General features: G+C 42.4%; 36 protein-coding genes and 4 non-coding genes across 83 annotated transcripts in view; 16 read left to right on the top strand and 24 right to left on the bottom strand.

The window, feature by feature from the left end:
• LOC125880807 (multiple epidermal growth factor-like domains protein 11) overlaps positions 1–14,263 on the top strand; it is a 213,203-nt gene extending 198,940 nt beyond the window's left edge. The window contains exons 19-26 of the mRNA XM_049563551.1: positions 1,522–1,650; positions 3,700–3,828; positions 4,165–4,398; positions 4,927–5,081; positions 6,242–6,311; positions 8,198–8,251; positions 11,299–11,523; positions 11,642–14,263. Coding sequence (XP_049419508.1) covers positions 1,522–1,650; positions 3,700–3,828; positions 4,165–4,398; positions 4,927–5,081; positions 6,242–6,311; positions 8,198–8,251; positions 11,299–11,523; positions 11,642–11,847 — 1,202 coding nt within the window. The 3' untranslated portion in view covers positions 11,848–14,263. The remainder of the gene's footprint in view (positions 1–1,521; positions 1,651–3,699; positions 3,829–4,164; positions 4,399–4,926; positions 5,082–6,241; positions 6,312–8,197; positions 8,252–11,298; positions 11,524–11,641) is intronic.
• A 5,415-nt stretch (positions 14,264–19,678) lies between these two features.
• LOC125881184 (ras-related protein Rab-11A) lies at positions 19,679–28,729 on the bottom strand. Its single transcript, XM_049564225.1, has 5 exons — positions 28,553–28,729; positions 25,732–25,927; positions 25,084–25,277; positions 23,213–23,293; positions 19,679–21,865 (listed from the first exon to the last, which is right to left on the bottom strand). Exons 1-5 carry the CDS (start codon positions 28,590–28,592, stop codon positions 21,729–21,731), a joined length of 648 nt encoding a protein of 215 aa, XP_049420182.1. The 5' UTR covers positions 28,593–28,729; the 3' UTR covers positions 19,679–21,728.
• A 5,688-nt stretch (positions 28,730–34,417) lies between these two features.
• Positions 34,418–43,432, bottom strand: LOC125881013 (uncharacterized). The gene is made up of 6 exons (XM_049563929.1): positions 43,087–43,432; positions 40,498–40,587; positions 40,243–40,408; positions 38,155–38,565; positions 34,862–35,554; positions 34,418–34,773 (listed from the first exon to the last, which is right to left on the bottom strand). Exons 1-6 carry the CDS (start codon positions 43,227–43,229, stop codon positions 34,729–34,731), a joined length of 1,548 nt encoding a protein of 515 aa, XP_049419886.1. The 5' UTR covers positions 43,230–43,432; the 3' UTR covers positions 34,418–34,728.
• A 2,066-nt stretch (positions 43,433–45,498) lies between these two features.
• On the top strand, positions 45,499–64,432 carry dapk2a (death-associated protein kinase 2a). Its single transcript, XM_049563944.1, has 9 exons — positions 45,499–46,061; positions 46,292–46,400; positions 52,336–52,557; positions 53,259–53,397; positions 55,388–55,517; positions 57,214–57,289; positions 57,387–57,539; positions 57,680–57,725; positions 58,870–64,432. The coding sequence occupies exons 2-9, from the start codon at positions 46,339–46,341 to the stop codon at positions 59,521–59,523; spliced, it is 1,482 nt and encodes a 493-aa protein (XP_049419901.1). The 5' UTR covers positions 45,499–46,061; positions 46,292–46,338; the 3' UTR covers positions 59,524–64,432.
• Positions 64,433–66,200: 1,768 nt separating this feature from the next.
• On the top strand, positions 66,201–149,012 carry herc1 (HECT and RLD domain containing E3 ubiquitin protein ligase family member 1). Of its 7 annotated transcripts, none has more exons than XM_049563521.1 (79): positions 66,201–66,557; positions 72,826–73,802; positions 74,698–74,793; positions 75,006–75,200; positions 77,111–77,422; positions 77,731–77,827; positions 79,772–79,915; positions 80,246–80,373; positions 80,708–80,852; positions 81,264–81,435; positions 83,702–83,836; positions 84,016–84,181; positions 86,644–86,769; positions 89,385–89,606; positions 92,256–92,408; positions 92,922–93,054; positions 94,222–94,413; positions 95,103–95,327; positions 95,541–95,714; positions 95,812–95,926; positions 96,040–96,160; positions 97,992–98,163; positions 100,451–100,787; positions 103,932–104,052; positions 104,167–104,218; positions 105,926–106,197; positions 107,118–107,333; positions 107,470–107,590; positions 108,668–108,905; positions 109,000–109,172; positions 109,954–110,109; positions 110,735–110,841; positions 110,915–111,025; positions 111,113–111,283; positions 111,639–111,878; positions 111,970–112,053; positions 113,432–113,991; positions 116,409–117,054; positions 118,256–118,526; positions 118,621–118,831; positions 118,946–119,112; positions 120,193–120,309; positions 120,945–121,200; positions 121,417–121,538; positions 121,629–121,855; positions 122,225–122,493; positions 122,579–122,631; positions 122,747–122,947; positions 123,026–123,200; positions 125,445–125,712; positions 126,603–126,816; positions 127,412–127,671; positions 127,760–127,887; positions 129,008–129,144; positions 130,979–131,179; positions 131,301–131,431; positions 131,509–131,732; positions 132,389–132,509; positions 133,273–133,419; positions 133,622–133,723; positions 133,805–133,978; positions 134,635–134,934; positions 135,026–135,091; positions 135,197–135,322; positions 136,177–136,315; positions 136,466–136,647; positions 137,799–137,954; positions 138,546–138,668; positions 138,754–138,856; positions 139,604–139,773; positions 140,311–140,449; positions 140,908–141,077; positions 141,381–141,550; positions 141,802–141,967; positions 142,072–142,148; positions 143,672–143,924; positions 147,104–147,256; positions 147,675–147,980; positions 148,259–149,012. In XM_049563521.1, exons 2-79 carry the CDS (start codon positions 72,852–72,854, stop codon positions 148,442–148,444), a joined length of 14,940 nt encoding a protein of 4,979 aa, XP_049419478.1. In that variant the 5' UTR covers positions 66,201–66,557; positions 72,826–72,851; the 3' UTR covers positions 148,445–149,012. The 7 variants fall into 7 exon arrangements, with proteins under 7 accessions (XP_049419478.1, XP_049419469.1, XP_049419455.1 ...); XM_049563512.1 differs by having other exon boundaries at positions 100,427–100,787; positions 116,433–117,054; XM_049563498.1 differs by having other exon boundaries at positions 100,427–100,787; positions 118,946–119,106.
• LOC125881094 (circadian-associated transcriptional repressor-like) lies at positions 148,759–178,981 on the bottom strand. 5 transcript variants are annotated; one of them, XM_049564111.1, is made up of 6 exons: positions 178,652–178,981; positions 176,589–177,039; positions 174,056–174,131; positions 169,819–169,897; positions 153,467–153,581; positions 148,759–151,206 (listed from the first exon to the last, which is right to left on the bottom strand). In XM_049564111.1, the coding sequence occupies exons 2-6, from the start codon at positions 176,994–176,996 to the stop codon at positions 150,832–150,834; spliced, it is 1,053 nt and encodes a 350-aa protein (XP_049420068.1). In that variant the 5' UTR covers positions 176,997–177,039; positions 178,652–178,981; the 3' UTR covers positions 148,759–150,831. The 5 variants fall into 5 exon arrangements, with proteins under 5 accessions (XP_049420068.1, XP_049420051.1, XP_049420041.1 ...); XM_049564094.1 differs by having other exon boundaries at positions 148,759–151,209; positions 178,452–178,977; XM_049564084.1 differs by having other exon boundaries at positions 148,759–151,209; positions 176,589–177,036; positions 178,452–178,977.
• Positions 178,982–185,342: 6,361 nt separating this feature from the next.
• On the top strand, positions 185,343–185,415 carry trnar-ucg (transfer RNA arginine (anticodon UCG)). The gene has a single exon. It is a non-coding gene; the product is annotated as a tRNA-Arg (tRNA).
• A 33,551-nt stretch (positions 185,416–218,966) lies between these two features.
• Positions 218,967–277,402, bottom strand: LOC125881171 (tetraspanin-18-like). 2 transcript variants are annotated; one of them, XM_049564202.1, is made up of 9 exons: positions 277,196–277,402; positions 259,249–259,337; positions 239,378–239,473; positions 238,404–238,598; positions 235,770–235,844; positions 223,464–223,562; positions 223,183–223,350; positions 221,589–221,672; positions 218,967–221,115 (listed from the first exon to the last, which is right to left on the bottom strand). In XM_049564202.1, exons 2-9 carry the CDS (start codon positions 259,249–259,251, stop codon positions 221,068–221,070), a joined length of 768 nt encoding a protein of 255 aa, XP_049420159.1. In that variant the 5' UTR covers positions 259,252–259,337; positions 277,196–277,402; the 3' UTR covers positions 218,967–221,067. The 2 variants fall into 2 exon arrangements, with proteins under 2 accessions (XP_049420159.1, XP_049420168.1); XM_049564211.1 differs by having other exon boundaries at positions 259,258–259,337.
• On the top strand, positions 224,223–704,319 carry LOC125880938 (dynein regulatory complex protein 1-like). Of its 6 annotated transcripts, none has more exons than XR_007448174.1 (16): positions 224,223–224,366; positions 226,670–226,773; positions 226,920–227,094; positions 227,180–227,317; positions 227,619–227,702; positions 227,818–227,928; positions 229,174–229,274; positions 229,353–229,484; positions 229,568–229,889; positions 230,378–230,467; positions 230,556–230,642; positions 231,678–231,757; positions 231,913–232,068; positions 232,157–232,257; positions 233,154–233,249; positions 703,992–704,319. XR_007448174.1 is itself a non-coding variant. In XM_049563785.1 (15 exons), the coding sequence occupies exons 2-15, from the start codon at positions 226,673–226,675 to the stop codon at positions 241,295–241,297; spliced, it is 1,743 nt and encodes a 580-aa protein (XP_049419742.1). In that variant the 5' UTR covers positions 224,223–224,366; positions 226,670–226,672; the 3' UTR covers positions 241,298–241,356. The 6 variants fall into 6 exon arrangements, 3 of the variants coding, with proteins under 3 accessions (XP_049419742.1, XP_049419771.1, XP_049419757.1); XR_007448172.1 differs by lacking the exon at positions 703,992–704,319 and adding an exon at positions 436,205–440,556; XR_007448173.1 differs by lacking the exon at positions 703,992–704,319 and adding an exon at positions 244,478–244,806.
• On the top strand, positions 260,706–260,787 carry trnas-uga (transfer RNA serine (anticodon UGA)). Its single transcript has one exon. It is a non-coding gene; the product is annotated as a tRNA-Ser (tRNA).
• Positions 297,734–344,889, bottom strand: LOC125881164 (CD82 antigen-like). The gene is made up of 9 exons (XM_049564197.1): positions 344,726–344,889; positions 322,388–322,460; positions 317,982–318,054; positions 306,779–306,900; positions 306,257–306,331; positions 300,452–300,550; positions 299,729–299,902; positions 299,534–299,617; positions 297,734–298,988 (listed from the first exon to the last, which is right to left on the bottom strand). The coding sequence occupies exons 2-9, from the start codon at positions 322,448–322,450 to the stop codon at positions 298,911–298,913; spliced, it is 768 nt and encodes a 255-aa protein (XP_049420154.1). The 5' UTR covers positions 322,451–322,460; positions 344,726–344,889; the 3' UTR covers positions 297,734–298,910.
• Positions 349,454–352,635, bottom strand: LOC125881064 (G2/mitotic-specific cyclin-B2-like). Its single transcript, XM_049563995.1, has 8 exons — positions 352,477–352,635; positions 352,187–352,297; positions 350,925–351,194; positions 350,686–350,844; positions 350,376–350,612; positions 349,932–350,072; positions 349,726–349,836; positions 349,454–349,652 (listed from the first exon to the last, which is right to left on the bottom strand). Exons 1-8 carry the CDS (start codon positions 352,504–352,506, stop codon positions 349,542–349,544), a joined length of 1,170 nt encoding a protein of 389 aa, XP_049419952.1. The 5' UTR covers positions 352,507–352,635; the 3' UTR covers positions 349,454–349,541.
• On the bottom strand, positions 357,166–369,782 carry kmt5b (lysine methyltransferase 5B). Of its 2 annotated transcripts, none has more exons than XM_049563670.1 (10): positions 369,661–369,782; positions 365,797–366,042; positions 365,563–365,710; positions 365,005–365,170; positions 364,807–364,916; positions 364,367–364,533; positions 364,195–364,214; positions 363,956–364,092; positions 362,640–362,839; positions 357,166–362,294 (listed from the first exon to the last, which is right to left on the bottom strand). In XM_049563670.1, exons 2-10 carry the CDS (start codon positions 365,951–365,953, stop codon positions 360,811–360,813), a joined length of 2,589 nt encoding a protein of 862 aa, XP_049419627.1. In that variant the 5' UTR covers positions 365,954–366,042; positions 369,661–369,782; the 3' UTR covers positions 357,166–360,810. The 2 variants fall into 2 exon arrangements, with proteins under 2 accessions (XP_049419627.1, XP_049419636.1); XM_049563679.1 differs by lacking the exon at positions 369,661–369,782 and adding an exon at positions 369,482–369,653.
• On the top strand, positions 378,506–385,037 carry pole3 (polymerase (DNA directed), epsilon 3 (p17 subunit)). Its single transcript, XM_049564304.1, has 5 exons — positions 378,506–378,669; positions 378,809–378,936; positions 380,969–381,054; positions 381,278–381,396; positions 382,462–385,037. The coding sequence occupies exons 2-5, from the start codon at positions 378,871–378,873 to the stop codon at positions 382,641–382,643; spliced, it is 453 nt and encodes a 150-aa protein (XP_049420261.1). The 5' UTR covers positions 378,506–378,669; positions 378,809–378,870; the 3' UTR covers positions 382,644–385,037.
• Positions 386,057–389,545, bottom strand: rpl12 (ribosomal protein L12). The gene is made up of 6 exons (XM_049564289.1): positions 389,381–389,545; positions 387,367–387,440; positions 386,996–387,094; positions 386,807–386,888; positions 386,631–386,717; positions 386,057–386,211 (listed from the first exon to the last, which is right to left on the bottom strand). Exons 1-6 carry the CDS (start codon positions 389,415–389,417, stop codon positions 386,093–386,095), a joined length of 498 nt encoding a protein of 165 aa, XP_049420246.1. The 5' UTR covers positions 389,418–389,545; the 3' UTR covers positions 386,057–386,092.
• On the bottom strand, positions 386,363–386,489 carry LOC125882676 (small nucleolar RNA SNORA65). Its single transcript, XR_007448360.1, has one exon. It is a non-coding gene; the product is annotated as a small nucleolar RNA SNORA65 (small nucleolar RNA).
• Positions 387,192–387,319, bottom strand: LOC125882671 (small nucleolar RNA SNORA65). Its single transcript, XR_007448359.1, has one exon. It is a non-coding gene; the product is annotated as a small nucleolar RNA SNORA65 (small nucleolar RNA).
• Positions 408,812–425,571, top strand: kcng4b (potassium voltage-gated channel, subfamily G, member 4b). The gene is made up of 3 exons (XM_049563896.1): positions 408,812–409,211; positions 413,145–413,987; positions 421,125–425,571. The coding sequence occupies exons 2-3, from the start codon at positions 413,229–413,231 to the stop codon at positions 421,965–421,967; spliced, it is 1,602 nt and encodes a 533-aa protein (XP_049419853.1). The 5' UTR covers positions 408,812–409,211; positions 413,145–413,228; the 3' UTR covers positions 421,968–425,571.
• Positions 446,949–455,895, bottom strand: LOC125881233 (gamma-aminobutyric acid receptor-associated protein-like 2). The gene is made up of 4 exons (XM_049564315.1): positions 455,679–455,895; positions 453,188–453,243; positions 452,914–453,086; positions 446,949–447,507 (listed from the first exon to the last, which is right to left on the bottom strand). The coding sequence occupies exons 1-4, from the start codon at positions 455,710–455,712 to the stop codon at positions 447,417–447,419; spliced, it is 354 nt and encodes a 117-aa protein (XP_049420272.1). The 5' UTR covers positions 455,713–455,895; the 3' UTR covers positions 446,949–447,416.
• On the bottom strand, positions 457,262–479,371 carry nqo1 (NAD(P)H dehydrogenase, quinone 1). Of its 3 annotated transcripts, XM_049564146.1 has the most exons (8): positions 479,345–479,371; positions 479,202–479,220; positions 473,051–473,125; positions 464,372–464,539; positions 463,748–463,878; positions 460,771–460,884; positions 458,271–458,372; positions 457,262–457,718 (listed from the first exon to the last, which is right to left on the bottom strand). In XM_049564146.1, the coding sequence occupies exons 1-8, from the start codon at positions 479,354–479,356 to the stop codon at positions 457,353–457,355; spliced, it is 987 nt and encodes a 328-aa protein (XP_049420103.1). In that variant the 5' UTR covers positions 479,357–479,371; the 3' UTR covers positions 457,262–457,352. The 3 variants fall into 3 exon arrangements, with proteins under 3 accessions (XP_049420103.1, XP_049420112.1, XP_049420094.1); XM_049564155.1 differs by lacking the exons at positions 479,202–479,220; positions 479,345–479,371 and adding an exon at positions 473,864–473,922; XM_049564137.1 differs by lacking the exons at positions 479,202–479,220; positions 479,345–479,371 and adding an exon at positions 473,311–473,401.
• Positions 526,923–557,147, top strand: LOC125881210 (interleukin-17C-like). 3 transcript variants are annotated; one of them, XR_007448212.1, is made up of 5 exons: positions 526,931–527,196; positions 527,286–527,560; positions 532,972–533,143; positions 542,040–542,113; positions 556,788–557,147. XR_007448212.1 is itself a non-coding variant. In XM_049564280.1 (4 exons), exons 1-4 carry the CDS (start codon positions 527,170–527,172, stop codon positions 542,055–542,057), a joined length of 492 nt encoding a protein of 163 aa, XP_049420237.1. In that variant the 5' UTR covers positions 526,929–527,169; the 3' UTR covers positions 542,058–542,664. The 3 variants fall into 3 exon arrangements, 2 of the variants coding, with proteins under 2 accessions (XP_049420225.1, XP_049420237.1); XM_049564280.1 differs by lacking the exon at positions 556,788–557,147 and having other exon boundaries at positions 526,929–527,196; positions 542,040–542,664; XM_049564268.1 differs by lacking the exons at positions 542,040–542,113; positions 556,788–557,147 and having other exon boundaries at positions 526,923–527,196; positions 532,972–538,236.
• LOC125881040 (beta-1,3-galactosyltransferase 2) lies at positions 544,613–556,781 on the bottom strand. 2 transcript variants are annotated; one of them, XM_049563960.1, is made up of 3 exons: positions 552,475–556,781; positions 552,268–552,371; positions 544,613–549,753 (listed from the first exon to the last, which is right to left on the bottom strand). In XM_049563960.1, the coding sequence occupies exons 2-3, from the start codon at positions 552,300–552,302 to the stop codon at positions 548,433–548,435; spliced, it is 1,356 nt and encodes a 451-aa protein (XP_049419917.1). In that variant the 5' UTR covers positions 552,303–552,371; positions 552,475–556,781; the 3' UTR covers positions 544,613–548,432. The 2 variants fall into 2 exon arrangements, with proteins under 2 accessions (XP_049419917.1, XP_049419908.1); XM_049563951.1 differs by having other exon boundaries at positions 552,268–556,781.
• Positions 557,327–580,551, top strand: kiaa0895l. 2 transcript variants are annotated; one of them, XM_049563911.1, is made up of 7 exons: positions 557,327–560,458; positions 563,136–563,916; positions 563,994–564,137; positions 567,397–567,529; positions 573,421–573,726; positions 574,130–574,227; positions 576,624–580,551. In XM_049563911.1, the coding sequence occupies exons 2-7, from the start codon at positions 563,179–563,181 to the stop codon at positions 576,783–576,785; spliced, it is 1,581 nt and encodes a 526-aa protein (XP_049419868.1). In that variant the 5' UTR covers positions 557,327–560,458; positions 563,136–563,178; the 3' UTR covers positions 576,786–580,551. The 2 variants fall into 2 exon arrangements, with proteins under 2 accessions (XP_049419868.1, XP_049419876.1); XM_049563919.1 differs by lacking the exon at positions 557,327–560,458 and having other exon boundaries at positions 560,468–563,916.
• LOC125881111 (casein kinase II subunit alpha'-like) lies at positions 580,625–592,752 on the bottom strand. The gene is made up of 13 exons (XM_049564125.1): positions 592,511–592,752; positions 589,230–589,609; positions 588,612–588,723; positions 588,232–588,333; positions 588,004–588,054; positions 587,787–587,846; positions 586,000–586,083; positions 585,687–585,797; positions 585,505–585,606; positions 585,234–585,334; positions 583,909–584,057; positions 582,867–582,954; positions 580,625–581,098 (listed from the first exon to the last, which is right to left on the bottom strand). Exons 2-12 carry the CDS (start codon positions 589,334–589,336, stop codon positions 582,881–582,883), a joined length of 1,053 nt encoding a protein of 350 aa, XP_049420082.1. The 5' UTR covers positions 589,337–589,609; positions 592,511–592,752; the 3' UTR covers positions 580,625–581,098; positions 582,867–582,880.
• On the bottom strand, positions 595,033–599,881 carry LOC125880930 (zinc finger protein 319). Its single transcript, XM_049563771.1, has 2 exons — positions 599,528–599,881; positions 595,033–598,494 (listed from the first exon to the last, which is right to left on the bottom strand). Exon 2 carries the CDS (start codon positions 598,329–598,331, stop codon positions 596,568–596,570), a length of 1,764 nt encoding a protein of 587 aa, XP_049419728.1. The 5' UTR covers positions 598,332–598,494; positions 599,528–599,881; the 3' UTR covers positions 595,033–596,567.
• jph3a (junctophilin 3a) lies at positions 608,464–636,001 on the bottom strand. The gene is made up of 7 exons (XM_049563656.1): positions 635,916–636,001; positions 635,107–635,754; positions 634,023–634,985; positions 616,909–617,689; positions 615,793–615,917; positions 612,497–613,743; positions 608,464–610,342 (listed from the first exon to the last, which is right to left on the bottom strand). Exons 3-7 carry the CDS (start codon positions 634,402–634,404, stop codon positions 610,262–610,264), a joined length of 2,616 nt encoding a protein of 871 aa, XP_049419613.1. The 5' UTR covers positions 634,405–634,985; positions 635,107–635,754; positions 635,916–636,001; the 3' UTR covers positions 608,464–610,261.
• On the bottom strand, positions 641,217–647,798 carry psmd13 (proteasome 26S subunit, non-ATPase 13). Its single transcript, XM_049564037.1, has 13 exons — positions 647,590–647,798; positions 645,797–645,875; positions 645,467–645,501; positions 645,311–645,366; positions 645,179–645,222; positions 645,006–645,092; positions 643,997–644,168; positions 643,836–643,915; positions 643,615–643,740; positions 642,975–643,037; positions 642,266–642,346; positions 641,924–642,040; positions 641,217–641,524 (listed from the first exon to the last, which is right to left on the bottom strand). Exons 1-13 carry the CDS (start codon positions 647,688–647,690, stop codon positions 641,429–641,431), a joined length of 1,137 nt encoding a protein of 378 aa, XP_049419994.1. The 5' UTR covers positions 647,691–647,798; the 3' UTR covers positions 641,217–641,428.
• Positions 647,816–655,390, top strand: sirt3 (sirtuin 3). Of its 2 annotated transcripts, XM_049564051.1 has the most exons (8): positions 647,816–648,380; positions 648,461–648,512; positions 649,540–649,719; positions 650,469–650,701; positions 650,804–650,904; positions 651,731–651,892; positions 652,791–653,000; positions 654,317–655,390. In XM_049564051.1, exons 1-8 carry the CDS (start codon positions 648,284–648,286, stop codon positions 654,338–654,340), a joined length of 1,059 nt encoding a protein of 352 aa, XP_049420008.1. In that variant the 5' UTR covers positions 647,816–648,283; the 3' UTR covers positions 654,341–655,390. The 2 variants fall into 2 exon arrangements, with proteins under 2 accessions (XP_049420008.1, XP_049420016.1); XM_049564059.1 differs by lacking the exons at positions 647,816–648,380; positions 648,461–648,512 and having other exon boundaries at positions 649,606–649,726.
• On the bottom strand, positions 664,799–684,696 carry drd4b (dopamine receptor D4b). Its single transcript, XM_049564024.1, has 4 exons — positions 684,323–684,696; positions 680,372–680,484; positions 678,105–678,700; positions 664,799–665,001 (listed from the first exon to the last, which is right to left on the bottom strand). Exons 1-4 carry the CDS (start codon positions 684,569–684,571, stop codon positions 664,799–664,801), a joined length of 1,161 nt encoding a protein of 386 aa, XP_049419981.1. The 5' UTR covers positions 684,572–684,696.
• cdhr5a (cadherin-related family member 5a) lies at positions 699,771–717,842 on the top strand. The gene is made up of 14 exons (XM_049563735.1): positions 699,771–700,049; positions 703,021–703,193; positions 704,564–704,623; positions 704,715–704,804; positions 704,883–704,969; positions 705,214–705,318; positions 706,877–707,062; positions 707,630–707,720; positions 708,184–708,281; positions 708,418–708,624; positions 710,964–711,077; positions 711,195–711,261; positions 713,434–713,594; positions 714,492–717,842. Exons 1-14 carry the CDS (start codon positions 699,959–699,961, stop codon positions 715,077–715,079), a joined length of 2,118 nt encoding a protein of 705 aa, XP_049419692.1. The 5' UTR covers positions 699,771–699,958; the 3' UTR covers positions 715,080–717,842.
• Positions 717,843–718,053: 211 nt separating this feature from the next.
• Positions 718,054–730,204, bottom strand: ctsd (cathepsin D). The gene is made up of 9 exons (XM_049563970.1): positions 730,044–730,204; positions 725,929–726,085; positions 722,837–722,960; positions 722,610–722,728; positions 722,322–722,521; positions 720,578–720,700; positions 719,966–720,110; positions 718,864–718,962; positions 718,054–718,611 (listed from the first exon to the last, which is right to left on the bottom strand). The coding sequence occupies exons 1-9, from the start codon at positions 730,103–730,105 to the stop codon at positions 718,450–718,452; spliced, it is 1,191 nt and encodes a 396-aa protein (XP_049419927.1). The 5' UTR covers positions 730,106–730,204; the 3' UTR covers positions 718,054–718,449.
• Positions 730,205–795,998: 65,794 nt separating this feature from the next.
• LOC125901618 (alpha-2Db adrenergic receptor-like) lies at positions 795,999–803,735 on the bottom strand. Its single transcript, XM_049597359.1, has 2 exons — positions 802,260–803,735; positions 795,999–797,229 (listed from the first exon to the last, which is right to left on the bottom strand). The coding sequence occupies exons 1-2, from the start codon at positions 802,638–802,640 to the stop codon at positions 796,084–796,086; spliced, it is 1,527 nt and encodes a 508-aa protein (XP_049453316.1). The 5' UTR covers positions 802,641–803,735; the 3' UTR covers positions 795,999–796,083.
• A 17,282-nt stretch (positions 803,736–821,017) lies between these two features.
• znf408 (zinc finger protein 408) lies at positions 821,018–856,452 on the bottom strand. The gene is made up of 9 exons (XM_049597347.1): positions 856,379–856,452; positions 853,883–854,162; positions 851,366–851,424; positions 846,871–847,082; positions 837,711–838,474; positions 835,742–835,951; positions 833,360–833,483; positions 827,270–827,503; positions 821,018–822,279 (listed from the first exon to the last, which is right to left on the bottom strand). Exons 2-9 carry the CDS (start codon positions 854,156–854,158, stop codon positions 821,615–821,617), a joined length of 2,544 nt encoding a protein of 847 aa, XP_049453304.1. The 5' UTR covers positions 854,159–854,162; positions 856,379–856,452; the 3' UTR covers positions 821,018–821,614.
• A 3,131-nt stretch (positions 856,453–859,583) lies between these two features.
• On the bottom strand, positions 859,584–885,175 carry LOC125899631 (aggrecan core protein-like). The gene is made up of 19 exons (XM_049594082.1): positions 885,091–885,175; positions 884,854–884,945; positions 884,202–884,493; positions 883,862–884,036; positions 882,730–882,857; positions 882,328–882,621; positions 880,976–881,278; positions 880,716–880,890; positions 880,508–880,635; positions 879,661–879,954; positions 879,478–879,576; positions 878,018–879,379; positions 874,120–874,197; positions 873,087–873,200; positions 870,242–870,400; positions 870,060–870,142; positions 866,357–866,501; positions 865,656–865,838; positions 859,584–865,548 (listed from the first exon to the last, which is right to left on the bottom strand). The coding sequence occupies exons 1-19, from the start codon at positions 885,173–885,175 to the stop codon at positions 865,469–865,471; spliced, it is 4,269 nt and encodes a 1,422-aa protein (XP_049450039.1). The 3' UTR covers positions 859,584–865,468.
• A 42,844-nt stretch (positions 885,176–928,019) lies between these two features.
• On the top strand, positions 928,020–979,677 carry ppip5k1a (diphosphoinositol pentakisphosphate kinase 1a). Of its 13 annotated transcripts, XM_049592973.1 has the most exons (33): positions 928,020–928,101; positions 935,012–935,542; positions 937,888–938,083; positions 939,608–939,698; positions 939,821–939,906; positions 940,467–940,621; positions 941,248–941,349; positions 942,755–942,916; positions 943,017–943,138; positions 943,241–943,342; positions 944,442–944,528; positions 944,619–944,694; positions 944,808–944,917; positions 946,712–946,797; positions 946,905–947,030; positions 949,288–949,409; positions 950,814–950,996; positions 952,433–952,574; positions 953,408–953,631; positions 953,944–954,071; positions 954,177–954,291; positions 954,388–954,495; positions 955,275–955,403; positions 955,498–955,638; positions 955,897–955,990; positions 959,099–959,224; positions 962,001–962,063; positions 968,696–968,725; positions 969,669–969,716; positions 970,446–970,625; positions 973,036–973,173; positions 973,262–973,375; positions 974,424–979,677. In XM_049592973.1, the coding sequence occupies exons 2-33, from the start codon at positions 935,399–935,401 to the stop codon at positions 975,050–975,052; spliced, it is 4,359 nt and encodes a 1,452-aa protein (XP_049448930.1). In that variant the 5' UTR covers positions 928,020–928,101; positions 935,012–935,398; the 3' UTR covers positions 975,053–979,677. The 13 variants fall into 13 exon arrangements, with proteins under 13 accessions (XP_049448930.1, XP_049448939.1, XP_049448956.1 ...); XM_049592982.1 differs by lacking the exon at positions 962,001–962,063; XM_049592999.1 differs by lacking the exon at positions 970,446–970,625.
• Positions 979,678–983,630: 3,953 nt separating this feature from the next.
• On the bottom strand, positions 983,631–1,044,722 carry map1aa (microtubule-associated protein 1Aa). Of its 2 annotated transcripts, XM_049593216.1 has the most exons (7): positions 1,044,485–1,044,722; positions 1,041,661–1,041,762; positions 1,000,001–1,000,083; positions 997,232–997,372; positions 990,241–997,123; positions 989,889–990,115; positions 983,631–987,431 (listed from the first exon to the last, which is right to left on the bottom strand). In XM_049593216.1, exons 1-7 carry the CDS (start codon positions 1,044,711–1,044,713, stop codon positions 987,276–987,278), a joined length of 7,821 nt encoding a protein of 2,606 aa, XP_049449173.1. In that variant the 5' UTR covers positions 1,044,714–1,044,722; the 3' UTR covers positions 983,631–987,275. The 2 variants fall into 2 exon arrangements, with proteins under 2 accessions (XP_049449173.1, XP_049449174.1); XM_049593217.1 differs by lacking the exons at positions 1,041,661–1,041,762; positions 1,044,485–1,044,722 and adding an exon at positions 1,019,196–1,019,306.
• A 7,306-nt stretch (positions 1,044,723–1,052,028) lies between these two features.
• Positions 1,052,029–1,089,849, top strand: tp53bp1 (tumor protein p53 binding protein, 1). Of its 6 annotated transcripts, none has more exons than XM_049593240.1 (29): positions 1,052,029–1,052,184; positions 1,057,506–1,057,720; positions 1,060,446–1,060,533; positions 1,062,093–1,062,177; positions 1,062,274–1,062,341; positions 1,062,452–1,062,577; positions 1,063,837–1,063,897; positions 1,063,988–1,064,157; positions 1,064,341–1,064,467; positions 1,064,557–1,064,645; positions 1,064,726–1,064,910; positions 1,065,409–1,066,543; positions 1,066,839–1,066,955; positions 1,067,035–1,067,226; positions 1,067,348–1,067,414; positions 1,067,661–1,067,753; positions 1,069,543–1,069,816; positions 1,070,998–1,071,066; positions 1,071,158–1,071,310; positions 1,073,246–1,073,457; positions 1,073,784–1,073,933; positions 1,074,476–1,074,873; positions 1,075,433–1,075,624; positions 1,076,247–1,076,426; positions 1,077,406–1,077,594; positions 1,077,703–1,077,797; positions 1,079,895–1,080,091; positions 1,089,310–1,089,446; positions 1,089,529–1,089,849. In XM_049593240.1, exons 2-29 carry the CDS (start codon positions 1,057,541–1,057,543, stop codon positions 1,089,711–1,089,713), a joined length of 5,214 nt encoding a protein of 1,737 aa, XP_049449197.1. In that variant the 5' UTR covers positions 1,052,029–1,052,184; positions 1,057,506–1,057,540; the 3' UTR covers positions 1,089,714–1,089,849. The 6 variants fall into 6 exon arrangements, with proteins under 6 accessions (XP_049449197.1, XP_049449176.1, XP_049449177.1 ...); XM_049593219.1 differs by lacking the exon at positions 1,052,029–1,052,184 and adding an exon at positions 1,057,163–1,057,217 and having other exon boundaries at positions 1,063,840–1,063,897; XM_049593220.1 differs by lacking the exon at positions 1,052,029–1,052,184 and adding an exon at positions 1,057,163–1,057,217 and having other exon boundaries at positions 1,067,664–1,067,753.
• A 1,910-nt stretch (positions 1,089,850–1,091,759) lies between these two features.
• On the bottom strand, positions 1,091,760–1,099,654 carry tubgcp4 (tubulin, gamma complex associated protein 4). The gene is made up of 18 exons (XM_049593262.1): positions 1,099,476–1,099,654; positions 1,098,852–1,098,980; positions 1,098,407–1,098,529; positions 1,098,273–1,098,326; positions 1,098,100–1,098,156; positions 1,097,351–1,097,430; positions 1,095,810–1,096,011; positions 1,095,561–1,095,726; positions 1,095,347–1,095,471; positions 1,095,074–1,095,124; positions 1,094,889–1,094,994; positions 1,094,689–1,094,796; positions 1,094,045–1,094,189; positions 1,093,782–1,093,959; positions 1,093,038–1,093,172; positions 1,092,837–1,092,953; positions 1,092,604–1,092,743; positions 1,091,760–1,092,456 (listed from the first exon to the last, which is right to left on the bottom strand). Exons 1-18 carry the CDS (start codon positions 1,099,551–1,099,553, stop codon positions 1,092,450–1,092,452), a joined length of 2,001 nt encoding a protein of 666 aa, XP_049449219.1. The 5' UTR covers positions 1,099,554–1,099,654; the 3' UTR covers positions 1,091,760–1,092,449.
• A 242-nt stretch (positions 1,099,655–1,099,896) lies between these two features.
• Positions 1,099,897–1,105,832, top strand: LOC125904639 (CDKN2A interacting protein). 2 transcript variants are annotated; one of them, XM_049602202.1, is made up of 4 exons: positions 1,099,897–1,099,968; positions 1,100,394–1,100,643; positions 1,100,734–1,100,858; positions 1,102,203–1,105,832. In XM_049602202.1, the coding sequence occupies exons 2-4, from the start codon at positions 1,100,396–1,100,398 to the stop codon at positions 1,102,757–1,102,759; spliced, it is 930 nt and encodes a 309-aa protein (XP_049458159.1). In that variant the 5' UTR covers positions 1,099,897–1,099,968; positions 1,100,394–1,100,395; the 3' UTR covers positions 1,102,760–1,105,832. The 2 variants fall into 2 exon arrangements, with proteins under 2 accessions (XP_049458159.1, XP_049458168.1); XM_049602211.1 differs by lacking the exon at positions 1,099,897–1,099,968 and adding an exon at positions 1,100,200–1,100,233.
• Positions 1,105,833–1,117,037: 11,205 nt separating this feature from the next.
• On the top strand, positions 1,117,038–1,153,107 carry minar1 (membrane integral NOTCH2 associated receptor 1). The gene is made up of 5 exons (XM_049599231.1): positions 1,117,038–1,117,449; positions 1,117,790–1,118,691; positions 1,121,211–1,122,677; positions 1,141,769–1,142,032; positions 1,152,375–1,153,107. The coding sequence occupies exons 2-5, from the start codon at positions 1,117,852–1,117,854 to the stop codon at positions 1,152,570–1,152,572; spliced, it is 2,769 nt and encodes a 922-aa protein (XP_049455188.1). The 5' UTR covers positions 1,117,038–1,117,449; positions 1,117,790–1,117,851; the 3' UTR covers positions 1,152,573–1,153,107.
• The last annotated feature ends 326 nt before the right edge of the window (positions 1,153,108–1,153,433 follow it).

Raw genomic sequence — 1,153,433 nt, 5'->3', positions numbered from 1 at the left:
GTTGATGTTTTGTTGGTTTTAAGTTGTTGTTAAATAACCAAAATCCAACGTCTTCCAAACATCTCATGCTGACGTCATCTCAAGGTAGAACATTTAGTCGTGAGGTATGGAAAATAAAACCCAACGTCCACACAACATGAAACTCGAACGTCGTTAGACATTTAAAATATCGTCAGCCTGATTTTCATTCCAAGCAAAATTTAAAGTCTGGGTGAAGCAAAGTCAGTGATTTGTTTTTAAACACATCAGACGTGTTGGAAAATAATGACTGAGAACTGTGTTGTTGCATCATGGAGTCAGACTGTTAAACTGTCCCTGTGTCCAGGATCGGGCCTAAAAACCTGCTGGATGACACACTGGAGTCCTGTACTGCCCCTTACAACCCATTTTGAAACCTAATAATAATAATGATAACTTTATTTGTGCAGCACAGTTGATGCAGCAAGTGAAACTCAAAGTGCTTTAGATTAATAAAATGAGAAAACACAGATATGAGACAATACAATGAAGTTAAAAAGATATAAATACACACACACATAAAAAATATGGCAGATATCAGATAAACAGTCAGGAGCCAGTCCATGAAGAGATTTAAAAACAAAATCTTAAATTGAATTCTAAACTAAACGGGAAGCCGATAAAGAGCCTTTAAAACTGGAGTAATGTGCTCTTGGCATTTAGTCTTGGTGAGCAGACGTGCTGCTGCATTTTGGATCATCTGCACTTCACATACTTGGTGATTGTTTTTAATCTTTTATATTCTGCTGATTATTAATAACACATTATTCTGTGGTGTTACGAACTCATCACACATATAAACACTTCCTTGCTTCACCCAGACTTTAACGTTTGTCTGATGTCAGAGTGCAGCCTCTTTCTGACATCACATTGGCTTCAGGGTCAGCTGGGGTCGTTCAGATACTGTTAGAGAATAATAAAAGGGAGAGCCAGCCTTTATTAATAACTACTTAATAACTTAACGCTTCATAACTCAGCGTCTAATCACAGAGGCTGTAAACTAATCATCAGTTCAGTCATATAATCTAAAACTCAAATGTGAACATGAAACCAAAGAGTCTGTTATGAGCGACGGCTGCGTTACTGTTGCATTGTAAGTATAAAAGGTCAGAACTGATCGAGCAGCTCGTTCTGTCTAATGGATGTTTACAGCAAACAGCTGTGGTTTAATTTAAAAGTTTTCATCCTCCACGTCAGCTCAGATTATTCTGGGTTTGTTTCCATCCTGAGTGAAACTCATCTGCTGCACTGATGCTGCTGCGTCACCACAAACAGCTCCAGAGTGTCTCCAGGGTTAAATCTGCCTGAGATGCAAACTGGGTTGGGTTCAATCTGCAGAGATGATCCGTGCTGGTTCCACTGTGACAGATCAGATTAGCCAGTCACAGGAAAGCTGCTTCAGATGAGTGGATCATCTCTCAGGTCTGAGGAACAGCGGATGTTGGAAAGTGTCCTCGTCCTCTGTTAGACATTGAAAACATGCTGTTGTGTGTCTGTCTTCAGGCTGTCCCACAGGTTTCTACGGCGCCCAGTGTGCTGAAGTGTGTCGCTGTCAGAACGGCGCCGACTGCGACCACATCAGCGGACAGTGTTCCTGCAGGACGGGCTTCATCGGACAGAGCTGTGAGCTCAGTGAGTGTGTGTGCACGTACACGTCCGTACACACACAGTGTCAGGTGTTGAGGATGAAAGTGAACCAGCGAAGGCTGAGCAGTAATCTCATCGATGTCTTAGACAGCCTCGTGTCATCACAAAATAATGATATTCTCATATTAATATTCTGCTCACGTAGTTCAACAGTAATGAAAATGATTATACTTCATATTAAAATGTATTTTAATGGAATAAACATTAGTTATATTGTAAAAGTGATGAAGAAAATGAAAAAGAAGCACAGCAGCTGCTGCATAGTAAAGATGGAGGGATGTATTATGACAACATAGATTATGAGATTATGTAAATTCATCAACTCATTTCACACCACAGTTTATACTGAGCTAACTGTTCCTTTAAATCTCTGCACATATGTGTATGTTGTGCGCTCAGTCCAGTCATCAGATGAAATTGTACGTTTCTGCAAACTCCGGACACGTTTTATTTTCACGTTGATATTTATATTTGATTTTTATTGACACATGTAAAAAAAAGACTTGAAGATACAAACAGAAAGTCACATTCACAAATAATGTAAAGCAGTTGTCAGTGTGAAGTTACTTTGATTTACACATCTGAAAAGGAGTGAGAGGAAGTATAACCTTATTGAGTCCCGCCCCTTCTCCATTAAGTCACTGAGTGAAATGAAACAGCTTCAGACAGCACGTTTCATAAGATTCATATCAGTGTTTCTAAAGTATCTGAGCTGACTGTGGAGGGGACTGTGGATGATTTGACACCTCAGAGAGACGCCAACAAACAACTGAACTGGTTGTGATTTAAGGAGTCATTACTGTGTTTCTGACATCTTTCTAACCCCTTAAAGGAAATGGCCACTTTAGAATGAAAATACAGTCAGTACTTACTGACCCTCATGCTGACAAGAAGTCCAGTGTATTTTTTTAATCCACAAAACTCTTTCGGGGTATCGGAGGATAACAGCTAGCCAGAATAACAGCTACACTTGAAGTGCATTGAAGCCACATTTTGAAAATGTAATAAAACGCCGCTATTGCATTTTAAAAACGTCAGAACGGCTCGTCTGTCGTAATCCAAGTGCCCTGAAGCCGCGGCATGCAAAACTGATTGAAAAGACGTAATTTACTCCACTTTTATAGCATCATTTCTCACCATGGTCAGTTAGCCTGCATATTGTGTGACTCGAAAACAAGAGCGTCTTTGAACGTTCTCCAGTCTCGCACAAGTTCCCATGTTAACACAGCGCTCCTGCAGGCTAACTGACCACGGTGAGAAATGATGCTATAAAAGTGGAGTAAATTACTTCTTTTCAAGTCAGTTTTGCATGCCGCAGCTTCAGGGCACTTGGATTACGACGGACCAGCCGTTCTGACGTTTTTGAAATGCATTAGCGGAGTTTTATTACATTTTCAAAATCCGGCTAGCTGTTATCCTCCGATACCCCGAACGAGTTTTGTGGATTAAAAAACTACACTGGACTTCTTGTCGGCATGAGGGTCAGTAACTACTGACTGTATTTTCATTCTAAAGTGGCCATTTCCTTTACTGAGGTTGTCTTTAAGCGATCCATCGCTGTGTTTCCTGCTGAGATAGTGGCACCAAACATGATCTTTTCCAAACGATAACACACAAACATTACCCCTAAATCCAACGTATAAAAATAAAAACTAAAAAAAGGAAAAAAAATCTGTTTTTCAGCGATCTGATTGGTCGTCTTCTTCTGACCCTTTGCCTGGCTTTAGGGTGATATAGCTGACTGTTGGTTTGGCTTCGTCTGGACAGTGGTTTGGTTTTTGCATTCTCATTTGGACGGAGGATTTTTTAAAAACATTTCTGTTTTCAGAAATACCTGTGTCCATGTGGACTCGGTCGTAGTTTCATGGTTTTAAGATGATGAGCTGAAGAAGAGTCGAGCCACAAAGAGACGATGGAACTTAAACTGATAATCAGAGTTCTGAGTTTAAACATTACACCTGTAATAATCTCTGCTCACCCACCTGTGAGATCTACAGACATATCAAACCTCTGCTCCTCCTCCTCTGTGTCCAGAGTGTCCTGCAGGGACGTTTGGTTACGGCTGCCAGCAGCTGTGTGAGTGCATGAACAACGCCACCTGTGACTACGTGACGGGAACCTGTTACTGCAGCATCGGCTTCAAAGGCATCCGCTGTGACCAGGGTGAGAGCTAATGTTGTGTGTGTGAGGCTGATCTGAGGGTCTGATGGAGATGAAACATGAAAACAAGATGACAGGAGGATATACATTATGTTAGAGATTAAAAAGAAGACGAAGTGTTTCTGTAGGATGAAGGAACAAAGAGTTCTCTGATGACGCACACGTCTGCTGGGTTACAGATAAAAAGACAGATCTGGTGTAAAATACAAGAATAAAATATGTAGAGTCAACAACACAGCTGTGAGTGAACTGTGAGGACTTTAATGAGCCGTAGTGTGTGTTGGTGACAGGAGATCAGGTGTTGTGTGTTTACCTGTTGTGTGTCCCTGTCCTGCTCAGCGGCTCTGATGATGGAGGAGCTGAACCCGTACACTAAGATCAGCCCGGCGCTGGCATCAGAGCGCCAGTCTGCTGGCGCCGTCCTGGGCATCATCTTCCTGCTGCTGCTCATCATGGCCATGCTCGGCCTGGTCGTCTGGTTCCGCTACCGGCAGAGAGAGAAAGGCCACCACGTGCCGAGCGTCACCTACACGCCCGCCCTGCACATCAACTCCACAGACTACTCCCTCTCAGGTGAGACGACCGAGGCTCTGGTGGTTAGCTTCTTCCTCCAGGTGGTTTTCTTTCTTTCACATCAGGCTGAGTGGACGGACAGACGACCTGAGCTACAACTGGAACTGATACTGTTTTCATTTAATCATTTAATCCATAAATTGTCAAAAAATGTGAGAAAGTTTTTCATCAGTTTGTTTTGTCAGGCCAGAGAGATTCAATTTACAATGACAGAAAACAGAAATCTCACATTTTAGAGGCTGGAAGCTTTATAAACAATCAGTTATTGAAAATTGTTGTAAATTAATTTGCACTGTGTGAGATAATGACTGTTAGTGTCTGTGCAGCTCTAACCTTCTATGATCACACGCAGGAGAGAGCAGGTAAAGGAAATGAATGTTCTCAGTGTCTTCTCTTGGTTCCAGTTGGACTTCCTTTGTTTTAATCTGCAGCATCAGTGTGTAGATTCCTGGTGTCAGGTTGTGTGTGTGTGTGTATTGATGATGTGTAGATGATGTCAGTGTGTGTGCTGATGCTGTGTGCTGACAGCAGGGCTGCAGTGTACAGGCCTGCTCTCCTCTCCAGACTCCTCTCCCAGTAACAGCTCTGTAGGACGCTGCTTCTCCAACCCCAGCTACCGCACTCTGGGGCCGTGCACCTACGCTGCCCACTACGCCAAGCCGGACAAGAGGAGCTCCGCCAAGGTACGTTCAAGGACTCTTTCTCTGGTAGATGTGATTTTGGCTGCTTTATTTTTGGCAGTTTTTTTAATCCACTTTATTTATTATTTTTCACATTTAAGAAATCATGTATACAAGAGTACAGGAAAACATTTTTTCTCCCTCTGGAAACAAACAGTCAGATAAACTGCAGTATGAAAGAATAATGTGCCCCATAAAAAAAAGCATTAATAGACACATATGTGTGTGCACCTGTGTGCCTGCAGATGTTGAGAACCAACAGTACAACAACCTCACAGCTGTTCAAGCAGATATGTAATGAAGGGTTGTTATACAGGTTACCCACAAGGCCACTGCCCTTAAAAAGAGTGAGCTGCTAACAGGTTGTCATTTTAACAAAATGAACAGCTCTCATCTCTGTCAGTCAGAAATCAAAGATCCATTCTTTATAAAACAGGAACCAAAGGGGACGGGGCCTAACAAATCTTAAATATTATTACGCGCCTTCTCCTCCTAACTTTAATTAGTTATTTACAATCGAAAAGGTGTCTTATGGCATCATGAATACAGATTACAGTATTAAAATAACTCAGTGAAACAGCAGACAGAAATAAATGATAATGAACGACAAACAAAACTAAAAAAACAAAATGAAAGTGATTCATTCAGGATTTAAAGTTCACAGATATTCATAACGACAGAGGGCCTTTGCTATTTTACAGCATTTTACATATTTTTTGTTTAGAATTACTTCATTTAGAAAGGCAGGAAATATTGGGCTAGGTTTTTTTTGTTTTTTTTTTTAAATTGTGAATAAAATATAATAAAATATTGATCCCAAATTCTGTTTTCAGAAAACTTTATATTTTATAATATAAAATATAATATATATAATAATAAAATTTATAAATAATAAAAAATAATAATATAAAAATCATAATATTTTGATCCTTGTAATTCAGCCAATATTGTAAAAAGTCCCAAAAGGTCCTGATTAAATTACAGGAGAAGAACAGAAGGTTTCAGTGTCTGACGTCACTCTGGTTTACACATTTGGCTGAAATCTTTATGTCCTGCCACAAAGAATTAAAGTGTCACGTCATCTGGACACGAAGCATCGTCTCATTTCTGTGAGTGTTTACAGTGTGTGTTTTAATGTGTTTCATCCTGTGTGTGTTTCCCAGATGAAGACGAAGAAGCGCCACAGGAACAGTGCTCCAGAGTGGGGGGCGTACTGTAACCTCAGCGATCTCGGTCAGTCTGAGTTTCTTTTGCTTTGGCTCTGCGTCGTCACATAGACGCTGTTTAGGAAGAATGGGATGATAAACTGGAATATTTCTGCAGAATAATATGAGGACTAAAGGACACACTGTACTCTGACGCTGCAGTTTTAAAATTCCTGGCACTAGATGACTAAACACAGATTCAGCTCTGCAGCCTTCAGCAGAACCCATCACACACAGTCACGACAATTAGGGACTAACACTGAGTAAATTAACACTGAGTTCTACCGACTTAAACTTTTCTTAAACAAAACAAACAGACTTAAATGTGACTTTAAACTAACAGATGTTGTTTTAAAATCATGAGAGTTTTACGTCAGTTGGTGAACTCTGTGATCTCCATCTTTTGGTGTGAGGTCATTAAACTCAGTCTGAGCTGTCTTCAGTCTTTTTCTGGTCTCAACGTTCCAATAAAATCAGACACGTTTAATATTCTTGTAAGTTTTTAGTCTCGGCTCAGGTGAAATACTAAAGTTCAATGACGTGAACATCAACAACCAATGTCTGCGCTCTCCTCAACACCAAACAGGAAGCACGAAGCCAGTTCAACTTACTCAGGATATCTTGTCATTATCTGGCCTGACTAACCTGTCACATCGGCCGTCTGATAACCAGCACTACAAAGCTAGTTAAAAATTAGTTCAGTCAGCTCTGGGCTCAGCCTTAAGGCCCTGACACACCAAGCCGACGGTCGGCCGTTGACCAAAGTCGGGCCGTCAGTGAGCGTCTGTCGGCCTAGTTTTTGCGGTGTGTCCCGTACGGTCGGCACTTCACCATCAGTGGCTTTTTGGCCGATTGAGCACGTTGAATCGGCGGTGGAGCTTGTTGGTGAGAGAGATCACTCTGATTGGCTGTTCAGGTTTTATTTCCTCGCCCCTGTAGCGAGTGAATCTGCCTGTAGTGAAACCGGGGCTAACCGGTGCTTCCTCCTCAGGCTCCACTTCACTCAGCTGCCCCACAGACCCGCTGCTTCTTCACACTTTAACCTGAATAACAAACCGGAGCTAGCTGGGAGCGGCTAGCGGAGCGTTAGCCGCAGCATGACCGGAGGGAAGCACAGCCAGTTAGCCTCCGCTAGTCTCTGAGCTAGCCCCGGCTCTCCGTTTGGATCCAACCGGAGCACCGAGCCCTGGTTTGTTATTCAGGTTAAAGTGGGAAGAAGCAGCGGGTTTATCGGGCAGCTGAGTGAAGTGGAGCCTGCGGAGGAAACACCGGGACCGTCTGGATGTAATAGTCCGTGGAGGTGCTGCGGTGCTCGGCTGCACAGATAGGAAACCCCTCGGCTGACAGGATGTACCACTCTCTCACTCCGCTCTCTCTCATGCAGGCGCAGAACGTACGTGCTATTTGGCCGTCGGATGTAGTCCATGTAGTGTGTTCAAATGCAACTGACACAGGGCGACGTGAGGCGACGTAGACGACACAACAGTTGGCTTTCATTGCTGCTAGTTCTTTGATGTCGGTTTGGTGTGTCCGCACCTTGTAAAATTGAATTTCCCCTCAGGGGGATTAATAAAGTATTTAAAATTAAAAAAAGAAAAAAAAATCAAATCAAAAAATCAGCCACGAGCACGTTCATGTAAAAGGGGCGGGGTTGTTAATTGCGAGTGACATCATCAGAACCATGAATGAAGGAGGCTGCTTCATATCATATGTGTTGATATCAAAATGTTGATGGCGTGAAGTCTTGAAAACCTTTAAGGACCTTTTTTTTATTTATTTATTTTTTTTATGTTTTCACCTTTCAGAACTTTTTTTCTCTGTTTGTTTTGTTTTGTTTTGTTTTGTTTTGTTTGTTTGTTTGTTTGTTTGTTTGTGTTATTTTCACCTTTCGGGACCTTTCCTCTCTGCTTCCAGGTGTTTACTGCATCGACCGGCGCTTCAGTTACCACGTGGAGCCGCACTACAGAGGTACAGTGTGAGGTGGACTGAGCCTGTGTGACATCATCAACCTCTGACTCCCCCAGCCAATCCTCTCGCTCCAGCAGTTCCCTCAGCCAATCAGAGCCTCTCTTGCATTTTATGTTGCGGCATGTTAACAGGCGACGCTGCTGCTCTGTCCGGTGATCACATGTAGCTCTGAGCATCTAACTCTGGTTCAGTGATTTGTACAAAGTTAAAGTTAAAGTTTATAAATGAACATAATCTTAATCATTTAGGTTGCTGTTAGAATATCTAATAAAACAGATGAGCTGCAGGACAAAATGAGGCTTCATGCCTTCAGGGAGTGCTGTTGCCATGAGGGGGTTAACTTGGTCCGTAACAGTGTTAAGGTGGGTGGAGCCTGTCAGGTGGCGTCCACATGAACGTCAGGACCAGAACATCGTACTGTGACTAAATGTCGGACTGTCAGTGGTTTTGTTGTTTTGGCTGATGATCTTCTGCAGACAGTATGAAACACTCCACATGTAACACACACCAAATGATTTCAGAGAAGAGAACCTGAGAAACTGACTGAACCCACCTGAACTCTTCGGGAGGTTTATTTCTCAGAGTTAAAGTGCAGGAAGAGGATGAGTCAGTGATGAGCAGCATGTTGAACCCTCACAGTTCCTGCTCCTGAACGCACTCTGTCCCTGAACATGATTGTATTTGATTGGCTGTTGTTGATACGAACCTGCCGGTGCTGACTGTGTGTTTGTGTCTCTGCAGGATGAACCTGACTCCTCTCCTCTGTGTGTTTCCCCTCTCTGCCGGGGCGCTCCTCCTGCTTTGACCCCATCACTCCCAAAACTCACCTGTGGGCACTTCTCCTCATGATAACTGAATGCTGTGTTCTCCTCGCACTCGCTGTGTTTCTCCTTCAGATGTTTTTAACCTCAGCTGCTTCTGATTGTTGATGTTGGCCTGAGAGTTTAACCTGTTGTCCTGTGATGAAATTATTATTTTAACATGTGTTTTTCTTACAGGACAGTTGTTATTGTGATAGTCTACTTTTTTTATTCTTTACGTTAAATCCCAAAGAAACCAAAACCACCAGTGAGTCAATCAGCAGCCATCTTCTTCCTGTGTGCCATAAAAACACATCACTGTTCCTTCATCACCATGAACACACACACTGTAGGTTATTTTGACACCTTCACACACCATCCCGCTGACACCAGAACAGCAAATGTGGATTAATCCGCCACTGAAAATAGTCCCCAACAAAGTCTTTATTTCCTCTTGTTGGCGCTAGCCGTGGCTGAAGGCATTATGTTTCCGGTTTGTTCATACATCATCATACAAAAATCCATCAGTCTGTTCCATTCTTGTGAACATGATATCTTAAGATCACTCTCCAAATTTGGCACAAACAGATTCTGGTGGCCAAAGGTCAAGGTCATTGTGACCTTGCATCCATCTCATTCTCATAACGCAATATTTTAAGAACAGCTTGAATGAGTTTCTTTAAATTTGGCACAAACGTCCACTTGGGCTCAACAATGAACTGATTAGATTTCAGTGGTCAAAGGTCAAGGTCACTTCAAGGTCACTGTGACCTTGCATCTGCCTCATTCTCGTGAAGGTGACATCTCAAAAACACCTTCAGAAAGTTTCTCTAAATTTGACACCAAGGTCGACCTGGACTAAAGAATAAACTGAATAGGAATTTGTGGTCAAAGGTCAGTGTGACCCCACAAAATATGTTTTTGGCCATGACTTAACAATTCATACACTAATTATGACAAAACTTAACACAAGCGTCCAGTAGGGCATTTGTGTACGTGTCCCCATCCTTGTGAGCATGGTATCTCAAGAACGCCTCAAGGGAATTTCTTTAAATGTGGCACAAATGTCCAGTTGAACTCAAGAATGATCTGTTTGGAATTTGGTGGTCAAAGGTCAGTGTGACCATGTGTTCTTCTCACTCTGGTGAACCTGAAGAAGGCCTTGAGGGCAATTCTTCAAATTTGACACAAACGTCCACTTGGACTCAACAATTAAGTGATTAGATTTCAGTGGTCAACTGGACAACTCCAGAATTCATACATTAATTCTGACCAAACTTGACACAAATGTCTAACAGGATAAAATAATGAAGGTCAAAGGGTCAAAGGTCAGCTTGACTGTGACATCATCATGTTTTAACGTCATATCTCAGGAACAGAAGGGGAGACATTTGGTCAGATACTGAATTGGTGACTCTAATCTTGAAACTGTGCTGATTGTATAGATCTTCTGTGTGTGAAGCATCCATGTTTCCACTGACATGGATGGAGACTGTCCGAGACACTGGACTGGTGGGCGGAGTCATACAACCACAGGGTGGACTGGTGGGCGGAGTCATACAACCACAGGGTGGACTGGTGGGCGGAGTCACACAACCACAGGGTGGACTGGTGGGCGGAGTCACACAACAGCAAATCATAAATTCTGGTTAAAAATAAAAGTTTAGGAAGTTTGTGAGACAGATTTCTGTTGGTGGAATTTGTTGACAAATCAGAAATATAAAGAATATCCTCAGCCTAATCGTCTGACAGCAGCATCTACAGAAATGTAATTTGGAGTTATAACAGCAGGAAATTTCTGACATGATGTCTGAGGGAGCAGTGCTGCTGATAGGCCCTGTTATCAGACATTAAATTGGTTGCTATGGTAACTCCTGTAAGAGCCAGCAGCCTGCAGGAAATGGTTCATACATGACACATCAGATTTTTCTTTCTAACCTTCATGAGAAGGAAACAGAACAGCAGCTGGTTTCACTTCAGGAAGTTGCTGTTTGTAATATATGTGGTTTGTATTTTTAATATTTAGAGGAGGATTTTATCCTTTAATAAATATTAAACTAAATAAAATATTATACTAAATATTAAACTAAGTCTGAGGTTTGGATGTGCTGCAGTACAGGTTATACCTCAATGAGGAGCCTCTCCAGTTCAACAGGAGTCCAACAGGTTCATGTGACTGGTTCCTCCGTGAGTCACGGAGCGTCACTGATGGATGGAGGTTAATGATGGACGATGTTTATCTTTCAGACTACATGAAGGGCTCGTTGTCCAGCACCTGCTCCCTCAACAGTGAGAACCCGTACGCCACCATCAACGACGCACCTGCTGTGTGTAAACACTCAGAGAGCAGCTATGTGGAGATGAAGTCGCCAGCTCACCATGAACACATGACACACTGTTGCTCTGCCGCCGCTGCCATCATCACCACTACGACCACCACCACTGCACCCGCCAAGAACGTCTACGACATGGGTGTGTTGCTTACATCATGTTTTATGCCTTGGGGCTGGAAAAAAAACAGCATAGAAATAATGAGAACTGATCCATCAACTAAATCATCTCTACTTTAACCTCATTTATCTCCTCTCAGAACCGACCATCAGCATCGTCCAGGGAGCCGGCAGCATGGTGGTTCCCAGTTACCCTCAGAACCCGTACGACCTGCCGAGGAACAGCCACATCCCGAGTCACTACGACCTGCTTCCCGTGCGCCCGAGCCCCTCCCACAGCCACAGCCTCACCCTGCACAGCCACAGCCCCCCGCTGCCCGGCAGCCCCACCAGCTCGCTGCTCTAGACCTCCACCCCCCCACCCCCCCACAGCACCCAGACTGGACACTGGACCAGTGCTCCCAGTTCATCCAGAGCCAGGAACTGTGAACTGGGATAGGACATGGTGGAAAGAGTTGGTGTGTGTGTGTGTGAATCTCCTCCCTGCAGCGCTCCGACCGCTGCTCTGCTGTTTGATAATTTATCACTGTATTATATCCAAACTGTTTCTGTGCCGATCAATACTACATATTTGTGTTGTATTGTAAATTCCCCCTCATCAAGAAAATGCCAACGGAGGGAATATACACGTACGTATGCACACAAGTATACCTTTTCTCTGGTATGCTGATCTCTTGGGAAGTCGAGGACGATCGGTAAAGAAAATAAGTTACTGTAAATGTTTCTGGGTACGACTGTTGAACTGAAAAATAAACGTGCGTGCCAAAGACGAGACTGAGGCCCACGTCACACCTGGACTGAGTGGATCCACCACACCTGTACAATGAAGCAGCATCACACGGGCATTATTTTCTGTGGAGAAAAGGTGCTCATTACTCCGATATTCTCCCAAAAACAAGGACCTAAAAATATGTAAAGAAATGCACACAAACTGCAGTCTGGTCAGATCTACACGACCTGTACAGTTCTGGTATTTTTACACATCGTTTCTTATTTCCTGTTTACATATTTAAAGATCCTGATGAGGATCCATATTTTCTCTCTGGAAAGTTCTCTTTTTGTATGTACTGTAGACGGAGTGGTGTATCGGCTGTACACTTACTGTACACTAGTGATTATTATTGTGATTTTCTTTTGTTGTGTCGAGCTTAATACACATGCATGCCAAAGATTATTCAAGATGTAATATTTAGACAGGAAAACCCTGATTACGTTCTGTTGGTGCGAACTGATTATCGTCATCTGGCTGTGTCAACATGGGAATCACTCCGATCTCAAACACGCACTGCAGGGCTGCAACCAACATTTATTACTGATTCATCTTCTGATTATTTCTTCAATTAACTGATTAATTTTTTGGCAAATTCGATGTCATGAAAAAGTGAAAAATGTCCATCTCAGTTTCAGTGAGCATACTGAGATACTGAGTTAGTATCACATGGTGAGAAGAGAGGCAGCAAATTATAACAGATTTTTTGCCGAAATTGTTTATTGTTTATCAAAATTGTTGCCATAAATTGAGTAATTGCATCAGCTCTAAACCTCTTCCTAACATACAATGTGCAAACAAACTCTTGTCCAAATATACTGCCAGTGAAAACAACACTCAGAGAGTCTCATGAGTCCCGATCGAGCCTGAAGCACCGGCTCGCTGCTTCTCTGAAATAAGACTGGAGATGCACATATTTTTGCAAAACATGATGAAGTTTTGCAAAAATAGAGCCAGGGCAGTTTTTGAAGCAAGCGACACATTGCTCAGCCTGTTACCTGATGCACACTGAAACAATCTGATAGTCACTAGCTCGTATTGCATCTTGTTAAGAAAAGGTGAGAGGGTACGGTCACACATGAGCAAAATAAACACTGGCGAATATTCATCTCTCGTCGACTTTCATTCAGTGCAGGGGGGGGCAGCTAATGTTGGATTCAGACTACGTAATGTCAGCCTGATTATAGCCCCACGTGGACGAGTGTTGTGCATAATAACCAACCGGGAAGCCGGTGTTCACTTCCTGTAAAATTGACTTTTTTTCCTAATCCCATTACAACCACAAAAGAATGTCAATTTGCAGTGTTGTACCGACGTAGTGCTTTTATTTTGAAAGAGACTGTATCAAACTGTACATTTCCTGTGAAAACATAAGTGTATTTTGAAAACAGACAATGCATGTAACAGGCTGAAGTTGACACGGCGTCCCAACAATCAACACACCCAGGGTACCTTGGACGTCATATCTCAATTTATGACCACATGTGACCACATGTGGACATGTGACGAGGTCAGAGTGAGAGCGTGTTGTTCTCTCATGTGTGACTGAACCCAAATGCAGGGCTGTATTTGTTACAGAGGTCAAAAGTGGAAGCACTTCTTATAAAAGGTCGATGATGTCAGTGACGTCACAGAATCACCAGATTTTTGTTCCCGAACAAACACAATCAAAACATGTTTCTAATCTTCTGGTAACTGTTTCCAACATGACATAAAACAGAGCCGTGATGAATAAAATCCTGCCGAACTTTTCAGTGACACACAGAGGTCAGATTTGTTCAAACTGCTGATAAAGATTCGTTGGCAAATAGCAATAACAGGACATGTTGACAATCAGATGTAAACAGCTTTGTTTTCACATGTATTTGTTTTCCTGCTTTTGTTCCATCGGCTCTGACTTTATCTCGCTCGTACGTCTTTTCCTTCAACTCTGACCCAGATAATAGTTTCAGCTACAGTAGATGTATCCAGTGCTGCTTGTTGGTCTTTTTGTTTCCAGCCCTAAACTCAATAAAGTTGTCATAGCTCAGGAGAGTGGTGTCATGTCTCGTTACGCAGCAAATAATCAGAATATTAAATTATCTCAGTCCAAATTATTTCTGGTTGTAAAAGCATTAAAACAACTGTGGTCGTCCAGAAAAATGGAGATAAACAGTTGTGTGTCATCTGCATAACAGTGTATGTGACATCATGTTGACTGGCAGTGTTTCCTGTGTAAAGTGTCTGTCATATAAAATCATCCAGACTAACAGAAAACATTATCGGCCCAACTTTAAGAATTGAATTGCCAAAATCTGTAGTTCCTCTAATGTCCACTAGAGGCTGGCTCCAAGAGCGAGTCAGTCCCCACAGAAACACATGTTCAAATGTAGAAATAAACTCGTTTACAGCCTGGTAGCTATGGTCAACAGTTAACCAATGACATCCCTAGTCCCACCACTGGAACTGCATTACCAGCGGTAATGGCTGAATGAACAACGCCGCCGGCTCACTCCCACCTGATCCAGGCAGTGAACATTATTGAGCATATTCAGTGGGCCACATAGCATGAAAGTAAACCAGGAGGCTAAACTTTGAGTGTGTTTGAGTATGCTACCGTGGGCTCTTCTCTCGCCCCAAAGCACTCACAGACGGCCCAGTCCTCCCTCCCAGCTGCAGTCAGAGCAGGAGACGTTAACCCCTCCACGTCCAGACTGCAAGTGAATCGCACATGTGCGGAACCGCCGCTGGCCGATCTATCGCTCTGATCTCGACCTGGTTTCCAGTCAGGGCGGGATGTGAATGTAAAATTTTCTTTGTCTAATATAAATCACTGAAAGAAGGTTCATTTGTAGTTCTAAACATATTCAGGGTGTTTTTTTACTCAGTTTTTGTCTCTCCCACGACGTTATTCCTCTCTCCTACAGCAGCCATTACAATTACATGCATATGGACAATTATGCAAATTAGGCAATGACTTCATTTAGCGACTTTTAGGACAGCCAATAGCTACTTTTCTTACTGAGGAGTTGGCAACAGTGCACATTGCAAACAGACAGTGGAGCATCATGGCCAACATTTGACCGCTACCTCCATCCACACATAAACCAAATGTCACAACACTTATGTTGATTGAAACGTGCTGCTGTAGCTTGGAACGACTTAGCCATCTAGCGAAGGCTCGCAAGCTAACGTTAGCACTCTCATTATTGTTGGTGGCACCGAATCATCACAGAGCCAACAAACATCACTGACAGCTTCTATTTGAAAACAGTTTTGGTACTTGGTGCAAAACACACGTAACTAACAGGCTCCTTGTTGTCTCCAGCCGCCATGTCAAAAGTTGAGAAGTTTGCTACGTCACAAAGATGGCGACCGTTGAAGATGAGAAGTGCTCGTCATTTCACACTCAACTTTCGGACAGTTTTGAGCGCGCCAATAGTTCACTACATTTTCCTGCAATACGCAATGTGACTGCACTTAGCGCACTTGTGTACTTAAAATATTAAGTGCAAAAGTCTGAGATTTGAGACATATTGTTTTTTTTTGGTGTGTGCGTCACGCAAGCAACTCCGTTGAAAGGAATTGGCACCATCTTGGCGTTTGGTATGAAGTTCATCCTACATCTATGAAAACAGAAAACTCAAGGCTGGACTTACTGAGACACCTGAACACACCTGGGCTGTTGTTAATCTTATTAGTAACATCTGTGATTTTCCTGCTGAGACGAGTAAACATTTCTGTTGTAGAGACGCTCTGTTGACACGTTACAGGTCTGCACACCTGAGCTACACTCACACAGGTGTTCTCACTCACAGGACTGATTAGGCCTCTTAGTTAAAGCAATCAGGTGACCTCAGGTGTGTCCCATCATCTCCCTGCTCTCCTTCAACCTGAGCCGAGGCCTCAACAGCCAAAATAACTCCGAGCACCTGTGGGCTCTGTCAGGTGAGCCTCTCTGACCAATCACACTTCAGGAGGTGTTCAGTGTGTTTCTCAGGTCCTGTTCTGTCTCGGTGAGTTCCTGGATTAAGGCTTTGCTGTAATTTGGGAGTAATTAAAGATAAAATGGAGATAATGCCCTCAGACAGCACACATGGTGAGTACAAACTCTTTAATTTCAGTTTGTGAGGAAGAGAAAGTCCATTATACACAAGTAAACACAGACAGTAGATAGAGTTTGGTGTTTGGTGATTTCCAGAGACATTTCTTTACACAAACTGCTGCCTGAATTTTAATTAGAGCTGCCGCTGGTTGTAATTGAGTCATCAGTTGTTTTTTCGATTAACCGCGCTGTCTCAAAAATATATAAGAAAAAAATGTGAAAAATGCACATCACAGTCACCAAAGCATCTTTACATCGTTTGTTTTGTCCGACCAACAGTCTCAGACCCAAAGATATGAAATTAAAATGAAATAAAACAGAAAAAAATCAGCAGTTTTCACATCTGAGGAGCTGGATCAGAGAATATTTGGCATTTCTGCTTCATTAGTGACTTAAATGATTAATTGATAATCAACAGTGTTGCCAGTTGTTTCAGCTCTGATCTCAACGCCTGTGAAAAATGAAATTAAATATTCATTTATAATTAGACATTTTGTTAAAGCTGATGTGGGCAGAAATCTAGAGAAGGCAGAGAAAGACAGAAAACACTCCCGCTTCCTGCAGCTCCCCCTCTCTGTCCGAAGCTCCTCCCACCAGACGACCACGGACATATGCGTGTCATATAGTAACAGTATTTCCTGTACATTGATTTATTTCATCTTATTTCAGTGGAGAGTTGCACGCAGATCATTCTGTCAGCCCCTCTAAATGAGACAAGAATTAGCTGCTAGCCACCCTGCGCTCCCTACGCCTCGCTCCCCTCTGCTGTGGACTGAGGGAGGAGGGGTAGACCTTTGGTTGGTGTCTGTAGCAGCTTGAATGCATTCAGCTTTAACCCCCCAGTGGCAGATGTCACAGTGGGCTGGTGGTCTGCAGCAGCGTCGGGTCTAACCTATGTAACAGCAGCAACAGAAAGTTTGCAGATCCAGCAGGGAGTCAGAGCTGTCCAGTCCCTCGGAGCTGGGGTTTATGCTGGCTGGATTCAGGTTACTGCAGCCGCTGACTCAGGGTCAGCCTCTGGAGCTGCCTACTCTCCTCCTGGCGAAGTGGTCTCTAACAGCGGGGAGTGAGGCAGAGGACACACTGTGATTCGAGGCTCTTGCTAACGTTAGCTACATAAACATGCACTTGAGGATGCAGCCATGAGCCTTTATCTCTGGTCAGCAGAAGGCTAACCTATTTGCAACCTTTTCTCTCCATCTCTGAAACACTTTGCTGATACTGATATTTATTTCATATTGTCAGACTCTCTGTGAGGGTCCTCTTTCACGTTGCTTTGTAGCGTAGTTAGAGTGTGTGTGTTTGAGATCCTGGAATAGCGACTTTCTCTGCAGGACTCTCCACCACTGAATCAGACTTTCACCATCTGACAGGACGTGCACGCTCATCTGCATTTGTAGAACAGCCAATAGGAATGCTGTCTCTCTGACCTGTGATTGGCCAAAGTCTCTCGTCACAGACTAGACTTTCTAAAGCCTGAAAACAGAGCCAAGACTATAGAAGCAAAATAAGACGCATATGTATTCTCATTAACAGCCACTGAATACTTGATATTGAAATTTGAATACGGCTGAATTCATGGCATTGAAATATTTTACCTTGAAAAGCATGTATCTGAATTTATTTGATCTGAGTTCATCTCTGAAATCAAAATAGAGGAGAAAATTCTTGATTTGCAATTTCAAAAGCTGATTTGAAATAACAAATTTAAGTTTCAGAATTTCAAAAAAAACTGATTCAGGTTGCTCAAATTCATTTGGTCAATTTAGATGAAAAAATTCAACTAAAAACATTTCAAATAGCAACATCCAGGCTGCCCAGGACACAAATTTGCTTATTCAGTTCAATCAACAACGGTAATTAAAACTAGCCAATCACAAGGAGAGCAGAGTGAGTCAGTCCTTCACTGTCCTAGGATTAGATCATCTGCATCACATGGAGGGTCCGCCACATTAAGTTCCATCCCAAACCAACTAGTGCCGAGTGGAACTGGGTTCTAAAACCCAACCACATTGAGTTGGTGCCGATGCAGACCCACCGACCATGTGCAACACAGAACTGCATTCGTGATAGTAGAAGCTCCACACAAGTAAAGTTCCACACACCACAAACATAAAGTGGAAGTAATTTGACTTTTCTCCAGAGCTCGCCGCTGTGTTTACACCCCACACCTTGATGTGGGAGCTTCATTCAGCTGTGAAGGTGACGACAGACAGAGCGACACTCTGAGATGGAGTGGGAGTGGATAGGGTCTGGTTTTGGAAAGGTCCTCTTTGTGTCAGCCCTGTCCAGGGTGAACCCCACCCCTCACCCAATGTCAGCTGGGATAGGCTCCAGCCTCCCGTGACCCCAACAGGATAAGCAGTGACAGAAAATGAATGAATAAATTCAAACATGAGTTTCATAGTAAAATATTTGAATGCCATGAATTCAGTGGTGTTTAAACTTCAGCATTAAGTGTTCAGTGGCTCTTAAATTCAAGTGATTATATCTATTATTTTTCATCCATACAAGAGGAGGTTCAGAAGCTTATTCTAGGTCTTGAGCTCAGTGACGCCAAAATAAAAACCCAGCTTTAAATTGTATCCAACAACCACTCAGACAAATTTTAATCATTTGATTTTCAGCCGATATGAGGAGCACTGAGGAAAAGACTGATGAGCAAATAACTGGAATTGAATACTTAGTAATCACAGTGAAATCACAGATGGTTTCCCTTCAGTTTAAGTGTTACACTAATGAGAAGAAGAACACAAGTACAGGACAGCGTTGTGTAAAGGTTTATGACTGGTGCGCTTTATTAAGATGAACTGATAACTTAAGATATAGACACAATTGTACAATTTATCAATCTGTACAAAACATAAAACCGTTCATTTTGACCCCCCTCTCACATTTTACCCTCCCAATTCATTGAAATGACATCATTTCAATCTTAACACGTTTACACTGGAATTACAGTCAGTTATAGAATTCAATATAGTAAAAAAAAGAAAAAAGAAATCAAACACATGTTTTTAAAAAAAACACAGAACAATGGAGGTACATGAAACAGGATCAGAAATCATATTTTCAGAAGAAAGGAATCACTTCGTCCACAGATTGCCAGCTGAGTGAGTCTGGAGAGGCTCGGCTGGCGGCGCCGTCTGTTCAAAAAGAAACGCCATTGGCGCTGCCAGCCAGGCTCCATCGCTCCAGACACACCGATCTACCCTCTGCCTCTACACACACATACACACACCAAGCTCAGGCATTGTATATGTCTGCTAACACCATCACACACTGACACGGCTAGAACCTGGAGATTCAACAGAGCACACACTTGGGGGGGGGGGGGGGGTTTAGCGAGTAGGTTTGTTAGCGAGGCATCTGTCAGTTTACAGACCGGGCACAACAGTTAGCTCGTTAAGCACGTCATCCTCGCCGGCCGCGCCGAAACCCTCAGCAGATTTCATGAACAGTAATGACAATGTCAGCTACGTAAGGCGATACGACACGGAGTTGCAGTCGTAACAGAAAGCCATGCATTGTGTTGAAGTCAGAGGCAGCTCGGTGTACGTAGGCTTAATGTGACGGGGACAACACAGCTGTCCGTCCCCCTGAGGGACAGACGGAGGGAGGGGACTGGTTGAGGAGGAGGAGGGTATGAAGGTGAGTTAGTAGCAGGTGAATGAGAGGTGTTTTCTGACAGGTACGCACGGTGAAGGAGGCACTGTGACCAGAAGTTGGCAAGAATGTGGCTGAGTCCCTCGAGTGTTTCCTCGTCTCCTTCAAACCTTTTCTGTCAGTGAGACGACTCGAGGACAGACTTCTGAGACTCAGCCTATGTTCTGCAGTGCTGAACATAACATTTTGGTTTTTGAGAAGTGGCACCGCCTTAATAAATAAACGGTATGTTATCTGACAAGAGGTCCAGATTCTCCATGTGCAGTAAAAATCTAACCCTAGACAAGAAGCATGTTTTTAAGGTTCAGTGCAAGATTGTGACGACTTCACGCTCATGAAATCAACCTAGAGGGTGAGACATTTCCTACTTTCTCAGGTGCATCCTAACTACAGTTCTGTGGTTACATGCGAAGCATAATTTGCGAGACGACAGGAGGTTTTTGATTATAATAATATTGAGTATCATAAGAATGTCATAGGAGAATACATCAGTTACTTCCGCTGTGTTTATTCCTTCATTTGCTATAGAAGTGCACTAAGAAACAAAAAGTCCAAACAGCTGTGTGCTAGTTTCTGCATAGTTGTAGTCAATATGTGAAAAAAGAATGTTTCCTAATGTCGGAGCAGGAAAGCTTGATGTGTCTTCGATCCTTCTGAGTATAAGCACGACGATCTCTGCACAAAGCCACACGGAGACGTAAAGTAGGACGACATGAACGTCTGAATGTTCGGGAGTTGTGTTCAGCTTTCACGGTGACGGCCTAAAGATCACGCACCCTTGAGGCGACGATAGTGTTCCACACAGAGTCCAGCTTGAGTCTTTCGCCAGATTAAACATGCAGCACAGCAGAGTGCCATCTTTATAGGACATGCAAAGCTGGCCCGACCCTGCCACCCGCCGTAAACACGGTGACGACAACGCGCTACATGCAAGCTCACGCCCCGCTCCTTCCGCTGCGCTAACTGAAGCTCGGCTAATGCAAAAGTTTCTACGTTTCAATAGCATCGTATTCACAGCAATCAGACCAAATGGCATGACACTACCTGAGCGCACGTGTCTACACTGCGCTCGATACATCCACATGTTTCCAAAACAGTACATTGCACTAAAGAGGAGGAGAAGAGGGGGAGGAGCCTAAAATGACGGAGAAGCTTGTATATGGGAATACACTTCAGAGCAACTTTGATGTGCTTTAAATTCATATATACCTAGTCGTAGATATATGATACGAGACAGAACGATCATAAAAAAAGTGGAGAAATCAACAGGAGCACAAAGTATGAAGAGAAGAAAACAAATCACATTCATATATTAAGACATTTTCGTGACATGTCAGCGCATCTACAGTAATGAAATCTAAAGTGATATGAAATGCCTGCTGTCCTGCAGTAGCCTGACGACAGAGGGGCTCTGCTTGGGGGGTCACCCCACGCGGTGACTTCTTATACTGGGATATATTTACCTGGGGCGGGGGAGGAGGGGTTTGGGTGGGGGAGGCAGGTACAGATAGATGCAGAGTTCGGGTCACAGCCTGGGAGCTGTGGCTCGTCCCTCCCGCACCGCACAGTACACTGAGGCAGTCTATTTTCTGAGGGCGGGGTCAGAGGAGGTGTGAGCTGGGAGCTGGGGAGGGAGGGGGGGAGAGAGGGGAGGCGAGGACTGTGGGAGAGAGGGGGAGGAGGGGGTAGCAGCAGATCCACGGCAGGGCTAGATGTTCTGACAGCACTGCATCTTTGGTTTGTTCTCAGTGGGCTGCACCTGGATGTTGACCACGTTGTTGCTGGGGGACATGTCGCTCTCCTGACGCTCCGACATCTGCTTCTGGGAGACGATACGGTAGATCTCTGATGGGGGGGGGAGGGAGGGGGGGGAGGCGTGGTTAGTGTTACATCCTGTTGAGATCTTTCCCTGTCCTGTTTACACTCCAACACAACACACACAGTTCATACTTTAATTTTACTTCTGTCTTTTTTGGCAGCTTTCTGTTTCTTGGTTTCCATCATCATCATCATCATCATCAGGATAAATTTCACACTTGTAGAAACTCTTATATTATTTAATTCAAATCTTCAGTAGGAATGAAGTGGAACAAGATTTAGAGACAAAGCGAGGGTGTGTGTCCACAACGGCCGCATGTTACAGCTCCACTCCGTCCGCTCTTACCTTTCACAATAAAAGCCCTAAACATTTATACTGCGTTGCTGCTTACCAGAGGGAACTTATTAATTATTCACAAAATTAAAATTATTTTGCTCTGGCCTCTTCTTTAAGTTTCTATTTAATGTAACACCATCACAGTGAAAAGTACTGAAACAGAAATAAATGTTACAAAAAGTTAATTTATTATTTTAGCATATTAACAAAAACAGTTTGGCCGGTGGGTTCCTTCCTCTGCCATCTAGTTAATTTCATACACTACATATCATACAGCTCGGGACTGACGGTAGCTAAAGGAGCTACCAGTGACAACTGAGAGATTTTTAACTCGAAGCGCTCGGAGCAGCTGCACAAAAAGCCGGAGCGTTCTGAAAAACGACACTTGGCGCAGCGCCCTTTCTCTAGGCGGCTGCACACACTCGCTCCTCGCTGGAACAATTGGTTAAAGATGTTGGTGCTCAGAAAAAAAAACAAAAAACAAGGTGGATACAGGATTTAAGATGTTATTAGTTTGGATTTACTGACAATAAGACAAACATTCCAGCCTCATTCTTTAAATCGTTGACTTCCTCCTCTGTTCACTCATTCATTCATCCTGTTACACAGACAGACAGACAGACAGACAGACAGTGGCTTTTACACAGACTGCTCACAGACAGCAGCAGAGCCATTAACACAGACAGAAAAGAACATGTAACAGTTTTATCTCTGCATCTCATCTCACTCATGATCACAAAAGGTTTGCCACTCCTACAAGATAAGCCGTTCACACAGCATGATGTCATGAAGTCCATCCACAGCGGCTGTGTGTTCACTCCACACCTGACTTCCTCTCACTGTAATCACCCTCATAAAACAGAAACACTGTGTGTCATTTCCTCCATATATGTAAAGTCTGTTGGCCTGTTTTTAACAGTCAGGGAAGTGGCTCCTTCAGTATCTGAGTTCAGCTCTGACTGCAGGAGCTGCGTGGACGAGACAACGAGCTGAGGCAGGCGTGTTAAAGATGCATGAGACACAAACACAGTACGAACCTGTCAGAATGGTCTGGAAGGCCGTCTCAACGTTGGTGGAGTCCAGAGCCGACGTCTCCAGAAAAGATAAACCATTCTTCTCTGCGGGGCAAAGTGAACCGTATGTCAAATATGTAACATTCCACAGATAGCAGACCAGTCTGACCCGCTCAACACAAATATGTGAATGTGAAACTCGTACCAGTCACAGCTGGAACATCAGCCGTGTGACGCAGTGAACAGCTGACGTTATATTTAATCTCCTTTATCACTTAAATGCATCAATCAGAATCATTACAAATATGACAATCCTGAGATACACAGTATAATCTGACCTGATCTAATTTACTGATCATTATGGCTGCTCTCGAGTCGGCACTTGGCCAGGAACTAGAATTACTGTGTTACTGCTGTATGTCTCCACGAACCAGTCAAGTTACAAAACATGGGTGCTTCATTATTTTATCCTGTTCCTATTGTATCCTGACATTTGTGTAAAAAAAATCTTCACAATTAGTGTATGAACTCTTGATATGGTTTTGTGAGGTCACAGTGACCTTTGACCACCAAATTCTGATTGGTTTATTCTTGAGTTCAAGCAGACGTTTGTGCCAAATTTGAAGTTCACTTGGGGAGCCAGTAGCTCACCTGGTAGATCAGGCGCCCCATGGGGGTGAGGGTTTGATTCCGACCCACAGCCTTTTACTAAAGGCTACTACTCCCTATTGATTAAAGGCAAAAAGACCTGAAAATCTTTAAAAGACATTTTCCATCCAGTTGTTCTTGAGATATTGTTTGACTTTTGACTTCTGAACACCAAATTCTGCTGAGTTCATCCTTAACTCAAAGTGGGCGTTTGTGCCAAATTTGAAGAAACCCCAAAGTGTCTTTGGGATATCGTGTTCACCAAGAATGGGACGGATAGACGTACGTATGTACAGACAACCCGGAAACATAATGCCTCCAGCCACAGCTATCACTGGCACAGAGGCATAAACACACTGGGCACAAAGTGCTGCTCAGTGCAGTGTAACTGTCATTGCAACTTTCAGACTGATGCAGTTGTTATTTTCCCACATTGTGCAAGCAGACTTTCGTCCATCTGTGCGCCCACGGGCCTGTAGCTCTTAAAATGAGGTGTGGTCAGGAACATTGTTGCCGTGTTGCTGTTTTGAAGCAGCAGAAATTGATTGATCCACTGACCAACATAAACCTGGTCTAAACTCAGAATGGTGCAGATTTTTCCTGCTATTTAAAGGGTCCATTATTCAGATAGTGAGATGGACCTACAGAGGCATGTTCACAACACACGTACACTCTGCTTGTTACACACACAGAAACGTGTGGATGGGTTACGTGTCGGTGAAATAATCCTAAATTAATGATAAATATAAAATATAATACAAAATATATAAATATGAATGACATTCTGTAAAATGTGAACGTAGCAGAGATCAGAGCAGAGCTGCTGTCTGACTCCACATTAAGAGAGACACTGTGCACGTTCACACACCACGAGCAGCGTAACTTCACTGATTATTTCAGAAGCTTTAAGTTTAGTTCAGTTTCCTCTGTCAGGTTTAGGACTAGAGTTTTTAGTGTTGCTGCTTAAATGATATTTACTGAATTACTCTCAGCAGAAAAACACTCACTGCTCCACTTTGCCAAATGTATGCCACCATGTAAACAGCGATGAGCCAGCCGCTGGTCAAATTCATGTTCTGCCCTAAACACACCTAGAATACATTAAAGGACTAAATACAACCCCGATTATGTGCCGTTTAACTGGCGTGGAGATGGACAAGCCTTAAATACACTTGCACTGAGCACCATTGTTTCAATACAGTGTTTTAGTGCAAGTTTGAAAAAATATATGGACACAATGGTCTCACCAGCAAAAGCCCGCGCCTCATCGGTGGGAACAGCCCGGAGGTGACGCAGGTCGCTCTTGTTGCCCACCAGCATGATGACGATGTTGCTGTCAGCGTGATCTCTCAGCTCCTTCAGCCAGCGCTCCACATTTTCATAAGTTAGATGTTTGGCAATGTCGTAGACCAGGAGGGCCCCCACCGCCCCGCGGTAGTACCTGCAGCACACACACACACACACACACACACACACACACACACACACACACACAAATCACTGGACTATTACAGGTAATTGAAGCACTTTGGTCACCATTCAGAGGAAAATTGCAGGAAATGAGAGATGGACGCTGTGTGTGGTTTGACGTTACCACCGCCTTCATGTCCTGCATAGAAAAGAGGCCTGCTGGGGGCCACACAAAACAGGCCTGCTGGGGGCCACACAAAACAGGCCTGCTGGGGGCCACACAAAAGCTTAGCAAGAATTCCTAATCTTTTCATTGTTGAGAAAATTTGAGCGACTGGATTGAGGAAAAACTAAAAGGTACCAACACACAAAGAAGCTGATAGCGATCCAGATGAGGCGATTAAATGGACTGTTCTTTTCAGTTTCAACTGTGTGAGTTATTATATTACGTTCTTCACCCAGCTGACCTCCTCCTCTGTACTCACGCTGATGTGATGGCACGGTAGCGCTCCTGGCCAGCTGTGTCCCAGATCTGGGCCTTCACCGTCTTGCCGTCCACCTGGATGCTGCGCGTGGCAAACTCGACTCCGATGGTGCTCTTACTCTCCAGGTTGAACTCGTTGCGGGTGAAACGGGACAGCAGGTTACTCTTCCCCACGCCTGAGTCACCGATGAGGACCACTGAGACACAGAACAGAAGGAACACATTTTAAAGGGACAGTTCACCCCAAAATCAAAACTACATATTTATCCTCTCACCTGTAGAACTATTTATCAGTCTAGATAGTTTTGGTGTGAGTTGTTGAGTGCTGGAGATATTGGCCGTACAGATGTCTGCCTTCTCTCCAGTATAATGGAACTAGATGGCACTCAGCTTGTGGAGCTCAAAGCGCCAAAAAATACATTTGAAAAACTCAACATCAACGTCTTTTACCAGAAATCATGACCTGGCTACTCAAGATGATCCACAGACCTTGTTGTGAGCAGTTTCATGCAGGAACTATTTTCTCTCTACTGAACTACACCCACCCATAATATCACCACACAGAAAGAAGCGTGCGTCTACTCGTGGACGACAGGCTCGCAATCATGACAGCCTGAGATGTAAACATTAATGGCGTCCTCCTCGGCTGAGCTGTATTGTTAGCTAGCAGTAGAGGCAGCTTAAGTCTGCACAGTGATACGGTTGGCAAGTGTAGTTTGGTGGAAGGAAAACTTCCTATGTGAGTATTGCTCTGAGTTTTTACTTACAATTTACTTGATTTTTTAAGACATTTCAAACAAATGTTAGCTGCATGCACCCATCTCACAGCATGACATTAAGGTATTCTCAAGTTAAAATATTCTTCGTCTTATGTGACACTGAGCTGAATCTGATCTTTTTGGTTTTGTTGATCAGACAAAACAACTCATGTGAAGACGTCATATGACATTTCACTGACTAACAGAATACTTGATTTATACAGAAAATTATGACCAGATTAACTGATAATAAAAATAATGATTAGCCCAGGTGTTAGTGGTGAAATTACAATTTTTACACATTACCTTTTCACTGATCAGTGCAATACTTAGGCCTATACTCAAACATACAGTATATATACTCTTGTTTAGAATTTTTATACCAAGTGCACTTTTGTACCTATTACATTTTTTAAATCAGTTCTACGTCTTTTTTTTTTTTTAATTAGACTTAGTAGACTTTTTAAAAAAGCTATTATAAAATGATAATTTACTAATATATCTTTGTAATAATTACATGATTCAATAATCCAACCTTATCCTGGAATATGGAAAGAAACCAGTTTTACTCTGACAGGTTCACTGACCTCAAGTTCTTTATTTATCATGTGAACAACAGTAGCAGCTGCTAGCATTGAAAAACTGAAGTCTCAGCAGCTCATCTGACAAAGCTCATTAAATATGTACACAGAGAAAATCACACCAGTGAAAACATTATTAAAATATAAACATAGAATAGTGCAAGTTTAAATATAACAGAATATAAACAATATAAATCAGTGGTGGAGGAAATTCTCAAATGTTTTTGTGGAGTATAAGTTACAATACTCCAGTGTTAAGTATCAAAGTACTCTTAATGCAGAATGGCCCATTTCAGAATGATGTAATCACTGGACTATAATTATTGAGCACTAATATGCACAGCTGGTAAAGGTGGAGTTCATTTTAATATAATTATATATATATTATATAGGCCTATATTTTATATGCTGCTGGATAGAATTTCCACACTAAAAATCAATACATTCTTATCTTAACCTATGATGACACATTTATTTGTGGTAGAAATGCATGATATGCCAATATATAGCAACTTATTTGGCTGATAACCATAATCGATATATCCACTTTCTCCCACCTGGTTTAACTGATCATCAAGTGTCTCCTGTAGTGGAACTAACATCATATTAAACATGTTTACTGTTATAACAATATTGGCTGCTGATATTATCATGCATCCCTAATTTGTGGATGACATTTTGCATTATGTGTCTAAATCTTAAAAGCAACTAGTAACTAAAAAGTATCATATAAATAGAGTTTATTTGCCTCTGTGATGCAGCGCAGGGGAAACATACTGTGGTATTAAATGGAAACTAAAAGTACAAGAACCTAAAAATCGAAGAGAACTAAGAAATGAGACCGTAATTACAGATGAATTAACTAAATGTAATCAAGACTGTAGTTAAAGAATAATAAGTATACATGTTGAGTGTATGGACACACACAGAGGTGTGAACAGATGTGACACAGTGAGTAACGTTAGTTCTTGTTGTTGTTGCCAAACGAAGCTTTAGAACAGTTAATAAATAAATGCTAACACTGAGTGTAGCCAGTTAGCTTCATGATTCTCTGTAAACCACAGATTTAATTCATGTTTGTAAATGTTACAGTCGTTAATGATCCTGTTTTCCTGTCCGGTTGGCTCGTATGGAGATAATGTGATAACGGTTAACGTTAGGTGTGTCCGCGCCCACTGCTAACATCAGCTAACGGCTAACGTTAGCCACCGCACATTACGCCCTGTCGTTTAACGGTAACGAACGTAACGTAACGAATCAGCCGCTAATCGCACCCTCGCTGTTTAGAGAAGGGTCGTTTTGAGTGTTTTAAATTATTGTTACTTGCTGACATGTGTCAGGAAGCTCGGTGAAAAGCAGACAGAGCACAAAGGTTGACGGTGGCTAAGTTAGCATGTTAGCATAGCCTGACAGTTAATCAGCTGGCCTGTTTAGCCAGTCAGCTAACAGCTCTGAGACAAAACGAGAAAAACCACAGTTTTACCTTTGAACAAATAATCATACTCGTCATCTCTAGTGCCCATCGTCTTACTGAGGAATGGTTAGTCCAAGATTTAATTAGTTTTTAATGAAAGGAAGGCGATCTACTGTATTTTACTCTTCCAACGGGAATCTGTTTGGGAGCCGTACTTCCGCAATGTCTTCTTCTTCCTCTTCTTCTTCGCAGCACACAAAGAACTCTGACACCCAGTGGTCAGGAAGGAACTGCACATCACCCTTACTGTGTGGAGTGAAGGTGTGAGCCAAAAGATTAGCTACAGGTCAGATCTGCAGAGATGGAAGAAGTATTCAGATACTTTACTGCAAAAAAGCACTCATACCAGACTGCTGAAATACTCCACCACAAATACTCAATTATTTATCTGTCAGTGTTATAATAATAATAATAATAATAATAATAATAAATACAATAATGATAATAATATTTTTTTATATAGCACATTTCAAAACATATGTTACAAATACAGTTGAATGAGGCAACTGTACAAACAATGAGGTATCTGTAAACAGCAAAGTGCTGATACAGGTGATACAAACAAATACAAATACATAGCTGTGTATAAATATGTACATGCATCCACACAAATAGGCACGTGCATGAATATATCCATACACACACATGCTCTGTGCACATATGCACAAAACACATATATACATATACAGACACTTATCACTGGGACCTTATAGAAATGGCATCCTAAAAAAAACCTTTTTTGTAGAGTGGATACAGATGTAGATGATGGTATCTCAACAGGAAGTACATTCCAGAGTTTGGGAGTCCTGACAGCAGAAGCCTGATCCCATCTAGATGCACAATTTGTCCGTCCTGTTTGTTTGTTTGTTGCAAACAGCAGGAAGAGCTGACTGGATGATCTCAGCACGGTCAGGCTCACAGGGTGTTCAGAGATCTGTTATATACTCAGGAGTTTGTCCAAGTCTGCTTTGAAAGTGAGTGATAAAATTAAAATTAGTGATAAAGTAGTTTTTTACAATGTAATGTGGCAGAAGGCTCATATATTTATATTTTTTACACACTTAACATACTCAGAATATTACATATATTTTATATTTCTAAATATCTTACATACTGGTGTGAAGATTAAAGCATAATGCACACACTGTATTATATTATTTTCTATGTTTTTATTCTTGCTATAATTCTTCATACCTAGTTAGTCAGGGTTAACTGAACAACTGCACATATACTTTATTATTATCATTACCACTGCTTCTCCCTCCACATTTTCTAACATAGAAACTTCATTCAAACATCAAAATATTCAGCTCAGTTAGGACATACATGTTTGTGTCAATCATATCCTTCAGACTTTCCAAAATATTAACAGTTTTCTGGGAAATTGTCCTCATTCAGATGATCTGATGAATGTTCAAATCTGACACAAATTCAAGTTTTTTCAAGCATTTTCAGAGCCTATGTCTTCATTCATACATTCATGTAGAAACTCCATTCAAACTTTAAAATGTTCCCCATCTTTCATACATTCTGGCATGTATTCAACTTTAAAATCCTCTTCAAACTTCTTGAAATATTCAGTCATGTTTGGAGCTTGGTAAAAAAAAAATGTCCATCTCAGGTTTTTACATTAGATTGTATTGGAGGGAATGTTCAGAGCTACAGTGGGGGACAAACTCTACTGACACCATCGAACTCAATGTTAACAGAGATCAGAAAAAATATTCCACATCATTCATACATTAGTTGTATTATTTAATGTTTAAAGCCAGTATTGCAGTGTAGCATCAGCTTTTCAGCATGCAGCATTCACAGCCACAATTTCTCCAGAAACTGTGCTCTCTAGTTTCACAGTTAATATTAGTAACTGTGATGTGCACGGACACCAGTACAGTTAACATTTTGAGTTTCCTAATAGTTCAGCTCATAAAGTGCTGCTGAAGTGTTTTAAGCACATGGAGTTAACTGTTTTCAGACCAGTGTTTCAGGATCGGTAAATTTAAGTGTCGTTCATGAGGAAGAGAGTATTTTAATCCATCTGCTCAGAGGTTTGGCGGTTTGGTGAGCGGCGCAGAGAAAGCTGAGAGACTGAGAGAAGACGGATCCTTTGGTGTCGAGGAGGTGACCCCAACAGGACAAGAAGCCTCAAGGACAGAGGAGGAGAGGGTTCAAGGAAAGGAGAAAGGCCTTTAAAGAAGAAGAGAGAGATCTTCCTCCGAGGACTGAGATGTCGATAATGAGGATGGAGTTTCACATAAGAACTCATCATGAAGGAGTCGCTTCAGAAAGAGCTGCGAGGCATTTCAGATCGAGGAGGAGGAGGAGGAGGAGGAGGAGGAGGAGGAGGAGGACAGTTCACCCACAGGAAATGAGAATAAAAGTTGAAACTGGGAGTCTGACAGACAGAAACTGGACTCAACAGGTCTGACTGTGAAACCCTGAGCTGCAGAAAGTCTGAGCTGAGTTTGGACCTGTGTGCATGTTTTAAAGGAGTATTCCACCAATTTAAATTTAAAAAGGATCAAAATCAATGCATCAGAATAAGAGATTTTTTTTTTTATTGTTCTGTATAACTTCCTTGGGCTGAGCACAGGTCCCTCTGCTGCTGGGTTGATGCCCTTCTAAGGCCCTGTCCAGCTCTCCTGGTGTAACGGCCGGTCTCCTGGTCTGGCTGCTCCATCCCCTGCTTTCTAAATACTGACGGGGACGTGTCCCCTGCGTCCCCCCGACATCTACGTCATGCTAGTCATGGCTATCACAGCTTGGAGCCTACAGCAGAGATGAGCAGTGGGCTGCAGAGGTCTCACTTCTTTCTGACTCCACACCTCTAGATTTTTTATTACATTTTCAGACTCTTCCTCAGACCTGACTGACGCTGACTCAAGTGACTCGAGGAAATTAATCAGACTTCACAGAGCTCCGTCTGAGACACAAAGGCCTCATACAACATGTTCACACATGCAGTCGTACTCTCCAAGTCCTCCAAACACGCCCTGATCTGTCAAATCATTCAAAACTTGTTACACACTTGGACCGGACAATCAGGTCTGACTCCAGCAGAATTAATCAGCAGAAACGTGTCTGTGCAGCAGAGGGACTGTGGACTGTCACCTCACATCACCTGTGGGCTGTTATAACTGCAGCAGCAGTCGTCATCATGTTCCTGTGCTGCCTCGGGCTTTAATTTAAAACTTCCCAACTGTATAACAAACTCTTTCTGCTGTCACACATCCTGACATTAAATGTCACAGCTGTCACACCAGCAGAGGGAAGTAATTAATTGGTCGTCTTTTCACTGATGTCGTTTTTGTCAGGGCCACGTTGGAAATGTTTCCATTGGTTTGCTGTTTTTAGATAAATCTATAAACCAAATCTGAATTATGAGCTTATGAGAAACAGTGACACAAGCGTCTCAGTGAGTGATGAAGTATTTTGGGATTTATTCAATTAAAAATTAAAAAGATGTTTGAAAAGATTCAATGACAAAATAAACAAATGACTAAATACTGAACAACCTACAATCACTGAAATACTCCCACAACTAATAATACAAACATGTATCTTACAATCGAAGAAATGACTTCATTTATTTTGTCAGGTTTTTATATTTTGATTACAAATAAAATTTTCATCCATCCATTTTCAACTGTGTATCCGGGGCCGGGTCTCAGGGGCAGCAGGCTGAGCAAAGCACCCCAGACGTCCCTCTCCTCAGCAACACTCTCCAGCTCCTCCTGGAGGACCCCGAGGTGTTCCCAGACCAGATGAGATCTATAATCCCTTCAGTGTGTTCTGGGTCTGCCCCGGGGCCTCCTACCAGCTGGACCAGGAGGATCCTGATCAGATGTTGAACCACCTCAACATGAAGGAGCAGCGGCTCTACTCCGAGCTCCCTCCAGATGTCTGACTCCTCCCCCTATCTCTAAGGCTGAGCCCAGACACCCTACAGAGGAAACTCATTTCAGACGCTTGTATCTGTGACCTCATTCTTTCAGTCACTACCCAGAGCTCAGGACCATAGGTGAGGGTTGGGACGCAGATGGACCAGGAAATCATTCAGGAGTGATGGTGGAACAGAATTAAAGTTTCCATCCAACAAAAATTAAAATATATATTTTATGTAATTAACCTTTGAAACCTGAGCAGATTGGCTTGATTTCTTTTAAAAAACATGGGAGGAAGGAAATGACCCAAATAAATTGGCAAGAAATTAGTAAAAAAAAAAAAAAAGAAAATTAAAAACAAGAAAATCAGTTTGAACATTGAATAAATAAATAAAAACAAAAACACAAATAAGGAAATAACTAGGAAAGAGTACTTAAAATTATAATAGTTTTGTACCATAATTTCAAAATGTAATAAAATAATAATACTTCAAATAATAAAAAATAATAGTTTTCCTGTAGTTTTATCTATTGTTTTTTCTTCAGTTCGTGATTCATTTCTTATCAAGGTGCTTGCTGCCTTTTCCCCAGGTTTTTGTAAGAAATCGCACCAGTGTGCTCAGAGTTATTTGCGACAGGCGTCTGAAAGCAGCACAAGAAAAGTGATGTCGCTCCAGGTTTTAAAGAGTTAAATCAAATTAAACCAAGATGAATAGACTATATGAGAATTTATGTAACTATAACTCATAGTATTTACTTAATTTACTTTAATTAAGTTTATGTAATTACTGCCAATGTGAATCAACAACATATTTGAATCACATTGAATTTATTAACAGCAATAACAGAAAGTTTTGACTTTAATTAATAAATTGGGTAGATTCTATGAGCTGTAGTTACATAACTTCACCTTATTCATCTCAGATGGTGCGTTTTAAATTCAGGTTAGAATTACTCAACTCTATTGGAACAGAAATTTTACAGGTGATTCAAATATGTAAATCTGACCAGACTTAATCAATTTAGTTTAATTAAACTGGAAATAAAACACATGAGATACAAAACATTTCAAAATCAAATGAAAATACAGAAAATGCATCATGATAACTGCTGCTAGGTTTATATTGAGTTTAAAGTGTTTAAACATCTAAATTCTACATGATTTTCTCAGCTGATCAAATCTTACTATATAATGACAAAAAACTCTGTGTGTGTGTGTGTGTGTGTGTGTTCCACGTGTTTCTCCTCACTGACCTGGTCAATCCATGTGAAATTTGGCACAGTGGTAGAGGGTCATGGGAGGATGCCAATGAAGCAATATTACATCAACTGGCCAAAGGGGGGCGCTATAGCAACCCATTGAAATGTCAAACTTTGAATGGGCATATCTCATGCCCCGTATGTGGTAGAGACATGAAACTTTGCACAGAGATGCCTCTCCTCATGAGGAACACATTTGCCTCAAGAACCCATAACTTCCGCTTATATAGATTTTCCACCATTTTGAATTTTTTGAAAAACACTTCAAATGGATCTCTTCCTAGGAAGTTTGAGCCATCTGCATGAAACTGGGTGAACATAATCTAGGGAGCAATATCTAAAGTTCCCTCTTGGCAAAAGTTGGAAAACTTCCTAAAACTGAGCTTCTATAAGGCAATGAATATTGCGGAGGCGTGGCTCATCACATAAAGGTGTAGAACATCTCAAGGGTTTCACCCATCACCACGCAACTTTGTAGGCATATGACCACACATAATCTGAGGGGACCCCTCCATTATTGAGCCCATCAAACAAAATGGGGGCGCTAGAGAGCTCATTTCTTATCTAGGCCTAACCACCATATGGATTTTTACTAAACTTGGTAGATATGTAGAACAGGACGCCTCAAGGTGACTGGAGAAATTGAACTCTAATTGGCAACTGGGTGGCGCTATAACAACAGAAAAATGCTTCAAAATGGCTAAAATGCGACCGATCGCTGTGGCTCCCCCTGTGGACCAATGTTGGTGTTGTTTCTAATGTTTGCTATGACTAAGTCATGGTATGGTATGCTGTACATAATCACGGAAACTGTCAGTGTGTCATTCTGTCAGTCAGTCATTCTGTCTGTCCCACGTTTTTCTACTCACTGACGTGGTCAATCTATGTGAAACTGCACATAGGCATTGAGGACTGGCATAGGTAGAAGGTGACAAAGCTACCAGTGGCTATGGACTAGTGTTCTTATAAAAGGGAATTATCTGTAATACTTAATTCATTACTGTCTTAATTAACCCAGCTGATCGGACACGCTGAGTCTTTTTATTTCTTCATGTAATCAGGGAGGAATTTCTTCCAATTCATATTCTGCAAACAGAAAAAAAAGAAGAGATGTTAAATTATATATTTCTGCTCTGAATAACTTCGACAGCTCTGATTATTTTCTCTGGCTTACATTTTTGCCCCAGGTGGATTTAGACTTCTTGGTCTTGACATCCTCCAGAGACTCGTACATGTTGCCCTGGTCGGCGGTGGCCTCCCCAGGGATCTGCTCGTAGGTGTTATCATGCAGCCCAGCAGGACTCGGCCCCTGGGGGACCTCAGCGTACATGGCATCTCCCTGCTGAGCCGACTGAGCTGAACTCTCTGCGGGCCCCTCAGAGGTCTGGTACAGCGGGTTGGACCGGGACATTTCCACATCATCATCCTGCTGCTGCGACCTGGAGCTGCTCGGCTTCTGACTGTCTCTGGGGTCGTGGAGGGAGTAGGTGTGGCAGGTGACCTTCTTCAGCGCAGTGGGTGAGTAAGATGATGATGATGATGTTGAGAAGGAGGGACTGCTGAGCTGGTTAGAGTACTCCGTCTCCTCCTCCATGCTGCTGTTGTTGAGTCGTGGTAGAGATCTGCTCCTGCTCTCCACCTGTGTCAGCTCAGAGTAGGTGGTCCCTGTCGGACAGAGGTCACCTGGATAACTGGTGTCAGCGACGTGAACAGAGTCAGACGTTAGTGCTGAGTTTGTGTTTCCTCTGAGTCTCTCTGATCTGTTCTCGTCAGTCTGGGTTTCACTTTGATGTGATGTGGTTTCGGGCAGAGATCCGCTGAGGGAGAAGCCCAGAGGGATGCCTCTCTTTGGTACAGGAGGAACTCCCTGAAAGACACAATGATGGGACGTTATCAGTCTGGTATCCCATGATCCTCCTCAGCAGATGGAGCACTGTCTCATCACTTTAAATTATTGTGAACAACCAAAACTCAACGTTAAATACGGATCCGGATACAGACGGAGCCTTCTGTCCGTGCTCTGCGTTCATTTCGTCCGTATTTCTGCACGTTTCCATAAAGCTTACGGATACGGGCCAAACGGAGCAGTACCACTGGGAACCGTGGGGGCAGTGTTGCTGTCACTACCTGATACGTAGCTCTAGTGAGACACGAAGAAGAAATAACAATTCAATTTCTCTCATCGGCAGTACTAGAGAAAAGAATTCTCCGTCCTCTAGTCGCAATGTATTTAACAGCCTCACCGACCACCGCCTCCTACAACGCTGCCTCTGTTTATGTCTTTTATGCAAGAGGTACATTATCAATATCTCCTCCACAGTCGCCATGTTTGTTTTTGAGTTTGTTGTTGTCATAAACTTTTGACTCTGGGCTGCCTCCTGATGGATATATTGGTTAACATCCATGCCAACGTAAAGGGCGCATGGAAGCATGTGGGCAGTGACGGTAACATCGTTTGAAACGGACGTATACATTTTCATACGTAAAGGGAGCGTAAATGGGCCTTTATGCTGTCTGACCTCCCTCCTCGCTTGTTCTCAGCTCCAGGCTCATTGGCTAATTGGATGTCAGTGGTTAACTGTTGGTCGTTAACCACCAAGAATATTTTTGACCTTTTACATGTCAGTCCACAGGTTAATTTCACTGCGCTTCAGTTTAGTATTAGTCACTAACACTAAGCTGTACCTCAGCTAGTAAGGTATTAATGCTACACTGGTTAGCTAACTGCCACCGCTCTATATTGGGTACCACCCGGGTCAGGTGGCAGCTAGCTGGCATTAGCGCTCATTCAGTGATTACCAAATGTAATGTAATCTCAAACCATGGTGGCGTTGCTGTGGCAACATTTTGCCCACCCTCCAGTGTCCCTCCAGGCCCCCAGGAAGTGCCCTGGGCTTTGAAGCCAATTGTCGCATTTGCCAAACAGTGTTATTATACCACCTGACGTCCTGCAGCCCACAAAGACTTTTTTCCATTGACTTACATGGTGAAAGACACGTCTGTAAATCAGTAGACACATTTTTCCGAGGTCATCCTGGTGAGTGAGTGGCTTAATTTTGAGCCACAAAACCTATTTAGCATCGTTTACCACTGTTAGCTTTGTTAGCACCATTACTGACATCAGCACAGCTACTGGTGTTAACATAGTTAACAGTGATAACTTGCAGCTCAAAAATAAAGCGCTAACCCACTGGGGTGACCTGAGGTGAGACTGGAGGGTGGGTGTTTCCACCTTGTTTCCACATGTTATCGCAGCTAGAAAATAAAATAAAAGGCAAGAGACAACACAGTTAAAAATTTCCCACAACTGAAATCCCTGAAGGCATAAATCTTTTAAATCTTTTGGAAAAAAACACAACATGTTATGAATATATTCTTAAGAAGCTGGGCACAGCACTTTTTACTAAATGTCACTCAAACAGGAAATAGTAACTTAATCGGGGACTACTTTCAGCAGTGGATTAATCCACAGTATGTGTCAGCAGGACAGTGTGTGTGGGATTGAGCCAAAATTTTAATTATTAATATTAGTATTAATAATTAAATACGTTTTAAATACAGCACTTGGACTGTTTTGAATAACTGTATCCTACTTCATACTTTTACTTCAGTACAGAGAAGCTTTGATGACAAGAGACACAGAGGGGGCGTGGCTCGATGTGTTAAAATTACGGTCCGGAACCACGGAAACACTGTAATTTGGAAACTCAATTAGGATCCTTTGTTGTGGCGGACACACAAATTCCCTGGTTCAATGGCATCACACAATGTGAGGTGGTTACTGTTACGACCCCGTACGTAGTATAAAGAGCGAGAACGTGCATGTAGGAGGAGGTCAGGCTGGGCGGAGGGGTCAAACAAACACAGGACTTTCACCCAGGAGACTGCTCGTCATGTGCGATGTCAAACTAAAAGTCATTGTTGACGTCTTTAAACTTTACGTAGATACGTCAAGTTATGTGACATAATTACATCACTTTACGGTGTATTTACATCCCATACGTAACAAAATTAGTTATTTTAAAGAAAGCACATCTTTTTCTAACTCTAACCAAGAAGTTCTGGTGCCTAAACCCAAACATGCTGCCACCACATAACAGGTGATCGGAGGTCATGGTCATTTCACGTGTGATCATGTTGTTGTCTGCTCAGGAAGCCATTACTCCGCTATATCTTTACATAGCAAACAGTTGCTGCTCTGAAGTCATACAGAGGTTGATGCTAAAACTTTTGTACATGTCAGCAAAATTTTGTATGCAGGACTTTTACTTGTAACAATGTGTGGTATTCCTGCTTTTACTAAAGCCAGTGTAGGCTGCTTTTTCCACCACTGTAAAGGTGTCAGACACATTGGAGCTGAAGAAAACCTTATGATGAAGTACAGAACTCAGAACTATTTTGCACGCAGCACACTTGTCCAACAAACCAACAACACAATCAATCTGTTGAAATTTCCGTCATACATACCTGTGAGAGAGACACTGTGTCTACAGACACGGCTCCTGTCAGCTTTCTGCTATTAGTTTTAGGTGGCAGTGCAGGGGGCAGCGTTGTAGGAGGCTGCGCTGCTGGAGGAGGAGGCTGCGCTGCAGGAGGAGGCTGCGCTGCAGGAGGAGGAGGCTGCGCTGCAGGAGGAGGCTGCGCTGCAGGAGGAGGAGGCTGCGCTGCAGGAGGATCACTCTGCGGCTGAACCCTCTGATTACTGCCAGGGTCGCTGTGCAGATCATTTTTGTGGTCCCACAAAAATGATCTTCTCTGATTACTGCCAGAGTCGCTGTGAAGATCATTTTTGTTGTCCCACAGAGTCCGCAGAGCTTGGACACTCACTCCAGACTTCTTGTTATAATTCACCACATCATACAGCTCACCTGTGTCTTCCTGAAAATACCAACCAGCGTTACTGTCATCAATAAGGGAGACATGAAAATGATGCAGGCACCAGTCAAACTAAACCCACAGTTATGGCTTTCAGAAACAGATGCACCAACTGGCCAAACAGTGCGTTGAGTTTTACTGTGTGATTCAACCTGTTATGATTAAAACCAACTGTTGTTAAAATTACTGACTTGTTTTATATCAGAGGTGATAACGTTTTATACTAACGCAATCAAACACTGAGCTGCAGGCAGTCGAGCAAAAAAGCAGTACAACAGTAAATGATTCAGCACACAGAGGGATGGACCAGTACCTCTTTAATTTCATGGTCACAGCTTAAAAACATTTTTTTCAAAGGTTCCTTTTGCAGCATCATCTCTGGTCTTTGTTTCAAGAGTCTGCAGCCATGCTAACAGACTCTGGCTAACCCCACCTCAGCCTGGGAGTGTTATGGCCAGTCTCGCCTTACTGTGCTGTGATTGGGTAATAACATCGACATGTAGAGGTCAGAGCAGGCCCCCACAAAGTGCTCTGGACTTGGAAGCCAATTTTTGTAATGGTACAAACAGTGGAATTACAACTGCTGAGTCCGTCCAATGATGCTGTTGGGTCCAAAAAGACCTTTCCCATTGGCTTACATTGGCTCAGTAGATGTATTTTTTAAGCATCACTACTTCTACGAAATGACTCATTTCATTATCAGGATTAGATTCATTCGGGTTGATAAAATTTGGAAAGACTAGAAGCGCCACACGATTAAATGATTTTATACCCATTCAAGTTAGCAGAGAGCTAAACAGGAAGTAGCCAGCTCAGCCAGCGGAAGTCTCTAGTACGCCTGTTCTATGGACCCAATCAGCAGTGTAGTGGAGGGTTTACACAGGTACACAGAGTTTACACACGTCCTTTCCTGTCCGTTTACAGGAATATATAGTTGAGTAGACCCACTCCCTCCTCTGTAACCTACCTAGCAGTACACCCACCTCATCAACTACCACCACACCACTGGGCCCAGTAAAGCAGCACCAATCATTATCACAGTTTCATACTGCAGAAGTAGAGCCTCCAACGCTTTATCCAGGTCTCTAAATACGTCTATGGATTGGAGGCATTTAGGGTTAAGGCAAAGAGGTCATGGTCAGGGCTAGAGCTAGCCAATCACAGCAACGTCAGTGTGTAACGTCGCTGGACGCCATTAGTTTGAAACGCTGCTAGACGGCGTCAGTTTAAAGCGCCCCTGCTGACAGTGCAACATAAGAAGCTGGAAAGTCCCAATGGGGCAGATGGCACTTTGACCCGGGTGTCCGGTGTTCACTCCACGCATGAATATAGGGCCAAACCATGATGTTTTTGTCTTAATCTAATCACGTGCTTTTGTTGCACAAGGAAATAAACGTAAAAACGAGGTGTCTTACCACTGCTGTAAGATTATTTACAAAAAGACATCGTGTCTCTAAAGAACAGACACTTTACATTTCCTGTGAAAACAGAAGCGTATTCCACAGGAACTCTGGGAACCACTATAAAGTCATTAGGATTCACCCTGAAGTTACCATGACCATCATCGCTAATCAAACAGTTGTTCTAATTTCAGCCTGAACAAAAGTGGTGCATTTAAAGTTTAACACTCAGAACAAACTACTCCTTTAGTTAAACACATTATAACTTACTGCTCCTCACCTCATAACAGCTGGAGGTCAGGTATTCTCCAAAGGGCTGGATGGGGCTGACTTTGTAATGTTCTATCAGCTCAGTGAGACTGCCGTGCGTCTGACAGTCTCCTGATATGACAAACTGTCCATCCTGATTCTGGGTGATGACAAAATGGCGGCACCTGTCGTGGCCCCTGTGGAGGAAGAGCACGGTCAGTGAGATAAATCAGAGAGGCAGTAAAGGAGCAACAGAACGACGCTGGACAGACTTGATTCGCCTCACTTGTAGGACAGGATGTAGCCGATGGCTTTGTCACTGAGGCGGATGAGAAAACAGCCCAGAGCTTTATCTCTCAGCAGATCTTCCGTGTCCCTGAGGTGGAGAGTGAGACAGAGCCAATTGAACAGTCACAGGCAAATTAGGTTTAAAAATACCGCTGCCGTGTCATAAAACCTCTGTTTCCTCTGAGTGATGCACATGAGAGTAAATAAAAGACATACAAGGTGGACAAGGACCTGATGATGATGATACATCCATTCCTGTTGCACCCAGAGTCATCGATCCTGTCAGATACACTGATTATTAACCCTGCTGTTACATCTGGAAGCAAGTCCATTATCTTATGTTTCTTTCCTTAAAGCAAGACTACTTTCAACTTTCTGAAATAAGTGAGTTAAGAAATAAAACACATCCTAACTCAGGTCTGTACTCTCTGAGGTCTTACAACTACAGACTGGTGAATGTTAGCAAACTGTACTCACTTAGAAATGAGTGTTTTAACGCTGCTTTGCAAAAAGGTTTCTTTAAGAGTTCTTTATAAGACTAAGGGTGTCATTCAGACCTTTTTTCATCCAAAGAACCCCTTTTGAAAGAAAGACCTCCTGAAGGATTGCTGATGCTTTAAACAATCATTCAGGAAGTCTTTCTGGTGTTAGAAGATCTTCACCCTCAAAAATTCAAATAGTTTAAAATGGAGATCTGTCAGGGTGTGATCTAGATGAAACACTTGGGATATAATATGGTTCTTGGTAGAACTCCTGGGTGGGACCCTTATAGTACCCAGACTTGAAGTGAATGCAAAGTGAGTGTTTGGTGTAGTTACATATGAAGTCAATGCAAAGATGTGAGTAGACACAAATTTGCACCTGGTGACGCAAAATTTGTGCCAATTGCATACTTGCGTGAGTTGAATTTTTTTTTTACTTGAGTAAGAAATTCATGTGACACTGTGTCGCCGATCAGCGTTGAGATCTAGCTATCTGGTTTTCCGGACATTAGCGCAAATCAGAACTGGAGGCCAAACAAGGTCGACGCCTGGAGCTCTACGACTCATCGTCAGTGCAGAGAGAGAACAAATAAAGACTTATAAGGCTTGGAGATCAGTGAATCACAGTTTTCCACATTCTAAATGCAAATTTAGTTGAATTCAGTACGACAGTTTTGTCACCGAGGAGATGTCTCGACAAAGTGGGCAGTTCACATTCATTTACCAATATAAACCAGAACGTAAGGGCCGTTTCATAGTCAGTGCAAAGGCACGCAGACACGAACGCACTGGGACGCATCGAGATGCATTGGCCGCCATGATGCGTGAAAATGAAATATGGCGGGCGAGGAGGAAAAACTTTGCGAACTTGTATGGGCACACCCCCATTTATATGACAGTACAGGACAGCACTCTAATAAAATAGCAGTACAAGCTAGCCGGAATGTACAGATGTATCTGCTACCTCCTATTGCGCGAGCGATGTATTGGATTTCAAGTGTCGCCCGCGTCGCTCATAGTCAATGAGTTGACGATGAAAGGAAGTGCGTTGTTCACGTCGCTTGCTCGCGTTGCGTGCGTCGACTATGAAACAGCCCTAAGAGATTCCCATAATGCATGCATATATGTGCTACGTTCTTTTCTGCGTTTCCAACATGGATCATCTTTAAGTAGGTCTGTTCTGTTGAGTCTCATTGGAGTGTAATAATATCTGCGAATTATTTTATATTGAATAAATTTGCCTCCTAAAGTGGTTGTTTTTTGCAGAGACATTGCTGCTGTCCTGCCCGGATTGTTGTGCCCCAAAGCTGGGTATTTTAAGCCAAAACATGACCTTCTCCATGTGTTTTTTGTTTTTTTTGCCTAAATCTAATCACATTTTAACCACAGCATTGTTGAAACGTAAACTTTCTCCATAATTATATACAAATGTAACATGTCTGTGGTTTGCAGAATTATATGATGCCAGCATTTATTACAGCGACTGGGTTAAGCAGCAAAATGTGACTTAAAAAATACTCTATTACAGTAAAAGTCCTGCACTGAAAATTCACATACGCAAAACCAAAAGTACTCTGTGAGTTTTATAATACTTTATAGTAGATTATTGGATGATTACGTCTGATGTATTAATGTGCAAGCAATGTTTTACTGTTGTGGTCGAGGTGGAGCTACCTTTAACTAGTTTATATCCTGCTGGGTAGTTTAATCTATAACAGTGAGTTATATGCTGTAGTGTAATAAAAGTGACTTATGCTGTCAAGTAAATTTAGTGCAGAAAAAGTACAATACTTCCCTCTGAATTGAGTAAAGTTGTATGAAATAGAAATACTCAGATTTTCCCTTATATTTGTTCTTGAATAAATGCACATGTTAGATTCCACCTCAGTGTTACTGTTCTGTAGCTACAGCCTGAAACTAACAGATAAACAAACATGTAAAGAACAGAATGATCGACGGTAAGCTGCAGAAATCTATTCAGATAAAGTCAAATACAAAGTCACAACCTGTCAGAGCCACCAGAGTCAAAACAAGTGTCTGCTGTGCATCAGTGTATCTAAACTTCTCTTCTCTCGGTCACCACAGTGGTTGAACTCTGTTCTTACTTTCTTGCAGCGAAACCTTGAAACCAGTCAGGGAAGTTTCCATTGTTGACGATGAGCGGCGCCTGAGTCTCAGTGAACCACCTCAGCACCAGCTCCTTCAGGCCTCCCTCTGATGGATCCATGTGAAGATCAACAGCCGACATCTTCTCCGTCCTCGCAGGTGTGTCAGGAGCTGACAGAGCTCAGTGTGCATGCTCTCTGCTCAGATGCCTCTCTAGAGGAAGACGAGGTGCCTCATTTGACTGTTTCTGTTGGGCTGAATGGTCGTATTGTTTCAGTCTATCTAATGACTCTTGTTGGGCTGCCAGTTTCATTTCACTATCTGTCTTCCTGCTCCCAGATTGAACTTTAACAGCTCAGTATCATGGTACCTTTTTATTTTGTTTGTTTTATTTTGTTTGCCGAACTAGTTTTTCCACTGCTAGACTGTGTGGGAAGTGCTGGAGCTGATGATAGGATCAGGAACGTGAACGTGTATTTGCATGTGCAAAAATCTGATCTCACAGTCTCATAAGCTCACTCAGCCCTTCCCAACAACGTCAACTATTCAAATTTACAGTGGCGTCCGTTCGGACATCTGGAGCCACATTAATTCTGCAGGTATGTTGGTCATAAACCAGAGTCTCAGCAACATGTTGACCTGATGAACCAAATCCCACAGCAGTCCATCCACTTTTTCATCAAGACAGTAAAATGCCAAGTATTAACCTCATGGTGGGTCTAGTTAAACAGTCAGAGGATCGTCACTTGGCACAGGATTCATCCTCTGGGGAACACAAATCACTGTAGCAGATTTCATGATAATCTATCCTCTAGTTCCAGAGATATTTCACTCTGGATCAAGGGGTGAAAAGTGAAACCTTTGCTCAGCTGCCTTAAACCTGTATTCTTGCTAATGGCCAGCAGGTGGCGACTCCAGACTAATTGAATAGAGGTCAATGAGAAAATGAGCCAACTTCTCAGTAAACATTTTTCCTCGTGAGTTTCGGCAAGTGCTCGGCAAAGGCCAAAATACCAAACTCTAGGCTTTGAAAAGGGAGTCCACAAATCCATTGGAAAGTGACCCAGTGACTACGCCCGCTGTTTTCGCTACTTAGCTTGGCTTGTTAGCATGCTAACATTTGCCAATTATTAGTAAAAACAGAATCCAGCGGAGGCTGATGCGACTGTCTTTAGTTCTGCAGGTATTTGGTCATAAACCAAAGTATCGGACACATTATTATGACCTGATGATGGCGCTAGATGAACAGTCAGAGGATCATCAGAATCAGGATTCATCCCCTAGGGAACCTGAATATCTGTAACGACCATCTATCCACTAGTTGTTGAGATATTTCAGTTTGGATCAAGAGGTTATCTTCATGTCTGGAAAGTGATGTTAATGCTGAAGTGCCTTTAGTCTGCATTCTTTCTAATGGCCAGCAGGGGGCGACTCCAATAAGACTGTATTTCAGTGACAAACTGAGCCAACTTCTCCCTCAGTAAACATTTTCCTTGTGAGTTTATGGTCTCACTCACTAGTTTCAAGTGTTCTTCAACACAACTTGATGATCATTCTGTAAATGAAGGTCCCATTACAGTAAAATAGACCGTACAGCAGGGCGCGGCTCGGTGCTCTCAGCGTCTCTCTCAAGATCTAAGTCAGTTCTCAGACGCTCCACCCTTCATCTAAATATGGTCGCAGCAGCAGTCCAGCAGGACTAAACAGCACCACCTACAGGCTACAACTGCCATTACACCCCACAATACAAAGGTCTTACTGGCTGAAGGTGGCGTTTCATCAACATCAGTGTTTTTGTGTTGTTTGTTTTGTTGTTGTGTTCAGAAAATTCAGTTACAATCTGCACATTAGATTTTTAATGGACCCATTTGTTTGTAGAAAATGGCTGGCCAGATGGTGGCGCTATAGAGGAGAGGTCAGGTGGGACAGGAAAACTGTTTTTATGCTCATTATATTATAAAAGTTAAATTTGTTCTTGATTGGGTCAGAAAAACTTGTAACCAGGAGGATATATTAGAATTGCATGAAGAATTTAACTTTTATATTGATGATATTTTCATTGATCTGATTTTACATTTAGCCTTTGAGGTAGTATATGAAGGGGACATTATTCAGGGAGTCAAATCAAATCAAATCAACTTTATTTATATGGCACTTTTAATACGACAATAACACAAATTGCCTCACAGAGGTTAAAAACAAAAAAATAAATAAAATTAGATTTATTAAAATCAATGAAGAGGGTAAATGTTAGATAAAAATTAAATTAATTAAATCAAAAATACAAATACTCAATTAATCAGCCTAGTTTGAATGTAAAAAGTAATTTTTAAAAATATTTTTTTTTTCATGGTGTCACATAGCGTTAAAACGCGCGAGACAACAGGAGTCACGCGCGAGCTGGACAGATGGCCGAGGCGAGAGGCAGAGCGCGCGCACAGACACGGTGACGCCAAACTTCATTTATATTATAGCGAAGTGAAAGTTTACCTGAAGATCTGCAGAGCTGCAGACCTGATTTAACACTTGTGAATGTACCTCCGGAGTTTGATCGGATCAGCTTTCGATTCGGCGTTAAATCAAGAACCTTAAATCCACCTTAAAATAAGTTTTAGCAGTATTGTCTCAGGCAGGCAGCAGTGTTAGCAAATAAATAACGACTGTTTGAATTTAATGCAAATGTTCTGCTTTGCTCGGCCCACTGTTGCCATTTAACAGTACATTACTACATTGAAGTAATAAGCTAAGTTTGTAGGAATAGTCTCGTTTTATGTTTAGAGTTAAAATCATCCCCACTTTAAATTTGTTGTTTTCTGAATGGACTTCCGTGTGACGCTGTCCCGGTGTCAGAGAACGGAATGTGTTGTCGGGACATGGCAGAGTCCTCGCGTCGTGAACAGGAGACTCACACAGGACAGGAGGAGGAGGAGGACACGGTGTCCACAGGCTGCTACTACTCAGAGTTTCAAACACGGTGAGACTTTGTCTGTTCACTGTTTTTAATGTCTGTTGTTTATTTTATTCACAGTGTTAGTTCATGTCAGACAGAGTCCAGTGAGTCGAGCCGTCGGTGAGCGACTGTTCCAACTTTAACCTGCAGTGACACTTTGTATAACAGCAGAGCCATCTTTTAAAAACCTGTCACTCAGCTGTGGAGCTATGGAAACATTTCCCCACATGATAAATGACTGTTTGTTCCTGCAGCTGGTGAGAAGTGAAGCAGATGTGAAACATCACTGAGGACAGCAGACATGGATTTATTCAAACTGCAGAAGGTGGAGGATTTCTATGAAATTGGTGAAGAGCTGGGAAGGTAAACTCGTGCATGAATTATCTACTCATTTACATCTCAATGGTGACATTTGGGATGTACAATGTTTGCCAATATCCAATATGCTGATACATCCTCCTGAGACCCTGCGTCCTCATATGAACTAGGGATAGACCGATATGGATTTTTTAGGGCCGATGCCGATACCGATTTTTTTCCGTCACCCTTAGCCGATGACCGATTATGGACTGCCGATTTTCTTGAGCCGATATTTGGGGCCGATACTGCTTTTGCTCCCTCAATTTACATCAAAAAAATGACACAATGATAACAAATACAGGTCTCAAGTTTAAAATAAGAAACATTTATTGAACAGTAAAAAATACTAAAACAAGATGGAAAGTTGAGGTAGAACAGGTAGAATATCATTATTATTATTATTATTATTATTATTATTATACATTCAAATAAAAAAAGAGTTCAGTGCTCTTAAATCTTCCAGTAATGTCTTTATAAAATAAACAAATATTTAAGCTGAGGCATAAATAATACAACAACTACTGTACACAGTAGGATTCACTGCATGTGTGCTGCAGGGTCTTCCGGCAACACAGAGCTGCCCGTGGATGCCTGTCTGTAAATCATGCCAGGGAAAAATAAATCCGCGAACCCACGCGCGTATCGGCCAATGCCGATACAAGTAAAAAACTCAAATATCGGCCCGATATATCGGCCGGCCAATGTATCAGTCTATCCTTAATATGAACACATCACATTTTGGGTTTCCTGCACCTTAGACTTTATTCTACTTAACTCAGACCTGTTGTCCTCGATCAGGGACACGTTTTGTACTATCTAGTGGCAGTGAGAGCACAGTACAGCAATTCATATAGAAACAAGATGGCAGCCATCTCTGCCAAGTCAGTCTGCAGATGATCCTGAGACAAAAGTGGACAAGGTCCAAAACCTGATCACATGTTATAGCTGAAACTTGTTTATAATTAATAATGTTTGTAGTTTGATATGACAACAACTGCAACTAATTTTAGTAACAGTAACAAGGTAAGACGCTGTTAATTAGGAAGTACTCATTTGAAGACATCGACAGTGTTTAGTTGTTTATTCTTATCAGGTCCGACTGATCCCAAACAGCCAGGAGAAATTATAAATGCACACCAAACAAAAGTTAGTCAACAGGTTATAACAACTTCTTTGACCAATAACTGATAGCAATATATCCACTTTTGTCTCCACCTAATTTTAGTGATCAAGTCTCCTCTGTTGTGAAATCAGCATCATATCATGCGTGCAAACTGCTGTAACAGACTACTCTATAGCATGTGTCCCTCTTGAGTTGCCGTAGGGCAGGGAAAGTTTTAGGGCGACTCCTGCATGTGTGAGAGTTTTGGTGTGAAGAAAATAAATGCGCTGTTGGAGCTGTTTCACTGTCTTACATCCCATGAGGTGAACCCAGGGCGCCTGGCTACATTGGTGGCAGCGGTGCTCTTCGTTAAGCCACTCTGTGGTTTCCTTTGTGCACGTGGAGCCGTTATCTGCACTGTTGTTTTAGTGTAGCTGCCTCTGTAAAGCTAACTGGATAACCACACGTGGTGCTTCAAACACTGTGCACAAGTTCATTTCGGACATCTGGTACAGAAGACGGTGTATCAGCTCCAACTCATGTAACACATGCACAAGTCGCCCTAAAACAGTGGAACGTCACCCCAAAACTTTCTCTGCTCTACGACAACTCATGAAGGACACACAGTATAGAACAGTCTGTTACACTCTTACTGTGACAGCTCACCAGCAGATGGAGACATGAAATACTGTTCAGTGTATGTAATATTCATTCGGTACCGGTCGATAGCTATGACGATATTATTGTGCATCCCTAGGTGTAATATTTGCAATGTACTTTAATCAATAATGGTGGGATGTTTGAATGTGAATCAGAATCCAAATTATCTACCTACCTACCTATCTATCTAGCCCAGTCTCACTCCAAAGTGGCTTAAAACCGGCACTTGGTCAGTGACTTCCAGCATCAGACTTGGATGAAAACAGCTGTCCATAACATGCAGCCAGTCGCCATTATTGTTTAATGGCGCCCAGCGGTGTCAGGGGGGCAACATGGAGGGACAACAGCACAAATTAAGGGGGCGAAAGTCCAAGCAGGGTGTGCAGGAGGCATGGTTAGGCACGGTAATTGAAATACGTTACAGTTACTGAGAAAAAAAATGTCATTAAATTAGAGTCACTAATCAAAATGTTGGTGATTACAAAGAGGTAACATCCCAATATTTATTTATTTAGAATAAAACATTTGTGGCGTTACTTTCATCTTTTAGCCATGCAGGAATGACTTCTTTTGGAATCACCTTTTCTCCGGACATTTTTCAGCTTTAAAGGTTCTTTGGCTTGGTATTTGGCTCATTTTCAGGCTCATAATTGTATTTTGGGTTTCTACTCAAACATATTTCCATGCTTTAATGTTCAAAAGACACATAATTTTTCTCACGCTGTTTGTCTGAGTATACCTGGACACCAGTATTATTGATATACAGGGAACAACTTTGATCAGCATAAAAAAGAACATAACTGTGATGTGTTCATGTAGAGTCTGTCAGAATTATTTGTAGTTTTTTTGGTAATAAAATGCTTCTTAAATTTCAAAATAAATTGACTGTATATGAAAACAGGTTGCCTCACTTAAGAGCAGCAACAAGTGTGTGTGTCACTGAGCACTTACTGCTGCTGTAACATTATGTAAATCACTCTGAATCATTAACTGCTCCTGTGACAACTCCGTACTGTATTTTATTCTCCTTGACGTCTTTAACAGGAGTAAAAACAAACTGTGTTGTATTTACAGCCTGGTTTTGTTGCTGTGCGTCGTCAGGAGGAGACGACTGTCACACATGTCCAGCTGCTTTTTAAAGCACTGTTCTATCTTTAGCGGCGGCTATATCTACTCCTGCAGACGAGGAAGTGGAGTGTTAGATTACGAACCATCCAAGTGAAGCAGAACTAAAGAGATGCAGCTGTACACTCATTTCACCCCTGAATTTTAAACACATTAAACCCAGTGTTTTATATGCGGTGTGTGTATGTGTGTGTTTTGAGTGTGTGAACACAGGCTTATCATGCTGTGGCAGAATATGTGAGACGCTATAAATAGACTGAAGTGATGGAAAATATGAGGGATAATATTAAATCACAGCCCTGCAGCACGTGTCACTGTGGGCTGCATGATATTCACACAGTGAAAATTCCATCATAAACTTTAAGCAAATTTTAATGCAGTTGCTCTGAAAGAGAACTTGACTTCTCCTCCTCCCCGCTCTGTTCTCAGACTTTAGGAAGTCTAACTCATGATGGGAGACTTTGTCCAATCACAGGTCATTTCAGAGAGAGAGGATGTTCCTATTGGCTGCAGGTGTGTGTGCACGTCCTGTCAGATGGTGAAAGTCTGAGTCAGTGGAGGAGAATCCTGCAGATAAAGTTGATATCGTAGCATTGGCAACATCTGACTACACTGCAGAGCAACCCAAAAAGAAGGAAGACGGACTGATCACAGTGAGTCTGAAAGAGTCCGACAGTAGATGAATTCAAACATATCAGCGAAGAGTTTCAGACATGTAGAGGAAATGCTGCTAGCCTTCTGCTAGCCTGAGCTAAAGGAAAGTGGACAGGACCCACAGGAGCTGTTGGTGGTGTTGGAGCAAAGCCAGCAGGTGGTCGAACCTCTCAGCTGTGAATCACATACTTTTTCTTTCTACTGTTGATAGACACTGCAGCTGTCCTTGGAAAGTACCTACTGTTGCATGCAGTTTGCACACAATCAGGACACACTACTGCCTCATGACATTAGGCCCTGAACTTTGACCCTCTTGCTCATATATCTGTTACCATGGAGATAAAATAAAATAATGGAGGTCAACCCGGAGAGATCTACTGTTTTTATTTTGCAAAAAGTAATGACTGCAGACACTGTAGGTTCTAACATATTATATTCACAATAGTAACATTACACAGGCTGTACAGTTTGGGGCAGCTGTGGCTCAGAGGTGGAGCGGGTCATTCACCAGTCAGAAGATCAGGGGTTCAATCCCCAGCTCCTCCAGTCTGCATGCCAAAGCATCCTTGAACAAGATACTGAACCCCAAGTTGCTCCTGAGTATGTGAGTGTGTTTAAAAGCTGAGTAGCAGGCGGCACCCTCCATGGTAGCCTCAGCCACCAGTGTGTGACTCTGTGACTGTGACTCGTAGTGTAAAAAGCGACTTGAGTGGTCAGATGACCAGAAAGACACGGGTCCATGTCATTGGTTCGACAGCCCATTAGTCCGACGGTCCACGGTGCTGAACGGCTCCCGACGGGCGTATTTCTGCCTTGATGGTGCGCTGCGACCGGCTCTGGGTCAGCTGGGAAAGGCTTGAGGTGAAGCAGGCTCATGGCTTATGTGTTTGTCACTTTATTTTTCATTTTAACCCACACCATGATCTTTTCCTGACCCTAACCAAGTGGTTTTTGTGCCTAAACCTAACCAGACCTTAACCACAGGGCATCATGATGGTTTCGGAACAACGGGACTTTGGAACAATGAGTTTAACATGGTCGGACCAATGGGCAGTTTCCAAAGACACAACAAAGTGCAGTCCATTCCATTATGATTTACCATTTCTCTGTCATTGTTATTTCAATCAGGAGAGGCAGAAGAATGAAATAAAGATGAAGTTTAATGCAGAATATATAAGTGAACAGATTGACAGATGATTTGTGCCGAGTAATATTTCACAAAGTCTTTGGTGCTCGGACACCAGAGGGAGGTTATTTGTGATCATGGTCATCTGAGCGTCAGCAAGATAAACCCCCCCCCATGGAGTCCAGACACTGGTGGAGGTGGCTGATGACTCTGGCTGAGGACTGATGAGGCGCATGGAGGCTGCATCTGAGAGGACCGCATGTAGGTGGTGATGGGGAGGTGGAGGGTTACGCACAGCAGCAGCATGACAGGACTGTGGAACCATATTTGAAATGAGGAGCAGTGAGATAATGAGCTGACAGAGATGTGTCACGATGTGCTATTGGCTGATTGTGGATCAGCTGTAGAACAGCTGATGACTGGATTGACAGATCCCTAACACTGACAGCCAGAGACACAGTGTGAGCATGTGTGCAAGGAGTGAAATTCAGGGTGAGGAAGAAAGTTGCAGCCTGAGCATGAAAAAGTCGTCGTCTTCCTGACTGAACTTTGGCTACAGCTTCATTTAATACTTGTGTCCTTTTGTTGTGGATTGTATTTATGATTATTTTATTCAATGAAACAATATTTATTTCTGTTATCACTAATCGACTGGTCATCAGTCACCTGAATGTGCTGTCATCCATCTCTGCAACTGCTGACAGTCGATGTGACGTATCGTCCCCTGTGCAGAGGATTGTGGGTCAGAAAAGACAGAAATCAGACAGATGTAGTAGAACATCCTGGTATTTTTGTCACTGTATTTGTCACACTATATTAGGAAATACTAAATCTTTTTCTGGTGTACTAGATCTTCCTTATTAAGGGTAAACCAAAGCTTCATTTTCACTGCTCAATATTCAAATTAAATGTGGAAGCTTTAAAAAAGGTCCAGTTTTGTGTTTGTGTCTCTTGGTGTGAAGGAACAAGTTAAATTTGCTTTTTATTGACCTATAGCCTGACTGATGATATAACTTATAATGTTTGAAGTATATATATATATATGTATGTATATATATATATATATATATATATATATATATATATATATATATATTTTGTTAAAGATGCCTTTTTATTCTTACTATTATTTATCTTTCCTCTTTCTTCAGCTACCCCAGACACGTTACTAATGGACTGCTACACCAGCAGACACCATTGAAACTGACACAATAGTCTAACCCCCTCTGACTTCCTCCGTTTTAACCTCTGTTATCTCCTCTGTGTTCCAGCGGGCAGTTTGCCATCGTGAAACAATGCAGGGAGAAAAGCACCGGTCTGGAATTTGCCGCCAAGTTCATCAAGAAGCGTCAGAGCATGGCGAGCTCTCGAGGAGTGCGGCGGGAGGAGATAGAGCGGGAGGTGGACATCCTGCAGAAGATCGAGCACCCCAACATCGTCACGCTGCACGACGTCTACGAGAACCGGACGGACGTGGTGCTGATCCTGGAGCTGTGAGTGACAGACCATCAGTTCATCATGAAGTCAGGGAGCTGTTAATAGAGCATCTGATGTTTAATTATAGCTTATAAAGCTTCAGTCTGTGTCCTTTGGGTGATTTCAGGTTGGTGAGTCATTACAAACTCATGCTGGGCCGGAAATAATGACAATACCTTTATTTGTAAAGCACTTACCTAACAAGGTACAAAGTGCTTCACAGAGTGCATGAAAATAAAAGACAACAATACAATAATTTAAAAAGAAAAACAGTATGTTCAGGGGCAAAAACAGAACAAAAGAAAATAAATCACAAAAGTACAAATCAGCATTAAAATGGAAACTTTCCTGTAAAAATATGTTTAAGCAATGATTCAAAAACAGGTAATGTGTCAGCCAGTCTGATCTCCTCAGGCAGAGAGTTCCAGAGCCTCAGGGCCTCGATGGCTAAAGCCCCGTGACCTTTAGTTACCAGTGGCTTGAGGTTCTCAGGTAGTGACTTGGAGCATAGGTCGTCAGAAGCTCAGCTGTATGAGTGAGGGCTTAACCATGTTGAGTTATTAAATGAATCTTAAAATCAATTGCGAGTTTTCCACAGTGTCACTCTGCACTGATGTGGTGAGTGCAGACAGTGGCATGATGTGTGTGTGTGTGTGTGTGTGTGTGTGTGTGTGTGTGTGTGTGTGTGTGTGTGTGTGTGTGTGTGTGTGTGTTTCAGGGTCTCTGGAGGGGAGCTGTTTGACTTCCTGGCACAGAAGGAGTCTCTGAGTGAGGAGGAGGCCACTCAGTTCATCAAGCAAATCCTGGAGGGAGTCAACTATCTCCATGCCAGGAAGATCGCCCACTTTGACCTCAAGGTTTGTCCGGACTACGTGAACTGTAGGAAACACTGTCACATAACAAGATGATTCATTTTACCTTGGTTTACTTTTCAATCAGTCAACAGAATAGATGTTGTCACTGTAGGTTTCTACAAACACATTTACACATTATCATGCAGCAGAGACATTTAAACTTGACGTTTCATCAGCACTGTGGTTAACGTGTGGTTAAGTTCAGGCACAAAAACCACCTGGTCATAGTTTGGAAAAGATCATGTTTAAATTGTTTATTGTTTATTAAATGAATCCCCATTAGCTGACGCCTTGGCAACCGCTAGTCTTCCTGGGCTTCATAAAGACATGAAACATAACAGACATAAATATAATGGACAAAAACATAATACAAAATATAAACAGACATAAAACTAATACATTAAGTCACGTAAAAACCTTGCATGAGTCATGCTATTAAAGTTATACATTCATGTATACCTAACAAGAGTTATACAGTCAAGATAGCAAATTCATTTAATTATGGCATCAATGCCAACAGTATACATTTATATTTAATCATTTCATTGGAAAGAAGAGGAAAAGATAAAACAGAACAAAAGTCAAATCATTTTAATTTTCAGTCATATGGTTGGCGGCATTAGGTGTGTCTTAAGGAGCTTTTTGAATGACAATTTATTTTGAGCACAAGATATATAAGGTGTATGTAAATTGCCTGGTTTGGGGAACAATCCCTGCTGGAAACACATTGTTGTCTCAGTACAATACAGCTGCTTTTCGTGCCACTTTTCACGACAGGAAACACAGCGATGACCCGCTAAAACACAACCAGTTTTGTTGTTCATTGGTGCTGAACAGTAGCCTGCAGCTGAAATTTAACGTAGTCATTGTTTGCAGAAACGAACAATGCCAACATCTTCAGCCAACTGGGCTGGTTTATTTATGTTTTGGTAAAGGTGTCATCTTCACAGTGATAATGGATTAAAACATATGGTTTTTGAAACAGTCTCACCACAGCGTGCACAGTAGCAGTGCTGGACTTTAGAATCATTTAATATGATCATCATCAGGTGGAGTTTGTCCAGCTGGAGACATTCAAAGTCTATTTTTTTAACACTTTAAAGAGTTTTTCTCCATGTTAGACAAAGAAACAATAAGAAAATGTGGAATACCTTACTAATTATTATTATTATCTATATTACTTATTTTGCAAAGAAATGTGTGGATTTTTTTTTTTTTTTTTTTTTGTGAAGACATTTTTGCCTTTATTTGGCAGGACAGATATAGTGTGACAGGTCGAGAGGGGGGACGACATGCAGCAAGGGGCTGTGGGTTGGAATTGAACCCACAGCTGCTGCAGCAAAGACACAGCCTTTTTGTACAAGAGGTGCCCACTCCACCAGGTGAGCTCGTGGGCACCTGAAGGAATTGTGTTTTGTGGAAAATGCTGCTCTAACATTTATATTATTCCTCAGTAGATTATCAGAGTTTTTACATTTTAGATATTAACTGTAGAGAGATAAAACACTGGGTTAATTCTTTAGGATTTTTGACCCCTTCACATTTGTAACATTTTAATTTGTAAGTCAGGTGTATGTGAACTCGGCGACTTAGCAAACTTCATCTGCTGATGAGAACCATGTGCTCAAAAGCTCCAGAGCAGCTACTAAATGGACCAGATGGTGAGATTATTTTCTGCTGTTTCTGTGGAGTGGAGGGCGGATATTTAATATTTGACCAGTTCAGTGACTGGAACCATTTCACTGTCTCACTGGTCTCAGCAGGTGCTTAGTGTAATATGAGGGTGGTTTGTTCCAGTAGGTGGAGCAGTTTGCTGTGTCTGACATTAATAGCTGGAGCCAGGGACATCATGAGGGAAACAATATAAGAGTTAATGTCATTTATATTTTGTTAAAGAGGCAGATGGTTCTCACACAGTTTCACTCCCTAAACACCCCCCACCTCTCTCTCTCTCTCTCTCTCTCTCTCTCTCTCTCTCTGTCCTTCTCTGCAGCCTGAAAACATCATGCTGCTGGACAAGAACGTGCCGTTACCGAGAATCAAACTCATTGATTTCGGTCTTGCCCATAAAATTGAAGCTGGTGTTGAGTTCAAAAACATCTTTGGAACACCGGAGTTTGTAGGTAGGAAGAAATAAACACACAAACACAAAAAGGAAACAACAAATCACAAGTCAGAATCCTCCACAGCAACACACACCAACACACACTGACACACACCAACACACACCGACACACCCGCTGACCTGCAGTCAGGAAACATGAGAGAAAAATACAGCACATAAACACAGCTCCATGCTGCTGTAACACACCAGTGTTCACTGCTGCTGTGATGTTAGTGTCCACACACACTGTAAATGTCCACACAGAGACACAGTCCAGGGACGTCCAGTGAGAGGACGGAAGAAAAGAGAACTTGTAAACTCAGGAGACACTCAGCCGCGCTCACATCACAAATCACAGACATAAACCACCAAGTTGCAGCTGAGTCATTTTGCTTTCTGGTATTATCATGTGTTCTGGTTTGAAAGTTTGACAGCAGTTCATAATGTGATTGACTGACATGATTGACTGATGATTGAGACTCCTCTGCTCTGATTGGTTGTTTTTTTCCATATGCTGTAAGGCCATTAGAAGCGCTACGAAGAGGAGGAATGTGATTTCTTTTTTTTTTTCACAGATCATGTGTCTGAGCAATTAAACCAAACTAAACTAAACTGAAAAATAAAATAAAATAAAATAAAATAAACTATATTAAACTAAACTAAAAAAATTGAACTAAACTAAAATAATTAAACTAAACCAAATAAATTAAACTAAACTAAACTATTTTTTACTAAACTAAACTAAATAAAAAATAATAGAAAAATAAAATACACAATTTTTAACTACACTATATTGACCCAAACTAATTTAAATTTAATTTAATTTAATTAAACTAATATAAACTAAAATAAAATAAATCACATTCAACTAAATGAATTGAAATGATTTGAACTGAAATAAAAGAAACTAAATAAAATAAACTAAATAAATAAATAAAATAAAATAAGTTGAACTTAACTAAACTTAACTAGGGTGCAGAACCAGTAAAGATACTTTAAAGAATCACAAAGGGGCTTCAGACGTTCTCTGTGATGCAGCAGTGCTGTAAAGCACCTCAACCTGCGCCAAAGGACCGCTGAGTTATCAGCATTTTTTTGTGGATACACACAAGAAAAAACGAGACAAAAGAGAAGTAAAAAAAAAAAAGAAAGAAAAGAAAATGAGAACACAACCAGCTCACGCAGTTTCATCATCAGAGTTAAAGATGGCATGAAAGAAAAAGGAGGAAATAAAGGGGTAAGGGTCATTTTAGCTTTGACCACACAAAACATTTCAGCCTGTCTGGTCTCAAAGCAGTTTGAAGTTGTCTGTCTCCCAGTAAATAAATGACTGCGACCCTTTTCTACTGAAAGAATGAACTGTATTCATCCCACATTCTGCACTTTAGGACGAGCTCAGAAAAGACGAGTTAAAGTCCACTCGTCTGATTAACATTTAGCAGCATTTAACAGCAAGATCCTCATCAGTCTGGTTTAAATGACCCTGGACTGTAGAAAATAAAGCCTTCCATTAAATGTTAAAGCTCATCAGATATCTGCAAACCAGGTTTTACTCCAGAGATGACCGGAGGAGTCAGTGTGCTTAAAGAGACCTTGATATGAGATGTTTAGAGGTGGAGACAGAGGCAGGAATGTGTCACACTGAAGCAGACTCTGCTTATCATCAGCTGCTTTAACAGAGATACATTCATCCTGTCATCTGTTTGTCTGTTAAGCACCAGAGATCGTCAACTATGAGCCGCTGGGATTAGAAGCAGACATGTGGAGCATCGGGGTCATCACCTACATCCTGCAAGTGAACCACAAATACCACAATGCACTACACATGATACCTCAGCTCCGCTCAGACCGGACGATGACCTGCTCCTTCCTTTATGTCCTCTTCCAGGCTGAGCGGTGCTTCACCTTTCCTGGGGGAGACCAAACAGGACACGCTGGCAAACATCTCGGCTGTGAACTATGAGTTTGACGAGGAGTTCTTCGGTCACACCAGCGAGCTGGCCAAGAAGTTCATCAGCCAGCTGTTGGAGAAGGATAAGATGTAAGAGACATTTTCCTCTGCTAACTTGTGTCAGTACGAGAAAGTTCATCTGAAAGTTGTTGTAGTTTTGTAATGTTCTCCAGAATCACGTAACCCCACTGTGATTAACAAACCTGAGAAATATTTGTTTTATTTTACAGGAAGAGATTAACAATTCAAGATGCTCTCAATCATCCGTGGATCAAGGTACAGAGACAACTTTAGACATTTTATTTTTACTTTGTCTGCATCTTGTGGCGTTACAGAAGGAATCTTCTTACTATATAATGACCAAAACTCTGTGTGTGTGTGTGTGTGTGTTCCACGTTTCTCTCCTCACTGACTTGGTCAATCCATGTGAAATTTGGCACAGTGGTAGAGGGTCATGGGAGGATGCCAATGAAGCAATATTACATCAATTGGCCAAAGGGGGGCGCTATAGCAACCAACTGAAATGTCAAACTTTGAATGGGCATATCTCATGCCCCGTATGTCGTAGAGACATGAAACTTTGCACAGAGATGCCTCTCCTCATGAGGAACACATTTGCCTCAAGAACCCATAACTTCCGCTTATATAGATTTTCCACCATTTTGAATTTTTTGAAAAACACTTCAAATGGATCTCTTCCTAGGAAGTTTGAGCGATCTGCATGAAACTGGGTGAACATAATCTAGGGAGCAATATCTAAAGTTCCCTCTTGGCAAAAGTTGGAAAACTTCCTAAAACTGAGCTTCTATAAGGCAATGAATATTGCGGAGGGCGTGGCTCATCACATAAAGGTGTATAACATCTCAAGGGTTTCACCCATCACCACGCAACTTTGTAGGCATATGACCACACATAATCTGAGGGGACCCCTCCATTATTGAGCCCATCAAACAAAATGGGGGCGCTAGAGAGCTCATTTCTTATCTAGGCCTAACCGCCATATGGATTTTTACTAAACTTGGTAGATATGTAGAACAGGACGCCTCAAGGTGACTGGAGAAATTGAACTCTAATTGGCAACTGGGTGGCGCTATGACAACAGAATAATGCTTCAAAATGGCTAAAATGCGACCGATCGCTGTGGCTCCCCCTGTGGACCAGTGTTGACATTATGTTGCACCAGACAGTGAAACAGGAACCTGTTAATATTTAAATCTGCTCACATTTAGATGCTAGGTTTCCAGTTTCTTTTAGCAATGACTGCTGATTTCTTCTATTCTTATTATTCTTAACAATCCTCACTGCAGAATTCTGAACATTTCTGACTCAGGCATATTGAATAATTGCATGAGCTGTCTGTATCTGCTCGTCTCTCTTTTGGACGACAGCTACTAACTCTGTCATCTTTAAACCCTTAAAGTCAAATGAGCACAAGGAGGAAAACAAAGCCAAGGAGCTGAAGAAACGGGAGCGACGCCAGCTGAAGACCAAGCGCCTGAGGGAGTACACCATCAAGTCCCACTCCAGCATGCCACCCAACAACACCTATGTAAACTTTGAGCGCTTTGCCCAGGTGGTGGAGGACATTGACCAGATGGAGAGCTCGTTCGTCAGCCTGGCAGTGGCCCATGACTCCCTGCAGGAGGACATCGATGCCATGGTCTCTATATACAATGAGAAGGAGGCCTGGTACAAGGAGGAGAGTGAAGACGTGCGCCACGAGCTCTCCCAAATCCGCTACGAGTTCCGTAAGGTGGAGGCCTTCAAGAGGAGCCTGCAGGACGACATGCAGGCGTTCAGCTGCAGCCTCGGCGCCGTCAGCAGCCGCTACCAGGAGAGACAGAGCCACTTCGATGCTCTGCGGCAGGAGCTCAGCAACGAGCTGAAATGGGTGCAGGAGGTGATGGGGTCATTTCCCATGGACGGAGGCGGTGGAGGGTTCGCCAACTGCAACTTCTCCACCGTCTTCAACAACGACGTGAATGAAGCCCTGAAGGAGCTGCTGAACCGCTCCTGTGGAGGAGAGCTGCTGTCCGGGATCAACCTGGACTTTGAGACCGGACAGCAAAGATAAATGTTGAGTACCTCACAGTTATTATGAAACCACAGGAGGCTGTAATGTAGCAGTGTGTTGGTAAAGACACGTAACGGCTTTTCATCTGTGTATTTTCTCTATAACTTATTATAAACTGCATAAAAACATGTATTGGTATTATGGGTGTTTGTTAAAGGGACAGTTCACCCCCAAATCAAAATACATATCTTTCCCTTGACCTGTAGTGCTGTCTATCAGTCTAGATAGTTTTGGTGTGAGTTGTCGAGTGTTGGAGATATCGCCCATAGAGATGTCTGCCTTACCTCCAGTATAATGGAACCAGATGTCACTCAGCTTGTGGAGCTCAAAGTGCCAAAAAATACATTTGAAACCAATGTGTCTTTCAAGAAATCATCAGTTACTCAAGATAATCCACAGACCTTGTTGTGAGCAGTTTCATGTAGGAACTAATTTCTTGCAACTGAACTACACCTGCTAACTGTATCACTGCGCAGAAGGAGACGTGCATCTACTCATGGATGAGAGACTTGTGCATGTGACAGCGCGAGATGTAAACATTAATGGCATCCTCCTCAGCTGAGCTGTAACGTGAGCTAGCTCGGTCAGTATGTTCACATGACATGAGAAAAAATTGGTTTATTGTGTCTGTCCGACTGAAACCAGACTTTTAAAATCCATGTAAACATGTTAGTCTGACTGAAACGTGCTAAATTTGTCACAGTGGGACTAACACACCCAGATCATGTGACTCCTGCATGTATACAGTCAATCAGACCCAAACTGGCCGAGGCGCTCTGAGCATGCTCCACAGTTTCCGCCCCGGGCTTTGACCCGGAAGTCCAATAGCATTAAATGTGTAAGAGAAGAAGAAGCCGGTAACAACATGGAGAAATCTACATCCAGAGCCGTGACTTTTTGGACGGACCAAATGTACAGAGCTGTAAAGTTGTCCACCATGGTAGCAGTTAGCTGCTAGCTAACCGTAGCTAACTTGTTTGTCCATTGTTTGGTCTGTGACGTAATAGGTCAACAGGAAAAAGGTCCAATACTAACAAGCTGAAAGGGGGCATATCTCCACCTATCGTAGAGGAGGCGCACATACTTGGCTCAATAAATGGATTCCCCTCCCGTGCTTGTATACTGGGACAAGGACAGTAGGCCAGTTAGATGTCCTCGTCCAGCTGGGACTGGAGCTCCACTTCACTGTGACTGGAAACACACTGAGTGGTGCATGGTGAGTTAGCAGTAGATGCACACTTCCTTCTGTGCGGTGAAGCAGTTTTAGAGGAACTGCGTCTGGTTCATGCAGACTGAGCTACATAGCTGTATTCATTTTCACAGTTTTTGTTTTGGTGGTAAAAATGACCTCAGGATTCATTTAAAATGTCATTCAACTCAAATTGCGGTCACCCTGGATGGGCCGGCCCCAGACTTAGATTTTTCCTAGTGAACCAGCAGTCCTCATCAGGGTCCATCAGTGGACCAACAGTCCTCATCAGGGTCCATCAGTGGACTAGTCTCCTGCATGTTTCTGATATTGCTGCAATGATGAAATGATATATTTTGGTGGTTTGAGTTGAAGGTGTGAGAAAGAATAGTATCAGTAACATTGTTAACACTGTGCTACATTACAGAGAAATACAAACCGTACTAATGAACCTTCATTAATATAGGCCTATATTTTATCTCCAAGTGCACGTCACACACTGAGCGAGCCGCCTGTTAATGACGCTGTGGGCTAATGGGCATGTAGCTACTTCCATGTTTCACATGATACGTCATGTTTGTAGTCGACCAATGAAGATGAGTTTACATATCACCTTGGGTTCGTCCTTCACCTTCTCAAAATGATCCCACACTTTGGATTTCCTGCCCGACATGTTATTAACTAGCCTGTGGAATAACCGCAGGTACCAGCCCTGGAGATTAACCTGACTCCTGTCTGACTGCTGAGCGTGGACACTTCCTGTGTCTGTCCTTTCAAATTACAGTCACACATGCTCCAGTCATATAGGTTTGGATTTATTTTGACAAGGTGCAGCTCCTGATAGTTTCATTTTTGTGAATTTTTTTTTTCTGCGACTAAGCAACCAATGAAATTTTGCTGATCAATGACCTTTCTGGTCGACTAAGGTTTGGTCGTCTGTTGGGGAGGCAGTCTTACTTAGCAGTGATGATAGGTGTTGCCTGCAGGGATCAGAGACGACGACCAGCTGAGACTTGAACCAGACTTCAGACCAGGAGAAGCTGCTCCTCCTGAAATCAACACCCAGAGAGCTCCCTCCTTCACCATATGTAGACACTTTCTATTCTGAGACCGCATATGGGACGCTCATTTTGACTCGTAGCTGTGACTGTATCACTAAATCTTTTTACCCACAATTTTTCTTGGGCCCTCCCTTCTTCTTCTCCTTCTCCTCCTTCGTCTCCTCCTTCTCCTCACTACTGGCAGATTTAGGAAAATGGTTCAGCACACAAAGTTTGTGATAAAAAATTGATGCAGTCTCCAAATGTGAGCGTGTTAACATAAAAGGCAGCATGAATGACAGAATCCAACAGACTGAACCTGCAGGAGACAAAGCATGAAGCTTGTTTACCCCTCGGGAAGCTTCACACTGTCACATTTAAAAGCATTTTAGTGAACTGAATGTACAGCAGTTAACCTTTTCACACCACTCTTTGAAAAATGAGCTCTCTGAATGACATGGTGCTGTTGAATGACTTCTTTGCCACCAAACATTCTTTGTAAATGATTGCAACTATGTAATTAACATTTAAACAAAATGATGTCGTAGCAAACAGAACAGACGAGGAAGCGTAAAGCAGCACCCAGTGTGCTTGTCACAGATGTCAGGAGGTATTATGGTCAGGTACTCCACTGTGATGGATAAACTTGTGTGTCTCCAACACGTCTGCCCGTGTGACTCAGTTTGACAGTTAGATACCTGACCTCAAACATATGAGGTGATAGCATCATCTGATCTAATCCATGTTTGTACTGAAAGTCCTGTGATGCTGAAGTCTGTCAGCAGCCACAGAGCTGCAGCCTGTTTGTTCACTCAGAGCCCGTAACAACAGTTTATTGGGCAGCTCGTTATTCTCACAAAACTTTTCAAGTGTGTAAGTCCAGATTAAAATGAAGGCTGAGTTCAGTGATAGGTGTCGTCTGAGGAAGAGGGCCGGAAGAAGGGACGGGGCCACTGGCCCAAATCCCCCAGGAACAGTGCTGCGTTTTGAAGCCAATTTGACCTACAGGGGCCAAACTTGGAAATACAACTTCAAAATGTGACATCGTGCAACGAGGCCCAGAAGACTTTTTCTCATAGATTTACACGTGAAAGAGACGTCTGTAAATCAGTGAGTACAGTTTTTTGAGTGTCACAACCCCCACCGTGATGCGATCCATTTGGTTAGATAACATGTCTCTAGCTTATATTGAATTCTTTATGCTTATTTTGAAATATTTGATTTGTCAGGCGGCCAGAAACACCACGTCTGAATAGGCAACAGTTTATAACAACAACTTTACAGCTATAATATGTGAGGAGGACTGAGTTTTTCTGCCTTCATTGACCAAAAATCAATCATGCAACTTTGAGAGTGTTTTCACACTTGGTCCTTCTTGGCCCTCTAAATGGACTCAGAGCGGTGACTCAGCATTTTGTGTGCATATGTGAACACTCCAAGAGAACTCAGACCACCTCGGGAGGTCAGAGGTTACTGCAACTGCTGTTACAACAGATGCAGAAACTACTCAGGCAGCAACCTGCGAACCGTCTCTGCAGCCTGCGTCCTCAAGGTGAACCTCTCATGTTCACACCTACAGTACACCTGCATTACTAATACCAGACTGAAGAGTTGATTAATCAATTAGTCAAAAGAAAATGTCTCAGTGGCATTGTATTTGACATTTGCAACAGCTTCTCAAATATGAGCATTTGTTTTTTTAAATTTTAATTGTACATGAAATATAAAATATATATTTAAATATCTAAGTTTTTAGAAAATGAGTCAGCCAAAAAGGATGTGAAAAGATATCATCTTGTGATTGTGCAACAACTGACTTTAAAAACATAAACTTTGATTAACTGATTAAAAAACAACTTAAAGAGATAATGAAACCCTTGTGATTAATCCAGCTGAACTTGTTGAAAACGTTACATGAGGAACAACAAAAGAAAGAATGAATTTTAAAAAATGGTAACAAACAAAAACACATTGGAGTCCAGTGAAACATGGAGTCACCCAGGAACAAAATCAACAAACATCACAAACAAGCAAAAATTAGAATTACCGCCTCATGGTTGTATGACTCCGCCCACCAGTCCACCCTGTGGTTGTATGACTCCGCCCACCAGTCCATCCTGTGGTTGTATGACTCCGCCCACCAGTCCATCCTGTGGTTGTATGACTCCGCCCACCAGTCCACCCTGTGGTTGTATGACTCCGCCCACCAGTCCACCCTATGGTTGTATCACTCCGCCCACCAGTCCACCTTGTGGTTGTATGACTCCGCCCACCAGTCCACCCTGTGGTTGTATGACTCCGCCCACCAGTGTCTCTGGCATTATTGACTCAGTCCTACGAGTCTATCTGACTATAATCTGACAAACTCAGTTCAGTCAGTACAACCACCATGATTTGCTTTGACTTTGAAAAGCTTAATTAAGTTGAACCAACTTAATATTTATCCAACAGTTGTGTAGACGTTCTAACTTATTTATTTTAGTTTCATCCTACTCAAAATTGTCAGAACATGTTTTTGATTTTAACCAGCTTTTAAAAATAAGTTGTCAGATAACTAAAACTATTAAATTTCACAATTGTAAATTTTTACGCTTGAAAAGCATATTTATTTCAAGCATTATCGACTAACCTCATTAATCATTTTTTAGAGCGAAGGAATAAATTGAACAGTGACAATACATTTCTTTGTTGATGATATTTTCTGTTATTTATCTGAATCTGCAAAGTAACTAAAATAATTCATAAAAATAATTCAAATAAATGGAGGCGAGTGCAGTAAAATATTTGTCTCTGACATGTCGAGGAGTATAAAGTATATAAAGTATAAAGTGTCAAAGTGGAAAGTAAAATACAAGTATCACACAATGTCACTTAAGTACAGTACTTAAAGTAAATGTATCAGTATGTTATTCTCCCTCTGTCTGTCTCCTCGCTCTCTGTCAGCTCTGTGATGCCAGCGTCCTAAAAAAGACACAAACACAGTTAAAAGTCTCTGGTGCTGCGATAAAGAGGGAGCTGCAGCCGAGGCTGGACGCCTGTGTGTGTCTGCTCTGTAAAGATAAACACGGCACACTTCACACTCCACTGGACATCACCATAACATCGTTACATCATTACATCATTACATCAGGTCACCACAGGGTTAACTTCTATTTAATAAGTGATAATAATTATTAACCAACAGAACGACTGCTGATGATTAATGTTTGTCTGTTTCACCTTAAAATGTTTCATTTATTCATATTTGAATTAAACAAGTCTTTGTCATATTTATTTATACTTTATATTTATTCTAATGTTCATACTCTTGTTCTTTTACTACAGCACATTTTTAATGCAGGACCTGTAGTATCTGTAGGAGAGTATTTCTACACTGCAGTATTAATACTTTTATTACTGGAGTACTTCTTCCACCAACAGGAAACAAATGCAACAGCAGCAGTGAAACTACGAGAGGGCAAAATATTGATTATACAGGATGTGTTACGGCTAGTTCCTCTTCTAAAAATGGCTGTAGTGCGAACATCAATTATAATTTGTCATGTCATTTTATGAATGGTACCTTATTTAACTTTATTATAACTACTTTATTTAACTTGTATAAAATAAAAATAACTATAACCTACTTATAACAAATGTATTATTACTGTGCTTTCTTTAACTTTATTGCACCAGTTCTTTAACCGTATAAGTACTTTATTATTGTTATAATTGTATAAATTGTGTAACTTTTTTTTATAACAGTAGCCGACTTTATTTAATTGTATTTTATTCAACTTTACCAAAACATTACTTAACTTTATCTTAACTGTACTTTATTCAACTTTGTTATAACAGTATTTCATTTAACTTTATCACAACAATATTCAACTTTATATATATATATTATACTTTATTAAACTTTATTATAACTATGCTTTATGTAACTATGTTAGAAGTACTTTATTTAACTTTATTTAAATGTACTGTGTTTAACTTTTGTTTTACAACAGACTGAACTTTAACTTTTTTATAACAGTATTGAAATATATATTTTTTAACAGTAGCCTACTTTATCATAACTGTATTTTATTTAACTTTTTTTTTCTTCAAACAAATGCCTACTCAGCTTTATTATAACTGAATTTTACCTTTATTATAATGGTACTTTATTAACTTTTTTTTATAACAGTGTGTAATTTAATTTTTATCATAACAGTACTTTATGTAACTTTATTGTGACAGTAGTTTATTTAATAGTTTAGTATTTAAGTAGTTTACGAGAGATATAAAAATACTGAGGTAATTATCATGTATCATACAGATATATAAAAGATAAGCCCAGAGTGAGACAGTTAATACATATTTAATATACCATGAGTGACAGGTAACAGTGAGATGGCAGTGTTGGACTCCGTCATGTGTGTTTGAACCTTTTGTGTCTGTGGGCGTGGATGAGCCGCTGTGGGCTGTGTGGTGGGAGCACACAGGGACAGACACACAGACACACAGACAGACAGTAAGGTAACCAGGCAGACAGACACCCCGAAAGACAGACAGACAGACAGCTCCAACGTCACAGCCCTGGGGGCTGGAGCTGGGGCTCGGTGAGGGTTGGGACTGAGCTGCTGCTGCCCGGACCCAGTCGCAGAGGAAGGTACAGGAGAGGCGGGTCATGGACATCCATGCATGGCTCCGTCCTTTCACTGTAACGTTATCAAAGCGGACGGATATTGACTGAAGCGTTGGTGTCGATGCAATGAAGCCCAGCCAGGTTCTTGTGTGAGCACCTGAGCACACGACAGGAGGCCTCTGACAGTTTACTGGTAAGACAGCTTTTTATATTCCAGCTAACGTTACTGAGTGCAGCTAGCATGCTAACCTGCTCTGACGCTATGATACAGCAGATACCTATTACTGGCCTTTGGGGCTCTGTGGACAGGTATTCATGCTAACATGACCATGTAACCTAAATATTACCCCCCTGTCACACCTGCACACCAGGCTGTTAGCTCTGTGTTCAGGTATTTTATGGTTTGTTAGCAGAGTGACGGGAGGAAAGTTAGCTAGCGTTAGCTAACGTAAACAGTAGCGACAGTTGACAGCCGTTGCACAACAAACTGCAAACACTGTCACATTTAAGGTTTGTCTCAAGAGCTAGTGAAGCTAAGCACTGTTCAGGCTGCTCGTGTGAAGCCTTGTGTTTAAATATGTGTCTCCTGTCATGTCAGTGATGTGTGAAACGGTTAGCTTTGGTGATTATCACAACAGGAAAGACTGCTCCTCTAATCTGACACAAGAAGCAGGTTAGCAGCTCTCTGCCTCCAAGCTGCTGCTGTGTCATGGTACTGTTAGCTGTCTAATGTTATCTGCCGGTGTTAGCTAGTTGTGAGCTAACAACACCAGCAACATTATTTTATTTAGCTTGGGCCGGTGCTGCAGGGGATGTGTCCAGTTAGCTAGCTAGGTGCTAACCGCCCATAAGCTGTGGTCGTATATAAGGAGCTGCAGTGTGAACCTCGTCAGTGTGACTGTCAACACGGTGAAGGAGTGTCTGAAGGAGGTCCCTCACCTTCACTGTAACCTGGAGCAAAAGAGGCTCCACGATGTTACTGATAAACATGACAGTTGTTTATACAACAGGAGGTGGATTTACAGCACCTCAGGCTGCAGAAGCACTCAGATCTTTAAGCAGAAGTGGTAATATCACAGTGTAGGAATACTCTGATACAAGTCGGAGGCCCTGCATTCAAAATGTACTTAAATGGACAGTTCAGACTTTCTGTAGCAGGGTTATATGAGGTCATGATCCATAGTCAGTGTAGTACAAACAGTAGATGTCAGTCAGCACGTCCCCACTTTGAAGAAGCAGGTGGAGTCTGACACAGAAGCTAAGCAATGTACTGCTGTGGACAGGGTCAGCAACAAAGCATATTTTACCCCCCTAAACAAAGCCCCGCCTAAGAAAATCAGTATCCATGTAAGTGTATGCTAAAGTGAGAGTATGTTCACCGCCTCACCATGCTGTCAGGCAGCCTGTTTCAATGGGGAAGATTCTTTATGTTAACAGCTTCACCTCACCATCACATTTTGGCCTCTTGTATCCGCAATCTCATTCTTTCGCTCACTAACCAGAGCTCATGACCACAGGTGAGGGTTGGGACGCAGGTGGACCAATAAATTGAAGGCTTCACCTTCGGGCGACGCCCGGGTGTCTGGGCTCAGCCTTAGACAAAGGGTTAGGAGCTCGGACATCCGGAGGGAGCTCAGAGTAGAGCCGCTGCTCCTTTGTGATGAAAGGCGTCAGTTGAGGTGGTTTGGGCATCTGATCAGGATACTCCTGGGCACCTCCCACTGGAGGTGTTTCGGGCATGTCCCACTGGTCGGAGGCCCTGGGGCAGACCCAGAACACACTGGAGGGATTATAAATCTCATCTGGCCTGGGAACGCCCCAGGATCCTCCAGGAGGAGCTGGAAACTGTTGCTGAGGAGAGGAACGTCTGGGGTGCCCACTGCCCCTGCGACCCAGCCCCAGATAAGCAGATAAAAATGGATGGATGGATGGATGGATGGATCTCCCCATCTGTGCTCTCATCAAAGCCCCCAGGCCCCACTGACAAAACAGTCAGTACATTTCCATGCACAGTTAGCTTGAGCTACAGTCCCAGCTGGGCAAGGACATCTAACTGGCCTACTGTCCTTGTCCCAGTATACAAGCACGGGAGGGGAATCCATTTATTGAGCCAAGTATGTGCGACTCCTCTACGATAAGTGGAGATATGCCCCCTTTCAGCTTGTTAGTATTGGACCTTTTTCCTGTTGACCTATTACGTCACAGACCAAACAATAGACAAACAAGTTAGCTACGGTTAGCTAGCAGCTAACTGCTACCATGGTGGACAGCTTTACAGCTCTGTACATTTTGTACGGCTGTAGATTTCACCATATTGTTAGCGACTTCTTGTTCTTGTTTATTTTTTGAGAATAAACTATAATTGAATAGATCTTTGCTTTCCACAAGGATGGAAATTTGTCTTCAGCCCACCAAAACACAGGAAACACACATGATAATAAACAGATGAGCAGCTAATGAAAGGGTCATTAGAAAATCTGTACGCATTGAATCAGCTCATGTCAGTGTCTGTCTCTGGTTTCAACCCATCAGTCACTTTCCTGAGTTTAAAATACTGATGGTGTTTAAGATGAAAGACTTTTGAGTACTTTTTTTATTGTAGTTTTGTTATTTGCCAGCTACTTTTCATTCCTTCCAGTCAGATCTACTCTGGCAGAATGCATGCTGTGATCAGGTCACGTTTTGAGTCTCTTGTTATTGGCCCACTGGGTCATGACACCGATGTAGGGTCTGGGACGCTTCAGCCAGGAGCGTTTTTGTTTCTGTACCTGGCGTAGGATTTGCAAAAATTGTACAAGGTGCTGAGACTGGTTGCTTCCAGGGGGGCAGGTTTATTTTAGCAGTAAGACAATAGGCTGCAGTTTACAGTGATTTCAAATCTTCAGGGCAGAGTCCCCTACAGGTGTGTTTGTGAAGTCCTGCACCTGCCAGTACCCCTGAAGCTCCATACCAGAACCAACCTGTTACCTGTGCTTATGTCAAAGTCAAGCCACACCCGCCCTCACCTGTTAATAAAAGTCCTGCGACCCGAGCTGCACTTGTGATCAAACCTCCCCAGACTCCAGTCCCTCACATGAAGCTGGTTCTCCGTTCTTGAATTGGACGTCTCTTTGACTGGATGGTGAAAACATTCAATCACTGCCAGGTTAGGAAACATGTTAGCATGCTCCTTCCACCACCATCAAACCTCCAAAGGATCCTCCTTGGGTGTCTTGAACTCCATGTAGGCTGCCACCTCATCCTCAGGCAGTGACCAATGTGACCACGGGGTCAAAGGTTACACTTGTGTCAATATATTACACGTATACTGTGCATCTTTTTGCTGTGTTTTTTTCTGAAAAATATAAAATGTATTTTTATTTGTACCCGCTGCTTGCCCCCACGTAGTTCATTTTTACCTGCAAATTTATATATAAATATGTTTACCCTTTACACAGCTTTTTGCGGGTTAACTGTTGGGTACTTGACCCAATGCAGGTGTCTGCTTTGGTCTCTCATGTGTGATTCATTACATAAACCCTGCAGTAAAACTTAAATGTTGAGTTTTGTTTTTGACTTGATCCCACAGAGGTATTGATTAATTTCTGGGGCTCTTAGTTATGGTGGTGTTGTTTTGGTTAGCTTTGGTTAGAGAGTTCCACCTTAATTTACATATGTGATGGGGACACCTGCCAATACCATACAATCTACTACAAAAGGAAAACTCACTGCTACACTCATCAGCTGTATTGTTCTCTGGCTCTGAAACATCTTTTGGTACAAACATCCAGCATGAGTTATGATGCTGATGAATTCTCTTGCATAAAATGCTTGGTTTCTCAGATAGATTTTCGTGACACCTCCCATCCCTCCCATACACACACACACACGCAAACACATACTTGAATGTGACCCTTGTCAGAATTTGTTGAGTTTGCTGGTTGCGTCACACTCCTTTACTCAAAGGGTATTAATCATATTCCTCCACAAGAGAATTCCAGTCAGTGTCTTTTATAAACATATTTGAATAGAATGTTGATATTCATATCTTAATACCTGGTGTACGTTATGTCGAGATAAAGATAAACTCAGAGGCATCAGAAGCAGTAGTGTCGGCTATAGAGAACCAGTTCTAATTTGCAGCTAGCGTTGCAATGGTATGAGATTTTTCATGGTTAGATTATCTCAGCAGATATCTTGGTATCACAGAATTAATGTTATTATCAGTCAGAATGACCCTTGAGCCCGGTTCAGACCAAAGGTTGGCGACGAGACAAAACTGTTTTGGGAAATTGCAGAGAAAAGTGTCAGCGGTGTGAACTGGGAAGTCTGAGCTCGACTCAAGCCGGCTGATGATGTCACCTGACACTCAGCTGGTCAAATTGCTGGTGGCTGGTTTTAAAGCATGTCACCTGTTTTAACAGCCAATCAGCTTGTAGTGAAGTCCGCTGGTCAAATCAAAATGACCGCAGAGAGTTGTTGACTAGAGATGATGCGCCATCTCATGGTGGTCACTTCCTGTCAGCGTTACAGATCAGAAGCACAGAGAGTCGTTGACTAGAGATGATACGCCGTCTCATGGTGGTCACTTCCTGTCAGCGTTACAGATCAGAAGCGCAGAGAGTCGTTGACTAGAGATGATACGCCGTCTCATGGCGGTCACTTCCTGTCAATGTTACAGATCAGAAGCGCAGAGAGTCGTTGACTAGAGATGATACGCCGTCTCATGGCGGTCACTTCCTGTCGACGTTACAGATCAGAAGCACAGAGAGTCGTTGACTAGAGATGATACGCCGTCTCATGGCGGTCACTTCCTGTTAACGTTACAGATCAGAAGCACAGAGAGTCGTTGACTAGAGATGATACGCCGTCTCATGGCGGTCACTTCCTGTCAACGTTACAGATCAGAAGCACAGAGAGTCGCTGACTAGAGATGATACGCCGTCTCATGGTGGTCACTTCCTGTCGACGTTACAGATCAGAAGCACAGAGAGTCGCTGACTAGAGATGATACGCCGTCTCATGGCGGTCACTTCCTGTCAACGTTACAGATCAGAAGCACAGAGAGTCGTTGACTAGAGATGATAAGCCGTCTCATGGCGGTCACTTCCTGTCAACGTTACAGATCAGAAGCACAGAGAGTCGTTGACTAGAGATGATGCGCCGTCTCATGGCGGTCACTTCCTGTCAACGTTACAGATCAGAAGCACAGAGAGTTGTTGACTAGAGATGATATGCTGTCTCATGGCGGTCACTTCCTGTCAACGTTACAGATCAGAAGCACAGAGAGTCGTTGACTAGAGATGATATGCTGTCTCATGGTGGTCACTTCCTGTCAACGTTACAGATCAGAAACACAGAGAGTCGTTGACTAGAGATGATATGCTGTCTCATGGTGGTCACTTCCTGTCAACCTGCAGCTTTTTACAACGTTGCAGAATAGTGCATTACAAGTAGTCACCTGTTTCAGCTCGTCTCATTGCAAATCTTTGGTCTGAACTGGGCTTTAGAGGAATGAAAACAGGAGGTTTACTGTTGGTTGATCAAATGTTTTATTACTATAACTGAAACTTGAAACCATTTTGTTCATGGAAGTTTGTGTAAAAAGTCTCCCCTTTGAAAATAAGTCAAACAAAAGGGAGATCCTCCGTCCAGTTGCCCTTTTTTTTCAATATCGTAGATAAGCAAATGTACATGGTCTGATAACAGTCAACTATTATATGACAGGATACCTTGAAAGCAGTATATTGCTGCCACCCTAGTTGCAGCTGGTGTCAGATTTTATTTTCGTTAAAAAGCTTTCTGTTCCACTTATGAGGTCTTTGAAGCTAAGTTTAGACTTATCTGACCTGTTGTGTAAAGGTCAACACGTGTGTGGTGTTTACAATATGGCAGATTAGAGTTAGTCCTCTAAAGTATGGCTACACTTTGCAAATGACAGCAGCAGTAAAATGAATTGTGATCACTGTGCAGTTATGATTTTGGTTCAGTTGCTAAGAGTTCATGTAACATGGCAAAGCATTTAAAAAAAATCTCAATTCAATGGCAGTAGTTTTGACTGAGAGCAGAGCTCCACCCTGCCTCACGCTATCTTTCACTACAGCGTGTTGTAAGAGTGGAAATCTGAAGTGTTGAGTCAGCGGACAGCCCTTTGTCAACAGGGAAAAGATGGATTACTTGCATTATCCTCTGTTTTATTATGTAAAAAGTAGCATTTACCTTGATTATCTCATCTGCTTTGAACGCATGCTGATCAATTTCAAAGAAAATGTTGGTTTCTTAACCTGAAGTCATCAATCAATCATTGATTGATCATTGAGTGAAGAAGCTGTGTTAAATTTGTGTCTAGTAACATCTTGCAAACTGGAAACTATTGATAACCTCAAACTGAAGATTTTTTCCAAAGTTTTATCTGGCCCTGAATAAAGTTCACATATGACAGGCTTAATGTTAATGTTTTGGTGTGGCTTTAATGTTTTCAGGACTGATGGCTCCAGAGTGACATGCCATGGCTTTAATGATCCCCCCGGTGAAGCTCAAATGGCTGGAGCACCTAAACAGCTCGTGGATCACGGAGGACAGCGAGTCCATCGCCACACGGGAGGGAGTCTCGGTGCTCTACTCAAAGCTGCTGGCCAACAAAGAGGCTGTGCTGCTGCCCCAGCAGGTGCTGTGTCTGAAGGGCCCCCAGCTTCCTGACTTTGAGCGTGAATCCCTCTCCAGCGATGAGCAGGAGCACTACCTGGACGCTCTGCTCAGCAGCCAGCTGGCCTTGGCCAAGATGGTCTGCTCTGACTCCCCCTTCGCTGCTGCCCTGCGCAAACGCGTGCTGGTGCTCCAGCGCATCTTTTATGCACTTTCCAACAAGTACCACGACAAGGGGAAGGTCAAGCAGCAGCAGCACTCTCCAGAGAACAACTCGGGCTCTGCTGATCTGCACTCTGTCAGCGAGCGGCCGCGCTCCAGCACCGACGCGCTCATCGAGATGGGTGTTCGCACTGGCCTCAGCCTTCTGTTTGCTCTGCTGCGGCAGAGCTGGATGATGCCTCCTCCACCTAGCCCCGGTGGAAGTCCTGGGGTCAACATAAACTTGTGTAATGATGTCATTCACACAGCCATTGATGTGGTCAGCTCCCTGCCACCTCTCTCTCTGGCCAACGAGAGCAAGATCCCGCCGATGGGCCTGGACTGCCTGGCCCAGGTCACCACTTTCCTGAAGGGGGTGACCATGCCAAACTCTGGGGCGGATATTTTAGGGCGGCGACTCGCCTCAGAGCTGCTGCTAGGGCTGGCGTCACAGAGGGGCTCCCTGCGCTACCTGCTGGAGTGGATTGAGATGGCCTTGGCTGCATCAGCCGTGGTCAGTGCCATGGAGGAGAACAAGGTGCTACAGAACCAAGAAGGGCTCATCGGATATGACTGTTTCATGAACATCCTCATGCAGATGAGACGCTCTCTGGTAAGTCAACTTTAACTATGACACTGGCAGGTTAGAAGTTTATTTAGTGGTTTAATAAGTCAAAGCAGAAGGCAGCAAATGTTACGTGCTGACACAGTCGACAGATTTTCATTACTCTGAGCTGTCAGATGGGCTTTAAAATGTCATGCTCCTTCTATTGGATATTATTATTAGTATTATTTATCCAGCCAGTTATTTTTGTTTGGTTGGAAACCTGGAAACAGGAGATGCAAAAAATGTTATATAAATGGGTGTTTTTGGTTCATATTAGATTTAAGAGTGCACGGGTAATGTTACAAGGGTCTGTGGCAAGCAGGGTGTCTGCAGCTCCTTAAAAAGTCTTAAATTCAATTTTATAAATATTTAAAACCTATTAAATAGTCTTAAATTTGAATTTGTGAGGTCTAAATTGCCACAAACATTTTATCTAATTTAATTTATCCATATTTAAATTTCTTTTTGTCAAAATGAGTCGAGCTCCTCTGTGTGAAAGTCACATGTCTGTTGTTACAAATCTTTAAACCTACCACTGAACCTTATACACCTTTTTACACAGAGATGATGCTAAAGAGATGCTTTTAAGTCCGTTCTTTATGCCGCCTTTGCATTTTTACACAGACTCAAGCGACAGCGGCATCATGTCGCTCCAGTGTGTTATTTTAGACAGCATGTTGGCATAGCGGAATGAAAAGAGGTGTGACGGGCGTGATCTGTAACACAACAGTGTTGCCCTCTTGGGTGACAACCGAATATATTCAGGGGAATATTGCAAAAAAAACCCACACATTCGGTATTCGGTACTTGATATTAGGCCAAGTGTTTAATTTTATTCGGCTTCAGCCCCCCCCCCCCCTCCAAATAAACACTGATCTGTGTGTGTGTGTGATTTTCTCAGGGCTCCTCAGCAGATCGCAGCCAGTGGAGAGAACCCACTCGGACCTCTGATGGCTTGTGCTCATTGTACGAGGCAGCACTCTGTCTTTTTGAAGAGGTAAGAAATCTTTACAGTACTTTACTTTCAGCACATTGTATCAGTGTACTGATACTCAAAAATGTGCTGTGCTTATTTTTTCTTTACGTTAAAGGAGAAGGAGTACATGTAATTTAAACAAGGTTCACAGTATTTTTAGTGGAAAAAATCAGGCACAAGTGATTATTATCATTTAATGATTATTATGTTCTTTAATTGTGCGTTTCTTCCAGGTATGTCGTATGGCATCAGACTACTCTCGCACCTGTGTCAGTCCGGACAGCATACAGACCGGCGAGGCCCCTGTGGTGTCTGAAAGCTGCGAGGTGTACGTGTGGGGCAGTAACAGCAGCCACCAGCTCGTGGAGGGTACGCAGGAGAAGATCCTGCAGCCCAAGTTGGCCGCCAGCTTCGCCGATGCACAGACAGTAAGAGACATGAGTTCACGTGTTTCCTGTAGAGCTGTACGTCTGCACATGTTGAGAAAGGAAACATCTGTTATCCTGTAATCATCAGGCGAAGTGGACAGACTGTTTCTAAAGGAATTTTCCTGGTCTTGGCCAATGGGTTGTTGATATTTAAAGGCAGTTAAAGCATTAATTATAGTGAGTAGCATAAAAGAAATAGGCGTTACATAGACATGGTGACATAATGCGTTCAAATTCAGATTTCACTGGTTCTCCCACAGGGAAACCGCAGCTGTAGATCAAAGTAATGTGACATACCGTATATGTTAGATAGATGGCCTGAGAGACTTGTGCTCTTCAAGATGGCGGAGCAGTGCAGCACATAGACGTGTTTCCATAAACGTCTTTTTATCATTAGAAAAGCTGTAATGAAACTGCAAAATTCAATAAAACTTCCTCAATTGTGCAAAAAAACTTTTAATTCAACTCACATGACTAATCAGCTGTTTCCGCTGTTGGTGTCTTCCTGGATATTTCATAATGACAGAGTATGTCTTCGTTTCTGGATACACCATGAAACGTGGCCAACATGACTGAGACTGGAAAGAGTAACTGAAACAAATTCCTGAGAACGTCTTTACGTTTTTCTGCCATTTTTTGTTAAATGCCAACGGAAGAAGAAAAATCCCTTCTGGCATGGAACAACAACAACGTGTTCAAGATGGCGGCAGGTGCAGCTGCGACGCTAGCTCCACCTCGCCTCGCCTTGCTCCACCCTGCCCTCCCTTGCTTCACCCTGCCCTTCCTTGCTTCACCTTGCCCTGCCTTGCTTCACCCTGCCCTCCCTTGCTTCACCTTGCCCTTCCTTGCTTCACCTTGCCCTGCCTTGCTCCACCCTGCCCTCCCTTGCTCCACCTTGCCCTGCCTTGCTTCACCTTGCCCTGCCTTGCTTCACCTTGCCCTGCCTTGCTCCACCCTGCCCCCCCTTGCTTCACCTTGCCCTTCCTTGCTTCACCTTGCCCTGCCTTGCTTCACCCTGCCCTTCCTTGCTTCACGCTGCCCTGCCTTGCTTCACCCTGCCCTGCCTTGCTTCACCTTGCCCTTCCTTGCTTCACCTTGCCCTGCCTTGCTTCACCCTGCCCTGCCTTGCTTCACCTTGCCCTTCCTTGCTTCACCTTGCCCTGCCTTGCTTCACCTTGCCCTTCCTTGCTTCTCCCTGCCCTGCCTTGCTTCGCCTTGCCTCATCTCGCCCCGTTGAAAAGAAGAGTGTTAATTTGTGAGGCCAGTGTATTTTTTTTTTAGTTATTTCCAATAGGAGCGCTGTGTATTTACATTCTGTTACAAAAACCAGCAGCGTGACGAGGCACTGAGCGTCTGTTCTGCACCGAGCGCTGCATATTTGGTGTTTTTTCTCACTGAGAGATGAAAAATTTTCAATTTTGGGAGACACGCTGTCCAAGTCACTGTTGCTTTTTACCCAGCTGTCCAACCACAGTGGAGGAGGGGCAGGACAAATAACCTACAACAAAGACCAACCGTCACATCTTATATGACGGAGCAGAAATGTGTTAATGTACTGTTGCATGTATGTCAAAATCTCATGAAGCCAAGTAGAGCAGTTCTTTGTGTTTGAGTCGGATCACCAGGGATTAATAATGACATTTAAATTTAATTGAAATGTTTTTGATAAAGGAGTGTGTGTTGAAGTACATGGGATTTATTTTATTTTTGTTATTTTACCACGGTATTTATTCAGATATTGAGAATTGGTATTAACTGCTAAACATCTGGTATCGTAACATGCCAAACTTCTTATGATGTCCTGTAGCATCACTGCAAAGTATTTTGTCATGAAGGCAATACGATATCTCAGTCACTCACTGACCGCTGAGTCAGCCCACAGTCACACATCTTTTCCTGTTTCTCTGCAGATTGAGGCGGGTCAGTACTGCACTTTTGTCATCTCCTCTGACGGCTCTGTTCGGGCCTGCGGGAAGGGCAGCTACGGCCGCCTGGGCCTCGGGGACTCCAACAACCAATCAACGCTCAAGAAGCTGACCTTTGAACCCCACCGTGCCATCAAGAAGGTGTCATCATCCAAGGGCTCAGATGGCCACACGCTGGCCTTCACCACGGAGGGCGAGGTGTTCAGCTGGGGTGACGGTGATTACGGCAAACTGGGTCACGGGAACAGCTCAACACAGAAATACCCCAAACTGATCCAGGGGCCGCTGCAGGGGAAGGTAGGGCTTCACCCAATACAACCGGACACAACCTGGGATTTATTTTAGTTTCAAGATGCACATTTAGATTTGTGTTCTTTTATATCCAGTAATAAATTCAGTGCAGCGGTGAGCAGAGCTCTTCTGTTCCCCAACTTCCTTTGGTAAAACATTCTCGCACCAGGAACTGTGATGGAGTGTAATGTAGCTGTTCTCCTGTGTCTCATATTTTCAAAACAGACAATAGAGTTCAATAGTCGTCTTTTAGTTTGTGCATTCAGCGTCATTAATGAAGTATGAAAATGTGTTTGTCGTTTGTTCTGTGTCAGGTGGTGGTGTGTGTGTCTGCTGGATACAGACACAGTGCTGCAGTCAGTGAGGATGGAGAGCTGTACACATGGGGTGAAGGAGATTTTGGCCGATTAGGTAAGTTGCTGATGTAATTATCTTCTACCCTAAACTGAAAAGGATCTCTTAATGAACACCTGCACTTTAGATAGACCCCAGCACGACTGTGCTGATTGTCTGTTTGGGCCTTCAGAGTTTCTATAGAATAATGACCACTCCACAAAGAGAAGTGTTAACAGATTAATCTGATGAGTAATCGTGTAGTGTGTTTCACATTTCAGTGTAATGTACTGCTTCACAGAACCACCAAGGATTAATTTTTAAACCTGATTAAGTCATACTTGAACTTTAAATCATGTTCCACCAAACTTTAAAACTATCTAAGATTAAATTTAAACCTCACTTTAAATATCAGTTGAGCTTTTACTCTGCACCTACATTAAATTTATTTCTGTTGCACCAAAGCATTAAACTCCATTTTAAACTGCAGTCCTGTATTAACTTAAAACTTAAACTTAAAGGGAGATTTAACTTTTTAAGTGTCTGCCTTTCTGAGATGGATTGAGCAAATTAACCAAGTTCCTTTCAGAGAGTTGAGACAGACTCAACCCAGCTGAGTTTATGATGCTGCTGAATTTCTTGATTCTTCTTTATCTGTTAAAACTGTCTCCCTGTTGCTGCCAGTCTCTCTTTTTTTCCTGTGCTGTTGCCCCTTTTTATTATCACAAGGCCATATTGCTTGTACAGCCACACAGCTAGCTAGTAAACAATATCATGGTTTGTTAAGGAATGCAGAGCAGCTGAAAGTTAACAGTACCTAAACTCTGATCAGAACTAATCTTAGATTAAAAAAAGTCTTTGATACAGTTTGTTTTTAGTTTCTGATAACTTTCAGTCAGTTGTGTGTTAGTTTGGAAGTTGACTGGTTTTGATTCAGCCAGACAGCTTTGTTATTTTTACAGTATGTGTCACCTTCAGATCCTGAGTCATAGCTGGGACAGCTTTCACTTTAAAAACAGTGTCTCTTGGCCGGCCTTTTGAATTTGGAGTTGGGACATGATCTTCTCTGAAACTGTGGCTTTTTACACTTCAATCAAAACAAGTGGTGTGAAGTTCACTGATGCTGGAAACTACAAACACAGCTAATCAGCCTGATTACCTTCTACACATGTAAAACAACACATTCTCCCACACACAGTACGATTAGGATATTCTTTATGTGATTGAGAAACACTTCAGTGTTCATTTCGTCTGTGCTGCAGGCTATAAATGTTCTTTGTGACTGTGATGGGTCTGATAGCAGAGGAGCTCTTGCACAGTTGAACAGATTGTGCTTCAGTATGAATATTGCCTGTTGACTCCTCCAGCTTTGTCAAACTCATCACACTGTTCAAGGGTGATTTAGTATCAAAAGGTAGATATATTGTCAAGACAGTTTTATATGTGTAGTTAAAAGTAACAAATTAGCCTCAGACAGAGTTAGTCGATTAGGTCAACATACACACAGACACACACACAAAAATCATGTTGCATTTATTCTGACAGATATAGTGGTTGCAATATGAGTCATGATTTTAATGGGAATGGTAATTTTTGCTTTTAACTTTAACAGAAAAAAAAAGTAGGATGATCATGACAGAAAAAAAGTACCTTCTCACTTTGCCTACAAATGAATAAATTAACAAAACTATGGTAAAAAGTGGATCCCATATGTATGACAGTCACAGCCACATGAAATGAATCGATCCCTGAAAGGACACCTGGCCTCCCAACCAGCTTAAAAATAATGTAGTGGAATGTCTCCCAGTTTGTTAACGCATACGCTTGTTACACATCCCTTCTTCACAATGTAAAATAGTTGAAGAAAACTTAATAGGATCCACACTGTTTAAAAAGCACATTGTTGTTCATCATCAGAGGAAATGTTTGGAGAGAAGCAGCAACTTTATCACACTCTGCTCCTTATGGTTGATCATTTCTGTGTGTTAACAGCCTGACCTTTTACATTGTTTGGGATCGCAGGTCACGGTGACAGCAACAGCCGAAACATTCCTACCCTGGTTAAAGACATCAGCAACGTGGGAGAGGTGTCATGTGGTAGCTCCCATACCATCGCACTGTCAAAGGATGGACGCACTGTGTGGTCCTTTGGAGGAGGGGACAACGGTGAGGAGACACTTCACCATGACCTGACCTTCACCTGTGTTGTTAAACATCTGTCTTGAATATTTTATTGTGGAAATAATTAGTAAATAGAAACACAAGTCTTTTAAACTGCATTTTGAATCTGAGCCTTTTTCCGAGTGTGCACACTTCTAGTGTGTGTGGTAAATACTTGCAGTTTTGTATTTAGTCTAAATTTAAACTATATTTGAGAATGTATAAAATATTTTTTCTTGTGTTTAATTGTGTTTGGTTTTCAGAATGTCAAATCATTGCACGTCATTAGAATATAAGCTCATAGAGTCTAAAGAGAAACCATGTGTTGTCCTGCAGGGAAACTAGGTCATGGTGATACTAATCGAGTCTACAAGCCAAAAGTAGTGGAGGCCCTTCAAGGGATGTTCATCAGGAAAGTGTGTGCAGGAAGCCAGTCGTCTCTCGCCTTAACCTCCACCGGACAGGTAGGACATCACCCCGGCGTCGTTCACCAAGACAGAATAAAAGCTGTGGTTTGTTGAGGAAAAGTGGAGGCTTGAGGTTCTGGAATATTTGGTCCAGAGAGGGAATTTCATACAGATGTTTATGCATTCCTAACGACAGCTGGTTGGATTTTGACAGAGATATATTTTGAGTTTAGGACTTGTTATGTAACACAGCTCTTCTTTCGTGGCTTTGCTCCTCACTGTTTTCTCATCAAGACATTTTTTTGTCAAGGTAAAGGACCAAAGTAAAATTCTTTGCCACGTTAATATCAGAAGTCATCTGCTGATGTTGATTCATGTCTCTTGTCTTTAGGTGTATGCATGGGGCTGTGGTGCTTGCCTGGGATGTGGGTCCTCTGAGGCCACAGCGCTCAGACCCAAACTCATTGAGGAGCTGGCTACCACCAGGGTGGTGGACATCTCCATAGGGGATAGTCACTGCCTGGCTCTGTCACATGGTGGGCGTCTCCTCCTCCTTCGTGTTCTTGCCTTCTCCTGACCCGTCTTTGAAAAGCTTATCTGTAAATAGTTGACTGTAAACAGCTGCTGCTGCAGAGACGGAAACACATTTGCATGCTGTCAGGGATCAGCACTCAGCGTCTGCGGCCTCTGTCACTCAGTCTGACTGTTATTTTGCTGGCACAATAAGATTTGGTGTTTGTTTAACATGTGACAGAAACTGTTGCAAGTAGCATGATGTAACAGCAAATACATGGAGCATATTTGTTTTAGCTAATACTTAACTTTAGTTCCATTTTAAATTAGGACAGAGTCTGCCTCATTATTATTCAGTGTGATGTGTGGTGTGAAAAATAATCAAAGCCACATCTAATCTTGTTTTACTTTTCTCATACTCAACCATCATCTAGACAATGAAGTGTACGCATGGGGCAACAACTCCATGGGCCAGTGTGGTCAGGGGAACTCCACAGGGCCGATCACGAAACCCAAGAAGGTCGTCGGGCTGGACGGAGTCGCTATTCAGCAGATCTCAGCCGGCACGTCCCACAGCCTGGCGTGGACTGCTCTGCCCAGAGACAGGTCAGCCACCATCAGAGTGAACACACTGACTGTAGTGAAGGCAGTATGTTCATAACCTGGGGAGGGGGAGGGGGCTGCTGATGTCACAACACCCCTGGACTTCTGTTCCTCATAGGGATTACATAATATAGGTGAAAGGTCAGTCACTGTGTGGTGTACAGCAGTTTTTAACTGTCTTTGTTAAAAGGTAACTCAGTAAGACATCATGCTGTCTGTGTACTGACTCGTCATACAGACACACTGTGCTATTTTGGTTCAGAGAAAAGGTGACAACAGGTGAAGTATTAATACGCCCAGTTATTCTCATACGGTCAGACTCAGATCAACCAGGCAGCTTTTTATGCCTTCGCCCCGGCAATAGCTGCGGACGGAAGCATTATGTTTCTTGCTAATGAACGTGATATCTCAAGAACACCTTCTTCAGATTTGGCACAAATGTCCACATGAACTCAACAATGAGCCCATTACTTTTTGATGGTCAAAGGTCAAGGTCACTGTAACCTCGTCTGTCTCATTCTCGTGAACGCAATATCTCAAGAACACCGTGAGATAATTTTTTCAAACTTGGCATAAATATAAACTTGAACTTAATGATGAATTGATTACGTTTTGATGGCCAAATGTCAAAGATCAAGGTTGCTGTGACCTTGCGTCCATCTCATTCTCCTGAATGCAATATCTAGTTTGACACTAACGTCCACTTGGACTCAACAATTAACTGATTAGCTTGCGATGGTCATATTTCAAAGGACATGTCTATGTGACATCACCTGTCTCATTCTTGTAAATGCGATATCTCAAGAACACCTCAATGGAATTTCTTCAAATTTGGCACAAGTGTTCACTTGGACTCAACAAAAAACTGATTGGATTTCGGTGTCAAAGGTTAAGGTCAGTGTAACCTTGCATCGGTCTTATTCTCACAAACACGATATCTCAAGAACACCATGAGGGAATTTCTTTGAGAAAATTTGAAAAAAAAAATTCACACAAACGTCCAGTTGGACTGAAGAATAAACTGATTATAATGTTTTGGTTGAAGATCAAAGGTCAAGGTCACTGTGACCTCATCTGTCTCATTCTTGTAAATGTGGTATCTCAAGAATACCTTGAAGCCTTTTTTAACTTTGACACAAACATTCACTTGGATTTGATTAACTGATGTGATTTTGGTGGTCAAAGGTCAAAGTCACTGTGACATGTCTGTCTCAATTTATATATATCTATAATATATATCTCAAGAACACCTTGAGGGGATTTCTTTAAATTTGACACAAATGTCCACTTGGACTGAAGAATAAACTGATTAGAATTTTGTGGTTGAAGGTCAAAGATCAGTGTGAACTAAAAAAAACATGTTTTTGGCCATAACTCAAGAATTCAAGCACTAATTATGACAAAACTTCACACACGTCTAACAGGATAAATTAATGAAGTGATGACATTTTATATCCAAAAGGTCAAAGGTCAGCTTCACTGTGACATTATGGTCTGCATAAAACTCTTTCCTGTCCATTTCACTAGCGAGAGAGAATTATTTCCTCTCACACAGGTGCAGAACGTATGTGTTGGTTTGCTGATAGCTGTAGTTTTTGCAGTGTGTTCATGTGCAACTTTTTGGCTGAGACAGAAGCAGGGAACCTTCATCACTGCTAGTTCTCTGGAGTTGGTTTGGTGTGTCGGGGCTGTAAGACTAAAACAATTAATAGAAAATCTGTGTTACAAACTGGAGGTGTGGGGTTTGAAAAAAATAACCATTTCAAAGGAAAAGACTTCTGAGTTGCATTATGGGAATTGTAGGATCCAGCATTTTTGAGCTTGATACTACGGACTCATGTCAGGATATCTCTGCTCAGCTGCTCTGATTCTTTATAAAAATTTATCCTTTGTGAGTCTCCTAACTTTGTGACAGTGCTGTATTAAATCTCTGGGAGATTGTTTTGTCTGATGAGTTTATTGGTACAGTCCATGACAGAGGGGAACAGATCGTTCTTTATTCCCATGATGGTGAGAAGGTACATTCACTTCAAGCGAATAATCCCATTTATTAGAAACTGTAAATGCTTCAATGCACAAGTGAACTGTTTTATAAAGAAATGGATTTAGGCAGAAGCAGCAGTGTGACCCTCCAGAGTTTTCTTCTAAAAAGGTTTTATGTCCAGTTCAGTCAGTGTTTTTTAGTATCTTCCAGCCTCTTTACCCTTCCACTCCAGCAGCTGTGAAGCACCAGAGCACTTGCTAATATTTACTCTCTTTGGCCCTCCAGGCAAGTGGTGGCTTGGCACCGGCCCTACTGTGTCGACCTCGAAGAAAGTACCTTCTCACACTTGCGCTCCTTCCTCGAGCGCTACTGTGACGGCATCAACAGTGAAGTTCCTCCTCTCCCGTTCCCCTCATCCAGGTAAACACACACAGCCTGCAGGCTGCCATCATTGCTTTTTCTCCTCACCTGTGGATTTCTGGCACTGACGGATGACTTGTTGTAACGGCTGATACGCCTTCTTTCCTTTTGATTGTAGATTGGTGTCAGATTATAAATATGCCCTTGATATATGCTGATGGTTATAACTGTGTTTGTAGGGAGCATCATAACTTCCTAAAGCTGTGCCTTCGGCTCTTGTCCAATCATCTGGCTCTGGCCCTTGCTGGGGGCGTGGCCACCAGTATCTTAGGTCGGCAGGCCAGGCCCCTGAGGAACCTGCTCTTCAGACTGATGGACTCCTCCGTGCCAGATGAGATTCAGGAGGTGAGACAAAAGCTGTCAGCAGCAAAGTAATAGCTTCTAAAGCAGCTCTTAACCCCAGGCTAACAAAGTCTTCACTGTGGCACAATCCTGACACGTTCTGAGTAGACTAACCCAGACATTAGCCCAGGGCTCGCTGACCCTGCTTCAGAGCAGCCTTAGCCTGAGACTAAAAGTTGACAGTATGAAACAGGGCTAAGTAAACAATACAGTCTTAACAATCCATCAATCTGGATCAATATAACAATTCAATGATCAACAATCCAGTATCGTGTATGCAAAGCGAAAACATTGATTCATATCATCATCTCTAGATTATGCCTTTCATTTTGAAATTCTTTGTCACAGTCAAACAGCAGCAGACAGTCGGCGAGTAGCCTAGACAAAGACGAAGAGAATAACGTTTTTTACTCAGGAATAAATCAGCATTGTGGAAATATTTTTGATTTTGAAGAAAATACGGGTCAGCAGACAAAGTATATGCCATATGTAAACAATGCTATTATCAGATAAAACATGACATACCTGCCTGGCCAAGCATCTTGCTCCGCTAACTTCTTGTAGTAACGTTAGCTGCTCTGTTTCACCAATATTGGGCTGAAAAAAACATGCATGCAGGCTGAAATTTAACTATACTGTTCTGTCAGGAGACGCAGACTTAAACTAGCAGCAAGTAAGAAAAAGTATAAATAGTACATGTAATTTATTAAGCTGTAAGTAGAGGAAACCTCTGCTAGCCGCTAGGCTAATCTGTGCAATGTAGACATGCTTAAGCTAATGAAGGGTGAGAGTTGTTTTGTCTGTGAACCTTGGCAATTATTACTGAGCTAAATCTTAAATATTTGTTAACTGATGTTGCTCTTAGTCCATGTTTTATGGCTGTTGGAAGTTTACAGTCAAGTTTTAGGAAAAAGATGATGGTTTGGGTTAAAGTGAAAAGATTTCTTTCAGAAAGGTCTCTCTGACAGAAAGCCCTGAAGGTTAACTGATCCATGTGCTGTTTAATGTGTGTTAGTGGAGTTAGTTTAAAGTCAACTTAACCGCTCTTATTATTTATGTGTTGTTTTTGTATTTTATGGCCAAAAAACAAAAGAGAAAGTTGCAGCAGCTTCTTCTGTAACAGACTCTGTTAAATGATCGGATGATATCATCAAATATTGATCGCAGGCTCCTGAATCACATTGAATTGGAATTGGATGGTGGAAGACTTTGTGATTTTGTTATAATATCACTCCTGGTAAACAGTTGAATTTTTGAATGTTTAAATGAGTCACATGATGAGTCAGCAGAGGTGCAGTGTGAATGTGTCGCCCTGGGCTCAGGTCGTCCCTGGTTAACAGTGTGTGTGTGAAAAGGAGAGTCAGCCCAAGGTCAGGGTTAAGGATCGCCCGGGGCTAAAAGGGTGCAGCTTAAAAAACCTGACAGACAGGAACGTACAATAAAATGTTTCAGGAAAACTGTGACACTGTGAAGAAACATTAAATGTTAAAAATTAACGTCGCTGGACTGACGATGTTATAAATGACAAGTTTAAGTTTTGAAATTGTAAACCTAAGATTCACTTAAAAAGATTCTTGGCTTCTGTTATTTTATGATTAAACAGTTAAATATTTGGTCCAAAAAATATCGAAAATTAGTGAAAAATTTCCATCACATTTCACTAAAGCCCAAAGTGACATCCTCAGATGTTCAAACAACAGTCCAAATCCCAGGTATTCAAAAAAAAAGCATCAAATCATTACATTAAAAAATGTTTGGACCATCAGTGTTTCTTGCAATAGCCAAGGCTGGAGACATTATGTATTCGGTTTGTTCCGTTCTCGTGAAGGCCGTATCTAAAGATTGCATTTGTTGTCAAAGGTCAAGGTCACTCTGACCTTGCGTTGGTCCCATTCTCGTGAACACAATATCTTAAGAAGGCCTTGATGGAATTTCTTGAAATGTGGCACAAACGTCCACATAGATTCTAGTTTATTGTTTATGTTATGTTGATTTGAATGTTCCCTTTCCCTGTGTGTATTTATTTATTTTTTTTTTGAGAAGCACTAAATAAATAAATGTTATAGTGTTGGATGTTCAACTGGTAAAGCAAGTTCAGCTTACTGTTCATGTCTCTGTATTTTAACAGAGTCAAACTCAGCTCTTTGTTTCCTAAAAATCCTGAGTTATTTTCCCTGAAATATCTGTTTAATAAATGATTAAATTTTTACTATGAAGCGTCACTCCTTTGCTGTTTGGTTTGTAGAAACATGTCTTGTAATCAGTGCGGAGTTGGACTGATTTATTTGTGCTTTTTATTCTATGTTGCCTTGAAAAACATTGTGTTCATGGTCTTCTTGTTTTACTATCATCAGGGACATTGAGACAGTAATTTCTCACAATGTCAACAAGCTCTGGATTTGTTGCATCACCTGAAGCAGTGATGATGTCTGTGTGTGTATTTGTGTGTGTGTTTGTCCCATCAGGCGGTGATTGACACTCTGTCTGTGGGGGCGACCATGTTGCTGCCTCCGCTGAGAGAGAGGATGGAGCTCCTCCACTCATTGCTGCCTCAGGGCCCTGACAGATGGGAGAGTCTCTCCAAAGGACAGGTACCCTCTGCCTCCTAACACACACATACACACATACAGCTGCCCTACTGCTTTCAGAAATGTGGCTGTAAAATCAACAGTTTTTAGCTTTTTTGGTTTATTTACCTGTAACAATGAACCTCTGATAAACAGGACCCAATGTCAGCTGATGCAGGATGGTGAACAGTTCAGTTTAAGTGTGGTTTCCCATTTCAGGATGTGATTTTGTGATAATAGGTGGAGACAGACGCTGAGAACTGAGCCTTTAATATAAGCACTGTTGTATACATGTGTATAGTAGGTGAAGCTTTTTTAGATCCCATTAATCTCAGCGGTACCCATTAAAATCACATTACAGATATACATTAATGTACCCAAGGTTTGTGTAGGTCAGATGGATGATGAATGCAGCTTTTACGCTGTGAGCTTCTGGGTTAATGGGTCACTTTGTTTGGTTGGTCGGCTGTGTGGGTGGAGTAAAAGCCTGTGGTTGATTCTTTGGAGTGGTCTCTTACAGCCACAAAGTTTTGACCCAGAAACCTCAAGAAGATCACGCTTCATCTTCAACAAGTCCATCTGTGTTTCCAAGTTTCATTCCTGCTCAGCAGTCCACCATCAAAATGTCATAAGAATTATCCGCTCTGGGAACTGTTTGAAATGTTTATTTTTGTGGACTTCTAAAACCAAAGTTGCAGAGAGATGAAGCTTCGGATTATTTTAATCAAACTCTAATTAATTGTTTGAGATTTTGGGAAATTAATTTATGCACTGTCTTCCTGGAGGTGGATTAGAAGAAAGATCAATACTGCTCTCATGCTTGTATGATAGAAATGAGGCTACAGCTAGCAGCCAGTTAGCATAAAGACTGGAAGGACAGTAGATAGATAGTAGAATAGCAATAATAGAATATGAGTGAACAGAATAGCAGATGATTTGTGCTGAGCAAGATTTAACAGAAGTATTTAGCACTTGGACATCAGAGGGAGATATCAAGGGACATCTGAGCGGCTGATGGCTGCTGAGGCTGATGAATCTGTGAAAACTGGGTGGTGATGGGGAGGTGAAGGGTGCACACAACTGCAGCAAGAGAGAAGTATGTCAGAGAAAGAACCATATTTGAAATGAGGAGCAGTAAAATGATTGGCTGACAGAGAAAGTGTGTCGCTGTGTTATTTGTTGATTGTGAATCAGCTGAAGAACAGCTGATGAGGTGATTGACAGACACAGACAATGACACCTAGAGATAGAGAGTGAGCATGCGTGCAAGTAGTGAATGTCAGGGTGAGAAAGAAACATACAGCCGGAGCATAGCAAGTAGCGTCTTCCTCACTGAACTTTCATCAGAGCTTCAGAAGTTAAAGGGGTTTGAGTTGACTCCACACAGTTCTCAACATGGAGGTGGCTGAGCTGGCAGCTAGCAGATCACGGTGCTAACTCCATAACAGTGCTGACAGAGTTAAAAGTGTTAACCAGGGGAAATCAGAGGACGGGCGCTACGCTTCAGTGACTCAGGGTTTGAAGTTCTCAGTTCTTGTGAATATTTTATCATCTTGCCGTAGCAACATTTAACCAGTCGTTTTAAAGCAAAGCAAAGTGATAGTTCCAACTACCAATGGTGTATCACATTACTCAAGGTAAACAAGGAGTTCTAGCCAATCAGAGGCAGAGTAGGGCGGGCCTTAAGTTTTCACAGTCTCTCATTCAGTCACGCCACGGACACACTGGACGTGGAACCAAAGCGCAGTGCCCAGCAGCGGAGGCAGTTTTCAATCGGTGCCCATGTTAACCTATCTGACTGTCCACACAGGCCGCTGAGCAGAGCGGAGTGCCCACGGAGGCTCGCACACTGCAGCGCTTCAGTTCGGCGTCTGGTCTATTTTTCACGCGAGCCGCGAGTGCTTCTGTCAAGCTGGATAGAGTGAATCTTACCAAACAGGAAGTCGGACACAGAAAAATCCGGCCAATTTTCAAAATAAAATAAATTTAAAAAATAAAAGCCTGTTTAATTATGATGTTGCTTGTCCGTCTATAAATATTTGTTCAGTTTGGTCTAGACATGAGAGAGATGAAAACAGAGAGAGAGAGAGAGACTCCACTGTATCTGTACACAGCAGAAAGTGGTTGCTGCTCTGAATGTCACAGAACCACAGGAAAGAGGCAGTACAGTTAGCGGCTGTAGCCTTATATTCAGTGCTCAGATAGAAGAGTGATATCTATGTTCTCATCTGAGTCATGCCAAGAAAGTGAATAAACATATTTCCATAATGTCAGACTTCTTAAACAGCATTAACTGCTTTTCATCTGTGAAACATTTCATGTGCAGAAATGTGGCGTTAACTCAACAAATGAAATCATGTATAAAGGAAAACAAGGTAAAAGCAGGAGTGTATTCATGAGTTGCTGTGATAACCTCAGCTGAGGACATCTTTTCTCACTGGTCAAACTTGTTGACTGTCCGAACATTGGCCTTATTTTCCCAATTACTGAATTACAGATAAGCATCTGTTGACTCACCTGCTGCTGCCCTCAGCATGAACCTCACAGTGAACAAGTTTGATATCATGTCCTATTACTGTGCTGTGTTTGTTTGTTAAGGTCAGCAGTCTTATTGAAACCTGTGTGTTTGTGTTTATCAGAGGATGCAGCTGGACATCATCCTGACCAGTCTGCAGGACCACACCCACGTGGCCTCGCTCCTGGGTTACAGCTCTCCTGCTGACGGCCCCGAGGTTCTGACCTCTGGCCAGGGCTTCACAGCCTCGCCGGACCCCACGTACAGCGCCACAGCCGGCCACCCTGACACCCACCTGGCTGAGATTCTGATGAAGACGCTGCTCAGGAATCTGGGCTTTTATACTGTAAGTAGATGTTTGGTTGAGCTCCAACAGAGAGCGCAGAGTTTGCTCTTATTGATTTCAGTGTGTTTGTGTGTGTTGTGTGTGGGTGTGTGTTACTCAGTGACAAACCATTATTGGCAGGGTTATTATGATCTGTTCAGGACTGACAAAGGCAGACATTAGTCAGGAAGGAAGTCATCAGTGAAGTCAACTTAAAAAGCATCGTTGTTACACCCGAGCGTCTCTCCATCTCCCTCCCTGCTCTCAGTGTTGGAGGCAGAGCATGACTCATTTTTAATCCTTTGTTATTATCACCTGCTGCCTTTTTTCCTGGCACAGCAGCGGCTCATTCCTGTGCCTCGTTCTCTAAAGACGGCTTTTTATTGATTGTACCACACACACACACATACACAGACACAGGCTGTATGCTCAAGTGTGTGTGATTATGCAGGCCTTAGCAATGAATGATGATTAGACTGCAGCCCTCTCTGCATTTGACTCACTCCTTTTGTGTTCATTGCCTCTCGATGTATTTTTCCTTTTGCTCCTCTTACTCATTTTCTTCATCTGCAGAGCTCTGCCTTTTTGTTTTGGGAAAAAAAAACATCTTGATAAAGAAACATAATTCAACAAAAACCAGTAATGAAATTTGGGTCTTCTAAATTTAACCATACTGAGAATACAGATCACAAAAGCAGTGGGTGGAACAAAGTAATGATTCTGTGTTACTCATAAGAAACAATGTCAGATTCACCCTCTGTAATTAGGACACGCTCGTCATGTGTGGGAGAACATGTTAACTCGTTCCAGGTGTGAAAAATAATCTGAAAAACATATTTAGATGGATGAACCAGCTTCAGGAGAAACAAAAACATTTGAATATCGTTTTGAAAAAGTGTTGCTGAATCTGCCCATGAACGTGATTAGGTCTAAAGACCTTCACACACCGGGGGCATTTTTTTTTCCTCCTGTAAAAAATTTGCACATTAATACATTTTTTATTTCTCTGTGCCAAACAAAGGCATCATGTCCTCAGACTGTCCGTCTGTCCCTCTCTTGTAAACATAATATCAAGAACACCTTGAGGGAAACTTCTTCAAATTTAGCACAAACATTCACTTAGACTTGAGGATGAACTGATCAGATTTTGGTGATCAAGGGTCTAAGGTCAAGGTCACCGTGGCCTTGCATCCATCTCATTCTCATGAACGCAATTTCTTTAGAACAGCTTGAGAGAGTTTCTTCAAATTTGGCTCAGACATCCTCTTGGACTGAAGAATGAACTGATTAGAATTAGGTCGTCAAAGGTCAAGATCACTGTGACCTTGTCTGTCTCGTTTTTGTGAATACGATATCTCAAAAACACCATGAGGGAATTCCTTCAAATTTGACACGAACATTCACTTGGACTCAACAATGAACTGATTGGATTTTATTGGTCAAAGGTCAAGGTCAGTGTGACCTCGTCTGTCTCATTCTTGCAAACATGATTTCTCAAGGATACCTTGAGGGAACACCTTTGAATTTGGCACAAACATTCACTTAGACTGAAGAATAAACTGATTCAAATTTGGTGGTCGGAGCTCAGAGGTCACTTTGACCTTACAAAAACGTGTTTTTGGCCATAACTTGAGAATTCATATGCTAAATTCTGACAGGATTAAATAATGAAGTGATGACATTTTATATCCAAAAGACGGAGGTCAGCTTCACTGAACTGATTAGATTTTGGCATCCAAAGGTCAAGGTCACTATGACCTTGTCTGTCTCATTTTTGTGAATGCGATATCTGAGCATCACATTTGGCACATACGTCCACTTGGACTGAAGAATAAAGTGATCAGAATTTTGTGGTTGAAGGTCAAAGGTCAGTGTGACCTCACAAAAACACGTTTTTTGGCCATAACTGAAGAATTCATTCACTTATTCCGACCAAACTTGACACAAATGTCTAACAGGATAGAATAATGAAGGTCAAAAGGTCAAAGGTCAGCTTGACTGTGACATCATCATGTTTTAACGTCATATCTCAGGAACAGAAGGGGAGACATTTGGTCAGATACTGAATTGGTGACTCTAATCTTGAAACTGTGCTGATTGTATAGATCTTCTGTGTGTGAAGCATCCATGTTTTCACTGACATGGATGGAGACTGTCAGAGACACTGGACTGGTGGGCGGAGTCATACAACCACAGGGTGGACTGGTGGGCGGAGTCATACAACCACAGGGTGGACTGGTGGGCGGAGTCATACAACCACAGGGTGGTGATTCTAGTTTAACAAGTGTTGCAACTGTCACAAATTCGCATTGCTGTTGGTATGAATTGTTTTGATGCAGAGAATTATGAGGTGTAATACACAAGTATTTTCATGTTGTTGATTTGTCACGTCCCTGGTGTGTAACGGCCTTAAGGCTGCTTTTAATCCTGAATCTATGTGATAGCTTTTTTTGTATTTTTCACAACCGCCACAAACTGACAGCCGAAACCAAACTGTGGTCTGCTGAATATTTTCTGCTCGGAAAAAGACAGACCTTTCCTTCACTCAGTACCCTTTGGTTACGATACAGTTCAGTCCAGTTTAGTCTTGGAAGATCCCTGACTTACCTACGATATCTGTGAACCTATAGTTTGTTATATCTGATTTTTTTGTGTGTTTGTGTTTGGCAGGATCAGGCATTTGGTGAGCTGGAGAAGAACAGCGATAAGCTGCAGCAGGGCACGTCCTCCTCTGACAGCAGCCAACCAGCTCACCTCCACCAACTGCTGTGTTCCCTACAGAAGCAACTGTTAGCTTACTGCCACATTAACTCTGTCACTGAGGTACGGACACTCTGCTGTGTTTGTTAATGTGCAGCCTCTTCAAACACTCTCTCTCTCTTCCACAGATAACTGTTATATTACGTGGAAATGGTGTTTACACAACCAAAAAGTCATCATGTAGTTATTTAAACTTCTTGGTCCGGTGCCATCAGGGTCATGTGACTTATTGCAACACTGCTGAGATTACAGCATGTTTGGACTTGAAAGGGACAAGCCCGTGATGTTCGAGTTATTTACTCTTTATTGCACATCTAATTTCAGAGCTCACATGGTCTTATTCATGAAGTGTAAAATCATGTTAAATCTTGAAAGAAAACACATTTTTTTTAACTGATGCATGAAGCAGAGGAACTCCTAGTTACATAGCTGTTTTGTTTTTGAGCTAAGTTTTGACAAAATGTCTTGATTAAATGTGATTTCAGTGGCTGTACATGTTTATAAAATAAGTATGTATTTTCTTTGAAGGACCAGATTTCAGTTCAAATATTTTGATCCTGATGTTTTTTTCTGTAGAACTCCAGCAGCGTGGCGTTACTCCACAAGCACCTGCAGCTCCTGCTGCCTCACGCCACAGATATCTTCTCCCGCTCAGCTGCTCTGATAAAAGAGAGTTCTTGGAACGGCAACATACGAGAGAAGCTACAGGGTGAAGAGGATCACTTAATCTCTTTATTCCTCCTTGTCTATCACGTCGCTGCTGCTGTAGCGACTCTCTTAGCCCCTAATCACACAGAAAGGGCTTTGCAGGCTGCAAAAGGCGATGCGCACGGCACTGCCTTTTTTTTACATTGCCTTTAGTAAAAAGACGCCCTGTGTGCCTTTTTATGCAACGTAACCACCCCATCACCTCCTCACCCTAACCTTCCTGTGTGATCAGTCTACAGTTTCTGTATCCTGCAGTGATCAGTGTGTAGCTGCTGCCATGTTGAGGCAGAGGGTGCTGTCTGTAGCTCTGGTTGAGGGTGAGAGGCTGTCAGCAGATAAACAGAGATCTGTGTGGGTACATGAGACCCTAAAAAAGAGGCTAGATCATGGGGAGTACCACCAGTTGGTCCAGGAGCTTCTCCTCCATCATGGACGTTTACAGTACTGCACTTATCTGCTGTTTTCTATTCAGATGGTGCTAACTGTGCTTTGTAAAGTCGTATAGCTCTGGGTATCCAGCAACCACTACCACCAGTTTCTCCTCCATTTACCAACTGTAAACTTGTTGTCATGACCACCACAGAAGCCCCGCCTCTCAAATCATCCCATTGGACAATGGGGAAAAAAAGCAGAGATGACATGAGGTGTCAGTTTTTTCAACTCGAGGAGTTCACAGTGCTCTGGCAAAAACGCCAGGCGCCTAGGGTGCAGAAACACGTGGCACATAGCAGCGCAACAGTGAGCAAAAGGCTTCATTGTCATTAAAAACTATTAAAAGGAGTTTCCCTCTCATTAATAATAATCATAAAAAGCCACCTCCAGCTGCTAAAACACTTTCTGTGTGATCGGGGCCTTATCCTCCAGTGTTCACTTTGCCTTTTCATCATAAAATACTTTTTCAGCTTCAGCTTAACTTTATTATTGGTTTTTCACAATCTGTCTCATGATACTAACTCAAAGACACTGCAGGTTAAACTGCATCAAACAACACTTTAATTGGTTATATGCTGTGATATGAAACTACAGAATCATTTATTCACAGTAATAACAATATATTTTCTTTACTGTTTTACTAACTTTCAATAAACTGAAATAATTTCTCAGTCGTTTCTTTCGTCATCACAGTTGTTTTGAACTGACAGTACTGACGTATCTCTGTCACCTCCAGATGTGATCTACGTGTCCGCGGCAGGCAGCATGCTTTGCCAGATAATCAACTCGTTGCTGCTGCTCCCGGTGTCGGTGGCGAGGCCTCTACTGAGCCACCTGCTGGACCTGCTGCCTCCTCTGGACCGCCTCAACAGGCTGCTCCCTGCTGCCTCCCCGCTGGAGGACCAGGAGCTGCAGTGGCCTCTGCACGGTGAGCACAAAACAAAGAAAGCATGTCATGCATTAAATCATCTAAACATGGACTGTGCAGTTTAGAGTATACTTAATACCTTTTTATATCACTACCTAACAGCATTCAGCCTGGTTCATGGCACTATCACTATCAAAAACTCATTTACTAAACAATAATCATTGTTGCTGTTTGTGTTTTTTGTTGTTTCATGAAAATGAGGTTGAATGTAGTTGTTTGGATTTGTGTAGTCTGTCTTTGTTCTTTACAAAATCCATTAAAGTTCTTTACCACACTGGTCTGTGGTAAACAAATTTAAGGATAACATTTGAATGTAATCTAAACTCTACACAGAGGCCAGGTCAGCTCTGAGTCCTCCGGTCCTAATTGTGACAAAACTTTAACAGTAGTGTATTTGTATCAAAGCTGAGTTGCTGTGTAGGTTGCTCTGCTTCTGATCAAATATTTAGCATCTTATCTTTAGCATTTGACCTTTTGTTTGTGAGCTACAGCTGTGAATTAGGACTTTGTAACTGTTTAAAAGTTAGAGGTCACACTCTGAGGTTAGAAAATGTGTCCACCAAATGATATTTCTGTTCTGTCTCAAAACCTTTTTAACCCTGAGAATGTAAACTTTTTGAAGACCTTCATGTTTCTGGGCAGTAGAAATCATGCTGTCCTTTTCCACGACACCTCTTTTAACTTTTCAGGTACCTCTGACTTCGCTGAGCCAGCCTCGGGTATGTCCCTGCCACAGCAGGCGCTCTCCTGGGTGTGGCTCGTGGATCTGGAGAGGACAGTCGCCCTGCTGGTGGGCCGCTGCCTCGGTGGGATGCTGCAGGGAGCTCCGACCTCACTGGAGGAGCAGGACACTGCATACTGGCTCAAAACGCCGCTCTTCAGCAATGGCTTGGAAATGGAGATCCCACAGCTTGGTAGGTAGAGGACAGATGTGATGGCTGAGTTTAGGTGTTTGGTAAAAACAGAAGCAGTTGAGTGTAGTTTTCTCAGCTGTCTTAATTTAAATTCCAGCAGGATATTTTTAAGATGAAATTGTTTTTTCTTTTGTCCTTTCATTCCATTATTCATGTGATGTTTCCTCTGTGACTTGTTGAGATGATGAGAGTTTGTTCACTCGTGTCCTTCAGACACCTGCATCAGCTCATTACTGGAGGCGGCACTGTCTGGTAATGAAGAGCAGAAGCCCTTTGACTGCACGCTGCGTCCTGACTTGAGTGTCCTGGTGGATTTGGCTCTGTGTTCCTCTAAAGAACCTGCCAACAGCCTCTGGATCAACATGCAGGACTACGCCATGAGCAAAGGTCTACCTTCTGAGGAGCCGTATAATGAATTCTGCCTCTGTGCTCGAGACATTAGTTTATATAAGTAACTGACAGTATGCCGTGTCTTCTGTTGCAGACTGGGACAACGCGTCTCTCAGTAATGAGTCCCTGTTGGACACTGTTTCCAGGTTTGTGCTGGCAGCCTTATTGAAGCACACAGGGCTGTTGGGCCAAGCCTGTGGAGAGGGCAGGTACTGTAACATGATCTTTATGATAGGTCTCATTAAACATCTCTGCACTGTCCTATAGAACCATTTTAAATCCAACAAGACATGTCATAGGTATATTTTTATTTTCCCATCAGGTACCAACCATCAAAGTCCCTGGCGGAGGTCTATCGCAGTGTTTACAAGGTACGAAACCGCCTGCTGGCCTGTAAGAATATGGACTTCATCCAGACGAGATCCTCTTCGCGTGAGAGGAGGGTGAGTAAACAGAAGTTGAATGGACACATGCACATGTTTGCATTCAGTAATTTACATTTGGTTGAAGCTAGGGAAGGCAGATATCTGGAAAAGGAGAAAAATCCCCCTCCACCTGCAGCTCTCCCCTCTCTGTCCTAAGCCCCTCCCATCAGACCAGCACAGGCATATGCACGCGCATACAGTATTCCAATGTGTCCCACACTCAACTCATTCACCCAGCTCCTCTTTGAGATAAGAAGTAGCTGCTAGCGCCCCCTACAGTCTCTCCGCCTCGCTCTCTGCTGCAGTGTACTGCTTCGCCAGGAGGAGAGCAGGTGGCAGCTCCGAACCTTCAGTCGGAGGCTGCAGCAGCTTGAATTCGTGGCCAGCTGCAGTGCTGGGTCCAACCTGTGTAACAGCAGCAACAGAAAGTTGCTGATCCAGGGAGAAGTCAGAGCTGTCGGGTCCCCCAAAGCTGGGGTTTGTGCTGACTGGTTTCAGGTTGCTGCAGCCGCTGACTGGAGGTCAGCCTCTGGAGCTGCTGCCTACTCTCCTCTCAGTGAGGTGGTCTGTAGCGGTGGGGAGTGAGGTTGAGGGCACACTGTGATTCAAGGCTCTCACTAACTTTAGCTACATAAACATGAACTTCAAGCTGCAGCCATGAACTTTTGGCGTCAGTTAGCAGAAGGTTAACTTATTAGCAACATTTTCTCTCCATCTCTAAAACACTTGGCTGACACATTTTATTTTGTTTATTGTCAGACTCTCTTTTTGTTGTCCTTTTTTGGGTTGATATTAGGGGTGTAAATCACCAGCTTCATCACGATAGGATATTATATCGATTTGTTTGGATGACGATATGATGTTTGTCGATATCACAAAGTCTGTCACGATACGATTTCGATTTGATTCGATTCAGGAGCCTGCGATCGATATGACGCAATATCATATGCCCATCAAACACAATCATTTACATCAACTCACAAAAACAACTAGAATATGATTTGACCATTTTATTTCCGAGCTCTTCCAGGTATCAGGCATTTAAATGAAAAACAGTATTCTTCTGTAACAAAAAATAATAAAAATAGACCTGTTCACTAAAATGGTGACACAGACGTGCTATGTGAATTTCAAAATAAAGGCGTATCTTTAAGATGACGATATGGATCGATGTTTTCATTTTGCATTGATGTAATTGGATCGTTAATCAATGGATCGATGTATCGTTACACCCCTAGGTGATATGCAGTGTAAGCAGTGTTTGCCAGTGCTGGATTAGCAACTTTCTCTGCAGGATTCTCCCCCATTGAATCAGACTTTCAGCATCTGAAGGGACGTTCACGCTTATCTGCACTTGTAGAACAGCCAATAGGAATGCCCTCTCCCTGAAATGACCTGTGGTTAGCCAAAGTCTCCAGTAACAGGCCAGATTTTTTGGGCGTTTTTATGCCTTTATTGATGGACAACCATAGAGAGACAGGGAAGTTTTCAGAGAGAGGGGGATGACATGCGGCAAAGGGCCATGGGTTGGAATTCAACCTGGTCTACTGCAGAGGCCTCAGCCTATACTGGGCGCACACCCTACCAATTGAGCTAGAGGTCTGAAAACAGAACCAAGAGGAGGTGCAGAAGTCTAGTTTTCTCTCCGTCCACTTGAATTACAAAATGCGTTATGGGAGTTTTGCCCAGTGACGCCAAAATAAAACTGCCCACCCTAGCTTCAAGGAGTCTCTCAGACTCCGTGTTTTCCTTTTCTTATAGATGCTTCCTCTGTGAGTGGACGCTTTGCTCATTAAACAAACAGATTTTCAGATGCACTCATGGATGTCATTTGGTTTCACTTGATCAGATCTCAGACAATCAGGACTCTCTGGACATGGACCCTCAGGAGCACTCGTTCACACGCACCATCGACGAGGAGGCGGAGCTTGAAGAGAGAGCGGACCGCGAGAGGGAAGAGGGCCATCAGGAACAAGACGATGAAGAGGAGGACCGGGAACACGAAGTGATGACGGCTGGAAGTAAGTACACCTGCTTGGACTCGTATGTTTCTCTGCTTTCAGTGTGCTGATCATCAGAAACATTAGATTATAATTCAGTAAATGTATTTCTCAGTTCATATCCTGCCTGCTCCCGTTTGTTTCCAGCTCTGCTTCATAACGACAGTTATTAAACTGTGAAAATGCTAAACAGTTAGTTCTTGCTGAATTTGCTTGGCACTGTATCCTGATGAATGTTTGGTCCTGTTAGTTTAGTTTTCAGGTTTATCCCAGTTTCCAGTCAGATGTTGTTATTTAGACTCAGGGGTTTCTAGGGTTTGGTTATTTATTTAATAATATACAGTACGGGTGCCACGGGGAGGAAACTTTTATGATGATGCTCACTGCCTGCAGAGCACTGAATTCAGTTACTGCTAATTTAAACCAAGTCTTTCCTACTGCTGACATGACAACTTTCACATTAGTTGACAGCGGATCAGTGTGAAATATTGCAGGGAGCAATTGAACAGTCAGGAGCTGCCACAGTGTGTGCTGCAGGTGACAGGCTGCACACACCCAACTTCTTCCTAGAGATGTAACTAGCTCCTCTATTCTCATTAACTTAATCAGGTTCCCGATCCTGTTGCTTTTCGCTTTGACACCACCTCCAACGCCATCAGTTTGTTGGTCAACTCTCCCTACTCTCATAGAGCACTCCAGGATTGACGTTTTTCTGTAGGCTGATGCAGAAGTAAGCTTCCCTCTGGTTCCCTCGTCAAAAAGCCTTTGGGAACATTTATAGTATGTCCACGTTTTGTCCAGCAAGATAATTTTCACAAATTAAACCACTTTAGGATTTTTTAAGCCGAAATTCAGTCGGCAGAAGTAAAAAGCGTTAGGCTATAAACAAACTACACTACGTTAGCGTGACTTAACGCTGCCACTCCAGTAAGGCTGTAGAGCCGTGTTCAGCATGAGGACTTTCTGTAGTTGCATTTAGCCACTTGTTAGCAACCATCTTTTTTAAGACACGTAAAAGCTTCAGAATTCACAGTGGGATATTTACTGACATATTTTATGTTATTGAGCAAAATGTTTAAGTTTCTTCAGGTCATGTTAACCACAGACATTATTACAGACATCTAACTAAAGACATATTGACTGAGAGTACAGAAAGGTTTTAGGACTCGTTCCTGCGACACTGTACAACATGATCAGTGAAATCTGACTCCTGCTACTCTGTGCTGCGATTCTGCAGCTGCCTCTGTACAGAGAGACACTTTGAATTGTCCGACTAAGTGTTGATAAAAAAAATCAAAGGGCTGCAGGGGACGGTTGGCAAGTAATGTAATGGGTGTATGCCTGAACACTGTTAAACACTGGTACACGGGGTGTAAATCACCAGTCTTCATCACAATACAATATTGTATTAATTCTTTGGACAATGATACAATATTTGCCGATATCACAAAGTCTGCCTCGATATGATTTCAACTCAGTGCAGTTCAGGGACTTGCCACCAATATGAGACAATATTTTATGTCCACTTGACATAATCTGTTACAGAAGAGGCTGCTCTACCTTTCTTATTTACTTTTGGCCATAAAACATAAAAACAACACATAAATAATGTAAATAATTGTAACTAAAACAGAAGCAGAACCTTAAGATGATGATACAGAGTGATGTTTTCACTTTGCATCGATGACTCTGGATCATTGGTTATTACATCGTTATATCGATCCAGATCGATGGATCCTTACACCCCTAGTTACACCGACTACCATGTCAAGCAAAATGTATGGTCAGTTTAGCTCTAAATTCAACAGTTATCCCAACTGTTTCTGATTTGCAGCGAGGTAAGAAATTATATTCATCTCTCTTACTGTGAGTAGAAGTTTATTTTAAGGAGTTGTGGGAAGCTGCTGCAGCCAAACAAATGTCAAGCAGCTCACCAGTCAGTTTAATGGAAAGAGACGTTCTGTGGTTTCATACATGTAATGATTAACATGTGTAATCTCCTGATGCACTGTAATGAGATGGCCGTCGCACTGACGCACTGGTGGAACAGTAGATGTATTTAAATTAATTGTTAGCTTATGTACAAAGATCTGATTGTTCAATAAACAGAAAAACAGTTGAAACGTGTAAGTGCGCTTTTTGATGCGTTGCACTGGCATGAGCTTTGGTTATGAACTTTGACCTCTGGGAAACCTTAGGTGTATTGTGTGGCTGCTGCTTTTCCTCTAACCCAGCATCTTGTGTGTGTGTTTTATTGTGTGTATGTGCATCTTGCACCACACAGAAATCTTTCAATGTTTCCTCTCAGCGCGGGAGGTCGCTCGCAGTCGGGACAGAGAGCGGGCCAGCAGCAGCACTGGACTGGGTTCCGGCTCTGTGTCCAGGAGCGGAGGAGGAGGAGGAGGAGGAGGAGGAGGAGGCGGAGAGGAGGACGGCATTCTATCTCAGGAGGGGAGGAGGGGCAGTACGGGTCTCCCCGAGGGTCAGGACCTGTACACAGCCGCCTGTAACTCTGTGATCCACCGCTGCGCCCTGCTGCTGCTCGGGGTGAGCCCCGTGCTGGGTGAGCTGAGCAAGCAGAACCAGGAGGAGGGTCAGACGCAGTCGGCCACAGGAACACAGGAGTGTCTGAGCTTCATGACCAGGTTAGAGCGCCACACACCGTCATACAGACAGAAAAATATCCCTCTACTGTAGATTGAGACAAACTGTGTGTGAGGCAAAGTATTAAGGAACAGTGTCACATTTTTAAACAACACTGCCGTTCCCACATGAACACTGTGATCGTTCCCCTTGTCCGGACTGGCCATTGAGAGATACTGGCTCCTTCTAAAATGAATCCAAAGTAAAAGATCTGGGACATTGCTGCAGTTCCCCAACTGTGTTGTATGAAGTATGAAGTAGCTGCTGGAAAACTCAACATTTTGTTATTTTGGTGCTTCACAATAAAAGTCCCCGATCATTTTGTTATGTAAAAAACTTGTGAAGAAACCACAGGAAATAAAGTGTGTTTATCACTGAATTAGTGGATTTTTGTTAGCAGCTTTTTTTCAATAAAGGCAAGTCTAATAATACGGCAGAGAGGGAGAGTGAAATCAGAAACAGCCACAGTGAGATGATGATGAAGAGCTGCAGACAAACAGCTCACCTCCAACAGGTGAACTTCTGTGACCTGTCATGGGGGGGGGGGGTGTATGTACAGTGTTCAGCACTGTTACCCTACATAACCACCTTTTGCTAACGGCTGAATTTCCATTTGAAAAACATGGTAAAGAACACAGATGGGCCCGCCCTTTAAATGCATTCTTAAGTTCAGCTGAGGCTAAAGTGATGTGATCAGACTCAGATATATCATGGAGGTATTTTCCAGAGTCAGTCTCTTTAGTGTGGTGTGTTAGTGTTTCAGTGTTCCTCGCTGAGCTCTGTTGGAATAATAGAAACAAAGTGGGAACTTTTTTACTAAAAAGACTACAACTTTGCAAGAATTAATTTGGCTAACTCAGACTGCTGAAGCTTCGTATGAGCTCTTACTGACTGTGTGCATCTTTGTGCAGAACAAGGACTGAAGATTTGTCTTGTAACTCTAACACTAGAATCACTTTAGGAAGGAATGTCTTTGCAGCCAGGAGTGAGAGGAGGAATCATTACAGGGACCAAAATCTTCTAGTTGGGCATGAGTTTTATTTTAAGACAATTTTGAAACCTGTTCTTTAATATTTGAGCTTGAACACGATGTCAGAAAGACTAATGAACCAACAAGGCGTCAGGCAACGGGGAAGTTTAACAGGACCTGTATCTTGGCCAGTTTTTTCTTGGAATGCAAGACTCACTAAAATAAGATTAAAATCTGCAAGTCTGTTTTTCTACCCACTGCCAAAAAAATGTGTGTGTCCAGTCCATGAATCTGTGGTGTTGAAGAGGCTCATAGTTATATGAATTATCAGGCCACACACACCCTCAGGCCGCCATGTGGTGTGTCTGGAATTTTCTGTCGGAATTTTGCTGATATCAGTGTTCACAGGTGACCTTAAAAGTTCTTCACCTACAGTTCACGTGTTGCAACAAGTTTCATCTGAGTGCTGATGTATAGTTTTATGGTACACATTCCACCTGGAGCACCTTGAACCTGAGTGTGTCTCCTTACAGATCTCCGGGGCGTGTGGCACACCTGTGCTTTTAAGGGTGTTAACAGAATGTGTCACGGTGAACACACTATAGCCTCGCCCTTTGTGTGTTAAGTGAGGACACATTCGGTGGAGTGATGGGAACTGCTATGGATTTAGTTTTATTGTCATGTGTGCAACAGTCACAGAGAAGCCACCGTTCACTGGTGGTGAACTTCTTAGATCTTGGACTCCCTCCATTGAATATGTCTGAAAATAAAATCACACAAGTAAAAACAATGATTTAAGTCAAGGAGTGGTGGAAATAATTGATTCTTAGATGCATCATGATGCGGACGTAGATGATTCAGTATTGATTCACAGATGTCAATAATCGATTATCTAAATGTTTATTGAAAAAAACAACTTAAACCAAAATAACTCTGCTCAGTCTGTTGCACCTCAAACACCCGGCACCTGGTCCACTCAGCGTCTTGGCTTTTAACCCCGCTGAACGTGTGCATAGTGCAGAAGTTGAAATACAGGGATTGAGAGCGTGCTGACTGCCATCTACTGTAGGTAATGCACCGACTATAGATCTGTAAATGTGTTTATACAGCACAAATATGGTTTTATGCTCAATCTCAGTGAGTCTCACCTGGTTTAATAAAAACAAAATGGCACCATCTTCCACCTCCCAGCTCACATCTTCCAAGCGAACACTTTCCTCACACTGCGTGCTACACTGTCAGTAATTGACGCGTGTGTGTGGGGGGTGGGGGGTGTACTGGTGTGACACAGTGTTCTGCACTGTAACCCTACATAACCACTTTTTGTTAACGGCTGAATTACCATTTGAAAAACATGGTAAAGAACGCAGGTGGTCCCGCCCTTTAAATGTATTCTAAAGTTCAGCTGAGGCTAAGGTGATGTGATCAGACTCAGATATATCATGGAAGTATTAAGATATAAGATATATATGTAACATACATAAAATATGACGAAGGGATAATGCCTGCGAGGACGTTTTGGACGACAGGAATGCCAGAATTGTCTAATGCGTTGACACATTATCCCGCTTATACCATGGGCACTTTCCAAAGAGAGAAAAATTCAGAATATTTATTTATATTTTCACGTGTTTTGCAATTACAGTTTTACGTTTTTTTCCCCCAAGACATAACTCAGTTTGTCTGGTAATCAGCATAAGTTGATTACCAAGTATGTTTTCCATTCAAGGAATTTGCTTTGGTTTTTGGTCGTACATTAAACATACAATGATCATATTAAGAGGAATAAAAATAAGGCAAATTACTGCAACACTCAATACATAAATATAGAATAGAAAAGTTTCAATAAAAATATGACAAAGATAGTTTTTTGTACTATAACAAAACAAATCTGTACAATATAGCTGTTTCTGGATAACAGAGCCGAAACATTACTCAGGAGGCAGAGGTACACCTTGGAAAAATCATGACCATCCCATAATGTTCTTGTGCTTTGGAAAGGTTGTATTAACTGTTTATGGGTAATGAGAAGTGATACATATGTAGAGATGTGAACAGGTTGTAAACAGTGAGTAAAAGTATATAAAGGTAAGGTGTAGTTCAGTTATATTAGCAACTGATTCATCGTCTTTTTCACGCCAATGCAACAGTTACAGTGACGTGTTTGTGTTTTCAGGAGCGAGAGTCTGAGTGCAGAGAGCCGCTCTGTGCAGAGCAGCCCCAGTTACAGACTGATGAAGTCCAGGAGCGAGTCTGACCTCTCGCAGCCCGAGTCAGACGAAGAGGGTTACACTCTGGTAGAGCACACACTCTCTCACACACACACACATTTACTCGTAGTATTTTTGTGTTGATGATCTTCTGCGTTTTTATCACAGTTCAGTGACATCAGTCTCTGTTTTGTCTTTCAGAGTGGGAGGAGAAATGTCGACCTGGACTTGGCGTTCTCTCACAAAAAGAGAGGTAAAGCCCGTCTGCTGTGTGCTCTGTGTAATGCTGCGAGTGACAGTGATTCAGGTCATCAATCATGTGTTACTCTTGTCTCTCTGTCTCTCGGTTCCTGTGTGGATAGTTTATTTGCTTCTTTTGGGGCAGTTGAGCCCCAAACACAAGAGGAGCTCCAAGCAAGTAAACGATGGCATGTTTCTTCCTCTCGTTAGCTCACACCTCCATAACTGTGATGAACCCCATTCATCTCTCATGATGAGGGCTTTGTTCTGAGCTTCACTTCAAGACACTTCATATTCTACTCTCTGTGCTGAGGCATAGACTGCGAACAGAAATACAGACCATACAGATGTGCCTGTTGTACAAATAACAGTTCATTCCTCTGCTTTGAATGTTCGGCTACATCCACACTGATATTCTTTCATTTTGGGGGCGGCTTTGGCTCAGAGGTAGAGCGGGTCGTCCACTAATCAGTAGATCGGTGGGGAAGTATCCTTGGGCAAGATACTGAACTCCAAATTACTCCTGATGGCTGTTCCATCTGTATGCAAGTGTTTTTAAGCTGAGTAGCAGGTGGCATCTTGTATGGTAGTGTCGGCCACCAGTGAGTGGACGGGTGAACGTGACATGTTAAAGTGCTTTGAGTGATTGGAAGACTAGAAAGGCGCTATACAACTGCAGGTCCATTTTAAAATCCATTACGTTTGCTACGTTTCCACCTCACATCCACACTACTCTGGCGTTTTGGAGCCCCGAAAAGGAGACCTTTGAAAACGCTCCTGACCCCGTTTTAGTTTGAAAACTCTGAATCATGTTCATGTTAGTGCAGAGCTGTCAGAGCTTTACATCTGTCCCACAGACAACAGGCCGACACACAGCAACAGCGCCTAGAAGCAGATCAGCTCTGCACTCAGGATTTCAGGTAGTTAGACTATGATACGGTGCTTGTTAAGGTCGCTTAGCAACCTCAGACACAACCTGCCGTCGCGCAGAAAAGGCACAAGAGTAGCATCCAGCGCCTGACCTCTCGTTTTCCAGGTGGTAAAAGATGCGGCATGTGTGCGGGCTCTTACACTCATACGTTACTTTCAGTTACAGTTGCTCCAAGCAAATGAATCTCTGGTCTTACTTTTCGCCAGCTCTGACTATTAAACACTTTCCTTCCTGTTTACACCGGCACAGGAATGCCCATGCAAGTTAGTAGAGATAGAGATGATAAAAACTGTGCGAGACGCTCGTGTGAACAGTGGTTGATTTCATGTTAAAACACTGTTTGAAATGAACCCTATCAGTGTGGATGAAGCTTTTGTTACTTTGCACAATGAAGGCTCATTCTCAGTGCAGAATGTGAATTGTCAGAGTTTTCATGGAGTTACCAGTCACACTTATAAAGAAATCATCAGCACTGATACACCAGTGCTGTCAGTTGTTTTATGGAAACACGAGCTCTGGTCACCATTTCACTTCTCAGCTGCAGCATTTCTTCCTCAGTGGGTATTGGAAACTCAGCGCGCCCATTATAGATGAATCCATAATGGCTGATGAAGGCTTGTGCCCGCATGAAGAGTCAGCATTTGGCCATTTGATGAACTTTTATAGAGTAATAAAGCATCGCACTGCATAGCTCCTAAGTGCTTAAAAGCAACATGGCCCATCCATCAGAACAGTTCTCTTGTGCATTTATGCAGCTGAAAGGCTTCTCTGCTCTCCTCCTCTCTTCAGGCTTCCCTCACAGCTCTCCAGACTCCCTGGCCGAGTCCTGGTTCAGGGCCAAATTGAGCCGCCAGCGGAGCTACAGCTCGGCACACTCCTATGAAGAGTCAGACCTGGACCTGAGCCGCTCACTGGGCATCCATGCTCTCATTGATAACATGGTCAGCTTCATCAGTGGAGATGTGGGCCTGGCTCCAGCCTTCAAGGAGCCAGAGGAGAGTATGTCCACCAGCCCACAGGCAACGATCCTGGCCATGGAGCAGCAACAGAGCCGGGCAGAGGTGAGGGGTCTCTCTTTGACTCTGAGGGAGACACAGGTCACTTTCTTTTGTGTAATAAAACATGGTATTAAAATGTATTTCGACAACAGACACCAGAGGTGTAAATCACTAGTTTCGTCATGATACAATATCATATCAATTTTTTGGACAATGTTTCGATGTTTGCTGTTATCACAAAGTCTGCCATGATAAGATTTTGATCTGATCCAGTGTGATTCAGGGGCCTGTGGTCGATGTTAGTCAATATAATTTGTCCATTTGACACGGTTTGTTACAGAAGAAGTTGTCATCCCTTCTTTTTTGCTTTTAACCATAAAGATAAAAACTGTAACTGGTTAAATGCAGTTGAGTCTAACTAACACACATAAAACAGCAGCTGTGAACCTTTCTGGAATAAATGTTTCATTTGAACCCAAACCATAATCTTTGTCCTAAAACATCAGGTCTATCTGGCTTAAAGCCCTGAAGGCAAACTTCTACCAACAGCCATAAAACATGGATTTACATCATCATTTAATAAAAGTATCATTACATAACAGATAAAGCACGGGAGGGGAATCCATTTATTGAGCCAATTATGTGCGACTCCTCTACGATAGGTGGAGATATAAATAAACTACAGTGTGTGTGTTCATGGTGATGAAAGATCATGTCAGCCAGTGACACAGCGTAACTCACTGGTGTGTTTTAACAACAGTGGAGGAAGAAGATACATCAGGCTGTAGATACACACACATATAAAAAAATCACTAGACTCATCCTGTAAACCAAAACTATGTAGAGGTCAAACACATAATTTAGATTCTCTGAATATAACAACATGTTGTTAACAGTGCTGCCACATACTGATAAAATACAGTGGACTTGTGACTCAGTGAAAATCTCCACCTGACTGCTGGGATGTGTTTTATTATCTCCAGCTGCGGTTGGAGGCACTCCACCAGATCGTGGTGTTGATCTCCGGCATGGAGGAGAAGGGCAGCCAGCCTGGGAACGCAGATCGATCCAGCAGTGCCTTCCAGTCCTCCTCCCTGCTCACCTCCGTCAGGCTGCAGTTCCTGGCAGGTTGTTTTGGCCTCGGCACCGTGGGCACCGGAGGGCTGAAGAGGGAGAGCGTGCAGCTACATCACTACCAGGTGTGAGGCCCGTCAGCTGCTGTGGAGTTTAAGCTAATGTTAATGGAAATCCCTCTGACTGCAGTTGATTTACAGAAGAGTCATAACCATATTGTTTTTATCTATTAACAAACCAGTGCATCATTCTTTTCTGCAGGACGGAGTTAAAGCAGCGAAGAGGAGCCTCCAGATGGAAATCCAAACAGCTGTTCATAAGATCTACCAGCAGCTGTCTGTCACACTGGAGAGGGCGCTGCAGGCAAACAAACACCACATAGGTAACAGAGACTGCTACTGTCATCGGCCTGAAGTTATTCAAGATGTTAAATATACAGATCACAGACATTTATCATTAAATGTTTCAGCTGGCAACTTCACCTGAGAGTGTGTGTGAACCTTCTGATCTCAGTCTCCTTGAAAACATCACAGTGCGACTGCAGCTATTGATTATTTTAACAGTCGAGTCTTCTAATGATAAATCCATTGACTTATTGCGTAATAGGATAAGAGATAGTTCTGCATATTAAAGAGCAGTAGTAAATGTACAAAAGAGAAATTAAGTAAGGCCTCTGAAATTAACAACTCATTGGTTTTCTTTTTAAAAGAAGCAACATTTTTTATTGTTTAAATTGCATTCAGGAATTAGGCTCCAGTTGTTGCTGACACCACCTGATATTTTGCTTTTGGAGGTATTTTATGCCCCACCGTGAGGTGTGTGTGTGTGTGTGTGTGTGTGTGTGTGTGTGTGAGTGAGTGAGTGTGTGAGTGAGTGAGTGTGACTGTCATCATAATAACATGAATGAATGTCAGACTGCAAATTGACTGCAGCATGTTATGTTCTGTGGTTATGCCCCTGAGTTAGCCAACAGTAAGTTTTGCTCAGTAAAATAAAATCAGAAAATGAAATGCTGCAGTCAGTTTGTGAAAACATAAAGAGCCACTGTATTGATTTATGTTATTTAAATGAAAAACTGCTGATTTTCAACCAGCTCTGTGTCATCAAGGTGTGGGAATTTTGTGCAGATGACCAGTGTTTGCCTTTCCACCGTGCTGCCTGGAGCTTTCCGCTCATCTGCCAGTGGAGGTCCCCGGATTTCACGTCATCAGGAGGACTTGTGTTGGTGGATGAGCGAGGAGTTCCAGGCTGAGTGGTGTCCATTTGCATTTAATGTTACTCCTCAGGTTGCAGTGACACAGAGCTGATTCAAAATCGGCATAATTAGCCAAATTTAACATCCAGTCTTTACGGGGAATTGTTTCAGCTCTACGTTACAGCATCATATGGGAGCCGGTCTGTTTTGGATGAGTTTTGTCTGGAGCTTTTATCTCCTTCTCGTTTCTTCTCCCTCATGTAGAAGCCCAGCAGCGCCTCCTGCTGGTGACTGTGTTTGCACTGAGCGTTCGCTACCAGCCAGTGGACGTGTCCCTGGCCATCTCCAGTGGGCTGCTCAACGTGCTGTCCCAGCTCTGTGGGACAGAGACGATGCTGGGGCAGCCGCTCCAGCTGCTGCAGAAACCCGGAGTGTCCCAGCTCAGCACCGCCCTCAAGGTGGCGTCCACCCGCCTGCTGCAGATCCTCGCCATCAGCACCGGGTAAGAGGTTTAAAACTGGAGCAATGGAGACATCAGAACTGTAAACCTGAAGAAAAGATGACACTTACAGCTGCGTCTTTGCTTCCATTCACAGGACGTATGCAGACAAGTTGAGTCCCAAAGTCGTCCAGTCGCTGCTGGACCTTCTCTGCAGTCAGCTGAAGAACCTGCTGTCTCAGGCCGGAGTCAGTCTCCTGTCCTCTGGGAAAGACCAGGAAGACAGCAAACATGAGGACAGTGCGGACTCTGAGAAGAAAGACTTCAGAGGTAATGAAGTTCCTCTTTTTGTTCAGTCAGTTTTATTGACCTGACGAGGGCGCCATGTTGTCCCTCTTGTGTCTGATGATACCGGAAGTTCACTGTGTTTGTGACCGTTATTACATTCATATGAGAAGTCTTGGTAACAACTAAGTTAGGAATATAATAAAATTTTGTTATTAACAACAAGAATTATTTTTGTCAACAAAAAAATTATAATAATGTGGAAAACAAACACATTTACAGTCAGTTGTTATATCAGGAAACTGGAGCTGGTTTTGAACATTCAAATCATTAAATTGTGATTAATACTTAAATAGATTTGTTTTTTAACAAAAAAAAATCCAGTATTTTTCATCCTAGACCCAATTTTTCCATGTTTTTGTGCCTAAGTAATTCGTGGGAACAACATTTTTTATGCCTTTGTGCCGGTGATAGCTGCGGCCGGAAGCATTGTTTTCAGGTTGGTGGACTGGTGGGCGGAGGCTGTAATTCTAGTTTTCTTAATACTTTTTATTTATGAACATTTTTTGACATCATAGGGACAATAAACAACAACAACAAAAAGCAAACAGAGAGCAGAAAACACACAAAAAAGACATAGATATGAAAAGATATGTTGTTCCCATACGACACTAAGACACAAAAACATGGGAAAATAACGTCCAGTTTGAAAGAAGTCCCCCTCATTAACTGTGTCTGCAGTGAAGGTGAATAAAGGTTTGTATTCCATGAAATCAACATATGGCCTGTAACATATTGTGTTGTTGTTGTTGTTGTTTTTTTCCAGCATTAATCCGTAAGCAGCACACTGCTGAGCTTCATCTCGGAGACTTCCTCGTCTTCCTCAGGAGGGTGGTGTCCTCCAAGGCCATCCAGTCCAAGATGGCCTCCCCTAAATGGACTGAAGTGCTGCTCAACATCGCAGCGCAGAAATGCTGCTCAGGTACAACAAGCTTGTCACTGCTGTTGGATGGAAACCATGGATCGTCATATTTTGTCTATTAAAATTTTTTGGTAAATCAGTGCTGCTGGTTACCCTTTACATCTTTACATGGGTTTTACAAATACTAAAGTAATGAAAAGTTTTTAAAAGATTGATTTTAAAAGAGCAACTAAATCTCATCACTCCACTGGATCCTCAGCTCCGTCTACACCAAGCAGTCTGGTTCAGTTCAGTTCAGTTCAGTTCAGTACGCATATTTGCTGTGTCCATGGTGAAAAGTTGTGGATGGTCCCAACAGAAGCGTTCCTTAGCGTCCCCATGTTTGGTCCCCCCTCTGTTGGGGTACCTAGCACACAGATCTGGTACTAAAAGGTGGAGCTGTGAACACTGCAGTCTGATTGGTCAGTAGAGGACGCTCACTCTGGTTTTATGTAACCTCTTCATATGCGTGAGTTGATGACGTGAATCCGTCAGCACACCTTAAATTTCACTGTGACAACTTTGACCATCACTTTAGTTTTTATGTGACACACACTTTTAGTAATGACTTTAAAAATATAGATTCATTTGGAGCGGATTATGTGAAGGTCATATATTCTAACCCCCTGGTGGCTGCTGGTTGCAGGGGTCCCTCTGGTGGGAAACTTGAGAACTCGGCTCCTCGCTCTTCACGTGTTGGAGGCCGTCCTTCCTGCCTGTGAGGCCAACATGGAGGACGACCAGATGACACAGGTGTGCCACTCTCTTTGCTCGGTACAGGTCCTCAGTAACAGTCAGTGAGCTCATACAGTTTGTTCTCTTCCAGGTCGTAGAGCGTCTGTTCGCCCTGTTGTCTGACTGCATGTGGGAAGCTCCTGTCGCTCAGGCCAAACACTCGGTCCAGATCAAAGAAAAAGTTCACGAACTCAAACTGCAGGTGAGAAACTGACCGTTCTCCTCTCCTGCTCGTGTGTGTTGATTAGCATTTATTTGTCTGAGTGACTGACGTGTCTTTAATCCACAGGGAGAGGCAGAGGAGGAGGACGAGAACCTTCCCATACAGGAAGTGTCCTTTGACCCGGAGAAGGCTCAGTGCTGTGTGGTGGAGAATGGCCAGGGGCTGACGCATGGCAGTGGGGGGAAAGGCTACGGCCTGGCGTCCACTGGGATCTCCTCTGGATGTTACCAGTGGAAGGTAGAGTACTGTTTTATTAAATCGTTGGGCTGTAACAGTGTGTGTGTCTGTGTTTAGAGCTGCGACAAACAATTATCTTCATCGTTATTTAATCTGTTGCAGGCATGGGACAATATGATTATCCTATAATTGTCTTTATACATGGCATAAAAAATACCACTGTTATCATAGCTGTTGTGCTTCATAGTTTCTCTGTACATTTTGGTACAGTTACAAGAGTCAGCTGTTGTAAACATCAGGGCTGAATTGTAAATAATTATGGAAGGACTGAAGTAATGACGGGGCAGTAACTGATGAGAGTTTTACACAAAAGTCGTCTGCCTGTTTCGATTCCCTTCATGTTTTGTTTCTGTAGTTTTACATCGTGAAGGAGAACCGAGGCAACGAGGGCACGTGTGTGGGTGTTTCACGATGGCCCGTGCACGACTTCAACCACCGCACCACGTCAGATATGTGGCTGTACCGAGCGTACAGCGGGAACCTGTATCACAACGGGGAGCAAACACTGACGCTCAGCAGCTTCACTCAGGGAGACTTCATCACCTGCGTCCTGGACATGGAGGCCAGAACCATCTCCTTCGGCAAGAACGGAGAGGTGAGAGACGTCAGCTCGACATCAGCTACCACAGCAGACTCCTCCTCAGGGTTCTGCATCCATCTCTAACTGTGAACTTGTGATCCCACAGGAACCAAAGTTAGCCTTCGAGGATGTCGACGCCACAGAGCTCTACCCCTGTGTGATGTTCTACAGCAGCAACCCAGGAGAGAAGGTAAGAGATATTTATTCTGAAAAATAATATATATATATATATATATATTTTTTTTTTTTTTTTTTTTTTTACACAGCTTGTTGCAGGTTACCATCAGGTACCTGATCTGGTGCAGGACTCTGAATGAGACTTCAGTTATACTATACGAGTTGTGTGAGAGTTTGTGATCAGATGATTCGATATAGTTTTGCTGTTGTTAAACGCTGATCAACAATTTGTCATTTTGGGATTCTTCGTTTACCAGAGACATGTGAGAAGAACACATTTTTCTTCACAAAGTTCATGTAACACAGTGTGACTATCTGGCATATAAATGGTCCTTTTGTGGTCCTTCTCCCACTGAACCTCATACTGTGTTTTTATTTTTCACTTGCACTGACCTGTTGGCAAAATGTAGATGAACCCAACTCACTCTAATGACAATATTCCTTCATAAAACCTCCCTCTGCACTGGATCACACATGTACTACTGATCTTAATTCTGACCTGCAGCACTTGAATAAGAAAAAGATGATGTGTCCAAAAATCTGTCTTAACTTTTGTTAAAAAAAAAAGCTCTTTAAAGGTCTTAAAAAGCATAAAATTGAAGAAGTTGTTGAAGATTCTCAGTCGTCTAGGCCATGGTAATCTTAAGTGCTTATCGTAGGCGACTGGACGTTGAAGACGTTTCACCTCTCATCCAAGAGGCTCCTTCAGTTCTAACGGACTGGTGCAGAGTCGTCGGCTTTAAACTCTGTGTGGGTGTGAACCCTGAAAGAGTCGTTGAGATCACGCGAGCTCTGACTTTCAGAGTCGTTTAGGTCACATGTGAGTCGTTGACCAACCTGGCCATCATGTGTAAAATTAGGGTTTGATGGGTCCAGGTGTGAATGAGTGTTCGACCATCGTTAAACAGAGGAGGTGGACTACGACACCATTTATCATCCACATACAGTGCAGTGTTGGGATCCTTCTCCAGACGCCCATTCTCATACCTGTGGACACCATGTGACGTTGTAAAAATGTTGATTAATGTGCGTTCTCCTTCTCACTGTAAATACCGTAAATGAATGATATTAAAAACACACTTCACTCTCCAGGTAAATCTTTTATTTCCACCTGCTCTGTGATGACGAGTGGTCCAACAGGCGAAAAGCAAGAATCAGCATTTTATTATCATGTCAGAAACGTCAGAATTTTCTAAGAAGTTGTGAAGCTTCTCATGTCGACTTAACTTGCTGTTTTCCTTCATGTTATTTGGCTCTTTTTCTTCTGCTCTCTGAAAAAGTTTAAATCTTAAATCCGATCTGAATGATGGCTTTAACAGTGTCTCTCTGTGTATTTACTGTATCTGTGGAAACACAGTGTTGTATTTATATATTCTGCTTATTTTGTCCAGGTGAAGATCTGTGACATGCAGATGAGGGGGACGCCTCGAGACCTCTTACCTGGTGACCCAGTCTGCAGCCCCATGGCCACCGTCTTGGCCGAGGCCACCACACAGCTGATCCGCATCTTACATCGCACCGACCACTGGACGCATCGCATCAACAAGACCATGATCGAGCGCCTCCACAAGATCAAACCTTGCTTCAGAGAGTCCGCCAGTGCCTCAGGTGGCGGTGGGGGTCAGCGGCTGAAGAAGAGTCGCTCTGTGCAGAGCCGTGAGGAGCACGACGCCCAGAGAGAAAGCCAAGAAACACCCACCAGGACGGAGGAGGAGAGGGGACGCCACGGACGGCAGCACGGCCTGGGGGAGCTGTCGGAGCACCACCTGAGGACGCTTTGCACGGAGGTGTGGCCGGTCCTGGCGGTGATAGGAGGGGCAGATGCGGGCCTACGTGTAGGTGGGCGATGTGTGCACAAGCAGACGGGGAGGCACGCTACTCTGCTGGGCGTGGTGAAGGAAGGCAGCACCTCAGCGAAGGTGCAGTGGGACGAGGCTGAGATCACCATCAGGTACCGGGGGAAACATTTTGCTGTGACACCTTTATTTAACATTTTTCTTTGTCTGTATGTCGTTCTGTTTGTTAATTATTGCTCTTTTTTATATGTTTATCAAATTATTATCTAGTTACCGGTAGGCCTGTCACGATAATTACCTTATTAACTTAACTATGACATGAGCTCGGTCATTTTGCTGACCTCGATGTTGCCAGATGTGTTTACATGCACGTTTGTTCACAAGACTGTCACCAAAAAAAAATTAGCCAACATGATGCCAGAATAACCAGCAGGGTTTTGACGACCATTTTAAGACTTGGGCGCTCCGTAAATCCACCAGCAAACCGCCCGGCTCCCAGGCCATCCGTCCTTGGGAGCCAACTACAGCACATTGACTGGAGCAAACTGTGGTTTTCTACATGTCACAAGAGGCAACAGTTGTTTTTGCTTTTGTTGGCCAAATTTTTATGCCTCCACATCGGCGAAAGCTGTGGACGGTGGTATTTTGTATTTGGGTTGTTCGTCCATTCATTCTTTTGTTCGACAGGACACAATATATCAAGAACACCTTGGGGGATTTTTTTCAAATTTGGGGCAAACATCTACTGGGACTCAATGATGAAGCGATTAGGTTTTGAACGTCAAAGGTCACTATGACCTTGCATCCATGTCATTCTCGTGAGCGCATTATCTCAAGAAGTCCTTGAGGGAGTTACCTCAAATATGACACAAACGTCCACATGACCTCAGGATTAAACAGATTATAATTTGTTGGTCAAAGGTCACAGTGACCTGTTCCATCATATTCTTGTGAATGCAGTATCTCAAAAACACCTGCTTGGACTCAACAATAAAGTGATTGGAATCCACGGCTATCGCTGGCGTGAAGGTATATTGTTTTTGGGTCTTCAGTTCATAGGTTCGTCCATCGATATCTCAAGAACGCCAGGGATTTTTTAAAAATTTGGCACAAACATTCACTTGGGCTTAATGATGAATGTATTTGACTTTGGTGGTCAGAGTTCAAGGTTGCTGTGACCTTCCATCTGACTTGTTCTTGTGAATGCGATATCTGAGAGAATACACACACTGAGAGAATTTCTTCAAATTTGGCACAAACACCCACTTGGACTCAAAAATGAATTGACTAAAGTTTGTTGGTCAAAGGTCACAGTGACCTCACAAAACTTTTTTTTTGGCCAAAACTTGAGAATGCATACGCTAATTATGATGGAATTTCACACAAATATCTAACAGTGTAAAATAATGAAGGTCAAAAGGTCAAAGGTCAGCTTGACTGTGACATCATCATGTTTTAACGTCATATCTCAGGAACAGAAGGGGAGACATTTGGTCAGATACTGAATTGGTGACTCTAATCTTGAAACTGTGCTGATTGTATAGATCTTCTGTGCTGCCGGTGGAAGGATGTGACATATGACATGGACGCGAACTCAGTGTAACTTGACTGGTGCGTGGAGGTGTACAACCAGATTGACGGAGCTGTCAGCTTACAATTACGCGGGGCTGTAGTTGTAGATCATTAAGTCTCAAACTGAGTAATTTTGGGCTACTCCTACAAATCTACTATAAATTTGTATATACTTTCTTGGATAAATTAACAAGTGTTAATCACTTTTTTTTAAAAAATATGTCATATATTTTTCTCATATTCTAATTCCAGTGTCTGTACTGACATTATTACACTATTATATTATTGTTATATCAGTGGTCACAAAATGACATTAATGTAACTTATTACTGTTCTCTCTGGGACGATATATCGCTCAGTGAGAGTAGTTATGGTGACAGGACTAGTTACCACTTTACATTTATTTTGATTTTAACAACATCAGCCATGTAAAGATTTTGGCTCTCACTGCTGTTGGGTAAAAAACGTTCTGAGTTACCTTCTTGTACTTTGTGTACATTGTGAATGATACTTTATTGGGGGAAAAACCCTTTGAATTCCTGTCGGGGCAGATCAGATTATTGCTGGTCCAACAGCAGTGTTGTGCATGACGTTCTGTTCTGGTTATTTATGTGACGTGTGCTGTGGCGCTCGGTCATCAGCAGGATGACCACATGGCTGATAAACTGTATTTTGTAACACAGATGAAGCTGAATGTTTGTTCACTGCCTGTGTTCACACTCCTCTGACACTCTGCGTTAGCCTCTTCATTACTTTTTCACCCTTTCATCTTCCCTCACTCTCATTTTGTCTTCATGTCACTGACTTGTCCTTTGCGTCATTAATCCATGACTCTTCTGCATGACCCAATCAATCATCATGCGGCATGTTTTTGTTTCATACCCAGCACATTCCATCTTTTTATTTGTCTTGCATGCTGTGCTCTTTCTCTCCTGCCCTTTCCCTCACTTTGTGTTTCCTTCCCTTGTCTCCTTTCACTCTCCACTCCCTTCTATTAAAGCTTCCCAACTTTCTGGTCGCCTAGTGACACTCCACTATACAACCTGGATCCCTGCGAGCCGCTGCCCTTCGACGTGGCGCGTTTCCGCGGCCTCACCGCCTCGCTGCTGTTGGACCTCACCTACCTCACCAGCATCCACGAGGAAACCGCCGCCAAGCTCAGCGCACGCCGCCATGAAAAGAAGCATCGCAACGCAGCCTCGACCGGGCACGAACCAACCAGTAATGAAGAGAAGGCAGAGAGCGAGGGGCACAGCCGTAATGAACAAAAGGAGAACACTGGAGCCTCATCAGGAGCAGCTCCAAACACCACGACCTCTGACCTGCGTGTGTCCCACAGCCTGGACGAGGTGAAAGCACACGTGGCTCCAAACTCAAAGTCAGAAAGTGAGATCTCCTCTGTGGTTAGTGGAGGGGCAGGCGGGAACGAGACCCTTTTCACCACAGCTCCTCACACTCCTGCTGAGGGGAACAGGAAGAAAGGTCATGAGCACGGCTCCCGCAGTCATGAGCCGTCTCCTTCCTGCATCGCCACGCAGTCTGAGATCCACGCTGTGCAGCTGTCATATCTCTACCTGGGAGCCATGAAGACCCTCAGCGCCCTGCTCAGCTGCAGCAAGTATGCTGAGCTGCTGCTCATACCAAAGGTACTGCAGCAGTACAGTTTAATCTCTCATGTGTTCTTCTTACAGGCAATTATTTAACATTTTGGGAAATATGTTTATTTGCTTTCTTACTGAGGGTTTGATGATAGCATTGATTACAGCTCTCTTATCTGTCTGTTAAATATGAAGTTGGAGCTAACAGTTGGTTAGCATAACTCAGCACCACAGTCTGTATAAAAGAACTGGACTTAGCCTCCAGGCCTGAAGCGTGAAGCCAATGCAAAGTGCCGCAAGCACCATCCACACAAATATGTTTTAATTTTAAAACAGTGCTTCCAATCAAAACAATCACATCTTCATACACAACAGCGTTTTAGCATCATTTCATAAATAATCTTTGTCCATAGTAACGCGCCTGAAAATGCATAAAGCATGACCAGTCACATACACCAGACATGCACATGCCGAACAGGACACAGATTGTCTACTTGATGGCGAAAAGTAAGACCAGAGATTTCTTTGCTTAGATTGAGGTGGAACGAGGTAGATTGAGGTGGAACGAGGTGGAACTGTTTCTGACAGTAACACATGAGCATGAGGAGATCAAGGCAGTGAAGAACAGTTAGGGAGTCGTTAGAAAGCAAATATGGTGACAATCGTCAGTAGCATTATCCATCGCCGGAAAAAGCCATGGTGATTGGAAAGAAATACCCTCAAAAGAAGGATAAAATCACTAAAGATCTGTAGACCTAGCTATAATTTTTCTCTCAAGTTCACTCTGAACTGCACATCGCTAAATGGATCTGAAAAGTCTGTTCGTAAAACACTGAGGACGCCGAGGCCAAACGACACCACTGATTCCACACTGCAGAAGTTGCCCCATGATTTGGGACTCAGCTCCTCTGCTGTCTCACTACTGCTCACTATCATTATTAAATCTAATTTGTGCTGTGCTGGAGTAGTGCTCTGAGGAGTTTTATAATTAATTAATAATTAATGGACAGATGGGTCAGTCATATCGATCATCTCATTTAACTCTCAGCAAGAAAGCAAATTTCTGCAAAGCAAAAAAACAACTTAAACTATTTCTTTACTGTTACCTTCCTCTCCTGTTTCTATATATTTTATATAAATGGAATAATTAGAGCAATTAAATATGAAGCAAACAGAATCTGCGCAGAGAGACAGCTGACACAGATCCAGGTCAGATTGATGCCAACCTGTTCTCTCTCCTGACATCAAGGTGTTACCAGAAGCACCCAGCGGGCACAACGCTGATCTGAATGCCAGCACCAGCGGAAGCACAGCTGCCACCTCGCCGGTGTGCCAGGAGGAAGTGGAGATGCGTGCGGCTCTGCAGTTCCTCATGCGCCATATGGTGAAGCGGGCAGTGATGCGCTCCCCCATCAAGCGAGCTCTGGGCCTGGCGGACCTGGAGAGGGCGCAGGCCATGATCTACAAGCTCGTTGTGAACGGGCTGATGGAGGAGCCCAGCGGGGGAAAGGCTAAGCCCGGTGAGACTGTGTGGAGGGTTGATATACTGACTTTGTTTATTTGTTTTCTGAGAGTTCATTTTTACATCTTCGTCTGTCGTTTCGTCTCCCGCAGGAGTGAGGAGTGAACCGGAAGGTGAGGGGGAAGGTACAGAGGGTGAGCAGTTGGCACAGACCCCAGTCACCACCAGCCCCTCTGCCTCCAGCACCACCTCCTTCATGAGCTCCTCGCTGGAGGACACCACCACTGCTACAACACCCGTCACAGACACAGAGACCGTCCCTGCCTCGGAGTCTCCGGGGGTCATGCCTCTCAGCCTCCTCAGGTCAGACCAGATGGCTGCACATATTGTCAGCCAGCGAGTGTTAATCATCAGCCATGTCTCTCATGTTTGATTAACTTGAGATGATTATTTTAATACTTCTGTGTGATGTCACAGGCAAATGTTCTCGAGCTACCCAACCACCACCCTCGTTCCAACCCGTCGAGCTCAGACTCCTCCTGTGTCCTCTCTGCCAACGTCTCCCTCTGATGAGGTCGGCCGCCGGCAGAGTCTCACCTCCCCTGACTCGCAGCCCTCCAGACCACAGAACAGGACAGGTACCTGTAAGTACACCAGACTGCCATGCATGTAGATATCTGTTGTGCTGGTGAAAAGCTAAAACAGTGTGTCATAAATATAAGCCAAAGAAAACAGCATAGTTTTTAGTTTGTTCACTGTGTTTTTGAGTTCATATAAACCAATAAAAGACTGATGGCCTTCATGACAACACAGGATTTCCCTCAGGAATAAATTAAATGAACTCAAACTCCGTCCTAACTTCCGATCGTCAGCACAACAGTGACTTTTTCCTCACACATGCCCTCCAGATTGACGGAGCTGTCAGCCTTGAGTTCTCCCACTTGTAAAGACTCTGGAGGTTGTCTTCTGTCCTGACCTTTAAACGTGCTTCTCTGATCAATCACCGCAAAGCAGATCTACAACCAGATCAATCAATCAGTGTCACCTGCCGAGCTGAATCAATACATCCTGACACATGTCTCGTAGCACTTTAAAGCTGTTCTTCTCTGAGCAGCTCCTTATTTTGTTTTTCCCCTGTGTGACACGATCCACAATCCTGCCAGTGGCGCTGCAGCACTCCACTGATCTACAGGTGGCGCTAATGTGGCAAGACGTGCAGCAATGCACCAGAAAAGGCAGGAAGAAGAAAACTGCAAGCTCATAAATATGGATGTAAACAATGCAGGTTTCATGCCTTTAGAAAAATAGGATTTACAAGTGTTTTACGACAAACAAGATGCATTCAGCAGGTTTTATAGAAGTCAAGGCTACACAGTGACTGTAAATGTAACTTTTATTTGATTTAAAGAAAACTTTTCAAGACACCTTTTAGTTATTAGATAAGATAAGATGAGCTTTATTGATCCCACACCGCGGAAATTCACTCGTTACAGCAGCTCAAGAATCAAAAGCAAAGGAAAACAGTGACATAAATACAAACAAAAGAAGAATTTATTTTGCAGCATAAACAAAAAAGTTTTCCGTGCAGAACAACTGAGTTCAGATCATAAAAGAAAAACTCACCAGATTATAACGTTGTGTCAACCACACACACAAAGTGCGATGTTCTAACCTTACATATTTCAGAATAATTTCGCTCACTGTGGTGTTGTTATTTGATGCAGCTCTGTCGGACCCCAGCAGCAGGCTGTCAACATCTCCTCCTCCTCCCGCCATCGCTGTGCCTCTGCTGGAGATGGGCTTCTCTCTGCGCCAGATCACCAAAGCTCTGGAAGCCACCGGTCAGTCTCACTCAGGCTCCTCGTTGCCCGTTTGTTTCTTTATTTCATTTTGTATTCTTATTCTGACAAACTAACGTTCAGCAGATAACAAATTTCGACCTCTACATCACTAGAGTGTGCGGGAAGGAGCCGTGACTACTAGAGCTACAGCTAATGATACTGTCATCATCAATTTATCTATTGATTATTATTTTATATAACTGATTGTTTTTAAAATGTCAGAAAATAGAATGAATGCTCGTCACATCATTTCAAATCCAAAAATTGTAACTTTACAATGATATAAAACAGAAAACCAACAAAGCTGGAACAGTTATACGTTTTCAGTCTACTAAATTATGTTTAAGTGAATTAATGTTATAGTGTAATTAAATTATTTTTGTGTATTAATGGCAAGTCATGAAAATGAATTCACAAAGCAAAGAAAATGCATGAATCAGAGGGTTTTACACAAGTGTGGCACTTATTTTGAAATCAGTAGTTGTAGTTTGAACGCTGATCTAATAAGCAGCAGGTCATATAAAAAACATTTTTATGGGTTTGACTCTGAATGTCGTGGTGTGACTTTGACCGTGAGGTGTGACTTTAATCGTGAGGTGTATTGAGGGGTCCGGTCTGTGTTCCTGTTATCTCAGGTGCTCGAGGAGAAGCAGATGCTCAGAACATCACGGTGCTGGCCATGTGGATGATAGAGCATCCAGGCACAGAGGACGAACATGACGAGCCTCACACCAGAGGCAGCGGTGTTGGCGGTGACGGGTCGGATTCGTCCTGTCCGGGCGCGATGGCCTCAGCTGGAGGCAAATCTCTGGACAGGAGCCCGTACCTGTGCTCTCCCGGAGACATCGCCAGTGCAGACGCTTCGGAAATGGAGGAGGGCTTCAGTGAGAGGTACAGAGAGAGTTCTCACAGGAATGAGTTTTCATATTAGAGGTCTCCACAGATCCAAAACTGACAACATGAATAAGTTAACAAGCAGTTCACCGTCATAAAGAGCAGTTATAAAGTCGTAGAAACTAATTCCATGATGTCATTTGTTTATGTGCCTAAAAGATTAATCTGTAGACAGAGAGACAGAACAACAGTACAACTTTGTGTTCTCTGTAGTCCTGAGGGTCTGGAGCAGGACAGTGCATCAGCCTCCAGCGGCGGTCCGCTCAGAGGCCGCTCTGCTGCCGGCAGGAAACACCGCTTTGACCTGGCAGCTCGCACACTGTTGGCCCGCGCTGGTAAGAATATTCTACACATATATATTTAATCTTCACACTGTGTCCATCTCCCACTGCCTCAGTTTACTTGAACCTTCCTCTCCGTCTCAGCTGGACTGTACCGCTCGGTGCAGGCGCACCACAGCCAATCACGACGGGAGGTCTCATCGCTCCAACAGCAGCAGGACCCCGGCGCTCTTTACGACTTCAACCTGGATGAAGAGCTGGAGATGGACCTGGACGAGGAGACCATGGAGGCCATGTTCGGCCAGGACCTCGCCAGCGACACCGACATTCTGGGAATGTGGATCCCGGAGGTACTGGACTGGCCAACATGGGTGTGTGTGACTTTATGCTACGTTCAGAGGGCTGCCATCTTCATTCTGCTCTTTACCTGCCCTGCATCACTCTCACAGTTTATTCATTCTGTATCTGCACGCTGAACTGCTGCTTTATAAAACACTAACTCACTGATCTAACTGGCATGGAATGAAAGACTTAACTCTGAACAATAGCACAAGTGTTATAACTGGCTGATGCTTTGAACTCATTAATGCAGAGCTACAGTTGATTCATGTTTCTAACACGTCACTTTGCACGGGTGCTGAACTGTGTCTAAACAACTTTGTCTCGTGTGTGTGTCGTGTTTGTCTTCATGTATGTGAATATGTGTGTGTGTTCCTCTGTGATTGCACCACACCTCGCAGCACGTGTGTGAGACAGACGATCGAGACGAAGTGGTGGTGTGCGAGTTGTGCGAGGCCAACGTGGCCAACTTCAATCAACACATGAAGAAGAGTCACCCGGGCTGCGGCCGCAGCGCCAACCGCCAAGGCTACCGCAGCAACGGCTCCTACGTGGACGGCTGGTTTGGAGGCGAGTGTGGGAGCGGAAACCCTTACTACCTGCTGTGTGGCGGCTGCAGAGAGAAGTACCTGGCCATCAAAAGCAAAGCCAAAGTCCCCATCGTGGAGAGGTGAGCACACCTGAGAATGATCAGGGGAACATAACAGGAAGTTAAACTGATAAACGCTGACGTGACTCTGTGACATGTTGTTCAGGTATAAGGGGCAGGCTCCCGACCTCCTGGGGAAGCAGGACAGTGTCTATGAAGGTGAGCTGTGTCGTGAACATTTCAACATGATGTGATGTGTTTAATGTGTCTCACACAGAAGTGTGTGTTTGTCTTTGATGTTTAACTGGTTGTGTGTGTGTCCGTCCCTCTGCAGAGGACTGGGACATGCTGGACGTTGACGAAGATGAGAAGCTGACGGGTGAAGAGGAGTTTGAACTGTTGGCCGGCCCGTTGGGTCTCAGTGAGCGCAGGATCGTCCCCGAGGCTGTCCAGTTCCCCGACAGTGATCCGCTGGGAGCGTCTGTTGCCATGGTGACAGCCACCAACAGCATGGAGGAGACCCTGCTGCAGATCGGTGAGGAGGAGATCTCAGTACTCCTGGAGACATATCTAATGCATTGATGTTAAAATAACTGTGTGTGTTTGTGTTCAGGCTGTCAGACCTCGGTGGATAAGAGTTCATCAGGCAGAGTGACCCTCGGCGAGCAGGCAGCGGCCCTCCAGAACCCCCACGACCGAGTGATGGCTCTGAGGAGGGTGACGGCCGCGGCCCAGGTGCTGCTGGCCAGGACCATGGTGATGAGAGCGCTGTCCCTGCTGTCTGTCAGGTAGGCTGCACACTCCGTCTGTCAGTCTGTGCGTCTGGGTGTCTGTGTCCAGCTCTATTCTGAAATCAGATCTTCACGGGTCAAAACTTTCTGTATTTCCACAGACTTCAGTCAAAATATTGACTAAACAAATAAGTTGTCTGTTTAGCTGTTCGTACATTAAAGCCACAGGGTCTCATTCATGAAACGTGAGCAGAAGGAATTTGTGTGTAAACTGTTCGCAGACGGAAATTTACGTGCACGTCCACATTCATCAATATTTTAGTAGCTCCGATCTTTTCGTAGCTACTAACAAAATCTACTCCTGCTCCTGACCACCGGTAGTGCTTGTGTAAATGTAGTAAAGCACATAAATATTGCTTGTCACTATTGGAAATTACAATTTTAATTCGTATTGCGCTCTGTTATGTACACAATACACAGATGCCTTTGAAACACGTAATCTAAACATGACAAAATATTAAAAATATAACACATTTAGTTAAATTAGTTGGTAATTAGCAGGTGTAAGATCCAGATGAGGTTCATGATTGTGAATTATCTATGTAAATCAACTCAATAGATTACACGTTCTTTCTACATGTTGAATGATGATAATAAAAATATCCGTAAGGACAGCTGGATCACGGCCTCTTCAGCCTCAGTGCCTGGGTTCAGCAGGAGCAGCAGGAGCAGCTGAAAGAGTTATTGAGACAACACGTGTTTTGTTTTTGTTTTGTTTTGTTTTTTTGTGGCTTTTTGATCATTTGAATGAATAAATCTGATTTGAAAAATGTTTAATTTACGTTGTATAAAGCAGAGCTTTAGGCTATTAAGATTCAAATAATTTGAAAACGCTGCATACAAACTGCTGTAGGCTATATGTTATCCGTAAATGTTAAATAGCTCTACATTCCGACAGCCATCACTGATTTAGAGTTTATCCATTACGCACAAAACATCTCTGGTTTCCCGTTCCCACTTCATTCAAAACCGCACAAATGAATCTTCTGTTTGTTTGGTGACCACTACGCTATCAGTGATGGTTTTCAGAATGTATTAGGCTATAACACATTACAGTCTGGGTTTGATGTTGACTCCAGTGGAGGCATGTCGCTGTCTCCGTCAGGAATAATTCCTGACAGAGAGGTCTCCCCAATTATGCCAGTGATGCGCTTGTCAGCAGATAGTTGTGACTGTGAGCCTCCTCCTCCTGTGGCTGCTGTGTTTTTTTGTGTGTGTGCTTATGCGTTTCTTTGCCTCCAGTTTCATATCAAACCATTTACGCTTCACCTCTGACATGGTTCTTTGTGCCACGGAGACAATATTAACAGCATCTGTTACCTCCCTCCAGGCCTTTGCTTTGTCTGTCCCTGTCACACCACTACTAACTGAAGAAGATAAAAAAAGTCCACTTCACCCAAAATTATTTCGATCTCCGCTTCGGAAAAATTATTTTTTCTTTCACTGTCTTTCTTTGTTTGCGCCATGACTGACAGGTCGACTGGATGCACCTACACCTCCTTATATGGTGGTCATTGGCTATTCATGAGCGGGGATTTATGCTAATTGCTGATTACCGGGGGCGCGCTGTCACTTTATGATGGATTGGCATTCATGATCATACACACGTGTTTACGATCAAATCTGAGTTTCCCACGGCGTTCCTGAATCCGGAGTAGGTTTTTAGTAGAGCAGGCTTTTATGTGCAAATCTACACACAGATTTACTCACTTTTCATGAATGAGGCCCACTATTTGTAGGACTTGAAAATTCATGACTGTGGTGCCCCCTGGTGGTAGAGCATCAAATGAAAGACTCTTCTTTAAACAATATATGTCATCAGAATATTTTTGAAAGATGCCATAATTATTAAAAAAAAAAGTGGTTTACATTCAACAAATTGGCATAAAGATAATTAATTTGGGGACGATGTCTCAGACAAAATGAATTGCTCAGATGTGCAGTATATTTCACTAAATTTTTTGAGCATCTGTTCTTCATTAATGAAAACCTGTTCAGCCTTTACAGCTAATCACTAAAAACTGCATATTGTGAAATAAACCACATTAATAAAATACAAGGCTGATATAGTCACAAAATATTTTATTCATTATAACGCCTGTGATAAAAAAAAAAAAAAAAAAGCCATTTAAGCCATAATTTTAATATTTTAAAAGTCTTCCTAAAATACACCTAACAGGTAGATGGAAGCAGGTCTCTGATGCCTGATTTTACATGACATCTCTCCTCCCTCTCTCACAGCGGCTCGAGCTGCAGCCTTGCAGCAGGTCTGGAGTCTCTGGGTTTAACCGACATCAGGACTCTGGTCAGGCTGATGTGCCTGGCGGCAGCAGGCCGAGCCGGTCTCTCCACTAGTCCCACATCCGGCTCCAGCCACGCTGAGAGGCCCCGTGGGGCCGCCAAGGCCAGCAAACCCATCTCCTGTTTGGCTTACCTCAGCACAGCTGTGGGCTGCTTGGCCTCCAACAGTCCCAACGCCGCCAAGCTGCTGGTGCAGCTCTGCACTCAGGTACACAACGTTACTCATCAGCCTGGTTCTCTTAACTCATGTCATCGCTTCACTGAGATGATTTTACAGGTTTTACTGATTTTAAACAGATCAGGGTGCAATGAAGTCAGACATTTTGCCTTTATTTAGATAGAAGACAGTGGAGATATGAGAGTAAATGAGGAGATAGAGATAAGGGATGAATTACATGGTCAGTCAGTACGTCTCCAGTCACAGTGAAGTGGAGCTCCAGTCCCAGCTGGACGAGGACATCTAACTGGCCTACTGTCCTTGTCCCAGTATACAAGCACAACAGGGAAATCCATTTATTGAGCCAAGTATGTGCGACTCCTCTACGATAGGTGGAGATATGCCCCCTTTCAGCTTGTTAGTATTGGACCTTTTTCCTGTTGACCTATTATGTCACAGACCAAACAATGGACAAACAAGTTAGCTACGGTTAGCTAGCAGCTAACTGCTACCATGGTGGACAACTTTACAGCTCTGTACATTTGGTCCGTCCAAAAAGTCACGGCTCTGGATGTAGATTTCTCCATGTTGTTACCGGCTTCTTCTTCTCTTACACATTTAATGCTATTGGACTTCCGGGTCAAAGCCCGGGGCGGAAACTGTGGAGCATGCTCAGAGCGCCTCGGCCAGTTTGGGTCTGATTGACTGTATACATGCAGGAGTCACATGATCTGGGTGTGTTAGTCCCACTGTGACAAATTCACTGCAGGACCATTTCAGTGTGTTTTAAAGTCTGGTTTTAGTCAAGGCTGACAGACCTTCATGTTTAAATGTCTTGTTTCTTTCGTCCTCACTGTTTCCTGATTGGCTCCCAGTTATCTGTTTAAAAACTGCAGCTTTATAGATTCTCTCTGTATAATGCAATAACTATTCCTCTCCAGAACCTGATCTCCGCAGCTACTGGTATGAATCTGACCACTGTGGACGACCCCATCCAGAGGAAGTTCCTGCCCAGCTTCCTGCGTGGCGTGGCCGAGGAGAACAAGCTCGTCACGTCTCCAAACTTTGTGGTCACGCAGGCTCTGGTGGCGCTGCTGGCAGATAAAGGAGCCAGACTCAGACCTGCATATGACAAGGCTGATATGGAGAAAAGAGGTTTGTGGACATGTAGAGGAGCAAGAGATAGAAATAACCTGGTGATCAAATCTGTCACTGTGTCTGTGTGTTTATTCTCACAATCAATCATTTCAAATCGATAGTTTGTGTGATGGTTAAATATCAGATACTGTTTGTGTAAGTTGATTTGCTGCTTTGTTTTCCTTTCATATTTTCCAATAACTCATATGTTGAGTGATCAAACATATTGAACATGACACTGCCGTGATTAATGAAGCCACATCACGTACTTTTATCTTTTAAGATGTGTCAAGTCATTTTTTTTTGTGGCTCCAAAAGTTTTTCCTTTTAATTTGAGTGTTTCAGTGTTTTATTAGATAGTTTTGATCATCTCATAATTAGTATTTGTGTATTTGTGTAATTCATGTAGTAATAATTCATCAGTGATGTCTGTGAAGCCGTCACACACACATGCAAACACACACACACACGGCTCATGTGTGTTCCAGTTTGTGTCTCTGTTCAGTGCGGTCACTTCTCTGTGCCTCCTGTGTTTTCATGTTTGTCACTTTCATTGTTGCTCCTTCTCTCACTCACCAGGAAATCTTGTCACCTTTTGTTCCGTGTCGAGCAGGTCTAATTGCGCATTTGTATGCCCATCCTTCCCATAATCCCTCCGCTGTAGGGCCTCTGGAGCTGGCCAACGCTCTGGCGGCCTGTTGCCTGTCCTCCAGGCTGTCCTCACAGCACCGTCAGTGGGCCGCCCAGCAGCTGGTCCGCACGCTGGCCGCCCACGACCGCGACAACAACCAGAGCCGGCCGCAGACCTTTGCCGACATGGCAGGGGACCTGCGGAAGTGCTCCTTCATCAAGCTGGAGGCTCACCAGAGCAGAGTGAGTCGATACAGGAAGAGGATCTGCCTCAGAGCTCTAAGTGTTTGATGGAAACTGTTTGGTATTAAATCAAGTGTGTTTCACTCAGGTCATCACCTGTGGGTGGTGCAGTAAGAAAGGCCTGCTGGCTACGAGTGGCAACGATGGGACGGTCAGGATGTGGAACGTAACCAAGAACCAGTACACCCTGCAGCAGACCTGCATCTTCAATAAGGAGTAAGACTTCCTGACACACAGCACAGTCTCAATATTCTGCATCCACACACCTCAGGATGTTAAAGTGATAGTTCGGATTTTTTAAAGTGGGGTTGTATGAGGAATCTAAAGTCAGTGTGTTATCTACAGTAGATGTCAGTCAGCTCAACCCAGGTTTGGAGACACAAAACGAATTTTAGCCACCTAAAGAAATGAATATCAGTTTAAGTATACGCTATATTTAGAATATTTTCACAGCTTTACCTTTCTGTCAAACAGCCCTTTCCGACAGGTAACTGAAGCTGAAGTTTACGCTCTCTTTAAAGTTGCCAAACTCCTCATGTGTTAGCGTGTGACTTTGATGCATCCAAACTTACCCTTGAAAACACCAAAGCTACATAGCAGACTAGCATGTTAGCAGTTAGCTTGACAGCTACAGTAGTTTACTACCTAGCCGTGCAAGTATTCGCTACGCTATCTGCCTTGGCGCTGACACGTGACAGAATCAAGTGTTGTGCAGATTAATTTTGCTGTGCCACCTTCTGGTGCAACCAGGTCTGACATGTAATATGAAAGGTTTCAGGGCACCTGCAGTTAATTATAATCAAACTCTGCAGTCTCCTCAGCTCTAGCATTGTAGCATCTTTTAGCTAATTGTTTTAGTTTCACAGCCTAACAGCTCTGATAAACCCACTTCCTGCCCAACACCAAGAGACAATCAGAGAAAGTTATCAACTAGCTGGTGAAGTGGAGCGTTTCCTCATTAAAGAGTCACATATATTTCTCGGAGTTAAGACCCATACACGCCAAACCAACGTCAGAGAACTAACAGGGACAAGAGCCCCCTGCTGCGTCGCCTCATTTTGCCTCGTCTCGGCCAAAAAGTTGCACATGAACACACCAAACCGACAGCCAAAAAGCGTGCATGTTCTGCGCCTGCGTTAGAGGACATGCTCCTCTATACCAGCAGATGGCGGTCGTCTGTAATCAGCAGTCAAAAAGTGAAACAGGACATTAACAACCTGATTACAGCTTTATAAAGTGACAATATGTCAGATGATTCATCACCAAACAAATAAATGAATGAACGCGACTTTAAGATTTTATTCTCATCTGTGTTTCTTCTTTGTCCTCTCATCAGTGACGGCTCTTCAGAGGAGGGTGTGTCAGGTTTGGGATCTCCCAGCGACCCCTGTCTGTCTCCTCTGGCCTGGAGTGTCACTGGAAAATATCTGGCGTCTGCCATGGAGAAAATGGTCAACATCTGGCAAGTTAACGGTGAGCATTTATTTCTTTAAGCTCCTACGGGGTCTTTACTGTGTTTCAGTTTATCAGACAGTGTGATAATGATGAGCTCAGTTTGAGTTGTTCCTAAAAACTGTTCCATTATAAAACATGGCCCTGCCTGTATCAGTGGTGTGTGAGGTCAGCAGAATATGAATGAGACCACATTAAGATTTTATAGCTCCCATTAAAAATAGATGCACTGGATGTGGTCCAATCATCATTTCCTGCCTCCCACCACACGCCCTGCAGCATGAACCATCTGTCCTCGGCTACTTTCAGTCGCCTCCAGAACAAACGTCCACAATCACATTGATATCAGCCTCCATGAGCACATTGAAATGTGACTGTGTCTGAGCACTACCGTCTCTCTGTGGGCGTCGTTGTTCAATTAGTTCGAGCCACAGTCCATTATAAACCTCTCAACAGATTTTAATGCAGCTTTTAAAGTGTAAAACTAAATATACGCTGCTGTTAGAAAGTTTGGAGTCAGCTGTTTGTTTTTCCTCTTTCTCTCAATAATCACTGTGTTAAAGGTCCAGCGTGGGATTTAGGGGGATATATTAGCAGAAATGAATAAGTAAATAATATAATGATGATATTTATTTGTATGGCACTTATCTAAACAAGGTTACAGAGTGCTTCACATAGTGCATAAAAAAGACAACAAAACAATACAAGATTAAAAAAAGAATGTTAAGAGCTAAGGGAAACAGTTTGTACAGAGGCAAAAGTAGAACAAAAAGAAATAAATCACAAAAGTGCAAATCAGGCAGCAAAGGGGAAACTTTCCTCCAAAAAATGTGTTTAAGCAGTGATTTAAAAACGTGTAACACGTTGGCTAGCCTGATCTCCTCAGGCAGAGAGTTCCAGAGCTTTGGGGTCTTGATGGCAAAAGCCTGGTAACCTTTAAATGGTAAATGGACTGCACTTGTATCGCGCCTTTCTAGTCATCTTCTTCAAAGCACTTTTACATTACGAGTCACATTCACACATTCACACACTGGTGGCCGAGGCTACCACACAAGGTGCCACCTGCTACTCAGGATACTTCGAAACGTGGACTGGAGGAGCTGGGGATCAAACTGCTGATCCTCCTTTTAGTGGACGGCCCGCTCTACCTCCTGTCCCAGACGCAAAAGTGACCAATGTGAAAGAAATGTGGCGATGTCTTTGGTGATGGATCCAAAATAGTGGTCCTATGGTGCACACTGAGAAAGGTTTAAGGATGGCTGTCGTAATGGTCTTGCAATCAAAGACAGTCTGGGATTATCAACAAAAATGTCTGCTAAAGGGCAACTCCCCGATGTTCTACATGTAAACGGGGGTAAACTGTTTTGCACCACATGTGGACTTGTGGTGGAACACAAACACTTTCTACTACAAAAAACAGCCACAGAATGTCCAAGACACGTTAACAATAGATGATGGAGGCTGTTGAATCCACATGTATTACTCGTGCTGACAGAATCAACATGAGTTAGATTATATGTGCAGGTTAGTGGTAATGTTAGTGTCACACACTCACAACAGTGCAGTTTTATTCTCGCTGGAACAAGTGATATTTCAGTCAGGAGAGAGATGTTACTATACTAAAAATAATACTTATTAACGTGCACATAAAAATGAAAAATGTGAAAAGTCTTTGGCGATTAGACGCCATAAAGATGGTATGATTTAAAGAGGGTGATGAATCCACCACAATCTCATGAACAGCCTGTGACTTCCTGGACGGACTGTGTTTCAACAGTATCGTATATTCTCACTGTAATAAAATGACTCTGTTTACAACTCCACACTAACTGCGACCTCTTCTTCCTCCTCTCAGGCGGTAAGGGCCTGTTAGACATGCAGCCTCACTGGGTGTCGGCGTTGGCTTGGCCTAAAGAGGAAGCAGAGTCTTTGTGGTGCGGGGAACCCAAAGACATGCTGCTGGTGGGACGTATGGACGGATCTCTGGGCCTCATTGAGGTGCTGGATACCTCCATGATGCACCGCACCGAGCTGGAGCACTGCTACAGGAAAGATGGTACGAAGAGGGAGTGGGTGAATGAGTGATGAACGTCTTTGCTGAGTGTTTCTGTGGTCACATGTGACTGAACACTCTGAAGAGTATTAACTAATGTTTGATAATGATGCTCCTCTCTCAGTGGCGGTGATGCACATAGCCTGGTACAGTGAAGACAAGCCTTTTGCTGTGGGCTATGCAGATGGCAAGCTGCTGATTGGATCCAAAGAGCCTTTAGAAAAAGGAGCCATCGTGGTCATTGATGCACACAAGGTAATTTATTTCTACTTATTTCTAATCTGTCTCAGAGTCTCCTCAGAGCTGACTCTCTCTGCGTGATGTTTTTACAGGAGTCCATCACCAGTATGAAGTGGAGCCCTACTGGGGAGATCCTGCTGACTTGTGCCAAAGAGGACACAGTGAAGCTGTGGGCCAGTCCCGACCCTCACTCCGACTCAGGCTCCGGCTCCAGCTGGCGCTGCCTGCAGAGTCTGAGACATCCCTCCCCGGTGAACAGCGTGGCCTGGTGCAGCCTGCTGGGACGCGGCCCGAAGGCCCTCAGCATGTTGGCCATGTAGGTCGCCCTCAAATACCAAGAAGTTTGATTACTTTCTGCTTTTATTAGAGAGTTTCTGAGTGATGTTCTCTTCTCCTCCACACATGCTGACACCATCATTTAAAGTCACCCCCCCACTCATATATGTCCCCTAAAATCTCTGACCTCGACTAGACTGACTTGTATGTGTGCAGACTTTGTCACTAGAGAGGGGTTTTAACAGTCCTCTACTGAAGAGGTCGCTGTCTGTGTACTTCCCTAATATCTCAGACTAAAACATACAGCTGTATGAGGTACATCACTAATATGTCAGTACAGAGAGCAGAGTTAGCATTAGCATGGGGACAGTTCCAGTGGCTAGAAGTCGGACAGTCACATAAAGTGCCGCGGGGGCAGCGCATCCAGGAGCGCTAAGACATGTCTAGCTGCCGCTGGTGTGGGGTTTACACATTGAAAATAATAGGGGTGTATTTTTTGACTCATGGCGTTTGCCGCCAGTGTGTTTTGGCATTTAGACATTAAAAAAACATTTAAATTAAATGTGAAGACAATAAAAACAAGCAAACGCAAACAAATAAATAGACTTTAAACTAAAAAGATATTACGTGTCTAGTATTTACAAAGACAAGTATTTCTCAGGGAAAGTTTTCACGTGTTGCTGTATTTTGTTTCAGATGCTGTCAGAACGGTCTGGTCACCGTCTGGACTGTTCCTCAGGACATTTCTAACTTCCCAGAATCCTCTTCGTCTGAGTCGGAGGGATGGTGGGAGAATGAAACAAAACCCAAATTCATGGTGCGTAACGTGCGTTCATGAAGAATGACATGAGATGTTATTTTTGCTTTTGTCATATTGATGTTAGAAGGTAAACAAGGTCACATAAACAGCATTTTTACTGTTTATTTTAAATTCCTGGATATTTGATGGATGTTGATTTAAATGGTCTTTGCCTCAGCTTCTAAATATTTATGACCACACCAGCAGATTCAAACCAAAGTGTCATGCTGTTTTTTCTCTCTCTCAGGGCTGATACCCAGTAGTTTCAAGCTTCGTTTGTTTTTGTTTTCCGTGTTTATTCATTCTGTTTAAACTCAGTATTTTGGCAGAGTTGCAGATAGAATAAAACGACACTAACATTATTAGCATCATAATATTTGTAGAATTAGATTCCAGAGGTGGCTGCGTAGGATTGTTTCAGACTCGTGTGAACATTTCTAATAACTCCAGGGCGTTGTAAAGTCCAAAGGTCAAAATGTATTGAAAGAAGAGAATGTTATCATCTCCGAAATTTCAGAGTTCTTCTTCAATCCAATTTTTTTATTTATATTTATTAATTAAATAAAGTTGATACAATAAAAAAGAAGACTAATTTTATCTGATGAATCACTTTATTCAAAATTAGAATTTTGTTTGATGATTAATTTTTTTTAGGGTAATGATGTCATAAAATATGGCAACAGACATTTGAAGCTTCACTTGAAAACCACAAAAATGTAAATCAGCACATACTGTAGAGTCGTAGGTGTTCCTCCACTCACCTGTGGTCTCTGTGTCGCAGTCTTCCCGGTGGTCAGGAGACGGAGCGACGTGTGTTTTCCAGCTGAAAGGCCACATCACTCCAGTCAGAACGTTGGCCTTCAGCCCCGATGGTCTGGCTCTGGCATCTGGAGGAGTCGGAGGCCTCATGAACATCTGGTCCCTGCGGGTAAGAAACACACACACACACACAGATGGAGGTGGAAACACCCACACAGTATGTATGAACGTACTGCAGGTACAGTTCACACAGATACACAGAGAGACAGATGTTGGCACAGAGGTGAAAAGAACAAATGATTCATTACACACTCATCATACTGTCGTTGTAGATCTCACTGTAATTCTATGTGTGTGTGTGTGTCCAACAGGACGGGTCGGTGCTTCAGACAGTAGTAGCCGGTTCAGGTGCGATCCAGAACATCGTCTGGATCCCAGATGTGGGCGTCGCTGTCTGCTCCAACAGGTCCAAGGTACGGCGTTTCACCTGATGCGTATTTTTCCATGTTTCTGAAATGATTATTTATTAATGCTCTGGTCTGCTTCGTTTCCAGGATGTGCTGGTCGTTAACTGCTCCAAAGAGTTCATGGCATCCAGCCACGTGCTGGCCACCTGCCGCACCGCTCTGAAGAAGCAGGGCGTGGTCGGTCTCAACATGGCACCCTGCATGAGGGCCTTCCTGGAGAGACTGCCCGTCATGCTGCAGGAGCAGTATGCCTACGAGAAGGTACACAGACATTTCAGATGAATGGGTCTACTGACATTTAAATGATAATTTTCTCTAAAAGTCCAACTGAAGATTTATATAGAACAAACACAATATGAACACACTGTCAGCGCAGCGTTGAGAGCTGGAAACGGTTTTGAGAAGTTTTTGGATGTGTGATTTGTGCTCAGCAGAAGCTCCGACATCAAACACTCACAGTCTGAAGTCTGAATTAGGATTTATTTTTTCAATATACACAACTGCAGACGCACAATCCACAAGTCTTTTTAGTCGGTCTGAACCTTGACCTGCATTTGTGTGTTTGTTTTGTTTTGATGTTAGCACACGTCCTTTTTCTGCAGTACATAAATTCCATATATGAATACACACATTATATCCAGTCCGATCAGGTCAGACTGTCTCACTGTGTCGCTGAGTCTCTGTGTTTGTGTGTCAGTACGTCTGATGTAAGCAGACTCTTCATCATCATGTGGTGCATCATCATCATCATCATCATCATCACAGGTGGAAAATGTGTTTTTGAGGCAGACTGAGTGTGTGAACTATGAAGTGCAGATATAATAACGTGTTGCTGCTCTTTATGACCGTGGCTGCTCATTAAACGGTGGAGCATCGTGCAGACATTTCTCATGTCTCCTTTTCCAATAAACTTCCAGCCTCACGTCGTCTGTGGGGAGCAGCTCGTCCACAGCCCCTACATGCAGTGCCTGGCCTCCCTGGCCGTGGGTCTCCACCTGGACCAGCTCCTGTGTCGCCCCCCTGTACCGCCTCACCTCCGACACTGCCCACCAGAGTCTGGCACCGCCGTCTGGTGTGCCAGCGAGTGGGCCTGGTTGGACTGTTTCTCTACGACAGTCAAGGCAGCGGAGGCTCTCGCTCGAGGCGCCACCTTCTCCGAGTCGTTCTCTGTTCCCGACCTGGAGCCTGTGCCCAAAGATGAGATGGCTCTGCTCATGGTGAGGGAGGCCTCGGCTCAAAATGTTGAAACTGCACTTTATAATAACCTCCTGTTGCATTTAATAACAGTGTTTACGCTCTGTTCTTCAGGACAACAGTAAATGGGCGTCTGGTATGGATGAACAGATCATGTCCTGGGCCACCTCCAGACCAGAGGTAATTCACACTGACGCCCAGATTAGATCCAATAAGCGGTTCATTCTCAGACTCTGGTGATAATTACCCCTTTATTTATCTGTGTGTGTGTGTGTGTGTTTGCAGGACTGGCACCTGGGGGGGAAGTGTGATGTGTATCTGTGGGGTGCAGGGCGACACGGCCAGCTGGCAGAGGCCGGCAGAAACATCCTGGTGCCAACCACCGCCCCGTCCTTCTCTCAGGCTCAACAGGTATGCAGACACGTCGGGTCTTTATTAACTACATCCACCAAACTCCGGCCTGCTGCCTGTGATCACATCAAGAGTGAAGGATACACGTTATTCATACAGTGTAGATCAGAGATATTCACCTGCTTTACCTGGGGCCACTTTTGCAAAAGGACGGGAGGCCTGGGGCCCCTTATTAAACAAATACGAGTAATATTTATCAGTATATATAATGAATAAATTACCTTTCTTCAACCTTACCACATTTGTTTCATCACTCATCCACTAAATCCAGTCACAGCAGCACTGCTCAGATCAGGTGTAGGCAGAAGCGTTTAAAGGATTTAAAGACATTCAGGGTTTAGACCTCTGTTAGGCGGGGTTCAATGTATCCTCCCCGGCACTGTTTTTGGGTAAATAAGCTCTATTTTGTTGCTTTTTTATGCACTGTGAGACCTCATTTACACCCAGAGTACAAAAAACGCCACAAAGTGTGAATCACTTTATTTTCATTGTGAATTAAAAAGATTTGGCCCACGGGTCAGGAGCTCAGTATCACCAGTGTAGATGTTTATTTGTGCAGATTGTAAAGCACTTTGAGTCAATCAGTGATTTGTAATATTGGGCTTCATAAATAAAAATGACTTGACTGTACTGTATAATCTGTCACAATTACATGCATGTCTTTTGGCCATACTAAATCGCTGGAGTTAATGAATTTAGAGTTCTGAAGCACAGAAAGCTTTTTACCAGCTTCAACATTTGATCCCTGTTGTTTTATAGAGTCGTACAATGTGGTGCTTTCTCCTCTTGTTCAGCTGCTGTATCCCACCAGCATGTAACTACTGTTCATTTCCTGTGTTTGTTTCCTCCGTCAGGTGGTGTGTGGTCAGAACTGCACCTTTGTGATCCAGCCTAACGGGACGGTGTTGGCCTGTGGCGAGGGCAGCTACGGCCGTCTGGGTCAGGGAAACTCTGACGACCTGCACGTTCTCACCGTCATCTCAGCTCTTCAAGGTGCCACTGTACACACTGTTGATGATGCATCACTGTAGCGGCTGATAGACCAGCTGAAGTCATGTTATTTTAAACTGTAGTGACCTTCTTCAGTAACATCATCATGTGTCACCTCCACCCTGACCATGTGGTCGTCTCTTTGCCTCTCAGGTTTTGTTGTGACTCAGCTGGTGACATCCTGTGGCAGTGACGGTCACTCCATGGCTCTGACGGAGAGCGGTGAGGTGTTCAGCTGGGGCGACGGCGACTACGGCAAGCTTGGCCACGGGAACAGCGACCGCCAGCGCCGACCGAGGCAGATCGAGGCGCTGCAAGGAGAGGAAGTGGTGCAGGTCAGTGTTTTCCTCCTCAAGACTGTTTAGGAACAAAATGGACAAAGGAACTAGAGGAGAGTGGAAACTTTTCATAAGGCCAACAATGTTAACCAAAGGAAAAAAATAATCTGTGTATCCGCCCCATGACTCCACTCCACTACATTTATTTCCTGCTGCTGCACCCTGCCACGAAGTTTAATGAAAATAAAACCAGCAGTTTTTCCATAATCCTGCCAACAGACAAATAAACCAGCCCCTCCAGGATGTTAAGATGCTGTGATCGCAACAATTAACACAAATTCAGCCAGTACTGCTGAATTCTGCATGAACTTTTTCTAATCAGTGCAACTTTACCACAAATTTCACTTTTTAAAACATGTAAAATCTCATTTCATTGGAGAGCTGCAGGCGGCGTATTGATAAGCTCTCTCTTACTCTCTCTGTTCATCATGAGACTGCTGCTGCAGGAGTGTGAGCTCCACATCTGGGAGGAGAGAGCCAAACACACACACAGTGACAGGGCTAACTGTTAGCATCGAACGGCTAACATTACCCAACGGTCATTAACAGGTTTAAGGACTGAATCGAACCGGTTCAGTGTTGGTGTGAGATTGTTAGGACTGTTACACTGCTGAGTGTTCGATGTGTTGGATGTTAGCTGCTGCTGCTGTGTTAGCTCATGCTAACAACGCAGAGAGAGCAGGAAGAGAGCTTCTCACAGAGATGCTCCTTCAGCGCTGTGTGGAACAGCAGCAACAGCTGTCAGCCCCCTCACCACCACCATCGCTAATAGATTTCAATTCTGTGGGAAAAAGTCAATGCTCATAATAATGGGCTCCAAATCTGAGATGGCATCGCAGCTTATTTGCCATTTTCATTGCAAAAAACACTTATAAACATTGCAACATGCAAATTGTTTTGGAAAAGCTGCCTTGAAATCAGGTGTTTCAGGTTGCAACATTCCCCCCAAAACAGCCCCAAAATCCTGGCGGGACTGGGGAAAAAAGCAAAAACATGAGCTCCTCTGTGGAGGTAAAAAGGGATTTTATTCAGTTCTGGTAAAAGTCTGCAGTCCACCATTTAGTTCACAGGTACCTGATAATAATAAATGATTTCGCTGTTTGTTTGGAAGCTGTTGTCACCATGTTCTTCTTTTCTCTACTCCTCAGATGTCCTGTGGGTTCAAACACTCAGCGGTGGTAACAGCTGACGGAAAGCTGTTCACGTTTGGGAACGGTGATTACGGCAGACTGGGTTTAGGAAACACCTCCAACAAGAAGCTGCCCGAGAAGGTCACCGCTCTGGAGGGCTACCAGGTCGGACAGGTAAGACAGGAAAATATTGGAACTTACTGAGAGGAGACGGTGACATCTACTTAACGACTCTGCAGACTCTTTTATTTATTTTTATTATACTGAAGTTTGTATGGTGCAAATACAATGTTCATAAACAGGACTACAGATAGAAACAGTCAGTATTTGACTGTTTATTTATGTAACATTATTTTGTTCAAATATTCTCAAGAAGAAAACATGACTGATCCATTAAAGATAAATAAAAAAGAGAGATATGAGGCACTTACATAATAAAAGACATTAAATTAAATGATATTTGTTACATATGTCAATCTGAAATATTCCCAATTCAGACATTTAGAGACATCAGCACAGTCGTATCTTTTCCACATTCATTTGACTATTGTTTTCAACAGTATCTTTAACTATTGATTTTAACAACAAAAAACAAAGACCTACACATATACACACACACCAGTATGTGTATGTTATGTATCCACAAACACCCAAAAAACTGGACACCTGAGCAAAGTCTCGTAACCATTGGAGTATTTTTAAGCAGTGAACACATCTGAGTGACGAGCTGTCAGAGTTAATGTCTCCGTGTGTTTCCCTCCTCAGGTGGCGTGTGGTTTGAACCACACTTTAGTCGTCTCCGCTGACGGGATGATGGTTTGGGCGTTTGGTGACGGAGACTACGGAAAACTGGGACTCGGGAACTCCACAGCCAAGTCCTCGCCTCAGGTAGGCGCTGTCGCTCTGTGAGGTCCACTGCTTCATGTTTATGAGTAAATTTAGTGAAGGTTTATTTTGAAATTTGACTCTTCAGAAAGTGGACGTGTTGTGTGGAATCGGCATCAAGAAAGTGGCGTGTGGAACTCAGTTCTCTGTGGCTTTAACCAAAGATGGCAAAGTTTACACATTTGGTCAAGGTACGCTGCGGTTTGATGTTTTCTTTACTCCTCCACTGATCTTTAATATGATAATGATATTAATATGATAATGATCAGGACTGCAGTGATTAGTCGACCTAATCAGCCAAGCAAATAATCCAAGTATCTGATGGTCTTCTCATCATCTCACTTTAGTTTTAAACCTCATACTGTGAACCTTTGTCACATTTCTGCACACAGCTACTGCCCCTAAAAACTGCACAGCTCTTCAGCTTTATTTCAACATATAGTGAATATTTTTACAGCACACAGTTTTGTCTCTTGCTGTCTGCAGTACTTTTATTGTTAATTTGAATGTGAAACCTTTTTGGCAAAACTTTACTTCTGATATGTGATGACTCTCTGCTGTTTGTTGGTTTGTATCATTCTTAAGTGAATATTTTGGGTTCTACACTGTTGGCCAGTTATAAAATCGGATTTCAGTGTATTTAGTTTTGCGTTTTCACTATTATCTAACGTTTTTACACTCAACAATCAACTGAGAAAATAATCAGCAGATTCAGCTTTAATAATGATCGGTATTATATTCATAGTTATATTTGGGCAGCTTTGGTTTTTATTAATGTTTTTCCATGTTCCCTGATTATATAAAACTTTTTTGTAACCAACATAACTGCTGTGTTTTCACAATAAAGGTCATGTTGAGGTTGAGATGATTTGTGATTTGTGTGTTGTTGTTTTTTGTCTTAAACATATTAAAATATTTTTCCTCTCCCCTGTCGTCAGACCGCCTTATAGGTCTGCCAGAAGGTCGAGCCAGGAACCACAACCGACCTCAGCTGGTGCCGGCTCTGGCGGGGATCCACATCCAGGACGTGGCTGTGGGAGCTGAACACACTCTGGTGCTCTCCTCCACGGGAGAGGTTTACACCTGGGGCAGCAACTCTGAGGGCCAGGTAACCTGCTGACGCACACACACACACACACACACACACACACACTGATAGGTTGTCTGTCATGTTATACAGTAACAGTGACATTCAGTGAAACAGAAATGGAGCACAGTTCATCCATCGGATCACAATCTGGTGCCGTGATCAACAAGTTGAAAAAGTGCATCTTGTTATTCTAGATTTAAAGGGAGGATATTACACTGACCAGGGAGAAGCACTGAAATGACCCCTCTTCTAAAAGTCCAAACTAACATGTTCTGTTATCATCATTAATATCAGCACTCTAACCAGCTAAGTGGGTGTTTCCATTAAAAACAAAATGCAGATGGAGTCGACCTTTGAGCTGATCTGTATTCAATGACTGAAATCAGTGAACATTTACAAATGTTTCTTTGTGCTTTGTTTTCCTTCTAAAATGTTCCAGCAGTTTAAATACACACTTTTCTCTTATTTTAAATAATTAATTGATGTTTAATTTGGGAGATAAGTTACTATGAATTATTACTTCCTGTAACTTTGAGCTGTATCTTTGCCGTGCAGCTTGGTCTGGGACACACCAACCACGTCAGAGAACCGACAGTGGCGACGGCGCTGCAGGGTAAAAACATCCACCAGATCTCTGCTGGACGCTGCCACAGCGCTGCATGGACGGCTCCCTGTGTGCCGCCTCGAGCGCCAGGTTAGACACACACACACACACACACACACACACATACGCACACACACATACACACTGTCATGGCGCTGCTGTCTAACAGGCAGACACTTTACCCTAGAGGTCAGATTTCCTGCAGAGCTGCTGGATGTGTAGTAAATACCTGAGTGAGGCACATTGTTGTCAGACAGGCACCGCCGTCGTTTGGTGAACACTGAGGAATTTAATGCGTTGTTGTTTGAACGCTGCTCAGTCTTCTTTTTTTAACAAGTAATTTTTATACTAAAAATACCACAAATACACTTTTTACCTGCTGCGTTCAGAGCTGTGTGCTCAGTGTGATTTATGAAGGCCAAGTTAAGTTTTGTTGCATTTGCAAATATAATTTTCTTTTTCCTCACCTGTTATAACAAACTCCTGCTCTGTCCTCCTCTCTTCCTCATGGTCAACGTGTCTCACTCTCTCCTCCTTCACCTCCTCAGGCTCGTCGGTTCCTCTCCAGCTGGGTCTCCCTGTGGCGGTGCCTCCTCAGTACAGCGGGCTGAAAGAGGTCAGCATCGAGGCGGTGAGGGCTCGCCTGCGACTCCTCTACCACTTCTCTGACCTCATGTACTCCTCGTGGAGGCTGCTCAACCTCAGCCCCAACAACCAGGTAGGAACAGAGGAGGCAGTGAGGAGCTCATCAAAGATTCAGGGTCATCTGATGATTGTAGAATTTAATACCGATCTTCAAACACTGATCAGGGTGTCTTTGCTCTGAGCACATGGTATTGGTGGCTATAAATTAGGACGAAATAAAAATGTATTTTTCCATCACACTTGTGCAGATTTCATGAAATGTCAAACTGAACATTTTTAATAAAAGAAAGGAACTAAGCTTCACATATGTAAGGCAGTAAAATGTATTTCACACATTGTGTCTGAGAAGGTAATGATGGTAAATGTTCGTCTGCAGAGCTGTACGTCCCACTATAACGCTGGTACCTGGGGGATCGTTCAGGGCCAGCTGAGGCCCCTGCTGGCCCCCAGAGTGTACACTCTGCCCATGGTGCGCTCCATTGGCAAGACCATGGTGCAGGGCAAAAACTACGGCCCCCAGATCACCGTCAAACGGATCTCCACACGGTCAGTACTCCATAATACAGACGTTCCCCAGTTTGAATACCTACACACATATACACACACACATGTAAGGGATAATGTCCGACAAGGTTTCCAAGATGGACACCTTGTTTGCATTATCCCTCGTATATCGTGGTTGGAGCTTTTCTTAGTTTTGCACAATCCTGCAGGTCAATGAAAATCTTCTGACGTGTTGCTTCAGTAGGTTTAACTCACTGTTCCTTTTTCCTCTTTTGGACGTGAACTCTGTGCAGAGGACGGAAATGTAAACCCATCTTCGTACAGATCGCTCGTCAGGTTGTGAAGCTGAACGCCTCGGACCTCCGACTGCCCTCCAGAGCCTGGAAGGTCAAACTTGTAGGCGAGGGGGCTGATGACGCCGGAGGGGTCTTTGATGACACCATCACAGAGATGTGTCAGGTACAGACACACCTGTCCTGTTTGTCTTGAGAAGCCAGGCTGTGATTGGATGTGTCAGCGTACAGAGATATTTATTAATGATTGTTCTGTAAACATGTTTGTAGGAGTTGGAGACGGGAGTGGTCGACCTGCTCATCCCCTCACCCAACGCCACAGCAGAGGTCGGCTACAACAGAGACAGGTAAGGAAACAAGGAAACACACCTGCTGCACCTTTTTGGTTTTTGCCACCTCCTTATCCTAACATACCCGTGTAATCAATCTACCGTTTATTTTATTGTGTGTATCCCGCAGTAATCAGTGTGTAGCTGCTGCCATGTTGAGGCAGAGGGTGCTGTCTGTAGCTCTGGTTGAGGGTGAGAGGCTGTCAGCAGATAAACAGAGATCTGTGTGGGTACATGAGACCCTAAAAAAGAGGCTGGATCATGGGGAGTACCACCAGTTGGTCCAGGAGCTTCTCCTCCATCATGGACGCTTACAGGCAGATTTTAGGATGACTCAGGGGCAGTTTGACAACCTGCTGTCTATCATCAGGCCTAGCAAAACAAAAATGAGAACAAACTACAGGAAGTCCATTGGTCCTGCTGAGCGTGTCGTGACAACCGCAGAAGCCCCGCCTCCCAAATCATCCCATTGGACAATGGGGAAAAAATCAAAGATGACGGAGGGGCTCTTTTCTGCTCTGAGTTTAAGTGTTTTCAGTTCGAGTAGTTCAGAGTGCTGCGGCCAAAACAGCAGGCACCCAGAGCGCAGAAACACGAGGCGCGTAGCAGCACAAAAACAGCGAGCAAAAATCATTCTCATTGAAAACAATTTCAAAAAAGCCTCCAGCTGCTGAAACGCTCTCTGTGTGATCAGGACCTGAGCCAAGAACACATCTGTCTTTATGACATTACTTTTGAAGGATGATACTGATGAGAACTTATTTTATGGCAGTTTGTTAATGCATCGCTTCACTCCAGTGCTGATAAAAGAAACAAACAGCACGGGATCATGATGTTCTTTGGTTTGGAGTAAATAAATAAACAAAGACAGAATGTAAAATATATCAGATTTTCTGACTTTGCGGGTTCGTGGGCTGCAGCCCTGTGGCATGTTCACTGTCTTTGCACGTTGATCTTTTGCAGCCGTCCCTTTTATCTTTGTAACTTTGTCAAGGTCAGTTTGTCTCTCAGCTCCTCCCTTTACAGACCTCTGACTGAAACATCGAGTCAAACAAATCAGCTCCACACAAAGCTTCACCCCCCGCTGTGAAAAATGCAGCTTTAATTAGATTTTCAAGATAAACTGTAGGATACAAGAACAAAACCTGTCATATTCATGAAGTTAGACATATTGAAATATTGTTACTGAAGCCCCAGAGTGTTATATCTTCATAGATTACTGTCCAGTTTCAGCTCATTATGTTGGATGACAGTTTGTTTATGTTCAGGGTGAACTGAGCTTTCAAAAGTGTTTTCACTTTACAGCAGCAAAACAGTGTTACAGCATCAGGACAAACAATGTCTCAGAATTCTCCTGTAGCACAGTCAACAGTCCAAATGCAGTTTATGTCCTCGAAACATGTACACATAATCATTTATGTAAGTAATTAAGATGTCCTCAAACCTCCAGCTCCATCAGAGCGCTCAGTGCCTGACCTGACTCTACGTCTTCAACTCATTTGTGTGATAACAAATATAAATCCAACAATATATCTGTGCAGGTTCCTCCTGAACCCGTCTGCCTGCCTGGATGAGCACATGCTCCAGTTTAAGTTCCTGGGCATCCTGATGGGCGTGGCCATCCGCACCAAGAAGCCCCTGGACCTCCACCTGGCTCCGCTGGTGTGGAAACAGCTGTGCTGCATCCCCCTGCTGCTGGAGGACCTGGAGGAGGTCGACCTCCTTTATGTGCAGACGCTCAAAAGCATTCTTCACATTGAAGACAGCGGCATCACCGAGGAGAATTTCCATGAGGTGGGAAACATTTTTGATTCTCGTGAAGGTGACAATGGTCACAGTTTGTAGGTTGTGGGTTTTCACATTGTTTTATGGAAGGTGTGAGTGGGTGAAGTGATAGTATATTTGATTTTATATTTTAGTAAATGAACTGGAAAATCAGTTGAGAAACTGTTTTAAGATATAAAACATCAACAGTCTGTTGAGGTAAATAAAATAAATCAAGATACTTCAACGTAATTATCAGACTTCAGTTGTCACAGAAATATCAGTTTCATTTTTTACTGCAGTTAAATACATTTCCTGTCTGAGGGTCCATACACATGCTGCGTGTTTGTGTCCTCATGTTCATCGTTGTCACTGTAGACACTTGGAAGGTGTGCTCAAAAGCAAGAGTGATGCCGTCATGATGCACAAGTGTTCCCAAGAGCTTATTTTTTAGGGTGCAACAGCTGATAGTTAAACACAGTTCAACTTTTGGAATGCAGCAGTGCACACTGCGTGTCATGTGATGAGGACCAACCAATCACAGCTGGCAGATATTTTACTTTATTCTGCAGATAATCACTCTGTGGTTGATCATTTTAGCGTAGGGCTGCTCAGAGCTTTACGTCTGCATCGCAGACAATATTTTAGGCCTACACACTTAATACACAAAACTTGGAGGAAGAGGAGAAGAAGAGAGGTGTCACTAAATTCTACACCCTACTTCAACCCAAGGTGATATGTAAACTTCATTGGTCGACTACAAACATGACGTATCATGTGAAACATGGAAGTAGCTACATGCCCATTAGCCCACAGCGTCATTAACAGGCGGCTCGCTCAGTGTGTGACGTGCACTTGGAGATAAAATATAGGCCTATATTAATGAAGGTTCATTAGTACGGTTTGTATTTCTCTGTAATGTAGCACAGTGTTAACAATGTTACTGATACTATTCTTTCTCACACCTTCAACTCAAACCACCAAAATATAACAGTTCATCATTATATTTCATTTAAGGAAAGAAAACAGGAGTCTAATAGACCCAGATATGAAAGAACAGATAGCTCAGTGTGAGTGGTATTTAAACATCTTTAAAAGATTTTTATCTCCTCTGTCGTCACGTCACCTGACCTTAGAAAGGCAGGTTCACAGAGGAGAGAGAAGTTAAAGTATCTCTCTGATTTCATGTCACAGTTAAAAATATCTTATATTAGAAATATGGTTTAAAGGAAATGTACAGAAAGTCAAACATCACATGTGCACACACACAGACTGGATTTATGACGGAGAATGAGATTCATGAATCAGATTTTATTGCATATAAAACTGAATCAGTGTCGCTCCACCTCAGCAGTAAATACCAGTTAAACACAGAGCCTCCGCCCTCTCATCCACACTCACCTCATCACTCTGTGTTTAATGTGATCCTCCAACAGCACAAAGTCATCATTAACATCTTAAAGGCTCACAGAGTGACTGATAATTGTTTTGACAGCGCGGGCAGCGTGTTTACCTCCTCCACCATGTGAACGTTTGATTCATCAGAGTCACACGCGTGCTGCTAGAAAGCCTCACCGGCCTGTTTTTGATTCCCAGAGCCCGACTGGACCGTCACAGACCAGAACAAGGTTCACATGATGTCACATACCGTGGCAGCACCACGCCCAGTGAGCGCTAACAGGAGCCAGCAGAGTAAATCCTGTTTATAGCTGACACGGTCCAACGTGAACCAACCAAACGCTCCCTGAATCAAACTGGCCGAGAGCGCAGTGACAGTGATGTTTCTGTAACCAGTCTGAAGCACAAAGACCTGCAGCTCTGCCTCTCCTCCTGCTCCGGTACACACTGTGCTCTCTCCCAGAGCTGATAAAGCCTCAGCAGGACCGAGGCCCAGACCAGTACTGACATACAGACCCCCCCCCACCACCACCACCACCAGCAGCCAGACCCCACAGAGAGCCCCTCTTCTGTCCAAACAACCTGACACAACCCTGCAGTGTAAGCCCCAGCCTGCAGGAATGCCAGGGCCGCTGTTGATGCAGCATATCCTGCCTGCCAGAGACTTGGCCCCGCTCCCAGACTCTGAGAGGAAGGGGGGGTTTGGAGCCACAGCACCGGCTCCATCAGCCAGGCCGAGGGAGGAGAGGAGAGGAAGGGGCTGCATCTGCTGCTTTGGCATGAAGGAGGGAGAGTGGGAGAGAATCTGCTGCTCTGTTGGCTTTGGTCTGAACTCTGCCAGATGAGCTCTCAGATGTCTTACCATCATATTAATATTATGGTCTGTCGTTGCTTCCAGGACAGTGAAGAAATGATCAGATCCATTTCAGTTTCTGAAGCCGATCTGTTGAATCGTTCTTGATTCACAGGAAGCTTCTACAGAGCAGTTCAGGGAAACATGGCAGAGCTGCTGAGGAGAACCGCTCTGGATGAACATCGAACATTTCCATGTAACTTTTATGGTTCTCTGGTTTTGTTTGACAACAGAGAGAAAGTACTGACCAGAGACCAGTAAATCTGCCACGCTTATATATCTCATTGTAGATATTCAGTATCAGTGTTAAGATCTGCTGAGGAGTACCAAGAAACATCATTACAGAGAAGCCAAAATAGATTTGAGGTGATTTAGAATCAGGGTCTGCGACACAGTTGGTTCATCAGAGTCCAACTGTAAAATGTCTCCTGTAGTTCAGTCACAGCTGGGTCACAATTAATAAAGTAGGAAAAGATTTAGATTGTTGTTATGAAGCAAATGCTGTTTGCAGAATGTGATGCTACAGAATAATGACAGCGTCATCACAGAGTTGAGGGAGCTGAAAAGTTCTGTTTCCACTTTCAAAGATAGAATAAAGACACTCATGATTAATATCACCATCGAGCTGAAATTATAAATGTATTAACACTTTTGATCGTTGCTGAACATTCTAATCTGTTGTTTATCAGGTCAGTGAGTTGATAACAGATAGAAATTAAAGCACAAAAAAGACTAAGTGCTCTGAAAAAAAAAAATTTAAAAAAATAAATAAACGCTGAGCGTGGCGCTTTTTCTCCAGGTGGCTGCATGCAGCCATATAAACTCTCTCCTCACTGGGAACCACTGAAAGAAAGATGCTGGTGCTGAGAAAGAGACGCCGTGTGGACCCAGAGACACTAACACATCTAACGTCAGCACAGTTAAATGAACTAATTATTCTGTGTGTTCCGTGTTTCAGATGATTCCTCTGGATTCGTTTGTCGGGCAGAGTGCAGATGGAAAGATGGTTCCCATCATCCCCGGAGGAAACAGCATCCCGCTCACTTTCTCCAACAGGAAGGAGTACGTGGAAAGAGCCATCGAGTACCGGCTGCATGAGATCGATCGACAGGTACGTGAACAGTGTGTGTGGTTTGAGCGCTGCAGAGCACGACTACACGTCCGTGTCATTATGAAATAACACTCTGATCAGAGGACACACGGCTGCATGGAAACAGGAATATTACTGGAACATTGATCTTCATTGGTCGTGTCAACAGCTTCGTAGGAATATTATTTTTCAGAATGAAGGCAACATTTTTGTGCATATATTTATAGTCATTTTTCAGTCAGTGCTCTGAGCACCTGAAACAAATTTCTGTTCAGCTCCTTTGAAAACTCAGAGACGAAAAGAACCAACTCTCTGTGTGTTCATCAGAAAGGGTTTTGTGTCTTTTTGTAATGTGAGTGAAGTGATGAGTCAGGAGAACATTCATCCTCCACCCTGAGCTCAAACATTAACCCCCGTCCTGTCCCTGCTCCTCCGTCAGGTGGCAGCAGTGCGTGAGGGCATGTCGTGGATCGTGCCCGTGCCGCTGCTCTCCCTGCTGACGGCCAAGCAGCTGGAGCAGATGGTGTGCGGCATGCCGGAGATCTGCTGCGACGTGCTGAAGAAGGTGGTGCGCTACAGAGAGGTGGATGAGCAGCACTCCCTGGTGCAGTGGTTCTGGCAGACGCTGGAGGAGTTCTCCAACGAGGAGCGAGTCCTCTTCATGCGCTTCGTCTCCGGACGCTCCAGGCTGCCCGCCAACACGGCCGACATCTCTCAGAGGTTTCAGATCATGAAGGTGGACAGGGTGAGTGAAGACGAAGACGTTAACCTGCTGCGTGTTGGTCAACAATACGGCCAGTTTATATTTGAATTGTGTCTTAATTCACTCAGGAACAGGTTTTACACAGAGACTCATTCACACCTGTAGTTATAATTTTTCTTTTAGGATTATTTTTTGGCATTTCGTTGTCTTTTCATACCTGATATGACAGAGCAGAGACAGGAAATCATTTGTCTGTCAGGACAGCCTTTATATCAGTCGATAACTGTTTGTACCTCTGTGTGTGTTTTTATCCTCTGCAGCCGTACGACAGCCTGCCGACCTCTCAGACCTGCTTCTTCCAGCTGCGTCTGCCTCCGTACTCCAGCCAGGCCGTCATGGCGGAGCGGCTGCGTTACGCCATCAACAACTGTCGCTCCATCGACATGGACAACTACATGCTCTCCAGAAACGTGGACAACGCGGAGGGCTCCGACACGGACTACTGACACAGGCACTTCACACGCACACATGAATAAACAACAAGCGGCCACACGGACTTTACCTGAACACACACACGGACTGTACGAGAATGCACATGCACACACATACACACACAGACACACACACACACACACACACACACACACACACACACACACACACACAGATGCTTGGTCATCAGTGCACCAGTCGTAGGGAACTCCTGAGCTGACGGGCCACTTTTTAAATCATTTTATGTATTTCAAACGGCACAGATTTCATTTCTCCTCGTGGTTTATTAGCAGTTTTTAAATAACACAAAAATCCACACGAGAAGTGCATTTAGTGTTTTTTTTTTTTTGCTCATTACTCCACATCCCATTTTCAGGGTTTCTGCATGGAGGTTTGTTTATTTGTTTGGAAATGTGTATAGAATATTCAAGCGAGCGCTGGAGGAAAAAAAGAATATTGTACATTGTGTAAAATGCTTCATTAGGAAAATGTTTTGCATAATATCCATATTTATTGTTTTCATTGCCGACGCCGAGTTTCCCTGAAGCATACAAAAAACAACAATAAATGCTGCAGAATTGATGTGTTGTCAGTTTGGTGATTAACGACAGACACTGATTTCCTGTCAGAAAGCAAACATCACATTTATTTATTATCAGAAGTACAAAATATGACAAAGGCCATCTCCTCAGAGAGAACAAAACCGTGATGAAAAAAACCCCACTATGTACATAAAGGTCAGAGCGGCTGCTCATGTCAGACACGTCTGGACTTTAAGTTCTGTCTTCATACTACGCTCACATGGACTTTAAAGAGTCATCAGTCGCTGTGACAGGCGTCACTTTAATTTGAACAAACACACTGTCTACAGGAGGCGTTCAGGGACAGTACTGAGTGTAGGCCACCTGTGTTTCAGCAGCGCCCAGAGTGAAACACCTGCTGTAGTTCCACACACACACAGACTTGAAGCGTAAAAATACTCGGTCACGCAGTGGTCGCTGTCGCTCAGATGCACCAAATGGACTTTAAACTAGCGGTGATGAAAACTGTCACTTCATGTCGCCTGTGTCTCGGCCCAAAAGTTGCATGTTAACACACTGCAAAGACCACAGCTGACAGCCAGCCAGCTCGTGCTTCTGCACCTGTGTGACAGGAAATAACTCCACACCAGCAGACAGCGGTCGTCTTTAGTTGTCATTCAAAACGGGGAACAGGAACAGCGTCTTGACACTAGTTAGCCAGTTAGCACATTAACCACACAATCCAGATCTGAAAGCTGTCACTGATTCAACAGGCTGGATCAGCCAAAAACAAGAAGCTGAAGGGGGCGACATATTCCTCTCACACAACACAAGGACACTGAGACAGAATCTCTGCAGCTCGTGTGGAGACAAATTAAAAGATAACAGCGACAGATTAACTCCCTCTGAGTCCAGTGAGTGTCGTATTGAAATTAATTCAAAATCCAAACCTCTCTTTGAAACTGTGTCGAGGGTTCTGGGGTCCCTGTGACTGTTGGGTTTCATAACAGCACTCAAATCTGAATGTTCACAGGCACCGTCACCGTTTATTTACTGTCACTGACGTCCTGAATGTTCACCAGCCTGAAGGCAAACTGATCGATCAATGAAAACCAGGAGCTCGATCAAAGTTTCAGATCAAATCGTTCTGTGCTGATGAAACCTTTACAATCTCTCTGAAAAACAAACTGTAGATTTAAGCTCATTTAAATGTGACTCTGCCACATCCTGATATATCTCAGTACTGGAAACAATATTAGACCTTCTTATATCTGAAAGGAACGCTGCTGTTCTCTGCTCCTGTCAGAGTTCTGGTGTTGTTACCGAACAGCGGTGGCGGCTGTGCGGTCAGACTGGTGATGTCAGAGTGAGGTAGAGGAGTCATTAAAACCTAAAGAGGAGCAGATCAAACAGTGTCAGTGTTCAGGTTCTCCAGATGTTCATGTGTCTTCAGTCAGATTTCATCCGTGCTCTCAGAAGAACCTCAGAGCTCCAGACTCGTGTTCGCTCAGTCTGCCAACATCATCGTTTAAACCTGTGACCTCGTTACAACATGAACTCCGTCCAACTGCAATATTAGTGGAAACTCCACTGAGAGCTCTGACGTGTCCTCACACACACGACCGCTTTCAAAGTGTCCTGAAAGTCAGCCGTCATCAACACCAGTGGTTCCAGTCGAGGCCCCGTCTGCGTCACTTCCTGCTGGAGAACCTGAGGTCGGAGCGAACGCCACCTCAGCTGCAGAGTCAAAATAAAAAAGATGTAGAAGACATTGAAACATGCGTTTTTTTAAGGCCTTGTAGTTTCTCCTGTGGAAGCTGGAGTGATGAGATCCCGCCTGATCTGACCCCAGATCAGCCGCTGACCTCCAGCATTCTCTCTCAACACAACCAGCCTCCGTCTCCCACCGTCCTCGGCGTGATGATGCTCTCCTTCGCCTGCAGGAGTCTCTCCAGACACGGCGAGCTGATCTTGTAGGGCAGCGGCCCTCGGCTGAGGCGCGGCTCAGCACCCAGGCGGCGGCGCAGGGGCACTGAGTATGAGTCAGTGCTGGAGGAGACGGAGTTGTCCTGGGTCACTTCCTGGTTGCGGCGTGTGGGCGGAGGGGAAGCGAAGGAGGCGGGTTGGGTGAGCGTGGACTGAGGCGTCTTCAGGGAGCAGATGGGGGACGTGTGGAGCCACTTGAGGTGAGTGGAGGAGTCGGAGGAGCAGAGCGACACCGGAGAGGGCGGAGGAGGGGAGGCACTGCTGTGATGCTGCTGCAGAGGAGACGGGAGATGACATCATCATCATCATCATTATCATCACAGTCACAACACATTAAACAAAGAGCTTCAATTTATAATGAGAATTATCAACACTGAGACGACACGTGACCTGTTTCCAGTCTCATTATTATTACATGTCTCTTATTGCACACATGTTGCATGATTTAGAAATCACAGACTCCTCTCTTCCACTGTCTCACTCTTCTCCTCCACTGTCTCACTGCTCTCTTCTGCCGTCTCACTCCTCTCTTCCACCATCTCGCTCCTCTCTTCCACTGCCTCACTCTTCTCCTCCACTGTCTCACTCCTCTCCTCCACTGTCTCACTCCTCTCCTCCACTGTCTCACTCCTCTCCTCCACTGTCTCACTGCTCTCTTCTGCCATCTCGCTCCTCTCTTCCACCATCTCGCTCCTCTCTTCCACTGCCTCACTCTTCTCCTCCACTGTCTCACTCCTCTCCTCCACTGTCTCACTGCCTCACTCCTCTCTTCCACCGTCTCACTGTCTCACTCTTCTCCTCCACTGTCTCACTGTCTCACTCCTCTCTTCAGTCACACCTCCTGTCAACTGCAGACTTCTATTTCTGTTAATGTCCTCCAGGGAGCAGATCCTCGTCTACAGAGATCACCATGTTTCTACAGTAGCCCAGAATGAACAAACCAAACGCTGGCTCCAGAAGGAGACATTCAGTTTTTTTTTAACATGAAACGTCTTTATTCAGTGTTCTTACTGGTTTCAATCAGCAGGAGTCTCACACACACTGTGTACACACAAAAAGAGGCCTGTAAAAAGTTGTGACGTATGAAAACAGACTTGATGGAGAAACTCTGACCCATGCTTACCAACATTTTGGCGACAGGAAATTGGCGACGCAGATGGTGAGGTGGAGCCTGATTGTAGGGGAAAAAAAGCCTCAGTAGCTGATACTGATATGTATCAGGGTGGGAATCACCAGAGGATCCATGATACGATATTATCACCATACTGAAATCATGATATGATATTACTCCTGGAGTAAATTGCAATCTGCCTTTTTTTAAACTGAAAATAAAGTTTTCAGTTTGTTCATCTCACTTCAATCATTTTATTTGCAGCAAAATGTATCTAGTGGACAGAAAAAGCAACAGCAGTTTATTATTCCAGTCGGCTACCAAAAGTTTAATTTGTATTTGTAATATTAATCATTTATGTAATAAAAACAATACTTGGCACTGTGTGATGATACGATATTGCCTCACAAAATATCAGGATACTATGCTGTATCGATTTTCCTCTCAACCCTTAAATATATTTTCAAGTTTTCTGTGTTTTGTCTGACGAGCAAAATGTTGTTTATCTAATAACGTTCATTGTAAGTGAAGGGACAGTGTGTGGGAACGCCCTTTTCTTCACTCTTAGTGTGCTGAAAGTAGAGTCGTCTCTCCAGACAAGTAGCGTCCATTTCCCACAGATAACTGGACCAAAAACACATCACTGAGAATTTCCTGCCAGTTAGGAAACGCTTTCTCCTCTGAGACGCTTGTTACATACGAGCCAGTGTCAGTCACCTGCCTATTCAGTTAAAAGTCTGTGGTGAGATTCCTCCAATCAGCGGACATGATGATTAGTTTGGCTGAGGACACAGTGACCTTGAGGTTTGCAGCCTTCCTGTGTTTCAGCAAAATCTCTAAAAAACCTGTTCCAAGAAAACACCATGTATTTTTGGTGACTCTGAGACTGACAGGCCATTTTTAGCCAAAACTGTGAAACTGAGAGGAGCAGGAATCTGACTCTTTGTTTGGTTTGTATTCTGTGAATCCCACGACATCCTCCGTCTCCAAATGTGGATTTATTCAGCACATTCTTTGTGCGAGGCCGCTCTGGTTTCCCCCTCATTATGTGACCTGTACTCTTCTTATGAAACGATGAAATCATCTCCAGTAAAAACACATTAATACTTTAGCTGTCCTCTTCCAGGATTCTGTTACATAATCTGACTCTCCTCTTACCATGAGAGCCACATCGCTCCCAGCTGACATGCTCCATAAACAACACATAAACTTCACTGTGCAGCAGTTTATTTTTCAGTGACTACTTTCCTCCCAGACTGATCGACATATTTCAGTCTCCATTAATCATCTATGAAATGTCCTCAAAGGAATATTTACAGTCCAAGAAGCTGTGAAGTTTTGTTTTAAACGCTGCTGAAATTATCAATCAGTTATCAGAATTGTGTTTCGTGTGCTTGTATTATTGTGAACATCTTTACCTTTTGCCTTTTGGCCGGAGTGCAGTCGTCTGTCACAGTCAGGTTTGGTCTGATGTGAGGAAACCAACTGTGAAGCATTTCTTCTATTTTCAGTATAATGCTGAGGAAGCGCCCGCTACAAGAGACAGAGAAACAGAGGATGAAGATGTACTCAGATACACGAGGACACATTGCTGCCAATACTTTCACATTATTCAACTGATGTACAGGTGACATTGTGCTGCAATGTGCCAGCGACTACAAGACAGGAGACGACATCTGCAGCTGGTAAACATTAAAATACATAATGCTGGATTTAAAGAAATTACAATTAGCTTTATGAATGTTTTATAAGGGAGGAAACACATGCAAGTAATTTGTTGGAGATCAAGGACAAACACAATGTGTTTAAGTGAGTAATACTACGATACACACTATGATAATTTTTTGACATTGAAATGTCATAGTATAGCATGTTAAAGTCATAGTATACAGTATGTCGAAAAAAGTCAGAATACTGTGTCAAAAATGGCTCCCCACAAGGATGTGTGCTGTCTCCTCTCTTGTTCATCCTCTATACAAACACGTGCCGCAGCAGCAGAGAGGATAGAACCATTTTAAAGTACGCAGACGACACAGTTATTGTCAGCCTGCTGAAAAACAATGACACGAGCCATGGCCCAGTGGTTAATGATTTTCTTGACTGGTGCAGTAAATCTTTCCTTGAGATGAACATTTCCAAAACAAAAGACATGATCACTGACTTTGGTAAAAACAGGGCTTCAAATCAAGAGGCCACAGTTTTAAAAGGTCAGATAGTGAAGTGTGTCAACACATACAGATATCTTGGAACTGTCATCGACAACAAACTGAACTTTGAGGCAAACTGCGAAGCTGTGTACAAAAAGGTTTTTTCTGAGAAAAGTGTCCACTTTTAACATTGACAGGACCATGCTGACCTTGTTTTATCATGCTTTTATTGAATCAGTCTTATCTTTCTGTCTTGTTTCATTGTTTGGAAACGTGTCCTTAAAAAACAAAAACTGTTTAAACCAAATCGTGAAATGGTCTAGCAAGCTGATTGGAGAGTCTCAGCTTCACCCAGAATCCCTGTATGCTAAACAGCTACAGAGGATGGCTAACTCTATTGTAAGAGATGACTCCCACCCTCTTAATGGTGAGTTTCAGCTGCTCCCATCAGGTCGGAGGTTCACAGTACCTGCTTGTAAATCCAGACGCTACAAAAACAGCTTTGCGCCAGCAGCCATCAGTGCTATTAACAAGTGAGAGAAACTGTAACATAACTTATGTATTTATTTCTTGTACTGTTTCTTTTATCTTGTTTTTATGAATGGCACATCTTTATCATTTGGCTTGGTTTGACACATTCTTAGGCCTTTTTATCTACTGATCTTCTAACTTATTTTGCTTTTTATCTTGGGGCCGTCCTCTTTGTTCTTTTAGCCTCAGCACTGCCGTCACTTTGTCTTGTCTTGGGGTGTTGTGTGTGTTCACAATACGAGATGACTCACTCACTGTAAACTGAATTTACCCAAGGGTACAATAAATATTCTGAAGTCTGAAATGTTTTAGTTTAGAATGTTGAAAACTGTAATCGTATAGTATGTCAAAAAGGTCATAGTATAGTGTGTCAAATAATGTCATAAAAAATGTCAAAATATTGTATGTTAAAAAATGTAAAAACAGGTCATAGTATAGTATGTCAAAAAAGTCATAGTATAGCATGTCGAAAAAGTCATAGTATAGTATGTCAAAAAAGTCATAGTATAGCATGTCGAAAAAAGTGATAGTATAGCATGTCAAAAAAGTCATAGTATAGCATGTCGAAAAAAGTGATAGTATAGCATGTCAAAAAAGTCATAGTATAGCATGTCGAAAAAAGTGATAGTATAGCATGTCAAAAAAGTCATAGTATAGCATGTCGAAAAAAGTGATAGTATAGCATGTCGAAAAAAGTGATAGTATAGCATGTCAAAAAAGTCATAGTATAGCATGTCGAAAAAAGTGATAGTATAGCATGTCAAAAAAAGTCATAGTATAGTATGTCAAAAAAGTCATAGTATAGCATGTCGAAAAAAGTGATAGTATAGCATGTCAAAAAAGTCATAGTATAGCATGTCGAAAAAAGTGATAGTATAGCATGTCAAAAAAAGTCATAGTATAGTATGTCAAAAAAAATGTCATAGTATAGCATGTCAAAAAAAGTCATAGTATAGTATGTCAAAAAATGTCATAGTATAGCATGTCAAAAAAAGCCATAGTATAGTTTGTCGATAAACATCATAGTATAGCATGTCGAAAAAAGTCATAGTATAGCATGTCGAAAAAAGTCATAGTATAGCATGTCGAACAAAGTCATAGTTTGTCGATAAACATCATAGTATAGCATGTCGAAAAAAGTCATAGTTTGTCGATAAACATCATAGTATAGCATGTCGAAAAAAGTCATAGTATAGTATGTCAAAAAATGTCATAGTATAGCATGTCGAACAAAGTCATAGTATAGTTTGTCGATAAACATCATAGTATAGCATGTCGAAAAAAGTCATAGTATAGCATGTCAAAAAAAGTCATAGTATAGCATGTCAAAAAAAGTCATAGTATAGCATGTCAAAAAAAGTCATAGTATAGTATGTCAAAAAAAAGTCATAGTATAGTATGTCAAAAAAAGTCATAGTATAGTATGTCAAAAAAAGTCATAGTATAGCATGTCAAAAAAGTCATAGTATAGTATGTCAAAAAAAAGTCATAGTATAGTATGTCAAAAAAGTCATAGTATAGTATGGCGAAAAAAGTCATAGTATAGCATGTCAAAAAAGTCATAGTATAGCATGTCAAAAAAGTCATAGTATAGCATGTCAAAAAAGTCATAGTATAGTATGTCAAAAAAAGTCATAGTATAGCATGTCAAAAAATGTCATAGTATAGCATATCGAAAAAAGTCATAGTATAGCATGTCGAAAAAAGTCATAGTGTAGTATGTCAAGAAATGTCATGGTATATACTAGTATAGTATAGTATAGGTAGTATAGCAAGTCGAACAAAGTCATAGTATAGTATGTCGAAAAAGTCATAGTATAGTATGTCAAGAAATGTCATGGTATATAGTAGTATAGTATAGTATAGTAGTATAGTAGAGTAGAAATGTAGTGGTAGTATAGTATGTATAGTAAGCCATAGCATAGTATGTCGAAAAAAGTCATAGTATAGTATGTCAAGAAATGTCATGGTATAGTATAGTATAGTAGTGGTAGTATGGCATGTCGAAAAAAGTCATAGTATAGTATGTCAAAAAATGTCATAGTATAGTATGTCAAGAAATGTCATGGTATATAGTAGTATAGTATAGTAGTGGTAGTATAGCATGTCGAACAAAGTCATAGTATAGCATGTCGAAAAAAGTCATAGTATAGCATGTCGAAAAAAGTCATAGTATAGCATGTCGAAAAAAGTCATAGTGTAGTATGTCAAGAAATGTCATGGTATAGTATAGTATAGTATAGTAGAGTAGAGTAGAGTAGTGGTAGTATAGCATGTCGAAAAAAGCCATAGTATAGTATGTCGAAAAAAGTCATAGTATAGTATGTCAAGAAATGTCATGGTATAGTATAGTATAGTATAGTATAGTAGAGTAGAGTAGAGTAGAGTAGAGTAGAGTAGTGGTAGTATAGCATGTCGAAAAAAGCCATAGCATAGTATGTCGAAAAAAGTCATAGTATAGTATGTCAAGAAATGTCATGGTATAGTATAGTATAGTAGTGGTAGTATAGCATGTCGAAAAAAGTCATAGTATAGTATGTCAAAAAATGTCATAGTATAGTATGTCAAGAAATGTCATGGTATATAGTAGTATAGTATAGTATAGTAGTGGTAGTATAGCATGTCGAAAAAAGTCATAGTATAGTATGTCAAGAAATGTCATGGTATATAGTAGTATAGTATAGTATAGTAGTGGTAGTATAGCATGTCGAAAAAAGTCATAGTATAGTATGTCAAGAAATGTCATGGTATATAGTAGTATAGTATAGTATAGTAGTGGTAGTATAGCATGTCGAACAAAGTCATAGTATAGCATGTCGAAAAAAGTCATAGTATAGTATGTCAAGAAATGTCATGGTATATAGTAGTATAGTATAGTATAGTATAGTAGTGGTAGTATAGCATGTCGAAAAAAGCCATAGTATAGCATGTCGAAAAAGGTCATGGTATAGTATAGTATAGTAGTGGTAGTATAGCATGTCGAACAAAGTCATAGTATAGTATGTCGAAAAAAGTCATAGTATAGCATGTCAAAAAATGTCATAGTATAGCATGTCGAAAAAAGTCATAGTGTAGTATGTCAAGAAATGTCATGGTATAGTATAGTATAGTATAATATAGTAGAGTAGTGGTAGTATAGCATGTCGAAAAAAGTCATAGTATAGTATGTCAAGAAATGTCATGGTATAGTATAGTATAGTATAGTAGTGGTAGTATAGCATGTCGAAAAAAGTCATAGTATAGTATGTCAAAAAATGTCATAGTATAGTATGTCAAGAAATGTCATGGTATATAGTAGTATAGTATAGTATAGTATAGTAGTGGTAGTATAGCATGTCGAAAAAAGCCATAGTATAGCATGTCGAAAAAGGTCATGGTATAGTATAGTATAGTAGTGGTAGTATAGTATGTCGAAAAAAGTCAAAGGGTATTATGCCAAAAAAAGTCACAAAAAATGTAATAGTATAGCATGTCAAAAAATGTCATGGTATATAGTAGTATAGTATAGTATAGTATAGTAGTGGTAGTATAGTATGCCAAAAAAAGTCATAGCATAGTATGTCGAAAAAAGTCAAAGGGTATTATGCCAAAAAAAGTCACAAAAAATGTCTTAGTATAGTATGCCAAAAACATTGTACAAAATTTCATAGTATAGCATGTGAGAGAAACTGTAACATAACTTATGTATTTATTTCTTGTACTGTTTCTTTTATCTTGTTTTTATGAATGGCACATCTTTATCATTTGGCTTGGTTTGACACATTCTTAGGCCTTTTTATCTACTGATCTTCTAACTTATTTTGCTTTTTATCTTGGGGCCGTCCTCTTTGTTCTTTTAGCCTCAGCACTGCCGTCACTTTGTCTTGTCTTGGGGTGTTGTGTGTGTTCACAATACGAGATGACTCACTCACTGTAAACTGAATTTACCCAAGGGTACAATAAATATTCTGAAGTCTGAAATGTTTTAGTTTAGAATGTTGAAAACTGTAATCGTATAGTATGTCAAAAAGGTCATAGTATAGTGTGTCAAATAATGTCATAAAAAATGTCAAAATATTGTATGTTAAAAAATGTAAAAACAGGTCATAGTATAGTATGTCAAAAAAGTCATAGTATAGCATGTCGAAAAAGTCATAGTATAGTATGTCAAAAAAGTCATAGTATAGCATGTCGAAAAAAGTGATAGTATAGCATGTCGAAAAAAGTGATAGTATAGCATGTCAAAAAAGTCATAGTATAGCATGTCGAAAAAAGTGATAGTATAGCATGTCAAAAAAGTCATAGTATAGCATGTCGAAAAAAGTCATAGTATAGTATGTCAAAAAAGTCATAGTATAGCATGTCAAAAAAGTCATAGTATAGCATGTATTAAAAACGTCATAGTATAGTATGTCAAAAAAAAAGTCATAGTAGAGCATGTCAAAAAAGTCATAGTATAGTATGTCAAAAAAGTCATAGTATAGCATGTCAAAAAAGTCATAGTATAGTATGTCAAAAAAGTCATAGTATAGTATGTCAAAAAAGAAGTCATAGTATAGCATGTCAAAAAAGTCATAGTATAGTATGTCAAAAAAAAGTCATAGTATAGTATGTCAAAAAAAGTCATAGTATAGTATGTCAAAAAAGTCATAGTATAGTATGTCAAAAAAGTCATAGTATAGCATGTCAAAAAAAGTCATAGTATAGTATGTCAAAAAAAGTCATAGTATAGCATGTCAAAAAAGTCATAGTATAGCATGTCGAAAAAAGTCATAGTATAGCATGTCAAAAAAGTCATAATATAGCATGTCGAACAAAGTCATAGTTTGTCGATAAACATCATAGTATAGCATGTCGAAAAAAGTCATAGTTTGTCGATAAACATCATAGTATAGCATGTCGAAAAAAGTCATAGTATAGTATGTCAAAAAATGTCATAGTATAGCATGTCGAACAAAGTCATAGTATAGTTTGTCGATAAACATCATAGTATAGCATGTCGAAAAAAGTCATAGTATAGCATGTCAAAAAAAGTCATAGTATAGCATGTCGAACAAAGTCATAGTATAGCATGTCAAAAAAAGTCATAGTATAGTATGTCGAACAAAGTCATAGTATAGTATGTCAAAAAATGTCATAGTATAGTATGTCAAAAAATGTCATAGTATAGCATGTCAAAAAAAGTCATAGTATAGCATGTCGAACAAAGTCATAGTATAGTATGTCAAAAAATGTCATAGTATAGTATGTCAAAAAATGTCATAGTATAGCATGTCAAAAAAAGTCATAGTATAGCATGTCGAACAAAGTCATAGTATAGCATGTCAAAAAAGTCATAGTATAGTATGTCGAAAAAAGTCATAGTATAGCATGTCAAAAAATGTCATAGTATAGCATATCGAAAAAAGTCATAGTATAGCATGTCGAAAAAAGTCATAGTGTAGTATGTCAAGAAATGTCATGGTATAGTATAGTATAGTATAGTATAGTAGAGTAGAGTAGTGGTAGTATAGCATGTCGAAAAAAGCCATAGTATAGTATGTCGAAAAAAGTCATAGTATAGTATGTCAAGAAATGTCATGGTATATAGTAGTATAGTATAGTATAGTATAGTATAGTAGAGTAGAGTAGTGGTAGTATAGCATGTCGAAAAAAGCCATAGCATAGTATGTCGAAAAAAGTCATAGTATAGTATGTCAAGAAATGTCATGGTATAGTATAGTATAGTAGTGGTAGTATGGCATGTCGAAAAAAGTCATAGTATATCATGTCGAAAAAAGTCATAGTATAGTATGTCAAGAAATGTCATGGTATATAGTAGTATAGTATAGTAGTGGTAGTATAGCATGTCGAACAAAGTCATAGTATAGCATGTCGAAAAAAGTCATAGTATAGCATGTCGAAAAAAGTCATAGTGTAGTATGTCAAGAAATGTCATGGTATAGTATAGTATAGTATAGTATAGTAGAGTAGAGTAGAGTAGTGGTAGTATAGCATGTCGAAAAAAGCCATAGTATAGTATGTCGAAAAAAGTCATAGTATAGTATGTCAAGAAATGTCATGGTATAGTATAGTATAGTATAGTATAGTAGAGTAGAGTAGAGTAGAGTAGAGTAGAGTAGTGGTAGTATAGCATGTCGAAAAAAGCCATAGCATAGTATGTCAAAAAGTCATAGTATAGTATGTCAAGAAATGTCATGGTATAGTATAGTATAGTAGTGGTAGTATAGTATGTCGAAAAAAGTCATAGTATAGTATGTCAAGAAATGTCATAGTATAGTATGTCAAGAAATGTCATGGTATATAGTAGTATAGTATAGTATAGTAGTGGTAGTATAGCATGTCGAAAAAAGTCATAGTATAGTATGTCAAAAAATGTCATAGTATAGTATGTCAAGAAATGTCATGGTATATAGTAGTATAGTATAGTATAGTAGTGGTAGTATAGCATGTCGAAAAAAGTCATAGTATAGTATGTCAAGAAATGTCATAGTATAGTATGTCAAGAAATGTCATGGTATATAGTAGTATAGTATAGTATAGTAGTGGTAGTATAGCATGTCGAACAAAGTCATAGTATAGCATGTCGAAAAAAGTCATAGTATAGTATGTCAAGAAATGTCATGGTATATAGTAGTATAGTATAGTATGGTATAGTAGTGGTAGTATAGCATGTCGAACAAAGTCATAGTATAGCATGTCGAAAAAAGTCATAGTATAGTATAGTAGTGGTAGTATAGCATGTCGAAAAAAGTCATAGTATAGTATGTCAAAAAATGTAATAGTATAGCATGTCGAACAAAGTCATAGTATAGCATGTCGAAAAAAGTCATAGTGTAGTATGTCAAGAAATGTCATGGTATAGTATAGTATAGTATAGTAGAGTAGTGGTAGTATAGCATGTCGAAAAAAGTCATAGTATAGTATGTCAAGAAATGTCATGGTATAGTATAGTATAGTATAGTAGTGGTAGTATAGCATGTCGAAAAAAGTCATAGTATAGTATGTCAAAAAATGTCATAGTATAGTATGTCAAGAAATGTCATGGTATATAGTAGTATAGTATAGTATAGTATAGTATAGTAGTGGTAGTATAGCATGTCGAAAAAAGCCATAGTATAGCATGTCGAAAAAGGTCATGGTATAGTATAGTATAGTAGTGGTAGTATAGTATGTCGAAAAAAGTCAAAGGGTATTATGCCAAAAAAAGTCACAAAAAATGTCATAGTATAGCATGTCAAAAAATGTCATGGTATATAGTAGTATAGTATAGTATAGTATAGTAGTGGTAGTATAGTATGCCAAAAAAAGTCATAGCATAGTATGTCGAAAAAAGTCAAAGGGTATTATGCCAAAAAAAGTCACAAAAAATGTCTTAGTATAGTATGCCAAAAACATTGTACAAAATTTCATAGTATAGCATGTCAAAAAATATAGTGTAGCATGTCGACAAATGTCATAGTATATTATGCCAATAAAGTTATAAAAAAATACCATAGTATAATATGTCGAAAATTCTCATAGCAAAAAATTACAAAAATTATCATAAAAAATGTCATAGCATAGAAGAGCACTGTAATTTTACTGTATTTTCTTATTATGTCTTTATTCATGTACTTGTTGTATAATTTTCCCTGCACCAGCTTAAAGGTCTCAGACGACGGTGACAAGATTTTGTGCACAGAACAATGTTGTTATATTTTAGAAGTGAATCAAATATGTTTTCATGAAAAATGTTAGTGTAAAAGTAACCAAAGCTATCGGATAAATGTGAGTTAAAAGTCCAAGATTTGAATTGTGTGTTGATGAAGAAGTAAAAAATTACAAGGGAACGGAAATACTCCAGTACAGTAGTTGAGTAAGAGTACTTAGTTACTGTGTGCCGGCAGGTGAAGTGTCTCCAGCCTGAACGTGACATTTGAGGAGTTTGCAGCTGCAGATTACAGAGTCAGAGCCGCCCTGCAGCTCAGATGGCTTACGGATGTCTCGCCAATGGCCATTACATAAGCCTCATAAAGCCTCTGCCAACACATCGCCGCTGTGGCTTTATCTGATTGGTGGACAACATGAAACAGCACAAAGACTGAATAAATAAAAAGCCTGCGGGGGGAGACAGGAGGGGGGCGGACTGATCTGAGTGGATCTACATTCCTCTCTGTCTGTGTGATGCTATCTGACAGCCACATATGAGCATCACATGACGTGTGTGACCGAGGACGACAAGTAGAGCATGTTCAGGTCCACATGAGAAATGTGACCACACACACACACACACACACACACACACACACACTGAGGCTGCAGCCCACACGTGGCAGCAGGAGAAGGACCTCGTTCCATTCACAGGCTATAAATAGAGCCGTAAGCCCCGGAGCAGCCCACCGAGGCCCCACCCACTGCTCACAGACACACACAGACACGAACACACACACTAACACTTGAACAACATAGATAAACATCTGTACAATGTTAATACATCCCAACACAACACCAGTTGTAATAATTCTCCTCTTTATAAAATGTTTCCTGGGACGACACTCGCAATTATTTTCATTATTGACTCATCTGTAAACTGATTTTTTGTGTGTATTATATATTCGTCTATGAAATATAAGACAGAAATATAAGTCTTCACTTGTCTTGTTTTGTTGGACCGACAGTCGACAGTTGTTTCTGTTATTTTGTCCACCTCATTTATATCAATAAACACAGGTACAATAACAGAAACATCTCTGTATAATGCAGTACAGGCAATAAGGTACTCATATCATATAGTTAAATAAAAGTAGTAATACCACAGTAAAACCCTGCATTCACTTGAGTTAAAGCACCAAAGTATTACAGTAACATGTACCAGTACGTCCTAACTGTACTTGAGTAAATGTACCCAGTAACATTCCTCCACTGACACCACAGACGACCTCGTCCACAGTGACGGTTCGGATAAACACAAACTGAACACTGTTTCCTTCAGGATGGTTTTACTGCACAACTGTTTGGATCAGACTGCTTTGGTTTAAGCTCAGCGTACCTAATAAACTGGAAACTGAGAGTAACCATAGCCTGTGTAAAATAATGGACATGGCCACAGTGACGTCACCCACTGGTTTGCGAACTCAGCTTTGAAGCCTCGAGTTGGCATCTCAGCCATCGCCATCTTGGATTTGTGGAGCCAGAAGTGACCATATTTGGATGAGAGGGTGGAAATAACCGCATCATGAGCTGCTAGCTCAGTCAGCACGGTGCATTTACAACTATAGGTAACTGTGATAATGCTAATGCTAATTTTGTTAGCAGAAAAAACATAAATGTAACAGGTGAGTTATAAAAATTCAGCCTTGCACAGTTGTCATTAATGTTGAAGATAGCTACAGAGACCTCAAGTGTTTTGTACCAGGCTGTTGTTTTTGTTTGTTTTTTTACATTTAAACATGGGGGTCTGTGGGGACTGACTCACTCTTGGAGCCGGTCCCAAGTGGCCATTCAAAGAACTGCAGTTTTTGGCACTTTAGTGTACATTAAAGAAAAGCAGAAACTCAACACATTTACGAGCTGGAACCAGACAGTGTTTTAGCGTTGTTGTTTTTTTTTAAATGACTAAAATCACTGATCAATTATCATGACAATAGCAGCTAAGCCTAAACTAACTAACTGAAGCGCTTGCCTGACATAACTGACTGCTGCTCATCAGGTGAAACAAAGAGTCCACTTCTTCTTCATTGATAGATAATTTATTTGTCTGCTGTCTTCTTAAATGAAAAACTTGCAAACATGTATGAATCTGTTTCCATAAACCATTCAAAGGTACAAATTTCCACCATTAGATTGAGCAGTGTGCACCTGACTTGCCAACACCTGTCCCCCTGTGAATGGCTCCTAGCTACACTGACAGACACCCATGACAAAACAGTGACCCCTACAGGACTATTTCTTGTGCTGTACTGTTCCGGGTCATATTAGAAGGGTTATAATTCATATTTTTATATTAACATGTGTAATCACATGATTACCTGTACGTGACAGGAGTCGCTCGTAGTGACACACTCAGTTTTTACCACCTGACTGCAATTTAGCGTCTTTCAGCTTGTTGTTTTTTTGTTCTTTTTTAACATCCCACCACTTCACTGTTTTGGTTGAGTCTCTTGGCACTCATCGTCAGTGTTGTTTCCAGCAAACAAGCTGCCTCACACTACCAGACAGACACATTTAGAGACCAGCTGGTGAACACAGTGAAGCATTCAGCAGCTACAGACAGATATCTCCCTACGGTTTGGTGGAGACCAAAAACAGAGCTATCAGAGAGACAATTCATTAGTGACTGACACAAACACAAAGACACAAAGTTTAAATTTATCATTCTCATTATTAATTTATGGAACTGTTTAGAGACACATTTGACTTTGCGTGACTTTAAATTAATAGTTAATGAGTTACTCATGAGAATATGCTCAGTAAAAAGGATAGGTATGATGAGGTTACACCTTTTCGCTCTTTGTTTTTTGGTTTTCCTTTTGTTTTTGTTTTTTATTTAAATGATGTTATTTATTCTGTATTATGTGCATTCTCTCAGAAAATTCTTAAGGACAGGAATAAAATGACCACTAACTAACTAGTCTGAGTGGGCAGAAGTTCGCTGCATAGATCAGTCTCTCATTGGGCGGAACGAGCCACCCGCTGAAGTCCCGCCCTACCACCTCCGGTTGTCATAGTCAACAAACGTCCTTTACTAAATTTTGCGGTGTTTGATCTTGCGGGGATGTAGCCATTTTTCTGCCATGGTTCGTGTCCTGTAGGCGATATTTTTGTGAACGTGTTACACCAAAACCTGTTTCCCCCCGGCAATATTTTTGCAAGCGCACCGTTGCTGTGGCACCGCCCAGAACGATTGTGATTGGTTGAAAGAAATAAAAAAAGCCAGGGCATTTTTTTCTCCAATCTGAGAGTCGGCCCAGCCAGACCTTTCTTTTCTTGAGAAAGGTCTGGTGAGCAAGACTACTAACTAACTAACAAACACTTGGCATCATTTGTTTCTGGGACATTCGGTGTGTTTCTGTGTCTTTCTTCTTTTTCAGAAGTATTTATTTCTTTATCTTCTCTCATGAAAGTGCGTGTTCACATATTTGTTTGCTTTTATCAGCTATAATATCACTACATTAAAAATTCTACTATATGTGTCACACTGGCAGAAACTGACGTCTTGTTTCTGTACCTTTAAACATTCTCGTCCCATCTCACACATATAAACACAGCCTGTGTGTGAACTAAAGACATTTCTCACTCTTCACGAGCACAGTTTGACTTTATTTCTCTAAATATCTGCACTAACGTTGATATTTACAGCCTCTAACTGCCAATGAAACATCGCTGGACTTCACTGCCATGTTTTGCCGCCTGTGTCGATTTATTCTCAATTACTGGAGCCTAAAAAACATCCAATTTGTTACGGTGGCGGATGACTTGAATATTTTATATTACTCATGGACCGCGGCATGTATGTGTGTTAAATCTGACATTACTGGGACAGATCTGAAGCCACCTACGCTGCAGCGCCTCACGTGTGGTCCGGCTCAGTTTAACAGATGTTCATGTTAGATTTACTGTAGTGTGCGTCAGAGCAGAAAGAGACTGTGAAAATGTGCAGTATGATGTTGTTAAAGGAAACAGCTGACCTCATCATGTCGAGACTGTAAACATCAGTGGTGGGAGAATTATTCAGATCCTTTACTGCAGTAAAAGTACTGATACCACACAGTGAATAAACTACACTAAGAGTTCAAGTCCTGCATTCAAAACTGTATTTAAAGTTAAGGTATGTATGTAGCAGAAAACTGTTCCCTGCTGACAGTGTTTTATTCTCTGATGTTTTTGGATTCATATCACTGCTGCATTAATGTGTCATTTTCCTGCTGCAGATGTTTCAGGTTGAGCTCATTTTGACTCCTTTTCATCCTGTTGGGTAGGTTAATCTACAGCAATGCACCATATTCTATACGATCATCATATGTCTGTAGCGTGTCTGTCCTGTGAGAAACACTCATCTCTAAAGAGTCAGAAAAACAGCCTGTTTTCACCTCTGTGGTGACGACTGCCAGCTGATCCAAGAGGGTTTTTAAGAGTTTATTTAGGTTAAGAACATCAACACATCTGGAGACAGGAAGGGGATGAAAAACTGTGCTGGTTGACAGGAAGTGACCACCATGAGACGGCGTATCATCTCTAGTCAACAACTCTCTGTGCTTCTCATCTGTAACGTTGACAGGAAGTGACCGCCATGAGACGGCGTATCATCTCTAGTCAACGACTCTCTGTGCTTCTGATCTGTAACGTCGACAGGAAGTGACCGCCATGAGACGGCGTATCATCTCTAGTCAACGACTCTCTGTGCTTCTGATCCGTAACGTCGACAGGAAGTGACCGCCATGAGACGGCGTATCATCTCTAGTCAACGACTCTCTGTGCTTCTGATCTGTAACGTTGACAGGAAGTGACCGCCATGAGACGGCGTATCATCTCTAGTCAACAACTCTCTGTGCTTCTGATCTGTAACGCTGACAGGAAGTGACCACCATGAGACGGCGTATCATCTCTAGTCAACGACTCTCTGTACTTCTGATCTGTAACGTTGACAGGAAGTGACCGCCATGAGACGGCGTATCATCTCTAGTCAACAACTCTCTGTACTTCTGATCTGTAACGTCGACAGGAAGTGACCGCCATGAGACGGCGTATCATCTCTAGTCAACGACTCTCTGTACTTCTGATCTGTAACGTCGACAGGAAGTGACCACCATGAGACGGCGTATCATCTCTAGTCAACGACTCTCTGTGCTTCGTTCTGATTTGCAGCTTTTCAGACTTATTTTGTGTCTGAATATAATTTGTAGCTTCTTAAAATCTGAATGAGGACAGTGATAGTGAGATACCGGAGCACCTGCTGCAGCAAGCCAACACGCCGTCTGCGGTCATTTTGACTTGACCAGCGGACTTCACTACAAGCTGATTGGCTGTTGAAACAGGTGACGTGCTTTAAAACCAGCCACCGGCAATTTGACCAGCTGAGTGTCAGATGACATCATCAGCTGTCTTGAGTCGAGCTCAGACCGGCCAGTTCACATTGCTGACACTTTTCTCTGTGACGTTCTAAAACGGTTTCATCTCTTCATGAATCTTTGGTCTGAACTGGGCTTAAAGGGAATGAGAGATGATGCTCTGACTGGCTGAAATCAAGTTACGCCCGAAACATGCCTATGATTAATTAGGGAACTAAATACTATGCCTTACTTTGTGCCCAGATTATGCACCATTTAACTGGCAAAGTGTAGTTGAACGCGCCCTTAATGCACTTTAAACCATGAGCTATGGATTGTTAAAACAGGGCCAAACATGGCGACCTCAGACGATCAATCAACGGGACCAAGTGGTGGAAAATGTGAATACATTTCTAAAACACATTTAGTTTTGCTTTTTTGTTGTTTCACTGCTGTTGTTTGATGTTGCAGATCTTTTGCCAATAATTTAATTTGCTGAAATGATTCTCACTGCTGTTTGTTCTAATCTGCCCTTCGAGCCACATGGATGCAGTGAAGTGCATCTGTTCGCTCCTGATAGTCATGAAAGCTGTAAATCACAGACAAGTGTATTAAATGACCTTCACATGTTTTCCTGTGATTGTCAAACACACTGTACTTTTCTACGAGACAAACTCCACCCGTCTGGCATCAAAGCCTGAGACGAGTGACGACAGCTGGACACAGCTCTGTAACGTTTGTGTATTCATCCTGTTTGAAGCTGTTGCAGTAATACTTCATGTGTGTGACGTTACTGGAGGTCGTACAAAGTCCAGGAGGAACTGATGACGCATGAAGGAATAAATTAGTGCATGAGCACAAATCACATTAAAGTTTAGCACTTGTTTATGTTAGAATAAAAACATTCACGGCTCATTAAACACATTTCTGACTCCACTGTCTCTGAGATTAATGTTTCATTTTATTCATTTTGTGAACTCACAATAAATACTATCATAATGAATCGCTGTAACATTTAACACTGGATTTTACATTTTGGTTTATTCTGATCTTTTAATTACATACAATATAATCAGAATTTGTCAGCGAGCGATAAAATCTTGAATCTATTTCCATCACTCTCCCTGCTGTTTACACACTCCATCAACCTTTAACAAGATGACGATGTGTATTATTAAAATAGGAACTTAAAATCAAACTATTTGCATCATAAAATTTCTGCTGAAGCTGAAAAGTATCACAGCCACCAAAGAAGAAATCAACTGTTTGACAAATTTGAAGATTCAAAAATTGATCTATTTTATTAAAGAACGTACACCGTTAGCAACATGTGATGAGGTTAGCCTAACAAGCGCACTGGCTGTTAGTCAGTCACACTATGGAGAGCACACAAGGTCACCTGAACACAAGTGGAGAGCGAAGACATAGCGCTGTCCTCACCAGCGTCTAACATGCATCTCCAGCTGACCACATGTTCAGATTGTGTTCCTGCCTACGTCACGCCAGACGGTGAAAGGGCCCCGTCACAGTTATTATGTCCACACTCTTGCTAGCTGCTCATTAGCATGCTAGTTACGTTAGAGACTGTGATGGTACAACTGGTCAGCAGAGTCCAACTTGTCTTAAAATGGGCACTTTACAACATCCTGCTCTGATGACACAGTCCTTACAGGAACACTTCATTAGCCTTTACACAAAAGACACGTGGTCAAATGTGTCCCGGAGCAAGTGATTTTTTTGTGATTGGATCACAACGTGTCTCTGCAGTCGTGAACACTCGTCCACTTGTGATCGGGTCACTTAGGATGCATGTTATCACCAGGTATAAACAGGCTCTCAGAGGCCTGAATGTGATGAAGGTGTTCTGTGAGTACAGAGATAACTGTGTAAGAAAAGGAGCCTGTAAGTGTGTAATCACCGGTAACATTTCCATCTTACAAAACTATTTTATCTTAGAAAAGATCCTGACTGTTTTCAGTCGGACCTCTGATGTTCCTAACTGCTGTTTATCAGACATGTGGACACAATCTACTCCACGGATCAGGACAGGAAAAGGTCAGACTCAAGTATTTCTAAGGTATTTACCCCATGTTTGGATTCTGAAGGACCCCCATTATTCTCTGGATACGGTCCATTGCGACACTCTCCTGGAAACTGCTGAGACCTGCAGAGAGAAGAGGGAGGGAGATCTGTCATGGCAGCGTGAGGAGGAGGAGGAGGAGGAGGAGGAGGAGGCAAATGGCCCAGCCGCCCTGACTCTATTCACGTCCACAGTTATGACCTCTGCTGTGACGTCATCAGCTCTGTTCTCTAAAGCCTGGACGATACTGAACTGAAACCAAGAGCATCATTACAGCTACTAACTCTGTCCTAACCTTCTGTAAAGCCTCCTGAAGGAGTCACATCAAACCACCACACTGACTGTACACACATGACCTCAGAACATAGAACACCAGCATCATACTGCGAATGACCTGCAAACTGTGACATCATCAAAATGGTTTTAAACTACAATCACTGCCTTGTGGTTGTATGACTCCACCCACCAGCCCACCCTGTGGTTGTATGACTCCGCCCACCAGTCCACCCTGTGGTTGTATGACTCCGCCCACCAGTCCACTCTCTGGTTGTATGACTCCGCCCACCAGTCCACCCTGTGGTTGTATGACTCCGCCCACCAGTCCACCCTATGTTTGTATGACTCCGCCCACCTGTCCACCCTGTGGTTGTATGACTCCGCCCACCTGTCCACCCTGTGGTTGTATGACTCCGCCCACCCTGTGGTTGTATGACTCCGCCCACCCATCCACCCTGTGGTTGTATGACTCCGCCCACTCATCCACCCTGTGGTTGTATGACTCCGCCCACCCTGTGGTTGTATGACCCCGCCCACCAGTCCACCCTGTGGTTGTATGACTCCGCCCACCAGTCCACCCCTGTGGTTGTTTGTACCCGCCCACCAGTCCACTCTCTGGTTGTATGACTCCGCCCACCAGTCCACCCTGTGGTTGTATGACTCCGCCCACCAGTCCACCCTATGTTTGTATGACTCCGCCCACCTGTCCACCCTGTGGTTGTATGACTCCGCCCACCTGTCCACCCTGTGGTTGTATGACTCCGCCCACCCTGTGGTTGTATGACTCCGCCCACCCATCCACCCTGTGGTTGTATGACTCCGCCCACTCATCCACCCTGTGGTTGTATGACTCCGCCCACCCTGTGGTTGTATGACCCCGCCCACCAGTCCACCATGTGGTTGTATGACTCCGCCCACCCTGTGGTTGTATGACTCCGCCCACTCATCCACCCTGTGGTTGTATGACTCCGCCCACCCTGTGGTTGTATGACTCCGCCCACCAGTCCAGTGTCTCTGACAGTCTCCAATCATGTCAGTGAAAACATGGATGCTTCACACACAGAAGATCTATACAATCTGTGATGATGTCACAGTCAGGCTGACCTTTGACCTTTTGACATTCATTATTTTATCCTGTTAGACATTTGTGTCAAGTTTGGTCAGAATTAGTGAATGAATTCTGGAGTTATGGAGAAAAACATGTTTTGTGAGGTCACACTGACCTTTGACCACAGAATCGTTTATTCTTACGTCCAAGTGGACGTTTATGCCAAATTTGAAGAAATTCCCTCAAGATCCTCTTGAAATATGGCATTCAAGAAAATGAAACGAACAAGGTCACAGCAACCTTGATCTTTGACCCATGAACACCAGATATCTGGTCAGTTCATCGTCAAGTCTGAGTGAACGTTTGTGCCACATTTGACCAGATTAGATTAGACCAGGTGGTTCGGCTTTCTTTCAATTTGGTCCAGCAAAAGTATTCAAGTGAAATCTAACGACTCACCCCACAACCGAGCCATTTATGAAGCTGTGGCTAAGAAATGAGAACGGCTACAACCAGATGTCAGTGTGGACACCTGAGACACGTGTTATCAACAGGTGTAACTGTCATCAGTTACCAAATCAAATCCAGATACGACCTGGATCCGAGACACATTTTAATGTCGGGGATCATCTTCCTTTTATCTGACTTCCTGGTTATGAGTTGACAGTGCAGAGGCTCGATTTATAAAATGAAGATTGAATCAGAGTTTATTACACTTTAGGTGAACATTTAACTGATCTTATGATGTTGATTCGATATGAGACACATATTGTACTGTGGTCTGAGAGCATCATCTCTCACCGTCCACCGTCCATGTTTGGTGTGGCGTGCGGGAAGCAGCGAAGCCGGCGCTCTGAAGCTCGAAACTCACCTCAGTAGTGAGAACAACAGAGAGTCTTTGATGGGCGCTTTCATCTCTGAAGCAGTTTGAGTTTAAAAGGATGTTAAATGACTCGTGAGGCCTTTGATCCTTTTTGTTGTTGTGCAGCTGTAACGCTGAGTCTCTGCCTCCCTCAGGATTTCACTGTCCACATTCAGCTTTCATTATTCCTAAATGAACACGAATTAATCAGCGAATCAAAGGAATATAACACTGTCATTTAGCATCAGAAGCTTTTCATGACTCTCATTGTTCTCTGATGAATGCCGGATCTTAATTAGATATATTATAATGATGACATTTATATTAATAATCTTCAATCATCTATGTGCACACTAAAAGAAATAATGGAGGAATGGGCAGTGTTTTGATCCCAGAAGTTTATCTACAACTAAAACAGGAAGTTAGGATAAATCTGATAAAGAAAGATTATTATTATTATTATTGTTATTATTATTGTTATTATGGGCTGATGAACAGGAGATTGTTAATATACAGGGGGGTGTTTACAGGCCGACTGGAATTCATTCATGATAATGCTTAAAATAAAACATTTCACTGCAGACAAAAGGAAATAATAAAATTGATATAAAAATGTGTCAACAATAAGAAAATATCTCACACACTGTCTCACTCACTGCTGAAATATGTGATCATGTTTCACTCTGTCGGACCTTCATCAGGTTTATGAAAGCGTCATGGGATATGATTCAACCAATGAAACCTTGTAATCAAACTAGAAAATGCTTTCCCAGAGGAAAATGCATGTGGATGCTGAAATGAATTCAAAATCATGGCTGAAAGTGCAGAAATAGTAGTAATAACAGAAGTAGGTACTAGTTGTTGTAGTAGTAGCCGTAGTAGTAACAGTAGTTGCAGTATTAGTAGTGGTTATAGTAGTGGTAGTAGAAGCTGTAGTTGTTATAGTAGTACTAGTAGCAGAAGTACTAGTAAGTAACTTATAATAGTAACAGTAGTTGTAGCAGTAGCAGTGGTGGTATTAACAGCAATAGCAGTTGAAGTAGTGGCAGTAGTTGTAGTAGTAGAGGTAGTAGCACAAAGTTTGCAGAAGAAGTAGTGAACCCAAAAAAGGTGCAAAAATGGAGAGAACTAATAAGAGAACAGATCTGAGTATCAGTAGAGTGGCAGCTGAAGCATTCACACTAATAAATATTTCAGTAGTAAGTGAGACAATGTGCGAGTTCTTCTCGTTGTTTTAAAGGCTGCACTTTCTCCCAACGCACCTGTCACACCTTCAGGTGTAAAAAATCTGTGCAAAAACAAAACTGATCTATTGCCAGGTGTTGTATTTTTATTTTTCAAAAGTCAGTAGCCGCAGACTCATGAGGCTGTGATCATGTTCATTACACAGCAGGAAAAAAAATAATTTAACAGACACTTTTCTTAGACTTTGCAAGGTCACAGAGACCACAACCTTTGAGGACCAAATTTGAATCAGTTCATTATTAAGTCCAAGAGGACGTTTGTGCCAGTTAAGAAGAAATTCCTTCAAGACTTTCTTGATATATTGCGTTCACAGACACGTCGGTCACACTGACCTTTGACCACCAAAAACTCATCAGTTCATTGTTGAGTCCAGGTGGATGTCTGTGCCAAATTTGGAGAAACAGCCATGACTATCGCCAGCACGGAGGCATAAAAGCCATGATGGTGATGACATCATGACAGCAGCAGCGTGACTGCAGTATTGCAGTGATGCATTCACGGTCACAGCCCTAGTCTGACACATGCAGGATCACCACCATCATTATCCTCTGTGGAACATGAACGTCTGGATCAAATTTCAGCTGATCAGATATTTACCTCTGAACCAAAGTGTTGGACCGACTGACTTCACCACAGCAGTAAAATATTCTGTCAGCCACCTGCCGTCTGATTCAGCAGAACATCCAGAGACAATGCTTTTATAACCACTCCACTTCTACATGAACCATCCTGACACGTTTATCTTTAGCAGTGTGATGTGCACAGAGCAGCGTGTTCATTAACAAACCCACAGGAGGGATTAGACACTTACGTTCAGAGTACCTGCCTGATCTCAGGCCCCGCAGGATGGACGACAGAGGCTGGATGTAGCACTGCAGCTTGGCGCACTGTGAGGAACAGATAAGTGAGTTAGCATTCATGCTATCAGAGCCGCAGCGTGCAAAGTGCTTTCTAATAGCTACTAAAGTGTACCCATCCACAGCCGAGCTCTGCTTATTGCTTTCCTAAAATAAGTAACATAATCACCAAGACCTCAGTTAATGTAATGACTCTGTGTGTGTGTGTGTGTGTGTGTGTGTGTGTGTGTGTGTGTGTATTGCTGCACATGATTTACAGCTTCTCTGAATTTCTCCTATTTCTCATACTGTCAGTAACGTATTGATCGACAGCTAAGTGACTGATAACACATTTACAAGCGTCCCCGTTTGATGCCATTAGTGTGTGTTAACACTGAAGGTAAGTGTCCGCAGGCGCTTCAGTAAGAGGCTGCCATTAACAGCTGACATGAGCTAATGGAGAAACTGATTGCAATCGACAGCTTCACATGTGGCTCGCCGAGCTGAGCGCCGTCGCCTTCAGACGGATACATGAGCCGAGGCAGCAGCAGATGAAAACTGGCACCATGAGATCCTCTTACACTGTTTGATATCAGCGGGTGGAGTTTGATGCCTCCCTGCAGCCACTCTGGAGTTTACTTTTAGTGTGCAAACACTTTGTCCTCAACCGTCCTGCTCCTTACGTTTCTGTTACTGATTTCTGACAACACATTTCTGACAGCAGCTGGTGGAGAGATACAAGATGGAAGAACAAGTTGTGACCATCGTGTAGCTGCATTGCATTCATCTTTCTGCTGCTGTGATCACAGAAGCTGCTTTCTGAGCCTCCTCTCTCTGCATTAAACACTATATGGCCAAAAATATGTGGACACCCCTGCTCTGTCCTGCAGTTCTGGTCTCTGTGTGTTTGCTGTGGTTCAAGTTATCGTCCTCACCTCTGTTTGACTGGAATCTTTATGCTGCAGCCCCAAGCAAAGGAGTGCATGGATCTCATAGTCTTGTTCATGAGTGAGCGTAAAATGAAGCTTGAGATGGACAGGCAGTTTGGCACGGCATCAGCAGGGATGCAGGTGCTGCAATATCCACTTGAGGCTGGCTCCAAAAGGGAGTCACTTCCCACAGACTGCTGAGGTCTCCATAGCTAATTTCAACATTCATGACAACCGTACAGGGGCTGAATTTTTATATCACTCAACCATTTATGTTTTATTAAGGACCAAAGACACATGTATTTAAAAGCAGGGCTGCTTGAGTGACAGGCGGTCTGTGAGGGATCTCCACAGTCTATGAGTCAGAGCCACCTCAAAGCGGGAGTCACCAAACCAGTGGGTGACATCACGCCAGGTTACTTTTAGCCAGATTATGTAACCTTTGCTGAACAATGTCTATAAGTGACATTATGCTCATTAATTAAACTTTTTGATTGTAAGGGAAATAACTTCTTATTTCCTCATTTAAAAGTGTCGTAATCTCACTTCACGTAGATGTTTATAGTCTCTTCACTCTTGGTAGCCACAATCTTAAATCTGGGAGAGTGAGGGTGTCATTAGCAGCAGAATAATGCACCACAGACTGTCCACACACTTTTGGCCGTGTATTGATGTAGGTGATCACTGATGCCAAACAGCAGCTATAAAGAGAAGCCTTCACTGTTTGATCAGGAAGTGATAAGCTGAGGGACTGACGTCACACCTGAGTCTGATCACTGAAACTTTCTCTGGCACCTAAATTTTACCTTCATGGCACATATCTGAATTTTGGTTTTCTAAAGCAGTACAGTCACAACAGCAAAAGATCATGTTTAGTGATACAGAGTGTGTGAAAGACATCAGCCCTCACTCAGTACGTTTACATGCACACTAAAGTGGAGCTCCAGTCCCAGCTGGACGAGGACATCTAACTGGCCTACTGTCCTTGTCCCAGTATACAAGCACGGGAGGGGAATCCATTTATTGAGCCAAGTATGTGCGACTCCTCTACGATAGGTGGAGATATGCCCCCTTTCAGCTTGTTAGTATTGGACCTTTTTCCTGTTGACCTATTACGTCACAGACCAAACAATGGACAAACAAGTTAGCTACGGTTAGCTAGCAGCTAACTGCTACCATGGTGGACAACTTTACAGCTCTGTACATTTGGTGCGTCCAAAAAGTCACGGCTCTGGATGTAGATTTCTCCATGTTGTTACCGGCTTCTTCTTCTCTTACACATTTAATGCTATTGGACTTCCGGGTCAAAGCCCGGGGCGGAAACTGTGGAGCATGCTCAGAGCGCCTCGGCCAGTTTGGGTCTGATTGACTGTATACGTGCAGGAGTCACATGATCTGGGTGTGTTAGTCCCACTGTGACACATTCACTGCAGGACCATTTCACTCACACCGACATGTTTAAAGGGTAAAAAGTCCAGTTTTAGTCATACTGACACAATAACTCCGTTTCCTCTGATGTCATGTAAACATACTGAGTGAAACAGGTTTCAGAATAACTCTACAACAGGAAGCGTCTCACCTTGTGTGATAACAGTTCATGTTCAGTGTCTGGTTGAGTGTGTTCACAGAGTCTCTTCCTGGCTGCGTGATGCTTCGACTCCACAGAGAGCTGCTCACAAACAGAAGTAAATCCCTGAACTGGACTGACAGTCGACGTCTGCACGGCGGCTGGAGGGTCGACCTCACAGCTGCCTCCATCTTTACAGTCACAGCAGTCACTCCTCCTCCTCCTCCTCCTCCTCTGGCTCAAGACGAAGCAGCTTGTAGGAGATTCCCCTAAGGATGAGGCTGATGATGATGATGATGATGATGGTGACAGTACTGGCGACTCCTCCACATGCTGAGGACTTAATCTCTTCGGGCTGTCGTAGTCGTCCTCATCGCTGGCGAGCCAGTCAATGGAGTAATCCGAGTCTGAGGTTGACATGATGAAGCTAGACAGTCAGCCAGCAGAGAGCATCACGGACCTGCTGGAGAAACACACCACACACACACACACACACCTCGCTGTTGACAGCATGTCAGAAGGTATTGTTTCATGTGTGTGTGTATCATGTCTCTTTACTCTGAAAACATTTTAACCTCTGAACCCCACTGACTTCAATCAAACCCACTGAACTTCATCTCAAACTCTAGGAAGGCACCAAACATGTCAGGCTGAACTTTGGGAAATGTGTGAAACATGGCAACGAGACATCTGAATATTCCTGTCTGATTCATTTATGTTGGTTGTTATAAGCTGAAGACCTACATGAAAACATCAATAAAATAAAAATGAAGGATTCAGTATTCCTCCAGAGTGGAAACAGCATTTAGACCAGAGCTGTTATTTTCATTATCGAATTATCTGACGGTGATCTGTTTGGTTATTTTATTATTTCACTGAATAATCATTGGTCTATAAAATATAAAAAATTAGTAATAAAAATGTCTGTCATAATTTCCCAGAACCAAAGTTTATGTCTTCAGATGTCTTACTGTGTCCAAACAACCATCCAAAACTCCAAAGATATTCACTTTACTGTGGCATAAAACTAAACAATATTCACATGAAAGCAGCTCATACCAGGGTTGAAATTAACTTTATTATCCATCTGCCACTGTGGCTGATGAATCCAGAATCTATCAGCTGCTCGTTGTTTCTGTTGGCTGATGAGTGACGGAAATCAAGCAAAGAGACACTTGCGTATGTGACCAGCACTTGGCTGGTGGCTCACACCAGTTAACTCTTGGTATTTTGCTCAAACACAAATTAAAATGGCTGCAGATTTTATGTGGATCATCAAATCTAACTGAACACTCAAACAAATACACAGAATGTGGGGAAAATAAATTAGGATGTACAGAAAACTTTTTTTCCTGGGGCCCTGACAGGAAGTAGCAGAGGTTTGTGCTCGGGACACTTTGACTCATGGGCTCAGTATTTTTTCAATCCTCCTGCAGCTCTGGTGTCATCTGTTTAAATCCCAGTATAAACATGAATCCTGGATCCTGCACTCAGAGCCTGCACCGACTCAACATACAGGCCAGTAGATTAAATAACCCTCCTCTGCCTCTTCCAAATGGGCAGGTCGTCCAACATTATGTAAGAAAGAGCATCCAAACACATGGACCTGTTTCCTCTCGCCTGTCAGTCCACATGCACACACACACACACACACACACGCACGCACGCACGCACGCACGCACACACACGCTGCTGATACAAGTGACGGAGCTCTGCCTCAACACACACACACACACACACACACACATTTATTCTCTCCACATGGAAACATTTACACACCAGCAGAGAACATTTAAAACATGCACTAATGAATAAATGCTGCAGGAAGTTGAGCAGCAGATGAGACACACACACACACACACACACGAACCTGACCTGGATGTTCAGGAGCGGTGCAGAGCTGCGTGTCAAGCCGCAGACATCACCTCCAACCCGGCGTCAGTGTGCGCGCTGCAGCCTCTCTGCTCCTCGTTATTATCACAGTAAAATATCCTGATCCAGGTGAGCTGGCACAGCGAGGCGGTGTGTGTGAGTGTGTGTGTGTGTGTGTGAGAGAGCAGCAGACCGTCACTTACCAGAAGTGCACCGTGTGTTTCCCGTCCGGTGAGTTGAGGACATGCAGCAGCAGCAGACGGTGTGTGTGTGAGTGAGTATGTGTGTGTGCGCACCGACAGACCGGGCGGACTGATGATGGAGTGAAACCATGCAGGCAGCAGACGCAGGGAGGCGGGCGAGAGTCCCGTCCCATCCAGCCCGTGCAGCCTCTCCCTGGGCAACGTGTCCGGGAGGGGCGGGGCACGACCGTCTCCTGTCTCCGGTCTGGAGCTCCTCACCGCCGCTGCGCACACACACTGACGCACACGCACACGTGCGCGCAGACACACATTAAAACGATGGTGGAAAGATAAATAAAAATTTTGCAAATAAAGAAACACGCACGTGATCACGTCATGACGAAACAATGTGGCGTCACTGTTCAATTGAACCCTCCCATTGGATCAGAGGCGCTGCGGCACGTGACCTGCGGAGGGACTAATTAATGCTGCGTTAAAGGACAGTCCGGAAATGTCTGTTTTTTAATTAATTAAGCACAATTAAAAGTGCATGTTCACAAACACTCTGCAATAAAACATCACATTAACAGCATTATAAAAACAAAATAATCAACTCAGCATTAAACATGATGCAGAACAATAACAGACACATAATAATAACAATAATAAAAATACATTTAACAGCACAGATGTTACAAGGTGTTTCATGAGACAATAAACACAGTTAAATGAAGCAACTTTATAAACACTGCACTATCACTGAATAACAAAATGATAAGATGACTTCATTTGCCATTTGTACGCCTGCACACAGTCTGTAGGAATTCTTGTGCAAAAAACACTCAGACTCAAGTCAGAAATAGTAAAAGATAAAGTGCACACAACAAGGTATAAAGAGTACAAAAAAGATAGTGTGTGTTCTTACTGTTGCCCCGTCATGACGAGGGAAGCCAACAGAAGTAGCAAAAGTTTGACTCCAAGTGCTCTGTGACGTTACCATCTTGGTAAAACAGTGAAAAAGAGGTCAAACAAAGTGATGAAAACAAATAAATATACATAAAGTGTATAAATACATACATACATTCACATACATAAACCTGCTCTGTGCACAAGCTTCAGCACACATGCACAAAAACACACATATACAGACACTTAACACTGGGAAATGCCATCTTATAAAAATGTGTTTTTAAATGTTTTAAACGTAAATGATTGTGGTGCGTTCCAGAGTTTGGGAGCTCTGACAGCAGAAGCCTGATCCCCTCTAGTCACAAAATCTGTCCTGCAAACAGCAAGAAACAGCTGACAGGTGATGTCAGAGCACGTTCAGGCTCACTGGGTGTTCAGAGATCTGTATATATACTCAGGAGCTAGTGCAAGTCTACTTTGAAAGTGAGTGATAAAATTTTAGAATTAATTCTAAAATGGAGAGGAAGCCGGTGCAGTGATGCTCCGACAGGTGTAACGTGTGTCTTGCAGCAGGATTCTGAACCACATGTAGCCGTGAGAGTTGATTCAGACTGAGGCAGGAATATAAATAGCTGCAATAGTCGAGTCTAGGAAAGATAAAAGTTGTGGCAGCAGGAGCTTTGCCTGTATGATGTGTCCTCCAGCTCTCACCATGACTGCGTAAAGAAGGACGAAGCACGGAAGGAGACAGAGGCGGAGCTACAGCTGTCAGGTGAGACACCTAATAGTAAGTAGCAGCGTGTACAGGTAAATGTCCCACATTCAATATTTTACTTAAGGTATTAGCATCAAAATGTACTTTAAGAAACCAGCACTAAACACACTGATTATGCAGAATAGCCATTTCAGAATTATTTTATTACTGGATATATAACTGGCCCCAGTGCAAACACACTGCCTGCACTGTCTGGATTTACGCCCCTGGTGCTGGCTGTGTTTTACATTTTTAACACTGCTTGTGTGGACGGGATTTTTTTGAGAACGAAGGAGGGGAAACACCCTGGTCTAGTTCCCATGTGTCTGTGTGAACGCAGCTTAGGTGTTTGTATGTGAGCTCCAAATCTGGAGAGGTGAATGGACTCACATTTATGTAGCACCTTTCTAGTCTTCTGACCACTCAAAGTGTTTTCACTACACTCCACATTCAACACTTTCACACAAACATGATGGCTGCCGTGCACGGTGCCAGTCTGCTCATGAGGATCTGATCTAATCATTCACACACACATTCACACATCAGTGGGACAGCCTTCAGGAGCAAGGTCACTTCAACATGTGGACTGGAACAACCAGGGATCAAACATCCGATCCTCCCGTTACTGGACGACCTGTTCTTCCTCCTGAGTCACAGCCCCTCTGACTGTTTGTAGAACTGAGGACATTTTTTTGTCTCTCTGCCAAGTCACCCATTGTTCCATCTCTGCACCAGCACAATGAGGACTCATCTGCCCACTGAGCAATTTTTAACCTGAATGGAGAAGAGTTGCAGAGTTATGGCCCATTTCCTGTTTGTGGCTTCACTGCCAACTGTGTCAAAGCCCAAATGGTCTGCGATAAATGAGAGAGCTGCAGGAATGTTACACTGTTCAATCAATGCTGTGAAATATTGACAAACCAAATCAGCTGAAACACACTCATGAGCAAATCAACTGAAAATGATGCGTTCTCATTTCAAAGTACAGGCTTCACACTAACATGTTCCTGCTCATCTTTGGGTTTAAACTGTGTGAGGATACTGTCAGGCACATGATGAACATCACACCATTAGCTTTATAAAGCTTTTTGTAATTTGGGATACTAGTCCATAGCCATTGGTAGCTTTGTCCCCTTCTACCTATGCCAGTCCTCAATGCCTATGTGCAGTTTCACATAGATTGACCACGTCAGTGAGTAGAAAAATGTGGGACAGACAGAATGACTGACTGACAGAATGACACACTGACAGTTTCCGTGATTATGTACAGCATACCATACCATGAATTAGTCATACCAAACATTAGAAACAACACCAACATTGGTCCACAGGGGGAGCCACAGCGATCGGTCGCATTTTAGCCATTTTGAAGCATTTTTCTGTTGTTATAGCGCCACCCAGTTGCCAATTAGAGTTAAATTTCTCCAGTCACCTTGAGGCGTCCTGTTCTACATATCTACCAAGTTTAGTAAAAATCCATATGGCGGTTAGGCCTAGATAAGAAATGAGCTCTCTAGCGCCCCCATTTTGTTTGATGGGCTCAATAATGGAGGGTCCTCAGATTATGTGTGGTCATATGCCTACAAAGTTGCGTGGTGATGGGTGAAACCCTTGAGATGTTCTACACCTTTATGTGATGAGCCACGCCCTCCGCAATATTCATTGCCTTATAGAAGCTCAGTTTTAGGAAGTTTTCCAACTTTTGCCAAGAGGGAACTTTAGATATTGCTCCCTAGATTATGTTCACCCAGTTTCATGCAGATCGCTCAAACTTCCTAGGAAGAGATCCATTTGAAGTGTTTTTCAAAAAATTCAAAATGGTGGAAAATCTATATAAGCGGAAGTTATGGGTTCTTGAGGCAAATGTGTTCCTCATGAGGAGAGGCATCTCTGTGCAAAGTTTCATGTCTCTACCACATACGGGGCATGAGATATGCCCATTCAAAGTTTGACATTTCAATGGGTTGCTATAGCGCCCCCCTTTGGCCAATTGATGTAATATTGCTTCATTGGCATCCTCCCATGACCCTCTACCACTGTGCCAAATTTCACATGGATGGACCAAGTCAGTGAGGAGAAAAACGTGGAACACGAACACACACACACACACACACACACACACACACACACACACACACAGAGTTTTCATCATTATATAGTAAGAAGATATGTTAGCAGCAACATGGTCAAACTGACAAGATAAAACTTTATTGATCGAGACCACCTCTTCGAGAAGGCCTTGGTCCGGTTGTTTTCGTGCACACCCGAGTGTGATTGCTGTGTTCACCGCTACCCAAACTAACCGCACTCAGGGGGCAAAACGAACTTGAGTTTGACTCAACCGAACCAAACAGGGCAGGTGTGAAAGCACCCTGAGTCTCTCTGTTCACATCCCACTGGAGCTAATCACTACCACTCTGCACTGCGCTCGTACAGCGGTAAGGGATGGCGTCATCGCTGAAGCCTCGGTCAGCACTGTTGCTGTTGTTAGCACTGTCTGTGCTGTTAGCATCACTAGCTGCTAGCCGCTAGCTGCCACCTCCATGTTGAGAGGTGTGTGCAGGTACAGATGCACTCTGTATGTTGTTCGGAGCTCTTTTAACTGCAGTACAACTTCAGCATCATAGGGTAAAAGACAGGAAGTCCCCTCATGATCTGTTGATCTCACACCTAACAACCACATTAAGACTAAATAAAGATTTCTTTAGGTCCTGACAGGTTCAGTAAGAGCCTGGTGACATGAGCTGGATCCGTGGAGTTAACAGAGCTTTGTGTTAAATCCTCTGCTCTCTGGTGGCCTCCTGCCCCTCGCCTCCTGTCCACACTCACTTTACTCCTCGCCACACTGAGCCTATCAGTTGTCCACTCCATAGCCTGCTCCTTTCTGCCCGGCAATGACTTGCACTTCCACTCAGCTTAAGACCACTGAAACCACAATTGTTCAAGTGTGTCATATCCTGTTAGTGATAACATTATACTGGATAAGACGGGAAGAAAGGAAATCTTGAACCCTCTGCACATAGTTTCTAACAATGGCCCTTTACATCAGCCTTCACTGAGGCAGAGTGAACAAAGGCTGCACTTACATTTGTCTCTTTCTGCAGAGAGGCTGGATTTCAGTGGTCCGTGCACTTAAAGGGGAATATCCATTTTGTGTGTGTGTGTGTATGTGTGTGTTTAATCTTTATGATTCACAGACGGAGAGTGGACACTCCACCATGTTTTGTGTCAAGAAAAACAAAACATGCACATTTAAAACCAGGAGGGGTTTGTGACTGAGTCAGAGGCTGTTAACCATGTGTTGAAGAACTGCATGTATCCTCCAGGTCTAAAAAATGAAGCCAATACAGAGCTGCCTTGAACCTGCATTCTTCCTAATGACCAGCAGGGGGCGACTCCATTCTGACTGTATAGAAGTCAGTGAGAAAATGAGCAAACTCACTTGATTTGTCACTTCAGTAAACATGTTCGTATATGAGTTTATGGTCTCAATCGCTCAAGTCTTCTTCAGTTCAGCATGATTTTCATTTCGCAAATTATGGTCCCATTTAAAGTCGAACACCCAATAAGGGACACACATGAGCCAAATTAACAGCGTGTTTTCACCTCCCGTTCACTTCCATTCAAAGCGAACAAAAGGGAGAATGAAAACACTTCGATGAACTAAGACCTGCAAAGTCTCAGCCTCGAACAACAGCAGAGAAATATGTGCAGAGGAAACGATTCGTGCCTCTCAAAGTCAAAGAGGCTACAGAGGCTAGGCAAGACGCTTTCCTCGCATTCGGTGAACGCATGTTAGAGCAGGCTAGCGTGTGCCTAAGTGTGCAGCATTATAGAGGCCCCGCCTTCAGTTCCAGCAAATCGTGCACAAAGAATTGTGAGTAATTGCATCCTCTGTCCTCAGCAGAATTCAAAGGAACTTTGATATTGGAACAGTCTGTTAGTGGGATTCGATGAAACAAAAACAAAGACAACTACGGTTAAATGTGAGAAGACCAAAGGACTGGGCGGAGGCCATCATCCGCACACTTCATATCAGGTTAGGGAGAAAGTATTTCCTTTTTAGCGCATTAGCTAACGTTAGCTTCCATAGCAAAACAAACTGGAAGAAACCGTTCAAGTGTCGTCCGCCTTTGTAAGATTGGTGTAGTGATCAACTATGAAGCCTTCAGCAGCCCTGTAAAATCATCCATTAAGTGTTTAGTACAGACATATGTGATTTCAGACACGCTGTTAGAAGCAAAATATTTCCTGCCACATTTTACAGTCAATTGCATCCAGGAAGCAAAAGGTCGAGACCAGCTGGTAGCTGATATTTAATGAAAGTCCTGATACAACAGCGAGCTGATTTATTGGTGTAACTCTGATCTCAGTGTGAGACAGCCTTTCAGTGTGTGTGTGTGTGTGTGTGTGTGTGTGTGTGTGCGTGTGTGTTGAGGGAGTGAAATGCTCAGACCACATAATCCCATTCATCTGTAATTAAAAGGGATTTGAGCAGCTGCCCTCCTGCAGCGTCGAGGAGATGAAGAGCCGCTGATCGATGCTCTGTCGGCTCTGATGAAGCACTAAGTGAAGCCGTGTGGGAGATTAACACACACACTCTGTGTTCACCCTCACTGGTGGTCCGAAGGTTTGGATGGCTTTTACCCCTGTGTGTGTGTGTGTGTGTGTGTGTGTGTGTGTGGTGACAATACTGCCAGGGGAATAGCTCACAGTGGAGGGATTTAAAACAACAACAGGCTTCAACCAGCTTCACGACCTGATGGCGTGACGGACTAAATAAAACATGATCACAAACATCAGGTACACAGACGTGTTGAGGTCTGGACTGTTGGTTGGATGAAACAAACACTGTGAAGGTGTCACTTTGGGCTCTGGGTCACTGTGACAAACATTTCTCACTGTTTTCAGCAGATCAATCCATAATGAAAATAATCATTAGTTAGACGTTTAAAATGAGCTCTCACTGAAGTAACATGTTCAATGCCGGATTTCAACATGTGATACTTTTGCAGTGTGGTATTGGTACCTTGATATTACGCATCAACTGACCGCGTGGCCTAATGGATAAGGCGTCTGACTTCGGATCAGAAGATTGAGGGTTCGAGTCCCTTCGTGGTCGCGTGCAGAGCAGCAGTGGCTTTGGAATCAGAGAGGCACCTGTTCATGTAGGCTGAAGAGGTGCCAGTTTGCTTCCTGGGCACTGTTAAGATTCTCTTGTGCAAGGCACCAAACCTCCAACTATGCTCACGCCATGTCATTCAGGATATGACCAATGTACTTTTTAATATGATATGAAAAACTATTGACTGTAGTGTCAAGATTTGATTATGTTCATATCTCGATACTTGCGATATTTCGACCTGTTGACATATTGACATCATACTGTTACCCACGGCAACAACAAGCATGGCTGAAAGCAAAATTATTACAGACTCCATGGTGGTTCCAAAAAGAGAAGCAGCTTCAGTGGTGTGAAAAGGCAGCTCCCTCACTCAGACATCTCTCCATTTAATGCATGTATAGGTCCTGATTGTGTGTGTATGTGTGTGTGTGTATTTTGGGTCTATGTGTATGTGACAACAGAGTGAAAAAATTGACTTTCCCCACAAAGATTAATAAAGTACATTAAAAAAGGGTCTGAATACTTCCTCCACCACTGGTGTGGTGTCAGGTGTCACTGACCTCCATCAACACACATCACGTGTGCCTGTTTGTGCAAAACCTTGAAGTAAATTATTCTTTTGTATAAAAAGTGTGCAAACAGTATTCCATGAATAGTATATGTTGTATTTTTAGTATTAGCACACAGTGATTTAGTGCCTCAAACTTCACCTCTAGACCTGAGCTCTGTCCTAAATATGAAAATACTAACGGACTACCTCAGCAGTAAGAATATACCTGAACTCTCAGATGAAAACCTCAGACAGTATCTACACTGCAAACATTTCAGGGACACCGGCCTGCATTTTTTAGTTTGTCTTGGAGCTTATAATAGAAACAGCGTCGATGAGTCACAAACTGTTTGTACAACAGGACATGTGAGACTGAGCCAACAATCAGTGATTGTAGCCGGTCAGGACACAGTTCAGCTCTGGCATGGTGTCCACTGAAGTTTACAAAAGACAGACAAGAGGAAGAGATCAGAACCTGGAACTGTTTGTTCTGAAGTTTTATGACTGTCAGGTTCCTTTAAACACTCATCATTTATACTGACATGATATTATATGATCTATGATACTGTGAAGCTGCCAGGGGAGGGTAGAGTACTGAAAACCTGTACTCAAGTAAAAGTAAATAAGTACCTGGTTAATAAATTACTCAAACATAAAGTTACTTTTCATTTAATATATTTTAGGGCAGTGATTCCCAACTGGTGGGTTGTAGCCCAAAAGTGGGTCGCAGGTCCATTCTGAATGGGCCGCAAGTGACTCTAAAACATGTAAAAAAAAAAAAAAAACTGTTCATTTTGAAGTACAGTGAATTTCCAGCACAGAGCTTTTATTTTGAATTTTTTAATTAATTTTGAATTAATTAATTGACAGAGACAGCAAATAACCACAATGATATGACCAAACACAAGTATGACGCTGAATATATTAAACTATGTGGACCTTGAACTGATGACTAAGGAGAAATCTGGACCCCGTAGCTGGACCAGTTGGGAACCACTGGTTTAGGATGTGCGGCCAGTGTAAAATAATGAATAGTGGAATTACCACCTCGTGGTTGTATGACTCCACCCACCAGTCCACCCTGTGGTTGTATGACTCCGCCCACCAGTCCACCCTGTGGTTGTATGACTCTGCCCACCAGTCCAGTGTCTCTGACAGTCTCCATCCATGTCAGTGAAAACATGGATTACTTACTTTACTTTATTTGGATAGGGACAGTGCACATTAATGAACACTGATCAAACATATCTGTATCTCTTGACCTTTGACCTCCCAAATTTTAGTCAAGTCCAAATGGACGCTTGTGACAAATTTGAGAAAAAATGGGGAGCAGACTAGTTGTAATGAAGATATAAATAGATGCAGAAAAGTAAAAACTAGATTTCTGGCACAAAAATATACTGGAGGAAAGAGTAGATGTTCAGTTTTAAAAAAAGGAACATGAAAAGTTCCTCAAAGAAAATACTTTTTTACTCATGTGTTGATCTGTTGGGTCAAAACCTCTGTGTTTTTATTTGGTTGAAGTACAAGTTGTAAAGGTTGTAAAAGGTGACAGCAAGGAATATCATGCTGTTATTTTGCCTCGCTGTTCTGTGTAAAAGGTATCATCGCAGAATGAGGGGACAGAGTTGTCCCACATTTAGGTGGCCACAAGAGGTAGTAACAGCACCGAGATGATGGCCTTTAGTTTCGTAGACCGGGCGAGGCAGGGGCGCAGCGCACCTGCGCTTCGCCAACTGGGAGTGGCCAGGCAGATTTTGCAAGTTTGGCACACACCGAGCACGCTGGCGCAGCTACTCCTCTTTCCCACCTCCGTCCCTCCTACCTGCGCAAGTCGGAAAGAGGGAGGAGAGAAGGCGTGGAGTGGGTTTTACACAGCTGATTCACATCATACCAATCAAATGAGCCCCTCTCCTCGCCCTTAAATGCGCCGCACAAAGGCGTAATGAGAGTTTACTCAATTCGCCATGGCAGAACAGAGCAGCAGCGTCAGACGGCCAAACTTCTCCCAGGAGGAAACTGATGTTTTGGTCCGAGAGGTCCAAGCTCGCAGTGTCCGAATATACTGAACTGCGAGCAGACCTCCACGGGCTGATGATGCAAAGGTAGCCTGGGAGGAGGTCACCACAATTGTAAATCAATGTTGCATTTCTGCCAAACTACCAAACTGAGCAGTGCAACCCGCGCCTCGGGTTGCACTGCTCGAAACTAGCTCTGCGCGGGGTTCGCGACCCTGCGCCACCCTGCGTCACGCCAGGAAACTAGAGGCTGATGTCTGTATAAACAGGACAGCTGACAAGACCGGATCATAGCTGGCACAATAGTGACGTTAAGATAACGCTTTATGCACATGACTCACCGCAGGAGATTTAAAAAGTAGCTACTAGCAGTTAGCAGCTAACTCAAAGAAGAACAACAGCAATGGATCAGTGTTCACAAATAGTGAAAACAATGTGGTCCAGGAGCTCCTTAGCCTCCGAGCAGAGGACAAGATCAGCCGCCAAATAACGGGATGGTAAATGATTGCTACTGACATGTGATGTCATTGTTATTGTTTATAAAGTGCTGCTGACACATATGTGAAATGTCACACTAGAGGCTGATGCTGTTGTGTTAACGTCACGCCTCTTTTGATTTTGCAAAGCCGGCATGCTGCATATCACACACTGGAGCAGAATGATGCCGTCATCGTTTGATTCTGTGTAAAAAAGCAAAGGAGACGTAAAGAAGGGACTTTGTAGCGGCCCTAAAGCGTGATCTCTGCATAGAGAGGGTCGTTAAAATCACCCAAATGATTTGATATTTTGTGCGAACTATTTAAAACAGGGATTCCCAACTGGTGGGTCGCAGTCCCAAAGTGGATCGCGGGTACATTCTGAGTGAACAGCAAGTGACTCGCAAACGTTTGTAAAAAATGCGCTTTATTTTTGAAGTACAGTGAATTTCAGTGAAAGTGCTGTTTCCTGTTGTAGAGTGAGTGAATAACTGAATGCTACGTATGATGCTGAATGTATTAAACACTGTGGATTTTGAGCTGATGACTAAGGAGAATTCTGGACCCCGGGGCCGGACCAGTTGGGAACCACTGATTTAAAACATGCTTTGAATTTGGTGAAACATCATCTATGTGGCTAAAAGAGCCAGTTAACAAGGTTTTGGTTAGCCTATCTGAACAGCTAATAACCTGTTTATTTCTCTCTGTCCTGATTTATTTGCTGCTGCTGTGTTTTTATTCTCCTCAGCTCAGTGCTGTATCGATGCTCTCTGTGTTTTTATTGCTTTGATTGTGTAAGTTATGTTTAATGTGAAGCTCTTTGTATTTTAGTATCTGTGAAAGGTGCTATACACATACACTTTACTTGCTTAAATGCATTACAAATCCAATAGCAAAATCCCAAAGTGAGGATCTGAGGGTGCCTCTACATTACAGAGGGATCAGTCTAATGAGTACAGTCTGTTATTCTACCACACATGTTGTTTCTGGAGAAAGAACAGCTCCTCATGGAAGAGAAAAAAAGGATTTCGTAAGTAAAGGCGTGTCTTGATCATATCTGTGAACTGTTTACAATTATACAAATAGAATTAGAGATAATCAGCCAACATTTGGATGCTTTTTCTGACTTTCAGAAGGCTTTTGATTTGATCTATAAGGATTTGTTAGTCTTAAACACTTATTGAATGTGGGGTAAATAATGGAAAAATTCTGCAGGGCTCTAGAGGCTTTCTGCACTGAGCCACAGCGTGTTTATAAGAATGAGTGAGGATCACACAGACTGGTTCCTTCAGCAGAGGTCAAACAGGGTGATGCTTCCTTCCCCACACTGTTTGTAATTTAAATGCTTTGGCTAAAGAAATCAAATCTTTAAGCTGTGAGCTAACACATGGAAGGGAAACAATAAGTATTCTTCTATGCACAGACCAAATACTTTGACTGTAACTAACTGAAGACAGAAAGCAGCAGATTCACACGACACACAAACATTCATGAACACCTGCCTCAGGAGAACACTTAAAATCTGGTGGAGAGACAAAGAAAGCATCGCTGACCTGCAGAAAAGAACAAACCAGGATCCCACTGACTCACAAATACTAAGGAGACAGTGGAGTTGGATTGAGCACATCCTCAGAAAACCTGCCACAAACATCACCCGACAAACCCTGAGGTGGAGCCCACAAGGAACCAGGAGAAGATGTCGCCCCAAGATCAGCTGGAGAAAAGGTGTCCAGACAGAAATGTCTCTGAGTGAGCTCAGCTGGGGAGATCTGGAGCGAACCGCCAACAACTGAGTGAAATGGAGGACATTCGTCAATGGTTTACGTCAATGGCAATGGCTTCAAATTTGGCACAAACATCCTCTTGGGCTCAAGAATGAAATGATTAGATCTTGGTGGTCAACGGTCAGTGTGACCTTGTGTCCGTCTCATTCTTGTTAACACCGTATCTCAAGAAGGCTTTGAAGGAAATTCCTCAAAACTGGCACAAACATCCTCTTGGACTCAAGAATGAACCGACTAGAATCTGGTGGTCAAAGGTCAGTGTGACCTCACAAAACATGTTTTTGTCCATAACTCCATAATTCATTCACTAATTATGACAAAACTTGACAGGAATGTCTAACAGGATAAAATAATGAAGGGTCAAAAGGTCAAAGGTCAGCTTGACTGTGACATCATCTTGTTTTAACGTCATATCTCAGGAACAGAAGGGAAGACATTTGGTCAGATACTGAATTGGTGACTCCAATCTTGCTGATTTTATAGATCTGCTGTACTGTCTGGGGGTAGTATCCATGTTTTAGAATGTGTAGTGTCTTTGCAGCAGTGGGTGTAAACTTAAGTGTAACTTGACGGGTGGGCAGAGGCATACATCTGCAACAAGGTCATTTTAGTATTGATTATGTTTCTTTTCTTTTTGTTTTCCTTGTTTTGTATTGTCTGTGCAATGACCAGAAGATGGTTGCATAAAAAGATGTTGTCTGAATATAAAAAAAATTAGTGGCAGTTGAAGGGTACTTGTATATATATCTGTATCCATATCAATATATCTCTATCTCTATCTATCTATCCACCTACCTACTTATCTTCTTACCAACCTACTTATCTTTCTACCTACCTGTCGGCCACCCAAACTGGTCTGCAGTCCTTTCTGTGAGGGAGTTAGTGAGTCGGTCACAGCTAAACTGACTCAGTCTTAACACCTGGTCCAGTGTGGCTCCACGAGGCTGGCTGCTAGCGTTAGCATCTGAGGCTGATCTAGCTCGGACCCTAAATACTTTGTGTTGAGATGATATTTCAGGCTTGTTCTCCAATGGTACGAAAATTCCTTCCTGCAGAACCTGCAGAGAACGCTGCTCCTATCAACAATTCGGCGTAATCCGCATTCATTTTTTAACTTGTTTTTTCTGTGATTAATTGTTATTCTGACAGCCCTGATATATATGACACAAATACACACATCATACTGGGTGTAACTCCAGTGAAGTGCGATCCTGTCAGCTCCTTTGATGTGTTGTAATTGAGTCCTTTGTTGCTTGTTCTTACTTTGCAGGCTGCTGCTTTAAAATCATTTATGTGTTCAGACAGGCTGCGGTGTGTTTACAGCAGCACGGATTGTTCTGTCATCAGTGGTTTCTGGTGGTGGAATGATTTCACTGTAGTTTGAGGTGCAGTTGTATTTATATACATAAAGTAGTGATTAGTGACAGTGTGAATGTTGGATGTTCTCACGTCTCTCTTAGAAAGCAGATCTTAATCTCAATAACAATGCCTGATTAGATTAAGATTAAATAAATAAATAAATAATAACAGGATGTGGTAACAGTAGAAGTGCCAGTGCTGCAGTGTTAGTATTATGTCATCGTGTCTCCGCCTCTCCTGCTGGTCACATGTGGAGCTTTCTGTCCTGCCGTCCACACACTTCTTCACATGGCTCAGAAACACACTGCAATCTTCACTGCGTGTGTGTGTGCGTGTGCGTGTGTGTGTGTGTGTGTGAACATGTGACTCCAGATATATTTCAACATGGTTATGTAACGCTCTCTCTGTCTCTCTGGAACAGTAAATGTCCACATATGACATGATCGTAATAATGTCTGGTTGCATAATTTGGGGGTTGGCCGAAAGGTGCTCACTTATTCACAGCAAGTTACACTCTTAAGTCTAAAGTTAACCTCCTGTGTGCGTGTGTGTGTGTGTGTGTGTGTGTGTGTTTATAGTAGCTTATCATTAGACCAAAATCTGCCATTTTGCCTTTTAGCAGCACAGATTTAAATTCTAAGTGATGAAAAAACTGGGAAATTACAACATGATGGTTTCATGTCATCTCAAGACTTCATTGTAACAAGCTAGAATCACCACTCTGTGGTTGTATGACTCCGCCCACCAGTCCACCCTGTGGTTGTATGACTCCGCCCACCAGTCCACCCTGTGGCTGTATGACTCCGCCCACCAGTCCAGTGTCTCGGACAGTCTCCATCCATGTCAGTGAAAACATGGACGCTTCACACACAGAAGATCTATACAATCAGCACAGTTTCAAGATTAGAGTCACCAATTCAGTATCTGACCAAATGTCTCCCCTTCTGTTCCTGAGATATGACGTTAAAACATGATGATGTCACAGTCAAGCTGACCTTTGACCCTTTGGACATAATATGTCATCAGTCAAAAGACATGCAGGTTAATTGGTGACTGTAAATTGTCCGTTGATGTGAGTGTGAGTGTGAATAGTTGTCTGTCTCTTCAGGCTGTGCCATATGGACAAAAAATGTATATCTCAGTACAAGTTGAGTGACAATACACGATATATATTTCGGTATTTCCTTCAAAGTGGGCTCCATGTTTTCAGCTGCAAGTCAAAGCCACATCTGAGGTGTCACAAACACTTTTATAAAAACGCCTACGTTCAAATTAATCTAGTGCTAGAAAATGATTTAAATATATATATTTTTTGGGGCATTTTTGCCTTTATTGGACAGGACAGGTAAGCGTGAGGGAGGGAGAGAGAGGGGGGATGACATGCAGCAAAGGGCCACAGGCTGCATTCGAACCTGGGCCGCTGCGGCAACAGTCTTGTACATGGGGCACCTGCTTTAACCACTAAGCCACCGACACCCCATGATTTAAATATTTTAATCTTATTTCTGCACACAGCATCAGCAGAGAGGCCGAGGGACGGACGGAGACAGAGACACTGTCCTTGTATACGAAACGTCTGTGTTGTCGCTGCGTTTTTTTAAACACATCTGTCGCCTGCATCCAGCCACTGTCTCAGTGTCACACAATAAACTACAACTACCAAGAAGAACGGCGACATGCTATGATCCACCTCACACACAAACACAAGCTGTACTGCATGTGCGCTGCAGTAATTTCACAGACTGGTTTAGTGTAGCACGTGCAGCATATAGACCAATGTCTCACTGTAGACTAATGAACAGACAGATTAAACAGAGGAGCAGCTCTGTGTCTCTCTGAGTGTTGATGGAGAACTTGTGAGTTAGTGAGGGGGGCGGAGCTGTGAGAGAGGAGAGATGAACACTGGTATGTGCTGAGTGACACGACTTGACCCTATATTGATATTAAATGTATTGTCTAAATCTACATTTTGCTTGAAAGTATATCAATATATCGTGCATAGTCATTATATCGCACAGCCCTACTGTCTCTATGTGCCAGTCCTGTGATAGTCATGACCTGTCCAGGGTGAACCCCTCCTCCCGCCCAATATCAGCTGGGATAGGCTCCACCCCCCGCGATCCCTCACAGGATAAGCAGTTACTGAAAATACAAAGCAGTAATAGTTGTGGCAGTTATAGAAGCACTAGTCTAATAATAGTTCAAGGACAAACTGCTGCTACAGCAACAGAATTATTATTAGTAGTAGAAATAGTCCTGCAGTAGTATTATGGTATATTACTAGTAACAGTTGCAGTAACAGTAGCACTAATGTTGTTGTAGACTTTCTTGTTTGTACCTGAGCATTGTGTATGTAAATACTCTGATGGAAACACTTTTTCAGCTTCAGTTCATCAGACTGAACTCTCCTGTGTTCATGTGTGTTCATGTTTTTCTGCTCACTACAGAGTACAGTATCCACACCATGAGAAGCAGATATAAACTGTATTTCTGTGACCTTGAGCCTGATTTATGGCTTTAGGTTGAATAAAAGGAAACTCTAACAGAAAAATGTTTCCATCTGCATGTGAATGAGCAGCAGAGAGTGTGAGAACTCAAGGACACAGTGAACAAACATCAAGTGCGTTTCCAGGATTCTGTGTCGACTTTAATGGTTTCTGCGGCAGCTGAGCAGGACACGCAGTAATAAGATAAGTGCTGGTCTTTTAACCCGATCATCAGACTGCGCTGCCTTTTAGTTTCACTTTATTATTCAGTCTCACATTGTGTTCATGGTCTCTGTCTGGTAAGGAGCAGAGGTGTAGTGGAGCGTATACCCAGATATACGGAGTATACACACCTCTTTTTTTGGCCGTTAACAGTTTACCCACCTATCAGCCAAAAAGGCATTGGAATATACAGGAACATATACCCACTTCCAACTCAGTAAAATACCCATCTACCCAGTAGTAAACCCGTCTCATCAATTACTACTACACCATCAGTAATGGGGTAGTTTGTCTGAACTAGTTGGCAGTAATTAAAGTATACGTCTTGTTCATGTCATGTGCGCACCAAAACACCCGGACCAAGACCTTCTTGAAGAGGTGGTCTCGGTCTGGTTACAAACGAACTCTGGTGCGAATGGTTTGTGGTGAGAATGTGTTCCGACCTGGATTATTAATGTGCACCTCCTCCTGTACTGCTGCTTACAGTTTGTTGTGCTGCCCCCAAGTGGCCAAAAAACAAGCAAAACAACAACAGTGACTGCAGGTTTGACAATGGTTACGTTTGTGAAAGAAAAATGCTAATTTAAGACTTGTTATGTTTATAATTTGACTTACAATAAGCTGTATAGCCCAGCCAACCGTTTGTACGTGGGGTCAATATGGGAACTAAATGGGCTGAAAAATGGGCCCTATAGACCCTTTTACTGTCAGTAAACTGTATGACTTTTTTTGGTGGGCGGGGCTTAGCTGGAGGCAAAACAGTTCTCCACAGACATTAGCTAGCGCTAGCTAACATGTTCTGTTGTCTTGTTTTAGACGATGGAGGAAGATGATGTGAGTGGTGCGTTCAGAAACACTCACTGTGAGTGTGGGAGCGCACTCTGACACAAACTGGAGCGTTGATAAATTGGGAGCGCTGTCTGAATGTAGCGTTGGGTTATCCAGAGCAGCGCACTCTCAGAGTGGCAGAGCGCACTCTGGACACTCTGTCTGTGGAGACGGAGCAGCAGAGCGCCGAGCGGAGTGATTAACTTAACCGTTGGTTCATTCATGTAGAAATATAACGCTGCGTTTCTTCCACCAACAGGGCTCTCATTTTAGTGTAGAGCGTCAGACTGAATTTACCAACGCACCATGTCAGGTCACTCACTCTCCGGGACCGCCAGTGTTACTTGAATAAGTAAACACTGACCAACGGACCAGACTGGCGACCCGTATGCTCTCACTCAGTGGATGGATGATGTCACAGGAAGCCAATCTTACAAAGGAGGACCACACTTGTTTGTTTTGCTATGGAAGCTAACGTTAGCTAATGTGCTAAAAAGTTAGCGTTGCAGAGAAATCCAATCTTCCTCTTAATCCCTCCCCAGTTTCTGATGAGGTGGGCATGATAACCCTTAATACACATAACCTTATTCATCCCTACAACAGGAAATACTTTTTCCCTAACCTGATATGAAGTGTGCACTGCACATGTGAGCATTTTTGATGATGGCCTCCGTCCAGTCCTTTGGTCTTATCACATTTAACCATAGTTGTCTTTGTTTTTGTTAACGGGCAGTGGCGGCTGGTTTTGAGCCATGACTCCTTCTATTCTGGCTCCCAATAACACAACAAGACAAACACATTTTAACACTCCTATGGAGCCTACAGCCCTGTGGGGGAGAGGCAGCTGCACCTCCAGCTGATAACATGATGTCACTGTGACGCTGGCCCTAAAAGGGCCATATTGACCCAATGCCAATGGTCCACATGGATGCGTTTACCCAACTGGACTCTGCATGGGTTATGCTCGGGCTACCTGGGTAGCAACTGTGATGGCCCAGAACGGGAACCTCATCCAGGACTCACCTGGGTGAACAAACAAATGTTTGCATTTATAATGGGGTCAACATAGAACCTGTGAACAGTCCCATATAGGGCCTATTTTTTCAGCCCATTAACTCCCCATATGGGCCTCACATACAAATGTTGACTCTGTCACTACACCTGTTGCTATTTTTGTGGCCACTAACTGTGACCTTTATTTACCTTAAAGATGACGTCTGAATTCTTAATCCTGTCCACAAAGCTCTGATTGGCTTAGTTATTTTTCCAACCATGAAAACATCCACTCGTTAGCACAACACCAGACGTGACTCAAGAAGTCTGGAATGAGGATAAACAAGTGTGGCTGCAGGTCAGACAGTCTGAACTGACTGCTGACTGATGGGTGATAGTCATCACAATCATTTGATCCCTTTTTGATCCCTCCTTTTAATATCCACTTCCTGTAAGGGTGTGAGGTGTTTTTTCTTTTTAAGATTTCCACCATCACATCTTTGACAATACATCACATCTAGAGATTTGTTCTGCCTATAAACTCTAAAACAATAAAACTAACTCTGACCATCTGGAGAACAAAGCTCAAGTCATTTAGGATGTGTGTCGATGTGGGCGGCGTGCAGCTTCTGACGCCACATCCATCAACTCTGGACACTCTCGACTTCTCTCGTAGCTATAAATTGAAGCTTTACGACAATTCCAGGAAAGTTCTGGATCAGGCAGTGATGAATGTTTGCTCGCTGCCCGGCTGCCGTCTTTTATGGTCTTTATGAGACGTCTGTTCGATAAAACTGCCGAGTTAAACACAACAGGCCTCGATCCAAATGGAACAAATCATGTTGTGAAGATTTGCTGCCATTGAAACTACTATTAAATCCTGCTGATAGTATTACATAATATATTTACTCTTGCAACCGGCCAGTGTACTCAGTCCTGCTGCTCCACAGAGAAAACATGATATCAGAGCCTGAACAGGAAGTGTGTTGGATGAGATAAGAGAAGAAAAGACACTCTTCTTCTGGTGACATGATTGTTGCTTTGCTGCAGGGTTTCATTCATCGTCTTACTAAAGAGCTAAAAATAGTCTTTTAGACCGGACCAGGATCAGCTGAGTCGAGTCTTTATGACGATGGGACGGAAACTCTCAGCTGATTTCTGACTCACATCACAGTGTCGGTTCAGGCAAACAAGATATTTTGTCATTTACCTCTGGTGAGGTTTAGCCATGCAGACAGTTTGTCCATCCCAGTACAACAGAGGAAAACTGTTTACTGGAACTACTTTCTACCAAAGAAATAGTGCCTGTAGAAACTGTTCATGGTGAGGTGTGAGGATCATCTGATTCTGTAAAATCTCAGAGACAAATCAAACCCCAACTGTCACTTCTGTATCTCCTGTGTTTCTACAGATGAAACAAACAAGATATGATGTGTTAGATAATCCAACACAATCTATATTTATCCAAATAGTAACGTCTAATAACATTAGTGGCCAGCTCAGAGGCAAAGTGACGTCACGCTTGCTTGAAAAAACGCTCACCCCGGCTCTGTTTTGGTGAAACTTCGTGTACCTCCAACGTATTTTCAGAACAACAGCAAGCCGCCCTGCTCAGGGCTCGATAGGCTCCCTGAAAGTTGTTGTTGCTCGAAGTATATCTGGACATGTTTTCACCCTCCATCCGTATAATGTATAATAATGTGTATAATTTAATATATATCAACTTATGAAGTTATTTATTTCTTTTAATGATAAAAACACAATATACACAAAGTAAGATAAACTATAGCAGCACATACAGATTAAATATCAGTGCTATACATACATCTGAAGAACATAAAATTGGATTAAAGGGATAGTGCACCCAAAAATGAAAATGCAGCCATTATCTACTCCCCCATATGCCGAGGGAGGCTCAGGTGAAGTTTTAGAGTCCTCACATCACTTGCAGAGATCCAAGGGGAGAGGAGGTAGCAACACAACTCCACCTAATGGAGGCTGACGGCGCCCCAGATTCAAACGTCCAAAAACACATCATTGAAACCACAAAATATCTCCATACTGCTCGTCCATAGTGATCCAAGTGTCCTGAAGCCCTGACATAAAAAGTTGTTTGGAAAAACCTCATTTGAACTCTGTTTTTAGCCTTATTGTAGCCTGTAGCTCTGACTGCCTCTCTGGGCACCGCGCTCACGTGTGTGCCTGCGCGCCAGACCAGCGAAAGCACGTGAACACACATGAAGGCGGTGCCCATGTCTCACGGTCTCACACAAGCACACACACCGACAACGGGAGGCTTTTAACAGATGTTGTCCAGATGTTAGTTTTGCTGCTAGTGTTAGCTGTCCCTGTCAGCTGCAGCCACTGATGCTTTCTAGACATCGTGATTTCCTAAAACTGAATAAATACCACACATAGCAACACAAAACTGCTTTGCTAGCTCAATCATGTTGTAACTAAGATATCCGCTGGATAAGATATTTTTTTCACGGACCGTTTAACGAGTTATTACCTATTACAGACACTGCTAACGGCTAACAGGGCTAACAGCTAACGGTTAGCCCAGCTAAACGTGCACACAGAAATAGTAATGTTTGTTCAATCATTGTGTTTATAGACTTTACAAACATCGGATTCGTCCAAACGGTGATACAGTGATGTGAAAATGTGATATATAGGCTATATATAGAGCTAAAAGCTCTGCTGGTTTTCTACCCGAAGTATTTGTAAACAACAAGGCGATTCCCTCTATAGTCCGGCCGGACGGATGAGTCATGGCCTTGTAAAAGATTATGTTTGTTTCTTTTAGTTGGCGAGAATGCGTCGCCGCAAACGCGACAAACATCCACTGAACTTTGACGGCGTTTTCTGCGAGCGCGGCTGAGCCATTTTGTACCGCTATACGTGTTTCTAGTGGGACTATGTTTACAAGCACAAGAGTTCAGCGAGCCACCGAAGGACCGCCCTGCAGATTTACTATTGGTTCTGCAACATCGGGAGTTTTTTTTAAACTCTGAAACTGTATCCGCCCATCTAAACACAAAATCAGGGAGAAAGTCATCAGTCTTTAATTAAGCAAAGCATCTAAGGACTGACTTATGAGTCTATTTTATTGTTGATTTTTGTATTATATGTTGTTTTTGTTGCAGTTTAATGTGTTTTGATTGGCTGCTGCCTCGGCCATGTCTCTCTTGTAAAAGACATTTTTGATCTCAGTGGGACTCCCTGGTTAAATTAGGGTTAAATAAAGTGTTGTTAAAACTCACAGTGGTGTGTTTTTTCTTCAGCTTGGGTTTAAACTCGCTGACTTTCAGCAGCTGGAAAAGTCCGCTGTGCGTGTTTTTTTCTTTTCCCAGAACCTTTGCACCAGTTTCTTTTGGCGGGTCTGTTGTGCTGGATGGTCGAGCAGCTCAGACTAAATATGAAGTGTCCTTGAGTGCTCTGCCTTCCCTGCTCCTCCCTGCTCCTCTCTGCCTCCCTTCACCATAGAGACAAACAGACAGGAGAGGAAGTGAAGAAGCTCTCTGTTGCTTTAGTGTCATGTTTTGTTTTGTTTTTTTTCCATCGCACACGAACAACTCCTCGCAGAAATGTCAGGGATGTCCATGATGGCGAGATGTGAAAGTACAAGGCTTAATGACAACACGGCTGCACGTGCTGCTCGGCTATGATTATGTTGTTCCACAGAAATGTCAGGTTTAAAGCAGAAAAAGCTCCACTGATTCTCTCTCTCTCTCACTCACACACACACACACACACACACACACACGCACTCACACACACCCCTCTCTTGGTGGCTGCATTGTTTCAGTGAAGCTTCAGTTTCATTGTTGTTCTGTGTCTTTCTTCCACTAAAGTAACAACAAAACCAGAATCTATACTCTGTCCTCCAGAAAGACCCACAGAAATGTTTCCTGATCTGATGGTACGACTATAAATACTACGATAATTGTTTCAACTTCTCCGGCTGTGAACCACACCCCCATCTCAAATACCACATACTGAGGACATGAACTTGGTGTCCTCACATATACCGTACAACCCCGGTCCCAACTGCAGGAGATTACTGAACTCTAAACTCTCTGAGCTGAATCCTGACACTCTGTATGGCAGGTAAAGAGTGCCACATGCCCAACATTTGGGTGATTTACATGCGTGTTGTATCATATATTATTTTGTAATCATCTGTGTAGATTTGGATGTAACTGATGATTTCCACACAGTCTGATGTGCTGTGACTCATAATGACAGAAGGATGATAAACTAAGGCTTCTTGTTATTAAAGGGATACTCTGCAGATTTTCAACGAGCTGTGCATCATAACAATGTGGGTCTATGTGTAAAAATACAGTTAACTTCCCCCCATAGCTTGCGAGCACCCAGATCTGTCGGCTCATTTGTCAGCAGAAATTTTTTTTGGCTCCAGGGCTTCAGCTCGAACTACCAGTCGTCCTCACACTTCTCTCAGGCTGAGACAGAATCCAGATCAAACTGTAAAACTTTCTGGCCTGAAATGTTTTCAGAAACATGTTTAAGTGCACTGTTTAACTGTATTGCAAGAGTTTGTGAACAGGAAGTTGGCACCATACTGTTTCCTGTATTGTGAAAATGGAGGCTGAATCCAGACGTCCACCTGCTGGACTTGCCCTTGTGGACTTCAGTCCTACGTTTTGTGATGAGCTCACGGTCATCATGTAAAGTCTGTGATAGCACAGACCGCAAACCACTGATGGACAGCCATCAAGACTGTTTTACTCGTTGCCATGGAAACGTTCGAGCTACGATTACAATCGTGTACACGGTTATCTCTGCCGTCATATTCTGTCTGCTCATCTGTCCCTGCAGATAACAAGATATGAATCTCATGTACAGGGTCGTTTTGTGAGTGAACAAAATACAGTTCTGTCTCACTCACAGACTGCAGACGTTCACATACAGAGATGTTTGTGACCAAATAAATCACGTCGTCCTGTTAGTGACATCAGAAGATCTTCTTTTGTTGTTTATCGGTCACTTTTCAAGACTTTCTATTTGACATTACTCTGCACCACCTACAGCTGCAATAACACACTGCATCTTGATTCCCCTCTACAGCCTGTATCTCTACATATTTCTGTATCATAATCTTGTTGAATATTTTTTCTGCCCGACACGATTCAAGTAGAGTTTTAATAGGCCACATTAACTGTTTTGTTTTTTGGATGGCTAATGGGAAAAAAAGCTACAGCGTCACGTCCGTATTGCAATGAATTATGGGCAGTTAAATCTGCTGAAGTCTGCAACCCGAGCAGACTCTCTGGAAGTCTGCAGAAACTCCGCTTCAGGCCCCTGGTGGACTGGATGAATTGTAGACTTGGACAGCTCTTAGCACCCCCTGACTTTCCAGGAACGCGCCTGCAAAGTCTGCAGGTCTGCAAGTGCAGTGAAGTTCGGACATTTGGGTTCAGCTGAAGGCTAAAAAAACTGTGATCAAACGATAAAACGAAGCAGCGCTGATCAAATATGAACCCAGATTCTGTTGCTGCGTTGTCTATTTGATGCCTCAAATGTTTAATAAACATGTTGTAGTGCACTGTTTAACTGTGATACAGGGTTTCCCAAACATTCATTTATTCGTGGCGGCCCATCATGATAAAAACATCTGCTGCAATGGATTGATTTTTGTCCATCAGCAGCGCTACTGGAATATAATTACCGTTTGCTTATGTATTGACCAAACTCTGAGTGCTATGTGTACTCTTGGCACAGACGGAGCAGCAGATTTCCAGGCGCAGTGAAAGTGTTCATAGCACTGGGTTTGCAATTCACTCGCCTCTGCAGCAGCTGCTTCCTCTCATCTGTTGATCTGATTTCATCGGACTGACCGATCAGTTATCCACCCCACGACTCAAACTCCATAACCTGCTGCTGAGGGAAAAAAGCTGTTTCTGCTACACTGCGTTTGAGAACCACAGCCCGACACCCACCAGCAGGAGCGTTCATTAGTCCGGTGCAGTGCAGTGCATTCTGGTAATTGTAGGTTTTCTCCCCCTTGAGCAAAAAATGTCACAGTCCTTTACCTGTGTTCTCTCTGCTCATACACCAGTTGAACAAAGTATTTCCATCTTTCCTCTGCAGACAGCTCAGTTTTATGAAGAGTCCATCTTTCCAGCTGTGAATTTCTTCTTTAATCACCTTCTAAATGAGTCATTCATCATTTGTTTGACTAATTCATGGTGAAATCAGGTCAGAACAGCACCAGGCGAGCTTCAGGTTAAAAACATTAAATGTACTGTGTGTACAGACCAATGTACACAGATGCTGTGTGACATGTTATCACCTGTGATTCATCAGAGATACTGGATCCTGTAGAACGTGCAGATTGTCTTCCTGCTCTGTGTTGTTCAGTGTAACGAGCCGGAGCTCAGGTCTGAACATGCTGCGACACAAACAGCCTCTAATGGAGTCCCTGATGGCGCCGATGGAAAGTACATTCAGGACAAATGTGGGATACTTGTACTGACGTATTCCACTTTCTGCTACTTTATACTGTTAATCATGCTCATACTCCACGACATCACAGAGAGATACATCATACTTCTTACTGCACTAGTTAGTTTAAAGAGTCAGATTATTAATAAAAAGTATTATGAACAAATACATCATTTATAGATTAGGCTACCCAGCAGTACAAAGAGTAGTTAAAATAAGATCCACCTTTAAATAAAAATCTGCAACATTAAAGTGATACAAACATTAATCTACATACATCTACATCTAAAACGAAGAATTGTAAAGATCTTGGCTATACTACCTTTTCAAAGCTCTATGATGCCTGTGTTTCTTTTGTATGCAGCTGGAATATGGGGAGGGAAGCAGTTTTCCAAGGTGAATGCTATTCAAAACCGGGCTATTCATTGTTTTTTATGTGTGCACAAATTTGCACCTGTGTTGGCACTCCAAGGTGATATGGGTTGGGAACCCTGTTTAATTAAGCAGAAGGGGGAAATGCTGAGGCTCTGGAATCGTCTGTCTTCTATGCCAAAATAGTTTTTAACTGGGATGAAGCATATAACTATCCTCGGTGTCGTGAAATGAACGCTACCTTTAATGAAGCCGATCAACAACACATCCTCACAAATGGTCTGCGAAGTAGTGTCAGTTTTGTGAAGCATAAGTTATTCCTTGAGTATAAAGAAAAATGGGCCAATGACATATGGTTTAAACCAAAACTCAGAACTTACTGTCAGTTGAAAAATGTTTATTGTCCAGAACCATATGTGACTTTACCCCCGGATAGATGTCTATGTGCCCAGCTGAGATTTGGGATTCTCCCTCTGGTTACAGAAATAGGAAGGTTTAACTCTGTACCTGAGGAAGGGAGACTCTGTACTGTGTGTAACTTAAATGTAACTGAGGATGAACTTCATTTTCTGTTTCATTGTCCACTATATGATGAAGCCAGGCAGCTTTTATTTCAGAAAATGCAGAATGTGAAGCCTGAGTTGTTTTGGACTGAGGATGAGGTTAAGTTGGAATGGTTTTTCAGAGAAGAGGTTTTTACTATTTCATAAAAAGAGCCTGGAAATTAAGAAAGTATGAATTATTTGTGTGAATTCCATTTGAAATGTTTAAGCTGCGTTGTTTGTTTTGTTTGTACTCTGCTGATTATGTTTGCTGGCTTTGATTATGAAATCTGTGTCTTGTAAGCTCTTATAGGCACCTTCACTGGTGTATGACACATAAATAAATAAATAAAATTCAATTAATTCATTCTACTAATGATTATTATCAGTAATTAGATATTATATATTCTGCATAATGAGCACTCTTGATGCTAAAGCATTCGTACTTCTACCCAGTGTTGTGTGTAACGCGTTACCTTACAGTAACGTAACTACTTTTATTGGGTAAAAAGTAGTGTAACGCGTTACTACTGAAAATATGGTAACGGAACGTAGTTACTTTGTCAGTTGGGCACAACGTTACTTTTCCCAGGGACAGATTTGACGGTGACACTGCCTGTCTGCCTCAGCTGTGCACTAGGCAGGAACTGTGACAGTTGCCATGTCAACAGTACAGACAGGAGCGCCGAAATCAAGAATTGTATGAGGAATATGGAAGATACACACGCCTCCTCGGATTATTTTAACGGTTTGTCAACCGAAGACAGGTTAGCTTATTGTAATAAGCTAACAATTAGCAACGGAGTGAGGTTTCCTGACCCGTACTTAATGTCGGGTCAGTGGTTCACCGACCCAACGAAATGGCCTAAGCTACAGTGGCTGGACATTTTTTTATATCTTGTGGAGAAACCCGGCGTTTATACGCATGAAAAACTCAAGGCATATAAATCCCTTGATGTGTATAATTTTGTACTTTGTGGTCATGTCCAAGATATTGAATACCGGGATTTATCTGATGGTTTTTGTGCTCTACGGACCGAAGTACTGCCGAGCCAGCGACAAGGACACAAAACAGTAACGTTAACTAATGTACAAGACCTGGGCGATTCTGAACAAGTCGACCAACTATATACTGACAGCGAACTGCACTTGTATGGCTGGGTAAGTGTTGTTTAATGTAACGGTAACCTCGCTAGTCAGACCTCAGACATGGGCAGCATACGACCCCGGAACGTCAAAGGAAATCAAAACGACCCCCAAAACATCAATAAAATGCAGCATTGTGTTCACAGAAAACAGAACAATCATAACCTGCCTACCTTCCTGGCGCTGTGTGAACGGCAGCCTGTTGCAGCAGCTCCTATTTTGTGTATTTTAAATTGCTGCTGTGATGTTGAAATTTCCCCCCGAGGGGTTAATAAAGTACCTACCATACTATACCAGAAGAGAAAATGAATTAATTTATTCGAGCAGGTCTGTAGCTTACTGCAAAGTATGAGTCTGTTACACAGACACAGTCTCACAGTTACACACGTAATAACAGAACAGAAAATGATTTATTCATGAATATGACACTATTTGTTCAAAGATAGTGTCTGTGAATATTAATATTTTCCTCATTCAGTGATGCAGCAGGTCTGGCAAATAGGCTATTAGTAGTAGTAATCTGTCATGTAACAAATTCATGTAGCCTAGTTAACACAAATTAACTCTCACTCTTTAATCTTTATTTTATCACCAAAGTGGTAAATACCAGTGGGAAACTCGGATTTTTTCACATTTAGGAAATGAGATGGGGCTCTACCCAAAGTCAAGCACCATAAAAGTAACGTAAAAGTAAGGAGTAACGTAAAAAGTTACTTTTCACAGAGGGTAACTAAGTAAAGTAAGGGATTACTTTTTTAAAGAAGTAACGAGTAACGAGCAAACACTACTTTTTAAAAGTAACTTCCCCAACACTGCTTTTACCTCAGTAAAACTGCTTTATTCAGTGTTTTCACCAGTTTAAATCAGCTGGTCTGTTTGTTTTGGAGATGAAGAGGCCTCTGTGGATAATTCAGCTCCTGGTACAAACCTCCTGAACGTAGGGCGACTAATCAAATTCTATTTTCAATTCGATTATGAAAACAAGATAATCAAGGTAACAGGGTTATTGTACCACATTCTGTCTGACAGAGATTATCTGGTTTTGTCTTGTGTTATAAATCAACCACACCTCTTTCCTCTACAGCAGTGCGCTCAGCGTTGCCAACTTGGCAACTTTCTCACTAGATTAAGCAACTTTTCAGACCGTCTACTGACCTAAGATCCTGCCACTGTGACCTCTGCAGGTGCAGCTTGTTTAGGTCTCATTACATTATAAGGCAGAGCTCTCAGATGGCTGCTAACATTTAATTTACGACGGCATCACGTGAATGTGACAGTTAGCAGAACGGGACAAAAACATACTGGAAGGAGAGTCTTTCTCCCCACGGTGTTCAGGTGGCCTCCCACTGCAGATTCAGACGGTGTCTAAGTAATAACCAACGCTACAGAGTGTTAATCACTCACATATAGTGCATGCTGTCGACTGTAATTAAAGGTTATGGTGAAAGTGCTTAGGCTCTGCTACAATGTGCCTTCACATGTGTAGTCAGCTGTGTTGCTCTGTCTAAACGAGTGCAAGCTGCACTTCAGGAATTATCAACAGAGTCTTAAGATGGAGCACTACACTGATATTTGCCTTATTTAGCTTTATATATTTTTCTGCTTTTTTTTTGCTTCATACATGTGAATAACTCCCGTCAAAAGCACGTGAAATCACTGAATTGATGAATGAACTTCTGCCAGTACGTCCTTGGCATCATACGTCCCTGGAGGACCTCAATGCTGATTGGCTATCGTGGGGTGCCGTAGCATTGTTCCGACCTCTCATTGTTCCAACATCCCGTTGTTCCGATATGTGATTATACTAGGCTATACTGTATTTGTGTACCATAGAGGATCAGCAAACGCAACAAAAGTAGGCTACTGGTCGAGATACAAGCATCATAGAGAGGAGAGAGTGAAACACCAAAACCTCCTGTTATTAACTCTGGGGAGCTCTCCGCGGAGCTGAACAGCTCCCGGCGGGTGTATTTCTGCCTTGATGGTGCGCCGCGACCGGCTCTGGGTCAGCTGGGAAAGGCTTGAGGTGAAGCAGGCTCACTGCTTATGTGTTTGTCACTTTCTTTTTCATTTTAACCCACATCATGATCTTTTCCTGACCCTAACCAAGTGGTTTTTGTGCCTAAACCTAACCAGACCTTAACCACAGGGCATCATGATGATTTCGGAACAATGAGTTTAATATGGTCGTAACAATGGGCAGACCCCCTATCGTGGTGTGAATTGGTCAATGAAATTCAGATTTTTAAAACTCTTGCAAATAAGCATATGATGCAAAATCTCACTGCTCACTTAATTCGTACCACTTACTCCGCATCGCGTCGCCTGGAGGGTGATCACGTCTAATTGTGTCTTTACATTGACTTTAAATGTAATGCACTTATGTAAATAGTTTTAGGGCCTGTTTATATGGTTTCGTATATCTATATTATTTCTGAAAACGGGTATTTATCTTTGCGTTTGCATCATTTACACGTTTTTCTCAACGAAAATGGAGATTTTCAAAAACGGCTCCCAAAGTGAAAGTTTTTAAAAATATCTGTTTCTATGGAGACGTGTAAACACGATAGACAGAGATTTTGGAAAACGATGACGTTGCAACCCAGTTCGCACATGTCCATTAGGCGCCCAGGAACCACAACAACAATGGCAGATATATGCCGGGTTGTTTACGTTTTGTTAGCACTTTTGGGACTACTTACGAGCTTACAAATGAAATTAGCACTGCTGCATCAACATCACCGCTACACCGGCGCACAAAGACGTCTGCTGTGCCCAATATTAGTAAGTGCACAACAGCTAACTATGCTACATAAGGTTAAAATGTAGTTTATCATTGTTTTTATCACTAGCGCCAAGAGGAAAACAAATCACTGTGCATGCGCAGAACGCTCTTCTATGGTGTTTGACATATGGCGTATTGCCACCTACTGGCCTGGCGTACTAATTGCAGCAAAAAGCTGCCGTTTTTGCGTTTTCGTGTAAACAGGGATGTCGTTTTCACAACTGATCGTGTAAACCCAGAATTCTTTTTATGCGGGATGAATAAAAATCCGTTTTTATTTGTATCTGTATCCGTTAAGGCCTTACTCACGCCCAGTGTGAACACAACAGTAAAGTAGTGATCTCACAGCCTGATGAAGAGTCTGTATTATTCTGTGGTCCATCTGCTCTCTGCTCTGTCAGCAAATCACAACTCATGTTTTATTCAAATTGCTGTAACTTAGCTTTAGTTTGACTCTAACTGTACACACTGTGCCTTTAGGTTGTTCAATCTATAACAACACATATTCTATAAGCTGTTTTCTGACTCATAGCTGCAGCTGTCAGATAAATGTAGCGTGTCATCTGACATGTAGAGCAGCACAGCAGTACAAAGCAGCTTGAAATGGAAATGAATCGAGTACAATAAGCACATTTTTTAAAGACGCTGCAGGTGAAACTTCACACCATCAATACATGCTGCAGCCTGCCAGAGGTCACATGAGGCTTCAGCTGTCTGTACATCCATTCATCATCGAGGACTACAAAAACATAGATCCTTTAATTTCACTTCCATCTTTTCACAGAAAAACAAGATGTGACTTGAGGACACAAATGTTCCACTTGCCTGATCTGACCTCAGACGCCCAGCCAGCTGTGCCATAGGTTTGAGCTGCTGAAATATGCTGCGCACGTGGCCTCACACAGATACTCTGCATATATAACATCAGGTTTCATTCACAGCTCTGGCTGGCGTCCAGGTTGTCCTCAGGAAACCTCACATCCTGCTGTTGACATAAGGCCGTTTATCGTGCTTTCTGGGCTGAGCTGGCGGTGTGGGTTTTGCAGACGCAGATAAAATGGAACAAACAGACTTGATCCTGAGCTCCATTAAACAGAGTCGACTGGTTTTTACTGCTGTGACAGCAGCTATAACTTTGTCAAGATACACCGACCTGTCATCTGTTTTGATTGTGTGTCAGCTGAGTTCTCACATATGTAACAGCAGTGAAGTGTTAAACCAATCCACACACCACAAACGTCCTCACACTTCTCTTTATAAGCTGCAACACGGCTGCAACGTCAGAGCTACTAAATAAAAAATGACCAAAATGTGTTTAAACATGTTTATATCTTCAGTGATAATAAAAAACAAACATGTTGTTAAAGAGGTGCTGCACTGATTTTACACATGAGGTCAGAGCTCTAAGTGTTGTACTTAACTAAGTCTGTCACTGCTGGAGAGATGGTCTTTTAATAAAACTGTGATGTCTCCGCAGCAGGAAGACACAAGTACTTTTAAAATTGGTTCAACATGATCAGAGGAAACAGAGAAGAAAGAGTTGTTGCATACAGCTGAGAGAATGCACCGCACCACACCAGACTAATAAACACTCCTGCTGGTGGGTGATGTAATGCAAACTTGTCCCTTTGACACAACGGCAGCTGGCTGGTAACAAATGATGTCATATTACAGGTAAACGTTAAGATAGAGTTTCTGAAAAAAAAAATGGAGGAGAGAAACAGATGAGTCAGTGAAAGAATCCTGGTTTATATTTGATCAACGCTGCTCACTGATTGATTTCAGTTTTTTCAGCCTCTGTTTTCACTGTGCAGGAAACAGTATGGTGCCCACTTCCTGTTCACAAACTCTCACTACCACAGCTAAACAGTGCACTAAAATAAGCAGTAAGAGAATCTGGGTTTATATTTGATTAGCGCTGCCTCGCCTGAGTGTTTGATCTGAGTTTGGTCCGAGTTTGAGAGACAGTGAGAGAGATCAAGAGGCGGGTCTGTTTCTTGATCCATGTCTACACTCTTTATGTCCGTGGTGACATCATAGATGGCAGCAAAACAGAAGTACAGCCTGTAGTTTGAGCATCAGCTTGAGAACCAGTGAAAGGCTGCCAAATGATGCAAAATTTCAGCAAAGGTATTTGCTTTAGACATGTCTGCCTTCTCTCCAGTAAATGGAACTAGATGACACTCAGCTTGTGGTGCTCACAGTGGCAATAAATACATATATTTCATTTAAATACATTTCCAACCGAATCACTGCACAGAAGGAAGCGTGCATCTGCTGCTAGCTCACCCAGCATTACTAAGCTGGCTAATGTTACAGCTCAACAGAGGAGGACGGCATTAATGTTAACATCTCACAATGTCTCAAGCACGAGCCTGTCGTCCATGAGTGGATGCACGTTTCCTTCTGCACAGTCATACAGTTGGCAGGTGTGGTTCAGCAGAAGGAAAATAGTTCCTGTATGAAACTGCTCACAACAAGGTCTGTGGTCTATCTTGAGCAACTGGGTCATGATTCCTGGAAAGAGACTTGATTGATGTTGAGTGTCAAGTGTCATCTAGTTTTGTTATATTGGAGAGAAGTCAGACATCTCTACGGCTGACATCTCCAACACAACTCACACCAAAACTATCTAGACTGATAAACAGCCCTACAGGTCAGAGGATGAATATGTGTTTTAGATTTTGGGGTGAACTGTCCCTTTAAACCACAGGTCAGAATGGAGCCCACAGCCACTGTGGTAAGCACATATCCTTTGTACACGAGGCGCCTGCTCTGCTCTGCCAGGTGAGCTCCTAGGTGCCCCCCCCCCACCAACCTTTAAATGAGTTGTTTACAGTAACCCATAAACACCACAGCTGCTGTGAACAGTTCTCCCCTTGTTCCCAGCCTGCAGGAAATCCCTCTTTAACTGCTGTTTTCATCTCTGCTGTGATGTTGACTCTGTGAGAGTAAACCAGGAGGCTTATCACTAAACTACATGTTTGACAGTGACACTGATTAAATGGCCGTGCAAAGTGAAAAGAGGCCACTGAAATCACAGAGTTACACAATAAGGGGGTGAGAGCTGTGCAAGCTTTGGATGTTATTCTGCCTCCTAGTGGACAAAACAATCACTGCAGCTTTAAAGGGGAAATCTGCTGATGTATTTTTCTCACTGTCAACAAACAATAACAATAAATGTATCCACTAACACGACTGATGGATCATCTTCCTCTGTCAACACACACACACAGTGTAGTTTATTTCTAACTCAATCCTTGACACGCCATCCTCCTGACACAAATAGAGCACCACATGTGGATTAATCCACCGCTGAAAATAGTCCAACAATTGCACCATTTTCCCTAAAAACTAAAGCGAGCAGCTGCCTTTTTGTTTTTAGATGTAGTTGTGACCTTTTTTAAGAATAACACATTTTTGTTTTCGGTCTTTTGATCGGATTTGTTTAAAGTAAGAAAATGAATATTAGCCTTGTCTTTATGGAAATGCTGGAGCTTTGTAGTTGAGTCTTTTTAGGTTAGGTTGCAGGAATATCTTGTAGATCCCGATCCGATCCTCGGGTATCGGCTCCGATCACGTTATTTTTACAAAATCGGAATCAGTAATAAAAGATCGGAGGAATCAAAACAACAAAAATGGCCGGGTTTTTCATTTATGTTTTTCATAGTTGCCTCCGCTTTCCAGTGTATAAAGATATAGGCCTATTTTGTTTGCTGAAGACAAGAAGAAGATATTGAATTTGTTTACATTTTGTGCTGCTGAACCACAAATAAGCTTTTTGGATACTATTTAAATAAAAAACAAACCTTATGGGACAACTTGGATGCATTCTTTTTTTCTTAATTCTTTGCAAAGTATCGGATCGGACTTGGTTTCAAAATAAAGGACTTGGTATCAGATCGGGCGCAAAATGTGATCGGGACATCCCTAATATCTTGTCAACATTCACAGCATCTGAACAGCACAAGTGTTAAAGGGGAACTCTGGTATCATTAATAAAACAACTGGTGGAAATATTAGTGAGCAGTGATGGGAGGAGTTTGCTGTGTTAGAGAGCATAATCTTATCTGAATATTTAGCTCATTCTGACAATGTGAAAAGGTCAGAATGAGACTTCCTCTTTAGCAAGAATACAAACAGACCGCAACAGATGAGAGGTGCAGAGAAGTGTTTCGTATCTCTGTAAGGATCATTTCCATAATGATGTCAGACACTTCGGGCCTGTCAGTGTCACTTTTAGTAGACAAACATTGACAGTGTGAACAGAGTGGTGACATTGCAGTCTGTTTCACTGCTGCCGGCTGCAACGCTCTCTCAATACTGGACTAGTTTAAAAATGGTTGTTCCCATGAATCACTTCAACACAAAATGGGAAATAGGCTTCAGGTTGAAAAACACCAGCGTTCCCCTTTAATGTGACACCTGGATGATTTGATTCCTGCTGTATCTTCTGTGAGCGTAAAGACCAAAGCAGCTGATAAACGTCATCATCCTCATCTTAAATGTTTTTGTCTTTTATCTGCCTTCCTTTGTGTGAATGTTTGAGGTTCACAGGAGGTGACTGTCTGCTGCAGCAGGTTGTGATAACATCGCCATCCAGTGGAAAATGTCAGTATTACAGCCTGCAGCATCTGTCCTTAAAATATAGTTGAGATTGTTAAGATAGGGAAAAAAAACAACATAATGTCAGGTCAACACAGGAAACATATTTCAGTTTCTTCTTTGCTTAGAGTCCAGTTATAAAAACAGCATTTACAGAATATATCAGTAATGTTGGAGCACTGGAAAGAAAAAGTTTGACCCTATGATATTAAATGGAGTTTCCTCCCACAGTCCAAAGACATGCAGGTTAATTGGTGACTCTAAATTGTCCGTAGGTGTGAATGTGAGTGTGAATGGTTGTCTGTCTCTATGTGTCAGCCCTGTGATAGTCTGGTGACCTGTCCAGGGTGAACCCTGCCTCTCGTGACCCCTAACAGGATAAATGGTGATGGAAAATGAATGACTGATATTTAGAGATTTAATATGTACATTTTCTGCATTTACATATCTACTAAACATTGTACCTACTTTTTCATCTCCTGAACATGTTGCTGCTTTATTTCTCTAACTCTCTGCTTCGCTTTTCATGTTTTGCTTTCTCCAGTTTCTAATGTTATCGTTACATGTTTAATTTATTGTTTTAATGGCCAACTTAACATCAGGCAGAGGTTTAAAAATCTCTGATCACTGCCCACTGTCCCTGAGAATAAATGTGTACTGTCAAATCCTTTTTGACCCTTGCTGGAGCCCGTAAACACGCAGCTCTGTCATCTCTGGACATCTGCAGCGTGTGTCAGGCCACAGGAAGCTCAGTTATGTAACCTGAGGCCTCCTGCAGTCTTTCGAGGAATCATTCCTTCAGCTATTCCTGGATACGTTACTGGTGCCAGTTCACCAAGGGCACACGGCGCATGGAAAACTGCAGACGTGTGACACTGAGCACGGTCAGCAAATATGTGCACAAGTCAAACTGTGACTGAAAAACACTTTGATGTGATTCAGTTTCACTTCATGGATTTATATCAACTGTATGAATACTCAGAACTCATATGACGGAGTTCACACTGTCTCATTTCAACTGAAAAAATACTGCTCAATACTGAACACACACACATTAAAATGCATACAAACACAGAGACCGTGTCCATTAGGAAGCTCTGAATCCCCCTGATGTTTCCACCCAGCAGAAACAATGAGGCACTTGTGAGAGGCTGCATCTGTACAGTGTGTGTCATCCTCCGAGACATCATGACAACACACACACACACACACACACACACACACACACACACACACACACACACATACATACAGTACACACAGACACAGAGTCATATATGACACAACATCCCATACCATCACAGATTTATTTAAAGCTCCTGTGTGGATTTACAGTTTGTTCTATTTTAAGCTCGTCTGTCTGCAGCTGCATCAACACTGAATAAATACTGTATATATATCTCTACTGGTCATCTCCTACACACAAACACATAATGTCAAAGTGTGGAGGAGGACGAGTGTCCAGCTGGGACCTGAAAAGACAAAGACACACATTCATTGTCATAATTTGTTTACTTTTATTCTTTAGTATATTTTTCAGTGCTCTATAAGAAAGACAAAGAATCTGGAAACATTCATGACTGGAAACAGTCTCTGAGACATCAAGACTTCTCAACAGATAGGTCTGATGTTATTCTACATTTAATTTGTTTTTATAAATCTCATGAAAAGACCAAAACCTACAGTGAATGTATCGACTAACAAGTTCTGTGTGTGGGTGTATCAAAACCTGATGTGTCTTCTCGCTCTGTATACTTGTGAGGTGTTTTAAAAGACTTTTAGCTTCAGTAGGAACCAATGAGGGGAAGGAAGACATAAAGTATAGAGAATGTGAAGGTGCATCAGAGTCCTGCACTGGATCTAGTACCTGACAGGTAACCCGCAAAAAGCTGTGTAACAGCTATAAATATGTAAAAAAAAATAACATGGACATGCAGTGGGTGAGAACAATAATCTATCTTATATTTTTCAGAAGAAACAAAAGTAAAAAGATGTGCAGTATATGTGTAATATTTTAACATCTAAATCACTATTATCAAGCTGCAGTTGCTTTTATTTTGAAAGTCAGTGACACAAGTGTAACCTTTGACCCCGTGGTCACATCGGTCACCGACGTGGAGGACTCCAGCCATGAAACTTTGCAGCCCAAGGATGAGGTGGCAGCCTACATGGAGTTCAAGACACCCAAGGAGGATCCTTTGGAGGTTTGATGGTGGTGGAAGGAGCATGCTAACATGTTTCCTAACCTGGCAGTGATTGAATGTTTTCACCATCCAGTCAAAGAGACGTCCAATTCAAGAACGGAGAACCAGCTTCATGTGAGGGACTGGAGCCTGGGGGGGGTTTGAACACAAGTGCAGCTCAGGTCGCAGGACTTGTGTGTCCCCTGTGGGCAGGCGTGGCTTTGACTTTGACATAATGACGGGTGACAGGTCGGCTCTGGTGGTAATGGGTGGGGTATGGGTGGGTGCGGGTTTTCAAAAATGGACCAAGACTGTGTGGGACCAAGGCGCCATCTTTGAGGTACGCACTGTTACTTCTATGACCAAATCTTGGTTTGTGAGTGAAGGGAGTGCATCAAGGTGTAATCCAGCTTTGGGCTGCTGAGTCATATGGATCAATGTTGTTCCTGATTAGTTTGTCTAAATACTGTTGCGCTGTCTACACAAGATGGTGCCCCTGTCCAGAACATTTAACACAGCATGACTTCAACTTCAGATTCTCTACTGAGACACATCAGGTTTGTTTCCATCTCTTTTGATGCATTCGTATACGTGGCTCTCACAGGACAGAAACACTACATCTGATGATCTTATATTTGTGTGTGATGGATGAAATGTGGTGAAATGTCCCTTTAACACTGACAGGTTTGCTGTATAAGGAGAAGTGAGTCTGACGTGTGCGTCATGTGAAAGTACCTGACTGAGTCGCTCTGCTCTTTGGTGCTGAGGTGACGGACTCTACAGAGACAAACACATCCTGTTACCTCACAGTATCACAGCTCACAGTTGCCCTGCCCCTCACCTGTCACTCACCTGACGTCCTGACCAGCTCCACACTGGAGTCAGAGAACTCGTCTCGTATGCTCACAGAACAAACGTGAGCGCCGAAGTCCTTGGTGCTGACATGTTGGATGGTGAGCGTGATGCTGCCGGGGCGGTAGCTGATGCTGTAGCCGTCGGTGCAGTTCTGGTAAGACTTGTGTTTGATGAAGTGACACAGAAGGTCGTTGTTCGGACTCCTCCACTGAGCAGACAGCTCAGAGATGTGTGTGTGGTCCTCATAGTGGTACGAACACGGCAGAGTGACCTGCTGACCCGGCTGACCGATGACTTTCACCACACTGCCTGCAGACAGAAGAGCGTGAAGTCATTCACAGTGACGCATCATCAGTAACTCTACGGGACTTTTCCACCTATGTTTCACTGTAACTTTATTTATTTTCTAAATTTATTTGATAGTAATCAGTATCTAGTTCCTGAAATGGAAAGAACCTCCAGTATCTTTGTTTAACATTATTTGAGTGATGATGGTTTTTATAGAATAATGAAATTAATACAACAGCTTCTTGTGAGAGAGGAAATTAAAACACCTACAGTGACTGTGCAGAAACCATCAGCAACATCTCCTTATACATTAAAGCTTTAGTAGCAGTGAGGTATGAAATCTAATCAACAGTTCTTATTGATGAGTGAGACATTTATCATGGAGGACAAAAATCACTACCTACTTGTTAAATTAACTCTGATGTCATTAAACGTACCTTCTCCAACCAGGTGAGACAGAACCAGTCCGAGGCACAGAGCAGCTGTCCCAGTCCGTTCAGATGTTCTCCACATTTGGCGATGGTTTAACTCCACACGTTCAAACGAATAATAAATATGACAACATTTATTAATAAAATAAATTCAGGAATATGGAGGACCGACAGCTGAGTGTTGAGAAGCAACAGCTGCCTCTGATCACTTTTGTTTTCACAGTTGGATCAGTTTCCAAGCTGCAGCGTGAGCGTGGATGTTCTGACTCTGTGGTTACCAGGCACCACACTCCTAGTTATATGATATATTGTTTTGGTTTCTGTTTGAGGTGTGTGTGTGTGTGTGTGTGTGTATGTGTGTGTGTGTGTGTGTGTGTGTGTGTGTGTGTGGTGTTAAGATGAAGATAGAGAATCACATCACTGCAGCTCAATATACAAATATACAAAAAATGTCCCCTGTGATTGATACATGTATAAATCAAGTGACTTCCTTCTCTTTTAGCAAAATCCTAGTGAACATGCTTTTTCTTGTTTTGCACAATGAATAGATATTACATATATTGAAAATATTGTACTTCACGTCTCCATCTGCTGGTGGGATAAGAGTATGCATGTATAATATGATGTTAATTCCACTACAGAAGAGACTTGATGATCATTAACATAGGTGGGGGGGAAAGGGGACATGTTGATATCAGTATCGGTTATCGGCCAAATGAGTTGTCAGCCCATCAGATATTAACACAAAAATCAAATATTGAGCATCCCTAGAGGATACTCCACTACAAGTCCTGCTTTTCAAACGTACTTTAGTAAATGTAAGTATCAGCAAAATTTACTGAAAGTACTTACAGTAAAAGTAAACTGAAAGTACGTTGCAGTAATGTGTTCCACGCTGTCAGTGTTTTATTCTATCTGATGTTTTTGGATAAATATTCCTGCTCAATATATTAAGAATACAATTATGCTGACTGTGTTGAGTCTGTAAAAAATATCCAAATATGTGCACTGTGCTACATTACACTGTACAGAAATATAAAACATGTACTATTAAATTAAATATAAATACAAGAATAAGAATAAACATAAGAAATATGTACAGTTATGTGCATTAAATGTTGAATAAATATAAATATTCAAGCAGTGGATAACAAAAACATACCTAGCAGTCATCACTGCATATCTGTATATGACAAAAATAACAAAGAACATAATAATTATTAATTTAACAATTTTGATAGTTTATTTATAGAGTAGGTGATTTAATTATTTCATTTTAATTTTGTTATTGACAATTTATGAAAAAATAAATAAATAAATAAACATGATAGATGGTTTGCCTTTTTCAGCGGCACTGTTTTTAATCAAATGAGAGTTCTTTAAACACGGCATATTGTTAAGGTGGCAATCGCTCATAAGGGCCCATCCTCCACCCAACACATCCCACCTCAGGGGCCCCGGTGCAGCCACACTGCCTGCACTGTCTACATTCAGTCCCTGCATTCAGTCCCCAGGTGTTGGTGAGAATATTATTATTATTATTATTATTATTAGCCTATTGTGCACCAGTATAGACAGTATATATAGATGTAGCTAACATTAACATAAAGCAATGCAATATTTATAGTAATAACAACAGGCTGACAAACACCTCTGTTTCATCAGTTATCTTTAGTGAAAAAGAAAAAGAGAGGCAGCTACTACTCTGATGAATAACCAAAAAACAGTGTAACACAGGTGATAATCAGTCTGAGCACTCACCTGTCGTCCTGCTCCATCTCCCCTTTATGTCCGCTGTCAGTTCCCGTAGAGTTGTTTAACACAGTTTTACGGTGATGTCCGGTGCTGTCATGTTTGTCAACTCTCTCAGAAACATGATTTACATCCTTAAAGTCTGTTCTTAAACAGGTGCCATCCTCTTCACATAAAACACATAGACAGGAGGCAAATGAAACAAAAAAGTCTCCTCGGACAAGCTAACGTTAGCAGTACTGTTCGCCATCTTGTTCCGGTGGACCACTCCACCTTAAATGTGTTTATTTTCACCGGAAGTTTGGTTTATAACAACGTTCAGCGGCCGGAGGGCACCGAGGAGATTTATACAACATTTCTCCTCAGAGAGCAGACTTTATAATGTCTCCTGTAGAAGATTATTTATGATAACAGCAGTTAGGATCAGCTCTGACAGAAATACGAAGGCTGACGGCTAGAGCCAGTGACGTCAGCAGTACTCGGGAACCAGCCAATCAGAGTGCAGCCTGCCGAGCATGCGCGTTGTTGTGTTACCGCACTGTGGACACTTGACATTGCAGCTAAAACACCTATTTATTACGTCATCCACTGACTTTATTATACAGTAATTATTAACAGCAGCGACAGAGAATATGATATTAATTTATAAACGACTCAGAACCACTAAAACTTGTTTTTCCTGCAGCCAGCAGGTGGCGCTTTGACACTGATGCACAGGTGATGTGCTAAAGGTGGGGCCTTTCCTCAACCTGCTCAAACAGGCGTTTATGTGCATACAGTCATACAGACATCAACATATTAAAGGTTACATTGTATTTGGGATCAAATATATTCTTCTCTGGTCTCAAGAAAACAGTCGTGATCATTTGTTTGCAGTGCTGAATATTTACAACATCTGTTACAAAAACCAAACAGCTTATGAAAGCCCAAACAAGCCAAAAGATGTTTACAAAAAATAAATAAATAAATGACATGAAATAATTTGAAATAAAATAAAATAAAAGCTACCAGAACGGCTTACAGGTGAGTTGTATATTTATTTATTTATATATTTATTAATGTTTATTTATATCGATTTATTGACTTATTTTAATAATAAAAACATAACACAAAAATTCAGGTAAACTATGGCAGCACATACAGAAGAAATATAAGTACTCTAAATATATATAAAGACATTTCACTAAATTAGGCAGATTTTTTTATGAAACACTGGATACTGTTAAGTCCCCAAGGCCTTGAACAATCGTTCAAATAAAATGAGAGCTATCATGTGTTGTGTGTGTGATCAAACTGTTTATATGAATAAACTCCACTTTGAGTAAAACTTCTCAGTGTTTGTGTGTGAAGGAGAAATAAAAACTTCGCAGCACTAAAACCACAGAGATCAGTTTAATATCAATCAGTGCCATTTATACAAATCAAGTTTCAAAACACACATTTACAGTAAAATATTGTTTCAGCTAAACTCCTGTTTTTATTTAACTACTGACAAAAGTATCACACTGTGCACAAACACACACAAACACACACTGTACACTGACACAGTCCCACTGAGGCTTATTTACATATAAACACACACTCACACACACACATTCAGTCTCATGTTGTGAAGTTGATGCACAGGTGCTCCACCACAAACTTAAATACAGAATACTCCTTTAATGGTTATAATATCTTACACTGAACCCTGTGTGAGTGGACAGACCCTGTAAACACGTGTTTTAAATCCTGACTGTGAACAGATACGTTTAACGATGTCTGACTGGTGTCGCTGACGCTCGGCCTCGTGTAAGAACCTCCTGTAGAAAGACAGAATTTGTTCCTGATTCAGAAACTTTCTCAGATTTAGAGTTTTCTCTGAGGGACAATGACAAGTTTCTTGGATGGTGTGACACCTGGGAGAGACACACCATCCAAGCTGCAGACCACTGTTTGAGACCAACAAACATCAAAACCAGTAGTTTTTAGAGTCATCACTGTGTTTCCAGCAGCATGGCTGTGTTTTACAGACCTGTAGCTGTTTTTCTGTCAGGCACAGTGCAACAAAGTTAGTGATGACGCTGAAGCCATGTGACTGTGGTGTAGTTCACTGATAGCCAAGTGTTCGCTTTTTACTTCTGGAGATTGGATTTACACTTCAACTAGAATTACCACCTTGCAATTGTTTGCCTTCGAGACCTGGACAAGTTGCAGTTACAGTTTACATCCATGTCCTTCTGGACTCATATGAAGCCATGACAGTTGAAAGTTGCTTTCCGGTGAAGCATACAGTTTTTTGACCGTCAGGTGTAACGTGGCCGACAATGGAGCCTTTGTTTGTTTTTGCATGTAAGTTATTAATGGTATCCGTACATGTGGATCAACGGACGCTTCTTGTGATGCACCAGAGGATGTGTAAATAAACACACTTGAGTATTGCTGCACGGACGCTTGTTAGTCTGAATTAACCGACCCACTGCACATAGGAGACGCGTAAAATAATCACGTACCGGTATAGCAGCCCCTCAGTGGCTTGTAGGTTTTGTGTTTTGTGAAGCAAAGTCACTGCAACTTCATTGTTTTATCCTGTTAGACATGTGTGTCAAGCTTGGTCATAATTAGTGAATGAGTTCTTCAGTTATGGCCAAAAACATTTTGTGAGGTCACATTGACCTTTGACCCTCAACCACCACATTCTGATTAGATCATTGTTGTCAAAGTGGACGTTTGTGCTGAATTTGAAGAAATTCCCTCAGGGTGTTCTTGAGATATCAGGATCACCAGAGTGGGACGGATGTATGGACAACCTGATAACAGTGGCTGTGTCTCAATTCAGGGGCTGCAGCCTTCGTGGTCGACATCGGCCACGTCCTTTGAAGACCGCATCAGCCAAATCCAGTGAATCAAACAAGTGTTTAACAACACGTCTTGAGTTTGGCGACTTCCAACAGTAAAGAGAAAGACAAGTCTTTGATGAGAAAACAAAAGTGTTCTTGCATGAGGCCGACGTCGTCTGATTTCCATTGTTGATCAGCTCAAACTAAATGATCATCTTCACATTTTCGTTATAATTCTGTTCTGAGGCTCACTGCCTGTTATCATGTGCTGCTTGAACCTGACCTGTGCTGTGCAGAAATTGTGCAGACTCTCTGAGATCCTGAAAACCAGTCGAGGTGAGAATCAGGCTGTAAATCATGAGCGTGTTTCCAGGACACAGATTCATTCAAGTGACCACCTATAAATGAGTTTGCCCTCAGCCTGCAGAGCCTCTTAGCACCAGTGTTAATCCTTTACTTTGGAGGAAACAGTGCAGAACCTCGTCTTCAGGTGGCGGATTACTTCCTGTGTGTGTCTACTGTGCCCTAAGCAGTACCTCAAACGCCTCACTGCTGCTGTGAAGTACAAAATGATGTCACAAAACCAATGAGACACAGAAACTATCACTGTACAAATACATTTCATATTTTACAGTTTGTGTTCTCTGCACTGACGGCCGCTGATGATGCGTGTGGACGCAGCGGTTACTGGATACCTCTGAACAAACACATCGCAAACACCATGGCGAAGAGCTGCGGAGAGAACGAGAGACATCTCAATGTGACGTTATATTTCTGGAACACGATGAGACTTCAGACTCCAGATGCAGAAACAGTTGGCTTTTAAACTGTTAATCATGTTTCAGAGTGATGTTTTTATTCAGTGTTGTTTATTCTTCAGCCAAAGAAATTCATAAAGTTCCACATATTTAATTCACATTTACCAATGTCAGGATTTCATGTCGACAGCAAACTTCATGAATGGCTGACGAAACATATACTACATAAAAAGCCTCCTCAAAGACTGAGTGAAGTTTCTGAGCTCGTCTGAAAAACTAATCTGTCAGTCTTCATTGTGCTGTTAGCTCACATCTTCAGATATAAATGTTGTGGTTTTTCAAAAGATAAAACATCTGACATCTTTGTTTTCATCATTTACAAAAACTAAATTAGTCCAAAACAACAAGGAATAATTCAGTGTTTTATTATAAAGTGATAAAACTTACTTCGATGGTCAGCACCACGATGGCCAGAGCTCCTGCTGTGTAAATGTATGTCTCAAAGTAGTCGACCAGCGCAGAGTAACAGCCCTGCAGGAAATCAAACACACAGACATGATCAGGAAACTGTGCTGAATTATTCTGACACTGCGGTGTGTCCACTGTTCCTGTGATACAGTAAAAAATGTAACTTCAAATGAATTTTAAAAGTCTGTGTAAAATCCTTGCAGGTGGTTCAGTATCTTACAGTGGACGTGAAGTGTTGAGTTTGAACCTTAAGAGGAGATACATTAAAGATCTTGAGCTCCCAGAGAGTGGCTTCATTTGACAAAGAAAGATGATAACTGTGCTGCTGTGATGTCTGGAAAATAATCATCTCAAGTCAGAGAGTAAAACCAGCAAAATGATGAAACATATTTCTGCACAAAAGAGAGTCTGACAATAAACGAAATAAAACACGTGTCAGTATCAGTGAAATGTTTCAGAGATGGAGAGAAAATGTTGCTAATGGTTTAGCCTTCTGCTAACCTGAGCTAAAGGCTCACAGCTGCAGCTTCAAGTTCATGTTTACGTAGCTAATGTTAGCAAGAGTCTTGAATCACAGTGTGTCCTCCACCTCACTCCCACCGCTACAGATCAGCTCACTGGGAGGAGAGCAGGCAGCAGCTCCGGAGATGGACTCCAGTCAGCAGCCGCAGCAACCTGAGTCCAGCCTGCACCAACCCCAGCTCCGAGGGACCGGAGAGCACCGACTCCCCTATGGATCAGCAAACTTTCTGTTGCTGCTGTTACACAGCCTAGAGCTGATGCTGCTGCTGGCCACCAGCCCGTTGTGACACCCAGTGCTAGATGTATGCAAGCTGCTACAGCCTCAGACTGGAGGTCTGTCTCCGGAGATGCTGCCCACTCTCCTCCTGGGGAAGCAGTCCACAGTGGTGGGGAGCAAGGCGGAGGGAGCACGGGGTGGCTAGCAGCTAATTCTTGTCTCACTCCTGATCTGATAAACAGAGCGAGAGCGGGCCAACTCTACAACTGTATGAAGCGCGTGCATATGCCCATGGTCGTCTCGTGGGAGGGGCTTAGGACAGAGAGGGGAGAGCTGCAGGACGAGGGGAGGGTTTTCCAATTCTGCCTGTTTTGGTTTTTTTGCCTTGCCATGTGTGTGTGTGTGATGCTCTATGTATGAGTACCACTGCTTCCCAACCAAGCAGCACGTCCGTTATCGAGGGTAAATATCCTGTTAAATAATGACATCAATGATGTAATAATAATTCTAATTATGTTACAATGACATGACATGTTCTGATGAACATTAGCGTCACGTAAGCAAGCTGAGCAGGTTTTATTCTTTGACTCAGAAACTCAAAATAAAAATGAATGCTTGTCTTGTTTCCTCTCCACCGTGTTCAAACTCACAGATAAAACCGTACTTTTTTGTCCACACAAAAAACTGTTCAGAAATCAATACAAGAATCGACAAAGAATCTGACCAATAAGCAGAATCAATAATGGCACTGGTGTCAACAAAGTCTTACTGATTACCATCCCTACTCTCCAACGTGACATGATGGGCTTTGGAGTGTGTGTCATCTGTAATGACCTTGTTGTGTCTGAAGACCACGCTGCCGCTCACACACTGCTCCACAGCGGTGTCTCCGAGGTAACCGTTCCTCTGGCAACAGGCCTCAGGGACCATCTTATTGGGGCTGAGGAGTCTGAAGAGGCTCTCCTCGAAGTCCTCGGGACCGCTAACGCCACAGCAGTCAAACTGCAGAGACACATGAAGGGACGGAGTTAGTCACTGATGGACGGTGGTGTGGGTTGATTATAAGGAGGAAAGAAGGAAAAAGAAGAGAGGTAATTATAAAATGGATGCTTCACCGTGGTCATAATGGCGTTCCATGTGGATGTAAAGACGTCAGTGTTGTTGTGACCTTGGTAGTGACGTTTGAGCTCCCTGCTGAAGTACTCTCTGGTTAACTGGACAGAGACACAAACACACTTCAGCTCAGTCGAGATCTTTTCTTCAAGTTTGCACATACAGTTTATTTAGTGCTCCACATAAAAGATCAAATGTTCATCAGATATTCAGCCCCATGATTTCCTTACATGGGAACAAAAGGGACTCAAATCTGTCAGAGACCTTTATGAATCTGATGTTTTCTCTAGTTTTTAGAACCTGACAGACGAACACGCTCCGTCTGGACACGACCTTTTTCTGTATTTCCAAATAAGACTCTTTATTCTCAGTTTTTATTTTTACTCCTCAAATTACCTTGGGACAAATGTCTGGAGATTAGTGCACAAATATATAATCATCAAACATTCCCTGGCCATTTTATTAGGGACACCTTGCTGGTACCAGGTTGGACCCGTTTTTTAATTCTTGGTGTCACAGACTCAACAAGGTGCTGGAAACATCCCTCAGAGATGTTGGTCCATATTGACATGATGACATCACACAGCTGCTGCACATCCATGATGAGAATCTCCCGCTCCACCACATCGCAAAGTCTCAGGCGGTGGTGCAAACATTTCTTTTCCCCCCACCACCTTTGAGTTTCCAGTTTACGAGGGGCACGTGAAGGCAGCGCACATCGCTCTGACGTCTCCGTCGCCATAGAAACGGTTGGTAAACATCCCGCAGCCACAGAGAGACAGAGAGAGAGACAGGCTCCTGTGTTTGTGTCTCAGTGTTTTAACAGAGACAGTTTACACATCAACATCTGTTGATCCGGATCCAGGAGAGAGATCTGAACCCTCCGCGAGGCCAAGAGAGACCCGGTGAGTCCGCGTGTCAGTTTCACTTTACCGGAGATTAACGGATCAATCAACCGTCGTCCGTTGAGCCCCGGCTGTGTGCTCAGGTTTGGAGGTGTGTGGTCAGATGTGAAATGAAATGAAATGTCTAAGTTGAAAGTCAATATTACAGATCTCTGCATTAACACATTCACACTGACATTAAACAGATTAATTTTTCTCACACGTTGATGTTTCAGTGGTTAAAAAGAGCTCGGAGACGTTCAGGCCGAATATGCTACAGAAGTCAACGTTGAGGTCCCGGTTGGTTCTCACTGGGGGTCCCGAGGGCCGTTACCTCCTGATTATGAAACTTTAATTATAGTTTTACAATATAACAATTATAGTTTCCTTCATTATGGACACCTCGCAGTTCATGGTCACCCCCCCTCCCCCCAAAAAGGACATTAATTCCTATATTAATATGCATTTTGCAATCAAAATTTTAAAGTTTTTCACAAGCCATAACTCCGTTTCCATGGTAACACCTGGAAAATCATTATCGCCCCATAAGGGACTGTTCCTTACTAATAAGGCAGGAGGGAGTGGTGTAAAATAAAAACGGGGGCGGTATGTCAAATAATTTTTAAGCACTGGGGAGACACTTGTGTTGTTTAATTCAGCTCAGGTCATACAAATGTAAATGGTTGTATTTTGTATTTGTTTTCCCGCCTTCCAAACCTGCCTGCAGCACATTTTCTTTAAAAATCGCCAAAATGGGACTGTTTATCACAGAAATTTCTGACGGTCGTTGGTCACATAATGTGCAACAAACTCAACCAAATCTGATCTTAAAATAGTGATGTTTCATGAAAATCACTTTATTCTACGTCTCTTTTAAAATCTGGCTGCAAATAAACCGACAGCACGAACTAACCAGCATGTCACAACTTTTAAACTCAAACATCAAATGGTACGTTTTAAAAAATCTAATGACTAATTTATGGTGGGGGAAGGAAGGCAGGTCGTGCTTTTTCAGCCAGTCAGCTTCAGCGAGGGTCAAAATAAAAAATAAAAAAACAAAGTAATGCCTGGTTCACACTGCAGGACATTTTTGTCTGTTCCAACAGTCACTGTGTCACATTAGACGACTGTGGAGTCATAAAATCGTGCCGTGACTTGGCCGACAGACATGACACACTACACGATGGTACTCACCAATTATCCCCAGTCGTATTTCACAACGTGTGTGATGTCATCAGGTTATTCTTGTCCTACTGTTATTACTTTTACTGTTATTTCAGTCACTGTGTCTGTTCATGTGCCAGCTGAACTGTTGTTGTAGTCCCCTAAAAAGTGCCACCAGATGGGAGGAGCTACCTCATGCAAACTATGCACGTCACTGAATCCTTTAAAACAACTTCCTGCAAATGTTTCACAATAAAAGCCTATTTAGAAAATGAAGGGATTCTCTCAACCAAAGTTAAAGGAGGCTTTTAATTTTATACAGGTACAGGAAGTGTTGAGTTTGAAATGATGGCACGATGCATTAACTTTATCAAGGCAAATGGGAGCAGCTGTGCTGAGTAAAGGCCCAGACACTATCCGTGAGTTTGATTCCTTTATAGCCTCCATTATGAAGAAAGAACATTCTTTGCCAGCTTGATGCTAATGGCAGTACTCAGCGGGTTGATAAAGTGCCTCTGCTGTTTCCTTTTTACTCTGTGTGCTAACGTCCCTACAGGAAATATCTAAAAGGCTGGGCTGTCGTTGTCCTACAGTTTCCATGGCAACAGATCGCACTGTGTTCCTATTGGTCAAAGTGACGGCTGTGATGGGAGGAATCATGGAAGACAAAAAGAACATCAAACATGCTAGACTTTCTGTTGGGACCTTGTGAGGCATCCGAGACATGGCGTCGGTTGTCGTCTATTATGACACACAACAAGATGAAACAATGGATTATCGCATACGACACTGATTACCGTTCACGATGCGAGCCAACACCATACGTCACTGCGTCAGGCTGTAACCGGGCTGATATCATGTCATGTGAACCCAGCATAAAGAACAGTCACTGACGTCCTCATAAGAATGTTAAAATGTTCCTTAATATTCTCTTTAACAATATTCACTGGCCAGTTTTGTTAAGAGCCACCTGTCACGGCTCTTAACAAAACTGTTTCCTGTATCATACGTGTTGTTTTAGCGTTTGGTAGCAGGAACCTTTTATCTGTTGCATATGGTGTCTGCAAACTGAGAGAATAACCTTTCACATAGTATCTGTGGTGACTGTGTCATGTGTACTCAGAAAAAAATGGTCCTGTTTTATTTTAATCTCTCCTCAGAGGATGATGGACACGCAGGAGGATTTAGTGACCAACGTCCAAACTGCAGCGGACGCCAAAGAGTCAAAGCGAAGGAGCGAGCTGGAGGAAGCTCAAAGAATCAGGTAACTGAATAAGACTTAAACCAACACCCGTAGCAGCAGACTGCAGCAGACTTTAAAAAGCTAAAGGGGCATTTTTACTTCCTACATCCTCCACATCATTCCTACTGTTCTGTCTTTCATCCCATCTGTTTGCCACCATCGTCCAGACTGAAGCAGGAGGAGGAGGACGCAATATACTGCCATAAAATATTTGGGGAGTTGGACGCAATGCGTGGGTCGAGAGCTCGGGGGGAGATGAGTCAGGAGCAGCTGGACGCCCTGAACAGCCAGTTACTGTTATGTATCACTGTCATGGAGGACAAGAAAAAACACCTGCAACAGGTAAATCAGTCTGTCCGTCTGTCCACAATGTCTTCTCAAGGTGTCGTCCACTCATTTCATCACGTCCTGTGTTTTCTCTGAACAGAGGCTGAATGAAGTCAATGATCTCTACGTGAAGGAGCTGAGGGAGCAGGAGGAGGAGTTGGACCTGATGAGGAAGACGATGGAGGAGCAGGATAAAACCCTGAAACAGACCTACAGGAAGAAGATGGCCGAGGCTGAGGTAGGACACAGATCTCTAAATCATCCGTGGAATCTGGTTGAATCTGCAGAGATCCACTCTGGACTGGTTTTGGACTGTCAGACTCAGTAACCAGTTGGGGAGGGAAGAGTGAGAGTATTGGCCGACGACCTGTACAGGTCCGATAGTCGTACTCTGTCGCTCCTCCTCACTCACTGCCGGGCCAGCCTGAGCTTGTTTTGGATTTTTTGGGCGGCAGTAGCTCAGTCTACAGGGACTAGTGCTGGTGTTTTTGTGCCACTGTTGTCTTTCCTACTGATGTTTACACCTGTGTTGTTGGCAGAAAATGTTTCAGGAGGAATTTGAAGAAACGCTCAGAAAAGACATGGTTGAATGGGAGCAACGAAAAATCACTGGGGACGAACTGGTCAGGATAACACACACACACACACACACACGCTCACACACACACACACACTCAACCTTTAGTCCTCATTCATACCTTATGTCTTACATTGGACACATAACAACTCTTTTTCTAGTCGGAGATGCTGAAGGAGAGGAGTAAGAAGGCAGAGGAGGCGTCTGACGCCATGATTAAGAGCATGATGAATGACCTGAAGATCGAGGAAGGACAGATTGGAATACTTCAGGTATGCACGGATATAGAGATGCTCCCCGGTATCTTATCTCTGAATGTAGCCTTTGTGCTATGATCTCTGTTTAATACTAGAATAACCACCCTGTGGTTGTATGACTCCGCCCACCAGTCAACCCTGTGGTTGTATGACTCCGCCCACCAGTCCACCCTGTGGTTGTGTGACTCCGCCCACCAGTCCACCCTGTGGTTGTATGACTCCGCCCACCAGTCCAGTGTCTCTGACAGTCTCCATCCATGTCAGTGAAAACATGGATGCTTCACACACAGAAGATCTATACAATCAGCACAGTTTCAAGATTAGAGTCACCAATTCAGTATCTGACCAAATGTCTCCCCTTCTGTTCCTGAGATAGGACGTTAAAACATGATGATGTCATAGTTAAGCTGACCTTTGACCTTTGGGATATAAAATGTCATCACTTCATTATTTTTTCAGACCAAAGATTTCACGACGAGAAGAAACTGTTTTAGAACGTCACAGAGAAAAGTGTCAGCGGTGTGAACTGGCCGGTCTGAGCTGGACTCAAGCCGGCTGATGGTGTCACCTGACACTCAGCTGGTCAAATGGCTGGCGGCTGGTTTTAAAGCACGTCACCTGTTTCAACAGCCAATCAGCTTGTAGTGAAGTCTGCTGGTCAAGTCAAAATGACCGCAGACGGCGTGTTGGCTTGCTGCAGCAGGTGCTCCTCTGTTTCTGTCCTCACGGTGTGCCGGTGTCAGACGGTGGGTCGCTGCTGCTGCTGGCTGTATGTGCTTAAGCCCCGCCCACACACACATTCTCACTGACTGATGAATTGACGCTGGTTATTTATATTATTGTGGCGTATTGATTATGAATACAGTCCATCTGATGCTGGTTTTGTTTCATCACTGTAGCCAGTATCTCACTATCACTGAGTTATGGCCAAAAACATGTTTTGTTAGGTCACAGTGACCTTCACCTTTGACCACCAAATTCTAATCAGTTCATTTGTGAGTCCAACTGGACGTTTGTGCCAAAATTGTGTAAATTCCCTTAAGGCTGTCTTGAGAAATTGCGTTCATAAAATGAGACAGGGGCAAGGTCACATAGACCTTTGACTACAGCTACTGCTGGCTCAGAGGCATACAAAGAGGGCTCCTACTGAACCGTGGATTTTCCTTTGATGTAAAACTGAACTGGAATCAGCCTCAGAAACCAGTCAACAGACTAAAGCGCAGCATCGAGAGGCTTTAAATCTCATTCTTGCCTCTGCAGGCTCAGGAGACAGAGAAACAACACCAAGACAACAAGAAGGAAACCAGCCCCACCATCCCATTGCTGAAGGGAGGGGCCAAAAATAATGGAAGGATCTCCAGGTAGAACAGATTTTCTATCTCACACACATGCTCAGTTACCTTTACCTCACTCTCTGTTGGGCTGTCTTTGTGTTTCAGAACGCAGACGGTGACACCAAGTCGAAATGCAAAGTGTTCCACTCAGGATGAACCGTCTACAAAGGCGAGCCAGATGTCTGAGGAACTCAAACGCTGCATCGAGCGAAAGGAACGCTTAGAAAAGCAAATCAAGTGAGTCAATTATCCTGCCAGGTTAAAGTTTTTCCTCTTCTTCTCTTTGCCTAACACCTCCGCCCCTCCTTCACATCATGCAGGCACTTTGCAGTCGCCAATGCCAAAAAATACAGGAACGTGCGTCGAATGGCTGAAAAAGAGGTGAAGGAACTAGCGGAGAGGGCTTTGGCCATGGACTCACTGATCTGCCAACAGGTCCTGGGTTTAGCCTGGGAGCGCCCTCCTGTGGAGCTGATGGAGCCCGTCCAGCCCGAGAGACACCGGCTGTCTCTCAGCGGATGGACTTCAGAGTGTAGTCAGAGCACGGACATGGACGGGACAGCGGTGCAGACAGAGGTGGAGGAAGTGACACTGTCGATGGAGACAGTGAGGAATGTGATGGAGCTGCTGTGTGACAAGGCGGTGAGAAACAAGTTCATTACTCATGTTCATTTATTTATTTTATTACAGGAAGAGTTTTTACAAAAGGTTTTCTGTTTGTGTGTCTTATATTAAAGGAATAGTTTGACAATTTAGCGATACACTTGATGAAGGTACGATACGATACAGTACAATAAGGGGTTTTGAAGCCACTGAGGGGCGGAATAGACAGGCTACTTACTAACTCAAGCGCTTGCCTGACATAACTGACCGCTGCTTATCAGGTGAAACAAAGAGTCCACTTCTTCTTCTTCACTGATGTATAATTTATTTGTCTGCTGAAGTCTTCAATGAAAAACCTGCAAACATCTGTGAATCTGTTTCCATAAACCAGTCAAAGGTACACATTTTGTTACTCTTTCCTTCTGTTCCCAGGTTTTGGCTGCTTTAATTATTCGAGTCAATCATCTAAGAGTATCTAATCATCTATGCTAAAACTGAAGACAGAGTTTCTCCTCCTTCTGTCTCAGGGCGTCCTGATAAACGACAAACTCCTGAACCTGGTGGTTCCCGAGCAGAAGGACAGTCCGACCGTAGTGAAGCTGCGCTCTCTTCTTTGTGTGAGTTGATGTAGTGTAAAGTGTCGGTGTGTTGTTGGACTGTACGGAGCAGATACTGAACAACCACACGTGTTGTTTTCTCTTCCAGTCTTTTGGCATTGAAGAGAACGATGTGCCCAAGTTGGCTCTTTTCTTATTAGATCACAGTGAACGTCAGCGGAGATCTCAGACTGAGGTGAGGAGGACGGCAGAGGATGAATGCTTGTGCAAAATATGGCCTCGAGTCTGTCGCCCTTACACAGTGATATAGAGCTGCTACGAAGTCCCTTCTTTACACTGCCTTTGTATTTTTGCACAGAACAACAGCAGCATCATACTGCTACAGTGTCTGACTTTATGTTGTGTTCACACCGGGTGCAAATAAAACAATATGTGTGAGTGAGTTACAGGTTAAGTCAATGTAAAGATGTGATCAGACGCCAATTTCCACCGGGCTGTGCAGTAGACGCGATGCAAATTACACCAAATACGCAAATTAAGTGAGCAGTGTGATTGAACTTGACTGAACTTGAGCGACCGATTTGAGCCACGATAGCCAATCAGCATTGAGATCCTCCAGGGATGTATGACCTTGAGGAGGCGTATGAAGCGAGTCAACACAAAATATTCTAGCATTCAAATCTGCGTGAGTAATGCCACGCAAAAATACGCATCACGTTTGGTGTAAACACAACATTAAATAGCGGGCCAGCATCCTGGAAGCAAGAGGTGAGACAGGTGTGACACGCGTGATGGGCGTGACATAACACGACAGCATCAGCCTCTAGTGTGACAAACAATGTACTCGTCAGCAGCTCTTTATAAACAATAACAATGACATCACATGTCAATAACAATCATTTAGCGTCCCTGTTATATGGCGGCTCGGAGGGTAAGGAGCTCCGGGACCTCACTGTTTTCAGTATTTGACACGTTAAGCCTCTGTTGTTCTTCTGTGAGTTAGCCGCTAACTGCTGCTTTTTAAATCTCCCGTTATCAATCGCACACATAACGTGTCATCAAAACGTCACACCTGTCCTTGATTTGGCGCTGTTGCCTTAAGGCGAGACAACTCTGTCCCCCCATTCCACAATTGTACGTTTTACACAGAACAGCGAGGCGGAGTAACGGTGTGATATTCCCGCCTTGAACAGGAAGTGTAACAGGAGCTTCTGACAAACACGATGACGTCATTGGACGGTTACTGTTTCTGTGTTTTGTCCACCTGCAGGAGACCACGTCAATGACTCATTTGACCTCTCAACTCCAAAGTGCTCTAAAAAGTTTCCTCCAGGAGCACCTGAGGTCCAGGTAGGAACACGCTCACACACATCACGTCTGTATCTCCACGACAACAGAGGTGGTGTTATGGTTTGTGTGTGAGATTTGAACATGAAATGATGCGATACAGTCGTCTCTCTCTGTCTGTATGTCACGCTGATGTTCTTCTGCTGCTTTCTAAGAAGAGCTGAGAGCTCAGCACGCCAACATCAGAGTCTTCGTCTAAAACTCTGGGACGATCCTTCAGAGGATAAAACCTACTGGGACAGAATGGCCACCATCATCTCTGAGGACAAACTGCAACTCTGGGACGACACGGAGAACGCACTTAGGCAGTACCAGTGAGCAACACACACACACACACACACACACACACACACACCAAACATCCACCTGTACTCAAATGATCAGTCCTGTTTTTGTTTGCAGTTGTATCCTGACCGACATCTCTGAGCTCAACGCTGACAATGACCATCTGCAGAAGGAGAACACAGACCTGCGGAGGCAGCTGGGAGCCATAAAAGCCACACGTATGTGTTTCTCATACTTTTCTTACATGTTGCAGTGTTTTCCATTTATTTCACTAATCTTTATTGATGAATCAGTCATCAGAAAATTAACTATTTTAAAGTCAGCAAATGTAAATCTCAGATTTTGCTTCACCCAGACGTGCTGTGTCGCAGCAGTGTACCAGCTCTCAGGTAAACCGTGATATGAAAGTTGACGGTTATCATACTGTGTACATTTGCATATCTACAATACTGAAGAAAATGCAGCTAGGTGGAAAATCTTTAGTTTTTCTTTCTTTTTACACAAACTCCCATTTAAAAAAAAAAAAAAAACGGTTTCAGCTGCAGCGTCAGTCTCAACTTTATTTCACTTTTTACACAAACTTGCATTCAAAAATAGTTTGAAGATATTTATAGTAATTAAACTTTTTTTCAGCTAAAAATAACCCTTCTGTTTTACACCTTTAAGGGTCATTTCGACTTATAATAATTCTGTGATACCATGACATTGTGCTATTTTCTGAGATGTTATGCACTGTGAAAATCTCACACCGTTACAACACTACAGTTCATTCATCTTTTAAATAATTGTTTAAACGAGTAAAAATGCCACAAACAAGCGGTTTCCAGCTTCTTAAATGTAAAGATTTACTGCTCTTCTTTGAGTAGGTGAATAGTTTTGGTTTTGGACTGTTGATCAGGAAAACCAAAAAAAGGAGACACCGGTGATGTGTGTTTGTCATTACTTTCTGATCATTTGTCGACCCAAAGATAAGTCAATGAATCCAGAAAACACTCGGCAGATTAAACAATAAAGAAAGCCATTGTTAGTGGCAGCTTCAGTGTGTTAAAATAATCCTGTGTGTAAATGTAATGCAGCAGAAATGAGTGTGTTCCCTCTGACATGTGTGTGACAGGAAATGCTGGAACCCACCCTCCGCTTTGACTCAGCAGTCTATGGACAGCGTGTGGAGTCATCAGTTTGTAGCCCATCTGCTTCAAGGTTGGACAAGGTGTTGCTGCTTCAGAGATGCTCTTCTGCACACCTTGGTTGGAACCAGTGCTTATTTGACTTCCTGTTGCCTTTCTATCATCTTGAACCAGTCTGGCCATTCTCCTCTGACCTCTGGCATCAACAAGGCATTTTGGCTCACTGGATATTTGCTCTTTTTGGGACCATCCTCTGTAAACCCTAGAGATGGTTGTGCTGAAAATCCCAGTAAATACTCAGACCAGCCCGTCTGGCACCAACACCATGCCACGTTCAAAGTCACTTCAATCACCTTTCTTCATCATTCTGATGCTCCGTTTGAACTTCAGCAGCTCGTCTTCACCATGTCTACATGACTAAATGTTAATGAGCTGCTCACACCTGATTGGCTGATGAGCTACATGTGTTAACGAGCAGTTGAACAGGTGTACCTAATAAAGTGGTCTCTGAGTGTATGTTATTGGATACACATACTGCTTTTCAAACTATCTTGGGAGACTGAATCGAAAATTGGGATCACACTTACAAAGGATTTCTGAAGAGGACACATTCGTCATACAGTTCAAGGTCGTGCACCGTATCCAGTTATGTAAGGAAAGACATGCAGAGATCAACCCGAGTGTGGACTAAGATGTGACCCCTGCGGACCTCGCTTATATGCTTTATCTTTGTCTCAAACTAAAGAGCTTCTGGGTCGATGTTTTTGGAACTTTGTGTGAAATATTAAAAGAGGATCTGCAACCCTGAACTCTCACAGCTCTGTCAGGTCCCCTGACCCCCCTCATCCTCTGTCGGCCTTAAAGACCTGGTATTTTCTCTCAAACTCGAGAGCTGCTCTAAAGACTGTTTCTATAAGAAATGGCAACGACTGATATTTTATTTTAACCTTCAAACACTCCCTCCTGAACAGGAGAGAAATATCATGTAATTGTACAATACTGTTATTGACTCTCACGCACAGTTCTTTAAAAGACCTTCTCCTCTATTTTTCCTCCTTTCTTTTATTAACTTATTTTTTGTTGAATCTGTGTCTTCATGAACTTTGAAGGTAGGGGCGGGAGGCGGGGAGGAATGTTTGTCAGAGAAAAGAAAAATGGAAGGAAAAGCCTTGTTTCAGTTGTTATTCTGTATGATTTTTAATTTATCCTTCAATAAAAAAAACTCAACCCCACTGACACAAACCCGTTCATTGTGAAGTGAACTCCTGGAAATCAAATTAATCTGCAAGCTCATGTTTAATTTGCTCTGGCAGATGCATCTGGTCCCACTGGACCCATTGATTCAGGCGAATCACAGCAGTTTATCTTATTCATGGCGTGTTTCAGACGATGACGGACAACCTGCAGAGCCTGCACGCTTTACACAAAGTACGTGATGATTTTTGGCCGGCTCACCCTCATGCCTGAGACACTTTACTGAGCATTGAGCTATCTCAGTGAAGAGCAGCACTGTTGAGACATTTTCAAAAACAACCAAGATGGCCGCAGCTGATGTGAAATTTTCTGTTGAAGTACGCTTTTCAAATTCACTCATATACAGACGTGTTGATGCTGCACCATCACAGCTCATCTCTGCTCGCTGAAGTCTGTTTACATCGTCTGTCGCTCAGCGCTACGTCACCTATTTCATTGCTCTGATCGGTTGTAGATATAATCAGTTTCATCCTGAGGCATTTTGACCTCCAGCTAACATCCCTTGGAAATGGAAAACGAGCTGAGAGGCTCCACACTATTTCCACAAGAGACTCAATGGTCAAAAGTCCCTCCAGAAACAGAAGTACACACCTGCCTCTCATTCCAACTCAACAATGCAGAACTACTTCAAAGTAAACAGAAGAAAAGCTGATCAGTACGTCGGCGGCTTCTTGGTTCCCTTTGATGGAATTCTGATGAGCTACTGGGACTAACGCAGTGTGTTCAGGACAGTAACCTCTCTGCTGTGCACCTGTGCGGAGGCAGCAGGAGAAAACAGTCAGAGCTGAGTGTATAAGAAGCTTCACACTGAACACGTCCACAGACTTCAGGCCTGTGAGAGGAAACACAGAGCTGCAACATGTGTGAACAGAGTTAAAGCTCAGACTTTGTGTATCTGTGCAGCTGCATGTTGTAAATTTGGTATCTGCTCATGTCTGTGTGGCCCGTGTGCAGATGTTCACATGCAGCTCAACAATTTACGACCACACAGACTTTACATGTTGACGGCAGCTGAGCGAACACATCTGTGTGCGGGAGAATAAACTGAACTGTGTTTCAGTATTTTTAAGTCTATCAGCTGTGATGTAACGAGGCCTCTGACCTCACCAGTGTGCTGCTTTCATACCCATCATGCAACTTGATGAACAGTGTTACCATATTTCTTTTACAGATGTTTGAAAGACTTGAGGGATTTAACGACAGGGAGGAACATCTTTAAATAACATCCTAATCCCTCTGTGATAAAGGACAGAAACTGCATCACATCAGGAGCTGCGGTGCATCAACTCTCTGCTGATGAACTCAGTTCAGCTCCGCTGACGATGAATTGATCCAGAGTCAGTACTCACATGCTCCCTGAAGAGGAAAGCCAGGATGGCAGCTGCCAGCTCAGCGAGGAAGATGAAGAGGATCAGCATGAAGAACTGGAACCAGTAAAAAGTCACTGTGTTAAACTGGGAACGTCTGCTCATGAAGTAATACTCTAATCATAATAATACTCTACTGTACCTGAAGAAATGTTTGATAATGACTCCAGACGTTCATGAGACATGAATATATTTGATGTTGTAAATAAACAAAATGAAAGTCTAAGTTTATGAAACACAACACACAGTTCAGCACTGACTGAATCATAATGTGACCTGTCCCAAATAAAGGTTGAAAATATAAACACTGAACAGTAATAATCATCTCGTTCCTCTAGATGGCGCATTTGCATTGTTTCACCTTGTTCTTACATAACTTACAGTGCACACACCACACACTGCAAGACTTATAAAAACTCTAAAGAGTCCGACAGCCTCTGACGTCTAAAGACAGTTTGAGTTTTTCTTCACACACTGAGATTTAAAGGACTGAGAATCTCACAGAGTCATTACTTTAAAAACTACAACTAGATTTCTTTTGAGAAGATTTCCCATCCTGCACCTGGTGGAAAATATTACACCAAACTCCACAAAGACACATCACTCTAGAAACACAAGATAAAAAGCCTCGTATGTCGACAGTGTTCTTGTCAGTTCAGCATCACTATAAAGATAAACTGTATCTGTGTCAACTTTAGATTTGGATTTTGTCACCTTGACTCTTCCAGCCTCCGATGGTTAGCTGAGTTCTTTTAGTGGGAGGAGAACTGTTTCAAAAATGAAGGGGCAACACACATGCTGCGTTTTTTGCTCCCTCAAATTCATTGTCTCCAATGTAGATGTGTGGCAGGCGTGCTCTGACGCCAGAGCAACACCAGAGCCACGCACACGCGTTCCAGAGCGCGATCTATTTCTCAGGTTGCGATGGCTGCATCCTGAGACAAACACACGGTGTGTTCCAGTCCTCATACTACCAGACTATGCAGCACGCCAGGCAAAGATTTAGTACGTCCTCATACACAATATGTCAAATGCAGTTTGCCAAAAATACCAGGATGTTCTACTACATCAGGTCAGATTCTGCAGTATGAAAGCCAGCATGCTTCTCTGGCTGTTCTGACCCACAATCCTCTGCACAGCGGACGATGCGTCACATCGACTGAGCTGCAAACAGATGACAGTTTGACAGCTGATTGACAGCTGTCAGAGGTCACAGTGACGGATGACAGCACGTTAAAGTAACTGATTCGAACAAGATAATCATAAATATTACAAACAACTACCCACATCACAAAGTAACATCAGCAGAGCTCTGAGGGTTGATCTCTGTCTCTGGTGAATTTGGTAAGTGGCGTTTGTTTTATCTCCAAAGTAACAGATATAAAAGCTGGAGGGTCAAAGTTCAGGGCGTGACAGTAGTATGTCCTGATTGTGTGCATACTGCATGTAACAGGGCCGCTGCAGTAAATACTAAAAGTAAAAATATAAAGCATGTGATTCAGAACACTTCCAGAGTTCAATTTTTGGAACGCGGCAGCGTGCACTGCATGTCATGTGACGAGGACCAACCAATCACAGCAGACAGATATCTTTCCTTCTTCAGTAAATATCAGTGTGTGATCAATATGGAGGAGAAGTTGATCATGTTAGTGCAGAGCTGTCAGAGCGTCACATCTGTCCCACACACAGACAGGAAGAAGATCAGCTCTGCTCTCAGGGTTTCATGTCAACAAGCTGTGACATGGTGCTTGTTGAGGTTGCTTGGCAACCTCAGATGCAATCTGTTGCCGTGCTCTTGAAAGCTGGTACAAGAGTAGCACCCAGCGCCCTACCTCGCACTTTCCAGGCGGTTAAAGACGCAGCATGTGTACGGCCTCTAAGACTTCTCAGTAAAATAAGAGCTGGTTGGTGGATCAGATACACCGCAGACCACAGAGCACAGAACAAGAGAAGCGAGACTTGTTCACATTCTTCCCTGTGTCCCCTTCATGTTTACTGTCTGTACAGTTTACTGCTTCCTGTTTGGTGCTGCAGAGAGCGCAACTGTTGCTGACAATGTTCACATCACTGAACTTCAGTATTTGCATGAGCCGAGACTGAAAACGCACAATAATATTAAACATGTCTGATTTGTAAGAACATCAAGATGAGAAAAAGACCGACTGAAGACAGCTCGGACTCCAGACGTCCCTCTCCCCAGCAACACTGTCCAGCTCCTCCTGGAGGACCCCGAGGTGAGATATGTAATCCCTCCAGTGTGTTCTGGGTCTGCCCCGGGGCCTTCTACCAGCTGGACATGCCTGGAACACCTCTAACAGGAGGCGCCCATGAGGATCCTGATCAGATGTTGAACCACCTCAACTGACCCCTTGCAAAGGAGCCGTAGCTCTACTCCGAGCTCCCTCTGGATGTCTGAGCTCCTCACCCTGTCTTTCTCTCTCATGATGTCATTGTGACATTAGAAATTTGTCTGCAACAGTGAAATCTTTGAAAAGTACTTTGGTGTAACGCAGAGATACGACGATCACACATCACTGTGTTTCTATCTGAACCAGTAAAACCAGTACATGGCTCTGATAAGTGCATCAGTGACAGATGAAACTGGAGCAGACTCACAAAGAGCAGGAGACATTTGTTCTCCCTGATGGCTCCGCAGCAGCCCAGGAAGCCCAGCAGGAACAGCATGCTGCCCATGGCCAGGATGACATAGACCCCGGTGAACAGAAGGGGGTTGGCTGCCACGATCTCCCTGAAGCCCATCGGGTCCACCAGCACCCAAACGCCAACACCCAGCAGGAAGGAGCCGCCCAGCTGGGAGAGAGGGGGTTAAGTATTCAGTCAGAAGGATTTCTACATCATAAATTTATTCCATACCAATCTTCCACAGTAGTCTGTGCTGGGCTCAGCCATTCTCTTGTGACTGATTTCTTATTTGCTGCCAAGAGGACCTGCAGCAGCTTCATATCTCTGCTCTGTTTCAAAATGTGTTAAATGATTCCATGAAGCTTATAATTCATATTTTGATATAACATTGTAAAGTATAAATGTATATATTTCCACCTAATGTTAGATATGACCCTTTATTGAAACATGTTCTGCAGCAGAATTTTTTAAAACAGAAAAAAAACCTTAACAAAATTGCAACATGGTCATTCATTCATTTCATACTGTGTTAAATGAGATCTGGAAACATCTGGATTATTTAGATCAGTGGCTCCCCACTGGTGCAGCCACAGGGTCCAGATTTCTCCTCAGTCATTAGTTTGAGGTCCACACAGTTTAATATTTTCAGCGTCATACTTGCGTTTGGTTATGTCCTTGAGTTAGTTTACTGTCTCTGTCAAGTAGCTGTCCATTGGTCATTTACTCTACAGCAGGAAACAGCACTTCAAAATAAAAGCTCTGTGCTGGAAATTCACTGTATTAAAAATAAAGTGTGTTATTTACAAACTTGACATATTCTCGAGTCACTTGCGGTCCATTCAGAGTGGACCTGTGACCCACTTTTGGAGCGTGACCCACCAGTTGGGAACCACTGATTTATAGTCTGATGTTAAAGCACAGAAGAAGAAAAAGTTGTGTGAACTCACAAAGATGAAGAAGTTGAAGATGAACATGAGGTACTTCATACAGCTGAGGCAGTCCCCCTCCATGGCTGAACCTCGAGCTGAAACCTCCCCCTGCCCCTGAAAACACACACACACACACACACCTGTTAGTCACACTGAAACAGTGACTCACCCCGCAGATAAGACGTTGTTTTATTATACCAAAGAAAAATTTTGTTACAAAGTTGCTCAGTTTTCACAGTAAAATACAAATATTCAGAATATCAGAGCTGAAACAATTAGTCAGTGATCAGTTAATCAATTAGTCAATAGACAAAAAAATAACCGTGGCGTATATATATATATACATATATATATATATATATATATATATACATAGATAGATAGATAGATAGATAGATAGATAGATATCAGTTCTCCCACTGCTCCCCTCATCCAAGGTGTTCCCCAAGGTTCAGTTCTTGGCCCTCTCCTCTTCATCCTGTAAGTCCTCCCCCTCTGTCAAATAATCCGCCACTTGCACCAATTTATTCAGGGTTCAAAGGTTTAAATACATGTGAAAGGCGTCTGAATGCAGCGCAAGAAAAGTGATGTCGCTCCAGGTTTCAACGGGTTAAATGCGCAATTTTCCCAGGCCTCTGCGGAGAAGCAAACTGCTAACAATCGCTAACTTCACTCGCTCAGACATGCCAGGTGCCAACAGGCCAGAAAACCACAAAATCAATTGTCAGCTATTTTAATTATCGATTAATCGTCACTTTTCAAGTAAAAAAGTCAAAAATATTTTTGGCTTTCTTCTGTTTTATATCGTAAATTCAAAATCTTTGTGTTCTGGACTGTTGGCTGGAAAAAACAAGCTATAAAACATGTTTACTTGGGCTGTGATGTTTTGTGGTGAACACTTTTTCATGATTTTCTGACAATTTCTAGACCAACAGATTATTTATTGAAGCAAGAACAGTCCACAGAATGAAAATAATCACTAGTTGCAGCTCTACTAATATCCAGATCTAAAATATTGATGCTTTTAGAGTTCAGCAGGATTCAGTTATACATTTTTTATATATATTTTTTTTAAGTTCTGTTGAGACCAAAAGAGGGTGAAATTTTCTCAGTGCCAACATGAAACTGACTCACTGAGACGTTACATCAATATGAATCATCTTGTATCATAAATGTAAAAATCATGTGGTGTAACATTTTCACAGAGTGCAGCACCAGAGGACTCTATGAATATATTTGGTGTCTTGATATGAGCAACGACACGAAGCAGGACGGAGGAAAGTGCGATGACACATCGTCAATAACAGTTTTTGTCAGTTGTGAGGACGTGACACTGACAGCTTGTCCCCGTGGGATCGTTTGACACATGGAGGGGACACTGGCTGCTGCTGAGGACGACATGTTGGTGTAAGAGGGGCCATCAGTGGGGGTGTGAAGAGGACCAACTGTGCACTTATGGTCCCTGATGGTGTTTACCAGTTAAAACTAACATAGAGCCACCTGTCACATCAGAGGGGACGGCGAGCAGCTCAGTTTAATAACTCAACAATTAATCATGATGACTGTTTGGGAATAATCATGTTAAAGGAGGCTGGATTCTATTAAACATGGTGACTCCTTTGGTTTGATGATTTGGTTTTAATGTTGGTGATCGTTTTTTAAATTTCTCCATCACTGCTGATGTTAACCACATATCCATCACAGACCCAGTGATCAGGACAGTAAATAATACTGTTAATTTTGGTGATGAAAACTTTAACAAAAGTCTTTCGTCAATGACCTTTTTTCCATGATGAAAACGAGACGATGACGAGCTACAAATAGATCTTGACTGTAAAAACTAGGACGAAATCTGTTTGTTTTTCGTTGACAGGACGTGGTGAAAACGTTGGTGGTGGACTGTTGGACATTGAAAGCCGAGAAGGGCCGTGCTGGTAATATCTTCAAATGCAGCATGAGCGACAGGCTGGTAAACTCCAGTACATAGTCTTATCCGGAAGCGCGAAAAGATGGACCCTGTGTAACCACTTAAAAAGTCCATGTTGAAATTTACCCCATTAGGTTGTTCCCCTATTTTTCAACAGTGAGTTGTAACTGGTTTAAACAGACAGATGATGTCCTGCTGAGGGAGGCGACACATTTCTGGAGGACTTGTTGAATAAAACCTTAAGAAATATCTGTTTTTGTTTTTCTAGCTGTTTAACTATTGTCCACATTCACCCAGTCTTTGTCTCAGACATTTTGTCTGTAATCAGATTTTGTAACTTTTGGAACATTTAGTATGATGTCTCTTTTTAATGTGCAATTTAAAAATAATCTTGACATAAGCTGCATCAACAGAAATGCGACCAGTTCAGTTCAGAAGGTGAGTTTTGTCAGACGGAGTTATTTTGTGGTTGTTTTCAGGTCTCTGAGATTAAAACCAACAGCTGTTCTCTGATGCTCCGTCGTCACAGCGTGGACCAGTTAACACCAGTAATTCCAGTTTATTTACCATCCTGCTCTTTGTCAGACTGTTCTGAGCTCTCGGCTGTGTAAATGTGTGTTTACTGCTAATCTGAGCGCTCGCTGTGGAGCTTTTACTTTAATGGAGGAAAATGGCGAGCGCTCTGCTCTCACTGCAATTAAACACAGGTTTGTGACTGCCGGTGCACTCTGGGTAATTGCTGCCTCTTTGGGTGAGGTCAGGGTTAATAAAATAAGGGCATGTGTGGCGTGTTGGGAATTTGTCTGCACATGCACTCAGACTTATTAGCACATCTTTGTGAATCACAATTACACAAGAATTACAGTCTCACAGAGCGATCTGTGATGATGGCATGAACAAAGAAGGACAAAAACAAACAACACATGAAGAGCTGTCAAAATAACAACAACAAGCACTGAAACGATGTCACAGAAAAAAAAACATGATTACAGTCACATTTAGTGCAATCACAGCCTGCCGCTGTGATGACAAAGACGAGGACAGGAACAGACGTCTTGATTAAACCAACAAAAAACAAGCAGCTGTCACAATTACAACTCATCATCATTTAGTTAATCATCATTAAATTACTACAACTCTCATTACATTATTACAATTAAAGTTCAAACAGCTGTTACAGAAGGAAAACTGTTCATAGACCATCATATAAACTACTTCACACACAGTGTCCTCTCTGAGACTGACGGACTCTGTGAGAGGAAACATACGATGACGTGTGAAGAAGCCTGTAATTTTCTCCTCAGCTCAGCGGGACATGTCTCCTGGTTACTGCTTATATTAAAGTCTTTAGAACCAGTGAGAGACAAGTGGTCATATAAGGATAAAAAAAATGTAAAAAAAAATGTCCATGCTGTCACCGGTGTTAACTTTATCTTTACTTTCTGTTTATTAATCAAATGAAAAGCTCAAATTCAAATGTAAGAAATAAGTGACTAAATATTTCTAAATGTTGAGATTAAAGAGGCTCTGTGAGAGATTCAGGCTGTCTACAGGTACCCGGATTTTTCCCCTCTGTTTAAAAAAATAATATGTCCACACAATCTCATCTTACAAAATATCTCCGTCTACACTAGAACACTGAAACAACTTCAAACACTGACAGGGTTGTTGCTCCACAAATTTATGGAACTGTACAAACCACTGCAACATGGTCCTGTAAATATTTCACAATAAAAGGCCTTGTGTTAACAAATGAGGGGAATCTGTCAACAGAAACATTGTCAGGGGATTTTATTTTGAAACAGCAGGAAGTGTTGAGTCAAAAATAAATACTTATATTTTTTCATGTCTGAAAGATATAAACATGAAACTGTAGTGAAAGCTGGTACGATGTCAATATGATCATCAAAAGATCATCGTCACTGCCTGTTTGTTGCTGAAGACGCGTCACACGGGAAAAACAGGCGAGCAGCAAGACTCTGACGTTCCGTCGCTGAGCAGCAGCTGAGCCGCCTGCGGCCCAAGTGTTAGCTGTCTATCTGTGAAGTGTTCAGGCTAACGTTACTTTTCCAAAATGCGTACTGGAGATCTCATCACTGCTGATTCCTGCTCAATTTAAGAACAAAGCAGCTCAGTTTAACATTGGAGTGAAGCTCTGGACATGTGGAAGTTTCAATTCTACTCCCCCCCTCTTCATAGAAGTTAAAGTTATCTCAGAGCTTTACAGTGGAGAGTTTCTCCTCCTCTGCGCTGCTGCATCAGGTCTGCAGCTGTCTGTACCAAAGAGTAGCATGAAAATCAAGAGCGCTCACTCTGCAGCAAAATCTGGGGACCAAAACGTCCCCAGAAGTTCACTGCACAGCACACTGACCAGACTGAGGATTCAAACCTCTGACTTCCAGGCAGCAGCCCCGCTAATGTGAAACTACAAAGAGAAAAGAAGCAGCAGGATGTCACTGAAAACCTGCGACACGTGGAGTTACCACTGCTGTTGAGTAAAATTTATAACAATCATAACAGAGTGAACTGGAGCTCGTCTTAACTACTGTGCACCACTGTCACAATGTCTCTTTAGACATTATAAGACTTTAAGAGACCTGCAGACACCCTGCTGGTATTCTCTAATTTAAAACTCGATGTCATCAAACCTGGGTTAAAAACTATGCTCACTGGCCACTTGATGACATCACACAGTTGATCCATGATGAGAATCTCCCGTTCCAGCACATCCCAAAGGTGCTCTATTGGACTGAGATCTGGTGACTGTGGAGGCCATTGGAGTACAGTGAACTCATTGTCATGTTTGAGATGATGTGAGCTTTGTGACATGGTGCGTTATCCTGCTGGAAGTAGCCATCAGAAGATGGGTACACTGTGGTCATAAAGGGATGGACACGCTCAGCAACAATACTCAGGTAGGCTGTGGTGTTTAAACCATGCTCAGTTGGTACTAAGAAAATCTCCCCCACACCATTACACCACCAGCAGCAGCAGCAGCAGCCTGAAGCGTTGATACAAGGCAGGATGGATCCATGCTTCCATCTGAATGTGGTTTTTCCAATCTTCTATTGTCCAGTTTTGGTGAGAAAACCCGTGTGAATTGTAGCCTCAGTTTCCTGTTGTTAGCTGACAGGAGTGGCACCTGGTGTGGTCTTCTGCTGCTGTAGCCCATCTGCTTCAAGGTTGGCAAGGTGTTGTTGCTTCAGAGATGCTCTTCTGCACACCTTGGTTGGAACCAGTGCTTATTTGACTTCCTGTTGCCTTTCTATCATCTTGAACCAGTCTGGCCATTCTCCTCTGACCTCTGGCATCAACAAGGCATTTTGGCTCACTGGATATTTTCTCTTTTTGGGACCATCCTCTGTAAACCCTAGAGATGGTTGTGCTGAACATCCCAGTAAATACTCACAGCAGCCCGTCTGGCACCAACAACCATGCCACGTTCAAAGTCACTTCAATCACCTTTCTTCATCATTCTGATGCTCCGTTTGAACTTCAGCAGCTCGTCTTCACCATGTCTACATGACTAAATGTTAATGAGCTGCTGCCACCTGATTGGCTGATGAGCTGTTTGTGTTAATGAGCAGTTGAACAGGTGTACCTAATAAAGTGGCTGGTGAGTGTTTTTTGACTTTTTGTCTGTTTCTCTGTTAAAATTTGTCATCAACTTCTTTTCGATGATGCCTTTACTTCTTTCATTATAAACCTGATGATTTGTCATCACAACAGTCTTTCAGCGGACTTGTTTTCAAAATTATCAGTGTGATTCTTTCTTTGTGATCAGAGCAGATTGTTAATAACTTGAGCGTCTTTTATGCAGCTGTAATTTATTCTCTGGGAAAAGAGTTGAATCTGTTTTTATTATCATATTTTCTATTTTACTTTTCCTGCAAAACCATTTTTTAACCACTAAAGTGAACGTTTTTTGGGGCATTCGCTCTTTTTATTTCACCAAAACTTCATTTATCTGTTACTAGTTAAAACTCTACAAAATCAAATGCATTTAAAGAGCACAGCACGACAGCAGGGAGAGAAATCTGGGTTTGTGTTTTCACCCTGAGCCACCTGAGTAACTTTAGTTCAGGATGAAGAGTCAGAAGTATGTTTGAAGCTTGATGGTGGTTTCTGTTACAGAAATGAAGGTCGTACTCTTCCTGTACCTCCAACACAAAGACACACACACACACAGACACACACACACACACACACACACTCAGGTCCCATTTAGCAGCTGTGGCTCCTTTCAAAAATAGGTCTGGGGGCAGCTGGGTAATTTCACGCAGCCACACAGAGAATGGACACAAATAATTCCCTCTCCCTCTGCAGTCATGGAGAATCGCTCCGGCTGGATTTAATCCTCCTGCAGCAGCTTCCTGCAGGCCGACACTGGAGATCCTTCAGGTGTTGAGTTTGATCAGCTCACACTGGGATGGCCTGATTATTCATCAGGTGTGTATTTGTATGAGCATCTAGTGTGTGTGTGTGTGTGTGTGTGTGTGTGTGTGTGTGTTTGCTTGCCTGCCTGAGTGTGCAGCTCAGAGCTGCATTACAGAGCTGCACACATTAGCATTAATGTGAAGTCATGTTTGTGTCACCTGATGAATGTCAGTCCAGTATTCTATTTCCTTTTAACTCTGTTTTTGGTCTCCACCATCTCCTGAGGACATATCTGTCTGTTCAGCAGCTAAATGCTTCACTGAGTTCATCAGCTGGTCTCTACCTGTGTGTGCTCAGCGCTCGACAGTCGCTGTGTGTTTATCAGAACTTTTTCTGCCTGCTGCTGAAAACTGATCAGAGTGGTGACAGTGAATCAAAGAGTTAAACCAAAGCAATGAGCTGCGAGATCTTAAACATTTCAGAGAGTTGAGGGAAACTGCTGCTGAACTGGCCTGTCATTGGTTGGTCTTTGGTTCCAGGTGACATCACGCTGAATGCATAGTGTCTATTTAGCATGTTGGTTTCTAACCCTATAGTTAAAGATGATTATGCATCATGTAAATACTGTTTCTCTGTTTGTGTTTCTTTACTTTTCCTTGTGAAATTGTGGTTAATTTAATCTGTGCAGACCTTTACAGAGACGTAAAAAAAAAAAAAAAAAAACGACCTGTAACAGGTAGGCAGGTCAGTAGATCAGTCGTCGGTAGGTTGGTAGGTATAAAGATAGGTACTTGAGTGGGTAGCTACGTAGGTAGATAGATAGTGCGTTGGGTATGTTGGTATTTTATTTTCAGTATTTTTTTATTGAACAACTCAAACATTTCACTTGAACACAAACTGTACCAAGAAAACAAGAATGGTAGTTACATTTTAAAGTGCAGTTTTCTATTGATACTCTCTGATTTTAAAGAATCCCTAACTGCATTACCACAGCCTTTCATGATGTGTTTATTGTGCATGTTGACATGATGACGACAGTTTTAAAAAAGCCATGTATACTGCACAGATGTATCAACAGTACGAACACATTGGCACAAAAATAATACAGTGCAATACACAAAGCAAATAAAAAACTATATATACTGTATATGGTTGTCTGGGACGGTTTGAGTATTTAAATAAGTCTCTTCAAGTCAGACATTCCTTTAGTTGGTGTCATGTCTCATATAAATGCTCCATTTTTCCAAGTTCTTTATAAATGTGTTGTTTTTAACTCTCAAAATGTAAGTCAACTTTCCATAACTAAAATTTCATGGACAATTTCCAGCCACTGTTCCTGTTTTTTTTTTTTTTTTCTTTGAACCAGTGCTGTGTAGGTATGTTGGTATGAAGGTAGGTCGGTGGGTAGAAAGATAGGTAAGTTGGTTAGTATGATGGTAGGTAGGTTAGTGAGTAGGAAGGTAGGTAGGTCAGTAGCTACTTAGGTTGGTTGGTATGAAGGTAGGTCAGTATAGGAAAAGGTACATGGGTAGGTAGGTCAACAGTTTGGTATGAAGGTAGGTGGATATAAAAGGTAGGCAGGTAGGTAGATAAGGGGTAGGAAAGTCGGTATGAAGGCAGGTAGGTCGGGATAAAGATAGGCAGGTTGGTAGGGAGGTGGGTCAGTGGGTAGGTTGGTAGGTATGAAGGTAGGTAGTAGTCTCGCCACCAGACAATCAGAGATCTCCGCCTTCTGATAGTCTGGGGACACTCCTTTCTAAAGTGTGCTTAACACACCAGAGAAAACGTCTGACAGCAAAGCAACGCCTCTTGCATTTTTTAAAAGGACACGCCCTCCCGGAAATGTGCGCTCCCCCTTTTCACGTCCGAGCTTGAAAATGGATGCCAAGAGATTTACCTCCATTTTATCAAACGTGTGCTCAGTCCACAAGATTGTGGAAATGGAGGACTTACAGCGACTTTGTTTAAAACTTTTAACGCAGTCGGACTATGTTTACGAGCACAAGAGTTCAGCGAGCCACCGAAGGACCGCCCTGCAGATTTACTATTGGTTCTGCAACGTAGGGAGTTTTTTTAAACTCTGAAATTGTATCCGCCCATCTAAACACAAAATCAGGGAGAAAGAGTCTTTAGTTAAGCAAAGTGTCTAAAGACTGACTTGTGAGTCTAGGTAGGTAGGTCAGTGAGTAGGAAGGTAGACAGGTTGGTAACTAGGTAGGCCGGTGGTCATGAAAGTAGGTAGGTAGACAGGAAGGTAGGCAAGTAGGCAGGGATAAAGATAGATAGGTAGGTTGGTAGGTAGGTTGGTGGCTGGGGGGTAGATAGGTAGGTAGGTCAGTAAGTATAAGGTAGGTGAGTAGATAGGAAGGTATGTAAGTCAGTAAGTAGGTAGGTCAGTAGGCCGTATGAAGATAGATACATTGGTAGGTTGGTAGATTGGTAGGTCAGTCGGGAGGTTGGTGGGTCTATTAGCCATTTTTGAAATTCTTCATAAATAAAAAAGACAGCTGTAATGCCAACAACAACAACAACAACAACAACAACAACAACAACAGCACCAAAAGCAAACATCAGCACTAACAGAACACCTGATCATTATTACAGACCAAATCACCACATATCATTAACGTCCTCATTAAAGGTTTTATCAGAGTTCCTGCAGATTTGGGTTTATGGTCAAATTACTCCTCGACAGAATCAACCAGGCAGCAGCTCCTGAAGCTGAGAGACTTCTAACAGCTCTAAACAACTGTTATCATATTTAAAACTGGAGTAAACTAGAGATAGATATACAGTATACCAGAGTATAAACTGTGTGAATATCATCAACTGTTTTCTCCCAGCATGCAATAGTTGGTTCCCACCACAGTAATGTTAACAAATGATTCAGTGAATTGTCCCTTTAAATATCCATATATTGACTTTAATTTTGCTGATGTCACATATCTCCTTCAGTTTTACCTCCACTGTGACGCTCATTGCAGGCGACACCTTGATTAGCATTTATAATCCGACCACCGTGTGGAGGAGTGCACCGTCAGCATCCTGCTGCAGTGAAACCAGATCCCAGTGTGAATCCCACAGCCAGACTGTGGAACTGTTTCTCCTGCAGAGATTACCCACCAGTGACAGGACGCTCCACTCCAATAAATCACACAGTCACACGGGCTGGAAGGAAGTGCAGCGTCCACAGAAGTGTGTTTCCTCAGAGCAGGAGAGGCAGCGGACCTGATTACCTTCATCCATCAGAGCTGAGCAGCCGAGAACGAGGACAGAAGGATGAACCCAGTGGATTTCAGCTTCTGCATCCTTACATCAGTAATGAGGGAGCAACAGGAAACACAAGGCTGCTGCTGATGTTGATTCATCTCAGGCATGCTGGTGTCATCGCCTCTTTTCTGGGTCCTGATAATCTGAGCCCAGTTTTTTTTATTTTTTAAATGTGATCCGGGTCTGATTGATCCCATGTCTCGTTGCCCAGGATCAGCTGAGACATCTTAATTATTTGCTGTTTTTTCAAAGCAGCTTTGGACTGGATCAAACTGATCCAGACACAAACTTTTCAAGGTTACCAAGTCCTAATAACACCAGCTCTAAATGGGAGTACATAACACAGTGCAGGCAGTCTGCCAACAAACACAGCAGATACCACTTTTCACCATAGGTGCTGCCAGTGGTGTAGTGGTAATTGATGAGGTGGGTGTACTACTAGGTAGATAGGTAGATTACTGATGAGGAAGTGGGCATACTCTCCTATATATTACAATGGCTTTTTAGCCGATAGGTGGGTATACTGTAACTGGATAGAAAAAGAAGTGGGTACACCCCGTATACCTGAGTACACCCTCCACTACACCACTGGGTGCCGCCAAAGAGAACAAAATGGTGATCTTTGAGATTAAAACTTTAAAATAAAGCTGCAAGCAGCGATGAACGGACCCTCGCACCTTTACGGATGCGGTTGTTAAAGGGGCAAAAAGCGAAATCATTTCACCGCTAGGTTCGCTGTTGTGCACTGCCTGTAGAGCAAAACAAAGTGTGTCATGAGCCACTCCTCCCTCTGCCTCTGCTCTCCACCCCCCACCCCCACTCGCCTCGTCTGTGCAGCCGAGCACCGCAGCACCTCCACGGACTATCACATCCAGACGGTCCCGGTGTTTCCTCCGCAGGCTCCACTTCACTCAGCTGCCCGATAAACCCGCTGCTTCTTCCCACTTTAACCTGAATAACAAACCAGGGCTCGGTGCTCCGGTTGGATCCAAACGGAGAGCCGGGGCTAGCTCAGAGACTAGCGGAGGCTAACTGGCTGTGCTGGCAGCTGAGTGAAGTGGAGCCTGAGGAGGAAGCACCGGTTAGCCCTGGTTTCACTGTAGGCAGATTCACTCACCACAGGGCGAGGAAATAAAACCTGAACAGCCAACTTAGTTTGGCAGTTAGCAATGTCTTTCACTCACTCTTGGTCTCTGCTGTGTTTAGCTATTTCCCTGCTTTCCTGTTAGCATTAGCACTACTCGGCTGCCACGCTAACGTTCCTACTCTTCTCCATGAGCCCGCCACAGGTCCAGCTCACATGAACGTACATGAACGCGCAGCCGGACCGGCTTGTAAACAATGGGCTGGAGATCAACACAGAGAGAGGGTGTGTGAGGTCATGCTATACTCCAGATGAAATTACACCTCTAGTTCTTCACATAGCAAATTTTTAATTCCTTCAATCTAGAAATGATGAATTTAGCTAACACTTACTTCCTGTTGCCAGTAGGTGGCACAATAACTGTTGGCATGTAGATGTGTTCAGGGTGGGACTGTCATCAAACGTGAAGTTTGGGCAGATTGGACCATTCGCCTTGGAGTTAGAAACCATTTGATGACATTAACATGAAAGTCTGACGCCTCACCACGGTCACACTGTTTGATGAAAACTTACACTTTGAGCAACTTTTCATGTCGACGGTCTTTAGATGGTCCGGACAAAATTTGAAATCAATCGTACAATATCTCTAGATGGAGTTTGTTAAAGTATGGCCCCTGGACATTACCAAAAATGCACAAAAATTGCACAGTGAATTCAAAATGGCTGACTACCTGTTGGGTTTAGGGCATGCATGTCTTGGCATGTTTAATGTACCTCCCCATTTTTGCACATCTACAAGTGAAACCAACCACAGAGGCTACTCCATTGAAATTCTGGTGATACTAGTCCAGTGTGCATTGTGCTTAACATGTTGTTGGTTTTGGTCTTTTCAGTAGATTTGTTAATTATAAGAAAAGTAGATAGAATACTGCGAGTCTTATTCTTTAACCTTGTCTTCTATGTTTTCATAATAATTTATGTATTTACTACAGAGTTTTGGTGCTCAGAGTTTTTTGCTCTCTGGTGTATTTTAATGCAGCTTTAAAAGAAAAAGCATCTGTAGTTTTAACTTTAAATTAAGAATCAAACTGTATCAATAAACACTAAAGCATTTTGTTAAACTGTGCTGGCAGAATCTTCAAATCTGTCAACAATCAGCTCGATGAGTTCTGCACTGAATCAAATCTCATTTTTAGTCTGTTAGAAAGAATCTTTTGCAAACTGGATAAACGATTATTTTATTTCACTTCTGAAGAAACACTGGAGAAGAGGAATGTTGGACAAAGCGATCCTCGAGGAGAGTTTTCCAAGGATATAATTATTACCACTCCCTGCTCTCTGTGTTCTTACTGAGAGCTGCCGTTTATAAAAACCAGTCACGTGGACACTTTCTCCCTTTGAGGGACCGCCACTGAACCTCATAACCATAACCAGAGACCAGGGGAGACATCAAATTATCTTCCTTCACACATTTTTATTTAGTAAAGGCGCTGAGATGCATACCAAACACAGCAGGTGGATGAAGAATACATAAAGGTGGAGGTGGTGTAGCCTCTGTGGAGGCTCTGTATGGACTGAAGTTACTGCGCTGAATGTTAAACAGGTGTGAAGTACAGAAGTGAAGAAGTAAGAAGAAGAGAAGCTCTCACAGGTCACCGGCAATTTCACTTTAATTATCCCAATCATCAACGACCTCAGAGAGACTCTCCGACCAGTTCGAGTCAATACTGTCTCACTGCTGTCCTGATTAGCTGAAGAGAAGAGGTTTGTTCCACGGAGGACATTAAACACATTTAGGAGTCTCACACTGCAGCTTAAAATATGCATCATGACAAGGTGAGGGACATTTATCATCACTGATGCATTTCTCTGCAGTGCAGAAATAAACTGACTCCTAGTTCACATTATGACTTACAGACAGGGTAGTGCAGCCGGAGCGCACCAGAATGAGGCTCCACCACTTTTTGTCCCAGGTGGGGATATAAAATATTCACAGTCGCATAATACGGATGAAGTTCAAATATATTTTTAAACCCATAAAAGCTCTAATCATTACTAAAGTGAACGTCATGCAAGAAAGACACAACTAAACTAATGATCAAAGTTGTCATATTGAGATTTAAGGTGTGTTTGATTCATGACATCAACTCATACACTGATTACTATGGAAGAAAACATTCCACCTTAAGAGTAAAAGATAGCTGCCAGTACATTACATTATTTTTTCTCAGTCTAAAGCTGATAACTGTACATGAAATATGCATCACTCCTCTGATGGTTTCTTTATCTGTGATGCATTTACAAAGACACATTACAAAACCTGTTAAATTTCACCAGCTTGTTCTGCATCCACAGCGCCTGCAGGAAGTGGAATCAGGCCGCAGTTACAGCTGGTGCAGAGACATAAAAAAGACGCAGCAAGCTGCAGAAAGCGCTCCGTCTGATCAGGCCGGGACTCAACCGTACAGGCAGTGCGGTGCACCTTGTGTTTTACAACCTGCAAAACACTCCTGAAGGTACTACTGAAGGCCGCTAACATGACGTCATAAGTTCTGGTTTCACTTTGGCTCAAACTGACACAAAACACCGTCAGATGTTCCAACTATGGGAAAACATTTTCAAAAACATTTTCACAAACAAAAATAAGGCAGTGATAAATAACTCTAACCAGTGACACCTTCAGAGATCACACTGAAATAGATTTAACCCCCGGCTGCAGGAGGGGATATTTAGTTTTTGGTTAACTTAGTTAATAAAGAATCAGCACCGATGTGATTGCAATAGTTCCTTTGATCATTCAGCATACTTTGGCACAACACACGTGCAGGCCGAGGGGATTTTAACAACATGCTAAGAAGCATATGAATTCTTGAGTTATGGCCAAAAATTTGTGAGGTCACACTGAACTTTGACCTTTGACCACAAAATTCTAGTCAGTTTTAATCTTCAATGCAAGTGGGCGTTTGTGTTGAATTTGAAGAACGACATTTTTAAGGCACCATTAAGGTGTTCATGAGACATCACGTTCACAAGACTGAGACAGACAAGGTCACGGTGACCTTGACCTTTGACCACCAAAATCTAATCACTTCATTGTTGAGCTGAAGTGAACATTTTTGCCAAATCTGAAGAAATTCCCTCGAGGCGTTTCTGAGATGTCGTGTGCACAAAGATCGGACGGACAACCTGAAAACACAATGCTCTGGCTGCAGCTACCTTCAGTGCAGAGAGACAAAAAAATCTCTGTTCTGCTTTACTGTCAGTGTGACATGTTTCACTTCCATGACAGAAAAGGCTTTCAGATGAGGACTATTTTTTGGACTAAGGATATTTTTGGACAAGCATGAAAAAGTGGTTTGTATCTTCCAAAAGTCTTTATCCAAAATCTCAGGCTGCTGTCAGCCCTAGAGTGGTCTCCTCTGGTCTGAATCAGGGACTCATGTTGTTCCAAAGTTGTATAATTGCCTAGAGTTGGTTGGTGTTCTCACGGCAGCATTTACAAGAGGACCAGATCAAATGCCTTGTGTGAGAAAGCTGCTCTTGATTGGTCAGAATTTCCATGTGGGAAAAATCCAGGAAGTAAAGCAAACGTTGAAGAAGAGTACACTTGCAAGATAAATGTGACACTTTCTAATGTCACAATGGAGGGACAACTACGCAGGTTGATTTTAGCGCTGCTCATCGTGGACTATATTGCTGTCATTGTTCATTTTAGTCAAAGCATACAGTTTGAAAACGAGGCAAACGCGGCTCCAACTAGAAAACAATGTTTTGATGCATTGGATGTGCTGAATGTGCATATTAAGGCAGTACAGGAGGAGGTGCACATTAATAATCCTCCAGGACTGTAACATGCTCATGTTTAACCCAAACAATGTGTCATGTGACTGCAGTTGCTTCACATCCAGGTCGCAACACCTTCTCACCACAAACCAACCGCACCAGAGTTCCTTTGGAACCGGACTGAGACCACCTCTTCAAGAACCGCACTGAGGGGGCAAACCAACTGGAGTTTGATTGAACCAAACCAAACAGGGCAGGTGTGAAAGCAGCCTCACATTCAGACCAGTCCTCTCAGCACCTGGAGCTGTCTGACCGAGGCCCAGCATCAGCCCGGAGCCTCTTTCCAGAAAAACTTGGTGACTGTTAGATGGTACATTAACAGCCGCAGCAGAGTTTGGTTGAACACTAAAAAGGTTTTGACGTCACCTAAAAAATGTCGCACACCACACAAATATGACACAAAGAGGTGATAATACACATTTTATTCAGAGGGGATATTGTGATTTTTTTTTTGCTAATTAAATGTAATTAGATTAAACACTGAATACTAATTTGTGTAAAATAAATGCGTGTTGGCTCATTTGTGATAAAAGTTGAGTCACGCAGTTGTTTTGTGACAAAGTAGATGTGACGTTCTTCTCCAAGTTGAGCTGAGGAGAAAGTGATGTAATGATGTGTGCTGACTCTGCACATGTAGACAAGTTGTTTCCTAAAATAGAGTTCAAAATGCATTTAATTATTCAACACAGACCTAAAATAGTGCTTGACTCACTATTGCCAAACATGTCATGTTTTAGTCAGCGTGCGACGGCTTCTGCTCTTCCAGCCTGTTAGTTCAGAGCTGGTATTAATGCTGACATGAGGAAAAAAGGAAGACGCCGTCCTCTTCTTCTCTCTGATGGTCAAACTGAGGGCTGATTTAAACTCGTCATGACTCTTTCACTTCTTGATTTTTCCTTACTTTAATTATGACAAGTCCAAGTCGTCACAGTCAGAGGCTTGAACAGCTGCTGAGGAGACTGCATCAACTCAAGTACTGTACTAATGTAGAAACCAGAGGCACGTGCACTGGGTGTTCATTTTGGCAGCTGTTTTAGATTTAGTCTCAGTCTAGAGACAAAAATGTTCATTAGTTTTAGTCATTTTAGTCATTTTTATCCTCTATTTCTGACTGAAGTTTGAGTTAACAAAAATCCACAACATTTTAGTCACAATATTTTCTGTTTTTTCTCTTTAAATAATCCAGTGAGGTTAACTCATGGATCATAAATCAGACTCAAGGTGACAGGTTGTATAAAATAACGTGTGTGTCATGTCTCCAGCAGTGTGTGACAGGTGACAGCTGATTTACGAGCACACACTTAATGATCATCATCTGAAAAGCTCAACATCTCTCTATTTATGCTCTCAACAAATAACTAATGTGAGCCAACTAGGATTTGTCCCCAGGTTCATTGTAAACTCTGACTTATCCATGTGACTGTTAAGAAGCAGAAACATAACTTGTTTCTTCATGTGCAACATGTTAGTCTGGAGGTTTAAACTGGTGTCCTCTCACAGAGTTGGTGATTCAAACTAAACTTTCATCTCTGTCACAGAAAACCGATCTGAGTTCAGACTGTTTACTTACAACACAGCTACACTCACAGATAACTGAGCCTCCTACCTGCCTGTCAAACACCATCAACCCACAAACCTTCTCCAGTCCGGACTGAGTGGAGTCCTGCGGGGTGAAGCTGTGAAGGCTGTGAGCGGAGCTAGCTGCTAACAGCCACCGCTGCAACTAACAAACTCCACAAATCCATTCAGCAGCTCCACCATCCACAGTCAGACACACACGGCTGATTATTTACTGCTGAATTACAGCTCACAACTTGCACCAACCCAAACATCCTGGTGCAGACTATTTACTGGAGTTTACAGCCTGTTGCTCATCAGGCATCTGAAGATCATTACAAGCTCAGTGGCCTAGTGGTAGAGTGTCTGCCCTGAGACTGGGAGGTTGGGATTCGATCCCCAGCCTGGTCATACCAAAGACTATAAAAATGGGACCCACTGCCTCCCTGCTTGGCACTCAGCATCAGGGGTTGGAACTGGGGGGTTAGATCACCACATGATTCCCCCCTCAGGGGATGGGTCAAATGCGGAGAACAAATTTCACATACTCAGGTGTGTGACAATCAGTGGAACGTAAAAAACTTTAAGCACGGCCCTTCTCAGCTTTCAATGTCTGTTAGACCAACATTTTCATCAGGTCATGTCTTGTCAATGAAAATGAAACTTATATTTTGTCTTAGTTTTTATTATCAAGATCTATTTGTAGCTCGTCATCGTCTCATTTTCGTCATGAAAAAAGGTTGTTGACGAAAAATTTTCATCATAGTTTTTTATCTAATAAACACTGCTTGTACTTTACTTGAGTATTTCATTGTTATTCTACTTTATACCTCTACTCCACCACATGTCAGAGGTAATTATTTGTACTTTTCACTGCACTACATTTGTCTCACAGCTTTAGCTACTCTACAGATTCAGACTTTGCAAACAGCTCCATCTTGCCTTTGTGTCCTTCTGTATGAGTCTGTGTCTCCTATCTAAATTCAGAGGTTTCTGTGGGTCTGTGAATGGACGGTGAGGAACGATTCCATTGGTGCCATCCACAACTTTTCACTGAGGAAATGGAAAAATGCGTACCAAACTGAACTGAACTGAACTGAACCGAACCGTACCGCTTGGTGGAAACAAAGTCTAAAAGATCTGAGTACTTCTTCAGCCTGACCTCCTGCAGGTTTTGTTCCACCTTTCAGATGATTTGTGCTTCTGCTGTTTTCAGAAAGACAGACCTGCATCAGCAAACCATTTATTAAAATAAGGGCAGACAAGAAACACATGATAAATATGTGGTTTAAACATCAGAGCGCTGACGATGAAGAGAAATCAACAGTTTTTAAATGTAATGAGGACTGAAGAGTCAAGTTCACCATCTGCCACAGACTCACACGCTGTTAATGCTTTCATGTGTGTGCACATAATTATGTGGGCATGACCACATGTGTGTGCTGCATGTGTCACCAGCTGGTTCAGTGATGAACTGATCCTTTCAGACTGTGACACTGTGACGCTCAGCCCGACTGCTCTCTTAGTGAAACTGCACAAATCAACACCATCGTGTTTCTGTTGGCGCCGACGGAGCTGCTGAACATCAGAGATGTCTGACTGTGTAAATGAGTTAGTTTTAATTGGACTTAATTTCATCAGTCTGACCTCTGTGGGGATTTACATTCATTACTCTGTCTGTCTGATGTGAACCACAACAAAGTGATGTTTGTGTACCACAATTAAAAAAGAAGCGCTGCTCATCAAAGTAAAATAATTACCTGAAAACACACAGAGGCTGACAACATACCTCACATAAAGCTGCAGTAAATCAATAATTTAATGATAAAAAATGTTTCACAGATTTTTTTTTTTTTTAGTAAATCTAAATCCTGTTTAGGAATGTAAAGGTTATCTAGTATCCTGTGATATTCTCCAGTTGTTTTTCTTATTGTGACTGTTATTATACACATATGATTATTGTCACATACCGTATATTTCCAAATAGTCACCCGGTGGCAAATAGCCGCCGGGCACCTAATAGCCGCCGGGGGTTTGACCCCATATGTGTATAATAACAGTAGAAGTGTGACTAATGATAACAGCAGCAGCAGGAGGCATCTGGCAGGACCACGGCAGCTCTTGTAGGCTGAAATCAAGACGATCACATTAACCAGTGCGCAATCATCAGACTTGACAATTATCACGGGAAAACAATCTTTGTTATATCGAGATAACGAAATAATAAGTCGTTATCACGAGATAACAGTGCACAAAAAAAAATAAAATAAAATACTTGGCCGTTCTCGTCTTCCGTAGTAACCAAATCACATAAAAACAAAAGAAACAACAGTAAGTGATTTAAAGTTTAGTTGATTCAAAACACACATTAAACATGGCTTAATAGCGACAATTTCAAACACAAGTACACAAATCAGCTTCACTATAACTCGCAGCATTCACAGACAAACACTTGTCATTATCTGGATACGTTCTCCCCACAAATACAACATGCTAACGTTATTAGCACAAGCCTATGGCATTTTACTTTGTATAAATTAGCCTAGCAGCTAGCGGACTTTTCCTCTACTCATATGAAACCAGGGACAACAGCAACATTTAACAAAGGTAACGTTACAAAATTCAGCTCCATTACAACTCACAAGGTTCACTGACAAAACAACTGTCTTATACTAAACACGTTTTCCAAACAAATACAACATGCTAACGTTATTAGCACAAGCCTATATTTTACATTGTATAGATTAGCCTAGCAGCTAGCAGAGATTTCCTCTGCTCATATGAAGCCAGGATAAATCACACACAGGACTTAAAATGCTATTTTCTTATGTGTGAATTAAAGTAAATCAAAGCTTTGTTTCCACTGAGGGCAATGGTTTCAGCCTACAGAGACAGACAGGAGGTCTGCATCACTGTGACGTACAGTTACATTTCTGGGGAGGTGCACGTCAGGCTAAGGTGTAGGCTGCAGCGTTGATTTGATGCAGAAGTATAAATCCCGGTTTAGATGTTAGCAGTTAGCAGAGAGTTAAATGCAGCTTTATGGTTTCAGTCTGGAGCTCTGCAGATACATAAACACACACCATGGCTCACACACTGTCACCCAGGAGAGAGTGGTCTAGGTGGGCCAGGGAGTGTGTGACATATCTGTACCAGGCTTGGAAAAAAATAGGCATGACAATTTATACTCATGGTTCACGATATAGTTAATTCATAGTCGTATATAACGATAAATCACCACCTAATAAACTGACAGGCTGAGTGAATGTGATGGTGATGGTGATTTAGTGACTCCACACCTAAAATAATTTTGAAACCATTGACGGTAAAACGTCTCTGATGGATAATCTTTACTGGGGGGTTCATGCACATATTAAAAAAACATAGTGGTGAAAATCCAATAGTTTTTATCAGACTGATATCCTTTCAGTTCCCTCTGGTAGAAGAAACAACCAAGCAGAGTTCTTTAAAAATGCAGACGTCTTCCTACACAGAGAGTTAGCTGCCTCGCTACATCCATAAAAATAACAACAGAAAAATGGGCACAAAAGTGGCAACGATCCCCGATGAGATCAGTGCAAAACAAACTAAATAACCCACCTTCCAACTGGAAATGAGCTGACATGAAGATAAACGACAGATCAGTGGGATTATCAGGGCAACATCCAGAAACCAGGAATCCAAGAAATCAACTATTTTGCCTCCAAACTTCAGGAGTTATCGGCAAAAACAGAAAGTTTACTTTGATGTAATACGAACTCAGAAACAAAGCTCAACCAAAATGAAGGTTGAGAGGACACAGTGACTGAGTAACAACAGGAAGCAGCGTACCATATGTACCTGTTTAATGGCTCTTGAGTTCAAGCGGAGGCAGGAGAATGGAAGTCTTTGACCTTTGACCTGGAACTGCTTTACATCAGCTGTGGAGAGAAAACAGTACCCTGGTTACTGTCAGGTTAAAACAATAACATGATATAATGAAATATAAAATAATAACAAAGTCAGACACCTTTAGCGTTAAAGAAAAGGACAGTGATCGACCAACATTGTGATTTTATCTGACACTCATAGACAGAAGACTCTCTACAGAGTCGGATATTCAGTTTTTCCAATAAGTACATTTTGTTTAAATCGTTTAAATCTGTTTTTGCTAGCCAACATTAGCAATAGCACAATTAACCAGAGGTTTAAATGCACAGTGTTAATCAAGCTAGCAGGTAGCATTAGGGTTATCTCCACCCTCTCGTCCAAATATGGTCACCTCTGGCTCTAAAAATCTAAGATGGCGACGACCAACAAAAATGTTGTTTTAATGGCTTTAAGCTTAAATTTTTGCTAACAAAAAATTTGCATTCACATTTTAGCATTATCAAAGGTATGCTGCGTTTCAATGGAACTAGTGAGCTCATGTTTACAACATGGGAAGTCGTGTACGCAGAGTTGTTATCTTGGAGCTTTCCAAAAATTTCCACTTACGAGATTATGAATCCCACAACAGGGGGCAGTTATACGGTTGCTTCTTGTGAACACGGTAAACATGACCCCATTTGATTGGGCATTAAACAGGATTTATACTTGTGTGTCAAATCGATGCCATACCTAGGCGTAGACTCATGCACCTCCCCAAAAATGTAACTACATGTCGCAGTGACGCAGACCTCCTGTCTGTTTTTTATTATTTTTCTTAGTATAACACTATATATAAAACTATAGCTTTCTCATTAAACCTTGTGAGTTGTAATGGATCCAAAGTTTGTTACATTACCTTTGTTAAATGTCGCTGTTGTGACTGCTAGCTGCTAGGCTAATTTATACAATGTAAAATGCCATAGGCTTGTGCTAATAACGTTAGCATGTTGTATTTGTGGGGAAATGTGTCCAGATAAAGACAAGTGTTTGTCTGTGAATGCTGCGAGTTATAGTGAAGCTGATTTGTGTTTGAAACTGTCTCTATTAAGCCATGTTTAATGTGTGTTTAATGTGTGTTTTGAATCAACTAAACTTTACAGCACTTCACAGAAACCTCAACGCCAACTAGTTTTTTGGAGGTGTAACTGTAGAGTGACACAGACACACCACTGCACAAGTATAAATGCTCACAGCAGCGTAGGCCACGTGGGTGGGAGGGGCAATTCTTTTAACCTTGTAAAGGTTTATTTATGTATGAAAAGTGCTTTATAAATAAAGATTGCTTGATTGATTGATTGATTGATTGATTGATAGATAGATAGAGCTGATGCACAAGTATAAATCTGCCTTTAACCACAGCTGTCAGCGTACTCTGCTAAGCTGTGATGGCCGAGTGGTTAAGGCGTTGGACTTGAAATCCAATGGGGTTTCCCCGCGCAGGTTCGAACCCTGCTCGCAGCGGATGTGAACACTTTTGAGGCAGCAGTAGCTCAGTCCATAGGGACTTGGGTTGGGAACCGGAGGGTCACCTGTCCATGGCAGCTCCCTCACTCTGACATCTCTCCACTTTGTGCATGTGTAGGTCCTCTTTGTGCATGTGTGTGTATTTCGGACCTGGAGTGAAAAAACTGAATTTCCCCTCCGAGGGATTAATAAAGTACATAAAATTAAAAGAAAAAAATCAATCAAGCTACCAGGTAGAGTTTGGGTTATAGTCCCCTCATCTGCAAATATGTTCACGTCTGGCTCCAAATACCCAAAATGCCAAGCTCAAGGCTTGAAAATGCTGCAGGCTACACATTTCAACAGCCAGGAGACAGTAGCTTATCTAACAGGGGAACAGACATTGACACATTTTCTGTAACTGCTGCTGCAGCCTATCCCAGCTGACACTGGGTGAGAGGCAGGGTTCACCCTGGACAGGTCACCAGACTATCACAGGACTGACACATAGAGACAGACAACCATTCACGCTCACATTCACACCTACGGACAATTTAGAGTCACCAATTAACCTGCATGTCTTTGGACTGTGGGAGGAAGCTGGAGCACCTAGAGGAAACCCACGCTGACACGGGGAGAACATGCAAACTCCACACAGAAGGGCCCCAGCCAGTGGATTCAAACCCGGAGCCCTCTTGCCCTCTTACAGTTCTAACCACTGCACCACACCATCAGCTCAGCTAAAAACGACGAGCCTAACCGTCTGTTGGAGGCCACATTTTGGCTCAAAAGCTGACATGCATAGAAAAGTTTGGTCATTTTTTGAACCAGAGCATCTGCAGATTAACTCCGTACGCAATATGTTATGATCCACTACATGAATTAGTCCCGTTTTTCTTTTTGTATCTGCACTGCCATCTTGAGTAAGGGAGCTGGGAGGGACAACTGAGTGAGGTTCAACTCTTCTGTTTCCCACCCACATGGCCCCACATACAGCTGGCAGAGATCTGCACTCTGCTATGCACTTTTCTAGCTCCTCTGCATGTTATGGAGCTGAAAATACTCGGTGCTAAGACGTGACACAGCTGAGGAGGTGCAGGAGGTGGTCTGCAGGCCTCATTAAACACAACAGTCTCACATGTATTAACATGTTTCTACAGCCATGATTCATACGTTTTTCAGAGCTCTCCCTCCAGACAAGAGCACCAATGAGTTCACACTGTGACCCTTACAGTCTACCTAATGTCTAGCTGTTTCTATAGCAACCACCACATGCGAGCAGCAGTGAAGCGATGATCGATGTTGTTGCTGCGATGGTACTGTACGCTGCCTACAGCACATCAGGCCGTGGGAAACGCCAAAGAAAAGGAAGAATAGCTTCAGTAATGGAGTGATTCATCATGCCGGAATAATGCTGCATGATTCATGGTTTTTATTTTTTGTTTGTTTTCAAGACGTGATTCAAACCCGCAGAACTATTTGTCACAATCGTGCAGACCTGTGAGCAGCCAGCACATGAAGAGAGATGAGTAACGGGTGAAGCTGTAAAGTTAACACGTTCATACACACGACACTGCAGCCAGACCTAAAGTGCACCACCTAATCCTTCAGTCGCTGCTCTTTTGTTTGGACCTCACTGCTGACAAAAGCCTTTGTTTCATTTGCAACATGACTGCTGTCCCCTGTGGGCCAACACGTATTGATCAGTGGAGCTGATGACCAGGCGATTGTTTCCAGCTCATTCTGGATCAAACAAACAAAACCAAACCAAACATGCAGCTTTAGGACGCAGAGAGACAGATCGTTTCTGAGTTTGACTTTGTTCTGATGATAATGTGCTCTGACATGATTCAGACCTGTGAAGTTGCCTACACTTAAAATCTGTAGTATTTCTCTGTGACGTAATCATTTATTTCTTCATGTGCAACAATCAGGTAAAAAGAAACATGCTTTAGAGGCCGTACACGTGCTGCCTCTTTAACCGCCTGGAAGACTAAAGGTTGAGCGCTGGGCACTGCTCTTGTGCCTTTTCCATGCCAGCTTTCAAAAGCGTGGAGGCAGGTTGCGTCTGAGGTTGCTGAGCAACCAAAACAAGCACCGTATCACAGCCTGTTTACCTGAAATCCTGAGTGCAGAGCTGATCTTCTGTTTGCGTGTCGGCCTGTTTGTCTGTGGGACAGCTCTGCACTAACATGACCAACTTCTTCATATTTATCACAGACTGATATTTACTGAAGAAGGAAAGATATCTGTCAGCTGTGATTGGTTGGTTCTTGTCACGTGACATGAGTTGCACACTGCTGGACTCCAAAAGTTGGACTCTGTTTGTCTCAGGGCACAGCCATCGCGCCCTGAAAAATAGGCGCTTGGGAATGTGTGAGTGCCGTGACGGTGTCACTCGCGTTTGAGCGCGCCTTCAGTGTGTGTACATTTAAATCAATGAATACAAGGGCAGAAAAATGCAGCATGTGTACGGACCCTGAGGCCTTTACACACCGGGAGCCTGACAAATAAATGACTTAAAAATACAAAATACTCACCTGCAAATATTTTGCATCAAAACTATCAGTGTAAAAGCTCAACAGCTGCAAGGAAAATCATTACAAAAAGAAAGAAAAGAAAATCATCACGTCTCTTTTTTACCACTAAACTCATCATCATCATCATCATCATCATCAACAGTTTGATTGCTTTGCTGTCTACTGGACTATCCTAACTGACTATGAATGGCTTGATGCCAGTGGTGCGATGTTGCTCACCATTTTGAGCTAAACTTTCATCAGGCGCTGTGTTTCTATTTCTATTCTGTCGCTTGCTCGGAACACACCCAGTGTTTCTACATGTTCCATTAGCCCAGCACCTGCCAATGTGTGCTCACCTTCTTTCTCTGATACTGTAATCTGAATTATCCACAGAGGTCTCTTCCTCTGCTAAACAAACAGACCAGCTGATTTAAACTGGTAAAAACACTGAATTAAACAGTTTCATGAAAAAAATTTTCCAGTGCTCCTCGATGCAGAGGGGCTCAGACTATAGTGGCTGATACCAAAACATAAAAATGTGAATGTCCCGATCTAGAGCCAGAGTTTGGTTTGTCCACTCTGGGCTACTGTAGAAACATGCTGTGCAACATGATGATCTCTGTAGACGAGGACCTGCTCCCTGTGGAGATATAAACGTCTCATTCTGAGGTAACGAAAACACAATGATTCTCTTTTTTAGCTGATTAGACACTAAAGAAAACAAACTGATTATATTATATTCCATTTCTGCCAACATGTCCCTCTAAATCCTTCACATTGGAGCGTTAAGAGTTCCTTATCAAAAATGTTTGAGGTTATTATATTAAAAGATTAAAACTGACATATCATTTTGAGATATCTGAAACTCCCAAATATCAACACTGGTTTAAAAAATACGACAGACATTAACACACTGAGGTTTTCGTGTTCTCGTTTGTTGTCAGTTAAACCAGGTTTAATATATTCTTGTGTTTGATCATGTTTTGGAGCGAGCTTCCTTCCTCTTCATCTCTGCTGCTAGCTTGGGAGCTAGAGGGTAAGAGTAAGAGTCATGTGACCAGAGACCAAAGAAGAAACGTTGATCCAAATTGAACCAAGTCAAGTTTTTTAACTTATAGCTCAAAAAGTTTTTCAATCTGTACAATATACGACACACTCCATCCTTAGACCTTTAATTTGGAAGAGGAAAAACACAAGAGACAGATGCAAGGTCACAGTGACTCTGACCTTTGACCACCAAAATCTAATCAGACCATCGCTGCGTCCAGGTGAACGCTGTGCCAAATTTGAAAAAATCCTCTTGGGGTGTTTTTGAGATATTGTGTTCACAAGGAAGGGATGGATGGACAACCTGAAAACATAATCCCTGCGGCCACGGCTATCACCGGTGTGGTGGCATAAAACCTGTCATCCCGTGCAGATGATGCAGCTCTGTCAAACACAAGGCTCATGACTCACAGATGTGGAGGACCTTCCAAATCTGTTGACAGCAGCTGCTGCCCACACAGCAAGAAGCCCTTCTCCCTGTTTCTTACATTCTTTACTTCCTCAGTGTGAGAAACAAAATCATATTCATGTGCAGATGAGGTGAGATGGTGACTAATCCTGCACCAGCTGAACGTTTTCGGAGAGGACCTGAATAACTGTTTTCATCTCTCGAGTGTTTAACGATCAGTTTGAAATGCAGATTCGAGCTCCATCAAACGCACCTGAACTCAAAGTGATGAGCGCAGGTTCAAAGCAGACGCCTGCTCCTGCCTTTTTAATGTGTGCATCATCAGATTCACAGTTGACAACATTATCGCTCCTGTGCACATTACAGTGAGAGCAGCAGAGGGAAAGTTAGTGCAAGGACTCACTCTTAAAATACAGAAAACGATCTGCTATTAAAACTCCATCAAAGTTGTGCCTGAAATCTGCAGGGGTGTGAAAAACCCACAACACAATGGAGCCAGAAAATCAAGTACTCCAGCACACACTGAAGAGCTGGTGTCAAACTAAAAGTTGTTATCTGATTGCTCTAAAACCCAAAGAGCAGCTTTACTCCTGATGGAAGACGTGATGAAAAGAGAATTACTCCCAACACTGCAGCACCTCAGAGCCACCGGAGAGCGCTGAGCTGTCAGCCGCTCGACGACAAACCAAACCTTAAAAAGATGAAAGTAAAAACATGGAGCTCACAGAGGTAGACACCAAATCCTCCAGAGAGCCAATTACACTCGAACCCCGAGAGGTGGATGCCGAGGCGGAGAGAGGGAGGCGTCCACTCTCCTCAGACAGCTGAGGGCCCTGCACACCCGAGACAACTCCTCTTTATTAAGTGGAGTCAATGCAGCAGGTGCGATTAAAAGCTGCCGTCCATGCAGATGATCCAACTCACCACAAAGTGAAGCGCCTGTCGGAGCAGGACCACACATGCAGCAGGCTCCTCTCGCTGTAACGGCCTCACAGTGTAAAAGAAACATCACCTTCATCACAGCTGAGACCATCTGGTTCAGATTTGAGAGAACAAACTGAAGAATACAGTCTGCTGGTTTCTCTCAGTGGCCGCATTCAGACTCTGCTCTGAATTACCAGCCTCCACGTGTTAAAGAGTGTGTACGAGTGGCTCGCTGCCAAAAGCTCTGGTGATTTAGCCACTGCGTTACAGCTGCACCACTTCTTTTGTATTTAATAAAGCATTGAGTCGTGGCAGAGAGCACTAAGAGCTGCCACGCTGCATTCAGGGTCTGATGTAATGTTGGATTTTATGGTTAAATTGCAAATTCTTTGATTCAAATGGCCCCAAATCAGCCTCTGAAGCTGAGAGACTTCTGATCCACATCTGAGCATCAGTAAACATGTCAAGTCTGATATTTCCAATCATAAAATATTCCACCAGCTACAACGGCTTGTCTTTCATATACTCACCTCTCAATCAGAATCAGAATCAAAATACTTTACTGATCCCCGGGAGGGACACTGTGGTTCATTACAGAGGCTCTGGTATAAAGTGTAGAGAATAATACAAGTAGAAATAAGAAGTATAGGTATGAAATATGTAATATATAAACATGTTCCTTATCACCGTTCCTGTGGATCAGGACAGGATCTCAATTTAGGGACCATAGACTTGCGTCTCTGCTCTATGCAGATGATGTGGTTCTGTTGGCTTCGTCACACCGTGACCTCCAGCATGACCTGGGGCGGTTTGAGTGTGAAGCAGTCAGGATGAGAGTCAGCACCTCCAAATCTGAGGCTATGGTTCTCTGCTGGAAAACTGTGGATTACTTCAAGAGAAGGAGTTCAGGTATCTCTGAGTGTTGTTCATGAGTGAGGGTAGAATGGAGTGTGAGATGGATCGGCTGTTTGGTGCGGCATCTGCAGTGATGCAGGAGCTGCACCTGTCCATCGTGGTTCAGAGGGAGCTGAGCTGGATGGCAAAGCTTTCAATTTCCTGGTCCATCTCCGTCCCAACCCTCACCTATGGTCATGAGCTCTGGGTAGTGACTGAAAGAATGAGGTCACAGATACAAGCGTCTGAAATGAGTTTCCTCTGCAGGGTGTCTGGGCTCAGCCTTAGAGATAGGGGGAGGAGTCAGACATCCAGAGGGAGCTTGGAGTAGAGCCGCTGCTCCTTCATGTTGAGGTGGTTCAACATCTGATCAGGATCCTCCTGGTCCAGCTGGTAGGAGGCCCCGGGGCAGACCCAGAACACACTGGAGGGATTATAGATCTCATCTGGTCTGACACCTCGGGGTCCTCCAGGAGGAGCTGGAAAGCGTCTCAGGGGAGAGGGACGACTGGGGGACGTCTCTCAAGTATTGTGCTCAGCCTGCTGCTACGGCGACCTGACCCCCGATAAATGGATGAAAATGGATGGATGGATGAAATATGTTAACATGCTATAACCCCCCCGCAGGTCTTCAGAGGAACAAAGAGTCTCAGTTTTTCCTTGTAAAAAGTTTACTGTTATTAAATGTTTGTCCTGTGTCATTAACAGTCCTCTACCGTCGCTGCTGAATATTTAAATCTCATATTAATGTTTTTTTTTTTTATTAATAATGTCACTTGCCTACATTTGTTTATTCAAATGTAATATCTCCTTTTTGTGTTTATATCCATTTATATTTCCCATTCCTAATTTATTGTGAAGCTCTTTGTAACACAGAAGTTTATGTTAAATATCTAAAATATAACTTTCACACAACTTCAGTTAACATGTTCTCAGTGAATGTTTCGTCTGGTTGACTGACACAGAAACTCAAAACGAGTTTTTGACAAAGGAAAACAAGAAAAGCTCTGTTGGTGTTGTGACCGAGCAGAGCTCAGGGTGCAGGTCGCTCTGTGGAGGTCTGACCATCTGCTCCTCAATTCACTCAGTTTAATCTGGTTAGAAACCTCTGAAAGAGCGTCATGTGTCCGCAGTGTGTTTGAGGAGAAAAGGTCGAGTTAAAGGCTCCTAATTAAATCAACACATCAGGGAAACGACCTTCTTCCTTCCTCCTCTCTGCCAGATCCAGTCATTACCAAAAAAATGTATCATTGGCAGACAGAAATCTGACGAGTCACCATGATTAAAGAAAATTATCTGCTGCACAAAATTCGTACTTTTATTTTTTCTTGAGAGATACTGGTTACTTTCACTTCTTCAAACAAAATCTGAGAAGTAAAAATCACACTTTGGTTCAGCTAATAACTGTGTCCACATCATTTTAAGAAATTACAAGATTAAAAAAAAATTGGTTAAGACAAATAGATCAAATTGAAGTTTCAAAGCGTCCTCTGGACAAAACCAAGAATTAACCAACTATCTTCTTTAAATCTGTTGATTTATTTCTAATTAATAAATTGATAAATCTTTAAATGTCATAATCTAATTTTAAAAATGACCATCACAATTTTCCCAGAATCCAAAGTGTCATCTTTCAGCTGCCTGTTTTGTCTAATTTCCAAACATTAATACATTTATACATTTATTATTTAACAATTAACTGATTATCAAAACAGCTGCAAATTGACGATGCAAATTCTCTGCATCGTCAATTTGTTAATATATTTTTTTTTTAATAATACATTTATTGTTTAAGGTATGAAATGTTAGAGAATGGTCACCATCTTTGAGATTTCCTTGAGCCCAAGGTAATGATTTCCAAAAAGCTAATGTTGTCTGACAAATTTTCTGTAAACGAAGCAGAGCTGAAACAATTAGTCAATTATTGATCCGGTTTCTTTAAAGTCAAAGTTAAAGTTTTCTCTGTTTAGTATCTTTGTTAAATACCATCTTTGGATATACAGACATCACCTCGGGCTCTGGAAACATATAACAGACATTTTTCACAACGGTCTGACATTTTTATAGACTAAACACATAATCGATGAATTAAGAAAACAATTATAGATTAACTGATGAGGATAATGATCATTATTTCGAGCCCTGCAATCATTTTCTTCTTCACACTAAAACCAATCAATGTGTTTTAATTCCTTCTGCTTTAACAAAACTGAGCCTGATATTCAGTATTTCCCTCAGACGTCTCAGGTCTCTAACTGTCAGAGCTCGACCTCAGTCTAACCAGCAGCCCCCCCCCCCTCCGTTCACCCCCGAGACTCTCTGAATAGGAAGTAAAGTAACAGGCAGCCCCGGCAGATCGCTCCCCCTGAGCCTCGTCAGTCCTTTTGTCCGGCTGCAGCAGCCATGCTGAGATCCACAAATAGACTAAGTGCCTCAGTGCTGCACATGAAGAGAAGGGACAGATGGACCTGTGGTTCCCCCTCGCCACAACGCCTGTCGACGTCCTCCGGAGACTCGACCTGAACTCTGAGGATGTGGAGGTGGAGCGACCGCAGAGTCAAGAAAAACAAGACTCAAATCAGAACTTGTGGCTGAACTGTACTTGAGAAGGCTTCGTCCCAACGCAGCTGTTTTTAAAGATCAGTTTGCCTTTACTTAACAGCCAGGAGACAGAGACAGGAAACATGGGGACAGAAAGAGGCACCGCATGTAACAGAGGGCCTTCGTCCAGGAATCGAACCGTGGATAAATTACCAGGGACACACACCTATAAATGTCCTTCATAACCAAATGAACTGAAACCAGCAGTTACACACATTTAATGATTAGTAATTGTTTAAATTCTTTATTGAGCAACAAGCCTCAGAGTCCACACATGCCGGCTGCACATGCTCACAGTGACAATGTTAATACGCTGATGTTGGCAGTGTTCACTGTTTTTACCACTAGCATGTGCAGGTTTTTTAAGTACAGGAACACCTGCTAAAAAGTTTCCATTGCCAGTAGACTAGATGAGTATGTCATGGTTGAAGTCGCAGTCAGGCTGGAAAACAGGTGAGTAAACAGTAGAAAGCAGCATGGAGACCTGTGAAAGTGTTACGGTTGTTACTTTTAATATCGCTGCCTAATTCAGTCTCTCTTTCAAACTCTGCGGACTAAATCTGGATCGATGTTCGAGCACTTCTTGGATGGAGACGGACAGTATTGTGTAGCAGCATGTCGTCACATCTCACTGGTTAAAGAGCTGAAAATTGTACGTCCACCTGCTCCTTGGTCATCTTCAGCCTGCTAAACAGACTCAGAGTGGTGACTCAGCATTTTTTGTGCATATGTAGACACTCAAAGAAAAGTCAGACTCCTCTGAAGTTCAACTTCAAGTTCGTGGTGCGGTTCACTTAACCTGTGCCTTGTGAACACAAAGCGCTCCAGGTTCACTTTGCTCTTGTTGTATTCAGCCCTCTGGATCACATGCTGTTGAACACTTGAAAAAACAGACAAAACCACAGCGGTCTGTAACGCTTGCAAGGGCGCAGGACGAGGAGTAGTTTGGTCCATGAAGATACTGCACGTCTCCAGATGTGGAACGTAGAACACATCAAGCAGCAACAGTCTGCAGCACAGACACACTGAGGCTTTTCCGACAGCGAGACGCTTCATAACTTCACTGCAGCGCCACGTCAAAGTAAAAACTAAACTACATCAGTATATATTATATACAGGCTATAGTGTGAACAGGAGGAGGACTCATCAGAGCTGAAGCTGACCAGAAAGAGAACTGACAATGACTGTGTTTACAAGGGCTTTAGTATCCTGGTTTTGATTGGGTTTTTTAAGTATCCTGTTTTTGTGTTTTGCATGTAAACACCATATCCTGATTTCAGAAACTGGGTTATGCCCTATTCCCGGTTTCAAGAAACCTAGTTTTGCCACCTGGAGTACTCCAATAGAAGCCGGGATACTGGAGCATGTATATGCCTTATCCCGGTCTCTGACGGCTGCCCGCTGTGTGCGCAGGCACCAGAGTGACGCACCAGATATACAAGCAACATGGCAGCAACAAGAGCTTCCCATTTTTGGAGCAACGAAGAGACTGAATTTTGCCTGAAAATGATGAAAGAACTCAACATAACTACGTGTTTAGACTCCATGAGAACGATCCTATCCCACCAGTCACAGCTACGTATTTTCATCCACTGTTGCCTTGTACTGCGTGGTGGCAGTGACAGCCGAATACCTATCAAAGTTGGTGACGTATTCAATATTTGTTGTCGCTCTCTCCTCCCATTGCTGAAGATGAAGTGGATGAGCCATAGCTGTAATGTGACGTGAGTATTTACAAACACCAAGCCCGCTAGGAGCCACAGAGGTCTCATTTTTGTCTTACTTCTAAATATAATAAACATATCACATTTCCCGCTCAATCTGTTGTAAACAAAAGACGTAACACACACCTGCGCAGATAGGATGCAGTGATCAGAAAACGGGTCCTGGTATTTATCACGTATACCGGGATATGAATAACCGGGTTTCTCTGTGTTCCATGTAAACATCATATCCCGGATATGCTCAAAGCCGGGATACTAAAGACCTTGTAAACACAGTCAGTGTGAACACAAAAAGAACTGAGTCCCTTTTCTGTTGGTCCACTTTAAGAGGACTGAGTTTGGTTTGTTTTAAAAGGACTTCATGTGAAAACACCCTCAGCGTAAGGTCGTCATTAGACCAAGCAGGGCAAACAAAACACTAACAAACCAGCAGTCCACTATTGTTGTTTTTTTCAATGCTTGCTCATCACACAAAGCATCAACAGGCATTCATGATTTGAGAAGATGACATCATCATTTTCCAAAGGCTCTGTTTTGCACATCCACGCAGAGAAACAGAAAAACGAGTGATGATAAATCCTCACTTTAGAGGGTTTAAGGTCCCTTAAACAGCGTTTGTTTGAACAAGAGGCCCAAACATGGAGGAAAATATTGTTTAAAAAACAACTGGATCCATAAAGACAGAGCCAGCATGTCAGCAACACTGGCAGAATGTGACACTGGAAAGTCTCAGCTGTAAAGAGGCAACATGTAAAGTATGCAAAGCTTTAGTATCACGGTTCATATATGGTGCACAGTGGTATCAGATCAGTACTTGGTATTGGCTGATTCACAGTAGCTGGAGGCTAAAATGCCATCAGGACATCTTTGTTCTGATGCTGCAGATCGAAGGCATCACATTGAGCTCTGGGGGCTTTCAAAGATCTTTTTTTATTTTCTGACATTTTATCGACTAAACGTTTCATTATTTTATAAAAAGTAAACAACAGATTGAGCAGTAATGAACACAGTCTGCAGTGTCGGCCCTACAGCAGCCACCACACAACTAAACGGACCCACAAACACTCAGTGAATCAGCAGCAGAGTGAATTTCGTGCGGCTTCTCCCTCGTTCGCCTCATTATGTGAACATATAAGACATGTACCACGTCTCTCTCTGGCACCGCTGATGATCCTGTTCTGAGCGTTATATTTCATGCAGATGGCGTGTGTTTATGTGCCAAACTCATTTATACAAAATGCAGAGAAGAGTTCACACAGAAAATATAAAGCGTCTCTGGGTGACGGTCTGGCAGCTGACGCTCGCAGCAGAAAAACAAAATGATGGAGAGGGTCAGTGAACGTGTTGCACAGACGCACGAGGTGTGAAAGTACCAACAAGCAGCCAAATGCTGTTTAGATACTCGACCGGTCGCAACAGCAGTTAATCAACTCTCGTTTGGAGATTTTTATTTTGCTCTATAAATAAAGCTGGCGGCGGGTTTGTCAACAGAGGAGGTGGAAACATTTACCATCACACAGACGGCCCTGAAACTGCTCTGAAACTGCTCCCAACACTCCGGCTGTCTGTGCTGCTTTACTGTGACTCAGTTTACTTCTTCACAGGACTCTGCAGTCACACTCAGTGGTGGAAATACACAAGTTTTATAGTTTATTATATTTATATTTACTGAAACTACTGCAGTCTCTGAGTCTGACCCACACAGGCTTTTAAGGGCTGGTATTAATGAGAGTGTTACGATTGATCACATTATTTGGGCCGATATTCATTTTTGACCATAAACAAAATGATAAGTCGATTAATCAATTTGTCGATCAAATGAAAATTAATCTGAAACTATCTTGACTTGACATTTTTTACAGAAAACACATCTTAATTCTTACTTCTCTGATGTAAAGATTTGCTCCTTTTCTCTGTCTGACGTGACAGTGAAGTGACTTTCTTCAGGTTTTAATCAGCTGGTCGGACAAGACGATTAACTTGCAGACGTCCCCCTCTGCAGGGCTCTCACACATTTTCATGGACAAAATTTCCAAACTTTTCCATGACTTTTCAAGGACCCATAAAAAAAGATTTGCCCAGCAATTTTAAACAAAGCAGATTCAAACTTCATTCAGACTCCAGCTGGTTCACATGAAGGGAGAGACGGACCCACGGGGAAAATGACGAAGCGTATGTGACGGTAAATAAGCGAGGCATGTTAGAGCTGCGTTCTGTCGACAGCTACTGAAAATTAATTTGCTCTTATGTCACATGACATGGAAGGTTAACTACGGACGATTATTGTAACAATATCATTAAACGACAAAGCTCCATAACTTTTCCAGGCCTGGAAAATGCGATTGTGAAGTTCCATGACTTTTCCTGGTTTTCCATGACCGTGGGAACTCTGCCTCTGGGTTTTGGGAAATCTTGAGGGCACTTTTCACAATTTTCTGACCAAACAACTAAACGTGTGAATAACCAGAGGATCCACAAATGATATTATCACGATACATATGATACAATATTATTGCGATATGCTGAGTGTTGTGATAAAATATTGTGCGATTTATTACCAGTTTTCAACTGTAAATTATGTCGCCTATGGAAAGCTTTGGCAACATCTTTGCAGAATGTTTCTAGTGAGCTGAAAAACCAATTAATTTACGTATTGTTTTTTGGTTTTTAAGTGAAACTAATCTAGCTGCCAAATGTTCCCAGCATCTGGCTGGTGGCTGTTGCTAATTTACAACCCTGCAAACAACTCATATATAGATAAATAGATAAAATAATTAGCAGATTAATTTATAGAGAAAATAATCATACATTGCAGCCCTGCATAACATGTACATAACATTTACATAACATTGTCTGTGTACAACTGTGACATTGTTCAGCCTGGACGTCCGAGGCTTCGGCCCCTGATGTTTTATTTAAGGCTGTCAAGCTATTTAAAAAATGAAGCTAATAATCACTCTGTGATTGTTTTACCTAAATTAATCACATACATCAAGTGTTTAAAAACATTTCAGTTTTAATGGATGTTGTCAGATGTGTCGTAGTAAAGCTGCTGGATGTTGGACACAGTTGTCCCCCTGTCCTCGACCACCCAAACTGGTCTGCAGTCCATTCTGTGAGGGAGTTAGTGAGTGAGTCACAGGTAGACTGACTCAGTCTGAACACCTGGTCCAGTGTGGCGTGACGAGGCTGGCTGCTAGCGTTAGCATCAGAGGCTGTGCTAGCTCAGACCTCCCGGTTCGCTGCTAAAGTCTTTGTGTTGAGGTGATATTTCAGACTGAAGTTCTCCGATGGTATGAAAATCCCTTCCTGCAGAACCTGCAGAGAACCCTGCTCCTATCAACAGCTCAATCTGGGTGTTGTTTAAATGTAAATGTTCCGTTCACGAGGCAGAGCAGCGTCGTCTCGTCTGCCAAAGACACGGTGGCCTTCAGTGACACACCGGGTCAAAGGGCACCATGGAACACAATTAATCAGTGTTCATTTTTTAACACGTTATTTTTTCTGTGATTAATTAATTGAAATTATCACATTATTCTGACAGCCCTAACAACTAGTTTAATCTATAATACATCGTCATGTATTATTAATCTGAGTCATCAAAGTAACTATAGCAGACAAATAAATGTAGTAAAATAAAAAGTATAACAGCATAAAATGGAAATACACAATAACAAGCACCTCAGAATTCACTTAAATGTGCAATATGTCATTTTCTGCCGCTAGGGGTCTCAAACCAAAACAATAACAGAAAACGGAGTTGGATGACGTCATGAAGTAGCGTGGGATCATGGGAGGTGTAGTCATGTAACAGATACAGATCTTAGCTTTACAGTTAGCGATGGCTTCTCCCTCTCTGCTGCTCTCTCTTGCTCAGTGCGTCTTATGTTTAGCTATTCCTCTGCCTCTTTTATAAATGCAGTTCATTTACCGGCATCAGCTCAGCATTATAGAAACCTATCGTTAGATGTTGTGGTTAGCCGCTGGCCAGAGCGCTGGTGCCCCGGCGGGCAGCAGTGCTTGCAATACACTGGTGGAAATGATTAATATTTCGATAACATCAGCCAGATGTTTGCTTACCTGTCTAGTGAGGTCGGCGTTGAATTGTAGTCCTAGATTTTCACGAAGCTCTCTCCATCTCGGAAAGGCCACACCAATATTTATCCTTGATTTAGCTCTCTTCTTATCCCAAATTCTTCTGGGATCGCTTGGTTGACCCGTTGTTTACCGGGACAGCTTCAGTGTCAGAAGGTGCAGCAACCGTCAATGCATAATCGTGATCCATGACGAGTTAGCTTAGCCTAGCAACAGTAACGTTCATTCTCTGACATCTCATCCGGTCTGCTTCTTCTTCTTCTCCTTCATTTAATGGCTATGGTAACTGGAGTTACGTCGCCATTGACATGCGACCTAATGACACGGTCCGTAACTTTTTCATATTTATCTGGGTTTGAAAAATTGTTGGAAAAATTTCTGATAATCAAAGTACACAACTAAACAAAATATATAATATTGGTTTAGTCGTTTTTAGACATTTTTATGTGGGAAAAACTACATGTTATACCTTTAATCTTAATAAAAGCAGGTGCAAAGTGTTCTGTTTATACTCAACACTAATTCCCAACAACTACTCATATTTATGACATCACAAGTCATAATCAATCTGAAAACAAACAGCTTTTAAGGATTAATATGATGCCAGAGTGCATAAAGAAGCGTCAGAATACAGCCCAAAATACAAAAGACCCTAGAGAGAGTCCCCCTTCAGAGGTCCAGGCTGAGACCCCAACGTCCTCAAATCGTGGATACGCCCCTGCTCTACAGGTACAGATCTCAAAATGGTGCAGAGAGTCTGGATGTGCAGCACAGAGACAAAACCAAGACACTGCACAGAGATCACACGGTGCAGTCACATACGTGTTTTCAGACATTAGAAAGGAAAGAAAAGGAGCAAAGCGACAAAAGCATCAAACACAATCACGTCACCACTGAGTCTGACCGCACTCACAGATCACTCACAAAACCATTGACTGTGCAGCACTGGAAACAATCTAAAGAGGTACTAATTAAATGTCTCTGCTTCTTCTTTTTGGCTTTTGTGACAAACTCAAACATTAAAATTAAACAACCTTCTGTTTTCAGTATCAGAGCATCAGGAAATGTTTAGATGAGCCATTTAATGCAACGTTAACTCTCTGATGTCATCGCAGTTTGTACAGTCACTTTCAGCTTCAGCCAGTGGTGTGAGGGAGTTATGACAGACCTCACTGCACACTATCATGCATGTATTGTCTCCACACAAATAGAGAGCTTCCACTGGACAACAGCAAATTACATACTACCCAGCAATCATCACTGCATATCTGACAAACACATTAAACTATGTAAGAAATGAATCATTTAGCTTAATAGTTTTTATAGTATATTTACAGATTTTATAGCGTATGTAGATAAAGCATGTGTTTGTTTAAGATAGCTACTGAATGATAAAATAAAATAAAACCATGTCACAGATGGCTTTGCCTTTCTGAGGCAATGGCACCATATTAAAATGAATACTATCCATATGCAGTATTTCCAAGGTGGCACTCTGAATCACCTGCAAGGGCCCGATCTCTGCCCGGCCCCTCCACCTCAGGGGCCCGTGTGCACTCACACTGCCTGTACTGTCTGTATCTACGCCCCTGACTGCAGCCAAATCACAAATCAAACACTGTGACATGTAACGTTTGATACATACAGGTTTATGCCAGAGGCTGATATCGGCCAATAATATCAGTTAGTCTGATTTATTGATCAGGTTCAATAGTTTATTTGACTAACAGAAATATAATTTGATTTATGAACATAAAATTAAAACATTCATAGACAACAGTTTGAGTTTTGTCTCCGTTCACACACATTAAAGAATGAAGTTAAATTCAGTAAAGCCACAGGAGACACCAAACTGAGGTTCATTTTTTATTCACAACTTTAAGTTATTTATCTTCAGATACTTTAACACCACAAAGGTTCAGCTAGTATGAACTTTTCTTCTACTAAATTAGCCTTGTTCATATTAATGTTTTTATTGTAATGATAGGCCTATTTTACTCTGTCGCTGTTATAAACCAAAAGTTTTAACGGTCACAACTCAACACTGAACTGAATATCATAAAGTTGGAGAATACTGCTTTAAATTAATAAATTTAAGGTCGTTTTACAGAGTAACTGATGATGATGAGGCTGTGGGTTTAATGTGTGATAACTAACCTTCATCATGAGACTCAATCAGACCTGTAACGTTTAAAATAAGTGTAACTCACCGCTGACAGATGAGCTGCTGCTGTTTCCTCCTGAATGTCTCTTTATTCACGGCTGTAGAAGTTTGAACAGTTTCCTCCGGACAAACTAATAAATCCAACAAACTCCTCTCACCAACATTTACTCCTCTCTCCTCCTGCAGCTGCAGCAGCACAGTCTGTCTTCACTGCTCGGTGTGTGAGGCTGTGAGCTGCTGCTGGGAGCGTTTACGTTCCCATTTAAACCGACCGTCAAGACAGACATGAACTACACACCGACTTCCGGTCCAGAATGTCAGAATAAAATCACTTCCGGAAAAGATGTCACTCAAATATTTTAGTTGGGTAAACGTAGCAATAACATTTTGAAGAAAAGTAAATAAATAAACTAAAATTATTATTATCATTATTAATATTATTATTATTATTATTAGTTTACAAATAAACTTTATTACAAACAAAAATCCTAAATTCAAGATTGTATTTCTTAAATACTGACAGCAAAAACTTTATTTACTTTTTGGGCAGAATGGTCTGTTTCAGACCGTTACATAGATTCTTCATCAACCATTGTTTGTTCAATGAAAACTGAGCATTAAGTTCTTTCACAGCAACGCCCTGAATTTACATTTGTACGGGCTGGAAGGACAGACGATGTATGATAACAGTTACAGTAAAATTATGAAATAAACCCATAGGAATACACTGACAGCTATGTCTGTCAAGAATGATAGAGAGCAATAAATACCGTAAGATGACAAGAGTTAAAAGAAGGATATACACTGTAACTCCATCCATCCATGACACAGCACACTGGTCACTGGCCACTCCAGGTGTGTCGTGGGATTTTGTGATAACCACACATTATTATTGCAATATTAAACTGGACCTGTACAAAAAGTTAGGAATGAATTTCTAATTGACTGTATCAGTATGTTGTGCGCACCCATTTCCTAATAAAGAGACAACTTTAGCTAAAAAGTGAAATTCAGTTTAATTCAATTCAAAAGAACTTCACAGGGAACCTTTTTGTCACCATTCACGTGTGTGACACATCAAAGGCTCTGATTGGCAGCCAGTGTGAGGGATGGTAACAGTTAAAAGGAGAAAGCCGTGAGTGGGACGATGGATCGTTTTACTGTACGGAGCAAATTACAACAAAGCTCCAAAGAAGACGACCGACCACTGAAAGATAAGAGGAAAAAAAAACCTGGAATCAGAGCTATCTGTCTTATCTTTTCTCATTTTTATTGTCTTGTGGTGATAAGAGTGATACCACACGTTATAGAAGCTGTTGTGCACAGATATAAATTCAGGTGCATCTGAGACTTTGGCTCAACCTTTAGTGTGCGATGGGCACAAAACGTTTGAAAACCACTGTACTACACAGATGAGTTGTGTTCACTTGACACAAAAACTCATCTCTTCTGAGGTTGGCATCATTTCTTAATGTTAAATCAACATTTTTTTTTTTAGTTTTGAGTTAATTTGATTAAAATTTATAAAACTGATTTCATCTAATTAGTTTACAACAAAAACAACAAAAACAAAAATGACTCGCAGCATGTAAAACATTAACGTCAAAAATTACAGACAGAGATGCAACAACTTCCAACAAATGTTTAAAAAGTATTTATGATTTTTGTGAATTGAATACATTATTCCTCTGTTGTAAAAAATGCTGCTATATTTGGTCAAAGAGCTCATTATAGGCCCGTTTCCACTGAAGAAGTTCCTGGTACTATTTGGGGGGCAGGAACTACTACAGGAACGTCCTCTCGCTCGGCCCTCTCAACCGCCGTGTCTCCACTGAGACAGCGGAGTAGGAGGAAGGTTCCTGTAAAGTTACCGGGCTCTGGATGTGACGTAATCGTTGTGCGACCATTTTGGCTGGGGCGACGTAGTGGTGTAGGGACGCTGTTAGCTGTTAGCCGATAGCGGTGTCTGTAATAACTCACTAAACTCACAAAGTGGCCTGTGAATTGTTTTTTTTTTTTTTCCCAGCGGATGTCTTAGTTACAACATGATTGAGCTAACTGGAGTAGTTTCATGTCGTTTCCGACAACCGGAGGCTTTTAACAGATGACGTCCTGATGTTAGCTTTGCTGCTGCTGTTAGCTGTCCCCGTCAGCTGCAGCCACTGATGCTTTCTAGACATCGTGATTTCCCAAAACTGAATAAATACCACACATAGCAACACAAAACTGCTTTGCTAGCTCAATCATGTTGTAACTAAGATATCCGGTTATTGAGTTTTTTTTACATGGCGGAGGAAGCTATATGAACGAGCTAACCCTCGTCTGCTGAGTTTTAAAAATGCCGGCTATTTTGTTGCTTTCTGTTGACGTCACATCCCTCCTTGAGTATATCCAATCAGCACCAAGTAAACCCCAAGCCCCAGCCAGGAGTCTTTCGGGGCCGTTCTTAGTACCTACTCCGAGGCAGGGACTTGTTTAGCCCCTGTAAAAGTTCCGGGGGTGGTTCCTGCGGTGGAGACACGCACCAACGGCCCCGGCCCCGTAAAATTACCCCGAAGTTCCTGCGGTGGAAACGGGCCTTATGACTTGTTAGGACTCGAAACACAGTGTAGGGCTTGGGACTTGACCTGGCACTTGAGCGCGAAGACTTGAGACTACTTGTGACTTGCAAAACAATGACTTGCTCCTTCCTCTGCATCAATAATATGTAGGTACATTATTCTGAAATGGGCTATTCTGCATACCTTTGGCACTTTAAACACGTTTTGATGCTGAAACTTTTGTTTGTTTAAGTAACATTTTGAACAAAGCAGTTTCACTTGTAAAAGAGTATTTCTACACTGTGGTAAAAATGTAAAAATGAAATATCTCAGTATTTTTCCACCACTGACTGTGGGTACTAATGAAGGCTTCAGGTTCTGACGAGAAGGTAGAATGGAGGGAATAAAAATGACGATATTTCTGGTTCTGCTGCATCGATTTCTATCCTAACAAAAGAAAAAGTCTGTTGTCTGATGGTGTAACAGGAGTGTAAAACTCTGCCCTGAGCAGACGTCTAATCAACCTGAATAACTCTAGAACCACCTGTGCCTTTAAGTATTCTGTTCTGAGTCTTTGACGTGAAACAGTCGCTCATCATTTTCACTTCTCCTCTGCCATCATGATTCATAAAGTCGTCCCTGTTAAAGCATCAGGTCAGAAATATTAAAACTACAAAGTATATCCTCTGCAGAACTGGTGCTCAGTTTGCCCTTCTCCTCTCCTCATGTTGAATCTGCTCTCCACTCAGAGAAGTATGCTAATCTGCAGCAGCTAAATGTGGGAAGCCATCACTCACACACTGCATGAAAACAACTGAAGAATATAAAATGAGGGCCGAGATAAAAAGGATGACACATCCAGTCCTCCCTTCTCTCCACTCATGCGAGCTCCGTGTTTCCACCGACGCTGGATTCGCTCTAATTGACTGCTGCAGATGTATCTGATGGGCCGGTGCAGCCGTGATGCCTCTGGGCAAGGTGACCTACTCCTGTTTGATCATTAGAGGCTTTCATCAAGCTGCTCCACGCTGCTCCGTTTGTTTGGATCCTTTCTGGAGTTTAATCCACCATCATTTTACAGACCAAAACAAAACAGAAGAAATGCAAAATGAACAGTCCTCAGCAGACAGAGAGGAGACTGTGTTATCCAGGAAACTGAGTGGAGACTCTTTTACATGGAAAAAGTTCCTGTTACATGGAGCTGCAGAACAGGTGAACAGGAAGGAGACAAAAAGATATTTATTGCAGAGCACGGGGCAACACATTCGTCACATGCCCACGTTTGGTCATGGACTTTCCACGTCCACATATGACGTCCAAGGTACCCTGGGTGTGTTGGTTGTTGACGTTCTGGGACGCCGTGTCAACTTCAGCCTGTTACATGCATTGTCTGTTTTCAAAATACACTTCTGTTTTCACAGGAAATGTACAGTTTGCATACAGTCTCTTTCAAAATAAAAGCGTCGGTACAACACCGTAAGTTGACGCACACATAGTTGGGTTTAGGAAAAAAGAACAGGGTTTGGCTTTACAATCTTACGCCAGATTTCCACTGGATGCGTGTCCGTTGCGGAACGGCAGCGCTGGTTATCCGCTGTGTGCTCCCCCGTCCGTCAATACCCACCGGCTGTGTTTGCTGTGCGGTGCGGTGCAGCTCTGCCGGAAGACATCTCAGTGCACCTCCAGGATTAACATCTCCTCGTCCATGGTGTCAACGGGATGAAATGACATCTGAAAACCTCTGACCTGTTGACTTCAGGCCTGCCTCCACCCATTATGTAGTTTTCAAGGTGCAGTGCAGGGAAATATGATCCACCGTAAACACTGCGTATTTTATTTTGAAAATTAACCGGATGTTTTATTTTGTTTCTGTGCACGACTTCCTGCCCCGAACAATCTGTGCTGTGATAAATTGCAAAAATAGAAATCCTGCGTATCTGTTGCAGAGGGCTCCAGAGTGCCAGAGCTGAGACGGAGCTGGAACGCAACAGCTGGTGGAAACACACACATTGACTAGAACTGAATCCTATCGGCTCTGCTGCCGTGCCAGAGCGGAGATGCAACCAACACGCATCTGGTAGAAATAGGCCATTACAGGAAGTGAACGCCGGCCTCCTGGGTGAAAGTTGGTGGTTGTTGGACCCGTCCCGTCCACCACCCCTCCCACCTCTCCACTCCACCCAGACTTCCACCGCCTTGACTTTTGTTGTTGTCTCGTCACTGTTAAACAGTAATGGTGACCAGTTGTGTATCATGCCAACAGGAAAGGATGGCTGTTTTTTGTCGGTTAAAGTCACTGACCGAGCGAAGGATTTCAACGACTTCGGAGTGAGACTGGATTGCATGGCGAAGATGTGCTGTGGCTGAGGGGAAGCTCTGAGGAGACTGAAGAGGTTTTTACATCAGGGACCTGGGCCTGGATACGAGTACACACTTTGTTTGATTAATGTGAACACTGTGTGTCTTACCTGGGCATGGTTCATTGATCAGCAGCTGGGTCCACTTGAAAAGGTCTCACGGTTCGTGAGTACTTTGGTAACCTATGAAAGCAGGAGAGCTTGTTCTCGACATTGTCTCCAAAATACAAACACTGGCAGGAATAATGCGTAGCTCAACTCTGTTGTACAGGCTCAGGATCTTTGGATAAGAGCACTTTTCAAATCAATCGTACCTACCAAAAAACAAAAACGCACAGAGTACTGCAGTGTTCCAGGGCAGAGCAGCAGGGTTTGACCAGACGAGGGACAGAAAACAGGAACCAGAGTCAGAACAGGCAGGAGTACAAGAGAAATGGAGAACAGGATGAGTGCTGGGGAACCAGCGACATGAACTCCATGCAGAACAGAAGTGTAGCGACACAAACCAGCAGAGTGGAAGTAACAAGGCTGAGTATTTGTAGCAGCTTCATTACAGAGATGAGACACAGCTGGTTTGACACCTGCAGGCAATCACACCCACCCACCCACACACACACACACACACACACACACACACACACACACACACACACACACAGAGTGGCAGCAGGTTAGAGAATCACTCAGAACTTTTAAAATCCCTTTAAACATGTCAGTGTGAGTGAAATGGTCCTGCAGTGAATGTGTCACAGTGGGACTAACACACCCAGATCATGTGACTCCTGCATGTATACAGTCAATCAGACCCAAACTGGCCGAGGCACTCTGAGCATGCTCCACAGTTTCCGCCCCGGGCTTTGACCCGGAAGTCCAATAGCATTAAATGTGTAAGAGAAGAAGAAGCCGGTAACAACATGGAGAAATCTACATCCAGAGCCGTGACTTTTTGGACGGACCAAATGTACAGAGCTGTAAAGTTGTCCACCATGGTAGCAGTTAGCTGCTAGCTAACCGTAGCTAACTTGTTTGTCCATTGTTTGGTCTGTGACGTAATAGGTCAACAGGAAAAAGGTCCAATACTAACAACATGTTTTATTGACTGAAAAAGATATTTTGGAATTCTGTTTTTAAATTGACAGACTGACAGAGGCTGTTTTTCTGGCCTCAGAGGAGAAACAGAATTTGTTTCTGAAATAAATCTTCAGCCTCAGCTTTTTAAAAAGATCATCAACCTGAGGTTTAAAAAAAATGCAGAGGTATTTGTAAGAGGTGACAGCCTCTACCTTATCTCCTACAGCAGTAAGAACATCAGGAGTGTTTATAGGCTTCTTCCAACTATCAGAGAAATGCATGACCTTCGATTTATCATCATTTAAAACCAGCTTTAGTTGTGAAAGCTGAATCTGGAAACGTTTAAGACAGCCTGCAATATGGCCACAGCCTCTGTGATGGAAAAGCAGGCACAATATGCATCACTGTGTCACCGCCATAAAAATGAAAATTGGCGCCAGCCATGTTTTGACCAAGACTATTAATATAAATTGAAAATAACAGTGGATCTAACACAGAACCCTGGTGTACACCGTTACAAGTGTTGAGCCAGTTGGAGTTGTAGCAGATTTGCAGCAGGTTTACCTGTGATAACACAAGCTAATTTGGTGTAAAAGGAATAAAAGTCTGTGTGTCTTGTTTCTTTGTAGGAGAGGTGGTGGAGGTGGTGAAATCCACCCGTGCCTCCATTAGACTATTATGAAATCTTACTGTAAGTTTATTTTGTTTTTATTAAATAAAAAATCTTATTTTTTAATTCAATGAATACAAGTGGAGCCTTATTAATATGTCTGCCTCATTTTATTTGTTTAAATGTTATTTTTGTGTGTACACTTAGATGTAAATCACTTTAATCTGCACTGTAAGTCTGAAAGATGCAACATAAATAAAGATTTTAATGATTTCTTCCTTTGCTTTGTGAAATCAACATCACTGGTTCCCTCTGTAAAACACATCATGTTTCAACATCCCAGCAGGGTATTTTTGTGTGAAGGAGTTTTTAGGCTACATCCCACACAGCTGAGTGTAAGTGCAGAGAAGTGTTGTCATCCTCCTGCTGCGGAGCTGTGAACACCTCTGTTTCCTTCACTGACACAAGAACACCATCTGGCAGAATATGTGGAGGACACCGGGGAGCGTGAGTCCGTTCAGGGACAGCCATGAAGACAAGTCAAACCCCACCACCTTCTCCATGTGTGGTCCGACGCACAGCCACATTTTTCTTTTTTTTTTTTCTTTTTTACTTCTCCCCTCAAACACAGATGAACAGTTTAGTTTTCTGCCGGGCCTGCAGAGGTTTAGAGAGCGGGAGGGTGATTTTTAAATAATGCAGCAGACTTTCCGCTCTCACAGCGGGTGAGAAAGCCAGTCACAGCGGGGAAACCATAACACATCTCTAGGATTTATCTCAGCTTATAACCATTGTGCCTCCTCTGGAAGAACAAAGGCTGCAGACGCCTCTTTATACACAGACTGCAACATTTTGTTGTTCACAAAATACTTCCAGGATAAAAAAGAAATTTGAATATTGGTTAAATGCTTTTCAACCATGACACTAAAATCAGATGCAAATGTTTCCAAAAACAGATTTAGTTTCAGATAAAAGGTAAAAAAAAAAAAAAAAAACGGGTGCAGGTAACAAGTATTTTTTTAAAGCTAAAGCACTGTTTCCAAACCAGGGCTGCTTCTGAAGACTTCATGATCCATGGATACATCACTGCTTGTCTTTATTAAACTGTGTCGTGTATGGTGTCCTTGAGTGCTTTGAAAGGTTCCTATAAATAAAATGCATTATTATTATTATTATTATTATTATTATTAAGAGACAGCAATATGTGGGAAGACGGTGGAGTAGTTTTTTAAAATAAGAAATATATAAACATATGCATATTTGTGTTTAGGAGAGAAATAAATGCACAAATAAGATGTTGTTTTCCACTGGTTTGGTGTGCGGCTCTTAATACTACAACACCCACGAATCTACTCAACTCAGCTCAACTCAACTCAAATTTAATTGTAAAGCACATTTAAAAACAACTCTCGTTGACCAAAGTGCTGGGCAAAAGGAATATAATGCTAAAAAGAAAAGGAACGTAGGGGTGACATAACTGTCAGGTACACAGCTCACACATTTAGAGACACAACACACACAGGCAGCATCAGGGAAAACCACATCAGGGGGACACAAACGCTAATGAATAAAAGTAGGTTTTGAGCCTGAACTCAAATGATTCAATGGTGGGGGCCTGTGAAGAGTCTGGCAGTGGTGTTCTGAACCAGCTGGAGGCAGGACAAAGAGGACTGACTGATACCAGTGTACAGAGAGTTACAGAAGTCCAAACGGGAGGAGATGAGAGCGTGGGTGACTGTCTGCAGGTCTTTGAGGGAGAGAAATGGCTTGACTTTGGAAATGGTGCAGAGTTGAAAAAAGGTGGCTTTTACTACTGCATTTATTTGTTTGTCAAATTTAAAGGCAGAGTCAAGTTTCACTCCAAGATTTCTGACACGGGGTTTAACATAGGTAGAGAGGCTACTGAGCTGGTCAGAAATCCCTCTAATGGAGTCGGGGAGGACAACTTCTGATTTGCCCTCATTCAGCCGGAGGAAATTCAGTGCCATCCAGTTCTTTATGTCCTCGAGGTAGTTTATGAGACTGGACTTGTGGTTAGGCTTGATAGGGAGATACAGCTGTGTATCATCAGCATAGGGGTGGAAGGAGATGTTACCTTTTTTAATAATTTGGCCAAGAGGAAGCATGTACAACGAAAAGTGATTGGGCCTAAGACGGAGCCTTGAAGGACACCACAGGTCAGGTACCAGGTGAACACACAAGGGAAGCCAACACACCTGTGAGGAGCTGGATATAGGTAGGTTAGAATCTGCGAGAATTCGAAGAACCAGCAGTGATGATGACCACATGATGAGGTAATCCACAGTAGAGGAAATCAGCAGAGACAGCAGAACAGGTGAACTAGGGTGACCATATTTTGATTTCCAAAAAAGAGGACACTCGGCCGGCCACGACATAGCCTACTTAAATGATACTCGCAGTTTACTCAAAGATGCCTTATAATTTTAAAATATTTAAAATTTATATGTATGGATAGAAAATTCAGTTATATTGCAAAATAATATCTCTCAAAGACAGAAATTCAGATAGGCCCCAATAGGGGACACATAGACAAACTAGAGTGTGGCGATCCGAGCCCGACGGTACCCGACGGTACCTGACAGGTCGTTCCGGGTTCGGTCAAAAATATAGCTATAAATTGTATTTGGGCTCGGGTCAGACTCGATCAGCTTTCAGTGAAAATGTAGTGTAAAAATAAATAAAATCCTATTGTCTGTCCTGTTTATTGCTTGGACACTGTTATTTACATGACAACACCTGAACATAACACACACAGACACATTGGCTGTTTGTTTCTACCTCTCTCCTCTCTGGAAGTCTCGGACCTCCAGCCGCCCGCCTCCGCCTTGATTAAACGCTGAAAATAAAATAAAAGAGGGAGACACGTTTTTCCTATTTTATCTTATTTTGTTTTATTTCTCCCTCTCCTCTCACTGGAAGCGTCGGACCTCCCGCCTCCCGCTCCCGTCTCAAACATGGAGGTCTCCCTCTCCGGTGAGTACGCCCGGCCTGTTACATAGCCTGTAACCACTGTGTGACACAAACTCAGTGCTTTGGTCATTAAATAATGTCGGGCTCGGTTCGGGTTCGGACAGAAATATGTGGCCCGTACCACACTCTAACACACACACACACACAAACACACGGAAAACTGGACATTATCATCAGTTTATAAAAAAAACCCTGGACACCCCGGACAGGACGTGAAAAGAGGACGTTTGGTCAGCCTAGGTGAACTCACTATGTAGAGCTGACTGACAGTCTTTTGCCACAGCCGCAGGAAACAGGTGAACAGAAACCAGGAACGGGAAAGCAAAGCTCCTGGTCGAGGACAGAAGGCTGACTGGTTTACTGGGGAGCAGGCAAAGCAGGCGAGGTCAGCAACTGAGAACAGAAGCTGCATGTTGTATGAAAGGTGCTGTATAAATAAAGTTGTGTCAGGGCAGTAACAACATTACGGCAGTATTTAAACTTTATATACAGTCTTTGGTTAATGCAGAGGGACGTATGGTGCGGACAAACGCAGCAGCTGTTCTTGTCGGAGAGGAGAAATGTCAGAGCTCACAGATGAGATAAAACATTTCAGCCTCCTCCTCAGAAGTCAAACAAACAAAAAACACTCTGCATACAAATGACTCCGCTCTCCCTCCACGCAAAAAATCACCTGCCATCCAGCGTGACAGCCTGTCTGTCTCCAATCAGCCGTCTACCACCAGTGGAATCGAGATTCTCGCTGCGTCCCGTCCTCTGAAGACAGAGGGAGTCTTGTTGGTTGGAGCAGTGAGTTGTGAGTCGAGCCGTGCTCTGTCGCTGTCCATTACCTCAGCGTGTTCCCCCTGTCACATGTGATGGGCTCAGCGATCCCCACCGCAGGTGTCTGATGTATAAACCCTGACAGGCCTCCGGAGGAGCTGCAGGCATGAAGGACTTTGGGGAAAGAAAGGTCGCCTGCTGAGACACGAGCAGGGGGTAGATTTGTGTCTGTGCTGTGATTGAAAGAAACATTCAGTTGGATGTTGTGGAAAAAGGATTTAATGGCATCTGAACTTTTGAGTGTGGTGCGGCAGAAAGGAAGTTTTCGTTAACATATTCAGAAAGCTCATGTTAATGAGACGGAGCACGAATTACCCCGCAAGACTGTACAGAGGTTCTGTGTGTGTGAGGAAGGTTACAGTCTCCTCATCGCTCCACACACCTGAGTCTGAGTCACATGGTTCCTGTACGTCATGATTTATTCACCACGTCTGTTTCTATTGCACTTCTTCTCTTTTGCTTTTGTAGATAAACCAACTCTCACAGCCAATTTTAGTTTTTCATTTCTTGATTTCCAAGTCCAGTAGCCAGAAAAGAAAGTTGGCACTGTACGTTTATGCAGACCACAGATATGTTACATTTGTGTGCTTCATACATATCAGTGTTTCTAAAGATGTAAGTCTGATAATATGTGTGTGAGCTGCAGGAGGAGGGAAAGGTCAATAGTGTGAGGCATCTGCCAAGCTACAGACAACTCATTAGGCTATAAGACAACACAGTCCTACATTAAATGGACACAACCTCCTGACAACACATCACATAGTGATGTTAAAATGATGTGCTGGCAACATGGAATTAACGCCAGTGCATCATCTGTTACAAACAGTCACAGTTTGGTTGTGTAACGGTCAGTTTGGTTGGTTTAGAGAACAGAGAAATAATTAGTTAAGTTTAGGAAAAGATCTTTGTTTCGGTTAAATTAGCGACATAAAGGACACGTAGTAGTTACGTAAAGTACCAACATAAAGCAGTCTTCTACTAAAGTCTCATAACTATGTTGACTCATGGTTTCATACGGACTCATGCGGACTTTGTTGCTCTTTATACTGACTTCTTGTGTCCACTGCAACAAAAGACGCTCACTGACTCCAGCATGTAGTTTCAACACATTTGTGGCACCACCCTGTAATGCGGTGTTAGGACTTAGGATGATTTCATACATTACCTGTTTGGTTCAGTTAAAACAAACTCAGGTCTGTTTGCACTGTTAGCACAGTTTGTTTGGGCTGGTGTGAGAGCTGTCAAAGGAACTCTGGTGTGGACCAAACAACTTTCAAACGGATTCTGGTGCGGTTCGTTTGTGGTGTGAAAGAAAACAAGCCAAGCACAGGACTTTATGATAGCTGATATGTGATTTTAGCAACAGCTAAACCAAAATAAATCCATCTGCTGATCATGAAATCTGTCCGTCATCTGATAAAGGACATAAATATACCATAACCTATTTATGCTAATGCATACATGTAACCACGGTAACACATATGCACGTCAGTGAGCGGATTTTCCCTGATTTAACAACTGTCATCACTGTATCTGACTGTGTGTACTCTGTTCATTAAAAAGTGTTTGACAGCGATCCAGTGTTAAGCTCCGAATCATTACTGTACAAGACGCCTTCTTTTCATCCTGTCTCTGTGTTCGTTATTATTCAGAACATGATTTGATTTAAGTCTGAACATTAATTTGCAGTCTTGTCTTGTGACTTGTCTGTAACTCGCGTTGCTGTCCCGCCACATTTCCCCCTGACGCTGCTGGGTGCTGATACACAATAATGGTGACCGGCTACATATCACCTGTTGCACATATCAAAAAAAAAAAAAGAAGGGGTGTCGGTGGCTTAGTGGTAGAGCAGACACCCTATGTACAAGGCTGTTGCCGCAGCGGCCCAGGCTCGACTCCAGCCTGTGGCCCTTTGCTGCATGTCACTCCCTCTCTCTCCCCCCTTCACACTTCACTATCCTATCAATTAAAGGCACAAAAAATGCCCCAAAAAATATCTTTAAGAAAAGAAAAAAAGATTATAACTTCACGAAACTTCATTTCCTAAAACATTTTCTATATTATTATTCATAAATCTCACTGATTCAGGTTTTTTGTATTTCAAAAAAGCAGCTACATTAAGTGAGAAACATGTTTTATAAATAAAGCTCATATTTGTGTAAGGTGTGTGATGTTTATGTGGTGTATAGTGTGGTTTCCATCTGTTGTGTTTCTCACCCACTCAGCACCCACTCAAGTGAAGCAACAACACAAAGACATAATATGATGAGAACAAATATTCTGTTTGTTTAAAGTAATAAATATAATAAAACTAAATGCATTCATAGTCATCAAACCTCCTCTTGTTCTTCTTCATCATGCTTCTTCTTAACTGTCAGTGTTGATGTTTGACTTCCTGCTGATGGAGGGAGGTGAAGCTCGACCGTTCATAAAGTAACGAGACAGAAAAACAAAAACACACATTAGATTAATTCATTACTACGTTCCTCTCCACACACTGATGATGTCATTAAAGATGTTGTTGGAAAAATACAGAAACCCAAACCCTCACTGTCATGCAGGATGAATCTTCATGTTGTGATGCTGCACGAGGAGGAGGAGGAGGAGGAGGAGGAGGAGGACAAAGAAGACTCCTGGGTCTCATATACAGAATAACAAACACGCTGCCTGCTGCTGCAGAGACACTCTGGGAGACTGTGTGGACGTTTTACAGCTATGTCAACAGCTCCAGGTGAGGTGCTCCATGCTACATTGCTCTCCTGTCCATGCAGGAGGAACCAGGAGCAGCAGAGTGTCGAGCTTAAAGCCCGAAGGACACGAAAAATGACTCACGCAGCATTTCAAGGATCAGTCCTTCAAAACATGACCTACATGCAGCTGCAGACCTGACAGGATTTATCCACATTGTTCTTTTATAAATCTACAGTCATCAGTTGGTCGTATAAGTCCATGTCGCTCCACCCCAAAAATCCTCTCCGGTTTAACCCAACAACCTGAGCTGTTTATCTGGAGGTAAATTAAAAATAAATCATTACACAAACTACATGATGAAAGCATCAGAGCTACTCTCTGATTTTACTTAGTTATCAGGATATCAGCCTGATGCAGCATCGCACGGTGTCGGCTTGGATAGTGAGCAACAAGTGTCGTACGCAATAATCCATCGTTTCATCTCATGCAGTGTGTCAAAGTAGAAGACAACCTACAGTTAGGTTAAATGGCAGTTAAGACTGATCACGTTGTATTTATCATGTTGTGCTCGGTTCAGACTCCTGTTTGCTGGAGCTTGAAACTCGTTGGAGTTGATCTCTGACTTCGTTCTGAAGTCCAGCTGTGTTGCTGTTTGGTCCTGTGAACCTGCAGCCTCCTCTCTCTGAATCACTGTTGGCATGTGGAACACAGCACCATCAGGTCCTGTTGTTTCCTTTAGTGCTGCTCCGCAGTGACACCTCCGTCATGGCTCCAGCTGAAACTAACAGCACTGCTCTGTAGGGACGACAGTCTGTCCACCACGCTGAAACATCTCAGCAACTATGGGATGAAACTTTGTTCTGACGTTCATGTTCCCCTCAGCATGTAATACCTCTGCTAAGTTTTCATGCAGCGCCATCATTGTGTCCAGTACTTTGGTTTGGTTCGGACCACTAAAGACACATCAGTCTCAGTGTTTCACTGACAGCTATTGACTACATAGAGTATTTATGACACTAAAACATTGTATTTATGAACACGACTGTTTCTGTTCATTTCATGACTGGACTACGTTGCTTTTTCAAGTTGTTCTCTTTCTGCACATTAAATCTGTTTTCTAAAGACTGTCTATTGTTGGTCTCTAATGCAGATACTCTCCTACTCTTTTCTTCAGTGCTTTTCAGCCACGTTGGCAGCGCTGCTTTAAGAATCATCAGATCAATATTTAATGCACCACTTACTTTACTTTATGACCAAAAAGCCAGAGACTATGATTAAGTTGCTGTGTGTTTTAAATTCACCCCCTCTGAGCAGAAGGCAGAAGATAACACTATCTCAGAGCCTGAGCGGACAGAGCCTCTCTTCTTCTTGGCAGCTGCCTCCATCTCACTCAGACACGCCCTGGGTCTGTGTCTGCAGCTGTCTGTACCGGAGAGAAGTGCTCACTCTGCAGCTAAATCTGGAGGCCAAAACGTCCAGAGAAGAAAACCCCACACTGAGCAGGCCTCCAAGAATGCACCTCAGCCTTGCAGCCAGTTTTTCCCAGTGGCCCAAAAAGCCTTTTCCCCAAAGACCACCATCATTAAAGAGACGTCCGTAAAACTGTTGGCAGAACACCTCTAACTGCAAACAAGGTCAATTATGACTCTTTCTATTATGAGTTTTTGATCCATTGTGGTTTTAAACTTTCCTGGAGCTGAAAAAAGAAAATCTGTGATGTCATCACAAGGTAACGTCAATGAGCCGAGCAGGATCTTGTGGGCGGGGCCAGCAGGAGAAACACTTCCTATTCAGTGGACCGCACACCACAAACGTAATCTTGTAAGCTAGAAAACTTTTTTGGCATATGCACGAGGCGAGCAGCTCCACTGGACCGAATAGGCGCCATCTTGGCATCTGGTATCTAGGTATTATTTTACATCTTATGACACTGACTGACAAAAAACCCCAAAAACAAAACGACTGCTCGGCTTGAAAGAATCTCAGTCGACTGAGGGGCCTCCGACTGATGATTTGAATCTCCAGCTGTCATGGGAGCAGCCCTGACCTCAACTTCTCAGGATTGTTCATGTGGAGAGTTCAGTCCGACCTGCTGGAAGTCGCTCTCTTCCTGCAGAAGCACTTAAACATGGATTTATATCCATGACACAAAGGACGCTTCATTATCATGAGATCTGTTCTCATAATTACATTATAAGGTGTCAGTTTTTTTCCTAGCATAAATGCAACGTGTTTCTGTACTTTGTGTTTAAGCTGTACAAGTTTCAGCGATCACTAACGACTCACATTATAAAGTCACTGTACTCAGTGTGTACGATGTGAACGATGTTTCACTGAGGATGAAACCAGACTGAAGCAGTGAGTCGAGCTTTGAGTCACGGCTGACATTAAAGACAAACTGAAGTGTGTAACCTCAGTGATGAAGACTTCAGTTAACTGAAGAGTCTTCTGTGAGATCACAGGAGAAAATGAACAAACAGCAGATCTGAGGCTCCAAAAAGCCGAAAGGACTCGACGTGACTGAGAAGAAGTCTGAGTCTGAGCTCCTCTGTGAGCGGCCGGCAGAGATTCATCAGGACGCTGTGACAGAGTTTAAACCTCGCCAGCGACCCCACACAGACTCACATCACTAATGACTTCCTCTGTGTGCATCAACGCCCCTCATTGTGAGGTGAAATTACATTTAACATGGCTGATGGTGATCTCACTGGTCTGGACTGTGGAGAGAGAGAGAGTGTGTGTGTGTGTGTGTGTGTGTGTGTGTGTGTGTGTCTTGCCTGTTTCCTGTCAGCTGTTGTTTCTCACGTCTGTGTTGAAGGACGTCTGGTGTGATTGTGTGTGTGTGTGTGTGTGTGTGTGTGTGTGTGTGTGTTCAGACTCGTCTAACTATGTTCAGTCGTTTCCTGAGCAACATGTTGTCACACAGCGAACAGATCACATCTGGAACCACCAATCAATAATCAATCAGCATGTTGCCAACACCTTCACGTTACAGCAGGTGCGGCGGCTCTGCTGTGTCATCAGTTCATCCACAGACCACATGAACACAAGCTGGTGCACACGTGTGTGTACTTCAACAGTAATACTGTGATTATCTACTGGAAGCTGAACCAGCTGTCGACCATCCAAGTGTTCAAGACATTTACTTAAAGCAACACTTACCTTTCTGGAAATTTTATGCTTTTCTTTGTTTAGGTTAACATGCTATTAATAAGCTGATGGCACACTAAAATGTAAGTGAATTCCACCAGAGATAAAACCTCATAATTATACCGTTCTCATATGGTTCTAAGAAAACTCCGACCATTCGGACCGAATGCAATGATTGGTCAAGCGTCCTGTCTGTCTTCCCCACATGGAGGCTTCTGACTGACATAACCACTCGCGTAACATCTCTCTCTCCTAAAAAGGGACAAGATGGTCGCAGAGTGTCTGCTGGACACATATTTTTAGTTTGCCTCTAATGTAGTCTGAGTGGGCGGAAGTTCGCTGCATGGATCAGCCTCTCATTGGGCGGAACGAGCCACCCACTGAAGTCCCGCCCTACCACCTCCGGTTGTGTAGCAGTTTTCAAGCGCACTGTTGCTGTGGCACCACCAAGAACGATTGTGGTTGGTTGAAAGAAATAAAAAAAGCTGGGGCATTTTTTTCTCCAATCTTAAAGTGAGAGTCGGCCCAGCCAGACCTTTCTTTTCCTGCTGTGAGGCAACAATGCTAACCACTGCACCACCATGCCACCTGTGTTAATTTAGCCAACAATAAACGCTGTCACAGTACAAAGCGCTTTCCACGAGCCAAGAGTGACGCAGGAGCAGCCAACAAGCTGACTGTTACCTGAGCTCAGGTTGACATATGACTGAAATATGACTGTATCAACTTTCCAGCCCTCTGTCATCCACATGACGACGATTAATCACGCTCAGTCTCTTGTAGAGGTGGACCATACCATAAAATATGGTTTCAATCTGATATCAAATAATACGAAGTGATATGAAATAATGCTTTTATTATTAGAAGTGGCTTTTTCTTTAAATGTGGGGGAGAGCGGTGTGTCATGATATATGAGGTGAATAATCTGCTTCAGTAACAGTAAGTGACGACCAACTACAGTTTGAAAATGTGACATTAACCGCTGCTGAAGATCTGACTTGACTCAAACATTATTTTCACTAGGCTACTATACGCTTTGATTTTTCCTCTTTCATTAACCCATCACTGCTCATGTGTTGGATAAAATCAACCAGGCTTGAACATACTTTTCTGTAGGATGTCCGTGGTCACAGTACGTTTACATGACACTTGAAAAAAACGAACTATTGCCTTCATCCGACTATAACTGGACAACTGAAGTGCATGTAAACATGTTCTCCAACTGCGATGAAGACACTCAGATAATGCGATTGGAATTCGATTTTCTCCGGCATGTATACGCCTTAATCGGAGTTAAACTAGACAATGCATGTGTGCGTGCTCCACACCCCCCGCGCTGGCGTATGACCCCAGAACAGACAAGACATGCTATTGTTGTAGCCCTCCAACAGCATACTGCCTCTCGAAATCACCATGACCACGAGGGATAGCGTGCACCTTATCTGCACAATCAGTAACACGTACATTACGTACGAGATGAACAAAGCTGTACGATTATCCATCTTGCTGTTGTTCGAAAATGCCGGTCTGCCACCTGACTCCAGTTGTTTATTATTAAGTGACGTAATAGGTCAACCGGAAAGGGGGCCGTATTAACCCACTGAAACAACGCATATCGCCACCTAGTGTTGAGGAGGAGGACACGTTCCCGTCAGGAATTCGATTTTCTCAGTTGCATGTAAACTGGGACAAGGACAGAAGTCCGATTAGACACCAAAATTGAATTTTGAGCATAGCTCGATTAAGTTGTGCATGTAAACGTACTGATTCACACGTGGTTCTATTCATAGTACAATGAAGGGTCCGTGTCAGTCCACAGCAGTGAACAGAGGGCTGTGAGGTGAGCTCACCGTCCTGCTGCTGCTGACATCAGGTGAAAGTTAAACCAGGAAGATGCTGCTGGATCTGAGCAAAGAAGCAAAGAGCACATGTACTGGATGTGTTCACGACAACAGAACGTTGTTTGCAGAGTTTTACTCTTGAAATACAAATCTGTACGATGTGGAAAAGAGACACAATTCCCTTTTTTTATATCACTCCTATTGACACCAGGATTGATCTTCAAAATGAAGACGTAATATTGAGAGTATCAATATCTTAGGATCAGTCTGCCCAAACCTACTCTTGTGTTTGTCACTGTTTTGGCCGATGCTCAGGTGTTCGCTCACGGCTACAGAGCACCAACACCACAGCTGGATCGACAGGATGCCTTCAGAGAGAGGACTCATCAGTAACAAGGGTTAATAATTATATAATTATTACTGATACATTAATGTGTTCATCACTTTAATGCTGCAGCTGCTGAATGTGGAGCTTGTTTTAATATTCTGCTGGGTAGTTTTAATCTAAATGAATACATCGTAATTTATTTGCTTATATGATTATATTTTGTATTAATGAGTTTATTAATTAGTGTGTGTGTGTGTGTGTGTGTGTGTGTGTGTGTGTGTGTGGAGGTTACGACATGAGGAGTTTTGGCAAAGATTTTTTAACACTCTGCTCGGGGCAGCAGGCGAGCAAACGCTGGACAGACGTGGGAGAGTACCTCGTGTGTGTGCTACAGTCATCTGAACAGTCACAAACACTCCTGACCTCCTCCTCCTTAAAGGAGCTGCATCAACATGTTCTCACTCCACACTCATCAAATCCCCACGCTCCGGCAGTGACCCTCAGCATCAGATAATGACGCACTGAGGCACCCTGTGTGTCAGATGGGTCAAACAAATTCAGGACTTTCCCCCAGGAGACGGCTGTTCATGTCCCGTGTGAAACCAAAGTTAACTGAGCTATTTTAATATCAGCTCTGGACGCCATAAACAGCTATAAATTATACTGGGGGAGCACGGAGAACCTTCTAATGCAGGGTAAACTGTAACTCAGACTTTTTAAGTGGTTACACAGGTTCGATCCTTTTATGCTTCAGGTCAGTCAACCACAATACCGCCAAACAGTGACCCATGAAATTCCAGAGATCAGATGTGTTTCAGCAGAGTTCAGTAACAAAGAGAGTTTTTAGCCGATATAAATACACTTCTTTCTGTCCTCTTTATACTGTTTACCTCACTTTATCCTCCCAACACCAACATGACAGCTTAAGTGTGTTTGTGTTGTTTGTATCATAACGTCTTTCTTCTTTGTTCTGGAAATATGTTGGTTATGCACAGGGGGTAGAATAAATGAAGGGTTTAAAAAAAGCCTCCATGCAGAAGTACAAAAGCAGAAAAAAAACGCATGTTTAAAAAAATGAACTTGAAAATGAATGTTCTGTTTTTCATGCCTGAAGAGGAGGAAGACAAACACAGGAGTCATTATTCATGCACGAAAGGATTAAATACCATGACGTCTCAGATTGTTCATTTTTATAAAACTACATGTCTCAGTGAAGAATTGTTTGAGAATATCTGACGTGCCTTCATTTAAATCAGCTCCAAAGTGCAATTTGGTGCAACATTTTCACACTTCCTGCTGCATCAATCTTCACTTTGTCTCAACTTACAGAAGAAATAAAGTGACCAGGATTCTTTTTATGCAAATGTATAACAATAAAGAAAACTAAAAACACCCTCACACACATCAGAAGCTTCACTGAGCTCTGGGTTTTCTTTTTCTTTCTTCCTGTTTGTTGCTGATGTGATGTTTGAGCAGAGTGACGTCGCCCTCTGGTGGTTTGTTCTGGAACTGCAGGACGTGTGCAGCTCAGCACCGTTGGTTTATTTACTCATGGTGTTAAAGTAACTAAGTACATTAACTCAAGTACTTAAGTAGAGTTTTGAGGGACCTTTACTTTGAGTATTTCAGGCAGCTTTGTTTTTCTGCTGATATGATTTAAAATATTCTGTGTCCTTAAAATATTTTATATATTTAAAAAATGATTATCTTATAAATATTTATTTATTCTTTTAAAATATAAAAAAATATCTTCAAAAAAATGTGATACCTTCAAATCTCAAAAATATTTTGTGTTTAAAACATTCTATATTTTTTATATCTTCAAGATGTGTCACCCTCATGTTTTATAGCCTTAAAACATTGTCTTTTAAATACTTTATATTTTAAAAACATTTAATATCTTCAGAATATTTTATATTTTTAAAATACTTTATATCTTCAGAATATTTAGTATCTCCAAAATATTTTATTATTTCTTTAAAAAAATGTTTATATCTTATAAATATTTTGCACAACCAGAACAATGAGCTGAGAGTGAATTCGTCACTACAAACGACCACGTTCACATCACATGCAGCCATTTGATTTATTGTTAATATCAAATTACTGATTACTGTGGCTTTAAGACTGGAGGTAAACCACAGGAAGTGGATTAAAAACAAACAAACAACAAGTAAACAAACTACTGTAATCAGTTTATTGTCAAAATGAAAGAATGAATGTTGTGAGTACACACTTCTCTAATCCAGCTACCAGGAGACCATCAAGTTACAAACAAACGAACTCGTTGTGTCTTAGAAACTATTACAAAGGTTAATGAGATGGTTTCATACAGACGGTTTGTACACAGGAAGAAAACAGGACGGAGGATTTGTACATTATAAAAACAACATCTTGGCTGAAAGTTAAAAATCATACATAAATGAATTTCAGATGATTTTTATCTATAGATAATTTTCCAAGATGGATCTCCCCAAAAATATTTCTTCTTCTCCAAAATAATTTCCCTCATATTTTAAAGTTCACATATTTCAAAAAGTGGTTATAAGAAACATTTTCACTCCTCAAACTCGTTTGTTTTAGATTAACGTGGGTAAAATAAAAACTTAAAGCTACCATTTAAAAAACAGTTTCTGTGCTTGTCATCAGAGACAATTGTAAACTGGGAGCGATACTTTTAGAAAACAAGTATCTCAAATGTTCCTCTTTAGTATCTCATTATTTCTATTATTTCCAGAAGAAAATTAAGAAAACACGAAAAAAGACAAAAACAAAACAAAAACAACGACCGACTTTTAAAAACCAGCTGCTAAAGAAAAACACTGGCAGATTTGTTTTGGATTCACACAAATAAAGACTAAATTATATACAAAGTACTAAAAACATTTCACATAACTCAAAACGCTGGTGTATAAAAATTAAAAAAACAACACACCACACACACAAGGTGGATTTTCCAGTTGTCCAAATCTGTTGTCACACAAACGTTAGCTTTGAATTCGTCCTCACAAACACGAAACATGATTTCTCTTCAGATTTTTTAGGGAAACTAAAACCATGAAGCGAGAGCTGTGATCTGATCCATCATTTAATTTCTCCAACAACAGAAACTTAATCAAACATTTTCAGCGACGCTCTCTGATCCAAAACGTCTCTAAAGTGCTCCAAAGAAAAACTATAAGATGGAAGTGCCTCAACAGAAGAAGAGTCTAACTCAATATAAAGCAAACTAATTATTTTACATTTGGACAAAATGTTTCACCAAAACACATGACGGAAAACAAAACGCATCTTTTAACTGTTTCCTGTCGTTCTTTCTGTTTCTGTTGAGTTGAACCAGTCGACTTCCTCTGAGCTTCTTTAGTACTTTGGCACTTTGGTGTAATCTTCTGTGTGAATGTTTCTGCACAGGCAGATCGACAAGATCATCCCCAGCAGCTGTCCAACAAACAAACACAGACATCAACATGTTTTATTATTTTTAAAAAACAGTTTTACATCGTTAACACATTTTATATCTTTACAACACTCGAGATCATCCCCAGCAGCTGTCCAACAAACAACAAAGCCATCAATACATTTTGTTTTATATATTGAACACATTTTATATCTTCAAAAGATTTTTATCATCAAGATGTGTGATATTTTGAAACATTTCACGTCTTCTAAATATTCTATATTTTTTAAAAATAGTTCATATCTTTAAAGCATTGTATGTCTTTAAAACAATAGATATCTTCTAAATATTTTATACTTACAAAAATATTAAACTTAAAGTCTGTATAAAAACTGACTTGACGGCAGCTCAGACTGAGTTTTGTGACCATGTCACACCAAACGATCGAGATCACACAGCGCACCAGCTGAGGTATAACTCGTGATTTTATTCCAACACTGGACATTTATCTGTGACACTGAATCCACCTGAAAAATTGTTTGGTGTAAGGCCGCTCTATGACGTCATGTTTATGAATGAGACATACCTCGATCAGAGCCACTCCGAGGCAGATACCCAGGACGACCCCGATGTTGGTGAGCAGCCAGCTCTCCACGCTGTCAGCACAGCCCTGAAGTAGATTCACCCAACACAGCACAGAGGAGTGAATGAGCGAGGAACTCAGCAGGTAAACAGGTAAACAGGTAAACATAATAACAACAGAAAATAAACAACTGTTTACCACGTCATAAACGGGCCAGTCGGGCGTCTGAGCCTCACAGAATCCACTGTCGGAGAAGTTTCCTGTGACGAGCGAGATGTTCTGACAGGAGCAGGGAAACAGCAGCTGAGAGCTGTTGATGATCACCATGTTACCGTTCCAGTCTGTACGGCTGCTCCAGCCACAGCACTCCATCTGCAGGACAGACAGACAGACAGACAGACAGACAGACAGACAGAATCAGCTTCATCTACAGACAGAGTAACACTCGTGTTCTTGATAAAGTACAGTTTTGAGGTACCTGTACTTCCCTTGAGTCTTTTAACTTCATACTTTCTACTCCACCACATTTATCAGACCGCTTTAGCTACTTGTTGCTTTACAAATTAAGTTTTTTGCACAGAAAAGAAACTATTTTGATCCTTTACAAACCAAATAATTAATTGATTAATGAAGAAAACAATCAGCAGATTAATTCATAATGAAAATCATTAGTTAACAGTTCAAGTTAAGCTCCATCTCAACAACTACAGGAGAAGCATCTATATATCACAGCATGAATTAAAAAAAAATCAAAAGTAGTAGTAAAAAATTATTAAAAAATAAACTAAAGCTTAAAAAAGAAGAAATGAATCACTAAAAACAATCAAACCCGCTCTGCAAACTAACTGAAAACAAAAAATCAAACCTAATGCAAAGTAGCAAAGTGTAGTAACTGACTCCAGATCAGTGCGTCTCACTCACATTCCTCTGGATGAAGTCCCAGGCCTGCTCCGTGGTCGAGTTGTTGCCGGGGTAGTTGTCCAGCACCTTGGTGACGATCTTGGACATCTCCTCATTTAACTGGAGGACACAGGTTTGTGGTGCTCATTAGAAATATTCATCTCATGATGCAAAATACAGATTCAACTAAATCTGTGACGACCTGCAGGTTTTTATTTACCTGCTGTCACTGAAAGGTGGGCTCCATGTTTAACCTGACAAAAACACCCTCAGTGTTCCTCAGCAAACAGTGAATCTTCTGGATATTCAACAATATAAGAGCTTTATAACCAGAGTCATGTTCCCGACTCAACTGGACTTTGTCAACTCAAACATGAGGTGTGAAGAATTTGGCACAAAGATCTGTGAAATCAGATTTGTAGGATATCCAGGGGAAACACAGCGCCACCTCTTAATGAGACCAGACGCAGGAAACCTGAGTGTGATTGTTACTAAACCAATGTTGAGACATTCAAGGTCTCCACTGAAACACACTCTGGAAACACACACACACACACACACACACACACACACACACACACACTCTTTTTTTCCCAAACCAAGGTTTTTCCTTGATCCAGGATCTGGCAGCGGAGCACGGTGGCTGAGAAGAAGTCATAGAGCTTCCAACAAATGTTCAGATACAATAAACAGAGATCTGACTGCGCTCAGAAGAATTCCTGCTTCTCTGAAACGTTTGGGTTTATTCAGATGATTTATGAATCAGGACGTCTGGATCAGTGAGGACAAACATCTGCTCTGAGCCTCACAGACCTTACTGAGGGAATCATAAAAACGCACATTATTATTTTAGGGTTGTAAGAGTGTGTGTGTGTGTGTTACTGTCATGTCACTGTCCAGCTGGCGTCAGTCTCACACTTTTTTACTCACATTCCCCAAAAATACTTTGATAAAGTCTCGTCAATCGTTCTACAGTCCTGCACAGTGAGGAAGTAAAAAGGTCAACGCTCAACGTTGAGCTGAACGTTGAGCTGAACGTTGGGCTGAACGTTGAGCTGAACGTTGAGCTGAACGTTGGGCTGAACGTTGGGCTGAACGTTGAGGTGAACGTTGGGCTGAACGTTGGGCTGAACGTTGAGCTGAACGTTGGGCTGAACGTTGAGCTGAACGTTGAGGTGAACGTTGGGCTGAACGTTGAGGTGAACGTTGAGCTGAACGTTGAGCTGAACGTTGAGCTGAACGTTGGGCTGAACGTTGAGGTGAACGTTGGGCTGAACGTTGAGGTGAACGTTGGGCTGAACGTTGAGCTGAACGTTGGGCTGAACGTTGAGCTGAACGTTGGGCTGAACGTTGAGGTGAACGTTGGGCTGAACGTTGGGCTGAACGTTGAGGTGAACGTTGGGCTGAACGTTGGGCTGAACGTTGAGGTGAACGTTGGGCTGAACGTTGAGGTGAACATTGGGCTGAACGTTGAGCTGAACGTTGGGCTGAACGTTGAGGTGAACGTTGAGGTGAACGTTGAGCTGAATGTTGAGGTGAACGTTGGGGTGAACGTTGAGCTGAATGTTGAGGTGAACGTTGGGGTGAGCGTACCGATGTGTTACAAAAGAAATCAAAGTTTTTCATTGTCTTCTTATCAACTGTAATTGTAAAAATCTTGTTAACTAGCACCCCTTATCCGCCATGTTTGTAGTCCAAACATATCATGAGACTATTTGACTTATATTTGCTTCTTAACAACTTATTACTGAACTGAAAACGTCCGTTTGTGTTTTATTTCATTTTATCAGGTTTTTAAAAATGTATTTTATTCTGTCTTATTGAGGGGTTCAAGCCCAGAAGTATGAAATCTATTGATTTTGTGCCAAGTTATTATTTTTTAAAATTTTCTTGAATAATTTCTCTTGAAAATTCCCGTGAGATGGAACATCGTAGACACATTCATTCTTTTGAAGTTGTGTGCAAACACTGCTTAAGAAATAAAAGTCAACTTTAAACATTAAAAATATCTCCTGTGCAGTAATGAGTCGTCCACGTCCAGCTCCATGCGCTCTATAAAAAGCCTCAAGAACCATTAAAGTCTGTCTGAACAGATTATCTGCCATATTGAGTTTTTTGAAAAATACATTTTGACATCCTCTCCTAAACTGTACGTCCAGTCGCTACCGACTTTTCTGCAGATCATCATTGGACAAAGCTCATCAGAAGTCATCAAAAGCTCCTTGATATCTCATTGTGTTTTGAAGATACTGACCAATGAAGTTTAGAGGGGGCGTGGCTCAGCGCATCAATAGACCAACCTAATAATCCCAATAATAAAAAGTTTTTTATACACTGCAAAGAAATTGGTGAGCCATAACACAAATCAGACTAAAATCAGTTTTGCAGTCTCTTTGCTTCGTCCAGCAAAGCAACAAGTTTGAAAACATCACCTCAGTTCAGGTTCAAGTTTCAGGTTCAAGTGCTCTTCATTCTGACACATTATAAACTGCCTCTTGGTTCCCAGCACTTTATTTTTCTCATCTTTATTCTTTGTGTTGCAGCTTTGTTTTATTCTGATTTGTGTGCGCAGCAGAGATTTAATGTGTTTGTGTGTTTTACTCTGTTTCATGTTTTTCTGCTGTAAAGAACTTCATTTTACAGGACAATAAAGATCTGAACTGAACTGAGATGAACTTCCAGGAAACTGTGAAAATAATCCACAGACAGATCAGTACTAAAGATAATGATTCGCTGCAGCCCTATAGGACCATGATGAATAAAGTGTAATGCTGAGTGCATGTTATGTAGGAGATTTACATCATCTGTCGACTCAGGCTGGTTGTATGAAGGTTAGAAATCCAGTGCATTTACAAAATTAAATCTATTGAATCTGTGTTTAATTACCTCTAACGTCAGCCTGTGTGTGTGTGTGTGTGTGTGTGTGTGTGTGTGTGTGTGTGAGGCGCCCGTGTGTTTACATTTTCAGACATTTCTGTATTACTGTCAAACCTCTCAGAGAAATCGGAGTCGTAATTACACCTCAGATTTTGACATAAACTGTATTTACACGTTGTAAACTGGTAATTACGGTAACTCGTATGACGTGAACGCAGCATAAAGCCTCGTCTCAGGGAAACAGATGTTTTGCATTGGAGTTAATGACTGGAGCGCCGATATAAACACGTGAGTCTGTGTTTAACCTGAACAGAGACACATTAAAGTCTGCAGAGCCTCAGAGTGCTGATGCACTGTAACAACATTAAATATCTCCTTCACTCAGTCACAGAGCTGAACAGGAAACAGTTCACTGCATATGAACACATGAACTGACGGGTCGATCGCAGCTCAGCTCCTTTACAGCACAGTGTGACATCACACTTCATGTTTCCTAAACTGCTCATCAGGATCAGACTCATGACCACAGTCCTTCACCTGTACACGTATTTATCACTCACTCATGTCACAGAGCTGCTTCTGTCACTCTGTGTTGTTACGGACGGTGTCGTCACTCCTGTACCTTCAAAGTACGACGTTCTGCTTTCAGAGAAGTTAAAATAGAACCACAGTGAACACTGGTGCTCCGAACAACTACTGCATTGTGGGATATTTATGCCAGTGTAATGACCAGTGTTTGCACACTGTAATCAGGGTTCCCACACATTTTCATGAATATAATTTCATGACTTTTCAAGAACCCATGATGAAATTTCCGAGACCACTCACAGTGTGTAACACAAACAGAACTACAGCACGCTTTATTCTAAATGTTAATTATGCGTGCACACGTAGCAGCAGAGCTCCCAGAGTGGCGAAGAGACGGCCGATGGGTTTGAAACAAAGAAAGCTTCGTACCTTCAAACCACCACGCTCTACTTTCAGCTTCTGCTTTCTGAGAAGTTCACATGGACTCAAAGTGTGTATTGGCAGTCTGAGTGCCAACTGAACACCCTGGGCTGCCCTCGCTGTTGCTCAATCTTACAAATGTGGTACTATTTAAAGCTCCTAGTGGGAGAAGTCTTGTGTTTGTGGTTTCACTCATCCTGAAGTCGGCTAGCAGCATCTTGCCAAAGGGTCCACACTGGAAATGTGTCGTCCTACCCTGAATCAAAGCCCTGCTCTTTCGCACCACAGTCAGTAGTCTCAACCACTGAACTCTCCAGCTGCTTTATAGCATAATCACATTTAACTGCCGTACATTGACAGAGAGACAGAGCGCAGGAGAAAATGAGGAAACGTATGTGATGTTAAACAAAACGTCATGATCAGCACATACTGGAGTCACGTTAAAAGCTACAGAAAATACATTTGGTGTTTTGTTGCATGTAATGTTAATTATTACAGTGATCTTCGGTGGATAATCTTCCACATAATGTAACATAAGTCCTTGATTTTTCCAAAACTTTCAAGGACTTTACTTTTACTGTAATTTTTCCAGGCGTTCCATGACCGTGGGATCCCTGTGTGATATCTCACTGGAAACAGTGTGCAATTCAATACTACTGGTTGGTTTCATGCTAAGGTTTTGGACATACTAAAACTCCAATCACCACCCTGTGGTTGTATGACTCCGCCCACCAGTCCACCCTGTGGTTGTATGACTCCGCCCACCAGTCCACCCTGTGGTTGTATGACTCCGCCCACCAGTCCAGTGTCTCTGACAGTCTCCATCCATGTCAGTGAAAACATGGATGCTTCACACACAGAAGATCTATACAATCAGCACAGTTTCAAGATTAGAGTCACCAATTCAGTATCTGACCAAATGTCTCCCCTTCTGTTCCTGAGATATGACGTTAAAACAAGATGATGTCACAGTCAAGCTGACCTTTGACCCTTTGACCTTCATTATTTCATCCTGTCAGACATTTGTGTCAAGTTTGGTCAGAATTAGTGTATTCTTGATTTATGGTCAAAAACATGTTTCGTGAGGTCACACTGACCTTTGACTACAAAATTCAGATGAGTTTATTCTTCAATCCAAGTTTGTGCCAAATTTAAAAGAATCCTCTTGAGGTGTTTTTGAGATATCATCTTCACAAGAATGGGACAGACGGACAGCAACCCAAAAACATAATGCCTCTGGCCGTGGCTATTGCCGACACAGATCGTATGGAGTTTCGAACGAAGCTTGTTCTGAGAAAGAAAATGTGCGACACATCCACATGTGATGAAAACAAGAGACTTTGAGAGGCAGATAAATGTCAGGAGACAAAATGCAGTTTTTGGCCTCGTTACTGAAACAAACCCACAAACTAAAATAATCTTGCTGATTAATGTGTCACTATGAGCTGCTCCTCCTGTGGACGGTGCACAGCAGGGCGCGGTGTCTTTAAATCCTCACTGACACACCTACAAAGGTTTCACTTCTGACACTGAGACATATAAAACATTCACAGAAGCTTCCTAAGAATCATGTTGCTCCGTTTCTGTTCATCTGTTAAACGTCTCAGATTAAAACAGCAGAGGGCGACGCAGCTCTGAACGCCGTCTGGTGTCACATCGACCACATGTTGCCTCATCAGACGCCTCATCAGACGCCGTGTCTCACTCAGAGCTGTGTTCTTGTTGAAAGGGTGGAATCAGTTTCTGTTCACAGCAAGTGTTGTTCTTATGTTCCAGCACATACTTTGCTTGTTCTGACACATCGCAGGTGTGAACTCAACCAATCAGAGGACAGAGGCGTGTCACTAACAGACGTGCTGCAAACCACCACATTCCTTTTGTCAGAATCACCAGCTAATATTCCGCCTCCAGGTGACAAACAAAAACAAGGTGGAGGAAACTCCCATGATGCTGGCACGTAACAGGACGGAGGACAAGTGAAGAGGAAGTGACATCACTCACCACATCTTTCTGGAAGTAGATGAGAGCGCCGGCTGCTATCTGAGCGATGAGGATGAGCAGGAGGCAGGTGAAGTACTGAGGAGAGATGAGCAGGTGTTAAACATGAAAACATCTGTCGGCTGAGAGTGAAACCAGTAAGATCTCATGGTCAACAAACCAACAATGAAAGTATCTGCTATCACCTGTCTGTTGATGTTTGTTTGTTTTGTTTTTATTTTTTGTTTTGCTCAAAATAAAGTCATTCATTCATTCATGAATAAAACATTAGGAGCTTCTGCGTGCACCACACACACACACACACACACACACACACACACACACACACACACACACACACACACACACACACACACTCTGGTGCAACAGCTGTTTGCACCGAGCACAAAGTGAGTGTACCTCGTCCAGTTGTACCACAGCTGCATTATTCATCATCATGTTTAAATGATCAGACCCTAACATACATACATATACATATGTTACACACACACACACACACACACACACACACACACAGTCACTCACCAGGCCGAGCAGACAGCGGATCTCATAAATGGCTCCCAAGCAGCCGAGGAAGCCCATGAGCATGGAGAAAGCTCCGACTCCGATCAGGATGTAGCAGCCCACCTTCACAGCTGTGGAGTTATCTGTGAGGAGACAGAGTTCAGATCAGAAAACACACGTGTTATCACAACTTTAATATGACAAACAGTTTGTCTTACAAAGGTCAAAAGTTAAATCTGCAGCACATTTTAAAGTCAGGATGTGTCCTTTGCCCCAACCACAACACTCCATCTGATATATATCTGCTCTGTGAATGAACACAAACTCAACTGTTATTTTACTTTTATTAAAACTTTGTCAGCCAAGCGTTAAAACACGGTCAATTTCACACACAAAATTTAAAGTAAAAGTAAATAAAAGCTTTGTTTCCTCTGAGGGAAATGGTTTTCACTTTTCAACATGCAGATATATTTCTGTGGAGGAGCACGTCAGGCTGCTGCGTCGAGTCAATGCAGAATTATTTTTGTTGCACACAGTAGCAACTGAATACCCAGACAAAACAAGACATCTAATGTCGTCTTGGGACTGACAACAAATTACAACATCCTCCAAAGTCTGTTTGGAGCGTCACATGAGTTCACCACAGATCGAAACTCAAAACAAACTCTGTGGCAACAACCTTCACCAAATGATGTGTAACTGCAGAGAGTCATTCAAGGTGGACAGAGCACTGTGTGTGGGGGACTGGGAAGTACTGTGATCGTACTCAAAGTGCAGCAAAAAATACTATAAATATATTTTTAAAAAACATTGGAAAGTGCTTCTGAGGATTAAAATAATGTCACTTCATCCTGTCGTCAGAGCCGTCGACAACTACAAACAACAAAATATTAATGTGACATCATCACAGTCAGGAACAAGAACAGTGTCTGGTTCATATTTGACCAACGTGTATTTATAAATGTATCTAACATGTTTCGGGAGAATGTCATCAGTCTCTAAAAACTCTATAAATGTGCAGAAACTGAGAGCAGACGAGCTCTCTGATACATCGACATGTGTGATCATCAAACATGAATGAAATTAGGAGCAAATGTGTGTCTGCGGCGTTCCACTGACGGCGAGTGATCCGAGTCCAACGTAACGCAGGAAGCTGAAATCAGACCTCAGCACAGACTCACAGGCCAGGACGGGATTCTGGGGAACTCTTTTTATTATCAGAGCTGTGACTCATCGAGAAGCCAGAAATACAAAACCACAGAGTCTCATACGGCCACAGAGAATCATTAAAGTCACACAAAAAGACTGTGAACAAGCAGCGTGTTGATATGTGCCAATGCTCCGCCCTCTAACAGAGTCCTCATGGCCTCAAGGAATCATGGGATACCCCCGGGGGATCAGTGAACCAGGGCACGCAGCTCCAAACCAAGACAGAGAAACGAGGGGAGTTTATGATGGAAAATTAGGCTGTGGAGGGAGGAAGGGGGGAAGGAAATAAAAACCAGTGTGTTGCTCTCACACACGTACATGTTCCTCTGGTCGACCAGCTCAGACGACCTGTGCAGCTCCTGACCCCGAGTTAAGACTGAAATACTGACTGTTACAGAGGGGGCAACACACACGAGTCCTCAGCACACACGTTTCTGTTAACTGTCACCAAACTGCAGCAGAGTCACTTAAAGAATCAGATTTCATGTTAAAATGAGCAAATTCAACATTTCACTCTACTCATGGTTTTCTTTAGTGTGTGATCATCTGGAAATATGAATTATTGTGTTTTGTTACCTTTGAATGAGTCGTTTATTTCTACATAAAGCTGCAGCTGCAGGCATCGACCTCTGAGGCTGAAAAATGAAGCCGACACTGAGGAGCCAAAAACTGCAGTTCCTCTAATGTCCACTAGAGGCTGGCTCCAACAGACCTCCATGTTAACATGTAGAAATAAACATGTTCACAGCCTGGTATAAAAACAGTTTTGGTCTCTATAACTAATGTCAACATTCATGATGCCTGTAGGGGGCTGAATCTTTATATAACTCACACGTTTACATTTTATTAAGGCTTACAGGCTGTGCTCACAAGTTTCTCATATGTTTTCCTATGAAAGGCAGTGCACCCAAATCCGTATATATCCCACGTATTTTGAAGGGCTGCGATCACGTGATCGATGCACTAACAGCAGTAAACAAGGGAGAAGTCCCGAGCGCTTGTTAAGAGGCAGGGTGGGGTGGATGAGTCACATAAAACTTTTGCTCGGGACTTTCCCCTGGACTCATCTGTTGGGATCTGTGTGAACTTTGAGTCATGTTAAAGGGATAGTGCACCCAAAAATGAAAAGTCAGCCATTATCTACTCACCCATATGCCGAGGGAGGCTCAACTCCACCTAATGGAGGCTGACGGCGCCCCAGATTCAAACGTCCAAAAACACATAAGTGAAACCACAAAATATCTCCATACTGCTTGTCTGTAGTGATCCAAGTGTCCTGAAGCCCCGACATAAAAAGTTGTTTGGAAAAACCTCATTTGAACTCTGTTTTTAGCCTCATTGTAGCCTGTAGCTGTCCTTTAAAACGGACGAGCAGTATGGAGATATTTTGTGGTTTCAATTATGTGTTTTTGGACGTTTGAATCTGGGGCGCCGTCAGCCTCCATTAGGTGGAGTTGTGTTGCTACCTCCTCTCCCCTTGGATCTCTGCAAGTGATGTGAGGACTCTAAAACTTCACCTCTGGCTGACTTTTCATTTTTGGGTGCACTATCCCTTTAAGGTATGTCTTCATCGTGTTTCTTTTCCTAAAGCTAACCTCCATAACTTTACGTTAATTACATAACTGTACGTTAAGAAGGTAACGTCATTCATGGGGTGCAAATTAGCAGGATACCATATGAACCGTTCCATGAGAATACGTTGAAGCTTACAGTTACACATAATAAAGGGCGGGGCCTCTTTGAGTGACAGGCTGTCTGCTGACAGTGTCCTACGTCAGATCCACTCCTCGCTCCTCCACAGCTCCACACTCTCATCTGAATATGGTCACCTCTGGGTCCAAACACCCAAGATGGCGATGACCAGAATGCCAAACTCACGGCTTCTAAACGGGAGTTTTATGTTTTTGAAATATTTTTATATTTATCACAACATAAAGAAATCTAACTAAGTCCTGTACATTTTTACAGTTTTACATGTTTTGTGGCGCAGAGGTAGAGCGGGTCGTCCACCAATCAGAAGATTAGCGGTTCGATCCCGGGCTCCTCCAGTCTGCATGTTGAAGTATCCTTGTGCGAGATGCTGAATCCCAGATTGCTCCTGATGATGCTTCCATTGGTGTGTGAGTGCTTTAAAAACTGAGTAGCAGGTGTACGGCAGCCTCAGCCACCAGTGTATGAATGGGTGAATGAATGGGTGAATGTGACATACTTGCACTTTACTTGAGTATTTGCATTTTAAGGAACTTCATGATTCTACTCTGATATAACTGAGATGCAAAAATTGATGCAGTGGTTTTATACCAAAGGGTGCTGGGCTATTGTGACACAGTACTGGGTTCCATGTTTGACCCGAGTTGGGTTAAACTTCACCCAGTATTTTTTAGTGGGTAAAGTAGTATAAAATGTGAATCCTCAGGAACGGCACCCCAAAACTGAACTTCAGTAAACGTACTTAGTTACACTCCACCAGTGATTATTTGATGTCTCTTGTCAGACAGTTTCCTGTGGTTTTCCGCCTCAATGTGAAGGTGTTGTTTACAACCTGTCTGAGTTGTAACAAATCAGATCCATCCCATAAAATGATCTGATATCAGACGGCTTGTGACTCAGCGGCGTCTTTATACAATCAGGTTACAGCAGCACCAGGCAGCTCATTGATTCGTGATCATCAGTGATGAGCCACGGACGCCACGGACGCCACTCACCATCAATACGTCTCATTTATGTGCAGACACAAAGCTAAACTGTCCCACTCGACTTTAACCTCCATGAAATCCCTGGACTCACGATGCCCGTCCGCCGTCCTCGCTGCTCCGACAGACCGGTGATGTAGTGTGTGTGTGTGTGAGTGTGTGTGTGTGTGTAGTGATGAGTAAGGCGGTGAGCGCACTGGGCTGATGTGATGCATGCTGATGCTGGACGGAGCAGAAAGAGCCCAGTGTCTGAGAGGAGGACACCTGCAGAGACGCCACGGACGAGGGACAAATGTCCTCAGTGACGCTGAGAGCATGAACACACACACTCACACACGCACACACACACACACACACACACACACACACACAGTCTCTCTATGACACCAGCTCAATGTCTGTCTCTATATTTCTGCATCAACACTTCTTCAGTCGTCTCTGAGTCGTTCTGTCTCGCTCACACTGCTCCTCTCTTTCTTCTTCGTCTCTCTCTGATAAACTCTCACTGTTACGACATCTTTTAAACAGAGTTAAAGGAATAGTTCAACTTTTTAGGGGAGGCTGGCATTAAGCACAGAGCTGGAGTCAGTGTGTGTAGTTAGCCTAGCTTAGCATAAAGACTGGAAGCAGAGGGAAACAGCTGTATAGTATATTAACAACACTTCCTCCACCTCTGCAGCAGTTTCATGTAGGAACTTTTTTCTCTCTACCAAACGACACCCACCAACTGTATCACTTCACAGAAGGAGGCGTGCATCTACTGCTCGCTAACCTGGCGCCACTGAGCTCGCTAACATTAACCTCACCATAAACTCTTTGACCTCTGCAGTGGAGTCAGTCCGCCGGTGCCTTCATTCGCACTTTTATTTATTGTGATGTCATTTCTTGAAGTATCCTCAAATACTTCATATCCCTGAAATCTGTACAACCTGAGCTAAAAGGTTACGTACGTTAATAAACCATAACATTGGTAAAAGTATTTAAATTGTGTCTTTAAAAAAATTACAAAACTTTGATGTTTTTTCAACAGATTGTACAAAATAAAAACACCAAAAGATTTTTATATGTAGAAACATAGACAAAATAATTCTTAAGTTATTTGCCCCATGTACATTCTTTCGTTTTAGAGATATGGTCATTTTTATATGAAGAGTGCAAAGTTTTAAATTTTGATAGATTAGATCATAGATAGATCATTTATTCCTCTGGTGTCACTGTGTGTTTCAGCGTGGTTTGCACTAATGTAACGTAGCGCAATGAGGTTATTATGAATGTGCAACGTGATGAAAAGGAAGAAAGAAGAGTTAGCTTTCTGCTGCACAAAGAATGAAAGCTCGGGCTCCTCTGGTTTTTATTATAGCTCGATATATATGTGTATATATGACTATGCAAACAATGATCTCCTGCAGCCATCAGAGAAATACCAGCATTATTACAGCAAAATGTCATGTTATCACTACAGATAGAGTAACATAATGTAATGACGTGATGACAGGGAGGACAGAAGCCTTCAGGCAGCGAATGCCAGGCATCAAAAAATATGCCCCTATTATTTTCAATGTATAACCCCCACAGAGATGGAGGCTGCATGTGCCGCCCCTCAGCACCATACGCCACTGTCCTATTTCCAGCCTCACCGCCCCCGTAACCAAATGCATTTTCCGATATAAAGAAACAAAAGAGGACAAGCAGACAGAGAGATCTGTGTCTTAAAGAAATTTGTTTTTTAACTCCAGAAGCAGAAAGACAGAAACAGGAAGGAAATCTGCTGGACACTTGTGTTTAACTGGACACACATCAACCTCAACTTTTACTGTAACAGCAGCACATGTGGGTCTGAGTCTGGCCTTCATCATCGTCACTGCGTCTGACAAACATGAAGGAACGTCTGTTTTTATCCTGATGCAGCTCAAAGCTTTGGAAACCAAATCCAACAGTTCATACAGGTGGAATCATTACATAAAATAACGTGTTGTGTAACGACTCAGTAACTGCAGCTGCAGAGCAGAGCTGAACATGCTCACTCAGACAGGAAGATGTTTGGGTTTAAAGTCTCCAGCAGATGAAGGTCGTCTGTGTGAATGTTTTTCAGAGTCTGAAACTGGTTATGACGCAGACTTTGGAAAAAATAACATGAATGTAGCTTCTGTCTGACATGTGAGTGTCAGTGGAGGACGGAGATGGAAGCAGTATTCAAATCAGGGCCGTAATCACCTAAAGCCGTGTTTCCACCAAACAGTCCAGTTCAGTCCGGTTCAGTTCGGTTCAGTTCAGTTCAGTTCAGTTCAGTATGCTTTGTTTCTGTCTCCACAGTGTAAAGTTGTGGATGGTACCAACAGCAGCGTTCCTTAGCGTCCCCATGTTTGGTCCCCCCTCTGTTGGGGTACCTAGCACACAGATCTGGTACTAAAAGGTGGAGTTGTGAACACTGCAGTCTGATTGGTCAGTAGAGGACGCTCACTCTGCTCAGGCTCAGTCTGAAGGGTTACTGTTGGCACCAAAGGCACTATACTGAAAGAGTTTGGTGGAGACGGTAGGCCTGTCACGCTAAGAAATTTTGCTAAACGATTAATTGCGTCAGAAATTACTGCGATAATATTGCATAATATTGTGCTTTTGAGACCATTTTTATTATTGTTGTAATTTTGCTGTCTTTAGACCATTTTTAAACTTATATAATGATAATAAAGGCATAATGATGCAAGTATACCCTTTTAAAGAGAAATAAACATTTATTTAACAAGAATATTTAGGAATGCAAAAAAAGAAAATTTAAATATCCGAAATAACACGAAAAAATACCAAAATAAATAAATAAGTAAATACCATACAAATACAAAAAAATAGACTCTCAGTCACTGTTAATAAAAAGTGCACTGTAATAGAAAAAAAAATCAAACAACCAAAAACAATATATAAATAAATATAAATAATAAATATGAATAAATAAATGCTGTGGCATTTGGTTTAGGAACAAGTTCTCTGTCTTTCTCTTACGCTAAACTCTCTTGTTTTTCTCCGCCTCATCTCCTCCTCACGAAGATCGCACTGTGTGTGTGTGTGTGTGTGTGTGTGTGTGTGTAGCCTCTCCCACAGAGACAAAGACACTCGATGACAAGAGCTTTCCCTCCGTTCATTACGCTGATGAACCAACTCACCTGGCTGCCAGACGATGCACGGAAGTGAACGCTCGTCGCCCAGTCTCTTTGGTGGAGAGAGACGAGGAAAACAAACACGCATAAATATGGCAATTAATCACGGCCGGAAAAGTGACCGTCTCCCTTTAAATTTACCGTGCAATTAATTGACTTATTGCATATTGCAACAGGCCTAGGAAACGGTTCCATTGGTACCATCCACAACCTTTCACAGCGGACATGGAAAAAATGCGCACAGAACTGTACTGTACTGGACCGACAACCATTCCTGCGCACATTCACACCTACGGACAATTTAGAGTCACCAGTTACCCTGCATGTCTTTGGACTGTGGGAGGAAGCAGGAGGAAACCCACAAACCTGGAACCCTCTCGCTGTGGGGCCACGGTGCTAACTGTGATGTGGGTGCAGATCGTGGTGGCAGTAGCCAATGTTTAAACGAGAACTTTAAGGGTTGAAGTGGAGAAGGGTTCTGTGTGAATGGCAGTAATCTAAATCTGCGAAGTAACTAAAGCTGTCAGACAAATGTAATGAAGTACAAAGTCAAATATTTACCTCTGTGATGTCGTGGAGGAGGAAAGAGTAGCAGAAGGTGGAAGCTTTAAACTGTATGTTCTGTTTTTCCTTAAAGTCTCAGATTGTTGCTGGAGCAGCTGCTAAAATGGACTAAGTTACACTGAGAAGTTTTTTAAATTACAGCTTTATTTTAACGCAATTTGACAACTACGTTTCAATAAAATAACTGCTTCTATGTGCAGATGTGTTGGACAGATTTCTGTCACAAACCTCTTGTAAACATTACAGAGCTGCACGCAGGTTTACTCACGCAGCTCAAAGCTGAAAGTCTCGTCGTGTTCAAACAGTTCAGGCAAAAAAAATCTCTGAGTTGTTCAGCGTCTGCAGCCTGTTTCTTCTTCTTCTCCTCTTTGTGTCAAACACACATTTAAAGACACAAACACACACACAGTGAGCCTGCAGCCAGATCCTGGCCTGTTTTCAGCCTGGCTCCATGTGTTGGCCTACATGAGCTTTACGAGTGGATCAGTGAAAAGGTTCACGAGAGAAAAACAATACAAGACATTTGTTTTGTTTGTGATCTTTTCAAGACCTCACACTGAAATCCAGCCAGGAGAGTTTTACCTCGTCTTAACAGGCCGAAAAGTGACTTCACTACAACAAAACACGCAAATAAAAAGAATCAGGTCATCAGACGCGAACATCAAAAGCATCCACGCTGCATGGAAACTATCAGCCATCATCGGGAGAATAAACTCTGTGATTCAGTCTGTTCAGTAACATTAAACCTGACACAGGACAAACAGCCCTCAGATGTCTCAAAGGTCCCTGCTGAACCACAAGTTACCATGTTGGAATACCAAAAATGTATTCTCATCCTCTGATACTAACCGAGGTAATATTGTTGTATTCACGACTCTTCTGGCTCGTCGAATGCTTCTGTTAGCCTGGAAATCTCCCTCATCATCATCATCATCATATCCTAGGTGGTTAAAAGATATTATATTTGTCATGTCCGGTCCCTGTATGATCAAAGCGGGAGCTGCGTCCACATGCTCGCCGTAAAGTCAAACACATCCTCAGTGGGTGTGGCCTCCACCAGGGTTGTCCCTTGTCTCTGATCCAGTTTGTGATATTCATGGACAGGATCTTGAGGTGCAGCTGGGGGGAGGAAGGGTCCAGTTTGGGGACCTCAGAATTGCATCTCTGCTTTTTGCAGATGATGTGGTTCTGTTGACTCCATCACACAGTGACCTCCAGCGTGACCTGGGACAGTTTGCAGCGGAGGGTGAAGCAGTCAGGATGAGAGTCAGCACCTCCAAATCTGAGGTCATGGTTCTCTGCTGGAGAACAGTGGATTGTGTAGTGTAAAGAGTTAATCCCTAATCAAGTAAAAGTGTTATACTACATAGGATGATTAAGAAGTTCTTATAAAACTGAGTGAGATGCATCTGTATGTGTTAAAACACTGTTATACATGTCAAAGTATTCACAATATAGAGTTATGAGCTGATATTGTATCCACACTAAAAGAACACACATGTAACCTATCATGTTCTGTATAATGATAACACACACACACACACATTCAAATGTTTGTATTACCTGATGCACATTAAAGGTTCATACTGCATGAGAGCACATGAGAGCACAAGGGGCTGCATAAAGAAAGTCCCTAAAATTCACGTTTTTTTAAAAATAAAGTGAAAGCAAATCCAGAGCTAAGGGTGGAAAACTTGGGGAACTCCAGGCTCAAAATGAAAGTAATACACCATTAAAAACGGGCCTGCTCATGATTGGACAAAAAGAAAAAGGTTTCCACCAATAGATTTGGATTAAAGTGGGATGGATTAGCAGAAAGAGGTGGAGACTCTACTCAGTCTCCACCAGCATAAAAGCAGACGTGCTGAGAAGCGGTTTTGAGTCCAGCTCCGGGGCTTGACTCGATGAGTTGTATGTGTTGATGAGTATGACTTAGCTGAATCCAAGGTACCAGATCAACTTCAGAGGACAACTGAGAAGCAACGTTGAGGACAAGGTCGGGAGCCTCTAGGCCCAATCCCAGGCACCGATCTTTGCCACTTCAATTGTTCCCTCTGGGCTGGGAGAGAGTTACTGCCTCAAGAGAAGGAGTTCAAGTATCTCGGGGTTTTGTTCATGAGTGAGGGTAGAATGGAGCGTGAGATGGATCGGCGGTTTGGTGCAGTGTCTGCAGTGATGCGGGCGCTGCACCTGACTGTCGTGGTTCAGAGGGAGCTGAGCAGGAAGGTGAAGCTTTCGATTTCCTGGTCCATCTCCGTCCCAACCCTCACCTATGGTCATGAGCTCTGGGTAGTGACTGAAAGAATGAGGTCATGGATACAAGCCTTAGAGATAGGGGGAGGAGTCAGACATCTGGAGGGAGCTCGGAGTAGAGCCGCTGCTCCTTCATGTTGAGGTGGTTCAACATCTGATCAGGATCCTCCTGGTCCAGCTGGTAGGAGGCCCCGGGGCAGACCCAGAACACACTGGAGGGATTACATATCTCATCTGACCTGGGAATACCTCAGGATCCTCCAGGAGGAGCTGGGAAGCGTTGCTGAGGAGACGGATGTCTAGAATACTATGACCCAGCCTTGGATAAGCGATTGAAAATGGATCGATGTCATATTTAAAGTTGCCGTAGGTAGAAAGCCTGAAAACGGTTGATTTTTGAGTCTCATCTGAGTTAGGTATCGTTCGTCTCCGCCCTGAGTACCTCCTACCAGACGAGCTCGCGAGTATTTTATCCTACTTGGTTCTATTTCTCCCTCTCTGGGAGCCTCGGCTCTCCCTCACCACGCAGCAGCCCTCCCCATCCCTCCCTCGCAGCCCTGCTCCGCTCCCACGGCCGACCCTCGCGCCCTCCGGCCGGGTCCGGCCCCACCTCACCCTTCCTCCTCCGGGGCTCCGGGGAACCAAGTTCTGACTTCCTTTTTTGGGGTTGTTTAGCCATGTAGGCAGTTGTAGCCAGTGCTGGAATAGCTATTTTACCTGGTGCACCGTTCGCCATTGCCACTTGCTCTCCCCTTCTGCCAGCGGCATGGGAACGCACATATGCAGTAGAACAGCCAATAGGAACGTAGTGGTCTGAGCTGACCTTTGATTGGTTGATGCACATCGGCATGATACTGATTCTTTAGAGGCTGAACACAGAGCCATGGTGAGGTGCACAAACCTATTGTTTGTCTCAGACCACTTGATTTACATTATGCTTAGAGGATATTATAACATTTTTACTCAATTATACCAAAACAATGTTGCCTACTGGAGCTTTAACTTTAGAAAAAAGCTTTTATTCAACTTTTATTCATCAATACCAGACGGTGATGAGGGATCAGTCCTAATTTTACCCAGACAATGCAGACTGCGCCATCATTAAACTATACCTTTTTATTTTGGCTGTGTGCCCACTTTTTTACATGTATTTTATAAATTTTAATTGTTGCCTACGAGACTTGGATGTAAATCTATAAACCCACTATGAACAGATGAGACGGAAACATGGTGGTGGAGTCTTTTTGTTTTGTTTTTCTTGAACATATGAAACATGGAGATATGTGTGAACATGTTTGTGGCTACATCTTCATTAATAAAAATACTCTGGAGAAATGTGAAGGAGGAACTCACTCAGGACGACGATGAAGCTCTGATTGTCCAGCAGGAGCCACAGTCCGAAGCCCATGATGACGGCGCCGCACAGCTGGAGGACACATCATAACATTTCATTAGACAGTAAGACAGAGTTCAGGAGATGCAACGATACATTCAGCTCAAAGTCTGGTTTTATACTGGTGTGATTTACTGGTACTGCTGGATCCCAGTTTGTTTCTTTTTAATTTACGTTTGTGCCAAATTTGAAGAAATTCCGTCACAATGTTCTGAAGAGATTGCGTTCACAATGATGGGATGGACGGATGGACAACTGGAAAACATCTCGCTGACATGGAGACATAAAAAATAAAAATACTGAAACAAATAAAAACTAAACTAAAACACTTGTGAAAAATAAGAAATAAAAACATAAACAGATATGAGAAAAACCCACTCTGCAAACTAACTGAATATAAACTGAAATAAAAAAAATAAAAACAAAATAAAAAAGTACGAACTACTGAAAAATACAAAACTGTTACTCTGAATAGCATTTTTTTTTTTTCCCCCCAAGGTTGAGACTGTCCGTGCAGAGGCCTGATAATTAAATATTCAGCCATGCAACGCCTCCACGCCACTGACATTTATTAATTCTTTATGGTTCCTGGATTTTAGCAGCTCAAAACACGAGACTTAAATATTTCAGGTTTAAGAGCTTCACTGTCCCTCATAAAGGGAAATCTAGAAATGTAGTCTAAAAATATAAAAAGACCATTCTGAGTGACTGTAAAGTAAAGTGTTCATTTCATGTTAATAAAATAATGAAATATAACACACTGAGGATGTGACATCAGCAGCTCACGTTTGATACCTGTTAGGACACTTTGTGTGTGAGTACTGTCCGTTTATTTTTTTACTCAAATTTTTAAAAAGACGATAACAAGAGACGCTGCAGCTTCAGTTTAATACCACAAAACTCAATACTAAATACAAACTGTGAGGGAAAATGCACTTAATGACTTCAAATGTCAAAGTTCACACACACAGAGACACACACACACACACACACACACACACACACAGAGTGACTCAGTTGCTAAGAGTCTCTTAACCTCAGATCACAGATAACATTTCCACAGAAGAAGAGTGAGGAAGACAGGAAACGAGAAAGTGATTGTCACCGTGGTAACGGGGCCACAAACACTTCATCTGCACAGTAATTAAAACTCAGATGGAGAACATAAGTCAACATCTTGTCTCCTCGATCTGTCCACGAATTATAGACATTTACACGACTTAATTTCATTGTCAAACACACAATATTTAATTATGATTCGTCTTCGCCATCTTTAAAGCTCCAGTCTGTAGGCTTTAAGGGGAAATACTGGCAGAAATGGAATACAATATAATCAGTATATTATATAGTTTTCTTTAGTGTATAATCACATGAAATCATTGTGTCTTTGTTACCATAGAATGAGACGTTTATATCTACATAGGGAGAGACATGTTGCACTGCCATGTTTCTACAGTAGCCCAGAACAGACAAACCAAACACTGACTCTAGATAGAGATATCCACGTTTTTGTGTCAACTACCATAGTTCGAAGCCCCTCCACAATGAGAGCATCGGAAACTAGTATTACGGTCCCATGGTTGTGTGACTCCGCCCACCAGTCCAGTGTCTCTGACAGTCTCCATCCATGTCAGTGAAAACATGTGTGCTTCACACAGGAGAGGTCCAAGTGGACGTTTGTGTCAAATGTAAAGAAATTCCATTAAAGGGATAGTTCGACATTTTGGCAAATTGGCCTATTGCCGTAATCCCTATAGTCATATGAGTAGGTGCATTACCTTTAATTGTCAGCGCCTGCTGTTCTGAGATCTGTGGGGCAGAGCTGCCCCCTGAAATGGAGGTGAACGGTACAGCTCCCTCTCTCCCTCAAAACTAATCAAATACACCATCAAATGACTCCAAAACACTCTAGTGGACAACTTGTAGCTTACACATTCACCACGCTATGAAATAATAATGCATAATTAAGTAACATTACAACACATGAAGCAAATACTCGGAACTACTTTCTTGAGTAAACCACTGGGCGGAGTGACACAGTGCGCAGCTGAGACAGTGCCGTTGTTATTGCTTGTAGCCATTTGCGTATCGTCAGCTGGACGCAGCAGAAGATTTGAGGAAAGTTTACAAGTGTTGTTGTAAACCATGGTTTACACATGCATTGTAAAAGGTTGCAGTAACAAGCCGAAGACATGGAGCAGAGTGAAGTTTCACGTAGTTCCAACCAGTAATACGGACAGGATGAAACAATGGCTATTTGTGCTGGATCCCAACACGCCTGTGGAAACGGTCCGGAAAATGTTTGTGTGCTGCTGCCATTTTTTACCGGAGGACTACGCTGAAAGGATGGAGCAGAAGCTCAGGAATGGTTCAAACGCTTTTCTTGAAAGATACTGTCACACCATCTGTCGGCATCACAAAACAAGCAGACGTGGTAAGTGATCGTTGTGTATTTTACTCAGTTAAAATGCAAATGTTGTTGTGGTCATGTTATGGATAAGTGCTGCCCAGAGCATATAGTGAAGTGACTGGCATTACTTCTCATTGTTGGGAATAAACAGACTGCTAGGGAACATTTTATGTTGTTGTTCCCTCAGAAGTTGTGGTGATTTATGAGTGTGGAGTTAGCATGTTCTCCCCGTGTTCCGGTGATTATTTTGAGGCGTACTCTATATTCATATTGCACAGGTGTACCTAATAAAGTGGCCAGTAAGCTCTGGGTCTCAGCCTCTGGTTGCTCGGCAGCCTCAGCCTCTCTTCTTGCTCTCTCTTCTTCCAAAACCTGTAACTCTTCCTCTGTATATTCTGGCTTCTTCTCAACAAACTTGTTGTTTTGATGACGGGAGTAACTGCACTAAACATACGCTGTTTGAAATCACTCCGCCCACCAAGTACTGTATGTCTGGAATGTAGTTCCGGCTCTGCATTTGGCTTCAAAACAACTCTGTCTCGTAATATTACATTATTATTTCATAGCGTGGTGAATGTGTAAGCTACAAGTTGTCCACTAGAGTGTTTTGGAGTCATTTGATGGTGTATTTGATTAGTTTTGAGGGAGAGAGGGAGCTGTACCGTTCACCTCCATTTCAGCGGGCAGCTCTGCCCCACAGATCTCAGAACAGCAGGCACTGACAATTAAAGGTAATGCACCTACTCATATGACTATAGGGATTACGGCAATAGGCCAATTTGCCAAAATGTCAAACTATCCCTTTAAGGTTTTCTCAAGATATTGTGTTTGACCATCAAAATCTAGTCAGTTCATCGTTGAGTCCAAGTGGGCATTTGTGCCAAATTTAAAGGAATTCCCTTGAGACGTTCTTGAGATATTGTGTTCACAAGGATGGGACGGACAGATGGCACGGAGGCAAAACAACAATCTTTGGAGTGACGCACATGTTGAGTAATGTTACGATATTGTCGAGCTAAATTTATAGTTATTAGATTTATTACCAGTGACAGTGAGTGTGTTTACATGGACAGTTTAATTCCCTTTTCATTCAGAATGAAAGTTCATTCCTATTAACAGTGATCTTGTAAACACCTAATTCAGAATGAAAATGGCCAGTGTGATTGAAAACTCAATCTGATGTAAGGGGCTGGAATATTCTGTTTCTAATTCCCAACGAAAGAATTTCTCTCACTTGTAAACGCTCATTCCTCTTTAAGTTCATTCCGGTCTTTCTGCACATGCTCGTTTCCTTGCCCTTCTGGCGCCATGACATATATAGCGCGCATAGCAATGGGCTGAGATAGAGCAGTCGGACTCGTTGCTCTCACCGGTTTCCATTCTCCACAGCACGGTCTTCTACCTCCCTTCTTCGACCTTCTGCCTCCCTTCTCCTCCTCAACAGACGAAGCATTAGCAGAACAAGGTTGTTGTCGTACTGCTGCTTCAAGAATATCAGCAAAACAAGCCCGAAAAAGGCACTAAGAATGGCGCCGTCAAGCATCTTGTTATCCGGAGCGAGGACTACAGTGTTTTCTTCTGGTACACATAAACACGTAACATCCGCCCCGCCCCCTATCCAATCAGAAACCTTCCCTGCCCCAAACCTTGCGCAGACCCGAATAAAGGCGATTGAATTGATCTCTGTGTAAACCCTCATTCAGAATGAATATTTCTCACGTAAACTACCTGGAAAGACTTTAATTCATGATGATTTCATTCAGATTTATTTCATTCTGAATGAGAAGCCATCATGTAACCGCACCCGTTGTGATTCTAGATTAAATAAACCAAACTTGAAACATGACATGCACAAAGAGCAACTCTTAAACAGTGATGTGAAAATGTGCCTTTCTCCTTTAATGGCTCATTATTATTATTATTATTACTGAAAATCTGTAAAGATAAAATACTCACAAAGAAGATGAGGTTGAAGAGGAACAGGAAGTACTTGGTCGCTGTCAGGCAGCCTTTCCCCATGATTCTGGATCTGTGAACATAAAATCAGTCACAACATTAGTTAGACGCACTGTATATGTGATATAATAATATAATTAACATGATCAGGTGGAGTTATTGTGTACGAGGGCGGAGCAGGACTGTGTGTATCCAGATCTGCTGTGGGGATGAGCGTGATGTGAAGGAGTGGTGACAGATGCTGCAGCAGCAGAGACCTCTGAGGCTTAGCTGCCCGGCTGATCATGACCGAGGACCGGGGGGCTCAAATCCTACAGGATTACACCCACAAACACCGGCTGCAACAATCAGGGCTTCAATCTGTGAGCGCAGAGCGAGGAGAGGTCGTAACCTCTGTGACTCGCCTGCCCTCTGACTGACAGAGGCTGTTTCTCATCAACAATACTGTAATAACAGGAATATATGAGCCTCACAGCAGCACAGATCAGAGTGTTTCCATTCATCAAGTTTATGTGGTAATCAGATTACTCTCTCTCTGAAGATTTAAGATGTTAATTTGAGTATTTTTAATATCTGCAGATTGTTAGAGACACCTTGTCTCCTCCTGCTGCTGCTCCTCTCTGCAGCAGAACATAACCTTAATAAGATTCACTGTCTTCTGTCTGTTGCAACCAAAGCAGATTAACTTTGGAAATCTGGTAATAGACCGAGCCGATCACTGACGGACTACTGTGCAGTTTCTTACATTTAAGACACAATGCCTCTGAAAAGATGTGGAGCTTTTAGAGGTGAATAAATATAAAAGGTAAATACTGGAAAAAATAATTATAAATTTATATTTCTTATATTTTCCTTTTCTTGATCCTGTATTCAGAAGCTGAACTTTGTCAGACTGTGCCTCTGTGATTGCACCTTTTCATTTGTAGAAATATTTCAGAAATATTCAATAAACACAGTGGATAAAATATTGTTATATTTAAACAGATGCAAAGATCAGCAGCTCCTGTGTTCAGTGATGTTAAATTATTGTTTTTCTCAGTGGAGTCTGGAGGCTGTGACGAGAGCATAGATGGGCAGCTGAAGCTGTTAATGGATTTCCTGTCCGAACAGGCTGTCTGACAGAAAGGTGAAGCGGTGAAAATACTCTCAATATAGCGTACACTGATACAGATTTTTCAAGGTGGCTAAAATATGTTTTACTACTGACCTCGTCCGCAGCAGCACATTACTCATGATGGACTCCAGCCTGCTTCTATAAACTGGAGGTGTGCCGACTGACATTGATTGTAGGTAATTGATTTTAAGTGTTTAATATTTATACCAAATTAATACATTTTGTTTGTCAGACTAAGAAAATGAGTCAATTAATTCCAAGTGGAAGTCATTAAATCCCAAACAAAAATCATGTCCGACTCGTTTTCACCACCAGGAAACTCTCATGACTTTTCTCTGTGTGTGCGGTGGCTCATATTTACAGACAATTCAGCCGGACATGAATGCAGCATCTCTCTGTGTTTTTTCCACCTTCTCTTCACCTCCCTGCGGTCTCCCCTCCTCCTCCTCCTCCTCCTCCCCTCCGTACAGTAATGGCCTCTTACTGTCCAATAAATCTATGAGAATCTGGGTGAAATATGGAGGGCCGGCTCGATGCTTCCTCCTGGCACTGAAGCCCTGTAGCGTGAGCACAGTGCCCGTGTATCCGACCCATATTCCCATCACTGTAAATGGGTTACTGTTACATGGCTGCCTGTGCCAGTTTAGAGGAGGACGAGGGGGGGGCACCTGCAGGGATGACAGAGGGAGGAGAATATGCAATGGAAAAGACATTTTGGCAAAGAGTCGCAGCGAAGCCAGATGGAAGGTATTACAGACCATAAACAGAGCAGGATGAAACCTTAAAGGGATAGTTTGGATGTTTAGTAGTGGAGCTGTACGAGGTTCTTATCCACAGTCAGTGTGTTACCTACAGTTAGAAGATGGTCCAAGTTCATTTTGGAGCCTCTGGTTCAGATCGATATGACTGTGCAGCTGATTCGATGAGTTTCAGACACAATCTAAAGAACAATACGATCCTCTGTCACCTGAGGACCAAGAACCAGACTCCTTTAAACAATCTGTGAGTTTTCTAAGTGCTTGAGTTTGGGGAACTTTGTGAAACACTGTCTACAAGAACTTCTTAACCTCCTGAGACCTGAACTTTTGTTTGGTGTGCATTTTTAATTTCTCCTGGCTATTTGGGATCAGTACGATAAGAATAACAAACTAAACATTGTCTGACAATAAAGTCCCAATGTCTTTAAACAAGTGCTCCCTAATTAACAGTGTCTAAAGGCCCTGACACACCAAGCCGACGGTCGGCCATCGCCCAAAGTCGGGCCGTTGGTGAGCGTCTGTCGCTCTAGTTTTTGCAGTGTGTCCCGCACCGTTGGCACTTTGGCGTCGGCGGCTTTTCAGCCGATTGAGCATGTTGAATCAGCGGCAGAACGTGTCGGTGAGAGAGATCACTCTGATTGGCTGTTCAGGTTTTATTTCCTCGCCCCTGTAGCGAGTGAATCTGCCTGTAGTGAAAGTAGCGTAGTGTAGTGGAGCTAGCTGGGAGCAGCTGGCGGAGTGTTAGCCGCAGCATGACCGGAGGGAAGCACAGCCAGTTAGCCTCCGCTAGTCTCTGAGCTAGCCCCGGCTCTCCGTTTGGATCCAACCGGAGCACCGAGCCCTGGTTTGTTATTCAGGTTAAAGTGGGAAGAAGCAGCGGGTTTATCGGGCAGCTGAGTGAAGTGGAGCCTGCGGAGGAAACACCGGGACCGTCTGGATGTAATAGTCCGTGGAGGTGCTGCGGTGCTCGGCTGCACAGATAGGAAACCCCTCAGCTGACAGGATGTACCACTCTCTCACTCCGCTCTCTCTCACGCAGGCGCAGAACGTACGTGCTACTTGGCCGTCGGATGTAGTCCGTGTAGTGTGTTCAAATGCAACTGACACAGGACGATGTGAGGCGAAGGTGTGTCTGCACCTTTAGTTTGTCACTGTTCCTAAACTTGGTCAAATTTGTTGCCGTGTCAAACTACAAACATTATTAATCATACTACAAACATTATTAATCATAAATAAACAAGTTTCAACCATAACATGTGATCAGGTTTTGGATCTTGTCCACTTTTGTCTCGGGATCAGCTGCAGACTGACTTGGCAGAGACTCGGACTCAGAGACTCACTGCCACTAGATGGCGTAAAAAGTGTCCACGATCGAGGACAACAGGTTTGAATTAAGTAGAATGAAATCTGAGGTTAAGTAAACCCAAAATGTGATGTCCTCATGTGAGGACGCAGGGTCTCAGGTTAATTATTTGTCCCCTCTTATAAGTTCAGCAAATGTAACATCCGACATATTATTCCTGTCTTTGTATTAAAAAAAAAACAAAACAAAACCCTGGTGTGTTGTGGTGCTGGTTTGTAGAGTGATTGGACCTGTCAGCCAATACGACACGAGTATGTGTGCTGTATCATGTGCTGTGATTGGTCTCATCTCGCCTCCGTTCCTTTCACGGACACGGCTGTCGTCTTTCATGGCTATTGCGTGCTGTCGGTGGAGGATTATTTGGTTTGACGTCAGCTAACTGCAAATAACTGCAGCGAAATATGACTTTGTTTTCTTACGTTTCCTACCTGTGTCCTGACTCACTGATAATCAGGAGGCATCTCTCCTGTGGAGCAGTTTGTATTTTTCAAGGTCAGTATCACACATCATCAGCTGGACAAACATGGCGACAATCATCGTCGCCTCCAGACAGAATACTTTGTTACTGGTTGAAGCTGTGACTTCACCAGTCAAAGGTTACCAAAGTCAAACTCCACGTGATGTGAAGATGTGAATTTGCTTTTCCACTGGAGGAGAAAACTTCTCCCTTCACTCAATGGAGGTGAACCTGTGGCAAAAATTCCCTGATATTAATCTGACGTTTGTGTGACAGAGGCCTTGAGCCAAAAAAGTTCAGCACAGCTTATGACATGCAAGTGTGCTAGAGGAAGTATCCAATTCAACAAGCAGCATAAGTCTCTAATGTGTCATTTCATACCATGGAAACTGAGCACAAGTCTCTGTCCGTCTCCATATCTAACGCTGAGTATAAACAAGCCATTAACATCTTCCTGGCTTGCTAACATCTTAGCTGTTCGCCTGCTACAGTCGTTCACTGTCGTCGTTGTTGGTTTGGGTCTGTTTGTTGGGATTTGTTGACAGTATGAAAAACTAAAACATCACCAGCCTCATCATTTAAATGAGATTATGGTGTCTTCAGGGATTCTGGACTACAGTCATGGAGCCTCCTTCTGGTCGAGGGAAAAAAAGGTTCCTGAAACAAAGGCTTTGTTAAATTTAGAAATGCCACGGAGCCACTTTGTGCTGCAGCTGCTGAATGAAGAGAAACATGTCTGCTCCAGGAATGTGCACCATGTTTCGGTTAATTTATCTGCTGAAAACTTGTTGAATATAGCATGTTTTTAAATGTCTGTTAAATAAAATCATAGGGAGGACAGCATTTCAGCGTTAAACACTCATGTCTCTGCAAAAATGTGCAACAAGTCGAAGAGCAGAAACAAAAAACATGCTGTTCTCATTATTCCCACGGAGCTTCAAACTGAGTCTGGAGGACATTATGAAGGCAGTGAATGCCACATACTGAAACTAAAAGTCTTCTCATGTCATTAAAATGATTCTCGGACACAAACAGAAGCAGGTCGACTCTGTGCCGTCAGTTCTGACCCAGTTCACACACACTGTGAAACTGGGTTGTCTGTCCACTCAGTGGTCAGAGGGAACGAGTCCCAGTTACCACACAGAGGTCACCATTGACCGCTGTGTGTTACAGTGCTGCAGCCAACGATTCACCAACACACACACACTTTTTATTTCCTAACACACAAAGACAGTTGGCTGACAATGAGCAGAAAATACTTGAACACAAGGGCGAGACTCAGCTCGTCTTTACTGAGGGTGCAGACAGAGTCGGCGTCTCTCCTTTACCCCGACAACTTTATGAATATAATCTCTGAGATTTTAAATATAAAACCTAAAATCAACTTTAAAATTATGATTCATTTCATCAAGTCATTTTAATTCTAGTCCATATTTTCTCACAAAAGTTGCAAACATCCGTCAGTGCAGTGAAAATACTGCAGAATGTTTTCTCTGCAAATCAATTTGTTTCAAGTATTTTCTAAATTCAGGTTTCCTTTAACTTAACTGTAGAGCAACTATGGCTCATTTACCATGTTTTAGGATGCAGTCAGTTTCATTTAAATTAAAGGCAGGTTGAAATACCTTCTAACTCGAACTTTTTTCATTTAGGAAAATACATTCTTTACAACCAGAGCCCAGCCAGAATCGTCTTCATAAGATTCAACTGTATATTAATGAGTTTAATCTGCCTCAGTTCAGTATCTGACCAAATGTCTCCCCCTCTGTTCCTGAGATATGACGTTAAAACATATACATATACATACAACATATAAAATGTCATCACTTCACAACATTTGTGCAAAGTTTTGTCAATTTTTTTTGAGTTATGGCCAAAAGCATAATTTGTGAGGTCACAGTGACCTTTGACCAGCGAAATCTAATCAGTTCATTGTTGAGTCCAAGTGAACGTTTGTGCCAAATTTGAAGAAATTCCTTCAGAGTGTTCAGAGTGTCACAAGGATGGGACAGATGGACAGATGGACGTACAGCCCTGTGATGGCCGCACTTGCAGCCACACAGTTGCATTAAGGTCTGTCCCCCGGTGGCACTCACACTTTGGTTTCTTTTACATTTGTAGTTCATTTTTCCCTCATTTAGCTAATCTTAATTACATTTCACATTACAAACAAATAAATGACAACACATTGGATTTTGTTTCATACATCATACTCATTTTATTTTACAGTTTTGACAGTACATTAGTTTCTATTTGTAGTGCACACATTTGGTTAAGTTTTGTACAGTCACTAGTTTCTTTAAATTGTTCTAATTTTCATTTCTTGAGTTACCAGTGTGCAGGTGCTGCTCCTGAAGGACATCTGGCCACGCTCAAGCAAAGGATGTGCCCCAGGAACTGAAACTGTTAAATACAGGAAGTGGCCAATTGGGCCGTACCAATTCCTGCCACCTCATAGGGAGAAACTGTTATTTTTCTGTTTAGTTATATTGTTTGTTTCTCTTGATTAAAAATTTAGTTTTGGTATTTTTGGTTTGGTTAATTTAGTTGAGTTAACCTTTTTTGGGGGAATTATTCTGTTTTGTTATTTATTGCTTAGTTGGTAGTGTTTGTCTGTCTGTCATCCCTCTTGTGTCTTAATGGTCTGATCAGCCAGTATATATGTTCCCCATTGTGTCCACTTTGTAAGGTCTGTTGTTGGTGTTAAGGTCACTTAAGTTCAGTTTTGTTTATTTGACCTCTTTTATGGGCCCAGAACTTTAGTTATACATTTATCATTTGTACCTTTTTTTTTTTTTTGTAGTATTTGTGTAAAATAAAAGCCTTTTTTTTTGAAAACCACCTGAGTCTCCTCTTGTCTGCCAGCTCGGTCCCTTACAAGCCCGAAAACATAATGCTTCTGGTCACGGTTATCACCGGTGCAGAGACACAAAAACACAGCGCAGTGATGATACAGACAGATGTATCATTCATGTGTGAACAAAGTCTCTGCAGTCTCTCTCTGCCATGTGCATGCATCAATAATAACACCTAAATAAAGATATTTAAAACAATGGTTTAATTTCAGTATTACAGTAATTTAAAAGGTTGTGGAAATAAACTCACCCAACATGAATCTGAAGTCTCAAATTACAATTAAATCGCTTGATACTTTCAAACTGCGACCTCTGCTTCAAAACTTTCCACCTCCGCAGCACCACAGCTATGTGCAACAAAAGTTAAATCTGCAACACAGAGCTCAGACTGCTAGCTAGCATGCTCATTGTTCCTTTTTCTTCCCAAAATACAGTTGTTACTGGTCACAAGTCAGTCTTTAGACGCTTTGCTTAACTAAAGACTGATGACTTTCTCCCTGATTTTGTGTTTAGATGGGCGGATACAATTTCAGAGTTTAAAAAAACTCCCTACATTGCAGAACCAATAGTAAATCCGCAGGGCGGTCCTTCGGTGGCTCGCTGAACTCTTGTGCTTGTAAACATAGTCCGACTGTGTTAAAAGTTTTAAACAAAGTCGCTGTAAGTCCTTCATTTCCACAATCTTGTGGACTGAGCACACGTTTGATAAAACAGAGTTAAATCTCTCGACATCCATTTTCAAGCTCTCTGTGTGTTTGTTTCCTTGTGGACGAGAAAAGGGGGAGCGCACATTTCCGGGAGGGCGTGTCCTTTTCAAAAATGCAAGAGGCGTTGCTTTGTTGCCGGCCGTTTTCTCCGGTGTGTTAAACACACTTTAGAAAGGAGTGTCCCCAGACTATCAGAAGGCGGAGATCTCTGATTGTCTGGTGGCGAGACTACTGGCCTGTTGGTTGCCGGCCTGTGACAGCTCCAGTTTATGTGTAGGGCATCAGCAGCTAACGTTAGATGTGCCTTTCGTGTCTGTCTCCCTGACAAACATTAACCTGTTGGCATTACACTGTCAGGGCCTCACTATGCCACACCCACACGTTATATCCAGGGGTGTAAATATAAACAGTGCAGGCAGTGCAGTTGCACTGGGGCCCCTGGGGTTGGGGGGCCCACTCTCTATAGAGCAGAGAACGGGCCACCTCAGATATCCACCCACTAGAGCCATTTCTAGCAAGTCCTAGTTTCCTATTATTTTGGTGTCACTTTAATGCACCACCTGACCTGACATCTCAGGAACTTTTAAATAAAGGCAGGTGTGCTAAAGTGAGGACGGAGCGTGGAAGAGGTCACGGGGGTTACAGTCTTTAACCGCCATGTTTTTGGTTAATCTTTTTACTGCTTGATGAAGTCGTTTAATACCCAACTGATCTGAACTTTGTCTTTGTAAAGGCCTGTTTATGTAGTGATGTTGGTTTGGGGATTGTGTTTTCATTTTTTTGAACGCGACAGTCAGTTAGCGTCATCCTGCAACTCTGCACACATCCTTCAAATAAGTCAACTCTAAAACCAACCGAAGCACCTGGATCATTAAACAGTGAGTAAAATGAAACCAGAGACAGTGAGTATAACTTTAACAAGTATAAATAAACTATTAAAATATCAGTTTCATGAATAATGTCTCATTTTATTTGGTATTTCTAAAGATGTGCAGCTGTGATTGGTAATGTGTGTGTTGATGTTGTCCGATGTCAAGTCTGGATTTGATCATGTGACGATACTAAAAAATATACAACAGCTGTTTCGATGCACAATCTGGCACTAAGGCCGTCATCATAGCGTGCACTGGGGCCCGTCCTAACTACCGTCCGCCACTGGTTATATCCCACCTGCCTGTCAGGTTTAACTTGGGAACATGTTATGAGGTTGAAGCTAGGTGCTCTTGCAGTGCTGTTTTATCTGGACTTTGGAGTTTAGTCAGCTGCAGACTATCCATTAGAGAAATACAGATTTGACAATGTCTGCATGCGTTTGGTGAGTTTGAGAATATATATGTAACAGAAATGTTTTCCTTCCTGGAAGACAAAGCTAAAAACTGAGTTTATAAAACTCAGATTATTGTTGAATGCCACGTTTAAATTCTGCTGGAACAACCACCAAAGTCTGCAGACCTGAACAGCCTTTTATCGTACGGCTGCATTTTCATTTTCGTTTTGGTTTCATTCTGAGTTGTAATAAACAAACAAATCCTCCACTCCTCCGTCTGTTCGTCCCTCCTTCATTTTAATGTTCCTCCTCCTCCTCCTCCTCCTGAAGCCTCTGCTTGTACCAGGCACAACAACCCACAGCTCTCTGGCTCTGAATGACGCCACAATTGTCTATGAGGAGAGTAAACTAAAGATAAGAGGAGGCTTCTCTTTCTCTGAGCGCCTGGAGCTGCAGCAAACTTTCTATTCAACAGTGACAGAGTTAGAAAGGTTTTACTTTGATTTTGACTTCAGCACCTCACACAGCGCAGCACGATTTCATCACAGTGCCACATTTAAAGGTCAGTTATTCTTCATCCAGTATAAAAATCAAATACATTAAGTTACACAAAGAAAGTCTAATTGCCAATCATGATCCAACTTCATCCACAAACCACCAATACGTTATGTATCATATCAACGTTTCTGAAGTGACGTAGTATCTGAGCTGACTGTGTCATCGGGAGGTGGAGGAGATGGTGGATGGTGCGACACCTCAGAGAGACTGTCAGGCTGCAGACCACTGTTCAACACCAAGAAACAACTACACTGGTTGTTTTTAAGTGAGTGATCACTGCATTTCCTGCAGGGATAGTGCCAAGAAAAGCATCATTTTCATCAATAAATCAGTTGTTTCTTCGTGCTCCTCCTCCTGAGATAATGTCATGTGAAGCAGCTGTTCTCTTACTGAGATGTTGCTGCATTTCCTGCCGGGTTAGAACTGCAAAAGCTGTTTTTCTGTAAGATTGTTTTTATGGCTTTTTGCCTTTATTGGATAAGAACGTTTGGGTGTGAAAGGGGAGGAGACAGTGGGGGTGACATGCAGCAAAGGGCCACAGGCTGGAATCGAACCCGTGGCTGCTAGGGCAAGGACACCGCCTTTGTACATGGGACATCTGCTCTATCTGGTGAGGTACTGGGTGCTCCAAGGTGGTTGTTTTTTACCGAGATCTCACTAAGGATCCTGCTGGGACAGTGTCACGAAACCAGGTATTTAAGCCAAAGGATCTTTTTCATAAGCAAGTAGTTTTTGTGCCTGAATCTAACTAGGGCCGCCTCCTGATAGTCGACCAAACGTTAGTTGACCAGAAAGGTCATTAGTCGGCAAGATTTCATTGGTCGCTTATGCACAGGAAAAAAAAAAAAAAGAAAGAAAAGTGAAAGCTGCGCCTTGTCAAAATAAATCCAAACCTATATGACTGGAGCATGTGTGACTTTAATTTGAAAGGGCAGACACAGGAAGTGTCCACGCTCAGCAGTCAGACAGGAGTCAGGTTAATCTCCAGGGCTGGTACCTGCGGTTATTCCACAGGCTAGTTAATAACATGTCGGGCAGGAAATCCAAAGTGTGGGATCATTTTGAGAAGGTGAAGGACGAACCCAAGGTGATATGTAAACTCATCTTCATTGGTCGACTACAAACATGACGTATCATGTGAAACATGGAAGTAGCTACATGCCCATTAGCCCACAGCGTCATTAACAGGCGGCTCGCTCAGTGTGTGACGTGCACTTGGAGATAAAATATAGGCCTATATTAATGAAGGTTCATTAGTACGGTTTGTATTTCTCTGTAATGTAGCACAGTGTTAACAATGTTACTGATACTATTCTTTCTCACACCTTCAACTCAAACCACCAAAATATATCATTTCATCATTACATTCATATCAGAAACATGCAGGAGACTAGTCCACTGATGGACCCTAATGAGGACTGCTGGTCCACTGATGGACCCTGATGACGACTGCTGGTCCACTGATGGACCCTGATGACGACTGTTGGTCCACTGATGGACCCTGATGACGACTGTTGGTCGACTGGGAAAATTCTTTGTTGGGGGGGGCAGCTCTATACCTAACTACGTTGACATATATCTGCTACATCGTAACGTACAAATGTGATGTATCCATGGTTTGTAGAAAGGAAATGTACAGTGACATATTTTCTGCTGACTGAGTGATAACTTCAGGCTGCTGTCAGACTCTAAATATGTGACATTTTCCATCCTCGTTTTCATTTCATTTCTCTAAGGAACTGTGTAACTACCTCATCTCCACCTCATTTCATTATGTGTCACACGTCTCAGTCGTATGTTTGTCTGTGTGTTAAAGCAGATTTCTGTTTGACACCCACTTGTGAGAAAATGCAGCCGAGCTGGCCGTCGTGTCCAAACGACTGACGTGTGTCTGAAACATCTTTGTTTTTAATTCCTGCTGGATAATTCACACAGTCAGAGCAGCTGCGGGGGGATTATCCATCAGACGGAAACGTGAAGCAACTTTCTGTTTCATTTGTTGTTGTTTGTTTTCCTATCAGCTGCTCCGGCTTCACGTTCCGCTCTGATTCAGTTTCCCAGTGTTGGAGATAATCCCTCATAAACTCCTCTCCTGGCAAACGTCTTCACGTCTTTTTGTTTACTGCGGCTTTATAATCCGTGGCAGCGCTTCACGTCACGCTTGCTCGCTCTCAGAACTTTACTGTCTGATGACAAAAAAAATGTTAGAATATAAGAAAACTACTCTCACAGATGCAGCGCAAAATCATCAAGATATAACTCCACTGAAAGTCTGATCCACCGCATTTAACTTAAAACTGACGTATTTACAGTTACTTTATTTTTGCAATTATAAATATTCATTATTTATCATGTCTCAGGCTAACATGTTGACATCGATTTTTTTCTGACCAACAGTCCAAACTCCAAAGGTAACATCATGTCAGACAAATAAAACCAGCTGATATTTACATTTGAAGAGCTGGAAACACTCAGTCTTCTCCACTGTGGCTTAAAAAGAGACTCGTGCTGCATGAACGTGCTCCTCGAATGTTCCTCCTTCCCGAGTTAGAAAGTCGTTCTTCTGACTTTGGTGCGTTTGTGAGTTTTAAGTTGTAACGTCAAGAAAACAAAATAACTCATAACTGATGTCAAGAAGAAGCAGGGTGTCCATTCACCACTGCAGAAGCTCACAGAGGGTGACCAGCTTTAAACTGATTGGCTCACATGCTACAGAGGACCTCTCATGGACGACAAACACCACAGCGCTTGTCAAGAGGACACACGAGTGGCTGTACTTCCTGGGGACACTCAGGATGATAAACCCGTCACAACAACTTCTGGTGTTGTTCTTCTGCTGCTCCACTCAGAGTGTCCTCACAAACAGTACCAGCCCCTTTTACACTGCCAGGTTTTTGGTGAATGTCGGGCTGTTTTGCCGGCAAGCTGCGAGCGTTTAGACACACAGAGCCGGATTGGCGAGTTGATCCAAGGTGTCCAATTTTCTGCCTTGTAGGGTAGACATATTGGTGGAACCTTTTTGGTTTAAGCGAACAAGGCGGCCTTCTGCAACAGGAGGGGCTGTTGAAGACTTGTGGGAGGAGCTGTTGATGCCGCCGCACGCGCGAGCCACTGGCGGTGGACAAACAGGAAACAGCTGATAGCAGGAATTAGTGAGCAGCCAGTAGCAAGAGGGAAACACAAACCTGACAGACACTGTAAAGATGAGCAACTGGGGAGACAAGGAATTGCGCGCCCTCCTTGTCCTCGCAAACGAAGAGGCCATTAACCGTCAGATGACGGGGACGGTGAAGAACGGGCTGACTTACGAGAGAATCACCGAAGGACTGACCAGCCGCGGCTTCCCTCCCACGTCACTGTTTACGTCACACGCTGAGCTACACGTTTTGTTACTTGCTCACGCCCCCCATTGCCCCGAAAAAGGCACATTCTGTATAAACAAAAGTAGGTAGGCGGCATTTTGCTGCACTCCCCGATTTTGTTTTTATACTGCCAATGCTGAAAAAAGACTGATTGGGCTTTCCTGCAAATTTGCACAACTCCTGTTTAAAAAGGGCTGGTGTCCATGTGTGGTGCTGTAGATTAAAAAGTCTCCTAAAAACAGCACAGAACATTGTACACCAGCAGCTACCCGCCCTGGACATCTTCACCTCACTGCAGAAAACACAGAACATCCTGAAAGACTCCATCCTGCTCATCACCTGTGTGAACTGTTGGCCTCCATCAAAACACGCACCATCAGATTCAGAAGCAGTCTCTGCCCCAGAGCCAACTCACCAAAGCTCTTCTCTCTTTTTTTAATCCCACTGTAACTGCATGCATCAGCAGTGAGTGAATGGTATCATCAAAGTGAGTATTTTTCACTACATTTTAACATTTATATACTAAACTATAACATAACTATTTACTATGAATAAATTCTGACTACATGATTAATCTTTTTTTTTTTTATCATTTTTGAAGAAAAAAAATATCCACACCATTTGCTGCGTAAGGCTTCTTCTATTTTTATGTGTTGTGTCTGATTGTAAACTGAATATTTGTGGAGTTTGAACTGTTTGAATTCATCATCCTGGGCTCTGGCACACTGTCACATTTTAAAGACAAAAAAACTTGATTAAATCAAGAAAATAAATCCTCCAAAAGGAGACGTGCAGTTATTGATTAGCTTGGTCAGAAAATGTTTAAAAATTAATTTGAGGTTTAATTTCTGTGGATTCAAGCTTATGTGTAATATGTATGTATCTATGCATGTGAGTAATGTGTTTATGACGTGCGTGTATGCATGGATGTGTATAATTAAGACCATGGAGGGTGTACACATATGTAGCTGTGTGTCTTCTAATGCTGTATGATGAATCTTCATCCACATGTGTATTCCTGTCAGGTAAAACCCTCCCTCAAGGCGATGTGATTCTGCAGTCAATCGCATGTTCACTGCTGTTAATGGCGATGAAGTTAAAAAAAAATTGAGAAAATAACTGCAGATTAATCAATAATGAAAATAGCTGTAAGCTGCAGGTCTACAGAAACATGATGGGGTAAATATTTGTGCAGTTTTTGCTGAGAGTTAAACTTTTGTACCCTGCTGTTACTGTACGAACATTTTTAACTCATTTTGATGACGTGTTAATTTGACGGTTTGGACTGTAAACTAGTTTTTTCGTCCTCATTAATGACACGTTCATCATGTGACAGAGGCAGAACTGAATCAGAGACTCTTACACACTCTTTGACTCATGCAGAAATGTGCAGGACGAGCGTGGGGGCAGCAACAACAACAACAACAACAACAACAATACACTCTTTTGTTGTCGCTCTTCCCTCGCTGTTCTTTTCTTCAGAATCTATTTGTAGCCTGAAATTTAAATCTCATACGAGCAGAGCAGCGACAAACAAAGAAGTGATTATCTGATACTCTGTTTATAGTTTAAAGGTTAATATTGGTTAACTTGCTGAACTTGTGCTTTTCATTGTGGAGAAGCACGTAGTTTGGTTTTAACGTAGTTTCCCCGACACTGGGCACCAGAACATCTGGCCTCTGATTATGAGGGAAACTCTGAACCAACAGTCCAAACACTTTCAATATGTTTTTCACAGTACAGATGAATCTGCAGATTATTTTCTTGATTTTTCTTGATTTATTAGTTCATCATTTGTTCTATGAAATGAAACACAAAGCCCAAGTTGGCATGTTTAAACTGCTCATTTTATCTGACCAACAGTCTAAGTCCCAAAAATATTCAGTTTACTCTCAAATATGAAAAAGAAAAACAGCAAATCATCACATTTAAGGAGAAAGTCTTTAAATTTTTTTGTTGTAAAATGACTGAAACTGTGAATCAATCATGTTTGATAGTTGCTGATGAATCTCTGCAGCTGCCTCCTCCACCTCCACCTCCACCTGACGACACCCCTCTAACTCCTCAGTAACACACCTCCCTCCCTCCTCACAGCCTCTCTGACCAGACAACAAAACACTGGCAGCTTTCACACACAGTTTTTTCTCTGTGCTAACAAAAGGAGAAACTCGACACACGGTGAGGCTGCTCAGCCTTACATTTCCCCCGCACAATAAAAACAGCAGCGGGTGTTTGAAAGACGCCCTTTTCTCACCGTGAGACTTTGTCTTCAGAGACACCGGACACGACTTTCAGCTTGAGAGGTTGTAAAGGTGTGTTCACCTCGTGGAGACGAACTGAAGCTGACGAAAACACACGTTCATACAAACATACAACCTGTATGGATGAACTGTAAAACTAAACCACAAATCTGTTTAAATAAATGACAACAAACGCTCAAGTTACAGCTTTTAAAATGATCAGTTCATCCACCAGCTCGTCTCTTGATTGATCTTTTGTCCTGTGAAACATCAGAAACATTTGGACGGTGCCCAGCACTACTTCCCAGCTGACAAATTATTATTATTTTTTTTTTGACCAACAGTCTGAAACCCCCAAAAGTAATCAGATTACCATCACCAAGGATGATGACAAACAGCAAATTCTCACATCTGAGAAGCTGGAATTACATTTCTGGGCTTTTTGCTTTAAAAAGTGATTAAAATAATTAATTAGTTATCAAAAATTGCAGATTAGTTTTCTGTCAATGAATTGCCTGATCATTTCTGACCTTAGTTGAGATCCTCATTAACTGTAGATATTAATGAACCTGACCAGAGGTAAAAGGCACATTTACATAAATATTATACTTGAGTATGTTGATGTGGGAAAAAGGTGAGTGAAACAAAGTGTTAATGTAGTTCTTAAATAATCTGTGATAAAAAGACTTTCACAGTTTCTGTTCATGTGCTTGTGAACGCATCATTCTGTTGTGTTCAAGTACAGAACATCGGGTTCATTTTCAGGATAAACCTATTTCTGCTTTTCTACTTCAGTGTCCTGATGGAGCTGCTAAATGTAACTAACTGCAGCAAATTACTGGTGCAGAAAGTAATATGTATCTTTACTTTAAATACTGAAAACCTACTCAAAGGTTAAGTGTGCAGGATTTAGTGTCATCTAGCAGTGAGGCTGAAGTGTGTAGAACTACGTATTTCGAAAGGCTGGGATCACATGACCAATGTGCTGATGGTGGTTAACAAGAAATCAGTCTGAGCACTTGTAAGGAGGCAGGTTGGGGTGGATGGATCACAAAAAACGGACTTATGCTTTTGACTTTCTCCTGAAGTTACATGTTCGGATCCCTGTGAATGAACATGTCATTTCAAGGTACGTCCTCACCATGCATCTCTCGCAAATTTGTAGGATATAATACGAGCCGTTCTATGAGAATACGTTGACCCAGGAATTGCAATTTTTCCAGACCTGACTTGGCAGCATGCACGCCTTCAAGTGCTCTAGTCTACCGTTAACATGTCAAAAGAAGAGGAAGAAGAGCAACTACCAGCATGGAGCAACAACACGTGGGGACGGCGAAAAGTAATTCTTTGCAATGGAAGTGTCGCATATTTACAGTCTGCTGCAAACACCAGCCACTGAGTGTCTATCGTGCACAGGATGATGGGTGAGGATGGAGGATAGAGGGTGTGTGGGGATGTGTAAGGATGGAGGGTACAGAGTGAGGACAAAAGGGGGGAGTCACCCAAACAAAGCGAAGCTCGGCCCGTCACTGATTGAACTTCTCCCTCCACCATCATTAATTCAGTGTCTGATGCTCGGCGGTGGCAAAACCAGTTTGGGCCTCTCAGACATCTCTATTCCCCGTCAACTGAAAGGAGCAAGCTGTGCAGGTTTCCATGACGATGCTGCAGCAGGGGGAGTTGTGTGTGTGTGTGTGTGTGTGTGTGTGTGTGTGTGTGTGTGTGTGTGTGGGAAAATGGAGTCGCTGAAATCTCACGCTTGTTTAGAGCCAAACTCTGGTGCTCACTCCCACAACGTGAAGCCTGCAAACACAAATCTCTGCTACTGACAATACTGAGTCTGCTTTTTCCTGTTACACTCAAACACATCACTGCGATCACACTCCTGAAGTCACAGGGTTGAATTTCACCAAGTCCGTCAGGCTTTTACTTTGAAGGCTGCAGCTTTTCTTCCTCAGTATCAATTCATCAGTTTATTATTTGGTCAATAAAATAAAATAATAAAATAACGAGTGAAACTGAATTTTTGTCTCATTGTCTTTGTAAATAAAGTTCGTATGAGTCGAAAGCAGCATTCTGGGATTTTATGTTTTTGTGCACAAACCCAATAAAAAGTCCAAAACCAACATCGTCACGGCCCTGACACACCAAGCCAACAGTCGGCCGTCGGTGAGCATCTGTTGCCGCAGTCTTTGCCCAGCGTCTTGTACTGGCTTTTTTTTTTGTCCAATTCTCAGCACAGCAGAGCCTGTCAGTGAATGAAATCACTCTGATTGTCACTTCAGCTCAGCACACGAGAAGAGAAACAGAAGTGAGGAAAGTAAACAAAGAGCTAAAGTCCAGAGGGAGTGAGACCAGAACAAACGTGTTCCATAAGGTCAGATTATTTTTCTCCTGGTTTGTGTTGTTGTTCACTGGCACACGGTAAATATGCTCTGATTGTGTTGTTAATGTGCTAACTGGCTAACTGGCATCAAGACGCTCTTCCTGTTTTTTGGATGATGGATACAGGCTTCCACCATCTGCTGCAATAGAGAGTTTATTTTTCACGCAGGCACAGAACGTATGCGCTGGTTGTGCAACGTTTTTGGCCGAGACATGCGATGTCAGTTGACGCAGCTTTCACTTAGTTCTCTGAAGTCGGTTTGGCGTGTCTGAGCCTTTAGTCCATCTCTGGATACTGTCTGACTTCCTGTCTGTGGCTCTTAGCTCGGAGCCCATTGGTTCCTACTGAAGCAACGTATCCTCATACAACAGTTCATATGACGTCTAACTAACAACAGCTGAACGTAAACGAGCCTTTCTTACTCTGCGCACATAATGAGTGCACATGCAGAATACCAGTTGGATTCATGACACCCGCATACCAACGGATTTTGTTCTTACCACCGTGCTGATGTTGGTCAATCAGAATCTAAACAACAGGCACATGTCAGCTATCTGCAGTCAGCACACTGCCACAACAACATCTCTGCAACAGTATCTCTATAGAAGGAAACACATTTCCCTGGAGGTGTGTTACAGTATCATGGAGGAAGAGGTGAAGCTGTTTCTACACACATTAAGGCCTCGACACACCAGCGTCACACCATCTGTGACCAACTGTAACGGCAGTCAGAGACAGTCGATAAGTTGTTTGTCACAGTTGTCAAACATGTTCTGTCGGTCTCTCCCCTGAAGGCACGGACTCCATCAAGGTTAGAGATGTCATCTCACACAACAGTTAGTCCTGACTGAGCGATCTGATAAAACAGCGCTGGGACTTTAACTCTGCAGGTATCACTCTGCTTTACAGCTGTTCTGAGCCGTTAATCACCTTAACCATTAATCAGCCCACGTTCAGGGTGGAGGTAACAAACTGTGCAGCACAAAATGAAACATATAACATTTGAGTGAAATAATGAACGGTCAGAAAGAGGCCTGAATACTTCACTGTAAATCTCCAGGTATGTGCTCATGACATCAGAGGACGATGCAACGTACTGATAAAGCTGTTAACTCATCAGCATCACGTGTGTTCCACCAAAGAGACCATCAACAGACTGATGTTACTGGGCACTAAATAAATGGAGACACACAGATGTAGCCTACATCAGTGGTTCCCACAGGTCCAGCCACAGGGACCAGATTTCTCCTCAGTCATCGGATCAAGGTCCACACAGTTTATTATAGCCAGAGTCATACTTGTGTTTGGACATGTCGTCAAGCTAGTTTACTGTCTCTGTCAAGCACCTGTCTGTTAGTCGCTCACTCTACGGCAGGAAACAGCTCTTAAAAAATGCAGCTCTGTGCTGGAAATTCAACATATTTCATACTAAAGAATGTTTTTTACAAACTAGACATGTTTGCGAGTCACTTGATGTCCGTTCGGAACGGACATGTGACCCACTATTTGGAAACCACTGTCCTCCATGATACACAGCAGCTGGTCTGTGGTAACGTGAAGACCTGGTTTGGACAAAATAACGAGCTAGTGTCAGTCCAGTCCAGCGGCCAAACTATTTGTGTGTGTGTGTAAAGCCAAATAAAACCTGTTGCTGCTTTTTACTATTGATGAATGGTGTTTGTAGAAATGCTGTCTAAGGCTGCTGTCAGCCCTAGAGTGGTCTCCTTTGGGCCGAATCAGGGACTAATTTTGTTACAGTTGCATAATTGGGTTGGTTGGTGTTCTCACGGCAGCATTTACAAGAGGACCAGATCAAATGCCTTGTGTGAGAAAGCTGCTCTTGATTGGTCAGAATTTCCATGTGGGAAAAATCCAGGAAGTAAAGCAAACATTGAAGAAGAGTACACTTGCAAGATAAATGTGACACTTTCTAATGTCACAATGGAGGGACAACTACGCAGGTTGATTTTAGCGCTGCTCATCGTGGACTATATTGCTGTCATTGTTCATTTTAGTCAAAGCATACAGTTTGAAAACGAGGCAAACGCGGCTCCAACTAGAAAACAATGTTTTGATGCATTGGATGTGCTGAATGTGCATATTAAGGCAGTACAGGAGGAGGTGCACATTAATAATCCTCCAGGACTGTAACATGCTCATGTTTAACCCAAACAATGTGTCATGTGACTGCAGTTGCTTCACATCCAGGTCGCAACACCTTCTCACCACAAACCAACCGCACCAGAGTTCCTTTGGAACCGGACTGAGACCACCTCTTCAAGAAGGTCTCGGTCTGGTTGTTTTAGTGTGTTCACACTGAGAGGGCAAACAAACTTGAGTTGGACTGAACCGAACCACACAGGGCAGGTGTGAAAACAGCCTAAATGTAAGATCACACTCGAGGCTGTGCTGTTGGACAGAAGATCAACACGGCTGTGATTCAGTCGTAGGCACGAGGCCGCAGAACAACAGCACGACCTCAGGTGTGATATATCAACACATGCTCAGAGGTAGATCAGACTCTTTTATGCACTCTGTTAATAATAATAATTTAAAGGCTGCATGGTTTGAGTACAGATTTGTTTGTACACTGTTTGTGAAAGCAGCCCGATGTGTTTTTCACTGATGTGATTTAAGATAGGAGCGTTACAGCACAGAGGAGGATTAATCAGGCTGCAGATACACACTGGACTTGTTAGTCTCTACATTCACTGTTGGTTGTATTCTTTTTCATTGGATTTATTGACGGTAAGAAGAATGTAGAATATTATCTGGTTCTCTGTGATTTAAAGATTTTCACCAACTTTTTATCAAACTTGAATATTTCACTTCTTTCTGCAGCAACAGGCTCCAACTCAACTCCACCATGCTGTCTGCTGCGGAGGAGAAATGTGAGCAGCTCGAGTGCTTCAAACCTTATTAAACCCATAATTACTCTTCAGGGCAATTCCTGCGAACAGGGTAAACAGGTTATAGACTCACAGTGGGTGAGTCTCTGCTGAGGACAGGCTGCAGATGACACACAGCTCCTCTCAGTTTTAGTCAGAAACATCCAACACAACACACACATACAACACCGTTTCACATTTTTCCTACATTTTAAACACACAGGGTTGGTGTCAGGTTCAAGTCATCGCGTAAAGATCTCAGAATGAAGACAAACTGGTTCCTGAAGGTGGAACACTGACGTCTGACAGCTGCTGACTGCAGCACAGTGAGATCCATTCAACACCACACACGGTTCTGTTCCCCGTGTATGGAAAGGTAATTAAGGTCATGTTGTAGTGAAGCTCGACCTGCAGCTCAACTGATTTACAGCCTCACATGTCGAGGAAAAGAGGGGGGAGAAATCTGAAATATTGACCGATGCCACCACGCACAGCACTGACCCACATTCCCATCTGTAACACAGACCAGTCCTCACACACACAGTCGATACACCCGCAGACGGAGAGCTGGTTGTTGTGTAAGTTTGACAAAAAGTTGTCCGACATGTCAGTGATGAAGGTTCCCCCTGAAAAATCCTTCACTCAGGTCATTCTGTTGAGAACTGATTCATGGATTAAAGGGGAACTTTTTCACCCTGTTTCCTGTGTTTTACGTGTCTAATAATGTGAACAATGATTTTTAAAACAGTGTTGACAGAGAGCGCTGCAGTCCACAGCGGTGAAACATGCTGCAGTGTAATCCCTGCAGACGACTGAGCATCGTTAACTTACGTCCACTTCACTTGTTTTTGTCACTGACAGGCTCAGATTGTTTTTCTAAGTGTCTGACAGTATTATGAAAGGATCCCTACAGAGATAGGCCTTTGTGTTAAAGAGTAAAATCCTTTTTTGACTGTTCCCCTGCAGCACAGTGAGCCCTTGTATTTGGTATAATCATAGAATGTAGATCAGCTTCATTCTGAAGCTAGATCTAGATCGGTCTAAACAGCAAATTACATTTCATACTTTGGTGTACTCCTACTAGCAGGTCGACCAGATCCACCTCAGATGTGCTCAAAAAGCCCGAGGGCCTTGACGATGCTTTAATGTGAAGATGGTGAGTTTTCGTCACGGCGAGTTTCGATGTTTCGACGTGAAAAGGAAGCGGCGTACATTAAATACACACACAAGACGATGTCCTGATGAATGTATCTGAGCTTTGCTTCAGTTCAGCCACAAACATCCTGAAAGTCCACTTTTATTTTCCCTGCACGTTTCTTCCGTTGGCTTTGATTGTTTAAACATGTCTCTGTGAATAAGCTCTTTAACTAAAACCAGTTCTGCATCCCAGAGTCAGACTTTTATTTAATAAAGTTTAGAGAGTTAGAGTGTCTCACGATGGTTTCAATCAGCGGGTAACACAACAGGAACCAGAAAAATCAGGTTGATTCAAGACTTTCCTCCAAACTTTGTCTTTTTCTGGTGGGATATGGAACAGTTTTACCTCTGTGGGGCAGTGAAATTAAAATAAAGACAGAAATCACACTGTATCTGAACTGGTGACGACCTGGAGACACATGCAACCAGTTACAGACAGATTCTGGTTTGTTTCAAAGCAAAAGAAAAGTTAAATATTGCTGTTTTAAATGTGTTTAAATCCTCACTAGAGATAAAGCTGATTTAAAATCAATAGATCCTTTTAACTGTTGGTCACATACTGTCTGAGTGGATTACTGATATCTGTCACACAGCTCTGTGCAAAGGTACAAAATCCAGTTTGGTCAAAGTCCAACAGTTTTATCAAGTTAACCTTCACTTTCTGTTTGCAGCACATCACACACACACACACACACACACACACAGCTGCACACTGACTTACACACAGCTGTGAAGAACCTCTGACTAACTTTGATTCATTCACAGAATCTTGTGATGAGTTTTGGATCTTCCTCTGACAGATACTGAGATATTAAACTGTTCCTGACTGAGTTGTGAGCTGAGAGTTTAAAGTTGCACGGTGTGTGTGTGTGTGTGTGTGTGTGTGTGTGTGAGCAGCTCCCACAGTAACAAGTGGTGTGTGATAGTGAAGCTCCTCATTGTGTCAGAAACATAAATCAGTCTCACAGGCGCCACATCATCATCATCATCATCATCGTCAGCCCTCCTCCTCCTCCTCTCATCATTAAACTCAGTAAACTGCTTTAAGATGTCTCCACAAAGCACCGATCAATCAGAGATCCGATGATCGATCACCAGCAGCCTCACGCGCCTCGTGTTCACTAAAATCCTGCACTAAGAAAAGCAGCTTCCGTTCACTGATCAACAACAGCTCAGCTTTACTCACCGAGTTTTACTGTTGCACAGCGGAGAGAAGCTCAGTGCGGGTCTGTGCGGGTCCTGGTCCTGGTCCTGTGTGCGCTGTGAGCAGACTGTGCGCGGACTGAGTGACCTCCTGCTCGACAACAAAGCAGAGAGTCTGCAGACTGAGGCAGCAGCAGCAGCAGCAGCAGCTCTGAGGCTCCTCTCCCCACCATGTGGCAGATATGGGAATTAACCAGTCAAACTCTGCCCTGCTTTAACCCCTAAATCCCCGCACGGCCCCGCACACAGCAGCTCCAACAACACAGGATTAAAACACACTCATCTGAAACTACACTGGTTATTAAGAACAAAGGACAAAGAGACTGAACACCCAAAATTATTACTGTTGTTATTATTACCATTATTATTACTGCTTGTATTATTGCTGTTATTTTAATCACATGTATTATTATTATTATTATTATTATTATTATGCAAATGTTTAATCATACAGTAAATTTTATGTTGTTATTACTATTATTATTGTTGTTTTTGGTTTTTTTAAATAATTATTTTAGTGCTTTTATTGATTATTTTAATTTTTATTTCATTATTATTATACTTTATTTCATCATACAGTAAACTGTATATAGTAAAAATTATGGATAGTAAAAACTTTTTGTACTTAATTTAATTTAATTCAGAAATGCAACATGTACATTTGAATAATTATATATATTAATAAAATGTTACACACACACACACACACACACACACACACACACACACACACACACACATATATATATACATATACATACATACATACATACATACAGTATATATATATATATATATATACTGTATATATATATATATATATATATATATATATATATATACTGTAAATATATATATATATATATATAAATATATAATATAACACCTTACTGTTAAATAACTAACTAGTAAGTAAGTAATAACTAGTAAGAGTCTACTTAAGATATTAAAAGTAAAAGTCCTCAATGCATTTAAATCAGTTTAAACATTACAGCTAATTAGGGACTGTTCTTTATGTATTAGAGGAGGGGGGAGCTGAAAGCACAGATATTTTACCCTGAGCCTCCCTCAGTGACGGGAGGAAAATCCATGACCCTCCACCACAGATCAGTTATCAGATTTTTTTAAATGTACCCTTTGATGTTTGAAAGTTAAAAGTTGAAGTCAAAATCTTGAAGCTGACAAAGCGTCGGTTTTTAACTCTTGATGTGCTGCTGGTCAGTTCATGCAAACGGTTTAGTTTGGGCCAAACTTTAAATGAGACGTAGAACAAAGTGATTTCTGATGAAATATCACTATTTTAAGCTCAGATCTGGTCATGGTTTTTTTTCTGATTAAAGCGTGTGTCCCACATGATGTGTCCAAGGACAGTCGGAAATTTTAAAAAAATCCAACAATATTTTCTGTTTTTACAGTTTCTGGCTGATAAATGATGTCAATTTGTGAGAAGAAGAAAACAGGCCTTCCAAACCCGCTGGATTGGCTTGTTCGGTCTGTTTAGAAGGCAGGAAAATACAAAATACCACCATTTAGATTTGTAAATTGAACATAAGCCCCTCCCCAAAAATAACTAATAATCATTTGTTAATAGCTCCGAATAATGAGCTCCACCTCAGCCAGCAACAACAGTAAAACCCTGCTTTTATATTATTGGGTCAGAATAATCTAATGAGATGTAACAGCTGTAACAGTCAGACACTTACAGGGGACAGTTTTAAAATACACGATTACATACTTGTACTAAAGTGAACAAAAGAGGTGCAACTCAACCACGAGGGCAGTGCAGCAGCAGCAGCAGGACAGTCTGCAGGTAACTGCAGGTAACTAAGTCAGCAGCTGCAAACTTCTTTTAATTTAATGTCTGAATAATTACATTCGTGAGGCCAATGTGAACTATATATTCTGATTCTTTTTAATTCCGTTAAATTTTCACTGAATTAAAAAATCAGTAAAAATCTCCTCTCCTCTCATTCTGTTATTCCCACACAGGCGGGAGACTGTGAAGTGATTTCAAATTAATGAATGCAGTTAACATTTTACTGAACTTTTTAATTTTACTTGCAACAGAGTATTTTCACAGTGTGGACTCTTAGTCTTTATTTAACCTAAAAAAAAATCCGTTTACTGTTTCACAACTTTTAAATATTCAAAGTCAAACAAAAAGTCAATAATGATCTTTTATTTTTTTAATTTATTGGTCTAAAATTACTCAAATTCAAATAAATACTATGTCTAAAAATGCTGAAACCAGCCATTGAAATATTCACCACGTTTTTAACGGTAAAATTCTTCATATTTGCAGAACAAAATCAAGATGTGTGGGGTTTTTTTTTAGAAATAACTTGTGGTAATATTTCTGTCCTGCAGCTCAGCACCATTCAGTCAGCGTGGACAAGGAGGAGGAGGAGTGGTGAAGTCAGGGTCAGTCTGAGGAGTACAATGCTCCTCCACACACCACAGCACATACAGTGTGAGGGAACAAGAGCCTCTAAATGGCCTTATTCTGCATGAGTGTACGGCTGACTGTGTGACTGTGGCTGATGTGTGTGTAACGCTGCTGCAGGCGTTGAGACAAAGCCAACGACTGAGGAGACGGTTTCTCTCGCTGGACCTCAGATGGTTTGATGACAGCTGAGTGACGCTCAGGATTAACGACACTGTGACCTCAGACTCACAGCCAGGATTCATTTTCTCACTGCGGTTACGTCTCATCACAGTGGCCTCATTTATTTCTTCCTCTACTGACACACAGAAAGAGACGTCAGATGTGACAGTCATGGTCAAGTGTTCAGATCCTTCAGCTTCACTTAAAGGAGAAGTTACACAAGGTGAAGGAGGACTAATGTAAATGTAGAAAAAGTTGTGTGAAGCCTTTTGTACGGTGGCCCAGAGAGCTGTTCCCACAGTGAAAGTTGTGGATGGTCCCAACAGAAGCGTTCCTTAGCGTCCCCATGTTTGGTCCCCCCTCTGTTGGGGTACCTAGCACACAGATCTGGTACTAAAAGGTGGAGCTAGAAACCCTGCAGTCTGATTGGTCAGTAGAGGACGCTCACTCTGGTTTTATGTAACCTCTGTTCATACATCAGTAAACTACAACTATAAAATGAAAGAGAAAAAAATAACTTCATTCACTGGGCCGACTGCCGGCAACTTTTAAGGTGGAACGTTAACTTGTAATGTTACTCAATGCATGAGTTGATGATGTGAATCCATCAGCACACCTTAAATTTCACTGTGACAACTTTGACCATCACTTTAGTTTTTATATGACACACACTTTTAGTAATGACTTTAAAAATATAGATTCATTTGGAGCGGATTATGTGAAGGTCATATATTCTAATCCTCACTTCCTGTGGGCTACAGCAGCACTAAACCCCTGAGCTTGCCTGAGAAGGACTAAATGCACAAAGCTGCTATTTTGAAATATCCCATGGAGAGAGACTCTCACTGCAGCCTGTTCTATTTTGTTGTGAAAATGTGGGCGTGCAGCCTCGTTCTGTGGACGATAAACCAGGTGCAGACTTCCATCTGTGTCACCGCTGATGAGGAAATACAGCGAGTGCTGGACGGAGCAGTGAGTGACAACAACGCCGCCCACATTTAAGAGGACTGTCTGAACACACCCAGGGTCTAGGTACCATGTCTGAAGGCTTACTGCTGGTTCCAGAGGGACTGGACTGAAAGGTTTGGTGGAGACGGGGCTTAGGTAACCCTCATGAAAATACTTTACACTAATGACTAATAGCTTATTTCTGTATCATGTTGAATATCATTTCTGGCCTACAACATTCAAGTTAAGCTTTAATAGGCTACAGTAACTTTTACATAAGACAAAGCTTTTTTTAGTTAGCCGACAGGATAAAAAACAAGCATCACATCTGTATTGCAATAAACTGGTTAATTAAATCAGTGAGGTCTGCACCCCAAACAGACTCTGGAAGTCTGCAGATAGCCTGATTTAGGCTCTTGTGGACTGGATGAGTTGTGGATTTGGAGCACTAAGCACTCCCAGAAACACACCCAAAAGTCCATGAGTATTAAAGTGTGGTGTAGTCTGGACATTTGGATTCAGGATTATTGTTGGCAAAGTCACACCATTTGTCATAATACTTGAGTCAGGATCCTGTTAGCTGGTGAAGTTTTGGCAAGTTAACCAACACACTCAACTGGGAAGTACTGATAGCGAGAACATTAGTGAGCAAGAAGTTGTTTTGGCAGTTTGTCAACAAAAAAGTCAAGACAAAGAAGTTTGTTCAATAATTTATGAAGAGAATTCAAATATAAACATCCCAGAAATATCTTCCACTACCTGCCTGTGTATGGAAAACTTGAGCCACAACAGACATGTGTCCAGGTCAGTAAAATACAACCATTTGGTAGGTAAAACATTTTCAGTTAGTACTAAGCTCCACAGATCATTTTAACACATAGTCCACCAGTTCAACTCATGATTAGATAAAGACATGTCTACTCCCAGTAACATTTAGTGTTCAGACAGTTTGTCACTGTCCCACAGTCTCATCTACCACGACTGCGGTTTGCTTAAAACCAGGTCATTTCTCATTAAACAGGAAGCTCAGGTTGACTGACAGGCTTTGACTCAAGGTGCACACAAATAAATTCTGTCGTACCACAAAGATCTGACATCAGTGATTAAAGACAAACACGTACCCAAATCTCTGAACAGACCACAAAGCTATGATCAAAAATTAAAAACTAGAAGTTTCTCAACAGATTGAGATCAATCTAAAATAAAGTGCAAGTGAAATGTCCACTGATAAAATTTAAAGCTGGCTTCAAGGATTGTTGAGCAGAGGAGCCGCCATGTTGGTGATGATGGACGACTTCAGCTGAGGGATGAGGCTGATCTTCATCAGCTTGCTGCTCGAGTACTTGTTCCTGACGGCCTGCAGAGGAACAAACTCACTTTAGTTTGTGCTCAACACAACATCTTAACATGTTTCCTGTCCGTCGACTCACCTGGAACTTTGTCTTCCCCCCGTTTACAGTCACCACATTTTTGGCGATGTGCTGCATGATGGGCTTCAGGTGGGCCGCGTCGTAAGTGGAGTAGTGCTGCTGAGTGGGAGACTGAGACGAGACGGCCAATTAAAGAGCAGCAAAGAGAAACATACACACAGTGAACACGTTAAGTCTACATGTTTGTTTAACTCCAGCAAACTCACCCACGGCAGCCCGTCGACCAGCAGCTGGGAGAGACACAGCGCAGCAGCAGCGACCTCAGAGGGTCGGTAGTGCACCATGTCGTAGTCGAGGAGGGTCAGCTCCATCAGATACTTGGCCAGCGTGTGTTTCTCTACGTCAGACTGAGACACAGACAACATGGAGGCCACTGACAACTCTGGTGGACACTTCACACATTTTACAAATCTGCTCTAGTCAAAGCACGGCGTTTAAACCTGCTGTTTGCACACAGTCTGTTAACGGCAACTGAAGTCTACATATTTAAAGTTCAAGCTAAAGACTGATCAGCTTTAAATACTGCAGGATAAGAAAACCTGCAGCTGTTTATGTAACCAGGTCAGACTGAAAACACCCAGAGAACTGATGGAGCTCCACATCCTTGATCATTAAATTACATATCGTGGTAAATTCATGGCTGAACTCACATTCGCCACCTTGGAGGCTCGTCTCAGGAAGTGTAGTGGAAGAGGACGTCCCAGCTGAAAGTTGAGCGTCCTCAGAACCAGCTGCTCCATCTCCAGAATCTGAGACTTTGTGAAAGCGTTGTCTGTGATGTAGGCGAAGTCTCCGACCTCTGGAGCGTACATCTCTTCATATTTACAGGCCACCAGCATGGCGGTCACACCAACCAGCTGCAGCTTCCTGCGAGAGACCGGCTGGACCTGCAGCACGGCGGGGAAACGTTTCACACAGCTCACAAACACAAAGAGAAAAGAGCGTTGAGACGGTCGTTACCTGGAGGAAACGATCCAGGATGGCCACTGTGAGATACAGAGTCTCCTGCAGCAGCTGGAACCTGGAGTGAACCTGGACCAGCCAGTCCACCAGAAGAGCTCGCATGCGTTCAGTGATCTCATAACCCTGCATGTAGTTGGCTCGTACAGCCTGCTGCGCCTGTGGAGACAGACGGTGATGTCACACACAGCAGTGCAGGGTGGGGGCAGAGAGTTGGGTGGATGGAGGGAATAAATTACCTCCAGGACGTGCAGATATTTGTAGATATCTTTGACGTATTCTGAGCAGAGCTGCGGCAGGTCTGAGTCCTGCTTGTCCACGTCCTGCACAGTGAGCAGCGCCTCAGAGAACGCCTGGCACAGCTCCTCCTCCTCCTTCATGGACACGTCAGCTGACTCCTCTGACACTGGGGGGAGGGGATCTGCAGGTGCTGCGACCTGGACTGATGGAGGCACCACAGGTTTCACTTTCTGGGCACAAGATGGTTTGGCTTTGGTCGCTCCGGTCCTCTGAGGAAACAAGTTTAATGCAGTTTGATTCAGAAATGAGGTTCTGAGTTGTCGCTGTTGTAGAACTATAGTCCGACTGTAAAAATTGTGTAGCTTATACAACGAGTACAGAAGATGTTTTCACATTTGTCCGTTAAAATGTGCATCATACGTCTGCAGCCTGACACCTTTCCCTTTAAACTGAGACCAACCTCAATAGAAGAGGGTCGTCTTGATTCTGCCTACGGATTCTACAACAAAGGGAAATGTCTCAGAGAAACAGTAAACTAAACAGTGGGTGGAGTGGACTGACTTGTTTGCCTTCACGCCACACCGCAAAGTTAAATATATTCAAAAATATTCAACTTCACAGGAACTTAAATCTTTGATAACTAAATCCAAACGGATCCTTGTCTGTTTGTGTTGAATCTTCCAGGTGAGCAGCTCTTTAACGAGCGTCCAGCAAAAACACTTGAACAAACTTCTCCTGTTGGCGACAAGATGCATTTTATTTCAGTGAATTAAACCCAGAGCTCCTTCTGTGAACCAGTGGCATGGAGAAAGTTTTAAAAGGTCTGCCTGTTGGGTTTCAGTTGTTGTGTCATGTTTTGTTATCAAAATCGAAAACTAAATAAAATATCTTGAAGAAAAACAAAAATCCAGCTGCAGAGTAGACACCTTGTGGTAAAACATATTAATGAATGCACCTTTAGACCTATCAGTGATGTTGACAGGATAATTTTATTTGATGGGCAGCGTCACCTTCATTATAAGGCTCAAATGTGTTTTGCAGCTCCAGACAGATCAGAGAGTAAAACATAAACTGAAATGTGAGCCGACATTAAAACCTTTAAATGTGTCATTAATGATTCATGTTGAGAGGAAACTGAGCTGATGTGATTCACAGCTCTGAGAACAAGTGAAACAACATGAGCCACAGCTGAAGGAGTAATAAGAGCACATGCAGAGCAGCTGTTGAAGCACACAGTGATGTTCCTCCATCATCATGTTACCTTGGTGTTGACTGCTGCTCCAGGACAGTTGGTAATCTCTCCGAGAGCAGCTCTCCTCACACCTGCGGTGGCTTTAACCATCTTCAGCGGGTTGTCTGCGGCCGGGAGCCGCTGAAACACACACGGACACTAAAGTCAGACACTCGGCACAAACTCCACAAATGTTTCCTGCTGGAAAGAGTCAGCTAACAAACATGAGAACAACACAGGAGAACAACGAGCCGAGCAGGGAGCACACACAGCTCATGTTAGCTCACCATGCTAACTGAGCTAGCTTACAGTTTACTCACCGCAGCACGAGCTTCCGCCACAGACGTCATGTTTACCGTCAACAGACACGAGACCGAACCGTGACTTAAAGAAACGACACGGTGAATTATGTTCAGCGCAGACCGACACGAGTTACCGACGAGATCCGTGGACACCGATTTCTGCAGGTAAACAACATGGAGACCTGCAGCTTTCAAATAGCGCTCCGTCAAATCTGATTGGATACAGCTTCGGGAGGACGCTTCTGATTGGCTGAAAAACCAATGAGGTCAGAAGTATGGAAATTGATTTTAAAATGATGAAAAATAAAAATATTTACTTATGATGTATTTATTTATTTATAAATGTAATCAATTTATTAAATAAACAGATAAATAAATAAAAATAATGAAATTCTCATGAACATTTTTAAAAAACAAAAATATGCTTTATATTAAATTTATGCTTTATTTAAACTTAAACAACAAAGGAAATAGAGGACTTCTCAAGCACAACTGTGAAGTGAGTATTTACATTTTATGCTGCTGGTACTATCACTTTTGAAGCCAGGGGCGTAAATACAGACTGTGCAGGGAGGGCAGTTGCACTGGGGCCCATGAGGTGGCCCTCTTACAATATGCATGGCAGAAAACAGGGACTTATGTATGTATGGGTTTAAAAAAAACTCAATAACGTAAAAACTGGTGCCATTTGCTGGACAGCCTTTCAAAAGGCAAACCATCCCCATCATGTTTGTTTTTTTTTTTTTTTTTTGCGTTTTTGTAGAATCGTCAGGAGCAATCTGTAACAAAACGTGTTATAAAAATATATACTTACTCTACATCACCTATAAATAAGCTATACAACTATTCAATAAAATGAATAATTCTGACAGACATTTAAAAAAACTCAAAAGAATCTCCTTTAGAAACATATCTGTATAGCAGGGCATGTACAACGACCACAGGACTAACATCTCACATAAATGGCATCAGTTATAACCTGATAAAATATCCACAGAAGGAAAATGGTAAAAATATTTTAGTTGTGTTTTTAGTGAGGAGGATTGGCATCAACTATTGGAACAGGCACAGATTGTATTTATCTCCACGAACCATAGGCAAATCCAATTTCATATATTTCACAGAACATATTACATGTCCTTCAGACTACATAAAACTGACAGCGACATTTCGCCCTTGTGTCAGTGATGTTGAGTCAGTGAAGATAATGCTCTGCTCAGTGATTGATGAATTTTGGAAATACAGTTTTATGATGACCTCAATAACAGTAGGCTCGCATATCCAGCAAGACCCAAGAATATGGATATTGGGGAATATGAGTTTTAGGGGCAGACCCAGAACACACTGAAGGGATTATATATCTCATCTGGTCTTGGAACGCCACAGGATCCTCCAGGAGGAGCTGGAAAGTGTCGCTGGGGAGAGGGACGTCTGGAGCGCTTTGTTCAACCTGCTGCCTCTTTGATCCGGCCCTGGACAAGGATGGATGGATGGATGGATGGATGGATGGATTGCTGCACACCTTAAGAAATATTATATAATGTCAGAAAAACCTTCAACCTTTCAGAAAATTTGGGACCCTTCTTGGGATTTAACCGACCACAGGGATGTGACTCTCCCGTAACTATAACTTAAACTTTAACCTTTATGTTGATTTGTTATAAAGTCTCTCATATTCATATAAATGACAGAAAATGGAATGAAAATGATCCATTTCCTGAGTTTATTAACACGTTTGTACATCAAAATGTCCCTTAGGTTTAGTTTTAGTACATCCTCTGTCTCTCTCTCTATATAAGGAATAGTTACAGTCTCTTTTCTTTTGTTTTTGGATGAGTATTTTTGTATTTTTACTTTTTCTTTTTTGAAATAATGTTTTCAAATGCACAAATGGAGACCTGACACATTTTGACACTGCACCTGCACTGTAATAAACAGCATGTTAAAAGAAGCCAGTATCATAGTTTTTACTTCTTTGTATTCTTTTAGGAAAAGTTACTTTACAGATTCAGATTATTTGAAATATAAACCTAATTAATTCTGATGTATTATTGTGCATTAAACTATCCAGCAGCACATAAAGTCATCAAAGTTAAACCTTTACCAGCTTCGTGTGATGAAAACATTTATGCACAATTGGAATCCAGTAATAAACATTGTTCTGAGATGGGCCATTCTGCATGATGAGTACTTTTATTTTTCTACAAGTATATTTTAGTGCCAATGCTTTTGTACTTATGCTTAGGATTTTAAATGCAGCACTTTAACTAATTAATAGAGGGAGGAAGGGAACAGCAGCCATGCTGATGGTGCTGCTGGTCGCCATCTGTGACTGTAAACTTCCAAAGAACAAAGAATGTTCTTGTTCCAGGGTGGACGGTAAACACCTGCGAGATCAGGATAAACATTAAAGATTCAAACAGCTGCCAGATAACAGATCAAAAAACAACATTTGTATTTACCCCCTTTGGTTGATACTGAACAGTATTTGTGCTGACTGTTCTTTCCTCATCAGCTTAACGTCTGTTCAGTGCTGATCAGGTGGTGTACCAGTGATTTACTGGAGCTTATCTGTTTGTGTGAAAACAGCTGTCAGCTGCACCTGGAACACTGATGACAGTGAATCAAAACAGTTAAGTTGTGAGCCATAAAACCAAAACAAGAGCTGAAAGACACTAAAATAATCTGTGGCAGTGCGGTCACCAGAGGAATGTGTTGCCATTGTACAGTTCTGCAAACCACGAATATGTTGCCTTTGCATGTTTAATACAAATCATTTCAACATTTCCAAAGTTAAACAGTATGTGAGCTGACTTTGTCATCACTGCAGGCCACAGTTTGACACCTCGTTTCCACTGACATGTGACTGGTGTCCGTAGATATGTAAATATGCAGATGTTTCTACTTTCCAACACAAGGAAGTGCATTTCTTTACAGATGGATAGAAACCTGATAGAACCTACCTGTAGCCATGGGGGAGAGGTGGCCCACTCCTTCGCTTCTCTAGGTTTCACAAATTCACCACCTGGAATATGATAAGTGTTCGCTGTCCAGACGTGAATTTTGAGAATCTTAAGGAAGCAGAGAAATGACCCACCTTACTCTGGCTCTGAACTGCTTACCCTGACAACATTACCCTAACCGATCCCACTCCTCTTGCTTAAACCAAACCAATCCAACCAACAACGGCACTGAGTAATAGCCAATCAAGCGAAGCCAAGCCAAGTGTGGGGCAGATTATTCCCTTGGTATCCTATGATTCGCAAATTCGGGTCCAGACAGTGAATTTGCAAATCATAAGGTAGCGAAGGAATGGCCCGCCTTACTCTGCCTCAAATTGGCTTCTCCTAAAATTCCTACCCTAACTCTAACCAATCCAACCAATGAAGGTTCTAGCTAATCAGGAGGAGCGTAGTAGGGCGGATCATTCCCTCGCTATCCTAGAAGCTCAATTTTGCAGTCCGGACACCAAATCTATTGGTAGTTTTTTCATGATTTCTCTTAAATAATAAGGTGCCAATCAATATTGTTTTGACTCTTAAGGACCACTACCAGAGACGAGGCGAGCAATCAAGCTTGTGTGTGCATGTTTTAAGGCAGCAAAGCGAATAGGGCGCAGAAAGTGTCAGAAATACCGTGAGTATACGTTACGTCTATGGCTTGGAGCTGAAAGCCACATGGGAACAATAAACAGATGAGAAACAGATTTCAGCTACCCAATATCTAGAATTAATGTTGGCACTGTGCATTTCTGCAAACCACAGATGTTACATTTGTACGTTATTATGTAGACGATACATACATACAGACTTTAACAACTCTGAAAATCAGAGCTCACGTGACCCCTACAACTCTGCACACCCACACAGGGTTTAGAGCTTGCAACTCTGCACCAGTCATTTAGAACTGAAGAAGCTTCTTGGATGAGAGGCGAAACGTCTTCAAGAAACACAAGCAAGTCCAGTTGCCTACAATGTGGCACTTACGATTACCATAACCTGGATGACTGAGAGTCTTCACAGACATGTAGGCGATAGGTTGAAACTTTATATTTCACCATTGTGGTGGTCCACAATGAAAAAAGGGGGGGATTTCCGCACACTTAAATTTGCACTAAAATTCACATTATTGCTTAGCTTTCGGTCAGTAAGACCTTCATCAGAGCACTGTTGTGGTAAATGCATGAGGGTTAAGGTTTAGGCACAATAAACATTTGGTTATGGTTCGGACAAGATCAAGTTTTGACTTAAAGTGCTTGGTTTTGGGGCACAAACCACTTTTTGTGGCACTATGCCGGCAGGACACACAGCGATTGAGTCGCCAACAAGCAGCAGGTTGTATTGTTTGTTGGTCTTTAACAGCGGTCTGCAACTTGGCAGGCGTCTTGCCCAGGTGTCACACCATCCACCATCCCCTCCACCTCCTGATGACAGTCAGCTCATATACTGCTTCACTCAAGAGACGCTGATGTGAAACATGCAGTTTTTACGTATATGTGGTTTGCACAAACAAACAATGCCAACATTTTTTGCTGGCAGCTGAGCTGAATAACACAATGTTAGTTTTGGTCTTTTCATTGGATTTCTTGACAGTGATGATACCTGTGACAGACGCTGGTGAACAGAACATATTTGCACTGCTAAGACAGAAAACAAAAAACAAACTTTGACGTGAACATCCAGCCGACCTCAAATCAGTCTCAGGAAACAAGAGTCACAAAGAAACTTTATATAGTTTTCAAGTATTCAAAACTGTTAAATAAGTACAAGATGTGTTCACATGATTTACATATCGGACAATATATGAACTGTCCATTTTTAATTCTCTTTACGTTTCCCACTACCCACGCAACACGCTAAAATGTCCGCAAACTATTCACATTTGTTTTTTCTTTTTTTTTCTTCTTTTTTTTAAACTTTTTGAATCAATTGGAAATCTTGACAGCTGTCTATTGGACAAAGACCACACAGACGGTACACCTGGAACAGTTTACAGTGTAGGATGGAGACGTCCGACGAAGACTGAGCCAGGTTCAGAACAGGTGAATTAGCTGCTGGTGATATGAACAGTACATATTAACACAAGGAGAAGTGGGTTAACATTCGATCTCAGTTGATCCCTTGATCTATTGGACAGTTCGTTTACTTCCACACAACAAAAATTAAATAATATACAGGAGGACTGACGGTGGACTTGAAGTGTTTCAATATTTCAAGGGGGGAGCAGATGGCTTAGCATTGTCACTCTTCACTCTTCTTTGATTAGTTACAAATTTGGTCTAAATGTGTCCAAAAGCTCTTTAAGGCACCTAATGCTGTTGGATAGACAGTTTTTACTACCTTTTTCTTTTTGCAAACTAAAAACTGAAACATGAGCTCCTGCAAAGAAAATAAAAACAACTTAAATAGGCTACAAACACAACTGATAAAATGAGTAATTCTACAGAATTTTGGGCCTGTTGAGGTTAATGCTGCCACCATCTACAAATCACGAGTTACACAGGACAGAAACTCAAACAGAGGTGAGGAAATAAAAGTAGCACCATAGAGAAAAGAATACATGATTCTACACTAGTTAACAACATTTCAGACAATGTGATTTTTTTCCTCCCCAAACTCGAGTGTCGATCTTCCAAAAATCTGACAAGGTAAATATAAAGTGAGACTGGACTTGAATAACAGTTAAGCTGAGGGACGTGAGCCAGTCTTTCTGTACATTACTTTTCAGATTTTAAAAGCATATAGGTAGCCTTTACGTATGAATTTTGTTTGATTTAGGTTTTGAACTACCACGTGTGCCATGTTCCCATTATACCGCAGCTCCCACCACAAACACTCGTCCATTTATTCTCTGATTATAAAACCTTGTGTGCTTTAATTTTCTGGACTTCTGCAGCTTAATTCATTTATTTACAGCGCCCTGGAGTCGATTCACTGGAAAAATAAACATTGTGCAACTCCATTATATCGTTCATGTCGTGACTGTGAGACGACTGCAGGCAAACTGAACACACACTGTAGGTCCACATACATAATGTTCCTGAAACAAACCAGATTTTCTTTGTCGTGAGATTATTGTATACGACTCTCTCTGTGGAGAAAAACAACGTTTAAACGTTTAACACAATCGTGATTGATCTCTATGGAGAGAAACATGATTAACTCACACAGTAATTAATGTTGGATCATTTATGAATTACTGAAATTCAAGTCAGTCCCTCCAGGATTTTGTGATCGCAAGAATTAACATAAATTCATCCAATTCCCGTAAATTCAGCGTGACCCCCACACAGTGACAGGGCTAACTGTTAGCATCACACAGCAAACGTTACCTTGCCGTTTCGGTGTGAAATTGAAGGCCCTGACATACCAAGCCGGTGCTTAGCTGTCGGTCAATGTTGGGCTGCCATCAGCATGATTATCATGATCACCATCAGTTAATAGAACAGAAACTGAAGTGGGGAAAGTAAACAAAGACCTAAACTCAAAGAGGAAATGAGATGAAAAAAAAAAATTGGTCAGATTATTTTCCTTTATCCTTATCTGAGCTACTGGTTTGTGTTATTGTTCACCTCAGACAGTAAATATGCTCTGGTTGTGTTGTTAATGTGCTGACTGGCTAACTGGTGTCAAGACGGTCTTCCCGTTTCCCTTTTTGAATGACGAATACAGACGACTGCTGTCCACTGGTGCGGAGAGTTATTTCGTCTCACGCAGGCACAGAACATTCGTGCTACTCGGCCGTCAACTGAAGTCTTTGCGGTATGTTCACAGCAGGGGGCCTTCGCTGCGGCTAGTTCTCTTTATTCAGTTTGGGGTGTCTGATGCTAACTGCTGCTGTGAAGCGTCTGCCCAAGCAGCAAAATATGGTGAGTAGGGATGAGATCATGTTGTGATCTGTTGGTTCATGCTAACGGGCAAAGAAAGCAGGAGGAGAGCATCTCACGGGGGCGGTCCTTAAGCGCTGCGTCGAATGGCAGCAAAAGTTGATCGTCGAGTGCGTTAACATGGACATGAATGACCTGCTTATGATCAAGTTTTCCCAGGGTCTCCCCACACATTCATTTATTTGTGGTAGCCTGCTGTGAATAAAACATCTGCTGCCACGTTTTGATTTTCTAATTTTGGAGCTGAACCATTCATTAGGTGCATTGTTGGAATATATAAACTGTGCGGTTATTCACTGCTCCACATTCTCGCAGGGCAGAGCGTACTCTGACAGAGTAGTTGGAACAGCAGGGACAGACACCCAGTCGGCTACTGCCACACCTAGATTGTAACTCTGTTGGAAACACTGTTTTCAAGTATCCCGTTTATTCTTATGAACACGTAGACACCATTCTGTTGATGAGAAACCTGAATATGCTCGCTGGAGTGCTGCTGAAAGAAACCAGGATACATACGAGGAATATAAATGACTCGACTTCTCTGTGTTCACATAAACACCATATCCCAAATATGATCATACCCAGGATGAGCCTAATTAACAGGTTATTCATGTCCATGTAACCTCAGTCGCTGAATGTTCATAACAAAATGCTCCACATTAGAGACGGTGTCATGAGTATTTTGCAATTTGAATGTGAAAAATGACTAAACATAGCAATCTTTCAGAGAAGCTGCTGCGATATCAGACATTTCGGGCCGCAACAGTGACAAAAACAGCGCAGGAAATCCTGGAGGGACAGTCACGTGGTTCTTCACCAGGAGAACTGCTGGGATAATGACAACATGGCACCTGAATCCAAATGAACTGACTGACTGATCTTATAATGCCTCTGGACCAACCACACCACACTGTTCTCTCAGCGTGGTGGTTCATCATCACACGAAAATTACAAACTATGAGACAGAAATCAAAAGTTCAATAAAAACCTGCCTATGAGACAGAGGGGATAGTCACCATACTGTACACTTTCTACAATATCCATGTCCATTATGAATATAACAAGTGCATTCACTTAAAGGAAGAGTTGAACTTAAAACAAATTCTCGTTTTTCACTTCGAGCCAGATTATTCAGAAACAACACGACGAAACAGGGCGTCTCCGCAGGTTCCTGCAGGTTACATTTAGCATCATATGCAGATTAAATGAGCTGGGTGAGTAAACTTCAGCTTAATTAATATAATTTGCTTTTATAAGAACTCAAATTAACATGATGAACACAAGTGAATAACAGAGAGATTTGTTTTAGGTCAACAGCACCTTCTAGTAACGTTCATTCAGGTTCTTAATTTTTCAGCAATTTTTTTTGTTTTTAAATTACTGTACTTCTTTTACATCAACACAACAGTTGATTAGCGAGTCATCGTTATTTACAGGGGGAAGGTGGGAGTGATGAGCTCCACAGCTTATGCATTGAGCCTCAGAGACTGATCCTCTCTCCTCCTGGAGGAGATATCGATGTCTATGGAGTCTTTGCCCACGATGAGTCGGAGGCGCTTCGCTGGAGGAAGTGGAATGAAATCGTCTTCAAACTCATTGTCGAAGTAGTCGTCGTCATCATCCTCTTCCTCGTCATCGTCATCCTCGTCAGACGACGGCTCCGCCAGGACCTTCTGGGTCCGATGTCCACCATTCCTGGCCTCCAGACTCTGGCCCATGTCCCCGTTATAGGACATCTGGTCCGCCTTTGTCTGGGATATTCTCCGTGCATCGTCCTCCCTCTTCAGCTGGATCTTCAGCTTGGTGGCGTTACCGTGGACCACGGGGGCAAAGCCGTTATTCAGTTTGGCTATGTACGAGCTGCCTTTGTCCTTGTCGTGGTCCTTGCTGAACTTGATGCTGATTTTGCTGGAAGAGGCCGAGTTGACCGTCGAGGCAGAAAGGTTGGAGGAGCCAATGGGGTCGTTGGCGTCATTGGTCTTGCTACTGCTGCTGTCCCTCCGCCGGCGGAGCGTCAGTTTGGGGATGCCCGTGTTGTTCTCCAGGATCAGCTGAGCGTCGTATCGTGTGATCTGACGCTTCTTCTTCCCCTTGTCCTGTGATCGGCAGCCACTCTTACCCTTATCCCTGCGGAGGGATTTGCCACCGTTGGAAACCCCGTTGTAGTCCCTGTGCCTGTCGGCGAAGCTCAGCAACACATTACCACAGTCTGAGAAGTTAGCAGCGTGGCCAGCGGCCACCGGCATGAACGGCTCACCGTACGAGTCCTCACGTTTAATTGTCCGCTCAGTCCTGAGCCGTGTCAACCGTTTCCGCCTGGTGCATGAGCCTCTTCTGGCGTAGCCAGTGTCCAACGCCGGCGGCTCCAGTCCCACTCCGTGGCGGAGGTACTCCTCCATGTCAGCTGGCTCTGTTTTAATGACCACTCCACCAGGGACTGGGCTCAAGCCATCCATAGCACTGGGCTCCAGCTTAAAGCCAGCTGCCGTTTCCTGGGCTTTTACAAGGGTCCGTGTGGACCTGCGAGTTCTGTACGTCGAACACTGGCTGCCCTCGCTGCCTTGCACATGCTGCAGATTGCCATTTTCTTTGACAGCATTACGGGTGAGGCAGCCCCGCTGGCCTAACGTCTGCTGCACCAGTTCCTGTCCATCCTTCTCCTTCTTCACGGTGACACCTTTACACAGCGACACCTTTGAGTCCCTGAGACCCAGCTGGCAAGTCTCTCCTTTGGCCAACGCCTTGGGCTCCGCACCCCGCCTGCGACTCCGCAACTGGACTTTACTTAGTGAAGGCTTGGATTGGGATTTTAGTCTCTTTGGTACCCTGTTATTGTTAACACGACCTTGTTTTGAACATGAGGTAGTAAGGGCTCTGGACAAAGTCTGTCTGGATTGAGTCCTGTTTTTATACTTCAGGCCAGATGATGATGATGTTCTTTTTCTGGCAGCTGGTGGGGAAGAAAAATGTTGCACATTACACATCCGTAATATTCTCAGACAGTCGCCTACAGACATTGGCTGGACGATATTTACCAAAAATATGATATTTTTGACTCAACGTTAATAATATAACAATACTTAGAATGACAGAATGCTTTCAAATGATTGGAAGAATCCCCGACATCCTTGTTCATCACTTTACAGCATTAAATACTAATACATGTCCTGAATCGATACCTTTACCACTCTGCACTGCCACATGGGATTTCTTCTGTTTCCCCAGTTTTTCCATTTGTGATCTGATCCTACGCAGTAACTACGGCAAAAGCATTAAATATTTAGGGGGCTCTTACATTGATGTGTTTTTGGCATTTCCTGAGAGTCAACGTCGGTGTGGGAGCCTACAGAGTGACTGTCTGAGCTCCGGTTTCCTTCCCCCAGCTTCTTCAGCCTGTTGAGCCGCTTGTCCGTCTCCCGCAACCCGTACTTGCTGTTGATCACCGGCACTTCCACTGGCAGTCCAGCTTTGGATTTGAAAGCACCAGTGCCCCGTCTGTACAGCAACAAAATACATTATTAAGAGTGAGGAAACTGCAATGATTTTGATTTACTTGTGAGTGAACAGCACTGTGTAAAGTTCAGTCTCATGTATTGGCTCAACACACCTGAAGGATTATATTTTGATGAAATTCTTATATTGATATTAGGGTTGCAATGCTATGAGATTTTCCTGGTCAACAGTCAAAATATTACACTTTTAAGGTATCGCCGTGTTACAGAATTATTATTATCAGTTAAAATTACTTTTAAAGGAAATAAAAGGGTCACTTTCGGTTAAACAAACATTTTATTAATATATTTGAAACTCAAATGCATTTTTGAAATGGAAGTTTGTGTAAAAAGATTTCCTTTTATTTCTGGGGACATTATTTTAACCTACCAAAAGTCCCTGATCAGATGCTAGTAAGTCCTCAATGTACAGGAACTTTTGGGGCAGCGTTTGCCGGGCAACCGTTGCCGATTGGTCAAACACACACAGCATGACTGCTTCAACCTCTCTACTGTCTCATTCATAAAACAAGGAAGTAATTTAGTGTCGATTCAGGACCATTTTAGGACAACAAGAGAACATTGCTCTCTGTTGGATATCAGTGCAAGTAAAGACAGACTTTACTGTCAACTTCCCCACTGGTTTTTAAAAATACAGAGAGAAACCTGAGAGAAAGACACAGTGCTGTGGTGCTGTGAGAAAGCTGGAGAATGAGAGAAGCAAACAATGCTGTTTCGCACTAAAGCAGAAATAAATAACCATCAAACAATCAACAGATGATTTACTGTAGAGACACATCCTCCTAGTTTCATTTTCTGTCTCTGCATTTCATTCATTACATCCAACTTGCAGCTTTATTCTGCAGCATGTCGTCAAAATGAAACAAAGTCTGGCGTGTTTTTTAGATGAACCAGGTGGGCACACTGAACCTGCCACCAGCAGCCCCCGTCCTGTCATGTTGCTTTTTCATTTCCGTGGTAGAAACGCAGATAACAACGAGCTGAAGGAACCTTTTAGTTCCCTGAAAAGTCACAGGAACTTTTGGTGGAAACATAGACTCATGCTGCACATGTAACATTTTCATCACATTCTGTATAGTGCGTTTGTTGTCACACCTACCGTTCACATGTATAGCATTCACAAAATTCATTGTTTTCCCCAAAAAACCCGTCTCCGTAGTAACATGAGATTTCCTCTCCAGGTTCAATGTCCCTCAGAACCTTCACACAGGCTGTGTCCCGTCCTGTCGACACAAACTAAACCAAAAATAATGTTTCAGTACGTTTTTATTTACAGCGCTTCTTACATTCAACAGCAGCTCATCCAGAGATTTGTTAGAAGACATTTAAAACACCCACCTTGCAGTTTGGTCGACAATCTGAAAAAAGAAGACAATGAAATTCATGTCATTATTAAGAATATTGGATATTCAAAAACAGTATTTTTTACAAATCCCGCAGAGTGAGGCAACTCATCATGTTGTTACAGCTCTAACGATGCCTGATCACCAGAGACTATGACGATTAGTACCGTGATTGATAAACGCAGCTGGTCCCAGCCAGAGCTGCGCGCAGTTCTTGCGGGTTGAGTACATGACGCTGAAGTCATTCTCCCCGTGACGGAGCAGCATGTTTTCCTCGCTCTCTGAAAGCTCAGCAATGCACCCCACCAGATACTCGATCTTGTCATTTCTTTTCCTGTAAAACAACACACAATGGAATGGTTAGTTACACACAGCAACAGCAGGCTGCATCACCGTGTGTCAAAGTGTTTCATACACACAGTCAGATAACTGCTGTGTATCCAGAGCAGCCTGTGTGTGCAGGCTATACAGCTAACACTCATGCATCCAACCAATCACTGGGGGACAAGGTAGAGACGTTCAAAGATCAAGATAGGTTTGGTGGGTGGGGGCTAATGGGAGTAGGTGTTTGTATAATCATAACTAACAGGTGGCAGCATGTCCTCACCATTCCTTTGTTGCCACAATTTTAGCTCCATTTTGCTCCGATGAATAGCGATTACAAGGGAGAATCTCAAACCCGCTGTCTGTGGCAAACATCCGCAGATACACAAATACCTGTGCAGAACATAAAGTTAGTCATCAGATCGTTTGTGACGCTGGAGGGAAAAACAGCGAAGACCATCTTAGATAAGATTTATCTTACATGTTGCTTGAAGAGCTTTTCTTGAGCTTTTGTCTTGTGGAGAAAAAGATTTCGGGACCAGTCTCCAGTGGTCAAAGCTCTGAAAGCTTTCTCCAAGTTGTCGTGTTTCTTGAAGCGCTCGATGACCTCCTTCAGTTCCTCCTGTCTTCCCTTAATTGGTCGAAATCTGTGAGGGACACATTAACGGCACACGACAAATGTGACAATCAGAAACAGTGATCGAAAAATGGACTTATACTTGTGTGTCAACTCTATGTCTACGCTGTAGTCTACACGAGCGGCCTACGCTGTGACGAGCATTTATACTTGTGTGGTGGTGTGTCTGTGTCACTCTGCAGTTACACCTCCAAAACACTAGTCGGCGGCAGGGTTACTGTGAAGTGCTGTAAAGTTTAGTTGATTCAAAACAATTATAACTCGCAGGATTCACAGACAAATCATTTGTTTTTATCCCGACACATTTTCTGCACAAATACAACATGCTAATGCTATTAGCACAAGCCTATGGCATTTTACATTTTACACAGCCCTTATTTTGCGTTTGATGAAGCTGCTGACCTGGTGTTCATCTTGTGTGTCTGAAAGCCCAGGTATGGATCCAGGATGAGGCTGGTGGTCAGGTCATCGTTCTCACACAACTCCTTGGCAGTCATTCCAGAGGAGGGCACATAGCGCCTCTCTGCCTCCAGACTGGCTGCATTAAACCCTGTGAGAAACAAACACAGATGGGTGTTAACGTACATGACAGATGAAGGAGCTTTACATTCATTAACATAAACACATTAAACTCACTGCGGCTACATCGCCGGCTTCTGTTCTTGTTGTGGCGCAGGGATGTCCGCTGTGAGTGCTGAGAGCGAGTCTGGCTCACAGGTTGCTCGCTGGTCAACTTGTTTCCGTGTCGTCTGCCATTTAATACCATGTTCTTGGATTCGCCCAGCCACTTCATGCCCACAAGCCCCCTGGTCCAGTTGCATTTAGTCTCCGAGATGAAGAAACACTCTTGAGTGGGGAAGACTGGGGTCTAGAGTTTGAAACCTGGAGGCAGAGCAGACGCAACAAACATTACTGGGTGCCAAGAAATCTAATGAGTTTACACAGGCTGAATAAATACTAAACAAAATGGGATGGAAATGGGCAGGTGGATGTGTTCCCAGCTCAGAGACTGCCAAGGAAAAAACAAAAACACGACTATCATGAATCTAACGAGATGCACAGGAAAATGTTGGCACTGTATGTTTCTGCAAACCATGGATACGTTACATCTGCATGGTTAACATGCATCATACCAACTTTTCTAAAGTGACGTAGTGTATACTTTGACTTTACCTTTGGGGATCTAGGTGAGACACATGTCAAGGTGCGAACCACTCTTCAAGACCAACAAACAATGAAACTGGCTGTTGTTTCGTGACCTATCGCTGTTTCCAGCAGGACAGTGCCATGAAAAACAGGATCTTTTTCTGACTTGTGGTTTGCAGAAATGTACAACACCAACACTTCTAATGGAGACTGAGCTGCAAGATGTTTTCACCACGTCACTTGACAAGAAATGAAACTTCTCTCAATTAATTAGGAATACTCATCATCAATCAATCATCTGCCCTGTTCACACTTCACACTAAGTTGCATCTTGGCTCTGACCATAAGTAGAGCATCTTTAAAGAGTATGTATGAAATTGCACCAAAATGCCAGAGGACACACAAGGATGCAGTAACTCATTCAGAGACAGTCAGGGTTTCACACATGTAGCGGAGTGAACATCGAAATCTCTGATCAGTTTGCAGGACTGTCCAAACAACATGTGGATACAGCTCAGTCAACTCATTGAGTCAGTTCATAACATTTCCACTCCTATCATAATTGGTTACATTGCACATCTTCTGGATTATTACCTCTGCACACCACACATACTCTCTTTGTATTTTTTTTTTTACTGTAAAAAAAACTGTGCAGCTCTTTCATTTTACAAACAAATATATTTTTTTACAATTGTACATATTTTTCATATTTTTATTGTGGATTTTTCTATTTTACTGACACGTTCTGTCTGTTGCAATACTTGCTTCTATTTTTTTTCCTTCACCATATTTATTGACATACACATGTTGAAACACCGAGGCTAATTCCACATTTGGGAAACCTCCTTGGTAATAAACCTGATTCTGATCAACCAAACAGCTTGGACAGAGTGTTCATAAAGTGTGGTCCCAGTCAGTCACAGCAATCGCCCAGTGAAACCATTAGAACTCTACTGACAGGTGCTGAAGTGCAAAATGTGCCCAGCATCAGTCAGCCCGCCCAGTGGTGACTTCACACTGTGGCAGGCTGAAGCAGTACCTGAGTACATTTATTAAAGTGGTGTAGCTAAATACAACTGAACAAAACTGTGCTTGGTATTTCTATTTACTTCTACTTTAAACTTATACTCCACTACATCACAGAGGCTTATACTATTCTTTTTACTGCACTACATTTATTTGGTAACTTATCTTATTTTGCAGGTTTGGATTATTAATATAAAATATAAATCAACTCTGAAGTTCTAACAATTAAGATAAAACTACCTAGCAGTATATAAATCAGTTAAAATGAGATCCACCTTCAGCAGCTGCAACATTAAAGTGATGAACACATTAATGCATCAATAATTATAAACCAGTAATATAATAAACATTATACTGAAACGGGCCATCCTGCATAATGAGTACTTATGTTTTTGCGACTTAAAGTATATTTCAATATCAAGACTTTTGAACTTGTGCTCAAGTAAGTTTTTGAAGGCAAGACTTTTACTTGTAATCAAGTATTTTTACACAAGTTATTGCTACTTTTACTCAAGTAAAACTACTGAATACTTCTTCCATACACAGGAAAGCAGTGTTGAGGAAACAAGTTAAAAATGATCCTGCAGCGCCGCCCAGTGGTAACCCCAAATACTGCACCGACTCAAGTGCAACGGCCACCACACATCACATCAAGTATGGCTGTGCTCATTTATGGATCACATAAATCACATTATCACGATCATGTTAAGAATGACATAAAACACACCACACAGTATTTATACTTAAGTCATAACAGTAATGTAGTTTCCAAACTCAGTTCTTCATGCACCATTCCTAAAATATGTGCATCTCATCTGTCACTGTCAACATGAATCCTAAATACTGTGTGTACGATAAACAGACATGTATTCATGCTCAAATCAACTGGTTCGTATGTCTCCATTCAGTACTTATTTCTTGGCACTATTTCTATTGTTTATGACCTACAGAACACTTAACATGTATATCGACTTACTATTCTTTATTTATTTATTACTGTTGGTTATTGTTATGTATGTCTTTATTTAAAGGCTAGTAAACACTTCTTTTCACACACTTGTGATCATAACAGTCCCGTCTGTTCTGTGTCATTATTCGTGCAGCTTTGTTGTCCTTGTTTTTAGCTGTTATGTCTATTTCTGTGCAACTTCACTGAGAGCAAAACAAAAAGCCGGAGTCAGACCCCATGTATGTTCACACACGGTTGGCCGGTAAAGACTCTGATTGCGTCGCAAGGAGCATCATCTCATTTATAATCGATGTATTTAAAGGCTTCGCATTTTTAGCTACATGCTAACATTAGCCACCATAAAACCACAACACGCCACAGGGATCAGGAAAAGCTGTGGAAACCCGGAAGGCCACACACACGACAGCTGGGGCCGAGATTGTATCAGAGTTATCAATTACAGCTTTGCATTGTTTGCTAACTGTCGCCTCTCCACCCATGTACACTCCGTTAGCATGGAGCTAGCCACCGAAAGGCGACGCCGGGAGATGCTCGGCCGTGTTGGTGGTGGTGATGGTGGTTAGCTTGCAGCAAACGCCGGCAATAAGCCACGGCCAGTTACCCACCGACCTTAAAAACATTATCAGTTAACCCGTAGTTCAACACAAAGACTGAAACAGAAATGTACACGGGTGGTGATATTTAATGATAATACACCTTAACACACTCACTCCACATCTCAAGCTGCCTGTTCCATTAAGCCCCCTAACATCCAACTACTGAACCCCTGAAAGCCAAACGTTTATTAAATGTATCCCCCGGTATTTAGACAACAAACACTAAGTGACATTAACGTACTTCTTAGATTGTGTTAGCCTGCTAGCATCAAACTTAACTTCAGGAGGCTAAGTTAGCTTCCGTCAGCTAGCATTAGCAGTCAATAGAGCTACACAACAGTCGATAAAAACACAACCCTTTCTCACATTAATGAGATGATGTGCATCAGATATTCGACGACAATAGCCGATATTTACCTGCACACATGTCCCGGTGCCTACCTGCAGACCCCTGGACCACAGCAGGCTAACATACGCTGCATTAGCTTGGATTGTTTGATGTGGAAGCCATTAGCTAGTCACAGGCTAACAGGCTAAATCTATCATTTGTAAGCGAATTAAAAGTTAGTTTGTGTGCCGATACCTTAGCAGACACGATGTATGGTGGTCATCAGAGAAAGCGTGATAACCGGAGGCTCGGTGCAGGCATTATTTATCATCTGATGATAGCTGGCAGTTAAATAGCTGAAAGCATTTTCACGCGTTGGTAGCGTTAAATGTCTCGAGTCGAACACAGCGGCAGAACAAACAGAAAATACTCACAGGACTGATTGTGTAAAAACAATCACGAATTAAAACTCCTTCAAACTAATCCAAATTTGGCACGACACCCTTAAACGAAAATATCACAGGAAACACATTTCTTTTTTTTCTTTTTTTTTTTTTTTTTTTTTTTAAGAAATTAACATTAAAATTCAAGATGGCGGAGAGAGCCAGAGAAAGGCGCAGCACAGCCATCCGCCACAAGAAAGTAGATCCAACAAATACGCAGCCGATGTCGTCCGTCGGGACCGAATTGAGACACAGTGCTTGAGGAGACGGAGTGCAACTTTGAAAGTGAACCTTGTTCTCGAGGTTTTGTAGCTCGTTTAAGTTGAAAATGTCGAAAACCGTTATCTTAGTTGTTGCCAGTAATTGTCGGATGTACACAAAAGTAGTGCTGCATAAACAAACCTCTTTACGCTTCCTAAAGAATCCAACGGTGGTGGGCAGACAACAGTGAGGTTCTGCCTGCTCGGTTCTACACAGAACCTCTCTACAACAGGCTACAAGTGAACTTAGTACCACATCTAGACCGTATATACTTTTCCCTTTTACTGTACTATTTACCTGATGTCAATCCTCTTCAATTCCTAAGTTCTCCCTCCACAGAGCCTATGGTTCTGCATGACTATGGATCCATGCAGAACCTCACTCGAAGAGGCTACAAGTGAACTTAGAACCACATCTAGACTGTATGACTTATTTCTTTCACCGCACTATTACTTTGATGCCCCTTGTTTTGTTCCCCCTTGACAGAGCCGGATGATGGGAACTAGGCTAGATGATGGATCCATGCAGATCTTCAGTAGAACAGGCTGGAACAAGTGACGTAGAGCCACACTTAGACCTTATGACTTCTCACTTTTACTGTATTAACCCGATGTCCATCCACTTTAGTTCCTAAGTTCTCCTTCCACAGAACCAGACGATGGATCCATAAACCTCACGAGAGCAGGCTAATGAAACTTAGAACTACATCTAGATCTTGCAACCTTTATTGTGATGTCCATTCTCTTCAGTTCCTCAGTTCGTCCTCTACAGAACCAGACGATGAATCCATGCAGGACCTCACTCGAACAGGCTACAAGTGAACTTAGAACCACACCTTCACCTCATGACTTCTCCCTTTTACTGCAATATCAACCTAACATCCATCCGCTATTATTTCTCATTTCTTTGTCTACAGAACCAGACAATGGATCCCTGCAGAACCTCACTAAAACAGGCTATAAGGGAACTTACACCACATCTAAACTTTATTTCTCCCATTTACTGCACTATTAACCCAAGGGCCATCCTCTTCTGTTCTTTTATTTACTGGACTATCACTTTGATGCCCATTGTGTAGTTCCTAAGTTCTTCCTCAACAGAACCAGATGATGGACTGACATAGAACCTCACTAGAAAAGGGTTACAATTGAATCTTAGAACCACATCTACACCTTATGATTTCTCCTCTTACTAAACAATAGATCAATGCAGAACCTTAAAACAGGTGAGAACAAGGAACTAAGAACCACACCCAGACCTTATGACTTCTCCTGTTTACTCTATTATTGTTTTAATGTCCCTACACTCACCACCTGTTAATGTGCAAATAGGCTGTTCCTCAGTTCTTCCTCTGCAGAACCAGACAATAATGCTCCAGCTAGACAGACACAGCTCATTGTTCCACAACACTGATTTATCCTTTGACGTGAACTTATTGAGTTTTTTTTAGTGCATACCCACACAATATAAAAACAATAGCTATTAGTAGTAGCCTGGTAGTAGTAGTAGTAGTAGTAGTAGTATGTAGCCTATCCAGTGCTGGAGGGAGTATTCAGATCTTTTACTTGTGTAAAAGTAGTGATACCATAGTAAAATACTTCACTGCTTTCAAAATTTTACTTAAGTGACATAAGTATTAGCATTAAAATATACTTAAATTACTAAAACTAAATTACTCATAATGCAGAATGCCCCATTTTAGAATAATATACATTATATTGTTGGGTTATAATTCTTCTTAATGTTGAAACTTTTTGTGTTTTGCTCAGTTTGCATGAATCATTTGTTCCCTGATAGAAACAATAACTGAAAAAAAACTACTTCCTGCAGAACATTTCTTCCTGTACAACTGTAAGTTCATCATTTTACAGGTCACAAATAAAGACACAGCACTGCAGCACTTCAGTTCATCTCTTTATTGGACTTTTATTATATTTCTGTGTCTCAGGACGAAGAGCGGCCCTCTGCCAATGGCAAGGTGGGTGGTGTGACCTCTGACCCCTGCAGCCTACATGTTGAAGTTTCCTTGGGCAGGATGATGAGCAGATGGCATCTGTAGCCTCGGCCATCAGCGTATCACTGTGTGAATGAAGTGAACAGTGTGTCTGTAGTGTGAAGCACTTTGAATGGTTGCTGAGACTCAGTCCATTTATCACTGACTTACCAGCATTTTGTTTTAGTGTCTCATGACATCAAACTCATGAAATATATTTAAACATGAAGAAAAACAGTTAAAATAAATGTTGAATTAAAGACCATCTCAAAACAGACTGTCTGCTACATATGGGATCACTCAGGCAGCGATAACAGCAATGCATGACTTCAAATGAATGTGTAATTCTTACCTGTCTACTTCTGTCACCCCTGCTCAGACCACACCCATCTTTGTGTTAAGGCCTTTGCACAATGAGTCTGCGTTTTCAGATGCGTTTTTGTAAACCGCCATCCAAAAAACCTTCACACACTGATTCTGATGCATTTTATTGTTCTATTTGTTGTGAAAATTCGCAACAAGACACTTTTCCTCCTTTGCCTCTCTCCACTGGAGTTACCTGGCTGTTGTCACTTCCTCCCTGTCTTTGATTCGGCACTGCAGCTGCATGAAGGGGTGGAGCTGTCCTCCACATTGTGTTTGCTGTCCTCATCCTCCTCCTCTTCATCATCATCCACCTGAATATTACTATCTGTCCTGCTGAATGTGACCTGTCTGAGTAATGAATGATTCTGTACGCCCTGTTCCTCTGTCTTGTCTCAGCTGTGTCCCGCCGCCACATTTTCTTCACTGATTCTTGGTCAAACGTCTCTAAAGGCTCTGACTGATGCAAAAAACACACAAAATCGAACCTGTTCCGAAAATTTTAATGATGGACGAAAGTTTGTGCGAATATGATTGGCATAACGTGAAGTCGTATTTATTTTTAGACATGCGACAAACTCCGTTCTATGAAGAAGAACTCTGCTTGCCGGTAGTGTGAAGCACTCAGAGTGGCTGCTAAGACTCAATCCATTTATCACCGACTTACCAGCATTTTGTTTTAGTGTCTCATAACATTGAACACATGATCATATTTAAACATGCAGAAAAAACACACCTAAAATATACGTTGAATTAGAGACCATCTCAAAAACAGACAAAAAACAAAAAACTGCTCCATAAAATGAAATGAATGTGTACCAGGGGCGTAAAGTGGGGGGTCCCTTTCCTACTTCTTACCTGTCTACTTCTGTCACCCCTGCTCACACCACACCCATCTTTGAAATAAGCTTTTATTTTCATTGTGCCTTGAAGAAGCATGAAGGACAGAGGGAGGGGATGACATGCAGCAGGAGGCCATGGGTCAGAATCGAGCCCCTGGCTGCTGTGGCAAGTTGGTGCATGGGGTGCATGCTCTACGAGCTCTACCAGCTACTGGGTGCCCCCCACATATCGCTGCAACCAACACCAGGACGTCACCAGAAGTTTGTGGTTAGGTTAGAAAATAACAGCATGGTTTGACTCTACATTCATTCAGGAAGTGAACACCAGGTTCCTGGGTGAAAGTTCGGGGTGTGTTGGACCCATCCACCTCCCCTCCCGCCCACCTGTAGGGACTCTCCAGCTTTTATTGTGTCGTTACTGGCAGAGTTTCAAACTGACACCATCCTGTGGTGTATCATACCACCGTGACAGGTGCTGTCTGACCACATTATGAACTGATGCTAACTGTCTACGTATCATGCTGCCACGACAGGTGCAGTCTCGCCAATCGGCAGTGTATGATAACATCATGAGAGGTGGCTTTTGGCATTGGTGTCTGCCACTGAAATCACTGACAAAGTGTCCGTTTCATGACTTCGGAGTGAGAACAGGCTGAAAAAGTTGGACTATTTACAGAAACAACAACATCTAGTGGATTTTTTTAGCATGTATTATTATTATTATTATTATTATTATTATTATTATTAGTATAGCACACCCAAACCGAATGGCAGAGATAGCTCAGTCCGGTTGAGTACAGTTTAACACATTTTTCATTAAGATATAGTGACTCAGAATGTGCTCTACCAGAGGAGTGAGCAGAACATTACAGGGTTAAGAAATAAGTGCATTTGTGGAGGGCTGCTGAGTTGATGTAGTGCAGTATAAACTCCTCCTCAAACATTGACTGAAAAACCAATAATCATATCTTGTGTTGCTGATCTGCTTCGACATGTTTGTTAATGAGTTTCCCTTCTGCAGCGACCTGTGGATGATGTCAAATAAACACAATGAAAGTGACGGCTCCAACAACACAGATAACTCAGCTGAGGAAACTTTCGTATCCTGGAGTGCTGCCCAGAAATCAGCCACAGAAGCTTGAACTCGGTGGGCGTATTAGTTCGCCTTTCATTGCATAGCCTACTCTACAGAGAGCTTTACAATGTGTGGGCTGCATCACCTCCTGCATGTGTGAGGAAGCCAGCTGCCATGGAAACCACCTAAATCCCCCCCAACAAACCCTGACCTTCTCCACTCTGTGATGAAGGTGTGAGCAGAGCTGGAAGTCTGCCCAGTCAGGGTTTTTAATATTCATGTGCACACTGCAAATAATGTGTGACGAGGTGAGTGGGAGAGTGTGATCACTGCAGGTAACGGCAGGTAACGTATATTTAGTTTAGTTTTCTAAAGAGTCTCAGTAATTTAATGAATGCTCATTTTATAGCCCTAATATTTATAGATAGTCAAGAAGAAATTTGATATCACAGTTCGTTGAATATCTTCTTGTCTTATGGAAATTTTCTGATAATAGACAGGTCCCAAAAAGTTAGCACAGCAACAGAAAAACATACTTTGTACACAGGCCACTTAAACAAATATCATAATCAGATACAAACCAAATAAAGGTGCAAAATGACTATTACCATGTGCGCCTCTTGGACCATGCAGAATATTATTATTAGGGGCTGTATGCACTTCCTTTGTAACCATGATGGGAATCTGCTCTGTAGCCATGTTGGCGCTCTCTGCCGCCATACTGCCTTAGCCCATAATGCAACAGGTGCGACCCCCTGAATGTGAGCTATTACTTTAGATCCAAATAAACTACATAAAGAACAAACATTTTTCTTTAACTGAACAGTATTTTCAAAGGTGGTATATTTTAAATCTTTTTTTTTTTAACTAAAGTTACATTTTAACCACCTATTTCTTACTTTTTTAAGAATCTGTTTTTAATGATGATGAATCTAAATGTTAATGAAATTATGACAGGAAATATGAAAGCGTTTCAATTCAATTTCAGTACAGACAGTTACAGTAAGGCTGGTGATACTTTGTGAACCAGATGTTGTAAACATTCGGGGCTCAGTCTGAACCTGTGGGGGGTCGGTGGCATGTTCTCCCAGGGAGATTTCATCTCATTTACGGCAGCTATATGGGCTGTTTTTTTAAAGACATTAGAGAGAACAGAATTATCAAAAATCTGTTCATCATTTTGGAAAACATGACAGTTGCCAGGGGAAAAAATGAATCCTGTCGAGCTACATCCTGATTTTTATCTAATTGTTCTCCAACTGTCTGAAACCAGAACACAACAAATGTTGGATTTTTACTCCTGCCTCCTGAAAAGAGGCAAAAACCGGTCTGATGTTACTGTTTCAAATTTACATAACATAGGTAGGGGAGGAATTTGGAGTAAACAACATTACTTATCTTGAAACTTATCTTTGTAATGCTATGCTGAATGTTTTGCTGTCAAATCTGCTATGTTGAAATCTATCCCATAATAATCTGGGCTGCTGTAACTGCTAATCAGGGTGGAGCCTATCCCAGCTGACACTGGGTGAGAGGCAGGGTTCACCCTGGACAGGTCGCCAGACTATCACAGGGCTGACACATAGAGACAGACAACCATTCACACTCACATTCACACCTACGGACAATTTAGAGTCACCAATTAACCTGCATGTCTTTGGACTGTGGGAGGAAGCTGGAGCACCTGGAGGAAACCCACACTGACATGACATGCTTGAAAGTTCTTGTGACGTAGTGTGTAACTAGTGCACATAAAGTTTTCTGCTCTGATAATTAAGAGTATACTTGTGTTTTAAAATCTGTTCAGTCCAGTCGATTCAGTGTCCTACAAATCTTCTAAATCCACTTAGCATAATCAAAATCAGCCCCTCAGAGAGTTGGAATATGGCTACATCTGGTTTAAACAGCTGTTTTGAATTTTGAAAATGTCAGAAATTGATTCATCGTCCTCAGTAACTCCCAAACCACTCCAGTACTGTTCGAATTGGCCAAGCAGTCGCTGAAGTATAGTTTATACAGGAGATTATACTAATCAGTCAGCATATCAACATAATCAAGTTAGCATCTGGCAGTTTCTAAATGCTGGGGACCCATTCTGTACATTTCTGACATAAAACTTTAGGGAACTCAAGACTTCTGGATTCACATTGCAGGCAAGTCGACTCTCTGGAAGGCTAGTGACTGAAAACTGGACTGGTTTAGTGACAAATTTAGGCCAAAGCAAGTGTAATATTCAAGATAGAAAAGTCAACTTGGGTTCAAAGTGAAGCTTATCAGCTTGAGAAGTTTTCTATGTACAAGTGAAGCAGTGGTGTTAAACACAAAGTAATACTTTTTGATAAAAATCTGTCAAACACAGTCATTTTTTGTTTTTTTGGGGGATGTATATTTTGAAATAAAAATGGTGTACAGCCCGCAAATCTTATTTTGCTACTTTCCCCTTGTGTCAGGATATTCCCTACCAAATGTCATAGGTGTAGTTCTGTGTTTTTTCCATCTCAGAAGCTGCTGTAACATCATAATTAACCAATTTGGGATCAATAAAGTACATCTGGATACACACATTGTACCTGTAATGAGACAGTCTCTGTTGGTTTTTGGTCTTTCATGAGATTTTTCCGACAATACACAATAACCTACAGAGAGCAGAGCTGCAGCCTTATTGTTTCAGTTAATATTGTAATGGGCGCTGTCTGTGTGTGGCCGACTGATAACTGGCTGTGGTCTTTAAACATGTGACGTTATCTGTGAAGACACTCACAGCTAACAGGCAGGGAAACATTATTATTTTTCACAGTCACACGCACATGTTTGTATATGGAAAACATTAGATTATTCTTAATTAAGACAAAAATGGTAATGAATCAAAATATAAATTAATAAATAGTAAAATTTGTAAAACTGCCACACTCTTGATATTTAGACTTTTATTCAGATGTAAATTCAGATTTAAAAGACTTCATTGGCCTGACCATATTCATATACAGCATTACCAAAACACTGATGACTGACATTCAGTTATAATATTCAGAACAATGTCAAAGGGAAAAGAAGAAATGATAAATAATATACATACTGTATGTAATATTTAGTTTATAGAATAATGTCAGTGTTTTGTTAAAAAAATCAAACTACACAACAGTTTATACAGTGAATTATGCTATGATGGGATTTTAGTTTTTTATGTTCTACAGAACAAAAACCTGCTATAAGACAGTTTTAACTGCAACACATATGTTACTTTTAATTCACTTACTGACTAACTAATTGTTTCAGCTGTATTATCATTATTATTATTATGGTAATAATAATAATAAAATACAGCTGAAACAATTAGTTAATTAATCTTATTTGACAGTTGAAGTAATTTTTCATGTAAAAACATTTCATAGTTCCAATCTCACAAACCTTTCACTGAATAATGTTAATATATTCGTAACATTTATAACTGTAATGTAACAAAGATAATGACTGTGATGTGTTAGTAATATCATTGTTAATTGTAAAGAATTAGTAATAATGTTAATAACCATAATGTATTAATAACAATGTAAATAAATGTAACATATTAATAATAGGGTTGATAATTGTAATGTATTAGTAAAAATGTTAATAGCTCTATTTTTTGATAACATTAATAACTGTAACTTGTTAAAATAGGGTTGATAATTGTAATTGTAATGTGTTAGTAATAATTTCAATAACCGTTATGTATTAGTAATAATTTAATATTCTAATTACAATGTTAATAACTGTAACGCATTAGTAATAGGGTTAATGATTGTAATGTACTAATAACAATGCTGATAACTGTAACATATTAGTAATAAGATTAACAACTGTAATTTGTAATAACATTAATAACTGTAATGCAGTAGTAATATGGTTAATAATTGTAATGTATTTATAACAATGTTAATAACTTTTATGTATTAGTAACAGATAATGACTCTAAAGTATTAGTAATAACATTGATAACTGTAACGTATTAGCAAGGGGGTTAATAATTGTAATGTGTTCGTAATAATGTAATTTTTTAAATTTCATATACTTTATTAATGTATTAATAACAATGTTAATAAATGTAATGTATTAGTTTGTTTAATACTTGTAATGTGTTAGTAATAATGTTAATAACTCTAACGTATTAGTTATATGGTTAATAATCGTTATGTGTTAATAGTAGTAATAATGTTGAAGCTTTTGGTATTTTGATTATTTCATTAGTTTCTTCTATTACTTTATTTGCTTCCATTATTTTCTGTGTTTGCGTCATTACGTCACACACCCTTACGTCCCGGCTACGTCAGAGGTCGGAGTTGAAAGGTGAGGGAGGAGGGCTCGTGCTTGGAAGGTTCGCGGGAAACGTCCCAAAACAAATCGGTTCTGGTGGACACGCGATCGACTCCAGACACAGTTTGAACTTGTCAATCAAAAGGCAAACTAATCGATCTGATCGATCACAGGTTCGTACTGTGAGAACTGATTATTATTGTGACACAGCGCGCGCTGCTATTGTTAGCTAGCTACTTTTGGTAGCTGCAGGCTAACACAACGGTGCTAATCTGTTAGCATCCACCGGCTCTCTCCTGCTTTACACCACAGGTGACGGTGATCGTGACTGACGGTACACAGCGGGCTGAAGCACTCGGTGACCGGCGACAGAGATGGCGGAGAGACCCGAAGACCTGAACCTGCCCAACGCGGTGATCACACGCATCATCAAGGAGGCGGTGAGACACCAAGTACTCACAGACTGTAATCAAAGTACTCACAGACTGTAATCAAAGTACTCACAGACTGTACTCAAAGTACTCACAGACTGTAATCAAAGTACTCACAGACTGTACTCAAAGTACTCAGAGACTGTAATCAAAGTACTCACAGACTGTAATCAAAGTACTCACAGACTGGACTCAAGTAAAAGTACCACGATGTAAAAATACTCTGTTTAATAAAAGTCTTCCATTAATTATCTTAATAAAGTAAAAGTACAAAAGTCTGCATAAAGTATTAAAACTACAAATAAAATGTCTCCTGACTGATAAATTAATTAATAATATTATCAGATAGTTATTACTGAAGCATCATGTTGTTGTATTGTGTTTTCTGGGCCCAAAAATTCAACCATACTGGGGAGAGATTGCAGCTGAGATGAGTGAGATAATTTGAGATGAGTGAGACTTCTCATCTTCTACAGAGTAATACCTGAAACTGTCCCACACAAAAATAAATATTTATTAAAGATACCTTTGGCAGGTAGCAGGAAAGACATAACTCACAAATGGTTTCAAGTTGGTCCTCCAACATCGGCCCAATGGCTGGGGATTATAAATGAAATATACTGTATGGAAATACTTAATTTTATTTTAAGACTTGAGCGAGAAAAATGTACCAAATATTGGGAGAAATAGATTGTGTAGAAATGCCACTGAGAAAAGTGTGACACTGTACACCAGGATGCAAAGAAAAATGTACCGTTACTTGACTTAACTTAACCTCTTAACTTTAATTTGTATATTTAAGTAAAAATATAAAATTTGTCCTTGTTTATAAGATAAAAAACAGCGACTGACCTGCTCACTCAGTGTAAAACTGCACGGTGCAGGCAGGCAGTCTGAAATACATCTGAGGTGCTCTGACTGTATTTTAAAATCTTTTATTAACACGTGGATAAACAGACACGTTTCAACCAGAGAATCTTCATCAGGTGTAGAATGAATTGGAAACAGGTGTGCAATTTAAGAGCTCATGTGAGGGTCATGTGACACAGGTCACATGATATATTGGTATAGCCCTACTAGACAAAAAACCCCCACATTGATAAAAATGAAAATGACATAAATATATACTATGAATAATTAATGTATTTAGTAACAATCAAAAAGGTTCAATGCCAAATAAATAGAAAGGAAACAACGGTGGATTGAAGTAAGAATTATTATATATTGAGACAAACCTGCACATAAAGTGGCAGAAACTGAAAAATAAAAGATATGTGTGAACACTCAAAGGTTCAGACTCACTGATACTAGTTCAAAAACATGACAACAAAACTGAGAGGAAGGGACGATGTAAGAAAAACTCTAATAAATCCCCCTCAGTGATACATGTCTAAAAAAAATATGACAAACAGGCCAGAAGTACAAAATAATGATGCTTCACCAGAAACAGAAAAACAACAACAAACAGCACGTTTGTCACAGAGCCTTCAACATATTTACTTAAAACAGCATTTTGAGGTGAATATACTTCACTGAAATATTTCCATTCAAAGCTACTTTACTACGTTTCAAAGAGTTTACAGCACGATATTTATTTCAAATCTATAGTTACTTTACAGATCACGACTTTAAACACAACATGTGATCAGTTTCCAAATTAACTGCAAAAGTTTAGTGTTTTCATTTAAAAAAAATATTAATTGAGGCGTCGGTGGCTTAGTGGTAGAGCAGGCGCCCCATGTACAAGGCTGTTGCCACGGCGGCCCTTTGCTGCATGTCACTCCCTCTCTCTCTTCCCCCTTCACGTTTGTCTGTCCTATACATTAAAAGCTAAAAAGCCCCAAAAAATATCTTTAAAAATATATATATATATATTAATTAAGAAAAACCCCAGAGCTGTTTAATTGTTACTGTTCTCTGAGGACGCCGTCGTCCCTGAGTGGACAAATGTTTATTGCTCAGCCTGCCTGTGTTTCCTGATAACATGAATCTCTGCTGCAGCTCTGAGATAACTCCTCCGCACCGTTTGTTTTCCTCACAGCTCCCAGACGGGGTGAACGTGTCCAAAGAAGCCAGGAGAGCCATTTCCCAAGCTGCCAGTGTGTTTGTGTTGTATGCAACATCCTGGTAAGAATTAAAAAAAGTCGAACAGTCGAAAATTGATTCATAAATTTCAGTTGAGTTAAAGTGTTTCACACAGAAACAACAAGAAGCCTCAGAGTCAACTTATTATAACTTTACAGAGTGTTTCAATTATCAAGTTTAAGACCTGAATATTATTTGTGAAATGTTTTATTATCCCACTGACTCACTGAAAATATGTTTTTCTTTTCTGCTGATGTTGTTACAGTGCGAACAACTTTGCCATGAAAGCCAAACGGAAAACTCTGAACGCAGGAGATGTTCTGGCTGCGATGGAGGAAATGGAGTTTGAGAGATTCCTGGAGCCGCTCAGGGAAGCTCTGGAAGGTCAGAACTTCAGAATTAAAGACGTGTTAAACTAAAATCAAAGTTGAGATCACTCAGCTACAGTCGAACTGCCCGTGCAGATATTCGAACTTTAAACCACAGAGAGTTTGACTGTCACTGACTTGAATTTCAAAAACAGAGACTGCAGAATGCACCTCCCATAGACATCATAATTAATACTTGTTCATTTCTACACTGCTCTTAATCGGGCAGAATAAAACATGCATTATTATCTCTGCGTATTTAATGATGTGGATATGACTGCATTCAGAAACGTTACAGGTCCGACTCTGTGCACGAACACTTCTGTCAGGACTTTTATGAAAAAGTAAAAGCTTTTCCTCCAAATGTGGCACAAACTAACTGAATTCCAAGGAAATCTGTAAATGAACGCCCGTCTCCATCCGCTGCTGTTATGTGATATTAGAAGTGTACTATGAAATGTTGAGGCGCAACCATGTGCAGGATGAGATGACGCATTACAAGAGCTTCCAAGTTCAGACAGAAAGATCACTCATCCAATATGCATGAAAATAGAGATTTTGATATTAGGAAGGAAATATCATGAACAGCTGGATATGCTTTTAAGACGCCTACACAGCTCTTCACCATGCCCACGATCATTTCAAGAGCTCTGTCAGTTCAATATTGTTTCATTTATTTTTATCAATATCTAACTATCCATCACTGTCAACTTAAACAGTTTTCTCGCAGTATAGCACTACGCCAGTGTCAAATTTCGTTATTAGTGCACCAGGAGGAAAGAAAAACACCGACTGACATCAGAGCAACATGTGAAACTGCCAAAACATTTGTGTCACAGTGTGTGTGTGTGTGTGTGTGTGTGTGTGTGTGTGTGTGTGTGGCTCAGTGTGTCGTTCAGTGTGGACACAGGTGGGCTCAGTCAAGGTCAGGTCATGTGACCTCAACATGCTTTTACAGTCTGAATTTGTAAAAATAAATCAGTGAATGTAAACCTGAGTGTGTCACACAATGCAGAGTGGTGATAATGCCGCCGATGATGATGATGATGATGATGATGATGGTGTCTGTGTTCCTCTACAGTGTACAAGAAGGGCCAGAAGGGAAAGAAGGAAGTGTCCGAGCAGAAGCGTAAAGACAAAGAGAAGAAGGCTGACTCTGAGAACGATAAGAGCAGAGAGGAGGAGGAGGAGGAGGAGGAAGAGCGCATGGAGGACGAACCTGAAGCTGAGAACGAAGCCGAGGAGGAGGAGGTGGAGAACTGACGAAGCTCTGATGATACGAACGATGAAATGCACTCCGGTCACCGGCCTGGACGTGATGCGTTTAAGTGACGCTCGGCCATGAATCAACACATCCAGGTTCACAGTGCAGCACGGCGAGCTCTAAGGAGGCGGAGCTCCCTTAATAACGTACTTCTCTGTGCAGCTGCCGTCTTCCAACCTGATAAGAAACAAAGCACAAGGTCAAACCACGTCCTGCACTTCCTGCATCTTTGTCCGTTTTGTATTTTTGTGTAAATATCCGCGTCACCTTTTGATACGAACGTTCCCGACAGGAAGCGACATTCAGTAGTTCAGAAAGTTAAACTCAAAGATTCAGTTACACTTAGTTAATACACTTTTCAGTCAGTTTACCACAGAAGGAAGTGACAACACAGACGGTAGTTTGACCTGCGTTCAGGTAGGAATAGTTCTGAAAAGTTTCACCTTCAGGTTAAGAAACATACTCAGTCTAGTCGCCAGAATAAATGTTGGCATTTTATGTTTCTGCAAAACACAGATACGTTACCTTCGTACGTTATTATGTAGCATTTAAACTTTACATTTAAACAATGCTGTGGTTAAATACTTGTGAAAGGCACCTGAAAGCAGCACAAAAAGAAGTGATGTTGCTCCAGGTTGTGTTTATGTTTAGGCACAAAGAAAAAACACTCGTCACGGTGGGGAAAAGGTCGTGCTCTGGCTTAATATACCGGTTCTTTGTGGCAGTGTCCCAGCAGGAAATACAGCAATGTCTCGGTAAAGAACAGCTGCTTTTTGTGCTGCTGTCCTCGGTAGAAAAATAGCGACTAGTCCCTAAAAACATCCACATGGAAGACGAAGCTTTGACTCACTGAAAAACAGTTGATTTTTTTGTTTTTTTGGTCTGCAGCTTGTCCACCGTCCCCTCCACCTCCTGAGGACAGGCAGCTCATACAGTAGGTCAATTTAAAAAACGTTGATTTGATTCGTATGAAATGTATTCATGGTTTATAGGAACGTACGATGCCAACATTTTCTTCTGGCGACTGGACTGATGTGTTTTTTATTTGACAAAGAATCCAAAGTTCTCAAATGTTAGACGCCATGCAAAAGGAAGAAGTTTGTAGAACACGCTGCCAAAAATAAGAAACAGTCTAATATTTGTAAAACATGGATTTAAATCAGGAACTTTTTGATCCAAGACAACAAAATCTGACCTGAAGTTTTGATTCAAGGCTTCTACACTTGTTCTGAATTTAGCGTGCTGGCTGGATTTGTGTTTTGTTCAGTAACTAGGTGTTTTCCTACTAACACACAAACAGTTTGACAAACTACTAGCAGCAGATACCGAGCGTCCAACAGCTACATGTGATAAATTCTACATTGGAAGCTTCACACCTGTAACGACTGTTAGTTAAAACCTGTTGTGTTGGACGACATGAGTTGAGCATGAACAGCTGCAGCAGTGTGTCTGCGTGCGGTTCCTCTTTGTTCCTGATCTGCTGAGTTTTTGAAGCATTTATACTTTTGTAGGATTGTATATGAGTGGCTGAGATTTGCAATAAATATTTTGTATGAAAAGCAAAACTGCAGTGAATCATGAGCGACCCTGACAACCCCTCACACCCACCACAGCCCAGCTCAGTCCTCCATCCTGCAAACGTGACTCCACTGACGCAGACACGACGTGTTCACTGCAGCTGCAGTCAGAGTGATGTTCATGGATCTTCAGATTTAAACTGGAATAAAACCTGCTGAATATTCTGTCACAAAGCAGATAAATCCTTAGTTTGCTGAGAGTTCAGTCGGACTTCTTAAAGTTATAAAAAAGACTCATAACTAAAAATAACTGGCTGTTCACAGTTCATGCTCACGATGCAACGTTTCAAACATTTTAGTGTTCAGTGTCAAATGACCAAAGACCAGGGACCGCTTGCACAAAACACCTCAAGTATGACACTTAAAAGGTTTAATTTCTCCTTAGCTGAGGGACACAGTTGCACAGAATCCCTTAAAAGGTTTCCTTAGTTAAGGAAAAACTTGTTTACTGCATTGAAAGATTTTACAGTATAGTTTTTCAGTGAAAAAATATCAAAAGCAAAGACAAGAAAACCAGAAATACTTAAGTGAACATTTTATGAGAACCTGAAGGAGAAGAGTTAAGGGTGTTGTGTGCAACCCATTTTATTTGAACAAGGACAGGGGTCGCCAACATATTTGAACTTTACATGAAGGTAACACAGCCTGTTAAGTCTAAATTAGTCATCAACATTACTAATAGGTCTAAATAAGTAGTAATTAATATGTTTTACCTTAAAGTGGCTTCTCTGCAGTCAGCTCTTTATGATTATTTGGTATTTTAACTTTGCAGTGTTGGTGGTAAAAGTGAATAAACCTGTGCAGTAGTAAACGGCAAGGTACAAATCATTTCCTCATCTTGACTGAACTGTGCCATGAATCATGTTTGTCAATTTGAAAGATAATTGTGCAGGTCAAGAAAGTTCAGACATGAAGGTTCAAACAAGTCTGACAGCGGCTTGAATGAACCTCCATCTTGATGCGTTTCATTGTTGCGTCTTCATATTGTTCACTGCAAACTGCATCCACAGGTTTTATTTTACTTTGAGACTTTTGTGTCACGTGATGACCAGCAGTGGCGCAAGAAGTATTTCAGGGTTCCTACAGCAAGTAGATTCAAGACTTTTAAATGTCAATCAGAATCAAAGTTAAGAGCAACTTTACTATAACAATTGAAAAGAAAAAGCAGCACATGTACAAATTATATTTGAGCTTTTACAACAGACTAACAACTGATAATCCTACTTCCCATGTCTTTGCATTTATACTTTAAAAAAGATGAGTTTCACACCAGTTCAGGCTGTTTTTACAAATGCAATGTCCTCAAAGACTTTAAGGATCAGCAGGAAATTCAACTTTGCAAAGCTGTAAATCTAATCTAAACAGGATGGCTCCATTAGCGAACATTAATTTAAAAACCTATATTCTAATCCCTTAAAGTGAAAGCAGAACAAAATATAAAGGCTTTGTTTTTACAAGAAGTTTGTACTCTGCAAAGTGACCATCAAGCACAAGGGAGAGGTTTTTCTTGTAGGCTCTTGCCAGGAAAACTGACAAAGCTATTATCTTTAACCAAACCACAACTTTCCCTCCCTGACCTTAAGAGATCCCTTTCTGGTAGAAAGTCCTCGAGGAACATTCCTCCCAACTGCTCAGATAATAGAGGTATGGTAAAGTCAAAAGTATCTTCTCTGAAATGAGCACTATGAAGTCACAAACTAAATAACTCAGATGTGTTCTCTGGATCAGTTCACCTGAGTAAATGATTATTAATAACCAGAGACTGAAGATATGAAACCTGAGGTGTGTTTATATTAAGTGTTCACAGGAAAAAAAAAAAGATTTGACACAAGGAGTTCAGTTTTTATGAAAATTTTATTTGTGTCACTCATTTACTCGGATGGACACTCGACTTTGCCACTGTTGATGTCATCGATGACGTCATGGGGAGGACGGCCATCAATGGTGCATCCGACAGACTGAGCGGTTCCCAGGATCTCTTTGATGGTTCCTGACGGAGAGATAAAGACAAACACACCACGATCAAAAGAGAACAGTCTGAAACAAGATTTAAATCAGCAGAGTTTTCAGCTCATTTTGACCAAACGCAGGTGGAATAAAGTTTAAACTAATGGAGGGATAAAATAATTTGGTTAATGCCGATTTGTTCCAGACTTTTCGGCACAGAACTGTCCATCAGTTTTGGGCAGCCCTGTTTCCTAAAGCCGGGTCAATCTGAGCCTCCACTGACTGTGCTCAGTCACTCTGACAGACAGGCATAGTGGCGGGAGGCTGAGCAGAAAACTATTAACAGCTGCACAAAGAATATTTGCTCATTATAAACATCTGGTCCACTGTGACAGTTTGAGACTAATAACCACAAACACATTCAGAGGTCTGTCTGAGACATTTAAACTCTTGTTTTCTTACCTGAGAGCTCTCTGGCGATGGAGCGAGGCCTCATGACGCGAGCAATGCCCACAATCTCATCGAAGGTCACGCTCCCACTGTGCTTGACTGGAAAATTAAAAAGCGGGAATGCGGTCAGTTCACTTCATTCAACCTGATTCTGCTGTTAAAATTGGTTTCAGGCGACAGTCACTTACTGTTCTTGACCTTCTTCCTGTCACGAGGAGGCTCCTTCAGAGCCTTGATGATCAGAGCAGATGCAGAGGGAACGACCTCGACCTACAGAGAGGAAACAGGAAGTCATTATCACAACGAGTCGTCACCCTGCCTCCACAGAGCTGAAGTGCTAATGAGGTTCATACTGCAGATGTTTGGACATGACGTACCGCTGCCTGCCTGTTCTGGATGGTCAGCTTCACAGTGATCCTCAGGCCCTTCCAGTCACCGGTGGCCTTGGCAATGTCGTCACCAACTTTCTTGGGAGACTGGTGAGAGAACAGAGGTGATCAGCTGAGATCTAAAATCACTTACACTAACACCAAATGTTAAAATGAACCGTTTAATGAACGTGTGAGCCTCAGTTTGTGTTCCAGACTTTTCGGCACAGAACTGTCCATCAGTTTTGGGCAGCCCTGTTTCCTAAAGCCGGGTCAATCTGAGCCTCCACTGGATTATACTCAGTCACTCTGACAGACAGGCATAGTGGCGGGAGGCTGGGTTTTATACTCGTATGACGACATCTTTATTTCACACTCACCAGACCCAGAGGTCCGATTTTGGGGGCCAGAGCTGAGGTGGCTCCGACTTCTCCTCCTGTGCACCTCATGTACACTGAACACAAAGACAAGAGCACAACTTGAATAAACGTCTTAAATTGACGCAGATTCTTCACAGCTGCATGTTCACAAACCTAGTAACAAATCCAGTAACAGCTGATATTAACAGGCTTTATGTACAACACTGCTTCACAGTGAGTGCGGCAGAGATTTAAAGTGTCTACACTCCTGCAGCAGTCTGTCAAAATCATAGAGATTATTTTCCCTAACGTGTGTAGCTTTGAGAGCTACGCCCTTCAGCTAAACTCCTGTTGTAAAACGTGATCATGTGGAACAGGCTGACGACAATCCTGAGATACGATTAGTATAATGAGGATTTACAGATCCAATAATGGGCACTCCCATCTGCTTCGTCATTTTTTGGACATAACAGACATCAAACAATGACAGTTTATAGCAGCGGTTCTCAATCCTGCTCCTGGACGCCATAACGACAGCACCCTCACACCTGGTTCACTAAATCACAAGCAGGTGAACACACCTGTCAGGACTGAGAGATGAGGCCACAGCTCAAAGTCATTGGTATTTTCTAAATATATCACTGTATGGTTAATTTGAGTGCTTCAGTATTCAGCAACATCTAAATGTAAAATATAACCAATGTAGATGTTAAATATTCTCTTTAAGTTGGAGGCAGTGATGATGTCGTGCAGCATTTGTGGTCCCCATGAGCAGGATTAAAAACCAGGTCTGTTGTGTTTAAGTTTATGAGCCTTTAACTTGATATTTGAAATAAGCAGCTGAGAGCGCCAACTTAATCTTAAATTAGTTTATATTTTCATTAAGTTTATTTCTCTCTCAACCAGGGATGCTACACTTATTTGAGTTAATGGACCACATGCTGTCCAACCTGCTCCTGAAACCTGGCACCTCTTAGTCTAAATCTAGTGGGCCAGATTGGACCCTTTGGTGGTTCTGGTCCATGGGCTGTATGTCTGATGCCCCTGCTCTGATTTATCATGCAAATTAAATTTATCCATTTTAACACTGATTTTTTTTTTTTTTAAATAAGGTATTTATAGCAATAACTGAAACTTATGACAATTCGTATGTGCTGTTAAATTTCATTTAAGTACTTAAATGTGATGTCATACAATTATATATCTGGAACTAATGAGCACCTTAAATACCAATAATCAGTGTTATATTTTATCAATAAGTTGTTTCATCTGTAAAGGGACAAAAAGTAAAAAAAAAAAATATCTTGAATGTGACATTTAATTCACTTAACAGGCCAAAACCTCAAAATATTCAGTGGGAAAATTATAAAAGAAAAAGTGGCAAATCATGATAAGTCAGAATACTGGGCATCTGATTGATATTATCAGTTATTGTTATCAATAAATCTTCTGATCAGAAAAGGACTCACTTAAATGTAATCTGTTCATTTACATCTGATTTGAGAATTTAAAAAAAGAGTAACTCTGCAAATGACTTATTCCTAAAGTACTGATTGGGTAGTCGTTACTTGAATCATCAGTAAAAAAAGATGACTGCACAAATCCCATCAATTTATAGTCAAACTGGGTTAAAATTTAATTTTAATCAATAGGTCTTTGCTGACTCATACACAGGTAACTTAATCTCTGAACTAATTTATACACACAAAAAAATCAAGATAGTGACTTCACAGTTACAAGGCTAGCTACATGAGCTAACTAGCTGGTACACATCCCACGTGGTACAGCACACAGTCCAGACACCAGATATCTCATCATCACCCGCATCAAATCAATCAAATTAACCCCGATAAAAACATATGATCATGCAGATATTAATACAGATATAGTTTCCCCCGCTTTTTGTCGCGTTTCGTGCCCAATCTTTACCGTTTTCTCTACAGGCCGGCAGACACGGAGGCAGCCGGACAGAGCGCCGCCATCTTGGCTGCGAACAAGCTTCAGCTTTATTACCCTGCTGACTCTGAAAACATACCAATCTTTATCTCGTTGGGGTCGAATTTAGGAGGCATGTTGATGCTGTGGAGGTTGAGCTCAGTTCAGCTTGGTTGGTGAGGGTGTCGGATGAACCCGGACTCGGGACGACCGATTACTGTTGCACCTTCACCGCTAAGGGAGAAAGAAAGGCCGAGCACAGGCCGCGGAGGGATATATATAGGTCCACCAAGTATCGCGAGAGGTGGTGAGATTGCGTTCTTGTGACGTGTGTTGATGGGTGGGTTTATGTTTTCATATATATTTTATTTTACTAATCATCAGCAGAGGTGTTTAACATTATTATTACTATCAGCAGAAACACAGCGATCTGGATGTGAGGTTGACCTGTGATGGTTTTGTTGTGAAGAACCGGAAACTGTTGAACATCTTTTTTATTCATATTTCGTCACATAATACATTTTTGCACAATATGAATAATTGGCTAAGAATTAAAATATAACATTTTACAACATTTGACACATACCAGATTTTAATTTTTATTAAAATAAACGTTTTTTATTAAGTGTTCATGACAGCCATGCCATTTTGATTTTGTTCTGAATATGTTCTGAATCTTTTTATATTGTTTGAAGAAATGCACCTTTTTATTATTAGAATGTATGATGTTGTTCTCAATAAAGTAACAAAAAATAAATAAATGGAGGAGGTATTCAGAGCCTCAACTAAAAGTACTAATACCCCACCGTAAAAACGTTATCAAGTTAAAGTCACACTTTTATTATACAGCAAAATAATGTATAATAATTGTAGCAGTACTACTACTGCTGCTTCTAAAAGTAAATAAATAAATAACGAAATAAACAAATAACAACAGCAATAATAATGATAATAAAAATAATAATAATAATGATAATAATAATCAAGAAAATGAAGTTAAAGAACAAAAAATAAAAGTATAAAAATGGGCCTGAGGATCACTGTGACAACTTAATCTGCTGATTATTTTCTACATTGATCAACTGATTTTATTAGTTTGTAAAAATAGTGAAAACAGTGAGAAATGTTTGGCACAATAACCCAGAGCCCAAAGTGACATGCTTTGACGGGTTATTACTAACAAATTACAGTTATTATTATTTTAACAACATATCTTCTTTAAAACTTTTTATTAATTTTATTTCTGTGAAAGGTGTTGTACCAATGAAATGTATTGATATTATATTATTAATTTTTTTTTTCTGACAGCTTTACAAATTATGAATTTTCACAAAAAACATATGAAAAGTCACAAAAAAGGATAATAAAAACATACAATAAACAAAAAAGGTAAATACAGCTTACAACAATAAAAACACAGGCCCCAAGATCAAAATAAAAGACCAGAGCAGAAATAGAAAGTACAAGTAGCTCACATCTGTCCGTCAGTACCGTACTTGATCAGCTGTACTGAGTTACGTTCCCCCACTGTGTAATATCAGATATATAATAGTGACATCATAGTTTTATATTTGAGCAGCGCTGAAGCAGCTTCAGGCTCATTATCCTGTTCATCCACTCAGCTCCCACATGCAGCTCTCTGACTCCTCTCAGTTCATCAACCAGCTCAGAAAATAACCAACAAAACTCTCAAAGTCCCTCCAAACAGTCCGTGTTACATCAGGCTGCTTATATCACCACATGATAAGATTATATTACCACCGTCAGTGGTGGAAACTAACTCATTTATTTAAATACCCTACTTTAGTACTTGTAGTTGGATATTTTACTTTAGACGTCTACTCTTCTACATTTATCTAACAAACAAAGATTTTTACACACAAAACATCTAAAGAATTTATATTATCTGATGCTTCATCATGAATTAAACTCCCCAAGAGTTTACAGTCCAGCTGAAACCATTAGTCCATTAATCAACTAGTCGATTGACAGAAATTTAAAGGTCCAGTGTGTCAGATTTAGGGAGATTTAGTGGCGTCTGATGGTGAGGATTACAGATTACAACCAGCTGAAACTTCTCCTGGTTATAGTTCCTTCAGTGTTCATTGTTCAGGAGGTTTTTAAATGATCCACAGAGGTCTCTTCCTCTCAGAGACAAACAGACCAGCTGATTTAAACCAGTAAAAACAGTGAGTGGGCCACACTGCCTGTGTGAGCACTGCGCGACAGCTACCTTGCGCTTGTGCGGTGTTCACACAGACAGCGTGTCATGTCAGTGACTTCTGGTGTCAGACAAAGATGAAAACAGCCATCCTTTCATGTCAGCATGATACGTGGCTAGTTGCCATTATTGTTTGACAGCACCCAGCGGCCTCAGGGGGAACATAACGGGACAACAATGAAAGTTAAGGGGGCGAAATGTCCGAGTAGGGTCATCAACCACTGACTTTCATCCGGGAGGCCGGTGTTCACTTCCTGTTTGAATGTAAAGCCAAACCCTGTTCTTTTGTCCCAAACCCAACCATGTGTGTGCTGAAGGAAAAAAAATTGCGGTGTTGTATCGACTTAGATCCTACACACTGGAGCTTTAAACTTCTTTCTGATTGGCATGTAAAAAGTCTTAGGTGTATATATATTTTAGCAACAGTGTGTCTTACTGCCGCTTTTATGTTACATCCACTTGCAGATACTTGATATTGGACACATTAACATACATATTACACAGCAATCATCATTACATATCTGTATAAGACAAATCTACAAAAGAAAATCGGAAATTTTTAGTTTAACTTGATAGTTTTTTGTTGGTAAATTATATATATTTTAAATAGTTTATGTAGAATAAGTTTATAATTTGTTATAGACTGACCATGGCCATGATGGAGATGGATTTGCCTTATTTAGGGCATGTATGGAAAATAGCACCATTTTTGTTTTAATGTGAGTTCTTCTCTGAACATGGGCGTATTTCCAGGTGGCAGGCGGGCCCCTCAACCCCATGGGCCCCAGTGCAACTGCACTGCCTGCACTGTCTTCATTTACACCCCTGAACCCTGGAGAACACACTCTCACACTGAAGTTGGCGAAAACTGGCGACTGGTCAGTGACCAACAGCGTCAAACACGAACGAAAAACATTGGCATGATACGCGGCTGGTTGCCGTTATTGTTTAATGGCGCTCGGCAGCGGAAGTGTGGTGTGACATCAATGAGAGTCAATGGGGCAAAAGTCCGGGAAGGGCAGGTGGGAGGGGTGGTGGATGGGTCCAGCATCCACTGCCTTTCACCAGGAGGTTGGTGTTCACTTCCTGTTTGAATTTGGAGTCAAACCCTGTTCTTTTCTCCTAAACCCAACCACATGTGTGTTGTTGAATGAAAAAAACATCAATTTCGGTTGGTTTGACGCAGTGCTTTTATTTTGAAAGAGACTGTATGCAAACTGTTCATTTCCTGTGAAAACAGAAGTGTATTTTGAAAACAGACAATGCATGTAACAGGCTGAAGTTGACACGGGGTCCCAGAACGTCAACAACCAACACACCCAGGGTACCTTGGACGCCATATGTGGACGTGGAAAGTCCATGACCAAACGTGGACATGTGACGAGGTCACAGTGAGGATGAGTTGGTAAAGCAGGTTCATATAAACAATAAAAATAAAATATCTGTGTTTTTCTGACGCTGCTCGTTGAGTCGGGGCTACTATCTAGGTGGCCGATGCAAAAACATATCTATCTATCTAGAGCCTGTGTTTGGTTTGTCCATTCTGGGCTACTGTAGAAACACGGTGGTGCAACATGGCACCTCCGTGGATCAGGTCCAGAATCATGTGATGACATCATATATAATAGTAAAACAGTCACAGGGGACAGTTTGATACTTTTAGGCCTGCGTACAGACTTTGCAGGACTTTTACTTGGACAGAGTATTTTCACAGAGTGGTATTAGTGCTCTTACCTGAAGGCTCTGAGTCCCTCCTCCTCTTCCTCTTCCTCCTCCTCTTCCTCCTCCTCCTCGGCTGATATCACTGCAGGTGATTTCCATGTTTGCAGGCTGCTGTCAGCTGCATCATCTCGCCTGTTTGGCAGTTTCATGTAAAAACAGAGTGTGTGTTTTCTGTTTGATTCCTGCAGGACTTTTTTGACTCAGAGCTGCTCTACAGGAATAGAAACAGAACACAAGAGGGAGTAAGTGGGTGAGAAGCAGAGATCATCACTGGTGTGCTGTTTAATATGCATCATGAAAATCTGTCAGAAGACAGTCAGACATTCACAGCTCGCTTTATGAAAGGAAAGCTTTATCTGTAGCTCCACAAACTCAACAACGTTCACAGGAAATGTCACGTCTGAATAATCTCATTAAATGTTGTTCACTTTCAGAGCTCAAACACCAGACACTGAAAAGCTTTGCTCCTAATTTATAAATGCTCTGTTCTAAAGTTGAAAACAGAGAAGACATTTTAATTTCCTGTTGCTGGACATTATGTTTTTATGTCAGATTGAATTAATGTTTTTCTATGTAAAGATCGATATGAATAATAACACTGATGGAGAGACTGAGGCAGGAAACAGGGAGATAATAACTTTTGTCTTTGTCTGACAAAAGAACGTAATAAATAATAATGATTTATTGTGCTGCAGCTGAATATTTCTCTTTCTAACAGTGGTAATAAATTATATCAGTGACACCATCGTGATCAATAACTCTCATTTTAATTATTTACTGTATTTGAATGTGTGAACGACCTGGTATTTAACATGTTAAATGTGACGTTACAACAACATGAGACACAGGAGTCCAGTTTCAGTCCTGCAGCCAGTGATGCACTTACATCTCCACTGTCCTGTGTGTGTGTGTGTGTGTGTGTGTGTGTACAGCCATATTACAGTGTGGAGGGTAAGAGGCATCTGTTATTTCAGCATAAACAAACTGTGAGCCTGAAGCAAGAACCATCGAAGCCAATGTTGACATCGTCCACACACACACACACACACACACACACACACACACACACACACACACACACACACAGAGTCCGACAGCTCATTTGTCAAACTCGAGGGAATGATTCGATTTCAGCAGAGTTGCTCTCTCTCCATCTCTTCCTTCTACTTGACCTTTTCCTCGTGTTTTCCAATCAGCAGCTCCTCTCCTCCTCCTCCTCCTCCTCCTCCTCCTTCTTCTTCTTTGGTCTAATTTCTCTGCTGTACAATTTCCTCTATTGATTTTTTCTTTCAAGTCGAGGGACTAACGGCTAAACACCCTGCCTGTCTTTTCTAAATGCTTTTTAACAGAGGGGGACGTCCCTCTGTGTGGGTTCTCGCCCCTCTGTGGTTTGTACGTATTGATTAATACATTAATCAATAGTTTATCAACAGCAGCTGGTTCAGACTCATGATTGGGTTCAAAGAAGGAGGTCGATGAGGCGACTTTAATCTTTACTTCATTTAGTTCTCGTCCAGCAGTGGTGGAAGAATGACTCAGATCTTTAAAGTAAAAGCAAAAATCCTGCAGCAGAAATATTCAGACACAAGTAAAAGCTCGAGGTCTGAAAGCTCCAGTGTGTAGGACTGAGGGGGAGATATCGGCAGAAAAGAAATATAACAAGTATGTTTTTTAGTGTATAATCACCTGAAAAAAAATTCTTGTGTTTTTGTTATCTTAAAATGAGCTGTTGACATTTGTAGATGTTCTTCTACGATCACCCAGAACAGACAAACCAAACACTGGCTCCAGATAGGATTGTTCATGTTTTCGTGTCAGCCATCGTAGTTCTCCTAACGTTTGGCATGTAGGAAAAGTTTTCAGTTTGTTGCAATCTGCAAATTCACCACTAGATGCCACCTAAGCCCCGTCTCCACCAAACCCTTTCAGTGCAGTCCCTCTGGAACCAGCAGTAAGCCTTCAGACATGGTACCTAGACCCTCGGTCTGTTCAGACAGTCCTCTTAAATGTGGGCGGGGTTGTTGTCACTCACTGCTCCGTCCAGCACTCGCTGTATTTCCTCATCAGCGGTGACACAGATGGAAGTCTGCACCTGGTTTATCGTCCACAGAACGAGGCTGCACGCCCACATTTTCACAACAAAATACAACAGGCTGCAGTGAGAGTCTCTCTCCATGGGATATTTCAAAATAGCAGCTTTGTGCATTTAGTCCTTCTCAGGCAAGCTCAGGGGTTTAGTGTTGCTGTAGCCCACAGGAAGTGAGGATTAGAATATATGACCTTCACATAATCCGCTCCAAATGAATCTATATTTTTAAAGTCATTACTAAAAGTGTGTGTCATATAAAAACTAAAGTGATGGTCAAAGTTGTCACAGTGAAATTTAAGGTGTGCTGATGGATTCACGTCATCAACTCATGCATTGAGTAACATTACAAGTTAACGTTCCACCTTAAAAGTTGCCGGCAGTCGGCCCAGTGAATGAAGTTATTTTTTTCTCTTTCATTTTATAGTTGTAGTTTACTGATGTATGAACAGAGGTTACATAAAACCAGAGTGAGCGTCCTCTACTGACCAATCAGACTGCAGGGTTTCTAGCTCCACCTTTTAGTACCAGATCTGTGTGCTAGGTACCCCAACAGAGGGGGGACCAAACATGGGGACGCTAAGGAACGCTTCTGTTGGGACCATCCACAACTTTACACTGTGGAGACAGAGACAATAAACTGAACTGAACTGCTCGGTGGAAACAGGGCTTTGGCGATCTCCGTAGACAAGGACCTGCTCCCTGTGTAGATATAAACGGTTCATTCTAAGCTAACAAAAACACAATGATTTTTATTTTCAGCTGATTATACACTAAAGAAGACAAACTGATTATATTGAATTTTATTTGTGCAGATATATCCTGATCAATCCGACACACTGGAGCTTTAAATTTCGTTCTGACTGGAATAAAAAGTCTTTATAACTCTTAAATCCTTAAGCTGTGGGAACCCTGGAAGTAAAAGCACATTATTATCATAACAATATACTTAACTTATCATGCAGAATGCTTTCAGTATTATTTACTGGAATATAATTATTGATACATAAATGTGTTGATCACTTAAATGTTGCAGCTGGTGAAGGTAGAGCTCAGTTTAATTACTTCATTTACCACGTTAAAATAATACACCATCATTTATTAGTTGATTATATTTTGTAATAATAATCTAAATATGTAAAGTAACTTAAGGAGTCACATACATGTGGTGCAGTAAAAAGGACAGTATTTACCTCTGAGATGCAGCGGAGAAGAAGTGAAATAGAAATATTTTTAAGGCTATGGTATAAAAATAAATCACAGGACTCACTCAGAGAAACTGGAAATTTCCTGTGTGAAACACAGAGTTATAGAGCCGAGACAAACACTCTGATGCTGTTTGGTGTGTTGATCTGTTTGTTTTCCATGTTGTCGGATGGTTTCACTCTCCGCTGACTCGTGCTTGTTCAGGTAGAAAACAGGACGTCGCTGCCAACTCGACAGAAACACAAACTCAGCTGACGTCAGTGAGAGCTTTTCACCCAGCAGTGTGACTCCAGCATGTGACGCTCTAAACATGTTACCTCTCCTTTATTTATGTCTGCTCTTCGTCTGTGCAGAAACAGTTTGGCTAAAAGTAAATTCTCAGGCTGTCAATCAGAACATCTGGAGAACAAAGTGGGCTGCAGAGATTTCTGTTCCTGACAGAGGAAATCAAAGTAGATGGAGGTTTAGAGATAAGAGATGAGAGAGAAAAATAAAGGAGGGATTAAACCTTTAAAGGCAGAAACAAAGAGATTAAGACTGAAATCTCCAGGTTTATTACATAACTACAGATGTGAACCTTTAGGAGGTGAAATCAGGACTTGTTTTACTTCTAGAAGCTGTTTGCTGTCATTGAGTCTCGTCCACAGTTGGGTTCATGCACAGGCGACACATTCTCTCTCCGACCTCGCCAAGGTACCCTGGGTGTGGTGTTTGTTGACGTTCTGGGACGCCGTGTCAACTTCAGCCTGTTACATGCATTGTCTGTTTTCAAAATACAATACAATCAATGTACAGTTTGCATACAGTCTCTTTCAAAATAAAAGCACTATGGCGGTACAACATCGCATTTTTTTTCCTTCAGCAACAAACACGTGGTTGCGTTTAGACATGAAGAACAGGGTTTGTCTTCACAGTCATACAGGAAGTGAACACCGGCCTCCTTGGTGAAAGTCGGTGGTTGTTGGACCCATCCACCACCACTCCCACGCCCCCTATTTGGACTTTCACCCCCTTAACTTTAGCTGTCTGGTCACATTTCCTGCTGATGCCACAGACATAAGTACATCATGTAGCATGACGTGACTACGTAAAGGACATAAGTACGTTAAGTTAAAAGAAGTCCACCTTGACTTTTGGTTTCACATGAGCCATGAACTGCGGTCTCTTGAGTGAAAGTCCTGTGTTTGTTGATCCATCCACCGGAACCTTCTCCATACCACAGCGTTCTCGCTCTTTATGCTCCCTGTGGGGTTGTAACATGAACCTGTTGGATGACATGGTTGAACCATTAATGTGTCCACCATGACACACATCATCCTAATTCACCCTCCACTGGCGCTTGTTACGTGGTGCTGACATGTGATTACATGCCACCACCATCTAATGTGGTGTTAAGAGGTCATTCCATGTACTTCTGTGAGAGCAGGTTGTCTTCAGCACAGTACATGATAGCGATGGTAAACAAGGTGTAATCATTCTCACAATATATTCAGACAAAACTACAAATGAGCAGACTCACTGCATAGATAAGTATATCATCACGTTCATGTAGTGCAACATACAGTGAGTGACTCAGCCTTCCTGTTAAAACAAGTCCACGTAGAAAACATCAGATTATATTTATTCTGGAGGAAATATAAACAGCGTAAACAGCTTTAACTGAGAGCTGCATTATTCTTTAAAACACTGTGTCCTTGTTCTGGTGAATCTCTGATAGCTCGGCTCCGTTTATCTCTGACAGCTCCGGGAAATTCTAAATCACTGCTGTCCCAGAAGATCGTCTTTATCCCATCATGCATCTCTTCCCCACAGATAACAGCACCGTCCAGTGTGATGGTTCTTCACAGTGAAGCACAGTTTGTACTTTGAACGAAGCCACTCATCTGTTTGTGACTGAATATATAATTCATGTGCGGCTGAGCGACCTCAGACAGACACTGTGTGAATGTTGGTTTTCCATTGTTTGTGTCACAATCGTGGTGATTAAAGGTAAAGTTTTTGATGCTGTTAGAACTTCCCAGAGCTGTAAAATCCTGTCTCATAGTATTATAAACTGTTCAGTATTTATCAAATAGTTTTTATTCATGTTTCTTATATTTATTCAATACTGAACAGTTTATAATCCTGTCTTGTAATATTATAAACTGTTCAGTATTGAATGAATATAAAAAAACATGAATAAAAACTATTTGATAAACCTTTAAACTTACACATCTATTACTGAAACTGTATGTACAAGTAGAGATTATATTATTTATGAATGAATGTATGTATGATGTTTGCTGCTGCAAAATTGCCAAACTGTTTTTCATTGTTTTTTTGGAGCAATGAAAATAAATTTCTATTCTATTCTAGAAGTATCATCAGCAACCTTTACCTGAAAGTTCTTCCATTGTATACTTAAATAAAGGACCAATACACAGTAAAAATACTTAATTACAAGTAAAATCACCTCCGTTCATCATCTTATTCAAATAAAAGTACAAAAGTATTGTAATAAATACTTAAAGTTCCAGAGTAAAGGAACTTGTTCTGCAGTAAATGTTCTCTGTGACTGAAACATCATTATATCATATATTATATATTCATAAAGCCTGTGTATCTGACATTATCGTTCTGTATTATTAATGCTGATGCATCAATGTTGGAGCTGCATGTTTCTGCTGCAGGTGGTCCAGTGGTTCCCAACCTGGAGGTCGGGCCCCTCCGAAGGGTCAGTAGATAAATCTGAGGGGTCCTCACGTGATTAACGGGAGAGAGAAGAAGAACGCAAAGTCCTGATACAGAGATTTATATTTGTTATGGACTTTCTTATAATCATTGTGTTCATTTACAATATTGGAGATATTTTCCTTTTTGGGCTCTGAAGTTATTTGAATGAGGAGAAACGTCTCTCTGGTGAAACAGTGAACATCTCAGAGACGTCTGAAACATGACGAGGAAACGCAACCGATTTAATATACCAGGTCACAAGTCAGGTAGGTTGGGACTGATTGGTTTAATGTATAAAAGCTGAATGAATTAATGCCCCACGAGAGTATGTTACATAGCATGTTACATACAATTTACATACTTTATATAGAGTTGCTTTAGTAACGTTAGGAAAGTTACGTAAAAAGAAACATGGTTGGGTGTCATCACGTTATGAAGCCTACGCAACGTTAAGTAACACACTTGCTTGCTTAGGTTTAGGAAAGCGAAGTTTCATAGTTTACGATTAAAAAAAAATAACAAGGTTTGGCGTTGTCACGTTACGTACTTATCATAAAGTTATGTAGTTAAAGTAGAGTTACGTTGGTTAGGTTTAGGAAACTAAAGTTATGTAGTTTAGGATTAGAATAAGTAACAAGGTTTGGTGTTGTCACATTACATACTTAACAAAAACTTTGTACTTAACGCAGATTGATGATGTTTAGGTTTAGGAAAGTAAAGTTATGTACTGAAGAGAGAGTTATGTTGGTTAGATCTAGGTAAGTAAAGTTACATAAAAAGAAACATGATTGGACATCATCACGTTATGTAGCCTATGTAGCCCATGTAGCGTAAAGTCACATACTTATGTTTAGGAAAAAGACATGGTGAAACAACCAAATCCTCAAAGTTCACTTGGTTTCATACGGGCTATGATCACTGGTCTCGTGGGGGAAAGGCCTCTGTCTTTTTGACCCGTCCACCACCCCGACCTGTCTCTTCAGGCTGAGTTTTGCTCTTTATACGTCTTCCTTCTTCACTTCCCGTCAGCGCATTGGTCAAGTGATAGCAGCCTTTACAATTATACATTTCTGGTGCATTACTTTTTATGAGAGTAAACAGATACCTCAAACATTACTTGAGTAATTGTACTTAGTTACTTTTAAATGTTGACAGATAAAAGCTGCAGGAGCAGAAAACACGGAGGTAAAAGAGAGAATATGTTTTTTTTTTCTTGTAGTTTGAACTTTAAAGACATTTAACCAGCAGTCGGCCACTGTGTGTGTGTGTGTGTGTGTGTGTGTGTGTGTGTTCGTTTACAGCAGGATGCGCTCTGTTTAAGACGCCGTCTATCCAGAATCTGTCAGGCAGCTTGTAAGCCGAGTCGAGGGCACAGAGAGCAGCTCGTCAATAACTGTAAAAGGACACTTGGCCTATATAATCCGATTCCTTTCTGAGGGTTTCCTCAGCGTCTCTACGCTCCATGGACTTCCTGTCTCTCTTCGTTTCATTATTTAGAAACTGGAGACCGACAGGAGCGGCACAGACAAAGCCTGAATTCTTAATGAGGCTCAAACCAACGTGCCATACTAATGAAATACAGTTCATCTGAAGGAGGACTTTGGCAGAGACCTGATTTGAGGCTGGGGGTTAATTAACGAGTGTTTGTGCTGAATGGAGGGATGGAGGGAGAGTTATCAGTTGCCCCGCTGCACGGGTCCCCTGATGGTTCAGCACAAATTGAGAGAGCAGAGCAATTCCCCAGGAGTTTGGTTTAATTTCTTCTGTGAGAGTGATTCCATTGAACCATGTTAACCCCACAGCACCATCAGGAAATTAAGTCGCAAAAAGAAGCTTAAGGTTTCCAAACAAAATGAAATGAAAGGCTGTGCTGTTGTCGTCTTCATCAGCCGGCCGCTCGGAAACTGTGTGAAGAGAAAATGATGTTTCTAAATGTAAATAAGATGCAGGAAAACAAGGACAGTGTGTTCTGACCAACCGTGATGCGTTCACTTGCTGACGAACGCACTGAGGTGCATACGAACCGTGATGCGTTCACTTGCTGACGAACGCACTGAGGTGCATACGAACCGTCACTTACTTCAATGCATTTGAGCTGTGATGCGTTCACTTACTGATGTAAACATAAAAGTGCATTTGAACCGTGATAGGCGTTACGGAAACTTTCCATGGAGCAGAAGTTTAAATAAAATTGCCCATGCGTGGTTTACCCTGATGACATCACCATGACATCATCTGGGTTATTTTCCCAAACCTGTCAGAAACCCTCCAGGACCACAGAGGACATCAAACAGCTGTGAACTCTTCCTGTGACCTTCATGTGTGGAAGTGGTGTAATGGCCCTTTAAAACTTTGTTTGACACCCTAAATAAAGATTATTCAAACAGTCTCCAGTCCTCTCCCAGTCAGTGACCGTGGTTTCAGACTGGACTGATCCTTCTCAGTTCATTTCCCAGCATGCTCTGTGGTCTCCCCCGCCTCCCCTCCCTGGTGGATTATCATGTAATCCCTGATATTCATCAGCCCGGGGGTCAGAGGTCGTCGTATTACAGCTGCGCTGATGAATTTGATTGTTCTGGTCTGTGGGGTTAAAGAGGAGCAGAGACGCAGTTCAACATGATGAACTACACTTTGATCATTTCACTCCTCTCAGCTCAAAGCCACTGCAGAACGTACGTCAGTAAGTGAATGCATCACCACTCAAATTAACTTCAGTAAATAAACACATCACTGCTATAGACTCTCTATAATAATGGACGTAGCTACCGTGACATCACCCGCTGGTTTGTGGACTCTCAGTGTGAAACCTTGTGTTCAACATTACGGCCGCCGCCATCTTGGTTTTTGGAGCCAGAAGTGACCATATTTGGACATGAGGGTGGAGCCGTGGAGGAGCGAGAGGTGGATCTGACTCACAGACTGTGGCGACACCTCACAGACAGCCTGTCACTCAAAGCAGCCACGCTTGTAATTTAACTTTAAGCCTGAATAAAATGTGAACAGGTGAGTTCTATCGGTGGTCGTCGCACTTCTGCATCGGCTCAGTGTTTCAGCCTCGGAGGCTGCTGCTTGATCACAGCTCAGATGTTGTACAGCTCTGATCTGTGTATCAGAATTCAGTTTCTTCTTCTCTCCAGTCAGTCCTCTGATGACCCCTCAGATTTATGTGGAGGCCCTTCGGAGGGACCCGACCTCTAGGTTTGGAACCTCTGGACTAAACTAATTAACTGTATATAAAGTAGTTAAACTGGCTCCATGTGGAGAAGCTATAACAGCACAGTAAACCCCAATTCATTGACTCAACTTAGATTTTCTCATTGGAAACAGCTTCCACTCAAAACCTTTAGTTTACAGCGACATCAACATTATGAGTTCACCACACACAAAATAAATGTGTCACATGACCTTTGTCTGACAGGAATATCATGTCAGCTCAACAGAACTTTTTGTTGGCAGAAATTTTAATTCTGTCATATGAACATAAAAACACTGACCACACATTTTACAACTACTTTCTTTTTCTTTCATTGCACTTGAAAAACACAATGTGGCAACCTCAGGCTTGTCAGTTGCAAGAACAAGGTAAACAGATGAACTCTGAACCAGGAAGTGCTCTGTATTTCACCTCAGCACATCCTTCTGTCAGACACTCTGATATCACCCAGGCAGGAGGCCACTAACTGTGAATACGACTGAACTCACGATGCAAAATGTCTTTTACCACAACATTAACTGTAACTCATTAGGACCACTGTGAAATACAGAAACATTAATCACTGTGTGACGGGTAACCCCTGTGATTTACAACACATTTTCTTATGGTCTTAAACACAGTTTGTCTCATGGCATGCTGGGAAGTTTTCCTGTTTTCTTCTTGTATTTTGTTCCTTTTTGCCGTGGATTTTTAATTATAATTTTGTCTTACACTATGATGTAATGTTTGCTTGTGTGGACACCGGGAAAAGTACAGTGGTGGAAAAAAGTTTTCGGACACCCTTAAAATTTTACACAATCTCAAATATTATCATGAAATATTTGTGGAAAAATCTTTTTTGTGTTTCAAAAGGTGTGGCTGCATTAGACAGATACAAACAAATACAAATTATATTTTTTTGTTTATTGTTTACAAGAAAAACTAACAAAACTAAATTCTTGACAGTTTCAATATGTCAGTTCTCAACATTGTTGGTATCAAAGTCAACGAATAACAGAGAATGTGTTCAAAACTGAACAAAAAATAAATAAACCTTCACATCATCAAATTAATATTTAGTAGTCCTGCCACTGGCACGTAGTAGAGCTCTAATCCTGGCTGGCATGTTCCCCACGAGCCTTTCACACTGTTGAGGGGTAATCTTGTCCCATTCTTCTTGAATTACTGCTTTTAATTCTTCTAAATTCTTTGGTTTATGCTTTGAAACAGACCTTTTGATAATCCACCACAGATTTTCAATGGGGCTCATGTCCGGGGATTGAGCTGGCCACTCTAAGACCTGGATACTGTGCTCCTGAAGCCAAGTTCTACTGGCCTTGGATGTGTGGCAAGGGGCATTATCTTGTTGAAACATCCAGTTTTTACCTCGACGGAACAGTGCACGCGCAGAAGGGAGCATGTGGGTTTGGAGAATGGTACAATACTTGGTAGAGTTCAGTGTGCCATCACAGACAGTGAGATGACCAACACCAGCAGCACTCATGCATCCCCAAACCATGATACTGCCTCCACCATGCTTGACAGTAGGTACTGTACATGCTGGAGATAATGCTTCGCCTGGCCTTCTGCGTACCCTCACATTAGTAGGAGGAAGATAAAGCTGGAAACTGGACTCATCTGACCACAAAATCTTCTTCCAGTTCCTGGCTGTCCAGTTCTTGTGTGCCTGGGCCCAACGACGCGGGTGGAACACTGGACACCAGTTTGGTTTGACCACTGCTGCTGAAGCTCCTGTGATGTCATTCGGCGGTTTTGCCTGCACATGCGGATCAGGATGCGGTCATTTCTTGCTGAAGAAACCCTTGACGCCCAGATCTTGGTTTGTCTTCCAAGCTGTTGGTTCGTCTGTATTTCTGCAGAGTGTATCCAACTGCTGAAGGACTGCATCTGCACTTCCTGGCTATCTGGCGGCAGCTGTACCCTTCCTGGCTGAGAATCTTTATCTTCAGGCGTGTTTCCTGTGTTAGGTTCCTTGTTTTAGCCATTTTTGTGTCTGAAGAACTTTCAAATGTGCTGGCTTTATGTAGACACGAAGCTTGGCAACAAAAATTGTGTCTTTTAATAAAAAGAACGACCTTCATCACTGGTACCAAAATGACCCAATACTCAAAATTTCTTATGTATTTTTATAGAACCAATCAATTTTAAGTTTTCAATGGCTTTTTTAGGATTTATTTAGTATTTTGGCTGTGACTGTACTAAAAGAAATTGTACTTGAAGACCTAAGAGTGACTCTTAATGCAATATTTCACAAATGCATGGGGTGTCCGAAAACTTTTTTCCACCACTGTAGTTGCTACCTTGATAGTGACTGATGGGGATCCAAGTAAATAAATAAATAAATGTTGGGAAACTCCAGCTACAATATGTTAAGTGCACAATGACAGTGTTGTTTACTGGCCTTAAGGTGAAATCGGCTTTATACATTTTAGTCAGATTGACTCAAAACTCAAAAACTGTTCATTCACTAGAAAAAAATTATATCAAGCTTGCATGCAATGAGTTTGTGTGTCAAGTGAACATAAAGTTTTTATGTCACTTTGACAATTTGGGGCATTTGTGTCGACTTTACATTAAAATCTTGTGTCATGGCTGGAGGTGGGGTTCACAGTGGATAACATGCTGCTCTAATACTGATGCTTCATCATTAACAAAGTAATAATGTCATATATAATAAAACAACACTCACATGAGCCATTTTATTTCAGAGTGAGTGCTTTTACTTGAAGAACATTTAGCTGATAATACTTCTGCACTTTTATATAAGTAGGATTTTGAATGTAGGACAAAGAAAGTGTGGATTAAAAATTATATTTCTGGAGCTCATAAGAGACTTTGTGAGGCAGACACAAAGAGGTTTTGTCTTTCCACTGAAACATGTCTTAATTACCTGAAGTTAAAAAACATCTGCTGTGCTCAGTTTTACGGAAACATGACCACAATTAGTCAGACGAAACACAAACAGACCAAAACACAGAGTAAGGTTGTGTGATCCACTCTGCGTGCTGCAAAACATAAACAGGAAATAAGAAACCAACCAAACATTTATTTAAGAGAGCAGGAGGTCACCGTCACAGCAGCTGACCTGTCGCTTATTAGATCTGCTCTGAAACAACCACCTGCTTCTTGTAAAGCAGCACAATGCAAATCATGAGTGACATAATACTCTGTGTGTGTGTGTGTGTGTGTGTGTGTGTGTGTGTGTGTGTGAGGCTCTGTGTTTTATCGTCTGTCCTTTTCTATTAATCCTCTGTGTTTGGACGTCAGTCTGCACAAACGTTGTCAATCAGGCTTTAGCTGCATTTAAACAAAATCTTCAGAGCAGAGTCCAGTTTTACTGAAGAGTCATCATCATCATCATCATCAGAAAGGCGGCTCTGCACTGTAAAGAACTACAACTCTCTTTATTCACTTTATTGTATCACAGAGTGTTTGTGTCCACTGTAGCTACATCTGGTGCAGAGCATTTTTTCTTTTCACCTGAGATTCATATTTTTGTGCATTTTAGTAAATAAATCTAATAATACAGAATAAAATCTCATGTTTACTCAGTCACATCCAGTGGTGAAGGAAGCACTTGGTAAGTTAAAGTAGACGTACTGCAGTGTAGAAATACTCTGTTACAAGACAAGTCCTACATTCAAAATTTCACTTAAGTAAAAGTTCAAAAGTTTTATTCATTCATTCATTTTCTGTAACCGCTTATCCTGTTAGGGGTCATGGGGTGCTGGAGAGGCAGGGTTCACCCTGGACAGATCACCAGACTATCACAGGACTGACACATAGAGACAGACAACCATTCACACTCACATTCACACCTACGGACAATTTAGAGTCACCAATTAACCTGCATGTCTTTGGACTGTGGGAGGAAGCTGGAGCACCTGGAGGAAACCCACGCTGACACAGGGAGAACATGTCAGAGCACCTGGAGGAAACCCACGCTGACATGGGGAGAACATGTCAGAGCACCTGGAGGAAACCCACGCTGACATGGGGAGAACATGTCAGAGCACCTGGAGGAAACCCACGCTGACACAGGGAGAACATGTCGGAGCACCTGGAGGAAACCCACGCTGACACAGGAGAGATTATCAGAGCAGCTGGAGAAACCCACACTGACACGGAGAGAACATGTCGGAGCACCTGGAGAAACCCACGCTGACACAGGAGAACATTATCAGAGCACCTGGAGGAAACCCACGCTGACACAGGGAGAACATGTCAGAGCACCTGGAGGAAACCCACGCTGACACAGGGAGAACATGTCAGAGCACCTGGAGGAAACCCACGCTGACACAGGGAGAACATGTGGGAGCACCTGGAGAAAACCCACGCTGACACAGGGAGAACATGTCAGAGCACCTGGAGGAAACCCACGCTGACACAGGGAGAACATGTGGGATCACCTGGAGGAAACCCACGCTGACACAGGGAGAACATGTCGGATCACCTGGAGGAAACCCACGCTGACACCGGGAGAACATGTCGGAGCACCTGGAGGAAACCCACACTGACACGGGGAGAACATGTCGGATCACCTGGAGGAAACCCACGCTGACACAGGGAGAACATGTCAGAGCACCTGGAGGAAACCCACGCTGACACAGGGAGAACATGTCGTAGCACCTGGAGGAAACCCACGCTGACACAGGGAGAACATGTCAGAGCACCTGGAGGAAACCCACGCTGACACAGGGAGAACATGTCAGAGCACCTGGAGGAAACCCACGCTGACACAGGGAGAACATGTCAGAGCACCTGGAGGAAACCCACCCTGACACAGGGAGAACATGTCTGAGCACCTGGAGGAAACCCACGCTGACACAGGGAGAACATGTCGGAGCACCTGGAGGAAACCCACGCTGACACAGGGAGAACATGTCGGAGCACCTGGAGGAAACCACTGACACAGGAGAACATGTGGGAGCACCTGGAGGAAACCCACGCTGACACAGGGAGAACATGTCAGAGCACCTGGAGGAAACCCACGCTGACACAGGGAGAACATGTCGGAGCACCTGGAGGAAACCCACGCTGACACCGGGAGAACATGTCAGAGCACCTGGAGGAAACCCACGCTGACACAGGGAGAACATGTCAGAGCACCTGGAGGAAACCCACGCTGACATAGGGAGAACATGTCAGAGCACCTGGAGGAAACCCACGCTGACACGGAGAGAACATGTCGAAGCACCTGGAGGAAACCCGCACTGACACAGGGAGAACATGTGGGAGCACCTGGAGGAAACCCACGCTGACACAGGGAGAACATGTGTGAGCACCTGGAGGAAACCCACGCTGACACCGGGAGAACATGTGGGAGCACCTGGAGGAAACCCACGCTGACACAGGGAGAACATGTGGGAGCACCTGGAGGAAACCCACGCTGACATGGGGAGAACATGTCAGAGCACCTGGAGGAAACCCACGCTGACACAGGGAGAACATGTCGGAGCACCTGGAGGAAACCCACGCTGACACAGGGAGAACATGTGGGAGCACCTGGAGGAAACCCACGCTGACATGGGGAGAACATGTCAGAGCACCTGGAGGAAACCCACGCTGACACGGAGAACCCACCTGCTGTCAGAGCACCTGGAGGAAACCCACGCTGACATAGAGAACATGTCAGCAGCAGAGAAAACTGACAAAGGAGAACATGTAGTAAAAGCACCTGGAGAAGAATGGACCAGGGAGAACATGTATGAGCACCTGAGGAACATGATGGGGAGAACATGTCAGAGCACCTGGAGGAGAAACCACGCTGACACAGGAGAACATGTCGGGCACCTGGAGGAAACCCACGCTGACACAGGGAGAACATGTCAGAGCACCTGGAGGAAACCCACGCTGACACGGAGAGAACATGTCAGAGCACCTGGAGGAAACCCACGCTGACACAGGGAGAACATGTCAGAGCACCTGGAGGAAACCCACGCTGACACAGGGAGAACATGAAAGCTCCACACAGAGGGGCCCCCCACCCTGGGTTTGAACCAGGAACCCACCTGCTGCGACACCTGCACCACCTTGCCTCCAGACAAACATTTTAGCATCAGAATAAACTAAAAGTACTGAAAGTAAAAGTTCTCACTTTGCAGAATGGACCATTTCAGAATTTTGTATGATATATTATTTGATTATAATTATTGATGCATTGATGTTTAATGTTTTTTTCTTTTACTACTACTTTTACTCAGGCTAAGTAAAAGCTCAGAGTACTTCCTCCACCACATTCTGAATCGAGTTGCCTTCACGTCATTTTTTACAGTGTAAAATAAGAGAGGGAGGAAGAGGAGGGGGAGGGAGGGTGAAAGAGGTGGAGGAGGAGGAGGAGGAGGAGGATGGTCCTGCTGTCAAACACAGATGAGAATACAGCGGCAGGTTTCAGGAGGGCACCGCCGTTAGGTAATCGCCTCTCTTCTCTCTCAGCAGCAGCAGCAGCGGGGACCAAACGGAAGCGGAGCTGAGCCGAGGAAGAACAAATCCTCCTCCTTTAATTCAATCCAACTCCTGAGCTGCCGAGAGGAGACGTGTGCACACCGCTGAGGCTGCACAGGCACACGGCCAGCCTGCAAACTTGACAGCGGATCTATAAACTGTAATAACACTCTGCCTCCTCCTCATCCTCACCTTCATCATGAGCTGTTCCACAGGTTTGGCTTAATGAATGAGGAGCAGCTTCATCGCAGCAACAGATGAGAAGATGCACGGGACAGAGAACAGAGACGTTACAGAGCTGAGGCTGCACACCTGCGTCCTGTGAGGTGAGCATTCATCCATTCATTCTGTCTGAACTTTAAATCTACAGGACACACAGCAGCGACCTGTCATCACACCAGACTGTAACTTTAACACAGCACCACTTACATTACTGGGCTCCTCTTTAATTAGCTGCTGCTCTCATTTCTGTTTCTAATTAAGTCAGATATCCCAGTATAAAGACTCCACTGTCACCTCCACTGGTTTTAAATTGGACCAGTAAAGTAGGTTTTCTGGAACATGTCATGGCTTCAGCTTCACTGATGTAAAAATCTGCTGCTTTTCCTTTAAAAGTGTTAATAATGTCATGTATCATTAATAATGTTGAGGTCTGGACTGTTGGACGAAACACATATCGTGGAGGTGTCACTTCAGGCTTTGGGTCATTGTGATGCCATTTCCCACATTTTTTTTTTATTATTATTTTTACAAAACAAAAACTCAATCAATTATTAGAGAAAATAATCAGAAGAATCATCCATAGTAAAAAAGATCATCTGTCAAAATGAGCTCCAAAATCCTGCTTTTACATGAATGCATGAGTCATAATCATCTACTGAGATCACACAGACTGCATCAAGCATTTTTATCTGTAATACATTTTCCTGATGATACTTGCAGTACTTGTGACGGACTATTTTTACCAGGGGCGTAAATAAAGACACTGCAGGCAGTGCGGTTGCACAGGGGCCCGTGGGATGGGGGGCCCCTTAGAGAGAGCAGGCCCTCCAACAGCATGTCGACCATAGAACAGGCTCTTGTAACCTCAGTAACACGCCCATGTTCAAAGAAGAACTCATGTTAATGTTTATTTTAAATGCACGTGCAGAAATGCTAGCTTCAGGGTTTCTGTAACGTTTATTTGTTCACTTTGTTCACTTTAACCGCTGAGACCCAGCCACTGGACGTACAGACACAAACAAGATATCGATCATGTTGTCTCAATATGAGAATGATAGAGAAAGGGCATAACTCCCAAATCGTCTGAGTATTCTTTTAAATTAAAAAGTGGGGCCAACCAGAGGTGGGAATCACCAGAGGATCCAAGATATGATATTATAACGATACTTAAGTCACGATACAATATAGACTCTTTTACTGTTAGCAAACTGAATGACGGTTTTTGGTGGGCGGGGCTTAGCTGGGGGCAAAACAGTTCTCCACAGACATTAGCTAACAAGTTGTGTTGTCTTGTGTTAGACGATGGAGGAAGATGATGTGAGTGGTGCGTTCAGAAACACTCATTGTGAGTGTGGGAGCGCACTCTGACACAAACTGGAGCGCTGATAAATTGGGAGCGCTGTCTGAATGTAGCGTTGGGTTATCCAGAGCAGCGCACTCTCAGAGTGGCAGAGCGCACTCTGGACACTCTGTCTGTGGAGACGGAGCAGCAGAGCGCCGAGCGGAGTGAATGAGTGATTAACTTAACCGTTGGTTCATTCATGTAGAAATATAACGCTGCGTTTCTTCCACCAACAGGGCTCTCATTTTAGTGTAGAGCGTCAGACTGAATTTATCAACGCACCATGTCAGGTCACTCACTCTCCGGGACCGCCAGTGTTACTTGAATAAGTAAACACTGACCAACGGGACCAGACTGGCCGACCCGTATTAAAACAGTGTTCAAAAACAGAAATGTTTGAGACGAAGGACTAATTAGTAAGTCTGTCATTTAGTGTAAAGTTTACTGATAAAGCACGGCGACTCCAGGGACCGTACATGATAATGGTGAACACCACAAGGTGGCATCGCTGGTAAAAGTGGTGTTGATGGTAAAAGTAACAGCACACGAGCAGTAAAGCAGAGACCATGTGTACATGAGTCCATTTAGAAGAGATCAAATTTAAGAGTATCTCCAAAAAACGATCTCGATTGATATCCAGCTATGTGTTAGTTTTATCTATCCAGGTTTTCAGATATTCATCTCCTGACTCCTCTGCCTGCACCCCAAATACAACAGAGGTGAACTGAATTTATTTTCTGGTGTTCACAGCGTTGAAAAATTCAACAGCAATAGCATCTCTGTTTCGGCTTATATTCCTCACCTTCGTGCACAAGAGATGGAAACTTTGACAAAGTGCTCAGATTGGACGTACTGATGACTCACTCAGTTTAACTCTTCATATAGGCTGGTGGGATGCCAATCCATCAACAAGATGGAGCTGATATTTCCCCCAAATCTCTATTTCTCTGATTTTTAAATGAAAATAAAAAAATACAAACACTGGGAACCACAAAATGAAACAAGTTACATGTTACTGTGTGATAACTCTATAATAATCCACAGAAAATGGCTGACAGGAAGGTAGAAAAATTAAAAATAATTATCCACATTGATAAATACCAGCTGAAGTCAGAGAGAAAATGTGTTTCCATATAAATTAGTCTGTCCCCTGAGAGCAGATATCTGTAAATGTTACAGTCTTGTTTAAGGACATCAGGTTGAAACAGAAGTTGTTGGTTCTTTAGTTTTGTTGGCTGGTCAACCTCAGACATTTCAACTTCTCCGGCTCGTTCACACCGCAATGTCACACCAGAGCCACTGAGAGTTTATAAGGTCACTCGACAGCCGTGTAGGAGTCGTCACAGCCACGAGTCGAGGCGTGAATTGGTGTGAAGTCAACTCAGAGGGGTGTCAGGGCTAAAAGTGGAGTGCTAAGATCTTTTTTTTCCAGCAAATTGTGATTTTTTTTTTTTAAAGTCATTTAACACTTACAGGAGGACATTGTATCTGTTAGTTCTTATATGATTAGTCAGTTAATCAATGAGTCAATCAATGGATGTTTTAATAAAGGTGGACATGATGTAGCAATTTGCCTGTGTGGCCAACTGCAGTACTGCAGGCCAAAAACCATGGACCACTATTAAAACAGTTGACAGGACAAGGGCAATTATTATTCTTTATGTTATTTAGGGATTCCCCCCTACCAGTCAACGAAACGTTAGTCGACCAGAAAGGTCATTAGTCTGCAAAATTTCATTGGTCGCTTAGTCGCAGGAGGTTGGTTCATTTGAAAGGACAGACACAGGAAGTGTCCACGCTCAGCAGTCAGACAGGAGTCAGGTTAATCTCCAGGGCTGGTACCTGCGGTTATTCCACAGGCTAGTTAATAACATGTCGGGCAGGAAATCCAAAGTGTGGGATCATTTTGAGAAGGTGAAGGACGAACCCAAGGTGATATGTAAACTCATCTTCATTGGTCGACTACAAACATGACGTATCATCTGAAACACGGAAGTAGCTACATGCCCATTAGCCCACAGCGTCATTAACAGGCGGCTCGCTCAGTGTGTGACGTGCACTTGGAGATAAAATATAGGCCTATATTAATGAAGGTTCATTAGTACGGTTTGTATTTCTCTGTAATGTAGCACAGTGTTAACAATGTTACTGATACTATTCTTTCTCACACCTTCAACTCAAACCACCAAAATATATCATTTCATCATTACATTCATATCAGAAACATGCAGGAGACTAGTCCACTGATGGACCCTGATGACGACTGTTGGTCCACTAGGAAAATTCCTTGTCAGGGGCAGCCCTGATATTATTAATCTTGTATCATAAATGTGTTGAGTAAACTTTTGCTCCTTTTGCTCGTTAGCGAGGATTTCTGTTTTGTTCCAGTTTAGTTTGAGGACCTTTTGGATCAAAGATGAATTGAAGGTGGACTAAGGTCATCAGGATCAACAGCCATACAAATAGAGCTGGATGTCATCTGTAAAGTAGTAAGTCAGTGACACATGACCCCTATTGGTAAGATACTGAAAAGTAGAGGACCCAGGACAGAGCCTTGTGGTACTCCAGATGAGATGTCAGTTTGTGATGAGGTTTTAAACTTAGACATAAAAAGTTTGCATTGATAGAAAAAAAACAGTTTCACAAGAACTTGATGTACAAAAGACATTTTATTGTATTTTTTTTGTCATTACAGTTTCTCTGTGGCTCCTCCTTCTAACCTCCCGTCAACCAGACATTGAAATACCTCCTCCGTGTCGTCACACATCCTGAAGCCAGCATGCCCATCATCAGCAATGCAAACCACGACTTCAGCACCTACTCCATCAGCAGCGATGACAGCAGCCTCGACCGCTTCTTCACAGAGATCCCAGAGACTGAGACCATCAAGGGTGTTTACTTCCAGCGCGCCCAGCTGCTTCGTGACCCCAAGGCCTCATTTGTGGTCGACCACACTTTACAGGTTCTCATCAATGTTGGGGGCAACCGCTACACATTCCCTTGGAGTACCTTGGAGCAGTTTCCTCAGAGTCGTTTGGGACGTCTGCGTTTCTGTACCACCCCTGAGGAGATCGCACGACTGTGTGACGACTATGACGAGACGTGCCAGGAGTACTTCTTCGACCGGAACCCCACAGCCTTCAGGGTCATCCTCAACTTCCTGGCTGCAGGGAAATTGCGTCTGCTTCGGGAACTGTGTGCCGTGTCGCTGCACGATGAGCTTGACTACTGGGGCGTGGACCCGGGACATATGGAGCGTTGTTGCCGCCGCCGCATGATCACCCGTGTGGAGGAGGTGGCTGAGCGAGAGCGCAAGGAAGAGGAGTGGAGGCAGAAGAGGGTGATGATGAAGAAAAGCCCAGTTGAGGCTGAAAGGGGCTATCGCAAACTGACCTGGATGCTGCGAGAAGTGGTGGAAAACCCTCAGTCGGGGTTGGCTGGCAAGTTGTTCGCCTGCCTCTCGGTTGTCATGGTGCTGGTTACTGTCATCAGCCTTTGCATCAGCACCATGCCAGACCTCAGAGATGAAGACTCCAGGGTGCGTATGAAGTCGATGAAAAGCTGACAGCCACATAACATCCTGTCAAACCTGTTAAACACACATGAGGCCTTTTCTCTGTGTGTTAACAGGAACGTTTATATCACAGTATAAAGAGGCATCTAGTGACACAAAGTAAATGAATCCAAACATCATCAGATATTCTTTGTGAATTATATTTTGTCATAAATATTATGATCAAAAGTTTGAGCTTCACAACATCTATATATTCAGATTGTTCTCATGCACTGTTCGTACGTTTTCCTACCAAAAGTAATGCATCAGAATTTGCGTATATCCCACATAATCATGAGTCAGTAATTTGTGTGTAACCCACGTATTTTGGAAGGCTGTGATCACATGACCACTGACGGTAGTAAGGACGTGGTCCCAAGTTGTCCCTGTAAGGAGGCAGGTTGGGGTGGTGGATGTGTCACAAAACACCAGACCACTTGTGCGCTTCATATGTGGCAGATATGTTAAAAATTTACGTTTCATTTTTTCAATTCTATGTTGTGACAATGCTGTAGTTGACGTGTGGTGAGGTTTAGGCACAAAAAAACTTGGTCAGGCTTCAGAAAACATCAAGTTTTGGCCCAAAATACCTGATTTGGTTACGTCAAACATGACGTGCCCAAAACTCTTGTTTCAAAGCTACCAGCTTTTGTCTTTAGAAATGCGTCTGGAAATGTGTGGACCTGCTGTGCCGTTAAAAAATACCTGCTCATCAGAGCAGGCACCCCATGTACAAAAGCCATGTCGGCAGTGGCCGTGGGCTTTCCTGCATGTCACCCTCTCTCCCTTCCCCCTTTCACTGTCCTGTCAAATAAATGCCAAAAAGCCCCCCCCCAAAAAAATCTTTTGTTGGTCTCAGTGGTCTACTGCTGTCTGCTACTTGGCAGCCATCTTGCCTAGGTGTCACATCATCCGCCATCCCTCCTCCTCCTGAAGAGAAACAGCTCATATACATGAAATCTGAACCAGTGGTTCCCAAGTGGTGAGTCATGGTCCAAAAGTGGGTTGCAGGTCCATTCTGAATGGACCACAAGTGACTCGTGAATGTGTCAGGTTTGTAAAAATCGAACTTTATTTCTAAGTACAGTGAATTTCTGGCACATATTTTGAAGTCCCATTTCCTGCTAAAAGGTGAGTGACTAACAGACAGCTACTTGACAGAGACAACAAACTAACTCGACAACATGATGATGCAGAATATTTTAAACTGTGTGGACCTTGAACTGATGACTGAGGAGAAAGCTGGACCAGTTAGAAACCACAGATTGGAACAATGTCATATGTATGAAACATAGAGATGTGTATCTGTGGTCTGCAGAAATGTACAATGGCAACATAATTTTCTGGCGACCGGGCTGTTCCATAACAGCGCCGACAGCCTAAACTGAATGCTGTCAGGTTCGGTTCAGCTCTGTAGCAGACAGAAATGCACAACAAGAAAGTCAATTCTTCTATAACAAAAACCTATGTCAATAATTTGAAAGGAGCCACAGTCACAAATAAAATAATATTGAATTAAAGACTAAATGTAAGAGACAATCTAAAATACTTGAGCAGACAATCAGTATAAACTCAAAAACAATTATGACACAATTAATTCTTCATTAGTTGTTGTTGTTTGCAGCTTTTTCAATAAAGTCCCATAAAGCACAGTCAACACTAAATAATCACAGATGATGAAATGAAAGCTGGCCTCTGTGAAATCAACCAATAATTAATAATTTTAAGTCAGTTGGAGTACAGAAATAGATAAATATTCATCAGAATAACCAGATTGATGGGAGACAGTCATCACAGTTAAAATACAGGTAGCACTGGATAAAGCCAACATCAGGGTTACTGTAAAGCTTGAGTGTGTGTGTGTGTGTGTGTGTGTGTGTGTGTGTGTGTGTGTGTTGGGGGGGAGTTGACATTGGATTTGCCAACCTGACTGTTAAATCATTTTGTATGACTCGTTCCAGTTGACAGACGCAGACAGGCTGTAGCATTGATTGTATAACTGTCAGCCTAAAGAGTCTGAACACTATGTGATTATGTTTCTAAGCCGGAGACGGTGGATTGATTTCTCCCTGATGTCTGTGCAGTCAATCCCACTAATCAGGACAGGAGAAAATCAAAGTGTGGACGTGTTCAGCTCCGAGGCTGAAACACATATACACATATTTCTACATGGTGACAGATGAGAGTTGGACTGAACAAACATCTGGAGCTGTGTTTCTCAAGCAAAGCCAAGATTCCTTTTAATTTCTGGAAACAAGTGTTGTTTTCAGTTTGTGGTCTGGCAGACGCCTTCGCCGACCACTTAACTTGTTTTTATTCAGTTTGACAGGCAGAATTACAGAAAGTGGAATGTTAGTTTGTGGAGCAAAACAAGATGTACAAATGAACTGCAATCTGTGGTCATTTAAGGAACAATAGCTCCTTGACTTCAGACAGAATTTAACAAAGCAGTTACTTATTTTTTTTGCTGCAGGAATGAATCTTAGAACCCAGAAATGAGTTTGCATTTTAGTATTCCTGGTTTCTTTGTCTTGTAGTCAATGGGTTTATTTGAATGGGTTTTTGGTTCGATGCCTGAAATAAGGTCTGTGGTTAACACAAGCTGAAGAGATTTTCATGTTTTGTTCTACAACATAAAATTCATCAGTCAATATGACTCTTGTGAATTTTGAAGTATCTTAAAAAAGATGATTGCTAACAAATGGCTGGATGAGACTTCAGAACAACATCACGCCAAATATAAAGCCTTTTGTTGTGGTGGCAATGTTAAAGACGTGACTGAGGCGTATGTTGTTTGCTTTGTACTTTAGTTTTTTACCTCTGGCAGTGGCATTTATGCCCTTTTACACTGCCTTTTCAAGACGGGAATTTCACGCCTCATTATACAGCCTCAGCTTTCTGTATAAAAGGTACAATCGCGGAATGGAAAGACAGAGTTGTCTGGCCTTTAGGCTGGAATTGGAAGTAGTATCAGCTCTAGACAATGTCTGGATAAAAGGGATAGCCAGCAAGGCGGCATCATGGGCAGCAGAGGTATGACTTTTGGGGACACGTGTGCAACCCACTGTTGGAGACATAGAAATTAGGTGGTAGCAGTTAGCAGCTAACTCAAAGCAGAAAAGCAGTGGCTGAAAATGTCAGCAAATTATGATAACAATGAGATTCAGGAGCTCCTTACCCTCTGAGCAGAGGACGAGATCAGCCGCCATATAACAGGGACAGGAAATGATTGTTATTGACATGTGATGTCATTGTTGTTGTTTATAAAGCGCTGCTGACGAGTACTTTATACGTAACACTAGAGGTTAATGCTGTTGTTTTAGACGTCAGGCCTGTCACGTCCATCACGTCCATCACGTCCTCCCTTAGAACATGTGTCGTTTACTCCGTTCCTCAATTTTATTTCTTGTATTTTTGGTGTGCTGGGAATTTCAAAAAAGATATTACCTTGACCCTTGAGGCCTGTTGTACCAGCCCGTTTTCACTCCCAAAAGGTCAAATACCATCGCTTTGTTAATTATTTCAGCGTCAGATACGACGAACAGAGGCACTTTTGGCGGCGGTATGATACACAACAGGCTGATATTTCAGATCCAGTTCACTTCAGTTTTATTCATAAAGCCCAATATCACAAATCACAGCTGATGAGGAAAAACTCCCCCAAAAAAACCTTTAACGGTAGAAACCCCAGGAGGAGCAAGGCCACAGGCCACAGCTGACCTCTTCAAATGTCAGTGGCTGTGTCAGTAGATGTTGGTGTCAGACACTAACGCACCAAGACACTTTTTGTAGTGGTGGCAGCGGTAGCTATTATTGACGCCGCCTGCAACCACTGTAGTATAAAGAACAAGAAAGTCTGTGTAGGTTAAGGGGGGAGGGGAGATGGATGGGTCAAACACACTCCTGACTTTAACCTGAGAACCTGTTGTTCGTTTCCTTTGTGAAACCAAAAGTCAGTGGAGTTATTTTGATAACAACGTAGTAGAATGTATAACATGCTACGATAGTGACGTATGTCACATGACATAAGCAACATTTTAAGCCAAATCATGATGTTTGGTTGATCTAAGGAAATAAACGTAAAAATGAAGTTTTTATCTCAGTTGTAAGTTTATTCTTTTTAAAAAGACTGTATGAATGTAACAAGCAGAAACTGCACATTTCCAGTAAAAACAGAACTTTATTTTGAAAAGACAGAATGCATGTAACAAGTTTGAATTGAGATGTTGCCTGTGAACTTCCAGAAGTGACACAGGAAGGTACCTAGTGCGTCAAATTTGTACATTTAGGTCCACTGACAAAGCGATGGTATTTGACGAGTTGGGATGAGAACGGCTTGGTTCTACCTATGGTTGCTAATGCTAGGCTAATCTCTGTTTGTGAGGGAGCTAGCAAACAATCAATCAACATTCAAGTAAAGATGTAATGCCCTCTAAAAGAGAAATACCATGTAGAGTATCAGCAAATCAACTATAATGTTGCAATGTAAATGTACTTTAAATTCATCCAGCTTTTCTTTAGCTGTGTGGAGGTTCCTACACTACGTTAGACGCTAATAACCAGATATAGACTGATAGATGAATTATGTAGAAAGCTATCAACATACTGGAAAGCAGAAAGTTCAGATTGAGTTCATCCTCATTTCCTGAACATTTCTTCCTTCACAGATAATTCACTTATTTCTAGCAGTTGCATTCCCTCGGGTCGCTCAGCGTGCACAACTCTACATTAAAAGTATTGATTCAAACGTTTAATTAAAGCGGCCTTCCAGCCTTTCTCATTGGCAGAAAGCATAAAGTGCTCATTATGTGCAGTTAGAAAAGCATTTCACAAGGTTATAATTTTAGCTTTAGTATTTGTGACGAGCGTTCCTCATTAGAAGGTCTTGTTCTTTTGTTCTCCACCATCATTCAGTCAGCGCTCAAAGTCTCACTGAAATGGAAATTGATTTTCTTCACACTTTAATGACATGAAGAACACACTTCTTTTAACATTCAGTGCCAGTGAGATGTTGTAGCCAGCAGCTTGTTGATGAACCAAAATCAATTCAAGTGCGCTAATTGTTTTTTTCTTCTTGTTTTTGCAGAGACATAATGTTGAAGTGTTGGTATGGAAAACAGGGCAGGCAGAAAGTATTGTTTTCAGAGAGCAGATTATTTGGATATCTACAGATTTGTGTAAAGCTTTATTCATCTGTAGCGTATGTTCATGTTGACATAAAGGTTCATGGATTCACTGTGGATTAGAGTTGCAGCGATGAGCTGGTTTCAAGATTTACCATGATATAAAAGTTGTCGGTTATCATACGGTGTACATTTGCTTATCTGTAATATTGAAAAAAATATATATATCTGGACGGAGAATCTCTCCTTTATTTGAGTTATTTTCAAAGGGGAGACTTTTTACACAAATTTGTTCAACAATAACCAACAATTACCCCTCTCTTTTTATTCCTTTAAAGCTCATTCTGATTGATAATAATATAAATTCTGTAATACTGTGATACCATGAAACTGCAATATTTTCTGGGACAGTTGTCTACTCGTTGCAACTCTACTGTGAAAATATGTGCTGCAATATGTAGTTGTCAAAGGCACAGATATATAGCATGATACATCAAACTGAAAAACAGGAAGAAGAAAGAGAAATATTTTATCTTTAAACTCAGATGATTTAGTATTGCACTCCCATAAAACGGATTTAAAAAGATATATTCAAAACTGATGCAATTTAAAGTAGGCTATTCTTTAATTAAACTGATTGTTCTTTATGTAGAAAAGACGTCACTTTAGTAAAATTACATAGTAGTTAAGTTTTATATAAAAATCTACATGTTATAAATGTAGTAGCTTCTGCAGCTTCTTCTGCAGTTGATGCAGAAGAAGTTGATGCTGAGATATTCCAAATTTTATTGTAGTCCCTAACATAGGTCCTACATTTCCCAAAATGCAACCAGAGACCGTTTATAAACCAAGAGTGTTTCTCAAAGTCAAGGAAGGATCCTTGAATGGCTGAATTTGAAGGACGCTATGTCATCGACCCGCCGAAGGACTGTTCCAATGTCAAGGATCCTTCTGAGTGTCACTGAGGACTGAGTCCTTCTTTCACAGAAACTCCCAAGGATGCATGTGTGGATCCTCAGTGGGTAGAAAATCCCCACAATGCTTTGCACACGATTTGCTGGAAGTGAGGGCGGGGCCCCTTCAATAAAACCTGCGCCAGCGGAGCTTGTATTTAGACAAATATGTCATCTGTTTGGATTAATGTCTCCAGGAGTCTTTATCATATAAGCATAAAAATATACTGAGAGAAACCTCATAATTTACACTTTCCACTGTGTCCACTGCCAAATAATGAGATTTTTAAAATAACTTGATTCAGATATAAACATAAAAGTTTTTTAAATTAATCATTTTGTGATCGTGATAAAGTTACGTGCCACAAAAGTTTCATTTAACCTACCCGTTTGTTTTCTTAAGTATGATCCAAGTCTGCTGAGGGTTAATGACGATCACCTGGGGACACTTGTTAGCCTGTTCCAATGTGTGTTCACTGAATGCTAGGGAGGACTCATGCCTCTGCAGGATCCTTCCTTGGAAGGACTCATGCTACCAAGGAAGGATCCTTGACTTTGAGAAACACCACAAGACAGCCCACCTTAGATTCATGTCCTGTGTCTGTGTCATGAGGGTTTCGCCACTGCCCCGCCCCTTTAGGAGACTAGCTGCGGTCCTGAGTCAGTCCAATGGGAAAAGTGAACGAGAGCAGATTATGACTAAGAAAAATTATTTTACCATTTCATACGACTGGCACAGCTTGTAATGTCATGTGTTATCTTTTGTCAGAGAGTATCTTGCAACTGCAGCTCAGTGGTGTCTCTCATCAGACCCCTCCACCTGAGTGCCTGCCAACAGTTGGGCATGACGGCTTGTTGATATAAATTGAAGGCCTTCAGTCCAGGGTCAGAGTTATTTTCTCCAGAGTCACAGAACACAGATACAGTTGTGTTCACAGGCTGAGTGGAGCTGACAGGAAGCAGTAACCTGATGTGTGTGTGTGTGAAATTGGTGGAGTGAACCTTTAAAGTTTCCTGGTCGTCACGTTACGTCTCTGTGTCCACAGGGCGAGTGCTCCCAGAAGTGTCACAGCATGTTCGTGGTGGAGTCCATCTGTGTGGCGTGGTTCACTTTGGAGTTCGTGCTTCGATTCTTCAACGCTCAGAGCAAGCTGGCCTTCGCTCGCGGCCCCCTGAACATCATCGACGCCATCGCCATCCTGCCATACTACGTCTCCCTGGTCGTCGATGTCAAAGACGAGTCGCAGGAGGACGTCATCATGGGTGCAGGCAGAGGCTATCTGGACAAACTGAGTCTGATCCTGCGCCTGCTGCGAGCTCTGCGGATCCTGTACGTGATGCGGCTGGCTCGCCACTCTCTGGGCCTGCAGACGTTAGGACTGACCATGCAGCGCAGCATGAGGGAGTTCGGCCTGCTGCTGCTGTTCGTCTGTGTGGCCGTGACCCTCTTCTCACCTCTGGTCCATCTGGCAGAGAGCGAGCTGGCGCCTTTTGCCGCCACGCACCCCCACCACAGCTTCAGCAGCATCCCGGCCTCCTACTGGTGGGCCATCATCTCCATGACCACGGTGGGATACGGCGACATGGTGCCGCGAAGCATCCCCGGACAGATAGTGGCGCTCACAAGCATCCTGAGCGGCATCCTCATCATGGCGTTTCCCGCCACATCCATCTTCCACACCTTCTCCCGCTCGTATCAGGAGCTGAAGCAGGAGTACGAGCGGCTGTGGAAGGAGGAGAGAGGCGAGGAAAAAGCCGCAGAGTCAGAAGAGAGCTGGCCCAAAGTCAATTTGTCACCAGATGAGTTCACGTCTGTGTCGAAGGAGGATAATGATGGGATGGTGTCAAGCAAGAGTCATCAATCTGCACTTCCATCGACAGCTTTCTAATGGACCAGGAAGAGAGCAGCTTTCCTCCAGTAATTATGTGTTAAAAATGGTGACACTTGACAACCTACTCGATCTGTCCTATATAAGCACATTTAGACTGTTATATTACGGACACGTTAAATTCCAGTCTGTTCACGCTTTAACACATTCATCTTCCAAACTATATCAAGCTACTTATCAGGTTATATTGAGCTTCTTTTTATATCAGCAGAGACATCACACACATACTAAACCTTTACTCAACATAGAAATAAAATCTGAATTCTCCTCGCTTATTACGTAAGAAAAATATAAACTATAATCTCACAGGAACTCTTGTGCACATTTTCAAAAAGAGGATATTTACTGAATGTGATATATGAAGCTAATATGATATATGGGCGTTCCCCAGCGTCGGCAGAAACTCATCACGCTGTATCTGAGTGTTGATACAAGGCTTTTTAACCAAGTTCACATTAGCTGTCAGTCATTAGCAGTTTCACGTCTGTCACCTCACAACATCCGACACTTCAGCACTGTCTCAGCCAGGAAACACGTGAAATAGATATGAAGTCTTTACAACAGGTGACGACATGATGGTGGGCATGAAATGTGTTACACTTACATGCAAGTCAATAAGGATGTTTTGTTGTTGTGGAAACAAGTGTTGGACAATTTACTCTCAAAATGTAATTTGAAAGTAATAAGTTACTTTACAATATTAATCTTTGTGTAGAGTAATAAGTTACTCATTACACTACTTTTGTGTTACTTTGACCAAAATGAGCTCAGAAGAACTAATGTTGGTTTTAAATGGATGAGGGTCATGTTGTTTCATAGGTCTATCCTGTTCACACATTCGCACACAGTGGTGACCGCTTTGGATTAAAATCCCCTGATTATATTAATAACAGTCTGATGATACAGAACAATTGAATAAATAGGTGAATCGCCTTGGACTCAGGGAAGAGCAGGCAGAGGATCAAAGTCTGATCATTATGAGATATGGATAAATATTTGTGGGCCTATGATGTGAAACATAATAAACAAATAATAAGGTTCGTACAACAAGCAGAACAGCATGTGAGTCAGTCACTATGACGAGCACAAATTAAAACACTGCAGCTGGAAGACCCACCTGCTGGTTCCCGGTGTGCCGGTCAGCTCCAGCAGCACCACACACAGTCCTGTATCAAGAACAGGACTGTGTGTCGGTGTTGTTCTGCAGCTGTAGGAGATGAGAATGGAAACAGATCCAGCATATACTAACATCACCCAGATGTGCCGATCACCAGGATGACGAAAAAAACAAACCAGAGCCCAGCTCCAGATCCCCGCTGCTTTCAGGCAGCCTCAGGACACAAAGCAGAACAGGATACGGTGTAGATGTTGCAGGTGTGTTCATGGAAACACAGTGAACATGATAGCACACAGTATGGCATCACCCAGATGTGCCGATAACCGGCACTCTTCTTTAATGTCGTCTGTAATGACTTGACAACACACAACAACTTTCGCATGATACGTTTTCTGGTGGCGTACTGGCAGAAGTGGAGTGTAGTGGATCAGTGTGGATGAATGAAAAATGAAAACAATAAACAGTATATTTCAGGTGGTAACACGTTACGTGACGTTGTAAATGAAATAGAATTACCCGAAATCCTGTTGGTAACACGTAACATTACTTTGTTACTGCTAAAACTTAATATAATATTGCGACACGTTGCTTTTTGTGTTACTTTGTAACGCGTTACAAAACAACACTGTCGGAAAGATGATGAAAGTATAAAGAGTCAACAAACATTGACTTTCACAACTTTTTGTGGGTTACCCGTCAGGTGCCCGACCTGGTGCAGGTAATTTTAACACATTTCGAGTGCACCACCACGTAATACGTCATCAAGAAGTTGTTTCCATTTCACATATTTCTGTTACACTGTGTTGGACATTTGGAGTATTGTGCTGTTACATATCTGTTCCATTCAGAGAGAGAAAGCTTGTTAGCCTAGCTTGCTAATGTTAGCTCTGACACGTTAGATTTTGTTGATGTTATTTTAAAGGTAAAACAAAGGGTTCTAGCCAGCGTTAGCCATCTCTGACTCATCTCCCATGGGTCCTGTTGTGGTGATCAGACCACAAATAACCAGACTGTAAAAAACTCACAGCAACAAGAATGTCTGTAACCTCAGCACTTCGTACGTTACTGCCTGATTCAAATCACGACACGGAGTGACGGAAGGAGTGCTCAAATCACAGACTGGGCTAATCAACAGGTAACAACATTAGGGGGCTCCCAGCTGCTGAACTTCACTGCTAGGCTGAAATAATAAACTACTTTTAGTGCTTACAACACAGATATACACCATCGTAGGAATCACACTGAACACTGATATAAAGGCTGGCATCTCTTCAGATGAATAAAATTCTGACACAAGTCAAACTAACTTATCAAACTTTTTTACATTTTGATGTCATTCAGGGATTAAATGAGGAATGTGGGAAACCATGAAGGTAGATAAACACACACACACACACACAAAAAGAAAAATGAATCAGAAAGGCAACAAAACAGAGAAACTATTAATGTAAGCACAGACAAAAATATTCACTCTATCCCAGTCGTAACTTCATTGTAACTTCACACGTTTCATGAATGCGATGATTTCATGTCAGTTTTGGATGTTGGAAGTGTCCTTGAATGCATCGTAAAGCTGCGTTACCCAAGGACAGTGATTTCAACACAAACACAAAGTCTTCACTGTGATGGTTACACAGCGCAAAGTGTCATGTTTCTGTGAGCTGATATTTCAGGGGAAATCAATTTGCTGCCTGGAAGCAAAGAAAGTCATTAAAGAACGAAGAGAATTTGATTTGTTTTATTTCTTATTTAACCTTTATTTAACCAGGAAGTCCCACTGAGACTGAATGACTTTGACAAGAGGGACCTGGCCCAACACATCTGAAATGCAACAAATACAACATATAATACAAACATCCACAATAATACAAAAACTATTCAAACATAGCTTCTCTAGAAAAACAAGCACATGTCTTTATCACCACGTTCTTGATGATGCCCTGAAATTAATCAATGGATTTTAGTGTTTCTAATTTTAGAAAATGATCATGAAAACGATGGTGGCCGTGTTTCAGATGTGTTTAATGTGCAGATTAATTTCATCATCCTGTACTTCCTCCTCTCGCTGTTTGTCCAACTTAAAGGCACTTTTGAATTATAATAAAATCTCTTTTTTAAAAACATCTGTACAGGATGGTTGGTTTGTTCACTCTGCATGAACCTCATGGCTCCAACCATAAAGCACAAGTTTTATTGTGTATTTAGAACTGATCAGACCTCTGAGGTCGATTTACCGCCAGGACACCGCTCTTGCTCCTCACGACCAGCTTGTTCGGACCAGGCGACTTCACTGGACTCCCCTCAGGTGCAGCTCTGTGGGTCCAGTCTGCCAGCTCGCTCTTCTTTGTGGTTGTTCAGAGTAAAGATGTATTTACATGGATAGTTCATGGCGGTGTATCAAACACTTTCTTGGTCTGTTTTTGCCTCCAGCATCTTCCTCCTGGCACGTCTGTCCAGCTCAAAGGCCTCCTCAGCTCCCTCCCCAAGTGTGGCTAATAGCAGGTCATTGCCACCAACCCCCACCTGTGATGTCAGTGCTGACCCTGCCTCCTACCACCTGCCTAAATCACATCCACGTCTACAAACTACCAATACAGCATCAGGAAATTCTTCTGTCTTTGCTGGCACATTGTCGGCACATTGTCGGCACATTGCTGCATTTCTTGGCACATTACTGCCACTTGTAGATCAGTGGAATAATGTGAAACAATTGGCAGGAGATTTTCTGCTTCTTTCTGAAACAGAATTCCTAATTATTTACAACATAACACTTGTGAAAGAGGCAGTCTTTGAAGATTGTTTTATATGGGAGATAAAAGACATAAGATTACTCCAAGATTTCTTATGGTGACAAATACAAATATGTTTATACAGCCCCAATTCCAAAACAGTTGGGACACTGTGTAGAACTTAAATTAAAAACAGAATGCAGTCTTCTTTGGCCCAGAGGACACGACGTCCATGATGGACTGGTCAGACCACTTTGTGTCGGTCCATCTCAGATGAGGCTCAGAGAAGTGGGCGGAGCATGGTAGAGTCTGAACTGTCATTGGTAGATGCAGCAATGTGTTTACTGACAGTGGATTTCCAAAGTGTTCCTGAGCCCATGTAGTAATATCCTTCATACAGTCATGTTGGTTTTTACTGCAGTGCAGTCTGAGGGGTCAAAGGTCAGTCAGTGTTGGGATCTCTCCAGACTTTTCTGAATCTTCTAATGATATTACGAATTGACCTATGGCTAAGCCACGCCCCCTCCACTCACTGGGACAAACTATCAACATTCAGTGCCCGGCGCTATGGCAGGTGTCACAGTACACGGCATTTCACAGGAGGCAACTGATGATTTTTGGGGACATAACGATCAGATGTCATTGAGAAGTAACCAAAAGGGCCTAAACTACGCATTGGAGGGATATATTCATCATTTTATTGTTGAGAAGGTCGATGAAAAGCTTAAATTACAAGCCAAAATTTACAGGTCACAGTGTACGCTTGTGAACCGCATCTGGTTGCCGTCACCATCAAAGACAACAAGTTAAAGTGCCACTGAAGTTAAGGTTTTTGGCTCAGAATATGAGAAAAGGATAACGGCCTTTTTACCATCTTTACCAAGAGTGTCTCTCCGTTAGTTTGGTGCTACAGTATTTACACTGAATCATTCAGCATAACGTTTGCCAACCTTTGTTATCTCTGCCATTACAGATAAGTTAATGAAGCTAAGCTCCAGAAGTTAACGTTAGCTTAACTAGAGCCCTTTGGACAACAGCTAACAATGATGTACCATCACCAAAGTACAAAACTAGAACAAAATAGGCTAATGAACTCCCAGCAAACAAGGTGACATGATGAACAACGCAGCTAGGAGCTAACGTTAGGCTAACTTTAGCTAACGTTAGCTAGAGATGTTAAAGATAACTTTATATTTCTTTGCAGCAAAGTGACAATATGTTGCCTCAAACACAATGTTGACTTACCTTAGAACAGATGTAGACATCATTGTTAATCTTATTCACGTTGAGTTGATGTTGTGGTCTAACGTTACCACACAACTTTATCCAAAGGAGACACTTTTCTCGCTTGAGATGTGGTTTAAAGTGTAAAAATACACCTGGTCGCCCAGCCTCTCAGGATACCTTGTGTCAGAGTTGCATGTACCCCATGCACACCGTTTGACCATTTTTAAACTTCAAATCTCAGAAAAAGCTCATAAAACCCAACAAACTGACTTTCTGTAATGCATTTCAATGGACGTCCAGGCAGAGAATGTCCCAGTGTATGGGAATGGCTATACGCACTGTGATTGGCTCATTGCGTTTGAGGGCGGGGCTTAGCCACAGGTCAATTGCAGATGTGAAATCACTAAACTCTTTGCAACTGCGCATTGACAAACCTTATTTTTTAACTGTTGACTGTTTGTCCTCACAGTTTCTCACAAAGTGGTGAACCTCACCTTGTCCCTGCTTGTGAACAGCTGAGACGCCCCTTACACACTCATGACACCATCACCTGTAACCAATTACCCTGTTTACCTGCTGAATGTTTCAGGTGGTTTTTTGATCATTCAACAGCTTTCAGTCTTTTGTTGCTCCTGTCCCAACTTTTTTGGAACCTTTTGCAGCATCACATTCAGATTAAATATATATTTTACAATAAACAATAAAGTTTATCAGTTTTGACATTATTTATTTTGTCTTCGTACCGTATTCAATCGAATATAGGTGATTGTATTCTGTTTTTATTTATTTTAAACAGCATCCCAACTTTTTGGAAATGGGGTTATGAGGTTTCAGTGAGAATAAACCAATAAACAAAATCACAAAATAAAGCCTGCTGGACTCAAGAGTATCATCAGAGAGGCAAAACTCTTCCACAAAAATACTAAGAGGTGACCTAAGGCGACCTAGAGGAAGGGTGTTCTTTAATATTCCCTCCACTGAGGTTTCACCCTCAAAGAAAATAGGAAAGACAGCAGAGTCCCAAAAGGGCTTCCAGATCAGAGTTTCTGTCTGACAGTTTCTGCTGACATGAGGTCTGCGTTAGGTCAGTGAAAGAACAGAATGACCTGGACGTGTAATTCCTCACCTCTCTTAAGCCCTAAAACGGAGCGTCATCACAACCTGATTGGTCCACAAGTGGAGGCAGCAAGCTGCTCTCAATTCGTATTCAGGTTTCACTCCCCACACCCTGCAGCAACAGGTGATCTGAATCACCTCCAATCAGCTCAGGGGAAATAAGTGAGGTGATAACAGCAGGAACCAAAGAATGAGGAAATGTTACAGAATCATATCCCATAAAATCATCTTATGTTCGTAGCATGTCTGCCCTGTGAGAACTACGTATCTCGAAAAAGTCAGAAAAACAGCCTGTTTTCAGTTTTGTGACGGCGACTTTTCCAGCTGAGCCAAGATGGTTTTGAGAGAGTTTATTCAACTAAAAAAGAAGGAGAATTTTCCAACACATAAAGGAACACTTCATCCTTCAGTTTATCACAAACATTGAACATCAACACATCTGGAGATTCGTGGTTTTTACTGGACAGGGAGGAGATAAAAAACTGAAAGCTGTCGGACATGTCATGCAGTAAAAAGTACAATAAGTCTGAGATGGAGGAGAGAGTAGCAGGAAATGGAAATACCGAAGCAGAATTTGTCCTCGAAGTATTTGTCATGATGGGCCTCGTTTGGCGTCTGTTAATCACAGCTTTTATGGAATATTATTTCTGACATCAGTTGTCAGTCTAAACTTTTATTCAGCTGCTTTAAACATGGCGTTCAGTGTTTTTTCTGTCTCACAGACATTTAATTTTAATAAATGCTGAACAGAACATTTAGTTTCAGTCAGTGTATGCAGTTTGTCCACTGATGCATTGGAAACTCTCCTCATGCCGACATCTGTTGTTGGTGTTTGGAGTGACAGATGGAGTGTTTATGAAGCGCCTCTTTCTGCCTCGACAGAACTTCTTCAAACACTGATGATGACAATGATGATGATGATGATGCTGGCGCCGTTACTTTCACTCAAACCACCAAACAATGGAGACATTGAAAAGTCACAAACACTCACTGGCTGTTGTCCGTCACCACCTCCTCTTTCTCCTCCACCCTGCACCACCTGCTGTCCTCACTGAGGAGGACACGAACGCAGACGTAGGACGGACATGACATGATTGATTTGCATGTGTCCTGAATGACGTCATCAATAATACAAGCAGTCAGACGATTAGTGAACGAGATCATATCATATGTTTTTAACAGTGCATTTACTCGAGTACTGGACTCAAGTACAATTTTAGGTACTTGTACTTGAGTAATTCTGTTTTCTGGTACTTTATACTTTTACTCCACAACATCTCAGACACAAATACTGTACTGTAAACTGGATATGAGAACAATTTGTCACTTGTGCTGTTACAGTAAACCTGCTGCTGTCATGGTGTACTTGTTACACTGGTTGCACAACACATCCTCACTGTGACCTCGTCACATGTCCACGTTTGGTCATGGACTTCCCACGTCCACATATGACGTCCAAGGTACCCTGGGTGTGTTGGTTGTTGACGTTCTAGGATGCCATGTCAACTTCAGCCTGTTACATGCATTGTCTGTTTTCAAAATACACTTCTGTTTTCACAGGAAATGAACAGTTTGCATACAGTCTCTTTCAAAATAAAAGCACTATGTCGGTACAACACCACAGACTGATGTTTTTTTTCCATCAACAACAAATGTACGGGGTTATGTTTACAAAAAAAAAGAACAGATTTTGGCTTTACATTCATGCAGGAAGCGAACATTGGACTCCCCCACTCTGACTTTGGTGACGTTAAGCGATGTTGTCGGCTGCGTTTCCCCCTGATGTCATCAGGCACCATTATACACTGACGGCGCCCAGCCCAATATCATGCCGAGGTGAAATGATGCCTTTTGTTGTCAGTGTCTGTCGTGGAAGTCACGGCCCAAGTGTCATGTTGACAGATTTTGCACCGCTCCTGTATCGTATCGTCAGGTCACATGATCAAATAGAGACTTGACATCAGGCAACATCAGCATACATGTTACCAACAATCATCACTGCACACCTGTGTGTAACAAAAAGATCAAAGAGAATAAGAAATTATTAATTTCATTGATTTTTTAAATATATAGTTTATTCAGAGTTTTTATAGTTCATGTAGAATGAGCATATACTTTTGTTTTAGATTGCTACTGTTTGACTATGGATTAATAAATATTAAGTCTCTCCTGATTGAAATGTAACATATTCATGGTTTGTAGAAATATACACTGCTTTTATTTTCTTCTTTCTGGTGACTGAGCTGGTTTTATTACAGCACCAACCAAATCGTTCTCTGACAGCATGATCATTATGAGATGATTTAATGTAATGATTTTAATATGAGAATCAGCTCTCTAACTGCTGCTGTCTGTGCCTCAACAGGTTTTATTCTTGGAACTCAACACTGAAATTCGCTTACGTACAACATTTACATAATTATGGAAATGTCCAAAATCTGCATACATATTTGCATGGCAACCAAAACAGCAGTAGTGAGGAGGACGCACTCAGAGCTTTTACTGGAGTTAAAATAGCAACAGTGGAGAGACACTCTGTCACGAGACGAGTCCTGCGTTCAACATGTTACTGAAAAGTACAAAAGTATTAACATCAGAATAAACTGAAAGTGTTCAGGATGACATAGATTATATCACTGGATTATAATCACTGATGCATTAATGTTTTCATCACTTTAGTGTTGCAGCTGGTGAAGATGGAGCTCATTTTAATGAATGAATGAATGAATGAATGAATGAATGTCTTTGCTTTGAACTTGAATAAAACATAATAAAAAACAAACAGGACGAAGATAACAGTGTCTGAGAAGCAGCAAGTACCTCTTTCTTACATTTATTCTTTTAACTCAAATATTATTTCAACAAATTCCCAAATTTATTTACAATATAGAACTGTGGCGGTCTGTTTACCTGCCAATCAAATAAATAAGTAATAAACCCAGTTTATTTACAGTCAAAGTTACAGAATAAATATGCTCTCCCCAACACAACCTGTCCACGTCTATATATCTGACAAAAACACAGTCTGTTCCACACGTCCACCTCGAACACTGAAATACACACACTCTTCTTAGTCGTACGAACACAGTTTTTTTTTTAAATTAAATGTTCCTCTTAAATCATACCCCCCCTTTCTGTGTCACAAAACACATTTTGAATGTTGCCCAGAAGTGAATTATTTCTCGCTTTAAACATGATTATTGCAGTTTTAAATTTGACCAGATCTAAACCTTTCAAAGCATGTGACTTTAAAAACAGTGTGTTGATGTGTTCCCTGTACCCCACACTGTGTCCTGTCTTTCAAAGGATGTGTAATGGTTGTGAGTTGCTTTTTGTAAGTGTTGCCCCAAACCTCCTCACAGTAATACTAATATGGTCGTACAAGTGATGAATCCAGAATGTGACGTGATTTATGGTTCTGACATCACTGATCTGAGGTTTCCAGCAGAGCCTGTCGACTAAAATCACACCCAGAATTTTAGTTTCATAGACTCTTTCTACATCAACATTATCAATTGTCATCTGTACTTTTGCGTCTGTGCTGCGGCTTCTAAACAACAAAAACTGAGATGTGTTCAAATTTAAAGACAATTTATTGTTTTAATTTATTAATTTCTGTCGTGACTTCCTCCAAAAGCTACTGCAGATTTTCCCCAGAACAAAGAGCATCGGTGCGAATATCTGGACACCATACATAGATCATTTATGTACAAAACGAACAGTTGTGGACCTAATACTGACCCCTGTGGGACCCCAACAGTTATGCCAGTTATAGCTTTATATACTGCTGGGTAGATTAGTCTTTAATAACACATCATCATTTATCAGTTCATCATATTTTGTATGATTAATCTGCAAAGTAACTAAAGGTATTTAAATAATGTAGTGCAGTAAAAAGTCTAATATTTACCTGTGAAATGTGCACAGAGTAGAAAAATGTTCATCTCCAACTTGTCCTGAAGCAAATGTACTTTCCACCTCTGCTGTTTTGACACAGAAGCTGCAGTTTCTTTAAAACTATACATATTTTTATTTAGTATAAATATGAAACAGCTTCAGAGAGCCGACTGAAGGTCACTCTGTGTCTCGATCTGTTTGGCTTCTGAGTCACGGCCTCCAAAATAAATGCACAGAACACTGAATACAAAAATAAAGCTTTTATTCTGAAAGGGATAGCACCTTTTTTTATAGCAAAAATAAAACAATAAATTTCACATATTCTCCAATAACTACCGATGATATAAAATTAGGACACAGCTGTCAGACATGCACTTATGTTTGGTTCAGTCATGTGGCACTCGGGCTCAGACATTTTTAAGACGTTTTAAACTGAATTTAACATCAAACTTTCCAGCGTCACAGTGTCAGTTGTACTTCTCTGTAAAATCATCAGTCATCATCTGTTATCATTAATTATCATTAATTATCAGCTGAGGTTCATACAGAACAGAGTCTGGATGTAAACATGATGATCAGATCAGATGTTTCAGTTCTTCTTGCCACACTTATGGATATTAAAGAGAGATGTGGACTTCTTAAATTCTTCCAGGCGTTTAATCGCCCAGGACCACTCGGCATCGAGGCAGTACCTCTCATCACACACAGTCGTGATCCTGTCAATAAAACAATTAAGTGTCACTGATGCAGAAAACCAGCAGTAAAATAAATATTTTCAGGTCAAGTACTTTTACTTAAAGCATCATAATCACTACTTTTATATCACTGTGTTTCATAGTGAGGTGTTTCTGATATTTAACCTTCACTCATTGGTTAAAATTAGGTGGACAAAATAATAAGAACACAATACAGTTAACAGCACCACCAATGATCGGACAATTGATTCCACACAAACTGAATATTAACGTACTCGATGACGGAGGATTTATCACAGGACTGCTGCATTAAACTGCTTTAGTTTTACACAGCTGTACCTGATCACAATCAGAAATACTTTATTGATCCCTGACGGAAAATTGTGAATTGTTAGTCGCTCCGATGTGAAGAACAGAGAATTATCAGAGTATAAAACAGAGGCATGTAAGTGGTTTCATTTCTGGAATGTTTGAGCCAATCTTCTTTTTTAATCTGACAAACTCGTTTAGCTTAGTACAACCAACATGATTTGCTTTGACATAAAAAAGCTTAATTAAGATGAACCAACTTAATAATTTCCAAAAGTTGTGGTAATATATTTCAAACTCATTTATTTAAGATAATTATTTACACTTTTTTGACGCTGCAAACCTTTTTTGTTTTAAGCGTTCTCCACTAACCCAATGAATCAATGTTTAAAGTGTACACTCTCAGAAATAATAAGATTTGCTTGATTTACATTATAAAATAAAGTTGACTTTAGCTGCAAAAATTAAGTAGTTCATACAAAGACTGCTCCAGCTGGATAATAATCTGATGCAAAAAGTTGCCTTAATTTTATTTTTGAACCCGTCTTCAGACCCATCTCTTTTCCTTGGCCTTTAAATTCTCATCAGGATGACACACCTGACCACACTGTATTTTCCGTGCAATGCTATTTGTGTTATGATGTTGTCAGAATATTGTATGCTGTTATTAATTGTACTTACATTCTCCTATTTATGTTTTTATTTTATCCCTTTTGTGTTTTTTTGCATCTTTGTGAAGCACTTGACGTTTCTTGTTTTTAAATGTGCTCTATAAAGAAATCTGCCTTGAATATATCAAGCAGAATATTTTTACTATTAATGAAATTTAAAGTTGTAGCTTGTTGAGGTGGAGTTCATTTTAACTGCTTTGTTTAATGCTGTGTAGTTTAATCTGCAAAAGATGCTATATTTTGCTAATAGTCACATTTTCTGAATGTAAAAACTGAATCTTCAAGCTCATAATAAGCGTTAGGTGTGAATGTAGTGAAGTAAAACATGCAGAATTTCCATCTGAACTGCAGTGAAATGGAAATATAAGGTAGCAGAAAGTAGAAATACTTGAGTACAGTACTTATAAACAGTACTTTACACAGTACCAGAGACAGTTCAACATCCTGGATGACTGAACAGCTCCCTCTTGTGGAAACTCTGCCACATTGCTGTTCAAACTTCAAGCTTTTATTTGTAACACAGTATTTGTAACTTGTGATCGGCGCTGGGAAGATTACTTTTGAATAAATAATAAATAATGTAACTTATTACATTTGATTACGTGCTGCAGTTGTACCTTATAATGTTGCTTCTTTTAAAGAGCTGAGAAACCTGCAGGCTGCTCTCATTTGTCTAAAAACCTTTCAGTGTAAAGTCACTGCAGTAACAGAACACGTCACACAGGCTGGACGTGATAAACACATGAACAATCTAATGCACCTTCTATACTTACACGATTGCCTCGAGACTGCAGTCGTTTGGGGTTTTCGCTATTTTTTTCACCCATCCCTTAGGAATACATGTTCGATTGGAGCCTTGACAGCATCCATCTTTGGTCACAGCGTCGACTGCGGCTGTTCCTGTGAACACACACACACACAGATTTAATACCACATACAGTTCAGGCTGACAGCTCACAGAGAAATGAAGCAGAGATACTGACCATAGCTGTGACGCAGGAAGCAGATCAGAGTCAGAAGTGCAAGAATCACCAGAGTCTTCATGGTTCAGAGACAGAGGAGCTTCTGTTTGTCTGAGGCCTTTAATCTTCAGAGGTGATGTGTGTGACAAACCTGATCTGTCCTTCCCTTTATATACAGCCCGTCTCCATCAGAGAGACTCATGTTCCTAGAAACAGCGGCTTGTTTCTCCTTTGCTTCCTCCTCTTCTCTTTTCTCTGGCACTTGTCTCGGCAGTTATTTTCTGCACTACAGAGAAAACGTGAGGTTGATAATCACTTGTAAAACAATTCTGCAAACAGCCTTACACAGAATGTAATGAGGGGTTTCCACTTCATTTCTAAATTCAGTTCTCAGGATGTAACTGCTAAAACATTAAGAAGGGACTTTTAGCAGACACCACATAAAGTGATAAAAGTGTCCCAGATTACACACTTAACTGCATTTTGCTTCACTGTACAGAGAATAAAATCAGCAATACAAGAACAGTAAGTGCTGAAATGACTGAAAGCACATTCAGTGTGTCAGATTTAGGGGGATTTTGTGTTGTCTAGTGGTGAGGACTGCAGACTGCAACCACTTAAGATCAGTGAAATCAGAAGTGATTTAAAAGATGAGACCGAGTTTGCAGCCCTGATCTCCTCAGGCAGGTCATTCCAGAGTTGAGGAGCTCTGACTGCAAAGGCTCTGTCACTCTGTCTGTGAATTACTGTAGTAGCAGCATAGGGATTAGTTTAGGTAGTAGGTTTAGGTTACGTCTGCTTACAATAGCAGTGACAATATCAAACACTGGAAGAGGCCATTGTAGCTGAAGCAGTGCCGTGATGGAGAGTAACCACATTTACACTAACCGGCCACTTTATTAGGTACACCTTGCTGGTACCAGGTTGGACCCCTTTTTAATTCTTGGTGTCACAGATTCAACAAGGTGCTGGAAACATTCCTCAGAGATGTTGGTCCATATTGACATGATGACATCACACAGTTGATCCATGATGAGAATCTCCCGTTCCAGCACATCCCAAAGGTGCTCTATTGGACTGAGATCTGGTGACTGTGGAGGCCATTGGAGTACAGTGAACTCATTGTCATGTTTGAGATGATGTGAGCTTTGTGACATGGTGCGTTATCCTGCTGGAAGTAGCCATCAGAAGATGGGTACACTGTGGTCATAAAGGGATGGACACGCTCAGCAACAATACTCAGGTAGGCTGTGGTGTTTAAACCATGCTCAGTTGGTGCTAAGAAAATCTCCCCCACACCATTACACCACCAGCAGCAGCAGCCTGAAGCGTTGATACAAGGCAGGATGGATCCATGCTTCCATCTGAATGTGGTTTTTCCAATCTTCTATTGTCCAGTTTTGGTGAGAAAACCCGTGTGAATTGTAGCCTCAGTTTCCTGTTGTTAGCTGACAGGAGTGGCACCTGGTGTGGTCTTCTGCTGCTGTAGCCCATCTGCTTCAAGGTTGGACAAGGTGTTGTTGCTTCAGAGATGCTCTTCTGCACACCTTGGTTGGAACCAGTGCTTATTTGACTTCCTGTTGCCTTTCTATCATCTTGAACCAGTCTGGCCATTCTCCTCTGACCTCTGGCATCAACAAGGCATTTTGGCTCACTGGATATTTGCTCTTTTTGGGACCATCCTCTGTAAACCCTAGAGATGGTTGTGCTGAAAATCCCAGTAAATACTCAGACCAGCCCGTCTGGCACCAACAACCATGCCACGTTCAAAGTCACTTCAATCACCTTTCTTCATCATTCTGATGCTCCGTTTGAACTTCAGCAGCTCGTCTTCATCATGTCTACATGACTAAATGTTAATGAGCTGCTCACACCTGATTGGCTGATTAGCTATTTGTGTTAATGAGCAGGTGAACAGGTGTACCTAATAAAGTGCTGGTGAGTGTACTTAAATACTGCACTTGAGTACAGTTTTGAGAATTTCCTTTTTGGAGATACACAACACTTAAATAACTTTTTTAAATTGAGATGAACTACAACATCAGAGTACTTCATCCATGTTAATGAATCAGTAATAATAATGACCCTCTAATATAACAGTAAAACACTGACAGTCACCTCTCTGCATTATGAGTACTTTTACTTTGAATACTTAAAGTACATTTAATTGCTTATACTTGTAGTGAAGTTTTAAATGCAGAAAACTGTACTTGCAATTAAGTATTTTTATACTGTGATTTAATACTTCTTCTACTTAAGTAAAGTATTTGAATACTTCTTTCAGCATTAGAGTAGTACAGTTTAAGTAGCAGTCCTAGTTGTAGCAGTGTCAGCATTAGCAGCAGCAGTAGTCGTCATCACATTAGGAGTCGGCCTACAATGACCTTTATAACTTTCACTTCCTCATCTCAGAAACAGCACTGCAGAGTTTCTAAGAACAAAGTTTGGCTGTTGTTGCACAGACAAGTTCATTCATGTTCAGTACGTTTGGACTTCATTATTCTAATTTTAACCAAGATTTAATGAGGTGAAGTGAAACTTTTTTTCTTGTTCCTGTAATCTTCAGTATAGAAGCAATATTATTAGGAGTGTGAATGATTTCACACTGATAGTCAGTGCTGTATCTGAGAAGATCGATTCGTCTTTACTGGCATAAATACAGCACTAAGTATTTACATAAAGAAGGTCATTTATTAATATGCCAGAACAGGAGAAGTGGGTCGAGTATGATTCCCTGAGGAACCCCCCAAAAATACTAGAATGTAACTAAGTATATTTCAAGTGCTGTGTTTTGGTACAATTTAGAGGCATTTGTGTGTTACTTGAATATTTCCATTTTATACTACTTTACACTTCAGCTTCACTTCATTTCTCAGAGAAACTTGGTACCTTTTACTTGTGTTTAAGAGCAGCTACTAGTTATGTTTCACATTAAGATCAACTGCAACATTAAAATACTGCATCCATTTAAATACATTAATTATAATGATCCAGTAATATAAAATAACATATATATATATAAAATAATTGTGTATCGGACTTGGTTGTCTGCAGTACGGGGCCCCGCAGGGGACGGTGCTGGCACCGTTCCTCTTCACCCTCTACACTGCAGACTTTTCATACGACACCCCCACCTGTCATCTGCAGAAGTTCTCTGACGACTCTGCCATCGTCGGCCTCATCACAGATGGGGACGACAGGGAGTACAGAGAACTGAACCAGGACTTTGTGGACTGGTGCCTGAGGAACCACCTTCAGATCAACGCGGGGAAAACCAAAGAGCTGGTGGTGTATTTCCGCAGGCACAGACTCCTCCCCCCAACACCGGTGAACATCCAGGGAAAGGACATTGAGATGGTGACATCTTATAAGTACTGGGTGTTCATCTTAACAATAAACTCTGAGGACTAATGACTCCCATCCTCTGCAGGAGGAGATAAAAGCTCTGGAGAGCTCCTTCAGCGATAGACTGATTCACCCAAAGTGTGTGAAGGAACGCTATCGCAGGTCCTTCCTGCCTGCTGCCATCAGGCTACATAACCAGCACTGCTCACAGTAAACTGCACCATGGACACTTTATTGACACCACACATTGCTGTCCCCCATGTTGTTGTTTATTTGCACATTCAATATTCACTTTGCACTAAATATGTTCACTTTAATCCATTGCTCACTTTTTATCCACTGCTCATTATTATTATTGTTATTATTTATTGCTGTTTTCTGTATTTTTTGTACTTTTCTGCATGCCTAGTGTTTTTAAGTTTTTAAATACTGACATCTTTAATCTGACTCTTTCCCTTGACTGCTGTAACACTGGAATTTCTCAATTATGGGATCAATAAATGTGTATCTTATCTTATCTTATCTTATCTTATAACAGTAAAACACTGACAGTCACCACTCTGCATTCTGAGTGATTTTACTTTTGAAGTACCTTTTGTTGCCAATACATCTGTACTTTTACTTGAGCAGACACTGACACTGTTAGTCATCATTTAGTCAGTTAAGAAGAATGTTACTCACACTGAATTGGTTAAAGCCCAACCCGCTGACCTATAACTTGTGGTTACAAAAAGTAGGAGACATATATGAAATGGAACAAATAACATATGAAGTGAAGCTTCAAAAACCTAAGTTTATTAAGAGATGGACTCCAGCTAAGATGCTATTACATAACACAATAAAATAAGTTTTCTTTTTATGACTTAACTTGGAGCAGGGATCCTTTATGAATTTGTTATATATAGTTTTTTTCTGTTTTTTTCCCCCTCTTCCTTTAATTAATAGTTTTTTGTTGGGTTTATTTTATTTCACCTGTACTTGCCCTCCATGTTACTGGTCTTGACAAGTTATATAATGGGAAGGAGTGCCACGAGGATGATACAATCCATGGTGTGTATGTTGAAAACATGATTTGTAACGAACATTTTGACAATATGGATTGTGGTTTATGCTTTGTTGATGGGGCAGGTTGGCATGGATGTACCTAATGAAATTACGATGCTGTACTAGGCTGAAGATGGAGGTTACTTTATTATCATCATTAATGTAATTTATTGGGTTTTTTTTCATGTCTGTCCCATGTCAAAAAAAAAAACATGAAATAAAAAGTGAGAAAAAAAAGAAAAGAATAATGTTACTTCTCTGTTGGCATGAAAAACACAGTTGGACTACTTAGCTTTAGAGGGTCATTCATTAATTTACAAGAGGAAGAGTAATGGGACAAGTATGATTCCCCAAAGAAGTGCTGGAAAGTAACTAAGTGTTTTACAAGTGCCATATTTTAGTGCAATTGTATGTTACTCAAATATTTCCATTTCATGCTACTTTACACTTCTGCTTCACTTCATTTCAAACTGTACATTTGAAGTTCATTTTGTCGCTAATACTTCTGTATTTTTAAGTAAGTGCAATTTTGATAGCTGACACCGATAGTCATTAAGTCAGAGAAGAAGAATATACTTCTTTGTTGGCATTAAGAACACATGCTTACTTGAAAATGGTAGGTCTTTACTATACAAGAGAAAGAGTAGTGGGCTGAGTATAATTCCCTGGGGAACCCCAAAGACGTGCTGCAAAGTACGCAAAGTCCCCGTGGACCAGTTTCCCTGCCAGTGACAAACATCCCCACAGCATAATGCTGCCACCACCATGCTTCATGGTGGGGATGGTGTTTTCAACGTGATGAAAGGTGTTGGGTTTGCACCAGATATAACGTTGTCCTTAATGGCCAAAAAGTTAAATTTTAATCCTATCTGACCAGAGTACCTTCCTCCATATGTTTGAGGAGTCTCCAATATGCCTTTTGGCAAAATCCAAACATTCTGCCTTATTATTTTCTTTAAGGATTTTCCTGCCACTCGTCCATAAAGCCCAGCTCTGTGGAGTGTACGGCTTCTAGTGGTCCTACAGACAGATACTACAGTCTCCTTCAGGGTTATCTTTGGCTTCTTGGTTGCCTCTCCGATTAATGCCCTGCTTTCCTGGTCAGTCAGTCTTGGTGGGTGACTCTTTTGGCAGGTTTGTTGTGGTGGCATAACCTTTCCATTTTCTATTAATGGATTTAATCGTACTCTGTGGGGTGTTCAAGTTTGGGATATTTTTCATAACTCAACAATGATCTGTACTTCTCCACAACTTTGCCTCTGACCTGTTTGGAGAGCTCCTTGATCTTCATAGTGTTGCTTGCTTATACAGTAGGTGTTGCACTGGTGTTGACTCTGGGGCCAATCAGAACAGGTGTATATATATACTGAGATCATGTGACACTTAGACACTTAGATTGCCCACAGGTGGATCTTATTTAACTAATTATGTGGCTTCTGAAGGTAATGGATGGGGCTTCATAGCAAAGGGGGTGAATATTTTGGTTATTTTGCCAACAAGGGGCATCATCCCCCCCCCCCCCCCCCCCCGCCACCCCCTCAAATTGCTTAATCCTTTTACTCAAGTAAAGTTTTGAATGCAGAACTTTTACTCCTGGGGAGTTTAACTGAGAACTATGACACAAAGGAAACATCTGAATGAATAATATTTCTACAGTAGAAGTTTATGAAATGTCAAATAATTGAGAAAGTAAATGTTTCATCACTGTCATGACGTCTGTTAGGAGACTTTAGCGGAGGAGGAGCGACGCCAGAGAAATCTGACTTGATTTTGAGGATGAGGAAGAAAGTTTGCTTTCCTTTCTTCTTCCTCTAAATTCCAAACTGTTCTGTCTACTACTGAGTATTGAAACGTGTTCGCAGAAAGGCTGCTGAAGAGAGACGAGGAAGTGAAACCAGGAAAACAAATCTACTGAGGCAGACAGTTTTAAAGACACATTATTGGTATGACATTTATCTATCATCATTGGTTATACATTAACCCTAGGCCTTTTTTATATTTTATATTCATTTTTATATCAATGAAAAAAACAAATCTGTGTGACTAAATTCTTAGATTTTTACATGTATCTCACCATAGCAAGTTGGAAGAAGACATATTCTGCCATATATGAAGAGGGGAGACTCTCTGGAATCTGGCAATATAAGAACCATGATGCTGGGACATTCTGTCACTTCACAGCTGTCCAAAACATGTGGTTTGTACCAGGCGGACATAATTGCCAGTATTTTTTCATTATTGCAAGAAATTCCATTGACTCATTCACAAGTCAAAAATGTGTTTTATCTGAAAGAAACATGCAATATTTACATCTAAGATCATAGAGGAATAGTCAACCAAGTGCAATGATGTCCTCCAAGATAATATTTGCTTCTCAGTTTCAGTTATATATTGGGGGGACATTTTGGGCATTGGTGGGGGCACGTGTCCCCCTCAATGTATATGGTGACTACGGCCCTGTCAGCATGCATAATTAGGCTGCAGTTGTCTGGGTGCGCAAAGGTGAAGTGGCTGGTCTTGTCATACAAAGTTTGATGGAGTGTCAACTGGACAATATGGAGATATTTGCATCTTGAAAGCCGGACTACAAATGTGGATAGACAGGGAGAAACACACGCAAGCCTAAGACGTGGTAAGATACGATATTCCTCACTATATGAAGTGACTGATAACAAGATCTGTATAATGGATTGTAAAGAAATTCGTCAGGTTTTTATTTTGTAGACAATTGATCTGGATTTATAGCATGATGGGATGACAGCACAATGATTTTTTTTAATTTTATTTAACCTTTATTTAACCAGGCAGAATCATTAAGAACGAGTTCTTATTTACAATGATGGCCTGACAAGAGGCACAAGCTTCTTGAGGGGGAGGGCTGTGAAAGAAAAAGGATTGGTTGAAAAGACGGTAGCACAGCACAGAGCACAACTATACAGACATGTAGCAGGACATCAGCAGAGGCAGCACACAAGCATGGCTATGCGGACGAATAGCAAGAGAGTGACAGGGACAGAAAGGGTTAACAAACATCTATTCAGTCATACAGGCAAAGCAGTGGGGGTTAATAGCGAAGATTATTTACAACATCACAACACAAAAAACATAAAAACAAAGTTAATAACAGGATTATTTGCAACATCATATTACAAAAAAAGGAGCCTGGGCCAACGGCGGCAGGTATGGGCGCTCAGCACAGAATACAGGCAGACTGAGGGAAAGGTTAGACGGTAGCGAAGCAGATGCAGGAGTCTGTAAAAAGATGTGAGATGGCCTCTTTGAAGGCCGGATTGAAATTAATTTATCCAGTTTGAGGTGTTTTTGTAATGCGTTCCAGTCAGAAACGGCAGCTGACTGGAGTGATGCAAGGCCAAATGTGGATCTGGTTTTGGGGGTTGTGAGCAGAATATGGAGAGAGGACCGAGTGCTGTCTGTGACAGGGAGTCGGTGCAGCAAGCGAGACAGGTAGGGGGGTGTCCGGTGAAGGAGGGTCTTGTAAATGAGAGTGAGGCGTGTTGTACCTGGGGAAAGCTATCCTGGAGCGTGGCTTGGACAAAAATGATGTGTGTGGTATCAGCAGAAAGCTCTGCTCCTGCGCTTTCATGTCATATGCGTGGCATTTCTGTGCGAGCCTGCATTCGCGAGTAATTCATCCAAGAGTAATGTGTGTGCAGAGCTGTATGAAAGCTCTGTTATACATCATTTTAGTGTAACTTTATCATTCTTTTTTTGCTATGAAAACATTGGATTACCAACAAGTGTCGGAAAGCTATAATTCCACTGTTTCACGTGATATGCGTGGCTTCTCGCTATGACGCACGGTCGCGGAGAGTAGCAAAGGACTTTTATTTTGACAAAATTAACTGATGCAGAAATGCACAAATTGGTTCGTTAAATATTCACCATAATGCAGTAAATCAAGTGCCTGATGCTCATATTCTTTTCTGGTAGACAACACCCAGATTCCCTGTTTCATATGTGTCTGCACCCGAATGTTAAAAACAAACCTAAGCCCTCGATTTAAAGTACAGTTTACCCAAATAAAGAAGTTTTAAGCAGCCTGAAAAAATCTTTCTACACACAGTCATACATGTTTTGTACTGACGCAACTGCAGTGACTGTATAGATCTGAAACTAAACAATAAACAATATTCAATATACAGTATATGTCTGTTACCATTCTGTACATGCTGTATATTGTATCTACCATATATACAGCATATAAAGTGTGTTTGGTTTATATTTCACAACGACGCAGATGATGGTACTTATTAGAAATTGTATTTGAACTATAAAATGTGTAACAAATCATTTGTAGTTAAGAGAGTGTCACACAGAGGCTGCCGTCTTTCTTGCATCAGATGAAAACATGCTACATGTCTTGTGGCTAATTTCCCCCCCAAATTTCAGCCATTTTGAAATCTTTCAACACTTTCAGATCTAATAAATATTAAGGTTTTATGTTTATGTTTTATTATGGATCCCCATTAGTCTTCACCTAAGTTCACCGTTTATTTGGCTGCACAGAGTTTGTTCTGACTCTTCATCCCAGTACCTTGAAAATCCATAACATATCTAATAATAATTTAGGCAGAAATAGTCAGTTCACCTGTAAATCTACAGAACTGACATCACCATCCTGAAGCATCAACCCCTCATCGTAACACACAGCCTTGTCACCAGCAGAAGATGTTGGCGTGTGTTTTTCAAACTATAGATGCGTTACATTTGAACATGTCATATGTGTCATATTAACATTTCTATAGTGACGTAATATATGAGCTGACTTGGAGGGGATGGTGGCTGGATCGACACCCAACAGAGCTGCAGACCACTGTTCGACACCAACAAACAACAAAACTGGTTGTTTTTTGCCCGAGGTGTGGACTCATATCACAAATTTGATGACTTTAGACTCAACTTGACAAAACCAAAAAAGACTTGACTTGGATTTTAACACCAAAGACTCGTGACTTCACTTGGACTCGAGCCTTTTGACTTAAAAATACCTGATACCTCCCCCAAACCCAAAGATTAAAAAGTATGTTATTTAAAAAGTTACCTTAAGTTACTCTGCGCCAGATGGAAAAAAGACACCAAAGATAATTTTGTTCACAAAAACCTAATTGTGGTTTGCAGAGTAACAGCAGACAGCAACCCTGATGAAGGTCTGCGTTGGTCTTTTTAATCTATATTGCCATGTCAAATAAAGGCATTTTAATTTTTGCACAAACCCTACGGTGTGGATAGTTTTTGAAGGAGACTTGCATTTTACATTTTTTGATTGAGAGCATTCTTCACTTGTGCAATGAGCCCTTCACAAGATGGAATAAAAACAGTGCACCTCAAGTATCCAGAGAGCACTGATATGTGACTGAGACCCAGCAGTGCTTCTGCTCATTTGTCTTCATGCAGTGTGCAAAACTCACAGGTTGAAAATTACAGACCAAGAGGCAACAACTTTCAGCCTCAGTGGACATTTGAATTTGCACAAAGAACAGTAGGTGGAGCCTAATGTTTGTAGCCTAATATTGCTTCCAGAATTTGCTGGAATTTAACTGAATCCATTCTTCCCTCTACATGTAAAATGTTCCCCGTGCCACTGGCTGCAACACAAGCCCAAAGCATCATCCATCCACCCCCGTGTTTAACAGTTGGACAGGTGTCCTTTTGCTCATTGTGTCCATAAAGATTCTGTTTTACCTTCGTGAGTCCACAGAACTTGTTTCCAAAAAGCATCAGGCTTGTTCAGATGTTCCTTTGCAAACTTGTGAGGCTGAATGTTGTGGTGAGGACACAGGAAAGGTTTTCTTCTGATGACTCTTCCGTGAAGGTCATGTTTGTCCAGGTGTGTCTGCACAGTAGAACAGTGCACCACCACTCCAGAGTCTGAGAAATCTTCCTGCAGGTCTTTTGCAGTCAAACAGAGGTTTGATTTGCCTTTCTAACAATCCTACGAGCAGCTCTCTCACAAAGTTTTCAGCTTGACCTCCACAGTTCCTGTTAACTGCCATTTCTTACTGACATGACCAACTGAGGAAACAGCTCCCTGAAAACACTTTGCTATCTTCTTCTAGTCTTCATCAGGTCTTTTAGTTTTCAGAGTGCTAGGCAGCTGTTTAGAGGAGCCCATGGCTGCTGATTGCTGGGACAAGGTTTCAGGAGTCAGTTGAAATTAGCATCACCTGGCCTTTCCTAACGATGACTGTGAACAAGCCAGAGCCCTAACAAGCTCATTAAGGTCTGAGACCCTGGGAAGAGTTGTCGGAGAGCTCAGATGTCTCAGGGTGCCCAAACTTTTGCACGGTGCTCCTTTCATTTTTTCCCTCTGAAATTGTACAAAACAAAATTAATAAGAGTTCATCTTCTCTTCTACTCACTTAACTGTTCACAGTAAACAAAATTTTGACCAGGGGTGCCCAAACTTTTACACGCCACTGCATAATGTTCTAGAGATGGAAGAAGTACTTGTGTTTCTTACTTTAACTCTTTGAAACCTGGAGTGACATCACTTTTCTTTTGCCGCTTTCAGACACTGAGAACAAACGTATGAGTCTCTAGATAATTTTCACACAGCTGTTTCTCCACCCGACCTTCACATGGCACCAGATGTGGTTCTCTACAGAACGGAGGGAGTGTCAAAGTCCTGCTGGAGGCACCCTCAGGCCTCACTTCTCTCTGTGACGGGGCTGAGAATGTTAAAATGAAACATATTATAGTTAGCAAAATGTCCAAAAAAGTGCTGATACACTGAAATCATTTTCACCCAATTTCTTTCACAAACATGGGAAAAAAGGAAGAAAAAAGGCATCGAGCAACAAGGTAAGAAATGTCCCACAAAAAGACAAAAGCTAAGGGAAAGCTATATTCATTGTTATTATTATTACGTATTTAAAATTATTACAATTTTAAAGCAATTCTTCCAGGTCATCTCATTGTTTTTAACTTTCTGTCTTTTCTTTCCTTTTTAAAAAATGTTTCTAAACTAATTTCTTGCAAATCTTTTGGGTCATTTCTTGGTTCATTGCTCATTGCCTTCTTCCTGTTTCTGGAAACATGTTTTTTGAAAGAAATCAAGCCAGTTTGCTGTCAGGTATCAAAAGGTTAATGAGAGTGGTAATACCACAGTGTGAAAATACTCTACAGCTTAACAGACTCAAATTAATCCCAAGTCACTGGACACACGCAGACATACCAACAACTGATGCTGTTGTAGTGTGTAACACACTGATGGCACTTTATATTCATTATCACCACCTAGTGGCTGGTTTGTGTTTGTTCTGTTCACCTTTAGATATATCAAACCTTACATCACACACTTACAAATTATCGACATTCTGATTTATTCTTTTTAATTTTAGTTTAAAGAAGGAATCTGCTTGTTTTAACTATTTGAATCTTTCTTTCAAAAACACTGAAGAAGGCAGTGAACAAGAGAAAAAAAGACCCAAAAAATTTGCAACAAATAAAAGAGAAGATTAAAAACAAGAAAAACAGTAAAAAAAAAAAAAAAAAAAAAAAAAAAAAAAAATAGTAAAAACAAGAAAATGACCTGAAAAATTACAATAATCCTGTACCATAATTTTAAATATGTAATAATAAAATTTGAAGATTTTTTTCTCTAGGTAGTTTTTAAAATATTTTCCTGTCTTGTAAGCTATTATTTTTTCTTACCAAGTTGCTTTTTGCCTTTTCCCCGTGTTTTTGAAATAAATGGCACCAGTGTGCTCAGGGTTCAAAAGTTTCAACACCTGAGAGGCGTCTGAAAGCTTCAAAGGGTTAAACAAAGCACTTCTTATTTCTTAAGTTAAGGAATACACAAATACAGTGCTGCCATTTTGGAAAACAACAACAACAACAACAACCAGCTTTAATTTTAATCTTTTTATTGGTTAGGTCATCCTAATTTCATTTCAAATATTTAAATTAAAAGTTCTTTTTAAATATTGTCTTCAAAGAGGAAAGCATAACTAAAAGCAAACTCATTCACGCATTTAAAATGTGAAAACAAAACAAAAAAAAAATCAAAGTTCCTCCTACAAACACTCGAATCACAACATCAAACACAAAATAATTGAAATGTAACACACTATACACAACTCAATCTAGGAATCTTTAAAGAACTGGTGCAACATGGGGCCAGAACAAACACACCGGTGCACTCCTTTATGTTCATCCAGTCAGGTGAGCCATCGGTCCGTCTCTCTGGTACGTTCATGTCTCTGAAATCTCTCTGGGGTTTCCCGCGGGGTTCTCCAGGGGCCGAGTGAGGGCTGTGATTAGATGTGGGTGGGCGTCGCGCAGGTAAGGCCGGTCACGATCATGGCTTCTCGTTGTTTAAAAACCAAAGGTGTTCTCCCCGCTGTAAGCCACGTATAAAAAGCCGTCCTCGTCCTTCTCCTTCTCGTACAGCTGCCCCATCGTGATGCTGCGACAGGAAAAAGACACAACGTCGTTATTGATCGAGACAGCTGATCGGTCACACCAGCTGTGTGTGTATGATCTATCTTCTTCCTCTCAGCCACCTGAACACGACAAACACACACACTGTAGTTTATTTGACTCAGTCCCACACACACCGTCCTGCTGACACAAATACGCCATACAGCACCAAATGTGGATTGATCCGCCGCTTAAAATAGTCCCCAACAAAGTCACTATTTCCTCCCCTTTGTTTGAGAAAAAATACATTAAGTTGCAGCTAATTAAATTAAATCATAGATAATTTCATATGAGACACATTCAGTCATCAGTTTGTTAAATTATCTGTTGGGCAAAAAAAGTCTCTCGAGTGTGCCTAACTTTCTGCTGAACTACCAGTAACTAACAACTGTTTCTTTTGTATTTAAGTGCTACCACTACTACTGATAATATTTAAGATATTTCATATTCATATTTTTTTCTTGTGTCTTGCAATTTTTACACAAACCAGAATCTCTTTGCAAATATCAAGAAATTTTTTGCATTTTTTTGGAAAAGCTGCAGCAGATTGATTCTGTTTGGACCAAAAATAATAATAAAAACTTTGGAGCATGAACCTGAACGTGAACATTTTGTTCAGATTAACTACTTAATTCTATCCTTATTCCCCCCATTAAGTAGCTTTAAGGTTTTAAAATACTCTTTACACACCAAGAGAGAATTACATATTTCATATCATCTCGTTCCAGCTCTTCATTGATGCCTCATGATGTTTAAACCAACACGTTCTCATCGCAACCTGTGAACTTTAATGTCTAAATATGATGCGCTAGGTCTGCTGCATCTGCTGCTGACGTTCAAAAGACACCATGTCAATTTACACCGGTTACATGCATCGTCTTTTCAAAATATACTTCTGTTTTCACAGGAAATGTAAAGTTTCTGCTCATTAGATGCACAGTGTTTTTAAAATAAATGTATGCCTGTAAAACACCTGGTGTTTATGTTATTTCCTTGAGCAGCACAAGCACATGGTTAGGTTTAGAAAAACACATCATGGTTCGGCTCTACGTTCAGAGGAATTGAACGGGGGACTCCCGGATGAAAGTCCTGGGTTTGTTGGACTCAACCACCTTCTCTCCTGCTCGCCTGATAGGGACTTTCCAGCTCCTTATCTTACATCGTTACCGGCGGTGTTTCAAACCGATGCCGTCTGGCAGCATATCAACCCGCTGTGAAAGGTGTCTGAGGCTGAAATCACTGACAGAACACTGATATCTGAACGAGAACGGGCTGTTCAACCTGAGAGGAAAAATCCCAGACTTTGTTTTTCAAAGCTGCATCATTCCATCCACTGGTAGTATACTGGATTTCTTTTTTTTTAAGATTATTTTTTGGGCTTTTGCCTTTATTGTATATTGACAGTGTGAAAGGGGGTGAGAGAGAGAGCGGGGGGTGACATGCAGAAATGGTTGCAAGCTGGAGTCGAGCCTGTGACCACTGCGGCAAGGTATTGCCTCTGTACATGGGGCGCCGGCACTATCCACTACACTACCGACGCCCCAGTATACTGGATTTCTTGTGGATAATTTGATACATATTTTCCCAAAATGTGGAAACACTGGGGTCTCCTCTCCAATTTAAAATAAAATTTACTATGAGACGAATGTTTGTCTGACTGAACAACATCAGTTTCTAACAACTGACCCACTGACAGGTTACTGAGATTTCAGCGGTAAAACTTGAGAAAAAAGTAAAAACTAAAAGCTCAAACAGTTCTGTAACTGGAATCTGAGAAAAAACGTATGAGTCTCTAGATAATGTTCACACAGCTGTTTCTCCACCCGACCTTCACATGGCACCAGATGTGGTTCTCTACAGAACGGAGCGAGTGTCAAAGTCCTGCTGGAGGCACCCTCAGGCCTCACTTCTCTCTGTGACGGGGCTGAGAATGTTAAAACTAAACAGTATTATAGTTACCAAAATGTCCACGGTTAAAAAAGTGCTGATACACTAGCATTACATTAGCAGCACTTTTTGTTTGCACACCAGGGTTCCCCAAAATTTAGTGGACAAAGTTTCAAAACTTCTCAAGGACCCATAATATTGTTTTCTTGCCCCATGGCATCAAACTCTATTCAAACATAATTTCATCTAGCTGACATACACGGAGACATACACGGAGAAAAAAACATACATGAAGGCAAACAAAACGTTGTCACATGTCGACGCAAATTAAAGCCACGTTACATCCACTAGCTCGTGTAGCAGAGCAGACACCTCATGTACAAAGGCTTTGGCCTTACCGCAGCGGCTGTGGGTTTGATTCCAACCCGTGTCCCTTTGCTGCATGTTGTTTCCCCCTTTCAACCTGAATCTGTCCTGTGTGAAGGCAGAAACGCCCAAAAAATAATCTTTTACATTACTTGGAAAGTTATCCAGGGAAGATTACTGCAACAATTTCATTACACACAACAAAATTTTGTGTTTTTTCCAAAACTTTCCATGACTTCTTCAGGCCTGGAAAATGCAGTGGTTAAATTCCAAAACTTTTCCAGGTTCTCAATGACCATGGGAGCCCTGTGGGGCCCATTCCTTCAGTAAAAACCATATCAAATGTGCATTAACACTAAGACAGCCTGTGTTTGAAATGCTGGGGAATTATTTAATTCAGTTCAATTAAATGCATTTGTTACATGAAATTATAATTATTAAGTAGTGTCACTGTTGATGAGGACAAGGCCCCAGTAAAATCACTGGGTTTGCCTCCTGTCCGCCCGCTCTGTAAACAGGGCAGAGCCAAACAAACCATGCTGCGCCTGCGTCTGAGAGACTGTGGATAACTGGTCGAAGCTGTTCAGTATATTTACTGTGAGTTTTTAAAGTGTGGAGCTCAAACAGGGTTTTTATTATCACCAAAATGTTTAATGGTACTACTAAACATCTGGAGTTTTACTGCTTTCTATTGTAAAACTGGTAAAAGTGTCTCTCTAAAAAAGTGCTGAGTCATGACTGACTGGTCAGAGAGGAGTTAAACTGGGTGTAACCACAGTCACACTGGGAGCTGTAAGAACTGTGTCACTGTTACATCAGCCTGAATATCCAGTTCTTACAACACATTAACTCAGTGCGTTTTATTCTCCAGTTAATATTTTCCAGGTGAGTACTCAAACATATCTATATGGCAGGAGGAGCTGTGTTCAGAGGAGACAGATATCTACTGAAAAGCTTGTTGGCAGCCTGTAAAAGGTCATCATGAAGAGACTGTGTAAGGCAGAACCACCAACACAAGATGAATGAACCAAGTATATGATATGGAACTGTTAACCCACAGGATGAGGACTGAGATCGAGTCACTGACTGTCACAGGGATGGAAAGCTTTTGAGAGACAGGGCAGTCAGGACCTTTGTATTTATCTGTTTACTTATTTCTGTTTGTTTGTATTTCTTTTTTTTTTCTTTATCTTTTTATTCCATTTTGTAAAAACAATAAAAATTAAGTGTGTTCCTTCAGCTGCTTTGATCAACTTATTCTAAACATATATTAGCTTGTGTAAATCTGCCCTATAAAGGAGCGCTGACACACTGAACCATGACAGTGAAATAATTGAGATAAGGAGCCACACGGGAAATTAAACGGAGACAGAGTCACTTCATCCAGACTGCGACAGCGTCTGAAATTAAACACCGCTCGTCCTGATAGAAGCCATAAAGTGGTTTGACTCAACTTTTATCTCAACTTGCTTTTATGAGCATGAAGGAGTTTGTGTTCTGTGGCGGATCATTACAGAGCAGACAGCACAGAAATAAGGTCACGTCCTCGCTCCTGATGTTTAACACGGAATCATTACAGAGCTGCATTTATAAGATGATCGATCAATTGAAGGAAAATTAATCTGCAACTATTCTGATAATTGATAACTGATAATTGCTCAGTGAGTAATGCCAAACATTTGCTGGTACAAGCTTCTCAAACGTGTAGATTCACAGCTTTTCTTTGTCGAATGTGATATTTAATAAAATATATTTTAGTTTTGGGCAAATTCAGCAATTTGAAGACGTCACTTTGTGCTCTGCGAAGTTGTGACGGACTACATTATAATTCTTAATAAACTAAATCACAGAATAAAAGAGGTTAATCTTCCAGTCTATTCAATGAACCAGAGGACTCCTCACGCTGTGCATCCTCAGCCCAGGGATAATAAATGAGCCCCTTTTCACACACATGTTGCTAACCCTGTGTTAACCTCTGCCCAGAGCTGTGCGACTCACACTGCACTTCTAAAGCCTCATTTCCACCAAACACTTTCAGTATGTACCCTTCAGACATGGCACCTAGACCGCTGGTCCACTTAGCCTTCCAAGAGTAGTCAGGACTCTTTACATGTAGGTTGTTACTGGCTGGTTGTAACCACGTCAACCATGAAACTAGCATGAAATCATATTACGCGAAACAGCAGGAAATGTGATTCAGGAAAAGACACGATGTAGGATCCTGAACATCTTGTGTTCTTTCTTCCTCGTATGGGGCTGTTTATTATAAGAAAAAGACGAGCTTTGTTTGAGAAAAGGCTGCAGACAGCAAAGACAAATACTGATAAAAAAACCAAGAGAATTTGGGAAATGCTACGACAGCACTCAGACGAGGAGGACGATCTCCTGTTGGCAAGACAAAAAAGACAGCGCAAGAGGGTAAGCTAACATAGGCTACTGTTATTCCCCTTTACAATGGGTTAAATGTGCTTTATTTATCTAAAGTTTCTTGACAGTTTGATATAAATCAAACAGCTGAGCAGTACAAAAAAAGTACAAAAAAGTAGCAGGGTGTTGATAAATTAAAATGAGCATTATGTATCATGTGCATCGTACTCTAGTAACGTTAGCCATCTTCTGGTGAGTGGGTTATTATGTGGGCATATCTCACTATTATCTTTGGTTTTTTATTTTTATAAACCAAACAATCAAAATATTAATGGAGAAAATAACCAGCAGATTAATACTAACCATAACACTGACTTCTAACAGCCCTGGGTTGAATGTCCACTGGGACTCGTAACAGATGTTTACATACTAAAATGATGAATAAGCAGCAACATTATTGTGTCTCCATTGGCAGGGATTTGTGTGAGAGCACTGCTGAAACATTAAGGAGAGAGAACAGCGTTTTTCCTTTAAGTAAGATTTTTCCTGACATATTGTTGTTTTAAGTTAGCTTGCTGTTGGATACCTCTGGTGTCAGTTAGTAGAAGCTACGCAGGGCTGGGCGATACAACGACTTTGTACAATATATTGATATATTTCCAAACAAAATATATGAATGAATTAAAAATCAGTGCTGAATACTGAACTATGTCAATGATAATTACTGCAAAAACTACCTATAACATTCTTTAATAATTACTCCGGCCCTGACCTGGACTGAGGCACCGTCTTGTCCACGAACAGGAAGATGGCCTTCTCTGAGGGCAGCTGGATGCGTTTCCTGATGATCCACATGAACTGAGCCACTGTGATGTCAGAGGGCACCAGGTACTTCCTCTTGTCGATGTCCACTATCTGTGATCCAGACACTTTCTCCACAATCACCTGAGGATTAACACACACATGTGTGCGCATTGATTACAGATCAATACAGTGACGGGCACGCTGCTGTGAATCGGCTGTAAGGTCACAGAGATTTCACTCACCGGGACCCTGTCAGGGTACTTGTTGCGGATTTTGGCTGACTCTATGCATCGATGTTCTGGTGGACAAAAAGCAACACTGATATTAAATCATGTGAATATTTTGCACTGCAACAGAAACACACATCTCTGAGGATGAACCTCCTCTTCCTTCATTAGAGATAAACCAGTGATGGAGACGGATCAATATTTAACAGCTGAGGTGAGACATTCACAGGCAGCTGCAGCAGATTTAGACGCACTGAGACCACAAGAACGAATCAATCCAGACACTCAGAAGGTGAAAGTGCATCATCAATAGAACATCTCCGCATTAACTCTTCGTGTAACTATCGAACTGGCAGCCTCTCTGACTGGAATCCTGCTGAAACACATTTAACGATTATTTACTGTAAAATTATCTGGTTATTATTTGCTCAAAAGAAAGTGACTCATCGCCAGTTAGTAATCATATAGAAATCTATTTTCTGTATTTCCTTTATTTCTTTGGAAGAGTCCCTAAGTGGACTTATAATTATATTTTCTGTAACTTCCCACACAGCGCAATACATCCTTTTAACTTATGACTTCATTTCTTTGCAGACCTAACTCCAAATCGTGCACACTTAAAATGACATACTTCTTTTATTTTTATGTTGATACTTGTGTTTGATGTCTGTTTTTGCACTTAATTAGAGAGAGAGATAACTCTCACAGCAACAGAGCATGACTGAATCACAACATGCTCTGTTGTTGTGACAGCTATCTGTCTGTCTTCAGCTCTGGTTACCTGTAACAGGTATTATCATGACACAAAATAAATCCCTCTTAACTCCTCTGAATTTTCGGCTCCAATAATCAGGATTACACGTTAGTCTTAACCAAAGAGCAGGACAACTAAAAGACAAGCTCTGACAACACCTCCGAAACCAAACATAAAAAAAACAAAGAATAAAATAACAGAAAACCTAAATGTATATACTAAATGATTAAATGAATAAAGGACTGCCTAATAGCTAAATAAATATATATATAATTTGATGATTATAATTTATTGGGCTGTTGGTTGAATTAAAAAAACAAATTACATTTGAAGATGTCACCTTAATGTTTGTTCATAATTTTATTGTCATTTTTTCTATTTCAGTTATAATACTTAACTATTACAGTATTTGCTTTTTTATCTTTTATTTTCTCTCCCTATGTTTCTTGATTACCCACCAAAACACCATATTTACTGTCTTTTTTTTTTTACTAACTTCATTTAATTATAATTTTATTAATTAAAAACTAATCAACTGTCTGATCAATACTAAAAACAATCCTGAGCTGCAGCCTTGTGGTGGCACATACTTTACACAGTTAGTGCGCAATATGAAACTGGATATCTGGATAAAGAACATCCTCCTTTTCACAGGAGCAGAGGGATTTATGGGTAACGTAGTCTCAACACTGACACCAACAGTAACAATATGCTGGAGGGATGCCAGCTGCCATGTTCTCTTTAGTTTTTTAGATTTAACATTTCAAAGCTCTTAATGATCTTCACGTCTCAACATTATTTCTCAACAGCAACAAAACTGAGCTCATAACAGCACTGGAGCCTCTTTTTAAAGTCTGATTGCCACTGGCATCAGATCAGCTGGCCTGTCAACAGAAAGTAGATATTGATTATGAATTTTGGATCATTTCAATACCAGATATGTTTTGTTTTCAGATAAATAACTGTGTCTTGTGTCTCATATATGTTATCATGAATAACTTTTAGTTCCAACACTCCTTTTAACAAAGTAAGCTGATTAAAGAAGTCATTTCAACTTCTGGTAACTTCTCAAACCACTTCTATTTATTTTTGTGTATAAAATCAGTGGATTTATTGACAAACAACTGAACTGATTCCATAAAAGATGAAATTATTGGATGTAAACCAGCCTGCAGGCCTGAAACTGTTCTGCCAAAACAACTTTAGTCCCGTCCTGGTGACGCCTGTCAGGCCTCCAGTTTATACCAAGTGGACAAAAGGATAAATATAATATTTATGTATATAAAACATCCCAGTTTTAATCCCCAGCTGCTCAGTGTAACTAAACGGAGGCTTTAGCAGCTTAATGTGTTTCCTCCGTGTTAATATCCACCATCAGCCTGAAACCAGGTCGTCATCGCGGCTGAAATAGGAACAAAGACACGATGCTTTGTTCACCTGCACGGAGCCAACACTTCTGATTCAAAGTGGAGACATGGAAACAGACTTTCACATGAAGTGGCATCAATGTTATGGGTTATATTTAATGTGTGTCGGCACAGCTAACTAGCTTACAGAGCCTCCTCCTTTAGACAAAAGCCTGAAGGACAGGCCACTGTGAGAGCCCGACGGGCTTTAACAACGCTTTGACCAAACATTAAACCCTAATTTCTTTCCCCATGAGGCCAAATAAACGGTTTCACTTGAGAAATTGAAACTGCGTGGACATTTTTGATATCCATCAGAAATAGCAGCTCCTCCCTCCTCCCTTACCCAACGAGTGATCCTCTTTGAACATCCATTTCATGTTTCCGGGCTCTTTGTCGCTCGATGCAGCAGATTAAACTCGACTCAGGGTTCAATACACAGGGTTAAAAATATATTTATGTTCTTGTAAGTTGTCCTTTTAAACCGTGGCTCTCTCAGTCACCGTGTAACGGTCACACAGCTCAGCTCCCAAACAACAAACAACAATCTGCTCTTCACTATCAGCCCCGGCGGTGACGTCACACCCGGACTCTTCCATTCCGCAGCACACAGGAGGGGGGGCGGCAGAGACGGAAACGGGACGCTCGGACTTTTTCACATTTAAATGAAAAAAAAAATAAATAGGTTAATTTCTTCACTTTAAAGCACGTTGACGTTTATTGTTTAGAACCCCACTTTTACATCATATCTGCATTTCCTATGGCGTCCTTTTAACATAGCTCCCTGTTAGGTTCTATTTGGTCCTACCCACTGTGGAGAACATAAACATAACCATATCCTGCCTCTGTATGCTTCAGGATCAATACTGTCATTATCCATTAATCTGGGTTTTTTAATCATTTAAAATATAAGTTAATACGGGAAAAATGTCAATCATAAAACCCCAGAGGCTGAGGTTACTGCTTCAAATTGTTTGTTTTGTTTAACATAAAATCCCCCAAACCAGTGGTGCAAAGTAAATAAATACATTCAGGGACTGTTCATTACTCATCAGGGGGGTAGGGAGTGGTGCAAAAAGGGGGAAGGCATGTCAAATATTATTTAACCACTGGGGAAGAAATTAGGTTTTGTATTTTGGTTTAAGGGGGGCATACAAATTTAAATGGTTGTATTTTGTATTTATTTCATTGCTGATTTTTAGAGAAAACATGCCTCTTACGGCATGAAACATTCCCAAAACATGCCTTGGAGGGTATGTTTTCTAACCAGGAGCAGTTTTAGCTGGTTGTATTATACAATCCTCACCACTAGATGACACTAAATCCCCCTAAATCTTACACACGGCTCCATACTTTAAGGAATTAACTGCCCATCCGTGGCCCTCCTAAGGTGTTTTTTGATGATGATGATATGCAAGCCTGTTCACACTGTGCAGACCACAATCAGTGGTCGCACATATAAACACATGTGCATGCATATACGCATTCATATTTTACATATGAAGCAGTGGCTTATGCATTTGTCCTTCTCAAACAAACAAGTAAATAAAGAAATGAATACATAAAATAGAACCTAAATAGACACTTTTGTCTGTGTCGGTAGGTTTTCACTCATTTTCACACATTCAGTACATTTTTTAACCCTCTCTTTTTCAAAGCTCCTGGACACAATCTTGGGAAAATTGAGGAAAATGATTATTTTCTGTGATACTGTTTTCTACTTTGAATTTAGACTATGTGAGCCTTCATGATACAGACCCATTGTGTTTTCCAGCCAATACTTCCCAGTTGTAGTGCTGGAGACTATCCCAACTGACATTGGGCGAAAGGTGGGGTACACCCTGGACAGGTCACCAGACTATCACAGGGCTGGGTGTTGTGAATGCAAATGAGAACTTTTTTTCATTTAATAGAAATAAGTTGAAGTCATTGTTATTGAAATTGTTTTATTTCGGCTTCAGTAAACACACAGCCTTTATAAAATCCATACGTTGGTATTAAAAATGAGAACAGAGAGGTTCTATTTCCTGCAGGCCGGACTGGCGCTGCTTTGATCACTGGGCAGAGCTGTGATGTGGTTGTCAGGTGGAGCTGTGATCTGGTTGTCAGGCGGCAGCGGTTTCCCCAGGTGGTGTCCTGTGGTGATGCCGTACGGCTGTGACTCTTGCTCCTCCTTTACTTTGGGCCACAGCTTGAACCCCCCCTGGAAGCTGAGGTCAAAGAGCTCGCAGGGGGCAAAGGTCAAAGGCTTTTCGGCCAACAGCCCTTTAAGTCGGGCTCGCCACCCGTCCAGCATCATTTTTCGCACGGCGGGGGGGCAGTGAGCTGGACTCCAGAATATCTGAGGAGCAAGAACCTGAAACCCACAGAAGTGCAGAGTGCCGTTCTGAAAGACACAAGAGACGAAGAGAGACGAGTTCACAACACTGTACAAGGACAGGCAGAAAATGACCTCCTCTTAATTGTGTGAGTGCACGTGCACTCTAAAAATGACTCATGGGGTCAGTGGATAACACTTGAAACTAAGAAGTTTTTCAGCATGAAGAAATTATGTTTGTTTCATCAACATGTTTTAGTCAGTTGACAACTTATTTTAAGAAGCTGATCAAAATCAAAACATTTTGACATTTCTGAGAAGGATAGAAATAAAATCAATACGTTTGAATATCTTAAAAAAATAATTTGCCCAATAAATATCATCACAACGTTCAGATAATTATCAGGTTGATTCAACTTAATTTTTTTTCTCAAGGTCAAAGCGATCATGGTTGATCTGCCCTAATTGAGTTTGTCAGATTATCAAAGACTCATAGGACTGGCTCAATAATTCCAGAGTTGGAACTCCTTAAAAAGATGGATGCAAATTGTTACGTCAAGTTAAAACAGTGGATTTTTTTTTTCGAGAGAGAGTGTGTGTGTGCAGGTGTGTGTGTCTGACCTGTAGAGGCCACAGTGTGATGTTGATGTCTCCATTGATCCCGTCAGGATGGAACATCGTCTGTGTCGCTCCAGTGGTGAAAGACAACATCGCTTTCTTATCCTTCGAGGACACACAAAAAGAAACGTATTATCCATCATGAAGAGAAGAAACAATTTATAACTCACTGTGATGTAGCTGTAAGAAAATATAACGACAAAAATAATAATAATTTAATTTGTGCTTCACCACATGCATATGAGAATTAAACAATAAAATAGAGTAAAAATAAAAAATAAATTAAATGAAAATAAAATTAAAAAAACAATCATAAGAACGAAGCAAAATAGTGCGCAGAAAGGCAAACGAAACAAAAAGAAATAACACCACATATAAAGGCATTTAAAAATCCTTCCTTTAATATCCTGGTGAGGCTACGACTCTTCTCAGGCAGAGGATTCGAGGGCAAAAGGCCAGAACAACCCAATTGCCAGAACAAATATTGGCACTGTACGTTTCTCAAAGCACAAATACATCACATTTGGAAATCATCATGTAGCAGATAAGCTGAAACTTTACATTTTGCTGTGGTTAATGTGTAGTTATGTTGAGGTACAAAAACCCCTTAGCTTTGGTTTGGAAAGGATCAAGTTTTGGCTTAAAGGAAATGTCCACTTTAGAATGAAAATACAGACAGTACTTACTGACCCTCATGCTGACAAGAAGTCCAGTGTATTTTTTTAATCCACAAAACTCATTCGGGGTATCGGAGGATAACAGCTAGCCGGAATAACAGCTACACTTGAAGTGCACTGAAGTCACATTTTGAAAATGTAATAAAACTCCACTAACACATTGTAAAAACGTCAGAGCGGCTCGTCTGTCGTAATCCAAGTGCCCTGAAGCCGCGGCATGCAAAACTGACTTGAAAAGACGTAATTTACTCCACATTTATAGCATCTTATCACCGTGGTCAGTTAGCCTGCCCTGCAGCAGTGCTGTGGTTACATGGCAACTCGCGCAAGACTCGAGAACTAGTACCACCACTAGCCATCAGCTAGTCTCGGACTTTGATTACGACAAACGAGACGCTCTGACGTTTTTGAAATGCATTAGCAGAGTTTCATTACATTTTCAAAATGTGGGTTCCGTGCACTTCAAGTGTAGCTGTTATTCTGGCTAGCTGTTATCCTCCGATACCCCGAACGAGTTTTGTGGATTAAAAAACTACACTGGACTTCTTGTCGGCATGAGGGTCAGTAAGTACTGTCTGTATTTTCATTCTAAAGTGGCCATTTCCTTTAATACACCTGGTTTTGGGGCACAGTTCCTGCTTGAAAAGCAGAGATGTCTCAGTAAAAACAACTAGTTTTTGTTGCACTATGCCGGCAGGAAATGTAGTGATGTCTTGGTAAAAAAAAACAACCATTTTTGCCTCAAAAGGTTTGCAGAAATAATACAATGCCAACATTTCTGTCTGGTGACTGGGCGGCCTGCTCACCCCTGTTAACCACAACTAGCGAGGGTGGGCTTGAAGCACAGTGAGTCAGAATCCCGTCTGTCTGTGAGTTTAATTCAGGATCTGCAGATGGAGACGAGCGAGCCCTGGGCACAGGAGATGTCCAATACTCACTGACAACTGCTGAGGTCAGGGAGGGGGAGGAGTTACACGTTATCTTTAACTAGCGTCATCAGAGGGGTGACAGAGACGTTTGTGCCATCTTGTCTCGTCATGTTCTTGGACGTACAGTAAAGCACTCACAGCTTGTTACACAAAGAGTCATCGTCACCGTATTAGTGACATCCTGACAAGACATAAAATGCAATGTTACTTCACATTCTTTCTGCTTTGTGTCACAGAGGCCCAAAAGTTTCCATCAGATAAGTGTTAAATGTTTATATCACATTGTTGATCACCTTTCGACTATATTATAATAATAATAATATTAATAAATTCCATTACAGATGATCAGTAATATACCGGGGGCCAAAACATGCTGAGCCTTAAAAGTTCAATCAGTCCTGAGGCTGAGTGGTAACCAGTGCAGGGAGGCAACAGGTGGGGTGATATGTGACCTACGACTGGTCCCAGTTTAAGTGTTAATGTATTTGTCAACAACTGAAACTGCTCCTGTGGACACTCATAACTGGACACTAATATATAAACATGATGAATGATAATCCAGTAAAACACAGCTGTAATTATATTAAATGTTTCTTCATAAGAGAAGTTATAACTTTAGGAAATATTGTACATCAATAAACATGTTCTGATATCTGTTGTTTACAAACACACCATAATGTGTTGTGACAAACCATTTATCTTTTGTTTACTGCATATAAATATTTGTTTGACGTCAGCATTTTGTACATCTTGATTTGTTTTTATATTCATGTATGAAACATATTTACTGCTTGTATTTCCTTCAAAACTAAACATTACTGCAGGTTTTTTACTTTGAAGAAATGAACGGAGCGATGTAGAGCTGACTTTTGCTTCATCATCCTGCGTCCTACTGACCTTGAACACACCGTAGTTGTACATCTTCTCCAGGGAGAAAGCGAAGCCTTGTGTGAGCACTCGGTCCATCCAGCCCTTCATGATGGCCGGCACACTGAACCAGTACAGAGGAAACTGCAAGAAGAGACGCAGCGAGTCACACTCATATTCATCTTTTACTAATTTTCTTTTGTCTTTGATTTTACACATCACACACTGAATCTGTTGAGTCTGTGTCCTTCGTTTTACTCATATATATGGAGATACATTAAATACTGTACATATTATTTTATGACTTTTTATGACTGACGTTTCTATCAAACAAACAAGAGGACATAGTGACTTTGTTGGGGACTATTTTTGGCAGTGGATTAATCCACATCTGGTGCTGTAGTGAGTATTTGAGTCAGCAAGACGGTGTGTGTGTGACCAAGTCAAAATAAACTACAGTGTGTGTGTTGTGTGACACTCCGTATGTTTCTACAAACCACAGATACTGATACACATTTATGTCGTAGATATGTTGAAACACGTTACAAACACGGCAGGGAACATTCTGAGAAAAATTCTCACTTTTGTTGTTTGTTGGTCTCAAACAATGGTCTGCAGCTTGGCAGGGGTCTCACTGAGGTGACACATCATATGATACTCTGCGTGCATAATCTGAAGTACGTCACTCTGGAAATATTCATATGATACATATGAATTATAGAAATGTAACATAGTCGTGGTTTGCAGAGACATACAATCCCAACAGGGGGCGTGAATATAGACACTCAGTACGTTTACATGGACAGTTTAATTCCACTTTCATTTGGAATGAAAGGCCATTCCGATTAAAAATGGTCACGTAAACGGTCATTCTGACTGAAAATTAAATCTGATTAAAGGGGCTGGAATATTCCGTTTGTCATTCCGAATGAAAGAATTTCTCTCACTTGTATACACTCATTCATCTTTAAGTTCATTCCGGTCTTTCTGCACATGCTCGTTTCCTTGGCCTTCTGGCACCATGACGTATATAGCGCGCATAGCAACGGGCTGAGATAGAGCAGTCGGACTCGTTGCACTCACTGGTTTCCATTCTCCACAGCACGGTCTTCTACCTCCCTTCTTCGACCTTCTGCCTCCCTTCTCCTCCTCAACAGACGAAGCATTAGCAGAACAAGGTTGTTGTCGTACTGCTGCTTCAAGAATATCAGCAAAACAAGCCCGAAAAAGGCACTAAGAACGGCGTCGTCAAGCATCTTGTTATCCGGAGCGAGGACTACAGTGTTTTCTTCCAGTAAACGTAAACACGTAACATCCGCCCCGCCCCCTATCCAATCAGGAACCTTCCCTGCCCCAAACCTTGCGCAGACCCGAATAAAGGCGATTAAACTGATCTCTCGTTCAGAATGAATATTTCTCATGTAAACTACCTGGAAAAACTTTAATTCAGAATGATTTCATTCAGATTTATTTCATTCTGAATGAGAAGCCATCATGTAACCACACCCAGTGCAGGTGGTGCGGTTGCACTGGGGCCCCTGGAGTGGAGGGGCCTGATTGCCACCTGGAAATACGCCCATGTTCAAAGACGAATTCGGGTTAAACCAAAAATGCAATTTTTTTAAATACACCCTCAAAAGGGCAAACCCATCTCCATCATGGTTTTCTGTTTTTATATCATAGTAGCAATCTATAACAAATTACAAACTTATTCTACATAAACTTTAAAAAACTATAATTCAACTATAAAGAATATTTAGTTAAACTAATAGGTTTTGTGTTTTTTTGTCGTTTTTGACATATACAGATATGGAATGATGAATGCCGGGTAATATGTAAACTAACGTTGTCCAATATCAGTTCTCTGTTTAATCACGTAACAAGATAATATGATTTATAGCAGCTAGTTTAACTGAAAAATCCCTCAAGACTGACGAGCTGACGAGCTGGGCACATCTGCAAGTGGATATAACATAAAAGCATCAGTAAACACACACACATATATACGTAGATATATATATTTATATATATGGGTGTATATATATACATATATATACACCCAGAACTCTGTGTGTCTTTGTGCTTCATAGCTAGTAACTACGGCGCACTGGGGCCCATCATCATAATGTGCACTGGGGCCCATCGTAACTACCTTACGACACTGATCCAAACACTTTCTCCTGGTGACTGAGCTGTGAAGAGGAAATCTCAGGCTGTAGATACAGACTTGTTAGTCAATAGATTCACAGATTCACTTGATAATTAATTTATTGCTAACAAATATTTACAGCGTTTCTTGTTCCACAGTTTGGTAACCAGTTTGGTAGATACATTTCTGTTACTGCAATGCCACCTGCAGACACCACGGCCACAGTTAGAAAAAGACTGTATGCTTCCGCTGGTGTGCAACACCAAAGGCTGCATCACCCTTCATGTCGTCTGAGTGGGCGGAAGTTCGCTGCATAGATCAGCCTCTCATTGGGCGGAACAAGCCACCCGCTGAAGTCCCGCCCTACCACCTCCAGTTGCAGTTTTCAACACGTCCTTTACGAACTTTTGCGGTGTTTGATCTTGCGGGGATGTAGCCATTTTTCTGCCATTTCCCCCCGGCAATATTTTTGCAAGCACACCATTGCTGTGACACCGCACAGAACGATTGTGATTGGTTGAAAGAAATAAAAAAAGCCAGGGCGTTTTTTTTTTCCAATCTTAAAGTGAGAGTCGGTGCAGCCAGACCTTTCTTTTCTTGAGAAAGGTCTGGTGAGCGAGACTACACTACATGTATCACTGCATACCCTTTACAGGTCACTGCCAGCCAGTGGGCAGACGGTGTATTACACCAAAACATAAACACAAAGGCCAACATATTTTTTATTTTTCATTTCTTTCAGCCTTATCCTTCAGGAAGAATAAGAAAGACATGATTTTGATTGGTTGTTAAAGCTCTCTCAGATTTTTATGTCTGGATGAAAAACAACAGGAACTAGCGATGTGTGTGACCTCTGACCTGGAAGATGACAAGCTCCGCCTCCTCCACTTTACGCTGCTCAGCTATGATGTCATCACTGAGGCGGCCGTCCATCCAGGCGTGCATGGTCTCCTCGCCATACTGGAACAACTCTGGATTCTTCAGGTCACCTGAACGCAACACACATGGTCAGAACAAATGAAACTCAAACTGTATCCTCTCCCTCTGAGCCACAGAGCTCCACTGTTGTTCCTTCATCACCATCAACACACACACTGTAGTTTATTTTGACTCAGTGCCACACACACCGTCCTGCTGCCACATATTCTCACTGTAGCACCAGATGTGGATTAATCCACCGCTGAAAATAGTCCCCAACAAAGTCACTATGTCCTCCTGTTTGTTTGATAAAAACAACTTAAGAAAATTGCTGAGACTTTAACAATTAAACTATGCATAGTTGTGTTTTTAATTCACATCTTAAGAAGGAGCTGAGAGCCACAGACAGGAAGTCAGACAGTGTTCTTGATCTTTTCACAGGATTTGTTGATAACAAGAAAACTACAGATTATCACCATCAACAGTTTGTGCCCAAACATCCAGAGGGGATCACATGGGACCTTTGAAGGTCATTAGCTTAAAGAATCGTAACAGTGAGGTCACCGATGATGTCGTCCTGTGTGGCGTTGGCTCTGAAGTTCATAGCGTACAGGTCAGACACGAGCACCTTGTAGCCCTGCGCCGCCAGCTCCTCCATCGCCACATCACGTACTGCCGAGTTGAAGGAGCCCAGACTCTGGTGGGCGTACACAATCAGGGCCGTCTTCTGAGCTGTGACACACACAAAGAAAACATTCATATTACCAGGAAAAGCAGTTTCCACACGACTTTTTAAAAGCAATATTTAAATTAAATATAAAAATATATTCAACTGTGTGGACCTTAAACTAATGACTAAAGAGAAATCTGGACCCTGTGGCTCGATCAGCTGGGAACCACTGACGTAGAGATATAGAAGTGTTGGATTTGGACTTGTTATCAGCAGATAATATTTAATGACTTGGATCGGTCGCAAAAAAACTCCCTAATAAGAATCCATCAATGACAACAACATCTGGGTTGCTCGGTTGTGAAACATTTTTATATATATATATATATATATATATATCTTTTTATTGATTTTCTTGAGCAACAATACAAATACAGATCAGTAGTACACATCTCTACAAGAGACAACCAGTGTGTGACCTAAGCGTCGAAGAAACAAGAGTAACATGGCAATTGGAACTTCATGTGATACAACAATATTCGTGTAGTGCCTATAACCCCCCCCCCCCCAAGCCCCTCTCCCTCATCTCTCATCCCTCCCGCCCCATCCCATGTTGGTCACAACATCACAAAGACAAGAAATTAGGTTACAGAAACATATATATACAGATAATCAAAGGTAGCTATATAAGCAGCAGATATAATGAATAATATAAAAAAAAAAAAATTGTTAAGAATAAATAAGTAGATGAAATAAAATAAATAAATAGAAAATAAATAAATAAATGAAAAGAATATATCTCAAATAGCGGTACTATCATCTTCAGGAATTAGGTTGAGATTATCCACATAATCTACAAAGGGTTTCCAAGTTTCATTAAAAGTCGTAAGGGACCCCTTAAATGAATATCGCATCTTCTCAAGTTTAAGACAGCTTAAAATCTCCTGTATCCAATTATTATGTGTTGGAGGAGAGGCATGTTTCCACTTAAGAAGAATGGCACGTCTGGCCAGAAGTGTTGTAAAGGCAATGGCACGTTTTATATTCAGGGGAGTGTTGGGGTTTTGGGGCAAACCAAAAAGTGTTGTCAATGGGTCTGAGTTGATAGGTGTATTAAAAATCTCACAGAGAGATTTAAAAATATCCGACCAAAAGGCACTGAGCCGAGGACACGTCCAAAACATATGCAGGTGGTTAGCTGGGGCTTGGTGACATCTGTTACATTCACTATTTTTGTCAGGGAATATTTTGGCAAGTACAGCATTAGTATAATGAGCTCTGAAAAGGATCTTGCATTGCAACAGGCCATGTCTTGCACATATGGATGAGGAGTGTACCAGACGTAGAATTTTGTCCCAGCTTTGTCCCAGCAGCGTCTGAGATTACAACACCAAGATCCTGTTCCCAAGAGAACTTGAGAGAGGCAGTCGGGGATGAATTCAGGGAGCTGATTCTGTCAAAAATAACAGAAACAACTCACTTCTGGTTCGGTGACAGTGTAAGGAATTGGTCAATTTCGGCTTCAGGCGGGCGATTGGGAAAATGCGGAAATTGTTTCTGCACAAAATGTCTGATTTGGAAAAAACGAAAAAGGTGAGTGTTGGGCAGGTTGAATTTAGCAGAAAGCGCTGCAAAAGAGGAGAAGGAGTTGTTCTCGTATAAGTCGTTTAAAGCAATGAGAGAGCACAGGAGCACAGGTCGAAGCCCTGTGGAGTCCATAACGTTTCCGGAATTGGAGCCAGATCTTAATAGCGTCAGAGACAACAGGGTTGTTGGAGATGTTTGACAAATTAACAGGGAGTTGTGAGCATATTACAGAAGAGAGTGAGCTTTTGGATGAAGAGAGCTCTATGTGGACCCGGGGGGGGGGGCAGTCAGCGAGTGAATTACAGTTAAGCCAGAAAAGGAGTTTTGCAATGTTACAGGCCCAGTAGTATTGATGAAAGTTTGGAAGGGCGAGGCCGCCTTCCGATTTTGGTAACTGAAGAATTGTTCTTTTGAGGCGAGCAGGTTTGTTGTTCCAAAGAAAGGAACTCAGGAGACGATCTAGTCTGACAAAAAATGTTTTGTTTATAAAGACTGGAATGTGCTGGAAAAGGTACAAAAGTTTAGGTAAAATAATCATTTTTATCAAGTTAGTACGGCCAGCAACTGATAAAGGGAGGGAGGCCCATCGGGATAAATCAAGTTTACATTTGTCCAGTAACGGCTGAAAATTTTTGCAAAATAAATCCTTGAAAGAGTTTGTTACATGTATCCCCAAGTACCTGAATCCTCCAGAGGCCACCTTAAAGGGAAAAGCAGTCAAAGAGACAGTCTTTGCCAGAGGATTTACTAGAAATAATTCACTCTTTTGGAGATTTAATTTATAGCCGGATAACTTGCTGAAGCCAGCGAATGTATCTAATATTGTGGGGAGCAAAGAAAGCGGGTTAGAGATGTATAATAAGAGGTCATCCGTGTAGAGTGAAAGTTTATGAACTCTACCATGGCGAACAATGCCTTCAAATTTGACGTTGCTGCGAAGCCAGATGGCCAGAGGTTCGATGGCTAAATTGAATAATGGGGGAGAGAGGGGGCAGCCTTGACGCGTACCACGCTGAAGAGGAAAAGGTTTTGAAAAGTTGGTTGTGAAACATTTCTTTATCTGTTATTTCTCCTCCTCTTTAATAAAGATCAATGAACTTATGTTTCTAACTTTTTATTAAGTCATCAATTCTGCTGATAGAAACATTTAAAAAAAAAGTCACTGATAAAGTTTAATGGTTTCCAATAAGCCAGCAGCTCTGCGCCAACTGTGTCACTAAGTATATGGCGTCATAAATAAAGGGTGAGGAGCTGAACATGTCCAGTAAATGATCAACTGTTTCATAAAGTGTTGTGAGCCGACATTTGGTCCAACTTATAAAGACACCCTCGTGTTTTTCTGCAGAAACAAAGCCTCAAATGAAATTCTGTAAAATCTGTTTATGGCTTTCTACAAGAAAAAAAACAACAAACGGCATCTTTTGTTGTTGTTGTCTCCACATGAGGAGTTTTTACGACAATGCACAAAGTCTGCAGCTGTAAATGTTATTGTTGCTTTCAAACAGAACCCCACAGGTTTTAGGCAACAGAGTTCTGTCCAACGTCCTGGCTTCAAACACAAGCTCACCGAAGGTTTCTTTCAGCCTCTGACTTTCTCTGACTAAACTGCACTTTGTCTCTTCTTCAGAGCTCAGAGTCAGACCACGGTTGTGTGCATCTTTTTGTGCCGTGTTACAGCTAGTGTAAATAGGTTCATTTTGTCTACTCAAATTAGATTCAGTGTAGAAAGGTTTCTTTTTTTCAGACAATGCAAAACTACATCTCCTTAAAAACTCATTGTCTGAAAAAAAGAAACCTTTCTACACTGAGTGTTACAGCTGTCCTGTGCTGCTGTCCCTTCTCCCTCCTTTGCAGATCTGCTCAGGTGTGCTGCACTGCTTAACAAGGTGCGCTGCATCTGGCATGGAGGAGGTGTTTAGGAGCTCCTGTGCAGAGGAGCAGCAGAGGGGAGAGGCCTCTGGTGTGGGGACTGCTGCTCCTGCTGCCTCTCAGCCTGGAGCTTTGCTGTCTGCTTTGCTTTTTTTGTTGTTAATAAATCTCATGGATCTGAGTGTTTTAAAGGTGTTTATGTGGTTACTTTGGATCAGTGATGGAGTTTTGTTCGACCCACAGGGCCACCCAAGGGTGGGGCCTAACACCCATGTATCGATCAATATATACAACAATACTACCTACATATATCAGCCAAAACATTAAAACCACTGCAGGTGAGGTGAAAAACATTGATCATTTCATCACAATTCAATGTTCTGCTGTGAAACCTTTGGATCCACAGTGGAGCCTCCTTGGATCGGACTTGGCTCTGACCTGATGAAGCATGGACACAGGACCTCTGGGTGGGGGGGGTGCCCTGTGCTGTCTGGCATTAGGGTGTTGGCAGTGGATCCTTTGAGTCCTACAGGTTGTGAGGTGGGGTACCGGCAAGTCCCATGATTACCAGATTAGATTTGGATCTGGGGAATTTGGAGGCCAGTTGGACGTCTGGAGATCTTTGTCACATTTCCTTGGCCACTCCTGAGTTGTGTTTAAGGTGTGGCATTGTGCATTGTCCTACTGGGGAGGCCACTGCCTTTGAGGAATGCCGTTGCTATGAGGGGGGCACTTTGTCTGCAATGAGGTTTGGGTGGGTGGAGCGTGTCGGATGGCAACCGCATGAATGCCAGGACCCAAGGTGTCCAAGCAGAACACTGGATTGTAATGAAATGATGAATGAACTGAACTAAAGTAAAAGCATTCATCGTATAGTGTGTATGCACTTACACAAAGAGAAAGACAATAAACTCTGAACCTTAAATTGTTACTGAGTTAATGTTGCTGCAGACACAAAGATTCATCACTGAAACACGAAGACTTTTGATCATAAAGAGTTTATGATTAATCTGACCACTTCAGTTTACTACCTACTCACAGAGTCGTGTTACAACTTATACAGAGAGCCTCGTGTTTTTGTGCAGAAACAAAGCCTGAAATGAATTTCTGTAAAATCTGTTTGTCATTTTCTACCAGAACAAACAACAATACATGTCCTCCTTTTGTCGTTGTTGTCTCCAGAGAAGCTTCTGGAGAGCTGGTGTTACTGTAACACAAGCGGTGCTGTGATCTTTAACCGTGCAGGCAGATAATACAGCAGCAGGAACAACACAGTCTCTCTGCCGAGTATCACATGATGACATTTAAGGAGCTGTGAAACGTGTTTTACAAAGCGACTCGCTGGGCGTCAGCGGCACGTTATTGTTGTATTATTGTGACGTTATAATGCACAATAACATGGATGATGACGCAGTGAGGTCATTCTGTCAGCTGCATGTTGTGCTGTACTCATACTGTTCTCTGTTTCATATTCTGTGGTGCTGCACTGTAGATATTATGTTGTAAGTACAGTATATACTGCTTATTACCTCGTGTCGCCTTGTATTTTTAATCCCGTACTACATTACACCAACAAGACCTCATCCCAACTCATCAAATATCATCGCTTTGTCAGTGGCTTTTCACATACACATATTATGTGCTAGGTGTCCTTGACATTCAGGGACCCTGCTACCAACACAGAACAGCAACAAGAGCAGGCTCTGCATTCATACGGAAAAGCAAACAGCGGGCTCTCTGGCGAAAGCCTGGGGCTCGTTGGACCCATCTGCCTTTTTTTTAAAATTCTTTTTATTTAATTTCTTTGTCTAATTTTATATTTTAAGTTTGGCCAGAGCAGCGTTAAGACATTTCCACCATGCACTGACGCAGAAAAGGTCCCATTAATGCAGGAAATTAAGTGTTGGATGCTCAAAGACCTCAGACCTCCTGCTGATATGCATCCCTACTGATGTCCAGACAGACTGATGCTCTTGTCTGCATGACTGGAACAGTACTAATATAAAAAAAATTTGTGGCGCTAAGCTATGAAGACCAGTGCAGACAAGTAGAGAAAAAATAAAAAATAAAAATAAAAAATAAATAAATAAAAATAAATAAATACCTGTAAAAGACGAGCTGCTGTCTGTGACTTTAAAAAAATATATATATTTATGAGAGGGGTGCCCTTTGTTTTTTTTTTCTGCATGAGCACCAGTCCCCCAAAATGTCTGTGCATGGCACTGCTAGTTTTCCAGCTCCTTATATTATGTTGTAGCAGCGGCAGCGTTTTGACCTGATGACGTTCAGTGTATCACTGACGCAAGAGGTGTTGTCCCGCCATGTTACAAACTGACACTGCCCGGCAGTGTATCACACCGCTGCACAAGGTGTCTTTTGGCATCAGGTGTCTGAAATCACTGACACAGCAGTGGTATTTGACGACTTCAGATTGAGAATGGGCTGATTGTACTCAGCGGTTACTAAGTACATTTACTCAAATACTATTTAGGTACAATCGACATACTTGTACTTTGAGTATTTCGACTTTCTGCTACTTTATTGTTCTTCCAGGGTTCCAACAAAATTTCAAACTGTCTCCACGACTCTTGAAGGACCCCGAAATTTTTTATTCCTTCCTGTCCCACTTGCCCAGTGTTTCAAACATCAGATTCAAACTCTATTCAAACATAATTTCAGTTTGGTGGCGCACATGAAGGGAGTGACGGAGCGCAGGGAGAAAATAAAGAAAACGTGCTTGATGGTGAACAAAATGTTGCCACACACTGACGCATATTAAAGCCACATTTGTTGTCAGCTGGACAAAATTAATTTGCTGTTATGTTGCATCAGGGCCTGTGTCCACATGACGTGTTTTTCTCAGAATCTTTTTTCAATTGTTTCCAATTAGGAAAGAGCATATGTGGTCGCGCCTGGTGTCAACCACGCCTGGTGTCCATCACTCATGCACTCAGTCCAAAATCGACGTAGTTACAGTATCTGGGTTTGTAAGTGGAGATCTCTGGTTGTTGGGTCATATGGTCGATGTTTTTATCGTGATTCATTTAATATCATCTAAATATCGTTGCTAAACCTCCGTAGCGACACAATAACACACCGTGATTCTCACAAGATGTATTTTCCATCTGAAATATTTAAGAATGTCAAAAGAGCTCCAGCAACACTTGTGGTATGGAAAGAAACTTTATTGACCGACGCGTTTCGGCTTGTGGCCTTCATCAGGGTCATCAAGAAACATATTGCACACATCATTTAAATAGGTTCATTTGAAATTGAAAAAGTAGAAAAAAATAAAAAATGCATGCATGTGACCAATCCTATGCATCCACATATATATATCTCAGCCAATCAATCACTAATAAAGGTGAGTGTGTTGGAAGCACATGAGACATTTGGACCAACCAGAACTGCCAGAGAAGTAAGGGGAGTGTCTAGCAGAGGTGTAGAAAACACCATGTTTGGTCATGAACTAGAGAGCAGTAACATGAGGAGATCTGAAGTGCTGTACAGAGTGTACAAGTGTTGCTGGAGCTCTTTTGACATTCTTCAGTGTTTCCTCACTCTCCATGCACCTTGTGAATCGGTGAAGTTGTGCCAGAAACCACTTTCTACCATCTGAAATATTTAACACAGTGAGTGAAGTTCACATTTGCTAAATCAGGAAAGTGTTTCAGAGATGGTGACAGAGTTGCTAATAATTTAGCCTTTTTGCTAATTGGAGCCAAAGGCTCACAGCTGCTGCTTCATGTTTATGTAGCTAACATTAGCTAGAGCCTCGAATCACAGTGTGTCCTCTGCCTCATTCCCCACCACTGCAGACCACCTCACTGAGAGGGGAGCAGTCAGCACTGAACGCCCGTCAGCGGCCACAGAAAACTGATGCCAGCCAGCACAAACTCCAGCTCCGAGGGACCAGACAGCCTAGAATCCCCACCAGATCAGCAAACTTTCTGTTGCTGTTGTTACACAGGTTAGACCCAGCGCTGCAGCTGACCACCAGCTGATGCTGGGGGATTTGTGCTGGCTGACTTTGAGCTGCTAAAGCCACCGACTGGAGGTTGCTGCCTCACTCTCCTCCCGGGGCAGCATACCACAGCAGTGTGGAGCAAGGCGGAGGGACCGTGCGGTGGCTAGCAGCAAGTTCTTATCTCATCTGTGATCTGATAAACAGATAGAGAGAGAAAGGCTGAGTGGATCAAGTAAGATGAAATAAATGAGTGCATGGGGAGACACTGAGTTATTGTTTAAAGCGTGTGCATTAGCACGTGGTCATCTGGTGGGAGGGGCTTAAGACAGAGAGGAGTGAGCTGCAAAAGGAGGTTGGGTTTTCAAATTTGGACTTTTTCAGATGTCTGCCTACCCTGGCTTTAAGTACAGGATCTGACTTCCAGCACTTTTACTACATTATGTTAATATGTTATACTTTTTAATTACATTATATACTGTATTATATTTCTAAATAAACACATAAACAACTAGAAAAGCACTCGGAGAGCACAGACCTCCGCCAAGCAACTCGGATTTCCCACCATTTTATTATTTTATCAACTTCGCTTCAACCGATCACCACCAAAATTTTATCATCTGTTCCTTGTCCTCAGGCTAATGATCAAACCAACGTGTGTCCTGAGGGTGAAACACAGATTGACATTTAAAAACAACAAAGAAAGCTCTATTCTTAGATCCACAGAAAAATCTACATTTTTGCTGTTTGCTCCAAAAATGGTGGCTTGGTTTGTCTCGAGAGAGCTGAGTGTCAGAGCAGCAGCAGAGAAACAGGATTTAAAATATGTATTATAATTGATTTAAAACAGTTATTTGAAATGATAATGATCAAACCAGTGGTGTGTGTAGTTTTTGCAGTGTGTCACAGATTGAAACTTACACTGTAGAAACATAAAGAAACTGTTATACTAAGATCCACAAAATCTACATGTGTGCTCTTTGTGTAAAAACTCTGTGAAGTATCCAAAGAAGAATCAAACAAAATTTGCCCAGAGCCTGGTTTGTCCTGAGAGAGTGGAGTGTCAGAGCAGCAGCAGCAGCAGCAGCAGCAGCAGCAGCAGCAGAGAAAGAGATTTACAGGAAGTGAAAACAGTAAATGAGTGGAGTCTTACCCATGCTGTGTGTCTGCTGAATCCGTCTGCGCCGTAGACCTGGTTCCTGGTGGCTCTTATAGACCCTGTGGCGCTCTTTGCGTGAGAAACATGGTTAGATATCAGATGGAGCAAATGTGTCTCAAAGTCACAACTACACACCGGAGAGGAAGAGAAAAAAACTGTCTGCTGTCAGACTGTAGGACCGGTTTAGAGTGTTTTGTAAGGGAGGAGTGTGTGTGTGTGTGTGTGTGTGTGTGTGTGTGTGTGTGTGGACTCACTGGTGATAAGATTGGTTTCATTTGGCCTGGAAAAGAATGTTTGGGTCACTTTCAAGGGATTATCCTCCAGGGTCATGTGGCTTAATAAACTCTTTAATCCGACTTAATTTCACCTCGTTAGAAGAAAAGTGGCGGAAGGCGTCGGTTTAGTAAAGCCTGAGCTGTTGGGTCAGGTCCCCGTGTTTGATGTCACCTGTCACCAGTTTCTCTACAGACTGGCTTTGATGACTGACTGGGTGACAAAAGCTGGTGGAGAAGGTGTGAAAACCTTTCACACACTTTACACAGGATAAAGTAATTCCAATATATAATATAATAATGGGGGTGGAGGAAAAAACCCATACAGCATAAAATCCCAATATTTTGCGTGGCGATATTGTATCGATACATTGCATTATATTCGTTATCAATTTGTGCAAATACACATTTTCATACACCCTTTGGTGCTACAATAATAAAATCAGTTGCTTGTTCGGTCCACTAGATGGTGCTGATATTTTTTTTCCTGGTGAGGTCAGCAGAGGTCTCAGTCAGGATGAGGACAACAACTCACCAGTCTGCGAACTCTCCTTCTGTCGACTTCTGCTAGCCAGCCAGGTCGAGGTTTTCAAATGTTAACCTCAGTAAACATCGGGGAAAGATAGAGAAGAATGAACACCAGATGAACACTGCATGTACTGAATGAGTAACATGTTGCACTGCAGCCACTTTTCATAATGTCAGCTGTGATTTGTAGCATTTGTTGTATGATTTTGTTGTTTGGTTAGATGTTGTTTTGTATTTTCATATTCATGCGTATTTATATGAAACATTTAACATCCTGGGACACAAGACAAATTTCAGAATTTCATCTGCCAATAAAGCGGAATCAAATCAAATCAAATCAGATCAAATCAAATCAAATCAAACTAGCATCCTGCTGGACATTGTACAGATGTTGGAAACAAACTGGACAACTGCATCAGTGCTGCATCAGTTTCCAACAGGATATCAGAAACTGTAACTTCCTTTGATTCATGGAAACTTGGCTAAATCCTGGACAGCGCCATTCAACCATGTGACTCTTTTTCTATCTGCTGATCTAACAGAGCAGATGATTGTGGGAGAGAAGGAGAGGAGGAGTGTGCTTTATGGTGAATAAGGACTAGTGTGACGGTGGGAATGTGAGCTGCTGTCCTGTTCCTGCTGTGGATCACTACACCGTTCAGAGCGTTCACTGCCTATGTTTGGGAGGAGCGACCATGTGGCTGTTTGGTTAAAGTCGGGATGTGTGAACAGTTAAATCATTCCACAACCATGGAGAGCTATGAAACAGCAGCCAGCAATGCAAGGAGCTGATGGGATCACACTTCACTGAGATCATACGTTGTATGACTCCATGTGACAAATAAATGATTGATTATTATTATTTAAACACCAAAGAGTGAAAACAGTTTGATTAATGTTCAAACTGGAAGTTTATTTACTGACCTTGGAAAGTTATTTAGTGGTTGGAGCTTTTGATTGTGTCACATGATCTTCTTCAGCAGACTGAGCATGCTCAGTTGACGTGTTAGATTATAGAGGTACAAATTTATGTTTTACCTGAAATTTGAACATCCACAATTCTACAACAACCAAGCGCACGACATCAGCTGAGGAAGATCATGCGATACGAGTAGCTGCTAAATGGACTTTGTGTTGAGATTACCGTGTGTTAGTGTTTCCATTGTAACAATCAGACACACACACGCCGCTGATCAGTGTTTCCATGATAACCATCAGTTCAGTTTTCTGCTGGAGTGAACAGAGCTCAGCGGTTTGAAGCGTTTGTTCGATTGTTTTTTTAGGTTGAATTTTGACGTCTATCAGAAGTCAGACTTGATCTGAAGCTACAGTCAAAGTCTGTCTCTCAACCAAATTAAAATCTGAATCCAAACAGCAGGTGACACGCTCTCCGTCAGTTATCCTGCGGTGGATCAGACACGCCTGCAGCGTGACGCATCTCAGACTTGACAGGCTGGAATGTGTCAGGAATGTTACCTGAACACTTCTGTCACCTGCTGAGCGTCAGAGGAGACACCGGCTCAGATTTAACCTGCCTGAAGAGGAATGTTTCAGATTCTCATCGTGCTTTCAGGTCAGAGGTCATCGTGTTACTGTACGCATCAACAGACACGCCAAGTAGGTAACTGCATTCATACAGACAGTGGAGGAAGAAGTACTCAGATCCTTTACTGCAGTAAAAGTACTAATACCACCCTGTGAAAATACTCCACTACAAGTGAAAGTTCTGCATTTGCAACCTTACTTAAGTTTTTAAAGTACTTACAGTAAAAGTGCTGATTGTTGTAAAAAGGGTTCTGTAATATATTTAATATGTCATACTGTTGTATTACTTTAACTTGTATGTTATTAGTGTTTTTGATGTGGTTGTTTTATTGTTAGGTTTGTTTAATTTATTATTTATTCTGGGAGCGTGCTGCGTTGTGATACTACAGTTAAAATAAAAGTGACTGATTAATGTATCATATCTTTAAACAACCCTGTCTCACTCTGAGCCGAAAAGGCAAGGCAAGGCAATTTTATTTATATAGCACCATTCATACACAAGGCAATTCAATGTGCTTTACAAGGGAAATATGTTAAGATAAAACATTAAAGGAACAATAGATCATTAAAAACAAAAGCTAAAAGCAAGAAAAACAGTGCAGAAAATGCATTTAAAAAGCAAACATAAAGCAAAAGCAACAGCAGACAAATATAAAAACAATAGCTACAGATTATCCTAACAATAAATTACATATCTAGTTCACTGGTAAGCTGCAGTAAATAGTAATGTTTTAAGCCCTGATTTAAATGAGTTGACAGTTTCAGCCGACCTCAGATATTCTGGAAGTTTGTTCCACAGGCGGGGAGCATAGAAACTAAAGGCTGCTTCACCTTGTTTGGTTTTGATCCTGGGAACACTGAGTAAACCTGTTCCAGATGATCTGAGGGGTCTGGATGCTTCATAACGTACAAGTATATCAGAGATGTATTTAGGCCCGAGACCATTTAGTGCTTTATAGACAAGTAACAAGATTTTAAAGTCTATCCTTTGACACACAGGAAGCCAGTGCAGCGATTTAAGCACTGGTGTAATGTGCTCCACTCTCTTGGTGTTGGTGAGGACTCTGGCAGCAGCGTTCTGGACGTTCTGGAAAAGTCAGTCAGTGACTTCTGGCGTTAGACAGTGACGATAAAAGCCATCCTTTCATGTTGGCATGACACATGGCCGGTTGCTGTTATTGTTTAATGGCGCCGAGCGGCGACAATTAAGGCAGTGAAAGTCCGAGTGTGGCGGGTGGGTCCAACAACCACCGCCTTTATCTGGGAGGCCGGTGTTTGCTTTCTGTGTGACTGTAAAGCCTGTTATTCTTTTTTCCTAAACATAATCACGTAATTTTGATTTTTGATTTTTTTGAATTTTGAAATGTGGACATGTGACGAGGTCACAGTGAGGATGTGATGATTTATAGTAACACACACTAAGCTATCTCTTCTGATAGCTTGAAGCCATTTGTCCTCCTTTGTGGTTCCGTTTTATTATTTGGTAAAATGTAAAACTTTAATTGGTGATTTTTTTGTTTATTTGCGGTGCAAAAGGGGCACACAGCAACTCTTCGGCATTGTGGCTAATGGCAGAGACCGGTTTGTTTTCCCCCTCGGCTCTAACCGGATGTGACATTTGTGGGCGTTCCCGTCATTGCCGACTGTATCTATACCATACCATGACTTAGTCATACAAAAATTAGAAAACACCAACATTGGTCCACAGGGGGAGCCACAGCAATCGGTCGCATTTTAGCCATTTTGAAGCATTTTTCTGTTGTTATAGCGCCACCCAGTTGCCAATTAGAGTTAAATTTCTCCAGTCACCTTGAGGCGTCCTGTTCTACATATCTACCAAGTTTAGTAAAAATCCATATGGCGGTTAGGCCTAGATAAGAAATGAGCTCTCTAGCGCCCCCATTTTGTTTGATGGGCTCAATAATGGAGGGGTCCCCTCAGATTATGTGTGGTCATATGCCTACAAAGTTGCGTGGTGATGGGTGAAACCCTTGAGATGTTCTACACCTTTATGTGATGAGCCACGCCCTCCGCAATATTCATTGCCTTATAGAAGCTCAGTTTTAGTTTTCCAACTTTTGCCAAGAGGGAACTTTAGATATTGCTCCCTAGATTATGTTCACCCAGTTTCATGCAGATCGCTCAAACTTCCTAGGAAGAGATCCATTTGAAGTGTTTTTCAAAAAATTCAAAATGGTGGAAAATCTATATAAGCGGAAGTTATGGGTTCTTGAGGCAAATGTGTTCCTCATGAGGAGAGGCATCTCTGTGCAAAGTTTCATGTCTCTACCACATACGGGGCATGAGATATGCCCATTCAAAGTTTGACATTTCAATGGGTTGCTATAGCGCCCCCCTTTGGCCAATTGATGTAATATTGCTTCATTGGCATCCTCCCATGACCCTCTACCACTGTGCCAAATTTCACATGGATTGACCAAGTCAGTCACTGTCCAGCAGCAGCAAAGCAGATAGTCGTAAAATCCTCCTAATATGTCACAGAGACTAAGGAATAATGTTCATATAACATACTGATCTCACCGACAACAATAGTACAGCCAGAATATTTGCATCTAAACATTTTTTTTGCAGTCTGCAAATCATGTTTATGTTTTGAATTTGTGTTTTGGCCTGTTGCGCCACCCACCGCTGTCTACCAGTCACGCAGTCAGTAGAGTCTCAGCATCAGTTACAGTTACGACTGAGCTACAGCAGCACAGCAAGCAGCATTAGCATTGTCCCGGTACATAGCATTAGCAGCCGGCTCCTCCTCAGCTGTGTCCTGGCAGCAGCGTTAGCAGCAAGAAGCCGGACTTGCTCGAACGGTCCGCTGGAAAACCGAAGATCAAGGACCAGTCCAGCAACCTCGAATCTGTAGGGGAGGGGGGCGGATACGATTCGCTGCAGTTTTTTGAATTTGAGTGCAGTAACCGTTTTGGCCACATTCTTACATACAGCGCCTTTAAAAAAAAAAGATGCCTCCCAGTGGTGTATCATACTGCCGTGATAGGATGGTTGTTCTCATTGTTGTCTGACGCAGAAAACCACTGACCAAGCAGTGGTGTTTTACAACTTTGGAACGAGAACGGGTTGATCCCATGTCTTCATCAGAAAATGCTAAATTTGGAAAAAGGCCTAATTACGAAAATCATAATGAAATATGTTGTTTACATGACCTGCATCAAATTCAGAACACTGTCATATTAGAGGGGAACTAGTGTGGATGTAATCGTAGCCACTCTGAGCACATTAGCATGCTGATGTTAGCCTTTAGCTCAAAGCCCTGCAAGGCCTCAGTACAGCCTCACAGAGCTGCTGGCGTTGCTTTTGACTCTTAGTCTTGTTAATTGTCACATGACTTTGACCCGACTGTTTCCTGTCGTCACCTGCACAAAGATAAAAACAGGTGCACTCAGGACTCATTATGTGCAGATAAAACCGTGTGTGCGTCCTTCCTGCCTGTTTCCAGTTCATGCACCTCAGGTTGTGACAGTTTTGTTTTTCAGCGAGCCCTGCGGGCGCAGCTGCTAATCCTGAGCTGCAGCGGCCTGAGAGACACGCTGAGAGCACACAGCAGAGACTCTGATCCTGTCGTGTTACTGGATCTCATTATTTCCCTCCAACATCATTAGCTGTTATTCAAAGTGAAATCTGTGTCGGCGTCACAGTTGGTTTGTTTCTCACAATCTCTGTCACCTGTCGCAGGAAAAACACCTGCTGTAGGCCAGGAAGGTTCCAGGAAATTTTCCAGGGGAAGTTAAAGGAATAGTTCACCCAGAAACAGTAAAAATAGTACTCACCTCCCTCGGCGCTATGGTGCTAGAGAAAATGACAAAATAAAGAAAGCATATCAGTGCAAACAGACTTCAACAGAAGCCGAAGGAAAGACAGCAAACGTTTCTGAAAATTCCTGAGCAGTATTATCCAAGCATCTTGTACCCACTCGTGGACTCATGGAAATCCAAAAGCAACTACTTTTGCTAAACTACCGCCAAACAAAGCGTTATAATTATTCCCCTGATAATCTGGATTATCCGAATAGGCTTTGCTTAGCAAATGCCATTCAATAAAAAACCTTTTCTGGGACCACGGAGAGCCGAGTGCAACACACTCTCACTGTGACCTCGTCACATGTCCACGTTTGCTCATGGACTTTGCACGTCTACATATGACGTCCAAGGTACCCTGGGTGTGTTGGTTGTTGACGTTCTGGGACGCCGTGTCAACTTCAGCCTGTTACATGCATTGTCTGTTTTCAAAATACACTTATGTTTTCACAGGAAATGTACAGTTTGGATACAGTCTCTTTCAAAATAAAAGCACTATGTCGGTACAACAACTCCACTTGACATTTTTTTCCTTCAACAACAAAATCACGTGGTTACAGTTAGTCAACATACACACATGTTTTGGTTTAGGCAACAAAAGAAGGTAATTGGGTTTAGGAAAATGGAACAGGGCCTGGCTTTACAGTCTTACAGTAAGTGAACACTGACCTCCCGGGTGAAGGTTGGTGGTTGTTGGACCAATCCATCCCCCTTAGAATATTACTGGGATTTTGCCACCCTAGCCGCTGGTTAGTCTGGTCAGCTGCACTGTAATGTGAAAGGAAATAACATATTCATACATGTCCTTGCAAATCATCACGTCTACACGTGAATAACCAAAATTATACACAAAGCCTTTTTTCCAACAGAAAAACATCCAAACTTCGAACAGCGACACAGCAAACCTTGAAATATATCACCTCAACTCAACAGGTGAACTGCAGCAGCGCTCCTGTGACCGGAGGACAACACTAACTGCAGCACTGAAAGACAAAAACATACATTAATATGTTCAGTTTACTAGAATACAGGTAAAACTATTTAAAATGAATAACATAAAGTACAATGTAGAATTAACAGCAACCAGCACTTTGCCTTTCCACCCCTACTACCGATGGAGGGTCAGGACCCAGGCAGGCACGTAGCTCACACACCTGTGCTCCATGAGCTGCTCAACAGTTCAGGTGCTCTCACCTTGACTGGCCAAATTTTGCCTGGGTCCTAGTGTCCCCTGCTACATGTAGACTTTCTAATTGTTACATACCCTTTCAGGGCCACATCACAATGACGTCATTATTCATAAGCTATTTTATTTATTTATTAGCAAGTTGGGGAAAAAGTACTCAAAAATGCGTCTGGCCCTACCTGGAGCCAGTGTTTGGTTTGTCCGTTCTGGGTTACTGTAGAAACATGGTGGTGCAAAATGATCTCCGTCGACGAATCTGCTCACTCCCACGTCTCATTCTGAGGTAACAAACCACAACGATTCTTATTTTCAGGTGATTATACACTAAAGAAAACAGACTGATCATATTGTATTCCATTTCTGCCAATAAACCCCCCTAATCCTGCACACTGGAGCTTTTAAACACTGGACCTTTAAAATGTGTCCTCTAAATGTTAATAAGGGCGAGGAAAAAAGCATCAGAATAGAGTTTGCTTATAAAACATTTTCGGGGTAGAATCCCCCTGGACCTGAGCTCAGCCCCAATGTCCTCAGATCCAAGAAACACCCTCTAACTGTATATGTATTCATACACTGTGTACTGTAGTTTATGACTACACTGTGAGGAATCATGTTGCAACCAACATGTGACTGCAGAGGTTGTGGTTTTCCAGCTGTTGACTTCTCCTCAGGCTCTGTTTGGTATCACAGGTTACTGTTTACCCATGTGATATAAAAGTGGACTGAGCAGAAGAGAGCTGCAGCAGAGACATGACATCATGTGATCACTTTGTGTTATTATCAGGCTGCTGAGTTAATAATGTGACTAACTGTGTGCTGGCCAGTGCTCCCAGCCAGAGGAGCAATACACTCTTAAAATAAAATCAACTGTTATTCTATTGACAAATTTTTATCTGCTGAGCAAAGAGCTCCAGACATCTCTTTTTCCAGCAACACTTTCCAGCTCCTCCTGGAGGATCCAAGGCATTCCCAGGCCAGATGAGACATACAATTCCTCCAGTGTGTGTAAGTCTGCCCCTGGGCCTCCTCCCAGTGGGACGTGCCTGGAAAATCTCTAACTTTTAGGATCCTGATCAGATGTTGAACCACCTGGGTGAACTTTATTAATCATCATTTCATTTGGTTATTAACAGTAAAATAACTGTTAACTAAAGTTTAATTAACAATCTATTTTCCAAATTATTAATGATGATTATTATAAATGTTTCCAGTTTGGCTTGAAATAGTACATCGTCATTTTTTAGTTGATATATACTTTATATTAAGAATCATAATCTACAAAGTTACTAAAGCTCTTAGGGCCGAGTCATACTGCACTTGTGCATCAGCTGTATGCAGATCCCACGCAGGTGACCTACGTCCTCGTGAGCATTTATACTTGTGTGGTGGTGTGTCTGTGTCACTCTGCAGTTACACCTCCATAACACTGGTCAGTGGTGGGGTTTCTGTAAACACACATTAAACACACGTTAAACACACATTAAACACACATTAAACAAACATTAAACACATGTTAAACATATGTTAAACACACATTAAACATATGTTAAACACACATTAAACACACATTAAACACACGTTAAACACACATTAAACACACATTAAACACACGTTAAACACACATTAAACACACATTAAACAAACATTAAACACACGTTAAACACACATTAAACACACATTAAACAAACATTAAACACATGTTAAACATATGTTAAACACACATTAAACATATGTTAAACACACATTAAACAAACATTAAACACACATTAAACATATGTTAAACACACATTAAACATACGTTAAACACACATTAAACATATGTTAAACACACATTAAACAAACATTAAACACACGTTAAACACATATTAAACAAACATTAAACATATGTTAAACACACATTAAACATACGTTAAACACACATTAAACATACGTTAAACACACATTAAACATATGTTAAACACACATTAAACAAACATTAAACACACGTTAAACACATATTAAACAAACATTAAACATATGTTAAACACACATTAAACATACGTTAAACACACATTAAACATACGTTAAACACACATTAAACATATGTTAAACACACATTAAACAAACATTAAACACACGTTAAACACACATTAAACAAACATTAAACACACGTTAAACACACATTAAACACACATTAAACAAACATTAAACACACGTTAAACACATATTAAACAAACATTAAACATATGTTAAACACACATTAAACATACGTTAAACACACATTAAACATATGTTAAACACACATTAAACAAACATTAAACACACATTAAACAAACATTAAACACACGTTAAACACACATTAAACACACATTAAACATGGCTTAATAGAGACAGTTTCGAACACAAATCAGCTTCACTATAACTCGCAGCATTCACAGACAAACACTTGTCTTTATCTGGACACATTTTCCCCACAAATACAAAATGCTAATGTTATTAGCACAAGCCTATGGCATTTTACATTGGATTAATTAGCTGAGCGGCTATCCTAGATTTCCTCTTCTCATATAAAACCAGGGACAACAGCAACATTTAACAAAGGTAACGTTACAAAATTCAGCTCCATTACAGCTCACAAGGTTCACTGACAAAACAACTGTCTTATACTAAACATGCTAATATATACATGTATAATAAATACAACATGCTAACGTTATTCTATGTGTTATTGTATAAATTAGCCTAGCGACAAGCTCATATTTCAGCCAGGATAAATCACACACAGTGTGTGGAGGCTTTACTGTCTCACAATTTATTGTTTCTTATCTGTGAAGTTAAAACAACATGCTAACGTTATTCTATGTGTTATTGTATAAATTAGCCTAGCGACAAGCTCATATTTCAGCCAGGATAAATCACACACAGTGTGTGGAGGCTTTACTGTCTCACAATTTATTGTTTCTTATCTGTGAAGTTAAAGGGCCAGTGTGTAAAATGGGTTGAAAACAGTGACATCAGTGGCCAAATTCTAGATTGCAGGGCGCACTCGCTCACCCCTCCCGTCGGGTAAATGATGGTGGCCTCGTAGGGACAAAAAGCCTTGCGCACGAGTTTTTCAGGAGTAGGTCTATCTAGCGACGAGGTGAATGTTTATTTAGAAATCTAAACCATGTTACAATATTGTAATGAATCCCTCACGAGCAGGAGACCAGAGGAGCGTTCGGGAAAAAGGCCAGTTTATTTGAGCGCTCCAGAAACTCCGGTAACACTCCAGGGGGTAAAAGACTCCGTCCCAAACTCTGACTCTTCAAGCGTAACACACACACTTCATAACTTTACACACATACTCGTTTACCATACTGAGTGGGGACCCCCCTCCCCTCTCTGCTCCACCAATCTCCAGCCCGCACACTGACTGACAGCGTAGCCGGTAAACAGAGCTCAGCTGTTTATTTAGCCTAGCAATATCTCCGGACTACAGTAGCTGCAATGGACGACTTTGAACGTGATTTTGAAGAGTTTCTTGTAGCGGACACAGATCCAGAGCCATACCTGTTTGAGCCGGAGCATACAGATGAGGAACTCCATGTGTTTGATGCTGAGCGGGCGAGAAGAGAGGCTGAATGCACAGAATGGGATTCGGTGCTGTCTCTGTCTCCGTCTCTGTCCCTGTCCCCATCCCTGTCTCTGTCCTTGTCTCTGTCCCTGTCCCCGCCTCTGTCTGTGTCCCTGCCTCTGTCTCTGTCCCCGTCTCTGTCTCTGTCTCTGTCCCCGCCTCTGTCTGTGTCCCTGCCTCTGTCTCTGTCCCCGTCTCTGTCTCTGTCTCTGTCCCCGTCTCTGTCTCTGTCCCCATCTCCGTCCCTGTCCCTGTCTCTGTCTCTGTCTCTGTCCCCATCTCCGTCCCTGTCTCTGTCCCTGTCTCTGTCTCTGTCTCTGTCTCTGTCTCTGTCCCCATCTCCGTCCCTGTCTCAATCCCTGTCTCCTGTCCCTGTCTCTGTCCCTGTCCCCGTCTCTGTCTCTGTCCCCGTCTCTGTCTCTGTCCCCATCTCCGTCCCTGTCTCAGTCCCTGTCTCTGTCCCTGTCTCTATCTCTGTCCCTGTCTCAGTCCCTGTCCCTGTCCCTGTCTCTATCTCTGTCCCTGTCTCTGTCCCTGTCTCTGTCTCTGTCCCTGTCTCTGTCCCTGTCCCTGTCTCTGTCCCTGTCTCTATCTCCGTCCCTGTCTCTGTCCTTGTCTCTGTCTCTGTCCCTGTCTCTGTCCCTGTCCCTGTCTCTATCTCCGTCCCTGTCTCAGTCCCCATCCCTGTCTCTGTCCTTGTCTCTGTCCCTGTCTCTGTCTCTGCCCCTGTCTCTGTCCTTGTCTCTGTCCCTGTCCCTGTCTCTGTCCCTTTCTCTATCTCCGTCCCTGTCTCAGTCCCCATCCCTGTCTCTGTTCTTGTCTCTGTCCCTGTCCCTGTCTCTGTCTCTGTCCCTGTCCCCATCCCTGTCTCTGTCCCTGTCTCTGTCCCTGTCCCTGTCTCTGTCTCTGTCCCTGTCTCTGTCCCTGTCCCCGTCCTCGTCCCCGTCTCTGTCCCTGTCCCCGTCTCTGTCCCTGTCTCTGTCTCTGTCTCTGTCTCTGTCCCTGTCTCTGTCCCCGTCCCCGTCCCCGTCTCTGTCCCTGTCTCCGTCTCTGTCCCTGTCCCTGTCTCTGTCCCTGTCCCCATCCCTGTCTCTGTCCCCGTCCCTGTCCCTGTCCCCGTCCCTGTCTCTGTCCCTGTCTCTGTCTCTGTCTCTGTCCCTGTCTCTGTCCCTGTCCCTGTCCCTGTCTCTGTCTCTGTCCCTGTCCCTGTCTCTGTCTCTGTCCCTGTCCCCGTCCCTGTCTCCAGACTCTCTCAGGTCCTGCCAGATGCCTCCTGCTGCTGCTGCCATCACTAGTCATTAGTCATACTTCTACTGTTGTTATACACATATGATTATTGTCACACATGACAGCTGCATGGCCAACAACCTCCTGCAATTAAATGCTGCGAAGACCGAGGTCCTAGTCACTGCCTCTGACAGTGTCACAGCCAGGGTACAAGAACATGTGGGGCCCCTCCAAAACAACGTCCACGCTAATATGAGGAACCTTGGTGTTCAGTTCGACCAGTCAATGCACCTAGAGAAACACGTGAAGTCTCTGTGTCACAGTTGTTTTTACCATGTGAGAAACATGGCTAAACTCCGCTCCATCGTGTCCCACTCAGAACTAGAAATGTCAGTCCATGCCTTCATGTCATCCAGGCTCGGCTACTGCAATTCACTGTTCACGTGTCTCAATCAGTCATCCATCACCCGCCTTCAGCTTGTACAGAATGCAGCTGCCAGATTACTTACTAGGTCAAAAAAGTCTTGCCATATTACAGCCATGCTCGCCCCCCTGCACGCCTTCAGCATCCAGTACAAGCCATTCACGGCCAAGCCCCCAGTTACATCTGCGACCTCATTCACCACCACACCCCAGCCGGTCCTTGAGATCATCTGACCAGGGCCTCCTGTCAGTGCCTCGGACCCGGCAAAAGACAAAGGGGGACCGGTCCTTGGGGGCAGTGGCCCCTAGGCTTTGGAATGCACTCCCCTGGGTCTGAGATCTATCTGCCCTGTCAGTGAATAGCTTCAAGGGTCAGTGAAAGACTCACCTGTACAGACTAGCTTTTGAGTGTCAGGCTGTTTCATCTGCCGCTTTCTGTTGTTCTCTCAGCTTGTCTACCTTATTTCCTCCGGCTTTGCAGTGCCATGTGATCATGTTCTATTGTTATTTTTATTTATTTATGTATTTTATTACATGCTTCTACATGCACTGACCTTGCATTGCCATATGCCTGTGTGTATGTTTTCTAGAATGTTTCAGTTGCACGTTTATTGTGACTGACTGAACTGTGGTCTTATTGTTTGTACTGTTAAGCACTCTGTGTACGCGTACTATGAAGGGTGCTGTATAAATAACAGTTTACTTACTTTACATGTATACTGCCAGATATTAATACATACTTTCAACATATTGTACCACAGTAGCCAGAACTATAACTATAATATTATTACTTTCATTAATGTTGTTGTAAGCTACTGTCATTACTGTCTGTCCTGCATCTCTCTCTCTCTCTCTCTCTCTCTCTCTCTCTCTCTCTGTCTCATTGTGTCATGTGGATTACTGTTAATTTATCATGCTGATCTGTTCTGTACGACATCTATTGCACGTCTGTCCGTCCTGGAAGAGGGATCCCTCCTCAGTTGCTCTTCCTGAGGTTTCTACCGTTTTTGCCCCTGTTAAACGTTTTTTTGGGGAGTTTTTCCTGATCAGCTGTGAGGGTCATAAGGACAGAGGGATGTCGTATGCTGTAAAGCCCTGTGAGGCAAATTGTGATTTGTGATATTGGGCTTTATAAATAAAACTGACTGATTGATTGATTGATTGACTCAGGTCCACCAGCCATTTCACAGGAACCTGTCATTCCCCATCCATCCACCAGATGGCCTCAGACTGTTTCCATTGGTCCCAGTCAGTGGACTCTCTCATTCACCTCCTCACCTGTTTCCCTCACCTGTACCTGCCTATATGCTGATACACCTGTAATATATGCATTTACATTGAATGTATGAAATATATATGTGCATATAAAGTAAAAACATATATGATTGGAGACATTATGTATATTGACATATACGTGTATAAATATGTATGTGTATTTTTGTGCCATACATATCACATGTATAATTATTTATACATATAACACATGTATTTGTATGGATGTGTAATATACAAAGTAGGCATTCTGGAATATACAAATGTCATTTATATAAAACGTGGTGTGCACGTATAAGTTGAACATATGTTACTTATACTCTTTCTGGATTTGAACCCCAGTGAAATATATTAAACGTGTGCACACATATGCATCCCAGAGCCCGTCAGTGTCTCTTTATTATGTACATGTAAATTTAAAAGACATGTTAAAAATTAAATGAAAAGAATATACATACATTGCTGACATATAATAATCACAATATTTTATCTGAATGGCACACTTCATACAGCAAGTACTACTCAAAGTGCTTTAAATGATCAAATGAGAAAATACAGATAAAAGACACACACACACACACACACACACACACACACACACACACACACACACACAAATAATACTAATTAGGTTTGATACCAATTCACTGAATAGGAATTACAAAAATGCAAGTTTAAAAAGAGAAGCTGTCAGCTGATTCAGAGACACTGAACGCAGCATCACCAAACTTCTTAGTTCTACCCCAGGGGACATTCAGTGGACCCGAGGCTGAGGATGTTAGGGATGTAGAGGGAATGTATCTGACCAACATGACAGATAAACAGTCAGGAGCCAGTCCATGACGAGATTTAAAAACTAAAAGCAAAATCTTAAAATGAATTCAGAAATGAACATGAAGCCGATGAAGAGATTTGAACATGAGTAACATGATCTCGATGTTTAGTCTTGGTGAGCAGACGTGCTGCTGCTTCATACAAATAAACCTAGATAAATACGCCGTCAAGCGCCGTCATAACCATGCCAAACCTATGGGCGGCAGTGTAGGGAGAAGGATGAAGCCATGCAAGACAATCGGAATCCTCAGAATCGACAACAACAACAGCAACGAATAAGACGCGCGACTTCCTGTTCCTTTCAAAACAGTAAACATGGCGAGAGGTTCGTTTGTGTGGACTGACAGTGAAGTGGAGCTACTCCTAAATGTCGCTAAAGCGTTTGCACAAACGTAAAAATGAGTACCGCTTAACAGCATCCATGATCAGTAGCCAAACAAAGTGTAGACATAGGTCGCTCACATGAGGTCAAGCATTTGCTGGCGCATGCTGTGACGTTTCAGAACATAAAACCCCGTTTCACCCAGTTTAGACGGCAACACATAAACAGCATTTTCAGATATCTCCACTTTGGCCGGAGTTTTTACAAATGATCGTTTTCCGTGAAAAAAACTCTGTTTGCGTGTAAACAAGAGGCCAGACTGCATGAAAATATGTGCATTTTTCCTACGTGTAAACAGGGTATAATAGAGAACAGGTGTGAAGCTAAGGGAACAGGAAGGACTAACAAGACTGATGAAGACAGGTGTGATAGAAAACAGGCGGGAAAACACACAAAGACAGGAAGTAAAACCAGACAAGACACATGAGGAGAGAATCAACGGAACAAAACAGGAAACAAACTGAACATGAATAAATAACAAAACAAGGAAGAACACAACCACAAAACCCCAAAACAAAGTCCACAAGATAACTGAATATTAACAAAAACCAGGATCATGACAAAGTTGAAACCTCATTAGCCCGGTTGCTTCGGTAGCGGACTAACACGCCTTCTGCTCTGTGAATATTCCACAGTAAATCAAACACTCACCTTCTGTAAGTTCAGAAAAGACTGTAGTTTGCTTCGCCTGATAATCAGTCTCAACTGAAACGTCTCAAAAACTATATTTCAGATTTCCTTTATACTTCATTTTCATTGTGCACTTCCACGCATAAAGAAAAACAAATTTACGTTTCCCCTGAAGACTAAAAACGGTGCAACTCAGTGCAAGAAACAGCACAATAAAAGTAGGTGAGTAAAAGTTATCAATCAAAAGCAGTCATAATTTAGATGTGTGCAGGACGTACGTGCTGGGAGTTCACTCCACTGTAAAGTCAACTTCACCAGCTTTTTCCAGAGAAACAAATTTTTTGTCTCTAAAATCCTGTGTGACCTTTTCAATACAGCAGTAGGAGGAGGATCCACGGTCAAGGCCAGTTGATTACTGCTGAAACATTCCTCAAACATGGCATCACAGTGTGTTTCCTAAAACGAAAGTGCTTGAGTTTGAGGAATACTCAACCTTTTGCAAAACACCAGGAGGCCCAGGGACAGTTAATAAACAAACACTAATACGTAATATCTAAATAATCTGCCTGGACCTCTGTGTGGGGGTCAGGGATCCTCCTCTGGCACTTTTGTTTTGGTAAACAAGCTCCACTGTGATGCTTTTTTAAGGACTTATGCACTTTAAGTTTTTTTGTTGACGCCCTGTCGCAGGCTAGATTTGGCCCATGAGCCACAAGTCGCGTATCACTGGCAGACATAAAGACACAGACATAAACATAAAGCTCCAGTGTGTCAGATTTAGGGGCATAAATTGGCAGGAATGGAATATAATACAATCAGTCTGTTTTCTTTACTGTATGATCACCTGAAAATAGGAAATGTTGAGTTTTTGTTACCTTAGAATGAGACCTCGATGTTAAGTCTTGGTGAGCAGATGTGCTGCTGCATTTTGAGTCATCTGCATCATCATCTGTTACTCTAGTGACCTAAGATAGTCCAAAAATATCAGTAAAGAAGAACAACTGGTACTTCTCTGGTTTCTGGCTTTGACACAGAGGAGCTCACATTCACAAATGTTGAAAAGAACACATTGGATTTGTTGATTTAGGTGGTGTTTGAAGTTGCAGCATCTCCCACAGTTTGTAGCTATGCTGAGTCATATCCTCTGTCCCCGCTTTATCCCCCAGTTTGGCGCTTTTTCATCCAGTCACTCCTCACATGCAGCCTCTAAAGCTCTGCTGTGTGAGTCATGTGATGGTGATGTGTAGACTCTCTCTTACACACACGCACACCTCATCCTGCAGCTCAGTGTTTGGTGGTCTTTGGGTGACTTCACTGGACCCACACCTTAGCAACCAGGACGCCTGTTTTCAGCTTCCCTAACAACCAAACTTGAGCATTTTATTTTTGGAAACACACTGTGATGTCATGTCTCAGCATTAATCAGCTGGCCTCAATCCTCAGACAGCAGCAGCAACAAAAGTGAGTCACTGTCACTAAAATTTCACTCTGCTTCCAGTGATGTATTAAAAGGTCACATGTGTTTGTAGAGAAAAGTTTATGCAAACCATGAATATGTAACACTAGAAATATTTATTTGTATGAAACATGCAAATTGATGTATTGTTTGAACTTTGGGATCAGGAGGTGGGGGGGGGGGGGGGTCAGCTGGGGGAGACAGGATGCGTTCAAGACCAAAAAACTCGGTTCGCTTCAAGTCTGCGGTGCAGTTCACTTAACCTGTGCCTTGTGAACACAAAGCGCTCCAGGTTCACTGTGCTCTTTGCCGTTGTATTTAACCCTGTAGATCACATGCTGTTGACCTGGGATGCTTGAAAAAAGAGATGATACCACATCGGCCTGTAACGCTGACAAGGACGTAGGACGAGGAGTAGTTTGATCCACAGAAGGTACTGCAGCGCTAAGTCAAAGTAAAAACAAAACTATGTCAGTATATATTATATACAGTGTGAACAGAAAGAGGACTGAGGCCCCGTCAGAGCTGAAGATGACCAGAGTGAAACAACGCATGTAGAGCAGAACTCGGCCAATTCCCCCTCATGTTGAAAATACAAAAAAGAGCAATTAAATTTTACAATCACCTAAAAACTAGGGACCCCCAGACGTACCATCACAAAGCCCTAACCTGCCAAGAGCTGAAGCCAGAGAAGAGCCCCCTCAGCCAGCTGGTCCTGAGGCTCTGTCCAGACAACCTAACATGCCCCGGACAGCCTCAGGACCACAACACCAAGCCAATCAGACCAAACCAAATTATCAAGAAATCTATATCACATACTGGAAGGAAACAACTAAAACACAGAGTACATTAAAATGTTATCTGACCCTAAAAAGAAACTTCACATTAGCAAATGATCTGAGCACAGTAAAAGATCCTAAATTAAGAAAAGCCTTGACTATGTACAGACTCAGTGAACACAGCCTAGCTTTAGAGAAGGGTCGGCACAGACAGAGCTGGCTGCCAGAGGAGGAGAGACTCTGCTCCCACTGTGACAGACAAGAGGTCGAGTCAGAACTACACTTCCTTACCTCATGCCCCAAATATCAGGCTCTGAGAAATGAACACTTTCCCAAAATTACACAAATACACCCTGAATTTGAAAACATGACAGACATGGAGAAACTCCCATATTTACTTGGGGAAATACCCAAATGTGAGAACACTGCAGCTAAATTCATCATCTCATGTCCCGACCTGAGGACAGCCAGTGGAACCTGAGAAACACAACTCACTATTTCCTTCTTCTTTTTAATTGTTTTTAACTGTTTAATTCTTAATTATTTATTTATTCATTTATTTCTCGTATCAACGTCAACACACACACTCACACACACACACACACACACACACACACACACACACACACACACACACACAACTTCAACACAAACCTCCACAATCTTTGTGCCTGCCATAGACTGAGAGACAGGAAGTGACACACATATTTGTTGTTTGTTGTTATTACTGTTATTATTATTATTGTTATTACTGAGATTGATTGAATGTGACTATGACTGTGATGGAGTCAATCATAGCTATACATATTATACATACAGTATTACCAACAGTATAGATTATAACAAATTTATTGTAAATATTGTTTTCCTTTATTGTTATTATTATTTTGAATTCCAAACGCTTGCTTTGGCAATATGTACAGTGTTACCTCATGCCAATAAAGCCATTTGAACTGAATTGAATTGAATTGAATTGTGAGAACTGAGTCCTCCTTCAAATGAACTGACAATGTGTACACAAAAAGAGCTGAGTCCCTTTTCTGTCGGTCCACTTTTTGGTCCACTTAAAGAGGACTGAGTTCGGTTTGTTTAAAAAGGACTAAATATAAAAACACCCTTTCAATTGGCTCTCTGTTCGTTTCAGGATCCATTTTAAAATCTTATTAATTACTTTTAAGGCTCTTCATGGCTCCAGACTACATTTCAGACCTGTTAGTCCCTTATGAACCTTTACGTTGTTTGAGATCCTCGGGCAGAGGTCTTCTGCTTGTCCCCGAGTCCAGACAAAGGACCAAGGGGGACAGAGCTTTTACCACCAGGGCCCCAAGGCTCTGGAATGACTTGCCCGAGGATATAAGACTGTCTGAGTCACTGGCTTCATTTAAGGGTGTTTTCACACTTGGTCCTTTTTAAACAAACCAGTTCTCTCTCTGGTCCACTTCAGCTCTGATGGGGCCTCAGCCCTCCTCCTGAGGAGAACCTCAGTGTGTCTGTGCTGTAGGCTGTTGCTGTTTGATGTATTCTACATTCCACATCTGGAGACGTGCAGGATCTTCATGGACCAAACTACTGCTTGTCCTGCGTCCTTGTCAGCGTTACAGGCCGACGTGGTTTCATTTGTTCGTTCAAGCGTCCCAGGTCAGCAGCATGTGATCCCGAGGGCTGAATACAACGGCAAAGAGCAAAGTGAACCACACCACGGACTTGAAGCGAAGGTGGTCTGAGTTCTCTTGGAGTGATCACAATGTTTTTGACTGAGATATTGCTGCGTTTCCTGCCGGTGCAGTGCCACGAAAAGTTTTTTATGGAGACAAAGTTTCAACATATCTGCTACATAATAACATTCAAAGGAAACATATCTGTGGTTTGCAGAAAGATACAATACAAACATTTATTCTGGAAGTTGGGTTGATTGAAACAGATCTCAGTGTTTGAGGTTAAAACAAAAAGCGAGCTTTATTAACGCTGATATAAAACATCCAGAACAGGCAGGAAACAGAAAGTCCAAATGACAGAAGGACCGAAACCCAACTGGGATAATACGATAATGTCAGATAAAAAATCCAAACAGAACAGAAGCCACCAGGCAGGAAAAGACACCAAGAACAAGGGGATGAGCACAGGAATGAACGCAGACAAACTGACAAGGGACAAAGAGAAACACACAGGTATATATACGCAGAAACCTAATCACAAGAACGAGACACAGCTGGAGACACCCCGTTTTCAATAATAACATCGTGCACACAACATCGTTTTCAAAAAATGTTTTCAAAAATGTTGTCATTTACATGAACCAAACCTATGGGCGGCAGTGTAGGGAGAAGGATGAAGCCATGCAAGACAATCAGAATCCTCAGAATCGACAACAACAACAGCAACGAATAAGACGCGCGACTTCCTGTTCCTTTCAAAACAGTAAACATGGCGAGAGGTTCGTTTGTGTGGACTGACAGTGAAGTGGAGCTACTCCTAAATGTCGCTAAAGCGTTTGCACAAACGTAAAAATGAGTACCGCTTAACAGCATCCATGATCAGTAGCCAAACAAAGTGTAGACATAGGTCGCTCACATGAGGTCAAGCATTTGCTGGCGCATGCTGTGACGTTTCAGAACATAAAACCCCGTTTCACCCAGTTTAGACGGCAACACATAAACAGCATTTTCAGAAATCTCCACTTTGGCCGGAGTTTTTACAAATGATCGTTTTCCGTGAAAAAAACTCTGTTTGCGTGTAAACAAGAGGCCAGACTGCATGAAAATATGTGCGTTTTTCCTACGTGTAAACAGGGTATAATAGAGAACAGGTGTGAAGCTAAGGGAACAGGAAGGACTAACGAGACTGATGAAGACAGGTGTGATAGAAAACAGGCGGGAAAACACACAAAGACAGGAAGTAAAACCAGACAAGACACATGAGGAGAGAATCAACGGAACAAAACAGGAAACAAATTGAACATGAATAAATAACAAAACAAGGAAGAACACAACCACAAAACCCCAAAACAAAGTCCACAAGATAACTGAATATTAACAAAAACCCAGGATCATGACAAAGGTGAAACCTCATTAGCCCGGTTGCTTCGGTAGCGGACTAACACGCCTTCTGCTCTGTGAATATTCCACAGTAAATCAAACACTCACCTTCTGTAAGTTCAGAAAAGACTGTAGTTTGCTTCTCGTCTGATAATCAGTCTCAACTGAAACGTCTCAAAAACTATATTTCAGATTTCCTTTATACTTCATTTTCATTGTGCACTTCCACGCATAAAGAAAAACAAATTTACGTTTCCCCTGAAGACTAAAAACGGTGCAACTCAGTGCAAGAAACAGCACAATAAAAGTAGGTGAGTAAAAGTTATCAATCAAAAGCAGTCATAATTTAGATGTGTGCAGGACGTACGTGCTGGGAGTTCACTCCACTGTAAAGTCAACTTCACCAGCTTTTTCCAGAGAAACAAATTTTTTGTCTCTAAAATCCTGTGTGACCTTTTCAATACAGCAGTAGGAGGAGGATCCACGGTCAAGGCCAGTTGATTACTGCTGAAACATTCCTCAAACATGGCATCACAGTGTGTTTCCTAAAACGAAAGTGCTTGAGTTTGAGGAATACTCAACCTTTTGCAAAACACCAGGAGGCCCAGGGACAGTTAATAAACAAACACTAATACGTAATATCTAAATAATCTGCCTGGACCTCTGTGTGGGGGTCAGGGATCCTCCTCTGGCACTTTTGTTTTGGTAAACAAGCTCCACTGTGATGCTTTTTTAAGGACTTATGCACTTTAAGTTTTTTTGTTGACACCCTGTCGCAGGCTAGATTTGGCCCATGAGCCACAAGTCGCGTATCACTGGCAGACATAAAGACACAGACATAAACATAAAGCTCCAGTGTGTCAGATTTAGGGGCATAAATTGGCAGGAATGGAATATAATACAATCAGTCTGTTTTCTTTACTGTATGATCACCTGAAAATAGGAAATGTTGAGTTTTTGTTACCTTAGAATGAGACGTTTATATCTTCATAGGGAGCAGGTCCTCGTCCATGGAGATTGCCATGTTGCACCGCCATGTTTCTACAGTAGCCCAGAGTGGACAAACCAGACACTGGCTCTACATAAAGACATTCATGTTTTTGTGTCGGCCACTATATATGAAGCTCCTAGGCAATGAGCAGCGTGGCAAACACACTGATTTTTGAAGTGAAACTACTTTATTAAGAATTTTTCCTGGTTTAAATCAGCTGCTCTGTTTATTTTGGAGAGGAAGAGACCTTTGTGGATAATTCAGCTCTCAGTAAAAACCTCCTGAACGTGTGGATCTTACGTTATCACATATTAACCAGCACATTCTCACTGTGACCTCGTCACATGTCCACGTCTGGCCATGGACTTTCCATGTCCACATATTTTTATAATTACATTTTTTTAATTACAAACACATAACAACAAAGCAGACATACCAACACATCAAAATAGAAATAAAAAAGTGAAAAAACAAAAACAAAAAACAATATAAGACAGTAATAAATTAGAAGGATAGATGGGGAGGGAAGGGGGTGTACAATGTTATGAAATCATATATATGATCGTATACATACGAACATGGTCACATATACACATACATACACGACCATACACGCACACACACACATAATCACAGATATGTATACATATATGATCATATACACATATATAGACACGACCATATACATATATACATATGCACAGGTATGATTTTAGGGTATTATAAAATCATATTAGTATAATGTCTATTTGAGTCAATAAAAGCACGTACAGTATCCCAGTGTACTTGTAATCCTTTATCAAAGTCCAGAAGTAAGTTAGTATCCAAGTAGTCTTTGAGCCATCCAGACAAAGCAAAACAAGAAGGTTTATGAGTCTTCCAATTCATGAGAATGATTCTCTTTGCAGCAAGGAAGCCCATAGTCAGAAGAACATGCACAGATTTTGATTTTATATGGTCAGGTCTATGAACAAGAAGGCATGTGATAGGACAGGCAGATATTCTGACTTCTAATATGTCTGTTAAAACATTAACAACTCCAGAGCAAAAAGTCCTAACTACATTTTAGACAAGTGAAAGGGGGACAAATATGCTCTACACAATATTTTAAATTGTATAGTCCTATATCTCACACATCTGGATGATAATGTACCCCTCCTCCAGATACTATTCCACTGTTCAGGAGTGAGTGAGGTATGAAGATCACTCTCCCATGCCTGTTGAGTGGGAATGAATGGATTAGGTAGGGCAAGGGATAGACGTTTATACATGCTAGAGACTATACCACGCTTTGTGACAGCTTCGGTCTAATTCATGCTTAAATGAGAGGGTAGTGTTACCGTGTATTCTTTTATAAATAACAGATCTAATCTGACGATAAACCAAAAATGATGACTCTGGAATATTAAATTCACCTCTCATTTCAGCGAAGGAGCGGATGCCATTATCAGTGAATAACTGTCCTACAGTGAGAACCCCAAGCTGTTGTCACAGTTTGTTATTCAATGGGGTCCCTCCGGCAGTCAGTAATATACTGGACCAAATCGGACATGATGGTAATAATAATCCATTCACTCCCAGTCTATTATGTAGCATTTTTGTAATGGAGCAAGGAAAATTAATGAAGGAGTTTTTGAGAGTTGCGGGAGGTTTAGCAGAGTACCACAATGAAGCAGCCGAAGCATGGCCAGCTTTAGAAATAAGCATCTCCTCCAGCCACTCCCAGCTGCCCTTCTTAAAGTATGTTTTATAAGCCAGCACCATGGAATACCTTGCATTGAATGATAGATAATAACAATATACATCTGGTACACCAATGCCGCCTTGTGATCTTAATATTGAAAGTTTCTTATGGCCTATTCTGGGTTTCTGTTTATTCCAGATAAACTGAGTAAACAATGAGTTAATTTTTTTGAACCAAGAAAAGGGGAAATGGTATGGAATAGCCGAAATTACATATGTAATTCTGGGTAAGATATTCATTTTAAGAGTTTCCACCCTTCCCCAAAGTGTGATGGGTAATACTGTCCATCTATTTAAGTCATCTTTAATTTTAGCAAATAGACTAGGGCCGTTCAAGTGGAAAATTTTAGCAATAGATGAGGTTATAATAACACCAAGATATTTCATACAATTACTTTTCCATACAAAAGGTGTTCAGCTAAATCAGATTGTGATGTATGTTGGTTCAGTGGCATCGCTTCACTTTTGCTCCAGTTTATCTTGTACCCAGAGAGATGACTAAAGGATTCAACCATATCAAGAAGAGTGACCAAGATATCATCCGTGTACAAATACATTTTAAAGCTAAAATCACAAATAGAGACTCCTGTAATATTATTATTAGCGTGTATGGCACAGGCTAGTGGCTCAAGGGCGAGGACAAATAATAAAGGCGAGACGGGACATCCCTGATGGACGCCACGATGCCGATTGAATAATGCCGATTTCAGCACATTAGTTTTCACACTTGATATTGGTGTGTTATAAAGTGCCTTTACAAAGTGTATGGATTGAGATCCAAAACTAAATCTGGAGAGTGTGGCTAGGAGAAAAGGCCATTCAATTCTATCGAATGCCTTCATAGCGTCTAAAGACGCAGCAATTACAGGAGTATCTCACTGATTTGCAGCCGTTACAACGTGTAAAAGTCTGCGCGTGTTATTGGCAGAGAGGCGTCCCGGAATAATGATCTAAATGAATTAGAGAAGGGACCACTTTCTCCAAACGCAGAGCTAATACTTTTGCCAGGATTTTATAATCATTATTTAAAATACTAAGCGGTCGGTAGCTATCCATCTGCAGGGGGTCTTTACCTGGTTTAGGGAGAACAGTTATGGTAGCACGCCGCATGGAGGGTGGCATTAATTCAGTTTCAGTAATTTCCTGATATAGCATTAAGAGGACTGGTGAGAGAGCTTTATCAAACCATTTATAAAATTCGATACTAAAACCATCCTCTCTGGGCGTTTTCCCAGAGGAGAGTTTCCTAATTGCAATCTGAATCTCGGTTTGGGTGAGCGGGGCATCCAAATCTATTTTATCTTGGGCATTGAGGGCAGGGAGTTCCAGTCCATTAAAAAAAGTACGTAGTTCCTGATCACTCGCCTTAAATTCAGAATCATATAGTTTGGAATAATACTGCATAAATGCCAAATTAATAAAATTAGTATCAGTTTGAAGGGTGCCATTGTTATCTTTAACAGCTGGTACTGATTGCATATTCTCAACCTGCTTGAGTTTATGGGCAAGCATTTTCCCTGCTTTGTCTCCTGATTCGAAGTACTGTCTGCGCAGCTGAAAAAGAGCATACGCAGTCTCCTCATGCAACAAATTTTGAAGATCAGCTCTAGTAGTAAGTAAAGACCTCTTTAATTCAAGATTAGAAGGGTTTGACATATGCTGTTTCTCAATTATCTTAAGTTTATTCATAAGTTGGGGTTTTTTCTCAAAGCGTTTCTTTTTTTCAGCAGCTGCATAACTAATCACCCGCTCTCTGCAGGTGGCTTTAAAAGCCTCCCAAACAGTGAAGATCAATGAGACAGAATCTAAATTAATCTCTGAAAATTCAGTAATCCTTTTTTTCGATAGATTCAACAAACTCATTGTTATTTAATAGGGAATTATTCAGTCTCCACTGTTTGGTTTTGCATAAGTTGGGTGATGGCAAAAAGAAGACAGAGACAGGTGCATGGTCTGATAATGCAATGCTATGTATCTGAGAATCAATAATATTATGAGTCCACATGTCCACGTCCACATATGACGTCCAAGGTACCCTGGGTGTTTTGGTTGTTGACGCTGTGTCAACTTCAGCCTGTCACATGCATTGTCTGTTTTCAAAATACACTTCTGTTTTCACAGGAAATGTACAGTTTGCATACAGTCTCTTTCAAAATAAAACACAGAGAACTGATGTCTTTTTCCTTCAACAACAAACAAGTGGTTGGGTTTAGGACAAAGAAACAGGGTTTGGCTTTACAATCATGTGGAAGACCAACACCAGCCTCCCAGGTGAAAGTCGCTGGTGGCTGACCCATCCACTATCTGTCCCACCAACCCTACTCCGACTTTTCTCCCTCTTAACATTCGTTGTGGTCCCACCATGTTTCCCCCTGATGCCGCCAGGTGCTGTTAAACAATAACTGCAACACGGCCGCGTTATCATGCTGTCATGAAAAGAAGGCATTTTGTGATGGTGTCTGACACCCTGACTTTGAGATTTTGCGTCAGCCACCACATGCAGCGGCCCCTCTGTGACAAGCAGTGTTGGAAAAACACTGATTTCGTAACATGAATCTTCTTTATTCAGTGTTTTTACTGCTTTAAATCACCTTGTCCTCTGTGGATAATTCAGCTCCTGGTGAAAACCTCTTAACTATTGAGATCTTTATCAGAGAAAAAAGGTGAGCACAAATTAGCAGGTGATGGGCACTGATTTGTAATAACACCTGGATACTGGATCCAAAGATGGCGCCTCTTCAATGGCATTGCTTGCTTGACACACTCACCAAAAAATGTTTCTAACTTTTGGGTTTATTTCTGTGGTATGATGCCCACTGAGTGTGTGCAGTGGTGGTTCTCCTGCTGGCTCCACCCGTGAGCTCCCACTCACTTCACAGGCTCTACATTGTGATGATGTCATAGATTTTAAATTGCTTTTCTTTGTTCCAGGAAAGTTTCACAAATATAAAATAACTATGGATCAAAAATTCATTGTTTAATAGCGACCTGCTGTGTATCATGCCAACGTTAAAGGACGGCTTTTTTCGTCGGTTTCTGACGAAACCGACTAATCGCTGGTTTTCAACAACTTTGTGAGAAGGGGTTGTATTAACAGGTGCTGAACTCGCAGCACATCTCTGACGTGCAAAACAATGTCGAAGAAATGCTGATTTGTAACACGAAACAGTTTCATTCATTGTTTATATCAGTTTAAATCAGCTGGTCTGTTTGTTCTGGAGAGGAAGAGACCTCTGTGGATAATTCAGCTCCTGGTGAAAACCTCCTGAACACTGAAGAGATTCTAACCTGGAGAAGTTTCAGCTGGTTGCAGTCTGTAATCCTCACAGCTTGACGGCACTAAAACCGCCTAAATCTTACACACTGGACTTTTAAAGAGTTTATTTAGTTTAAGAAGGAGGAGAATTTTCTCATCACAAACATTCAACATCAACACATCTGGAGATACATGGATTCCACTGGAGAGGAAGTGGATGAAAAACTGTTACCTGAAAAGTAACTAAAGCTGTCTGTAGTGCAGTAAAAAGTACAGCAGGAGAGAAAGAGGAGGAGGAAGTAGCATAAAATGGAGGTATAAGTGTAAAACGTTTCACCCTCTTTAAAAGTCCACTTTTGTGCTCTCTGTTTGCTTTTGTTATCTCATTTATGCTTATTAGAAGGTTGGAAATACCACACTCTTTGAACAATGGTAGAACAATAGACTTTACTTCCCCTTGCTTCAAGGTTTGCAGGCACACACACACGCACACACACACACACACACACGTTCCTCATCCTGCAGCTCAGTGTTTGGTGGACTCTGGGCACTGGGCAACGAGTGCCTTTCTGTTAGGAAACACGCTGTGGCGTCATGTTTGATGCAATCAGACAGACACATCAACAACAGTGAGTCACAAAATGCCTCTGTGCTTCCAGTGATGTCAAACAACATGAAAAGGTTATTAAAATATAAGATATGAACATATTTGCTTTGCCACAGATCATCGCAGAGCATGTGTTCCCACTGCCCTATGTTTAAACATTTCCTCTTTCATAAATTTGTATCAGATTCAGGGGGGGGAATACCAAATACCATATCCAAAATGAGTGAATCATAAATTCATGAATCAGTAAATCAAACCTCAGGAATACATCACTGCAATATCAGAGGCAACACAGGCATCCATCTCTTTAAAAATTTTTCTTTTTGAAGTCGAACAGCATAGGTGATTTTTTCCATTTCATAGATTTCATATACCTTCAAAATCCAATCATTATATGAAGGGGGTTCAATTTTCAACCACCTAAATGTGATACACTTAATGGCCGCGGCTAGTAGGATTTGTAACAAATATACATTATTTCGGCCAGTAACCCCTTCTGGTATTATACCTAGGAGAACCACCATGGGATCTTTAGGTATTTCACGATGAAAAATTTCTTTTAAAGCGTCAGAAACCTCCTTCCAATAGTCCTCTAGTTTTGGACATGACCACATTATATGAGTATGGTTTCCTATGTGCTGTCCACATTGCCTCCAACATTTATCTGATCCTGTTTGATTCCATTTAGCTATTATATGTGGGGTTCGGAAATACCTTGTTATAATTTTCCACCTAAACTCTCTCCAAATATTAGAACTGGTCACTGAATGTGCTTCCTCACACCCCTGTGTCCAAGTTTCAATTGGGATAATTGCACCAAATTCGATCTCCCATTTATCTTTAATATGCAAAGTATTATTTGGGTCCATGGATGAAAATATAGTGTATACTTTGGAAATTACTCGTTTAATATTGTGATTTGATTGTATTTCCTGGAGAAACAACTCAAGCTGAGAGGGGTTTTTAACTTTTTCATATTCTTGATGTGTTGTTAGAAAATGTCTCAATTGCAGGTATCTATAAAAATTAGTTTGTGGAAGTTTAAAATCATGTCTCAGTTGTTCAAAAGATTTAAGATCCAACCAGTTTGTTGTTTTCACTTAGTGTGGCAGAGAATGTGGTTGAAGACATTGTCTTGGGAGCATTTCCCTGGTTTCCTGAAGGTCACCAGTTTCTGGTTGCCTTTTGGGTTCCAGTGGAAACAGTGCATAAGTACCCGCCACCAGTATCTGTCCGAAGACTAGGTTTGAGATTAATTAGCTGTGACCAGTTAGAGCTGGGGAGCCTGAGCTCTGTGGTTATTTGATTTCACCATTGCACATGTTCCTGTGAACTTGTTTTTGTGGGTTTGTAATCTTAAATTGTGGCCAGTTTTGCTGAATAAATGTCCTCTGTCTGGTCTTGATGGTAAGTTGCACTATCAACTGTTTGAGCCTGGCATGCTGCAAGATGGCTAGGCATGTGGTAGAATTTGATTTGGTTGGTAAACAGTGGCGGTGAGTAAATGGTTGACAAATTTGTTGTTCATATCTGCAATTTGGTAGCTTGGCCTGCTAATTTTGGTGATAAGTGCTACAGCTCATGCTTTGTTTGGTTTTGCATGTGAGCTTTGTTGTAGCTTGGTTCTCTTTGTGTGCGTCTTGGGACGGCTTGGTTGGCTAGTGAGCCTTTTGTTGAGCGGAACCTTTGGGTATGCTACTTTGGTTTAGCACTTATGTAATACCAGTTCAGTGTGCTTTGAGAAGCTGTAATTCTGAATAGGCAGAGCATCCTGACCTGTGCTTTGTCTCGTTGCAGGGCGCCTTTGTAAGAATGTGATGAGCTTTGGTGCTCATTCTGAGAGCAACATTTTGATGTGTACTTTGGGTTGTGGGTTAACAGTCTCCTGCTGATTCTACCTCACTGCTTTGTATCCACGTTACTGAATTCGTGCAAGCTACAAATCTGCATTCTGAGGTGGGTATTGTTCCAAACATTTTCCATAAGTCTTTGTAACTAGCCATTGGTTTTGCTGTGACCCTTTTACCATGCAATAGCTTCTGATGCCAGTAAATTTCTCATTCTTAAATTGCTCCTCTGGATCCAAGGTTGCTGGGTGAGGGATTTGATCTGGTAAGAGAGAGATTTAGGTCACTGTAACACGGAAGTAAGTTTGTATGATGGCTCATCCAATGTAAAGGGGGACACTTGGTAGACTCAAGTCAATAGTGGAAATGTTTCTCATTGTTTCAAGTTTTGTATGTTTTGTGTTCCAGATGTCAAGGTGGAACCTTGATCTTAAGAGGGGGGGTGTGACGCCCCTCCCACTGTCTTTGAGAATGTTTCAGCCAGTCTTGTCAGGCAGCTGGCTGACATGGGAGGGTTGTTGCCTTGATTAGGCTCACCTGGGCTTCCAAGCTATAAAAGCTGCCTAATCTGTTCACTTGGTCTCTCCCTTCCTTTCAGCTTACATCCACTGAGCAGCTTTGGTTTTGGTTTGCACCTTCAACACCTCCACAGAACACTTGACACTCACCCATGCATGGCTTTCATGACTGACTTTGCTGATCTACACACTGCATTGATTATTAAGTTAATTTTAGTTTAATAAATTTGGCTTGTTTTAAGTAAATCTTTTGTGTGGACTCACTAATTGTCACATACTCTGAGCCAGTTTGTGACAACACTGAAGAGATTCTAACCTGGAGAAGTTTCAGCTGGTTGCAGTCTGTAATCCTCACAGCTTGACGGCACTAAAACCGCCTAAATCTTACACACTGGACTTTTAAAGAGTTTATTTAGTTTAAGAAGGAGGAGAATTTTCTCATCACAAACATTCAACATCAACACATCTGGAGATACATGGATTCCACTGGAGAGGAAGTGGATGAAAAACTGTTACCTGAAAAGTAACTAAAGCTGTCTGTAGTGCAGTAAAAAGTACAGCAGGAGAGAAAGAGGAGGAGGAAGTAGCATAAAATGGAGGTATAAGTGTAAAACGTTTCACCCTCTTTAAAAGTCCACTTTTGTGCTCTCTGTTTGCTTTTGTTATCTCATTTATGCTTATTAGAAGGTTGGAAATACCACACTCTTTGAACAATGGTAGAACAATAGACTTTACTTCCCCTTGCTTCAAGGTTTGCAGGCACACACACACACACACACACACACACACACACACGTTCCTCATCCTGCAGCTCAGTGTTTGGTGGACTCTGGGCAATGGGCAACGAGTGCCTTTCTGTTAGGAAACACGCTGTGGCATCATGTTTAATGCAATCAGACAGACACATCAACAACAGTGAGTCACAAAATGCCTCTGTGCTTCCAGTGACGTCAAACAACATGAAAAGGTTATTAAAATATAAGATATGAACATATTTGCTTTGCCACAGATCATCGCAGAGCATGTGTTCCCACTGCCCTATGTTTAAACATTTCCTTTTTCATAAATTTGTATCAGATTTTATCCCCCTTTCTCCCAGTTTGGTAACCAAGTATTCCCAACCTACAGTATTATCCCCCCTAACCCTAACCCTTGTGGGAGGAAAGGGCTCAAACTGAAGGGAAAAGTAGGAACACAAGACCTAATTTTGAAAATGTCTTAGAAATGTGGGAACATAGGGCTAACCCCAGTAGAGCGGCAAGACGGATTCAGGACGCTAGTGAGCCAGTTAGCACATTAGCGTTAGCACACAACCCAAAGTTGAAAGAACAAAGGATATTTACTGTGCACTAGTAAACAATAACACAAACAGTTATGAAGCCTTTCTGCTAAAGAGCTCAGTGGCTAAAGAAATAGTCTTATCTAATGTAGTTTTGGTCTCATATTTAGGCCTAAATATAGACTGTGCAGTAGGGTGACCAGACGTCCCAAAAAATTCGGGACAGTCCTGAAATCCAAGCAGTTGTCCCGAATCCTGCCTTAACTGTCCCGAAACTTACACCAGAGAAGAGTCAGGAGGAGTTACTGCCTGATAAAACTGATTAAAACTGATCATGGTGGTTGAGTCGTCCTGCAGCTCCCGCCGGCTGCACATTGGCTGCAGCAGTTCCTACATGAATTATGGGTGTTGTAGTTTTTAAATTGTTTACTGCAGTGGCGATGAAGTAGATGAAAAGAGCGCAAGTTGCAGCCGCAAGGACAGGGAAAGCGCAGGCAGCCACGAGAAGGAGTGATTCAGTGCAGCCTCTTGTTCTGACTGTTCTACAAACTTGTTCTACAAACTGGCTGTAACGAAATGTACCGGGTGTTTTTATTTTGTTAGCTTTTATCTTTTATTGAGTTTAAAGGACAAGTGCACTTACACTGATCACTCCCATAAAATAAAATGAGAAATTGGAAAAGAGGAAAAGATTGAAGGAATTGTTGAAATTAAATTAGCGAGCTGATCACAGATGTCTCTGTGTGTTTTACATCTATCGTTGCTTTAATTTGCAGCTACGCTTTTAATGAAGCTGACATGTTGTGACAGTCAAGCACCACTCTTGCTACTTTAGAAATATGCCTGTGTTAAAAAAAACAACAACTTAAGTTGATTAAAAATGATGCTTTATGCGCCTTTGAAAGGACAAAGACATCTCCATCGTGGTTTTTGTAAAATAGCCAGTAGCAATCTGAAAAAATATATATTATAAAATATAAAATATTAGCTTACCCTACATAAACTATAAATAAGATATAAAAATTCCTGTTTTGGGGTATTTTTGTCCTCCTAATATATGCAATTACGATTTCTGGGTTCCTGGTATGTTAGTGTTATCCAATGTCAAGACTCTGTTTGATCATGTGACGATGACATCATACAGTAGCTAATTTAGGCACATCACAAGTAATAAGCATGCCATAGGGCCCGCCATAATGGTGTGCACTGGGGCCTGTTGAAACTACCTGATGCCACTGATTAGGACTTTCACACATTAAGTCCTTAAAGAATAATGTTTCAATCATCTTTCTGTCGACAGAATCAAAATCAGGTTTATTGCTAAGTAGGTTTACACATACAAGGAATTAGCCTTAGTGTTCAGGTGCATAACAATAAACATCATGAGAGAAACTACACACACAAAGGGGAAAACAAAGCTTCAAAATCTATAAAATAAAGACTTGATTTTTTGACTCTGCTGTACACATATGAATGAAATAAGATTAAGCATCCACTAAGTAGTTGAGTGACCTGCATTTGACTGGTCTACTGTGATTTCTGCTCAGAGCGGGAACATGAGAGGATAATCAAGCAGAGGAATATTTCTAGGAGAGAAACCAGCTGTAGGGTCTCAATCAGAAAACAATGGATTGAATCAGGTGTTCGTTGTTTTTTTTAGGAAAGAGATCATAAATCACTCATGTGGAGAGATAAGCATGAATGACTGTGATACACACGGAAACAACACACAAGGAAGTGGAAATGGGCAGAGAGGCAGTGGCAAAACAAGGGAATAGGTTTCATTCCTGCATAGGCAGGGCGGGGGGGGGGGGGGTCTGGTAGTCGTCACCACCAAATTTTGAGCGTCAAATACTTCTGCACTCTGGTGAATGTGCCACTCCTGTCAGCTAACAACAGGAAACTGAGGCTACAATTCACACGGGTTTTCTCACCAAAACTGGACAATAGAAGATTGGAAAAACCACATTCAGATGGAAGCATGGATCCATCCTGCCTTGTATCAACGCTTCAGGCTGCTGCTGCTGGTGGTGTAATGGTGTGGGGGAGATTTTCTTAGCACCAACTGAGCATGGTTTAAACACCACAGCCTACCTGAGTATTGTTGCTGAGCGTGTCCATCCCTTTATGAGCACAGTGTACCCATCTTCTGATGGCTACTTCCAGCAGGATAACGCACCATGTCACAAAGCTCACATCATCTCAAACATGACAATGAGTTCACTGTACTCCAATGGCCTCCACAGTCACCAGATCTCAGTCCAATAGAGCACCTTTGGGATGTGCTGGAACGGGAGATTCTCATCATGGATCAACTGTGTGATGTCATCATGTCAATATGGACCAACATCTCTGAGGAATGTTTCAGCACCTTGTTGAATCTGTGACACCAAGAATTAAAAAGGGAGTGGAACCCCAGTTCTCACCTCCCTCCTCTGGTTGCCAGTTAACTTCAGAATTGATTTTAAGATTCTTTTAATAACCTTTAAAGCTCAGCATGGTTTAGTTTAAGAGTTATATAGCTGAGCTTCTGACTACCTATGCTTCAAGTTGTGACCTGAGATCCTCCAGTCTACCCTCACCAGTGGTCCCTAGATCAAGGCTGGTAACTAGAGGAGACCAGACTTTTGCCATCGAGGCCCTGAAGCTCTGGAATTCTCTGCCAGAGGAGATCAGGCTGGCACATTAATCATTTTTAAATCATTGCTTAAAACATATTTTTAATTTTACATACAGTAAAGTTTCCCCTTTAATGCTGATTTTTACTTTTGTGATTTGTAATGTTGTGTTTTATTTCCTTTGTATTGTTTTGTTGTCTTATTTCTGTGCACTTTGTGAAGCACTTTGTAAAAATATTATATTATTATCAGCACAGGAGGGGGGGCTCCCTAGTGTAGTGGTTAGAGCACTTGTCTTCCATGTGGAAGGCCAAGGTTTCAAGGTTTCTGCTGGGGTCAATGTCAGCAAAGCCAAGAGGTTCCCACTGCCCAGAGCGATAGATAAGAACATCTTATGCAATTAACTGCAACAACTATCAGTGGAACACCCCGCACCTGGCCTTCCACCGTTTCCCGAAAGATCCTGACAGAGGTGTACGTTTTAAAGTGTTTTAATATCAATTTAATATGCCAGTTTTCGTGGGAAGATATATGTATATATGTATACATAGGCCTATATATGGCCTCTTGGACCATTTATATCAGAACTGATTATTGCTTTAGCATTAAAATATATCATATTAAAATAGTTTATATTATTATTATATTATTATTATTATTATTATTATTATTATTATTATTATTATTATTATTATTATTACTGTCCCCTAACTGTACAAACTGTAAATAAATCTTTATTCCTGACTATGTGACATCTCCATTAATGTGTTTCTAGTTAAAATATTGATTTTATTTTTTTACTATTTATGTATTTTTTAGTAGATTGGTTTATGGGGTGATTTTGAAGGAGTAATTAAGTTAATCTTCTCATGAGTGGATGTAATATGTAGAGATGCCATCTCAGCCGTTTTTCCTCGTTTTGTTTTTTTAAAGTCTATATTTTGCTTTACAAAAATGTGAAAAAGCAACTGTGACCAAGCTATCACGAGGTGAGTAGCATTGTCAGCATGATATACTTCAGTTTGTCTGTGCGTTTTTGTATGCAAGCGGGTCTGCTGCGGTCTGCTGATGGTCCAAAATGGCGGCGGTAGGACGAAACCATGGGGGAATTTGTTGCTATGGGGCGTTCTATTGAGCTTCGCCTCTTGGTATCCATGCTCTTTGATTAATACAAAACAGGTGTGAGGGGAAGACTCTAGGAACAGGAAAGGACTACCAAGACTGATGAAGACACAAAGACAGGAAGTAACGCCAGACATGACGCATGAGGAGAGAATCTACAAAATAAGACATGAATGAATAACGAAACAAGGAAGAACCCAACCAGAAAACCCCAAAACAAAGTCCACAAGATAACTGAATATTAACAAAAAACCGAGAGCATGACAGCATGTTGCAGTTAAATGTTTCCCCGTCAGCGTTTTCTTTTTTTATCTGATGTCTGTGTCATTTTCCCCTGTTGATGTTTAAGGTTGTGCTCATTTTAACTCCTTTATATACTGTTGGGTGATGCCATCAGTGGACTAGTCTCCTGCATGTTTCTGATATTGCTGCAATGATGAAATGATATATTTTGGTGGTTTGAGTTGAAGGTGTGAGAAAGAATAGCATCAGTAACATTGTTAACACTGTGCTACATTACAGAGAAATACAAACCGTACTAATGAACCTTCATTAATATAGGCCTATATTTTATCTCCAAGTGCACGTCACACACTGAGCGAGCCGCCTGTTAATGACGCTGTGGGCTAATGGGCAAGTAGCTACTTCCATGTTTCAGATGATACGTCATGTTTGTAGTCGACCAATGAAGATGAGTTTACATATCACCTTGGGTTCGTCCTTCACCTTCTCAAAATGATCCCACACTTTGGATTTCCTGCCCGACATGTTATTAACTAGCCTGTGGAATAACCGCAGGTACCAGCCCTGGAGATTAACCTGACTCATGTCTGACTGCTGAGCGTGGACACTCCCTGTGTCTGTCCTTTCAAATGAACCAGCCTCCTGTGACTAAGCGACCAATGAAATCTTGCTGACTAATGACCTTTCTGGTTGACTAACAATTGGTCAACTAGGGAGCAGCCCTTGTAATGACATTGCTTTTGATCAGCGACTTTTTAGGAACCAAACATGAGTGGTTTGTGGTGACCTTTGCTCATGTTCCAGCAGCTTTTTAGGCACAAAAAGTTGTTTTGAGCTGAGACGTCACCCCCAAACAGAGATTTTTTAACCAAAACATGATCTTTTCCTGAACATGATCAAGTGGATTTTGTACCAAACAAATTCTCACTGTGCACTGATTTTGATTGAGTTTCATTATTATGTTATTTACTGTCTTATTTTGTTGTGATGTATTAGTTACTACAGAGATTTATTTTGTGTGTGTGTGTGTGTGTGTGTGTGTGTGTGTGTGTGTGTGTGTGTGTACACTTGAATGCCACACTGACAAACCCATGCAGACTTCATGGCTGCGCCCCCGTGCTCTGTAACAGTCTGCTGTCTCTGGATTCATGGTCAGTTGACTTCGGCTAAGCTCCGGCAAAAACATTTATGGTTAAAATTTGTCTTATTTGCCATAAAAGCTCCTTAAACACTGACAGTGTCCATTAAAGTCAAACATGTTTCCAGTAATACTCAAAAACACCCACACGTGTAACTCCCACAGCAACAAGCTGCTTCAGCAGTCAAACACTGTTTCTCCTTCCGGATGGAAAACCTGAGCGGACAAAGAAATGTTCCTACTATATATAGTGATGACGGCTAATTGCCCCGTGAGGCCTGATACCCAATACAACATATACACCATACAAATAATAATAATAATTTATGCATATTCTGCTCCTACATGTGGTTTGCAGAAATGTACAACGCCAAAAAAAAAAAAAATTTGCTGATTGTGTAGATTAAAGTGATAGTTCAGGTTTTTGGACATGAAGTTGTGTGAACCGCTGACCATCTGTAGCTCTGATGTGACGGTGTCACTACTGTCAACGAGCCTCCTGCTCTGAGAAATGGCCCGTAGCTTACCGATAGCAAAAATCTCGCCAAGTTAAAAAGGACAAAGGACGGGCTGAAGAACAAAAAAAACCCCTGGCACAGCACACACGGAAAAAAAAACGGCACAGACCACCGCACGATCAAAGTGGCGTCCAAAACGTGTGCACAAAAAGCACAAAAAGCACACAAAAAGTAGGCAATACAACCCGATGGCAAAACAACAACCCGCGGTGTCAAGCTACGCGTCAATTAACACCGGGAAAGAAAAAAGTTAGTGATACAATCCGCAGACACCAGTAACTGCACCAAAACAAAACAGCACAGTTACAACGCGGAGGCAAAAAGCCAAAAAGCCACCAGCACTTAACGCACTGCGTCTCAAAAGAAGCCTACAAACATCAGCGCGAACAACGCGAACGGACGAGCCCCCAAATATGTTACGGCCTCCATGCAAACACAGAAATCATGGCTCCATAGGGGCGGGAGGCTGCAACATATAAAAGAGGACACCACACCAAAAGTAACAGTTTACCCACAAGCTTTATTTTTGTAACCCAAAATATTAACCAAAACACAAACAACTAAGGGAGAAACAAGAGGGACTGGAGACCCCGGCCAAAAAGAACAAAAGGAGGGAAGACACTGAGCCAACCACGCAGTGGGCCGTCGCTCCCAGCGTCTCCCCCTAAACTACCTGAAAAGGAAGTAAACCTAGAATAAACAAAAAGACGAATAAAGTAACTACCGGTAATCTCCAGCCCAAACTAAAACAACAAACTAACACAACAAAACCCCAGCCCCTAAATGAGCATGGGGGGAAAACCTGCTTGGGGAAAGAGAACAAAGGAGGAAAAGGGGAAAAACTCCTCACCACCTGTGCTGGTGTCTGTGCCGTGTGCCGAGCCCTGTCTCTACTCTCCCTGTCCCTCTTATCCCCTCCTCCTCTCTCTACCTGAGTGCCGATTGCACTCAGGTGCGCAGCAGGCAGAGGGAGGAGGGAGACAAACCTGACAGGAGAGAGAGACAGCACAGGCTGCTGCACGTAACACCAACAGAAAGCCAGTAGGCTGTTATTAGTGAGGAAGAAGATGTACTAGCCCTATATATACCTACTACTCCAGCGTAAACACCGGCTCAGGCTCACGACACACCCTCGTCAGCTGCTGTAGGTAAACAGAGGAATACCAAAATGGTGCCAACTTGTGGTTTCCCCAGCTGTGGGAATAAAAACATCGCCGGCTCCCAATTCCTTGGTTTCCTGTTCCAGATGGAATTGGGAGCCGGCGATGTTTTTATTCCCACAGCTGGGGAAACCACAAGTTGGCACCATGTTGGTATTCCTCTGTTTACCTACAGCAGCTGACGAGGGTGTGTCGTGAGCCTGAGCCGGTGTTTACGCTGGAGTAGTAGGTATATATAGGGCTAGTACATCTTTTTCCTCACTAATAACAGCCTACTGGCTCTCTGTTGGAAACAGCCGATAAAGTTTTTGTTAGCCGTTGCTATCCTGCGGGCCTGCACTGCGGAGTGATACTGGCCAGAAAATAGTCCCAGCTGATAGCAAGGTCTGACGTCATGCGCGGATGTTTTAAAATTATTGAAATAGTCTAACAAAACACATGCATACTTTTTTGTAGCTTAAAACCTTTTGGTTACGTGTCCCCCGTACATCTTCAGAACTACTTTTTCTCCGGTAAGCTACGGGCCATTTCTCAGAGCAGGAGGCTCGTTGACAGTAGTGACACCGTCACATCAGAGCTACAGATGGTCAGTGTTTCACACAACTTCATGTCCAAAAACCTGAACTATCACTTTAATCTACAGCAATGCATCATATTCTATAAGATCATCATATGTTTGTAGCATGTCTGTCCTGTGAGCACCACATATCTGTAAAAACAAAAAACAAAACAGCCTGTTTTCAGCTTTGTGACTTTCCAGCTGATCCAAGAGGGTTTTCAAAAAGTTCCTTTAGCTTATGAAGGAGGATTTTCTCGACATATAAAGGAAGACTTCCTCCTTCAGTTTATCACAAACATTCATCATCAACACATCTGGAGATACATGGTTTCCACTGAACAGGAAGGAACTAGTAACTAAAGCTGTCACACAAATGTAGTGCAGTAAAAAGTACAAAAAAAGGGAAATAGTCCATTGAAGTACAAGTACCTCACCTTTGTACTTGAGTACAGTACTCAGTTACATTCCACCACAAAGCATGAGCAGGCGTGGGTTAATTTTAGACTGCGGCTGCTTGCAGGAAACTTGTCCTGGACTGCATCAGGCTGGTAGACTGAAATGTATGGGGTGCCGTTTGTAAAGTGTCTCACGCTGAAAATAACATCAACATTTTGCCACATTTAGCTTCAAACGATGTTTAAAAAAGTGTTGTGAATTTTCACCACATTTAATTTTTACCACATTTACAGCAATATTTGTTAACTTAGAAATATATTAAATAGTTAAATCTAAATATTAAATGTGGCACCTAAATGTTAAATCTAAATGCTAAATCTAAATCTAAATGTTCTGGGTGAAACTAAATATTTAGCTAATATGCAAATTCACACTGCCGGTCAGCGGAAGTACCAAAATAAAAGCTTGATGGTCAGACTGTTTATAGAATCAAATAATGATTTAAAACCAACTTATCGGGGGAAATGGACACTTGAACATACATTAGCGTGATAATAACTACCTAAAATATCAAAAAACATGTTTGGAGAAATTTTATTTGACGTGTACTTTGAGTACTTCCGGGTAGAAAACCAGCAGAGTTTAGCTACATATGAATATCTCACATTTTTCACGTCACTATATCACCGGTTAGACTAATCTGATGTTTGTAAAGTCTATAAACACAATGATTGAACAAACATTACTATTTCTGTGTGCATGTTTTCTAAATAATAACATGGTTATCATAGAGTAGCGGGGCTAACCGTTAGCTGTTAGCAGTGTCTGTAATGACTCATTAGCTCTAAACGGTCCATGAATTTTTTTTTCCAGCGGATATCTTAGTTACAACATGATTGAGCTAGCAAAGCAGTTTTGTGTTGCTATGTGTGGTATTTATTCAGTTTTGGGAAATCACGATGTCTAGAAAGCATCAGTGGCTGCAGCTGACGGGGACAGCTAACAGCAGCAGCAAAGCTAACATCAGGACGTCATCTGTTAAAAGCCTCCCGTTGTCGGACACGACATGAAACTACTCCAGTTAGCTCAATCATGTTGTAACTAAGACATCCGCTGGAAAAAATATTTTTTTCACAGATTGTTTATTGAGTTATTACGGACACTGCTAACGGGGCTAACAGCTAACGGTTAGCCCCACTAATCTACGATAACCATTCAGTCACTGTGTTTATAGACTTTACAAACTAAATCTAGATTTAGATTTAGCATTTAGATTTAACATTTAGATTTAGATTTAATATTTAGATTTAACTATTTAATATATTTCTAAGTTAACAAATATTGCTGTAAATGTAGTAAAAGGTGACGTTAAAAAATTCACAACACTTTTTTAAACATTGTTTGAAGCTAAATGTGGCAAAATGTTAATGTGATTTTCAGCGTGAGACACTTTACAAACGGCACCCCATACATTTCAGTCTACCAGCCTGATGCAGTCCAGGACAAGTTTCCTGCAAACAGCCGCAGTCTAAAATTAACCCACGCCTGCTCATGCTTTGTGGTGGAATGTAACTGAGTACTGTACGGCACCCCATAGAAATGTGCCCTGTCACTGAAGTCTAAACTCTGTCAGTGACTGAGCTCAACCTGTGAGTCTAAATACAGCCGACACACATTTATACTGAGGAGGAGACTGCTGTGACGTTATGGGAATGACAGATGTTTGTGGCAGGAGGCACCTGGAGGAATGTCAGCTACGTGACCAAATGAGAAGGCTGATCACAGTCCAGTTCATGTTCCCTGATGAAAACTGGGATTCACAAACGTTCACATTTCTACAGTTTCACTTTAATTCATTCATGAAAATACCACTGACCTGTGTCTTCTTATTCCACTGCATTTAGAAAAAAGTACCGCAAAGGACGTCGCAGCCCGACGTGCACCAGCCCAGAAATGTAACCGCACATCCCGGTGACGCAGACTTCCTGTCTGTTTCGGTAAGCTGAAATCATTTCCCTCAGTGGAAACTAAGCTCTCATTTACTTTTATTTGACAGAAACAATAAATTGTGAAGGGGCGGCACGGTGGTGTGGTGGTTAGCACTCTCGCCTCACAGCAAGAGGTTTGCCGGTTCGATCCCGGGCGTGGTAGCCCATCTGTGCGGAGTTTGCATGTTCTCCCCGTGTCAGCGTGGGTTCTCTCCGGGCACTCCGGCTTCCTCCCACAGTCCAAAGACATGCAGATTGGGGACTAGGTTAATTGGTGACTCTAAATTGTCCGTAGGTGTGAATGTGAGCGTGAATGGTTGTCTGTCTCTATGTGTCAGCCCTGCGATAGTCTGGCGACCTGTCCAGGGTGAACCCTGCCTCTCGCCTGATGTCAGCTGGGATAGGCTCCAGCCCCCCTGCGACCCTCAAGAGGATGAAGCGGTTAGAAGATGGATGAATGAATGAATAAATTGTGAAGACAATAAATCTCCACAAAAAAGCATTTTAAGTCCTATGTGTATTTATCCTGGCTTCATATGTGCAGAGGAAATCTCTGCTAGTTACTAGGCTAATTTATACAATGTAAAATGCCATAGGCTTGTGCTAATAACATTAGCATGTTGTATTTATATGAGTCCAGATCAAGACAACATCCCTACAGGAAATATCTAAAACCCTGTTGTCTACGGCAGCAGATCGCTCTGTGTTCAATCAATCAATCAATCAATCAATTTTATTTATAAAGCCCAATATCACAAATCACAATTTGCCTCACAGGGCTTTACAGCATACGACATCCCTCTGTCCTTATGACCCTCACAGCTGATCAGGAAAAACTCCCCAAAAAACCCTTTAACGGGGAAAAAACGGTAGAAACCTCAGGAAGAGCAACTGAGGAGGGATCCCTCTTCCAGGACGGACAGACGTGCAATAGATGTCGTACAGAACAGATCAACATATGTTGCACACCTGAGCACAAAGAAGACTCTCAGGCGTGTATGAGTTTAAGATCCTTTACTTCTGTAAACACAGAAACACAAGCACATCAGCACGACCACATCGCGACATGCAGGCTGGCTGGGGGGTCCACTGATTAATTAGCGCTAGCTTGCACCTCACTTAAAGGACCCTTAGGCTGCCTCAAAGTGCCTGTGAAGAGCTTTACTCATTTTATACACATTCTAACCCACTGCAAATATTAGCTGTTCTTATGCACAAAAATAAGATTACAAATAAATACAAATAATGACAGCCAAATAATGAGAAAATAGTACACACGTAATACAAACTAAGAATGGGGGGTGTCCGCTTATATTGCCCACATTACTATGAGTCCCACACATAACAAATTAACAGTAATCCGTATGACACAATGAGAGAGAGAGAGAGAGAGAGAGAGATGCAGGTAATGACAGTAGCTTACAACAGCTATTGTTCTTTGTGACGGCAGAAGTTGTGAACATCAAAAAGGAAATCAAACATGTTAGACTTTCTGTTGGAACGTCATGAGGTGTCATGTCGGTTGTCGTCTACTATGACACACTACACGAGATGAAATGATGGATTATCTCGTTCACGATCTGAGCCGACACCGTACGTTTCTACATCGGGCTGTAATAGGGCTGATATCCTGCGTTGTGAACCAGGCATAAAGGTATACACAGAGAAATGTCATAATACAGATGGCCTTCACTTCTGGTAAAAATAAATCACTTCTTAAACTGCTGATGACATGGAGCGGGAAGAAGTTGGCACCTTGTTGAGCAAGATCATTGGGAATGTCCCCAAAAGTCTCATCTGGATGTTTGACAGAAAGTCCCGTAAGCATCCAGTAGGTACCGCAGCCGGTTTGACTTGTGTTTGAACTAATAGATGTTTTTATCAGTGTGACAAATCAAATCTAGATGACAGATGAAGTGCTGTGGATGTCTTTGGGAGGATAAGATATCTACGGGGCAGCCAATAGGACAGCAAATGATGTGCAAATAGATAAAACATCCTCAGGACATTAATAATGTTAATCACAATGACTAAGATACATTACCCCAGCCTGAATAAACACTGTTAGAGCAACAAAATATGTTGCTTGGGCAGCGTCCCTGGAGTCATGTTTAGCTTCTGTGAGACACACTGGGCTTTCCACCAACTCCAGTGTAAACCCCAGCCCGAAAGTCCTCAAACATTGAGTGGGACAGGAACTGGAGGGGTTCAATAAAGACTAGAGGAGAGTGGTGTTCAAGCTCAAAGCTGGGTGCTCGTTAGCAACACACCGCTGACCTTCCAGCAATATTTGTGGCACTCAAAGCCGGATGTCTTTAAGCAACATTCCTGGCTGCATTTGTGGCACTTGGGTGGGTTCTTTTTTGTTGTTTTTTTTAGACACATCACTTTCTTTCCAGTGTTATTTTGGTGCAGGAAGCCAGCTGCTCCTTGCATTATGTTTATTGGGCCTCTGCCCAAGCAGGAAAATGAGTAAGGAGGAGGTCATGTTGGAATGACTGCAAACATCAGCAGTGATGCAGTGGAGCAAAGCGTCAGAGGTTATTGGCTCGACTCTTACACTGGTTGGACAAAAATTAAGTACGCAAAACATGTCAGACAGCTGTATTAATCAAGTAATGAAAACATGAGGAATTTGTCCTGTGAGGACAGTCTCTTTAATTGATTTAAAAGCCACAGTGTTTTTGTGGGATCTGAATAGTTCTGATTTTGAAGCCTCTGTGTGGTGGATTCACTGTAAAACAGACACTGTGGCAGCACACATTAAGTTTTAATACAACAACCAAAACGGCGTTAATGTGCAGTAGTTCATTTTTTAATGAAAAGATGCTGAATCACTCCTGACGGCTGCCACAGAGACAATTTTCACAGGACTCCCAGATGGTGATGTAACTGTGGGAAATCCCCTCCAATACCCAGCGTACCTGCCCAGCTTCCTGATGTGACAGTGTTAAAAAACAGGCCTGAAATCACCTGTCTTTTTTTGCGAGTAATGTTAGCAGCCTGTCTGTTTGTTGGTCACTTCAGTGCAATTGAAATATCTCAACAACTACTGGATGAATTGCTGTAAAATTTGGTTCAGTCATTCACGGTCTTCAGAGGATGAATCACATCTGACCTTGGTGAGCCCCTCACTTTACCTCTAGCGCCACCATGAGATAAAAGATTTGATTGAAACGTCTCAACATTTAGTGGATGGATTGTCACGACATCAGAAGAAACGTGTTGTGCACAGAAATTTTGTGGGGCATGTTGGACTGGGAGTCTCATCCTACTCTCTAATGTGCTATGTGTGAGCTCAGTCCTGCGTGTTCTTTAATGAAGCAATAGGAGAAGATATTCGGTCTCAGTTAATGTAGTTTATTAAGCAGTAAAGGAATAAAATTACAGAGCTCTGGGTCTCAACTTCACGTCCCTGACGAACAACAAAGGTGTGTCAGTTCACGAAGTCTGACCTCCTGTCCTTTCCCTGACCCAGTATATTTGAGCGTAACAGAGTGTCATTGTGCACGCAAGGCGTTGTCCTCTTCTCATTGGCAGTTCCACTTCCTCCTTCACCACACCACGCCCCTGCCTCGTGTTAATCTGACTCCTTCCCGCTGGCGGTGGGGGCGTGGTTCCTGTTTTGAAAGACAAGAGAACAACACAACTCCCTACACGTGCTGTACCTTACTATCTGTACATCACTTTCTATTCTTTTTATTCTTTTTACCATATATGAAACTAATTATCTAAGCATTGCGGTATGTGCTCCTCAGACTTCATGTCTCTTCCTCTCCTGTACTTCTCCACTTCTGCAAAGCAAACACATTCAGATCAGCTGAAATCATCTCAGTATTCTCATTGTTCACATATCTAAAACTTATATAGTGAAACACAACTGATAGTAAAACACATAAAATCATTCTATTCCCAACAGGCAGGTGCTCAAGTGAAAAAAAGGACATCCCTTCCACAGATTTTTTTTTTTTTGCATGCAGGCATGTGAATTCCAAACTGCGTCCTGCCAGGAGGTTTCTGTGTGTCTGCCGGCACTTCAAGAGCTCTTGAGGTGGAAGTACATACAGTAGATTTGTGCACAGGATGAAAGCAGAGCACAGAAAACAATGCCACGCTGTGCACACTTTAGTTATCTATGAAATAAAAAACCATCACATCACATTCTCTGATTACTGTTCTCTGAATCAATAAAAATAAAATAATCAACAAACTAATCTACAAGCAGGCCTATGTTCAGTTACAACAATCAGGCTTCAAGTGCTTTCTTCTCTCCTCTCCTCACATTATTAATCACTGCCGTCCTATGCACTCCTCTTTTTCTTCTCCTCTTTTCTTTATAAATAGTCACATACTTGTTCTCATATTTATCTTCTAAATAATCTTTAATTCAATAATCCTAGAGAACAGATGCGTGCAGCTGCAGCTTTGGGCTCCTCTGCACTCTTTGTACACAACATGTTCGTGCAGCACCAAAACTCGTGCCAGATTTGTTAAAATGAATTATCAAAGCTGCGGTGTGGGAGATGTAAACAATATTTCAAGCTGAGTTTTGGTTTATAAAGACACTTGGGAGTGGGAAAGCAGTTTGGCGTCTGTCTCTGCTCGCCACTGTTAAAGCCTCTACAAGGAACTTTCATTTTGAGTTGAATTTGGCGACCCTGTGGACAAAAGCAGTAGTGTTTTGCTGGAATGAAGCCTACATTTCCCATGAGCTCTAGTGCATATTGTCGTTAAGACGCTTACCTGGCTTGCACATGTGTTTGTTTTGGGGATGAATGAAACAACAAGACGGGAAAACTTTGCCCCCGCTCCTATCGGGGATCCCAGCTCACCTCTGCCGCGCCCCAGCTCCACCTCTCCGGGGCAAGCGCCACCGCCGCCGGGGTAAACGCAGCGGTCGGCTGGTAAGGCTGAAGGCCTGTTTGGCGAGCACTTCCACGGCTTCTTGGACTGAGTATGGAGCGGTGCCTCGCCTCTTTATTTCTCGGCACTCGCTGGACCCTGTCGACGCCTGGCTGGTACCTGTCGTCGGCCCGGATGAGGTGTTCCAGCCCCGCGGCCCCTGCTCTCCTCGTCCCCGCTGGCGCGGGGTGAATCTGCGCAACCTGCGGCCTCTGTGTGTGGCTCCCCGGACAGCTAACGCCATGGACCTGCCGGCTGCTGCCAGGATTGGGCTGGTAAATGCTAGATCGCTAGCGAACAAAACGTTTATCCTGAAGGATTTCCTGACTTCCCGAGGATTGGATTTTCTCTGTGTGACTGAGACGTGGCTGACTGTTGGTGAGTCCAGTGCTTTCACAGAACTTTTACCCGATGATTGCTGCTATTTTAACTCCCCGCGGACGTCGGGTCGAGGAGGAGGAATAGCGACTATTTATAAGAGTCACTATAAATGTAAGCAGCTAGGTAAGATGATGTGTGTCGTCTGAGTGCCGTAAATCGTTTCGTCCTGGAAGCGACCTGGGGCGGACCCGGAGACAGTTTCCTAAAGGTGTGGATATACACTATATAGAAATAGCTTATCTTCACACCGATGGTCTCATTTGCTGTTGTAGGTCACGCACAGACATCAGCAGAAACCAGAGACTTTTGCATATCCAGTTAAAAGTTCCTTGTAGCGGCTTTAAACTGTTAAACTTGAATCTGCCAGAGAGTTGGAGGGAGATGGTGTGGTTTTACACCAGACTGGCTTACTTGTTGTTAAGCTCAGTGGGGGGTTCTTGTCGAATTAGTGTGGCTGTATTATAATGTTTTTGTAGTGGTTTCATTTTACAACAGAGACAAACAATACCAAAGTTCAGGGCAAACACTGTTGTTACTTGGCTGTCCACAAGGAGAGGTCAGGGAAACATTAGTCTCGCTCACCAGACCTTTCTCAAGAAAAGTCTGACTGCACCGACTCTCACTTTAAGATTGGAGAAACAACGCCCCGGCTTTTTTTTATTTCTTTCAACCAATCACAATCGTTCTTGGCGGTGCCATAGCAACGGTGTGCTTGAAAACTGCTACACAACTGGAGGTGGTATGCAGCGAACTTCCACCCACTCAGACTAGGGAGACACAGACGCTTCTCCGCAGGGTGCTCAATTTGTGTTTGTTAACTGTGGTGACTGTGACAGGGCAGGTTGAAGACGGAGGGTCAGGGGCTCCACTCAAATGCTGTTATCTGAGATACAACACGCTTTTAATTGAGAATGGATGCCATGGGCCAAAATTAAGAACTAAAATGTAAAATGATTAAAAGAAGCAGAAAAAAAATCTTGCAAAAAGGGCACTTATCTAGTCAGAGGGCAAAACGGCCAGATCTTGAGCACCACCTGGATTATATCTGTGCACGTACCTGGCTGCAGCCTTTTAGAAACAATGCCAACTCAAAAAAAATAAATAAATAAACAGGCACTAAAATCCAAACAAAAACAACAGAATTGTGCTGCAAATAAAGAAAACATGCCACAGATACAGAAACAATGCAAAGTCAAAAACACGTTTTCAAGTTTTCAGGCCTCCAGGGGGAATGCTAACAGGAGCAGCTTGATTATTATTACTCAGAGAGAGAGACCAGACAAAAACTTTTAATCCAGACATTCATGTTCCCCTCAGGATGACTGGTTACATTTGAGTCAAATACTTTGCTTTATGACCATATCCCTGCAGCACTGATGACATTTCCATCAGCCTCAGCTGTACTGTTTGCTGCGTATTAACAAATGCCAGCATGATAATGCACTATGCTAAGATGGTGGATACTGTAAACATTATATCTGCTTAGCCTCAGCATGTTAGCATTGTCACTGAGAGCATGTTTAATCTTGCATTTAGCTTGAGGTGCTGCTGTGCCAAAGTACAGTCTCAGAGAGCTAAAGCATGATTATATGTTAACACACAATTCAGTTGTTGCAGCACCCCAAGACATCTGAGTTCTCCGACAACTCTTCCCACAGTCTCAGACCTTAATGAGCTTGTTGGAGCTCTGGCTTGTTCACAGTCATCGTTAGCAAAGGCCAGGTGATGCAAATTTCAAAGCTTTATAAATACTCTGACTCCTGAAACCTTGTCCCAACAATCAGCAGCCATGGGCTCCTCTAAACAGCTGCAGAGCACTCTGAAAACTAAAAGACCTGATGAAGACTAGAAGAAGATAGCAAAGTGTTTTCAGGGAGCTGTTTCCTCAGTTGGTCATGTCAGTAAGAAATGTCAGTTAACAGGAACTGTGGAGGTCAAGCTGAAAACTTTGTGAGAGAGCTGCTTGTAGGATTGTTAGAAAGGCAAATCAAACCTCTGTTTGACTGCAAAAGACCTGCAGGAAGACTGATCAGACTCTGGAGTGGTGGTGCACTGTTCTACTGTGCAGACACACCTGGACAAATATGACCTTCACGGAAGAGTCATCAGAAGAAAACCTTTCCTGTGTCCTCACCACAACATTCAGCCTCACAAGTTTGCAAAGGAGCATCTGAACAAGCCTGATGCTTTTTGGAAACAAGCTTTTGCATGCCATTGTAGCACAAAGGATTCACATCTGAAATACACAGGTACACGATCTTAATCAGATGTGCAGCCACCAAATAAATCTGACAAGTGAACTTGTTTAAGATGTTGATTGTCTTTGTGCACTGAGGTCATATTTCTGTTTACTTGCCCTTTTAATAATGTTAAGAAGTTTAAACCGAGACACGAGGAAGTGAAAGAGTCAAATCTGTACATGACTGAGCTCCTGCTGTGTTTCTAAATACAGGCTGCAGGACATTTATATCCACCAGGTTCAGAGGAGGAGGCGATACTTCAGATATTTCATGACAGACAGACTGTGTAATCACACTGTGTCAGCTGCTCTGGGTCAAAGTCAACAGGATATTGGCATTTCCTGCCATGAGCAGGGACACCTCATCGCTGTCTGCCCCGCTCTAAAAAGAAAAGGGCAAATCAGAAATAGCAACTGGACCAGTCCAACTGGACTGATTCAAGTCAAACCCCTCTCCATGCAAAACGTGACATTGTCAGAAACAGAAAAAGATGAAATCGATCAGGATTTCAAACCATTTGTAACTGAAGGTTACGTTTCACTGGTAGGTGAGGAAAAGTGTATCCCCATCACCATTCTGAGGGATACAGGTGCAAAACAATCCATTCCTCTTGGCGGTGTGTTACTTGTTTCGGCTCAGTCTTACTGTGGTGCAGATGTTCTAGCTTGGGGTGTGGGTATGAGCGTAATACGCGTGCCTTTGCATTTCATTCAGCTGTCATCCAAACTTGTGTTGGGTAAATTCCAAATTGTTGTGTGTCCTAAGTTACCAATTGCCGGTATTGATTTCACCCTTGGAAATGACGTAGCCCGTGGAAAAGTTTTCCCATCGTCCCAGGTAATTGAAAACCTGACCGCGGAGGTGTGATTCTGACTCTGCTGCAGTAAACTCAGACCCCCTGCTTCCTGTGTGTGCCATAACTCGTGCCCAGGCACCAAAACTTGGAGACTTGATTGATCTAAGTGATTCTTTTATGAGTACCTCTGATCCAACAAGCTCACCCTCTGAGTGTAAACGAACTGCACGTCTCCACTGAGCTTCAGCCTGATGACAAAACCCTGACACTGTCAGTAGATAGAGAGCAGCTGGTTAAAGCCCAGCGAAGTGATGTTACTTTGTTGTCTTGCTTGTCTTTTGTGCAAAACTTGACATGTGAGAAGTCTGTGTCTTACTCTTTTGATGATGATGCTCTGATGCACCGCTGGTCCCCAAGCTCCGGTTTTACGCGCCAGTCCGTGTGCCAAATTGTCGTGCCTCCACCTTTTTGTCTCCACGTCCTGAGCTTAGCTCATGCCCATTGCATGTCCGGCCATTTGGGAATCAGAAAAACATACAATCGTGTCCTTCATTATTTTTTCTGGCCTGGATTGAAATCCGATGTTGTTAAAGTATTGTTGTTGGTATCATACCTGCCAAATCTCCGGCAAACCAAATCCCGCTGCTCTATTGAAGCCCATTCCTTTTGTCGGGGAACCATTTAAACATGTTATTGTTGACTGTGTTGGTCTGTTAGCCAAAACAAAGTCCGGTAACCAGTACGTCCTCACCATGATGTGTGCTGCAAAACGTTATCCTGAGGCCGTACCGTTGCGCTCATAAAAACCTGTGCCATCATCAAGTTTTTACTACATTTGGCGCTACAACATTTTGATGTGTATCATGGGTCCAGCCCTGTGCCAACCATCGTCTTCTCTGATCACAATCCTCTCGTGTTCTTGACTCAGATACTCAGATGCATAATCGCAACCAACGTCTCATGCGCTGGTCTTTGTTGCTGCAAGACTTTAACATTGATATACGTTATAAGAAGGGTCTTGATCATGTCATGGCTGATGCTCGTCGTGAAGGTCGTGAATCAAACATTTTTTTCAAGGGATAAATGTTTGATTTTCAGGTGGGGAGGTGTCATGACCCAGGTCGTTATTTTTTGGAGTATTTTCCTTGTGTTGATCTGCAGTGACCTTAAGATGTTCTCTCTCCTCCTCTTAGAGTGTGTGCATGTGGTGAAGTGTGATTGCTTGTTGCAAAGCAGGTGGTGACTGCTGATTGGGCTGGCTGAAGAAGATTGCTGACACCAGATTGGCTTTGTTTAACAGCTTTATGTTAAGGATAATTAGTAGGTTTTTCTTGTATCGTTTTTGTAAATAGACACTTAAAGCAGTTTTAGGAGGAGTGAGAAGCCCTTTTTCGTTTGGCATTGCCATGTTCTTTTCTCTTGTTTTGGATGGTAGAAGTTCAGGTTAGGAAATTGTCTTTTGCTTCACTTTCCTTTATTGTTAGGAAAGTTTAGGGACCATTAGTATTTGTTTGTTTGTTTGTTTGTTTGTTTGTTTGTTTAGGGTGCTATGTAACTGGCCTCTCTAGACCTCCAGGGACATTACAGCTGAATCCAAGGCAACAACTGCAAATACTTTTGAACAAATGTGATGTCAAATTACAGCGAGGGAGGGGAGCAGAGTGGGGAAATACTGAAAACGGGTGGGATTCAGCATTTTCAACTACTCCTAATAATTTGGCAGAAACAACAGCAGCAGCAGCAACAGCGGTGGAAGAAAACACAGACACACTCACCACAGAGTGAAGTTACTATAAACTGGAACGCCCCAATACGTAACAGCAGGGTGTAAGATGCAGGCAGGAAGAACATACATGGAACACCATGTGAGAACAAATGTTTTGACTGGTCATAATAATAATAATAATACATTTTATTTAAAAGCGCCTTTCTCAACACTCAAGGACACTTTACAGAACATTAAAAACACAATTAAAATCATAATTAAAATAAATAAAAACAACAGACAAGAGTGACAGAAAGTAAAAATGGATGTGGGCAATTAAGGGGAATATGCAATTTGGAACAGATGGGTTTTGAGTTGTGATTTGAAATGGGGTAGAGAGTCCATGTTTCTGAGGTCCGGGGGGAGAGAGTTCCAGAGTTTGGGAGCAGAGCGACTGAAAGCTCTGCTCCCCATGGTGCTGAGCCGGGCGGAGGGCACAGAGAGGTGGAGGGAGGAGGATGACCTGAGGGAGCGAGAGGGGGTGGCGATGTGGAGGAAATCAGACAGGTGGGGGGGCGAGGTTGTGAATGGTCTTGAAAGTATACAGAAGGATTTTGTAATGGATTCTGAATTTGACTGGAAGCCAGTGAAGCTGCTGGAGGACAGGGGTGATGTGGTGAAAGGAGGGGGTTCTGGTGATAATGCAGGCTGCAGAGTTTTGACCAGTTGAAGCTTATGGAGGGATTTGTGAGGGGCACCAAAGAGGAGTGAGTCACAATAGTCAATGCGGGAGGTGACGAGGCTGTGGACCAGGATAGCCGTGGTGTGAGGGGTGAGGGAGAGGCGAAGATGGTTAATGTTTCGTAGATGGAAATATGCAGACTGGGTGATGTTATTGATGTGTGAGTGGAAAGACAATGAGCTGTCGAGGATGACACCCAGACTCTTAACCTGAGGGGAGGGGGACACTGTGGAACTGTCAATAGTGAGGGAGAAACTGTCAGTTTTGGATGAAGTGGATTTGGTACCGACCAGGAGGAGTTCTGTTTTATCAGAGTTGAGTTTGAGGAAGTTGGTGGTGAACCAGGATTTAATAAGACCCATCCATCCATCTTCCTAGGCCATATATAATCCCTCCAGTGTATTCTGGGTCTAACAGGAGGCGCCCAGGAGGATCCTGATCAGATGTTGAACCACCTCAACATGAAGGAGCAGCGGCTCTACTTCAAGCTCTCTCTGGATGTCTGACTCCTCCCCCTATCTCTAAAGGTGCGGACACACCAAACCGACATCAAAGAACTAGCGGCGTCGAAAGCCAACTGTTGTGTCGTCTACGTCGCCTCACGTCGCCCTGTGTCAGTTGCATCTGAACACACTACACGGACTACATCCGACGGCCAAGTAGCACGTACGTTCTGCGCCTGCGTGAGAGAGAGCGGAGTGAGAGAGTGGTACATCCTGTCAGCCGAGGGGTTTCCTATCTGTGCAGCCGAGCACCGCAGCACTTCCACGGACTATTACATCCAGACGGTCTCGGTGTTTCCTCCTCAGGCTCCACTTCACTCAGCTGCCCGATAAACCCGCTGTTTCTTCCCACTTTAACCTGAATAACAAACCAGGGCTCGGTGCTCCGGTTGGATCCAAACGGAGAGCCGGGGCTAGCTCAGAGACTAGCGGAGGCTAACTGGCTGCTTCCCTCCGGTCATGCTGCGGCTAACGCTCCGCTAGCCGCTCCCAGCTAGCTCCGGTTTGTTATTCAGGTTAAAGTGGGAAGAAGCAGCGGGTCTGTGGGGCAGCTGAGTGAAGTGGAGCCTGAGGAGGAAGCACCGGTTAGCCCCGGTTTCACTACAGGCAGAGTCACTCGCTACAGGGGCGAGGAAATAAAACCTGAACAGCCAATCAGAGTGATCTCTCTCACCGACAAGCTCTGCCGCCGATTCAACATGCTCAATCGGCCAAAAAGCCGACGATGGTGAAGTGCCGACCGTACGGGACACACCGCAAAAACTAGGACGACAGACGCTCACTGACGGCCCGACTTTGGTCGACAGCCGACAGTCGGCTTGGTGTGTCAGGGCCTTAAGGCTGAGCCCAGACACCCTACAGAGGAAACTCATTTCAGCCGCTTGTATCTGTGACCTCATTCTTTCAGTCACTACCCAGAGCTCATGACCATAGGTGAGGGTTGGGATGTACTAGATGGACCAGGAAATCAAAAGCTTTGCCCTCCAGCTCAGCTCCCTCTGAACCACAACAGCGCACCAAACTGCTGATCCATCTCACACTCTGTTCTACCCTCACTCCTGAACAAGACCCGAGATACCTGAACTCCTTTGCTTGAGATATGCAATATAACTACGACGTTGTCATACATTTCCCTCTCGTTATTACCATTTTATTTATTGCAGTAGTGGTGTTAGTAATAATAATCATGGTCCAAGTAATATTTTAGTCTTTTCTTACTGAAAACAGAAAGTGTTGGTGGTGTAAAAAATATTAAGACAGACAAACTGAGATCGACTTATCAAAGTATTGTTGAAGTAAAATAAATAAATAAATGTTAGTAATAAATATGATGAATAATGACTGGTTCCCCACTGCACTTTTATTTTTATGTTGTATATGGTGCAACTTATTGCTGCAATATAAGTGTACTTTCTTGTACATGTATGTATTTAATCTAATTTTTAAAATATTTCTTTTTTTTTTAATAAAAAATTTTTTTATGTTAATGTTTTGTTTTGCCTGTGAATTATTTGAAATGTGCTTGGATGTATAAATAGCTGTGCCTAGTAAATGTTGAGGACAAGGTGAGGAATGTTATTAGCATTTAGAAAATACAGCTCACATGCAGCACGCGTAAAGTGTGACGTCATGCACGTAGTAAGAGGTCATTTCTACTGAAATAAAAATGTTATCAAGGAGTAATAGGACGCACCAAAACGCACCGCCCGGGACAGAGGGGCGGGGTCATGGTGCTGAGGTTTCTTCCTGTGAGCCAAAGGAAACAGACTGAAGGATTTTCCCATTCACCCAGCAGCAGCCTCGTTGTAGACACAGTGTATATAAAGCTTTGACATGGAGCCGGACACATTGACAACTGCGCAGGATCAAGATGAAGAGATCCGTCAGTCTGCACATCGTAAGACTGACTACTGACGCTCACACACACTTCCGCTTCATTTCAGAACCTCCAGAGATTTAAAGCTGCTTTTTGTTTTATATTTATAGATGCTTTCAGTGAGCTCGCTGCTCATCTTCAACCACCACCCTTCATCCTCATCCTCTTCCTCCTCCTCCTCTTCCTCTGTCGCTGACGGGAGGTCTAGCAAGTGCATCGACCTGCGCCAGGTGAACAGGACGGTGAGCAGGCTTCAGAGGTACTGGGAGTACTGGAACGAACTGTGGCTCCCAAAAAACCTGCAGGACACACGGACGTGCGCGCAGGTGGCCAATGACATGCGCGGAGAGCTGAGTAACCGCTCGCTGTCCCCGTGGAAGTACAGGTAAGAGACTACATGCAGCTACGGACACCGTGGAGGGACAAACACGCTCACAGACATCATGACGGAGTAGAAATCACTGTCACTACACAGGTGCAACAAAAACTGACATTTTACTCAAGTAACAATCCTGCTGTGCTGGGAGAAGGATAAGATAAGGAAGGATAGGAAAGTGATGGAAAAGTACTTAAGTAAAATTAACAATACTCTGGTAGTTGAAGAAGTACTCAGACTTTTTACTAAGGTAAAATTAACAGTACTTTAAGGGGGAAAGAAGTACTACTCAGACTGTTCACTGACGTAAAAGTGGTAATACTGCAGTAGCAAAAGAAGTACTCAGATATGTGAAGTTAGCAATAGTACAGTGATAGAAAAAGTACTCCAATTTTTTACTGAAGTAAAAGTACTAATACTGCAATAGCAGAAGAAGTACACAGATCATTTCCTCTGGTTAAAGTAACAGTACTGTGACAGTGGAAGAAGTACTCTGACTTTTTACTTCAGTAAAAGTAACAATGCTTTAATGGGGAAAGAAGTACTACTCAGACTTACAGAAGTAAAAGTAGTAATACTGTAGTGACCCTTCGCCTATCCAAAAGAATGCCACCACCACGGTTGCCGTTTAAGGTAATTTATGACGCGTGCAATGCAATCACAGACGATATTTCCAATGTTCCACTGTTGAGCTATGACTTACTTTGATTCAGTTCAGGTACAACCATTTGTCACTCATAAACCAAAAATAAGCTAACAAAATAACTCGACTGTTGTCTCCACAGCGCCTGGTGCATGCAGCACGGTCAAAACACTTTTCGCCTCCACACAGCAACACCTGTGTGTGGTTACACCTTGATTATATAAACTCAGGCGCTGCCCAATTGCCAGTACCACTACTCCCCCAAGTGGCAGGAGTGTAACAAAAAATACAAATAAACACATTTAATACGAATGGCTCTCACACACCAGCCCCTAACTGTTTCTGACACAAGACAAAACAATTCTTAAATTTACATGAGGAGCCATTACCTTTGAAACAAAAAATCTGACTGAAATAGTCAGTTTATAAGAACCATATAAACCATTAACCAATATTTTTTTTTCCCTTAACCATGGCTATGGTTATCCATTATTAGTCATTTGTTTCACACAGAAGACAAATCTTTGTCACAGGTCTTTCGATTATGCTGGTCTTGGTCTGCAAACGAACAGAACGTACTAGTCCTTTCCTATCAGGAAATGTCTGCAGTATCCTTCCAAGTATCCAGGATCCACGAGGTGCTGTTGAATCAACAACAACAACAATATCCCCAGGTAGAAAACTTCTCCTTTCTTTGTTCCATTTTTGTCTATCTTGTAGCAATGGTAAGTATTCTTGCGTCCATCGCTTCCAGAAGAGATCAGCTAAATACTGAGTCTGTCTCCATCTCCTTTTAATGTACAGATCCCCTTTTTCGAAGAATCCAGGTGCCAAAAAAGATTTTCCTTTCATCAGCAGAATGTGATTTGGTGTTAATGGCTCAAGGTCATTAGGATCTTCAGACAACCTTGTAATAGGATGATCATTTAGTATGGCCTCACATTCACACAACACAATGTGGCATCCTTCATTGTCCAAACATTGCTGACGAAGAACAGTGTTCAGAATCTTCCTGACCATACGTATGATTCGTTCCCATACGCCACCGTGATGGGATCTGGCAGGAGGGTTGAAATTCCATTTAATTCCTTCATGTGCCATGGTTCTTTGAATCTTGTCCCGATCCAATGAAACTAGAGCTTCTCTGAGTTCTCTTTCCGCTCCCACAAAATTAATTCCATTGTCTGATCGCATCATAGAAACTTGTCCTCTACGGCAGATGAATCTTCTCAAGGCATTAATACAGGAGTCTGTATCAAGTGGGTAAGCCACTTCCAGATGGACTGCTCTACTTGCCATGCAAGTGAAAAGTACTCCGTAGCGCTTTAAGATGCTGTGACCTCTTTTCACATCAATTGGTCCGAAATAATCCACACCGACATTTGTGAACGGTGGGAGATCAGGAACAATCCTTTCTGAGGGTAGATCTGCCATTTTTTGTTCACCCACCTTGCCTCTGTAACGCCTGCAGAAGCAGCATTCAGCAATTACCTTTCTCACTGCTGAGTTGGCGCTTGTAATCCAGTATCTTTTTCTTAGATTAGAGAGTACATGATTCCTGCCACCATGGCCCAGTTGCTCATGAATTTGACGGAGTATAAGAGTTGAGATATGTTGGTCCTTGGCTAGAATGAGCGGATGTTTCGCATTTTCAGGCATGGAAGCCTTATTCAGCCGTCCTCCAACTCTTAACAGATCTTCATAAACTGGTTCCAGTTTATAGATATTGCTCTCTCTTTTCACCTTGGATTTTACAGATGTTAATGCAACAATCTCGTTGTGAAATCTTTCCCATTGGCTGAAGTGAACAATAGATGTCTCAGCCTTCATGAGATCATCTGCAGACAATCTTTGTCCTCTCAATGTGGCTTTAAATTTCTGTATTTCCGCAGTGATGGTCTGTTGACTTCTGTTGTCACTGGTATTTATAGAAATTAGCCGTTTCCTTTCCTTGCTCAAAGCCATCAAGATCATCTTCAGTTTGAGCATCCATCCCACTGCAATCTTCAACCTTTTCCAGCTGGAAAAGTGAGTGATCAGTTTGTGTGTGGCATTTGAAACATGTTGAGTGACAACTGCATTCACTGTGAAGCTCCTTTTAACTTCTGGGTCATCAGTGATGTCCATATCCAATAAGTGTGCTGGCCACGCATGGACAGTTCCTTTGACTGACCTTCATCTTTGCCTTGTGCCATCTTCTCAATGTGAAGAATATTGGGATGACTTTGGTTACAAACTTTGCAAGATATGCGCTTACTACAGTTCTTGCTCATGTGTCCTATGCGCAGACAACCAAAGCATACTCCTTTCTCCTTTAGAAAGTCCAGTTTTTCACGATGCATCTTCTTTTTCAGTTGTGGACATTGATCCAATTCATGTCCACGTGTACAGTACAAGCAGGAGACAAAGCTTGATGTTGTTGATGACACACTTTGTGTTTGAGTATGAATGCTTTTCTTGGTTGCATTGATAGCTGGTTCCTTAGGCGTAAATACAGCAGTTGCAAAACTCTTTCGTTGGAACTGTGATTTTTGCTGTACCTTTGTCTTGATACCTCCTTTATTTACCACTTGAGTGTCTTGGATGTCACCAAAAATTGGATCGAAAATGATTCTGACTTGGTACTCAATGAACTTGACTATATCCTTAAAGCCAGATCTGCGCCTTTGGCTTTCAGAAATTTCACATACGGTTACTCTCCATTCCTCTCTGAGCTTGTAAGGAAGTTTCTGAATGATTGTCTTCATGTTAGCCGGCATATTGAGTTCATCCAAATTTGTCAAATCCCCCACTGCGTTGCAACACTCATGTAGAAACAATGAGTAAGCCTGCAGCCCTTTAATATCTTCTGCCTTAACAGCAGGCCATGCAATGATTTTGTCAGTGTCGGCAGCTGTGATTTTTAATTCAATCAATTCAATCAATTTTATTTATAAAGCCCAATATCACAAATCACAATTTGCCTCACAGGGCTTTACAGCATACGACATCCCTCTGTCCTTAAGACTCTCACAGCGGATAAGGAAAAACTCCCCAAAAAAACCCCCAAAAATTCATGACCAAATGTTCTTGGAGAAGTTCTTTGGCCACAGCATAACCTCTGTCTGGCGTCATGTGCTGGCAGCTGCGCACTAGGTCTTTAGGCTGCCCTCTAGTGAATTGCTCCAGGTAATACAAGCAGTCACTTTGTTGGTTGTTTTAGCTTCAACACACTGTTCAAAGGCTCTGATGAATGTCCTATATTGCATTGGATTTCCATCAAAAACAGGTATTTCTCTGTGTGGCAGAAAATGAGAGTTCTGCGTCTTTACCAACAGTGCTGTTATTTCATTCTGTCTTTGTAACAGACTGTAGAGATCTCCAGATGCTTGAGGATTGTCTTGAACATGTGTTGCTTGCTGACCAGCAGGATTTAAATCTGATTGATGTGAGGCTGCTTGACCAGATTTTTTCCACTTGAAGCTTGCTTGATGATGTGCATTTTTATTCTTGTCCATTTCCATTGATTTTTCCAGTGTTGCATGGGTGTTGGCAGATAATGAGTATCTCTGCTGAGATGTGTCCTTTTGCTGTGGGTTGTATGTTTCAGCATGAGGATTGAGTGTTCCTCTTTTGAAATAGGAACTCATTCCATCCGAATGTGCATTTGAAACACTGCTGTGACATGAGGTGTATAGCACTGCTAATTTTGCTGCAGATGCTGCTAGTTCAGTTTGAATTTCGAGTTGCTCCTTTTTCCTCCTCAGTTGCTCTGCTTGCTCCTCCAAAGCATGTTTTTCTTGTAGTGCTGCAGCACGTGCCATGAGTGCAGCCTTTTCTGCCTCTGCTTGAAGCCGTGCAGATGATGTTGAAGATTTGTTGCTTTCTGAGACATTGGATCCAACCAGAGCACCGAGCCCTGGTTTGTTATTCAGGTTAAAGTGGGAAGAAGCAGCGGGTTTATCAGGCAGCTGAGTGAAGTGGAGCCTGCGGAGGAAACACCGGGACCGTCTGGATGTAATAGTCCGTGGAGGTGCTGCGGTGCTCGGCTGCACAGATAGGAAACCCCTCGGCTGACAGGATGTACCACTCTCTCACTCCGCTCTCTCTCACGCAGGCGCAGAACGTACGTGCCGCTTGGCCGTCGGATGTAGTCCGTGTAGTGTGTTCAAATGCAACTGACACAGGGCGACGCAACAGTTGGCTTTCGTCGCCGCTAGTTCTTTGATGTCGGTTTGATGTGTCCGCACCTTAAAAGTACTCATTACACAGAATCGCCTGTTTCAGAATAATGTGTAATGTGTATATTATATCACAGGATTTTAAGTATTGATGTAAACTTGATGTCGGATTCCACCCAAGATGTCGGTGTGTGGGTCTGGTGTAATATCACAGTTTCTGAAAAGCATTTAAAAATATTCAGCTTGGGGCCAGACCAGAGGAGGTGTCCCATGGTCCTCTGCTGATTTACATTTTGGGCAAATTGGAGAAACAGAGGCATATAGGTAGCGTAATTTAGCACAGGAGTGGTTCAGCCTGTGAAGCACTTTAAATTGAATTAGTTGGTGTCTGGAATTTATGGAGCATCTGTGAATGCCTTGATGTTTCCAGGTTTGATCACTGACCATGGTGCCAAAGTTTCCCAGGCCTCCTTTAAATACTTTGTGGAGACCGAAGGAATGAAAGTGTCAAATGTTTCTTTCTGGGGTCACAGTAGATCAACAATAAGAACACTTCAACCACAGACAGAACTCATTCTGATTGCTGCTGTCTGTTTTGTCTGATTGTCTCCTGACAGACTGGACCGAGAGGAAAACAGGGATCCTCATGAGATCATGCTTGCCGAGTGTCTCTGTGAAGGCTGCATCATCAACCAGCGTGAAGACATGAGCTACAACTCTGTTCTTGTGTTCGCTCCGCTGACGGTCCTGAGAAGAACTCTGTGTCCAAATGACCCAAACAAATACAAGGTGAAAAAGGATTTTATTGAAATCCCTGTGGCCTGCACATGTGTTGTGCCAAAGTACGCTGAATGATCAAAGAAACTATCGTAATCACATTGGTGCTGATTCTTTATTAGCCAAGTTAACCAATAACTAAATATCCCCTCCTGCAGCAGGGAGTTAAATCTATTTCAGTGTGATCTCTGAAGGTGTCACTGGTTATTTTTTTTTTTTGTGGGAAATGTTTTTTCATAATTGACTAATGTTTTCTCATAATTGACTAATTTGATGGTGTTTTGTGTCAGTTTGAGCCAAAGTGAAACCAGAACTGATGTCACGTTAGCAGCCCTCAGTAGCTCTGAAGACGACAGTTTAAGGCCCCGATCAGAGAGTCAGAGTGTTTTGCAGGTTGTAAAACACAAGGTGCACCGCACTGCCTGTACGGTTGAGTCCCGCCCTGATCAGACGGAGCGCTTTCTGCAGCTTGCTGCGTCTTTTTTATGTAATACTACTGATAATAATAATACATTTTATTCATACAGCGCTTTTACAGCTCTCAAAGATGCTTTACATTTAAAACCAAAGAAAAGAAGTATACATATAAGTGCAAAGAGATAAACAGAAGACAAGGACGATATACAACAACAAGGTGCAAAAGCATAGTGCAAAACAAAGAAAAGGAGGGTGCATGAGAAACAGAGAACAAAAAGCTAATGTTAAAGGTTAAAAGTGGATTTGAAAAGGTAGGTTTTGAGGAGTGATTTGAAGGTGGATGGATTTGGACAGTCACGGATGTGTATAGGGAGGGTGTTCCAGAGGGAGGGGGCGGCTATGGAGAAGGCTCTGTCATGTTGGGGTTATGTTCACGGAAGTGGGAATATGTCTTTGCACCAGTGATTTTTTGGGTTACTCGTCCGTCTCATTCTCGTGAACTCGATATCTCAGAATTGGGGAATTTCTTCAAACTTGGCACAAATGTCATTTTGGACTCATCAATGAATTGATCAGATTTTGGTGGTCAAAGGTCAAGGTCACTGTGACCACGTCTGTCCCATTCTTGAGAATGCGATATCTCAAGACCGCCTCGAGGGAATTATTTGAAATTTGACACAAACGTCCACTTTGAGTCAAGGATGCAGAGGTGGGACCAAGTCAACTCCCAAGTCCTCTTCAACAAACACGTTGCCAATATTAAATTTACAAAACTCATGAAGGCTTTTAAAAATGTACTTCTTAAAGCAGGTTTATTAAAAAGTTCCTTAGCTGTTAAGCTAACGTTACATGAGCATTAGCTTGCTGTGTTAATGTTAGCCTCCACTTACTGATCTTTGTGCAACTAGAAATGTCGAATAAAGTTGGGAGTTGTTGCATCTTTGTCTGTAACTTTTGACCTGCATGTTTTACATACCGCAATTCGCCCTGTTAACAAACAAAAAATAAAATAATGAAATGTTACTGTTGTAGTGGCTCCAGGTGGAGCTGGGAGCATGCCTATGTTCCCACAACTCTGTGTTCCCACAGCTCTATGTTGCCACAGCTCTGTGTTCCCACAGCTCTATGTTGCCACATTTCCTTTTTCATAAATTTATATCAGATTTACATACGTGCATGTACCCACGAACATAAATATGTAGCCTACATACATAATGTATGTATTCAGGTACATATGCATGTGCGTGTATGTATGTATGTGTATGTAGGTATGTATATGCATATATGCAGCATGTGATTGTATTACATGTATATACCGTTGCGTATTTGTACTTATCTGGTTTTGTTTGTCTGACTTAAGGAAATGAAAACAAGGGTTCGCTATCTATAAGTTCTGCTTCAGCCGAAACCCTTTTCGATCAGCCTATTTTATTTTTTCCTGTAATGATTGTGATTGTGACGATTTCTGCTGCTGCTGATCGAAATAAAATTACTCATTCATTCATTTATTATAAAGTGCTTCCAAAAAATCTTGTGGGAAGATAGGGCTTAAATTGAAGGGAAATGTAGAAACACAAGACCTAATTTTGAAAATGTCCTAGAAATGTAGTAATATAGGGTTTAATTTTGAGAAAAATCTTAGAAATGTGGGAACATAGGGCCTAATTTTACGAAAAATCTTAGAAATGTGGGAACATAGGGTTTAATTTTGAGTAAAATCTTAGAAATGTGGGAACATAGAGCCTAATTTTAAGAAAAATCTTATAAATGTGGGAACATAGGGCCTAATTTTACGAAAAATCTTATAAATGTGGGAACATAGGGTTTAATTTTGAGTAAAATCTTAGAAATGTGGGAACATAGGGCCTAATTTTAAGAAAAATCTTAGAAATGTGGGAACATAGGGTTTAATTTTGAGTAAAATCTTAGAAATGTGGGAACATAGAGCCTAATTTTAAGAAAAATCTTATAAATGTGGGAACATAGGGCCTAATTTTAAGAAAAATCTTAGAAATGTGGGAACATAGGGTTTAATTTTGAGTAAAATCTTATAAATGTGGGAACATAGAGCCTAATTTTACGAAAAATCTTAGAAATGTGGGAACATAGGGCCTAATTTTACGAAAAATCTTAGAAATGTGGGAACATAGGGTTTAATTTTGAGTAAAATCTTAGAAATGTGGGAACATAGGGCCTAATTTTAAGAAAAATCTTATAAATGTGGGAACATAGGGCCTAATTTTACGAAAAATCTTATAAATGTGGGAACATAGGGCCTAATTTTACGAAAAATCTTAGAAATGTGGGAACATAGGGCCTAATTTTAAGAAATTTTACGTGAGGCCATGAAGATGAGGCCAGACGGCGTTCCGTCTCTGTAGCTTCAGCTCTGATTTCCATCTTTCTGGGCCTATTTTGGGGCTTAGTATCATTTTCAGCTTCTTAAAATATGAAAGAGATAGTGACAGTGATAGTGAAATACTGGCTACAGCTGTGTGACGAAACAAACACCAAAATAATCTGAGCGTCAAATGGAATGTATTCATAATAAATAAGCCACAATAACCTAAATAACCAGCGTCGATTAATCAGTCAGTGATAATGTGTGTGTGTGTGTGTGTGTGTGTGTGTGTGAGATATACAGGCAGCAGCAACAGCAACTCTCCTGTTGACACCGACACACGTGTCAGCAGCCGTAGGGATTTAGGGCTGTTGGCAGAGAACGCAGCAGCAAGCGAACACGCCGTCTTCTGACAGGTTTAAACCAACTTGGCCAGCAGACTTTGCTACAAGTTGATAGGTAGTAGAAAATGGCGGCTGCTGGTGATTTGACCAGCGAAGTGTCAGGTGACACCATCAGTCGGCTAGAGTCGAGCTCAGACCGGCCGGTTCATACCGCTGCACCCTTTCTGTATAAACGGTTTTATCTCAAAGCAAATCTCTGGTCTAAATTAAGCTTTAGACATCTGAACCTCTTTTTTGTAACATGTCAAAAGCAAAAGCTAAACATGTCAAATATCGTCTGAAAAGTAACCAGTTAGAATAACGTCAGATAAACAGAGTGCAGTAAACAGTAGAGATGTAGTGGAGTTGAAGTATAACGTAGCATAAAATGGAAATACTCAAGTATAGTTCAAGTACCTCAAAATCGTACTGAAGTCAGGCGTCAGAGCCGCCGTCAGAGATGGTCAAAGGGTACAGATGACCCCGGCCCAGGGCCGACGGGATCTATGGCTGACCTTTAAATGAGATCAAATGCAACAATTTACCTACTGACGTATATCACTGACAATACAAGTTCTATGTATTTACATGATAAATAAATGTATTTGAACACTTTTCAACGTGCCATCTGATGCCCATGCCCCGGTTCTTATTAATGCCTCTGCACACTGGGGGTCCGTAAACAGTCTTGAAATTGCATCCAGTAAGTTTCGACACAAACTTCCAATAAATACAGCCATATAAATTTTAATCCAAGCCCAGTCAAAAACTGCTCACTGGCATGAATTTAAATACCGTGGCCTACTTCAGCTGGTGACATAAGCCATCTAGTGGTGTGGTGGGATAATACCTTTAACACAAATCAAACATATGGATCCAAAAAGACAGAGGTACAAGTAGATACAAAATACACGTGTAGATAGGATTAATTGAAATATATTCACAGGAAGTATAAAAACGTGCAGGGTGGGTGTGGATGAGGGGCCCACTTTTGAAAATGTTGTCTCCCTGCCCATGTTTCCTAACAGCTGGCCTGACTGAAGTCCAGTACTTGAGTAGTTGTACCTGGTTAAACGACCGCCGACCAGCTCCTCTGAAGCTCACCTACTGACAGATTATATCTCATTTGCTTTACCAGCAACAGTTCCAAAAACCTCAACCCAAACCAGGCTAGCTGTTTCCACCTGTTTCCAGTCTTTATGCTAAGCTATGCTAACTGTCTCCTGTCTGTAGCTTCATGTCTAACTGACAAACCTGAAAGTGTTGTCGATCTTCTCGCCTCAGCAGGACAGTGTGTTTCTCAAAATGTCAAACTATTCCTTGAAAGCAGGACAGTATTAGACACGTGCACGTTAAGTTACACGCGTGTTACTTTAGTCTCTAAAACACACTTTGATTAATTTACATTTAAAAACTGTAAAACATCAAACTCCTCTGAGTTTCGGAGCTTTGTGGAGTCCTGTGTTTATGAAATGAGCCTCATCAGGCTAAATGTGAGAACTTTAATTATATTTTTTTAAATATATTTTTTATTCATGCAGTATTTTCAAATTGTGATGCAGATGTAATGCAGTGGTAATGCAGATGTAATCACTGTGAGGAGGCCAGTGAACTAATTTGTTTTGAAACTGTGAATGTCGGCCTCTGTTGGATAAAATGTGTAACTGCAAGTTACACTTCAGATTTATTATTGGCTGTTTCTGCACTGTGGGACACTTTATGAAGTATTTGTAAACCTTGATCCTGAAAGAGGAGTAAATGTGACAATTAAATATTGAGAAATGGTCCTTCACTGGTCCAGTGTTGAAGTTAGAGTTGTCATTCTGTCTTGTGTAAAAAGCACACACACCTGAACTGCTGCTGATCTCATCTGAAATAATAATTCAACTCTGTTCATGTTCTTTTTCACTTGCGCTTTTTAAAAAAATATTATTTACTAAAACAAAAATAAAAGGTTTCATTGAGCCATTTTGTCTGTTATTGTCTTTGATTATCTGCCACGTAAAAATACAAAATAAATTGTATAACTAGTCCATAGCCATTGGTAGCTTTGTCCCCTTCTACCTATGCCAGTCCTCAATGCCTATGTGCAGTTTCACATAGATTGACCACGTCAGTGAGTAGAAAAACGTGGGACAGACAGAATGACTGACTGACAGAATGACACACTGACAGTTTCCGTGATTATGTACAGCATACCATACCATGACTTAGTCATACCAAACATTAGAAACAACACCAACATTGGTCCACAGGGGGAGCCACAGCGATCGGTCGCATTTTAGCCATTTTGAAGCATTTTTCTGTTGTTATAGCGCCACCCAGTTGCCAATTAGAGTTAAATTTCTCCAGTCACCTTGAGGCGTCCTGTTCTACATATCTACCAAGTTTAGTAAAAATCCATATGGCGGTTAGGCCTAGATAAGAAATGAGCTCTCTAGCGCCCCCATTTTGTTTGATGGGCTCAATAATGGAGGGGTCCCCTCAGATTATGTGTGGTCATATGCCTACAAAGTTGCGTGGTGATGGGTGAAACCCTTGAGATGTTCTACACCTTTATGTGATGAGCCACGCCCTCCGCAATATTCATTGCCTTATAGAAGCTCAGTTTTAGTAAGTTTTCCAACTTTTGCCAAGAGGGAACTTTAGATATTGCTCCCTAGATTATGTTCACCCAGTTTCATGCAGATCGCTCAAACTTCCTAGGAAGAGATCCATTTGAAGTGTTTTTCAAAAAATTCAAAATGGTGGAAAATCTATATAAGCGGAAGTTATGGGTTCTTGAGGCAAATGTGTTCCTCATGAGGAGAGGCATCTCTGTGCAAAGTTTCATGTCTCTACCACATACGGGGCATGAGATATGCCCATTCAAAGTTTGACATTTCAATGGGTTGCTATAGCGCCCCCCTTTGGCCAGTTGATGTAATATTGCTTCATTGCCATCCTCCCATGACCCTCTACCACTGTGCCAAATTTCACATGGACTGACCAAGTCAGTGAGGAGAGAAATGTGGAACAGACACACAGAGTTTTCCTCATTATATAGATTTTAGTAGTCACATGAAGACATTTATCATGAATGGATTTTGAATGTGATTTTTGATTTTGGTCTCACTTTTAAATTTGGAGCTACATCTCCTATAATTTGGGGGATTTGGGGAATGGAAACAGGAAGTGTTGCTGTCATCTGGTTTATTTTAGCCTATATTTGTTTACATTTTGTCAAACTGGCGCCATTTAAAGCATGCCGAATTTACTATGAGCACCTCGTGCTTGTAACTGACCCACAGATTTACTGAGAACCATCACTGGATTTCTTTGATATTGAAGAAAACTTAAAAGTGTGATTATTCTCAGGCAGGTTCTGAAGTTATGATGCGTCTTTTCCCTGTGATGTCTAGGCAGATTTATGGGTCCAGTTATTATCGGGTAACCTGTCATTCGTTTGGTTCTTCTTCGAGTCATTTTGTCTGTTGTGTTTATATCTTCTCTCCTCCACCTGAATTACAGCCCAACAACATCTTTCATTATCTGTCATGTAAAAACACAACAGAAACTGTAGTTATAACCTCTCAGAGTCTTTCAATAAAACGTGACATTTAAAGCTTCTGAGGGCAGAGCAGGGACAACTTGTCCAGTTGGTCTCGTTCCTTTGAGTGACACGTGCTCACCTCACACAGGTAAAACATTTTAAGTCCATACTTAATCTCAGGTAAGTTTCCATCCAACAGTTCAGCTTTAACACGCTACAAACTCCTCATGCTGCTTTGCTTCACCCCGTCTCACACCTGCTGCTCATCACCTGCACCTTCCCTACATCACCTGTGCTTTGCTGTTATAGTGCGCCACCCCGTGGACAAATAACAGAACTGCATCTGTATATGAAGTCGACATTATTTAAACATGAATTTAAGCAAATACAAAGTATGTTATGTGGCTTTTTTTGTAGAAATAACCAGGACCAATCTAAAACAAAATATTAAAAAAATATACAAATTATAATGATGTTGAATATATAGAAATATTATAAAGAATATGAGAGGCAAAACATCTTCAAGAAACGCAAGCAAGTCCAGTTGCCTACGATATAGCACTTATGAGTTTCAAGAATATACAATTAAAAATAAATACAATTATTATAAAGAAATTATTAGATATATGCTTACCCTACATAAACTATACATGAGGTATAAAAAACAGTTCAGTTAAAGAAATAATTCTTTATTTTCTTTGGTATTTTTTTCTAGTTCATATATGCGTTGATGACTTCTGGGTGATATGTGTGTTGGTGTTATTATTATTATGTGACAAAAACTTTATGCAGTAGCTAGTCTGGGTGCATATCTAGTAACCAGCATGCCTTAGGGCCCGTCATAATAACGTGCACTGGGGCCTGTTGTAACCACTTTACACCACTGCATCCGAGTGAGGTTGAGGGGTCTTGATGAGTTTGAAGGTCCAAAGTTTCTAAATAATTTTACTGAGTGAAATATTTTCTTTATAGAAACATAGCAGAGAACCATAACAAAGTCATCAATAACACACATGGTAGTCCTCATAATTTTTGTTGGTTTTCTAAGTAATCTAGCACTAGATGCCCCAAATTACCCGACTTTACCTGAGTAGAAACATGAAGCAGAAAATAGAAGCGCCCCAAAATTTAACTTAAAATCAGTATTTGGATTAATGTACTTTCCATCATTTGCTTGTAACAACCTAATGAAAATAAACTGAACACACCTTTTCATATAAATAAACAGTTTTCCCACAATATAATTGTCTTTTTATTCACATTATCCAGTTGCAGTGTACAAAATGTCCACTTGGTGTCTCTGCATGACAACAGGAAGTTAAAAAAGTAAAATAGATTTTTAAAAACCTGTCCCTCTGTGAGACAGTCTGTCAGCAGGAAGCTGCACATTCACGTCACAGATCTGAGGTTTTCTGTGACATCTGTCATCAGAGTTATGACCTGAAGTCAGGGAAGCTTACATTCATTCATTACATTCACATAATAAACTGGTTTCTTTGTTGTTGCAGTGATCACAGCTGAAGTCACAGATTACAGGAGGAGACAGTACAGTGTACATCTCATATTATACAGCAGTTTAAAGCATGTAAACACAGTGAGGTGGACGGTGCGTTAGGTGGAAAAGTTGTTTGTCTTTATCTTATTAATGAAAAGAGATAATTTACTGTAGTGCCTTCAGTGTCATAAAGTGCTTTAAATGTTTTTATCCATCCTTTTATGTCTAAAGACTGAAGTGAGGTGTGAAGACGAGTCATAAAAGTATCATAAACACAAACTTCATTTGAAATGATGACAGCAAATTCATAGAAAATCACACAGTTAGCATCTGAGGATAAAATCAGTTCATTTCTGACAATCTGTGGAAGTTTTTCACAGCACATTTTTCTGCCATGACGGACGGAACAAGAGCACGTCTACATGACGAATACAAAAAAATATACAGGTCACAGGGTGAAAGGGTGAAAGACACATTTAACTCGTGCATGAGCCGTGATGATCTAATCCATCAATTCAACCACTTAGAAAGGATAAAGTCACTGTCAGTTTATGTTAACATCCGTCCATGACCACGTTTATTCATTGTATGTGTCACTAAATCAGCTTGAGACCAGCGTGATTTCAGACTCATGCGTTGGATCAAGCAGAACAGAACCAGCTCTCATAGAAACATGAAGCTGGTCAACAGTCAACAGAAACAATCTGATGTTAACAATCACATTTCTGTTTTTCTTTCAGACTTCGTCAAACTGTTGACACAAGCTTCAACATGTCTGTCCATTCTGCCCTGATTCCTCAACTTCCCCCCTCAGGTATGTTTTTTTCACTCTCCACCTCCCGAACCAGTTTGTCCAGTAAACTCCCACCAGACAGATTTTACCAGCAAACGTCAGAGTGACTAAGGGTCACTGGATGATTCCTTACAGCACTGCCCATCACTGTCAGTCAGTATTTAAATATGTGTTTTGTAACCTCATCATAAAGTTTCACATTACAAATAAACAAAAGTAATAAATTAATTATCAGTGGACATTGTAAATAACTCCTGGCAGGACAACAGTCATGTGCATTTTATTTTGAGTGTTTATCAGTGACCAAAACTATCTGCACAAACGTTCAGTCAAAAGATTTGATTTCCCTTAAAACTAGTCTTTAATGAATCAGACTAGTAACATGAAATGTTTGACACTAGAATAAATAACAGCCCAGCCGCATGAAGAAAATGTTGGCATTGTACAATTCTGCAAACCACATTATGTTTGCACGATTCATATGAATCATATAAATGTTTCTAAAGTGACGTAGTGTGTATATGGGGTGCCGTTTGTAAAGTGTCTCACGCTGAAAATAACATCAACATTTTGCCACATTTAGCTTCAAACAATGTTTAAAAAAGTGTTGTGAATTTTTTAACGTCACCTTTTACCACATTTACAGCAATATTTGTTAACTTAGAAATATATTAAATAGTTAAATCTAAATATTAAATGTGGCACCTAAATGTTAAATGCTAAATCTAAATATTAAATATAAATATAAATATAAATGCTAAATCTAAATCTAAATGTTAAATGTTAAATCTAAATGTTCTGGGTGAAACTAAATATTTAGCTAATATGCAAATTCACACTGCTGGTCACTGGAAGTACCAAAATAAAAGCTTGAGATGGTCAGACTGTGTTTATAGAATCAAATAACGAATTAAAACCAACTTATCGGGGAAAATGGACACTTGAACATACATAAGTGTGATAATAACTACCTAAAATAACAAGAAACATGTTTGGAGAAATTTTATTTGATGTGTACTTTGAGTTGTTATTGTCCCTTCGGAGGGATTAACAACCTAAGCCAAGCTAACAACTGTTAGCTCTTAGCACTGTTAGCAGAGTCTGTAATGACTCGTTAACTCTTAAACGGTCTGTGAAAAAAATATTTTTTCCAGCAGATATCTTAGTTACAACATGATTGAGCTATCAAAGCAGTTTTGTGTTGCTATGTGTGGTATTTATTCAGTTTTGGGAAATCACAATGTCTAGAAAGCACCAGTGGCTGCAGCAGCAGCAAAGCTAACATCAGGACGTCATCTGTTAAAAGCCTCCCGTTGTCGGATACGACATGAAACTACTCCAGTTAGCTCAATCATGTTGTAACTAAGACATCCACTGGAAAAAAAATATTTTCTTCACGGACCATTTAGAGTTAATGAGTCATTACAGACACAGCTAACGGGGCTAACAGCTAACGGTTAGCCCCGCTAATCTACGATAACCATGTTATTAATTTCAGACCGTGATAGTAATGTTTGTTCAGTCATAGTGTTTATAGACTTCACAAACACCAGATTAGTCTAAACGGTGATACAGTGACGTGAAAAATGTGAGATATGCATATATATATATATGTAGCTAAAGTCTGCTGGTTTTCTACCCGAAGTATTTGTAAACAACAAGGTGATTCCCTCCGAAGGGACACTAACAACTCAAAGTACACATCAAATAAAATTTCTCCAAACACGTTTCTTGTTATTTTAGGTAGTTATTATCACGCTAATGTATGTTCAAGTGTCCATTTTCCCCGATAAGTTGGTTTTAATTCGTTATTTGATTCTATAAACACAGTCTGACCATCTCGAGCTTTTATTTTGGTACTTCCGGTGACCGGCAGTGTGAATTTGCATATTAGCTAAATATTTAGTTTCACCCAGAACATTTAGATTTAACATTTAACATTTAGATTTATATTTAGCATTTAGATTTAACATTTAACATTTAGATTTAGATTTAGCATTTAGATTTAACATTTAGATTTAGATTTAACATTTAACATTTAACATTTAGATTTAGATTTAGCATTTAGATTTAACATTTAACATTTAGATTTAGCATTTAACATTTAACATTTAGATTTAGCATTTAGATTTAACATTTAGATTTAGATTTAACATTTAACATTTAGATTTAGATTTAGCATTTAGATTTAACATTTAACATTTAGATTTAACATTTAACATTTAGATTTAACATTTAGATTTAGATTTAGATTTAACATTTAACATTTAGATTTAGATTTAGCATTTAGATTTAACATTTAACATTTAGATTTAACATTTAGATTTAGATTTAACATTTAGCATTTAGATTTATATTTAATATTTAGATTTAACATGTAGATTTAGATTTAGCATTTAACATTTAGGTGCCACATTTAATATTTAGATTTAACTATTTAATATATTTCTAAGTTAACAAATATTGCTGTAAATGTGGTAAAAGGTGACGTTAAAAAATTCACAACACTTTTTTAAACATTGTTTGAAGCTAAATGTGGCAAAATGTTGATGTGATTTTCAGCGTGAGACACTTTACAAACGGCACCCTGTAGTGTGTGAGCTGACTCTGTCATCAGGAGGTGGAGGAGATGGTGAACGGCGAGAGACGCCTGCCAAGCTGCAGGTCACTGTTCAACACCAACAAACAGCAAAACCAGTTGTTTCTCAGCGAGTCATTGCTGCATTTTCAGCAGCTTTTTCAGCTTTTTTTGTCCATCCTCCTCAGTAGTGCCATGAGAAGAGGGTGATTTTCATTGAGACGCTGCTACTTTTCCAGCAGGTATCATACCTTAAGTTCCAGATCACTTTTTGAGAACAACAAACAACAAAATTGACTATGTTTAGTGACTGATTGCTGTTTTGAGAGTGGGGATAGTTGCATGAAAATTGGTTGTTCTTTATGGAGACATTGTTGCATTTCAAGAGGGGATCGTGCTTAAAGCTGCAGATGTCTGCCGACCATGATTCAAGACCAACAAACAGCAAAAAGAGGTGGTTTTTTAGTGATTCATTGCTGTTTTTCCAGGTGGGGTGGTTGCACAAAAAGTAGCTATTTTTTATGGAAACATTGCTGCATTTTAAGCGGGTTGTGCCCGCCACTGGTCGAGACCAACAAACAGCAATACTGGTTGTTTTGTAGCGACGTGCTGCTGTGTCTCCAGCAGTGATAGTGGCATGTTTTTTACCAAGACATGTCTGTGTTTCCAGCGGGCATTGTGCCCCAAAACGTAATCTGTTCCTAACCATAACCGAGTGCTTTTCTTGCCTAAACTTGACCACACGTAAACCACAGCGTTGTTGAAACATAAAGTAATAATCTACAAATATATCTGTGGTTTGCAGAAACAATACCAGTTTTTTTTCTGGTGACTGGGTCAATGAAATGTGACAGTACAGCATGTATCAGCACGGCCACGAGACACACAAACAACAAAGTTGTTCTTTAAAGTTCAGGTGTTGTTGGAGGTTTGACCTCGTCAGTCTTCTTCATGCATCCTCAGAAGGAGGTGAAATTAAACTCTGTAGCAGCTGCAGCCCAAATTATCACCCAGGCTTCCTTAAAGTGGAAAGCATTGGAATGTTTGAATACTAAACTGAAATAAAGCACTTTTCAGATAAATCCAGGACAAAATGTTTTTTCCGGTGCAGAGTCGCCCCTGAATGTTGTGACGGGTCTCAACACGTCTCATGTGGGAGAAAGAGGGATGTTTTCTGTCGCTACAGCTGAAGAGCAGCTGTAAGGTTAAACAGAGCTGCTGGGATAATTGGCACAGTGTCGCTGTGGCTCTTGTTACAGTGTTTGTTAAAGGCTGTAACATATTTGTGGTGACAGCTACACGCCTGACACACCTGAGGTTTTAATTTCTTTATTATAGCAAAGTGCTGCGTCCGCCCAGTTATTATTAACTGTGATTACTTCACCACTTCTTTGTATCTCATTATATAAACAGCTGTACTAATAATTAATCATCCAAAGCGTTTCTCTTGAAGACCTGCCCTCAGCTAACAGCTGTCTGTTTCCTTCATGTAGTTAAATGTAAGTTCACCAGCTCAGCAGATGAGGACGGACTGAGAGTTTCTCAGCCTTTCATGGTTTGCTCTGATTGAATCTGTAGTTGTGCCCAAAATGCCAACTTTCATTTTCTTCTTCGAATTTATGGTTGAGAAACTAAAAGTGCCACATTTTCACTCGCAAATCACGAGACTGGAGGAAATGTTGAAAAAAGGAGAATTACAGTTAAACATACAGTCTGTGCATGTTTTACCCCTACAGCTCCATATTTTCAGTATTTTTTTTAAAATACTGGATTTAAAAATCTCAGCCACTGTATTTCACACTCAGATTCTTAGCTGCACTCGGTTGTAATAAATTGCACTTGATGACTAGAATCAGTTTTGACCTACAGTGCAGCGAGGTGACCTCAGTGTAACAGAAAACCCTGTCGTTAAGTGTTTAACACTTTGAAACCTGAGAGCAGAACAAATTTGTGAATCCTAGGATAGTGAAGGAATAACCTGCCCTCCGACTGATGATTGCCTTCATTTGTCGGAGTGGTTAGGATAAGAATGTAATAAGTCAGTCAGAGGCAGAGTAAGGCCAGTCCTTCGCCACCCAAGGATTCACAAATTCATGAGAGGGAATGTTTTATATGTATAAACACCAATGTAACAGTTACTGTGTATGATCAGCGCGTTGTTAACAAAAATTAGGACATAAACCACATGAAAAATAGAATAAATTTGGAAACAACCTGAGAAAATTCAGTCTTGTTGATCAGTATATTAAAAGGACAGTCCACCCCAAATCAGAAACACATATTTCTCCTCTTACCTCTGGTGCTATTCATCACTCTGGATAGATTTGGTGTGAGTTGCTGAGTGTTGGAGATATCGGCCATAGAGATGTCTCCCTTTTCTTCAGTACTAGATGACACTCAGCTTGTGAGCAGTTTCACGGAGGAACTATTTTCTTTCTACTGAACTACACCCACCAACAGTATCACTGCACAGAAGTATCTACTCATGGATGAGAGGCTCGTGCTTGTGACAGGGCCAGACGTTAAGATGTTGTGTTGTCGTGACTGCGACACTTAATGGAAATTCAACCAATCCCCATGGATTCTGAGCAACCTTACAATTTTACCTCAACTTCTCCACAAATTTCATGTCGAGCAGTTTCACGTAGGAACTATTTTCTTTTCTACTAAACCACACTTGTCAACCGCAACACAGAAGGAGGCGTGCATCTACTGCTCGCTCACCTAGCACTGCTGACCTAAGCTAATCAGCCCCTCCAGAATTTGGGGGCTTTTTGGGGGGATTGTTGTTTTCAAAAAACAAAAAAAAAAGTGTTGTGATGTTTTTAGTTGTTTTGTTTTTTTTGATGAAATTGTGGAGGCCAACTACACAAATAGCTGTCATTTTGTGTATAATTCACTGAATTCATAAAAAGTCAAAGGCAACTTGAATAAAATAGTTTTGAGTTTGTCATTTATACACTCATTACTCGTTACCATTACAATCTGCACATTAAATCGAACTTCAGCATGTGCACCAGATGTGCTGCAGCAGCCTCTGTCATGCTGATCTGTCTTGTTTTTTGTTCTCAAGTGTTTCAGTCTACAGCTTTGTTTTGTTGTAGATATGTGTTTTGTGCCATCTAGTCTCATTATACACAAGAGAGGGCAGACACCTCTACAGCCCATATCTCCAACACTCACCAATAAATAGCACCACAGGTGACAAGAATTTTGATTTTGGGCTGGTCTGTCCTTTTAATGGGTCGTACAGATGCTTTTTGTGCCCTCAGATTCATTGTTTTTAATGTAGATGTGCGGAAGGCACTCTCAAACGCCAGTGCAATGCCACGTGGCACACACGGCTTCCCGAGTGCCTGTTTTTCAGGGTGTGACGGCTGCACAAACTGGGCACAACTTTTAGAGTTCTTGCACCACATGACGAGCACCGACCAATCACAGCTGACAGATATCTTTCCTTCTTGAGTAAATATGAGTCTGTGATAAATATGGTGGAGAAGGTGATCATGCTGGTGCAGAGCTGTCAGAGCGTCACATCTGTCCCACAGACAACAGCTCTGCACTCAGGATTTCAGATCAATAGGCTACGATATGGTGCTTGCTGAGGTTGCTTAGTAACCTCAGACGCAACCTGCCATTGTGCTCTTGAAAGTTGGTACAGAAAAGAGTACCCATTGCCTGACCTTGTGTTCTCCAGGCGGTTAAAGACACGGCATGTGTACAGCTCCTAAGTCCTTCTTTAGCTGCCCTATTATTTATAGATCAGCAGTATGGACCCGGCTTTTTAAAGTCCTTCCAGTCAGCCACGCGGTCCCTGTTTCCATTTACAGTTGTGGCTATCAGTCTGGAGTAAGCACAGCGACTGTACATCACAGGAAACACCTGAAAATACCCCCAGTTTGGAGGGTCAGTGGGAGGGATGCCCAGGTGCTGCATACACAACCCCAGATACACGTCTTCAATGTAGAAAGCTTTAATGTGTCTGGACGCCTCCACAAGCTTTTTAGGGAGGTCAAGAGACAAAACGTAGCCCAGACCCAAAGCGTAACGAGGGTACTGTGGCTGAGGGTAAAGCTCCACAGGGAGGAACCACTTAGACTTCGGATCTCTCAGGACCATAGCTCCTCTCGCCACGAGTCCCGTCATGTAGTTTGACTTTGGAGCGTTCAACAACATGTTGACGAGATTGTGCACGTTCAGAAACATGTCTGAATCAATCTTCATGGCGTAAGAGGCGCTGGAGCAGTACGAGTCCAGCCACTCCATCATCACCATGGTCTTGATGGTCAGGTTCTTGTAGCAGTCCAGGAAGTTGCTCTGGAGCAGGTCCTGATGCTCTCTGCTCTCCTGCAGCAGCTGCTCGTGGAGCTGCGGCGTTCCCTCACCGCTGTGCAGCCCCAGCATGAAGAACAGCTGCACCATTTTGCCCAGTACCAGACTTTCACTTCCCCAGGTGCTGCGGATGATGTCGCGATGAGCCCTGTTGCTGGGCGCCAGAGGAACCATCAGAACCAGGAAAGGCTTCTGCTGCTCGCATTTCTTGGGCTCGTTTATAATGAAGTGGTACTCATACGGGTATTCCACGACGTACGGGCCCGGAGATACATAAGGAACCGGTGTTGGTGGCTTGGTCTCATTTGGTGTCATCAGCTGAGTCACCACAGAAGCTTTTGTAGGCTGTGGAGTCATGGTCGATGTGTTGGGCTGTGGAGTCGTGGTCGTTGTGCTCGGCTGTGGAGTCGTGGTCGTTGTGCTCAGCTGTGGAGTCGTTGTCATCACATCTGTCACCTGAGACAATGACATATTCCCAGTTTGAGGGAATGCACTCGAGCTGGTCTCAGTTGGTCCAGATCCACCTGTTATGTCGCTGGAACCAGTCGTGTTGGCAGAGAGGACGTGTTGTTGCTGACTTTTGAATGGATTCCACCAGTGGCTGGGGTTCCAGTCCGGCTCCATCTCCTCTCTGTTTGTGTAGAGAAACAAAACTGCAGCCAGCACCAGGATGAAGATGAAAATGTGACGCCACGACCGACTACACATCCTCCTGCTGTCCGCCAGTTTCCATCCATCCACCATCCCCTGACTGAGAGCAGAGACGAGACAGTGAGACAGACACTACTGACATGTAGTACATTTACTCAAGTACTTGTACTTTACTTGAGTATTTCCATTGTGTGCTACTTTAAAACTTCTAATCCGCCACATCTGAGAGGGAAAAACTTTTTACTGTGCATTTAATTGACAGCTTTAGTTCCATTAAAGATTCAGTAAATTAATACAAAATATAAATAAACAAATTATGGATGATGTATTTTATTGATTAAACTACCCAGCAGTATATAAAGTAACTGAAATCAGCTCCACATTCACACATTAATGCATCAATAATTATAATACAAAAAAATATTATTTTGAAATGGGTTATTCTGCATAATGAGTGATTTTACTTTCTAAATACTTTTGTATTTCTACACTGTAGTATTTTTACTGTTATTTAAGTAAGAACTCTGATTCTAAAAAGTTGGGACGCTGAGTAAAACATAAATAAAAACAGAATGCAATGATTCATAAATTATTTTTTGACCTATATTTGGTTGAATACAGGAGAAAGACGGGATATTTAATGTTCCAACTGATAAACTCAGTCCATAGGTCTGTACGTCTCATTCTAGTGATATCTCAAGAACACCTTTAGGAAATGTTTTCACATTTGGCACAAATGTTCACAACGTTGATTAGATTTTGGTGGTCAAAGGTCAAGGTCAGTGTGAACTGGTCCATCTCATTCTTGTGAACGTGATGTCTCAAGAACACCTTGAGGGAATGTCGTCAAGTTTGGCACAAATGTCCCCTTGGACTAAAGAATGAATTGATTGGATGTTGGTGGTCAAAGGTCAGCGTGACCTGGTCTTTCATTCTCGTGAATGCAATGTCCCAAGAATACCTGGATGGGATTTCTTCAAATATGGCAAAAATTTCTCCTTGGACTAAAGAATTAACTAATTAGAATTTGGTAGTCAAAGGTTGAGAAAACTTCTTCAAATTTGGCGCAAGCGTCTTCTCGGACTATAGAATGAATTGATTAGATTTTGGTAGTCAAAGGTTAAGGTCAGTGTGACCTTATAAAACATGTTTTTGGCCACAACTGAAAAATTCATACACTAATTCTGACAAAACTTGACGTAAATGTCTAACAGGTGAAATAATAAAGGTCAAAGGTCAGCTTGACTGTGACATCATCATGTTTTAACGTCATATCTCAGGAACAGAAGGGGAGACATTTGGTCAGATACTGAATTGGTGACTCTAATCCTGAAACTGTGCTGACTGTATAGATCTTCTGTGCTGCTGAGGAAACGATGTATATAAGGTATCTGTGTTTACACAGACAAGTAAGACAACTGTAAGTGCAGCCTGACAGGTTCCCATCTGAGGCAGTAAATCTAGTTTGTAAGTATACGCTCATTCTGAATTTGACGCCTGCAACAGGTTCCAATAAAGTTGTTCCAGATGCCTGTTTCCCCACTCTGTGACATCACCTTTTCTTTAAACAACCCTCAGTCAGTGTTTGTGAGCTGAGGACGCTAACTGTTGAGGTTTCCCTTGCATGATATCTGACTTCAGTGTCTCAACAGTCCGCGGTCTCTGTTATCATATTTTGTGCTTTATGATAATGTTCACACATGTTCAGTGGGAGACAGGTGTGGGACCATGATGCCACGGGCACTAACACACCTCCATACTGTCACAGATACTTTGAACTTTGAGCTGGTAACAATCTGGATGGTCCCGAAGGACACGACGTCCACGATGGACTGATATGACCACAGCACACTTTTCCACCTTGTGTGCGTCCGTCTCCACCTCACATAGTGACCGTCTTTGCTTGACACTATCACCTGTTACCAGTTTACCTGTTCCAGGTGTTTTTGAGCATTCAACAACTTGCACAGTCTTTCTGCTGTTCCAACTTTTTAGGGACATGCAGGCTCCAAATTCAGATTAAGTGTATATTTATAAAAAAAAAAAACAATAAGGTTTATCAGTTTGAACATTACATATCTTGTCTTTGTAACGTACTCGGTTAAATAAAGGTCCAAAAGGTTTTTACAAATCATTGCATTATGTTTTTATTTACGTTTGCACAGCATTACAACTTTTTGGAATTTGAGTTGTAAAGTACTTCTTCCAACACTGCAGTACTTCTGCTTTTACTTAATTAAAAGGTCAGAGTACTTCTTTCAGTGCTACAGTATTTCTATTTTACAGAAGCAAAAGTTCCAGGTACTTCCTCCAACATTGCAGTACTGTTACTTTCACTCAATCAAAATATGTGGCGACTTCTTCCACCCCTGCAGTATTTATAAAGATAACTAATATCTGTTTTTAGTGTTTCTACAGTCAAATTTACAGTATTTAAGTATTTGAATAAAAGCTATAAAATGTTTCTCAGGCTGAAACACAGGACCTGATTTAAGAGTAACAGATGAAATGTTGTTGCTTTTACACATTTTTTAGTTCTTTCCCTCATGATTAACAGCCCTACTTCCTCTTCAAACACAAACAGAAAAAATTAAAACTGAACACGCTGACATACCTTTGTCCCCCCTGAGCAAAGACACTCTCCAGCATGTTGACGCCGTCCCGTCCCGAGATGTGGGTTGTCGTCCTTTAAGATGTGCAGCAGAAGAAAACGTCACACTGAAAAATTCATGACAGGACTTTGAGGCGTTCAGTTGCAGTTGAAGTGTGACTACCTGTTATCTGTTACCACAAACTGGAATAGCAAACAGCTTTAACATACTCCCAGACGTTAATCCAGCCACATCCAGCCATATCTGTAACTGACTGAGCTCCTCTTGTGCTGCTCCAGTTGTCGAGCAAGCTGCTGGCTGCTCAGGTAACCATGGCACTGTGTTTTTACCTGCGGGGGAGACACACCTTTGTTTGCTCCACCCCTCGGTTTCCCCTCAAAGCCAGTGTAAAGCTGGATAATCCTCCAGAGGCTCTGGGAACAGCTGTGTGTGTGTGTGTGTGTGTGTGTGTGTGTGTGTGTGTGTGTGTGTGTGTGTGTGTGTGTGTGATAAATGTACTACAGACTTTGGCAGCATTACTTTTATTTATTAACAAAACTTGGTGGTAAAGTTGTTTCTATTATTTCATAATAGGTGGTGAGGAAGTTTTTACATCCTTTACTTAAAGGGACAGTACTGTGTATGATCAGCAGGTTGTTAGCAAAGATCAGGAAGTAAACCACATAAAAAAAATAGAATAAATTAGGTAACAAGCTGAGAAAATTCAGTCCTGTTTATCCACATATTAAAGGGACAGTCCACCCGAAATCACAAATACATATTCTCCCTCTGACCTGTGGTGCTATTTATCAGTCTGGATACTTTTGGTGTGAGTTGCAGAGTGTTGGAGATATCGGCCGTAGAGACGTCTGCCTTCTCTCCACTATAATGGAACTAGATGACACTCAGCTTGTGGAGCTCAAAGCGCCAAAAAGTACATTTTAAAATCTCAACATCAATGTCTCTTTCCAGAAATCATGAGCCGGTTACTCAAGATAATCCACAGGCCTTGTTGTGAGCAGTTTCATGTAGGAACTATTTTCTGTCTACCGAACTACACCTGTCAGTAGGGATGGGTCCTGAAACCTGGTATGAAATGGGCCCCGGGGCCGAATTAATAAAGACTGTGGTATTGATTAGCTCTGACCTTAACGGTTCTGCTCTCAGTACTGGAGAAATTCAGATGATATATTTCTTGTTACATAAATGTTATCTGTACAGTTTTTATCTCACTGACTCTAATTTGCAGTAAAACAAAGACATTTGTCACTGATGCATTTTTGCGATTATGCCTCACAGCCTGCTGCATGTGCCCGGGTCCAGAGATGGGCAAAAATACATCAAAATGTATTTTGATACAAAATACAAAATACCCCTCAAATAAATGTATCAAAATAAAATACATGTATTTTGTATTTTCAAATACAGAAAATACTTCTTTTTCTTTTTAGCAGCGACTCGCAGCTCTGTAGGTCACTCTGTCGGTTGGTCGGTCGGTCCACAGAGCTTTTCATGAATAACTCAAAAAGTCCTTGACCAAAAATGCTCAAAATGTACATGCTGCAATTAGAGACCACAAGTAACTATGCCACAAAGAACAACAATGATTCATCCATTAATGGCGTGATAGTAGCAAATTTGCGCTTGTTTTCTCACAATTTGGTGAAGCAGAGTATTCAGGTTTGGGCTGTAGGATACACACAAAGCTCTGGTGAACCCCACAAAAAGGCAGAACAGTCACAGAACTAAGTGTAACTAAGCAAAGCCATTAAAAGACAACAACTTGATTATGTACATATATATATTTATTAACCAGACTTAGCAGCCCATACTTTTTTTTTTGTATCAACAAATAAAATATTCACAGACACTGTGATAATAACATATGAATAGCATTAGGCCTATGTGTACTATAAAAGTCATACAAATAAAAACATCAAGCTCTGCACAGAAAAATGAATAAAAAAATAAATGGTTGATGAATACAAAAGTGAACACGTAGGCTAACGTAACAGCAAGTGAGTAGCCTATACATTTCTCTCTTTCGCTGGCCGGTGGGATGGTAGTGGGGTTAGGGTTAGGCTAACTTGGAGCCTGTGTTCAACCTTTTTCAAATGAAAAAGAGAAAAAAAGTCAGGGACATGTAGGCTACACTAAAATATTATTTATTGATTCAGATTTAGATTCAGGCAACTTTATTGATCCCACGTGAGGCAGTTCATTTGTAGCAGACTCATCCCAAGCATCAACCACAACAACATACAGTTTCCTATGTTATGCACAGTCCAGTAAAGCAGGCCACGAGGTCACTGAAGGGCCCAAGTTTAAAAAACATATAGATAAAAATATTTTTAAAAAATAAATAAATAAATAAATAAAAAAAGTAAAAAAAAATATTGTTACATCCAATATTATAAGAATGTGTAGCCTATTATTTTTGTTTTTTTTTATTTGAGGAGAAAGTATTTTGAGTATTTCAAATACAAGATTACTCCACTCAAAAGTATTTTGTTACAAATTACATTTGCTTTTTATCGGCCTTATCAAATACAAATTACAAAATACTCAAATGTAATTGAAATATGTATTTTAAATACAAGTAATAGAAAAACTGCCCATCCCTGCCCGGGTCCATGGTGAGTTCAGGGACACCAGAGATAATGAAGGCAGATTACCCCAGTCCGAGCTGCCAAGGTGCGTCAGGTGCCATCAGAGTCTCAAAACATTCCTTCAGAGATGTCTTTGAGATGGCGAAGGTGTCAACCTTGACAACATCCCCGTGAAGGACATCAGGTTTCTTTGAAAAGTCTTTGAAGGGGGCTTGGTGCTTATTCTGGCTCCAAATGGCATCACTGCGTCCATAGCGGCAGTGTGTTACTCAGAAATAACAGATTCTCTCACTCTCAGTCCTTTATCAGATTCCCAGTGATGATGCTTTCATGATGTTTTATAACGTTTTTTTATGACCCCCCTTTTTTTTGTGTTAACAGTTCATGTGTTTGTGATACTCGTTTAGGCTGATTTGTGCAAAGCAAATTCCCCTCAGAGTTTAAATGTTTAATTTGTTCATTCATTCTTTAACTAGAATCAGTCATTCATCAGAGCCGTGTCATGAGCAGCAGCAGAACATGTGAGACCATATCATTTATCACAGATCAGCAGACAGTGTCTCTTCCCTGTATGACTCACTCTGCCTGAAACTCTGGACTCAATAAACGACTGTGATGTGTTTACCTTAAAGCAGGTGTGCTGATAAAATGACATGATGATTAATTGACGATCCATAAAGTGGAAGCAACATTTAAAAATACAGAAACAGATATTGTCTTACTGGGGGAGTTCTTCAAACTAACTTCTCCATCTCCATAACTTCGCCACCAGGTGTGTTATTTAATTAAATTTAAAAAGTAGCTGTTAGCAGTTAGCAGCTAACTCAAAGGAGCCCGGTCTCACCCCGAAGTTGTTGAAATCTGGCACTTAGGCAGTGACTTGTGGCGTCAGAAACCAACAAAAAAGGTGTCAATGTCGGCATTATACACGGCTGGTTGCCGTTATAGTTTAACAACCTCCACCTCCCTGGCACACTGGACCATAAGGCAGCCCTTCCAAAGCAGAGTTATTAATCAGACGACCAACACTTCCCCCTCCACATCTCCCCCCTCCACAGCTCCACAGGGACAAAGTTTAACTCCTGGTGGAGGAGGTGTGTTGTGTATGTAAACCTGTGTGACCTCTCAGAGGAGCTGGTTGAAGTTTTAACTCCACAGGTGGACTCGCTCTCACCAGCGTGTCAGCTGACAGTTTCTTAAAAACTGAACGTTCTGCTGCAGGTTTGGGGAAATCATTGACCAACCTGGAAACAAGGAGCTGCTGAGTGACCACACAGGGAAACACCACTAACATGATTTATAGTTGAAGGGAATATTGTAAGTGGGAGCAGAACATGTGTGCTGGTTTTTATGCAAATAGGTTATGAATGTTGGCATTGACATGGCAGTAAATTCAAATCCAGAGGTGCATCATGAGGTCTTTTACTTAAAGGTGCAATGTGGAGGATTCAGAGGGATATATCAGCTGCAGGAATAGAATATAGTGTTAATAACTATGTTTTTATTAGTTCATTTATTATGTTTTTACTTGTTTAAAACACCGTTTAAGGATTTTTTTATGTCATCACCTAAATGCCAGTGTCTGTTTTTATGGTTCACTTATAACATTAGTTAACATACTTTGAGTCCACTGGCAAAAACAGTGGAAGAGTGAATCTTTTTCCTTTCTGCATTTCATACATAAATCAAGTATAGTTTACTGTATTTATTGAGCTTTTCTGGGGTTATATACGCTCACATCAAGCAGTTAAAATGCAGTAGTTTAAGAAGCGTGTTAACTGTTTGTGACTGTGCTTTAGTACATGCCCTCTCCCAGTCCTCAGTTTTGATGTTTTCATGCAGGTCCTCTCTCCATGCCTCTAAATGTGGGCGGGGCTGTCTTCACTCACTGCTCCTTTTTTGTGCCCCTGAGTTGTTGTTTTTTCCATGTTCAGGATCATCACTCACCTGCCAACCAGCTTCACCTGCACACCACGGACCCGGGACTCCAATTATTCCTGTTCCTTGTGACAATAAGGCTTCTTTCATCCTCCCCATCCTGTGTCCTGCACTTGGGTTTCCCTCGTGTTCGTAACAGTATCGTGAATCTCTGCACATTCCTGCACAAACTACCACTTCTGAAAATTGCACAGCTTTTTATATTCCTTCAGATCCATTGTAAAAATTCACTTGCTGACACTTGCTTTTATTTTTTAATGTCATGCACTCTCATTATGTTGTGCACCAATTTCCCAAAGCACATTCCTTCTTTGTGAAAAAACTTAATCAGCAATAAACTGGATTCTGATCTTAAAAAGGAGGTTTATGTTGTTTATCTCCTTTTTAATTGTTTATTGTAGATTATATATATATATATATATATATATATATATATATGTATGCATGAAGCATGTATAGATATACAAGATATATATATATATATATATATATATATATATATATATATATATACAAGCTTCTGTTGACAGATTTTCTGCTGGGGACGGACAAAGCAGTGCAGAGATTAAGTCCAGCAAGTTTGTGTTATTTGTCTAAGCAGGTTCTGTGTGTTTGTAGGTCTGACAGTGATAACAGAGGTGGGTGGAGGCTGGCGGTGTGTAAACGCTGCTTTCAGACACTAACAATAAAGAAGAAAGTTCAAGCTTAACAAGTCTTTGTTACATGATCATCCATGTCCTGTTCAGACCAACAGTCGGGTTTGAACCAGGGAACAGTTCCAGACCCTGAAACATCTCATCCAGTAATCAGTCGACCTGAACAATGGCCCCAGTTATATATTAGGTGTTTGCTTTGTGACACAGCGACTCTGCTCATTTACTCTGATGATTAAATAACTTAAAGTTTATCTTAATACAGTACTGACACGCCCATATGTACACTGAAGGAGTTATTTGAAGCTGCCGTCGTTCCTCTTGTCCACAGCGGCTCTAAATAGATGTCTTTCTAAAATGACTTCAATGTCAGTGACGGGAAACCAAATCAAAATACCCTTGTGACTACCCTCTGGTGGCTTTTGAGTTTGTTGTTGTCATAAACTTTTGACTCTGGTCTGCCCCCTGGTGGATATATTGGTTAACATCCATGCCAACGTAAAGGGCGCATGGAAGCATGTGGGCAGTGACGGTAACATCGTTTGAAACGGACATATACATTTTCGTACATAAAAGGAGCATAAATGAGCCTTTAGGTGTCACAGCAGGCAGGTGGTCAGCGGCAGCACCTGGTCTAACCTGTGTAAGGGCAACAACCGAAAGTTTGCTGATCCAGCGAGGAGTCGGGCTGACTGGGGCTCAGTCTCCTGAGCTGCTGCCTGCTCTCCGCTCAGTGAGGTGGTCTGTAGTGGCGGAGCGTGAAGCGGTGGACACACTGTGATTCGAGGCTCAAGCTAATGTTAGCCACACAAACATGAATTTGAAGCTGCAGCCGTGAGCCTTTGGCTCCAGTTAGCAAAAGGCTAAACTATTAGCAACATTTTCTCTCCATCTCTGAAACACTTCGCTGATATTGACGTGTGTTTTATTTAGTTTATTTTCACACTTTCTTTCAGACTCTTTTTTAAAAGTCTGTCTTCCTTTTTGGGTTGCTTTGCAGTGCAGGCAGTTGCTGTCAATGCTGGAACAGAAACTTTCTCCACAATGTGCACGCACATCTACATTTGTAGAGGAAACATCCTCTGGCTGAAACAACCTGTGATTGTCCGAAGTCTTTCATCACGAACTAGATTTTCTGAAACCTGAAACCAGAGCCAAGAGGAGGTGCTGAAGTCTAGTTTTCTCTCAGAGCACTTGAATTACAATTGCCTAAAGGTTATTATGGGATTTTTGCCCGATGGCACCAAAATGAAAATGCCTGCCAGAGTCTTTAGCACAAAACAAAGTCTTTTGTCCCTGAACACCTACGTCGATATCACTTTCAGATCTATTCAAGACCTGTTTGGACAGAAGGAGCATTCACAGCCACAGATAGTCCCTGTAATACAGATAAACATTACTCTTAAGACTTGAAACCCGTTCTGTGATGAAGAGTGTTCATATTTTATTATGTATGATCTTTATGTGAGATGTGACCACCTCAAAGGCAGAAAAACATCCCTCCAAGAAACCTGAGTAGTTAAAATGGTCCGGTCCATCCAGACCAGAGCAAGAGTATGGAAGCCCCAAAGGGACAGACAGTAGGTAATAAATATGTAAATGAATTAATGTGCATTAAAAACTGAAAAACAAATACATCAATTTAAATTTTGCCAAAAAAGAATAAATATACAGACAATGAATGAAGAATATTTTCATCATCTTTTTCTGTATTTACTGACTTTCACTAGCCTGGTTCCAGACCATAGACCCCGCCCACTCAACTGAGGAGGCTTGCATTAGTGGTCTGGCATACTGCAATGAATTTGCAATTTATCTCGTCCAAATGATGGACGGACCAATGAACGCTGGGGGTGGGGGCGGGTCTAGCGATTAGCCAATCAGTGCCACGCTAATGGCGACCGCTACAGATCCTACAGACCACATTAACGATGCTATCGAGGTATTTTGCCACTACTCGCGTTAGTGGAGGACCAAATTAAGGAAGCTGCTAAACTGGATTTATGCAGCTGGGCGTGCACGACAACGGAGACATTTTAAACGGGCAATGCTTGCTTGTTTTCGGCACCCCCGAGGCATGGATACTAATGACGTCAGATTCTGGGTGAGTCGTTGATCTCTACTGATTGGTTAGGGAAAAATCAAATTCCCTCCCCCTTGTAAATCGCCTTCAATGGAGGCCATGTCAGACTGAAGGTTCTGGGAGCTTCAGTCTGACACTCAGGCTAGACTTTCACATTTATTAATGTTCAGATGTTCAGAGGGCCGAGTGGACCCCTGCAGACATGAGCAGCACGCTGACTACAATCCTATCACTTTAACTCCTATAACTCAAAATTTAATGTCACTGTGAATTTTTTTTGTCATAACATTTTATCCATTTTTTGCATAACTGAGCTCCAGTGTGTTAAAAAAAAACAAAAACAAAACAGGGGTACATTTTTCTTTTTTTTCTTTGTATAAAAAGTTTTGTCAGCGTCTTATTTCATCCCATCCCTTTCCATTTTATCCCATCCTATCCAATTACTTCCCATCCCATCCTATCCCATCCCATCCCATCTCATCCCATCTCATCCTATCCCATCCCATCCTATCCCATTACATCCCATCCCATCTCATCCCATCCCATCCTATCCCATTACATCCTATTCCATCCCATCCTATCCTATTCCATTCCTTTCCATTTTATCCCATCCCGTCCTATCCCATTACATCCCATCCGATTCCATCTTCCCATCCATGTTTTCGGGTTGTGCGTAACGACGCATGGGAGCGTGACGCGCGCGTACGCGGCGTACCGCGTCATATCTTCCAACACATCCGCCGCTTCCTGGCCGGCCCAGGCAGGCGCCTCAGGCCCCGCTCCAACACTGAACCGCTATCCGCTCATCATCATCAGTCACCGGTGAAGACACACCGAGTCCTCCGCCCCCGGTCCGTGAGGAGCTGCCGCCGCCGGTATGAGTGGATGAAGCGGCTGAGATCAGCAGAGAGGTCCCGGGACTCGGTGCTCGGTGAGTGTTTGTTCAGGAGGGAACCGTTGGTTTGTTTTGTCTCCACAATGAATCACAGTCAGCTGTTTGTCCCCGTGTCTCCGGACAGCATTTAAACTGTTGACTGTTGTTTCGTCCGGTGTTTAAATACATGTTAGATCAGTCCCGTTAATCCGGGGATCACATGGAGGTTTAGAGGATCTGACTTTGTGTTGGGATCTTTGTTCCTGTGGAGTTCAGACATCATGGACTGTTTCCTGTTTGTTCATCTCCATAGACACGTTCACTCACATGTTCCTGACCTGCTGCCATTCACTTCACCTCATTACAGCAGCAGTGACTGACAGCAGATCAGTTTCTCCTCTGTCACACACCAGGCTCAATGAGCAGCAACTAAACACATTTACTAAGTGCTGTGCTTAAAGGAACAGCGTGGAGGCTTTAGTGGCAACTAGAGGTGAGGATTGTAGACTGCAACCAGCTGAAACTTCTCCCACTTAGAATTCCTTCACTGCTGACTGTTCAGGATGTTTCTTTAGCAGGAGCCGAATTATCCACAGAGGTCTCTTCCTGTCAAAAACAAACAGACCAGCTGATTTAAACCAGTAAAAACACAGAATAAAACAGTTTGACGCTACAAATCGGTGTTTCTCCAGTGGTGTCTGGCATGTCCTCAGCCTGGTGAAGCATGTTTTCCTGTTTCCAACATTTTCTCACAAGTGCGATTCAAAACACGAGTGAGTGTTAGTACACGACTGGTTTCCTCAAACAAGACAAATCAAAGACAAATCAGATCAGCTGTGCTTTGACATTATTATACGTGTTCTCTTCCTGGTTTTTGTCACCACGACAACCACAGACACATTCAGCTGAAAGTCGCCAGTCAACATGGTTGCAAGCATGCTTTTTTTTGGATAACTTGAGATCCAGTGTCCAGTTGCACAAAAAAACAACCTTAAGTTAAGATTATCCTTAAAGTCAAAGGTAATGTTTCCTTAAAATTGATTGCACAAAACACCCTTAAGTCTTCTCCTTAAGGTTTCCATAAAATGCTCACTTAAGTTTTTTTTTCTCTCTTTTCTTGGTCTTATTTTAGGAATCACTTAAGTAAGATTACATTGCAGCCTGTTCTGCAGCTGCATCTCTCTCAGTCAATACTGGACCAAATGTAAAAAACAGTTGTCCCAGTTAGTCACTGAGACACAAAGCATGGAAAAATAGTAGAGCCCAAACCTGGTTCTTTAGAGATCATCACATAAAATACTGAGCTTGAGCCCAACCAAGCCCAACATCCCCAAAAAGCTCTAGTCGGCTTCTAAGGCCCTGGACACACTGGCTGTGTGGTGGCACAAGCGTCTGCAGTGGAAAATAGACCCGCTCGGTGGATCACTGACTCTCCACACTGTTTTTCTGCGCCAGAGAAACTTCCTGTTGCAGCCGGATGGAAGGACAGAGAGCCGGACTGCCCCCTCTCCATCTCTCCCTGCCTGCAGGAAGTGCTCACTTCTTAATATTATTTATTTATTAAAAAAAATAAATAAAACCAAACCTGATCTAAACCATCTGGCTTTTCGGGACCCGTTGGGCTTGGGTTGAGAACTGTAATAAATGAGGTCCAGATTGAAAACTACTTAAGTTTCCCTTTCAGTGTTATACTTAAGAAGAAAAGTTAGTTAGTAAGTTAAAGTGTTTTGTGCAACTGGCGTTCAGGAGGTTTTTACTGGTAGCCGAATTACCCACAGAGGTCTCTTCCTCTCCAAAACAAACAGACCAGCTGATTTAAACCAGTAAAAAAAACTAAATAAAAACGTTTCTTGTTACAAATTGCTGTTTTTCTGGGGCTGTTTGGTGTCCTGGAGACGGGCCGCTCACCCTTCCACCTGCTCACCATTTCTCTCTGATGAGATGGGAACAAATTGGAGGTATTTGTAATTTACTTGAGTATTTCCAGGAAAGGCTGAGCTATTAGCAACATTTTCTTTCCATCTCTGAAACACTTTGCTGATATTAACACATTTTATTTCATTTATTGTCAGACTGTCTGTTTGACCAGTCCGTCTAACTTTTTCGGGTTGCTTTGCAGTGTGGTCAGTTGTTGACAATGCTCGAAGAGCAACTTCCTCTGCAGGATTCTCCTCCATCGAATCAGCCTTTCACTATCTAAACGGAATCAACTCTTTAAAAACCCTTTTTGATCAGCTGGAAAATGCATCGTCACAAAGCTGAAAACAAGCTGTTTTTCTGACTTTTCAGTGATACGTGGTTCTCACAGGACAGACACGCTGCAAACATATGATGATCTTATAGAATATGATGCGACGCTTTAGATTAAACTACCCGGCAGTATAAAGAGGAGTTCAAATAAGCTCAACCTTAAAATATAGAGCTGTAAATTGACACATTAATGCAGCAGGAATATTCATCCAAAACATCAGATAGAAAAGGGAAACACATTTTACTGCTACATGCACACTTTTACTCAAAGTACTTTAAGTACATTTGGCTGATACATGCTTTTAATTCAGTAAGGTTTTGAATGCAGGACTTTGACCTGTAGTAAAGTGTTTTCACAGAGTGGTTTTAGTTCTTTTACAGCAGTAAAGGATCTGCTGTTCCTCCACTGACAGCGAGTGACATCATTCATTTCTCTCTAACACACCAACAACAACAATAATCAGTGTGTGTGTTCTGTCCACAGCGTCAGAGCTGGAGGCGTCGGTTGAGGCGGAGCGGCCGTGGTGATGGTGTTGGACTCAGGTGAAGTCTTCATGGATCAGGTTGAGGGTGAAAGTGTCGGGAGCAGCAGGAGCTTGTTGGAGCCAGATGTTCGGGCAGATCGTCCCAAAGCGCCCAGATCACCGTCCAAAAGGAGCAATGTTGCCAAGAAGGAGAAGGTGTCCCACAACGGACTCCCGGCCCAGACAAACAGCGGCCAGGTAGCACAGAGGAGGACATCATCATCATCATCATTGTTAAAAGGTGGAGCTGCGCCCAGACCGCCCCTCCGTCGCCCCCTCAGCCTGGAGATGACGCCTCAGCACCTGCGAGGGTCTCAGGAGCACATGGCCGACAGGCGGATCGTGCAGCCTCCTTGGCGCAGTGGTTCAGCCGCCCCCTCGCCCCCGGCTCGCAGCCTGACCAGCCCCAGCCTGGGCGCAGGTGGCTGGATGCGCCGCAGTGAGAGCACCTGCTCGGTTAATTACTCCCTGGGGCTGCGGGCTGGCAAGGGGCAAATGCGACCTGCCACCTCCCTGCCACACATAGCTAAGGGGGTGGGGATGGGGGTGGGGAGCAGGTCGCTGCCAACACCATCCAGGCCGTGTCTGCTCGTCGCCCTCAGGCCTCTGAACCTGGAGCAGGAGAAGCAGACGTTCTTCCAGTCTGACTACAAGTACGAGCCTCAGTTTGAGTACGCACAGCCAGAGCCCAAGAGTGTGTTGGAGAAGTACAAGGAGGGCTCAGGCCTCTTCCTCGAACAGGTACGGTACCAGGCATCTACCTGTGAGTTCAGATGATGGTGATGGTGATGATGATGACTTTTTTTTTTCACCTGCAGGCGGTTGGAATCATGGAGTGCGTCCTGAGGAAGTTTGGCTCCTATGAGAACTTTGAGGAGGTGACAGGCGGCAGCGTCCTCCCTAAAAGTCAGGTCTGGGCTGCTGTACGCAAATATCTGCAGAAAGAAGGCTGCGTCGGGGAGGTGAGTGACATGAAGCACACACAGAGACAAGTCTCAGACAACGGCAGACATTTTGACTCGTCACAGAAAAGCACAGGCGTTACTAATAACATTCAGAAATGACTCGACCTCTGCACCTCCTCTAGGCTCTAGTTTTAGGTTTTAGAAAGTCTAGCCCCTGGCCAATGGTCAAGAATCCTGCAGAGAAGGTTGATATTTTAGCTTTGGCAACAACTGTCTACACTGTAGAGCAACAGAAGAAGGACGGACTGATCAACAAGAGTCTGACAATAAACAAAATAAAACGTGTCAGTATCATCGAAGTGTTTCAGAGATGGAGAGAAAATGTTGCTAACAGTTTAGCCTTCTGCTAACCTGAGCTAAAGGCTCATGGCTGCAGCTTCAAGTTCAGATTTATATGTCATTTAATTCATGTTCACGTTTATGTAGCTAACGTTAGCGAGAGCCTTGAATCATAGTGCCTTGCTCCCCATCGCCACAGACCACCTCACTGGAAGGAGAGTGGCCACAGCAACCTGAATCGAGCCAGCTCAAAACCAAGTCCCTGCTGGATTAGCAAACTTTCTGTTGCTGCTGTTACATAGGTTAGACCCAGTGCTGCTGCGAACCACCAACCCACTGTGACGACCTCCGCTGGGGGGTTTGTGCTGGACGTACTCAAGCTGCTAAAGCTGCCGACTGAGGTCCGACTCCTGAGCTGCTGCCGTTCTCCTCCCGGTGACGCAGTCCACAGCAGCAGGGATGAAGTGAGGAAGCGTGGGGTGGCTAGCAGCTAATTCTTGTCTGATAAACAGAGAGAGAGCGGGGTGAGGAGGGGCTGAGAGAATGAGCTATGTGCAACTCTACAATAAAATAAGATTGAATAAATCAGTGTGTAGGAAACACTGGGTCACTGCCTGTGGTCATCTGGTAGTTCTTTTTTGCCTTCTCCAGATTTTTTGCTGACCCCAGCTTTAGATATGTCTAAAAACAAAATCTGTAAAAATGACATAAATTAATGCCGGCAGATTTTAGTCTCACTGCTCAATGAGTTAACAAATGGTTTTAAAGTTGGGAGTCAGCTCTTCAATTATCCGTAGTCCATATGATCGTCAGCTGGCACGAGCCTCCTTCAAACAGCACCTAATGTCAAATAACAGGAAAGCTTTATTTGTTCTCATGATAGACGTGTGCAAAATGATATCTGTAGTCGTTTCCTGGGTCGACTGTTTGTCAGTTTTATCTGCAGCACAGTGAGCGGTTGGCGTGTTGATATAAGATACGAAGGTGCAGTGGATGAAAACGTTCCCTCAGGGCTCTGTAAGGGCGTCTCTGAGAGGCAGTTGATAGTGTTTACCCTCCACCTGCTCTGCCCTGCAGGCGTCTACTGAAGTCACCTGCGTACATTCCTGCAGTGCAGTTTGTCTGATGTTGCACCACTTGAACGTGCACACGTAACCACTGATACACAAATACAGCACAGCAAACACATTTTAAAGTAGAGCTGAAACAATGAGACGATTAAGCAGCAAAAAAGTCCAAAAATTGCGTCTCCAGCTTCTCACGTGGTGACGTTCACACGGTGGTGCAGTGGATAGCACTGTCCCCTCACAGCAGGAGGGTTCCTGGTTCGAACCCCAGGGTGGGGGAGCCCTTCTGTGTGGAGTTTGCATGTTCTCCCCGTGTCAGCGTTGGTTTTAGTAGTGGTGTGTCATATCACCTCGTTTACGATAATACTGGTCTAATTTTCAATATCACATGAAAAATGTATATCCTGATACTTCAACCTGCTGACATATTGACGTCACACTGTTACCCACGGCAACAACAAGCATGGCTAAAAGTGAAATTATCACCGACTCCTTGGAGGTTCCAAAAAGAGGAGCAGCTTCAGTAGTGTGGGATAAACTGTGGCATCCTGAATGTTTTACTTCTCTTAGCGCTCAGAGGGAACTCATTCAGCAGCTCCTCTGGCAGCAGCACAGCGTCTCTCCTCTCTCGCCGTGTCTGATACGCCCCACCCTTGGGTGGCCCTATGGGGCGAACATAACTTCAACACTGATCCAAAATCACCACATAAACACAAGCAAACCAGACAACAAAGCTCCCAGGCTGAAGGGCAGCAGGACCAGCAGGACCAGCAGGCCCCACACCAGAGGCCTCTCTCCCCTGCTGCTGGCACAGGAGCTCCTAAACACCTCCTCCACGCCAGGTGTGCTGCACCTCGTTAACTAATGCAGCACACCTGGGCAGGTCTATAATGGAGGGAAAAGGGACAGCAGCACAGAACACACACACACACACACACACACACACACACACACACACACACGCAGTGTCCTCAAGTGAAAGGAAATCCCCTGTTGATTTATATATATAGATCCCAGGGGACATTTGTTTAAATGTGTAATTTGTTGTAGATTTTATTTAGTTTTACTTTTAATATTGTGACAGAATCTGAGTCTCACTCTGAGTTACTGTTGTTCACAAACTAAAGACATGAGAGATTGTTTTAGTTTTTACTGAAGACTTGAAACAAGCTGTAAAACTAGGTCACCTATTTTGTTACAATTCTATCTTCTTAAATCAATAATAAAATATTTTTTACTAATTTTTCATATTTTTCAATAAACTACCCTGAAATATCCCGATATTATTTTAGGGCCATATCACCAACCCCATACTAAGTGTATAGTGAAAATGAGTAACAAGATCTTGGGAGTTCAGCAGATTACGTTATTTGTCCTGTTTCACAAACGGATAGAAAAGGAAGGGTGAAGTCGTCCTGTCCCACAGCTCCCACCTCTTATTCTCCGAGTGTCAGTTTTTGCCTTCTGGCTCTCGGCTCAGATTTCCCCCGTGACAGAGTAACAGACCCTTTCTCACTGTGTGATGTAAGACCACCGTGTTTGAGCCACGTTGGTCATCTTTCGTCCGGGACAGCCCAGTATCACAAAGTGTGTACGAGGTTTAAAATGTAAGTGTGATACCTGAACACACCCTGCTGCACACCGTAAATGTTTTATGTGTATTGTATATGGATTAGATCGGAGTGACAGTTAAATAAACTTGTTCTGAACTGTGTGAAGGGACACAACAACAGTCCCATTAAATCCTCTGCAGTGTGTAAACGTTAATATTTCCCAAAGGTGGAAACTGTTTGTTCAGTCTCTGTTGAGTCGGAGTGAAATGTACAAAGAATAACTGAGAGAATATCAATCAGGACGTCAGAGGATGATGATGATGATGATGATGATGATGATGGTGTCTGTGTCTCCAGGTGGTGGTGCGTCTGTCTGACGAGCTGCTGTCTCAGGCGGTGATGGTGGTGGAGAGCTGTCGTCCCACTCTGACCATCAACCTGGCCGGAGCTCGACAGCACTGGCTGGAGGGGATGCTGCGACATGAGATCGGTACGCTGCAGCTCACACACACATCAACACATCAATAACAAAGTGTCAGATATTTAATTCATCAACCAACACAGCAGTGTTTCCTCAGTGACCGGATCTGCAGAGTTCAGCAGCATTTTATCAGATCGGAGGCCATTTGGGTTTGTCTTTGGTTCTAAATATGTTGATATGATAGAAGAACAAAAGAGGAAGAGAAAGGAGAGGAAGAAAATATGCAGGAGGTACCAAACTAACATTGAAATTAAAGACTTACTCAATTAGTTACTCAATGCATGAGTTGATGACGTGAATCCATCAGCACACCTTAAATTTCACTGTGACAACTTTGACCATCACTTTAGTTTTTATATGACACACACTTTTAGTAATGACTTTAAAAATATAGATTGATTTGGAGCGGATTATGTGAAGGTCATATATTCTAATCCTCACTTCCTGTGGGCTACAGCAACACTAAACCCCTGAGCTTGCCTGAGAAGGACTAAATGCACAAAGCTGCTATTTTGAAATATCCCATGGAGAGAGACTCTCACTGCAGCCTGTTCTATTTTGTTGTGAAAATGTGGGCGTGCAGCCTCGTTCTGTGGACGATAAACCAGGTGCAGACTTCCATCTGTGTCACCGCTGATGAGGAAATACAGCGAGTGCTGGACGGAGCAGTGAGTGGAGTGACAACAACCCCGCCCACATTTAAGAGGACTGTCTGAACACACCCAGGGTCTAGGTACCTACGTTCACATTTTGCAGAATATTTCACCCACCTGTGCATCTCTGTGTGTGTAACAAGCAGAGTGTAGGCACGTTGTGAACCCGCCTACGTAGTCACATGTTACCATCTGGATATTGTGCTTTAAACAGCAGCAAAACACTTCACCGTTCTCTGACTTTAGACCAGGTTTTTATCAGTCAGTCTCTTTCTGCTGCCTTACAAATACAAAAATGTTCCTGACCACGCCTCATGTTATGACCTACACACCTGTGGGTGCACAGACGGGCACGAGTACATCTGCCACTTCCACAAAGTTGGCACTGGCCGCGAAAACGACACCTGTGTCGGTCTGAAAGTAGGAATGACAGGTGTGTTGCACTTTGTGCCAGGTGTAAGATATGACCCAGTGTTTTTATAAATAGCTTGTGAAAACAAGAAACGCTGCGTCTGCTGCTGAGCGATGAATCTTCTTCTGTTCACTCTTTTGTTGAACTACAGAAACACTCACAGTCCTCGAGTGATGTCATCGAGTGATGCTTCTTACACCTCTTGATGATCTTAGGATGTCAACAGAAACAAGCTTTTAGAAAATGGTAAATGATGATAAAAACATGAAAAAAAGTTTAAAAGTTACACTACACTGGGTAAAAGGAGCTACATGTGTATATTTAAAATAAAATAAATAAAACAATCAATAAATTAAAAGTAAAGACACTGATTTATGGATAAGGTTTTAAGAAGTGATCCACAGACACAGACCGTGAAAAAAATCTGTTTTAAGAGGGATTTCAAAGAGAGGTGACACCATCAGCCGGCTTGAGTTGAGCTCAGACCGGCCAGTTCACACCGCTGCACTTTTAGCTTGAATCTTTGGTCTGAGCTGGACGTTACACTCTCTAGATGTCACTGTGATGTTCAGCAGTCTGTGAATTAATTCAATTCAATTCAATTTTATTTATAAAGCCCAATATCACAAATCACAATTTGCCTCACAGGGCTTTACAGCATACGACATCCCTCTGTCCTTAAGACCCTCACAGCTGATCAGGAAAAACTCCCCAAAAAAAACCTTTAACGGGGAAAAAAAAACGGTAGAAACCTCAGGAAGAGCAACTGAGGAGGGATCCCTCTTCCAGGACGGACAGACGTGCAATAGATGTCGTACAGAACAGATCAGCATAATAAATTAACAGTAATCCATATGACACAATGAGACAGAGAGAGAAAGAGAGTGAGAGTGAGAGTGAGAGTGAGAGTGAGAGAGCCCGGTGTATTATAGGGGGGTCCTCCGGCAGACTAGGCCTAAGTCAGCCTAACTAGGGGCTGGTACAGGGCAAGCCTGAGCCAGCCCTAACTATAAGCTTTATCAAAGAGGAAAGTCTTAAGTCTAGTCTTAAATGTGGAGACGGTGTCTGCCTCCCGGACCGTAACAGGAAGATGATTCCACAGGAGAGGAGCCTGATAGCTGAAGGCTCTGGCTCCTGATCTACTTTTGGAGACTTTAGGGACCACGAGTAACCCTGCGTTCTCAGAGCGCAGTGTTCTGGTGGGATAATATGGCACTATGAGCTCTCTAAGATGTGACGGAGCTTGACCATTTAGAGCTTTATAAGTTAACAGTAGGATTTTAAATTCAATTCTGGATTTTACAGGGAGCCAGTGCAGAGAAGCTAAAACAGGAGAGATATGATCGCGTTTATTAGTTCCTGTTAGTACACGTGCTGCTGCATTCTGAATTAGCTGGAGAGTTTTTAAGGACTTACTAGAGCTGCCTGATAATAGAGAGTTACAGTAATCCAGCCTTGAGGTAACAAAAGCGTGGACCAATTTTTCTGCATCTTTTCAGGTCAGGATAGGCCTAATTTTCACAATATTACGCAGATGAAAAAATGCAGTCCGTGAGGTTTGTTTTAAATGAGAATTAAAAGACAAATCTTGATCAAATATTACTCCGAGGTTTCTTACGGTAGTGCTAGAGGCCAGAGCAATGCCATCTAGAGAAACTGTGTCATCAGATAAAGAGTCTCTGAGTTGTTTGGGGCCAAGAACAATAACTTCAGTTTTGTCTGAATTTAACATCAGGAAATTGGTGCTCATCCAAGTTTTTATGTCTTTAAGGCAGTTATGGAGTTTAGTTAATTGATTAATTTCTTCTGGCTTTATCGATAAATACAACATCCGCATAACAATGGAAATTTATAGAGTGATTTCTAATGATGTTACCTAAAGGAAGCATATATAGAGTAAACAGGATTGGTCCGAGCACAGAGCCTTGCGGAACTCCAAAACAAACTTTAGTACGTAAGGATGGTTCATTGCGAACGTCAACAAATTGAAAACGATCAGATAAATAAGATTTAAACCAGCTCAGTACAGAACCTTTTAGGCCAATTAAGTGATCCAGTCTCTGCAGTAGAATTTGATGGTCAATTGTGTCAAACGCCGCACTAAGATCTAATAAAACAAGTACAGAGACGAGTCCTTTGTCTGAAGCAATCAGAAGGTCATTTGTAATTTTAACTAGAGCTGTCTCAGTGCTATGATGCACTCTAAATCCTGACTGAAATTCCTCAAATAAATTATTATCATGGAGAAAATCACACAGCTGGTCTGCGACTACTTTCTCAAGGATCTTTGACATAAAGGGAAGATTAGATATTGGTCTATAGTTGGCTAACACCTCTGGATCCAGGGTGGGCTTTTTTAGTAGAGGTTTAATTACAGCTACCTTAAAAGACTGTGGTACATAGCCTGTTAATAAGGATATATTGATCATATCTAATATATGAGTGTTAACTAAAGGAAAGACCTCCTTAAGTAGTCTAGTTGGGATGGGGTCTAAGAGACACGTTGATGATTTGGATGAAGAAATCAATGCGGTCAGTTCTTGAAGAGAAATTGGGGAGAAGCAATTTAAATATATATTAGGTTTTACAGCTGTGTTTGAGGTTAGATAGGTACTATCTGAGGGCAGGAGGTCATGAATTTTGCCTCTAATAGTTAGAATTTTGTCATTAAAAAAACTCATAAAATCATTACTGCTAAGGGCTAAGGGAATACAAGGCTCAATAGAGCTCTGACTCTCAGTCAGCCTGGCTACAGTGCTGAAAAGAAACCTGGGGTTGTTCTTTATGACTATGACGTGGATGCAAAACTTCTGTAGTGGAAAACTTCCCGTTTGACATTCTCTATTTGTTTGTCCCATCACAGGAAATTAAGTAAACAAATTTAATAAAATCTATACAAAGTAAGGCCACGTCAGTAAATCTGAGAGGCTCATTGTAAAGTAAAGGTCTCAGTGGTAACTGTGCACCATCATTGTTGGAACATGACATCACACGATCTTTTCACATACAGACCCCAGGATCATATGATACTGCAGGTTAGCATGGCGCCCTCTGACACACGATCCAGCTGTGCAGTATGGAGACACTGGACATGTCCCCTCAGAGGGTGGGACGTCTCGTTCCCTCAGTGACTCCTTTGTGTGTTCTCACTTCTTAAATGTGACAAGGACACAAGAGAGTGAATGTTATGTACATTTAGTGTCCCAGTTTCTCCTGCTGCGGGCCCCTGAGGGAGAATCTTTACGCTGCAGCATACAATGATCTTATAGACAATGGTGTGTTTCTAACATGTCAGTGGTTGGTGTTTGTCCTTCTCCTGTTTCAGCGTGATAAAATCCCCTCATGCACAAAGACCAGTCCCTCCAGGATCGTTTTTTTTGTTTGTTTTGTTTTTAGGATCGTTCATGGCAGTTTTTCTGAGAAAAAATATATAAGAAATATATATAATCAGTCTTATTTTCGATGACAAAAGTGAGATGATGACGAGCTACAAATAGATCTTGATAATAAAACCGAAATCTATGTTTCATGTTTGTTGACGAGATGTGATGAAAAACGTTAGTGATGGACTGTCGGACATTGAAAGCCATGAGAAGCCGTTCCAAAATATCTTCAAATGCAGCATGAGCGACAGGCTGGTAAACTCCAGTAAATAGTCTGCACCAGGATGTTTCAGTAGCTAGCAGAACAGTCAGAGCGGAGCAGCGGCAGCCGTTAATGCTGGGGAAATGACAGTTTGTAAGTGTGCAGAGATTATTTGTAGTTGTAGAAAGAAAATGTCTAAATTTTTATACAACCTGTCACCTTGATTATAATTTATGATCCATGAATTATCCTCACTGGATGAGTTTAAAGATAAAAAACAAACAAAAAAAAAAACCAAGAATTTTTTTTCGACTAAAACTACCAAGGGTACAAATGACTAAATGTGACTAAAACGTTTTCGTCTCGAGACTCAGACTGAATCTAAAATAACTGTCAATATTAACACTGACAGCAAGTGATTCACAAACATCAAGTTTGCACTTTATTTTGAAGTACAGTGAATTTCCGACACAGAGCTTTTATTTTGAAGTGTCGTTTCCTGCTGTAGAGTGAGTGACTAACAGACAGCTACATGACAGAGACAGCAAACTAGCTCAACAACATGATCCAGTGCAGGTATGATGCTGAATGGATTTAACTGTGGGACCAGTGGACTCGTTGTCTGGTAGCCTCCACCACCAGTTAATGTGTGTGTAAATGGATGAGTGTGATCCGTAGTATAAAGCACTCAGAGTGGTCAGAGACTAGAAAAATGGTATATAAACACAGGTCCATCCATTGACACAACGTTTTTTGTGTTCAACCACAAAGTCGTATGTTGTGCACAACAGTTAACCCCCGCTGTCATGCAGAACATCAGAGAATCGCCTCACATGTTACGTCTTCAGCAGAAAGTTAAGTTGGTAAATGTGAGATTTGGGTCACACATGTCTGCATCTTCATAACCAGAAGGAAAGAAGTGAGTGGTGATTTTTGATCCTCACTCCTCAGAGTAGTGCAGAGTAGGATTAAGAGCTTTGAGACTGTCTTCAAAATGAAGCACCAGGACAACTTGTGGTTCAAGCGAAGCTGGAGGAGCGAGGGAGCGATGAAGTGACAATAAAGAGACTTGAGATGCACTTGATGTGTCAGCCCTGTGACCGTCTGGCGACCTGTCCAAGGTGTGCTCTGCCTCTCGCCCAGTGTCAGCTGGGATAGGCTCCGGCCCCCCCGCAGCCCGTGGGCGGGTTGGAGCAGTTACAGATAATGAATGAATGAATGAATGAATGATTGATTGATGGTCTCCTCAGGTACACATTACCTGCGCGGGGTAAACAACAACCTGCAGCCATGGGCGTCCACTGAGGGCAGGAAGCAGTTCGGCCTCAAACCGGCCAATCCCACGGAGGAGGGCCTGGCCAGCCTGCACAGCGTGTTGCTACGGAAACAGCCCTACCTGTGGCGCGCAGCGCTGCTCTACTACACGGTGTACCACGCCACCAGCATGAGCTTCAGCCGGCTCTTCAGCCACATCGCTCGCTTCGTCCAGGACCCGGACGTCCGCTGGGAGTACTGCCTGAGAGCCAAGAGGGGACAGACGGACACCTCACAGCCCGGTGAGCGCACACACACACACACACACACACACACACACACACACACAGATACACAGATGGCTAACAGAGTCACCTGGATGGTTAGTGGATTCTTTCCAGTTTTTAATGAGAGAAATCTCAGAATTTATGATGCGTAAATATTGTATCTGTACTAACTGCCTTGTCTTTGGGTCGGGCTTGATTAGAGTGTCTCTTTGGGAGAATAAGGACTGTAAGTTAAACTACAAACAAACAAAACAAAACCTGGATGAGGTTATAAATATTTTCATCAGCTGATCTTTTGTCTGTTATAAAAGTAAAATCAGCAGGTTTTAGTGAGTGAAACAAACTCAAACTGTCCTCGTCCTCGTCAGTGATGCCTTTTATTTTGACGCTTCCTGTGTGTCGTGTGTTTCTGTCTCAGGCTGCTTCAGTAAAGATCAGGTTTACCTGGACGGGATCCTCCGAATCCTGCGACACCGAAGGAACATCGACTTCAAGATGTTGACCTCTTTGGGAAAGGTCAGTGTGGACTCCTTCAGATCATCATGATGGTATGAGCCTTTGTTAGAGGTGTTTCACAGGTGAACATGAAAATACAAAACCATGAAGTGCAGCAAGAACTTCTGGGAATAGTCAAACATAAAGAACAACATCAGGAGAACGAGATAAATCAGTGCAGTATGAAAAATATCAGAAATAACTGAACCATGTGAACGTCTCATCTGCTGGTTTAGAAGTGTTATAAACTAAGCACTGACTCAGAGGGACGTGTCTGGTCTGAGCTCAGTGGGATCATACTGCCCTCTGCAGGCAGGAGCCAATTATCAGACACTGGGCCCCTGGACACAGATATGCAAAAGGCCCCATCACCTCTCCAACACAGGAGCAAGACACAGACTTTATAGTTGTTAGGGTCCAAGCCGCTAAGCTGCCAGGACACTGTTGTAATCCTAGGTCTTCTTCTTCTTCTTCGTCTTCGTCTTCTTCTTCTGAGGAAATCATACTTCCCATGGGTGAAAACTCACCAAACTTTGCACAAAGGTCCAGTCTCATGCCAGATATCCTCAGCTGTAAACTCAAGCCAATAGTCCTGATGGTGGCGCTACAGCAAGCGTCTAAAGTTCAAAACTTTGAAAATTCATAACAAATCAACCATACGTGCTACAACTTCACAACTTTGATCAAACAGTAGCCCCAATACTGAAGAAACTTTTGTACATTTAAACCTATTAAAAATTATGAAGTTCATCACTCTGTTTTTTTCAAAAACTGTAAAACTTCTTAAACCTGTTTCCTCTCACAATTTTTGCTCAGTTGACACCAAACTTGCTACAGAGCATCTTCAGACTGTCCTACACAAACTATGTTTCTCAGATTTTTGATTTATCAAAATGTTTGACTGTAAACAGTACTGTACCTGCAAATTCTTGCTAAATAAATCTTCAATGTTCATGAAAAAATGACAAAATTCTAGAGTCATGGTAGATGATGTGTGGCAAATTTCAGAATTTTATCTCAAAAACTGAATTTTTGACAGCATTTTGAATTTTGCTCTAATGTGAACAATTGGAGTCAATGTAAAAATGACAATTTTAAACATCAGTTTTTCACTTATGGAGCAAATCAATCATTGTTAAAATAAATTACCAACATCTCCATGCTGTCTAGATGCAATATGTGTATTTTCAGATTTTTGTTTTGATAACTGAATTTTTTACAGTGGTTTGAAATCTGCTTTTCCATGCATGGACGGCTGCTAAACCTGCACGTCTGGCTTAGTCAGTTTGTGAAGCTACACATGAATTGTCACTGACTAATTAGCTCAGTGAGATAGAAACTGATTCTTAGTCTCAGAGGTTGTGAGTTCAAGCCTCAGCTGATGCAAAAGGCAGATTGTGCTGCTAAATTCCTAAATGTCTTCCAATTCTTCTGCTTGTTGCTCAAAATTGCCTAAAAATGCCCGGACCCGACCCATCGCTGCGCAGCAGCTATAATTTAGCTTATTTTTTGTTGTTGTGCATTTCTTTTTTGTTATGTTGTGTGTCTTTGTAGTCGTTTTGTGTCTTTGAGCTCATTTAGTGTTATTTTTGCAGATGTTTTGTGTCTCATTGTTGTGCCCCTTTTTGTAGTTAGTTTTTTGTCTCTTTGTCTCTTGATTTATGTGTCTTTGAGGTCATTTAGTCTTTTTTTGGCCATTTTGTGTTGCTTTGTGCTTGTTGTGCCCCTTTTTTGTCGTCATTTTCTGTGTCTTAAAGATATTGTATTGTCTTCTTTGGTTGTTTTGCCCCTTTTTGTAGATATTTTTTTGTCTTTTTGTAGTTGTTTTGTGTGTCTTTTGGGTAGTTTATTGTCTTCTCTGGTTGTTTTGTGTCTCTGTAGTCGTTTAGTTTGGTTTTAAAGTAATACTGTAATACCACGCAGAGGATTGTGGGTCAGAACAGCCAGAAAAGCATGCTGGCTTGCATACTCCAAGATTGGACCTGATGTAGATGTAGTTTTTGGCATATTGCATTTGAATACTAAATCTTTTTCTGACATACTGTAGAGTATGGTGGGATGGGTACTGGAACACACAGAAAGAGTCATTGTGGATTTTGTCACCATCTCTGAACACTGTGGTCACTGTAGGAAGAGATCTTTACAGAGGAATGATGAGTAACTCTTTCAGGGTGCACACAGACAGCAGAAGAAGAAGAAGTATTCAGATCCTTTACTGAAGTTAAAGTTCAAATGCAACAGCCTGTTTTCAGCTTTGTGACTTTTCCAGCTGATCCAGGAGAGTTTTTAAAGAGTTAATTTAGCTTAAGAAGGAGAACTTTCTCAGTACATACTGGAACATGGATAATTGTATGAAGGTAAACGTCTGTGTGTCCAGCAGTTGTTTCTCTCCACTGATGCACTCTTTTCTTCTTCAGGTGTCTTTCGAGGACGTGGAGAGGCTGCGTCACTTCGCCGTCCTCCAACGTACCAGAATCCCGCACTTCATGCGTGACCAGGAGCGTTACCTGCAGCACCTGGATCACATCGTCGCCGTCAACGAGCTGGACGATTCAACGCTGCAAGACCTGCTGCCCTGACCCCCCCCCCTCCCTTGCACCACCTGAACCCAAGAAGAAGAAGAAGAGCTGGAGGTACAAAGACTGTAACACGTGGTGCGTTCAATGTCACTTAAAAACATCCAGTATTATCGATGCTTCATTTGAGCGATTCTTTTTTTGTAAAACTTGAATGAGACGAACAAAAAGGGACGTACACACTAACACCTCTATCTACATCTTCACTTTCGTCCAATGCATGTCCCTCCTCCTCCTCGCCTTTACTCCTACTATGAAGTTACCTCAATACTGCAACTCTACGATGTAACCAACATTATATATGTCGACTCATACATAATCACTGCGCCTGTACACTGCTAACATGTCTCGTACAGATTCAAACATAATCACATGCTTTATTTATGCAATTATTTAAGTTTTTTTACTTTGAGAGAACAAACTGAATGTCTCTGGTTTTAGCTTTATACATTTTTATTTGTGTTTTTATGCCTTAGATTGTTTGCATTTTAAAAAAAAGGACACCAAGGACATTTCAAAAACCTGGGGAAGTCCGAACTGAGACCGAGAATCTTTACGATATCAAGTGCCAGAGGACTCAGTCAAGTATTCAAACGTTCCCCGGGAGGATTTTTTAATTATCAGTGTTATTGAGCAGATAATCAGCTGTGTTGTTTCTGTCTTAACAGTGTCCTTGGTGGTCTTTTCATATCAGTATGCTACTGTGATGTGACCCCGTCCCCGAGCTCCCCCCTCTGCAGAAACCAAACCTTCTTTTGCTGCGTTAAAGGGACACAGTTCGGACGCTTTGGGAAATGTGCTTAATAGCTTTTGTGCAGGAGGTTAGATGACACGCTCAAATCTGTCTGTTCGGTGTGTGGATTTAGAAAGAGACCTGGATACCACATTGGAGGCGGGGCCCTGGATGTAAAATGACTTCTGCTCTCAGGGGCCCATAGAGCAGGCACACGAGATGCTTCGCTGGCCGAGCAGCGAACCTCCAGTTTAGTGCTCCACTAACTTAAATGGGGTTGAGATGATTTAGACTCCTCTAGACTAAAGAAATGTCATCGGATTGAATGGATCAAATCCCGATAGTGCAATGAGTCACTCTGGGGAGGGATGAGACGCTCAAAAAAATGTATCCACTAATTTACAGACGTCTGGTTCACAGTTTAAATCTGTGGGGAAGAGTCTTTTTGGGCCCCAGTGTATCACGTGACAGAACAGGAAGTGGTAGATACACGTTTTGCATCAATATCATTGGCTCCAAAGTCCAGTGTACTTCCCGCGGGCCTGTTTGATGTAGACAACATCTCTGTCTGAAAAAACAACAGTAGATAGTCGGCTAATCCCTATTGTAGCGTAGAAACTCTTAACTATGCAGCCAGTGTTGAAGCTACATGTGCATGTACGGGGCTCTTACACATTAATCCAGGGAAGTACTGGAAGTGAACAAGTCGCCATTACTGTGGTGATGTCTCATTACAATACGAGAAGCGTTTAAATGACAGCTGTCTAAAGACATGCATCATTTTCTACTTTCCATGTAAAGTAACTTTTGACAAGGATGTCGAGGAGTTTGGGAAGAACCTGTGCAGCTCGCTGTCTGGACAAACTTCAACTGTGAAAAAACTGATAGCAGGATTGTAGGGCTGTACCCGAATTATGTCAGGTTGAATCAGATTTGGCTGTTTAATACGAATACAGTAAACAAGCTAACTGCGCTAACGACGGCGCAGACACTGCAGAGCTGTAAATTCACCACCTCCAAGCAGATGAGAAGATAATCTTATTTAGTTTCTCCTCCTCTGTGCTGCTGCCTGCGTGTCCGCAGCTGTCTGTACCAAAGTCAAGAGCGTTCACTCCGCAGCAAAGTCTGGGGACCAAAACATCCCCATAAGGACGCTGAACAGCACACTGAGTCGCAAAACCAACACACACAAAAAAACCCTGGACTGCTCAACTTAAAGCAAGCTCAGTCGACTGAGGGGTCTTGGATGATTCAAACCTCCAACTTTCAGGGTTCACACACATTTTAACAAAGTCATTTTCAAAAATTTTCCATGTTTTGCCTCATTTCCATGACTTGTAGTTTAAACTGTGTCGGTCTGCGTAGGTAAACAGTCGTTTATTATTACACATGCACTTCCAGGGAGAAGTGCATGTGTAGATAAGCAAACTGCTCACACATGCTAACTTTACTCACCTGTCAGACACGTTAACCTGCAAACATCATTTTTAAACTGTGTATGTGCTGTGTGAGAACATGAAGCCACTGTAAAGGCACAGTGACAGTTATTAAGGAGGGGGGAGCATAACTGTCATAAAGAGATTTCACATTTTGGACAGAGCCAGGCTGTTTTCACGTTTCCAATCTTTGTCGTAGCTTCATATGAAAGTCGTGTCGATCTTTTCCTCCGACTCTCTGCCAGAAAGTGAATGAGCTCATTTCCCAAATCGTACAGCTGTTCCTTTAACATGTAGACAAAATGCCAAAGTGGCTTTTTGAATTCACAGTTGGGCTCTTTGAGGAGCAGCCAGTCGTCGTGATTCCTCACCCCGACACGAGTCACTGGCTGCGGGGGGGAAGCGGGGGTGTTGTGGGCGTGCCTTCGATGGGTGTAGAGCTCATCTGCTGTAGCTAGCCGTGTGTTTGTAGGCTGCTTTTTACTGTGTTTGACACTTAAACTTCAGATGTCAGCGGGGGCATTCATTTTGGTCCAAGCCGTCTGTGAGCAGAGCAAACGGCTGAACGTCACCACTAGTTCCAGTTTTTAAACTTACAACAAAAACCACTTGACCAAAATGTGAATTCAGTGATGCATTTTAAATACTTGAGATTTGAAGATTAATGTGTAATTGAAGTGAACTCTGCTGTGTTTACAGTCTCAGCCATTTGGTGAGCAGATAAAGGTTTTAAATTTGAGCAGGTGGTCGTCTGCTGACCTCAAACCTTCGGCCTGGATTCGCCTAAACGAATGCACCTATTTGTAACGCACGAATGTTGCACAAGTGTTTTATGTTCTGGAAAACACCTTGAAGTTCCAGTTTATTTATTAAAAAGTACACACACTTACTGAGCTCTGTGGTCTGTTTCATGAAACACCGAAACAAACACTGCAGACAAACCCCAAGGAATACTTCACCCGAATATAATATACATATGTGTGTCAGTTACTCGTCGCGTCTTACTGTGAATTGAAGAAAACTTTGTTTTTCTCTCATGTCTTAACAGTGAACGGAGAATCCAAAAGGTGTTAGACTCTCACACAGCTCGTGCAGTATAATCCAGGTCTCATTTATCCAGTCGTATGATCAGCACTTCACAAACACATGCATTTACACTAAAACATTACGATTTAAAACACTTGAGCGTGCCCAAGCACATGCTTTTATTTGACAGCTCAAACTTTTGTTTTTTAAATCATAATGTTTTTGTGAAAATGGCTGTGCACGCAGGGCGTTTACTTTAATTCATCAAGACTGTTCACCTGTTTTGGATTCTCTGTTGTCTGTGGAGACAAAGATTTCTTTAGGAATTAAATGTAATGTGTGGTAAATAATCGATAAACAAATGGTCATTTTTGTTTTTCTTTAACTCACCTGGAGAATGTTTGTGTCCATAAGATGGGAAAAACCTTAGGAGGTCTAAAATACTCTGAAAGGAACCATTATGCAGAATGCACACTTTTACTTTGGGCACTCTCACCAAAGACAAAGTGCGCAGGGTAAGTACAGTGTCTAAAGTAAGTGTACTTGGTTACTTTCCACTGCTGCTGTCTGGACCGTAGGGCGGCTGGTAGTTAAAAGAAAAGGTAGAATTCAAGCTCCTCTGAGTCAATAAAAGTTTGACACAAGCGTCTTTAAATAAAAATGGTTTATTCTCTTTCAATATAGCTTTTGTTCTATCCGTAGCAGAAAAGAGCCTCCATGCCACTCAGTGCTAAAACTGGATCTCAGGTCACCACAGCATCGTAATGACGGACAAACGTCTTTACAGCACAACACCGGCTTGATACTGATCCAACAACAGTCACTTTGCTCATTTTAAAAACAGGTTGAGGGGGAGGAGGGGAGGGAGGAAGAGGAGAAGGAGGAAGAGGAGGAGAGGGTGGGGGGGTTCGGATCTGATTTCAGACCTGATTTATCTGTGACTCGGTCCAAGCAGCGCAGATCCCCCCTCCCCCCCCGCCCCGGGCTTTGTTGGGAGAAGTTTAATCCGTGCGTGTTTGTGTATGCTGCAAAATTGACATCTTGCTCCAGTATGGCTGTTGATGTGGAGGCAGAAGTTTCTGCCACGAAAAGGTCACAAGTTGAGGTAACAAAGATTCTTCCTGAGTGGACAAAGAGGGGGCAAAAACAAACCAATCAGAGGTCAAACACTGATCATCTGATGAATCTGATGATCTTAGAAATGTAAGCAGTGTGTTGCATCACACAGACAGGTGCTTCTGTTCTCTAGGCCTCGTCCACACCTACACGAGTGTTTCTGAAAACAGGGTTATTCCTTCTTCCTTCTTAAAACTGCAGCTAACGTTACGTCATGTTTTATCTCATAACGGCATTGTGTACGTACAACATGAGCTCTGTCTGTTGAAAATATTTCCACACTGCTGATTCCTCATAGTCTTTCTCTTGGCTGCTCGCTGTCTGTCTGCTGCTGTTTGACGGTGACAGACTTTCGAAATAAAAGCATATTGTAAAGATGACGATATAGATTGATGTTTTTGTATCCATGATATTGGATCATTTAATCAATATATTGATCAGATTGATGGAACGTTACACCCCAAGTGGACAAAAGACCAAAACTCATATACATAAATATACATTGTTAGATATTCAGATGTAGGTGTGGACGAGGTTTTTTAACCTCCATGAAGGAGGATTCATTCAGTGACTGCTGCATCAGACTGCATTAGTTTTAGCTACTTAAAGGGATAGTGCACCCAAAAATAAAAATTCAGCCATTATCTACTCACCCATATGCCGATGGAGGCCCTGGTGAAGTTTTAGAGTCCTCACATCACTTGCGGAGATCAGCGGGGGGAGCGCCAGCACACCTAATGGTAGACGGCGCCCCAGACTAACGTCCAAGAACACAAAACTGAATCCACAGAGTACCTCCATACTGCTCATCCATAGTGATCCAAGTGTGCTGCAGCCGCGACATAAAAAGTTGTTTGGAAAAACATCATATGAACTCTGTTTTTAGCCTCACTGTAGCCTGTAGCTCTGACTGCTTCTCTGTGTTCACGTGTGTGCGCTCAGGGTGATCGGTGATGCACGGTCTCTGAAGAGCAGCAGTCTCGTCAGTACTGATGTCCAGATTCTTAAATGCAGGCATCGCCAATTCCCAGTCTGAGCAGCAAAGACCTTCCTCATCCGTTGGCATTGCTTTGCATTTGAAACAACTACACCACCAGGTTTCCAGTGTTCGACTCCGGTATTCTGCGGCTGGCTGAGGGTTAGGCTCATGAGCTGCGGCGGCTGCTTCGTCCAGTAGCCTGAGTTCCGTGCGTATACTCGGGCTCAAACAAATACGGCTCAACAAAGAAATGCTGTTCCTCCTCAGTTTCAAAGTCTTCAGACATGTTGGGCTGTCCTTTGCTAAAAGACCGTAGTGCAAATTATCTTTTAGCTCTGTGGTTACTGTTGTCTCCCCCTGCGGCGCACGTGTCACATGATGTAAACACGGGTGAGCAAAGCTCATGCTTTCGCTGGTCTTGCGTGGTCTCATATGACGTTTTTCCAAACAACTTTTTATGTCGCGGCTGCAGCACACTTGGATCACTATGGATGAGCAGTATGGAGGTACTCTGTGGATTCAATTTTGTGTTCTTGGACGTTAGTCTGGGGCGCTGTCAGCCTCCATTAGGTGTGCTGGCCGCTCCCCCCGCCGATCTCCGCAAGTGATGCGAGGACTCTAAAACTTCACCAGGGCCTCCGTCGGCATATGGGTGAGTAGATAATGGCTGAATTTTCATTTTTGGGTGCACTATCCCTTTAATGCACAGACAGCTCAGTGTGTATACACACATGTATGTCTAAAACAGATTGTTTTTGTGTGTGTGTGTGTGTGTGTGTGTGTGTGTGTGTTACCTGCTCTCTGGTTATCATGTTGCATTGGAGCTGCTTATGGCCTTTGTGCCGTCTGTGTTGGCGTTTGCCTGTTCCTTCACCACAGGATCTGAGGGACCAAACACACACTGTGAGTCAATTTATCTGTGACAAATAAAACAAATACAGGTTTGTCTCTGTCGCAGTGTCTCAAGTTTGACGGTAACTTAGCTGAAGTGTTTCTACAGTCTGTTCTCAACGTTTAAGGCAGCACTGTTCATGAAAAGAAGTCTTTAGGAGGAGACAGCAGATCAACAGTACATGCCACATGGAAGTGACATACATGCAGCTCTGAATCCACAAGAGTCTCAGCTTTCCAGTCAGACCCAATTTATGTCATTTAAAGACTGTTCAGAGATGCCAGTGTGCAGAAATAAATAAATACAACAGCTGACATTAACACATGCTGTGTGCAAAAACTCTGCCCAAAACTAGACTAGCAGATCTGTAAAGGGGAGACTCGTGGGTGCACACAGAACTCATTTTCATTCAGATACCTTGAGCCCAGAGGTTGAGGGACTCGTTTGAAACGGCCATCGCATTTCTTTTCCTTGCCAAAATTTAGCCCACATTTGGAGTGTTATTTAGCCCCTTGCTAAGATGCTAGCATGATATGGTTGGTACCACTGGATTCCTTAGGTACTTTAGTTTCATATGATCACAGTACCATCACTAGCTTTAAAATCAGCTCAGTACAGCCGATGCTTGCGTTAATATTGACAGATGACTCCGGACACGTAACATCTTTTCATACTGAGGAGGTTTCAAAATTCAAGTCACCAGTTAATCCACTAAAATTCACTCAAAACTTACAATTTAAGCAATATTAGTTTTCATGGAGGTCTTTCTTACAGTGAGATGATAAACTGGTTACAGCAGTGAGAAAACATCAGGTCAGTATTCATGTCAGATTCCGTCCTCCTCCCTGCTCCTGATCGTTCACACTGTTTCATGAGTTATTCCTCACTGCTCCTGATCGCCATGTGAGCGGCGGTTCACTGTGTGTGGGTGTGTGTATACTAACAGAAGTATGGGTGCTGCATGGCCTCAGCGGCTGTCAGCCTCTGCTGGTGGTCGTAGCGCAGCAGCTTGTCCAGCAGGTCCAGAGCCTCTGGACTCACCAGGTGCTGGTTCTCTGACTGGATGAACTGCTCCCAACGCTTCCTCGTTTGCCTGGACACAAAAACATTGAAGGCTGGATCTTTAGTGTCCCCCCTCTGACACAGAGGAATTACACAAACAATTTGGAAACATGCTGAGGACAAATGCTTGAATGTGAGCTCACTGCATCTCTTTTTGTTTTTCTTGAATTCTTCCTCTGAATGCTGAGTTCCTTTTTTAACGCCAACACTTCTGAGGATTATCAGCAGGGTTGCCTGCTGGTGTTCCACCACTGTGGCCTCTCCACCCCTCCTGACCTCGTTAGCTCTGGCTGGTTGATGTTTAACGCATCATTACGAGTAGTCGCCTGTTTAAACTCATCTCATCGTGAATCTTTGGTCTGAACTGAGTCTGTCGGGCCGGGCTCGGTTGTAACTAACGCTAGCCATTTTTAAATAGGAGTTGTGCAAATTTGCAGGAAAGCCCAATCAGTCTTTTTTCAGCATTGGCAGTATAAAAACAAAATCGGGGAGTGCAGCAAAATGCCGCCTACCTACTTTTGTTTATACAGAATGTGCCTTTTTTGGGGCAATGGGGGGCGTGAGCAAGTAACAAAACGTGTAGCTCAGCGTGTGACGTAAACAGTGACGTGGGAGGGAAGCTGCGGCTGGTCAGTCCTTCGGTGATTCTCTCATAAGTCGGCCCGTTCTTCACCGTCCCCGTCATCTGACGGTTAATGGCCTCTTTGTTTGCGAGGACAAGGAGGGCGCACAATTCCTTGTCTCCCCAGTTGCTCATCTTTACAGTGTCTGTCAGGTTTGTGTTTCCCTCTTGCTACTAGCTGCTCGCTAATTCCTGCTATCAGCTGTTTCCTGTTTATCCACCGCCAGTGGCTCGCATGTGCGGCGTCTTCAACATCCCCTCTAGTTGCAGAAGGCCGCCTCGTACTGTTTAAACTAAAAGGGTTCCACCAGTATGTCTACCCTACGAGGCGGAAAATTGGTAACCTCGGATCAACTCGCCAATCCAGCTCAGTGTGTCTAAACGCTCGCAGACTGCCGGCAAAACGGCCCAACATTCGCTGAAAATCTGGCAGTGTAAAAGGGGCTTCTGACAACCAGCCTGATGAAGTCAGTCAGGAAAAATGATCTGTTCACTAGAACCTGCCACTTGACCACAGAAGAAGATGTAAATAAGATTCCAAGTTTCAGCAGATGAACTGTCAGGTTTGAACATCATGATACTCACTGTCCCAGCAGGTCTTTGAAGCGTGTGTCCAGTTCTATGTGATATTTGTGCAGGTAACCGAAGAGCTCATCTGTGCCGAGAACCTTTGCAATGCGGACCAGCTGGAACACAACACACATTTATTACATTTCATTGACAAAGTGCAGTAAGTCAACGCAAAGACATCTCTGTCTCAGTCTGTGCTCAGGAGTCCAGCTTGTGGTGACATTATAGTTTGAGGAAACGTTTTCTTTGATGAGGGACATGAGTCTGTATCTGAGACGTTAGTTACCTGGTCGTAGTTGTCCTGGCCATGAAAAAATGGCTCCTTCAGAAAGATCATGCTGGCCAACATGCAGCCTAGACTCCACATGTCCAAACTATAGTCATACATCTGAGGGGGAAGAGAGAGTGAATCACACAACAAGAATAATGAAAGAAAACAGAGACTGACACAAATCCTCAGATAAATACCTGATAGTCCACTAGCAGCTCAGGGCCTTTGAAATAGCGGGAGGCCACCCTGACGTTGTATTCCTGAGCGGGATGGTAAAATTCTGCCAAACCCCAATCTATAAGACGCAGCTGTGACACAGAGAGAATATACTCATTGATCTGGTTTATATTTCAGGGTAGACTTGGAGTAACCCCTAGGAAATATGTGACAATCAAACACCTGAAAGAAATGGTGAAAATTAGGATATTTTCCCTAAACAAAAAAAAAAAAATCATTTGTTAGTCCCTCCTTTAAGTGGGACTAATTTAGTAGCAACAGAGTTTGCAGTACCTTTCTCATCTGGTGGTCGATCATCACGTTGTGGGGCTTCACGTCCCGGTGCATGATCCCCATACTGTGACAGTAGTCCAGAGCCTGAAAGAACACACAGAGACACAGACTCAACACTGCAGCCAGTTTATAACCACAGTCTGTTCTGTTCCGGTGCCTGTTCCTCCCAGAGTGTTTCACTGGTCCAGCTTTCTCTTCTCAGTTTCTGCACAGTCGGCCTGAACTGATATTTTGGTACCAAGTTGACGCCAAATTTCTGAAAACACGATGGTACTCATTTTTCTCCAGAACTGTAGGAACCAGTGATACAACTTTTCTTATGTGACAAGGCAGCATAAACGCCTTCAAGTCTGCCGTTAAATGTCAAAGGAATAAGAAGAACAACAGCACGTGTACAACAGTGACAAGTGCAGCTGCAGCAACAGCGCCGCCTCAACTCATCAATAATAACGTAGTTTTTTTTTTCCTGAGACAAAAATGTTTTGTTAATTCTTTGTGATGGGAGCGCTGCATATTTACACTCTGCTACAAACAGCAGTGTGGCGAGGCGCTGAGGCGTCTGCACATCTGACATTTTTTTCTGGTCGTAGAGAGCCGAGAAACATTCAGCTTTAGGTAAACGCCTGTGCTCGATACTGTCACTTTTTACTAGAGGTGGGAATCACCAGAGGATCCATGGTATGATATTATCATGTGATTTTAAGAGTATTGTTGATGAAATATATTCAATTGTAAATTATGTCCCCAAAGAAAAACTTGATCAACATCTGTTTCATCTAGTAAGACAAAGTTTTCAGTCTGTTGACGTCACTTAAGCCATTTTTTTTTTAATTTCAGCAGTAAACTGTGTCTAATGGACGGAAAAAGCAACTGATAAAGTTTAATTTGTATTTGTAATATTGATCATTTATATAATTAAATTAAATGATACTTGGCACTGTGTGAAGATACAACATTGCCACACAAAAATACCGCAATACAATACCCCTACTTTGTACCCAGCCATCCAATCACAGTGGAGGAGGGGCAGGACAAACAGCCGACCACAAAGACCAACCGTCACATCTTAGACGTACGAGCTGAACAACAACAGTGGAGGAAAAATGTGTGTAAATACTGTAGGATAAATGTTCATATGGTTCCCACTGGTACTTTGCCTTCGAGCTGGACTGTCAGGGACTGATAATAAAATTTAAATTAAATTAAATTTGAGTGTGTTTTAATAAAGGAGTGTGTGTAAGTGTCTGGGATTTATTGTTTGTTCTTTTATATGGTCTTCATCAAATGAAGTGGAATTTCACTTGTATTGATACTGACTACTATATTTCTGGGATTGTGACATGCCTGGTCTGGACCAACTCACAGATTATTATTTTCATTCTTGATTAATCCCTCGATTGTTTTTTTTGGATTTGATTAATTATATATATTCTTTAAAAACCTCAGCCCAGAAGTAAAACATATTCAATTTGTGGCAAATTATCACATTTCAGAAGCTGCAAGGTTTTTGCTTGATTAATTATTTAAAAATGATCAGAGTTGTTGCTGATTGATTTTATTCCATTGACAGATTGTTTAAGAGCTGATCTGGTTTGAACAAACCTCTCATCTCCTGACTCTCTACAGTTGTTTCTCTCAGCAGCACATTACACTCCTGTCAATCACCGAAGATAACTCCTAACAACCTACAAATACAGTGCGGCACCATGTTTGTATTTAAAAGTGGTGATAAAATAAAAGCTGACATTAGATTAGTGGTGACGTGAACCAGATGTTTGTGTGTTTACCTTGAGCAGCTCATACATGTAGTAGCGGATATCATAGTCTGTCAGCTTCTGGTAAAGCTCCTGCAGAACAACATGAAGAAATCATTAATAACATGAAGCCAGCAGCTCAGCCGGCTTCTGCACATGTACAACATCAACTGCAGGGTTATAATGCGTGTTATTAATAATGGACAACAATGACAGTTGTGCATGTATGATGTCGGCCAAACTTAAGTACCTTAAAATCTGTGTTATTGATGCACTCAAAGACAAGCGCTGGTGTTCTGGACTGCAAAGAGAGGACAACACAAGGCTCAACTGAGGAGAGCAGCAGGTAGGTGGAGATTATCACACACACACACACACACACACACACACACACAAACAAACACAGCTACACGCATGGCTGGATTATCGCTGCTGGCGTGCCGACATGCAGCAAAGTGATGGCAGGACTCAAACTCACCACCGGATCTTTGACCGTGTCCACCAGGCGGATGATGTTGGTTCCTCCACGCAAGTTTTCAAGAATTTTGATTTCCCGTTTGATCTTCTTCTTCTTGACGGGCTGCAGAAGAAAAAGACGTGAATTCAATGTGACTGTAAAAAGAAATATTCTGAGCACAGTCAAAGTCAACAAGAGTTCGATGGACAGCTGTAACTTCTTTACAACAGAAGTCATCAGCTGACAGTGGGAGCACAAAACTGAGTTTAACAGCACAGGTAACACATCCAGTTTTACCAGCTTTGGGAGAAAATATATGTCGAGTCACTGCTGAACTGCAGAGAGCAAAGAAAAGCTCACGTGTTAAAGAAACAACACAGCAGGAGTAGAATCAGACTCACCTTGAGGATTTTCACCACCACCTTCTCATTGTTGGTCACATTTATGGCCTCAAATACTTCACTGTACTTCCCTCGACCCAGTTTACGCACCAGCTGATAGTTGTCTTGATTGCTGAGTGAGAGTAGAAACATTCATTAGTAATCATACTAAAGAAATCAGCGTCACTGATCGAAAACTGCCAGTTATTCAATGGATCTATTAGATGTTTCTTTGGCCAAATGTCAGACGATCAAAGGATCTCTTCAGAGGGCTTGTTTCATCTGACCAACGCGGAAAAGTATTAAATGTACAATAATATGAAACAGAGAAAAACAGTAAATAAGTTAAGTTGAGTTAATAAATTACTTTAATGATTCATCAAATTATCACTGATTTATGTTCTATCAATAAAATGTGAGTTTATGAACATGTTTTTACTTCAGCATTAGCCACGTGACACTGCAACCTACTGGAAAAGGAAATTATGGTTCATTATATGATCTCTTACAGCTAGGACTGGGCAATAAATCAATATATCAATATCATGATATGAGACTAAATATCGTCTTAGATTTTGGATATGGTAATATTATAGGTATACAATAAGTGTTGTGAAACACTGCAACGTGTAACCGTACCTCCAGTTTGGCACATGTGCATCATAGTCCCAGTACTCTCTGTTCTTCTGTGTGTTGACATCGGTGTACACCCGTGCCTTGCTGCTGGCCGGCGTGGATCCGGGCATCGCTAGCTTTGCGGCTCCGTGTCGAGGACCTTCCCCTCCCTCTGAATACTTCTTGGCTCGATACTGGAAGGCAGCGCAGCGACTCTCCAGAATACGTGGCTCTAAGAAGATCCCCGGGCTGCGCTGACCATCGGCTTTGGCTGCTTGCGCCCTCTGAAGAAAGGCGTCAGGCCGGTCTGACGTGACTTTGGTGCAGACTGATAGAGCTACGAGGACCGAGTGTGTGAAGCCCCTGAGCAGGATGTTAGGCAGGATGGGATGGAGACCCGCCAGCTGCAGAAGGAGCGGGGAGAAGGAGAAGATGCTGAGACAGAGGACTGACATGTAGGTAACAAGTAGGCTCTGATGTGGGAGTTAAAGAGAAACTTGAGAGGTAATATTTCAGTCAATCATTTGATCTATGTACATTTTTCCGTCATTGTATTGAGTTTGCGCTTATTTATGGAAAAATAAAATGATAAAATCCTCAAATTTGTGAAGCTGCAGGACAAACAAAAAAAAAGCATTTTTGCTTAACAAAATGACTTAATGGGATAGCTTACATTTTTTGGAGTTAGGTTGTATGAGGTGCTTATCAACAGTCAGCTTAGCTTCTGTGTCGGAAGCCTGTCTGCTTCTCCAAACTTGGTGCGTTGTGTGTAAAATACTGACTATGGATACGTACCTCATATAAACCACTTCAAAAGAACCACACTATCACTTTAATGTATTCATCGATTATCAAATAGCTGCTAATTAATTTCCAGTCAACTGACTAATCAATTAATCAAGTAGTCATTGCAGCTCTGTTTGTTTGATTCTCTGCTGTCACTGCTTTTCTCCACCCAGACCTCAGACATCAAAGAAAATTGTGCTCAGACATGTTAAACCTGGACTGGATTTACATGGAGACTCTACAGAATGTTTTAAACACAGTTTCAGATTTAAGAAACGGACATCCGATATCAAATACAGAAAAAAGGAGATTTTTGCTTTGCTTTTTCTCCATTAGGCCCACATTAGACCAGATCAACCTGAAAAACCACTGCACTTAAACCTGTCAGACCTAAACCAGATAAGCATGTAGCCTTTAAAACCCCCTTTGTCACACACACAAGGTCATGTCAAATTTTGTTATCACTGTGAGAGCACAGCACCCTACAAATACAGAGCATTTTATCATAATCCAGATTAGATGGCAGAAAAAAGAGCAATTTTACAACATTTTCTTCATCCACATCACAGCAAACCAGGTGGAGACCAAAAATCACTGTACTGAGATCTGTCAAACCTGCAACACATTAACGGATATATACTAAAGACTGTTTAAATACACAGTTTCAGGTCTGTGATTCAGCTTTTATTCTATTTTCCATGTGAGAAAACAGTAAGATATCCATCTCCAACCAAAATAAATCCAAAAACTGCTGTACTATAGATTTGTTGAGCCTGAATCAGATTAACACAGAAGCATATACCAAGGTTCACATCTACGATACATTTATTCTATTTGTTAAAAAGACAGAAGGACAATGTCGACATTTTTTTCTTGTCAAACGTGGACAAGGTTTATACTTCACAGAAGAGAAAATCTCCTTCTCAGATTTGTGATAACTTGATTTAACGGCCACTTCACCACATTTTCTCCATCCACATCACGGCAACTCAGGTGTCGACCAAATCCCACTGTGATTAGACTTGTCAAACCTCAACCACATTAAAATAAATACATAAAAGACTGTTAAAAATCCAGCATCAGGTCTGTGATCATTTTATTATATCTTCTATTTGAGAAAACAAGGGAAAGGGCAGCAAATCAGGTGTAGACAAAATACCACTGTAGAAAAGACCACATTGAAATAAATACACTAATTACAGGGCATTTTGTAGCATTTTCTCCACCCAGATCACAACAAACATGAGGAGACCCAACACCACTGTGCTAGGGTTGTTTCACTTGAACTAGACTTACATAAATACTGTAGACTGTATAAAACCCAGTTTCAAATTTGTGATACTTTTATTATATTTTCTTTTTGGGATAAACAGGGGAAAAGGTCTGTCTCCAACCAAAGAAAAAATCCCAAACCAACTGTATGTATATTTATCAAACCTGCACTTCACCCAGGTTCAGATGTGATGCATTTACATGGTTCACAATTAGAGTCCACAGTTTTCAGGCAATTTCACAGCATTTTCTCCACGCAGATCACAACAGACCAGGTGCAGACCAAACACCACTGTGTTAAGACATATCAGACCTGGATCACATTAACATAAATGCACTAAAGACCATTAAAAACACAGCTTCACTTTTATGATAACTTAATCTTCTATTTGAGAAAACAGGGGAAACCAGCAAACTCCAATAAAAGCAAAATACCAGATCAACTGTATTCTCATCTTATTAAATCTGGCGAGGTTAACAATTAGAGTCCGCAGTGTTTAAAGGCTTATTTCCAGGCCATTTCACAGCATTTTATCCATCTTGCACGCAGCACACAGGCATAGACCAGATACCAATGTATTAAGGTTGAGGTTTACATATAATGGCTGTTAAATAACCCAGTTTCAGGATAGTAAAACCTTTAATCTCTCTGTAAAATCAGACCAGACTTTGCTTTTACTCCATTTTCTCAGTGTGGACCACACCAGATCAGGCCTAATTAAAAAAAATACAGACTGCATTGAGGTTTAACAAACCTAAACTGGATTAAAATATAGATACTCTCCGGCGTCCTGTCTCATTTTACACCCCTGTCAACTCTGGTTTCCCCAAAAACCACCAACAATTTTAATATAACCCCCAAAACTGTGTGGAGCCCCGTCACGACACGGTCTCCCCGGGGCCTTTTTCATCGGCCACACAGCTACTTATTCCACTTAAATGAGAGACGAATTAAAATGAGCTTTCCTGGTTACCACAGTTATCTTACCATTTCAACCCATCTGTGAGGACGAGCATCATTTCCGATCACCTCATCTGACGCTAACTAGCTAGTTACGGTGACCTAGCTTAGTTAGCACAACATAAAATCACAAAATGTGAACCCTGAATGCAGCAATACACACTCACACACACTGTAATGTGTGTATTTCACACAAGAAACATTTACAGATAAAAAACAATTTATCAGTTTCGATATTAGTGAAAATGTGTAATCAATAACGGGGGGCTAAAGTTAGCCTGCTAACCTCGTCGTAGAAATATCCGAGCTCAGAGGAAGTCCGCCCGACATGAACGTTAGCTCGTTAGCACCTCGTTAGCGGAACATTAGCTCTCCGTGCAGCCGATGTAGCACCTCCACGTTTGAAGTTATTGATCATATGTGTAAATATCATCCGTATCGGCGATAAATTAATTTCATCAGAAGGGTGGTGGAGGTACATCGAACAGCGGTTCGTTAGCAGAACCAGGATGCTCTTCCCGTTTGCGGTAAACATCACCCGGAAGTGAAGCAAGAGGCTCCGTGACCTTTACAAGTAAAAGTCCCGCATTCAATTAAAAAAAAGTAACGACCTAAAATTTACTTTAAAATGATGTAATTCATAAAAATGACTTAATAACGTGAAAAAAAAGTTCACATAGCCTCTTTTATTTTTTCATATTGCTTGTTTTATTTCTCCTGTAGACCAAAGATATTCAATTTACTAACAAAGAGAAATTGCAAGCTTTAAAGGAAAGTTCAGTTTTGTTTTTTGTTTGTTTTGAGTTGAGTTGAATGGGGTACTTTACTATAGACTGTATATTACAGACAGCACATGTCAGGAGAAGCAGGCTGGAGTGCGACACAGTAACGTACTGCTGTGGGCGGGGGCGGCAACAAAACGTATTTTAGCCACCTAAAAAAAGTCCCACTTGGAAAAACCCAGTATTATGCGTATGCTACACTGAGAGTGTTACCACCGCTTTACCTTTCCGTCAGACAACTGGTTCCAACACGAAAACCACTAACGGCTTCAGTTCCCCCATTTATGCTTCCGTCAAAGCCACCATACTCCATTGACAAAAACAGTCATTTTAACATGCTGAACACAGGAGCTGCTGATCTATCACTGCATCCATCAGTTAGTTATGTTGTGTTACTGTGTGACTTTGGTGACTCTGAATTAAAATTATCAAATGCAAAACTCACACAATAACATAATCTAACTCTCTGACAGAGGCAGCAGTACACCAGCAGCTCCTGTGTTCAGCACTGTTAAATCGCTGTTTTTCTCAGTGGAGTCTGGTGGCATTGACGGGAGCAATTTAATTGCTTCATCTTCCCATTGGAAATCGCTGTCTGACATTCAAGTAAAGTACTAAAAATACTCTCAGTATAGAGTGAACTTAAGCTGTATTGATTTTTTGGGTGTGAGTTTTTTCAGATGGCTAAAATAGATTGTGTTGCTGACCCCTCCACAGCAGTACACTGCTTAGCTTCCCTGTCAGACTCCAGCCTGCTTCTCCAAACTGGTGGTGTGACGACCATCTACTGCATATAATATAGTCGTTGGATAAGTGCCCTATACAACCCTACTTCAAAAAAACTGAACTGTCCCTTTAAACACCAAAATATATGTTGTTTGTCCTGTAATAATAAAGTGAGTATCTTTTGTCTACAGGTAGTCTAAAACAAATAATGCAAGTATGAAAACACTGGTTCTGGAACCAAATGATTAATCATTACTCAAGAAAATAATCGCCAGATTAATCGATAATAATACAAATTAATTGAGAGTTGCAGCTTTAATATGATTTATGGGCAGTTGTTTAATAACTCCATGTTAAAAGTATATATCCTGTTATTATATTTTAATTTGCACTTTACAATGATTTATATTCCAAGTCACAAAACAGTGAGTGATGAAGTCTTTAGTTGTGACATTAAGCAGTGGTTCCTTTACAAGCAACACTACTTTACCACACTGTAAATACACTGCGTTACAAGTAAAAGTCCTGCATTCAGTTTTTGTACTTAGGTAAAAGTTTAGAAGTTTTAATACATAAATAAATAAAGTGCCAAAATAGATGCTGTTTTTCTGTGATAGTAAATTCGATGACTTGTTTTTGGTCTAAAGGTGAAATTAAATAAGTGATGTGAATGTGAAACACTGCCCATGGAGACTTTTTTCACTTTATAAAACAAATGCTTCAAGAAAATAATCTGCTGATTAATCAATAAAAAAAAAATAACTGAGTTGCAGCCTTCATTTAATTTGTGGGCACTATTTGATATAAGATATCCTGCAGTTGTTAAATATTAATTAGCACTTTATCATTATTTATATTCCAACTCATGAAACAGTGAGTGATAGTCCTCAGTTGTAACATTAACATCTCAAGCAGCGGTAGAGGAAGTATTCCTCTGCGTAAGTAGAAGCCCCACACTGTAAAAGTCCTGCATTGAAAATGTGAGTAATCAAGACCTGGGCCATTTCCAGTATTCACCACTAATAACATTTATTTATCAACCGAGGCAGTTATTTATTCTTGCTGTTTTTTGGATTTATTGGATTGTAAACTGAATTGTAAATTGTATTTTTGGGTTTTAGATTGTTGATTGGACAAAACTCAATATCTGAAGATGTCACCTGCATCCTTGGAATTAACAACAGCCGTTTTTTACAACTTTTTACATTTTACGGACAAACGACTGAGAACATAATCAGCATATTGAGAGAAAATGACATTTACTATTAATAATAATGAAAAGCATTAGACAAAATACATGTTGTAGTCTTAGGTGTGATGAAAACAAAGTACACCTTTATTTTCATAAGGGTGGTTTATTTTAATTGTCTGTATACAGTATGAACAGGAGTCTATATTGATATCCGTTTGTGTAAATCAACGCTTCATTACACTCGTTTTGAAGCAGACTCATAAGGACTTAAACCATGGCACAACCACACAGTCCCGCCCCACTGTAATCCCCTTCGCCCATGATTTTAAACTCCAAAAACCTTCTTTTAAATATACTGCAAAAACTGTGAATATAGAAATCCACACAGTAAACTAAAGTACAGAAATGTTTTACTTTATGTCCGGCATAAACCAACACATAAATCTCAACTTTGAGGCTACTCGGATTAATCTGCTGAGCGTCCGGTCTGGAACCGGGACGAGGCTAGGATCCTGTGAGGATGTTACAAGGCCAATTCTTCAAAAACATAAAAAATAATATTACTTTTGTTAGATCTATCGCACAGTAACTAATGCAGCTAGTTTGTGGCAAGTGAGCAATATAATGCTTTGAAGTCTTATCGGGCTAAACCGTGTGATAATCCCTCTGGAACTGAAACTAAAAGTACTTGCACAATTCTGCAAGTTCATTCATAGTGAATACAAAAGCAGGTAACATAAGCACTATACAGTTTTCAATGTTTACATAAGCGTATACACACAATCTATAATATAACAGAGTAGACTATGCCATGAATCAGTAGTCATAAATATTACATTGTGCATGTTCTATTGCACATGTCAAGTGTTTGTATGACATGATAGGTATGGGTTAGTTACCTAGATGTCATTTGTTTTAATACAAAGATGCAACAACACAGATTTCATAGGACACGGGCTATACATTTTCACATATCCACTTTTTTTCTTTTTCGTCTTCTTCTTAGGATGTTTTCCTAAATAAACCAAACCTATAATACAACAGTGATATTAAAGTGTGATAAATATTCATGCACAAACAGATGATACTACCTAAGATCTAGTATGTGAAAAGATACTGCTGCACAAGCCAGCTGCTGTATACGCACGGGAGGGTTTTTCGGCTAAACTGGACATGAAATTAACAAAAAGACAAAGTGAAGTGATTGGTAAAAAAAGGCACATGGATTTTTAGAGGAGCTTAAACATGAGCACACACATCTGACAACTGTCTGGAAGTTCTTTCCGTCTTTCTCAACAACAGAATCAACAGTTACAAAACAGACTATCACATGCAACCACACAATAAGGTCCCACACTCAGCACTAAACTAAACCAAGATCTTCCCACATTTTTCTCTCTGTTCAAGTTTTTTTCCATGTGTTCCAAAATAAGACGAGGGGTCCTAATCGCCTCTGTTGATTTAGGGTGTTCTGCCATTAACTCGACCAAGGATGAGGATGAACTGAGTCTTGATACTAAAAAATCATTTAACATAATTAATGGGTGCATGTTACAAACCACAAATGGGAGAGCGGAGGCTGGCACACATCGTTTTGAGGGTGAATGTCATGTTTGCTACCCAGGACTGAAGAGCAGTTCAGTTCAAGGGATGCACTGAGCCTCAGGGAAACTCTCCCCCTCAGCCGTGTGCTGGACTGTGTGCTCCTGCAGAGCTGTGAGGTCAACAAAACGCTCTCCGCACCACACACACTTAAACTGTGTCTCCCGCGAGTGCACGCTCTGGTGCTTGGCCAGGTGCTCTCGTTGCTTGAAGCTCTTGTCACAGCTGGCGCACTTGAAAGGCTTCTCCCCGGTGTGAACTCGGCGATGGCGCTGCAGCTCGGACGAGTACCTGAAGCGCTTTTCACAGTCGGGACATTTCAGCGGTTTCTCGCGGGTCGGGTCGCAGCGGTGCTGAACAAACTCTGAGGACGACACAAAGCGCTTGTCGCACAAAGAGCATTTTAGCGGCTTCTCTGTGCAGTGAGAGTTCTGGTGGCGCTGCAGCGTCGAATTCTTCTTGTAACCTTTGCCGCACACATCACACTTATAGGGTTTCTCCACCTCACCACCACATTTATGCCTCAGCAGTTCTCCTGATTGGCTAAAAGATTTCTGGCAGGACGCACACTTAAACAGACTTTCCATCCCATGAACCTGCTGGTGGTAAAGCAGGTGGGATGGCTGCAGGAAACCCTTATCACAGAGGTTACACTTAAAAGGTCGATCAGCTGGGTTTTTGTGAGTGCGACGGTGGCGTACGAGAGCGTACTGCTGTTTGAAGCTCATCTGGCACTCCTCGCACTGAAATGGTCGCTCCTCTGAGTGTGTGCGTTCGTGCTGCCGCAGGTCAGATGGGCGCTTGAAGCTCTTTCCACAAGAACCGCAGCGGAAAGGCCTCTCCCCTTCTGGCTGGCACTGATGGTGCAGGAGCTCAGACGACTCCTTAAAGTGCATCTCACACAAATTGCACTTGAAAAGGTGCTCGCCTGAATGAGCGTACATGTGCCGCACAAGGTGTGAGCGGTGCTTAAAGCTCTTCTCGCACACGGCGCATTTGTACGGGCGCTCGGAGCTGTGTGTGCGCTGGTGGTGCGCTAGATGTGAAGACTGGCTGAAGCTTTTATCACACGTGTCACATTTGTATGGCTTTTCACCAGTGTGTACTCTTTCATGTCGGGTCAGCTCTGACAAATGCCGGAAAGACTTATGGCACACTGAGCACTTATACGGCCGGTCTGGTGCAGAGGCCTCAAACGCAGGAGGAGAAGAGGCACTGATCGCTGCACCGCCACTGGACGTCTCACCAGTGGAAGGCTGCTGGGGGTTGGCAGCTGACGAGGTTGGAGTGGCGTTTCCAGAACCCGGCCGGTATGTTTTCTCACAGATGGAGCACTTCATTGGGTTGTTTCCATTGCCGTGCGAGTTGTGATGCTGTGCTAAAGAGGTGAGCAGAGAGAAGCCCATCTTACACACCCCACACACAAACGGCTTCTGCTCCACCTGCACACACTGATGCTCCAGCAGGTCTGTCGCCTGGCTGAAGATCTTCATACACTGGGTGCACTGGAAGGACCGGTCTTGGCTCACCATGCACTGGTGCTCATGAGGGTTGGCCAGGTGAGAGATGTCATGGCCACAGGCTCCACACTTGTGCCCTCTCTCGCCCCCTACCTGTAAGGAGGGCTGCTGGGCTTGAACGGCGTGCTGCTGGCCGTGCTGGGGCTGCTGCAGGGAAGCATCTGGCTGCAGGACGACTCCGTACACAGCGCAGCCCAGAGGGTTGTCAGTTCCCTGGGGGAGCGTGTGCACAACAGAAGGTGGAGCCACTGCATGTTGCTGCTGCTGCTGCCACGCCTCCGTCATCCTTCCACTTCACATACAGGGATTCAGCTCTCAGTGGATGATGGGGGTTTCAGTGCTCAACTGAAGAGGGTGGATGTGGTTAAAGAAATGGTAACCAGCACTCTGAGAGTGGCTTAGTGCTATATCTGTGTTTACACACGTCCTTAGAGATAGGTGAGGAAACCTGAAGGGAAAAACAAAAACATACACAACAAATTACTACGTGAAATTAACTGAATGATGTTTCAATGAATAAATACAATGCAAGGTGCTGATGTGACAGCACGGGGCTGAGGAGCTGTCAGTTTCCAACATAATTCATTATAAATAGCAATGTACGCGACAGAAACACTAATTTATTAGATTTATGTGTACATCTCAGCAGGGGAAGCTGCTGTATCCAGTGTCACAATAATGTGTGTGTGTGAATAATATTTCAAATCTAATTTGTGGTGAACACAGAAGTGAAACAAACCACCTATGCTAGCTCCAGAGGCCTAAAACTTGCTCTCCTGTTATACAGGAAACAATCTGAGAAGTACCATACGAATATTATTATCAGTTAGGCATTCAACACGGTGACACACGGACCCGGTGTCCTTTCCTTAAACGGAAACCCGCAAAAATAACAGTAAAGCGAATAACGCTACACCAGAAAGGGGCTCGGTCTATTTCCTGGAGAGCGAGCGGGGAACGCAGTAGACCCATTTCCCCGTTTACTGTGTATTTTAAAACGAAGACAGGTTGTGTAAATTTATTGATTACATACATGTATATAAGCTGGAGAAGTGTTATTTCATATATGGTGATTTAATGGTGCTGTAGCGGTTCCAGGATGTGGCTAACAGACGTTAGCTTGTCAGCTACGGCGGCGAAGCTAACAGCTAACGGCTAACCTAACGGCTAGCTCCAGCTATTAAACAACTGGACTTCCTTCGAGATTATCACCCGTTATTTCACATTAAAATTAATATATTAATAGCCGGTTTTGTCGCGCTATGAACACCACACACGGTGACTCAATTACAACAGGGTATAAGCTTCCTGAAAGGCCACAACAACTAGTTCTCCTTTGAAACGAGCCTTCGCTCCAAACGGACCCCAGATCAGACTAGGCCTCCCCGGAGCTGCGGGGGAAATTTCACCTCCTCCAGCGGAGCCTCGCACATCTGCACAAAAACAACATGTACATTTGTTTAAAAATCACGGAGACTTACTGGAGCCCGTTATCGATGGTTTCCACTGCCGTCTTCAGCCTGGGGTCGACAACCTTCGGTATATTTAGCACTCGGAGGACCGGCGGTAGAGGGGATGCGGTTGAAGCCGGACGCCATCCTCCTGCAGACGGACGGACACCGGAAGCCGCCACGCAGTGAGCTGTCGCCGCGGAGCTGCTGCTGCTACAGCCGCTCCATGCTGCAGGTGCACCGAGGAGCCCCAAAAAACAAGCCGAGCTGGACACAAACTGCTCTCTGAGTTAGTTTGAAGAGCATTCACACAAACACAATACGAGCCCTAAAGATATTAGCAAACATATTTCTTTGATGTGACAGTAGGGGGGAGTGTTTCTCTCCTTCAAGTGATGTAAACACTCACCTGCATCTGTCACACACATACACACACACACACAGACACACACACACACACACACACACACACACACAGATAAACTCTCTGTGACCATAAAAAGAATCAACAAAAAAGCCTTATTGTTTTATTATTTCTTAGATGCATCATTTTGTTGAAAACAAACACCTCACATTTGTTTAGCTTCACCAGCTGTTCTCTTTTAAAAGGTGTTTTGCTGTGGTGGAAGTCTTTAACAGATGATATATTAGGGACTGTTCTTTACTTATGAGAGCAGGGCGGTGGCTGGGGGTGGATTTTTTTTAGGCCCTTCCCGAAGCTACAAATATTTTTCCTTGAGCCTCCTTCAGTGTCTGGAGAAAACCCCATGACCCCCCCTCCATCATAAACCAGTTATTAGATTTTTTAAAACGTACCCTCTGATGTTTGAATTTTAGACGTTACAGATGAAATCCTGGAGCTGAAAGAAGCCTTGGTTTTCCCGCTCTTGTTGTGCTGCTGGTTTGTTCGTGCAAGCAGTTTAATATTTGGCAAAAGTAGAAATGAGATGTAGAATAAAGTGATTTTTATTAAATATCTCCATTTTAAGCTAGAGTATGGTTATTTGATGTATTTTTTTCTGACAGAAGCCGTCGTCGCACATGATGTGTCCAAGGAGCTGAAAAGCTACTGGCAAACATGTCTCTTTAATGTGACAATAGAGGGGAGTGTTTCTCTACTTCAAGTGATGTAAACTCACATTATTATTTTATTATATCTTACATGCATAAAAAAATCCTCTTACAAACCTCATAATTGTTGAGTTTCAACAGTTTTTCTCTTTAAAATATATTTTGTTGACGATATATTAGAGACTGGGGATTTGTCAGAGGAGGAGTGTGACTTCCTTTTTCAGACCCTCCTATTTTTTTTTTTTTTAATTTTATCCTTGAGCCTGCCTGAGTGAAAATCCACGACCCTCCCTCCATCATAAATTAGTTTTATGATTTTTAAAACTTACCCTTTAATGTTTGAAAGTTAGAAGTTGAAGATGAAATCCTGGAGCTGAAAAAAGCCTCTGTGTTTCCACTCTTGTCGTGCATGCTGGTTAGTTTGTGCAAAGATTTATTTTTGGCCAAATTTTAAATGAGACATGTAGAATAAATACAAATAAATATGAATTATATAAACCTTTAATAATAAAATAAAAATTGTTGTTTTTCAGTACATTAAACTCCCCAACAAGTGACTGTGGTTGAAGCGAGGTGGTTCCTCTAAATTTTTCAAAATAATTTGTCACCTGTTAAAGATAAAGATAAAACCATCAACATAAAAAAAATCAGTTAATTTTAAGCCCTTATGATTATGTTAATATAACTTGAATGCATCATCTCAGTTAAGTGCATTAAAACTCATACAGTACATACCTTGTATTTTGTGAGTTACAACAGTTAATCTCCTTTTAAGGTGTGTTTTTATTTTCACCTTGTAAAAATAAATTATTGAACACTAGATAAACCTATAATGAAAAAATAAATAATAGTTAATCCGTGCATTCAGCTACCCAGCAGTATAAAATACTTGCACCTGCTAAAATTCTGCTGACACATGAACACATCAGTGATAATACAACCCCTGGCAAAAATTATGGAATCACCAGTCTTGGAGGATGTTCATTCAGTTGTTCAATTTTGTAGAAAAAAGCAGATCACAGACATGACACAAAACTAAAGTCATTTCAAATGGCAACTTTCTGGCTTTAAGAAACACTAAAAGAAATCAAGAAAAAAATTGTGGTAGTCAGTAACAGTCACATTCTTAGACCAAGCAGAGGGAAAAAATTATGGAATCACTCAATTCTGAGGAAAAAATTATGGAATCACCCTGTAAATTTTCTTTCCCAAAACTAACACCTGCATCAGATTAGATCTGTTCGTTAGTCTGCAGTTAAAAAGGAGTGATCACACCTTGGAGAGCTGTTGCACCAAGTGGATTGACATGAATCATGGCTCCAACATGAGAGATGTCAATTGAAACAAAGGAGAGGATTATCAAACTCCTTAAAGAGGGTAAATCATCACGCAATGTTGCAAAAGATGTTGGTTGTTCACAGTCAGCTGTGTCTAAAATCTGGACCAAGTACAAACAACATGGGAAGGTTGTTAAAGGCAAGCATACTGGTAGACCAAGGAAGACATCAAAGCGTCAAGACAGAAAACTTAAAGCAATATGTCTTGAAAACAGAAAATGCACAGCAAAACAAATGAGGAACAAATGGGAGGAAACTGGAGTCAACGTCTGTGACTGAACTGTAAGAAATCGCCTAAAGGAAATGGGATTTACATACAGAAAAGCTAAACGAAAGCCATCATTAACACCTAAACAGAAAAAAACAAGGTTACAATGGGCTAAGGAAAAGCAATCGTGGACTGCGGATGACTGGATGAAAGTCATATTCAGTGATGAATCGCAAATCTGCATTGGGTAAGGTGATGATGCTGGAAATGTTGTTTGGTGCCGTTCCAATGAGATTTATGAAGACGACTGCCTGAAGAAAACATGCAAATTTCCACAGTCATTGATGATATGGGGCTGCATGTCAGGTAAAGGCACTGGGGAGATGGCTGTCATTACATCTTCAATAAATGCACAAGTTTACGTTGACATTTTGGACACTTTTCTTATCCCATCAGTTGAAAGGATGTTTGGGGATGATGAAATCATTTTTCAAGATGGTAATGCATCTTGCCATAGAGCAAAAACTGTGAAAACATTCCTTGAAGAAAGACACATAAGGTCAATGTCATGGCCTGCAAATAGTCCAGATCTCAATCCAATGAATGATTTGAAGAAAATGGTCCATGACAAGGCTCCAACCTGCAAAGCTGATCTGGCAACAGCAATCAGAGAAAGTTGGAGCCAGATTGATGAAGAGTACTGTTTGTCACTCATTAAGTCCATGCCTCAGAGACTGCAAGCTGTTATAAAAGCCAGAGGTGGTGCAACAAAGTACTAGTGGTGTGTTGAAGTGTTCTTTTGTTTGTTTGTTTTTCATGATTTCATAATTTTTTCCTCGGAATTGAGTGATTCCATAATTTTTTCCCTCTGCTTGGTCTAAAAAAGTGACTGTTACTGACTACCACAATTTTTTTTCTTGATTTCTTGTTTCTTAAAGCCAGAAAGTTGCCATTTGAAATGACTTTAGTTTTGTGTCATGTCTGTGATCTGCTTTTTTTCTACAAAATTAAACAACTGAATGAACATCCTCCAAGACTGGTGATTCCATAATTTTTGCCAGGGGTTGTATTATAATATTATAATGTGTAATGAAGTAATTTAAATATTTGGTGTACTTTTACGCGAGCAAAGCTTCTGAACACTTCCTCCTAAACAGGACTGATTAAAATCACTGCCAATGTTGAAGCTGTTCCGCTGCAGTTGTTTTTCACAGACGTATTTAATGCATCATTTCAGTGTTAAACACTAACAAGCTTCATATTTCTGGAGCAACAACAGCAATTCTTCTTTCAAACTGTATTCTGTTGTTTGTTTTTGTTGTGGAAGTCTTCACACACCTTGATGTAACAGATGAACTCTTCATTATAGTTATAAAGCGCAGCAGTCTGACTGAATGACCTCTGATGTTTCAACCTCATTAACAAACAGACGGCGTCAGTTTCACTTCAGTTTGATGTCATTTAGTATTTAGCCTCAGGGTGGAGCGATCACTGTCTGACAAGTCTCCAAAAACTGTTTAAAAGTCAGTCTTCACATTTCCTTATTTCATATCTGTCATTGAACTGTTAGTGATTAATACAGTTTATCTAATTTTATTGCTTTTGGCTGAGTATAAAGTTATGAATATTACCCATAATCACACTACATCTTGTTGACACAGTCTTTTGCTAAGTCATTGTGTTCTGCAAGGTCTTCAGGCGTGCACGGCTGTTTCAGCAACATATGAAGTGGTCCAGTGTCTGTAGTTCTGTTCCATATTCATGTGTCAACTCTTCGCTCCCCAGGTCACCCAGTTTCTCCAGTCTGCAGCGTCACCTTGCATCACCCGATTCCAGACGCAGTTTGTGAAGGCATTTCAAGTCCACCCACCTCGAGTGTGCACTGTGAGGTTGAGTCTCTTCAGTCCAGTTGCCAGACGAAAATTGGCATTGTACATTTCTGCAAACCATGAATACGTTACATCTGCAAGTTTCATATGGATCATATCAATGTTTCACAATTAGCGCAAGAGACAGGGATGCATGATCTTGGGTTTTTTGCCGATATCTGATATGCCAGAGATGTAACAACTCATTTGGCCAATAACCAATACCGATATATCCCCTTTTCCCACCTAACTTAAGTGATCACCAGGTCTCTTCTGTAGTGCAATTAACATCATATTATACATGCATACTCTTACCGTGACGGCCCACCTGCAGATGGAGACATGAAATACAATACTTTAAATGTATGTGATATTCATTGTGCAAAATAAGAAAAAGCACGTTGGCTGATTCTGACAGATCATTTTAAAGCCGATACCAATGATGTACCGATATTATCGTGCATCCCTAGAATGAGATGACTTGACATCAGGAGGTGGAGGGGATGGTAGATGACGAGACAGCTGTCAAGCTGCAGACCAACGTCGACAGCACCAGTTGTGTTTTAGTTTCCTGTTGCTTTACAAGCAGCTTTTTAGGCTCCAAACATTGGTGTTTGTTTGTGATCCATTGTTGTTTTCCTGCCGGGATAGTACCATGAAAGTTGTTGTTTTTTTAAGCCGTTCTTTGCCTAAACCTTATCATGCATTAAAGGAGCAATAAGTGGAAATTCATCATTTCTAGGTTGAAGGAATTAAAAAATTGTTATGTGAAGAACTAGAGGTGTAATTTCATCTGGAGTATAGCATGACCTCACACACCCTCTCTCTGTGTTGATCTCCAGCCCATTGTTTACAAGCCGGTCCGGCTGCGCGTTCATGTACGTTCATGTGAATCGCCGCCTCCTCCCTCCTTATAAAAGGCTACAGCCAGTGAACAATGGCAGCGCGTGTTTTGGAAGCAAAATGGCGGAGAGCTGAACGAAACGTTCACCTGAAGACAACCAGGATCTGACATTACCTCTTCTTCGTTGGCGAAGAAGTTGTCGGATAAAGAAAGGGACAGAACCCGGATTAACATTGGCCTTGCATTTCCAAGGTGGAGAGCACTGCAAGAGCTAAAGGGAGAGCAGAGTAAGAGGGAGGAGTGGCTCATGACACACTTTGTTTTGGTCTACAGGCAGTGCACAACAGCAAACCTAGCGGTGAAACGATTTCGCTTTTTGCCTCTTTAACCACAACATTGTTAAAACATAAAGAAACGTTAAGTTTCAATATAATAACGTTGAAATGTAGTGTTTCAGTGGTTTGCAAAAATGTACAGAGTCAATATTTTTTCAGGCAGTTACGTTGAATTTCTACCAGGCGAGAGACTGGAGAGTCTTTCGTTCCATGCTGCAATTCCTACTGTGATTTTGGCTTCGGAGGGGGTTACAGTCTCAGTGAAGGTTTCTCTGGGTTGGATTTGTTTTTGACAGGTGACTGACTGCATCTAAAGCAGATGCCGAACACAGAGAGCTGGCGTTCTTTTCTGCCTGTTGTGCTGCGTCTGATTTCAGGAGGGGCCATGCCTGATAGCATGTTCAGACCATCTGTCAATGTACATCTGAATAACCTGTTACTAAGCGATGGTCAGCGTTGATGGTGGTGTCCAGTGTCTTCACGTGGACTGATCTGTCCCATGTTGGTAATGTATACGCAGCCGTTGAGTAGCAGAGGACTAGTGCAGCGGATCGCAGGGTTTGTAGGTTGATGTTCCAGCTGGTGCCATTGAGTTTGGAGATGATGTTGTTTCCCACACAAATTTTGTCTTTTGGATTTGTGGTCCGAATGAAAGACATCCAGTGCACAAGTAAGATGTGTGTCCACAGTGTTCCAGGTTTGTTTCAGACCTAGCTTCACAGGTGTGAGTCACATACCTGGGTTTGTGATGGGTTCGCACGGAGGTGACTGTCTTCGTAGTTTTGTGTTAGCTCGTTCAGAACATTAGAGACTTTTTCCTCGACAATGATGAAGTCGCCTCTTTTGCAGCCTCACCTAGATCATCTGTATAGATACACCGGCTGGTTTCCTCGCTTCTTGGTTGGTCGTTGGTGTAGATGTAGAGCAGGACTGGTGCAAGGACCCCGCCCTGTGGTAGACCTTATTACCTTGCAGCTTAACATAGAACAGTTTGTTCTCTAGTATACTTTACAGTTCCATCAGCTGGGTGTTGTTTGTTTTCTCCTGGGTCTTGTGGAGGAGGAGTCTGTGCTGGACAGTGTTGTAGGCAGAGGAGAACTTAACAAACCCTGCTCCAGCAACCATCCCTTTCTCCAAGTGATCGAAAGATCGGCAATTTGATCCCAGGCTCCTCCAGTGCGCACTGGCTTTTACTCTTACCACTGTGCATATGCTGGTGAATCTGAATCATTCTAAACTGACAGGCACGTGCTCGCTATCTGCAAACAGCATACTGCCACGCCCTCATTTATTGATGCAAGGAGATAAGTTTGCTCAGAGGTGTGTCATGGAGAAAGTGGTGAAGTTGTTTCCATGCATCAAGGCCCTGATGCACCAGCATCGGATCGTCAGTGAGCGTCGGTGAATGTGAAGGCAGTCACAAACAGCTGATCAACCATTCGCCACTCTCTCCCAACATGTTCAAATGTAAAATGTCGAAAACTGGGAAACTCTGTTTTCATAGTTACATTTTTTAATAAATAATTGATGAGGATGACAAGGTGTTCATACTTATTCAATACATTTGACCAACACGTTAGTGAATAAACAGTTTTAAATATTGTCTATTAAAGCCTTGTTGAATAATTACAGTTTTAATATGCTCTGCCAGCCGGGCTGTTACCATCTATGCGTATGTATGGTCTGAGGCAGAGGTGTTCAGAGGCGGCGCTGCCTCGTTGCAGCTGTCTTGTTGATGTTGAGATATGTAAACAAACTACGCATCTCGCAGTGATGTGAGAAATGGAGCCAATCACAGCCTGGAGCACGTTCTCACACTTCACTGTCATTAATGACATCAATCAATTCACTGAATCTGTGGTGAATTTACTGTCAAACACTGACGCTTTGGGTTCTTACCACCAACCCAAAGTGTTGGTATTTGACAATCTGGGAATGACTCAGCAGTTAACTATCTTCCTCCAGAGTTACAATCAGCACCTTTAATTAAAATAAAAGATATTTGTTTCTCTGTTTGCCATAAAAATAATACCAATATCACCTGCAGGTGCGCTGAATAACTGATATTCATCACAGGAAAATTCTGTATATTTGCTTCAGAAATGTTGTTTGTTGTGTTCATCCATCCATTTTCATCCTCTTATCCGGGGCCAGGTCTGAGCTGAGCAAAGCACCCCAGACGTCCCTCTCCCCAGCAACGCTTCCCAGCTCCTCCTGGAGTATCTGGGAGTGTTCCCAGACTAGATGAGATATATAATCCCTCCAGTGTGTTCTGGGTCTGCCCCAGGGCCTCCTACCAGTGGGACGTACCCAGAGCACCTCCAGCGGGAGGCGCCCAGGAGGATCCTGAACCACCTCAACATGAAGGAGCAGCGGCTCTACTAAAAGCTCCCTCCAGATGTCTGACTCCTCCCCCTATCTCTAAGGCTGAGCCCAGACACCCTACAGAGGAAACTCTTTCGGCAGCTTGTATCCATGACCTCATTCTTTCAGTCACTACCCAGAGCTCATGACCATAGGTGAGGGTTGGGACGCAGATGGACCAGGAAATCGAAAGCTTCACCTTCCTGCTCAGCTCCCTCTGAACCACGACAGTCAGGTGCAGCGCCCACATCACTGCAGACACTGCACCAAACTGCCAGTCCATCTCACGCTCCATTCTTCCCTCACTCATGAACAAAACCCCGAGACACTTGAACTCCTTCTCTTGAGGCAGTAACTCTCTCCCAGCCCAGAGGGAACAATCCACTGTTCTCCAGCAGAGAACCATGGCCTCACATTTGGAGGTGCTGACTCTCATCCTGACTGCTTCACCCTCCGCTGCAAACTGTCCCAGGTCATGTTGGAGGCCACGGTGTGATGGAGCCAACAGAACCACATCATCTGTAAAAAGCAGAGATGCAACTCTGAGGTCACCAAACTGGACCCTTCCTCCCCCCAGCTGCACCTCGAGATCCTGTCCATGAATATCACAAACTGGATCAGAGACAAGGGACAACCCTGGTGGAGGCCACACCCACTGAGGATGTGTTTGACTTTACGGCGAGCATGTGGACGCAGCTCCCGCTTTGATCATACAGGGACCGGGCGGCTCGTAGCAACGACACCACGTCACGATTTTATATCATGATAATGACATAAAGTGAGATGCTGGAAATGTTCTGTAAAATAAATTGAAAACTGTTTATAGATAAAATAACCAGACTGGAATGTTTTGGGTTTATCCAGAAAAGTAAATTAAAAGTACTTCATCACATTGAATCCAAAGTAATTTAAAAATCAAATATAACCATAAATCTTTGCTGTTTATTCATGTGTTCATCTATGATGTTCTTCACCACCTTTATGAAACTGAATCATGTGACTGAAAAGGCGAGACGGCAGCAATAAACCACAACAAACTGGTTAATTTCAAACATTTCATTATTTTCTCCACATTAACTTCGAAACAACCTCATAAACCAAAGAGTAAGAAAGAGCATGCTCGGGCATGCAATGATGTCACAACATGATGATGCCACTGGGTGCGAAGTATAAAACATACAGTAGCAGAGAGTTTCTTTTTATATCATTCATAAACTCAGGACGTTTCGGTAAATCCACTGAGAGTTTAAAAGCTAGCGTTTATTTTACACTGCTCTCCATGTCTCACGTAGCCTTGTGTTGCTGGATTAAAAGAGACGAGAGGGAGAAACTCACAAACTGACACCAGATTGAGCAGGCTGAACAAACATGCTGAAAAAAATCTCATCCGGCCCAAAAAGTGTCTGGAAATGACACCGTAGAAACCCCATTTTTCCCTTTTTGACTGGTCCTAAAGGGAGAGAGAGACAAAACAGTGCATGCCATTTCAGGGTGGAAGGGAGGTTTGAGTGTGTGTCGTGTCTGTGTGTTTGTATGTGTGTGTGTGTGTGTGTGTGTGTGTGTGTGAGAGAGAGTGTGTGTTGGGCGGGAAGGGCGGGGTCACCTTTCTTAATGTTGAAGGTTATTTGTCTCCTCTCAGCCTGGGTGTTTTATTATCTTGGGTCGGGGTTTTTTAAATAAATTAGAGACGGAAAAATGAATAAATACGAGGCACTCAGCATTCTCTCTGTCTTGCAAACTGCAAAAAAGTAACAAACTTTGATAATAATGACACATACACATATATAGTAGAATTAGTGGTTATAACATAACAGTCTCAAGGCTGTACAAAGGGGCAAGGCTGAACCCTCCTCAGTATGTCAGCAGTTAAATGTGTATGTTTTTTTTTTCTTTTCTTTTTTTGCGTGCGAATGTGTTTCACTTAACAATAAATTCAGGAAGTTCCTCGAGGTTTAGACTCATGGGTCTTGGAGTGTGTTGGTCGCTGATGAATCCGATGCGCTCGGATTCGGTGATTCTGACTGGACGTGAGGTGACAACCAGGATGGAGTGCGTACAAATGAGGACAGAACAGTGATGTTAAAGGGATAGAAAATGCACTTTTAAAACCCCACACAGCCTCATGCAATGGTTGTGTGTGCAGTTCGTAGTGGAAAAAAGAAAAGAATAATGACGGAGCCCTTTAAAATGGATCTACTCTTGCAGCATAGTTCTGTATGTAGCGCATAGTGCGAATAGGGGTTAGAGACTGGTGGATGGGGGCCGACAGGGGAAAGGGTTGGGGGGGGGGTTATTGTCTGGAGTGTGTGCCATGCTCTTGGTTAGCATGTCTCTCATGATAACCAGGAAACAAGGGTTGCTGTATTCTCGTCTAGGGTGATGGAAAAATGGGCAAAACTGCCTGTGCCATCTCCAGTCCATTGAACAGCTGATGGACACCCATGCACGTGTGTCCCGATACACCACGCTAGTTTAAAGCTGCGCTCTTTATTCTTACTTTCTTTTCTATGGTTGCAAGCTCAAAATAAGCATCTGAAAAGGAAACGGTGCTTTCGTAGAAACTGAAACGGGCTTCAACAGAGGTGGAAAAGACCAGTAGCAACAATAGAAAGGCTCTGCTGTGTCCGTCACTCGGGCTGCGGGCTCCAGTCGAATAGGCAGAATGTCCGTCTCAGTAAGTAATAATATAATATACCGTAGTTATCAATAAGTCTTAGTAGATCATACCTGTATAAGCTTAAATAAAGAAGTGAATGAAAAGAATGGCTACTCCAATATTGAGTAAAATGACCATAACCACCAGAATAGAGCTGGAGCCCTGAAAGAGAGGAGAGAAGGAGAAAAGGAAGAAGAAGTTAGTCCAGTTCATGCACAAGTTCTCTCAAAACAGATGTGTAGTCCCTCCCACTCCCCTGTCCATCATGGGACCTTATTTAATAAAAATATGTACAGTACAGACGTATATCGAGTAAGACGAGAGCTGTTGTCGACTGAGCGATTAACTACGACTAACCTACGACACACTGCGACTTTCTTAACTTGCAAAATCATCTTTTAAATTGACAAACAACATGTGTGATTAATGACACAAACAGGATCAGAACATCTCTCCATGTTGACGACTGTAGACATTTTTCCTGATACAAGGTCCCGTGGTGGACGTTGGAAGGGGAGGGACTTCAGCTCTCTGTGCAAACTGATAAAAGAAAAACATGAAGTCAGCTTCAACTGAGAAGAAGTGGCTGTTAAAAGGGATCAAGGTTGTAATAAATCCTTTAAGTGGAACTACGCCCACTTTCATAATCATACATTATTCCTATTGTCTGAGACGGTCCAAAATATTAGTAAACATGAACAGCTGTCTCGCTGGTATAAAGTCTGGAGCTGCTCCACCAACAGCTAACTGGGATAAATGTTCTAGATCACTGGTTCCCAACTGGTCCAGACTTGTCCTCAGTCATCAGCTCAAGGTTCACACAGTTTAATATATTCAGTTTCGTACTAGTGTCAATTGGTTGTGTTGCCAAATTAGGTTGCTGTCTCTGGCAAGTAGCTGTCCATTAGTAACTCACTCTATGGCAGGAAATTGCACTTCAAAATAAAAGCTCTGTGCTGGAAATTCACTGTACAAATTTGACATGTTTGTGAGTCACTTGCGGTCAATGTTAATTTTGACAGCTATTTAAGATTAAATCTTCGTAGATGAAAATGTTCAAACAAAAATTCATGACATTTAATTTAACTTTGAATCATTATGTTTTCTATGTTGTTGTTTTTTATCCATGTAGACATTTTTTTTTAACAACAACAAATAATTTCTGCACACTTACAAACGGTCATTTCTGCAGGATTAACAGCTTTCGCTGCTCCGCTCTGACTGTTTCTGCTGGCTACTGGTGCAGACTATTTACTGGAGTTAACGGCCTGTTGCTCATGCTGCATTTGAAGATAATCAGAAGCGCAGCCGCTCTCAGGCATGGCATGTCCAGTAGTCCACCACTAACATTTTCAATTTATCAATGCAAATTAATCATAGATTTCATCTTAGTTTTTATGATCAAGATCTATATTTAGCCTGTTATTGTTTCGTTTTTGTCATGGAAAAAGGTTGTTGCCAAAAAACTGTCGCCAAAATTTTCATCAACGAAATTAACACCATTCAGAATGGACCCACGACCCACTTTAGAACCAAGACTCACCAGTTGGGAACCACTGCTCTAGATGACGCAGAGAGCACCCAGAGGAACGTTGTGAGTATAGACCGATGTGACACAATGTTTAGCTACAATCATTTCCAGGTAGAAAGCTCTCGCATCCCTTTCACAAAATCAAACAGCACAGAGCAAACGCTGCCTCAAGCCACTTAAAAAAGGCCAACCTAGGTCAGCCGGACCACCACGTTTCACTATGTATCTTTAAATTCTACAGTTACAGCTGAAAACGACAACAGTAATAAAAGTTTGATGATTTTACATATCTGCTCAATTCAAATTAGTTGCCAGTCATCTATCTGGAAGTGACTGTTGTTGGCGCGACGTCACAGTGATTTAGCCCATATGGGTACATCATCTATTTCAGAACTGAGAACACGACGACAGAATGGAGCTCATTTTGGTATAAAAATGAAAACGAACATTCTGTGTGTCCTTAAAATCATAAAGTCAAATTTTACATATTGGACCTATTATTTTTTGCTTCCTTGCTGAAACTTTGACGCTAAGTCTTCTGTCTATACCTGAAGTATGAGGGCTTACAGGTGATTAGCTTAGCTTAGCATAAAGACTGGAAGCAGAGGGAAACTGCTAGCCGAGGCTGCCAATGCCTCTAAAGCTCACTGGTTAACATGTTGTCGCTCTCATGTTTAACCTGTGGAAGTATTAAACTCTTGGTTATTCTTTCGATGATTCAGTTGCTGTGATGAACCCTCAGCATATAAAGGGATTCAAGGCAGACAGGAAGCGTGCTGACTCACTGAGTTTGATTTGAGGGTGAGATGCTCTCCTTCCTGCTCCAGAGTGATGGGCTGAGACTTGAGGGGTGGGGAGAGGGTGAGGTCCCTGTGCAGCGGCCACTCCTCCAGCTCTGCCCCCACATTCAGGTTGTCCAGCATCTGTACAGAGTCCATGGATCCCTCTCTGACCGGCCGAAGGCCTCGCGATCGCAGCCTGTTGTTTTTGGGGGCCGGGGACTCTGGGCCCAGCCCCCGAGACGTCTGCGAGTCCGGACACTGGAGCCTCATGTCCACCGTATAGTCATTCATCCTCTCCTCGTCCTGCTCTGTGAGGCGCGAGTGGGCGGGGCTCCACCTAAGGGTGCTTTCAGCAGTCCAGCCCCCGGTGAGGCCGTCTAGCCTTTGGTCGATTACAGCATGCTCGTTAAGCTTGTGGTTGGAGGGGTTGTGCTGCTTTGGATGGTGGTTGGAGTAGACATGCTCTCGAGGGTTGTAACTAGAGGAGACGTGGTCCTTTGCATTGTGATTGGAGGAGATATAATCTTGGGACTTGTGATTGGAAGAAGCATGCTCAGAAGTCTTGTGATTGGACATGTTATGTTCCAAGGCCTTGTGATTGGATAAAATGTGCACCTGCGGCTTGTAGTTGGAAGAGGCATGCTCGCAGGCCTTGTGATTGGTGGAAGAATGATCCCATGTTTTGTGATTGGAGGACGAGTACTCCCTCGACTTGTGATTGGAAGAGGCTTGCTTGGAGGGCTTTTGGTTGGACAAGGAGTGCTCCCACGCTCTGTAGGAGGAGGCGTGCTCCCGGGACTTGTGATTGGACGAGGATTTCTCCCGTGGTCTGTGGTTGGACAGGGGGGCTTGCTCGTGGCCGTTAATTTGGCCCTCCTGCTCCTCCAGGAGGGAGGGTGTGGTGGAGCGGCTGCTGCCCCCGCGGTCCGGATACATGTCATCAGTCCAATTGTTAGCCCCGCCCCTGGGCAGATCCATGCCCCGCCCCTCCACCAGCACCTGGATCTCTGCCCCGCCCTGATCGTCCACAGCGCTCTGGCGCATGAAGCAAGCATTTCTGGGGCGATGGGCGTGCTTGGGCGGGCTGTGGGGGGGCGAGGTGGGCACGCTCAGCACGGGGCTGAGATCAGGTGTTATTACAGGCGGCGTTGTGTCCGGCGTGCACAGCTCCGGACTGTCTGTTCCCGTGGAGATCACCTCATGGTCTTTGTCCTTGCCGTCCTGGTGCTTGGGCCTCTGACATTCGAGCCCTACGAAAACAGTGGGAGAATAACACCAGTGAGGAGACCTGGCACCGAGCCACAGCGAGTCCATCACCGTGTGTGTGTGTGTGTGTGTGTGTGTGTGTGTGTGTCAGTGTTATTAGCATGCAGGGTAACAAAAGGAGAGAAAAGCTGCATACAAACTGCATCTGGTGCTGACAGTCACTGTCAGCTTAGAGAGGATTAACTAAGTGAATACACTTGATTTGGTTTGAATTCTCGGAGGCTTTAATCCTCTGTACTTTATTATGAGATCAAAATATGAAAGTAAACACTAAGCCCACTGTAAATCCACATGTTTAAAATATATATATCTATATATATATATATATTTTATTAAGTCCAGGTACTTAAACATCTTTTTATGTAGATTTTAAATGAAGATAATGACTCCATCATTTGCTTCCTTTCTTTTCATTCAGTCACGACTCATGACTCATTGTTACAACTCGGGTCTCTGGGGGAATTGGAGCAACATAAAAGTGGGCCGAAATTTGGCAATAAAACTTAAACTGAATAAAAGAGAAGAGCCAAAAGAAAAAGTAATGCTGTATATTTTGTAAGCTATCCAAACAGGATAATGTAATGACACACAGCAACAATCTTTGCAAATGAATAAGTTGAGTCATTCCATGAGGACCGTTCAGTGCTCAACATTTAAAAGGGAAAAACGAGGCAGTATAAAACTGTTAATGTTGTTTTCAGTGACTTTAGACACTAATTTTGTTTATTAGTGTGAAGTAAAATAAAATTAAATAATAAAAGTGAAAATTGCTGCTTGCAACTATATTTATATTATTATACTATTTCTAATATTAGAACTATTATTCCAGAAATTTGCTATTACTTCCAATGTAATGTCTCACTGATAGTGTTAAAAACACCATACTGACTCAACAAGCTTGACGACAGTAACCAAGGGGGTGGGGCTAAGCGAAGGGGCCGTTGACTGAATGTAAATAATCACTAGTTGCAGCCAGTGGCGTAAGGTAGTTACCACACGCCCCACTGCACACTGGTGTGACGGGCCCAAGTGTACACTCATTACTAGTTATATGGTTCACACACACACACACACACACACACACACACACACCACTGCCAAGTGTTTGTAAAAATGTAGGGAGCTTTGCTACTTTTTCCTCCTCTTCATTTCCTTCTTGTCTTTTTCTTACTGCTGCTTCTATGTTTAAAAGTCATGACTGCTCATTGGAGCTGCAGATGTGCTCAGCTCGGCAGTCATGACAGATTTAGCACCTAAACCAGCCCCTGTGTCGTATCGTCTTGTCACATGATCAAATAAAGACTTGATATTAGGCCCAACAATCGTAATTGCAAAAATCATATGACAAAAATATCAAAGAAAATAAGAATGTCATTAAATTGAATAGTTTTTTTATATATATATATATAGTTTATTCATAGTTTTTCCAGTTCATGTAGAGTAAGCATATTATGTTGTTATAGATTGCCACTGGCTATTTTACCAAATGAAAAGACAAGAAAATTATGACTGAGGTGGGTTTGTATTTTTGAAGGCACACAGCCTGTAGATGGCAAATGGCACCATTTTTTATTTAATGTGAGCGCAACCGCACTGCCGGCACTGTCTACATTTACGTCCCTTTTTGCAGCCCTACTTACGCAACACTAGATTATTTTTCTGTCTCTCATCTAAACATTTAATCAACCAATCATTGCAACGTGATTACATGAGTATCTGTATTCTAATATCCAGCAAAAAGTACCAGCTCCTTTGTTGGTTAGCAGACAGCTGCAGGTTTTAAATGATTCTCTAAATGAATCAAAATATATGAGACATACAGTCAGAGCTGCTGGTAAATAATCTCCATATGATAAAAATTAATGTGTCTGCTGACACAATCATAATGTTTTTACAATCAAACATCTGTTAAATGCTAAAAATCTTATTGTTATTCTGTGTTGTAAACATTTGATTAAATAAAGAGGTTATTCAGAGCAGCATGAGAATTTACTGGAAATAAGTTTGGACCCTCTTCTGTGTCGTCCACTCACCGTTCCCGTAGATGTGGAAGGAGGGAGAGAGCTCTTTGGCAGCGATCCGGGCCAGTCGACACTCCTCCATGGCCTTCTGCGCCACTCCTTCAGCTGCCTCCGCCTTCCCACGAGCATGGCTCATCCTGAACAGGACAGGTAGAAACACCGCAGTCAGACTGAAGCTATGATGGTTATTATTACTGCTTTGTTTGGTCCCTGCTCTCTGCTTTACCTTCATAACATCACATCCAGGAAACATGTTTAGCTCTCTGAACTTTCTGTGAATTGTTGACTCAGTATTTATTTCATTGTTAGTTTGTCTTGTTTTGGAAGTTTCAGAGAGAAAAACTGACTGACAGGGAAGAAGAGGAATTTAATTGAAAAGTAGCCTTTTAAAGTTTGTGACTCTCATTTTAACAACTAGACCTAAAACAAATACATATATTATACAGCCACATGTCAATATGCATTGTGTTGTATGATCTGATATCTTCAGAGACATTACATCCTGTAAAAGCAACAGATGCTAAAATCAGCGACGCTTTCAACACATGTATTGAATACTTTCTGCGCCACAATCCAGAGCTCATGAGCAGAAGATGTTCACTGGTTATATTTCAAAGTTTTTATCTGATTTGTTTAATGTTTGATGAGATTTGTGACCATTTGCTTTCTACTGAATTACATCCACCCGCGAGCTGTAACATTAGCTGCTGTAGCTCAGCGGTGCTAGGTGAGCTAGCAGTAGACGCACCCTTCCCTCTGCGTAGTGATACGGTTGGCATGTATATTTGGCAGAATGAAAATAGTTCCTGCATGAAACTGCTCACAACAAGGTCTGTGGATTATCTTGAGTTACTGGGTCATGATTCCTAGAAAGAGACATTGATGCTGAGTTTGTCAAACGTATTTTATTTTTGGCACTTTGAGCACCACAAGCCAAGTCCCATCTAGTTCTATTATACTGGAGAGAAGGCAGACATCTGTACGGCCGATATCTCCAACACTCAGCAACTCACACCAAAACTATCCGGGGTGATAAATAGCACTACAGGTAATTTTTGATTTGGGGTGAACTGTCCCTTTACATAAAGGATCTGGAACTCCACCCCTTCTGAAAAGAGAACATGTTACCTGGACATGGCGATCTCAGCTTTCTGTTTGGAGATGTCTGCAGCCTTCTCGGCAGCCTCCACGGCGCGGTCCACCTTCTCTCTGATCTTACTGGCCCTCAGTGGGATCAGGTTCTTGCGTTTCCCGCTCACCAACACATTCTGCTTGTACTTCCCCTCCTCCTTGGTGCCATCAGGGAATGTGGTGCATCCGTACCCGTGCCTCTTGTTCGCCGCCCATTCACCTTCATAACGCAGGCCGTCTGAGCGCCGGCTCACGCCCCAGCCAGCCCTCTGGTCACTCCGCCACTCACCAGCATACATTTCAGTGACAGTGGCGTCCACAGGAGCGCCCTGTTCGCTCTCGCTGGTATTAGAGTGGATGTCAGACGCAGCAGAGCTGACGGTGCTCATGCCGGCCTCGCTGCAGAAGGAGCTCTGCTTGCTGAGCTGACTGGCCAGTGAGCTTTTGGACTCAGAGCGCCGCAACTTCAGGCCGCTCAGGATGGATTGCCGAAAGCGGCCTTTCCTCTTCCTCTGGCGCTCGGCTTCACTCGGAGCCGTCAAGGCAAACCCACCCCGGCCCACGGGGCTCCCGGCCAGCCCAGCCACCACCCCATCTGTGGGTGTGATGGCGCTGCCGTCCTCCAGCACAGCCGGAGGGCCGTGGCTGTGCTCAGAACGGAGGGAGTTTATGGATGTTCGCAGTGGGAAGAGGATGACGGCCGCCATGCCGTACGGGACACTCTGCCGCACGCCATAGCCGTGACGCATCCCGCCCAGCCACTGGCCTTGGTAGGTTCCTGAAAGACAAACAGACACAGACAGAGTCACAGTTACATCCTTCTTTTAATGGCAGATGCTATTTGCAACCAGTGCTGTCCTTAGCCAATTCCTGGGCAACATCGAAATATGGCTTTAACGGGAACGGGTCTATTCTGCTGTTCTTCTAAAGTTGAAGTTAATGTTCACAGTCTCATTTAGGAGCTTTATACTTCCAATAGAAACATTTGTGACACGTGGGTTTCAGACTCCAATCAGCACCGATGACAGTCAGGACTGTTTGTAATGCATCGCTTTCATAAACACAAAGTGAGCAGTCAATATCTCGGCCCGGAGCCTTCCCAGAAACAGGTTTTGTCCAGGGATCTCAGTGTGGATCGCCGAAGCTGAAAACAGGCGAGTAGCTGTACCATGAGAGAGCAGACAGAAGGTGACGTCAGATGAGCAGAGACTCCAAAACCAGGAGAACACACGAGGGAAGCCATCACACCTGTGTGGAGCCGACTGTAGGCAGGGTGGCTCCGGCAAAAAGTCAAACAACCAGCGGTGAAGCTGAGTGGATTCCGCGCTGCACACAAAGGCTGAATGTGCAGCCACACGGCGAGGTAATCTACAGCACAGGAAACCTCAGGCAGCAGGACAGGTAAACTCACTACAGTCTCTCCACACAGCCTTGGAGAACAGGCGAACAGACACCAGGAAGGAAGAGGCAGAGCTCTTGGTCGAGGAAGGCTGAGTGGTTCACCGGAGAGCAGACGAAGCAGGAGAGTGAGAGGCAGGCGAGGCCGGCGATGAGGAAGCAGTCTGGGGATCAGCGCTAGAAAGTCTTACATGGATATTGCAAAGAACAATCTGGCAACAAGAGTCCGTGATGCTGGAGTCTTTATAGTGGCAGAGAGTAATGAGCCACAGGTGAGAGCAGGTGGCTTGATGAGGTGGGTGTGGTGGAGAGGCGGGTGAGTGAGAGCAAGGCATGTATGGCAGGTCAGAAGTGCCCACTGTGACAGTATTAAGTCAATTAAGTCTAAAAATAAAAAGCCAACATTGACTCAGACAGTACGCAGACCCCAGTCTCCTGCCATCATCAGGTCAAAATCTAAATTTGTCCAAAACCTTGGTTTATGACTAAATACCAGAAAATCATTGCGTTGAATGTTTGTAAAATGTCATTATAATCTCTGCAATAGTTGATGAGACGTTTACTAAAAACGTACTGTAGTACTTATCAGCCTAAAAGAGCCAACAGTGTCTCCTGATGTGGACGAACAAACGTGATACAGCAGATATATTGTGATGTCCCACAGACTTTATGCATCGATCCTCCTCCTGTGTGAAGCTTTGTGTGGTTGCCTCTCTACACCAGGAATAAAATCTTTTAAAATAACTCGGTGCCAAACCGAGGCATGTTGGCACAACATGAAGGCAGTGAAAATAAATCAGATAAACCCAGAATAACAGCAGATATTTGGCATTTCCTCGGCTGCAGAGAAGGACATATGTACTTTCTAAAAACTGACCGAGCGCTCGTATTTATCCAGCAAATCTGACGCCTTTGTGCCTGAGCCGTTTAAGATTCAACAGATTAGAGAGACAAACCAACAAACTGCAACACGACGAGAGGATTACTGTGTGTGATGTGAATTATTTTATGTGAAAAATGACTTCAGGAAACAAAACAGTTTCACATCAATCTTCTATCAGTCCACTAATTGAATGATCAACTGGTTCTCACTCCCAGCCTGTTAAGGGTGGACGGATTAAACACACTCTGAACTTTTACCCAGGAGCCTGCAGTGTGTGTCCATCCCTTGGTCAGTGGCCCTCGGCATCAGACACTGATGCTACAAGGAACCCTTTAGCAGCAGTACGAGACACACTGGGCGGCAAACAGAACAAACAGAGTCAGTCATTGTGACAAGTGCAGATTATTACATCTGAGCTGCTGACCCACAGCGCCTGTTCCCAGTGTGCAGGTCAGCTACAGCATCACCACAGAGAGAGTTGTGTATGTAAGAATAGGACTGTGTGTCGGTGTTGCTCTGCAGCTGTCAGAGATGTGAATGGAAACACATCCAACATACACTAACATCACCCAGATGTGCCGACCACCAGGATGAGGAAAAAAACAAACCGGAGTTCAGCTCCTTGTCCGCGCTGCTTTCAGACAGCCTTAGGACGTAAAAGCTGAACAGGATACGTTGTAGGTGTATTAATGGAAACTCACCAACACTCTTCCTTAATGTAGCGTGTGATGACATGACAACACACAAAAACCTCCGGATGATAATTTTCTGATACTACGATACATACTGGCGGAGGTGGAGCGGTGTGGATGAATGAAAAATGAAAACAATAGTTTATTCCAGGTGGTAACGTGTTACATGACGTTGTGAATGTAATAATATTACCTGAAATCCTGTTGGCCCTTTGTTACAGCTAAAACATCATATATTAGCCCAACACTGGTTAGTAACAAACTACTTATTCTAAGACAAACTACAATGTTTTTTTTTTTAACCAAACCACCTGCTTTTGTTGCTGAAACCTGAGGAAGAAAACCTAAAAACAAAGTGTTGTTACCAACGTTCTAAAAAGAGTGTATGACGAGCAGAAACTGTACATTGCCTGTGAAAATAGAGTTTATTTTGAAAAGACAAAATGCATGTAACAAGCTTAAATTGTTATGTATCCAAAACTGACGCACGAGGGGACCTAGAGCATCATATTTTGACACGTAGGGCCGCTGACCAAGCGTCGGTATTTTTACAAATCAGGAGTGAGAATGAGCTGCATTAATGTGAACCATGAACTAATGTTTTCATCTGGACTTGTTTAAACTGTTGGAGAGTTTAATTTCTAACAAAACACCAGATTCTATGAACTCTTCATGTGGTTTTGTGTAACAATCTTCATTTGTAAAGTAACTAAAGCCGTCAGATAAGGTAGAAAGTATCATATAAAGAAAATACTCAAGTACAAGAACCTCAGATTTGTACTTACATAAAGTACAAACAGAGTAGTGCAAAGAGTAAACGTACTTAGTGGATGTGTTGAGGATGCGCTGAAGCGCGAGCCGACAGTTTGACAGTTTGATTATTTGTGGAACAGAGGAGCAGACGTGTTGTTCTCAGCTTGTTGTGAATTCTCTGTAAAACTTCTGAAAATGATCAATAAATAAAATAAAATCTTTTCCTCTACACAAACATTGAAATCCATCAGCTCTGTTGAAACCACAGAGGTTCCCACATGTCCTGTCCTCTCCTCCTCCTCCTCCTCCTCCTCATCTTAACACCAACAAAAAATAATCTGCCATCGACTCCTGGACCTCTTGGAAGGAGGAGAGCTCCCCGCAGAGGCTTAAAAACAAAGCAGGTCTGCTTTAAGGGGAGGTCAACGTCTTAAACCCTCCATCCTCTCCTCAAACCCCCCGAGGGCGGCGGAACAAGAGGTGGAGCAGATCCTCAGTTTCATATTTCAGCCTCCTGTTCAACTCGCGGCTCGTCAGTTTCATTTACAGGAGCAGCAGCAGCTCCTGCTGACAAGGCTCAGAGACTTTCATGTCATGAAAGTTATTGTAACAGCTGTGTTGACTTCCTTCACTCGAGCCGGGCTCAGCCTCAGCACATCCCACACCTCTGACTCACAGAACAGAGTGATCAATCAACCAAGGAGACAGAAACAAGGGCTGCGTCTAATGATCACTTTCTCCGTGAATCATTCAGTCTCTGAAATGTCCGACAAGATAGTGACTGACAGCCCGAAACTTAAAGATATTCACTTTACAAAGATCAACAACATTGGAGATGCTGCAACTTGAGAGTTTGGTGATTTTTTTCAGTGACTAAAGACATATTTTGATTGATAGCTGATTGTCAAATTATCTTGTTATTGATCATCCTCAGATCACCTGATTAAGTAAGTGACTCATCATTTAAAACTGAAACTACAATCTTAAGTTTCATTAATCAAAAGAAACATGAACATTTTAAAGAGAAAACTGGCCTCTAAATCATTTTTGCGGATCTGCAATTTAAAATTGTTTAATTTTCTAAATCAAAGATACAAATCAGTTTTCTCATGGGTCCATGAATAAGTCACATTTTTAAATGTTGTCATGCCAACTGCCCTGGGGCCTCCTACCAGTCGGACGTGCCCGGAGCACCTCTAACAGGAAGCGCCCAGGAGGATCCTGATCGGATGCCTGAATCACCTCAACTGACCCCTTAATACACAAAGAAGCAGCAGCTTTACTCCGGATGTCTGACTCCTCCCCCTATCTCTAAGGCTGAGCCCAGACACGCCTCAGAGGAAACTCATTATGGCCACTTCCACTATATGCGATCTCATTCTTTCAGTCACTACCCAGAGCTCATGACTGTAGGTGAGGGTTGGGACTGAGACAGACCAGGAAATCAAAAGCTATGACTTGCAACTCAGCTCCCTCTTCACCACGACGCTCCGGCCCAACACCTGCATCACTAGAGATGTTGCACCAAACCTCAATCCATCTCACGCTTCATTCTACCCTCACTGTGAACAAGACTCTGAGATACTTGAGCTCCTTCTTTTGGGGCAGTATCTCACTCCCAGCCCAGAGGGAACATCCACCGGGTGTTAACTGTTAGCATTAAAAGCCAAAATCCAAAGACTGTATTAACGTAATCAAAGCGGAGAACTGAACGTTTACGTGTTATAAGCCATGTTGAACTCGTTAGCTGATCAGCTGCTGATTTAGACACAGAGCAACTTGATGATTCACCAGGAATCTTTGTGTCTGTGTCACGTGATGAGTGTCAGTCCAATATTGTCTCTGTTTTTAGCTCTGTTTTTGGTCTCCACCAGCACCTGAGGGAAATATCTGTCTCTGGCTCCACTGTGTTCACCAGCTGGTCTCTAAATGTGTCTGTCTGCTGTTTGCTGCTCAGCAGGACGTGTACAGTGAGTGTTAATAAGGAGTTTTAATGTGAAAGCTAAGCGGGAACAGCAACAAGGCTCAGCCGTGATTTCCGTACTGAATGCCTATGGAGAGCTGCGGTCATGCTGATGCGCATGTGGCTCCTTTCATAGTAAAATGAAGGATCCATGTCAACCCTCTGAAGTAAACGGGAGGGCAGGGAGGTGACGTAACGTCCTCCTACTGCCAACATCAGGTGAAACTGAAACTAAGTAGATGCCCCTTGGACTGGAGTAAAGAACAAGAGATTGGAGCATGAACAGCTGGCGTGCTTGGTATGAATAGAGTCAAGACAGTCACAAAAAATGGGGTGCATGCAGACGTCCACACAGGGGTCGATGCAGACATGATGATAATGGCGACATTTACGTTGCGCAGACCAAAGCGGATGCTCTGTCTTGCATCGTCTGTATTTTTTTTTACTAAGTCAGTTTTCTTTCTGTCCTTTTAAGCTGTTTTCTTTTTTGGAACCCCGATTTTGCCTTTTTGGGGAACAACCTGACAGTACACGTTGGTGATCAGCAGCATGAGCAGTCACTCACTCTGCTCCTCTCTGCTTCTGTCAGCTCCTCCACCCCGTTCACCTCCAGTCACCTTATCCAGGGCCGAGGATGAGCTCATCAAAAGCCCACTCCTCTTCACACCCAGATCCTCAGCTCCCTCTTCATCTCATCTCATCACCACCAGCGTCTTGACACCTTGGGGGAGGGGGTTCCTTAATCTACTACATCTTCGCCACCCTCCTGGAATATATGACATCACGGTGGGGTCTAAACGCCAAAGACTTTTCACATTACTGTTACTTCTGTGCACATGTATATAAACATTCTTTTATCTCAGAATGAGTCTCTCCTGATAGAAACTGAGAAAATGTCCCTTCAGACCCGTTAATATATTTAGGAGTTACACCTAAAGATGAGGTTAGGGTCAGGATCAGAGGTGTATCCTGAGGATACTCACACTGATTGCCAAGAAACTGGAAAGATGCAAAACTACGACCTGCAGTAGAGATGCTCTTCACACCACCATGTGAGGAGCATCTCTACTGCAGATGCAAAGTTTCCTGCTGCCTGCGAGAAAAAGAAGCGATGCAATGATGACAGAGACGAGACAAGAAGCAGCTCCTAGCGACAGTCTCTGACCACATCTGGACACACTTTATAGAAAAATCTAAAAAAAACCAACAGTTATGAAGTGCTCGCTTTGCCTCCCAAAAACTCTTTCAAAACACTGAAGTCAGCTGCAGATACTGTTGGTGAGAATGTAGTTTGCTAGCCAACATTAGATGTCGCCAGTCATCTGTGGGGCTTTAAACTGTTTTGTTTCACAAAGAGGAAGAGATGGAGAGATGTTTCATTTTTCAATTTTCCTTATTTGTGTGATTAGCCTACCTGTTACACTTTACTTAACATGTTTTATTAAGTGCAGTTGTTTTATTTTGTCATCTTAAGAAACACACAATTGTCCTTTTACGCGAGTATAGACTTTCAGGACTCGACCCACCACTGCCGTAATCTTGCCTGACATATTCACAGTCTTATTAAGTTTGTTCTTATTAATACAAACAATAAAAGATACCAGGCTATAAATCAGAAAGTTGGAAAACTCTCTACAAATGAACAATAAAAAAGAACCAGTGTGTTTATCTGCTCTGAACTGTCACAGCTTCCTCAAATTAACCTGAAATATGACGGCAGCTCGTTCAACTGAGATGATTTACATTCATTTAATGTCAGAAAAAGCAAATTATAGCAGTATTCAAATTAAACTCATGTTCTTCACCCTGAGCTCACTGTGAGACGCCGCTGGTTAAAGTCAGTGACATCACTGATGTTGTTGTGTTGTGTTGGAGGAAATAATTACAGCTATTAAATGATTGTGGTGATGAGTTTCTGGGAAATGACCACTTTGGGTGTTTCCTCCATCGCGCCGCTTAATGACCGGCACTACAGAGTCATCATGGTTTGTTCCAGTGAACTCTTCTTCACACAGGTTTCAAACACGTAGCTCACGGCTCAGAGAGGTTCATAAGAGGAAAGGATTCAGTGACAAATAATGTGAGGAGTGAACAGAAGAGTTTCACTATGAGTTAAATCTGTTTGAAAACATTGAAGTTTCTGTTTGATACGTTTAACAGCAGCAGCTTTCTAAATCCGAGTTTTGGTTGATGTCATGTTTTGTATCATTTCCTGTTCGATCACATCAGTAAAGTGATTTTTTTATCCTCTAAAACAGAAAACTCTTAATAACGGATCCTGAGTTGTAGCAGTATGTGGTGTGGAGCTGCAGCTGTCTGTGGTGCTGACATGAAAACCTGACAGAGGATTTAAAAGTTTTTCCATGCTGCTCTCCGTGTTTTCACAAATAAAAAACAGGAGTCACTGTGTCCTGATTTAATAAATACAGTTTGTACTGTAGTCTAATTTAGTTAGTGTGCAATTAGTGTTGTCTCACCACCATCCACTATTATTATAAATAATACAATTATTATTCAGCTCTGATCAGCACCCACAATTCCCACATTTCCTCATGCACTGCACTGTGGGAGAAAAGTGCCTGCTGACAGCGCACTCAAAAACTGAGTGTTTTTAGGACTGAATTTAAGTATTTTCTGTTTTGTCACTTTTCCAGTGTGCAACACTAAAGCCTCAATTTCAGTGTGTAATTAATTTGTTTCAGGAGCTAAAGAACAAAATCAACTGACTCTAAAACAGTGTTGATTGATGGACTGATTTTTGTTTGTTTGTTTGTTGTGGCCACTGGAGAGGGAAACGACATGCTGAAAACACAACACTGAAAGTTGTTATTAATAACGAAAGAAAAGAAAAGAAAATCAAGACATTTTTGAAATTGGTTGAGTGTTGAGAGACAGCGCTGTCACCTGCATGAACAGGCTGTTCATGAACGTTGATGTACGTCTACTAAGAGTGTTTGTTTTGTCACTGACAGGCTCAGATTGTTATTGTATGTTACTCTTGTTCCCATTAGTCTCTGCCTCGTTTCCACTGACGCATGTGACTGGTGTCTGTAGATACATAAATACACGGATGATGCCTCTAGTGTGCAACCCCAGGAAGTGCATTTGTTATAATGTATGACCATATTTTAGCAGAATACAACTCACTTGACAATCAAGACAGGCAACAGCTAGTTAGCAGCCTGTTAGCTAAGCTAGCACATTGTCATACAGTCTCTCTGAAATCCACTGTGGAAGTTCAAATTTCTGAACGTACTCGAGGCAATTTCTGGACCGAAACATTACAGAGGGGAGGAGTTTTGTCACTGACAGGCTCAGATTATTATTCTAAGTGTCTGACAACACTACAGAAAGGATCCCTACAGAGATAGAGCTGTTTGTTAAAGGAAATAGCCTGTTAGCTAGTTAGCAGCCTGTTAGCTAAGCTAACACACTGTCATACGGTCTCTCCTAAATCGACCGTAAAAGCACAATATTTCAATCTTTTTTTGTACGCAATAATAACAACGCGGTAAATTCTGCACCGAAATATTCTGGACAGCACATCAGATATTACGGAGATACCCAGAGGAATGGATGGACTTTGGTTGTCTCCGTACACATACGTAAGTGGAAACGAAGTGTCCAACACAAAAACACGGGTAAACAGGGTCCAGGTTGGAAAATATCAGAGTTACACTTTAAAGTACCAAAAATAAAAGTTCTCATTATGCAGAAAATTCCATTTAAGAATGAATAACAATGTCTGTTTTATTATTGGATTATAATTATTGATGCATTGATTTCATTATGATGTAATCTTCATCATGGGGCCATGTCAGAGTGAACACACAACATACAGTACCACACAGCATTAGTATGTAGTCAGGAAGTGGGTCACAGACAGAAGCTGCTTCCCAACTCCATGCTACACATTGATCCTACTCGAGTTTTGAGGAGGTTGTGTTTAGTTTAAATTCAGTAAAGTCAGAACAGTGAAAACACTGAACACATGAAAGAGTTTTTCCTTTTGATGGTGTTGCTGATGGACACTATTCTCCCACAATGCAATGCAAACAGAATCTGAGGAGCCGCTCACAGCTGCAAAACATCAAAATAAACTTCAGACCTGAGGAAACAAAACAGGTGTCAGATCTCTGTGAAGTTTCATTTGTCTCCTCTCAGATCTGATCTGAGGTCTGCTGCTGGTGGTGGGTGGGGGGGTATGTGTGGAAATACTCCACACATAAAGGTCCTGCATTCAAAAGTTCAGAACACGTATCTCCATCTGAATATTTATTAAAAATACCAAAAGTAAAAAATATATTACACAGCTGTGGTTCCCAACTGGTCCAGCCACAGGGTCCAGATTACTCCTTTGTCATCAGTTCAAGGTCCTCACAGTTTATTACATTCAGTGTCACACTGGCATTTGGACATGTTGTTGAGTTAGTTTTCTGTCTCTGTTGAGTAGCTGTCTCTTACTCTACAGCAGGAAACGGCACTTCAAAATAAAAGCTTTGTGCTGGAAATTCAGTGTACTTAGAAATAAAGTATGTTTTTTACCAGTTAACCAGTGGGGCTTATTCGTGTATCAGAATTTAGAATCAAGGTGACAGGTTGTATAAAAAAAATTTCATTACATTTTTTCTACAACTACAAATCATTCCTGCACACTTACAAACTGTCATTTCTCCAGCATTAACAGCTGACGCTGCTCTGCTGGCTACTGAAACATCATGGTGCAGACTATTTACTGGAGTTTACCAGCCTGTCGCTCATGCTGCATCTGAAGATAATTACAAGCATGGCTGTTCTTGGCTTTCAATGTCCGACAGTCCACCACTAATCAAAAGTGCTTGTGGTCCATTTACAATGTATGTGCGACAGTTGTTTGGACATAATCATCAGGATCAATATCAGCTAAGTGTGTCATTAGAAAATCAAATCAGAACAGTATTTCTCTGATTAAATAATATTTCATGTTCTGATGAAACACAGATCCATCGTCCGTTCCAATGGACAGATAATTCTGAAATAATCCAGAGTAAGAGCTGTAAATGTTTCATGTGACATTCTGACATGTATCAGTAATATAACAACATGTTTCATGTTCACTTCAAAAACTGCTTAAATACAAAGTATGCACTGTAACAGCCTGAGTAATGGACTGAAACGTGCCTGACTCTTCCTCCTTGCCTCACGGTCGGCCATGCTTGTTAAAAAAGGGGCGTGGCTCTACTGCAGTCCACTTCAGATGATGTGGAACACTGTGATTGGCTTAGAGACAATCCAATCAGATAAGTCTGTGTATTTGGGTGGAGTCAGGGGCCATACACATGCTGCATCTTTAACCAGCTGGAAAACACGAGGTCAGGCGCTGTGTGAGACTCTTGCACCTTTTCCATGCCAGCTTTCAAGAGTGCGGAGGTGGGTTGCGTCTGAGGTTGCTGAGCAACCATAACAACCACCGTGTCATAGCCTACTAAGATATAAACCTGCTGATCTTCTTCCATGCGCTGCTTTCTGAGCGAGTATTGGGCTAAAATATTGGCTGTGAGACGGACGTAAAGCTCTGACAGCTCTGCACTAACATGATCAGCTTCTCCTCCATGTTTATCACAGACTGATATTTACTGAAGAAGGAAATATATCTGTCAGCTGTGATTGGTTGGTCCTCGTCACATGACATGCAGTGTGCACGACTAAATTCCAAAAGTTTAGCTCTGTGGTGCTTGTCAAATCATTTTTTAAGCACTGGGGAGGGGCTTAGGTTTGTTATCATGGCTAAGGGGAGCGGCAAACAACTGTAAATGGCTGTTTTTTTGTATTTACCTTACTGCCAATTTTTAATGAAATTTTTTTGGAAGGCCTGTTTTCTTTAAAAATCGCCTGAAGGACACCATTTATCAGCCAGAAACTGTACAACCAGAAATTATCATTGGATTTTCGAATTTCGGATGGTCTTTGGACACATCATGTGCAGTAAACACTCAGTCAGAAGAGAAAAACACAACCAAATCTAAGCTTAAAAAATGTATCGATCATCAAAATCACTGTATTCTACAAAGAAACTGTTTGCAGGAACAAACCAGCAGCACGACAAGAGTGGAAAACTGAGGTTTTTTTCAACTCCAGGATTTCATCTTCAGCTTTTAACTTTCTAACATTAAAGTGTACGTTATTAAAACCTAACAGCTAATTGATGGTGGAGCGAGGGTCGTGCATTTTCTGCTAGTCACTCAGGAGGCTCAAGGAAAAATATCTGTAGCTTCAGGGAAGTCACACCCCAGCCACCCCCCTCCTCTGATAAATAAAGAACAGTCCCTAATATATCATCCTTTACTTTAAAGATTTCCACAGTAAAAACACAAAACAAAATACATTTTAAAGGAGAAACAGCTGTTGAAACACAACAAATATGCAGTTTGTAAGAGTTTTTTTTGCAACAAAATGATAAAAATCACTTTTCGGTTTGTTCGTTTGCACAAACTAACCAGCACGACAAGAGGGAAAAACTGAGGCTTTTTTTCAACTCCAGGATTTCATCTTGAATTTTCAACTTTCAAACATCAAAGGGTACTTTATAAAAACCTAACAGCTAATTGATGGTGGAGCGAGGGTCGTGCATTTTCCGTCTGTCACTCAGGAAGATTCAAGGAAAAATATCAGTAGCCTCTCAAAATACAAGAAAAAAGACAAAGTCACCCTCCTCCTCTGATAAATAAAGAACAGTCCCTTACTCCCTGTCTCATCATGTGGTACAAAATGGCCAAACACATTGTTAAGATTATTTTTTTGGGCTTTTTGCCTTTATTATACAGGACAGAGTGAAATGGGGAGACAGAGAGAGTGGGGGGATGACATGCAGCAAAGGGTCGCAAGCCGGAGTCGAACTCGCGACCGCTGCAGCGAGGCATCACCTCGCACTATCCACTACGCTACAGACGCCCCCAAACACATTGTTAACTGTCAGCAGAAACAGGTACCAGTAACAGATGAATATATAAACTGTATGGTGAGTCTACAGGTGAGTCCTGTGAGAACTGATGAACCAAACTTCAGCCTCAATTGATTCTTTTTTTTTTTAGGTAACTTTCTGTATTTTTGCTGAATAAGTATTTTCTCCTGTTGAATCATAGTATCGTCTCATTTACTGACATTTATTTCCCTTATTAAAGCTGATTTAAACTCCTAAAACTGACTTCCTGTTTCAGTGTCTGTGCATCAGGAGCTGTCCGCGGTGCTGAAACCAACACGGACTGTCTCGCGCTCGGTGCACGAGGCTGCATGATATTTTATTATCATTTTTAAGAGCTCACTGTGTTGACAGGCCTATCAGTGTGTGTGTGTGTGTGTGTGTGTTCATGTGTGTGTGTTCATGTGTGTGTGTTCGTGTGTGTAAAACAGCGTCCTTCACATTTATTGGGTTGTGGAAAATGTGTCAGCTCGTGCGTGCTATATTCATCTGTCGGCGGTCTTCCACGTGAGCGGAAGAGAGGAGCAGAGCTGTCGCGTGACGCAGTCTTTTTTTTTTTTTTTTTTTAATATGTGTTCCTTCTCCTCACCTCCATCTTTGTTTCAGATTTTACGGTCTCGTGTTAAAACAGCAGGTGTGAGGATGTGAGGCTTAGTGCACGCGCTGTGAGCCAGCCTCCACCTCCCGGTAAACAACCTCCACCTTCAATGCAGCGCACACACACACACACACACACACACACACACACACACACACACACACACGAGAACACACACACACACACACACACACACACACACACACACACACACACACACGAGAACACACACCGTGTTTTCATTCCACCTGCATCACTTACTGACCTGGCCTCCATCATCCGGGCCCCGGGCGGTGCTCGGCAGCGGGCGGAGCGGGCGGAGCGGGCCGGGCAGCATCGGTTATCAAACGGCCTAGATTTACAAACGAGACTGACGGAGACAGGGAGCCAATCACAGGAGCAGGAGAGGCGCGAGCTGGTCTCTAGTGACACGCTGACCTGCTGTCTCGGCGTTACCATAGCGACAGAGGGTGTGATGCAGAGGGGAGAGGGGTGAAGGTGTGTTGTTGTAAGTGTGTGTGTGTGTCTCTAAACACAGGAAGTGATGAGATTTCAGCACGGTTTAATTTCTAATATTAGAAACAGGCGTCCTCCTTTCAGCGTCCACAGTCTGATAATCTAATAATGTCATAATGATGGAGGCTGGTCAGATGGACAGACACACAGACCTCCTTCATACTGAGGCCGGTCAGACGGACAGACCTCCTTCATACTGAGGACGGTCAGACGGACAGACCTCCTTCATACTGAGGCCGGTCAGATGGACAGACACACAGACCTCCTTCATACTGAGGCCGGTCAGATGGACAGACCTCCTTCATACTGAGGCCGGTCAGACGGACAGACCTCCTTCATACTGAGGACGGTCAGACAGACAGACACACAGACCTCCTTCATACTGAGGACAGTCAGACGGTCAGACACACAGACCTCCTTCATACTGAGGCCGGTCAGACGGACAGACCTCCTTCATACTGAGGCCGGTCAGATGGACAGACACACAGACCTCCTTCATACTGAGGACGGTCAGACGGACAGACCTCCTTCATACTGAGGCTGGTCAGACGGACAGACCTCCTTCATACTGAGGCTGGTCAGACACACAGACCTCCTTCATACTGAGGCCGGTCAGATGGACAGACACACAGACCTCCTTCATACTGAGGCCGGTCAGACGGACAGACACACAGACCTCCTTCATACTGAGGCCGGTCAGATGGACAGACCTCCTTCATATTGAGGCCGGTCAGACGGACAGACCTCCTTCATACTGAGGACGGTCAGACAGACAGACACACAGACCTCCTTCATACTGAGGACAGTCAGACAGACAGACCTCCTTCATACTGAGGACGGTCAGACGGACAGACCTCCTTCATACTGAGGCTGGTCAGACACACAGACCTCCTTCATACTGAGGCCGGTCAGATGGACAGACACACAGACCTCCTTCATACTGAGGCCAGTCAGACGGACAGACCTCCTTCATACTGAGGCCGGTCAGATGGACAGACCTCCTTCATACTGAGGCCGGTCAGACAGACAGACCTCCTTCATACTGAGGCCGGTCAGATGGACAGACTTCCTTCATACTGAGGCCGGTCAGATGGACAGACACACAGACCTCCTTCATACTGAAGCTGGTCAGATGGACAGACACACAGACCTCCTTCGTACCGAGGCCGGTCAGACGGACAGACACACAGACCTCCTTCATATTGAGGCCGGTCAGATGGACAGACACACAGACCTCCTTCATACTGAGGCCGGTCAGATGGACAGACACACAGACCTCCTTCATACTGAGGACGGTCAGACGGACAGACCTCCTTCATACTGAGGCTGGTCAGACACACAGACCTCCTTCATACTGAGGCCGGTCAGATGGACAGACACACAGACCTCCTTCATACTGAGGCCAGTCAGACGGACAGACCTCCTTCATACTGAGGCCGGTCAGATGGACAGACCTCCTTCATACTGAGGCCGGTCAGATGGACAGACTTCCTTCATACTGAGGCCGGTCAGATGGACAGACACACAGACCTCCTTCATACTGAAGCTGGTCAGATGGACAGACACACAGACCTCCTTCGTACCGAGGCCGGTCAGACGGACAGACACACAGACCCCCTTCATATTGGGCCGGTCAGATGGACAGACACACAGACCCCCTTCATATTGAGGCCGGTCAGATGGACAGACACACAGACCTCCTTCATACTGAGGCCGGTCAGATGGACAGACACACAGACCTCCTTCATACCGAGGCCGGTCAGATGGACAGACACACAGACCTCCTTCATACTGAAGCTGGTCAGATGGACAGACACACAGACCTCCTTCATACTGAGGCCGGTCAGATGGACAGACACACAGATCTCCTTCATACTGAAGCTGGTCAGATGGACAGACACACAGACCTCCTTCATATTGAGGCCGGTCAGATGGACAGACACACAGACCTCCTTCATACTGAAGCCGGTCAGACGGACAGACACACAGACCTCCTTCATACTGAAGCCGGTCAGACGGACAGACACACAGACCTCCTCATCATGTGGACATGGGTGGATATAAAGGCTGTGAGGCCCCTGAGCACCAACATGTAATGGGCCCCCACCCTCCTGCACTGGAACAAGACACCCAGACTCAAAAGAGACGTGAGTGTGTTGTTCGTGGTTTTGCAGCTCTTGATTGTCACTTTTTGTCTCTGAGTCATTTTGCATCTGACTGTAGTTGTTTTGTGTCTCTTTGTAGTCACTTTGTTTTTTTACTGTATTCATTTTGCATCTCATTGTATTTGTGTTGTGTCTCTTTGTAGCTGTGTTGTTCTTTGTAGTAATTTTATTTTTCACTTTGCATCTGGTGCTTATTTTATGTCTCTTCATAGTCATTTTGCGTCTCACTGCAGTTGTGTTGTGTGTCTTTGTAGTCATTTTGCATCCCATAGTAGTTGTTTTGCATCTCATTTTGTTTCTCACTGTAGTCTTTTGAATCTGGCAGTAATTTTGTATCTCATCGTAGTTGTGTTGCGTCTCTGTATTTATTGTGCATCTCTTTGTAGTCCTGTTGCATCTGTTTGTAGTTCCATTGCATCTCATTGTAGTTGTCTTGTGTCTCTTTGTAGTCAACTGGCATCTGTGTCATAATTTTGTGTCTCATTATTGTTATTACGTCTCTTGCAGTCATTTTGCATCTAATTTTAGTTGTTAAGTATCTTTTTTTTAATCATTGAACATCTCTTTTTAGCCCTTTTTGCACCTTATTTTAATAATTTCCACGTCTTTGTAGCCCCTTTTTGTCTTTGTGTAGCCACCTTGCATCTTTTGTAGTCATTTGTATCTCTTTTGTAGTTTTGTGTCTTACTGTAGTTGTCTCGTGTCTGTGTCAGAGTTAAACTCTCAGGTTCTTTTGGTTGAAAAACTGCAGCTTAAGTTTTTATACTTTACATAATCCTGAATATTTAGTTGATGCTGGAGACGAAGAGAAGCCGACTGACTCCTGTCTGGAGCTTTCTGCCACAGCAGATCCACTCTGTCTCTCTTCTGCACAGATACTATACTAAATACTACTGATAAGGGCCCCTTGAAGCCCCAGGGGCCCTTGGGCCTGGGCCCTGTAGGCCTGCTCAGTAATCCATCCATGCATGTGGATGTGACCTACATGTTATTTATGTAGCCTACATCGTAGATGTGTTACAGTAGATTTCAGCAGCAGGCTAAGTAAGCAAGTCGCTCCACTTGCAGCCTGAGAGTCAGTTTGTGGAACGATGAAGAGACGAGATGTCAGACGGGACTGAATCTGATCTGTGAGCCGACGTTAGTGAGAAGATGCAGGAAGAGAAAGAGTTTCAGCAGTCTTACCTCCATCAGAGTAGGTTTCAGTGCCGTATCCATCCTGCAGCCCGTTGCTCCACGTCCCCTCGTACCGGGCTCCGCTCGCCGTGCTCTCCAGCTGCCCGTAGCGACCTTTGAACCCCTGCGTCCACTCCCCTCTGTACTCCCAGCGGCCCTTGCTCTCCACTCCGATGCCATGCCGCTTGCCCTGTGCCCAGGTGCCCTGGTAGCTGTTCCCGCTGGGCCACGTGTACACGCCCAGGACCTCGAAGCCGTGGCTCCAGGCACCTGCATACTCGCCCTGACCCTGGGGCCCCGTGCAGACCCCTCGCCCGTGGGCCTTACCCTGCTCCCACCCCCCGCAGTACGACCCCCCGTCATCAAAGTCAAACCTGCCTCCAGTGGACATGCATGAAACAGGTTTAGGCAAATCCTTAGAATGTCAAGAGAAAGAAAAAACAAAGGCCGGGTTCACTCAGGAGGAGCAAAGAGGGAGGAGGCCTCGTTTGAATCTGGTAGCATGGAGGTGCAGGGCCTCGACTCTCCCTCTCCTCTTAGTTTAGGACGTAAAACACCAGCTCCTCGTTTTAAAAGCAGCCGGACGTGGCCCGAAGAGCATCACCTTATGACGGAGAAGCAGCCTAAGCCTCAGCGACGGGTCTGGAGTGACGAACGCAGCTGCCGTGCATGCTGCTTCCCATGGGCATGCAGGCTCAGAGTGCTTCTCATCCTCCTCCTCCTCCACTTCCTCCTCCACCTTCCTGCTCCACGCAGCCTCGCAGCCGGGGAGCTCGCCGGCCCGTCGCCTCAGCCCGTGCAGCGGGGCGCTCCAGACAAGTGAGGCCTAGGCTTTTCCAGCAGTCCCAGAGGCCCACAGAGCGGTGGCAGCAGCAGCGACCGAGCTCGGCTCAATCAGACATTACAGCATCCACACATCCCTGCCGCACCGCCGGCACACGGAGGGGGAGACAGGACGGGGATGCTGCTGCACTGTACGCCATCAAAAAAAAAGAGAAAAAAATCAGAGAAGTAGTAGCTGTAGCATGGCCTGGAAACAAGGCTCAGACACACACATCCATAACCACACACAGCCTCAGCCTCACACACACACCTCGGCAGACATAACGGAGAGTGAATATCTCCTCTTCCTCCTCTCCGCTCTGCTGTGATCCGAGGATGAGCCACTCTCTCCTCTCCTGGAGACGAGGATGTGAAGAAGACAAAATTAATTATTCCTCTCCTCTTCCCTTTGTCCTCTCCATCTCAGCGCTCGTCTGAAACCTGGATTGTTGTTGTATCCCAAATCCACCAAGTCATCTGTCCTCTCTTGTTTTTCGGCCTCTCTCTCTCTCTCTCTCTCTAAAATCTGCTCATTACAGGACTGTTCCACCCCAGCCAATACCCCTCCCCCACACACACTCACACACACGCACACACACTCCTTCCCTCAGCTCTTAAAGAGATAGAGACGGAGGGATGGTGCGAATAGCTGCATGCACGGAGCTGGCTGCTCTTTCCCTTCGGGGATACAGCCTGCTCTTCCTAATTATCCAGCCTCATTTCACCCTCTCCTCCTCCCAGACTCAGATCTGGTCAGTCAGCATCTGTTTTCCTGATAACTGGAGGTTTGTGAGCTCATTGATCCCGTGACACTCTCGCCCCAAAACCTAATTGTTGTTAGTCTTTTCCACTGTTGTCTCGGAGGCAGACCGATGGACTGGAGCCGTCGCTGAGGGAGCCTCATCAGACCCAGACTGACCTGTAAACATACAAATACATATCTGTAAATACACCAGCGTCACCACGATCTGACGACCAATCACAGTCCTCTTTACTGTCACAGCGGTCACATGGTAAATATTGTTCTAATCAATAACTACTGCATGATGGTATTGGAAATCTATCTGTCATTGAACACACCATCTGTTGGATTGTATGGTGACCAGAGGAACGGTGTCAAAGATGAATTGACGCCAGCTGTGTCACTGTGAACTGGTCAGACTGGGAACTGTGGGCTGTGTCTTTATTTCTTTGTAAAGCAGACGAGTCCAAACATTTTGGATGTTGTCTCCCGCGGTGACTGTCACAGTTCAACCTTTGTTACACAGGTAAGAAGAGTCAGGTGAACAGAACCAGAACAAATCAATCACTAGATAAGATTACAACGTAAAGGTGTGACATTATATTCACTGAGATAGGGACATATACAAAACCTGAAAAAAAAGATGCATAAAACCCAAACATAAAATAAAAATAATAAACTACATTAATATTTTTAAATACAATAATAAATAAATATTGCAAAAAATAATAATAAAGAAAACATTTATATTTTATGTTTAAAATAAATTAATTTATTTTATCGCATTGTTCTGTTTTACATATTTTGATTTATTTTTTATTTATATATATTTTTTTATTATTTATTTATTTATTATTTATTCTCTACTCATCTGACATGCCATGACTTGTAACATTATTTGAAAATAAATATAAATTTCTATATATGTAAATAAAAAATCTAAATGTAAAAAATATGTAGTCATTTTATGTATTTATAATATTTTATATATATATATATATATATATATATATATACACATACATTATTTATTTTATTTTTTGCTTTAGATTGTTTCTTATTTAGATTGTTAATTGATTTTAATTTGTCTTTTTTCCCGCTTTGTTTCCTTTATATATGACGGTGCTTGATTTGCAAAAAAAAATATTATTCCAAAAATGTAAAATATTTATTCACTAAAATAGATAAAATATTTTAAGGAAAGCAAACTTTAATTTTATAATATATTTATCATATTTTTTATGATAAGCACAGATGCTTCTGAATGATCACTGAAATATTAAGATAATACCACAGACAGCAGCGTGTCTATTATGTCCTTCCTCTTCTGTGACACCACGTTATTATTCTATCACTCTGATTGTGAAGGTGACACTAATCTGTAGAGTATATAGGCTGCAATATAGTACAGAGTTCAGTATTTATAGTTTAGAAAATTATAGAGATCCAGGATCAAACTGACAGAGGAGCGAAACTCAAAGTACAAGTCAGTCTGTTACTTCAGCACCACGGACAGAGCCACGGATCCATCAACACACAGCATGATGATGTTTCAGCCACAGATTCAAACTGATCTGATTAATAATTATGGATTAAAATAAAATGTGTTGATCACAGCAATACCTTTGTACTTTAACTTTCATAAAAACTTGAATGCAGGACTTTTATTGGTGTTTCTACACTGTGGGTTTGCTACTTTTTTCTTAAGCAGAAGATTAGCAGTGTTGGAAGAAATACTGAGATCTTTAACTTTAGCCAAAGTAACAACACTACAGTGTAAAAATACTCAAAGTTACATAGAAATAGAAATACATATTCACTCAACATGGTTTCATTTTAATAACTGTTTTAGTCCATAAAGATCAAATTATGCAATATTTTTTTAAAAAATCAAAGATCAGAGAAAAACCTAAAAAAAACCCCTGAAAACTGCATATCATCTTGTTCATGATAATGCTGGTATAATTTTTAATATGATATGAAAAATGCATATCCTGATACTTGTAGTACTTTAACTTGTTAACATATTGACGTCATACTGTTACCCACGGCAACAACAGGCATGGCTGAAAGTGAAATTATTATTGACTGGTGGTTCCAAAAACAGGAGCAAAACTAGATCACTTATTTTGTTGCAATTAAATGTTCTTAAATCAATAATAAAATATTTTTTACTAGTTTGCCATATCGTCAAGAATATCGTTATCGCAAATATACAACGAAATATCATGATATTATTTCAGGGCCATATCCCCACCCCTACTGAAAACAGAGTTGTGTATCAGAATTAAGTTTCTTCTTCTTCTGACCCCTCAGGTGGAAACCACTGGACTAAACTATCCAGCTGTATATAACATAATTAAAGCTGTCTCCACCTGGAGCTGCTACAGCAGAAACACGCTGCTCATACACTGCTACTTCAGTCTTCCAATAATATAATAATATCATATATAATAATACCTCAGTCACACAGGAGACATTTTACCGCAGAGCGAGGAGCTTTACTTTGATACTTTGGGAATATTTTATAACTAAAACTATAATTTTACCTTTTAAATGCAGTAATTTTACTTGTAGTTCAAAGCTAGAAATATTCCTTTTTTAATGACTACAAAATTATTTTTAAACTCCATTTTAAATTATTTTAAATATTCTTTTTTAAAATCTTTTCATCACCCTTATTTCTACCTTTAGCAGTCATTTATTGCTATTATTTTTTGTTGTTTTGTTTGGTTCCATTTCTGTATTAATCAATATGCATGATGATTCTTTGTTTGCTTATTGATTAAAAATAAATAAATAAATAAATAAAAAAAATAAGGATCTCCCTCAACTGATTTCCTGAGTCTTAAATAAAGGTTTGGAGTTGAATCTTTTTCCTCTGACTCTTGAGCTGCTGCAACATTTGAATTTCTGCAGTGTGGATTAATAAAGTCTTAATTTAGCTTTAATCCACTGATGTTCAGCTTTACAGGAGAGTGAAGTTATAAATTGTGGACCTGCAGTCACTTCATGTCATAATCATGTCACTGATGTCTGATAAAGTGACGAGCTGCTGAAGCTACATGTTTAAACTTCCTGATTACAAGATTTAATGTGAATCCACAGAAAACAGTCACAGTGATTTATTTGTCTTAGATTCATGTCGCTAGCTGTCAGAGCTGTCAGAGTGGTCTTTATATGGATGAGTTGGTTCATATCTTATAAACTTAACACGTTTTACATCTAAAGGTCGATTATATAAAGTAAATACTGACTGTCAGATTAACAGAAGAATTTAAATTCTCACTGAGATGTAAAGTCCCAAAACACAAGTTATATATCGGCAGAAATTAAATATAATATAATCAGTCTGTTTTCTGTTTAGTTTATAATCACTTGAAATAAGAATCGTTGTGTTTTTGTTACCTCAGAATGAGCCGTGTGTATCTACACAGGGAGGAGTCCTCTCCTACAGAGATCAACATGTTGCACCGCCATGTTTCTACAGTAGCCCAGAGCGGACAAACCAAACACTAGCTCTTGAGAGGGACATTCGCGTTTTGTGTGCGCGTTATATTTCGGTTTTTAACTCCTTCGTTGTTGGGAATTATTCACGCTATAAACATTTTCGTTCAGAGGCTCTTATTTTGAAGTCATACCTTTCACTTAGAGACTCTTATTTTGAAATCTTGTTCCGTATCGCGAGTTACTTCCGTGCCTTGTTACTCCGGTGTCATTTCGGCAGTGCAGCCATCTCTGGCGATGAAGACACTGATGCTGAAATGATCATTTCCAATGTTAATTCTAATGTTAATAATGTTAATTCAGTATCTGACCAAATGTCTCCCCTTCTGTTCCTTAAAACAAGATGATGTCACAGTCAAGCTGACCTTTGACCTTTTGACCTTCATTATTTGATCCTGTTAGACATTTGTGTCAAGTTTGGTCAGAATTAGTGAATGAATTCTTCAGTTATGGCCAAAAACGTGTTTTGTGAGTTAGTGTGAACTTTGAAGAAGTTCCTGAAGGTGACTTGACTGAAGCCCTTTGCTCCTCCAGGGAGCACAAGTCATTGACGAATGTCCTCCATTCACTCGCTTGTTGGCAGTTTGCTCCAGATCTCCCCAGCTGAGCTCACTCAGACACATTTCTGTCTGGACATCTCTTCTCCAGCTGTTCTTGGGGCTCTTCTCTCTTTTTTTGGTTCCCTGTGGGCTCCGGGAACTGCCCATTGGTCCAACAGCCCATTGGTCCGACGACATCCCATTGTTCCGACCATATTAAACCCGTTGTTCCGAAATCATCATGATGCCCTGTGGTTAAGGTCTGGTTAGGTTTAGGCACAAAAACCACTTGGTTAGGGTCAGGAAAACAACATGGTGTGGGTTAAAATGAAAAAGAAAGTGACAAACACATATTGGAACAACGGGATGTCGGACCAATGACATGGACCTGTGGGCTCCATCACAGGGTTTATCAGGTGATGTCTGTGGCAGGTTTTCTGAGGGTGTGTCCAATCCACCTTCACTTTCTCCTCAGAAATGACCACAATATTGTGATCTGCTCATTGTTGAATCCAAGTGGACGTTTGTGTCAAATATGAAGAAATTCCTTCAGTTATTTTTGTAAATTTTATTTGGTTCAGTGAGTTTGTGACAATTTTGCTCATTTTTTGTCTTAAATTTGGACTAATATTTATCAGTTATTGTCTCGACCACTATGTGGAAGCTAATGAGGATCCATATAAAGAAGAAAGTTGTTCTTGTGAGACTGTTGGAGCTGTCACCACCTGCAAAGACAGGAATCAGGGTTGGGTGCACTGTGTGTCGGGTGGCAGGCAGGGACAGGGCCCTGGGCATGCTGATCCCTGGTGACTGGCTCTGGAGATATTGCATTCACATGAATGAGATGGATAGAAGGTCACAGTGACGCTGACCTTTGACCCCCGACAACCAAAATCTAATCAGTTCATCCTTGAGTCCAATTTGAAGAAACTCCCTTGAGGCCATCTTGACATATTGTGTTCACAAGAACAGACGGACTGAAAACACAATATCTGTCTGTCGTTGGAGCACAGATAAAAACAGGCCTAAATATATTTTTGATTAATATCAAAATGTCTGATATTCCATCTGTAACTCTTCAAATATAGACTACTGTATGTGAATACAGGTCCTTCAAACTGATCTGGTAAATTATAAAACCATTACATACAAAACCAGTACTTGAGTAAAATGTAATTACCATACAGCAGTGGAGGAAGGTAACAAAGTACGTTTACTCAAGTACTTTACTTAAGGAATACTTTACTTTAGTCACAAAGTGACCATTTGTAAATCAGTTACTCACCTGTTCTGTTGAATTCTTCAGTTTTTCATGCATGCATCCACGGTGACGGAGAATCCACAAATTGGAGAAGTCTTCATGAACTAAGTAAACAGTGTCTGTGTTTCTGCATCATCTGAATTCTGGGTTTAAGTATAGTGATGATAATACTTCTGGACTTTTACTTGGACATGCACAGTGTAGTATCGCTACTTTTGCTTGAGTGAAAGATCCTAATTTATCACCCAAAGCTGAACAGACTGTAACTATGATCCCCATAAATTAACACATAATACTTGTACACACATAACATTAACTGCAGGGGCTGAATATTATTTCTGGTCATTTTTATTCATGTTTTCGACAGTACTGTCAGACCGTGTGTTGAGGATAATCATGTTACAACCAGTTGTTTCTTTGTAAAATACCACGGTGTATTTTTACAGGTCGGTAATAAACAGCGAAGAACAAACATGTGATATAAAGAAAAACAATACAAAACAGAAATGGTGAAGATGTTTCCCTCTGAGGGACAGGAACTAGTTTAGGTGAGGATGTCGTGGGCTTGTTGCTCCACCAGCATGGCCATGTTCTTCACGTCTCCGCACCAGAAGTCCAGACGCTCCTTCATGCCTTTAATCTGAAACAACACACAGCAGGTAGAGTCCGAACTTTAACTTCTGATACGGATTTATTTGGTGGTTTATTTTACTGATTTCTGCAGATATCGTGTGTTGTTTTTGCCTTAATTCCCCCTGACAGGCAGGTCCTCATCACTATAAAGTCCATTTTAAAATCTTTATACAAATTTAAGTTGAAGAGATTTAAACTCCAGAAACAGACTTGACAGATTTAGCTTGATCATTCCAGTCGAAACGACTCATCACATTGTTGGACTATGAACAGCCGACTAGCAGCAGGGGCTGACAAAAACGTTAACAACCAAACATGAAGCAGGTGTGAGAAGAATAAATATATCAGTAGGATTCACGTCAGATGATAAAAATCTGTTCACATATGAAGCAGACGGAGGACTTACCTGCTGCAGGTCCAGCACTCTGGGCTGCACCCAGGTCATCTGCACCTTCTGGTCCACCTCATCAATGTTCCCTTTGATCAGGCCCACAGACAGAGCCTTCATCACCAGCAGCTCCACCTGCAGGAGACAGCCCATCACTTCTCTTTAGAGTCTTCCTCACAAACAAATACGTCTTCATTTGGATTAAACAATGTACAAACTACTGGAGGATCTGAGGCTCCGTGCTGCAATTAAAACATCAAGTTAAGGTGAGACTCAAAGAGGATGATGCTGGTCAGCGTCAGGAAGGTTTTATTGACATTTACCGATGAGCTGATTAAACAGACTTGTCTTCTAACTGACCTCATTAACGGGGATTTTGGCACTCTGAGCGATCTCAGTGAAGGTGAGCTGTCTGTGGTTTGCAGGACGAGTGAAAGTCATCTGGAAGAGAAAGGAGACATATTAAAGGGTTTAATATTCCTGTTTTTTAACCTTCACGGTGACATCATCTCTGTCACATACGAGGTGTGAGAAAACGTCACAGAACTGGATAGTTGTTGTTTGAGAAAGCTGCTACTGTCCAGTCTGAGCAGAGCAGCGCCGAAAGGTTCAAATAAATATTCCTTTTAAAATAGCTGCTGAAATCTCAGTGACACAAAGATGATGTGCGGGAAAAGTTAGCTTGTTTGCTAAGCAGACCAACATCGTTCATTCATTCATTGTCCTGCAAGCAAGCCAGGTGCCGTCTGTGGTGACTTGACCAGCAGACTTCACTACAAGCTGATTGGCTGTTGAAACGGGTGACAAGCTTTACGTTCTAAAATCGATTTGACCAGCTGAGTTGCAGGTGACACCATCAGCCGGCATGAGTTGCGCTCAGACCAGCTTGTTCACACCACTGCTACTTTTCTCTGCAAAATTATAAAACCATTTTGACTTGTCGTGAACTGTTGCTCTGAACTGGGCTTTAGGAAACACTGGAGTGGCGTGGGCGCTCATCGTAAACGTGGCTGAATGAAGACATGTTAGTGTGGATGTAGCCTGAGTCTCACTGTCTTTTGGGACTCACCTCCATCACGCAGAGCAGCTGGATCTTCTGCATCAGTTTTGCTTCATGTGCTGCGAGATCAGGCTGGAACCAAGAGGAAAATAAATCAGACAGGAGTCAAATATCAGTGATCATCATGTACAATCCTTTGACCAGGTTCCTGACATTCAAATCTGAAAGCTCAAGTTTTATTTGAGTAGAAAATGAACCCCATGGATGCTGTTTCGATGTCTTTGTACTATGTTAAATGTTGACATTTGTCCAGTTTGGCTCGATTACTAAATGTCTATTAGCACAACGCCAGCTCTGATCTTTCACTGTGCTGTTTAGCAATTAACTGCTTAAGTTGTCTTAGTCTTTAATTTGTCACCTGTCTGCACCTTTAGTCTGCATGTACTGATTTTTTAAAACAGCCTGTACACCGTGTGACCTCTGGGTAAAAAAAGTCCACAAAAAACCAAACTATCCTCAGTGTTTTCATTTAAAATACTAAACTGTTAAATATATGAATTACCAATCACGTCTAACAAACGGCTAAATGATGGACGCTGTAGGTGTGACGTCATTGGAGAGCATCTTTTGGGTCCTGACATGCTGATCAGAGTCGACTCGGCCAGATGTTTAATGTCAATGTTCCGCCGTATATACAAATGTTACCCACCTGTTGGCCCCAGGCAGATTTGAAGCTCTGGAATTTCTCCACGTTGCCGCCGTTGAAGGCGTATAGTGTATCAATGAGCCACTGTTTGTCTGTGTTCCTCAGTGACTCCAGCACAGGATGCATCAGCTGCAAAAACACAACAGCAGAGGTCAACAAGCTTCAGGTGAGACAATGATCAGCATTGATTAACAACACCCAATGACCACTGTGTTAAATCCCACCAGCTCTCCAAAGTTGTAAACTCCTTCTCCCAACAGTCCGGCCAGTCCCAGCGTGAACGCCCTCTCCTGCTTCTCCGTCTCTGAGGAGGAAACAACGACATCAGATCATTCAGCCACTGATGTGACAGACTCCATCAGACTAAGTCCAAGTGTCTGCTCACCTGGAAGGTCTTTAATATCCACACATCCCAGGTAGCGCAGAGCGTCCTTGTAGTAGGAGGCGTGGTTCCCGATGATGCGATAATATTTGCTGGAGAGGTCATAAAACCGGCCGTGGACCGACGTCACCCCGGGCAAGTTATTCAACATCTCCTCAACTTCTTCAATGATTTTCTGGAAGTGTAAAGACAAAGTGGGAATAAGTGTTCACTGTGGATCAGATTTCTTTGACATGTTTTGTGTTTTTACCACCAAAGTTCTATCATGCTTCATATATGTACATCAACATGCACTATCTGGTTAGATGCTAGACTGCTTTTTGTTGTCATGACGTTGAATATAACTGACTATAATCCTGTTTGCACTGAACACGTGGATGTGAACTGACTGACACTGGAAAAAAACATGTTAATTTGATGACTGCAAGCCGGGATTTTAAGTTATGGGGATCATCTTCTTTTAATATTAATTCTTAACAGATTCATGGTTGTTTTTCCTTGAGGGACATTAAAATAAAACTTTCACATTTTTTATACAAAGTGCATCAGTCGGGTTCAAAGAGTTAACTGTTTGGCTGCCATCCCATTTCTGAGTTGCTGCTCTGCCAAGTTGCCATGTTTACTTTACATACAGTGCAGGAGTTCATAAAAACAGGGAGGAATATATCAGATGTTGTTTGACCGCTGCTGATATTTAAGACAGATTTAAGGACAGAGGAGAAAAAGCAGTGGCGGTTGCTCTCCACTGTGTACGTTTTGTTGCTTTTTTGAGAATGGCAGCAACCCCCAACCAGTTATTTCAGGAAGAAATTAGGAATTACACACCCGTGTGTGAGTCACATACACTCCTGTCATCTTTAACAGCTGTTGGTGTTGTAGACACATCACGTGTGAACATCACCAGCAGCTTGACGTTCATACCTCGTTACATGTGAAAGCGGTGTGAGCTGCGTTTTGCGTCAGCAGCTTAAATTAAGAAAAGGAGAGAGCTGAGAGTTTAGGAGCTTTTTACCTTTGTGGCAGGAAGATCATTGATCTCCAGTTTCAGACTGCCGATAGAGGTCTTGCAAAGAATGACGGCTTCATCGCTGCTTTTCACCTGAAGCAGACGGAGACACATTTAAGTCTGATCACGTTCATCATTTAATGTATATTTTAAAAACTGTGATGTATCACTCAACGTACCTTTTCCTTGGTCTTCTCCAGAAAAGTGATGGCATCTTTAGGATCTGGAAACAAAAACATTTTTGTAAACACTAAAAAATATGAAGTTTATTCTGCAGAGAAATAATTCCTGCTGCATCTCGTTGTTCTCACCTTTCATCTGTCTGGCAACATACAGTATAATCTCCATGAGGGACAACGGGTTGATTCTGATAAGGGGGGGCAAAAATAACAGATGAGCATCGAAACAAGCAGGAAACAGTGAAGTGCTACATGTTAGACTGAGTGTCTGAGAAACTGTGATCTCACCTGTGTTCAAAGTCACTGAGGAAATTGTCGTAGAGCTTTAAGAAGAGAAAAAGGAAAGGAGGAACGGTCAGGTCACAGAAATCAAAATGTTTAATGTTCATTTTGTTACAGTGGCCACTAATATTAACTTGGATTTTGATATTTTTATAGTCAGTGTTCCACATTTATAGGGAACATTTGCAAAAGGTTCCTCATATTATCTAAATTTCTGTTGGTACATACAGCAGACATTACAGATGCAACTATGTGGATGCTCATGAAGATTGATGTGATTGTTGCATCCTCACTCATCCATTGTGGTACAAGTACATGTGACTGTGGTGTAGTTACCTGTATGAGGCCATCTCCTGTCTTGAAGTAAGGATCTTTAACAAAGTCTGTCAGCCTGAGAGTCAACTGGTGCCACAATCTGTCAAGACAAAAAAAACACAGTGTCTGTGATCATCACCGGTTCATCTGAATTCCACTGCACCACTCCAGCTGTCTGACAAAAACTACACCATGAAGCACTTTTTACTTAAAATACATCAAACTAATGGACATTTTGTACAGAACAAACTTTCACACACAGCTCCTTTCAGGTCATCATTTTCTCTTTAACCTTCATGGTGATGTTCAATCACAAAACAGCAGTGGTGGAAAAGAAGTATTCAGATCCTTCACTTAAGTTTAAGTTAGAGATGCACACTATTGGATTTTTTTTTGCCGATATTCAATGTTACAACTTATGTGGCCAATAACCAATACTGATATATATCCACTTTTTTCTCCACCTGATTTTAGTGATCATCAAGTCTGTTCTGTAGTGGAATTAACATCATATTATGCATGCCTACTCTTACCATGACGGCCCACCAGCAGATGGAGACATGAAATACAATACTCTTCAGTATATGTGATATTCATTTATTGTGTGAATAAGAAAAAGCATGTTGGTCAATTCTGAGCTCAATTTATAGCCGATACCGATGACATAATGACATTGTTGTGAATCCCCAGTAATAGTTCTAAAACCACACGGTGACAATAAGCCACTACAAATAGTCCTGCATTCAAAACCTTTAAGTGAAAGTATGTATCAGCTATAAATGTACTTAAAAGATGGAAACTAAAAGTGTGCATGTTGCAGTAATCTGTTCCCTGCTCTCAGTGTTTCTGAATGAAGATTCATGCTGCATTAATGTGTATGCATCATCTTACTGCTGTAGATGTTTTAAAATTGTGCTCATTTTGACTCCTTTATATCCTACTGGGTAGTTTAATCTACAGCAATGCAAAACATTCTGTAAGTTCATCACGTTTGTAGGGTGGCTGTCCTGTGTCAACCACGATCCTCTACAAAGAAAGCTTATCATGGTGTCAGAAAAAGAGCGTTGTTTTCAGCTTTGTGATGGTGCATCTTCCAGCTGATTCAGAAGGGTTTTTAAAGAGTTTATGGAGCTTACGAAGCAGGAGGTTTTTCTTAACACGTGAAGGAGCATCCTAATGTAAATTACAAATATTCAACATCATCACATCTAGAGTGTTTTCACTGTACAGGAAGGGAGTTAAAAACTGTTTTCTGTAGAGTAACTAAAGCTATCAGACAAATGTAGTGCAGTTCAAACTTACAGTATTTACCTCTTTGATGAAGTGGAGAAGTATAACGTTATAAAATTGCATATAATGGAAAAACTACAGTAAATACAGGTACTTTAAATGTGTACTTGCTTAGTGTGCTATAATCCTCCACTGACAAACAGCACTAAAGTTAACTTATTATGTTCCTGTAGTGCAGTGACTGAAGACTCACTCTTAGCATCAGAGCTATCAAACACCCAAGAAAAACTTGTTATAAACTTTGTCTTGCACCTGTCTCAGTCTCGGCTGTTGGGTTAGAAGCTCTAAATCATTAATTAACGTTCATGTTCCTGGTTTAATTGTTTTAAATATAAAGATTAAAAGCCAACTTTCCGCTCTAATCCTTCGCAAGAAACTTGCGGCTAACATTAGCCGAACCTCAGCTACCGCTACCTCCGTGCATGACTCAGCGTGCATTTCCAATGAATGAGCGAGCTAACGTTAGCTAGCCTAGCGTTAGCGGAGCACTTCCAACATTAGCTAGCTGACTTTGGTTTTTATACCTTTTGTTGTACAAATCCTCCAACGTGTGCCACTCCGTCGCCATCTCCGGCGTGGAGCTGTTGCTCTGCTGCTGTTTGAGGTACCCGGTAACATCTTTCATTGTGGCGACAAAGCTGTGAAGTTTAAATCTTTTATTCGGGGATGATGAGTGTTGTTGAATTCCCAGCTAACGTCAAGTAGTAGCCTGCTTGGAGTCTGTGCGCCTGCGCGGCGATGGGGCGCAAAGGATGATGGGAAATATAGTAGGCAGTGTTTGCAAAGCTCGCCAGTGTTGGCTAGGATTTGCTTTTTACGGCAAATTTGATTTCATGACGACGAATCATATTATGTTTATTGCTTTATAACATGGTTTGTCATCAGTAAACGATGATTAAGTAGCACGATAGGCGACCAAGCTCGGTGGCTAATAACTGAGCTAAAGAACGGAGCTAAAGTTAGCTAGGCTACATCTCTTCAAAATCGCCTTTGTTTTTATAATGTAGTAGCCAGGCTATACTGTACATTACGGTACTCCTGTCTGCGTCACAAGGGGGTCAAAGGTCGACTACAAACATTTCAGCAGGCAGACAGTCATCAGCTACATGTTTGATCTGATTTTAGAAAATGTGCTAACAGCTCGTGTCCGCGTTCAGAATCATCTTCAGTCAGTTACAGTCATGTGTTAACAGTTTAGCTCACAGTTACAGCGGTGTCATGGCTTCTTTAGTGAGCTCCTCATTAATGTCACCTGTCCGACTTTGTTGTTTGTACCTGTGCTCGAGGGCAAGCAGGAGGACGCTCTCTGCTAACGGTCAGTACACAGACAGAGCTCAAATTATAGATGTAGTATGATTTCAGCTCCTGTGACTCATACTTTTTTTTCAAAAATAGGTTTGGGTCAAAGGAGTTTGTGTCCAGGTGAAGGTGCAGCAGCTGTGTGCAGGTATTTAAACCTCAGGAACACACACCTCTTTATCAGACAGCGGTGGCGGAATGTAACTAAGTACACTGGCTCTCAAGTACTGCACTTAACTCATATGTGCTTTTTACCCCTCCAGTCCAGTGGAAACAAACACAACAAAACATGCTTCTCCTGCTACTGTTCTTCTTAAGACAAACAAACTATTTAAAAACCCTCCTGGAAGAGCTGCAAAATGCATTGGCACAAATGTTATGTTATTATTATTAAATATTATTATCATCATGTATTTTTTCACAACTAAACAGATAAAGTAAAATCAAGTAACCACAAATTTCATCACCAATTTGTCATTTACTTTTGTTCATAATTTGAATAATCGATTTACCATATGGTCTATAGAATGTCATTGTGTCTTTTTTGTCTAATCAACAGTCCAGAATCCAAATATATTCAATTTATTATAATATATAACAAGGAAGGGCATCAAATTGTCATATATATGAAACTGGAACCATCAAGTATTTGTCATTTTTGCTGAAAAGTTGACTTAAAAATTGTGAAAGTTTCCTTCACAGTTTCTTTGAACCCAAAGTGACTTCTTCACATGTTCTGTTTTGTGTTAACAACAGTCCAGAATCCAAAGATATTCAATTTGAATTTGTGCATGACTAAGGAAACCACAAAACATTCACATTTGAGAACCCAGAACTGGATACATTTGGTATTTTTCTTCAAGAAAATCAGCATTGTTGTTCATTTCTTTTCTATGAATGGAGTAATAGTTAAATTGAGTGGTTTTTGCAGCTGTACTTGTCCAAAGAAGTGCAGTTAAGCATTTGTAATCAAGTAAAACATAAAACCAGATAGCCTTTTAGTGGAGTACAGAAACAATAAGATACAGGATGTTTATGTGATCCTGCTGCAAGCTAATAAAAAAAGTTTGACCTAAGTTGAAGAATATAAGTACAGTAGAGGGAATAGTGGGTTCGGGTGATGAGAGTCTCTGTGTGGTTCAGAGTTGCTCTAAACGAACTGTGATCCTTCACAGACAGACAAACTCTCCGTGGTGGAATGGGAGTCGAGGGTTTTTCTCTCGTGGTGGCGGTGCAGGCGAGGAGCAGCAGACCCTGGAGGACATCGCCAAGAACATCAGAGAGCGGCAGTTCAAGAGGGTGGTGGTGATGGCCGGAGCTGGGATCAGCACGCCGAGTGGCATCCCAGATTTCAGGTAAAAGGTTCGACATTTGTTTTTTTATTTCTTTAAATCTGTGTTTCCTCCCTCAAAGAGTGTCAGATGCTCTCCTTTGGACTTAATATGTCAGTAGCTATAAGCTGCATTGATACGGTGCATTTGAACTAATTTTCTTGTTTAATTCTTTATGTAATTCTTGCATTATGTAGTATATATATTGATGTGCAAAAAGCCACACAGCAACTCTTCCAGACATTAAAAGATGTGATATTTTGTGGGTGTTCCCTTAAATACTGACTGTATCTATGTTGATCCAATGATCAACGACCCCCCTTTCATTGATGCAAAGTGAAAATGTCGACCATTTTTAAGATACGCCTTTTTTTTAAATGCCCATGGCACGTCAGTGTCACCACTTCCATCCAAGCGTACCACTTTCCTAAGCATTCAAACACTGCTAGCAGCCTAGCGCTGACAGTGGCAAGCAGCTAAGAAAAAGGCAACAAGGATATTTACTGGTATCTTCTCATATCGATCACAGGCTCCTGAAATGAATCAACTTAAAATCTTATCAATCATATCAGACTTTGTGATGTCAGCAAATATATTGTTGTCTAAAAATGATACTGTGATGTTATATAATGATATTTTCTATTTGTCTTGTAATTCCTCTGTCTGCATATGTAAAAGCAACAGTAACATGACACAGTGTCCCTCTGCGGATCAATAAAATATTTCTGATTCTGATAATTATCAGATGTATTGAGCAGATTGTTCTCTCGCAGGTCTCCAGGCAGCGGTCTCTATGACAACCTGCAGCAGTATGACCTGCCGTACGCCGAGGCCATATTCGAGCTCACCTTTTTTCACCACAACCCAAATCCCTTCTTCGCCCTGGCCAAAGAGCTGTACCCAGGGAACTATCAGCCCAACCTGACACATTACTTTGTGCGACTGCTTCATAAGAAGGGTCAGCTCCTCAGGATGTACACGCAGAACATCGACGGCCTGGAGAGATGTATGTATTTATACTGAGTGCTTATGGAAGTTACTACACATCATTGAGACACATGTTCAGGCAATTCTAAGCCACCATGCTTGTTTACTTGTGTGTATAAAGTGGCAGGGATTCCTCCTGACATGTTGGTGGAGGCTCACGGTACTTTCGCCACCGCCACCTGCACCGCGTGCCTGAGGAAATACGAGGCAGAGGACCTACGAGTGAGTTAAAGCCCAAACACCAGCTCCACATGTGCAGCCAGCCCCCACGTTTATCAGAATGTTTAAAATACTGTTATTCATGATGTTGTTTGTGCCAAGGTGAACATTAGGCACATTCCTCAAAGTGAAAACTTGGCATAGATTATGAGACTTTATCTTTATGTTAGTTGATTTTGTGCACCTGTATTAGGGGGAGTCTTGTAGACACAGTTGAGCACCTATTGGTTTCTTCACAGTCCCATTAAACAGGTCTCATATCACATAAGTTTGTTATTTTACAAACATATGAGGTTTACAGCTCACAAAATCTGAGTACTATTCCTGTTGTGCTTCATTTTACACAGGTGTACTGTTCTGAATTTGTGATTCAAGAAAAAAATCCCTTAAATTCAGATACCACTTTAGACCACTGGTTCTCAGCCCGGGGGCCTCGACCCTACTAGGTATTTTCAAAGCTGTACATGGGGTCGCAATAACTGTTGATTTTATGAGGACTTAAGAAAACTTTTTAAAAATATATACAGCCGGCCAAAATTTCAGCCTTTTATTCACTCAGAATGTCAGGAACACTCATCTCTGATTTAATATTCAGAGATCATATTTGCTCAAAATTCATCCAAATCTCTCATTTTACACTCACAGTTACTGCCTTCACTATCTGGGTTAATTATGCAGTTCATCAGTTTTTCTGTTCTGTTGTTGTTCTGCATTGAATATAATATGAGATATCCATAAAATGTCACCTAGTCAGGAGTCGTCACTTTCCTAAGGTTGGGAACCACTGCTGTAGACTGTAATTTTCTATCTTGTCTCTATGTGTCATCAGCCAGATATATTGAGAGGGACGGTCCCAAAGTGTCCCACCTGTAAAGGCGTTATAAAGCCCGACATTGTGTTTTTCGGGGAGGAGCTTCCACATCACTTCTTCAAGTACCTCACAGACTTCCCGCTGGCTGACCTGCTGATCATAATGGGAACTTCACTGGAGGTGAGCGTCACTGCCTTCAGACCACATACCGTACCTGTAATCTGTGTTTTTTTCCAGCTGAGACGATGTGTTACGGTGAGCGATAACATGAGGAGGGACGGTTTAAAGATGGAGAACAAACATGAAAATTGGCTCTCTGTGGAAAATCTCTTTGTATAGATCATATTTTTGCCTTTATCAGTTTACAGCGACGATGCTGACAGGAAACATGAGGAGCGAGTGGAATATGACTTGTTTCGATCACCAGGAAGCCCCTGAAAATAAGGATTTAAAAAAAAAAAAAATCAATAAATTTAGGTTAAAAAAATTATTTTGCAAAAGACGTAAAAAAAAAAAAAAAAAAAAAGCAGAATAAGTCTGTGCTGTGGTTCTTGTCACTTAAAAAGTTGCAGGTTTTATTTTTGAAGAGAGACAGGATGTGACATCAGATGTTCATCAGAAGTAAGCTCTGCAGTTTGTAGGAAAAAAGGCATAGCTGTCAATTATACTCATTTTTTTCTGCAGGAAAATATTTGGGATTTTGATATGAACATACAAGAAAATACTGTATTGCATTTATCGTCAAGTAGTTGTGAACTGATAAAAATACACGTTTTATCAGCTGGATCAGGATCCGTCACCTCAAACTCAGAGTTCCTGGTCATAGTAATTCTTAATAGTTTATTGGCAAAATATACTGAGTCCCAACTAAAACCACTGTAGCTGTTAATCCTGGTGTGGGCCTGGACCTTTGTACGTGTTACCTTCTCTTTCTCCATCTATTTCCTGTCTGCCTTTCCACTATAAACTGTTAAAATAGCAAAATACCCCCAAAAAGTCTTAAAAAAAGATTTAAAGTTTATTTGTACACCTGAACAATTCGTCTTTAAAAGCTGCAGTTTATCTTTTTGCCCTGCAGGTGGAGCCCTTTGCCAGTCTGGCAGGAGCCGTGCGCGGCTCTGTACCCCGTCTCCTCATCAACAGGGACCTGGTGGGCCCGTTCGCCTGGCGCCGCCGGCCTCAGGACGTCGTTCAGCTGGGTGATGTGGTCGGCGGTGTGCAGGCCCTCGTGGATGCGCTCGGCTGGACTCAGGAGCTGGACGCTCTGATGGCGGCTGCAGCTGAGAAAGTGAGTGTGTGTCTTGGTTACATGCACACATTTACATTATAAATCTTCAGCATCAGAGTTCCCATGAGGCTTTTGGGTGTAACTTTCTCCGGCTCTGTTCTATGATCAGTGCAAGTATTTAATCAGACAGCCGGGAAAGTTAAGTTGAGGCTGTAAAAACAAAACAGTGAGCTGAAAGACAAATCAGAGCTGAGGGGACTGTGGAATCAGGACTAATCACTTAAGAAAACATACTGTATATACATTGTTAGCACCAATTAGTGCAGCCTGAAAGACCAGAAGCTTGGCTGTTAATTGAATACTGTCATAAGTGTGCAGGAAACGTCTCATTATTACGGAAGCATATTGCATTTACTTGACAAATTTAAAAAAATTTGTTTTATTGAGTAATTTATTCTGTTTTTTGTGGTATTTTTTTTTTGTTTGTTTTTCTGAGTATTTTTTTCTGAGTTAAGAGAGCAATAGAACAACAGACGCTTTTATTCCTTTCTTGAGAGCTTGATATAATGGAAGCAAACATGACCCGCTTGTTTAGTTTAATCCAGTTTTACTTTGTTTTGGGTTTGAGACACTGGGAGACACTCTTGTCTTTAAGTCATATAGATGGAGTTATCAGTAGTTTGTCGACTTTACGCAGGCACCCGTCACTTGCAGGTGCCAGGTGGGAGCTTCTCACGAGATTTTGAAGTGTCTCGTCTCCTCGTTCAGGAAAAAAAATTACCACGAAAAACAGAACAGCCATGGATGCACACTGGGTGGCGCTGTTCTGATATTTTGAACTTTAGGGTCTAAAGGCAGGAACAACATTGTTGTCATCGGGTGTTTCAGCCCAGAAGAGCAAAAGGTTTTTGACCGCTGTGGCGTGTGACAGTGTGTAATGTGCTGTGTGTTCAGTTTGGATAAAGGAAAAAAGAAATAGACATTTATTCAACATGTATTTGGTGGTGTGAATAAATCCAAATAAATAAATACCTGCAGTTTATTGTTTGAGCACGACACAACAAAGGAAGCTGTGACATCAACCGTGCAAAGCACTTCAGCCTGGTCAAGCCTGGAGAAACATCCATGTAGCTGCAAGTAAAAGGCTTCGCTCCTACATAACATGTTGCTGACCATGTAGTATCTTAGCTGTGTGTTGTGTGTGTAGTGATCCTCTCAAAAGTAAACACACACACACACAGTGACTACACACAAAGCACAACAGGTTTTTGGTGATAAATTCCTGCAGTGATTTCTTGAAAAGTTATTCCTACAAACAGAAGCAGGAGCTGCACTGATAAGTTCACTGATGTTATTGTTTCCACTTTTGTGTGCAGGCTGCAACAAAGACAGAAGAGTGAGCAGGTCGCCGCATCAAGCTGGAGGTTTGACTTCATTCACTGCACTCACAGTACAGAAAACACTGCAAGACTAAATCCAGACTGTTTTCACTGGGTTCACGTGGTGACACTTGGATCTTTGGTGACATTAAAGGAAACTCACAGATAAGAACTGCTGCAATGGAAACACTGAAATGTTTCTCAGTCAAATATCAGTAAACACAGGTAAGTGACGCGCAGGGACACGTGGCAGAGAAATCAGGTGCAAATGTTTATGTACAACAGAATACAATGTGCAGCTGATTGACCGTGTTGACTCAATAAGAAAGATGTGCAATATTATATTTTATTTATAAGCTTCTAATTTTAATGAAATGTGTCTAAAGGACAACGTCTATGAAGGCCTTTGTTTGTACGAGGACATTTAATCCTTCTGAAATCACTGGCATCACTGGTTTAGTGGAATTAAAGGTCAAAATGCAGGGACATAAGAGAGTTACTTGAGCTTTTAAAGATTTTCAGGACAGCCTCTCATGCGTAAACGTCAGAGGACTGGGTTGGGAAATCTTTCTGTAATATATACTATGTCAGTAGTGTCAGGAGTTTCCAAAAACATCTGCTCACTGTAGTTTTTATTAAGCAAACTGGAGGTAATAGTGACTTTGTTGGGGACTATTTTCAGTGGCGGATTAATCCACATTTGGTGCTGTAGTGAGTGTTTGTGTCAGGAGGACGGTGTGTGTGTGACTGTGTCAAAATAAACTACAGTGTGTGTGTTCATGGTGATGAAGGAACAGCAGTGTGGCTCACTGATGTGTTTTAACCACAGTAGAGGACGAGGAGACGTCCGGCTGCAGACAGACACACAGACACCTGTCAGCAGATACATTCACTGTGGGTTTGAGTCTGTGGAGTTATTTTGTACCAGCAGAGGGAAGCAGAGATCAGCCTCACCTTGACAACGACTCCTGTGTGCTGTGATACTTGGAGCTAAAAGAGGATTTGAGGATGTTGTAGAAAAATAAAAAGTTGATCTCTAGTATGTTTTGATATGCCTCAATAAAACTGAATCAGAGCAAATCAACATGTCCAGGGAAGTGAAACTTATCATATCTAAAGGATCCCCACACACACACACACACTTTGAGCTGCATTTATAAAGCATTGGCTGCATAATGAAACTAATTCTGGAAGTTCTCCAACAGCTTGTGATGCTACAGTGACTCATTGTTTACATATCTGATTAATTTTGATTGGACACTGGTCTACAGCATAGACTTCATGTGATATTAGATGTAGCCATCGTGACATTACCTACTGGTGTGTGGACTTAGAAAGCACGTTCAATTGCAAGACAATGTGCACTGTTCTGGTTTCTGAGCTGAGCGACATGTTTCCTTGAAACGGTGTGAAACAGGCTCTGAGGTGTGTTTTCTCTCATTTGGTGGGTGTGTCAGAGGTGTTACCCAATCAGCAGCGATGTGATGCCCAAATCATCCCAAACTGGTTTCTTGAACTTGATCTCAGTCCAATAGAGCACCTTTGGGATGTGCTGGAACGGGAGATTCTCATCATGGATCAACTGTGTGATGTCATCATGTCAATATGGACCAACATCTCTGAGGAATGTTTCCAGCACCTTGTTGAGTCTGTGACACCAAGAATTAAAAACGGGTCCAACCTGGTGCCAGCAAGGTGTCCCTAATAAAGTGGTTGGTGAGTGTATGTTCATTATGCCAAGAAAGCCCCTTTGAACTGACCTGAATTAAAACCAGCCGTATTAAAAGGCAGTGCGCCTGCGTAACATGACAGTGTTCAACACAGTGTTTCTGTTTCAATAAATGTTGTGCTACGTTCCGTTGGAGCTGAATGCAGCCCTGTTTAGGAGCCTCAAGTTTGATATTTTGGCCGTCACCATCTTTTTTGGAGCCAGATGTGACCATATTTTGAAAAGAGGATGGAGCTGTGGAGGAGTGAGGAGTGGGTCTGACTCGTATACCTCTTCTCCACCAAAACTAGCATGTGTGTGCAGTTTTTTATAAACACAGGAAAACCTGCTAAAGACAGACAATAAACTACTTTCGCAGACCAGAGCTGTGCACACGACTCTGAGCACACCAGTGTGCTTTGCTTTGTGTGTGTTTTTTTGTAGTGGTGAGTCACTTTCCACACCAACACAGGCCAGAGAAAAGGTTAGTAAACAGGAGGAATCAGCATGGAGACCTGTGAAAACGTGGCTACGTCTTTTTTATGTTATTTATTCACTCCATCACTGCCAATGGAAGACACTTGAGCTGGTCGTTTTAGAGCCATGACCAAGGATATCGCCACGTGTCCTTCACAGTGGTCACCTTTTGTCTCCTGGTGCAGCTCAGTTCACGATACTGTGCCGTGTTAGCGCTTGATCCAGGTTTCTGATCATTCTCTGACTCTGACACATCAGTTGTGTCATAGTTTGTTACTAAAACAAAACACTATGAGGTTAAATGTTCTTGTCATTCAGATCCAGAAGAAATAACAGATTGCTGGATGCACAGATGCAGAAACCATAGAGAGATATTATTATTATTATTATTATTATTATTGCCCAGGTTTCTCATGTTTCATGTAAATGTCATCTCTTACATGATCAAACCAGGATAATAAGGTGCAGTGTGGCCTACTCCATCAGTCCATCTTTCATGAGATGTCTCACACCAATCGACTGAGTGTGAGCTGAATTCAGGTCTGTCACTGTGAGCTCACAGATTGTGATGATCACAGATTTGATCAAATTCAGCTCCTGCTTCAGTTTTTTCAACCTGACTCTCACACCTTGTTCCAATTGTCACCTCCCCTCCTCCTCCTGCTGCTGCTGCTGCTGCTGCTGCTCACGCTCACGTCTCTGTGACAAGAGGAGTCTATTTTATCACTGTATGATATCATCTACTGTAAGGAAAGTTTTCCCTTTAATGCTCGCCTCTGTGTGCCTCCCATTTGTGCCCAAAGATTATATTCAGTATGATAAGGAAAATGCAGCAGCATTTGTTCTGATTGGTCCAAAGTCCTGAGATCTGGTATGTATACACTTGAGGCAAGTATCTGACAGGACAACTCTGAAATGTTAAGAGCAGATAGAGATGCAAATTATTCGAAAGAGACACAAAACAACAAAGAGATGCAGAGTGTCCTCAAAGAGATGTAAAATATCTAAAAGAGACACAAAACAACTACAGAGAGATGTAAGATGACTACATAAAGATGTAAAAGGACCAAAAAGAGACACAAGCTGACTACTACAACATGCAAATTGACCAGAGAGAGATACAAAACTACAAAGAGATGCAAAATGACTACAGAGAGATGCAAAACAACCAGAGACACAAAACAACTACAAAGAGATGCAAACCAACTACTAAGGCATGCAAAACCACTGTAGGGAGATGCAAAGTGACTACGAAGAGATGCAAACTGACTACAGAGATGCAGTGACTACAGAGAGATGCAAAATAACCAGAAAGAGACACAAAACAACTACAAAGAGATGCAAACCAACTACTAAGGCATGCAAAACAACTACAGAGAGATGCAAAGTGACTACGAAGAGATGCAAAGTGACTACAGAGAGATGCAAAGTGACTGCAGAGAGATGCAAAGTGACTACAGAGAGATGCAAAGTGACTGCAGAGAGATGCAAAACAACCAGAAAGAGACACAAAACAACTACAAAGAGATGCAAACCAGCTACTAAGGCATGCAAAACGACTACAGAGAGATGCAAAGTGACTACGAAGAGATGCAAACCAACTACAGAGAGATGCAAAGTGACTATGAAGAGATGCAAAGTGACTACAGAGAGATGCAAAGTGACTATGAAGAGATGCAAAGTGACTACAGAGAGATGCAAAGTGACTGCAGAGAGATGCAAAACAACCAGAAAGAGACACAAAACAACTACAAAGAGATGCAAACCAGCTACTAAGGCATGCAAAACGACTACAGAGAGATGCAAAGTGACTACAGAGAGATGCAAAATAACCAGAAAGAGACACAAAACAACTACAGAGCAGTGCAAACCAACTACTAAGGCACGCAAAACGACTACAGAGAGATGCAAAGCAACCAGTAAGAGACACAAAGTAACTTCAAAGTGGTCACGTCACACTGAGCCTCATGCAGCAGTGGTAGAGGACTGTTCACATGCTCGTGTTCAGGGAGGCAATTGTCTCTCAATCCATCTCTGCGTTACTGTGATTTTAAAATCAGCATCAAACTGTGACTCAGTCGTCGTTTGCAGTGACAGGTCTGTTTGCCCAACATGAGGTGTTTCAGCAGGTGAAGTTATCTGACATTAAAAGACGAGACCGTTCGACCACGTCTACCTCAAACTGAGCTGATGACATCACAGTCAACTGGAACATTTAGAAAGATGACACACTTTATTAGAAAGGTTTCCACATAAAACGTGGATATGGCATACAGTAGGCACAGTCAGTAACCAAACACACACACTATGGTCACAGGCAGTCAAGGCTTAAAGGACAATTCCACTCAAATTTAAGCCTCCCTGCAGTCAGAAACACTTTCAGTGTCAGAACACAGAAACAACTTTTTCACAGAACTCGACCAGAGGATATAAAGACTCTAATGTGCGACGTTACAAAAGACACCATCCGGAAATGCTTCACTTACATTTTCTTATTATAGCAACTCAAAAGTTTCAGTCAACATCATACAAACATTTTAGAAAACAAGTTTTATCTGATATTCATTACTCAGTTAAAAATAAAAGATATTCTTTACAGTGCTGCTGCTTTTATTGTGAGGCGATACTCTAATATTATTGATCTGTCTGAGAAGGAAATACTCGTATGGAGTTTTTCATTTAGCAAAAATAATAGTTTGGGAATCACACAACAATGTTTTACTACCACCATGACAAAAATATTTGATCACTTTCTTGTTATAACGAGTAAAGTTTATAATTTTAACAAGATCCTTGTCACAGCATATTTTTTAATGTCATAAGGACATATATTTCTCCTTATTACTGGACACCAAATTAAGGCGGTATATTTTTAGTTCAAATTCAGTTACTGAAATTATAGTTGAGTTATATATTTATTGAACTATTCTGTTTTTATAATAAGTCACTTGTTTTTAGCCATAAAACTTTGCTGCTAACACAAAATCAATGTGTTTGCTTAAAAGACGGAAAAAGTTTTTGTTATAACAACAGCCCGACTCATCTTCAGTTCAGATTATTATTCCATCTCAACACCGTGTGCACAATGAATGAATATCACATACAGTGAACAGTGTTGTATTTCATGTCTCCATCTGCTGGTGGGCCGTCATGATAAGAGCATGCATGTATATATGATGTTAATTCCACTACAGAAGAGACTTGATGATCACTAAAATTAGGTGGGGAAAGGAGGGGATATATTGGTATCTGTATCAGTTATAGGCCAAATAACATGTTATATATCGGCAAAAAATCCAGTATTGTGCATCCCTAGTTGAAATATAAGTTGGTACATCACAACCAAATTACCAGAAAATATATTGCCAGTGTACGTTTCTGCAAACCATGGATGTGCTACATTTGCACATAATTATGTTGCGGATATATTGAAACTTTAGATTTAAACAGTGCTGTGGTTATAATATTTAATGTTTAAGTGCAAAGACCTCTTGGTTAAGGTTAGGGAAAATAAAATACCCAGTTTAGGGGCACAATCCTTGCTGGAAACACCGCAATGGGTCGCTAGAAACACCCACGTTTGGAGGCTGAAAAGACTCCCTAAAAACAGCTAGCTTTGTCTTTTGTTGGTCTGTAGCAGTGGTCTGCAGTGTGGCAGGTATCTTGCCTAGGTGTCACACCATCCGCTATCTCCTCCGCCCAGTGGCGTATAGTTAGGACGGGCCCCAGTGCACGCTATTGTGCACATATGGTCTTGTCACATGATCATAGACTTGACACTGGATAACATCAACTTACATATTACCCAGCAATCATGATTGCATATCGGTGTATAACAAAAAATACCAAAGAAAAGAAGAAATTAAGAAATAGTTAATTTGGCAAATTAATAGTTTTAGAATAGATGATTTATAGAATAATAAGCATATGATTTTGTTACAGATGCTATGGACTGTTTTACAAATAAAGAAAAATTAAACATGACAGAGATGGGTTTACCTGTCTCACGGGCGTATATTTAAAATGGCACCGTTCTTAATTTAATAAGAGTTCTTCTTTAGAGGTAACAGTCACTCATAAGGGCCCATTCTCCACCTGACACAGGGCCCCAGTGCAACAGCAGCGCCTGCACTGTCTATATTTACGCCCCTGCCTCCAACCTCCCGATGACAAAGTCAGCTCATATACTACGTCACTTTGATATGATACATATGAGATGTGCAATGTATCTGTAGTTTGCAGAAACGTTCAATGGCAACATTTTCATTGTGCGACTGGGCTGCAGATTATGACAAAAAGACTTCACTGTGTGTCGCACAACTTCAGCAGTTTAACATTTGGAAGATTATTAACATACAAAATTATTGTGGTTGTACGAAAACGTTGATATTTAGCAGTAAGAAAAACTGTTTAATATGAAAAGCATGTAAAAATAATGAAGTTATTTTGGACATGGTGACAGTAATACACTGCAGGAGTAAAATAATTAGTGGGATGATAAACTTTCTTTTCTCTGGAGTAGCAGAGGAGATTTTAAAGTGTCAGGTGAAAGACGTTCACCCTCTCCTCCTCCCTGTGCTATTTATTATATTTCATCCATCATAAGTTTCACGTGTCGCCCTCTCAGCACTAGAATGAATCATATTACTCAGGTACAAAGCAGAGAAAGCAACTCATCAGGTCTCCTCAGCCTCGGTGTCGCAGGGTGTTGATGAGTGTTCACTCAAGGTTTTGACATTATGTGTGAATTAAAGTGAGAGAGCTTTTAAATATGAAACAGGAAGGGAAATATATTCTTGACAACCTAAAAATGACTTTGCAGGGATCTCGTTAACTCCTGTTGCGAGATCGAATGCTAAAACTTCTATCAAGTACATCCTGTGAATTTTAAGGCATATTGCTACTTAAAATTATATGAGTGTCTTGATGAGTACACATGTTAAACTCTCCTCAAACAGCCGCGGTGAGCAGGTTCCAACTGTGGCGTGTTCCACATCATAAACCGTTTTACTGATTCAACACAGAAGAAGTCAGTGATCCGTGACGAAGGAGTCAGTGAGTCAGCCGACTGGATGTAGCTGAGCTTCTCAGTTCTGCTCCTCTGAAGAGAAAACACTTTTATCCACTTATACTTTGTGATATCACACTTCAGATTGCTGCGACCTGTTGCCACAGAAACACATGAAATGACCACGACCTCTGAACAAAACATCACGTGATGGTGCCAGCATCACAGAAACGTTGCCGATCATAAGTGAAGTAGGATCCTTCGTCATGGTGAACACATGAATTCCCTGGTTCGACGTCTTCACACAGTGGGCAGCGGTTAATGTCACAACCCCATAGGTGGTATGAAGAGCGACATATACCGCGTAGGGTGGAGGTCAGGGTGGAGGATGGGTCAACAAACGCAGGACTTTAACCCCGGAGACCACTGTTCATGTCACGTGTGAAACTAAAAGTCAACATTGACTTCTTTTAACTTTACATTCTTACGTCATTTACGTGGTTACATTGCTTTGCATGACGTACTTAAGTCCAGGGTTGGGTGCTGTTCACATTTGAACTTATATTGGTGCTGGTTCCAGTAGCTGGAATTCGTTACGGTATAAAATGGTATCTTTTTCCTTCCTTTACGTTTTCTGTAATAACAAAAATGTTATTTGTGAACAAGCTGCAGGGGTGACGTGCTCGACTAAAAAACAATGGAGTGCACTCCCAGTTCCCTCGTCTTGAAGTCATTGGGTTTATTTGGATGAGTTTTTGGTTTGATGTCTGAAATAAGGTCTGTGGTTCACACAAGCTAAAGAGACTTCCACGTGTTGTTCTACAACATAAAATATGTCAGTAAATACCCCACTGTGAATTCTGAAGCTTTTAAGTGCCTTACAAAAGGCGGCTGCTAACAAGTGGCTAAGTAGTAAGTGCTATATCGTAGCATTTGCGTTTCTTGAAGATGTTTCACCTCTCATCCAAGAAGCTTCTTCAGTTCTAAATGACTGGTACGAAGTTGCAGGCTATAAACCCTGTGTGGGTGGGAACCCTTGCAGAGTCGTAGGGGTCACGTGAGCTCTTAGTTTCAGAGTCGTTAAGGTCACAATGTGAGTCGTTGACCCACCCTCCCACCTGACACTTCGTACCAGTCATTTAGAACTGAAGAAGCTTCTTGGATGAGAGGCAAAACGTCTTCGAGACACAAGCAAGTCCAGTTGCTTACGATATAGCACTTACGATTACCATGACCTGGATGACTGAGAATCTTCACAGACATGTGGCTAAATAAAACTACAGAATGTCATCAGACTGAACACGCCTCGTTGTCGTGGCGATGCTAAAATCATGCGACTCTAGTGTCGTTCATTTATAACCTAACGTTAGCTTTTTACTTCTTGTGACTGCATTTTGGCTTCAACAGTCATGAAAGTGGTGTTCATTTGTGAAGATTATTTTGCTAAACAAAATGTGTAAGGATCATAAATGTCTGCCACAGAGCTTATTTTATGCAGTAATCTAAAATCCAATAGAAAAATCCCGAAGGCTTTTTGATGAGGGATCAGGGTGACACCAACTTCCACATTCTCTCTCTGGTGCACTCTATTCTGCTCCTCTGCTCCTTTCTAATCACACACAAAGCTTATCTTCTGTGTGTGTGTGTGTGTCTGCTAATTTGTTCTTTACCCTTAAAAGTAACGATTTGATACTCAACTGTACTGCCGTCACTTTATGACATACTTATATCTCGTATGTAACAAACATATTATTTAAACAGAAACCACGATGCTCTCTAAACCTAATCGAGTAGTTTTGGTGTCTAAACCCAACCGGGCCACCACCATGTAATGCTGTGTCAAGAGGTCGTGGTGATTTCACATGCTTCTGTGAGATCAGATTCCTTGCAGACGTTTTGTTGATGTTGATTTTCGTTTTTGCTTTTCTTCGACCGGCCACTTGGTCTCCTATGCATTGATGATTTTTAGGCATTTCCCAGAAGCACTTTCAAAGGGGCCGTGAGGACTGATGTGAGCTCTGCGTTGCATCAAAGGAACAGCTCAACATTTGGGTCGGGCTGCAACTAACAATTATTTCCATTATTGTAATTTCCCGGATCAAGCGATCAATCACTTTGTCGTTAAATGTCAGGAAACAATGAAACAATTTCTGCCGTGTAATTTCCTCGAGCACATGGTGAAGTCTTCAGATGCTGTTTTATCCAACAGGAAGATCCAGAGCTGTTCAGTTTGTTATTATGTGTGACAAAGACAAGCATCACAAAGATGATAAAAATAGTTGCCAATTACACGTAATTTTCTCTTGATCGTCAAACTGATTAATCGTTTAATCACTGCAGCTCTACCTTTGGGGAAATATTCTATTTGCTTTCTTGCTCAGAGTTGGATGAAAAGTGTGGAGCCACTTATTTTAGCTGAGCATAAAAACAGGAAACAGTGAAGCAGCTACTCTGGTGTCTCTGCCCTCAAGGAGACAGGCCAAGCTATCATCCACCACATAATAACTCTTTGTAAAACTACTAATTGTCAGTTTTAAACTTTGCTTTTAGTTTGGATGAAACAAACAAATAAAATGTGTAACGTGAAGCATCATTTTGTTATCTCCATCCGAAGGACCAGGCTAGCTGTCGCCCTGTCTGCTGACTGTTTGTTCAGACTTGAGGGCAATATCAATTTTCTCATCTGACTCCTGTCAAGAAAGCGACTAAGAGACTATTCATTTAAGCTTATATGAGAAAGTGGAGATCAGCGGCTGATTTTAAAAGATATTTTTTCATCATGAAGCTGTTTGACATTCTGCTCTGTTGAAACTTAGTCTGTCTTTCTGGATCCTGGGGACATTTTCACCCCGAGTTGATCCTCTCAGGGAGACATGCTTTGTACAAATCCCACATCGATCACTCGAACTGGCAGACCTTAACTACAGCCGAGGCTGATACACGGTAAAGAAGTGCTGTACAGACAAACTGAGAGTGGTGACAGCTCCTCTCAGATGGGGGAGTCTGTTTTCTGCGGCTCTCTGTGCGACATCATTATTTAGTTTGGGTGGTAATCCCGGAGGATCAAGACAGTTCATCACCAAATGACGAAATGGACCCAGAAATGTGATATTTATCACCAGCAGCAGTGTTCAAGCATGTTTCTCCTGCCAGCCAGAGATTATGAACCATCCACATCCAGCTGGCAGCTCAGAGATGGTTAGACTGGCTAAACTGGAAGATTTCCCAGTCGAGCTTCATGACCTCTCAGGTCCTTCCTTCATCGTCCACGGAGGGAAACCTGACATCAGCAGCAGCTGCGGAAACACTTCTTGAAGAACTTCTTGAACTCTGTGTTGAAGATGGTGTAGATGATGGGGTTGAGAGCGCTGTTGACGTAGCCCAGCCAGGTGACAGTGCTCATCAGACTGGGAGGGATGTTGCACGTCAGACAGACGGCTCGCGTCGTGTGCACCACGAAGAACGGAGTCCAGCAGAACAGGAAGCAACCTGTGTGAAGATATGAAGATCAGAGTTAGTCGTCACGTAAAACAATAACTTTAAACCATCTTTGATACGAAGTGACAGACTGACTTCTGCAGCAGCTTCTTGAGTCGTGCTCGTGTTTATCCTGTGAGTGCCAGCGGGGGGATTAAAATATGGTGACACCATATTTCACAATATGTCACAAACACACGACAATATGCATCAGGGGGTTGATTTATTCTCTCACCAATTATGCCTCTTTCTTTTGGTACCAATCATTCTTGTTTTTGCTGGCAGGAGCAGTAAAATGACATCAATCAACAATGTGAACTGTCACAGGGCTCAAAGCAATTAAAATCTTGGCATGGTAATTTTCCTGTCAAGGAGAGAAAAGTCTCGGTCTTTAAATCAGGTTCTGTGGCCGATGAAGGTGTCTGGAAAACGTCTCTCCTGCTGAGTTCAGACGTGTGAATTATTTAGTTGCATGTAGATACGAATGAGATGAGAATCGGCTTGTAAAAGAACTAAAAAAAAAACAAAGAACTTTTTCTCCATTTGTTTCATTGATTATCAGCATTTTGAACCAAAATTGATAGGAAATGGTTTAACATTTATTGCATGTTTTATTAAAAGACACCAGAATAAAGAACCTCTATTTCGGAAGTTTGCTTGAATCAAAACTTTCTATGTACAGAGCTGTGAGCGCTGCGTCATGTATCAGTGGTGAATCTTAATAGTCAAGTTAAATACGGCAGTGTAAAAATACTCTTTTATACATAAGTCCTGCATTAAAAATGTTACTTAACACTATTCTTCCCTGATTTTCAACCAGCTTTGTATCAAAACAGTGTGGGTAGTATGTGTAAATGAGCTTCACTCCATCTAACCGGTGCCTAAATATCCCTACTTGCCCCCTGGCAAATGTTTTGCTGGCTCTCAGGCTGTTGCTCGAACTACAGGCTGTACCTCATTACCTGCATTTTCGTAATGGTCACCACCATGCCACCACTGCAGACATAGTAGTGTAGAAGAGTACAGAAGCAGATCAAGAGACAAACCCAGCTTCTTTCTCTCTCCAACTTGGACTGAAATCCGATCTAACTGAAAAACTAGGCAATGCTGATTGGATATTTATTAAGACGATGTAACTGCACTGCCTATTTCTCTCCTAAGATGTTTTTAGAGACATGTTTTACCGTCGTGTTTAGCTGTGAAAGTGAGAGTATTTGAACAGGAAGTGGGCGCCATACTGTTTCCTGCACAGTTAAAAAAAAAATAGATGCTAAAAATCTTGGACCAAACAGTAAAACTGCAGCGCTGGTCAAATATAAACCAAGATTATGTCTCTGAGTCTATTTCTCACCTCAGATGTTTTCAGAAACATGTTTCAGCTCGTCGTTTAACTGTAAGAATTGTAACAATTGTTTCAAATGGACATGTTCGCATTATGTCACCCACTAGCGGGAGCATTTATTGGTCCGGTGCAGCACAGTGCATTCTGGTACTTGTAGGTTTTCTCTGTCTTGAGCAAAAACATCCATTTTCTCTGTTTCTGTTGCACCAATTTCAAAAGTACTTGCATCTTTCTACTGCGGAGACATGTCAGTTTTATTTAACGTGCTGTCTTTCTGGCGGTGAAGTACCTCGATTAGTACTAACTATTAGAAATAGAATAGAACAGAATAGAAAGACTTTATTGTCACGATGCTGAAGTTAGCCTCCGATTCGGCACTTAAGGGGAAAGTTAAGGGGAAATTAACTTAATGTGCAGTGTGAATGTTTGTCCACTGATTGTCTGTTTTTTGTGACACTTCTTGATGTGAAAACATTTTAAGGTAAGACATTAACTTTGCCTGACACCCACTATTGTATTTGTGAAACATTTATTTTATTTGTGAAAATGCTAAAGGGGAGATTTCACCGTTTTTGTTTTATACCTAGACCTCATTAGACCAGGTCCAGACCAAAAACCACTGTACCTAGACTTCTCAAATCTGGCTTAGATTATCCTACAGAGGCTAAACATTCATTCAGACACAGTTTCTGGTGAAAAAACAGGGAAATGTGTCTTTATTGCATTTTCACAAATAGAATAAAGGTTTCACAAATCAGAAACTGTGTCAAACTTTATATTTTAGTCATCTCAAACATAAGTCCCTCTCTCCTCCTAAATGATCTCTCATTAATTTCTACTTTTCCATGTTTTGTCCCGCCTGATGATTCAGCTTCAACAGGAGAGACAGTGCGTTTCATTGTGACTTGACAGCGTGACTCTAAATGATTCACGACCAGACGGAGTTCATTAGAGACGAGTTAGAAACGTAACGACCCTGCTGTCTCATAATTTTTACTGCAGACATTTCTGCTCCGGGGTGTTTGATAAATTTTGGATTTCTTGACTTTTTTTGTCTGCTGCCTCACAGGAAACTGTGATGTCAGAAAGGATAAAGACACAGGGAACTTTAATGTATTAACTGGCCACAGGGACAGACAGTCGAAGGTAAATTTGCTCTTGCTGTCTGATTCAGAGACCTGAGTGTGAAAACATGATTTATATCCTGTCCTCAAACTAAAAGCAGTGGTCCATCCCCGGCTCAGCAAACACCAGCGAGCTCTCTGTTTGAGCAGGTGAGCTGGGAAACGATAACACACCTTTAATAAGCTTAGTTTCCTTGATGAGCGGGGACTATGAATAACCGTGTCACTGAATCAAAGTGAGGCCATTCGTCTCAGGTGTCGTCTCATGTTGGTGATAAAACGGATTTATTCGCTTTGTGTTGAGAGGTTGATTGATGAGATTTATGTCGCTCTTTCCAGGAGATTGGAGGACTTTGCATAATAACCCACAGCTGTACTGTCAGTAGGACATCGTGCATGCTTCTTATTCATAAGATGCATTCAGGACGGCTCTGATGATGTAAAGTGTAGGGATCTGTGTCTGTCCCAGTATTCAGGAGTATTTGAGGCACAAAAACATGACAGAAACTCTAATTAAGAGCACACTCCAGTTTCACCTGACAGTTACTACTACCTCCTGGAGCCTGGCTGATGTTACTGCCATGTTGGACTGAAATACTTTTGAATATCCTTGAAACACAGAATCAGTGTCACGTACTGTCCAAAATATTTGTCCTCTCTCGGGGTCCTTTTTGACTGTTTTCATAGTTTGAAATATTTAATTTAAAGATATAACCCTAATTCCAAAAAAGTTGTGACGCTGTGTAAAACGTAAATAAAAACAGAATGACCTACATTCACTTCACATGAATACAATACAGAGACAAGATGTTTAATGATCAAACTGATAAACTGTTTATGTGAGGCAGGTGAAATTATATTCCAATATTCCAATAATGCCTAAATCTGTATTAACCCAAGAACAAATGAAATCAAAGCTGGACAGAGAGTGGAAGTTTGCAAACATGAGCTTGCAGTATTGACATGCACCAAATCACTAAGACCTTGTACGTGCAACTGTTTGCAGTTAAATTGTTTCTGATTCTGACAATCTTGCAAAAGTTTTGAGGCAAAATCTATATCTGACGTCAGTGTCTCAACAGTCCGGGGTCAGCGCTTCATCATGTCCCGCACATGTTCAGCAGGAGACAGGTGTGGACTGCAGGCAGGTCAGTCTGGTACCTGCACGCTGTCACTACGAAACCACGCTGTTGGAACACGTCACAATGTGTCTCATCGTCTCGCTGGAATAAGCAAGGACGTCCCTGAGAAAGACGTCGTCTGGATGTGCCTTTCAGCGTTCATGGAGCCTTCACAGATGTGAAGTTACCCATGATGCACCTCTCCATCCCATCACACATGCTTTGAACCTTGAGCTAGCAACAGTCTGGATGGTCCTGGAGGACATGACGTCCATGATGGACTGGTCTGACCACTTTGTGTCGGTCCATCTCAGATGAGCTCGGGCTCAGAGAAGTGGGCGGAGCCTGGTACAGTCTCAACTGTCATTGGTAGATGCAGCGATGTGTTTACTGACAGTGGTTTTCCAAAGTGTTCCTGAGCTCATGTAGTAATATCCTTCATACAGTCATGTTGGTTTTTACTGCAGAGCAGTCTGAGGGGTCAAAGGTCAATCAGTGTTGGTTTTCAGCTTTGCCCCTTGAGTGCAGAGCTCTCTCCAGATTCTCTGAATGTTTTGATGATATGATGGATTTTAGAAGGTGAAATCACTAAATGAGAAACTTTGTTTTTTAACTGTTGGACTGTTTGTCCTCACAGTTTTTCACAAAGAGGTGAACCTGCCCGTCCCTGCTTGTGAACGACTGAGCTTTTCCAGGACGCCCCTTTCACACCTGATCATGACACCATCACCTGTCACCAGTTACCTGTTTACCTGTGGAATATTTTAAACTGGTGTTTATGAGTATTTAACAACTTTTCCAGTCTTTTGTTGCCCCTGTCCCAACTTTTCCGGAGCCTGTTGCAGCATCAAATTCTGAGTAAGTGTATATTTGTGAAAAACAACAAAGTTTATCAGTTAAAACATTAAATATCTTGTCATCATACTGTGTTCAACTGAATATAGGTCAAAGATAATTTGCAAATCATTGTGACCAGTCACATTTTTAGCCAACTTTATTGGAACCAGTGTTATATAATATAATAATATGTCACTCTTCCACATCAGAATGTCTAAAAACAACCAGTCCAATGTAAAACATTTAGTCGAGTTGTGAACTTACAGTGTCCTAAACATTTCTGACAACGTTCAAACTCAGAGAAATTTGTCATTTTATTCAAGAACACGCTGCGTGTCATATGATCACTGTCGCCTGTCCCCTTTGTGCATGTGTCAGGGCTGTAGTTGTGGAGAGATCACTGTAGAAGCTAAAAAGGGTCTCATGGACACAGTGGTGACCTGCGGGGGTGCAAACTATCAAAGTAAACAACAGTAATAATTAAATTACACGATGCATTGTTTGGCCAGTGGTCAGTGTCAACTACTGCTGCCAGGCAGCCTACTTTTCCAGTAACGTTCTTTTGGCAACACTTGTTGTCTTCTTGCTTATCCACAGACTATTTGTCTGTGCATTACCTGGCATTTCACAGCTTACTGCAACGAACATTGAGCATAAACACCTCTTTGAATCCTCAAAAGTCTCTCGCCTTCTACAGAGGCCTGCGTCACAGTGTCTTGTGCAAGTATGAGCAAGTTTTACTGTGGATGGTTTTATGGTCTAGGGTCTTAAGGACAGAGGGATGTCGTATGCTGTAAAGCCCTGTGAGGCAAATTGTGATTTGTGATATTGGGCTTTATAAATAAAATTGATTGAATTGATTGGTCATTTACCACCTTGTGCGGCCATACGTCACTGAACTAACGCTGACTGAAGATCTGCTGAGCAGAATACAGAGTAAACTGAGTAATCTGTGATGGGTCATTGATCCAAACAGCGAACAGGGGGGTATTCCAGAAAGCAGGTTTAGTGGAAACTCTGAGTGTGTTAACCCTGAAATGAGGGAAACTCTGGGATTTCAGTTTCAGAAAGAGAGGTAAGTCAAACTGTAAGTCAATCACCATGGCAACTGACTCTGTGAACCTAACCTGCTCGCTGTCCCTGAGTTCACCCTGTCTCCTCCCTACTACTGAGCCTGAAGCAAGCTGGCAGACACACATGGGTTGTTCGTATGTAGGAAATCTGATCAATATCGAGGCAGAATGAAATCACAATGCTTTACGCTGGGAGAGGATCTTCAGACCCCGTTTAGATGTGCTGTCTTTCCCCAGTGAATATCTGTTTGAACCGTACCGTTTTTTCATTAGACTCAATCATTTACCAGCCACGCATATCAAATCTGACAAACCACAGACGTGCGCTCTCATCAGAGCAAATGTGCATCACGCTACGTTTTTTTGTGAACGATAGCTTTTTATATGATATTGATGGCCTACAGTACATAATGACGTAGCCACTGAATGAGGTTATTTAAGCTACTTTGTTTAATAAATCAAATATGAATCAAACTAAAGAAAGGTATAGTCATGGCCAAGTCAAATATGCCTTATCTGTTTGAATGATGTTTTTATTTTTCATTTTAAGCTGCTTCTAAGTTGGGCTGCCACGATTAGTCGACTATTAATATAATCAGTGACTATTTTAGTAGTTGACTAATCGGCTTGAGTCATTTTTCATAGAAAAGTACTATAAAAGTGCCCCAAAATACTCTTACTGCAGCTTCTTGCGTTCAGATATTAGCAGCTTTACACACTCTCCCGTGACAGTGAACTAAAACCCTTTGGCGTGAGTACGAAGTAGTATTTTGCCTTAAACTGACAGGACAGTTAAGCGTGAAAGGGGGAGAGAGACAGAGGGAGTGACATGCAGCAAGGTGCCACAGGCCGGAGTCGAACCCGGGCCGCTGTGGTAAAAGCCATGTATATGGGACACCTGCTCTATCCACTGAGCCACCAGCATCCCGTCAAATAAGATCCTGCTTGCTAAATATCACATGCTGCCTCTCTCTCCTTGGCAGCGTTTGCGGTGTTCCTGTTTTTTACGAAATATATGCTCATATTCGCTGTAGGCATTCATGAGCACCTCCAATTCCACAGGTGTAAACTAAGTTGATTGCTTTTTCTCTCCGGTTGCCATGGTGACTCAAGGTATCAGGACTCCATTGATGATGGCTTTTTATTGTGGTTGTGCATGCGCTTGCACCTACTCAGAGTTGACTGAACTAATTCAGATCAGCTGTTCTGGAACCGGATACTCAGAGTTTCCCAGCTCAGGGTAAGTCGACTCAGAGTTCAGGATTAGACTCGGAGTTTGTTGAACCTCCTACCTGGAATACCCCTCTGATCTCAGCTCGTCTGTGCAGCAGAGACGGTGTGACTCTAACATCATGTGTTACATAATAATTGGATTGAGGGCTTTAAGCTATACTGGCGCTGCTTGTTGAGAGACGGCGAGTCAGAGATGAGGCTTCTATCCCGCCACTCACAGTGAACTTGCGTGAACGTCTGCAGCTTCACACCTACAGCTAACCGAGTGGCAACACAAACGAATTGAAAATGCAAAGTGCAACAGATAATTAACTGTTTGATCACACTCTGGAGTCCAGAGTTAATTTTATCCTCACAAACATGCAGTGGTTATACATTTCTTGGATCTGTAAATTAAAATTTGAGGAGCGAAGATGCTGCTGCGACAGAAAATGTGAGAAATCTGTTTATAATTCATCTTCTGTTTGATTAATAGACGTCACACACAGCTGGGTAGTAATTACCTTATTGAACCGTTCAGCACTTAAACACCTCACCTACTGTCTCAAACAATTTTACTTTCATTTCCTGCTTCAGTGAGTAAACAGATAACTGAAATACACAAGAGGCCGTAATGAAAGGCCTCTTGTGTAACAGGAGCAACAGGAAACGACATTTTCACCTCAAAAACTTTAACGAGTAAACAAACATGATCCTTCAGTTAGTCAGCTGGTAAAATCTTCACACAAAAAATAAAGAGAAAGCCAAAGAAAGAATCAATCCACTGGTTTGTTTGGCTCTTAGAAATCTATTTATGTAAGTGATGAAGAACAAGAAGCACCTGAGCTGCCTGACTCCTGACTGTAATACCTGTCAGATATTAAACAGTTGTACTGATGAAAAAACTGTGATGACCTGTGCAGACCAACTTCACCCTCTGAAAAAATACAGCACTCTTATTCGTTTGAATGAGGTCACGCTGGCGGTTCAGCGTGCTCAGAATAAAGGTCAATCTCAATAGCTTTTCATGATTAAAATGCCTTTGTTAAAGAAAATCTTAAAAGCACTCAAACCTCTGCCAAGGCTGCACAGTCGCCTCCTGTGAGTGTGTTACTGTCACAGCAAAAACAGTTTTAATAAATCAGTGTCTATATAAAGAGCTAAATCACATTCATAGAGATCATAGTGATGGAGCAGGGGTCGACAGCCTTTACTATCAAAAGAGATGTTCTTTAACCAAAACTTTGAAACATCTGGAGCCGTAAAACACATTTAAGCTTTATAATGAAGGTAACACAGCCTGTTTAGTTTAAATGAGTCTATCAACATTACTAACAGGTCTAAATGAGAATTCATTAGTATGTTTTATGACAAGGTGGCTACTCTGCATTTGGCTAATTATGATTAGCAGCGTTGGCTATGAATGTAAACAAGTCTTTCCACACACTATTAAAGTCTCTGTTTTCCTCTGAGACTTTTCCTTATTTGGATTTAGGACCTGTAACCAGGCACCAGGCTGGAGATGGAGGAGTTATTTGGTGCATTGGCTTCACTTTTTTCCACTAGAGAATCTAAGAATTTTTAAGGCCCTCAACAATAATAAATTAAAATTAAAATGTAAAAAAAAAAAACGTTATTCATTTCCATATCATTTTCGTTAAAGCCACAGGGAGCCACAAGAGCCACATGTGACTCCAGAGCTGCAGTTTGCTCTGTGATAGACAATCAAAAAAGCCTCATCCTGCACCAATAACACACCTCTCTGCCCAGTCGACAGACGGAAATGTTTGCAATGTGCGTTTCTGCAAACCACTGACACATTACATTTGTATGTTTCATACAAGTCATATCAGTGTTTCTAAAGTGACGTACTATAGGAGCTGACTTTCTCATCGGGGGGTGGAGGGGATGGGGGATGGTGTGACAAGCTGCAGACCACTGTTCAACACCAACAAACAACATACTGGTCGTTTTTTCGTTATTTAATTAAAGTCTATTCGACTTTTGGGGGTGGAAACTGTGGAGCATGCTCAGAGCGCCTCGGCCAGTTTGGGTCTGATTGACTGTATACATGCAGGAGTCACATGATCTGGGTGTGTTAGTCCCACTGTGACACATTCACTGCAGGACCATTTCACTCATACTGACATGTTTACGTGTGTTTTAAAAGTCCGGTTTTAGTCAGACTGACACAATAAACTGATTTTCTCTGATGTCATGTAAACTAGGCTGACCAAACGTCCTCTTTTGCCCAGACATGTCCACTTTTCACGTCCTGTCCGGGGGGTGTTTATAAATTGATGATAATGTCCGGTTTTCCTTGTGTGTGTGTGTGTGTGTGTGTGTGTGTGTGTGTGTGTGTGTGTGTGTGTGTTAGAGTGCGGCACGGGCTGCATATTTCTGTCTAAACCCGACAGTCATTCTTAATGTTATTCTGTTTTGTTATGTCCGAAACCGAACCAAGCCCGACATTATTTAATGACCAAAGCACTGAGTTTGTGTCACACAGTTGTCATGGTTACAGGCTATTTAACAGGCCGGGTGTGCGCCGTGGGTGCTCAGCTGCAGAGAGGGAGACCTCCGTGTTTGAGACGGGAGGTCCGAGGCTTCCAGCGAGGAGAGAGGTAGAAACAAACAGCCAATGTGTGTGTGTTGTGTTCAGGTGTTGTCACGTAAATAACAGTGCCCAAGCAATAAACAGGACAGACAATAGGATCACTGACAGCTGACCGAATCAGACCTGAGCCCAAATACAATTTATACATTTTTGCCCGAATCTGGAACGACCCGTCAGGACCCGTCAGGACCCGTCAGGACCCGTCGGGACTCGTCGGGCTCGGATCAGGTAGCCACACTCTAGTGTGTATGTGTCCCCTATCTATAGGGGCCTATCTGAATTCCTGTCTTGTATTATTTTGTAATATAACTGAATTTTCTATCCATACATATAAACTTTAAATATATTAAAATTATAAGGCACCTTTGAGTAAACTGCGAGTATCAGTTAAGTAGGCTATCTCATGTCCTCTTTTTTGGAAATCAAAATATGGTCACCCTATGTAAACGTACTGAGTGAAACAGGGTTGAAACTGATTTCTGTTTCCTGATTTCTTTGTTTCTTTAACGTGAAGCTGCTTCCTACTGGCCATGTACGTTATAATTCCCATCTGAATGTTCCTGAATGACACTCATGCACGTTTGTTTACGTGCAGCCCAGATGAGCATAATAACAGTTTGAGCTTCTAAGTGTTGCTCACAAATTGCTTTTGTGAAGCGGGTCCTTGAACCAGAGCTTCAGCTTACAATAATAATACATTTTATTGGTGTAGTGCTTTCAGAGGTACTCAGAGGCACTTTACATGGTAAAAAAAGACAAAACATTAAAAGCAATAACAGAATAAAAACAACTACAACAATGGAAAGTGAAGGGGGGCTAATGGACTCACAGATTAAAAGGTGGGTTTTGAGTGCCGTTCTGAAAGACCGGTGTGACGGAGAATGTCTGAGGTGTTCGTATAGAGTTCTAGAGGGAGCAGGCCCCGCCCCCTCCAGGTCTGGTGCTTGGGCCGGGTGAGGAGGACAGACTGTGGAGAGCTTTTAAGGTGATGAGGAGAATTTTGAACTGGATTCTTTGTTGAATATGGAGCCAGCGGAGGTTTTGAAGGACTGAGGTGATGTGATCTGGTGTGGGAGTGAGTGAGCAGCAGCCGGCTGTGAGGAAACATGGGCGGGGGGACAACGTGTTCCTGTCGGGGCCCCTCAAATCACTATATATCCATGCAAAACTTTATACTTACTGCAATTATAATCCAATTAATCATATTGAGTAGTAATTTTCATTGTTTTGCTAAAAAGATGTCCTCTAATGAACGATTAGAGAAAAGTAAAATCAAACATTGAATGAAGAAATTACTGCAAGGTGTTAAATCCTGACTGACAAACTGCTACTGTGATCAAATACTGGTCAAATTGTGTGCAGATCTGAAATAATTATTTCAGTTATTTGGCCCCCTTTCAAACAAGATAGTTGGTACCAGTGGATGCTCTAGTTTAATCTGATGCCTTGTCTTCACTGTAGCTTTATAACTGAGCCGATACAGCAGGTTTTAGTTGATAAAAATGACTCTGCCTCACTTCTCGCCTTCAGCTCTGCCTGTCGTACCTGCTGCTTCTTCACATTAATTTGTGAGACATTTGTCCGTCGCCTCTTTTCTCCTTTCATTTTCTCGTTCTCTCTGTATCCTGGATTCTCCTCAAGCAGCATCTGAACCTCTCTTTTAAATGAACCGCATCATTACACAATACCTGCAGGCGGCTGGGAGTATCAGATGGAACACTGAAATGTGCTTTAATGATAAAAATACATTTATCATGTAAATACTCATAACTTGTATTGTCAGTGATTTAAGTCAGTGAGAATATTGTTGTACTTGATCCTATTTAAGGGTCAACCATAGACCTTTTCATGGGCCCCCCCTTGGCCTTGGGACGGGGTCATCTCTACCCTTTGACCCCCCTGATGGCGGTCCTGGTGAGCAGACTGCAGACTGCGTGTCAGCTCTGGAGTCAGATTTCTATCTGGGCATGGATGTTTAATGTGAAGAGTCTGTCTGGGAGGTGCAGCTTTAGTGTCTGACAGTGCTGTGAAGGAGTAGTTTACACCTTTAAGGTTCCTTAACCGTATTTAGATCGAGTTATCAAAGCTGTTGTACTGTGTAGCCCATTTTACACTGCCTGTTCAATGTGGAAATGTTGCACCATTATTCCACCTTGCCGCTCTGTATAAAAGGTGTGATCATGAAATGAAGGAACGGATTTTATACCTAGCTGTATGAGGAGAACTGGCTGCAGCTTTGGAGGCGAGGCCTCGTTCATTCCTGTCAAAGTTGCTAAGTGGTGCATGGAGCCACAACAGTTTGACCCCCCCAGGTACATCAGTACCTAGATCTTCCCCACAATTGGGCCCACTGAGCAAGTGCACTCAAATTTTCACGAGCCCAGCAGCCACTTCCAGTTTAGCCCTCCACTAACTTGAATGGTAATAAAAAGATTTAATCGTGCTGCTCTTCTAGAGTTCCAAAAATGTTATCGAATAGAATGGATCAAATCCCAATAGTGAAACAAATCATTCATCCTCTGATTTACTGATGCCTCTGAGTCTGTGGGAGAGAAAATCTTTTGGGGCCTAATGACATCATGTGACAGATCCGAAAGTTGTAACTACATTATTTAGCCACTATAAAAATTGGCTTCAAAGCCTGTCACTCTTCCTGGAGGCCTAGTAAAAAGTGTTAGGAGGCAGAACAGGATGAGTGTGATGTTAAGGTGGCGTGTTATGCGTGTGACCCCCCACCAGGACATTTAAATGCAACTTGAAGCAGTTAGCAGCTAACTCGAAAGAAGAAGAACTGTGGCAGAAAATATCCGCAAATTAGGAGACATTGAGGTGCGGACAGCAGAGGGTGAGATCACTTCACATATAGCAGTGATGGTAAATGATTGTTGTTGCCATGTTCTACCTTATTATTGTTTAGAAAGCACTGCTCGACACAAATGTCATACATCACATATGTAAAGCCCCGTTCAGATGTAGCGTCTAAAAGCGCGTGAAGAACGCCAGCTGTGCCGTTTCCATCCTTTTATCCAAGGCGCTTCGGACGTTGCGCTACTGTCGCGCCTGCCGTTACTAAGCAACCACAACCACCTGTCACTCACAGGGCACAACCGTATCATCATGCTCACCAGTTATCCCAAGCTCCGAGCTGATAATTCTCCAGGCATTGTTCCTTCTGTTGGAGTCAAAGTAGTACGACGAAGACAGGTCATATAATTCTGGGTATCCCTGGACAAGAATGATCAGTCGCTCCTCCGCTGCTTGCTGCCTTTCACACCACTGGATGTTGTGAAGTCCGCTGGACGGAAAGGAAGAAGCACGTCCGTGGAGCTGATTGGTTAATTCTTATCACATAACATGCAGTGCGCTTGCTGCATTCGAAAAAGTTGAGATTTTTCCATCTCTGTGCGCCGCGGACGCGCACGAAAAAACAGGCGCGTCGCACCAAATGTGCGCCGCTATGGCATCGCTTTGGATTGTGAGCGTGCTTGACGCGCGTCTACATTGAAACTAATGGATTTATGCGCGCAAAAGACGCTACATCTGAACGACCCATAAGGCTGACGCTGTTGTGTTACATGTCACGCTTCTTTTGCTTCTGGAACGTCAGCATGCTGTCTACAATCACACACTGGGGCTGCCTGATGGCTGCATTGTTTGGTTCTGTGTAAAAAAGTCAAGCTGACGTAATGAGGGGTCTGTGTTTCAGGAATATTTTTGGATCTCTGTGTAAAAAGGGCTCATGAGTCCCATGATCTCTGATTGGACGAGAAGGAGAACGTGAACACTCACCTACTACGACAGGTAGCACCTTCATAGCTTTCCTCTCCCTGCTGTTGATCTTGGCTCTCTTCTTCCTGTGCTGCTGCTGACTGAACGTCACCGTGGGCACAGAGTTCTCTCTGTACTGCCGAGGATAAGGAATCTCCTGCTGTATGTAGTCGCCCGTATCGTCTAGCCGAGACTGGGCCAAGTCCCTCTCGATGATCCTGGGTAGAGGCATGGGCAGAGGCCCGGGGATGGTGCCCGTCAGCGGGGGGAGGGCGGTGGCGACAGCGGCGTGCTGCAGCTTCCTGCAGGCCTCGATGCTGCTGCGCAGTTTGACCTTACGGGCCTCCTCCCAGTGCCGTAGGCCGCGGAAAACCCCGAAGTAGAGTAGGACCATGATGGGGCAGGGGATGAAGAAGGAGCAGACTGAAGAGTAAACCACGTAGTTGTTGTCCTCCAGTTTGCACTCGCTGGGGTCGCGGTCAGGCACGTTGTTGATGCCAAAGATGACCGGCGAGGCCACGGCCAGGGCCAGCAGCCAGGTGGCCGACAGCAGGATGAGCTGACGGTGGTCCACATGTTTACGGTTGTAGTTCAGAGGGATGGACACGGCAATGAACCTGCAGGACACAGGAAGAAGGGTTAGAACTAGGGCTGTAGTCTCCTGGTCGACTAGTCGATTATGTGGTCGCTATGCTCTCATCTGACCAAATTCTCATTGGTTGAATAATCACTGTGTTACTTTAATAAGGAGAAACGTGCTACATCAACAGCTTTCCAGGATCAATCCATTATTTCCTGTGGCGGGGGGACAGGCTAAGTTACCTGTGAAAAACACCCCCGTTGTTGACAGAAAATTGAAGTCGCCCACCGTCACACTCAGCGTCGCGGTGACACAGACCTCCTGTCTGTTTCTGAACACTGCTTGCATTACTTGTATGTCACAGATAAGAAACAATAAATTGTGAAGACAGTAAAGCCTCCACGAAAATAGCAAGAATCAGACACGAGTCTCACCACGCTGCCTTTTTTTTTGTTAAACTGACTGCCACGAGTAAAAGACGTTTGCTGCACCTTATTATTGTTGCCAGGCAACCACCCCATCACCTCCTTTCCCTAACCTTCCCGTGTAATCAATCTAGCATTTATTTATTGTATGCATCCTGCAGTGATCAGTATGTAGCTGCTGCCATGTTGAGGCAGAGGGTGCTGTCTGTAGCTGTGGTTGAGGGTGAGAGGCTGTCAGCAGATAAACAGAGATCTGTGTGGGTACATGAGACCCTAAAAAAGAGGCTGGATCATGGGGAGTACCACCAGTTGGTCCAGGAGCTTCTCCTCCATCATGGACGTTTACAGGCAGATTGTAGGATGTCTATCGTCGGGCTGTATAGCTCTGGGTATCCAGCAACCGCTGCCACCAGTTTCTCCTCCATTGTTTACCAACTGTAAACTTGTTGTGACCACCACAGAAGGCCCGCCTCTCAAATCATCCCATTGGGGAAAAAAAGCGTAGGTGACGTGGGGAGCTTTTACGCTCTGAATTGACTTTTTTTTTCAACTGGAGGGGTTCAGAGTTCACTCCAGCAAAAACGCCAGATGCATTTCTGTGCGATCGGGGCCTAAATCTTTCCTTCTCAGTTTTTCAATTACTTGGAAAAAAAAGATTTTGAATTTGCAAAAATCTTCACCCACTCGTCTTGTTTGAGCTGCAGTAAACTGACTCACTTGTCCACATCTGCCTTACATGTCTTACTTAGCTTTTGTCATCACAAAGTTGCACTGCAGTTTAGTAACGATGTCTTTGTTTCACCAAAAACAATTTCAGGAAAAAAAGCAGCAGTGCTGCAGCTGTTAAAAACTAATGTGAAAGAATCACCTCCCTGTTCTCACTGCTCACACATTTTGGTTCATTTTAATTTCAGCTCATCAACGGCTCACGCCTGCGTCAAAGCTCTGGTGAGCTGAAATCCAGTGCAGGAGAATCACACCTCAGGTTTCTGAACGATTCTCTGCATCAGAGCGAAGCAGGATTTTAGAGTCTGCAGGAGAATATTTAAACATCTGAATCATTTATGGATCAAATTCAAGTCTTGTTTTTAAATTTTGAGATAAATATGAATCCTCACGCTCCGTCCTCTGGTTCCCTCATCCCCTCCTCCATCGGCTCACACAGTGAAAACCAAACAGAGGCTGCTTGTCACGTTACAGCAGAGGAATGACTGATGTCCCCGTCTAAACCTCGACCAGACACACACACACACACACACACACACACACACACACAGATGTACCTGTCCACACTGATGGCGCACAGGTTGAATATAGAGGCGGTGCACAGCATCACATCCATGGTCATCAGGCCGTCACACATCAGCATGTTCAAGGACCAAACTCCACCCTGAAACTACACACACACACACACACACAGCGAGAGAGAAAGAAACACACAAACAGCGAGTGATTAGCTGCCCCAAATCTGAGAGTAAGTATGTTTAATCCTGTTGCACCACTGCAGCTCAGTGTTGAGACAAACATTCCTCCAGGGAAACACTTCCTCCCCTCCTGACTTCTCTTCAGGTGAACATGGGAAGGTTTTAACTTTCAGACTGACTCCTCTAATCCAGCGAGGGCATGTGGACGAGCCACCGGCGTGACACTCGCTAGATTAAGTGGCTGCAGCCACTAGCACGGGTAACAAGATCACAAATGCAGCTAATTAAAGAGGACTTAGAGGGGAAGCGTCAGCAGGGCATCTCTGAGCCACACACATATTCACACAGACACACTCGCCTGAAAAACACACACACTAAAAACACAACGTCTGCAGGTGTTAGCTGTGATACAGGCGACTGTCATGGGTGGATTATAAAACTAATGGCCCCTGGGCACAGACATGTAGAAGCCCCCCCGCCCCTCCTAGATAAGAGCCAGACACAAAGTGGCTGCAGCAGTTTACTTTTTCTGTCTTGTGTGTGGTCACTTTAGCTGCTGACTGCGTTGTTCTGCACATCTTTGTGGTTGTTTCATGTCATTTAGCATGTTTCTGTTGTCATGTTGCATGTTCTTGTAGCCATTACATGTGTCTTTGTGGCCGTTTTACTTGTTTTCATGATCATTCTGCATGTCTATGTGGCCGTTTTTGCACGTTTTGCAGTCAGTTTGCTCATCTGTCGTCATTCTGCATGTCTTTGTGGCTGTTTTGCATGTGTTTGTGGTCATTTTGTGCGCTTTTTTAATCAGTTTGTGGTTGTTCTGAGTGTTGTTATCATTTTGTGTGCTTTTTTAATCATTTTGCATGTTCATGTAGTCATTTTATGCATCTTTGTAGCCGTTAAGCATTTTTTTGTAGTTGTTTTACACATTTTTGTAGTCATTTAAGATGTCTTGTCTATCATTTTGCATGTTTTGTGGTCATTCTGGATGTCTTTGCAGATGTTTTTTGCATGTTTTGCAGTCATTTCGCGCATATGTGGTAATTTGGTGCACTTTTTTTAGTCGTTTTGCATGTCTATGTCGTCATTTTATGCATCTTCGTAGCCGTTAAGCAATGTTTTGGTCGTTGTTTTACACATCTTTTCAGTCATTTTGCATGTCTGTGGTCATTGTGCATGTTTTGTGATAATTCTGCATGTCTTTGTGGCCATTTGCATGATTTGGAGTTATTTTGCACATCTGTTGTAATTTTGCATGTCTTTGTGGTCCTTTTGTGGACACTATTGTAGTCCTAGGAATTCTTTCTTTCTTTCTTTCTTCCGAGGAAGTCATACTTCCCAAGGGCGAAAACTTTACAGAAATGTCCGGCCCCATGCCAGATTTACTTAATTCCAAGGACATGTCAATATTCCTCCCGGGGGGGAAATAAGCGTTTAAATTTAAAAATCTTTAAAAATACCTACAAAATCAACAGTACATGCTACAGTTTTGAAACTTTCACCAAACTGTAGCTCCAGTACTGCTGAAACTTTAGTCCACTTAAACTCATTACAAATTATGAAGTCCATCACTCGGTTTTTTTCAAAAACTGTAAAACTTCTTAAACCTATCTCCTCCCACAATTTTTGCTCAATTGTCACCAAACTTGCTACAGAGCATCTTCAGACCGTCCTCCACAAAACTTGTTTCTCTGACTTTTGATTTATCAAAAATTAAGCCTACAGTGCATCAAAATGTTTGACTGTAAACAGTACTGTAAACATATACTATCAAATTCTTGCTAAATACATTTTCAATCTTCCTGAAAAAAATTGAGAATATTTTGGAGTCATGGTTGATGAAGTTTGGCAAATATCAGAATTTTATCTCAAAAACTGAATTTTTGAGAACATTTTGAATTCTGCTCTCATGGGAACAACTGGAGTCAATGTAAGAGTGGCATTTTTAAACATCAGATTTTCTCTTACGAAGCAAAACACTTAGAGTTAAGAACAAATCACCAACATTTCCATGCTGTCAAGGTGCAATTTATGTATTATCAGATTTTTGTTCAGGTAACAGAATTTCTGACATTTTGACCATTTTTGAAATCTGCCTTGACAACAGCTGCACAGCAGGTCTCGCTTCCAGCCAATTAGCTCAGTGAGTTAGGAGCTGGTTCTTGGTGTCAGGGGTTGTGGGTTCGAGACCCAGCAAGGGTGATGATGATGATGATGATGACAGATCAAAATGTCAGATGTCCTCAATATGAAACACAAGACAATTGTCCTGATGGTGGCATCACAGCAAGCCTCTAAATTAAATAAAAACAAATAGCTTGGACCGGACCATGGGCGAAAGCTAACCAAATTTGCACAAAGGTCCAGTCTCATGCCAGATTACCTCAGCTGTAAACCCAAGCCAATAGTCCTGATGGTGGCGCTACAGCAAGCGTCTAAAGTTCAAAACATTGAAAATTCATAACAAATCAACCTGCTAGAACTTCACACTTTCATCAAACTGTAGCCCCAATACTGAAGAAACTTTTGTACATTTAAACCTATTAAAAATTATGAAGTCCATCACTGTTTTTTTTAAACTGTAAAACTTATAAAAACCTATCTCCTCCCACAATTTTTGCCTACAGTGCATGAAAATGTTTGACTGTGAACACTACTGTAAACATATACCTGCAAATTGATAAATAAATCTTCAATGTCCATGAAAAAAATGAACATTTTTTAGAGTCATGGTAGATGATGTTTGACAAATATCAGAATTTTACCTAAAAAACTGAATTTTTGAGAACATTTTGAATTCTGCTCTCATGTGAATAATTGCAGTCAATGCAAGAAACATTTTTAAACATCAGTTATTCACTTATGGAGCAAATCAATCACTTTTAAAAACAAATTACCAACATCTCCATCCTGCAATATGTGTATTTTCAGATTTTTGTCTTGATAACTGAATTTTTTTTTTTACAGTGGTTTCAAATCTGCCTGCACAACAGTGAATGGCTTACTCAATTTGTGAAGCCACTGTTGTATTGCCACTTGCCAATTAGCTCAGAGCGATAGATGACAGTCTTTGGTTCCAGACGTTGTGGGTTCAAGCTTCAAGTGGTCCAAAATGAACATTGTTGTCAACTGTCTTGTCTTCCTATTCTCCTGTTTGTTGCTCAGAATTGCCTAAATTTGCCAAAAATAGCCCAGACCCGACCCATCGCTGCGCATAATTGTTATTATTTTGTGTGCTTTTTAAAATCATTTTACATGTCTGTGATTCTATTGCCCGTTTTTGTGGTCAGTTTGCATGTCCATGTAGTCGTTTTATGCATCTTTGTAGTAGTTAAGCATATTTTTGTAGTTGTTTTACGCATCTTTAACGTCATTTTGCATGTCTTTGTTGTCATTTTGAATATCTGAGGTCCCTTCACATGTTTTTGTAGTAGTTTGTGTGTGTTTGTGGTTGTTTTGTGCAACGTCGTAGTCATGTAGCACAACTTAGAGCTTGTTTTTGCATCTTAGTGGATGTTGTGTGTCTCTGTAGGCCTGTTCGTTTTGTGCGTCTTTCAGTGACACTCTGCAGGTGAGGTCGGACTCTCAGGTGCTGCTGTTGGTTGACAACAAACCTAAGTTAAACTGAAGTGTTTAGTTCCCACTGAAGGAGGTGAAGAGAGACTCTCTGACTGTCTAAGCTTCCTGCTACAGCACATCCACAGATTTTAAATACTACAGCACACATCCTGTTAATATGGCCCCTGTGGCCCCCTGTGGCCCCCTGTGGCCCGAGGTTCAGTAGCCCACCTGGCTCCTGTAGGTGCTTACCTCTGCGTAAACGAAGAGCGGCAGCACCAGCACCGCCAGCAGCAGGTCTGCGAACGCCAGACTGACTATGAAGTAGTTGGTGGTGGTTTTTAAAGCCTTCTCCAGGTACACGCTGAGGCACACGAGCACGTTTCCACCAGTGATGATCACAATCAGTAAAATCCCGAATATGAGCGCGGGGAAGTTGAAGTCCGTGACCGCGGCCGCCGGCAGCGTGTCGTTGTTAAAATCAGTGGAGATGTCCGACATGGTCGCCGGTGGTGTTCCGCCGTGCGCCGCAGACTGACGGGCTCCTTGTCCGACAGAGACCGACTCTCTCCGGGGTGGTTTTCATCTATGAGCCGTATCCAGCAGCTCCGAGATGAGCAGGAGCGTCACAGGTGAAGTCTGTGAGAGTTTTTCCGAGAGGTCGCTTATCCGACGCGTTCAGTGCGCAGAGCCCGCGGTGCGCTCCGCTCTCCAGACGCACAGCCACGCAGCGCACAGTCACCAGATCCTGCTTTAGAAACCCTCCTTCCCCGGCCCCTCGGTTTACTTTTCTTTAACATTTACTGAGCTTATACCGCCGGGATCCTGTAGCATTATGTGGATCAGTTTCCTGCCGTCCCCTCAGCCCGCTGCTGAAGCAACAAGTTTGCAGAGTGGACGAATCAGAAGGCAACAGCTTAAATCCATCCGCGTAAATCTGCTTACTGGAGCTCTGCTGCTCGCTTGGTGTGAACAGTCCCAGCAGGAGTGAATCAGCTGTTTGACCGGGACAACAAATATCAGTTCAATGTTGTGTTGTTGTTTAATGACAGGGCCGTAATCACCTGTTTACCATCAGGGGACCATTTACACCTGTGGCACCACCCTACAGGAGGAGGCTGAGGCGGGGAGGAGGAAGGAGACATGTTTAAAAACTTAACAGCAAGGATTAATCTGTGATAATACATCATCACATATTTGTTAAAAATATTTGATATTTGTAGTCTGAATCTGCAAAGTAACTGAAGTTATCAAATAAATGTAGTGGAGTAAAAAGTATTTGCCTCGAGTGGAGCAGAAGTAAAAAGTGTGACATAAAGGTGAAGTACCTCTAAAGTGTAGGCTACTGAAGCACTTGAGTACATGCACTTGTTTTTACGTTCTCCTGCTGGTATTTAGTCACTTTAATTTAGTTAAATTTCACTTCTGTGGCTCAGAGGTAGAGTGGGTTGTCCACAGAGGATCAGTGGTTCGATCCCCGGCTCCTCCATCCTGCATGTCGTCCTTGAGCAAGACACTGAGCCCCAGTTTGCTCCTGATAGCGGCTCCATCAGTGTGTGAGTGTGTTAAAAGCTGAGTAACAGGTGGCACCATGAATGATAGCCTCGGTCACCAGTGTGTGAATGTGACACGTACTAAGCGCTTTGAGTGTTCGGACGATGCTGTACAAGTGCAGGTCCATTAACCATTTACTGCTTCTACAACTGTTCAACTACTAGGCCTACTATTTCTATGAGCAGTGATATTCAGTTATTTAAAAGAAATCCACTGCTACAACATGCTAGTATGTTTCTGGTATTTTACTGCTACAGCTGCTACCATTGTACCATTGTGCAGCTGCCACTGTTACAACTACTACTACTAATAATAATAGATTTAATTTATAGGCGTCTATCAGGACACTTAAGGTCACCTTACAGACAGAGATAGAGAAAATAACAGCAGATTAAAAGAAGTAAACGAGATAAAGCAATATGAAATAGATAATAACATAACAACAAATAAATATTCAGCGAAACAAGTTTACAGTGAATAAAATTCTATTTAAATAGTGGATGTGTGTGGCTGGATGGACGGGAGTCAAACTGAACAGGCTAGTTTAAAGAGTTTGGAGGCTGGATTTGAAAGTGGAGAGTTGATGCTATGACGTCCAGTGGAGGGAGCTCCAGAGGCGGGGGCGGAGTGGCTGAAGGCTGTAGACCCCATGGTGGTCAGGCGGGACAGTGAGGTGGATGGAAGAGTTGGGGTTATGGATGGCCTTAAAGGTGAGGAGTAGGATCTTAAAGGAATACTCCAACGATTTGGGAGTTATGCCCTTTCTCTATCATTTTCATATTTAGACAACATGATCGATATCTTTTTTGTGTCTGTACGTCCAGTGGCTGGGTCTCAGCGGTTAGCATTGCGGCTTAGCTTAGCGAATACAATTGAAGTTAGAGTTGCCACCCGTCCCGTTTTTCCCAGAATTGTTCTCTTTTTTCATCAGCTGTCCCGAGAAAAAAAAAATCTCTCCCGGGACACAATTTGTCCCGTTTTTTGGGGAAAATGCAGCAGCAGCAGGCCAAGGAGGCCGTCCAGAATCAGTGCAACAGGCTCAAGAACATCTGTGTCAAAGAGGTAGGAGGAGCTGTGGGAAGTCCTAACAGTTCATTTAGTATATTTACACATCCAATCATGTTTTAATTTGTATTTTTTTCCATTTATATTTAACCCTATGCGCCCGAACGATGCATAGTGCATCCAAATTCACACCTGTTCTTCTCTATGGTTTTTCTCCGCGACTGTGTGTCATAGCGAGAAGCCACGCATATCACGTGAAACAGCAGAATCGTAGCTTTCCGAATGTTTTCACAGCGAAAAAAAACTGATAAAGTTACACTGAAATGATGTATAACAGAGCTTTCATACAGCTCTGCACACACATTACTCTTGGATGGAATACTCGTGAATGCAGGCTCGCACAGAAATGCTACGCATATGACATGAAAGCGCAGGACCACACACATCATTGTGCTGTCATCCCATCACGCTGTAAATCCAAATCAATTGTCTACAAAATAAAAACCTGACGAATTTCTTCACAATCCATGATACAGATCTTGTTATCAGTCACTTCATATAGTGAGGAATATCGTATCTTACCACGTCTTAGGCTTGCGTGTGTTTCTCCCTGTCTATCCACATTTGTAGTCCGGCTTTCAAGATGCAAATATCTCCATATTGTCCAGTTGACACTCCATCAAACTTTGTATGACAAGACCAGCCACTTCACCTTTGCGCACCCAGACAACTGCAGCCTAATTATGCATGCTGACAGGGCCGTAGTCACCATATACATTGACTATTTTTCTATGATCTTAGATGTAAATATTGCATGTTTCTTTCAGATAAAACACATTTTTGACTTGTGAATGAGTCAATGGAATTTCTTGCAATAATGAAAAAATACTGGCAATCATGTCCGCCTGGCACAAACCACATGTTTTGGACAGCTGTGAAGTGACAGAATGTCCCAGCATCATGGTTCTTATATTGCCAGATTCCAGAGAGTCTGCCCTCTTCATATATGGCAGAATATGTCATCTTCCAACTTGCTATGGTGAGATAGATGTAAAAATGTAAGAATTTAGTCACACAGATTTGTTTTTTTCATTCATATAAAAATTAATATAAAATACAGGCACATAGAAGGACATGGAATGATGGCAAATCTGGTCTCCTATGTCCGAATTTCATGTTCATTGGTCAGTGTGAACTGGTAATAATGGCCGAGCCCTCCGCCTCAAACATTTAGTCGAGTGTCCCTTTTTTTTTCACAAATCCAAGGTGGCAACCCTAATTGAAGTCTATAGGGGGTCAGTAGCCTACTCGGTAAGAGTGAACAAATAAACGTTACAGAAACCCTGAAGCTGGCATTTCTACACGTTCTACATTTAAAATAAACATGTTTAAACATTAATTCGAAAAACGAGAGTCCTTTTTAGTCGTTTTAGAAGAATTTTGATACACGGAACTATAGTGTGTTTATGCCCTGCGCAGAGGGCAGCTAAGCTGCAGTGCTAACCGCTGAGACCCAGCCACTGGATGCACAGACAGAAGAAAGGTATCCATCATGTCTAAATATGAAAATGATAGAGAAACGGCATAACTCCCAAATCGTCGGAGTATTCCTTTAAAGTCAAGAGGGTGTTTAACAGGGAGCCAGAGAAGCTGCTAAAGGACAGGAGTGATGTGATTGATGGAGGGTTGTCTGGTGATGATGCGAGCGGCAATCAATGCGGGATGTAACCAGGATGTGAACAAGAATGGCGGCACTGTGCAGTGTGAGGGACGGGCCAAGTCAGTTCATATTGTGTCATTACTACGACTATTCTACTACTGTCACCTGCTTGTATTCTTGTACTGCTACTGCTGCAGCTACTTCTGTGACTACTGATACTACTTCCACTGATACTGTCACTATACTAGTACAACAACTATCATACAACCGCTGCTACATTCATCACTGATGTTGGAAGTGACACTGAATAGCAGGCTACAGCTGCATGCTACCGTTTGCAGCTTACAACAGATGTTGAGGAGTTGAACAGTATTTCTTAAAGCATGTGAACATTTAGTTTCCTTGGGTGAACGTGCAGCTCGCTGTGTTGTGTCTTATATTTTGAGCACTTTGTAAAGCACATGTAGCAGTGACACTGACTCCGGATCATCTCGGGTTAAAACACGTCCCATCACCGCTCTTTGTGTTTGTTTATTCCCTCTGCCTCACACAACCCGAACGTCAGGGAGCAAATATTTTTATACTTCTTACAAACTAATCTTAGCTCCTGAATTTGCCATCAACAGAGGGCAGAGAGGTGTTTTAATTCCAGGTGTAGTTTTCACCTCACCTCGTTCTAATCAGACGTCACATGCTGCAAACAGCTGACAAGTTTTCCAGCGACTCTTCTGCTTTTGATCTCAGTGTAAAGGTGTTTGTGCCGCGGCTGCTCCTGTGGCATGAATATCATTAGAATAAAGTCAGCAGCAATTAGTTTTCTCACACGTCGTCACAAAGCCCTGCGAGGAAAAGCAGAATAGAACTCATGCTTTAAAAAACGCAGGTGTTTAACCAGCCCTGAATCCATCTGGGCAGAAATACATGAAGAGAAGGATCACTGTGAAGAATCTTCTCTCTGATGGAAGTAAAGAAGAACATGGATTAAAATCTTTGGTTCCTACACATCATGTAAACTTCTGATGTACAGAATTACATCTGAACACATAAAAGATACGAAGATGAAGCAACAAGCACAGTTAGCATCTGCAAATTAAAGTTTTTCTGATTTCCTGGCAGGAAGTTGCGTGTTACCAAAATAATCTGTGTTTATATGTAAGCATGTGATCACCTCTGAGTCAGAGGTGAGATAAGACTTCAGGACGAGATGATATCAGTTTTATTACACGGCTCTATTAAATGCTGTATTCTGATTGGTCAGTCGTGGCATTCAGCGGTCTGATATTACTTGATATGATACTAGCAACGGTCATTACACAGTTGCTATGTAGCCCAGCATTGCTAGAGACGCTGCCCTGCAACACTGCAGCTGTCAAACAACTTCTGAGGGAAAAGACAAACAGAAGTGGCTGATTTTAACATTTCTTTTAACTTATTTGGAGAGTAGCTACAAGGATTTTGAGGAATGGGATGCCACTGAAGAAAAAGAAATGGAGAGGGAAAGAAAAAAATCAAGCAAAAAACGGCACAAGGAAATGACACCTGAAGAGCTTCAAGTGATAGAGGAGGACAAAGATGAGATAAATACAAAAAAGACAACAACATGGGCAACTGTACTATACTATACTGTACTGTACTACTATACTGACGGACTTTCTCTGCCAAAAACAAAAGAACACGGTTTTGAATACACACTCAGCAGTCATGCTTAATGACATTTTACGCGAGTTTTATGCCTTGGTTCAGTCCACTAAGCCTGGGTGAGTACAAAACTTTCACCAAAAGTTGTCGAATCCGGTCAGTTTTAATGCACTTTGCGGAGGCAGACAACATTATTTATTTAACTGATAATTAGCCGTGTAATAAGCGGGATAATGTATAATGAGCCGGTGAATGCTGGGAAAATAACTCCCGACAGGGGAATAGAACCCCGACGCGCAGCTCTCTTACCAGAGCTAACGGTGCATGCTAATTTTTTTCAATTTTTAGTTGTTTATGTTAGTCAATCAGTTAGATAGTTAGTCTGTGTATTTTATATAGATAACTGTGCCCACGTCTCCGTTATCCGGTACTTGCCGGTAAAAATAATTCCCTCTAAATGCGAATAAATCGCACGTCAATCAAAAACTATGAACCAAAAAAGCACAATCTATCCTGAGTGAGACAAACTGCTTGATCCCTGTCTCCAGTGTACCAGCAGAGAACCTGCAGAACCGAATCAGCGAAAAAACACACCGTGCTACACAGCCTCTCTACCTGAGCAGCTGAAGCTGCGGCTCACACCCTCGACACACAGACGGTGCTTCTGCATGCCAGCCACACGTGTGCGCAACTGTGAGAAATAAATATGTGAGGTGTACGCTGCTTTTCTATCTTTTTTTTTCTTTCTTTCTTTCTTTCTGTCAGCGACATACACTCCTAACACAGCATGGGTTGTTTTTATTGACTGAGTTGATCATTAAGCCATAGTGATGCACCGATCGGCTCTGATAGCACCTGAATCAGCATGTACGCATCAACCATCCAGCCGTTACAACATGATTGAGCTAGCAAAGCAGTTTTGTGTTGCTATGTGTGGTATTTATTCAGTTTTGGGAAATCACGATGTCTAGAAAGCATCAGTGGCTGCAGCTGACAGGGACAGCTAACGTTAACACTAGCAGCAAAGCTAACATCAGGACGTCATCTGTTAAAAGCCTCCCGTTGTCGGATACGACATGAAACTACTCCAGTTAGCTCAATCATGTTGTAACTAAGACATCCACTGGAGAAAATATTTTTTTCACGGACTGTTTATTGAGTTATTGAGTTATTAGGGGGATTTAGTAGCATCTAGCGGTCAGGATTGCAACCAGCTGAAACTTCTCCTGGTTAGAATTCCTTCAATGTTAATTGTTCAGGAGGTTTTTACCAGGAGCTGAATTATCCTCAGAGGTCTCTTCTTCTCCAATACAAACAGAACGGGGCGTTTTTAAGATGCTCTCATTGTGGAAGGGCTGCTAACTATGGTGGCCAATGCAGAAACACAAATGTCCCCATTTAGAGTCAGTGTTAATACATTTAAAAAAGATACTGTGAATGTTCAACTCTAAAAGGAATGTTTGAATTAAGTGTAAACTGTCCATTAAAATGTCTTGTTAAAATTATTCTTGTTAAATCAAAACAATGGAGAACAAATTACCGAGGCCTGATAATGGTCTGGGTTCATTTTACCATCTTTATTTGTATTCAACAGAGACATATTTTAATTCCACAGTAACATTTTCTTTATGCAGAATGAGTGACAAGGCCATCAAACTGTGACTAATGAGATTTAAAATGCTGTCACCCCCCACAGCGAGCAGCTTCTTTTACCTGCAGCTCCTCTGGATCCTCTTTACTGTGTTCCTGCCACTTGACCACAGTTTTACAGGTCAGTCTGTCCCTGAATGAGCCTGTGATGGTTTATTAACCCTGCTGGTAGCCACACACACACACACACAAACATAGATAAAGATATATATATAGAAAGAGAGCTCCTCCATGCCTCTGGGACTTGTTCGAGTTTGGTTTGAAAAATTTATTAGATGACAGAATGGCTATGAAATGGAGCTGATTGATGGGATAAGGCTAATTAGTGAAGGACGTGTGTGGAGAGAAAGGTGATGGGCTTCCCAGTAGAAGACAGCACTGGGAATGAAAAGTAAACTGTAAGTCCCGGGATTTGTTGGAACAGAGTGCTCCAGGGAGGACGTTTTTCTGTAAGCAGACCTGGAAGTTAGTGTCGCTCTGGTTCCTTCGTCAAAAATCAAATTGGACTTTTTCATTTGGTTTTGGATTATTGCAGAAAATACGCTCTGTGGCAAAGAAATGTTTGATTCTTACACGTTTCGTTCAGCAAGATAATCTTTGTGAATGAACTGTCATGATTTTTGAAGCATAAATGCAGTCACCAGGAGTAAAAAGCTAACATTGGGCTATAAACAAACTTCATGTTCACAAGTGCAGAAATGTGAACTTATTTCAGGGTTTTAGGACCCATTCCTGCACCACCCTGTAAGGAGCACTGCCTGAGCATTGCCTATAGTTTCGCCTCGCCTGTTTCCAACATGGCGGCCAGGTCACAGCGTTTCTCATTTTACAGCAAAACAGTCACACATCTGAGGTGAGAAATAGGAGCTGAAGTAACAGAATCTTGGTTCATATTTAATCAGCGCTGTTTGACAGTTTGACTGCGGTTCACAAGCAGTGATGGACATGACTGACAGCTGTGTCAGAGACTCCTTGGCTCTGATTGGTTGTTTTCTTTCAGCCATGGTTGATTCTATTAAATGCCGTCAGAAGCACTATGACGAAGGGGCAGAGGAACGTGTTGTTTCACAGATTTTCTGTCTCATTGTGTGGACGTAGTGACAGTTTCATCAAGTATGACAAAAAGTTATTTTTATGAAAGTTACCAGCTTTAAAGACAGACACACGGACGAATAGAGAAAGTCAAAAATATAATTTTCAGACAGATGACAGAGCAGATAAAGACAGCAGAGGAAGATAAAGGTGAACAGAAGCACCTGAAGTCAAATAACTGCATCAGGAAACAACTAAACACTCGCCTCTGTCCTCACCACTAAACTCTTCTGACATTTAAAACTTCAGCTGCTTATCTTCCTCCTCGGACGCCTCTCAACACTGCAACAGATACTTTATAGTTTCAGTGAATGCTGGAAACTCACTGCTGAGATTCATTGAAGTTCGACTCTCACATGGTTTTATTAATATGGTTTAAAAGAAGAAACCATCATTTATTAATGACTTCTATTTTATGACTCAGCCTGTATTTTAGAAGTCAGTTCTGTTCATCCCTGTTGGACAGTCGCTCTGTGACATACGTTGAGTATTTTTAGAGCGATTGTGTCGTGACTTAACGATCAGAGGTCACGCTTTTAAAAGGAAACACACAAAAATCTTCATCATGCACATTTAGGGCTGAAGATTTGTCCTTAAACCTGCAGAAACAAGTCATACCCTCCAAATGTGGCACAGAGTTTAACATTATTTAACATGACTATCACCAGCCAGCAGGGAGGGGCACCAGACTGGAGGTTACTGTCAGATCTGAATTAGCGTCAATGCTTCCCATCTGTGATCTTCTCTACTGACCTCAGGCCAGACCTCGTGCTTTGGTCCTCCTTTGTGCCTCCTCTACATCATTGAGCTCACTGTGCCCTCGGAGGATGCTGTGGAGGACGCCTACGAGTGCAAAGAGCCTTAAATACGCTGAGCTGGCAGCTGACACTGGGCACGGTTTGCCTGGTTGAAGTGGGCTGCAGAGGCTTCATAGGCAAGCCAACTACCAGGCTGCTTAAAGAAAAGGAAATTCGAGGCCCAACATCAGGCCATCAAAGCCCTCTCTGGTGCAGCCGAACAGGCGAGCTGGTGGCTCTTGATTGAGAGGAAAGATACCACTTGGGCCCCTAAATACCACCAACAGCAGCAGCAGGGGTCAAGGGAGTAAAAGCAGAGGGGGGCGCACCTGAGACGCCAGGTGTTGCTGATGAGCCCTCTGGAGGTGTCGTGGCCTTTCATCGAAACACCAGTGAAGAAGGGTACCCACCTGATGACCCCATCAAGCTTTGACCCTCCCTAAACCCCACCCCCTCCCACAGCATGGCTCCAATCACTCACAATCACAAGTATGTGCAACAACAATCAACCAGTTAAACTCCACCTTGATTAAAGTGAGGTCAGTTTTTCCTCCTCTTAGTTTCTTCTCCCTTCTCTTTCCTCATCAAAATGAGGGAGTAGGGGGAGGTAGAGTGTACGATGGGGGAGAGTTCAGTCCGCACAGACGTCTCTCCTTGGCTCTGCCTTCCCTTTGCTCTTTTCTACTTCTCTATCCACCTAATCTCAACCCTTTGGCTCCCACCTGGAAACCCCCAGACAGCACTAACAGTCCCACTCAGTCTCAGTGTTGTAACATCTAGTCCTAAACTCAACTACAGAAAATCTGCAAAATAAGATGCAAATTAATGCATTTTTACTTTCACTAACATTATGTGGATATTAGGAGTCGGTTCATGAAGATAAACACTGAAACATTTGCAGAAGCAGAGGGCACGAGAGGACACCTGAAACTATAAACCTCAAACTACAGAAAACATCAAGGGAAATATTTATGTGTTCTCATACTGAATATAATCTGGGCACAAACAGGTTAACTTTTACTGATCATACTTTTACTTAAGATTTTTAATGCAGGACTGAAGGAATCAAGAACCTCTTCTTGTCAATTTTTCCCATATTTTTTTTATTCCATATTTAAATCCAAAAAACTAACACTGACAGAGTTTCTTTAAAGCTGCAGCTCTTTCTCTTTCTCTCTGTGTCTCCGCTCTATGTGGAACAAGAACTCTAATAAGCAGGTCTCTAATGAGATTAGCTTCTCTGCTAAACCCCACCAACCCAAAGTTACGTTACATCACTAACATGGCACAAATTATTATATAAAAAGGGGTCAGTGAAAAGTCCAAAGTTTTATAGACACACTGAACACAGACAGAAGTTGCAGCTGCAGAGTGAGGCTGAGACGCTTCATAGAAACAAAACTATCACTGATGAAAAATAGAAACATCTTTGCTTTCATCGTATATATTTTGACATAGTGAACTGTAGCATGTAATATTTGGCATGTTAACGTTTGTATGTACAGGTAGAACACAGGAAGTTACTGTGAAGTTAGTGAGTTTCAGAGATGCTGGTAGGCAGGGGTGTAGCACCGAATCCTGTGCCCTCTGTATAAGCAGTCTCTGTGGGCCCCTCGCCCTTCCTCTCCTCACATATGTCTCTCTGACGCACCCTTGATTTTTGTATTGTATCATTTTATTTATTTCTACATAGTTTGCTTTCTTTCCCTTTTCTTTCTTTCTTTTTCTTTTTCGGGACCCTGATCTCTGCGGGACAGACAGGACAGTGCACCTCGGCCCTCCAGCAGCGTAACGAGCATCACTCGGCTCGTGCTGCGTTTAGAAACCAGTCCTAGTGCAGGAGTGGACTAAACCATTTTGCACCTTCAGGGGGAGAAAGAGGCCTCAGTGAGCTTCTGTTATTTTTTATGCAAAGTTCAGTCTTTAAACAGATTTATTCAGCCAAGTTTAATTTATTCACGGCACTGATTACGTAGAAATTTAAATAATGCAAACAAAGCCAAACTTCTTATACCATGCTTTTGGAATAAGCGAGTGTGTGGTGGCCGGGCCTCAGGCGGAAAGTAACTGGAAATAAGAAATAAATGCAACCCTTTGGTCCGAGACTGAAAGGTTGTTAATCATCATCATGATCATGATAAACTTTATTTATACAACACTTGTCAAATGACATTCTTCACACAGATGAACTGGGGTTAAAAAAAATCAGGATGCAATGAGGCAAATAAAATCAGACAATTAAATAATATAAAATAATAACAACAACAATTCAATAAACAGTAAATAATATACAATAATATACCCACCAATAATAAAATATAAAAAACAACAACAATAATAAAACAGAAGACATGTCCTTTATGCTTTAATTCTTCAAAAGAACATTTTGTTAATTTGTGTGTGTACACACATTTTTTCTGAGGTATTTTGGGATATTGTTATTAATTTTATTTATTCATGTGATTCATGTGTTTTTAGTGATTATCAGTGTTCTTCTTCTTCTCCTGTTTTCCATGTGCGTATTTGTCAGGCTCAGTGGCGAGCTGTCTGTCCTGGAGAGGTTAAATAAAGTTGTGTTGAACATTGTGAATATAATTTGATGTTACGGCTCCTCCCGGTGGTCAGATGGTGAAGCAGCAGCACAGAGAAGCTGTGTGTGTTAGTACAGAGCGTGTGTGTGTGTGTGTGTGTGTGTGTGTGTGTGTGTGTGTGTGTGTGTGTGCTAGTGAGGAGCATCTCTGCACAGAAACATAATATATGAGCTTCATGTAACATCATGACACTGTGAGCCTGTTGTTCCCACACAGAGGAGATGTGTGTGTGTGTGTGTGTGTGTGTGTGTGTGTGTGTGTGTGTGTGTGTGTGTGTGTGTGTGTGTGTGTGTGTGTGCGTGCGCGCACAGTGGTGCCTTGTCCACATGTGAAGCCATGCTGTGTCCCAGTTTGTGCCAGTGTAAGTGTGTCATGATTACAGAGCAGACAGGAAGCAGAGGAAAACATCTCTGAGTTGTTAACTTGTGTTTGTGTCTTTGTTTGTTAACCAGCTGTGGTGAAAAGTACATTTACTCGAGTACTATCATTTGGACGTGCTTGTAATTTACTTGAGTTTTTGTATTTTCTGCTACTTTATATTTGTACTCCTACTTAGTTACTTTGCAGATTCTAGTACAAAGTATTTCCAACACATAAATTAGGATGTAGCATCACGAGTTAAGTTCATCTCAGAGGAAAGATTCACCACTTAAATGTAATTACAATGAGCTCCACCTTCACCAGCTGTAACATGAATGTGATGAACACATTACTGCATCAATAACTATAACACAATACTATGAAATGTATTATTTTGAAATGGACCCTTGGACTGCATAATGAGTACTCTTGGTACTTTATGTATTAATGGATACTAATACTTTGATACTTTTAATTAAGTACAATTTTGAATGCAGGACTTTTACTTTAGTTTTACTCTTCTATTCTTCTGTGGTATCAGAACCTTTGCTAAAGTGAAAGGTCTGAGTTCTCATGCATGTATCCAGCCAGTCCTCATTTGATATTGAATAGTTACCTTCTCTTTCCCATGTTGTGATGTGTTCAGTAGTGTAGGCTTTTTTTGTCGTAAGGCATTTATCCTTTCCAATCCGGTTCAAAACATAGCACTGAAACAGCCCTCCTGAAAGTCACCAACGACCTCCTCCTCTCCTTAGACTCCGGACACCTCAACATTCTCATCCTCCTTGACCTCACAGCAGCCTTCGACACCATCAATCCCTCCATCCTGCTCTCCTGACTGGAATCATCTCTCCACATCAGCGGCACAGCACGCCTAGATTCACTCCCACCTCACCAACCGACACCAGTTCATCAGTGTAAACAACTGCACCTCCCCCACCGCTCCCCTGTCCCAAGGTGTCCCCCAAGGATCGATGCTTGGTCCCCTCCTCTTCATCCTCTGCATGCTCCCCCTTGGCAAGATCATCCGTCATCACGGCCTCCATTTCCACTGCTACGCCGACAACATCCAACTGTACATCTCCACCAAAGCCATCACCAACACCACCCACTCCACACTCACCAACTGTCTCACTGAATAAAATCATGGATGCAAACAAACTATCTCCAACTGCACAGTGACAAATCGGACATAATCATCATTGACCCCACATCCCGCACCAAAGCCACCCACAACCTCTGCCTCACCTTTGATAACTGCATTCTGTCTCCCTCACCACACACCCGCAACCTAGGAATCATCTTCGACAGCCAGCTAAGGTTTGACCACCACATCAATCACGTCACCAGGACTGCCTTCTTCCACCTCAAGAACATCGGCCGTCTCCGCCCCTCACTCACCTTCTCTGCTGCAGAAACCCTCATCTATCTCCAGACTGGTCTATTGCAGTAGCATCCTCTATGGCTTATCATTCAAACTCCACTCCGCTGGCCACCTGCTCACCCACACCCGCTCCCAAGACCACATCACCCGCGTCCTCCAAAACCTACACTGGCTCCACATCACACATCGCATACAGTTCAAAATTCTCCTCCTCATACACAAAGCACTCAACAACCAGGCCCCCTCCTACCTCACACACCTACTCCACCATCACACCCCCTCCCGCGACCTCCGCTCATCTAAAGGAAATCTCAAGCACCGAACCTGGGGGGACATGGCCTTCTCCATCGCTGCCCCCTCCCTCTGGAACTCACTCCCCAAACCCAGCCAGCCACTCCAGTGAAAGCACTAATTCCACACTGTGAAAATACAGTACGACTAAAAGTCTTGCAAGTATTTCTCAGCAAAATGTAGTTATAGTGAAAGTAAAAGCATGTATGTAGCAGTGAAGTGTTCCCTGCTGTCAGAGTTTTATCTTACTATATAATGACGAAAACTCTGTGTGTGTGTGTCTGTTCCACGTTTTTCTCCTCACTGACTTGGTCAATCCATGTGAAATTTGGCACAGTGGTAGAGGGTCATGGGAGGATGCCAATGAAGCAATATTACATCAATTGGCCAAAGGGGGGCGCTATAGCAACCCATTGAAATGTCAAACTTTGAATGGGCATATCTCATGCCCCGTATGTCGTAGAGACATGAAACTTTGCACAGAGATGCCTCTCCTCATGAGGAACACATTTGCCTCAAGAACCCATAACTTCCGCCTATATAGATTTTCCGCCATTTTGAATTTTTTGAAAAACACTTCAAATGGATCTCTTCCTAGGAAGTTTGAGCGATCTGCATGAAACTGGGTGAACATAATCTAGGGAGCAATATCTAAAGTTCCCTCTTGGCAAAAGTTGGAAAACTTCCTAAAACTGAGCTTCTATAAGGCAATGAATATTGCGGAGGGCGTGGCTCATCACATAAAGGTGTAGAACATCTCAAGGGTTTCACCCATCACCACGCAACTTTGTAGGCATATGACCACACATAATCTGAGGGGACCCCTCCATTATTGAGCCCATCAAACAAAATGGGGGCGCTAGAGAGCTCATTTCTTATCTAGGCCTAACCGCCATATGGATTTTTACTAAACTTGGTAGATATGTAGAACAGGACGCCTCAAGGTGACTGGAGAAATTTAACTCTAATTGGCAACTGGGTGGCGCTATAACAACAGAAAAATGCTTCAAAATGGCTAAAATGCGACCGATCGCTGTGGCTCCCCCTGTGGACCAATGTTGGTGTTGTTTCTAATGTTTGGTATGACTAAGTCATGGTATGGTATGCTGTACATAATCACGGAAACTGTCAGTGTGTCATTCTGTCAGTCAGTCAGTCATTCTGTCTGATGTTTTGGATGAATATCACTGCTGCATTAATGTGTCATTTTCCTGCTGTCGATGTTTCAGGTTGAGCTCATTTTACCTCCTTTATAGAGGGTTTTTAAAGAGTTAATTGAGATTAAGAAGGAGGAGAATTTTCTCAGCACATAAATAAACACTTCATCCTTCAGTTGATCACAAATATTCAACATCAACACGTCTGGAGATACGTGGTCACACATGGTGAAGCTGTCAGACAAATGTAGAGCAGTAAAAAGTACAATATTTACCTCTGAGATGGGAGATGGGAGAGGACGTAGCATAAAATGGAAAAACTATTTGCATGTCAGTGTATTTATTTGTAAATGTGTGTATATATGTACATCTTCACACAGATTAGAGTATAGAAACATGTGAGAAATGTTTTCAGCTGCCAACATTCCTCTGCTGGATTCCTCCCAGAATGCATCAGGGCCACCAATACAGAATGACCCGTCCAGCTAAAACAGATGCAAGTATTTTAGTAGGAGGCTGCGAGTCCTCTGCTGGCAGGCGCTTAATGCAATATGTGCCCGTAAGATGAAGTCACAAACATTGCAACTGTAGTCGACTCCCACTCGCCGGGCAGCACAGACGGGGCATTATGTGGACGAGTACCAGCTGGTACCACGGGCTCCTCATCCTCCTCCAGGACTTCATTTGTTGCTGCGTCTGAAATCAGGACATGGAACTGAAATCGAAGAGCAAACCTGTGAACGTTCTCCTCGGATGCGTCGTGGCCGTCTGCTTTTGTACACTTTGTGAGGCTGAAAGAAGTGAGTAGAGCTCTGGTGTGTGTGGAGGGCGTCATCTGTGGCTGCTCAGGGCAGAGAGGGATGTGGATGTTGATGAGGCTGCTGGGAGACAGTGAGACAGACAGCTGATGTTTGTGATGTTTGCTCCTTCAAAGCAGTGGCTCCCAAACTTTATGGACCCCGTGTCCCCCTGTGATCCCTCAGGAGGATTTTTACAACCCTGAGAAGGTCAAAGAATCCTGAATTTCACCATGTAAATACAGAAATTTGACAAAAGTAACTGAAAATTAACTTTGTGCAACTGAAATACTTTTCTTCATCCTGTTAATCATCGTGTCCCCTCCTCAGAGTTCAGGAAGCCTTCTTGACCCTCATGTTAGGAACTGCTTTTTAAAGGAAATGCAGAAATATCCTCACAGTTTCAAAGGGTTAGTTCATGTTTACTCCTCACAGCCAGAGTGTGTAGGGTCTGATTTCAGTACAGCAAGAAAAACACAGAAAGGCATGAAAGAAATATAGAAAATTAGCATTTTGTGTGGTTTAAACAAAATTTAACATGTTTATCTGTGAGCTGTAGAGCAGCTGATGGGCTGATTTTGTTGCCATCAGGCAGAGCCAGGCTAGCTGTTTCCCTTTGCTTCCAGTCTTTATGCTAAGCTAAGCTAACAGGCTGCTTGTGGCCACTTCATATTCACCATACAGACACAACACATGTCTTTTCATTCTATAGTAAACCTCCACCCAAATGTGAGTGTTTCTCAAAATGTTGAACTATTCCTTAAGTTTCATATCAAGTAATGCAGGTTGTGTTTTCCTACATGCTGTCATGTTTGGGCTCTACCTTGTAGAGAGGCCATGGGTCAAAATCCAGTGTTAAAACTGTCATTATCGTAGTTTATATCGGGGCATATTCCTGCATCAAGCTGTGTTTAATGAAACCACCACAAACCAGGGACCAGGAAGTTTATGTGCAAAGGCTCAGGCTGGATTCTGCTTTAAGTGTCTCGCTCACACATGATATCAGTGGCTAATAGAGATCAATCTGGGTCCAAACTCATCTCAGACACCAGAAAGAATATGTTGACATTGTATGTTTTCTGCAAACCTGACATGTGACATTCAAACGTTTTTAAATGTTTCATGTCAGCGTTTCTAAAGTGACGTCATCAGGAGGTGGAGGGGATGGTGGATGGTGGATGGTGTGACCTTTAGAAGAGACGCCTGCTCATGTTCAGTGCTGCAGATTACTGTTTTACTGGTTAAGAGATGTTTTTAGTGACCCCTTGATGTTTTTCCAGCTGAGATAGTGCCACAAAAAGCATTTGTTTTCTACTGAGACATCGACTCTGTTTCCTGGAGGCATTGTGCTGCCATGCTCAGTATTTTAAGTCAAGACATGATCTTTTCTGAACCATCAACAAGTAATAATATAACCACGTGTTAACCACAGTGTTGTTGTAAAGTTTCACCATGTCAGCTACATAATAACGTATCTGTGGTTTGCAGAAACATAAAAAGCCAACATTGGTGATTGGGTCGCTGAATCAAGTTTTTGCCCCTGACAAGTTCATCCAACCATGGAAGTATGGTGCTTATTTTAGTTTAAGGTTAAATATGATATTTTAATGTTACAGCATGCAGTGGTGCCCCCAACGGCCAGCCAGGGGGGGCCATGGCCCCCTGATGCCATTGCCCCCAAGATATTGGTATCTTGTGAGACTCAACAACTTAAGGCAACAGATGCCTTAAGTTGTTTCAACCATGTCATAATAGCTTGTCCAACCTGGTCTCACTCCAAAGTCGTTGAAAACCAGCTCTTGGTCAGTGACTTCCAATGTGAGACACAGATGAAAAAAGACGTCCTTTCACATCAGCATGATATGCAGCAGGTCACAGTTATTGTTTAACAGCGCCCAGTGGTGCCAGGGGGAAAGGTAATGGGACAACAATGAAAGTTAAGGTGGGGAAAGTCTGAGTAGGGTGGGTGGGAGTTGTGGTGGGTGGATCCAACAACCACTGACTTTCACCCAGGATACTGGTGTTCACTTCCTGTAAGATTGTAAAGCCAAACCATGTTCTTCTTTTCCTAAACCTAACCACGTGTGTGTGTTGTTGAAGAAAAAAAATATCAATTTGCTGTGTTTTATCGATGTAGAACTTTTATTTTGAAAGAGACTGTATGCAAACTGTACATTTCCTGTGAAAACAGAAGTGTATTTTGAAAACAGACAATGCATGTAACAGGCTGAAGTCGACACGGCGTCCCAGAACGTCAACAACCAACACACCCAGGGTACCTTGGATGTCAATATGTGGACGTGGAAAGTCCATGACCAAACGTGGACATGTGACAAGGTCACAGTGAGGATGATGATGGTATTAGTCTGTGCACATCAGATAACAAGTAATAACAAGTGTAAAAAAACCAAACTCACAGTATATCAGTGTGCAATTTCTTAACTCACATGTTGACAACATTTTTAACTACATATCTAAACAGCACAATAGAATTCCTTGAATTCAGTGATGGCTTTTTGTTCTGGTGCGTTTGGTGTGTGGGGTTTTTAAGTGGCTTTGTTTGGCCACTGTGATGAACATTTCTGGGGACGCCACTCATGGCATGAAGCAGAGAAGTACACTGTGGTGGAGGAAATATTCTTTAATGAAGCAAAAGTACTAATACCACACTGTAAAAATACTCCTGCATTAAAGATGTTTCTTTGGGAAAATGATGTAAGTATAATCAGTAAACTGTATTTAAGGTAATTAAAGTAAAAATCTGTCCTCTGTGCCTGTTTCACTATTATATCTGATCTCATTCGATGATTCAAACTCATTGATGTAGAAGCAGGATTTCATTGTGGTAGTTATTTGAGGTGGAGTTCATTGTGAACTGTTCACTAATGATTATTTTCATTATGGATTAATGTGCTGATTGTTTTCTCCTTTAATCGACTGATTGTCTGATTGATCTGATTCTTGTTCCTCTCAGTCTGCACGGTTCCTCCGGGTCCTGTGACCATCCCTGAAAACAACACGGCTGACGTGCAGGTGGTGAAAATTGTCTCCAATGGTGATGTGACGCTGACCATCACCATAAACCCTGAAGATCTGTTCTACCTGAGAGGAAACGCCCTGATGGTGAAGAAAGGACTTGACTATGAGGTGATTAAAGTTTAAAATGTGATCCTATCAGCTGATGGCTGTGTGCAATTAGTGAACATTTTGATAAGGAGCTTTTAAATTTTAAGAATTGTGTGCTGCTACAGGGACATTTTACAGCTGAAAAATAAACAGGTCAGTGTTTTATACTGGACAAATTATGTATGTACACTCAGGCCACTTTATTAGGTACACCTTGCTGGTACCAGGTTGGACCCCCTTTTTAATTCTTGGTGTCACAGATTCAACAAGGTGCTGGAAACATTCCTCAGAGATGTTGGTCCATATTGACATGATGACATCACACAGTTGATCCATGATGAGAATCTCCCGTTCCAGCACATCCCAAAGGTGCTCTATTGGACTGAGATCTGGTGACTGTGGAGGCCATTGGAGTACAGTGAACTCATTGTCATGTTTGAGATGATGTGAGCTTTGTGACATGGTGCGTTATCCTGCTGGAAGTAGCCATCAGAAGATGGGTACACTGTGGTCATAAAGGGATGGACACGCTCAGCAACAATACTCAGGTAGGCTGTGGTGTTTAAACCATGCTCAGTTGGTACTAAGAAAATCTCCCCCACACCATTACACCACCAGCAGCAGCAGCCTGAAGCGTTGATACAAGGCAGGATGGATCCATGCTTCCATCTGAATGTGGTTTTTCCAATCTTCTATTGTCCAGTTTTGGTGAGAAAACCCGTGTGAATTGTAGCCTCAGTTTCCTGTTGTTAGCTGACAGGAGTGGCACCTGGTGTGGTCTTCTGCTGCTGTAGCCCATCTGCTTCAAGGTTGGACAAGGTGTTGTTGCTTCAGAGATGCTCTTCTGCACACCTTGGTTGGAACCAGTGCTTATTTGACTTCCTGTTGCCTTTCTATCATCTTGAACCAGTCTGGCCATTCTCCTCTGACCTCTGGCATCAACAAGGCATTTTGGCTCACTGGATATTTTCTCTTTTTGGGACCATCCTCTGTAAACCCTAGAGATGGTTGTGCTGAAAATCCCAGTAAATACTCAGAGCAGCCCGTCTGGCACCAACAACCATGCCACGTTCAAAGTCACTTCAATCACCTTTCTTCATCATTCTGATGCTCCGTTTGAACTTCAGCAGCTCGTCTTCACCATGTCTACATGACTAATGTTAATGAGCTGCTGACACCTGATTGGCTGATGAGCTATATGTGTTAACGAGCAGTTGAACAGGTGTACCTAATAAAGTGGCCGGTGAGTGTATTTGATTACATATTGATTTTAAATCTGAGAAAATGTAACTTCTTGCATGAGAACTCCTTGAACATTACTTCCTGAGTACAGGTGTTCAGATTCAGTTGTTGTGTGTTAAGTGTGTATAACTGCTGTGTGTTTCTGTCAGTTGTTGCACAGTGCGGCTCTGATGGTGTGGGTGCAGTGCAGCAGAGAAGGCTCCAGATCTGTGAGTAAACCTGACACAATATCACTCAGTCTGTCACAGTTTGTGGAGATTGTCTGTTTGTTTCTGAGCTGAGTTGCTGCTTCTCTTCCAGGTGAACGAGTCTGTCGAAGTGTTGGTTGAAAACGTGAACGATAATCCTCCAAACTTTGCACAGAGCCACTACATACTGGACGTGAATGAGGTGAGTGTTGGTGGTTTTACCCGTGTTTGTGTTTTTAGGTTTTAACATGATGTGTTGACTGAGTTTTGTCTCCTGCAGCTCATTCCAGTCAACTCCAGCGTGGGACTGATAGAAGCAACAGACGTTGATTCAGAGCCGCTGTATTATCGATTAGAGCCTGCAACAGTAAGAACAGATTAGATGTGGTGATACTGGACTCACTGGTTTTATTCCTTTAGAGAACAGAAACATGACACTGTTTACATCAGTGTAAATGTGTCTCTTCAGAGAGTGGTTCCCTACCCAAGGGAAATTTTAAAGGAATGATTGATTGATTGGAAAATAGAGAGAAAAATTATGAAAATAATATGTATTCAAAGATGCTGCTGAATGTAATTTAATATAATTAATATCTCTGTTTGTTAAACAGGATAAATATTTCCGTCTGGAAAACGCCAACACTCCAAAGATAGTAGTTAAAAGCATCCTGGACTATGATGTCGTACAGAAGATCTCTCTGGTTTTACACGTGCAGGTACAGTCAGCATTTATAAAAACACTCTCCAGGTGTACCTGCTGCTCTTTGACCTTTGACCTGTAAATACAGTGGATATAAAAAGTCCACAGACCCCGGCTAAAATGCCAGGTTTTTATAATGTAAAAAATTAGTGTAAAATAAATCATTTCAAAACTTTTTTCTCCTTTAATGTGACTCATAACCTGAACAAACAATTCAGTTGAAAACCTAACAAATCTTTTAGAGGGAAAATATAAAAAAATAAAACCTATAATAACCTAGTTGCCTAGTGTGCTCACCCTTAAACTGATAAATTCAAACTGATGTTAAATAGTGGTCAGTACACACCTGCCATCAATTAAAGTGACTCATGTTAACCCCAAATAAAGTTCAGCTGGCCCGGTGGGATTTTCCTGACATTTACTGAGTTGCATCTCAAAGCAGAAGCCACAAAGAGCTCCCAAAGCATCAAAGGGATCTGATTGTTGAAAGGCATCAGTCAGGAGAAGGGTACAAAAAAATTTCCACTACAGTCATCAACAAGTGAAGAAAATATGGAACAACAGTGGCGTTACCAAGAACTGGACGTCCCGCCAAAACTGATGAAAAGACAGGAGGAAAACTGGTCAGGGCGGCTGCAGAGTCAGACAGCAACACTGAAGGAGCTGCAGGAATGTCTGGTTGTGTACTACATCAACAACAATCTCCCGTATTCTTCCTGTGTCTGGACTGTGGGGCAGGATCGTGAGACAAAAGCCTTTTCTTACAAAGAAAAACATCCAAGCCAGCTACATTTTGCACAAAAAAAAAAAAAAAAAAAATCCCAAAAGCATTGTGGGAAAATGTGTTACAGTCTCATGAAACCGAGGTCAAACTTTTTGGTCGGGCATGTCTGGTGCAAAAACAACACTGCCCATGGTGAAGTGCGGTGGAGGCAGCATCACGCTTTGGTGTTGTTTGTCTTGAGCTGTAACTGGAGCTTCAGTCGAGGTGGCGGGACGTACTGTGTGAGCAGCTCCTGATACCCGTCAGTTTTGGCCCAAAATCATCAGCTGTCTGCTAGAAACCTGAAGATAAAGAGGAATTTCACCTTTCAGCACGACAATGATGCAAAACATGCGTCCAGATCAACATAAGAATGGCCTCACCAGGAGAAAATTGAAGTTTTGGAGCCCAGACCTGAATCAAACTGAACACCTGTGGGGTGACCTGAAGAGGTGTGTGCACAGGAGACGCCATCGCAGTCTGACAGAGTTGGAGCAGAGTGGGCAAATAGTGCGAAGTCAAGATGTGGCTGATACACTCTTACACAAAAAGACTGAATGCTGTGATACAATTACAAGGTGCTTCAACCAAATGTTAGTTTAAGGTTGTGCACACTGATGCAACCAGGTTATTATAAGTTTTGATATTTTTATATTTTCCCTCCGGAAAGATTTGTTTGTTCTTCAGCTGAATTGTTCAGGTTATACGTCACACTGAAGGTGAAAAACATTGAGATGATTTATCTTGGTCTCATTTCTTACATCACAAAAACCTGGCTTATTATACTCACTGTATGTGTCACATGTTCCAGGACACGCTCGACGGTTCGGCCTCCAACGAGCCCTTCTTCACATCCGTGGCCACCATCCTGGTGCAGGTGAAGGACGTTGATAACCGACCTCCCTGGTTTCAGCCTTGTATGAGGACCAACTTGGGGATCGCCAAACTGTGTGTGAGCACCGGCTACAGAGGCAAAGTCAATCTCACTGAGAAGGAGGTGAGCATCTGGATCCAGGGTTTAAAAAAAAAACAGTAAAGCTCAGAACTGCTGGTAGTAAAGATGTGAGCACAGCGTTGATCTTCAGCAAATGTGCAGGACTGTCCACTTACTTATGGCCGCATAACATCTGTCACCACAGAAGATTTACTCCATTGGTCAGCTGACACTTTGATCCATATGGTGCATTCAGGTGATTCTTTCCAAATATCATGGCAGTCCTCACTCACTGCTGCATCACATCCAAACAAAACTCGGTAAAGGTTGACCAGGAGCACCTGAATGCACTGTCTGTGAGATCTCATCATTAGTTTTCAGGCCTCTGACATTAGGCAGTATATATAATATATGATTCAGTCAGTCAGCAGATGGAAGTTATTCTCATCCAGCTCACAGAGTGAGAACACACAGGTGTTAATGAAACAGTGAAAAGTGTCACTTCATCTTTATCTCCCCCCCGAGAGACCACACATGTTGAGAGCTCATCACGTTATTTCAGGCGTCTCCGTGAGAAAAACTCTTCGTATGAATGAACATAAATAAGTGTGTGATGGTTTGAATCCACAGGAAGGGCCGCTGGTGCTGGAGCCGGGTCCGGTGTTCGCCAGGGACGGAGACAAGAACCGCAGCGAGCAGATCGGCTACAGAATACTGAGAGGTCTGAACTGAACACATCTTCTGTTTCTATTTGCTGCCTGGTGATTTATTAACGTGCCTGCTGTGCAGCAGAAACTATATATAATCCATCACGTTTATTAGGGGGAGTTTTTCCATGCCTGCGGTGCCTCGTGCTCATGGGGCTGTGTTGGGCCTCTGTAAATTATAGAGTGTAGCCTTGCCCTGCTCTAAAGTGTCATGAGATAACTTCTGTTTTAAACTGGTGTTTGCACTATTTTGTCCACTCCAGCTTCATCAGTCACTAAAACTACAGCCTGTTAAACATGATGAATCAACACCTCTTCAAAACATAAACTGAACGTTATAAAGGTTTGATGAGTCATGATTACTGCATGTTTTGTACTGAGGCAGTGTGGTGGGAGAATGTGCTGCACGTGTAAGGTTCTCCTGAATGATGCTATGATGTAGTGATGATTGTTGCTTAAGTTGTTTTCTTTCATCAGGAAACGAGGGGAATATTTTCCAAATCGATGAGGAAACAGGAAACATTTCCATGGCTAAAGCTGCTGATATCGTCGGCCCAATAACTCTCACTGTGCTGGTAAAACAACAACAACAATCTTATCTGGTTATTATGAATGGAAAAATGACCCTGTTTTGACATCTGACTATAAAAGGATCCTATCAGTTACATAACTCTGGTGTAACTCACCTGTCGTCCCGTCCTGGCACATCAGGCGTTACAGGTGACCAACAGGGACCAGTTCGCAGTGACACAGGTGACCATCGAGGTGATGAAGAAGAGCAGGAACCCTCCTCGCTTCGAGAAGGAGCGATATGAAGGATTTATCTATAGCAACTCGGTCCCTGAGAGCATGATCCTCCGAGACCGAAGCACCAACCGGCCTTTCAGGGTCCGAGCGCGGGACGAGGACTTTGCTGCTGTGAGTGTTAAAAACCTCCCGTAATAATAATGTTTTCACTGTTTGATTTGTGAAACTGTTCCCACCATCTATTACTTACTCCAGACATTTACAAATACAGTAAAGTTAAATTGAACCACTCAGAACAGCAAATGAAATTTATCTAAACTGATATGATCCTCATACATCAAGGAACACTTCACCCCAAAATAAAAACACACATTTTTCCCTTTACCTGTCGTGCTACTTATCAGTCCAGATAGTTTTGGTGTGAGTTGCAGAGTGTTGGAGATATCGGTGGGGCTCCATTCATTCCTTTCAAAGTTGCTCAGTGGCTCATAAAGCCAAAAAAGTTCAACTTGTTTGTGTATAATCACCTGGATCTTCTTCATCCTGGGCCCCACAGAGCGAGCGCACCAGATACTTTTGCAGGCCGAGCAGCTAACTTCCTGTTTAGCCCTCTGCTACCTTTAATAGGGATAAAAGTATTCAATTGGGCAGCTCGTCTAGACTTTAGAGATGTTACTGGAGAGTGAAAGGAGTCATTTTGTGGGGCTAAGTCTATGGGAAGATCTTTCTGGGCCTGATGGCATCATGTGATGGAGCCGGATGTTGTAATTTCAGTGTTGGCCACCAGTGTTGAGCAGCAGCATCAATACAAGTAGCAACATTACTAACTTAGCTCAGTTTCTCAGTGGAGTGGTGGTGACGTCACTACTGTCTGAGCTTTTCAGAAGTGAAGTTGATTAATTAACAGAGTAGCACGATGGCGTCCACCAAAGTTCCAAACTCTTTTTCCAGGGAAAAGCTCTGAAGTGCAGCAGACTGTTTGTCTGCAGAGGTCTGGATCAAAGTCAGGATGATAAAACTGAGGAGAAGTCATGTGACTGACACCAGCGCCACACTGAGGCATGCAGACGAGGGGAGCACTTCCTGTATGACATCACATACTGATCCTTCAGTTTATTCTGCTTGCTGCTTCGCTATTGGCTTTTCTTGGCAAGACCCGCCCTCTTCTGCCTGTGATTGGTTACACTTCTTGACACGTCTCTCTCGTGTTGTCCATAGAGTGTATATATTTAGTGGATTCACAGTGGACACCAGAGAGACAGACACAACAAGGGCAGAGCAAAGCACTGGGAGGCAGAGGACAGAGAGGGATACACTGATGTCACGTGTCCTCTGCAGGACATGTTCGTGTTCTGATGTCCCGAAAAAGAAAGTTTCATTTAGCTCTGTTGTTTTTATAGTTTATATTATTGTCTTTTATTTATGATGGTTTTATTGAGTGAAAAATATATTTTGGAATTGTTTTTGAATTAGTGACAGAGAGCTGACTGAAAGAGGCCGAGACAGAGACATGCAGACAGCAGCAGGCTGACCGATGATGTCATGTTATTGGAGGACATGTTCAAATGTCTCAAAGTCTGCAAAAAAACCAGGACGTTTTAATTTACGTCTGTTATTTTATAATAAACAGTTCAACTCTGAATGTTTTTTGCTGCCTGCTTGTTTGGCTGACAGATTTTCTGATCACTGAGGTAACGCTGATTTGACATAAAGTCAAGTAGCTTTGCGAGTAGGGAGTAACTTTTTCCATTTTCTCGTAGCTTAGCTGCTACATTTCTCTGAGATAGCTTCAATGCAGTGAAGCTTTGTTTTGATGTAGAGCAGCTGGTAGCTTAGCTCACTACATTTTCCAGTAGGTTGCCCAACACTGTTTGGCCACTGTGTCAAATTTGCTTTATGTCTGCTGCACCTCCTGCAGCCTGGTAAATACAGCTATGTTAGCTCCGTCACATGATGCCATCGGGCCCAGGTAGTATAGTGTAGATTTTCCTGACGTGACTTCAGCTGAATGATCTGACATGATTCTGGCCACATTTAGTCTCAGAGCTGGTTGTCTGAATGGCAGGAAGTAACACTTGGAATAGCGAGTGTGGTGATGGGAAGTACCTTCAGTGCCTACAGAGCTTGTTTGTTAGACATTTTAAATTATCAAGATCAAGATGAAAGAAGTTTTTCGCTTTCTCTTGAGATTAAGAGACTCTCAGTGCAACTCCATGTCTGAGCCTCTCTTAAGCAAAGTCTTCTTTATGCTGCAACACTAGCTGGTGTGAATGACGTAGGCTATATTGTGTGGGACGAGAGATGAAGTTCACTGAGCAGTTTCATACAAACTAAATAGTACGACAACAAACTGAGACTTTGTAGACTTACAAAGTGATCTTTGACACTGACAAACATCACAGGTGTAAACAGTTTAAGCAAATTTTGTGCATTTTATTTGCGTGCGTGTGTGTGTGTGTGTGTGCGTGCGTGTGTGTGTGTGTGTGTGTGTGTGTGTGTGTGTGTTTCAGGGTCTGAATCCAGATGTGAAGTATGAGGTTCAGTACAGCAGCTACGTCAACGTCACCTCTGATGGTTTTGTGATCCTGAAGAGAGTCGTAAAGACGGAGTCCTTCGCCCTTCAGGTGACTGATGTGCAAACTTTTTTTTTTTTAAACCAAGCACAATAAAAAATCTTTGTGTACATTCACTCACACTTAATGCAGTTTGTAAGCCGTTAAATTGTTCTCTCCTGAACGCAGCTCAGAGCCGTGGACACGACAACTGGAGAGTTTGGAACAGCTGCCCTCTCTGTGCAGGTTATACCAGGTGACACCATCACTGAACCTTTCACTGCACAGCATTTATTAACGAGCCATAAATACTTTTCAAACAAAACACATGATTAGTTTATAAAATATGATCCAATGTTACAGATTAAAGTACCAAAACTATGTGAAGTACGCCATGACCAACGGCAACATTAAAGTACCTCTTACACATTAATACATCAGTAAAAATGATGCAAACATACAGTACAGGCCAAAAGTTTGGACACACCTTCTCATTCAATGCGTTTTCTTTATTTTCATGACTATTTACATTGTAGATTCTCACTGAAGGCATCAAAACTATGAATGAACACATGTGGAGTTATGTACTTAACAAAAAAAGGTGAAATAACTGAAAACATGTTTTATATTCTAGTTTCTTCAAAATAGCCACCCTTTGCTCTGATTACTGCTTTGCACACTCTTGGCATTCTCTCCATGAGCTTCAAGAGGTAGTCACCTGAAATGGTTTCCAACAGTCTTGAAGGAGTTCCCAGAGGTGTTTAGCACTTGTTGGCCCCTTTGCCTTCACTCTGCGGTCCAGCTCACCCCAAACCATCTGGATTGGGTTCAGGTCCGGTGACTGTGGAGGCCAGGTCATCTGCCGCAGCACTCCATCACTCTCCTTCTTGGTCAAATAGCCCTTACACAGCCTGGAGGTGTGTTTGGGGTCATTGTCCTGTTGAAAAATAAATGATGGTCCAACTAAACGCAAACCGGATGGGATGGCATGTCGCTGCAGGATGCTGTGGTAGCCATGCTGGTTCAGTGTGCCTTCAATTTTGAATAAATCCCCAACAGTGTCACCAGCAAAACACCCCCACACCATCACACCTCCTCCTCCATGCTTCACAGTGGGAACCAGGCATGTGGAATCCATCCGTTCACCTTTTCTGCGTCTCACAAAGACACGGCGGTTGGAACCAAAGATCTCAAATTCGGACTCATCAGACCAAAGCACAGATTTCCACTGGTCTAATGTCCATTCCTTGTGTTTCTTGGCCCAAACAAATCTCTTCTGCTTGTTGCCTCTCCTTAGCAGTGGTTTCCTAGCAGCTATTTGACCATGAAGGCCTGATTCGCGCAGTCTCCTCTTAACAGTTGTTCTAGAGATGGGTGCTGCTAGAACTCTGTGTGGCATTCATCTGCTCTCTGATCTGAGCTGCTGTTAACTTGCCATTTCTGAGGCTGGTGACTCGGATGAACTTATCCTCAGAAGCAGAGGTGACTCTTGGTCTTCCTTTCCTGGGTCGGTCCTCATGTGTGCCAGTTTCGTTGTAGCGCTTGATGGTTTTTGCGACTCCACTTGGGGACACATTTAAAGTTTTTGCAATTTTCCGGACTGACTGACCTTCATTTCTTAAAGTAATGATGGCCACTGGTTTTTCTTTAGTTAGCTGATTGGTTCTTGCCATAATATGAATTTTAACAGTTGTCCAATAGGGCTGTCGGCTGTGTATTAACCTGACTTCTGCACAACACAACTGATGGTCCCAACCCCATTGATAAAGCAAGAAATTCCACTCATTAACCCTGATAAGGCACACCTGTGAAGTGGAAACCATTTCAGGTGACTACCTCTTGAAGCTCATGGAGAGAATGCCAAGAGTGTGCAAAGCAGTAATCAGAGCAAAGGGTGGCTATTTTGAAGAAACTAGAATATAAAACATGTTTTCAGTTATTTCAGCTTTTTTTGTTAAGTACATAACTCCACATGTGTTCATTCATAGTTTTGATGCCTTCAGTGAGAATCTACAATGTAAATAGTCATGAAAATAAAGAAAACGGATTGAATGAGAAGGTGTGTCCAAACTTTTGGCCTGTACTGTATAATAGTTTAACACTGACTGGAGCCATTCTGCATTACGAGCACTTTTACTTTAAGTACATCTTGTTGCTAATACTTAAGTACTTTTACTTGCAATAGATTATTTTTATACTGTATGATGATTTGAATAATTCTTCCACCACTGCTGACAGATGATCCAGAATGAGGTCATAGTAGGTTAAATTAATAACTTTAAATGTCGTGATGCATTTTGTCTGTATGTGTCTGAATGAACGGTCCTGAGGATGAGGATGAGGATGATGATGATGATGATGATGATGATGATGTAATGTTAGATTCAGCAGGTGTAACCTTATGTCGTTAACCTGTCCTCTCCTGCAGCGGTGGCCAGCCCGTCTCCGTCAAACGTCGGCTACCGTCCAGGCGACATGGCGCTGCTGGGTCTGGTCATGGCGGCTCTGCTGGTCCTCTGCCTCATTGTGATTGGCTTCTTGATTTCCCGCTTGTGGAAGGGAAACGCCAGCGTGGACAAAATCTGTGAGGTCAGTCGGTGTTTGTCTCGTCTGGAGCGTTTGAGCTGTTAGTTTGTACCAAAGTTTTGAATGTGGTTTGAAGACTGTGGCTGGATTAGAGTCACATTTTAGTCCTTGAACAGTGTCTGCAGCTCGGCAGGCGTGTCCCCGGGTGACACACCATCCACCACCCCCTCCACCGCCTCCAAAGACATGCAGTTTAATTGGTGACTCTAAATTGTCCGTAGGTGTGAATGTGAGGGGCGAGAGGCAGGGTTCACCCTGGACAGGTCACCAGACTATCACAGGGCTGACACATAGAAACCTGTCTAGGGTGAACCCTGCCTCTCGCCCAGTGTCAGCTGGGATAGGCTCCACCCCCCACGACCCTCGAGAGGATAAGTGGTTATAGAAAATGAATGGATGCAATAAATTAAGATGAGGTTATATGGAGTTATGAAAGTTGACAAAATACTTTGAAATCAGTAAAAGCAAAGAAAGTGTTGACGGTGAAAGAAACTTCAGTTCCACTGTCGTCACATTTATTTGTTTGTTAACCTACTTAGTAAAGACACGCTGACAATCACCTGTAAAACAAAGATTCTGTTTCTCTTTGAAACTATTAATGTTTTTAGCTCAAACAGTTGTGAAGACTTTGCTCTCGCTGTGTTTAAAGGCACCTCCGTCCTGTGCTGGTGCGAGCGTCAGACAGACTGTTTGATGCTGCGTGTGCCGAGCTCCTCCTGTGTGGCTCTGATGAATATTTATCAGCTGAAGTCCACAGAGGAGCTCTGTGTTAAAACAGAACAAATGAACCTAGCTCACTCTCGGGAACCACGGTGGCAACTCTAACATTGCACAATGCCTCAATCTCCTCCATGCTTCATTATCTGCTGTATTAACCAGGGGCCTCTCTCCTGCCTGTAGTGCCTGGGCCCCTGCCTGAAGTCCGACCAGCCCCGCTCCGGCCACAGAGACTCCCTGCAGTACACCAACGATGGCTTCCAGAACGAGGGCGACCCGAGCCGGGGGGGCGGCAGGCGCTGGAACAACGCTGTCCCCAGACGGAGCACCTTCCCCCAGGCACGGGGCCGGGTCATCCCCCTGGAGAGACGGAGCCGCCACTGCTCCTCCTGCGGCGTCTACACCAACCACGTCACCAAGGGGAGCCCGTCGGCAAGACCGTCCAGGAGGGGCAGAGCAGACGGGGACGAGTACAGCATGAGGTCGATCCTGGCCAAGCAGAGGAGGAAGGAGGGCCAGAAGACGGTGTGGTTCAAGGAGAGCGAGGACTCCTCTGACATCGAGGTGGAGATTATCCCAGACACTGTGGGCCGGGTGGAGGAGGAGACGGAGGAGGAGCTGGATATGGAGGGGGTCGTCAGAGACCCCGCAGCCCCGCAGAGGGAGTCTGACGACGGGCAGGAGAGTCCGAGCACAGAGAGCACCGAGGAGCAGGACGGTGAAGACAGCAGCTCAGAAAAAGAGAAAGAAGGTCAGGAGCAGGAGGGCTGACAGCAGAGGTCAGAGGTCAAACTCCAGGCGGAGAATGAAACTGAGCTGTTTGTCTTCTGGTCACTGTTTGGACACGGCAGCCTGCAGCAGGGAGGCCTCAGCCGTCCAGGATGGCTCCTCCAGCATCTGTGGATAACTGCCAAACCTCACGTACACACAAGGATCCAAAAAGTCTTTATTTTCTACTGTGAGTATGTTAGAAGACTTAGAAGAGTCCCAGGTAATAACTTTATACCATGTTTGAAACTTGACACAAGTGTTGGCCACAAATACACACTCTGAAATGTTTGATTTGTATACTCCACTTATACCAAGCTGACACACAACATGGGGCTTATTTTTGTAGTTTTGGTTGTAATTATAACTTTGTACTCACTAAATGACTTTGTGAAAATGCAGCAGCACGATTGAATTATTACCCCAACTTTCTGCTGCAACTTTGGCCGGCTGAATGTTGACAGGAGGTGACGACAGACTGACCTGCTGTCGATTAAAATCAGGTTATTGTTGAAAGTGATGGGAAAAAGATTTACTGCTAATATCACGTATAGAGTTTGACTGTATGATAATTAGATGATATTGTTTTCTGGTGGCCTGTTATAAGTGTTTTGTGGCCTGGTGTCGGCTGCAGCCTGGATACTGGGAATGAACTGTTGGTTGTTTACAATCTGATTTACTGTCTGACTTCTCTGTAGTGATGTCACAGTGTTCCAACATCTCTGCAGTTATTTTGGTGAGTACAACGTTCTCATAACGAACAGAAATGACAGCCAGAACTTCTCTAATAAGATCCACATTGGAAAAAAGCGGCCTGTGAGAAAGGGTTGCAAACTGACAGAGGATCAGTTTCTAATAAGGCATCATTTCTAAAAAGGTTTAATCGTTCTCATTAAAGCTGCAACTAACTTTGATTATTGATCAACCTGTCGATTATTTTCTAAAGCCAAATGTGACGTCTTCGAATGTTTTGCTTCGTCCAGCTAACAGTTCAGAACCCAAAGATATTATATTTACTATGACCTAAGACAAAGAAACGCTGCAAATCCTCATATTTGAGAAGTCTGCAGTTATTAATGCTGAAGGTATATTTAAACTTGTGCGTCAGCTTTATGCAGAGCCTACGCCGTCATGAGCGTTAATATTTGTACACTTATACTTGTGTCTGCGTCACTCTGTAGTTACACCTCCGAAACACTAGTCAGTGGTGGGGTTTCTGTGAAGTGCTGTAAAGTTTAGTTGATTCAAAACACACATTAAACACACAATAAACACACATTAAACACACAATAGAGACAATAGAGACAATTTCAAACACAAGTACACAAATCAGCTTTATTATGACAGCATTCACAAACACAGCATTTGTCTTTATCTGGACACATTTTCTCCACAAATACAACATGCTAATGTTATTAGCACAAGCCTATGGCATTTCACATTGTATAAATTAGCCTAGCAGCTAGCGGACTTTTCCTCTACTACATATATATAAAACCAGGATAAATCACACACAAGACTTAAAAAGCTATTTTTGTGGAGGCTTTATTGTCTTCACAATTTATTGTTTCTTATCTGTGAAATTAAATTAAATTAAAGCTTTGACAGGAGAACTGTGTTGCTGCAACATGTAGTTTCATTTCTGGGGAGGTGCAGGTCAGGTTATGGGGTCGATTCGATGCAGAAGTGTAAGTCCCGCTCAAAATTGTAATAAACAGATATTACTCCAGAAAGTCAGCGATCAATATCTTATCAATAAAGCATTAATAAATGATTTACTGACCATTAATAAACTTGTTCAATTCTTATATTTTTAATAAACGGTGCCTTATTAGAAAGTGGTGACGATCAGTTTCTTGTGTTGATGGATTTACAGAATTTTAATGAAGTATTTTGATTAATTTATTTCATAAGTCAGAAACAGACATTCCCATCAATTATTTTATCTGTTTGTAAATTAAATTTTCAGTTTTCTGTTTTTACAGTATAAAACTACCATGGTACCAGATTTGATCCCCCTCTCCAACTCGTCGGGTGAGAGGTCAGCTGACGACACGAGTCAGCAGATAGGTCCAAAAACCTGCCGAGTGACTCGCAGTGAACGAGTCAGCGCGGTGCTGTGATGATGATTTGTCTCATTGTGTTGGAGCTTTACTAAACTGGATTTTATAGTGAGAAATATGTGAAGACAAACTTTATCTACTGAATACTAAACAGCTGAGAGGATGTTTTTATGTGGACTGTGTTTTTATTGAGCATGTGCAGTAAAATAACTTCTGGATAAATCTACAGTTAATGTGTAGCTGAGTTTTTGTACATTAAAGTGATGGAGGGAATAATAAAGTCTGAAGGGTTTGTTGAGTCTTGGGATCGCCTCGCTGGTTGATTAAGTTTTCCTGCACAAAGTTTAACACTTTAGGAAATTCTGATATTTAAACATTTTAAAGTCCAGGTTTCAGACGCCTTTAGCAAGCATTTAAACCTTTGAACCTTAAAAATTTATTTAAAAAAAAAAACAAGGGGAAAACAGCAATGAGCAACTTGTTAAGAAATGTCCTACAAATTGCAAAATAATAATAGATTTACCAAGTTATTTAAAAACAAAACCTAGGGCAAAATAGCTGGGGAAATGTATAATTATTAAATATTTAAAATTATGGTACACTATTGTTATTTTTAGGGGCTTTTGGGGTAATTTCCTTGTTTGTTTAAGTTTTTTTTAAAAACAACTTTTTTTAATTTTCTCTTTTTACCTATTCTTGCAAATTTTCGGGTCAACAGTCTCACGTGTGGCTGACTTGAGTGACATGACTGGACAAGCATGTGCATTTGAACTCTGCTCAAGTGGAGCTTTTACACATGTGCCTGCTCGTACCTGAACATATAACTCATTGACCGAGGAGTTTTAATCCTCAATGTGGGTGTTTGGGAAGAACCAAACATTTAACTGGACGACAAACCAGCAGAGACTCACAGCTTCTTTTAAAAACTTTTTATTCAGGCCAATCACATTAAAATACATCTCAAAGTCAGTAGTAATGGAACAGTTTCCTCCTAAAATGCAAATTAAGTGTTCTGTTTGAAACAAATCCCTGATTAAAAAAAACAAAACGATCACTTAGATGTTTAAAAAGGGCAGTACCGTTACAATCATCTGATCCCTGATCATACACAGCCTCACACACAGATCAAACCTCCAACCCGTGTCACACACTCTGCTGGAAATTGTACAAATTGTTCCGATCAGTGCATTCAGGCTCTACACAAAATCTATTGCTAAATACTGTTTGATTGCAAAGCAACAGAAAACGTGTGCAGCTCAGATGTTTGTCTCCAAAACTTGGATGTTTAGCGTTGCACTTGAACGTGTTGCTCACTTGGACTTGGCAAAGCCCACTCTGTTGTTGTCCCGATCAAAGACGGTGTAGTACTGGCCGATGAATACATCTCCCAGAATCCACAGGGGCCCGGCAGGAGGGGGGATGTCCAGGCCCATGAAGCCGCTCAGACACATGGTCTTTCCCGCCTGACTCACCTGGATAATTGAAGGAGACAGACACAGAGTCAGAGACGGAGCTGCTGGGGTGTTTTAAATAAATGTGACAGAGGAATGTGTGGTCACTCCTCAGACGACACACCAGCCTCCTCCTGGCTTCACTCGGTCAAACAAAGCTGCGCTTGTTTGTTTCTATGATGTAACACACAGTCACAGTGTTGTATTGTTGCTGCAGGAGTCAACTCTGTCTCCCTCTGCTGGACAATAATCATCACCTGCACACAGTCTCACCTTCAGGATGTACTGATCTCCGGTCAGAGTGTAGGTCTTCCCTCCCAACGTGAAGCTGATGACGGGCAGCGATGGAACCTTGTCACAGTTCACCATGTACTGAAACAACCAGACATCACTCTTTAATAAACTGTTCACGTGTTACATTCATTTAAACTACAAACTGACAAGAAAATAAAAATATAAATCTACGTGTCACTGCTTTATTCTGACTTTTTTCATGATTTCGGACGAAATGCTCTTAAGCAAGGCACCGAATCAAACAAACAAGATGGAAAAAGTGGCTTTGTTGGGGACTACTTTCAGCGGCAGATTAATCCACATTTGGTGCTCAGCAGAGGAAGAAGATCTATCAAGCTGTAGGTACACACACAGTGGTTGTTCAGAGTTACAGTCATTGATGGTTTTGGCCTTTTTATGAGTTTTGACATTAAAGAAAATATTGAGCATCTCCAGGCTTATTCTTTGAGAGCAACATGACAGAGGTGTGTGTGTGTGTGTGTGTATTTATCTTTTACAAATCAAGGTTTGCCTTTTTATCAGGAGCTCCTGTTACATTGCCTCTTCAAGGCCTGAATATTGCGCCATTATGCTGCCTACTGTTTTGTATAAAATTCACAATCGGAGGAATGGGGGTACAGAGTGGTCTCGCCAGCAACAGAAGTAGTAACAGCACCGAAACGATGTGTGTATTAACAGGACTGCCAGCAGGACAGGAACATGGACAGGGTGGATGTGATGTTTTGACGATGTGTTGTGTGTAACCCACAGTGGGAGACTTAAAAAAAAACCCTGACAACAAACTCAAGGAAGAAGAACAGCAGCCGAAAATGTCGACAAACTGGGAAAACAATGAGGCTAAGGAGCTCCTTGCCCTCTGAGCCGAGGACAAGATCAGCCGTCATATCAAAGGGATGCTAAATAATTCTGTGATGCTGGCGTGCCGTCTAAAAATCACACATTGGAGTGTCATGTTTCCACTGTTGTTTAGTTCTGCGTAAAAATACAAAGGCAGCAGAAAGAAGGGACTCTGTAGCAGCTCTATGGCGCCACCTCTGTGTAACAAGGGCTACAGTGTATGAATTAAGTTTGCTTGTCTCACCTCTCCCTGGATCAGTGGCATGGCTCCGATGGCCTTCTGCAGGGCCTTGACCTCTGCAGCAGGGCCGGTGATCAGAGACGTCCCGGTGTCCACGATGGCCTCACAGCCTTCCTTACACAGGCTCAGAGTGCTGCCAACAGCCATCCTGTCACACACACACATACAATACACACCTTTCAGCATCACGGTGTTACGGTGGTTTGGAAATTATGCACTGAACTCAGCATGTAATCAAGGCTGTAACCAAATTACTTTCAACATTTTCTCATCTAGTAATTATTTTTCATTAAACAGAAAATGGTTTCGTCCGACAGTCAAAAATCGAAATATTTTGTCAACCATTGTATAAAAAAAAATAAAAAAATAAATCTTGTGAAAATAAAGTGCGCAAATATAACTTAAACAATGCTGAGAAAGACCCAAATGCTTTGAAGACACAGATTAAAAAACCTCTCTTTCCGAGTTTCCACATTTGTGCTTGTCCCCTCTGTGTTGCAAGCGTCTGCTGTGTGTCAATCATCCCCAGTAAGAGAACTACAACCGGGCCTGACTTATTAGAATGATGATAATATAACGATCTCTGTGTTTGGGGTGTAATATTGGAGCACTCACCCGTCCATGTGGATCTGCCAGTAGGCCTGCCGGGTGATGTTGATGTAGTTGAAGTCCCCGGTGTAGTATTTGGGGTCAGTTCCTCCCAGCAGCAGCTCACCGCCAGGCTCAGTGTCTGGGTTTCTGGAGAGAGATGACACAAACTCAAACTTTGTCTCCACAGACAGAAAAACATCAGGATCAAGTCATAAGAACATCCTGGTTATACTGGACTCTGTCAGCAGAGAGTATTGAAAGAAATCACAGACATCATGACAGCTAGATACTACCAGTGTCTTCTTGTATTGTTTTTTTCCCACTCAAGTTTCTCATTCACATATTTTAGACCAGATTCTGAGTTCACGTGCCTCCACTTCCAAAACATTCCCATAGTTGGAGCACGACTGAAGCAGCCAACAGTTGCCTTATTAAACATCCGGCGGACATGAAGCAACATTAACATTAAACTGAAGTCGTGTTTCTGTTTAACCAACATCTGACACAATTATCTGACTCTTCAACTGCTAAATACTTTGCACTTTCTTCACCAGGTAGTTGCAAATATCCAGGTAATGTGTTGACAGACATACAGGAGGGCTGCAGGCTGTGAATCTAAAACTATGAGCTAAAAGACATTAAAAATGCTCAACGGAGCTGCAGAGTCTGGTGATATTAATCTGCGGATGACCTCAGTATCAAAATTAAAACAAGTTATTTGTGCAGTTTTTGACCCGAAGTCTATAAATGTAGAACACTTATCAAGATTAATATCTACGCATGTCACAATTTGTTCACCACCCACACCTAGGTAACGAAATCCTGCATACAGAAATATAAATTAGTCAAACATAAACAAGATCACTAAATTCAGACGAGGACAAGAAATACTGTTCTCCACTTTCACTGGATGTTATGACCACATGTGTGAGAACGATCCATCTGCACATCATCATTATCTGCTGCTGTTATCAGAGGCCCTGTTAACATCTTAACCTGCTGTACACACTGTGTTCAGAGAATTAAGTTTCTCAACATGATGGCAGCAACATCCAAGTGTCCCAACCCGACTCAACACCAGCTGTGGTCACATCTACCAGGCCGCTGAGCAGTTGCAAAGTGTTTCCTGTTTCTGACTCTTGCAGCAGTATGTGGGCAGTAACACAGCTTTTAAAGTGAACATTTGCTCCTTTTCCACTGCAGGAGGAAACTTAAAAATCGTAACATGAACTGCTGCTCTGTGTTCGCCTGCTTTGGGACGAGTATCTGAACGAAGCTAAATTTTGGCACTGATCAGAACTGAAGGTGGAGCTAAATTTAAGTCCCAGGTGCTTTCAGGAGTTGATGGCAGCGCTGTTGATCAAGATTGGTCAAGCGGATGTGTTGTCAGATCACGACAAGGACTGGAAAAAACACACAAATATAAAAAACTATGACAAAAAATGTGCAGGAAAACAACGAGATGAAACTAGAATAGAGAAAAATAAAAGATTAAAAAGCAAACAGTGGAGAAAATAGAAAAACTGAGAATCAGTTTGATGCTCTGGACGATTTCTTTGGCCCAACAACTGGCCTGTGTCGAACGTGACGGGTTTTTTTTCTTCCATTTATTTTCCTTAAAATCACGTTAATCACCTGCTGCCATTTTGTTCGTTCAACACACCCTTACTTGAAGTCAAGCTGCGGCGGTGGCTTGACTTAAATAAAATGCTACTACATGCTCTACAGTTATAAGTCAATAACACGCTACAACTGTACGGTGTCCCACCTGTTCAGGTAGAAGGAGAAGACGTTCTTCTCCACCTTCTTCTGGTCCATGATGTTGTCAAAGACCGGAGTCACCCCGTCCACGGAGATGCGAGGATACGCCATCCCAAGGATCCCGTCAAACTTGGCTGCGATAAAGGTCACACCGGGCTGCTTGATGGCTTCACCGAAAAGCTGCTTCTCTACAGATATGTTTCCAATCTGGAGAGCAAGAAAAAAAGAAGCTTGTCACGTAAAACTTCACTGAAGCTACAGCTGGATGTGATGCTAACGTGTGAGATTAGCTTACTGTGCACGTGTCCTGACTGAGGTAGCCCGACAAACTGCCACTCCCATACTGGATGGCGAAGTCAGTGCCATTCTTCACGTACGTGCTGGATTTGGCGGCGTTATATTTGTGGTGAAGCCCTGCGAAGAAAAAGGAGAAAAAACTTCAACATGACACTTTTTTACTTTTTACTACAGAGACGTGACTTTACAGCCGACACATGCAGGACTGTATCTGTGATGACTTACAGCAGGCGACGTCGAATATGGAGCAGTGAACGGAGGGCACCCACAGGTTGGAGGAGCCTGTGTCAAACACCACAGTGAAGGTCTGAGGAGGGGTCCCCAGGCCGATCTCACCGTAATACTGGGCCTGGACAAAAAAACCCAACAATATTAGGATTCTCAATAACAGCCATCAGGATCTTGAGAGCTTGTGGAGATTTACTGGCCTTTCCACGACAGTAAATAAATCTATGTGAGAGAACACACAGTCCTCCAGCTCATCTTATGTATTTAGGAAAGAGATTACAGTAATCCCTCACCACAGAAAACTGGTCAACAACAAATCAAAGCAACAACAAGGTCTGACAAAGCAGGATAACACAGTCGCGGATCTATTCTGGTTGCTGATGAGGCCTTACAGCTGTTGGTGTCAGCGAATGTTAGTAGGACGCAGGTCAAATAGTTACTGAGTCATGATGTCAATAAATCGCTCGTTATTGTTTCACAATTACAGCGTGACACAACAAATGATTACTCCACAAATTTATGAGCTGACGCAAACTTCCGTTTCATGTGGCTGAAACTCAAAATCTTAAGACTGTGAGAGTTATGTCAAAGTCATCCAGACCTCAGTGTTCTTCCTCTTTTACTGAGCAAGATTTGATTTTGCGAGGCCAACGAAAGATGACAAACATTTAGCGCCTTACAGCTGATGAAGTATTTTAAGGAGTGTTAGCAAAGAAGTGCAAAAAAGAAGAATAGGTTTATTCTAATAGTTATAAGAGCTCTGTGAGTTGATTTACTCAAAGGAAACAGATTATTTAATCAAATTATGAGGTGGCTTTTAAGCTGTGCGGAGGAAAAGTAAGTTCATGTGCATGACGTCATTGTTTGACTGTGGGCATCATTATATGCCAACTGGATAGACATTGTCTAACCCTACTCTGGCTGATACAGAACAGTGGGCGCCTTGAGGACAGGCCACAGACATGTCCATGAAGCTAATAAAAATATGCTGCTAATCTACATTTGATGGAGCCTGACACATGCATGTAGCATATGAAGTCATCCTGCTGCAGTTACTGCATGTTTAATACAATCCAATGATGACGATTAATGTTTTTTAATAAGTAAAACACAGCCAGAACTCTTTAACCATGTCATTCATAACTGGACCTTATTCACTTTGTCTGAAGGCTGCAGCACAACAAAGCAAGACAAACAACAATAAACATTTAAAAAACAATCTTTAAAAACATTAACTGCACGGCATTTTTAATTCTGAAAGTTCACAAAATTAAACAGGCAAAATGCTCCACGTGTAAAACAACTCCTGCCATGATATGATGCTGTGTGGCAGACAGAACAAAACCAGGTTGCAGTCGGACTGCTTACACCTGGCGGGGATAATAATAAAGCTTGAAGTAATAAAAAAGAGATAGATACATAATTGAGTAAAATTATTTTGAGTGTAACTTAGGTCTGAGCCCAACTCCACCTACTGTGTAACTTTGAAAAATGAAAAGTGGGCACCCAGAGTGTGGTCTGGGTGGATGTGTGAGGCAGAAGTTGATTAGGAGGTGTTAACTTTTTTTTTCCTCTTCATGACATAGATAAGTCCTCACCAGACGACTCTGTGTCAGGGTCACGCAGGGTTCAACCCATGACATGCAGGTGTTTATAGACATGGTAAGAAATGCCAATAGTAACACCTGCATTGATGTAATTCATCACAGTACGGTCATATCATTTAGTGCACGGCTAAAAAGAGTTTAAGGGTGCATGACCTCCTTGAGTTCAACAACATGCCTTAAAAACAGCTGACTTTTTATTTTGCATGTCTCATCAGTTACATCAGTGATATTTAAGTAAATTCTTTATTTCCATGATTGATTTTCAGATGAAAATGTTGCAGGTCACAGTATACAAGTATTTGCAATGAAGACTGCTTATTGTGAGCTCTGCGGATTAAAATTATTTATGGAAAAACATGCAGCGTTTTTGCAAAAACAGATTGTTTTAATAAGGATTTCTTAAATTTGTTTTACTTTTTAAAGAACTGTGACCAAGATATATGGAGTCTCACATTTTTGTTACATAAAAATAAGTATAGCACGTTTTACATTTAACACAAGTTATAGTAATTTTCTTGTTTCTTGTCTTTTTTGTTTTGAAGAGCGGTGTATTTTATGTCTGCGTCTGCCACCAGAGCCATCACAATAAGAGTAGGCATAATTATATGTCAGTTCCACAACAGAGGAGACTTGATGTCCTCTGAAATTGGGTGGAGAAACATATGTGCATGTATCAGCATCAGCAATCTGCAAAAATGAATCTAAAAATATCAGCAAAAAACTAATACCGTGCATCCCTAGAAAAAATGAAGTGGTCAGTGTTCTTGTGTGGACAAAGTATGTAAAGGACACACCACTCCTGAATTACCTAACACGTTGCAGGCCTTTCTATTGTGCAGTTTATTGACAAGCAGATATACTGATACCAATATCCGTGATACGCCCTTACTGACCAGTACGAGTCTAAATCTACTTCCTAGAGTAACGACTCATTTAATGTAGAACAACCTGCAGCAGCAGCACAGCCACAAAGATCATCAGATGATCTGAAAGCCTGAGCCAGTCAGAGTGAAATGCTTATATACTCTTCTCCTCTCAAACCATTGTGACGGGCTGATGTCATTATCAAAGATAAAAGGTCATTTCCTGACATGTTGTAAAACCGAGAGCAAACAAACAAACAAACTTTCCGTCAGCTGATGAGGATCAGGAGGCTTACGGATCAACACTGAGTCAGCCGTCATGTGGTTAACACCGTTACTCTCACAGTTTCATCACTTGCTGATTTTATTCTGCAGCACAACGAGTCACAGCCTCTCTACAAAAGCTGTCTGCAGAAGATTTTCTGGTCTTGACAGGCAAAGTCTAATTTTCCATTCAGCGGGGACGATTTAGAGAAAAAGGCCGAGGCGGTCGCAACAACACAAGAGGACCTTTGTTGCAGCTCTCACCCAGCTTGGCTTTTCAGCTTCTGAGCGGTGCATTAGGGGAAAGGGAAGACTAAAGGGTCCACAGGTCAGTGGTTCGGAGAGTGAGGCTTACGTCAAGGTAGTTCTTCAGGGTTTCTGGAGTGGGTCCACCGCTGGAGGGGAAGCCAAAGTTGTACTTAAGGGAGTGTGTGTCGGCCAGAAGCTCCTCAATGCTTCTCCCCGAGTCTGTCAGCTCACGTCTGATGGAACGGAATTTCTTTAAGGGAATTCTGAAACACAGAAACATAAGAAAAGTTGATTTAGGACTGTAGATTTAGAGCCTGGTTTAAGGTCTCTGAATAATATAATGAAGCACAAACACAACTGGTGGCTGTGCAGATAAGATTTAACCCACATACTTATCAACCTTATCTGCACCGTGTTATCCTTCAGTATTGCAAAATACACTTACAAGCTATACACAACACAGAAATGCCTGTAACAAAAACATGCCCCTATAAGTCTCTCTTTTGATACACCCATTAGCCACTTTATTAGGTACACTTGGAGAAACTAACACAATCTAATTTAACCAGGGTGTGAACAGGCATCAGACACTTTAATGCTTTTTACACCCTTCAAGATGATTTTTATCCAAATTTAAAACAGGCACTGCAGGTCAGTATAAAGTTAAGTAGTATATATGTGGTCCACTGTAAATGTATGTAGGAATATGATTATTAGAGTGAGTTAGGTTTTTCTAGATTTTGCTAAAAAGTACAAGTATAAAACAGAATAATAAAAGACAGTCTTAAGTTCAATGGCAGGTTAAAAGATTTGTGAACTTTCACTCAGAAGAGCTCGACTCATTTGGACAAAAATAAATTATAAGATTGATAAATAAATTTAGATAAAATGTTTATAGCATTTAAGACCTCACTGAAACAAATTTAAGATGATCTACAGACTTTTAAGGCCTAATCATTATTTTTTAAAATAAATTTAAGACATTTGAAGGACCTGCAGATGCCCAGAATACAAGGCCTGCGATAAATCCTACCGTTTGTGGTGTTATTGAACTGTATTGTTCGATACAGAGCTGTTTCTGTTTTTTATCTGACTCTCACTAAAGGGGTGGACAAAATAAGAGGAACACTTGTGAGTCTCCAAAATGACCGTAAAGTTGAATCAACACTGTCTGAAACAGTAAGAACAGAAACTGAACATTACAACCTTCATGATGAAAGGATTCCCTGCAGGACTGCTGGATCACTCTGCATTAGTTTCAGCTCAGTGTACCTAATAAACTGACTGTAAATCTAACATGTAACAAGTACATGAAGAGTCAGCTAACTGCATTAGGCTTCATCATCGTTTCCTCCTGATAAATTAAACCCTAAACTAAGAGCAAACCTTAATGTGGTTCCATTTACACCGGAGTCATGTTACCGATACTGTTAACTTCAGGGTCTGTGAACGAACACCAAGACGCTTTTACAGAAATCAAACATGTGACTGAAACAGCTCTCTAAACACTAAAAACGCCCTGCCGCCATATTGTTACCCTGTGGTTTGTATAAAAGCAGGATGTAGAAGAAAGTCACTCGCCCAAGTTACCACAGAGTGGAAGCTTCATATCTTGAGCACACCCCACGATAACGTGTGAGAGCTGCAACTCACGATTACAAGATATGCAAACCAAGAGTTACCAGAGCATTAAATGACGCCTTAAAAGGGCAATTAAACTAAAACTAAAACAAGAATGTAAAAAATTAAAATAAAGCACTTTTAAAAAATAAAAGATACAAAGTGCTTCACAATAAAAGCATCCAACACAAAATATCAAAGAGGCAGAAAAACAGCTACAAATCAAATATAATATAATCAAAAGAGAAAACGTTAATCTGTTACAAAGCTCACAGGCAAAAGCAGCGAATGCACAGTCCGCCTTAACTTTAAACTGGATTACAAGCCGACTTTAATGTCACTACATGAACATAATTCAGAAATGAGCTCAAACATTGGTGCGTTATCCTCGTTATGTTCACTGATGAAGACAGAGGAGGGTCGCACTCAGTGACAAGACGTCAGTTTATTTACAAAAGACATCTGTGTTTATCAGTGTCATAATCATGCAGCAATGATGCCTCTCAGAGTCCTTCCAAAACTGGACCCTACCCACTCCCACTCTGTTGAGGAGTGTAACTCAGTGTGTTTAAGTTTAAGTTAAGTTTATTTCCTTTATTAATCCCCCTGAGGGGAAATTCAATGTTTTCACTCTTGCTTGTCAATTACACACAGGTCTGAAAGACACACACATGCACAAACAGGACCTATACATGCACAAAGTGGAGAGATGTCAGAGTGAGGGGGCTGCCCTTGGTGAGGCACCCCGAGCGATTGGGGGGTTCGGTGCCTTGCTCAAGGGCACTTCGGCAGTGCCCAGGAGGTGAACTGGCACCTCTCCAGCCACCAGTCCACGCGCCATATTTTTGGTCCAGACGGGGACTCGAACAGGTGACCCTCCGGTTCCCAACCCAAGTCCCCATGGACTGAGCTACTGAATGAAGCTGAATGAAGCACATTAAGGTGTGAAGGAAGAACACAGTGGAAAGCTGTGGGACAAACTTGCAAACTGTCTTAACTTTTTGTAACCCTGGAGAAAAATAAAGCTTAATCCAAGTTAATGTTCTTCATATTTATTTCTAGCACTTATATTCAATCTGTTTGTGCTGCTCCATATCTGGTCCGAACAGGGGCTTGAACCAGCGACCGTCTGGTTTCCAACCCAGGTCCCCATAGACTGAGGCACTGCTGCCTTGCTGAGCTACTGCCACCCTTAACCCCTCCATTTTCATTCCTTCAAGGGACATTTTGACTAATAATATAACTTGTTGAATGACGGTGACATTTTTGGAGACGGTTATCATACAGTGAAAATCTCATACAGGGTGTCTACAGATATAACAAAGTTAATCTAAGACTTTTAAAGACCTTTTTAATTCCAGACCAAACATGCAATGGAAATACACAACATATATAAATGTGTGTGCGTGACATGTGTACGTACTCTTGCCAACTAAACACACTGAAAATGACAACAGCTGCATGAGTTTAATGTGTTTCATGTAAAAAGAAAACAAATCTAAATCGCTGTCATAAATGCAGTTTATTATTGCAGTTATTCGGTCTGTTCCATGATTGTAAACAGTCACTGGGTCTGTCAGGCTGCAGACATTTTTACAGTTATGTGACCGAATATATTTAAGACCCATAAAATCTGACTTTAAGACAATTTCAGACTTTAAGACCTCATATTAAGAGAACTTAATTCAGGCCTTTATCAGGCCCTGCAGACACCCTGTCATAGTGTCGCAGCCCTGAACACAGGTATATTCAATGACATCAGTGATGGCTGCATTCCACTTAGCTCACGCCCCTGGTATTGCGCATGCTGGCTGGCTCACTGGCACAAGTTACTGGGACAGTAAATGGAACTGAGCCATCGTTCATGAATCAGTCTCACCTGAGCTGCTCCTACTCTGACAAATCTGACAAATGTCTGCTGTTAATAAGGGTTCATTGTTCTGCAGCAGCCGCAGTGCAGGAAGGAACTCTGCAATACATCTCCCTCCTGTGTCTGCAACAAGCCTCCTGATACATTAATCATATCATACTTATTTCAGCACCCTTCACTCTGAATAATGCACTGGTGTCTTCCTCTGTGTGTCTGACTGTGCTCCTCGTTTCAGCTGCATGTCTCTTTTGTGTGAGCACACTGATTAAACACACTTAAAGAGAGGCAGAAATTAATCAGCTTAAACCCAACAGACACACTCATATTGGGACCAGTACAGCCCAGTATGATTTTCTGGAAACATCTCCATTATGAGCCCACACAGAGGTGCTGAGACCACAGCCTCAACTCAACAGGTTTGTAAGTCACAAGATCATCAGTCATCGACGACGGTTACACACACACACACACACACACACACAATGGCTAACGTTCATTAGCCTCATGCTAGCTCCATGAACACACACAGAGCTGAAGTAGCTGTGAGCTAACATGCTGAAAATTACATATTATTTATTTGAAATGTGCAGCAGAAACATTCTGTGCCCGTCGGACACTGTTAGGTAAGAGAGCTGACATTGTGTAAGTTGCATGCTAACCAGCTCTGACGTCGGTTCACTTAAACCGCGTTAAAAAACACTTTATTTTATTTTAATAATTAATATTCTTACCGAACCAGTCCGTCGGCGCTGAGAGCTACCGCCGCCAACACGAAGAGGAGCAACAGCTTCATTGTAGCAGTCGACGGAGTCTAAGAATCACGGACACAACAATGACTGAGCAGCTTCTGACTTGTTGTCGACTTTTATCAGCTGACAGGAGGAGTGGAGGCTCCGTCACGTGAGGCTGGAGCCGCTCCTGTTACGTCACTTCCGGGGATAATGTTATTTACTCATTTATTTATTTATTTATTTTTTTTCACTTGAGGATTTTAAGGTTCATTTGCACAAAACAAAACAACAGAAATACAACAACAGAAGAAGAATATGTGCGAGTGAAATTAATAAACTCCTCCCTTAATAAATAAAATAAGCAAATACTAAAGTCATGTAATCAAGAAAAGTGAACAAACTAATCAACAAAGGGTCAATAAGCAAACATACAATAAGCCTTAGGGATATTGTATTTGTTATTATGATAATTCCAGGTCATAGCACTCTTGAATGTGTAATTAATTTTGTTTATTTAAATGCTAAATGTTTTATTCACAAACAGAAATTCTCCAAATCAATTCCTAAATTTTTATCTTTTCTTTTAGAATTGAAGGTTCTTCTCAAATCACTCAGTTATTTAAAAGGAATAAAGTGAATCCTCTGACTGAATTTACTTTTTCCCTCTGTATGCTTAATCTATTTGTTTTTTATGTAATGGTCTTTAAATACTGTCATTCATACTCTTCATGTACTCTTCATATATATTCATATACATTCCCATATGCAGCTGTTATTGTGTATTGTACACGGTCATTTTATATATAAATTTCTTAAGGATTTTTTGCAGATATGCCGATATATATCAACTCATTTGACTGATACTGATATCAATATATCCACTTTTTTCCCACCTAATTTTAGTGATCATTGAGTCTCTTCTGTATTAAATTATTATATAATTATTGAATTAACATCATATTATACATGTATACTCTTATCATGACGGCCCACCAGCAGACGGAGACATGAAATACAATACTGCTCAGTGTATGTGATATTCATTCATTGTGTAAAATAAGAAAAAGCAAGTTGGCCGATTCTGATTTTTTTTTTGATTGAGTTCATTTCAAAGGTGATACCAGCCGATACTGATGATGTGCTGATATTACTGTGCATCCCTAATACATACATGTGTGTGTATGTATTAATCAAAAAACCCAATAGAGACTTATAGTGTACAAACAACATTTACAAAAGAACTAGAGGTATGTCACACTGGGCAAAAAAAAATATAAAACACACAGATATTAAAGGGTAACTTCTGTATTTTTCAACCTTGGCTCTATTTTGGAGCGTGGACTGGTGGCTGGAGAGGTGCCAGTTCACCTCCTGGGCACTGCCGAGGTGCCCTTGAGCAAGGCACCGAACCCTCCAACTGCTTGGGGCGCTTGTCCATGAGCAGCCCCCCCTCACTCTGACATCTCTCCATTGAATGCATGTATAGGTCCTGTTTGTGCATGTGTGTATTTCAGGCCTGTTGGTCTATGTATATGACAACAGAGTGAATAGATTGAATTTCCCCCTTGGGGATAAATAATGTACATAAAATCAAAAAATAAATAAATAAATCTTGTTTTTGTGTGATTGTGACAAGTTTTGAAACTGGTCCAGTATTTGGAGCGAGCGCTGCCAAACAAGCTGCAGTGTATTCCCTGAAGGTATATGTATGTTTATATGTTTATTTAATGGAGTCTGGTGAGTTTGAAGATCTGTTTCTGCTTAAATAAAAAGGATCTCACTCTCTAACAAAAAGGTTTGTCTCTGTAGGGATCCACTGATTGATTAATGGACTAATGGTTTCAGCTGGACTTGTATCCACTGTTTGGCAGTTCAATTTATAATAATTTATCATTTTTTTAATAATAATTTTGTGTGTAAAAATATTATTGAAACCCGTCATATAATGTAAAAATTATAATATTTCCCTCTGAGATGCATCGAAGTATCAAGTGGTATGAAAAGTACAGTATTGGAGTAAATGTACTTAATTACATTCCTCCACTGGTGCTTTCACCAACATTTATTTTAATCCAACTTCTAATTTTTAAGCCTAAACCTTGACATTTCCAACAGGTGACATATTCAGTTGAGAATAATTAAAACCATCATGATTAAAGGTTACTGGTGTCGTAGCAGGATCGTTACTGGAGCTGCACGTGTTCACTTGTCTTGATTAGGTGACCTTTGTATCTGCTGATGATGCTGCAGGTGAGATTCGCTCTATAAGCCTGCAGGTGTTTTTTAAATCTCACCTGAACAACCTGTGTCTTCTTTTGTAGGTGTGTTTGTGCTGTTTTGTTTTATTGTGCAAATAAATCAAATAAAATGTGCTTTGGGATTTTTGCTGCCCTGTAACGATGAGGAATGAACATCTGGTGGAGTCCTCGTCCCACAAATCAGAGACCAACATCCAGGATCAAAACCTTTCTCTAGTAAAACCTTGTGGGGGAAACTGTGAGCTGTTTCAGCATCGCAGTTACAGACAGGCTCTTTTTCTCCTTTCTGACATATTCATATTATTTACTGACAGTTGATCTCTGCTGATATAGAGATGTTTAACAACATGTCTGAAGTCTGACAGCACGACTGCTTCAAGAAACTGCAGCTGTGGATTTTATTAAAAGGGAATGAAAAGAATGCAAATACAACAAATATGATTCAAAACCCCAAACTGAACATTTGTCCTTAAATAAATAATGTGTCACTCTCTCTGTCTCCTGCTCTGCTTTATGACATCTGCAGTGAGTGAATCTTGGAAATGATGGCATCGCAGCAGCTGCAGAGTGGCTGAGCTGAAGATGATCAACTGTAATTTGTTGTCCATATCAGTGACAGATATGTTTACATGTAGACTGAAAGTGAAAATTAGCTTTGGATTTATAAACAGTTCAGAATTCACATAAAAAGACTAGAGTCAATAAACACATCAGAGACACAGACTGCAGTCGATCCTGTAAGATGTGAGCAAACAAACAGGAGCTGAGCATCACCTTCATCTGCTGAGTAAAACTCTTCTTCTGGAGGCAGGAAATGTTTACCGCTGTCCTCCTCTTTATCACTTCATCAACAGTGTGATGAGTTCTTAACAATCTTGAGGATTCCTGTGAAGCTCCACAGACGGCAAGAGCAAAATATCTGCTAATTAAAAGACAATAAAAAATATTGAATGTGCATGTCTGTGCATTAATGCTTTCCATGCATTACAGACAAGTCAAACATCTCCAACCTCCTACTGGAGAAACCACAATAAAAGGCAATTTAAAGTTAATGTTCCAGCTTGAAATCTCGTGCAAATCCATCGACCCTGACTCCATGAAGAAGCTTAAATGCAGCCTGTGTGTGGGGGAGGAGGAGCGGATTAGCCTAGCTTAGCATAAAGACTGGAGGCAAAGGGGAACAGGTAGCCTTGCTCCATCTATAAACCATAAACTGACATGTTTTCATTTCTGTTTGTGCATGGAATAACATAACGGATGCAAATGGACTGGAGAGCTGAAAGCCCATTTCAGTCCAAAGATTCACGACAAGACAAGTTGATACTGGCAACTACCGGCAACGCACCTGCAATGTTGTTAAAAACTGCCAGTTCACAGAAAGTGACCGCCATGAGATGGCGTATCATCTCTAGTCAACGATTCTCTGTGCTTCTGATCTGTAACGTCGACAGGAAGTGACCGCCATGAGACGGCGTATCATCTCTAGTCAACGACTCTCTGTGCTTCTGATCTGTAACGTCGACAGGAAGTGACCGCCATGAGACGGCGTATCATCTCTAGTCGACAACTCTCTGTGCTTCTGATCTGTAACGTTGACAGGAAGTGACCGCCATGAGACGGCGTATCATCTCTAGTCAACGACTCTCTGAGCCCTCTGTTTCTGCTCTCACAGTGTGCTGGTGTTGGACGGTGGGTCGCTGCTGCTGCTGGTTGTATGTGCTTATGTCCCGCCCACACACACACCAATTCTCTGTGGAGCATTGGCACCCATGTTAACTGATTGGGCTGTTCACACTGGACATGGAGCAGAGATTTTACACTAATGATCTGACTGTGATAAATGATAGAACATGCATCTCATGCTTCCACATATTTGTCCATTGTGTGTCATCACTGCTCTTACTGCATTACTCTCAGCAGGAAACCATTACTGCTCCAATTTGCCAAATCCACAGTGTAAATAGCAGCGTGTCCGGTGCAAATGCCCAAAACACACCTATAATCAATCAAGGGACTAAATACAACCCATTTGCCTCTTGTGCCTTACTTTGTGCCCAGATTATTTAACTAGCAAAAAGGAGAGCTGAACACACCTTGAATGCACTTTAGACAAAGAGCTATTGATCGTTTAAACAGAGCTCACAGATGTAAGAGCAGGATCAAGTTGTGTCATCTTCCGCTCCCTGCAAAAAAGCAAATATGTTCCCAATGTCAAATCATTTCTTTAAGACGATACCAACGACCACAGCAGTTAGGAAGGGGCAGTTATATCTACTTCCTCATCTCACTCTAAAACAAAGTGTATAACTTCACCAAATGAAAATGATAAATACAATACAGTGTCTTGAACAGAAGTGAAAAACCAATTAATTTCAGGTTAGGGGGATTTTAATATTTCCAGATAAAGACAGACTGGCAATAAAGATATTCATTTATTATCTTATTTGGGTTTTAGTATCCTGAAGGTCCATATTGCAGATTTAGATGTTTGATTTCATATCTCTCTTCCTTTTATGGCACACTCCTCAAACTAATTGTTATCAGGTGGCTAATGTAGGAGGAATATATTTTGCGTACGCTGAAGGCTAACCCTACATTTTCATATTTTTGTGCAGAGGTTCAGGTAGTTTCGTCACTTCTAACACAATAGAGAGCTCCCATTTCCAAACACACCCGGGGCAGAACATGCACAGAGCTACTACCATCATTATTCTTTCTACTGAGTGTGACTAAGGCGCATTACAAATATGGAAATGCACCTTCTGTCAGGGTTTACAGTATGTGTCACATGGAGGTGCAGTGGCGGTGCTGAGTTCATGCCAGCAGTGTCACATGTTTCCTTAGAAATTAATCCTGTGCTTAGAAAGCACTGAGTCATGTTTGGGAGGAAGAGATAGCTCGGCAGGATTCGAGTCCCATCGGTGGTATCGTGCAGTGACATCCTGTATTTTGGCTGATTCACCTCCATAAACCTCTAAAACGTTTTCACAAACCCTGCAGCAATGCTTTTACTAATTACACTCAGCTGTCTGCGGCTTTAGATAACATTTATAATTTACATCCATCACCCAGAGATGATGACAGACGTTCACAGCTGGTATCAATCCTGCAAAATGTAAAAGTTTAACTGTATGACTGTAAACAATTTGCCCTTTGGTGACAAACACAGCCTGGTGTTGTTGTTTTGTCATGTTATGGCTTCATAGATGTCAGTGTCAGTCGGTCAGTCTGTCCTGCACTTCAGTCTCAACAACGATGGACTGTTAAATGAGATACTACATCATGATTGTGATTTAATAAGTCAACTTTTTATTTCCTAAGTTGAAATAATGAGATCAGTCTCTGAAATGGTGCTCTTCTAAAATACCAAGTCAAAGTTATGAGTTAAAGGGTAACTTTGATATTTGTCAACTCTGACCATATTTTCGTTCGTCTTTCCTACGTTCGTCTAAGTGACTTATGATGACACCAGTTAGTTCAGTACTGAAAGAGAGCGCTGCAGCTGGCAGCAGTGAAACAGGCTGTAATGTAATCTCAGCGGGCAACTGGTCATCATCAGTGTCTGTCCACTAACAGTGTTTCTTTTTGTCACTGACAGGCTCAGATTGTTATTCTTAGGCCATATCCACACAAAGACGGAACCGATTTCGTTTTTTAAAAGTTTTCCATAAACACGGAATCGTCTTAAGATATGTGTACGTAAACATGAAGCCACTGAAAACTCTGTAGCATATATGCAAGGCCTGTAAGTGGCGCTGCAACGCTGCCACAAAGTACACCAAAAACAGAGAATAAGAAACGGAGCATGTGCATAAAATTCGTGCCATGTAAACAAACACGAAGAAGATGGCGGAAAATACAAATGCCAGAGGAGCCCACTTTGTATGGGCTGACGGCGAGGTAGAGCTGCTACTTAGGGTCACACTTGATTACAAAACCAGCACAGACGCAACCACTGCGTAGTCAGCCATTGTTGTTGTGGCGCCTTTACACCTAGCGCATGCGGGTTAAAGTCATCACTTTGGAAAAGACGCTAACTGTGTTGTAAATACGGAAACGCGAAGGCTGCGTCTTCAGATTTTTTCACTCTGGGAAACGGTTTCAAAAGTTTGCGTATTTGGGCTCCTAAAACGCTGGTTCCATGTTTACGAAAGGTGTATATGATAAAAAACCTTTGCGGATACACCTAATCTTGTCTCTGTGTGGACATGGCGGAGTGGACATGTGTTAAAGAGCAAGATTCCTTTTGTTTAACCAGACACAGCCCCAAAATCACCATCATCAAACCCACCAGAATCAATTTAAATGTTGATGTTAAATGTCGCCAAAGTTTCAAATCATGAGCTCAACGTATGTAAAAGTAAACCCTGTGAGCAAAAACTTGGTTTGGACACTCTTGCTACCAACAGATCTTTCCACTGTGGCCATAAATGGATTACTGAGTGGGCCGAGCTGGCACAAGCCCAGAGTTTGGAATTGTGCAAATTTGCAGGAACGCCCAGTCAGTCTTTTTTCAGCATTGGCAGTATAAAAACAAAATCGGGGAGTGCAGCAAAATGCCGCCTACCTACTTTTGTTTCAATTTGTTTGTTTATACAGAATGCGCCTTTTTCGGGGCAATGGGGGGCGTGAGCAAGTAACAAAACGTGTAGCTCAGCGTGTGACGTAAACAGTGACGTGGGAGGGAAGCCGCGGCTGGTCAGTCCTTCGGTGATTCTCTCGTAAGTCGGCCCGTTCTTCACCGTCCCCGTCATCTGACGGTTAATGGCCTCTTCGTTTGCGAGGACAAGGAGGGCGCGCAATTCCTTGTCTCCCCAGTTGCTCATCTTTACAGTGTCTGTCAGGTTTGTGTTTCCCTCTTGCTACTAGCTGTTCGCTAATTCCTGCTATCAGCTGTTTCCTGTTTATCCACCGCCAGTGGGTCGCACGTGCGGCGTCATCAACAGCTCCTCCCACAAGTCTTCAACAGCCCCTCCTGTTGCAGAAAGCTGCCTCGTTCTGTTTAAACTAAAAGGGTTCCACCAATATGTCTACCCTACGAGGCGGAAAATTGGGCACCTCGGATCAACTCGCCAATCCGGCTCTGTGTGTCTAAACGCTCGCAGCTTGCCGGCAAAACGGCCCAACATTCATGGAAATTCTGGCAGTGTAAAAGGGGCATGTTTGTCTTGTTTCTGTGTGGGGGTGGGGTGGATCCCTTTGCATATTTGTGCCCAGGGGCCCTTTGTCTCACAATGGGCCCATGACTCTGGCTACAGTATGATGTCTTTATATGGTCATCTGTTTCAGGCACAGTAGTGCAAGTGTTTAAATTACGTAGCCTCCACTGCTAAATGAAGCTACATGCTAAGGTCAGGGAAACATGTAATCTCGGTTGTCACTGCTGTAAATTTCTCCCAGATTTCAGATCCGGTTGTGTTTAGAAGCTTTTGTTGGTGAGTTTTCACTGTTTAAGTCATTCCTGGTTGCAAGTGTACTGCTAACATACATGTAGCTACATGCTAATGTGCGGGACACATGTCATCTTGTTTGCTAATGTTGTTTATTTCTTTCTGATTTCAGACCACATTCCTGCTGGAACATGTCTGGTTGTGTGTATAAAGGTTTATTGGTGATTTTTCACAGTAGAAAGTGTCGCTGCTATTCTCCTTTACAGTCGTTCCCCAGGTACAGTGACAGAGACAATGAGATATGGAAGAGCTGGAGATGCTGACCAATAGGGGTGTCTCAGACAGAGGGTGATCACGTGTGTTCCAGTTCAGACAGTATGAGGGAAATAAAATGTTTTTCAACATGAACGCATGAAAACATATAAAAGTAGAAACCTTAAATATAAGTATGAACCTAAAAATGAGCACAGTAGGTCCCTTTTAATGTGGACTTTGGTCCAGACTGAAATATTTCAACAACTACTGGATTGTTGTTGATGATATGTGATATTAAAATTACGAGATCATGTTAAATCTTTGGATGGTTTAAGTCAACCTTATGAGATAGTATGTCTTCACAGTGATAAAGGGTTTTTATTTTTATTTTCAGTGTCAAACCGATGAGATAATGTCTGATTCTTCACTATGTAACAGACCTTGACCCTAAGAATGAGGAGACACAAAGTCACTGTGAACACGCTGACACCAGCAGCTTCACAGAGCAGCCAGCTCGGCCACAGACTCTCAGTCCTCACTGTTAATCACACATTTGGCCTAATCATTCTTTATCAGACCCCAGAAGCTTTAATCCTCTGCTGGCATGAAAGAGAGACGGAAAACTAGAATTACAGTCCAGATTTGTTCTAAAAGTGAAATTGGCAGAGAAAGTTGTGAAACTTAGTCATCATTACAAAGCTGTGTCATACAGCACGAGGCTGACGGGCGTCTGTCAGTGAGAAAAGCGTTCGGACAATCAGCACTTTGATGTGAAATTTTAAATCAGCGTGAGTCGACAAATCACATGAGGTCAAACTGCATGAGCAGCAGCCAGAAAAAAAAAACTGTGCTGATGGAAAAGGTCGAGGACATCATGCGAAACAAAGAGGAACATGGGTCACAAGTTGAAACTAACCAACAAGGATGTGACAGAACTACTTACCAATCATCATGAGTCCTGATCTGTGGATGCTCTTACCAACTGGACGAGAGTGAGTCCCTCTGCTGGCTGCTGCTCTGTGTGCTCAGAAAAACAAAACAAAACAAAAAAAAGACAGAACACAGAGCTTTATGATTTCATCACCACGACGAAACACATCACACTGCGCCAAGTATTTGTGTATGCACATCACAGCAATAAGCACAAGTTGTTATTTTCCATGAATGATGTAGAAAGTACAGATCTGACACAACACTGACAGCTCCTTGGTGGCAGCACACAGACTGTATAATTCCATATTTATGACGTTTTATATTAAACATTATATGTGTTGAAATTACGTCTTTTTGTAGACCACATTTCACCCACCAGTGCAATATGAATTTGGAGAAATACCTGCACACTTATAAATATCACAAACATATCACTTAACAAATTATCAACATAATTAAACAAATTTGTTTTTGTGACACGTTGATGTTGTAACCACATTCGAGCTGGTTGGAAAGAGGTCTTAGACGTTCAGACTGAAAATCAACCAGTTGAGATCCCGGTCGGTGCTCTCTGGTGTAAACAGGCTCCATGAGTCAAACCGACTTGTTCTCACGAGGAGTTCAAAGTTGTTGTGGATGCTTGAAAAGCCTGTCGTCATAGAGAAGACTGAGATGCAATAGTCTTTCAGAGAGGAATAACTTCTGGACAGTTTCTCCTCAAAGACATTCAGTGTTGCACTCGGTTACATAAGGAATAAAAAACAGACCTTGAGAGAGAAGTTCAAACCCTGCCCACAGGGCTCCCCTGCGGTTCACACACTGAGACGGCAACCATCCAGCGTCTCCGGTTCAAGTCTAGTGTGCGACCTATGTTGCATCTCTTTCACCTCCATCTCTCACTTATTTTATATTAAAGGCAGAAAAAACACCCCAAAAAATAAACGTATTCACTGATCGAATCCTGCGAACTCTCTCACCTCTGCACACCTGGTCAACCGTATATACAGTCTGTGGTTTATGTAAAGTTACAGAAGCTGTGGGACACAGTGGCCCCTCACGCGGTTCCAAACACTATAACAAGCGTTTCATTTGAAGCATACAGATGCATTAATGCTCTCATGGCTGAGGGGGAGCAAATCCCTGAAACCAGAGGAGGCTGTCAGTGCACATGAATTTTCCAATACAAAATTTTCCAGCATGCTTCACTGACTGTGTTTACATGCACAATATATTCAGTTTCTTGTTCTGAAAAAGACAATATTGCTACTATGCTATTTACATGGCTAATGAAAATAAATATTCCACTAATACTCCTGTTTACATGGAGCCATGCGGCTTTGATTAATGTGCCCCGACGTGTCATTTATCATGTCAAAATAAGAGGAGCTGCTGGAGGCGCTTGTCTCGTTTTGCTTCTTTGCATCAAAATAGTTTTTATTCACCCAGCAGCAGTTGTTGGACTGTATAAACATGTCCTCCCTCTTTCAATCCTTCAGCCACCTTGTTGAAAAAGTTAGTGTTGCCATATTTGCACATATCCAAAAACCTGCTGATATCCAGGTCTTTCATAATGTTTAAATTTCCCCTGCTGAGCAGAAATCAGGGCTTCTCCAGCCCATTCTTATTCCCAACTCATCAAATATCATCACTCTGTTGGTGACTTTGACGTCAGATACCAACGCACAAAGGCACCTTTCACAGCTGCAAACGTTATTTTTGTTTAAATTAATTATCAGAGACACAACTTAAACATTATTTCAAATTGAGCTTGGGTTTAAAAAGACACGTGGGAGTGGGAAGGCAATTCATCATTTGTCTCTGCTCTCATTGGGCAGTTGGTGAACCTGAATCTGAGAGCTGGAGGGAAACAGTGTGGTTTTACACCAGACTGCTTTACTTGTTGTTAAGCTTTAATGGTGGGTCATTGCCTAAATTAGTCCGGCTGTACTGAGATGTTTTAAAAGTGGTTTAATTTCACAACAGTGACAAAAAATGCTGAGGCTCAGGGCAAAACAGTCATTACCTGTCTGTCCATGACGACAGGTCAGGGAGATGTGATGCTGCTCCCCAGGGTGTCAATTTGCGTGCAGCTGCCACAAATGAAATTGAAGAGGGAGGAGCAGGGCCTCGACTCAAATGCATTTGTCAGGCAAACAACGCACTGTTAATTGAGAATTGATGCCATGGACCACATTCAAAAACTGAAATATAAAAATATTAAAAAGCAACAGAAAAAAAAACATGTCTTGCAAAATGGGCACACACAAGGGCTGCAGGTGCTTGAGCACCACCTGGGGTCAATCTGTGCACGTGCGTGCCGAGAGCATCACTGTTAAACAAGAAAGTCCACTGACAAAGTTATTTTGACAAGTTGGGATGAGAACGCTTCATCTCTGCCCCTGCTGTCAAACTGTTGACTTGTTGGTTTGTGTACAACGTATCCATGACAACACACAGAGCTGACCACAAACAGGCACGAGGCTGTGAGTTGCAAACTGCTGTAAAAACCCAAACTGAGAAGCGTAATTTTACTGCACTGTGCTTCAACATTATGCTCCTGAAACCCAGCTAATATCAACACATCCCACATGTCCTAATCTGAAACTGCTTTATTTGGAGAAGGGCCTAATTCAGAATATCTAAACAGGATATGCTGTTTGTATGACCCGTATCAAATTCAGAATAATAGTGGTTTATTCATGTGTATGTAAATGTTGTCGTCCATTTAAATAAAAATACTGATAATAATGTCAGTATTGTGTTTCTGTATTTCTTGTGCTGCTTCCCTCGTCTGTCTTTATTCGTCTCTCTCCTTTAACAAAGCAAACATACTGCAATAATTGCATCAATCCATTTGCCTTCCAGTGTTCCAGCTTATCATGAATAATTTATGAATGGAGTTCTTTATCTAAAATCGTAAGTTATTCAGCATCCAAACCTAAAACTCCTGCAGAGCTTTGTTAAATACACACGATGCCATCAGCTCTACGGCACTAACCCCTCCGCAGTGTTGTGATTTTGCCCGGAAGCAGGTGTTGAAGCATCTTTGGTGGAATGATGGGGAACTGATGACAGATGGTCCAACGTGTGGCGCCATTGATCAGGCCTCAAGCACAAACATGAGAGCAGAAGATCATTCATGGACTGAGACTGGATTTCATCCATTCCTGGTACTGATCTTTTTATAGGAAACAGAGCGCAGACTTTGTGACTTCTGCATGTTAACACGGCTATAAAAAGACCACCTGCACCACAAATGGTTCAAAGACAGATTTTTTTTGTGTCACTCGTGCACTCAGGCTTAAAATTGCTCTGGATGCTTTGTAGTTAAATTCATTTATCTTGTCAGAGCTGATGAGTCATAAATCGAGCGCTCACAAACTTCCCCTTTCATGCAGAAAATCTCAGCGCGTCCCATGACAGTTAAAGACATTACTTTGTATCACCGCTCTCTTTAGACTGTTTAACACCCGAACATCGAAACTTTTAATCAGCCCAACATTTTCCTCCAATGTGCTGATGATAATGACGGCGTAATTTGCAGTTTTCCTGCTTCTCGGAGCGTTTCTCACTGAATTGCTCAGGAAATCAAAGAGCCTAAAAGCCCCTCCACAAGTCCTTGTTAGCTCTCAAGCACAAAAAACACACCATTAGGAGAACGAGTAATACATATAAACTGCCACCTTATACACTGAGTTCTATTAAAAGAAACAGAGCTGAGGCTGGGGGATAATTAGACCGGCAAACAGCATCTAATTAAAAATCCATTACATAAGGTCAGAAATCTTCATCTCGGCGCTCGCTTTACTTCTCTCTCTGAGTAGTACCTGTCTGTTCCAATGCAGAGAAACACAGCTGCAGTCTCCGCTTCATGAGGAGACAGAGCGACACCCATTTGGATTCTGTTCCACACTTAAGAGAAACATTCGGTCCTCTATATTATAGAGCCGGCCAACTGTGTCCACATTCATTTTAAATTCATTGGTTTGTGAAGGAGGTGGATGTGTCATTATGTGGAAGGGCTCTTTCTTTCTCGCTCTTCTGGTTTCTTTCATTTTGTTTGTAATGCCTCATTTTCTCTCCTCTCCCTCTCTCGGCCCGCCCCTCGGCTCTATAAATACTTAATACTTGTGACTCATTGTACTTTTAGGTTATTCTCACAAAAAGCCACAACAAACAACCCAAACCAAATATCGACAGAAAGCAAAAGAGGCCCGTCTTTCAGAGTAAAATGATATGATTTTTTTTTATCTCAGGCTCAGATTTGAAGACGCAATCTGCTCATTCAAGTTTTCTTTGACTACACGGACTCATTTTCTTTCATCGAAGATTCCACAGCCACCTCTGTGAAGGCTTCTTCAGAAATCAGCGTCTTTAAAGTGACCTCTGTTCAGGATTCATTCCCCGCAAAAAGTTAATTTACTGACTTGTTACATGTAGTGAAACCAGCCCACAGTGCATGCTGGGTTTCTCTGTTTTTAATCAGGAAACCTGCATGTACAGACTGGAAAAAGGTCACACTTAACCAAAAGTGATTAGTTCACAATTTAGATCTACTTAAGTGCATGATTTCCTGATTTACTCTGTAACACTGAAAGAGCAGGAAGCAGAAATTAGTTCCTCTATGGCCAAACAAGTGTACAGCCATGCTAGAAGCTCGGTGAAGCTTTATTTAAGCCTAGTACACACTGGGTAATTTTGGGATGTCCCAGAAGAAAGATCACCATCGTGAGAGAAATGAGAATAGCGATGTCTTTGGTCGTGGCTCTAAAACGGTGGTCCTATGTCGCACAGTCAGAGAGGTTCAAGGATGTCTGACAGCCTGGGATAAAACTCTAACGGTGTCAGAAATTTGGGATGACCATCTCACTGTGTGACTGCTGTTACCACCTACGTCTACGAACCAACCAATAGAAATGCAGCATGAAATGACGCACTGATCAGTGCTAAACCGTGCTAAACCAAAACCAACAGACAGATAGCAGCTCGCCATGGAGGCAAAACACATTAAAAGAAATTCCAGCAAAGAGGAAAACCTTGTGAAGCCTTGCCTGTATGATGTGTCCTCCAGCTCTGACCATGATCGCGTAAAGAAGGACGAAGCATGGAAGGGGATAGAGGCGGAGCTACAGCTGCCAGGTGAGACAGCTAGCAGCTAGCTAACACACACACAGAGACACTGCAGTATTTCATGCCCACAAAATTTTAGGTTAGTTAATAATGTTCCTCTCTATGTTGTGCTTCACAGGTGGAGAAGTAACTAGAAAAGCACTTGGAGAGCGCAGCCCTCCACCAAGCAGCTCAGATTTCCCGCCATTTCATTATCTCATCCACTTTGCTTCAACCAATCACCACCAAAATGGTATCATCTGTTCCATTATCAGCCTTTCCTGAAAATTTCATCAAAATCCGTTCAGAACTTTTTGAGTTATGTTGCAGACAAACAAACAGACAAACAGACCAACGCCAACGAAAACATAACCTCCTTGGCGGAGGTAATAACCTGTGCAGCATCACTCAGTATGTGAAGCTGTTGCATCGTACGTCATAGCCTGACATTCAGTCGGTGCTGTCATCAGTCTGCAGTCATCAAACTAGAAGTCGTACCCAAGTTTATCAGATCCATGTCGCACAGTGTAGCTGCACTAAACTTACAGTCTGTGGGAGGCTTTAAGCCAAGCAGCTAAATGCTAACACCAGCATGCTAATGGTTGTGCTCGAGGGATGATGTTTTTCTGTAGGCCGACGCAGAAGTTAGCATCTCGCTGCTTCCCTCATCAAAAAGCCAGTGGGATTTTCCATTGGATTTTGGATTACTGTTGAAAATAAGCTCTGTTGCAAACAAGACTTTATGATGCCTCCAAGTTTTGTTCAACAAGATAATCATCATGATTATTGAAGCTTAAATGGAATCGCCAGAAGTAAAAAGCTACACTACAGCCGCATGACCTAACACACATCAGACCGGGGGTGAAACAGAGAGGAAACTTATTGTTGTCTAGAACTTGTCATGGAAATTATTAAACTTTAGCTCTGAACTTGAACAATCTCTACCACATCAACAATCCTCCTGGTACAGAGGGCCCTGGGTTCCTCCTGGTACAGCGGGCACTGGGTTCCTCCTGGTGCAGAGGGCCCTGGGTTCCTCCTGGTACAGCGGGCACTGGGTTCCTCCTGGTGCAGTGGGCCCTGGGTTCCTCCTGGTGCAGAGGGCCCTGAGTTCCTCCTGGTGCAGAGGGCCCTGGGTTCCTCCTGGTGCAGAGGGCCCTGGGTTCCTCCTGGTGCAGAGGGCCCTGGGTTCCTCCTGGTGCAGCGGGCCCTGGGTTCCTCCTGGTGCAGCGGGCACTGGGTTCCTCCTGGTGCAGCGGGCCCTGAGTTCCTCCTGGTGCAGAGGGCCCTGAGTTCCTCCTGGTGCAGAGGGCCCTGGGTTCCTCCTGGTGCAGAGGGCCCTGGGTTCCTCCTGGTGCAGAGGGCCCTGGGTTCCTCCTGGTGCAGTGGGCCCTGGGTTCCTCCTGGTGCAGAGGGCACTGGGTTCCTCCTGGTGCAGTGGGCCCTGGGTTCCTCCTGGTGCAGAGGGCCCTGAGTTCCTCCTGGTGCAGAGGGCCCTGGGTTCCTCCTGGTGCAGCGGGCCCTGGGTTCCTCCTGGTGCAGAGGGCCCTGGGTTCCTCCTGGTGCAGCGGGCCCTGGGTTCCTCCTGGTGCAGCGGGCCCTGGGTTCCTCCTGGTGCAGAGGGCCCTGGATTCCTCCTGGTGCAGCGGGCATAAATAGGTTGATGATTTTGGTTTCCACTGACCGTTGTTACGTCATTTTGTTCTCAACAAATTACACAATATACATCAGTAAAGATTTTCCACTTGAATAATCCATTCATCAAGATCTGATGTGTGATTTAGCGTCTCCCTTAATCTTTTCTGAGCAGTGTATATCGATGTGCAGATGGAAGAGTCAAGAAGTAAAAACTACGTGACTCCGTTCTCTGTCAGATGTCTGTGGGTCAATCATACAGTACATTACTGCATGTGATGTGTACCAGCTCTGAGATGGAGTGACGTGCACTGTGCTTCTCATTCAGCACATGCTGCGATGGACCCTGAATTCAAAATATATGGATCTCCAGAAGTTCCATTAAAAATCCAATCAGTGGTGTTGAGATTATGGGACGTGACAGACAGACAGGAAGACAGACGGAGGCCCGTCCCCTCGATGTCATGGAGACGGAGATAAATCAAGTCAGTTTCCTCTTTCATCCACAGTTCACAAGTGTCAGCCTGCAGTCGATGGTGTCGAGGATAAGACTTTGTTCCCAGATTTGTCTTTGAGATAAAGACGTTTCTTCTTCACTAACACTAATTAAATAAGAAGGCTTGCAACCATGAAGCACAACGTGAGGGTCTGAAATGAAGCGGTGTTTTCCTGCAAATGTCTGCACAGATATGACAGCTGAGTGTGAAAAATTACAGCTAATTGGTCTCCATGCCAACACCCAGAGTCTCGGGTGATAAAGTAATTGACTTCATGAAGATGGCAGATTGAGACACATGTGCACAGCTGGTTACAGGATTACTTTGCAACAGATTGTTTTTTAAATATCAAATCATCTGGCATAATAATATTAAAGCTTGTGATCCAAACAAGGAGACGACAGAGTGTCAGCTGGGGACAACTGGAGTGTATAAATAAAACAAATTCTGGCTCTCTAACGGGTTTTTTTTTACTAAATTTCCACCTGCTCCTCCTCTCGAGTGTGAGGTCTCATCTCCACAAGAGGTGTTGAATAAAGTGTGAAAACTCTTCAGCCCTACTACACGAGGAGAAGACGAGAGGTGAGTGAAACAGACGGACGGCAGGCGGCGGGACAGATGTGAGGATCAAGGACGGATTCATCAAAGAGATGATATATTGGAAAGTGATTGGCAGGCAGAAACAAAGACACACACACATACACACTTACAGATGGAACACACACATGTAGATACACTCACAGCTGCAGACAGACGGGTAGACACTCTAAAATCCACATCTTGTTTCCATGGCGACCGAGTGAATCCTTGTTCAGATCAAATCCTTTTTCCAGTCTAAACCTGGACCTGTGTGTGTGTGTGTGTATGTGTGTGTGTGTGTGTGTGTGTGTGTGGTGTTTTGAATACACTCAGATGAACACTATAATAACTCCAGAAAGTAAAACTTTTCAGGTCCAAAGAGAAACTAATTTAGGAGACCCTAATGCAGGTGATAGTGGCGTCTCGGTCTGTTCATCCAACACTGTGAAACACACGGCTTTGGCTTTGTGGTGGAAATATTCATGATACCTGGAGGGTCATGTGAGTTTGAGTTACCTTCAGTGATGGTAACTTAAAGGTCCAGTGTGACAGGTTAGTCAAACCAGATAACAAAAAGATATCCTGGTTAAAGGGGCAGTGCACCCAAAAATGAAAATTCAGCCATTATCTACTCACCCATATGCTGAGGGAGGCTCAGGTGAAGTTTTAGAGTCCTCACATCCCTTGCGGAGATCCAAGGGGAGAGGAGGTAGCAACACAACTCCACCTAATGCAGGCTGACGGCGCCCCAGATTCAAACGTCCAAAAACACATCATTGAAACCACAAAATATCTCCATACTGCTCGTCCGTAGTGATCCAAGTGTCCTGAAGCCACCCGACATAAAAAGCTGTTTGGAAAAACCTCATTTGAACTCTGTTTTTAGCCTCATTGTAGCCTGTAGCTCTGACTGCCTCTCTGTGGGCACCGCGCTCACGTGTGTGCGTGCTTGCGCGCCAGACCAGCGAAAGCAGGTGAACACATATATGAAGGCGGTACCCATGTCTCACAGTCTCGCGCAAGCGCACACACGTGAGCATGGTGCACAGAGAGGCAGTCAGAGCTACAGGCTACAATGAGGCTAAAAACAGAGTTCAAATGATGTTTTTCCAAACAACTTTTTATGTCGGGGCTTCAGGACACTTGGATCACTACGGACGAGCAGTATGGAGATATTTTGTGGTTTCAATGATGTGTTTTTGGACGTTTGAATCTGGGGCGCCGTCAGCCTCCATTAGGTGGAGTTGTGTTGCTACCTCCTCTCCCCTTGGATCTCTGCAAGTGATGTGAGGACTCTAAAACTTCACCTGAGCCTCCCTCGGCATATGGGTGAGTAGATAATAGCTGCATTTTCAGTTTTGGGTGCACTATCCCTTTAATTTTTACTGGCTTCGTAGTACAGGCCTCTGTCTGTCTGTTTTGAGAGGAGAAGATCTCTGCAGATAACGCGGCTCGCAATAATAAACTCCTAAATGCCTGTATGTTAAAGGCGCTGTATGTAAGAATGTGGCCAAAACGGTTACTGCACTCAAATTCAAAATACTGCCGCGAGTCGTGTCTGCCTCCCCTCCCCTACAGATTCGAGGTTGCTGGACAGCGCACGCTGGAGACTGATTTGTTTGCCCCGTGGGCAGCTGCCGTGGCAGGGCCGCGTCGCCTCTTCCTTGATCTTCGGTTTTCCAGCGGACCGTTCGAGCAAGTCCGGCTTCTCTTGTCATGATCCTCATCATGGCAGCCCCTCCCTCTCCCTTATGTGTGTGTGTGTGTCATTCCCTGTCTGTATTACTCCTCCTGTGTTTCTCCCCCTGTCTGTTCTGTGTGTGTGTATGTGGGCGTGGTTTCCTTCCACAGGCAGCGCCAGGTGAATCCACTCCAGCAATCAACCTCTCCATAAAGCCTCTGGATTTCTCCCTACTCGTCACCAGATCGTTTCATCAGTCTGCGTGGTAGTTTGTATCCTGGCTCCTCTGTGTTTCTGCCCTCGTGCCTTATTAGCTTGTGTAGCTAATGTCTCTGTGTTTCTTCCGCCTCAACTCAGATTGCTGTGCTTGCCTCGTTATCTCGTGTGTGCTTCTTAACTGCCTGCCTGTGGACCTTCCTGCCGTCGTCTGCTCTCCTGTGTTTCCCCTCGGAGTGAATACACTCGAGAAGACGGAACTTCCTGCGCCGTGCCGCAGCACCGCCGCCATTACCACGTGGTGGACGCCACACCACAGACACTCTCACTCTCCTCCTCACTGGTGCCTTCACGAGACACATCGGGATCCTGGGACCATGCTCCACCCCTCCCCCTTGCACTTACCAGCACGTTTGAACATTAAAGACTTGTTATTCACTGTGTACCTGTTTCCTGAGTCGTGCTTTTGGGTCCAGGCTTTGAACCAAACCATAACATCTCTGCTGCTAACGCTGCTGCTGGGATACAGCTGAGGAGGCTGCTAATGCTATGTACCGGGACACTGCTAATGCTACTTGCCGTGCTGCTGTAGCTCAGTCGTAACTGTAACTGATGCTGAGACTCTACTGACTGCGTGACTGGTAGACGGCGGTGGGTGGCGCAACAGGCCAAAACACAAATTCAAAACATAAACATGATTTGCAGACTGCAAAAAAAAAATTTTAGATGCAAATATTCTGGCTGTACTATTGTTGTCGGTGAGATCAGTATGTTACATGAACATTATTCCTTAGTCTCTGTGACATATTAGGAGGATTTTACGACTATCTGCTTTAGATTTCTGACGTATAGCTCCTTAAGTTATCAGAGAAAAAGGTGAGCAGGCATCAGCAGGTTCTGGGTCAGTGGCCCGTCTCCAACATGCCAAACAGCATCAGAGAAACTCTGATTTGTGATGTGAAACTGCTTTATTTAGTGTTTTAACAGTTTAAATCACCTCATCATCAACAGATGTATAAAACTCTGTAGATTCATGACTGAAACTGTGTGTATGAATAAAGGCAGAAATGTGCATACACGTTGTGGAGCTGGGCACACGAGCCTCATTTCCACACTGACAGTTCACCATACATGGATGAAGAAATGCTTTCAAACATCTATTTGCACATCGATACTCGCGCCCCTCCACCGATCATTAGACCCGTCAACCAGAAATACAGTAAAGAAAGAGCAGCTTCATTGACTGTGTCGCATCGACGAGGTTCTCCAACGGTGCCAGAGCAGCTGTCAACGTGCACAGCTGTGGATACTTCTAGCATCCATGTCACATCTCTGCAAACCATGATCGCACTAAGCTCTCAATCATCACCACTATTACACATCAGCAGGATGATCAATGATTCATTCAAAGCGCTCATGTGGAGACTGACTTTAAAAAGTGCTTCACAGGGTAATGGATCACTAACATGGAGGTGAATGTAAATAATAATATTGGCGACATTCTTCACCCCTTTTAAATTAATTCAAATGCACCTTTAATTGACATTTTAAAGAACGCTGTGCAGCCAGCAAAAATCATTGTTTTCCATCTCTTCACTTATATTTAATCTGCTCCTGATCATCTGACCTGCAGCTCTCTCAGCTGAAACTGTGTGTGCGTCTGGTCTAAAGAATGTGTGAGGTGCACACGTGGTGTTTTAGCGCACATGCAATGTAGGAAACCGTTTTAGAGCCATGACCGAAGATTTCTTTCACACCGGTCATCTTTGATCTGGGACAGCCCAAAATCACACAGTGTATGCTGAGCTTTACGGGCTCCAGAAGGCAGGAGTAACGTGGACACTAAGCATATAGTCGTAAAAGTTCTGCATTATAAAATGAAAATGATATAGTGTGGATGTAGCTTCAGTTACATTCAACCCCTGCTGAACGTCACAGTGTGAGCCTCGTTATTTCTTCTCCATACGACACATCAGGACTGTGTGTGTGTGTGTGTGTGTGTGTGTGTGTGTGTGTGTGTGTGTGTGTGTTTCTGACTGCTGCTCAAAGCATCCCAGTTTAATCTGCACTGGAACGGATGGCTTTGACTGGTGAAAAAACTTCAACTGGAGTACGTGGAGTTAAATAAAAGGTTGAAGGCACAACAGAAACGAGTGTAAATAAAGCATTACCAGCTGCGGCTGGTGCTGACAGGTTTCAGGTGGGTATCAGAGGGGTTTAAAGCCAAAGCTTGCAGGTAATGCAGAGCTCAGCAGCCGTAAGCCTCTTTAGCTCACCTTGGCAGCCACGGCTCTCAGCTGTGTACTGTGTCTTACTAATGAGGTTGGGATTTCTCAGATGGATCCATTACTGGCCTGAAAAATAGCCTTAAATTGGAAATTCCATTAAATCTGGGCCAGCTGGCGTGATGTATGGTGAAATATGAAGTTGTGACTGCATGGCGTTATTGATGCCGGTTTCATTAATAAAATATATTGAAATAAAATAAGGTTGCAGATATTTATTACCAGTGTTCTTTCATTGTTCTGGTTGGTGTGTTATCAATATTAAGATGTATATACTGGAGGTTTGTGTGTGTGTTTTTCTGTGCAGACACAGAACATTATTGATGATTCAAAATCAAATTAAACCTCCATCCATCCATTTTCTATATTTGCTTCTATTTTCAGGGTTTTAAAATGGGTTTCATTTTGGTTTGTTGTATCAACAATATAATAATCAGTATAAACTAGGCAGACAGACTGAGTACTTGTATTATATGTTTGGAGCTGCAGCCTCTGGTGTCAGGGTTTCTGCAGCAGTGCTTATTTGTCTTCCTATCTAGCCTACATTTAGTGCTGCATTGAAACACACTTGGAAATGGATTTAAAATCAGACATGTTTGGGTTCACTAAACTGTGCACAGCCACCACACAATGACGGAGCATTTTACTGGACTTCACATTTTCTTGGCATCATAAAAGTAAAGTCAGGACAATGTTGCTTAGGGACACAAAGCAGGAATAATTCCATCCATTAGTTTTCAGCCTCTTATCCGAGGCCAAGTCACAGGGGCAGCAGACCAAACAGAGCACTCCACACCAGACGTTGCGCTAGACTTTTTCCGGTCATAATCTATTTTTACCGGTCATTTTAATTTGTTTTTAAATGATAATAAAGATATTCAAAGACATTTAGTGTTCATTCGTTCGTTTTTAATAAATCCAACAAGCAAGTTATAAAGTGTGCATTAATAAGGACACCTACACACCCATGCCATTAGGCTTCGCCCTGGACACACCGGACGGCACTAACGCGTCACTAACGCGTCTGGTGTGTCCAGGGCGTTATGTAGTTATGTCTGTAGGCTCGGTGACACAAAATTAAAATTGTAATGAAGTGATTATGGTATTGAAAAATGTGTTCGGTTATGCACTGTTGTGTTATTTTAAATTATAAACACGGTATTTTCTCCTCATGTTCCTCAGTGCGTGCTGTTGTTATTTTATTTTGAAAATTGGCCGGATTCTCTCGTCGTTTCTGTGTCCGACTTCCTGTTTGGTACGATCTGCTCTATCCAGCTTGACAGAAGCGCTCGTGGCTCGCGTGAAAAATAGACCAGATGCTGAACTGAAGCGCTGCCTCCGCGGGCGCTCCGCTCTGCTCAGCGGCCTGTGTGGACAGTCAGATAGGTTAACATGGGCGCCGATTGAAAACTGCCTCCGCTGCTGGGCGCTGCGCTTCGGTTCCGCGTCCGGTGTGTCCAGGGCGTTATGTCAACAACGCTACAATAATGACCTTTTCTCTGCACTGTGCACTCTGCTGCCAAGTGGGCAGGGGTGATAATTGCACCCGGTCAAAATGACCGACGGCCTTCAGATTTTTCATTGTTGTAAAAAAACGGTCAATGACCGAGAATATCCGGTTAATGCGACCCCTGCTCCACATATCCCTCTCCCCAGCAACACTTTCCAGCTCCTAATGGAGGACCCTGAGGCATTCCCAGACCAGATGAGATATATAATCCCTCCAGTGTGTTCTGGGTCTGCCCCGGGGCCTCCTACCAGCTGGACGTGCCAGGAACATCACTAACAGGAGGCGCCCAGGAGGATCCTGATCTGTCTCCCAGATGTTGAACCACCTCAACTGACCCCTTTTGACGTGAAGGAGCAGCGGCTCTACTCCAAGCTCCTATCTCTAAGGCTCAGCCCAGGCACTCCTCAGAAGTAAACTAATTTCAGCCACTTGTATCATAACCATAATCAAATGTTTTTTGTGCCTACACCTAACCACATTAACCACAGTGCTGCTGAAATGTGAAGTTCAACGTATCTGCCATGTGACAACATACAAACTCAACGTATCTGTGGTTTACAGAAACACAGTACAGTGGCAACATTCTTCTGGCGATTGGAGCAGTTTACCACAACAAACCACAGAGAAGCTCAGATTGCAACACAAACAGCGGCAGCATGACTTCATTTTATGCTTATGCCATTACTCCACTATATCTTTACATAGCAGAAAGTGGTTTGCTGCTTTATCAATGCTCTGACTGTCGGGTAGACGACCTTTAAGTGTTACTACTTCTACTTAAATAAATGACAAATGAGTTTTTCTTCCATCACTGACAGGTTGTAACTGAGAGCATGGAAATAAGAGGTTAAGTGCTGTTTTTCACATTTAAACTCATTTAAAATATTAAATTGGAAAAAAAAACAACAGAGGAAAACAAAATGTTTGTTTGTCCATGTGTCCACAGAGTGCAGAGCGGGGTGGTGGGAGGATCACCTGCAGGTCAGGTGTGATGTCTGTGTCCAATTTATCCTCACAGCTAAATCGCTCATTAGCATCGTCTCTCCTCACACGCCTGCACAGCCAATCAATGTTCCAGGTAATTGGTTTTAAAAGGAAAAGACTTAATGACCTGAAGTGCTGCGTCACTAAATTAGAGAGGGAGTCAATGATAATTATTCTGGTCATTACTTTATGTGGATTAATATATACGTCTATGTGAAGTCGGAGATAACAGACTTGTGGGTGCCAAGGCTGGGGCAGTGGAGAGTCTGATGATCTGCTTCACTTTCAGATGTGCTGAGAATGTCAATCTTCTGAGATTAAGAGCTATTACAGGAGGAAACAAATCTGCCTCTTGTACCTCCTCTTCAGTTTGTGATTTCTTTCATTTCCCAGAAAAAAAGAGGTTTTTAAAGTTTATATTTAACTTTACTTTACGGCTCTGAGGTGAAACACAGGACTCAGACTTAAACACAATACACAAAGAAAATTACCACATGTAAAACAGTCAAGTGACAGAATTATATATTTATATATATATATATGTCCTGGATCTGTCATCCAACCCAATCATCAACACTTATAACAACACCACCATCATCATCATCTGCTGAGCCTCCTACCTGCCTGTCAAACACCATCAACCCACAAACCTTCTCCAGTCCGGACTGAGTGGAGTCCTGCGGGGTGAAGCTGTGAAGTCTGCGAGCGGAGCTAGCTGCTAACAGACACCACTGCAACTAACAAACTCCACAAATCCATTCAGCAGCTCCACCATCCACAGTCAGACACACACAGCTGATTATTTACTGCTGAATTACAGCTCACAACTCGCACCAACCCAAACATCCTGGTGCAGACTATTTACTGGAGTTTACCAGTCGCTCATGGCATTTGAAGATAATCACAAGCACGGCCACTCTCGGCTTTCAATGTCTGATAGTCCACCATCAACATTTTTGTCTCTTCTAGTGAACAAAAATGAAACATAGACTTTGTCTTAGTTTTTATGATCAATTTCTCTTTTTAGCTCATCATCATCTCGTTTTTGTCATGGAAAAAAAGGCTGTTAACGAAATATTTGTGTCAACAAAACTGACACTGGTCTCCCGGTTAATCAAACAACATCACTTTGCATTTTTTCCATTCACCTCACAATGGCAGGACTATCACACAGTTCGTAGACATTCACCAAGTAGGAACTACACAGGCAGAATGTCCCATAGCAGTTCAGAGGAGGACCCAAATGCAGAAACAGAAAGCAAGCTTTAAATAGCCGACTGAAAACATCCAGTTCAGGAGCGGTGGAATACTTTTGCACTGAGAGATGGAACAGCTGCATTTGTCTCATTTGTTGATGATTTTTTTTTTTTTTTTTAAATAAGCCGTATGATGCAAGAGGCAGCTGGCCCTATGTATTTTCATATTATCTAATCTGGAACGCATTAAAAAATGTTTGGACGCCCCAGTCAGTCTGATCACCTGATGATTTAAGCATCCAATCTGTGGTGCAGCCTGATCTCAGCAAGTAATACTGGCACACTTCTTTTACTGGACAGGAAATCATTTCAGAATTCAATAAGAGCAAAAGTGAAAAAAAAAACCCAAAAAGCAGAAACTAGTTTGGTCACCATCTTTCACATCAACGGCGACACTGAGTGCATACGATGTGAAAAAACATCACATAAACAGTCGAATGAAAGAAGTCATAAAACTAGCTGCATGTTCAGAACATCCCAAGGACAAACAGATGCTGAGAAGAGATGACGTACTTTACGAGGTCCCTCTGGCCTCTTACAACAGAACAAACATTGGAGAAACAAGCTGAGATATTTTATCTGAACGGAACAAGCGTGAAGTAAACACAGATGTCAGGCCTACCTGAGAACCTTTCACACCACTTGTTCAAGGCAGGAGTTCCACGCTGTTATTCTGCCTCACTATTCTGTGTAACAGGTACAGGTACAGCGGTGGTAGTGACAGTGCTGAATCGATGTCTGTGTAAAAGGGACAGATGGCAGGACAGGACCATGGATGGGACTGGTGTGACATTTTGATGATGCGTTATGTTGCGACCAACAGGAGATTTCAACAGCAGCTGATAGCAGTTAGCAGCTAACTCAAAGAAAACAGCAGCTGAAAATGTCACCACACTGGGAAAACAATGAAGTGTGGGGGCTCCTTACCCAGGTATGTGACTCCGCCCCCACAGTGATTCACCGACACAGCCGTACCCAAGCTGAGGAATCATTGAGTATAGCAGGAAGGGTGGCGTTAACCTGTGACACCTGGACTTCAAGGTCAGTGGATTCATATGTGACTATAACGGCACATTATCTGACAGAGGACAGGAGACACTGTCTCACGTTCTCCAAACTAGAACAGGACACCAAAGTCACAGCAGAGCAAACACTGCAGACCTCCTGTAAAATGCAGTACAAGAATGGAACAGGCGACACTTCTAACATGGGTGTTGTCATTCAGTTTAAAACAGCTTTCACTTTTGTGTTTGATTTTCGAAGGAGAAAAAAGACACCACATATCAGACTCTTATCATTCTTAACTGCACCATGCAAACCACTTTGTTAAGAAACCAACATACCTGCCATTCCTGCTACAGTCTCTGAATTACTGTAAAACTTGGTGTATAAGTCGCACTTTTTTCCCCCTTTTTTTTCATCTAAAAAGTTGGGTGCGGGTTATAGACCAGTGCGACCTATAGACCAAGGTAAATGCTGACATAGGTAATCTGACCCACAAGATGGCGCTACGTTAGGCTGACCAAACGTCCTCTTTTGCCCGGACATGTCCACTTTTCACGTCCCGTCCGGGGCGTCCGGGGGTGTTTATAAACTGATGACAATGTCCGGTTTTCCCTGTGTTTGTGTGTGTGTGTGTGTGTGTGTTAGAGTGCGGCACGGGCAGCATATTTCTGTCCGAACCCGAACCGAGCCCGACATTATTTAATGACCAAAGCACTGAGTTTGTGTCACACAGTGGTTACAGGCTATTTAACAGGCCGGGCGTGCGCCGTGGGTGCTCAGCTGCAGAGAGGGAGACCTCCATGTTTGAGACGGGAGCGGGAGGCGGGAGGTCCAATGCTTCATGAGAGAGGAGAGGGAGAAATATAACAAAATAAGATAAAATAGGAAAAACCTGTCTCCCTCTTTTATTTTATTTTCAGCGTTTAATCAAGGCGGAGGCGGGCGGCTGGAGGTCCGAGACTTCCAGAGAGGAGAGAGGTAGAAACAAACAGCCAATGTGTGTGTGTGTGTTATGTTCAGGTGTTGTCACGTAAATAACAGTGCCCAAGCAATAAACAGGACAGACAATAGGATTTTATTTATTTTTACACTACATTTTCACTGAAAGCTGACCAGTGTTGTTATACCGTAATTTTATTTCCTGAAGAAGTTGTTTGGAAAATTGCAATCTGAAAAGTAACCAAAGCTGCTTAAGAGGTTATTGTGTTTTGAATGTGTTTCAAATTAAAAATAAAGGGACACAGTGTAGGAATAACTTGTATAACGTTTTTATTAACAAATAGTAATATAAAACCTTGTTTTCCCTGTTTGAGACCTTAAAAAATAGACTGCGACTTATATGCCAGTGCGACTTATATTCCGAGTTTTACCGTATGATTGGACGATCATTATTCAGGTGAGGGGTTCAGTAAACCTCTTATCTGTCCTCATCGTTATATCACACTTCTGGCGAAACCTCCAAAGAAATAAAAGAGAATTTTCATTCGACAATAACTCCTGAACACTGGTGCTCTCAGAGTTGTATCATGTCATCAGAAGCATCCACAACATAATGTCACGTTACTCACAGTGGACACATGTTACAACACATTTCCAATTGTTTTTAAAATCCATGCTCTGGCTGTCAGTTCCTGGTTTATCTTTCAGAATGAAATCTGTGGGATGTTTTTCCAATCGGTCCAAATGACTCTGCAGACAGCTTGTTGAACAGCGAGTAGGCGTCATGATCAACACACCTCACTTCTCAGCTGTTTGACACTGATGGAAATAATCACGTCTCCAACATTTTCATTTTCAGTGCGCTCACCTGATGCAACTCTCCCAACCTCTGACATCTCCCCACCAGAGTGTGGATGAATAATTTATCCATATGAACAGGGGTAAAATCATTCTGTCAGATTACTTTGGAAACAGGCCAAAGGTGTGACGAGACCTGCCTGTTGGTAGCTGCTCAGTAACGTGAGGTTGTGTCCTTATGTACCCTCCATCAGAGGATGGGAGTGATGGATGTGTTTGACAGCGAGGAAAGGCAAATGAATTAAATTAAATATGCAATGCTTTTTTAAGAACTGTTGACTGGCATTAAGTCTAATAAAGACAGATCACCGGGCACCAAGTGAAGGCTTGTTAGCAGAGCTGGAATTTAATGTATGATAAGAGGAGAAGCATCCACACACTGCAGCTGAAAGCTTAAAAATCTAGTAAATGGACCTGAAAGTGACAGATATAGAAAACACATTCTCACTCCGACCTTGTCACATATCGACGTTTTGGTCACGGACTTTCCACGTCCACATACGACGTGCAAGGTACCCAGGGTGCGTTGGTTTTTGACTTTCTGGGACACCGTGTCGAGTTCTCTTCTTTCAAAAGACACTTCTGTTTTCACAGGAAAACGTTTACATACAGTCTCCTTCAAAATAATTGTACTGCGTCGATACAACACTGCGAATTTACGTTGTTTTTCCTTAAACAACAAACACACGTGGTTGGGTTTAGGAAAACATAACAGGGTTTGGCTTTTGAATGGGACGCGAACACCACTCTCTTGGATGAAAGTCGGTGTTTGTTGGACACATCCACCACTCCTCCTACCCTTTGCTGCCTTAACTTTTGTCCCTGTCCTGCCGCATTTCCCCCTGACGACACCGGGCACCGTTAAACTATAACAACAACCAGCTGGGTATCATACCAACAGTAAAGGACGCCATTTTTCTTTGGTTTCTGACGCTGCAAGTCACTGCCTAAGCACTGGATTTCGACAACTTCAGAGTGAGGCGTCCATGTCATTGGTTCGACAGCCCATTAGTCCGACTGTCTGCGGTGCTGAACGGCTCACGGCGGGTGTATGGTGCGCCACGACCGGCTTGAGGCAGAGCAGGCTCACGGCTTATGTGTTTGTCACTTTCTTTTTCATTTTAACCCACACCATGATCTTTTCCTGACCCTAACCAAGTGGTTTTTGTGCCTAAACCTAGCCAGACCTTAACCACAGGGCATCATGATGATTTCGGAACGGACTTCAGAACAATGAGTTTAATATGGTCTTCAGAGTCTTCAGTAGGGATGAGTGGATATGTGATTATCTGTATCTGTTTAACCAACAAAAGTACCTGTGTCTGTACTCAGAACAGGCGGATTTTAGGTCAGATGTATGTGAGGTTTAAATTGGAAGTGGGTTTGACAGAATCTGAAATTGTTATTTTAAGCCTGAAATTGATACAGGTCGATCAGAAGTTACCGTATTTATTATTTACTATAAAGTTATTCACAGAACAATCTCAGAATTGAGCTTCAGATCATTTTTGATCACAAAACTAACAGATTAAACACAGCTACCCAAATGAGGATTTCCCGTAACCGTGTGGACAGATATTGACCCATTTTACTCGTTTAGTGCTTGTATTCGTAAGAAGTATGTTATCTATTGTGGATACTCGATACTGTTGTCACAGTTTATTAATTGAGGCATTTCTTGATTTTCGTTGCATTTATCATTCCCTTTGTTCCTTCTCCTCACGTATGTGTTGCTGTACATAAATCACATTTCCCTGGTGCTTGTGTTTCGGCACTTGTGTGTGATCTGTCCCTCAGAACAACCACTCTCAAGTCACATAAGAGCGATTGTTATTCACCGAGCTGACAGCAGAAAAAGATGAATTTTTATGGGCAAGTTGAGAAAAAAATTTTGACCTAATATAAGAAGAACAACAACAGTAAGGAGACAGTAGGAGCAAGGACGAGCATATACGGATAAAAGCAGGAAGTTTAAGGCACTATATCAAAGTAAAATATTGCTCTTCAACATCAATACATCAAAACAAGGTCAGCTGCTGTGAAATGTCTCTGCTGCTCAAACAGGTTGAAGCAGAAGCTGAGCTACAGTCTGCCGGCTGTACAGTGACATTTGTGTTCTGAAACTAACACAACAAAACTTTTGTTCTCTTCAACGTCAATTATTTAAAGCAAAGCTGAATAATAAAGTCGTTCCTCTGATGGGTCAGTCAGAGTTTTCCCACATGAACTTATATTTATGTAACGTACATGTGAGCCCTATGAAACAGCATCTGTGAACAATGGCTGTGTTTCACAGGAGCCAGCTGGAGGGGCACCTCTGAGGAGAAAGATGTCTCTGGTAACTAATTTCCAGAAGCTCAGGCTGCTTGTAAAAGTCTGTCTCACTCACGTCCATAGCTGCCTCTCATGGTTAAATAGACCCACTGCTCACACTTCACACCTGATGCCGAGAGGCGTGTGCACACAGACAGCAGACACCACTGAGAGCTGATGCTGCTCTCTGTTATGTCATTAACTGAAACTGCAGGCTGCTGCCTCTGATTCAAACTGAGGTTTAGACTCTATAACTGTGTGTGTACTGTGTGTCCTCAACTTGGAACCATGGGACTGGTTTATAAAACAGTGTGTAGGATCCACACTAAAAGTGTATGTGCACAGAAAATGGGCACTACTTCGTCACCGTGTGGCCCACAGACACAGTCTATACTTGTTGAAGACCCAAAGAATGTCACATCAAAGCTTTAGCTTCCCTGCTGATGAGCTGCTATGTGCTTTTCTGCACGTCAAATTAACTTTAAAAAAGTCCACAGTTAAAGTTAGTATTTTCTAGCCTGGACATGTTTCTGTCTCTAAAGCTCAGTTTCCATCAAACATTTTCAGTCCAGTCCCTTTGGAACCAACAGTAACCCTTCAGACATGGTACCTAGTCCCTCAGTCTGTTTGGCGTTTCCACCACAGACAGGTCGCTGTTGTCACTCACTGCTCCGTCCAGCACTCGCTGTATTTCCTCATCAGCGGTGACACAGATGGAAGTCTGCACCTTGTTTACTTTCCACGGGACGAGGCTGCACGCCCACATTTTCAGAACAAAATAGAACAGGCTGCAGTGTTCACAGCTCTACCTTTTAGTACCAGATCTGTGTGCTGGGTACCCCAGCAGAGGGGGGACCAAACATGGGGACGGTGAGGAACGGTTCTGTTGGTACCATCCACAAGTTTTCACCTGGAAACTGAAAAAATGCTGAACTGAACTGAACTGAACTGAACTGAACCGTATTGTGCGGTGGAAAGCAACAGGAAGTCAAATAAGCACTGGTTCCAACCAAGGTGTGCAGAAGAGCATCTCTGAAGCAACAACACCTTGTCCAACCTTGAAGCAGATGGGCTACAGCAGCAGAAGACCACACCAGGTGCCACTCCTGTCAGCTAACAACAGGAAACTGAGGCTACAATTCACACGGGTTTTCTCACCAAAACTGGACAATAGAAGATTGGAAAAACCACATTCAGATGGAAGCATGGATCCATCCTGCCTTGTATCAACGCTTCAGGCTGCTGCTGCTGCTGCTGGTGGTGTAATGGTGTGGGGGAGATTTTCTTAGTACCAACTGAGCATGGTTTAAACACCACAGCCTACCTGAGTATTGTTGCTGAGCGTGTCCATCCCTTTATGACCACAGTGTACCCATCTTCTGATGGCTACTTCCAGCAGGATAACGCATCATGTCACAAAGCTCACATCATTTCAAACATGACAATATGGACCAACATCTCTGAGGAATGTTTCCAGCACCTTGTTGAATCTGTGACACCAATGAATTAAAAAGGGGGTCCAACCTGGTACCAGCAAGGTGTACCTAATAAAGTGGCCAGTGAGCGTATATACACAGTACTAATAGATATTATTGAAAACTATTGACTCTCTATTCTGCAGTGATTTAATGCTGTTCAATATTATCTTGGATTTCTACAACTGATGATGATAATTTTATCAGGTGGCCTTGTTGATGTGGCTGAGGTGGAGAGGACTCTATAGATTTACTCTGAGTATCGAGGACAGGAAAGACAGACTTTCCTGAATCCTGCCACCTGCCACATCCTGGCATCACCCAGCATTTCAACAGCTGACCATGAGTGTCAGTATCATACACTCCAGCCCTCTCCTCAGCACTCGGTGGTGGTGTGTGTGATGGTGAGACAGCGCTGATGAAATATCGAGCAGAATTTGATTTGAGGTTTGAGTTTGCTTATATCAAATGAATGATTCATAACTGATATGTTATTCAAAGCCTATTTTTTAAACAAGTTATATTCAGACTGGTTTAAATCAACGGTTTATTATATTTCCTGATCTTTGATGAGCAACAGTTTTGTGTGAAAGGAACTAAAGGTCTGTCCCACATATAGGCCTGTTGATTTCAATGATAATAGTCTGAGCTATTAATTGAAGTTTTAGGGTACTTAAGACCAGCGTACGCCCAGTTTTATAAATCTGCTGAAAACAATACGTGTACATCTATCTTTGTGTGCACATGCAGAGCTTCACCTCACTGCTCTGACGGCCCCCGCTGATGACAGACCCCGGGGCAGCAGTGTCAATCTGTGGCGTCCTCTTCGACACTGTAGCACAACAAAAATGTCACGTATATGATGCAGATGTAGTCTGGTACGGAACAACATCACTAATGTGAAAGCTGAGGGGCAGGCATAAGCCAGTGGTACCTAATGTGAAAACACCCTTAGTCATGAATCTAGTTTTATGCGTGTGGCTCCAGATGTTTGCTTCTGTAAAAAACAACCAATTATGCTCCATTAAATCTCGACGGCAGGACCACAAAATAAATGAGCTGCAGCAGTTTCAGTTTATGACATGACATCATCATGAGAGATGTGAGCAGAAGTGCTTTGAGTTTCAGAGACAGTTGTTTTGCACACTTAAATCACACATCAGATCTTGATGAACAAATTACTCAAGTTGAAAATCTTTACTGATACACATTGCACAATTTGATGAAAACAAAATGACGCAACAACAGTCAGTGGAAACCGAAATCATCAACCAACTGGGGGCTGGATTTAAAATCACACCAAAAATCTGACTCAGTAGTGTGTACGGTCCCCGCCTGCATGTATGACCCCCTGACCAGGTCTGGACACCTGATGAGTCCTGGGAGATCTCCTCCCAGACCTGGATCTGGGCATCAGTGAACTCCTGGACAGTCTGTGGTGGTACCTGGCTGCATCAGATGCACCGATACATAACGTCCCATAGATGCTCAGTTGGATTTAGATCAGGGGAACGAGGAGGAACCAGGGCCCTCTGCACCAGGAGGAACCCAGGGCCCTCTACACCAGGAGGAACCCAGGGCCCTCTGCACCAGGAGGAACCCAGGGCCCTCTACACCAGGAGGAACCCAGGGCCCTCTGCACCAGGAGGAACCAGGGCCCTCTGCACCAGGAGGAACCCAGGGCCCTCTGCACCAGGAGGAACCCAGGGCCCTCTGCACCAGGAGGACCTCAGGGCCCTCTGCCAGGAGGAACTCAGGGCCCTCTGCACCAGGAGGAACCCAGGGCCCTCTGCACCAGGAGGAACGCAGGGCCCTCTGCAGGAGGAACCCAGGGCCCTCTGCACCAGGAGGAACTCAGGGCCCACTGCACCAGGAGGAACCCAGGGCCCTCTGCACCAGGAGGAACCCAGGGCCCTCTGCACCAGGAGGAACTCAGGGCCCTCTGTACCAGGAGGAACCCAGGGCCCTCTGCACCAGGAGGAACCCAGGGCCCTCTGCACCAGGAGGAACCCAGGGCCCTCTGCACCAGGAGGAACCCAGGGCCCACTGCACCAGGAGGAACCCAGGGCCCTCTGCACCAGGAGGAACTCAGGGCCCTCTGCACCAGGAGGAACTCAGGGCCCACTGCACCAGGAGGAACCCAGGGCCCTCTGCACCAGTGTAAGGTCTGACAATCACTCATTTCATCCCAGTACCTAACAACAGTCAGGGTACCAATTCTGGTGTTCTCTGGTGAATGATGGAGCTGCACGGTGCTGGCCTTTGAGCACAGGTGCCCTAGAGGACGTGGGGCCCTCATGCCACCCTCATGGAGTCTGTTTCTGACAGTGTGGTCAGAAACATGCACACCAGTAGCCTGCTGGAGGTCATTTTGTAGGGCTCTGGCAGTGCTCCTCCTGTTCCTCCTCACACAAAGGAGCAGATACCGGTCCTACTGCTGGGTTGATGCTCTGTCTAGCTCTCCTCGTGTAGCAGACGGTATCCTGGTATCTCCTCCATGCTAGATGCTAGAATAAAAAAAGATGAAGCCCCCCCCAAACACACAAAACTAAAAGCAAGGGACACTGCAGTCTGGAAGTTGCTTAATTTCAGACTAATCCTTCCCTCGTCCCATCAGACAGCGAGGAGGAAAAAAAAGTTAACAACTGTGAAAATCTGCCCACTTCACCTCCTGAACAATCAGTGTTAACAGTGAGAGCTGCGCTCTCCTGTTTCTGCCCTCCGAAATAATGACTCAGCACTGTCAGGATTTCTCTCCTTATACTGTTGTAATGGATTTAGCTAAGCTTTTTTTTTGAATAGGGTGAAGTTGTGCCTTAATTAAAAATAACTCAAGGACAGAATGCATCTGTGAATGTTAAACTGTCAGCTTCCCAAAAGGTTTTACTCCGAACGTGTTCACAAATGGGCTGCAGGTAGAATTAGTGTGCTACATAAAGAAGATGAGGACAGGTACGAGAGACTGAGGCAGAGAGAGATGAAAAAATAAAGATATATATCTAAAAAGAAATGGACATAAAGAGAGAGATAACTAGATACTGTGGAGAGAGATAATGAGATAGAGATAATGACATACAGCCACAGCGTGCTCACCCTGCTGCCGCCTGGCTAGTGATACAGAAGTTATCTGCTGCTGCACCATCAGACTACTGAGCAGTTTCTGTCCTCAGGCTGTGAGACTCCTGAACTCACCCTCCTTACTCCACCATAAAAAAATGTTTTTTTCTTGTGGGGCATGAAGGAAATACAGCTTGTATTTCGTTGTGCAACCTTGTGTTGTAGAATGACCCCGAAAAGTTGTGGATGGTACCAATAGAACCGGACGGTCACTCTGCTCAGGGCTGAGTTGTGTCATACTGTGGAGAGTTTTATTATTGTAACTATGAAATGAAAGGATGTTTTGCTGCCTCTCACAGCAGCTGGAGTCTGAGAAAAAATAACTTCATTCACTGGGCCGACTGCCGGCAACTTTTAAGGTGGAACGTTAACTTGTAATGTTACTCAATGCATGAGTTGATGACGTGAATCCATCAGCACACCTTAAATTTCACTGTGACAACTTTGACCATCACTTTAGTTTTTATATGACACACACTTTTAGTAATGACTTTAAAAATATAGATTCATTTGGAGCGGATTATGTGAAGGTCATATATTCTAATCCTCACTTCCTGTGGGCTACAGCAACACTAAACCCCTGAGCTTGCCTGAGAAGGACTAAATGCACAAAGCTGCTATTTTGAAATATCCCATGGAGAGAGACTCTCACTGCAGCCTGTTCTATTTTGTTGTGAAAATGTGGGCGTGCAGCCTCGTTCTGTGGACGATAAACCAGGTGCAGACTTCCATCTGTGTCACCGCTGATGAGGAAATACAGCGAGTGCTGGACGGAGCAGTGAGTGACAACAACCCCAACCCCCCAACAACTATCCTAAATATTTGTTAATTGTGTGTCATATCATCATAGGCCCACAAATATTTATCCATATCTCATAATGATCCGACTTTGACCCTCTGCCTGACCCTCCCTGGGTCCAAGGAGATTCATTCATTTTGAACGGTCGAGGTTATTTAATGGTTCAATATCATCTATTTATCAATAATCCAGAGCTTTTTTAAACAACTTCTGTTTCTTTACGTTCTTGCTTTGTCTCCCTCCCTACACTCGTATTTTGAGTATAAAAATAAAAAAGGAAACAAAAGGCTCAGTTAACAAAGTTTAAGATAAATTTGACTGACAACATCATTATTGTTATTTTATACATTTTCTACAGCTAGATATTGCAATTATATCATTACGGCAAAATCTTTTGGTAACTATAACTGTGTAGTGAAAATCTGATATCATGGCGGCCCTGCTCCAAACAAACTTGTAAGAGATCTCTTGTGTCCGTCTGTGCTCTGAGGCTGAATGTGAACGTCTCTCACATTTATTACAACAACAATACATCCGGTCGTATATTAAAATCCACGCTCCACCAGTGTTTACTCCTCATCAGTGCAAACTGTAAATGCACCATGTGTGGAGATGTTTGGAGGACGTGTTTCTATGGTAACAGAGTCAAGTGCCGACAGTGAGGCTGTGCATGCATTCAGCATCGAGTTGTTTCAGCGTTTCCAAACTGTTTACGTATACGAGAGAGCAAGGACACCGTGTCTCTGCCTTCTCCTCGCTGTCTGCTCTTTAATCCCATCGAGCTGCTCCTCCATCATCTTTATATATTTCAGGGAGGATTTTATCAGTCTCGCTCCCGGCCATCCCCGAGTAGGCTAGAGTTAGTTAGAGAGCTGCCTCCACCAGCAGCACCAGCAGCACCACCACCTCTGACAGATGAGGAGGTGGAGGTTTAGGATGGCCAGGAGCCAGAGCTTCTCCTGGATCCATCAGCGGTGGTGAGCTGTCACATAGCTCAAAATGTATCACGAGAGAGGAAAAACATAAACTATTTCTTACCCACACAAATACAGAAAGTGTTCAGAATGATACTGTCCCATGAAATATTAGAATTACACAGTGTTGTACATAAAATCAAATGTTAAAATACAAAAGATGAAATAATTATTGACTAAAGTGTGAAACGAATTAGATCTTGCTTCTGTTGGTGAACAGACAAAGCTTCTGTCTGAGACTGGTTTTATATTGATCCAGGAGAGTTTCTGTGTGTTGATGCTGGCAGAGCAGCAGGATTTATTTTTGTTTTGTTCCCTTCCTAATCATCAAACCAACTCTCTGCAGGATCAGTGTTACAGGGACGGTGTCATAATCTCATTCTGTTTCAACAGTTATAGGATTGTTCTGAACACAGCGCTGCACACGGAGGAGCAGCAGAACCAGATGTGTGACTGTTTTTACATAATGTCATCGGCTCTACAAAGCTTCATCCTGAGTGAAATAACTGCCCCAAACATAGGTTTATATCATACTAGTTTGAAGTAGAAAATATCTAAAAATATATCTGCAAAGCCACAAAATGTTCATTAAAAATTTGTCACTGACCATTTTCCAGATATGTGCAGGTTCACGTCTCAACAGCCCAGTCGCCAGGAGAAAATGAATAGAATATGTTGCATTTGTACATTTCATACGTGTTATATCAACATTTCTACAGTGACGTAGTATGTGAGCTGACAATTTCATCTGGAGGTGGATGGCATGACACCTGACACCAACAAACAAACAAACAAACAAAAAAAAAACTAATGTTTTTTTTAGGGACCTATCGCTGTATTTCCTGCAGAGGTAGTATGGGTGGGAATCACCAGGGGACCCACGCTATGATATTATTGAGATATGCTCAGTATTGCAACAAAATAATTTGCAATTTATTGGAATTTATCACCTTTTTCCAAACTACAAGTTATTTTCCAAAAGGAAAACTTTGTCAACATCAGTTTTACCTCCTACGATAAAGTTTTAAGTCTGTTCATCAACCTAAATCATTTTTATTGCAGCTAAATGTGACACAGAGAGGACAGACTGACCAATACCATCATAACGCCTGTCACAAGTGTTGCATACACCTGACAGACTGAACTGTGGGCAGATTTAACGCCCCACTTTTGTCAAGCTTGGTGTGTCCTGTTGGTTAATTTTTCAGTGGAGCGGGTTTAGCGTCAGCTTGGCTGTTAGCGGCTGACGCTATCTCTGGTTGGTAGAGTGAGAGGTGAGCCCTCATGTTCGTAGTATTCTCAGAGTATTTTATTCTCATATGACACTGCCTGTAAATCACGTGTCACATCAAAGTACTTCATTTCTTCCAAAATAAGTCTGGACGTTTGATTCAAAGACCAGCAGCACTTTTCTGATTTCTTCCTCCAGTGCCTCCATCTTTGTTTTGATGAACTTCCTGTCAAATGTCACTGACTGAGACCCCTGCTGACCTCACCAGGCAAAAATACACATCAGCATCATGTAGTCAGAACAAACCAGCAGCAGCTGTGTCAGTCAACACATCTGGTGCTACTCTCATGAGCCATCCCTCCACACCTCTTCCCTGCACCTCACGACTGACCGCACATATAAAACAAAAGGTTGAAACTTGGCGTCCGTGTATCGATACAATATCGCCACGCAAAATATCGTGATACTATGCAGTATTGATTTTCCCCCTCCTCTATGAGATAGTGCCACGTAAAGTGTTGTTTCCAGTGGAATCACCAACACTGGGTATTTTAAGCCAGAACGTGATCTTTTCCTAACCACAACAAAGTGGTTTTTGTGCTTAAAGCTAACAACGTTAACGTTGTGGTTTCACTGTGTCTGCTACATAATAATGTACAGATGTAACGTATGCATGATTTGCAGAATTGTACAATGCCAACTTTGATTCAGATCTGAGCTTCAAGTCGCACATTAACAAGGTAACGAAAACCTCAGAAACATCGCTAAGGTATGACCGTTTCTAAAGTAAAAAGATGCTGAGAAACTGATTCATGTCTTTATCTGAAGCCGACTCAACGACTGTAACACACTTTTTACTGAGAGACTTTGGCTCATTTAAAACTCAGAGAACAGAACCAAGAGGAGAGAGCACATCAGGCCAGTCTGAGCTGCTCTGCACTGACTTCCTGTTACATTTACAGTTGATGTTAAGCTCCTCCTCCTCCTTGTATACAAAGCCCTCCATGGGCTGGGGACGAGCTACATCACTAACTCCCTTGTTAACTCTTTGCCTCCAAGAACACTGCGATCATCTGCTGCTGGTTTATTGGAAGAAGATCAGGGACGCAGGTGTCAGTGACGCCCCAAAGTTATGAACACACGACCTTCAGATATCAGAGAAGCTGCTCGCTAAATATTTTTAACAGAACGCTAAAAACATATCTGTTCACTTTAGACTTTATCTCGCTGTGACATCCTCATACAGGTCTGAAACTTTTTATTTTTATGCTTCACGCTGCTGCAACTCTTTAACATGTTACTTGATTTTATGATTTATAGTTTTACAACTCTATGATTTTATGAATCAGGTAATCCATGTTTAAACTGTTTTAAACGTCCGTTAATATTAATTTGCCTTGTTTGTCTGTTTTATGTTCATTCTGTCTTTTTTCATGTGACACAGTCAGTGCTTATACTGTCCTTATTTTAAAGCACTGTGTGCTGCACTCTTTTGTTTGAAAGGTGTTATATAAATAAAGTTTATCATTCTTATTCGTATTATTATCATTATTATTATAGCTTTTACCCTGGTGATTGGGTTGCTTTTAAAAACACATATACAGCAAAGCACCTTGAGTCATTAACACATTAGGAAGTGACACACAGAATATTAACTGTGTGTCTGAGTGAAAACAGTGTTACTACCTTTATCTCTGGTATAATCAGCTTTATTTGTACGTATTATTCTGCATGTAATCCAACTAACTAATGTGAGACTACTAGGATTTGTCCCCAGCTTCAGTGTAAACTCTGACTTATCCATCTGACTGTTAAGAAAAAAACATCTAATTAGATAGACATTAGGCAGACATCATACTTAGCATATTAATTCTTGAGTTACACTCAAACCATGTTTTCTTGAGATACTGTGTTCAGGAGAATGAGACAGAGGCAACACTCTGTCGACCACAGACATCATGGCTGCTGTTTAAACTGTATATCCAGTATACATGGACCTGTCTAGCTGCAGTGACTTGCTTTTTTTATTTTTATATTTTAGCTTTTCTGAGTTATTTTTCAACATTTTCACAGCAGACTTTAGTTCAGCGCCCTTTGGGGGGGAATTTTATGTTGCTTTTACTTTATTAAACATCACACTGTATTTACTGGTCTCTCTGACCCACTTTTTCTTTGACACATCTACTTTCTTTTTAAGTAGCTGCCTGAAGTCACTGTGTGAGGAATGGTCTGGTAACAGGTGGCTCTGACTATATGCTCTTTATCTACATTATTTCGATTTGGTGTTAATGCAACATGCAAGAGGAGAAAGTGCTGTAGGTGGTGCGGTTGTTAGATAAAACAAAATGAAAGTGGGTGTTTGCTGTCACTCATCCTCCCCTAAATTGTCCCATACAGATGCAAGAGGCAGCACACTGAGCAGTGCAGATTGTACCATCAATATTTTAAAACTGGCATCATTTGAGTGAGGCATTTCCACGGACTTGCTGGTATGTGAGAAAATGGATTCTGAAAACTGACACTTCAGCGCACAAACTGCGTGACATCTGAGAGACGGCAAATATAGAAAGACTGCTATCCACTGGGCTTTGTTGTGGAGAGAGAGGCTTGAAAATTGAAAGGCACTTTGTGTACCTCTGCTGCTGTCCGCCTGTTGATGGCTCCATTCATCAATCAGTTATCTGCCTTGACAGGGACTTCAGTGAAGACTTTATTACTTGACATCAAAATGGTAGCTATTCTGGCTCAACGTGCAACACACAAAACTGTGCAGCTCAGTCAGTTTAGCAGTGAGAGGTGAGTAGCTCAGGTGCTGATGCACGGCTGTACGGTGCGACATATGTCATGTACTGTATATGACATGTTGTGTATGATACAAAAGCATTTCTCTGTGCGATGAATGAAATTACTGCAGTTGCCACGTGTGATAGAGGTCATCTGCTTGCTTGTTTGTGTGTGAGGTGAATTAACTGCATCGCTACAGATCAATTTTGAGTGGGTGTCACAGTTACATCACAGCAGCTGGGCCCTCAGTTAAGTGCCCAGCTCCGACAAAAGACTCACGACGGGACGAGTTGAAACAAAAAACTACTTGCAATGCTGTTTCAAAAACCTGCTGGTTCACACTAATGCAACTAGATGAGACGGCGTATCATCTCTAGTCAACAACTCTCTGTGCTTCTGATCTGTAACGTTGACACAGTTGGGTAAGGGTTACTTTAAAAGTAATCAAAGTACGTTACTGCGTTATTTTCTAAAAAGTAACCACTTACTTTACTGCGTTACTCCCTGGAAAGTAACTAAATTACTTTAAAAGTACTTCCAACGTTACTCCCTGAGAAAAGTAACTCAAGCACTTTTAAAGTACTTTTGAGTATTCTACATTTCCTAGCCTTGGACCAAGACGTTTATTGCATGAACGTCTTGAAAACGAACCCCGTTTTTCATTTGGGGGTTCCCGGTCTAGGCTGATTCACGTCTCCGTAAACGTTCAAATCAAACATGTAATGTACTCACCTCATAGGCACAGTTGTTAGGAAGGTGTATGGGGGTTGCCGTGTGTTTGCATATCCGTTATTGTTCAGTAAACATGCATTTTATCTCGGGATGTCTTGAAATTTTCTTCACCCCTTCTTCGTCCTGCAATGAATGAGTGCATCGGCTTTCTACTGCGCCACAGTGCCCCTATAGCGGTTGGGAGGTGGAGGCAGAAATCTGAGAGCAGAAATTCCGCGAGCGCACAGAAGCAGCTTGAGCGTGAGGAGAAAAGCCTAAGCTGGAGCAGGAAACCTGTGCGAGCAACATGTTATCTGAGTGCAAGCACACAGTTTAAGCAGAAACAGAGTAGATCTAAGCGCAAGCAGAGGCTATTTGAGTACGAAGGCAGGGTTTTGAGGGACAATATTACAAAATCTGAACATGAAATCAATAAATAATGCTCTCAAATTGATATATCACTCTCTTGAATAAAGTTAGGAAAAAAGCTCCATAACATATAGACTTTTTCTGTGACTAAACAAAAATGTATAATTACATCTCTATATAACAGACTCCATGTGTTCAAAAACACAATTGTGCGTAAATAAGGACTATAACTCAATAAATTAAGTATTACTGACATTAGAAACCTTTTGTTGTTTTTTGGCCAATTTGTTTTATCCTATTTCACTGCCCAGCCTGATGGGCTGCAATGATAAAATGTATTTTCAGTCCCTCTACAGTCCATACTTCTACATGTCTCTGTATCATCATGTGGTTGAATATTATTTCTGGCCCACATAATTCAAGTAGCATTTCAATAGACCTGACTATCAATAGCTATTTTACACATTCATAAGGTTTTTTCCTGGCAGTTCAAAAACCCACAACCTCACGTCAAGTCAAGTCCAATGTTAATATACAGTAGACTACATATTCTACAGTTCTTTAGGAAGGCTGTTAGTATCCTGTTGATCTTGTATAGTTCCAGACATTCCAGTATCCATGTGTGGCACTGAGTCATAGGCTTTCTTGTGGTCAATCCAGGCCGTGCACAGGTTGGTCTTCCGCTCTTGCAGTCTCAGGCGACTGCTCTGTCGACCAGTAGCTGGTGCTTGGCTCCTCTGGTGTTACTGCTAATTCCTCTCTGTGCTTCGCTCATGTATTGGACCATATGCCTAGCTGCTGTGATGCCTGACAGGAGCGTCCATGTTGTGGAGAGACAGGTTAATGGTCAGGAGTTGGATGGGATGGTTCCCTTCCAGGGGTCTTTCATGATCAGGACTGTCCTGCCCTGTGTCCCTTAGCAGGTGTTCATCTGTGCTGCTCGGTGTTCATGGAGTGCAGTTAGCTTCTTCAGCCAGTATGTATGGATCACATCAGGGCCTGGTGCTGTCCAGCTCTTCATCTTTGACGCTCTTCCCTGGATGTCTGCCAATAGGCCCGTTTCCACTGAAGAAGTTCCTGGTACTATTTGGGGGGCAGGAACTACTACAGGAACGTAGCCCTCTCAACCGCTGTGTCTCCACTGAGACAGCGGAGTAGGAGGAAGGTTCCTGTAAAGTTACCGGGCTCTGGATGTGACGTAATCGTTGTGCGACCATTTTGACCGGGGCGTTGTAGTGGCGTAGGGACGCTGTTAGCTGTTAGCCGATAGCGGTGTCTGTAATAACTCACTAAACTCACAAAGTGGCCTGTGAATTGTTTTTTTTTTCCCAGCGGATGTCTTAGTTACAACATGATTGAGCTAACTGGAGTAGTTTCATGTCGTATCCGACAATGGGAAGCTTTTAACAGATGACGTCCTGATGTTAGCTTTGCTGCTGCTGTTAGCTGTCCCTGTCAGCTGCAGCCACTGATGCTTTCTAGACATTGTGATTTCCCAAAACTGAATAAATACCACACATAGCAACACAAAACTGCTTTGCTAGCTCAATCATGTTGTAACTAAGATATCCGCTGGAAAAAATATGTTTTTCACGGACCGGTTATTGAGTTTTTTTACATGGCGGTGGAAGCTATGAATGAGCTAACCCTCGTCTTCTGAGTTTTAAAAATGCCGGCTATTTTGTTGCTTTCTGTTGACGTCACATCCCTCCTTGAGTATATCCAATCAGCACCAAGTAATCCCCAAGCCCCAGCCAGGAGTTTTTAGGGGCCGTTCTGAGTACCTACTCTGAGGCAGGGACTTGTTTAGCCCCTGTAAAAGTTTCGGAACTCTGTCCTTCGGGGGTGGTTCCTGCGGTGGAGACACGCACCAACGGCCCCGGCCCCGTAAATTTACCCCGAAGTTCCTGCGGTGGAAACGAGCCTATTGAGATGGTTACTGGTTCTTGTTCAGAGAGGTTGCTGTGACCAGCTCTTCGGTCCACTAGCCAGTGGGCATCAGTGTTGTGTGATGCTTCTCTTTCCCAAATTCCCTTCCAGTATGTTCCCATCTCCGCATTTGTTGGGTCTGACCTGCTGTTATTTCCCTGCCACTGAGAGAACACCTTGGCTAGTTCAGTGGAGAACATCCTGTTTAGGCTTTAGGCTTTTCACTTAGGCGCATGGAAGGGCAGAGAGGTGTGCACTCTCTGCCTTAGGCTTTCTACATAGGTCTGAGTAAAGGCAGGGAGGGCCCAGAACAGAGCCATGCCACCAAATATATTACTGCAATGGAAGTAAAGTTTTCTTTGTCAAAAGTGGTCCTGACTGGTTTTCTTTGGTTGATTACAGCCCTACAAATTTGCACAATATGCATCAGACTCGTCATATACAGTTGGGCTTTTTTATTTTTATCATCAACATAAAGATTTCCTGTTATTAGAACAACACATTTTAAAGATATACAGTGACAGAGTGGTGGAATCAGTATATCCACTTAACAAAACCAACTTTCTCTTCACGTTTGTTCCATCTAAATCCAAATCCACCAAGAAAGCATCATTGGCAGTGTGTGATTGGAGTGACTGTCTGAAACAGCTCAGGCTGGATGAAAGCCTGCAGTTGAGGAGGACCCAGCCAGACGGAGAAAGTCCTACTTCACTGATCATTTGCTGAATCCCTGTAAATGAGGCTTTTGTGTTGCCACTTAACAACATCAATATGTTTTTCTAATGTATTCAAACTCACAAGGTGACGATGCTTGAAGTCTCCCACCTCCTCCACAAACTGCATTTACGAACATTTCCTCCTTCAGCTCTCAGAGTCGCAGCACTTCAGCTCACATGAAGGCTCCGCCAGGAAAACTGGGACGATGGTGGCTTTGATAATCTGGGTTATATGAATTTCAAAGTGGTCGGCGGCTTACTTGTCTCCTCAATTTTAGGCAGCAACCACCACCTGTCACCATCTAACAATATGAGAAAATGCTCCGTGTCCTTGGGACAAAGTCACATTATTGACTGCATATTGGTAAATTTGCATTGGGGGTGAATGGGAAATAAACAACCTCCTGCTATTCATTCTCCAAACGAATAATAAGTGATTACAGACGGATGTGTGCCATTTCTCCTCACTTTTTCTTCCCTGGTTGGCAGTTTCTTACTCTTCAAAAAGAAACAAATATGGAGGGAAACAAGGAACAAACAGAAAGAAGAAACTGAAGCTAACAACAAAAGAAAGATAAAAAACAGAGAGAGCACAAGAGGTCCAAAAGATCAAAGGTGGAAGTAAAATAAGAAAAACCAATAGAGAACAAGAGCTAACAGACGAAAGCTGGCAGAGATGCCAGCCACCATCACAGAGAGTGTCACTCTGTTTGGTTTTAGATATCCTCTCTCTTTGTGTGTTTGCATGCTCTTTTAATATTTTCTTTTTACTGTCAGACTGGAGACTCTCCACACATCTGACACAAACACCAACCACTGAATTACTAACCTTTGTCATCTTGAGGCAGTCAAATGAGCCGGAGACCACTTGGGATCTGATGTTTCCTGTTCAGACATCAGAGGGAAACAGAGGAACAAAGGACTGGAATTAGAAAGTGTTTCATACGTCAGGTTTTTCTGTAAAGTACATCGAGTAGGGACTGCTACTAATGAAGACGTTCCAAAACTTCCTATATAACCACATTTTCTCACTCAGCCCTGGCATTACCAAGCCATACCGATTTTGGTTTTAATTGCCAAGTTTGATGATATGTGCCGCTGACTTCTGAAGCCTACCTAATGCAGAGTACACACTACACACTACACAATATCAGCCCAATTATAGCCCAACGCGGTGTCGTACGGTCTTGGCTCAGATCTTGAACCGACAATGAGTGTCGTACGTGATAATCCATTGTTTAATCTCATGTAGTGTGTCATAGTACAACAACCAACGCCACGTCTGGGACGCCTCACGACACCCTGACAGAAAGTCTAGTATGTTTTATTTATTCATTTTTTGTTGTTGTTCAAGACTCCTCCCGTCACAGCCGTCACTTTGACCAATAGGAATGCAGAGCGATCTGCTGCCATGGAAACTGTAGGACAACAACAGCCCAGCCTTTTAGATATTTCCTGTAGGGACGTTAGCACACAGAGTAAAAAGCAAACAGCAGAGGCACTTTATCAACCCGCTGAGTACTGCCATTAGCATCAAGCTGGCAAAGAATGTTCTTTCTTCATAATGGAGGATATAAAGGAATCAAACTCGCAGATAGTGTCTGGGCCTTTACTCAGCACAGCTGAGTAAAGCACCGCTCCCGTTTGTCTTGTTAAATCACGCCGTCACTTCAAACTCAACACTTCTAAAATCAAAAGCCCCTTATAATTTTGGTAGAGAAAATCCCCTCATTTTCTCAACAGGCTTTTATTGTGAAACATCTGCATTTACATTTGTTGTAAAATGTAGCTCCGCCCACCTGGTGGCACTTTTTATGTTACAATAACTGTTCAGCTGGCACATGAACAGACACAGTGACTGAAATAATAGCAATAATAATAAAACTATGACAAGAATAACCTGATGACATCACACGCGTCATGAAAGACGATTGGTCTTGGACCATCATGTAGTCTGTCATGTCTAGTCATAAAATAAAATCGTGCCAAGTCACAGCACGATTTTATGACCTACAATAGTGACTGTTGGAACAGACAAAAATGTTGTGTGGTCTGAACCTGGCATAAACTTTTCCTCATCCTAACAACGTACAGTTTTAAGTTAGTTTTTGTCACATGAACATGTCAAACCCAAGACATAAAACATAAAATAGTGTATTAATTATAATATGGGAATAAAAAAGTAACATGAAACACAGTACAGTGGTCGACTGGTGTGGCCTAAAGTAGAGATAATATTAATAAACTGCAATGTAAACAGGTTGTGCAGAAATAAAACCCAGTTATGGACTGGGGGGACCGGTGGGGTGGTTTAACAGCTTTTAAACAGGTAGGTTAATAAATACTTAGGTTTACTGTGATGTGTGCAGGCTCAGAAAGGTAGTTACATCTACAGTACATATCTGGATGGATGGACAAACGGACAGATAGATAACGCTGTAATGCCACAGTTTATGTACATCAGATTACTGTGATCTAGCATTACGCTCCCATAGAATTACTGTATTTCACTGTAATCTCACAGTTAAACTCCATGTTAAATATTCAGCAGCATATTACTGTAAAAGTAGTCCTGTATATTCACCTGCATGAATTTCACAATAAAACTCTGAATACCGTTAAATATCACAGTTACAGCCTTTAAAGCCTGGTCTACACTGTGCAGTTTTGGGTTGTCCCAGATGAAAGATGACCAGCGGTAAAGAAACATGGCGATATCTTTGGTCATGGCTCTAAAACAGTGGTCCAATGACATCCAGTGAGAAAGGTTCAAAGATGGCTGATGTCACAGTCATGTCATCAAAGACAGCCAGGGATGAAATTCTGACAGTATCAGAAATTTGGGATGACCATCTCATTGTGTGACTGCTGTCACCACCTAGTCTACAAACCAACCAATAGAAATGCAGCATGAAATGACGCACTGATCAGCATTAAACCCAAACCAACAGACGGATAGCAGCTCGCCATGGAGGCAAAACGCAATAAAAGAAATGTGTGGGATTCCAGCAAAGAGGAAAACCTTGTGAAGCCTTGCCTGTTTGATGTGTCCTCCAGCTCTGACCATGATCACGTAAAGAAGGAAGGAAATGGAGGCAGAGTTACAGCTGCCAGGTGAGACAGCTAGCAGCTAGCAAACACACACAGACACACCGTAGTATATAGTGCCCACCGACCTTTAGGTTATTTAAAGGAGCAATAAGCGAAATTCATCATTTCTAGATTGAAAAAATTTGCTATGTGAAGAACTAGAGGTGTAATTTCATCTGGAGTATAGCATGACCTCACACACCCTCTCTCTGTGTTGATCTCCAGCCCATTCTTTACAAGCCGGTCCGGCTGCGTGTTCATGTACGTTCATGTGAAAGTCAAATGTCTGTTTTATTTAGTGTTACAGTAACGTTAAGGACATGTCGCTATGTCGATTCAATTAAATTTAATGTTACAATCGTAGCATGGGTTAATGTCCGGAGCTTCGGTCCCAGCAATGGGTCAGGCGTTTTGGTTGTGTTAGGTGAGTAGCCCGGCAGCCCAGCTAATTTGCAATTAGCATTGTAAAATGTAGCCCAGCGGGCAGTCTGGCGGCTGTGTTTAGCTATTCCCCTGCCTACTTCAATGATGATGGTACCTGTAATAAATGTAATATATTTGCTGAGATGGAGGCGAGGCTCAGTGACTAGAAGAGCTGGTAGAAGCGCTCCATAGCTGCAAGCTACTCCAGTAGCTGTAGTAGCTCTAGTGCTAACTGTGGGAGCTAACGTTAACATTCCTCTCTTCTCCGTGAGCCCGTGAGCCTGGCACGGAGAAGAGTTGGAATGTTAGCATGGCAGCCGACTAGTGCTAACGCTAACGTCCCCACGCTAGAGCTCGCCGGAGCCGAGAAGCAGGCTCCCAGAACGTTAGCATGGCAGCCGACTAGTGCTAACGCTAATGTCCCCACGCTTCTCGGCTCCGACTCACTGAGCCTGGCGGAGAAGCGTGGGGACGTTAGCACTAATGGGCTGCCATGCTAATGTTTCAACTCTTCTCCGTGAGACCGTGAGCCCGGCTCCCGGCTCAGTTGGAGCGTTAGCGTGGCAGCCGAGTAAGTGCTAATGCTAACAGGAAAGCAGGGAAATAGCTAAACACAGCAGAGACCGAGAGTGAGTGAAAGACATTGCTAACTGCTAAACTAAGTTGGCTGTTTAGGTTTTATTTCCTCGCCCTGTGGTGAGTGAATCTGCCTACAGTGAAAGCGGGGGCTAACCGGTGCTTCCTCCTCATGCTCCACTTCACTCAGCTGCTAACACACCCAGTTAGCCTCCGCTAGCTTCCAAGCTAGCGGCTCTCCGTTTGGATCCAACCAGAGCACCAAGCCCTGGTTTGTTATTCAGGTTAAAGTGGGAAGAAGCAGCGGGTTTATCAGGCAGCTGAGTGAAGCGGAGCCTGCGGAAGAAACACCGGGACCGTCTGGATGGCTCGCTTGTTGTTCCTTTAATAATGTGAGCCTCTATGTTGTGCCTCACAGGTGGAGAAGTAGGCTAATAATAATATCATTTACTGTGAAACACTACAGGTACATATTGTAACTCTGGGAATAATGTGCAGTGTAGTTATTAAACGCAGTATTTTTATCATGGCTCAGACTGTTTTATAGTTTTATAGTCACAAAACTGGTTTTAAAACTTTACTGGTGGTACTTCAAAGAAAGCCTGAACATCAGAGTTTTACAGGCTCATTTACTGGAGTCCCTGCTTGGATGTAAAGCTCACCAAATGTGATCAGTTACCTCTTGTAAGTGTACTGAAATGATTTTCTGTGCTCCTGGAGAGTTTCTTCCTGAAAGGTAGAAAATCTATCAAAGGACCTTGGGTCTGCTTTAGAGAAGGGTCAGCAGCCAGGTATTTAAAAGATAATAGTGGTCCTTCAGTTTCTATTCAAGCCGCAAAGCTATGTTAACACAAAAAGTTATGTAATTATGTTACGTAAATGCATTTCACATTTAGCTGACTGATGAAACTGAAGGCTGAAGCACCATCAAACTGGAACAAAAGGTACAGTACATCTATAATAACCACACGACTGTCAGTAGCACAGTGAGAGGCAGACAGCTGGGGGAGACAGCACCGACCAAAAGTCACACATTGTGTAATTTGCACAGAAAAATCTCCTTTTTAAGGCTTTCGTGGAAACAAGTGCTGTTTTTACAGTGCGAATACACACACATTCACAACCTGAGGAGGGACAGACAGGATGTCAGGTCATCAAGCCAACCCTTTCCAAAAATGTGATGAAAAAAGTCACAAAAGAAAGAAAAGTCATGTTCACTTTAATGGCTTGTCAGTGGACGGACAGAGAGCTACTCTCCCTGAAGACAAGTAACAACCAAAGTTTTAAAAGTATTTTCCTCAGATTGAAATCTGGAGGAAATGTGAATGAATTAAACAGCTCAGTCACAGAGCACCTGTGCTAATATATATAAGTTGTCTTTGTGTCCATCTGATGAATGTTAGGTCACATTTCCACTCTCTTTTTACGAGATGCATGATATCGAGAAAACGTGATAACATTGTTGAATATTGTGATGACGATATGACTCACAATAAATAAACAAATATTGAAGTATACAGTTTCAGTGTCTTTCTGCTTTAAGGGAAATTTCGGTTTATTTCAACCTGTCTCCTATCATCCTAAATTTGTTTCAAGTGACTAGTGACATAAAAATAATAGTTAGCATGTTAGCCGTTAGCCTAGATACAGCTGGGGCGCATAGTAGCATCAGACCTGTTAAAACGTAAGTGAACGGGCAACCTTCAAGTGCAAAGTTAGTCCACTAAACAAGCTTTTTTTCCACAAGGACCGCCTCATATCGTTAGGATAAATGTCAGAGAACATATAGAAAACGACATGTAAAGGTGTTGTCTTACCTTACCGGTGTGCTGCCATGTTTGTTTACCGTTTAGCTCTGCTTTCCAAAGCGCGGCTGAAATATATCTGGCGAGCTCTAGATAAAGCCCAGCTGGATACTACTCCAGGTGGAGGTGTCTCGCCCTCGGTCACATCCAGACCTTGAAAATAAGGCTGCAACCGGTCCCATTCCTTGCAACAGAGGCATTCCTCTTCTGTGGGCACTGGGGCACAGCATTCACAGGTACACCACCAATCTCCAGAGCTACGCAGCCTTGCAGCAGCCATTCCTCCTCTCTCGTCCTCTACCTGTTGCGCCTCTCTCCTCCTCCTCCGTTCTTCAATTTCACGAAGCTCTTCGTCAGTGTATTCTGGCTCAAATAAATAAGGCGGCCATCAAACTCTGCAAAATCAAATTCCTCCTCCACAAAGTCGAAGTCTGGCAAAAAGTCAGCCATTATTCTATAAATCTTTCATAAAATAAGTGAATGAACTTTTCAGGCTGCTGTCCGGTTCTGCCTTCCAGCTGTTGCTGCTTGTTCAGGCACGGTATGAGATCGCTGCTTGTTCTCGCGATATTTCGGCCGCGCTTTGGAAAGCAGAGCTAGATGGTAAACAAACATGGCAGCACACCGGTAAGGTAAGACAACACGTTTACATGTCATTTTCTATATGTTCTCTGACATTTATCCTAACGATATGAGGCGGTCCTTGTGGAAAAAAAGCTTGTTTAGTGGACTAACTTTGCACTTGAAGGTTGCCCGTTCACTTACGTTTTAACAGGTCTGACGCTACTATGCGCCCCGGCTGTATCTAGGCTAACGGCTAACATGCTAACTATTATTTTTATGTCACTAGTCACTTGAAACAAATTTAGGACAATAGGAGACAGGTTGAAATAAACCGAAATTTCCCTTTAATAGACCCTGTTGTTGCTTTGTTTGGCATTGCTGCTGGAGACGACCCCCACCTGAAGGCTACCCCGCCCACATCTGGCTGCCAGAGGTCATGTCATGCTTAAAATTAGAAATACTGCGCTTCTCTTCCAGTGGTTAAGAGAAAAAATGTGTAAGACCTGGGGACCCCCTTTTTGTTGCTTTTTCATAAACACCAAACAACATCAGTGCGTTCTAATTCAGCCCTTGACATTAAAAAATAAAGTAAAATCTGACTTCATGAAGGTTCCTACTCTGCATATAAAATTCTAGACATTGTACCTTACAAATATTTACAGGAAGGCAAACATTGGAGACAGGCAGATGGGCGGGGGCTGGGAGGGAAGGGCTGTTGTATCATTTTAGATATTACTGTAATCATCTCAGGGTAATGTTTACGCTTGTTTGTTCTGCATGAGACTGCTCCCTAATGGTCGACCAAACGTTAGTCGATCAGAAAGGTCATTAGTTGGCAAGATTTCATTGGTCGCTTAGTCACAGAAAACAAACAAACAACAACAACAACAAAAAGTGAAACGCTATCAGGAGCTGCACCTTTCAAAATAAATCCAAACCTACATGACTGGACCATGTGGGACTTTAATTTGAAAGGACAGACACAGGAAGTGTCCACGCTCAGCAGTCAGACAGGAGTCAGGTTAATCTCCAGAGCTGGTACCTGCGGTTATTCCACAGGCTAGTTAATAACATGTCGGGCAGGAAATCCAAAGTGTGGGATCATTTTGAGAAGGTGAAGGACGAACCCAAGGTGATATGTAAACTCATCTTCATTGGTCGACTACAAACATGACGTATCATGTGAAACATGGAAGTAGCTACATGCCCATTAGCCCACAGCGTCATTAACAGGCGGCTCGCTCAGTGTGTGGCGTGCACTTGGAGATAAAATATAGGCCTATATTAATGAAGGTTCATTAGTACGGTTTGTATTTCTCTGTAATGTAGCACAGTGTTAACAATGTTACTGATACTATTCTTTCTCACACCTTCAACTCAAACCACCAAAATATATCATTTAATCATTACAGCAATATCAGAAACATGCAGGAGACTAGTCCACTGATGGACCCTGATGAGGACTGTTGGTCGACTGATGGACCCTGATGACGACTGTTGGTCCACTAGGAACAGTCTTTGTCAGGGGGGCAACACTGAAAGCAAAGCAAAATTATTTATTATTCTAGTGCCAAAACTTGTAATAAAATGTGTATTTGCAAAAATGAATAACATATATAATAAAAGATCAATACTTGGCGTCTGAGTATCGATGTAATATATTGTCACGCAGAATATCACAGTACTATGCTGTATTGATTTTCCCCCCACTCTTAGTGTACATTAAAACAGATTTATTTATATCAGAGACTGTAACTTTTCATTTGCTGCAGGTTAAGATATTCTAACATAAATTTTGCCAGAGAAATTCAGCAGAGAGTGAAAAGTGTGCCAACCAACTGCAGTCTTAAGTGCAACATTAAAGTGAATATAATATTATTGGTCCGTTCTGTGTTCTCAGTACTTTTGACACTCTGAGCATATTTTATGTTAATACTTCTTCTTCACTGCAGTGTTGCTACTTTTCAATCATGTGTGAATTTTCTTCATGTGAATATGGAGTGTTTTGAGACTCAAGGTCACTGTAGCTGCTGTTGTGGTGAACATATAACAGTGAATTATTTAATCTAAATTCTCAGGTCTAAGGCCTGACTATAGTTCATGCTGCATTCAAATGTTTTTCCAACATAATTTGTGCGAACATGTCAAATCTGCCTGACTGAACCAAGAACCAACAAACTGAGACGTGGAGTCCTTTCATTCCCTGTGTCCCACGGCGTGGAGCTCTGCAGGCTGGGATGACTAATGTGACTGCTGGGTTTAACTGTCAGAGGAAATCACACAGATGTCAGCAGCAGCCGCGTGTTCGTCTGAAGAATGAAATGAAACTGAGGTTCCTGCTTCATGCACTTAACGCCAGAAAGGTCAAACAACAACTGATTGATGCCGTGTGTCAAAATGTTCCTACATAAACTTTATTTGGCTGCTTTCTTAACAGAGTAAATACATGAGGTGTTTTAATGATACTGAAAGATTTATGATGTGCCTTTTCACAGAGGCGGGGGAAAAAATTAAGACAGCAGAGTGTCGCCGTATTTTGCATGGTGATATTTTATTAATACACAGACAAGTTCCATTCCAGTTTTCATTCACTTATCAGAGGCCATGTCTCATGGGCAGCAGGCCAAGCAAAGCATCACAGACGTCCTTCTCCAGCAACACTTTCCAGCTCCTCCTGGAGGACCCTGAGGTGTTCCCAGGTCAGATGAGATCTATAATCCCTCCAGTGTGTTCTGGGTCTGCCCCGGGGCCTCCTACCAGTGGGATGTACCCCGGAACACCTCTAACTTGAGGCGCCCAGGAGGATCCTGATCAGATGTCCAAACCACCTCAACTGACCCCTTTCTGACGTGAAGGAGCAGCGGCTCTACTCCAAGCTCCCTCCAGATGTCTGACTCCTCCCCCTATCTCTAAGGCTGAGCCCAGACACCCTACAGAGGAAACTCATTTCAGAAGCTTGTATCTGTGACCTCATTCTTTCAGTCACTACCCAGAGCTCATGACCATAGGTGAGGGTTGGGACGGAGATGGACCAGTAATTCAAAAGCTTCGCCTTCCAGCTCAGCGCTCTCATCACCATGACGGTCTGGCGCAGTGCCCGCATCACTGCAAAAGCTGCACGGGCAAGTATCTATCTTTAATTATACATTATAAATTTTTGCAAATACACATTTTAATACAACTTATGTTACTAGAGTAATAAATCAACTGCTTTTTCGGTCCACTAGATGGTGCTGATGTGTTTTTTCCATTGTGTCCGAACTGTAAACTTGTTGTCGTGACGACCACAGAAAGCCCGCCTCTCATATCATCCAATTGGACAATGGGAAATGATGACACAGATGACGTGGGGCGCTTTTCTGCTCTGAGTTTAACATTTTTTCACTCGAGGAATTTGCAGCACTCCAGGAAAAAACGCCAAGCACCTAGAGCGCAAAACACGAGGCAAACAGCAACACAACACCAGCAAGCAAAAAGCTTCATTCTTATTAAAAACAATTATGAAAAGATGACCTCAGCTGCTAAAATGCTTTCTGTGAGATCGGAGCCTAAGGCTGAATCAAAATGTCCAACCTCTGGACTTGTAGACTGAGCCCTCGCGGACTTCATTCGTACACACTGTGCCAAGTTCACCATCATCACAATAAGTCGGACTCTCTGAATGTCTGCAGGAAGTCCACTTTCGGCCCCTTGTGGACTGGATGAATTGTAGATTTAACAGTCCTCAGCACTCCCAGACTTATCAGGAATGTGCCTGCAAAGTCCACAAGTCTGCAAGTGCAGTGAAGTTCAGACATTTTGGGTGTGTTCCAAATCGCATACTTTTTCCTTTTCCTTTTAGTAGGTACTGCAGCTGCTCTTCAAAGGTACACTGTTGCATGCAGTCTGCACACAATCATGACAAACTATTTTTTAATAACGTAACGCCGTGAACTTTGACCGTCTTGCTTTTATATCTGTTACCTTGGAGATAAAACAAACGCCACTTATCGAGTTTGGCAGAGATGAAGATTAACCCGGAGGGCTCTGCTGTTGTTACTTTGTGATGTGTGTGGTGTGTAGTTTGAGCTGTCGTCTGTTTGTGGCTCAATCGATGTGACGTATTGCCCGCTGTGCAGAAGACTGTGGCTCACAACAGGCAGAAAAGCCTACAGGCTTGCATCCAGCAAAATCAGATCAGATGTAGTAGAACATCTTGGTATTTTTGTCATTATGAATTTTACATAATCTGTATTGGGACTTACTTAATATTTCTCTGGCACACTGTATTGTATGGTCGTGTGGAGATCGGAATGCTCAGTTGGATTTAGCCTGTGAGTGTCATCACTGTAGCATGTTACTGATTGGAGGAATAAGAGCTGTTGTAACCATCACATGTTGCAACCGTCCCCAGTCTCCCCTACTTGTACATGATTGGATCTGTCAGCATTAAAAACACTTTTAAATCATCTTTTCTTTTTTCACAGAATCTGGTATTAAGTGAAAAAATCAGAGTTCAAAATGAAGCAGACGTCATGTGATGTCACTTAAGGCTAATTGGTTAGATAGCCAGCTCAGGGGAGCAATTAAGGTGCTTTGAAGCTTTTAGCGACCTCTCAGCACTTCTTAGAGTCACACCTCAGTCAAATCTACACAAACATACATGATACACACATTTTTAGATTCAGCTTGACTTAAACTTGTATGTAATTATCTCCGAGAAAACGTCCACAAATCCACTTATAAATCACAGAAAAAAGACGCTCCTAAGGACTCAGAACGTACCTGAGAAATGACACGTTTTAAAGTTTCCTTTAACTTTAAGCTTAGAATTACCTTAAATTGAAGGAGGAAAAAGAATAAACCAAGTCATCAGTAAAAAATATCACTATTATTTATAATAATATCAAAAAGTTTTAAAATGTTGTGACTATCAGTTATTTTAGTTATCAAGTATTCTACCGATTAATCATTGATCAATTGAGCAATAGCATATATATAGCAGTAGCAGTAGCATATACAAGGATAACATAGGACGGGTGTCTTTCATGAACTAATTGGTTTACTTTTTAGAAAAACCAACATTTGCATTGCTTAAATTTCACGCAGTATTTTGGCTCCAGTTGCTCCTCACACCATTTTATTTTCTGTGGTTATGTCCCTGAGTTAGCTCGGTTTTGTACAATCAATCAATCAATCAATCAATCAATCAATCAATCAATTTTATTTATAAAGCCCAATATCACAAATCGCAATTTGCCTCACAGGGCTTTACAGCATACGACATCCCTCTGTCCTTATGACCCTCACAGCTGATCAGGAAAAACTCCCCAAAAAAACCCCTTTAACGGGGGAAAAAAAACGGTAGAAACCTCAGGAAGAGCAACTGAGGAGGGATCCCTCTTCCAGGACGGACAGACGTGCAATAGATGTCGTACAGAACAGATCAGCATAATAAATTAACAGTAATCCACATGACACAATGAACAAGAAAAAAAATACAATACAATACACAATACAAGAAAAAAACACAGAAATGAAAATGCTGCAGTGAGTTTGAGACAGCCTAACCAGCCACCATTATGTTCTTTAAACAGAAACTTTGCTGATTTTCAACCAGCTCTGTGTCACCACAATGTGAGCAGTTTGTACAGATGAACGCTGTTTGTTTGTTCCCCTCTGAGCTGCCTGAAGCTCCCTGCTCATCCTCCAGCGGGAGCCAGGGTTTCATATCATCTGGTGGACTGTTGCTGGCAAATGAGCATTGTGATACCCCTCCCCTTTTGATACCCCTCTAATCCCTGTCCCCTTCTCCTCAAGAGGCTCTTGCCTTTTGCCAGGCCGCCATTGTAAATAAGAATTTGTTCTTAATGACTTGCCTGGTTAAATAAAGGTTAAATAAAATAAAAATAATTTACATTTAAATTACCACCCTTGTTGCAATAACACAGAGCTGGTTGAAAATAGGTATAGTTAGCAAGTGACCCTTCCCCGTGCTCCATTGACTCTGATGCAACTGTTTCAGATTTCTGGGAATCCTGGGCTGTAAACTTATTTTCTGCTGATGGATGCTTTGCAAAGTTAGGTTGTATTGAAGACTAGTCGATTGTTTTCTTTCGTTGTGTAGTAGCTGGCAAGCCCAAGCTGTTTCTGGAGGACACACACCTCCATAACTGCCCGGGTTGTGTGAACTTAAATTTCTTGTATTGACTGAAAATGTGTTTTAATCAAAGAGGATGAAAACTCAGATCTTTGTACATTTATTATGGGCTCCAGCTTATTTATCTGTCTGTCTTAACTCCAGTCAAGCGCCGGTTATTATCCACTTGATTTTATTGTTTGCAGCTTAAACTGGTTATTTTGACTGTTGTGTTTATTCAGAACTAGATGTAGCTGTGTTCATTGTCACATTGTCAGCTTCCATCCATACACCTGAGTACCTGTATCAGGACACCCTTTATCCTTCAGACGCATATTGTAGTTCTTTTGTCTGCTTCTCTCTGAAATCGCTTTTTCGAAACTGTGATGTAATTTCTTCAGGGAGTGCAGTTAGTTACAGTGTGGGCTCCATGCCAGCTCCAACAGCTTGAGGGACCATCCCTGTCCCCTGTCCTGATTTGTTAATGTTATTTTTTGTTGTCTGCCCCTTATACCCCGGGGAGGGGTCAAAAGGAATAAATAAATAAATGAAATCACAAAGGGGCGGGGCTTAGTGAAGGGTCAATTATTGCGGTAATTAAGTTACTCAAGTTTCTGGAGGACTCGTTCCAGCCCCAGTTTTGACTGTAATCAAATCGTGCATTTCCTCATTAGGAATAACAGCCACATCACAGAGCGTGTTACTGAGCACATGCTGTCCTTTAACTGTCTCATTACTCCACCACAGTTTAGTAAAACAAAGTGTTACGTTAATCTTTTCTCATTCAGTAGTTTTGGAGACACATCGTACGTGTGTGTATCCGTCTATTGTGCAGGAATCATGAAGGATTTCTCTCCACATACAAAGCAGTGATTAATATTCTTTGCACCTGCGGCTCTCCCCTGGTCGATACATTTATCTGCTGTTTTTAGGTTCACAACTCTCTTCTCTCTTTTTTAATTGATTCCACCAGAGCAGCTCAGGGACGGAGAGAGCTGGTCTCTGTGACACTGACAGACTGCTGGGAGTTGATGTTTTCTTTGCTTCTGCTCTGAGGGGCACTGCAGCTCTTTTCTTCATCACTTTGGTCACTTATTTGTATGCATACACAGCTGCAAACTTTGTCCTTGTGCACACACTGACGGCTTCTTCATCTCCCTCTTGAGCACAACTGAGAAAACAAAAGTCCAGTCACGTTTTAGTGTATGGTTTCATATAATGGATAAAACTAATTAAATGTCCAGATGTCACAAGCAGCCAAAATGTAGCCTGAGCACAGATGGAGTGTTTGCGAATACATTTTTAAACAGTGTAACAGCTGAAGTTTTTGTGGCATTTTGCAACATGTTCAACGATTAAACAGCTCGACAGTACAGATCATCTGCTGTTTCACTGTGTTCACTGTAAAACTGTCGTTTTGTTGTAACATCAGATCAAGTCTGGCGTTATGACAAACTGCAGGATACGCTCAGTCATTCACCGGACTCTGTTTCTGTCTGGGGGCATGTTAGGGTGCTTTCTCACCTGCCCTGTTTGGTTCAGTTGAATCGACTTCAAGTTTGCCCTCTGAGTGCGGCTCGTTTGGGTAGGTGTGAACACAGCAATCGCTCTCATGTGCGCACCTTCTTCGGCCATGTTTACACAAAACAATTAGCTGAAAACGGAATCGTTTCTCATTTTCGTATTGAAAAGTTACCAGCCAGCTCTGTGTTCAGACGACAACGTTTTGATAACAATCGCCGTGCACACAGATCCGCAAACATGACCAAAAACACTGCAGTATACATGCCAGGCCAGTAGTTGGCGGTGTGACTTTGCATAATGCACTTTCTTCTACAGAGCGGTGATGTGTAAACAAACAAAATGGTAACAGCATGAACGTTTGTGTGGAAGGACGACGAGGTGGAGTTGCTACAATAAATCTACACTGTGCTGGAGAAGCGTTGATAAATTCAACAGGGTGAGCAGCACAAACAGAGCTCAGGAGTCCGCCTTGTTGTTGTGATGGTCGACTTTCTCGCGCGTGCCTAGTGACTGGAACCGTGATGAAACAAATTGCAAATTGCAACAGCTAAACTACTAAAAACATCCATCAGCTGCTTGTGAAATCTGTTTGTGATTTTATGAATGATTCAAAAATGGACATCACTTGAACCTGACGAGTCTGAGTCTGCAGTGTGCAGAGGTCAAACATTTTGATTTTGGTGAAAACACAACCTCCGTCTGGGCTTTAATTATTTCTTATTCTCAGCTCCCAGTATTACAATCCAGTCGGGGCAAAGTTCTCTTTATTTTTCATCCATCTGTCAGTTTTATTTTCTGCTGTGTAATGAGAACTGCAGCCTCAAACGGCCACTACGGGGGTTTGGTCTTGTTTTATAGTTGCTTTCTAATGATTTTGTTTTTTATTATTACAGACAAAATAGAGATATTCCATCTTATTCACTGCAGATGAAGCCAACGCATCAAACAAGTGAGATTTATTGACATCTGATGTAAAACATGCTTATTTAAACCACTCTTAAAACCACTGCACAGAAACATGCCTGTAAAACTCTATTTCAGTCTCACCGCTGAATTTTTCATGTGAACAGTGAATTTACATATTCTCATTTTTACTTGACGCCCACACAGTTAGAGGCAGCCAGTGGTGAAATGTGCTGAGTCCAGGACCTCGTGTCATCGTTTCACCTGACAGACAGAGAACCGTTATGTTCCTCAGTGTGGCCTGTGAGCCTCCGAACCAACAAACCACACCAGATTTTAAAATAACCAGCACCTCTCGGCTCTCACATGTAGACACACAAGAGCTCGACAATAACAGTCTGAAAGTTAGGAGTCATCACACGGATGATTTTTAACACTCTGTGTGTGGCAGAGCTTCTCTCTGTGCTTTAGGATTTATTCTGGGCTGATAGATGTGAATGAAAGAGACAGAACTATTGAACATGGTGATAAAGCCGTCTGCATCCTCTCTGCCAAAACATCACGTTGATTTGGTTTTTAAAAGATCATTAAAGGAGCTGCAGACAGACAGACTCAAGTGAGCGTTAAAGCCAAAGGACACCTCCAGGTTATTACAGCGTCTGATTCTCATATAGATTTGGCCATCGTTTATGACAGTGATGGGGACACTGTGCTCACCGAGTTAATTGCTGGGATCTCAGAGGGCACTGAGTGGTCCATGAGTGGATTCCATCATGATATGAACGACCATAAACCATCGAGTATCCTCTTGTGAACCGCTGAATAACGAGCGTGAGCTAATAGAAAACCACCGGAACAACTTGAAACCACCCGGGGGAAATGTGCCAAAGACCAGTTCAGCCCACAGGAGTGTCCAAATTATCACTTTGGGCATTAGTGACAAGTCGAGCACCACAGGACATGAGCTCTGCTGCTACATTAATAATACCAAATGAATACAGAGAGATTCAGGGACATGGAACTGAGCAGCAAGCGACACAACATCACCTGCAAACACAGGAGCCATAATGACCATGATTCATCTCCAGTGGTGGAAAGTAGCCAATCAGGGCTGCTGAAGTACTGTAATTGTGTACAATTTTGAGGCACTTGTACTTTACTTGAGTCCCCCCAGCAACAGCAGGTTGGAACGCATTGAACTGACAGAAAGCTGCATTCTGTTTTTAGGCTGCTGGACTGAAGGTACAATTATTATTACTCTTTTTTAATGTGCAGTTATTCAACTGTGCAGTATTCCTAACACCTCTTAAATGTATATACCTATTCAACATACAGTCCAGGCCACAAATAGCTCATCAGCCAATCAGGTGTCAGCAGCTCATTAACATATAGTCATGTAGACATGGTGAAGACGAGCTGCTGAAGTTCAAACGGAGCATCAGAATGATGAAGACAGGTGATTGAAGTGACTTTGAACGTGGCATGGTTGTTGGTGCCAGACGGGCTGCTCTGAGTATTTACTGGGATTTTCAGCACAACCATCTCTAGGGTTTACAGAGGATGGTCCCAAAAAGAGAAAATATCCAGTGAGCCAAAATGCCTTGTTGATGCCAGAGGTCAGAGGAGAATGGCCAGACTGGTTCAAGATGATAGAAAGGCAACAGGAAGTCAAATAAGCACTGGTTCCAACCAAGGTGTGCAGAAGGGCTCCATGTCATTGGTCCGACGTCCCGTTGTTCCGATATGTGATTATTACTGTATTTCTGTACCATAGAGGATCAGCAACGCAACAAAAGTAGTATCTGGTCGAGATACAAGTGCCATAGAGAGGAGAGAGTGAAACACCATAACCTCCTGTTATTAACTCTGGGGAGCTCTCCGCGGAGCTGAATGGCTCCCAGCGGGTGTATTTCTGCCTTGATGGTGCGCTGTGACCGGCTCTGGGTCAGCTGGGAAAGGCTTGAGGCGGAGCAGGCTCACGGTTTATGTGTTTGTCACTTTCTTTTTCATTTTAACCCACACCATGATCTTTTCCTGACCCTAACCAAGTGGTTTTTGTGCATAAACCTAACCAGACCTCAACCACAGGGCATCATGATGGTTTCAGAACAACGGGACTTCGGAACAATGTGTTCAATATGGTCGGAACAATGGGATGTCGAACCAATGGGCAGACCCCTGCAGAAGACCATCTCTGAACCAACTGTCAGGGGTCGAATCCAGACCCAAGTGCAGCACACTGAGGCAGGCAGACAATTAGTAATTAGCTTTAAAGCTCACACTAATATGCAACAGTTCTGGGGTCTTTGGGTTTAGCTTGTTTCGAGTTTCTGCAGCAAGTGAGTGAGATGGGATTCTCGTGAGGCTGGTAGTGGAGTGAAGACTGAAGTAGCTAGCCTAACCAGGAGAGCTGAGGGAAGCAGGATTAGTGTAGCACCGTGCAGCCACAGAGCCGAGCAGATGAGAACCAGGAAGGGAGCAGGCAGGACTCGGAGTCGGAGACAGAAGGCTGAGGTGATTACCAGGGCAGAGAGGACGGAGGCAGGTCAGGGACAAGCAAGGTCGGTCCCAGGGGATCAAGCCACGAGTAAATGCTGGAAAGTCTTGAAGCTGAAGAACAGTCTGGCACTGAGGGGGGGTGCAGCAGCTGCTTATATGCAGGAGTGCTGATGAGAAGCAGCTGCGTGCACAGGTGAGTGCAGACTGTGACACCAACAACACCTTGTCCAACCTTGAAGCAGATGAGCTACAGCAGCAGAAGACCACACCAGGTGCCACTCCTGTCAGCAATGTCCACGTCTTTGCCAGAGAAGAAAGATATGAAAGAAGCATGAACGAAGTCATCTACATCAAAACTGGAATGACCATCGTTAAACAGAGGAGGTGGCTTACGACACCACTTGTCACCCACCTACGTTGCAGTCTTGGGATCCCTCCCCAGACGACTTGACACTCATTTAAAGCTGGTCCCATCTGACCCTAACGACACACAAGATGGCCAGGCGGGTCAACGACTCACATGTGACCTCAACGACTCTGTCAGGGTTCACACCTACACAGAGTCTAAAGACTGCGACTCCACACCAGTCCATCAGAACTGAAGAAGCTTCTTGGATGAGAGGTGAAACATCTTCAAGAAACTCAAGCGAGTCCAGCTGCCTTCGATACAGCACTTAATATTACCATGACCTGGATGACTGAGAATCTTCACCAACATATATCTATGATGCTAATAACCACTAACAACAGCTGATTGACAGCCATGAATATGGTGGATGTTATTGTGGCCATTCAGCTGTTAATGAGCCAATTATTGTGAAGCACACTGCAAACAGCTGATGCCGATCAGCCCATTAGGCGCTGCTGTTTCAGTTCCAGACAGAAAAGATGTTGGAATAAAGCGTGCACTGAATGATGTAGGAGTCTGTTCAGTCGAGACACTTGCACAACCTTTGACTCTGTGTCTGGTAGAAGAGAATAAACCCGTGAACACTTTCATCTGCTCCGATTCTGTTTCAGTTTGGAAGAGATCCCACAAACCAGCTGCTCGTACCTCGAGTCAGAACAACACAGAGTTTAAATCTCATTCTGATGCTTTCCTTCGCCTGTCTGTAAAGCACTGTGAAACACCTCAGTGTGTGAAATATGCTATTTAAATAAAGTCGCCTTGCCTTCACTTCTGAGTGTTACAAGTTTTCTCCAGACTCATTCAACTCGTCGATTCTGTTTATGTGGGCACTTGCACACGCAGGTCTGAAGGGGAAGTGCGGAGGTGGACGGGTTATAAAAACAAGTTGAACACAGAGACGATGTCGATTTACAAGTCTCATTTAGCCAATCAGAGGTCAAGAGAACAGTTTGGAGTAAAGCAGCAGCAGCAGAGAGGAAAGAGCAGTGAAATAAGCGGGAGGCTTCTGTGCAGTTTGTATAATAAAGTCAATTCAAGATTTAGAGACAGGAAGAGAAAAGGTCACTGTCAACAGGATACGTGACGAGGAGTCTGTAGTGCACGTAATCACGGAGAATAATAAGTATGAAGAGAGGCAACATAGGCACAAATATCTCAACCTGTCGAGTGGATCAGGCAGAGAAGTTTTCTTCAGTTTCATCAGACAAACAGGATTAATGGATCGGATTAATATTTGGTCCACTCTGAAACAAAAGCAGGCAGTAATGCAGCGAATGCGCCAGTTACCAACAGCTCCTGAAAACCAAAAAGGAGAAGAAGGAGCTTTATTTGTGAGAAGTGACAGGCTTGTTATTCTAAAAATGTAATTTATTATTCATTACTCATTTCAAAAGTAATAATATAACTTTACTCATTACTCCCTGCCAACAGTAATTTGTTACACTACCCGTTTTATTGCTTTTCCTTTACACCACATAAAACTGGTAACTGCGTATCTCCCCAAAATTCAAATGTGTCTCTGTGTGAATGTCAAGGTGATCACCAGGAAGTGTAGCTGAGGCTAGGAAGCTTCTATTTACCTGAGGGTCTGCATTTGCAAGTGACTGGTGCTGTCCCAGAGATCTGGCTGAAAGATGGAGTAAAATCCAGTCTTGGTTGCTTAGCCAGTGTAGGGTTACAGCCGACCTCCACGGCTGAGGAGGGCTCACCTTTGGTGGGGTGTATTTCCTGGAGCTTCACCTTGTTGTGCTGTCGATCGTAATAGGTGTTTCAGACCAGAGGTTTGAGGACGTGTTTTTCACAGAGTCATATTTACTCCAGACAAAATCAAAGTTATGGGAACATTTCCAGCAGCAAAGGTAACTGTATACAAACTGCACATTTCCTGTGAAAACAGAAGTGTATTTTGAAAACAGACAATGCATGAACAGGATGAAGATGACACGGCGTATCACAACGTCAACAACCAACACACTCAGGGTACCTTGGATGTCATTTCTCCTGTGAAGTTGGACTTTTTAACATGCAGGTTTATGGGGACTGACTAGCTCTTGGAGCCAGCCTCAAGTGGACATTAGAGGAACTGCAGTTGTTGGCACTTCCATGTTGGCTTCATTTCTCATTCTTGAAGGCTGCTGCTTGGGCCCCTTCATGCAGAATTGTGACAGGTCATCACAGCATGGAACGATTGCTGCTTGGGTGCTGAAAGTGTGATGTCACACGTCAACCTTCAGGAGTCAGTTTCCTTCTATTCGGAGTCTGGCCTGTCGTCTCGACCTTTGTGTTATAAATCTCTTTTTGGGTGCTGAAACCACGACCTGTATCACAGCGACATCTGCCCACAGTAACATTACAGCTGAGCTATGAAGAGTTTTGTCTGGTGTTTATCTATTCTAACGACTCCCCGGAGATCGGCCGCATCTCGACACACAGTTTTGTTAAAAATATGACCTGCTTGAAGTACAAAACATCCCGATGGAGCTTCACCAGACGTGCATGATCGATGCTGTTGCTGCACTACATTGATTTTCAACCACTTTGTGCTGCACAAGTTCAACTAATTTGAGCTCTGACCTCCAATACAATATTCTGGCACTGACAGGAGGCGGCGATGGTGATGTTTACAGTAAAGAAAAATGGAGGGAAAGTAGAGTTGTAGATTTAAATTCACAGAGTTCTTTAACTCCACTCCCCAGTCCTACCAGCTACAGGTGTATGTTTAGTTTCAGGCATATGGGGGGAGACATATATGAAATGGTGGGCTTTGGGGGTCCCCCCCCTGTTTCAGCTTGATTTGTCACAAATCTTTGGTGTGAACTGGGCTACACTTGTTGACATGGCGAAATGGAAGTATGACGGTGGATATATAACTGTGTGGACTTTGAACTAACGACTAAGGAGAAATTTGGTCCCTGTGGCTGGACCAGTTGGGAACCACTGCTCTAAACATAACCACATGCTTTTGTTGCCTAAACCTCTGACATCAACGTAAAAAGGAAGTGTTTTATTTATGTTGTAAATTTATTTTGTAAAAGACTTTGCACATGTAGCCAGCAGACAGTGTCCATTTCCTGTGTATCCTGTGTGTAAGTGTATTTTGAAAAGACACAATGCATGTACAGTAACAGGTGTAAATTGATACACCGTCCGTGAACGTCCAAAATTGACGCAGGCAGGTACCTAGCGCGCCATATTTAGATGAGTAGGTCCACTGACAACGCAGCAGGATGTGATGAGTTGGGATGAGAATCTGTTGGGTTTCCTGCTCCATCTCTCTTTAAGTTAAGTTAAGGGATCCTTGACCTGAAAGCTATTAAAGAACTCTGCTCTACATCAGTTAAGGTGAAATAATTAATTATGCAACTTCTGAGTTGTGGTCAACCCCCCTGTTGCATGGCAACCATAGTGATGTAACACCGTTTGTGGCCTTGGACTTGTCACTCCCTCTGCCACTGCTTTGTGTTTGAAAAGATAAAAGCATCTCGTCAGTGGAGACGAGCGCTCCGAGTCCCGTCATTTCACCCTGAGCTTCACAGCATAATTATCCATTGTTGTATGAGCCTCAGGTTGATTATATTTATTCAGAAGCTCTGGTATAGTTAGGCTTTTCTTTTCTTTCTCTTTGTCCTCTCCCTCTTTCTCTCTGTGTTCGGCGGCTCGGCCCATCTGCTAGCTGCATATGAATTTTTTATGTCTTTGCCCCCGAGCTGTGCAGTGTCAACAGAACGTTGCTGCTCCGTGAAAAACTGGTAACTTTCATTCGGCTCTCTGCGCTTTATGTCGACTTGAAGTTAAAGTTTAAACTTTGGGTGCTGCTGGTGTTTAATTACTCCGAGGCACAGAAATCCATTAAAGGCTCATTGTATGTTTCTTTAAAGCGCAGTTGGTTTTTCTCAGCTCCTTAAATCTGCATCTGTGTCAATATAGAATCTGCAGAGCCAGTGAGACTGCCTGCTACAGCGTGCAGACATCTCGGAGCTCTGCGGGGACGATATTCACAGCCCTGCAGCCATTTTCCTCTAATTAACATTCAAATATAGGCAAAGCCCACGTTGTAATGTCTATGTGTTGTTGCATCAAGGAAGCAGAGTTAGAAACACCTGCACACACAGCGTCCGTGTGTCATCATCATCTTCCTCTGACTCGTTTACACTAGAATAGAAAGTGATTGTTATAATAAATTAATGAGGAGCTGAATAATAAATCAATACGCAGGCTGTATGGCAAGCCCTTTAATGTCGGTATGACAGCACAGTGGAAAACAGGATTAAAACTGTGTGCACACACATTTGTGTTCGTCAAACACACGTACATTCACATGTTATGTTCGTTTGTGAGTCTGGAATAAAATCTTCTTGAAGGCCCTCCTGAAGTCTCGGTTGAAGATGGTGTATATGATGGGGTTCAGGCAGCTGTTGCAGTATCCGATCCAGAAAAACAGGTTGAAGAGTGCGTCGGGGATCGCGCAGTTCTCTCTGCAGACAGCCTGCAGACTGTAGGTGAAGAAGAACGGGAACCAGCAGAGGACAAAAACCCCCATCACCACCGCCAGAACAAATGTGAAGCGCTTCTCTCTCATCTGTGCCACTTTGTTTTTGGACAGAGACAGCTGCCTGCCGCGGAGAGGCACCGGAGACGGGAGGAGGAAGTGGTGGGAGCAGTTCTCAGATGATGCCCATGATATGGAGGCGCAGGACGGAGGAGGAGGAGGAGGAGGCTTCAACCTGTTTGATTGTCCCTCTGCGTCCTTCCGCTCCTCTGATTTCACACTTACGCCGGCTCTCCTGGAGAAGCGGAGAGCGGAGGAAAACGAGGAGGATGTTTTTATGGCAGCCTCGCAGCTCCTCTCCTCCAAGTCGATATCGTCCAGCTCTCCTCTCCTGTGGCTGTCCATGTTGGAAGAGCTGTGTCTGTTGGCAGGCCGCGGGCTGTCCAGTTCGTACTGGGAGTTACCACAGCCGGCTCCCTTTCTTTGGCAAGTCCTGGACGCACCCACAAAGCAGGTCTCAGACTGCGATGGCTGCCGCTCCAGCACGTTCTTCGCCACAAACACAGTAGACGCCCGCTGCTTGGCAACACGGTAGATCTTACAATACACGAGTATCATGATGACGCCCGGGGCGAAGAAGGACACGAGGCAGGAGGAGAGGATGTACCACGTCTGGTTGATGAGGAGACACTCCTGCCTCTGCATGTCGCTCTCCTCCTCCGTCCCCAAATCCTCCTCCTTCTGCGTCATGAGGAGCGGCGGGGAGGAGATGATGATGGATATGAGCCACACGATGCTGATCATCATTTTAATCCGCCTGGGCGTCCGTTTGCGGTTGTAGCTGACAGCTTTGGTGACTGACCAGTAGCGGTCGAGGCTGATGGCGCAGAGGTGGACGATGGAGGAAGTGCAGAAGAGCACGTCCAGAGCCAGGTAGAAGGAGCACCAGATGGAACCAAAGTACCAGTAGCCCATGACCTGGAGAGAGGACAAACCAATTAAGATATGATAATGACTTCATCAAGCCCCAGAAATGACCTGCAGAGAAAAACAAAGTGGCCTTGAGCAAAGCACCCGGAGGATTATTTTACCTCGAAATAACAATCCAGTCAATATCTCATTACTGCCACGTCAGCCACAACTGTTTCTAGTTGGCAGGAAACGCTCTCAGTGAGTTTGCCCCTGTGGTTTCATATCAGCCCTCTTGAAAATTATTTAAGCCGACAGTCTTTTCACGGCTGCAAGAGACTGTAAAATATCCATCACATTCCTCCACAGTGTGCGCTCTGCTGTCCAAATGAAGTCTGTTTTAAGAGAAAAGTATCGGCTTTACCTCTTCTTCATGAGTTTTCCTCTCTGGCAGGTGATAAAGGAGTAAATATTGGACGTTCTCAGCTGCAGTGCAGTGTTTGGATGATGCTGCATTCACTTTTCTGGGGAGTTTTATTCTCAGTTTGTGTTTGTGGAGCTGTGAAATGAGGGTGAAGTTGAGAGGAGAGCTGAGATGGAACCACTGGAGCAATTTTCCTGAGAAGTCGATCTGAGCTTTGATCGAAACTGAGACAATAAATTCATGAATTAATCAACCTAAGTTCTGATCACAGATGAATCTTGATCAATCATGACAAGAAACATTCTGCATAGTGAACAGCAGAAGAAGGCTGTAGCTTTGTTTTCTCTTTAGCTCGTCAGTAATTGATGTAATGACTCTCTTCATAAAACCAACAGTCCATTAGCTGTAAAACAGGCGACACAGATTGGACATTAAGTCAGATGATGAGTGCAGCAGACAGACGGATGAGAATGACCCTCGGTCACCTGACTGTCTGTGTTGTGACCAAAAACAAGCTCTACAGCAGACAGGAAACTGTTAAGCCCCGTCTCCACCAAACCCTTTCAGTCCAGTCCCTTTGGAACCAGCAGTAAGCCTTCAGACATGGTACCTAGACCCTCGGTGTGTTCAGACAGTCCTCTTAAATGTGGGCGGGGTTGTTGTCACTCACTGCTCCGTCCAGCACTCGCTGTATTTCCTCATCAGCGGTGACACAGATGGAAGTCTGCACCTGGTTTATCGTCCACAGAACGAGGCTGCACGCCCACATTTTCACAACAAAATACAACAGGCTGCAGTGAGAGTCTCTCTCCATGGGATATTTAAAAATAGCAGCTTTGTGCATTTAGTCCTTCTCAGGCAAGCTCAGGGGTTTAGTGTTGCTGTAGCCCACAGGAAGTGAGGATTAGAATATATGACCTTCACATAATCCGCTCCAAATGAATCTATATTTTTAAAGTCATTACTAAAAGTGTGTGTCATAAAAACTAAAGTGATGGTCGAAGTTGTCACAGTGAAATTTAAGGTGTGCTGATGGATTCACGTCATCAACTCATGCATTGAGTAACATTACAAGTTAACGTTCCACCTTAAAAGTTGCCGGCAGTCGGCCCAGTGAATGAAGTTATTTTTTTCTCTTTCATTTTATAGTTGTAGTTTACTGATGTATGAACAGAGGTTACATAAAACCAGAGTGAGCGTCCTCTACTGACCAATCAGACTGCAGGGTTTCTAGCTCCACCTTTTAGTACCAGATCTGTGTGCTAGGTACCCCAACAGAGGGGGGACCAAACATGGGGACGCTAAGGAGCGCTTCTGTTGGGACCATCCACAACTTTACACTGTGGAGACAGAGAGTGCATCGAACTGAACTGAACCGTAACTGCTCGGTGGAGATGGCGCTTTACAGACATGAGAAGTGTCGGATGTTGAACACAACACAGCAGAAGCTTCAGGTAAGTTTCAAGTATTAACAGATGATAAAATGCAGAGATAAATCAGTGAACTGTTATTAGAAGAGAACTTCAGAGAGGAAACACCAGCTACAGATCTAGCAGACGATCATCATTTTAATTGTCCAGAATTATTCAGAAAATGTCAACAGTGAAGTCAAGATGCTCACAGCCTGAATCTCACACAGTTTATCTTCTTGAGTGCTGTTGGATTTTACAGATTTATGTGTTTCCTGTAAAAACAGGAAGCTAGGGAGGGACTTGTAACAGATATTAATCGCTGTTTACAGTAGCCAACAGCAACCCAATCTCCAGAATAAATGTTGGTATTGTACATTTGTACTTTACTGTATACAGTATACGTTAAAACATTGTGTTACTTTATGTTGTAACAGCATTGTGGGTAACGTGGTTATGTTTAGGCAGAAAGACTGTTTGATTATGGTTGGAAAAGATCATATATTGGCTTAAAATGCACAGTTTTTGGAGCAGGAAATGCACAATGTCTCTGTAAAAACATTTCACTCTCCGCTCGAACAACACAGATAGGTCGCTAAAAAAACACCAACGTCTGGTGTCTAAATAGCTGCTGGAAAAACAGCAATGACTCCGTAAACACTGACAGTGTTGTTGTTTGTTGATCTTGAGCAGTGGTCTGCACCTTGGCGGGCATCTCTCCTACGAGACACACCATCCACCATCCCCTCCACCTCCTGACCACACAGGCAGCTCTTATACAACACTTTGGACATGTTGATATGATCTGTGTGAAATGTGCAAATGTACATAGCCAATAGTTCTGCATGTGTGTTACGCCCGTCCTGCCAGATTTCAGGACAGCCTGCTCTCTGTTGTTGATTGATGATGTTGACTTTTCACCATCAACCACACCTGCAGATTGTACCAACAAATCGGACAGGGATTAAATGGACGAAGAAGACAACCATGAAGAGGCCATTTTTAGAGCAAGACTGTACATTTTGGGGTCACGATCCGAAGCCGCCAGCGCTACAGGTGAAGGTGAGGTGTAGGCTCAACCCCTCGATGGAGCTGTGATAAGCTTGTTTCTATGTATTAGCCTTTCATTGGGTGCAAAGTTAGTATGCGCCCCTGAGTGCAGGATGAGTCATCTTTTTTTTTTTTTTTTTTCTGGAAATGACAAACTCTCAAATTCCATCAAGAATACCTAAAAAAAAATGTTGTTGAGTCAGATACCGCCCGCAAACCTGACAATAAGCGCTCATATGTGATTAAAAAAAAATTAACATCAAATTTGATTTTATTGGAACTTTAACGATTCATCCAAATTATTCTGACGTGTTTTGGTTTGTGACAGACAAACAGCAACACGTGTTCCCTTTCAGTCAACTAGAAAATGTTTGACATTCAGCATCATTAGATTCACAGTGTAAACTCAGGAACAAAGAGATCAACACACCCTGATCATGAGGTTTTGTTATCGGTGGATTTCATTGATCCACAACTGCCATCGTCAGATTAGTTAATGTGTGATCTGTATCTGCCTGCCTTAATCTGAACGATGACATTTGATCATGAGTTTTGCATTTGTACCTGGCACTGATAAACATTTCCATCATCTCAATTCAACCTGTGTTGCAACTGGGTCTCAATAAAAACATTTGCTGGGACTCTATAGGTCAAGAAAAGCAATATTGCTTAATGGGTTCCACTTACTTTTCATCAACCCAGTTGCCAGAAAAAATGTTGGTGTTATACGTTTCTGCAAACCACTGATAAATTGCATTTGTTCGTCCTAAGTTGAAAATTTATGATTCTTTATGTATCAACAGCGCTGTGGTTAATGTGTGGTTTAGGCTGTTCTCACGTACTGTTCGCACATATACCTACAAAAACTAATGCACCAAAATTTGGAAATTTCCCCACGCAATCACGAGCCAGTAATTCTGTATAACTGACATAATTGGGCCGACAGGAGTTAAGAAGGAAGTAGTCCACGGGAGGAAGCAGACTGAGGTGGTGGATGGGTTAAAAAATACGGGACTTTCCGCAGGAGACCGTCGTTCAGAACTGTGTGAACTTTGTGTGAACTTTTACTTATTTCAAGGTTGTCGTCACTGTGTTTTTCTCTCCTAAACCTAACAAAAGTTTACTTGTTTAAACCTAACCTACGTAGCTTTACTTTAGAGAAACAACTTCATGTTGAGTACATGCTGTCATTAGTCGGACACTAAGATATCAAATGAACTGTTGTTTGAAAAAAGGTTGTGCAGTTAGATTTTGGCACAAAATCCACTTGGTTATGGTTCTGAACAAATCTCGTTTTGGCTCAAAATACTTGGTTCCCGGCAGGAGACACAGCGATGTCTCTGTAAAACACAACGTATCCTCAGAGGAAAAATAGCGACAAAACACAACTGGTTTTGATGTGTGTTGGTTTCCAGCAGTGGTCTGCAGCTTGGTAAGCATCAAATCACTTCACAAATGTTGATGTGATGCATATGAAATGTACAAATCTAACATGTTTGTGGTTTGCAGAAATGTATAGTGCCAACATATTCTTCTGGTGTCTGGGCTGATTTCGTTTTCAGAGGCAGAGCTCGATGTGTTGAGGCAGCAGGAAGAGGTGGAGTTAGATGACATTTCAACTTGCTGGATTTTTAGTGACGCTCGCTGCATGGCACGAGGGACTGTGCTGTGTGTCGGTCCACCAGTTTGATCCAGACTGAAATATCTCAACAACTACTGGATGGAAGGTATTTATTGTCTCCAAAGGATGAAATCTACTGATTTTTTCTCCAGCACCATGACGGGGTTGATGTTTTTGTTTTTTTGTGAAATGTTTCAACAACTCTTGGATGGATTGCCATGAAATTTAGTAACAATATTCACGGGTTGACTGTGGTGAACCTCTGACACCAACAGGTTTATGGTTTTGAATTAAACGTTTCGACTATCGATGGATGGATTTCCATGAAATTTGGTGCAGACGTTCATGAACTTTGTGGTGATCCTTTACTTTTTTATCTAGTGCCATCGTTGGGTCAAATCTTTATCTTGTCCAACTCTTAAGTCTATCTAAAAGTTTGTTTTCTTGACAGTGAACAGTGCAGCCTCACAGATCTGGCTGAGATTTGTTCCTCCAGCCTCCACAGTTTGGCTGATGTTCTACCTGCATTTACACCTCTACTGACACGTGTTCAGATGACATGTCCAGATAAAGACTGGAAAGTGTGTTTCCTCACCTCATTCGCCAAGGAGAAGGGGATGACCAGCGTCGCCACCAGTATGTCCGCTGAAGCCAGAGACACCAGGAAGAGATTCTGCGGCGGCCTCAGGGCTCGGCTGGTGAACACCGCCACCACCACCAGCACGTTACCCACCACAGTCCCCAGTATGATGACCGAGACCACCAGCACGATGAAGACTGACGCCACCTGCGAGTGAGGAGGTAGAGGAGGAGATCTCGGCGAGGAAGAGGAGGTGTGATTGACATTCTCAAACGAAGAGTTTGGCGGTAAATTTGCCGGAATCGTGGCCATGACGGAAGTTAACACATCCGATAAGTCCATCCTGGTTAAATGTCTGACAGTATGATCCCCATTTTTGTTTGAACTCCAGTGCATTCACTGCAGACAGAGTGTCTTTGTGCCAGTCGGTGAGAAAATAAATGAAAGTACAAAAATGAGAAAAGGAATGAGAGGAAAGAGAGAGTGGAAGAATCTGCAGAATAATACGTCTCTTTGGTTACAGAGGAAAACCATCCAATAATGTCCTCACCAGCTACAAAATATCTGACTTCTTATCTCTCAAAAAATATTCCTGCATGTCTTAAATCCTCACAGCACCACAGCTGTGGTCAATATTTCATCATACTGTACCCAAATCATGCCGCTTCATCTCCTGCTGCAACACATCTGCCACTGAAGGAAAGATTTACATGATTTAAGTTCAGACTAAAGTCATACCTGCTGAAATATCCATTCAGTAGCACATCAGCGCCCAGAGGTTGACACACTGCATTGAAGCTACAACACTGGCCTACTTATTTCCAAGGAGACGCAAGGAAATGAAAAAATAAGAAATAAAAAAACAAAGCGTACGGCTACATGCTCTAGTTGGAGCAAGGACAGAAACCTATTTGGAATGCATGGTACCCTCATACTGCTGCACTCCGCAAAGATGTGGCAGAAAGAGAGGCTCCAAAAGTAGAGAAGAAACAACTAAAAGAAGAAGAGAGGTGAGGAGAGGAAGAGGAGGATGAGGAAGAGGAGGTGATGTGGGAAAAAAAACAAAAAAACAAAAGAGATGAGAAGAAAAACAGAGGTCCTCACTTTCATGCGAGTCGTTGCCGTGCTGAGTGACACTGCTGCTGCCGCCGCTGCTGTTCACTGAGTCTCCACTGCTGGAAATGAGAGGAGAGGAGGAGGAGGCGAGAGAGAGAGAGAGACTAACAGAGAGGAGAGATGAAAGGAAGGAGTAGGAGATGCAGGGGGAGAGGGATGGATGGAGGAGAAGAAAAGGCCAGGGAACAAAGAAATGAAAAGAGAGACGGGAGGAGAGGTGGATGAAGGGAGAGATGATTAGACGGGAGAGGAGGCACTTTGAGAAAGAGTGGGAGGAGGAGAGGGAAAGAGGGAAGATACAGGGAGGAGGAGAGGAAAGGAAAAACGACAGGAGATTAGAGGATAAGAAAGAGAGGAGGAATGAAATGAGAAATGAAGGAGAGGAGGGCACTACGAGAGAGAGTGGGAGGAGGAGAAAGGGAAGAGGAGCGATGCAGGGACGAGAGGAAAGAGGAGAAGAAATGAAAAAGTTGAGAGGATAGAAAGAGGGAGTAAGGAGGGAGAGGAGAGGATGAGAGGGAGATGGGGAGAAAAGGAGGAGAAAGGAGAAAAGACAGAATGAAAGGTATAGAAGATGACAAGGAGAGGTGGAAGTAGAGAGATGAACAGAGGAGAGGAGAAGAAAAAGAAACCATGACAGGAGACGAAACAAAATGAGAGCGCAGGGGAGAAGAGGAGATGAATAGGAGCCATGGGAGGAGAGGGAACAAGGGAACAAGGTTTGAAGTGAGGATAGGAAAGAAAAGAAAAAGAAGCTGGAGGAAGAAAGAGAGAAGAGACAACAAGGAAAGAGGGGTGATGGGAAAAAGAAGAGAAAGAGAGGTGAAGACATGAAAGAAAGTGAGGAGACAGTGGAGGAAAGGAGAAAAAAGAAGAAGATGGAAGAGGATGTAAAGGAGGAAAGGGATGTGATGAAAAATAAGGGCAGAGGAGAGGAGGAAACAGAGAGGGGAGGAAAGGAAAGAGGAAACAAGGATGTAGAAGAGCAAAGAAAGGTAGAGGGGAGGATAAGAAAGAGGGGGGAAAGAGGACAGGACAAGAGGAGGGAAATGGAAAAGGAGAGGAGGAAACAAGGATAGAGGAGAGGAAAGGAAAGGAAAAGAAAGAAGACATGAGAAGAACTAATAAGAAAGGAAAGGGAAAGAGAAAAGAGAAAAACAGAGGATACAAAGGAGGAAAGTGGTGAAAGGAAAAATAAAGGAGGAGAGGATGAGGAGTAAAGGAAAAAAGGACAGGAGGAAAGAGGAGACAAAACAAGAGAGGCAAGAAGAAGAAAAGGATGGGGAGGGAAAATAGAGGATACAAAGTAGGGAAGGGATGGAATAAAAAAGATGAGAGGAGGAAACAAAAAGAGGAGTGGAAAGGAAAATAAGTCATGAGAGGAAAGGGTACACAGGAGGGGAGACGAAACAAGGAGGAGAAAGACGAGAGTAGAGGATAAGGAGGAGGAAAGGAAAAAAGAGGACAAGAGGGGAAACAGAAGAGAAGAGAAAACAATATTAGGGAAGGGAAATGGAAAGAGGAGAAAAAGAAGACAAGGAAAAAATAAGAGAAGAAAGGAAACAAGGGAAGAGAGAAAGGAAATAGAGAAGAGGGACAAATGAGGAAAGGAGTGGAAGGAAACAACTAAGAGAAGAGGAGGAAACAAGGATAGATCAGAGGAGAGGAATGAATGAGGAAAGAGGTGACAGGAGAAAGAGGAGAGGAGGAAACAAGGGTGGAGGAGAGCAGAGAAAAGAAGGATGAGAGGAGAGGAACGGATGAGGAAAGAGGCGGAGGGAAAATAGGAAAGGAGGAAACAAGGTTAGAGGAGATAGAAAGGAAAGGTAAGAGAGGACAGGATACACAAGAGGAAAGGAGTGAAAGGAAAAATAAGATGAGAGGAGAGAGAAGGAGAGAGAAGAGAGGAGAGGATAGAAAAGAGGTAACAGATGGAACAGACATCAAGGGTAGAGGAGAGGAGATAAAGGGAGAGAAAAGAAGAGAGGAGAGGAGTGAAAGTAAAAAAGAGGAGAGGAGGAAACAAGGTGAGAGGAAAGAGAAAGGAAAGACAAGAGAGGAGAGGATACAAATGAGGAAAGGGTGGAAGGAAAAGAGGAGAGGAGTGAGAAAGGAAATAAGGGAGGAGGAAACAAGGGTAGAAGAAAGGAGAGGGTCAGGAAACAGAAGAGAGGAGAGGATAGAAAATTGGAAAGATGTGGAAGGAAAAATAAGAGGAGAGGAGAGACTAGAGGAGAGGAGAGACTAGAGGAGAGGAGAGACTAAAGGAGAGGAGAGACTAGAGGAGAGGAGAGACTAGAGGAGAGGAGAGACTAGAGGAGAGGAGAGGAGAGGAGAGGAGAGACTTGAGGTTTGGTTTTCAAGTCCCTTTATTGAAACATTTCAGCAATGACTGAAAACCATTTAATTCAAATCAAGAAAAATAAAAAACAAAACCAGAGAAAAACTGCTCCTGAATAAAACAGTCTGCCAGACACAGTAAACGTTAAAGAACTACTCAGAAATGATATACCAGCTCTCCATTCCCTGTCACAGAGCACAGGACACCCCCAACAGTCCATCTTTCTTTAAAGTCCTGTAAATTGTCCACAGATTGACAGTAACAATATTCCACTCTGAGCCGGGATTTCAAAAGTCCTTCTAAGACCGGCACCGGCTCCACACTGCCGGCACCCTGAGTCCGGTTCCTGCGAGTCAGCCAGATAGCCAACTTGGCAGAGCCCAGCAGAAAGTTTATCAAAGTGTGTACCTTTTTGTTTTTAGCACTGTATTTTGGGCCAAAAATGAACAGTGGAAAGGAAAAGGCCTCCCCCAGACCATGCAACCAACTCCTTAAAAGGTCAAAGAGCTGTGACAGCCGAGGACACTCAACAAACAAATGAAAAAGAGTCTCTTTGTGCAAGCAGAAACTACACCCCTCCCCTAGCTCCGGATCAAGGTGTGCTCTGTATCTGTTCGTAGCTACTGCCCCATGTACGACCCTCCACTGGAGGTCAGCTGTACGCTTCTCCAAGGGGATCTTGTACAGGGACCGCCAGCTGCCTTTCGGGGAAAAGTCTGGGCCAAAGAACTCAGCCCACCTCGACTCCTTCAGCCCTGCCAGAGAGCGCAGGTTCAGAACCTTAACGCAGACTTCGTAGACTGCCTTTTTTCCCACCACCTCAAAGCTGTTTAGACGAGGGGTTTGTAAGGAAAGCAGCTGACCCTCACCCTCTTGCCACTCCCCCACAGCTGGGGTTATGGAGAGAGAGGGGAAACTGTACTCACACTCATCATCCCATTGGTCAGACAGAGCACTGTTTTCTACAAACACTCTCAGTGGCTGTGGCAGGGCTGCACAGACTTCCTCCACCACTCTGTTGATGAGCCTGACAGAGCTGATGTTGCATCTCTCCATCAGGGCTTCCATAGCTGTGGACGTCATCTTCATAAGGTGACCCAGTTTGGTGCAGCCAGCTTTTCGAAGACTGGCTCTCAGGCTGGCAGACTGCAATGTACGGGTCTTAATAAAGGTGTTGTAGAACAATGGCTCTTCAAAAAGCCACATGCCCGGGGGCACATTTGTGTCCCGTGCAGTCTTAAAAATCCGCCAAGCCTGCAACACAGAGCTGTAAAATGGTGTTACATCTGTAAAGTCCACGGTCTCTTGCTCCAGGAGGAAAAGCTGCTTGTCGTAGCCCAACTGTCCTGTTCTCCTCAGCAGCAGGCGATCCGTATCACACCAGCTGGGGCAACAGTCATACAGCAGCCTCTGAGCAGTTCTCAGTCTAAAGGAAGCAATTTTGGACTGAATGTCAATCAGTCCCTGTCCCCCTTCAGCCACAGGCAGGTGAAGAACAGCTGACCGGATCCAGTGCTTGCCTGACCAGAAGAAGTTGAGGATGTCCTTCTGGATGTCCTCTATCAGATCCCTTGGAGGTGTCAGAGTGACAAGTCTGTGCCACAGAGTCGAGGCGACCAAGTTATTAGCGACCAGAACTCTTCCCCTATACGACAGCTGAGGTAGCAACCATTTCCACTTAGACAACCGAGCACAAACTTTCTCCTTCACTCCCTCCCAGTTTTTTCTTTGGAACCCTTCAGAACCCAGAAACACCCCCAAAACTTTTAGTCCCTCTTTTCCCCACCTAAGTCCTCCAGGCAGACTGGGCACTGCCTGATCCCTCCACCGCCCTATGAGCAAGGCCTCGCTCTTAGCCCAGTTCACTCTTGCAGATGAGGCCTTTTCACAGGCACAAAGGGTGTCCTGCAGACATTTAACATCATCCTGGCTAGCAGCAAGTAGCAGATACAGTGGGCAAACCACGAGGTACACTTACAGTTCCAGGGAAAGACAGACCAATGAGGCGCTCTCTCAGCCCGCACAGCAAGGGCTCAATGGCTAGGCTATACAGTTGCCCTGAAACCCTGTCTTATGCCTCGCTGTACAGGAATTGGCCGACTCAGCCCCGCCCCCATCTTCACCATACACTGTGCTCCACTATACAGTAAACTCACCCAAGACAAAAACCCATCACCGAACCCAAAACCTCTAAGTGCAGCAAAGAGATATGAGTGATCCACCCTATCAAAAGCCTTCTCTTGATCCAGTGACACAATCCCAACATTGACATTATAAATTTTACATAAATCAAGTACATCCCTGATGAGAAAAATATTGTCCATGATTGATCTCTCTGGCACACAGTATGATTGGTCTGTACTTACAATTTTTCCCAGAAAGTCTTTTAGTCTATTAGATAAGGCTCTGGAAAGCACCTTATAGTCCGTACAGAGGAGGGCCACTGGCCTCCAGTTCTTAAGTAATGTCAGGTCCCCCTTCTTAGGCAGCAGGGAAAGGACTGCCCGCTGGCAAGAAACCGGAAGAGATCCAGTTCTGAAACATTCCTGTACTACCTCGTGTAGGTCGGTGCCAATAATGTTCCAGAACCGCTTATAGAAGTCAGTGGAGAGACCGTCAATCCCTGGTGCCCGTCCAGAAGGCATCTGGTTAATGGCCATTGTCAACTCTTCGAGAGTTAGCCCACAGTCCAGGGCAACTCTCTCCTCCGAGCTGAGCTGAGGAAGGCTCTCCAGAAGCTCTTTGCGGTTCTCAGCGCTACACGGTTCAGCTTGTAATAGGCTGGTGTAAAAGTCAATTGCGTGAGCCCTCATTTCATTCTGATCTGCAGTCAGTCTCCCTCCAGGGAGCTTCAGACAGGCCATCTGCTTCCTCTGCACCGCATTCCGCTCCAAGTTGAAGAAGAAGGAGCTCGGGGCATCCATGTCCTTCAACTGGAGGAAACGTGATCGGACCAAAGCTCCCTTCACCCTCTCGTGCAGAAAAGCGCTCAGTTCCTTCTTCTTCTGCTGCAGCAGGTCACTAGCAGTGGGATCGGAGTCTCTCCTGATCCCCTTCTCGATGGTACTGATGCTGGCTTCAAGGTTTTGTACTGCTGCCTTGATTTCAGCAGTAGAGTGTGACATGTACTGCTGACTGAACACACAAGTTTGAGCTTTGCCAACCTCCCACCATTGCTTTAAAGAGCTAAAGCTGCTTTTCTTTGTCTGCCAGTGTCTCCAGAAATTCCCAAAGCTCTGACAAAAAGTGCTGTCTTGTAAGAGTTTATTGTTGAAATGCCAGTAAGATTTGGCCCTCTCACCTGATGAAAATGTCAAGTTTATACTGACTAGGTGGTGGTCAGTGAAACCAACCGGGGTTATGGTACTGCTGACTAATCTGGTGTTGAGATTTTGTGAGATGTAAAACCTTTCTAGTCTGGCTGCACTGACCCTGTTGTTTCTGATCCGTATCCATGTGTACTGACGGGTGTGTGGGTGTTTGAGTCTCCAGGTATCAAACAGATCTAAGTCAGTAATAGTTTGTTTTAAACACTGGGGGGATTGTGGGCGTGGCTCTTCACTGGTTCTGTCCTGAGTGAAGTCAACTGTACAGTTGAAATCACCGCCAAGAATGATATGGTCCTGACTGTAGTTCCTGAGTTCAGACTGTATTTTTTTAAAAAGCCCCATTCTGTCAGAGCCCTGGTTGGGAGCATAAATATTAACAAAACACAATACTGAGCCGTTCATCTCTGCCCTGACAATCAGCAGCCGACCCTTGACCACCTCGCTAACAGAGAGAATGACTGCATTGGCAGTTGCTCTGAAGAGGAAGGGTACCCCTGCACTGGCACTTGTGCCATGACTCAGGACGTGTGGACCCTCCCACCATAAACCCCAGTCTACCTCATCTGCCTGGTCACTATGAGTTTCCTGTAAGAACAGCACATCTATCTTGTTTTGTGAAACAATCTCACTGACTAGGGCTCTTTTATGTTTATCTCTCCCACCATGAATGTTAATAGACCCTATAGTGCTGCTCTGCATATGAGGGTTAAAGAAGAGAGACAGAAAAGAGGAAAGCAGTAAAGAACAGTGTATGAAAAAGAACACCAGGTGATACATGATCATCTTACCTAACTTTAGTCTTTCTAACAGTTTTGCCTTTAGATACCTTTCTCAGTGTTGTGATATGTTTCTTGAGGCGAAAACGCTTCCTTTCATCCAATAAGTCCACACCAACAGATCTCTTCAGCACTCCCACTGATCTGATGAACTTTTCGGTGATGGTGATCATGGCTGATGGTGTCATGTCCTACCTGTTCACCTACAGCCAGCACAACTTCCTCCACAGTGACACTATTATCCGGCGGGACTACCCTCACTCCCTGCCGAATAGACGGAGGTGGCGTCTCGGCGGACGCCATTCCTCCCAAATAACCACCGCACAAAACCACTAAACACTCGTCAGACGCTCAGCAAAAGAATCTGAAAACAGCTGACCTGATCATGTACAAGAGACAGATGGAAAACCAAGATTAAAGTCCAAAAGCAGGGACAGCAAACCATTCAAAACTCCGCGCCACTCGCACATCACCACCACTCACACTCACACTCACACTCACCGGAACCGGAAAGGAGAGGAGAGGAGAGGAGAGACTTGAGGAGAGGAGAGGAGAGACTTGAGGAGAGGAGAGGAGAGGAGAGGGGAGGAGAGACTTGAGGAGAGGAGAGGGGAGGAGAGGGGAGGAGAGACTTGAGGAGAGGAGAGGGGAGGAGAGACTTGAGGAGAGGAGAGGAGAGGAGAGGAGAGGAGAGACTTGAGGAGAGGAGAGGAGAGGCTTGAGTAGAGGAGAGGAGAGGAGAGACTTGAGGAGAGGAGAAACTAGAGGAGAGGAGAGACTAGAGGAGATGAGAGGAGAGGAGAGACTTGAGGAGAAGAGAGACTTGAGAGGAGAGACTTGAGGAGAGGAGAGGAGAGGAGAGACTTGAGGAGAAGAGAGACTTGAGAGGAGAGACTTGAGGAGAGGAGAGGAGAGGAGAGACTTGAGGAGAGGAGCAGCTAAAAGAGACAGACTCAAGTTTAGAGAGATGATCAATCACTTCCCATTTATCTGAGATGAGTGGAGAGACGCAGAATGAGAAGCTTTTATTTAATCAGCCACTGATGCTCTTAATTTAGCCGCCTGGCACTGAGCGATGACACGTAGGCAGCGTCCGCCTGCGGCGTGGTTACATTTCTCCTGAATCTGAACCCAACACTGTGACACTCACACGCCTTTATATCAGCTTCAGAGGTGGAAGACCTCTTAAATCACACATCACAAAACCCCTCGTGACACGAATCCAGGCGGAGAGGAGGGGGGTAATCCCATGATGCCACAGCACAGCCTGTGGGCACACTTAACAACAGATGAGGGAGGGCGGCTATACAGTATCCTCTTCCTGCTGTAGTGACACTCGCTGCTGCTGCCACGCTGGGTAAGCATCAACAAGCCTCCTCGGGGAGCGTTCACAGCGAGCACGTTCACAGATGTTGATTCAACCTAAAGAGCGTTCAGGGCTTTAGGTCGGCGGGAACAGTGAAGGTTCACACGTCACCACAAACTGAATTATGGGTTTGTGAGGCGATGATAATGAGAGGCTCACTGACAGGATGAATTGATCCTCCAGCTCTCTTCACATAAACAAACAAAGCTCTCAGTCCACATCTGTCACCAGGAGATGTAAACAACAAACATTATACGAGACCGTCATGAATTACAAACCCCTGCATTGAGCCTGCATCGATGCCGACTTCCTGTCCATGTGCAACACGGCGTTGGCCCCATTTCCACCTGGTATCAACATGCGTTTTTTTGCAATCGGATTACGATCAGATAGCGCTTGACCACATACATTTATACCTGGTATTAATATGCGTCTCTGGTGTCCAGGTCCAGATCCGTTTGCTATCCAATCACGCTCCATCCCGCTGACGTCACACCCTCCTCTTCTTCTTCTTCTGCAAATATTTCCAGCATTTCCAACGTCATATCCTGTGCGCCACAACAACAACAACAACAACAACAACAAGATGTTAGCCGTCCGTGAAGTCGCGTTATTGTATGGACGCTAAATGGAGAGCAGACACTTTGTCTCACTGTGACTCCATCATCGACTGTCATCTGTGTTTTCTTTTTCTTGGCAGTTGCTACCCGGTGAGTGTTGTCGTCTTCCTTCTTCCTGTGTCCAGCTGGCGCACCTCACATATTTTTGCCCACAGAGTTGTTGCACATGGAATAGAGACGCATTTGCATTTACGATGTGGTCACAATCTGACCATCTTCAGAGGTGGTTTGGCAGACTGGATAACAGTCCGCCCTCAGTGCGTTTCAACTGTATTTACACCTGTACTTTCATGTGGTCAAGAGCAATCTGATCCCAAAAAACGTACGTTAATGCCAGGTGTAAAGGGGGTGACTGTGTTTGTCACGGAAGACGCTCTGTACAAATCAAGTTCTGGGACTGCCCTTACAAATGTGACCTGCTCAAACTAAAATAGACTTTATAGAACTATTGTCATCCAGATGTTACACACTGTCTTTAGGATCAAATGTATTATTCTCTAGTTTCGAGAAAACAGTCGTGTTAATTTGACAGGGATGCTATAAATTTACAACTGTTCACAAAAACCTAGCCGCTTATAAACATCAGTGAAAAGCCAAAAGATGAAATACAAAAAAAGGAAAAGGAAAGAAAAGAAAAGCCACCAAAGAAGCTTAGGGATCAGTTTTGCATACATATATATGTTGAGTCGAGCTCAGACCGGCCAGTTCACACCGCTGCAACTTTTCTCTGCAACATTCTAAAACAGTTTCGCCTTGTCGCAAGTCTTTGGTCTGAGCTGGGCTTGAGCCTAGTTCACATTACACAGTTTTCACCGCAACTGTGACGTCGCAGAGGATCTTGAGAGCCACCTTGGGTCGGAGGTGAGTCGGTAGATAATCTGCCACGATGAGTCCTCATGTGTGATCAAGCCTACGAGCAAGTCGCCCCCTCGTCTGTGACTGGGACTGGATATCTGGCATGCTAGAAAACTGGAGGAGGCTGACACGACTGACGAAGAGCATCAGCCAATGAGAGGCGGGATACGTCCCACGTCAGCACGCAGGAGGACGGAAGAAATGTGAGGAGGACAAGCCGCAGGGTTGCCAGGTCTGCTTATTAGCCGCGACTTTGGGCTTGTTTCTAAAGTGGAGTAGCTTATTTGGGCTTGCTCTCTAAACGTCACCTTCCTCTATACATATCCGTCTAATAAGTTATTTAAACGCATGGTAGTCGCTTCTTTTGGGCTTGTTTCCATAGCCCTGGTTGCTTGTTTCTCTCCAAGATCTGGCAACACTGACAAGCCAGCAAGCAACAACAACAATGGTGGCGTTCACAGGATCACGGGGAGCACGTTGTGTTTGGACCCAGGCCCTGGAGGCAGATCTGATTCAACACTGGGAAGAATATCCATGCCTTTACGATGTGTCGTCTCCAAGTTTGGTGACGTCACCACGTTATCTGGGGCTCTGTCGGTGGAGAAATCTTGTGGTGTGCACACACGTCGTAACGCAGTTGGCGAGACTTCCGCTGACAGAAACACGTCGCCAGGTATGAACACTCAAAAGATAACGATAGTCTCCGCTACGCAAAATCAGGGTGAAAATCGTGTCATGTGAACTAGGCTTTAGGGCGCCACCTACTGTTCAGGTTGCCAAAGGATACTTTGAGATGCAGGCTGGCGGAGCTGGGGACTGAACTACCAAACTGCCTACCCCAGCTTTAACCAAGAAATCCCATTCTAAGCCTTCGAGGTAAACTTCTCTGTACCTGTATCTCAGCCACTCTCCACACACACTGGTCAACATCCTTTGCTCCACTCTCAGACCATCATCAAGGCAACACCGTCAAGTGTTACACACGGCTGTGTGGACTCGTGATCACTGTAAGAGTTTGGGAATGAATGAATGACTGAATTCATGGTGCTGCCTCCTCATTTGTCTCTGAGTGGAAACATTCACTGCTGGTTTGTTGACAATTAGAGAAACCCACCAGCAGACTTATCATTTAATTGTGCAGTGTGTTAATGTTGTTTTCACAGCTGCTGACAGACACTCTGATTTATTATTACCTTATTATGGTGAACGTGTTAGCAAACAATCGCCTACTGACACAGACAGTGAGAACATTAGCATTCATTTGGAGGCAAGTCTTTGGCTACCTGATCAATCATAATCCAATATTCACCCCCCCTCCAACCGTCCGCCGTCTCCTCCAACTGAAGGAAATATCCTGATCTGTAGCTGCGAGCTACGTCTGCCTGCTGTGTGAAGCGGAGCAGGTTGTGTACAGTGGGTTCATCTGAGCTACACGAGGCTGAAGAGCTCCGCAGAGCCGGCTGATAACTGGGTGTTTATTTATTTTGGAGATTTAGGACTTAGTTTAGACGGTTCGACCTCAGCTAACATTAGCTCGTGTGTGGGTGGTGCCAGAGGCTGGTGGACGCAGCAGCTCCCTGATGGTACCTGCAAACTGCACCTGTGTGTTTGGATTATAATACAAACCTGTACATCTCAGGCTTCTGATAAGCACCACAGACTGAGCAGCTCGACTCAGTGAGCTGCAGACACGGTGTGGAGACGGAGAGGAGAAGAAAGTGTGTTACATACTTAGTTACTAATTAGACATTAAAATCATGTTTCAGGGCAGAGTTCTGAGAGGTGTCAGATAAATGAGCGAGGGCCTTGCTAAAGGGCACATACTGTAGGAGTCTTATGTTCTGTGGGAAGAGAAAAGACTGATCCTTCTTTATCTCTCCAGACTCTCCGACCCAGAGGACTGATCTGAGAACAGTCGACTCAGAAGCTCTCAGTGAAGCCTTGAAGAGAAGCTTCTATGATTTGTGTTGAAGTAACGTGTATAGCTGTAAAAGTTAAGTCTGGTTTCACCAGGAATGTTTAGTCTGTAATGAATTCTATCATTTATTTTTCCCCAAAACAGTTTAACAATAATTAAGAACGTGAGTGCATCAGGTTCAAAGACATCAACGTTGACTTTTACGGTGTTTTCACACTTGGTCCTTTTCAGCCCTCTAAACGGACCCAGAGCGGCAACTCAACATTTTTTGTGCATATGTGAACACTCCAAAAGAAGTCAGACCCCTCTGAAGCAAACTGAAGGGTTCAATTCAAGTTCATGGTGCGGTTCACTTAACCTGTGCCTTGTGAACACAAAGCGCTCCAGGTTCACTTTGCTCTTTGCCGTTGTATTCAGCCCTCTGGATCACATGCTGTTGAACACTTGAAAAAACAGACGAAACCACGTCGGCCTGTAACGCTTGCAAGGACGCAGGACGAGGAGTAGTTTGGTCCATGAAGATACTGCACGTCTCCAGATGTGGAACGTAGAATACATCGAACAGCAACAGTCTGCAGCACAGACACACTGAGGTTCTCCTCTTATTTTACATTCATTTGAAAGTGATCATCTTCAAACCGCACTGCAGCGCCACGTCAAAGTAAAAATAAAACTATATCAGTATATATTATATACAGGCTATAGTGTGAACAGGAAGAGGACTCATCAGAGCTGAAGTTGACCAGAAAGAGAACTGAGTCCTTTTTCTGTCGTTCCACTTTTTGGTGCACTTCAAGAGGACTGAGTTCGGTTTGTTTAAAAAGGACTAAATGTGAAAACACCCTCAGTTTCTCATGGGACATGAACAACAGTCTCCTGGGTGAAAGTGTGATGATTTGAGAGAAAAACACCAACAGTTCATCGAATCCATATCCAGTGCTGATGAGATTTGTAGATAATATGTTGAAACTGCTGCGGATTAGTTCGGCGCTCCCCAACACTGGCCTGTGTCCTGTTGGTGTAATTATTCCAGTCGAACAATGATGGGACGGAGTTTGCTGCTAATACTCATCTACTCTTAGCTGTAGTGAAGATTTCATTATCCACAAAATGACAGCTGCAAACCTGACTGTGTCGGGTCACTGACAACCTCCTCCTCCTCCTGATTTTGTCCACAGTGCATTGCGGCTGGTGTCTTTTGGAAAGCGGTGGAGGCTGAAATTGCAAAGTGGCACACAGCATTGATCATTAGAGCCACCCACAGTTCTTAGAAACTTGTGAGACTCGCAAACATTGTACTATTTTGGTTTAAATGCAGCATTTAATGTTGTTTGTGTTAAGCGGCTCTGACTCAGACGGGAAGGAAAGCGGAAACTAGTATGTCAACTCCTGGCACAACCAGATGTGCGTCACTGCACAGAGAGAGAAGAAGAAAGAAAGAAAGAACTGAGATAGCATTAAGATTTCCCCTTTATACACATTATGCATGCAGACAATGGACAGGACATCACTCAGCATGTGCTTACACATGATTTGGTCAGACTGAGACGCCCTCCTGCAGCGCACACAGTCCAGATATGATCCATTGTTGGACTACAACTGCTTTGTTGAGTTCGAGTCTGCAGTAAGAAAAAAAAAATCTCTATTAATCATTTTGCACCTTGAGTGTTGAAGTGTCTCTCAGTTCTCTGCAACAGACTTCAGACCTAAAAGGAAAAAGTTCAACTGAATTTAGTTCTTCTTCCTGTTCGTTTTGGTATTCAGCGCAGACAGAACCACAGCAGGACGTTTGAGTCTTATCAATAAACCAGAATTACATGATCTGATGTGAAGAGTGAAATGTGTGAAAGTGTATTGTGTTGAATAAAATGACGGAGATTCAATGAGGCTGAAAGGAAAAGATTTCAGCGACAGCAGATTATTCACTGTGAATCAATGGGTCAAAAGAAACAAATCAGAATAAATTTATTAATAAAAAACTGTCTCTTTGTCCTCTAATAGAGAATAAATAACAGCTGCAGAAGCTGTGGAGGCATGTCTTTCTTCCAAGGAAAGAATGAAGGGAGGTTTCATTTAATATCGGCCTGTGCACCTCTGCAGGTGAAGTCAGAAATGTCTCAAATGAACACTCTGTGGTGGTGATGCATTACAGTGGGAAGCCTGTAGCCACCGCACCGCTAAATCACTCTGAAGTTTTCACTGAGCGGCTGCAGCAGGAGTTTAGGAAAACAGCCTGAATCCTGTTTGACAGCTCTGCGGCAACTACTTAAAAATGGAGCTCTGAACCAAACTGGGAAAAAAATAAACCCCCTACATTTTCTATTTTCTTCTTTTCCACTTAACAGCCTGGAGAGTGAAGCGAGGGTTGACGTCTGTGGACCCTCCGGCTGAGTCATATCTCCGACTCTGATGGAGAGAGGGAGCGAGGCAGGGAGACGAGTTAACAGAGAGAGAGATACAGACAATATAGAGAGGAGATAAACACAAAGACTAACAGGCAGCGTTAAACAGAAAGAAAGAGAGAGCCAGCACAGTGTCTCCGAGGCTATCGACTCCTAACACATCGCACAAAAGAGCGTTTAAATCCCTCCGAAAGTCTAAAAGCCAGACTGGGAGAACAGTTCTAGCCAAAGCTAATCAAAACATTGAGGAACTCTGTCTGTGAATATCAACTAATACAGAAGCTCAGCAACAGAATATCAAGGCTGAAGGAAGCAGAGGTCATCTGTACGCAGGATTATTTTCTCTGTAAACTTTGTCAGGTCACAAGAAATGTTACAAATGATTCAGAGAGGAAGTGGTCGCACCTGCCAGGTCAGAAGCTCCGAGCTGGAGATGAACGGCAGCTGAAGGTGTAAACAAAGTTAGATTTATAACAGAGTTTGGTCCGCTGAGGCTGCTTCTGGGGTTTTATAGAGGTAACCATGAACTCAGTTGCCCCCAGTTTGAGTCCGGCCGGAGTTCTTCGGTGCACGTGGCTCCACATCTCTCCACTGCTGACTCACCGTCAAACACAACAACTAGTGTGAAATTCTTACTCCTATTGTTAACTTCACAATCAGAGATTTACCACATGGCCAAAAGTATGTGGACAAACAAACATTACACCAGTATGTGATTGTTGAACGTCTCATTCCAAAAACTACAGCAGAAAAAAAGCCGAGGTTTACTTGAAACAAATTAATTTGTATTGTGGTGTAGACTATCACAGACTATCACAGGGCTGACACATAGAGACAGACAACCATTCACACTCACATTCACACCTACGGACAATTTAGGCTGCTTTCACACCTGCCCTGTTTGGTTCAGTTCAATCAAACTCGGGTTGGTTTGCCCCCTCGGTGCGGTTCGTTTGTGCAGGTGTGAACATACTAAAAAAACAGACTGAGACCCTCTTGAAGAGGTGGTCTCGGTCATTGTTTGGGTTAAACATGAGCATGTTACAGTCCTGGAGGATTATTAATGTGCACCTCCTCCTGTACTGCCTTAATATGCACATTCATTTGACTTCCCACAATTCCATGTCACAAACAAAACCAAACCAACTTCTACTCTGACAGCAACAAAAGCCAAAAAGAAATTTTGAGAATGTATTTGTGGTCAAAGCTTCAAAATCTGACAGCTGCATTCACAATTTCCAAAATAACCCTCTTCATAACAAAGTGCAACCAAACTTTCTAATTAATCTGCACTTCTGTTGAAAGAAAGGCAGAAGAGGAAAGCTCAGACATCTTGTGCTGCAGGAGGCTGAGAGCCACTCCTGATACCGTTTCTATGGATGCAAAGTAGCTTGAATTGATTTTTTTTTTCCCAGTTTGTGCATTACTTCGTCTCTGTGTGTGTCAGACGTCCAGCAGCTTTAGAAATCTGGCTGTATGCAGGGCCTTTTACAGATGCTGATCTCTATTATCCTCTGCAGTGGTTCCACTAAGCCTCTGCATTATCTCTGTATAAATACCACCATCAGAGACTCACAGCACACGTCCAGCTTCTCTCTGACAGTTGTTCTGCCTGCAGAACTCTTCTCCTTCACTGCTGCTCATGTCTCCGTTCAGTGATGTTACTGAGGCACAATGAATAACCCACGATGGTTTTCCTCAAGTAAACAACAAACGAACATGGTGTCTGTGGAGCTGTAAACTGCCTATGTTGTTTTATAAGCTATTTTTGGGAAGTTTTTTTTTGTCTGTATGAGAACACAGAGAGACAACAGGAAGTGCAACAAAGGTCTGGCCAGAATCAAACCGGACACACAATGGACGCCCTCTGAAATCTGCCTAACCTTTCAATAAGCCAATTTCACAAAACAGAAATCGAATGAGGCTGCAGGGCTGCAGCATCTTTGGGATTTTATCAATACATTTCTTATTAATTCTGTTTGTCGTTTCCTTGTGATGGCTGCTACACTTCAAATAAATGTGATTTACAGGCTGGTCGGTCGCAGCCTGAACATCTACAGGAATTTGCCAAGTTTTAACAAATGTGGTTAATAAAGCTGCAGTTTCATACAGTCAGCTTTTCTTTATTATCCTCATGAGCTCCGCATGGTTCTGTAGCGTAAACTGGCTGTGGATAAAGACTGGACGTCACATTTCTGCAGATGTATGTTCTGTTGTTCAACAGGTGTTTGATGAACTGCTCGTTTTTCTTACCTGTGAGTTCTGTTGCGGCATCGTTCAGCACCAACAAAGGAATCAACTTTAAAACACGGCTCATTCAGAACCAAGTTTTGTGGAGTATCTCACCACTGATGAGGTTAGTCTTTTGTAGCAACTAACCCACAAGCAGAAAGTTCTCTCATCAACACTCAGAGAGACACAGAGCTGCTCCTCTGTTTAATCTGTCTGTTCATTAATCTACAGTGTGACATCGGTCTGTACGCTGCAAGTGCTACGCTACCAACCGCAGCAGCACACGTGCAGTACAGCGTTGTGCTGCATGTGTGGGAGACAGAGCTGCCTGATTGTGTCAGGTAAGAGTTTGTTTGCTAGTTTGTGTGTGAGGATGATCATTATGCATTGCCGTTCTTCCTGGTAGTTGTAGTTTATTGTGTCACAGTGAGACAGCTCCTAGATGCAGGCGACGGATTTGTTTATAAAAAAACGCAGCGACACCACAGATGTTTCGTATACAGATGTATATAACGAGTACAAAGTGTCTCTAGCCATGTTTCCATCAGCCTGTTTAGATGCGCATCTAGAAGTATTGCATTGGAAATTATGATGACGAATTAAAATCCCCTGATTCGCACAAACTAAAATATGCTCGCTTTAGCCGGGTTTTGGTTGATTCGAAAAAATGTTGATTTGCAAAACGGGGGATGGAAACAGTTATGTTCGAATTAAGTCTGACGTAGCGCACCTCTCTCCATGGTGATATCCACACTCTGGGTCAGGAAGGCAGTAATGCATTTACAAGCTGGTTGCCAACCGCCAGGAAACGTAGAAGAAGAAGAATGCGAGAAGTGTTCTGTTTCCGGTTCTGCGGAAAACTTGTGCGAGTTCGTAGTTTTCACCAAAGTCTGTACATTTAATGGAAACACACAGGATTCGTGTTTCTTTTAATGCACATTTACCAATGATTCCAATCACTTTTGGATGGAAACATAGCTTCTGTCTCTGTCCCTCCCTCGGCCTCTCTGTTGATGCTCTGTGCAGAAATAAGGTTAAAAGATTTAAATCATTTTCCAGCACCAGATTCATTTGAAACGCCAACAGATGGAAAACAACTCTTTAACTCCGCCCACAAAGATTTTTAATTGTTTCAAACCTACCTGATCCTTTTATAGTCATGTTACAGTTTAGTGTCCTGTGCTGCAAACCTTTAAACCTCTGTAGCTCCAGTGCTGTGTGCAGAAACATGAACGTGCAGCCCTGCTGTTTATTTGATGTGATTTTTCATGTACATGTTGTGCAGCTGTTTATTTTCAAACGTTAATAAAATCTCTGTCTTTGTGTTTTATTTTGATCACAGTCTGTTTTTATGAAAGTGTTTGTGACATCTCAAATGAGGCTTTGACCTGCAGCTGAAAACATGTTGTAGAAAATACAGAGATATATCATGCATCACTGTTCAGCCTGAGAATACCAAAATGTGAATTTCTGTCCATCTCACCAAGCACTACTATAACGCCGTGACATGTAGTGACACATCTGAGGAGGTGTACGTCAGCCTACCATGTCAGATACGTGTCTACACAGAGCCTACGCTGTGAGTACTTAAGTGTTAATTCGGCTTTAAGTATCAGCATGTGGTTCTGAATGAAACACTATCAACACGTATGATGAATTCATTCAGTAGCTGCATCAAGAATTTCATTGCTATTGAATTCGCCATGAGTGTTGTCAGTGTCTGTAAACAACCTGTGGACACCAGCTCAACACAGAACAAACATAGTTGACGGAAGAGTCCACACACTCACAGATGGATACGGACACACCTACAGCAGGTTTCATCTCTGACTGTATTTTGCCGTTTTATTTGCTTTAACTCCAGAGGATAAACTGACTAAATGCAGACGACATCATGAGATATTCTCAGCACATCTTCAAATGGACGCTGACAGCTCGAGTGTTTGCTTTATCTTAAGCATCCACGGTAGATGTCAGCTTTGGGTGTCAGCCACTCCGAATCAAAGAGCGCTGATGTTCAACAAGCACAACAAAAGACTGAGTGAAGAGGCTCAGGGACCAGTCTCTACACCAACAGAAGAACACGCTGGCATCGTAGCGAGGCAGAAGGATAGGGCAGGACTTTAAGTTCTCTAGTCCTCGACTGGGAAACATCACAGTCGCTGTTGCTACTGCTCTCCCTGCCTAGGTGTACAACCAGCAGCTAATAACATCTAATGAGTTCACATCTGTTCTGTGGAGGCTGCTAAAAGGCATCTGGGGTATACAAAGAATAATAAACTGGAGAGATGCACTTGTAGTGGGTCGTGACGTTGACAGAGACGTACTGCACATGATGAATTAATGATATCTGCTTTGAACAGCTGAGATGATCTCACGTCTCTGAAACATCTCTCCAGAGTCTGTTTGTTTAGGCTACACTGTGTTTATCTCGACTGTCTGCGCCACAGAGCAGAGTCCGCTCCCCTCCTCCTGTAAGATCAGCAGCTCTCCTACTGTCTGCTGCTGCCCGTGGACCACAATGCACTGCTCTGTGCCCTCTGATATCACCACCTCCACCAGCTCCTCCCCCGTCCCTGCAGGCAGCGAGCTCTCGGAGGTGAGCAGCAGAGGGGCGGAGCTCGGCGTGGACAGGCTGTCTGTGTGGATGTAGACGACGTGTTGGATGTTACCTGACGCCTCCTCGTCTCCTCCTGCCTCTTGAACTTTCCCCGCGTCCTTTTCCTCCCCTTTTCCTTGTGTCCTTTTCCTCTTCCCTTGACCCTCCTCCTTCTCTCCCTCACCTGGAGGGAGTGAGTTCTTCTTGGGTCTGCCTCTGATCGGCTTCGGGTGACTTGAGCATGAAGCCGCTGACTCTTGCACGTCCTTTGTGCTGCTGTTCTTCGCCTCCTCTCTGTGACCTCCCTCTGACTCCTCCGCCCTGACCTCCTCCTGACTTCCTCCATCGGCCCGGTGCCGAGCTTGGTGCCTCAGCAGACTTTGTCTCACAGTGTAGGAAGCGCCGCAGTGGCAGCTGAACGGCTTCTCCATCATGTGGGATGACTTTATGTGTCTCCGCAGCTTTGTGGCCAAAGTGTAGCCTGAGGGAAGACGGTAAAAATAAAAAATATGAACGGCAACCATCCAAACAAGATTATTCTGTTGAAAGAAATATTTGAGAACATCAACAACTCACTGCCAAAATTACAAATACGAAAACCAGGATTAAAAATATCTCTTTGCTTCATTAACAGTTTCATTAACCTCGTGTTTATTTGATTTTCACTTTGTTACAGTGAAAATCTTCACTGATGTTTTTAGAACTACAGGTTGTACTGATTGTTAAACTGTTTCTGTAAATGGGCGACTAAAATTCATTTTCAAGAACACTTATTTCTACCCTGTTCTATTCTTACCTCAGACTGCATTTTGTCTCTGTCCTCCAGATTCTCTGAGTCATATTACTGTCATTTGTTTTCTCCTCCTCTCTACTGGTTGTTTCATGAGCATCAGTGTTCTCAGTCTTTGTTTTGGAGGCTCCCTCTTGTCTCCATTTTCTACTCTGTCCCTGCTGCACGAGAAACATCAACCAAGTGGCGACTTAAACTTGACGTTGTGTTAGGTGCTACAAATACATGTTAAGCTGGATTCGACTCAATCAGCGCTCCAATGATGCAGTGAAGTGTCAATCAATTGTATGTATTTCTTTCCAGCAGTGCTGCTCGGTTATTGAACTAAGTGAGCAGATGCTATGCTAGCTTTATGTGCACTGCGGTGCACATGGATATGTAATCGGGCGGCAAAACGTGATGTTAAAATGGGGCTCTAACTCTGATCATAAGCAAAGATATATTTTTTGAGCAAAGACAAACTTTAGATAGCGTTTACTTAAGTTGCTTTGGCTCTTTTTACACACAGATTGTGCTGCAGGGTCACTCCGAAGTCCCTTCCTCATGCTGCCTTTGCAAATGACGGTGGCATCGTGCTGCTCCCAAGTGTAATTTCTGGACTGCACCCAACATTGCAGAATCAATGGAGGCATGACGGGCGTGATGTTAAACACAGTAGCGTTGGCCTCTAGTGCGACTAAGAACACACGCATCGGCAGATCTTTAGAAACAATAATCATGGCATAACATGGCAATGACAATTATTCACCGTCCCTGTTATATGGCAGCTGATCTTGAGGGTAAGGAGCACCTGGAGCTTACGGTTTTACTAATTTGTGGACACATTCGACCTGTGTTCTTCTTTGACTTAGCTGCTAACTGCTAACAGCTTCTTTTTAATCTCTCACCGTGTCAAACACAAAACGCTGTGCTGCCGGACTATTTTCAGCAGCAAATTAATTCAGATATGGTGCTCTCGTGAGCATCTGTGGCAGCAGGACAGTGTGTGTGGGACTAAGTCAAAATTAATTAAGTTAATGGTGATGAAGGAACAACAGTGTGACTCACTGATGTGTGTGGAGGAAGAAGATCAATCAGGCTGTAGAGACGCACACTGTACCTGTCAGTAGATGCATTCACTGTTGGTTTTTAGTCTTTTACGGGATTTTTGTTTATCATAATTATTTATTTATAATAAAATAATAAAGAACATCTCTTAAGTTATATTATTTTACTGCCTCAGAGCATGAATTGTACTATGGAAATAAACCTGTGAACAAATAAACTCCTGTAATCACATAAAAAACAAATCAAACAGCACGTCTGCCTGTCGGTGAGTCGTGAGATAAACTGCCTCTTGTCACTGTCTGAAAAAAAGTTTCATCAATAATTTAACCACTGAACTCACACACACAAGTTTTCTAACGCTTCATAAAAAGTGCATGTCGACAATCAGCAGTTTGTGTTTTCACATCGTGCATGCAGGACAGAACATCTGCAGCCCGCTGAGCGAGACAAACCACGTCGGTCGTGCTTCGTGTCGCAGACGAGCTTTTTCATTGACTCATTTCTCACTGTTTGGTTTCAGCTGCAGTTTGTTTGTTTCACTCAGTCTCACAATATTTTTTTATCCTTTGACAAAACAACTAAATAAGAACATTACATTTCAGAGAGCATTCTGTAAACAGTCTTATTTTAATGAGAATGATCTAACGTGTGAAGATATCACACATCAAATAACTAATGATGTCATTCAGAGTGACGGTTCAGCATGATGAGGTTAGCAAATGTTGATTCTCTCTTTTTAAATCCCCGGTAAGGAAATGCAGACACAATAACTCAGTAAGAGACTCCAGATGAATGTTAATGTTGTTCTGTGTCCTCTGGGATGTGTGTGATAAAAGCTACTCTTTGCTGACTCATTCACCCGAAAGACCTCCTTAAGCTTTAACCCTGGTGTTTTTTAGGTGCTACAAGACATATCATAATAGAAATAAGCAGCCAACGGCATGACGGATTCTGACTTTAACATTTTTTACGTAACAAACATAAGGAACCAATCCTGTCAACTTGAGCTCCACACTACTGCGAAACAAGGGGTATCTACGAAGAAGCGTTTTTCACAATTTAAGTTTCACTTTCATTTCAACATGTCAGAGCTGGAGATCAAGAACAAGACTTAACTAACACTAGCAACACAATAAACGCTGATTAATCACGTTCTGCGGTGCCCTTTGACCCGGTGCGTCACTGAAGGCCACGGTGTCTTTGTCACATGATGGAGGCAGACGAGACGACGCTGCTCTGCCCCGTGTGGAACATTTACATTTAAAACACACCCAGATTGAGCTGTTGATAGGAGCAGGGTTCTCTGCAGGTTCTGCAGGAAGGACTTTTCGTACCATCGGAGAACTTCAGTCTGAAATATCACCTCAACACAAAACATTTAGCAGCGATCCAGGAGGTCAGAGCTAGCACAGCCTCTGATGCTAACGCTAGCAGCCAGCCTCGTCACGCCACACTGGACCAGGTGTTCAGACTGAGTCAGTCTACCTGTGACCGACTCACTAACTCCCTCACAGAATGGACTGCAGACCAGTTTGGGTGGTCGAGGACAGGGGGACAACTGTGTCCAACATCCAGCAGCTTTACTACGACACATCTGACAACATCCATTAAAATTGAATTTTTTAAAATACTTTGACAACAAAAGTTGATGTATGTGATCAATATAGATTAATTAATCACAGAGTTTGTTATTGATGAGATTAATTTTCTTAAACACTTGACAACCTTAATTATTAGCTGTTTAATAACGTGGTCAGCTTAAAGGCTCATGTTATCTATAACGTTTCTAATGTTGCAGTGAGCGATGTGCAGAGACAAAGGAGAGCAGAGTCCTGCATGGGTCTGATTTTCATGTCCAGCTTCAAAACCAGGAAAGCAACATACAATACTGCACAGCAAGACCCGCCACCCACACATACGACCAACTAGTCCTGCAGCCTGACCCGAAACTGCAAATCCTACAATCACCACATGCTGTTCAAATAAATCGGTCAGGCAGCACTTTAAAACTGACCATTTTGGGACATTTCATTCATATGAAAGTAAGATAATATATTTTAAAACAGTAATAATTTTTTTTTTGCTTATTCTCACATCAAGCTGCACATCTCCACAGTTAACGTGCCTGTCATGCACCTGGTTCTCATATTCCAGGTGACGCAGAAGAACCGATACACAAAGTCAGCAGTCGCAGGATTAAAACGTTAAACATTTAATTAAATAATTATTGTTTCTCATTTTATGTTTATAATATTTTAAGTTTATGCATATTTATTATCCAGCACTGTGATCAGACACTGTTCCATCTTAACACCTAGAAATAAAATTAAGACAGAATACCACCTGCCAATCACCTTTGTCTTGGGTCAAACGACCTGAGTCAGGACTCTGGAGGAGGTATGCTTGAGCTACAGGCGGGAGACAGAGATGGGGACCAATTCGCATATTCACAGATGCCTGCATACTAAATGAGGCAGAGGTGTAGAATTAAATCTAGAACCTTTAAAGGCATGAAGGATTTTTTTTTTTGTTAAAAACTAGTAAATTTGTAATTTTGATGAACAGAGGGAGTTAAGGGTTTAAACAAGGAATTAAAAACTCTGTAAGGTGATAATAGGTCAGTGTTGTGTTTACAGCTTGTTGTGCTGCCTCCAAGTAGCCAACAAAAGCAATGAATGCAGGTTTAAAGTCGCTACGTGTAGCTGTCATGTGCAGATTTCAGTTATATCTATAGGCACCACAGTTAAACCACACATCGGGCATGTTGGGTCATGAAAATTAACATTCAGATGAAAAGCTGACGGGTTGCCAGTGGGTGAAATAATAAATGAGTTTCAATTTTCATTAAAAAAATAAATAAATAAAATAAAAGTTCGTTTTTTTCTGTTTAACATTATTTTTTAGGGCTTTTGCCTTTAATTGACAGGACAGTGGTGGTTGTAAAGGTAGAGAGAGAGGAGATGACGTGCAGCAAAGGGCTGCAGGCTAAAATTGACAGCTGCAGCGACACTGCCTCCATACAAGCTTATTAACATGATGCAGTTTATTAAATACTTGACGAGATCTTCGCAGCAGATATTATTAATATGTCTTCATTAAAAGAGACACCGCACATTTACACATGACAAGCAGCATAACTTCACTGATTATTTCAGAAGCTAAACGTTAAGTTCTGTTTCCTCTGTCATGTCCAAAACTACAGTTATTAATTTTGCTGCTTAAATGTCCCATGATATTTGCTGCAGTGATTTTACTAAGTGTATGGAAACGTTTATGATTCCTGACAGCAGCCTCTCTAATCATAAAAGTTCATCCTTAAAGCACTCGTACATCAGTACAATACATAATTTAAAAGCAAATAATTTAATTTGGGTGAATGATTTATGCGTACGTTTCCATTAGGAGGCATCAGAGCCAACCTACACTAATATGTAGAATTTTAAAAACTTCCTGACTTCAGCGCCTCCCTGTTGTTATATCAAAAAAGCCTGTTAGAGTCCCAGTGATAAGGACTGTGGTGCAGAGGGGATTGGGAATCCCACGTGGGGAGGAGAGAGTAGAACAGCCTGTTCCCTCCCTTGATTTTTTCCTCATTATCTTATTTGACTTTTAAATTTCAATATCATGTTCTAACCTTTTCCACAGACAGGGCAGCGATGGGGCCTCTCTCCAGTGTGCAGCCTCTCGTGGGACTTGAGGCTGTGCGGGTCCCTCAGAGATTTCCCACAGTAGCTGCAGAGGAAACCTCCTCCGGTGTGGGAGAACATGTGCCGGCGCAGGTCTGGTTTCTGGGAGAAGCTCTGGTTGCACTCGGTGCAGGGATACGGCTTCTCCCCGTTGTGAATCCTCAGATGAGACTCGAGGTTCCCTGAGAGACAGACAAACAGAAAGAGATTAAACCTGTTGATGGAGGGAGCTGTGGTCGCAGCGGGAGCAGAGCACAGTGAATATGCATTTGTCCAATAATGTGTGAAGACGAGGTTCTCTCACAAAATTGATGTTGTCACTTTGACAAATGAAAACATAAATTGTGGGAATTGATCACAGCGGGAGGCCGGACTGTCTCACTGTTACAAAAACAACTGTGTAAAAGTCTCTCGTTGAAAATAATCAAGTCAAGTTAACTCTTTAATGTGATCACCACCAGATTCTGTTTTTCTGTCTCTCACAGTTAAAGAAACACTTTGACCTTTAGGGAAATATGTTTCCCTTCTTACTAAAGGTCAGACGAGAAAATCAATATCTATTTCATTTCTGTGTGTTTGGTAAAGAGCTGTTTCTGGGACGTATTATTAGTTGAGGGAGCAGAAGGAAACAGCCCAGCTCAGTCAGAGGTGCCCTTCTGCATTTTAACAACTCCAAAGCTGATTTATTCAAACATCTGTGTGTGCTTCAGGAGCGTAACAGCTCGTCTATGTGTCCAGCGCCTCAGAAGTGTTAACTGACAAGGTACAACGTGTAAACAAGACGTCTCCCGAGAGGCTGGATACTGTGGTTTTTACTCTTCTGGTGCAGAGTGGCCGACGACTTACAATGAGAAACAGATCAGATCTGCTCAAGAATTAGATTAGCACCATCAAAACTAGTCAGTTAAACTTATTAAAGTTAAAACAAGGATTTATCTTCTTAAAAGAATACTGCTTATTTGCAATGTTCACACTGCACGGTGAAAAGTGCCACACATTTCAGCGGCATTTAAAAATGATGACTCCAAATGGCTCTGATAATATATGCAACATTTTTTCAGATAATGTTTAACTTTATTGACTTTTTGAAAGGATTATTTTTTAGGGCTTGTTGTCTTTTTTATTACAGAACAGCTGGAGAGTGACAGAAAACAGGGGACACAAGCAAAGGTTGGAATCAAACCCGTGTGCTGCTAGGGCCTCGGCCTATATAGGGTGCACGCTCTACCTTGTGAGCTAGAGGGCAATATTGACCGTTTTCTGAGTGTTTTCATACTTTTAAACTAGTTGGCTAACCTAAGTTTAAACTTCCATTTTAACGTCAGGGAAATGAGTCGTCAGGAACATCCCAAGACCGCACCAGACCAGTATACTGTAATTTTCCTCTAGATGTCACTCTTGATTCAGCAGCCACCCCCGATTCAAACTTCATAAGACCATAAGGTCCAAAAGGTCAAAAGATCATAAGGTCTGTTACTGCCTGACAGCTTCACACCCGAGCCACACTGCCTGCATGTGTGACGGCCACTGCGCTGAGCTGCTGCAGCCTGCACACTTGTGGTGTCCACACAGACAGTGTTGCTGCTGCAGAGCTGCCTGCGGCTGTAACTACTGTATTTAAACAGTTAAAAAGCCGTTACTCCACACCAGCACACCCTCACTACAAATTCCATTCTTTGTTTGGTATATTTTATACAGGACAGCACGGCAGAATAACAACGCAAAATTCCCTGCACGAGAGAGCCCCCTCATCTCGTCACCCAAAAAACACATGAACTTTCTAGTAAACAAACACAATACGTGCTGCTCGTCTCCCTTCCACCTTGACTGAAACTTTATCTCCTTCATGTTGCCTGCCTCGGCTCACAGCCTGTCAGACACTGGTGGCTCACATAATATCATGTTACTCACATTTAGGGTTGTTACGATACTAAAATTTCAAACTCGATATCAATACCCAGGAAAATATTCAATACTCGATACCATTTCCGATACAGCAGCAAAAAATTAAGAGGCATGTCATTTTTTACATAAAGATCAGAACAGTAACATCAATGATAACAACAAAAAATCCCCCCAAAATAAATAACAACCAGACACAAGATTTGTCCATACAAATGTATTTATCTACAGCCCTGTTTATTTTCTGTGCTTCTGGTGAATTGGCACCATATTTTCGTTGCTGATCAAATAGAGTTGGTAGTTTAGGCTCAGGATGCTCCTGTTTCTACCTCACTATGTGATCAGAGAACCAGGGGTTACGGGAGAAACCAAACGTTTTTTCAGCTTCAACGTGTGACTTTACAGTTAACATAACTTTTCAGACACACATAATTGTGTTGTCCTGTTAAACTAACACTATCTATTAATGTTACAGACAGGCATGACTGATAAAGTTTTCTGCTTAGCTCCCACATTAACGTTAGAAGTTATATTTTAGTTTGATGCTGGCGACACCAGCTGCTCAGCTGCTAGTGAGGGGAGGGGCTGTACCTGCCGTCTGCAGCGTGCTGTGTTCACTTCACTAAATATTTCCAAAGAGCGCTTTTTCCTTTATCATTTTTGACCAAAACTGGCTGCTCTGATCCTCCTGCAGCCGCGCTGGCCATATTACAGCAACAGAAATGTGTGCATGCATGCACAGCGACGACAACAAGCCGGGTTGCAGCGAGGGCTCTGTGCCTGCCAGACGGTGGCTCCACAGCGCGTGTCTGTCGGACCCGTCGCGCACACCCGACAGGCGCTGAGGTGGCGTGCACTGTTAGTATCGATACTTTTGTAAATTAGTATTGTATCCGGATACAGTGTTTGAGTATCGATACTTTTCAGAGTATCGATACTTTTGACCACCCTACTCACATTGTCATTTTGCTCATATGTAACACAAGGTGGATTGGACACCGTGACACTGTTGGCACAAGCTGCTGATATAGGCTACTTTTTAATTTGCCAGAACTTGTTTGTTTGCATAAAGTCAAACTGGCAAAACTAGAAATAGACCCAGCTCTAATATCCAGTATCTAGTTACAGTTTAAAAAATATTCTAAGTATGTCTTTGTAAATGTCTTGAATCGAGAGAATGCAGACATCGGAACAACTGTTGTAAACTCTGGAATTTGTGAAAAAATTAAGTTAAATAGTCGAGTTAAATCATGTGGAACATAAACAATCATTAATAAGTTTCAAGCGGGTGCTGTCGATCTGTCATGAACGCACTTATTCACAGCTTGTCCATGTTTGTCTCTTGCTTGACTGACTGTGCTCGTCTCCGAAACAGAGATTGCTTAACGAGTCTTAAAAGTCGCCAAACGTCAGGGATGAAAAGTGATAAGATTTTATTGATACAAGCGCCATTATCGATTCTGCTTATCAGTCAGATTCTTTATCGATTCTATTATTGATTCCTAATAAACAGTAGGCTTTCAGCGTCAACTGTTGCATCATCTCTGAGTTTGAACACATGCACTGTAGACACAGAGCAAACAGACATGACCCTCATGAAATGAAGCCACGCTTCGGACCGTTTCTTCCTCTCCACCATGACTTCTTCATGTTGCAAGCTTCCAGCAGCATACACACGTTTGACAACATTATTTTGAAATGCTTAACTGTCAGGAACAACAGGCCGTCATCGATAAAAGAAACAATAAGCTTGGCAGAATCGAAAAATCTGGAACCCGTTCTCAAATCCCATCCTGACCTCATGCAGCGAGAAAGTCACTAAGTTTTCAACCTGAGTGCTTGGCTAAGCTAAACATGTCCTTGACTCTGACAGCACTGAGAAGACGAGTACATCAATCACATTCAACCTGGCAGGCAAGACAACAAACAAGTGTATTTTCCAAAACATTGGAGTATTTCTTTAATGCCAGGCCGTGTAATTTTTACTGAGCAGCTGCCACTGTGTAGCACAAGTGGAGAAGATTCATACAGTCAGCAAACAGACTCAATGATATTCAGTCCTGCAGGAATATTTATCTGAAGCTGCAGATCATCTCTGCAGGACAGGATGTAACAGATTACATTATGAATGCAGATGAAGCTTAATACTACTTTAGTATAAATCAAACCTAATATGTTTTTGACAGTTCAGCAGAAATAAAATAGGGCAAGACGTTTAATAAACTGCACTGAGGATATTTAAGATTTCAAACAAGTGATCTGTGACTTAATGCGTATCTTCTTCAGGGTTTCCTGCAGCCTATCATAGTGGAGGTCTAAGTGCTTTATTGTAGGTAACTGGGCTTGCCTGGGTTTCTTATAGACATTTGGCCTCTTATCTGAGAAGCCTCGTCAGTTCTGACAGGTGAGGAGTCGCAGGCCAGCAAGTCAAGACACCAAAGTGAGTCCAGCTGCCTTCGATATAGCACCTGGAATAAAGGCTGCCTCCATTAATGGCAGAAAAAAATTGTTACGCTTCATGAAATCTCTAAAGCTTCACGAAAAACGAGCCAAAACGCCATTTCCCACAGCAAAGGGAATTTATTTAAAGGGAAGATTCATCACTTTTTATGTGGACGTCCAGTCAGTGTTGATGAAAAAACAAAAACAAACCTGTTGTCTTTGCATTGCAAACTAGCTACGTTTCTACCAGTGAAAAGGCATCCCAAAATATGAGTGCGGAGGATGTTATAGACGAGAAAACATTTTTAAGTGTTTTGACTGACTCTGGTATCCAGCTGTATTTATTTGAGCCAGTTTACAGCTGAAGAAATGCAGTGGCGAGAAGCCGGTGGGGAACTTTGCATTAGCTGAGCTGCTGAGAGCAAACACAGACTGGTGGTGCTTCTGCTCAAATTGCCCTCTGATGTCAACAGAAAGAGGATCATTCTGTTGCAGTGAATTTCAGCTGGGCCAGTTTTTGTTGGATGCTGTTGCCGACGACAACCCTGAGAGAAAGTAGTGACAGTAGTGAAATACAGCATGTAGAGCCGGCATGTCACATCTTACTCTGTGAATTAAGGGTTTTATTTCAACCAACTAGAGGGTGTGATTGTTGGCACAGGGTAATGGGTAGGCTCTGGTACTGAGCTTTATGGGTATGGGTGGGTGATGGTTTTCAAAAATGGAGGACCCCTGGAGGACTCTGCTCTCCAGCAATGAACAGCTTACTACATTCAGCAATTCCATGAGCAACTGTATTCAGTAGCTTGCCTTAAGGTTTCCCTACTTTTAACAAGAATTGTTAAGACTGAATGTTGGTCAGATGAGCCTCATTGACACTGTTCAACCTTACGTTTACACTCACAAACTTGTACGCTTTACGATTAAGCCCTATTCGGACGGGATTAGTTTAACGTGGAGACGTGGGGTAAAGTAATTATTACCAGGGATTTTAGTCCCGTCCGAACGCTCCATGTCTGTAATCACTACGGATAATGTCAGTAAAAATTACAGCAACTTTTACCTTCTGTAAAGCGGCCCGAAGAAAATACCTCGGGTGATATTAATTCCGTGCGAACGCAATCCTAAAAATGTAAATATTTCATCACGTCCTGTTTACAACCACTTTTCCGCGTTTACAACTAGTTTCCCAAGTTTTCTCAATGACACAGGCGCTTGAGGAAGCTTTCGTGTTGTCGGCAGTCGTGATAGTGGACATTCTTCTAATGATGGCATAGCCCTGCGTGGGAGACCAATCAAAAAGGTCGAGAAGAAAGCACTTTTCAGAGCCAAGAGACTTCTGGTTGTGTTAGGTAGGCCTAATATAAATCCATATTGCTAATCGTTGAAATAAATGTAAATACAGTACATGTAAATGTTAATACAAGACACAACGTAGCACGCACATGACGACAGGGAGGTGACGCCAGGGCCACTCCCATCTCTGGTAGAATTACAGACATTTCTTGTCTTGTGCGAATCTGACATTTATATCACAGACATCCTGTGGTAAACTGACATTAGTCCACATCCCTATGTAAAACTAATCCTGTCCCAATAGTACTTTATAGTCTCATAATGGTGTTTAACAAGCAGCATTTTCAAACTGAGCACACCTGAGTGCTGCAGCTCCTGCATCAGAGCTCTGACATTACCTTTCTGACTGAAGCACTTCCCACAGTGCTGACAGATGTGAGGTTTTTCCCCCGTGTGGAGCTTCATGTGGTTCCTCAGAGAGCCCGAGTTGGCCAGCAGCTTGTGGCAGATTGTACACTGCACCTGAGGGGGACAGAACTACATCAAAATGCAGCATGTCTTTTCCACTCTCTTTCTAAATACTTTAAGTTCAAACTGCTGTTCGGGGAGTCAAAACAAGACCTGCATGCAAATTTAAAGACGTTACGTGAAAGATTTGAAAAGTGTGCTGAGCAGTGCAGAGACAGAAACTGTTTAAAAGTCTGAAACAGCCGAGGGGAAGGTGCAGCAGCAGATCTGAGGATAAATACAGTACGTGAATGAAAAATGAATTCATTAAGCTGCCCACTGTCCTCCTTATTAGAAAAGCAATAACTTAAAAATGTCATCACACATGAGCGGACAAGCTCTTAAAGGGACTGCTGGAGTTTTCTTGCAAACAAACTAAAGCTATATTTTATTCAGTGTTGCTCACCACAGCTCGTTGTGTGTATCCTTGAGCTCTAACAAGCATGTTGAATGTATTTTCTCTCTTCATGAAACATTTATTAAGCTGATTTTTAAAGCATTTTAAATCCTGTATTGTTTACATCCATGTTTGCCGGCAGGGTGCAACATATTCTGTTGATTTATTCAGTTATACAAAAGTTTGTTATCAATTAAATATCATACTATACTCTACTATATTACACCCATACTATACTTTATTCAGTTCTACGTTATACTGCTGTACTATACTATATATTATATTGTATTGTATTACCACCTTTCACCTCGTACTGTATCTTATATCCCATACTATATGATTCATTATATTACGATGACTGGAGGAGGAATTAGTGGACGGCCTGCTCTACCTCTGAGCCACAGCCGCACGTGATTTGATGTGAAGCAGAGTTTTCTATGAGTGGAGCATTTTAAATGTAAATACCGCAGCTGATCATGTTCATTTAATTGTGGGAAGCCAAAATTGTGATTGTGATTAAAATTTGATCAATTGTGCAGCCCTAGATGCACGTCCCTGGTTGTTCAATGATGGAGAGTCCTGCAGAGAAAGTTGCTATTCCAACATTGTCAACAACTGCCTACACTGCAAAGCAACCCCAAAAAAGCAAGACAGACTCATCGGAGAGTCTGAAAGACAGTCTGATAATAAACAAATAAAACACATCTAAACATCAGTGAGCATTTCAGAGATGGAGAGAAAACGTCGCTGATAGTTTAGCCGTCTGCTAACTGAAGCTAAAGGCTCACAGCTGCAGCTTCGTGTTCATGTTTATGTAGCTAATGTTAGCCAGAGCCTCAAATCACAGCGTGTCCTTTGCTTCACTGCCCGCCGCTACAGACCACCTCACCAGGAGGAGAGCGGGCAGCAGCTCTGGAGACTGACCCACAGTCAGCGGCCACAGCAACCAGAATCCAGCCAGCGCAAACCCCAGCTCCGAGGGACCGGATAACCCCGACTCATCGCCAGATCAGCAAACTTTCTGTTGCTGTTGTTATACAGGTTAAATCCGGTGCTGCTGCTGACCACCAGCCAACTGTGACACCTGGAGCTTGGGGGGTTTGTGCTGGTCAAATTGAAGCTGCTACAGCCGCCATCTGAAGGTCCGTGCTGCTGTCTGCTCTCCTTCTGGGGGAGTAGTCCATGGGCGAAGGGACGTCTTGGCTCATTTGTGTTCTGATAAACAGAGAAAGAGCAGGGCAAGGAGGGGCTGAGAGGATGTTTTGTGCAAAACCCTACAATGAAATAAGATTAAATAATGTATAGGAAACACTGGGATACTGTATGAAGTGCTACATATGCCTGCAGTCGTCTGGTGGGAGGGGCTTAGGGCAGAGAGGGGAGAGATGCAGGAGCAAGGTGTGTCTTCAGCTTCTGCTACTGCTTTTTATTTTTGCCTTTTCCAAATTTCTGACGACCCTGGCTTTAATAATATCTTATATTTTCATGTGTGCATTGCTAATAGGGACTGCTATTAATCACCACGGTCACTTTACCATGTAAATGTTTTGCCTCCATATGTTCTTGTATAATTTCTAGTTTTTAATTCTATTCTTATTTTAGTTTTATATAGACCTCTCTTTATCCATTTCTTTTATTTAGTTAATTTATCTGTAATTACTTCTGACTTTATTCTTCTGCAGCAAACTGAATTTTCCTGCTAGGGATCAATAAAGTGTTATCTTATCTTTTCTTGGCGTGTTACCTCCACCTGTGGATCAGTGGAAAAGAGTGACGAGATAAAGAACAGAAAAAAAAAAAGCTCCACAGCGCTTCTAGAGGTCTGAAACTCCGTAGGGATCCTTTAACAGTGCAGATAAATTGTAACACCCCCTACCTTAGGAGGCTGTGTGTAAATCATCCTGCTGCAGTGAAGGAGGCGGTGGATGCGTAGGGAGGGGCGGCGAGCAAATGCTTTGCCGCAGTGCTCGCAGACGTAAGGTTTCTCCCCGGTGTGCAGGACCAGGTGCTCCTTCAGGTCCCGCTTCAAGCCATACGTCTTCTCACAGTGAGGGCAGGAGAAGGGACGCTCTCCACGGTGACTCATCTACAGATAATACCATTATTATCACAAGTAAAATGTATTATTAACCATCTATTGTTACCATTCACTGGGATGAGTAAATTGCTACCCTGCATGATGACTAAGCTCGTGGCCATCAAGGGAGCATCGAGTAAAGGAAAAACTCCCGGTACCCAAACACCCACTGTTTAAAAAAAGACACTGCTGACGTATATTGTTTTTCTGAGGCCATTTAGTTGTCAAGTGGTTGTTTTTTTGGGTTTTATTATTCCTGCAGAGAACTGAACAAACAGGATAAAATCATACAGGGAGACATCCTAAAAAAAGATAAAGAGAGCAGCAGAGAAGGAAGGAAGGAAAAAGTATTATCTGAGGACACAAGTGGAGGTGCTGGACGAATGACTGTTAGTTCTCCACCAGAAAGCATTACAAAGTTTATTACATAACTGTAGAATGTCCTGCTCATTATTGGTACCAATTTAAGAAATGCCTATAAATTACCTACGTGATCCATTGTTTTAAAAAAGTTTAAACTCTCATATAATGATGTCGGCCTTAAAAATCCACTGTCCATCAGGCTCCAATCAGAAACACACCATTGTGGCGATGTCTGACATTATAGAGAGACAAACCTGTGTTTAAGACGGCTAAAATCAAAACTGAGTTCCTTTAACAATGAAAAATGTTCATATGGTTTAGTGGATAGTGCCGGCGCCCCATGTACAGAGGCACTGCCTCGCTGCAGTGGCCGTGGGTTCGAATCCGACTCATCCGACTCTGCTGCATGTCAGTCCCCACTCTCTCTCTGTCTCCCCATTTCACTCTCTGTCCTGTCATTAAAGGCAAAAAAGCCCACAAATATAATCTTAAAAAAGAAAAGAAAAATGTTCATATTTTGGCAACTGAGTGCTGCAGGGGCGACTTTTTCTGTAGGCCAACCCTGAAGTTAGTGTCGCAATGGGTCCCTCGTCATAAAGCCTGTCAGATTTTTCCTTTGGATTTTGGATTATTGCAGAAAATAAGCTCAGTGTCCAACAAACATTTTATGAAACATACACATTTTGTTCAGCGAGATAATCTTTACAAATGAGTACACTTTTAAAATTTTTGAAGAGTGCATGCAACGATGAAGAGTACATGACCATAACTGCAACACCACTAAGCTTTTGTCAACTGCCACAACAGTTTGCAGGAGCGTGAGTATAAATAAAGTGAGGCTGTAATGCCGTGTTCAGCGTGAAGATGTTCTGTAGTCACTTGTCTGCAACCGCCTTTTGTTAGACATATTAGGGCTCTAAAATTCACAGTGGGTTATAACCTGATGTATTTTATATGGTAGAACAAAATGTGAAAGTCTCTGAAGCTTGTGGTAGCCACAGATCTTATTTCAGGCATCGCACCAAACCATTTAAAAAACCCACTGACTTTGAGACGAGGGAAAAGGAAGTGCAGACCAAGTATGAAACATGGACTGGCAGCTGGAGAGGTGCCAGTTCGCCTGCGTGCTGCTGAGGTGCCCTTGAGCAAGGCACTGAATCTCCTGCTCGGGGCGCCTGTCTGAGGCAGCCCCCTCATTCTGACATCACTCCATTTAATGCTTGTATCAGTCCTGTTTGTGCATGTGTGTGTATAAAAACAGAGCGGAACAATTGAACTTCCCCTCAGGATTAATGAAATTCTTCTTCTCCTTCTCCTTCTTCAATAACCAAATTTCATGTTTGAACGTGTTGTGTTTTATAAGCAAAGTATGGACTCTGGATTCGAGAAAGAATTCACAGCGTACCTGATGTGCTCTGAAGCTCTCTGCAGAGGTGTAGCTCTTCCCACACTCCTGGCAGCTGAAGGGTTTCTCTGCTGTGTGGCTGAACTGGTGTTTCTTTAAGTGACCGATCTGGTAGAACTTTTTCCCGCAGCTGGAACATCTGTACCGCCTCTCTCTGACCTCTGGATGCCGTGAAAGAGTCGCCCCGGCATCATGTGCTGCTGCGGTCTCCTCAGCATCAGGGTGGGAGATCTTCATGGGAACCTCCTTCTCTGTGACAGACGTGTCGTCCTCAGCTGAGCTCTGGCTCTGTCCCTCTGTCTGTCCGGGTGGGTCGAGGACAGCAGGGGGTTGCTTCCCCCGGCTGCTCAGACAGTGAATGCGTCGTGGTTTAGCCGCCAGGCGGGAGCTGCAGCGGACGGGAGGAGGTGCAGAGAGGTCTCCTGAGTCTGTCTGTCTGTCTGTGGGTTTACAGTGTGACTGTCTGTCCACAGCAGCTGGACCTGTCCTGTCTGTGTGTCCACCTGTCCTGTCTGTGTGTCCACCTGTCCTGTCTGTGTGTCCACCTGCTGTTGTGATATTATCATTGTCTGTGTGAGTATGAGTGGTTTTGGCGGCTCTCCTCTTCCTCAGGTGTGTGGTCAGGTGACTCCTCTTGATGCACCTGTGCAGGTTTCTGTGCTGTTCTTCATCCTCCTCTTCCTCTTGTTTATCCTCTGTCTCCTCTCCCTTCTCTTGAACAATTGATATGTTGGTAGCTGCAGTCTCTGGTTCCACTTTGTTTTCTGTCCAACAAAAAGAAATGACAGTAAAGCTGGTTGGTAGAAAATGTGTTGGCAACAATTCTGATAACTGAATTATCATTAAAGTCACTAATTAGCAACAAACCACTGTCTGTGATGTAAAGAAATAGCTGAGTGACGACATCTTGAGCAGAGAATAAAGTCATAAAGAATAATGTGTGTTAGGTAAAAAAATACCAATGAAATGCACAAAGGGCACACAAGAGTTATGATCCTCTGCTCGATCCCGACTGGACCAAACCTAACTTGCCGGATTCGGGCCAGGCCTGGCTGTAGTTTCTCATTATTTCCCACAGGCTTGAATCTGGTCAGGTTCTCTCCAATTTAGTTCCTCCTCCATGTAGAGTTTGAGAGTTTGAACGGGATTCAGCAGTATGTTCAGGATGACAGTGACCTTCACTTAATATAGTAAACAAGCTACCTGCACTAACGACGGATTGGAATTGTGCAACATTTTTGCCAACACCAGATATCATAAATTCATCACTTCTAAGCAGAAGATAAAGTTATCTCAAAGCCAAACTGGGCAAAGCCTCGCCTCCTCCAGGCGGGTGCCTCCATGTTCACAGCTGCCTGTAAAGAGCTGAAAGTAAAGAGCGCTCGCTCTGCAGCTAAATCTTGTAAGACAAAAAAAAGACTAATTGACGTTAAAGGGATAGTGCACCCAAAAATGAAAATGCAGCCATTATCTACTCACCCATATGCCGAGGGAGGCTCAGGTGAAGTTTTAGAGTCCTCACATCACTTGCAGAGATCCAAGGGGAGAGGAGGTAGCAACACAACTCCACCTAATGGAGGCTGATGGCGCCCCAGATTCAAACGTCCAAGAACACATAATTGAAACCACAGAATATCTCCATACTGCTCGTCCGTAGTGATCCAAGTGTCCTGAAGCCCCGACATAAAAAGTTGTTTGGAAAAACCTCATTTGAACTCTGTTTTTAGCCTCATTGTAGCCTGTAGCTCTGACTGCCTCTCTGTGCACCGTGCTCACATATGTGCGTTTGCAAGCAAGACCAGCGAAAGTACGTGAACACACATGAAGGTGATGCCTATGTTTCACAGTCTCACGTGAGCACAGTGTCCAGACAGGCAGTCAGAGCTACAGGCTACAATGAGGCTACAAACTGAGTTCAAATGAGGTTTTTCCAAACAACTTTTTATGTCGGGGCTTCAGGACACTTGGATCACTACGGACGAGCAGTATGGAGATATTTTGTGGTTTCAATTATGTGTTTTTGGACGTTTGAATCTGGGGCGCCGTCAGCCTCCATTAGGTGGAGTTGTGTTGCTACCTCCTCTCCCCTTGGATCTCTGCAAGGGATGTGAGGACTCTAAAACTTCATCTGAGCCTCCCTCGGCATATGGGTGAGTAGATAATGGCTGCATTTTCATTTTTGGGTGCACTATCCCGTTAAACAATCTCAGTCGACTGAGAGGTTTCCATCTGATGATTGGAATCTTTGACTCTCAGGGAGCCCTGGCGTCAACTGTTCAGCAACCTAACAGCCTGGTGGAAGAAGCTGTTGCAGAGACAGGTGTTGTGCGACTTGATGCTTCAATAATGTTTTTTTAAGTGAAAGGAGCGAGAACAGAGCACGAGCGAGATGGATGGTGTCCTTAAAGATGTTTTGGGCTTTCCTTTTACAACAAGTGGTGTAAGAGTCATGAAGTGATGGTAGTTCTGAGCCAATGATTTTTCCTGCTGTCTTTATAGTCCTTTGTAAACTGCCTGCAGTTGCTGCCAAACCACACAGTGTTACAGCCTGTCAGACACTCTCGATGCAACATCGATAAAAGTTCGCTAGTGTTTTGATGTTCGTAACAGACCTCTTGAGATGCTTCAGAAAGTTGATCGAGGTTCTGCCAGGTTCCAATCTTGCTCAACTGTTATTGGAGCACATAGCGAACAAGGGCACGACCAAGGAAGGTTCAGTTGCATGGTGAAAGTGAGACTAACAAGAAAACAGTCTTAACGCTGGCGGTGTCATTACTCTGCACTTATAACATTTACTTCATGATGACAATTTAAAATAAACTAGAATTAACGCAGTGTGGTTGTGTGCCTCCAGCCACGGCTATCCTCAGCACGGACGCACAAATCTTGTCTATTTCCATTTTAATTGCTAGTTTTTGTTTTATTCTTTCATGTTTTTATTCATTTTAAAGCTTATTTTATCTACTTGTTGTTGTGCTTGTTGCCTATGTTACAACAATCTTTTCTCCCTCTGAATCCAATAAATATTTGCTTCCACAGCAATTTAATTTCCCTGCAGGGATCAATTGTTTCTTATCTTATTATCTTTCATTTGGTATCCATAATTGTTTGGGAGATGCATCCATGATTTATAGGCTCGATCTGTTTAACGCAGCGCCGTACAGGAGCAGGGGTTTAATAACATATCTGCGGCAGAGCCAGAGTCTGCTGCTGCTGCTGGGTGCTCTCTGCATGAAGGTCCTCCTTAATGTCCCATCAATCACAGCACGTAAATGTTGCTACAGGATTAGCAGAGCTGGGGAGCATATTATTCCTTCATAACTAATGTGCTTTAATGATTTTGTTTTCTTGCTCAGTGCTTTCATTTGACCCATGTAGTTTGCTTTCACCAGAAATGATTCATCTCCTAATGATTAACCTCCTGCTTCAGGTGTATTTCCATTGATCACGAAGGTTTTTCTCCACAAATGAAGCTAATGGACGTTTGTGATGTTAGATAACGATGACGTGGAACTTCTGCCTTTATCACTGAAATTGATGCTCATTCATCCTTTGTGTTTATTTGTGCCATTTCATTCAGCTATAACTGAGACTGTAATTATAACACTGGATGATAATTGAGGTTTTCTGGGGTCAATGTTGTTGTAAAATGTCTCTCTGGCTCCTCCGGTTGGAGAGCGTGACGTCAGCTGAAGCAGAGTCTGGTGACATTAATCAGAACCATATGACCTTGTATGGTATCACATTCCTGTGAGAACTATCAGAAGGGTTTGTCATTAACATTAGCTAATAATCACAAATTTAGGGTGCCAGACTGTGAGAAGGGCTCAAAAATCATGGATTTAACCAAGTTAAAAGCGTCTCTCAGCTCACTGTATATTTCTGTTAGAATCAGTAAAACAGCTCTGATAAAGCCACTAGGGATGGGCATCAATTTTCGATTATCGATGATTGATTGTTAAGGCTTGTGATCGATCAAAAATAATTTTAATCAATAGTCGCAGTGTTTCCCCTACAATGCCTGGCATAGGTCTGGCGAGCCGCCGTGCCAACGAGACCCCCCGGCCAGCGAGCTGCCGTGCCAACAAGATCCTTCCGCTCAGCGAGCACGGCGGCTCGACGGGCCTACAAGACCCCCCGCTGGACCTATACCAGGCAAAAAATCAGAAACAGACGGAGGCTCTCATCGCTCTCCAAAGCCTCGGTGCCTTCCCTTGAGGCCTCTGAAAACACTACGCCATTGAAAGACGGAGGTTTTGCTGAAAACTGAAGCCTGTAACTTTGGCTGGCAACGGTTGTAAACACCCAGGGGTGAACTGCTGTTTTTCTTCCTCTTTGGCCGGGGGGGTTGAAGCTCAAAACGGGGGCAGCTGCGCTCTCTTGCAGCGACAGTCTGCACTGCACTCTTTTGTTTTCTCTCTTTTGAAATACTCGCTTATCAATTAATCGATAATTGATCGTTAATTTTTTTGATGATCAAATAATGAATTTTGATCGTTTGCCCATCCCTAAAAGCCACAGTACACAAACAGCAGACAGACACAGTTAAAGTCTAAGTGGTGAACATGTAGAGGAGCATTTAGCAGCTAAAGAGACAGATATTTCCCTCAGGAGTTGGTGGAGACCAAAAACAGAGCTAAAAGAGAGAGACGATTGGACCAAATGAAAAATAATGTTGCTCCAAATGTGCCATAAAATGTCATAGTTAGGGATGTCAGTTTCGCTTAATTTTGCTTTCAAAATGCCGACATCCATTAACCAGAAACTAACTAGGTAATTTTTAAGAAGAGACATTACGTGAAATACGAGAGTCATTCCTTTTAGACTGGCGTTCCCTTGGCTCAGTGAGCTTCAGCACTGATTTCAAAGCATTATCCATTTATTGGTGGTGAAATCTTAATGATTTGTGTTGTAAATATTTTCACTTTTTTTTAAATTTCCTGTTGGCTTTGCTGACAGACAGTCAGCTAGCTGCGTTAACATGTGGAAACACGTCCACTGCCCACCCTCCACTGGTTTCTGACACTGCGTCCACCCTGGTCAGGAGGGAAGTAACATGGAGCTAGTGGCGTTGCTCATTCGGTGATGACGCCGTCCCTGGGGCGGAAAGTGTTGCTGAGGAAACTCTGTGTCCATCCTCAGTAATCTGTTTCATTTTGAATCGCAAAACCCTTTAAGCGTTCTTTACTATGCTAGCAAGACACTGCCAACAGTGATAACATAGCCAACAATGCTAACAGGGTTTTATGGCTCAAACATGAGGTAGTCTCGCCACCAGACAATCAGAGATCTCCGCCTTCTGATAGTCTGGGGACACTCCTTTCTAAAGTGTGTTTAACACACCGGCGAAAATGGCCGGCAACAAAGCAACGCCTCTTGCATTTTTGAAAAGGACACGCCTTCTTGGAAATGTGCGCTCCCCCTTTTCTCGTCCACAAGGAAACAAACACACAGAGAGCTTGAAAATGGATGTCGAGAGATTTAACTCCGTTTTACCAAATGTGTGCTCATCCATGAAGAAAATATTTTTTCCAGCGGATGTCTTAGTTACAACATGTTTGAGCTAACTGGAGTAGTTTCATGTCGTAACCGACAACGGGAGGTTTTTAACAGATGACATCCTGATGTTAGCTTTGCTGCTATTGTTAGCTGTCCCTGTCAGCTGCAGCCTGTGATGCTTTCTAGACATCGTGATTTCCCAAAACTGAATAAATACCACACATAGCAACACAAAACTGCTTTGCTAGCTCAATCATGTCGTAACTAAGATATCCGCTGGAAAAGATATTTTTTTCACAGGCCGTTTAATGAGTTATTACCTATTACAGACACTGCTAACGGCTAACAGGGCTAACAGCTAACGGTTAGCCCAGCTAAACATGCACACAGAAATAGTAATGTTTGTTCAATCATTGTGTTTATAGACTTCACAAACATCGGATTAGTCCAAACAGTGATACAGTGATGTGAAAATGTGATATATAGGCTATATATAGAGCTAAAAGCTCTGCTGGTTTTCTACCCGGAAGTATTTGTAAACAACAAGGCGATTCCCTCTATAGTCCGGCCGGACGGATGAGTCATGGCCTTGTAAAAGATTATGTTTGTTTCTTTTAGTTGGCGAGAATGTGTCGCCGCAAATGCGACAAACATCCACTGAACTTTGACAACGTTTTCTGCGAGCGCGGCTGAGCCATTTTGTACCGCTATACGTGTTTCTAGTGCGACTATGTTTACAAGCACAAGAGTTCAGCGAGCCACCGAAGGACCGCCCTGCAGATTTACTATTGGTTCTGCAACGTAGGGAGTTTTTTAAAACTCTGAAATTGTATCCGCCCATCTAAACACAAAATCAGGGAGAAAGTCATCAGTCTTTAGTTAAGCAAAGTGTCTAAAGACTGACTTGTGAGTCTAAACATGAGGTGCTTACTGACCGGGGTGAGCTGGAGGGACACCGGAGGGTGAGCACAATGCTTCCACAGCAATGCTGTCTGGTTGAGATGGTGATACTAGTGGTAATGACTGAATGAGCAGCACCACCAGCTAACTAGCATCACAGTGCAAAATCAACCTATAGACCAACATGCATAACTGGTCTAAAATATTCTCAGCTGACACCCCAAGTCAAAATATGTGTGTGGTTTTAAGCTTGTCGTAAAGTTCTGCCACCAGTGGCCAAAAAATTAATCAGAGGTTTGTTCACATGCTGCATTTAACGCACCCTCAAATCCATTGTTGTCCCCAGAGATGTGCAGAAGGTGCGTTTAAAACTGACGCTGTAGTGCAAAGCGGCAGCAGTGACCAAGCCAGTGGAATACATACATGCACTAACATGCACGTGTGGCTGAACCGCCTGCTGCAACAAACCACACAGGCTGAATTCACTCTGTGCTCAGGACTCCATCACTTCACTGTATCTGTGCAGAGCAGGTGGTGATTTGCTGCTGTATTAATGCTCTGAATGTCACATACAGAACCTTTCATGACCTGAGGACATTTTCAGCTGCAGGCTGAAAGCAAAGTGTTAATTTATGTTTTAAAATAAACCATCAAACCTGCAGTCACATCCTGAATACCAGCCGACAGCCCTATTGGACAACTGTTAAAATTCATATTATGGCAAGAACCAATCAGCTAACTAAAGAAAAACCAGTGGCCATCATTACTTTAAGAAATGAAGGTCAGTCAGTCCGGAAAATTGCAAAAACTTTAAATGTGTCCCCAAGTGGAGTCGCAAAAACCATCAAGCGCTGCAACGAAACTGGCACACATGAGGACCGACCCAGGAAAGGAAGACCAAGAGTCACCTCTGCTTCTGAGGATAAGTTCATCCGAGTCACCAGCCTCAGAAATGGCAAGTTAACAGCAGCTCAGATCAGAGACCAGATGAATGCCACACAGAGTTCTAGCAGCAGACCCATCTCTAGAACAACTGTTAAGAGGAGACTGCGTGAATCAGGCCTTCATGGTCAAATAGCTGCTAGGAAACCACTGCTAAGGAGAGGCAACAAGCAGAAGAGATTTGTTTGGGCCAAGAAACACAAGGAATGGACATTAGACCAGTGGAAATCTGTGCTTTGGTCTGATGAGTCCAAATTTGAGATCTTTGGTTCCAACCGCTGTGTCTTTGTGAGACGCAGAAAAGGTGAACGGATGGATTCCACATGCCTGGTTCCCACTGTGAAGCATGGAGGAGGAGGTGTGATGGTGTGGGTGTTTTGCTGGTGACACTGTTGGGGATTTATTCAAAATTGAAGGCACACTGAACCAGCATGGCTACCACAGCATCCTGCAGCGACATGCCATCCCATCCGGTATGCGTTTAGTTGGACGATCATTTATTTTTCAACAGGACAATGACCCCAAACACACCTCCAGGCTGTGTAAGGGCTATTTGACCAAGAAGGAGAGTGATGGAGTGCTGCGGCAGATGACCTGGCCTCCACAGTCACCGGACCTGAACCCAATGGAGATGGTTTGGGGTGAGCTGGACCGCAGAGTGAAGGCAAAGGGGCCAACAAGTGCTAAACACCTCTGGGAACTCCTTCAAGACTGTTGGAAAACCATTTCAGGTGACTACCTCTTGAAGCTCATGGAGAGAATGCCAAGAGTGTGCAAAGCAGTAATCAGAGCAAAGGGTGGTTATTTTGAAGAAACTAGAATATAAAACATGTTTTCAGTTATTTCACCTTTTTTTGTTAAGTACATAACTCCACATGTGTTCATTCATAGTTTTGATGCCTTCAGTGAGAATCTACAATGTAAATAGTCATGAAAATAAAGAAAACGCATTGAATGAGAAGGTGTGTCCAAACTTTTGGCCTGTACTGTATGTGTGTGGTTTTAAGCTTGTCGTAAAGTTCTGCCACCAGTGGCCAAAAAATTAATCAGAGGTTTGTTCACATGCTGCATTTAACGCACCCTCAAATCCATTGTTGTCCCCAGAGATGTGCAGAAGGTGCGTTTAAAACTGACGCTGTAGTGCAAAGCGGCAGCAGTGACCAAGCCAGTGGAATACATACATGCACTAACATGCACGTGTGGCTGAACCGCCTGCTGCAACAAACCACACAGGCTGAATTCACTCTGTGCTCAGGACTCCATCACTTCACTGTATCTGTGCAGAGCAGGTGGTGATTTGCTGCTGTATTAATGCTCTGAATGTCACATAGAGAACCTTTCATGACGTGAGGACATTTTCAGCTGCAGGCTGAAAGCAAAGTGTTAATTTATGTTTTAAAATAAACCATCAAACCTGCAGTCACATCCTGAATACCAGCTGAACAGACACACTGCTTTGGTAGACGATAAACAACATTTAATGAAAACGTTGGGATTTTGAGTACTTTTTAATAAAAAGTAAAGTTTTTTTAAGAGCAACTAGAGACACTTGAAAATGCATCATAAAAAGGTTTTGTTTTCTCTTTTAATAAAACTGAATGACAGGTTGTTTCACCTACAGGTGGAAAATGATCCTTTTCTTGGGAATAAACCTGATAATTACTTATTAAATGTGTCTCAGACTTCAGTGTGAATACAAATTTAATGAATTTATCTAAACCCACCTGTCTGTGTGTCCGTGTGTGTTACTGTCTGTGTGTCTATATGTGTGTGTGTGTGTGTGTGTGTGTGTGTGTGTGTGTGTGTTTACAGCTGTCACCTGTACGTCCTGTGGAGATGTCCTGTGCATCAGGTTTGGCTGTCGTCTGACTTTTTCTCACGGCGTCTTCGTACAACAGTAGCTCTGTCCCTGGCTGGATGTCCTGACACACACGCAGACGCACATCCACACACTCGCCCGCACACACCTCTCCACAGGCACACTGCACTGCCACGTTCTGCTGGCCTCGGCTTCGCGCCTGGCAGGCAAATCTGGGGGAAATCAACACAAATAGATGTAAACAGAAAGATGTTAAGCTGAGTGTAAATGTTTTGCACTGAGCCGAGTGCTTCCTCACATCTGAGTTTCAAGTTTCATCCCTGTGGGTGTTTGTATGAAACAGTCAGAGATGAAAGAGAACATAAAAGACCTTCAAAGTTCATATAATGAATGTGAGTTGAAATATGATGTGGAAGTATGGGCAGTATGATCATGGACAGCGGTTCAAACTGTCCCCTGTGGCTCATCACAGGAAACTTGGTGGCAGTAAATGACTGTGCAATTTTTTTCCAGTTTCACACTCTGGCAGAGAAAAGTAGGGCAGCTTTAAATCAGGACACAACACAGCTCACCGCCCGCAGCAGGAGGAAGTATTGGCGCTACATACACAGCCAGCAGTGGAAGACGACACACAAACCACAGTGTAGACAAAACACAACACACTCACACACAAACGCCAGAAAAATGTTGGCACTGTTACGTTTCTGTAAACCACGGATATGTTAAATTTACAGTGTCATGTTGCGGATATGTTGAGGCTTTATGCTTCAGTTACGCTGTGATTACACGTGGTCAGGCTGAGGCACAAAAAACACTTGGTTACGGTTCAGAAAAAAATCATGTTTTGGCTTAAATCTTTTAAACCTGGATAGACATCCATTTTCTTGTGCTGTCTTCAGGTGCCTTTCACAAACATTTAAAAATTTTAAAAACTTAAAATGGTTTGATTTCTACAGAAAACTTCAGAAAAAGGCAATGGGCATTGTTAGAGAAGTGTTATTAGAGAATTATCAAAAAAATAGTGAAATGCCAAGTTCTAAATATACATTTAAAATTACGTTACAGAACGTAGATATAGATATTATTTTATTTAATTTTTAGCAATCTTTTTCGGGTAATTTTGTCGGGGTTTTTGCCTTTAAAATTTTGTCTTTTGCTATTTTCAGGTAATTTTCTTGTTGTTTTTTTACTTTTCTTTTTTGCTTTTTTGGGTAATTTTCTTGTTTTTTTACTTTTCTTTTTTGCTTATTTATTAGGTAATTTTCTAGTTTTTTTTTACTTTTCTTTTTTGCTTTTTTTGGGTAATTTTCTTGTTTTTTTACTTTTCTTTTTTGCTTATTTCTTAGGTCATTTTCTAGGTTTTTTTTACTTTTCTTTTTTGCTTTTTTTGGGTAATTTTCTTGTTTTTTTTAGTTTTCTTTTTTGCTTATTTCTTAGGTCATTTTCTTGTTTTTTTACTTTTCTTTTTTGCTTATTTATTAGGTCATTTTCTAGGGTTTTTTACTTTTCTTTTTGGCTTTTTTTTGGGTAATTTTCTTGTTTTTTTTACTTTTCTTTTTTGCTTATTTCTTAGGTCATTTTCTTGTTTTTTTACTTTTCTTATTTGCTTATTTCTTAGGTCATTTTCTAGGGTTTTTTACTTTTCTTTTTGGCTTTTTTTTGGGTAATTTTCTTGTTTTTTTACTTTTCTTTTTTGCTTATTTATTAGGTCATTTTCTAGGTTTTTTTTTACTTTTCTTTTTTGCTTTTTTTGGGTAATTTTCTTGTTTTTTTACTTTTCTTATTTGCTTATTTCTTAGGTCATTTTCTAGGGTTTTTTACTTTTCTTTTTGGCTTTTTTTGGGTAATTTTCTTGTTTTTTTACTTTTCTTATTTGCTTATTTCTTAGGTCATTTTCTTGTTTTTTTACTTTTCTTATTTGCTTATTTCTTAGGTCATTTTCTAGGGTTTTTTACTTTTCTTTTTGGCTTTTTTTTGGGTAATTTTCTTGTTTTTTTACTTTTCTTATTTGCTTATTTATTAGGTCATTTTCTAGGGTTTTTTACTTTTCTTTTTTGCTTTTTTTGGGTAATTTTCTTGGTTTTTTTACTTTTCTTTTTTGCTTTTTTGGGGTAATTTTCTTGGGTTTTTTTTACTTTTCTTTTTTGCTTATTTCTTGGGTCATTTTCTTGTTTTTTTTACTTTTCCTTTTGCTTATTTTTTGGGTGATATCTTAGTTACTAAACTTTTTTACTATCTTGCCAATGTTCGGGCCATTTCATGAATTTCTAATTGCCTTTTTTCTGAGTTAAGAAAAAAAAATCATGCCAATTTGCTCAGGTTTCAAAGGGTTAAAATACTTGGTTTTGGGGACACAATCCCTGCTGGAAACACAGTGATGTCTCAGTAAATAAACACCTGCTTCTCAAAGCACCATCCTGCTTTGTAGAGAAACATTTATGTTTGGAGCCTAAAAAGCTGCTGGATCACAGCAATGACTCAAAGAATCACAACTGGTGTTGTTGTTTGCTGGTCTTGAACAGTGTCTGCAGCTTGGAAGGCATGTTGCCTAAATGTCACGCCATCCACCATCCCCTCCACCTCCTGATGACAAACTCAGCTCATATTCTATGTCACTTTAGAAATGTTGATAAGTTATGCATGAAACATGACAGATCCCTGGTTGGCAGAAACATACAATGCCAACAGTTTCTTCCGGCAACTGGGCTGCACACTCTTGAGGGAATTCACAAAAGGATTGTGTGCCTTCTGCGTCTGCTAAACCTGCACAAACAGGACAAAAGAAAGCGTGTAATCCTCAGAGCACCTTGCAAAGCGTGAAGTGAACCCATAACTGTGCTGCCAAGAAAACAGCATCTCAGTGCTCCCGTGAAATTCTCTCGTATTTAAATGAGGTAATATGCAGACATTTGGCACAACGTTGGCCCCTTTGTATGCAAATGAGCCTCACTGCAAGAACGGTCCAAGTCCAACTGGTGGTGACTGAAGCGCACTGACAGACTGGTACATTATTTAATACCAACTACAGTTTCTCCCTGTCACGCTTAAATTCCTGAGCAAAAGTCGGTCAGGTCCTGTCACTGGCTGTCTGAAAATGTTTACTTTTCTTTGTCTCTCTTCTTTGTTCTTGGCACCAAGGAAACATTTATACTTTGTCACATGGATAACTGCAATCAGACACAAATCAGGGCAACATCTTCTGTGAATCAGGCCTTAAAGGCATACTTCGGCAAGTTTCATCCAGCTTTGTATCAAAACAATGTACGCAGGAATGTGTTACTGAACTTTGTTAAACTTCCCTCCATCTTGCCAGAGCCCAGACGTTCCTGTTCATTTGCCCACAGCTTGCGAAACTCTGCAGAGGCTGTTTGCTCAAACGACAGATCGTAGATCATTTTTACATGCCTTCTACCACGGACACAAAGAGTATAGAAACAAAACTCAGACCAAACAGTAAACTAAGCAGTACTGATCAGATATGAACCAAGATTATGTTACTGCGTTGAATATGGCCTGTTTCAAATGTTTTCAGAAACATATTTTAACTTAATGTTTAACTGCAATACGAGATAATTTGATACCAGACGGCTGCCGTATTGCTTTCAGACAGGCAACTCACATGGGACCCAGCGACGACGATAGATTTAAGTCCAGGACTAAGAAATAAATTTCATTTTGCATTTTACTGACAATAAATCAATCCATTACTACAGTTAGATTTAGATTCAGATTCAAACAACTTTATTAATCCCACCAGGGAGCAAAAATTTACAGAGAATTAAAAAGACAAATTGCAGAGGGAATAAAAGAGTTTGAATAGCGGTTAGTTTTACAAGCAGGTAAAACGTAACGACGCCCTGATGGCAGCAGAGAAAAGTCGCCTGCAATAACACATCCAGAGGAAGCTAAAATACTTTCTGGAGGATTTGTTGATTGTAAAAACTGGTCAGTTCCAGTTGTGTCACTGCTGTGATCTTAGAGCACATTTTAACAGTGCTGTTTAGACTGTTTCTGTCTTTCAGGAGTAATGGTTTCTTCCTGTCTGTCTTTATCTACTAAAAGACTAATTCCTCTAAACTGGAGGGAGCGTAAAGCAGCCTGCTTCAGTGGGGACTCTTGGCTGAAGGAATACCAGGACTAAAAGGCTTTGATAGGAGCCTGGAGGACCACTGGGACAGACTGTACACTTACAAAACAGCAGCCTCCAGTTCAACGGATGTATGAGATCCAGTGAATGTTACATAACATTATTAATGTCACCCGTGCACCCCCACCATCTTTTCTTTGAGTGACTGTTTTGTTTTTCCTGTTCGTTTCTCATGCAGTGTTTTAATCTGATTTTCCCTTGTTGAATGTGTGTTAAGTCTAAAAGACAAACAACAACAATAAAACCGTTAAAAAAACACAATAAATCAAACCAATCCAAGCGTCTAAAATATCTGCAAATCAGTTACAGATACCAAACAGCCCCAGGTGCCTCTGTGTGCAGACTTACTTGATCCAGACGGCTCTTTCTAGGAAAGTTTCTTTATTTGCTGCGATCTCCATCAGCACCTACAGAACACAACGCACAAGTTTACTTTGCTGCCTAAATAACCAGGACAGGTCCTCACACAGGATCTTATTTTCCACTTAAAGTTCCTGCACACTGACGCTTTAGTGCAACTTTTCCTGAGACACAGCTCCTGGGCTCAGACCCTGTTACTGTGGATGACATCATGTTTCATGAATGAGCCATGAACCTACTTGCTGTGTCTACAGCGACGGGCTGACAGGTGCTTCAGGTACTTTTATATAAATGTTCCTATCAGTGATGATTACTCTCCGTGTCTGACTCAGTCCCACTTAGTATGAAATAAAAATATACTGATAAGCAGGCTGTGCTTTGATTGCAGTGCCCTTGTAAATTATCACTGGTACATCTTTTTATCTGTGAAGCTGCTGCGACTCTTTTTCTCTTCGTGTTTTCTACTGTACAAGCTCAGTGGAAATGACAAGGACTGATTCATTATCTTCCCACAGGGTCAGCACTGTCTGCAACAGGAGATAAAATGCTTTCAAACTAAGAAACTTTCTGCTGGTGAAGGTAAAATCATGAGATACTTGGAATTTACAACTAACAGCACAGAACTTTAATGAAACTAATTTCAGTTGCATTTCTATTTTTATATGGACGGTTTCTTTGTTGCAAAGTGCTCATTACTGTGTGTTTGATGCTTGTTCAGGTGCAGCCATGATTCAGGCACAAACAAATGATAATTGCAGGTTCCTGTACAGGCTAAATAAAATTTGACTGCCAGTTCATTGTTCTCTCTCAGCTCCCTGAAAGAAAATATGCAGTTAAGTTGAGCATGAAGAGAAAATACTTCACGATCATATACACCCGAGATAGCACTAAAACAAAATGATGGTCTTAATACGTGCACTTAATGGGCCTCAGGGTGTCAGCTGCTTGATGGAGGAAAAAATAATAATTGGAATTGAGTTTCAAAGTGGACACTGAGGCAAAATATGTTAGAAGGGGCAACAAAGACTTTATTTATATATATCTGGTGAAGTTAAATGTCTCAGTGTTGACAGCAAGTTGATGGTGTTTTAGCCATGATTGGTCGATCATGTGGTCCAGACTGAAATATCTTAACAACTACAGGATGGATTAGATTTGGCACAGACATTCTTGTTCCCCAGAGAATGAATCCCACTGACTTTAATCATCCTCTGACTTTTCCTCTCGCTCCACCATCAGGTTGATATTTGTGGTAAAATGTCTTGTCAACTATCAGACAGATCGCCATGAAATGTAGTTTAGCATTTATTTTCCCTTCAGGATGAACTGTAGTAACTTAAGTGATGCTCTGACTTTTCATCCCATCATCAGCTCAACATCAATACTTGGATTTATGACCAGTTACCTGCAGAGCTGCAATGACAGGAAGGTGCTTCAGTAAACGTCACTGTCGTAAATGCAAACTAGCTTATAGCTGCATACTGTAGCAAGATAACACAAATCTCTTGTCCTTGTAAGTTGATACCAGCATTAGACAACAACATTATCAGCTCCTCCATCTCGTCTTCTTTCTGCGCCCTCAGTGCCCACCCTGTACTGTTTTATTGGCCAGAAATTCAACACACAACCTTGCTCTGTGTGGCAGAAAAAAGTTTGTCCTTGTGTACGTGGGCGGCAACAGCTTCATAACCCTGGCACCTTTCTCTCACTAAAATGACACAAGTCATCACGAAGTGGTGTTAAAGCACCCTTGTATTGTTTACAGATCCATCTTAGAATCAGCCCTGACTTTTACAACGACTCTTTGGTCCCAGAATTTAAATGTGTAGATCAGGAATCAACTGGTGGACAATACTGTCTAAGTGGTAAAATTTAACCTTTATTTAACCAGGGGAAAACAGTCACGTTGAGATAGGATATCTCTTTTTCAAGTGAGCCCTGAAAATCTTCGTCAGACATTTTGAAGAGACACAGGTTTTCAAAATTAGATGCAACAGTTTAAAGTTTGAGTCATGCTGTTTGCAGTAAGTGCTCTTCATTCCAATAAACCTTAAAGTACTTGGTTTCCTGCACAGTTTAGTACTTTATCTTGTCACTGCTCTTACCGTAGCAATTTTTTTTCTTGTCTTATCACATGTAAGGTACCAGCACTGTGTTCAACTGTCTTATTGTGTTTATATTTTATGCTTTTTATGTGTTTTATTATCTTTTGCTGCAAAAAGAATTTCCTCTTGCAGAACAATTAAGATATGAACAGAACTGAGGAACCCAGACTTCAGGTACAAACTATTTTCTAGAACATCTTTTTGAATAATTCAGTATTTGATGTTAAGTTGAATAAAATAAAAAAATAATTTCTGAATAAAAGAAATAAACAAAAAATACTGTTTAAAATGAAAAAAATCTGCATGGACAAGTGTCTTCCTAGAGATCACAGCCTGCTCTGTCTGCATGCTGTGTATCTGTATGAATGTTAACCATTTTAAAGTTGTGCATTCAGTTTACCTCTTCTGCCTCTGAACTGTTGGTCTGACCCGCTCTGGACTCAGAGTTCATCGGGAGTTGACCGTCTCGGCCGTGAGCAATCGGGTCAGTGTGATACTTGGATGCCCACTCCGTGTCCCCCTCCTTCCCTAGCAGGGACCCAGCCTCCAGCGAGCGGCCGACCCACCACAGCCCCATCCTGCCCCCACAGAGCCGTGAAGGCCCCACGGCAAAGCCGCAGGGAAGCAACGTGGAAAGACACGAGGCGAGAGCAGACGGAACGGGGACGGTCTCCATCAACCTGGAAGGAAGAATAAACAGCAGGTTACAGGCAGCAGGATGAAAAGTACATGTAATAAAGTTTTGTCACAAACTACCAGAAGGTCTGAAACTCTCCTAAACACCTTTTATTTTACATCATACTATTGTTTTTTATAAACTTCAGGGCTGTACCAAATATCATTTTTATGTCTGCATGCCGGCGATAGCTTTAGCTGGAGGCATTATGTTTTTGGGTTGTTCGTCCATCTGTCCATCTGAACGCTGAAATTATCCAGTGTATGAAAGAACAAAAGGAAGAGGTACTTTATTAATTAATATTTATAGATGAGCATTGTTGTTTTAAACAGATGTCAGAGCAAACAGGCTGCCATAGTGGGGCGCTCCGAGCTGGAGATTCAATGCCTTACTCGAGAGTGTTTCAGCAGAGCCCAGGAAGTGAACCACCACCTCTTCAGCTACCAGACTGACCCGTGCTGGACACCCTCCTGTCCCAAAGACAAGTCTCTGAAGACTGCAGCCCATGAGAGGTACATTACTTCTTACGTTAATGTGCAAAATGTGAGAGAAAAATCAACAGGAGCAATGAAACTGTGGTAATTCACTGTTTTCTTCACTCTCAAGTTCACACTAATGTCCATGAGCCTTTTTTCTCCAATAAAGACAGGTGACAGGAAGTATACAGTTACCTAAATAAGAAGAATAACAATAGACTTTTCTATGTCTGTTAAGAAACAAATCAGCCTCTTGTGTGAAGATAACTAAATTCTTATCTGTTTCTCCTAAATCTCCACCTTAAGGAGAAATAAGGAGCAAAAGAATAAATCAATATCGAGCAAGCAGAGTTCTTTTGCTGTGTTCACAGGCTTAAAACAGATTGAAACACAGAATTGAGACTTGAATTTGATCATTGAGATATATTTCTGACATATTGCAGGCTCATTTATTAGCCAATCAAGTTTTCTTTTGGAGCCTACTGTTATCTCAAGAGTCACTTATTTCAGACAAATGAAGATGAGTGCGGTGAGAGAGGAGACGGAGCATTTTAACATCTTAAATTAGGATCGGGCTGAGACAAGAGGAAGGCTGTTTCTCATGAGCTGAATTTAAGAAGTACGAGAAAATGGTCAAAATTTCATGTTGATGTTATATTGGCCTCAACTGTGTCGAGGAGAAATACGCTGAACAACGAGGAGATCTTATTTTGAACCTTTTCACAGCAGAAAAAAGCACAGGTGAAATTAATAACATAAATGATGGCTGCATTTCAGTCAGGTTCACCAGGTCTGGTATTTTTACAAAGTGGCAGACTTTCATTTCTCACTACGACACTTGAACAAAGTTGCAGCAATGGTGAATTATCCCAGTGCACAACACATCCTTACTTCACCTAACAGGTGCAAAACATAGGTACCAATTAAGAAATTACCTACAATTAAGTCTAGGTTACTGCAGCTATCATTTATTGTGAATGCATGTATGAAGCAGGCTGCTACATCAAGAGGAAACAGAAGTTTAAGTAGGTCAAACTTTTTTTTTTAAGTTGAAATTACTCAATAAAAAATAGTAATATAATGGTCATAACTTCGTGGAGCTGCAGAGGTGTTAGTAGTTAGTAAGGTGCATGCATATTGAATACACTAAGAACAATGTTCAGATGCACACTGCTGCTAAATCCAAATACTAATATTGTTTGATTTTTAATTTCAGTTTTTGAGTTTGTAAAGTGGTTTAATTGAGCTGAGTTCTACTACAGCAATGTATAATATTCAAGTCAAGTTACAGATTTAAGTTAAGCAGTTTATTTAGGCTCTCTCATATCAAACTATATTAATAAGTCATCTTTAAGAAGCTGTCTCCTGTTGGTCTGACCTGTAGCGAACGCAGGGAAAATGCATTTGTGGCCAACATCGGTCAACACAGCCGTTAGCATGTTAGCTTTAAACTGTTCAGGTGGCTTTAAACTCAATAATATTACCACCGATTGAGCTGTGACGTTGTACTTCATATCGATTAATCACATAATAATGCGATATTTGTTCATGATTGACCAAATCTGACGACAACAGTGTGTTTCGATGTTTTTTCTGCAACCCACTTTAATGGTGCGTTAGCATCGTTAGCTAACTGGCTTCTGTTCGCAAGACACGATTTTAACAATCACTTTAATAATGACGGTAACTGTGTACATACTCCGGACGTGCTCGGTGTTTTGGATTGATTATTTATTCATCATACCACTTTAATTATTCCGATGTAAACTCTGGGAAAGCCATCGTTATCCAGCGAGAAAAGGCACCACCGGAAGTCCGTGTAGTTTGTGGTCCAACCGGAAACAGTGTCGGAGCTTTGGTTCCGCAGCTACAAATAACTGGAAAGTGGGGTAGTTAGAGAAATGTCACAAATACAGTTACGTTGTTTGAGTTTTTAGTCATGAAAATACCTGATATTAATGTTCATGTATTTATATGTGCATATACATTGAATATATATTGAGTGTCCGCATTTGTATTTAATTTCAAAATTAAAATATAATATAGAATGTTATATAGATACAGAAATACAGAATATAGAAAATTAAAGCAAACTTTATGAAAGGAAAAAAAAACAATTAACAGTAATGAAATATGCAAGGACACATAAACCAACATACAGGAGCATGTTGCTGTCACGTCAGATAGAGAAAAAAAAAAGATCAGTATCGTGTTATAACGTAAAAAGTTTATTGTTATAACCACATTTTTACCTGTTACAACAACTTATTGGTGGGGCCTGAATCTGCTCAGCTGTAATTGTGCATATGACAAATAAAGACTTGAACCATCAGAATGAGACCAGTGTCTCAAACAGTCAGATCCTGTGAATGTCCAAATAAAGACGCTGATGATGAGCAGCAACAAGAATCTGTTCCAGAGCAGCTCGGGAAGGAATTTAAATCAAATAAGCTGATTTTTAATCATATAGAAACCATATTTCAAATTGCCACTTGTGTCTGAGTAGGAGGTGTGGTTAATCAGCTCCTGGCATAAATGAAGTTTCTCAGCTTATGCACCTGCAGTAAGCTCTCTGCAAACCTGTGAGTGTCAGGGTTTAGATTCAAGTTGAATGAACAGGTGATCAATGAATCGACACCTGATGATGGGGCTCAAGTCACTTGAGTACAGACGATATGCTGTACTGTAAAAACACTTAGGCCAGGCACAAACAAATGTTTGCATTGTATGATTCTGCAACTCATGAATACGTTACATTTGTGCATTTCATATGATTCATATCCATGTGTCCATAGTGACGTAATAAATGAGCTGACTTTGTCATCAGGAGGGGATGGTGGATGGTGAGACAAACAACAAAACCGGCTGTGATTTAATTAGTCATTGCTGTTTTTCCAGTGACTTTTTATGCACCACAGGTGGGTGTTTTGTAGGGACTTGTCACAGTTTTTTCCGAGATGTTGCTGCAGAGGGACGTCGTATGTTGTAAAGCCCTGTGAGGCAAACTGTGATTTGTGATATTGGGCTTTATAAATAAAATTGATTGATTGATTGATTTCTTGCCGGGACAGTGGCGCGAAGAGCAGATGTTTTTTTTTTTTCACCAAGACGTTGCTGCTTTTCCAGCAGGGATTGTGCCTGCAAAACTGGTATTTTAAACCAAAATCTGATCTTTCCTCACTATAACCAAGTGGTTTTTGTGCCTAACCCTAACCACAAATGAACCACAGCATTTTTTGTTTTAATGTTTTAATGTATTTCCTACATAATAACATATGAATGTAACATATCCATGGTTTGCAGATAAGTACAATGCCAACATTTTTTCTGGCGATTGTGTTGGTAGTGAAATTGCTATTTGCAAATTGTTATTGCATAACATAGTGCTGTAACTTTATTCAGTTATTTGTGTAACCCTTTTCTGGTACATATATACTGCTACATTCTTGACTACTCTTGATTATGGGGATGTATTATATATGAATGCACCCTCCCAGTGTTTGCATGTTCTGGACTCTGTGTATCATGGCACATTGAGATTTATTACCAACTGTAAGCCTAAACTTATCTTTCTTGTATGCTCGGGTTGGGGTGGCTCTCTTTAACATCTCATAAACTTTTTCATTGGCATTCTCTTGTTTACAGAGTTATTCTTGTCCTACTTCCAGCATATTTATGTGTGTACATTAAGCAAAAAATTGAAAATGGCTCTGCTTTCTATTCACAGAACATGTTTTTATTGTCTGTACGGAGGGTACGTAGAGTTTGGCACACGAGCATTTATGCATGCATCTCCTTGTATGTGGAATCTTCTGCAGAAGGACTCATGTGCCAGCGTCAGGGTGTATCTTAGCTGGTCTTTGCAGTCAGGTGTAGTTGAGCTTTTTTGCATTTTATGGTTCACTTATAGAATATATTAACATACTTTTTGGCTTTTTTTTGTTGTAATCTCATTTTGTGTTTTATATTGCATGTTTTAGAGTGGCATCATTTTATTTTTGTATTTTTGTTCTTCGTTGCTGCCTGTCTCAACCAGGACACTCTTGAAAAAGAGACTTTTAATCTTCCATCCATCCATTTTCATCCGCTTATCCGCAGCCTGGTTGCGGGGCCAGCAGGCCTAGCAAAGCACCCGAGACATCCCTCTCCCCAGCAACACTTTCCATCTCCTCCTGGAGGACCCCAAGGTGTTCCCAGGCCAAACGAGATATGTAATCCCTCCAGCGTGTTCTGGGTCTGTCCTGGGGCCTCCAACCAGTGGGACGTGCCTGGGACACCTCCAGTGGGAGGCGCCCAGGAGGATCCTGATCAGATGTTGAACCACCTCAACTGATTTTTAATCTTGAGAGATGTTTTTCTGGTTAAATGAAGGCCAAATGGAAATATATATTTTAGTTTTGAGGTCCATGTTGAGGTCCAGGTGCCTCTGACACAACAAGTTAGTGTTTCTAATTGGCTGTAATGTGAAGTGGTCTTTTCTCACAGCAAGAAGCACTTAGCAAAGTGTTTTTAAGGTAACAAACATTTTCTGTTTTCTAATTAGTAAGTGCAAAACATGGTGAGAGCAGAGAGAGGTGATTCATCCGGAGACCCGGGGCGAAGAGGTGAACCGGTGTGTGTGGAGGGTGGGGTGCAGAGGATCCTTAAAAGAACCCTATTCAGCCACAAGGGAACACTGACGCCATACGCCCGTTGGGCAAATACAAATTTACCGTAATTTTATTATTCCTATGAGTCAGCGTTGTATCCTATTTACCTCAGAAACACTGAGCTCACTGAGAGGCAGACGGGAGGTGAAAGACCTGCTTGTTGTCTGTACCTGGAACACCTGGGCGGTGACCCTCCTGGAATGATGGAGGAGCGACTGATCTCTGCACTCTGTTGATTACATAAGTTTCTCATAAACATAGCGTCCTCAGGTAAGTTATAGGAAACACCTGAAGCCATCACACAACCAAAGAGTTTTTATTTGGCAATGATTGATGTGAGTACAAACATTCAGAGTTTATTCTGCACTTTGGTTTCATAAAACATCAAACAAGAGGAAGATATCATGTGAGGATGAGGTACAAATATGTGTCTCTCTTAAATCATATATTATTTATCTGATTTATATCAGTTTGTTTTGTCCTCAGATTAACATGATGTTTGAATTTGCATTTGAGCTGACAACATTTCAATGATTTGATCTGGTTTAATGTTCAGTATTGTCAACAACAGAAAGGCCAAAACCAACCAATTGTTTGTCTCTTAATACTTTCTGACTTCCCCGTCTGTTACACTGAAGACACACATCTTTAAGAGCAGGTCACAAATATTTTTTTTTTTTTTTTTTTTAAAGAGTCTCAATAATTTCCTCAAACAGCTGCTTGCTGTAGCTTTTATCAAACAAACAGAAGGAAACTCTACTGGGCCTATTAGGTGTCTGCATTTGGTGCTCCAGTGAGTATTTGAGGACGATATATGTGGGATTGAGTCAATGGTGTGGGTGTTCCTGGAAATAACAGCCCAGTCGCCAGAAGAAAATGTTGGCATTGTACATTTTTACAAACCAGAATTCCGTTACATTTGCACATTTCATACATATCATATCAACGTTTCTAAAGTGTCATATGTGCTGACTGTCATCAGGAGGTGGAAGGCACAATGGACAGCGTGACACCATTTAGCAGTCACTGCTGTTTTTCCGGTATCTGTTTAGACATCACACATGGGTGTTTTATAGCAATCTGTGACATCGCTGTGTTTCCTGCGAGGATTGTGCCCCCAAACAGGATATTTTGGGCCTCCAGGAGGAGAGTCAGGCTTTGAGCCCGATTTTTGTATTGGCCAAACTGTCAATATGTTCACATGATGTTAGAGAAAATCGATTTATTGTTTAAGTCCGACTTAAAACTTTCTTTTAAATTTTAAAATTTAAACATGTCAGTGTGAGTGAAATGGTCCTGCAGTGAAATTTGTCACAGTGGGACTAACACACCCAGATCATGTGACTCCTGCATGTATACAGTCAGTCAGACCCAAACTGGCCGAGGCGCTCTGAGCATGCTCCACAGTTTCCGCCCCGGGCTTTGACCCGGAAGTCCAATAGCATTAAATGTGTAAGAGAAGAAGAAGCCGGTAACAACATGGAGAAATCTACATCCAGAGCCGTGACTTTTTGGACGCACCAAATGTACAGAGCTGTAAAGTTGTCCACCATGGTAGCAGTTAGCTGCTAGCTAACCGTAGCTAACTTGTTTGTCCATTGTTTGGTCTGTGACGTAATAGGTCAACAGGAAAAAGGTCCAATACTAACAAGCTGAAAGGGGGCATATCTCCACCTATCGTAGAGGAGTCGCACATACTTGGCTCAATAAATGGATTCCCCTCCCGTGCTTGTATACTGGGACAAGGACAGTAGGCCAGTTAGATGGCAAGCTATAAACGTAGCTCCACTTCACTGTGCATGGACACGTACTGAGTATTATTACAACATCACGTGATGCCTTGTGGCCCAAAAATCATCCAATAATCAGTGGATAAATTCTTTTGAGCATCTCAAACCCTTCAAAATGACTCATTTCACCCAGAAGAATTTTATTCATTTAGTCCAATAACATTTGAAAAATCTAGAAGAGCTGCACGATTAAATCATTTTATTGTGATTCAAGTTTTAACGGAACGTTAAAGCAGAAGTAGCCGGCTTGGCTCGCAGAAGTCACAAAAAGCTTTTTTCTTAACGTGCGCCAAAACTTTGTGTTTTAAGCTGAAACTATTCCAGATCAACAAACAACAAAATTGGTTGTTTTTAGCCATCCATCAGTTTTCCAGTGGAGATTGTGTCTCCTAACTGTGTATGTAAGGCCAAAACATGATCTGTTCCTGACTGTAACCGAGTGTTTTTTGTGTCTAAACTTAGCCACACAATGTCGTTGAAAAATGTTGTGTCTACAGCCGTTACATACTGACGTGCAAATGTAATGTATCTTTGTTTTTCAGAAACAGTGCCAACATATTGGGTTGGTAACGAAGGAACATCACCCAGTGCAACAGTACGGCTCGTTAATGGTTTTTTTTTAACAACAATAGAGCTCTATGGCACAGAGGAAGAAGATCTATCAGTCAGCAGATACACACACTACACCTGTTAGATACACACTACACCTGTTAGATACACACTACATCGTTAATAGATATATTAATTGTAGGTTTGGGTCTTTTAAAGGTGGAGTCAGTGAATTGACCTGTGGCTAAGCCCCGCCCTCAAACGCGATAAGCCAATCACAGTGCGTATAGCCATCCCCATACACTGGGACATTCTCTGCCTGGACGTCCATTGAAATGCATTACAGAAAGTCAGTTTGTTCGGTTTTATGAGCTTTTTCTGAGATTTGAAGTTTAAAAATGGTCAAACGGTGTGCATGGGGTACATGCAACTCTGACACAAGGTATCCTGAGAGGCTGGGCGACCAGGTGTATTTTTACACTTTAAACCACATCTCAAGCGAGAAAAGTGTCTCCTTTGGATAAAGTTGTGTGGTAACGTTAGACCACAACATCAACTCAACATGAATAAGATTAACAATGATGTCTACATCTGTTCTAAGGTAAGTCAACATTGTGTTTGAGGCAACATATTGTCACTTTGCTGGAAAGAAATATAAAGTTATCTTTAACATCTCTAGCTAACGTTAGCTAAAGTTAGCCTAACGTTAGCTCCTAGCTGCGTTGTTCATCATGTCACCTTGTTTGCTGGGAGTTCATTAGCCTATTTTGTTCTAGTTTTGTACTTTGGTGATGGTACATCATTGTTAGCTGTTGTCCAAAGGGCTCTAGTTAAGCTAACGTTAACTTCTGGAGCTTAGCTTCATTAACTTATCTGTAATGGCAGAGATAACAAAGGTTGGCAAACGTTATGCTGAATGATTCAGTGTAAATACTGTAGCACCAAACTAACGGAGAGACACTCTTGGTAAAGATGGTAAAAAGGCCGTTATCCTTTTCTCATATTCTGAGCCAAAAACCTTAACTTCAGTGGCACTTTAACTTGTTGTCTTTGATGGTGACGGCAACCAGATGCGGTTCACAAGCGTACACTGTGACCTGTAAATTTTGGCTTGTAATTTAAGCTTTTCATCGACCTTCTCAACAATAAAATGATGAATATATCCCTCCAATGCGTAGTTTAGGCCCTTTTGGTTACCTCTCAATGACATCTGATCGTTATGTCCCCAAAAATCATCAGTTGGGGGGCGTGGCTTAGCCATAGGTCAGTTGGCAAGGTAATATCTGTGATGTTACTTCAGTATCATGGTGTATCTCTGTTGGCGACAGTGTGAAAGAGGAAGAGTAGCCAGGTAAGTGTTGTGCAGCTCGCTCCGAGACACATTGTTTGTTTCCCATTTACAGAGCTGGGCTGTGTAATTTTTTCAGCAGACACACAGAACAGACAGCTGGCAGACTTTGGATGAGAATCACAGACTGCCCCTTTAATGTGATGTGTTGACAATCAGAAAAACAGAGACCGTTTCTTTAAGTCAGTGAGTGAATGGGGCCACAGCAGACACATGTACAGCGTGTAAATTGAATCTCAGTCTTTGGTTTATCATGCAGCAGGTGACAGCATGTACAGTATGAAGGAGGCACAGCCCCCGATACAGCAACTATGATACAAAACAAGTGCACAAATGAAAGCAGTCAACAACAACATCAGGCGTTTCACACTGTAATGTTTTACAGTGAGGTTATTTCCTCTGAGGATACAAACATGAAGCTTCATTAAACTGTCCCACAGACACACTGTGCACCGCACAGCCTCGTGGAAGATGATGACAACTAAAACACACAGAAAACTCAAACCAGCCGACATGACAAACTGAGGGGTGACAAGAAGTTTCTCTGCAGATTAAATATGAGAAATGCAGTTAGAAGAAGTTTATTCAGCCTGCTGTGTGTCTGATGCTGCTGTCGTCTCATAACAGGACTGAACATTATAGTGTATAACAACTACTGGCTCAGTCCAGCAGAGACTCTGTGTGAAGTCAATAAATAAAAGGTTTTGTGTTCACATTGACCAAAAGTCTCTGCTTTCAACCACTGTTTACTGTAACAGACGCAACCCAGCTGCACAGAAAAATGCTGGCACTGTACATTTCTGCAAACCACGTATAAATTTGTTTGTTATTATGCTGCAGGTAAAACTATGTTCCTTTACTTTTAGCCAACACTTTGGTTAAAAGCATTCGGTTAATGTTAGAAAAAGCTCATGTTTTGTCTTAAAGTACCCATTTTTTAGGACAAAATCCTTCCGGGAAATGCTGCAATGTCTCTGTGAAAAACAACTGCATTTTATGGCACTGTCCTCACTGTAAAAGAACAGCCATGGGTCCCTGAGAAGCACCACCGATTGGTGCCTAATAAACAGCCGAAAACACAGCAATGACTCGCTATGATACATATCAAACCTGCAAACGTATTTTTGGTTTGCAGAAATGTACAATGCCAACTGGGCTGCTCTTGTTTCCACTCATCTAGGGAGGTTATTTTGACCAGTTAAACTGACCAATAAAACCACTTACGAGGTGTGAAATAATCTTAATCAAATCCAATAATCTTAAAGATGGATTCCTCCAGGCGTTTTTCAAATGTCAAAGTTTTAACAGTGTTTCCTGCATTATACAGAAGCTGAGAACGGCTGTGCTTGCAATTACTTTTTTCTATTTACATCATTATTGATGTATCATTTCATCCATGCGTCTGTGTGTGTAACAAGCAGAGTGTATGTGTGTTGTGAACCTGCCTCTGTAAGAGCTTCTTACTATCTGAATAAAGCGCCTTTTAAATAGCAGGAAAATGCTGCACTGTTCTGACTTAAGATCAGGTTTTTGTTGGTCAATGGATCAGTCATTTTCTGCTCCTTAAATACAGCAACACACCAACAATGTTCCTGAGCACACCTCATTTTAAGACCTACACGCTTATGGACACACAGATGGGCACAAATTCATTTGTTTTTTATGCAGCGTGGGTGCTGGCCGTGAAAATGACACCTGTGTCGGTCTGAAACTAGCAATGATGCGCTGTGCTGCGTGTCACTTTGCACTGAGTGTAAGACGGGGCCCTATAAATAATAAGAGGAAACAACCTTTTGTTGTCTCATGATCAGGGGCTGACTATCCTGGTTTTTTTTAAAATAACAAAGCCTGTTTTCTCACGAAAGCAAAATAATTAACTTGTGATTTTGGGATAACGGTATTTACAAGAAAAACAAATTGCAAGCACGGCTGTTCTTGTTTCCTGTAAAGGATTGTCTCGCGCTGTGGAAGTTGTATTTCATGCTGTATTACAGGAAGAAACGACAGAAAACAGCTTCATCTGAAGGAGGAAAAATGATCCTTTTAACTACGCTGACTGATTTCAGAAACCAGCAGGAAGAACTGAAGCCATGGGGCACTGGGATGACTGATGTGACCTTTAAAAACACCAGTAATTTCCTTTACCTTCACCAAAGGAGCATCTCCCCCTGCTGTCAAATATAATGATAAACTATACAAACATATAACTTGACGTCTCACACCATAAACCCGTCTGACAGCAGATCCTAACGTGTTAACGTCCACCAACCATCTCCAGCAGACAACAGTGAACCAGACAGATGCTGCCTTCTATAAAACTCATGTGGAACAAACAGTCCCAGCGATGATTTCACCAAACACAATTATATTACAATACACGTGATAAAAACAAACTCAGAGCAATAAAATTATTATATATAATTAAAATATATTATGTGGGACAGGGGGTGGGACCACGACGAAGCCTTCCAACAGTTTAACCCTTCAAATCATCTTCACTAAAATGGAAGATCCACCTGCTTGCTGCTGGCTCCTGGACTCCTGCTGCTCCTCCGCTGTCGTCTTCTTCTGGCTTTCACTGCGGCGAGGGAGAAACACAAAGCGAGTGAGTCAAACCTGTCAGGGAGGTTTTTCTATAAACGCGCCCCAAGGTGAATGAATAACAGGGAGTCCCTGCAGACTCACCGTCAGTACATTCCACCTGAGGTTTCTCCCACTGTCCGTCTGCTTTACAGCGAACCACAGGAGGGTGGCGCTGTGTGAACCCTGGGTTGCACTGATACCTGATGATGGAGTTGACAGGGTATTCCTCCCTCTTGTTACCAAACATGTGGGCATTCTCCACCTCTGGCGGGGAGCCACAGGACACTGAGGACAGAACCAGAAGCCACAGGGCGTCGCATCAGACCATGTGTCCACTGACACGGTATTTTCAGTACAAGGAGCACTGGTGTTATCCAGCCTACATACCATATGTTAGCCATATGTGTGACGCCCCTCCCACTGTCTTGTAGGATGTTCTGGCCAACCTCATCAGGCAGGCTGACATGTGAGGGTTGTTGCCTTGATCAAGCTCACCTGGGCCTTCAGGGTATAAAAGCTGCCTCATGTTTTCACCTGCTCTCTCCCTTCCTACAGCTGACATCCACCCTGCATCACTGCTTGTAGGTTTGTACCTTCAACACCTCCACAACACACGTGACACACATCCATGTATGGATGTCATCACTGACTTTGCTGACCTACACACTCCATTGGTTATCTGAGTTCATCTTAGTTTAATAAATTGTGTTTGTTTTAACTAAATCTTTTGTGTGGACTCCCTGCTAATAGACTGACACAACTTAAAAGCCTTTGTTTCAGATGTCAAGTGTGAACTAACATACCTGGGCCTTTCTTGCAGGTAAACGGCAGGTGGTAGTTGCAGGGCACGTCGTTCCACTGGCCGTTCTCGTGCCAGATCATCACCACACAGTCTTCTCCAGAGTTGAAGTAATTATCCGGCTGGTTCGGCCTCCAGTTCTCGTATTGCTGAAGAAGAGCAGGAAGTAAAAACATACTTTACTACGAGGTGAACGCAGACACAGAGGACAGGTAAGAGGGACAACAACAACTTTACATTTGGATCGCTTACTGTCTATTACTCTGCCACTTTACCATGTGAAACATACTTTTTATCAAGCTACACCACAGCTACACTTTGTCAGACTTATCCCGTACAACACCATTGATGATACCACCATTTGTTTTTTACTGTCAGTATGTCCGACCAAATCTCAACTACTAATGGAAACATTGCTTTGAAATAAGGTGAGTCCCTGCTCCTCTGTTGTGTTCACACCACAAAAACTAGGGAGAATCATGTTTAGCGGAATTTTTTATCTCCTATTTCAGAGACAAAGCTACATGCCTCCCCTTGAAGGCATGTAGTTCTCGGGGAGCGCCTTCCCAAAAAACTGAAACAGTCCTAAAACTCTTTGGACTGAAAATGCCTGTTGTCAGCTGGTCTAAGAATAGCAAAGTCACTATCATTATGAACGCCTTTAAAAGTCCAGTGTGTAAGATTTAGGGTGATTAAGTGCCATCCTACTTTTTAATTTTTCGGATTCTCTCATCACTGAGATGCTGCTTAATACGGAGGCTGTGAATGTCCCTATTAGGGCTGCCCCCTAATATTAGACCAAACGTTAGTTAACCAGAAAGGTCATTAGTCTGCAAGATTTCATTGGTCGCCTAGTCACAGAAAAAAAAAAAAAAAAAAAAAAGGTGAAAGCTGCGCCTTGTCAAAATAAATCCAAACCTATATGACTGGACCATGTGGGACTTTAATTTGAAAGGACAGACACAGGAAGTGTCCACGCTCAGCAGTCAGACAGGAGTCAGGTTAATTTCCAGGGCTGGTACCTGCGGTTATTCCACAGGCTAGTTAATAACATGTCGGGCAGGAAATCCAAAGTGTGGGATCATTTTGAGAAGGTGAAGGACGAACCCAAGGTGATATGTAAACTCATCTTCATTGGTCGACTACAAACATGACGTATCATCTGAAACATGGAAGTAGCTACATGCCCATTAGCCCACAGCGTCATTAACAGGTGGCTCGCTCAGTGTGTGACGTGCACTTGGAGATAAAATATAGGCCTATATTAATGAAGGTTCATTAGTACGGTTTGTATTTCTCTGTAATGTAGCACAGTGTTAACAATGTTACTGATACTATTCTTTCTCACACCTTCAACTCAAACCACCAAAATATATCATTTCATCATTGCAGCAATATCAGAAACATGCAGGAGACTAGTCCACTGATGGACCCTGATGACGACTGTTGGTCCACTAGGAAAATAGTTAGTTGGGGCGGCAGCTCTAGTCCCTATCTAGAGTCAGTGTTTGGTTTGTCTGTTCTTGGCTACTGTTCTTGGCTACTGAAATTCAAGTTAAACCTGGCTCAGCTTTCCAAACACCTTGTATGAAGTCACAGTTTCTTTATGTTCACACACCTGTTTGGTAATTTCGTGGCTTTAAATAAACCCAGGTGGGTGGCGAGGTGCAGCTGAGGTTGTGTTTATGTAAATCAGATGGTGTGGTGCTATTTTGGTGCTTGTTTTGGCATGACAGCGTATTTCACCTGCTCAGACAACCTCTTCTCACAAGTGCTTCCAACATCGTGTCTCTAGTGCAAAGTTACATGCATGTCACTACAGAACAATTAAAGCCCGTGGGGAAAATATTTTGTGTTGATGTTTTTGTGATGGGTCAGTTTCCCTGCTCTATCCACTGAAGAGAATACCCACTGAGAACCAAGGCGAGTGGATCAGGACTTCAGGTCACAACACAACATTGACCTTCACTATGATCCGCTATTCTATAATACAGTGCTCCAGTGGTTCCCAACCTGAGGCTCAGGTCCACTGATGGGGGTCTAAAATTAGATCTACCAGTCAAGACAACGAGACAGGATGGCAAACAGCATGTTTCTGCCAGTTTTTTAAAAGAAGCACTGAGTAATCTTATATCTTCACATCCCTGAGGCACAGAAGGATTATCAGGCTACAGGCCCCTGGTGACAGACATGTACATTTTGCATTTCTTTGTGGTCATTTTGCATCTATTTGTGGTAGTTTTATGTCTTTTTGTGGTCCCCTTATAGCTCTCTGTAGTTGTTTTGGATCTCTTTTTAGTCATTTTATGTCTCTGTAGTCTCTTCCCTTTTCGTTGTTCTGCATCTATGTGTGGTATCTTTGTGCTTTTTTGTGGTCATAATGTCTCTCCTTAGTTAGTTTGATCTCTTTTTAGTAATTTTGTGTCTGTTTGTAGTCATTCTGTGTCTCTACTCTCTTTTTATGGTTGTTTTGCATCTCTTTGTAGTTGTGTTGTGTGTCTTTGTGTGTCATTTTACATTTCTGTACCATCCAGTATTCATTTCAATGCTCTACTGATGTGTCAGCACAGTTGATATGAATTTACTTGAGTGCAACTCTTGAAAAAAAAATCACGTACACACGAAAGTAAGTAAAAGATGTAAAATAAGAAAAGCAAAAACAGTTTACACACACAAACATACATATTATGATGAAGATGAAGCCCTAAACTTCGCTGTACTACCACATTTATTTCTTTTTTAAAGCTCTTGTTGCTGCTGTGTACATACATATAAAGTGCTTGTTGGCTAATATTACAGGTGTTTGTGCTTCAGAGTTCAGGTAGAGAACAGCCTGAGGATATGTTCTCTACCTGAGGCGAGATGTTGTACATCTGAAACTGGATTCTCCTTTCGGGGGGGTTGAAGAAGAAGCTAGCAGGGTGAGACAGTCAGACTGTCTGCAACTTACGTCTGGTACGTGATCCTAGAAGCTGTGCGTACAGCTCTTCTAACTGTGGGGCCGATGTGTTGTCATACCACACTGACTGAGAGGGCGAGGAAACTCTGCAGCAGAGCAGCATCACCTCCTCTGTCACACCACAGTTTTAAAGTTGGTGCATAAAATAAAGCCTCTGGTGGGTCTTGTTAATTATATGACTGGTGTTGGTCTCCTGCTTCACAGTGTGGCACATGGTGGTGCCAAGGAAATGAGAAGTGTCAACACTCCACAATTTGGTCATTGATAACTGGCGGGAGGGACAGCCCCCTCACCTGGTAACAAAAACATATCAACAGAGATCACCATGTTTCTGCTGCAGCCCAGAGCAGACGCCCCAAACACTGGCTTTAGAAAGGGCCATTCGTCTTTTCACATTTTTGCATTTTTGCAAGTTAAAACCCATCTGAAGAACACTGATTTGTACTTTTACTCGTTTAAATCACCTGGTCGGTTTGTTTTGAAGATGAGGAGAACTCTTTGGATATTTCGGCTTCTGGTAAAAACCTCCTGAACAACCCTGAGTGAATTCTAACCGGGAGAAGTTTCAGCTGGTTGCAATCTTCACTCCTCACCACTAGATGCCACTAAATCCCCCTAAATCCTGCACACTGAACCTTTACAGGGTTACAAATGAACCAGGTTGCAAACCACCACACTACCCCGTACTATACTTTTATTTCCCCGGCCTGTAACAGGAACAACACACCAGTGTGAAGTCTTCACTCACCAGAGGAGTGCCGTCTGTCCAGCGGAAGTCATTCTCTACTGTCTTATCATTCAGCCCGATCCACTGGTAGTCCTGTGCGTTAGCTGTGGGAGAAAAAGTCTTGAGACTTTATTTTCATCTCTCTCACACACACACACACACACACACACACACACACACACACACACACACAAAGCACTCACAGTTGACAAAGTCCTGCTCCTCAGGGGTGATGATGCTGACCAGGTGGGCGTTCAGGTCCCGGCAGCGCTGCTCTGCGTCCAGCCACACCTCTCTGTCAGAGAAGTGCAGGTAGCAGTTCCCCTGAAACTTAGTCCAACCGTCTTCACACTGCTGCTCATCTGCAGCCGCAACACCAGAGAGTCAACATTCTTTCACTGTCTGACCTCCAGCACTTTGATCTTAACACATTCAGTATGGTTTAGTATATTTTTCATTTTAAGCCTCTGAAACTACGAATGGGTTGGAAAACTTAAAGCACAGCATCTGATGATGAGAAGCGTTTCTGTATTCTTATCATTCTCTCTGCCGTCTGTGTGAGCAGCTGATAAAGTGCTTGATATTGTTCACAACCCATGTAGTGTTTCAGTTTTGCATGTTCAGAGCTCTGAGTCAGTGTATTTTCCCACAGAGATGCTCTCAGTCGGTCTGGCATCCAGCACCAGTCTGACGATGGACAGTGTTTCCATCCTGACGTACAAAAGAAACGCTCCAACGCAGATGGAAAATTACACTTAATGCGTCACTTCAGGAGGGAGAGCTGGCAAAACAGTAATGGAATTATGAATTTATATTTTTTTCCTCTTTTACTGACAGTCAAAGGCTTCATTTATTCATTCATTGCTCCACCTCAATGACTTTATTTAAAGGGTCAGTTCACTCAAATAACTTTCTGTGTGAACACACCTCACAGGGGAACTCCAATATTTTTCAACCTGGATCCTATTTTCCTGTAATTTTGTGTCTAGCTGAGTCATGGGAACAAGAAGACCAGACTCTTAACTGGTGAACTGGGACAGCTGTCAATTTTGTGAATGTGAGTGTGAATGGTTCCCTGTCAGCACTGTGATAGTCTGGCGACCTGTCCAGGATGTACCCTGCCTCTTGCCCAGTGTCAGCTGAGATAGGCTCCAAAAACTGTTGTTCCCACACATCACTTAGACACACAGCATGAAAAGATAGGGTCCAGGTTGAAAAATGCCCTTTAAGAACAGCTGTTATCTTAAGTTTGAGCGATCTGCATGAAACTGGGTGAACATAATCTAGGGAGCAATATCTAAAGTTCCCTCTTGGCAAAAGTTGGAAAACTTCCTAAAACTGAGCTTCTATAAGGCAATGAATATTGCGGAGGGCGTGGCTCATCACATAAAGGTGTAGAACATCTCAAGGGTTTCACCCATCACCACGCAACTTTGTAGGCATATGACCACACATAATCTGAGGGGACCCCTCCATTATTGAGCCCATCAAACAAAATGGGGGCGCTAGAGAGCTCATTTCTTATCTAGGCCTAACCGCCATATGGATTTTTACTAAACTTGGTAGATATGTAGAACAGGACGCCTCAAGGTGACTGGAGAAATTTAACTCTAATTGGCAACTGGGTGGCGCTATAACAACAGAATAATGCTTCAAAATGGCTAAAATGTGACCGATCGCTGTGGCTCCCCCTGTGGACCAATGTTGGTGTTGTTTCTAATGTTTGGTATGACTAAGTCATGGTATGGTATGCTGTACATAATCACAGAAACTGTCAGTGTGTCATTCTGTCAGTCAGTCATTCTGTCTGTCCCACGTTTTTCTACTCACTGACGTGGTCAATCTATGTGAAACTGCACATAGGCATTGAGGACTGGCGTAGGTAGAAGGTGACAAAGCTACCAGTGGCTATGGAGTAGTTGGAAGTACTTTATATCAAATAAATTGTCCCACAGTGTCTTTAACGGTTCACCCTGTGGGGCTGTTACTCGTAAGAATACATCCTGCATTTGGGCTTTTCAATTTAATCTCTTTGCATTCTAACATGGCACTTATCAGACTGTTCTCACAAACTGTTGATATGTTTTCCTATGAAAAATAATGCACCGAAATTCGTACATATCCCACATAGTTCGAAAGGCTGCAATCATGTGATCAATGCGCTGATGGGGTTAAACAACGAAGCAGTCGTGAGTGGTCGTTTAAGGCCCCGATCACACAGAAAGTGTTTTAGCAGCTTTTTGTAAAAGTTTTTAATGAGAATTAAGATTTTTGCTCGCTGTTTTTACGTTGCCACACGCCTCACATTTCTGTGCTCTAGGTGCCTGGTGATTGAGCACTCTGAACTCCTTGAGTTCCACTCTGAGCACAAAAGTGCCTCACGTCATCTCTACTTTTCTCCCATTGTCCAATGGGATGATCTGAGAGACGGGCCTTCTGTGGTGGTTATGACAACGAGTTTACAGTTGGTAAACAATGGAGGAGAAACTGGTGGTAGCGGTTGCTGGATACCCAGAGCTATACGACTTTACAAACTTCAGTTACCACCGTCTCGATAGAAAACAGCAACTAATTACTGTGAAACAGGATAAAATAAAATAAAATAAAATAAAATATAAATGGTAGATTGATTACATGATAAGGAGGTGATGGGGTGGTTGCCTGGTAACACTAAAAAGGGGCAGCAAGCATTTTTTCAAGTAACAAGTAACCACTTTTGGTTAACTACTTCACATGGATATGCTGGTCTGGAACAGCTGTTTCAAACATAACCTGAAATCCCTTCAAACTCTTTCAAGTATTGCTCTACTAGCACCACATGCTCATCACTTTGGCAGCTTGTCAAGGGGTCATTCCTGTGTTCACAAGGTCATATGAACTGATCTTTCAGTCACTGATAGGAAAACAGGGCCCCCAGCCAAATTAGGACATCACAGGATGAGCAGCAGTGACTAATGATGCTACCAGCTGTTGATATTTAGCATCTCTGTCTCTTGAATTGTTTTTGAGGCTGTTGTTAGTATTTATTAGCTGAAGCTGATCTCATACCGATCTCACAGCGTTCCCCTCCGTAGCTGGGCAGGCATAAGCATTTGTAAGAGTCTGCACTCTCCACACAGGTGGCTCCATTGGCACAAGGGTTGGGATGGCACACATCTACCTCTGCAAGAAAGGGGGCGGGTTGACACTACTGTTTCAGCGTGGGGTGGGGATGGGAGGATGGCCAGCAAGGTGAGGGAGGTGAAGCTGTGATAGGAGGACTATCACACCTCAGGACTGACACGTTACTGAACAATGCTGCAACCTCTGATGCAAATTAAACTTACTGCACACTCAATCATCATCTATGTAACTTTGTGTTTGAAAAGTCTTTCAGGTCACCAAATCAGGATGATATATACTGACATATATATATATTAGATCTAATAACTGTAGTATCTGCAGTAAGTTTATGTTTGAATCTGCGGTTGGTTGCAGCAGAAGATCAGTATTCAGATTCCAGCAGGATGAGAGCAGCCATATGATGCCAGAAAGCACATATGTTGCCTCGGGTTGAGCGTGCATACAGCAGAGCGGAGGCGGCGTACTGGCACAGCAAACCAAAAACAACATACAGGCTGAAGACAATTGTGATAACGCGTGTGACACAGAGGCTGCGCAACCCCAGAGCAGAGCTGATACATATTTGACAAGCACCCAAAAATTCAATCTGCTGCACAAACACAGAGACCCACAGCCAGACACAGACGAGATGAACACGAGGAAATCGGAGGAACACAAAAGATATGATGCAAAACACATCAGGACAGAACAGCAGGGAGAGAAAACAGATTTTTGGTAAGTCTGATTCATAAATATAATCACAATAATTTCAATGTGTATCTGAAAACACAACCGACAGGCTCATTAATAAACAGAATGCAGAGCAACAACATAAAACATGCAAAGTGCTCAAAACAAAGACAAACACAGAAACACGACTTGTTAAACCAAATCATCATCACACAATTTGAATTCAGCAGTTTTAGAGAAAGAAGGTGAAGAGTAAATAAATGGCACTTGCAGCAGTTTTGGGACTCACCGTGGCAGACAGCAACACCATCCTCTACTGTGCATGAGGCAGCACCACAGGGGCTGGGCTCACATGGGTTTAAACCACCTGGAAAAACAGGTGCAATCAGTTACATACATCAATACTTCTTTCAAAGAGAGACGCTTTGATCTTCCAAGTTCCATCTGAACTGAGGTGCTGGTCATTGTGGCCTTTCTGAGGGTGAAACCTGAACGCATCATCCCTCCAATTATCATAAAAAAATAATGTTATTATAAAAGTGATGCATCTGTCTCACAAGTGTAATCATAGCAGTGGTGCTGTGATTACTTCTGTCAAGTTACAATAGTGTTTGTGCTTTTAAAGGAACAGTGTGTAAAATGTAAAGCTCATTTAAACTCCCTTTACATATGAAAATGGATCTGTCCAGTTCAAACACTGTAAACCTCACTGCCTTCACACTCCTTTATGTTGACATTAGCCCCTTTTACACTGCCAGGTTTTTGGTGAATGTCGGGCCGTTTTGCCGGCAAGCTGCGAGCGTTTAGACACACAGAGCCGGATTGGTGAGTTGATCCGAGGTGCCCAATTTTCCGCCTCGTAGGGTAGACATATTGGTGGAACCCTTTTTGGTTTAAGCGAACAAGGCGGCCTTCTGCAACAGGAGGGGCTGTTGATGACTTGTGGGAGGAGCTGTTGATGACGCCGCACGTGCGAGCCATTGGTGATGGATAAACAGGAAACAGCTGTAGCAGGAATTAGCGAGCAGCTAGTAGCAAGAGGGAAACACAAACCTGACAGACACTGTAAAGATGAGCAACTGGGGAGTCAAGGAATTGTGCGCCCTCCTTGTCCTCACAAACGAAGAGGCCATTAACCGTCAGATGACGGGGACGGTGAAGAACGGGCCGACTTACGAGAGAATCGCCGAAGGACTGACCAGCCGCGGCTTCCCTCCCACGCCACTGTTTACGTCACATGCTGAGCTACACGTTTTGTTACTTGCTCACGCCCCCCATTGCCCCGAAAAAGGCACATTCTGTATAAACAAAAGTAGGTAGGCGGCATTTTGCTGCACTCCCCGATTTTGTTTTTATACTGCCAATGCTGAAAAAAGACTGATTGGGCTTTCCTGCAAATTTGCACAATTCTTAAAAAGGGCTATAGATACAGCGAACAGATGGCACTAGAGGGGGGAGTCAAAACTTTCACACAACAAGAAACAAGGCGACGGTGGAGGAGGTCGTAATATTGTACCTTTTAAATGGAGGCAGTGTTGTGTGCGGCGGTGGTCTGTGCATCCTGTCATGTGGATGGAGAATTCTTTTCATTATACTATCAATTTGTTCTGTTCCGCCATTATTTAAGTTTCTTTGTCACCTCCTACAGCCGTATCTTACTTGAACTGTGCTACACTGCCTCCATGATCTCTGGTGGTGCTGCTCCGTTTCATTTGTATACGTAAGCCTTCAGGAAACGTGCACAAATATGGACAAAATGAAACAGTATATGGACAAAAGGCTCCAGGTCTGTCCTTGTATCTAACACTGAGCATAAATGAGCCCTTAGAGTGATTTAGTGGTGAAGATTGCAGATTGCAACCAGCTGAAACTCCTAGTTAGAATTCCTTCAGTATTGATTGTTGAGGAGGTTTTTACTGGGAGCTGAATTATCCACAAAGGTCACTTCCTCTCCAAAATGATAATTGACCCAATGATTTAAAGCAGTAAAAACACTGAATAAAAAACATGTTACAAATCAGTGTTTTTCTTGGCTACAGTAGAAACATGGTGGTGAAACAATGTGGATGAGCTCCCTATGTAGATATAAACAGTTCAGTCTAAGGTAAAGAAGAACAACTATTCTTATTTTCAGGTGATTATACACTAAAGTTAACATACTTACCTTATATTTTGCCAATATATCCTGCTTGAATCCTACACACTGGAGCTTTCATGCAGTACAGTAGGTTTGTGTTTTGTTAGTGTTGTCGATTCAATGATAAAAAGCTGCCAGAAATTCAACTCTGAGGACAAATTGACGAGTCAGCCTCTCTCCTTAATTTGATGTGTCAATCATGTTAAAGCTGATGCAGAATCAAGAAACAGTAGCTTTGTTTAACACTTCAGGGGCTCTGACTTACATCCGGCTCAAGGCAGCAAAAATGTCATCGCTAGTTTCAGACTGACTCAGCTGTCATTATCACCGCCAGCGCCCACGCTGCATTAGAAGCAAATGCACCTGTGCCCATTCGTGCGTCTATGGGCACATAGGTCTTAAAATGAGTCGTAGTCTGACGCATTATAGACACATGGCTGTTTAAGGCAGCACAAAGTGACTGCGCCATTAACCAACAAAAACCTGTTCTTTAGTCAGAATGGTGCAGCATTTTCCTGCAACTTAAAGGGCACATTATTCAGATAATAAGACGCTCCTACATCGGCGGGTTCACAACACATGTACAATCTGATTGTTACACACAGGGACGGGCTGATGGGTTGTGAGTGGGTGAAATAATCCATCATTGATGCAGAAAATATAAATGACATTCTGTAAAATGTGAACAAGGTCAGAGCAGACCTGCTGTCAGACTCCACATTAAGAAAGGTGCTGTGTGCATTTACACACAAAGAGCAACGTGACTAAAAGTTTAGTTCTGTTTCTTCTGTCAAGTTACAGTTTTTAGTTTTGCTGCATAGATGTCCCTCAGTTTCTGTTGCTGTTGCTGTTGCTCAGACCTTGTGGTACAGATTGTTCATATATGACCCAATATGTCTGTAAAGCTGGTTTAAAACTGAAGCCTGAACTTGAGAGAGCTGTAAATACAAAATGTTGTGATAAATTCATGTACTTTAAGTTTTTAAAAACATTTAATGAAGGAAGTCAAAACAAGCGAGCAGACGTCATTTAGAGAAGATGATTTAGCCGTTTGTGGTCCAGGATTAATGTTTGACTTTCCTTTTGTTGAGGGAACTAGATGCAGGTCAATGGACTGTAGAAGAATGGAAGTAACTGAAGTTGCCATTTGGTGGACGACATGGTCTCAATTTGTGTTTGGTCTTTTTAAGGGATTTTTAAAAAGGAGTTCCCAAATCAGCTGAGACTCAGCATGAATGACGCTCCAAAATCTGGCCAAATAAACTAAAAATCGAACTGCTGCCTGTTTCCCAACTTGGCTGAGACTTTGTATAAATGACACCCCAGAACTGGGCTGATTAAACGGACCCAATACCGGCTACCACCACTGCCATCACTGGGCTGTTATCAAAAATGACCTGGCCCAAACTCAGCATGCCGGGAGAGATAAATCGGATTTTCACCCATTGCCCAACTTGACTGAGACTTTGTATGAATGACACCCTAGAATCTGGCCAAATAAACTTGACCAAATTCAGCAGCCGACACTGCCATCACCGTGCCGGGGCCGGGCAGCACTGACCCTAATTCCACAAGCTGGGAGAAATAAACTGGACCACCAATCGTTGCCCAACTCAGCTGAGACTTTGAATGAATGAAGCCCCAGAATCGGGCCAAAGAACTGGCCCAATACAGGCTGCCGATACTGCCTTCAGTATGCTCTTATCAAAAATGACCTGGACCACCTTCAGCTCAAGTTTGGCACGCTGGAAGAAACAAGTTCAGTTGTGTCCAGTTGCTTGACTTCGGCTGAAACTCAGCACGAATGACAATCCAGAGTCAGGCCATATAACCTGGCTGCCGACACTGCTTCCAGTGAGCTGATATCAGAAATGACCCGGACCAGCAGCAGCTCGAACTTGGCACGCCAGAGGAAGTAAGTTGGACTGCGTCTGTTTGCCCGACTCAACTGAGGGGGATGCATCATCCCTTCACGTTTGATCGAACATTGCCATATTATATCATATTATTTTACAACAAGTGACAGAAAATAAAGAACATGTTGACTTACCCTCCACTGAGTGAGTTCCTTCAGCAGTGCCTGGTGTCTGTACAGAGACTGGTGAAGCTGCAGTGGGAGGAGCAGCCAGTCCTGCAGGAGCGAGCACAGGGTGAGGAGTCCCATAGATGTCACCAGGGGTCTCTGACAGTTCAGCCCCACTACGGGCCTCCTCTGCTCCTGCGGTGCTCTCTGTCGGTGCCCACTCACTGGATGGAGAGGACAGCACCACCTGTGGCAGATCTCCAGAGGAAGCGCCTGAAGAAAAGCCGCTGGCTGTGGATGAGTGTGTGTCTCCGCTGCCAGAGTAGAAGCCACTGCTGCTACCACTTCCTTCTCCACTGTACTCTACTGACCCCTGTCCGAGCTCCATAGACAGTGTAGCGTCTCCAGATGCCTCTGTCAAAAAATCCCCGCTCAAGAACGTAACACTACTTTCTTCTCCGCTCGCTGAGGACTCAGATCCAGACATTCCTGATCCAGACCCAGAGATGAAAGTTTCGCTTCCAAATCCGGACAAATGTGTACCACTTCCCTGCCCGGAGCTGTAGAGTAAAAACCCAGAGGCCTCCTGCTCTCCAGAGGATGACACTGTAAGCTCAGTTAACCCTGACCCAACAAAGGTCACACCTGAGGTGAACCCAAAACCACTTCCAGAGGCTGAACCGCTGAGATCGCCACTGGGAAACCCAGATCCAGAAAAGTCTCCAGAGCCACTGAATGCCAGTTGGCCTCCACCAAGCTCGTACTCCCTATGGGTGGTGGGGGTGGACGATGCATCGATCAGTTCACCATCTATCAATAAGATCTGAGTGTCTCCACTTCCTGAAAGGTCTCCTGACTGTCCGCTGGCACTTCCTGAGGAGAATCCTGATGGGAAACCACTGAACCCAGAAAAGTCCACAAACTGTCCACTTCCCCCAGAGCTGTCTGTGGAGGAGCCGCTCTCTGCAGAGCCGAAACCAGATCCAGACACGTCCCCGCTACCACTGAGAACTCCAGAGCCTGCTCCAGATGAGGGGAAGATAAGGATCTCTGCGCTTCCCTCTCCAACTTCTTGGAATCCTCCTGAAGCGGAGCCCTCTCCAGAGACAATGCTGTCGATGCCCGAAAAAACAACAGTGATGCCGGATCCTTCTCCACTGACAGCTGATCCAGAAGCATCTGCGCTGCCGAGACCTGATGATCCACTGGGCAGCTCAGCACTTGCACTGCCGGCCAGGTCTCCAGAGGCAGACAAGTCCCCAGAACCACATAAGTCCCCAGAAGGACCTCCAGAGAAACCATCAACCGCAGAGCCTGAGCCAAAGTCTGCAGAGCCTGAGCCAGATCCCGAAGTCTCCACAGGGATGGGTGAGACAATGGAAGGAACAGCTACAGGGATATAAAAAAAGGATTGAAGGACATTGCAAACAAAAGGGACATTTGCAGAGGTAAGAAAGTAATTTGTTGATGATTTAAATGCAGCTTACCGGGTCTCAGCAAATCAGTAATTGATGTTAAGTTAAGGAGAGCCTCCTCGATATCCGTGATGTTCAGTCCAGTTTCATTTGCAATAAGCTGAATATCAGCTGAAAGAACACAAAAAGAAAATGATGAATGAATGACGATCTAAATATCTGAATGAGTCTATTAGATAACAGTCAAGCATTTACCTCTGAAACAGTACGCATCAAATCTGTCGTTAAGCCCAGGAAAGCCTGTCTGGTTGTTGTGAGCGTGCACAGTGTGCACTCCTGATCTCCCGGACCCACACTCAGTGCGAGGGTTGTTGATAGGATAGCGGACGCTGCCATCCACTAGCCAGCCGGTGCGGCACTTGTCAAAGCCCATTTTCCAGGCTACGTAGAGCTCTCCAGGGGAGGCCAGTACAGCGTTCTGCTCGTGACAACTGGAAGCAGCCTCATCATAGGTGAAACCCTCAGCAGAGCCCACATGGAAAACCTCACCTGTGGAGCAGACAGGGGAGGTGTCAAGATGGTAAAGAAGGCAATCGATTTTTACAGAACCATGTCTGCATTTCCTGTCAAGATATGAGAGGAGATGACTTTTTACTGAGACACCGTTGCGTTTTGTGCCGGGAAAGTGTCGCAAAAAGACATTGATTTTTAGAGACATTGATGCAGTTGTCTTTTACTGTTATATTGCTGCCTTTTCTGGTGGGATAGTGCAACAAATATCGTCTGTTTTTACCAAGACATCGCTGCACTCCTGCTGGGCTAGTGCCCTCAAAACTGTGTATTTTAAGCCAAAACATGATCTTTTTCCTTACCATAACCAAGTGGTTTCCAAGCCTAACCCTAACCACCTGTTAACGACAGCTTTAATGTATCTGCTACATAACATAAAACTGTAATCTGTCCGTGGTATGCAGAAACATATGACACTAACACTTATTCTGGCGATTAGGCTGCATCTGGTTCATGATTAAATTCAGTTGCAGATAAGTCTCTGGGATATATATCATAGTAATGTCTAATGTTACAAGCTAAACACTGTTACCTTTGAGCCCATCGATGTAGCAGTACACATCATATTTCTCATCTGCTGGCCTCAAACCGTAGGACCGAACTCCAGGTTGCTCACCCAGATCTCCAGCACACTTCTCTCGAGGTGAAACAATGGGATACCTAAAAAAGAGCAATCATTATGGCGTACTGTGTTTGGGACACAAATCTCTCCCTGCTCTGAAAATATACTTCAGATTTACCTTACGGTCTGGTCCAGTAACCATCCTGCGTCACACTGGTGATATCCAGCCTTATATGCCGCCTGCAGCTGCTCTGGCGTGGCCATGGAGGCTCCGACACTCTGACAGGCCAGCTGGGCCTCCACGAAGGTGAAGGCATAACGGCCTGAGCCTGAGCGGTAATGGAAGACCACACCTGCACAGACAAACATTATCATCTGGGATACTCTATGTGATGTCACAGTTATTGTAACATGCATCAGCACTCCAGTTTCACTGACCAGTGGGAGGAATCACAAAGGCTCTGCTGAGCTCTCTGCCTGTGTCGGGCCGGGCGGTGGCTGCCTCGATCAGGTCAGTGATGATCTCAGTGACGTTTGGTGGCTGAGGCAGCGGCAGCTCAGTAGGGCTCTCTGTGTAGGTGAAGTCCACCACCGTCGGCTGCTGAGTCTCCACCTCTCCGATCGCCTCACTCTCTGTGGTCGTCCTCCTGAAGAATACCTCTGGGCTCTGCGTCACCGCCGTAACACTCAGCACGCCACTTCCTTCCTCTATGATGCCCGAACCTTCCTCATCAGGGGACTCTGGAGGATATTGAGGAGAAAGGGTAGCGAGAAATCTTTGCTTTAGCTGTGACGGTGTTGGGTCCGAACTTAGGCTTTCTTCTTTTGTTATAGTCTCTGTTCAAACAGCACCGAATTTTACTTTATTACAACTATCAACTATCAGCAGTTTTTGCTGGAAATACCCTTTTAAACCTGTTCTCAAGTCATTAACAGAAGAGAGAACACAACGAAGATTAGATTTAGAAAATGGATCCCCCCACAGGTCCTTTCAAGAGCATTCCAAACTTTTGATAGTGTAGACTTAACTAAGATTCAGTGTTCATTTATTTAACCTTTTACTATCAGTGGTCAGCCCAGTAGCCAGAAGAAAATGTCGGAATTTTACATTTCTGCAAACCATGAATCTGCTGCATTCAACACCTATTCGAATACAACACCTAGGTGACATGCATGCCAAGCTACAGACCACAAAATTAGTTATGATTTAGCGACACTTTGCTCTTTCACAAGTGGCTTTTAGGCATCAAATGAGCAATTGGTTGCTGTTTTACGAGCACCTTTTGGGGCATCAAATGTGGGTGTTTTCTAGTGATCGGTCGCTGTTTTACAAGCAGCTTTATAGGCATCAAACATGGGTATTATTTAGCCACCCATCGCTGTTTTTCCAGCGGCTTTTTTGGGCACCAAATATGGGTGTTTTTTAGCAACGTGCATGTGACATTGATTAATTTCTTGCCAGGATAGTGTAACAAAAGCTTTGTTTATAACTGAGACATAACTACATTTCCAGGTGGGAGAGTGTCACATAAAGCGGGTGTTTGTTTTTGTGCCTAAACCTAATTACATGTTGGCCACAGTATTGATGAAATATAAAGTTTCAATGTATTCACAACATAATAACATACAAATGTGACATATCCATGGTTTGCAGAAACATTTAATTTTTTTCTGGTGATTGGATTAAAATGGTCTCTTAGGAATCTGCTTCTTGGTGAAAATATTTGTGTATCTGATAATGAGTAAAACAGCTTTCTGCATCTCCATTCTTTGTCTAAATGTTGGCCCACCTGTGTAGCAGAAGGCGTCATAGCGGGATTCAGGAAGTGGGTATCCTGTCTGGTTGGTGTGGAGGTAAACAGTTCGCACCCCCAGCAGCCCCCCTCCACACTGCGGCCGACGGATGTTGATGGGGTAGCGGACGCTCCTGTCTCCCAGCCAGCCGGCGTTACAGACGTCCATCCCGCCCTGCCAGGCCAGGTAGAGCTGACCTGTGGAGGCTAGCTGAGCTCCCTGATTGGAGCAGGCCACCACGGCTTCAGAGAAGGTGAACTTTTCTGCTGAGGCGGTGTAGAAAACTCTGCCTGTGTCAGGTAAGAAAGATTCATTTAGGGTTAAAGAATGAGAATGATACCTGAAAACAGAAGAGAATTCATACAACAATCAGACGCAGAGACATTATGGCAGTGTACCTGTCATCTTCTCAGCGAAGCAGTAGACATCATACGTCTCATTGAGGTCTCTCACTCCATACGTCCTGACCCCGGGCAGATCCTCTTTGTCACCATAGCAGTTCACACGCGGATCACGGATCGGGTACCTTTGGAAATAAGCAGTAAAATGGAAATAAGCTTTGGTGTCATCAGTATCGAAATTAGATTTTGAACTTGCAAACAGAGATTATTTTGAAAATCCTCCCTGCTGCCCTCAAATCAAATCCAGTCGCCAGAAAAAATGTTTGCATTGAACATTTCTGCAAACCACAGATATGTTACATCTGCACGTCATAGCGTAAGTTTGACATTCAGATGAATGCAGTGGTAAAAGCTAGCTTTTTCAAACTACACAGTAAGCCATTTCTCTCCCTCGAAGACCTGGAGATAGTCATCCACTCTCATCTCTTCCCGTTTGGACCACTGTAACTCTCTGTACACCTGCATTAGTCAGTCCTCTCTGTCCCACCTGTGTTAGCCTCTCTCCACTGGCAGCATGTAAAGTTAAGTATTGACTTAAAGGTTCTCCTGTTTGTGTACAAAACCCTTAACAGTCTGGCCCTATCCTACATCGCAGACCTCCTAACTCCCTATTCAACCCCCAGGTCCCTCAGGTCAGCTGACCTGGGGCTCCTGGTTGTCCCAGGCTCCCGATTCAAGCTCAGGGGTGATCATGCCTTTGCTGTGTCTGCCCCCAAACTGTGGAACAGCATCTCCTTCTCAATCAGATCTGTCTCTTCCACTGACTCGTTTAAGTCCAGGCTCAAAACCCACTTTTATTTAGTTGTGTTTGAGTCCCCCTGATGTGTCTCTCTCTGACCTGTACCTGTGTGTGTTGTGTCTATGAATGAAAAAATGTGAGCTGTGCACCTGACAGTCATGTTGCCTTTTGTGTGTGTGTTTATAGCGATTTATTCCTTTTGTACAGCACTTTGGTCAACGTGACTTGTTTTTAAATCTGCAGTGTGAATAAATTTGAGTTGAGTTGAGAAAAAAATAGACTTTCCCCTCGGGCATTAATAAAACATATTTCAGATACAACTCCGTCATGTTGCTCTGTGTCAAAGGGAGGTAGCAGTAACAGCTGTTGCCCATCATGTGACACACCGACCTGACTGTGTGGTCAGACAGCCAGCCGGCGTCACACTGGTGGAATCCATCATCGTAGGCTGCTTGAAGCTGCTCAGGTGAAGCCATGACCGCATTGTTCTGTGCACATGCTGCTGTCGCCTTCTCAAAAGTCAAACTGTAGCGTCCCATGATGGCCCGGTAGTGGAACACAATACCTGGAGACAAACAAGAACTTTAATGAGAATTAATTTATTAAAAGTGAGCAATGAATAATTTGATGAATGGAAAATGTTTGGACTTTGGACCAACTAGAGGAAAACAGTATGAAATATTACAAAACAAATGAATAACTTATATCCTTGATATTTAGATGTTCATACCTTGAACCTGCACGTGGACGGTGTCGTGGCTGTCCTCGATGCCGTGCTGAACCTCACAGCGGAAGACCCCCGAGTCACTGGACCTCAGCTCAGATATCTTGATGCTGGCGTCTGTAGAGGTCATGGGGTATCCCACCAGGTGAACTCTGTCCAGGTAGCTCTCACTGATGCGCACCTCTCCTTCCAAGGCCACCAGGATAGTCGTGACTTTTTCTTTGGTGACGAGGCTCCATTTGATGCGATGAGCGAGGGGAGCGATGGTGGGGGCTCCGGGGTCTGGGACAGTGTGGTCCTACACAGGAAACAACAAACACCTCTCACCACCAGTTTGTTTCCTGGGTTTCCTCAGTGTAAACAATCTGAAGCTAATGAAAGGAAGTATTACAACTCCTACAGGAACTCACACTATTAAAACCTTTGTACCACACAAACTAATCCCAACGTGTTGGCAAACAGGCGCCTGTTAACAAATCCAGCAGACACAGAGCAACATTAGAGCTTATTTGGAGTTGTGTTTTTGTCCACCTGATTAATTAACTCCTGAGGGAAATATCTGTCTCTTTAGCCGCTGGATGTTTGACTGTCTTCACCAGCTACGTCTTCACTCTGCCTTTTTCTGATCAAACTGAAGTTAAAGCTCATGATTACTCACCTCAAAGTAACATGGCAGTACGATGGTTGCTCCCAGTAGAGGTCGCTGTGGTTCCTCCAGGGGAATGCTCACACTCAGCACATCCTCCGGGTCTGAGGAAGATGTCAGCTGATGAGTACTCTCCGCAGACAGCAGTGATGTACAGCACGTCCAAGAGAGGATAACACACACTAAGCTCTAATGATTTTATCATCTCTGATTCGACCATCTAATAAATAAACAAGTGTCCTTCCTTACCCATAAAGGAGTGCTCCTCATAGATGTAATCAAACGTCGCAGAGATGACATGTAGACACACAGACAGCAACACGATCCACCTCATCATATTTCACCTGAAATTTAAACAGGGAAAATTAGTAAAGCACAACCGTCAGTCTCTCTTAGGTGGAATTGGGGAGGATGGATGAGGGAGTAGGGTGTGTCAGTGGGACGTGCCTGGCTTAGAAAAGGCCAAGCTAGAAGTGTGTAGGTCTCTTCGTCTTTCACCTCTTGTCTGTGTGTCTTGTTTGATTCGAAGTGTTATATTCATAAGATAGATTAAAAAAAAGGCCTTATGAAAATAACCTGTATCCTGTAATATCACCTCATACTGATGATGGGATATTAATGTTGTTCTTGTTTTAATCACTGCTACACATAAAATCCATTTAATGCTATTTCTGTTTTGAATTATTTAGTAAAAATATAAATAAAAATATTTTCTCATTCAGGTGCAGTAGTTAATAAAAAATAAAAAATAGTGGTATTAAATAAAGAACATAACAAACATACAGCAAGCAACAGAAGGCTCGGCTCGGACGGAGCACCTGTCGCAGCAAACGAACACACCGTCTGCGGTCATTTTGACTTGACTCACGGACTTTACTAGAAAACCAAACATTAGTTGGCTAGATTTCATTGGTCACTTAGTCGCAGAAAAAAAAGTGAAACTCTATCAGAAGCTGCACCTTGTCAGAATAAATCCAAACCTATATGACTGGAGCATGAGTGACTTTAATTTGAAAGGACAGATACAGGAAGTGTCCACACTCAGCAGTCAGACAGGAGTCAGGTTAATCTCCAGGGCTGGTACCTGCGGTTATTCCACAGGCTAGTTAATAACATGTCGGGCAGGAAATCCAAAGTGTGAGATCATTTTGAGAAGGTGAAGGACGAACCCAAGGTGATATGTAAACTCATCTGCCTGGGAAACAGGTGAGGTGCTTTAAAACCAGCCACCGGCGATTTGACCAGCTGAGTTGCAGGTGACACCATCAGTCGCTTTGAGCCGTGCTCAGACCAGCCAGTTCACACCGCTGCTACTTTTCTCTGCAACGTTCTGAAATGCAGGGTTCCTACGCAAGTATGGAAAGTATGGAAATAAATTTGATAAATTTCCAGGTATTAAAAAGTATGGAAAAATATTTATGTTTCCAGACTATTACCACTGTTCTAAAATACTGTTTTCGGATCGTGTTTTATGCCGGGCCAAGCACAGTTTGTGTGAGGGCAAACGTCTCCGAAAACATACCGCCCCTTTTACCTGATTGACAAGTGGTCTGTCCAGTCCGCTGCCCCATGACCCTCCTCCAGCCCCCCAGGTATCAAGTTTCACTCCAACACTGCACCTTCGACAAGAAGACGAGTTTCACGTGGTTCACAATGGGTAGATGTAAATTTTTGGATGGATGGCTTGACAATACCGTATATAAATACTGGTTGGCCAGGGATTCCCAATTCACACACAGAGCTAGATGCAAGCTTTGTGTGAAATCGTTTGACATCGCCAACATGGGGGAGAAGGCGATTCTGAGCCACATGAAAGGAAAAAACACCGACGTCTCGTTACTGCATCGCTTGCACCCAGACTCCCAACCTTTTTGCCTCAGCCCAGACATTGAACTTACCTGAGTTTATATTTGCACGCCATTATGGTACTTGGTTACAATTGCCTATTAAGAATGATTAAATATGATGTGAAATATGATACACTGATATATTTACTCAGATGTCACATATTCTCTGAAAAAAAGTCTGGAAATTAGAGTATGGAAAAGTATGGAATTTTGAAATTCCAAATGTGTAGGAACCCTGGAAATGGTTTCATCCCGTCATGAATCTTTGGTCTAAACTGGGCTTCAGAGTGTCATTACTTTTCACCAAATTTCAAAACAATCTGTTACAACTGTGCCTCTGAATTAAAAAATAAAGAAAAGTCTCTTTTTCAGAACAGCTCCACACTAAAATACACGAGGGACTCCTCCATAAAGTTACATTCATTCACTGGAAACACAAGATGCTGAGTTCACCCACACTGGCCTGAATGTCTGCTCTGTGTGTGTGAACATGCTTCTGGTCCTGACAACATTCTTCCTGTCTGAGTTTGGAGAGGGAGGGTCACATCTTTAAGGTCATAACACTCAAATCCAGATGATTCATTTAGCTTAAAGTCAAAGTTTGCAGTCCCCATCTCCACCTTTAGAGTCTCACATCTGACATGATTCCAGTTTTCCTCCACACAGGCTACATGGCAATACGTCTCACACACCTCTGTAACGTCCACGTGCCGACTGAGTGATTAAAACGCTCTCTAACAACCAGCGCTCTTATTTTCTCACAGGAAAACAAGGAGCGTCAGTTCTCTGAAGAGCAAATGTTTGCAAATGTTATTTCATCTGAGAAACACTTCCTGCACCTCCCTCCCTCCCTCTGCAATGGAAGACTGAGACGTTTCCCCACATCCAATTTGTATATTTGTTCACATGCGTGTGCGCACACATCAGAAGTGAACACCAACATCAAATATACTGAATGCTGCAGACGTGTTGATGCATCTCAGCACAGAAATAACACCAAACATTCACTGCTGAACATGTTAACAACCTGAAAACATCCTGGTTTATACGTTTATGATCTGTTTCTTATATGGAACTGTTGCACTTTGGTGCTTTGGTACCATTTATGGCTGTACTCTTTCCCTCTGCCTGCATGGTGCGACCCCACGGTCTGATACATGTAAACTATTGTTCTTATGTTGTTTTCACACCACTGCTTGTTAACTCGCCAGTCATTTAAACCCAGTCTCGCTCCAAACTCGTCAAGTCCAGGGCTTGGTCGTGACTTCAGGTGTCAGACACTGATGACAGAAAAGCTTCCTCTCACGTTGACACGATCTGCAGGCATTCACCATTATTGTTTAATGGTGCCCAGTGACGTCAGGAGGAAGCGCATATTTTCTCAGAGAGGTTGGATGGAGTACTTGTTGTCTCTGATTGTAAAGAGCAGAAAAATAAAGATAAAATTAAACACTCTCTCCGCAGCCCCAACAGCCCATATGAAGTTAAATGAGGTAAAAGGGACGGGAACTCTTGGACAAACTGTCTCGGGGCACGTTGCCAGGTCGGGATGCAGCTCCAGCTCTCACCACAGATTCAACAAGCTTCTGCAAACTTTTCTGAGCTGCGGAAATCCACTTTCTACACCCTGAATGAATTATTTATTTCCTGCCAGAGGAGAGAAAACATGCCCCATCACCTGAGTTCAGGCTTGTACTCAGTAAACAGACTTTATGTAACCGCTGAGGCTGATGGGAGAGTTTATCATGTGAAATCACAGCAAGAAGACTGCATGTAAACACACACGCACACACACATGCACGTGAGATATGTTGTTTAATTTGACTGTTTATGGTGCCTTTTGATGGACAGATGACAACTCTTTGCTCACTCTGACTCATGCACAATTAGCACAAAGGACAGCCCTATGATGATGCAGCATAATGTTATGTTTTTCTAACAAATACAGATATTTATTGAGAGGGGATGACATGCAGCCGAGGTTGGAATCAAACACGCGACCGCTGCGGTAAGGACAGGGCCCTTGTACCCGGGGCACCTGCTCTACCAGGTGAACTACAGGGTGCCTCACTGATGCTTTTCTAGACTGGAAAACAAATTCAAAGTTCACACATGTATTCTCCCCTGTCATGTAACACTGTGGAGACCTCGACAAAGTGGAAGTTTGAATCATTTAATTCTTCTTCTGTTGAGGCCAAAGCTATTTTAAATGTAAATAATATGTGTCTGGATTAAAGGAACAGTGTGTAAGATTTCAGGGGATTTAGTGGCATCTAGTGGTGAAGATTGTAGATTGCAACCAGCTGAAACTTCTCCTGGTTAGAATTCCCTCAGTATTTATCAGAGCATGTGAGCGGGGAGCCGGAGGATTTTGTGTTGAGCGAGGAGCGGCTACTTTTTTAAAAGGTGGAGCGGAGCCTTATCTCTCGCTCCAATTTCGCTCCGGTCGCTCATGCCCCACCCAGAATGCATCTTTGCACCTGCGCACACCCACACTATTTTCTTTCAAAACTATGGAGTTTACTGTGTGCTTCAGAAAAGAAACTGAGAAGAGAAGCAGCGGTACCTTGGAGAACGGTCCCTAACTGCAGGGAGAGGGCTCCCCGGAGAATCTACCAAGCTCATGTTTTATTGGTGCCGCATTGTTCCCACCTCTCATTAGTCCGACGTCCCGTTGTTCCGATATGTGATTATTACTGTATTTGTGTACCGCAGAAGATCAGCAGCGCAACAAAAGTAGGCTACTGGTTGAGATACAAGTGTCATAGAGAGGAGAGAATGAAACACCATAACCTCCTGTTATTAACTCTGGGGTCCAGGTTGTGTGGGGAGCTCGGGCGTATTTCTGCCTTGATGGTGCGCCGCGACCGGCTCTGGGTCAGCTGGGAAAGGCTTGAGGCGAAGCAGGCTCACAGCTTATGTGTTTGCCACTTTCTTTTTCATTTTAACCCACACCATGATCTTTTCCTGACCCTAACCAAGTGGTTTTTGTGCCTAAACCTAACCAGACCTTAACCACAGGGCATCATGATGGTTTCGGAACAACGGGACTTTGGAACAATGGGTTTAATATGGTCGGAACAATGGGCTGTCGGACCAATGGGCAGACCCCGTTTTATTTGTGAATAGAAGATTACAGGTTAGGGTAGTACGACGCAGTTTTTTTGAGCGGAGTGGTGAGCGAGTCAAAGTCAAAGCGAAGAATGCGCAGAACCAAGCGGAGCGGACGAGCGGTGCAAAGTGACAGGTCTGTGAGCGAGGAGCGGAAATTTCCACCCACTCCGCTCCGCTCACATGCTCTGGTATTTATTGCTCAGGAGGTTTTTACCAGGAACAAAACTATCCTCAGAGGTGTCTTCCACCTCAAAACAAACAGACCAGCTGGTTTAAACAAGTAAAAACACCAAATAAAAATGTTTTGGTATGTCAGACAGCATGTTAGCCTAGTGCTGCAAATATGTGCTCACCTTTTCCTCTGCTAACTTAAGATCTAGATGTTCAGGAGGTTTCGACCGGGAGCTAAATTATCCTCCGAGATCTCTTCCTCTCCAAAAGAAAGGGATCATGGGTCTAGTTTATAATCATTGCATACGCACAAAACGAGACCTGGAAGGAGGCAAACTCCATTTCCATGCAAACGTAGTGATCTATAAAAACAGACTTGATGGGAGAAACTTTAACCCATGCTTACAACCCTTTCTTGAGACAGGAAATTGGCAATGTTGATGATGAGATGGAGGCCTGATTGTAGAAATTTGTCAAATATTTTTTGATGCACGCCGTTTTTGACTTTTGTTCGTATGTACATTTTTAATCTGGATCCTATGCACTGTTTCATGAATGAGATAATAAAGCAGTTTTACATTTAAAAAAGAAGCTCTTTTTCGAAAAGGGCCATGAACTACGGTTGCCGTCACAAAAACGCTAATCTCTCTAGCTTCACCAAGTGTTAAGTTTGCCTATTCTAGGCAACTGTAGAAACATGGCCGTGCAACATAGTGATCTCCGTAGACGAGGACCTGCTCCCTATGTAGATATAAATGTCTCATTCTAAGGTAACGGAAACACAATGATTCTTATTTTCAGGTGATTATACAATAAAGAAAACATGGTTATTATATTATATTTCATTTCTGCTAATCTATCCCCCTAAATCCTACACCCTGGACCTTTAAACTGGTTTTATCTCTGATAGAATAGTTACTACTGAAGGAAAGAAAAACATCAGTACAGCAGCTGAATATAAACTCTTCATCAGTGTATGTTCTCTAACTGGACGTCAGAGTTTAACTTCAGTTTCCAGCTTCTTTACCTTCCCTTTAAAGAATGTTTAAACCTGAGGGAGTGTCTCTTCAGCACTGAGCCGCGCTGTTTGGACTAAGTGACAGTTCATTAGCAGCTGAGTTGTGTGTGAGCCGTGCTGGTGGCCAGCTCCACACTGAGCTCATTCAGCTGCTGGTGAGGTCCACTCCCAGAGAGACCGGGGCCCATAACACCAGATCTGTTCCCCCTGAAGCCTGTATTATGGCAGCTCTGACGACACCAGCGCCTATGTAAACAGCAGCCTTTCCATCACGTCTCAACACTGCTGACATTCAGGCCCGGGACTCGGAAAAGGGTGAGACATGATGGGAGGAGTCGAGGGGCGAGGGTGTGGCAGTGACAGGGCTGTGATCCTCACCTGTCCCTCTGTCCTTTTAAAAAAATATGCTCTCTACGTGAGGCGCACATCTCATCTAATCACTCAGGTTTGATAACTTCAGTTTAATTATGTCCAGTAGAGGCACGCCCCCTTACTGGAAAGAAGTCACTGTAATATTCCTGTTAGGGATGTAGAATATCTTGATGACTTGTTGTCAAATTTAAACATTTATTGACTGCTGCAGTTTTTTATCAACTCCAGCTGTTTTTAAATCTGCTGCATAATATAATCAACTTAAATATGAGAGTCTGTGTTACTCCACACTGCACACAATGCACTGTCATATCATGTTAAGGATATAATTTGAAATTTTGATATTTTCCTCTAACCTGTGGTGCTATCTATCACTCAAGATAGTTTTGGTGTGAGTGTTGGGGATGTCGAGCATAGAGGTGTCTGACTTCTCTCCAATATAATGGAACTAAACAGCACTCGGCTTGTGGTGCTCAAGATAATCCACAGACTTTGTTGTGAGCAGTTTCATGTAGGAACTATTTTCTTTTTACCAAACTACACCCGCCAACCGTGCATCTACATGAAGTGTGCATCTACTGCTAGCTCACCCACTGAGCTAGCTAATGTTACAGCTCAGCTGAAGAGGACGCCATTTATGTTTATATTTCACACTGTCACAAGCATGAGCCTGTCAACCATCAGTAGATGCAGACGTCCTTCTATGCAGTGATACGACTGAAAAAAATAGTTCCTACATGAAACTGCTCACAAGAAGAAGAAGAAATACTTTATTCATCCCTGTGGGGAAATTCAGTCTTTTCACTCTATCATCATACACACACAGGCCTGAAGTACACACACACACACACACACACACACACGCACGAACAGGATCTATACATGCATTAAATGGAGAGATGTCAGAGTGAGGGGGCTGCACACGGACAGGTGCTGTAACCAGTTGGCGGTTTAGTGCCTTGCTCAAGGGTCCAGGAGGCAAGCTGACACCTATCCAGCTACCAGTCCACGCTCCATACTTCATATGGGGGCTTGAGCCGGCGACCCTCTGGTTCCCAACCCAAGTCTCAAGGTTTGGCTTTCACTCTCGCTCGCCCTCCTCAGACTTTCATCTTTCATTCTTGTCCTGCCGCGTTCCCCTCTGATACCACCAAGCACTATTAAACTATAACACCGACCTGCCATGTATCGTGCCAATGTGAAAGGATGGCTTTTTTCGTCGGTGTCTGACATGAGAGGGGCCACATGTCACTGCCCAAGCGTCAGATTTTGACGACGTCAGAGTGAGACCAGGTTGGTTGTACACAAACCAACTCGCAAGGCTGCAACAGAAAAGCCCACATTTCTGTTTGGAAGAAGAAACACACACCTGCTTTTAACTATTATGAAAGACTTGGGTATCAGCAGGTTTTTGGATATGTGCAAATATCACAACACTGACCCTTGGTGGTCGTGGTTGAAGGAAGAGGGAGGCTGAGTTCACACAGTCAAACAAGACCAGCTGGAAACTTCTGGAGTTGGAAAAAAATCCTGTTTTGATGCAAAGAACCAAAATGAAGCAGCTCCAGCTGTTTGACGTGATAAACATCATGTTGAGGCACGTTATTCAGAGTATGCAGGGATGTTAGTGGAATATTAACTTTCATTAGCGATGTAAACAGCTTAGTAGGAATATTGTCTTTTTTCGGCATAAGGGCACAAACTGGAAAATGTTGGTGACTGCTGTTGAGTTCTTTAAATGTATTTTTTGGCACTTTGAGCACCACAAGCTGAGTGTCATCTAGTTCCATTATATTGGAGAGAAGGCAGACTCTTCATGAAAGATTTGGTTTTTAATTGATTTAATTAATTTAAATTTTCTTGGCGATTGACAAATTTCATTCTAATGTTTATTCTGTTTTGTTTTGCTCAGACATTACACTGATTCGCTGATTGTCCAGCAGCAGCAAATCAAATATTTTGTTAATAAAGCACACATGCACAGAGGGAGATGAGAGTTCTGATCATAAGTTTCACATTTCTTTGTAAAAGTTGCCAAAACCAAACCAAACAATGAAACAAAGTAAACCACCCACCTGTTGCAGAAAAATCTTCGCTCCTGTCAAAGTCAAACTCTTCTTCTGTGGTGTGTTTTTGGCTCGGCTGAGCTCCAGGGTGTGAGTTTTAAAGTCCCAGTGAGCAGCAGCAGCAGCAGCAGCAGCAGAGTTCAGGATGCTCGGCTGTGTGCGGAGGAGTGAGACTCTGACCAGGTCTGATGGTCACACCTCAGTAGGGAGACACCGCCGTCAAGCTGCTCACACTGAAGGAAGGGGTGCTTTCAAAATAAAAGCAGACTTCAAACTTTTCACAAAGATGGTTGAGTTGATCACAGTGTGTTGCAGGTTAAAGAAAAGATCATGTGATGAGAGAAGACGTCAGAGAACTGTTTTAGTGAGCGTCCAGCTCTTTGGAAAGCTGCAAATTGAATGGTGTTCGTAAAGAATTAGGCATTATATTCATTGATTCACTGTAAATGTAAAAGATAATATGGACATGTTTTACCTTGAACTACAGACCAAGGAATTGTTGTATTAAAACTGAGCTGCATATCAAACTGAGGTGGATGTCTGCGGTCTTGACTTACGCTGGTGCAACATCGCAAACTGATGTTTTTCTTTTAACAACAAAGGCACATAACCATGTGCTGGGTCTAGGAAAAAAGAACGGGGTTTGGCTTTACAATCTTACATGAAGTGAACACTGTGCTCCCAGGTGAAAGTCAATGGTTGCTGGACCCATCCATCACCTCTCCCTCCCTACTTGACCTTCTGCTGCCTTTGCTTTCGATGTGTCTTCCCACTAGGCACCATTAAACAATAATGGCGACCAGCCAGGTATCATACTGGCGTGAAAGGATGACCCCTGAAGTCACTGACCTAGTGCCAGTTTTCAACGACTTCGGAATGAGACAGGGTTGCCAAAGGCAGTGGTTTCTAAAAGGCTGTGCCCTGGGATTTTGTGATAACCTCAAATTATTATTGCAATATTCAACTGGACCTATGCAAAAAGTTATGAATTAATTTTTAATTGACTGCATCAGTATGTTGTGCGCACCCATTTCCTAATAAAGAGGCAAACTCTACCTAAAAAAATGTAATTTAATTTAAAAAACCTTAGGGAATAAGGAACCTATTTGTCACTGTTGTGCATGTGGGAATTTTAAGTGTGTGACACATCTAAAGCCCTGACTGGCAGCCAGTGTGAGGGATGATAACATTTAAAAGAGGAAAGCCGTGAGTGGGACGATGGATCGCTTTATTGTACGGAGCAAATTACACCAAAGAACAAGTGAAGACGACCTACAGCTGAAAGAAAAGAGAAATAAAACAGATCAGTAGACAGTTCAATGGTGTTCATTATGTCTTCAGTTTCTGATAATGACTTTAGCTGTTCTTTTATCTCAGACATGTGTTAGGATGTTACATACCTTGACTTGTTTCATCCCGGGGAGGCAGCGGATGGACAGCAGGTGGCGTTATCAGTGTCACGCCTCCCTAATATCAGCTGATTGACAGATCAGCTGATAAAGACGCGTCACAACTGCCAACAAGTGACACTTCTGAGGAAGGCGGAAGTTTCCACCGAAACATGTCAAGGTACAGTATGTGACATCCAAACACATGTCAGAGATAAATGAACAACTAAAGTCAGGATCAGTAGACAGAATCGTGAAAGCTTCCTGTCTTATTCTTTTCGTATCTTTATTGTGCAGTGTCATGGTAAGAGTGATAACACACCTTATAGAGGCTATATAAATACAGGTGCACCTTGAGATGTTGGCTTGGCCTTTGCTGTGCCTTGGGTACAACAAGTTTGAAAATCACTGGCCTTTAGGTACCAGACTGCGTGCTGAAGGCCCACGATACACGATAGATTAGACTCCACCGAGTGGCAATCCTCAGGGCTGATCAATGGAGGCAACGCAGAAGTGCCACAAACTGCAGCTCCTCTAATGTCCACTTGAGGCAGACTCCAAGAGCAAGTCAATCCTCATTGACCCTCATGTTAAGATGTTCAACTCTAGAGCAGAAATAAACATGTTTACAGCCTGGAGCAAAAAACAGTTTTGGTCTCTGTAGCTAATTACCCACCCCTCTCGGACTTTTGTCGTCTTAACTTTCATCCTTGTCCCGCCGTGTCTCCCCCTGACACCACCTAGTGCTGTTAACCAATAACAGCAACTGACGTTAGAGGGACAGTGTGTAACATTTTCAGTTGTTCATTGCCAAAAATCAATGTCTGCATTCATAAATATGTCATCATTGGTGTATCATTACCTCCACCAATAATCTGACTTATTCTCGTAAAAGGAGAATTTCAGATTTGTTTGTTTATTGTGCGGGTAAGTCGTCTGGGGGGTTCCATAACGTTTCGCCATCTTGAGAATACATCCGCCAGCAAGGGACATACAGCCCCGCCTTCAGCGTTTTTGCTGAGAGCCAGGTCAGCGCTGCGTGACTGAGAAGCCAACCCCGGCACTACTGCAGCATAACAAAGTCCCACTCTTTGAGCATAATGCAGGGTCATGCATATGCAGCATCATGGGAGACGGAATCCTCGTCGCCAAGAAAGCACAAAAGTATGGGGTGCCGTTTGTAAAGTGTCTCACGCTGAAAATAACATCAACATTTTGCCACATTTAGCTTCAAACAATGTTTAAAAAAGTATTGTGATTTTTTTAACGTCACCTTTTACCACATTTACAGCAATATTTGTTAACTTAGAAATATATTAAATAGTTAAATCTAAATATTAAATGTGGCACCTAAATGTTAAATGTTAAATCTAAATATTAAATCTAAATCTAAATCTAAATGCTAAATCTAAATCTAAATCTAAATGTTAAATCTAAATATTAAATCTAAATCTAAATGCTAAATCTAAATCTAAATATTAAATCTAAATCTAAATCTAAATGTTAAATCTAAATGCTAAATATAAATATAAATATAAATGTTAAATCTAAATATTAAATCTAAATCTAAATATTAAATCTAAATCTAAATGTTAAATCTAAATATTAAATCTAAATCTAAATCTAAATGTTAAATCTAAATGCTAAATCTAAATCTAAATATTAAATCTAAATCTAAATCTAAATGTTAAATCTAAATATTAAATCTAAATCTAAATCTAAATGTTAAATCTAAATGCTAAATATAAATATAAATATAAATGTTAAATCTAAATATTAAATCTAAATATAAATATAAATGTTAAATCTAAATGTTTTGGGTGAAACTAAATATTTAGCTAATATGCAAATTCACACTGCCGGTCACCGGAAGTACCAAAATAAAAGCTCGAGATGGTCAGACTGTGTTTATAGAATCAAATAACGAATTAAAACCAACTTATCGGGGGAAATGGACACTTGAACATACATTAGCGTGATAATAACTACCTAAAATTACAAGAAACGTGTTTGAAGAAATTTTATTTGATGTGTACTTTGAGTTGTTAGTGTCCCTTCGGAGGGACTAACAACCTAAGCTAAGCTAACAACCGTTAGTTCTTAGCCCCGTTAGCGGTGTAATGACTCATTAACTCTTAAACGGTCCGTGAAAAAAATATTTTTTTCCAGCGGATGTCTTAGTTACAACATGATTGAGCTAGCAAAGCAGTTTTGTGTTGCGATGTGTGGTATTTATTCAGTTTTGGGAAATCACGATGTCTAGAAAGCATCAGTGGCCGCAGCAGCAGCAAAGCTAACATCAGGACGTCATCTGTTAAAAGCCTCCCGTTGTCGGATATGACATGAAACTACTCCAGTTAGCTCAATCATGTTGTAACTAAGACATCCACTGGAAAAAATATTTTCTTCACGGACCGTTTAGAGTTAGTGAGTCATTACAGACACCGCTAACGTGGCTAACAGCTAACAGTTAGCCCCGCTAATCTACGATAACCATGTTATTAATTTCAGACCGTGATAATAATGTTTGTTCAGTCATTGTGTTTATAGACTTTACAAACACCAGATTAGTCTAAACGGTGATACAGTGACGTGAAAAACGTGAGATGTGCATATATATATATATATGTAGCTAAACTCTGCTGGTTTTCTACCCGAAGTATTTGTAAACAACAAGGTGATTCCCTCAGAAGGGACACTAACAACTCAAAGTACACGTCAAATAAAATTTCTCCAAACACGTTTCTTGTTATTTTAGGTAGTTATTATCACGCTAATGTATGTTCAAGTGTCCATTTCCCCCGATAAGTTGGTTTAATTCGTTATTTGATTCTATAAACACAGTCTGACCATCTCGAGCTTTTATTTTGGTACTTCCGGTGACCAGCAGTGTGAATTTGCATATTAGCTAAATATTTAGTTTCACCCAAAACATTTAGATTTAACATTTATATTTAGCATTTAGATTTAACATTTAGATTTAGATTTAGATTTAATATTTAGATTTAGATTTAGCATTTAGATTTAACATTTAGATTTAGATTTAATATTTAGATTTAACTATTTAATATATTTCTAAGTTAACAAATATTGCTGTAAATGTGGTAAAAGGTGACGTTAAAAAAATCACAATACTTTTTTAAACATTGTTTGAAGCTAAATGTGGCAAAATGTTGATGTTATTTTCAGCGTGAGACACTTTACAAACGGCACCCCATACAAAAGGGAATCAAAAAGGCAGCTTGACCGGCGAATTCAAAAAACGAGGGTCAACATCAGGGTAGCCTTTCCCAGGTGGAGAGAGCTGCTGAAGGAGAACAGTAATGCAATCACAGCTAACACCGCTAACAGCTGTCTGCAGTGCTGGCCGCTAAAAGCTGTTAGCCTCTGTTAGTGGCGCAGTGTTGCGAGGAGAGGGATGAGGTGTGTGAGGTTGAGCCACTTGTCAGTTGTCAAAAGACAAGACGTGATTGGTTTGTTTCAATTTACATCTGCCCCAACAGTCCTACATCGTAAACACAGCCAGCATGGTGAGGAGGGGGTTTGTCAGCTCGCGTGGTGTGTGTCAGTGTAACAGCCTGAATGAATACTCCATGAAGTATCGGATGACATGGTTTCATCAATGTTATCATAGCTTTTTGGTCCACAGCGGCTACCGTTGTTGCAATACGCGTTTGAAACAGTGAGGTGCTGGAGTGCGCTATCAGTTTGAATGCAATATACGATCTCAGCGTTAGATGGGAGAAATTCCTGCACACTGTGGCTTTAAAGGACGCCTTTTCTTGTTGGTTTTTGATGACTCAAGTCACTGCCCAAGCACCTGATTTAGACGACTTCGGAGTGAGACCGTGCTCTCAATGCATGCCACAGATCACTCAGTAAACACATTGTCTCACTATGCCCCTTCATAGAAGTTATCATGGTCATAATCAGGGTGAAGGGTTAGCAGCCCAAAATCTTATTCTTCCTAATCTTCTTAATCACAGCACAGCAGCAGTAGTACTAGTAGGAGTAGTGTGATTTTGGGCAAATGTTATGCTTTTACTTTGAAGGAAACCTAACCAGGGTCATCATGGCATACTTGACTCAAGGGCGAGGAAGGAAAGGGGGTGGAGGTATAGTAAAAGGGTGTGTGCCGTTCCACCCACTTTGGTAGAAATGAGCTAATGATCCTGGATGATCAGCCAGTGGAGTCTTTCGAATAATCACACTTGAATCAGTGTTTCCCAAATGAAATACACGACTGTGTTCATATTGTATGTGCTGAGCTCAGAATAAATTTATTGCTGTGTAGTGTTTTTAACCATCAACACCTCTAAAGTGATCCCCATAAAACATATTAGGAAAAGTAGGCTACTAATACCAAACTGTGAAAACACACACATTAATGGGTGACGTCACGGTAACTACGTCCGTTATTCTATATAGTCCATGAATTTACCTCTGAGGTGTAGTGGAATAGAAGTAAATAATAGCATTTAATACTCAAGTCAAGTACCTTAAATTTGTTCTTAAGTATAGTGCTTTAGTACATTTCACATGATTGCCTGCTGTGTTGTCCTGCCGTCACCTCTGGGCTCTTTAATGAGCTCCTGAAATATTTGAGTGTATCACGCCTCGCCCCTTTAACGTCTCTCTGCCCGCTCGCTTTCACTCCTGAAAAAAGAGACCTGGAGACAGAGCTGCTCTTTCAGTCCACTGGGAGCTCACTGGGCAGGAAACAGCAATGTGCAATTACAGAGTATTCACATGCCTAAAAATGTTGTTGCTATGGATACAAATGAACCCCACTTAACTTATAATGGGGGTCCAGGTTGAGTTTAAGTGGGACCTAAAGACAGTAACGCTCCATTTCCACACAGCAACACATATTCCACTTCAGTTTCTCTGCTCTGATGTTGTATGAATAATTTCTTCCTCCACCTTTTGTAGATTTTTAGTGAAATATAAATCACTACGTAGGTTTCAGTCTCATTATTTTCATGCTCACTGATTCCTCTCGATGTGAAAGGCCCCTCTTTGAAGGAGGTGCAGATCTGCAGGCGAGGTCAGCGTCAGCCCCTGAGCATAATGTCTCCTACAGGCCGGATAAAGATGCTCCAAATGTGTCTTGTGGAGGCTTGTCAGAGAATCCTGGAGGAAGCAACTTAGGTCCTGAGCAGGAAGATCTGTGTTCCTCAGGAGAAATATTCTGTTGATGTTGGACAGATTGAGGCGTAACACGTAGTTTTTTGTGTCCTTGGAGCACACAGAGGGGAAAAAGAGATTTGCATGTGATATTCCTAGATTTTGTAAATGTCTTTCGTTCTGTTGCACATCATCAACTGTATATATATATATATATATATATATATATATATATATATATATATATATATATATATATATATTCTCTGGCCACTTTATTAGGTACACCTGTTTAGCTTGTTAACACAAATAACTTATTAGCCATTAACTTGGCATGGTTGTTGGTGCCAGACGGGCTGGTCTGAGTATTTACTGGGATTTTCAGCACAACCATCTCTAGGGTTTACAGAGGATGGTCCCAAAAAGAGAAAATATCCAGTGAGCCAAAATGCCTTGTTGATGCCAGAGGTCAGAGGAGAATGGCCAGACTGGTTCAAGATGATAGAAAGGCAACAGGAAGTCAAATAAGCACTGGTTCCAACCAAGGTGTGCAGAAGAGCATCTCTGAAGCAACAACACCTTGTCCAACCTTGAAGCAGATGGGCTACAGCAGCAGAAGACCACACCAGGTGCCACTCCTGTCAGCTAACAACAGGAAACTGAGGCTACAATTCACACGGGTTTTCTCACCAAAACTGGACAATAGAAGATTGGAAAAACCACATTCAGATGGAAGCATGGATCCATCCTGCCTTGTATCAACGCTTCAGGCTGCTGCTGCTGCTGCTGCTGGTGTAATGGTGTGGGGGAGATTTTCTTAGTACCAACTGAGCATGGTTTAAACACCACAGCCTACCTGAGTATTGTTGCTGAGCGTGTCCATCCCTTTATGACCACAGTGTACCCATCTTCTGATGGCTACTTCCAGCAGGATAACGCACCATGTCACAAAGCTCACATCATCTCAAACATGACAATGAGTTCACTGTACTCCAATGGCCTCCACAGTCACCAGATCTCAGTCCAATAGAGCACCTTTGGGATGTGCTGGAACGGGAGATTCTCATCATGGATGTGCAGCCGACAAATCTTCAGCAACTGTGTGATGTCATCATGTCAATATGGACCAAAATGGACTGCATGCAGATAGCAGAAGGGGAGGAGAACACTGTGTGTAATAGATGGCTGTTTATACTCACAGTCTACATCCTGTGAGACAGATTGAGGTTAAAAAAAAAAGAAAAAAGAAAAGAAGCCAGCACTCACAAATGTCCTTTTGGTAAATTTAATAAACCAACTTGGGTGGCGTTACCAGAAACACAGACGGTTTGACAGAAAGTCTTCTTCAGTGTTGGTTTATTAAATTTACCAAAAGGACATTTGTGAGTGCTGGCTTCTTTTCTTTTTTCTGCTGCTTTTGGCCGTGCACCTGTTGAGTGGATTTATTTTGAGAGTGCTTGCTTCTTTCCTACAGACTGAGGTTAGATCAGAGGGCTCAGTAGATTCATACAGCACAGCCTGATCCCCACTGCAGGACCTCATGATGCTTTAAAACATAATTTAATATGAATACTGGGCTTCCATTGGCATGCTCCCCCAACTTTAGGCACATTTTATTGTGTATTGTTGCTCCTTCTCCATGTGATCGCCCTGATGAGAGGCTGAAGGGATGCAGGACTGGGGAGAATATTTTAGGCTTGGACGTGTTCTGGCTGGATTTAAATCTGAATAGTGTGCCGAAACTGAACCACCTGGACCAGGGGAGGAGGGGAGAGACTCTGGCTGCGCTCACTGTTCCTGGACGGTGAGATTGTGTCGGCAATTGTTTCACATTTCCTCTGCTATGTTTAGATTTTTCCACTTTCTAAATATTTGTTGAGAGGTTTTGGGTCAAGGTGTGGCTACAAACTGGGCTATTTATGCTGGGTCGGGTGGAATGACTAAATTGTCGCACTAACTGAACACATTTTCACTCGAGTGCCACCTCAGCAACCTGTCAACAAAGCACAAGTGTTCTGCAATGACATAAGAATAACGGTAAACTATTATTCATGTGCCTGAGGCTGTTTTCTGTCTTCATCAGGAACAGTGTTGATCCAAACAGGTGGAGGTGAAGCGACTCACAGTGATGGATCCATGGCAGAGTTTCAGTTTAATCCTCAGGGATCTGCAGACATTTCTTTATTTATAAGCTCCTTTCACAGCAAAGGCCACTTTCTGTTCAGGACTGCAGTGACACAGCAGAACAGTAATGAACACTGCAGGTTGTTGTTGGCTTTTACTGTCCTGAGTGAGGAGGCTTTGTGACTGCGTTTTCTTTTTAGAGTTTTCAGAAAACAACATCATCTGAAGCATGTGCTGTTTTGGAAAATGGAAAACAGTTTCATGTTAACTATTCTGTAATCTGGGCCTATATATAACAGTAGCTGTGTCTCAGTTCAGGGGCTGCAGCCTTCGAAGGCTGCATTTGAAGACAGATTGTGTCACATCATCATCATCATCATCATCATCATCGGCCAAAAAATGCAGCCTTTTTTCCCAGAATTTGGCGGATGCAATGGATGAACCCTTTGTGGCCCAGTCTATCACCAGATGCATTGCACACCGATGATGATCATATATTAAGATGAGTAAACTAACAGTTGTTAACTAGCTAATGATTAACTGATGTTAACATGGGGCGTCGGTGGCTTAGTGGATAGAGCAGACACCCCATGTACAAGGCTGTTGCTGCAGCAGCCTGGGTTCAACTCCAGCCTGTGGCCCTTTGCTGCATGTCACGCCCTCTCTCTCTCTCTCCCCCCCTTTCACACTTGTCCATCCTATCAATTAAAGGCTAAAATGCCCCAAAAAATATCTTGGGGAAAAAAACCAAGCAAACAAAAACAAAAAAACTGATGTTAAAGGAATACTCTGACGATTTGGGAGTTATGTCCTTTCTCTATCATTTTCATATTGAGACAACATGATCGATATCTTTTTTGTGTCTGTACGTCCAGTGGCTGGGTCTCAGCGGTTAGCATGGCGCTTATAGGGGGTCAGTAGCCTACTCGGTAGAAGTGAACAAATAAACGTTACAGAAAACCTGAAGCTGGCATTTCTGCACGTGCATTTAAAACAAGCATGTTTAAACATTAATTCAAAAAATGAGAGTCCTTTTTAGTCGTTTAAGAAGAAGTTTGATACGTGGAACTACAGTGTGTTTACGTCCTGCGTGGAGGGATACACTGGTGAGCAACAGCTGCAGCTGGCTCTGGGACAGGTACGCTAGTTTCACTAAAACCAAACAAAGAGACGACACGGAAGATATTACTCACTCGACTGAAAGCTGTCCATCGGCTCCTGCAGGCCTGTTTTTTCCAGTTTATCTTAGGAACATGAAAAAAAGTTTCAATCACACCAGGATTAGTGATTGCTGCAAAGTTTTCACTCTTTGTGATGCACTCTCTGCGGCAGTTTTCCTCCTGATGATATATCTCTAGCCTCCCCAATGATGGTAGCACTGAATCCCATTCTGTGCAGCAAAATGATTCCACCTCCGTAGGCATAGGTTGGCAAGCCCCGCAGCTACACCACCAATCCTCCCCTGATCTCCGTCTCCCCTCTGCCCCTTGCTGTTCCGCTGCCTCGGAGGATTCAGCCTCTCTTCTCGCTCGCTCAGTATCCAACACCTGGAGTTCCTCATCTGTATACTCGGGCTCAAACAGGTATGGCTCTGCAGCTACTATAGTCCGGAGAGATATCGCTAGGATAAATAAACAACTGAGTTTTGTTTACAGGCTACATCTGTGCCTGTGCCTGCTCACCAGTGTATCCCTCCGCGGATCACAGTGCAGGACGTACTGATCCCCTATAAGTGCAATGCTAACCGCTGAGACCCAGCCACTGGACGTACAGACACAAAAAAGATATCGATGATGTCTCAATATGAAAATAATAGAGAAAGGGCAAACTCCCAAATCGTCGGAGTATTCTTTTAACATTACTATGAGCTAAAAGCATGTAGCATAAACAAAATTAAATTGATAAGTTTACTTGAAAACGGTCCATCAGCCTAAGATATATCAGACAGCGATGTCTCTGGTGGTGAATCATCTCCGCAAGTATTAAATGAAAAAAATATATGTATACATATGTATATATACTATAACAATCTCTGGGTCCGTGATTTAGGGCTAACTAGCTTAATAGCTTATGTCTTATTTCGTAAAGCGCAGCTGGTTGCTAGGTAACAGGAACACCAACGGGTTGGGGCGAGAACAACTGGTAATGCATCCAGGAAATCCTCTGCAGACCATACCGTCCCATTTTGGAGACCGTTCAGTTTGGCTGATTCAAAGGACGTGGCCAACATAGACCATGAAGGCCGCGACCTTCAAAGGCTGTAGCCCCTAAATTGGGACACTCTGCTTGTAACAGCAGAAACACAATCAAAAGTCACATCACAGTAACATGTTTAAGGTCTAATGTGTAGGATTTAGTAGCATCTAGTGGTGAGGTTGCAGATTGCACCTGACTGAAATAACTGCTGAGTGTCAAGCAAGTAGCAGAGCTATGGTGGCCAACACAAAAACGCAAAATGCAAAAACAGAAAGTTGTCCTTTAGAGCCAGAGTTAGTTTTATGTGTCCTTAAATATGGTAGAAACATGGCAGACTCCATGGAAGAGGACCTGCTCCATATGTAGGTGGAAACAGCTCATTCTAATGTTGCGTTCACATCAAACACAGTGAGTTTTTGCATTGTGATGTAAATTTTCACATTGCATTACTCGCACCAATCTGAATGCTAAGATAATTTGTGTTGACTTGCTTCATACATGCGAATAACTCGGGTCATACATGTGTGAAAATGCTAAATCAATGAATGAACACTTCGGTAACACTTCATAAGTCAGCCCGCGTTTTAGAGTGTACCTCTCGCCCACTTTCCCAGGAGTTAGAGTATAACTCGTCACTTATGTAATTTCCCAAAACTTATGGTTTAATTTCCTTATATGAGTCTGTATATGTATGAAGTGCAGTAAAAACAAATGCTTTTGCCCTTTGCTCATGGCAGTTGATTCAGTCACTTTTATGTAGCCTATGTGTCATCAGGCAATTTCACCCACACTCCAGGGTTTTAATATTTATGTTTTGTTTACATTTCATTGAATGAGTTTGAATATGAATATGTCAAGAAATGGGTCTATATTCTGCAAATTGCCTAATTAACGGGCAGGCTGGAGTACAAAGCAAACTTACCTCTCTCAAGTGCACATCTCTGGAAATCTTGCAGTGCCATCCGAGGACGAAACACAAACAATACAGTAATGTAATAATATAGCCTACATATATCTTAAAATACACAGTAATGAGTCATGAAAAGTTATAAAATGTTTTTATTATTTAATTAAACAGAAACCACATGGTAGGTGCTGTTCTCACATCTACAGCGTACTTTCACCAAAACTTACAGGGAAACTAGGCAGTACTTTCCACCTAAGTATATACTAACAAAAGAGACTGGGCTGGATTATGAAGTGTGCACTGTTTGCCTGTCCTTAGTCTGAAAGTACTGGGTAATTTCCCCAAAACCTACAGGGAAACTAGGCAGTACTTTCCACCTAAGTATATACTAACAAAAGAGACCGGGCTGGATTATGAAGTGTGCACTGTTTGCCTGTCCTTAGTCTGAAAGTACTGGGTAATGCGTATGACATGAAATAGTATACTATTAGTGTAGAGTTTTGTACTGTGGACATAGGGAGGTGAGCTGTTTTGATTCCAGTCCTTATTCTCAGCTAAGATCACCATGTTCTTAATGTACAAACTCATTAAATCAATTTACCTGAAGCTGTGTCAGTGTTCATTGTTCTGTCGGGGTGGGGGGGTGGGGGGGGTATTTACCGAGCTGATGGACTGTACCTTCTATTTAAACTTCCCTGCAGTCGGGAAGTCTGCTCTCTGCTGCTGAAAGGATTTTGTTAGAAACCTCTCAGGAGAACATTTGTTGAAAGCAGAGCATGTTTATTTTTTCTTTTCCATATGAATGGCCACTGTGTGCAGCTCTCTGCAGAACAGAACCACGTCTGCAGCTTCAGCATGTGCAGGAGGTCAGAAACAAGCTACTGATTCCTGCTGCACGTGAGACTTTTACAATATCTACAACATGTCTCCTGCATGAGTCCAGGTAATATATATACAAATAAATAAAACAGAGGCTTGGACTACGAAGCAGGACTTGGAGGTAGCGAGGTAACTTCAGGGTTAACTCTGGGTTTTCAGTACTATGACGCTGATTTTCTTTTACTGTGGTAACTTATGTTTATACAGTTAACTGTATCAGATCACAGCCTGTCAGCACCCCGACCTCTGACCAATCAGATCACTGAAGAAAAAAGTATCCATGAAGAAAGTCTGGAGTCTCAGGTAAAAAAGAGGAGCCTGTATATTATTCAGTGTCAGTAGAATCATTTCATTGTTCACATTGGTTTTAAATCAGAGCATCTAACAAACACAGAGATCATTTACACACTAAACACATGATTTTAACAGGATTTTAACTTATGCAAAGTTTATTTAAGTCTTCATTTCATTACAAAGATAATTGGCTCCCAAATCATAAATGCAACATTTGGGTCAGATACACCTCATCAGTCATTAACTAGGCTACTTTTCCACCCTTTACTTTGGTACAGTGGCATAAAGGAGTTACAGTGGGCCCCAGTGCACGCTATTATGACGGGCCCTAGTGCGCCCTAGTTATGAAGCACACACACACACACACACACACACACACACACACACACACACACAGAGTTTTAGGCTTATATATATTTTACCAACAGTGTGTCTTCCTTCTGCTTTTATGTTCTATTCCTTTGCAGATGTGCTCAGCTCGTCAGTCTTGAGAGACTTTTCACCTAAACTAGCAGCTGTAAATTGTATTGTCTCATGATTTAAAGCAACACTTAACTTTCTAAGTATCTCGGGATCTTGTTCACGAGTGAGGGTAGGATGGAGCAGGAGATTGACAGGCAGATTGGGGCGGCACTTAACCGGTCCATTGTGGTGAAAAGGGAGCTTAGCCAGAAAGCGAAGCTCTTGATTTACCGGTCGATCTATGTTCCAACCTTCACCTATGGTCACGAGCTCTGGGTAGTGACCGAAAGAACGAGATTGCGAGTACAAGCGGCCGAAATGAGTTTCCTCCCCAGGGTGGCTGGGCTCAGCCTTAGGGATAGGGTGAGGAGCTCGGACGTCCGGGAGGGACTCAGAGTAGAGCCGCTGCTCCTCCACGTCGAGAGGAGCCAGTTGAGGTGGTTCGGGCATCTGGCAAGGATGCCTCCCAGACGCCTCCCTTGGGAGGTGTTTCGGGCATGTCCAACCGGGAGGAGATCTCGGGGCCGCCCCAGAACACGCTGGAGGGATTACATCACCCGGCTGGCCTGGGAACGCCTTGGGGTTCCCTCGGAAGAGCTGACGGAGGTGGCTGGGGAGAGGACTGTCTGGGCTTCTTTGCTGAGGCTGCTGCCCCCACGACCCGGACCCGGATAAGTGGAGGACGACGAGTACGAGACGAGTATGAGTACGAGTACTTGCCTTTCTGGAAATTTTATGCTTTTCTTTGTTTAGGTTAAAATGCTATTAATAAGCTGATGGCACACTCAAATGTAAGTGAATTCCATCAGAGATAAAAACTCATAATTATACCATTCTCATATGGTTCTAAGAAAACTCCGACTACTCATAGACGAGTAGACGGGGAGTAGGCCTTTGGAGGGAGGTGGAGTTGCAGGAGGCGGAGGATGGGACTTTGGAGGGAGGTGGAGTTGCAGGAGGCGGAGGATGGGACTTTGGAGGGAGGCGGGAGTTGTGGATGTTCAAATTTTTTCAAAGTGCTGTGGAGAATAAGCCAATCATTTTGTATATTACAAAAACAGAAAACCACGATGGAGATGGTTTGCCTTTTTGAACAATTTATGTGTCATGTGAATGGGTCTGTTTCATTTATGATTATTATAACTTCTTGTTTTGGAGAGCAAATATTATTTGCATCAGAATAGATTTGAAAGTCAAGAGGGGAGGTTTTCACCATGAGCTCCTTCAGGTTTCTTACCTCTCCTGCACAACACCTGCCGTGTTTATTTTTATATACTTGTTTTTATCACATTGTGTGTGCTAATAATTCTAATTCATTGTATTTCTTGGTGCCAATTGGGCCCCTCCACCCCACGGGGCCCAGTGCAACCGTACTGCCTGCACTGTCTGTGTTTACGCCCCTGCTTCAGCAGCAGAAACAGTCTGGTGTTACTTTAAAGTGTTTCATTCATGTCAAGATAAACTGTAACATATTTAGTCAAGATGTCATTAAATGTCATATTTACTTCTCTGCTTGCACCATCGTGACACACACACAAAAATCAACCCTGTCTGCCAGGAGTTATGTTCAGCTAATTTGTTTTGCTAAGTGCTTTTTAGGGACACGTAATTGCTGTCTCCATTATGTTCACAGGTGATGGGTTTTTCAAGTACAGGAATAGCTACAGTTTTGTTCCATATGTAATGTGAGGAGGATGTCAGACACACAAGGTGCAGTACTTTGAAAAAAGGAAATCAGCTTCTTTTTCCAGTGCCTTTTGAAGCTGTTTTTGTCCCAACGGTCTCTTGATGTCATCTCACACGTGAAAAACTCCTGAAAGTAAAGTTTCAGTTTGTCCACAACATGCTTGAGCTCATGTCTTTGCCTGTTCGTGCATGTCGATTTCTCTGTGTCAAAATGAGCACAGATGCTTAATCTGTGGGCCTGTTCGCTGTGTTCCTGACAGAGCATTCTTTCCTTTCCACAGAAACAAACCAGACCTTCTTCTCCTCGAGCAGGGCTGGAAAACACAGCTGATAAAAGACGACGTCCACCGGCAACCAGACCACTGCGTTCACTCGACACCCAGAGTCATTAACTGCTGCGTTGTGACACGTGCTTCACCCTCTGAAAGAAGTCTTGTACATGTTTTATATGGCTTTCTGACACCATGCTCACCGCGCTGGGTCAAACAGGACGTGTTCACATGTAGTGTTAAAATAACTTAAAGCCACTGCAGCTCCTTGAAACACGGAGTTTCTGCAGTATAATTTAAATCCTCTCTGAGCAGCTGTGTTTGCAGAGGCAAAGATTAGACAGAAGAGAGTTAATATAACATCTCCAGCTGGATGTAGACATGAATACCTGTGATACAGAGAGAGCAAAAGAGCAGCGTTAATGATGTGACATTTCAGGCAACTTTATTTGAAGTAAATTTGGGATAAAGGTGAGGGACACGGTGACGTTACTCAAAAGGCTAAAACACACCGACGGCAATGCTGCATGTCAAAAAATTCTCCCCTATTATTTTCAATGTACAGCCCCACACTGGCAGTGGCTAGACACGCACTCCTGGACTCCTGCACTTCACACCGCTGTCTCATTGCCAGCTTCACTGACCCCAGAATTAAATGCATTTTTTCCTCACTTGCCCTCTGCTTGCTCTTTTTCTCTGCTCCTGTCGCAGCATGTATTGTCACACACCTATCTGTTGTTAGACAACAGCACAACTGTGAAAAGCAATTTGATGTGATGAAGCAGAACCCGGGGCCAGGAATTGGGCCTGGTGGGTCCCGACCTCGTCTTCACCTTTTAGACTACTTTTGCTCTTGTCCAAAACAAGTATCTTTGAAACCAAATACTCAGCAGTCAAGGAATCACTGGAGACACGTAGAATCGAGTGCAACTGAGTTTAATGTGTTCGCAAGCAACATACAACTCAATGAGTCAAGCTCCGGAGCAGGACTGAAGTAGGGTGACCATATTTTGATTTCCAAAAAAGAGGACACTCGGCCGGCCACGACATAGCCTACTTAAATGATACTCGCAGTTTACTCAAAGATGCCTTATAGTTATAACACCATTATGTTCGGGCTTGTGTGGGAAGGATTAAAGAGAAGAGGTATACAAGAGAGCACACAGAAAGCAAAACTTCAGTTAGGTTGACCAAACGTCCTCTTTTGCCCGGACATGTCCACTTTTCACGTCCCGTCCAGGGCGTCCGGGGCGTCCGGGGGGTTTTTATGAACTGATGATAATGTCCGGTTTTCCCTGTGTGTGTGTGTGTGTGTGTGTCAGAGTGCGGCACGGGCAGCATATTTCTGTCCGAACCCGAACCGAGCCCGACATTATTTAATGACCAAAGCACTGAGTTTGTGTCACACAGTGGTTACAGGCTATTTAACAGGCCGGGCGTGCGCCGTGGGTGCTCAGCTGCGGAGAGGGAGACCTCCGTGTTTGAGGCGGGAGCGGGAGGCGGGAGGTCCGACGCTTCCAGCGAGAGGAGAGGGAGAAATAAAACAAAATAAGATAAAAAAGAAAAACCTGTCTCCCTCTTTTATTTTATTTTCAGCGTTTAATCAAGGCGGAGGCGGGCGGCAGGAGGTCCGAGACTTCCAGCGAGGGGAGAGGTAGAAACAAACAGCCAGTGTGTGTCTGTGTGTGTTATGTTCAGGTGTTGTCACGTAAATGACAGCGCCCAAGCAATAAACAGGACAGACAATAGGATTTTATTTATTTTTACACTACATTTTCACTGAAAGCTGACCGAACCCGACCCGAGCCCAAATACAATTTATACATTTTTGACCAAACCCGGCCCGACCCATTGGGTACCGTCGGGCTCGGATCGCCACACTCTAGTGTGTGTATGTGTCCCCTATCTATAGGGGCCTATCTGAATTTCTGTTTTTGAGAGATATTATTTTGTAATATAACTGAATTTTCTATCCATACATATAAACTTTAAATATATTAAAGGTCAACTGATACTAAAGCAGGTACATTGCACTACAGATGCACTATGAAGAGATCTTTACCCTGCAAAGTTTACGTCAAAGAGAACTCAGTTTCTCTGCTGTCATATCAACACAACCCAATCGCCAGAAAAAAATGTTGGCATTGTACGTTTCTGCAAACCACTGATACTTTATATTTGCACCTCATTATGTAGCTGATCCATTAAAACTTTATGTTTCAACAAGGCTGTGGTGAAGGTGTGGTTAGGGTTAGACACAAAAACACTTGGTTATGGTTAGAAAAAGATCGTGTTTTGGCTTAAAGGTCAAGTGTGCAGGCTTTAGGAGCAACGACTGGCAAAAATAGTATATAATATTCACAGTTATGTTTTCTTTAGTAAAAAAAGAATTGTGGTGTTTTTATTACCTTAGAATGAGCTGTTTATATCTACATACGGAGTGGGTCGTCTTCCATGGAGGTTGTTACGTTTCTACAGTAGCCCAGAATAGACAAACCAAACACTGGCTGTAGACAGGGCCATTCGTGTTTTAAAGTTGTCCTACACGCCTGGCACACAGGAGAAGTTTTAATTCTGCAACCTCACCACTAGATGCCACTACATTCTACACACTGGACCTTTAAAGTATCCAGTTGTGGGGACACAGTTCCTCCTAGAGAAGCAGCAATGTCTTGTTAAATAACAACTGCCGGGCTTGGCACTGTCTACACTGGAAAAACAGCAAACAGCTGCTAAAAACACTCATGTTTGGGGCTAAAAAGCTGCTGGAAACACAGTGATTCCCAAATAACAACTGTTTTTTTTTTTTGTTTGTTTGTCTCAAACGGTGGTTGTAGTGTAAGATTTAACCACTAATCAGGTAAATGTTTCATTTTGCATAAGTTGATTAAGGTTGGAGTTCATGTAACCATGTTTTATGTATCCATGTATGGCAAAGCACTTTTACACAAGTTTGCATATTCATATATTGAAAACACACACATACCATACCATATATTGCCTGGAAGTGTGATAGTAGACAGTAGTAGTACACCATTAGGATATGCCTGGGCATGTCTGGGCATGTCCAGACGTGTCTGAACAAAGGCAAAAAGGCCTGCCACTAGAGGGGGAAGGACTAAAAAGTGCTGAGTCAGCAGAAATGTGACACCGATATGGTGGGAAGGACTAAAACTCAGCAGAAATGTGACACCTTTATGATCAGCGCCCAGTGGAAAAGTTTAAGGAAAAGAGATGACTCAGCAGAAATTCTACGATAAAAGAGCGAGCGCAAACAAAGAAACTTCAGTCTCGCTCCGGAGCTTGACTCATTGAGTTGTGATGTGTTTGTTGCCTGCGAGCACATTAAACTCAGTTGCATCTGATTCTATGTGTCTCCAGTGATTTTTTTGACCTCTGAGTATTTGAGTTTTTGATATCTAATGGAAGACAAAGAAAGTCCGTTTGAGAGGAGAAGAGCAAGGTCGCGAGCTTTCTGGCACGGCTCGGGACCTTGACTTTTTTGCTTCTACATAATTTGGCGAGCCAGCCAGGAGGACGAGGAGGTCGGATCCTAAGATCGGGGGCGCTTGGCTGCACATCAGACGTACAGGTGGCCACCAGATAAGGTAAGCAGAGCCTTTTTTCTGCCTAAACCGGGTGCGTCTGAGGTGCAGTTGGGAGCCACTCGGGTTGGAGGTATTTGACAAATTCCTCTCCTAAAAGAACCTAAAAAGTGATGTAAAAATTACTAACTAATAACACAACATTGGAACATAGCTGATATATTGCTGGAGACAACTGAATCTAGTGCAACACAGTGTGTGTGTGTGTGTGTGTGTGTGTGTGTGTGTTAGAGAGATAAACATGGAGAGAGAATGTGGGAGTGAGTGAGTGAGTGTGTGTATGTGTGTGTGGAATGTGGGAGTGAGCTAGAGAAACCAAGCAGGCAAAAGAAAGAGTGAATGTGTGTGTGCTGAATGTACGGTAACAAATGTAGTGAGGAATGTAGTAAGAGTAAAGTATTTAAAGTATTAAGAGTATTTAAAGTATTTAAAGAGACAGAGGTGCACAATAAGAGAAGAAAAGAGTACTCAAAAGCACATACGTGGATACCGCTGCCGGAACTCCCTTTAGCCTGTAGGGGCGGGGGTGTTGATGCCAGCCGGCAGGCTGCGCGGGCGGAGTGCTGGTAGTAAATTCGCGGATACCGCTGTTGGCTTGCCTAGTACACCCTGAGTGGGTGTGTCTAGGGGAGACACCAGGTCTGCATAGGCGATTTACTCTAAAGAGATAAAAGGCCTAAAAGCTTCTGTGGATACCGCTGTTTTGGGGAAAGTGACCTCCCAGCCAAGAAGGAGGGGGAGTCACCGTAGACAAAACGGGTCTGAACGGACAGGACGCTTAAAACGTTGCAACCAAAGAGAAAAAGGAAAAGAGAAAAAGACAAAAAATAAGTCAAAATAATTATCAGATCGATCAAAAGTGTAAAAATTGTAAAAATCTAACTGTAAGCTATAAAGTTCTTGTACATACATTGTAGTATATCTAGAAGTAAGTTGTAGTAAACACAATATAATCTATTCAAAGTAATGCATGAAGCGTTGTATAAAGTGTTGTAAATACAGTAAAGTGTTAAATAAAATGTAACTGTAAAAAGACTGACAAATCATTGGGAGACTGACTTAACAGAGAGTACAAAGGGAGGGGGTGAGGAACACAGCCAACAGAAGTGGGCTTATACAAAAAGCAAAGCTTTGTTAAAATTTGATATTTTGGTTCTGACCTATTGGGTTAAAGGTCATTACAAAGAAAAAAGACATTTTGGGGCCTGAATGTTTTATCATAATCTGGTATCTGTGTGTTTGTTTTATGTGATTTGTTTCAAAGTTTTGTTACATGAGGTAGTTTTTAACAGTGTCTCAGTGAAACAAAATCAGACAAGGGTAACCTAACGGTGTCAACAAATTGTCTGGGGACTGGAAACCTAACGGTGCCAACGAAAAGACCATATGTTTCACTGATTGAACCAGTTGCTCGGGTGAACTCCAAACAAACTGGTTGGCTGTTAAGGGGAGAATAAAAAAGAAATATCTGTTATTTTAATTTAATTTTATAGATAAATAAAATAAGTGATAAGTATAGTCTAATAAATGAACAGAATAAGTAATAAAATTATAAATAAAATAAGTGATAAGTATAGTTTTATAATAAATAAAATAAGTAATAAAATAAAGAAAAAAGAAGTTGAGATCAAGCTGTTAAGAGCTGGGTGGAAGAAGGTGACAGCAGTAGTGATGAAAATTGGGCTGAGCAACATTGTGTGACTGATGGCATAGTAGATACCAGAGGCATAAAAAACATTTCGGGTTAGAAAGAACCTACATAGACAACGAGGGTGAGAAGCAGTGGCAAGACGAGCAAGACATTTGCTAAAACTTTGGATAGTTAGTAAATTTACCAATTGAAACAAGTGAAGGGCGAATTTCAGGTATACAGTGGGAGATGATTTTAAATAATTTGGGGACTCCCCGCTCTTTAGGTCCACTGCTGCAATATTTGTGTGATGGTTAAAAAAACAGACCTGTAGCTTCACTTCCTCTGAACCAGGTAATATTTCAAGATTTAGAGAACAGAGTGGAATTTTATCCAAGACTGCAGATTGTTGTCGTGCCTAGAAAAGCTAATTTGGGAGGAGATTGGTCACATAAATTAGAACATAACCTCTGAAGAAAAATAATACAAAACTGCCTTCGCAGTAGGGAAATTACTAGCACTGATACATACAAAAGAAACAGACGAGCAACCACAAAATTCCCAGAGTGAGTAAAGTTAAACAAGGCTTCATGGGAGCCAACCAAGGACAGATGGAAAAAGGGTTTCTGACACCTATAGAGATAGTGATGACATAACACCCAGGTAGGAGAAACTGAATCCAACGCTGTGTGACTAAATGGCACAAAAGAACATCTGAAAATAGGAAAAAGAAAAAGAAAAAATCGTTGGCCTAAAGATGGAACCTTCAACCTGGCATGTTGCGACAAGGTGGATACAGAACTAAGACACACTGAGGCAAAAGACACTAAGGCGAGTTATAAGAAAAAGAACGAAAGGGTTAAAAAAAAAAAAAAAAAAAAGGGAGGTATTGGGGTGGTTTAGACAGACAGGGGGTGGGAAGCAAATGGTGCAAGTAGAGTACTCTAAGCATCCACAGGACCCACAGGACTCACAGACACTGAAGCAAATGGTGCAAGCAGAGCGCAGCAAGGACACACAGGACCCCCAGGCACCGATGGATGTGACACCCACAGCCCCACCCCTGCCAGCATCACCACCACCATATCCACAAGACATATCACCATCAGAGACGGCACAATACCCACTACGCTCAGTAGGGGAGGCAAGAGCAGCAACAACAATGGAAGGCCAAGTGGAGGGAAGGTTCACAGTGACCTTGGCCAGGGATACGAAGACCGAGAGCAGATGAAAGAAGACGCTCCCCACACGCAGAACACTGACAATGCAATGCCTCACATTACCACTACTGTTATCCACAATGAGCAGGTGGAAACAACGATAGCCAGAGGCCCCGAAGGGGCAGGGTCGAGGCGAAACTAGGGGAGGACCAGCAGGCTGAGGAGGATGGAGAAGGGGACCGAACCTTCCTCCAGGACCCCAGCCACCACAACGGCAAACCTATCAGCGAGCCGCACCCTATCAGCAATCGGGCTCCCAGGAAATGAACACAGGATTTCAGGAGTGAATCCTGCAGCGCCTAACAAGCTGTTCTGGGGTTGTTACCAGCCCGGCCCCCGACGCAAGGGAGTGTCCAGTCAACCCATGGGAAGGTCCAGCAGAAAACTGGCTGAAAACAAGACAGGGTGCCCATGATAGGGTTGCCCGGAGAAGCCTGAAGGGGAAGTAATGTCACCAGTCATTTCATTACAGCCACACAACGAACCAATTATACCTGTTGTCATCCACGAACAAGCATATTCCTTTATGGTGGACACAGGGGCTACATATGGAAACACAAAAAAAAAAAAAAGAGACTCTACACACCCCCTCTCTAAGTCATCCATCAAGACCATAGGCTTCTCTGGGAAATCACAAGTCATACCAATGACAGAGCCTGTTTCAATGCTCATCGCTGGTAAAGTCATCTTTGCACCCCTACTCTACTCAACTCATACGCCAGTGAACCTTCTAGGCAGAGATATATTGTGCCCTCTCAAAACTAAGATCATGAGTACTCAAGATGGACTATATTTAGACTTCTCTGACGACCCCCCACAAAGCATGATGCCACAGCTGCCCGGGAACGCCACAGAGACATCACAGGTGTTGGTCTACTGGCTCCAACTGACATCAGAAGAGTCTCACCTCAAACAGACATGGACTCAGTGGAAACCATGGGTCAGGTTACATTTTGATACAACACATACTCCCAATCTGCCACTGCATTGCACGCTCATGTATGACGCGGACCAGACTCATGTAAACTCATTGTAAAGAATGCAGGGACACAGTGCTCAAAAAAAAAAAAAAAATAAATAGATAAAAATAAAATAAAAACCATGCCTGATCATTAGTGAAGACATGTATTCAGTACCTCAAGGTGTGGCGGCAGCCGTCTGCCTCCCAGAAGAATTAGCAGGATGGTCTCAGGTGCCAAATTCTGCACCACACATTACATTGATGATAGCAGAAAGTTATGAGTCTCATCATCTGGGCCCAATGGTCAGACGTGCACTGCAGGTGCGAGAGTGGTTACCCACCAAGAACAAATACATCCACATTTCAGATGACAAACAATACATCAGAATCTCAACTAAGACAGGTGATGAAACAGTCGCAGACAAGGTACATGTAGATGGTACTACTCCCACACAGACAGCAGTCACAGAAGAACACGCACAATTGTTGAGTAAAGTTCCACCACATCTATGGACAGCACATAAAACTGATGTAGGATAAGATCAGCGCAACCTGTTCGCATCACACTAAAACCACATAATAACCTATCATACCAGAGGCAGTATCCTCTCCAGTAGCATGCCATTGACGGTATCCAACCCACAGTTGAAGGCTTGGTAAAGGCTGGAGTTCTGGTCAAAACTAGAAGTCTGTGCAAAATGCTCATTTTTCCAATCAAGAAACCAACTTCTTCAGAATAGTAGCTAATGCAGTGGTGGAAACAAAGACGCCACATGTGCCAGATTCACACACGTTGCTTTCAGACATACCACCCGACACACAGTGGTATACAGTCATTTATTTATGTTCTGTTTCTTTTCAGTGTACCACTACACCCAGACTCTCAATATTTGTTTGCGTTCACTTATGAATGTCAGCGTTATGACCTAGCTAATTTGAACGTGCCAAGCACTGTATTACAGTATGCAGATGATTTGCTTGTCTGTTGCCCTTCAAAAGAATAATGTCAAAAGATTCCATTGCAGTGCTCATAGCATTAGCAGAGGGGGGACACAAGGTTAGTAAAGACAAATTGCAGTTCTGCCAGCAGTCTGTAGAGTACTTGGGCAGACAGTTGAGTGGGGATAAAAAGTGCATTGCCCCATCTCAGATAGAGGCAGTAAGTAAGGCTTCTCAACCGCAGACGGTGGGCCAAATGCTGTCTTTTCTCGGCATGACAGGAAACAGTCGGCCATGGATTTGTGACTATGCTATAAAAACTGCTCCACTCAGAGCTTTAGTAAGAGCAGCAGGACAGACAAACAACACAGCACAGCTGTCCTGGACGGAGGAAGCAGAAGGTGCGTTCCAAGCCTTAAAAATAGACATGCAGTCCGCTCCAGCGTTAGGCACTCCTAACTACTCCAAACCTCTTTATCTCTACGTAGCAGAGAAATCTGGGTTTGTGCGTGTCGTCCCAATGTGAGACACACCCACAGGTAAATAACCACTAGCATATTATAGCACTAAGCTCGATAACATAGAGGCCGGTTTGCCTCCCTGTTATCAGGGGCTAGCCGCAGCTGTCTTTGCATTTCAAAAGCATCCTCGTTAACAATGGGACATCCTGTAACTTTGTACACCTCTCACCAGCTTCGCCCTGCTGACAAGTCCCAGATTTGTTTTGACACAGGCCAGGCAGGATATGAGGTTATCCTGTCCACTCCTGAGCTCGACATTCAACGTTGTACCATCATTAATCCAGCCACCAAAATGGTTCTACCCACAGAAGGTACACCACGACTGTCTTCATGGCACAGACAAATTTATGCACGCTCGCGAAGATTTACATAATCAGCCCATTTTAACTGACCTCACGTTGCTCGTTGATGGCTCCTGTTTTCAGGACGCCACAGGTAGTCATGCAGGCTATGGAATTGTACAGCTCAATAACGATCAGAATTTTGTGACTGTACAATCATGTCATGATCAACTTGCTCAGCCCTGCTCCGCCCAGCTTGCAGAGATAAAAGCTCTAACAGCAGCATGTAGATAAGCAAAGGGAAAGTCACTGAATGCATATACAGATTCAGCATATGCATATGGAGTGTGCCACATCCACGCAAACATTTGGAAACAGAGAGGGTTTCGTGGAGCAGACGGCACCCCAGCTACACATGAAGAGGCCATTGTTGACTTGTGGGAGGCTGTGCTCCTCCCCGAAGCCCTAGCTATAATCAGATGTCCAGCCCACCAAAAGACTGATTCATTGGTAGCCAGAGATAATAACCTAGCTGATAGCTAGCAAGATAGCAGCCAAACAGGCAGCAATGGGTGCAGTAATGGCACCCATGTTAACCATCCAAGATTGTGAAACCCTCACTACCATGCCTTCTCTTGTAGCCGCGCAAAACAGAGTAAGTGAAGCTGAAAAACGACTGTGGATCAAGCGTGGCGCTATCAGAACACAAGCACAGGGACCAACAAATGGTCTCTGGCGAGATAGTCATGGCAATTTTGTACTACCAACCTTGTTGCTGTGACATGCTATAATTTGGGTGCATGGTAATGACCATTGCGCAAGGGGGGAGATCCTACGGAAATTGCAAGCAATATGGTGGTCACCATTCATGGCAGCCACGGTAGATAGAGTACTAGGCGAATGCGAGATCTGCGCAAGATACAACATCAGGAGAGTTTTACAGCCCCACTGGCGCACATACCACCTCCAGACGGTCCTTTCAGACACCTCACGTTAGACTAAATAGACATGGGAGCACAATCCAGAGTAAGAAAAATGAGATACGTCTTGGTGGTCATATGCGGATACAGCTGATGGGTAGAAGCAACAGCTACAGCCGATCAGATCATAGAACACTTGCAAAATTCCCCTGCCGAGAAGTCTTCCTGAGATTTGGGATGCCGGATACCATATCATCAGATAACGGAAAACACTTTGTATCTAATGTAATACAAGAAACACTGAAGCAACTAGGCATCAAACAAAAGTTTGGCTGTGTCTACTACCCTGAATCACAGGGGGCAGTAAAAAGAGCAAATGGGATTCTGAAAACAAAAATAGCAAAAATAGTAGTAGACAGTGGGGACAAGCTTAACTGGGTGAATGCTTTACCGCTTGCACTAATGTCAATGTGCTCACAAGCTAGCAGAATCACGCATCTAACACTGCATGAAATGCTTACAGGTTCACCCATGCCAATACCATATTTGAGGGGTCCCTACGAAGGGCCCCCATTGGAGCAACTGCAAAACGAAATGTTTGACTATTTACGAAGTCTAACCCGTACCCATAGGGCTATCTTCCAGCAGGTGAAAGGCACCACCGAGGACAGGAGGGTTGAAATCCCAGAAGACCTTCAACATATACTTCCTGGAGAGTGGGTGTACGTCAAGGTGTTCGAAAGGAAGTGGGACCAGCCACGCAGAAAAGGTCCATACAAGGTCATATTAGCTACACCAACTGCCTTGAAAGTTGAAGGTAAGGACGTTTGGTTCCATCTTAACCACTGCTGCAGAGCTAACAACACAAAGAGGGTGTCGACAGAGAGCACCTCAGAGGAAAACACCCCATCTTCGGTGGCTGATGATGAACCTCATGAGTCGCCACCTGGTAGCTGCAGGGCTGATGATGAGGGCCCAAGCGCAGAGAGAACAGAGAGAGGAGAGAGAGGAGAGGCATAAAGAGAGCAGGGAGAAGAAAGCAGCAGCTCAGAAACAGGCGAGGCCAGAAGCATAGAAGGGTTAGACGCAGACCCAGGAGACTCGGACAGAAGCAGAACAGACTCAGGAGACTCAGAAAACAGAGAAGGAACAGCCCAGGGAACAGCCCCCAATAGACCAGCACAGGGAAAGGTTGAGAGCACAGGCAACATGGGGGGAGGAATTAAAGTGGGAATAATAATACTATTAACCCTATTGCTTATCCTGGTAGGAGTAGAACAGAGTGAAGGGGCAGAACCAGACAGACAAGGCCAGGCACAACTAGGCAAGTGTGCAGTAGCACGAGGGACCATGGCCGCAAAACAGGGCAAGATACCTTACAGAGAGATCATACAGTTAACTTACTACAAGTCGCATGCTTATGACCACGTACTGGTGGAGCGCACAGGAAATGTTAGGTTGCATGGCCGGTCTATAGGACCACAATGTAGTGTAGAAGGGATGGTGACAGCAAGAGTCTGGTGTGATAATGAAAAATGTGCCAATGTAGACACCTGGCACACAGTACCCGTAGAACTGGCTCAGCAATGGCTCAAACTAAAACCGAAACCCCCATGGAAGAATCAGAAATACGCCGGTACAAGACACCGAACTAATTAGAAGTACCACATGGAGATCTAATATGTTTTATCAGTGGTTAGAGTACTCCGTCAAGCAGGTAACTAACAGCTCGTGCATAGCCTGCCACAGAAAATTAGGCCTACCTAGAGTTAGGCCCCTCCCCATGAATACAGACGAAGACGGAAACCTGACTTAAGCTTTAGAAAACATACGTAGATTAAGAGACCAACGGGTACAACACTCTAATTGGAACACAAAAACCTCATCAATTCTTGACTGGTTAGAAAAGTTCTCTGTTGGAAAAATCTCCTATGATCTATAGGAGTAATATTTGGACTTGTTCTATTCTTTTGATAATTTGTTGCGTCCTTCCCCTAGTACAGATCCTGATAAGAAGGGCCATGAGAACGGCCACGGGACAATTTGTTATGCTGAAACAACAGCAGGAAAAGCTCCCCGAGAAAGGCGAATTGTGGAAACTAGATAAACTGTGGGTAAGATCCTATGCACCCAAAAGATTGAACAACGATTTATATGAAACCATGACTGACAATATGGACGTATGTGAGAATATGGCTGATGGTATAAACTTATATGAGCCAATGAAGGGGAACCTGGAAGGGGAATGCGAGGTTGTATAGAGGGAGAGCCGATTCAGGGTAAGAAATAACCAAATAATTGGCAATAGATTCAGGAAAAACCTTGCTGTTACCAAACCCATACTAACAATCGACTGATTAACATATATTAGGTCATTTATACCACAGGGCAATTAGGAGGAAAAGGAGGGAAGTGAATTGAACGAAACAATGTCTTTTCCAACACATAGATAGGTGCAGAGCATGGCCAGCAGTTGGAGATCCCTGTATCCAAAGCAGCAGAATCCAGGGTTGGCCTACCAAGAGCGCCCAGTCATGTCAGAGGACCAGCCCCATTTGAGCCCAGGCTAGGGATGACCTACAGCGACAACTGGTCAGCCACCACGAGCTGCAACAGGAGGTCGAGATGCTGAGGGACCAGGTGGCGTCCTACCGGCGCCTGCGGATGACTGTCACATCCACCTATGAGCCCGACGGATAGTAACTAGGCGGCATTAACAGCAAAGATAACTATGTACCTTGCCTACTGTGACCTGTATATGAGAAGGTTATTGTAATTAATCATGCATGCAATGTATAACTCTTGTATCCAAACACCACTACATTAATAACATTCAGAGCAATTAGATTACGGGAATTATTACCGAGACTGTTTTATGTGTGATGTATACTGATGATGGATCTGTAGTATGGGACTTTTCAAGTCCCACAGGAGGGAATATATATTTTTTCCTCTGTTATGTTTTTGATTCATGTAGATTATAGTATGGGACTATGTAGCCCCAAAGGGGGGAATGTAGTGTAAGATTTAACCACTAATCAGGTAAATGTTTCATTTTGCATAAGTTGATTAAGGTTGGAGTTCATGTAACCATGTTTTATGTATTCATGTATGGCAAAGCACTTTTACACAAGTTTGCATATTCATATATTGAAAACACACACATACCATACCATATATTGCCTGGAAGTGTGATAGTAGACAGTAGTAGTAGGCCGGGAGAAAAAGATTACACCATTAGGACATGCCTGGGCATGTCTGGGCATGTCCAGACGTGTCTGAACAAAGGCAAAAAGGCCTGCCACTAGAGGGGGAAGGACTAAAAAGTGCTGAGTCAGCAGAAATGTGACACCGATATGGTGGGAAGGACTAAAACTCAGCAGAAATGTGACACCTTTATGATCAGCGCCCAGTGGAAAAGTTTAAGGAAAAGAGATGACTCAGCAGAAATTCTACGATAAAAGAGCGAGCGCAAACAAAGAAACTTCAGTCTCGCTCCGGAGCTTGACTCATTGAGTTGTGATGTGTTTGTTGCCTGCGAGCACATTAAACTCAGTTGCATCTGATTCTATGTGTCTCCAGTGATTTTTTGACCTCTGAGTATTTGAGTTTTTGATATCTAATGGAAGACAAAGAAAGTCCGTTTGAGAGGAGAAGAGCGAGGTCGCGAGCTTTCTGGCACGGCTCGGGACCTTGACTTTTTTGCTTCTACATGGTCTGCAGCTATGCAGCCATCTCACCTCAGTGTCACGACATCCACCATCCCCTCCACCTCCTGATGAGAAAGGCACCTCATATAATACATCATTTTAGAAACACTGGTATGATATGCATGAAATGTGCAGATGTAATCTGTTCATAGTTTGCAGAAATGTGCAGTGCCAATTTTTCTTCTGGCTGCCACATTATGGTGAATAACTCTAAAAATGTCTCCCATACTTCTGTTTTTAAGATCACTTCTGAGAAATTTCTTCCTCTTTCCTTTTTTGTTGACAAAAAACAAAAGTTATTTTGTCATGATCTGATGAGAAGTGATCAAAGCAGTCACACTTTATAAAGGCTACATAATTTCCAGTAACAGCCAGTCACTGTTGTTTTCAGCAAACATTATTCCAACAGGGTTACATATAGGGTTAGTTTGGAGTGCTAGCAAACAGCAGGACTGTGTACATGGGATTGACTCAAAATAAACCACAGTGCCCACATTCATCATAACTGAGAAACATGTCAGCCTGTGCAACAGTGTGGATCACTAATGTGTTTTTAATTTTTGGACTACAACCTGGAAACACGATTCATCAGGATATTCAGTGTTGGTTTAGTTTTTTCCCCAGATGTGTCCTCTAATATCAACAGCTCCACTGGACTGGTTTACACACGTGCGTGTTAAAGAGAATAATCTGAAAAACTCACTTGACCCTTTTGTGGAAATTTCCACATGCCACACCTCCACCTACGAGCTGAGGCTTGCCTCATCCACATGGCTGCATCCACATTTATCAGTTAGAGGAACAACCAGGTCCTGCAGAGACCCAGAGGTACAGAGACTGGAGCTGCATTCATAATGAGCCTCCTTGTCCCAGTCTGACCTGTTGCTGTAAGTCACTGGCAAATGGAAGCCATATGAGGGCGGAGGGCAGCGGAGGGTCTCCTCACAGAGGCTCTTTGTGACCGGAGCAGCAGGTAGTGAGGGAGAAGACGGATAAAGTCAAGATAAATCTGACAGCTAACACTCTGTCTCAGTGCTTACATGCTCAGGTGATGCAACACAAACACCACATTTGAGTTTTAGTGTAAATTGTAGCTTATTTAAAGAACAAATCTCACACCAACAGGGAAAATGTATTTTAATGTCTACACTGACACTATTTGTACGTGTGGGTGCCCACGCTCCTCTCCATGTTTAACTATAGAGGAACCTTGTTTTACACTCTGCTGTTGATGAAATGCTCTTTTCATGAGTAGCATCACGGCCCTCTGTGACCCTGCAGAGTTCAGCAGCTGGCCTGCACACAGGTATGTAAGGATCAGGGTGGTGCAGGGGCCAAACAGACTCTGGTCTGAACAGGGACGCTCAGAGACACGCTGACGTCAGTGAAGCCTTTACATCAGCAGCAGCAGCAGCAGCAGGCGGGCAGTTTGCTCTGCTGACTCTATGGAAGGAGGGCAGGGTCACCTTTTAGAAAATGCTGAGTTTAAGGAGGAGGGCTCACCACAAGACTTCCTGTTGTTGGATTCATGCAGTACAATACAGTCATTGAAGTACACCAACGGTATTACTGGTAAAAGATGCTGTAATGCTCAGTACCTCTGAGGGGTTGGAGGTAATACTATCGCACAGTGATGGAGGAAATACTCAGATCCTTTATTTAAGTAAAAGTAGCAAAAGCTGTTATCATCAAAATATAATTTAAGTATTAAGAGTAAGAGTACTCACTAATTATTGATGCATTAATATTTTCATCCCTTTAAATGTTGCAGCTGGTAAAACTGGAGCTCATTTAAATTACTTTGTAAAAAATAATCATTTGTTAATTATATTTCATTATTAGGCAGCAGCTCTGGAGGGTTGCTGGTTTAACTTCCCCTCCAGACCAAAGATGGATCGTGGACTTGTAGCTTGAGAGGTGTCAGTTCGCCTCTTGGGCACTGCTGAGGTGCCCTTGAACAAGGCAACAAACCTCCTTGGAGCACCTGTCTATAGGCAGCCCCCTCACTCTGACAGCATGTAATGCATGTATAGGTCCTGTTTGTGCATGTGTGTATTTTGGGCCTGTGTGTATAAGACAAGATAAGATACAATAAGATAAGATTGAAAAAGAAATTGAATTTCCCCTCAGGGATTAATGGAGTATATCTTCTTCTTCAAAATATGAAATTGATGTAGTGCAGAAAAATGTACAGTATTTACCTCTGAAAGGTGGTGAAGTTGGATTATAAAATATAAATACTCAAGTAAAGTACAAATAGGTCAAAATTTTACTTAAATGGACAGCTCAACCCAAAGAGATATTGGCTGTAGACATGTCTGCCTTCTCTCCAATAGAATGGAGCTAGATGGCACTTGGCTTGTGGTGCTCAAAAGCCCACCCCCAAAAAACTCAACAGCGATGTCTCTTTTAAACACACATGTATATATATATATATATACAGTACAGGCCAAAAGTTTGGACACACCTTCTCATTCAATGCGTTTTCTTTATTTTCATGACTATTTACATTGTAGATTCTCACTGAAGGCATCAAAACTATGAATGAACACATGTGGAGTTATGTACTTAACAAAAAAAGGTGAAATAACTGAAAACATGTTTTATATTCTAGTTTCTTCAAAATAGCCACCCTTTGCTCTGATTACTGCTTTGCACACTCTTGGCTTTCTCTCCATGAGCTTCAAGAGGTAGTCACCTGAAATGGTTTTCCAACAGTCTTGAAGGAGTTCCCAGAGGTGTTTAGCACTTGTTGGCCCCTTTGCCTTCACTCTGCGGTCCAGCTCACCCCAAACCATCTCCATTGGGTTCAGGTCCGGTGACTGTGGAGGCCAGGTCATCTGCCGCAGCACTCCATCACTCTCCTTCTTGGTCAAATAGCCCTTACACAGCCTGGAGGTGTGTTTGGGGTCATTGTCCTGTTGAAAAATAAATGATCGTCCAACTAAACGCAAACCGGATGGGATGGCATGTCGCTGCAGGATGCTGTGGTAGCCATGCTGGTTCAGTTTGCCTTCAATTTTGAATAAATCCCCAACAGTGTCACCAGCAAAACACCCCCACACCATCACACCTCCTCCTCCATGCTTCACAGTGGGAACCAGGCATGTGGAATCCATCCGTTCACCTTTTCTGCGTCTCACAAAGACACGGCGGTTGGAACCAAAGATCTCAAATTTGGACTCATCAGACCAAAGCACAGATTTCCACTGGTCTAATGTCCATTCCTTGTGTTTCTTGGCCCAAACAAATCTCTTCTGCTTGTTGCCTCTCCTTAGCAGTGGTTTCCTAGCAGCTATTTGACCATGAAGGCCTGATTCGCAGTCTCCTCTTAACAGTTGTTCTAGAGATGGGTCTGCTGCTAGAACTCTGTGTGGCATTCATCTGGTCTCTGATCTGAGCTGCTGTTAACTTGCCATTTCTGAGGCTGGTGACTCGGATGAACTTATCCTCAGAAGCAGAGGTGACTCTTGGTCTTCCTTTCCTGGGTCGGTCCTCATGTGTGCCAGTTTGGTTGTAGCGCTTGATGGTTTTCCGGACTGACTGACCTTCATTTCTTAAAGTAATGATGGCCACTCGTTTTTCTTTAGTTAGCTGATTGGTTCTTGCCATAATATGAATTTTAACAGTTGTCCAATAGGGCTGTCGGCTGTGTATTAACCTGACTTCTGCACAACACAACTGATGGTCCCAACCCCATTGATAAAGCAAGAAATTCCACTAATTAACCCTGATAAGGCACACCTGTGAAGTGGAAACCATTTCAGGTGACTACCTCTTGAAGCTCATGGAGAGAATGCCAAGAGTGTGCAAAGCAGTAATCAGAGCAAAGGGTGGCTATTTTGAAGAAACTAGAATATAAAATATGTTTTCAGTTATTTCACCTTTTTTTGTTAAGTACATAACTCCACATGTGTTCATTCATAGTTTTGATGCCTTCAGTGAGAATCTACAATGTAAATAGTCATGAAAATAAAGAAAACGTATTGAATGACAAGGTGTGTCCAAACTTTTGGCCTGTACTGTATATATATATATATATATATATATATATATATATCTCACCCCACCAGGATTTACAGTGAGGACATGGCCACATGGTAGAGGGTGATCAGAACTGAGCCGGTGCAGCTACCAGAGGGCAGGATGGCAGACGTACAGGACAGCTACAGATACCTGGGTCATGATGAGGATGCAAAGAGGTCAGCCACAGCCAAGTACCTACAGAGGGTAAGACAGGTGCTAAGAAGCCAGCTCAATGTATCAACATGGAGGCCCTCCCAGTCATCAGATACCCAGCTGGAATAGTGAGATGGACACAGGAGGAGATGGATGCCGCTGATGTCAAGACATGAAAACTCCTCACAATGCACCCAAAGTCCAGCACCCTGAGGCTCTACCAGCAGCGTAAAAAGGGAGGGCGAGGATTAGTGAGTGTCAGAGCCACAATTCGGGTTAAAACAAGGAGCATCCAAGATCAGGAAGATGGACCCCAGGATGACCTGCTCAGAGAGAGTGCCTCAGGCAGCAGAAGACGGGGTGATGAAGAGTAAGAGGAAATATCCTAGAGGACCAACTGGCAGACAGAGGAAGTGACTGACATCAAAAAATCCTTCTAGTAGCTAGAAGAAGCTGGCCAAAGGGACAGCACAGAGGCCTCGATCATGGCAGCACAAGAACAGGCCCTGAGCAGCAGATCTATAGAGGCAGGGGTCTACCACAGCAGACAGGACCCCAGGAGACAGACCAGCACATAGTAGCAGGATGTGAGATGCAAACTGGGACAGAGAGCACCGAGAGGCACAACCAAGTGGCTGGGGTAGTGCACAGGAGCATCTGTGCCAAGTATGGACAAGAAGTCCCCAAGTCCTGATGGGACACCACCGAAAGTGGTTGAGAACGATAAGATCCTGTGGGAAAACACAAACGCAAGGCAATGTAATAAGTAAGCAGCAAAAAGAAGCAAAATTTAATAAAGAGACAGACTGAATTCACATGATGGGACAATAAAGATATTGCAGTTCAGCACATACTGATATTGCATCTGAGTGATGATTGTAAGCAGTGAAAAATAAAAGCAAGATATAATAAATACACATGCTGAATGGCAGCAGAAATATCTTCCACAGCACAGATGTAAAATAATAAGATAATAAAGAAAATAAAATAATAAATAATAATAAGTCCAACCAACTAAATGGAGCAAGTTTCATGATGCAGTTCACAGTAAGAGTGATCTACATGTGTGGACACAGACATGCTGCACAACAGGAATGACCACAATATAGAGTAATGTCTCAGTTTGGCCGCCAGAGGCCGCTGACGCTCTGTTTTTCCTTGTTTTGTACACGCAAGTGACGTTACTCGCTGCTCATTGGCTCGTGTGTTTCTTGCTGACACGCCTCCTCGAACTCATCCTCCTCTCCCATTGGTTGTTTCAGGCGTCCATCAGTCGTGCGTCAAACTGGAAAAAATAAGATTGGTTTCACATGCAAACTGTCAAGAGTGAAGGAAGCGAGGTGAAGGCACCGATACAAACCGTCCTGCCACACCGTGAGTTCATCATTTAATGTCACTCTCCGGTAACGGGAACATCACCGACACGCTGCCAGTGTTTAGCGCTGACGTTAACAATCGCACAGACGTTTGATATTTGCTTCAAAATGCGAACAAAATGGCTCTGAAGGGCTTGTTTACACTGCCGAAGCAGCCAGGGCAGCAGCTAGCGGGATGCTAACATTAGCTTACATTAGCTAAATGTCTTTAACACTGTTAAAATGAACGAAGGCTAACGACAAATAACGTCTTTCTTGATTTAGCTAACTGTGTTGCAGTCGAGATTTGTTTTAAAGACTAATATCATAATTAAATTACGTTAGTATTTTGGTGAGCGTATGAATAAATGTGAGTCCTCCCTTTCTAGCATTTATTTTGTTAAATTATACCAAAACATTAGTAGCATAAGGGACTTGTTGCTGTAATCTGGAGATGTAAATTAATGGTACCAACCGTCAGTCTGCGGTATATGTTAACGTTAGCCACGCTTAGGTGCTGTATGGGTATTTTTAGTTCAGTTTAACATCGTGTCTTGTGTCCTAGATTCATACAGTCAAACCTGTCAGGCCTCTTCATCAGAACATCAGGTGCAGTCAGGACATTAGTGTCTTCCTCCAGGTGATTGTGTGTTTGTGTGACTGAGGTGTGTTTCTTCAGTTAATCAGAGGTGGTATTATGAAGTGTTCATACTCAGTGCTGCAGGTGTAAAGACAGGATTTCAAAAATGCTGAGGTTGCTGAGGAAGTCCAAGGCTCATAATAAAGTTCTTCACTTTTCTGCAGAACATTGTGAATACAAACCAAATACGATTAGACAACTAAGCTTAAAGGGGAGCACCACCTAAATCAAAGATTTCAATGTGTTACTGTCATGACCTGGAAAAGATAAATCAATATTTCGTGAACATGAGCTGCTCTCTCTCAAAGCTTAAACATGTGATGTCATGGGGTATAAAATGTGGAGCTGCTCCACTGACAATGAATGGGAGCCTGATATTGTGGACACACACACAAACTCACTGGACGATATGACGCTGAATATATTAAACTGTGTGGACCTTGAACTAATGACTGAGGAGAAATCTGGACCCTTTGGCTGGACCAGTTGAGAACCACTGATCCAGAACGTCTTTCACAATGAATTATCTGGAGCAGCTAGAGGCTTAATTCCCCTATGACAGGGGTCTGCAACCTTTATTACAAAACAACCACAAAACATATGATTAAGGTAACACCGCCTATTAATCCTGAATTAGCTTATCACCATTAGTAATAGGTCTAAATCAGTATTTATTAATGTGTTTTACCACAAAGTAGCTACTCTGTAGGGCGCTGTTTACAATTATTTGGGACTTTAACTTTGCAGCGTTGGCAGTGATAGTAAATGAATTTGCCCACACACTGTTCATTTTTTATTTTCTTCCAAGACTTTTCCTTTTTTGGATTTGGACTCCATAGCTAGCCTAGCTCAAGACTCAAGACTAGCTTCCGCTATCTTAACATTTGATAAACGTTGAGACGTATGACGCACATTTTAATTGATGAAATGTTAAAACTTTTTCTTTTAAATTCAATGTATAGTTTACACATTTTTACAAATGGAGATATTCAAATCACTTTGACCTAAAGCAATGATAAATAAAAATTAAAATGTTAAAAAAAAATTCATTTCTATTTTTTGTCAAAGCCAGTGGGACCCACTGGAGAAGGGCTAAAGAGGAGCAGGATACCTGTCCCTGAAAATCTGTCATTAAATGATTTTAATTGATTAATCGCTTGAGTTTTGTTTGTTTTTTTTAAAGCAAAATGTCAAACATACCAACTCTGAGCTTTCAGTTGTTAGGCTTTCTCTTAATCTTATGTGATATCAAAAACTGATATGTCCGAGGTTTTGGATTGTTGGTTGGACAAAATAAGAAGATGAAGATGTCGCCTGGACTTAATTTTTAATGGGCATTTTTCACAATTTTAATTGTGAAAATAATCAGCTGATTATTATAAATGTCAGTGTTAGTTGCAGATAATATATATATATATATATATATATATATATATATATATATATATATATATATATATATATAAAGATAATTATATTTTGAAATAATTAAAATTTTCATTTAAAGGCATTAGTACGTGTACAGACTGCAGACTGTTCAAACACTGTTTTCTTATAACCTTCTAGGTGAAAGAAGGTGAGAAGCTCTGGTGGTGAAAAGCTGAATCTTGTATTAATTCACCTTCAAATAGTCACATGTCAAGACATGGAGTAGAAATGATTAATATCAGCATTTAAAGAGAAATAAGGACATTGTGCGCACAACTGTGGTTCATCATGTTGCTACTTGAAATGAAGAGTTAACAATAAATGAGCGCCCACACACCCACATCAGTCTGCATAGGTGCAGCATAGCAGCCTTAACTGTCAGATAAAATATATCTGGAACTTTGTCTCCTCGCTAAAGTCAACACGGCTGTGGCCCCTACAGTATGAATGAGATTTTAAAATAGTTTTATTAAAACAAGTTCTGGAGCAGACTCAGGCTCCACTGTTCATTAGGTTAAAGGCTGGAGCATATCTGGCAGGGCGCTCTGCAGGAGTCGCCTGAGCCTGCCACAGCAAGGAGTCCTGAGTCATCTGGTTCAAGGTGGGGTAGAGGTCGGAGTTTGTGAAGCAAGAGGAGCTGAAATTGAGGAAAAGGGAACGTTTTTGAATAGAAAATGTTGCTAAAGAGTTCCGGAAACTCTGGCAGGGATTATTATCATGATTGAGATCAAGTGAGAGGTCAGAGGGACGAGAAGAAGCAGGACTAGAGTTCATGCAGCCTTGGCTTTGTGTCATGGTTGAACTTTGGTAAATTTCCACTTGTGAACTGGAGTTTTACGGTATTGTCATGTCAGCTATTATAAAACCACCATGCCTTTACTGTCCAGTTGCATCTCCAAATTTTTTGGCTTCAGAGTTGCAACAAGTGACCGAGTAATTAATTTGTCTATTTTGATAATCAACTAATTGTAAGTATATTTTTGAAGCAAAAAACAAAAATTTTCTTCTAAATAATTGGAATTTTTCTTTTTTTTTTTTTTTTTGAGCTGTTTGTTGGACAAAACAAGACATTTCAAGGCATCGTCTTGGGCTCTGGTAAAGCTGTTTCATTTTTGTGTTATTTCGACATTTTATTGACTAAACAATGAGTCAGTTAATATAGGGAATAACAGCAGATTAATTAATAAGGAAACACTGACTGGCTTTCATGTTTTCAGATTAGTTGAATGATTCCATTCAGGTTTCCCCCATGTCTTAAGTCTATTAAAACCCTTTAAAACCAACATGATTGTGTACAAAAGATGCATTTTGATCAAGATTAGAACAACATACATGCTTCTTAAAAACTGACATAATGGGGATACCAGGTTGTCACCCTGCAACAGCCGTTTGCAGCATGAAACTGTAGAATGTCAGCTGCACCCAGGGTCCCCTAAACACCCAAAGTCCCATAAAAAATAAAGAGGACATGACCTCAGTGTCCTCAGCTGGAGCTGTGGCCCCACTCGGAGCTCTCATAGCCTGAGTAAGCAGGTGCAATAGAAGAGATTAACTGTTGTGCTCAAGCTCTGAAACACTAATCCACTTAGGCATGGAAAGAGTTTATTTTAAATCAACTTGGAGCCAAAATGGGAGTAAGAATGAATTTCTGTGTGTGTGTACCAAGCAACAGTTAAACACTGATAATGTAGAAACAGACCGACCCCGTGTTCTTATTTCCATTTCCTTAAATGCATGTGCACTGATGTGACCACTGTGAAGGCAGGATACTTTAGTAATAACTTTGTGTACATTTATCAGATGCAACAGTCTTCTTTCCCCCATTTATTGGAACTTTCCCAAGAACATATATTAGGTTAAAGACAGCAGTAGGTTTAAGTAGTATTTAAAATGAACTAGGCTGTCTGTGCAGTAGAACGACACAAATACTTTTGAAATCAGTGCCACAACGCCAGAGAAAAACATTTGCTCGAGATGTAGAAAAACCTACAGCTACCAGAATGCACTGCACCACACTGGATCCCCTGCTGGTGGGTGACATAACGCATGATTGTCTGTTTTGATATAGAAAACAGTGTGGCAGCCAGCTGTTAGCAAATGATCTTGTATTACAGTTAAACAGTGCACTGAAATATGTTGCTGACATTTTAGGAGAGGAATAGATAATGAATTAGATCTGCAACGATATGCCAAATACCAGAAAATGAATTGTGACTATTTTGATCATTGATTTATCGTTATTAATTATGCAAAACTGGGGGAAAAAGCTATTTTTAGCCTCTCAAATATGGAAATGATATTTCCTGCCTTTCTCTGTTTAATACCATATTCAACTAAATACAACAAACCAAAACAAAGACATTTTAAGAGCTCACTTTGGAGTTTGAGAAACTAGGACAGACAATTTTCACTATTTCATAGACCAAACAACTAATCGGTTAATTGAGAAAATTATCAACAGATTAATGGTTGTTTTAAAGAAATTGTTAGTTGCAGCCCTGCAGCGAAAGAAAAAAAAAAAGTGTGATCTTGAAAGTGATCATGCTTGATTTACTAATGTAGTGTGAAGGGCCACATGTAGTATATTTTAAAAGTGAAGCTGAGGGCCGTTTAAATTTGCCCCCGAGCTGGACTTTGGACCTGCAGTAAGAGAATCTTGGTTTGTGTTTGATCAGCACAGCTTAGTTTTACAGTTTGGGCTCAGTTTTTTCAGCCTCCATTTTCATAAAGCAAGTAAGGTTGCAGAGGTATGAGATGTTCACCGTACAGTAACTGTCTCAGAAAATGTCACAGTTTCATGCTATCACTGTATTACAGAATTTATATTATGATCAGTCAGAATGAGCCTTAAAGGAAATGAAATGAAAATGGAAGGGTTGTGTTTGGTTGAACACACGTTTTAATAACTGTACTTTAAACTGTAAACCCGTTTGTTAATGGAAGTTTGTGTAAAAAGTCTCTCCTTTGAAAATAACTAAAATTTAGGGGCGATTCATCAGTTGCATTTTTTTTCCAATATCGTACATAATCAAATGTGCACGATATGATGACCATCAACTTGTATATCACAGTATACCTTGAAACTGGTGTTTTGCTTCAACCTTAAATGCAAGAAGCAGTATGGCGCCCACTTCCTGTGCACAAACTCTCGTGTTAAACGGTCCACTAAAATATGTTTCTTAAAACATTTGAGGTGAGAAAGAGGCAACGCACTGACAGAATGTTGGTTTTGAATTGATCAGCGCTGCGTCGTTTTACTGTTTGATCTGAGTTTGAAAGATAGCGAGAGAGGAGCAGCAGCTCTTCTCTCGTGATCTGTTTCTGTACTGTTTGTGTCCGTGGTGGCTGCGGGCATATGAACATGTGAAGTGCATTTCAACATATTGTCATATTTAAATTGCTTGTTTTCTCTGGCCAACAGTCCAAAACCCACTTTACTATCATGGAAGACACAGAACATTAGAAAATAGTTAATATTTAATTATTTATTTTAATCGGTTATTAATATAGTTGACTCTACGTAACCTGACTCGATCTGTTGACTGAGATATCAATTGTGGACTAAACATTTCCACTCTAAGTGAATTTATTGCAGACATCCTTTATTATTATTTGTGAATCCATCAAAGATTAACTGAGTTCAGCATTTCATCTAAGACAGAACTTAATTTATCCTGAGGCAAATTTAGATCGCAGGGACCTTCAGCTAAACAGATCCTGTGAAGGGATCTTGGTCTTTTTCAGTCTTATTTGTGTTCCCTCAGCTTGAGATCCTCGAGGCTTTGGACACTTAATGTGTTTGTTTATTATCTAATTTGGACCCCTTCTAGGCTGTTTATGCTAATAACGGTATTTTCCACTGCAAACACTCGACCTTGACCCTTGAGTGGCTGTGCCTGATGTTAAAGCAGCTTGTTGTTCAGATGGGTGTCTCATAGCGTGCCAGAGAGTAATGAGTAGTTGTGGTTTGTCTGCAGTACGACGTGTGGTACGCTGCCCGTCCTGTCTCCAGGACTGGCTAATGTTTAGTGGTGATGGAAATGCAGATCAGAGCTGATGCCCCTGCTGTTTTGCTGCACCAGACTGCAGCGTCAGGGTTAAATGTGTAACAGTAGAGTAAGTGCTGGGGTAATTATTGCTCAAGCACACGGCCATTTCTGCTTAAAGTGATGGTATATTGGTAGCGCCAGACATGATATTCTTTTTTTAGTTGAAAGACCAAAATTGCCTACACAGCTTGGCATGATGAGGTTGTTTGGGAAAAAGCCACCGCACTGAAACATTTTCATTTATTTAGATATAATTAGTGATTTTATTCATATGTTATAATGCCTAAATCTTTTACACATTACCTAACTGACGACAACAAATTATACAACATATTCAGGAAACCGCAAAATTGAAATGAAATAAGAAGACAGCCATAGCATGACATTTGTTTAGAGTTGACATTATCCCCCACACCTCTGGGCCGCCTGAGTCTGACTGACATCCAAAATAGAAGCAGTGAAAGATGATAAATAGTGTTTGCAGAACAAAACATTTCATGAAGGTGTTTCCATTCACAGAAAATTTGCACACTTATGTCTACTTGTATGACTTCAAGGATTCTTATGTCAGATGCTCTAGATTTTTTTTTTTTTTTGGAAGATATTGCGTTTTGCTCTTGACAGTCAGTTTGGGAAAAGGCACCAACACATGCACACATGCTTTCCTTTCCAGAAGTCACATGTGTTAAAAGAAACATGGATGCTGCTGCTGTTGTGGAGCACAGTGAGACTGTAACTTATTAGGGGCAATGCAAATTACTACTCCACGCCATTATGCATGAATGACATTTAATGTTTTGTGTCTCTTGCAGGACTGTCAGTCTTACATACTAATGGAGGTCAGGACTGTCAACAGATAAGTGGAGCTGCAGCTTCCAAGTCGCGGAAGACTCTTGAGAAACCCGAGCCGGTCATATGAGATGTAAAATTACTGAATGAAGAATGAGAAACTTGAGTAACGCCATCATCGCAGAGGCCTGACCATCATACATCACATAACTGTTTGAGCGCCCCTCATTCAGTCTCGTTCTGCTCCTCTGCCTCACACACCTTCATCCACCGGCTCTGCTGTCCAGCCCAGGCAGAGTGGACCCTCCCCTCTCCCCAGGCCTCGCGCCCTCCCATCGGCGGCCCGCTTTGGCGGTGTGTTGGTGTACGATGGCGCGGTGGGACGCTGAGGGCTGCCGCGGGGGACTGTGATGTCAGAGCCCAACAGCCCGGGCGAGAGCCGGCGTGGCGCTCCCAGATTCTTCGTGGGTTGCGAGGACGATGAGAGCGAGGTCCTGGAAGACAGCATGAGGACAGACATGGAGCTGTACGAGGACGACGAAGACACAGACTCGGTGGGATATCAAACTACATATTTCTATAATCTCTTTCTCTACTTAGCTCTTTGTGCTCGCTGGAAGACATTTGGTTGAATATCCTCAAAATAATCAGATTATCAGTGAATAAAACATCACAAATGAGTCACCAAGCTTCTAGTGAAAGCTGTGCACCCTTTGCAGCCATGATGGAGCTCCCCACCTTTTCTGTGAAAATGTCAACTTGTCACAAACACAGCTTGTTGTCCTCAGAGGAGCTCCACAGATATGATTACCGTCTGTTGTGCTGTTTACCAGATTCATTTCACTCAGACCGACTTTGTATTTAGGCATCCAGGCCGTTTACTAGGGATGAGCATGAGTAATGTTTTCCCAGATCAAGTGATCACATAAATTACTGGAGGGGTGATTAATTTCTTGTGAAGGGAAATCTATTTTTAGAGCGCATCTTAAAGAGCATGGCAGCAGCAACAACAATGCACAGCACTATGTCAGATGTGTAATACTTATATTGACTCACTGAGTCACAGTTACTGTTTGATATGAAGAATTCATTCACAACTAACAAAATGTTTTAACATAAAAGCATTAAATAATGGGCCTGTTCATATGCAAACGCGTTATCTATCGAACATAGTGAGTTCAAAACAACAAACAGACGTCACACTGCAGTAGTGTTAGCATCAGATGAAAGAGAAACCACTGTGCACCCTGCAGTTTCAGGTGAGGGAGAGCCCAGGATCCCGACCATCGATAGCGTCAGCGTCAGGTTTAAAAGCTCCAGCAGTTACTGAATACAGTTACCTCAGTAACCTGTGTCCAGTGTTCTAAAGTGGTCTGTTATATTTAGTTGTGTATTTGAAATGATGAATATCCTTGCTATGAAAGATATTTAAATTCTGTTCTGTGCTGCAAGGAAGGGTTCAGTTTAAATTATGTTGCAGCCTGCTTCACCGCTGTCTCGCTGACTCAGCAGTCAGTACGTTTACATGCACAGTTAAGTGGAGCTACAGTTGCAGCTCGACTAACCCATCTAACTGGCCTACTGTCCTTGTCCCAGTATACAAGCACAACAGGGAAATCCATTTATTGAGCCAAGTATGTGCGACTCCTCTACGATAGGTGGAGATATGCCCCCTTTCAGCTTGTTAGTATTGGACCTTTTTCCTGTTGACCTATTACGTCACAGACCAAACAATGGACAAACAAGTTAGCTACGGTTAGCTAGCAGCTAACTGCTACCATGGTGGACAACTTTACAGCTCTGTACATTTGGTCCGTCCAAAAAGTCACGGCTCTGGATGTAGATTTCTCCATGTTGTTCCCGGCTTCTTCTTCTCTTACACATTTAACGCTATTGGACTTCCGGGTCAAAGCCCGGGGCGGAAACTGTGGAGCATGCTCAGAGCGCCTCGGCCAGTTTGGCTCTGATTGACTGTATACATGCAGGAGTCACATGATCTGGGTGTGTTAGTCCCACTGTGACAAATTCACTGCAGGACCATTTCACTCACACTAATATGTTTACATGGATTTTAAAAGTCTGACACACCAAATTGATTTTCTCTGATGTCATGTAAACATACTGAATAAACTGATAAGGATTTGGTGGTAGAAGGTCAAGGTCGCTGTGACCTCACAAAATGTGTTTTGGCCACAAGAATTGTCATATGGGTGTTACGGCAAAAGGTGCTCATTCTATTTTTTTTTTTAATAAAAGGATGAATGGCTTCCTGTCACAGCTATTATCTGTTGGTCTGAACGTCGTTGTCATGCACAAACACACGTAAAAGAAGACTCAAATTGTAACTGTTCATAGACAACCAAGACATTGACGTTCTTCAGGAAGAATCTAGCTGGAGACATCAGGTCTCTCTAATCCTTTATTCAGATTACAGAAAACAAGTGTTAGAAAAACTTTCTCTGGAAAAACCTGACTGTAACAGTTCCTCAACTAGTGCTCATTAACACACTCTGACTGTTTGGTAGGCGCTAGTGTACATTCTTGTTAATAACTAGTGATACCTGCTGCTAGATCCCATTAACATTGGATGCTTTGGTGAATTAGTGAGCTGGGTAGTAGTTAACAGACTAACAGAGAGTTTAGGGCTACACACAGGACACATCATGGTCATGTACATGTTGGAAGAAATGGTTGGTGCTATCAGATGAATATAAATATGGGTATTCTCAGGTGTTAATTTCAATTAATGTATCTGTTTCAGAGGAGGAGTTGTTGCTGATATTTCAGTCTGTATGAGGTTTTATGGGAGATTTATGGCACAATGCGGCCGTTGTCTCTCGCGCTTCCTCAGACAGATCATTAAAATGTTGCCCTCCCTCTGTCTCTCTCCCTCGTTCAGCCCCCGGAGCGACAGATCGTGGTGGGGATCTGCTGCATGATGAAGAAGTCAAAGTCCAAGCCAATGACCCAGATCCTGGAGAGGCTGTGCAAGTTTGAATACATCACTGTGGTCATCTTCCCTGAGGACGTCATCCTCAACGAGCCCGTGGACAAATGGCCTCTGTGCGACTGCCTCATCTCCTTCCACTCCAAGGGTACAACACACACACACAGAGTGACTGTTGTGGGGCTTCATTTATTTTTATATATTACAGTGTTTCTCCTACACCAGCTGTCTTGGAGGGGTGTTGAGTTGTATCAGTTGTGTCAGAAAAGCGAACATAGTCACGTGTATCTTGGGACTGTTTGAATGTATCTACCTCAGAGGTCAGACTACAGGTGCACTCCCACTTCACTGGCAGCTGGTTTGACCACAGAGATGAGAGTGACGGCTGGTTTGACAGCAGTCTATTACTCGATTTAAACTGGTAAAAACTCTTAATAAAGCTTCTTTATGGCACACTCACACTAGGCAATCGTACCGTGCCCAAGCACGTTTGCCCCCTAAAGTCTGGATTATTTGTGTAGTGTGATTGCAAATGTACCCTGCTTGAGTACGGTACACTTCCCTGGCCCGGTATGGTTGGAAGAGGTGTGCTTAAGCACGGTACACTTGGTCACGCATGTGCACAAGGTTACGTATGCAACGCACGAAATGTGGTGATGACGTATGAACCATGCGACCATCCCTACACGTCAACAGCAGCAATGGTGGCGTCGAAGGGTTCACGTTGGTCAGATGAAGAGGTCGTATGTCAACGTGATGACGTATGTGCCGGAGGCAACCGTGCTTGAGTACACTTGGGCTCAGGGTAATGTGAGTGCGTGCCAGCGGGGGACAGGGGACGGGGTGCATTCGTGCTTCAGCACGGTATGGAACAACTAGCCCTAATGTGAGTGTGCCGTAAAAAACCAGTGCTTCTCCAACACTGTTTAACACAGCAGAGGCTGCAGCCGAGCTCCTTTAATGTTAGCTCAGCTCGTTGCTCTGATTGCTTAGGATCCAGACACTCAATGGCTAAATCCTTTATCTGGATAAAACATATAATTAAAACAACCAACGTCTAAAAAAATTGTCGTAAAAATGTGGCTTAAAACTGGAGAAGAAGTCAGACAGCCACAAGGGGAAATGACGCCACTGACAGGCAACGACGACCAAATGACACAGACCACTTCCTTGATTAAAATGACAGATATCTCTGTCAAACGTTTGGCATAATGAAAATACACAACGCAGCAAAGTATATAACATTGGTCGGGTCAGTCTCCCGAAGTTTTAATGCAGAAAAATTATATCTTTAATTATGTTTCCTGCAGCGATGATATCTCTGTCCTCATTTAAATGCCACATCATACAAAATCAAATAAATCTACACACACACACACACACACACACACAGACTCATGTCATGCATCCTGTGTACTGTCTGTCTGTGTGATCACATGTTTCTTATCAGCTGCCCAATCATTTACACACTGAACAGAGCGTCAGTCTTGTAACACAATGTCAGCATTATGTTCAGTCCAACAGTCACTCTGTCTCTCCACGTGAGTCCACAGTGTCTCAAGTGTTTGTTTTTTTCTGACAATGTCTCAGTAGCCACAACTCTGAACTTGTTATTGACATCATGTGATCTATGAGTGTATTTATTAAATCATCTCCTCTGCATGTTAACCAGGATTCCCGCTGGACAAGGCGGTGAGCTACGCCAAACTGAGAAACCCTCTGCTCCTCAATGACCTGAACATGCAGTACTACATACAGGACAGGTAGTCACACATGCTCTCACTGCACATTTACAGTCATGGTTAAAATTATGCCTGCAGAGCAAAGTGAGGCTTCAGAATACAACAGCCATAATTTATGTGTTGTGTTGTTTATTTTTTAACAGGAGGGAGGTGTATCGCATCCTGCAGGAGGAGGGGATCGATCTACCACGCTATGCTGTGCTGAACCGTGACCCAGATAAACCAGATGGTCAGTCTGCTGTCTCATTTGTGACGTTCGATACGTTAATTACACAAAAATCTTTTTACTTTACTCCCGTTAGCAACACATGAAAACACAATAGAAAACACTGACTCTGTTCACTCCACTCTTCATTTGATTCTGATCCTCTCAGAAGAGCAGCCCCCGTCCATGCAGCATCCCGAGGCTGTTAATTTAAGCCTGCATTGGTTTTATTTCAGCCTGCAGATAAATATAGCATCAAATGTGAAGCAGCCGCAAGTGTACCATACTTAAGTGCTGTGATATGATGTGTCTGCCATTCAAATCCTGTTCCTGCACGGTGACGTAGAGACAGGCCTTGGACTGACGTGCGATCAGATGTTTTATGTCTCTGCCTTCCCGGACAGTAATGGCTGTATTTGCGAGGACCAATGAGAGTCACATGGTTCAGAGTGCAGAGCTGCTTCACAGAGCTCATGAGTAAACACTCAGGGGGGCGAGTGTCATCTGTGTGTATTTTAAGGGGTAATGAAAAGGGGCTTTCTGGCTCACAGAAACTGTTTTCTCTGTGTGTGTTTGTGTGTCAGAGTGTAACCTGGTGGAAGGAGAGGACCATGTGGAGGTGAACGGAGAGATCTTCCAGAAACCTTTTGTTGAGAAGCCTGTCTGCGCTGAGGACCACAACGTCTACATATACTACCCCACCTCTGCTGGTGGTGGCAGCCAACGACTCTTCAGAAAGGTCCCTGCTTTATCTGTCGTGGCTTATTTCAGTCTGTAAAAAATATGTGGCGAAACAGGAAGAAACTGGTGACCAGTTACAAAAAAACAAAACAAAAACATATGTCCTTCAACATCCTGAAAATGTCCCATTAACACCAGTATACCGACCACTTTTACCGAACCACTATATTAACATTTAATTCTTAATTCTTAAAGTTACACTGATGCACCAGTGCATCATTTCCCTCTGATTTATGGTTCTGACTCGTTGAGCTTTGATCTGAATTAGACTCCGAGGTGTCAGAGGCTCTCAGCTGCTCCTGACATTTTGAATAAACACTTTCCTTTTATCTTTTTATTAATTACAGCAACCATTAATCAGCAGCACAGACTTAAACACACCAGGCAGCAACCTGAACCACTCTACAGCTTATCTTGTCATGGTACATGAGCCTGTTGCTCTGCCAGAGAAAGAGCGTTGGCATAAATCAGGCACACTTCAAACATGGAGCTGCAGCCTTTGATTCAGATCAAGATGGATGTTACAGAGACTGTTCACAGTACAGTTTCACAGTTAACATGGAAACAGCTGCAGCAGTGTTTTCAGAATTACAACATTTTTCACTCACTGTGTGATTTGTGTAGATCGGGAGCCGGAGCAGTGTGTACTCACCAGAGAGCAGCGTGAGGAAGACGGGCTCTTACATCTATGAAGAGTTCATGCCAACAGACGGGACAGATGTAAAGGTAGAGTATAGACTGAGTATTGATTATTATGAAAGGAAACCGATGATTCTGGAAGTAAAAAGTCAAAAGTCAGTTCCTTTTTGCCCGTTGGATCGGCATGAAACTTTGCAGATTGATTCACCAGTATCAAAGATTAATATCTGGTCCTGTATCAAAAGTTGAAACCAGAAACCTGTGTGCAAAGAAACTTTGGACAAGAAGTTAACTTTGACTCCTAAGGTGCATTTCAGCAAGAAATATCCAATCATCTAGCTTAGGATTTTGGTAAGATTACAGTGTTGAGAAAACTGAAAGCAAAATCAGTAGATGCTAACAACAATTGTCACTTCAGAGTAGATAACTGGCAGTTGAATTCAATGCAGAGATGTGTGAAATTGGAAAATTTGTTGATCTCTATTGTCATTTTCAACCGTAACTATAATATTTAAAGATATATAGTTAAAAATGGTGGTCCAACCTATGTGACATTTCTGCTTCGATAAAACAGATCTACCTGCACAGAAGCTGAACAGTGTTCTGCTGCGAATGGGAGCTGCAGCAAAATGTATTTTAGCAAGCTAAAAAAAAACCTGTATCAGTTTAAATGTACACTAAATGTGGAATATTTCACCTTACACACTAACTCATGGAGGCAGCGGTCGACCAGTAACTCCCGTGTCCTGTCAAGTAAATTGATATTTTTTGTCAGTGGAGTCTGGCAGCTTTGAGATAACAGCTTCAGTTCCCTGTTGGAAAACACTGTCTGACTGCAGGGTAAAGCGGTAAAAATGTTCTAAATATAGTGTACATACACTGAAACACTTTTGTTTGTTTGTTTGTCTTTTAAGGTGGCTGACAACTAACCAGTTGAGGCAGTGTTTGCTCAGCATTTTATAAACATGACATGGCAGTTTTCTACATGGAAGTTATGACACACATTGTAATTCAGTTAATTTGCTTTTAATTGTAGGTTGATTTTGAATTAATTCAGCTACTATGGCAACATATTTTGTTTTCAACTGCACCACTGAAGTACTTTGAACTCACTACTGCTAATTTGCACTTCTGACTGGCCTCTTCTCCATGGTGACTGACTGAACCCAAGGCTCATGAGTATGGTAGAACTAAGAATCGTCCACCATGCTAAACCTGTGCGGGGAAAACAAACATTATTTCTCAGAAACAAAGTTAAATTATGTATAGGATCGCAATTTCTATGTTTGGTATTGTGGACATTATTTGAAGAAAAAAATGTAAATGTTAGTACAGAATGGGAAGAACAGAGCCAGCGACCTCCTCAGACCTCACAACTCTGTGATGGTCATTTTTGTCTTATGGAATGATAATCTTTTTTACAACTTACAGAAATACCGTTTGTATTGAGAATGACGGAGCGGATGTCTGGTGGTGTTTGATGTGACCTCAGGTGTACACTGTGGGGCCGGATTACGCTCATGCTGAGGCTCGGAAGTCTCCTGCTCTGGACGGGAAGGTGGAGAGAGACAGCGAGGGGAAGGAGGTCCGCTACCCCGTCATGCTGTCAGCCATGGAGAAACTGGTGGCCCGTAAGGTCTGCTTAGCATTCAAGGTAAGCAACACCATCATCTTCATCAAGTCTGGTTTGTCACAGTTTTTCTTTGTTGTGGAGTTGCATTGCTGAGCTGTGTCCTCCTCTCCTCTTGCCGCAGCAAACTGTGTGTGGCTTCGATCTTCTCCGAGCCAACGGACACTCCTATGTGTGTGACGTCAACGGTTTCAGTTTTGTGAAGAACTCGATGAAGTACTATGACGACTGTGCCAAGATCCTCGGGTACTGCATCTTATTTTTTTGTCATCCTCTGTCCACTGGACATTTCGTTCAGTTCCGGTTCAGATCTGTTGATTAAATGTGCATCTCTTCATGACTCTGTAGGAACATTATGATGCGTGAACTGGCTCCTCAGTTTCAGATTCCTTGGTCCATCCCAACTGAGGCCGAGGACATCCCCATTGTTCCCACTACTTCAGGGACCATGTGAGTCATAACAGCAGTCTACCCAGTTTAGCAGCATGTTTACAGTGGAGGTGTGTGTTCACTGTGTTTTAGATTAATTTGGGTGTTGATAATTTACTTTAATGAGCTGAACAGTCGCAGTCTAATCTCAGGCAGTGCTGTGTACGAGGATCAGTGGACTTACCAAACGTATGTCAGCACTGCAGACATAAATATTATTGTACATCAAGTAGATCCAGGCGGGTAATACGGTTTAGACCGTGATCAAATCATCATGACAGCACACCTTCATTACTAAAAATATTACCTCACCATTTCTATGGCAACAGTGTAACTACCAGGGCTGAGTCAAAAACTTGTCGTGTAGCAAGTTATGATTTTTAGTTTATCGTGTTTGCAGTGTCAACTTGTGCAGTAAACACATTATGAAAGACTGTGATATTGCACTTTGAACAGCCGCTATCTTGTCTGATATGCACCGTGCAGGTAACTATCTGGCCAATCAGACCCCTAGAGTCAATTGATTAGACAAGTGCTACTGTTCTACTCTGCACGGCTGAAGGAGGAAAGTGTGACAAGATGAGTGCAAACAGAAGTGCAAATGTCAGAGAGGAACTGCAGTCTCATTTAGAAACATTGTGTACACACAAAACGCGGCATGCAAGAGGCGTACGTGACTGTCCACACAAAAGTTGTGAACTATAACAACAAACTTGTTGGGAGAAACTTGGACCCACGCTTACAAACATTTTGGAGACAGGAATTTGACAGTGCAGATGATGAGGTGGAAGCCTGAATGTAGAAATTGTCTAGTATTTTTCAGCGCATGCCATTTTGGGCTTTTGTCCGTACGTACATTTTAAGTATGGATCCTATGCACTGCACTTTAATATCTTTTTAATATTGCAGGTAATATTGCTTTTGTGTTATTCAACATTATTGCACATCACATATTTTCCTCACATCGTTTTTGTTTGTCTTAATTACATTTATTCAGATTGTCTTCTTACGACTGTTTGCATAGTTAGGAAAGAGAGCTCAAGTCTGTTGTTGATTGATGGAAGAAGAATCCATTCATGAGATGTTTCTGTTGATGTTAACTCACTCTCACACTCTTCAGGATGGAGCTACGCTGTGTCATCGCTGTCATCCGACATGGAGACAGAACGCCCAAACAGAAGATGAAGATGGAAGTCCGTAACCCCATGTAGGTTATCTCTGTTCTCATTTTCCTTTTTACTGCAAAGACTGATGAAAGACTTTTGTTTAATTTGAAGTTTGTCTTTGACTCATTCAGGTTCTTTGATCTGTTTGAAAAATATGGAGGATACAAGACGGGGAAATTAAAGCTGAAGAAGCCAAAACAACTGCAGGTAACAAGAAGTCAAAGATCCTGTATTGTCTAACTCGAATATCTCTCCAGCCTGTGTGTGATTAACTCTGTGTGTGAGAGATCTCTGACTGTGTGTTACTGTGACCTCAACAGGAGGTGCTGGACATCACACGGCAGTTGTTGGCAGATCTGGGACAGCACAATGACTGCGAGATAGAAGAGAAAAAGTCCAAACTGGAGCAGCTGAAGACTGTCCTGGAAATGTGAGTGAAGTTAACTGGGTCACTTCATTAGCCACCAGTCCCCGAACTCTTTCATCTAATTCATTATTAGGTCACCTCAGCAAATTGTTTCAAACCATGATAGATGCAAAGATAAACCCTGTGCTCTTTGTTTTTCAGAGAAGTTTAAAACTGTGCAATAACTCTAAAGCACACTGTAAAATTCTAAGGTGATTTGGTACAGATACACTCGATATGTAGTCATAGTTGGGGGGTGGTGAGGGCGGAGTCAGCTTGTAAATGCTGGAAAATACATTTTTTAAGCTCACAGAGGAGACACTTTTACATTTACTGAAGATATGACTAATTAAACTCACAATAATGTCAGTACTCTACAGCCATTAATGCTTTGATGTAAGAGACATGCATCATATTTCCGTGAATTCTATGCACGTTTCAAGACAGCATAGCACCACTAACGTTATTCAGCACCATAAGCCTATGTTTTGACGATGAGCCTTAATGTTATCACGCAGGGATTTACAACTTCAAGAACTACAGGTCCTTAAAGGCTTACAACTTTCTACCAGTGGCTATACAACCTCTCACTCTCAGTAAGGCGTGACATCCTTTTTGTTTAACCAGAAACAGCCCTGAAATCACCGTCACCAAACCCACCAGACTCCATTTGAATAAACAGTCATTTTAGTGTGTATAGAGGCAGCATGTTGTCACATCTAACTGGGTGAAATAAGGGTTAATTTAAACCAAAACAAAGTTGGCGATAGTTGGAACAGTGGAAAGAGTTTTATTTTGTTTCTGTCAACTTTGAATGAAGTGTGTTTTATGATAATAAAATTAATGCTAATTTAAATGGAGTCTGGTGGGTTTGTCAATGGCAATTTCAGGGCTGTTTCTGGTTAAACAAAAAGGATTTCACTCTTTAACACAAAGCTCTATCTCTGTAGGGATCCTTTCATAATGTTGTCAGACACTTAGAATAACAATCTGAGCCTGTCAGTGACAAAAACGAACACTTTCAGGACGTAAATTGATGGTGCAAACATGCCCTCAGTGGTTACTTTGCAGTCTGGCTTCTGCTTTGTGTCAATACTGAACCAACTGAAAAAATGTTGTTCCATTAGTCACTTAGGAAAAAAAAAATACCCTTTAACTCTGGAGTTTATTCAGTGTGCAGAAAGACACACAGGAAATATTCAGCAAATACTTTATTTTCCTCCTCACTGTGAAAAGATGTGACGTTTTGTGAGCGTTCCCATAAATACCGTCTGCATCTATTAGTTTGGTGTTTCACATAGCCTCACTTTCCTTTCTGATGAATGTCCTGAAAGTGGTTTGGACAGAATTTCCTAAGTTTGTCTTTGGCTTCCTCTTGTGCTTATGATAAATAGGTTTTTAAAAGGTCACCATCTGCCGTACACAACTCCAGGAACCTTTGATGTCCTGAGGCTGTTGCAGCTGCAGCGTGTGTGCTGTAAACAGCCTCTATACTCAATTGTGCCCTGATATTGTGATAGCACAACACAATGTGCCACAAGAATTTTGTGCACAGTCATGTTTTCTTGAAAACGTTGGTCTAAAACCTGGGTCTTCAACAGGGGGTCTGCGACCGTTTGGGTGTGCTCAGGGTTACTGATGTCTGATATTATGATCTAAGTTTTTTTTCCTTTTGAAAATTATAATGTCGGGAAATACACATTAACATGAATCCAACATATTAGCAAAGATAAATCATCAGAGGGCAAACAGTCGTGTTTATCCATAAACAGCTCTGGCCTCTAATGATTCCAGATTTGTTTCTTCTTGCTCCTAAAGGTATGGCCACTTCTCGGGGATCAACAGAAAAGTGCAACTAACCTACCTGCCCCATGGGCAGCCCAAAACCTCGAGTGAGGAAGAAGGTAGGAAGATATTACAACACTTTGTTCGCCTCCTATTTAAACTGGTATGTTGCTGGCCAAAATACTGAAGTGAGTGCTAACTGCGGTCCTCTGGATTCATGTTTCAGACACACGCAAGGAAGGTCCGTCTCTGCTGCTGGTGCTGAAGTGGGGAGGAGAGCTGACTCCTGCTGGCAGAGTTCAGGCTGAGGAGCTGGGAAGGGCCTTCCGCTGTATGTACCCTGGAGGTCAAGGTGAGACACACAGCACTGATTGCCTACTGAAAAATGAAGCATTTCAATCTGCAGCTGTTTATAATAAAAACCTTTGAGGCCGCCTGCTCCTCCAGGATCACATCAGAATTGATTTGGTCATGGAAGATATCTGTGATCAGCAACAAATACATACACAGGGCTCGAAATGCCACGTGCACAGTAGGACATGTACGCTTTGAGCTGCACCCACGATGCTCAGCTCTGTATGCACAGGTGCACGAAACTGGGTACCCAAAATATTTTGTGCCGGACTGACAACTCTCTCGCACTAACTCTGAGACTCACACAATTGACACTTTTCCCACAATCTAATGCCACAACTCTGTTCTCTCATGCAGTGAAAAACAAATTTATAAATCATAGGGTCTTGGCACAAAATAAGAAACTGACAGCTCATTGACAGACAAGACGGAGCAGCACAGACCAACAGCAGCACTATAAAACCCTGCAGTCACATAGTGATGTCAGAAATATCAATGTATTGACATATATTGATTCTGAACATATGAAACTGCTTTAATACTTATTTTCCACAGTATCCATGCACCAGTACCAGCTGCACTTTCTCACTCTGTTATTGATAATGTCACTTTGCTGTTCTCTGTGACTAACCAAGAAAAGAACAGTTGTCGTTGTCATGTTATAACCTTGCTAAATTTATCTTTTAATTAAAATTTTAAATTGTTTGCCCTTGATGTCAATTTTTTCCTGTGGCATCAAAAATGGTATCAAATATCGATGTTTTTCAAGGTGTTGTATCGAAGTGAAAAATTGCAGTTTGGTGACAACACTACTGTCAAGCCTGCCGTTGCTTGGTTTTTGAAGCGTGTCTCTTCAGGTTGTTGCAGTACTGGAACTTTGAGCCGCAAAAAAGGATGAAAAAAAAGACCCTTATTACTGCAATAATTTATTACACATCATATATAAGTTTTGTTGAATATGTGACATCACCAACGACAATAGGCTTGCTTGGTAGTGCAATGGATTTCTGCTCAAAATATTCCTGTGACCATATAGAATCTGAAGTAGTTTCAGAGCACGTTACAGTGCAGGGACTGTCAGCTTATATATTTATGTTTCAGTGTAATACTGTTCAATATGTTCAGTTAAAGGGAAAGTCAGCTCAAATGACATTATACCACATTGAAAACTTCTTCATGTTTGAACTGTTGTAACAAAAAAATGTTGCACCAGTCAGTGTTGGATTTCTTTAGTGTGGATCTGTCTGTGCATGGTGGAAGCACAGAAACAACTACACTACAAACCACCGTCATCACTGCTCTTGTAACTGTGATAAGAGGCCATTGCCTCACACTTGAGACTTTTAATTGCTTATTGTTCCACCACACTGAGCAGCTACTGATCCATATAAGGTCAGAATGAAAGGCAGAAAGTGTGACATCACAAGTGGGTCAAAAGAACCATTTTACTTGTGATTCAGATTCAGTACGCAGTGAAAGATGGTTAACTATCACTAAACAGCTTTGCTAAAGCATCAATCAGATGTGTTGCATTTCTGTTTTTTGCTATCCTAAAATAAGTTTGTATTTTAAATGCTGTGCTGCTCAAAAACAGCTTATGTTTCTATCGCTGTGTCTGTCTGTTCTTTTTCTCTGCTGCTCTCATCACCCACTTACCTGCGTCTGGTTTAACACAGCCGGGTGCTTCAGGGCTGTAGGTGTGCACATATGATAGATCAAAGGAGTGACTCTAACCAAAGGAAATAAGACACCACAGTGAGAGAATCAAACCCTGGCTGCAAAGAGAAAAAAAAGGAAAAACAGGGAATATGAGGATTTAAAAAAAAAAAAAACCAAAAACGGTGCATTTATCTTCAAACACGTACAGGTTGTTCAGACTCTTGTTTTGGAGAACATGAGCTGTCAGGACAGACATCTGAACAAAGAAAATCTGGACAAGGAAAGTGACACTCTTCATTAAAGCATAGAAAACAATCTCAGGATATTTTAACCCAGTTGCAGACGGGTCACAGAGTGTCGGCTCAGGTGCAAAGAGTTCAGCCAGCTCTTGTTTGAACACAGTGTTCGAGGTTTATGAAAGAAGAGTTCCAAAGTCAGAGTCAGCTGATACCAAGGTGGTGTCATGTTAACACTAACTGTGCTCTTTACGCACAAAAACGCAACAAGTTTATTGTGACTTTTTTTTTTTTAACCAGCAGGGTCTGTGTCTGTGTTTTCGTTAACGTTGCACTGTTTGTTTGTTTGTTTGTTTGTAGGAGACTATGCTGGATTTCCAGGCTGTGGGTTACTGCGGTTACACAGCACCTACAGACATGACCTGAAGATATATGCGTCTGATGAAGGCAGGGTGCAGATGACAGCCGCAGCTTTCGCAAAGGTGTGTAGTGTTCTAGTACCCTAAGAACTCTGTACGAGATAGAATTTTGTTTTCTGTTGCTCTTGATCATTGACATACAGAAAACGGATTCAGCCCAGTGCCAGTTGAAAGCTTTGAACTTTGTTCAGACCACCAATAGCAATTAGTGCTCTTACTTGATCTTGATCATACGGCGTACAGTGGTCATAAAAACTAGTCCAAGCTGTCTTAGCTCTTTTTCTCATCTTGATGTCTTGAAAAAACGAACACGTTTTGTTTTTTAGTCTTAAAATACAGAAATTATATGATGTGAATATTTTAAACAACCTACTGTATAGCTTCGCTCTCTGCAGCATCAAACAGGAAGCAGCAAATTGGGTAGACAGTCAACATGGAGGGAACTCAGGCGCAAGAAAGTGAACAAGTCTCCGTTCTCTTGAACTGTGGAAAAGGAGGAGAAACTGTTGAGTTGTGGCATGAACAAGAGTCTGTGTTAAATTCAGCGTGTATCTGATCCACCAACCAGCACCTCTTAGAGTGAGAAATCTTAATGTTTGAAATGGGACGCTCTCATTCCCACAGGCTCCTCCCACTAAAATAGTGCAGCTAACCAGTGAAGGCTGGTGAAGAGATGAGGCGACAAAATCCAAACGTTAAGTTTGTACACAATTACAGTTTATCTTTATGGATTATATTGAAGCCAAATTGACAAGAATGTTGTCGACATGTGACGCCTTTTATCTTGTGTTTCTTGAGTTATGTGTTTTTGTGGACACGTAAGGAATTGTTAACATGTCGTATTTCTTGTTTGGTGTAATATTTTCCACCAGGAGCAGAAATGTAGTTGTAGTCTTGAAAGTAGTGCAAGATCCCAAGTCTTTGCAGAAACTTAGTGCGCAACTAAAACCTCAGATTGTCTTCAGATGTCAGACAGTGTCAGACTTTAGTCTTTAAAAATGCCTCTAGTGTATATAAGGCATTAGTTGAACAGAAAGAAAACAGCACCACCTGCAGAATCTCAAATGGCATCAAAAGAAAAGGCGAGATGTTCTCAGTTGAAAGCAAACATGCTGAAAAGGAAAGCAACTTTCTCTGAGCTGGTCAGTTTTGCCTTTTAGAGATGAACAGCTTCTCTAGAAGAGAAAACTGCTGAGTGACGTCCAGTTCTGTCAGCTGCTGATTTAACTGTGAAGCCAAACTGAAACTAAAGTGAAATGTGGTGTTGAAATTACTGTCAGTGTCAACAAGATCAGTCATGTCACAAAGTGTCAGGGTGTCCCAATACAACAGCTCGTGCTTGTTTATGAGATATCAGAGTCTTTGCCAGATTGATGACAAATGGCTTTGTATCAAAGATGTTGCCAAAGTAAGTCACTGTTTATAACTTCATGGTGTTGGTTGTGTTCGTTACGTGTGTGTGAGCAGGGTTTGCTGGCTCTGGAGGGCGAGCTGACACCCATCCTGGTACAGATGGTGAAGAGCGCCAACATGAACGGGCTGCTAGACAACGACAGCGACTCACTGAGCAGCTGCCAGCACCGCGTCAAGGCCCGACTCCACGAGATCCTGCAGAGGGACAGGGACTTCATCGACGACGACTATGATAAGGTGATTCTCTAACTCTGTTAAACAATATCTTTAGCATTTACCTGTCCTGTGAGGAAGGAGGAAGGCAACACTGAAAAATATTGTTGTAAATTGGTAGACTTGTGTGCACAGTCACTGCAGCCAGCGAAGCACGTGAGGTCTTGCGTCATGTGTCATGACCTTTATGTGCATCTGGTTTTTCAAGAGTCTGGCTTCAGCTACAGTTCAAGTACAGTCATTTACTGAAAGTATCAGTGTGTAGTTCACTGGGAGGCTGAGATCTGCTTTTTAGGTTGAACCACATCAAAGCAGAGGCCAACCCTATAAACAGGAAGTTTACAAGCATCGTTGCAAGCAACAGTTGGCATTTTTGAATGCCGCTTTAAATGCCTGCCCTTGTGCCTGAACACCGTCCTGTAAGATGACAACAACTCCAATGTGCATTTTTTAAAAAAAAAAGATTTAAACAACTTCGGGGTTTCTGCCCGTCTGTCCCATACTCGTGAACGCAATATCTCAAGAACTTCTTCAAATGTGGCACAAATGTTCACTTGGACTCAGTGATAAACAGATTATATTTTGGGAGTCATAGGTTAAAGGTCAAGGTTGTTGTGACATCATCTGTCTCATATTTGTAAATGCAATATCTCAAGAATGCCTTGAGTACATTTTTTAAGATTTTGGTGGTCAAAAGTCAAGGTCACCATGACCTTGCATCAGTTTTATTCTTGTGAGCAACATATTATAAGAATACCTTGAGAGATTTTCTTCAAATTTGGCACTAACATCTTCTTTGAGTCAAGGATGAACTGATAAGAATTTGGTGGTCAGAGTCACCGTGACCTCATCCGTGGCATTCTCGTGAACGTGATATCTCAAGAACACCTGGAGGGAAGTTCTTTGAATTTGGCACAAACATCTACGTGTCACTGAGACATTCATCTCTTAACTACACAAGTTGAGCTGCTCACAAACTCAAGTACTGTGGCTTATCTTAAGAAGTATGTTTGTGTCCATGTTCAGAATCTCAACACTGCAGCCACTTCTTCCTAAGATGCAGCTTTAAATAGTAATGCCCTCTCACTTCTCTACTTGACCTGTGAATTCAAATGTGTTTTGGATAAATGTACCCACAGTATTGTTAGACTGAGAGAATGATGTGTGGAGACAGGGTGGTGGGAGGGAGTTACCTTTCAGCCCATATCTCCTTTGATCATTCAGAGGATTACTAACCTGTTATAATGAAAGCAGAAGGGATTGTATTTCTTGAGCTAACAGTTTGCACATTAATTATATTTCCTCATTTTGCTCAGTTAAATCAAAGACAGAGGTTTAGCTGCGTCAGGATTTAGAGGTCTTTGTAATGTGAACGTTGTCAGTGTTCGTTTGTTCTGTGTGATTGGATTTTTAATGAAAGTGCTTTGTGCTTTTTGTGTGCGTGCGTGTGTGTGTGACAGCTGGCCCCGACCTGTAGTGCCTCTTTGGTGAATTCAATGAAGATTGTCCAGAACCCAGTGGCCACATGTGACCAAGTCTACGCCCTCATTCAGAGCCTCACGTCCCAGATCCGCAAAAGGATGGAAGACCCCAAATCAGCTGGTGAGCTGAAATCCTCTGTCAACTAGACCTATATTATTTGTTTTCTTAAGTTTTATACTTAAATAATCCCACATGTTTCCAAGAATGTTCAAACCCTGAGAAATCTGTAATTTTATTCCAGGTAATGGTGCATTTTATTCGGTCGCATGTCAGTGGCGTCACATCCTCTTTACCCCCTCGAGTCTCTCTAACTTCAGGGGAAACTCCAAGTCAGAGAGTCAGGAAGGAATCACTCAGTAACAGCATTTTATTACTGTCACACTGCATAATGTTTTTCATTAATTACATGTCATTTTGCAACACAGTAATCCAGTAGAGACCTGGTTTATTCATACTGTATTTAAATATCGATCCAGCCTTCTGCTATGTGCGACTATAACAAATGGCTCATGCCAGCAACCAAGCTCATGTGTTTGGTAAGCTGTATGGGTAGTCACTTCATCAAATGGTGACTGAGCAAGTTGCATAAGTTAATATTAGTTGCGGCTGTTTGATTAGAATGAAATTACATTATGTGAATAAAACCTTAATCTGTGAACATGGTTTCTGCCTGAGTTGTGTCAGGTTTTAATGCACATTGATGGTTATTTAACAGTGAAGACAACAACTCCCATGATCCCACGATACTTCACAACACTTCGTCGTCATTAAAGTCCGTCTTTTGTTACTGTTTTAATTAAAAGACCCCTAGCAGCAAAACTTCCATACTGTGTGTTTAATAGATGAACTGGTTTTATTTGTGGCCCTCAAAGGGAATAAAAGTGATGTTCAAGTTTGATTTTTGGTTAAAACACACAGTGAGAAATAATCTCCTCTTGTTCACCTGTCACCAGACCTGCAGCTGTACCACAGCGAGACACTGGAGCTGATGCTGCAACGCTGGTCCAAACTCGAGAGAGACTTCCGCATGAAGAATGGCCGCTATGACATCAGTAAAATACCCGACATTTATGACTGTGTGAAGTACGATGTCATCCACAACGCCACTCTGGGCCTGGAGGACACGCTGGAGCTGTTCAGACTGTCTCGAGCTTTGGCTGATGTCGTCATCCCACAGGTGAGAGAGAAAGAGAGGAGGAAGAGTAAGGAGAACCACCACAAAGAAACATTACCTTTAGCTTTTTGTGCTTAACAACAGTTCAGAGGTTTCTTTTTGCAGTTTTTTTTTAAAAAAAATAAGAATTTGAGATAATTGTAAAGAATCTAAAGGAATGCACAGATGCTCAACTTAAAAATGAATTTACTTAAATTCTGCACAAAAATCTGCAAAGATATTTTATTTATTGACTTCCTTATGTCCAAGGAAGTTTCATGGAAGGTCCTTCATACAAGGACGTTTTAATTTGAGGACATTTCTCTGTGTTTGCAGGAGTATGGCATAAATAAAGTGGAGAAGTTGGACATAGCATACGCCTACTGCCTCCCACTGGTAAGAAAGATCCAGCTGGACCTGCAGAGGACCCACGAGGACGAGTCTGTCAACAAACTGCACCCTCTGTGAGTATATTTGATCCAGGCTGTCTAGATGGGACCTTGTGAGGCAAAGTGTTTGGGCTAACTGAATATTTTGGAGCATCCAGCTCACTGGTGTCTTATTGGCAGGTATTCTCGTGGAGTGATGTCTCCTGGGCGCCATGTCAGGACACGGTTATATTTCACCAGTGAGAGTCACGTCCACTCCCTGCTCAGCATTTTCCGCTACGGAGGTCTGCTGGATGTAAGCAATCAAACGTCAGTCTCTCACAGCCATGAGTGTGTTTCTCAGATGGGGGTAGAAGTTAAATCGGAGGTTTTCTGTGTGTGTTTGCAACAGGAGGAGAAGGACCAGCAGTGGAAGCGTGCCATGGATTACCTCAGTGCTGTCTCTGAACTCAACTACATGACTCAGATTGTCATCATGCTTTATGAGGACAACAATAAGGTAGTGTTTTTGTTCACTCTTGTGACGTACAGCGTCCGTGGCACGTGGCTTACATGACACAGTGTCATCCTGGTAGCACCTGTTGTCTGTGTGTGTATACACAAAAGTATAAACTTGACCCAGTTGTAAAAAGGGCATCAGTTCCCAGTGTATAATTTTAAAGTGAAATATTTGAGATGATCAAAAATTTTGAAGCTTCTTCTACATAAAATTGCCTCTTATGAGTATTAAACCTCAACCTGTTGGTAACAGAAATATGTCCATATCACTGTCGACTGAAAACTGACAGAACCAGTTGCTGTCATCCAGTGCTCATTCAGATTTGTACCGTTCTGCACTTATTTGTTGAACTGACAGCTTCTAACTTCAGTCATTATTTTTGCCAATATAAAGTGTTTATTCAGGCAGTTTACATTTGGCTTCTTTTGTTTTAAGTGTTTTCTGGTATCTTGCGTCAAGGAATATAAAGCGTTTCTCTGCCACTCAGTCAAGTCCCAATGCTTAACATAATGCACAGATTCGATTGGCTTAGTAGCATCACACAAGATGATTTAACACACGCAGTTGCTCCAAGAGTTCCTGATTGCTAAACCTGTGCTGCACCGTAAAGGCTAGAAATGTTTCACTGTTAAAAGAGACACTTTAAGTTAAAATATAATAATCTAATATATATTAATAAACATCAAGGGCTAGATATGAATAAGCCAACATATAAACAGTATGAACATTTAAAAAGTCTCAAAACACTCTCTCTAACATCTCTGTTGTTCCCCCTAAAGGAGCTCACCTCAGAGGAACGCTTCCACGTAGAGCTTCACTTCAGCCCCGGTGTCAAAGGCGTCGAGGAGGAGGAGAACGCACCGACCGGCTTTGGCTTCAGGCCTGCCTCTGCAGAGGTGGCACGACAGGTAGAATCAAATAATCCAGGCATTGTCACCATGGTATTGTTCTGCAGATACACGTAGCATCGTGTGCAATGTGTCTTCTTCTCTGCTCATTCAGAACGGGCAGAAACAGACCGACCCCGGCAGCCTGGAGGACCTCTCACGAGACGAGACAGACCGCGCCGTGCCGCTGTCTGAGCCAATCACCATTCAGAGGAGGTCCCCGCTCATACGCAATCATAAGACTGGATCCATGGAGGTGATGCGGATTAATCTAACCAAGTCGTAGCAAGAAGCAGACTTATCACACCAGAATCTTGTTGAGCTGTTTAGATGGTGTATGTTACTTATATAAGTAAGAACTCTGCGGTTCTTGCCTCTCCTCTTGTCCAAGGTCATATTTAATTCTACAAACCAGCAGCCTGCTGGAGACTGATGCACAAAATCAAAAACACTCAAGCTACCCTGTTACCACTGTCTGAAGGTTGTGTGTTTGTGTGTGTGTGTTTTCCACCAGGTTCTGTCAGAGACATCATCCTCCAAAGTGGGCAGTTATCGCCTCTTCTCGTTATGCTCGCGTCAATCCCCTGAGATGAAACAAAGTGGATTAGGTAGGTGTCATAATGCACTGTTTCCATGGCAACTGTGTGTATAGATAATAGTGTGAAATGGCTCAGAGTGATGGGGACGGGTGGGACAGGTTTCATCAGATGACTTTTGATCCAGGAGGATGTAATCATTAATGGAAATAATCACTCTGAGGGCTGATTTCACTGTGTGTGCATGGAAGCAGCTTGTCTTCACATCATTTCTCTAGATGGAGAATGTTTGTTGATATGTTTGCTTGTTTCTGAAGACAACTAGTCTCCAAATACAAGGTACTGACTAATGATAAAATAGTGACTGATCTGAATCAGTCTTCAAACAATATTTTACATCTGACTTTATCCCAGCATTGAAACTGTTAGTCCACTTTACAGGACTGAGGTATTGTCCTGAAATAAACGGTATCTTGCATGGAGAATCTCTGTGTGACACTGTGAATATTGTTTGTCTGGAAGATGAGCCCAGTGTTTCTAACATGGGCTCCGTGTGCAGTTGTTTTGCATGAAGTTAGTCACTGTGAGATTGTTTCCCCCACTCCACTCGTGTGAACTAAATGTGATGAGAGTCATCAAATAAGTGAACCAGCGGCACGTTCAGATGCTCAACTGAGGCGTTAAATTCTATTCAGAGTTTAAGTGTTAACTTAAATGCCGCTTCATTCAGATTAACATTTCACTGCCTCCTCTTTCCACTGCAGTGAGCCTCAGATCATTTTCATGACTCTGCAGGCTGTTGAAAGGAAAATCCACCCAAAGTTGCATTTCTGTGCCAATATTGTTGTTTGGTGGTCAGTTTTTCTTATCACAGTTTGCTGTTTGTTGAATCATATTGAGCACATATACAATGGTGACTCTCAGCTGTCTAAAATATCAAAAATGTACATTAAGCTTTTTTGTCAGTCCCCCTGAGTTTTAAAGTACAAATACTTATTGGAGCCATTTTGTGCTGATGTTAAACAGTCGTACAGGAAGACATTTTTCAGACAGAAGTCACCAAGACTGATCTGACTTTGTTGCTTCTGACTCTATGTTCTCTTTCTGTGCTGTTCTTTTGTGCTCTCTATTTGGACATAGTGATGTCAAAACTGTGAAATGCAGGAAATCAGTTAGTTAAGGTGAAAGAGGGAACGTGTATACACTTATTTACAGAATCACACTGAAAGAAATAGTTCACCCAAAAACAATATAAATTGTATATAGTATTTCTATAGTATTCCCTCAGCTCTCTGTGGTCCCAGAGATAGTTTTATATCAAATGGCGTGGAGCATCTTGTATCCATTTGTTGGCTCATGGAAATACAAATGCAGCTATTTTCATTTTGAGATCATCCTCCTGTGAAGGACTTTTTTGTGTGCATGTTTCAGTCCCAGGATGGAATGGAACCCATGGAAATCCATGAGCTCAGGAGTGGATACAAGTCACCTGGATAATGCTGCTCAGAAGTTTTCAGAAAGTTTTTGTACATTTTATAACCTTTTTTCGCTTTCTGTTTTTTGCACTGTTATGATTTCACTTATTTGGTGCTAAGCTCTCCTTAGAGCTGGAGTGCAGGACTTTTGTGTCCCCCTCTGGCAGTGAAAGTAATAACACAAACAAACATTGTTGGTGCATGCCGATAAGGTATGCCTGCAGTGGGGCTGGGTATTGGTGCTTGATATCTATAAGGTATGGGCAGAAGCATCCTAGCACCAAGCAGTATTGAAATGTGTCCAGTCAAACAATAACTGCATTCAATCTTTTTAGCGCCAGGTGATCGGATCTAGGATCATACCAACTTCCTGCCCATCAGCAAAGTTTTTGTTGCAGCTGTCTTTGGAGCCGCTCTCCTCTGGGCGAGTCAAGCTAACAAAGCAGCAACGGCTAACATCCGTTAAACAGTCACAACAAACACACACTGATACTTAAAACGGCTCTACTCTGTCGTTAAACCTGTGAATGACTGATAGGTAACATTAGCCTTGTGATGCTAACAGTTAGCCCTGTCAGTGTGTGTGTGCAGGTGGACTCTCACCAACTGTCCTCAGCACAGAGCTCACACTCCCACAGCAGCAGCTTCAACCCAACAGTCTGTGGTGTGTTTAAGTCGAGCACACTGTATTTACAGTGCTGGCAGTTAATTCTGGTTAGATGCCACCAAAATGTTCAAAAGTACAGCTATACCACACACCCTTCTTTTCACATCATGTGTATCAAATGAAATACTCTATGGGTATTTGTATCACCTTAAGGGTAATGGTATCATAAATTTTTTATACCATACCCAGCCCGAGCCTGCAGGTGAGCTAGCTGATGCTCCATAGCTACAGTCTCCCACCTCTCCCCACCCCAGGAGCTCTCTTCAAGTCTTTTTTTTTTGACTTTTACTTTTATCTGACCTCTGAACACCAAGTTTCGTTTTTTTAATTGGAGCATCCACTCCACAAAATTTTCTCGGACTTTAAGGATTTTCTGCTATCAGCCACGCTCCTGGCTGGTGCTCCTCAGCAACGGTCTCTCCCTCCTTCCTGCCCCCTATAGCTCTGGCTGGTTAATGTAATATGCATCACTCGGTGCTCCAGTGCCAGCTTTCCCTGGTGGTGTTAAGTTTAATCAGCATTGTGTGAAGTTGTTTAGCCAGGGCTTGAATTAGTGGACAATTATATTAATGCATAAATTCCAGTATTCCAGCTGTAACTGTATTTGATAGTAAACTTTTTCTGCGACCACAGACCATCAGGGAAGGTCAGTGCTGTATAGAACTGATATTGATTTTGGGTGAACTATTCCTTTGACATATTGATTGTGTCATAAATTGATAAGAAAAACTGTGAAAGGATTTCAGGGTGGATTTTTCTTTTTAGCCTCAGTGCCTGGCTAAACTTTAAGAACTTTGTTTAGCCTCTTGTTAGGAGCACAGAGATGTTGGTATGAGATGCATGCTTTCCTCTGGGTCCTGTATCTGCCTGTCTGTCCCCTTTTCTCTGTTTTTCTGTTTCTTTTCTGTCTTTCCCTCTCTCTCTCTCTCTCTCTCTCTCTCTCTCTCTCTCTCTCTCTCTCTCTCTCTCCTGGATAGTTCTGTGAGTAACAGCATGATATGTAGCGATAACTAACCCCCCCACCCGCCCCCCTCGCAGGCTCTCAGTGCGCCGGGCTCTTCAGCACCACTGTCCTAGGTGGGTCCTCTAGCGCCCCTAACCTGCAGGACTACGCACGCGCACATCGCAAAAAATTCTCCACCGGCAGTCTATCCTACAAAGACGGTACGTGTTTGAGACCGCGCTCCTTCACAAACCTGCACAGGGCAACAGCAGATCAGTGTCTCACACATTAGATGGAAACTAGTGTCAGTTTGACATCCTGAGCGATTCCCTGGGGGGAAACTGGGCACGTAAACATTAAGTAGAGATGTGTCCTGTAGATAGGACTAGTATAAAGAAGCACTGATTAGAGTAGTCAGAGAATGTGCACATTAACAGCAGCAGGACTTAACTGGGCTGGAAGAATATGTGCTTTATGAGTAGGCAGAGAATTAAAGGGATAGCACAGACTTTTTAAAGTGGGGTTGAATGAGGTTCTTATCCATAGTGAGTGTATCACATACAGTAGATGGCAGGTGGCACATCCCCAGGTTGGACATGGAAGCTAAGCAATGTACTGTTGTGAAGGGGGGGCAGCAGCAAAAGGTATTTAAGACACCTAAAAAAAATCTGTAACAGTTTAAGTGCACGCTATATTGACAGTATTTTCAGTGCCCTACCTTTCCATTAGACAGCCCTGTCTGACAGGGAACACGTTAACAACTTGAGTTCCCCATCTACCAGTATGTTCTCATCACAGTCACCAGGCTCCACTGTGTTATTGTGTGACTTTGCTGAATCTGAACTAACCCTTTAAAACACCAAAGTCACACAATAACACAAACTAACTAACAGATCGAGGCAGCGGTAAACAAGCAGCTCCTGTGTTCAGCGATGTTAAATCGCTGTTTTTTTTCAATGGAGTCTGGCTCTGAAGAGAGAGCGATAGAAATCACAGACAGTAAGGTAAAGCAGTGAAAATATCCTAAATATCACGTACACCTAAACTGGTAATTTAAACATGTTTTGCTGCTGCCTCCGTCCACAGCAGTACATTGCTTAGCTTTTGTGTGGCACTCCAGCCTGGGGGAATGACATCTAATGTATGTGATACACTGACTCGATAAGAACCTTTTACAACTCCAGTTCAAAAGATCCAAACTATCCCTTTTAAATGAAATAAACATCATGTATGCCCATACATGTATTTTATAGTTTTAGTAATTTCTGTATTTTTAGACTCCATGTTCATTCTAGCCACCAAAACCACTGGATTTTTCCATCTTCTTTTATTTCCTCCACACCACTTTGAGTGAAATTGGTGTATTTCTTTTCAGCAGTCCGTATACATGCTGCCTCAGGCCCAATTTAGACTATGTGTAATCTGAGTGAAGAACACAACAGGAAACATGGCAAAAGCTACAGGATTTGCCAATAATAGCAACATAGAATAGTAACAAAGGCTTAACTTAATGCAGTATCACATAGTAGAGTACTCTAAATGTACGCTTGGTTTGTGGAGTCAGGTTAATTTCCTGCAGAGTTACATAAACTTGCCTGATTATGTTCTTTCTGTCAGCTGTCGTATTAACTTTGCAGTGGACTTGTCATTTTAAACAAGTCAGCGTTGAGAGTTTGTTGGTTCCAGAATGTAGAGATGTTATTTTCACTTTGAACGGCAAACAATATGATTTTTATTTTTGAGCTACTGCATGTATGAAGCAGCTGTTGACCAGTACGTATCCATTAACTTCCCTTCATTCTCACGATCATAATCTTCCCATGTTTTCTTTTGCATGGTCCATGGCTGCAGTGACTTCCTATTACAGTCTGTTCAGTGGTTATAATTAAATACAACCATGTTTGTATTACAGCCCCTTAAATTTACAAGTAGCCAACATCTGGAGAGATTTTGATATCACTGCTAAAATAAGAAATATTGGTGATACTCCCAAGAGAAATAATCTGATGTGATACATTTTGACTCTATAGCAGAAGTCATACAGCAGTTTTACATTCTCATCATCCACCTTTAATTTTTTTCTACATATGTTGTCCCTCTGCTGATGGAGTCAGAAAGCTAGGGCTGCAACTGTGCGCAAATATTATTCAAACAATTTTTTGAATAATATTTGATGTGAAGAAGAACGGTCAATGTTAAATTCAAGGGCTTAATGATGCATCAAATATGGCCACCATGATTGTGTAGCTGGTGATGTCTGTCGTCAGGTTGTCCAGTAGGTGTCACTGTGGTATTACACAGAAGTACAGTCTCCTCTCAGCTGCCATCCTCCTGGTTGTCTCACATGTAGCCTTGCTGTTGGTCTTTGTCATCCATCTTGTTGTTACACCTCCTTTTCAAGGAAGCATTGTGGTCTCGATGCAGTCGAGTACGCCCAAATTGTGCTGATTCAGTGCATGCTCCTCCGTGCCTGTAGCGTTGGTACCATTTTTTAGATTTGTTTCTGTGCTGAAGCATCTTAATCCTGCTCAGGTTCAACAGTTGATTTTCCAGTGTTGTCTCAGTACATGACAGACAGGCTGAACAGTGTTTACTGGGACTGTTGTTTATCATGTCGTGGTTAGACCTTGTGAAGGGTTAGGGCTGAATATTGGGCATGTTTCTTGAAGTTTTAACGTTCTTGGTGTGTACTCTTCACCTCCTGAGTTAAAACATTTCATCTCACTTTGTCATCAGAAGATGTTCCATCCATGTGTTGCCCCACAGCCATCCTCAGACATCTTCAAACATCAGATATCTCTAACAGTAACTGCAGTCAGGGCTCCTTTACAGACTGGATCAGAGAGGTCTGATTTTTAAACCAGTAGGTTTAGGTGCTGGTTGATCCTTCCACTGTTGCGTCCACATTAGAGAAGAACAGGGAAATGATTAAACATGATTATACAAGTCACTGTGGCTCATAGTAACACTAGTGATTTTTTTTTTTTATTTCCTCAGAGTTGTTGTCTATGCCGGCAGTAAAACGATTTTCTGTGTCGTTTGCAAAGTTTCCGACTAATGGTACGTCTGCTTCTTTCAAGTATTTTTCCACTTCACCTCCCTTTGTCTTGCATGTCTTCAAACTTTTATTTTTTGACCTTGGGTTTTGGTTTTTTTCCCACATGGCCCTCCAGCATTCCAGGTTTCCGTTACCTTTTTTTCTAATGATTTATTTATTTTTGTTTACTCATATGCTTTGGACTCTTACTTTTCTAACACTACCTGACATTCTCTTTCTAACCAGGGTTCCCACTGGTACTTGAATTTGTAAAATTTCAAGAAATTAGGAGACGGGGAATGTCAGCAATTTTTATAAAGGCCTCGTGGTACCTCTAAAAAAACAGTATATCAGCAGGGAAACATTTCCAATTTGCAGTATTTTACAGCATTTTACCCAAAATCTATTCACTGCATAGACTTCACTTATAAGTGATCGGTGATTAAAGCAGGGGTTGGCAGTTTTCTGAAAAAGACAAAAAACCCAACAGAGTTTGAAAATACACCCTCCTCCTGCAGCTCTCTCCTGTCTGTCCTAGGCCCCTCCCACCAGACAACCACAGGCATATGCATGCGCTTCATACAGTCACCTAGTGTTTCCCATACATTGATTTATTTTAACTTAGTTCATTGTAGATTTGTGCGCAGCTCATAATCTTAGCCCTCCTTGCCCCGCTCTCTGTGTTTATCGGACCACAAATGAGACAAGAATTAGCTGCTAGCTATACCACGGTCCCCCCGCCTTGCTCCCCACCGCTGTGGGCTGCTTTTCCATTAGAAGAGCGGGCAGCAGCTCGGAGACGGTGCTTTGGGCAGCAGCTGTAACAATTCATGGGTCAAAGCGGGCTGGCAGCCAGCAGCAGGGCTGGGTTTAACTCGTGTAATGGCAGCAACAGAAAGTTTGCTGACCTAGCAGGGAGTTGGGGCAGTCTGGGATCAGACCCTGGCATTAGAGTTTACATTGTTTGATTTTGTATAGCTTCAAACTGAAGGTCTGTGCCCGTTAAATCCAATACACAGTTTCTGCGTCTGTGTGTCTGCTAGGATCCACCTTGGTCTGTGTGACGTTAATGTTGTCACCCACAAATGTCTGTGAGGGCTCGTTCCGACCCCTTTGTGGACATCCATGTGCAGCCCATTTTTTGTGACTATGTGGACTGTAGACACAGCAAGCACACCGACTGCACATGCTCCAATCTCTTGCTCCACACTCCAGTCCAAAACATTGCTGTCAAGCTAGCCTCACCTCACCATGTTGAAGTTAGTTTTAAGTTGGATATTAGAACGACATTCACTCTGGACCCAACAGCATCTTCTTACTTACTTTCATCCGATGTTGGTGGTAGGAGGACGGGAGGCTCACCTCCCAGCCCTCCTGTTAAATACTGGGGACTGAACTGGACCGTTAACTGTACTATGAATAGAACCGTGTTTTTGTCTGTGTAACCGCAGCTGTCTGTGGACGTTCAATGTGGAACGTCTGAGCCTTAAATCCCTTAGGCAGGACACACTGACTCAAGGCGCTAGCCAACGTTAGCTGTATAAACGTGAACTTGAAGCCGCAGCCGTGAACCTATGGCTCCTTCTGGCAGAAGACTAAACTATGAGCAAAGTTTTCTCCCCATCTTTGAAATGCTTCGCTGATTTCAACAGGTTTTATTTCATTTATTGTCATTCTCCGCCATTGCATTTCCTTTCTGCATTCGTAGAACAGCCAATAGGAACGCCCTCTCTCTGAAATGATCTGTGATTGGCCAAAGTCTCCCGTCTCCCAGAACCCAATAACAGAGCCAAGAGGAGGTGCAGAAGACTAGTTTTCTCTTAGACCACCTAAATTACAGCATGTTCAAAGGTTATTATGGGATTTTTCCCCAATGACGCCAAGATGAAACTGCCTACCCCAGCTTTAACAAAAGACTGTCTAACAAACTGAATCATCCTCAACTGCCCTACAGTAGGTTAAAGCAAGGTTTTGCTTACCTCAGTTAACTATAGTCAACATTTCACAAACATTCACTGTAAAACCAACATTAACTGTAGAGATTTTCACTGTGGTGCATTTTCAAAGTATAATTTAGTATCTGTCAGTTCCTATTTTCCACTTGAGTCCAGTTTCTGGAGTATTTTGATTTCTTAAACATCATATATTAGGGGTAGGTGACATGGCCAAATCTTTTATCACTGTGTAATTTTATATCTCAGTGATGCTATCAGTTACCGACACTGTTTCACAGATAAAATGGAGAATGAAGGAAAACAACACAACAGACTTTCATGAAACAGTTCTTTAATACAGCTCAGCCTGGGGATAAAGGATAATATATCTGTTGTAAATCCAGCCTGAGTCTGATTTCATTTTAGTTTACTGTCTCGCAGTGCTTCATTACTGCTGTTTACATGGTGCATAGTGGTTGCCATGGTTACTGTGGCCTTGCTCCAGCATTCGTCTGGCTGAACACTGAGGCCGTTGTTCAAAACCAGAGCAGTAAATTGAGATCTTGGTAGTAAAACACAGTATACATGCAGTGAACACAACATTTGTTTTTGGACAGTAAATATAGTGCAACAAAGAAGGACTAATCTTGGCGACAGGCTAAATAAATCCCTGTTCTGATCCTGCTGGAGAAGAGACAGGTCAGTACTGGAGTCATTTATCTGGGCTGTGTCTCCCTCTGTCACGTTAAGACAAAATAACCAGCAGAGTAAAGAATCTGGCACAACTTCGCCTCCTTCAAAAGTGCATGGATAATGGGAATATTTATAGAGGTCAAAACTCCAGCAGCACTTGTAGTCCAAACAACTTTACTGCGATGCCAGCCTTTTTCTTTTTAAAGTCATAACTGATATCAGCAAATATTTTGTCACATTCATTTCTGGAGGTCAGTGTCAAAACAATTTATTAAAGGCCCACTTTAATTTAGTGTCACACTCCCATAAAGTTTGGGGACTTGCAAGAGACAAAGGAGGTTGAGAATGGAAACAGCAGAAGCTGAGAGATCCTGACTTTTAGCCCCTGTTGTGGGTCGAGCTCCAAAACACTTGATCCGACTCTTCCAGTTCAGCTCAGTAGTGTCTGTCGTTAGGTCTTTCAAACGTCTTTGAACGCTCTTCATTTGTTGCGCAGAACTTCTGTTAGAAATGGGGATGCACTAATTTATCGACTGAAAATTGGTTTCGGCCGATATTCGCTTTGTTGACTGCCATCAACCTATCAGCAAATAAGATGACATTCACAGATGTCAGTGGCCGATATTTTTACATTGTGTCACATCGATTTTGCACAGGCTTAGAAGTAGAGCTTGAGAGTGACGGCTACAAACTTAAATTAATGAGCAGGTACAGGAAGAATACAATGACTGAGATGGCTAGTAACGTTAGCAGCCAGCATCCCGCCATCTCCGGGACAATAGAAAACGTGTTTGGGATAAACAAAGATCTTCCTCAGGACAAAAGGACACAGTAAACTCACTGTCATCGCATCAGGGGACGCGCTCTGTCGTTTAGCTGATAACACCACATTGTTAACAACAAATCCATGTTGATATCAGCAGGAGGACTGTGAGTTAACGTTAGCTGGTAGCAGCTGGTGGCTGCAATAACAACTCATGATGGCTGCATTGAGCAATATTATGATGCGTTCAAACTCTATTCAGTACAAATGAGTAATGTGCGAAGGCAAATTATAACGTTCTCATGATGTGGTCAGCGTAATCGATTTAGGCGAAAACAAATCACTACAGCTCTTTAAATGAGTTTTTTTAACAGCAATATGAAATAGATGTTAGAGAGGGGATTATGATGTATATAGCAAAAAGGTTATTATTTTTTTGTTGGTTTTTTTTATGCCTTTGTGCCAGCAATAGCCGTTCCCAGAGACCTTACGTCTTCCGCGAGAATTTCTTCAGTTTGGCACAAACGTACCCTTGGATTCAACCATGAAGTGTTTAGATTTTGGTGATCAAAGGTCAAGGTCACTGTGACTTTGACTTTTCCATTCTTGTGAGCTCGATATCTCAAGAATGCTTTGAGGGAATGTCTTTAAATTTTACACAAACGTCCACTTGGACTCAACAACTAACTGGTTAGATTTTGGCGGTCAAAGGTCAAGGTCACTGAGACCTTGCATCCGTCTCATTCTCATGAACGTGACATCTCTGGAACACGTTGAGGGAATTTCTTCAAATTTGGCACAAACATCCACTTTGACTGAAGAATTTACAGATTAGAATCTGGTGGTTGAAGGCTAAAGGTCAAGGTCAGTGTGACCTCACAAAACATGTTTTTGGTGTTAACTAACTAATGAAGGATTTTTAAGTTACTATAAAACAGTCCAGTTTTGTCCCTGGCACAAAAGGGGCAATAAAAAACAACATTATAAAATAGACCACAATATAAAAACATTGGTATCGGCTAATGGCCAAATTGTTAATTAAAATATCGGTGTTTCAAAATCTGTGCTTCCCGAGTTAGAAATGAGCCGCCATGTAGAGATAACCCCGGTCATCCTGAGCCACAGAAGATAAACTGCACAGCAGTACTCCCTGTGACCAGTCAAGGGACTTAAAAAATCTGTTATACTATATAATTAGTCTCTTTTTGGACCTCTACTAGAAACCAGATTCATCATTCCTGTTTTAAACTTTAAGCTTCATCTCTCTTCACTGTTTTCAAGTTTGAAAAGCAACAGAATAAAGCAGAGCGCCTCATGATGAAGGTTTGTACTGAGCCAGGGGTGGGAACCCTGTTTAACATCCTGCATTCAGTTTGTAAATTGATCACCATTACCCAGTAATTCAGTTATCTTTCCTCCAGTGGACAGATGTGTGTGAGTCTGTGTGTGTGTGTGTGTGTGTGTGCTTGTGTGTGCATGTGTACACAGTGATTACATAAAATACACACCTGCCATCATTGTGGAGGATGTGAATTGAGCTTATTGTTGAAACGCCACCAGCAGCACATGAATGTTTAACCCTTCCTCTGACCTCAGCTTCATGCTAACCTGGGATCTTTCTGCCTATGTTATGGGGATTACTGGGTGAATATGGTTCAGTCACAGCTGACTGAGCCAGGATCAGCTCTTACTGACAAACAGAGGAAGTGTTAAACCATTGTTCATCTCATCTCCTGTCTGTTCTGACGGAAACATCAGTCAGTTTTGTTTTGATCCATAAGCACACACATGCTTTTGAATGTTCTCAGTGCACAGGTGTGGTCGTCCAGATATTTAATTATTAACGAAGAAGTGCAATGGCTGTTTGTGGCTACGACTGAATGTCTCTACTTCGCTTTTTTATTAATTTTGCTTCATTTCTTGAGTGTATTTCTCGATGAGGCAGAAGGGAAGCACTAACAATAAGATGGTGTTGTGAACCAACAGGTGACTTTGTCTGTTTGGAGACCAGGATGGTTTGAATGTTTTAAATTCAGGTTTTCAAGTTCAAGTTTTGGTCAGTCTGGGTTTTTGTACATCTGATTTCTCTGTTGTTGGATTGAAGTTGGATTGTTTCGTATTAAGTTTTCTGTGGTTCAACGAGTGTGACGGGCATTGATGTTCATCCACAAGCGTTTTGGTAGCGAGTTTCTGCCAGAGTCGACTCATCAACCAGAGCAGTAACGTGTGAACACGACAGTCGGACTTCAAACTGACAATTCACCCTAAGATCACAACTACAAAATAAAAATATTTGAAAAACTCAACAACAATGTCTCTTTCCAGAAATCATGACTTGGTTATTAAAGATAATCCGCAGACCTTGTTGTGAGCAGTTTCATGTAGGAACTGTTTTCTTCGACCGTACTACGCTCGTCGAATATATAGCCGTGCAGAAGGAGGCATACATCTACTCAGGGACAAGAGACTTGTGCTCGTAACATTGCAACATCCTTTTTTTAAGTGCCTAAAATTAATTGAAATTCAGCTGAAGCACACACAGTGTTTCACACAGTATTAGAGTGTGTGGTGGTAGCTGACAACGACAGGAGAATGGGCAGTGACAGCACATTTTGTTTGTTTGATACATTTAAGGGACATGCTCATTTAAAGGGGGAAAAACATTCTGTGGTCTAAATTCTGATGTTTTTGTGGGTCAGTGAATGCAGCGCAGGCGAAGCTCTTCATGAGTTTATTTTTGTCCTCAGCAGCAGTTTGAGACTCGCAGGGTGGAAAATTGATCCGTCAATCTGATCAGAGCTGATCAGCTCAAAGAGGAGCAGCTGCTGCGAGTGAATTCAGAGTTTTAGACCCGGCAGAATGAACTGTTAAGTTTCACTTTCAGTGCGCCTGATGTTCTGCTGCTCCGTCTGTGTCCTGAGTGTGATCTGCTCATAGACAGCGTGGTGCTATAAATAACAGAGCAGTATTTTTCAATAGCACTCCTAATAAATGGTCCAGCTCCAAAAAAATATTTGTGGCGGCAGATGTTTTAACTGTGGCAAATTGCTAAAATAAATGACTGTGGGAAACCCTGACATAATGCTGTCTCATATTTTGACCAACATTGTGTTGATCAAGTCATGGTACACATTGTACTTTATCTATACTCTGCCCCACTCTGAAAAACCCCAGTGAAACCAGTAACCCTTGTGGGCATGACTAAACTTCACAAGACTCACAAGCTGGCTTGTCACTTTTATTTGTTTTCCTCTCTCTTCTTTAGATCGCCGGTGCCGAAAACTCAGAGTTAAACGTAAGTTTCGGGTGGCATCATTTCCTCACTCTGCTTTCAGATGGTTCTGTTTTAAAGAGGACTTTAACTGTCTCAGCGATGTGTACTCCTTTTCGTAACAAGGTGACGGTTCTGTCTGATATCAGCTAAGCGCAGCAAGCTCTTTCCCTCTGCATTTGCTCCGTGTGCAGGCCACTCACTGGATGGGAGTTGAGTTACAGTGAGTCTCTATGGTTATGGTGATGGTCTTGCTCTGAAACTTCTGAATTGGACTTTTTGAAGCGCAAAGAAGTGGTGCATTATGGAAGTATAAGCACCAAAGCTCTCATGCTGCTCAAAGGCTTTGTTGAGGATTTTTTAGAATAGAATAGAATAATGTTTATTCGGACATGTTTCAAAGAAACAAACAAGCTTTGGTTAGAATAAAAAATAAAATAAAATAATAAAGAAATAAAAAATGAAAGACATGAATAATCAAGTTGTGTAAAGGTCAGCCATTCAGCAAGTCACACAGTTATGCCTAAAATGAGTGTGATAAATAACCCGTCACTGAAAAGAGAGACATTGATCCCTTCATTTATTTGTTTCACAGAAAGTTATATTTGAAAATGTAACCTTTGCTTCGATTGAAGTCTGAAAAGCTTGAATAAGTACTGTATAAGGTATGAACCCTGTGAATGGCATCCTTCTTGGCTGAGCTGTAATATTAGCTAGCTCAGTGGTGCTAGGTGAACTAGAAGTAGATACACGCTTCCTTCTGCGCGGTAATACCGTTGGCGGGTGTAGTTGAGTAGAAAGAAAATAGTTCCGTAATAAAACTGTTCATAACAAGGTCTGTGGATTATCTTGAGTAACCATTTCATTTTGATTTGGAACTGTTGCTTAAGTTGATACCCTACACTCAGAGTAACTTCCACACACTACATTAGCATGTGTTTCCTCTCACATATATTATCCACCACAGGAACACAAGATGACACAGTGGCTCCACTTCTCTGGTGCACTGCAGCAGGTACGACGGCCCCCCGTGTGGTGATGCAGTTCTGTGTTGGCACCAAATGTCCATCTGCAGTTTTGTGTAATCAGCGTAATAAGATGACATCAGTTGCCAAAATTGTTTGTTGATGTGGACACAAGATTTCTCTGCACATGTAAAAGCTTCTGCAGTGTGTGTTTGGGGAGGTGGCTGCGACGCTGTGGTTAATTTTAGGCTACGCCGCTTCCTGTGAGTGTCCTGTGTCGCACTTGCTCCTTCGTGGATTCTCATGAATTGGATCAATGTTATTTTTACAGTAAAACTGAGACGCTGCAGAGGAGCAACACAGTGTGTGTACTGTCAGTGTGGTGTTAAAAGGCTTCGCTCAAGTGCTGGTTGATTTTGTCTCAGAAAGTTGCTTGAGATGATTTGCTGCTTCTTCTGATCTCCGGCTGTTTGGCGGCCATGATGAGCTGTGGGCTGCCTCTCCAGTTTACAGCAACACCTCTCTCTCTCTCTCACTCACTCACTCACACACACACACACACACACACACACACTACACATCTCCTCCTTCCTATCTCCTTTCTCTGTATCCCTCCCTTCCTCACCAAACTTCCCCCTCTCATCTGTATCGTACTTCAGTCCTTCTCTCTTCCTCGCTTATATCCTATCGTTTCATGTCTTTTGTACCGCTCCTCCTCCTCCTCCTCCTCCTCCTCCTCCACTGCTCTGTCCCTCCTCGCTCTCCCTCTTCTTCCTCAGAACCCATGGAGGAGCACCGTATGGCCCAGTTGTTGAGGCATTTCTCCAACGACCCTAACCTGGGCCGCCACCTCTGTCTGGACGGGGCGCTGGCCCACCACCTCCACCAGTGCTCCTACCACCTCCGCCTCTTCCGAAACTGGCTCATCTCCGGCCAAGGTCCCCTAGAGTACCTTCACGGTCAGCCCCTGGCCCCGCCCTCCATCCCCCCCAGCCTCACGCCCTGTTCAACCACTGCTCACGGTTTAGTTGGGACTGTGCTTGTTCTGTGGTTGACTCATGCTTTGCCTCTTGATGTTTCTGCATGCTTGCCTGTTTCTGTGGTTATGCAGATTGCAAGCTGGAGTGGTGTGAGCTGTTTGGGGATTTTGGGGCTATTTTTGCGACAGATACTCTTCCCCTCTGCAGCGGTGTCAGTAGCTTTACCCCCTCCTTTTCTTCAAACTGTAATTCTCTCATTTTTATTTTTTATATTTTGAAGGATCAGATTTTCTTAAATTGAAATGAAATTGAAGCCACTTTTTCTGAATTTAACTCTAACAAGATATGAAAAGTAGGGCTGAAACTCACAGCCACTTTATTATCAAATAATCTGCCAATTATTTTCTCAATTAAGTGTTTGGTCTATAAAATGCCTGAACAGAGGGAAAAAATTCCCATCACAATTTCCCAGCGCCCAAGTTAAAGTCTTCAGATGTCTTGTTTTGTCTGACCAACAGTCCAAAATCCTGAAAGATACGGACTTTATTCCTCGAGGACAAAGAAAACTTGTACATTTTTCTATTTGAGCAGTGGAAACCAGTGCATTTATGATACTCTGGCTTAAAAATGACTTAATTTAGTAATAGTTTTAAAAGTTAAATAGTTGGAAAAAGTTTTACTGCTAGCCCTTTGTCAGATTAGTTTAATATAAGATTATATTAATGTCAAAAAATTAGGGGTGGGATTCACCAAAGGCCCCTCGATATGATAATATCACGATACTTAAGTCATGATACAATATTATTGTGATTTTAAATGTTTTGCGATAACATATATTGGGATATATTGTACTTTAATACATTTTTTCAGTGGCAAAAACTGTTTTTATCTAATAATGTAAATGTTTCGGTTTGTTGATCTTTATTTTTATCGCAGCAAAACATATGTAGGGGACTGAAAAAGACAAAGATTTTAATCATGAAGTAGGCCACCAAAAGGTTGATCTGTATTTGCAATCACTTCTGTTTGTTTCACCCGCATTTAAAAAGTAGATAGATAAATAAAAAAACCAGCACCATCGTTAGTGGTGCTGTGTGGTGTTTCTGTGTCGTGTGGAGTGAAGTTACAAACAACCGCTTGCATCATATCTGACGGTGTCAGTAAATTTAAATAAAATACAAACTTGGCTTAGAGGGTAAATTTGTAAGTCACATGAGGTCCCTTGATAATACTTTACCCATGCAAACAGGGCTTAATTTTTTTTTTTTTTTTGTGGCAAAACCCTGCTGCTTGTGTTTAGACATTCAGTACTGATAAAAAAGGGTTTTAAGGAACATTTATTCCTCAGACTAATCATATTGGCACCAAAACTCTGGTTTACCCATCGCTCCATGTACGATAGGTTCCATAGAAACATGATCAGCACATTCCTCCACTAACCGTTTATACATCAGCGTATTGCACAAGTGTCACATTGGCAGTGGCTTCTTGACAGCATAGTACATGAATATTTACATGCTTAGGTGACACAGAAACAGATTGCTGCTGCGGCGAGGCTGCTGACAAAGCAGCATCATCTTGGCATCAAGCTGTCTCCATTCAAGATTAAAGATTTTACTTTAATACATCTATCATCACTGGCCTGGACCTCCATGTTTCTCTAAAGGTACAGGAGCTGGTGTTATTGATCACATCACGTTCAGCTCTCTGGAATCAGCTGCTCTGTTTGACTCAGATCTGAATGGCCTCCTTCCTTCCTGACCTTAACCAGCATGTGACTCCTGCTTGTTTGCTGTACCTCTGGCGTCCTCAAACCCGGCGCAGATGAACACACGTCCTCCTCTGAGGTTTTTTAGGCGGTTGAGGCGAGCTGTGGTTTGACGCTTTGTGACTGTGAAGAGCTCTGGTGAAATGCGGCTTGGTTGTGAACTAACAGTGGATGAACTGCCTTGGATGATGTGTGTAGGGCGTGAGCTGCGGTCTGGACAGCTGCTGTGAGAGCTGCAGCTTCTGTGTGTGATGGGACTGACCACAAAAGGCAGAAGTTATGATTTTCAGTCCTGCTTGCTTTTGCAAATACAGCGAGACATTTTGAGATCTGTAGACTTATAACAGTTTGATATGGTGTCATGTTGTCTTGGCGTCCAGCATGGTTTTTTTGCAACTTGCCTGTGTGGAAATGAAGCGTCGAGGCTGGCAGGAGTTTGCCGCAGGTCAGGGCCCGTTTGAAAACAGTAGCAGGATTTCAGAGCACTGTGTTGAGGTGTAGCGTGAGGGTGGTGGTGGTGTCAGGTGTCAGCTGAAGTGGTTCTGCCTGTTCCTCTTCTGACTGCCCGGTCTAACCGAGGGCTGATATGCCTGCGGGCATCATGTCTCTCCTCTGCCGCAGGCTTCGAAGGCTGCTCCATGGTGCCCTCCATCTATCCTCTGGAGACGCTGCACAACTCGCTGTCGCTAAAACAGGTCAACGAGTTCCTCACCAGTGTGTGCGAGAGCGCAGGGGATCCACACACGAGGACCACCAGAGGTTAGAAACAAACACAAAGTCATGTCGTTACTCACTGTACAGACACCATCATCATCTCTTAACGTGACCTGTTGCTTTATCCCCACAGCTCTGTCCGCCATGTTCGACGCACACAACCAGCCGTCAGTGGACGCGTACATCCCTCAGAGAGTCCTCTCTTCCTCCATCTCTCTCAGATCTCGTTCTGACAGACCTCCGTGGTGTGAGTATCACAGCAGCTCCTTGTTCCCACCAAGATTTGACATTTCTAGGTTGGCCTCCCTCGGCTGTCTCAGTCTCAGACGTCTGTGGATTATTTATGGAATACAAGTCGTCCGTTACAGCCTCGCAGTTTAGTCTCTGTTTGAGCTTCCTGTCATCTCTTCAGATGAACCCAGTGAACCAACTCTTTGGTCTTTTCTTGCAAATGAATCCTGATCAAGTTTTACATCTTTTTTCTGTTTTTGACACGTTTAACTAAATGAATCTCAACATAGTAGCTCTGCAGGGTTCACACAGGGGGCGTGAAGTGCTTAAATTTTGAGGAGCGATATCGAGGACTGGAATACTTTGAAAATAGCCACTTCTTTAACCAAGTCTTTAAAAAGTCCTTGAAATTTAGATGAACCATAAAACACTGTCTTATATTTTGGTCAAAGTTTTGTTTATCAAGTCATTATAATTTAAATTTCTAAAATTTTCACCTGTCACCATCTGGCGTCATTCTGCAGCGTGACCATGGCATGCTCTCCTTCGACTTGATGAACCTTGTTACTGAAAACAAATTTGACAATTTAACAAATTTAATCCAGCATGGTTGGAAATCGATAGTTATAGTAACCGGCATTTGCCAAGTACCGCCCACCCTCATCGTGGAAGATGTAAAGAGTGTCTGAACAAACAGATGCACAGGACGCAATATGTCTCACAAGACATCATGGTTTATTTCTACTTTCCCTCGACTCTTATGACCCCGGCATGACTTAACTTAATGATCCGGCTTTTCACTGTGATTAGTTTTCCTGTCTCTTAAGCGGTGTGCTGACGTCATAGCTCCATCAAAAACTGAAAGTGAAATTTCCATTCGTTCCAGCTGGCATCATTTCCACATGGTTTAATTTAAAGATGCCTTCTCCTTTCTTCATACTGTGTTCACCTTTGCTTTCAGTGAAGTCCTTGAAAAAGTACTAATTTTGTCATGTCTGTATGAACCCTGTCTGTGTTTATATTCCCTCTCATACTGGTGCTGTGGGTGTTTCCTGTTCCTGCAGACAGCAGCGGTCCTTCCAGCACGGTGTCCAGCGCTGGGCCGTCCTCTCCCACCACAGCTGACACGTCCCCACGCTTCAGCTTCAGTGAGAAGATCTCGCTCACGCCTCAGAGCAGCGAGGAAACTCACTCCTCTCAAAACATTGCTACTCAGTCAATGCTCCCACAAGGTCTCGACCCAACTTGCCCCGCAGGTTCAAACCCGACCGAAGTCCCTCTGACTCCAAATAACTCACCGGAGGAGGACGCTGAGCTCTGCGCTGTGACTGATCAGCAGCCTGATGATCCTGAATGCACACAGGAAGTGCCAGAGGTGGCTCCTGCAGTCTTGGACGCCTGTGGTGTTGCAATTTCAGACCCTGGCCTGAGAGCACCCTGCTCTGCGTTAGCGGAGCTCACTCTGGCTCGGATGGAGGGTTACTGCCTCCCTGGATCTCTGCCTGTGTTGCTGGAGCTCAGAGAGAGCAGCAGCGAGGCGGGCTCCAGCTCCCAGACGCCCCAGTCTCCTGAGGGACCTGACGAGTTCTTTGACACTCAGGAGTCGATGGAGTTGTGGACGGACAGTCCAGAAAGCCTCCCCCATCCTGAGACGCCCCTCGAGGTCGGAGCCACTCACACAGCAGAGCCGTAGAGGTGGAGCGGTTAGAAACTACTGTTGTTACATCCGTAACATTACAATCATCATCGTTGTTGTCAATCAGCATCGTACTGTGTTACAGCCTCGCTTCTCCTGTAGCTTGAAGACTACTGTGTCTTGAGTCGTAATGAATGGGCAGCTGATCCTCACACTCAGCTCTGTGATGGAGAATCACATGACAATGCCATACGTGCTGTTCATCGCCTTTTCTAAAAGCACACTGGGAGCACACACCAGTGACGCCACTGAGCCTCCTGACAGTCCACTAGTTCAGTTCACCTGTCTGACAGTAAAGCTCCACCTTACAACACGTGGCTCCCTGCATCTTTACAAACTCTCTGTCGCTGTCACTCTGTTACACAGGCTCTTTCCTTAAAGCTGCATTAATCGATCTTTGGCCACTAGAGGGCAGAAACACCCAGAGGCTCACAGCCCTGACTTGCTGTCACATTATTAAGCTGTCATAGCTGAATGTGACGTGAATGAGCATCAGCAACAAAATTATTGATTGAATTTTCTCTTGGAATGTTCTAACTGGCTGCATGTGATGCAGCATTGCGCATCGTTTCAAGCTTTTTCCATTTATTCCTGTTGCTTGCGTTGAAAGCATGATTCATGATATTACAATGAGGAGTTATTTAAACAACACCTCCTCATTTCACTACAGCAGCCTCGCAGTAGGCTGGAGGGAGAGATCGCCAGGGAGCTGAAAGTTTCTGGAGAATGACTATCGCTGGTAACAACCTACTCACTTCACTACAATCACTACAACTACTTACTAATACTACTTGCTATATTGTGTGTAGTTTCCAGTAGGTATCACAATATAAAAAGTGTTTTTTGTATTAACAAAAGAAAAAATAACATAAAATAAGCAGTGTATATTGGCCAACAGCAGAAAACAAGTGACATTTGAAGTACCTCTTGAACAACCAGGCTTTAATTAGCCTGACAAACCATAAAGTCAATGTTCACTGAAAAAAATCAGTAAACTTTCTGTTGCTGCTGTTACATGCGTTAGACACGGCACTAAAGGACCGTCTCCGCACCATTCTCCCCCCGCTCGGTTTAATGTCTGTTTGGAAAGCACAAGCTAACACAACAGCAGCGGCTAATATCTGTTACTGAGCCGTTAAACAGTCTAAACAAACTCACACCGTCACCGTAACGTCTTAAGTCTTGGTATTAACACACTCCCACAGAAGTCGTCTCCTAGTGTGTCATGTTAAACAGGGACAGGAGGGCAAAGACACGCTGGGCTAAGTGATTCGCTGCACATACCTCTACATTGAAGTGAGATTTTACCAATTTTAAAGTGAAAAAATATGTGTTCAGGTGTGGGAGGTTGTGCAGCCATTAATCTGTATGTTGACTTAATACTGACATCCAAATCAAGAACTCGAGCACTCAAGCCCATCTCTCCTCAGGATATGGTGTAAGGTTTCAGCAGTCATCTAGCAGATTCAGAACAAAATCATCATCCTGTTGGAGTCGTGTTTTTGTCCACATGAAGAATTAATGTCCAGTATTTTCTCTGCGTTTAGCTGTGGTTTGTTCTCCATCAGCTCCTCAGAAAAATGTCTGTCTCTTTAACTGCTAAATGTCCGACCGGCTGGTCTCTAACTGTGTCTGTCTGCCATTTTGTGCTGGGTACGCAGCGTACAGTGGTGCAGTGGGTTTGTCAGGTTGATGAGAGCGTTGTGTCTGAACCATCTGGGAAATTAAAAGTGAACTAAAAGAGGCCAAAGTTAAAAAGGGCTGTCCCGTTTGATGTGTGATGTGGCCATAAAGATATTGATTAATGGAGCTTTAAATGGTGTAAAATCTGTCTTGCATCTTCCTTATCCTCAGCCTTTTTCCTCAGACAGCTGCAGCAGTGACGTTTTCACATTTCATGCCATCCTGTGACCGTATCAGGGCAGCGTCGTGTCGTGGCATTAGGGCAGCCTTGCTTTGTTGTCGCTACAGGCTTTTGTGTTTGTAAGTTACAGGACACAGAGACTTATAGACTCTCTACTTCAATGAGAAACACAGGAAATGACTCGCAGTACAAGACAGAGAAAATACAATCTGCAGCTCTGCAGCTCTTCATCATACGCTGGCGTTCGCCCTGTGCTGAGCTTCTGTGATTTCAAAAACAAAAGCTGAATGTTCATTACTGACAGTAAACTGTAATAAGTGTTGAATCTGCAGGTCGAACTGTGTGTGCACTGCTTACTGCCAAAGTCCTTAAGCCTCACTGAAGATATAATATAATCAGTAAGAATTGATAGAGGAAAAAATATTTATTTTGAAATTGCATCTTGAGAGGAAGGTCTGGTATTTTTGATATCCACATCAGATATTTAATTGTACCATAACTGTTGTATTGTTCTCTGTTTTCTGTGAAATCACCTCATGATGTGGGAGAACCTGAAAGCTAATGTCTCGTTATATCACTGAACAAAGTAGCAGGTGTGTACGTGTGTGTGGGTGTGTGAGAGAGTGTGTGTGTGTGTGTGTGTGTTAGAGTGTGTGTTGGGGGGGTACACACACGCTTGAGAAGTAATTCAGGTCGATGAGTACACTGATGTGTGTTTACTCAGTGGGATTTCATGTTACATTGTGACGTACTGTAGAGGTGAGAAACACAGCTGACCTGTCGTCCTGTGTGTGTTTGTGTGTGCGCGCGTGTGTGTGTGTGTGTACAGAATCACTCTGTTTGTGCAGCAGGTTCTGTTTGCTTCAAGGGTCACTTCACTCAAATCACTGATAAATACAAACACTTCCTCACGTACCTCTGCTGATCCAGCCATGAAGATAGTTTGGGTTTTATTTGTTCAGGCTTTCAGATTCAAAAAAAAAAAAAAAAAATCAGCTGCTGTGTGATAAACCAGCGTCCCCATCGCTCTGGATAATGCACACCTCACTGTAAACACTTTGTTCTCTGCTCTGAGAGAGAGACTTTAACACCAGGCTGACAGTCAGGGCTTTTTTTTGGCACATTTTAAATCTGAAAACCTCAGAAATTTGAGCAAAAGTAAAAAATATTGCTCAACGTTTTAACACTTCATTGACGTTGAAACGTTAGTGCATCAATACAGAGAAAATTCAGCAAGTACAAAGGAACCAGATGAATAAATCATGATCATACATGATGACATATGACGCAAGTCCCTGACACACCAAGCCCACAGTCAGCCAGCAGTCAGCGTCCAGCCGATGGTGAGTGTCTGTCGAACTAATTTTGCAGTGTGTCCTGCACCATTGGCCCCAGTCGGCAGTAATCTGCCTTTGTTGGCTGTTTTCTGGCAGATTGAGCACGTTAAATCGGCGTCGGAGCCCATCGGTAAGAGAAATCACTCCTGAATTTAGCTCAGAGCACAAGAAGAGAAACAGAAGTGAGGAAAGTAAACAACTACCAGAGACCAAAATGTGTTACATTAAGGAAGATTATTTTTTGTAGCCACTGAGTTCTTTAGCAGAAATGGTTCATAATTGTCAGTTTTACTGTTCGCTGGCACACAGTAAAGATCATTTGTTCTTTTAACATCAGGTTATGTTGTTAATGTGCTAACTGGCTAACTAGCGTCTTGAATCCATCCTATCGATCTTCCAGTTTCCATTTTTTAATGATAAATACAGACTACTGCTGCCTGCTGGTGTGGAGAGTTATTTCCTCTCGTGGGTGTAGAACGTGTGCTGATTCGCTGTTGTCTTTGTGGTGTGATCATGTGCAACTTTGTGGCGGAGACACAGGTGACGTGGTGATGCAACAGTCAGGTTTGGTGTGTCTGGGCCTTTAAATGTCCACTAAGGAAACTAAATATGACAACAGACGAACACATCATCAGCAAAACAAACAGCTGAACAAACATCAGCGTGCTACGAACTACTAGAGTGACAGAAACCGTGTTTGGGAAAAATTTACTTGACGTGTACTTTGATGGTATTTGCTTACATGGAGGGGGTGGAGTTAATGACCTAAACTGCAGCCAGCCACCATCATACAGAGTCATTTCAGGGTGTTTGTGATGCTCAGAAACATTTCGGTGTTCTAGAGTCATGCCTGTTCACTTCTGGCGCATCTGAATCGAGGCAGAAATATCAAGAGACAGAACCAGGACAGATAAAACCAAAACTATCTCCAGAGCCAAAATATTTTTGTAATTTGAGTGAACTGACCCTTTAAACTTGCTCAGAAATCCACCTTTTAATCTCTGAGGATGACTCGTCTGATGGAGCGATCAGTAATCCAATAAAGACGTCTCTGCTTTGTGAAGTGAAATCACATTTCATGTCTGATGTTTCGCCCTGTTGGATCATAAGCTTTGGTTTGGATGCACCGTGTGTGTGTGTTCCTGACTGTACGGAGCTCGACGACTCCACAAACGCTTCCTGTCTGTTGCTCTGGGAAAAATCTGTGTGACGTTTAATAATCTGGTTTTAGAAAAATGGTTATATGAAACATCACAATAATCTGTAATATTTCCAGCGATGTTACGAAATACAGCTATTGGAATGTAAAATCAGTCTGTGGGTCTGTTTTGTTTTTGGTGTCTGTCTCTTTAAAACTGAACAATAGACTCAAATAATTAAGTATAAGAACAAAATGTGTGGAATAAAAATATTTAAAGTAATGTTTCATTTAATTATTGAAGATCATTTAAAGAAAAACATTGGTATTTTTGTTTTAGTTTAAGTGACAAATACGAACAACAGTTTTTGAAACTGGTCGTGTATTAAGAGAGAGCGCTGCAGCAGTGAAACAGGCCGTAATGTAATCGCTGCAGAAAATTGAGCACCATCAGTGTCCGTCCACTAAAAGTGTTTGTTTTTGTCACTGACAGGCTCAGATTGTTATTCTAAGTGTCTGACAACATTATGAAAGGATCCCTACAGAGATAGAGCTTTGTGTTAAAGAGTCAGATCCTTTTTGTTTAACCAGAAACAGCCCTGAAATCACCGTCACCAAACCCACCAGACTCCATTTAAATAAACAGTCATGTTAGTGTGTGTGTAGAGGCAGAATATTTTTCAGAAGTGGGTGAATTAAGGGTTAATTTAAATCTTTCCATAATGTTGTCAGAGGCTGTGTCCGAAATCATTCACTACTCACAAAGTAGGGAGTTTAATGTAGAGCATTGTGATGTAATAATTTGTGTATAACCTTATGCATTATGACGTTATGACACATCAGAGCTAATAGTGACCCAGCTTGCTAACATTAGCTAGCATCATTAGCCCCACTCTGTACAGTAACTGAAGCATGAAAGAAAATAAGACTTATTTTTATCTCTTTGGGGACCGATGATGACAGTGGCACAAAAAAAAAACTGGTACGTTGAGCACAGACTGACCTCATGAACCTTTAATGTTTTCAGTATTCTTATTGTGTTATATGACGTTTTTCACAGCGTGAGTTGTTCCAGAAAATGTTTGGTTCATGCTCCAGATGTAATTCTCTGGCCTTGGAAGTTATAAAAGTTGTGTTATAAAGATAAAAGCATACAAACTTTCAGTGTCTGCTTGAGCATTCTCGGCTCTCATATGCTAAAAATGCTCTAATAAAATTGTTTATCTCACAAAAGCAGGCAGAACTGACCCCACAACGCCCGGCTACGTTCACCATGGGGAAAACTAAGCAAGCAGAATAAACTGAAGGATTAGTATGTAATGTCATACGGAAGTGCTTCCCTTGTCTACATGCCTTGGTGTTGCGCTGGCGTCAGTCACGTGACTTTTCCTCATTACGTTTATCCAGACCTCCACAGAAAAGAATTCTGCTGCACTTCAGAGCTTTTCCTGGGAAAAAGTGTTTCAAACTTTTATGGACGCTACCTTGCTTTGCTACTGAAAAGCTGTTTGACTCCGAAAGTAGTGACGTCACCACCACGCTGCTGAGAAACGCTGCCCACAGCGTCCGAACAGCTGCCGCCTGATGGGTGTCATACCGCGCTAAGGGTGCCTCTGTGCGTTGATGTCTGCCACGGAGGGTAGACGGATAAATGGCACTTTACGAGGAAAAATATGTTGATTTCAGGGTGAGCTGTTGCTTCAAATACTTGAGTAAATCTACTTAGTTACATTCCATAACTCAAAGTAAAGTATTGAACAAAGTGCCTGAATCGAACATTTTAAACTGACTCTTAGCTCTCTACTTATTTATTTTCCACCTCTGAAGAAAAGTGGGAAACTGTCACATCTGTTGTTCTCCACCCGGATCATGTCACCCAGGAGCTGATGTCATTGCAGCACCCATTCAGCAGCTTCTCACAGCGGGAATTGTCCTCCAGCTTCCTGCCTGCTGCTCCTTCCTCTAACACAGTATCAGCCTCACAAAGACCAAACAGTGTGCGACAACAAAAACCTCCACCACTCACTGCCGTCTCCGTCCGGATGTTCTGCATGACAAGCAGCTCATATCAGCAGCGACGCGGGGCCTCAACGCTTTAAACCCTGCAGGTCTTTGGACTGTCAGAGCGCTGAGAAAAGGGTTTAAGAGTCAGAACAAAGCACACACTGTTCCTGTGTCTGGACCTCACTGTGGGGTTCAACCCCCACTGGATTACATCATCCTGACACTGAGGAGGCAGAGAGGAGGGAAAACTGGTGTCTGCAGAGCCTGGATAGTTGGTCCCCAATCTGAGGGTCGGGACCCCACAATGGGTCGTGAGTTAGATCTAAGAGGATTAGGGGAAGGAATCAGCAGAGAGTCCATGATAAAGTATTGCCGTGATTTAATCTTGATATCTCCAAAGTTCTCAGCGTGTCCATTTAACTTAAGTTATTTTTATGACAATAAAATATAAAGGGACGTGCAAAGGTTTGGGCACCCCTGGTCAAAATTTCACTTACTGTGAAAAGTTAAGTTGAAGGTGACGTGATCTCCAAAAGACATGAAGGTAAAGATGAAACATCAATATTTTAAGCAAGCTTACTATTAACTTCAGTCTTTTACAGTTTCAAATTAAAAAAACAACAAAAAGGGCCTGAAACAAAAGTCTGTGCACCCTGCATGGTCAGTGCTCATTAGCGCCCCCTTTGGCAAGTACCACAGCTTCTAAACACTTCTTGTATCCAGCTCTTTCAGTTCCTGTTTGGAGGGTTTTCAGCCATTCTTCCTGCGAAAGGCTTCTAGCTCTGTGAGATTCTTGAGCCGTCTTCATGCTCTGCTCTTTGAGCTCTATCCACAGATGTTTAATGATGTTCAGGTCGGGGGACTGTGAGGGCCACGGCCAAACCTTCAGCTGGCTCCTCTTGAGGTCGTCCATTGTGGATTTGGAGGTGTGTTTAGGGTCATTGTCCTGTTGTAGAAGCCATCCTCTCTTCATCTGCAGCTTTCTTACAGATGCTGTGATGTTTGCTTCCAGAATTAATCCGTTCTTCCCTCTACCTGTGAAATCCAAAGCATCATCCATCCACCTCCATGTTTAACAGTTTTTCCTCCAAACATACCTTTGCTCATTGTGTCCATAAAGATTCTGTTTTACCTTCGTGAGTCCACAGGACTTGTTTCCAAAAAGCATCAGGCTTGTTCAGATCTTCCTTTGCAAACTTGTGAGGCTGAATGTTGTGGTGAGGACACAGGACAGGTTTTCTTCTGATGACTCTTCCATGAAGCTCATATTTGTCCAGGTGTGTCTGCACAGTAGAACAGTGCACCACCACTCCAGAGTCTGATCAGTCTTCCTGCAGGTCTTTTGCAGTCAAACAGAGGTTTGATTTGCCTTTCTAACAATCCTACGAGCAGCTCTCTCACAAAGTTTTCAGCTTGACCTCCACAGTTCCTGTTAACTGCCATTTCTGAATGACATGACCAACTGAGGAAACAGCTCCCTGAAAACACTTTGCTATCTTCTTCTAGTCTTCATCAGGTCTTTTAGTTTTCAGAGTGCTCGGCAGCTGTTTAGAGGAGCACATGGCTGCTGACTGTTGGGACAAGCTTTCAGGAGTCTGAGTATTTATAAAGCTTTGAAATTAGCATCACCTGGCCTTTGCTAACGATGACTGTGAACAAGCCAGAGCCCTAACAAGCTCATTAAGGTCTGAGACCGTGGGAAGAGTTGTCGGAGAGCTCAGATGTCTCAGGGTGCCCAAACTTTTGCACGGTGCTCCTTTCATTTTTTTCCCTCTGAAATTGTACAAAACAAAATTAATACACTGATCTTGCTTAAAATGTTGAAAAGCATGTTTCATCGTTAACTTCTTTTCTCAGCTGTTCCAGGTAAACTAAATATTGACCAGTGGTGCCCAGACTTTTGCAGCCACTGTATCTAGTGGACTTAAAAAAAAGCAACTTATTTCACTGGTCTTGTAGGCTACCAAAGTATTTCCAATAATGATATTTTTTCTTGGCGTCCTTGTATCTATACATTATTGCCATGCAAAACATCACACTACTCTGCTGTATGGATTTTTTCCCCCAGACAGGACTATAACGGGTCTCAAGAAGCTAAAAAGTTTTAGCTTCAGTCGCCTAGAAATGACGATCTGTAGCTACAATGTCCTTCAGTACGCAGAGGGAAAACATTCACATGAAGTAATGATACAAAAAGAAAAGCAGAGGGAGACGTTGTTCTTCAGTAAATGATGTTTTTATTGGTCTTCACCACACTTTGTCCCTTTTAACAATAAATCCATTTTTCTGTTTTTACCTTTTTAAGCATTTAAAGAGAGATAAAGAGAATATTGCACTTAAACAAGAAATGAAAGAAGAACCATGAAGCAGAAAGGAGGAAAAAAAAGAAACAATCACGAGGCTTTCTTTACAGCACAGCACAGCCAGGTTACATGTGCCTCCTCAGAACCGCACAGCTTAGCTTCTTAAATATACATCTTTTAAAATAGCATTTCTATGTTAAGTCAGTTTTTCTTCAGCTATTACAATACAGGAGAACTCAAAAGGTACACATGCACGTACAAGCAGGGCTCACTGGAAACCAACAGTCTTTATGATGATTTGTTTCACGGCAGACGAGTCTGAGATATTTTATATATTTTTTTTTTTTCTTCTTTTTTTTTGCACAATACGAAAATGCAGCGGTTATGTGTGAGTGTGTGTGTGTTAAGCTTTGTTTGGAAAAGGTGTGAATAATAGGAAATCCTCTATAGATAAAAATGTATCGACATGAGTGTCTGGCAGTCTGGGTTTGTGTGTGGGTTTTGTTTCGATCAGGCTTTACAGTGATGCAGTATTAAATAGGAATGCAGATTCGAGTAGGTTAACAGGGAAACACTGACGTCACAGTCAACCCTGTCTCATCCAAGAAGCCATTAATGGATCTCTTTAAATCAGCAGGAACCTTAAACGCAACATCGTCGTCTCCTCGCTGTCTAAGAAATCCTTTGTCAAACTGTCTCCAAAGAAAGAAACTGTGGTGGGTTTAATCTGCACACAAAGTTTTCTTCCCTGCACAGAGTCGAGATGTATTGCAGGCTGCAACACTACGCTTGTTGCTGCCAGTGCGACCGATGAGTCAGATGTACCGTATGATGCACAGTAACCAAGGCAACCAGGAGATCTAAGTCCTCCATGGAGAACGTAAAGGTAATCTGCATCTTCACATTCAAATCAACCGGAGCTGCTGAGGTTCAGGCTCCCTGCAGCCCTCTGCTTTTTAAAGAGCTGTCGCCTTTATGTACATGCGTCTGTCGTACATGCATGACTAGAGGAGTCGAGGGAGTAAAATATCATACACAGGAATATCTGGATTCTTTTTTCTTATTTTACTGTGGATCATAAAATAGCAACCCTGGTGAGGCGTGTTGGTCCTGTCGTTTGTTGGATAGTTAGTTTTGTTCCTGGTTAAAATCTATTAAAGTACTCAAAACTTATCAAAATATAAAATCATCAATATCAAATTAAAAGCACGTCTACGCATAATATTAAAAGTCTTACTTAAAAACACCCACTGATTTACCACTGAAAGGAAATAAGTGACACAATTTAAAAACATTAAGTTGAGGTGATTGTGGCTAAAAACTATTTTTGCAAGACAAACTATATTTTCCGCAATAATTCAAAGTAACCAGAAGAAACCAGCACAGTGCAAATGCTGTAATTATACATTTTATGTTGCTAAATTTAAGACTGCTTTCAGTTTTGCACACTGGTTAATGTTTGTGCTTCTCCGAGTGGCAGCTCCGGGAAAACGCAACGGCTGAAATACTGAGTTGGTGCTTTAAAAGTGCCATTTTACGCTCAATATGTACAAATCGGACCTTTTTGTGCGCTGACGTTCTCGCAGACAAAACTCAACAACAACAGAGGAGACCAGCTCGCCGAAGCCTCCGCCACGGAGCCATGGACACACCCCGCGTACAGCCCGTTCTCACTCCCAACTCGTCAAATATCGCCACTTTGTTGGTGATCTCGTCGTCACAGAGGCACCTTTTGCAGCGATATGATTTACAGCTGGTGCGTCAGTTTTAGAGGCAGTGGGCAACAACCAAACTCGTCCATTAGCACCGCTTTGTCAGTGGACGTTGGCGCCAGACAGGGACACACAGAGGCACCCTTTACATTTGCACCAGTCGGCAGCAGTTTGTAACGCTGCCTGAAACTACCGTAGTGTAAAGAGCAGCAAAAAGGCAGGGAGGGAGGGGAAGCGGACAGGCCAAACAAACTCTGGTCTTTCATCCAAGATCCTGCTCTTTGGTTCCCGTGTGAAGTTTAAGCCAAACCATGATTTTTTTTTAATCCTTCACCAGGTGTTTTTGTTGCCTAAACTGAAGGAAATCAACCTTAAAACAAAGTGTTTTACCTACGGTGTAAATTTATTTTGAAAAAGACTAAGTAAGGAGCAGAAAGTGTACATTTCCTGTGAAAAGGGAAGCGCTAACTGACACACCATCCCTCAAAGTCCAAAGCAGGCGGAGGAGGGTATCTAGCATGTCATGTTTTAACGTGTATGTCCACTGACAAATCGGCGGTATTTGCCAAGTCAGGATGAGAACATGTCAGCACGTACCTCAAATTTCTACAACGAAAAACAGACTTCATTTCCCTTCCAGCACAGCGGGACAGAAAGGCACATGTGGGTGACAGTCTAACCTCTAACCATCAATCCAACCGACCACCTTTTGTTCACCAGGCAAACACAATCTCTCCTCGCAACCACATGTTCCTGTTGTTGTAGTGGAATACATTCTTCATCACAGCTTTTGTATAAAGATCTTTGCAGACATGACGTTCGTCGACCTCCCTCTTAATGAGCTTTGGGTGCCGTTCTGTATGTAAAGATATAAACAGGTAGAATCCAAAGATTAGGATGATGGATTTGTACTTTTGTTTTTTGTATTTTTTTGTACTTGTATCGCCGCCTCTGCCTTCAGTTCTCCTCATGATCCTCTGCAACGATATGTTAACTGGAAAGACACTGAAAAAATACACCAAAGACTACAGAAACAATTATAGAGAGAAACATATTGGTCAAATTCACCGTAAGAAAGAACAGCCACCGAGAAATTCTTACTGTAACGATTGATTTCCACTCTGAGAGAACCGTGGAAATGTCATAAGTCACTACGATACAGATTTCTGAATATGGTCTTCCCTATGCTACGGCAAATATACTCAAAAGACATATTTTTCTATCTCACTATGTCAGTAGGAGGCACGAAGTTCAACACTGGGACTGGAAAATAGAGGAGAGTTTAGTAAAACAGATCACAGTTAGCCTGTAACGATGATTTTCTATCAGCAAATTTTTTAAATTGATCACCTTTATTGTGAAAGGCTCCATGTTCGGGATTCAGTGGGAGAATTTTTTATTTGCTGGCTTTAAAGTGCGCAAACTTGTGCTTTGATTTAGGCCAATTAAGCAGCCAAATATTAATTTGCTATGTGACACTTTTTAAAATCTTTTTATCATACAATGGGCATTTTGTCTCGGCCGATAAACAAAGACTCAGTTGTCTCACAGGAAGTGGGAAAGAGACGAGTTAAGGGACAGAAAAAAAAGCACTCTCCCTTTTACAGGACTGAGAAATAATAATAATGTAACTCTGAGGACATTGTTCAGAAAACTACCATTATAATACAAACGGTGAAAGCCACGACAAGCTTAGAAATTAATTAAAATCTTGAAAAAATAGACAGTTATCCAGGTCTGCTTCTGCTTTGGGTCAAGCGCCCAAAGCAGAAGCAGATTTGCATATCAGGCTATAGAGAAGAGCAATTAAAACCAGATTGACAGAGGGGAGGCCAGAAGGAGGGAGACAGGACACAAAGCTCTTAAAACTCGATCTTGCAGGCGGGGAAGGACTCGTCCTGCATGACCACGGTGCTGCTGGAGGCCAGGACCATGATGTTGAGCTCCTGCTGCCTCTCGTGAGTCTGCTGGTACCAGTCACGGGTCACCTCTGTGTCGTGGGTCGGGATCAGCGTCACCTGAGACACGAGACAAGAGATCAGAGAGTGTCAGCAGGAAGCAGTGTGATAGCGAACGTGGACATTTGTGGAACTGCCATAAATGAACACTTTGCTTTCTCTTGTCAAGAGCTGGTAGATAAAAAAATACATAAAATACAGAAGTATGTGAAAATCTGCGTCAGGTCAGACACTGTTTTGTGGGTCAGTCAGTAGGTTTACATGCACAGTTACGACTAGACCATTTTATTGGCCTACTGTCCCAGTATACAAGCACGGGAGGAGAATCCATTTATTGAGCCAAGTTTGTGCGACTCCTCTACGATAGGTGGAGATATGCCCCCTTTCAGCTTGTTACCGTGTGTTCCCACCAAACGCGATGAACGCGATTTACTCGCACGAGTAAATGAAAATTCATCGCGCTACTCGCTCGAGTTTGGACGCTGGGCCATTTTTAGTAAAATTCGCGTTATCGCGTCAGACACGTGAGCACGAGCCCGCCCATTTTCACTAGATAACAACAACATTACTTCTGCCATTTCTTTCTCTCATCGACCATGGCTGAGATCACCACGATCGCTGCACTGCACCTGCTCTGGAGGTCGCAGATGCGTCTGAGGGCCAAACGCCGCCGTCGGTTCTGGGTGCATGATGCCCTGCAGAGGCGCACTGAGCTCGGCGAGTTCCACCGTCTCCTACAGGAGCTCCGCCTGGAAGACAGTCGGTTCCAGTGGTACTTCAGGCTGACTGCTGCCCAGTTTGAAGACCTGCTAGCTAGGGTTTGCGCCAGGATCTCCCGGCAGGACACCAACTACAGGTGCTCCATTTCAGCTGCGGAGCACCTGTCAGCAGTGTAAATAGGTTCATTTTGTCTACTCAAATTAAGTTCAGCGTAGAAAGGTTTCTTTTTTTCAGACACCTGTCACCTGTCCATCTGTCTCCAGTGAGTAGCAGTTTATTGTTGTGTCAACAACTGGACGTCAGGGCGTCAAGACGTCACTGATGTCATGATGCCAGTGACGTCGGGAGAATCTCAACGCTGATTGGCTTTCGCGGCACAGCGTCACGCGAATTCGCCTCAAAAGTTCAATATTTTCAACTCGAGCGATGAGGCGATGGACACGAATTTCGCGGCTCTTGCGCCGCGCCTACGCGTCTATTGCGGCACGCTAGATGCATCCATCGTGCCTCCCAGCGCGAATTCGCGTCTAATTGCGTCTTTGCATTGACTTTGTATGTAATCTCGATGCGTGAATTTGCGAATTCGCGTTTGGTGGGTACACAACATTAGTATTGGACCTTTTTCCTGTTGACCTATTACGTCACAGACCAAACAATGGACAACCAAGTTAGCTACGGTTAGCTAGCAGCTAACTGCTACCATGGTGGACAACTTTACAGCTCTGTACATTTGGTGCGTCCAAAAAGTCACGGCTCTGGATGTAGATTTCTCCATGTTGTTACCGGCTTCTTCTTCTCTTACACATTTAATGCTATTGGACTTCTGGGTCAAAGCCCGGGGCGGAAACTGTGGAGCATGCTCAGAGCGCCTCGGCCAGTTTGGGTCTGATTGACTGTATACATGCAGGAGGAATTCAACTCCCGATCACATTACCTAGGTGTGTTAGGTCATTTTGTGAAATTCAATTTAGTGCAATTTCAGTCAGACTAACAAAATAAATGGATTTTCTCTAACGTCATGTAAATGTACTGAGTCTAAAGTATTTTTGGTTGGACTGCAGCAAAGCACCCCAGACGTCCCTCTCCCCCGCAACGCCTTCCAGCTCCTCCTGGAGGATCCCAAGGCGTTCCCAGTCCAGATCAGATATGTTATCCTTCAAGTATGTTCTGGGTCTGCCCCGGGGCCTCCCACCAGTGGGACATGCCTGAAACACCTCTAAGAGGAGGTGCCCAGGAGGATCCTGATCAGAGGCCTGAATAACCTCAACTTTGACGTGAAGGAGCAGCGGCTCTACTCCGAGCTCCCTCCGGATGTCTGAGCTCCTCCCCCTGTCTCTAAGGCCCACAGAGGAAACTAATTTTGGCCACAACCTCATTCTTTTGGTCATTACCCAGAGCTCATGAGCATAGGTGAGGGTTAGGACGTAGATCGACCAGTAAATCGAAATCAAAGTTAATCATAAATACCTCTTCACCACAACGGTCTGGTGCAGCGCGCATCACTGCAGTGCATCCATGAGTTATTAATGTTTGGTATTTAGTTTCACTACAGAAACAATTATAGAGAGAAACATCATCACTGCTAACTTCAAGAATGTTAGATGCTCTGTTAACTGTTTTTGTACCCTACTCTAGGTCAGGTTTTTACCAGCTCTCCCTTTTGCGTAACTCTAAACTTTAAACTTTATTTTGTGAATGAAAATCATTTAGTTTGTTGGTTAAAATTAAGCGTTTGGAAGCAAAAGGCATAAAGAACTCTTACAACAGAAGTTAGCCTCAGCGAGTTGGAAATGTTACCTGCAGGTTTGATCCCCACTGAGCTTTGCCATCCAGCAGTGCATCCAGGACTCCTCGGCTTGGTTCTCCACTTGCTGCATCGTTCCCACTCACCACATAGTACGCAGAACGAATGCGTTTAAAAAACTCTTGGTCCACGTTCTTGGCACTGCAGTGGTTGGGAATGTAGGCCAAGTCCACATAAATAGGGAGGCCAGAAGCAGCTGCAGAGCCGGACTTCTGAGAACCTGGAGTAGAGAACGAAAGTAAACCGTCACTACGTGCAAAACACATTTATCTTACTAAATCTGTGTTGTACAGTTTTACGTCATTTATACGTGAAAAGCTTTTACCTTTTGAACCATTTGCTCACCTGAACTGCTCTTGACTCCGTTAGTCAGCCCTTTGCCGGGGTTGTAGCTCGACCTGGAGAGGTCATCGTCTTTGGAGCCCTGTCCGTCTGACAGACGAGACATACGCGAGCTCTTGTCTGTGTCCTTCTTCTTCAGCGAGGTGCTGCGAGGAGACGGCGTCTGTTTGACAGGCATGGGGGACCTCTTGCGCCTAGCTGGGGATGATGATTTGGTTTTCCCCGAAGTCTTCTTTAAGCCCTTGGCTTTTGGCTCTTTCTTAACCAAGCCATTTTCCAGAGAGTCAGGATCCACCATGCAAACGTCTGGGCGTGGGGGGTGAGGGCAGGGGTCCATGAGGGGAGCAGGAGGAGGGTCATTGCTCCTCCTAGAGGAATGATGACTGCCTCCTCCTGAGGCAGATAATTTATCAGCAGGCATGTAGTCTGCATCCTCATCTGAGTCCATGTTGCCTTCACCAGTGGCCGAGGGGTATTCCTCAGTGCCTGGAGGCACATCAGAGTCTGACTGTGAGTTTAAAGACTCGCTGACGGAGGTGGGCGGTGTGTCCTCTGTGGCCAGACCGAGCCCTGCTGACATGCCACCAGTGTGGTGCAGAGAGCTGCTGTCCCTGCTATGAGACTGGTGATGATGAGGCTGTTTGTGAGCTCGTCTCTTGACTGACAGATCGTGATCATCGCCTTCCTGTGATTGGTCACTTCTGCGTCCATGCTCCTCATCATCCTCGTCACTGGATAACTGCCGCATACATGGGTTAATGAAGGAAGGGGAGAGGTCATGTTTGGACTGCCTGTACTCAGAGGAGGAATATCCAGGAGAGCTGCGGCTGGTATACAAGGAGGTGGCTCCCATGGGCACATCACCAGCGAGATCCTGATCGCTGTCATCATCATCATCATCATCCTGCCCTCCTCGGCTGCACTCTTCAGCGTAGAACGGTGCGCGAAACGGCTGATCGGTTGAAGAGAGTGACAGCGGGCGGGCAGGATGCTCTGGCTCCATCTCACACTCCTCCTCAAACTCATCATCATGACGGTAATGAGGAGGGGAGTCTCCGGGAACCATCCCCATCTGGGGCTTTGACATCTCCCACTCATAAGAACTCCTGTAAGCTGCTGCTCCCTCTCTGGGCTCCACTTTGGCTGGGCCTGAAGCTGCACCACTGGCTGCTGCTGCTCCAGCAGGGAGGGCGGAGCTTGTGCTGACCTCCATGGGGCCGTTGACTGTATCTGGCTTGCTGGCCTGAAGAGGTGAGGGCATGTACGAGCCAAGAACATCGGGGAGTGCACCAGCTGTCTTTTCACTGGTGGCTGGAGCAACAGGCTTGTCAGAGAATGAGAGGCTACCAGCCAGGCCGCTGGAAGGGGACCTGCGAGTCATCTCACGCATGTACGCCTCCTCATCCTCCTCCTCACTGCTGTCAGTCTCCTCAAAGTAATGCTTGCCTTCTATGTCTGGACGTGGTGAGGAAGTCACGCCAAACAGAGCGGCACTGGCTGCCTCTTTGTCCTTGGAGAGTTCTGAAGGTTGAGCAAACGGTCCTGCTGAGGCCCCAAACCCAACAGCTGTGTCCAGCTTGGACCCTTCAGACCAATCAGCCTTATAGAAGCATTCAGATTGAGGGCCTTTGTCCGTAATGCCACCTGATGTTGTATGATCCTTCTTGTCTTCAGCAGAGACAGCAGATGAGAGCGAGGGAAAGGATTTGACCTCCTCAAATGGGCTGAGGGGAGAGAAGCGAGCTAAACTGGAGGTGGACTCAGCCGTGGTTGTAGCTGTGATCTGTTTCTCAGACACTTCTAAGTAGTCATCTTTGGCGCCAGCTGAGCCAGGGAAGGGGGGATCCATGACCAATGAGTGTTCATCTTTAAAGGAGGAGTATTCAAAGAGAGGCTCAGCAGGCGTCTCCAGCTCCTCTCCGAACTGACGGCTGGTGGAGAGGGAGCCCGAGGTGGAGGAGGAGTAGCTATAAGCTGAAGAGGAGGAATACGCGGGGGCAGCAGTGGTCGTGTACTGGAAGCTTGTGTCCAGTGATCTCTTACTCAGAAGGTCTGGTGTCTTCTGTTTCTCAAAATCAGGATCAGCTCTGTCATTTTGGTAATAACTGCCCTCTGTTGATTTCAAAGTGAAATCGTCTTTACCTTTGTCGGTGGTCTGACTTGCTAAAAATGAGTCTTTCTCACTGCTTCCATATGAGTACTCAAACCCTGAGGAGTAGCCAGAGAAACCCGTAGCACCTAAATCCGTTGGCTTTGAACTGAGGGATGAGGAGTCAATCTTCGCTTCCTGTTCAATCTTTGTGAGTGAGCCAGAGCTGCTCGGCTTCCCCTGGCTGTTGTAGCCGTATCCAGCCATAGAAACCATAAATTCAGGCCTATTGGAGCCGAACATTTCACTAACTGGACTTTTTACTTCCTTCTCAGACTTCTCTTTGGCGCCTTTCTCCATATCAGAATCAACAGCCCCTTCGTCTTCCTCCTCCTCCTCCTCCTCCTCCTCTTCGTCTTCCTCGTCCTCCTCGTCATCATCGACAACTTCATCATCATCATAGTCCTCCTCATCCCTTGCAGTTAGTTTTCGCATATCGACCTCCAAACACGCTCCTTTGTCACCATAGCCTGTGACAGCAGGTTTGCCTTCATCAAACACTGTCATTGAGGAGTACGTCTGGGGCTTGGCGTCAGTCGGGCTCTTAAAAGATGAGTCTTTTTCTGATGATAAAGAAGTGGACGAGGCCTCAGGTCTGTCAGCCACTGAAGGGAATCGGCTCCCTGTGCTGTACTCAAATGTCTCCTTTCCTTTGACCTCTTCAAACGGAGGTGTAGCAGAAGGGCTCTTGGAGTCGAGCCATGATGATGTTGAGGACTCTTTTTCGTAAGAGGCGGTAAACTCCTCCTTCTCTGACATCTTGTCTGTGGATGGTAACGGGGAGGGGTGCTCAGGTTTTTGAGAATCCTCTTCACCTTTTACAGTGTCCTTCTCCACTTTATCTAAGGACTCCTGACGATATGAATCAGAGTCCACTGAGCCATAAAAGTCACTGTAGGAGAATGTTTTGCCGTGCACATAGGGCGTGTCCTGTCTAATATATATAGCCTTTTCTTTGGGCTCCTTCTCTGGGAAATTATAGAGACTGAAATGAACACTTTTCTCAGGCTCTTTTAAAGAGACATCTGTTTTCTCTGTGCTCTCATCTGGCCTCACCCCACCTGGGAAATCATCGTCTTTTTCATCTTCATCTTCGTCTTCATCTGAGAACATCACTTGAGGTTTTGGTTTCTCCTCAGTGCTAAAAGACACCTGTATCTTGTCGGAGCCCTTGACTTCTGTTTCTATCTTTTCAGATTTTGCCTCAGAGCCGAAGTCGTCATCCAAGAAGCACCCCTCTTTTGCCTCCATCAGTTTGGCCTTAACAGTCGGCTGCAGATCCTTTTTGGTGTAATAATCATCCTCTTCCTCGTTGGATTCTTCAGACTCTTCAGACGGTGTCTTGTCACCTTCCAGACCAATATAAGCGGTACTGTCTAAGATAGTGACGGATTTCTGGGAGTCAGCTTTAACACCGATCAATGCTTCATCTTTGTCTTCTGACTTAAAGGGTTTCTCTTCTGTCGGAGAGTAGCCGCTGCTTGTAGGCACAGATTGGGTGGGTGAAGCCAGTTTCATGGTGCTGTCATCTGGACTTACACATCGCTCCTCACTCTCCTGCCTGGAGTGGGACTCTAACCCCGGGGAAAAAGATGGAGGGGGTGAAAAAGGCTTTACATCAGCACCAGTCTTAAATCCCTCTGTGCTAAAGAGAGACTGGTTGTCTTTGACAGCCTGCGTGGAAGAGAAGAGAGGAGAAGGAGGAGAAACAGCAGCAGAGGGAGATTTCTGCCTCTCCTGTTGCATCATGAAGGCTGCATGTTCGTAGCCTTCTTGGAGTTTACCAAGAGGGATGTCAACGTTTGGAGTCTGGTCCTCATCCTCGTCTTCCTCATCGTCCTCTTCATCGTGGGCTGTTTTGATCTTTGCATCAGGTTCTATCTCAGGAACGTTGGGCTGGAACTCGTCAGAGGAAGGAGACTTAAAGCACTTGTCATCCTCCAGAGAGGAAGTGGGTGAGATGGTTCCTGCTGAGTGGAGATAGTCCTTCCCCTGGGCAGCCTCTGCACGGGAGGGGATACTGTTGATTGTGTCAAGCAGGAGAGAGTTCTTCCCGCCTTCCTCGGTCTGAGGCGCTGTCACAGAGGTGATTGACTGGTCCTCAGCTACAGACGTGGCAAAGGACGACAGCTTGTCATATTCTGTGATGGATGTTGCTGAGGAGATGTGCTCCTCTTCCGCAAGAGGAGCAGCAATGATGGCGGGGTAGGGTGCAAGCTCAGGTTCTGGCGCTCCCGTGAAGGCTTTGGGTTTGACATCGGACACAGCAGAGGACTTCATCTCTTTTATACCATGCATCGAGTCAAAGGTACCAGGGACGTCAGGGACGGAGACGTCATAGGAGCCAACATCATAACGCAGCTGTGGGATCCTATCCTCTGGTTCCTCATGGATCTCCTCATCAGAGATAGTCTGCTCAGTCTCAGAGTAACCGGGGATGGTCTCGTCTTGGATGAAGGAGAATTGCTCCGAGGCGGAGGCTGCTACTTGCCCTGACAGGGCTGTGGTTGATAAAGGTTTGGGCTCAGCTGGCTTGGCATCCCACTCCTTTCCAGTTTTTTCCTTCTTCACCTCCTCTGTTTTATATTTCAGGACTTCGTCATCTTCTGTTCCTTCAAATTCGGCTTTTTCAATGACATCACCCTCCTCCTCTGAGCTGTCACTCTTCTTTGATCTGTCTTTCATGTCGTCCTTTGCAGGATATTTGTCATATTTCTCCATTTTCTCCTCTTCATACTTCTTGTCAAAGCCATCGCTTGTTTCCTTCTTTTCAGCGGCTGCAGCTTGTACTGATGCACCCTTGTCTTTGCTGTCTTCCTCCTGTTTGACAGGGGATTTGGGTGAAGTGGATTTTATCTCAGCAGCTGGGGATGTGACTTTCTCATCAGGGAAGGAAGGACCTTTAGTATCTGTGTACAGTGAATGCCCAGACATGACATCATTCTGGATTGGCTCAGACTTAACTTTGGACAGCTCTTCCTGTTTCAGAGCCTCAAAGTCCTCGGTGAGGTCCTCTGGGGAGGACACGATGGACCTGTCAGCCAAAGCTGCTGCTGCGATCTCCTCAGGGATGTTCTTTGGGACTGGCTTTTTCTCATTTGCTTCCTCTTTAACTGCTTTATTTTTATCAGCTTTGGGCTTAGCCTGAGTCTTAGCCTTATGCAGAGTTTTCCTCACTTCAGGGGTGAGCGGCTTCAGGTCAGGTTTAGTGATTTTCCTCAGCTCTGGTTTACTGGGATCCTTCTTTTTATCCTCTTTGGCTTTACTTTCTTTTTTCTCTTCTTTTCTTATATTTTCATCTTTCTTCACTTTCTCTTTCTTAATTTCTTTTTTCTCTTTGTCTTTCTTTTCATCCATCTTGGACGCTTTCTCGTGCTTGGCAGTTTTTTCCTTGGATATTTTCTTTTTCTCTGTCTTGCCGGTCACAGGTGCCACCTCGCTGTTTTTCTGTTGTTTGGTGGCTTTTAGACTTTCACTTTTAGGTTTTTTCTCTTCCTTCTTTTCCACTTTATTCTCTTTAATGATTTCACCCTTGGGCTCTTCCTCCTGCCCACCAGCTTCTTTCTTTGCTGTTTTAGAGTGTGGTTTGGGTGAAGACTTGAGGCTCTCTTTGCTGTCAGTTCTTGATCTCATTTTAGTCTGTTTGATGATGGGAGGAGGTGCACCGGATGATATGTCTTTTTGAGTGGCCACTGGGTAACGCAGGAAGTCCAGGTGTTTCAGTTTCTCTAGGCCCTCGAAGATTTTATTCTGCGGTGCATTTCCAGGGAAGAGCACCCTGACGATCTTTTCTGTTGGACGATGAGGAATCCAAACAATGAGAGCAGTGACTGATGTCAAATAGGGAACAGATATTTCTCCCTCTTTACCATTGGCCATCATAATCCCTGTCTTGGCTTTGCTGTTCCCAGCCCATTTCTGCATTAGAAACTGCATCTCTTTGCTCTCCTTTACAGGGTTTAAGACATACATGTCTAACTTTCCCACCCCAAGTTTGTGGAAAAGTGTGATGGGCTCAATGGTGTTGCTGACTACCCTGTGAAGAGGCTCTGGTGTGATACCGAGCTTGTTGAGGTACTGCAATGTAAGAGATGCCTCCTCAATGCTTCGCTTCACTTTCAGCGTAGACTCCGGCATCCGCAGCTTCTCTGGGACATTGAAAAACACGATCCCGAGCTCAGGAGAGATCAGGTTCTTCATCCAGTCACCACTGCCGCTGGAGCCAGATCCTTGGTTTCGCTCCTCCTCTTGCTCTGCAATCTTCCTCTGGAACAAACCATTAATGCCAGGGAGGTTGTCTGCACCAATATGGGTGAGCAGAACCGAGTCAATCCTGTCCAGGTGGCGAACCAGCTTCCAGAAGCAAGACTTCCGATCTGACCCTCCATCCACCAGGATATTGAATCCATTGACAGCAAACAGAGCAGAGTCTCCCCTGCCTCCAGGGAAGATGTAGCAGCATGGTTTGGACAGCTTCAGAAAGCCTCCAGAGGTCGGGGGCTCCAGGAGGTCAAAGGACGACGGCACATCCACTGTCTCTGAGACGTACTCGGTGAACTCTGTGACTCCATCCATGTCGGGAAGGTGAGGTTCAGGATTCAGGCGGTATTCCAGAAGATTTTGGAGTGACTGCTGCTCCTGGCTTTGGCCAAGGGAGCTCCAGCCCCCGTCTCCCTGACAGGAAACAGTAAGCCTGGACGGCTGCTCTGAGGAGGTGCTGGACAGAAGTTCAATCACCTGAGAACACAGCAACAGTGAAAAACAACCTAAAATAACTGTAAGATTTACAAAAGTTGATCCAGACATTGTAAAGAAGTATTCAAAGAGAAAGTGCACTCGGCTTACTTGAGGGTTGGAGATGATGTCAGAGAAGTGTTGCCAGGTGAAGGCTCCACCTTGCAGTAGGATGTCACCTCCCTGCTCAGAGCCTTGGCCGCTCAATATCAGCAACTTATTTCCCGCAAAGTCAGTGATCAAAGTGCGAATCTAGGCAGAGTACAAAATAACCAACTATAATACAGCTAACAAAAATGCTTTGTCATAAAAAGTCAACATCACAACAAAAAGGTTAAATGGGACTGTAATGGAAAGATGAGAAATCTTTTTGAATTGTCAAATGGAGGCAGTTCAGTTGGTTAATAGAATACTTCCCCAAAGAACAAAGCTCACATCACCTCACATGTATCTGAATAATGAACATGTAACTTGTGTGCCATGAAGTTTTGGATCTGCTGAGTTTCAACATGTTCTCATCCCCACTTGTAAAATACTGCCGCTTTGTCATTGGACCTACACGTCCAAATGTGACATGCATTGTGTCTTTTCAAAAGCCACTTCTGTTTTCACGGGAAATGTACAGTTTCTGCTCGTTACATGCAAGCAGTCTTTCAAAATAAACTTACAACATTGATATAACACTTCACTTTTATGCGTCCACGTTGGCGGTAGTTGCGGCTGAGGCATTATGTTTTCGTGTTGTCACTCTCATTTTCATGAATGCCATATTTCAAGAACACCTTGAGGGAATTCCTTCAAATTTGGCAAAAATGTCCACTTGGACTCAACAATGAACTGATTAGATTTGGGGGGTCATAGATCAGAGGTCAAGGTCGTTGTGATCTCATCTGTCTCATGCTTGTGAACGTGATATCTCAAGAATGCCTTGAGAGACAAATTTCACACAAACTTTGAGCCATGGATGAACTGATGAGAATTTGGTGGTCAAAGGTCAAGGTAGTTGTGACCTCATCTGTCTAACTCTTGTGAATGCAATAGTGCAACATCTACTTGGACTCAAGGATGAACAGATTAGATTTTGGTGGTCAAAGATCACTGTAACCTTGTGTCTGTCTCATTTCGTGAACGGGATATCTCAAGAAGCTCTTGACGGAATTTCTTCAAATTTGGACTCACAAATGAACTGATTAGAATTTGGAAGGTCATTGTGACCTCACAAAACATGTTTTTGGACAAATCGGTATTCTAGTTAGGTTTGTTTTTTTTCAGTTTAGGATTCAAAAACACGTGGTTAGGTTGAGAAAAAAAAATCATGGTTTGGCTTAAAATTCACGAGAATCTGACAGAGCAGTGGTGTTGGACGAGATGGGTTGTTGCCCGCTGATTTAAAACTGACGCACCTGGTGCGCTAGTCTCGCCACCAGACAATCAGAGATCTCCGCCTTCTGATAGTCTGGGGACACTCCTTTCTAAAGTGTGTTTAACACACCGGAGAAAACGGCCGGCAACAAAGCAACACCTCTTTCATTTTTGAAAAGGACACGCCCTCCCGGAAATGTGCGCTCCCTCTTTTCTCGTCCAAGCTTGAAAATGGATGCCGAGAGATTTAACTCCTTTTTATCAAAAGTGTGCTCAGTCCACAAGATTGTGGAAATGAAGGACTTACAGCGACTTGAGCCATTTTGTACCACTACATGTGTTTCTAGTTGGACTATGTTTACGAGCACAAGAATTCAGCGAGCCACCGAAGGACCACCCTGCAGATTTACTATTGGTTCTGCAACGTAGGGAGTTTTTTAAAACTCTGAAATTGTATCCGCCCATCTAAACACAAAATCAGGGAGAAAGAGTCTTTAGTTAAGCAAAGTGTCTAAAGACTGACTTGTGAGTCTACTGGTGCGCAGGTACATCATACTGTACATACATACTGCTGCAAAAATTGACTCTGTGCATTGATTTCTGATACAAACTTCAGTGACAAAGCAGCAGTATTTGACGAGTTGGGAGTGAGTTTTGAAGTCATCCAGGTAACATCGAGCAACTGAGTGATAAAATCACTTGTGTATGATGTGAAAGCTAAAGAAGACATTCTTTAAGAATTTAAATCAAAGTAGATATTTCAGCACAATAACAATGAGACGAAAGGTCAAATTGATCTTGAGGAAATGCTTGTGCACCAATATAAATGCTGCAGTCTAAAGTTTACTCCAAATTGTTTCAGTCATAAATGCAGTCACGTCTGCTTCATACCTGAAACAGACTGTTTAGAAAAGGAAAAGTTTCTTTTAATTTCAGTCAGCAAAAGGCACATGTTATTTGTGTTAGTGATAAATCACTGTGTCCCACTGAGAAGCTGAAGCTGCAGCAGCATTAAGAGTAAAGGTTAAATGCAGACATGCAGTACAGTGTATTTCCAAATAGAAAGATCAGCTGTGTTACAAATAAACTGTCGTACTACACTCGACTAGAATAATAATGAAAAGTGGGTCAGGTTCACTCACTCCACCAGCAGTCAAAGGCTAAGCCAACAACTGACTAATTTTCACACTGACAGTCAAATCTGAGTGGGTTTATTTACGACACAAAGAAGCATTTATGTCTCACACTGACTGTTTCCCTGTTAATCAAATGAGTGATGATCACTCGCAGGAGAAACATGACGGACCTCCCAGTGGAGCTGAATATTTAATGGCAGGTTGCTGCTGTATTCTTTAAAAATGAAACCAAGTTTGATTCTGACTGGAGCCGAAGTTTCAGACTGCCCTCAAACTCCTCAGTGATTTAAATAAAAATACAGAACATTTCAGAGAGGAGTCAGAGCATCTGGTCATCATCAGCCCGCGGCGTTTTGTCTGTGTCTGTCCGGCTGTGACTCACCTCTGAGGCAGCGGTCTCCTCTGACGGGTTCACCAACACCACTGTCTCCAGGACATCACTCTGATACTGGAGAATCCGCTGGCCTGCAGGACAAACAGGGAGAAAAACACGTATGACTACACCAAGGCCAAATAATGACTGAGCTACAGAAGCCAGAGGTAAGTACTGTAACTGCTTGTTAAACTCCACAACACTTACACAGAGGACAAAGATTCATCAGTAGGATGCAATGACACAATCTCTAACAGTGAACAAACACAATTTGCTTAAAGTTAAATGAGAGGATCCATACCATTCTCACTGTATAGCACTGTCATTGTTTTTTCCACAAAATATTAAACTATTGTCAGAAAAAAAGAAAAAGTTCCAGCACTAAACTCCGAGTCTGAGAAACAGGAAAATCTGTGAGCTCATTATATATTCGCGTCTGTCCTCCCTCCTGTTCCTGACAGATCTCCAGCCGACCTTTGGGCCAATCACGACCACTTTCTGTTTCTGTTTCACATGATGACAACCTGCAGAGCTTTGATGCTCTATGCAAAATACATGATCATCATTTTTGACTCATGCACCCTCACATCTTTATGGCTGATATCCCCAAAACTCAGCAACTCACATTAAAACTATCTAGACTGATAAACAGCACTACAGGTAAGAGGAAGAATATGTATTTTTGATTCTGGGGGTGAACTGTAGCTTTCAACACTTCAAACAGCCGTTGGTTGGGTGTGATGTAGGACATCTGTGGGCCAGTCTTGGTGTTGCATCCTCCTCCTGATGACCACCGTAAGAACGTGATGCCACATCCTGACATCTCCAGCAGTCATGGAAAGATTTTAAAACATCTGCAGAAGTCAGACCCACAATTGTGAACATGGTCCCATGTGGCGGCACGGTGGTGGAAGGTTCAAACCCTGGGGTGGGGGAGCCCCTCTGTGCGGAGTTTGCATGTTCTCCCTGTGTCAGCATGGGTTTCCTCCAGGTGCTCTGACATGTTCTCCCCGTGTCAGCGTGGGTTTCCTCCACATGCTCCCACATGTTCTCCCCGTGTCAGCGTGGGTTTCCTCCACATGCTCCCACATGTTCTCCCTGTGTCAGTGTGGGTTTCCTCCAGGTGCTCTGACATGTTCTCCCCGTGTCAGCGTGGGTTTCCTCCAGGTGCTCTGACATGTTCTCCCTGTGTCAGCGTGGGTTTCCTCCAGGTGCTCTGACATGTTCTCCCTGTGTCAGCGTGGGTTTCCTCCAGGTGCTCTGACATGTTCTCCCCGTGTCAGCGTGGGTTTCCTCCACATGCTCCCACATGTTCTCCCTGTGTCAGCGTGGGTTTCCTCCAGGTGCTCTGACATGTTCTCCCCGTGTCAGCGTGGGTTTCCTCCAGGTGCTCTGACATGTTCTCCCCGTGTCAGCGTGGGTTTCCTCCACATGCTCCCACATGTTCTCCCTGTGTCAGCGTGGGTTTCCTCCAGGTGCTCTGACATGTTCTCCCTGTGTCAGCGTGGGTTTCCTCCAGGTGCTCCCACATGTTCTCCCCGTGTCAGCGTGGGTTTCCTCCAGGTGCTCCCACATGTTCTCCCCGTGTCAGCGTGGGTTTCCTCCAGGTGCTCTGGCTTCCTCCCACAGTCCAAAGACATGCAGGTTAATTGGTGACTCTAAATTGTCCGTAGGTGTGAATGTGAGTGTGAATGGTTGTCTGTCTCTATGTGTCAGCCCTGTGATAGTCTGGTGACCTGTCCAGGGTGAACCCTGCCTCTCACCCAATGACAGCAGCCCCCCTGTGATCCCCAGCAGGATAAGTGGTTATGGAAAATGATTGAATGTTCACATGTTGAATTAGTGAAAAATTCGAACCCCATTTTGTATAAGGAATCATAAAGTAGATTATTTAGACTCCGTAGGATGTCTGGCAGAACAGAGCTGCTTGTTAAAGGGTTAAATCAGAATAAAAACATTATGTAAATACTACATGACCAGCGTCATATAATGACATTACAACGCCCTGTCTTCCAGCATCTGTCAACACAATTACTCTGCACATATGGCTGCGTGCATAAACACTCTCGTCCCCACCCCGCCTCCTCTTTTTGCTCACTTGCCATCTTATGTCTCCGCTGGCCCTGACCAAAGCCCCCCCTCCCCCCGATGAGTTTAATCGTGGAAATACGCTCTTTTCACACACAATCACAACAATAATGCAAAAATATAATCCCTCAGCCATAAGCCCTCATTGGCTGTTGCTATGGTGATGCTTCTCCGGCTGTTGCTGCTAGCGGAGTTACACTGACCCAGTCTTGGCTGAGGGAGACGCATTGCAGCATTTCTGCGGGAGGGAGGGGAGGCTGGTGCTGCATGAGAGGATGCACGCAGCATCACACAGTACAGGAGGTGAAGGCGAGTGCCAGAGCAGCAGCAGCAGCAGCAGCATGAGCATGCAGGCTCTTCATCAGAGGATCTATATTTAGCAAGAAAGATGTTGCTGCTCTTCTGCCTCAAATAATGTGAAAGAGCAGTGTCTCCTGTTTCTGCTGAGAGAGTAGGAGGCATGGAAAGCGTCTTAATATTCAGGGGTTATGTGTCAGAGCATCTTAAACAGCCACAGATACACAAGACACTGATAACGTGTCCCTTTGAAACAGTTTTTGGGGACGGTATCAGCCGACGAGTCAGAATCATGAGCTAATTTGTGCAAACTAACAGCCAGCGTCAGATCAGTAGCATGTTTAGTGAGTACACACACTGTGGCCCAGTTTATAGATGCTGATGTTTTACCGTCACGTTTACAATCTGAATTTGTTCAGCCGCTGATAGACGAAGCAGAGTGGAACTGATGGTTGTGGGGTTTTTTTCTTTCTGAACCCAGGAGACTGTTTGAATGTAAAAATAACACCAGCAGAGAAAAAGCATTTACAGTACGCAGCGTTAATACTGTACTCTGAATGAATTAACTCGTGCTGGGAGGAAAAAACAATATTAACATTCAGATTTTTTTATGTTCTCAGTTTGTTAATGAAGACTTGAAGCTCATTTGCTGCTGTGTGGACACGTTTGGTGCTTTCCTCCTGCCAACTACCAAACATTTCCATCCACATTTCACCACTTTATTTGTGATTTTATGTCCTAACTCTGATCACCAGGGATGTTCTGCAGCCCATTGGCTCTCAGTGATTGCAGACCACTGGCAGCTGCGTTTACTCCCAGTCAGCACACAATGTGGCAGAAACTGTCCAAACTGTGGCTCAGTTTCATGAATATTACTGACAACGGTTGACGGAGCAATAATTAGGGTAATTTAATAGGTGTGGAGTCTGTCAACACACTCAGAGGGAGGTCTGTCCAAATTCAAACAAATGGATGGCTACTTTAATATTGGACCCTCGTGATGAAGTTTTCAAGGATTTATCACACTGATGGACACATCATATTTTTTACTCTACTTTGCACTTAGTCTCGCCACCAGACAATCAGAGCTCTCCGCCTTCTGATAGTCTGGGGACACTCCTTTCTAAAGCGTGTTTAACACACCGGCGAAAACGTCCGGCAACAAAGCAACGCCTCTTGCATTTTTGAAAAGGACACGCCCTCCCGGAAATGTGCGCTCCCCCTTTTCTCGTCCGCAAGGAAACAAACACACAGAGAGCTTGAAAATGGATGCTGAGAGATTTAACTCCGTTTTATCAAAAGTGTGCTCAGTCCACAAGATTGTGGAAATGAAGGACTTACAGCGACTTGAGCCATTTTGTACCGCTACACGTGTTTCTAGTCGGACTATGTTTACGAGCACAAGAGTTCAGCGAGCCACCGAAGGACCGCCCTGCAGATTTACTATTGGTTCTGCAACGTAGGGAGTTTTTTTAAACTCTGAAATTGTATCCGCCCATCTAAACACAAAATCAGGGAGAAAGTCATCAGTCTTTAGTTAAGCAAAGCGTCTAAGGACTGACTTGTGAGTCTACTTTGCACTGTACCTGGATTTTTATTCTAACTTACTGATATACACATTGTTAACCATTCCTGAATGAAGTGCAGTTGACATATGATACTGTGCACAACCAAGTCAGCAGCAAAAGTCTGCAGTGTACCTTTCTGCAAACCACAGATCTGTTAGTTTATACATTATTATGTAGCAGATGCATTGACTCTTATGGGTGGGGTTAGGAAGAAGTCATGTTTTAGCTTAAAATACCCAGTGTGAGGGACAATCCTCGCTAAAAGGCAACAGTGTCTTTTTGTCTGCAACAACCACCTTTTGTGCAACTATTCCAGCAGGAAAAAACAGAAACAGGTCACTGAAAAACATCCGCACCTGAGGGCCAAATAAGCCTTTGGAAGAAGAGCAAGCAGTCACTTAAACACACTCATGTTAGGGGGCTAAAAATCCTCTGGAGGAAGTGCAGCCAGTCACTTAAAAGCACCCATACAGGGGGTTTAAAAGCCTCGTGAAGAAGAGCTAGCGGCCACTTAAAAGCACCCAGGTTCAGGTGCAAAAAAAGCCGCTGCAAACAGCAACAACTTGCTAAAAAAACAATTGACTTTGTCGCTTGTTGGTGTTGAACAGTGGTCTGCAGCTTGGCAGGCGTTTCCCTTAGGTGTCACACCATCCATCATCCCCTCTACCACCAAATGACGAAGTCAGGTCATACGCTCTGTCACTTAAGAAACATGCAAATGTAACATATTCATGGTTTGCAGAAACATACAGTGCCACCATTTCCCTCTTGTGTCTGGGCTGCTGTGCATTGCTCCTACTATTTAAGGCTGTGGTTTCCATCCTGGGGGTCATGACCCCTTCTACAGGTTGTGTGATAAATCGATAAATCTGAATGGTTGTAAGTTCATTAACAGGATGGGAAAGAAGCTGTGTAAAATTATATTCATGTTTTTTTCCCAAAAAAATCCATCTGAGGTTTGAAGGGAAAATATTTCTTTGATCAAACTGTTGATAATCTATGGTCATATGCATTCGTATCAAGTTGGGTGATGTGAGAGTAAGACTTTATAAATGTGCCTGTCGACAGAGGAAAATAATGACAGCTTCATTTTCTAATAACATTTTGACATAAAAGTTAATGTTTGGTATCGAATTAAAGACACAAGCCTCATTTTAAACAATGTCTGACCTCTGACAGCTTTATTTCAGGGAGGGCTTATGACCTCACTGACCAGCCTTTTAACTGCATTTATCATTATCTCATCTCTTTCAGTGCCTTTAAGTGTCATGACATCACATTAATCTGAGCGCTGGAGAGAAGATAAAACCATTTCTACGACCTTCACATCAAACGACAAGACAGGAGAACAGGTACGACCCTTTGTTCTGACAGAATCACTGCTGACCACCAGGGTCATAAAAGATATAAAGCTAAAATAATTTAATCACATATAAAATGTCATGAATGGAAAGACATGCTGAACACAGTCATAACATGGGTCTTAGGTTAGGGAAGGTTTATTAATGACTAAAACGCTCTGAGTACTTTTTCGTTCTGTCGTTCTCACGTGCAGATCGTGTTCTTTTATTTCAGTCTTTTGAAGGTTTGTTTAAAATCTACCAGCTGCAGATAAAGCCTCTCACAGACACAACACGACTGCTGATATTAAAGCTAGGCTCAGTTTGACCTGCACAGACTTTTAAATACTTTAGATTGAGGATTTTTTTCTACAGTGTGCTAAACCTGTCAGTTTGATGGTGTTTAGTAATCTATTAACACAAAAAGCCATTAACTTCACCTGTGTATGGTGCAGTCTGAAATAAGATTAAACAATATGACTCATTGTTAAATCTTAGTGATTATTTTCTCCACTAAACTATCAAAGGACTGGAACAAGCTCAAATTTGCAGTAGCTGTGGCCACGTTCACACATGCAGCGAGGCTTTTTGCTCTTTTGCTCTGTTAATCAGCTGACCTTTGGCTCGTGACCAATCTTTCCACAAATCTGTGAATCCATTTGGAAGTTATGCTCCTTTTTGCAATAGGCCAACTCCCCACCTTCTTTAAGTCCACTGGCATAAACACAAACACACACCTATACACACACACTTGACCTCCATGCCAGATTTCAGTCTCCTGGGACAATCAATCAGAGGGCTTTACAGCATACGACATCCCTCTGTCCTTAGGACCCTCGCAGCGGATCAGGAAAAACTCCCCCAAAAAACCTTTAACAGGGATAATCATGTTCAGTGTGTTTCCATTAACACACCTGTGACGTTCACATCGTATCCTGTTCTGCCTGAAAGCAGCGAGGATCAGGAGCTGGGCTCCGGTTTGTTTTTTCCTCATCCTGGCGATCGGCACATCTGGGTGATGTTAGTATACTGTTCCCGCTCCCAGTGTGCAGCTCCATAGTGACTTATCACATGTCATTCTCTTGTGCCAAACTCAACATTTGTATATTGTGTTTCATATCATAGGCCCACAAATATTTATCCATATCGCATCATTTTTCAGACTTTGATCCTCTACCCGAGCCTCCCTGTGCCCAAGGAGATTCATTTATTTATTTAATGGTTCTGTATCATCAGACTATTATTAATATAAACAGGTGATTTTAATCTAAAGCAGTAACGACTGTATGTGCATGTGTGAATGGCTCAGACTTGAAGTGTAATAAACTGGTTCTTCTGTGAAACAACATGACCCTCATCCATTTAAAATCAACATTAGTTCTTCTGAGGTCATTTAAGTGAAAGTAATGCAAAAGTGGTGCAATAAGTAACTTATTACTTTCAAATGAAGGTAACTAGTTGTATCTAATATATAACATTTTGAGACTATCTTGCCTGATCCTGTAGATCAACTAACTGTAGCTTTATTCCTGATTTGTGTCAGTCAACATCTGATCAAAGGAGAACTAAAAACATTTAAGAATCTGACAAAGAATTTGACGCCCACCTTTATAATTGAAGCACGTTTCTGTCGATACTCAAGAAGTACCGAAGACTTCTGGTGAGAAACTGGTTTTAAAAGCCAGATATTGTTCTAATTAGAGACTAGACCCCATGTGTATCAGTAAACATGAGCTTTTGATTTAAGGTTTTCATAAATTAAGATGTGTGTGTATGGGGGGGGGGGGGGGTCTCCTGTGCCTCTTGTGCTCATGGCCCATGATTCCTTGCTGCTCCCCTGTGGTGTCACAAAACACGGCCACTCCAGTCATCTAACAGAAACGCTCTGCATGTCTAAGGGGCCCATTAACCGCCTCGCTCTTCTCATTCCTATTTCAAGCTGTCCAAGGACAATCTCCTGTTAAGCCACTCGTGTGCCCACACATCATTCAGACTGTTATCATGGAAATGAATGTAGTCTGGGCCGCGGTGGCTCTTCATCAGGCTCAACACAACACACTAATAATGGAAGATTAACTGAGGGAGGAAGAGTGCTCGTAAAATTATGACCCTCAGTCGGCCCTGTTGGCTCTGAAGGATAAAGTCACTCCAGCAGCACAGATAGGAGGTGATGGTTGGTGCATTGGACCAGTACTGTTCCCCTGATAACTACTGGACAATTACTGGTTAATAACTGGTCTATACTGTACTTATAGGGTCTCTCTGACCAAACAATCCCAACTCAAGGCGCACTCACTAGCTTTCTCCAGAGCTTCCAACTGTGTCACAGTCTTCATCAGCCGAATTAGGCTTATTGTGAGGAAGATGGACCTGACGTGCAAGCTCAGTAGCTGTCATGATTTTATGAAATGATTTTAAAGGTGGGGCAAGCAAAAATGTGGTGAGTTCATTTACCAGACCACAAGTGAGACAAGAATTAACTATTAGCGAGGCGCCTTCTAACTCATCTGATAAAGTGTGTGCCTCATAGGCCTTGTTCAGACTGCCAGCCAAAATCTGATTTTTAGCCAATCTAGATTGGAACCAGATGGCTCTTATGAAGTCTGAACAGTCATAAATGACATGAAATCTGATTTTTGCAAACCAGATCGAAAACCACCTTTGGGAGGTTGTTTCAAATCGCATTTGAACAGATGTGTCTGAGTCTGAACAGCTCCTATATCATATGACTTCACAATGCACGCTAGATGATGCCTCTGCTCCGACGTCGTTGCCACAGCAACCTGTCAGATTAGTTAATAATGTGGCCCAGTCTGAACAGAGCTACATCTGTTCAGTCTGAACAGAGCCGAATCCGATTTGGACACTTGCTAAAAACAGTGTGGACAGTCAGCAGTCGAAAATCAGATTTGAGAAGGAATCAGATTTGAATCAGATTCGTCTGCAGTCTGAACGCAGCAATACTGACTGAAGCCTTTGCAGTGGCCCAGATTCAATTCCAACCTGCGGTCTTTTGCTGCACGTCTTTCCCCTTCTCTTCCCACAATTTCCCTTCTCTCTCCATTCGCTCTACAATAACTGCCTGGAAAACGCGAGATCGGGTGCTAGGTGCTACTCTTGTGCCTTTTTTGTGCCAGCTTTCAACAGCCCGGCGGCAGACTGCATCTGAGGTTGCTAAGCAACCTTAACAAGCATCGTATCGTTTACATGAAATCCTGAGTGCAGAGTGTGTAGGCCTATCGTTAAAAAGCAGACTTTGGAAATATGACTTTTGTATCTCATAATTATGATTTACTATCTTAAACTTTTAAGAAAAGATCTCATAACAAGACAACAGGTGTCGCACCCTGTTCTGTGAGCCTTGTGATTATGAGCTTTTACTTGATTTCAGGAGAGCGAGTTTTAAAGGAACTGTAGATATTTAAATTTCCATCTCTCCTCATGAAAAGGATTGTGTGAATCTGTCGACAGAGTGAGCCTTCAGTCTCCACTAATAAGGTGCACATGGACAAGAAGTCCTTGAACTGCTCTGAGTAAAAGAAAAAGAGGAAATTTTAACACTACAGATCCATTCAGCTCCATCTTGTGAAAACTGTTTGATGAGATCCAAACCCTTTAGAACAGCTACTAAATGGACCTTGTGGTTGTTTTGTTGCCAAGATAAAGTCTTATATCATCAGTATATGCATGCACGCGCACACACACACACACACACACACACACAGTCCTCTGCTAAATGTGTTTTGTCCTCTTTCAGCTTTACAAAGTAAGATGGTGCAGAAGAAAAGCTTCCCTCCACACTTGAGATGTCTGATAGTGAGTGGGTGTTTTACAGCATTAAGGAGTAAATGGAAAGCAGAGCGAGCCTACACACTCGTGCCTTCGGTGCATGATGGGAAGCACTTTGCAGGCGCTGCTGTCCGAGCCGGCAGCGACACATTCTCTGCCACAGCTTTCACATGCTGGCACGCCACCCAAGGCCGAGAGACATGTCAGCTGTGTGTTTGTGTTTATTTGTGGACATCATGGTAGAAGTAGACCATGTCCCATATATGTCACTCTGTGTGACTCCACGTTCTCCTCACGCTCGGGCTACACACACACACAGGGGTTAAAAATACAACAGGAGAATGTGGCCTGCGGTTGGTTGGTCAGCGTTTCCTCTGCTGAGATAACATCAAGTATGTCAGACAGAAGACGCACTGACTCTGGCCTCCTACAGGCTCATATTCTTCAATATAACTCCATTAAATAACTGACACACAACTTTAAGTACAACCCGTCAAAGGTTAGAGATAATTCTAAAAGCCCTCCTGCTGTGAGCGAATGGAGTCGAGCTGTTAAAGACATTTTTGGCTGCAGAAGCTCCTGTGAATAAACTAATTAGGTGCTGCTTCTGTTGTCTGGCAGGTCGCCGTTCGTTCGGTTTCCAGCTGGCAGCAGCTTTTGTTTATAACCTATAAGCTTGTTCATTTTGAGTGGCAGCATGATAAATGATCCCCGTCCTTTGTAACAAAGCAGTGAAGCTGCCCTCGTTATGACTGGTCAGAGTCATCAGAGGGTTATTAGTCACAGCAGGGAAAGCTGAATGTGAAGATAATGAGTGGACGTCCTGTAATTATTACCACATAAACAGTGGTAACTGCTGTTTGTTACAGGAGCGCTCTAACACGTCCAAATATGATCAATGTGGTGTTTATTCAGCAGAGATGCTTTAATTTAGGTTTTAGCTCCATATCTCTGGGGACTGTGATGTCAGTTAGTTGGTCTGTTAAACAAACAAGTATCTCAGCAACTGTGAAGAACTTTGGTAAAACATTCATGTTTTCCAGAGGATGAATCCTACTGACTTTGGTAACCCGCTGACTTTTCATGTAGCGCCATCAACTGGTCAAAATTTCCATTTGTCCAACTCTTCACTTCAGGAAGGTTTATCTCTAAAAGCTGTACTTTCTCTGGGAACTGCCCATTGGTTCGACATCCCATTGTTCTGACCATATTAAATTCATTGTTCCGAAGTCCGTTCCGAAATCATCATGATACCCTGTGGTTAAGGTCTGGTTAGGTTTAGGCACAAAAACGACTTGGTTAGGGTCAGGAAAAGATCATGGTGTGGGTTAAAATGAAAAAGAAAGTGATAAACACATAAGCCGTGAGCCTGCTCCGCCTCAAGCCGGTCGCGGCCGTTCAGCACCGCGGACAGTTGGACTAATGGGATGTCGAACCAATGACATGGACGCCTTTCTCTACACTTTATAGTTTAATGTTTACATGTTAAAATGAGCCGTCGTCACGATGACGTCATTTCATCACCTGGAGGTGCAGCTGCCTCTCCCCCACAGGGCTGTAGGCTCCATAGGAGTGTTAAAATGTGTTTGTCTTGTTGTGTTATTGGGAGCCAGAATAGAAGGAGTCATGGCTCAAAACCAGCCGCCACTGCCCGTCAACAAAAACAAAGACAACTATGGTTAAATGTGATAAGACCAAAGGACTGGACGGAGGCCATCATCAAAAATGCTCACATGTGCAGCGCACACTTCATATCAGGTTAGGGAAAAAGTATTTCCTGTTGTAGGGATGAATAAGGTTATGTGTATTAAGGGTTATCATGTCCACCTCATCAGAAACTGGGGAGGGATTAAGAGGAAGATTGGATTTCTCTGCAACGCTAACTTTTTAGCACATTAGCTAACGTTAGCTTCCATAGCAAAACAAACAAGTGTGGTCCTCCTTTGTAAGATTGGCTTCCTGTGACATCATCCATCCACTGAGTGAGAGCATACGGGTCGGCCAGTCTGGTCCCGTTGGTCAGTGTTTACTTATTCAAGTAACACTGGCGGTCCCGGAGAGTGAGTGACCTGACATGGTGCGTTGGTAAATTCAGTCTGACGCTCTACACTAAAATGAGAGCCCTGTTGGTGGAAGAAACGCAGCGTTATATTTCTACATGAATGAACCAACGGTTAAGTTAATCACACATTCACTCCGCTCGGCGCTCTGCTGCTCCGTCTCCACAGACAGAGTGTCCAGAGTGCGCTCTGCCACTCTGAGAGTGCGCTGCTCTGGATAACCCAACGCTACATTCAGACAGCGCTCCCAATTTATCAACGCTCCAGTTTGTGTCAGAGTGCGCTCCCACACTCACAATGAGTGTTTCTGAACGCACCACTCACATTATCTTCCTCCATCGTCTAAAACAAGACAACAGAACTTGCTAGCTAGTGCTAGCGTCATACTGTTTACTGGCAATAAAAGGGTCAATACATCCAGGTTGCCGTCAAACCAAAACAAATTTGCTTAAAGTTGCTTAAAAGCAGAGAGGTGAGCCCTTTCACATCGCTTTTTGGATTCATTGTAAGAAGACTGTACAGCCGTGCCAGCAGCTCTCTAGCCAGATCGTCTTTGGTTTGAAAGGTAACTTTCTCTAACAGCACTAACAGAGCAGACACACCAACTATGTGACTCTGCAGCAGAGGTGATGCTTCTTCTTTACGAGGAACATCACTGATTGGTGCATCAGTAAATCAGTGTTTCCTGTCCTGATCCATCACTTAACCCCTCGTCCATCCATCAGACCGTACAGACCAACACATACACTAAACAGAGCACATAAACGAGTGCAGAGCACCGGAGCACGACTGTAACTGCAGGAAATGAAACATTAAAGTGAATCATGACTCCAACCAACAGGAGCAGAGTTATAAAATAAAAGCATTTCCTCTGTGGGACGTAACTGTGACACGCAGCTGATTTGTACCTGCTGCTTTCACCGTCACATGTATTAACTCTGATGCAGCTCTCAGGTGAGCCTGGAGGGAAATAATCAAAGGACTGAATTAGAGCCTGTGGTGCAGCAGCAGCACTTCATGATATTAAAAGCTGTGTGGCTGCTGTAACAGTTTTTGTGAGTAGAGTTTGCTCACAAATTAAATCTCATGATGGTGTACCTACATGAACAGACACTGATCAGGTGAGGAAAAAAAAACAAATACTGTAGTTAAAAGCTGAATTCATATGGGCACGCTTGTTCGGACATGCTAACGTATAAAGATATTTAGGAGGACGATACAAAAATGTTCTTGCATGCCACCCTGTGACTGTTGAAGATTCATCAGGATCTTTGGTCTTAAAGACTGATGCTTTTGACTCATTAAACACACAGCCGATCCTCAGCTGTGTGTTGAAATGTTATTAAGGAGATTTGTCTGTGGTAAGACAAATCCAATCACTGAGATTAATATTTTGTTGTAAGCATCGTATGGTTCTGCAATTTGAATCTATTCACTTTGGGATTTTTGGTTTAATTTTGGATAAATTTAGCAACTCTTTGTGTTGTTTTGTTTGTTCTGATTTAATAATAATGCATTTAGAGATCATGTGACGGCCACTGAGGTTCAAGGCTGCTGTAATCTTTGTGCTATTAGACGATTCGAAATGACAGAATGTTCAAACATCATTGTGTAATCTTTCAAATAAATCATCCTCCACTGCTTTACTCAATTTAACTAATTCAACTTTTAATTAATGTGTCCTTATTTGCACGTTATCATAAAGAAGAGAACACTGCTCTCACTCTGCACACACAATAATGGGGGACCTTTAAAAGACATACCTAATTAAATGAGCATTTATGCTGTGCTTTGTTAGAAGGGTGCACTCAGGGTAATATGAAGGGGTGTGTGTGTGTGTGTGTGTGTGTGTGTGTGTGTGTGTGATGGTGACATGAACGCTCAGATCAGATCGTGGTCACAACTCACAGCATGAGCGAGCACAAACCGAGCTGTGTGGAATACAACCTCACAACGGTAAACATCAGACGAGCCTGGATTTAAATAAATGTCATTATTATCTCGAGCTTATCTTCAAACTTAATGATGTCACATCTCAAAATGTCACACACACCTCTATAAGATCCGCTCTCACCTGCTGCAGGAATAAACCTTCCCTCAGGTAACCAAGAAACAGCTTGTTAGCAGCAACGGAAACCAATTAGCACCGCCAACACCGAATATTCAGTTAAAACAACACCATGTTTTTTTCTTATTAACTGCACTTATTCGCCTGGCATCGTGACATCAAACAGATCAATCTAATCAGTGCTACATGAGGACTAACAGTTAGCCAATCAGCGCCAAGGGTGGACTAACTCGGTTGTCAGGTGATGCACTGGAACCAGTGAGGAGTAATGGTGACCAATGGCAACCTCTAGACAAGATAGATGCTGCTATCAAGGCTGTTCTAAATCGACATGTCTTCTCATATCGCCCGACACAGGAGTTTGTTTTTAGTTTTTTCCCGTTCCACTCTTAGCGCTAAAACAACTGTCCTATCGAAAGCTTGCTGGCATTTGCCGTCACCAACATTTTCCCCTTGTCTCAAAGGTAGTCAAGTGTACAGGCTACGTTACCTTTTTCAAAACACCTACCAGAGATCTCATCACCAACGATGCACGGCATGGCTGCAAACGGCGCTCAGGCTTTCTGATTGTGTTATTATTTTTCCAATCTATGATACAGAGTGTTATGCAGTATGGAATGGAGTGGGAATCGCCAGAGGACCCACAACACGATATTGCAATATGCTGAGTATTGCGATACACTGTATTGTTATTTATTACCTTTTTTTTCAGCTTCAAATTATTTCGCCAAAGGAAAACTTTGTCAACATCAGTTTTACCTCCAAAGATAAAGTTTTCAGTCTATTCATCGACTTTATTGCAGCAAAATGTGACACAGAGCAGACAGACTGCATACACCTGACAGACTGAACTGTGGGCAGATTTAACGCCCTCTGAGAGACAGATTAAGCGCAAAAAATATCTATGTACATGTAGACCAGACCGTAAAACCAGTATGTTGGCGTGGCTACACGTCACTGTGGACGTTAGATTCAGGCGTATATGTGGGTCTGTAGTGATTGGTTAGGGAATGGACACAATGTCAGACTGAAGATGGAAACATAACATAAAACGTCAACAATTCTGTCTGAGATCAGGTTACATGACTAACAAATCGACAGTGTGTTAGCCCCTCAGTACTTTCTGACTCCTTTAACCTACAGTATGTGGTCAGTCTATTGGTTCCTAACAAAGACATAAATCTTAAACATGGTCAGTGGTTCAGTGACATCCCAAGATGGCTGCTCACTGGAATTTTACGAAAATGTTACTTAAAAAGGGGGAAATAATCAACACATCGTCACTGTGACCTCGTCACATGTCCACGTTTGGTCATGGACTTTCCACGTCCACATATGTCGTCCAAGGTACCCTGGGTGTGTTGGTTGTTAATGTTCTGGGACGCCGTGTCAACTTCAGCCTGTTACATGCATTGTCTGTTTTCAAAATACACTTCTGTTTTCACAGGAAATGAACAGTTTGCATACAGTCTCTTTCAAAATATAAGCACTACGTCAATACACCACCTTGAATTGACTTTTTATTCCTTCAACAACAAAAGCACGTGGTTAGGTTTAGGAAAAAAGAACATGGTTTGTCTTTACAGTCTCACGGGAAGCAAACAATGGCCACCCATGTGTAAGCCAGTGGTCCGCCACCCCTCCCACCCGCCCTACTCAGACTTCCACCACCTTAACTTTCGTTGTTGTCCCACCACGTTAAACAATAACACCACCCAGCCACGTATCACGCCAGCATGAAAGAACAAACGGTTGTCGTCAGTGTCTAAAGCGCTGGAATTTGATGACTTCCGATAAAACCGTGTTGCAATGGTGCATTTGTTGGGGACTACTTCCAGCAGCGGATTAATCCACATCTGGTGCTCTAAGTATTTGTTGCAGCTGGAGAGTGTGTGTGGCATTGAGTCAAAATAAACTACAGTGTGTGTGTTCACGGTGATGAAGGAGCATGTCACCGAGAGCAGCCGTGTGGCTCACTGATGTGTTTGAATAGTTATTGGACAATGATGCAGCTCTGAGGCTCGGAGGAAACAAGGCGAGCACTTCATCTGAAGCATACTGACTCCTTCAGTACGAGCAACAAAGCACATTTTTGCTGTCTCATCCGTGGGTGTAGAAATTGTTCTGTTCTTCTTTTAGTCAGATTTGTGTGTGTGTGTGTAGTTGGATGCTGAAATCTCCAGAAAGACACACTTGCTCTGCCACAGCAGAAATGGAGGATGCATCTCCAGTAATGTCTTTTCCTTTTGCACTCAGCAGGCCTGTGCTGATCCTGAGCATCACACCGGCTGACTGAACGTAACACGACACGGGCGGGGGCCACACCTCTACCAAACCAGCATAAACGAGACTCTCCTTGTTGCTGGGCATCTCCACGCTCCACCCTGCCTGATCCCGCTGAGCTCAGCACTCTGCCTCATCCACCCTGAGGCATTGTGGGAGTTCACAGAGCACACTACAGGGTGGTGTGAGTGTGTGTGTGTGTGTGTGGGGGGAGGCAGGCTTCATGGATGTGTTGGCGTGTTTGTCTACAGGAGGATCTAATATCACAAAGAACACAATCTGATCTCGTTCAGTCGGCTCTGAAGAGACGAGGTCCTTCACAGAAACACGATTACAGATGACCCGAGCTGCTCGGCTTCGTCCTGCAGCTCAGCCTGCACACTGTACTGCCTCGGCTGGTGTGTAGGATGAAGATGGCTCAAGGACATTTCAAAGACAGCTTCCAGGACCAGTAATAAACCACTAGTTGGGTTAACTGGGTGATCTGGTTAGGGCTGGACAATACGTCAATATTATGTCAATATTATATCAATACCGTGATATGAGACTAGATATCGTCTTAGATTTTGGATATTGTGATATTGTCAGTGTCTTCTCCTGGTTTTAAAGGCTGTGTTACAGTGATGTAATTTTCTGAACTTAAAAAGAAAACCAGCACAGATACATTTTCTTGGCATCGTTTTTTTGACATCGCCAAACTGCTCTAGCTGCTTTATTATTTGCCTTTACTCACTTCATCATTATATCCACATTACTGATCTTTTTTTAACAAACATCTCATTAATATTTTGTGAATGCACCAATATTCAATCCTACAGTCACAGTATCGATATTGAGATATTTGGTCAAAAGTACTGAGACATTTTTTCAGCCCTGTGATAGTCTAGTGACCTGTTCATGGTGAACCTCGCCTCTCACCTAATGTCAGCTGGGATAGGCTCCACCCCCTGCGACCCCTAACAGGGCATGACATACCAGAGGCCTTTCCTTTAGAGGTAGTTAAAAAAATTAATGTTTTAGGATTTAAATGTTGTGTCTTTTATTGTATTTTCTGTTGGCTTTGCTGACAGCCAGCTGAGTTTACACGTGGAAACATAGTGCTTACTGCACACCCTCTAGTTTCCACTGGTTAGCTAACGTTGTGGATGTATGAAGAGACCTGGACACAGCGTTGAAGGCAGGACCCCATTCATCCCTTTGAAAGTTGCTCAGTGGCGCATGAAGCCAAAAAAGCTGTAATTCCATGGTATGAAATTAACCTGATGATCGGCACTGCTGTCACATCACTGGGCCCGTAGAGCAGGTGCACTTAAAGACTTCGTCTGGCCGAGCGGACTACTTCTGGTTTAGCACCCTGTTAACTTGAAAGGGGATAAAATGATTTAATCTCACGGCTCTTCTAGACTTTCCAAATGTTATCGGACTAAATGGATTAAATTCTGATAGTGGTCTCACAACACAATCCATCTTTCACTATTTGCTGACATTTTACAGTCTAAATAATTCATCTCTATTTTTCTTCCCCCCTAAAAATGATTTAAACAATTATTAAAGGGTTTGTGAAATAAATATATATCTTCGGTCAATCGACTTAATCCAATAACCACTTAATTGTTTCAACTATACTGAAGACGTCACCTTGGCTTTCTGGAATACTCTGACTCCAAGTCATCAAAAATCACCGCTTGGTCAGTGACTTCCGGCATCAGACACTGAAGAAAAAAGCCGTCCTTTCACATCGGCGTGATACACGGCCTCAGGAGGAAATGCGATGGAACAACAATTGAAGTTAAGGCAGCGGAAATCTGTCTAGGGTGGGTGGGAAGGGTGGTACTTTCACTAGCGTGGCTGATGTTCACTTCCTGACTGTAAAGCCAAACCCTGTTCTTTTTTCCTAATCCCAACCACGTTTGTTGTTGAAGGAAAAATTGTCAATTCACGGTGTTGTACTGACACAGTGCTTTTATTTTGAAAGAGACTGCATGCAAACTGTTCATTTCCTGTGAAAACAGAAGTGAATTTTGGAAACAGACAATGCATGTAACAGGCTGAAGTTGACACAGCGTCCCAGAATGTCAACAACCAACACACCCAGGGTACCTTGGACGTCATATGTGGACGTGGAAAGTCCACGATCAAACATCGATATGTGACGAGTGAGGGTGTGTTGTATTTTTCACTATTTTCTGACATTTTATGGATCCAATGATCAATTTAGAGGATACATTTAAGTAGTTTTTCATGGCAGCAAAACAACCGACAGTCTAAAACTCAAAGATTTTGGATCAGATACGATATAAAACAGAGAAATGCACATTTGAGACTCAAGTTTAAAACACTGGGAGCTGTGAATGTCGGGCATTCCTGTTTGATAAATGACGATGAGTCAATCATCAGATATGCCACTGACAACATGTTTTAATGTTTACCAGCGATCTCAGACAAACGTCACATGAACATCATGTAACTACAACACCACATAAATAGCATCTTCCGCCTTGCGTGCTTCTGGATCAAAACATCTGCCGGTCGTCTGTGTGTACCTTTCTATTTTTGGACATTTTTGTCTGGTCTGTTGCATAAGTGTGGGGTTATTCAGAGGGTGTAGTCTAATCCTAAGCCCTGCACAGGTTTCACACAAACCGATGCGGCCTGACCAGACCAGACTAGAGACTCCGAGTCTCAGCTGTTGCCTTCAGGTCAGAAGATGCGTCGCTTTTTTTTTCTACCACCTTAAAAATCAGGTCACCCAAATTTACTCAGCTGAATTGAGAGCATGCGAGTGAGCTGACAAATGAGCATAAACTGTGAACGTGAGTCAGAGAGGCTGTTTACACTGTGGCTGAAGGCCTATACACTACGCTCACCTCAGCACTGTAACCTGCACCATCATCCTGTGTGATAACACGGAGCAGTGCCTGGCAGGGCTGTGGCTGCACACAGAGGTCATGGACTCTGTTATTTTGGTGAATCTGGGTTTTTTACCAGCCCAGAGGACGTGTTTACATCCTGCAACTGCACATAAATTTTAAGGCCAAACAAAGAAATCTGAGGAACAAAATTAAGAGATTTTATAGAAAAAAAGGCTTTAAAGCATGATTTAAATCATCATGTAGGGTGACTACATTTACATAACATATATTTTGACATTTAAATGCAAGAATAAGTCACATTTTGCAACCTTTCTGTTTGCTGTAGTCACCTGAGGATGTGAGGGGGGAATCATGACCTCCTAAAATCCTGCCGTGCAGAACACTAGAAAGTACACACTGTGACTTAAATGCACCATATGCACGATGTCTCTTTGCTCCTACAGGGACATTTAAATCAGATTTAACGGGCCCTTCTTTGATATTAACATGTAAACATGCGGTGAAATTGATAATCATGAGCCATAATGTTACTCACATGATATCTGCTCCCCGCCTCTGAGCACACCGAGCCTATAACGGATCCTCAAATGCAGTTAATGTCAATATGAATTCCTGTTTTCATGCAGTCGGATTCCTCCAGTGACTCTGACCGATCTGCGCTGTGACGCTCCAGATTAACGACGCGCTGTTATAAAACGAGCCTCCGGTCCCGGTCTATCACCGCCTGCTTTCTGCGCGTCTATATCGTCACCCTCCGGCCGAGAAGAAGCGCATCTCCGCCGCCTGGTGTGCGGGGTGTGGGGCTGTGTGATGGAGGATAAACGGTGAGGTGTCTTACCGTCCTTCAGTGGAGCTGTGGATGGATGTGAGCAGAGGGAGGGGCGGTGATGCTGCTGCTGCTGCTGCTGCTGCTGGGCTGCGGATGAGGATGATGAAGGCAGGATCGGCCTGGTTCAGCTCAACACCTACACTCTGCTATCTGGTGCTGCATTCAGGAGCCCCTCGTACACTCCCGTTTCAAAGGTTGCAGCAACAATCACGTGAAATGGAAAAGGCTCTGGTTTTATTTAACAATCAAAGTCGACTTCTTGTAATCATAGGACGAGTTCCTGAGTGATGATGCCACGGTGATTTTTTGTAATGCAGGGCCAGAGCCAGGATTTTAGAAGTACTGAGGTCATGAGCCCCCCCCCCCCGCCCCACGTCCCCCTCACAATTAATTAAAATAAACACAATAATTTCTAAATATGTTTTTTATTAGCATACTTGGACCAAGCAGCAACCTCTGAAGCTAAAAATGAAGCCAACGCAGAAGTGCATAAAGTTGCAGTTCCTCTAACGGCCACTTGAGGCTGGCTCCTGAAGCCAATGAATCTGTACATAAAGATGGATGACACATCTCCACTCATCCCCACTGTGCAAAAATGAATGCAAAATATCTCGGATACAGTTGCCATCTTGTGTCATTTGGAGCCAGAGTCTGTGCAGTTGTGATGTACACACTGATGGAACAACCACTGGGAGCAATTTGGAGTTCAGTATCCAACCTGAGAATACTTTAGGTTTACATTTTATTAAAGCTAAATATTTACGTGCAGGGTCATTCGAGTGACAGGCTGTCCACAAACAGTGGGTGACGTCACTGTAGCTTCATCCATTGTTGTGTACAGTTTACGGCTTGGATGAACTGTCTAAATGGTGTTTAAATCCAACTCCGTCTCACCATGAAGTTGTCGAAATCTAGCGCTTGGTCGGAGACTTCTGGCGTCAGACACCGACATGGACATGTGACGAGGTCACAGTGAGGATGTGTTGACTCTGAATGCCAAAGCTTTAATTGGCTTTGACCATAGACTATATAATGAAGACAGATGACATGACAACTCCCAAAAGTGAAGCCAAACTGTTTTGAGTGCCCCCTGGTGGCTGGTTGCAGTACATGTTATAAACCCGCCCCCTCCATGTTAGATGGGATATAGACAAAAAAAAAACAAAGTTTCTGTCATTTTAGATAGTTCTTATCATGATGATGTTTATTAACGTTTAGTTTTAATGGTATTTGACGGTATTAAATGGGGTTTGACGTCATGTCAACAGCTTTGTGTGTCAATTGTTGTGCTTGTGATCATAGGTGCTGCTCTTGGTTGGCTGCAAGTTAAGCATGGAGGTCTCGCGCGTGTGTATGTGTATTTAATATTATGCTGGCCTAAAAAAGTAGTCCGATTTTAAAAAATATTGAGTCCAAAAATATTTAAAATCTTATAAAATACCCACCATGTTTATGTTTTATGACATGTAAACCCACCCCAGTAATTTATACTCTTCATTTGATAATACGTGGTGCAGCTGACTTATTTGCCCTCAAAATATGTCGTTTAAAGTGAGTACTGTTAATAAGTTATTACCTATGAAAGTAACCCACGGCTTCTGAATCTCTCATGGATGGCCTGGATTAAATAGTGTTATTTTAATTTTACAGGTAGATAAACTTGGCATTTTGCTGTAAGGTTGTACTGATCCACTGCCGTGTGACCGTGCAGGGCACAGGTGATGATTTAGAAATTTAGTTTATTAAAACAAATATTATTTTGCAGTGGGAACTGAGTGAATTGTCTTTTCTGGGAACGGGACTCTTCACACAGCTGTGACTCAAACAGCAGCTGCTGGGTGGAACAAACTAAAATAGACTCTGAGTTGTGCCAGCATGACCCACTGTAAACCATGAATCATAACATTTGACCAGCAGAGAGGACGACGTAGAAGCTAACTCATCGAGGTGGATGTCAGTGTTTCAGCTGCGCTCCCTGTCAAAGGAAGTCTAGACGTTTTTCACTTTGTACCTTAAATAACTGTTTTTTTTAGATCACACAGATTTATTTCCTTTGATACAAGAATAACTCACAAAGAGACGCAGAGCAACATGAACAAATATAATGAGACTGTCATTTATCAGCTTTATACCGAGGCTCATGGGTGATGAGAAACCTTCTCAAATAATGACTTGGTATCTGAAAATAAAGATTTAGTATTTTTAAAATAACAATAATGACTCAGTGTCTCAGGATAATGACATAGTATTCCAAAATAATGAGGAATTTTACTTTTTTGTATCATTTCTCAGTATTTTCAGACACTACGTCATTATTTTTTTAAACAGTTTCTTATTATTTTCAGTTTCTCATTATTTTAGGATACTCAGTCATTATTTTGAAATACTAAGGCAGTTTTGTGATAATAAGTCATTAATTTGTGAAAGTGTCTCTATTTTGATACTAAATTGTTATTTTGAGAAATTCTATCATTATTCTTAGACACTAAGTCATTACTTTGAGATACTCAGTTACTTTTTGTTACAGTATATCATTATTTTAGGTAAGGTCATTTTAAGATACTAACTCATTATTTTTAAAGGTTCTCTTTATTTTGAGATTTGAAGTTATTATTTTAAGAAATAATGAAAGTATTTTTGAGAAATTATGTCATTTTTGAGGTACTAAGTAATTATTCTCATAAAGTTTTTCATTATTTGAAGATCTAAGTCATTATCTTGATATATTACTGTTGTAGTGCTTTTGGTAACACTTTACTTGAAGGGTGACATGACACTGTCATAACTATGACATGAGTCTATCATGAACTTGTCATAAACATTATGTACATGTCATAAACGTTTATGACTGCTGTCATTAAGTGTCATTCGGTTTTTGTAATGACAAGTTGGCATTGTTTGGGTTGTCTTGATTATGACAAGTTGACATTAATCAAAGCGACGTTACCAGAAGTCGTCTTTGTCATGACAAGTTGACATTAAATTTGTTTGGGATGTCCTTATTATGACAACTTGACATTAACCAGGATGACATCGCCAGAAGATGTCTTTGTCATAACAATAATAATCATTATGTCAACTTGTCATAAACACAAAAAGAGATGCATTTCTTGTTAATGTCAACTTGTCATGACAAAGACAACTTCTGGTAATGTCGCTTTAATTAATGTCAACCCAAACAATGTCAGCTTGTCATTACAAAAACCAATGGCAGCAGTCATAAACGTTTAGGACATGTACATAATGTTCATGACAAGTTCATGACCGTGTCATGTCACTCTTATGAAGATACCTTCAAGTAAAGTGTTACCGTTTATTTTTTTGTTTTGTTTTTTGTGATACAAAGTCTTTTTTGAGATACTATGTCATTATTTTGAGACACTAAATCTTTTTTTTTTTTAATCATAAAGTTTCTCATTATAATGAATCACAGGATCTTTTTTTCATCACACTGTATTTGTCAGAAATGGTCTTCCATAACTTTCACACTGCTGACTGGGACAAAAGAAAAGTTTCACCTTCAGGTCTGATTATAAAAAGGTATCCTATTTAAAAGGAGCGTTGCCAGCGGTTGCCATGGCGTTTTAAAAACCGGCTGTGTAAAAAGCCTGTTGGTGAAACTGGAGTGTATCATATCCAGTGTGTTGAAGCAGCACTGATGCAGCATCATCTCAGATGACCGGCAGTCTCCTCTAAATGTCACACAGCTGTTAGCAACACAGCTCGACTGCCCGGCCTGCCGCACCCTTCTCTCCAGACGTGCTGCTTTTCTCTCCCCTGAATGTCTCAGATATTCCGGCTCTCCTCCCTCCTCCATCCCTTACATCACTCTCCCGTCACACACATACACACACACACACACACACACACACACACACACACACACACAGAGCAGCTGGTCAAGGTCATATTTGTAGACGTATGTGTTTCTGTAAAGGTTGTGAAGTATTTCCACCCTGACTGGGAGCTTTAAACTTGAGCGGCTCTGTCCTCAGTGAGCTGTGTGGAGCTGTGTGGAGCTGGTCATATAAAAAGTAGCAGCAGTTTTCTGCTGTTAAAAATACATTTGTGTGTGAGTGTGGTGTTTGAGCCCGAGGCAAGACAAAGCATGTAAACACTGTATGTATAGTAAAGAATCAAAGAGGCCTCGTCCCTTACAAGTTTCAACAGTTGAATCTGATCGATGTAAAAACTACACACCACTCAATAACTCAAATTCAGCCAAAATCTGCAGCAGCAGAAGCTCAAATCTTCAGCCATGTTCAACTGCACAAGTTTATGGATGGCATACTGAAATATCTCAGCAAGTACTGAGTGGATTGTCACAAAGGCATCCGTTGTTCCCACAGGAAGTGATTCTCTGACCTTTCCTCTGGTGTCACCATGTGGTTCACATTTCTGCTTTGGAGCGAAGCACTTCAACAACTATTGGAACGATTACTATGAAATTAGGTGAACACTCACTGATGTCCACCCTCGGGATGAATTGCAATAACTTTGGTGATCATAAATCATTGTTTTGCTCAACATTCGCAAGAGAAACAAACAGCGGGCTCCTGGGTAAAAGGCCAGGGTTTGTTGGCAGCTGCGTTACAAGCTGATGCCATCCAGTGGCATACCATGCCGCTGTGAAAGGTGTTGTATTGTGCTGGTGTCTGACACCAAAATCACTGGCAAAGCGGCGGTATCTGACGAGTTGGGAGTGAAAACAAACTGGCACACACAGTGATAGGGCTAACTGTTAGCATCACACAGCTAATGGATATTAACAGAGTTGAGACATTTCGTTTTCAATGTGAGTTGTTGTTGGGACTGTTTAAAGCTCGGTGTTGGTTGTTACCCACTGCTGCTGCGTTCAGCCAAGTTTAGTCCAAAGATTCGCAACAAGACGAGTTGAAACAAGCAACTACTGTCAACGCGCCGTTTTGCAATGTTCTAAAAAGCTGCCGGTTCACAGGAAGTGACCACCATGAGACGGCGCATCATCTCTAGTCAACAACTCTCTGTGCTTCTGATCTGTAACGTTGACAGGAAGTGACCACCATGAGACGGCGTATCATCTCTAGTCAACAACTCTCTGTGCTTCTGATCTGTAACGTTGACAGGAAGTGACCACCATGAGACGGCGTATCGTCTCTAGTCAACAACTCTCTGTGCTTCTGATCTGTAACGTCGACAGGAAGTGACCGCCATGAGACGGCGTATCGTCTCTAGTCAACAACTCTCTGTGCTTCTGATCTGTAACGTCGACAGGAAGTGACCGCCATGAGACGGCGTATCATCTCTAGTCAACGACTCTCTGTGCTTCTGATCTGTAACGTCGACAGGAAGTGACCGCCATGAGACGGCGTATCATCTCTAGTCAACGACTCTCTGCGCTTCTGATCTGTAACGTCGACAGGAAGTGACCACCATGAGACGGCGTATCATCTCTAGTCAACCACTCTCTGTGCTTCTGATCTGATTTGCAGCTTTTCAGACTTATTTTGTGGCTCAATATAATTTGTAGCTTCTTAAAATCTGAATGAGGATAGTGATAGTGAGATACTGGCTACAGTGATGAAACAAAACCAGCATCAGATGGACTGTATTCATAATCAATATGCCACAATAATATAAATAACCAGCATCAATTCATCAGTCAATGAGAATGTGTGTGTGTGGGCGGGGCATAAGCACATACAGCCAGCAGCAGCAGCAGCGACCCACCGTCTGACACGGCACACCGTGAGGACGGAAACAGAGGGTTCCGTTGGCGACGGAGCACCTGCTGCAGCTAGCCAACACGTCGTCTGCAGTCATTTTGACTTGACCAGTGGACTTCACTACAAGCTGATTGGCTGTTGAAACAGGTGACGTGCTTTAAAACCAGCTGCCGACCATTTGACCAGCTGAGTGTCAGGTGACACCATCAGTCGGCTCAGACCGGACAGTTCACACCACTGTTTCTCTGCAACGTTCTAAAACGTTTTTGTCTCGTTGCAAATCTTTGGTCTGAACTGGGCTTTAGCTCGTGCTAACCGGGCAGACGTTGAACCTGCTGCTAGCCAGAGCAGAACTGCTCAGGTGACGGCAGCAACATAAAGTTTACTGCTCCAGGGGGGGTCGGGAGGGTCTGGTATCAGACCCCCGCTGCACAAAAAGATTGAATGCAGGTATCGTTTGGTTTGAGATGTTTTGATGCTACTTGGTGCTGGGTTATTTTGGCAGATGCTGATACTCAGCCCTACAAATGACCGATGATTTAAATGTAAGTATTACCAGATTAATCAGTGGTGAAAATGACAATCAGTTGCAGCCATAATACGGTGTCAAATATATTTTAAGATTACTCATCCTGTCCCCATCATTTCCTGTAAGTGATTGGGGAGGGACAGAATCTTATTAATAGCTACCTTTTTAATCACATCACCCTCAGTGACCTCATGAACTCCTCCCTAATCACATTTTTATCAACATAAACTGAACATAACAAGCTCCTAAATGATGGACTCCACTGCAGTGAGGCAGATCGTAATGAACTGGTAACTCAGTGTATTTGTCCTCCGGCCCAAGGACATTACAAACATCCCTACAGACTCTCCTCTTTCACTGTGCAGCTCTCATTACAGTAATTTCACATTTTTTAGTGCATGTGTGTGTACTCCTCACACACGTGTTGGCATGTGTGTGTGTTGGGTCCAGATGAAAGGCTGTGGAGCTGGGGACCCTCCTTCTTGATGTACAGCCCTGACTGCAGAGGCTCAGATCAATAACGGCTGCTGAATTATTAATCAGCGCACGTTCTCTTAAACCGCGCCCAGAACAAATGCTGGAAATTTTTAAGGCGTGTCATTAAAATTTGAACTCCTCATTAGATAACTGACGGGGACACAGATTGCACGCCATCCCTGCGGGTTATTATCTGAAGCGCATTAATCAGTTTCCTGTTGGTTGCTGTGACTTTGCACGTATCGCTGTTCGAGGCACGTCTCTGTGATTCGCTGAATATCTGAGTCTTGTTCAGACACAAATCAATGGATGAAACAGATCAATGTGAGATAAGCATGTGCAGTGTGGGGGAGAAACTCCTGCTGGTGGTTCAGCATCATTAAATCCCCAACAGAGGGAGAAACTTTTAAAGATTACAGTAGAGAGAACATAAAAATTACAGTATGGGTTGTGAGTGTGGTTAATAATGTAGCAGTGCAGTGTTCAGACACAGGAACTACGCCTGCTGACGCTGCAACATTATATTACTGCCCACTCATGATGCATCTGCCTCCATTACTCTGTGAATATTGTTTGCTCTGCCCTTTTTCCCCTCTCTGTCTCCCTGCCAGCATGTCTGTTGTGTGGAGAATGTAACAGCGGATATTATACCTGTGTGTGTCCAACGCATGTGTGTGTGTGTCTTTAATATTGCTGCTCAGCTCCCTGACAGCCTCTTCTCTGTTGCAGCCATCACTCATATCTGTCTCTGCCTGTCAGCTTCAGCCTGATGTTGCGTCCGTCACGCTCTGTGAACACCCACTCAGCCTCTGGGTGTGGGCTCGTGGGGAAATCAAGTGGTGTGTCACACGAGATGTAAGCGCTCCCTTTATTCATCAGCTACTGTAATTAGGGAATGAACCACTGAAGTTGTTAGTGATGTTAGCGGTGTGGCTCTGGGGATGCTGGTCTGTTTACCACTTTGGTTCAGACTGACATATGTCAACAGCAGTGAGGTGGATTACTGTGAAGTGTGCTGCAGATATTCATGGTTCCCAGAGGATGAATCAACTAGGGCAATAGTCGTCATTTAGGGCCATTAGTTGACTAGTCACCCTCATGTTTATTATTAGATTATTTTGGGCGGGGCAACACAACGGTTTGAATTCAAGGTCTGAGAGAGAATAGTATCACTAATAGTCAAATCGACGGTGTACCTACGGTGTAGACTCTGCATTGACATAGACCCTACGCCGTAGCCTGACGTGCACCTCCCCAGAAATGTAACTACACATCGGGCAACACAGACCTCCTGTTTATTTCTGTAAGCTGAACCAGTTCCCTCAGTGGAGACAAAGCTTTTATTTACTTTAATTTCATAGATAAGAAACAATAAATTGTGAAGACAATAAAGCATCCTCTGAAATAGCATTTTAAGTCCTATGTGTGATTTATCCTGGCTTCATATGAGCAGAGGAAATCTCTGCTAGTTGCTAGGCTAATTTATACAATGCAAAATGCCATAGGCTTGTGCTAATAACATTAGCATGTAGTATTTGTTTGGAAAACGTGTTTAGTATAAGACAGTTGTTTTGTCCGTGAACCTTGTGAGTTGTAATGGAGCTGAATTTTGTAACATTACCTTTGTTACATGTTGCTGTTGTCCCTGGCTTCATATGAGTAGAAGAAACCTCGGCTAGCTACTAGGCTAATTTATTCAATGTAAAATGCCATTGGCTTGTGCTAATAATGTTAGCATGTTGTATTTGTGGGGAAAATGTGTCCAGATAAAGACAAGTGTTTGTCTGTGAATGCTGCGAGTTATAGTGAAGCTGATTTGTGTACTTGTGTTTGAATTTGTCGCTATTAAGCCATGTTTAATGTGTGTTTACTGTGTGTTTAACGTGTGTTTAATGTGTGGTGTTAACTTGTGAAGCCTGGTCAGTGGATTCATATGTGACTATAACAGCACATTATCTGACAGAAGACAGGAGACTGCTGTCTTGCGCCCACAGTTCAGTCTGTCAGGTGTATGCAGGTGTTATGATGGTGTAGGTCAGTCTGTCTGCTCTGTGTCACATTTTGTTGCACTAAAAATGATTAAAGTCGATGAACAGACTGAAAACTTTATCTTAGGAGGTAAAACTGATGTTGACTGAGTTGTCCTTTGGGGAAATAATTTGCATTTGGAAAAAGGGTAATATATCACAATATGTTATCACAGCACTCAACATATCGCAATAATATCATATCATGGGTCCTCTGGTGATTTCCACAGCTAGTTCACAGCGGGCAAGTCGGTCAAGTTGTGGGAAAAATCCCTTTTCTGTTTTTTTGTGTGGATCACATCCAACATGAGTTTAAATTTTCTGAATGTACCTTCTGCCTGCAGGTTCATCAACCTTTTTATGTGGTTGTGTTCCTCTATTTACAGTTCACGCAGTATATGTATTTACTTCCTGCCCTACATCTGAATTGTGTGCGTCATAAGTCATAAGCAATTGTTAGTATGTTAACAAGTTAAACAAAGGTGGTTAAAATTGTAAACACTGTACCTGTTAAACATCAGCAGAGCCAAGAGCTGCTAACATGGCTGTAGACTTTGCAATCAAATCCCAAAGTTTTCCGGGCTGTTTCCATGACAACCTTTAATTTTCTTCAGTAATTAAACACCTACACGTTGCTGCGCCTTTGTCCAAGGCTGGACTTTAGACAGCGAAGTAACTGAGCCAAGGCTCCAGACTCCCAGAGGCCCTGATGCCCAAGGTTTATCATACATCAGCTCTGCGATAATTAAATTCTGATTTGCTTTGGGATGTGCAGCTTGTATAAAAATTTAAAGGTGCCCCGTGGCGTTTTCTTGTAAGAAAAAAAGACGCTCTGTATTTCTCAACACACACACACACTCTGCATCCTCCAGGCCTCATAAAGGGGTTGAATGCAATGTCAGAATATCAGAAGCTGACAAATCTTTTGTTGGCTCATTGTTATGTTTCTGTGCTGCTGCCACAAACCACTGGTCAGCCAACCATCGTCACCATCTACAAGTATGTGTGTTGCATCACTTGTATGCATGTACATCCTTGTGCCTGTGCTAGTAGAGCAGAAGATACAAACAATATTGGGACCTGATCATCAAAACATGGCTCCTTAGCACTACTAGTGGCCAAAACTCCTCAGGGCACCTTTAAACAACATGATATCATATATGTGCCCAAACCAGTCATTTCTGTTGATATGGTGCTGACATGATACATATTCTGAAGCAGGTGGTTATTTAAACAAATTAACGGTACACCAATTAAGTCGAGGCTGATTAGTTTTCCAAGATATAGACGGCTGGTTTCTGGGTTCCTTTGCCAAATGTAGTAATTTGCCCTGTGTATACTGTGTTCAGCTGGCACTTGAAGAGGGCAGGGTTAATGATACACACAAAGCTAAACAGTGCTAATCACTAGTTTAAAGGTAATGTGGCAGGTGCACATTACCAGTATAGCCTATCAGGTCAAATTTGCATTTGCATTAACAACTGAAAGGACATTCGTAGAGCGCATACCTCTGCTGATAACATGTCATTGTGTACCCCTCCCCCTCCCAAGGTAGCTTCAGTGACTGTTAGCTAACCCCCACTATCACTGTTAGCTCTGTTAGCACTGTTAGCATTAGGGTGCATGCCCACTTCATGCAAACAATTTGTCCCTGCTCCACTGGGGGCTGCACAAAAGGGTGTTTCATCTCCAAAAAGCAGCAGTACAAAACCAAACATTCTACTTGAAATAGCAGACTCACATGAATAATATTTTGTAACGAAGACATTTCCTGAAGAGCTACTGCTTTGCATCTATCATTAGTATTTCCTGGTTGTACAGCCAGGTGTGTTGCATGCCAGGGAAGCACAGAGTTTTTTGATCATGGTCATGGCGTCAGGGAAGAAAACAGTGAAATCATCAATGCGATTAAGCTACCTAGCTCTGCTTAACGGCCTCTGGATGCAAGTTGTCTTGAATGTAAGTAACAAAGGCAAGAACAGCAAAAGGAACGCGTGGACTCAATGAGTGAACTGAACAGCTGATGCCTATGCACGCGTCACTTAGATCTTATTGATATCCAATGATGTGTCTTACTGGAGAGCCACTTTGAACCCTGTTAGCTCTTTAGCACTTAGCATCTTAGCTGCCGCCATTTTGTCTGAGGTGAGAGCTGTGTGCATATATTACAAGTTTAAGGAAAACGAAAAATAGTTTGTGTAGCTGCCCTGTGATTTGGATCCGTTACAAAATGTATTGGGTCCTTCTTTGGCCCCTACTCCACCCTTTCACCAAGTTTCATGAAAATCAGGTCTGTAGTTCTTCCGCAATCCTGCTGTCAAATGCACAAACAGCACCAAAAACATGACCTCTTATAAAGAGGTAAAAATGGAAACAATATAAAAGAGAAATAGATAGAATTGGAAAACAACGTGTCAGCCTATAGTTACAGAAGCATCTCGTTTAGTCACTAACACCTTGTGTTCAGTAACTAGAGCTGGGTAAAATGTAGAACTCAGCATCACAACATTAGCTAAGATATTTTCCCGTTATCGTCACGTATCATAAAAGATGTCACAGAGAATAAAGTGTGTTGAAGTCTGCAGACAGTGTTTGACTGTAATCATCTCATAATCGTACTCCAGTGAAGGACAATAAACAATATTATTGAATTACTGCCACCGAGCTTTACTGCCCACTACATTTCCCCTGAGCCTTTGTGATTCCTCCAGCTTTTGTTTACCAGCCATCAGTCTGCAGCCGAGGTCCGCTGAGTCTTTATTAATTGCACCGTGTGGGCGACAGCTGCATTCATGGAGGCCATTACTGCCACCACCCTCCTCCTCCTCTCCGGGGATGAAACGTGATCTTTCATGTTGCCAGACTGTCCCTGAGCCTCGTCAGTCAATCAGGACACAGTCTGCAGCGAACGCTGAGACACTGAGGACTAATGGACGTACAGTGATGGATGCGCTCATTATCTATGCGTCATAATGTTTCCATTTCATCATGACGTCAATACTGCTCCTCAGGAGATCTGTGGGCGTCCTCAGGGAGATAAAAGGAGGCCGCAGGGGGTTTTAATTGACAAGAGGTCGAGATTTTAGGCGAGGAAGAAGAGAAGTGTTTCACTGTTTGCCACTAGAATTACATTTTTATGTTTTCATTTGTTTTGTGTATATAAACGAACTTTGATTAGCTATGTGGCAATCACTTTGTCAGCAATAATGTATTTTAAATTCTGTGAGAACCTCAGTGGCGCCCCCAGATTTTTGACCAAATATTGGCCGTGTCGACTGGTTAGATTCTTGTCTCTCCATTAGTCACTCACTCTACAGCAGGAAATGGCATTTCAAAGTAAAAGCTCTGTGCTGGAAATTCACTTTACTTGAAAATAAAGTGGGTTTTAATAATATTTATTATATTATATTATATTATATATTTATTAGATATAATATTTATTAGTTTTAATTTAGTCATTTTTATCCTTCATAGATTAAGTTGACAAAAATTTAAAATGTTGTATTCAACAAAAAATCCTGACATTTTAGTCGACTTTGATTCATTATGTTTTCTATATGTTTCTTTAAACTAATCCAGTGAGGTTAATTCATAAATCAGAAATTAGAATCAAGGTGACAGGTTGGATAGAAATTTCATTTAGACAATTTTTTGTACAACTACAAATACTTTCTACACACTTACAAACTATCACTTCTCCAGTATCAACAGCTGTCGCTGCTCCGCTCTGACTGTTTCTACTGGCTACTGAAACATCCTGGTGTGGACTATTTACTGAAGTTAGTAGCCAGTCGCTCATGTGGCATCTGAAGATAATTACAAATACGGCTGTTCTCAGCTCTCTGCGTCTGATAGTCCACCACGAACATTTTTGTCTCGTCTTGTCAACGAAAAATTAAACATAGATTTCGTCTTAGTTTTGTTTGTTTTTTTAATCAAGATCTATCTTTAGCTTGTTGTCATCTCGTTTTCATCATGGAAAAAGGTCGTTGAAAATTTTTGTCATAGTTTTTGTCAATGAAATTAACACCACTTGCGGTCCATTGAGGATGGACTCGCAACCCACTATTGGATCGCGACCCACCAGCTGGGAACCACTGTTTTAGATTACTGTTCCATGAAGTCTGTCTTATCTATTTCTAATAAAATTAGCAAGCTACTACATTTCCCATAATGCCCTTCAAACTTACTCAATCACGGGATGTAATGTGCAATGGATACTAATAGTGACTGAGCATAAGAGAGGAATAAAGTTGGATTTATACTTCTGCGTCAAATCAGTGCCGCACCTATGGCATAGGGTCTGCACTGATGCAGACCCTATGCCATAGCCGTAGCCTGACGTGCACCTCCTCAGAAATGTACAGTAACTACATGTCGCAGCGACACAGACCTCCTGTCTGTTTCTGTAAGCTGAATCCATTTCCCTCAGTGGAAACAAAACTTTTTTTTTAACTTTAATTTTACAGATAAACAGAAGACAATAAAGCCTCCCCAAAAATAGCATTTTAAGTCCTGTGTGTGATTTATCCTGGCTTCATATGAGCAGAGGAAATCTCCGCTGGTAGCTAGGCTAATTTATACAATGCAAAATGCCATAGGCTTGTGCTAATAACATTAGCATGTAGTATTTGTTTGGAAAATGTGTCCAGATAAAGAGATAAAGTGAATGCTGCGAGTTATAGTGAAGCTGATTTGTGTACTTGTGTTTGAAACTGTCACTTTTGTGTTTTGGGTGTGCTTTGAACCAACTAAACTTTACAGCACTTCACAGAAACCCAACTGACATCTAGTGTTTTGGAGGTGTAACTGCAGAGTGACAAAGATACACCTCTGCACAAAATGCTCACAAAGGCATAGGCCATGCGTGTAGGCTACCGCGTAGGGTCAGCTGATGCACAAGTATAAATCTGCCTCTGGCCTTTGATTCTGAAGGATCAACACTAAACATGGACTCTATCTTTGATGTTAAAACATTTTTTTTAATCAGATCTGTATTAAATGTTTTTTTCCATCTGTTCTGCTCTCCTCACACTCTCCCCCCATGCCTCAGTCAGACAACATCAGCCACCCCGTCTCAGCTCTTTAACCCCTCATGTCTAACCCGCATTGCCTCGTCCCTGCGCTGTAGATCAGTCCTGGGGCAGATCAGTGTGTGTTTGTACACACCAGATCTACTGAGGCAGAACAAGGCCTTAAGGAAAGCTGTGAGACTCGAGGGCACTGGCTGTCCTTTAGCACATATGCCACCCATCAGGGAGGTCACTGCCATTTTGGCTCACTGAGCTCCTCCACCAGAGGGCTCGAGTCTGGCTGCCATCGGATGGCGTTATTTTCCTGCAACACACATTTTTACTCCACTGAGATGTCACTATGGCTTATAGAGTAATTCCTCTGAATACAGAGCAGCCGATCCCAGGAAGGTTTTTTTAGCAGAGCTGATGAAAAAGACTCTGATTGTCTGTCCTGCGTCTAAATCTGTGTTTCTGCTGATGAGCCTGACAGCTCCTTCTATTTTAAGATCTACTCACAAATTTAGACTCATAAGATGAACGCTGCTGTCTCAGACTATTCCTCAACCATTTACAGATGCTGATAAACAACAGACCTTTGACTGTTTGATCACCCTGCCTTCGTGGTTTTGCAGTTTTTTTCTCTGTGTTCTGTCAGCCATGATGACTGTGCACTCCTCCACCAGCAGCGTATTAGTATTCAAGGCTCGGACAAGGAGGAGCTGTAGTATTACTGGCAGCCGAGCCAATCCTGCAAACACCTTGTGTGTGCTGTGAGAGGCTTTCCTGAAAAGTAAGGACGAATCCGAGGTGTGAATCTCTAAACCCCTCGGAGCGTTACGCCGCTGGAGGACGGTTCAAAAGGACTGACCTTCGATTTGACAGTGCTGATTCTTCTGAATAGACGTTTTCACTGACTGGATCTGATCAATTTTCCAATGTGACCTTTACATGTCAGGAAGCGACACAGACCCAGAGTTGTCTCATCCCACCTCATGTGACCTTGTGAACTTTCCTGTGGGTTTAATCCAGCTCCAGTCAGGCTTGTCTCTGATATAAAAACCAGTGCGGCATAAAAACATTTCTTGGAAGAGCAGGATGAAACGTTTTAATAGCCATGACAAGCATCTTTTTATTGGCCACTCTCACCACACAGTATCTCACTCAGCTTCTCGTGGCGCCTTCACGTCCACTATTTCCACAATTACCTCCTCCTCACTCAGTGCACCTTCGCCCCCGCCTGCTGCCACAGAAAAATGATTACTGTCTTGGTTCATTCATTTCCACTCAAACAGACTCGCTGTAATCTGGAAACACAACCTGAGGAAGCTGCTCTACAAATCATTCATCATCATTAGTAATTTCCCCCAAACTGCAAATTTTTGAGGATGCTTTATGTTCTTATTACTGATGATGTTTTATGTGTTTGTTGTGCTGCTGTTAGTGATGGGCAGAACGATTTCTTTGTCAGTATTGGATCCTTTGAGTTGATAAATTTATATTTCGGCTGTCAAGTGATTAAAAAAATGTATCTAATTGAAAACATGCTTTGTGATTAATTAATCTAAATTAATTGCATACGTCAATTTTTGCTGTGAAAGTGTTTAAAAAATCTCAATTCAAATGAATGTCAGATGTGCCGTAGTAAAGCTGCTGGATGTTGGACACAGTTGTCCCCCTGTCCTCGACCACCCAAACTGGTCTGCAGTGACTCAGTCACAGGTAGACTGACTCAGCCTGAACACCTGGTCCAGAGTGGCGTGACGAGGCTGGCTGCTAGCGTTAGCATCAGAGGGTGTGCCAGCTCAGACCTCCAGGTTTGTTATTAAATGCTTTGTGTTGAGGTGATATTTCAGGCTTGCAGTACACCGATGGTACAAAAATTCCTTCCTGCAGAATCTGCAGAGAACACTGCTCCTATCAACAGCTCCATTTTGGCGTTTTTTTTAAATGTAAATGTTCCATTCATGGGGCCGAGCAGCGTCGTCTCGTCTGCCTCCATCATGTGACAAAGACACTGTGGCCTTCAATGTCGCACCGGGCCAAAGGCCTTAAACTTTGCCACGTTGAATACTTGAATTTGAGAAAAAAGGGGCCTGAAACATCCTTGTAGAAGCCCTTGACTTGGAGGTTTAATAAGGTGTGTGAACCCTGATGTTCTTCCTCTGTGCCATAGAACTCTATTGTTGTCCAAAAACTACTGAAAGCTAACCTGATCTCACAGAAATAAGTAAAATGACAAAGACCTCTTGCTCTTGACACATTTACGTACCAGCACTACAGAAATGATGCTAACTGAAAGTCAATTAGAATCACTTAATGACATAGTTTTGTCCTGTAGGAAACAAAGAAGCTATAATATTTATCTAAACTTAACCAAGTAGTTTTGGTGTCTAAACCCCACCGTGCCGCCACCACATAACGCACACATTGTAGTTTATTTTGACTCACAAAGACCGTCCTGCTGACACAAATATTCACTGGAGCACCAAATGTTGATCAATCCACCGCTGAAAATAGTCCCCAACAAAGTCACTATGTCCTCCTGTTTGTTTGATCAAAAACCACAGTGAGCAGCTGTTTGAGGAAATTACTGAGACGTTTTATAAAATGAAGCTTTATATTTGTGTTTTTAAAGATTAAGTCATCAGTATTAACCAATGGTCCTGAAGCTGAGAGCCACAAACAAGAAGTCAGACAGTACTGACAGACGGACTAACTCGTTGCTGGTTTTTCATCTCTTCAAATAAAAGTCAGAAACTCAGACTTCCAGACCGAGAGCTTTGCTGCTGCCATTTTGGCCGAGGCAGATTCTTGATGTTTGACTGTTTGAAGTCTGAGCCTCGGGCAACGTGGCCTTTTGAATCCGAATCTCACTCTCAGGGGGCTCAGGGTTTTTTTTTTATTTTTCGTCCTAACTGCACATATTCTCTCGTCCTGTACGCGCCTCAACGTCCCCTCTTCAGTCTATTTAATTTTGACATAAAGACTTTTCTCTGGTTCCTGCTGCTGTTTTAAACAACAAAAGACTCCCTGGTTTTTAAAGATAAAACAAGAAGACTGATGACTTAAATGTTCACTCAGGAGAAATTACACAGCAGTGTTTCAGTCTGTTGTCTCGTATTCCTTCACGACAGAGAGTTCAGCCACTTAAACATGTTTAAGTGTTACAGTACCTGCTGCCCCCAGCCCTGTGGGGGAGAGGCAGCTGCACCTCCAGGTGATAACATGACGTCATCGTGTTGTCAGCCTTAAAAGGGTCTATAATTCTTATTATAACATAACAATACCTGTGATATAACAAAGAATGGATAAAATCCAGTGCAGAGTGGATCCTGTAATGTGCTATAATACAACTTTCCGGAACACAACACACAGATAATCTCTTACAGCATATTCAATTACTTAGATGGGAGGATGGACGTCTAGACAAATCCTGCAAATATCTGAAATACAATCTATAGCTCTGAGTGTGTGTGTGTGTGTGTGTGTGTGTGTGTGTGTGTGTGTGTGTGTGTGTGTATTGCTGATGGCTGCAGCAGTCTGTTGGTGATCCTGAGGGACATACTGTGTTTGCTTTATGCTGCTGCACACGTCTCTGTACGTCCATGTGCTGCTTCTGTCTCTCTGTGTTTACCCGCAGAGTTTACTGCAGAGGCTTTCAAGACTGGAGCTGGATAAGATTTCAGTCTGTGTGAGCGGTGAGGCAGAGTGAACAGCAATCAAAGACAAAGAGAGAGTGATCAATAGCATCTGTGCACTACAGACACTACAATAACGCCATAACTGCAATCTATGTACAGCAGGTCAGTAATGAGATTTACAGCTTATTCCCTCCTCACTCTTCATTTATACATGACACATACAGTGAGTGTATTTCTGACATAAGAACAACGCTGCCTGAAGCGTTTAAGAACGCTTTTAGCGTTTTTAGCTTCTGTAGTGAGAGACCACATATTGTAGTTTTTCCGGCCCAGTCACCTTGTTCATTTCTGCAAAGCACAGAAATGAAAATTTGTACATTTCATACGTATCAAATAATTCTTTCAAAAGTGACGTAGCGTATGAGCTGACATGAAGCGGAGGTGATAATCGATGTTACCTAGGCAAGAAGCCTGCCAAGCTGCAGACCACTGTTAGCGACCAACAAACAACAAGACTTCTTGTTTTTAAGCACGTCATCGCTGCATGTTCAGCTGCTTTTTAGATACCAAAACTGAGTGCTTCATGGCGACCTGTTGTTGCGTTTCCACCGGGGATAGTGTCACTAAAAGCAGTTGCTTTTTGCTGAGATATTACTGTGTGTTCTGCTGAAGATAGCGCCACAAAAAGATACTGTATCGCTGCATTTCCTGCCAGCAATAGTGCCATGAAAAGTGGTGATTTTTATGAGACATTGATGCGTTTCTTGTTTCTGTTTTTTTATTGAGATTTTGCTGTGTATTCAGAAGCCTTTTAGCCAGCAAATGTGCGTGGTTTTTAGCAGCCCATTGTTGTGTTTCCACCGGGGATAGTTTCATGAAAAGTGATTTTTGATTTTGATTTTTGTGTTTTGCTGTGACATTGTTGTGTTTCCTACTGAAGATAGTGCCAGAAAAGCAGTTGTATTTTACAGTGCGTATCACTGCGTTTCTTGCTGATTGCTGCATTTCCTGCCAGAGATAGTGCCATGACAGGTGGTTGCTTTTTATGAGACATTGCTGTGTTTCTTGTTTCTGTTTTTTTTTACTGGAATTTCGTTGTGTGTTCTGAAGCTTTTTAGCCACCAAATGTGAGTGTTTTTTAGTGACCCGTTTTTGTGTTTCCAAGTATAGTGCCATGAAAGCAGTTGTTGTTTGCTGACATATCGCTGCATTTCCTATTGATGGTTGTGTTTCCTGCCAGGGATAATGTCATGAAAAGTGATTGTTTTTTGCTGAGACATTGCTGGGTGTCCTGCTGAAGATGGTGCCATGAAAGATATCGCTGCATTTCCTGTTGACCCCTGCATTTCCTGCTAGGGATAGTGCTATGAAAAGTGTTGTTTTTTTATAAGACATTGCTGGGTTTCTTGTTTCTGTTTTTGTTTGTGTGTTTAGAAGCTTATTAGCCACCAAACGTGTTTTTGTAACCCAATTTATTGTATTGTCCTTGCTTTTTTTTTAATGGAGACATCGCTGTGTTTCCAGCAGGGATTGTGCCACCAAAAGTGGGTATTTTAAGTCAAAACCTGATCTTCTCCTTACTGTAACCAAGTGGTTTTTGTGCCTAAACTGGTTAACCACAGCACTGCTGAAACCTGAAGTTCCAATGTATCTGCGACATGATAACGTTCAGAAGAAATGAACAACCAATGCCAACATTCATTCTGGCGATTGGATTGACTTCTACATACATACTGTGCATACATGTTTTTTTAACATATAAGCTTCTATTCAAGTACATTGTCCATTTCTGTTTTAGTTTAACTTAAGATGTAATTATTTGGATACAGAGATGTACCATGAGTAAAACTTGTTCCTCTCATTCTGCCACACTGTTGTCAAAGCGACACTTTATATGTGAAATGTCTTTGTCATGCGAGAGCCTGGTAAGCCTGCACATGGACAGGAAATGGGTTTCTCTCACAGTACTCTCTCAAGCACAGTTATCGAGCTCCGAGTTTATATGAGCTCAAAGAAATGATGTTACTGCAGAGAGCCAACAGTAACCAGGTTACTTAAATGCATGAACATTTTAGATGCTATTTTTGGCTGCAAAGAGCTTTGTCTTAGCTGCAAAGAGGTAATTTTACTGTACAATAATTACGACTACAACCAAGCAGCGTGGACAATTTATGAATGAAAACAGATGTGTAGAAATTAGCTTTTTTGTCTACACCATTTTTACATCAATTATTGCAACCAGGAAGATTCATGTGGTGGCAATCTTTGGCAATCTGTAACCAAAATGATAATATAGCTTCTGCATGTCCAGAGAATGTTGCACAAGGTATAAATGCATGCATCCAGAAAAAAGATTGGCTCGGCAGAGGCAGAGGCAGAGGCAGAGGCAGAGGCAGGGTTAACAGGAGAAATATTCTGTTTGTCAGTCTGTCTGCTCAGGCTGCAGCTCAGATGATGCTCTCTGCCAGCCATCACTGAGTCTCCAGCAGCACTGAACCTTTTTTCTGTGCTTCAGTAAAAATCCCCACATCAGGAGGGAGAGAAATACAGCAGCAGCAGCAGCATGAGGAGAGAGATGAGGAAGGAAAAGAGTGTGCTGACTGAGAGGAAGAGGAGAAAGGGTGAATCTGTGACCGAGGTGAGACAGAAGAAAAGTACGAAAATTCTGGTGATAATTGTTTCTTAACAGAAAAGAACATTTAATGGAGGATGTTGAATTATTCATGCAGGAAAGCTTGAATACAGCCAGAGTCAAAACAAAGACTCTGATGGCTTTTACATGAGACAGATGGTAGAAAGGTGATAAAAGTGTTAAATATTCCAGCTGAAAAGCACCAATCCACAAATGTGTTGCTGTGTGGTGTTAACAGGAGTGTGTGATCCAGAGGAGGCGCTGCATCCTGAGTGGATGATGCCAGTGAGACGATGATGTAATGTGAAATCATGCAGAGCTGGGTCGATCTAAGAAGCATCAAATAACATGCAAACCACAAATGGCAAAAGTTTGACCTCTGGCCCGACATTAAAGGTTGCAGCTTGCATTTCAAATTAAATTTCCAAAGTCAGTCATGTTCAAAAATCCAAAATAAACCTTTGAATTAGATGAGACAGCATGTAAATTACACAGCTTTGGGATGACTGGGAGAAACGTTTCTCGTCTTATGGTCGAAGCTGACTGGCTCCCCACACTTTCAGCACCGGCATCAGGCAAACATATCCCACACTAGTGTCATTATTGCTGAGCTTTATGTCTCGTCCACATGTACACAGATTTATGGGTTTTCTTCCCCCTTTATCTTTCAAAAAACGTAAAAACACTTGACGCTCTGCCATGAGATCACCAAACTACTGAAGGTAAAAGTATCTCAGTGAAAGTGGAAGTCACCACTGGTGGATCCACCGTGAGCATTTTAGTATGTTAGTCTGACCGAGCATGCACCTGGGTCAAGCAACATTGTAGGTGTGTTTGATTTGGGTCGCTAAGCGCGCTCATCAGGTGGAGCAACAAATGAGTAATGAGTAAGATAGAGGCAACCACACGAAATGTCACCTCATTTGTGACGCCACACAAATGAGATAACAGCACACCCTCGATGTCACAAGCCAAAAACCCAGTTTCCCCGTAAGAATATGAGAAGTGTCCAAAAATCTTCACCCCTGACGAAGTTTTACAAGGGGTCTGTTTTCAGCAGTGTTAATTTCATTGATGAAAACTATGACGAATATTATTGGTCAACAACCTTTTCTTTACAAGACAAAAAGGAGACGATGACGAGCTAAAAAAAGATCTTGATAATAAAAACTAGGTGAAATCTATGTTTTATTTTTGTTGACGAGACGAGATGTGCACTGAACTGAACTGTCAATCAGAGTGATGTCACTCACGCACTAACTGAACGTGCTGAAGTGGCTGAAACAAAGCAACAAGGGCCAACATGGGCCAATGGTGTACGACACACCACAAAAACTACAGCGACAGATGCTCACTGACGGCCCAACGTTGAAAAACGGTCCTTACAAAACATGGACGCTGGCCGTGAACATGGCAACTGTGTCAGTTTAAAAGTAGCAATGATGTAAGATAGGGCCCGTGTTCGTTTACTAGTCAGGGAGGAAGAAACAATGCTATGTGTTGCATTATGGGAAATGACCCAAAGATATCAGAGCCTCTGTTACTTCAATCTTGAACATTCTTTTTTTAAATCTTTCCCTCATAAGTCCCTTAACCTTATGAAAGTGTGACACTAAATAGCTGGAGTGTGCCTTTAAGATGGATTTCTATCATCAGTTAATTATGAAATGAGTAGACTCTGTTTGTAATTTGTGATAACTGTATATTACAATCATACTCACAGCCCTGATGTCAACAAACAGCTTATTTCTTCTCTTTATGTAACTGTAGCAGCCAAAGAAGTGTGTGGGAGGAGAGATGTGCACCAAGATCTAAGTGCTTTTTAAAATCCTTCCTCAGCGAACACTCGGTTCCATTTATTCAGCCGATGCATCTCCTCTTCTGAGTTTGACCCCACCGAGCTACAGTAAACGCTGAATAGTTATTATAAATGCAGTTCACACAAGCGTTTTCTTTGTGAATACTACAGCGAGCAGCGCCCCACAGGGCAGTCACATTCACATTAACACTGGCTCCATTCACCACTCAGGGCCTGATCTTATATTCCCCCAGCACATAGTGCTCACATACAGCCCTTACTGATTCCCACCCTGACATGCAGTCTGCATATGAGAGCCTGATCAATACAGGCTGCATCGTCTCGAGCTCCCCCCGGAACCGTCTCATGCATGTGAGGAAAAAGAGGACAAAGGAGGTGCAGAGGAGAGAGGACGCGTTGTCAGACTGAATGCAATCTGATCCGCTCTGCAGACGCAGCTGCAGACATGGGCGATAAGATGATGGGCAGGTAGCAACACAATAAATCCCTCCAGCTTGACTCTGATAGAGCTGGCAGCTATTGTCACCAAGCAATAAACGGAGATCATGGACACGTTTCACACAAATATAAAGTACAGTAACTGCTGACAGACATGTTTTCATACAGTAACTGAATGAATTAAATCTGACCTTTGACCTGTGAAGAAAACTGAGCAGTGTGTCGGGTCTCAAACAGCTGCAGCTCCTTGTTCAGGTCACAAACAGTCAGATCGACGTTCCAGGAACGCAAACCTGTTTAAAAACAGAAAAACATGAATAACGTTCATTGATGGAGGAACATACTGTGAAGCATTTAACTCAAGTGTCTGACAGAGCTTCTGTGACAGCTCCTTTGTCTTCAGAGATTCAGCTGACTGACATCTACAGCCTGACAGTGAAGCATTTCTGTTTATTCTTTATTCAGATCAGTTGCCACAAAGGTAGCAGTGCTCCTCCTGAGGTAAACAAACAAGTCAAACAGAGTACAAAATATGTAACACTTACTTTTACACTAATATTTAAAATGACCTTTATAGCTGATTGTACATGATTGAAATGAAGTAAATTAGACTAATATCTTGTTTTTTCTTTTTTTTTGTCTTGAAGAAAACTCAGCTTTAAAGATACAGTTACGCAGGCGATAGCCGTGACCAAGGGCACAACATGTCCTCACTCCAACCTCGTCACATATCAACGTTTGGTCAAGGACAGTCCACATCAAGATAGGGATGGAAGGTACCCTGGGTGTGTTGCTCATCCAGCATTTGTACATGGGGCCCATGTGGGTTGTAAATGAGCTGAAAATGGGCCCCAAAAATGGGATTGTCCACAGGTTCCATAATGGTGCCATGCCAGTTGCCCACATGAGTGGTTTTAGTCAAGTAGGCTCAAGATAAGATGTTCACTTTGGGCCCATACCCACTTGGTGCCCAGGTGGCCCTAGAATAACCCATGTGGGGCCCACTTAGGCAAAACCACCCATGTGGGCAATTGGCATGGAGCCATTATGGAATCAATGGACAATCCTATATAGGGGCCTATTTTCAAAGCTCATTTACTACCCACATTGGCCCCACATACAAATGCTGACTGGGTGGTTGTTGACGTTCTGGGACGCTGTGTCAACTTCAGCCTGTTACATGCGTTGTCTGTTTACACTTCTGTTTCCACAGGAAATGTACAGTTTGCATACAGTCTCTTTCAAAATAAAAGCCAAACCCCGTGAATTGATGTTTTTTTCCTTCAACAACAAACACATGGTTGGGTTTTTTGTCCTAAACCCAACCATGTTTGTTGTTGAGGGGAAAAAACGTCAATGAATGTCAAGTGAACACCGGCCTGCTGTGTGAAAGTCACTGGTTGTAGGACCCCACCACCCCTTCTGCCTGCCACACTTTGACCTCCGCCACTGTAACTTTCATTGTTGTCTCACCACATGTCCCCTTAACACCGTCTATCTGCGTATCGTGCCAATGTGAGAGGACGGCTTTTTCCATTCGTGTCTGACTGACCAAGCACCAGATTTCAATGACATTATGTTCTTGGGTTTTCCGTCAGTGCGTCCACTTGTGTGAATATCTCAAGAACGCTTTGAGGCAATTTCCTCAAATTTGGCACCAACGTCCCCTTGGGCTCATAAATGAACTCATTAGATTTTAGTGGTCAAAGGTCAAAGGTCACTGTGACCTCATCTGTCTCATTCTCATGAGCACAATATCTCAAGGACACCTTAAGGGGACTTTTCCATACATCAGTGGCTTTTTTATTTGAACAGAATCAGTTGTGAGGCTCTAAACTGATGGAATAATTTGAAATAACTTCACTGACTGCACAGTATCTGGACGAATTATGATTTTTTAAAAAGTATGATACAAAGCTGAAGTTGTTAGCATCATAACACATTCCTCCCACATTTTACACATATTGAATAAGTTCCACAGACTTTGTTGTGAGCTTCATCTAGGAAGTATTTTCTCTTTACAGAACCACCATTTATGGCGTCCTCCTCGGCTGAGCTGTAACGTTAACTAGCTCATTGGTGCTAAGGGAGCTAGCAGTAGATACAGGCTTCCTTCTGCATGGTGATACAGTGGCAGGCGTAGTTTGATTGTATTTTTTGGCGCTTTGAACAACACAAGCTGAGTGCCATCTAGTTCCATTATATTAGAGAGAAGGCAGACATCTCTACAGCTGATATCTCCAACACTTGGCAACTCACACCAAAACTATCTAGACTGATAAACAGTTCTTCAGGTAAAAGGAAAAATCTGTATTTTTGATTTGGAGGTGAACTGTCCCTTTAAGATCCAATTTAATGTACTTTAATAAAATATTTAGGGATGAAAAATGTAACGTTTACTCCACTTCATTTATTTGACAGCTTTGGTTATGAGTTACTTTCCAGATTAAAATTTTAATATGCAAAATATATGATGAGTTTATGAAATATGATGCAGTATTTTGCAGTTAAACTAACCAGTGGTGTACATAGTGATACTACTACTAATGATACTAACGTGTTAACCATTGATAATATATAATACATTACATATTTAATAGAAAACTGGCAGGATCCACTCTGTATAATGAGTATTTTTACCACATTTTGCTGGTAATAACTTTGAAATCAGGACTTTTTCTTCACCTGGAGTGATTTTAGACTATTTGTACTGAAACACAAGTAAAGTGTGAGAACAATTCTCCAACCACTGGATCAGAAACTGAAGCATTTTGCTGACAACATGGGAAGTTCAGGGATTGACATACAGAAGGACTGACTGCTGGTTTTGTTTGCACCAAAATAACAATTCACAGAAATCTGAAAACTGAATGTAAACACACAGTAAAGCACCTACAACTTACTGTTTCTGTTGAAAATAGATTTGATGACAGTTGAATTTAACAACAGAGCAGCAGGATGTTTCAGCTGCAGTGACTCTGACCAGCCCTCCTGACCTCTCCTCTGTGGACTCACCTTGTGTGATCTGTTTCCTGGCGGCGTCCAGGTGATGGCTGCTGGAGATCTCTCCGATCACTATCAGCATGCGATAGTTTCTGTGCTGGGGAGCAGCTCCGGCGCCGTGCTGTCCATGGTGCTGAACACACTCCTCCGGCTCCGCTCGCTCCACTGAGGCAGCTGCTGCGGCGGGGATTTCCATGGTAACAGTGCCGCCAGTGGACGCTGAGCCCTTTTCCATCTCCATGACAACTGCATCCGGAGCAAGCACCATGACAGTGCAGGATGAGCTGGGAGGATTGGTGGGCGTGGCTCTGTGGACGGGGAACATTTGATTGGATGGCAGGTGATGTGGCTATTTGATGTCACAGCTCATCATTGGACGGAGGGAAAAGAGGGACATGAGAATTTATGTGGATCATATTTCCTATATGACACAGCTGAAGCCTGCTGTCACTGAGGATGAGGAAGACGGTGAAGATGAGGATGTCATTTCCTATAACCTATAGGAACTTATTTTACAAACATATAAATATCAAAGATGAACTCTCATGTTCAAATGTGTGAACACACTCATGAAAATACAGTGAGCGCTTACAGTAAATAATGTTCTCCAAGCACAGCCATCAGGGGTCACTGAGTGTAATCAGTGTCACTTCCAGTCGCCCTCGTGTTCTTCTTTTTAAACGACACTCTGCCAGACAAAAGGGTCTGAAAATAAGAAGTCTGTAGCTCACAAAGGTTCTATTTATATCAGTGTCACTGCAAGTACCAGGCAATGTGCTTTGGTTACTAAACTGACACGTCTTTGTTCCCGTCGTGAGCTAAACAAGGCTTCAGCTGTGCAGAGAGCAACAGTGACAACAAAGGCTCACAGTCAGCGTGGAAAAAACATTATTTTAGGCTTCATAAGACATTTGAATGGAGCTCATTCTGCAGAACAAAAGCTGCGGTCGGTTCTGTCAACACACCGCGCCATACATGAAAACTACTATTAACAAAATACATTTAACAATATCTAAGTGGTACATCTGGTGATATTTTTTATCTTATAGTCAACAAATTAGCAAAGAATTGATGCTACCAACGAGCACAACAGGTACTATCTGTGTATCTGTGTATCTACAGCCTGATAGATCTCCTTCCTCTGTGCTATACAGCTCTGCTGCTGTTAAAACACATCAGTGAGCCACACTGCTGCACTGGCTGACATGTTACTTCATTACCATGAACACACACACTGGACTCAATCCCACACACACCCCAACAAAGTCACTGTTTCGTCCTGTTTGTCTGATAAAAACTACAGAAAGCAGCTGTTCAGGGTTTTTGAATATTTACTAGGATGACCTGTGATGGTGATGAGAGGAGAAATAATAATAAAATAAGATGAAATAAATACATGCAGGAATAAGTAAGACAAAAATTGAGTAACTACAGTTGGAACAGTAACAGCACATATCACCACATTCAGCACAGTGAACCCCAGAATAATGACCCACCTGATTCATATGGGTAAATTTTGTGTTCCTCTGTGCAGGAGCTCCTTTGCTGTGATACAACAATGCTAACCCCCTCACCAGCGTGCCGCCCTATTCTTCCTCTTCTTCTCTTTATTATTATTATTGTTGTTATTAATAATATTATCATATACTTTTTTTATGTTGCACCTTTCAAACAAGAAATGCAGGACAGAGTGCTTTACAACAAGGGCAGTATAAGCCCTGAGCGCTTCACATGAAAATAGACATAACGGACATAAAACATAAAAGCAGCATTTCTGTTTTTGTTTTAGGATCGACAAGCAGTATTTCATTTTTGTCTTCATTTAACTTTAAAAAAATATTGCTCATCTATTTATTTATTGCCAGTAATAGAGTTTATAGCTGCAGCATCGTTTGGCTTGGCAGAGATGTACAGTTGCGTGTCATCCGCGTATAAACTGAATGTGCCTCATATGGCCTGTCACCTTGTACTTTAAATGCTGCTGAACCTCATTAGTGATGGCTTGTCTTGGATCTTCTTAGCTAAGCTAGCTATGGATTCCAGATTGAAAAGCAAAGTCTTGGAGGACAATAGAGAATTTTGTAGTGCGTGGACTTTTTTGTTTGCTTTTACCACCAACCCTGCAAAGTTACAGTACCACACAGTCATAAATAGCTTGCTACAGAGTCACCACCTGGTGGTAATACATATCAATAAAGGCTCATTAAGACCTGTTAGTAATGTTAATGGGAGAATTTAGACTCATTGTTACCTTCATAATAAGGCTCAGATATGTTTTACAGCTCCTGGCGGATTATTTGAGAGCTTTTTTTGGCCTGCTCTTTTGATAGTAAAGTTAGCCGACCCCTGACCTATCTGAAATAGTAGTATATAATAGTAGACATAGTATGTGAGCCGAATACGTTATTGCGGTGTGGAGAGGATGGTGGATGGTGTATCACAGGTAAGACGCCTGTAGACCACTGTTCAAACTTGACCACACAACAACAGTGTTTTTAAAACATCAGGTTTCAACATATCTGCTACCTAATAGCTTCACATATCTGTGATTTGCAGAAAGATACAACGCCAACATTTTTTCTGCCGACTGGTTTGAACACCTCGTTGAAACAAGGTTCTCAGTGCAGCTTCCAGCTGGATCAGGAGCCTCTCAGCTCGAGGATGGAGAACTCCAGGGAGGGAAGATGGGACTGCAGGGCGCTGATTTGTAGCTTTTAATTGTGCAAACAGACAAACATTATAACTCCACTGTGTCGTCTTTAGAGTCAAAATGGACAAACAAATACACAGTTCCCACTGTTACCTTCATTAAGGCGGATTCATTACGGGAGTGTTGTATCAGACTGGATTGGTTTCAGCTGGGTGTACCTAATAAACTGCTGCCATCTGAGCGTGTATGTCATTAGTTTATTTTACCTTAAAAAAGAAAATCACTCTAGGATTGAACTGATTGGATCTCACTGTAATGTCAAGACAGATATCTGATTTCTTTTTTCCTCTATAGAGTCGTTCATAACCATCATTCTGGCCAACATGGAAGTTTATTAGATGTACATGAACTGAATTTTAACATATGAAGAATATGTACATAAAAAGAAAAGAAATATATTGATATACATGTCCAGCCCATATTTGTATGTTTATATATGTATAATACCTTCATTGCCATAAATCTCTCATAAATAGTCATTTTATACATATAGTATATATAATATTTATATAAATGTGGTTGCAACACATGAAACTGTATCAAAATTAGTTTTCATATATTATAGTATATATATTTCTTGTTGACATGTATGTTATGTATAGATGAATTTATCCCAAAGCCTGTCAATATCTGGTGATATTATATATGTAAATATAAAAGATAGACATGTACATTTAAAATTGATGAAGAAACAACATATGTAAGTGCACATATTTTTGGTATATATGTTGTTTTGATAAACTTGCACATATAAATTAATTAATTAACTAATCATTACCATATATGGCAGTAACATATGATATTGTATAAACATTTATTATATGGATATTTCTAATATATATTCATATATAATGTATGCTTATATTGCAGACATGTATGTTATGTGCAGATATATTTTGACATGTATGTCAAAAGTTATTAGGCCTAAGAAAAACTTAAGCGCACATATTTTTGTATATATGTTGTTTTCCTAAACTTGTACATATAAATTAAATATATATCATTAACATATATGGTTGCAATATATAATAACAAATAAAAATTTATCATATAGATATTTTTTAATATATTTTCATAAACTTTAATATAGAAATTGAATATATATCGTTACCTTGTATAGTAGCAACGTAAAATATTGTATAGAAATTCGTCATATGGATATTTCTCATGTATGTGCATATATAATATATGCTTATATTGCAGACATATATGTTATGTACATATATATCCATCTTGAAGCCTGTCAACGTGTAGTGATATTATATATGTAAATAAAAAGATTAATGCAAAAAAACATATGTAAGCATAAAGAATTTTTGTATTTATGTTGTTTTCAAAAACGTTCATATTCTAATTTAATATATACCATTACCATATACGGTAGCAACATATGATATCATAAAATTTAATTAAAAATCATCATATAGATAGTTTATATATATTTATACATTATATACGTTAATATAAAATAAATATAAATATAGACTTGTATGTTAAAAATTAATGAGAAAACATCCACAACATACATAAGCATACAATATTTTTATATATATGTTATATTCATGAACATAAACATAAATATTAACATAAATGGTCACAACATATAATACCATAAAAAATAATCATATAGATATTTTTAAATATTTACATGTAGAAATTTTACTGTGGGAATTTAATATGTTACAAATGTACATCTTTACATATCCAGAGGATGTATGTATGTGATGATGATAATATATCATCTCACAGGTAACATATGATAACATCCTTCTTGACATGGGGGCATATATGTCATATATTACATGTCTGTATGGGGGGGACGTTCAGTAATTTTCCTCTGTTCATGTAAACACTGATTTGTCTCCACTAAAGTTCCAGAGCAGACGCTGTGGCGCTGGTTTGGTTGTGGCTGGTCGGCAGTGACACCTCCTGCTGTGGTGATGGATCACTGTGGAGTTTAATTTGGTTCCTCTCCTCAGGAAGAAAGAAAGATGTGTGTAACCAGGAGTGAGTCAGCACTCCAGTCTCACACACTGCAGAGTGTCTGCTGGCCTCTGCTGGGAGGAACAGGAGCTACAAGACCATGTTTTTTTATTCCCAGCAAATGGAGAACCCAATTACAGATAACTAACTTTATTCATTTCGAATAGTTAAATCAGCTTTCTTTAGAAATGCTATTAATAGAGATTAAAGATAATATCGTTTTTGTGAGACATTAAGTTGTGACGACATGTGAAGGGAGATTATTATAGATACGAAGAGAAAGAAAATGAATGGAACAATAAAAGAAATGAAAACTGCAGGATGCTGCAGCGGATGTCAGCCTCAGTCTTTGTAATATTCATAAAATTTACAACTTACAGGACACTTGACTTGTTTATAGACATTTTTATTTTATTTTTATTTATTTTTAAACATGTGTGCAGGCCAAATAATATAACATCTTTCATATACTTGTACATAATAGTTCCTTCCATGTGTACATATACTTGACTAATAGAGGTGATTCTGATTCTGAAAAGTGAAAATACAGAAGCCTAAACACGCAAATGCACTACATGTCCTTTAAAGGAATCGTTTGGATTAGTTGTAGTGGGGTTGTTTGGGGTGCTTATTCATAGTCAGTGTATTACAGACAGTAGATGTCAGTCAGCGCACCTCCAGTTTAGAGCAGCAGGGTGGAGTCCGATATGGAAGCTAACCAATGGGGTCTGCAGCAAAACATATTTAAGCCACCTAAACAGAGTCTCACACAAAAAATAAATGATATCAGTTTAAGTGTACGCTACAATACAGGTATTCTGACTGCTTCACTTCTCTGTCAGGCAGCCCACTCTGATGAGGAAGCTGTTAACAGCTTCAGTTCCCCGTCATGTGCTCGTCAAAGCCAGACTCCACTGACAAAACAGTCATTTTAGCTCACTAAAAACAGGAGCTGCTGGTCTACTGCTGCCCCCATCAGTTAGTGAGTTTGTGTTACTGTGTGACTTTGGTGAATCTGAACTGACCCTTTTGTAACACCAAAGTCACACAATAACACAAACTCACTAACTGATGGCGGCAGCAGTAGACCAGCAGCTCCTGTGTTCACTGATGTTAAATCGCTGTTTTTCGCAATGGAGTCTGGCTTTGAAGAGAGAGCAATAAAACAGCTTAATTTTCTAGCTTGAAATCACTGTCTGACATTAAGGTGAGGCTGAGACAATATTCTAAATATAGTGTACTCTTAAAATGATGTTGATTTTTTAAGGTGAATAAAATACATTTGTTGCTGACCCTCCACAGTACCACATGTCCACGTTTGGACTTTCCACGTCCACATATGACGTCCAAGGTACCCTGGGTGTGTTGGTTGTTGATGTTCTGGGACGCCGTGTCAACTTCAGCCTGTTACATGTATTGTCTGTTTTCAAAATACACTTCTGTTTTCACAGGAAATGTACAGTTTAATTGATGCAGTCTCTTTCAACAAAACAAAAAACAAAAGCACGTGGTTGAATTTAGGGGGAAAAAAGGGTTTGGCTTTACAGTCACACGAGAAGCGAACACCAGCCTCATGGGTGAAAGTTGTTGGTTGCTGGACCCGTCCACCACCCCTCCTGCCTGCCCCGCCCTACCTGGACTTCCACTGCCCTGACTTTTCTTATTGTCCCTTCACTTTTCACCCTGCACCACTGGGCCAGTTACACAATAAGATGTCATGCCAACTGGCGTTTGTTGTCGGTGTCTGATGCCAGAAGTCACTGACCAAGCGCCAGATTTCACCAACTTCGAAGTGAGAATGGGTTGGGTGGCATAATGTCCCATCAGTACGTCCCAGTACGTCTCATGAACCCGATATCTCAAGAACGCCTGGAGGGAATTTCTTCAATTTTGGCACCAACATCCCCTTGAACTCAACAAAGAACTGATTACATTTTGGCCACTGTGACCTTTTCTGTCTCATTCTCGTGAACACAATACCTCAAGTACATCGGCAACCGGCCGCATATCATGCCAACGTGAAAGGGCAGCTTTTTTCATCGGTGGCTAATGATGGAAGTCACTGCCCAACCCTGGATTTCAACAACTTCTGATTGAGACCAAGCTGATTTCTTAGCCTCTGTGTCAGACTCCACCCTGCTTCTCCAAACTGGCAGTACACAGACCACCATCTACTGTATTTAATAACTGTCCATGGATAAGTACCTGATACGACCCCACTTCAAAAAATCTGAACTGTCCCTTTAATGTGGCACCAACACACATCCACCTGAATATCTTTGTGCATGCTGTGTCAACATGTTAGCTGATGATGTTTCACAGCCACAGCTTAGTGGAAAATGGAATAAAATAACTTGAACAGACAAACACTGACTGAATAAGTGTTTAGAAACTTCTTTTTATTAGGTTTTGAATTTTGCAGACTACATGCTCGCTTTCAAAGGAAGCACACATGATACTAATAAAATAATTTAGCATGCCATGCATCTCTTCATCTCCCAGTTATAACTCCCACTACAGTAAATATGGTGGATATGAATGATAAGTGAACTATTGCATCTGCAAAGTCTTCTGGTTACATTTAACCACAGCTTCAGTTTGACATTAGGAAATAATACAGACATGGAGCTGACAAACCTGAATTTACATTTCCTCTCTATTCTGTCACATTCAAAGACTGAAAGCACATTAAACTACCTCCTCTCTGCTTTATTTAAAAAGTTATTTCAAAGTAGCTCCTGGCATCCAAAAATAAAATTAATCTACATTTTGAAATGAATCTCATCCTGGTGATGATCCATGTGAAGCAGCAGTGTGTGAGTCCAGAGGAAATGAGCATGGCATCTACATTAAAAGATGCCTTTGCATCTTTACGTGCCATGCGTGTGTATTCCACACCCTGACTCTCAGCAAAACAGAGGCAAGGAAGGACTGAGCGATGTTGGACGCGTTATTATTGCAACCAACGGGACACTGAAACAAATTGGACGAACCGGGAGCTGACGTATTGAATCCGAAGGTAAAGCGCTTTATGTGTGTTTTTCTTTGCATTGCGGTGAAAATGTGAGAGGATGGAGGATGGTGATGTGTTAGAGGACGCGGAGCAGCATATGCTTCCAGTGTGCGTCTCAGCTGTCTGTCAGCTCCGGCAGAGGTGGCTAAGATGAGACATTTTGGGTAGTGGCTGCGCATTTCTTAATGTGGGTGTCAGCCCGACCTGCAGAAATGACGACGTAACGCTGAACTTTGCGGTGGCAGTCGGTGAAGCTGGCTGCACGAGGCTGATGCCCACCAGCATCCAGCCGGGCTGCAGATTGTGTTTCCTCATCTTTGTTTGGTGGAGCTGCGTATCAGGTCATTTAGCAGGATCAGGCATTGTTTCCAGCCACGGTGTCTCCACCTCAGTGTGCTCTTATCTAAATGCTGGTCACTAATATTCCTGCTGCTGCTGCTGCCTGCCTGTAAATCAGAGCTGTGGTCAGGCCCATGGCTGCTGCTGTCTGGCAGGATGCACCTTCAGCTGACTGGGAGCAGAGAAAGACCCAAGGGTTTGAATCAGAGCTGAGCCTCTGTGAGCTGAAAGCTTTCAATTTGGGATTCTGCAGAAAACTGCAATCTCCACCTCCCTGAAGACTCACACTGCTGTTTGGAGTTAGTCTGTAGGGAAAGAAAATGACCTTACCCTGCTTCATGGTGCTTCATCTATGGCATCATTTCTGTATCTATGATATGTCTCACAGGATTTTAAACATTCACTGTCCTTCTAAAATGGCAACTGTAGGTCTTTACTGGTGTGTTCAAGGCATTTGTGCTTGTAATGACTCTTGTTCCTGACTCTTGAGGAGGATGGCTGTGAGCTGAGGAGACAGCCCAGGTGTCAGTGTGACTTAGTTCAGCCAGGTTTGGGCTCATTGTGAAGACTTGCCGTGGAGCGACTCACTTTCCCAGCAGCAGCTTCAATCAGTGAAATGATTGCTGCTTTTCTCTGCCAGTACCTCTGTGATCTGCATTTGCATGGGCTGCGGTGTTACAGGAAATGTGGTGTCTCCATGGAAACTGAGGCTGTCAAATGATGATGACAAAGTGATGTTAATATTTGAGAGGCGGCCTGTTAATCTTCAAAAACTGAGAGCACCACAGCACTGTAAGCTCTCTACAAAATGCAGCTAATCTAACGTGTGCTCGTTTGCAGTTTTAAAGCCTTAAAATCTACACGGCCACACTCACAGGTGCTGAGAGAGATACATATCTGTGATGCACGTTCATTACTCCTAAACCCCCAATAAGGTTCTACTTCTGTAAAGATGTTCCTTTAAAGTTTGATTAAAATATGAAATCTGGGGATGTGCAGGGGGAGCAGAGGTAACAGCAGGGAGAAAGAAGTCCATGAAGTCAAACTCGGTGAGTCTGAACCAGAGAGCCGAGGGGAGTGATGGTGAAAGTTAACCTATATCTCATTTTGCCGGAGTCCCCGAACGCCTCGCAAGGACCTCTGAAGGTCTCAGAGATCCCACTGTGGGAAGCAATGCCCTAGATTTGTCTTTTTGGTATGATTTATCAGTGCAGAGTGCAAATCTTCATCATATATATCAGGTAAAACATCTTTATAACAAAAAATACAAGAAAATACTGATGGTCAAGAGGGTGTTCATTCTGTGGATGCAAAAGGACAAAACACTGTAAAAAAGGTTGATAGACCGACATGATGCAAATAAAAGAAAATTAATGTGTATTTTGTTTGATTTATTTAAAGTGGGTTTTTTGCAAGTTTCAGGAGGCTTTAAACTGTGTATGAATATGATATGATAATTCAGCCAGGCAACTTTGTAGACTATAAACAGTGGTGTATGGTAGTTACGACGGGCCCCAGTGTGCACTATCATGCACATATCGTCTCGTCACATGATCAGAGACTTGACACTGGGTAACACCAATATACCCAGCAATCATCACTGCATATCTGTAGGCCTATATGACAAAAATACCAAAGAAAATAATTGTTGATTTATAGAATATTTATGGATATAGAATAGGCATATAGACCCTTTTAGGGCCAGCGTCACAGTGACATCATGTTATCAGCTGGAGGTGCAGCTGCCTCTCCCCCACAGGGCTGTAGGCTCCATAGGAGTGTTAAAATGTGTTTGTCTTGTTGTGTTATTGGGAGCCAGAATAGAAGGAGTCATGGCTCAAAACCAGCCGCCACTGCCCGTCAACAAAAACAAAGACAACTATGGTTAAATGTGATAAGACCAAAGGACTGGACGGAGGCCATCATCAAAAATGCTCACATGTGCAGCGCACACTTCATATCAGGTTAGGGAAAAAGTATTTCCTGTTGTAGGGATGAATAAGGTTATGTGTATTAAGGGTTATCATGTCCACCTCATCAGAAACTGGGGAGGGATTAAGAGGAAGATTGGATTTCTCTGCAACGCTAACTTTTTAGCACATTAGCTAACGTTAGCTTCCATAGCAAAACAAACAAGTGTGGTCCTCCTTTGTAAGATTGGCTTCCTGTGACATCATCCATCCACTGAGTGAGAGCATACGGGTCGGCCAGTCTGGTCCGTTGGTCAGTGTTTACTTATTCAAGTAACACTGGCGGTCCCGGAGAGTGAGTGACCTGACATGGTGCGTTGGTAAATTCAGTCTGACGCTCTACACTAAAATGAGAGCCCTGTTGGTGGAAGAAACGCAGCGTTATATTTCTACATGAATGAACCAACGGTTAAGTTAATCACACATTCACTCCGCTCGGCGCTCTGCTGCTCCGTCTCCACAGACAGAGTGTCCAGAGTGCGCTCTGCCACTCTGAGAGTGCGCTGCTCTGGATAACCCAACGCTACATTCAGACAGCGCTCCCAATTTATCAACGCTCCAGTTTGTGTCAGAGTGCGTTCCCACACTCACAATGAGTGTTTCTGAACGCACCACTCACATCATCTTCCTCCATCGTCTAAAACAAGACAACAGAACATGTTAGCTAGCGCTAGCTAATGTCTGTGGAGAACTGTTTTGTCTCCAGCTAAGCCCCGCCCACCAAAAAACATTCATATTGTAAAAGGGTCTATAGCAAATGGCACTGTTTTTAATATAATGGTGGCAATCAGGGCCCATTCTCCACCTAGCACATTGGTGGAGGGCCCATTCTCCCTATGGGCCCCCCACCTCATGGACCTTAGTGCAGCCACACTGCCTGCACTGTTGATATTTACGCCCCTGCACCAGGGGTGATTCAGTGTACGTCAGAGCAGCGGTGGCCAAACCTTTTTGATCATGGGCCATACTTTAAAATTTACACCTGTACTGTAAATATTGTTGTTATCTGTCTTTGTTTATCACTTTATATCAATATAGGACCTGTGTGTAATTGACAAGCAAGAGTAAAAACATTGAATTTCCCCTCAGGGGGATTAATAAAGTAAATAAACTAAACTAAACTAAAATAAACTAAACTATAGTCTGTTACTGTTGTGTATCACTGGGTGACACGCCTGTTTACATAATGTATCACTTAAAAAAAAAGGAAGAAATGTCATCAGTACATGAGCTACAGGAAGATATATATAAAAGATATGATGGTAATATCAGGGGTCTATATGTGTGCATAAATATAAGCATATTCAGTAATCCGGATCAGAAATACTTTATTGAGCCCTGAGGAGAAATAATGATTCCTTACAGTCACTCCAATGTAAGGAATAGAGAATTATAAGAAGGAAGAATGAGAGTATGAAATAAAAGTGTGTAAATATAAAACAATGAATAAAATGAAGAAGAAAAGAAATGTGCATTATGCTACTGTGTTTAACACTAGTACTTAAATAGATTAAAATAAAGTATATATGGTCATTGTAAGTGTGAAAATGTAACTACAATAAGAGTAGAATAAAACAACAATAGAATCAGAGTAACACAAGAACAGTTATGTACAGTTATTTACAGTGTATGTTGAACTAATAACAATATTAACAATTCAAGAGGTGAGAAATATTGCACAGTTGAATAATTGCACAGAAAATATGGGCAAAGTATTGATATTATATTGATATAATATGAGATGAGAAATCGTTTGAAAATTTTGGCTATTGCAATGTCGTTATTTCCACATTACTGAAGATTATTTATCAACAATCTCATTATGTTAAGTTTTGGGAAAGCAACAATAGTCAGCCCTACAATACTGTCACAATATTGATGCTGATTTGCTTAAAAATAAAATGATATTTGATTTTCTCCATGCCCTGCACACTGAGAGGTTTCAAGGGAAAAAAGTTCCCTGATTTTACCCAAAGCTTATCAGGCTACTTCTTGTTGTTTGAAGGAATGTTAGAAAATTCAGTTCTAAGAGTAACGATTAACAAAATAATAATAAAGAAAATAAATAAACAGAAAACTCGGGTTGTGATGTAGAAAATGTTTCTTTGTGAATTAAAAAATGTATATTTAAAAAAATTATTTTAAAAAATGTGACCACTGCTACTACTACTTTTTTGTTGTTTAATAACTTGGCTGATATAAGTAGCATTAAGGAAATTAAATTCTAAGAGAAAAAATGAAAACAAACAAAAAACCTTAGGTAATGATGTAGAAAATGTATTTTTGTAAATTAAAAAAAAAAAAGCAAATAAAATAATCAAAATAAATTAAATATATTCAAGAGCGACATCATAAAAAAAAAATGCTAATAAAAAAAATTAAATTTAATCACTACTACTTTTTGGATGTGTAATAAACTGGGTGATTTAGTAAAATGTTAAACAAACAAACAAACAAACAAACAAACAAACAGAAAGCTCAGGCAGGGATATAGAAAATGTTTCTTTTTTAAATAAAAAATGCAAATAAGATAATTAAATTTAATCAGATATTATCATGCAATAAATTGTAAAATATTTAAAGTTAGAAAGATAGAAAAAGTTAACAGCTTCAAAAAATCCTGCAACCATAAAACTAACCAGCATTCTTATATGACGTCACCTGCAAACCGGACCAATCAAATCACTTCTGGTAACTTTTCCCGCGAGCGGAGGATCGGATCCGGAGTGGGTGTGTATGTTTTTGTTTTCTAACCGGTTAACTGATCGATTAGAGACACTAATCGATACTTTACTAACTTAGTAACTCATTAGTGAAGCTCCGCAGCTCCCGGTGTGTGTGAGAGAGTCTGTCCGGAGCTCAGCGGCTCCTCAGCGGGCAGCAGCAACAGCGGCAGCACGCTTTGTTGTTGGGCGGAGCGTTAGCCGCTAGCCTTTAGCTAACATGCTAGCTCCAGGTAACAACCAGCGGCTGTAGACTCACATGCCTGCCTCCGTTGTCTCACTGCTGCTCGGCTAGCTAACCACCCCGTCTCCTGTCCTCGGCCTGACCTCATGGATCCCGGCGGAAGTGAACTGGACTCCAGCCTGCCTCAGCCCGAGAACCCGTGTCTGATCGTGGAGGACTCTCAGCCGGACAGTGTCGCTCTGGAGGACGACCCCGAGAGCAGCTACCGAGCTCTGCTGGCCCGGCGCCTGTCCAGCCTGCAGCCCACCGCCCGCAGCCCCGTCCTGGTAAGCTGCAAACTCATCCTGCTCCCCAAGTAACATAAGAACACAGGTTCACCACGGCTATGAGAAAAACAACAGCACAATCACTTGCACCAGTGGAGGAAGTATTCAGATCCTTTCTTTAAGTAGAAGGATCGGTACCAAGGTGTAAAAATACATCAGTGACGTTACAAGTAAAAACCTTGCATCCAAATCTGAGCCAAGATAAAGTACATAAGTATGACCATCAAACTTTGCTCCCATTATCAGAAGTTAAAGTTCTCAGTCTGCAGAAAGAAGCCCCAGTTAGGGACTGTTCTCCACTTATCAGAGGAAGGGGCTGCTGGGTGGGACTTTGTTGTTTATCAGTGTTTGTTTTGAGCCTCCCTGAGGTTACAGATGTTTCTCCTTGAGTGACTGGCAGAACATACATGACCCTCATAACATAGATTAGTTATTAGATTTTTAAAACTTTCCCTTTGATGTTTGAAAATGAGAAGATGAAGATGAAATCCTGGAGCTGAACAACGCTGTGGTTTTGTCACTCTAAGTATCACTGTTTTAAGCTTAGATTTGTTTATGGTTTTTATATCTGATGGAAGCTTAGTTGCACATAGAAATCTATTTGATGATTTATAGAGATGCACAGTATTGGTCTTTTTGCAGATATCTGATATGCCGATATATATCAGCTTATTTTGCTGATTACTGATATCAATATATCTGCTTTTTGCCCGACCTAATTTCAGTGATCATCAAGTCTCTAATGTAGTTGAATTAACATCATATTAAACAGATGGAGACATGAAATACAGTACTGTTCAATGTATGTAATATTCTTTTATTGTGCAAAATAATAAAAGCATGTTGGCTGATTCTGACAGTTCATTTTAAAGCTGATATTGGCCGATATCGATGATGTGACGATATCGTGCATCCCTGATAATTTGTGTTTTTATAGTTTCTGGCTGTGATAAATGGTGTAATTTTGGCGAGTTTTAGAGAGGCCTGTGGGTTTGGACGGCCTGTTTTCAGTAGTATAAATAGAAAATACAGCCATTTCAACGTGCATGCCCCTCTCTTAAAGGGAAATTTTGGTTTATTTCAACCTGTCTCCTATCGTCCTAAATTTGTTTCAAGTGACTAGTGACATTAAAATAATAGTTAGCATGTTAGCCGTTAGCCTAGATACAGCCGGGGCGCATAGTAGTGTCAGACCTGTTAAAACGTAAGTGAACGGGCAACATTCAAGTGCAAAGTTAGTCCACTAAACAAGCTTTTTTTCCACAAAGACCGCCTCATATCGTTAGGATAAATGTCAGAGAACATATAGAAAACCACATGTAAACGTGTTGTCTTACCTTACCAGTGTGCTGCCATGTTTGTTTACCATCTAGCTCTGCTTTCCAAAGCGCGGCAAAGCTACTATGCGCCCCGGCTGTATCTATGCTAACGGCTAACATGCTAACTATTATTTTTATGTCACTAGTCACTTGAAACAAATTTAGGACGATAGGAGACAGGTTGAAATAAACTGAAATTTCCCTTTAAGCCAAAGTGAAAAACATAGGTCCCTCCCTAGTGTTTAAAAAAACAAAAACTGAAAATCTTTTAGCTGGGTAAATAATCACTAAGTTGTAGTCTCATAGCTGTGGACAAAAAAAGTACCATATTTTCTTCCAACCTTAAGTCGAGAGTAGGAGTGTAAAGTAGCATAAAACAGAAATACCCAAGTAAATTACAAATACCCCTTACTGTTCCTAAAGTAGGATACTTGAGTAAAAGTACTTAGTTACAGGCAGCTTGTTGACAATCTGACATGGTTCCCCACTGTGAACCAGGGCTGGGCGATATAACGATATATTTTAAAACAAGATACAAATGTAGACAAAACCGTTTATATCAGTATAGGGTCAAGCTGCGTTACATGATGCATACCAGTGTGCATCTCTCCTCTGTCACATTCTCCACACAGCTCCGCCCCCTCACTCACTCACAACTTCTCCAGCAACACTTTGTAGAGCCGTAGCCTGACGTGCACCTCCCGAGAAGAGGAAGCCTCTCGCGAGACGCAGAGAGACAGAGTTCACTGAGGACGAGTTTACAGACTGTTGTTGATGTGTTATTGTTGCTGATCAGTCGCCAGTCCGTCACCAGGCAAAGACAAGAATCACAAACAATTATTATATAAATTGAGGGATCCTAAGTCACATAACCTGCCTGTCTTCAGACTGTGAGGACAAACATGAGATAGTTTCCTGTAGGTTCCTGTTCACATGTAGATAAACATGCACATTCCTTACAGAGGGGCTCGAGGGGGGCTGGCTGCTCACATGACTTTATTGTGAGGTGGCAGTGCTCCTGCAGTGAGAGTCTTTGCTCTGCAGAGCCCCTCCCCCCTCTCGTGAGGAAGCAGAGAGGTCAAACTGTGACCTTTCAATGACGAAATCTTTGTTAGGGTTGTGGTTGAGAACCTCAGCAGAGCAGGCTGGAGTTTAGTGACTGAGACGAAGCACTCACACGTCCCTTAAATCAGCGTGACCCTTCATCGGTCATTATCAGGCTCTAACAGGTTTGTTTAGTCGACAGACGTATCTGAACTTTTTCTCTTTTTGCTCACAGACACAACAAAGGGAACCTGACTAATGACATCATATTTGCTTTTCCTCCTTATTTTCTAAAGTTTGAATTAATTTGATTTGTTTTACATTTTTTGCTTTGTGACAACAGTGATATTTTCTGTCTCCAGGAGCTGATATCCTCACCACTGGGAAGCAGATACTCTCAGAGTGACAGCCAATCAGAGAGCTCCCAGAACAACAACCAGGCTGAACCCGGTCAGTGCTTTTTTAATGACATGGATCAACATGTACTCGTATATAACGTAAAGGTCTTTACACACCCGAGGCGTGATGAATAATCTACAAGAAAAGGCGAAATACTCACTTATGAATAGAGTAATAACATTTTTCATCTTGCTTATGACTGCATATCCTCCACGTTGTTGTTGTTCTGCATGACGTGATCGGTTTATGTCTCAGCGTGTCACGATAACTTGTGATATGTCAAGAAATAATTGCAAGAAATGATGTTGTTTTGAGACCATTTAATGCTGCTGATATAATGATAATTCAGTAGCATAATAATGCAAGTACCCCCTTTTAAAGAGCAGGGTAGTTTAAATTCTTAGGAATATTCAGACATTGGATTTAGAGTATGAAAAAAAATTAACATATACTCGAAGGCTGTCAAGCGAGTAAAAAAAATAAACTTATACATGCTCTGTGATAAATTCATCTTAATTAATCGCATACATTATTTTTTGCTGTGAAAGTGTTTAAAATTTTCAGTTCCAATGAATGTTGTCAGATGTGTCGTAGTAAAGCAGCTGGATGTTGGAAACAGTTGTCCCCCTGTCCTCGACCACCCAAACTGGTCTGCAAGAGAGTCAGTGAGTCGGTCACAGGTAGACTGACTCAGTCTGAACACCTGGTCCAGTGTGGCTTGACGAGGCTGTGCTAGCTCAGACCTCCTGGTTCACTGCTAGATGTTTTGTGTTGAGGTGATATTTCAGACTGAAGTTCTCCGATGGTACAAAAATTCCTTCCTGCAGAACCTGCAGAGAACACTGCTCCTGTCAACAGTTCCATCTGGCTGTTGCTTAAATGTAAATGTTCCACACGGGGCCGAGCAGCGTCGTTTCGTCTGCCTCCATCATGTGACAAAGACACTGTCACCTTCAATGACGCACCGGGCCAAAGGGCACCACATAACGTGATTAATCAGTTTAATTTTTTTAACGCATTATTTTTTTTCTGTGGTTTATTAACGCATTATTTTGACAGCCCTAAAGTATACGTATATTTATTTTAATTATATTTAATATTTTATTTTATATTTAATTGCCACCTGTTAATAAATACAATAAAGTATATATATATATATATATATATATATATATGTATATATATATATATATATATATATATGTATATCTTTAAACGAGAAGCCCAAAATGACTCATTTGAGACTTAATACTCAATTTGGCCAATAAAAAACAAACAAGTGATGCCTCTTGCGACTACTAGACAAGCTTAGCTAAATTATAGGAATACTGAAGTTACTTTCTTAATCAGTGTGCTGCAGTCGGCTCCTGGGGATGGACGGCCCATTAGCTATAATCAGTGTAATTACCGTGACGGGCCTGTCGATGCTTTTAGTCAGGGTGCAAAAGCTCAGAAAAATCAACCTTGTTCTGGAAAAAAGTCACGTCCCTTTTTCAGAGTGGATCTTTGTAAAAAAATATATTGGCATGTGATTTAATGGCCCCCTGTGTGTGAGGGCCTTCATCCTGTGGTGAACAGAAACAGTAAATAATCCTGTTTTCTTTATTCAGGCGTTCTCATGGCGGCTGACCCCAGCTCAGCGTTCCAGGAGGAAAGTCAGGTCATAAACATCTGCTCTCCTCCCAACAAGAAAAAGTACGTGGTGACTGAACATTTTCACTGATGATGATGATGATGATGATGATGCTTCGCGTCAGATGGTGACACAATGTTTTCATTCTGTTCATGCAGATGTGCAGCAGAAGACACTGAGATGGACTCTGGAGCTGATTCCACCACACACTGCGTTCAGTCTGAGGGTGGGAGTAGAGTAACGTCCTGTATCATACCTTTATAGGATTATATATCACCGTGTGTGTGAGTGACGTCTGTGTGTGTGTGTGTGTGTGTGTGTGTGTGTGTGTTTCAGGGGGAACCTCTCAGTTCGGTTTTCTGGAGCTCTCTCAGAGTCAGGATCTGCGTGGTGAAGCAGAGAACAGTCAGGAGGAAGAAGACATCAGACCTCAGCCAGACAGCGAGAGACGCACCAAATTAGGTATTAACACTTTTTTATTTATAGACACTGATTTTCTTTGTGCTCCTTTTGTATGTTGTGGTTATTAAGGCCTCTTCTCTCCTTTGAATTGATGCAGAGACCATGACCTGAACATCTCAAATGATACCACCTTTAAAAGACTGCAGTCAGGCCAGGCTCCGGGGTGATTTAAGAAACTCAGTTTGAATCTGCTGACGGGTGACAAATAAAAGGAAAATCCTCAATAAATGAGAAACTCAACAAATGCAGATACTCAATACTCAATCATCCAGGCTACTTTTTAAATCTCCCGTGGTGGGCCATATTTAAACATTAAAGGCGAGACAACTCTCACCCCCCATTCTGTGATCGTACCTTTTATACAGAATGACGAGGTGGCATAACTGTATGAAATTCTGGTTTGGGCTCTGTTGTTTGGAGCATTTCGTCCCCAAAGAGAGGGGTTGGGAAACCAAAAAGTTGGTTGTTAGCTGGAACTTTAATTATAAGCTTCAGCGTTATCAGTTCACAGGCTTAATAACGTTAGCGTGGCGTATTTGTGGGTGAGTCTTGTGAGTTATAATGGAGCTCAATTTTGTACTTCTGTTAAGTTATTTTTAATGTTTTCACCATTAAGCTGCGTTTTAGGTATTATTTAAATGAAACAGACTTTACTGTTTTTATAGAAACCCCACCATCAACTAGCGTTTTGGAGGTGAGATTGCTTAGCGACACAGACACACAACTGCACAAGTATAAACGCACACTTTAGCATAGCCTCTTGCGTAGGCTACAGCGTGGGCTCTGTGTAGAGCTTACGGCCAACTGGAAACCAGCTTTTAGAGGGATGGTGCTCAGAGTTCAAAGACTTGGAGAAACCTCAACAAGGAGCTCTAAAGTGGTATTTTCTTTTGTTTGTCACTCGTCTACAGGTTGGTGCATATTAGTTGCATTTGCACTTTGCTGTCTGGCTCTCTGCTCGCTGTTTAATCAGCTTGAGGTGCATTAATTAATTATAAAGAGGGCTGCAATGACGATTGTCGAGGCAGCACATTTTTACCTGCTTCAGGGGTACTACCAATAGCATACCATGCACTGTGATGCTGCTGGTGAAATGTATACAGTGTGTGTGTGTGTGTGTGTGTGTGTGTGTGTGTCAGGAGTGAAATAAATTCCTAATCCTGCTGGACGCAGCATGACGGCTAGTTCATTATTTAGTACCTGATCAGAGGAGTATTCATACTGACATGGTTTAAAGAGTCAATGTGACGTCTTCTCAGCAGCAGCGGAGCAGAACATGAGCTCCAGGACTTCAGAGAGTCAGGACCACAAAGCAGTGAGGTACGACTCCACGTGGTGTTTAAATCCTACGTTCGTCAGAGGTCACGTACCGATGTGGGATGAGCAGCGTTTTCTTCTTTCCTCCTCCAGATCTGAGGTGAGCTCCAGCAGCTCGTTGGAGACTCCGGGTCAGTCGGGGAGGCAGCTGAGCGTCCAGGCTCTGCTGCACTCACAGAGCCTCCAGGCCTCTGGAGAGAAGGACCAGCAGGACTGCCAGATCCTGTCCTCACAGGAGGACATGTTTGATGCTGACAAGACAGGTACATCCATGCACATGCCGGCCTGTGTGGTGTTTTAAAGGTTGCAGGTAACAGGAGAGTGCCGCTCTCAGCTCAGGGTGTCGATTCGTTCTGTTTTACAGCCACACAGGAAGTGATTTTACCAGCTGGACGTTGGACTGCTGTCTTTTCCTCCCTCGTGTTATCTCTTTGTGCTGCTTGCAGGTGCTGCAGTGGACAGCACAGTGTCAGAGCCGGAACAGCAGAGTCACCCCACCCCGACGCCGGCTCACACCCTGCGACTGCTGCATCTGTCTGGACAGGGAACACTGGTGCAGGAAAGTCTGTCCCAGTAAGTCACAACAGTGCTGTCATATGAAGTTCACCTCTCCACACACGAGCAGAACAGAGACAATAACCTGAAACTCTCCTTTCTTCCAGGAGCTCTGTTGACTACGTCGCCCCGACCCAGGACAACTTTAGCCACACCCCTTTAATAGTCCCCAACTCACCAACCGAGAACGAAGACGGTGACTGATTTAATCTCCTTTTATGAATCTGAACTGAGAGTCAGCCGGCGAACAGAACTAAAATGTGTTTGCTTTGTCAGGTGCTGATGAACCGATGGATACTTCGCTGCCCCCAGAGGACCGAGCAGGAGAGAAAGATGAGCCGATGGAAACAGAAGCTGCCTCTAAGCCACACCCAACCGCCTCTACACCTGTATCCCAGAATTCCCCTGGTTTTGTGTTAGAGCGAACTCTCTCTTTACCGTCCCAGCCAGAGTTCTCTCATGTATGTATTACTTTTCTTTTCTCATTTTTAATGACTCATCACTGAGTTTTAGATTAATCAGTTATTGTTGATTAAGGTGTCAGAAAACAGAGAATATTGACCCTCACAGTTTCCCCGAACCCAAAGATATTCAGTTAGATCTTCTGTATGTGACATTCAGAGCATTAATACAGCAGCAAACTGCTGTTTGCTATGTTAAGATATGGTGGTGTCATGAAATCATGTTCTGTGTGTGTGTGTTGGAATCTGAGCAGCTTTAAATCATGTACGAAGGAAAACTGCGGCACTTAAAGATATTCCAAAATAAGAATTTTGGAATATCTTTAATTGACCACGTCACTTTAGGCTCTGGGAAATTTAAGGAGTTATACGTTATTATTTTTGAAGATCTTTTAGGCAAGTTAAACAGTTAATTGTAAAAAATAATCCACAGGTTAATGGATGATAAACCTTTCACTTCATGATATTCTGTGTGTGTGTTTTCTTCTGTTTCCTCAGGACATGTTTGTCCCGACGCAGAGTCAGGACGCCGCACAGCAGTCAGATAAGAAGACAGTATTGTCGCCGCGTGAGACGCAGTCTCAGCAGCTGGAGTCAGCTGCTTTCACTTTGCCTTTGCAGCTCTCTGTGAACACGCAGAGCAGCAGCCAGGTTCAGAAGGCCTCAGCACAGATTGAGGAGGACAGTCAGGCCACACAGATCGAGGAACTGGAAGAGCCGCCCGGCGTCGACACCAGCGACTCTGCGATTTCACAACAGAGGAGCGAGAGCAATGGCGTCCCTTCAGAATCACAAACTGCAACCAGCTCCAAAGCTTCCACCTCTGCTGAGTCACCAAAGCATCACAGCGAATGTGCCAGGAACGAGCTGTCCAGTCTGTCGCAGAAGTCTGATGTGCACAAAAAGACTTCTCTGAATGTAGAAAATGTGAATGTAAAAGACAGTAAGAGTGAGAGCAAAGAGGCGAGCGCCGCTGACGTGGTGTCCTGCTCTCAAACAAAGCTCGATGCCTCTGATGTGACTGTGAACAGCTGCGTGCAGGAGACCCCACCGGACACCACACCCCACAGTCTGCCCTCACAGTCTATGATCTGTCAGACGTCTCCTGTGGACGTGATGAAGACTTCTGTAGACTCGAGGAAGGAGGGAGACACTGCGAAGAGTCCGTCCATAAAATCATCTTCACAGAAGAGTGGAGTCGTTGGTAACAGTCAAACAGATAAAGTGAAGCAGAGTGAAGTAGATGAGGAGGTGGTGGTGATGGAGGAGGATGAGGAGGAGGAGGGGGAGAGCACAATGGAAGGCGGGGCCTCAGCAATGGCCCTGGCCCTCTCTCAGAGCCAGGTGCAGTCTCCGGAGCCCATGGAGGAGGAGAGTGAAGACAGAGGGGAGGACAGCGTCATCGTCCTCACAGACAGCGACAGAGACTCCCAACTTCCTCAGAATGATGTGACATCACAGTCAAAGACCAACAGCTCCCAGCCAATCAGGGACAAAGTGTCCGTCTCCACTAACGGCCATGAGTCCCAGACAAAGAAGTTACACACGGCTCCTGATAGGCTCTCCCAGACTGAGAAGGCGGGGCCTGAACCGGAGGGCCTCAAAGACAAGAGCCTGAGTGACAGCTCGGGAGGTAAGCTGATATACTGTACAGCCCTTTTTACACAGAGATGGTGCTACAACGCTGCTCCGAAGTCCCACCTTCATGTCACCTTTGAATTGATGCCTCTAGTGTGACATATAACATACACCTTTGTCTTTGAGTTAGCCGCTAACTGCTAGCAGCTCTTTTTAAAAATCTCCTGCGGTGGGTTGTACACACGTCATCAAAACGTTACATAGCAAATACCAAGGCCGAGGAGTGAGAGACACATCTCTGAACGATGCACTCAAGTAGATCTGATTCTAATTCTGCTTTTTTACGACAGAAATTTCGTTTCACTTCACACTTCCTAAAGAAGGGGAGCTGATTGGTCCTGCTGTCGGTGCCACGCCCCCTCTAATCAACCAGCTGAAGCAGACGCTGAGACACAGCACTCCCATCGGTGGGTCGGACAAACCGGAGCTGTAGAAATGTTAAGTATCGTGACGTGATCTGATGTCGAGTTTCTTCTTCTTCTGCAGAGATCACTTCCTTCTCTGAAAAGTCCGGTGTGGCGGGTGATGTCTCTGCAGACGGGGCGATGGCGGCCAGTGACATCGTGTCGGGGGAGAGCGGGGACGACACGACGGATAAGGGAGACGGGAAGCTGAGTTTGAGGATGAAGCTGGTGACCCCCGTGGAGGAGGGCAGCTCGGAACACTTCAGCCTGCAGAGTAAGAGCTGCTCCTCCCTCGTACTGTCACACTCGACCCTGGGCATAGGCTTCTTCTGCGGAGTGACGCTGGGCGCACTCATCGACCTCTCAGTAATACATGTGTAATTTCTATCCCTCAGAGCCAGCACTATCAGAGGAGGATGGATCTGTTGTCAAGGTTACCACCGTTGCCAAGGCTGTAACCAGGTAACCCGGCACTCTCGCTTCATGCACAGTAGCTGAATTCTTTCAGAAGTATGTCGCTGCCTTTCATTCAGCCTTTAGCGGATGAAACACAGTGAAGAACATTGTTCAGCCTTGACACCTCTCACACAATGGCACCGACACAGTGAGACATTTGTAGATGTGTTAGAGCGTCCTGTCAGATGATCCACAGGCAGAATTATGGAGAATAATTTAAAGTCCAACTGAAAGTCATGTTTCGTGTCCCAGCAGCCCATCGGTGTTCAGTCGAGTCAGGCAGGTGCACAGACAGCAGGAGGCCAGGGAGGACAGTCAGGCTGGAGGCAACACCACACCTGTCAGGTAAGCACGCTCACCGCTCCAGTACAGGAGATCATCTACGAGTTTAATGTAGTGTTAGGCCTTCGATATTAAGCCAAACACAAACAGTAAATATCCTCCTGGTCCTCTGAGACTGAATGTAATCTATAACAGGTACCAGGGGAGAAGTCCTGCCTTATGCTGACAACAGCATTGTCCCACTTCTGTTAGCTTTGCAGTGTAGTGTGTTAAAGCTGCCATGTGTAGGATTTAAATAGACTTGCATCGATTAACCATTCGTGCTCGGAATCGGGCCAGTCTTCACGTGATCGGCCGTGACCTTCGACCGGCCGGTCAGTCTAAAATATGACGATTTAAAACACCGGTCAAATTTCCGCTGCGCTGCATGACATGACATCGCGTAACATCAGCAGCGCACACACGCACATGTGCAACTCACGGCTTGGGCGATGTGAGAAAGTGAAACATGGGCAGCTTCTCACCTTAATCATTCACGCACACGCATCAAAAGAGAGAAGGAGAAAGTTGTTAATTGTCCGTGTTAAACTGAACTGCGGCGCTCTCACTGCTGCACTGTGCCGCTTGAAACTGACGAGGCGCGTGTCCTGAAGACCAGTGTGAATTTTCCACAGGAGATCACGAATCACATACTTTTTACTTTTAGTAGGACCTGCAGCTCAACTGTTGCATGCAGTCTGCACACAATAGAGACAGACTGCTGTCTCATAACGTCACACCCTGTACTTTGACCTTGTTGCTTTTATATCCGTTACCTTGGAGATAAAACAAACGCAACTTAGTGAGTTCACCAGAGACAAAGATCAACCCAGAGAGCTTTTTGCAGTGTATGTAGTTTAAATTTAAAGTTATAACTGCACAGACTGTAGAGTCTGACATGTTATATTTGTGACGGTGAAATTACATCTGCAGATCTCTGTTATTGTTATTTTTATAGCTCTGTCCTTTTGTTGTTTGTAAAATTTAGGATTATTTTGTTCACTTAAACAATTAATATTCCTATTATTGCTATTCGACTGGTCATCAGTTACTTGAATACCCTGTCATCTGTCACTGTGACTTCTGACAGCTGTCAGTCAGCTGTCATCTGTTTGCAACTCAGAGGATTGTGGGTCAGAACACAGTAAAGCATGCTGGTTTGCAGACTGCAAAATCAGATCAGATGTAGCAGAACATCCTGGTATTTTTGGCATACTGCATTTGACATACTATGTGTTGGGACATACTAAATCTCTTTCTGGCGTACTGTATAGTGTGGTAGTCTGGGTATTGAACACACAGGAAATTAATGTAGAGTGAACAGTTTTCTGTGGAGCGTCCACAGTCTGACCGTTTGACCAGGCGAAGTATGAATAGCTCTCCCCTGCTGTAATGTATTTTAGGAGACAGAAATAGGTCCACTTTGTGTGTGTGTGTGTGTGTGACAGAAAGAGAGAGACCTACTTTTGGAGTCTGGAGGTGGGATGGTTATTTTTTGCATATTCTCTGGGGACATGAGGAGCGTTAGATAGTTTTTGTCCTCCTGCTTTGACAAAGTGTGTCTGTTTCACAAAATGTCCTCTGCAGCAGTGTTAATTTGGGAAACTATTTCAGATTGAGTCTTTATATGAAAATGCTTATTAGCACTTATTTGTTGCAGTTCACAGTTCAGTTAACAGTTCAGAGAGCTGTGCTGTTTGCATGACAAGACAAAAGGTTTATTTGAATAGATTTGAACATTGGCACCTATTTATGTCATCAGTCTGCCAGACGTCCCAGAGTGTCACATTTGTACCTGTTAATATGTTTACAGAGGGGAGCTGTTCGCCTCCCCACAGAGGAGCTCCCAGGCGTCCTCGCTGGGATGCAACAGCCTCCCGAACAGCCAATCAGAGGTTTTACCACAGGAAGTGTCAGCAGCACCTCAGGAGACCACCAAGGATGCCCCCAGCCCTGCTGAGCAGACCGTGGAGAGACGAGGATCGCCTCAGTCTCCAGAGACGCCCACCCTGAACAGGACGGATGGCCGACAGAGGATTCCTCAGCAGGCTGCCGACAACACCATCACCTCCAGTCCGTCCAACAAGGTCGGTCACTTCCTGTGAACATCTGATGCTCACCACAAGAGTGCTAATGTAGATGGTGGGTTTTCCAATTTGTCATGTTCATACTGACGAGTTACTGAAGATAGTTATTACGTTATGTTATGTGGCTCAGTGCCCTCTTTATCTCCACACCATATGTAGTAGGGGGAGGAGTCAGACATCCTGAGGGAGCTTGGAGTAGCTCCTTCCTGTTGAAAGGGGTCAGTTGAGGTGGTTCAACATCTGATCAGGATCCTCCTGGGCGCCTCCTGTTAGAGGTGTTCCAGGCACGTCCAACTAGTAGGAGGCCCCGGGGCAGACCCAGAACACACTGGAGGGATTATATATCTCATCTGGCCTGGGAACACCTCAGGGTCCTCCAGGAGGAGCTGGAAAGTGTTACTGGGGAGAGGGACGTCTGGGGTGCTTTGCTTGGACTGCTGCCCCCGCGACCCGGCCCAGGAAAAGCGGATGAGATGGATGGAAGGATATTTCAATCTGCTCTGTCGTAGTATCTCAGTCACCGCCACTAATATCATGTTTTAAACAAGCACAGAAGTTTTACAGCTAATAGCAAGTTATTACTAACAAGCTGAAACAACACCACCTGTTTATGACTGACTGTTTAGCTCAGTTTGTCACGTATCTCAAAAATAACCTGTGGTCATGTGACCTGCATGGAGTGATTCTCCTCAGCAGAGGGAGCAGCAGAGTGGACAGGAGGACTGATAGTGACTGATGTCTGTGTTCTTTATTCTTTCTAATCTTCACTCAGTCTTGTGATGTCAGGAATATGATTTATTTTATTGACATTTTAGATTTGTTTCTGGTAAGATACTGAGTTTATATTGTGATTTTAATGTTTTAATGTTACTGTTGCTGCTCTAGAAACAACATTTTGTTGTAAAATATTCAGTATTATTCCTGTTCTGAGTTTATTCTTTTTCTTTTTTAAATAACTGCTTGTAAAATTTACAGCATAAGTTCTCTGAGAGTCTCTGCAGCAGAATTTTGTATTGTAACTGAAATATCCCCAATCAAATCGATAATGAATTAGGAAATCAGTGGTGATACCCAGCCCTGCCAACAACTAAGCTGATGTTCAGGGCTTAGGTTTTTTAGTTTTTGACTGATGAGACTAAAGTGTAAGCAGAGTGTTGATGTCTGTGTCCTGTGTGTCTCAGCTTCGTCAGCGGACAGTCTCCCAGCAAACCAGCTTTGACGCACCAGGGCTGCGCTCTCCAGCCGGCAGGGTAGGGACACTCATGTTAATGGAGCAGGACTCATTCTGCTTATATTGGTGCAAACTGTCCCGCTGACACTTGTGCATTTTTGTCTGTAAAGGGTGAACCAGAGTCTCAGCCCTTCAGAAGAGCCACAGGCCCCTCCCACCGCAGACACGTGCGCACCATCCAGGAAGTGCGGACCACCGTCACGCGCATCATCACAGACGTGTATTATGAGGATGGAAAAGAGGTGGATCGCAAAGTCACGGAGGTAACTGACAGATTTCTCATTTCTCTGGAAGAGTTATTAATCTTAACTAGCAATTAGAAATCTTTGAGGGGTGGGTGTCGCCAGAGCAGTCTCCTGTCCTCTGTCAGATAATGTGCCATTATGGTCACATATGAATCCACTGACCTTGAAGTCCAGGGGCCGTATTCAGAAACACTCACAGAGCTCCTAACTCAGCCTAAAAGATTTTAGTAACGAGTCCTAACTTAGGAGTGATTTAGGAAAGTTCTCAGAGCAGCTCTGAGCAAGGATGAGACAGAAACTTTTACCTCAGTGAGGAGGTGTGGGCAACACTGTTGCTGGATGTGAAGAGCAGCTCTGAGCAAGGATGAGACAGAAACTTTTACCTCAGTGAGGAGGTGTGGGCAACACTGTTGCTGGATGTGATGCATTCTTTTACCACATTCGTGATTGGTTGTCACGAACACGCCTCTTTGTTTTTTTTTTTAAAGATTTTTTTGGGGCTTTTTAGCCTTTAATGTATAGGACAGACAAGCGTGAAAGGGGGAGAGAGAGAGAGTGACATGCAGCAAAGGGCCACAGGCAGGAGTCGAACCCGGGCCGCTGCGGCAACAGCCTTGTACATGGGGCGCCTGCTCTACCACTAAGCGACCTGCACCCCACGAACACGCCCCTTTGTGACCCCGTGGGTGTGAGTGTTAAAACTGAGTGGAGCAGGTGGCAAAGAACTGCTGACTGCCACCAGTGTATGAATGTGTGTGTTAGTGGGTGATCACTGCTGATGGAAGCGCTTGAGTGGTCACAGATGACTCACGCTCATACAAATGCAGGTCCATTTACCATGTGTTTTTACAGTTTTCCAAATAATGATCATTTCATTTCCTGGCGTTAGCTTTAGGTGGGAAATGTGTGCGTATCCCTAATTGTTTCCACCGTTTTCTCCTCTGATTCAGAAGCCTCTTAAAAGTCCTCCTCCCTGCTCCTAACATTTTTTCACCTTCGTAGCTCTTTGAAGGTCTGAGATGCCCTGTGAATAACTTCTATTTTCACAAGGACCTAGTCTTGATTTTAAGGGGAAATTCTAAGAAAACGTCACAACTCTAAGAATTTTCTTAGAATTTCATCACCAGGAGCGACTCTAGGAAGCTTTGTGCATCACAAGTTATCGCCACCCTTCCTGCTGTACCTCAGATTCCTCAGCTTTATGCTTCACTTCTCTGTAGAGCTTGGGTACGGCTGTGTCTGTGAAAAAACGTGGGGGCGGAGTCACATACCTGGGTTCACATGTTTTTAGAATGTAGCAAAAGCTGTGGTTTTCAACAGCGCTGCATGGACGCAGATCTTTACACAGGAAGCAGGTGATGGACTGTGTCTCAGCTCTCTCACAGTTGGATGGTAGTTTTGTCGAGCTAAGTGTGTCCAGTGTTGGTTGATTTTTCTGTGGAGCAGGTTTAGCGTTAGCTTGGCTGTTAGCAGCAAAAGCTATCTCTGGATGGTGGAGTGTGAGGTGAGCCCTAATGTTCGAAGTATTCCCAGAGTGTTTTATTCTCAGATGATACTGCTGTAATTCAAATGTGTCACATCCAAGTCCTCCTCCTGTGTGAAAAAATCTAATATAGTTCCAGATGTCTGATTTATACGCAGATGTCACATTTCTGATTTCTGTCTCTGGTGCCGCCATCTTTGTTTTGATGAACTTCCTGCTGACCTCACAAGGAAACAACATCAGCACCATCTAGTGGGCCGAAAAAGCAACTGATTTTATTATTGTAGTACCAAAAGTTGTATTAAAATGTGTATTTGCAAAAAATAAAAATGTATATCATAAAAGATTGATACTATCGATAATATCGCCATGCAAAATATCGCGATACTGTGTTGTATCAATTTTTTCCCCCACTCCTAAAATCTTCCTGACTTTAAAATGAATGTGATCACTTTTTTGATTGTTACCAGGAGAACGAGGAGCCAGTGGTGGACTGCCAGGTGTTAGACAGCGACATCTCCCCGTACCGCACAGGAAGCAGCTCTGTGACCTCCGGTGACCTCGCTGACATCAGTTCTTTGTCGTCCAAGGCGTCCAGCCTGCAGCACAGCTCCGGAGGAACCAGCAGCAGCGGCTTCACCAGGCCGGACTTCATCATGCCTCCCAGCCGAGGGGTCTTCAGGTACCGCCTCCACCTCACGCCGCCGCTCAGCGCTCACTGTTTGTCCTCAGTGTTTCCTGTACAGTCTATCTGCTGTGTCTGTCTGTGTCTGTCAGTACTAGCTGCATGCTGTGTCACTCCTTCTTCTTCTTTGACTTTCTAACACCCTGATATTTCTCAGTGATTCACTGATCCCTGCCTGCTTCAGGTGCAGGTTGCTCACAGGCATCAATCTGGGGTCATCAGACGCCCTCGTTCAGCGGGGAGCTTTTGATTTTGAGAGTCTCCCCAGATCAGTGCCTGCTGCAACCTGACCGGCTCCGTTCGTCCCCTCTGTGTGTCTGCAGTCCCAGGAGGGGAGGCGGGCATCAACAGAGGGGTCACAGGGGTCAAAGGGCAGGGTCAGTGGTCACGGTGAAGTCCCGGGCCTTCGTCCCGCTGTCCCCAAGAGGAAGGGCTAGAAGGGGCCGACCCCCGTCCCGCTCCTCCCCGTCCAGGTGAGTCCTCGCTGAGGCTCGCCTGCACTCAGAGAACCCACGGACGAGGCAGCAGAAACAGGCAAACTGCTTCAACCTACACCACCCACACTGTCTCTAACAACACCTTCCTCCTTCCACTCATCTTCTCACTCACAGCTGCAACTAACCACTCACACCAGTAGTCATTAATTTGTTGATTGATTTCTTAAGTGATCATGTTTTTTTTTTTCTGTAAATATGAAAAATGTGAAAACATTCATCAGTCTCTCAGAGCTCAGCGTGACGACTTCACATTGGTTTTTTTTTCTGACCAAAACATCATAAATGACGTGTCAGAATCCTCACGCCTGAGAAACGAGAGAAAGTTTTTGTCAGTAAATGAGTTGATCAAATCATCAGTTATCAAAATTGTTGATAGATTTTCCGTCAATCTAGCAGTTAAAACTTTTGCAAAATGTTATGTTAAATTAAAGATGGATAGACGTTGAGGAGAAAGTGTATGTTAAAATTCTCGCCAGACGCCACCTGTTGTCTGAACAGACTCTGTTTCTCTCTCGAAGGGGAGGTGGTGTCGGCTCGCTGCAGAGGCTCAGCGCTCACGGCCTGCCTCATTCGTCCTCAGAGGACGAGCCCTACACCCGCGTGCTCCCCCCATGCCTCCCCGTCAGCCCCACAGACGGCGAGCTCCCCAGCCACTCCGACTCCCTCAGGTCTTCGCCGGAGGAGGCGAGCTCGGTCGGAAGCAGCTTCGTCGGGCTGCGGGTGGTGGCCAAGTGGTCGTCCAACGGCTACTTCTACTCAGGCCGCATCATCAAAGATGCCGGGGAGGGGAGGTTCCGCCTGCGGTTTGACGATGGCTACGAGTGTGAGGTGGCGGGGAAAGACATCCTGCTGTGTGATCCCATCCCTCTGGAGACGGAGGTCACCGCTCTGCTGGAGGACGAGTACTTCAGCATAGGTGAGGAAGAAGAGTGCGGGCATGAAGGGATTAAAACAACTCTGAGCCCAGATCGGACTGTTATATTGTGATGCTGCAACAACTGATGCCATCGCACACGCCATCGGTTGCGTCAAGGCAAAATCCTGCGTCCTATATATACCTTTTAAATTTAACTTTCATAAAATGTATAATGTAAAGATGTGTGACCATGGACCGTATCTGTGTGTGTGTGGGATGACTCCGCTGCCTAATTAATTGTTACGGAAACTGATCAGTGTGGTTAAAAGATATTTTTGGTGCCTGCTGATTTTTTAACTGTTTTAAAGATGATTCTTCAAACAAATTCTAAATCTGTTTGCAGCAGCTGATCACAATATCGACAAGTTTTTTCTTTGCAAATAAGAAATATGTGTAGCTCCCCCTCAAACCACCCTGACATCAGTGTTCCTGCTGTACGTGTGTGTGCTCTGTTTGTTCCTGTATGTTGTTACAGTCATTTTTACAAAAGGCTGCTACTGATTGTCCCTGTGTGTGTGTGTGTGTGTGTGTGTGTGTGTGTGTGTGTGTGTGTGTGCAGGTGTGGTGAGGGGCCATAAAACGGAGGGGCAGGATCTTTTCTACTGTGTGGAGAGGGACGGTCAGAAGCAGTGGTACAACAGGACGGCGGTCATCCTGTCTCTGGAGCAGGGGAACAAGCTGAGGGAGCAGCACAGCCTCGGGCCCTACGAGCCCTCCACTCCGCTCGCCAAGGCCTCTGACATCAGCCTTGGTAAGACCCCCTCTCACCTCAAGATATCTGAATGACAATGGGTCCTCTGGGTCCTCATGAGTCTCCCCTTTACAGACATGTACACTTTATGTTAGTCCCACTCAGTTTGGGGCACAAACTATGCACTTTTTTGCGTGCAGTGTTTATTACAGATTTATGACTGGCATCTCAGATTGATCTTGAGGTTCCCAGCTGTCAGATGATGTACACCACTTCTATGTGACATACTGTTGACCTACTGTCTCCCCAAAAAAGACTAGAATGGGTCTACAGTCTGTGGGTCTCAGAGGGGTCATTGCCTGCTGCTGTTTTGTGTCTTCGACCACACTGTTGCAGCTCTGATTTGAAATAAATAAATCTAAACGTCAAGATCACAGAGTGAATTTCTTTACATTCATTTGAGTCCCAATCAAAACAGTCAGGTAAGAATTGATTCACCTCGTTTATACAGACTTTAAAACTGTTGTGAAATGCAAAATGATGAAACTTTAAACCTGCGATTAACTACTGATTCATTGTGATTTAAAAAATTGTTTGACAGCTATTTTTATTAATCTCATGAACCTCTTGTTTCCCCGTGCTGTGGACTCATAATAGAAACTGCTGTTGATGTTCTCCTCAGATAACCTGGTGGAGGGGAAGAGGCGGCGCAGAGGAGCCCCCGGAGCTCAGAACACTCCCAACCGCAGCTCCTCCAGCAGCCCCCGGAGCCCTGGCCCGTCCGGCAAGAGGAAACTGATGACCTCAGAGGACGGCAGGGCGCCAGCCAAGAGGGGCCGCAGGGGCCTGGGCGCCAGAGCTGGTACGGAGCCCCAGTGACCAAAACTGTGATGGGTGGAGGTGGGATGGGGGGAGTGATTTCAGGGTTTGCAGTGTTTGTTTGTTCCTTTTTTTAACATGAGGATTTCAGTGTTTTTCAGTTTTTATCTCAGACTGTTTTAACTACAAACTTCAAAATTAATCTTGTCTGTAATTTTATTAATCGACAACTTGGTTTTAGATTTTAAACTTATTGTATTATTTTCTTGTTAATGAACTTTGATATTAAATTTTTAAGGTTTTTATAAAGCAGTTTTTAAACAGCTTTTAGAAAATTGATTTTGTTAACATTGTATTTAATGGTGCATTGAGCTTGTGAACATTTTAATTCTTGTTGAAGTGATGATTGTGGGATCTCAGATGTTCCTCTTGTTTGATACGGAGTCAGTAATGTCTGATTTTTGTTACTGAGCATGACTAAGACATTGAGGACAGTGCGTGTCCATCCTGCTGTCTGCCGGCTGCTGCTGAGGCTGACTTGGTAACTAATAACGTCCCTGGTGTTGGTCCACAGGTGGAGGGAAGATGTAGTGTGTGTTTCTCTAAAGTCACGGGTGGATTTACTTTGAGAATGATTTTAATGCAGTTTATATATGTGTTGAATATGTGTATAAACTGTATATTAGATGCTCACACGGTCGGTTCAGCCAAAGTACAGAACAGTCTTCTCATTTACGTCTGCTTTGATGCAGGTAGAGTTGATTATTTTTGATTTCCAAGTAACAGAAACATTTTTGGATCCAAAGAACAAAGTCTTAATAAGAATTATTACAGAAATCTCAGCAGATAAAACACAAACATTCTTCAGGACCAGATATAACAGAAACTTTTTTTTGTAATTTGGATGAACTGATGTTTTAAAGTCTTTCATTTTATCTGACGTCTTCACTCGCTGTCTTTGTGCTTTAACACCTGTGTGTGTGTGTGTGTGTGTGTGTGTGTGTGTGTGTTTGTGTCCACAGCTCAGCGGGTCGGTGTGTGTAACACCTCCGGCAGCGGCACAGATCTGCCCGGTCAGTCCTGTGACGTGATGGAGACACACGGCCCGCTGCCTCAGAACACAACTCTCTTCATGGGCTTCGCCTTCATGCTGACCGCCTCATCTGAGGTCGACCGGCTGACCAACAAGCACACCAGCGACGATGAGGACGGTGAGGCAGAGAGTGACACACACTGAGGATTATTGTACACACTAGCTACAGCATGTTGAACCAGCTGAAACTTCCTGTGATGATGGTAGATTGATATTTTTCTAACAGATTACGTGGAGACGGGTCCGTATAACAAAGCGTACACAGAGTCTCAGCTGCAGGCGGGTGGAGGCTTCGTCCTGCCAGACTTCAATGAAGAACAGGTCAGTGCTCCGAGAACACCGCAGCTACCAATCAATCTTTATTTATATAGCAGCTTTCACACAGGTCAGAGCAGTTCAGATGACTGACAAGCCAATTATAAGACAGAACACATGTGGGACAAATAAACAACATAAAAAAAAGACCAAAAGAATTAAACTGTTTAAGACCAACACACACAAAACAAAAACAATACTGAAAATGTATTAAAATAGGTTTAAAAGCTGTGATAACAGCAACAGTAAAACAGAGTGGCGTAAAAAATGGATTTAAGAACGAGATAACAGATAAAAAATCAAAACAAGAATAAAATCTGACAATAAAACAGATTTAAAATCTATAATGATAGTAATAAAAACTAGAAACAATAGATTAAAAAACTAAGACAAAAGAAATCAACGAGGGATTTAAAAAAATGTAATGATCATATAAAATATAAATGAAATAAAATAGATTTAAAATCTGTAATTCTAATAAAATAGCTAAACAAAGTGCTAAAAATGAGATAAAAACAACAGACAAAATCAGGACAAAAATATATATATAATATTTATACAAATAATTTAAATAAAATTAAATAAAAAAAGATTTGAAATCTATAATAATAATAATAATAATAATAAAATAGCGAAATAAAAATTAACCTAAAAACTAGATAAATTAGATTAATAAACAAAAGCATATATAATCAATAAGAGGCATTAAAAATATAATCATAATATAAATATAATAAAAGAATAAACAGATTTAAAATCTATCATACTGATAAAACAGCTAAACAAAGACTAGACTAAAAATTTGATAAAATAGATCTAAAAAAAATCAATAAGATGGACAAAATAAATAATATCAATGGAATAGAATAAAATATAAGAATAGAAATACAATAAAAAGTGAATGAGTGATATAAATAATGTTTGTGTTGTGGTGCTCTGCTCAGATCTGACACCGTCTGCCCTCAGCTTCACCTCTCTGAAGCTCCGTGCACTGAGGCAGCGCTGTAGGCAGCATGACGCTTTGGTTCCCAAGAACCACCAGGAGACAATAAAGTTATATTTGTAGGTTCAAAAAATGGAGCCAAATTCACAATATGTAGAATATTACTAGACATTTCTGTCTTATAAAAATATGAAAAACATCTTTTTATAACAAGAAACGTTTAATGTTATCACCTGATACTGAGCAGGTTTTTCTTTCTGGCATGGAAGCACTATGCTTCTGTAACAGTTTGACAAAAAACACAACTGACGAACTGTAGGTCCATTAAAAAACGTATCAGACATATGTGTCTGTTCAAGACCTATAAATCCTCCAATTTCTTGTGAATAAAAAAAAAAAATAGGATTAATGGCTAAAAAATGTGTCAGTATTGCCTTCAGTACTTTTACAACCCAAATAATAACAGGTCATTTCAACCCTCACTGCATTTATTGAAGAACCTGAAACTTTATTTTCTGTCAGTCTGCATCTTGCTTCAGTGTTTTCCAAAATTTTATCAAAAGCTAAAATGTCTGTCACGCAACATGATACAGCTTTGTCTTTTTTACACTTAAACTTTTATTAAAACAATTTTTGTAACATGTCATGTCAGTAACAACAGCATAGTAAAATAATACAAACATAATAAGAGCCAACGACACAAAAACTGCTCAGATGAAAACACATTTTCACAGCCTTGAGGATTAGAGGATTTATTTATTATTATTCCAGCCCAGCCAATCAGATCCTTCCGTGAGAACTCCCCCCCAGGTTCATGAATTAGTGGTTAAACGGTGTATCTTCTACATACTGTGCCAATCTTTGTCAAACATTCCGACTTTGAGTTCTTTCCCCCATTTCATCTTGATATATTTAGCTGAGTGTTTGTCATTTGTGTTCAGTCCTCAATATAGTGCCGAAAATTAATACTGCTTAATAATAACACTGCAGTGCTATCATGATTATTCTTACACTTTTTATTGTTTCCACATTCATACAGCTCTGATAGCGTGTAGTTTACGATGTGGTTTATGTGGTGGCATTTTAATGGTGATAGTATGATGAAGCCCAGCTGAGGCCGCAGTGTGTGACCCTCCTGTCCGTGTCTGGTTCCTCTTCAGTGTAAGGCAGCGTATCAAAGCCTGCTCATCGCAGACCAGCACTGTCGCACCAGGAAGTACTTGCTGTGTTTGGCGAGTGGTGTGCCGTGTGTGTCGCACATCTGGGTGAGGGACTGCTGCAAAGAGAACAAGCTGCTCAACTACAGGAACTACCTGCTACCCGCCGGCGTCGGGCCGGATGAGGCCATCGTAGAATGGTAAGATACACCTCATTATTATCATCTCTGGTGTCTGTTCTTAAGGTTTCACTGGACGGATCTGGATCTGGGCCCTGATTCAGAGAGCAGCTTGAACAAACTCTGAGACCAACCCTGAACTCTGAGCTGATGAACACTGAGATGGAAAACTCAGAGTTTAATGAACAGGACAGAGTGAAATGGGGCGAGAGAGAGAGTGGGGGCTGACATGCAGCGGAGGGTTGCAAGCCGGAATCAAACCTGCAACCGCTGCAGCGAGGCATCACCTCTGTACATGGGGCGCCGGCACTATCCACTACGCTACCAACGCCTCTTCTATGACTTTTTTTATGACTTTGGACGACATGCTATACTATGACTTTGTTTCATGATTTTGGACCACATGCTATACTATGACTTTTTTTCATGGTTTTGGACGACATGCTATACTGTGACTTTTTTTTCATGATTTAGAACGACATGCTATACTATGACTTTTTTCATGATTTAGAACGACGTGCTATACTATGACTTTTTTCATGATTTAGAACGACGTGCTATACTATGACTTTTTTTCATGATTTTGGACGACATGCTATACTATGACTTTTTTCATGATTTTGGACGACATGCTATACTATGACTTTTTTTTCATGATTTAGAACGACATGCTATACTATGACTTTTTATGGTTTCGGACGACATGCTGTACTATGACTTTTTTTCATGATTTTGGACGACATGCTATACTATGACTTTTTTTCATGATTTTGGACGACATGCTATACTATGACTTTTTTTCATGATTTTGGACGACATGCTATACTATGACTTTTTTTCATGATTTTGGACGACATGCTATACTATGACTTTTTTTCATGATTTAGGACGACATGCTATACTATGACTTTTTTTCATGATTTAGGACGACATGCTATACTATGACTTTTTTCATGATTTTGGACGACATGCTATACTATGACTTTTTTCATGATTTTGGACGACATGCTATACTATGACTTTTTTTCATGATTTTGGACGACATGCTATACTATGACTTTTTTCATGATTTTGGACCACATGCTATACTATGACTTTTTTTCATGATTTAGGACGACATGCTATACTATGACTTTTTTTATGGTTTTGGACCACATGCTATATTATGACTTTTTTTCATGGTTTTGGACGACATGCTATACTATGACTTTTTTTATGGTTTTGGACCACATGCTATACTATGACTTTTTTTATGGTTTTGGACCACATGCTATACTATGACTTTTTTTTCATGGTTTTGGACGACATACTATACTATGACTTTTTTTTCATGGTTTTGGACGACATGCTATACTATGACTTTTTTCATAGATTTTGGACGACATGCTATACTCTGACCTTTTTTTCATGGTTTTGACGACATGCTATACTATGACCTTTTTTTCATGGTTTTTGACGACATGCTATAGTATGACTTTTTTTTCATGGTTTTGGACGACATGCTATACTATGACGTTTTTTCATGATTTTCGACGACATGCTATACTATGATTTTTTCCTTGGTTTTGGACCGCATGCTATACTATGACTTTTTTTCATGGTTTTGGACGACATGCTATACTATGACCTTTTTTTCATGGTTTTGGACTACATGCTATACTATGACCTTTTTTTCATGATTTAGACGACATGCTATACTATGACTTTTTCATGATTTTGACATGCTATACTATGACTTTTTCATGATTTTGACGACATGCTATACTATGACTTTTTCATGATTTAGATGACATTCTATACTACGACTTTTTTTCATGGTTTTGGACGACATGCTATACTATGACTTTTTTTTTATGGTTTTGGACGACATGCTATACTATGACTTTTTTTTCATGGTTTTGGACGACATGCTATACTATGACTTTTTTTCATGATTTTGGACCACATGCTATACTATGACTTTTTTCATGATTTAGAACGACATGCTATACTATGACTTTTTTCATGATTTTGGACCACATGCTATACTATGACTTTTTTTCATGACTTTGGACGACATGCTATACTATGACTTTTTTCATGATTTTTGACGACATGCTATACTATGACTTTTTTCATGATTTAGAACGACATGCTATACTATGACTTTTTTTCATGATTTTGGACCACATGCTATACTATGACTTTTTTTATGGTTTCGGACCACATGCTATACTATGACTTTTTTCATGATTTTGGACGACATGCTATACTATGACTTTTTTCATGATTTTGGACGACATGCTATACTATGACTTTTTTTCATGATTTTGGACGACATGCTATACTATGACTTTTTTTCATGATTTTGGACCACATGCTATACTATGACTTTTTTTATGGTTTCGGACCACATGCTATACTATGACTTTTTTCATGATTTTGGACGACATGCTATACTATGACTTTTTTCATGATTTTGGACGACATGCTATACTATGACTTTTTTTCATGATTTTGGACGACATGCTATACTATGACTTTTTTTATGGTTTCGGACGACATGCGTTACTATGACCTTTTTTTCATCATTTTGGACGACATGCTATACTATGACTTTTTTCATGATTTTGGACGACATACTATACTTTAAGTTTTTTCATGATTTTGGACAACATACTATACTATGTCTACTTTTTCATGATTTCAGACGACATGCTATACTATGACTTCTGTTAACATGGTTTTGGACGACATGCTATACTATGACTTTTTTCATGATTTTGGACCACATGCTATACTATGACTTTTTTCATGATTTTGGACCACATGCTATACTATGACTTTTTTCATGATTTAGAACGACATGCTATACTATGACTTTTTTTCATGATTTTGGACCACATGCTATACTATGACTTTTTTCATGATTTAGAACGACATGCTATACTATGACTTTTTTCATGTTTTTGGACCACATGCTATAATATGACTTTTTTTCCATTATATTAGACGACATGCTATACTATGACTTTTGTCATGATTTTGGACCACATGCTATACTATGACTTTTTTCATGATTTAGAACGACATGCTATACTATGACTTTTTTTCATGATTTTGGACGACATGCTATACTATGACTTTTTTTATGGTTTCGGACGACATGCTATACTATGACTTTTTTCATGATTTTGGACCACATGCTATACTATGACTTTTTTCATGATTTTGGACCACATGCTATACTATGACTTTTTTCATGATTTTGGACCACATGCTATACTATGTCTTTTTTCATGATTTTGGACGACATGCTATACTATGACTTTTTTCATGATTTTGGACCACATGCTATACTATGACTTTTTTCATGATTTAGAATGACATGCTATACTATGACTTTTTTCATGATTTTGGACCACATGCTATACTATGACTTTTTTTATGGTTTCGGACGACATGCTATACTATGACTTTTTTCATGGTTTTGGACCACATGCTATACTGTGACTTTTTTCATGATTTAGAACGACATGCTATACTATGACTTTTTTCATGATTTTGGACCACATGCCATACTATGACTTTTTTTATGGTTTCGGACGACATGCTATACTATGACTTTTTTCATAATTTTGGACCACATGCTATACTATGACTTTTTTCATGATTTTGGACGACATGCTATACTATGACTTTTTTTCATGATTTTGGACCACATGCTATACTATGACTTTTTTCATGATTTTGGACCACATGCTATACTATGACTTTTTTCATGATTTAGAACGACATGCTATACTATGACTTTTTTCATGATTTTGGACCACATGCTATACTATGACTTTTTTCATGATTTAGAACGACATGCTATACTATGACTTTTTTCATGATTTTGGACCACATGCTATACTATGACTTTTTTCATGATTTTGGACCACATGCTATACTATGACTTTTTTCATGATTTTGGACCACATGCTATACTATGACTTTTTTCATGATTTAGAACGACATGCTATACTATGACTTTTTTCATGATTTAGAACGACATGCTATACTATGACTTTTTTCATGATTTTGGACCACATGCTATACTATGACTTTTTTCATGATTTTGACGACATGCTATACTATGACTTTTTTCATGATTTAGAACGACATGCTATACTATGACTTTTTTCATGATTTTGGACCACATGCTATACTATGACTTTTTTCATGATTTTGGACCACATGCTATACTATGACTTTTTTTATGGTTTCGGACGACATGCTATACTATGACTTTTTTCATGATTTTGGACCACATGCTATACTATGACTTTTTTCATGATTTAGAACGACATGCTATACTATGACTTTTTTTCATGATTTTGGACGACATGCTATACTATGACTTTTTTCATGATTTTGGACCACATGCTATACTATGACTTTTTTCATGATTTTGGACCACATGCTATACTATGACTTTTTTTCATGATTTTGGACGACATGCTATACTATGACTTTTTTCATGATTTTGAACAACATGCTATACTATGACTTTTTTTATGGTTTCGGACGACATGCTATACTATGACTTTTTTCATGATTTTGATGACATGCTATACTATGACTTTTTTCATGATTTTGGATGACATGCTATACTATGACTTTTTTCATGATTTTGGACGACATGCTATACTATGACTTTTTTTCATGATTTTGGACGACATGCTATACTATGACTTTTTTCATGATTTTGATCGACATGCTATACTATGACTTTTTTCATGATTTAGAACGACATGCTATACTATGACTTTTTTCATGATTTTGGACCACATGCTATACTATGACTTTTTTTATGGTTTCGGACGACATGCTATACTATGACTTTTTTCATGATTTTGGACCACATGCTATACTATGACTTTTTTCATGATTTTGGACGACATGCTATACTATGACTTTTTTCATGGTTTTGGACCACATGCTATACTATGACTTTTTTCATGATTTAGAACGACATGCTATACTATGACTTTTTTCATGATTTTGGACCACATGCTATACTATGACTTTTTTCATGATTTAGAACGACATGCTATACTATGACTTTTTTTAATGATTTTGGACCACATGCTATACTATGACTTTTTTTCATGATTTTGGACGACATGCTATACTATGACTTTTTTCATGATTTTGGACGACATGCTATACTATGACTTTTTTTCATGATTATAGACGACATGCTATACTATGACATTTTTTTATGATTTTGGACGACATGCTATACTATGACTTTTTTCATGATTTTGGACCACATGCTATACTATGACTTTTTTTCATGATTTTGGACCACATGCTATACTATGACTTTTTTCATGATTTTGGACCACATGCTATACTGTGACTTTTTTCATGATTTTGGACGACATGCTATACTATGACTTGTTTTCATGGATTTGGGCGACATGCTATACTATGACTTTTTTTCATGATTTTGGACCACATGCTATACTATGACTTTTTTTCATGATTTTGGACCACATGCTATACTGTGACTTTTTTCATGATTTTGAACCACATGCTATACTATGACTTTTTTCATGATTTTGGACCACATGCTATACTATGACTTTTTTTCATGATTTTGGACCACATGCTATACTATGACTTTTTTTCATGATTTTGGACCACATGCTATACTGTGACTTTTTTTCATGATTTTGGACCACATGCTATACTATGACTTTTTTCATGATTTAGAACGACATGCTATACTATGACTTTTTTTCATGATTTTGGACCACATGCTATACTATGACTTTTTTTCATGATTTTGGACCACATGCTATACTGTGACTTTTTTTTTCATGATTTTGAACCACATGCTATACTATGACTTTTTTCATGATTTAGAACGACATGCTATACTATGACTTTTTTCATGATTTTGGACCACATGCTATACTATGACTTTTTTTCATGATTTTGGACCACATGCTATACTATGACTTTTTTTCATGATTTTGGACCACATGCTATACTGTGACTTTTTTTCATGATTTTGGACCACATGCTATACTATGACTTTTTTTCATGGTTTTGGACGACATGCTATACTATGACTTTTTTTCATGATTTTGGACCACATGCTATACTATGACTTTTTTTCATGATTTTGGACCACATGCTATACTGTGACTTTTTTTCATGATTTTGGACCACATGCTATACTATGACTTTTTTTCATGTTTTTGACGACATGCTATACTATGACTTTTTTTATGATTTCGGACGACATGCTATACTATGACTTTTTTTCATGATTTTGGACGACATGCTATACTATGACTTTTTCATGATTTTGGACGACATGCTATACTATGACTTTTTTTCATGATTTCGGACCACATGCTATACTATGACTTTTTTTCATGATTTTAGACGACATACTATACTATGACTTTTTCATGATTTAGAACGACATGCTATACTATGACTTTTTTCATGATTTTGGACCACATGCTATACTATGACTTTTTTCATGATTTTGACGACATGCTATACTATGACTTTTTTCATGATTTAGAACGACATGCTATACTATGACTTTTTTCATGATTTTGGACCACATGCTATACTATGACTTTTTTCATGATTTAGAACGACATGCTATACTATGACTTTTTTTCATGATTTTGGACCACATGCTATACTATGACTTTTTTTCATGATTTTGGACCACATGCTATACTATGACTTTTTTTCATGATTTTGGACCACATGCTATACTGTGACTTTTTTTCATGATTTTGGACCACATGCTATACTATGACTTTTTTTCATGGTTTTGGACGACATGCTATACTATGACTTTTTTTCATGGTTTTGGACGACATGCTATACTATGACTTTTTTTTTTTTTTTTCCGAAAAATGGTCATTCCACCTTTGCTCATCAGCGGGGACTGTGTGGAGAGGGTGGCTGACCTTCGCTTCCTGGGAGTCCACATTGAGGAGGACTTGACCTGGAGCGTGAACACCTCTGAGCTGCTGAAAAAGGCCCAGCAGAGACTTTACTTCCTGAGGGTGCTCAGGATGAAACATCACCCAGAGACTGCTGGTGTCCTTTTATTGATGCTCTATTGAGAGCATCCTGACATACAGTGTGTGTGTGTGGTACACCAACTGCACAGTGGCTCAGAGGAAAGAGCTCCAGAGGATCATAAACACGGCTCAGAAGATCGTCGGCTGCCCTCTCTGGTCATTCCCTGTTTGAACTGTTGCCATCAGGCAGACGGTATAGATCATTTAAAACAAGGACAAACAGATTCAGAAACGGCTTCTACCCACCTGCAATAACAACACTTAAAATCATGAAAAAAGTCATAGTATAGTATGTTGTCCAAAATCATGAAAAAAAATCACAGTATAGCATGTCGTTCTAAATCATGAAAAAAAGTCATAGTATAGCATGTCGTCCAAAATCATGAAAAAAGTCATAGTATAGCATGTGGTCCAAAATCATGAAAAAAGTCATAGTATAGCATGTCGTCCAAAATCATGAAAAAAGTCATAGTATAGCATGTCGTCCAAAATCATGAAAAAAGTCATAGTATAGCATGTGGTCCAAAATCATGAAAAAAATCACAGTATAGCATGTCGTCCAAAATCATGAAAAAAGTCATAGTATAGCATGTCGTCCAAAATCATGAAAAAAGTCATAGTATAGCATGTCGTCCAAAATCATGAAAAAAGTCATAGTATAGCATGTGGTCCAAAATCATGAAAAAAAATCACAGTATAGCATGTCGTCCAAAATCATGAAAAAAGTCATAGTATAGCATGTCGTCCAAAATCATGAAAAAAGTCATAGTATAGCATGTTGTCCAAAATCATGAAAAAAAGTCATAGTATAGCATGTTGTCCAAAATCATGAAAAAAAGTCATAGTATAGCATGTTGTCCAAAATCATGAAAAAAATTCACAGTATAGTATGTCGTCCGAAATCATGAAAAAAATTCACAGTATAGCATGTCGTCCAAAATCATGAAAAAAAGTCATAGTATAGCATGTCATTCTAAATCATGAAAAAAAGTCATAGTATGTCGTCCGAAATCATGAAAAAAAGTCACAGTATAGCATGTGGTCCAAAATCATGAAAAAAATTCACAGTATAGCATGTGGTCAAAAATCATGAAAAAAAGTCATAGTATATAGTATGTCGTCCAAAATCATGAAAAAAAGTCATAGTATAGTATGTCGTCCAAAATCATGAAAAAAAATCACAGTATAGCATGTCGTCCAAAACCATAAAAAAAAAGTCATAGTATAGCATGTGGTCCAAAATCATGAAAAAAAGTCATAGTATAGCATGTCGTCCAAAATCATGAAAAAAATTCACAGTATAGCATGTGGTCCAAAATCATGAAAAAAAGTCATAGTATAGCATGTGGTCCAAAACCATGAAAAAAAGGTCATAGTATAGCATGTCGTCCAAAATCATGAAAAAAATTCATAGTATAGCATGTCGTCAAAAATCATGAAAAAAAAGTCATAGTATAGCATGTTGTCAAAAATCATGAAAAAAAAGTCACAGTATAGCATGTGGTCCAAAATCATGAAAAAAAGTCATAGTATAGCATGTGGTCAAAAATCATGAAAAAAAAGTCATAGTATAGCATGTGGTCAAAAATCATGAAAAAAAGTCATAGTATAGCATGTCGTCCAAAATCATGAAAAAAAGTCATAGTATAGCATGTGGTCAAAAATCATGAAAAAAAGTCATAGTATAGCATGTCGTCCAAAATCATGAAAAAATTCACAGTATAGCATGTCGTCCAAAATAATGAAAAAATTCACAGTATAGCATGTCGTCCAAAATCATGAAAAAATTCACAGTATGGTATGTCGTCAAAAATCATGAAAAAAAGTCATAGTATAGCATGTCGTCCAAAATCATGAAAAAAATTCACAGTACAGCATGTCGTCAAAAATCATGAAAAAAAGTCATAGTATAGCATGTCGTCCAAAATCATGAAAAAAATTCACAGTATAGCATGTCGTCAAAAATCATGAAAAAAAGTCACAGTATAGCATGTCGTCAAAAATCATGAAAAAAATTCACAGTATAGCATGTCGTCAAAAATCATGAAAAAAATTCACAGTATAGCATGTCGTCCAAAATCATGAAAAAAAGTCATAGCATGTCGCTGTGGAAAGGTTCCTGTTGAAATACATTTAAATTCTCTTTCCCATCAGGCATCCACGCTGCAGCCCGTTCAAGCCTCTGCGGGTCCTCCTGGTGTTTGAGAAGCCGGTGGAGCTTTGGGCTCAGCTGATCACCATGGGTGGAGGTTCTTCAGTCCGACACTTCCAGGCAGACAAGGACAGCTCAGGTACAGACTCCCACCTCAGGATCCACAACATGAATCCCAAACAATCATTCGTCTGACTGTTTGTTCTTCCCTCTATGTGCAGACATTCCTGCTGGCAAGTATGACGTTGTGGTGACAGACCATGCCTGTCCACCATTGGTGGAGAAAAATGTGACATCACAGGAAGTCCCGCTGGTGTCTCCCGAGTGGATCATCCAGAGCGTCATCCGCGGGGAGCGCCTGGGTTTCCATAGCAAGCCTCAATATCGCCACGACTACTCCTCATAATCCAAGTCCACATGTGCAAACGCCTTGGACCATGTTAAATGTTGAGCGTTAGTTCTGTTGCATGCCTCTGCTGTATATACCTTTATCCTGTCTGTTTTTATGGGATAATAAATTGTGACCCTTGTTTCATTTTAAACTGACGTCAGTTTATTATTTTCAACAAACAATGGTACACACATCAAGGTTTATAATATTTACAGTTTATACAAGGACACAGAGCTGAAGGGTCAGACTGTTTTGAACGCATATTTCAGTTGCTAGGAAACGACAATGTTGCTCCACTTAAATTTTCAAGCTGGCCATTACTGCACAAAAACAGCATATGACACACTGATCTGTATACCTCCTGATCTGAAATATACTCTGTGTGGGACGGCTAAATTAGTTTTAGCACCTCCAATGGTTGGTTGTTGGTTTCAATCAGAAATAAAAGTCTATGTTGCCCTAAGAAACGAAGCGCCACAGACCCTGGAGTTTCCCTGTAGGTGTCCAGTTCTTTCGACTGACCCATAAAGAAACAAACCCACACAAAGTATGGATCGCAGTGAAGTGTCAGGGCTGGGCGATATGTCCTGAAAATTATATCACGATATATTTAGGCTATATCTCAATACATGATATATGTCTCTATTTTTAAATCTCCTAAAAGCACTTTATCAATGTTAGGACTGGAAGACAAAATCGTACATGCTTCTGACCAAATACCTTCTCTGATGACACAAAGTTGTTGGGATTTTTTTTTAATCGGAAAATATTAACACAGAGATTTTGAGCAATAATCATCAATAATGTGAATATAGTTAAGGCACGCATTAAAACAAATAGAAAAGTCTGTTTAAATGATACATTTAAATCAGTTTGCCGTAATGAAGCCTTAAAAGGAGGAAAAAAAAAATCAATGATATCCAAAATCCAGGACGATATATAGTCTCACATCTGGATAATGATATAATATCTTAATATTGCTCAGCCCTGGGAAGTGTAAGACTTACATTTCTGACATTCAGTTTATACCTTGTCGAAAGAAACAGCCAACCATCGAGCAGCAAGTTCCTAACTTTGATTTCACCATCTCTCATAGTAAGTATTTCAGCTCAGGCGCTGTTTTCGTGCAGTTGGACATGAAGTCTCAGTAGAACAAAGATGTTTCCTAGATAATGAAAGACGCATTAAACAGTCTCTATAGAGTCAGGTGTGAATGCCACGGTGTTGAGATCTGCTTCTGAGGTTTCTTACACTTCTGAAGTGGATGGAGTTTTGTTTGTCATGTTCACAGCATTGAAAAATGACATTTAAAAAGTCGACAGCAGCTCGATTTTGCAGAAACGAATGTGGTGAGGTATGATTCAGTTATACCAGGATTATTTTCAGGTAATTATAAAGCCGCTTTTAAATAACTCTGAACCACAGTTAGTTACCATGTAAATGAATGACAAGAGAGACTACTTGAGAACTTAAAATGAATAGTTTAACATTTTGGGAAATTCCCTCTCTTGCAGAGACTTAGATGAGAAGATTGATACTGATCTCTTGTTTGTACGGTGAACGTGAAGCTGCAGCCAGGAGCTGGTTAGCTTAGCATAAAGATGGAAAGAGCTAGCTAACAAGTTTTTTGCTTTAACTTATCATTATGTAGTAAATGTTGATTGCACAGTCTAATGGCTGTAGAATAATGATACCATCAGCGTTTACATTGGTTCTCTAAAAGCCTCGCCTTCACTGTGCAGCTCTGTCGGCCATCAGGTAAAATCTCCTAAGAAATGAAGGCTTGATTTATGGGACAAAGGACGCGCTTCAATAATTGAGCGACCAAAACAGGAAGAGGATAGTGCTTGTGTTTCCCATGGTAATTATCCCAAGATACCATTTCATGTCTCCATCTGCTGGTGGGCTGTCACACTAAGAGCATGCATGTATAATATGATGTTAATTCCACTACAGAGGAGACTTTATGATCACTAAAATTAGGCGGGGGGAAAAAGTGGATATATCAATATCGGTATTGGCAAAATTAGTTGTCATACATTGGCATATCGGATATCAGCAAAAAAAAAAAAACCAATACTGTGCATCCCTAGTATCAGTGTAAGTGCTTTAGTATCCGCAGTGGAGGAAATGGTGGACAGGGGAACAACAGACATAACAGTGAAAACTGATAAGTGCTAGGCTCAGAGTCAAAATGGAAAGAGATCCAGTTGTTGCATAAAAGCTGCGCCAACAATAATCATTATTATTATTATTTATTCTCATGGTCTGCTCGTTATGTGATTGGCCACAGCAGCGTGACATGGTTCTCCCAGTAAGTTTACATGTTTCATTGTTTTTTTGGCATCCCCTGCCGCCGCAGCGTCGACACACTATGCATGTTCAAAGGTATAAGGGGAGTGGCATTTTAGTAGTTCCACTGAATCTGTTCACAGTGACGTCATTTCGTCTGAAAAAGCTATTTGCTGTCTCCAAATGTCATTTTTCAGCGCTGTGAGCACCACAAACAGGATCTTATCCACCTCTGTCGTGTTGAGGTGGTGTCAGAAGGTTCAGAGGCAGATCTGAAAAACTATTTGCATGTTTGGATAGGAAATATGAATGTATAATTTGGATGGGTTAACCCTTTAAATATAAGTTAGACAGGCATGCCATGCTAACAGTACTCAGGCAGAGGAGAAGACCGATGGGAGCTCAGTGAGAGTCGAGTTAGATGGACATATCTCTCAATCTTAATCCTTTGTTTTCTTCTTAAACACTGAAAAGACAGAAATTGAATATTGTTGGATTAATTCTAAAAACTGCCTCAGGAGTGTCGGGTATACTTAATTTTATGCATCATGCTGAGACACAACGATCACAGCCTGAACTAATTTGTGTTTAAGTTGTTTAAGTTGTGTCCTACCTGCCCAGCGTGCCTCCAGCCTGGGTGTAGTACTTGTTGTAGTCCAGTCGCAGTAACAGCTGAGCCAGGTCAGAGTTGATCTGATGATTCCTCACACTCGACAGGATCTTAAACAGTAAAGAGGACTGCCGTCTGAAGCCCTGAATTATAAACGTGTCGGTGTTATAAATATATACATATACATATTTTGACTTGTTCCAACACGAGACAGATGAGGAGATAAGTGGCTTCACCTTGACCAGGATGTCCAGCTGAGCCGTTCCCCTCTCGTCCAGTGACGCCACGCTCTGACTGACCAGTGAGCAGAAGTTCAGACACAGCTCGAGGATCTCGTTCAGACAGTGGAACACCTGAGGACAGAGGCATTCATTAAGACTCGATTTTAACAGTCTTAAAGAGATGAATTAAACATAATCTGGCTCAGTGGTTCGTACCGGTTTGAGGAGGATGAAGGACTGGGCGAGCAGGTTACTGAGGAAGTGGTCGTGGGCCAGTCTGATGCTCTCAAAGTCTCTGGTGGAGTTGATCTGCTGCAGCAGCTGAGAGAACTGAGACTCCAGCACGTCCACCTGGAGACAAAGAGCAAGAGAACAACTTCAACATTTCCTCTGCTGATGCGATGCTCCTGTCTCATGGTAATATTTTTAACTGCACACAAAGTAAAGCCATGTCCAGGGCCAGACGCCTAACACTAAAAAACATGCAGAAAGACTCTTTAAATGAGATTTATAAATCTCAAGAATACAGATGAATGGTAATGGATTTTTTGCCGATATAACAACTCATTTGATCAATAACAGATGTCAATATATTAACTTTTTCCCCACCTAATTTTAGTGATCATAAAGTCTCCTCTGTGGTGGAGTTAACATCATAGTATACATACATACTGTTATCATGACGGCCCATCAGCAGATGGAGACATGAAATACAATACTGTTCAGTGTATTTAATATTTATTCATTGTGCACAATAAGACCTCAGATACAGTGATGAAAAGTTTTGTTAACCAACATCCTGCATGTTAAAGATCAACGACAATTTTGAGCGAGTGCTCAGAGGTTTAAAGAATGTTTGAGATGAACACAACCTGTTTTTATACACACTGGTTTGCCAGGGGGCGGAAATCTGACTACTACATACACATCATTTATACATCAGTTTCACTGAGGTGTTACCTGGAGGTAGTACTGCAGGTTGTCGATCAGGAACGCCATGTGGTTACGTAGTCTCCACTTCACGGCGTCCGTCTGGCTGGACTTGAGGTGTTTCCTCTGCATCTGTAGAGCCCAGCAGTGCTGCAGCTGTGACTGCACCCGCCGCACACTCAGCAGGTACCTGAACACCACGTTGTACCTGACACAGAGAGGAGAGGACGCTCAGCAGCTGCACTCACAGGAAACACACACCTGAATAAATGGGAAGCCAAATGAGAACACACTTCTCCAGGATGGCAGGAGTGAAGAGGATGTGCAGCGGCCACTGAACCTTGTAGGTGAGACCAAGAGCTGCCCAACCTGTGGGCGGGACCTCACGGGGGGACGTGTCTTGTGGAGGAGTGGCTCCGTCTCTGGGGCCCGTTGCCTCTGAAAGAACAGGCAGAATAACCTTTAACATTAAAGTACAGATAAATCAGGATGAATCTCACCACAGGAGTCCAATCATCATCTTCTGCAGTGATTCTGTTCTGACTGGTGACTGATCTGAAACACGTTTTAATATGAACTGGTCTCAGCTGCAGAGGAGTGTGTTCATGTTAAAAACAGCTGCAAATAATGATGAACTGGGACAAATATATTATATTCTGGAGTTTTGATTTTTACTCTTCAATTCAACTGTGTTGACCATTAAACTGCAGTTGTAATGAGGAGCCTTTTTACTTTTCAAAGTTGCTTCATTCTCTTAATGCTCATGATCATAAAACCACTGGATGGCACTAAACACCAAACAGAGGAGAGCATCATCTTCAAGTAGAAAGTTTTCTATTTGAATTCATTTCTGTTCACAAACAGACAGTTTCCTCCTTCAGGACTGAACAAGTTGTGTATCATGAACATTTACGGAAAGCTTTAGTGAGCAGCACACCTTTGCTGTCTTTGCCCTGGTAGTCCACAGTGAGGTGCAGCAGAGGCAGCAGGTTGTCGTCGTCCAGGAGCACTTTATGAGCCGCCTGCTGAAAGGCCACGTTTACGTCTGTGGAGCAGAAAACACACGACATTAATGTGTGACAACTGTCAAGCTGGAGTTAACAAGGGGGAAACTACTCCACAGATTTAAAAACGTACCGTGCTCAGTGACGGCTGTTGGCGGCGTCTTCAGCATGTGCTGCGCAAGGTCAATGAAAACCTGGTAAAGCTCGCCACGACCCAACAAGTAGAAGTCTTTAATGATCTGAAAGAAAAAAACAAATGTCAGCACCATTCGTTCTGCTCTGATTTATGATCCAGAATCAAGTGTGACTGATACAAACCTTGAGCTGTTCGAGCAGATCTGACTCCTCCACCATCAGCGTCCAGAGATGCTGCAAGTGTGAGAGATGGTGATTTGTTTTTTTCTTTAACATTTACCAACTCAATCTCAGGGAATATCAGAGTTTCCCCCTGTAAGTTTATGACTTTAATCTCCAAATTTAGAGTTTTTTGTCAGAATATTACCTACAGTGGCCCTAACACGCCAACGTTGTTCTAACCCGGAACGTTATTTGGTGAAAAGATTAAAATAATGCACGAGGATATTAGCTCACCTCAGCCACTGTGCTCCTGATGCGATCGATCAAATTCTCAAAATCCACGAGGCTGAAAAGAGGCTGCTGTTTGAGTCTGTGCAGCTCAGCAGCAAACATGTCCTCCTGGTGCTTCAGTATCGAGCCTGAAACACACAAAACAATAATGAGCTGTTCTCTTAATGATGCAAACACATAAGTTAAAGTACGCTACTACAGGACACAAACAGGCTACCAGTTCTAGACGGGCTGTGGTTGTGGTTTTCAAACATCTGGACAGATTCTCCGACGAAGAGGATCTTCTCAGCCACTCTGATGGGAATGTAAGATGGCAACATCTCTGTTCTGAGAGAGAACTGCTGCAGAGACGGAGCCAGCATGTTCTCCTCCTCGATCAGCCTCTGCACCACAACACAGAAGCACATACTCAACACACTGTTTAACACAAACTGAGCTGTTGTCCCCTGTTGGTTGTGTCTCTCACCAGGTCCTGTAGTTCTCTGAGCTGCTTCCCGCTCAGACCTCCCAGCCCCAGGTCCTCCTCCTCCTCCTCCTGGTTGGCAGCAGCTCCTCCTGCACTGGGCCCCTGCTTCACGAAAAACTCCTCGCTTTGGTCCAGCAGCAGTCCGTGCAGCATCCAGGCTGCTAGCTGTTTGTACATCACACCGTGGCACACAGCAAGAATCCTGCAGAGTGGATGCAACAACACAAAGACAAAGAAAGAAATGTTTCTGTATCTTAGTGTGACGTGATCAATTATAAAACGAAGACAAAACAGAAGGTTTGATGATTTCATCACAGCTCAGACATCACCACAATTTTACAAAAAGTAGGAATCAGTTATGGACCATATTTAAGCTCTGCCAGTTTGACCCCTAAAAGGCCTCAGTTATGCTTTCAGCATGGACATGAGCTGATGCAGGATCATGACAAGGAAACATTTGGATCTTTCATACTGTGTGCAGTTTCTCCTCGTGGTATACCAATATTCTCCCAAACTGCGGGGATGGTATTTGGTTCTCTGCACATTTTGCATGTAGTTAGAAAATGTTGGATGTGCATGGACAGGCAAAAACTTGCCACACTGAACTCAGCATATGGGCCATGTCTGATGGTGGAACGTCACTTCGCCTGTGTGGATACTTGCAACCCTTGCCGATAAGTCAAGCACAGAGCGAGCATCACTCATTTGGAGTGGTCCTCCATAATTATTACGAGGGGTAGTTTTAATAAAACCACACAATGGAGTGACATGTCAATCGTGACTTGTATACATGATCAAGACTAACACCAGAATGGAAACTATTTACTGAAAATTACACCAGGAGACACTTCAACTTCTTAGTCTGTTGTTTATCGTTTTTTTAACTAAGGTATTAAAGAGAAACTGGAGCACTTCACAGCAACTGTAGTGGTGACAAAATCTGTTTGACAGGACACAAAAGAGAGCTACAGTTACTTCATCAGACAGGTTCTGAGCTTTGACATCACTCACATGAATGCACAACCAAAAGAAGAGGGGTCATGGCCAAATTAAATTTATAGGCAACTCAGAAAACACAGTGTGTCATTTTAAGACACATGCTAGCATCTAAACATGAACCACCCCGTGTCAAAGAGCCATGGACTGCCAGACTGCAGGATTATGACAAAGTTAAAGTATCTGCAGTGAAGGAAGGACACACCTGCTCCTCATGTCAACCCAAATTTTGTCTACCCCGCATTGTTGGGGTGAGCATATAACCCACCCCAACAATGTCAAAACAACTTTGGGAAAGACCTTAATACAAGTTTCAGAGAAACTTACTTTTCTTTTTCTTTTTTTTTAAAGATTATTTTTTGGGCTTTCTTTTTGCCTTTAATGAACAGGACAGAGTGAAATGGGGTAAGAGAGAGAGAGAGTGGGGGTCGACATGCAGCAAAGGGTTGCAAGCCGGAGTTGAACCTCGACCGCTGCATTGAGGCATCGCCTCTATACGCAGGGTGCCGGCACTATCCACTGTGCTACCGACGTCCCAGACTTACTTTTCTAACGCCATGCGGACGGGAGGAAGCCCCCCACAGCTGTGCTTGTACACCGTCTCCAGGATCTGGCAGCCGTGGATCTGAAGCAGCACACAAGACAAGAAGGACATACAGCTGTCAGTTCTGTTCCCCAGGTGTTACTGTAGATCAGTAGGTCTAATTTTACAGTCACTTTTTCTTTTAGTCAGCTTTTACGTCGCGCTTCGATCAGTCTCATTTAGTTTGCATATAATGTGCTGAGAGATTAATAACACGCACCCTAAAACTGATAGTGAGCAAGTTTTAGCAAACTTCTGCAAAATAAAATGTGAATCAGTGTGTAGCTTGAGGCAAATATAATCAAGAGGTGACAATATGACATAATCAAACTTCAGAAGAAGACTCATCATTGCACATCTTTGCTGCTTACCAATAAATCTGAGTTTTCTCAGTGACAGCTTTTACTAAACTACTTTCATTTCTTGAGCCACACGAATCTTGTTGTGTTTTATGAGCTGCTATGGTGATAAAGGGTGTGTAACACGGGTTCCGGTTTGCACTTCAACCAGGGTTGTTGTAGTTATATATACCCCAACATCTTTGCTTAATTTATTCTTGATTTTTGGGAGTTTTCCAGTAAAGTGGAAACCTGTTGTAATCTTCCTCAACTGAGCAATTCATCCTCTTTTAATCATGTGAAACATGAGCTGCTCTGTTTGACACCCTGAACTTAAATTTCCTGGTGAACTAACCCTATAAACGATCCTTACCTTCTGTGATTTTATAGACTCCACCACCACCATCACAGACGGAAACAGCAACTGGAACTGAAAGAAACAATATAGCATTAGAGAAACATAAGATGAACTGTACGAAGGATTTTCAGTGTGAGTGTCATTAGTATATTTTCAGTGGAAAGAAGGAAGTTTCATGAATGCTTTACTTGGTCGAGCTTGTAATTCACATGAGATATTGTCAGATGTGGATCTCCGAGGAACTGAAACACACACACAAGATAAATGAGCATCGTGTCACATACGTCACCATTTACTCTTGTTGGTTGTGTCATCATTTTACCTCTTGTTCAAGGTCCAGCAGGGCCTGTCTGTAGGGCTGCAGGATCGAGTCCAGCCCGGTGCAAAACGCCCGCAGATAAATTCCATGAAGTCCTGTCTGGTTGGGCTGGTTCGTGTGGTGTTCCTGAGAGATGAATTGTTGAGAAAAATCCAGTGAACTAGATTTATTTGTGTTTGTGTTTAATTGAATTCATTTATCAAAAGAGAAACACAAACTTAGATAGGGAAGGGTGAGATATTCTTTAACAAGCTGAACCTCTGTTTCCCTCCTGAACTAACAACACTACAGGTGCAGCCAAATATCAACTACAACGATTCAGCTGAACTGATATGGACATAGAGTTTTTTAATCTCACTGACTGGTTAGTATTCCTACAAAAAAAGTGACAATTTAGAGTCAAAGATTTTACAAGTTAAATGTCTAAAGTGTTTTATGGCATACTCACCTGTTGATGCACATGGCCTGTGTGTTGTTCTATGAACTCTGTGAAGCGGATGTAATCTGAGCCCAGTTTAGAGAGCCGGTTGAGGACACTGGTCTCACTGGGGTGCAAGAAGGGCAGATCCTGGGACACCTGAGGGTGGAACAAAATGGTTCATGACCACGATCTATAGGTTTGCATGCATACATCTACACTATGTCAGTACTTCATTCCTGAATCCAACTATTCACTTCAAATGTTACCTCATTCTCATACAGGGTTGTTACGAGTACGGAAACGAACAACACATCTCGCTATATTTGAAGAAGACACTTTGAGAGGCATATACATGGAAAATAGTGCAATGTTCAGACAGCCTGGGACTGTTCATGTATTGTTTGTTAATGTTGTACACAGGCTATCACTTCTCATTTGAACAGTTTCTCTCTAAGCTAACTTATGCTAACACAAACCAATAACTACACTACCACAGCGACGACAATATCACCATATCGATATGTTAGGACTGTTTGAAAAAGGAGAAGAAATATGAATAGTTTAAAATAGTACAAATGTCTTTGCTAGCTAACGTTAGCATGTCAGTGTTTACTCATCGGAGAGCTGTATGCTAACGTCTTTCAGTTTTACCTGCAAACCTGTCCGTTTGTTCCAGGTGAAAATAGTCCCCGGGTATCCACTTAACGCCAGCAACAGCTCGTGAATCATTTTAATTCACCGTTAACCGATTAACGTTGGAGACGCCGCAGTGAGCATCTCATTCAAACTCAGCCACCAAAACAAACCGCTGCCCGCGCTGTCGCAGGTTGATTGCGTCACGATGTAAAGTGTCACGGGGCGCGTCAGAGGTTACGTCGCTTTTCTTATCGTGTATTTTTAATTGAAATGCCTTTAAAGCAAAACTAATTTGTGTTATTAGGTTACTCCTGACATTTCAGAGATTAAATGAGCTCTGTGATGCATGTAAAAAAAAGTGAGCGAAAGTTAGCATGGCAACCTGTAGCTATCACGGCGCTTCTGGGAAATGTAGTTCTCCAGCGGAAGGAAAAGGCAGCGTCGTCAGTCTTGCGTCATGATTCGGTCATGTAGCTAGCTAGCGACACCTCGCAACGGAGAGAGCTTGGTATGTCGTAGTTACTAATTAAAATCATTACTTCATACAGACGGTACAAACAATAGAGAGCTTGTTAATCGCATTATTATTTAGCCTGATAGCACTTTGTTATAATCAGCGAGACTTCCGGTAACGTTAGAGCTATTGTTGCTCGGCTAACGTTAGCCGTTTGTCTTAACTTAACGTTAGTTGCTAAGTCAGTTGCACTCTAGAAAACATTAACCTTAATTTGACTGCTACCAGGCAACTGAGCAACAAAACACCAGCTGTGACGGTATAAAAACTGTTAGCAACACAGAAACATCAAGTGTGTTAGAGACAGGTTGCGTTTATTTAGATCAGCTAGTCTGGCTCAAGCTAACAGCTGTGTTACTAACTTGAATGGTCAGGTGTGTGCTTTGTTTGCCTCTTACACGCAGTGTGTGTTGTTGCAGGTATGGCGGGGGAGAGGAGCGGAGAGGACATAGTTGCAGAGTACCTGGGCCAGAACCCGCAGCTGGCCCAATGGGTGGAAACCTTCAGGACCTACTGTGAGAGCAACAAACAGTGGGCTGCCCGGAGAGAGTTCATCCTGAGGAACATGGAGGCTTTCCCCACAGTGGAGCCCGGAGTCCCCAGCAGCAGTCTGGACAGGCTGCTCTCTCTGTCCATGGTCTGGGCCAATCACGTTTTCCTGGGCTGCAGGTAAGACACACACTGACCCAGCTGAGTGATGAACTGCAGGGAGCAGAGACAGAGGTATATCTGACTGTGTCTGTTCTCTTCATCCCTCAGCTATCCATCAACGGTGATGGAGAAGATCAAGGACATGGGTGAGGGGATCGTTGTCTTAGATGCTCCAGTTCACAAAACCACAAAAGATGGGATCCTGGCCAGAGGGAAGCGGAGTGCCACAGCTGGTAATGAAATATACACTTTAACTACAGCAGCTTCGGTGTGGCTGAAATCTTTTGAATTAACCACGAACACTTCAGACAAAAGACCAAAATTTGAAACTCAGTGTTTGCACTGCCATTATTGTATTATTTAATTTTTTTGGGAATACAGAAATGACACACTAGTTAACAATTTCCCCCCAGAAATCAATAAAGTATCTCTTATCTTATATTTAAAAATAATTAGGACTGCAAGACAGGTAAAGCAAATCATATTGAGATTATTTTTGACAGTTGAAGTGGGAAGGGTGATGTTTGCATTTGATTTTTACTGGAAAATGATATTCAAATGAAGATGATGTGATGTTTGCTGGGGTCTGTATAAAATCTGGAATATCATTTGTAGACCAAGATGCTCTGTAGCACCACAATGCCTCATTGATAATGGAAAGTTTTGACACATTTTACCCTTAAAATTGCCACTTCTGGAATTTGTATATTTCGCTTTGCCACATCTCGATAATTCTTTAGCTTTATTGTGCAACCCCAGAGAAAATGGCTCTATAGTAGGCATTCTGGTCGATAGCTGTGTTGTATGGGATTGCATGGTGTTAACATGTGTTTCTCAGGGTGTCTACAGGTCCTTAAAAAGGTCTTAAAATCTCTTAAATTCAGTGTTACAACAATAAGGCATTAAAAGTAAAACAGTCTCAAATTTGAATTTGTGAGAAAACGAGTGAAGCCTTTCTTTGTAAAAGTTCAAAAACTATAAAACTGTCATTTTACTTCATACTTGCACAAACCTGTTTTCAACATATAGATTGACTTAACTCTAATAACCATATTCCTACGTAACACTTTCCTCTGCACAAGACCACATATATGCTACGTGCCTGTGATGCTTAAGTGAGTAAAATATGATCTGTCCAAAAATCTGTCCTGAATTTGGTTAAAAGGCGTCTTGAACGGGTCCTAAAAAGCATTAACAGACACCTGTAGACATCCTGAATATGTTGTTTCCACATGTATGTATAAGTTGGTGAACAAAATTTTAGAAGCATCTTTCAGAGTGATGCTATCCAAGCCACCACAATCAGAAGTCTCAAAAATTTCAAAAGGGTGGAGTAAAGTCTGTGAATAAGTTAGATAGCAGGAAGGACTCTGTGCACTCCCACAAACTGTCTGTAGCTTGTGACGGACCACTGTGTTCAGTGCTGTCTTCTATTACAGCAGGGTTTCAGTGTAATCACCCACACACAGTTTTCTTTTCTTTACTCACCCACACCCAAGGACGCAGTCTGTTTCCTCAGTAAATTTTGTTTCTTTGTGCAGTCATCACTTTCCTGCCTGTTGTGTCATCATTTGCAGAGACTGATGCTGACAGCTGTGTGAAGAAAGCCAAATGTGGACCAGCTCCACGGCCAGTGACTCAGAAGTCAGGACCTCCTCCACAGGCTCCAGCAGAGCACCAGCCCTTCTTCAACCGCCTCTACAAGGCGGTGGCGTGGAAGCTGGTGTCGGCGGGGGGCTTCGGTCCAAACTTGGACCATTTTGAAATACTGCGTAGCTGCGTAGAGTCGTGCAAAGAGACCCTGACCTGTGTGTTTGTGCCGCTGAAGGACATCGCTGGCCTCCCTGCAGGCCGCACACAGAAGGAAGGCCACGTGTGTGAGATTCGCTGTCAGACTGTTTACATGGGGACAGGATACGGACGTGATGAGTCCGCTGCCAGAGCCATGGCTTCCAAAGAGGCCCTAAAAGTCTTTCAGGGGCGAAAAGTGACGGTAAAGATCTGCAGACGGAGGTACAAAGGGAAAGACGTGGAGGACTTGATGTTGTTGGACGAGCAGCCTCGGAGTCAGGGTTTTCCTCCTGCACTCAGCTACCCCTTTCAGGACGAGCAGCTGGAAGATGGATCCTCATAGAGCAGACAGTTTGTGACATTTGCCCTGCTGTGATGCCTGTCAGGAGCACGGACATTTAATTAATGGAGCTACTGAAGGAATTCATGACCGTGTCGGGACCAGAGTGTTTGCAGCTGAACATCATAACTAACGCAGAGCATTAACTGTCACATTTTCGACAATACTTTGGTATCACAACACCGGTGGCATGTTGTTAGACAGAATCTGGGATACATCTCCAAAACAACAAGAGTTAATCTCACACTGTACTGACTACATTTTCAACCACTTTCAGTTTTACAGAGTTTTATAGGCAGCAAACAGTGAAAGAAAGTGTGTGAAGTTTAAAAGTCAACCAGCCATAAAAAAACATGGCAAAAACTTTAATGCAGCCGCCCCAAAAAAATGTGGCATTGTACGTTTCTGCAAACTAGGTTGGGTTTAGGCACATAAACCAGTTGGTTATGGTTAAGAAAAGATCATGTTTAGGCTTAAAATACCTGATTTTTAAGGCACAATAACGACTGGAGTTGCCGTCGATGTCTTGGTTGGAAAACAACTGCTTTTCACGGCACCATTCCCCGTGCAAAAACTGTGATGAGTTGCTAAAAACACTCACATTTGGAGCCTAACAAGCTGCTAGAAACACAGTGATGACTAACCAGCTAAAACACAACCAGGTTTGCTGTTTGCTGGTTTTGAACTGGGGTCTGTCTCGTCTCAGTGTCACGCCATCCCCCATCATTCATTTATGTACTACGACACACTGATATGACACATATGAAACATACAAATATAAAGTATTTGGGGTGTGCAGAAATGTACAATGCCAACATTTTCTTCTGGCGACTGTGCTGCTAGAAGCTCAGCTACCAGAAGGCAGAACAGTTAAAGAGTTAAAACTAAGGATTAAACACCACCTGAGTATTGTGGGAGATTGTTTTGTATTATATTGATGTGATTATTCGTCCCAACAAAATTGTTACGGCCATCATATTAGGAGTAGCGTGTATCTGTTTTTCTCCTTTGTTCATTCCTGTCGTGACAGTGTTCTTCTGGTGATTTCACGAGTGCAACTGAGTTCAGTCCAAACTGGAGTTGATAACCTGATGTGTTTAGATTCACACTGCAGGGTTACAAGGGAAACAAAAGTCACACGGACAACACAAGAATTCGTCTTCTTATGGTTTTGATCACCTGTCAGTTTGCAGGGTCCAGATTAGGGTTGCAGCAGTGTGAGATTTTCACAGACAACAGCACGGTTTCATGGTATTACATAATTCGTAATTGAAACTAGAGGGGTTCTGTGGTTGAACAATTGCTTTATTATAATTTAAATTTAAGTCTGACAGGCAGTCAAAGAGGAAAAGAGATGTGCACGCAGGTGAGATTTTCCGTTCTGTTGCCTTTTTTTTTTCAGTTCTGAAGATAAACCGTTTATGATTTGTTAATCGCCGTCGTTTTATACCATGGTGTACTGTGAAACCAGTATATCACCACAACCCTAGTCCAGGGGCCAGATGCATAGAACTGTGTAGATTCATGACCTAAATTGTGTGTACGGACAAAGGCAGGAATATGCATGTACAGTGTTTTCATCAGATTCATAAAGCTGTGCGTAGGATCATCGTGGAGCCTCATTTCCACACCCACAGTTCGCCATAAATGGATGTAGAAACGCCCTTAAAACATGTTTACTTATCGGTACTTGTGCCCCTCCACCAAACCTTAGACCTGTCAGTGAGAAATGCGGAAAATAAGGGGCAGTTTCACCGACTGTGTTGCAGCAGTGAGGTTCAGAGCAGCTGTTATTACACACAGTTGTGGTGATTTGTAGAATCTGCACCGCTAATTCATCACATTTCTGCTCACTGTCGTCACGGTAAAATCTCGATAGTTAAGATTATTAAACATCTGAAAGACGATCAATGATTCATTCAGAGCCTTCATGTGAATTTACAAAATGTTTCACAGGATACAATTTAACGATTACTAACACGGGAAAAAATGTAAATAATAATGATGACATTCCACAGTCATAAATGACTTAAAATTAACTTTATAAATGCGCCTTTGATTGATGTTTTAAAGAACGCCGTGTGAGCTGCAACAAAAACAACACAGTCAGTGAAACTGGCCAACAACCTAAAAACATTCTTGTCCATCTCTCATCATATTCAATCTGCTCCTCATCATCTGACCTGCAGCGCTCTCTGCTAAAACTGTGTGTGTGCCTGGTCTGAAGAGTTCATGACATTTGACATTCATTTATAAGTACCAGTTTAAGTGTGGGAAAAGACGCAGGCATGGTTAATGTGCGTACACATCGTTTATGCGTCTGGCCCCAGATTTTGGCAGCAGGATGCAAAAACTAATACTCACTCTTGTTTTTTAAACGTGATGGACTTTAGTGTTCGTACCAGTTGAATACACAGAAACATATGAGTTCTAAATCCAGACTTCAGTTGGAATATTATTTTCCACCATAAGTGATGTTTGATGTCAGATATCAACATTGTTTCCTGATCGTGCCCTTTAACCCTCGTGATTAGGATTGTTTGTGTAACAGGTTGAATTTGCCTTTCATTTTGAGCGACCCACACTTTAAAGAGCACGGCCCTCTGAAGTTGGTGGTTCCCATGTTTAATTTTTTTGTACTTTAAAAAACAACCAAGTGACGCCACAGAGACCTGACTGACAGTTTGATTTGTTTTTGACAGTATACAGAGTTTAAGGAGACGTTCAAGTGTACTTCACAGTTTTGTTTTCTTTAACACTCGGCTAACTACAGTACCTGTTATACTGTACAGACGTTCTGAAGGCTTTTATTTTATTTTGTTATTTAACGTCACTGATGTTGAAAATATTGGGGTGTCACAGAAAAGAGAATTCCTCTGAACACAGTTTGATTTTTGCAGTTCTGATGTGTTTGAGGGTAAAGTGCTGCTGTGATGTGTTATTTCTTTTTTCCAGTTTGAGTTGAAGGTGAACAGGGTCGCACTGAAGTGTGAGCGTCCACACTCCTCCATGTTACTGTCTGTTTACACCAGTGATCTGTTTCTATATATTTTTTAAATAAACATAATTTAACCGACTGAAGTTTGGTTCGTTTGTCGCTGCAGTAAACACCACGCTGACTTTGTTCAGCAGCCTTTTAGAAACAGCCAATAATACTGTGTGTCACCAGTTTAATGATCTCACTTCACTCGGGGAATCTCTGGCAGCTCCAAGAAAAAAACTAATGTTAATCCATAAGTAGAAGTGAGTCACACACTGACTCTCGTTAGCGGTAATTGGCAAGTTCAGACACAACTGAGGAGGATGACTCAGTCCTCATAAGACAGATGGATTTAAATAGATATAGAAATAACAGTGGTGATGAAATAATTATAAACTGTCAGTGATTTGAGTGACAATCATGCTTGACCTCCCTCCACAGTTAAAACGGAGCTATTATTAATATCAGCAGGAAGCCGCCCACTCAGACTGTATTCACATGCCCGCACGTTGATGTCTTTCACTTCATTAGACGATTTGAACACAAGCACTGATATGAGCTGTAACATGGTGGATGATTAGCTGCACCTTAAAGGGACAGTTCACCCCAAAACCTGGTCTGGTTCTGAGCTTTAAGAGTATAGGCGGGTGCGGGTTTTCAAAAACAGACCCGTGCAGGACTCTGACACACATGCATCCTTGAAAATTCTCTTAAGGAAGGACTCAGCCCTCTGTAGAATTCGTAGGATCCTTGAGACTGGAACAGTCCTTCGGCGGGATTCAATGACGTAGCCTCCTTGATTTTCAGCTGTTTCAGGATCCTTCCTCGACTTTGACAATCACCACATGAGTAGATGCACGCTGTCTTCTGCACAGTTACACGGCTGGCAGTGTAGTTCGGTCGAAAAGAAAGTAGTTCCTACATGAAACTGCTCAGAACAAGGTCTGTGGATTAGTGTCATCTAGTTCCAGTATACTGGAGAGAAGGCAGACACATCTATGACCAATAATCTCCAACACTCTGCAACTCACACCAAAACTATCCAGACTGATAAACAGCACCACAGGTGAGAGGAAACATATGTCTTCTTGTATTTTGGGGTGGACTGTCCCTTTAAGCTGCGGTGGCAGGTGGACATGTCACATCTGTGTATTCAGGAGGAGCTCGTGCTCATTTTAACATCCTGTAAAAACCTGAAATTTGGAAGTTGTACAAACTGCCTGGTTTTGCCTGTTTAACCTTTAGATATCTCCTCCTGGCACATTTTAAAATCTATAAAAACACTCTGCTTGGAATAACAATTTGTCTCTGATGTGGTCTCTCCAACAAAAAAAATGCAAATTACCTCATTAAAATTTCTTAAAATTACATGTAATGCTGCTCACTCATGGGAAAATCCACAACCTGTGAGCATGCAAATATTAATTGGTTCAAGGTTTAAGGGTCCAGTGTGCAGGATTTAGGGGGATATACTGGCAGAAATGGAATATAATATAATCAGTGTGTTTTCTTTAGTGTTTTATCACCTGAAAAAAAGAACTGTTGTGTTTAGATCTACATAGGGAGCAGGTCCTCGTCTATGGAGATCACTATGTTGCAATGCCATGTGAGACATTCACGTTTTCGTGATGACCAATCAAGGTTTATTACTAAGTTCGGGAACAAAGACCACACCTCAATCGCATCCTAACCCATTTTCTTTTTGTTGTCATCTCTCCCTTCTCTTTCTCTCCACAGAATACAGGAATCACCAGGGGGCGCTATCCATATTAGAGCAGACAAAATGACGACTCCCCCACTCTGTCTCAACTTTCCTGGTTCCATCCCGCCCTCCGCCTTCAGCCTACACTGAACCGCCATCACACTCCACCTGTCAGGGACCCTGGTTTCCCCCTTCACCCCCCTAATAACCTTCCTGCCTTCCCTGTGTCCCTTCATCCCTCCATCTGTTCATCCCTTCACCTTCATTTAATCTATATCTCTACTGGGGTGGTCTTTGTTAGTGAACTTAAAAGCCTCCTCATGGTGAGAATGTCGGTTTTTATTATTTCTATAATTCCAAACAGGAGAAAGTTTCATCTGGTTGTAATCTGCAATCTTCACCACTAGATGCCACTAAATCCCCCTAAATCTTACACACTGTTCCTTATGTCACATACTGAACATTGGCTGGCTTTCAAACTAGATGTGATGTCACAAAATAATTTCTTATATACACATGTTTAACACAAACTTCCCTGTCTTCAGCAGATGAAGATAAAAACATTCTGCACAGTGAAGGAAAAACATTCAAGAGAAGTAACAATAAGCAAAACATTTTTCTGAGTGGAGGACTTCAAGGAACTGGTGGTTACTCTTTTTAAACAGTATCACCAAGCCCAGATTCACTCCTGTGGTGAAACAAGCTCTGTCCGCTTGGCGTTTTGCCTCAGTACATTTTGCGCTGTGTCAGCAATTTTCATAGCTTCCTCTTAGATGCGCGCTGCTTACAGTCTGGCACCTGGTCACTACTGTTTCATAAAGTCCGGATCTCACCTGTGCTCAGTGCCCAGGAACGTCCCTCACACAGCAAGCAGAAAACAATCAAATTGAGGCAGAGTCTCTGCAGATAAACACACAGACACTGAGACTGGGTCATCAGTGAGGGATTACTTCTGTGTGAGTATAAACATTGTCTTCTCATTGCGTAGTATGGCCTACCTTTAAAGGTCCAGTGCGCAGGATTTAGTGGCATCAAGTGGTGAGGTTGCAGAATGGAAACTTCTCCCGTGCGTCGAGCGTGACAGAGCCAGTGTTTGATTTGTCCCATCTGGGCTACTGTAGAAATAATGCAGTGAATTCTGTGAGAGAGGACCCGCAGATATAGATAGATATAAACAGCTCATTTCAAGGTTTCAGGTAATTATAAATTAACGAAAACATAGTTATGAATATTAAATGCTAGGGGTGCCTCAATACTTGGATAAGTCCAGTATCCAGAATGGATGTGTGCTCCATCTCTTACTCTTGTGTTCTGTAATAAATATAGCAACTTCTGTTCAAACCACAGCAATTTCAGATTTAAATGACTTTGGGTCCCATCCATTTCTTGTGTAAACACCACCCACTTCCAAGTTAAACACCACCCATTCCGAGTATGGATATGAACACAGATAACTACTTCCCCATAAATCCTACAGACTGGACCTTTAAGTAAAAGTAGCAATACATCAGAGTAACGGCCGGGCTCCACCGGGCACGTCAGCGGCGTGACACGTCTGCAGCGCAAGTCCCGTAGCAGCTCGCCCCCTCAGTTAATCAATTACAGCGGCTCCACCAGCAACGGGAGCAGCGCGACAACCCCCGTCTGTCACACGACAATTCTCTATTTTACGCGGCTCTTCTATTTTTGTCGTGCTACGCTCCCCTACGCGACCCTCCAGCAGATAAAAACTACATGAAATAGTGTGCTAAACGTGCACAATGTGTTTTTAAATGAATAAACCATTATCAGAGGTGATAGTGATGATGATTTTTTTTCATGCATTTACCCATGTTTATCCGTGACATTGTGTAAATGTCCATGGAGGACATTTGAAAGTGAGTAGATGACAAACAGTACAGTAAACTTGTAGATAACTCAAATATATGTAATAACTTAGGTGGAAAATGCTTTAACATTTCATGCAGCCTACATGCAGCCTCTCGGCTCGGCAAACAGTAAACAACCCCGCTAGCGTCTCTACGTGTCGCTTCCGTACGCAGTCAGTGGAGCCCAAATGAATACGCCGCGACGCTACGCTGACATGACACTTACGTTTGCAGCCGGAGGAGCCCGGCCGTAAGATTATCAGGCCTCTAGAAAAGTTGCTCACCCTTGCAGCAAATTTTCCCCAGTGGCCACTCTTGGTATTACAGCGAAAATCCCCTGCGGCCCACAAAGCATTTTCCTGTTGACCACCACTGTAAAGAGACGTCAGTAAAACTGTCGACACCTGCAACTGCAAACAAGGTCAATTATGACTCTTTCTATTCTGAATTTTTGGTGGTTTTGTTTTTTTAAAACTTTCCTCCTCAAGCCGAGAAAAGCGATTTAAAAATATGTGATGTCATCACAGTGTGAAGTCTATAAGCCAAGCGGATACTCGCAGGCGGAGCAGCGGGAGAAACACTACGCTGCATATTCAGTAGGCTGCATACTGTGGAAGTAAACCTGGAAGCTAGAAAACTTTTTTGGCATATGTGCCAGGCGGGCAACTCCATTGGAATGAATAGGTGCCATCTTGGCATCCAGTATCTTGTTATTACTAAAATCTAATTACTCCACTTTATTGTTAGATGATAGTACAAAGACTGCCACAGTGTACTGGTGGTAAATTGTCATGACATCTATGAAACATGGATACTAACAGGGCGTGTTGGTACAGTGGTTAGCACTGTTGCCCGACAGCACGAGGGTTTGGGCTCAAACCCGTTTGGACCCCTCTGGTTCCCCGTTTCCACCAAATTAGTGGTTCTTGGACTGGTTCTGTTCAGGTGCTCTCTAGTGAACCAGTCCGTGTTTCCACCAGTTTTGCACAGAATCATTGATGTGTCACCAACGGAGTGTGTTGCACAATGCACAATGAAAGTACACACTGGTGGCAAAGTCACAGATTATATTGATTACCTGTGAACGTTTGTTCTGTTATCACAGATATTTGAGTTTACCAAAAAATAAGCACGGACCAACTAATAATGAGACCACTGCACACTTCCTCCATCCTCTCTTTCCAACCTGTAGAATATTACACGCCCTCTGTTGTTGTCACGATAACAACGAAACCAACTCTTCAGGTTTTCAACCACTTTATTTTGGGTCTCAATGCTCTGAACGGTTCAACTAGGAGCAGGAACCAGAATGGAACCGGTTCCATGTTGGTGGAAAAGAAGTGTGTTTGAGTTTACATGCTCCCTGTGTGTCAGTCTGGTTTCCTCCCACAGTCCAAAGACTACATTAACTGGCAGGGGCGGTTCTAAGGTCTGAGGACACTGGGGGCTGTAGAGGGGGGGATCTTACCCCAAGATTTTTTTTTAATTAATATCTCTATTTTGATGCTTTTTTAATGCACTCTGGCAACTTATCTACATTCAAAGCACACGACCCAGACACACCAAACCGACAGCGAAGAACTAGTGCCGACAAAGTGCGACTGTTGCATCGCCTCACATCGTCTGTGTCTCGGCTAAAAGGTTGTAAAGACAACAGGCAACGACCGACTAGCACGTACGTTCTGTGCCTGCGTGAGAGGTAATAACTCTCCACACCAGCAGGTGTCAGTCAAAAAGGGAAACGGGGAAACCAACAAGATGAATTCAAGACGCTAGTTAGCCAGTTAGCCCATCAACAATACAACCCAGTGTTAAAGAACAAAGGATATTTACCACGTGCTGACGAACAACTCCACACAAACAGTTTCTGCTGAAGACAAAGCGTGACAAAGTGACGGTATTTGACGACGTGGGACTGAGGACGGGTTGTGTGGACAGTTCTGTTCAGGAAGTGGAAGATGTCTTTGCTGTAAGTTATAGCTCGCACACACCTTCCTATTCATCAATATCCCTGTGAGACAGGGACATAATTAGTGACTGTGTGTGTGTGTGTGTGTGTGTGTGTGTGTGTGTGTGTGTGTGTGTGTGTGTGAACAGCATATGAAGGAGAATTTGTGAGGTGTCACGCCTTCTGTGCTCAGAGAACAGAGAGGAGGAGTGCTGTTCATCAGCCTGATAGAGAGTTGGCCAGCAGCCTGCGGCAGGCTGGTGATTACTGAGTGTGTGTGTTGATTGTGTCTTTACTCATGTCAGCCTGCCGACTCCCAGGAACACGTTCACTCAGTTTCATTCCAACAAGATCAGTGCACGGCCATTTTTAAAGACATGTTTAAAAGGGGATGATTTTATGCTGCACGTCTGTCGGGGAGGGTTCATTAATCTGAGCGTGCATCTCTGTGTGAATCTGTGTGTGTGTGTGTGTTCACTCAGCAGACTGAGAATCCATCTGGAGAGTTTAACATCCCGTCTTTGGCTGCCTTCACAGTACATCTATAAACTCCATAGATCTATAGATAACACATACATGCAGACATACATGGGAAATATGTGTACTTACAGACATACAGAGAGACACGCACAATAAAGTTTGACACAGTCGGTGCAAAGGTGCAGAGTGCAAAGACTGGGTTATATAGGTCTACATGAGGAAGGTGCATATGACAGTATGCAGCTTCCTTTTATTGTGAGTCGCCTTCAATCAAAGCATCAGCCAGATAAATGTAATTTCATGTTGAATCTAACGTTATCCAAGAGTGTCAGTGTTTCTCTTTAACTGCAACAGTGGTTTTAGGTTTGTCTGATGAAAACACAAGGCAGAAGGCATGTCCTAAGAAATGATTTTTTTGTCCTCACTCTCAAATTCAGCCTCAGAGCGTGGAACAGCGAGTACGTGATATGATCCAGAGCTCCTCCAGAGTATCTACTAACCATGTAGTGACAGAGATTTCTCAGCTGCTGTTCCTGAAGTTCATGCGTCCATATCTCAGCCCTCAGGATGATTGACAGCCAATTAGACTTGGTCTCTGGCTCACCTAAACAGCACAAGAAGATGCAACATATAAATCAAGTCATATATAATAAGGACTAAATTACAGTGCAGTGCAGATGATTAGATAGATAGATAGATAGATAGATAGATAGATGATAGAAAGGTTTTCAATGGTGCACTTGATCAAGCAGGTGCTGCATATGTAGAAAGCAAAAATTGAGTAGATAAAATCAGTTTAAATGAAGTCAAAACTCAAATAAAATCAGGAAAGACTCTCTGATAAAAGTATGTTTTAGTAAGAGAGATCACTGACTCAGCCGACATGATTTCCTCTGGCCTTGGAACAGACAAAAGACCTCTGCTGCCGGAGGACCAAGTACATCCTGCACATATTACAAAAAAAGAAGCCAGTAGGATTGTATGTGACGTTTGACATAGGGAGGACATAAACACACTGGTTTTAAAGTCACGTGCAGTGAAATTCGGGGACTTGGTTTAATTTAAAACAGTACAGACAAAAACACAAAATAATCTACTCCTGGGCAATACTAAACTACATCTAAGAAAACATTGTGTTCATACAACTCTGAAAAGTCTGTGTGTTTCAGGGTGTGGGGTGGATGTGTGGAGCGGGTTGGTGAGGAGTTAAAGAGAAGCACAAGTACGGAGCACTTTAAAAGAAAGATGTACAGACAGTTTATTTAGGAGGTATGCAGACAAAGAGGAGTGATGCTGATGGGTTTATCTATTTATTTATCTGGGCTTGGTTGAGATGGGGTTTGTATGTTTAAAATCTAAGACTGTTTATTTATCTACACCAGGGCTGTCAAACTCATTTCAGTTCATGGACCAGTATTAAACTGTGACCCCTTCAAAATGTTTCCCTTGTTTTTAGTGTAAAGAAAATCATTCTGAAACGTTCATCCAGTTACAAAACAAATGGTGAACAACATGTGATATCCAAAGAAACATTATGTGCAAATTACTTCTCACTGTCATTACATGTGACCTTTTTTTCATAACTTTCCAATAAAGCAGAAGCTGTTGAAGAAGCAGGTAAAGTCATCTGCTGCCTTACAATCTGAAGTTGTGTCAGTGCCGCAGCAGCAGGGTTACACTGATAATGTTTTAAGACAGAAGTCTGATGCAGATTCTTTTGTTCTGAAGCTGCTGGTTGACAATATTCTACACAATGTCCAGTGTCTTTAAATATGACCACAGTCAGTATTCACTGTTATCTCAGAGAGCTGTACTCTGGTCGGGGTGGGAAACCTCTGAGGCAGCATTTGTCTGCTTGGTGTTTAAACTGCTCCTGAAACCTGCATCAACATTAGGTGTGCAAAGTCATCCAGTGGGCCGGACTGGTCCCTTTGGCGGGCTGGCTCTGGTGCCTGGGCCGTATGTTTGACACCCCTGATCTATACTTATGCTTGTTAATAAGTTTGGGATAGTTGCTGAAAAACAGATGTGTTTTTTATTTATCTGCTGTGAGAGTCCAAAGGACAGAGGGCTGTCGTATGGACTTTATAAATGAAACTGAAGTGAATTATGTATATTTTTGTAGGTATGATGGCATGCTTTATTCCTTGGATCACTAAAACATATCCCCACAGGTCTGGTCCCTCCCGTCAGTGATGACTCCAGACTTGAATCAAAGAGCTCATGTTGTGTCAGTTAAAAAATAATCATTATAAAAGGATGTGCAGCTGTTCTTAAGTTACTGATGTTACTCTCCTCTGATTTCTGGGACCCTCACTTCACTTCACTTCACTTCACTTCCTCTGCACTGACACACTGGCTCAGCAGGTGAGAGTCACTGATCCTGCAGCATGTGTCAGCGCGTGCACGCAAGGCGCACGCGCACAGATGTGACGGATCATCATCATCATCATCCTGATCAATTACAAAGTCAGAGCATCACATAATTAATATTTCCAGTGTCCAGCTGTAGGTGTACTGACGTCATTCCGAGAGGAAACAAAGAACTGCATCGATTACACAGAATTAACAAGGCTGTGACCGGAAGTTACACGCGTCTCCTTCACAATAAAAGCACGGAAACTAATAAAAAAAAAATGAGTATTGGAATGCAGTGATTTGTTGGTTATCAGTATAATCCGGGAGGTTATTTATTCTGATAATAATGTGCAGCAGGTCTACAGCCTGTAGCTTCATGTATTTGTATTTTTCTTTATTCTGATTTCTGCACATCCATGGATACATTCGGACTATTTATTGTTTTAGAATTTCATGATAATTTTATACTTACTTTAAACTTATACTTACTTTATGTTTATATATTTCTTCTATGTATTTTACCAGCTTGATTTTGAAATGTATATTCAGGCATGATGAATAAAACCAGATAGATAGGATGTCTAGATGTCATAACCAGAGGGTCGCCTGTTCAAGTCCCCGTCCGGACCAAAATATTGAGCGTGGACTGGTAGCTGGAGAGGGGCCAGTTCACCTCCTGGGCACTGCCGAGGTGCCCCTGAGCAAGGCACTGAACCCCCCAACCGCTCGGAGCGCCTGTCATGGGCAGCCCGCTCTGACATCTCTCCACTTAGTGCATGTATAGGTCCAGTTTGTGCATGTGTGTGTTCGGACCTGTGTGTAACTGACAAACAGAGTGAAAAATTGAATTGAATTTCCCCTCAGGGATTAATAAAGTATATAAAATTTTAAAAAAAAATAGAGTCTACTTCTAGTAAATATGAAGACATATACTTAAAATCAATTAATCTTTAATTATTCTCTGTATTTAAAAGATGTTTTAATAATGCAGCATTTTGTTTTGATCAGATTCCATATTAACGGCTGTTTATTTGTTAATAAATCAGGAATAAACATCAAATCCAGGCTGTAATCACCTGTTTATCATTCAGGAGGACCATAATCAATCTACCCTCTGTGACCCAGCCTCTGAACAGGGTCTGGGGTTTGTTTCCCCCTCACAGGAGAGTTATTAGAAACTTAACAGCTAAACTGAACGTTTTTAGAGCATTTTGAAACTAAATCTTACATCAGGGTTCTCAAAGTTTTCATGACTGAGTGCCATTTCAGGGAGCCAGCGTTTGAGTGAAGGTTGTAAAAGAGTGCACACACTGTGACTTCTTAATGACATATTATACAATGACATTTTTTAACAAATCAGTTTTATGGCACACTGACACTTTACAACTTAACATTTTTAACACTTTTGAAAGAAATGAAACAGACAGGACAGTGTTTGACATACAGCATAGATATGTGGAGACCCCAGGTGGTGTTCAACACCTGCCCTTTTGACCTCCGACTAGTTAAGTGCCACTTTTAGCAAGACTTTTTTTTTTTTTTTAAATAATTGTTATTTCTTTTAATTATTTTATATTTCAGTTTTTAAATTTGGCCCATGGCATCAAGTCTCACTTTAAAGAGTGTTGTTGTCCAACAACATTTTCCCCTCAGGGATCAATAAAGTATTTCTGAACTGCATTTGAGTCGAGCCCTTGCCCCTCCATCTTTAACTTCCCTTGTGGTAGCTACACAAAAATCGAGCGCCCTGCAGAGCAGCATCACGTCTCTCTGACCTTGAACCTCGGCAACAGTTGACACTGTTGTGAAATGAAACCACTATTAAAACATCTTTTCTTTCTTTCTTTGCTGCTGTCTGTTATAATAAATGATAAATATAGAAAATGGATATGTGTGCAGCAGCAGTCAGGTATATAAAGTATAGATATTCAGACACCTTATATGTAAGTTAGACATTTTCCTGCTCATTACTGTGCACTGATGTATACTCCGGCCTCAAGGTGCTGGCAGATAGAAACCTGCCGGCAAAGTGTACTTTGCATGCTCACAATATGTATTTTTTGCACTTCATGTGACCAAAAAAAAAAAAAAAAAAAAAATTCCACCTGAGCACTGCCCATTAAAATGTCTGTGCATGGCACTGGTACGGCAACACCACTTGGACAAACCACACACAGTAAACTACACTATGCCATAATATTAAAGCCAGTAGGAACAATAACAGCAGTTTGTTAAGTTTATTTCAATTCAGTTAAAGTCAAAGGAACTTTATTTATTCTGAAGAAAAGTTATTGTGCCAGAAATGCTTCAAATTACAGTAACACTAGGTGCAGTCACCACAACTTAACGCTTACAACCAGAACAACCAGTGTGTTCCCGGGGCAGGGTCACTCACTGGGCCCAGTTTAAGAACAACAGAGAATTAAATATCTGGCAGAATAGACAAATATACAAGACAGAAGTGTTTTCAAGGAGCAGGAGCAAAAACCAGTGTCTAATAGAGTAACAATGGGAGTATGATAAGTATTGGAGTTACTAAAAATGAACTAAAATGGTGGGGAAAAAAGTTTTTTATGATTACTTTACTATTTCAGACGGTTTCTTTTTGCAGCAAAGCAATTTTATTTTCCTTATTTTTTTAATCAAAATATAGGGGAAGGGAAGCCTGTATATTATAATTACTGCCTAGTTTCATAATATAGTCTATAATAGTTACAACTCTGACAAGGGTCATTTTGATAATGAGCACTTTTACGTAGGTCACTTATTTTTCACTTAAACAGCAGTTTGAAAACAGTACTTTTACTTGTATTTGTTCACTGTTAAATATCCCATCATCTGTAGTATAAAAAATAATAATCTTGATTTGCAGGAGCCCCCCCCCTCTGAGACTTTTATTTTGAAAGCAGGGACCGGAAGTAGCCTGCAGTGTCTGTTCTCTGAGATTGACACTGGTCCTTTTTCAGCACAGCATGCAGTTTCAATCCGCGGACAGCCTCTCCATCACAGCAGCGCAGCTGTGACAGGAGTCCGAAAACAAGAGGGCATCGTCGGACAATGGGGACGGTGCAGCCCGCTGTCCCTCACGGAGCTCTGCAGCATGGACCCGTGCACATCATCACCCACACAATAACTGTTATTTCAGCAGTATTTACCTGTGCGCGTGCATGTGAGCGTTTGGTTTTTTATTATTAATTTGATGGATAATCTGATGCGTTAAAGTTGGTCTCTGATTTTGGATCCGGATCCAGATGATGCTTCAGTTTATGTTTCCTTGTGCTGGCTCTCGGATCAGAGACATGCTGTGCTGCACCGACTTCATCAGATGATCCTCCGCTGTGTTCCCAACAACTCAGGGTGAGTGACGGTATGTTAATGCATGTGAAATAAGGCTGAGATCAGTGTGTGTGCGCACCTGCTCTGTGAGCCGCTCTGCAGCTGCTGTCGGTGGACTCACAGGGAACTGGTCCCGTCATGGAGCAGGATGGTTTAAGGCTTCAAAGGTTTCACATCAAATATAATCCTGGTTTTAAATGTGTGTTATAAATGCAGCAAACTGTGTCGTTTTGAATCTGACTGCACCTCTGGGTCCGTGCATGTGAGCAGCTCTGACTCTGTGATGCTTCATTGTCTCCTGTCAGAGGAGCAGAGAATAAAACATTTGCATTGAATGAACATGTAGATGTGTGGTTTCCAGGTGCCGAGCTTTTCCCGAGGTAGGACCTCCTCTGTAGGCCTGTCCCCGTCCACCCAGCAGCCATGGACCTGCCTGAGTACTCTCTGTTCCTGGTGCGCATCCTGGACGAGCTGGACACCAAGCACAACACCATGTCCTACCAGGACCTGTGTAAGTCCCTGTGCGCTCGCTTTGAGCTGGTGCAGCTGGCCAAGCTCCGCAGCCTGCTCTTCTACACAGCCTGCATGGACCCCTCCTTCCCAGCCACCCTGTTCAAGGACAAGATGCGCTGCTCCATGGAGGACCCGCAGTCCAAGAAGCTCATGGTGGCTGCAGACATCGTCACCATGTTCAACTTGATCCAGATGAACGGAGGCCTTGCCAAAGACAAGCTCCCCCTCGGGCACAGACCCAAGTTCCACAAGAACCACTCGGTGGAGCTGTGCAGGTCTGATAACGACGCCTACAAGTTTCGGGACTGTGACAGGGGGCTGGGTTACGAGCACATGGATCACCCCAGGGATGGACACCATCACCACCACCATCATCACCGCCCCCAGCAGCATCCTGCAGCTCAGAGCGCCCCTCCCTGCCCTAAATCATCTGACTGCAACAACTGCCTGCAGTTCATCCCCACCTCGGACCCTAACTTCCTCCTGGGCGTCAGCAAGGACCTGAAGTGTAAAGCAGCGTCTCTGGACAAGCTGCACCATCTGCCCCAGTACTCCAGCAGCAGCTCACACTCTCCACCCTGCGAGATGCAGAGCACCTACTTCCCCATGGACATCGACAGCGAGTCCACCACCGACCAGGAGTCCCTGCAGCACATCGGCCACTCAGAGCCCTTCTCGGTTCACTCCTGCATCCAGAAGAGGAACGTCTTCAAGGAGGACTTCCACAACTTCGTGGCCTTTTCACCACAGGTTTGTACTTTTATTCTAAGGATGCTGCTAAAGGACATAAGCAAACGGTCAGAGTTTGGAAATGGGGATGAATTGTTGCTAAGATTTCACATCATGATTCGAGTTTGTGACCAAAACTGTCACGATTATCAGTATTAACACTGTATTCAAGTAAAGTTTGCATACACTGAAATATTTTACCAATTTATATATTGAAAACCACAAATACAATCTGCATTTGCATTAAAATTATAACATAATAACCAAGTTAAAAACCAAATAAAATGTGCATTCATATTAAAGATAGCCTGTCTTTGAAATGCATGCTCGAGTGTTTCACTGTAGATGTGGCGTAAAGTTCCTCTCCCAGAAAATCCTGCATTTTGTTTATTTCTATGCACACATCTGCATTTTCTGCTCCAATTTATGGTGTAAATGTCTTTAATTTTGTCAAAAATAAAAGTCCTCTGCTACTTTCATGCTTTCATTAAGGGGGAGGGCAAATGCACGTGTAACATCTTGAGGGGGCCATGTCCCCTGTGTCCCCCCCCGAAATCTACACGCATTAGAAACAAATATTTTTATCGCAACATAAAGAGGACATGCATCTTTTTTTTAGTGAACATTCTCTCTAGTGAAAAACATCTGATCTTAAAAAGCCAGGCTTTTCAATGAAATGGCATTATGCCTTTTAATATGCAATGTGCCAATTAATAATAAAGATCCTCTGAGTATTTTGAGGTCAGTGTGTGTGCAGCCTGTTCATGCAGAGTCTCTTTTATTGCTGGTTGCCCGGCAGTCTCCTCAGAGCTGGACGTTAAGCTTTTTTAGTTGCACAGCTGCCACAGACTCTGATTGGTCGATAAGTCAGGGAGTCAGCCTCTGATTGGTCAGCAGGCTCATCATTGTTAACGACAAGTGTTTTTAACACCTAATATTGTTAAAGGATGAGTTATATCTGAAGTTACGTCCCCCGACCCATTTTTTATCCTCACATATGAATAATGCTTTGACTGTGAGGTGGGACTCCCACAGTGCTCTCGTTTGTTTCGTACAGGGAGGAAGTGTTAAACCATTTCTCTGACACAGAGTATTAATTCCTGCTCTTGTTAAAAAAACATTTCAACACTAACCTCCCACACCTTTTATTCTGAAGGTCAGTTTTATTGTTCACATTAACACAGCTTGACTGAGAGCTCCTTGAAATTTTTTTCTTTCTTTACAGTGTAGAAATGTTTTCACTCAGTCTAGGAATCCATTTGCATTTTGCTTCTACAATATGACCTCAGGAGTAGTGATGGGATTTCTCGTTCGCTTGTGAGAGCTGGTTTTTTGGCTTTCATTCACTTTGAAGAGCCGGTTCAAAGATGTGCTTCGTTCGTTCGTTTTTGTTTTTTGTTTGTTTGTTTTTTGATGATGAATCGCATTGCTGATTTATCGCATCACGTGATATTGTAACGTGGACCCAGAATAGACTCCGCAGATATAAAGTTTAGTGTAGCCATAGCAACGCCCTTTATAAACAACAAGCCTGTCAATACAAGCAAGTGCTAGCGGATAGCGGGTTAGCTTTAGTGATGTGACGTTCGTGAACGAGTCTCTGAACCGGCTCTTTGAAGTGAGTGAGCGGCTGCACTGTCTTTCTCCCTCTCAAACTAGTCTCTCTCAACTTGTTACGGATCAAATAATCTGAAATTAATGGATACAGAGTAAATTAAAGCAAAAAACAAAGAAATTAGGAACTGGCTCGTTCACTCTCAAGAGCCAGTTCACTTGTTCACTTCAAAGAGCCGGTTCAAAGACTTGGCTCGTTCGCCAACGTCACATAACTACTCAGGAGGCCTCCACGGTTCAGTTTGATTTATTCTCTGCAACCTGGTCACCTGAAAAAATGTTGGTGTTGTACATTTCTGTAAACTACGAATACTATACGGTTACATTTGCATGTTATTATATGGCAGATATGCTGAAACTTTACTTTTTAACATGGCTGAGATTAGTGGTTTAATTTAGGCACAAAAACCACTTGGTTATGGCTCGGAAAAGATCTTGTTTTGGCTTAAAATACGTGGGCTGGGGGCACAATCCGCGCTGACAAAGCAGCAATGCCGCTTTTTCATGCCACTATCCCAGCAGGAAATACAGTCATGTCTCAGTAAAAATAAATTAATTAATAAATGCTTTTTCGGACCACAATACCAGCGATGTCTCAGGGGGGAAAAAAGGAAACCAAGTATCTTGGTAGGAAACGCAGTGATACATCAGTCAAAAACACGACCACGTTTTGGACCTAAAAAGTCTCTAGAAAAACAGCAATGTGTTGCTAAATCTCTACTGGTTTTGTCGATTGTTGTCAGGTCATATACTCCGTCACTTTAGGGATGTGGCTATGCTGAATATGAAGAGTACACATGTATTTGTGGTTTGCAGAAACGTTTAATACCATCCTTTTCCTCTGGGGACTGGCCTGTACTCTGCTGTATTTGCTGCGTGGATGTGTTTTAAAGCTGACTCAGTCCTTGTCTGGGTGACTTTTCCAGGTGGTCACCACTGAGAAAAAACAGGGCAGTAAGGCTGCTGACGGCTACCACAGGAGGGAGCTGCACAAGCCTGCTACCTTCTTCAACCACAGCTTTGAACTGCCCTACAGTAACCCTTACTTCGAGCCGCCACTCAACTCCCCTCTACAGGACAGACGCAGGGTGAAGCACGAGAGCCTGGACGACCTCCAGGCGTCCACATACTTCGGTCCAACCACAGTCTCCGAGTGCGTCAGCAGCAGGAAGCACACTAACAAAACAGGGAAGCAGCCGTCGTGGCCGGTGAAAAGCCTCAGCCTCAACACAGAGGAGGGACCTCCGGACTTTGAGAGGTCGTTTCTGAACACGAAACCTCTCAAAGAAAACCACCATCGCAACGTCACCATCATCAGCACCGACAACGAGCCGCATTTCCAGAGCCCAAAGGAAAAGGTCGTAGCTTCTCCATCAGGCTTTGCAAAGAAAACTAATGGGATAAAAATGAAGGATGTAGCACTGACGGCGAGCGGGCCTGCAGGTTTGGAGAAAAGAGAAGCAGCCAAAAGGTTCAGGGAGAAAAACAGTCCGTCCTTTCAGGGCGGGGACAGCTCCTCTAGTGTCGGGACTCAGACCGAGCAAGCGGAGCAGAAGAAGGTGAAGGATTACCCAGCGAAGTACACTGACAGAGAAAGACACACCTTCAAACACTGTGAAGAGGACTCTGAGATCGTCAGTGATGACATCAGTGACATTTTTCGTTTTCTGGATGATATGAGTGTTTGTGACTCTCTGGGCATTGTCCAATCGTCATGCTACAACAGCAATGGGTCTCTTTCTCAGGTAACGCTGAAGTCTGAGGGCGACAGCTCCCCTGAACGCAACACAGTCAAACTAGCCAAGTCCAAGCTGGACCGCCTCTTCCACTCACTGGAAAACACAGACGATGAGTTAAAATCGAGTGTGTGCAAGCTGGTCCTGAGGATCGGCGAGATCGAGAAGAAGCTGGAGTCTCTGTCGGGGGTTCGCAGCGAGATCTCACAGGTGCTCTCCAAACTCAACAAGCTGGACGAGAAAATCCAGGAGCCCGAGGCCAACGGGAGACACGGGGAGACAGTGTCTGCGTCAGGGTCCAATGCAACCCCTGACAAACCGCACCCCCACCCACACACCGACACCTCCCTGTCGCCTCGTGTTTTCCAGTGCCATACCACTGGACACAATGCCAAAATGGACAACGGCGCCTCAGAATGGTGCTGCTCGGATGGGAGTAACAGCGACAGCCTCAGGGTTAAAGCTCTGAGGAAGAGCATGTTCACCCGGAGGTCGTCACGCTCGCTCAACGAGGAGATCAGCGTCACTGAGCCAAAGGTCGCCAGCATCAGCAACTCTATGCGGGACTGGAGGACGGTCTCCTACTCCTGCCACCCCGGAGACGAAGGCAAGGACAAGGACAGGGACAGCAAGGACAGACACCGGAAAGCCAAAGAGGTAGAGACACTTTTTTATTCACTTTTAAATCAGACAGGAACACATGGTATTTAACATGACAGATCATAAAGCATGGATTCAGTACATGGACAGATTAAACAGTACGTCACATCACAGAGGCGTCTGTAGATCAATGCTTACACTGTGTGTAAACACAAAGAAGTGAAAAGAACTTGATGTTCCTGCACTTTGTGCTGCATGTATCCACTTCATTTACAGAGAAGGAAAATACTCTGTGACAACAGCAGGATTTTATATCACGGCTTGGAGTTGTTGCTCACAGAGAAAGTATTTCGGGGCCAGTCTATCTGTGTCTTTATTCTAATTATTTATTACAATCCTTGCTGGAAAAACAGTGAAAGGCTCCTTAACACACCCACGTTTGGGGGCTGAAGTCCAGTTCAGACCAAAGATCTGTGATGAGACGAGTTGAAACAAACAACTACTGTCAATGCGGCGTTCTGCAGCTTGACCAGTGGACTTCACTACAAGCTGATTGGCTGTTGAAACAGATGACGTGCTTTAAACCCAGCCGCCAGCCATTTGACCAGCTGAGTGTCAGGTGACACCATCAGCCGGCTTGAGTCAAGCTCAGACCGGCCAGTTCACGCCGCTGACACTTTTCTCTGCAATGTTCTAAAATGGTTTCGTCTTGTCGCGAAACTTTGGTCTGAATTGGGTTTAAAAAGCCGCTGTAAGTTTTTTTTAGCAAGTTAGAGAGTTTTGTCGTTTGTTGGTCTTGGTTGGTGGTCTGCAGCTCAGCAGCTGTCTCACCCATCCACCAATCCCTCCACCTCCTGATGACAGTCAGCTTATACGACATCACTGCAGAGAGAGAGATGAATCCAGAACGGAGGAATGAGCGTTAAAAGTTTGACAAATATCGGATGTTCTATATGGCTTTCAAAGCTGTGCAGTTTCTGACTGAGGAGACAGCGAGGAATGTTAGACAACAAGACATTTTACACTATTTACCTTCAAGTTAACGTGAGGATTCACATTTAGAAATGATCAGAATTAGTGTTATTGTCTCTGTACCACAGCCATCATACGCTTCCATCCGGGCAAGATATTGAACCCCAAATGGCTCCCGATGGTTGTTCCATCGGTGTGTGAGAGTGACTGTACATGGCACCACCTGCTTACTGAGTAGCAGTTGGCACTATACATGTTAGCCTCGACCACCAGTGTGTGAATGGGTGAATGTGACATGCAGTGTAAAAGTGCTTTGAGTGATCAGAAGACTAGAAGAGTGCTATACGAGTGCAGTCCATTTGTTATTTTATTATTTGTACTATTACTGTCTTTAAACTAATCCAGTTAGGTTCAGCGGAGCTAGCTGCTAACAGCCACCGCTGCAACTAACAAACTCCACAGATCCATTCAGCAGCTCCACCATCCACAGTCAGACACACACGGCTGATTATTTACTGCTGAAGTACAGCTCACAACTCGCACCAACGGCTGACGCTGCTCTGACTGTTTCTGCTGGCTACTGAAACATCCTGGTGCAGACTATTTACTGGAGTTTGCCAGCCTGTCGCTCATGCTGCATTTGAAGAAAATTACAAGCATGGCTGTTCTCGGCTTTCAATATCTGATAGTCAACCATTAGCATTTTTGTCATGTCTGGTCTTGTCAACCAAAATGAAACATAGATTCCGTCGTAGTTTTTGCGATCATGATCTGTTCTTCGCTCGTCATCATCTCATTTTCGTCACAGAAAATTGGTCATTGATGAAAAATTTTCTTCATAGTTTTTGTTATCAAAATGAACACTGGTCAGGAGTAGGTGTGGTTTTAAATATTAATAGCTATTTACAGATTGTGTGGGCTAACACACACAAGAAGCTCAATTCTCCTTTACTACACGATTCACTACATGTTTGCAGTCAGGCAATAATTAAGATCGTCTCATTTGATGGGAAAGTGGCATAAGAATATCCCAGTAGCTGCCAACTATGGGCTTTTACGGCCAGAATGTTTCACCCTTTTCCCACTGACTGGTTGTTCCATGTCTCGTGAAAAGCAGGCTGTCTGTGACATCTTTCCTCTGTGCTGTTTGTTAGCATAAATGATAATGTCTTCCTTTCATGAACCCTCCTTCCCTCCGTTCTTCCTTCTAACCCCTGAATACGTCTCAGACACACAGATTTTTTCGCCTTAAGCCCTGAAGCGCTTCCATTTTCCACCAACACAGCTGCTGTGTGGAAATACACCAGCAGATTCCAGTGTTAAATCTGAGCCGAGGTGTAAAAGGAGCTCAGTTACTGCCAAGACATGTATTCACAGCCGTCCGACGAGACGAGGAGTGAATCCTGTCAAATTAGGGAGACTAAAATGTCCAAGTGGACAGGATGCCCCTGGGTGTTTGAGAACTCTCAGTTCAGGCCTCTCCATTTGTAACCTGTCAACAAGTATCAACTGGAGGCAGAGACATCCTCCATCTGAGTGCGGCTCAGGAGGATGTGACTGCTCTGCTTCAAATGAGATGGAAAATCTGTTCCTGCTGCTTTCAGGACAGAGAGTGCAGCTGTGTGGGTTCAAAAATGGAAATACTAATTGGAAGGAACAATGTCTGATACAGATATATCATCAGAGGGATGAAAATAAACAGCTCAGAGAATTCTTTCATTGTGTAATAATTATATTTCAAATAGATGCCTCAACATGTCGGAGGATATTTAATTGCTTTCTTTTCCCCAACTTTTTTTATTGGGGTTTTAAAAGTTAAACATACACTGACAATAGTGTAAAAATAAAAACAGAATTTCTGATACAAATATACTGAAAACGAGTACATTACATGTTAAGAAGTGATTAGACACAATTCCTGCTGGGCGGCACAATGGATGCAAAATATTCGGAATTAAGCAGCGCAAATGAAGCAAGGAGTGCGATTTTGCATCATATGCGTATACACAAGAGTTGCAAAAATCTGAATTTCAGCGACCCGTTCGCAGCACAATAGCCAATCAGCATTGAGATCCTCCAGGGACATATGACGCTGAGGACATACCAGCAGAACTTCATTCATCAATTTAGCGATTTAACGGGCATTTGACGCAAGTTATTCGTACGTATGAAGCGAGTCAACACAAAGTATTCTAGTGTTCAAATTCGTGTCAGTGAATTACATGTGAAGTCAATGAAAAGTGACGAATAGATGCAAATTCCCTCCGGGCGGTGTGATGGATGCGACAGGAATGACACGAGTGAAGCAAGTAGCGTGATTTCGCGTCATACGCACATTTGTAAGAGTTGAAAAATCTGAGCTTCAGCGACTCATTCACACCGCAATAGCCAATCAGGATTGAGAGCCTCCGTGTCTGTATGACACAGATGGACGCACTGGCAGAAGTTCATTCATCGATTAAGCGATTTCAGGCACATATGACGTGAGTCATTCACGCATATGAAGCAAGTCAACATAAAATATTCTAGCATTCAAATTCGTGCGAGTAACGTGACGTGAAAATTTGCATCGCGTTTGGTGTGAATTAAAAAAATCACGCGAATGAATTATATGTAAAGTCAATGTAAAGAAGTGACCCGAATTCCCACTGGGTGGTGCAATGGATGCGATGGATGCAACGTGACATGAAAGATGCGAATGAAGCGGCACGAATGAAGCGAGTAGTGTGACACATTTTACACTTGTTTGAAAAAGTTTAAAAGTTTGAGTTGAAAAATCTGAACTTCAGCGACCAATTTGCGCCGTGATAGCCAATCAGCATTGAGATCCTTTGGGCACAGAAGACATACTGGCAGAAGTTTATTCATCAAATCAGCAATTTTACGTGCATATGACGCGAGTTATTCACGTGTATGCAGTAACGTTAAAGACAAAGAGACAACTGAAAGCCGCCAGAGCCTCATAAAACAGCATCCAAGCACAGTTACGCAAACATTTGTAACTGTCACGGGGAAATCACGGACTCCATAACAAACTATATAATAACAAAAGAAAAATTTCATCCTACTTGACATGCTGCTGTGTTGTGCTGGAATTTGTCATTTATGTGACAACGCCTGAACGCAACACAGACTCGCTCCGAGTGTACAGTGCCATGCTGCGCTGCTGTGTGAGCAGCGTGACTGACTGTGCGCAGTCTGTTGATGGTCATTAACACACTGTCCATAACAATAACTATGTAGGGGAAACACTGAATCAAGCAAGAAGACTCATGACAACATTTATGTATTATATTGTAATCGCAATCGCAAATCGCGATATTGTCCACTCAAATCGCCATCGCACATTTTTATCAAAACGTGCAGCACTAGTATGCAGTGAGTCCACACAGAATATTCTAGTATATTCTCCCGTTTGCCCTGTAAATGTAGTGCATCCTGCCGTCATTTCAAACTCAACACTTCCTCTGTCCATTTAATATGTTGTGAGTCTTGGGCAGTGCCAGAACATTTGGGCTAGTGAGGCTGGTTACTGCCCACAACAGTCGCATGCTGGACTGATATTTAGATCAATTTTACAGAGCTTATTTTTGGATAAGTGAAATCTGTGTGTGCAACATTTTAAACTGCAAAAGTGAGACGTGGTCAGCCCAGCGTTAACATGTTTAAGGTTACATTTCCAGCCTCTTTGTAATGCTCCCCACACAGCCCTGCTGACTGGGGCAGGCCTTTAAAGCAGCATGTTGAAATGTCAAAACGTCTCAGCAGGTGTTTAACACACCAGTCATTCCCCGTGACCTTTCAGCGCAGAGTTAAATGGAGCGGATGTTAATTGAAATGGGTCCTGATGCTGAGCTGACTGTTTGCAGCCTGTTGCTGTGTCAGCACGTACACCACCTCACTGTCAGGTAATAAAACTGACACAGGAGTGGTAGTTCTACTGTGTGTTAGACTCCAGGAGCATATTGATAATCATATGCAATTTAAAGGTCACATATTATGCAGAATGAATTATAAAAATACATGTATGCGTCCCTGGTGTGTGTACAGGCCCCCATACTGTACGAAAACACCATTTCCCCTCCTTCTTTCCATCTGTAAGAACATGTGTTTCACGCTAACTACATTTACCTGTTAACTCATATTTCACTGTTATTCCAAATATGACAACATTCTGATTTTGATACGGGTCATGTAAACAGCATTTTCTGTTTGGATGTTTCGAATTAGGCATTTTTTCTGAGTGTACAGTTTTCGGTTTAGACATGTGAGATATGCCGATATCATTTGGGTTTTAGGAGCATTCTGTGGATATCTCTACAGTGTATTATGCGTCTCAGTTGGGGTTTTTACCACCCGATCTCACTCGTCAGCATGATACGCAGCCAGTTCCTGTTTTAGCTTTAGCAGCTGGCAGTGTAAGGGAGGAAAAGCAGCGGGACAAGAACAAAAATTTAGGCGGCAAAAGTCCGAGTAGGGTGAGCGAGAGGGGTGGTGGATGGGTCCAACAAACACAACTTTTACCCAGAAGGGAGGTGTTTGCGTCCACTAAGATTATAAATAGGGCTGGGTATCGTCACCATTTTCCGGAATCAATTCGATTTCAATTCACAAGGTCACGATTCCATTTGATTTGATTCAATGTTAATTCGACTGGGCATATTTCAGTTACAAAACCAATTTTTGCAAGAATATGAAAGAAATTCTGAGACAACTGATACTGTAAATTTTACAAGGGATTATTAAATAAAAAGAATAACTTCAGAACAGGATTTAAACTGAATATTTTATGACTAAATGTTTCTAGAGCAGCGACAATGATATTAAAACAGCAAAGTCACAATATAAACTCGATATCTCACTGGAAACAAATCTAAAATGTCAATAAGATAACCTAAAGTCACATTACTGAGTGAAGTTTAGAAAGGCATAAAAAACATAAAAACAGTAAGCTCACAGTTACAGAGAAAAGAACCGGAGCTTCTCAATGCTACAGCTGATAATAATTTAGTGCGTATAGCGTTTACTGCTGGCGACATTAGCGGGGTTTAAGCTTTCCACATTTTATGAATCGATTAATTTAAGCCAGCCCTACTAACCAACTAGTCAACAGTTTGAAGGCTGAGTAGAGATACATGTTCAAAAGAAAAAACTACATTTTTGGTCACAAGGAGAAACACATCTACTTTATAACATTATGAAAAACTCAGATATAAAGAGGTTTTTGGATATGCACCGATACCACAACACTGACCCTTTCAAGAAGGTTACTGAATGAATGAAAGAGAGAAGCTGTGCTCCCACTGTTGAACAAGTCACCACCAGAAGAAAACTTTGAACAAATCCAGTTTTAATGCAGCAAAATGTCAAGCAGCTCCAGCTTTTCCATATTTTGACGTGGTAAACAACATGCAAAGGCACATTAATCAGCACAGTATACACTCCATGTAAACAGGGATATTAGTGGAATATTCACCTTCATTAGCCATGTTAACAGATTAGTAGGAATATTGTCTTTTTGAGAATAACAGCAAAAAAACAGAATATTTTGTGCATGTAAATTCAGTAAGCTAGTCAGATTGGTACCTCCATATAACGTCCTGTGGGGTTACTGTAAAATAAGCTCCTTTTACACTGCCTGTTCAAGGTGGGAAAATTGCTCTGTTATGCCGCCTCGCCATGCTGTATGAAAGGTACGATTGTGGAACAGGGTTACAGAGTTGTCCCCTCTTTAAGTCACAATAGGAGGCAGAAGCAGTGCTGAAACAATGTCTGTATAAACAGGACAGCCTGCAGGATGGGTGTGATGCATTGATTACGTGTTATGTGTGCCACCCACCGCAGGAGATTTAAAAAGTAGCTGTTATCAGTTAGCGGCTAACTCAAAGAAGAACAGCAGCTGTAAAAATCGGCAAATTGTAAAAACAATGAGGTCTGGGAGCTCCTTACCCTCCGAGCAGAGGACAGGATCAGCTGCCATATAACAGAGATGGTAAATGATTGTTCTTGACATGTTTCACCATTGTTACTGTTTATAAAGCACTGCTGACATGTATGTTATATGTCACATTAGACGCTGACACTGCTGTGTTACATGTCACAACCATCACGCCTTTTTTTATTCCGTAATGCTGGGATGCTGTCTGTAATCACACACAGGAGCAGAATGCCCCTGCCGTCATGTAGTTCTGTGTAAAAATGCAAAGCAGTAGGGGTGGGCGGATCGATCCTAAAATATTGAACTCTCGATACTACGTTTTCATTTTAAAGATCAATCCCAGCGTCAGTAGGATCATTACCAAGAAATAGATCAGTTTATCTCTTCTACATCGTATGGATTTATATTTCAAGAGTAAAACTGTTTGCAAACAACGTTCTGTAGTCGTGAACACATCCAGTACACGTACTCTTTGCTTCTCTGCTGCTTTTGTGTCGTCTGCACTCTGTCAACTTATTTGAGATCCAGCAGCATCTTAGTTTCTCTTTCATCTGATGTCAGCAGTAGGAGGACGGTGAGCTCACCTCCCAGCCCTCTGTGTACTGCTGTGGGACTGACACGGACCCTTAATTGTACTATGAATAGAACAGCATACACACCTGTGTGACCGTAGCTGTCCGTGGACATTCAATGTGGACACTAAGTCTGAGCCTGGCTAGTTTTATCAGACACATAATAGCAGTGATGGCTTAATGAAAGAGAACGTGGAGCTGCAACTGAAAAGATAGGAGGAGAATAGAAACACCTCAACATCCAGACCTCTGACACAGAGACAGAGTTCACAGGCAGAGGCTGTTCACAGAGACTCAGATGAGGAATATCCAGGTGTATAGTGACATTAATATTTTAGTCAAATCAGATCTTCAGCTTGGTTAATGTTACATTGTCAAACTGTAATTGGTCATCACTTACTGTGACTTAAGCTGATTAATTATTCACCTCATGAATCATGACGTACCGCTTTCCCTCCACATTAAGAAGCCACTTTAATAATAAGAAGTAATGTGTCAGTATCGATATCTGCTATTATGGCCCTGTATTACTTGCTTTCAGAGGTGGTATCGCCCACCTCTACAAAGGAGACATAAAGAAGGGACTTTGTAGTGGCCCCATAGCGCCACCTCTGTGTAAAAGGGCCTGTGATTCCATAGTAATACACAGCAGGGCTTGGAGATATGGACAAAAATTCATATTTGGTTATTCTCAGGCTGAACGGTGCTACACGATATTTCTTGGTATTTTCTACAAACATGTTTTCAGCTGCAGGTCAAAGCCTCATTTGAGATGTCACAAACACTTTCATAAAAACAGACTGTGATCAAAATAAAACACAAAGACAGAGATTTTATTAACGTTTGAAAATAAACAGCTGCACAACATGTACATGAAAAATCACATCAAATAAACCGCAGGGCTGCACGTTCATGTTTCTGCACACAGCACTGGAGCTACAGAGGTTTAAAGGTTTGCAGGACAGGACACTAAACTGTAACATGACTATAAAAGGATCAGGTAGGTTTGAAACAATTAAAAATCTTTGTGGGCGGAGTTAAAGAGTTGTTTTACATCTGTTGGCGTTTCAAATTAATCTAGTGCTGGAAAATGATTTAAATCTTTGAATTTTATTTCTGCACAGAGCATCAACAGAGAGGCCGAGGGAGGGACAGAGACAGAGACGCTTTGTCCTTGTTATATATGTCTGTATATGAAACGTCTGTTTTGTTGCCGCATTTTTTTAATTAAAGCCATCTGTCGCCTGTATCATGGCGCTGTCTTACTGTGACACATCACACTACAACTACCACCACCTCACACACAAACTAGCAGCACAGCGCTGTTACGCATGTGTGTTGCTGTGCTCATTTCATTCATCTCACAGACTGATGTAGCGTAGCACGTGCAGCGTACAGACCGATGTCACACTGTAGATTAATGAACAGACAGTTTAAACAGAGGAGCAGCTCTGTGTCTCTCTGAGTGTTGATGGAGAACTTGTGAATGAGTGAGGGGGGCGGAGCTGTGCAGAGAGTGTGAGAGGAGATGAGCACTGGTATGCGTCATGTAACGCAACTTGACCCTGTGTCGATATAAACTGTGTTGCCTAAATCAATATCGTGCTTGAAAATATATCGATATATCGTACAGTCATGATGAAACAGGGTCGGTTATACAGCAGTAACATGTGTAACAAAGTTAAATGTACATTTGTAATATTAAGTATTATAATTACACAAAATTTGTTTCAGTTGTTATTACCTGACACACTTACACCTCCATATTCAGTATGTGGAACGTTTGATTACCAGTTTCTGTACCCTGCGTTCACCTTTGGGGGTACCCCACCTATAACGGGGTGTCTCCTGCTCGCCTCTCCCCTTTTGCTGTTGTGCTCTGTGGGAGAGGTAAGCGTCATTGCTCTTGTGGTGATTTCCATGTGTTAGCACTATTAAGCTATGATTATATGTTAATGTGATGTTGTGTCGCTTGATTTGTGTAGGGGCTGGAGTTTGTGTGGTTGTGTGTGACCGAGGATTTTTGTTTTTGCCACCTGTTGTCAGGAATAAACGGAGATCGCCTCCAGACATACCCACAGTCTGGGCCTTTTTATATCTACACAACACAGACACATCACTAAATGTTACACTGGTTACAGTTATACCGCCCAGCCGCCATTTAACAGGGACAGTAAATGAGTGTTATTGACATGTTTTGCCGTTGTTATTGTGTATAAAGCGCTGCTGACACGTGCGTAATATGTCACACATATGTCAAGACCACCAAGCCTCTTCTGATTCTATAATTACACACTGGAACAGAATGATGTCGCTGTCGTTATATACAGTAAGTCATTTGGTTTGGGAAGTGGGCAGTGGCAGTGACTTGGGGCTGGGGATGGATGGATGAGTCGGAGGAGGTGCTACTTAAAAAGAAGAGCTCGGAGCAGCCCATTTAAAAAAACTTAACATGAACTAGTTCATTTTATGGGACTGTGATCTTATTTTAAAAATCAAACTGTGTTATTGTGTGAAGCAGGAGGCCATTAGCCCAGTTTAGCACAAAACCTGGAAATAGGTGAATGTGTTCGGGTAAATCCACAGTTCAAACCTCTGTGAGGCACTGGGAGAAGCATTCTTGGATATATTGGTGGAAACAGCATAAACAGGAACCAGAGTGATGTCTCAATCTGTGCAGAACATGCCCTATAAAAAAGAGGGAGGGGTATGTGACCAGATGCATGTTCACTGAGGCTAATGCTGCATGTGTCTCTCTAACAGATTTCCTGTCTCATCGCTGGCCTCAATATTACAGTGAAACTTTATTATCCACATGGGGAAACTGGCCCAGTAAGATAATTATAGGATAGCCGGGATATTAAAAGTGATTTATACTGTGTAGACACAATAATTACAGTGAATAAAAAATACATATAAGATGCCCGAGGTGTTGGGTTGTTTTTCTGCGGGTCTTTGCACGGCACCCTCAGCTGAAATCTGAGTAAGAGGGCGCACAGACTGTGTGGGCGTCTCCATCCTCACCTTCTATTTTGGTGCACGTATGTGCAGCAGCAGAGTATGCAAAGGAGCAAGGTGAAGGTGACACATCAGCGGTGGTGGTAATTATTAAATACGCTCTCAGTCAGTCACATCACCGGTCTCATAGCTCTGGAACAGCTGTGTAATCACAGCTAAACGTGATAACCACAGCTCAGCAAACAGAAAGCTTCTCAGGAAATATCTGGATGGTTCAGAACATCACGACATGAACACACGAATCTGCACCCAGAGACAGACGGAGTAAGATTTTCCATCAGGTAGTTGAAATAATAACCACAGAAATAAACTAGAATTGCCGCCTTGCTGTTGTAGGCCTTCACGCACAAGTTTAGTTTTTCCTACAAATTACATCCATGTCTGTGAAAACATGGACGCTTCACACAGATCTATACAATCAGCACAGTTTCAACATTAGAGTCACCAATTCAGCATGAGACATTTGGTCAGATACAGAATATATCTCCTTCTGTTCCTGAGATATGACTTCAGATAATGGCCAGAAAAGTGCTTTATGTAGAACATTATGACGTCACAGCATAGTTGACATCTGCAACCTTATGGTAAGGTTCTATCTGCGGTCTGAGTGGTTTTTTAGACACTGAGTTTCCAAGATTTTGCATTCCAAATAGCAAACATGATATGTGGGACAGGTCTCTTTCAGACACCCTAAAGTTATTCTAAATGTAAAATATCAAAACCCTGTCAGCTTTGTTAATGGGGTTTTTAGGGAGGGGTCAAATGTAGATAGAGCCTTCAAATCCTAACAGCTCACTCTCTGCTCACAATTATGAGGTTCTGTCTTCAGTGATAAATATTTTGTTCAGTGTAGAGGTCAGTTTAAGGCAGGAATATGGTCGGTTATTAAACACATTATTCCAGGAACCATTAGTTTAGGTTTTCCTTGGCTTAGACAGCAAACAGCTACTCTAACACATCTAACCAGGACTGTACTGCACAGAGAGTGGGACTGGTAAAGTGTAAGGATATTCCAGATAATCTCTGTACTAAGGATGTCAGATTGGGTTCATTTTGTTAATTTTTAAGGAAAGAAAAATGCAAAATGACATGAAACACAAGAGGCCTTTCATTTTGGTCTGGTGCTCCACTGACTCAGTGAGCTTTGGTACCACTTTTTAAAGCCCTGTCCATTTAGAGGTGGATAGAAATACAGAATGTTTTGTGAAGTACTGTAAATGTCTTTTATTGTATTTTCTGTTGGCTCTGCTGACAGCCAGCTAACTGCATTCACATTTGGAAACACAGCGCCCACTGCCCACCCTCCATCCTCCACTGGTTAGCTAATGTTAGCCTTGGATTCTCTGCACTGTGCAGCAGCTAGGCTAGGTGGGAGCTAGCTAGCTAGCAGCGGCACTTATTCACGATTACCGCTGTTAACACTGTCCCGGTGGCCAATGACATAGCTAGCCCCAGTGAGTAAGCAGCTAATTTTGTGCCACAAAACCTCTTTAACATTTTTTTAATGTTAGCCCAGCTAGCTATGCTGCACTGCTAATGGTGCTAACAGAGCTAACAGTAGTTAACAGAGCAAAAGTGGCTTTACGGGACAAAATGAAGCTCATTTCTCACCAGGGCCACCTGGGGGGAGACCGCGGATGGCCATGATGTTTGTGCAGCAATGTTGCGGATGTTCACATTCCAAACAAAACATCTAAAAAAAAAGTCGAAAAAATGCATATAACCTAAAAGACTCACATAATGCTAATAACCTGCTACAGAATAAGAATCTATGAATAACTAAATTCTGATAAAAATGCCAGATAGAACCTTATAATTCGAGAGTGACGATTTGACCTTTTTGATGTAAAATGTCATCACTTCATTATATCCGATTCCTATTAGACATTTGTGTGAAATGTTAAAATTAGTGTAAGAATTCTTGATTTACAGCCAAAACAATTGTGTGAGGTCACAGTGATCTTTGGCCACCAAATTCTAATCAGTCCATCATTGAGTCTGAGTGGACGTTTGTGCCAAATTTGAAGAAATTCCCTCAAGGTGTTCTTTAGATATCATGCTCACGAGAATGGAACAGACAGACAAATCAAAAATGTAATGCCGGTTTGTGTTGTTGTGTTTGTTTTTTAAAAAAAGAAGTTGATTTAGTGAAACTGTTTATATAATTCTGTCTGACCAACATTGATGTATCTCACCTCGTATATGGTCACATAGTTTAGTAACTAATGCAACAGCATCCTATCCGCTAACATGGGGGGAGTGGGGTTTATCCTGACACAGGTTTGTCCTGTGATACTGAGTGTTAAAGGAAAATTTTGGTTTATTTCAACCCGTCTCCTATTGTCCTAAATTTGTTTCAAGTCACTAGTGACATAAAAATAATAGTTAGCATGTTAGCCGCTAGCCTAGATACAGCCGGGGCGCATAGTAGCGTCAGACCTGTTAAAACGTAAGTGAACGGGCAACCTTCAAGTGCAAAGTTAGTCCACTAAACAAACTTTTTTCCACAAAGACCGCCTCATATCGTAAGGCCGCCCTTATTTATTTGAGCCAGAATACACTGACGAAGAGCTTCGTGAAATTGAAGAACAGAGGAGGAGAGAGAGAGAGGCACAAAAGGTAGAGGACGAGAGAGGAGGAATGGCTGCTGGAAGGATTTAGCTCTGGAGCTTGGTGGTGTAACGTTACCTGTGAATGCTGTGCCCCAGTGCCCACAGAAGAGGAATGCCTCTGTTGCAAGGAATGGGACGGGTTGCAGCCTTAGCTAAATGGTAAACAACAAACATGGCAGCACACCGGTAAGGTAAGACAACACGTTTACATGTCGTTTTCTATATGTTCTCTGACATTTATCCTAACGATATGAGGCGGTCTTTGTGGAAGAAAAGCTTGTTTAGTGGACTAACTTTGCACTTGAAGGTTGCCCGTTCACTTACGTTTTAACAGGTCTGACGCTACTATGCGCCCCGGCTGTATCTAGGCTAACGGCTAACATGCTAACTATTATTTTTATGTCACTAGTCACTTGAAACAAATTTAGGACGATAGGAGACAGGTTGAAATAAACTGAAATTTCCCTTTAACTCATCCTACAGACTCGTAACTGTAATGTTCATTTTACTGATCGACTCGCCCTCTGTCCTCTCTCAAACTTCGTCAGTGTGGAGGAAAATAATAAGAGGAAAAGGAAGAGCCTGGATAATGATGGTTGGGACTCAGCTGCCACAGTCAGCTCCTCTGCCAATGGACTGTAGCAATGACAAGCCCACCAGCTGTTACTTCAAGATGAGCCTGCTATTTAGGGCACTTTGAAAACCACAGTCTGGCCCGTTCCCTTTGGTCTGAATCGCTCCTTATTTACCTGCATTTACACATTAGATTTGTTCAGATTTAAATAGAGATCACTTCGACCTAATGTGCCAACTCTTCTCCCTTTGATCTGGAAAATCACAGCCATTACAGCCAAATTAGGGTTATACATAGTCTTATATCGTGTTCCAGGCTGCATATTAAGGAGGGTCGGACCAGATTGCACAAAACAAAATGTACTTTTGTGCTGAAAACAAGACGGGACACGAAGTACTGTGGGCAGGGTTAAGGCTGGGCAGTTAATCGAAACAGACATTCAGAACCTCGAACCAACGTTATCTTGCCCATATCAGTATTTTTTTTTTTAAGTTCTGTTTATACTTTACCCACTGTGTGTGTGTTCATATACTGTCCCCTTAAAAACGCAACATGGAGCAACATGGAGGAGAAAAAATGCTGTGTCCGTTGTTTGGACACATTTTGGCTTTCGTGAAGACGACATCAAACAGAAAGAAATCAAATGTAAACAGTGCGTAAAAACTGTTTCAGCAACTGAAGGTGATAACACCAATCTGTTGCACTTGACGCACGATCCCATCACCAAATATGAACAGGGCAAAAAACAGACCACAAAGCATCTCTCGATAACACTGAGTAATTTACAAATTTACAAACCCTATGTTATTTTCTAATTTTCACATGACAGTATCTAAAATGATTTATTTTGTTTGCAAGAAATACAAGTTATTTATTTTCTACATTTTCAGGGCGCTTGCTTTTTACATTAAAACTAAAATGTGACTTTTTTTATGTGTGACCTTTGATGTCAACATGGCACAGATTTGGATGGATGGACCTGCATTGATACAGCACCTGTCTAGTCATCCAACCACTCAAAACACTTTTTACACAACATGTCACAGTTGCCCATTCGCAGACACGACCCTCTGTAACTCTGAGCCACAGCCGATTTGTACATTGAAACAAAACATCCACTCAACAAGCGCATGGCACAGCACAGGAGAGCCAGCTCGTCAGGTCAAGACTCAGCTGTCCACTTACATCAAAACGAGAGGGGATACTCCTTCGAGGACAGCAATGTTCACATCTTGGCCAGAGAAGAAAGATGGTCTGAAAGAGGCGTGAAATAAGCAGTCTACGTCAAACTGGAACGACTGTCTTTAAACAAAGCCGTTAAACTATGACACCAATTATCACTCACCTATGATGCAGTCTTTGGATCCCTCCCCAGACAACTTAACACCCATTCTCACCTGGACCCATCTAACCCTAACAACACATGTGACCTTAACAACTCTGTAATGGTTCACACCCACACAGAGTTTAAAGCCTGCAACTCCGCACCAGTTCTTAAGAACTGAAGAACGTCTTCAAGAAACTCAAGCAAGTCCAGTTGCCTACGATATAGCACTTATGATCTGGATAACTGAGAATCTTCACCAATATTTGATTTCAGTTGTTCGAAATATTCAATAAATAAAAAGATCCCACTTTTAATAGTTGAGTGTATTTACAGTACAATCCCTGTCAGTGAACTATGAGGGCAAAAACCAAAAACAAAATAATCATTTGTTAATCGTGATCATGGTAAAATGCTCAATAAATCATGATATTGATTTGATGGCATATGATGCAACGAATAGTTCATTATCTGATCGATATAACAGCCAAAAGGCTGCCAAGCTGCCACCTGTCGGGTACCCTCAGTTTGTGTTTATATTTATGTACTTCAGATAGTTCAGATTTGCTAGAAAAACACAACAAAAAATGTATGCCGTTGGCCACGCTTGTACCCACAGGATGGTACACTGATCAGCCAAAACATTAAAACCCCGACAGGTGAAGTCAGTAACATTGATCATCTTGTTACAATGCAGTGTTCTGCTGGGTAACTTTTGGACCTGGCATTCATGTGGATGCCACTTGACATGCTCCACCCACCTAAACACCATTGCAGACCAAATACACCCCCTCATGGCAAAGGCACTCCCCGATGTTGGTGGGCCCAAAGACGACACCCTGGCCTCTAAATTTCCCAGATCCCAATTTGATTGAGCATTTGTGGGACTTGTCAGTACCCCAGAGGTATGCCCAATCCACAGTGGGGCCTCCTTGTATCTGACTCGACTCTGACATGTTGAGGCATGGACCTGGCACAGGTTGGCGACGGATGCTTCGAGTCCTGTTGGTTTTGAAGCCAGATACCAAAATGTCTCACGGATGCTCAATCAGATTGGAATATGGGGAATTCAAAGGCCAGATTGATGCCTTGAGCTCTTTGTTAAGTTCCTTGGACCATCCCTGAGCAGTTTTTGCAGTGTGGCATGGCATATTTTTCTGCTGGGGGGCCACTGCCATTGGGGTACTTGGTCTGCAACAGTGTTTAGGTGGGTTGTGCGTGTCGAGTGGTCAAATGTTTCCCAGGGATCATTGCATTGTAATGACATTATCAAAGTTATTCACTTCACCTGACAGTGCTTTTAATGTTCTGGCTGATCGGTGTATGTTTTGTAATCAAACATAAAACGCTAATAAAGCATATTCAAGGCAATATTGCTGTCCATCATTCCTGTTACTAGCATGCAGAGATACCGATTATTCAGTGTAGGGAGAGTGATTTTAAGGAACGTGCATCCTGTGGATAAAATAAGCAGCAACATGCTCAAGGAATAGCAAAGGGGTTTTCTTTTTTGTAACACAAGAGTACTCTAAGGAGTTACTTGTCTCTGTAGGTAACACTGTAACATAAGAAGTTACTTTTTATTGGCAGTAGTGTTGTAGTGTAACTAGTTACTGTCAAAAGTAATGCCACCCAACACTGGCAGGGTCTACAGGCAAAACTGACACTTACAGTATGGTCACTGCCTCTCTATTGAACAAGCAGCAAAGCACTTTTCAGTTTGTCTCTAATTAAAAAGGATTAGATAACTGTGATCAGCTGCTGGTTTAATAACTATCTGTTTGATCATCTGAGTGCTCGTGTTAAACCTGTGTTAAACGGCAGTCTGTTGGACCAGAAGGTATTCCATGGAGGGCAAAATGTAAGAAGCTCTCGTGATTTGGAGTCACCTAGACATAAAAGTACGCATCCTTTAACTCAGGATAAGAGGAGTGGGACACGCCCTAAACGCACTTTAGACCATGAGCTATATCTCATTTCAATGGGGCCCTGAATGTAAAAACACCTGAATGCCATCAGAAGCCAGATCCAGTGGCATTTTGTAGCTTCAATCAGGCCATGTTATCATTAATTCAGTAAGGCCAGTTATTTGCCACTTTATGGGTCATGACGCAGACGGTTTAAGTATGAGGAAAATGTAAGGTCACTGAGCAGCAACACGTTCATATTCCTGTACTTGCAGAGGTGAGATTCCACTGTCTACCTTTTGATAAATAAGACAGAAGATGTTGCTGCCATTAAGGCATCGTCTGGCTGTTTTGGTGCCCTGTATGTCACACATCCACTGTTGCTCTGTTGCTCCCTATGGTAAACATAAGGAGTCTAATTTATACTTGCATACACAAGATAAATAACAGATAGTCACAAGTTTAAAGTGAAATAAAATGCACATTTTGACATCAGTGAGTAGGTAAAAAATATGAAAGGTGTCTGAAATTATAGGGTAGAAGAAATCTGGCACCAGAAATACGAGTGTATTATTATTATTTTATTGATGTGCACATTTAAATTCCACATTGACATTATTTGCACTTCAATTTAATATCTTCCTGGTCTGGAAGAGCGGGGAAATCGGCAGAGTTTCCCTTTTATGAACTGTTGTGAACGTGTACAAATTCCTGCGGTCTACTCAGATTAAAGTTAACTGTTGTGAGAATAGTCAATGAGTTGCCGAGGACGGTTTCCATGGTGAAGTGGTGACTGTTGATGAGTCATGAATGTTCTGCCTCGTCAGAGTAATGTATCACACTTCAGTTTCTCTAAAGACTCCGCTTCACAAGCCATCCAATTAACACAGGCTGCTGACTGCAACCTGAGAAGCACAACAGCGAGCTCCTCTGCTCGATAGAGACAAACACACATTCATATCACCTTCACTGACCCTGGAGACAGATGTTTCTCACCGTGGTTGGTATTGATGGCAGCTGTTTGTAAGTGCTGCGGGATCAATGAAGTCAATACTCCGTCTCAAGGAAGGCTTTATTCTTCATTTTGTGTGTGCTATTAAGAAAAACTGCTCCCTGAAAATTAATTAAATCTGTGTTGGATGAGTAATGTTCTTTATATCAGACAGGGTATATTAAACTCTGTTAGAGTACACGCTGTGAATGGAAATTTAATCGACTGTTTTGTTTTATATATAAACAACACATTTACAGCACAAATGTATGTGTATACCACGTGGCTACACGTAACCGACAAGACCCATCTATGGAAATATGCAAATGTGAACATGGCCTCCCTGCTTTGCCGGGAGGAGAGTGGGCAGCACCTCAGGGAACAGTGTGCCAGTTGGTGGCTGTAGCAGCTTGAATTTGGCCAGCGAAAAAAAACAACCAGCACAGCGGACTGTTGAGCAGCGGCAGCCCTGGGTCTACCTTGTGTGAGGGCAGCAACAGAAAGTTTGCTGATCCGGCGGGGAATTGGGGCTGTCTGGTCACCCAGAGCTAGATTCGGGTTGCTACTTCCACTGACCGGGGTTTCTCTGATTAACTTGACTCCTGTCTGACTGCTGAGCGTGGACACTTCCTGTGTCTGTCCTTTCAAATTAAATTCACACATGGTCCAGTCATATAGGTTTGGTATTATGACAAGGTGCAGAGTTTCACTTTTTTTTTTCTGTGACTAATTGACTCTTGCCGACTAATGACCTCTCTGGTCGACTGACGTTTGGTTGACTATTAGGGGGCCGCCCTAATTGTCATGCATATTGCAGACATCAGCAAGGAAGACTTAACATTATGATATATGTCAGTGCATGCTTCATATGATCAGCAGGTTGGAGAGGGGACTGCCTCTATTTGTCTAAAGTCTGCAGAGTAACATTGTACTGTGTGCCTGAGCATTTACATGAACAGTCTGATGATATTAAAATATTTTGTAATAAACCCTCTGTTATGTAGAACATCCTGTGCTCCTTGTCTCACAGATAACCTGTTACACTCAGTGAGAGTTGTGAAGTTAAAAGCATCTCTAAATGCTCAGTGAAAGGCCCCGTTTAATCTACAATGAGTAACTCCCCTGTTGCCTAAAATAAATCAGACTACAGAGCTGTTGTTCTAAAACAGATGCTCACAGGGTTGAATAAATTACCCTGTTGTTAACTACGCTGATTCTCTAATCCTCTCTCCATTTCCAGGCAGAGCGAGAGCGTCAATACGAGCTCCCCCAAGCCCACCACCCCCCGAAACCACCGAAGGAGTCCTACCTGAGCGAACAGGTCTTCTCCCCGCACCCCTTCACCCCTTCCATTAAGGCCCACGTGAAAGGCAGCCCCCTGTACACCGACCTGAGGCTCACCAGCCTGTCAGATGGAAAGCGCGGCCAGCCGTCCTGGACCATCGAGGAGTATAAACGCAACTCAGGAGAGAAGGGAAAGCAGCTCACCGCTCTGGACCTGCAGGTACTGAACTCTGACGACTCCCAGCAAATTAAACGGGAGGGCTGCAGGGGAGCGAGCTGAACATAGTCGTCCTGTAACTTTGTGGGTATTTAACACTTGGGATGGGCATTTTAACTATAAATTCAAAGTTTAACTTAAAAAAAAAATCAGCAAACTTTCTGTTGCTGCCATTACATAGGTTTGACGCAGCGCTGAAGGAACATCTTTGAGCCTTTAAATGGTCCCAACAAACTCACACTGACATCAAAATGTCTTGCTTCTGTCGTTAAAACTGTGAATAACCGTTAGGTACTGTTAGCCCTGTGATGCTAACAGTTAGCCCTGTCCCTCTGTGTGTGCATGTGTGTGTGTGTGTGTGTGTGTGTGTGTGTGTGTGTGTGTGTGTGTGTGTGGGCGGACTTACCCCAATGATCTCCAGCACGCAGCTCACATTCCTGCAGCAGCAGTTTGGTGATAAACAGAGAGGGCAAGGAGGCGCTGAGCGTAACAACAGTCTGCATGCAGCTCACTGAAAAAGGTTTTACCTATTTTAAAAAGTTAAAAACATATATGTAAAAGTCACATTCACATGTGGGAGGCTCGAGGCGATTACTCTTTATCAGTGATACTTAACTTATGGCCCACAGGCCAAATCTGGCTCTCGACAGGGTGCCGAGTGGCCCGCCAACCATTTCCTATTTCACAATGAAAGTAAATTTATTCACCTGGGGATTTTTTGTGCTTTGAATGTAAATCGGGCCCCAGAGAGCGTAAACAGCATCAACATAGAGCTTGTTTATTAAAAAAAGTGTGGTGGAGGACCCCGGTCCCCCCCGACAGAGGTCCGGGCTGAGCCCCACAACCCCTGCGTACACCTGACATGTGCGGGGCTGCCTCGTTTATTCATTTTATCTGATAAATATTACTAATGTTTGTTTTCATACTCGGCTCCCAGCCTCCTGTCTCTTTACAAAAGTGGCCCCAGGGAAAAGGAAGTTGAGTATCCCTGCTCTATGTTGCACGGATACAGATGTATAAATTGAGAACTCATACCTATCCCTACCTTACACCCTTTATCCCTGACTGTTCTGTGTGTTCCTGCTGCCTCCTCTTCTCGTAATGAGGCTGATTATTAGACGCTTCTCTGAGCCTTCAGGGGAACGCTAATGAGTTCTCATCAGAGATGAAATGAAACTAGCCTGCAGAAGAATTGAACTGCGTACATTCAACATTTTTCAAGTTGGTCTTCAGGCCAATTCACAGTGAATCTCGTCATCCACGTCATCCACAAGGGTTCACACTGACCTCTATGTGGACGGTTGCATGCAGCCCATTTTTTGTGACTTACCTGTCATGCCCGTAATTCCAGGATGCCAGCGCGCTGTCTAAAATCACACTCTGGGATGGCACGACGCATCTGTGGTTTGGTTCAGTGTAAAAATGCAAAGGCAGCATAAAGAAGGGACTTCATAGTGGCTTTATAGCGCCATCTATGTGTAATGCCAAGTTCACACTACACGACATTTTTGTCTGTTCCTCGAGTCACTATGTCAGATTAGGTGATGGTGGAGTCATAAAATCTTGTTGTGACTTGGCCGACAGACGTGACAGACGACACGTTGGTCGACGACCAGTCATCGCTGTCATTGTGCTGAGTAAAGGCCCAGACACTATCTGTGAATTTTATTCCTTTATGTCCTCCATTATGAAGATCATTTTTCCTTTTTACTCTGTGTGGTAACGTCCCTACAGGAAATATCTAAAAGGCTGGGCTGTTGTTGTCGTACAGTTTTCACGGCAGCGGATCGCTCTGTGTTCCTATTGGTCAAAGTGACGGCTGTGACGGGAGAAGTTGTGAACGACAAAAAGAAAATCAAACATGCTAGACTTTCTGTTGGAACATCATGGTTGTCGTCTACTATGGCCCACTACACGAGATGAAACGAGGGATTATTGCGTACGACACTCATTGTTCACCATCTGAGCCGACACTGTTTAGCGCTGCATCTGGCTATAATCGGGCTGGTGTCGTTTTGTGTGAACCCGGCATAAAAAGGGCTCATGCTTGGTTTGTCCGTTCTTGGTGGCTGCAGAATATTCCATTTCTGTGTTTATATTCCCCCTAAATCCTTCACACTGCAGCTTTAAAACAACATGGACACTGAAACAGGTTCTGCTGTGATCATGCTCTTCATACTGGCCGGTTAATCGTCACTTCCAAATGTGCTTTCAGTTTAAGTGACGAGGGAGAAAATTCACAGTACAAAATGAATTCCAAAAGGCATCTGGAGTTAATGCGGGGCTTCAACACTCTGAATTGGTCAGATTAAGTAGATATGGACTGCAAGACTCCGTTTTGTTGCTGCTCTGGGACTCTTAAAAGCTTCCTGATTTTAGTCCTCAACACTGAAATGTCAGTCGACTTTGACTCTGTGAGGCTACACAGGAACAGGAACTGTCTCTGTGTGATGGACGATGGGCAGCCATGATGGATTGGACAGTAAAAACATGGTGTGACTGCTTTGTTTGGTTAAAAAGTTTTCTGATTGGCTGACAATCACCTGACTGACTGGAATAACTGAGTTAACATTAGCTGTTTCGTTTCGTCAGCTGAGATTAAAACTCACCCATATTTTATTTACCACTTATACACACACACACCAGTGCAGACCCTCCCCCAGTACTGATCGTCATGTGTGACCTGTCGTAGATACGGGGCGTCTCCTCTTACATGTGTGTCTGTGTGGCTTCCTTGCGACTGCAGGGACCCTGCTAAGCTTTGACTCAGGCACAGAGGCACATTATTGATGGTCACTGTACGGCCTTCAGAGTCACCAGAGACTCAGAAATCAATTCCTCTCCCTGACAAGCCTCCAGCTGTAGGTGAAAGACATCTCAGTGCTGTGACTGCTGCTTCAGATGTCCTTACAGATTCCCTTAGTGGCTTCAAAGACCTTTCACTTACTGCATCTACTGACAAAGTGGGAAAAGGCTTTTAGTATTTATCTGTCGTCCTGTGGTCTGGCTGTCTGTATCACATTGTGCAGCGCAAAGCAAAATCCCCCCATTTTGATATCAATTCAAATCGAAACCTCAACACTTAAAAAGCTCCTCACAGCACTGCATTTCTCTGTCTGCCATTCTGTCGTGTTTAGGGATGCTACAAACAAACTTACCCTATAATTATATGTCTCGTCAGACAGACGCTCTGTGAAGGCACACCCTTAAAAACCTCTCACAGCCAGAATAAAAATTGAAGGTCCAGCATGTTGGATTTAGGGGATATATTGTCAGTAGGGCCCTGGAAGGTGTTTTGCAACGTGCCAGGTGCCGAGAGCTCAGAAACGCAAGGCGCCTCCATAACCCCCACTGATCAAAAATTCATACCAGAAGGAGTCATAATTGACCTTGTTTGCAGTTGGAGGTGTCCTGTCAGTAGTTTTAAAGACAACTCTTTTATAGCAGTGGTCTATGGGGCAAAATGCTTTTGGGCCAAGGGACTTTTTCGCTGCAATACTGCGAGTGGCCACTGGGAAACTTTGCTGCAAGACTGGGCAGCGTTCCTGGGGGCCTACGCCCAACCTCTGGTCTCCACTGGTCTGCTAGTCTTGGCTGCTCTGAATACGAAAAAAAAGATGCAGCTATGGTGATATCACCCGCTGGTTTGTGGACTTGTGGTTTGGCGTGTCTGCCGCTGCCACCTTTTTTTTTTTTTTTTTAGAGGCATTTTTTTGTGCCAGGCTGTAAACATGTTTATTTCCGCTGTAAAGTTCGGCATTTTAAAATCACTGTCTTTGGGGATTGACTTGCTCTTGGAGCCAGCCTCTAGTGGACATTAGAGGAACTGCAGTTCTGCATCGGCCTCATTTTTTAGCTCCAGAGGTTGCCGCTTGGGTGGAACGGTGTTATCAGCAGTAATCAGCGGATGAGTGGTGCCACTAGTGAGCTCCCACCTGACCCAGGTGGTGCACGATGCAGGAAACTGAAGAGCAGCAAAATTAACCTCTAGACCGACGTGTGTAACCGGTCAAAAATGTTCTCAGCGGTAAACCGATTCATGGTTAAGCACCCCACACACACTCTCCTCCACCACACAGAGCTTTTAAGCCCAAAGAACCATGCAACAACTGAATGTTCAGCCGCATGGACAGAGCAGCAGCCCAAACAGCAAAACATATAATTCAAACACATCAATACACTACGGGCTCTATTTTCAGGGCGCCACAACAGCCGAGCGTCACTCTGACAGTGTTCCTGACCTTGAAATTCCCTGGGGATGGAGAAAGATAAAGACAAAGGTTACAAGGCTGCACACAGGGTGGGAGATGTGAGTAACTCGAGGCACGATAACATCACTGAGTTGAAAAACACGAAACAAACGTCCAGTTCAGCCAAATTTATTTGGAAGAGAAAACAATGGACATCGAAATCACGGAGCCTCACTGTAGCAGAGTTTTCATGGTCAGTGAGTGATTATCAGTGAAATGTCACTAACGATCAGTCACTGAACATGACTAATGAGTGGCCTTTTATTGTGACTGTCTCAAGTCACACCTGTGAGTTAATGAACAACCACATCACACCTCACTGACCCATGTCTGTGTCGTGCGCCATCTCACAATCGCTCAAGAACAAGTCCCAGAAAGACTCCGTCATTTGGGATGAATCATCTTTCTTTTGTTGTTTGCATCGTGACAAGACTACTGGAGCATTCAGTCCTGCAGAGTACACTGTTATATTTAGGGACTGTTCTTTATTATCAGAGGAGAGGGGATGGCTGGGCTGTTACGACTTCGTCTCTCTTTTTTTTTTTCATCCTCCCCGAAGCTACAAAATATTCCCTTGAGCCTCCCTGAGTGACTGGTGGAATCCACCATAAAGTAGTTTGAAAGTTTAAAGTGAACCATCTGAAAAAGGACTTTCTGCGAGCACCTGTGGGCGTTGTTTCACATGATCCTGTTTAAAATCTATCTAAAATAAAAACTAAAAAAACTATAATAGCTAGAGCGTTCATTTTTTGCAGCAGAGGGCTACGACTTCTGTCATTTGCGCCATCGTGTTGTCTGCTTGCGATGATGTCATTACGTTATGCTACAAGTGGTTCAAAAGACGGTGAAAACTGTGGTGCCAGAGGAGCAGAGAAGCAGGTTGATAGGAATGACTGTTAGGGGGTTATAATTCTGGTCAGGGTGGGACAACACAGATCCAGTCTGGACCCTTAGCAAGGTCCTTAAAGCTGCTAGCTAGAGATGTTCCTGGCGACTAATTTCCCTGTCAACTACATGAAAATTTTAAGTAAGGCTAGTCGACTAGTCTAACAAAGGAAAACACTCAGAAAACAGTCAAAATTTATTAAGTATTTGAAACACTGGCCCAAAAAATATTGTGTGCACTCAGAGTCCTTTGAAGCCTTTAATCACAATCTTCAACAGCCATGTCGGATTTTAAATGCCGCTGAAGTACGAGACACTTTGTGCCATGCGGTATGAATGTGAACATGACGGCAACTCAGTCAAAACTCAACCACTAAGATAATATCTAAAATAAATAAGGTGCCTCTGAAATGTGGGGCACATTGAACCCTGCAGATTGTCTGACAGAAATGATGCACTTCACTTTAAAGTTAATAAAACAACATGTAAATTATAATTAAATTTCAGCTGAAATGAGAGGCATGTTGCTGCGTGCAGTATGAATGTAAACCTGCACATTATCTGACAACAACTCACTTAACGTTAACAAATAATATAACGTCTCAAAAAAGATTCATTGCTGCTGAATTCATTTTCTAGATCAAAGTATCGCTGGTTTTGTGAGAGGACATCTCTCCAATTTAAAACTCCAGTCTGCTGGAGCATTACTGCGAGGAGGGGGACTGCTGTCTGATGGCTATGATGGCTGCATGACAGTTAAGCTGCTTTGTACATGAATAAAACCCTAATTGGTTTAATTGACTAATATTTCTGGTGCCGACTAGTGAGGAGGCGGACGTTTAATCGTTCAGATGACTAATCGCGCGCACCCCTACTGCTAGCCTATCTCAGAATGAGTTCCAATGCAAACACAAGCGTCACACCAGCTCGGATGTTGCCCAGGTCAACAAGGGTCAGGTGTTGGGGAACCAGGAGAACCTGATGAGAAATTGGCCACTGGAACAAGACATAAGCTGTTTCCATCCAAAAGTGATTCGAATCATTGGGAAATGCACATTAAAAGAAATACGAATCCTGGGGCGTCGGTGGCTTAGTGGTAGAGCAGGTGCCCCGTGTACAAGGCTGTTGCCGCAGCGGCCCGGGTTCGACTCCAGCCTGTGGTCCTTTGCTGCATGTCACTCCCTCTCTCTCCCCCTTTCACACTTGTCTGTCCTATCAAATAAAGGCTAAAAAATGCCCCCCAAAATATCTTTAAAAAAAGGAAATACGAATCCTGTGTGTTTCCATTAAATGTACAGACTTTGGTGAAAACGACGAACTCGCGTGAGTTTTCCGTAGAACTGAAAACAAAACACTTCTCGCATTCTTCTTCTTCTGCGTTTTCTGGCGGTTGGCAACCAGCTTGTAAATGCATTACCGCCTTCCCAACCCGGAGTGTGGATATCACCATGGAGAGAGGTGCGCTGCGTCAGACTTAATTCAAACATAACTGTTTCCATCCCCCGTTTTGCGAATCAACATTTTTTCGAATCAACCAAAACCCGGCTAAAACGAGCGTATTTTAGTTTGTGCAAATCAGGCGATTTCAATTCGTATTTTGACGTTTCCATCATAATTTTCCGATGCGATACTTCTAGATGCACATCTAACCAGGCTGATGGAAACATGGCTGTAGATGGACTAGAGCAGAGAATATGAAGCTGTTGGAATGATTCCCTTACAACAAGGGCGAATGACCTGAGATTGTAAATCATGGAGAAGCTGGAAACTCGACACAACCCTTTTGTCGCACACGATGTGTCCGAGGGCCGTCAGAAATTTGAAAATCAAACGATAATTTCTGTTTTTATAGTTTCTGGTTGTAATAAATGCTGTGATTTTGGCGATTGCCTTCAGAAGGCTTGTTTTTGTTAAAAATCTGCAGTAAAATAAATACAAAATCGGCTATCCAAATTTGTATGCCCCTACCTAAGCCAAAATAAAAACCATAAGTCCCTCCTTAGTGCTCCTTTGTGCACCACCTCCTGCCCCCTCATAAATAACGAACAGTCCCTTACCTGTTATTATCATACTACTGTGGGACATGTTTCTGGTTCGTCCATTTGCCTCCTGCTCTCTCTTTCATAGTATAATAAAGAATCACTTAAAATAACAAGACGCTGTTAGTTGGAAGCTTCACAATGACAAATGTGTCTCCTGCACCGTATTTAGTGAAACCATTACAGAGCAGATTGGAAAAACAAAATCCATCTTTCTGTTGCAGAGCCAGGTTTTGTTGTGGGTACAGAGTCCTGCAGCAGCTCCGCTCTCATCACGCCCAGGCTGCAGAGCGTCTCTCCTCTCTGTGCCTGAAGAACAACATGGTGGCTTCACTTTATTGACTCAGAGATGCTGTAGCTTCACGAACTGAAACTAAACACCTCCGTCAGCCCTAATTAGAGTTTGAAAAAGAGGCGTGATGGTGGTTTAACATGCTGACGATGTAATGCCAGCGTCCCTGGCTCAGTCCCTTCTGGGGACATTTGTTGTTTGTCCCTCACCTCTCTCCTTATTTCCTGTCAGCTCTTTACTGTCCCTGTCTAATTAAGGCAAAATGCCCCCCACACAACAACACAACAACGAAAACGAGCTCCCTGGTGACGGTGTGTACACTCATTAGTTTAAAGTCAGGATGCAGCATGCACGGTGTGGTCAGGTGTACCGCGTAGAGTGCACAGAGAGCGTGGCTGCTGGTGCAGACTGAAGACACGGTGAAATAAGGAGGAATCTATCAGACGTTATCCTTGGTTGTATTCGGGGTCAATCATGGCCGGTCGCATTGACTCCTCTCATCCCTCTGCTGGCTCCTCTCATTAGCACACAGTCAGAGCTCGCCATCTGCTCCTTGTTTGGTGGTTAAAATGGCCAGACATTGAGATAATTTACTTTTCTTTCAAGGCATCTGTCATTTGTTTTCGAGGTAATTCGGTGCAGCCCCTTAAAGGGACAGTTCAGATTTTTTAAGCGTCGTTGTACAGTGTTGGGGTGAAGGCCTTTGAAATTGTTGCATATTTATAAAATTTCAGAACAGGTTTGATTTTCTGGGTTATTTGCCTCCGTCAGAGCCATTAGAGACGTTTGACCACGAATCAGTGAAGAAATGTGGCGGTGAGACACAGCTGAGACGAGGCAGAGCAACGGGGCGCACAGAATCATTTCATAACTCAGACAGCTCATTTTCAACAGGTCAGATAATAATATTCAGGTGGATGATGATGAAGAGAAGGAGGAGGATGTGGACCAGTTCAGGGGCTGCAGCCTTCGAAGTCCGCATCAGCCAAACCAAACGGTCTGGTCTGTGGAGGATTTCCTGGCTGCATCACCAGTTGTTCTCACCCCGACCCGTTGGTGTCCCTGTTACCTAGCAACCAGCTGCGCTTGACAAAGGAAGGAGTAAGCTATTAAGCTAGTTAGCCCTAAATCAAGGACCCAGAGATTGTGATCATATATATTTTTTTATTTAATACTTGAGGAGATGATTCACCGCCGTTTTCAGGTAAACTTAAAAATTAAATTAAGATTGTTAAAGCTGTGTGCGTTTAGCTCATAGTAATGTTAACCACAGCTAACCGTTAGCTAGTTAACAACTGTTAGTTAACGTAACTTAATATATAATAGTCACTGGCACGCAATGCATCTTGGGATAGGCAGGGCCACAAAGGATTCATCTGTTGCATCCTCCAAATCCAGGGAAAGAAGGCTGCATGTCTCTGCCGCATCTGAAGGAGCCTTCGAAATGGGACGGCCGTGGTCGCGCTGATATGACGCAATCTGTTTTCAAACATTTTCAGCCCTGAACTGAGACACAGCCACAGAATCCAGCATTTTCTGTTTACCAACTGTAAACTCGTTGTCATGACCACCACAGAGGCCCGCCTCTTGAATCATGATATGTTTTGTTACTGACCCCGTCCACAGCAGTATGTTGCTCAGCTTCTGTGTTGACTGGGGGCGGGCCAACTGAAATCTGCTGTGTAACCTACACTGACTGTGGATTAGTACCTCATACAGCCCAATTTCAGAAGATCCAAACTTTCCCTTTAATGAGCTTGTCTGTGGTTATTGAGACGTCTCTGGAATGAATTGCCAGTAGTATAAATATTAGTAATAGCACTTATGTAAATCTGATTTCTCTGCTACACAAACTCTTGGATGTGAAGAATTAAGGGTCGTGGATTACTCAACAGCACTGACAAGCAATCTGCAAATACAAGCTGGTGCAACACACACACACACCTCAGAATGCCAATGTTTATGAACAAGCGATCACACAGCGGCGTCATTTTAAAGATCCATCTCAGTACAGACAACAGCCCAGAGCCCAGAAGTTTCCAGAGGAAAATGTTTGCATTGTACATATCTGCGAACCATGAACACATTTGTATGTTTCGTATGTTTCATATCAACATTTCTAACGTGACAGATATAAAAGCTGACTTTGTCATTGGGAGGTGTATCTGTGTATATTTGATAGGTTACTATTTATATGTTTTTTGCACTATACGATTATCTTTCTACTCTCCTAAGGAGCACCTGTAACGCCAACAATTTCCCCCCGGGGATCAATAAAGTACTTCTGATTCTGATTCTGAGAGGATGGTGGATGGTGTGACACCTTGGCGAGACACCTGCCAAGCTGCAGAATGCTTTTCAGGACCAACAAACAACTGAACTGGTTGTTTATTGGAGACCTTTTGAGGTGTTTCCACAGGTGTTTGTGGGACAAAACCTGAGTGTTTTGGCGACATGGAACCTCCACATTTTTTTTACTGAATCTGGGTGTGTTCAGCGGCACATCATGGTGTTTTCCACTTGTGTTTGAGCAACAAATCTCAGGTGTTTTTTACAGAGACATTGTGCCGTTTGAGCCACCAAACTTTGGTGTTGTTCACTGACACATCGTGTTGTTTCCCAGCAGCATTTGAGCCACATAACCTGCATGTTTTTAAGAACCAAGGTGTTTTTAGCGGCACACTGTGGTGTTTCCCAGCGGTGTTTGAGCCGTGGAACCTGCATGTTTTTTACTGAATCTTGGTGTTTTTAGCGGAGCATCTCCTTGTTTCCCAGCTGTGTTTGAGCAACGAATCTCAGGTGTATGTTTATAATTAAAATGTGCAGCTTTCCTCAGACTTGTGTCTCCTCTTACTTATTGTCTCTGTTTGTTCCATCAGACGCAGGAGTCCCTGAACCCCAACAACCTGGAGTACTGGATGGAGGACGTCTACACGCCCGGCTACGGCTCACTGCTCAAGAGGAAAGAGGCGGAGTTCAGGAGGGCGAAGGTGTGTAAGATCGGAGCGCTGATTGCAGCAGCTACCTGCACTGTGATCCTGGTCATCGTTGTTCCAATTTGCACCATGAAAACATGAGAGCACCAGGACGGAGCGGCCCGGCCTAACAGATGATAGACTCTTGCTGCTGTTCCTTTTCTGTTGGTGGACTGGGTAAGTGTGCAGCAGACTTACCGACCAAATGAACATTGTCGGGACTCGAGGATGTGAGCGGGAAGTTTTTTGTTTGTAATGCAGTATTTACTTCTGGTAGTCCTTTTTGCCAGTATAAAATGATTAGGACAACTATTGTACAATAGAAATGAATTCAGCAAGTGCATAATATCTCCTGTATATCTATTGGTTTAACAGTTGTAGTTTACTCTCTTGTTATAAACTGAGCGCGACAGTTTGAAGGTCTTTGATTTTAATTGTCTGTCTTAAACAACTGCAGCAGATGATCTCAATTGGATTTGTTATCGTAGCCAGCGTATGATATTTTTATTTTTGTATAATTACTGTACAGTGTATTTTGATCAAAATTATTTTTGATGAATTATCTGGTTGAATGTGAGAATTTATCTTTTTTTTAATTCTTTTTCTTCATTAACAGCAAGCATTTTAAGTAATGACATTTGAGCAACATTTTCTAATTAGAAATATATTGAAGAACTTTAGTGATATAAATATATATATATACTGTATATAGTCTCATAGGTTGCAGACACAGTATGACTACACAGCCAAACTGAATGTATTGATGAAGTTAGTCTATTCACTTGGAAAGGAATGACTTGAGACGTGACTTGAACGTTTCTGCCATATCTTGTCCTTTTTCTGAATTCTATCTGCTGCTCCTCCTGAAACACTGGGTCTGTTCTTTTCTCTGCAAGTGTTTGCTTAGTGAGAACTTGGGGTTCTGCATTACTGTAGACTAGTGAGGCTCACCTGGGAGGATTG

This window comes from Epinephelus fuscoguttatus, linkage group LG2, assembly GCF_011397635.1.
Source record: "Epinephelus fuscoguttatus linkage group LG2, E.fuscoguttatus.final_Chr_v1".
Taxonomy (NCBI): Eukaryota; Metazoa; Chordata; class Actinopteri; order Perciformes; family Serranidae; genus Epinephelus; species Epinephelus fuscoguttatus.
The sequence above is the reverse complement of the archived record's forward strand: the minus strand, read 5'-3'. Positions and strand labels throughout refer to the sequence as shown.

What these genes read in the sequence shown, in the direction of transcription:
- LOC125881184 (XM_049564225.1), bottom strand. Translation starts at nt 28,592, where the DNA reads ATGGGCACTAGAGATGACGAGTATGATTATTTGTTCAAAG. An exon ending in TACCGTGCCATCACATCAGC is followed by an intron (nt 25,278 to 25,731) that starts GTGAGTACAGAG and finishes TGTGTGCTGCAG; the next exon opens with GTACTACCGCGGGGCGGTGG. An exon ending in TGAGGCGCGGGCTTTTGCTG is followed by an intron (nt 23,294 to 25,083) that starts GTGAGACCATTG and finishes TTTGCCCCGCAG; the next exon opens with AGAAGAATGGTTTATCTTTT.
- LOC125881013 (XM_049563929.1), bottom strand. Translation starts at nt 43,229, where the DNA reads ATGTCGGCTGTTGATCTTCACATGGATCCATCAGAGGGAGGCCTGAAG. An exon ending in ACACAGTGTCTCTCTCACAG is followed by an intron (nt 35,555 to 38,154) that starts GTATGTATGACG and finishes TGTGTCTTTCAG; the next exon opens with GGAGTTCCTCCTGTACCAAA. An exon ending in AATCCACCTGGGGCAAAAAT is followed by an intron (nt 34,774 to 34,861) that starts GTAAGCCAGAGA and finishes TTCTGTTTGCAG; the next exon opens with AATATGAATTGGAAGAAATT.
- dapk2a (XM_049563944.1), top strand. Translation starts at nt 46,339, where the DNA reads ATGGATTTATTCAAACTGCAGAAGGTGGAGGATTTCTATGAAATTGGT. An exon ending in TCGCCCACTTTGACCTCAAG is followed by an intron (nt 53,398 to 55,387) that starts GTTTGTCCGGAC and finishes CCTTCTCTGCAG; the next exon opens with CCTGAAAACATCATGCTGCT. An exon ending in TCAATCATCCGTGGATCAAG is followed by an intron (nt 57,726 to 58,869) that starts GTACAGAGACAA and finishes AAACCCTTAAAG; the next exon opens with TCAAATGAGCACAAGGAGGA.
- herc1 (XM_049563493.1), top strand. Translation starts at nt 72,852, where the DNA reads ATGGCTTTAATGATCCCCCCGGTGAAGCTCAAATGGCTGGAGCACCTA. An exon ending in GCAGCAACCCAGGAGAGAAG is followed by an intron (nt 112,054 to 113,431) that starts GTAAGAGATATT and finishes TATTTTGTCCAG; the next exon opens with GTGAAGATCTGTGACATGCA. An exon ending in GGGCCACCTCCAGACCAGAG is followed by an intron (nt 135,092 to 135,196) that starts GTAATTCACACT and finishes GTGTGTTTGCAG; the next exon opens with GACTGGCACCTGGGGGGGAA.
- LOC125881094 (XM_049564094.1), bottom strand. Translation starts at nt 176,996, where the DNA reads ATGTCAACCTCAGACTCGGATTACTCCATTGACTGGCTCGCCAGCGAT. An exon ending in ATGAACTGTTATCACACAAG is followed by an intron (nt 174,132 to 176,588) that starts GTGAGACGCTTC and finishes TGTTCCTCACAG; the next exon opens with TGCGCCAAGCTGCAGTGCTA. An exon ending in ATCAGGCAGGTACTCTGAAC is followed by an intron (nt 169,898 to 174,055) that starts GTAAGTGTCTAA and finishes TTCTCTCTGCAG; the next exon opens with GTCTCAGCAGTTTCCAGGAG.
- LOC125880938 (XM_049563785.1), top strand. Translation starts at nt 226,673, where the DNA reads ATGATGGACACGCAGGAGGATTTAGTGACCAACGTCCAAACTGCAGCG. An exon ending in AGAAAAAACACCTGCAACAG is followed by an intron (nt 227,095 to 227,179) that starts GTAAATCAGTCT and finishes TTCTCTGAACAG; the next exon opens with AGGCTGAATGAAGTCAATGA. An exon ending in AGCTGCGCTCTCTTCTTTGT is followed by an intron (nt 230,468 to 230,555) that starts GTGAGTTGATGT and finishes TTTCTCTTCCAG; the next exon opens with TCTTTTGGCATTGAAGAGAA.
- LOC125881171 (XM_049564202.1), bottom strand. An exon ending in ACAAATGTCTCCTGCTCTTT is followed by an intron (nt 235,845 to 238,403) that starts GTGAGTCTGCTC and finishes TACTGGTTCCAG; the next exon opens with TTCTTCATGCTGATCCTCTT. An exon ending in CTTTCCTCTTCAGGGAGCAT is followed by an intron (nt 223,563 to 235,769) that starts GTGAGTACTGAC and finishes GTCTCTGTCCAG; the next exon opens with TTAACCAGAGAGTACTTCAG.
- LOC125881164 (XM_049564197.1), bottom strand. Translation starts at nt 322,450, where the DNA reads ATGGGGAAAGGCTGCCTGACAGCGACCAAGTACTTCCTGTTCCTCTTC. An exon ending in TCCGCTGTCTGCTCGGCCTG is followed by an intron (nt 306,332 to 306,778) that starts GTGAGTGACTGT and finishes ATCTCTCCTCAG; the next exon opens with TACTTCACCTGCCTCCTGCT. An exon ending in TCTACTTCCAGAAAGATGTG is followed by an intron (nt 300,551 to 306,256) that starts GTGAGTGATGTC and finishes TGTGTCCTCCAG; the next exon opens with TTAAATGAGGAGATGTCCAA.
- LOC125881064 (XM_049563995.1), bottom strand. Translation starts at nt 352,506, where the DNA reads ATGACGTCTGTGGCGGAAGCTCGTGCTGCG. An exon ending in TGGCGGAAGCTCGTGCTGCG is followed by an intron (nt 352,298 to 352,476) that starts GTGAGTAAACTG and finishes TGTGTGTTTCAG; the next exon opens with CGGCTCCCGGCCGCAGACAA. An exon ending in TGGTCGACGGGCTGCCGTGG is followed by an intron (nt 349,837 to 349,931) that starts GTGAGTTTGCTG and finishes GTCTCGTCTCAG; the next exon opens with TCTCCCACTCAGCAGCACTA.
- kmt5b (XM_049563670.1), bottom strand. Translation starts at nt 365,953, where the DNA reads ATGAAGTGGCTGGGCGAATCCAAGAACATGGTATTAAATGGCAGACGA. An exon ending in AAGCCGGCGATGTAGCCGCA is followed by an intron (nt 365,711 to 365,796) that starts GTGAGTTTAATG and finishes TGTTTCTCACAG; the next exon opens with GGTTTAATGCAGCCAGTCTG. An exon ending in AAAAGCTCTTCAAGCAACAT is followed by an intron (nt 364,917 to 365,004) that starts GTAAGATAAATC and finishes TGTTCTGCACAG; the next exon opens with GTATTTGTGTATCTGCGGAT.
- pole3 (XM_049564304.1), top strand. Translation starts at nt 378,871, where the DNA reads ATGGCGGAGAGACCCGAAGACCTGAACCTGCCCAACGCGGTGATCACA. An exon ending in CACGCATCATCAAGGAGGCG is followed by an intron (nt 378,937 to 380,968) that starts GTGAGACACCAA and finishes TTTTCCTCACAG; the next exon opens with CTCCCAGACGGGGTGAACGT. An exon ending in GCTCAGGGAAGCTCTGGAAG is followed by an intron (nt 381,397 to 382,461) that starts GTCAGAACTTCA and finishes GTTCCTCTACAG; the next exon opens with TGTACAAGAAGGGCCAGAAG.
- rpl12 (XM_049564289.1), bottom strand. Translation starts at nt 389,417, where the DNA reads ATGCCTCCTAAATTCGACCCCAACGAGATAAAGATTG. An exon ending in AAATCGGACCTCTGGGTCTG is followed by an intron (nt 387,095 to 387,366) that starts GTGAGTGTGAAA and finishes TTCTCTCACCAG; the next exon opens with TCTCCCAAGAAAGTTGGTGA. An exon ending in TCCAGAACAGGCAGGCAGCG is followed by an intron (nt 386,889 to 386,995) that starts GTACGTCATGTC and finishes TCCTCTCTGTAG; the next exon opens with GTCGAGGTCGTTCCCTCTGC.
- kcng4b (XM_049563896.1), top strand. Translation starts at nt 413,229, where the DNA reads ATGCCCATCATCAGCAATGCAAACCACGACTTCAGCACCTACTCCATC. An exon ending in TCAGAGATGAAGACTCCAGG is followed by an intron (nt 413,988 to 421,124) that starts GTGCGTATGAAG and finishes CTGTGTCCACAG; the next exon opens with GGCGAGTGCTCCCAGAAGTG.
- LOC125881233 (XM_049564315.1), bottom strand. Translation starts at nt 455,712, where the DNA reads ATGAAATGGATGTTCAAAGAGGATCACTCGTTGG. An exon ending in CAAAGAGGATCACTCGTTGG is followed by an intron (nt 453,244 to 455,678) that starts GTAAGGGAGGAG and finishes TTTGTCCACCAG; the next exon opens with AACATCGATGCATAGAGTCA. An exon ending in AGTACCCTGACAGGGTCCCG is followed by an intron (nt 453,087 to 453,187) that starts GTGAGTGAAATC and finishes GTTAATCCTCAG; the next exon opens with GTGATTGTGGAGAAAGTGTC.
- nqo1 (XM_049564137.1), bottom strand. Translation starts at nt 473,386, where the DNA reads ATGACCCTGGAGGATAATCCCTTGAAAGTGACCCAAACATTCTTTTCC. An exon ending in TCAGCAGACACACAGCATGG is followed by an intron (nt 464,540 to 473,050) that starts GTAAGACTCCAC and finishes TGTGTGTCACAG; the next exon opens with CTCAGAAGACGGCCCTGATT. An exon ending in CACACAGGACGACATCATCG is followed by an intron (nt 463,879 to 464,371) that starts GTGACCTCACTG and finishes TGTTGCGTTCAG; the next exon opens with GTGACCTGAAGAATCCAGAG.
- LOC125881210 (XM_049564268.1), top strand. Translation starts at nt 527,170, where the DNA reads ATGAAGAGATCCGTCAGTCTGCACATC. An exon ending in GATCCGTCAGTCTGCACATC is followed by an intron (nt 527,197 to 527,285) that starts GTAAGACTGACT and finishes TTATATTTATAG; the next exon opens with ATGCTTTCAGTGAGCTCGCT. An exon ending in CTGTCCCCGTGGAAGTACAG is followed by an intron (nt 527,561 to 532,971) that starts GTAAGAGACTAC and finishes GTCTCCTGACAG; the next exon opens with ACTGGACCGAGAGGAAAACA.
- LOC125881040 (XM_049563951.1), bottom strand. Translation starts at nt 552,302, where the DNA reads ATGCTGGAGAGTGTCTTTGCTCAGGGGGGACAAAG. An exon ending in TTTGCTCAGGGGGGACAAAG is followed by an intron (nt 549,754 to 552,267) that starts GTATGTCAGCGT and finishes CTCTGCTCTCAG; the next exon opens with TCAGGGGATGGTGGATGGAT.
- kiaa0895l (XM_049563911.1), top strand. Translation starts at nt 563,179, where the DNA reads ATGGTGTTGGACTCAGGTGAAGTCTTCATGGATCAGGTTGAGGGTGAA. An exon ending in AAGAAGGCTGCGTCGGGGAG is followed by an intron (nt 564,138 to 567,396) that starts GTGAGTGACATG and finishes CTGTGTCTCCAG; the next exon opens with GTGGTGGTGCGTCTGTCTGA. An exon ending in GACGGACACCTCACAGCCCG is followed by an intron (nt 573,727 to 574,129) that starts GTGAGCGCACAC and finishes TTTCTGTCTCAG; the next exon opens with GCTGCTTCAGTAAAGATCAG.
- LOC125881111 (XM_049564125.1), bottom strand. Translation starts at nt 589,336, where the DNA reads ATGCCCGGATCCACGCCGGCCAGCAGCAAGGCACGGGTGTACACCGAT. An exon ending in ACATGTATGAGCTGCTCAAG is followed by an intron (nt 586,084 to 587,786) that starts GTAAACACACAA and finishes GTGTTCTTTCAG; the next exon opens with GCTCTGGACTACTGTCACAG. An exon ending in TTCAAAGACCTGCTGGGACA is followed by an intron (nt 584,058 to 585,233) that starts GTGAGTATCATG and finishes TTTTGTGTCCAG; the next exon opens with GCAAACGAGGAAGCGTTGGG.
- LOC125880930 (XM_049563771.1), bottom strand. Translation starts at nt 598,331, where the DNA reads ATGACGGAGGCGTGGCAGCAGCAGCAGCAACATGCAGTGGCTCCACCT.
- jph3a (XM_049563656.1), bottom strand. Translation starts at nt 634,404, where the DNA reads ATGTCCACTGGAGGCAGGTTTGACTTTGATGACGGGGGGTCGTACTGC. An exon ending in TGAAACCTACTCTGATGGAG is followed by an intron (nt 617,690 to 634,022) that starts GTAAGACTGCTG and finishes TTTGTCTTTCAG; the next exon opens with GAACCTACCAAGGCCAGTGG. An exon ending in TCACCCTCAAATCAAACTCA is followed by an intron (nt 610,343 to 612,496) that starts GTGAGTCAGCAC and finishes CCTCTCTTTCAG; the next exon opens with GGCTCCAGCTCTATTCTGGT.
- psmd13 (XM_049564037.1), bottom strand. Translation starts at nt 647,690, where the DNA reads ATGAAAGATGTTACCGGGTACCTCAAACAGCAGCAGAGCAACAGCTCC. An exon ending in TGTTGCCAGACAGATGAAAG is followed by an intron (nt 645,223 to 645,310) that starts GTGAGAACAACG and finishes TTTTGTTTCCAG; the next exon opens with ATCCTAAAGATGCCATCACT. An exon ending in AATCTGCCTGGGGCCAACAG is followed by an intron (nt 643,038 to 643,614) that starts GTGGGTAACATT and finishes TCTTGGTTCCAG; the next exon opens with CCTGATCTCGCAGCACATGA.
- sirt3 (XM_049564051.1), top strand. Translation starts at nt 648,284, where the DNA reads ATGGCTTCTTTAGTGAGCTCCTCATTAATGTCACCTGTCCGACTTTGT. An exon ending in AGTGGCATCCCAGATTTCAG is followed by an intron (nt 649,720 to 650,468) that starts GTAAAAGGTTCG and finishes GTTCTCTCGCAG; the next exon opens with GTCTCCAGGCAGCGGTCTCT. An exon ending in CATCGACGGCCTGGAGAGAT is followed by an intron (nt 650,702 to 650,803) that starts GTATGTATTTAT and finishes GTGTGTATAAAG; the next exon opens with TGGCAGGGATTCCTCCTGAC.
- drd4b (XM_049564024.1), bottom strand. Translation starts at nt 684,571, where the DNA reads ATGTCGGACATCTCCACTGATTTTAACAACGACACGCTGCCGGCGGCC. An exon ending in CGCTCTTCGTTTACGCAGAG is followed by an intron (nt 680,485 to 684,322) that starts GTAAGCACCTAC and finishes GTGTGTGTGTAG; the next exon opens with TTTCAGGGTGGAGTTTGGTC. An exon ending in TGCGCCATCAGTGTGGACAG is followed by an intron (nt 678,701 to 680,371) that starts GTACATCTGTGT and finishes TGTGTCCTGCAG; the next exon opens with GTTCATTGCCGTGTCCATCC.
- cdhr5a (XM_049563735.1), top strand. Translation starts at nt 699,959, where the DNA reads ATGGAACTGAAATCGAAGAGCAAACCTGTGAACGTTCTCCTCGGATGC. An exon ending in ACTTTGTGAGGCTGAAAGAA is followed by an intron (nt 700,050 to 703,020) that starts GTGAGTAGAGCT and finishes TGTTCCTCTCAG; the next exon opens with TCTGCACGGTTCCTCCGGGT. An exon ending in CGGCTACAGAATACTGAGAG is followed by an intron (nt 707,721 to 708,183) that starts GTCTGAACTGAA and finishes TTCTTTCATCAG; the next exon opens with GAAACGAGGGGAATATTTTC.
- ctsd (XM_049563970.1), bottom strand. Translation starts at nt 730,105, where the DNA reads ATGAAGCTGTTGCTCCTCTTCGTGTTGGCGGCGGTAGCTCTCAGCGCC. An exon ending in AGCGCCGACGGACTGGTTCG is followed by an intron (nt 726,086 to 730,043) that starts GTAAGAATATTA and finishes TCTGTGTTTCAG; the next exon opens with AATTCCCTTAAAGAAATTCC. An exon ending in TTCTCCTTCTACCTGAACAG is followed by an intron (nt 720,701 to 722,321) that starts GTGGGACACCGT and finishes ATCTCTCTCCAG; the next exon opens with AAACCCAGACACTGAGCCTG.
- LOC125901618 (XM_049597359.1), bottom strand. Translation starts at nt 802,640, where the DNA reads ATGCACTGGAGTTCAAACAAAAATGGGGATCATACTGTCAGACATTTA. An exon ending in CCTTCTCCTTGGCGAATGAG is followed by an intron (nt 797,230 to 802,259) that starts GTGAGGAAACAC and finishes TCCTCTCTCCAG; the next exon opens with GTCATGGGCTACTGGTACTT.
- znf408 (XM_049597347.1), bottom strand. Translation starts at nt 854,158, where the DNA reads ATGGAGACCGTCCCCGTTCCGTCTGCTCTCGCCTCGTGTCTTTCCACG. An exon ending in ACAGTTCAGAGGCAGAAGAG is followed by an intron (nt 851,425 to 853,882) that starts GTAAACTGAATG and finishes TGTGTTCTGTAG; the next exon opens with GTGCTGATGGAGATCGCAGC. An exon ending in AGAGCTTCAGAGCACATCAG is followed by an intron (nt 835,952 to 837,710) that starts GTACGCTGTGAA and finishes TATTATCTGTAG; the next exon opens with ATGAGTCACCGTGGAGAGCG.
- LOC125899631 (XM_049594082.1), bottom strand. Translation starts at nt 885,175, where the DNA reads ATGAGGTGGATCGTGTTGCTGTCTGTGTGTCTACATGTCATCTCTGCG. An exon ending in AGGAACTCACTCAGTGGAGG is followed by an intron (nt 874,198 to 878,017) that starts GTAAGTCAACAT and finishes CTGTTTTTCCAG; the next exon opens with GTGGTTTAAACCCATGTGAG. An exon ending in TCAGGTGGAATGTACTGACG is followed by an intron (nt 865,549 to 865,655) that starts GTGAGTCTGCAG and finishes CCCTCGCCGCAG; the next exon opens with TGAAAGCCAGAAGAAGACGA.
- ppip5k1a (XM_049592973.1), top strand. Translation starts at nt 935,399, where the DNA reads ATGTCAGAGCCCAACAGCCCGGGCGAGAGCCGGCGTGGCGCTCCCAGA. An exon ending in AACCTCGAGTGAGGAAGAAG is followed by an intron (nt 946,798 to 946,904) that starts GTAGGAAGATAT and finishes TTCATGTTTCAG; the next exon opens with ACACACGCAAGGAAGGTCCG. An exon ending in ATAAGACTGGATCCATGGAG is followed by an intron (nt 955,639 to 955,896) that starts GTGATGCGGATT and finishes GTTTTCCACCAG; the next exon opens with GTTCTGTCAGAGACATCATC.
- map1aa (XM_049593216.1), bottom strand. Translation starts at nt 1,044,713, where the DNA reads ATGGAGATGGAAAAGGGCTCAGCGTCCACTGGCGGCACTGTTACCATG. An exon ending in AGGAGACCGCTGCCTCAGAG is followed by an intron (nt 997,373 to 1,000,000) that starts GTGAGTCACAGC and finishes TACTCTGCCTAG; the next exon opens with ATTCGCACTTTGATCACTGA. An exon ending in ACATCATCTCCAACCCTCAA is followed by an intron (nt 997,124 to 997,231) that starts GTAAGCCGAGTG and finishes CTGTGTTCTCAG; the next exon opens with GTGATTGAACTTCTGTCCAG.
- tp53bp1 (XM_049593240.1), top strand. Translation starts at nt 1,057,541, where the DNA reads ATGGATCCCGGCGGAAGTGAACTGGACTCCAGCCTGCCTCAGCCCGAG. An exon ending in GAGACACAGCACTCCCATCG is followed by an intron (nt 1,066,956 to 1,067,034) that starts GTGGGTCGGACA and finishes CTTCTTCTGCAG; the next exon opens with AGATCACTTCCTTCTCTGAA. An exon ending in GTTGCCAAGGCTGTAACCAG is followed by an intron (nt 1,067,415 to 1,067,660) that starts GTAACCCGGCAC and finishes TTCGTGTCCCAG; the next exon opens with CAGCCCATCGGTGTTCAGTC.
- tubgcp4 (XM_049593262.1), bottom strand. Translation starts at nt 1,099,553, where the DNA reads ATGATTCACGAGCTGTTGCTGGCGTTAAGTGGATACCCGGGGACTATT. An exon ending in AGTCTATAAAATCACAGAAG is followed by an intron (nt 1,097,431 to 1,098,099) that starts GTAAGGATCGTT and finishes GTGCTGCTTCAG; the next exon opens with ATCCACGGCTGCCAGATCCT. An exon ending in AACAGCCGTCACTGAGCACG is followed by an intron (nt 1,094,797 to 1,094,888) that starts GTACGTTTTTAA and finishes TCTGCTCCACAG; the next exon opens with ACGTAAACGTGGCCTTTCAG.
- LOC125904639 (XM_049602202.1), top strand. Translation starts at nt 1,100,396, where the DNA reads ATGGCGGGGGAGAGGAGCGGAGAGGACATAGTTGCAGAGTACCTGGGC. An exon ending in CACGTTTTCCTGGGCTGCAG is followed by an intron (nt 1,100,644 to 1,100,733) that starts GTAAGACACACA and finishes TTCATCCCTCAG; the next exon opens with CTATCCATCAACGGTGATGG. An exon ending in GAAGCGGAGTGCCACAGCTG is followed by an intron (nt 1,100,859 to 1,102,202) that starts GTAATGAAATAT and finishes CATCATTTGCAG; the next exon opens with AGACTGATGCTGACAGCTGT.
- minar1 (XM_049599231.1), top strand. Translation starts at nt 1,117,852, where the DNA reads ATGGACCTGCCTGAGTACTCTCTGTTCCTGGTGCGCATCCTGGACGAG. An exon ending in TCGTGGCCTTTTCACCACAG is followed by an intron (nt 1,118,692 to 1,121,210) that starts GTTTGTACTTTT and finishes TGACTTTTCCAG; the next exon opens with GTGGTCACCACTGAGAAAAA. An exon ending in GACACCGGAAAGCCAAAGAG is followed by an intron (nt 1,122,678 to 1,141,768) that starts GTAGAGACACTT and finishes CTCCATTTCCAG; the next exon opens with GCAGAGCGAGAGCGTCAATA.